Raw genomic sequence first — 1,153,433 nt, 5'->3', positions numbered from 1 at the left:
CTAAAAATAGTGACACAGATACAATTGTATTGGATTGAAGGCCTGATTCAGCTTCAGCTGGAATTGCAAAGCTGCTCACAAGCAGCTTTGCAATTCCGTCTGTGCAGATATGGTAATGCAGCAGGAGGCACCGCGCCTCCTGCTGCATTACTTATCCGAGCTGCGTTGTCCAGCACAGAATCAGATACACTGTGGAACATCGGCCGGCTAAGGTGACCCATAAGAAGCCAGGAAATTTCCATCTGTCAACGGAGATCCTGGCCTCTTCCCTCCCCCCAACAGCGGCGACGCACCTCTGTTTCGGGAAACATAGGCCATCGCCGCCCCCTCCTCACCCACAAATGGCAGCAGACTGTCAATCACTAACAGTCTGCTGCCAGTGTCTGTGCGGGATTGCAGACCTGTTCTGCACATGGGTAGAACCGGTCATGCACCTTCGCAGATTTCTGATCATCGGGAATCTGTGTTCAGTAGTTCACTAGTGTGCACTGCTGAATAAGGCCCTAAGGCCATTACTTTTATTAATGAGATGACCAGGTATGACAAAAGAAGACGCTACAAAATACTCAGCTCTATCCAATCTTATCCATTCTACTAAAATGGGGGGGTGACTAAAATATCCCCCCTTATAGGTGTAACCCAATTCTCTGACGGACTGAACACCCCTTATGGCACAGTACAGCAGTACAGGCACCTCCTCAAAGAAAAGTACCCAATGTCCCCCTGCATACTGTAGGTAGGACATACCCACCATCGTTCAAAAGGATGAGTGACTCACAATGACCATTTATGTCACATGTGGTCACTGGTTTGTAGCACCTTACCACCAACGCCAGGTAAAACGAATCAAACCACAAAACTAATCCAAAAAGGAAAAAAGACCCTTAAGATAAACACAAATGCACCCCATCTGGCTGAATATACTGGGAACAATCTAGGGATGTGCGCCGGCCGACCCCCGTGTTTTGGTTTTGTTTTCGGTTTTGGATCTGTATCTCCTTTGTGTTTTGGATCTGGATCTGGTTTTGCAAAACCACCCTTTGCGTGTTTTGGTTTTGGATCTGGATCTTTTTTCAAAAAATTATAAAAACAGGTAAAACCACATAATTTGGGCCTGTTTTGTTCCTACAGTATTATTAACCTTAATAACATTTATTCCCAGTCATTTGCAGTCAATTTTGACCACCTCACAGCTCACAATATAGATTTTTTCATCTAGGTTAGGCCTAGGGCGAAAATGTTGGATCAAGCTAGCTTGCTGACTAAACTAAGCTACAGCAGTGGGCAGCACTAACATGTGGCCATTTTTAAATAAATGAAAGGGGCATACAGAAGATGCTGAGTGTGGCCATTGCAATTTCTGGACATTCATAAACAATCAAATTAAAAATGTCAGGATAACTTGGGGCCCGGAGCACCCCTGACCAAGGCAGCAGCGATTGATGACACAGGCAGCTGCTGTCTGATAATAAGTGCGGCTAATGCACACGCACACACAAAAAAAATACACTTTTTGTTATATATTTTAATTTTTTTTGTCCAGAACTTAGGGCCTGGAGCCCCACTGACCGAGGCAGCAGCAATTGATGACACAGGCAGCACTAGGTTGCTGCTGCCTGATAATAAGTGCGGCTAATGCACATGCAAACACAGGAAAAAAATACACTTTTTATTATATATATCTTTTTTTTGTCCAGAACTTGGGGCCTGGAGCAACCCTACCGAGGCAGCAACGATTGACAACACAGGTAGCATGCTACCAGCCCAGATGGAAACAGCACAGCAGCCCAGATGGACACAGCAGACAGCCCCAGCCCAGATGGACACAGCAGACAGCACTAGCCCAGATGGACACAGCAGACATCACCAGCCCTACACTAGCCACCCTCCCTGTTCACTCTCCACAGCCGGAGTGAAATGGTGCTGACGCGGGGACTCCTTATAAAGCAGAGATGAAAGCTTGCGAGCCATGAGATTTAGTCTCTGAGAGGTTTTGCCTCGGTTTGAGATCTTGGGCCGGCGGGGGAACCAAACGCACATTCAGTTCTCGCCACGGATCTCTAAATTCGGGTGGGTTTGGATCTCTGGGATCTGAACCCACTCATCTCTAGAATAATCTTAAATGAATAAAAGTTGTCTAACAACAACAGCACCAGAACTGGAAACAAAATGGGAAGCAGCTATATTCACTTTCTTTCTTGACTACTCCAAAGTAGTTCGATCTCTGGAGCCTCTCCACACAAATCTGGGAATAATGTCTGACCACACTAAGGGCCTCATTCAGAGCTGGATGCTATTCCAATGTTCAAGCAGTTGTGTGATTATCCTGGTCTGCGCATGTGTCCCAGTTGCATAGCGCATGCGTAGCAAATTAATTGCTATAGCGCACACTGTGAGGATTCAATTGCAATTGATTGACAGGAAGAGACCGTTATATGGGTGGTCACGGGGAGTTCAGCCCAAAAATGTGGGTGTGTCGGGGCAGTTTCTTGGGTGTGAAGATAACTCTAAAAAAGTTTCATTACAATAAAAAAACAACCCTTCACAACCAATAATAAGAGAGGATAATTTACAACATACAGATCTTAGAAAAAGGTCAACGTTCTATCCTCAGTATCTAAAAGGTAATTTACTCAAAAGTTTTCAAAAATTGGTGGAGGAAGATATAAATAAAATCCCAGAGAAATCAAGATAGAAATGGAACCGCTCCAGAGCAGAGAAAGTAGCCTGAAAAATTTAAGCACTAATGAAGAAATAGTGATCAAACCTGCAGATAAGGGAGGAGGGGTTGTTATTATGGACTTGGAAGCCTATAATAATGATGCAAATAATTTATTGAAGGACAATCAAACATACAGACTTTTGGAAACAGATCCCACTAACTTATTTCAGAAGGAATTAGAAATTATTCTAAAGCGAGGGAAAGAAGAACATATCCTTATGGCAAAAAAATATGAATATCTTCATACCAAGGATCCGATAATTCCTGTCCTTTACCATCTCCCCAAGGTGCATAAGAACCAAGAACACCCACCAGGGAGGCCCATAGTGGCCAGAATAGCCTCAATGATGTCAAATCTATTGGGATATATAGATTTATTCCTACAACCAGTAGTAACTAGACAACTGAGCTAGAGATGGAATCCAAACTTGAAGGACAACAACTAGATTTCATTATGGAAAGTATCAACTTTATTCTAACCCATAATTATTTTTGGTTTTGAGGAAAATTCTATATCCAACATCAAGGCACGGCAATGGGTATGAAGTTTGCACCCTCATATGCAAATTTATATTTATCACAGTGGGAAAATGAATACATCTGGAATGATACATATAAAGAGAAACTCATTGTCTGGGTAAGATATATTTACAATGTTTTTATAGTGTGGGATGGTAACAAAGAGGAAGTAGAAAACTATCCAATATATTACCCAAAATGAAGAGAATTCTAGTGTTAATTTTTTGGACCTCACCATTTTTGTATATGAGGGGAAGTTTGCAACAAAGACATAAATGAAATCCATGGATTGCAACAGTTACTTAGAGGCCCATACCAATCATCATAAAAAATGGATTTCGAATATCCCCAGAGGGAAGTTGAGAAGGACAAGAAGAAATTGCACTAGAATAGAAGATTATGAGGAACAATCTACCAACTTGGCATTATAATTCAAAGAAAAGAACTATCATATGGAACATGTGGAAAGACATAAAATAGAACTTGGAAATCTAGAAAGAGATCCTATATTACAATATGGAGAGAGAAAAGAGAAAGAGGATAAGAAGCAGTAAGAAATCCTTTTCATCACTGAGTATTCAGGACAAAGTAGACTTTTGGAGACAAGCCTTAGGAAACATTGGCACATCCTAATGGCCGACAAAGATTTAAAGAACCTACTACCATCTAAACCTAGGGTAGTGTACAAAAGAGCATCGATGATAAGAAATAAACTGGTGAAGAGCCACCTAAAGGAGGAAAAAAAAAAACACGTGGTTGAACAATTCCACGCCTGTTTTTTTCAGTTGTAACACATGTGGAGCGTGTAGGAAGGTACACAATAAATCTGCAAAACCTATAAAAAGTGTAATCTCAAAAACTACAGGTAAAGAATATAAAATAAAGGATAGATGTCATGGCTACAGACACTTGGGACACCTGAGGTGAGGCAGGCTTAACAGGCGGTACGAACTGAGGTGGTTTAAGGAATGACCTCATGAAATAGCACCGGCACACAATGTTAAAAGTAAACAGGATTTATTCAAGGACAAAACTGTAGACCGTAATATCACGACAAACAGGTGCAGGGGTAAGCCCTATGAAGAACTAAAGTTCAAATAACACAAAGTTCATAGCATACACACAAGCAGGTATGGGGTTGAGCCCTGAGACGTGGCTGAAATCCAGTAAGCGGAGATGCGGGGTTGAGCCCCAAGACGCGACTGAAATCCGGTAAGCAGAGGTGCGTGGTTGAGCACCGAGACGTGGGTGAAATCCGGTAAGAAGAGGTGTGGGGTTGAGCCCCAAGATGTGAGTGGAATCCGGTAAGAAGAGGTGCGGGGTTGAGCCCCGAGACATGAGTGGAATCCGGTAAGAAGAGGTGCAGGGTTGAGCCCCGAGACGTGACTGAGATCTGGTATGAGGAGGTGCGGGGCTGAGCCCCGGGACGCGACTGAGATCTGGTATGAGGAGGTGTGGGGTTGAGCCCCGAGATGTAAGGGAAATCCGGTATGGAGTTGAGCTTTTATGATGCAGTTGACAACTGTTGTTTTAAGATGAACATGGTGAGGCCATGAATCAATAGCAGAGCTGGGCTAATAGTACAGCGGAGAACTAATAGCATAGTCAGGCTTGGTAAAACAGCAGAGAGCCAACAGCTTTACTGTGCTCTGTAGTGCAGTCGAGAAACTGCAGCAGAACTGAACCAGGAAAAGGCCCAAGCGTTTGGAAAGTCCACAGCATATACCAGGCACAGTGAGGATCTGGCAGGAGTCCAAGGAAAACCTGAAGGTAATGTTACACAGACAATAATGCTTAGTTAGTAACAGACTTTTATACCAAGTTCATGTAATCCATTGGAAGTTCAAAACATGTGACTCAGAAAGAACCAGGTTTGGAAGACCAAGTAATCACAGACCCCAGCAAGCTGATGACGCCCAAGGAACAGAAGATCATTTTAACTCTCTGCATACTCCATGCGACAAACACCAGCAGCACAGAAGGATACTCCAGCGACCACAACAGAACCTCGGAAAGTGTAGTTTTTCTTTATACAGAGATACGGTTCGGGTTCTGAAAATAGAATCACCTGTCATTCAAAAGGCTTAGTCTATTTACTAAACTGTCCCCGTGGCTGCCAATCTGTGGGAAAGACTGTCCGGAAACTACATGTTAGAATCAATGAACATTTAAACAATATTAAAAATGGAACGGAGAACCATAGTGTGTCAAGGCTTTAAAGAAGTACATGGAAGCGATCCATATGGGCTAAGCTTTATAGGTCTAAAACAAGTGAAGACCCCATGGAGAGGGGGCAATCTCAATGATAGACTTTTGAAGGAAGAAACCAAAGTTATTTTTGAATTAGATACTTTAACACCTAAAGGCCTCAATATAGACTTTGATCTTACTCCCTTTTTAAAGTGATATGAATTATTATGTCACCAATTTTATTGATACATCATATATTTATTATTCCTTTTATGTTCTCCCTTTTTTGTAGAGACACTTCTAGTAGAGATATTTCTTCCCCTTTTTGTATAGATAGTACCTCGAAGATTCATAGTGGACTAAGTCGTCCCACTATATATACGTATTAGCTTTTTAAAAGTAACTAGGAATTTTTTATAAAATCCTTGTTTATATTCATATCTACATTTATTTATATAATTTTATTGCTATGTTTGATGATACAAGTTTTTTGTCTTGCACAATGATTATATCATATATTTTAATTCATTTATATTGCTATGCATATGCTTTCTGGTAGAATATTCTATTGAACAGAATATATATGTATATATATATATATATATATATATATATTAGTCTACTATATTATATAATCTAGTCTTCCTTTCCTCCCAATATATATTTTTGAAAATGTTTTTTATATACTTTTATGTATTAAATAAGTGTTTTATAATATATATATTTACCATATGTAATATAAATTTGCTATATGTTTGTTATATGTTTGTTATATGTTGTGGGTCAATATTTATTTTATAGAATATGACAATATAGATAATTCCCCTCCAGCAAACTGAAATTGGGAGGTAAGGGCAAATTGTGCAATATGGACCTGAGAGGTGTAAGGGCGGAAGTGACGCCCACAATCATTTATCATTATGACCAGCTGCCCCCTTGAGGATAAAGGAAGAGAGGAGCCAGTGACTCGGTATCCTGACGAAGCCTGTGAACAGGCAAAACGCGTATATCACTGAGTTCATCGACTAATGTCAATCGGAGCCTGTCAGCTCAGAATCACATCCCGAAGTCTGCCCTTCAGACGCTTGTGACTCATCTAGGCTGGATCACAAAGAACCGGCACATAGGAGCGAAAAAGATTTCTTGGGGGTCCACAAGTATGGGTCAGGTGATTTTGGGATTGCAGGTGCATGCAGCAGGTGGATTTTTCACGTTTTTTTAAAAGTTCACTTTAGAGACATAAAAACATGCTTGCACCCATTTTCAAGCACCCCAAATTTGACAGGACTACTTATATTCACCATAAAATACAGCTTTATGCCATTCTTCACCACTTTTACAAAGACGCTAATAGCAAGCAATTTACACAACTTAAGTACGCAAAATAGTTTTATTAGGGCTATTAGTAGACATCTATATTGATTCCCTATGTTAGAGCATCTTTTTGTGGGGTACAGACTGATTTCCCCAATTCTTTCAGTACTTTTCACCTGTTCCGCATTCGCCTATTTCCGTTTTCGCCTGTTTTGCAATTGAATTAGGCGAAAAGCGAGGACGAGCATGGAATAAATTCGCCTCTGAAACAGGTGAATAAAGCGAACAGTCGGACAGGCGAAAACTTCGCCTCTAATTGAATATGGCTCTTAATCTCAAGAAATCCCCTGTACGAATTGCTGATTAAGCGTATATTGACTGACACAGATTTCATTTGGAATATAAAATACTGTTTGGATTTAGCCTAAAGTTTGATTGCATCTTTGGAAAGCCTTTTGCATGATGAAATCGCTTCTCAATGGATTTTCAATTGGAACACAAAGGTTTTATGTTGTTTGTCTGTAATGTCTATGTAGTAAACCGGTATTAGGATATGTAGAAACATAGAATTTGACAGCAGATAAGAACCGCTTATCCCATCTAGTCTGCCCCATTTTTAAACATATTGTTACCTCATCCCTTATTGATCCTTACTTCTTCTGAAGGATATCTTTATGTCTATTCCATGCATGTTTAAATGCTCTACTGTCTTAGCCTCTACCACCTCTGATGGGAGGCTATTCCACTTGTCCACTACCCTTTCTGTGAAGTAATTTTTCCTCGAATTTCCCCTGAACCTACCACCCTCCAGTTTCAGAACATGTCCTCTTGTTCTAATACCGTACTTCTCTTTCTTTGAAGAATGTCTCCTTCCTTTACCTTGTTAAAATCCTTTATATATTTGAACGTTTCTATCATGTCCCCCCTTTCCCTTCTCTGCTCCAAACTATACATATTAAGATCTTTTAGTCTTTCCTGGTACGTTTTGTAGTGTAGACCTTGCATCATTTTAGTTGGCCTTCTTTGAACAGTCTCTAATGTATTAATATACTTCTGGAGATATGGCCTCCAGAACTGAACACAGTATTCAAGATGAGGATGTAACAATGACCTATACAGTGGTATTATCACTTCTTTCTTTCTACTACTGATACCTCTCCCTATGCAACCAAGCATCTGACTTGCCTTCCTCATTGCTTTGTTACAATGTTTGCTTGTATTTAAGTCACCTGAAATAGTGATTCCTAGATCCATTTCCTCTTCAGTAGTTTTCAGTATAGTGCCATTAATACTATATTTAGCCTTTGGATTGTTGAGACCCAAGTGCATGATCTTGCATTTTTTGGCATTAAACCGTAGTTGCCACGTTCTTGACAATTCCTCTAGTCTACCTAGATCATCAGTCATTTGTTTTATCCCTGCTGGTGTGTCTAGCCTGTTGCATACCTTTGTGTCATCTGCAAAAAGGCATAGTTTCCCTTCAATACCATTTGCAATGTCACAAATAAAGATATTAAAAAGCACTGGTCCAAGTACAGATCCCTGAGGTACTCCACTGGTAACATTTGCCTCTTGAGACTGCACTCCATATACTACAACTCTCTGTTTCATATCCTGCAGCCATGATCTTATCCATTCAAATATCTCTGTATCCAATCCCATGCTTTCCAGTTTATGTAACAGTCTGCGATGTGGAACAGTGTCAAAAGCCTTATGAAGTCTAGATAAGCTACATCTATGGCCCCCCCTTTATCTATTTCCTTAGTCACCCAGGCAAAAAAGTCAATAAGATTAGTTTGACATGATCTCCCCCCAGTAAATCCATACTGTTTGGGATCCTGCAAATTGCTGGATTTGAGAAAATCTACGACTCTTTCTTTTAAGAGTGTTTCCATCAATTTCCCAACTACTGATGTAAGGCTCACTGGTCGGTAGTTGCTTGCCTCTTCTTTGCTTCCACTTTTGTGATAACGTTAGCTTTTTTTCAGTCCTCTGGAATTACTCTAGGACGCCTTTAAGCTCATTTAGTATCCTTGGATGTATCCCATCAGGCCTCATTGATTTATCCACTTTCAGTTTAGAGAAATCTGTTAGGACCTTCTCTACTGTAAATGTGCTTGTTACTACCTCATTTTTGTGATTACATTATTATTCAATTGTATAATTTATTGATTTGGAATAAATATTTTTGTAAATGTCAGAGACATCTATTTTTATACACTGGGAATTTAGAGTCTAATGGTGAGTGCTGGATTATATCCCTTTGTGTACTAGCCAGCACCTGTGATCGTGCACGCACAGAATGAACCTCCAGTATCTCAATTACCACAGCTATTCTGACTATAGACTTAATCGAGCTGTCAATGTTTTGAAGATCTGCATACAATGCTGCGTTTGTGTATGCAGTTGTGTGCAGCTACGAGGGCTTCGGTGGGTGTCAATACACAATCTGCCGCCTGTTGCATTAGTATATTTTAGCTACTGTGAGTATGCAGTTGCGTATGCATTACTGTCCATCTCTGAATCAGGCCCTAAATGCACACCGGAATAGGGACACTCCAAAGCCACTAAATTTGATTTACCTTAAAAAGCAGCTTGTCTTACGTCAATACCTCTGAGGTGTAAAACCAACCAGTCTAGGCTCCCCCAGGGATGCTCCTGATTAAAAAGCAAATCTAAAAAGGCTAACCAACGTAACTCCCTTACTTCCAACCAGGGTCGCCATCAGGGGGGGACTGCCGGGACTGGAGTCCTGGGCCCGGATGCTCGGGGGGCCTGCCTGCTCCTACCTGTGCCCCTTGCAGCCCGCTACTAGCCCCACTACTAGCCCCTCGCTGTCTGCTACTAGCCCCCCACTGTCCGCTACTGCAGGGCGGTAGTGTGGACCACACATAAGTACAGTCCACAATACACTAATAGGAGCATACACACAGCCGCCGGCGCTGGCAGCTGTGTGTTTGTTTTATCAGCCGTTGAGAGTCAGACAGACTTTCATCGGCTGCTGCACCCACTGCCGGAGCCGGACTGGAGCTCATTCATGGGAGAGACGTCATGATGTCTCTCCCGTCATGCAAAGCGGCCTGCAGGGACTGCCAGAGCCCAGTGGACAGAGGAGTGGATTCCAGGACGGTGATTAAGGTAAGTGTTTTTTTTTTATATATGTGTGTCTGTCTGGAGGGAGGCTACTACTTGGGGCACTGCTGGGGAGAGGCTACTACTGGGGGCACTGCTGGGGGGAGGCTACTACTGGGGGCACGATTACTACTGCGGTCATTGCTGGGGGAGGCTACTACTGGGGGCACTGCTGGAGGGAGGCTACTACTGGGGGCATGATTACTACTGGGGGCATTGCTGTGGGAGGCTACTACTGGGGGCACAATTACTACTGGGGGCACTGCTGGGGGGAGGCTACTACTGCGGACATTGCTGGGGGAGGCTACTACTGGGGGCACTGCTGGGGAGAGGCTACTACTGAGGGCACTATATAAGGGACTACTACTGGGGATATTATATAAGGGGCACTGCATAGAGGGACCACTACCTGGGGTACTATATAAGGGGCACTGTGTATTTGGGACTACTACTGGGGACATTATATAAGGGGCACTGCATAAGGGGACCACTTCTGGGAGCACTGCATAGGGGGCCACTACTGAGGGCACTGTATAAGGGGCACTAATGGGGACACTGCATAGAAGGGACCACTGCTGGGGGCACTGTATAAGGGGCACTACTGGGGGCACTGCATATAGGGGACCACTGCTGGAGGCACTGTATAAAGGTTTACTTAGCTATCTGAGGGGGGTGGGGGGTGCAAGGCTGAAGAAATACCTAGGGTGCCAAGAAACCTTGCACTGGCCCTGGCTATCCCCCTGCCACACAATAGAAGTGACTTGTGAGTCACTTCTCACTAGCTGCTCTATGACTTAATATACTACCTTGGTCGCTAAGTGGGAGAGGAGCTGCGGTGTACGAGGACTGATTGCAGAGCAGCAGCATCCAGTAGTAGACAGAAAACAGAAAAAGGAGATAGGTAATGAAAATAAGTGTCTGGGGTCATGGGATGGCCACGGGGAACCTGTTTGGGGGAGCCGAGGTTTTGGGGGTGACAGTCCTGGGCCACACAAGTTTTGATGGAAGCCCTGCTTCTAACCATCTATCTCTACAACCACCAAGCAACAAATAAATTGATTTGAGCAACTGCCGTTCTGTGTATTATTAATAAAAGGTGATTTACTAACCAAAGCTTTTCTCACAGCCCAAAATATATTGAATGGCCTACCAGCCAAACTTTCCCACTGTAAAAGAAAAGCACCCTAATAGTCAGGGGGCCTAATTAAGAGATGTATGTTAGGGTACATCTCTGATGGTGAGTAGTCTGTGCAGACCCTCCCAAGCCGCAAGATGACTGACATGCTGCGGTGTTTGGGGGGCGGAGTGGGGACCTGACTGGTCACTGTTCCCGGAAATAGGGCATCACCCCTGTTTTCTAGGAGGGATGAAGCCAGAGTCTACGTCAATGGACACAGATTTCCTGGCCTCACGAGTGACCAGGAACCGGCCAGGCTGTGGTAAGCTTCAGCTTCCACAGCCTGGCCAAAGGAGCAACCATCTCAATCATTGGTTGCGGTTTTTGTTATGGGGTTTTTGTTATGGGGATCCCAAGCTACGACCTTGCAGATGCAGCAAGGAGTTGTCTGTTTCCTACAGACACCTCCTGCTTCATTAGCATTTTAGATGGGCAGAATTGCACAGCTGCTTGTGTGCGGTTCTACAACTCCATCCATCTCTCAATCAGGCCCAGTTTCCTCAGCCAAAACCAGTCAACAAGAAACAACATGTTAGAGAAACTCAAGAAAATGAGAAACCTTAAAAAAACAACTCATTTGGACCCCATTTAAAAGCCAATTAAATTAAGTGCTTCCTTGGACAATCATTCAAAAAGTAGAAGAAAACCATGTTTTTGGTTAAACGCAGGGAGAGCAAAATTAAAGCTAATTGCAGCAAACATAAGACTTATTGAGTGACTTCCATCAGATGATCTCTTCAATGGCCAATGAAGATAGCCATTCAGCCGCTGCACAATTCACACTCTTTAGACCTAAACTAATCAAACAATGCTTAAACACAGCATGTTCTGCTAAAAACCATCAGCACGTCTTGGTAGGAAGAGTTCAGCCAGCAGTAACTGAAGACTGATGGGCAGCACTGCAGTGTATCCATGGCAGGAAGCACTAATGAGAACAGTGCACCCACTGACCAACGCAGCCATTCACCGGAGGAAAGGGAGGAGCCCCTTCACATCCACCCTTAGCATCTAAAGGTAGGTGTCCACACTGCATATAAAGAGTCTGTATTCAGACTCATAAGTGACAAGTAAGTCTACAAAAAAACTCATTATAAAGGACTTCAAAAAGACTTTTAATGTTAATCTTATCACAGGGGCATTTTATACGTGACGTAGTTATGTGACCGGCAGCCGCAAGGCCAGCGGTCACAATCCTGATGCCGGAATAGCAAAGTTAGAAAGCTCTGTAAGTAACAGAGGTTAGATATTGAGATGTCAGTTTTCAATGTATGTCAATATAGATGTGAGAAATACAATGCATATATATTGATTGAATAAAAAAAGTTACACTTAATATGTATATTTTTGTAATAAATTAATAAAACTCACAAAACACTTGGGAAGTATGACTTGATAATATATATAACATCACTGTTAGTAAAAAAAAAAGCAGAAGGGATCAGGAAAATTGATAAATTGATGTATAGATTTACAATGATTATAAGATCAGATTCATAACTCTTAAAACTCACATAGTGTTATACAATTTATAAAAACTTAATACAGCTCATAAAACGAGAAATAATAGAAATGCTGTTGTCAGTTGTTATAAGAATAAAAATGTTTTTCCTTTTTTTTGGCTTTTCGTTTTCTCTTTTTAATTCCAGTTGCACATCCTATGCTTGTATATATATTGTAGTGGGGTGGGTCTTTGGGCCTGATTCAGACCCACTCGCGAGCGGCTGTCCGCTCGCAAGTGGGTCGATGGTCTGCACTGAGCATGCGCACGACGGAGGGAGCTCCGTCGTGCGCATGCGCCAGACACGACGAGCGAAGGACTTTCCTTCGCTCGTTGTGTCCGATCAAAGGGGGCGTGCTGTCAATGTTGATTGACAGCACGCCCCCTTTGGTGGGCGTGCCGGGGGCGTGCCTCCCTGACGGGGGCATTTCCCACGGGAACGCCTCCCGTCAGAAGCCGGCCCACTGACATCACTAGTGATGTCAGTGGGAGTGATTTTGGCTCTGATAGAGCCAAAATCACTCCGGAGCTTGCGGTTGAAAACCTCAACCGCAGGCTCCGGCTCGCAATTTCGATGGTCGCGATGGTCACGACCATCGCGGCCATCAAAATGCACGCTCGTATAGCCTGTGGGTGGTGACCCACAGCTATACGAGCGTCCAGGAGGACGCTCCATGAAAATGGAGCCCGGCCCTCATTCAGAGCGTGCGCTCTGCTCAGAGCGTACGGCTCTGAATGAGGGCCTTTGTATTTAAGCAAGGTGCAGTCAGAGATTAGTTGTAATATGAAAAGTCTCTTGCTGTTATAGAATCCAATTTATCATGTGTCTGTTTATCTTATGCAAGAAAAGTTGCAATAAAAGGAAACAAAGGCCCTCATTCAGAGCCGCTCGTTAACAGCAGTACGCTCGTTGCGTTCCGATGTTGAGAAACCGCGCATGCGTCGGTGTAACACTGCGCATGTGCGTACGGCAGATTGCGATTTTTTTTTTTACTCGTTCGGCAAATTGCGAACAGGAAGTGACATGTCAAATGTGATTGACAGAACAGGCCGTTTTTGGGCGTTGACGGGGGTGGAGATGGAAAAACGCAGCGTGGCGAGGCGTTTTTGGGGCGTACATAAATTAGCTCATGCGAACGTCCAATGTGTTCGTACCAACTCATACGTCACTGGCTGATCCTCTTTCCGTTCAAACTGCTCGCACAGCCTAGGGTCTGGATTACTCGACCACAATGGCGATGGTCTTGTCCTTTGGCCCGGGCCTCCTCGATGTTTCTTCGATTTATCACGGCTTGTCAGATAAACAATCAACTTTGGATTGAAAACCAGCTTGTAATGTTTTTTTTTTTTTTCCCTTTGCAATAGCACAAAACCGTACGCAGCTGAAAATCTCGGCTGCTAATTTCAGGATTACACAATCAATTAGCGTTTTTTTGTAGGAATGTATTTTACAATTTGGTTAGTATTTTTGCATTTTGTAACAATATTGTAATCATGTTTGTGTGTATTGTAACCTTTTGCATTGGGCTGCTTTTTTTTTTTTTTTATTCCAAAGTGTTCCTTAAAGTAACATTTTGTTTTAACCCTTGATTTTGGGAAAGTCCCAAACTCAGATTTCGTTTTTCCCTTGTGAGACAGAATTAACTATAAACCAATTTTCAATTTGTAGGTTTTATTTGCAAAACACATTTTAAAACAAATCATGTGCATTGTCACGTACATTTTTGGGCTCACTAATATTTGGCACATTTTTTTTGGTAAAATGATATTTTTGGAACAAAAACGACAAAATTAAAAAAAACAATTCACAAGAAAGGAGAGGGAAGTTTTGGCCAGAAAGGAATATGGGGCAAACACAGAAGGAGTGTGGGCAAAGTAGCCAGTGCTGTCATCGTTTCTTTCCCCATTTGGCTGGGGTAGGGTGGGCGCCAGACCGGCTCCGGGATGTCCTCTGGCTGGCCTGTCCAGAGGCAGATGTTGTGGCCTCTGGACTAGGCACAAGGCTAGGCACATTTGGAGGAATGGCTGTTGTTGTGCCAGAGGTGGAGGATCCTGATGTTCCGACAGGAAGGGAGGTCGGCTCCACCATGTGCTGGCGAATGAGCTGCTCCAGGGCATTGGCGATTCTGATGTTGGCCCTGGTATTTTCAGCCAGGGCCTGACCAATGGTCACGTTGGCCGCAGCATTTTGCTCCAGGGCCTCAGCCACCCGTAGCAGACTGGCGTCCATCCTCTGCAGAATCTCCGTATGGGAATCCAATTTAAAATTGAGTTCTGCGAGGGGGATTGCCCAGGACTGGCTTCTGCAGGGTCCTCAGCCAGATGTACTGGTTCCTCCCCTGCAGAGCCAGCAGAAATTCTGCGGCCAAGGCTCCCCTCTGGAGCAGACTCATCCGCCTGTGTCTCTGTGAGAAAAAAGAGAAAAGAGGAACATTACAATCTACATATTGTCACATTAACATTTCAGAGTTGGTTACATCACAACATTTACCTGGGACAACATGAGGAGCCGCAAAGTCTGGCATGTCCGTATCCATGTTGGACACGCCAAACACCTCCACATCCTGCACACACCCCTGTGCCAGCTCTTCCAAATCATTAAACTCCAATGACACAGGGGTGGGACCCCCACCTGTCCCCCTTGCATGCCTAGCCCTGTCAGCCATTTTTTGTTTCAGGCGATATTTGAAGTCTTGCCATCTGTGGGTGAAAAAGTAGCCATTATTCCTGCATTATTTCACCCTGTTTTTTTTGGGTGGTCAAGTTTTTACTTACCGCCGTTTGACATCCCGGGCTAGACGGACATAATCACCCACCCTATTGACAGCACTGGCTATCTCCTCCCACATTCTCCACTTCTGGCTTGCACCCATATTCCTGTCTGCCTGTGGCAGGATGTCCACACACTTCTGAACCAAAACCTCCATCTCCTTTCTTGTGAATTGTGGCTGCCTTTTCTTTTTCCCTGCTTTGCCCAGAATACTGGGCCCAGCAGCCTCTTCCATGTCATCCTCCACACCTATTTTCAAAAAAATTGTGATATTTTAGCTGGCCAACTTCCACTATATTCTGCCTCAAAATAATCCTTGTTTGGAAATGCCAGAAAAACTTACCGGCCGCCTCTTGGCCATTGTTTGGCTGGTCTGTAGCCATTTCTCATACCAAAACAAGAAATACACCAGACCATTTTTTTTTGGTCATCACGTATTTATACATGCGTCCTTATTATTCGTCCGCATCATTGATTGTGCGTTCCTATGATCCCTCCTTAATTTGAGCGGGAAAATAAACACTATTTATGGCTTTGGCCATCTCGAGTCTAGGTGGCGGGTGTTGGTTGTTGGAGGTTACGTTGGTCGGAGTGGATTCTTGGCGGGAATTGTATTTGGCGGTGTTTGGTGATTTTTTCAGTGCGTTTTTTTTAGTTTATCTTTCCGTTCGCTTTTTTTGGTGTGGTTCTTTTAGTTGTGGTGTCTTTTTTTGGTAAGTTTTTTGCCGTCTTCCTTTTGTTCAATTTGGCTATCCTTCTTTTATTTAGCTTTTGCTCCCTAAATTTTTCAAAATTCTCCTTTTGTAGGTTTATTTTGGCTCTGCCCCAACGACCTTTTTGTTCGGTGACTTCTATATCCTGTATTGGTAAGTTTGGATTTTCACTTGTTTGTTAAATGTTCATGTCTTTTTTTATGCATCTTTTGTGCACCTTACAGTTTTTACCTTTGTTTTTGTGTTTCCTAAATGTCTGAACTAATTAGCGCATTTTTGTCTGCTTATTTTCTGTAGTTAAATTGCGAACTAATTAGCGCATTTTTGTCTGCTTATTTTCTGTAGTTAAATTGCGAGCTAATTAGCGCATTTTTGTCTGCTTATTTTCTGTAGTTAAATTGCGAACTAATTAGCGCATTTTTGTCTGCTTATTTTCTATAGTTAAATTGCAAACTAATTAGCGCATTTTTGTCTGCTTATTTTCTGTAGTTAAATTGCGAACTAATTAGCGCATTTTTGTCTGCTTATTTTCTGTAGTTAAATTGCGAACTAATTAGCGCATTTTTGTCTGCTTATTTTCTGAAGTTAAATAAGGTGATATTTACTGTGCCCAATCTTGGTTGTTGTTTGGGCCCCAAATTGTGGTAGTCTGCGCACTGTCGGTTTGCTCTTTGGAGAAATGTGTGTTTATCCCCTTTTATGTTTTGTCTTTTACCAAATTAAGAATCCTAAATGGCCACCAAACATTTTTTCCTTGTTCTGGTATTTTGTTTTTTAGGCTTTGTAAATCATGACAATACCCCGGCATGTAAGCATCATTGGATTGTATCGTAAAGATAAGTATTTTTTGTTCTTTTTTGGGGCAAACAAACCTTAAATTCAATTCTTGCCATTTCAGGTTGATCTTGGTCGGATTGTTGTGGCCATGCTCCCGGAAGCTGACCAACCTCAATCTCGTCCCAGGCATAGGCATCGTAGGCGTGCAAGGCCCCAGTTATATAGAACACGTGTCACCCTTTTTGGAATGCCCGATGATGAGGTGTTAAGACGCTTCCGTCTTCCGCCCCAAATCATCATAGACACTCTCTCATTAATAGAGAGTGATCTTGAGCGGCAAATTGACAGTCCTACAGCAATACCACCACTTACGCAATTTATGGCGGTGTTACATTTCTGTGCCTCAGGATCCTTTCAAACCACGGTGGGAATAGTTGCGGGAATATCCCAATCCTCCTTTTCCAGGATCCTGAGGGCAGTGATGGAGGCCCTTTTCAAGCACCTCCATCATTTTATTAAAATGCCTTTGGATATGGGTGCCCTTAGTGTGGCCAAGGCCAATTTTTACCAAATAGCTGGCTTCCCACACATCATAGGCGTTGTGGATGGTACTCACATACCACTTCAGCCTCCAGCACAGCTGGAGGCCATTTTTAGGAACCGCAAACACTATCACTCACTGAATGTAATGGTGGTATGTGATGCCTCCCTCCAGATCTTGTCCCTGAATGCAAAATTACCCGAGAGTGCACATGACTCATTCGTCATCTGGCAATTAGGGATATGGCAAAAATTAGACAACCTACAAGCTGGTGATGCATGGCTTCTGGGTAAGTGGAGATCTTTAGTACATACCAATGCTAAGCTTGATACACAGTGTTCCTGATGTTGTCACTTCTTTTTCACAGGAGACAGTGGCTACCCTTGCACGCCCTGGCTGCTCACTCCTTATTTGGCTCCCACACCAGGGCCACAAAGTAATTTTAATTCCGCACTTACAGCCACCAGGCAAGTGGTGGAGTGCTGTATCGGCCTTTTAAAAGGCCGATTCAGATGCCTCCACCGCTCTGGTGGCGAACTCATGTATTTGCCGGATATGGTTTTGAAAATTGTGGTCCTGTGTGGGATATTTCACAACATCGCCATAAGGAGTGGTGTCCCAATGCAGCCAGAGGATGCCTTGCCTGAGGATGGCCCCCCCGAGGTTGGTCGGAGGTCAGTATGTGGGGGGGCCATACGTGATGATGTGGTGGCCAGATATTTTAGGTAATTATAGGCACAAAAGAAGTTATTTGACACAATGTCGTAAGGAATTTTTTAGACCATCAAATTAATTGGTGTTTTATTTCCCATCTTGTGTTTTATTTCATAATCTTTTGGACTGAAACGATGACTACTTCCTGCTACCAAAAAATGACTTCATGGGGACACATTGGATATATATTCTGGACCCAATTTTGAAACGCAACATTTGTTGAATTATGTTGGCATGCTCATTCATCAACCAGTTCTTGATTTTTCTTGTAATTTTTCTTATGGTGTTTGATGGTTTTTACATTTTGTTATCACTGTGTGTATTGTTTGTGAACCAACACTTTGTTTTTTTTTTATGTGGTGAATAAATTTTTTGTTTTTGTAATCCCAAAAATGTTATTGTACATTACAAGCAAGTGTAAGCAGGTTCACCCACGTTAAATTTGTTTAAGGGTTAATCCTGTAATGTGGCAATTTGCACATTATTTAACTATGCTTTGTGGGTCCAAACCAACACCAAAAGGTATTATGTAGAATCAGTATGCTTTGGAATCTCGGCCTAAGCAGGTTTCCCACAAAATTGTAACATGTACATTTTTTTAAGTTTAAAACAAAAAAACTGTAAACTCGCAAAACCTATTGTTAGTGTTAGCTGTTTCATGTGCCTGCTTTAAAAAAACAACATAACACAATCTTAGTGACATTAGTTGCAAATACTTGCTGCAAGAGTCTACTTATGTAAGTTTAAACAATCTAAGTTTTTGAGACAAGGAATGAGACTGAACTCAAAATTTAACTTTTTATTTTGGATAAATAATTTGAGGCTTAAAACAAAAAAATTAGGGACGCAGGATCCCTGCCATACGATCCGGGACCACCAGCAGGCCGGTCACGTGCCCCCGCATAACTTGGACGCACCCGGCTAGGTCCGCCAAACGACTCTGGTCTTCTGTGGTTTAGAAAATTGTGGTGCTTACTACAATGAATCCATAATTTATGAATCTCAAAAAAACACAAGCAAAAGAGAGTTATCAAAAAGTGACAATAGTGTTGCAAAAAGCACATTTTAACAAAAACCCAGAAGCCCAAAAAAATGGACAAACAAAAAACCATTAAAAAAAAGCAACCGTAAGCCAGACATACAAGTTTGACTGTTTTGCCATGTGGGATATGTGTATGGGGAAATCAGCTGTGAAATGTAAATACAAACAGATATATAACAAAACTTTTGGAAAACCAAAAAAAGGAAAAGGCACAGACAAAGGATTAGATCAACACATTTTCAACAACAAAAAAGGATAAAAGGGAAACATACCGTTATGAATGACGGCTGGCCCCGAAACAACTCCCTCGTCCTCCTCGGAGGTGGTCAAATTTCCCAAGGAGGTGGGAGGGGTGATCACTGATTCTGGAGATGGGGTGGTCAAGAGAGGGGTGGGTTGAGGGGAGGGGGAATTGGGATGGAGGGAAACTAGCAAAGAGGGATGTGCGACAGGGTCTGGGCAGGCTGGGGAGGAGGGGGAATTTGAGGTATTTTGGGGAGAGGAGGTTTGGCTGGGGGTTGGGGAGAGGGGACGAGAGCGCCGTCTTTGCCGGCGATGACGCCATAGTCTTCGCTCGGCCCCTAAATGATGGAAAACAAATTGAGGTTAGTTTAGAACATCACCTTGTTAAACGCTAATTGTTTAACCCAAAAAAATGAAAACATGCACATGCAGATATGAGTACAAAGAATAAACAGGACAAACCAGAAAACATGCACACGCAGATATGAGTGCAAAGAATAAACAGGCCAGACAAGAAAACATGCACACGCAGATATGAGTGCAAAGAATAAACAGGCCATACAAGAAAACATGCACACGCAGATAGGGCCACAAAGATAAACATGAAAACCAAAGAACAAAAAACTTACTTTCCGCTATCCGCATGCGAAAACATGCCAGCAAGCGGGGCATCCGCCGTTGAAGGTCGGACCACCTGCGCTCCAGCTGGCCGATCTGGCGGCGTGAGCCGAAGGAACGCAGGCGTCCACGAACCTCCGCATAGGCGGCACGCTTTTCACGATTGGTGATGGGGGGAGGCTGGCTGGTGATCCGCCTGTCCATCACCACTGTTAAAACCAGAAGCTCTCGCTTGGTGAATGCAGAGGCTCTCATGATGGCAATGGTGTATTTTTAAAAAAACAGTTTTAATAAAGACCAGAAAATAATTTTGATTGGCTAATGTAGTTGGGAAATTAACAGGAACCATTCTATTGGTTAGTGTATGAGTCATGTGTTCGACAGGGCCAAAAATCTATTGAGAGTTATGATAGGCTTGATGCAGTGACATGCGTAAGCTAATTTAAATAAATAAATGAACCCAGTAAAATATGCGTGGGTAAAAACACGGAAAACAAATGGATAATTGGCTCAAACATGTATTTTGGCAAAAGAAAGCTATTTAAACCGTACGTATTCTGCGGGTAAACACAAACACGGACAAGAGTAAAGTTTATTGCAATTAAAAAAAAAAAAAAACACATGTGAAGAGCAATTAAGCTAATTGATATATTGATTGGCATGATACGATTGAAGGAGGTAGGCAGAATAAATGAGCAGGTAATCGGAATCTGACAGGCCCACTTCCGGTTTGTACTTGTGTGTGCGTTCCCTGCAAGCCACATTGGGGATGTACGCTCGCTATTTGGCTCGCTCGTTAGCTAGAGGAGGGGTCAGTAGACTTTGGGGTGGAATTTTAGGTGCGTTCGAAATTACGTGCGAGCGCTTAAATTTACATATTTCGGCACGTACGCCGAACGTACGATCGGCCACTTGCGTCCGTGTCTGAATCAGGCCCAAAGTTTCCTTGTGGTGCAAGCACTGCCTAACTTGTCCCTTTTATAGTTGCTGACAAGTGTTGCGGACTTGTTCCGGGCTTGTGGGTGTCGTGACCTCGTATGACTCCTTCTGAAGTGTTCCCCAGCGCTCCATGTTTTGTGCTGGCAGGGTCTCTGTTTTTGCAGAGATTTGTGTGCCGGAGGTCCGGGCATCGTGTGCAGCAAGGTCAGCTCCGTCTGGCAGAGCTCTTACCTACGGAGCTGTCCTCCTCGCAGCTGCGGTGTCTGGTGTTGCTTCCTGGTGTGGTGGTCAGTGAAGACGTTTGGTGGGTGTGCCCTATGCTTTTCTCCCGGTCGGGCTTCATCAGCGACAGTGGTTGTATTGCTTGTAACATGAGGTTTAATTAAATGGCTTACTTAATTGAGCCTTGTTAGGGATCATTTAACCATTGATTGAAAAAACACTTTGCCTTACAGGTGTATCTTTCTTACTAGTTAGAAGGTTATAGTTTGATTGGTTTATGTCTAAAACTCTTATAAATCGCTACTATGAATATATGTAAATAATAATAGTTTTAAGTGGCGTATGTCATGAACAAGCACTAAATGATAGGTAAATTATGAGATAATTAGTATAAAAATGTTTTGGAGTGTTGTAAGCCAAAACTAATTAGTAAGGACTAGTTAGTTAATGGTATTACTTGATTTTAAGGAAAATAAAAATATTTGTGTTGTTTGATTTAAATTTATTGTTAGCTTGTGATCTATGTTGGGGTGGGATATCTGGTCAGGTATATCTTTTGTTGAAGATTCTACAGTTTAAATATTAGGTATTTGCATACTATTTATGATAATGAAAAAGATCTGTGATGTTATATATATTATCAAGTCATACTTACTTCCCAAGTGTTTGTGAATTTTATTAATTTGTTACTACAAAAATAAACATATTAAATTTTACTTTTTTTCTATTGGTTATCACATATTTATATTCGGTTAGAATATTTCTAAAATATTACCATAATTAAGATTGCACACATTATAGTATTGGTTTTACTGTTTGGTACTAATATTATATAGGTCCCTCTACTCAAAATAAATATTATCATATGAACAATTTTTTGCATACAACTCTCTACCAGCAAGCATCTGGTTTGCTCCCACTGAAATACACACACTGTTCCTGTTTCCTACATCCAAGTGGTAGGTCAAGAAAGACTATAAGTGTCTAAGGCAGCAACAGAATAAACCCTATGGCAGAAATATCTAGAGCAGTGGTTCTCAAACTCAGTCCTCGGGAACCCACGCAGATCATGTTTTACAGGTCACCAGCAGGTGCACAGGTGTATTAATTACTCACTGACACATTTTAAAAGAACCACCGGTAGAGCCAATTATTTCCATTGTGATTCTCTGAGGAGACCTGGAAAACATGCAGGCAGGAGCGCATAACACCATTTCTAGAATTTAAGAACTAAATGTCTCAATGCTCACAGAGCATGAGGCGATAAGGATCGTTAGTTGTTAATCACCTGCACCACTCACAAACACCAGAAAACAATTTTCTGATTAGATAACTGCTCAAGCCATAGTTCCACTGCCACAATTTTTGGAAATAGTTCCAACAAAATCTGGTTGGCTTTGAAACCCTGCACAAGCAACAACAGAGTCCAAGGAGCAATACACCATTCCCCCTGTAAATAAGCCCCGAAAGAGCCAGCCGCATCAGAGAAAAGTTGCAGGTAAGAATTCAGCACTGGACAGGAGGGCCCCAGCAGCTTTAAATTAAAATGAATGAAAAAGGAAGTCCACACTTTCGGAGATCATCCCTGATCTTATGAGAGAGACATATTCTGATATGCGATTTAGCAATCGCTGCAGTTGCTGTCTCTACCTTTCTATAAAAAACATGCCCCATTGAAATGATGTAACATGCATGAAATGATCCTAATAAAGACTGAACTTAATGCAGTCTAACCCTATCCAACAGTCGTTGATTTGGAACAACTACTGAACCTTATCAGCTGGAAGACGGCAGCACCCTGCCATCGTATTCACTTCAATACCCACATAGGACATACAGGAAGTAGAACCTTCAGTCTTAGGCACTATCCCAAGTGGGGAAATGCACAAGCCAGTGATAACACAGAAATATGTGGAAGTACATGTCTCTTCAGCAATTCACGAATATATGCATGTTTATGTATTTCAGTATTACTTTTATTGCAATTTAGAGTATATAGAAATGTTTAAGATGATATTCAGTATTAGTATAGTTGTGTGAGTTGCCGAAGACCGCATTTGTCGAATGGCCTCAAGCCTAGAGAGGATAAGGCCTTCCCTTTCCCTCTAAATATATAAGTGCATATCTTAGTTAAAGGTATGTTAACTGTTGTTTTAGCAGTAGGAATCATGGGTTTAAAGTGTGTCAGTTTTAGCGTGAGCAGACTAGTGGACAGCAAGTCTCAGTAATTATAAACAAATGATCTAACTGAGATAGCCTTTGTCCACAATAGTTAGAGGTGAAGGCTTGATGAGCAATTATGACATGAGAACAGAAAGATCACACCGAATAGTGTCAATATTTTGGTTAGGACATATAAACAATTAAAGCTTAGCACATACGAATATTAAATAACTTAATATTCCCCGTTGGATTAACTGGAGGAGTAGACAGAAGAATAGTATAAAAACTCCCCAGAGAGAGAGGGTGGGGAGAGCACTCAGAGGAAGGAGGAGAGAGCACACAACGAGGGTGCCATACGTATGTATGAATTTGGCTGACTGATGCTGCACTGGGTGTCACAAATTTATTTTGCAAGTATTCCCTACTGCTGCTAATATATCCTAAGTGTTTTTTTGTTGTAACTCAGCATTGGCAAAATAATGTATGATTAAGCTGTCTTGAAGTAAAAGCATTGTCATTTATTTTCGAATCTATTGGTGTGAATTATTTCATTTCTGCTTATAACAGGTGAGGTTTATAAATTAATCTAGAACACATTGTGTTATCAATTTTGGAGCCCAGCAGCGAGATACACCAGTTAAAGCCCGCTATAGGTCGGTGAGTGAGAGAGGTAGAGAGAGAGAGTCTGCACGGGCAGTAAGTTGTTTTACTCATAAATTTATTTTTTAAGTGCAATATTGTTTTTCCTTCTCCTCTTCCTCTGTCTTTGATGTAGTGGTAAGTTAAACTGTGCTATATTAAATGAGTGTTTGGGATTTGTTTATTCTTGTTAGAAGTTTTCTCCCCGTTATTATAATAGTATTATAATAAGTGTCGTTTTTCAGCTGGTTAGAAAATGGCGCTGGGAGGAGAAGATTCTCTCCTCCTTCACAGTCTGGGCAGTGCGCCAGTAGATAAGAGAAAGTTATTCTATCCTGCGCCACGACTTTCCCCTGAAATATGTTAAGTGTAAAATATTTCTATTTTTTAAAAATTTACTAATTGAGTGATTGTTTTTGCATTTTTTTTTTGTTGGTATATGAATTTCTTCTATTTCTTTTTCTGCTCTCTCTGAAAAAAAATTGTGCAAATCCGTTTTAATATTTTTTCCCTCCGTGTTTTGTATGAGAAAGTGGAGTATGTTTAGTTGAGTGGTGTATGTTTGGTTGATTGGCTGATCTTTACGACAGCAGAGTTTATTCAGAATTCTACCCAAATATCGCTTATGGCTTCCGTTTGGAGTTAGAATTAGCATAGGATTCTTTGTCACTAGTGAAAACACATACTATAAGGCCGTAGACAGCAGTATATGTAACATGTGTGAGTGATCCATCAAAATAAGGTTGTGCATATTGTCTCTTATCTTTCCAAATTTTTCCACCTTTCTGTCTGTTGGTGGAAACCCCTGATTGGGTAGTTAAAGTAGATGTGGTTTAGTTATTTGTATTTTGCTGTGTTAAATTTAGCAGACAGTTTGATTAACATAGATCAGTTTCTGCTGATGTGTTATGATATATTGTAAACTTGAGGTGTTTATTCCTGAATTTGAAATATTGTTTATGATTTTTTTGTGTCAGATAAATGTTTAGGGTTTTTGTTGTTGTTATTAAGTAATTATTTAGTGGTTGAGGTGATAGGCATTGGTGAGGTGTTTTTGGATTTTCTTTATTGTCTTTTCTGAAAGGTGTGTGTAGTGAGACATGAATCTGTTTATGTGGAAGTTGCAGGAGTAATATTATAAAAAAAGAAGAGAAGTCTACGTGGCTAGATAGTGTAAAATCAATCTGCAGATATTTAAAAAAAAAAACAAGATAATATTGACATGAAAGTGCTAAATCTGATAACGAAGGGCAGATAAGCACAGTATAGGTAGAAATCTGATAACGAGGGCAGATTGTATATGAAACATGCTAAAACCTGATAATGAAGACAGGTGCATGGGGTAGACGTGTAGTTACAGAGTTACAGGTGGTGTAACAGGTGTGCTGACTTAATAACGGTATGGCAGGTAGCACATGAAGGGCGTGTTAAACCTGATAATGAAAAGACAGGTAACGTGGTAGGTTTGTTTGGGTTTTCATTTTGACAGATGTGTCACAATTTTGAATGAGAAAAAAAGTTAATCTCATTTGTTTTTTAAAGGGCAACATTGTCTAAGTACTTGTATGGGATTGAAGAGAGTTCATGTAAGTGATATAGAGGGTATGAGCAAGTGATTTGAATGTGCAGAGGTTGATTGTAGCCTGCAATAAAGCTACAGATTATGGGGGGAAAGTGTGTGAAGCACCTGGATGGTAATGGTTGTTTGAATGAAGGTGAGAAGGAATTGGTTTGGTGAAACAGTTAATGAAACCAGGGTAGTTTACCACAAATTGTATGGGATCCCACTAAAATGCTTGTACTTCGGAAAAAATGGTATGTTTCTTATTGCAAGTCTAAAACTTCCTTGAGACAAAGAGAAGACAGTGTACCCATTTCAAGGTCAAAAGATTAGCTATTTGAGAAAAAAAATTAGTTTTATTTTTGCAGCAGAGAAAAAAAAAGAGAAAGACATTTCTTGTGTATGGCATCGAGTGAGTTGCCAAGAGTTAAGAGGGTAGTCATTTAAAAAAAAAAATGTTTAGAGCTTGGAAGCAGAGGATGGGGAATGAGGTTAGTGCAATGCGGAATATAGGAATAATAATAAAAAAAATGCATATGTGATTAGGAATGACAAGTATGTATGCAATTATGAAAGACTTGTATGATGATGACAGTGTAAAATTTGTCTTTAAATGGTCACCAGAACTTTTACCAATGTCTGGCACATTTAATCTATCTGTTTAAGAAGCTTTTAAAGCAGCAATTATTTTATCCAAATTGGCCAAATTTATTTAATCAAACAATTGTAATTTCTCACAGCGTAGCAATTACAAGCTACACAAGGACGCCTATAGTGCATACCAGTCAGCCAACGGCACCCCCTGCCCTCATGGCTCTCCTCCTTCTTCCTCCCTCTACTCCCCTTCCCCAAACCCCCTTACCTTTCATCTCCCTGTTTTGTCTCTTTACTCTGTTTTATTCACGATTTGAACCTCAGAGACTGCTGTCTCTGAAGACGCTGATTTAATGTCTAAGCTTACTGTTATAGTTATGCCTGCTGATTTTTAATCAACAACTTGTTTATGACTGTTCCCCAGAAGTGAATTGTTAAATCCGGTTCAGCTGATTCAATTGATGACCATTACTGATGTCCGTTTCCTTCCTGCAACTAATCTCACTATCATTAGCAGGTTCAATATGTCCTGGACACCTGCATTTATCTAACCATTTATTGTTTGTGAGTACTTCACAGTTTCCTGATGAAGTGACCCGGATGTTGTCACAGAAACATCATGTGCAGCATCATTCACAGCAAAGAAATTGTGCAGGAATTTGTGTCCAGAATTTGTGCAGGAATTTGTATGCCATGTGTTGTTAAAAATGACAGAGGTACACATTTTACAGGGAAGGTATTCCAAGCAATGTGTCACTATATGGGTATATAAAAAAAAACAAAATTGAATGTGTAAACACTAACATTAAGTATAAAGTTAGCTAAGGTGGGTGTGGGGACTACCATGAGTTGGCTGGGGGCTTTACCTCTGGTTTTGTATAGCATTCACACCACTCCAAAGCAACCACTTAACCTGTGCCTAATGAGCTACTATTTGGAAAACTGCCTATCCTCATTGTAAGTCCAGCAACAGACTTGTCACTGTTATATGATTTAACTACGGACTATGTTATACAATTCTCACAGCATCTAAAGATTTTACAAGAAGAGCAAGGAAAGCTTATGAAGAGACTCCCAGAGGGACCTTGTCATGGAGTCCAACCTGGAAACTATGTAATGGTGAGAAATATTTATGTTCTGGTTGTCTCATAGATCGATGGCAAGGCCCGTTCCAGGTTCTGCTAACAACCTCGACATAGCTGAAAAGGACAATTGGATTCACGCATCTCACTGCAAGAAGGTTTTTGAACCAGCGGTGAGGTCAGTTAAAGCCAGAGAAGATGCAGATAAAGACATTGACTGTGATTTAAATTTAACAAACTTATTTGATGATGGGCCTGATCAGAGCCACAGTTCAAACCAAGATAATAGTTCACAGAATTGGGAAATAACGTTAGTGATGTTTCTGGAGAGTTATCCTAGGGGTACTGCCGGGGTCATAGTGGTAGACTCCACTCCTATTTTGAAACCCATGATTGTAAGGGAGAGGGTGTTAACCGTATTAAGAGCTATAAAAGATGCACACACTCATTTTACTACTGATACTCCCAGGTATACGGATCAGAGGATGGTCAAAAGTCCAAGATGAAAAATTTTTAATAGCCCATATATAAAAATAAGTAGAAGGTACTTATTTTGGAACCAATATTTGTAACACAATCTTACAAAGAGAACCTTTCAGAATTAAACTTGGTTGAGGATCTTTTAGAAATCATTAAATACACAAAACCTAATAATGAAGAATGTGTGAGTGCATTAATAAACTGTGTAATAACAGAAAGAATGTAGGGGTACAATAAAACATACAGTCATCGTATTGCAGAATGTGACAAGCAAGAAGAAAGCGTGGATGAAAAGAGTGCCCGTTGTAATGTTCCGTATGATGTTTCTTTCTAAACACATTGTCTGATAAACCATGACACTACCACAAGAGTTATATTATATATGTATAAAAGAAACATGTGAAATAATTACTGTGTATGAAAAAATATAAAAAAATAAATATACAAATGGTATATGGAAAATAACTGCAGATCAAAGAATGATATAGAAATTAAGAAAATTAATAAACAATATCACAGACATTGTGGTAAGAGAGTTTCAATCAATAAAACACTGAATTAAATGCAGCACACATTACATTACAGCTGCAACTTCAGGATATTGTGTCACATTACAAACAGTATATCAGTTAAGGTGTTATACATACATCACAAATTCTTCTGATGCAGAAGAAATAATAAAAGAAAGGTTGAATTAAACTTTATTGGGAGATTTAATAAGAATGAATTTGCTGAAAATAAATAAATGTGATGGGGTGCTTCCCGACAGTTGGTTCACCTGGTTGAAACCCAGTGCCTGGTTCGCATGTGTTGGAAATTGGTTGGGCAATATTATGCATACATTGGGAAGGTTAATATTTTTTGTTATGATAATGTTGTTGATTTTCTATATATTAGTGAAATGCTTCAGGAAGATTTTCCAATGTATTAAAAAGAAATCAAACGATGCAATTTATGAGAGATAGGAACTTTCTTCGGAATTATATTCAGAATGTTCAGAGGATGGAGCTGATAAAACAGAAATATGTGGATGTACATGTCTCTTCAGCAATTCACGAATATATGCATGCTTATGTATTTCAGTATTACTTTTATTGCAATTTAGAGTATATAGAAATGTTTAAGATGATATTCAGTATTATTATAGTTGTGTGAGTTACCGAAAACCGCATTTGTTGAATGGCCTCAAGCATAGAGAGGATAAGGCCTTCCCTTTCCCTCTAAATAAATAAGTGCATGTCTGAGGCAGCAGCCATCTTGTTTAATATTTTAGTTAAAGGTATGTTAACCATTGCTCTAGCAGTAGGATTCATGGGTTAGTCTTTGTCTGCAATAGTCAGAGGTGAAGGCTAGATGAGCAATTATGACATGAGAACAGAAAGATCACACCGAATAGTGTCAATATTTTGGTTAGGACATATAAACAATTAAAGCTTAGCACGTACGAATATTAAATTAATTAATATTCCCCATTGGATTAACTGGAGGAGTAGACAGAAGAATAGTATAAAAACTCCCCAGATAGAGAGGGAGGGGGGGAGCACTCGTAGGAAGGAGGAGAGAGCACACAACGAGGGTGCCATTGCCGTACGTATGTATGAAATTGGCTGTCTAATACTGCACTGGGTGTCACAAATTTATTTTAAAAGTATTCCCTACTGCTGCTAATACAACCTAAGTGTTTTTTTGTTGTAACTCTGCATTGGCAAAACACGATTAAGCTGTCTTGAAGTAAAAGCATTATCATTTATTTTAGAATCTGTATTGGTGTGAATTTAATTTCTTCTTATAACAAGTAAGGTTTATAAATAAATCTAGAACACATCGCGTTATCACCAGATAGTGGAACATGCACCCTAAACCAATTTCCGCATCCAGCTCCTGCTTAACCACCTGAGGCAACTCTATTGCTGACCTAAGATTCCTATGCGGAACCATCCAAATGTGACTGCAAATAGGTAAACTAGAACCCAAACTAAAACCTTCTAACAAAAATTGAGCATTGTTCTGCAAAGGATACCAGCTGAACCATTTAGTTAACCCAGATAAAAGAATAGGCGAGCATGCCTTATCTAGTGTTACTGGTGCCTTCAACACACCCTGCTAGACCACCCTATAGGCCTTGGCGAAATATCCTGCCCCAAAAATATGGCAGGAGTGTTGAAAATTACACCCCGCATCTCACATACATTTAGAGTCATTAAAGGCACAGCATTTACACTTTGCCACTGAGCCGAAACTATATTATATTATATATAATATAAAAGCTAAATATATTCAAGTACATTGCAATGTTCTTCGGGTCTACTTTCCAAATAACAGGCCACAAAAACAAAAGTGCCCCCTATCCAGTTGTGATAATTCCTGAAGGTATCTTTGGCAATGCCACTGGGCTTCTTTGCCGTAATCAAGCCCTGCTTCATCACTTGAGTTAGGGGAAATATGTCGATATTTTTTCCTTTTATAATTTATTTCCTAACCTGCCATCTTAAACCCTTAGCTACCATTGTATTTGTGCAATTCACCATCTCAGAGTGCAAAGCAGGCTCTGTAGATGCAACCGTAGAAGCCAATAATGGGTGCTTTGACAGTTTCAAACTAATCGGTACAGAATGAACCTAGCCAATTTTCACAGGTACTTGAGGGACCCAGAAGACACTGCTATCACTAGAATAGGAAATACATACATCAGGTAAATCAGGACACATACTCTCCAGGCCCTAGAGCTTGCCACTATCAGCAACTAGTTGCAGTGCCAACAGGGCAACATTCCTAGAAGTCACATCTTGCCCCAACATTGCCTGCTGCTTTTTCTGCACTGACTCATCAGCATTGCTCTGTATCATGGAACAACTAGGAAGAACACTAGAGACAGAAACAACTGCTGTTGTCCACAGGAAGGGTAACTGATGCCACTGAGTGAGGAGGGTTAGAGGAAGGGATTGGAGAAGGGGAAACAAAAGCCAGTGGCTCTGGAAGAGGCAACCTAACAAAAGTAGTCAGCTGTTCAGGGAGCATAGGGACAGCCTGTACCCACATCACAGACAAGGGATAAACTCCATGCCAGGGGTTAAAATATTGGTTGGTAATTGAAGGGAAGGGTGATAACATGGCAAAACAGGGGTTGGGAGCATAATGAGAAGTAAAAGTGGAGGGCTGAAAATATGACGAGCGGACAACAAATCTGGAAAAGGGGACTGCCAAAGAATAATAAGGTAAATTTGAACTGGTACCCCCTGGCAAGGTGACAATAGGCAGAAAGGACAGAGGGCAGTGTAAAGTCATCAGCAGTCCCTAAACTAGAAATTAGTGGTGAATGAACAGGCAGGTGGATAGAAGTGGCCAGTGAACACTGTGCCATTGTAGTACTGTATGTACTGTAGCAGCAGGTGCAGCGGTTGCTTCTGCATCCTCAAAGATGGCACCTGGAGCTGAAATGGGCATCCACACACAGGCAAGGGGATACTACACCCTGATTCAATGGTGCACACATTACGGACACCACCAATGATAAGAAGACAGACATATTCATTCCTGGTCATAAGACCAAAAATTACACCTCTTCCATGTGGACATATTTTTATGCAAATCCGGACATTTGTCAGGGCATCTGTGGTCAAAGTAAGTAGAGGTAGGGATGCTAAACATCTAGACACCTCCTCTCTGTTACATCTTTGCTGCTCATTCAAGTTGTTCAGCAAAATCTGGAAAATCATATATAACAAGCAGTTCAGCATCAGCTACCAGCAGCATGAATCCATCCCAGTACATCCAATCTCCACCACCAACTCCAACTTCATCAACCTCATCATTAATCATCAGAGATATTACTCCTGCATCCAATTTGCAAAAGCAAACTGACTCCTTGGCTATCCAGGATTAGTAAGAACAATCCATGCATGCTAGGGCTGCTGCTACTAAGGGTGAATATTCATCACATAAGGGGACCAAGAAGACTGTAGTTTCAAACAATAAATGACTGTGAAACAAGCATTTGCAGAAGGAATTACTGAAGTCATGATGTCTATGTTAGCATTAGATCTGCATCCAATATCTGCCATCAATGCATCTGGTTTTAGCCAATTAGTTGAGATCATGTGTCCATGTTACCAAATTCCATTTCGATTTCATTTTACCAGAACAGTAATTCCTCAATTGTATCAGGACATTAAACAAGAAGTTATTATATGCCTAGACAATGTGATTGTACTGACTATCCACAGACAATGCCATTGTATTGCTTGACCACAGATATGTGGGCAAACCGTACTGGTCAAACTAAAGATTACATAACTGTGACAGCCCACTGGGTTGGTGTATAACCTTCAGCAGCAGAAGTATCTAACACCCAATTTCAGATAATTCACAGACAGGCTACTCTCTGTATCACTGCATTCACTAAGAGGCATACCAGTGTCAATCTGTTGGAAAACGCAGGGATGTGATAGCAAAATGGCTTACTATTATCCAAATTTCTGAAAATGCAATAACATTGTACTAACATTACAACTGGGTCAATTTGCACACACAATAACCTTGGTGGTTCACAATTTCTTCAATGATAGGTGCATGAAGGACATGCTGAGCGTGGCCCATAAAATTCATCAAGAAGATTGCAGTAACTGCAGGAACAGTATAGTTTGCCATGCCACCAACTAAAAACAGAGGTTGTGACCAGGTGGAATTTCACTCTTGTTATGCTTTAGCAACAAGCCATTCAAACATACACATGAAACCGTGACATAGGGAGACAGGAGACCAGTTAACACCTTACTGCAGAACACTGGAGAATACTCTCAGTTTTATACAAACCTTTTGAAACCATTTGAAATTGTAATCAATGAAGTGAGTTAAGACACTTCCGGACTGAGTCAGGTCATATCCTTAATTAAACTACTGGAAAAATGCTAGAGGATCTCAAAGAAGACATGAAACAAACCAATTCCACTAAGTATGTTGGACTTGTAGATCAAGTTCTTTATTCACTTTGACAGGACTCAATGGTTTGAAACATCTTGCAGTTGGATCACTATATTTTGGCAACAATGCTTGATCCTATGTTTAAGTCCCATATAATGTTTTTCTTTCCAACTGACACCGATCGTAAGAGATGCAAAGTGCTTCTTATGAACAACTTGTTAGCTCCTGTGGCACATGACACAACAAACTCTCCTGCTTCAGTTTCTCCTGCAAATGTTGCCAAAAAAAACTAACCTTTTCTAAAACACCCACTCTTGATGATGATGAGTCAATTCAGTGCACCAGAGTGAAACATTATGACATCTGGTCAGGCTTAAAAAAATTACCCACATTGATACCTCTACCATGACTTTATAATACAGTAAGTATCAATAAAATGGTGGAGGATTAAATTACTATAATGTACAAATGAGCATCTTACACTGTTCCTTTAAATACTGGGAGGACAAAAAGGCAATTTGAAGCCCCTAGTACAAACTAGCTATGGTGTATTAAGCTACCTGCCTTCCAGTGTGTACTCATAAGGAGTATTTAGCATAGCTGGGAACCTTGTGTGCAATTGGCGTATGAGGCTACTTCCAAAGAATGTGGAAAAACTGATGTTAATCAAAATTAACTACAAATTCTATAAGGAAGACCTTTGCAACCAATTACAACATACAAAGACTGTAACAGGGGATTGCAGTGTGGATGAGCTAATATTGTGTGATGATATTAAGAAGGGTAATGATGAGAATGATGACATCTTCCAACTGCAAGGATGATCAACAACACTGTTAGCTGCATTAAGCCTATTGATAGCTTTGTTTATCCAAACCACCAAGATATTTTCTTTTGTTGTTGCCCAAACAAACCAAGCACTCCCAAGTCCCTGCCACTGAAGTATCTTGGTTTGTTAACCTGTGCATGTCCTTTATTATATGCAACATAAGGGTGGGTGGGAGGACCAAGAGACAATTCCATTGTGCACCACTTTTAATTATGCCAAGATTGTGTGTGTTTGACAGGCAACATATATAACTGTACTTTGCTGGGACATTGTTCAGTATCTGTTAGGATCTGAGTTTGTTGTGGACCCAGTGTGGTAATAGGAGCAGACACCTGAACAGATTTAAATTGAAAAGTGGTTTTTTTAATGGGTGAACTTGCAGACATGTACACGAATAAAATAAAGTCCAGAATATTAAAAAGATGGTGCTTAGAAACTGTAGTGAAGTAATAATAAACAATGTCCGGTTAGTGGCAGAACTAATAAAAAGTATTTGTAATCCAAAAGGGTTACTGCAAGGCTGCAGACAGGAAAACAGTTACTGATTAATACTGGTGAGATGAAATCCAGAGAGGTATAGAGTAATTGGATTAGCAGCAGCTGATTAATTGAACTGAGATGGTTCAGTGGATAATCAGAGAGCTAGGTAAATGGAGGCAGTATAGGTTCAGAGTTAATTGTACACAAGGCCCTTTGGCAGGGAAAGGGTAAGCAGATGGTGCAGGAAGGTTTCAGCAGGAGACTGGGAGCAGGCAGAGCAGTGCAGGATACTTGGAAGCTGGGATCCAGCAGGAGCACAGGTGACCACTCAAACAGACAGGTTTAATGGAGCACAGGAACTCTCTCACAGCATACGATGTGAAACACATTGCAGTGGCAACTATGGGAAGCTCTGAACTCTCTTAAGTACACAGTGCAGAATCGTGATAGGTCAGAGAGAGCATGTGACATGCCAGGACTGCTGCAGCTAAGTCACATGACCAGAGGCAAGATGTCGGTGCCCATACCAGAATGGAATGGAAACACCACCAGGTCTACCCTGGCCAGAATTACACAGTGTCCATGGAACACTTTGCACAGCCAATGCCCGCCAGCAGACAACAGCCCCTCTGCCAGAAAGAACACACCACAGCACCCTCACAGGTAATACCCATCATCCTCTATGCCAAGAAACCCTGGTCGTGACAGTACCCCCGTCCTTATGGGTGGCCTCAGGCTTCTCTGGATGGGCACAGTGAAACTTCCTGATGAGTGTAGGAGCACAAATGTCTTGGGCATTAGTCCATCAGTGTTCTTCTGGGCTATAGCCTTTCCAATTCAGAAAATATTGGAACTGACCCCTTAGGACACAGTAATGGAAAAGGGTCCAATGACTCATGGGGAGAACTTCATTGATGGAACTCTGAGGTGCAAATTTGATCCCCGATTTGCATTTGAGGCACTTTCCTTTGCTTTCTGTCCATCTAAATTTTGTAACGTGAGGAGGTCTTTTCCAAAATTGTTCGTACTTGGGCCCACATTGAGGCAAACCTCCGTACAGTGTCATCCACAGCCGGTACATCACAGATAGGCAGACTCTGGAATTTAAGAACTCGAGGGTGAAGACCGTACACAATAAGACATGGAGTTTGATTTGTGGAGGAATGGTAAGAAGTGTTGTGTGCAAACTCAGCCCAGGGAAGAAATTCAATTATTTTGGGAGGAGGACATAAAAATTCTTAAAAAGGTCTTGAGATCCTGGTTTACTCTCAGTAGAACCATTACTTTGCGGCTGATAAGCCGTAGAGAAATTATATTTCACTTGTAAAACAGAACAGAGCGCTCTCCAAAACTTCACTACAAATTGAACACCACAGTCCGAGACAATCTCGGCAGGAAGTCCATGGAGACAAAATATGTGTTGAACAAAAAGATGAGCCAGATCCAATGCAGAAGGTAATTTCTTCAGAGGTACATAGTGAACCATTTTTGAAAATTGCTCTATCATGACCCAGATGGTGGAATAGCCATCAGAATTTGGTAAATCTGTTATAAAATCCATGGAAAGGTGTGTCCACGGTCGAGATGTAATGGTCAGAGGTAAAAGTTCACCAGGTGGGGATTGACGAGAAGACTTGTGCTGTGCACATAAGGTACAGGAAGAAATGGACTACACTACGTCAACTTTCATTGAAGGCCACCAGTAAGAACTTCTTAGAAACTCCAGTGTTTTCTGAATGCCAGAGTAGCTGCTTCCTTAACTCCGGGGCCACAAAAGTTTTCCCAGTAGGAGGTTGCAGTTGTATTGCAGCAAATACTTTTGACACTAACACTGGAGTACTACATAGAATTACAGAAAAAAAAAAAAAAGGGGAAATTCAGAGGTAAACCAATACCTCTGAATTTCTATTATCATGTAGGATTCAAGTATTTTTGTTTTTGCTGCAGTGTGCTGGAGGGAAAATACCCTTTTTTTTTTTCTGGAAGCTCAGTGTAAACCCCACCCTTTACGAGCACCTGTGCAATGTCATTAAGTTGATGTGAGCGACCACCATACTTTTTGTTTGCAGTTCTGTGAGGCATGAAAGGAGCCAGCATTGGGAGGATGTGTTGGTCTGAATATTGCCATTAGGAGGTTTCTGGGGTACCTTCTAGGTGAGTCTGCTCTCAGCTTATACATGTACTGTTATTATGCAGTACATTAATTTGTAATTATATGACCCAGAGTGGGTGCTACTATTAGGTAGCAAAAATTATTTTGGGGTGAGTGTTTGGGCGTGGGGCCCCCAAGGTTGCTCTGGCTGGGCTTTTTTTCAGGGCATCACCACTTAATTCACATAGATATTTTTTTATCATCTTTCTATTTGTTTGTCTATTATTTATGTCATTTTAACCCCTTACCATTAACACTTATTGATTTATCTTTACACAACTATACTTTACACTTCACTTTCACCCTTTTTTCCATTATTCGTGTGATGCCCTGGGGATGGTCCTTGGCTGGATTCTTTTGGGGTTCCCTGCATCTTGGACGTGAACCCCATAATGTTAGGGACGCTGGTATAGAGGAGCCTTGACGTTTGGCCCAGCGCTTATTCATATATTTGCAAATGTATGTAAACCAATACCTCTGAATTTCTATTATCATGTAGGATTCAAGTATTTTTGTTTTTGCTGGAGGGAAAATCCCCTTTTTTTTTTTTTTTCTGTAGCTCAGTGTAAACCCCACCCTTTACGAGCACCTGTGCAATGTCATTAAGTTGATGTGAGCGACCACTGTACTTTTTGTTTGCAGTTCTGTGAGGCATGAAAGGAGCCAGCATTGGGAGGATGTGTTGGTCTGAATAGTGCCATTAGGAGGTTTCTGGGGTACCTTCTAGGTGAGTCTGCTCTCAGCTTATACATGTACTGTTATTATGCAGTACATTAATTTGTAATTATATGACCCAGAGTGGGTGCTACTATTAGGTAGCAAAAATTATTTTGGGGTGAGCGTTTGGGCGTGGGGCCCCCAAGGTTGCTCTGGCTGGGCTTTTTTTCAGGGCATCACCACTTAATTCACATAGATATTTTTTTATCACCTTTCTATTTGTTTGTCTATTATTTATGTCATTTTAACCCCTTACCATTAACACTTATTGATTTATCTTTACACAACTATACTTTACACTTCACTTTCACCCTTTTTTCCATTATTCGTGTGATGCCCTGGGGATGGTCCTTGGCTGGATTCTTTTGGGGTTCCCTGCATCTTGGACGTGAACCCCATAATGTTAGGGACGCTGGTATAGAGGAGCCTTGATGTTTGGCCCAGCGCTTATTCATATATTTGCAAATGTATGTAAACCAATACCTCTGAATTTCTATTATCATGTAGGATTCAAGTATTTTTGTTTTTGCTGGAGGGAAAATCCCCTTTTTTTTTTTTTTTCTGTAGCTCAGTGTAAACCCCACCCTTTACGAGCACCTGTGCAATGTCATTAAGTTGATGTGAGCGACCACTGTACTTTTTGTTTGCAGTTCTGTGAGGCATGAAAGGAGCCAGCATTGGGAGGATGTGTTGGTCTGAATAGTGCCATTAGGAGGTTTCTGGGGTACCTTCTAGGTGAGTCTGCTCTCAGCTTATACATGTACTGTTATTATGCAGTACATTAATTTGTAATTATATGACCCAGAGTGGGTGCTACTATTAGGTAGCAAAAATTATTTTGGGGTGAGCGTTTGGGCGTGGGGCCCCCAAGGTTGCTCTGGCTGGGCTTTTTTTCAGGGCATCACCACTTAATTCACATAGATATTTTTTTATCACCTTTCTATTTGTTTGTCTATTATTTATGTCATTTTAACCCCTTACCATTAACACTTATTGATTTATCTTTACACAACTATACTTTACACTTCACTTTCACCCTTTTTTCCATTATTCGTGTGATGCCCTGGGGATGGTCCTTGGCTGGATTCTTTTGGGGTTCCCTGCATCTTGGACGTGAACCCCATAATGTTAGGGACGCTGGTATAGAGGAGCCTTGATGTTTGGCCCAGCGCTTATTCATATATTTGCAAATGTATGTAAACCAATACCTCTGAATTTCTATTATCATGTAGGATTCAAGTATTTTTGTTTTTGCTGCAGTGTGCTGGAGGGAAAATCCCCTTTTTTTCTGTAGCTCAGTGTAAACCCCACCCTTTACGAGCACCTGTGCAATGTCATTAAGTTGATGTGAGCGACCACCATACTTGTTGTTTGTACTACATAGAATCTCAGAATTGTTGTCACAGGACAGGGATCTTGACAAGGCATCAGCCTTTTGGTTGAGAGCTCCTGAGCAGAAAGTCAAAGTGAATTGGAAATGAAAAAAAAATATTGCCCATTGAGCCAAACGAGGACTCATGCACTGGATATTTTTTAAGAAAAGAAGATTCCTGTGATCCGTGAAAATGGTAAAGGGGAATTTAGCCCCTTCCAAAAGGTATCACCATTCCTTTAATGCCAATTTAATGGCTAAAAGTTCTTGTTCTCCTATGGCATAGTTTTTCTCAGCTGGACAGTACTTCTTGGAAAAAAAATGCACGGATGGATTCGATTATCCTCAAATTGTTGGGAAAGAACAGCTCCCACTGCCTCTGAAGATGCATCCACTTCTAACAGGAAGTTGAAAGGCTGTTTCTGCCTCAGGAGGGCACAGAGCGGGGTTGACATTTTTGCGGGTCAAAGCTGTAGTGGGAGCCATTAGAGATGAAAATCCCTTGATGAAACTCCTATAACAGTTGGCGAATCCGAGAAGTCTCTGAACAGCCTTCAATGTCTGAGGTTGGGACCAATCCAGAATTGCCTGAACTTTTTTAGGATCCTTTTCTAGACTGGAACCAGAGATGATATAGCCAAGGAATGGTACACTAGGAACCCTGAAGACACATTTTCCCAATTTACAGTAGAGATGGTTCTTTCTAAGATGAGGCAGGACTTCTTTTTTGCATGTTTGTGGTGTTCCTCTAGGGATGAAGAGAAATTCAAAATGTCATCTAGATAGACAACAACGGAAATGTATCACAGATCTCTGAAAAAGTCATTGACAAAACCTTGGAAAACAGCAGGTGCGTTGCACAACCCAAAGGGAATGACAAGATATTCGAAGTGTCCATCTCATGTATTGAAAGTGGTCTTCCACTCATCTCCTGCGCGAATACGGATAAGATTATAGGCTCCTCATAAGTCTAACTTGGAGAATATGATAGCTCCTTTGACTCTATCAAATAATTCTGTAATCAATGGAAGTGGATATCTGTTCTAAACTGAAATATCATTAAGGCCTCTGTAGTCTATACATGGTCTTAGCCCACCATCTTTTTAGCAACAAAAAAAAAACCTGTTCCAGCAGGAGAAGTGGAAGGTCGAATGAATCCTTTCTCCAGATTCTCCTGGATATACTCCGACTTGGCTTTGGTCTCTGGCAGGGACAAAGGATAAGTATGACCATGAGGAGGCATCTTGTCAGGCAGTAAATCGACTGAGCAGTCATATTTTCTGTGAGGAGGTAAAACATTAGCTTGTTTTTCAGAAAAGACATCAGCGAAGGTTTGATATTCTTTAGGAATTGCTGGAAGTACTAATGATGCTATTTTCCTCAAAGGTCGTACTTTGGGAAGACAAAATTCCTGACAACTTGTACTCAATGAGAGAACCTGCATAGTGCACCAGTCAATCATGGGATTGTGCTGACGTAACCATGGTAATCCTAGAATAACTTCATGGGAAGCCTTGGGTATCACTAAGAACTTAAGATGCTCAGAATGGAGTGGTCCAATATGAACCAAGACTGGCTGAGTCTCTTTAGAGACAGTTCCATTTAACAGAGGTCATCCATCTACAGAGGTCAGGGAGATAGAGTGATCAAGAGATGTACAAGGAATTTGTAACTTGTCAACAAAACTGGAGGTCATGAAGTTTCCTGCTGCTCCAGAGTCTAACAGAGCAGTGACAAAAACACTTTTAGGCTTAAGATCTATGGCTAAGATCAAGACAGAATCTTTAGATTTTGGGGACGGACTTATTACTCCTAACTTGATGTCCCCAGGATCAGTTAGGAATGGGCGTTGCCCAGTTTACGGGAACGGGAGATCACCAGGTGCCCTGAATCTCCACAATATAGGCAGAGGTTTTTTAGAATTCTTCTCTGCTGTTCCTCTTTAGAGAGATGGGTATGATTCACCTGCATGAGCTCTTCATCTGTAGAAGAAAGAGGTTGGCGGGTAGGAGTGGGTAGTGGGGGAGGCTTGTAATGGTCAGTTCTATGCTTCTCAGCCTGGCGTTCTCTTTATTATAGATCAATTTTATTGTAAAGAGAAATCATATCATTAAGATTATTTGGAAGCTCGCGGGTGACCAAATCATCTTTTAATCGATCAGAAAGTCAGTGCCAAAAAGCTGCAGTAAGGGCTTCTTCATTCCATTTGAGCTCTGATGCCAAAATCTGAAACTGTACAACATACTGGCTGACAGGACGGGTTCCTTGTTTCAAAGTCATAATACTGGATGAGGCCAAAACTGTTCTTCCTGGCTCATCAAAAATCCTACTGAGTGATGTTATAAATTCAGTATAATTGTCCAGAAGAGGGTCTGAACACTCCCACAGTGGAGAAGCCCAATCCAAAGCTATGCCGGTCAATAAGGACATGATATAGGCCACTTTAGTTTTAGCAGAATTAGCAACTGTCATTTTCATGTCACTCATTTTAGATGGAACAGTGCTAATAATCCCATTTAAATATACATAAACATTAAATCATCAATTACAGCAGTTCAGTCTAACTTTAGAATGTAATACATCTGACAAACTTTTACAGTGATAAACATTACTCTTATATAATAGAAAATATCAAAGTGACCAAAACTATCTATACAAACAAGTACTCTGTATTTTCTACTTTCTAAAATTATAAATTTCTATTGCTCAGGAGCCTGTGATTTACTTGCTGTATTCAGATTGCCTATAAACTCACATTGCTTGTTATTTTTAACATGTCTCCGATGTACTTTTATTTATAGCTACAATTAATAATCAACTAATAATCAATCAATGATTTACCTTCCACTAAATAGTACTCCACCTTCAATAACCTGTACTGGCCTACAGCCTGTGATTTGCTGTTTGGAGTAAGTTTGATGGTGATCTAGTTTTCTACTAGATGCTGCGGCAGCAATCACCTGTACCCGAGGCCTGTGATTTGCTGTTTGGAGAAGTGTGTTGGTAATACTTTACAGTATATTATATTTTTTCTACTAGGTTTTTAGTTTTAGGATATTGATTAATGAAAACATTCTATAGGGTCGTATAGATTATTGAATTGCCATTCTGTCTGCCACTGATGTGCCACTATGTTTTCATAAATGTGATATATTATTTTAAACTGCTATGTCACTGCTCTGTCGTTTAGTTTAACCAGGCAGCTCACTGCAGCCTTTGGCCAATATTGGTGAAAATAATATTGTGAGCCGTGAGGTTGTCAAAATTGACTGGAAATGACTGAAAATTAATGTTATTAATAATACTGTAGGAACAAAAACAGGTTAAAATTACATGCTTTTAGCTGTTTTTATAAATTTGTAAAGTAATCCAAATCCAAAACCAAAACATTTAAAGGTGGTTTTGCCAAAACCAAAATACAATAAAAATTTCGAATTAAACGGAAACATGTGGTCTGCGCATATCTCTAAAGTAAATCCAAAAAAATATTCCTTGTTGCTGTGATCTTCTTTATTGAGAGAATGGACATGATCATTCTGAATAGATCATCATAATGACAAATTACAGGTTGATTCCTGTTTGATCTAGCTCTACTTCAAAACTTTGATAAAGGTACAAAAATGTTTAGAAAGTATGACAGTATAAATAGGAGCATTGTAATTCTCTCCAGACAATTTTCACCATCTTATTGTTTTTCATATAATATGCGATTAAATGTCAAATATATTAATTTGAATTATTTATATATGCAATTGCTTTATTAGACACAATAAAAACAAAATAAAATAAATAAAGAGCATAAAGTATGATCCAAAAATATAATCCAAAATGTGTTCTTCATTATGCCTTGGGAGACAGTTAATCCATCATAAAATCTTCAAAATCTGCTTCATCACTTTCCATGCTTTACAAATCATCCTCTTTTTGACATTGGAATTCTTTAAAAAGCAATAAATTGTGGAACAAACAGCCAATTTAAAAAATATCTGTTTTGTGATGTATTGTATTCACGTACTTTGTTCTCAGAAACACTTGGAATTAATGCAGAACAGCTTTATTATGCCATGAGATATAGCACATGGGTGTAGTATTTCGGAACACGTATTTAGTGTTACTTGCAGGATTCTAATAATTTGTTACAAATATGTCAATCGTATGCACATGTTTCTCATCATATTTACTGTGATGGAAATCAATGTTAGAGAAAGGAATGTTTTGGTTCCATATATTTCTTCCATATAATAATAATAATAATAATAATATTGTACTTTAGAGGGGGAATGCAGATCCCAGCAAGCTTGCTGCCAATTGGAGAACCACACGTGCCAGCAAGACTGGGCATTGAGGGCCCGCTGGTACCTGTAGTCCTCCTGTAAAAGAAACATTAAAAACAACACAATACACACACATGAGTGTTGTAATATTTTATTACATATACAAACTCACACACACACAGTAAATACTTACCTTTACTCCCTGGTGGCGGTCGGTCCTCTTCTCCAAGTAGCATCCAAAACATACTCATCAACCCCTGTGTTCACGTTCTCTTCAGTCCATGTAGAATGTCCATAGGTCTTGGAAAAATAATAAATGAAAAACCCAAGCGGGGCAGGCTTGCTGAGACCTGTAGTCCCCTTCTAAAAGTTAGTATTATTCTATTTTTGACACAATCAACTACGCACCCACCACCCAGGAGTGTGGAGGATAAATGCTTAATTATTTTTAGAGAACAAAGTTGATAAATATGTGAAATTAAATATTTAGGTCTGCTCAACCACTAGTAAAAGCTGACATTTAATTTGCAATTAGGATTCAAACTAAAGTCCCCCATACATATACGATTGAATGGGGCAATTCACCAATCCCCAGATGTCGGGGTCAGAGTCGGCGCATTGGTGAAATACACCATGTTGGATTTCACTGATTTCCCAATTATGATGAATATATGACAGTGAATTGTTAAGGTGCATACACACGTAAAGATATTCTGTCCAACCATCCAACTAGTTGATTGGTTGGAATGAAAATCTGGTAACGTATGGGAGGAACTGATGATCAGCAATTTGCTCCTAAACGCCAGAAAACAGATGAAAATGGACGTCAGACAAGTTTGTTAAATGTTTGATCTAAACAATTTGTTCAAACAACAGTTTTTGTCCATTTTCTGGCGTTTGGGAGCAAATTGCTGATTGTCATTTGCTGTCATACCTTACCAGATTTTTATTCCAACCAATCAACTAGTTGGATGGTTGGACAGAAAATCTTTACGTGTGTACCCAGCCTTAGGAAACATTAAAATGACTGTTTACTGCCTACAGTGAAAAAATAGAAAGTTGGTGTTTCCGATAGCACCCAATCATATTCTGTAATTGTTGTTACACAATTTAGACAATGAAAGCAAACATATGAATTTCTACTATGGGAAGCACCTTTTTATTCCCCCATTTTGATCTCCCAAGTGTGTACATGTCCTGAAAGATACAATCAACAAACTGATAACAATTTACAAAAATCACTCAAATTTCCCATCACAATCATGTTTTATGGGTTTCTAAACCTATGTACAAGAGTCAGTATATTTTTGAATCGCAATGATAAAAAATCTGATATCACCCATGTTTTTCAATTAAATCTTGCCAAGGCGATACACAGCTGATACAGAAGCATGGATGGTAAACTCACTGCTTTGTTGGGCCCGTTTCTGCCCTTATGCGCATGTGTTGCCCATCTAACCATTGGAACTGAAGATATAGAACTGGGCTTGCAGTTAAAATATAAAAAATAGTTAATACAGGGCCTGATTCAGAGATGAAAATGGGAGCATGTTATGGGAGTGTCGCGGGCATGATGGTGAAAGTGGTTGCATACCCAGATGTCTGACCACTCAGTTAGGAGGCCATACTCGGACAGAGAAAGCCCACCTGCCATAGGGCTGGGGCAAGCTTCAATGATGCGACGGATGGTGGCATATAAGGATGCACCATTCAGTATTGCTGCGTGTATGGATGGTGAAAGTAACATCTCAGTCCTTGTACAAGCAGATGCACAGAGGAACACAAGAGAAGGACTTTATAGTGGCATTAACATAAAGTCGCAGACAGGCGACGGCCAATAGAGGTAGTTGTGGTCACATCTGCATCCAACTTTGAAACAGGCCCAAAATTTCACCGCATAATCCATCCACAGTTAGAACATTTCAATACAGAGTCCTCCTGAATACCTGGTAGGGTAAAAAAGACAACTTTTTGGAAAAATAGAAGCTATGGATAAATGGTGTCACTGCAAACATAAATAAGTATTTCTATACGCATTTCACTGCTGTCCTGCAGTTAGAGATGGATCATATCATTGGATCAAATTAGGGAAAGCGCAGTATCTCTTAGTGTGGCAGTTGGGAAGCTCCAGACTTTTTGTTTTACGGTAATTAATTTTACTTTTTTACCTTAACAATTTGATTAGTAAGCCCTAGGAGCTAACAATTACATTGTAAATTTACTTTTTTCTTTATTTTATTTCTTTCAATTGCAGTTTAGTCATGCTTTTGTTGTATAAGTACCAGTATATATTATCTAGGTTTTAGTCTATTTTTCTTTGCAATTTACATAGAATGAAAAGTAATCAAGAAACCTTCAAAACATAATAGGGTTGATGCGTAAATTGGTCGTAAATTGCTCCTGCACGCAGAGTTGTATGCATATTTGCCGCTAGACCTCCCCTATCCATACATTTGTTTTCATAGCCTTCATCATTGTCCAGGCACATTTGCCACAGCCTTATCCATGGTGCAAAAGATCTGTCTGAAAACAGGCATAATTACACATAGCTAACAGTTCTGCCAGTTTGCTCTCACCGGAACATGCGCAGAGCGATACCACATAAGAGAGGCTCTGCTAACAGATTTCTGCGCAACTCATCATCACCAATGACAACATTTTCCAATTTCTGATATTACATACAGTATGTAACATTGTATGTTATATCAGATATTAACTATCCAGGGTCAGTAATACCATCATAACTGCATTATTAAATAGCTGCATAATTATGTCATTTCAGCTCTTTGAACTAAGCATAAAATATATTGTTCTTCTCCTTGCACTCCCCTTCATAATTAGGGTGACTGAATAGTATAACATTTAAAGTTGGCTTTTCAACTGGAATTTTTAAATCATTTACATATCATGAACAAGTAACATGTAAACCAGAAACAGCATACAGTATGCTCTAATTTTGGATAGAAAAATAGCTGAAGAACATTGTAAAAGAACAAAAGGCACACAAGAGTCCAGACACATCTTGTTGGCAAGTCGGCTGATCTCAGATGCATTTTTTGTCTTGAGAAAATGTGTATTAATTTAATGTGGTTATTATCCTGTCAAAAGTGTTTTATCTGCTATATAGAAATGGTATTTAGTACACTGTTATAGTATGACATACAAAATACTTGTGCAAAATATTTCAGACTGCTTTGTTTTTTTTTGTCTTCCTTTCTAATGCCAGGTGTTCAGCTGACCAATCATACAATAAATCTGGGTTATAGTCTGAGATTCTGATGTCATGCGTCATAAGAAGGGGTTATGAAAATCAGCAGTGTAGCATTACTTTAAAAAAATATTATAGCTGAGTTTTCCAGCAGGAAAAACAACATTTTGTAGTCGTAACTTTCTAAAACCCCTAAAGAAAAAGTGTAAATAGCCACAAAAATCTTGTATATGGAAAACCTCCTTCATCAAATTCAATTCATTAAAAAAAGAAATCCAAGAAAAATAATCATTTTCTAAAACAAAAATATGTAGGGCGCAGTCCATATGAAAGGACTGATTATTTTCTATCCAGTTTAAATTGATAGCTTTAGTCCAGTTTAGATGGAGCGCCACAAGTTGTGGCATGATTCTTCTCTTAAGGAATGAGAATTTCACAGTAGAAATGGTTTTGAAAAAGGCAAGGATTAATTAGATTTTTTCTGACGTTTTATAAGGTTTTAAAGAATAACATGATGTAAAGTCACTGTATTACTAAGGCAGTATGTAAAACACAGCCTGTGAGTGAGAAGCGAGTGCGGAATGAATAAACCTCTAATTCTGGCGAGTTGTAAATTGCTGGAAAACAGCGGTTTCTTTATACAAATATCTTGAGTACACGAGTCGGTGCCAAAAAAGCCGCAAAACAACAATAAACCCTCTGGTCGAGCTGTAATTGTAGCTGTCTGGCCTGTCCGTCACTCCACCCTCCCCAATCACTTCTATAATTTCTACTACCCAACTGTGATGGGGGCAACAGATGTGTGGTCACCCCTCCCTGGAGCTGACTGTCCCAGCAATAGTATTGGTGCCATTCTAGTATCACTGGACTTTGGGTGCCAGAGCAATAGTGAATAGAATTGTGCTACATTTTTAGATAAAAGTGAAAATATAATCTGATTCCTTAATAATTGTATTGATAAATTATTGCCCCCCTTTTAAAACATAAACTGTAGTGCCCCCAAAGGCACCGAATGATTATATATTGCCTTCTTATAAATAAAATATCAAGATAACAATAAAGTTGTGCCCTCATTGGGAGCTGCACAGTTATACTGTGAATCACCAATTCCTCCATATTCCAAAGATGGTGACTGTGAAGACTATTAGGGTAAACAAAGTTTAATTAATAATACTCCGGTAAGTAGTGGCATTTAATCAATGCTCAATTGGTATTAATGTGCACCAAGAATATATTCCCCACACACATATCATCAACATCACCAACCTGGGGCATTCACACAAGGCAGAATAGATACATGGATTCATGTTTGTCAGATCACTTTTTTTTCAATCTTCAAGTGTCTAGTTTTGTTCAGTTTCGGTGAGCCTGTGCCTACTGCAGTTTCCTGTTCTTAACTAATAGAAGTGGAAGCGAGTGGTCATCTGCTGCTCTAGGCCATCAAGATTTGGGGGAGATGCACTAAGCCTTAGATAGTGATAAAGTGGAGAGTGATAAAGTTCAAAACAATCAGTTCCTATTCCTAACTGCCATGTTACAGACTGTGTTTGAAAAATGACAATTAGAAGCTGATTGGTTAGTACTTTATCACTCTCCACTTTATCACTCTCCAAGGCTTCGTGGATCTCCCCCATAAAGTTCTGTGTGTTCAGATATGCTTCCCTGTATACCACTGTTATAACCAGTGGCATAACAATGGTCGGGCAAGCAGGTCAGCCTCAGGGGCAGATCACCTGGCTTTTAGGCAATCTGAAGAATGACAGCCTGTGAGCTTGTGCTACACTTTCAAATTCCCACAACATCACTTCTAAGTTCCCAATTTGACCACCGTTTAAGACAATCACATTAATGTGTACGTATGTGTAACTGTAGGAAAGAGTCAGGTAATGGTGTGCTGAAAAGAAGAACAACAATTGAGAGTTTGCTTTGAAGGAAGATATTGAAACAATTGAGTAATTTCAAGTATGTAGGGTTGAATCATATGTCAGCAAATGGAGAAATGGAAATAAATAAAGGTGAGGGATCGGTATGCCGGATGTGAGCCCGGCGAATGTAATACTGACGCCGGAAGCTCGACAAGACTAGATCCCGACACGGTAAGTATCTAATCTATCCCTAACCTCCCCCCCTTAACCCTAACCACCCTTTAGGGGTGCCTAACCCTAACCTCCCCCCTAGTGCCTAACCTTAACTTCTCCCCAGGGGTTCCTAAATCTACCCCCCCCCTTTCCCTAGCCTAACCCTCCCAGGAGGGGTGCCTCACCCTAAGTCCCCCACTGGAGCCCATAACCTAATACCCCCCGCACGGCTGTCTGCTGCCGCCGCCAGGCTTGCCTTTGTACGGTATGCCGGGCGTCGATCTTGCAGTGTAGGGCTAATGATAGGCGTCGGGATATTGACACCTATCATTAGTACGTTGCCGGGATATGACAGTCGGGAAGCCGGCGGTCTGCATTTCGACCGTCGGCTTCCTGACTGCATACAAAAGGTGAGGTGCAAATAAGATACAGTTGCTAGGAGCATTGAAAGCTTTTATGAAAGTGCTAGGCATTGTGAAAGAGGGCTAAGAGAATGTTGTATATTCTTGTGATGTTACGGTTAGGTGACGCCTGCCTTTTGTACTATTTAGTTTTATATCAGACTTTGTTACAGTACATTCCACATGTGTGTGTATGTTGTATTCTTTACTGTCATATTGATGTTTTCCCTTGATCTCGCTTTTCCCTACTTTGTGTTTGCAATGTATGTATATTTTGTGGCTTAATGTAATTAATCAGACAGAATTGTTTTTAACCACATAACTGACATTTTTTTCCCCGTAAACCACTCATAAATAGTTTTTTATTTTTTAATATTTAATTAAGTTTAATAATAATTTTTAATATATATTTAAATATTTTATTTTAAAAATATAGGTTTGAGGAAGAGCATGCAGCTTGAAACGCGTTGGAAATATGTGTGCAGCCCATTACAACTATCCAGGAATCTGAGCTATACCTGTGAGCAGGGGCAGAACTATGGGAGGCAATGGAGGCGCTTGCCGCGGGGCTCCAGCTCTGAAGGGTCACCGCCTCCATTGTCCACAACATATTCACCCCACTTAGGGCTGTAACTATGTACCCGGACTGTACTGTTATGGACGCCCAATACATGGCACCCCTTCCGGAACCTGAGAAGCCACCATACACTAGTGGAGAGCATTTTTTTACCTCATATATGGTATATATATTCCATTCAGCATATATCTAGGGGGTGTTTTACAACCCCCCCATCCTCCCGTGTCCATAGGCCCCCATTATAAAACAACTTCCCACCCCCTATAGGCAATAGACTCCCCAGGGATCATACATTCTAATAAGAATACCCCCACACCACATTAGTAGTAAAAAAAATACCTGTTTTCTAAACCAACCCCCCTGTAAAAACACAATTTTTCTTTGCCCCCCATCGTACTCTGTGACAATTATGTTTTTTTTATTATTATTTTACCACCCCTCCCTCCTGCAGCATCAGATTTCTATATGTTATTCCTCCCCTACTGATTCTAGATAGCCCCCCAACCCCCATGGGAATTAACACCCTTACCACCACCCCTTCCCCAGTGCAGTGGAGTGTGTATCAGTTGGGACTGATGATCAGTCTCCTCTGCTGAAGGTGATCTCTGCACTTGCACAGATCAGCCACATAGTGCCTGAAAGACCGCTGCATCACTTTGGGGGGTCCGGGGAGTCAGAGGAGATCCGTTCTGCTCAAGTGCAGAACGGATCTCCTCTGGAAAAGCCGTGGGGGAAGCAGCATGGCGGTGTGGTCGCATGTGATGCAACAATGCCAGCTGAAGCATTGCTGGCTGCGCTCGCATTACATGCGATGCCTCCAGATAACTAGTTAAGTAGCAGCATTTCTCTTATCTGTCCTGGGGACCATCAACAATTTACCTCTGATGTAACACATGGTAATTTGGGTTACTGTTGTCTTCCTGTCAGCTTGCACCATTCTCCTCTAACCTTTCTCATTAACAAGTATTTTTTACCTACAGGACTGCTGACTACTTTCTTGTAGTCAGCAGTTCTGTAGGCTCAGAGGCCTGTGTAGGCTCAGAGGCCTGTGGCTGCTGTAGGCTCAGAGGCCTGTGGCTGCTTATTGATATTAGGGGTAACAGACATAATTTTTGTTTTTTCTTTTTCATTTTACTCCTTAAACAACTTTTAAAACAACAAAGACTGCACAGATCATAATGATCTATGCAGTGCTTCACAATCCTCCGCAGATTGACAGCAGAATTGCATTGGATTTGGGGCAGAACAGAGGCTTCCGAACTGATGGGCATCGGAAGCAACTCTCAAATCACAGTGAAAACCAATGCTTAGTAAATGCTGTATTTTTCAGGACTAAACTGCCGGCAATGCCCATCAGTTTGCAATTGAAGCCCAAACTGATGCTTAGAAAATGTACCCCTTAGTTTCTAATTTCCGGTCTTCTGTCTCATTTTCGCTTTCATTTTTGTACTTTAGCACATACACTACAGCAGTTACTGCAGCAAATATATGAACATATTCTAACATCCCACTCAACAATACTTTTTAGCCCAATTTAGGTTCTGAGTGTTCCAAGCCTGTATCGTGATTGAGGCTTTATAAAATATAAGCTATCACCTAGTCAGTCTCACAACATACATACACAATCACATCACATTCCAGAAGGTCCAGATGTGGTAGTTTCTGACATTAATATGCATGGTTCTAGCATGATTATCTCGCTATATGCATCTCTTAGTTGTCTCTATTTATTATAATTGATTTTGCTTTCTGAGATCCTGTAACAGTTGGCACAACCAAATCCTCTTGGCTAGCTTAAGGTGCTAAATCATATTATATTTCTATAGATAATAATGCAATTGACACTTGCCTTCTGCCTGACAAGGACATCTGGTTATTTCTTACTTATTGACTTGCGATCACTGAAGTCACCGACCCAATCCACATATATATTCACATATCATGTAAGTTTAAGATAATCTTTTGCAGATATAGTTAGATTCAAGATTGTTTGCAATAATGTATGATTCTTTTGCAGCATTCCAATTTCTTTGGTGAGGCTTATTCACCTATCTGCAAAGAATTCTCTTTGCAGCTACAAAATATAGGTGTGTAGTTGTTACTTTTGATTTACATTAGTACAGACAGAAATAATTGTAAAAAATCTAGCCGAACTGAAAGCAAAAACTAAATTTTTTTTAAATAGGAAATGGAAAGTAAAATATTGACCGTTAAATATAGTACTGTACAAGATATACGACTCTCTTTTACAGCTCAAGTTATACTTTTCCCTTTTTAATTGTTACTTCTATGTTTTGCATATTTTCTTTTAATTATTGGTGGTCATCATAAAAATGGATGCCTCAGCAATAGCAGTAGTTGTCTGGAGTAAACTCTTTCTGAGATACTAGAATGCCCAACTGTTCCTTTGACTATGTTTGAATGCTTATTGACCTTAGCTTGGCCTCCTTTCTCTGATCAAGAATCTGTGACAACTTCCCTGACCTCTACCCCTCCCTGACATTTCTTATTTCTAGATAATATGGTATTCAGCTGATGCTTATAGTAAGACTGGTATCAACAATCTCAAGTGGATAACAGTGAACAATAATCTCACTTGTGAATACCTGGGTGCCCAATAGATTCTACGTCCACAGTCAGTCTGCACAAGCAACAGGGGAGTGGCTAGGCAAATGTAGGCTGTCCTGAGGAAGAGACTTGCATCTCGAAACGCGTTGACAACAGTGTGACAGTCATCAGCATTTCTACTTTTGTGCAGATATCCAGCTGATCCAGAGGAAGTGGTCTTATGTTGAGGTATCCGGAAACCTCCAACGTTATTTCTACATGCCCTTTATTTCTGGACTTCTGGTAAACCTCCACCTTGTATTATCTCTACAGATTTTATGTATATATAAGTGTGGATTTACCCATCGATTTGGGAGTTTTATTATGTGTGTGTGAAAACATAAAAGTTTCCATATTTGTTTTTCCACATATATTATGAATATCACCTTATGTTCTTCTGTGATTGGGAGAACACCCACTCTACTGGTGCTTACGCCATAAGGAGATTATACCTGCTTTTACTATCTGTGAATATTTATGACACAGCGCATTTGAATGTTTCTGTATATTTTATACGTTTATTGTGTATTTCTGGTTATAAGGGTGAAACCTATAGAGCATTTGAGTGTTGCAGTGGTTTAAATTAACGCTGACTTGTCTACAGAGACATATTTATACACAAGCAATTGCAGGCTTGTTTGACCGTTTACACGCCGTTTCATGGGTGTGCATAAATTAGCTGTTGCAATCTCCTTTGCATGAGAGCTGCAGTGTTTGCGGCTGGTCAGACCTGCTTTGATGATACCGATGTTTACGCTGTTGCACGTTGTAGGACGGATATGAGAAGGCAGCAGTGGGCGTCCTTATGCTGGGTAAGCTTTGGAAGGCATTAGCATATTTTAGCAACTGTGATCTGTGAGAGAACGCAGTTGCTATTGCATTACCATCCATCTCTGAATGAGACCCAAAGTCTTATATCAGCCATTTCAACTTTAGTGAAAGATTGTCAACGGTAGATAAATAATTTTATGACAGGCTTAACAGGTAATCATGGAAATACAGTTTGCCCATGTTCAATCACTTTGGTAACTCTGCTTGTATCTATATAACAAAAAGCTTGCCAACATAAAGTAAATGAGTACAGTGACATGTAGTTCCTGACATGTAGTGTGCCATGAAAAGAGTACTGAACCAAGTGGAGATGACTTATTTTTCATCAATCTTATGCTTGCTTATTTACTTAGTGAAGCATAATAAATCATATAGAATATTTATTTGCATTTCAAATAATAATCATCTCAATGGACCACATAGCTAATGAATGGACCATTTCTCTGAGTTCTGGTTTTAACAGGTGTCACGTAGGTTGTGGAAATACTGTTGCAAGCTGAACAGTATAGGAATTTCCCATGGTTCACATGAGCTGGAGGGGAATGGAGGCCGTGTGATGATTCTTGTTTCCAATCCAAAGCCTTAGAGAATGGACTTGCTTATTTAATGTAAGACAGAAAAAAAACTTGAAAGCTAACAAGGAGCATGAGAAAAGTGCTGGAAATTAAGTGTCTACAAAGGGTACGATTCATGTGCACTAAAAGGTTTTGCTATGAGCAAGTTTCTTATTTTTTATTTTGTGATGCTTGTTAAAGTCATTTCTGAAAGTGCCTGAGTGATATTTCTTTACCGTATACTCGCTGGGTTAATTTAGCAGAATTAATATGACTCTTATACATGTGATTTCACAATGCAATTTTAGAAATTTGTATATTATTACATTTCCTTCTTCCAACTGCATATTGACCTAGTTTGATATTTTGCAGGACATCTATAATTTGGGACTTTTAATAGCCTCAAATTTTTAGAAGTGGTACATAAAGCATGCTAGTAACTTATATACCATTCAATATCCATTCTGCTGATCATTATATATTTCACACCGTATCCTCTGTATTATGCAGGGTACATTCTGACCTTTATAGGATGCAGGTAAAAATCTATTGTTCACTAATACACACCCCAATTCTAGGGGTTGTGTATGATTGGTCGACAGTTATCCTGTCAACATGAATTAATTGTTGACATGACAACATATACACAGCATGTTGACAATTCTCATGTGTACATGGATGATATGTCGACATGATGAACTGTCAACAAACAGTTCATGGTGGTCTAGCGATATCTTACCTTGTCCTGGTGGCACCAGCATCTTATTCCAGGTTCCAGCTATCAAGTGAGGATTAGTTCTGGCACAGATGTCCAGGCAGTGGCGTTCCAGTAAGTATTAAACACCTTATCCCTAATCCTCAACCCTACCCCCCCAGGGTTTAACCTTCTATCTTCCCCTGCAGCCTAAACCTCCTGGCAGTGCCTAAGCCCAACAATTGGCATCCTCAGACTGTCGACATTTCACACGGTGACAGTTTAGATGTCAACACAGAAATCGTTGGGATGCAGGAGAAGAGTTCCGGGAGTTCAGGGGGCTACCTGAAAAATTGGGAGCCTCCCGTAGGTTCTGGGAGAGGAGGCAAGTATGTCCCCCACACATCCCTATTTCACCACTTTAATACTCACAAAATCCATGCAGTATCCACGATTCTTTAAATCTAAAAACTACAAACTGACCATCTTTGCATGGTCTCGGCACTGACTGAGAGGATACTCTTGGTCACTCCAATGAAATGAATGGGGAAGCACTGATTGCCTGACAGTTGGCATGCCATAGAAACTGTTCTCACACTCTCAGTCATTCAGCACTTCCTCAAATCAGATTTGTTGTTATAGTGTTCATCATAGCAGTGCCTCTGCCATGTGACTAATGGGGAGATGTATTAAGCAGTGTAAACAGTGGAGAAGTGGACAGGTGCAGATTTTGCCCATAGCAACCAATCAGCTTTGAGGTAACATTATTCAAGTATATTGATAGGTCGAAGCTGATTGGTGGGCAACTTATCCACTTGCTCACTTCTCCACTCTTTGCACTGCTTGATGCATCTCCTGCTAAGAGCTTTACTGCTCACACATCCATGTCACTGTCAGCAGAACAGAAAAGTACTGGGATCATGAAATGGCCATGTTATTGTCAATAAAAGACTTGGGGGTCTATTTATTAAGCTGGGTTAGGAGATAAAGTGAATGGTGACAAGGTACCAGCCAATCACCTGCTAACTGCCATTTTTCAAACACTGTCTGTGACATGGCAGTTAGGAGCTGGTACCTTATCACTTTATCTCCTAACAAAGCTTAGTAAAAAGACCCTTTGGTAAAAGAGCATGAAATCACTTGTCGAGGGCCATATCTAGGCTCTTAGGATGACATGATATGAATGGATGAGGCAGCATTATATGGCTGGTAGATATGGTGGACTTGGCATGGTATGGCTGGGGGTGGCATGATATGGCTGTGGGTGGCATGATATGACTGTGGGTGGCATGATATGGCTGGAAGGGTATAACTTCTGATTATCTCTTTGTATTATGTGGTGGTAAGAAGGGAATGTATACAGGATCCTGGCGGACAGGATCCCGACAGTCAGAATATCGGCTCCGGAATCCCAACGGTCATTAGAATACCTACTCCAGAATACTGATGGTCACAATCACTGTGGTGTGTATTAACATTAGGGTTAAGGGTTAGATTTGGGTTTAGGGCTAGGGTTAGGCACTAGGGGGAGGCATAGGGTTAGGCTGCGGGAGAGAACATTTAGGGTTAGGCTGTGGGAGAGGGTGGTTAGGGTTAAAGTAAAGGTTAGAATACTCATCAACATGTGACCATTTGGATTCTGACCACAGGGGTCCTGTACCCAACCTGTAACAAGGATGTTTTTTATATAGTGTGGTAGTGACAAGTATGCTCTCTGTGGGGTCTATTTACAAAGTCTTGGATGGAGATAAAGTGAATGGAGATAAGGTACCAGCCAATTAGCTCCTAACTGCCATGTCACAGGCTATATTTGAAAAATGAAGTTAGGAGCTGATTGGCTGGTACCTTAATTCCGTTCACTTTATCGCCATTCAAGGCTTAGTAAATAGACCCCTGTATTGTGTACCAATGACAAGGATTCTCTGTGCATTCTATGCATTTTCAAACAAGAACCAACATTACAGAATCCAGAGCCCACCTACTGCATCAGCTATAGCCATTCTAATTTCGTTTGCTAGGATTTTTCAGGAGGAAAGAGGATGTTATATTCATTATTTCTATTCTTGTTGATATGTAGAGCACCCCAGATCTTGACAGTGAGTGGCTTGAGCTGATTTGGCACTTTTGGTTGTTGCAGCAGAAATATTATTGTGGAGGCCAAGGGCTCTATTTACTACAATCTGCATATTGAATGCATATTGCAGTGTGATATTAACGACTGAATTCGCATTGCGAATTCAGGCAATATCACTGGGATTTTCTACAAATCCCTTGCAGGGACAGAGCTTGTAATAAAGCTCTGTCCCTGCGAATCCCCTCCGCACACTAGTCACTGGATTTTTGCAAAAAATACCGTGACAAAGTGCCCGTGCACTGGGACCGGATCCCGGCCATGCTCTCCCCGTTAGAGCGGAGCAGGAGTCCGGTAACCGGGGGAGACCCTGGATAACGCCACCTCCAGGTAGCGTTATTATCACAGGGCCTCCCTAGGTATTTTTTTCACAATTTATTTTTAGTAACTCTGGTCGGATCACATTTCCCATTACAATTATGGGAAATGCTATCTGATTACTAAAAATAAGTGATACTTAGGGGTTGGAGTAGAATTTTACGAATTCTACTCCAATTGTCCTGCAATAACTACCGTGATACTAAAATAATGTGAAATGGCTGTGAAAACACCCTTTTTCACTTTAATCAAAATAATATTAATAAATAGAGCGCTAAATAAGACTATAGAAGACTCAAGATAGATCCTTGTGGGACCCCAACAGATAGTGGGAGTGGAGAACAGGTTGTACAGAGAGGCTGAAGAAAAGAATGGGTGGTATTAATTGAACCAGGAAAAAAAAGTTTCACAAAAGCAAAAGAAATGAAGAATAGGCAGAAGAGGATTATCAACAGTAATGAGCATAGAGGTCAAGGAAGGTTAATATGGAGACCCTTAAACTTTTCTGTAGGTAGATTGCTGGCTACTTTTGTAAGGTTAGCCTCAGTGGGATGTTGTGATGGAATTACAATAGCAGAGATTAGATACAGGAGAGAAGGCTTGGTAGGCAGTTGTACATATCCAACTCAAGTAGTCTAAAGGAATTTGGGATGAAAGAAATTAGATGGTATATTGTGAGAGAGGCTTTAGTCAAGAGATGGCTTCTTTAGGATTAGTAAAATGAGAGCATACTTAAATGAGATTAGGAATGTGCCAGTGGAGAGCTAAAGGTTGAAGATGTGACCTGGATATGGACATGCAGTTTGTGGAGAGGAAGCATAGATTTTGAGAGTAATTATGTTAGAGCGGGAGGAATGGACAGTAAGGCAATGAGATGAATGTAAAGAAACAGAGTGTCTACAGTTACAGTGAATACTGATCTCAGGGTGGATTGCAGAGTATAGGAAATGTAGGTGGGTCATACAGGGTTTACATGAAGAGATACCCTGTCAAATGTTGTTAACTTTGTCTTTGTCCTTGTCAAATTCTTGGGCTGTAAGGGAGGAATGGTGAGGTGGTGCAGAGGTAAGCAGAGACGCTAATGAAGGTAATGTCTTTTCATGTAATGCAGGACTTTTATATGAAACATTTCCAAAGCATATATAGGAGCCAAAGCAAAGTTAAGCACGAGTTTGCCATTATTGCATATAAGGAACTAAAGGTATATATTCAACCTTGTACTGAGTTGTACTGTATGCATCTCTGCGGACAAACCACCCTCATCAATAAGCTTCGTTTCATAACTGTCATCATTATAAGTGCATAATAATTACTCATGTTTACAACTGTGCATATCCCATAATTTCATCACATACCCTCTCTGAACTTAGCCTATGTGCAAATGGTCCATTACCACCCAATAACTCTCCTTCAGGCTGCCACATGTGTAGATGAACATTTGTTAGATATAGCTCTTCATTGCCTGTACTTATGTACGCTTGGCTCTGAATACACAAGATATACTGTTGAAATTATATTTTTCTGTGTATCTGTATTAAGTGAAAACAAAAGCACATGTCTCAACTTTTGAAAAAACAAATTGTTTAGCTGCACTTTAAATGCCATGTGTGCTTCTTTGTCAAATAGAGGTGTGCTCTTGAAGGTTTTGAAGGTCAGTAGTTGACTGCAATCCTGGCTGCCAGGGCCCACTTGTGTCTGTATAATAGTTGTTTTCAGTGTGACTGAATCATAATTATGCACCCAAAACTGGGCACAAATAAACCAATAATTTATATTATTTACCTTATCGTCTATCATTTTGTCACTGAATTTAATTAAACCATAATTATTTGATACTTTATCAACAGAATGGCACTGCAAGCAGGACTTGAGTTAAGCTGGGTACACACTGAGCGATGTATAGCCAGCCCATCTGTTGACTCAACAGGCCGACATATCAGATCCTGGGTACACAACAGAATGATGTAATGAATGATGGAACGATCCCTTGTTCTGTCCTTCATTAACAAGCATGGAGCCACAAGTGATTTTGTCAGGTTTGATATGCAGCCATAGGCGAAACTAGACATTTGGTAATTGGTGGTCCCATTTCCTACCCCCAGGATCACCGATACATATTGCGAGTTCTGTTGCATTTTCACTTGGAAAAATATCCACTAAGAACATTGTACGCAACGCCACAATACGGCAGCGCTGAGGATGGTGTTCATCTGCCTGAATGTCTGGCCTAGATACCCCCCAAATAGTAGTGCCCACAGTTCACATTATGCCAAAAAGTAAGCACTGCCTCTTCTAGATTACACCAGACAGAAGTGATACATATGCTCAGACAGTGAGACCTGCTTAGTACACAGAACAGGAAAGCATATCAAGTTTTCCTATCAAACCCATTATCCATAGCGTCTACATGTACCAATAAGCCTATGCATAGCAAATGGCATACCCAGCTGACCATAATCCTATATCAAGCATTTTATGTACACAGTTATTCTGTATAATGAAGAGATTTTTTTATATTTATAAATAACAGCATATACAGTCTAATAAAAGGGTGTAGTAGGTATTACCGCCGGCCGCATGTTCAAATCCCAACAGCGGCAGCCCGACAAGGGTGAAGATCCCGATTGTCCCTAAGGTAAGTATCGCTAACCTAATTCCCCCCCGATAACCCTTAGGTTAGGGGTGCCTAACCCTAACATCCCCCCTCTAAGTGCCTAAACCTAACATACCCTTCCCTGCAGCCTGAACCTAAGTCCCCTGGGAAGTCTGGAAGCCGGCGGTCGGTATTTAGACCGTCGGCTTCCAGACTACATCCCTTATCAAAATGGTAGCATATTACCAGAGCCGTAGCAAGACTTTTTGGTGCCCTGTGCCAGAAAGAGCATTGGCGCCCCCCTCATTTTTCAAAGGGACATAATGCACCCAAAAAAGGACCATGGCCTCATGGGGAAGGGCCAGGGAAGAGATAGGAGAGGCCAGGAGATGCTGGGGATGAAGTAAGAGGAAGTTATAAGTGAGAATGATAATAAACAGAAATTTGACAGGCCCAAAAAGCGCCCCCTGACCTGTGGTGCCCTGTGTGATGGCACCGGCCACACTACCCTAGCTACGGCCCTGCATATTACAGACAGCGATCCATTTATAATGATTAAGTCATTACAGTATACATAGATATCTGTTGGTCAAAGTAAAATCTGACACATTACATGCATTACACACTTCTAGCTGATATAAAGGGAACATAGTAAAGTTGGTGATGACTATTAAAAGTAGTATAATAATGCAGGTGGGCATACAGCCACAGTACCTCTGTAGTAGTAAATCTCATACCCTCAATGTATTATTTAAATAAATGAATACTAACCATGGTATATGTTGCTATCTATCACTCCCATACCATTTGTCCCCACTGCCTCTGTTTTCTCCAATCCGTTTACCTAGAGCTGCGAAGAGGGTAATGGTTGGTGCACCAGAGCTGGAGGAAACCTTATGGGGCCATCTATCCATTATGTCTCTGCAAAAATAAATTTTGTAGACAAACTAGTGATGAGAGATAATATTAAAAAAGCAACCCTCTCTCACTACACATGGAAACATATGTAATATATATATATATATATATATATACAGTCAGGTCCATAAATATTGGGACATTGACAGAATTTCCATATTTTGGCCTCTATTCACCACCACAATGGCTTTGAAATGAAACAAACAAGATGTGATTTAACTGCAGACTTTCAGATTTAATTTGAGGGTAATTACATCCAAATCAGGTGAACGGTGTAGGAATTACAACAGTTTCTATATGTGTCTCCCACTTTTTAAGGGGCCAAAAGTAATGGGACAAACTAAACAATCCTAAATCTAACTTTCACTTTTTAGTACTTTGTTGCAAATCCTTTGCAGGCAATTACAGCCTGAAGTCTGGAATGCATAGACATCACCAGATGCTGGGTTTCATCCCTGGTGATGCTCTGCCAGGCCTCTACTGCAAATGTCTTTAGTTCCTGCTTGTTCTTGGGGCATTTTCCCTTCAGTTTTGTCTTCATCAAGTGAAATGCATGCTCAATCGGATTCAGGTCAGGGGACTGACTTGGCCATTGCATAGCATTCCACTTTTTAGCCTTAAAAAACTATTTGGTTGCTTTTGCATTATGCTTCGGGTCATTGTCCATCTGCACTGTGAAGCGCCGTCCAATGAGTTCTGAAGCATTTGACTGAATATGAGCATATAATATTGCCCGAAACACTTCAGAATTCATTCTGCTGCTTTTGTCAGCAGTCACATCAATAAATACAAGGGAACCAGTTCCATTGGCAGCCATACATGCCCACGCCATGACACTACCACCACCATGCTTCACTGATGAGGTGGTATGTTTTGGATCATGAGCAGTTCCTTTCCTTCTCTGTACTCTTCTCTTCCAATCACTCTGGTACAAGTTGATCTTTGTCTCATCTGTCCATAGGATGTTGTTCCAGAACTGTAATGGCTTTTTTAGATGTTGTTTGGTAAACTCTAATCTGGTCTTCCTGTTTTTGTGGCTCACCAATGGTTTGCATCTTGTGGTGAACCCTCTATATTCACTCTTGTGAAGTCTTCTCTTGATTGTTGACTTTGACACATATACATCTACCTCCTGGAGAGTGTTCTTGATTTGGCCAACTGTTGTGAAGGGGTTTTACTTCACCAGGGAAATAATTCTTCTGTCATCCACCACAGTTGTTTTCCGTGGTCTTTCGGGTCTTTTGGTGCTGCTGAGCTCTCCGGTGCGTTCTTTCTTTTTAAGAATGTTCCAAACAGTTGATTTGGCCACACCTAATGTTTTTGCTATCTCTCTGATGGGTTTGTTTTGATTTTTCAGCCTAATGATGGCTTGCTTCACTGATAGTGACAGCTCTTTGGATCTCATATTGAGAGTCGACATCAACTGATTCCAAATGCAAATGTCACACCTAGAATCAACTCCAGACCTTTTACCTGCTTAATTGATAATTAAATAATGAGGGAATAGCCCACACCTGTCCATGAAATAGCTTCTGAGTTGATAGTCCCATTACTTTTGGCCCCTTAAAAAGTGGGAGGCACATATTGAAACTGTTGTAATTCCTACACCGTTCACCCGATTTGGATGTAATTACCCTCAAATTAATTATATTGTGTGTAGAATCAAGAAATGATTCTAAAGCAGAAGATTTCCCTTTTAGGTGCACTCATTGACTGACAGAAATTTGTCTAAAACTTAACTTTTAATAATTAAATAAGTAAATGAACAATAGATGGACTCCATAACACACACAAAAAAAGAAAGAAAGACATACAAAATTCCTTAAACATAAAAATACTCGCGCAACCAGCTTATAAGCATGTTGTTGCGGTATTAATCTGAATAGGGACAAACTAATAATGTTGTCCTCTATATTCAATAAAAACTCTGTATTATATATAAACCTATCAGTTTAAGTAAAAAACTTCCATATATCTAGATTGTATTGTATTCATTCAAGGTTTATTTAGAACAAAAAAAGGTGAATTTGAATAACCATTACCCTAATTATTGGACTCATAATTCTCCTGTAGTCAAGACAAGATATAATATTACTTTCTGTCTCAATCTCATAAATACATTCGGGAAAGGTTATTTTGCTGCATAATATCACCTCTATTTAAATAACCCCATGTAGCCTTATAATTAAACCCTGATTAGGTAATTTAAACCTTGGTGCCTCCTCCACCAATTCTCTTCAAAATTCAGTGCACAAAAGAACAATGAAAATGTACATCATCAGTCACATATTGATAACAATACCCTATTCCTAAAATAGCCTCTTGTATTGCTATATCACATCTTATATATAGAGTACACAGTTTAATGCATTCACAAGGTTTATAAAGTGTCAATAAAAGAATTCCCCTACCATAAATGTGAAAATTATTAGGTAGTGATAAAACACATATATAACCTCTATTATAAAGTTGTGCAATTGTGTACACAATTAAATATGATAAGCTCGTGTAGAGGACAAGGAAATATCAATATGTAACAGATGGCTCTGCCCTATTGGAGGAGGACCTCTCACCCCTTATGTGTTTACCTATTGGTATTGAACAGACACGAGGGAAAGTGAGACCCCCTAGGTGCAGAGCGAGAAATCAGTGGAGAGAATAGAAGCCGGTTTCTACTATCCCTGCAAACACCGCCAACCCCCTGTTGTGATTACACAGTGCAGGGTGGATTGACCGGTGAAAGCGGGATGAGAGCGCCGGCTGAGGTACCTGTTAGCAGGGCTATGTCATGGGGGAGGTGTGCGGGAGCTCAGTCCCTAGCCACAGCACGCGAGCCATCCAATTAGCCGGTCACCTGTACAGCATACGGGGGTCCGGTGAGGCGGCTCGTTCTGACGATGACGCGCGTTTCACTACAAAAGCTTGTTCACATCAGAGCCTGCCTGCTCTCCGTGACAAGCTGATCTTTTAAGAGAAGTGGGCGTGCTTAATTCATTATAGTCTCATTGCTAATTAAACAATACTAAACCGGTTATCATATATTAAAAATACATGACTATTTTTTAAAGAATTTTATTACATAGAAGTATAAAAGGTCTCTAATATTCCCAAAATAAAAATCAATAAAATAACTGAGTGAACAAATTAAGGGGATAATATCCCTAAGAAGTCCAATTATGTGCTAATATCTTTTAAGGCTAAACAATAACTACGTGAATAAATTAAGGGGAAATTGTCCCTAAGGAGTCCAATCAAGTGCTATAGGACAATAGTTAAATTATGACATTATAACCAAAAATATGTGAATAACAATGTGTAAAAAGAAACTAATATTAATTAGGTCAAATTAAATAAGTGATATGTATAAAGAAGGATACATATTATCCCTCTTAATATCAATGGTATAGTGAAACTAACAGTGTCATAGTGAGAACATTAAATAGGGAATAAAATAGACAAAATCGTTATATATTTTACAAGAAAAAAATATTTTTTAGATTATTATTAAATCAGATATTCTATTTTAAGATCCTTCAATACAGAAAAACATGGTTAAAATAAGACCGTACTTTTCATTCCATCAATGGAAAAAAACAATAAGAAAGGAAAAAAAAGAAGAAATATTCCAAGATCGATCATAAATGGACTTTTTAAAAAAAAAAATTTCTAAATAATAAGATAAAAGTCAGGAACAGAATCATTAATATATGGGCTTAATCCCTATGATAGGGAAATGGTAGAAAGTATCCAGGTACTTAATCTTCATAGGAAAGGAATGTCAAAATTACAGTATATATTCTAATTAATGGTAGACTAGAAATCATTAACAGTTACATGGAAAATTTAATTACACAGGAACTAAGACTATGCGTCAACTCGTACATAATCACGTTGGTAAGAAAACCCCAAAGTTGATGGATTCATTTAGTCCATTAGGACTCAATGTTCCCATTTGAAAGATCCATTTGCTTTCCCGTTTCAACAATTCTCTAGTTGCATCACCCCCTCTTATACCCATTTTGAGTTTTTCCAGTCCAAAGATTTGTAGATTTTTTATGTCATTGAGGTAAGTTGTTTATTCCTCTTCTTGTCCATTTCAGCGTTTCTGATGTTACCGAGATGTTCAAGGATTCTCAATTTCAACATCCGGGTTGTCATGCCTATGTATTTATAATCACATGAACATTTTATACAGTATATGACATTAGATGTTCTGCAGTTTATAAAGTCCTTAAGTTTAATGACTTCACCAAATTTATCCGTTACTTCTAGTTGATTCGTCACATATTCACATGCCTTGCATGATCCACATGGATGTGTTCCTGTGATCTTCCTTGCTTTAGGAAGTGATTTGATGTAATGGCTTTGGACCAATTTATCTTTAAGGTTAGGAGATCTCCTCCAGCTCATTGCTACCTTTGGACCCTATTTATTATTCAGATCGGGGTCTGAGAGGAGGATAGGCCAAAACTTATTCACAATCTACTGAATTTCTCGCCATTCAAGGCAAAAGTCACCCACAAATCTTATTTCTGTTGGTGTCTCACGATGTAATGATTTTTTCTTATTACTCTCCTGGAATATTAATGATTCTCTTTTTGTTTGCAGCAATGAGGATCTTGCTTTTTTAATACATCTCATACTGTATCCCCTTTCTTTGAGTCTTACTGTTAATTCATCACTCTTAATTCTATATACATCTTCATCTGAGCAGTTACGTCTTAGACGTAAGAATTCACCTCTGGGAATATTTGAAAGTGTGGATGGAAAGTGAGAACTTGTATAATGAAGTACACTATTAGTTGCAGTTTCCTTTCTATACAGTGAAGTGGATAGCATGTCATTCTTATCCCTGTATAGTTTTAAATCCAGGAATGTGATTTCAGAATCACTGATGTTATGCATCAACTTAAGATTCAGGTCGTTCTTATTGAGGAGTGTGATAAATTCAACTAGGGGTTCCTTTTCGCCTTCCCATATTATCAAGACATCATCGATGTATCTCATCCATGATATTATATTCTTTGTAAAGTTATCATTTTTCTCATGAAAAACTATTTCCTTTTCCCACCAACCTAGATATAGGTTGGCGTAAGTCGGGGCACAGGCTGCTCCCATGGCAGTGCCCCTTACTTGTGTATAAAACATGTCATTGAATGTAAAGATGGGGTTATTTAAATAGAGGTGATATTATGCAGCAAAATAACCTTTCCCGAATGTATTTATGAGATTGAGACAGAAAGTAATATTATATCTTGTCTTGACTACAGGAGAATTATGAGTCCAATAATTAGGGAAATGGTTATTCAAATTCACCTTTTTTTGTTCTAAATAAACCATGAATGAATACAATACAATCTAGATATATGGAAGTATTTTACTTAAACTGATAGGTTTATATATAATACAGAGTTTTTATTGAATATAGAGGACAACATTATTAGTTTGTCCCTATTCAGATTAATACCGCAACAACATGCTTATAAGCTGGTTGCGCGAGTATTTTTATGTTTAAGGAATTTTGTATGTCTTTCTTTCTTTTTTTGTGTGTGTTATGGAGTCCATCTATTGTTCATTTACTTATTTAATTATTAAAAGTTAAGTTTTAGACAAATTTCTGTCAGTCAATGAGTGCACCTAAAAGGGAAATCTTCTGCTTTAGAATCATTTCTTGATTCTACACACAATATAACTATATTGACCTTTTTCCCGTGGTGCACCACCAGCCACAAGGTAATTTAATACAAGGTCTATGATAGGACAATAAATATATTGATAATAGGCTGGGTATATTAACAAATTCATTTTCTATTTATTCCTGTGCGGATTCAAAAAAACTTTACCCCTTGTTTTGTGATACCCTCAAATTAAATCTGAAAGTCTGCAGTTAAAGCACATCTTGTTTGTTTCATTTCAAAACCAGTGTGGTGGTGAATAGAGGCCAAAATCTGAAAATTCTGTCAATGTCCCAATATTTATGGACCTGACTGTATATATTTTAGAATGTAAGCTCTCACGAGCAGGGACCTCTCCCCTCATGTGCTTCTCTTTACATTTTCTTCTACTCTTTACTCCCCATAAGGGCACCTAACACGGGACTGCCAACTCCCGGCTTCTTATTGTGAGTGCTTTAATCGCTATTGCAGCAATGTATATAAATTATGTCCATATCCTGCACTGTAATGTACTGTAAGTTACTTGTTTCTTGTTTACTTATTAGTTCTATGTACTATGTAAGGCGCTGCGGAACACTTGTGGCGCCATATAAATAAAGGATAATAATAATAATAATAATAATAATAATAATAATAATAACAATAATAATAATATATTAATGGCTGGGTATGGATGATGGCACTCAGGATCCCAGCTGTCAGATTCCCAACGCCGAGATCCCGAAAGGGCTAGCATACCGACACTTGTTGTTTGGTATGCTAACCCTCCCCCTCTCACTACCCTAACCCTCCATCCCCGGTGCCTAACCCTAACCTCACCGACGAGAGCCTTGTGGTAGGGTCTCGTTGCCGCAAGCCCCAGAGAGCTTTTGGCTCTAACAGAGCCGAAAGCTCTCCCATTGCCTGCCCAACAAAGGGGGCGTGCTGTCACTCAACATCGACAGTACGCTCTCTTTGGTGTGAAACCCGGAGCGAGGGTTTGTCCGTCGTTATCCGGGTCTCGCGCATGCGCACGACCGAACCGGCTCCGTCGTGCGCATGCAATCTGGGCCACCATCGACTTGGTTGCGAGCGCTCAGCACTCGCAACCGGGTCTGAATCAGGCTCATAGACCATTGGCATCTCATGTGACAGGATGCTGACTACATCCCATATATTATGCTTGTCTGTATCATCTTTATTATTATTGTTTTTAAATTAGGGTCATCATTCTAAGTTTTTTGAAAAACTTTTCCCCAGATGAAAATGATTTATCAGAGAGTATGGGCCTTATTCAGAGATGTATGTTCATCAGCAGACACAGATTCCTAGCTTCTTGCGTGACCAGGTACTGTCCAGGCAGCAGGAGGCTTCAGCTCATGCAGAATGACCAAAGAAGCAAATATCACAACCAACGGTCGCGAAAATGAAGCCAGCCTGTGATGTTGGTCGCAGTGCTGGGATCGCAAATGCAGGGAGGAGGTGTCTGACACCTCCTTTTGCATTTGCATCTGAGATGGACAGATTTGTACAGCAGCTTGTATGTGTCTCTGCAAATCCGTTCATCTTTGAATCAAGCCATATGTCTTGAGGGGATACAGGACCTCATTCACAGTCTCTCGATAGGGCACCTCGCTCGCTGGGAGCGATATTCGCACATCTGCGCATGCATATAATTCACAGTGCTCGTGTGCAAGTCATTCGTTGCAATCTGATTTTGGTAGCTCGCAAGCCACTTTCAGATTGCTGCTTTGAGTGACAGATAGTGCCGTTGTGGGTGGTAACAGGGGAAGGTGCTTGTGAACAGGGGTGTGGATGTGCGAACACAGGCGTGTCAGGCCACCAAAACGCCGTTTAAAGGGCGTGCATAATTTACAAAGTAGTGTCATGATACACGTCACCTGAATGTATTTCAACCAGCACTGATCGCAGTGCTTGCGGCAGGCTAAGGCAACCCCAAAGGCTGCGAGCAGCTCCGATGGCTCTCGATGGTCCCGATTAATCCAGAATTTCCCGGAGATGACGTCTATTGGCGTCTTCATACATTTGCGAATGCACTTTGCCGTAACTCGCTAAAACATAGTGGGTGCCCTTACGAGACGCAGTGCGAGCACTTCATTACAATATCCAGCCCCTTTTTGTCAGCGAGCGATCGCATCTTACGAGAGACTCTGAATGAGGTCCACAATCAGTATCCCGGCGGTCGCTATGCTGGCACTGATATTACCGATGTCGGAATCTCAATGCCTATCATAATCCAAGTGCCAACATCCCGACCACCGGGATACCGTAGGTAAGTAGCGGGGTGGGGAAGAGGGCTAGGTTTAGGGTGCCGGGAGGGGGGATAGGTTCAGGCACTAGGGGGGGGGAGGTTAGGGTTAGGCACCAAAGAGGGAGGGTTAGGATAGGGAGAGGGAGTAGGATTAGCATACCGACCAACAAGTGTCGGCATACCGATTCTGTCTTGACGGTACATACTGTAATGTCCAGGGGGGTTGATGGTGAGGTAAATAATATCCTGGGGGAGATGGTGGGTCACATAGTGTTCTGGAAGGAGATGGCAAAAACCACAGTGCTCTGGGGAGGATGTCATTAATTGCAGAGTAGAAAATCATCGTTCCAGTGGCGTAACTTCATCCCAGATGCTCGGAGGCAAGATAAATGTTGGTGCGCCCCAAAATTAAAATTAACCACCCCCCAGCACCTATGCCAGCCCCAGCTGCCGCCGCTCCCCTTGCAGTTCCCCCAGTAGTGGTCCCCCTGTGCAGTACCCTCTGTAGAGGTCCCCCTATGCAGTGCTTGCCTATGTAGTGCCACCCAGTAATGATCCCCCTATGCAGTACCTCCAGTAGTTGTCCCCCTATACAGTGCCCCCGGTAGTAAGGACCCCTGTAGTGCCCCCAGTTGTATTGCCCCTGTAGTGCCCCCAGTTGTAGTGCCCAAAGTAGTAAGCCCCTGTAGTGACCCCAGTAGTGTGCCCCCAGTAGTAAGCCCCCTGTAGTGCCCCAGTAGTAAGCCCCTGTAGTAACCCCAGTAGTAAGCCCCCTGTAATGCCCCTAGTAGTAAGCCCCCTGTAGTGCCTCATTAGTAAGCCCCTGTAGTGACCCCAGGAGCAAGCCCTCTATAATGCCCCCAGTAGTAAGCCCCCATAGTGCCCCAAGTAGTAAGCCCCCTGTAGTGACCCCAGTAATGCCCCCTGTAGTAAGCCCCCTGTACTGACCTCAGTAATGCCCCCTGTAGGACCCCAGTAGTAAGCCCCCTGTAGTGACCCCAGTAATGCCCCCAGTAGTAAGCCCCCTGCAGGCCCCCAGTAGTAAGCCCCCTGTAGTGACCCCAGTAATGCCCCCAGTAGTGACCCAAGTAATGCCCCCTGTAGTGACAACCGTAATGCCCCCTGTAGGCCCCAGTACTGAGCACCCCCCGCGCGCGTACATACACACACAAAAAAAATAAAAACAAAATACTTACCTTAATCCCCGCTCCAGTGCTGCTGCGGCTGCCGTCCAACCCGGCGCCCGCTCCTCGGAACTATGGGAGTGATGTCATGACGTCACTCCCATAGTGTATTGCGGGGCCCAGAAGCCGGAGCTCAGGAGTGAGCTTCGGCTGCCGCTGGTGCCGTAGGGAGGGAGGGAAGGAGGAGCCGACGCCCGCTGGTAACACACTCAGCGGGCGCCCAACAAATGGAGGGTGCAGGGGGTGCGACCGCACCCCCTGCACCACCCCTAGTTACGCCACTGGAGGTGGAGCGCCGATCAGCAGCGCTCCTTCTCCATGCAGTGCCCAGAACGGCTGGGGGAAAATGGGGCCAGGTGCCCCCTTCAGGGCTGGCGCCCGGCGGCAAATGACTCCATTGTTTCCGGGTGTTCCGCCATTGCATCTTTCACATTCAGCTGTGCTTACTGGTTACTGATATAGTCACTAAAATAGCATCTAGTTTTGCTAAATTTGAAAAGATGTGTCGTTGAATATTTATGCATTATTTGTTTGGAATCTTGATGTTTGCAGGACTCTTGTTCAAACAATTTTGAAGCAACTACCCATTCTGATTTAATATCAGAGCCAGTTCTAGACTAAGTAGAGCCTAGGGCAAAAGGTCCCTTTTCTGCACCCCTTAAAAGAAATAAAAATCTATCCTTTTTTGTGTTTACTAAATAAAAATACACCTTACTTACAGTATATGGTGGTTTCTCTGCAACGAGAAACCTCTAAAGAAATTGATCCTCCCTAGTCAGTGTCTTCAGTCAGAATTTACTATTCATGTACTATTCTATTCATGTAGTTGATCACATGGTACGGAAGATGTCTGGTTGTGTAGGAATATATCTAATGTCATCATCATACAACAGAAGTTCAACCAGACTCATGTCCCCTGTATCATCTTCTGCTCCCTATGTCTCCTCCAGCCTCCTGTCCAGTGTCCCCTCCAACCTTCTGCCAGCTGTCTTTTCAGCCTCCTTCCCTTGTGTTTCCAGTCTCCTGCCCCTGTCACTCCAGCCTCCTGCCCTGTCACTCCAGCTTTCTGTCTTTCCAGCCTCCTGCCCAGGGGCAGAAATATGGGAGACAATGGAGGTGCCTGCTCCCGGGCTCCAGCACCGAAGTGGCACCTCCTCAATTGCCCACAATATATTCACCCCACTTAGGGCTATAACTATGTACCTGTAGGGTTACCATCACGGCACCCCAATACATGGCACCTCTTTCTGGCACCTGAGAATATACCATAACCATATACTAGTGGAGAGCTCTGTGTCAGACCATCAGCTGCCGCCTCCATCTATCTATAGCCTGTCCCTACTCATTGGTGTCGCAGTTTCTTATGTCAGTGTGACACGTCCGGCGCCCCTCTCACCAACTCTCTGTCTCACTCCTTCCTGGTGGAAGCCCTAGCCTCAGCTCGGACCCGTGCAGCAATCCCAGCGCATCCCCTCACCAACAACTTCCTCTCCTACTCCTCCCTGGAGACAGCCCTAGCCATGGACCCATGCAGCAGAGTCCAGAGTAGCTGGCCTGAGGATAAGTGCAGCTGGATGTCAACAAGAATGCATTGAACAGAGCTGGGGTAAGAGGGCATGGGAGGCAGGGGACTGGGGCACCAGCGATTGAGTCTGTGGGGTAGATCTTTGGTGGAGCAACTTCCCGGCATGTGATTCAGTCGGCAGTGGACTGGGCATTTTGTGATTTGTAGTCCCACCACAGTGGCAATCTAACAGTATTTTAACTTAAACTCAGTTCTCAAAGCCATCACATCAGGTGGTTTTTCCCTCTATCAAGGGGTATCAGAAGGGCTCCCCACCCCACATCAGATGGCTTTCACCTCCATCAGGGGAACTCTGAGCCTCATGCTAATTGCACCATACAGGTCACTATCTTATCTGTGACTAATGCATACAGATGTGTCCACATACATTTATCCTCCATGCGACAGCGCAGTGACTCGGTAGTGCAGAGCATCTTTTTTTGTGCTAACGAGCGGCTTCTGCTGATTAAATTGATATGCGGCATGCCTACATTCTGTGTGTATCTGCTTAAGAGATGCCACATTACAGTGTCAGTGACTGTGACAAGGGGGGGCACCAAATTATAACTTGCCTCCAGGCATCTGGGATGAATTTACGCCACTGTTCCTGCCCCATGTAACTTCAGCCTCCTGTCTGGTCTCTCTTCAGCCTCCTGTCCCATGTTACTCTAGCCTTCTGCCCTGTGTCAATCCAGCCTTCTGTCTTACCAGCCTCCAGTCTTTCTAGCTTCTTCGCCACAGTCTTTTCAGCATCCTGCCCATGTCACTTTAAGAGACAACCCACTCCCCAGTCCCCTCCAGTTTACCTTCTTTTTTGACAGCCTGCTAGCCAGGGCCACCATCAGGGGGGGACTGTCGGGACTACTGTCCCAGGCCCGAACACTCCGACAAAAAAGGGGACCCGGCCGGCTCCTACCACCTGCCCACCGCCGCTGCTACTTTGGATGAATGGGGCCACCTAACCAACCACTGCTTCCGGGTCCCCAAGGGAGCCTGCCACCTGCTGCGAATGAGGAGCCTGTCTGCCCCTTCTACCGATGTAACTTTATTTTACAACGGCAGAAGAGGCAGACAGGCATCCCGTTCATGGCAGACGCTGGGCTCCTTATACGGCGCACGTGACGCAGTGGCGTAACTAGGGCAGGGCGAGCGGGGTTACTTCCCCTTGGCGCTGTGGGACCGGTGGTGCGGGGCAGCACCGCCAGCCACGGTACCAGCCCGCCCTAGTTAGCCAGTGTAGCACCGACCGCAGTGAGTCCGGTCAGCACTACACATTTACACAGGACCGGCGCTAGGCTTCCAGCGCCGGTCCTGTGCTGCACAGCTGAGCCCCTTCCCTTCCCCTGAGCACTAGCCCAATAGCGCCAGGAGGAGGGTGGCAGGCAGGCTCTGACTGTGCTAACACACACATCGCCACCAGCACGGCGGCGATGTGTGTGTTATTCAGCAGCCAATGAGAGTCAGACAGACTCTCATTGACTGCTGAGCGCCCACTGCAAGAGCCGGCTCCCTTCCGGCTCCTGCAGTGGGTAATGGGAGAGACATCATGATGTTGTGACGTCTCTCCCATAATGCAGAGCATGCCAGCCCGGGAGGACTGACGTGCGGTGGCGGGAGCGGTGTCTGGAGCAGGAGCGTGGATTCAGGTAAGTGTATTTTTATTTTGTAACTTGTGTGTCTGCACTATGGGGGGGGGCTGCTACTACTGGGGACACTATTACCGGGAGGGCTGCTACTACTGGGGACACTATCACTTGGGGGGCTTCTACTACTGGGGACACCATTACTGGGGGGATAGTACTACTGGGGACACTATCACTTGAGGGAGCTGCTACTACTGGGGACACTATTACTGGGGGGGAGCTACTACTGGGGGCACTATTACTGGGGGGGAGCTACTACTGGGGACACTATTACTGGGAGGGCTGCTACTACTAGGGACACTATTACTGGCGAGGGCTGATACTACTGGGGACACTATTACTGGGGGGGAGCTACTACTGGGGGTGCTATTACTGGGGGGGAGCTACTACTGGGGTCACTATTACTGGGAGGGCTGCTACTACTGGGGACACTATTACTGGGGGGGCTGCTACTACTGGGGACAATATTACTGGGGGGAGCTACTACTACTGGGGGCACTATTACTGGGGGGGACTACTACTGGTGGCACTATTTAAGTTTCTTACTACTAGGGGACCACTACTGGGGGCACTAAATAGGGAGGACCACTACAGGAGGCCCTGGATAGGGGGCACTGGATAGGGGGACCACTGCTGGGTGCCTGCATAAGGGGGACCACTACTGGGGGCACTGCATGGGGGGGACTAATGCTGGGGGCACTATATAAGGGGCTTACTACTAGGGGGACTGCACTGTGGGGACCATTACTGGGGGCACTAAATAGGGAGGACCACTACAGGGGGCACTGTATAAGGGGCACTGGATTGGGGGGATCACTTAAGGGGGACCACTACTGGGGGTACTGTATAAGGGGCACTACTATGGGCCTGCATAAGAGGAACCACAACTGGGGACATTGCATACTGGGGGTACTGTATAAAGGGCACTACTGGTGTTAAGGTGCATATGGAAAGTAATGTGACAATAAAGGGGTGTGTCATGTTGACACTCCCCATTTTTAAGTGACCACGGGCACATAGTAGGGGGGGCTCCATTTTTACATTTGCCCTGGGCTCCAAATACCCTAGTTACGCCACTGGCGTGACATCATTACGTCACCGCGCTCTAATGAAAAAGAGAGGAGCCGCGCCACCACCAGCCTCGCCCTTGACCTGGAGCAAAGGCCCGGGGTAAGATTTATATGCTGCCTAGCTGGGGGCTGCAAGAACACTGTGCAGGGCTGGAGAGAATATATATATATAGTATGTACTGTATGTATATATATATATTGTATGTATATATACTGTGTGTATCGATATATATATATACTGTGTGTGTATGTATGTATATATATATGTGTGTGTGTGTGTGCCTGTATATATACATATATATATATATATATATATATGTGTGTGTGTGTCTGTGCATATATATATATATATATATATATATTATAATATGTGTGTGTGTTTGTGTGTACTAGGCACATATGCTGCATGTGCAGATGCAGTTGTATATACCGATATGCAGGGGTATACGGCCGGTGCCGCCACACAGGGCGGGATCACCTGGGGGGTGGTATTGAGTTTCCATACTTTTGGGGGGAGGGGGGCCCTGCCCTGCCTATTTTGGCAGTCCCGGACCCCAAAATTGCTGATGGCAGCCCTGCTACTAGCGCCTGTTCATGCTCTTCATTGCTGGAGCGGCGTGATGACATGCACAGTGTAAGCACTGGGACCTGGATCAGTGGTGGCCACGGCCCAGTAGGCAGCAGTGCCTCCCACGCATGATCATTTGTGCTGGGCAGCGCACAGCAGGATCTTTAACTTTGTCTATAGTATGCGGGCAGGCGGTGACTGAGGCTGTCCCCCACCAGACTACAGCACTACGGGTGATGGCCCTGTCAGTCCGCTCCTTGAGCTGCCCCCGTTTATTGTTCTTCATAGTTTTAGATTGCAGGACTTACATTTAAAAAAAAATGTTTTCTGATTTAAAATCTTACTCATTATGGGTAATAGCTGGCTGAACTCAGATTTTGCCCAGGTACAGCGTACTTGCTTTTTGGACACATACATTTTTTAAGAGTGGTCCAGATACTGGGCCTGATTAAGACCCTGTCGCTCTGACAGAGCGCTCGCTCTGAATCAGGGCCAGGTTTTGACCACCGCTCTGAATCAGGGCCAGGTTTTGACCCACAGCTACAGCGAGCGGCCGTGATGATGGTCGCGATGGTCAAGACCATCGCGACCATCGGGCTTGCGACGAGACCCTTGTGGTAGGGTCTCGTGGCTGCAATCCCCAGAGAGATTTTGGCTCTAATAGAGTCGGAATCTCTCCACTGATGTCAGTGGGGCTGCCCCCAAACGACAGGTGTTCTCATGGGAATGCCTCCGTTTGGGCAGCCACCCACCTGGCCCGCCCACCAAAGGGGGCGAGCTGTCACTCAACATCGACAGCTTGCCCCCTTTGTTGCGAGACCTGGAGCGACAGAATGCCCGTCTCTAGCCAGGTCTCTCGCATGCGCACAACGGAGCCGGCTCAATCGTGCGCATGCGCTGTGGGCCACCATCGATCCGGTTGCAAGCGCTTGCGACTGGGTCTGAATCAGGCCCACTGTGCACTTGCTTTTTGGACACAAATACATTTTTTAAGAGTAACCCAGATACTGTCCCACTAACTAGATGAACACAGATGGCAGTGTTGGCCATATACGCCCCACTTGCTGACTACACTGAAGGACCAATAACAAACACGAGGATGCTGAAATGCAACGCGTGGACGTAGGCAGTCCACTGTCTTCACTGTTCACCGGCGACTGTTCCTGCCGGCAACTGCACGCCCTTCCCTTTCTTTGAACTGGGGGAGGCAAAATTAGCCTGTGACCAAAAATAGCGTAGCATTGATAGTTCATTTAGAAATGTCAGCGCATTGTGAATATCGTGGAAATAGGGCAAATGTATCAGGTGAACATATATTAATTAACATGGTACTGAGACTGTGGGATATTGGAGCAGATTACATATCTTTGTTCCCTCTGGAGGAACAGGGTTTACATTGACATACACAGAATCCCTCAACAGACAGACTAGGGAAGCCACAGGAAACTTTCTTTGTTGTTCATGGATAGACTCTCAGTGTGGTTGGGAAAATATTTGGAAATGAATTGTGGAAAAAATATGGCACACAATAAACAAAGCCATGCAGTGTCTGAGATAGATGGGTTGTGTTTACATTTTTATCAGAGACCCGGAAGAATTAGCACAGGACATGATAGCATTGAGAACAGATAATCAGGGTCAGATTATAGTATGTTTTTTGATTATGAAAGAAAAAAAAACATTATTGCAAGGGTCTCCTCCAAGTCTGAAAATGTATATTTTTTTTCACAGTTTTGAGTGACTTGAAATCAGAATAAGATGTGCATGATGTGAATTGTGTTATAGAACAGCTGTCTGATCTTGATAGATTAGTGATGGGACCATGGACAATGAAAAAAATCAGAATGGCACGGGGCACTGGTCCCATATAAATGACCCGCAAGCAGATCGGGCTAGATTTGGTGAACACTGAGGAAAAAATTAATCAGATCTCTACTGCTTATCTATTACAGATATGAAAACAATGAAAAAGAAGGAAATGTTATTATCAAACTAGAAATAACTGTGAGTGATGTGTATGAAGTGGTTGGGTATGAAATAGGGGTGAGCGGGTTCGGATTTCTGAAATCCGAACCCCCCCGAGCCCCCCCGATCCGAGTCCGATCCGAATCAGGCTCGACTTTTCCCGCCTGACTCGGATCTGAAATCGAGGCAAAACGTCATCATCCCGCCTTCCGAGTCTCGCGGGTTTTGGATCCTATATAAGGTACCCACGTCGGCGCCATTTTCTCACTCGGCTGTGGACAGTGAAGAGGGAGGGTGGGAGTTAGGGCTGTGTAGTGTAGTGTAGTGTAGTGCTGCTGTTGTCCACTACTTCAAAGTCCATAGGGGCTGGCTGTGTTGTGCTGTGCTGCTGTTGTTAATAGGGGCTGTGTCCACTACTTCAAAGTCCATAGGGGCTGGCTGGACTGTGTTGTGCAGTCAGTTCTCCATAGGGGCTGTGTCCACTCCAAAGTCCTGTGCAGTGTCCCAGTCCTAAAGAGGTGCTGTAGTGTTGTCCAGGGGGTGCTCTGTCCATCAGGGGTGCTCCCCCCAAGTGCTAAAAAAATAATATATTTTCTGTGTTTGTGAATTGTGTGCGCAGTAGCCGCACGTGCATCAACAAAGTAGTGCCAAGCGTGCGCCTGTGTCATAAGTAAAGGGCCGGCTGGCTTGACCGTTAAGGGTGCTGTAACCCCCGAAAGTACACTCCAGTCCAAACCAAAAAAAAAATTATTTTCTGTGTTTGTGAATTGTGTGCGCAGTAGCCGCACGTGCATCAACAAAGTAGTGCCAAGCGTGCGCCTGTGTCATAAGTAAAGGGCCGGCTGGCTTGACCGTTAAGGGTGCTGTAACCCCCGAAAGTACACTCCAGTCCAAACCAAAAAAAAAATTATTTTCTGTGTTTGTGAATTGTGTGCGCAGTAGCCGCACGTGCATCAACAAAGTAGTGCCAAGCGTGCGCCTGTGTCATAAGTAAAGGGCCGGCTGGCTTGACCGTTAAGGGTGCTGTAACCCCCGAAAGTACACTCCAGTCCAAACCAAAAAAAAAATTATTTTCTGTGTTTGTGAATTGTGTGCGCAGTAGCCGCACGTGCATCAACAAAGTAGTGCCAAGCGTGCGCCTGTGTCATAAGTAAAGGGCCGGCTGGCTTGACCGTTAAGGGTGCTGTAACCCCCGAAAGTACACTCCAGTCCAAACCAAAAAAAAAATTATTTTCTGTGTTTGTGAATTGTGTGCGCAGTAGCCGCACGTGCATCAACAAAGTAGTGCCAAGCGTGCGCCTGTGTCATAAGTAAAGGGCCGGCTGGCTTGACCGTTAAGGGTGCTGTAACCCCCGAAAGTACACTCCAGTCCAAACCAAAAAAAAAATTATTTTCTGTGTTTGTGAATTGTGTGCACAGTAGCCGCACGTGCATCAACAAAGTAGTGCCAAGCGTGCGCCTGTGTCATAAGTAAAGGGCCGGCTGGCTTGACCGTTAAGGGTGCTGTAACCCCCGAAAGTACACTCCAGTCCAAACCAAAAAAAAAATTATTTTCTGTGTTTGTGAATTGTGTGCGCAGTAGCCGCACGTGCATCAACAAAGTAGTGCCAAGCGTGCGCCTGTGTCATAAGTAAAGGGCCGGCTGGCTTGACCGTTAAGGGTGCTGTAACCCCCGAAAGTACACTCCAGTCCAAACCAAAAAAAAAATTATTTTCTGTGTTTGTGAATTGTGTGCGCAGTAGCCGCACGTGCATCAACAAAGTAGTGCCAAGCGTGCGCCTGTGTCATAAGTAAAGGGCCGGCTGGCTTGACCGTTAAGGGTGCTGTAACCCCCGAAAGTACACTCCAGTCCAAACCAAAAAAAAAATTATTTTCTGTGTTTGTGAATTGTGTGCGCAGTAGCCGCACGTGCATCAACAAAGTAGTGCCAAGCGTGCGCCTGTGTCATAAGTAAAGGGCCGGCTGGCTTGACCGTTAAGGGTGCTGTAACCCCCGAAAGTACACTCCAGTCCAAACCAAAAAAAAAATTATTTTCTGTGTTTGTGAATTGTGTGCGCAGTAGCCGCACGTGCATCAACAAAGTAGTGCCAAGCGTGCGCCTGTGTCATAAGTAAAGGGCCGGCTGGCTTGACCGTTAAGGGTGCTGTAACCCCCGAAAGTACACTCCAGTCCAAACCAAAAAAAAAATTATTTTCTGTGTTTGTGAATTGTGTGCGCAGTAGCCGCACGTGCATCAACAAAGTAGTGCCAAGCGTGCGCCTGTGTCATAAGTAAAGGGCCGGCTGGCTTGACCGTTAAGGGTGCTGTAACCCCCGAAAGTACACTCCAGTCCAAACCAAAAAAAAAATTATTTTCTGTGTTTGTGAATTGTGTGCGCAGTAGCCGCACGTGCATCAACAAAGTAGTGCCAAGCGTGCGCCTGTGTCATAAGTAAAGGGCCGGCTGGCTTGACCGTTAAGGGTGCTGTAACCCCCGAAAGTACACTCCAGTCCAAACCAAAAAAAAAATTATTTTCTGTGTTTGTGAATTGTGTGCACTGTGGCTGCACGTGCATCAACAAAGGAGCAGCGCCAAGCGTGCGCCTGTGTCCCATAAGTAAAGAGCCGGCTGGCTCATTTCTTAAAGGGTGGTGTAACCCACAAAGTGCACTACTCTCCAGCAAAAATAAAATAATATTTTCTGTGTTTGTGTGCGCTTTAGCCGCACGTATATATATCAATATAACATAAATGGAGGACCAAACTTTCTCCGATAAAAATAAAATAGGGAAAGATCAAGAACCACTTCCTCCTAGTGCTGTTGCTGCTGCTGGGAGTTGTTCATCATCCCAGAGAGGAAGTAGGAACATCACTACTTTTACTAAACAATTGACCCTCCAACAGTCCCTAGCGATGAGGATGAAGTACGACAGCAGTCATCCTGAAGCAAAACGTATAACTGAGGCCTTGACTGCTATGTTGGTGTTAGACGTGCGTCCGGTATCCGACATTAGTGCAGTGGGATTTAGACAATTGATGGAGGTAGTGTGTCCTCGGTTCCAAATCCCGTCTAGATTCCACCTGCATCCTCAAAGCAGCAGCGACAAGCGTGCGTCTGTCTGTTAAAGGGTGGTGACACCCTCAAAGTGTGCTACACAAACAATTAAAATATTGTTCTTTTTTTTTCTGTCTTTGTGAATTGTGTGGGCTGTAGCCGCACCTGCATCCTTAAAGCAGCAGCGACAAGCGTGCGTCTGTCTGTTAAAGGGTGGTGACACCCTCAAAGTGTGCTACACTAACAATTAAAATATTGTTCTTTTTTTTTTGGTCTTTGTGAAATGTGTGGGCTGTAGCCGCACCTGCATCCTTAAAGCAGCAGCGACAAGCGTGCGTCTGTCTGTTAAAGGGTGGTGTAACTCTCAAAGTGCTCCAAAAAATAAAAAACTATTTTTTTAATGTGTTTGTGACTTGTGTGCGATGTAGCCGCACCTGCATCCTTAAAGCAGCAGCGACAAGCGTGCGTCTGTCTGTTAAAGGGTGGTGACACCCTCAAAGTGTGCTACACAAACAATAAAAATATTCTTCTTTTTTCTGTCTATGTGAATTGTGTGGGCTGTAGCCGCACCTGCATCCTTAAAGCAGCAGCGACAAGCGTGCGTCTGTCTGTTAAAGGGTGGTGACACCCTCAAAGTGTTCTACACAAACAATTAAAATATTGTTCTTTTTTTTTCGGTCTTTGTGAAATGTGTGGGCTGTAGCCGCACCTGCATCCTTAAAGCAGCAGCGACAAGCGTGCGTCTGTCTGTTAAAGGGTGGTGTAACTCTCAAAATGTTCCAAAAAATAAAAAACTATTTTTTAATGTGTTTGTGACTTGTGTGCGATGTAGCCACACTTGCATCCTCAAAGCAGCAGCGACAAGCGTGCGTCTGTCTGTTAAAGGGTGGTGACACCCTCAAAGTGTGCTACACAAACAATTAAAATATTGTTCTTTTTTTTTCTGTCTATGTGAATTGTGTGGGCTGTAGCCGCACCTGCATCCTTAAAGCAGCAGCGACAAGCGTGCGTCTGTCTGTTAAAGGGTGGTGACACCTCAAAGTGTTCTACACAAACAATTAAAATATTGTTCTTTTTTTTTTGGTCTTTGTGAAATGTGTGGGCTGTAGCCGCACCTGCATCCTTAAAGCAGCAGCGACAAGCGTGCGTCTGTCTGTTAAAGGGTGGTGACACCTCAAAGTGTTCTACACAAACAATTAAAATATTGTTCTTTTTTTTTTGGTCTTTGTGAAATGTGTGGGCTGTAGCCGCACCTGCATCCTTAAAGCAGCAGCGACAAGCGTGCGTCTGTCTGTTAAAGGGTGGTGACACCTCAAAGTGTTCTACACAAACAATTAAAATATTCTTCTTCTTTTTTCTGTCTTTGTGAATTGTGTGGGCTGTAGCCGCACTTGCATCCTCAAAGCAGCAGCGACAAGCGTGCGTCTGTCTGTTAAAGGGTGGTGTAACCCTCAAAGTGTGCTCCACAAACAATAAAAATATTCTTTTTTTTTTCTGTCTTTGTGAATTGTGTGGGCTGTAGCCGCACTTGAATCCTCAAAGCAGCAGCGACAAGCGTGCGTCTGTCTGTTAAAGGATTACATCGGTGACAGCATCCAAGTAGGCATGTCAGACAGTCCGTACCTGTACTGGCAGGAAAAAGAAGCAATTTGGAGGTCCCTGTACAAACTGGCTCTATTTTACCTGAGTTGCCCCCCCTCCAGTGTGTACTCCGAAAGAGTGTTTAGTGCAGCCGGGAACCTTGTCAGCGAAAGGCGTAGGAGGTTGCTTCCACAAAATGTGGAGAAGATGATGTTCATAAAATGAATTATCAACTCTTCCAGGGAGACCAGCCTCCAGAACATACAGAGGGACCTGTGGTTCCAGCAGGGACGAATTAATACTCTGTGAGGATGAGGATGTACACACTGAAGAGGGTGAGGAATCGGTGGATGAGGAGGATGAGGATGACATCTTGCCTCCGTAGAGCCAGTTTGTGCAGGGACAGATAAATTGCCAGCTTGTTTTGTGGGGGCCCAAACGAACCAATCATTTCAGCCACAGTTGTGTGGCAGACCCTGGCGCTGAAATGATTGGTTTGTTAAAGTGTGCATGTCCTGTTTATACAACATAAGGGTGGGTGGGAGGGCCCAAGGACAATTCCATCTTGCACCTCTTTTTTTTCTTTGCATTATGTACAGTTTGGGGCCTAGTTTTTCAATGCCATCCTGTCTGCCACTGCAGTTTCACGCCTAGATGGGTCACGTGTTTGTGCCGCCCACTTGTGTCGCTTAGCATAGTCATCCAGCTACCTCGGTGCAACCTTTTGGACATAAAAACACTATTGTGAGGTGTGAGGTATTCAGAATAGACTGGAAATGAGTGGAAATTAAGGTTATTGAGGTTAATAATAGCATAGGAGCAGAAAAACCTACAAATTCTGTGATTTTAGCTGTTTTTATGCTTTTTTTCAAAAAAATACAGATCCAAAACACAAAACCCAGAACCCAAAACACGCAAGGGTGGTTTTGGCAAAACCAATCCAGATCCAAAACACGAAGAAAGATCCAGATCCAAAACCAAAACACAAAACACGAAAAGTGGCCGGTGCACACCCCTAGTATGAAATACAGATGGCTTAAAAGCCATGTGTTCAAATCCTGACCCTGGAAGCCCCACATCATAATCCCGATGCCCTAAGACTTGGGGGGTGCCTAACCCTAAATCCCCCCCATGGTTCCTAACCCTTCCTCCTGCACCCTAAACCTAACCCTCCCATGGGGTGTCTAACCCTAACCTCCCCCCGGGTGGTATCTAACACTAACCCCCTTCCCCTAGCCTAAACCTAACCCTCCTTGGGGGGGTGCCTAACCCTAAATTCCCCCGGGGGTGCCTAAACTTAACCATTCGCCCCTGCGGCTAACACATCGTGACGCCCGGCTAACCTACGTTCGGTATACCAGGCATCGGGATTTCAGCATGAGCATATTTAGACCCCTATCTTTTGTCCATTACCGGGATTTCAATGTCGGGATTCTGGCCATCAGCATTTTGACCGCCGGCATCCTGACTACATCCCGGATGAAGGACAGGATGTTATACATTCAGCTTACCATGCAACTTCCCTGTTTCAATAGTTCACTGATGAGGTAGGCAAACTAATGAAGACTAATGTGGGCCATACATCTATGGGCTAATTCCCTGTTCTGCCAGCACTGATCGCCTATCACAAATCATCTGAAATCGATGATCAGCAATCCGTCAGAGAATCAGGGAAACTCAACATTTTAAAAATTCCTGACACAATTTCTGACCATTTTTCAGGTCAGAATCGGGGAATCAAGATCATCCAACATGATCAAGCAAGGTCCACATAAGTCTTAGAACAAGACACAAGTCTTATCCCAATTGTTATGAGAGAAGTCTGGTCACCTTTGCCTTTAATTATCAATGCTTATATTGGAAGAACCAAAAATACCCACAAGTTATTGCACAAATGCTGAAGTTTCCCTTTTAGATGGAATCACACCCTTACAAACATATCATGTTTCTGAAGAATGTGAGGGGGATAACTACAACAAAGCTTACATCGTGAAATTTCATATGCAAATAAAACACGGTCTATTGTTCTACAAAGAAATCGGACTGCCAACCCACCACACAATATTAGACATTGATATTCTCAGAAGGCAAACAATTCACACACAGGTAGGAAGGTTTTGATTCGGGGTTTGAAAATAGTAGGTGTTACAAAAAGTAAAAAAGATGTAGTTCCAAGTAGACACCTGTGTAATGTACATACCACCTCCTGAAAAAACAATTAACCTACAGCAATACTGGATTCCAAGACATCACTAAAAGGTTACACAAATTGTTCAGTCCTTCCTGCAAGCTGGAGTTTCCAACATGCAGACATCCCCTTCAATATGCCTTTATTTCCAGTGAAAGAACAGGTTGGATATTGGAGAATTACCATCAACTATCAAATGCAAACAATGTGCTTTCAGACACAAGTTCCACCAATTGAGTAAAAAGTTTATTGAAGATTCGTAGTATGGCATTAATAATAACGTGTCTTAAATGTCTGTTTATGCAGTTTATCACATGCTATACCAGATGATCAAGACACGTGTATATTAGTGCCATACTACGAATCTTCAATTAACTATTTATTTAAAATAAGTAGTACCAACTACTCAACTGGGGTACTTGCGCCAGAAAAGTAATTGTTTTTATTTGGATTCTGTTGGAGAATTTCGGAATTTTCTTCTCCTTTCAAGGCAGCAGAAACCACTCATTGTTTGGACCTAATTCCCCAAGTGGTTAGTGCGCTGGTCCGCATATATTTCCCATCAACTATGAAAGGCTAAACAAGGTGACACCACCACAAGCAGCTGCAGAACCGAACATGATAGTGATTGTGGAAAGTATTTGCCAGAAGTCAGTTGTGTGGCATGCTGTGTTGGAGCTGGAAAATGCATTATTTTCCAGGTCTATTACTCCTAAATCCCAATACCAGTTTGAATTAAACTGGGAAAGGCAACAATACTCTTTAACTGTGGTTCCACATGAATATTTACTATATTTGTCATGGTCTATTTGCTAGATACTTAAAAAAGGAACCTCCTTTGTGAGGAATCGTGTTCCACTACACTCGATGTTATGATCTCTGAGACAACCTGGGAGGAAGTGCAGCAGGATTTCACTATCCTGACAATTTATCTACAGAACAGATGATGGTTTACCAGCCCTGCAGATACTATAACACTTCTAGGGGTGATTTGGTTGAGACCATCAATGGTGACTACACAATTTGTTACAGACTCTTTTGCTGCATTGACAGCCTCAAAGATGTAAAGGGAACACAACAAATATTAGGTCTCTTCGTTTTTTTTGGATACAGTTTATACAAAAATTGTCTTATGACCAATCCAAAAAGCGACCAGGAAAAAGCAGGTTTATACAGACAGATGGACAAAAACATGCTATAGGCAGCCAAAGTGGCCATGGCTCAGCATTTTGCTTTGGGGCCTTTGGTTCTTGTCAACCCTTCATTCCGAAAACTGTTATGACAGAACATGTAAAGTCCTGGGACCAGCATACTCCAGAAGAGAAAGATCAGGCTCTGTTCACATGCAGATCAGCAACCTTTAGAATACAAAGAAAATTATGGATAACAGCAGCTTACCAACTCTCTTAAACAAACATCAGGACCTGTTATCTGATAGCAGGACTTTATTTAAATGCTTTTGCCTGGCTGCCCCTGTAGAGGCAGGATAATTGGACAGTCAACAGAAAACCACTTAGTGGAGGTACCAAAGGTGGGTAGACATATGGACAACTTGCCAAAAATGACAACTGCAAATAAAACATGTACAGTGTCACAAGAAATATCAGCATAATGAAATGGCATATGCTTTGACCAGGGTCCATTCTACTATGGAATTGTGGGTGGACAGAGCATAAGTTTTGAGAAGACTAATTAGATAGATTTTCTTTTAATATTCTTATTACTATTAAGTTTTATTTATAGGGCGCAACAAGTGGACTGTAGCACCGTACAGAGGGCATATCCAGGTGCACCTGGGGAAGAGAGACAGTTACTGGCAGACATACAGTATATGCAGCATATGTGCCAAGGTTAAGACGTGTGTCCACTACGCGATGTTAATGGACGACTGAATGATAACGATATCATTATTGTTCAGTCGTCCATTAATCATAAACAGATCGGGCAGCAAAATCTCATCAATGACCAGTGATGCGCATTCACGCTAGTCGTTGCCGACATCGCTCATCGCCCGAAAATGCTGGTCAACCTGATGATATCGTCAGGTTGGCCATGTTCGGGGATGAGGGTGGGTGCCTGTACTGTGCAGTTAGTAAATGACTGAACGATAATGATATTGTTATTGTTCAGTCTTTACACTGTCGGGTAGTGGATACCCGCCTTTAGACTGAATCGCAAATATTTGAATATGCCACTAACGTTCGCATCCTATGCTTGCACTCCCTTTCCCTCTCCAGTTCTCTCTCTATAAACATAAGAAGTTGTAAGTACTATATTCAACTGAATCTGCATACAGATGAAAACATTAGTTTTTTTATGTATGCATACACCTGCAAAAAAGCATAGTGTATCCTATGCGAAAATAAGATGCATACTGTATGTCCAACTGTACATGCACATTTACAGAGGTGTCAGAGGTGCTGGTCTGCAGTGTATACCATAAGAGAGTTCCAGTTCTCAGCTGTATCTGACCCACTGCCAGTGGATTGACACTGTGCTTCAGAGCGAGTTCCGTTTCAGGAGCTGATCACGGGGTCACCAGACCCATTACAACAGGAGCAGCGAGCTACACAATTATCACTTATTTTTACATCTGCTCTGGAAGTCTGTTCCTTCTCAAGAAATTATTCCATTTACCTAAGTTTACAGACATGTACACTGATGAAAAATATGTGAACTCTATATTCGATATTAACCAGAATGTGTTTATTATAGGGGTGAGCGGGTTCGGATTTCTGAAATCCGAACCCCCCCGAGCCCCCCCGATCCGAGTCCGATCCGAATCAGGCTCGACTTTTCCCGCCTGACTCGGATCTGAAATCGAGGCAAAACGTCATCATCCCGCCTTCCGAGTCTCGCGGGTTTTGGATCCTATATAAGGTACCCACGTCGGCGCCATTTTCTCACTCGGCTGTGGACAGTGAAGAGGGAGGGTGGGAGTTAGGGCTGTGTAGTGTAGTGTAGTGTAGTGCTGCTGTTGTCCACTACTTCAAAGTCCATAGGGGCTGGCTGTGTTGTGCTGTGCTGCTGTTGTTAATAGGGGCTGTGTCCACTACTTCAAAGTCCATAGGGGCTGGCTGGACTGTGTTGTGCAGTCAGTTCTCCATAAGGGCTGTGTCCACTCCAAAGTCCTGTGCAGTGTCCCAGTCCTAAAGGAGTGCTGCAGTGTTGTCCAGGGGGTGCTCTGTCCATCAGGGGTGCTCCCCCCAAGTGCTAAAAAAATAATATATTTTCTGTGTTTGTGAATTGTGTGCGCAGTAGCCGCACGTGCATCAACAAAGTAGTGCCAAGCGTGCGCCTGTGTCATAAGTAAAGGGCCGGCTGGCTTGACCGTTAAGGGTGCTGTAACCCCCGAAAGTACACTCCAGTCCAAACCAAAAAAAAAATTATTTTCTGTGTTTGTGAATTGTGTGCGCAGTAGCCGCACGTGCATCAACAAAGTAGTGCCAAGCGTGCGCCTGTGTCATAAGTAAAGGGCCGGCTGGCTTGACCGTTAAGGGTGCTGTAACCCCCGAAAGTACACTCCAGTCCAAACCAAAAAAAAAATTATTTTCTGTGTTTGTGAATTGTGTGCGCAGTAGCCACACGTGCATCAACAAAGTAGTGCCAAGCGTGCGCCTGTGTCATAAGTAAAGGGCCGGCTGGCTTGACCGTTAAGGGTGCTGTAACCCCCGAAAGTACACTCCAGTCCAAACCAAAAAAAAAATTATTTTCTGTGTTTGTGAATTGTGTGCGCAGTAGCCGCACGTGCATCAACAAAGTAGTGCCAAGCGTGCGCCTGTGTCATAAGTAAAGGGCCGGCTGGCTTGACCGTTAAGGGTGCTGTAACCCCCGAAAGTACACTCCAGTCCAAACCAAAAAAAAAATTATTTTCTGTGTTTGTGAATTGTGTGCGCAGTAGCCGCACGTGCATCAACAAAGTAGTGCCAAGCGTGCGCCTGTGTCATAAGTAAAGGGCCGGCTGGCTTGACCGTTAAGGGTGCTGTAACCCCTGAAAGTACACTCCAGTCCAAACCAAAAAAAAAATTATTTTCTGTGTTTGTGAATTGTGTGCGCAGTAGCCGCACGTGCATCAACAAAGTAGTGAAAAGCGTGCGCCTGTGTCATAAGTAAAGGGCCGGCTGGCTTGACCGTTAAGGGTGCTGTAACCCCCGAAAGTACACTCCAGTCCAAACCAAAAAAAAAAATATTTTCTGTGTTTGTGAATTGTGTGCGCAGTAGCCGCACGTGCATCAACAAAGTAGTGCCAAGCGTGCGCCTGTGTCATAAGTAAAGGGCCGGCTGGCTTGACCGTTAAGGGTGCTGTAACCCCCGAAAGTACACTCCAGTCCAAACCAAAAAAAAAATTATTTTCTGTGTTTGTGAATTGTGTGCGCAGTAGCCGCACGTGCATCAACAAAGTAGTGCCAAGCGTGCGCCTGTGTCATAAGTAAAGGGCCGGCTGGCTTGACCGTTAAAGGGTGCTGTAACCCCCGAAAGTACACTCCAGTCCAAACCAAAAAAAAATTATTTTCTGTGTTTGTGAATTGTGTGCGCAGTAGCCGCACGTGCATCAACAAAGTAGTGCCAAGCGTGCGCCTGTGTCATAAGTAAAGGGCCGGCTGGCTTGACCGTTAAAGGGTGCTGTAACCCCCGAAAGTACACTCCAGTCCAAACCAAAAAAAAATTATTTTCTGTGTTTTTGAATTGTGTGCGCAGTAGCCGCACGTGCATCAACAAAGTAGTGCCAAGCGTGCGCCTGTGTCATAAGTAAAGGGCCGGCTGGCTTGACCGTTAAGGGTGCTGTAACCCCCGAAAGTACACTCCAGTCCAAACCAAAAAAAATTATTTTCTGTGTTTGTGAATTGTGTGCGCAGTAGCCGCACGTGCATCAACAAAGTAGTGCCAAGCGTGCGCCTGTGTCATAAGTAAAGGGCCGGCTGGCTTGACCGTTAAAGGGTGCTGTAACCCCCGAAAGTACACTCCAGTCCAAACCAAAAAAAAAATTATTTTCTGTGTTTGTGAATTGTGTGCGCAGTAGCCGCACGTGCATCAACAAAGTAGTGCCAAGCGTGCGCCTGTGTCATAAGTAAAGGGCCGGCTGGCTTGACCGTTAAAGGGTGCTGTAACCCCCGAAAGTACACTCCAGTCCAAACCAAAAAAAAATGATTTTCTGTGTTTGTGAATTGTGTGCGCAGTAGCCGCACGTGCATCAACAAAGTAGTGCCAAGCGTGCGCCTGTGTCATAAGTAAAGGGCCGGCTGGCTTGACCGTTAAAGGGTGCTGTAACCCCCGAAAGTACACTCCAGTCCAAACCAAAAAAAAATTATTTTCTGTGTTTGTGAATTGTGTGCGCAGTAGCCGCACGTGCATCAACAAAGTAGTGCCAAGCGTGCGCCTGTGTCATAAGTAAAGGGCCGGCTGGCTTGACCGTTAAAGGGTGCTGTAACCCACAAAGTACACTCCAGTCCAAACCAAAAAAAAAATTATTTTCTGTGTTTAGCCGCACGTATATATCAAATCGATATAACATAAATGGAGGACCAAACTTTCTCCGATAAAAATAAAATAGAGAAAGATCAAGAACCACTTCCTCCTAGTGCTGAAGCTGCTGCCACTAGTCATGACATAGACGATAACATGCCATCAACGTCGTCTGCCAAGGCCGATGCCCAATGTCAAAGTAGAGGGCACATACAATCCCAAATGGCAAAGTTCAGGAAAATGACCTTGAAAAAGACATTTAAATCAGCTGAAGAGAAACGTAAACTTGCCAATATGCCATTTACGACACGGAGTGGCAAGGAACGGCTAAGGTCGATCCCTAGTATGTTCATGACTAGTGGTTCAGCTTCACATGACGATGGAAGCCCTCCTCCCACTAAAAAAATCAAAAGAGTTAAGCTGGCAAAAGCACAGCGAAGAACTGTGCTTTCTAAGAAGATATCACAAATCCCCAAGGAGAGTCCAAGTGTGGTGGTGGTTGCGATGCCTGACCTTCCCAGCACTGGACGGGAAGAGGTGGCTCTTTCCACCATTTGCACGCCCCCTGCAAGTGCTGAAAGGAGCACCCACAGTCCACTTGCTGATATGCAAATTGAAGATGTCACTGTTGAAGTACAACAGGATGAGGATACTGGTGTAGCTGGCGCTGAGGAGGAAGTTGGCGAGGAGGATTCTGATGGTGATGTGGTTTGTTTAAATCAGGCTCCGGGGGAGACAGTTGTTGTCCGTGGGATGAAAAAGCCCATCACGGTCATGCCTGGGCAGAAGACCAAACATTCCACCTCTTTGGTCTGGCAATATTTCTATCCAAATCCGGACAACAACTGTCTTGCCATATGTACCATATGTAAAGGTGAAATAAGTAGGGGTAGGGACGTCAACCACCTAGGAACATCCTCCCTTATACGGCACCTGCAGCGCGTTCATAAAAAGTTACTGTCAAGTTCAGAAACTTTGGCTAAGACCGTAAGCAGTCCAGGGACACCTAAATCCCGTTGTCCTGTTGTATCCAAGCGCCTGCAAACCACACCGTCAACTCCCTCCTCGTCAATTTCCTCCTTAGTCAGGATCGGAAGTAGTCCTGCAGGCCATGTCACTGGCATGACTGACTCTCCTATCCGGGATTCCTCTGGAGGATCCTGCATTGCTACGCCTACTGCTGCCGCTGCTGCTGTTGCTGCTGCTGGGAGTCGTTCATCATCCCAGAGAGGAAGTAGGAACACCACTACTTTTACTAAACAATTGACCCTCCAACAGTCCTTAGCGAGGAGGATGAAGTACGACAGCAGTCATCCTGAAGCAAAACGTATAACTGAGGCCTTGACTGCTATGTTGGTGTTAGACGTGCGTCCGGTATCCGCCATTAGTGCAGTGGGATTTAGACAATTGATGGAGGTAGTGTGTCCCCGGTTCCAAATCCCGTCTAGATTCCACTTCACTAGGCAGGCGATACCGAGACTGTACAGAAACGTCAGAAAAAGTGTCCTCAGTGTCCTGAAAAATGCCGTTGTACACAATGTCCACTTAACCACGGACATGTGGACAAGTGGAACAGGGCAGACTAAGGACTATATGACTGTGACAGCCCACTGGGTAGATGTATCACCTTACGCAGCAACAGCAGCAGCGTCACCAGTAGCAGCATCTCAGAAATGCCAGCTCGTTTCAAGGCAGGCTACGCTGTGTATCACCGGTTTCAGTAAGAGGCACACCGCCGACAACCTCTTAGAGAAACTGAGGGAAATCATCGCCCAGTGGCTTACCCCACTTAGACTCTCCTGGGGATTTGTGATATCTGACAACGCCACCAATATTGTGCGGGCATTACATCTGGGCAAATTCCAGCACGTCCCATGTTTTGCTCACACAATAAACTTGGTGGTGCAGAATTTTCTGAAAAGCGACAGGGGCGTGCAGGAGACGCTTTGGGTGGCCCGAAAAATTTCTGGCCACTTTCGCCATTCAGCGACTGCGTGCCGAAGACTGGAGCGCCAGCAAACACTCTTGAACCTGCCCCGCCATCACCTGAAGCAAGAGGTTGTGACGCGGTGGAACTCAACCCTCTATATGCTTCAGAGGATGGAGGAGCAGCAAAAGGCCATACAAGCCTATACATCCACCTATGACATAGGCAAAGGAGGGGGTATGCACCTGACTCAAGCGCAGTGGAGAATGATTTCCGTGTTGTGCAAGGTTCTCCAGCCCTTCGAACTTGCCACACGTGAAGTCAGTTCAGACACTGCCAGCTTGAGTCAGGTCATTCCCCTCATCAGGCTTTTGCAGAAGCAGCTGGAGAAAGTGAAGGAGGAGCTAAGACGGAGCGATTCCGCTCGGCATGTGGGACTTGTGGATGAAGCCCTTCATTCGCTTTGCCAGGATTCCAGGGTGGTCAATCTGTTGAAATCAGACCACTATGTTTTGGCCACCGTGCTCGATCCTAGGTTTAAAGCCTATGTGGTGTCTCTCTTTCCGGCCGACACAAGCCTGCAGAGGTGCAAAGACCTGCTGGTGAACACACTGTCAGCTGAAGCGGAACGTGACACGTCAACGGCTCCTTCTTCATTTTCTCCTGCAACTGGGGCTGCCAGGAAAAAACTTAGGTATCCTAAGCAACCCGCTGGCGGTGATGCAGGGCAGGCAGGACCAAGTTTGGACATCTGGTCCGGACTGAAGGACCTGGCAACAATTTCTGACATGTCTACTGTCACTGCATATGATACTGTCACCATTGACAGAATGGTGGAGGATTACATCGGTGACAGCATCCAAGTAGGCATGGCAGACAGTCCATACCTGTACTGGCAGGAAAAAGAGGCAATTTGGAGGCCCCTGTACAAACTGGCTCTATTTTACCTGAGTTGCCCCCCCTCCAGTGTGTACTCCGAAAGAGTGTTTAGTGCAGCCGGGAACCTTGTCAGCGAAAGGCGTAGGAGGTTGCTTCCACAGAATGTGGAGAAGATGATGTTCATCAAAATGAATTATCAGCTCTTCCAGGGAGACCAGCCTCCAGAAGGTACAGAGGGACCTGTGGTGGTGGATTCAAGTGGGGACGAGTTAATACTTTGTGAGGATGAGGATGTACACACTGAAGAGGGTGAGGAATCGGTGGATGAGGATGACATCTTGCCTCCATAGAGCCAGTTTGTGCAGGGACACATTAATTGCCAGCTTGTTTTGTGGGGGCCCAAACGAACCAATCATTTCAGCCACAGTTGTGTGGCAGACCCTGGCACTGAAATGATTGGTTTGTTAAAGTGTGCATGTCCTGTTTATACAACATAAAGGTGGGTGGGAGGGCCCAAGGACAATTCCATCTTGCACCTCTTTTTTTTCTTTGCATTATGTACAGTTTGGGGCCTAGTTTTTCAAACTGCCATCCTGTCTGCCACTGCAGTTTCACGCCTAGATGGGTCACGTGTTTGTGCCGCCCACTCGTGTCGCTTAGCATAGTCATCCAGCTACCTCGGTGCAACGTTTTGGACATAAAAACACTATTGTGAGGTGTTCAGAATAGACTGGAAATGAGTGGAAATTAAGGTTATTGAGGTTAATAATAGCATAGGAGCAGAAAAACCTACAAATTCTGTGATTTTAGCTGTTTTTATGCTTTTTTTAAAAAAAATACAGATCCAAAACACAAAACCCAGAACCCAAAACACGGAAGGGTGGTTTTGGCAAAACCAATCCAGATCCAAAACACGAAGAAAGATCCAGATCCAAAACCAAAACACAAAACACGAAAAGTGGCCGGTGCACACCCCTAGTTTATTATAATATTGATGTCTGGAGCACTTCTTAAGCTGAACAACAAGACATTGTTGCCCAATCTACCAGTGCACATTATATAAGTTTTTATTTTATTTTTTCTATTTATAATTGAAGGCTCTTATGTATTGTTACTAATATTGGACCTCATTCAGAGCTGCTCACTATTTGTGGTCGTTCGTTTAAAAAAAGGGGGTGGCTATTCAAATTAACCGTTCACACTTTGCAGTCTGTTCACGCCTCTAAGTCTGAACGAGCGAGCAAAACGTGCGGTCAAAATTTTGAAAAAGACGCCCCCTGGCCGCTCGCACCATACGTCATGTCCGCTATTTATTAGATTAATCGAGTACATCGAACAGCGTATGAACTGCTCGCTATTGTTGTGGTTGGTTTTTTCAACCGCTATTTTGCAAGTAGTTCTGACTAAAAAAAAACCAAGTGACGTGGTCGCTGACGCTGCTGTATTAATTATGCACACCCATAAAACGCCCGTTTTGACCTTTAAGCACGCCTGCGTTCTGAATTCCACTCCCCGTTTTCAAGCACCTTCCCCTGTTACCACCCACATACACCTCCTCCTGTCACTCAAAATAGCAGACATTCGCTATTTTGCGAACAAACGATTTTCGACCGCACTGACTGGTTCGCGCATGCGTATTACAATCCGTACGCATGCGCAGTTGTGCGAACATCGCTCAGTGTGAACGAGCGGCCGCTTACAAGCGGCTCTGAATCAGGCCCATTGTGTATTGTCTCACTACTGGGAGATTTTTATATGCTGATTACTTAATTAAATATAATTTATATACATTTAGTTACTGTTTTTCTCTCTTTGTCCAACTGTATATGAGCCTCATAAAGTAAAAATGAGACTCAATTATAACCAATAACATTTTATTTTTCAATGTCCTGTCACCATTCTGATTACACTGCTATATGTCACAAATTTATAAATAGTTCTATTCACAGATTATGGTTCAGGAGTAGGACTGACTAAGTAACCCTGTACGTGTGCCTGCATATAAAGCCAATTTTTTTCTCTTTTTCTGTTGACTAATAACAATAACTATGTAAGGCTTAGGGGAGCACCACTGACTAACCAGTATCACTACCTATGTATCTACATATGGTAGTCTGGGACAATTTCCACCAATCCGAAACGTCTGAGTACGTGCACCTCTGCATTTATATAAATGCGGCCACAAATAACAAGAGACAGCCGCGTACCAAAACGGCTGTATTAGTGATTTCACCAGCAAAATGCGATAAGCTAATACGGATACATGCACTATCGGAAACCACATTTTTTGAAAACACGGTAGCATAGTAAATTCCTGTATAGATTTTAAAAATAAACTCCCCTATTTGATCGATCCCATCCGTGTTTAAATTAGGGGTGTGCACCGGCCACTTTTCGTGTTTTGTGTTTTGGTTTTGGATCTGGATCTTTCTTCGTGTTTTGGATCTGGATTGGTTTTGCCAAAACCACCCTTCCGTGTTTTGGGTTCTGGGTTTTGTGTTTTGGATCTGTATTTTTTTGAAAAAAAGCATGAAAACAGCTAAAATCACAGAATTTGTAGGTTTTTCTGCTCCTATGCTATTATTAACCTCAATAACCTTAATTTCCACTCATTTCCAGTCTATTCTGAATACCTCACACCTCACAATAGTGTTTTTATGTCCAAAAGGTTGCACCGAGGTAGCTGGATGACTATGCTAAGCGACACGAGTGGGCGGCACAAACACGTGACCCATCTAGGCGTGAAACTGCAGTGGCAGACAGGATGGCATTGAAAAACTAGGCCCCAAACTGTACATAATGCAAAGAAAAAAAAGAGGTGCAAGATGGAATTGTCCTTGGGCCCTCCCACCCACCCTTATGTTGTATAAACAGGACATGCACACTTTAACAAACCAATCATTTCAGCGCCAGGGTCTGCCACACAACTGTGGCTGAAATGATTGGTTCGTTTGGGCCCCCACAAAACAAGCTGGCAATTAATCTGTCCCTGCACAAACTGGCTCTACGGAGGCAAGAAGTCGTCCTCATCCTCCTCATCCACAGATTCCTCACCCTCTTCAGTGTTATGTACATCCTCATCCTCACAGAGTATTAATTCGTCCCTGCTGGAACCACAGGTCCCTCTGTACGTTCTGGAGGCTGGTCTCCCTGGAAGAGTTGATCATTCATTTTATGAACATCATCTTCTCCACATTTTGTGGAAGCAACCTCCTACGCCTTTCGCTAACAAGGTTCCCGGCTGCACTAAACACTCTTTCGGAGTACACACTGGAGGGGGGGCAACTCAGGTAAAATAGAGCCAGTTTGTACAGGGACCTCCAAATTGCTTATTTTTCCTGCCAGTACAGGTACGGACTGTCTGACATGCCTACTTGGATGCTGTCACCGATGTAATCCTTTAACAGACAGACGCACGCTTGTCGCTGCTGCTTTGAGGATTCAAGTGCGGCTACAGCCCACACAATTCACAAAGACAGAAAAAAAAAAAGAATATTTTTATTGTTTGTGGAGCACACTTTGAGGGTTACACCACCCTCTAACAGACAGACGCACGCTTGTCGCTGCTGCTTTGAGGATGCAAGTGCGGCTACAGCCCACACAATTCACAAAGACAGAAAAAAGAAGAAGAATATTTTTATTTTTTGTGTAGCACACTTTGAGGGTGTCACCCCCCTTTAACAGACAGACGCACGCTTGTCGCTGCTGCTTTAAGGATGCAGGTGCGGCTACAGCCCACACATTTCACAAAGACCGAAAAAAAAAGAACAATATTTTAATTGTTTGTGTAGCACACTTTGAGGGTGTCACCACCCTTTAACAGACAGACGCACGCTTGTCGCTGCTGCTTTAAGGATGCAGGTGCGGCTACAGCCCACACAATTCACAAAGACAGAAAAAAGAAGAATATTTTTATTGTTTGTGTAGCACACTTTGAGGGTGTCACCACCCTTTAACAGACAGACGCACGCTTGTCGCTGCTGCTTTGAGGATGCAAGTGCGGCTACATCGCACACAAGTCACAAACACATTAAAAAAATAGTTTTTTATTTTTTGGAGCACTTCGTGAGTTACACCACCCTTTAACAGACAGACGCACGCTTGTCGCTGCTGCTTTAAGGATGCAGGTGCGGCTACAGCCCACACAATTCACAAAGACAGAAAAAAGAAGAAGAATATTTTTATTGTTTGTGTAGCACACTTTGAGGGTGTCACCACCCTTTAACAGACAGACGCACGCTTGTCGCTGCTGCTTTGAGGATGCAAGTGTGGCTACATCGCACACAAGTCACAAACACATTAAAAAAATAGTTTTTTATTTTTTGGAGCACTTCGTGAGTTACACCACCCTTTAACAGACAGACGCACGCTTGTCGCTGCTGCTTTAAGGATGCAGGTGCGGCTACAGCCCACACAATTCACAAAGACAGAAAAAAGAAGAAGAATATTTTTATTGTTTGTGTAGCACACTTTGAGGGTGTCACCACCCTTTAACAGACAGACGCACGCTTGTCGCTGCTGCTTTGAGGATGCAAGTGTGGCTACATCGCACACAAGTCACAAACACATTAAAAAAAATGTTTTGATTTTTTGGAGCACTTTGAGAGTTACAACACCCTTTAACAGACAGACGCACGCTTGTCGCTGCTGCTTTGAGGATGCAAGTGCGGCTACAGCCCACACAATTCACAAAGACAGAAAAAAAAAGAACAATATTTTAATTGTTTGTGTAGCACACTTTGAGGGTGTCACCACCCTTTAACAGACAGACGCACGCTTGTCGCTGCTGCTTTAAGGATGCAGGTGCGGCTACAGCCCACACATTTCACAAAGACAGAAAAAAAAAGAACAATATTTTAATTGTTTGTGTAGCACACTTTGAGGGTGTCACCACCCTTTAACAGACAGACGCACGCTTGTCGCTGCTGCTTTGAGGATGCAGGTGGAATCTAGACGGGATTTGGAACCGAGGACACACTACCTCCATCAATTGTCTAAATCCCACTGCACTAATGTCGGATACCGGACGCACGTCTAACACCAACATAGCAGTCAAGGCCTCAGTTATACGTTTTGCTTCAGGATGACTGCTGTCGTACTTCATCCTCATCGCTAGGGACTGTTGGAGGGTCAATTGTTTAGTAAAAGTAGTGATGTTCCTACTTCCTCTCTGGGATGATGAACAACTCCCAGCAGCAGCAACAGCACTAGTAGGAAGTGGTTCTTGATCTTTCCCTATTTTATTTTTATCAGAGAAAGTTTGGTCCTCCATTTATGTTATATTGATATATATACGTGCGGCTAAAGCGCACACAAACACAGAAAATATTTTTTTATTTTTGCTGGAGAGTAGTGCACTTTGTGGGTTACACCACCCTTTAAGAAATGAGCCAGCCAGCTCTTTACTTATGGGACACAGGCGCACGCTTGGCGCTGCTCCTTTGTTGATGCACGTGCAGCCACAGTGCACACAAGTCACAAACACAGAAAATATATATTTTTTTGGTTTGGAGTGTACTTTGGGGGTTACAGAACCCTTTAACGGTCAAGCCAGCCGGCCCTTTACTTATGACACAGGCGCACGCTTGGCACTACTTTGTTGATGCACGTGCGGCTACTGCGCACACAATTCACAAACACAGAAAATAATTTTTTTGGGGGTTTGGACTGGAGTGTACTTTCGGGGGTTACAGCACCCTTTAACGGTCAAGCCAGCCGGCCCTTTACTTATGACACAGGCAGTCAAATACAGTCAAACACAGGCAAAATATGATTCTTAGTAAATTTACCCCTAGGAGAGATTATCCTCCTTACTGTAAGACACGGCGCCTGATTAAGAGACGGATACAAATGCGATCGCAGCTGCGCTTTCGTACGCAACTCAGCGGCGAAAATTTGCTAATGTTTCAAAGACCATCCGAGCATATAGACGCCCCCACTATTGCCTTCTTACCTGCGTGCAACGACACATACCTGCATAAATATCAGTAACATCAATGCACTTTGAGCGGCCATCTTGCCCTTGCCCTTGCCCATTATAATGTAATAACTTAAAGGCACGTCTGCGTTTTTTCTGATAAATGCCCTGTTACCACCCCAAATGCTGACAACCTCTCAATTACTGTGTGGTGTATTCCTATGTGCGTCCGTAATCGCAATGCAATCGCAGCGCCTGCTCAGTGAGAGTTATATGCATATGCGATGGCAAACAATCGGTCGATCTGAGTATCGAATCTCCATTGCGTTAATCTCTGAATCTCTGTCTGGTCCCAAATAGCCCGTAACACTGCAATGTTATGTTACACATTGCATTGCCACTGGATCTGTTATAATCGGAGGAACAGCTAACTATTTGGATTCCAGGTTAGAGTCCTAAGGGATCCGTCAGTGTAAGACTCCACAATAATTTTTGACTGATATAACATTCTATTTAACTAAAGTGTAATTCTGACTTCATATATTTTAAAAGATAGTATGATAACGATACCAAATATGGTTTATCATTTGAACAATAACAAATTCCTAGGTTTGTCTAGGTATGTTCAATAGGAACATAGATTAATTTTATTTTTAGTCTATGTTGTACTGGAGTCACAAATAGGTAATAGGTATTAATTAGTGATTGCAATCACAACATCACATATCGATGGTATAATAATGGTATAGCAAACCAGTAGTATAATGTCCACTATTACAGGGCATATGAGTATTTAGAATATACATCATTACAATAATGTGAATGTAGAATTAATGGTATTATAAAATATAATTAAATAGTATAGTAATATAATACACCTCAATGTCACATGCATATTTGTATATATATTATATACTTTTTATTTTTTAATATAATAATTTTCTCTATATGAATTCATTATTGTGTGTATAGTAATAATATATTGGTTCTCATAACGGAGCTAAGCTGGCTATAAGGATTCAATGAGACAGTCTAAAAAATTCAACCAATCAGTGGTTCCTATATGAGGTATTTAAGGAGACTCTGACAGCTGTAAGACCATTCCTCTGAAGAAACCGCCGGCCTTGTGTGCGGAGAAACGCGTCAGTTGGTCGGGTGTCAGTGACACGCAGATGGAACGCAGAAACAGGAAGCCAACACAGCAAACTTCCGGTGATAGCAGTACGACGTAGCGGTGGATTATACCCGCATCACACACATCCAGAGCCTGTGGAGGGGCCGTATAATGGGAGCGGAGGTCCCTTTGAGCTGGGACTCGGCGCCACCGTGGCCGGGTGAGCATCCGGAAGCTGTACCTGCAATATACAACCAAGTACAAACTTATAAACAGCACAGATTTGGGCTCCTGAGTGCCATGTGATTATCATATTGGCACAATTAAAACAGACAAGACACGGACTGTTAGGAAACATCCTCCCTCAATATAGGTAGAGGAATATATATAAGTGCATGCATATTTTTTGTCTCCACTAATTGCTGGTTTATGAACCCTTCGGCTTATCAAAAAACTCTGCTGAACTGTACCTTTTGAAATTAACCTACATAAACTAACAATTCCATTGCTGCTACCCAATGGCGTAACTATAAATTTTGCTCCCCCATGCCAAAAAAGTTTCAGGCGCCCCCCACCGACCAAAAAACAAACACACCCAAAGACGACGTTTAAGGTGTGCAGTTTCATGTTCATGATACAGTTACGTGCCTTACACATTATGGGCCTGATTCAGACCCACTCGCGAGCGGCTGTCCGCTCGCAAGTGGGTTGATGGTGTGCACTGCGCATGACGGAGGGAGCTCCGTCGTGCACATGCGCGAGACGCGACGAGCGAAGGACTTTCCTTCGCTCGTAGTGTCTGATCAAAGGGGGCGTGCTGTCGATGTTGATTGACAGCACGCCCCCTTTGGTGGGCATGCCGGGGGCGTGCCTGCCAGACGTAGGCGTTCCCAAGGGAACGCCTACCATCAGAAGCCAGCCCCACTGACATCACTAATGATGTCAGTGGGAGTGATTTTGGCTCTGATAGAGCCAAAATCACTCCTGGCCTTGCGGTTGAGAAACTCAACCGCAGGCTTCTGCTCGCACTGGCGATGGTCGCGATGGTCAAGACCATCGTGACCATCATCCTGCACGCTCGTATAGGCTGTGGGTGGTGACCCACAGCTATACGAGCGTCCAGGAGGACGCTCCATAATTATGGAGGTGGGCCCTGATACAGAGCGAGCGCTCTGGTCAGAGCGTCCGGCTCTGAATCAGGCCCTATGACACACCAAGTAATGCCACTTATAACACATTATGCCACACTGGAATTCCCCAGTAACACATTATGTCACACCGTAATACCCCTTACAACACATTATGCAACAAAGGAATGCACCTTACACATGCCACATAGTAATGCCCTTATAACAAATTATGCCATGCCGTAATGCCTCTATTTCACATTATGCCACATAACACATTATGCCACACAGTAATGCCCCTTATACATTATTCCCCTTATAACACATAATGCCACACAGTAATGCCCCTAATAACACATTGTGCACACAGTAATGCCCATTCGACTTTATGCCACACAATAATGCCGATTACATCCCACCCTGACAGATCTACTTTATCAACCCTCCTCTCCGCTCCTGCCAGTCTGTCACCTCAGCTCAAGACAGGTTGCACAGTTTTTATGTCCATGTAGAACCAGATTATTGGGAATTTAGGGCCTGATTCAGACCCACTCGCGAGCGGCTGTCCGCTCGCAAGTGGGTCGATGTTATGGACTGAGCATGCGCATGACGGAGGGAGCTCCGTCGTGCGCATGCGCCAGACGCGACGAGCGAAGGAAAGTCCTTCGCTCGTTGTGTCCGATCAAAGGGGGCGTGCTGTCAATGTTGATTGACAGCACGCCCCCTTTGGTGGGCGTGCCGGGGGCGTGCCTCCCTGCCGGGGGCGTTCCCACGGGAACGCCTCCCGTCAGAAGCCGGCCCACTGACATCACTAGTGATGTCAGTGGGAGTATAGAGCCAAAATCACTCCAGAGCTTGCGGTTGAAAACCTCAACCGCAGGCTCCGGCTCGCAATTTCGATGGTCGCGATGGTCTCGACCATCGCGGCCATCACAAAGCACGCTCGTATAGCCTGTGGGTGGTGACCCACAGCTATACGAGCATCCAGGAGGACGCTCCATGAAAATGGAGCCCGGCCCTCATTCAGAGCGTGCGCTCTGCTCAGAGCGTACGGCTCTGAATGAGGGCCTTAGTTTATAACCTATTAAATTAGTGCCCCTTATACAGTGGCCCCTGTAGTTGTGCCCCATATGCAATGCCCCCTGTAATAGTACCCATTATCCAGGGCCCCCTGTAGTTGTGCCCCTTAAAGTAGTGCCCCCTGTAGCTGTGCCCATATGCAGTGCCCCCATAACTGTGCCCCTTAAAGTATTGCCCCTGTAATTGTGCCCCTTCAAGTAGTGCCCCTGTAGTTGAGCCCCTTCAAGTAGTGCCCCCTGTAATTGTGCCTCGTATGCAATGCCCCCTGTAATAGTGCCCCTTATGCAATACCCCCTGTAGTAGTACCCTTATCCAGGGCCCCCTGTAGTTGTGCCCATAGGCAGTGCCCTCTGTAGCTGTGCCCCTTAAAGTATTGCCCCTGTAGTTGTGCCCCTTCAAGTAGTGCCCCTGTAGTTGTGCCCCTTCAAGTAGTGCCCTCTGTAATTGTGCCCCTTCAAGTAGTGCCCCCTGTAATTTTGCCCTTTTAAGTAGTGTCCCTGTAATTGTGCCCCTCATGTAGTGCCCCCTGTAGCTGTGCCCCTTAAAGTATTGCCCCCTATAGTTGTGCCCCTTCAATTAGTGCGCCCTGTAGTTGTTTCCCCCCTACTTACCTGACTCCGTGCAGGCTGCAGCTGTCATCCGGCTGTCTCTCCTGACTCCCGCACTGACTGGATCAATTGATCCAGCAGACGCGGCCGCTCAGGTTCCTCACTGCACGGGTGACGTCATGACGTCACCCACGCAATGCATTACTGGGAACGCTGGCCTCTGAAGTGATCGGAAGCTTCCTTAGCCTCCGATCACTTCAGAGGTCAGCGCTCACAGTTGCAGTGCCGTAACCACTGCCCCCGGCACCCCCAAGCTACCCGGCATCTCCAAGCCACTGCAGGGGCTGCGGGGGCAGTAGTTACACCACTGCTGCTACCACTAATTCGTTGTTCATTGATTGCTGGTTTATTAACCTTTTGGCTTACTAACAAACTGCTGAACTGCACCTTCTGAAATTAACTTGCGCAATTAACAACTTCATTGCTGCTACTACTAATTCTGAATGATCTGGATTAATTTTACTATGCTATCCAAGTATCTGTATATCTAATGACTAGACATCAGTGCTATTTTTGTAAGTGTATATTTTAATTGTTGTTATTATTGTGATCCAAAGTAACTATTTCCACCTGCATCTTATATATTTTGTATATTTTATGATATTGATTGAAGTAAAACGTATTTTTAAATCAGCAGCTATTCACAGGCACCTTTATTATAATTTTTTCTATATAATTTACAAGGGCTATTTTTAAAAATAATATGGGTTTCCTACAGTATTTAAATGATTCTACTTATGAACTATTTACAGTGCAAGATTGAGTTTAAATTATGGGCACTGAGATGCTTTTAATTTTCATATTGTGAAATTTATGTACATCCGTTAAGTGTTGGGTATGTATAAAACATATTATGTTAACTTTTGAACTACGTTAACTCTGAGATTTATATATTTTATTATAGTGTCAATCTTCATTAATTGGTTTTACATTACAGCTAGTTTATATCCTTAAAACTATGCTGGAAGGTAATCACTTTAAAAGAACAAAGTAAATTCAGTTCAAATAATACTTGCCACCTCTCCCTGATTGTCAGAGAGACTCCCTGATTTGGTAGCAATCTCCCTGACTCCCTGAAAAGTCTAGCAATCTCCCTGATTGCATCTTACCCCATTATGTAGCTGTTATATACTTGTAAATATAGAGACATTCATTTCACATTCAAATGGGATCATCAGTGCCATTTACTTGCATTGGTTATAATTATAAGGCACAATAAATGTGGATTATTAGATCGGAAACAACTTGTTCGACCATTAAATGGTCAACCATGTTAGTTCGACATGTAGTTTAGATAGACAAAGCATAGATCGACAGTAACAACAGTCAGACAGTAATATAGTCGAACAGGACATTAGATCGATACAATGGGTGACTGGTGTGTGTGTGTGTCGATGTCTGAATGCTATGGGTGGGTGTATTTGTTCGTGTGTGTCTGGGGTCACCACCAGCAATGCCATAATGCGGAAGGCAGGTTTGACATCTGTGCCCACAATTGTGGGGTGGCTCTACCAAATTTCACTGATCCTTATTTGAGGGTCAGGAATAAATGCTAAGCAGATCCAATCAGGGCTCAGCATGTGCTCATATGATTTTGGCACTCAAATATTTTAGGGCAATATTTCAGTCCTCTCAAGATTAAAAATGTTATTTCCCCTATCATATGGAGGCATATTTTTTTTTACCTCTCGGTGCCAATGGAGGAGGGGGCCCTTTTAAAATTTTGCTATGGGGCCCACAAAGTTATAGTTACGCCCCTGGTCGACACCTTACTTTTAGACAATACAAAAAGGTATACATATCCTACATGCGGCCCGCTAATAGCGCATCCCCCGACGCTACGTTCAACTATGGACCTACAGGTCCCAGCCAGTCCTTTCATCCATGCAAGCACTCCTGGCAATACTAGTCCCAATGTACACCTTGCAGGCCTTGTCCCTAATTGCTGGGCAACCCCATGTGCTGTAGTGCACCCCTTCATCAAACCCCCCTGTGCTCCCCGCTACCATGGACGCATGGACATGGGCACATCCGTCTAGCTTAAGACCCTGCCCGCTAATAGCGCATCTGCCGACGCTACTATCAACTGTGGAACTACAGGTACCAGCCAGCCCTTTCATCCATGCAAGCGCTCCTGGCAATTCTAGCCCCAACGAACAACTTGCAGGCCTTGTCCCTAATTGGTCTCAATAGGAGCAATTTAGTGTCTTTGAGCAAGTGGTGAAGAATAGCATTTTGCAACTTTTTTGGGGAATAAATAGGGACAAGGCCTGCAAGGTGTTTATGTATTATTTTTTGATATATGGTATTGTATCTGTGTGTATATGATGTTGTGATTTGTATGTTTATTGTGGGATAACCTTTTCCATGGCCGGTATATACTTTAAATACTTAGAGGTATAGATGTGCATGTGCAGACGTGGATCTGCACGCACAAATCTGTAGTAGGTTTATTACAATGATATTTTTCCTCTAAAAGTATGGCGACAATGCTTCTTGCTCACTAATTTTCTTCTGCGGGCAGGTGTCGTTGCGCCAGCCTTATTGCATTGGTGAAACTAAGGTAGTCATTTAGATTTATTATAAGGATTTTCCTAATAAGAACCTCTGTTTGATGCATATGTTTCCAGATTGTTGTGCTGTAATGATCGGAGGTGACACTGACGGATGTCAGAGGCAGTGTAGGTAGGTATTCTTGTTTAATGCGTTACATGCATCAGATCACCTCCTTATTTGGAACCAACCATTGGCGTCCTATTTGTCCGTGTGGCCTAGAGCGCCTACCGGACGTGACGTGTGGCGTCTGTGGAACGCATGGCTTCCGGGATCTGCGGAACGCACCCCGGAGGCAAGAGCTCTTATTTGCAGTTACAGTGGTTCCTAGTGCCATGTTTGCGTATGTGAGACAAATGGTGAGTGTTGCCACACACGAGGTAGGCTATGAAGCATAGAACTTCATTCTATTAGATTTCTAAGCTGATTTTCTCCCGCCAGTGTCACTTCCGGTCCCGGAGGGATGTTGGGGGTGGAGTTTAAGTTAAGCTTGAGATGGGTATACAGTGCGGCCATGGTTTAGGGGGTTTGTATGTCTTTGTTTTCACTTGTGGTGTCTTGAAAAAGACCACGTTTATGTGGTCGAAACGTCGACCTTATGACATGCTTATATTATTAAAGTAAGTTTCTTCAAAACTGTTTTAAAAAAAACCGAAGAGAAGCCCTGGTGAGTGCATTCTTCAATTCTTTCATTGTTTTGTGGTACTTTTTTCCAGTACCATTGGATGGACACCCCAGGCAGAGTTATTGTGCCACTTAAGGTGAGTGCTGATCTTTGTGCAGAAATTATATATATACATATATATATATATATATATATGTATATATATTTACATCAACGACATGGGCGGCACTCCTCAGATTTCACATAAATAAAAACTTATATCAATGTTTCAGATGCTTTTTATTGCACCTTTCGTATATATATATATATATATATATGCCACTGTGATATTTTTGGCGGCCACGTATAAACACTTAGGCCCCTATTTATCAATGATGGTAAACACCAGCGCAATTTTTCGTTTAGTATCATTGTGATACAAACTAAAAATTTACTGGTATTTCCCAATACTTCCCAGCGAGGTCCCGTGAAGTCGTCCTCCGCTCGGCTGCTGGCTGCCTAACGCTGCCAGCATCATGGCTCTGGTGTTATGTGCATGCGCAACGGTCCGTCTGCACATGTGCATAACACGGGGATCCGGCAGTGCACAAAAGGCTTCACTGAAGCCGTAAAGGCACCACTGGATCTCATTGCAGGCAATAGGGGCCGCATTACACTCGCCATCTAAAAGATAGCAAGAGCGATGCTTGACAAACAGCGCTAATCTTTGATTACCGCTGTTTGTTAAATCCAGAAAAGAAGGCATAAATCCTTTAACAATCGCTAAAGGGTTTATGCTTCGTTGATAAATGGGTGCCTGCTAGGGGGCACCGCTCTAAATTTTGCCTAGGGCACCAAATTGGCTAGGGCTGGCTCTGACAAAGTAGCAGCGCCATGGCTCGTCTGTTGAAGGGTGGTGTAACCCCCAAAGTGCCGGAAAAAAATTAAAATAATACAATTTTCTGTGTTTGTGACTTGTGTGCAGTGTCCCATAAAGGCTGTAGTCCTAAAGGGGTGTTATAATGTTGTCCAGGGGGTGCTCTGTCCATCAGGGGTGCTCCCCTCACGTGCAAAAAAAACAATTCTTTTTTTTCTGTTTGTGTGCGCTGTAGCCGCATGTGTGTTTGTGACTTGTGTGCAGTGGACCTGATTCAGACCTGGACGCTTATTGCGGCCACTCGCTGGCTAAATGGGGCCAGCTATTTAAATCATGCGCTCGCACTGCGTCGTGTAAAGCCTCCCACTAAGTAATAGCAAGCGGGCTGCACTATGCGCTCGCAGCTGTATAAAGACGCCCCTTTGCCACACGCAACACACGTCATTTCCAGCAGTTGTAGGATTAATTCGGGAACATCGAGAGCCATCGGAGCTGCTCGCAGTGCTTGTGGTAGCCTTTTCCCACCACAACATTGCGAGCAGTTCAGGCTAAAATACAACCCAGTCACGTCTGTAATGACGCTACTTTGCTAATTTTGCACACCCAGTAAACGCCGTTCAGACGGTCGAGCACGCCTGCGTTCGCACATCCACACCCCCATTTACAAGCACCTTCCCGTTTTACCACCCACGAACGGCACTATCTGTCACTAAAAATAGCGGCCCGACTGCGGGCTATGGGCGAGCACTTTCCTATCGCAATGACTGAAAAAAAATTTTTTTTTTTCAGTGTTTGTGACTTGTGTGCGCTGTATCCGCACGTGCATCACCAAAGTAGCGCCAAGCGTGCACCTGTGTCATAAGTCAAGGGCCGGCTTGCTCGTCTGTTTAAGGGTGGTGTAACCTGAAAGTGCCGGAAAAAAAAAAATTCTGTGTTTGTGACTTGTGTGCAGTGTCCCATAAACTCTGTAGTCCTAAAGGGGTGCTGTAGTGTTGTCCAGGGGGTGCTCTGTCCATCAATCTTTTTCTGTGTTTGTGTGCGCCTTAGCCGCACGTATATAAATATAACATAAATGGAGGACAAAAATTTTCCGATAAAAATAAAATAGGGAAAGATCAAGAACCACTTCCTCCTAGTGCTGAAGCTGCTGCCACTAGTCATGACATAGATGATAAAATGCCATCAACGTCGTCTGCCAAGGCCAATGCCCAATGTCAAGTGTAGAGGGCATATAAAATCCCAAATGACAAAGTTCAGGAAAATGACCTTAAAAAATAAATTTAAATCGTCTGAGGAGAAACGTAAACTTGCCAATATGCCATTTACGACACAGAGTGGCAAGGAACGGCTATGTTCATGACTAGTGGTTCAGCTTCACTTGACGATGGAAGCCCTCCTCCCGGCAAAAGCACAGCAAACAACTGTGCGTTCTAATTCTAAGAAGATATCACAAATCCCCATGGAGAGTCCAAGTGTGGCGACGGTTGCGATGCCTGACCTTTGTCAAAGCCGGATAATTGGCTGTGACAGGATCGGTTTAAGATTAAATCTGCACAACGCCATTTTGTGAATGGCAATGAGATGCCATTTTGCGACTGGCCGCCCAGCGCCATTTTAGTGAATCTCGCCCATTATAAGTACATACGGCGATGCTATTATTTAGCGTCGTGCGATTCCCACGCAATAGAAAGAAGTTAAAAGTCCTCACTATATAAATAGAGACAGTCACCAAAACATATAAAATGATTATCCCTGCAAAACACGTACCATGGTGTACTCCACAGACACGTAGTCGCACAGTGCTAACTAGCGTCTTTTCTTAATTCCCCAATACTTACACACTGCACACTTACATAAAAGGTTCCCTAGCATTAAAGTGTAATATTCAAGGTTTATTCAGTAATTATTAATGTTGTGAAATAAAGGTTATTTGATATCTAAGGTTTAGTACATGGTAAGCAGACCGTGTTTGGTGTTGTACTGATCCACTGTGTCTCAACAGATCTCCGGTATCATTGGTGAGAAGATCGCAACATGCGTCTGCAAACTATGGACTATAGAGAGTTAAAACATTAAAATGTACTCTGTAATGTTATCAGCTTAGATTAGCATGCAGCGGGAAAAAGGACACAACGGGCTGTTGGAGGCTGTTTGTGTCCTTTCGAATTGACCTATGAACTATACTGTAACAGAAAAACCAGGAAGAAGAACCAATGGAATCATGCCAAACTGTTCTATTGTATTGCCTATCCCTGTAAAGAGTATATATGTGGGCTCTCTGAACAACAGAAGAGAGTCTTCTTGCTGTGCTGCTGATGGAGGTTTCTATACTGATGCCGGTATCTGAGTCCAGAGCGCGTGCGTATGTAACAACTGTACCTTGGGTCTGTATGATTTATTTGCGCTAATTGTCTTTAGATCACAGCGTCTAACCATCTGTTTTTCATATTGAATAATAACTTTTTGTGCTTTGGAACCACACTCAAAGTCTGAAAGCATTTATTTCCTGTGCAACTCATTACGCTAAATAGCGACAATTATTAGAAGGTATAGGCAGGATTTTAGAAGGTAGAGACAGGATTGCATAGAGGTTTTAAATAGGTATCCATAGTTGGGGGCTCACAGTGGAATCACGCTACCGGTCACTTGGTAACACTTGCTAGCGATCTCTCAGCAAAAGGGTGGAGGCGCCATAGCAGGAGAACACATGCCTTCGAAAATCTGCTACCACTTTGTTGCTGAGAGTCCGCTACTCGTTATTGTGGCCTAAGGAGCGCTGATTAAGAATCCAGGGAAAAAGTTTGTTTTCCTTCATTGATAGATTTACTTTTATATTTAAAAGGGGAAGTCACACAATAGCGTAAGGGTATTAATTCGTTTTGTGTAGTAGTCGCATTATTGTGTATGTGACTAGTCGCACAATAGCGTATACGTATTTCCTGGTTTGCTGCCACTTGCTTTAAACAAAGCCGTTGGGAAGTGCACGGTGATATTGATAGATAGCATTGTTGTAAATACATTGATCAGTGTTGCCATAGTCTGGGAAAACGTGTATTTTTCTGTGCAGGAAAAGGGTGTGTAACAGAAAATATATGTTGGTAGGGGTAACATGTTCCCTAGTTAAGGGTATCGTATGACCCTTAAGTGCTAGGCACCTGGTGTCGGCCTAGTGGCTCGGTAGTAGATACCGCAGTCTATACACATAAGCAGGTGTAGTTGTTGTCTTTGTTGTAGTTTCGTCTCTCAGTGTTATTACAGTATTCAGTGATCAGTTAGGATTATTTGAGCATTGTAAATGAACCGCACAGTTTTGGCTAAATTGTGATTGTGAACTGAGCAGAGGGTGGATGAAATCACTGAAAAGGGTAAGTGTTATTGGAATACCTACATGCTAGCAGTTGAAAGGTAGTCAAAAAGGGATTAGGTGCGTGGAAGCAGCCTGGTTATTCTTCCATAGGTGTGTGGGCGCATCCTGTTAATATCGTCCGCAGGTAAGTGAAAGTATTTTGACTGTCTTTCACCAGTTTAAATCTCTGTTGAAAAGTTTAGGGTTCTCCCAGATTGGGAGCCAAGCAAACGGTAGAGATGTTAGATGATGTGCTGCTGTTGGAAGCGCCACTTGGGTCGGCACAGCATATTATGCATACTAAATATGGTGCTTATGCAATTAAGTACTGTGATGTATGGTTTAAAATGATGATAAAGAGTGTTAGACCATTCCCCAGAATTGGCAGCTTTGATAAGGAGGTATTGAACAATGTCCGAGATTGCATCTGTATGGTGCGCTCTCGAATGAGAAAGGTAAAATATAATGAGTGTTTAAAATTATGGCAGCGTGAGGGGGATGCGTGGTTTAAAGGTGTGCATGCAATGCGAACTAGCGTCGCGAGTGCGTTACGGAAGAGCACACACGCAGCGCTAAACTGCGGTGCGTGCGCGCCGCGAGATAGCACGCACGTGCAGCAAGGTAGCATTGCGGAAGGTATTGCCAGTGGTTCACGCGCACCACCACTGCCCTATGCGGATGGGGATGCAGGTACAGTTGTTGTAAAAACCCATAAAAAAGTAACAAGTAATTTGTACCCTCTTTTGAGTAATCACAAAGAAATTGTTTATGATGTGGATGATGAGCCTATTGTTATGTCTGCCATTTCCCATGCTGTACACATGTTAGATGCTCCATCACAGCAAGCACAAGTGGTGCCGCCATCTTCATTAGTGATAGTACATGAAGTGTTAACATCCATTGCACCCGTAAAGGAATTTGTTAACCCTATACGTAGCAGTAATAGACTACATCCCCAGCCAGGTAACATGGTCAAAAGTAGCAGTGCGGCCGGTCTGCATCCCATTCGGACAATAACTGTTCCGAATGGGAATGCGGATGCGAACGGTGTAGTGCCTACAATGGAGGTAGCAATGCATTGTCCTTGGATAAGAGCGGAGCTAAATATCATAATGAATGATTTCCCTGATCCTAAAAAGGAATTAGCCAAAGGCCAAAGATTTTTGAAAAATTTGGGTAGTGCTCACAAGCCAACCAATAAAGATTGGCGAGTGGTGTTAAAGGCTTGTCTTCCATACAATACCGACGTGAAAAAGTTTATCACGGATTGCGTATCGGATGGAGATGTTCCCTTAACAGACGAGAATAACCAAGGTAACATTACCCGCATAATAACTCAATTGGGTGTATATTTTTCAGTAGAAGTTAACTGGAGCAAAATTTTCACCATAAAACAAAAAGAGAGTGAAACTGCAGAGGATTATTGTAACCGAGCTCTGCAGGCTATCACCCAGTACACTGGGTTAGAGGATATTAAAGGTAGCACTCACCACAGGGGAATGATCATCACTGTACTTATGGATGGTCTAAAAGAGAACCTAAAGACCCGAGTTCAGACCACACTACCTGGCTGGAGAGGAGCTACTGTAGACACGCTCATAGAATCCGCTATTGAACATGACAAAAACATCCTCAAAAAGAGAGAGACCCAGAGCGAGAAGCTAATTGTTAGTATTCAAGATCTAGAAGGAATGACTGTAACATCACAGCCACACATGCACCTGCACAGTTACACGTCCTCACCAATCCTGCACCACCACAAACACAGCCTACCCCACTTATCACACACAGCCTCAAAACCCATACTACCCACAACCACCATATTACCCTCAACATCCTTATCCACACCCACAATCTTTCCCTTCCGCTCAACCCACACAGCAACTCTTTCACGCACCCCACTCACGAAGGTGCTTTAACTGCAACCAAATGGGACATGTAAATAGGAACTGTAAGGTGAAGAAGGTAGGACCCCCTAACCAGGGAGTACCTGGATATCCCCATAAGGGTACAGGAAACCCACAACAGTCACCAGCTCCAAGCTGTTTTGGACAGTGAGAGTCAACGCTAGGGATCAGGTCATACCTGTAGTCTACAGATAGTCAGGTTAACGGGAAGTACTAGGGAAGAACCGGTGATGATGGTTGATGTAGCTGGTGCTAAATATCCTTTTCTTGTAGACACAGGGGTGACCAGATCAGTGATAAAATCTCTTGCTAATTTACAGGTGACCAGCGAGACAGTACCAGCAATGGGTATAATGGGTAAAGTGCAACATTATCCTTTAACTAAATCCACAAAGGTCACTATCGGGCCATTGCATACCAGACATTCTTTCCTGCTGGGAAGGGATTTGTTATGTAAGATGGGATGTGTCATATATTGTACCCCTGATGGTATATTTCTAGATATCCCAGGGAGAGTTGCACATGAGGTGAGTGATATATTGGACATTCCCCAAAGGATAATGTATCACTCTAACGATTCAGGTTAAAAATCCATCTCAGGTAGATCAAATGTTATCCCAAATTCCAGATTCACTTTGGACCAAGGATGGACAGGATACTGGATTAATGGCAAATGTAGCTTCCGTAATGCTAAACCTAAAAAGCAGTAGGCAAGCTCTAAATATTCCCCAGTACCCATTAAAACAGGAGGTAGAGTTAGGGGTTTATCCCATAATTGAGCGATTATTGCAGCAGGGACTTTTAGTCCATATAGCAAGTGTAGCCAACAGTCCCATCTTTCCTGTGAAGAAGAGTGGTGGGAGGGGTTATAGGCTGGTACAAGACCTTAGAGGGGTTAATAAGGTGGTAGAGAGCCAGTTTCCCGTAGTGCCAAATCCAGCTGTCATTCTTATGCAGATCCCACCAAATGCAACCCATTTCACTGTCATTGACCTCTGTTCTGCTTTCTTCTCTGTACTTCTTCATCCTGATTGTCAGTACCTATTCACTTTTACATACAGGGGTGTACAATATACATGGACACGATTTCCCCAGGGTTTCATAGACAGCCCCAGTATCTTCTCCCAGGCCTTACACGACTGTTTACAATCTTTTCAACCTGCCAATGGATCTGTTCTAATACAATATGTGGTTTATTTATTTTTATGTTCTGATTTGTTTATGTCATGTTTAAATGATACTAAACTTTTATTGCTTAATCTCTCGCAAACAGGACACAAGGTTGCTAAGGACAAACTACAGCCATGCCAGTCCAGGGTTAAATACTCGGGACACTGCCTAACCCAGGGGTTACGACATCTGACAAATGACAGAATCCAAGCCATACAGAACATGACACTGCTGCAGAATCAACAGCAAATTTGTACCTTCTTGGGAATGTGTGGTTACTGCAGAATGTGGATCCCAGGTTTTTCTATTTTGGCCTTGCCATTACAGGACAGTCTCTTCGTCAAAGCTCGATGATGTCATACACACAGAGGAATCAGAGCAGGCTTTCCTTAATCTTAAGGATAGTCTGAAAAGAGCACCTGCATCTTCTGGAAGTCCAAGGGATGTGGGCAAGAGTCTTCTGGACTCTGGAGAGATGGACAAGGTAAGCCAGTGGCTTCCAAGGCATACTACCCAAGCCTGGCTGAGGCAGCGCACGGTCTGACTCATTTGGAAAAGCAAGGTATGTGCAAATTGGTGAGAGCATACTGGTGCATACCAGGTTTTTCTTCTCAAGCGGAAAAGAGAGCAATGTCCTGTCTGACCTACTTGAGGAAAAACATTGGGAAACGATCCCTACCGAACCAGCCCACATTCCTCCAACTGACGGACCTTTCCAGGTAATACAAATTGATTTCATCCAATTACCACCATGCAGGAGTTCTCAAGTATGTATTAGTGTGCACTGATGTGTTTTCTAATTGGGTTGAGGCATATCCAGCTGCCACTAATACTGCTGTGTTCACTGCCAAGAAAATTGTTCAGGAGTTTGTATGCAGATACGGTATCCCCAAAATTATTGAGAGTGATAGGGGTACTAATTTCACAAGTAATGTTTTCCAAAATATGTGTAAGCTGATGGGTATTAATAGTTGACTTCATACCCCCTACCGACTGCAATCCAGTGCCAAGGTGGAGAGGATGAACGGTACTATTAAAAACAAATTAAGTAAAATCATGTCGGAAACTGGACTAGGTTGGCTAGAAGCACTACCACTTGTCCTTCATAGTATCAGGACAACTCCTAGGCCTCCTCTTAATCTGTCCCCCTTTGAAATACTGTTTGGTAGACAACCTCATTTGATTATAAGTCCACAGGAAGATTTGAAAGGTAACAATGAGGTAACTGTAAGGTATCTTATAACAATGAGTAAACAGTTAAAACAGCAACAGCAGAAACTGAAATTGTTGTCACATGATATGCCTGAAACAAACTGTCATGTTGAACCTGGAGAATTTGTTATGATCAGAAATTTCTTGCATTCAGGTTGTTTGGCTGATTGGTGGGAAGGTCCATATCAGGTGTTGCTGATGACTACAACTTCATTGAAGGTGGCAGAGAAAGATACCTGGGTCCATTCCACTCACTGTAAGAAGGTCAACCAACCGGTGGAGAAACAAGGCAGAGACAAGGCAGATAACGTGGACCTGTCGATCGCAAGCTTGTTCCGTGAGAGTTAAAAGGTTGCAGTGTGATATCTGAACTAAAGAAATTTGCAGGTCCTTGCTACAGCAATGGACTGGTCTGCTGTGTTCATTTTTGTATTCTCTTCCAGAGTTTCCATCATCCTGGTTTGTTCGGGGATTTATGGTTTCTGTGACAGGGGACCGATAGAGGAGATGGGAGCTAATGGCAGTACTGATGGAGTGGAGTCGAGAGGAGGAGTGCTATGCCAATTAGGGGAGTGTTTGACCAATCTTAGTATAGTAATTGTTAAGAGATCTGCTATTTTGGATACTCGGAGACAGTGTGAAGGTTTATCATCTGAGGATTATTGTATGAGTGAGTTCTGTGGGTCCGTAATTGATGAGAATTGCATCCAACGGTGTCAACCTAAGTATAATCAGTATTGGAGTGGGTATCCTTTAGAGGACTATCACACCATGCTGGGCAAAATTTTAAACCAAACTGATTGTTGGGTGTGCTCTCATGTACCCCAAGGACAGCATAATGTAGGATTACTGCCATTCCCATTAAATATCTCTGAAATTTTAGAATTGCAAAAAGGGAAGACACTGGATGGAAAATTTCTTAACACCAAACCACCCCATTTTAAACTCCACCAGTACCAGGCAGATAAAACACTTTTATGTTTAAACATCATCAATTCCAATAAACCAGGAAGTTGGGAGGTGACTGGGAATAATCAGACGATGACCTTCTCACAAAGAGCTGATCGTGAGCCTATGAATTATGAACTGTTACACACAATTAGGTCAGGTGGAAGACACTTCCGGTATAAATATACACTAGGTAACACCAAGGAAATGGTTGGCAGAATACCAGAAGGATACTGTGCTAGGGTTATACAACCAGAAACACGTATCAGCCAGATGGGAGAACCTAAGATAGGATCATTTGTGAGGGAAATGTGTTGGATGATTATGATGCATTATATTCCTTATGTTCTCCCCGATGATGTATATTTTATATGTGGAAGGAAAGCGTATAAGTGGCTCTCTCCGATTTCTGAAGGTTTGTGTTATTTGGGAAGAGTAGTTCCAGAAGTTATGACCCTTACACATGGTGAAATGCTTGGTATTCATAAAGACACACCATCACCATATCTTCACATGCAGTATGAATACAGAGACAAAAGAAATATGATACCTGGTGACATGCATAAAGCCACACAGTTAATTAGTGAGACAACTGGCTTTCAAGTTTTGGTAGCATTGGATCCCACCAGGATCGCTCAGGGTACACTAAATTTTAGATATATCCAAGATCTTACTAAATTAATAGATAATATCACCGAGATGTATGATGACACATTTAGGTATACAGGTAGGGAATTGCAAGCTTACAAGAAAGAACTCGTGCAACATAAACTAGTGTTAAATTATTTAACAGCTGTCACTGGAGGGTATTGCATAACTTTGGCCACCCAATTTAGAGTAAAGTGTTGCACTTACATTACAAGCGATCCCAAGGAGGTGATAGACCGGAAGATGGATGAAATTCTGCAGCTGAAATGGGAATTTCAAAAGAACCATAATGCTTCAGTGGCTGAAGTAGAGGAGAAGGTAGAGGAATGGGTTTCATAGTTGAACCCAGTGAAATGGTTCTCAGGTCTAGGAGAGTGGTTCCAGGAAATGATTGCGAGTATAGGTAAACTGCTGATCCTCATACAGGTTGTCATCATAGTAATTGGCTTATGTGTCAGGTGTGTTCCTACTGTGTTGAAATGTGGAAAATGTAAAAATAAGGTGAATCAAAGGAATGAAATTATGATGGTGGTCAGTAGTAACAATATGAATACTGAGGTAAATGTAGGACTGCATTACAACCCTGAACTAGAAGGTACCATCATATGATGTATAAGATTTAGACATGCATAAAATGTTTTATTAAAATGTTATTTCAAAACATCTTAAATAATGTAAGTCCCTATTCCCCCTCAAGACTTCCTTTATAGGATTGGTGCATCCCCACATCTTTCCCATGATCTCCCAAGATCCGCGGTGTGCGTATAAGGGTAGTTTTATGTTCCCTCCCAGAGACACATTATCGATGGTTTAAGAACCACCTTGTGCCATCCCATAATATAACATTAAATAATATGTCATAATGTAAGTCTAAATTAATTTTAAAATCAGATTATGGTAGCATGTTGTTTGCTATCAAAGGGTGGACTGTTGAATCTGGATAATTGGCTGAGACAGGATCGGTTTAAAATCAAATCTGCTCGACGACATTTGCGAATGGCAATGAGACGCCATTTTGCGACTGGCCGCCCAGCGCCATTTTAGTGAATCTCGCCTATTATAAGTACATACGGTGATGCTATTATTTAGCGTCATGAGATTCCCACGCAATAGAAAGAAGTTAAAAGTCCTCACAATATAAATACAGACAGTCACCAAAACATATAAAATGATTATCCCTGCAAAACACATACCATGGTGTACTCCACAGACATGTAGTCGCACAAAGCTAACTAGCGTCTTTTCTTAATTCCCCAATACTTACACACTGCACACTTACATAAAAGGTTCCCTAGCATTAAAATGTAATATTCAAGGTTTATTCAGTATTTAGTGTTGTAAAATAAAGGTTATTTGATATCCAAGGTTTAGTACATGGTAAGCAGACTGTGTTTGGTGTTGTACTGATCCAGTGTGTCTCAACAGATTTCCGGTATCATCGGTGAGAAGATCACAACATGCGTCTGCAAACTATGGACTATAGAGAGTTAAAACATTAAAATGTACTCTGTAATGTTATCAGCTTAGATTAGCATGCAGCGGGAAAAAGGACACAAAGGGCTGTTGGAGGCTGTTTGTATCCATTCGAATTGACCTATGACCTATACTGTAACAGAAGAACCAGGAAGAAGAACCAATGGAATCATGCCAAACTGTTCTATTGTATTGCCTACTCCTGTAAAGAGTATATATGTGGGCTCTCTGAACTCAGAAGAGAGTCTTCTTGCTGTGCTGTTGATGGAGGTTTCTATACTGATGTCGGTATCTGAGCGCGTGCGTATGTAACAACTGTACCTTGGGTCTGTATGATTTATTTGCGCTAATTGTCTTTAGATCACAGCATTTAACCATCTGTTTTTCATATTGAATAATAACTTTTTGTGCTTTGGAACCACACTCAAAGTCTGAAAGCATTTATTTCCTGTGCGACTCATTATGCTAAATAGCGACAATTATTAGAAGGTATAGGCAGGATTTTAGAAGGTATAGACAGGATTGCATAGAGGTTTTAAATAGGTATCCATACCTTCCCAACACTGGATGGGAAGAGGTGGCTCCTTCCACCATTTGCACGCCCTCTGCAAGTGTTGGAAGGAGCACCCACAGTCCACTTGCTGATATTCAAATTGAAGATGTCACTATTGAAGTACAACAGGATGAGGATATTGGTGTAACTGGCAATGAGGAGGAAGTTGATGAGGAGGATTCTGATGGTGAGGTGGTTTGTTTAAATCAGGCACTGGGGGAGACAGTTGTTGTCCATGGGATGAAAATCCCATCACGGTCATGCCTGGGCAGAAGACCAAACATTCCACCTCTTTGGTCTGGCAAAGTTTCTATCCAAATCCGGACAACAACTGTCTTGCCATATGTACCATATGTAAAGGTGGAATAAGTAGGGGTAGGGACGGTAACCACCTAGGAACATCCTCCCTTATACGTCACCTGCAGCGCGTTCATAAAAAGTTACTGTCAAGTTCAGAAACTGTGGCTAAAACCATAAGCAGTCCAGGGATACCTAAATCCCTTTGTACTGCAACCCACACCGTCAACTCCCTCCTCATCAATTTCCTCCTCAGTCAGGATCAGAAGTAGTCCTGCAGGCCATGTCACTGGCATGACTGACTCTTCTATCTGGGATTCCTCAGGAGGATCCTGCATTGCTACGCCTTCTGCTGCCACTGCTGCTGTTGCTGCTGGGAGTCGTTCATCATCCCAGAGAGGAAGTAGGAACACCACTACTTCTTTTACTAAGCACTTGACCCTCCAACAGTCTTTAGCGAGGAGGATGAAGTACGACAGCAGTCATCCTGTTGCAAAGCGGATAACTGGAGGAACAACAAAAGGCCATCCAGGGCTATACAACGGACTATGACATAGGCCGCGGAGGGGGAATGCACCTTACTCAAGCGCAGTGGAAAATAATTTCCATGTTGTGCAAGGTTCTCAAACCCTTTGAACTTGCCACACGTGAAGTAAGCTCAATCACTGCCAGCTTGAGTCAGGTCATTCCCCTCATCAGACTTTTGCAGAAACAGCTGGAGAAACTGAAGGAGGAAGTGAAACAGAGCGATTGCGCAAAGTATGTCAGACTGGTGGATCAAGCCCTTGATTCACTTCACCAGGATCCAAGAGTCGTCAATCTATTGAAATCTGAAAAATATATTTTGGCAACCATTCTGGATCCTAGGTTTAAGTCCTGCCTTGTGAGTTTTTTTCCAACAGACCGAAATCTAAAACTGTGCAAAGAGATGTTGGTAAAACAATTGTCAGCTGCAGCCGCACATGAAACTCCATCATCTCCTCCTTCAGTTTCTGCATCTGCCAGGAAAAGACTCAATTTTCCTTACAGAATGCCTGCTGGTCATGCAGATCAGTCACCAAAAAATGACATCTGGTCGGGCCTCAGAGAACTGCCTACTAGTGACATGTCTTCTACTGTGACTATGTGTGATACGGTGTCCATTCACAGAATGGTGGAGGACTATTTCAGAGATAACATCCTAATAGGCATGTCAGACAGTCCCTTTCAGTACTGGCAGGAAAAATAGGCAATTTGGAGGCCACTACACAAACTGGCTTTGCATTACTTAAGTTGTCCACCCTCCAGTGTGTACTCCAAAAGAGTTTTCAGTGCAGCTGGCAACCTTGTCAGTGATCGGCGTAGAAGGTTACTTCCTCAATATGTGCAAAAGATGATGTTCATTAAAATGAATTACAAATTCCATGAGGAAGACCTCTACCAACAATTACATCAAATAATTACAGAGGCGCCTATGGTGGATTCCAGCAGGGACAAATTAATATTATGTGAAGAAGAGGATGTACACACTGATGGGGATGATGAGGACAAGGACGACGACAACTAGTAATGTAAAGCCAGTTTGTGTGTGGGATCATTTTAATTTCCATGTCCATATCACATTGGCAGCTTATTTTACGGGGGTCCAAACAAACCAATCATTTCAGCCACAATTGGCAGTCCTTTTCACTGAAATGATTGGTTTGTTAAACTGTGAATGTCCTGTTTCTTATACAACAAAAGGGTGAGTGGGAGGGCCCAAGGACTATTCCAGCATGCACTTTTTTCCTTTCCATTATGTGTTGGTTGGGGCATTGCTGCCTGACATTTTAAATTAATGTTATGGATGGTTTAGGAACCAATGATTTGTTTTTAAATTAATTCATTATCAATTTTACAGCCAGAGGCTGCACCCAATGAATTGTTTTTTACTTTTTTAATTAAATTATTATTAATTATTCAACCTTGGGCTGCACCAATGAATTGTTTTTTAATTAATTTATTATCAATTTTACAGCCAGGGGTTGCACCAACTAGTATCAACTATCAATTCTTCAATCCTCAAGGGTATCCCAACCATAATCTTTGCACAGTCCTTAACTCTATTAATAATTATATCAATCAGTTTTGAGCCAGCAAGCTGGATGCAACCTTTTGGCCCTTTAACTAATAAAAAAATCAATATTGTGAGCTATGAGGTGGTCAAAATTGACTGGAAATGAATGGAAATAAATGTTATTGAGGTTATTACTACTGTAGGAACAAAAACAGGCCCATTTTATGTGATTTTAGCTGTTTTTTTATTTTTTAAGAAAAAATCCAGATCCAAAACCAAAACACGAAAACAAAACATGGAGGTGAGGTTTTGGCAAAACCAATCTAGATCCAAAACCAGGGGAGATCCAGATCCAAAACCAAAACACGGGGGTCCGCGCACATTTCTACTTTTAACACCTTTAACAGCACAATTGAAAAAGTTCTAAAAGTGCTTGAACAGGGAAACTGTATCAAGACATTTTCTGATGTTCCATGTGTTTTCCCCCAGTCTTGTTTTGAGTGAGCTTGAAGGACAGCCTATATAAATAAGGCTGCAAGTGCGCTAAACAAGATACACCACATTGGTGGTCTGACAGGTTATGAAATTCTTTATGATGTTTTGCTTCTCCTTAACAACAAAACTTGTGGTTTTTGAGTTTGCACTTCCCACTAGTTTCAACATATTGCACATTCCAAGCAGTGAAAACCTCTGCTTCTTATTGGATTCAAAGTTTTAAGCGGTCAATTCAATTGTTTGTTTGAGTCTGTGTCTGTCAGTGCTGGATTAGTGAGGAGGCGTGCAGAAATGTGTAAAAAGTCCATGATTTGGGCACCCCAACTAGGACTTTAGATGGGTTTACTGGGCGCGGCAAGCGTGATAATTATTGTGGCGCCTAAAACAATTGAACTGCCCCCTAAAAGTCCAATGCTAACCATTACACCAACCGTGCTTACCTTTAGATGATAGATTCTTGATTGTACTCTTTTTGAGCCAGTATCTGATATAATTGGTTAGTGCTCTGTAATCATAATTTAGGCGGCTGTTCATTCAGCTCTATAAAAATACTCCTGATATAAGACATATTAACTTTTCCCAATTTCTATAAATTGCATTAAGTGTTATACCCAACTATTTTATAGTTTACTGATTCATTGGCAGTAATGGTTGGGTAGGTGATTAGATGTGTCATAACTCCAGGAATTATGTTTTGATGTTTTTTGTTGTCATGGTTATGAGTCATCAATGTATGTTTTGATATATTTATAAGCTCTGCCCAAGTCATGAGTTCCGTGGTTATTTGATGACAACACTGCCCAGCATCTAGGGTGCTCTATACAAATGTCTGTACACACTGTGGTGATCAGGGCTGGACTGGCCATCTGGCAGTTCTGGCAAATGTCAGAAGGGCCGATGCCAAGATGGGCCGGTCCAGCTGCTGAGATGCCCCGCCGTCACATATCTCCCTTCCTGACCCAAGTGATAAAATACCATAGAAAAATCTCTCCCAAAATGGCCACCAGAGAGAGAAGTGGGCTCTAGTGTCTATCCGGCTGGAGACGGAGCTATTGCTGCTCATCACAGGTGCTTCCACTCCCTAGGGGTCACAAGAGCACCAATACCCCCCTCCCGCAATCACAACAGCCCGTGCCCACCCCTCCGGCGATCACAATAGCCCCTCCACCAGCGGATGCCCCCCCTCCCGCGATCACAACAGCACCTCCCCCCGCGGGTCCCCCCCGCGATCAGAACAGCCCCTCCCCCCACAGGTGCCCCCCCTCCCGTGATCACAACAGCCCCTCCCCCATGGGTGCCCCCCTCCCACGATCACAACAGCCCCCCCACGGGTGCCCCCCCTCCCGCGATCAGAACAGCCCCTCCCACCGCAGGTGCCCCCCCTCCTGCAATCACAACAGCATCCAACCCCCCCATCCCCCCCGTGGGGACCCCCCTCCCGAGATCACAACAGCTCCTCCCACCCATGGGTTCCCCCCTCCTGTGGTCACAACAGCATCCTCCCCCCTGCTGGTACCCCACCTCCCGGGATCACAACAGCCCTCTCTGCGAGTGCCCCTCTAACGATCACAGCAGCACCAATCTGCAGGTAGGAACCCTATTGCAGTGCTCAGTTTTGTTTAAATATTTATATATGTGTGTGTGTGTATATATGTGAATTTATGTATATATATGTGTATATATATATATATATATATATATATATATAAAAATATATATATACTGTGTATATTTATATATATATATATGTGTTTGTTTGTATATATATGTGTATATATGTGTATTATGTATATATGTATGTAGTATTCACTTTAGGTCTGGCGCCGGGCAGGGCGTCAGACATAGAAAAAGGGCACTTGTGCACACGCGCCTGAAAGGGGGCGTGGTTAATTAAAAGGGGGCGTGTCTTTATGATGCGTCCCATTTTCGTCACTCTTGAGGGCGTGCCTGGCATCCAGTTACCGGCAATGACGGCTGCACCGCCATTTTCCCTACCTGCGGGTGGGGACAAAACCCGCAGGCTGTTTCAGAGGGGCACCGCGCCAGAAATAGGGAGAGGCGCGTGGTGCCCCACTGAAACTGCCTAGCGGGATCACTATATATGTATATATAAGTGTATACATGTGTGTGTGCAGGGCCGGACTGGCCATCGGGCACTTCTGGCAAATGCCAGAAGGGCCGATGGGCCAATGCGGCCGAGCAAAGGGTCACCGCCGGCACTGTGGCATTCACCCTGTTTGTTACATTCGTCGCGGCTGCATCATTGCGTAATGACGTTATCCCGCGGCCGGCGGCCATGTGAATCTGTGCGGCTGGAAGCTATTAAGCCAGCTCCTCTAAGCTGGCATGTTGCTGCGCTGCCCAGTGTTATGGGCGGGCGCTTCATTACGCGGCCGCATCATGACGTGTCCGCGTCATGGCGCAATGGTTGGGTTTGAAGATGCGCGTCGGGGGCCAGGAGTTATCGACGCTGAAGGGCTGCTCAGGAGGGTGGCTTGTGAGTGGTGCTGCAGCAAGTGTGCGGGGCCAGCAGAAATGGAACAGCAGCAGGTCAGTGCTCCCATCCTTCTCCAACCAAGTGTTCCCCACCATTACTGACCCCCATCCCAGTGTCTCCAATCCTGCAAGGCCCGGGTCTCCCTCCTTCCCTCCCCAACCATCCCATTACACCCATCTCACTGCCTCCCACCTAGAACCCCCAAGCCAGTCACACTGATGCCCCTCATTCAGCCTAGTGTTCCCACCTACCAACCTTCTCTCTGCCCTTTCCCATCCTGCCCAGTCCCCCTAGCTACAGTGAACCCCCCATCCAGCCCAGTGTTCCCCACTATCTCACTGACCCCTCATTGCAGTGCCTCCCACCCTGCCAGCCCAGTGTCTCTCTCCTTTGCACCCCAATCAGCTCACTGTCCCATCTATCTGCCCCTCAGCAAGAACACCCAGACAGTCCAGTCAGTGCCCCCCCCCTCATTCAGCCCAGTGTACCCCCTTTTCCAGTCTAGTGTTCCCCCCCTCCCACCACCATCTCACTGCCCCCTTCCCATCTAGCCCAGTGCCCTCCTATATATCACCCACTGCCTCTCCCCATCACCCACTGCCTTTCACCCTCTACCGGGCATCATCCACTACCTCTCCCTGGCACACACTGCCTTTCACCATCATACTCTGTCACCTACTGCCTCCCATCTGTCACCGATTTCATTGCCCACTGCCTCTCCCTGGTGTCGCCCATTGCCTCTCTCCGTTACTTATTGCCTCTCCCTGTCGCCCTTTGCCTCTACCTACATTGATCACTGCTTCTACCCGTTATCCTCTCCCTGTCACCCACTGCCTCACCACCTCCCAATATCTTTTTCTCACCCACTGCCTCACCCTTTGCCTGTCACCCTCTGCCTCTCCTCGGTGTCACTATCTCCCTGTCACACTCTACTTGACATCACCTACTGCCTCTCCCCATCAGCCTCTGTCAGCCCCTGCCTCTCCCCGTCAGCCTGTGTCAGCCCCTGCCTCTCCCCGTCAGCCTCTGTCTCTCCCCTGCCTCTCCCCGTCAGCCTCTGTCTCTCCCCTGCCTCTCCCCGTCAGCCTCTGTCTCTCCCCTGCCTCTCCCCGTCAGCCTCTGTCTCTCCCCGGCCTCTCCCCATCAGCCTCTGTCTCTCCCCAGCCTCTCCCTATCAGCCTCTGTCTCTCCCCGGCCTCTCCCCGTCAGCCTCTGTCTCTCCCAGGCCTCTCCCCGTTAGCCTCTGTCTCTCCCCTGCCTCTCCCCGTCACCCACTGTCTCTCCCCTGCCTCTCCCCGTCTCTCCCCTGCCTCTCCCCGTCACCCACTGTCTCTCCCCGGCCTCTCCCCGTCACCCACTGTCTCTCCCCTGCCTCTCCCCATCAGCCTCTGTCAGCCCCTGCCTCTCCCCGTCAGCCTGTGTCAGCCCCTGCCTCTCCCCGTCAGCCTCTGTCTCTCCCCTGCCTCTCCCCATCAGCCTCTGCCTCTCCCCGTCAGCCTCTGTCTCTCTCCTGCCTCTCCCCGTCAGCCTCTGTCTCTCCCCGGCCTCTCCCCATCAGCCTCTGTCTCTCCCCAGCCTCTCCCTGTCAGCCTCTGTCTCTCCCCGGCCTCTCCCCGTCAGCCTCTGTCTCTCCCAGGCCTCTCCCCGTTAGCCTCTGTCTCTCCCCTGCCTCTCCCCGTCACCCACTGTCTCTCCCCTGCCTCTCCCTGTCTCTCCCCTGCCTCTCCCTGTCTCTCCCCTGCCACTCCCCGTCACCCACTGTCTCTCCCCTGCCTCTCCCCGTCACCCACTGTCTCTCCCCTGCACTCCCCGTCACCCACTGTCTCTCCCCTGCCTCTCCCCGTCACCCACTGTCTCTCCCCTGCCTCTCCCCGTCACCCACTGTCTCTCCCCTGCCTCTCCCCGTCACCCACTGTCTCTCCCCTGCCTCTCCCCATCACCCACTGTCTCTCCACTGCCTCTCCCCGTCATCCACTATCTCTCCCCTGCCTCTCCCCGTCACCCATTGTCTCTCCCCTGCCTCTCCCCGTCACCCACTGTCTCTCCCCTGCCTCTCCCTGTCTCCCACTGTCTCTCCTCAGTGTCACCCACTGCCACTTTCCTGCCTCTCCCACTGTCTCTCCCCAGTGTCACCCACTGCCACTTTCCTGTGTTAACTACTGCCACTCAGCAGCATCACCCACTGCCTATCAAACACTGCCTCTCCCCAGTGTCATCCGCTTAGTTTCACCCAGTAGAGGCAGTGGGTGACATGAAGCGGGTGACACTGGAATGTAATCCAGGTCATGCATCCAAGTGACAGCATACTTACACTGTTCCATCTGTAATTATGGCAGTAGGAGTTGTTTAGGCAGCAAGAGTCAAAGTAAGAGCAGCATTTTTTTGTCCTGTAAAATCTAGATGTGTACCAGATAGCCTTACAAACTTTTACTAGAGTAAATATTGCTACCATGTATAGTGTTCCTGCTAGGCTGTTTCAGCGGGGCACCGCGCCCTGCCCTATTTCTGAAGGGCAGAAAGCACCCTGCCCTCCAGCATGGCGCCCCATTGAAACAGCCTGCGTGTTCTGTCCTCCACCCGCGGGCCGCAGTGTCCCGCGGATTGGGAAAACGGCAGACCCATTGTACAAGTTCAGGAGGGATTAGATTCTGAACTGTGCAGAGCGGAGGAATATGTAAAGAGCTGGGTCGGGGGTACCCCTTGAAGATTGCAGTAGAGAAGGTCACGCAACAGCCTTAGGGGCTGGTATGCTTGTTTAGTCGGGGATCGAGGGTTGTGTGGTTAGATGCGGCCTTTGGGCCATAGAACACGATGCGGCCTTTGGGCCGTGTAGCAGCCTTGACAGGCTGTGGCCTTTGGGCCGTAGAACACGATGCGGCCTTTGGGCCGTGTAGCAGCCTTGACAGGCTGTGGCCTTTGGGCCGTAGAACATAATGCGGCCTTTGGGCCGTGTAGCAAACTTGACCGGCTGTGGCCTTTGGGCCGTAGAACATGATGTGGCCTTTGGGCCGTGTAGCAGCCTTGGCAGGCTGTGGCCTTTGGGCCGTAGAACACGATGCAGCCTTTGGGCCATGTAGCAGCCTTGACAGACTGTGGTTTTTGGGCCGTAGAACATGATGCAGCCTTTGGGCCGGAGATCCGGGTGTGGCCTTTAGGCCGTGTAGCGGCCTTGGCAGGTTGTAATGGTCTGGAGAGTGTCCTGTGCAGCTGGATTGACACTAGCGGGGATACGCTGGATTGCGTACTTACGTACTTAGGATGCTGGATTGCGACCTGTGCTACCGGTTTGGCAAAAATACTAGGACGCTGGAGTGCTTCCTGTGCCGCCGAGTTGACACAGGTGGTGGTAAGCAGGATTGCGTCCGGTGCCGCCGAGTTGACACAAGCAGGCTGGACGTTGGAATGCGGCCTGTGCCGCCAGGTTGATACAAGCAGCTGCACGCTGGGATGCGGCCTGTGCCGCCTGGTTGATACAAGCAGCTGCACACTGGGATGCTGTGTCAGCTAGGCTGAGAAGCCGTACACGAGTGGAGCAACAGAACAAACCTGGCACAGGAGTGCTGACCATGCAGCTGAGCCGAGCGATAATGGGAAACGCTATAACCGGCGAGGCGGCAAAAGTCCAGATGATACAAATAGGTGAGGGAGCCAATCAGCAGCTTCTGAAACCATGGGTCACTCCCTGTGGCGTCCAGAGCACCTAGCAACCAAAGGAACGGAAACCTGTGCATTGCCAGTCAGTGGAAGCCCAGAGCCTGAAGGAGGCAAGCCGCTGCCACGGCATGTGACACCCATCCCTCATCCTTAACGCTACCACTCACTGGAGGCCAAAATAAATAATACACATTCCTTTTAACCCCCACCAACCTGTTAAGTGTGCATGCCATGACACAGTCATTGGGCCGAATTCAATTCAATGCGATGATGAATAGCCACGGGAGGGAGCTCCCACAGCTATTCAATACACCGCACTGTGTGCCTGATCGGGAATTGGTTAAGTCAGAGAATGACGGTTCTCGCGTCTTAACCTGGGTGTTTAGGTGCGAAATCAGGCAGTCTCCATCTAAAGTGCCGGTAGTGCGGCTGTTAGCGCCTCCCTAAGCTGGCAAAGATCTTGAATTCAGCCCATTGTGTCAGTGTGTGGGGTTAGGAGAAGTGAAAAGTGAAGAGAGAAAAGTGATAAGGTGCCAGCCAATCAGCTCCCAACTGCCATCTCACAGGCTGTGTTTAAAAAATGACAGTTGGGAGCTGATTGGCTGGCACCTTCTCACTTTTCTCTCTTCACTTTTCACTCAGTCTCCTAACACTGCTTAGTAAATAAACCCCTCAGTCTCTGTGGTGTAGGCAGGAGTGCTGAACATGGGTCCTCTGATGTAGAAGAGCTGGAGAAGAATGGACCAAGAAATAACAGGAGGGAAAGGGACAAATGCTTGGCTGCCTTATAAGATATCAGCATAGCCATGCAACATGACAGACCGTCTAAGTGACGAAACTCGGGATGGAGTAAATTTCTCTTTCCTGTATGGCTAATCACTGCCTTTATTATAGTCACATGGGGAGTTCAGTCTATGTGAAATGATACTAATGAAATGGCATCCCTTATAGCAAGGGTAAAGATAATGTTGTTCAGTGACATTGTACACAACATGTGCTAACATGTGAGCTAACCAGGCATATGTAGCAGATACAGCTTTATAGGAAATAGTAAAGACATGTAAATATGTTTAGCTTAAAACCAGCTCAATCCCGAGAATAAACCATTAATAAGTGGATAGAGTAGGACCTCTTGAAATTATACTAAGTGTATAAGAGCACTCTTATTTTAAGATGTTATATACAGAGGCGTCACCAGGTCTGCTTTCTCTTGGTTGCCCCCAAAGTCTGCACTGTCAGCTCCTCTTATATGACAGGAGCCGGGTGTTGCTGCAAAATGTTACACTGCAGCACTCAGCTCCTGTCACTGCACAGGAGCTGACATAGATGGGATCAGTATGATTTACCGCTGGCCATCCGACAGCGGAAGCCCGGCAGGGGGTGAAGATCCCAAAGCTACAAAAGGTAGTATTATTAACTAACCTTTTTTTTACCCCCTAACCCTAACCCTCCTTTAGGGATGCCCAGCCCTAACCACCCCAAGTGCCTAACCCTAACCCCCCTCTAAGTGCCTAAACCTAACCCATCCTTCCCCGCAGGCTATCCCTAAGTCTTCGCCTGTCATTTGCACCTTGCCAGGATTAGACATTTGGGAAGCAGGCGGTCGGCATTGCGACCGGCGGCTTCATGACTGCATCCCGACACGGATATCCAGTACAGATACTGCCCTACCTGCTGGCTGCACACAGATAGCCCATCGAGATACTGCCCCATTTACCCCTCATGACACTACAGGTTATATAATAAAATAAGATATAGAGGAACATATTGCTTTTTCAATTAAGTTTAATCACCCACCCCTAATTAAAACCCAATGTAAAAGAAAAAAAAAGAATCACTCACCCTAAATTGCACTCCATATTAAATATGAAAAACTATATTCTGAGATATAAGCAAACAGGTCTTCAGTGTTCATTTCTTTTACTTCAGCCTGGAATTAAAAATCAAGATAAAATGTTACAATAAAAACAGAATTTAAAAACATGTAATGTAAGCTGACATACATTAGCTATCTATCTAACACTACGTCACTGTGCAGTAAAACATATATAGCAGTGGGATGGTTTCTCAGGGAATGCAGAGCATTGTGAGACTATTTCAGCAGAAAATTGTTCATTAATAAATTTGCATGCTATTTAATGTAAGGGCAGTTTGCAGATAGGTGAGCCTAATATTTTAAACATGGGCGCTAATACCTATCCCTTTTACCAAACAGAGGGCCTGATTCAGAGCCGCTCGTAAGCGGCCGCTCGTTCGCTCAGAGCGATGTTCGCACAACTGCACATGCGTATGGGTCGTAATGGGCATGTGCAAACCAGTCATTTTGGTCGGAAATTGCGCGCTCGCAAAACAGCGAGGGGATGCTAATTTGATTGACAGAATGTACCGGTTTGTGGGTGGTAACAGGGGAAGGTGCTTGAAAACTGGGGAGTGGAGATCCGGTCAAAAGGGCGTTTAATGGGAGTGCATAATTAGTAAAGGAGCGTCATCGACCACGTCACTTGGTTGTCTTTTAGCCTGAACTGCTCGCAGTGATAGCGGTAAGAAAAACCTACCACAAGCACTGCAAGCAGTTCAGATGCCTTTCAATGTACCCGATTAATCTAATAAATACCGGAGATGACGTGTGATGCGAACAGCAAAGGGGCGTCTTTACAAAATAGCGAGTGCATTTTTCGTTCGCTCGCTCAGACATAGAGGCGTCGACAAACCGCAAAGAGCGAGCACTCAATTTAAATAGCCGGCCTGTTTTTTGGAACGACCGTCCGCAAATAGCGTCCGGCTTTGAATCAGGCCCAGAGTCCCAACATCCAGGCAAGTGACAGCAGATAGTGAACCTACATGAACAGATATGAGATTGGTGGGCATTCCAGATTTTTGGTGACTCCCTACTTACTTAGGACTTCTATCCTCACTGGAAGGACAGTTGTGTGGTATGCACAGGGGTGCCAAGGAGGTGGGCACTACTTGACCGGGCTGGATGGAGGAGCCCGGCTGGGCCAGGTCAGTGATCACTGGAGTATGCACTGTATAGCCATCAGATATCTGGGGTGTGCACTGTATAGCCATCAGATATCTGGGGTGTGCACTGTATAGCCACCAGAGAGCTGGAGTATGCACTGTATAGCCACCAGGAGATCTTGGGTGTGCACTGTATAGCCATCAGATATCTGGGGTGTGCACTGTATAGCCACCAGAGATCTGGAGTATGCACTGTATAGCCACCAGATATCTGGGATCTACACTGTATAGCCACCAGATATCTGGGGTGTGCACTTTATAGCCACCAGAAGTCTGGGGTGTGCACTGTATAGCCACCAGATTTCTGGGGTGTGCACTGTATAGCCACCAGAGATCTGGAATCTGCACTACATAGCCACCAGATATCTAAGGTGTGCACTGTATAGCCACTAGAGATCTGAGGCGTGCACTGTATAGCCACTAGAGATCTGGGTGGGGCACTGTATAGCCACCAGAGATCTGGGATCTACACTGTATAGCCACCAGATATCTGGGGTGTGCACTGTATAGCCACCAGAGGTCTGGAGTATGCACTGTATAGCCACCAGAGATCTGGGGTGTGCACTGTATAGCCACCAGAGATCTGCAATCTGCACTATATAGCCACCAGATATCTGAGGTGTGCACTGTATAGCCACTAGAGATCTGTTATCTGCACTGTATAGCCATCAGATATCTGGGGTGTGCACTGTATAGCCACCAGAGATCTAGGGTGTGCACTGTATAGCCTCCAGAGATCTAGGGTGTGCACTGTATAGCCACCAGATATCTGGGATCTACACTGTATAGCCACCAGATATCTGAGGTGTGCACTGTATAGCCACCAGAGGTCTGGGGTGTACACTGTATAGCCACCAGAGATCTGGAATATGCACTATATAGCCACCAGATATCTGAGGTGTGCACTGTATAGCCACCAGAGATCTGGAATCTGCACTATATAGCCACCAGATATCTGAGGTGTGCACTGTATAGCCACTAGAGATCTGTTATCTGCACTGTATAGCCATCAGATATCTGGGGTGTGCACTGTATAGCCACCAGAGATCTAGGGTGTGCACTGTATAGCCTCCAGAGATCTAGGGTGTGCACTGTATAGCCACCAGATATCTGGGATCTACACTGTATAGCCACCAGATATCTGAGGTGTGCACTGTATAGCCACCAGAGGTCTGGGGTGTACACTGTATAGCCACCAGAGATCTGGAATATGCACTATATAGCCACCAGATATCTGAGGTGTGCACTGTATAGCCACCAGAGATCTGGAGAATGCACTCTATAGCCATCAGATATCTGGGGTGTGCACTGTATAGCCACCAGAGATCTGGTATCAGCACTGTATAGCCACCAGAGATCTGGAGTATGCACTCTATAGCCATCAGATATCTGGGGTGTGCACTGTATAGGCACCAGAGATCTGGTATCAGCACTGTATAGCCACCAGAGGTCTGGAGTATGCACTGTATAGCCACCAGAGATCTGGGGTGTGCACTGTATAGCCACCAGAGATCTGCAATCTGCACTATATAGCCACCAGATATCTGAGGTGTGCACTGTATAGCCACTAGAGATCTGTTATCTGCACTGTATAGCCATCAGATATCTGGGGTGTGCACTGTATAGCCACCAGAGATCTAGGGTGTGCACTGTATAGCCTCCAGAGATCTAGGGTGTGCACTGTATAGCCACCAGATATCTGGGATCTACACTGTATAGCCACCAGATATCTGAGGTGTGCACTGTATAGCCACCAGAGGTCTGGGGTGTACACTGTATAGCCACCAGAGATCTGGAATATGCACTATATAGCCACCAGATATCTGAGGTGTGCACTGTATAGCCACTAGAGATCTGTTATCTGCACTGTATAGCCATCAGATATCTGGGGTGTGCACTGTATAGCCACCAGAGATCTAGGGTGTGCACTGTATAGCCTCCAGAGATCTAGGGTGTGCACTGTATAGCCACCAGATATCTGGGATCTACACTGTATAGCCACCAGATATCTGAGGTGTGCACTGTATAGCCACCAGAGGTCTGGGGTGTACACTGTATAGCCACCAGAGATCTGGAATATGCACTATATAGCCACCAGATATCTGAGGTGTGCACTGTATAGCCACCAGAGATCTGGAGAATGCACTCTATAGCCATCAGATATCTGGGGTGTGCACTGTATAGCCACCAGAGATCTGGTATCAGCACTGTATAGCCACCAGAGATCTGGAGTATGCACTCTATAGCCATCAGATATCTGGGGTGTGCACTGTATAGGCACCAGAGATCTGGTATCAGCACTGTATAGCCACCAGAGATCTGGAGTATGCACTGCATAGCCATCAGATATCTGGGGTGTGTACTGTATAGCCACCAGAGATCTGGTATCAGCACTGTATAGCCACCAGAGATCTGGAGTATGCACTGCATAGCCATCAGATATCTGGGGTGTGTACTGTATAGCCACCAGGCTCCTGGCAACCTCTCCGCCCCCACGCGGTTCCACGATAAACCCCTGCAGCAGGGGGCACCCGTGCCATGATTTGGGCTGCATCGCGTCATTGTGGCCCGCCCCCTGCTTCACATTATCATTAATCACAACACGCCCCCACTGTGAAAGACCGACAACTCACTCCTGGAAGGAGCGAGATGATAGTCGGTAAGTATGGATTGGCTGCCATTTTACATCCAACTCAGAATCTGGTCCACTTTCTGATACACTATATGCTGCACAATTATGGGGTTGTATAATAACTAGTGTGCTATACTGCATGTAGTTCAGTGAAACATAATTAAATGCTGGACAATTATATTATTATATTATTCAGACAATCGGCCATCTTAGCTGTAATATGATTTGCTAGCCCTCCCTGGCCATCATACCATTATGTATGGTACCATACATATAACATTACACACCTGTAGCCATATTATGGTGTTTGGCATATGCTTATTCCAACAGGTTTGTATTTCCAAGCATAGGAGTCATTGTGAGTATTACATCTGTTAGATTTGATAACACAGGAATCACTCCGTGCATTTCCCCTTCACTGAAGACAGGATAAATTGGCCTGTGTGTCCCCATTTAAAAAACATAACAAATTGAACTGATACAGCTGATACACTGATTATTAAAAGTACCCTGCATGTAACTCCTACCAATCAGAGCCAGTTTCTATATACATATGAATTGTGCACTTGCCCATATCCCTTTTACCTTTTGCCTCCTCATTTCAGCTACAAGCTCCTCCATGATGTCTATTTTTGCCTGTGAAGGGGATATATAAAACAGAATAGATGAGTATCTAAAGTAACAGCTACATACTGATTATTATACAAGAAAGTACAAATGTTTTTTATTTATTGTTTTGTAGTAAGCTGTCACATTATATTATGTTGTGAGGTTTGTATGCAATCATCATCTCTTGCACATCCCGTGTGATCTCAGATCCTGATTCAGAGATGAACAGATGGCGAATTTTATGTGGATCGAGCGAATGATTGCTAATGTACCTGCATGAACGCCATACTGCGCACGTGCACCGATTGCATTGTGATCACGAATGCACAGAGGTCTCACTCGCAAAGTGAGTGACAGGTAGGCAGCATTTGGGGGTGGTAACGAAGGGGGTGGTTAGAAAAATGCAGGTCTGTCTGATCGTTTAAACGCTGTTTCGTGGGCGTGCATAAATTGGTCATTGCGTTGTCCTGAGCAGCATGAGACCTCTCTGCATGTCAGGAGAGCTGCAGTGTTTGTGGCTGATCAGACTTGCCTTACATGCTGCGTGACTGCCTGCTGTGCTTTGTTAGTACTTATGTCTACGCTGTTGTGCGTCATCATATGGGTACGAGAAGGCAGCAGTGGGCGTCCTTATGCTCAGGTAAGCTTTGGAAGGTATTAGCATATTTTAGCAACTGCGATCCATGAGAGTATGCAGTTGTGTTGGCATTACCATCCGCCTCTGCATCAGGCCCTCAGTTTGGACATGTGCGAAGATAGAACAACCTGCCGATCAGTCAGATCATCAGGAGATAAATTTGCTGCTCTTGTGGGAAGCAGTGACATGCCCACTTATGTGATTATGTTAGTGGGGGCACGTGACAGGGACAGGGACTGCATGTGTGGTAAGTCAAACAGGGAAAACACAGAGATAACGGGTGCCAATAGTTCTCAGATTATCCACAGTACTATAGGATGGGAAGGTATGTAAGTGTAAAACCACCTACAATGTTATCTGGGACTCATTTCCTGCATATAAGGTACCAGCTCAGCCTCATTAGGAATATAATATTCCTGTCCTTGTCCATAAACCATGGTATTGCAGAAAGGCCTCTGAACAATGACATGGATAACATAGTAAATTATGTTTCTTTATGGCATGACCTAATAGTCTCCATGAGTTTTGAAGCAACCTGATGACCCATTAGGAGAATTTCTATAAATGATCTACAAAATGGGAGAATATCACACCTAATTTGCAGACACAGATCCAAACACCAGACAGTATGTGGGCAGACTATATAAGTGCTCCAGTGTCATACAAAGTGTGTCATAAATAAAGTCTAGTGGAGGCATCCATTTTGTCAACTGAGCTTATATTCAGGAAAAATTAGTCTATCAAGTTAGAATAAGGACCTCATAACCCCCCCTTGTGCTACAGATGAAGATATAACACAATCAGAGGGATACAGCTCAGTTCCCGGTGATAGCACAGAACATCAATAATGGGGCCTGCGGTTAGGGGCAGCCCCCTGGGGTTGTCATGGGTGGGATTTTCCCCTGGGTGCTCCTGCTAGGGGGTTGCAGAACATCGACCACTCACTAGCGATAAACCAGTTTGTTACATTGTATGCACTAATAGGTGCAGGATATCATACCCGGTGGGTGATGGGGAGCCAGCGGGTGTTGAATTGCAGGGTGCCCGGGTTGCCCTGCAAGGCTCCTTACGCTTTACCCAAACGGAAATCAGATCCTGTGGAAAAAGTCCAGAGTCCTTGGAAGTGATTACAGGTGTAGCTTGCCGACGCGTTTCGAGATACTGGGTCTCTTCTTCAAGGCTGCCTACCCTACAGGGTATGATATCCTGTACTTTTTTGCCTACTACCAAGTGTACAATTATTACCATTTATTTGTACATTGCACGATAGTGCTTATTTTAAGAACAGGAGTCACATTTCCTGCTGCAATCAGAACTCACCAGACCTGTCATTTGTCTTATGTTTCATGCCTTGATTCATCCACAATATATATAATTCACCTATTGCATATGTCTAATGTCCATGGCAGATACCATTTTTATGCCTCACCCAGTATTTATCAACTGATTCTGTGAATTCTCATCCCTTTTGAATCTACAGCACGTCTTGACTGTATGCATTTATATTCCATGCATCACCTTGTATTCATTAATAAATTTTATTTTATGTCTACACTGACCTATGTCATCTATACGGTCGACTCCGTCACAGCATTTATGTTGAGGAGCGCCTAAATACATGGTAATTACCTACCTTTAGACACATAATTCAGACTTTGGTTTTCACTAGGGAAAACCCATTACCATTCACGGCCCGCTTACCCTCAACAGGAGCGCCCGGTTTCACCAATACACCACAAAATCTGAATACTTTAAGCTTTATTAGCATGCACATAATCCATAGTTGCCAACGTTTCAGTTCCACTCCGGAACCTTTGTCAAGGCTTCATAAGAATACAAAAGACTGTGGAGCTGAAAAAGTGTATGTGTGCATGCTGCCATGTCTATGTGTGTGCCAGCATGTACACATACACTTTTTCAGCTCCACAGTCTTTTGTATTCTTATGAAGCCTTGACAAAGGTTCCGGAGTGCAACCGAAACGTAAGTATGTTTTTGACTTCTGGCGAGTGCCTTTATCTTTACGTGTAGTAGATGTGATAACCTTTGTATATATATATATATATATATATATATATATATATATATATATATATATATATATAAAAAACTACATTTTTAAAATTTTTATATATATATATATATATGTATATATATATATATATAAATGTATAAGAAATGTAAAAAATTTTGTTTTTTATATATATATATATATATATATATATATATATATATACATATATATATATACATAAAAAGGTTATCACATCTACTAAACGTAAAGATAAAGGCACTCGCCAGACTTTTGAAGTCAAAAACTTACTTACGTTTCAGTTCCACTCCGGAACCTTTGTCAAGGCTTCATATATATAATGATTTATGTGGATTCAGCGCCAGTAAAAGTTCACAATTAATAAAAGGTAAGTGTTCCCAGACTTTGGTCAATTATTATTAAAAAAATGCGGATAAGCCCAGAAATCGTATCAATAGTATGTACAGGTTGAGTCTCCCATATCCAAATATTCCGAAAATATGGAATATTCCGAAATATGGAATTATTTTGGCATGACTGAGATAATGAAACCTTTGATATTTTTATGGTTCAATGTATATAATCTTTGCCTAAGGCACAAATTATTAAAAGTATTGTATAACATTACCTTCAGGCTGTGTGTATAAGGTGTATATGAAACATAAATGAATTTCATTTCTGTACACAAACTTTGCTTGAGCCACAAAATTATTGAAAATATTGAATAAAATTACCTGCAGGCTGTGTGTATAAGGTGTATATAACACATAAATGCATTCTGTGTGTATATTTGACTCCCATTCCCAAGATATTTCATTATGATATGCAAATATTCCAAAATACGGAATATTCCATTATCCAAAATACCCCTGGTCCCAAGCATTTTGGATATGGGAGACTCAACCTGTATTATTGTTGATATACTACCTTGCAACTGAAAAAAAGGGGGATTGACCTTGGGCGACAATTCCGCTTGTTGTATACAAAGTATTGTTATATAGGATATATCCCAAAAAAAGTTTCTATACAAAGAACGTTATGTCAAACAATGTGCAAAGTGCTATTGTGTAAAGTGTATAATTGTGCAAAAAGGATCTATTTGTGAATAATTTAACAGAGTAAAATCAGTGCAAAAGAACAGTGTTAATACCAATAAATAAAGTTAAAAAGTGTACAGTTTATTTCAAGGATTTAAAACAATAATAAGAAAAAAAAATATGTATATAGGTGATGGAACTCCTATATTTAGGAGAGTTCCTTCAATAAAACATAGCCAAAACAACAAGATAGATACACATGAGTAAAATAGACGTTTTAAAGTAGAATAAAGTAATGGTTTATCTGAGTCAAGATATAAAGGAATATGCGTTTTCCTAGGACAAGAGCAGCGGGGAGGGGGCGGATATGCCCCTGACCTGCCCCCATCCAGTGGGACCTGCGGCTGCCTGGAAGATGATGGCCGTTCAGTGTGTATGAATGACCATCATCTACAGATTTATCTGCAGTCACTCAATCTGCAGATATATCTGTTCAGTGTGTACCCAACATTTGGCCCATGACATTAACATAGTTAATGAGAGGTTCAGGTTCATTCCTGCTCGTTCCTGCTGAAAAATAACACTGGTCACTGGGTCCTTCCTAGTGAATTACTGTGCTGCATTCTCATAAATATTGGTTCAGCAGCAGGGGTGGTTCAAGGGGCAGGCTGGCATGGCTAATGCCCAGTGGGCACCCTGCCGGTGCAATCTAGTCTGGCAGCTGGGCACTGACTATCACAGTCAATCATGAATCATTGTCTGCTAAGGTCACACCCGCCTGTCATGCTATTAGACATCATCATGCAGGCCATTCGAGAGGAGCATGGTGAGAGGAGCCGCGTTGCCGCATCTCAGTGCCTGGCATGCCTCGCCCACAGCCCCTGTACTCTCAGTGTGAGGTGGGAGATAGTTTACATTTATAAATTAAATGCGGCCTGGACCCTGGGGGGAAATTCAGCGGTGTGCGGTGCCTGCCCCTATTGGCTGGCTGAGGATCAGACAATGAAAGTCTGACTGCTACTACTATAACTGACAGCAGTGTTTTGTGTTTGACACGCTCCAGGAGGAACATTAGGTGTTCATTCATTTTAAGGATGTGCATCTGACTATTTTTGCTGGATTTGGATTTGGCTCTGATTCATCGTGTGAAGCTATGGGTGCAGCATGTGTAAGAGGGGGGGGGTGTCAAAGAGATTTCTATCCCTGGCCTCCACTCTAGAACCAGCCTGTTCAGCAGTCAAAATAGTTGTGTTTATTTTGTGACAGATATATACACTAGAAATAGGTTCCTAATAACATTGGCATCACTAGATCGTTATGGTATCACCATCCAAGGGGGTTGCACCAAATTGCTGGCTCTTCCTCAGTGACCTGAAGACTATGATGTTATTGTGCAGCGCCCAGCTACCAGTCATTTAAGAGGAGCCTACAGTGCGGGGTGAGTCTCTAGGGGCAGCTCAGCATCTCTGGGAGTGCTGAACACACCCCTAGAGTAATAACAGGCAGACGTGTCATAAGGCCACGCCCCTGCTTGCAAGGCCATGCCCTTTTCAGGCAAGTGTGGGACTCTTAGCTCACTGGGTGACACTGACCCCTGTGGTGTCACTGCCTGCTACTCTAAACATGATGATCCAGTTATGGTGGACTCCATAATATAAGTAATATATTATCTATACTGTAACTGATGACAGCCCAGACATGGGTCCACTGCTTTATCAATTGTAATATTTCTCAGATCAGTAATATCTAATTATGCACAACAGTGTCCACCTACTGTATCATTGTTTATTTTGTTATAATAATACATAAAAAAAAACAACATTTTATAGATCAGGGTTATCAGCTGGCTGCCATATCGCTCCATAGTTCATCTATTAGACCAGCTCTTGATTTGCTATAATTTTTTATGTTTTGCAGAAATCTGTAGCATATAAGCTGCCATGGAAGTTATCTTCGTGTGATGTCCTATGCTAAATTCTATGTGACCCCCCTATGCAAATTGTTTTATTATACACAGAATGCCTACTTGCTTTTTATGCTACCTGTAACTGCTTAAGCATAGCTCATACTTATGTTATGTATCACACATCTGCTATTATGCTTGTTGTATTTGTTCTTAAACTCGCATAGCCATACATTTTTATGTTATTCCCTTTTATCTGTATGCTGACTGCCTGGGGCTGCAGAATCAGTGGTGCCTTATAAATAAACAATGATGATGGTGGGAAATTAAAGTAATCAAGCAGTGGAAATCTAATATATCAACTTACCTGCATAGATTCAATTATCTTTTTGTCTTCAGACAAAACGGACCAAATTTGTGCAACACAAATTATGGTTCCTAAGGATTTCATAAGGATTTCCTCACACTGCGTCTGTTCCCCCCCATCTGCCTGTGTTTGTCCCAGTGCTCCTCCCCATACCGTGACCTCCGCCGCACCTCCTCCCGCCACCTGTAACAAACTCACCCCCGCCGGTGTCTGCAGTACAAGTGGGCGGCCAGTGTGTGTGTACATATACACACCGGCAGTGTTTGTCCCAGCGCCCCCTGCTATGACCTCTGTCATCTGTAGCACAAGCTCCCCCCTCCGGCGCTACCCCTGCAGGAGCACAGGAGGGAACTGGTGACAGACTACAGTTGCCGGAGGTAAGTAGAGACAGCTGGAGGAATCTCAAAAGATCACCCACTGTTGAAATCAGTGTAGGACTTTTCTGCAGCCTATGTCAATCTTTTTGAAATTATGTTGGTGTCTATTGTAGTCTGCTGTGGGGCCTATTCATCATAACTTAAAATTTGATGGAGGTAATTAGGTTTAGAACTTGCATGGAGTTCTACCTAATTACTGGAGGAATTCATCATTCCTCCTCTCCATAACTATCTATTTCGAAAAGCTGTTATTTTTGCGATGACAGCTTTTCGGGAAATAGATAGTATTCCCTCTCTACACTAACTTACCACAGCTGGAATCTGTGCTGCGCATGCGCTGTTACATTAAAACCAGCGCATGCGTAGCACTGCCTACTGCTGCGGTAATTTTGTGCGTCCTCACCAACCTCCTCCCACCTCCGCATACCTCCCCCCGTCCCCGACTTACCTGCCGCTGCAACACCTCCGGCTCTGGTGGCTGTTCTGACACGTGTTCTCCCAGCAGACCACAGTAAAGTTTACAAAAAATAAATACAATTTTTCTAAACTATATTGTGTTCTGCTGGGAGAGCACAGTGTCGGAGCAGCCTTCGGAGCCAGAGGAGGCAGGGCCATCTCTTCCATTGGGCTTGTTGAGCAGTTGCCCAAGGGCCCAAAGCTTTTAGGGGCCCACCAACCTGCCTCCCTGAAGCTACGGCCAGTTGGTAAATTTGTGATATTTTTATAAGCCGCCAGTGCACTGTATTCTGATCTAACCTCCCCCCCCTCTGCATGTGTGGGAGGTCTGATAGGCATGCAGGAGGGTTTAATTTTATTGACCATATACATTTTTTTCCTGTGAATGGGTGGGTAGGGGCCCCAGTGCATTGCTTTGCCCAGGGCCCACACTGCTGTTAAGAAAACCGTGAGAGGAGGGACCAGAGCGACGGAGGAAGATGCCGGGGGACCTGCCCAGTAACTGTCACCTGCTATTCGCCATCTCAGAGTGGCGGATAGTAACTCCATCAAATTCCGAATACATAATTTTCGGAATTTGATGAATACCATAATTTCCAATACTAATGTACTAATGTATGGGGAGTGTGGAAATTAACGTAGGGGGACTTAGCACAGGAGATATCACTGATATCTCCTGTGTTAAGTCTCTTCATGAAAACTAAAATAACGGTAATTAAGGAAAATGTCCTTAAAAATGCTATTTTAGTGTTGATGACTAGGCCCCACATCTTACATTATTCATCGGGTTCAGAAGCTGGTGATGCTGTGGGGTGGTTGCAGCATCCTGTTCAGTTGAACAGGGTTGATGTGTGCACATACCAGTGTTCATTGGAGAATCCCCATTAATATTTTGTTCATATACATGGGTGGGCTTAGTTATTACAGGATCTACTTCTGGACCTCTTTGCCTTTTTCCCATTTCCTGTGCGCCTTCCCTTTTTTGGGGGGGCCCACTTCGGCCCACCTATCCTTAGCCCTGCCACCCAGTGTTCTGTTGATTCTTGTTGACTGTCAGTCATAACTCTCTAACACTTTCTGTGTAAATTCATAATTTATTGATAGTGTGTTTTTCTACATGTTAGCTACAGTAACACCTCCCTCTTCTCCTAGAATTAATTCTGGACACTGTGATCAGGTCAGCCTCTGAAGTATTCAGTCTTGCTCTCTACCCTACCTCCCAGTTACCTTGTCATTCATTATCTGTGCTAGGTTAGGTTTCAAAATCACATTCCCATTTTTATCTCTTAGTTACCCTTGCTTGGGTAGAGTCACTGCATGGATGGAAACCTCTGCCCCACCTCCCTTGATTCTCTTTCTCGTTTTCATTCCATTCTTTTCCTTTGGGACCCAACACTGTCCATTTTCTCAGCTGCAGAGCAATGCCAGATTCCACCATCTACATTTACTTCTTTGTTTGCATGTATTGTGTCTGCTAGTGTGCAGGGTGTTGATTCTGGAAGGTACACTTTAGTTATGGGTCTTCTGCTTCTTTCTGTGGCCTGCCCTCACAGTCTCCAACGTGTGCTATGTGGTTGGGTGTGTTGCTTACTGGTCCTCTCTTTGGGCACATGCTATACATATGGTCAGGGTTTATTCTGCCATTGCTGGTCTAGATATTTTTTCAGCTACAGTACTTTCTGCTATCTGCCTTTAATAGCATTACCTTCAGCTTCATTTAGGTCCTTGGTTAGCTCACAGATATCTGTCCATACCTAAACTGTCTTCCTGTTTTAGTAGGGCCTTGAAGGGTTTTGCTATTTTTTTCACCTCAGAGGTTTTTGGTTTTACTTTCAGCTGGGTTCCTCATTCTTCCTGCATTTGCTGTGTTCTTGTGATATGAGTTGATGTGTTTGTTTGCATGTTGTTGTGATTTTGCCACCCTTGTGGAGTTTGTTTTTTTACAAGTCATGTTGCATACCCAGGAATGAGTGTGTTTTGTAGGTTATTGTAGGTCATATATTAGGTGGAGCATCACCACTCAGTTTGTCAGGCCTACACTCCTGTGGGACAGGCCCTTTTGTTAGTTCAGTGTTCTGGGGTTATGTTGGAATGGCTTGGTAGTGATTGTTGAGTGGCAGTGTTGGGTCCCTGGGTGGTTGGTTTTCAACTTTAGGGGCTATGATTTAGTAAATGTGAGGGCATTGACCTCATCCCCACTATAGTATGACCGGGCTGAGATCCGTCATTGGAGGATGAGGGTATGCAATGTATGGACTGACTTGTTCCTAAGCTGGTCTGCAGGTTTCCACACAGTCCTGTTGTCATTAAAAAGCTGCTAAGGTGGGTTAATTCCATGGTGGCCAAGTTTGTAATTCAGCTTGGTGGTGTGACTTGTAGCCTTTACTGCCATGGGTTTGTACAGGCCTAATGACATTCATCTGTATGGATTACAGATATCGAAACAAGATATCAAAAACACAGGATTATTCTTTTGAAGGTTGGCTGTTTTAGGTCATTTGGGTGACAAGCTCTGGTTCCTTTGAATCTGGATTTTGGTGGGAAAGTACAGTTTTTCAGTGGCAGTAATTATAATTGTAGGATTGTGAGGCACCTTCTTCTTTGAAGTAAGATGAATGGTCTAGCTTTTGAGAGTTGACCTGGGCGGGTCCATGAGAAACACTAATGCCGGTCCTGGAGGGGAGTTGGTAATTCACACAGCCTAGTCTATGTGAGGGTACAGGTATGCCATTCTATTACATCTTCCTTTTCTGCCATACTGATTGCTGGCATTGCTTTCTCTGCCACCCTGGATTATATTATTGTCAATAATTAATTAATCGCCTTTAACTGCCAATCAAGTGTTGTGTCTTCATTTTAGTATGAGGTAAGAAATGGGAATGTCTAGTTTATACTGGTCATGTACATAGATAGAACTTTTCATCAGTCCATATGATGCTTCTTGATAAGAGTTGGAGCCACTCTACCTAGAGCAGATTCCAATCCCACTATAACTAATAATAGGGTTAAAATAATAAAATAATCATCATATGAAATTGTGGTGAATGCACTTATCTCTCAGAGTATTTCTGGCAATTATAGGAACAGTCAGAGGCTTTTATCATTTATACTACTTCTATTCATTGGATACTGTGGCCTGCCCCCAGTATCCAATGAATAGAATGAATGAAGAGATCAGATATTGATCTAATGTCTTCAATTCTTGAATTAAAAAATTACATATTAAAATATCATTTGTCATACAAGCAGACCCTGGCTCTATGATTTTTAAAATAATTACTCACCACTTCATATTGCCTGTGTTTTCAGCAACAACCAGATCTAAGGGGAAAAAACAATTGTAAGATACATGACACAGGGCGGGATGCAGTAAGCTGAGAAATTGCGTAAAACTCAGAAAATGTGGGTTTGACCACAATTCTCATATGCATGGGTAACGCCAGGCATTATCCATAGAACCCTATGGGCCTCTATCCGAAGAGTACTGAGAGAGATCCAGTCTGATCCCTCCCAGCAGCCCCCGCGACACACACGTCCTTCTGCGCATGTGCAGAAAGACACCAGAGGGGCTTCTGGGTCATAGACCCGGACGACCCTCCACCGCAAAGGGACGCTCTTACCAACAGAGTGGTCCTTTGCGTGGATCGTCATGCATACTGGCGTTACCAATGCCAGCATGCATGCGATGACCGGCAGAATGCATCGCATCGCGAGTGCTACATATATTTGTGTATAGTGAGCTTCATGCAGCTGTTTAATTCTGACCCTCATAATCTGTCCTAGCTGTATTACAATATACTGACTCATTTTGTTATTTTGCTGACTATAGGATCAATGTATATAAATCAGAAAATTTAATTTTAACTAACCCTGACGTCTACGTCATAAAAAGACCATGAACTCTAAATTCTATATTACTTTTTATGAACTGAAATACCTGGGTGTCTAACATCCATCCTCGCTCAGGAACCTTTATAAATATAATTATATACCAAAATTAATAGAATTCTCTCTCAATTGACCTGTTGAACAGACCTGCATCTTTCTCTCCTAGGTAAATTTCCCAAATCTTTCATAGCAAAGAAGATTACCGTATCTATAATGCACAACCGCTTTCTCTCATTTTATATGGCATCACAAGAAACCTTACTTAGCAAGGAACCATCTTATTCAGTCCAAACGGACTTGTGACCTGGGTCTTCCTGATATTCTCTCCTTCTCCTATAGTGCAGTGTTCTAGTACATCTTGGACTGATTACTAGCCCTGAACCATTTCACTAACAAATCATGGAGGATGCATTGTTTGCTACCTACTCCATTATTACATTTCTTCCATTCCCCCATACCACCTCATCTCCAGTATTATTTGGCTAGGATTTCCATTAATAAATGATTTCAGAAGAACCATTTCTCCTCTAGATATCTCCCACTCGTAGGCAAAACTGAAGGGTGGTGTGGATGTGCACCCATTGGAATAGCAGCCTCAGGTTTTTTTTTTAAATCTACGAATATGTGGCAGTCAATCTGGCTGCTTAGTGTCCCCGGCTTTTTGCTTGTTAAGAGCGACCGCTATTGGCCTTGAGTTTGACAGCACTTTTTCATATTGAGTTGTCTGGATCATCGGACCAGGGAACACTGATATGTCTATTTAATATACCTACTAGTTTGCAAGCCACTGCTTTTCTCGGCAATACAATTCATGACCTACAGCTGGACACTGGATGTTGCTTGGAACTGCAGGCAGAGTGACACATGTCACTAGCTGACACTCCTGCGCCCACGTTAGAGGTTTCCTTCTATGACCCAGAATTTGCAAAGGGCTCCCTCTGTCCACAATACCGGTCCCGCAGTGAAAGCTTGGTCTGTGGTTAGTGTATTTGATCAGCTGGACCTTTCTATCTACTATATTAAAGGTATTTTGATTCCTAATTAACTTTACCATTGACAGTCACTCCTTGAAATGGATGTTAGTCCTGGAATATACTTTCGATTTTAGTTCAGTCTAGTTCCATTTACAATAACTGACTTCACCACAGTAGTATATTCCTACTATTGTGTTGTCACACTTATGCAATATATAAAAAAATATCTATTGAGTGTTTTTTTAAGTGTTTTTATAAATGTATGTGTATAACAAGTGCACTAAACTTTTTCGCGATACTGACTCCGGGCCTGATTTACCTTCAGATGGAATTGTCCAACGCAGCATCGGATACTCTGCAAAATATCGGCCGTCTAAGGTGACCCATGGGGTCACTCAGCTGGCCTGCCGCAGTTAAGATGAAGCAGCCAGGAAATCTCCATCACTCGACGGAGATCCTGGCTTCTTCCCTAACCTCAACAGGGAACGGAGTGTGTCGCCGCCCCGTCTCCACCCACAAACGGCAGGAGACTGTCAATCACTGACAGTTTGCTGATAGTCTGCGAGCGGGATCGCATGCCCGTTCTGCACATGCGCAGAATGGGTCATGCATCTGCGCAGATTCCCGAACATCTGAATCAGACCCTCAGGCCATATATTGGATGAAAACTCCACTCTTATACACTGTGACTACTATATGCTTATTACTTTTAATAGGTGCAGAACTGCTCGTCCTGTATAGAAATTAAATCAGTCAACTTCAGCGCACCATTTTTTGTGGGATTTACCCTGTTAAACATGGACATATGTGGTGTATAAATACTAGCGCTGCACGAGACCCTGCCATCGAGGTATCATCTAAACTAATGTGGTCACTAAGTCACTGTATTCTAATAACTAGTCCATAGACGAAAAAAATTCACAGCGCTACCCCTAGGGGCAGTGACGTCTGTGTGCACCGATCGCACGTCTGCGACTTCATTCTAATACTGCTACACACCCTTCCCTGGTGTACATCAATGCATCTTAATGTGCAAGGACTGAGATGCCTACTTTGAGCATCTTTAGATGCTGCAATTGTGCTTGGTGCATCTATAGATGCCACCATCAGTCGCACCATCAAAACTTGCAACTTGATTATCCTGAATATGACCTCCTATGTTAGCAATTAATAGTCTGAGTTCACAACCATTTCAGCGGCACTCCCACAATACACATCTCCATTTGTTCTTTTAAAATTGCAAGTGAGACTGTGGACATGATTCAGAGACAGATGCAATCGAGCGATTGTTTTCCATCGTGCATGCATATAAGCCGCACTGCACGTGCGCAGTGATCGCAATGCGATCACGGATGCACATAGGAATCCATCGCAGAGTGAGTGACCGCTTGTCAGCGTTTGGGGGTGGTGACAGGGTGTGGTTTGAGAAATGCAGGCGTGTCTGTCCGTTTAAACGCCGTTATATGCATATGCTGCTCTGCATGTCTAAAGAGCTCCCAAGGCTATGTCACAGGTCAGACCGGCTGCAAGGCCAAGATGGCCACTGATGTGCGGCGATGTTACCGATATTTATGCAGGAGCGCACAGCTAGGAAGGCAGTAGTGGGCGTCCTGATGCTCGGGTGATCTTTGCAGACATTAGCATATTTTCGCTGCTGTGTTTCATGCAAAATCGCAGCTGCGATAGCATTAGCGTTCGTCTCTGAATCAGGCCCACAATCGGGACACTTGTGCAGTGTGACTTAGACATGTGCAGTAAAAAAATGTGCACAACTAAGTGCGACATCAACAGAGCGTGAGACTCAGAATTAGACCTCTAGTTATTTATTAAAAAACTTTTTTGAACCAAATTTTTATTCAATTATTCACACTTATTGGTCCTGGTCCAGCAAAACATTACTGCACCATACAAATACACTAAGGGTAGTGTTGTGTATTTTTCTCTATTGCGTATGCATTTGTAGGAGGTTGGATTCCTCCTATTTTTCAGCAGCCCCTGAGAACACGTGAATATTTACAGGTTTGCTATTATTTGCTTATCGCTGATTAGATTTAATAACTAGTCCTTTATTTAATAACTAATGCTTAGAACTAGATTGTTCAAAACTAATACCTGATGATAACCTCCCAGCAGTCATATAATAATAAGTACTGTCTTTGATAAACTGCCCTGTACAGCAGCGTAAGTATCAAACCCTAATGTATATACAGTATAGTACTGTCTCCGATAGCCTGTACTGTGATTATATTATACTAACATGCTCACTGTCCCCTCTTATTGTGCCCTACCAGGGCCGAAACTAGGATATCTGTCACCCGGTGTAAGGCAGCAATTTAGTGCCCCCCTCCTTTCCTGTACCTGGATTTTGTCCTTGCTCCTCCATAAGGCAGTGCACTAGTCAAACGTCCCTGGTATAGTGACTTACATTACTCCCCACACCATAATGCCCATTACACATTATGCCAAACACTGTAATGCCTATTACCAAAGTGCCACTTACATATTTGCACGACACCATTTTATGCCCCACAGTAAGGCTTCTAATTATTTAAAAATTACCTGCTCATTGCCAGGGGGTTACATGCTCGTTGCCAGGGGGTTACATGCTCGTTGCTATGGGGTTTATGCTCGTTGCCAGGGGGTTTCACGGGAGAAGATGCAGCTTTCAGCATCTTTTCCCGCCACTTGTGCTGGCCTAATAGACACTAGAGGTCCAGTAGGACTTCTAGTCCACATGGAATCTGCTGAAAATGGCCACCGCTACGGAAGAGACAGACACTATGGGTCCAGTAAGGACCTCTAGCATATGTCTCCTCCTTGGTGGCGGCCATTTTTGGATGGCAGTTTTCTGAATCTGCAGCCTCCAAGCCACCGTGAGTCAGCCTTTTTTCACCCCCTGCATTCCGGCACTCGGTGCACGTGCACCTCTAGCCCCCCCCCTAGTTGCTCCCCTGGCCCTACTACCAATCCTCTGTGGTCCCTTCTGCTCTCATCACATTCTCTCACCATACTTATTGCCCCCTTTACTATTATCTCTTCTCTTTCTCCCACTCGTTATACCTCTATCGGATCCCTAATGATGAATGGCCCGGTAACTTAAAAATGCGAAAACTAGAGTTTCCGCATGGTTACCGGGCCATTTACCAATTGATGAATAAGCCCCTGTGTGTTTGGGAATGCAGTGGCTTTCAGTGGCACTCGCACAACACTTCCATAACATGCCCATGAGACAGTCTGGTTTTGCATTCCCTAGTAGCCACCTCCCAGTCTCTGCACAGAAACATCCATCAATTTTACCCCCCGTTTCTGATACTTTCTCACATGCATAGTTGCTAAAAATCGCTTAACAACATGAACATCAGAACTGTGTGTGGACTACGTGCAACTCAGAATCAGGTCCTTAGCGAGATGTCTGTGAGCATTTTCATCACCCAACATAAGCGGTGACCAGCCCGCGCCAAAAACACTGGTGCTTTTTCACTTTTGGGGGCGCTGTTATTAAGCTGCATTTTCTATTTTTCTTTAACACTGGTCTGTGCTGTTGAGCATACAGTAATTACATTTAAAATGGATTGTAAAGGAGAAAGATGGGTCAGGAGAAGGTCACATAGTAGGATGTTGCAGTAGTCGTAATGAGAGAACAGATAAGAATTATGTATCGGGCTAAGAAAGGCGCATAATCTGGGAATGCTGTAAAAGAGGATATGACAAGATTGTGCACGGACTGTATGTATGGACTAAAGCTAATGGCAAAGTCAATCAAAGCAGTGGGCTTGGTGATCAGGGGAGAGCGTGATAATGACACCTGATAGAGAGACTAGGAGGGTTACGCCAGCAAAGACTGGACCTGCATGTAAAGCATTTAATTTTAATCATTATTATGATTATTATATTCTGTCCTACCTCATTTTGCTGTATGTTAACATTGTTATTAATCTGTTTTGCCATGTACTTCTACCCAACATTCCTCAATACAGTCTGTTCTCCGTGTCTCCCCATACTACCCCATCATGCTCCCCTCTGTCCTATCCTCCCTCCCCTGTCACTCTTCCTTCCAATCCTACTTGCCCAATATCCTCTCCCACTTCAGCCTGACCTACCACCACTTCAGCCTATTCCCCTGCAACCTTGATTGCTTAGCTTCCATCTCCTCTGCTACTTATCTAGACCACTGAGTATAAGTACCCCTTGCTCCTTTGTCTCTCAATTCCCCCTCCCACTAGAATGGTGACACTACCAGGTTTTCTGTCTTTTCTCTGTAACCTCTGTGTAGTTCTTGTTTGTCCATCACTGATTATACTTGCCTACTTTGTGGGAGGCTCACAATTGTTTGGGTAGCCCTCCACACCCCCAGAAGAGTAGGCACTTCTCCCACATTCCACCCATTTCCTAATGAAGTGGGTAAAACAGGGAGAATATTACTGGGAATCCGCGGCCCATCAGGGGGGAGGGCTTAATTATGCGATTCTATGATAATCACGTCATTTTATCCCATCCTTATTCAACTGTGCAAGATTTGCGGCATTTCAGCATAAGAGGGTGGGGCCAAATTACACTAATAGTCTGGCCCTGCCCCCATCGCTGTCCACCTGCATATCTACCCATCCTGTGGTGTTATAGTAATGTTTTGTACTTACTCTATGGTTACCTGTTGGAAATTGTACTTATGCTCCATTGTAGACATTTTGTGGTGTCTCGTACATAAAAGCTAATAATAATTACTTTGGCAGAGAGGATGGGCTCTATTACAAGGATTGTTATGTTACAGTAGGGTGGCGACTACATTAGAAATGACTAAATAGTAGATTTAGTTTTCAGTGATCAGTAATTGTAAAGCTGGCTCCTCACTATACTTATAGATTAAATGTATTTTTGTTGCAAGACAAAGTTAAGTTTTTTTTTTTTTGTTTTATAATTCTTTATTTTGAATGGTCAGTCAAAATAGATACAATACACATAAAGAGGGCCCCAAAAGTCACATGAGTAAGAGAAGGGAAAAGGGAATACAGGGGGGTTAAAGATAAGTTTTTAATTATGCATTAAGGACCTGTTTCAGACCCGTTCGCTAGATGCGTATGCAAAACTTGCAAAAATGTGACACCACGGCAAGTGATCGCTCTCCAAGGCATAAGCACGCCCACCATGTCTTAGGGAGCGGCCACTTTGTGTATGCGTACGCCCATTCGCACAGGCAAAGCCACCCACCAGCAACATGTCATCTCCAGGAAGTGTATTAAAACATTGATACATCGAGCACCATCGGATGTGAACGCAGTGCTTGAGGTAGCTTTACCCTACCGCAAGCATTGCGAGGAAATCAGTGTAAAAAAATGGCAAGTGACGTGTACTATGATGCTGTCTGTTAATTATTCACGCCTCTAAAACAGCGTTGAAACCGTTCGCATCTCCAACCCCCCGTTATTAGTGTCCTGCACCTGTTACCACCCACAAACTGCCTCTCCTGTCACTCATTACCCTGGGCTGTCAACGAAAACATTGAGTAACATTGGACCCACATGCATAGTTGTGGCTGACATGACTTACAACCTGCGAAGCTTCCTGTCGCCATCTAGACAGGGGCGTATTTATAATGGGTGCAGGGTGTGCAGTGCACATGGGCCCCTGGGTCCCATATTATACTTACCTCTCCGGAGTCCCACATCAGTGCCACAACAGTGCACTGTAGAAAGGCCTGAAAAATGGCCGCCGCGCCCATTTTCCTGTCATCTGGCGCATGCAAAGTACAGGGAAAATGGCCGCCACGCCCATTTTCCCGGTGACCTCTCACGTGCACTATAGACTCTGGACACACTTAAGTGACCAGAATATCACTGCGGCGCTGCGTTCAGTGTGCTGCCGGCCACCGGACTGAGAGGAGGGGGCCCATGACGGAGACTGCACACGGGCCCCCTCCTCTCTTGAAACGCCCTTGCATCTAGATCTCTGGCTGCATATGCCGTCACTGGGGCTTAATTATGCACGCCCCTGTAACAGCGTTACAATGCACTGGCACATCTGTGTTTCCCCGACCACCCCCCCATCACTCTGCGTTTGGTCTGTGTAGCCGATCGCAGTGGCTGGTTCCCACACGCACACTGCAATGCATACGCATGTGCAGTGCAAAACAATCGGCCGATTGCGTGTGGATTAGCAACTATGATCCATGCTGAATTAGGCCCCTTGTCCATTATTCCCCACAGAGGCAACTTAACACTGCCAGCAAAGGGTTCACTTAATATGCATTGAGATTTGACCCTGAGTGGATCCTCTCCAGCTTTGCTGGTCTACTATTCCTGTGTATAGGTAATGCCATCTCAAGTAACCTAGTGCAGAAAAGCTAGTCTTTTTGTGCTCAATAAATTGAGTTAGGCTGTCTTGAATGTGGGGTAAGGCTGAAGAACTATCATAATTTGATAAATAAGAAGAGGTAGTAGAGCATTTTGCTGGTGTTTACACTGGCAAACTGACTCTTCACTGCTTTGCCGAGCCCCAATATCAACGACTTGTCACTTTTACTGACTGCTGTGAAAGGTTCTTGTGGAAACACAGAGGACTTTCACACACAGTAACTCCAATTATGTGGAACAGTAGCATTACACTGTATTTTTTGTAACAATGATTAAAAGCCACTACTTTATATTTGAAAGTATTAAACACACAACATTAGGAAAAGTGTCTGTCTGATGGTATTAGTATTCCTCGGGACACTGAAAGTTAAGAAAGATGTGACAAGAAAACAAATGAGAACTTGTATCAGGAATGTTATATAAGGCCATTGGTTCCTATTGTATATATGTTCAGGTGAGTGATGTCGATGAGAATCCACTTTTAGAGGGCACCCACAGTGGCGTAACTAGTCATTTGTGGGCCCCATAGCAGGGCCGAAACTAGTGTTTTTGTCACCCGAGGCAAGACAGTAATTTGACGCCCTCCTCCCCCTGGTAATTCCCCCGCAGCAATGCCCCCATAGTAATGCCCCTTCAGTAGTGCACCTATAGTAATGCCCGCTGAGGTAATGCCCTTGTACTAGTGGCCATATGGTAATGTTCCCATAGTAATGCCCTTGTAGTGCCCATATGATAATGCCCACATAGTAATGCCCCTGTAGTCCCCATATAGTAATGCCCCTGTAGTAATACCCTTAGTAATGCCCCTGTAGTGGCCATGTAGTAATGCCACTGTAGTGCCCCCTAGTAATGCCCCTGTAGAGCCTCCTGGTAATGTCCCTGTAGTGCCCATTTAGTAATACCCCTAGTTATGCCCCTGTAGTGCCCATTTAGTAATTCCCCTGTAGTGCCCATGTACAGCCCCCTGCTAATGCCTCCGTAGTGCCCCTGGTAATGCCCTGTAGAGCCCCCTGGTAATGCCCCTGTAGTGCCCCATGATAGTGCCCATGAAGAGCCCCATAATAATGCCCCTGTAGTGCCCCCTGTTAATGCCCCCATAGTGACCCCTGGTAATGCCCCCGTAGTGCACCCTGGTAATGCCCCCGTAGTGCCCCCTGATAATGCCCCTCTAGTGCTCCCAGTAATGCTTCTGTTGTTCCCTGGTAATGCCCCCGTACTGCCGCTTACACACAAAAAAAGAAAAAAATACTTACCTTAAACCCCGCTCCTGTGTCCGCCGCCATTGGGTCAGCCCGGCTGCTCCTCTGAACTATGGGAGAGACGTCATTACGTCTCTCCCATAGTGCCTGTGGGGAGAGTCGGAAGCTGGAGTTCAGAAGAGAACTCCAGCCTCCGGCTAGCGTGGCGCTGCAGAGAAGAGCCGGGTGCCCACTGGTAATAACATCTCAGCGGGCGCCCGCCTTAGAGACTCTCTGTGGCGCCGGACTGGAGGTCACTGATGCCGGGTGCAGCGGCGCACCCGGTGCACGTGCACCTCCAGCCCCCTTTAGTTGCGGCCTTGCCCATAGCACCATATGTAAGGGATCCATCTGTACCGCCCAATGGCAGAAAAACTCAGTGGACTAGATTTACTAACCAGCGGACTTTGAAAAATTGCAAAATTTAAAGCAGCAATAATATTAAATGTAAAACACACCTGATTTAAATTTTTAAATTTTAAATTTTTAGATTTTAAATTTCAGCATCAAATCTGTCAAGAATAGTGGATTGCAAAACTCACTTCTTAGTATATCTAGCCCACATCTTAGCATTTACTTGTCTACATTTGTTTTCTCCTTACCAAGTATTAGGTAATCAAGAATAAAGAAACTACATACTGCACTGTGCAGATGTCATGCATCAAATTATATTACCAGAATATACCCAGACCTACTGTATTCTATTAATCTGAAACCAATTCTGTTAAATCAGGAAAAGCACGATGGGTAAAAGATGTACAGTTGTTCCACTTGGATGTTGATCACAAGGTTCTTTTGAATATGTATACAGAATAGCAAGGTCTATTTATATAAGATAAATGAAAGTTACCGTCTAACTTGAATAAGGGTCCTCTGCCGCACCAATATATCTCCCACTTCTCAACTCAATTCAGCCAATAACTGCTCACACTGCTGTGGTCTAACCACTGTCACCACTAACACATGTGTGTCAGCAGTGATGTGACAAAGACAGTATGCCACAGTGGCCTAACCACTGTCACCAGTAGCACAGGTGTGTCAGCGGTGATATCACAGTGGACTATGGGGTCTATTTACTAAGCAGTGTTAGGAGACAGAGTGAAAAGTGATAAGGTGTCAGCCAATCAGCTTCCAACTGTCATTTTTCAAACACTGCCTGTGAGATGACAGTTGGGAGCTGATTGGCTGGCAACTTATCACTTTCTATCACTTTTCGCTCTGTCTTCTAACACTGCTCAGTAAATAGACCCCTAGTTAAAAGACTATCATCAATCATCTTGGCGCCAGGCCGGTCACTCTGTTGTTAATATTTGTTTATATAACCTGGTGCCGGGAGGATGGATGATGTCATGACGCTCCATTTTCTAAGTTCGCCATTTGCAGCACGTGGGTGAAGGCTACTTAAGGTAAGCATGCTAGTTTATGTGTATCCTTGAAGAAAAATGTATTAAACATGAAACGGTGATAACTTGGATCTGCTATGTCGATATGAAAACCGGGGAGTGCTGCCTTTTCATTAGACTATATATATATATATATATATATATATATATATATATATACATAGACTATATATATATATATATATATATCAGTGGCTTGGTTTGGCAGTCGGTGTCACCGTACAGAGCACAACAGCGCTGAGGGTGGAACACCGGCCGCCAGCCTCTTTCTCTCCACTGGCGCTGGGTGGCCGCTGCTTATTGTGTGATGCGCGGATGCGCAGCACTGTTTACAGAGGAGTCGGACAGCCACACAGCCTGCCTCCCCCACCCTAATTGTGACACAGCATGACTTCACCTCCCGAGTCCCGGTGGCCAACAGCCCTGCATCAATTATGGGATTGGAGACACCGCATTACATCATGATGTCTCCCTGCCCGAGTCTCCCATAGTTCCTCTGGTGAAATCATTGAGGAGCTACCTGCTGCTGTTGGGTTGGTTGGGGTCAGGCTGGAAGGGAGTGGCGCAGCGCTGTGTGTGTGGTCACTGGATAACAGAACCTGTCCTGCCAGGTGAGGTCCAGTGTGTATAGAGACAGGGGCCGGCGGTGGGGCGGCGGTATCCAAGAGCAGTAGCCAGCATCCTGTCCCGGCCATTGCCACTCCTAGTGAGTGAGTGAGTCACTGTGAGTGACAGTGACAGCTGGAAATAGGCTCAGGCAGCCAGGCTGGGTTGTGCACTGCTGATTATGTGTTCAAGGGGAAATATTATATATATATACTCTCTTTTTGTGAAATATATTTAATAAGTATTTAATAAGAATTCTATACATTGATTAACAGAACAACAATAATAAATAAATGTCACATAATATGGAGCTGCAGCTTTCACCAGATTGATTAAGCTCAAATACGGGCACTATAAAAATCATATTGATAGCGATATTATGGATGAACCGGGTATGATTTTTATAGTGCCCGTATTTCATCTTAATTAATCTGGTGAAAGCTGCAGCTCCATATTATGTGACATGTATTTATTATTGTTGTTCTGTTAATCAATGTATAGAATTTTTATTAAATCTATTTTTACAAAAAGTCAAGAGTATATAGATATATTTTTCTGAACACATGTATATTGATCTAACATCACAATTAAGGTTCCACTGAGCGTAGTCTCTTTGTGTGCAGGGCCGTAACTAGGGTGGTATGACCGGTGTGCCGGCACAGAGCCTGCATCCACCCTCACTCAACTTTGTCTGTGTGTACCTCCGCCTGCTGCAATGTATAATAGTAATGGTGCGTCCGGCTCCTCCTTCTCTGCCGGGCGCACTGCTACCATTACACATAGCAGCAGCCAGCCTGCCCTCTTGGTCTGCCCCCTGCAGAGTCTCTTGGGACTGGAGAGACGTCATGACGTCTCTCCTAGTCCATTCCCACAGTGCCCTGCTCTAGCATTGTATTTGCAATGTGCATTTGTCGGGCGCCTGTTAGCAGGGCTGGCTCTAGGGGTCTGAGCACCCTGTGCTGGCTCAGTAAGCAGCGCCCTCCAATCACGTGTCACGTGTGGCACCGAAATTGGGGGCGTGGTCTCATTATCATAGGCCACGCCCCCTACATGCTGTTATTTGGAGGTGTGCCCGCATGGCACGCCTCCAAATAACATGAGGCTGTGGGTAAAACCCAGCCCTCTGCCACTGGCTGGGCTTTCCCGTCAGTGAATGGATGTCGCGCGCATGCGCGCCGCATCCATTCACACTCCGGGGGTCCGGCACAGCTGCAGCGGTGGGGGTCCTCAACCTCCCGATTTGACCACCCGCGGGCCACTTCGGCCCACGGGTGGAACATCGGGACAGAACTGTCCAGCTGAAATCGGGATGTTGGGGAGGGGTGCGCCCTTGTTCGGCTGCACTGGTCGAACACCCCTAGAGCCGTCCCTGCCCGCAAGGGTGTTGTCGTAAGATTGGGAATTAAATTAACCTGGAAACCAGGAAGGTTCCGTTCTGGCCGGACTGTTGAGCCAAATGTAGTACGAAGCCCTGCCCCCAGTCGTGTGTTACTCAGCATCCTAATATGTCAGGTATTGGCAGCCTGCCAGCGGCCCCCAGCGCAACGGAGGGTCTCTGAGCTCTGACAAAGCTCCTCCTGTCACCGCTTGGGTGCATCAAATCCAGCTCCGCTCCCTCTATTCTTCTCTGGATACTGAAATGCTGTTTCTTCACTCTACAGCAGCTGCAGCAGCAGAGTTCCGCCAGCAGTAAGTAACCATAGCAACCCCCTCTTCCCTAGCCACTAAAGTTAATATATGTTGCAGCAGCAGGTAAAGGAGAAGTGAAATGTGGGGGAGGGGTGTGGTGCAGGACTGGGAGCTGGTGATTTTCTGAGATGTAGGGATAAGACTAAGAGGTTACACACAGATACTCCCCCCCCCCCCATTCCTTCCACCCATTCAATATGCACTTTCCACCTCTGCACCCTGTAACTACCACCCCTGGACCCAGTAACTGCCACCCCTGGACCTTGCACCCCTGCACAGTGTAACTGTCCCTACTACACATTGTAACTGCGCCCCTCCATCTGCCACCTCTACACCCTGTAACTGTTCCCTATACAAGTGACACACTGCACACTGTAACTTCCACCCTTGCAGCCTGTAACCACACACCCCTGCAACTGTGTGGCATAAAGTGTAAGGAGTATTACTGTGGTGTAATGTCAATAAGGGGCTCTACTGTGTGGAGAAATGTGTTTAATGGGTACTACTGTTTGGTGTGGTGTATTTTCAATAAGGGGCACTACAGTACAGTGTAATGTGCACATGGTTGCGCTACTGTGTGGTGTAATTCGAATTGGGGGTACTATTGTGTGGCTATGCCCTTTCCCAGTCTGACCACACCTCTTTTTTGGACTGACACCAAAATGTCTAGTTATGGCTCTGATATATATATAAAATATTGTGTAAGGCTGTCCCATCTCCTCACTGTGCGAGCCCAGTAATTATAGGTCAGATGCAGTAGCAGCAGCAGGTCAGCCAGTAGATCACTGATGTGCGTGGGGTCAGGTGCATCATGCCATTAGGCCCCATTCCCCTTGCAACATATTTTGTCAGTCTTTAAAGAGGTGACGGGATAAAAAATCTTCAATCATATATCATCACTGCAGGTGGCTCCCTAATAGCAAAAAGAATTGGTCCATCAGAAACCCCTCCTGAGTGTGCCACTGGATGACTGACTATCAGCATATGTATCTAGCCAAGTGGTAGGCAACATGTGGTACTCCAGCTGTGGTGAAACTATAAATCTCAGCATGCCCTGCCACAATTTTAGCATGCCCAAACAACAAATCTGTGGCAGGGCATGCTGGTATGTGTAGTTCCACAGCAACTGAAGAACCATATGTTATCTACTCCTGATCTACCTGCTTCTGATTAGCTGACTGCATTTTTATCTATATTATAAAAAGGCACGACTGTCTGTACACATTATTTAAATTACATTTTCCTTTTCACTACTGCATAAAATAATATTCCTATTTAATTCTGAAAGGGAGAAACAACAGACCTAAAGGTGTTTGCATTTAATTTAAAATGGAAAATGCAGCTTTTGCATTTATTAGTAGACATCAATATAATAAACTTTCTTGTGTAATTGACACTTTGGGCGGTATTCAATTGTTGTGCCCCTGTAGGCGCCCAACAGAAGCTTATCAATTGTTTCTCCTGTCGTGCGCAATCAGCTGCCAGCGCACCATTTCAGCTCGCAGACCCAGCGGGGTGCGAGCTGAAATGGGCGAAAAGTGACATGTTTGGGCGCCCAAACATCACTTTTCGTGGTCGCGCCCAGCACTTTGGTCGGGAGTAGCTGCTTTACGCGGCTAAACCCGACCACTTTGGGCGCGATCAGCGCAAAAAACTACAACAATTGAATAGCGCCCCGTGATCTCCCTTCACTTTAGACGGGAGATCAGGCGCGCTATAACAATTGAATACCGCCCTTTATTGCATTATTGTATTGAGCACAAATAGGGTAATACAACTTTAGCTTTTGCGACTAACATTATCAAGCCACATCTGGATGCAAACATATGGTTCAAGTATAAACACATACGTATGGCACAAATACCACTGTTTTTGATGCAAATGCATCTTTTTTTGAATGGATTTTTTTTCTTATGTACATTAAGGAGCAGATTTGTAAGCTGCAATGTTCCAGCAATGTGTGGCTGGAAGGGTGTTTTGGCAAGTAAAACCTTGCTTATATGTGCACGCACATCTATGTAGATCTACCAAAAAATAAGCAGGGTTTTCATAACTTCAGTATCCAACTGTAAATGAGCATCTGAAACTGTAAATCAAGATAATGGCAAATAATGGTGAAAACAAACCTCCATACACTTAATATATATACTGCAATAGTACAATCTATATTGTCTCATGCAGTGTTCATTTTTCAAACATATATAGGTATATATCATGTATATGTCAGTATGTGTCTCCTTATATAGAAAGTCTTTTTAGGGACTGTCTTCAAATACACTCCCTGTATTCAAGTGGCTGCTGTTCTCCAAGGAGACTGTCGTTTTAAAGTCTCAAAACAGGGTGATGATTGCTAAGAAAGGTGAGAAACATGCGCTCTATAGTGTAATAGGTCTTTTTAAAGAAGTTGTTAGATAGTTTCAATTATATGCGTACCGCAATATGGACATAAAAAACTCATCAAAGTGTGTCTTTCCTGGACCGTCGAAAAGCGTCCCTCCCAAGCCAAAGTGAGGGGAAGTTACCAAGATGTACCTTATCTCTTTGTTAGAAGGGTGAGTAGTACTAAGAAAGGGGTGAGAGGAGCCACTTTCCGGTGTAGTAAACTCAATTGTTAGTTAAACACAAACGAATAATCATCTTAAGCGTTCCGCAATCTAGTTGTATATATGCTCTAAGTAAGGGATCTTTCATGTAGTCATCTGGGTTTTTCCTCCAGATCAGGTTGTGTAAGAGGAGTTTAAAGAAGTAAGGTACATTGCGTACCTAACTTCTTTAAATGATTCTCAGGTCTCTATATTCCAGTACTCAGTATTCATGTGGGCATTTAAAATACATATTCTCCCATAGTGTATTATTCATCAATAAAGGGGTATTTTATTAAAACACACCACACATCAAAAATAACATAAAAAACAAAAAATAATCTAAAGAAAAAATTAAAATGCTGGAAAAGTCTTACATGAAATAGCAGCAAGTTTGGAGAGAGTGTCAGTCAGCTGTGTACCCTCAACGCGTTTCTTCACTTATATCCCCGATTAACTGGCAGGACTTCATCATGAGGATAGTTTACTTAAGCCTGTGAACAGTACAACCACGAAAGTTTTTTTTTTAAATGCAATGGGTGCAATATATGCAAATACACTAGCCCCATCAGCAACAAATATATTAATTTTAACAATACCAAATAATTAGAAATTAAAAACCTGATGAATTGTATGACAACTTGGGTGGTTTACCAACTGGAGTGCACATGTAACCTAATATATATTGGTAATGGTAAGACCAAGAGAAATCTTTTTGATGTGTGGTGTGTTTTAATAAAATACCCCTTTATTGGTGAATAATACACTATGGGATAATATGTATTTTATATACCCACATGAATACTGGGTAGTGGAATATAGTGACCTGAGAATTGTTTAAAGAAGTAAGGTACATTAAAGTAAACGCCTCTTACACAACCTGATTTGGAGAAAAACCCAGATGACTACATGAAAGATCACTTAGAGCATATATACAACTAGATTGCGGTACGCATAATATGGTTATTCGTATGTCCTTTAACTAACAATTGAGTATACTACACCAGAAAGTGGCTCCTCTCACCGCTTTCTTAGTACTACTCACCCTTCTACACACTTTGATGAGTTTTTTATGTCCATTATGCGGTACGCATAACATTGAAAGTATCTAATAACTTCTTTAAAAAGACCTATTACACTATAGAGCACATTTTTCTCACCTTTCTTAGCATATACAGTATATATACATATATATATATATGTGTGTGTGTGTGTATATATACTAGGGGTGTGCACCGGCCACTTTTCGTGTTTTGGTTTTGGATCTGGATCTTTCTTCGTGTTTTGGATCTGGATTGGTTTTGCCAAAACCACCCTTCCATGTTTTGGGTTCTGGGCTTTGTGTTTTGGATCTGTATTTTTTTTAAAAAAAAGCATAAAAACAGCTAAAATCACAGAATTTGTAGGTTTTTCTGCTCCTATGCTATTATTAACCTCAATAACCTTAATTTCCACTCATTTCCAGTCTATTCTGAACACCTCACACCTCACAATAGTGTTTTTATGTCCAAAAGGTTGCACCGAGGTAGCTGGATGACTGATACGAGTGGGCGGCACAAACACGTGGCCCATCTAGGAGTGGCACTGCAGTGGCAGACAGGATGACAGTTTGAAAAACTAGGCCCCAAACTGTACATAATGCAAATGCAAAGAAAAAAAAGAGGTGCAAGATGGAATTGTCCTTGGGCCCTCCCACCCACCCTTATGTTGTATAAACAGGACATGCACACTTTAACAAACCAATCATTTCAGCGCCAGGGTCTGCCACACGACTGTGGCTGAAATGATTGGTTCGTTTGGGCCCCACAAAACAAGCTGGCAATTAATCTGTCCCTGCACAAACTGGCTCTACGGAGGCAAGATGTCGTCCTCATCCTCCTCATCCACCGATTCCTCACCCTCTTCAGTGTTGTGTACATCCTCATCCTCACAGAGTATTAACTCGTCCCTGCTGGAGGCTGGTCTCCCTGGAAGAGTTGATAATTCATTTTTATGAACATCATCTTCTCCACATTTTGTAGAAGCAACCTCCTACGACTTTCGCTGACAAGGTTCCCAGCTGCACTAAACACTCTTTCGGAGTACACACTGGAGGGGGGGCAACTCAGGTAAAATAGAGCCAGTTTGTACAGGGGCCTCCAAATTGCCTCTTTTTCCTGCCAGTACAGGTACGGACTGTCTGACATGCCTACTTGGATGCTGTCACCGATGTAATCCTCCACCATTCTGTCAATGGTGACAGTATCATATGCAGTGACAGTAGACATGTCAGAAATTGTTGCCAGGTCCTTCAGTCCGGACCAGATGTCCAAACTTGGTCCTGCCTGCCCTGCATCACCGCCAGCGGGTTGCTTAGACTACCTAAGTTTTTTCCTGGCAGCCCCAGTTGCAGGAGAAAATGAAGAAGGAGCTGTTGACATGTCACGTTCCGCTTCAGCTGACAGTGTTTTCACCAGCAGGTCTTTGCACCTCTGCAGGCTTGTGTCGGCCGGAAAGAGAGACACCACATAGGCTTTAAACCTAGGATCGAGCACGGTGGCCAAAATGTAGTGGTCTGATTTTAACAGATTGACCACCCTGGAATCCTGGCAAAGCGAATGAAGGGCTTCATCCACAAGTCCCACATGCCGAGCGGAATCGCTCCGTCTTAGCTCCTCCTTCACTTTCTCCAGCTGCTTCTGCAAAAGCCTGATGAGGGGAATGACCTGACTCAAGCTGGCAGTGTCTGAACTGACTTCACTTGTGGCAAGTTCGAAGGGCTGGAGAACCTTGCACAACACGGAAATCATTCTCAACTGCGCTTGAGTCGGGTGCATACCCCCTCCTTTGCCTATGTCATAGGTGGATGTATAGGCTTGAATGGCCTTTTGCTGCTCCTCCATCCTCTGAAGCATATAGAGGGTTGAGTTCCACCGCGTCACAACCTCTTGCTTCAGGTGATGGCGGGGCAGGTTCAAGAGTGTTTGCTGGCGCTCCAGTCTTCGGCACGCAGTCGCTGAATGGCGAAAGTGGCCAGAAATTTTTTGGGCCACCCAAAGCGTCTCCTGCACGCCCCTGTCGCTTTTCAGAAAATTCTGCACCACCAAGTTTATTGTGTGAGCAAAACATGGGACGTGCTGGAATTTGCCCAGATGTAATGCCCACACAATATTGGTGGCGTTGTCAGATATCACAAATCCCCAGGAGAGTCTAAGTGGGGTAAGCCTCTGGGCGATGATTTCCCTCAGTTTCTCTAAGAGGTTGTCGGCGGTGTGTCTCTTACTGAAACTGGTGATACACAGCATAGCCTGCCTTGGAACGAGCTGGCGTTTCTGAGATGCTGCTATTGGTGACGCTGCTGTTGTTGCTGCGTAAGGTGATACATCTACCCAGTGGGCTGTCACAGTCATATAGTCCTTAGTCTGCCCTGTTCCACTTGTCCACATGTCCGTGGTTAAGTGGTCATTGGGTACAACGGCATTTTTCAGGACACTGAGGACACTTTTTCTGACGTTTCTGTACAGTCTCGGTATCGCCTGCCTAGTGAAGTGGAATCTAGATGGGATTTGGAACCGGGGACACACTACCTCCATCAATTGCCTAAATCCCACTGCACTAATGGCGGATACCGGACGCACGTCTAACACCAACATAGCAGTCAAGGCCTCAGTTATACGTTTTGCTTCAGGATGACTGCTGTCGTACTTCATCCTCCTCGCTAAGGACTGTTGGAGGGTCAATTGTTTAGTAAATGTAGTGGTGTTCCTACTTCCTCTCTGGGATGATGAACGACTCCCAGCAGCAGCAGCGGCAGCAGGAGGCGTAGCAATGCAGGATCCTCCGAGGGAATCCCGGATAGGAGAGTCAGTCATGCCAGTGACATGGCCTGCAGGACTACTTCCGATCCTGATGAAGGAGAAAATTGACGAGGAGGGAGTTGATGGTGTGGTTTGCAGGTGCTTGGATACAACAGGACTTAGGTGTCCCTGGACTGCTTACGGTCTTAGCCAAAGTTTCTGAACTTGACAGTAACTTTTTATGAACGCGCTGCAGGTGCCGTATAAGGGAGGATGTTCCTAGGTGGTTAACGTCCCTACCCCTACTTATTTCACCTTTACATATGGTACATATGGCAAGACAGTTGTTGTCCGGATTTGGATAGAAATATTGCCAAACCAAAGAGGTGGAATGTTTGGTCTTCTGCCCAGGCATGACCGTGATGGGCTTTTTCATCCTACGGACAACAACTGTCTCCCCCGGAGCCTGATTTAAACAAACCACATCACCATCAGAATCCTCCTCGCCTACTTCCTCCTCAGCGCCAGCTACACCAGTATCCTCATCTTGTTGTACTTCAACAGTGACATCGTCAATTTGCATATCAGCAAGTGGACTGTGGGTGCTCCTTTCAGCACTTGCAGGGGGCGTGCAAATGGTGGAAAGAGCCACCTCTTCCCGTCCAGTGCTGGGAAGGTCAGGCATCGCAACCACCACCACACTTGGACTCTCCTTGGGGATTTGTGATATCTTCTTAGAACGCACAGTTCTTCACTGTGCTTTTGCCAGCTTAACTCGTTTGATTTTTTTAGTGGGAGGAGGGCTTCCATCGTCATGTGAAGCTGAACCACTAGTCATGAACATAGGGAAAGACCTTAGCCATTCCTTGCCACTCCGTGTCGTAAATGGCATATTGGCAAATTTACGTTTCTCTTCAGATTTAAATGTTTTTTTCAAGGTCATTTTCCTGAACTTTGTCATTTGGGATTGTATGTGCCCTCTACTATGACATTGGGCATCGGCCTTGGCAGACGACGTTGATGGCATGTTATCGTCTATGTCATGACTAGTGGCAGCAGCTTCAGCACTAGGAGGAAGTGGTTCTTGATCTTTCCCTATTTTATTTTTATCGGAGAAAGTTTGGTCCTCCATTTATGTTATATTGATATATACGTGCGGCTAAGGCACACAAACACAGAAAATAATTTTTTATTTTTGTTGGAGACTAGTGCACTTTGTGGGTTACACCACCCTTTAAGAAATGAGCCAGCCGGCCCTTTACTTATGGGACACAGGCGCACGCTTGGCGCTGCTCCTTTGTTGATGCACGTGCAGCTACAGCCCACACAATTCACAAACACAGAATATATTTTTTTATTTTGTTTGGAGTGCCCTTTGGGGGTTACAGCACCCTTTAACGGACAAGCCAGCCGGCCTTTTACTTATGGGACACAGGTGCACGCTTGGCGCTGCTCCTTTGTTGATGCACGTGCAGCCACAGTGCACACAATTCACAAATACAGAAAAAAAATTTTTATTTTGTTTGGAGTGCCCTTTGGGGGTTACAGCACCCTTTAACGGACAAGCCAGCCGGCCTTTTACTTATGGGACACAGGCGCACGCTTGGCGCTGCTCCTTTGTTGATGCACGTGCAGCCACAGTGCACACAATTCACAAACACAGAAAAAATATTTTTTTTTGCACTTGGGGGGAGCACCCCTGATGGACAGAGCACCCCCTGGACAACACTACAGCACCCCTTTAGGACTGGGACACTGCACAGGACTTTGGAGTGGACACAGCCCCTATGGACAACTGACTGCATAACACAGTCCAGCCAGCCCCTATGGACTTTGAAGGAGTGGACACAGCCCCTATGGACAACAGCAGCACAGCGCAGCACAACACTACACTGCACTACACTACACAGCCCAGCCAGCCCTAACTCCCACCCTCCCTCTTCACTGTCCACAGCCGAGTGAGAAAATGGCGCCGACAAGGGTACCTTATATAGGATCCAAAACCCGCGAGACCCGGAAGGCGGGATGATGACGTTTTGCCTCGATTTCAGATCCGAGTCAGGCGGGAAAAGTCGAGCCTGACTCGGATCGGCCTCGGATCGGGGGGGCTCGGGGGGGTTCGGATTTCAGAAATCCAAACCCGCTCACCCCTAATATATACATGTATATATATATATATATATACATACATATATCCCATAGATATTGTTTTAGCTAGTAGAACTTTCCTTCACTTTTTCTATTAGCTCTATGTTGATTTTGCTGTTAGCTTGGTTCTATTAACATGCTACTCATCCTCCGGGGACACATCCAGTCAACGCGCAATCCAGTTTAGCCCCTGGTCTGGCATGTCCTGAGGATTACATGTAAATATATGAAACGATTCAAAGCTAAATTCCACAGCTTGTCATAGGCACCTTTTATGAGTGTTACATTCAACAACTTAAAAAAAAAAAAAAAAAAACAGAAAAAGAAAAAATTAGTAATGCTATAAAAGTCCTGTGCTGTGCTAAAAATATATTCACTGTAAACATTAGTGGTTAAACAGCTACAGGACCCCAGACCACCATGCAAGACTGCAAGAGTGTTATATTTGTGTAGCATACAAAGTATGTATAATATAATTTTATAAAAGCAAGATTATCGTTTAATATTTATGAAATACAAATATATTTTATATATGGAACATACATATTACCAAATCACAAAACAAACATTAGTATGCATTACATTGTGAAAATAACTAATGTTTTAAATGGATGCTTAATATACCTGGATTTTACCTATTAATTATTATCAAAAACAATTTTTCCTTCTGTAATATAGTATTTTCAAAATTAAAATTTACTTAGTATTTTCACTTTTACAGCACTAATATTTCCAGAAGCTATTTCTTTTTACATTATTAATCCCAGCTGTGCCCCAATTGACTTCAGGAAACTGTCCAGTCTACGTGAGATGAAAATCATGGAAAATTGGTATTCTGAGAAGTAACATGATGTTAATTGTACTAACGATATTTCATAAAAATATGCAGTCTCTTTTTACTAACTAGACATACAGTAAGTTTCAGCTTTTTATTTCTTTTGTGCGTGTATTTCAAATGTATGGATATAGAGTTAATATAATAATAATAATAATAATAATAATAATCATCATCATCCTTTATTTAGGGGCATATAAAAGAACAGTACACACATAACAAGATAAGAACAATATATAAAATAACGACTCTGCTATAGACATTTAATCACCATATCTATAAAACCAGCACTGACTTTGGCCCTCATTCAGAGACGTACGCTGTGAGCAGAGCGCACGCTCTGAATGAGGGCCGCCCTCCATAAAAATGGAAAGTCACCACCCACAGCCAATACGAGCATGCAGTTTGATGGCCGCGATGGTCGTGACCATCGCGACCATCGAAACTGCGAGCCGGAGCCTGCGGTTGAGGTTTTCAACCGCAAGCCCCGGAGTGATTTTGGCTCTATCAGAGCCAAAATCACTCCCACTGACATCACTAGTGATGTCAGTGGGCCGGCTTCTGACGGGAGGCGTTCCCGTGGGAACGCCCCCGTCAGGGAGGCACGCCTACCAAAGGGGGCGTGCTGTCAATCAACATCGACAGCATGCCCCCTTTGATCAGACACAACGAGCGAAGGACTTTCCTTCGCTCGTCGCGTCTGGCGCATGTGCACGACAGAGCTCTCTCCGTCGTGCGCATGCTCAGTGCAGACCATCGACCCACTTGCGAGTGGACAGCCGCTTGCGAGTGGGTCTGAATCAGGGCCTTAAGCTGTATACCAGTTGATTGGTTAGTAGATAGGTTCAGAACTAAAACAGAATACCAAGGGGGAGGAGAAGATGGTAAATGTAAGAAAAGGAAGAATACATAAGGAAGGGGGAGGTTCAGTCAGACATGGGTGACACAGCGAGGGAGATTCAGTATGTGGGGACAACAGGGATGGTTTAAGAGAAGGTCTGTTTAGTCTTTGATAAATAAATTGGGCTTGAGAGCCCATCTGATGCTTTGAAGAGAGCAGGAGGGTCTAGTAGGCCGAGGGAGTGACTACCAATGGTGGTAAGAGAGGGAGCGGAGGAGATGGATTTTGATAGGATAAATAGAGCAGGTATAGGAGGGGGCAGGAATGGAAAGATAATCAGTTGGGAAGACAGTTGGTGATCATTGTGCGAGCAATGCAGAAAGAAGAGTGGGGGAAATTAGGTTAGAGATGTAGGAAGGAGAGGATTGGGTGAGGGTTTTATGGATGACTGAGAGGAGTTTGACTTGGACTATGTAGACGCCTGGTGGACAGCAGAGGCAGTGAGGTTAAAGAGAAAAGTGAGTGTTTAAGATGGATTGGAGGGGTTGGGTATGTAATACCACCGGCAATTGAAATCCTGACACCGGAAGGCTGGCAGATGAAGATCCCAACAGGGGAGGTAAGTAGGCTATCCCTACCCCTCTCCCTCCCTAACCCTCCCTCAGTGGTGCCTAACCCTAACCTCCCCCCAGTGCCTAACCCTAACCTTCCTCCAGGGTTGACTAAACCTAACCCCCCTCCCCACACCCTAAACTGCCGGGGAGTGTCTAACCCTAACCTCCCCCGGTGGTGCCTAACCCTGACCCCCCTTCCCCTAGCCTAACCCTAAACCTCCTGGGGGGGTGCCTAACCCTAAGAGCCCCAGGGAGTCCCTAAACCTAACCCCCCTCTCTTCGGTTAACAGCTCCCAATGCCTGGCTTACCTACGTTCGGTATACCGGGTGTCAAGATGTCGTCCTGGGGCTAATGATAGGCGTCGGTATTTAGACACCTATCTTTAGTCCTATGCAAGGCTTTCAGTGTTGGGAAGTTGGCGGTTGGCATTTCGACTGCCGGCTTCCTGACCACATCCCGGATTGGAGTAGAGATTGGCAGGAGCGAGAAAGCCTAGATAGGAAAAGTTTCAGTAGTTCTGCGGAGAGATGACCAGTAAGGGGATTAGGGTTTTGGTTGCATCCAAGGTGAAAAAGGGTATGCTTCTAGAAATATTACAAAGCTAAAAGTTTCAAGAATGGGAGAGGTCATGAATATGGGGTTTGAAAAAGGAGAGGGTGATGTCAAAAGATCTTGAAAAGGGGGAGGTGAAAAGAATTGTAAGGATTGAAAGATCATAGGCTCATTAATAGACATGTTTAGTTTAAGAAAGAGCTGAAATATCCAAAATAGAGAGGTCAGGGGAGAGGTTAGGGGAGGAGAGATAGAACTGTGTATCACCAGCATAGAGATGGTATTGAAGACCAAAAGAGGAATTGTAAAGCAAGAAAAGGAAGGGGTAAAGAACAGTACTTTGAGGGATGCAGAAGAGGAAGTGAGGTGGAGTCATGTAGTGAGACAGAAAAAGAATTGTCAGAGAGGTAGGAGGACAGCAGGGAAAGGAGAGTGTCATGCAGATTAAGAATTTTTTGGAGAAAGTGGTCCACATTGTCAAATGCACAAAGAGGATGAGTAAAGAGTAATGGCCTTAGAATTGTCTGCAAGGTCACTGGTGACTTTTTTGATGTGAGTTTCTGTAGAATGGGGAGAACAAAAGCCAGACTGAAGTTGGTGAAGGAGAGTGTGGAAGAAAAGAAAAGAAGTGAGGAAATTGTAAGGTGCATTGCATAAACATCATCACAAGATATTCTCACATACAAATAAGTTTGTAGTACCTGGAAGATTGAGTTCATGCAAATTGAGGCACCTTTAATTGGATCAGATAACTTGAAAATAAAAGAAAGGGAGCAGCAATCTTTTATGGCATTTGCATTAAGTGTATGATAAAATCAGTGTATGGTCTAAGATTTCTACATTTCTTGTTTACCGGCAGGTGAAGAGGATTTCTGAAAAAAACCTACACTGGAGATTTTCACTGATATATTTGTATATGACTTGTAATTCTGGTAAGGAGAGATGGTATACTCTCTGCTGAGGAGGAGTTTTTCCAGGAAGAAGGTTAATGGACAATCACTTTCCTTGTTGGGTTGAAGTACTTCAGCCTGCTGTTTATGGAAGAGATCTTGGAAGGCAGAGTACTGAGGAAATACAGTAAAGATGGAGTTACTGCTGTGAGTGTCACAGAGAATCTTTGAAGAGGATTAATTTTCAAGAGGCATTGTAACTGCCCCAAGAACCCCAACCTAGAACTTGACCCTTGTGCCAATCCAGGACAGAGGGATGAAATTGGCAGCAGAGAAGATATAGGATAAAAGAACTGGTATAAAATATAAATATAACTGTTTTCAGCACTTGTCACCACCACTGCAAATCTGTGTACAGTATGTCTAGCAAATAAAGCATTAGGATTTTGTTCATATTTTGATCAAAACATTTATGCTTTCAGTCAAGGATTAAGCATTCCTCACTGTCTGCATTTTCCTACAATATTCATCATGCTTTAAATTACTAGTAACACACATTTGTAGTGGTGTTGGCAAGTGCTGACAGCAATTGTCTTTCTGTTTTATGTTCATATACTGTATGGCATTACTATTGCTGTGCAAATGGTACCATATAATATTAAGGGAATCCAAGGCATATTTCTTTTCTTTAATGGGAATGGCATTGTAGTAAGTGGGAAATGGTCTCATTAGGCATTCTCCAACAGGAGCCACACAGAATTAAATGGTATTATTATTCTATTTCTATCTATGGTGTTTATAAAATAGGGAGTTTGTAATGGCAAGTGTGGTAAATTCAGATTGCCAACCACGGTAGAAGAAATACAATTCAGCATTATGAGAAGAGGTAGAAGAATGTGATATCAATCTTATGTGGGTATCTCCTCAATCGGTTAGCATTTGACATTTGGTGAATGCTTGGTATAGGTGGCAAGTATTACCAACATGTTTCAGACAGTAAATACATAAGTTACTTTTCAATCTTCTTTGCCTTTCCTCTGCAGAGAGATGAGATTGACCCAACTGCATAGGCTCCTCCATAGGATGCTGAAGAAGACTTCTCTTTTTCTAAGAGCACTCTTGGAAATTAAATATCAACTCGATTAAAAAAGTATATTAGATCGTCAAGAGATGCAGATAATTTCCAGCAGGCCAACTTATCTTTAATGCTGACTGAGATACGTTGCAAGAAGGCTGCAACCAATGCCTCATTGTTCCATTGCAGTTCTAATACCAATGTTCTGATTTGAATTGTTTACACTGCAGTCTCACAGTACCTGGCTCTTGATGGAGGCATAGGATATTTGAGGTTGCTAGTGGTGCATTAAAGTTAAATAAAAGAGGCACACTTATGTAGCAGATATGCACACCATCATTCCCATACAATGTATAAGGACTTTGCAGTTGTGCTATTTATCTAGCTCTGAATGCTAAAAGTTTTTGGTGCTTGACACTTTTTGAGATGTTGAAAGAGGTTCCAGAGTACAAAGAGTTACTCCAGGACCGAACACAGCAGTGTAAACCTTTACCTTTTTCTGCAGTAACAGCAAGTACTAATCCATTTCTGGAGCAATGATACATTTATTAAAAAAACATTCATGTCACTAATGGAAGAAACGTATATTATTGATTAACAGCTTTTTTTGCAATAAATTATAAATATTCCCCTTAGCCTTTTCAGGAGAGAATTTGTTTGCTATACTTCAAATTTTATGTAGCATTGATTCAGGATCTGCAACAAGCTTTCGGATCCCCATTGAACTTGGTAGGAGTTGGAATCTGAAGGCAAGATGGAACCACTGGAGTAGCAAGTGGCCCAGGAACAATAGTTGGAGGTACTGGGCCAACCACCATATCATGTAAGGCATTGAGATATATGCCATTGAAACTGCTTGGGTAGCCTCTTTCTTTTCCATTCTACCTATGAGAACTGCATCGCTTTGTATAGATGGATTACCTGTTGGATAAATTTTTGGCCAGAGTGTACTGTTAGGAATTCACTATGATGTGATGGACCTAATACAATCAGTCTGGCCTTGAAATACTTGCTACAGAGGGGCAGTATCCATGCATGTTGAGGCCCCGGCACTACATTGTTCATTACACAGTTCATCCAACATTCAAAATGCCTACAAGAAATGTTTGGATAAAAAACACATCATAATAGTCAGAGTCTCGGAAATCCCAGTATCTCAAGGTGATTCTATCCAGCTGATGCTGGTGTAATCAGATGAGAAGTGCTTTGTATTGAAGTGGAGAATGTAAGCTAGTCACCATTATTAATGTGAGAATATTTTTGGGAAATCTAGAAGTTTTTTCTATTTAAAGTGATCAATTTAGATTTGAGATTGGGGAGAAGGCTGTCCAAGTAGCTCTTCTCTTTGAACCTCTCTGCCATCTCTTCTATTTGTTCTTCAAAAATTACTGTCTGAGCAATTCTTTTTAATTTAGTAAACTGATTGAGGGGGATCCCATCTAGCTAATTTTTATATTGCTCACTTAAACTTTCAATGTAGTAGTCGGAGTCTGTAGGGGTTTTTTTTATAGGTTTTTGTTTCAATTCTACATTCTTTTATATAGATTTTGAGGTCCAAAAGTATTGTCTGACACTTACTCCAATAAGAAATTAGTTTAATATTAAAATCTTTGTTCAACTGGTTAAAAATTTCAATTCGAAGGCTTTCTTCTCCCTTCCAGACAAAAAAAGGTTGTCTATGTATCTAATACAACATACCAGGTTTGCCCCATTAGCATTGTTAGACCATATTTTCAGGTCCTCTCAAAATGCAATGAATAAATCAGCATAGCTGGGGGCAAACCTGGTATCCATTGCAGTACCTACTTTCAGGATGAAATTGGAGCCATCTAATAAAAATATTTATTCCTTTAAAAGAAATACTATCTAAAATAAAACATTTAAATCTTCATTCATCTACGATTGGTTTAAAAAATATAAAAGCACTTCATCTGATCTCATCTATAATTATGTAGATAGTACCTGTACTTACATCTGCACTATCAAAATAACAGTCTGTATTACAGATGATTTCTTTTAATTTCCATTATAGATCTCTATCTTTAAGGTAAGAGGGATTTATAATGACTAAGGGTTGCAGAAGAAAATAAACTAGTGCTGAAAGATTAGAGCTAAAATAATTTGAGCTGGAGATGATAGATCTACTGGGTGGATAGGTTGGGTTCTTCTGAACTTTTGGGAGTAAATTCATACTGAGAATGGATGGATTTTTGATGTTAGTATATTTATGATTCTCCTTTGTAATGAGTTTTTTTGTAAAGTTTTATTAGTGAGTTAGACAGTGGTGGGATCACTACATAGATTTTATAATGCTTTCCTTCACTTAACTGTATATTTTGTTAAAATAATCATCCTTATTCATCAAGACAACTCCACTGCCTTTCTTTGATGGTTTATAATTAAAGAGGAATCCTCCTCAAGTCTTTTGATATTTAATCATTACTTTTTGGTACAGTAATTGTAGTGATCATGCATGTTATCTGATCCCAAAACTTGTTATTGTGCAAACTATATGTTGTATCCATGTATATTCTGTATGGAAAATGTTATTTTCAAACTGTATGTTTGTTGTTAGTATGTATGAACCTTTGTACCTAAGTTAGTATTGACATCAATGGACAGAGCCCACTCTGCCAGTACATCTGTTAAAAGACTAGGAGTGTTTATTTACCCCAGCATGACCTGAAGGAGATGTCTGTGTTCCAGACTGCCTTATCTTCTCCTTTGAAAGCACAAAGGAATTGCGTTACTGCCCTACAAAGGTAACAAATCTTGTGAAGTCAATGACTGGCTTACATTCCTCAGAGAGAACAGGTTATATGACATTGCAGATCACTGAATCCAAAATATTTCCTGACCAGATAGATGATACACATCAAATATCATTATCTGAGTATCTGAGAGTCAGCCAGGATTCGTGAAGTAATATTAATCGTTTTAGAATTATAATTACTAGTAGCCATTTTAAACTGCATCGCTCACTTATCTGTTGAATCATTCTGTTCAACAACCCTTCATTAGGGATGGCCATCGAGAATACATGATTCAAAATCATCAATGTTTAATGGCTAATGTTGAATACTTTTACCATCAATGGCAGAGCACCAATGATTCTCTGCCATCAATGAACAAGTGGGTGCCAATATTTTTTTTGATTTTCTGGATGCACGGAACTTAGCCCCACCCACCTCGGTGCTGACTAAGCCCCGTCCCTGTTTTTGATTGGCTCATGGCCCATTCCCCACCACAGAAGTGGCCATCGAGAGGTGCAAACCATCGATGGTTCATCATAGATGGTTTGTGTGCCATCAATGGTAACCACCGATGGACTCACCGGTGTTAACCATCGATGGATGTCCCTCTGATGGCCATCTTTACCCTTCATATAGGTGGGGAAAAAGGTCCCACTCTCATTGATATTTCTTCTATTTTATTGGATGTCTCAATTATTTTGGAAAGAATAAACTTTTTAACTGTAAGTTTCCTTATAGACTTTTGTTTTTCAATACATTTCATGTACTTATTGCTATTGTGGGAGATATCAACATATCAAGATTGAGCATCTAAGACCAAGATATACACATCAATATGATCAAACAGAAGAGCATGTTTAACTAGCATGCCAGAAAAACAAGGGGGCCGAGATGATGATGATGCAAAAGAGGTCATGCAACTGCACTATTTAAAGTTAACATCTTAAACAAAATGGACCAAAAACCTTTGAAAGATTTTCCAACACGCTGCTGTGGACAAGCTAAGAAGTGAACCAGATCCTGGACAAGATAAACAATTTGGGTCTGGCAAGTGTGTATCATTAAGCTGATCATACACTGCACAATTATCATTCCAACCAGCCAACTAAACATCTAGTTGGAGCGATTATTTTGCAGTGTATGGTAGCAACCGACAACCAGCAATTTGCATAAAATGCTACAAACCGTCAAAAAAATGGTTCCCAACTGATTCAGGGCCTGATTCAGACCCGGTCGCAAATGCTGAGCGCTCGCAACCGGGTCGATGTTTGCCCACTGGGCATGAACACGACGGAGCCGGCTCCGTCGTGTGCATGCTTGAGACCCGGCTAGCGACGGGTGCTCTGTCGCTCCGGGTCTCCACCAAAGGGGGCAAGATGTCGATGGTGATTGACAGCTCACCCCGTTTGGTAGGCGTGGCCGGGGGGTGGCATCACAAATGGAGGCGTTCCCAAGCGAATGCCTGCCGTTTGTGGGCGGCCCCACTGACATCACCAGTGATGTCAGTGGGAGAGCTTCTGCCTCTATTAGAGCCAGAAGCTCTCTGGGGCTTGCGACCATGAGACCATACCACAAGGGTCTCGTCGCAAGCCCGATGGTCTTGACCATCGCAACCATCAACCTGGCTGCTCGCTATAGCTGTGGGTGGCAACCCACAGCTATGCGAGCGGCCAGGAGGCCGCTCCAAAAAATAAAAAAAAGCCCAGATTCAGAGCGAGTGTTCTTTCAGACCGTCCGTCTCTGAATCAGGCCCTCAGTTTGCTAACATTAAATTTACTATCCTCAACCTGTCGATATGTTCAAATCATGAAGGTGTATTGGAAAGTGAAGAACTGGCTCTACAATTAGAAAATGTTGGTGTCACAGAAGTAGGCAGACACTATCTTGAACTCAGCTAACTATGATAAAGCTGTTGGAAATGATGTGTGTGCAGGTGTTGATGCTGCAGAGTTATGTAGGCACAACAGTGGATGACTCAAACTATGAACAGCCCAGTTACTTTACCAGTGGTGTTGGTTTATTGATAGATAACAGGTACAGCCATACTGATACATGCACACTGGTGATGGAGTGGAGCTTGAACGAAGCAAGGTTCTATATAGCTCACCAGCCAGTGAATGTATGCTGCTTGAAGACAGTGGTGCAGGATGCAGTAACTGTGTTAATAGCAGATAATAATCGGATCTCATAGGAGCTAGGTAGAAAACTACTGCCTCCTACCATGTCACTCTTCACAGTACAGAGAAGATGGCACCTGCACATGCTCAGTAGTGAGCTCAGTGGCCATCTTGGAACAGGGCATGAAGGGACAGAAAGAGGGGAATCTGCTCAGTAGAGCACTCTTTCAATAAAAGTGCCATGTAAAGTATAAAGAAAAAGTTCTGGCTGGTCTAACCAGATTATTTTCAATACTTTTATTATTTTATTAAAATAACAGATGAAGACTTCAAGATGAATGTAAAGGTAGAAACACAATTTAAAAAATGGTTTCATACAAGGGCTGTCTTTGTGTCTTTTTTACTGATGTCTTCAGGGATCTAGGGGTCCGAGCACCCCTGGCAAAGTAATGGACTGGTGCTACCCTTCCCCCCATATTTTCGGAATAATTACTCTGTATTTATAATGTCTCTACAGCCAACCCTCCTTCTGTATCCCCAGCCAACCCCCATGTTTTATCAGCCAGCACCCCCTTCTGTTTCTTCAGGCAGCCCTCTTTTTGTCTCCCCAGCCATCCCTCTCCTGTCTCCCCAGCCCCACCATCCCACTTCTGTCTCCCCAGCCATCACCCTCCTGTCTCCCTAGTTATCACCCTCCTGTCTCCCCAGCCCCACCATCCCATTTCTGTCTCCCCAGTCACCCCCCTCCTGTCTCCCCAGCCATTAGCCTGCCTGTAATGCGGGGCTCCAGTCCCTGGCCCCCCGGATCCAGCCCCATGCTGCAGTCCCTGACCCCCTGCATCCAGCCCCCAACTCCAGTTTCTGGCCCCCACCATACAGCCACCAGCCCCTCGCAGCCCACAAATACTTGCCAACTTCAGCCTGGGGCTCGGCAGCTCCTCAGTGCAGCAGCAGCAGCGATAAGGTGCACATGATGTAACGTGAGCCTTGATATAAAAAAAAGCTTTATTCTGTGTACATACCAGCAGTGGCGTAACTAGGGTATTTGGAGCCCAGGGCAAATTTGAAAAGGGAGCCCCCCCCCATGTGCAAAAATGGGCGTGGTCACTTAAAAATGGGGCATGTCAACTTGACACCCCTTTATTTTCAAACTGAACATTCCTATCCATATGCACCTTAACCCCAGTAGTACCCCTTATACAGTACCCCCAGTATGCAGTTGTGGTCCCTCTCATGCAGGCCCATAGTAGTGCCCCTTATACAGTGTCCCCAGTAGTGGTCCCTCTTATACAGCCCCCAATTAGTTCCCCTTACTCAGTACCCCCAGTAGTGGCCCCCCAAATGCAGTGCCCCACGTAGTGTTCCCCCTTATGCAGTGCCCCCAGTAGCAGTCCCCACAATGCAGTGTGCCCAGTAGTGGTATCCCCTTATGCAGTGCCCTTTTATATAGTGCCCCCAGCAGTAGTCCCCCCATGCAGTTTTCCCAGTAGTGGTCCCCTTATGCAGGCACCCTGTAGTGATCCCCCCTATCTAGTGCCCCCTGTAGTGGTCCCCGCAGTGCCCCTAGCAGTTAGCCCCTTATATAGTGCCCCCAGCAGTAGTGTCCCCCCCTCCCATGCAGTGCCCCCAGTAGTGGTCTCCCTGATGCAGGCTCCCAGTAGTGACCCCCCCTATCCAGTGGTCCCTGTAGTGGCCCTTCCTATTATTGCCCCCAGTAGTGGTCCCCCGAGTGCAGTGCCTCTAGTAATACTAGGCCCCTTTTAGAATGCCCCCACTGGTAGTCCCCCCCCAAGTAGTAGTCCCCAGTAGAGTAGCACCTCCCCAGTATAGGTCCTCCCAATGGCACCCCCAGTAGAGGTCCCCCCCAGTAGTAGCCAACCCCTCCCCCGTTGAGCAGATAGGTTTAAAAATAAATATATATAAAAATATACTTACCTGATTCCACGCTGCTCCTGTCCGCGACGCCGCTCCCGACCGCCAGTCCGCCCGGGCTGGCGCGCTCAGCATTATGGGACTGACGTCATGACGTCAGTCCCATTACCCACTGCAGGAGCCGGACGGAAGTCCGGCTCTTGCAGTGGGTGCTGCAGCAGCCAATGAGAGTCTATCTGACTCTCATTGGCTGCTGTTTAACACACGCATCGCCGCCAGCGCTGGCGGCGATGCATGTGTTATGCACAGCCTGAGCCCGCCTCCTGGCGCTATTGGGCAAGTGCTCAGGGGGAGGGAACGGGCTCAGGCGTGCAGCACAGGACCGGCGCTGGAAGCCTAGCGCCGGTCCTGTGCAAATGTGTAGCGCTGACCGCACTCATTGCGGTCGGCGCTACACTGGCTATCTAGGGCGGGCCGGTACCGTGGCCGGCGGCGCCCCCCCGCGCCGCCGGTCCAACGGCGCCCAGGGCACGAACCCCGCTCGCCCTGCCCTAGTTACGCCACTGCATACCAGGCAGCCACTGGCATGCGATGGCGGCTGCCCGGACCTTGACATCTCAAGTTCCCAGATGTCAAGGTCTGGGCAGCCACCATCGCTTGCCGAATAAATAAAGCTTGTTTTTAACAAGGCACTCATGACATCATGTGCGCCCCATTGCTGCTGCTGGAGGAGCCGCCGAGCCACAGGGGCGTACCCAGGACTGCAGTCCTGGCGGCCCTGTCTTGATTCTACCCCCTGGCCACTGGTGGCACCCCTGGATGGCGCCCCCCCCCTTGGCCGGCGCCTCTGGCGATTGCCATCCTGGCCAATGGGTAGATACGCCCCTGCCAGTCTTTACTTGCAATTTCCACTGACACTGACTATACTGTTACCTGTAGTGTGTCAATTACAAAATGCATTAACTCACTGGGAGTCAAGTACGGGAAGAGTCCAAGTGCTATTGACACTAGGACTGGTTATGCCCAGGAGGGAGGCCTGCATGCATTTTTGTGAGCCCATCTCCTGTGGGGCAGTCAGTCCTAGTGCTAACTGGTATGGGTCTGGTTGGAACCATGGTGGAGGGAGCCACACACTGCAGGTCCCCCATCTATGGTTTCACCAGCCCAGGCTGGCAAGCTTAGTACTGATTACCCTACATCAGGCTCAAAGCACTAGTGCTGGTTAAAATTGGAGAGGAACTTATCAACATTTTTTTTTATTCATTTAGTTAGATATTATATTATATATTTATACACACATGACAGGAGCTTGCTTCTTGGCAAGCTCCTGCTGTCCAGTCCTTTATTTAATAGCAAGGATCACTATTGCGATTACACACGCAATTGGCCGATTGTTAAATTCTGCGCATGCATCGCAGTGCGCGTGCACGAACCCAGCACTGTATTCAGGACTGCGATCGCAGTGACTGCGCAGACCCATTCGTTTGGGGGTGGTGATGGGGGGGTGGTCAGCAAACCCAGGCCTTCCAGTGTGTTTGAACGTCGTTGCAGGGGAGTTTAGCCACTGCGATGCCATATGCAGATTGCCCTTTCACTGCGTGCAATGAATTTAGCAATTTCTGGTAAGGTCTGACCTTGTGTAAGTATGCGTGAGGCTCTGATTGTACTCGATGTTAACGATGGTTTTTCAGTCTTGCTAAGGATTACAGATGTGTTTAAGGTAAGGTGGGTGTCCTTATGTTAGACTGCGTATGGCATTGCAATTGCAATCATTAGCATATCTTCGCAGTGGGACTGCATGCATAATCCTTGCTGAATCAGGCCCAATCTAGACAGAATATTGGGCATATCTGATGAAAAAAGTTGATAGTGTATGGAGCCAAATCCATGATGGCTTATTTTACCAGATAATCGTTCAGTTGGCTGATCTGATGAAAAAGTTGGTAGTGTATGGCCAGCTTTAGTTCTGCCCTGTGTACTAATCCAACTATTTACAGCCTGTACATTGCAATTCTCTTATCTTGGAGACTAGCTAGACAATCTCACATGCACTGCTAGCTGCATGATGGTGGCACGCTATTATCTTAATCAATTTATGAATGCTCTTAATAATTTAACATAAAGCATGCTGTAGATACTGTATCTTAAGAATAATTTGTTATATTATTGAGCTCACCTTTTATAGACTTTCATAAATATTATTGTGTGTTATTTAATGTATATACTGTATTTGTAGGCATTTAGTGTACAGATGAATATCAAAGTTGCTTACGTGTATCCAAGTGTGATGACTACCTACCCAAACAATTTTTGGTGTGATCAAACAAACAAAAGTAAAATTTATTTTTAATTTGAGGAACACATATTGAATTGTCCCTTTGTGACCTCAGGCATTAACAAAAACAGACGATAAGTACATTATTTTACTCTGCATATTACTATAACGAAGACTAAAAGAGAATTCAGACTCAAGTTCACGTGAAGGTAACACAAACATTTGAACTCTCTCAAGAACATGTTGTTCTAGAGTATGGGCTTGAAATATACTGTAGGTTATTCTTTTTGATATCATTAGAAAATGGAAAGTCAAGAAATGGAAACATGACATATATAGGAGCGGCTATCTCAATTATTTCCTGGAAAGCTGTTTTATGAATATACTGTACATATCCTTCAGGATTTGAACTCATAAGAAGAGGGGTAAAAAAGGCAAATCCACTGTAAATCCAGTTGTGTTGACATTTGGTTCCCATCCATTGGAAAATTACACAACTAATGGATTTAAAGGGTGTCAAAGTCCAACTAGAAAAACACAATTAGTGGAAACTGTCACTAGATCTCTGAAACTGAGAAAGTTAAGTTAGTCCATGTGACTTCACATTTGAAAATGGGTTACAAAAGCTCCTCAAATTAACTAGATTATATTTCCATAGCCGGCCCATTAGAAACTATACCACAGTTTCCTGAGCATGTCCGTTTCTTGGGCTATATTTTTATTCCTGACATAATGATAGCAAGCTATTGTGTGATGTCACTGCAATCATTTGGAGATTTTTGTTTTGCAAAATAAAGTATATTAATCAGTGACAGATTTATTGATTCAAATTTAGCTAATGGAATACGATTTCACAAGTAATTATCCTAAATTTTCTAATTGCAAATTAAGTCAGTCTGATTAAAATAATGTCAAATTTGTTTACCCTTTATTTTCTAATTGTATAATTAAGATTTGCATGTTTCTCAGCTATTATCCATAAAATCTGTTATTTTGCATACCTAATTTACAAAATGTGGACTTCTGATGAACTTAGGTTTATACTAAGTTTACATAAACTTCAACATGATAGGCTACTGTGCATGAGGATGTATTTACCAAGTACATTGAAGCAGGCAGATCCTGGTTGGTCCCAGGAGAGAGCAACTTATCTGGTACAGCCATTTCATGACCCACCAAGCCACATATACCTGAGAGGACATGTCTTAAGAGACAAAGCTGCTTCATGGGTTGGAGAAGGTATTACAATGATGGATGATACCAAAGTCACTAAAAAAAACATAACAAGACATTTTGAAGCACAAGGAAACTAACATAATTGCATCTTTGCTTGTGCATAGATTGGTAAGAGTGAGTGCCTTCCAAAAGATACATACATGTGAGTTATCTTAAGGTGCCTACACACTTGGCGATGTGCTCTCGATCCGACATTGTGTACAATTACCCTTGAACTCTCCCCGTGAGCTCCCTGGCAGTCATGAGCACGATTTGGTCTAAAAAGCTGCCACATGATCCCACGATCTATCGTGCATCGTGTCGAAAGTCCAAATCGTGAGATCGTGCATGATAGAGAGTGAGTTTACCAAACAACACACGAGGATCTTCACGATTGGTTCGAAATTTAAATAATGGGCGGGGCTAGCTAGGGGGTATAAAAAGCAGGCGCCATTTTAACCCTGTGCACATTCTGCACTCCTACTAGTGAGGCTAGGTCTATACCTGCTGAACCCTGTACATTGCTACTGTGGTCTGCTTTGTATTTGGCTTGCCGTTTACAAAGTGTGTTCTACCTGCAAGTGTGTGCTACCTGCATTCTATCCCTTTCCTGAATTCTGTGCTAATGAATCTCTATCGGTATAAAGTGTTGGTCGTCCATGCTGGGGTCAAGGTGATTAAGGAGAGGGTCCAGCGAAGGAGGAGAGAATGCTGGACCATGGAGTGGCTGCTTCAAAGGGATACTCGCTCTCACATGTCCCCGCTGATGGAGATTAAGGAGAACAACCCGGACGACTAACACAACTACCTGTGCATGGATGACGCCACCTTCCAGGAGTTGCTGAGTATGGTAATCCCCCCCACATCCGGAGGCAGGACACAAGGCTGAGGAGGGCAATCCCTGCTGAAGAGAGGCTGGTGGCTACCCTGAGGTACCTGGTTAAAGGAAGGTCACTGGAGGACCTGAAGTTTGTGACCCTCATCTCTCAGTCCTTGGGCATCATCATCATCCCGGAGACCTGAAAGGCTATTGTTTAAGTGCTGCAGTACCAGTATTGCAAGGTAAGAAAAAAAAACACTACACATTTGTTTCCTGTGAAAGAAAAACTTTTTATATTTTTTTTTGCTTTTTTTATAACTCTTTATATAACAGTATTGTCAGCCAATAAGACTGCTTTAACAACACTGTGCCAACAACACTGCACAGTAATAAAGCAATGTTTTTATTTAAATATACGTTTTTAAGTATGCATATAAAATGTAGAAAACAGCATTATCACCAAATATTATCACTCCCAATAGCTAGGCTGCTGTATGCTATATGCCAGATTGAACAGGCAGATGCCAGATTGAACAGGCCAATACACACATGGCACAAGTACAGATTGTGGCCCCGACTTCCATCAATCTGTACTTGCGCCATGTGTGTAGTGACCTTGTCCATTCAGCATCATCACCACCGTATACCATACAGTACCTATTGGGAGTGATCAAATTTGGTGATAGTACAGGTAACAATAACAAATCATCTTCTGCCTCCAGCAGAGCAGTGTAAATAGCCTGGCTTGTGGATGGGGTATTGGGTGGGGGAGTAGCCTCCAGCTGGACTGGGGGGGCTCACAGAGGTGGTTGGGGCAGGTGAGTACATAAGAGTGTCTGCTATATAAGTTGAACCATGCAGATTACAATTAAGAGACCTAATCAACAGCTCATACACCAGTTTGGGAAATCCTTCTGTGTTTGGCCATTCATTTTGCGCATAGTGCTATTTATATGTGCCGTGAAGTCATCTATGTCATCAGGTTGTTTTTGGAGGATTCGTTCTGCCTGCTGCAGGAATATGTCCTCCGGCTCGGTGTATTGCTGCTGCTTTTTCCCCTGCCTTTTTCTTTTTCTTTGGGGAGGTGCGGAAGATGTTGGGGGGTTGAATGGTCGGTGGGCATGGGGATAAGGTACCGACCTCGCTGTCCCGATCAGATTGATGTCTGGAGTTGAGGACAAATCTGGCTCTTGGGTGGGAGTCTATATAGGAAAAAAATTGAGAAAAAATATTAGATGTCATGTTTTAACTAGGGGTGAGCGGGTTCGGATTTCTGAAATCCGAACCCCCCCGAGCCCCCCCGATCCGAGCCCGATCCGAGTCAGGCTCGACTTTTCCCGCCTGACTCGGATCTGAAATCGAGGCAAAACGTCATCATCCCGCCTTCCGAGTCTCGTGGGTTTTGGATCCTATATAAGGTACCCGCGTCGGCGCCATTTTCTCACTCGGCTGTGGACAGTGAAGAGGGAGGGTGGGAGTTAGGGCTGGCTGGGCTGTGTAGTGTAGTGTAGTGCTGCTGTTGTCCACTACTTCAAAGTCCATAGGGGCTGGCTGTGTTGTGCTGTGCTGCTGTTGTTAATAGGGGCTGTGTCCACTACTTCAAAGTCCATAGGGGCTGGCTGGACTGTGTTGTGCAGTCAGTTCTCCATAGGGGCTGTGTCCACTCCAAAGTCCTGTGCAGTGTCCCAGTCCTAAAGGTGTGCTGTAGTGTTGTCCAGGGGGTGCTCTGTCCATCAGGGGTGCTCCCCCCAAGTGCTAAAAAAATAATATATTTTCTGTGTTTGTGAATTGTGTGCGCAGTAGCCGCACGTGCATCAACAAAGTAGTGCCAAGCGGGCGCCTGTGTCATAAGTAAAGGGCCGGCTGGCTTGACCGTTAAAGGGTGCTGTAACCCCCAAAGTACACTCCAGTCCACTCCAAACCAAAAAAAAAATTATTTTCTGTGTTTGTGAATTGTGTGCGCAGTAGCCGCACATGCATCAACAAAGTAGTGCCAAGCGTGCGCCTGTGTCATAAGTAAAGGGCCGGCTGGCTTGACCGTTAAAGGGTGCTGTAACCCCCAAAGTACACTCCAGTCCAAACCAAAAAAAAAATTATTTTCTGTGTTTGTGAATTGTGTGCGCAATAGCCGCACGTGCATCAACAAAGTAGTGCCAAGCGTGCGCCTGTGTCATAAGTAAAGGGCCGTCTGGCTTGACCGTTAAAGGGTGCTGTAACCCCCAAAGTACACTCCAGTCCAAACAAAAAAAAAATTATTTTCTGTGTTTGTGAATTGTGTGCGCAGTAGCCGCACGTGCATCAACAAAGTAGTGCCAAGCGTGCGCCTGTGTCATAAGTAAAGGGCCGGCTGGCTTGACCGTTAAAGTGTGCTGTAACCCCCAAAGTACACTCCAGTCCACTCCAAACCAGAAAAAAAAATACTTTCTGTGTTTGTGAATTGTGTGCGCAGTAGCCGCACGTGCATCAACAAAGTAGTGCCAAGCGTGCGCCTGTGTCATAAGTAAAGGGCCGGCTGGCTTGACCGTTAAAGGGTGCTGTAACCCCCAAAGTACACTCCAGTCCAAACCAAAAAAAAAATTATTTTCTGTGTTTGTGAATTGTGTGCGCAGTAGCCGCACGTGCATCAACAAAGTAGTGCCAAGCGTGCGCCTGTGTCATAAGTAAAGGGCCAGCTGGCTTGACCGTTAAAGGGTGCTGTAACCCCCAAAGTACACTCCAGTCCAAACCAAAAAAAAATTTATTTTCTGTGTTTGTGAATTGTGTGCGCAGTAGCCGCACGTGCATCAACAAAGTAGTGCCAAGCGTGCGCCTGTGTCATAAGTAAAGGGCCGTCTGGCTTGACCGTTAAAGGGTGCTGTAACCCCCAAAGTACACTCCAGTCCAAACAAAAAAAAAATTATTTTCTGTGTTTGTGAATTGTGTGCGCAGTAGCCGCACGTGCATCAACAAAGTAGTGCCAAGCGTGCGCCTGTGTCATAAGTAAAGGGCCGGCTGGCTTGACCGTTAAAGTGTGCTGTAACCCCCAAAGTACACTCCAGTCCACTCCAAACCAGAAAAAAAAATACTTTCTGTGTTTGTGAATTGTGTGCGCAGTAGCCGCACGTGCATCAACAAAGTAGTGCCAAGCGTGCGCCTGTGTCATAAGTAAAGGGCCGGCTGGCTTGACCGTTAAAGGGTGCTGTAACCCCCAAAGTACACTCCAGTCCAAACCAAAAAAAAAATTATTTTCTGTGTTTGTGAATTGTGTGCGCAGTAGCCGCACGTGCATCAACAAAGTAGTGCCAAGCGTGCGCCTGTGTCATAAGTAAAGGACCAGCTGGCTTGACCGTTAAAGGGTGCTGTAACCCCCAAAGTACACTCCAAACCAAAAAAATATATATTTTCTGTGTTTGTGAATTGTGTGCGCAGTAGCCGCACGTGCATCAACAAAGGAGCAGCGCCAAGCGTGCGCCTGTGTCCCATAAGTAAAGAGCCGGCTGGCTCATTTCTTAAAGGCTGGTGTAACCCACAAAGTGCACTACTCTCCAGCAAAAATAAAAAAATATTTTCTGTGTTTAGCCGCACGTATATATCAAATCGATATAACATAAATGGAGGACCAAACTTTCTCCGATAAAAATAAAATAGAGAAAGATCAAGAACCACTTCCTCCTAGTGCTGAAGCTGCTGCCACTAGTCATGACATAGACGATAACATGCCATCAACGTCGTCTGCCAAGGGCGATGCCCAATGTCATAATAGAGGGCACATACAATCCCAAATGACAAAGTTCAGGAAAATGACCTTGAAAAAAACATTTAAATCAGCTGAAGAGAAACGTAAACTTGCCAATATGCCATTTACGACACGGAGTGGCAAGGAACGGCTAAGGTCGATCCCTAGTATGTTCATGACTAGTGGTTCAGCTTCACATGACGATGGAAGCCCTCCTCCCACTAAAAAAATCAAAAGAGTTAAGCTGGCAAAAGCACAGCGAAGAACTGTGCTTTCTAAGAAGATATCACAAATCCCCAAGGAGATTCCAAGTGTGGTGGTGGTTGCGATGCCTGACCTTCCCAGCACTGGACGGGAAGAGGTGGCTCTTTCCACCATTTGCACGCCCCTTGCAAGTGCTGAAAGGAGCACCCACAGTCCACTTGCTGATATGCAAATTGAAGATGTCACTGTTGAAGTACAACAGGATGAGGATACTGGTGTAGCTGGCGCTGAGGAGGAAGTTGGCGAGGAGGATTCTGATGGTGATGTGGTTTGTTTAAATCAGGCTCCGGGGGAGACAGTTGTTGTCCGTGGGATGAAAAAGCCCATCACGGTCATGCCTGGGCAGAAGACCAAACATTCCACCTCTTTGGTCTGGCAATATTTCTATCCAAATCCGGACAACAACTGTCTTGCCATATGTACCTTATGTAAAGGTGGAATAAGTAGGGGTAGGGATGTTAACCACCTAGGAACATCCTCCCTTATACGGCACCTGCAGCGCGTTCATAATAAGTTACTGTCAAGTTCAGAAACTTTGGCTAAGACCGTAAGCAGTCCAGGGACACCTAAATCCCGTTGTCCTGTTGTATCCAAGTGCCTGCAAACCACACCGTCAACTCCCTCCTCGTCAATTTCCTCCTTAGTCAGGATCGGAAGTAGTCCTGCAGGCCATGTCACTGGCATGACTGACTCTCCTATCCCGGATTCCTCCGGAGGATCCTGCATTGCTACGCCTACTGCTGCTGCTGTTGCTGCTGCTGGGAGTCGTTCATCATCCCAGAGAGAAAGTAGGAACACCACTACTTTTACTAAACAATTGACCCTCCAACAGTCCTTAGCGAGGAGGATGAAGTACGACAGCAGTCATCCTGAAGCAAAACGTATAACTGAGGCCTTGACTGCTATGTTGGTGTTAGACGTGCGTCCGGTATCCGCCATTAGTGCAGTGGGATTTAGACAATTGCTGGAGGTAGTGTGTCCCCGGTTCCAAATCCCGTCTAGATTCCACTTCACTAGGCAGGCGATACCGAGACTGTACAGAAACGTCAGAAAAAGTGTCCTCAGTGACCTGAAAAATGCGGTTGTACCCAATGTCCACTTAACCACGGACATGTGGACAAGTGGAACAGGGCAGACTAAGGACTATATGACTGTGACAGCCCACTGGGTAGATGTATCACCTTACGCAGCAACAGCAGCAGCGTCACCAGTTGCAGCATCTCAGAAACGCCAGCTCGTTCCAAGGCAGGCTACGCTGTGTATCACCGGTTTCAGTAAGAGGCACACCGCCGACAACCTCTTAGAGAAACTGAGGGAAATCATCGCCCAGTGGCTTACCCCACTTAGACTCTCCTGGGGATTTGTGATATCTGACAACGCCACCAATATTGTGCGGGCATTACATCTGGGCAAATTCCAGCACGTCCCATGTTTTGCTCACACAATAAACTTGGTGGTGCAGAATTTTCTGAAAAGCGACAGGGGCGTGCAGGAGACGCTTTGGGTGGCCCGAAAAATTTCTGGCCACTTTCGCCATTCAGCGACTGCGTGCCGAAGACTGGAGCGCCAGCAAACACTCTTGAACCTGCCCCGCCATCACCTGAAGCAAGAGGTTGTGACGCGGTGGAAATCAACCCTCTATATGCTTCAGAGGATGGAGGAGCAGCAAAAGGCCATTCAAGCCTATACATCCACCTATGACATAGGCAAAGGAGGGGGTATGCACCTGACTCAAGCGCAGTGGAGAATGATTTCCGTGTTGTGCAAGGTTCTCCAGCCCTTCGAACTTGCCACACGTGAAGTCAGTTCAGACACTGCCAGCTTGAGTCAGGTCATTCCCCTCATCAGGCTTTTGCAGAAGCAGCTGGAGAAAGTGAAGGAGGAGCTAAGACGGAGCGATTCCGCTCGGCATGTGGGACTTGTGGATGAAGCCCTTCATTCGCTTTGCCAGGATTCCAGGGTGGTCAATCTGTTAAAATCAGACCACTACATTTTGGCCACCGTGCTCGATCCTAGGTTTAAAGCCTATGTGGTGTCTCTCTTTCCGGCCGACTCAAGCCTGCAGAGGTGCAAAGACCTGCTGGTGAACACACTGTCAGCTGAAGCGGAACGTCACACGTCAACAGCTCCTTCTTCATTTTCTCCCGCAACTGGGGCTGCCAGGAAAAAACTTAGGTATCCTAAGCAACCCGCTGGCGGTGATGCAGGGCAGGCAGGACCAAGTTTGGACATCTGGTCCGGACTGAAGGACCTGGCAACAATTTCTGACATGTCTACTGTCACTGCATATGATACTGTCACCATTGACAGAATGGTGGAGGATTACATCGGTGACAGCATCCAAGTAGGCATGTCAGACAGTCCATACCTGTACTGGCAGGAAAAAGAGGCAATTTGGAGGCCCCTGTACAAACTGGCTCTATTTTACCTGAGTTGCCCCCCCTCCAGTGTGTACTCCGAAAGAGTGTTTAGTGCAGCCGGGAACCTTGTCAGCGAAAGGCGTAGGAGGTTGCTTCCTCAGAATGTGGAGAAGATGATGTTCATCAAAATGAATTATCAGCTCTTCCAGGGAGACCAGCCTCCAGAACGTACAGAGGGACCTGTGGTGGTGGATTCAAGTGGGGACGAGTTAATACTTTGTGAGGATGTACACACTGAAGAGGGTGAGGAATCGGTGGATGAGGAGGATGAGGATGACATCTTGCCTCCGTAGAGCCAGTTTGTGCAGGTACACATTAATTGCCAGCTTGTTTTGTGAGGGCCCAAACGAACCAATCATTTCAGCCACAGTTGTGTGGCAGACCCTGGCGCTGAAATGATTGGTTTGTTAATGTGTGCTTGTCCTGTTTATACAACATAAGGGTGGGTGGGAGGGCCCAAGGACAATTCCATCTTGCACCTCTTTTTTTTCTTTGCATTATGTACAGTTTGGGGCCTAGTTTTTCAAACTGCCATCCTGTCTGCCACTGCAGTATCACGCCTGGATGGGTCACGTGTTTGTGCCGCCCACTCGTGTTGCTTAGCATAGTCATCCAGCTACCTCGGTGCAACCTTTTGGACATAAAAACACTATTGTGAGGTGTTCAGAATAGACTGGAAATTAGTGGAAATTAAGGTTATTGAGGTTAATAATAGCATAGGAGCAGAAAAACCTACAAATTCTGTGATTTTAGCTGTTTTTATGCTTTTTTTCAAAAAAATACAGATCCAAAACACAAAACCCAGAACAGAAAACACGGAAGGGTGGTTTTGGCAAATCCAATCCAGATCCAAAACACGAAGAAAGATCCAGATCCAAAACCAAAACACAAAACACGAAAAGTGGCCGGTGCACACCCCTAGTTTTAACCCATTTTTTACTATTTTTCTAGTTTCCAAATGTCGTGGATGAGTTGCAGAGCATCGCTGAAGAGTTTGAACAACGTTGGAATTTCCCTAACTGCAGAGGAGCCATCGATGGAAAACATATACGCATCAACCCACCTGCCAACACCGGATCATATTACTACAACTATAAAGGCTTCTTCAGCATCGTTCTCATGGCAGTGGTAAATGACAACTACAAATTTTTGTTTGTGGATGTTGGTAAGAATGGCCCTGCTTCGGATGGTGGGTCCTTCAAATAGACAACATTCTACCAGAGACTCACCAACAAAACCCTCAACTTGCCGTCACTGGACGAGACATAGCATGGCGTAAATTATGTTTTTGTTGCAGACGAGGCCTTTGCTTTACATGAACACATGATGAAGCCATGTGCACAGACGGGCCTTACCACAGAGAAGAGGATCTACAACTATCGTCTATCCCGGGCATGGCGATTGTGGAAAATGCGTTTGGAATACTGAGTAACTGGTTTCACATTTTCCACACCACCAAATACCTACGTGTGGACAAGATAGACTGGGTCGTGATGGTGTGCTGTGTGCTGCATAACTTTTTGCAAAGAAAAACAACGCAGCGGAGACCAGTCACAGCTAGAACAGAAGATGCAGGACATCCGGAGGAGATTGCCCAGTTTACATCAGTGTCTGCACCTCCAATTCCAACAACATTGACTACACATGCCAAAGAAGTGAGGGAGGAGTGTATGGCCTGTTTCAACAGACCAGATGCGGTGCCATGGCAGGAGGACTATCTGAGATAACTGAATAAAGAGGACATTTGGGATTATTCTATAATGTTGTTTAAAAAAAAAGGTTTTGGTGTATCTCTACTGTGTCTCTACTTACCAAAATGTGTCTCTACTCTCAACTGTGTCATTACTTACCAAAATCTCCTCAGACAGTCCACTCACTTCTGCCGCCTCCTCTTCTCCCTCTCACTCGGCCATCGAGATGACAGACTGGCGTTGTGGCTCCTGATCACTGAAGAGGTCATCAGGTTCTAGTACCACAGCGTGGGATGATAGAGGTCATCAGTGCCCGCTCCGGACCGCTTGGAATCGTGCACTTTCTTACGTTCCTTCACGTGCACTGTCCTTAAATTTTTGATTTTGGTGCGGAAAGTTTTGAGGGTTGCATCCGAAACAAACTTTTTGCTGTACTCCAGCAACTCCTCCAACGCTGCCAATTTTTGTGACTTATTGTGGTATTGTGCTACAGCTTATCCGCCATAGACATTCTTTGGACTGCAGGATCTCCAGGAATCCTGTGATACAGTATTTTCTCGCTCCTTATTAATAGACATTTCTAGGAAGAAGAAAAATATGGACATATACAGTTTTAGCAATAATTGTAAATAGTTTTGTGATTAATGTTGATATTTTAACTTTTAGGTACATTTTTAAGTTTTTGTTCATGTTATGGTGTTGTAATATATTTATTATGGTGTTTTAATGTTTTTTTAACAGGAATTTAATACAGTATGCTTGTTATTGTGTTTTAACGTGTTTTTTACAGGGTTTTAATGTTTGTTAATGTGTTTTAATGTGTTTTTTACAGGGTTTTATTATGTTTGTGATGGTGTTTCAATATGTTTTTACAGGGTTTAAATATGTTTCTTATGGTGTTTTAATATGTTTTTTTAACAGGGTTGTAATATATTTGTTATGGTGTTGTAATATATTTGTTATGGTTTTTTAATATGTTTGTTATGGTGGTTTCATATTTTCTAGGTATTTAATAGGTGGCCCATGACATTGGTGGGAAGTGGGTAGGTGGATGGCTCACATTGATGGACAGGGTGTATAATGCATAACCCAGCCACCGCCAGCCTCATGACGTCTCTCCCATAGATCCGTGGTGGAGCCGTGGTCGAACCAGATGGCAGCGGATGCAGGAGCGGGGCCTAAGGTAAGTATTGTGTTTGTATTTTTTATTTTTTAGAAGGGAGGCATGGGGGCATTACTACTGGGGGCATGTCTATAAGGGGGCATTACTACTGGGGGCATTACTACTGGGGGCATGTCTATAAGGGGCATTACTACTGGGGACATGTCTATAGGGGGGCATTACTACAGGGGGCATGTCTATAAGGGGCATTACTAATGAGGGCATGTCTATAGGGGGGCATTACCACTGGGAGCATGTCTATAAGGGGCCATTACTACTGGGGGCATGTCTATAAGGGGCATTACTACTGGGGACATGTCTATAAGGTGCATTACTACTGGGGGCATGTCTATAGGGGGCATTTCTACTGGGGGCATGTCTATAAGGGGGCATTACTACTATGAGGCATGTCTATAAGGGGGCATTACTACTGAGGGCATGTCTATAAGGGGGCATTACTACTGGGGACAAGTCTATAAAGGGGCATTCCTACTGGGGGCACTACTATAGGGGGCACTAATGGGGGCATTCTAACTTTGGGCACTACTATAGGGGGCATTCCTACTGTGGGCACTACTATAGGGGGCATTATTACTGGGGCACTACTAATGTGGGCACTACTATATGGGGCAATACTACTGTGGGCATTGTATTAGGGGCACTAATACTCAGTACTGTGGGCCTTGTGTATAAAGGGCACTAATTTGGGCATTGTGTAAAAGGGGCACCACTGTGTGTCATAACATGCATAAGGGACTAATGTGTGGCGTAATTTGAATTGGGGATACTGTATTATAAAGGGAATTACTGCATGTGGCATAATGTGTTATACAGAGCATTACTGCATGTGGCATAATGTGTTATAAAGGGCATTACTGCATGTGGCATAATGTGTTATACAGGGCATTACTGCGTGTGGCATAATGTGTTATAAAGGGCATTACTGTGTGTGGCATAATGTGTTATACAGGGCATTACTGCGTGTGGCATAATGTGTTATAAAGGCCATTACTGTGTGTGACATAATGTGTTATACAGGGCATTACTGCGTGTGGAATAATGTGTTTATAAAGGGCATTACTGCATGTGGCATAATGTGTTATACAGGGCATTACTGTGTGTGGCATAATGTGTTTATAAAGGGCATTACTGCATGTGGCATAATGTGTTATACAGAGCATTACTGCATGTGGCATAATGTGTTATAAAGGGCATTACTGCATGTGGCATAATGTGTTATACAGGGCATTACTGCGTGTGGCATAATGTGTTATAAAGGGCATTACTGTGTGTGGCATAATGTGTTATACAGGGCATTACTGCGTGTGGCATAATGTGTTATAAAGGCCATTACTGTGTGTGACATAATGTGTTATACAGGGCATTACTGCGTGTGGAATAATGTGTTTATAAAGGGCATTACTGCATGTGGCATAATGTGTTATACAGGGCATTACTGTGTGTGGCATAATGTGTTTATAAAGGGCATTACTGCATGTGGCATAATGGATTTATAAAGGGCATTACTGTGTAAGGTGCATTACTGCACATGGTAATTATTCGCCACGAGGGGAGAGCTTGCGGGAAGCCCAGCACCTTCATAAGTGCTGGGCATGCCCCACAGTCTGATGAATTAGGGGTGTTCCGCAAGTACACGCCCCCTTTCCGGAAGCGCGTGTGCTTTCACCGCGTGCAGAGGTAAGTCATCTACAAAAAGTTGTTGTTTTTTGGGGGGAGGGGGGCGCAACTGTGAACTTTCGCCCTGAGCTCCACAATGTCTAGAACCGGCCCTGGGCCTAATCTTCAGAAGCAAGGGTAGTTTCACCTTGCAGGCAAACCTATGAAATTATGATGACTAGGATATGCCTGCCACAGGTCATCCAATGCTTTATTGAGTACTGTAAACTACACTTCCCAGCATTCCAAAGGGAAGTGAGAATTTACATCAGAGCTTGCTATATGCAGAGATGTTTAAATCAGAGAAGAAGTAGCATGAGTGTGCAGCAAGGGAGATGGGTGGAGCTGTCTTTGCCAAGACTGTAGCTTTATCAAACAGAGGGCCTGATTCAGACCCGCTCGCGAGCGCTGAGTGCTCGCAAGCGGGTCAATGGTGCTCTAGTGCGCATGCGCACGATGGAGGCTGCTCCGTTGTGCGCATGTGCAAGACCCGGCTAGCGATGGGGAAGCCGTCGCTCCGGGTCTCGCACCAAAGGGGGCGTGCTGTCGATGTTGATTGACAGCACGCCCCCTTTGGTGGGCGTGCCGGGGGTGTGGCTGCCAGATGGAGGCGTTCCCATGGGAACGCCTACCGTCTGGGTCCGGCCCCACTGACATCACTAGTGATGTCACTAGTGATGTCAGTGGGAGTGATTTTGGCTCTGATAGAACCAAAATCACTCCAGAGCTTGCGGTCACCGAGACCCTACCGCAAGGTCTCGTCGCAAGCCAGATGGTCGCGATGGTCTTGACCATCGCGACTATCTTTTTGGCCGCTCGCATATGCTGTGGGTGGTCACCCACAGCTATGCGAGTGGCCAGGAGGCCGCTCCAAGTTTAGGTAGGAGGGCCCTGATTCAGAGCGAGCGTTCTGGTCAGAGCGTCCGGCTCTGAATCAGGCCCAGAGCCTTTAGATGCAAAGAAGCGTTACAGCTAAATGAAAGGAGTACAAAAGTCTATAGGAGAGTAAGTACTGTGGAGAATGGTGCTGCAGATAAAGGGAGATTAGAAATGGCACAATAATTACTAAAAGACTGGCAGTGATGATTAAACCTAAAACACTTTTAGAAGGCATTGCCAGTCTATGATGGATTCCAGGTTCAATCCACAGGCAGTCCAGAACTGTTCCAGTTGTTGGCAAACTCCCCTGATTTGTTTCAACTTTGCTTAATTTTCTTACTAATTACTGTGAGATTAAAGCTAATGACAAAGACTGTAAATTACCTTAGAACAGCGTTGGCTAACCTTGACACTCCAGCTGTTGTGGAACTATATATCCCTGCATGCCCTGCCACAGTTTTAGCATGCCCTAATAGCAAAACTGTAGCAGTGCATGCTGGGTTATGTAGTTCCATAACAGCTGGAGTGTCAAGGTTAGCCAACACTGCCTTAGAAAGAGTTACCCATCTAACAGAGTGTTAGGTTGATTTAGGTATTATACAGTCTAAAAGTGTTCAAACCCTAAAAAGCTAAAATATGTCTGTATTACAAATGACACTTAAACAGATTGTTCCAAACAGTATTTTTATTGCAAACCAACAGTCTCATAATTCATTAATTTGTCTGCGGATGTACATTTTGAAATAAAATAAATGTTGCTCACCGTAATCCTACTTGTCAGCTTCTGCACTGCCTCTGCTGGACCTGTAATGATACCGCCCCACACAAATCACTATCTTAAGCCTATAGTATGCCACTCTCCTAAACAACAAGTAGATCGCTATCTACATAGGCAATACTCTTACTAATGTAAACAATTAAGTAAACAAAACAACTTATTATGGTGTGGTGCAGTCTGGAATGCTGCAATGCTACAGATAACAAGCATTTCAAGATTCCAAACAAACATACTGTATGTTTTATTTCCATATGCTCACTTCCTTCATCCCTGCAAATTACAATAGGGATAAACTGTCTCTGGCCCTTTCATTGGTTGGAAGCCGGAAGGCTCCGCTTGCCGCTGAGTAGTTCCAGCTTCTGGGAACCTTACACAGCATGAATAATCTGTCAGCTCTTAATGGTCACTACACAGAAGTCTGGAACTACTCCCTAGGGCACAGACTCTCCCTGCCCTGGACCTCCGCCTAGAGCCACCTACTCAGTGCAGTCTTGCTTTTGTTCCTAATTACTGGACCTATTGCCCTAGCTTTGGGCTAGCTCCGCTATTAGGTGCAACAATAGTAGCTCCTATCACATAGGCCTGGTGCCACTTAAGTCTTGGGCCAAGCGCCCACAGTTGCCTCGGGCCTAATGCCCACAGACGATTTAGGCCTAGTGCCAGCTTATACGTTGGGCCTGGTGCCCACTTATATCTTTTGGCCTGGTTTTGTCTACTGAAAAAGTGGTGGGGTCCTTAATGTAGTTCAGGCCTAGTGCTTGCCGATGCCTCAGACCTAATGCCATTGATTGCCGGTAACACTGGTGGCCTAGGGCGGATATTTATTGAAGGTCCCTGCTGGGGCCATACCTGCTCCTGAAGGCTTCAGCTGGACCTGCCATGGACCAGCCACAGCCTTGCCGAAATACTCTTTCCCCTGTCCACTGGGTGCCACAGCTGTGACGGTAAACTGTTCCCTCACCAGAGGCGTGAGAACCTCCGCTCCCTCAGGTCTCTGTTCTCTTCTAGCCCCAGTCTTCCTCTGGTCAGTGGTGACCAGTGCCAGCTCTTTTGCAATGGCCGCCGCATGTCCAGGACTTCCGAAGTATTCAATCTAGGCCACTGCATGTTCCTCTTCTCTGATGTCTTCAGGGCCTCTCTTTTGTCTTCTTCCTTCCTGCTCCACCATCTGACTACTCTCCACCACCTAATGCCTACCAGCATATAAGCATATACCAGAGCCGAGTAATGACACGGTGAGCTGAGACACCTTGGCCATTTTAAAAACATTCCACAGTGAGCCATGATTGGCTCAGCAATGGAGCATTTTTCAACCACAGGACAGCAAGCCTGGATTGGCTTACCAACGATACTCCTCTGCCAGCGCTCTCCATTGATTGGCAGGCCAGGAATTTCTTCAGATTCCGACCTGTCGGTGTCCGCAACAGAGCGGCAACAGCACTATTCTTTTTACACTGGGACCAAGAACATTATAGAGTTCAGGACATATATTAGTCAGATTTAAAAATAAACACATTACATATTTCAGGCATATTATTTTGCTTAGCATAACGCAGATTTTGTCATGCGCTGAGCACACCACTTCATATGAATACAATAAATCCAGCTGTCCATTAGCTGGGATGTAGTAGGCATCGGGATGCGGGCGGGCAGAATAACAGCTCCAGAATCCCGACAGCAGTCGGAATTCCAGCTCCAGAATCCCGACCACTGATATCCCAATGGTATTAGGGCTAGGAGGAAGGCTAGGTTTACAGTTAGGGGTTAAGAACTAGGGGGAGGGTTAGGGTTAGGCTGTGGAGGGGAGAGTTAGGGTTAGGCTGTGGTAGGTGAGGTTAGGATTAGGCTGTGGGAAAGGTAGGTTGGGGTTAGGGTTAGACTACTTACCTGCATGTGTTGGGATTCTAGCTATCCAGATGGTGCTGTAGGTATTCTGACCACCGACATCCTGACCGCTTGGATCCCATACTCAACCCCATTAGCTTCCTGGATTCACATTTACTAAGGAGAAAAGTAAGTAGTTTTAAGGGGTGCACTGGGACCCACATTGGTAATTTAAAATGTAATATTTTTAGCAGGTATTCATTAAAATATCTCACAGCATTACATTTGTTAAGATGGTGAAATATAAAAAGATAGAATTGTGAAAAAGAGATGAAAATTAACGTGTATAATAAAATAAAATGCAAAACTAAACCGATATCAATTTTTAATTCTTTCAATATGATCAGTGTTTAGTAACACAGTGGTTCATTTCTCATTATAGTTTATTCTGTTATGTTGTAATTACTTATTTCCTGAGGCTAAATGTCTTCATCAACTCCTTAAAAGGAAGTAGCAAATTGTATCAAACAATGCAGTGACTGATAATGTGTACAGTCAGTATTCCAAACTGATACAGTGTCTTATGTTCCTATGCTTAGATGTCTTATCCTTATGTATTGCCATGCAAAGCTTATTGTAAATATTTCTTAGCTATGCAGTATATACAAATATATGTTGTAGTTCTGAGTCTCTTAGCTCCCCGTCTGGAAGTTCATTGGTATAAGGTTTAATCTCACACAGCAGGTGTATTGTGTTAGTATATAGTTGGTCAACACACTTAGGGGTAAATTTACTAAAGTGAGAGTTTTAGAAGTGAGATTTAAAAGTGATGTTTCCCATAGCAACCAATCAGATTCTAGCTATTATCTTCTAGAAGGTGCTAGTTAAATGTTAAGTAGAATCTGATTGGTTGCTATGGGCAACATCACTTTTAAAACTCACTTCTAAAAACTCTCACTTTAGTAAATTTACCCCCTATTATTAATAGGTCTCCAATACATGTGATATATATTAGTAGTTCCCATTAAATAGTGTGTGTGAATCACATGCCATAAAAAAGGTTTTGTAGGTCAAAATGTTTACCTTTTCAGCTCTGGGCATTCATATATACAATAATGCAGCTAAGGCAATTGCAATCATTCCCAGCACAGCATATAGCACATGTCTCATTTTATACTTGGACATCAGTAGCAGGAACACAGGCCTAATATATTTTGCATAGCTTTCAATAGTCATAGGAAATAGCAGTATAGCGCATATATCACTTTAACTTAGACATCAATGGCTGGGGTTTATTTTCATTTAGCAACATATTAACATTGAATTTAGTTACATGACATTAAAAATCGGTTACAGATAGCCCACGGCCATTTCACCAGTCAGGCTTTTTCAAGGCATCCTGGATTCATTGATTGCACCTGGATTTCAATGCATGACGACTAAGTGCATTTTCATATACAAATGTGCCACCTTGACCACCAGACACATACACCAGTTATTAGTCCCCATTTTTCTTTTTGACATTAATACACAAAGATGCCTTACAGTGAAATATTAATTCTTGTAGTCTGTTATAGGAATGCACAATCCAACAAAAGTTAAAATCCTAATTAAAAGTACTGCCCAGAGTCAATGTATAAGCTAGTTGATTCCAGCTTTTCCAGTATTCCTTCTGAAATACTTTTCTTTAGATCCTCATTTATGTCTTAATTAGGACAAGAGCATACAGTGATATAGTGGCTAATATATAGCAAATGTACCAGTTTTATATGTTTTATTTACCTTAGTTTACTTGCACTTCCATGAATTAATCCCATCTACGCAGTGCTGTAGTCCCCCTATTATGGTAGTAGCTAAGAATGCATAATAACACCTCAGAGTTTGTGTAAAACTAATGTAATTGTGCTTTTCTTCTCAAAATACAGTATTTACCCATGAAAATCTTTAGAATATATCAGGGCCGGACTGGCCGACAGGGGAACAGGGGAAACCCCCCGGTGGGCCCCACTGTCTGAGGACCCACCCCTCCTCTAGGGATCAGGTTTCAGACTGTGCGTTTGAATTATACATACATTATGTTACATTATACTGCACAGGACTGAGGTGTACTTTCTACAATGCATTGCTGTTATTAATCTGGTACATTATTATGCATGCACCAGCAGTATTTACTATATATATATTTAAAGGGGCTCAGACCATGCACTCTCTAATGGTTAGCCAAGCCTCTGCGGAGGCTGGCCACACCTCTTCTGGATGCTGGCCACACCCCTATGTATGGGACCCTATAACTGCACTGCCCGGGTGGGCCATTCATGCCCCAGTCCAACACTGGAAGGATAAGTTGTTTCTACATTTTTGCACATAAACTAGCATAATATGGCAACTAGCCCATATTCTCCATGGAGCTGTCCCAATTTGCCAATGTCCAGCCATCATCTTCCATTAGAAAGTGTTGCTCTCCTCACAATATATGTCATTTTGATGTGATAGTCTATTTTCTTGCCTGTAGAAACAGGCGCATTACATCACAAAAGAAGAACAACCGGCTTTTGGGCTGCACCTTTGCATTTTTTGTGTTCATAAATAACCCTTAATGTGGTTGTAAATTTCAGAAACCACAACATGATTTTATAGGGCATGTAATTAATTAATTAATTAATAATAGTATAGAAAATACAAGTTTTAACTTTATTCTTGTGTGATATATGTAATGTAAGTATTAGAGTCATTGGTATAGGGTAATACAGCATAACACATTTAAATTTGTGTGTGGGAAATGGGCTGCTTGGTAACTTTTAGCCTGGTGGGTGAGCATGTATCACTGTATTGCTATACAAAGTAAACATGCCACAGATGAACCCATCACCCTGTTCTGCTGCAGTAATCAGTAGAGCACAGGCAACTGGATCCGTCCAGGGAGCCACTGTGGCTGCAGCAGTGCTTTATTGCATTAGCGTTATGCAAAACAATAAAGTTTATTTTGTTTATGCAGACATAGAAGACATAAAAAAGTGTGGGGACTGGAGGTACACTGGGGGCTGTAGGTACTGGAGATACACTGAGGGTTGGAGGGACACTGTGGGGATGGGAGATACACTGGGGGCTGGTGGGACACTTTGGGGACTGGCGATACACTGGGCACTAGAGGGATACTGAGGGGACTGGAGACACATTGAGGGCTTGAGGGACACTTTGGGGGTGGGAGGGACACTGGAGATACACTGGGGCTGGAGGGGCACTGTGGGGACTGGAGATACACTGGGGACTGGACACTGTGTGGGCTGGAGAGACACTGTGGGGGCTGTAGAAAAACTCTGGGGCCTGGAACAACACTGTGGGGGCTGAAATGACACTGTGGGGGCTGGAGAGACACTGTGGGGGCAGGAGAGATACTGTGGGTGCTGGAGAAACAGAAGGGGTCTGTGGATGAGAGACATAAGGGGATAGGGCTGGAGAGACAGAAGGGAGCTAGAGAGACAGAAGGGGTCTGGAATTGAAAGACAAGGGAGCTGGAGAGGCACTGGGGAATTATGCTGGAGAGACACAAGGGGGGATGAGACTGAATAAAACTGGGGGGGAGTGGCTGGAGATTATCCACATCTGGCAGGATTACAATGAAAAAGCTTGGGGACAGTAATCTTTATTATAAAGAAATATTACTTATACAAATTGTACTGAACTAGCAAATACAGTTTCATAATATAAAATTGTTTGCTCAGGAAAGTTTACATTTTGCACTGCATCAAAACTTCTGTTACTTTGTATTATCTGGTCAAAACTCAGCTATATGACAATAACATTGGTTATAATCAGGGGTTAAAGTGGGCCGGAATGAGGTGGAACTGCGTTCTGTCACTTCTATTTGGAGACGGAACCAGTTCTGCCTCCTCTGGCTCACCTCAGCCCAGCGCCATAGGGAGGCTCCATTTGCTGGGCGCCCGCTGAGATTTTGTTACCAGCAGTTGCCCGGCTCCTTCCCCACAACGCCAACACCAGCCGGAGGCTGGAGTTCACTCCTGAGCTCGGGCTTCCGGCTCCCGCAGTGTGCACTATGTGAGAGACGTCATGACGTCTCTCCCATAGTTCCAAGGAGCAGCTTTGTTCTAACGGCTGCGGATGCAGGAGCGGGGCATAAGTATTGTGTTTTTTGTTAAGCGGCACTACTACAGTGGGCATTACTATTGGGGGCACTACTACAGGAGGCATTACTATTGGGGGCACTACTACAGGGAGCATTACTATTGGTGGCATTACTATTGGGGGCACTACTACAGGGGGTATTACTACTGTAGGCATTACTACAGGGGGCACTTTATAGGGGCATTAATACTGGGGGCACTACTACAGGGGGCAGTACTACTGGGGACATTACTACTGGGGGCATTACTACTGGTTGCACTGCTACTGGGGGCATTGCATAGGGGGCACTGCATAAGGAACACCACTCCTGGGGGCACTGAATAAAGGGGCACTACCACTGTGGGCTCTGTATAAGGGGCACCACTACTGGGGCACTGCATAAGGGGTGCCACTACTGGGAGCACTTCATAAGGGGCGCCACTACAGTGGGGGCAATACTATTGAGGGCACTGCTACAGGGAGCATTACTATTGGGGGAACTACTACAAGGGGCATTACTATTGGGGGCACTACTACAGGGGGCATTACTACTGAGGGCATTACTATTGAGGGCATTACTATTGGGGGCACTACTACTATTGGGGGCACTACTACAGGGAGCATTTCTATTGGGGGCATTACTACAGGAAGCATTACTATTGGGGGCATTACTATTGGGGGCACTACTACAGGGGGCATTACTGCTGGGGGGCATTACTACAGGGGGCACTACTACAGGGGCATTAATACTGGGGGCACTACTACAGGGGGCATTACTACTGTGGGCACTACTACTGGGGGCATTGCATAGGGGGCACTGCATAAGGAGCACCACTCCTGGGGACACTGCATAAGGGGAACTACCGCTGTGGACACTGTATAAGGGGTACCACTACTGCGGGCACTGCATAAGGGGCGCTACTACTGGGGGCACTTCATAAGGGGCGCCACTACAGTGGGCATTGCATAAGGAGCACTACTGCTGTGGGCATTGTATAAGGGGCACTACTACTGTCAGCATTATGTGTATTGGGGCACTACTACTGTGGGCATTGTGTATAAGGGGCACTACTGTGGGCATTGTGTAAAAGGGGCACTACTGTGTGTCATAACATGAATAAGGGACACTACTATGTGGTGTAAAGTGAATCAGGGGAACTATGTGCAGTGTAATGTGGATAAGATTGTGCTACTATGTGGTGTAATTTTAATCGGGAGTACTATTGCGTGACAACATCCCTTTCTTTTGAGACCACACCCCTTTTTTCGGCGTGCACTGTCCCTTTATTGCTAAAGCACCGAGGGGGAGGGGGGTTTGAGTTCCACATCTTCTCTAGGACCACTTTAACATCTGGTTATAATCCTACGCAAACAGCGTCTTCCGGACCATGTGATCACTTACGTGAATAATGAATACCGACTGAAGTCATCATTTGCCCAGGGAGGAACAATATCTTCAGAGGTTCCCTGTTGCAGAGAAACCACATACAGGTAAGATAAACTCTCAAAAGATGGGACTGTACCAGCCAGGAACCCCAGGGTGAAAGGCCCCTAAAAAAATTGGTGTGCCAGACCCCATGATTTCTGTTGCCGGCCCTGGGTGTTCACAATTCTAGCAAAAAGGGTAGCTAGTAGCATCTATGTGCCCTTCTCATGGATGCAATGTACTATACAGAACAAGAGAATGTTTTATGTTGCCGAATGTGGTTTGAAATCTTGGGTTGTAGTCAATTTCTCGACTGGGGATTAACTAAAGCGGTCAAAATACAGAAGCCTATCTTTAGCCCGACGCCGAAAGACCGACAGCCGGCATCCAGAAACAAAGGTAAGCGGGGAAGGTTAGCGTTAGCCGCGTGGGGCTTAGGCACCCCTGGGGGATTTAGGGTTAGGCACCCCCCCGGGAGCGTTAGGGTTAGGCACCACCGGGGGAAGGTTAGGGCTAAGCACCCCCCCAGGGAGGATTCGTTTTATGGTGCAGGGAGGGGGGGTTATGTTTAGGCAACCCTGGGGGGACTTAGGGTTAGGCACCACTCCAGGAGTTTTAGGGTAAGGCACCACCAAGGGAGGGCTAGGGTTAGGTGGGGGACAGGGGTTGGTTTAGCCTACTTTTCCTCTCTTGTTGGGATTTCGGCTTATCGGGCTTCTGGCGTCGGTATTTCACCCGGTACCTATTCAGCCGCTGTGATATCATACCCACAAATTTACAGCGCCAAGTATTAATCTTTAAGAATACCTTTACATCTTTATTTTTTTCATTTCTAAATGAAATTCTGCATAAACATATTTAGTGAACATTTCATTCTGCATACATTTTGAAAGTCATAACAAGACATAAAATTGTACAAATGTAATATTATTATATCATATATTTGATTGTTGTTGTTATATTGCGTTGATCATTTATGATGAGATTATTTTTGTGTCACTTGGAGCCCCCCCTTCCTCTGTTCCCCGGACAGTGTGAGGTAATAAGTTGTGTGAGTGAGGATTGTGTAGAGAGCAGCAGCTCTGGTTGTGTGGGCTGGAAGCACCAGCTACAGTAACAGGCAGCTTCTCAATCACTAGTGGGAGCTGCAGAGAGGGACAGCCAGGCAAGAAATGAGGTAACAGCTAAAAAGAAAGAACGAAGGCAAAGCAGTGAGCAGCCTGGAGTGAGAGAGTGGCAGCCACACGTCCTGCACCCGGGAGGACAGCAGTCTCACAAGTCATCTGCCGTCACTGTGTGCTGTGTGTAAGGACTAACATGCAACTGCACTTTCTGCGCTCTCAGGTAAGTAAGCAGAACACAACACAGCGTCTCTAATGTTATTTGTATACCCAGCAGAGGGGCACGGGAATACTGAATGACCTATTTATGTGTATACGATGTGATAACACACAGCGGAGTCTGGAGACAGACGTGATGAACACAATTACTAGTTGTACAATGTAAGGTTATGGTCTCCGGCTGTTGTGCAATGCGTTGTGCAGTATGTAGCAGCAAATTGCCATCACTAACTGTGCCTGAGAGTCCTGCAGCAGTTGTAGAATTAGGTCGCCGTCTTTCATAGAGATATTTCTTGGTATATCATTTGTAAGAAAACTATTTAGAATACAAAGTATTGTAAATGTGTGATTAGCAATGGTTGGATGAGTTACACCCGAGCTCTGGATCATATACATGGCTGGATGCCTGTGGAGTTATATCAGAATAGCATATTACAGGGACCTGTCCTTACAGGACACAGTGACCATACACAAGTCACCTGGGCTGTCAGTTCTTTCTGCATATACAGTACATGCGGTTCCTGACTTCAGTGCTCCAACAGGATATGCCATCCTGTTTCAGTAATATCTTCTATTGTGATTATAGTTAATTAGGTAGGTAGTTCGATAATAAAATAAGATTTACAATGGATGGAAATACTGTGCCATAAACCACACTTCTAGCATGATAAAAACATTTTACCATCAAAGCCTCATACAGTACCTGGGAATGGGACCTCTCATCAGGTACTCAGTGCAAGGAAAGGAATATACAGTATGTATGTTTAAATAAATGTACCATATTTATCAAATAATAAAGTACGTTTTTCATTTTCTCTTAGTGATAACTACTGCCAGGCGAACAACATCCACACTAACTTGTGGGTATTTACCTGACATTTCTGACTTTCAACAGTTTGATTTATATTATTAGTTACTATAAAATTCTCTTTTGGTGCTTTTCAGATAAATATACTATATAAAAGAGTAATGTGCAGGTGTGAAAATCAATTGAACTGAAGATTGTCAGGCTCAAAATTATACAGATTTTTCTTAGCTTGCTAACCAAGTACAAATTCCGAACTATAATAAAATGAACAGAAATCTGTCAATTCATCAGTTTCCGTTACAAGCGGATATCAGTAGGTACCTCATTCAGCAAGTTAGCCCATTTTTTCACATTTTTGAATTGATCAAATTTCAAAGAACTTGGTGCTATCACCAGTGAGGATGTGTAATAACGGTGTACCCAAATCATAGTTTAATGCTGAACAGGTGAATAACATGTATGGACACTTAATTAGCTCCACTAGTTCTTTACATGATTCATTATTGCAATATATTAAGTGTATATGCCAAACAAAAATACAAATAAAGTGTTTCATCACAAAAAAAGTGAAAATTAATGATGTACTGCCCATGGTATTGAATTTGAAAGTGTGTAGAGGGCATTTTGGAGGTTGGGTCGCTTTAATGGGTGAGTGAGAAAACTCATCCAATAGAGACTTCTGGGTCTTTTGGACTGATTTTGAGTCGGATGGATCTTTGCACACAGATACAATCGTTGAGTTTTATCATACAATGCATGCACATATGTGAATTTATGCATGTTTGCATATGTTTGTCCCATTCAGTCAGGAAGTTCTTTGCTCGATCTGTCTTTCTGTGGAATGGGCATTATGGCGTGGGAACTGGGCAGTGACAATGTGAGTGCAGGGAACTATTCCAACTTGTAGTAGTGTCATGGCTGTGTCATGAGAGTCATGACACTGGGGCAAGTGCTGATACCAATGAGGTTGGTTGCGGCAGCTTGTGCAAAATCAGTGAGCGGCCTGGCTTCTCGGCTGCAGACACATGGATTCTTGATTAGCTGAATGGATTCTTGCATTAGCATAAGGTAGTAAATCTGGCTTCCATGGCTGCCTGTAAATACAGCTACTTTGCGTCCGATAGTCCCTCTATCTTGATTTGGTGCCCTTCTATTTGTAAGTATTCAATAGGCTGACCTCATTACTTGGGGACTCTCTTTATCTATTGAGTTCTATAGATGGGATGTAGTTAATAAACCGGCGGACTAAATGCTGGCGGTCTACATCCTGACAGCAGAAGCCCGACAAGGGACCTAAGATAGGCATCAAAATACCGATGCTTATCTTAATCCCGACAACGGAATGCCAAAGGACGCCAGACCGATCGAGGTAAGTCCGGCCATCCTTAGCACTTAGCCATGTGGGGGGGGTTAGGTTTAGGTACCCCCAGGGGGACTTAGGGTTAGGCACCCCTGGGTAGGGTTAGGGTTAGGCTAGAGGAAGGGGGGGGTGAGGGTTAGGCACACCCCAGGGAGGGTTAGGTTTAGGGTTTCGTGGGAAGGGTTAGGTTTAGGCACCCCCGGGCGGGACTTAGGGTTAGACACCTCCCCGGGAGTTTTAGGGTTAGGCACCCCTAAGGGAGGGTTAGGGGGGGAGAAGGGTAGGGTTAGGGTACTTACATGCTCCGGCAGCTATTACCCAACCCCTATGGATGGTATATGTAAAAAAACAACATCTTTTTTTTTGCAAATGGAAATGATAATAGACAATAAATGAGTTGGATGTTTGCACATTTGTTTCTTAGGGGTCTATTCATCATCACTTAATATCTAGAAAAGCAGGTGAATATTAAAATTTTTCACCAGGCCATTCAAGAAGGTAAAGCAGGAGATATCACAGATACACTTACCTTTCTCTCCCGGAATGGCCCGCTGTCCCCATACAGTAGTATGGAGACAGAATTCATTAAGCTCTGAAAATATAATATTTTTGGAGCTTGACTGCGGGAGCTTTTGCCTTCAGATGGCGTTTGCTCCCGCTCGCTGGGTGGCTGGGGAGGCACTGGCTAGTATCAGAACCAGATTTACAGATTCATATATGAACCAGAGGTTTCATGTGTGCATTATACAAAGGTGCAGCAGTATATAGTGCTGGAAATTTGGTGTGTTTTGATCAGGGATGTGTGGAAAAGGTAGACAGGGGAGGCAGTGCCTCACTGCCATACACTTGATACTCTAGAGTTTTGACTACAAAAACAGAACAACACAAAGTTCCTCTGTCCCGAGACACGGCCGTACTTGCGTCTTTTCCCACAGTCTATTGTATTACCTTTGTGCAAGGACTGAGACACCCACTAGCACTATCAAAACTTGCACTAGCTCTATGGTATGTGCAGTTCTCCGTCTGAGTATGGCCTTCGATGTGAGCGGTTGAGCGTCTCTGTACACAACCGTTGTCAGCAACACTCCTATAAGACGCAACATCTGTGCATCTAAGCAAATACCCTGTTACCTTCCAGTCACCATCCAGGAAAGCCCAATAGAATTCTGCAACCATGCACCTAAATTTGTGCGAATCAGACACATGCACAGACTAAACACATTAATCCATTGCGACTTACATCGCTGCTGCGTCCGACTCACAATCAGGCCCACTATGTGCTGCTTTGAACATTCTGAGGACATGATTGGTTACCAGTTTTTCTCACTGGTCCATGTCAAAGTTAGGGACATACTACTGTAAGTGGTGCAGAACAAAGGATGATATAAAAAAACACATACTGACTCTAGTTAAAGACAATGTGTAAAATAAAAATAAGTTGCTATAATTAATAGTTTTGACAGCCTCAGACATTATTTCAGAGACTGAACTACCTTTCCTTCTTTTTTGGTGTTATACTTTTGACTTTAATAATTATTGTTCAATTTTTTTTCTTGTTGCTTAAAGGATGACCCATGTTCGTTTGGCTTTTATAGGTGTGTGGTCTATGGAAGGGGTGTGCACATTTTTGTATTCTAAAAGGCTAACTACTGATAATTGTGCAGCCTCTGTCTGCAGCCCCTGTGGGCTGACTTTCTCCTCTGGCGTCCTATGTGCTTGGACATGTCCCTGAGCTACTTCTCTATATAGCGGACATAAAATACCCTAACAGAGACCCCATTACCATGTATCACCACCGCTCAGGACAAGGAGTATCTGCTATAACCCTACAGGCTGTATGTGCCCATACATCCCAGTGCACTACAACATCCAGCATACCCTTTACTCTACAGGCTGTATTTGACACACCATCTACAGCCTGTACTTGTGTTTAACCCTGTGTCCTACACTACCTATTTCTAACTGGTTAATAAACTAACAACCAGGTTAAGCTGTCTGCTGTATGGACTAACTTCTATTTGCACACCCACTGCGCACCCATCACAGCAGCACCTCTGCATACCCTGACAAACTCTGCCAATACTAAAGTCGGTACACACTAGACGATGCCTAGTGTGTACCGACCTCGGTAGCGACAGTTCACGCCGTGGTGCTTGCTGATGCCGGGAGCAACGGCGAGTGCCATGCTGCTTTCGGCAGCATGGCCCACGCTGACGAAATCGCCCATTGGACCTGCATTCAGGTCCGATGGGTGAATTCGCTGGCGACGCGTTGGAGCACTTGTCGTCAGCAACATAGCCGGCACAGACTGGCCGATGTGGATATATCGTCTAGTGTGTACCCGGCTTAACACGTTAACCATATGGACTCATCATAGTATCTGACCATTTATTTGTGCCAGGCTGAACCACAGGACCATTGAACCGGTTGTTGGGCCCATTCACTGAAGGGGGGGTGGCAAAATCCGAGATGCATGACCACACCCCCACCAGAAAAAGATAATGTAAAATACTATGTATGAATCCTGGAAGTAGCACTGCACACAACATTTGTCATTTGGGCATTTGTCCACCTTAACAGCTTTCCTAGGCCCCTGCCCAGCCCATCCAAGAGGCCAGGGCAGGGTCGTAAGTAGGGAAGTGCGACCAGTGCCATGGCACAGGGCACCACAGGGCAGGGGGCGCTGTTTGGGCCTGTCAGTTTTGCTGTTTATTATCATTATTATCATTATCACTTGTAGCTTCCTCTTCTTTTATCCCCAGCATCTCCTGGCCTCCCCTATCTCTTCCCTGGCCCTTCCCCATGAGGCCATGGCCCATTTTCATCTTATGTGCCTATTTAAAAAATCAGGGGGGGGGGGCAATGCTATCTCTGGCACAGGGTACCAAAAAGTCTAGTTACGGCTCTGGGCCAGGGTCCTGGTTATTAGTACCTACTTCCCCCTCAGTGCCCATCTAACCCTTTCCAGCTACCCAATTTCTTGCTCCTCCAGTTTCCCCATAGAGTGCTAAGAATATGATTCATACACTGAGAGCTGAGCTATGTACATGAAATGTATGTGAAAGGCTGTTAATTTTGTAATTGTTTGCAAAAAAGTAAAACATCTAGCCTATATAACAAACTTTTTAGTACATTTTTATGTGTACATGTATAAACTGCTGCACTACTGTACAACACTGAACATCACCTTCGGTTTGGTGTTCTCCAATTGTTTGTAAAAAACATTTACTTACAATGTGTTGTGTATACAAGTTGTACTGCTTAGTTTGTTTTGAAGTAATAATACAATGTGACATGAGAAAGGTTTGTCTTAAACAGTTTAGCAATTTAGCGAATTGGACAGCAGGGTAAATAATTGTATTATTGATTTGTCACTGTATTTTTTATTGAACAGAACTTGAAACAGACAGGCTTGGAGTTGCCCTTATTATAATTTCTGTCCCTCTTCGCTTGCCAAGCTATTATTACTATTATCCTTTATTTATGTGGCGCCACAAAGGTTCTGCAGCGCCTTACAAAGTACATAAACAACTGAGCAAAAAAGAAAACAGCGACTTACAGCACAAAACAATGCAGGACAGTTTATAGACATAGCTGCAATAGCGATCATAACACTCAAATAAGCAGCAGGGCATTATTCGGCACAACTAACAAATTTGAACATGTCTCTCTCAGCACCCCACATACTCAACACCCAACACCCCTCGCCCTGTAAGTGCATAAGTAAACTTAATATTATTTAAGGGGACTTATAGAGAAGAGAAGGTCAAAGGGGCTTTGGGCACACTGGTACATATATAATGATGTGGATGCCTATGCTTGCTGGCATATTACAATGTTGGCAGCTTTGCTTGCTGGTATGTAACCAAATTGGAATCTCTGGATGGTGTATAATTACCTAGGCACCTCTGCCTAATTGTATATTACCATATGGATCATGGCTACAATATAGCACTTGACAGTTGGAGTTGTGTCCTGCGCTCCCTTCTGTGTTATCTGGTTTGGTGGAGTATCTCCTTACCTAAGAGAGAATTTTTATTTTCCCCACTGCCAGTTCCTGGCTCCTATATAAGCAGACTGAGAACACCAGAGCTGGGAGTCTGTATGAGGCATGGAGTCCCCAGGATCTCTACCCCCTGTGGGTCTATAAAGTGTCCTCCTGGCTATAACCAGATTTCTATTGCTGCAACCATTTGTTTTGATGGAAGTTAAAATAACAATATTGCATGTTTTATGATTGACTGGTTCTAAGAAATCTATCAATTTAAAGACATTATAGACTTCTATATTGTTAACAAAATTATTACATTTATACAATTTTAACTAAGAACATCTATCTTTCTTACACTTACAAATTATCACACATCAGGGTTATCTTTTTTAATCTTTTTTAACCTGTTACACTATTTTATTACAGTATGGCACTTCTAGTTTATTAAATATTAGATGGGATGTGTTCCTGGCTAAAATATAGTCATGTGGGCATTCGTGCTTAATGGCATATAAATGTGGACACCACCTGAATAGTGTATAAATGGCTTAGTACACCTACCACTATCTTATAAGTACAGCTGACTGATGTATAATTAAGTGGGTACCTTTAGAGTGGAAAATTCTTTGTGCAACTCTACTAGCTGTTTTGTGATCAAGGGGCGGATTCTGTGTTGGGAGCAGAGCAAAAAAAAACAAGTATCTTTGCACCTTGGTAAAACCATGCTGCACTGCAGGCGGGACAGAAGAAAAATGTGCAGAGATTTAGATTTGAAAGGGGCATTCTCCAAACTTACAGTATATCTAATTTGCAGTGTAAAAATAAAGCTGTACAGCATTTTAGGGTACATACAAAGACTCCAGTATTTACCCCGCATCCTAAAAATAAATAATTGTATCTGCACCCCTTTCATTGCAATATGGTTTGTTCCAATTACAGTTATTTGCTTTTTTGATTTGCTCCCAACTCAGAATCAACCACATGCATACCTCCCAATATATAGGAGGTGGGAAGAGGGACGCTTTTCGTTAGTGCCGTAATAGGGCTCAACTGCACCCCGTGCTGGCCCCTGAGCGCATGATGTAATGGAGCGGGCATGACGTCATTACATAGCACAGCGGGGGCTCCGATCTATTGTTCAGACTGCAGGGTTCCTTTCTGGGGCATCTAAAGGATGCTCCGGGCAGCACTGCAGCAGTGATCCTGGCTGAAGGGTGCTAGTTAGAAGGAAGTGCTGCAAGGCAGCGACGGTGCCACCCACAGAGCCCTGAGCTCTATGAGGTGGCACTGCTCTTACACCCCTTGTTATAGCCCCGCTTTGCATGGGCACAGAAAAAAGGTGTGGTCTCACAGAAAGTGTCTTTGTATCATGCCCTGTTTTTGTCACTCTGGGAATTTGCCCAGCGCAGCACGAGCTGCAGGGCTGCTCCAGGCTCTCCTCCACACTGTTTAGATGGCGTGCGCCGGCTCCCCCAATCTTTCTTCCCCTGCAGGAGGCAGGACAGTGCCCAGGAAGTGAAGCTATCCATCCTAAAGCATGCACTATAGATGGTATATAATCTTGTATGCACCTTAAACTGGTATATTAATATGTTCACGTCTCAACCGGCTGGAATATTGTAGGCACCTCTATCTTATAAACAATTTTCTGACATAAAGTTTAGCAGGTATATAATCATGTGGGCTCCTCTGTAGGTTCCTCTGTGTTCATATGGGCAGCTCTGACAAGTAAAGAATCATGCGGGCACTTCTGCTGTCTAGTATATAATTATGTGGGCACCTCTGGATCATATTACATCATTAGACACCTATGCTAGCAGGCATATAATCATGTGGTCACCTCTGGCTGATATTTAATCATTTGGGAAGCTCTTTTTGCTGCTATACAATCATTAGCCCACTTCTGGTTTATGAACAAGTTTCACTGAGGATAGAGTAGAGGTTGTGGAGGGGGCTCAAAGATTCTGCACTGCCCAGAGCTTTTTTAGACTCAGGACCAGATTCAGCTTCAGACGGAATAGCTAAGCTGCTCGCACGCAGTTTAGCAATTCAATCTGTGCTGATATGGTACTGCAGCAGGAGCCATCACACCTCCTGCTGCATTACGTATCCGAGCAGCGTTGTCCAATGCAGCATCGCATACCCTGCGGACCATCGGGCGGCTAAGGTGACCCATGGAGTCACATAGCCGGCCGTCGCAGCTGTCAGGCCTCTTCCCTCCCCCTAATGGCGGCAACACGCCTGCGTTTCAGGAAACGGAGGCCATCGCCGCCCCCAAACGGCAGCAGACTGTCAATCACTGACAGTCTGCTGCCAGTTTACGTGCAGGCTTGCAGACCCATTTTGCACATACGCAGAATGGGTCTGGCGTCTGCGCAGATTCCCGAACATCGGGAATCTGCGTTCAGCAGCTGAATTAGGCCCTCAATATGGATCTGCCATTATTCTAGTCATAAAAAGAATGATGTATTTGTTTTGTTTTACTTTTCTATATGAATCATTTAGACAACATCTGACTTCATTGTCTCCATGTATTCTGCACGATCAAATACAGTGGGGGCGATTCACTTGTTATAGACACCCCCTGCTGGGAGTCTATATGAATAGGTGCCTGACGGAGCAATTCAATTGAATTGCTTCATTTGGATCCCTAAAGCTGTGGGGGCACACAATGTTTCTCTTCGCCTCCTAAGGTGCGAGAAGAAATGTGTCCAAAGCCTGATTTTATGGGTGCCCTGAGGGTGGTTTGGGCACCTAACCAGCCTAACCACTACTTTAGACAGGTTTAACTCCTGTGCATGGCTAAACCCGGTGCTTGTGGCCGCGATAACTACTAATGGGTGCCCGAACGGTGAAACAATTGAATTGCTCCGTCAGGCCCCTATTAGTATAGACACCCAGCTGGGGACATCTGTAACATTTGAATCCTTAGAATGTAAGCTCTCATGAGCAGGGACCTCTTCCCTCATGTGCTTCTCTTTACATTTTCTTCTACTCTCTACTCCCCATTAGGGCACCTAACACGGGACCGCCAACTCCCGGCAGCTTATTGTGAGTGCTTTAATCACTATTTCAGCAATGTATATAAGTTGTGTCCCTGTCCTGCACTGTAATGTACTGTAAGTTACTTGTTTCTTGTTCACTTATTAGTTCTATGTACTATGTAAGGCGCTGCGGAACACTTGTGGCGCCATATAAATAAAGGATAATAATAATAATAATCGTGACCAGTGAATTGTTGCAATTTTACTTAATGCAACATGGATGCCACGATCGGATGGAGAGGAACCAACATAGTTTAGCCCAGGGAATTATGAGGTGTACTATGAGAAATTACTGCATATGAGCTCACAGGGATCCAGAAGGAAAAGAGAATTCAAAAACAAGTCCAAGGGCGGGATGCATGACAGCGCATTCGGGATGAGATGCATTCTGCTGTTCTTCGCATGCATGCCTTTGTTTGTTATGCCATTTTCATGAAGGTATGCGCAGAATGTCACGCACCGCGGGGGGGTGCTGGGAGGGATCCGATAGGCTTCTACAGGGTAACGCCATCAGAAGATGGCATTACCACCACATCCAAGCCATTCCAGGGCCCTTGGCGCATATGATAAATGAGATCAAACCTGCATTTTTGGGGTTTGACACCATTTCTCTCGTTGCTGCATCCTACCCCAAATGTCTTGTAAACAGGAGTTTTAAAAACAAAAATTGCAGGAACAAAAGTAGCAAGGTGATCAGCTGAAAAATTCCTGTTAGGTTGAGAGCTCAATTTATACTTACAGGTTTCAGGGGATAGATTGTAGCCAGGAAGTGAGTGGGTGCCGGCCAGGGCATAGGGGCAGCAGCTGACTTATTGCATGCTGATAAATATTGTGTATCTCTGCTTATATTCAAAGTTAGCTGTCTGCGAAAATAGCTGTCACCAGTATCAGAGCGCAGCTGCACTAGCTATATCCTTGATGTTGGATGAGGAGTGCTCTGCGTTATCTCATTTTCAAAGAGCAGCATAGCTGGCGGTCTCTAGGACCTGCCACAGCTCAGCAGGAGGCATGACTTCTGACATACGCTATTGTTGGCGCTTCTTTCCTCCTCAGCCTGCCAGGAGTGTAAACGTGCCCTCTGAGATTCCCAGCCATAAAAGCCACATACAGCCCTCCAGACTACTGCAAGTGCCCTGTAGGACCACTGTTATTAGTAAGGGGCATAGTGTACAACATCCTACTGTCCTGCGCATTACAAAACCCAGAAATACCCTTACTCTGCAGGCTTCACCAGCATAATTATTGTACCTGTTCATCCCTGTGTCTCTATGCCAACTTGTTATTCTAGTTCTTAAACCTGAAACCTGGTTAAGCTGTACCACGTGTGAACTAACTGCCACCAGCACCTCTGCTGCACAACTAACTTAACGCCCTGCTGTTGTTATATACATATATTTCCATCACACCATCTATCAAGTTACGTACCCCAGTGTCTTCCCTGATCACCCTGCCAATAGGTCATGTGCCCAGGCGCACTCTGATGTACTGTGCTAATACTTAATGCAAGAGGTTAGTCTGAAATCAGATGGATCTCTGCATGCACTTATCTCTGAATCACCTGTAATTGTTTGCATGCCCATGACATGCCCTTGAAATACATATCCTATGTGTGAATACCCAGTTATATCCTCTGAGCCACAAGTGGAGAGGCAGTTGAGGTGTGTATGACTCTGAACCGCCCGTAGTTGTGTATGCTTGGCTACAGAGCGTGTTTAGAGTGAAATATCACATGATCTGTCCAAAAACCATGCATATTTTTCTGGGAGTATGAAGGAGGAACACCTGACCGTGCACCAAAGGTGCAAAAATAGACGTGGCCTCACAGGAAGGGGGCATGTCATCACATGAAGGGGTGTGGCCTCACAACACGCCCCTTCCCCCATGTTTACAGCACTTTGGGAGTGTGCCCAGTGCTCTCCGAGCTGCTGGGCTGCCCCCAGGCTCACCTCACTCTGTTTAGATGCCGTGAGCATGCAAAGCAATAAAATCAAAAGTGAAAACAAAACTTTAGCCTTGGAAAGAGTGCTCAATGTAACTACAGAAAAAACATTTAATCAATATTTGCATATATCCCTTCACACCGCCATGTTGAATGCTTTGTGGCTGATTCTGAGTTGCTCGCTGCTGTGATTGTTCGCATCTTTTGCTATAGTCGCATCGGCAACTTTATACTAATGCTAGTAAATGCACAAGTGTGCATCTCAATGTGCAAGGGCTGGGACATTCAGGTTTTCGGAATTCATGTGGCGCTGCACAGTATGACAGATGCCTGTTAGTTTTATCTCGGTTTGTTTGCTCTATATCCTAAATAAATTACAGATCTGTATTCCGTTTCAAGATTTCATGCTCCCTCAATCTGCCCAGATTGCCCCCCCTCCAGCCCTCCCTACTCTGTGATCAACTTCTGTCACCTCCCCTTTCCTGTCAGATTGATTACATTCACTTCTAACCTCTTTAATTCCCTCCCCTCTCTACCATGGGATCGGCTCTTTGCCCCTGTCCACCGCTTTCTTTTTGGCTTCTGTCACCACACCTCTCTGATCAACTCTTTGTCCCTCCCCTCTCCTTTTCTTATTGGCTTCTGTCACCACCCCTCTCCTCAACTTTTCTTATTAGCTTCTGTCACCACCCCTCTCTGATCAACTCTTTGTCCCTCCCCTCTCCTTTCTTATTGGCTTCTGTCACCACCCCTCTCTGATCAACTCTTTGTCCCTCCCCTCTCCTTTCTTATTGGCTTCTGTCACCACCCCTCTCTTCTCCTTTTCTTATTAGCTTCTGTCACCACCCCTCTCTGATCGACTCTTTGTCCCTCCCCTCTCCTTTCTTATTGGCTTCTGTCACCACCCCTCTCTTCTCCTTTTCTTATTAGCTTCTGTCACCACCCCTCTCTGATCAACTCTTTGTCCCTCCTCTCTCCTTTCTTATTGGCTTCTGTCACCACCCCTCTCTTCTCCTTTTCTTATTAGCTTCTGTCACCACCCCTCTCTGATCAACTCTTTGTCCCTCCCCTCTCCTTTCTTATTGGCTTCTGTCACCACCCCTCTCTGATCAACTCTTTGTCCTTCCCCTCTCCTTTCTTATTGGCTTCTGTCACCACCCTCTCTTCTCCTTTTCTTATTGGCTTCTGTCACCATCCCTTTCCTCTCCTTTCTTATTGGCAGGTATGAGTTAAAAAAAAAGTCACTACTTTGCTATGTAAAGTAATGAGGTGTTCCCAGGCATGACCACAAAATGTTATTTGAAAGGTCTTTTAAAAAATACTGTATTAGGAGACCTGAAATAATGGTGGTAGACTGAACATGATTAGTAGTACTCGCATTACTATAAGTGCAATGTATATTTGTGAAGTAGGAACAGAGCTGAAAAGGACGCTTCCCATAGGTGTCCCCACTCCAGTGAAAACTGCTTGGGACAGTAATCGCAGTCATAAGCTGTGCACCCTGTGGAATTTCACTGTATCACATGTATTCTGTCAATTTAAGTTAAATGATCAGAATATATAATACAATCTGCTCTATTGACTAATAACAATGACTCAAATCAGATAAAAGTCAGATCCTAGGTGCTACAGTATATATAATAAAACAGTGCCAAAGGAGCTACCCCTTGGGATGCAGTCACGAAGCCACCGGTCACAATGCCGACCGCCGGCTTCCCGACTGTCAAATCACGGCAAGGTACTAATGACAGGCGCCGAAATCCCGACTCCTCTCATTAGACCTACGCCAGGAGCCCGACATCCGGCACACCGATCGAAGGTAAGCCGGGAGCGGACAGCCGCAGGGAGGAGGGTTAGGTTAGGGGCTCCGGGGGGGGACTTAGGGTTAGGCAGCACCCCGGGTGGGTTAGGGTTAAGCTAGGGAAAGGGGGGGTTAGGGTTAGACCCCCCCCCGGGAGACTTAGGTTTAGGCTGCGGGGAAGGGGGGTTAGGTTTAGGCACTTAGAGGGGGGTTAGGCACTTAGGGGGGGAGGTTAGGCTTAGGCACCCCTAAAGGAGGGTTAGGTTAGAGGGTAGAATAGAGTTAGTTGTACTTACCTTTTTTCGCTTCGGGATCTTCACCCCTGCCAGGCTTCCGCTGTCAGGATTTGAACCATGCGGCCGATGGTTTTGCAGTCTTACTAAACATTACGGATGTGTGTAAGATAAAGTGGGCGTCTTTATGGTGTGCTGCAGCGGCATAGCTATCGCAATGGATTAGCATACTATCGCAGTGAGACCGTGCGTAATTGCTATTGCAATCACAGTTGCGATCGGTAGTGAATCAGCCCCACAGTCCCATCTGCCCCATTCTATATCTGCCACTGAGCCAAACTTACAAATGTAATACTGTACATGGGTACTAAGACGTTACTGGCTTTCCTGTGTTTTTTTTTTAAACTAATTTTCTCAGGTTAGTTTGATAATTTGTAGTCTGGAGACCTATGGAATGCATACTCTTAGTAGTGTTGCCCCTCTTATAGCATAGTAAGGGGCTTTCTGACCTGTCTTCCTGGTTATCCCACCACCACTTTCCCCATCTGCCTTCTCCCTGAAATATATATACGAATATAAGAAAGCGTTGACAATTTTATCACTTTTATTATTAGGATTATATTATTATTTACAATTATTTTGATGGTAACGAAATAATCAACAAATACATAAAACTTTTACTGTAAGTACGTAAATGTCCAATGTGCATATGATTATCACAGGTACTTCCGAATCAGAACTATTCTACACCAGTGAAACAATCATACAATAAATAACTCAATATCCAACGGAATATTGGTGTTTGTTTCCCGTTGCTAGCTAAGGGTTAATTTAGCAGGATAGATCAGAGTCACTATGACAGCAATTGTTAGTAATAAGCTTCAAGCATTAAATCACATGTAAGACATCTGGACATAACAAGAACTGTGTAGAATTTGTCTCTTGTTAAATGGCTGTAATGGTTCTTATTAAGCACCCTCTCCAACATGCCCTGCTCCTTACTTGTCGTCACCTCAGGCCTTCCCCTGGTAATACTCGCGCTCTGTGTCCTTCCAACCCAGTCGGAAGCCAGGCTTAGAGCCCCTATGTCAGAGGTATACAATCGGGAAACCGGCTGCCTTAATACCGGCATCCGGCTTCCCGACTGTCATATCCCGGCGAGGGTGAAATGCCGGGCGTCTAGATGTAGACGCCTGACATTTCCGGGAGGCACTTAGAGGGGAGATTAGGGTTAGGCACTTGGGGGGAGGTTAGGGTTACGCACCCCTAAGGAGGGTTAGGGTTAGGGGGATAGGTTAGTTTATACTTACCTTAGGGACGATCAGGATTTCTAGCGCTGTCGGGCTTCCGCTGCCAGGCTCTGCTCATCTGTCGGCCAGGCGCTGCCGGGAATCGAACCGCGGCGGTATTTCATACTGATTCCATGTCAGAAGTATAGACAGAGTTGAAACGGATTGGGCATGAGCATAGGAGATTTAATTGAATATGGAGATACTTTGAAAACAAGCGAAAAGTGCAAATCGGAGAAAACTTTTCTCCAAACGGCACTTTTTGCAGCTAATTGAATACGGCCCTTAGTTCTAAATAGAGACGTGCGCCGACCCTCGTGTTTTGGTTTTGGATCTGGATGTCCCCTGGTTTTGGATCTGAATCTGGTTTGGGATTTTTTTCCTTGGTGTTTGTTTTTCGGTTTTGGTTTTGGATCTCGATTTTTTTCTTAAAATATCATAAAAACAGCTAAAATCACATAAAATGGGTCTGTTTTTGTTCCTACAGTATTATTAATCTCAATAACATTTATTTCCAGTCATTTCCAATCAATTTGACCATCTCACAATATTATTTTTTTCATCTAGTTAAGGCCAAAAGGTTGCATCCAGCTAGCTGGCTGACTAAGCTAAGTGACAGTGGGCAGCACTAACATGTGGCAGTTCAGCTTAAAATTTCCAACATGGATACAGTTTGTTATACAGTGAGGGTTGGATACACCTATAGTGCACTTACCGTGTCAGCAATGTCGGCAGAGCGGGGTTGCTGGCAGTGTCCTCAGTACATGGAATGACAGTGCTGCAGTGCTGGCAGTGTCCTCAGTGCAGGGTACCGGTGGTGTCAGCAGAGCGGGGGTGCCAGCGGTGTCTTTAGTGCAAGTTTGCTGGCTGTGTTGGCAGTGCAGGGGTTGCTGATAGTGTCCTCAGTACATGGAATGGCAGTGCTGCGGTGCTGGCAGTGTCCTCAGTGAAGGGTACCGGCGATGTCGGCAGTGCCAGTGGTGTCTTTAGTGCAGGTTTGCTGACTGTGTCGGCAGGGGTGTTCTCTATGCAGGGTGCCGGTGGTGTCAGCAGAGCAGGGGTGCCAGCGGTGTCCTCAGTGCAGGTTTGCTGACTGTGTCAGCAGTGCAGGGGTGGTCTCAATGCAGGGTGCCGGCGGTGTCGGCAGAGCGGGGGTGCCAGCGGTGTCCTAAGTGCATGTGTGCTGACAGTTTCGGCAGTGCAGGGGTGCTGGTGGTGTCCTCAGTGTGGGAGTGTCGGCAGTGTGGGGGTCGCTGACGGTGTCCTCAGCACGTGGGGCAGCAGTGCAGGGGTGCCGGCAGTGTCGGCAGCCTTGGTGTCGGCAGCGGCGGCTGCTGCCAGTGGGGGTGCCGGTGGTGTCGGCAGCAGGGGTCCGGCGGTGTCAGGCAGCGGGGGATGGCGGACGCCATCTTTTTTCGCTTCCTGTGTGCATATTAAATGGCTTAACACTGATTGGCTGAGAGCCGTGACAGATGGCTCTCTCAGCCAATCAGCCTGCTCAATACAAAACCTTGCGACCTGACAGCGGAATCGCAAGGTTTTGCCTCGGGTGAGGAATCCGGGGCAGGCAGGGTGATCTGAGCTTGGCTCGGATCGCCCCGGATCCCCGAAATTTGGGTGGGTTCGGTTTTCTGGGAACCGAACCCGCTCATCCCTAGTTCTAAACTATACTTACATTACCTAGAAGCTTGATACTGTGTTCTTATTCAAAACTCAGATGGAGGAATATGGCAAAACTTAAAGCAATGTTTTTGCTCGTAGCAGTCAGATGAATCATTCTAGAGAAATCTAGATCTATATCTAGAGAATATAGATCTATATCTAGAGAATATAGATATAGATTTTGAAACATTTATCTTAATTGTGATTAATCTCATTGTAAAGTCAGCATGCAACATATACAGCACTGTAAAAACATTGACAAAGTAGAATAATGTGTAGCAAAATGTGACTGTATGGCTACAGGGAGAAGGTTTAGGGATAATCTAAATTATAAGTTGGCTTCTCTTGTGTTTTAATTTAAATTATGCATGAAATTCTTTTTAAGTAGCAGAACAGAGAAATACACAAATTTAGCATAAATAATTAATGCAAAGCAGATAGCTACAATAATGTTTTAATACGTATATTTTTGGGTGGTTAGGGTCCTGGTCAGACGTCCCGTTGGTGTACGCTGGGCAGAACTTTGACCCTAGGAAACTGTTCTGGACCTTCCACTGGATGGATTTGGACGAAAACTTCACAGAGGGGTGGCAATTGGTCTGGGATGCCTAATGGAGTGGGTGAGGTCCCGGTCGGACTTCACGGTGGAGTGCCCCAAGCAGGACTTCCTTCATGGGTGTGTTGGAAGAGCTGCTAAGCTGCTAATTATTTTTAAAATGTTGACAGCTACATCCAACTCATTGATAATGTAATAACTTGAAGATTTAAACCCGGGCAACACTGGGTACGTCATCTAGTTCCTAATATGTAAAATAAAACCAGAACGACAATGTCTAAAATGGGTTTTTGAAAGACAGTAGTTTCTGAGCAGTTTGAATGTGACATTTATAGAAGTGATGTTAAATGTGTATACAATTTTACAGAGGTAGGCTTATTTGCTCACTATAGTTCTGTGTGCATGTTCTGGCAGGTGCCAGTTATCACAGAATATTGCCCTATGGACTACATACTGTATATTTCATGGAATTAGGAATGGCATTGAGGATTATTTATGATGCTAATTAAATATTTCTCTTAATCACTGCTTACTTGCCTTCTCTGCATTTGAACCAATTACAGTACCTATTCATTTGAATTAAAGTTGCAGTTTTCGCCCAATTTACTACATGGTTTACCCTCAATTAACTTTTGTGCTGTTACTTCATCTTTCCACCTCCCGCTGTCTCTCCTCATCTCAGCCATGATGCACCACTTGTAGCTGTACAGCAATGCCATTAACCATGGTTTGTGTTTTTAGTGGCAGCTGATGTTGCTGCCTTTTAATAACAATACACACAACTAGGGTCCAGCGGCTACAATTGTCATTCTGCTTCCTTGTGTATTAGGTATTCATCAAATAGATTGCAAACTTGGGTATGGTCATCATTACTCTTTCATGTCATTATATGTAACTTGTTTATATTAAGGTCCCCTCTATATACAAAGCTACATAAATGATGATGAAAATAATACTAATAATAATAAGAAGAAGAACAAGAAGTATGCAATTCAGTGAAGTAAAGGGACAATGTGCTGCATACGTATTTTTTTTACTAAAATGATAAAAACCTTTATTAATGGTTAAACAAAGAGATACGTTTCATAAAATCATACCTCTCAATATATGTGTTATTACCGGTAAATTGAGATGCACTAAGGGATGTGGCCAATCATAGGAGGAGCATGGCCATATCCTGGGGTATATCTAGTACATCTGATACACAATACCATTCCCAGCACACCTCACCTTATCTGGAAACACCACTCCATTGTTGCTGATACCCATTCACAACCATTTTGCTTTGCACAGCAGGGGAGATCGGGACATACTGTACCTGCCTACATTCTCAACAGGTCGGACAAATGTCCTAGTTGTCAGGACAGTAAACATTTTACTACATTAAGGGGGGAATTCAATTAGACCTGATAATTTTGCATGGGTGAAAAAGGGAGGTAGCCTCTGGCTTTATTACCTAAGGTTATCTGATTAGACTCCCTTTTTCACCAGAACCCCTTTTAAATTAGTGTTAAAAAGGGACGTTAAGTGCAGTTAATGGGTGTTAGTGCATACAGTCCGTGAAACGTTTGCGGACCTATGCGTTATCAGGATGTTATAACCCAACAACTGCATACTTATCTGGGATTTCTGTTTGAGTCTCATGAGACCTGAAACAAAATTCCTGTTAAGTCGGGCTAATTGAATAGCCCCTGGAAATCATTAGCTCCTGTTAAATTAACGGGGCTAATTGAATTCCGCCCTATAACAGACAGATCTGTTCTCATCAGTCTTCTCCCTTGATATATGGCTATAACAGACATGCCTAAAAATGCCTTTTATGACCTCTAGAGGTAGAATGGGCATCAACGCTTTCACTTAGAAATGGTTTTCCAATCAAAAGAAAAAAGCGGCGACCTCCAGTTGAAACTTTCATTAGCATGCCACTGCATATTGGATTATATACAGTCAGGTGCATAAATTTTGGGACATTGACAGAATTTTCATATTTTGGCCTCTATTCGCCACCACAATGGCTTTGAAATGAAACAAACAAGATGTGCTTTAACTGCAGACTTTCAGATTTAATTTGAGGGTAATTACATCCAAATCAGGTGAACGGTATAGGAATTACAACGGTTTCTATATGTGCCTCCCACTTTTTAAGGGGCCAAAAGTAATGGGACTATCAACTCAAAAGCTATTTCATGGACAGGTGTGGGCTATTCCCTCGTTATTTCATTATCAATTAAGCAGGTAAAAGGTCTGGAGTTGATTCTAGGTGTGATATTTGCATTTGGAATCAGTTGCTGTCGACTCTCAATATGAGATACAAAGAGCTGTCACTATCAGTGAAGCAAGCCATCATTAGGCTGAAAAATCAAAACAAACCCATCAGAAAGATAGCAAAAACATTAAGTGTGGCCAAATCAACTGTTTGGAACATTCTTAAAAAGAAAGAACGCATCGGAGAGCTCAGAAACACCAAAAGACCAGGAAGACCACGGAAAACATCTGTGGTGTATGACAGAAGAATTATTTCCCTGGTGAAGAAAAACCCCTTCACAACAGATGGCCAAATCAAGAACACTCTCCAGGAGGTAGGTGTATATGTGTCAAAGTCAACAATCAAGAGAAGACTTCACAAGAGTGAATATAGAGGGTTCACAACAAGATGTAAACCATTGGTGAGCCACAAAAACAGGAAGACCAGATTAGAGTTTGCCAAACAACATCTAAAAAGACATTACAGTTCTGGAACAACATCCTATGGACAGATGAGACAAAGATCAACTTGTACCAGAGTGATGGGAAGAGAAGAGTATGGAGAAGGAAAGGAACTGCTCATGATCCAAAACATACCACCTCATCAGTGAAGCAGCAGAATGAATTCTGAAGTGTTTCAGGCAATATTATATGCTCATATTCAGTCAAATGCTTCAGAACTCATTGGACGGCGCTTCATAGTGCAGATGGACAATGACCCGAAGCATACTGCAAAAGCAACCAAAGAGTTTTTTAAGGCTAAAAAGTGGAATGTTATACAATGGCCAAGTCAATCCCCTGACCTGAATCCGATTGAGCATGCATTTCACTTGATGAAGACAAAACTGAAGGGAAAATGCCCCAAGAACAAGCAGGAACTGAAGACATTTGCAGTAGAGACCTGGCAGAGCATCACCAGGGATGAAACCCAGCGTTTGGTGATGTCTATGCGTTCCAGACTTCAGACTGTAATTGCCTGCAAAGGATTTGCAGCAAAGTATTAAAAAGTGAAAGTTAGATTTAGGATTGTTTAGTTTGTCCCATTACTTTTGGCCCCTTAAAAAGTGGGAGGCACATATAGAAACCGTTATAATTCCTACACCGTTCACCTGATTTGGATGTAATTACCCTCAAATTAAATCTGAAGTCTGCAGTTAAAGCACATCTTGTTTGTTTCATTTCAAAACCATTGTGGTGGTGAATAGAGGCCAAAATATGAAAATTCTATCAATGTCCCAATATTTATGCACCTGACTGTATTTTTTTTGCAATGTTCCGCTGTGTTCCCCCTGCAATAACTGTATCCCACATGCTATCACACAACTGATGTTTGAATTAAAGCCTAATCCCTAATATCTGAGAATATGGGACAACCTAACATTACAGCCAAATTAAGTGGAAAATGTATTAATATTCCCCCCTTGTGGCAATAAGTATAATATCTTATTTCCTTGATAAATTACTTGTCACATGCATTTATCAAACAACTCACTGAAATAGATGAGAATACTTAGCAGCATCCATGATACTGATGCACTGTAATATTAAACTTTATGCTTTTCTTGGTCAGTCTTCGCCATTCAGCACCAAAAAATAGATAAAAGTAGGATATGTTTAAGAAAAACAAACATACCCATATATTATACACAAATACTTTTGTTATTTTTATTACATAGAATTCTAAACTTTATTTTTATTTATTTTAATAAACATTATTTAATATGTACTGCACTAAAAATATCAACCATTCTTAATAAATTGACTCCATCATGAAAAGTTATTGCTGACGGTAGCCACTTAACACATGCACAAGTTTAAATGGCGAACTTCAAACACAGTTCTGTTAGCAGTTTGAATATTTATTTTTTTAATACTTGTTTACTAGGAATATTATTTAATAATGTTTCAAACAGTTGACCACCATTCACATATAAAGACCACAGACAGGACAAGCACATCAGGACATAATTAGTCCACCTGTATATCATGCAGATCATGCAATGAACCCATACAGATGCCGGCAATACAATCCCATTCTGTGATTTTCTCAGTGCGTGTCCATGTTACCGCAATTTACCTCATCACTTCCCCACTCTAACCACTTCATGGGAATATAAAGAAGAAACAAAATTTGGAGTCTCCCAGACTGGGAGAGTAAGCATATTTATTTAGTTGAGTAAAGCCTGCTGCCAGCTAATTTGGGGCTTTCTTTCTGGGGAATGGGATTGTTTTGAAGGCCAGACCACAATGATGCTTTTTTCAGCCCACTCCCCCACCTCTCCACCCTGGGCCTTCTCCTCCCAGAGTCTCTTTTGCTTGGATAGAATTTGAACGGAGTCTTTATAGAGATGATCTCTCTCAATGCATTTTCTCCCAAAAAGAAAAAACTATTTCTCCTGAAAAGTTGTCTTGCAATATAAAGATACATGATACATATGTTTCATCCTAGATATTCTCTTTACTATATGTCCTGGATACAGATGATAACTGCTGCATATTGTTCATGTACTGTCAAAGTTATTAAACATGTATTTATAACAAAATATTATACTACATTTTTGAACATCTACTAAAAGACATATCTCTTGTGTATTTTCATCTGGTGAATCATGGTGTGCACATTTTCGAGATTTAAAAGAGAATGGTTTATGTGCACCACCCAGAAAAGTGTTGCACACATATACAGTATGAGGCAGAATGGGAGAGGAAGTCCTAAAGCCGCGTATCCACTTGCCGATTAAACAGAGAGATTGAACGATTACAACATCGTAATCGGTCAATCACTCATTAATCGTGCATAAATCGGGCAGTATAATGTTGGAAACGACCAGCTGGTCATTTCCAACATCAATCATCACCTGAACATGACGGTCAATCTGCCGATAATGACAGATTGGCCTTGTTAGGGGATGAGGGAGGGTGCCTGCACTGAACGACATATTGTTCAGTGTGGGCACCTATAGGATGAGGAACGACTGAACGATTACGATGTCGTAATCATTCAAACGTTCCTCAGTCGGCAAGTGGATACGCGGCTTAATACAGTAAGACGTATTTGCACAATGGCTTGTTCGCACGTTTATACGCCTGAGGAATTTAGCTATTGTGAATGCACAAAAAAAGAATTGTGCTTTGGTATATATTATGCCTTTGTATGCATGTTTAAGCAACTGTACTTTTTGCTGTGCATGTTGGGGAGTTGTTGCTGATGTGTTTGAAAGGTAATAGAAGTTTTATTGATGACTAGTCCCATATGAATATTTCAAAAAAACAAAAGAAATGGCTATAAACATGGGAGTATGTGTATGTGCCTTACTGTTTTCCTGGCATAAACCAGACACATATGCTACTGATGCCATCCTGCAGCTATCTTGTGCTAGTTTCAGATTTGCACCTACATCTATATAGGGGAGGTTAGGGTACTTACCACTGGAACAGCCACATACAGTCCACAGTGTAAGAATGTCAACAGTACGTGCTCAATATCGTCATGCTCAATGTCAGGATGCTGAACACGTCGACATTCTAACTGTCTACAAAATATACTAATCCCCCTTTGTCCCTGGAACCATAAACTAGAACAAGAATAAATAAATTGTGCCAGAAACATTTAGGGCCTCATGTAGTATTATGGATAAAGTCAGCTAGAATAATAATTGTTCTTATTTTTAGTTGTTTCAAAAACAATTATTTTATTTTAAATATATACATTCTAACCTCACCTTGGAATATACTCAATGTCATATTGAAGATCATATAATCCTGGAGCTAAACATTATGAAGGGCCTATTGCGATCAGTGACAAACCGCCAAAAGGGATGTGGTCAGTTCAATATTGGACATGGCTAGCACCTAAAAACCAGTGTCCAACCTTCCCTATATTCCTTTCTTCCTCCCTTATATTATACCACTAATTGCTTTGTCTCGTGTCTAAGGTGACTAAGGCAAATGCGGGTAATACTACACTGTACTTGTCTACTTTTCCAAAACGTCCACAGTGCTCCCACGGACCCCTGTGGGGGTAGGTCACCCTCCTGTATATTTGAAGGATGTATATATGAAGGGTGTGATAACACGTTTTTCAGTCAATCACGTCAACTTGGGCCCATGCCCCATTCACTATCCTTGCGATTCACAGCATTTTGCTGCGAGGAGACTAATGACCATCTGCTTCTTTCTTCCGGTAACGTTCTGGAGGGTCAGGAAAAAAAAGGTGTCAAGTATGGGAAATACCTTCCTGCAGTCCCTCAAATGAATTCAGTACAAAATTAAATTTTACTTTGTAGAAATAATCCAAGTGGAAGAGAAAAGGAACCCTTAGGGACTTACACTTATCTGCTGCTGGTCAGATACAAGAAGAAGAGCATTAAATGGTAATCTGCAGTAATCTCCATCTGTAACAGCCAATGTTTTCCATATCTGTGCAATCCAGTGCACTTCAGCAAAGTGGTTATTAAAGACATATCGCTGATGGTGTAATTACTTTACTAAAGCTAAGCATAAGAGAGTCATGTAAGACAGATCAATCTAACAATAACTATTCACTACTAACAAATCCATATGAGTACATGGGTAATGTCTCAATTAAAATGAGATAAAGGGATCAAATTATATTATATGAAATTATATGATATGAAGTAAGTATTTGTAATCTATAAGGGAAATGACAGCTACAATTGCATGAATCATAACCACATATATCCATGCTAAAGAGTTCAGGAGGATTTTTTTTTTCTGGTGTTAACGAAATGAAAATAGTTGTAGATCAGGGATGCGCAAAATTTTTTTGGTTTAAAGGCTGCATTGAGAGATTGTGCTCATTGAAAGAGGCCGCAATAAAATTTAACATGCTTAAACATGCAAAGTAGTAGAATTTACTACAGAAAAAAGGAACCTCTTTGCAGTTATGTCATATCTCTCAACATTGTTAAATAGTCCTCATGGGGGCTCATCACTGTAGGAACACATCACCTCCTTAGTAACACATTTCCCATCTACCCATGTAGTAACACATCACCTCTGTAGTAACACATTTCCCATCTACCCATGTAGTAACACATCACCTCTGTAGTAACACATTTCCCACCAACCCATGTAACACATCACCTCTGTAGTAACACATTACCACCTACCCATGTAACACATCACCTCTGTACTAACACATTACCACCTACCCATGTAGTAACACATCACCTCTGTAGTAACACATTTCCCACCAACCCATGTAACACATTACCACCTACCCATGTAGTAACACATCACCTCTGTATTAACACTTTACCACCTACCCATGTAACACATCACCTCTGAACTAACACATTACCACCTACCCATATAGTAACACATCACCTCTGTAGTAACACATTTCCACGTACCCATGTAGTAACACATCACCTCTGTAGTAACACATTTCCACCTACCCATGTAGTAACACACCACCTCTGAAGTAACACATTTCTCAGATTCCCATATAGTAACACATCAACTCTGTAGTAACACATTTCCATCTACCCATGTAGTAACACATCACCTCTGTAGTAACACATTTCTCAGCTACCCATGTAGTAACACATCACCTCGCTAGTAACTAGGGTTACCACCTTTTTATTTTCACATTCTTGGACAAAGGTTTGAAATAGGGTTGTTGCTAGTGGAGTGGTATGAAATACCGGCGGCTCAATAGCCCCGGACACTGCAGATTCCGACAGGGCATGTAAATAATCGTATCCCTACTCCTCTCTCCCCCTAACCCTAACTCTCCGTTAGAGGCGCTTAACCCTAACCTCTCCTTAGTGCTTAACCCCAACCTTCCCCCTGGGGTGCCTAACCGCAACCCTCCTTCCCGCACCCTAAACCTAACCCTCCCGTGGTGGTGCCTAACCCTAATCCCCCCTCCCCGTAGCCTAACCCTTCCCGGGGGTTGCCTAACCATATTGTCCCCCCCGGGGGTGCCAAAACCTAACCCTATCCTCCACCCAAGTGACTAACCCTAACCTTCCTCCAGGGGTGCCTAACCCCCTCTTCCCACACCCGAAACCTAACCCTCCCATGGTGGTGGCTACCCTATCCTCCCCCCGGGAGTGCCTAACCCTTACCCCCCCTCCCCGTAGCCTAACACTCCCCAGTGGTCTCCAGTTTTGCCCCTTTATAAACTGTATTTATGATAACAAGTCAACAAATATAGTAAATCAATGGCTTTTGCTGTTTAACTTTCCTGTTGGTCATATATATATTTTTTCACCATATATGATGCATGCACAGTAAATATAATACCTACTTATGTGACCAGGTTCTGGTCCCATCCAGCCAGCCCACATCCACACACTCTGTCAGTGTCTACTCTCCACACCGTCCGCACTGTCTATAGCAGCCTGCAGCCACAACCGCACTGTCTCTGAGAGAATGAGTTAAATATTCACTCTTTCAGGACTGGTTCAGAAGAGGGAGAGCTGTGTTACCCACTGATTAGCACAACCAGTAGTGGTGGCCAGGGTCTCGCAAGACTCTCTAGACACCCAACTGCCACCACACGCAGCCCAGTGGTCTATTATTTTATTCCCGGACATGAACTAAATATTCAACTAATGCACATGTCAAGTGGCTTTTCATTAAATTCTGCTGACAAGGGTAAGCCATATCAAAATGTAAAATAACCAGACACTAGTTTAACACCTGATATTGTTCCATGGCTTTTTTGAAAACCAAGCAGTGAGAATTCAGAGTAATGACAGGTATTAGAGTGTGTCTTTACAAAGTTCTTGTTGCCAAACATGAATGAGAAAATTAAAATTGAGCCTTGCTAATTACTGGTCATCAAGAAAAATAAACAGTAAGAAATGATTTTGCATTTTCTCTTTTTTTCTATAGAAGACGTGGTTGTTCAAAGAAGCAAATGTTCTGCCTGAGTGGCTGGCTCTGTATGAAAGGCTATAGACACGGTGTATATTTCATTGCATTCCAGGTTTGGTAATCTGCTTTGCACTGACTAAAATGACTTTAAACAAATTCTTTATTTCTTACTATGGTATGATTACCTCCCATTTCCATGTATTAACCATTATAAATGGAAAAAGAGTATAAATAATTGTATAGTTTTGTAATGCATGAAATTTGTGTCTATAGGCATGTCTGTTGTTGGTATCTTTTTAATTATTATGACTAATATCTGATTTAATATATATTATCATTATTTCTTCATATGGTTGAAGATTTTTACAGGTACAAAATAGTACTGTATGTTTGAGCAGTTAAAAAATTTAAAGTCCAAGTGTGCACATGTATGTAACAGATGGAGTTTTAGCAATTCTTCTGTGTTATGAGTCTCTTTTTTTAGCAATTCAGCACTTCTGTCTACATATCAGACTGGGCATCTGTCTTTTGCCAAGACATGATTGGATGTCCACCTAGGATGTAAGAACGGCTCTCAGTCCCTGTATATCTCAGAAGGAGACCCCTTGTTTGAAAGGGTGTAGTCTCTGTCTTGACCCTTTGTTTATCCTTCAGTTACTGATCTTTCTGATACTATGATCTCCTAACTGAAATGTACTGTATTTAAAGATTATTATTATTAATAATAATAATAATAATTATAATGTAGCGATCCCCTGTGACAGTAGATGGAGTCATACAGTGCTCTCTGTGAGATCTGTTAATGAAGATAGGGGTGGACTGATACAGCTTTATGTGAATTGCAGAATCAGGCAAAGAGAGATGGAGTGAGATACAGAGCTGTGGTGATTAGGGATGACCATCAGTGGTTACTATTGACTGAGAATCATCATCAGCGACTTCTTACCTGTTTGGTCGGCAGGGTCTGTAATTATGCGCATGTGCAGAATCGCAATCCGCGCATACGCACAAATTAGCAAACTGGATGGCTTCTAGAGACAGCATCAGCTGCAGCTCCTAGAAGCTGGTGTAATAGCAGGCTTTGACTTACTTACGTCCCCTGGCTGCACCTCCAAGCACCAGTAAAATCTGCCTCTGGGAAGAGCTCTCTGCTATTGCAGTCTGGACTGGTTGTCCCAGGGGAGAAAACACCTCCCCCTGGGGCTTTTCTGTGATTAGCAGGGACAACTTGCCATGGGAAGCCAGTCCCTGCAGGGGGCAGATTTTACTGGGGGGAGCAATACAGGAAGGGGATGGGGATTAGTGGTGCAGCCAGGGGGCATGGGCTAAGTTCCATTGCTAACACAGAGGGAAAATAATCCATCACTGAATCCAAGCCATCGATGGCAGATAACCACTAAATCTCCATCCACCATCGACCATCTGTAACAAACCATCCCTAGTGGTAATTCTGGTCAGTGAGAACAGAGGGAGTCAGATGGGGCCCCGGGGAAGAGGGGAGGAGTTATTAGTGTGTACCCACACCCTAAATCAGGGGTGTCTTAAGAGAGGAGGGGGCCCGTGTGCACTCCCCGTGCAGGGCCCCCTTCTCTCTTCCCGGTGGCCACAGCCGACTGATGTGGCTGGCCAGCTACCGGAGCATTAGTAGACTCCAGGCGCTACAGTGTGCCCTGAGTCTACTGCGCATTGCAGAATACTGGGAAAATGGCTGCGGCGGCCATTTTCCGGGGTTCTGTGCATGCACAGTAAACTCTGGGCACTAGAGTGTGCCTGGAGCCTACTGCGCATGCGCATGCACAGAACACAGGAAAAATGGCTGCGGTGGCCATTTTCCGGTATACTGAGCAGCGCTGACACCCGTCGTGGGACCACGGACAGGTAAGTTTAAAATAATATGGGTGCAGGGTGTACAGTGCGGGACACTGCACCCATTATAGATACGCCACTGCCCTAAATTGTTGGAGAGGGCAAATCATCCCGATTACACTGTAGGAGAAAAATACCCCACAAAGGATAAAGAGCCCATATATTAAGAGGAGAGAGTTGCCCATGAATAAGGGACACATGCCCACTTATGGAGAAAAGGAGTAAAAGCCCAACATTATGACTAAAGAGAGGTAGATTCCCCACATACAAAATCCCCAGCAGAAAGTAAAAGGTGGAGTCACTGCAAAGGCAGCGTGGCCAAACTATGTAGGAAGCTGAAAGCCACATAATAAAGGAAAGAGAGGGTGTAGCCCTAAGTGAGGGAGGGCTGAGGCAGTGGAAGAGCCCCATAATCTGAGGAGACATGCTTTAGAGGTGTGATCCCTGAGTGAGTGCTGTGATAAAGAAAGAGATGCAGCAGTAATAAAGATATGCAGAATACATGTAGTTTATCCACACTCAATATGTCGACAAGCTATATGTGGAAGGGACCCTCGCACAAATTGTTCTCTTGACATGTCACAATTAGGATTAGGGAGACTATACGTTTGTTTATTTATGAAAGTAATACAGGTTGAGTCTCCCATATCCAAAATGCTTGGGACCAGGGGTATTTTGGATAGCGTAATATTCCGTATTTTGGAATAATTACATACCATAGTGAAATATCTTGGTAATAGGACCCAAATATACACACAGAATGCATTTATGTGTTATATACACCTTATACACAGCCTGCAGGTAATTTTATATCATATATTCAATAATTTTTTGGCTCAAACAATGTTTGTGTGCAGAAATTAAATTCATTTATTTTCATATACACCTTATACACACAGTCTGAAGGTAATTTTATACAATATTTTTTATAATTTGTGCCTTAGACAAAGTTGGTGTACATTGAAACATCAAAAATCAAAGGTTTCATTATCTCAGTAATGCCAAAATAATTCCGTATTTTGGAATATTCCGTATTTCAGAATATTTGGATGTGGGAGACTCAACCTGTATATGTAATCACTATTCATTGAATCTTTAAGGTCTACCACACAGGCAGTAAGCGCAAACATTACATCATTTACAATCAGAATGGATTATAGGTAAAATTATTTGCATATGCCAATGGATCGGCAGCACTTCCTGTCTGTCATATAGTTTTACAGGAGCAGAAACAGTGAATAGCCGGCCAGTGCAGCAGAGCTGGAAAGACACCTCTCCAGCCCGGTGCCCTCTGTCGTTAGGGCTGCATTGCACCTGCCCTGACGATGGTCACTCATCACATCATCGTTCTATCTGCAGTTCTGCACAGCAGATGGGACAATGCAATGAACAACATTGTTCATGTAGCATGTAATGACACATCACACTGTCATGCAGTATGTACAGCACTTGCGAAGTTACATCGCATGGTGTGTACCTAGCTTAAGAAGCAGCTTTGGGCAACACTTTGTAGCGTGAAGGAAAGGCATATGAGATAAGTGTATGACTGGTGCCTGTAACTGTGAAGATAGGGGAAAGCTTGGTAAAAGAAGGGGGTGAGAGGCACTAGCAAGGAAATGTTTACATTTTCATTATCATAACCCAAGTACTGTGCAAGAGCGAAGAACTAGATTTAGATATTTTTCTGTTATCGTTTATTGTTTTGCAATCAAGTAATGTGCTGGTGGAGCAATTAAAAAATGCAGCATAAATTGTTTGATGCCCAATACGTTGTATTTGCACTGTACAACCACTACATAACAACACCTGTGTCCACACAAAAAAAACTGCTGTTATGCTGGACATACACCAGACCAACTTTCCTCCAACCATCAGTGTCAAGAGGGAATAATAATAATAATAATAATAATAATAATAATAATAATAATAATAATAATAATAATAATTATTATTATTATTATTATTATTATTATTATTATTATTATTATTATTATTAAGATTATTACAATAAATGTAATACATTTTATTAAAATTGTGGACATATGTTTACAAAACCTTCTTGTCACAATTTAGTCTCATTAGTAGTGGCAAAAGTTACAAGTTACCCTTTGATGTGTTGCTAAAGTTTGAGTTTTCACTAATGTGTTCTTTGCTCGGAATCAGCTACTGAGTTAAAATGACCCTGACCATTTAGTTTATACAAACACAATGACAGTCAGAGTATAAGAGCCAAATGCAATGGTAACAAAATATACAGTATGTAAAATCACTTCTTTGAAACAAAGGTCAAGCAATGTGATATATGTATATAGTACATGAGCCTGTCATATTGTAGCTAATGTAATAAATGGATACTGAAAACAGGAAGGATATATGGTTTAAGAAATTTAAGAAACTATGACAAGGTAGAGAATGTTTACACCTATTGAAACTTCTCTTTAATGTAGAACTCTAGGGAATAAAGTCAGGGAGACTGTCTGAATGCCGGATAAACAGGTAATTTGTTCACAATCTGTATGGTCTGACAGGCCATTAAATAGGTCATATATCTAAAACGGTACATCTGGTAATCCTATCTAAAACAGCTGTTATGAAGAAAACACACATATAGCATTTCTTCTCATAAAGAATATACCTTTACTTATTGGTAAATACAATATATTGAGTCCAATGAAAATTATTGGGCAAGCCATGTTTCCAGTAAAATAGGTTGATGGCATTCCATACTGCAGTAGAATGGGTGTAATAAAGCATTGATTATGCAGCTGATTGACAAAACAACATAAGTCAATTAATCTTTTATACATATTTTTGTATGCATTAGTCACTCTTTTAGTTAAGGAAATTAACTTTTATGTTTAGAGGTGTCTTGTTTCAAACAGCCTGATTCAGAGCTGCGGACAGATGTTGCAATTTTTAACAAACTACAGATGCGTCAATGTCTGCAAATGCAACTTAGAGCAAATACGGGTAATTCAGAATCATACGCATCTTAGTCGCATGCCCACTTGCAGCTGACTGGGTGCAACTGGCTGGCAACTGGGCATTCGTACTTAGAGTAATTGTGCCGTGGGGTTGTATTGGATATGTAGACTGAATTAGGGGCTATTCACAGGTGAGTGTATAGAAAGATGTGTCTGATTTCTGCTGTATATCTTACCCCAACAATAGGGCTTGTGCACATGAGTTTTGCTAATAAGAATTTCTCCAGCAGATGGATGGGAGCAGTGTGGTCGCACAGATACAGTTGATTCTGAATCAGGCTTGATATTAATTTCCAATACATGACAACATACAAGATAACAATTTTATCTCTCCTGTATTTGAATGTATTAACTATTTCACATTCATGTCATTGCTGCAAGCTTTGTAGATTACAAATACTGAAATAATAGAACAAGGAAAAAGTACTCTCAGGTTGGGGAACATAACAGGTTGTGTCTCCCATATCCAAATATTCCGAAATATGGAATATTCCGAAATACGGAATCATTTTGGCATGACTGAGATAATGAAACCGTTGATTTTTGATGGTGAAATGTACACAAACTTTGTCTAAGGCACAAATTATTAAAACTATTGTATAAAATTACCTTCAGGCTGTGTGTATAAGGTGTATATGAAACATAAATGAATTTCATTTCTGTACACAAACTTTGCTTGAGCCACAAAATTATTGAAAATATTGAATAAAATTACCTGCAGGCTGTGTGTATAAGGTGTATATAACCCATAAATGCACCAATCTTGAAATTCACCCGTTTTTTCACAAATTCTTGGAGTGCTACCTGTTTATTTGCTGTTGGACACTACAGGGGACGCACCCAAGTCAGTTATCAGTGGGGTCAGCTGCCATCAGAGTGCCGGCTCTTTGGAAGGTAGCATATATATATAATTATTTTTCTCTATCACAGAAACCCTCCAACACTTGCAGACAAAGTAGATAATAGAAGTTGGCAGCTCCTTTTCTGCATCCAAATCTCCATCAGCTTGAAAATTCCTTAAACACCACTACAATATAAATAAGGCAGGGACGGGATCATAGTGCACCATCAAACAAGTACTGCACACATTAGAATAATATTCAGCTAAATACAAATGTACTGTAACTTGAAATTACGTGGTTTGAATGTTTATCTGAAATCACGTGTTCCTACAAGTTTCAGTATATTGTTTTGACCCAAAATGTGGCTACTGGAACTAAAAAGATTCAAAATAGTGCAATTGTGCCTTTAAAACATATTATTTTATAAAAAAAAACAAAATGTAAACTGCTCACAAAGGCAGCAGGTTTAATAGTAAATTAACACATATACTGCATCAGATTGTTCCTGCAGGCAAACCCTCAGGACAAAATTTTCCAACTTCAGTTCCGGAATGAATACAAGATATTCTTTAAGCCAGCCAGAACAGAGTGTAGAAGGTCAACCAACGCGTTTCATCAATGCTGGCCTTTGTCAGGAGGAGAGTGCCCCAAAACCCGACAGCACTTTTCTTCCTTATTCCTTGTTCCTATACTTGCCAACTCTCATGGGAGCTCCTCTACCCAATGATTTATTTCCCATTAATGTAATGGATATGATATTTACATTTACATGTGTCACATATACTGTATTTCATATCAACACCTACAAGTGAATTCCAGTGCTTGGAGACCTCCCCTTTCATTTTCACTCAATTTGTGTTAAATACTGACAGACAAAACTTTTGTTTATTTTAAGTAGATAAAAAAAATGTTCCAGAAATTAAAAAAGGGAAGAAATTGGAACTCTTGGTCTACACTTTATCACATTGGTAGCAAAAAGAAGTAGATTGTTTGTTTTGCAAATTGTTCCCAAATACAGTATACAAATGTAAAGATGATAGTGAACCCAAACACTTACACCTTTCTGTTGAATAAATAAAGAAGCATTAATGAAGACTGACATAGAGAACATAGGGCCTGATTCAGCTTAGGATGGAATTGCAAAGCTGCACGCAGGCAGCTTTGTAATTAAGTCCTTGCTAATGTGCAAATGTAGCAGGAGGTATATGACACCCCCTGCTGCATTCGTGATCCCAGCACTGCGACCGAGGTCACAGGCTGGGATCACCAACGCGGTCATAGACTGGGATCACCAGCGCGACGCAGCACCTGGCCTTGCCACTCCGCGGGATTCTTCGTTCAGCATTGCACAATGCATCAGTCCCATAGATCTCTACTGAGAAAAATGTTTTGTTAAGGAATATTTTTCAGGCACGTTTGACAGAAACTAATGCTACAGGAGTTTCAGCTTCTCCTGCATCAGAGATAGAAGAATATGCTACACTTTACTCTTCTAATCTGTAGTAGTAGTTTAATGCATATTTCTGGAAATTGTTTTTGTTTGTAATAGCAAATCAACATTTTTCATTTACTGGTAACTGTACCAGATTAACAGAAAGTACTTAGTACCCTCAGCATCCTATTTAACATGGAGTTCTACATGTGCCACTGCAATCCACCAGTAGCTATCACCATCTCAGATGGCAATAGCAGGGAATAATGAATGAAAAAATAAGTACCGTAATTAAATTAAACATATTTCACTTTGGAATTAGGGAAACTGTATTACATTTGTTTTTTTTTTAATTATATTTAAACTTCGGAGCTTCCTGTTCCACTGTACATGTGACAGTTGCATAGAGACTGGCCAGCTACACTGGGTAAATTTACTAAGATTCGTGTTTGGTCGACATTGCAATCTCGTGTGAGTTTTGCCATTTTCACCAACTCCCAAATTTACTAAAGGCAAACTCAAGAGAGATTTCTCTAAAGTACTTTCAGTGAAAAAGATACAAGAATCGTGATTACAATCACGGGTGTAATTGTAGCAAACTCGGGCCTAAATAGAAGTTTCAAATACCACCTCCTGAGCTGCGAATTTGGCAGAAACGTACACATAGTGTGATTTGTGTATGTTTCTGCATGTAAACTACCTAAAGTGTTAATTGTAAAAAATTGCGTCAACAGCACAGCAAGAAGACTCAAGACTGGGGTCAGAGAGCGCAAATATATACTCTTGCAGGGATAGGCAATACAATAGACAAGTTTGACATGATTCCATTGGTTCTTCTTAAAGGTGCTTTTATTACAGGATAGTTCATAGGTCAATTCAAATAGACACAAACAGCCTCCTTTGTGTCCTTTTTCCCGCTGCATGCTAATCTAAGCTGCTAACATTACAGAGTACATGTTAATGTTTTAACTCTCTATAGTCCATAGTTTGCAGACACAAGTTCCGATCTTCTCACCGATGGTACCGGAAATCTGTTGAGACACAGTGGATCAGTACAACACCAAACACGGTCTGCTTACCATGTACTAAACCTTAGATATCAAATACTCTTTATTTCACAACATTAGTAATTACTGAATAAACCTTGAATATTACGCTTTAATACTAGGGAACCTTTTATGTAAGTGTGCAGTGTGTAAGTATTGGGGAATTGGGAATAGACGCTAATTAGCGCTGTGTGACTATGTGTTTTGTGGAGTACGTGTGGAACGTGTTATGCAGGGATAATAATTTTATATGTTTTAGTGACTGTATTTACATGGTGAGGACTTTTAACTTCTTTCTATTGTGTGGGAATCGCACGATGCTCTAAATAATAGCATCGCCGTATGTACTTATAATGGCGAGTTTCACTAAAATGGCGCTGGGTGGCCAGTCGCAAAATGGCGTCTCATTGCCATTCGCAAAATGGCGTTGCACAGATCTAATTTTAAACTGATCCTGTCTCAGCCAATTATCCGGCTTCAACAAGGGATAGGTTTAGGGCTCCCGGGGGGGACTTAGGGTTAGGCAGTAGGTAAGGGGGGGATTAGGGTTAGGCACTTGGGGGGGAGGTTAGGGTTAGGCACCCCTAAGGGAGGGTTAGGGGGGTAGGTTAGGTTAGTTAATACTTACCTAGGGACGATCCAGATTTCCAGCGCTGTCGGGCTGCCGCTGCCGGGATCTGTTCCATTGTCGGCCTGATGCTGCTGGGAATCGAACTGCCGGCCATGCGGCCGGCGGTATTACATACCGATTCCAATATTGTCACCCCCTGCACTGGTAAAGAGGACATGTCACGTTTGAGGTAATATTTTTATTGCATGTCACTATGTCACTTTGTGCACTACTTTTTCTTTTTGTCTTCAGCTTCCCTCCAGAAAGGGAGGTGTGGGTGGTAGGTGTGGTGTTAGTGGCGCTACATATTGCACGATTGCAGCCCTGCCATCCACTGTGCAAACCTTGTGAGACCAGGATGATGCGATTCCCTCCAAATTGTGTCACCTAACTGCCAGACATTTTGGGAGAGTAGGCAATTATGGCTCCATGTCATACTTGCCAACTCTCCCTCATTGTCAGGGAGACTCTCTGAAATAGTAGTAATCTCCCTGTCTCCCTGAAGAGTCTGTCAATCTCCCTGTTTGCACCTTACACCATTTTGAAGCTGTTATAGTGAAGAAAAAAAGAGATATACATTCAAATATGATCATTAGTGCAATTTCCCTGATTTGGTTATAAGGTATAATGATCCCTATGGCTACATGCATTTTCTGAAAAGTATCAGTGTGTTTTCATCAACAAATAGATCTTACTAATTGCTTTTGGGTGCATTTACATTTGGATGTAATGTAAGTTTATTATATGGCACACCTCTCAGATGTAGCAGTACACACCCACTTTACCGCCATGCACATAGGTGTCGCTTTCACATTCTCCCTGAAATGCTTTTTCAAAAGTAGGCAAGTATGCTTCATGTTAAGCTAAAAAAATGTGAGATTTTCTACACTTCTATTGCTCAGGAGAGAGGGGAGAAAAACAACTTATCTTATAGGTACAACGCTGCGGAACACTTGTGGCGCCCTATAAATAAAGTTTATTATTAATAATAATAATAATAATAATAATAATAATAATCTATGGAAATGTCTGAAAGTTGCCTGGCATTATCCCTCCCAGGCACTGCCTTCTGATAGCATCTGTACCTCATGAGGGGACGTTATTGGAACCTGAGCTGTTAATCTCCTTGACTTTACCTCCTATTCACACAAATACACATGAAAATAGTCTAACAGCAAAACGTGTTACCTTTCTAACCTTGTTGACTCATTTGATATGAATGATTACCTTTCCTTTTCAAAGTGTAATTGGCAGACATTCCCTTTTCATTCACTGTGGTTGCAATGGCCATAATCCTATTATTTAAATTCAATGGTTTTTGTATTTTCAGCGCTAGCTTTGGCAATGATAGCACAATTACTGGACTGCACACATAGAACACGGTAATGGCACAATATATGAGGTGCCAGTCCTCAAAGATTAAAGCAGAAATTCTGTCTAACAAAATGACCTTTGGTAGTATTTACATACAACTGAAATTATAAAGCTTGTTAAAGTCATATCACAGTTGTACCAACAACAATGTTTGTTCTTGGGAGAGATGTTTGCTATGTGTTTCCTTATCTCCGATGTATATGATGGAATAGTAATTAATGATTGTAATCTGCAACCCACTGGAATAGCCTTAGCATGCGTTTTACTAATAGAGTACCAAACAAATACAGTTTATCACTGAAATGTTTTTAAAATCAATTAATCTGAACAGGTTAAGGTTATTATCCTATGTGGCCAGTTGTTCTTATTTCTATTCTGTGGAGTTTGTGTGTTCTAATTATAGTTCATGGGCTTACACCAGTTGTTCTGGTTACTTTACACACATCCAAAAGAGTCCAAACACATTATGTGACGTTAATTGGCTACTGGGTAAATTAACTTGTATGTAAAGTGGATAATGAAACAATCCCCCATGTGATATGTTATTTATTGTATATAAATAGTAGTATGTAATGTTTTATGGTTTTATAGAAGTAAAATACCAAATGGGAGAGCAATGCCTGGATGAAAGTTGGTGCACATATAACTAATGCAACTAAAAATGTTGGTAGGTTGATGCTGAGTCTAGTGTTCGCCCCTTTGTGGAGAATATCTAATTTGTCTTCACTCTTGCTCTTTAAACAAGCGTACACAAGTATGAGCGATGAAGAGCCACACGCATAATGATCGTTTCTTAACATGCGACTGAAGAAGTGTAATTGGCCTGTAAAGGGGTGTTTACAAGTAGCCAAACTCCAGAGAGGATGTGTTGATGGAATTATTAGGTATGCAGGGATGGACGGCAGCATCAATAAACCTGTCTCCAGGCAAGCATTTGCACCTAGCATAGGATTGGTGTAAGTGAACTTAGATGGATGTGACAGCAATCAAACCAAGTGCATGGTTAGTAGTTGTTTTCCCCCTGCAAAGGTGAGTACAAATATGCATACGGACCCGGTCAGGCTACTGTAAGCCTCAGTCACAGCGCTGGGATCACAGATGCAGCGAGGTGGTGTCAATTACCTACATTTTGCATTTGAGATGGACGGAATTGCATAAGACGCTGGTATGCGGCTCTGCAATTCCGTCCATCTCTGAATCAGGCCCTCAGTTAACAATTGTTATGCTAAGGGAAACTATTAAAATGAAGTACTAAAGCTCCTGAAAAGCTGAGCATAATGGAACCTCCCTATAAATTATGCCACGACTTTTATAGTTAGTTAATATATACGTTATTTTGTATTGTGTAAATGAAGCATTGAAAAAAATAGGGCAGTTGCTAGTGTTTGATTAACATGATGCAACAAGTGCAATATGAATTTCCACAGTCTCATCTGCAAGTAATCCTTTAGAATTGCACAAGGGTTGTTTCCACAAGTTGACGTGTAAAAGATGACACCCAATACATACGATTGATCCCCCGCAGATCAACATATAATCTTTATCCTGTAAAATCAACAATTACTTCAGCGGAGTAAATATTACCTGAAATTAAAATTCCATGGTCAGTAAATAAAAGTCTCATAATACAAAATAAACAAAGGCCCGGGCCGGCTGTTACAATGTGAAGTTTTCTTAGCACGGCACGTTCTTATCTAAGTAATAGCACCATATAAAAGTAAAGCTGTTCACTGAATAGTAAGGTGTGTACAAGTTTCAGAAAAGTTTGCTTAGTGGTGTGATGCATTTAGAACCCATTTAGTCTAATACAGCCTTAACTGTAGAAACTCAATGAGATTCAGTTGTTCTTGATTACAACTGGCTTGTTTTAAATGTAATATTGTCCCTTAGAGGTAAATTTACTAAGATTGGAGTTCTATTAAAGAAGTGATGTTGCCCATAGCAACCAAGCAGATTCTACTTATCATTTATCTAGCACATTCTAGAAGATAATATCTGGAATCTGATTGGTTGCTATGGGCAACATCACTTCTTAATAGAACTCCCATCTTAGTAAATTTACCCCCTAGAGTCTATTCATATTGTAGTTGAATGTGACCTTAAATGGGACTGCAAGGCATACTAGCTGTACTGTGATTGTGATTAGGATGTGTCGTGCAAGTTTGGACCTTGACAAGGAGTTTCAGAATTGCAGCTTGCAGGTTATGTAAGTCACTGGAAGTAATTTGTCTTTTTTATGTTTAAACGCATTCATACAAGTGAGCACAATAAATTAATTTTGATGTCATTAACAAATGTGGCAAAATGTAAAAGATTACATCATTCTCTTATTTTTACAACATTTTCTCATCCTGTTTTTATGAACAGGCACATATATTATGAGGTCAAAATGGCAGGATGAGCAGAGTATTGTATTGCATTGAGTGTCAAGAAAGGCCTGGCCAACCTGTGGCTCTCCAGCTTTTGAAATATTAAAAATCCCAGCATACCCTCCCACGATAAGATGGTAAAGCATGCTGGGACTTGTAGTTTCACAACAGCTGGAGAGCTACAGGTTGGCCAGGCCTGCTCTAAGCAAACCTGCATTGCAGTGTTTGATGCTTAGTGGTAGATTCACTCGCCCATAGTTAACTAACCAATTTATTTTTTTTATTCAGTAAGGAAAATGTGTTTCTTCTTTGTGTAAGCGTGGCTCTATAGCTATTTCTCTCAGCTGTGTACCATGAGGTAAACGTATTGCTGAACATTAATCCATTGTAATCCATTCTTTTTAAAAACTCAGCTGGGAGTTTAGTGTGAAGCTACTATGACTAATCAGGCTGAGGCTTAATCAATGTATTGTGAAGTTTGTTTGGCCCGTTTTTTTGTTTTCTAATGTCATAGCTGGATAAAACTTTTGGTCAATATAGAATTAGTTTCCACTTCATTTTAAGTAAACACAGTATCCAAAGGTGATGGCACACAAGCGCCTCTCATATTTCAGAATGGTTTTAGTTGCACATTACATGGTATTAAACACCATAGTTACCTTAGTTTCACTTTGGCAGTAATCCAAGCATCGAACGATAAGAGAAGATTGTATATATCAAAGAAGAGTAACTCAGAACATATCTGTTTGCTTTAAAAATGCAAAAGAACACATGCAGCCCACCTATCCAGCTCTACAAGAAAAAAAATCATATGTTGTATGGACAGTTCTAATGGTCTTAGAGTTGGTTTATCCATACGGAAACCTAACCTACTGCCTAGATCATTTAGTATGGAAATAAAAAGAGGATGGTGAAGATTTTGTTTGCATCTTAAGGCGGGTATCCACTGGACGATATGCTTCGTGAGCGATATCGTCTAGTGTCTGCCCTGCAGTGCCAGGCTCAATGTCGTGCACGATATCGTTCAGTGACGTCACCCTCCCTCATCCCTGTACTTGCAGAACTTGGCGATATCGTCAGGTTGCCCTGCAAGTACGGGCGATGAAAGATGTCGTCAACGAACATCAGGAGCGTGCAACGCTGGTCGTTGACTGCATACCCACTGGACGATATTGCGGACGATGAACGATAAAGATATCGTTATCATTCAAATTGTCCAATTTATCGTCTAGTGGATACGCGCTCTTAGGTCATGGCAACTCTTTTTCTGGTAATCCGTGGACCAATAATGAACACCACCCTTTGCTGTGACCAATGTATGTAATTCTTAGCTATGCAAGGGATTACATCCGACACTGAGCATCATGCTAAGGTGTATGACATATCATCACACAGGCAGACCATGGACTACAATTCCTAGCAGCCTCTGCAGCTACTCAAGAAGTCAGGAGGACATCACGTGAGTGGTGGCAAGGGCAAATGTCAGTTGGAAGCCAGTGGCAGTTGATGGAGGAGGTGTGAGGGAGGAGATGGGGCAGGAAGCGGAGGTGTCAGGCAGGAGGTAGAGAGGGGGGGAAATGCTAGAAGCAGGAAGAGATGGCAGCAGAAGTAAAGATACAGAGCAGGCAGGAGACAAGCGCATTAGGGGAGCAGTAGAATCACAGTGTCTGACACAGAGAGCAGAGCAGTGAAGGTGAGAGACAGAAGTGACTCTTTGTACTTACCTGCATTGCAATTAGCACTTTCAAAGGGGACTCTATTATTGTACGTCCCGCATGTGACTCAGCAGGAATCAAGTCTAATACTCACTCACACACTAGGAGGTATTCTGTGCATGAGGGATTGTTAGGCTGCAGGGACAAGGATTGCCCACAGAATTCAATGGCAAAAAGAAGTCTAAAGGTGCGTACACACAGGACGATTTTATGAACGATTTGTCGTTAACGACATCATTAACGACAAATCGTTCAAAAAATCATTCAGTATTTTCCCCAAAACGATGTACGGAAACTACAAATGTGCGCTCCCGTTTGCATACCTCCCAACATGACCCTCTCCAGGAGGGACACAATGCTCTGGTCCTGGACTTCCCTGGCAATTTATGATTGGTGGCGGCTCCAGGGGCGGGGCTGCAGGACAGTCCAAAACTCATATAGGTGAGTCACACCAACTGCCAGTGAGTCCCAGCCAGTGATGTTTGGCAGTGTGTGAAATGACAGTTGGTGTGACTCCCCTATTTGAATTTTGAACTGTGCTGCAGCCCCGCCCCTGGAGCCGCCACCAATCATAAATTGCCAGGGAAGTCCAGGACCAGAGCATTGTGTCCCTCCTGGAGAGGGTCATGTTGGGAGGTATGCGTTTGCCGTTTGTAGTTTTCGTTCATTGTCCGAACTTCCTGTCCAACCTGACGATATTGTCTGGTTGGACATGTTCGGGGAGGGAGCCCGGCACTGAACAAAATCGTTCTCGATTTCGTTCAGTGTGTGCTCAGTTTGTTAACGACACTGAGCACACCCCTGCCGGGGACACGCGGGACGATGTTCGTTCAGGGCGCACACCGTCCCATGTGTACGCACCTTAAGAGCCTAATTCAGAGGTGCACGTAGATCATGCATGGCTGCAATTTCTCACAAATTCTCATGTGCAAAAATATGCAAATGGCAGTTTTTAAGCATCTCCTGCTGGGTGCACTACTGTACAACAGACTTCACAAGCCCTGTGACCAGGGGCGCCAAGGGGGGGGAGCGGGTACAGATTACCCGGGCCCAGGCTTCCTGAGGGGCCCGGCGGGGGCCTGGGTCCGGTGCCGCCTCCCCTCCCTCACAGCAGCCCAGCACACAGCGTGTGCTGAGCTGCAGTGGGAGACTGCTCATGGCATCTGAGCAGCAGCCACAGCAGTGTCTTATGCGGCGCGACGCGGCGCTGCAGATCTTTTTTTGTTTTCTCGGGAAGGGGGCGTGGCCACGCCTCCTGCGATTAGACCACGCCCCCTGTTACCCGGGCCCACTGCGGCTCTTGGCGGGCCTGCCTGTGACACCCACATCGCATATGTGAGCAAATCTCAAGTGTGCTGGTGGATCTGATCTCTCCACCATCGACACACCATCGGTTGCAAAAGTGAATTCCTTGAGCAGCCCCTGTCTGGCGCAGAATTTCCTTTGTAACTTTCTTAAGATATGGCCACTGTGGCTGCGATGCTGGGAACAAGATACAAGCCGCAAACTAAAACATGCCCAGGACACTCCCATAATAGGCCCATGACACATCTTTTGCAAAGGATTTACTGTAGGTCACCTCCCAGTCTCCACCCTGAACCACTCATGTATCACAGAAGACATCTCAGGTAATAGCAATGTCGTATGCAACTGTGTAGACCATCGCGCTTCAGGAGTGCGCAGTAAGGATATCCTCTGTCCTGCGCATGCGCAGTTTGACGATTATCACTCCTAACGTCCGATCTCTCAACTGCATCCACCTCTGAATAAAGCCTAATATGTTCACCGCCCCAAGCCTGGTACAGAACTGATTAACTTGCAAATGTACATGTGTATGGTTTTGCTAGCTAGACTCTTGAAGGGACCCACATCTTATTCATGATTGAGACATTAACTTATAACGGTTTCATGTATTTATGGGTCTGAAAAGAATATAGCTTGTTTTTTTTTTTTTTACTTAACAGTTATATTATATATACATTGTATATTTATTGCACTTAGGGCCGAATTCAATTAGCCTCATTCGCCTGTTTTGCCGCAGTTTTCTGCATGCACGTCCCCGCTTTTCACCCTATTCAGTTGTAAAACAGGTGAAAACGCTAATAGCGAATGTTTTACAAAGCGAAACTAGCGAAAAGGACAGTAACCATTAAGTGTTTAAGGATAGAAACAAAAATAGCATATAAAGCTGTGAGGAAAAGTACAGTTCAGTGTTACACTGACTTTCCACTGCAGCTCTTTTAAATTTAAAGTGTCACCACTGCACAGCAGACAGCTGATGATCCTCCTATATCTTTATGATGGTATCCTGATTCTGTCTTGGAATCTTGTATTTCTCAGAATGCTGAGTGCAGAGATTTGAACTCTCTTTACTTCACTCATCCAGATGAAGGTGCGCTCCTGCAGATCGTATATCATACATGCCTACCGTCCCGGAAGTCGCAGGAGGCTCACGATTTTTCGGGTAACCCTCCACACCCCGGGAAGGCTAGACATTTCTCCCGAATTCTGCCCACTTCCTAGTGAAGTGGGCAGAATGAGGAGAATATTATCGGGGACGGCGTGTCCGTGCTTTGGAGGCGGGATTAAACACCGTAGTTACCTTAGTTTCATAGAATTGCGTAATCTAGCCCCATCCCTATTTTAAATATCCAGCATTTGCGACGAATTCCCGCGAGGTGCCATGGCTAAATGACGCGACCCGGCCAGCCCTGCCCCAACTCCGCCCACTTGCTTCTCCTCCCCAGGCTTCTCCTAGGGAGAATAACTTTTCAGTCGGCAAGCATGTCGTATATATTTCCAAAGTTGCCATTTTTTTTGTATTTAAACTGTTTAGACATATAATAATTAAAATATAGTCAATATACTGTAGTTCCAGAGGATCACACCTCATAATTGCTGAGTGATGATGACTGCTAACTGACAGTATCTAATTTTCAGGAACTGTTTCAGGTTTTAAAGAGTTGTCCCCTTTTGATTACTGACCAACTTCTGTCTTTACTATTATATGTATAAGATGTCACTCTCATTATTCATTCTTCTCTTCTGACTTTTATGTTTACTATTTGTCATGGACACAATTCTAAGAGATCACAAAACTGCTGTCAATAACTTGCCACGATCAGCACTCAATTGAGCCTGTGTAATGTGGGTGTGACACAGTGAATAAAAAAAACAACAACAACCACCCAGTCTGCCAAAAAATTACTACACTCCCCAGTATCACACACACTTATTATTAATTCACAAATTCTTTGCCCCTACTAAGGTTGGTTCAGGAGCGACTCCAAGCAGGAAGTCTTAAGTTCTGCCTACATAACTACAATTTGACCTTAAGTCAGTCCCAGTTATCATTACCCAAATAATAACATGTAAAACAGAATTATAGCAAGAATTATCCCAGAGGTGTTCCCCTAGCTGTTGTAGAACTGCACATACCAGCATACTCTGCCACAATTTTGCTATTTGGCAAAGCTAAAACTGCCCACCCCTGGATTAGCCAAATCCACAGGCAAAATTGATCCAATAAGAATCACAGAGGCCAATCTTATTAAATGCAATTTAATATGAGAAATATACTCACAAATAGAGATGTGCACCGACTGCCGTGTTTTATTTTGGACCCAGATTCATCTTTGTATTTTAGTTTAGCAAAACTACCCTCACATGTTTTTGTACCTGGAAGTGACGTGTTTTGGTTTTGGATCTGTATTTTAAAAAAATAAAAAAACTGCTAAAATTATGTAATTTTGACTTCTTAGCATACAACGATTTTTAAATACAGGGGGCATTATGGGGGCTTACTACAGGGGGCTTACTACAGGGGGCATTACTGGGGGCTTACTACAGGGTTCATTACTACAGGGGGCATTACTGGGGGGCTTTCTACAGGGGGCTTACACCAGGGGGCATTACTGGGGCTTACTACAGGGGGCATTATGGGGGCTTACTACAGGGGACATTACTGTGGGCTTTCTACAGGGGGCATTACTGGGGGCACTACAGGGAGTTTACTGCTGGTGGCTTACTACTGGGGGCACTACAGGAGGCTTACTACTGGGAGCACTACAGTGGGCTTACTACTGGGGGCACTACAGGGGCCCTTACTACTGGAGCACTGCAAAGGGGGACCACTACTGGAGGTACTGCATTGGGGGACCATTACTGGGGGGCACTACATAGGCGGCACTGCATAGGGGGACCTCTACAGATGGCACTACACAGGGGGACCACTACTGGGGGAACTGCATAGGGTGGGCAGCAGCTGGGGCTGGCAAAGGTGCTGGGGGGGTGTTACATTTTAATTTTGGGGGGGGCGCCAACATTTATCTTGCCTCCGGGCACCTGGGATGAAGTTACGCCACTGTTTACAGGCATTGGTCCCCTATGCAGCAGTGTCCCTTATGTACTGTAAAATGTTAGTAACTATTTTATTCTCAGCATTCAACCTCCTGTCACTCCATCATCTTCCTCCCATATTATTTATAGCTCTGTCAGTCCTCATTCTCCTTCCATTTAATTGATATTTGTTTTTAATATATATTGTGTTATTTTTCATGAGCATTTTATTAAGTTGCCTTCAGAGGTTTGATCCCACCTCCCTGCAGATTTTAACCACTGTTAAATTATATGCAATTCGTTTAATAAGCCGCCAGTTTCTTAAATTATTCTAAGATGTTTCCTTTTCCATTTTCTGCCTTCAGGGCCTAAGAATGTCATACATGGCTGGTTTCCTCTGAGAGGCTCTTTCCATCTTCATGTGGGTGATGTTCTAAGGGCACAATACCATAGATGACAGACTGAAATATTTTCTGTTTTCAATTCTAAAAAGCAAAACATCAGATCATTGATAGCTCATCTCATAAAGTGTGGTTATAATCTCCTTGTAACAACTTTTACAACTTCATTAACTTTGAAATCTTAAAGTTTTAAAGCAATACAAAGCCACCATAATTTCTGACACATTTTTTATGCCACGCAGTTGACCCTATAGTGTTAGCATTTTCAATTGAAGTATCTGAAAAGAAAAAAAAACAGAAATGACAGACTTAATAACTCTAAATGGACTGTTTTGGTTCTAGCATGGAAAGTTAGAGTTGTTTTTTATATAAACGCTGAAAATCTCTCACTCAAAATGGCTACCACTATTGCAGGGTATGGCTAGTGATAGCCTGCAATACTTAGTGAGAACAGTCCAGCACCCTACTGTGGGAGCAGCATATTTCACAATGGGGGGATGTATTATAGCGGCACTTAACGTGCCGCTATAACGCTTACTGCTTTGCCTCTTTACCGAGGCGAGGCAAGAAGCACTAACAATAAGATGTATTAATATCTCATCTCATCGGCCAGAGAGGGGAAGCATTAACTCCCCCTTCCGGCGATCCCTGCCGGAGGACAGAGCGCATCAGCCTAGTGCTGATGCGCTGTGTCTCAGTCCCAGCCGGCTCCACTGAACATGTGCGGAATCTCAAGTATCGCGAGATCCCACGTGCAGCCGTGGAGCCGGCATCCACCGCAGCTGTGGGGATAAGGCATTAACAGGCTGTAGCTGTATATTTCCCCTTCAGATAATGTACCTGGAAGTGACGTGAACTGAGGGCGGAAGGCGGAAGTGCAGTTTCCTGCCCACACAGTCCACCAAAAAAAGAAAATTGGCCCCTCGCCACGCTTCGTGCTTGGTGGCTCGCCACAAGATTATATTCCCCCTCTATGCCCACTTGGCTGGTAGGGAATAACGTTGGACACTGGCTGATGCCGTCATGGTCAATCTACGGAAGGGGATCTAGCTGCTCCACTGTCGATAGTGACAGCTACAGCGGGCTGAACGGTCAGGCGATCTGATCGTTCATACATGCCCTGCCGATCGCCGCTGTTATCTTGTAGATAGCAGTGTTGATAATGACAGGGGTGCCCCTGTCATTTACCACGGAGCCCACCAATCATACATCAGGGAGAAGTGGTATCAGCGTACATAACGTGCGCTGATACCGCTTCTGCGCTTCTTACATCTCCCCCAATGTCTGCTAATATTGACTAGGGGATTATTAATCTTTTTAGTGCACACTATTGTTTTTTTCTACATTCAATGTTTAATGAAATTCATGGCCTCACTTAGAGGTAGTCATAAGTACATTTGTGTTTTCGTGGATCTGTTGGCCCTTTGTGAGTGGAGCTGCAGATTCAGGTATTAATGTGCACCATTTTATTACTATGCCTAATTTAGAGTAGTAAGTATCCTTACTGTACATGTGACTTTTTCCCAAATGCCAGGGCTTGACACTCCCGAGAGGGATAACCAGCCTCCCAAATCATGCATCTGTCCCCAGTAAAGTGGTCTGGATGGAGCTTGATGACATGACTCACAATGAATTGCACAATGAAGGGTAGGGACACAATGTTGTAAATTACATCACAATGGCCCCCGGACATCCCACTCATGAATACAGCCACTTTATCAAATTTTTAGCATGCCTTGTACCTTTGTGTCTATAATGCAAAATGGTAAAATGTTGACTTTCTTTCCATATATGCATCTGAAGAGACCTAACATACTGTGTGTCATTAACCCATTGTTTAGGAATGGTTCCAGAATGGAACAGTGGCTATTTTCAACTTTGTGCTTTCTGTATACACTACATTTCATAACGGGATTGGGGACAATGTATCATGGTTGTCAAAGCAATAAAAAAGTTTTGTTTGTCTTTTAGCTAATTTGTCTATTAGTCAGTTTATCCCTTTTTATATTAGTGTACATGGGGCCTGATTCAGAGATGTATGCAAACGTGATGGTTTGCGTCCATCTTAGATGGCGTGGGGACTGCGCATATGCATGACCCATGCTGTCTGTGTGCAGAACAGATCTTGCATCATCGTATGCAGTGCTCCTTAAGCCACTTGGGGTATGGGAGGGGCCTGGCTGTCTGCGTTTCCAGAAAATGAGGGTGTCTCAGACCCATTGTCTGGGAGTGCCGAGGCAAGTGTCTGCGTCTTCTGACGCAGATTTACTGGAATCACAAGTGGGCAGGAGGTGGCCATTCTCAGTAATCTATTTTTTACACCATTATCCTGCACTCACTGCCACCAGGGGTGCAGGGACCAGCCCTGGCTTTCAGCCCAGGCCAGGGGGATCCTCAGGAGGGGGATCCTTTTTTTGGAGGGTCCCAAATTTCCAAGGAACTCCAGGCCTGGGCTGACCAGTTTGAAGCTGGCTGCCATTATGGCAGGGGAACCCTGCGCTTAAATCTCCGATTTGCTAAATCGATAAAATATCACAGAAAATCACCAAATCAACCAAAATCTACTCTAAGTAAATTTTGCCCTGGGAAGCAGCGTGATTGCTTTGCGCTATCACACTGCTTCCAGCCCTTCACCAGGATGGGTTCTTATTGGAGCCCATCTCCTGACAAGAACAGACTAGTAAATTTGTGTGAAAATATTAATTTTCACATTGTAAATTTGGTAAAAAAATATGTATCACATCAACATTAATAATGTGGATTGTGATAAATATGCCCCATAGAGATGGCCGCTTTTGCACAGCAGCTGCATCTCTGGACGTTACACAGACACGGAATGGGAAAGGGCCAGATTAAGGGCCACATGAGCCTGGATCTTAAAATGATTAGGGTCCTATTGTGAGAAGCAGAGGAACTGTAAGGTGTGCTGTGTGAGTGTGACCAGTGCCATGTGGGTGTGCACAATTCTACACTATCAGCCACAATGTAGCCCTAAATATGTAACAGTAGAAAATTTGCATTGTTTTGTGAGGAAAATGGAAATACAATATAAATTCTTATGGTTTATAGCTGGGCAGCTGGTCATCATCATACTGTCATAATGATGGGATTATATTATGTGGAAGCATAGGGCAGTAGCCGCATCTGCTTCATTGTTAATCTGACTCTGTCTGCATAATAACTTCCCACAAGTCATCTCTAGATAGCGGTTTAACAACCTTAAATTTAACAGTTTATAATTGTCATTATTCTGTTTAAACACTTTTAGTTTATTCTCTGAGTTGCTTGATATATTTTTTCTTTATTTTACTCTCTTTGAAACAAAGTATTGTTGCAGGGAATGCCTTCTGCATACCGGCGGTCTGGATGCCGACGCTCCTATTACAGGCGCCGAAATCCCAATGCTGGTCAGAAGCCCGGCGCCGTCATCCCGACCGCTGGGATACCGAAGGTAAGTATCGGGATGTTAGGGGGGGTTAGGTTTAGGATGCGGGGTTACCGTTAGGTACTAGGGGGAGGGTTAGGTTTAGGCATCAGGGAAGGGGAGGTTAGGTTGAGGCAGTGGGGGGGGGATTAGGGGGTTAGGGCACCAAAGAAGGGGGTTAGGGTAGGGAGAGCGGAAGGTTTAGCATACCGACCAACAAGTGTCGGTATGTTAACCCTTTCAAGATGCCAGCGTTGGGATTCTAACAGCCGGGATCCCGAGTGCCGGCATCTCATACCGATTCTGTTTGCAGATTTCACTGGAAGATTGTTTGTATTATTCTATTGTGTGTCTGGGCCAATAATCTGTTGAATGATATGTTTCTCTATTGGGAAGCAAACATGCAGACAAATATTGTGGAATTAGTGTTACTTGGACCAGTACATGTAAATGATGTAACATAACACTGCAAAACGCAGCTATAAGCAGGTATACTTTTCAGAGCTAAATTGAGAAGGGTCATAATAGACACATATATTCCATAAATTAACTTTTTATTAATTTTACAATTTGCAACTGGAATAATTTAAAATAGCTACATTAATAGTTTAGCCTTCTCACATTTAGTAAGTCAATTTGTAAATCATGTCATGCAGCACAATAGAATTCTGGCAAACTTTGAAAGTAAAAGAGGATAAAAAGAAAATGTGTTGTTTATGACTCAGAAAACTATCACATAGTTCTTGTTACTTCCGGTCTTTTGTCCCAGCACTGGTGACTGTTTCATTGTGCAGTATATGTTTGATAAATTGCTGTAAGTGGTATTTTAGAAACATGCAAAAATACCATTATTAAATAGACTTACTGTACAAATAAAGGTGCAATTGAGATTATAAATCTATGACTACAATGTCTATAGTTATTCATTTAAAAGATTAGCAAACCTAAAATACTGTATTAATATAAAAATATACTTGTAGCATTAACAAACATATAATAAAAAACTAACTTTTGGTTACTAAACTACTAAAGGACAGCTGAGTCTTAACAAGTAATTGGATAGGAATGGAAAATAAAAATTGGAATTCGGGGGTCTATTCATCATAACTTAATTTCTACAAAAGTAATATCACTGATATCTCCTGGTTACAATTGTTTCCTGATAATTTCCACAGTCCCCATACTATAGTAGTAGTATGGGGATGTGGAAATTATGTAATTCATCAAGTTCCGAAAAAGCATTTTTATTGGAACTTGACAGTGATATTGTACGCCATTCTTATATGAAACCAGGAAATAGTAGCTTCAGGTGCTTAATGGAGAATTGAAAACATAACATTTGGAATATAAAATATAAAGTATTCCTTGATCTATATCTCTCACTCCACGCAGCTATTCTAAATGGTTGCTAGCCAAAAGGAAACACTATTAGAATAAATGAACAACGCTGTGGATATCAAATCATATAAATAAATTGCAAATTTGCCCATATAAACATAATATACACAATTTATTATAAATATAAACATACATTAATCACTTAAAAAGGTAAAAGCAAATGTGACAATTGAAATCAATATACTATACAGTAGGGATAAGCGGTTCGGATTGTGTGGAACAGAGGGGATCCGAGTCCCGTCTGACTTGGATCCCACTGCGAGGCCAAACATCATCCTCCTGATGTCGGATTCTTGTGAGAGTTCGTCTCTAAATAAGGCGCCGAGACCGGGACTCGGCGCTATTTGACTACAACGCTCCGCACACTGTGCACTGCTCTGCTGATTAAGTGACTGTGTCCAGAGACTCACAAGTGGCTGTGCTGGCAAAGTGACTGTGTTAGGGGACACTCTGCACACTGATGTATGCTGCGCTATACTCTGCTGATTAAGTGGCTGTGTCCAGACTCACAAGTGGCTGTGCTGGCAAAGTGACTGTCTTAGGGGCACACTGCACGCTTATGTATTCTGCGCTATGCTCTGCTGATTAAGTGGCTGTGTCCAGACTTACAAGTGGCTGTGCTGGCAAAGTGACTGTATATAGGGGGCACACTGCACGCTGATGTATGCTGTGCTATACACTGCTGATTAAGTGGCTGTGTCCAGACTCACAAGTGACTGTGCTGGCAAAGTGACTGTGTTAGGGGACACACTGCACGCTTATGTATTCTGCTCTATACTCTGCTGATTAAGTGGCTGTGTCCAGACTTACAAGTGGCTGTGCTGGCAAAGTGACTGTATATAGGGGCCACACTGCACGTTGATGTATGCTGTGCTATACGCTGCTGATTAAAGTGGCTGTGTCGAGACTCACAAGTGGCTGTGTGTACACAAAAAAAAAGTTTCAAAAAGTAAAAAAAACTTTCAAAAAAGTTAAAGGTTTAAAAAGTAAAATAAAAATAAAAAAATATTTTTTTTGGTGCTGTACCCCACTGTGTATACAGGCACCGTGACTCCTTGGGCCTCAGCCCACTGTGTATACAAGCACTGTGACTCCTTGAGCCTTAGCCCACTGTGTATACAAGGACTGTGACTCCTTGAGCCTTAGTCCTCTGTGTATACAAGCAGCGTAACTCCTTGGGCCTTAGCCCTCTGTGTATACAAGCACCATGTCTCCTTGGGCCTTAGCCTTCTGTGTATACAAGCACCGTGACTCCTTGGGCAGTAGCCATCTGTGTATAAATTAAAAGCACTGTGACTCCTTGGGCCTTAGCCCACTATGTATACAAGCACCGTGACTCTTTGGGCTTTAGCCCTCTGTGTATACAAGCACCGTGACTATTTGGGCCTTAGCCCTCTGTATATACAAGCACAGTGACTCCTTAGGCCATAGCCCTCTGTGTATACAAGCAACGTGACTCCTTAGGCAGTAGCCCACTGTGTATAAAAGCACCGTGACTCCTTGTGCCTTAGCCCTCTGTGTATACAAATACTGTGACTCCTTGGGCTTTAGCCCTCTGTGTATACAAGCACTGTGACTCCTTAAGCCATAGCCCTCTGTGTATACAAGCACCATGACTCCTTGGGCAGTAGCCCTCTGTGTATAAATTAAAAGCACCATAACTCCTTGGGCAGTAGCCCTCTGTGAATAAAAGCACTGTGACACCTTGGGCAGTAGCCCTCTGTGTAAAAAAACACGGTAACTCCTTGGGCCTTAGCCCTCTGTGTATACAAGCACAGTCACTCTTTGGGCCTTAGCCCTTTGTGTATACAAGCATGACTCCTTGGGCAGTAGCCCTCTGTGTATAAATTAAAAGCACCATGACTCCTTGGGCAGTAGTCCTCTGTGCATAAAAGCACCGTGACTCCTTGGCCCTTAGCCCTCTGTGTGTCTACGACACACAAGTACCGTGGCTCCGCAGTGAGTGGCTATGTTTCATAGATGTGCTTTAAACTGCGGCATCTGTGCCGCTGCTCTGTTGCTTAGTAACCAGCCAGCTCACTGCAGCCTTTTGACCAATAATGGTGAAAATGATATTGTGAGCTGTGAAGTGGTCTAAATTGACTGCAAATGACTGGAAATTAATGTTATTGAGGTTAATAATACTCTAGGAACAATAATATGCTAAAATTATGTGATTTTAGCTTTTTTGGCAATTTTTGTAAAAAATCCAAATCCAAAACCAGTCACGACAGGTTTCCAAAGCCGGGCGACGAATCAGAACCAAATCCAAATCCAGCAATAATGGTTCGGCGCACATCCCTACTAAACAGTAAAAAGGTGTCAACAGATGCAATAATTGCATCAATATTTTCAGTATAAATAAAGCTGGAAAAACATAAAAGCCATATGAAATCATTTGCAACCCCAGCACAAATAAGAGTTCATATAGGTGGCTGGATAAATAACCTAACAGCCACGTCCAGCTGTGGGAATCAGTTCTTTATTTAAGATCCAATGGTGAGTTAATTTATCAGTTCCATAAACACACTGATGACTTGGAAACAATGTATAACCACCATATGAATGAATCCTTGGGCCATCCCGCTTCTGTAACAAGCTAGTTCAGTTTTAAATTTAGTGAGAGCAAACCTCCGACATCTGCATTGTAATGCTTCCACTCAGGGCCGTAGCTAGGGTAGTGCGGCCGGTGCCATCGCACAGGGCACCACAAGTCAGGGGGCGCTGTTTGGGCCTCTCAAATTTCTGTTTAATATAATTCTTGCTTGTAGCTTCCTCTTATTTCGTCCCCAGCATCTCCTGGCTCTCCTATCTCTTCCCTGGCTTTTCCCCATGAAGCCATGGCCCTTTTTTGGGTGCATTATGTCCCTTTGAAAAATGAGGGGGGCGCAAATGCTCTTTCTAGCACAGGCACCAAAAAGTCTAGTTACAGCTCTGCTTCCACTGACGCTCGCTGCTTTTAGTTCTCAGATGCAGCGTCTCCTGTGTAGCGTCGGACCTTAACCGAATTCTGGCACCCGCTGCCTGATGAGGGACAAGCGGCGTCTCCAGGGGATATTTTTGTCATAATGAATAGACCAATGTCAAAAACCTCAAACAATACTGGTTATGAGAATGTTTACATTTGTGTTTTTTATCAAATACCCTTTAATCAGCTGGAAGCTGCATTACTCCCTATAAATATGTATTTTTGCAATACCAATGATCACACAGTTGATCCCATGGCTGCATCTCTAGATGCAGCATCGGATCAGAGAGGCCATCAGTGGACATCTTATTACGGAAGATGCCCCCTGTGGCTTTTTCATATTGTAGCACTTCCGCTGCATACAAAGACCGCATACAGTGTACATCTCTGAATTAGGCCCTAAACTAACTCACCACCATGTGTACCCTCAGGCTAAAACAAGTTCGCCTACTCTTGCTCCTTTTACTTGTCCTTGTTCCATTTATGTTTTTTATCAATACTATGTGCTTTGTGCTATGGTAAACCATTCTTTATTATTTTATTTTGCAATGTTTGTATGTTTACCATCGGTATGGCGCTAACTACACTGTGGCACCTTATAAATAAAATATAATAAAATAATTAATAATAATAGCCTCAAGCCACAATCATGAGCAGTGGGAAAGATGGCTGCAGTTTCTAGGTGCAAGCTTAGTGGACTGAGGGCCTGATTCAGAGCCGCTCGTAAGCGGCCGCTCGTTCGTTCTGAGCGATGTTTGCACAACTGCGCATGCATACGGATCATAATACGCATGCGCGAACCAGTCAGTGCGGCCGAAAATCATTTGTTCGCTAAATAGCGAATGCCTGCTATTTTGAGTGACATGAGGAGGCGTATGTGGGTGGTAACAGGGGAAGGTGCTTGAAAACGGGGAGTGGAGATCCGAACGCAGGCGTGCTTAAAGGTCAAAACGGGCGTTTTATGGGTGTGCATAATTAATACAGCAGCGTCATTGACCACGTCACTGGGTTATTTTATAGCCAGAACTGCTCGCATGATTGCGGTAGGAAAAACCAACCACAAGAATAGCGAGCAGTTCATACGCTGGTCGATGTACTCGATTAATCTAATAAATAGCGGACATGACGTAGGATGCGAGCGGCCAGGGGGCGTAGTTTTCCAAAAAGCGAACGCATATTTGGTTCGCTCGTTCAGACCTAGAGGCGTGAACAGACCGCAAAGAGCAAACGGTTCATTTGAATAGCCACCCCTTTTTTCTGAACGAGCGAGCGCAAATAGCGTCCGGCTCTGAATCAGGCCCTGAGTTAGATAGGATTTATGTATGATTTTTCTTGTGTCTAATGTGCATGTTGTTTGCGTGTGATCACAGTTGCGTATCATCGATTAAAGCTGCACTACCCCCTACTTAAAAGGATTTATTAACATACCCCTCCTCTTTATGCAGGACTGTTCCAATTTGAGGGGGATGAAATGCATTTCCAGCTTTTTCCTATGGCGGGAAAGTTGTGAGGTATCAATTCCCATCAGCATTGTGGCAGAGTGCACCCAACAACCCCCCTATCAGAAATGTTGGGGGTGGGGTGCAGATTATGAGAGGGCACTGCATCAAATCATGTTATTCTATTATTAAGTGCTTATTATTATTATTTTTATGGTGCATCTGTCTTGTAAGTGCAGTTATGTATAAAATGAGGAGGCCACACCTGGAGGGTCACTGCTCCCTATTCTGGAAAGTTATCTCAACAAATTAGAGAAAACAATGCTTTTTTATTGAATGTAATGATCCAGTAGAGTTTAAGATATTTTTAATCATTATGTGAATTATTTAACATATCATCAGTTTGCTAGCTCTATTGTTTCAGTAATAAATTATTTACCATCCTCTCTGTAATCAACTTATATCCTTTCCTCACAGGATAATGCAACTGTAGTGTCTTCCAAAGTATTTGGGTTTGTGTACATGTGGTAGTTGTGGGGAAAATAAAGGTTGATGGAGACTACTAAGGCCAGAACCAGATATTGTAGGGCTTTAACTGGCACATAACATTGGTTGTGGCCACTTTTCTCATCCAGTTGTAGCACAACCTATCATACAAATATACTGTATAGTTATTTGCTACTTACTTGTCTAATCTTGCCCTCACCACTTACTAAAACAGCCTTCCCAATAAAATGTATTTTTAATTTTGTAAAAAAAAACTATTACAGTATACAACACATGCAATATACTGTACATGAACGAAAAAGCTTAGTCACTACAAATAACCAAATGAGTGATGTGAGAACGTCATTGCCTGTGTTTAAAAATGTGATAGTTTTCTTTCATATTTTCTAAACTCTCACCCTATTACATTTGTCCCAGATGTTTTCCCTAACAGGAGCAGACTGTACAATAATAAAGCTTTCCCAGACCCCGAAAAACTGTTGCGTGCTACGCTCCTTTCTCAGAATCCTCCAACCATATCATTCATATGAAGAAAAATAGTTTTCCTTAGACAAAGAGGGTGGAATTGTTTGTATCCACGCTTGGGGGGTGCATTTTCTAGCCGCTGCTGAGATAGCAAGAACTAGTTTCTTGCCTCATTTAGAGACTCTTGTGCCCAGTGAAAACATACCCAAAACTGCACATTCAGGATTTAAGGGGGCATTGTTAAGCAAGTCCTCCGAAGCAAACCTCGAGACCTGAATCAAAACTCTTCTTATAACAGGGCAGGACCACAAACAAAGCAGAAAATCAGCTTCAGATCCACCACATTTGGGACAATGCGAGTGTGGATTGAGGCCAATAACAAAGCTCCTCTGAGGAGATAAATAACCATGGTGGAAAATATTTAAAAACATTTCAACATATCGAGAAGAGTGAAATAATTTAATAGAAGTGAATAGTGTTTGGAGAAGATCAAACAAATAGAGTGAAGGAAAGTGAGACAACCAGTGTCGGATGACAGAGGAGAGCGAAATGTTCTCAAGGTTCTCTTAATAATTTGTAATTTAGGGCTATGGCTTGTTTAGTGGGTAGAGGTTGTAATAATAATTTATCAAACTACAGGGAAAAAAAAGTATGGAGTTAAACTGGTGGGCTTGAAAAAAAGCAAAAACAGGAATCAATTCCAGATAACCGGGCAACAGCCAAAGAGTAACGTAAGACTGATTGTTAGGGTCTATCTAACATTTGATCAACAAAGTGAAGGCCTTGAATGACCCAGAAAGTGAAGGGGTTGGCAGTCATGCCATCCTAAAAAGTGGAGTCATGAAGGATGGGCAAATTAATATATTTATAGGGATGTAGCCAAAATTTGCGACGGAGGATAAACCAAACATGTTGTACCAAAATGAGCAAGAGGTTATCAAGGACATCGTCAGGGAGATCTTGATCGTGGAAGTTTAAAAAAGCTGTTAGACTCCAATTAGACAAAAAACAAACAACTCCAAAGCAGCATTGACATATCATTCCCATGAGAGCCAATTGCAAAGGAAGCGCAGATGGGCTGCTTAACTATAATGGACAATATGTGGTAGGTTAACAGCGCTATTCCGGACCAAATGCTGCAAGTTAATGAGACTAATCTGAGGCCACATACCTTGCCAAATAAAGGAACAAAGCAAAGCATCTATTAGTTTATCATTTGATGAATTAAGGAGAAGGAGTAGGGATTGCAGGGGATATAGTAATTTTGGAAAGAAATTACTGTAATTTTCAAAAGATTGACACTTCCCAAATAAGATAGGCAGAGATGATTACAACTCTCTAAATTTTAGAGCCAATAAAACAAAATAATATTAAGCTTATATAAATCTGATAAATATCTGGGGATTTGCGTGCCTAAATAAGTAATAGAAGTAGCCACCCAGACCAAGGGTAGATTTTAGCCCAAGGAGGGCAGGTAACATGGAGTTTCAAAAACCTTGCTACTGATTTATCAAAATTAACCTAAAAGCTTGAGGCTAATTAAAAGTCCACAATCAGATACAGTAGAGGGTGAAAAGAGGAGGCAGCATTGGATATTCACAACAAAAGATCATCTGCAAAGCTAATATCTTCAAAGTCTCAGTTCCCACACAAATACCCTGAAAGAGAGGCCAGTTTTGCAAAATATGCAATATAGGGTCCAGAGAAAGACTAAAAAGCAGGGTTATAAGTGAGCAGCCCCCCGGGTACCCCTGAATTTCCCAATCTGGAAGGCACAACAGCCATTTATAAGGGGAGAGGTAAAATGGGCAGTATAGAAATAATAAAGGTGCCTACACACTATGCGACATTTTACACAATTCGCCCGATTTCGACGCCTCGGTATGACAAATCATGTAAAATATGTCCAAATCATGAGTGTCCACTCACAAACACGATGCTGATGCATGTACCTGCTGGTCGTACATCGTATTTTCAGACCTTGCTTGCTGCAGGCAAGATTTGGCAATCTCAGACACGATGTGGTGCGGATTGTACGTGTGTTTGTACTCACGGTCTATCGCACGATCTATCGTCCATTCTGTCACTTGACTGACATACCCCTGTACACGCCCAGTCTCCATTTTGTGCAGCATCGTGACTTCAAGGAAGAGAAACGCGAATACCTTGTTCAACACATCTGCTATTATTTGGTGAGTATTGTACTAGTGCTGCTGAGCAGCAATGTATATGCGGACCCTGTCCACCAATGAATATGCCTGACCCACTGTCCACCAATGTGACCCACCCACTGACCACCTATATGTGTATAATGCATGACCCACCCACTGCCCACCTATGTGTATAATGCATCACCTACCCACCCACTGCCCAACTATGTGTATAATGCCCCACCCATTGACCACATATGTGTATAATGTATCACCCACCCACCCACTGACCACAAATGTGTATAATGCCTCAACCATTGACCACATATGTGTATAATGTATGACCCACCCACTAAGCATCTATGGGCTCGATTCTATTCTGCGCGAAGTGAATAGCATCGGGAATCGGCTCCCGGAGCTATTCAATTCAGCGTGCTACTAAGCCCGACTAAGGATTTCCTCTCGCACCCCTGCGGGGATGCAAGCAGAATTCCGACAAAAGTCCAGGCACAAGGCTGTTTTCTGCCCTTCGCGCCTGGAAAACAGCATCGCGACGGGAAGTTAGGTCGGGGAATGGCCGTTCTCACGCCTTTAACAGGGTGTTTAATCGCGAGAACGGGCATTCTCCAACTAAACACCGCGCAGAATTGAATAGCTCCGGGAGCTGTTTACATCACGGGCAATTGAATCGAGCCCTATGTGTATAATTCATCACCCACCCACTGACCATCTATGTGTAATGTGTCTATATATTATATATTTAAATCATATTTGGAACAGAATAAAATAAATTACTGCATTTTTAAAATTTATTGTAAAATGCAATCTGTATTAAAATTAATTAAAACACCAAAAGATGAGAACCCAAACCCAAATCAACTTTAAAAAAATTAAATCTACACACAACATTACTAAACAACCAAACATATGAACATTAAAAATACTTTAAACTTATTCAACTATTAAAATTTATGAGAACATTGTATGAGTCTATATTTTGAATAAGTTTTTTCTCCCACCCGCGATGTCTTTGGACCGTGAGTTTATCATCGGCTTCCTGGAGCATTTGGAGGCAAAGAAGTGTCTATGGATGGTTAGCTGTCACGACTATTCCAATAAGTCAAAAAAACTATTGGCATTGGAATAATTGTTGGAATACAGCTGACAATACTGTACTGTGAAATGAGTGCACACTAAAATCCAAAATCTCTGTACAGTGTTTGTCAAAGAACGAATAAAGGAGTCAAAACGTTCTGGAGCGTCGCTGATGTCGTATATCGGCCCACCCTTTGGTACTATCCTCATGTCATTTATCATGAAACAAGAACCACAGCGTCAGTCTCTTGTCCTTATGACCGAGCGAGAGGGAGAAGAGGAGGCGGCTGAAGGTAACAATGGACCGTCCGAGGCAGGTTTGGTAAGTAGAGACACAGTGCACACACACCATGTTTTTTTTGTTTAAAACACTTGTTTAATGTTCGACAAATGTCCACTTAATTGGCAATTATCTGAGACAGTCCTCCTGCCATGGCACTGCACCCAGCCCATTAAAATAGGCCATATACTCCTCCCTCACCTGCTTGGCCCGTGCAGTCCCTCTGGCTTGCATTGATGGTGCTGCCACTGATGTAAACTGGGCAATCTCCTCTGGATGGTCTGGGTCGTCTGGCATAGCTGTGCCTTATTCCCTTTCTTGGGTTGTTTTGCGCCATAAAAAGTTATGCAGAACACAGCATACCAACACGACCCATCTTGTCCACACGCAGGTTTATGCTGGTGTGGAAAAGCCCCTTTGCGCATATGGCTTCATCACATTTTCATGTAATGCGAAGGCCTCGTCAGCCACAAAAACGTGGTTTAGGCCGTGCTTCATCTCCTCCACTGACAGCAAGTTGAGGGTTTTGGAGGTGAGCCACTGGTAGAATGCCATCAGTTTGAACGACCCACCATCCAAAGCACGGCATTCTTGCCAAGTACACAAACACAAACTCGTAATTTGCATTCACCACCGCCATGAGAACGATGCTGAAGTACCCCTTGTAGTTATAATAGTACGATCCGCTGTTGGCAAGTGGGGTGATGTGGATATGTTTCCCATGGATAGCTCCCCCGCAATTAGGGGAATTCCAATGCCGTTCAAAGTCTTCAGCGATGGTTTTGCACTCATCGACGGTTGTAGGAAACTAGGATTAAAAACAAACAATATTGGTGAAAACAAGAACATTATTTTTTTTCCTTTCTTTCAATGCAGACTCCAACACAAGAACTTGAATTGGGACTACACCTGATTTAAGCATCATTGCTGACAGTGAGGGGGATGTGTTGATATCCCCATGCCCACCACCAAGGCACCACCAGCAGCACCTACCGCACCTTCCAAGTAAAAGAGAAAGCGCCCTGGGAAAAAACAGCAAAGCAGGGAGCCTGCAGACAATTTTTTACCCACCTAGATATCTTCACCCAGGGCCGGCTCCAGGGTTCGGAGCACCCCATGCCGGCCTTCGAGAAGGCGCCCTAACATCGCGCGCGGCGAAGATGTACGCGACCGAATTTGGGGGCATGGTCTACTTACCATAGGCCATGCCCCCTGTGTGACGTTATTTGGAGGCATGCCCACATGGCACGCCTCCAAATAACGTCAGGCTGGGGGTAAAGCCCAGCACTCCATCACTGGCTGGGCTTCCCCCAGCCCTCTCCTGTCAGTGAATGGTTGCGCGCGCGGCATCCATTCACACTCCAGGGGTCCGGCACCACCGCACAGCTGCGGCGGTGGGGGTCCCCAACCTCCCGATTTGACCACCCGCTGGCCACTTCAGCTCGTGGGTGGAAGAGCGGGACAGTACTGTCCCGCTGAAATCGGGATGCGGGGAGGGGTGCCGCCCCTCTACGGGTGGCGCCTCTGTGCGACCGCAGTGGTCGAACACCCCTAGAGCTGGCCCTGTCTTCACCACTCATATAAACAGCACCATGTGGCAAATGAGTGCTGAAACACAAACCGAATTCCAGCAGCTGGTAAATGAGTTGCTCATCAGGGCGCTGCGTAACAATTTGTATCCAAGGACCTATATTGGTGACCCTGTGCCCTTCCCATCTGCTCCAACTACCTCTGTGATGACTCCATCCCAGTCGCAGCCTACTCCCCCAACCAATAACCCTCCCATCGCAAGCCAGACTATATATAGTGCCCTTTTAGATACAGAGGAGGATATTCCAGGATTTTACGAAATCTAAAATTTTATTGTTGTTGCCTGCAGTATCCCCAAATTTGATCATTCCCAGTACCTGCTCTATGGTGTACGGTGGTGACGATGCTGATTGGACACGGTAAATACACATAAGGCACAAGGACACATCGTTGGAAGCCGGAGACACAATGTATTTGCGCCATGTGTGTATTGGCCTATTCAATCCGATATCTGACCCACCGTATACCATAAAGCAGGCAAGGTATTGGGACTGATTTGGTGTTAATGCAGTTTTACATATAAAGACATATAGGAGCCTTATTTAAAATACAGATTTGCAAAGTTATTTATTCCCTGTTTGGAATGCAAATGTTTATACTGTTGTCATAAAGACAATTTTATCACTCGCAGCCATATTGGCAGAAAATTTAACACTGTTTTAACATGTTTATACAGTACTTTTCTACATTTCCAAAAAAATAAATAATTAAATAAAACAACTTTTTTCTTTCACAAGAAACAAATGTGTAGTGGGTTTTTTTTCCTTACCTTACAAAACTGGTACTGCAGCACTTTCACAATAGCCTTGCAGGTCTCCGGAATGATGACGCCCAAAGCCTGAGGGGATATGATGGTCCCAAACTTCAGGTCTTCCAGTGACCTTCCTGTAGCCAGGTACCTCAGGGTAGCCACTTCTGCTCAGCAGGGATAGCCCTCCGCAGCTTAGTAACCTGCTTCTGGATATAGGGGGTCACCAGACTCAGCAACTCCTGGAAGGTGTTGTAATCCATGCACAGGAAGTTGCGATAGTCGTCTGGATTGTTCTCCCAAATCTCCATCAGCAGGGACATGTGAGAGCAAGTATCCCTCTGCAGCAGCCACTCCTTGGTCCAGCATGCTCTCCTCCTTTGCTGGGTCCTCTCCTTCAACACCTTAACTCCAGCATAGGCGAGCAGAACTCTATACCAATAGGGATCCATCAGCACAGAATACAGGATAGAAAACACACTTTGTTGAGCCAGGCAAAACAAAGTAGAGCACAATAGCAATGTACAAAGTTCAGCAGGTATACACCAAGCCTCACTAGTCACAGAGCAGAAGTGCACAGACCTAAAATGGCTTCCGCTTTATATATGCCCTACTTAAGCCCGCCAATTATTTACATTTATTTGAAATCTAGCAAATCATTGTGAGGTGTTTGGTAAACTAACGATTTGTCGTGCATAATCTCATGATTTGGACATCGGACACGTGCATGATAGATCGTGAGATCGTGAGTCAAATTGGACACTTTTTACACCAAATCATGTCCACAATTGCTGGGAAGCTGCCAGGGAAAAATCGGACACGATATCGCATCGTGAGCACATTGCATAGTGTGTAGGCACCTTAAAGGCCCTAAAGTCCATTCCAAATTTTCTGGCCATCAACACCACCTGTAGAAGGGGCCAGGAAACAGTATTGAATTATTTTTGGGCCTCGAAGCTAGCGAGAATGTTAGAAGGAGCGTAAGAGGAGACAGCAACCGCTACCACCACCAACCTGACTGAATGCTGACCATGCATGATGCCTAATTGATGATCAGTAAGTAATTGGGGTAGGATGCTATGTAACCTGTTGGCCATAATTTTGGCTAGAATTTAAAAATCCACATTTAGTAGTGTGATAGGCCAATAAGAGGATCAAGAGCAGGGATCCTTATTGGTTTTGAGAATGAGAGTGGTGTATGCTTGGTTGAAAGTTGGGTAGAAAGGTTGCCCTCTATGAATAGTCTGATAAAGGTTGATGAGAAGGGAGCCAATGCCAGTCTTTATAAGCTTATAATATTCCCCAGTGAAACCTTTAGGGCCAGGAGATTTATGTAGTTGTAAACCAGTGATCACACTAGGAATTTCATCCAAGGTGATGTCTGCATCGTCAATCAAACAAGTAACATGGGAGGGACAGAAAACCTTTGCTGTTTATAAGTACTTGTAATAATATAAGGAGACATCAGTTATGGTGGAAGTAATGGGAGAGCAAGAAAGGATAGGTTTAATTGCAACAATATGATTCCTGCATTTAGCCAACTGTGTCATGGTAACCAGCAACTTTCCACTGTTATTGCCCCAGTGATAAAACTAAAGCGGGCTGGCCATTGATTGACACAGCCAATCATCAGCCTGCTCCCATGGTAGTGGCCGCTGATTGGCTGGCGGTGCTTTAAGTATTGGAACACACGTTGGTCATGTCACTGTCGGGAGCAGCGCAATCTTTACAGTATGTACATATAGCGCTGCTATGTCCAGCTGGTATTGGTTGCATTTTTTATTTTCTTATCCATGAATGCCTACTGGAGAAGAGGACAGACCTCCGCCTGGGATGTCTACTGGACAAGGGCACATACCGGTGCCAGGGAGTAGTTAAGTATGTAGTGTGAGTCCGGGTGAGAGTGAGTGCATATGTAATAAAATATTACAATATTCGGTGTGTGTTTACTGTCTTTGTTTAAATCAGGCATGGCTGATTTAGCCGATGGATACAGAAGTGTCTGTGGATGTTATCCCCTTACTCTGCTGACTAGGGGTACTAGTCAGCAGTGTAAGTAAATATGACAAAGACCAGTAAGTACTGTAAGTAAATAAAAACATGTACCACCGGGTGTAGCAAGCAGAGTCAATTGGATACCATGGCAGTGTACTTGATTATATAGGTTGTAAAGTCCCAGGCAGAGCAGAGAGTAGGTCTGTGAATCACCACAAGCAGGAGACACTGTCTCATAGGTCTCAGTAACAGTCCCGGTGAAATACCATTGGCAGCAAGAAGGAGAAGAGAAAAGGAAAAATAAAGATAGGGAATAAGGATTAAAGAAAGAAAAAAATATGATAGTAGAGGGAGAGAAAACACAAAAGGAGGGCAGGAAGCAAGAGAGGGAAAAAGAGAAAGGAGGCAGATTATTATTAAGAATAGAAAGAGACCGACATCGTTAGTAGGTAGGTAGTAGCTGCCGCTGGACATGATTATTTACATGTTCATTACCTATAGTATGTTGTGTATATATATATATATATATATATATACATTGCCCTCCTCCACAATATGCACATATAAACACATCAGGCGGCACTCAGGCAATTAATAATAATGACACGGTGCCCCCCCAATCAAAGTCAATGTTTCAATTCATGTATGAATTTTCATCATTCATACATGATTGAAACTTTGACTATGATTGGGGGAGCTCTGTGTCATTATTATTAATTGCCTGAGTGCCGTCTGATGTCTTTATACATATATATATATATATATATATATATAATATATATAAGCACTACAATGATTTGTGTTTAAATATATATGTAAAATAAATAACTGAATAAGTATTGTTAAAAGTAGCAAAAAGAAAACAATGGAGAACATTCACCTACATTTGTCCACAATCTGCCCTACCATACCGAATGTTACATTGTTACAGCCTCATTCTGATAATCATCATCCCTTTAAAGGCCTGAAAATCTGCACTAACCCGCCAAACTAAACTGTTGGGACTGGAGGTCCGGGCAAAACATTCTTCTGACCCTACACACCTGCTATGCTAGGACTGTATATAAATCTGGGTCTGCATTTTATTTGGTTAAGATATTTAAATATTCTGGGGTTTTATTTACAATTGTTAAGCACACTTGCCTACCCTCCCGATTCTCCCGGGAGCCTTCCGAAAATTGGGTGCCGCTCCCGGCCCCTCGGAAAGGAGGCAAGCCTTCCGGCGGCTGCCATCCCGACTCCCTTTGCAGTGACACTAGAAACCCCCGCAGTGGGGGGGGGGGCGGTGACGCGATTTGCTCTGAATTGCATCATCATGGCCCTGCCCCTGCTTCACAATGCCATTAATATCGACATTGTGAATAGGGGGTGGAGCCACGATTACACGATCATGCAGACACCCCCAAGCTCTGCCCCCACTGCTGCATCATCTCAACGCCACTCCCCCTTTTGCCGTGACACGCCCTCTGCCATTGAAGCCGGTACAGCTCCCTCCTGGAAGGAGGGAGCTGAAAGTCGGCAGGTATGTTGTTAAGTTATATATTATAAAGCTAAATATATTTTGTCATTGTTTTCTTTTAATTTTCACTCTATCATGACTCCAAAGACATACAGGTGGTAGGGAACATAGATTAAAATACTACTGTGACAAGAACTTGTATATTTATTTTCTCTAAAGTGTTGCATAATAAGTAGGTGCTATATAAATTACTGTTAATAATGTTATAATTGTGTAGTGATGATTTTATTGAGCAGTTTGTATATATTTATTTTCTTCTTTGTTTGACAGGCAGATGTCATTTGACTCTCAGTCTTAAAAGGTAAGACAACATTTTTTTCATTAGTTTACAAATGATATTGCGTGCAGGCTGCTTATTTCAGTGTGGGGATGCACAATGACCTATGATCCCTATCAATTTATTAAGCACTGATCGATTAGAGATACTGGGGAACTTATGGGACTGATTCTGAGATGCATGGATCTCTGGGCCTGATTCTGACCCGCTCGTGAGCGCTCGCAAGCGGGTCAATGGTGCCCAAGTGCTCATGCGGACGGCGGAGGTGGCTCCGTTGTGCGCATGCGCGAGACCCGAATAACGACGGCCAAGCCGTCGTTATGGGTCTCGCACCAAAGGGGGCGTGCTGTCGATGCTGATTGACAGCACACCCCCTTTGGTGGGCGTGCCGGGGGCGTGGCTGCCCAGACGGAGGCGTTCCCATGGGAACGCCTACCGTCTGGGGCCGGACCCACTGACATCACTAGTGATGTCAGTGGGAGTGCTTTTGGCTCTGATAGAGCCAAAAGCTCTCCTTGGCTTGCGGCAGCGAGACCCTACCGCAGGGTCTCATCGCAAGCCCGATGGTCGCGATGGTCTTGACCATCGCAACCATCATTTTAGCCGCTCGCTATAGCTGTGGGTGGTCACCCACAGCTATGCGAGCGGCCAGGAGGCCGCTCCAAAAAGGAGCAGGGACGGGCCTGATTCAGAGCGAGCGCTCTGTCAGAGCGTCCGGCTCTGAATCAGGGCCCCTGTTCACAGGTGCAAACAATGAGGTTTTGCGTACAGAGCATACGCTGATGCGAATTTATGCATCTTTACATATGTCTATCCATTTCTAAATCGGAGGCAACTTGTCCTGATCTGTCTTTCCATGAAATAGGGTGTTTTCTCGGGGCGTAAACTGGGCGGTAACAATGCAATTGCATGTTCCTGATTGGTGGGAGTGTCATGGGCGTCAGGGCTTCCTTCAGAAAATGTGGGGCCCGGGACTGACAAATTAGGCAGGCCCCCACTCTCAACCTCATGTTTCTGCAACTTCCACCCCGAATTGTCTCTCCAGCTCCAACCAGCCCCATAGTTTCTCTCCAGCCAGCACCTTTCTGTCTCTGCTGTCAACCTCTTCTGTCTCTGCTGCCAGCCCCTTCTGTCTCTCCAGCCAGCTCCTCTTCTGTCTCTTCAGCCAGCTCCTCTTCTGTCTCTCCAACCAGCACCCCTTCTTTCTCTCCAGCCAGTACCCCTTCTGTCTCTCCAGCCAGCACCCCTTCTTTCTCTCCAGCCAGTACACCTTCTGTCTCTCCAGCCAGCAACCCATTCTTCAGCAAGGGCACTGGTAGCAGTTATAGATGGATCTCTCTGTGCCTCCCTGACAGCTGGCGCCCAGAGGCCAATGCTTCCATGGAGTTCCGCCACTATGCAGCTCTCCAGGGGCTCTATTCACCATCACTTAATTTACTAAGTAAATAGGTGATAATTAAGATTTTCCCCTATTTTTGTAGAAATTAAGTGTCAGGGTTATTCATCATTCTTGTAACGCAGGAGATATCACTGATATCTCCTGGTTACAATTGTCCTCCGATAATTTCCACAGTCCCCATACTATAGCGTGGGGATGTGGACATTTTGAAATTCTCAAGTTCCAAGAAAGCATTTTTTTCGGAACCTGACAGTGATACTGTATAGCACCTTGAGATGTCATACAGTAATTGATACATGATGTATGCCTCCAATACTTGGATTGAAATCACAGCAAGAAAATGTTTTCTCTTGATGAATAGGGTCCCAGGTATTGACACAAGGAGCCAGGGTCAGTCCCCCCCCCTTCTGATGGTGGCACTCATGGGCGTGTATCAAAATTTCTGCACAATTCTGATTTGTGTGTGCAGAGAAGGGAGCCTATTTCTGATGTATCTCTTGCACCTAGTATAGGTCTGGAGCAAGTGCTAATACTAATGATGATGGGTGAGGAGGCTGGCATAAAATCAGTGGGGCAGGCATTGGTTTCCTATTGCACATGCACAAACCTCTGCATTAGTATCAAAGCTTGCAAGCAGGGCCCTCTTACCTCTATGTCTGTCTTTTATTATAACGGTTTCATTCTATAAATGTTTCCAATTGTAAAGCGCAACGGAATATGCTGCACTATATAAGAAACTGTTAATAAATAAATAAATTAGTTGATCGGGTACTTGCATTAGTATAAGGTAGTAAATCAGGCTTCCGTAGCTGCCCACATCTACAGCCACTTTGCATGTGACTCAGAATTAGCCAATATATTTGCAAATTATACCCTAATGCAGATTTTATTTAATACAAATATAAAAGTTTCCAAAGTTTGTCTTATCCTTTAAACATTTCCTTTAAACTTTTCTCAGAATCACCCCATCTGACACCAGCTCATATGACTAATTTGGGCAGAATAGGTCATTGTTTTAAACAATATTTTCTTATCTTCCTTCAATTATTATATTTGGAGGGTAATGTAATTTGCATGCCAGTTTAGCAAATTAGCGGTTTGGATGAAGTGATAGAAAGTGCATGTAACAAGATAAATGTATTGTTTTCTGTGAATGTTATCATCTGTCAGCCTTTGAATACACTTTGCAGATTGATATGTGTATAATATGTGAAAGGAATTACTTATTAAGCCGTTATAGATCACAGAGAAGTGAATATGTGCCATGGAATTTAAGCTTTTTTGAATTTGACTTTATAGTAATAAATATATCGGCAAATGAAACATTAAATTATCATTAATGAGAACACAAAAAAAAGCATGTGCACACGAGGGACATGCATTCAAGGTACCTCATAAAAACCTCTGTACAATCCTGCCTATACCTTCTACACCTTTATACGATCCTGCCTATACCTTCTAAAATTATCGCAATTAGCGTAATGAGTCATACAGTAAATAAATGCCTTCAGACTTTGAATGTGTTTCCAACGCACAAAAGGTTATTATTCAACATGTAAAACAGTAGGTTACATGCTGTGATCTAAAGACAATTTAGCGCAAATAAATCATACAGACCCAAGGTACAGTTGTTACATACGCACGCGCTCTGGGACCAGATACCGGCATCAGCAACAAACCTCAGTCAACAGCATCAGCAAGAAGACTCCCGATTGGGTTCAGAGATCGCACATATATACTTTTACAGGGATAGGCAATACAATAGGCAAGTTTGGCATGATTCCATTGGTTCTCTGTCATGATGCTTCTGTTAACAGGTCAATTCAAATGGACACAGGTCAGCCTCCAACAGCCTTTTGTCTCCTTTTTCCTGCTGCATGCAAATCTAAGCTGCTAATATTACATAGTACATTTTAGTGCTTTAACTCTCTACAGTCCATAAGGTGCGGACGAATGTTGCGATCTTCTCACCAATGACACTGGAAAGCTGTTGAGACAGAGTAGATCAGTACAACACCAACATGGTCTGCTTATCATGTACCAAACCTTAGATACCAAATAGTCTTTATTTCACAACATTAGTAATAAATGAATAAACCTTGAAAATTACACTTTGAAGCTATGGAACCTTTTATGTAAGTGTGCAGTGTGCAAGTATGAGGGGCTTGGGAAAGGACGCTAGTTTAGAGTTTACCAAGGTACGTGTTTTGCAGGGTTGATCCCTTTGTATGTTTTAGTGACTATCTGTATTTATGTAGTGGGGACTTTTAACTTGGAGCAGTTGCATATATATGAAACTAATAAACAGCGTTTGTAGGCGGGGTATTATGCATGTGCGTATGGTGTTAACAGCGCAACTGGGGTATGATGAGATAAGCGATCACACAATGCTAATAATAGCATCATCGTATGTACTTAAATGTGAGTTTCGCTAAAATGGCGCTGGGTGGCCATTCGCAAAATGGCGTCGTGCAGATCTCATTTTTAAGATGGAGTCTTGTCACCATTCACAAGATGGCGTCGCTCTGATCCAATTTTTAATTGATCCTGTCTCAGCCAATTATCTGGCTTCGACAGTCCACCCTTTGATAGCAACCAACATGCTATCATACACTGGTCTTACATTTAATTTTTTTAGGCTTACATTATGACATATTATTTAATGTTATTATGGGATGGCGCAAGGTGGTGCTTAATCCATCAATAATGTGTCTCTAGGAGGGGACATAAAACTAACATTATACGCACACCGCGGATCATGGGAGATTATGGGAAATATGTGGGGATGCACCAATCCTATAAAGGAAGTCTTGAGGGGGAATAGGGACTTACATTATTTGAGGTGTTTTAAAATAACATTTTAATAATACATTTTGTGCATGTCTAAATATAATTCATTATACGATGGTATTTCCTAGTTCAGGGTTGTAATGCAGTTCTACATTTAGCTCAGTATTCATATTGTCACTACTGACCACTGTCATAATTTCGTTCTTCCGGTTTACCTTATTTTTACATTTTCCACACTTCAACACAGTAGGAACACACCTGACACATATGCCAATTACTATGATGATAACTAGTATGAGGATCAGGAGTTTACCTATGCTTGCGATAATTTCCTGGACCCATTCTCCTAGACTTGAGAACCATTTCCCTGGGTTCAACCATGAAACCCATTCCTCTACCTTCTCCTCTATTTCAGCCACTGAAGCATTATGGTTCTTTCGAAATTCCCATTTTAGCTGCAGAATTTCATCCATCTTCCAGTCTATCACCTCCTTGGGGTTGCTGGTATCATTTGTGACATAAGTGCAACACCCTCCAGTGACAGCTGTTAAATAATTTAACACTAGTCTGTGTTGCACAAGTTTTTTTTTGTACGCTTGCAACTCCCTACCTGTATACCTGAATGTGTCATCATACATCTCGGTGATATTATCTATCAATTTAGCAAGATCTTGGATATATCTAAAATTTAGTGTACCCCGAGCGATCCTGGTGGGATCCAGTGCTGCTAAAACTTGAAAGCCAGTTGTTTCACTAATTAACTGTGTGGCTTTATGCACATCACCAGATATCATATTTCTTTTGCCTCAGTGTTCATACTGCATGTGAAGACATGGTGATGGTGTGTTTTTATGAATACCAAGCATTTCAACATGTGTGAGGGTCATAACCTCTGGGACTACTCTTCCCAGGTAACACAAACCTTCGGAACTCGGAGAGAGCCACTTATACGCTTTCCTTCCACATATAAAATATACATCATCAGGGAGAACATAAGGAATAGTATGCATCATTATCATTAAACACATTTCCCTCGCAAATAATCCTATCTCAGGTTCTCCCTTCTGGCGAATACATGTTTCTGGTTGTATAACCTTAGCACAGTACCCTTCTGGTATTCTACCAACCATTTCTTTGGTGTTACTCAGTGTATATTTATACCGAAAGTATCTTCCACCTGATCTAATTTTGCGCAATTGTTCATAATTCATAGGCTCATGGTCAGCTCTTGGTGAGAAGGTCATCATCTGATTATTACCAGTCACCTCCCAACTTCCTGGTTCATTGGAGTTGGTGATGTTTAAACATAAAAGTGTTTTATCTACTTGGTACTGGTGGAGTTTAAAATGGGGTGGTTTGGTATTAAGAAATTTCCCGTCGAGTGTCTTCCCTTTTTGCAATTCTAAAATATCAGAGATATTTAACTGGAAGGGCACTAATCCTACATTATGCTGTCCTTGGGGCACCTGAGAGCACACCCAACAGTCAGTTTGGTTCAAAATTTGGCCCATCATGGTCTGATAATCCTCTAAAGGATACCCACCCCAATACTGATTATACTTAGGTTGACAATGTTGGATGCATCTCTCATCAATTACGGACCCACAGAACTCACACATACAATAATCCTCAGACGATAGACCTTCACACTGTCCCCAAGTATCCAAAATAGCAGATCTCTTAACAATTACAGTACTAAGATTGGTCAGACACTCCCCTGATTTCCATAGCACTATTCCTCTTGACTCCAGTCAATCAGCACTGCCACCAGCTCCCATCTTCTCTATCGGTCCCCCGTCACAGAAACCAGAAATCCCCGAGCAAATCAGGATGATGGAAACTCTGGAAGAGAATATAAAAATGAACACAGCAGACCAGTCCATCACCGCAGCAAGGACCTGCAAATTTCTTTAGCTCAGGTATCTCACTACAACCTTTTAATCCTCCCGGAACAAGCTCACGATCGACAGGTCCACGTTATCGGACTTGTCTCCACCTTGTTTCTCCACCGGTTGGTTGACCTTTTTGCAGTGAGTGGAATGGACCCAGGTATCTCTCTCGGCCACCTTCAATGATGTGGTACTCGTCAGCAACACCTGATATGGACCCTCCCAACGATCAGTCAAACAACCTGAATGCAAGAAATTTCTGATCATAACATATTCTCCAGGTTCAACATCATGATAGTTTGTTTCAGGCATATCATGGGACAACAATTTCAGTTTCTGCTGTTGCTGTTTTAACTGTTTACTCATTGACATAAGATACTTTACAGTTACCTCGTTGTTACCTTTTAAATCTTCCTGCGTACTTAAAATCAAATGAGGTTGTCTACCAAACAGTACTTCAAAGGGGGACAGATTTAGAGTGGGTCTAGGAGTGGTCCTTATGCTATGTAGTACCAACAGTAATGCTTCAGGCCATCCTAGTCCAGTCTCTGCCATGATTTTACTTAGTTTATTTTTAATAGTCCCGTTCGTCCTCTCTACCTTGGCACTAGCTTGTGGTCGGTAGGGGGTGTGAAGTTGACTATTAATACCCATCAGCTTACACATATTTTCGAAAACATCTGTGAAATGAGTACCCCTATCACTCTCGATGATTTTAGGGATACTGTATCTGCATACAAACTCCTGTACAATTTTCTTGCCAGTAAACGCAGCAGTATTATTGGCAGCTGGGTATGCCTCAACCCAATTGGAAAACACATCAGCACACACTAATACATACTTCAGATTCCTGCAGGGTGGTAATTGGATGAAATCGATTTGTATCACCTGGAAAGGTCCATCAGTCGGAAGAATGTGGGATGGTTTGGTAGGGATCGTCTTCCCAATGTTTTTCCTCAAGCAGGTCAGACAGAACATTTCTGCTTGAGAAGAGAAACCCGATGCGCACCAGTATGCTCTCACCAATTTGCACATACCTTGCTTTCCCAGATGAGTCAGGCCATGTGCTGCCAGGCTGGGGTAATATGCCTTCGGAGCTACTGGCTTACCTTGTCTGTCCCTCCAGAGTCCAGATGACTCTTGCCCACATCCCTTGGACTTCCAGACTGACTTTTCCTGGGTAGAACACAAATTTTGCATCTCAATTAATTTCAGCATATCAATTGTTTGAAAAGACATAATTTGTTCCGTTGGTACATTCATTTTTAATCCTGCTGCCCATTTTGCAGCTTCGTCTGCTCTGTTGTTGCCCAGTGACACCAGATCATCCTCACATGTATGGGCTTTACACTTAATTACTGCCACTGCCTTTGGCAATTGGATTGCTGTTAATAGTCCTTTTATATGTTTGGAATGTGCAATTGGTGTGCCTGCTGCTTTCATAAATTTTCTCAGACGCCATAAGGCACCGAAATCGTGTACTACTCCGAAGGCGTATCTAGAGTCAGTATAGATATTAGCAGATTTACCTTCCACTAACTCACACGCTCTCTTTAGTGCCACCAGTTCTGCCACTTGTGCCGAGTGTGGTGGTCCTAAAGGTTCGGCTTCTATGATGTCTACGTCATTTACAACAGCATAACCTGTACACAACTCACCTTTGTCTGTTTGTCTATGACAACTCCCGTCCGTGTAGAATGTCACATCCACATTCTCTAAAGGTGTGTCACGTATGTCAAGTCTTGCAGTAAAGGTCTGGTTCCGATATTCCATATAATCATGTGCATCACTATGTCCGGTGAACTCACTTCCCAACAGCAACCCGTCTCCCTCCACCCTTTGTGCATCATGTTGCACATATGATAAATATGTTACTGGGTTTAACATACTGTATAATTTAACAGTGATGTTTGCAGGGGCTCTTAGAGCTAGTTTCCACTTGGTAAATCTAGCCGAAGAGAAGTGTCTGGATTGGGCAGAATTCAGCAGGGCAGATACAGCATGGGGAGTATAGATAATCATATCATGGCCTAGTACCACATCCTCACTCTTACTGACCAATAGAGCAGTTGCTGTTACACTTCTTAAACACGTTGGGAGTGATCTTGCCACAGTGTCCAATTGTGCACTGTAGTATGCTATGGGCCTACTGGCATCACCATGTTTTTGTGCGAGGACACCTGCTGCGCAACCATTGGCTTCCGTACAATGCAAATCAAAAGGTTTTTCATAATCAGGTATTCCCAATGCAGGTGCTTTTGTCAGACTATCCTTAAGATTAAGGAAAGCCTGCTCTGATTCCTCTGTGTGTATGACACGATCAGGCTTTGAGGAAGAGACTAAGGACCTTATTCAGAGGCGGCCATACGGTCTACGACCGCACAGCCGCCTCGATGTTTTGCTAGTGCGCATGCGCACGAGGGAGCCAGCTCCCTCGTGCGCATGCATGAGACCCGCTACGACCGACAGCGCCGGTCATAGCGGGTCTCTTTCCAATGGGGGCGAGCTGTCGATGTTGATTGACAGCTCGCCCCGATTGGAAGGCGGGCTAGGGGGTGGCAGCCCAAACGGAGGCATTCCCATGGGAACGCCTGCCATTTGGGGGAGGCCCCACTGACATCACTAGTGATGTCAGTGGAGAGCTTTTGGCTCTGACAGAGCCAGAAGCTCTCCGGGGCTTACGACAAGTGAGACCCTACCCTAGGGTCTCGTCGTAAGCCCCGATGGTCGCGATGGTCTTTGACCATCGCGACCCTCACCCGAGCGGTCGTTAGAGCTGTGGGTGTTAACCCACAGCCTAACGACCGCAACAGAGGCGGGCGGTCAGGATGCAAGTGGCCGCCCAGTTTCTGAGCGACCGCTTGCATCCTCCGACCGCCTCTGAATGAGGGCCTAAGTTTTGTAATGGCAAGGCCAAAATAGAAAAACCTGGGATCCACATTCTGCAGTATCCACACATTCTGAAGAAGTTATGAATTTGCTGTTGGTTCTGCGGCAGTGTCATGTTCTGTATGGCCTGGATTCTGTCATTTGTGAGATGTCGTAACCCCTGAGTTAGGCAGTGTCCCAAATATTTAAGCCTGGACTGGCATGGCTGTAGTTTGTCCTTGGCAACCTTGTGTCCTGTTTGCGAGAGATGAAGCAACAAAAGTTTAGTATCATTTAAACATGACATAAACGAATCAGAACATAACAATAAATCGTCCACATATTGTATTAGAACAGATCCATTGGCAGGTTGAAAAGATTGTAAACAGTCGTGTTAGGCCTGGGAAAAGATACTGGGGCTGTCTATGAAACCCTGGGGCAATCGTGTCCATGTATATTGTACACCCCTGTATGTGAAAGCGAATAGGTACTGACAGTCAGGATTAAGAGGCACAGAGAAGAAATCAGAACAGACGTTAATGACAGTGAAATGGGTTGCATTTGGTGGGATCTGCATAAGAATGACAGCTGGATTTGGCACTACGGGAAATTAGCTCTCTACCACCTTATTATCACCTCTAAGGTCTTGTACCAGCCTATAACCCCTCCCACCACTCTTCTTTACCGGAAAGATGGGACTGTTGGCTACACTAGCTGTACGAACTAAAATTCCCTGTTGTAACAATCGCTCATTTATGGGATAAACCTCTAATTCTACCTCCTGTTTACCATTACGGGACTTACGTTTGCCATTAATCCAGTGTCCTGTCCATCCTTGGTCCAAAGTGAATCTGGAATTTGGGATAACATTTGATCTACGTGAGATGGATTTTCACTTAAACCGGTAGAGTGATACCTTATCCTTTGGGGAGTGTCCAACATATCCCTCACCTCGTGCACAACTCTCTCTGGGATATCTAAAAATACACCATCAGGGGTACAGTATATGACACATCCCATTTTACATAACAAATCCCTTCCCAGTAGGTTAGTAGGAGCCGCCGCTGCCAGGAGAAATGAATGCCTGGTATGCAATGGCCCGATAGTGACCTCTGTGGATTTTGTTAAAGGATAATGTTGCACTTTACCCATTACGCCCATTGCTGGTACTGTCTCGTTGGTTACCTGTAAATTAACGGGAGATTTTATCACTGACCTGGTCGCCCCTGTGTCTACAAGAAAAGGATATTTAGTACCAGCTACATCAACCATCATTACCGGTTCTTCCCTAGTACTTCCCGTTAACCTGACTATCTGTAGACTACAGGTATGACCTGACCCCTAGCGTTGGCTCCCACTCTCCAATAAAGCATTAACGGCCACAATTGGAGCTGGTGCCTGTTGGACATTTGCTGGTCTCTGTGTTTATCCTTTATGGGGATATCCAGGTATTCCCTGGTTCGGGGGTCCTACCCTCTTCGGTGTACAGTTCTTACTTACATGTCCTGGCTGGTTGCAATTAAAACACTTTCGTGGGTGGGGTGGATGAAAGGATTGTTGTGTGGGTTGAGCAGGAGGGAAAGGTGGTGGGTATGGGTAGGGATATTGAGGGAGAGGATATTGAGGGAGATATTGGGTTTGTGGATAGTATGGGAATTGTGGTTGTGTGTGATAAGTGGGGTAGGGCTGTGTTTGTGGTAGTGTAGGATTAGTGAGGACGTGTAACTGTGCTGGTGCAGGTGTGTCTGCTGGCTGTGATGTTACAGTCATTCCTTCTAGAGCTTGGATACTAACAGCCATTAGTTTCTCGCTCTGGGCCTCTCTCTTTTTAGAGATGTTTTTGTCATGTTTATTTGCGGATTCTATGAGGGTGTCTACAGTGACTCCCCTCCAGCCAGGCTGTGAGGTCTGAACCTGGGTCTTTAGGTTCTCTTTAAGACCATCTATGAGTACAGTGACAATCATTCCCCTGTGGTGAGTGATAGCTTGAATATCTTCTAACCCAGTGTACTGGGTGATAGCCTGCAGAGCCCGGTTACAATAGTCTTCTGCAGATTCACTCTCTTTTTGTTTTATGGTGAAAATTTTGCTCCAGTTAACTACTACTGGGAAATATACACCTAATTGAGTTACAATGCGGGAGATGTTACCTTGGTTAATTTCGTCTGTTAAGGGAACATCTCCATCCAATACACAATCCGTGATAAATTTTGTCACGTCGGTATTGCGTGGAAGACAGGCCCTTAACACCACTCGACAATCTTTATTGGTTGGCTCGTGAGAACTACCCAAATTTTTAAAAAAACTTTGACATTTGGCTAATTCCTTTTTGGGATCGGGGAAATCATTCATTATGGAATTTAGCTCTGCTCTTGTCCAGGGACAATGCATTGCTACTTCCCTTGTGGGCACTACACCGTTTGCATCCGCATTCCCATTTGGAACAGTTATTGTCCTTATGGGATGCAGACCGGCCGCACTGCTACTTTTGACCTTATTACCTGGCTGGGGGTTTAGTCTGTTACTGCAACGTATAGGGTTAACAACTTCCTCTATGGGTGCAGTGGATGTTAACACTTCCTGTACTATCACCGATGGAGATGGTGGCACCACTTGTGATTGCCCTGGTGGAGCATCTAACATGTGTACAGCATGGGAAATGGCAGACATAACAATAGGCTCATCATCCACATCATAAACATTTTCCTTATGGTTACTTAAGAGAGGGTACAAATTACTTGTTACATTTTTATGTTTTTTTTCAACAACTGTACCTGCACCCCCGTCAGCATAGGGCGGCGGTGGTGAACCACTGGCAATACCTTCCACAACACTACCTTGCTGCACGTGCGCGCCATTTCGCGGCTCGCACGCATTGCAGTTTAGCGCTGCATGTGTACTTTCTGGTAACGTGCTCTCGACGCTAGTTTGCATTGCTTGCACACCTTTAAGCCACACATCCCCTTCCTGCTGCCATAATTTTAAACATTCGTTATATTTTACCTTTTTCACTCAAGAACGCACCAGACTGATGTGATCTCGGACATTGTTCAATATATCCTTATCAAAGCTACCAATTCTGGGAAACGGTCTACACTCTTTATTGTCATCTTAAACCATACATCACAGTACCTAATTGCATAAGCACCGTACTTAGTATGCATAATACGGCGTGCCGATCCAAGCGGCGCTTCCATTAGCAGCACATCATTGTCTAACATCTCTACTGTTTGCGTAGCTCCCATCCTGGGACAACCCCTACGTTTTTCAATAAAGATTTAATCTGGTGAAAGACAGTAAAGATACTTTCACTTACCTGTAGACGTCTTTGAAAAAGGGTGTATCCACAAACCCTATGGAAGACCTCTAGACTCCTCCAATCACCTATGGAAGAAAAGCTGCTCCCACGCAGAAATCCCTTTTTGACTACCTTTCAACCGCTAGGGGGTAATAAATACCCTTTGTTTTCCAGTTGATTTCGTCCACCCTCTCCTCAGTTAACAATCACAGTTTAGCCAAAAACTATGCGGTTCAATTACAGTGCTCAAATAAGCCTAACCGATTACTGAATACTGTAATCACACTGAGAGCCAAACCCTAACAAAGATAACAACCCATACACCTGCCTTGTGTAAAGTAAACTGTAAGCTGCTACCGAGTCACTAAGCCGCTCGTTACGCCTAGAACTTAAGGGTCCTACGATACCCTTAACATTTAGAAACCGTGTTACACCCTAAACAAATACTCACTGTTACACACTTTTTTCCTGCGCTGAAAAATACATGTTAACCCAGTTATTGGCTACTATTGATAATGTAATCTCAACGGCTTTGTTTAAAACACGTGGCAGCAAGACCGGAAATACGTATATACGCTATTGTGCGACTAGTCACATACACTATAATGCGACTAGTAGACAACCGTATTATGACTCTTATGCTCTGTTGTGACTTAGCTGCGTACGCAATAATGCGACTTCCCCTTTTTAACACAAAACAAAATACATAAAAAAACCTATCGATGAAGGAAAACAAACTTTTTCCTCCCTCGTCCCTGGATTCTCAATCAGCGCTCCTAAAGTCACAGTAACAGACAGCGCACTCTCAGTAACAACGGTGGTAACAGATTCCGAACGCACAATGCGTTCTCCTACCAGGCGCCCGGTTGCGTGATTAACACTGCGAGCTATTGATACCTCATAAAAACCTCTGTACAATCCTGCCTATACCTTCTACACCTTTATACGATCCTGCCTATACTTTCTAAAATTATCGTAATTAGCGTAATGAGTCATACAGTAAATAAATGCCTTCAGACTTTGAATGTGTTTCCAATGCACAAAATGTTATTATTCAACATAAAAAACAGTAGGTTACACGCTGTGATCTAAAGACAATTTAGCGCCAATAAATCATACAGACCCAAGCTACAGTTGTTACATACGCATGCGCTCTGGGACCAGATACCAGCATCAGCAACAAACCTCAGTCAACAGCATCAGCAAGAAGACTCCTGATTGGGTTCAGAGATCGCACATATATACTTTTACAGGGATAGGCAATACAATAGGCAAGTTTGGCATGATTCCATTGGTTCTCTGTCACGATGCTTCTGTTACAGGACAGTTAACAGGTCAATTCAAATGGACACAGGTCAGCCTCCAACAGCCTTTTGTCTCCTTTTTCCTGCTGCATGCAAATCTAAGCTGCTAATATTACATAGTACATTTTAGAGTTTTAACTCTCTACAGTCCATAAGTTGCGGACGCGATCTTCTTACCGATGACACTGGAAAGCTGTTGAGACAGAGTAGATCAGTACAACACCAAACATGGTCTGCTTATCATGTACTAAACCTTAGATACCAAATAGTCTTTATTTCACAACATTAGTAATAAATGAATAAACCTTGAATATTACACTTTTATGTAAGTGTGCAGTGTGTAAGTATGAGGGATTTGGGAAAGGACGCTAGTTTAGAGTTTACCAAGGTACTTGTTTTGCAGGGTTGATCCCTTTGTATGTTTTGCAGGGTTGATCCCTTTGTATGTTTTAGTGACTGTCTGTATTTATGTAGTGGGGACTTTTAACTTGGGGCAGTTGCATACGCATGAAACTAATAAACCGCGTTTGTAGGCGGGGTATTATGCATTCGCTAATGTGCGTATGGTGTTAACAGCGCAACTGTGCGTATTTAATGTGTATATGGGGTATGATGAGATATGCAATCGCACAATGCTAATAATAGCATCGCCGTATGTACTTAAATGTGAGTTTCGCAAAATGGCGCTGGGCGGCCATTCGCAAAATGGCGTCGTGCAGATCTCATTTTTAAGATGGAGTCTTGTCACCATTCACAAGATGGCGTCGCTCTGATCCAATTTTTAACTGATCCTGTCTCAGGAAATTATCTGGCTTCGACACCTGTCATACGCCATTGACCTCACCGCATGTCCCTGGTGCACACATGAAACGTGAAAGTGTTTCCTATAGTATATGTAGATAAATATGTTTGTAAATTAAAATAATATAGAGAATATTTTAATTTGTGCTCTCTTGCTAAATCTATCTTTGGTTATCGGAAACAATAAAAAGTTTCAAATCTTACCACCTGTATGGACTGTTTGCAGGCATAGTAGGAGATGTATAAAGACTTGGAGAGAGATAAAGTGCAGAAGTTGCCCAAAGCAACCAAACAGCTTCTAACTCTTCTAATTCTCATTTGATTGGTTTCTTTGGGCAACCACTCCACTTTATCACTCTCTCTAATGCTGGGTACACATTAGACAATGTGTACCCATCGCAGCATCGCCGCGACGTGTTGTGCTGCATTTTCCTGCATCACATCGTTAGCGACATCCCCCCTGATGTCACTAAAGACCCACGCAAGAGCGCTTATCATGGGTACACACTAGACGATGTACCTGATATGTCACTCTGATCCGCGGGAGTGTGTACCCAGCATTAGACTTGATACATCCTTCCCACAGTGAGACTCCCCTTAGGTTACCTGTTTTCCTATGACTTTAAATCTCCAGACCCATAAACGCTAGCTTCCCAATTTTGTGTTGGCAACAAGACCATCAGATTGAAGGGCAGAGCTGTCCAGAGCAAATTTAATGTCTGTCTGGTTGCACTGTGACCTGGGTCAAATGGAAGAGTCTAATGCTGTTATGGTTATTATGTATTACATTTATTTTTCACAATTTTCATACAAAATTAAAAGAAATTAGAATTAGTTAATACAGTATATGACTTTTCCCTGGGTAATTTCACTTTAAAAGGTAATAAACTCTTTCTTAGATGGGCATCATATGTCTTTTTGGCCTGATGTCTACTTTGTGTATGTTCATTTTCAAAAATATATTTACTTGTACGGTATGCACCCTATACTTTATATCTAACATTTTTGCTATGACGTATTGTTTCCCACTATTTATGTGTGTTCAAGAATTTTTCAATAAATTTTACTTGCAAAAAAAAAGGTAATAAACTCAAACAAAACAGCTTTGAAATTTAATAGTATGGTGCTATAGCACATTTGCTTAAATAACTTTGGTCTTCTGTGAACTGAAATAGGTTGAAAGTACAACTCTTCATAATTTCATTGAATTATGGTGCATACACACGATCAGATTTTTTCTTCAGATATGGACGATAACGATTTAAAAATCGTTCAGTCGTTCATATCTGATGAAAAATCGTTCATATCTGACATGCCTGAACGATGGACGATCAACGATGCGCGTTCCCGTTTGTCAGATAATGATATCTGACATCTGATGGGTTTGCAGTCAGACTTGGACGATTCCATTCATTTTAATGCAGTTAAAAATCGTTCAATCGTTCAAATCGTTCAAAACTTTGGTCAAATCGTCCAAATCGTTCAAATCGTTTAATCGTTCAGTCGTTCATCTGACAAATCTGACAAGTCTGACAAATCTGACCGTGTGTACGCTCCATTAGAGTAACACAAACAAGCCCCTCTTCCCCAGTGTGGCAGTTGTCAATTCAGTGAGAAATTCAAGTGTATCATGAGTGGATTGCTAAACTATTTAAGAGGGCAGCTTAAAGTGGCATAAGTGTTCTAGATCTACTGTGTAGACCAGTGGTTTCAAAACTGTGTATCAGAGGTGGTTTAAGAGAGGAGAGGGCCCGTGTGCAGGCTCTGAGTCTACAGAGAGGTAAGTAACATTATGGGTGCAGGGTCTGCGGTGCCGGGCCCGCCTGCACCCAGGGGCCTGTGTTTCCTGCACACCCTCCACCCATTATAGATACTCCCCTGATTTCAGTATATCTTATTTGCATGGCACACAGAGTAATATATTCCCACCTGAGGTAGCTTTCAGTGCCAGTGTACTAGACATAGGAGAAAAATAAAGTAAAATGACAAAAGTAATTATATACTGTATGATTATGTAGTTATATTGCAGATTGTGATTTGGAGATTACATACCAATGTTGATAGACAAGAACAAATCCAGCAGTTTCCCATATTTTTCTGTGTCCTTGGATGAATGTGAGATGTCATGACTCATTTCATATGATTTTATTTCCTAGGTGAATTGTAAAGGCACATTTTTCCTTTAAAACGTTTTTTTTGTTAAGTTAAGGGAAATGAGGTGGACCTGGATGGTGAAAGTAATATCATAAAAACAGTTTAAAAGGTTTCTTTCTTTTAAAGGGCTATAATGGCACCACATTCTGCAATAGCCAGGCTATGACATTGAAATCAATTTAATAATCCTCTTGCCAAAGCAAGAGAGGACTATGCACACCTTCTTTGTTTGAATCAAAAACAACAAAGAGTTGACAAATACACCTTGTTAATCTAAATACAATTTGTTAATCTCATGCTTCTTAGGGTTTTATAAATATGATTCTTAATTGAAGAGGAATTATTACAGTGCAAACCATTGACATTATAACCGAGTTAAGTAAACAAATCACAGCAAGCATTATAATGCATGCCGGACCACTAACACTCACTAAGGTGCTTCAGTGTGTCCTCTAAGCAGTGAAATGTTTTTAATCCACTGGCATATGTGCAACTTTATAGCTGGGCACCCTGGGAGATGCAGGAGTCCCAGGTGGGAGGTGTGTGTGTTACTACTTTTAGGGGAAATTGGGTTGATGGGTGAGACTGGTCTACTCTCTTGAGAGTCTGGGACAGCTGCCTGAAATTCGGGAGTCTCACAGACTTTATGGGAGAGTAGACAGCACAGCAGAAAAAGGCACATTGCAAGGCAGACTTTGGTATTACATTATACACTGCTGATCTGTGCTTAGGTACAGCAGAGGCTCTTTCCTTGCTCAGCATGTGTGTTAAATTTGTTTTCCTTTCATTGGTAAAACAATGAGAAGATAGTGGGCCTGATTCAGAGGTAGACGCTAAGGCAGCTACGGCTGCGTCTTTTTGTGGAGTCGCAGTGGCGATAATATGCAAATGCTAAGTTCAGTATTCTCCTTGCGTACTAGTGTGCGGCAGAATGTGTAAGCCTTGAGATTGCCACTTTCAATACTCGTGTACTTTGAAACCCCGTTGATCGTCCTGATCACTCCACCATCAACTCATCATCGTGTTCACCATTGACACTTACACTAGCCTTTGGCGTCTAAACATGGCCTCAAGTGGCTGCGGGTCTGCGCCTGAGAAGGCAGCCACCCTCACTGACAGCCCCACGACATTCCCATTACACATCCAGGTGACAGATTTTTTTTGCGTTCAATTCAGGCCAGCTCCCTGTCATCACCTGGGAACGTCCATGATTTTGCGTCACCATTTCTAAAGCCAGCAGCCCTGTATGCAACAGCGCAATTGTGTGTACAAATAGGGTTTTCAGGATATTTTGCGCATGCGCAAACATTGGCATAACGCTCAACTGCGCAAATATTGGCATAGCGTGCACTTCTGAGTCAGGCTCATTGGGGTCTATTTATTAAGCCTTGGATGGAGATAAAGTGAACATAGATAAAGTACCAGCCAACCAGCTCCTAACTGTCATTTTTCAAATACAGCCTGTGACATGGAAGTACGGAGCTGATTGGCTGGTACTTCATATCCGTTCAGTTTAACTTCATCCAAGGCTTAGTAAATACACCCCAGTGTCACTACAGTATATTCTCCTGTATGATATTGCTGGTAAAACTACAGAACGTTTACTTAGCGAATAAGGCACGGATTAGGGCACTTTTGTCAGTTTACAGAATCCAATTATGTAAATTTGGTCCTGGGAAATATACTAGAAAAAGTTAGAAAAGAAAAACAAAATGCACTAATATACAGTACAAGCCTAATAGCCTTCAAAACCCCACACCAACCCTGCAATAAGCATTTGCCAGAATAAACAAAACCTAATGACATATGTACATTTTTAAGTGCAACAGTAATTATTTACAGCAGTGTAGCAAGTGGACAATTTCGCCCCCACAAGGTTATAGAGTAGGCACTGTTTTCTTAGCAGTACACTAGAATTCTTACTGAGCATTGATTTCAATATTGTTTGACATTCTTCAATTCAAATTCTGAAGGCATAGTATTTTATAAGATGCTGAAAGCTCCCAGAGAATAAACTCCATATATTAAATCCCTGCACTGGGCAATCAAACTAAAAACTGTTTATTTACAAAGATATCATTAATTAAAATAAGAGCTACGTGGCAAAGCTTAAAGACGTTAGGGGAGTGCAGATGTTAAATAACGGTAAGTGAATTTTTGTTTCTATGGTACTGTAGTCTGAAACCGTCACAGTGACATAAGCATGGCTCCTACCACAAGAAACTCCATTTTATTTTACATACAGTAGTGGCAGGGCCGGATTAAACCCTGTGGAGGCCCCTAGGCAGTCGAAATCTCTGGGCCCCCCTCACAAATTATCTCCTAATACGCTTTTAAAGTATTTTTGCTATAGAGTCTTTAATGAAAAGTTTTAATTTCTTTGAGTTGATTCATTTTTTCTATCTTTTGGAAACAATTTAAGAAAGCTTGATTGTAATTTTCTCTCAAAATCAAATCAATAGGATTTTGATCTGTTGTTGCGAGGCCCCTAAAAGGCGCTGGGACCATAAGCCAGTTCCTACTCTGCCTATTTGGTAATCTGGCACTGCATACTGGTACAGTATAAACTTGTTACATAACAGTTTAAAGCATTTTATAGAGCTTTTTATAATGAGTACAAAAGCCTAAGGCTTTTAGTAGATAAATACAGTAGACACAACACTATTACAAAAAAGACGATCAAACAATGCAACCATAATTTTCCATCTTTAAATGGAAGCGGCTAAGGAGAAAAGGTTCATCATGAACTCTTTTGCCTTTCCATAAACTACAAACTAGCTGTAGCTTTGTTTATTACAAGGAGTCTAGAAGAGTTGTGTTATAGGTACATTTTACAGTATAAAATGTCAGAAACTGAGACTTTGTAATTAAGTTAATCCATATCTAGCATGGCTGATACCAATGCTTTGCTCTTAGATGAACTATCTATGATTATAACCAGATTGATTTTCATGTTGTATCAAATAATATATTAGGCTGTTTTTATTTGTTTTAGGGGGGGTGGGGTTGTCGTTGTACTGAATGCATAATTTCATATACAGATGTGTCAACATACATGTCTTCTACGTGCGCTTTAAGTCATGTTACAAATAACGTGTGAGCGCTGTGTGACTGTAGCGCTGAGTGTCTTTTCATGCAACTTATTCCCTTGAAATGCGTCTTACACGCACATCGACTGCGGGTGTATCTGCATGCGAAACGCTACATTACATTGTCATAGCTGTGTGTCGCTTGAATTTGTTTGTGGAACCAGAGTGGGGTAGATGTCTGAGATGTCTATGTTAGAAGTAGGAGATGTGTATGCAAAGCTGGCAGGCCTGAGGAGACCTCTTGACATGTAGTTAGTTGCTTCCCTGACCGGGAATAGAACCCGGGTCTCGGCTGAGAGATGCCGGATCGTACCCACTAGACCACCAGGGACGTCAGTGTTGTTAATGGTATGATGTTATGTAACAGAGGAGAGTGTAGCAATAGATTAACCAGGCTGAACTGGGTTGTTACTTGATAATATTATGACTCTTCTTACTTGGTTATGTAGTCCAGGACACTTGAGTGGCAGATCTTGGCAGAAGGATTTACCAGGCTTGAACTAGTTTCTCTCTATAGTCTGGGAGCACTCTAATGATGACAGTACCGGATACAGCCCGAACACCGGAATGGATGATAGCTGTGGATTAGTCTGGAACGGAAACAGGGAAGCAGGAACGGCAATATACCTGATGCTTTGCACAGACGTAGCACAGATACAGCACACTGGATCAAGCTGGGATTACCTGTGCAACTCGAGATGCTGATAATATTGGAGTGAAATAGCATGGAGAGTTAGTGCAGCAAACAACAACAGAACTGCACCAGCAGATAACAAAATGACTGTCAACGAAGCACAGTTGCACTTCACTCAGTAAGGAATGAGCTAGACATTGTACTGGCAATGACTGAGAGCCAGCAGCTGGAATATATACCCGGAGTTAGCCAGAAATGGATGAGCCGCATCAGATGGTGTAGGCTGGCTCAGACTGGCTAGAGATTGGCTGGATCGGTCAGGTGATTGCGACATCAGTACTCTGGGGCTGGCTTGATGTGAGCTGCAGCCTAGCAGGCCGGAAACTGTGGATCCTGCATCTCACTGAGAACACAGGGTACGCACGGACCAAGTTCAGGGAGTTTAAAGATAAATGGCTTGATGCTGAGTTGGACGTTTGGTGCTGCTACCCTAAGGTGCGAGGCCAAAATGTGGCACACTTGATACCCCAGTGGAACCCTTCTTCGGCTTGTAAGGTGCCTGGAATGGCACCGTGCTGACTGGAGTGGAGCTTAACAGCACGTCTTTAGGACCAGTTAGCTGTCCGCTCCAAATCCAGCCTCCTCTTCATGTTGTCATAATATCACATGTTTTGGCAGCGAGGTTCAGTGGGGGCCGGCACAGGGAGGTGAGGTGTCCCATTACAGGGAGGTGAGGTGTCCCATTACAGCTCTGCACATGGCCAAAGAAACTGTACACATATGCAGATTTGCTGGAATCTCACACTTGTGCCAGCTTGTGACTTGAGAGCAGGGACAGGGTGAGGTAAGGAACAGTGTAGCATAAACCAAATACAGTAAGGCGTAAGCAAGTCATTGCAAACAGATGCAGTCCTACACAGGGACTAATATACACCTGAATATACACAGGGCCGTAACTAGGGTGGTGCGACATGTGCCATGGCACAGGGCACCGCAGGGCAGGCGGCGCTACTCGGACCTGTCAATTTTCTGTTTATAATCATTATTACCTGAAGCTTCCTTTTTTTTTTATTCACGGCATCTCCTGGCTGCCTCTATCTCCTCCCTGGCCGACTGCCCCTATATCTGGCCACCTCACCAAGCACCTTCAGTAACATTCTCTTTTATTTAACATACATATTTTAAAATACTGTCATACCCAGGACTCAAACCTATCACCTCACATGGCAGTCAGACACTTTACACATGGAACTATCTGCCCAACAATTTCTGATGGCAGCCCTGAACACAGCCACTGATTCCCGACCTAAGTGTTACCAGCACAGCCTGAGTACCCTTGCCGGTGACTTCAGCTGCCGGCGCAGGGTACATACATGGACCTCCCTGGCGCTGATATTTGCTGCATATACACTACAAGTTGCACTAATTCTATACCTTCAATCGGTGATCTACACTGCCGTCTTCAGACAAATCCTGCTGCAGGTGCAGCTTCACCAGGGCTCTGCTACATCTAGAGATGGTGAGTTATGCTGCATAATTATTGTGTATCATCACTGCAGCCATTGGGTTTACACTGTGTTTGGCAGTGACACTTGGATAACAGAGGTACACCCCCATTCATCATCGTACAGGACAAATCATATTTGCTATGCCCCTTCCCCATGAGGCCACACCCTTTGTCAGGTGCATGTTTTATGTTCCTATTTGAAAAATAGGGAGGGTACCAATGCTCTTTCTGGCCCAGGACACCAAAAAGTCTAGTGATGGTTCTGAACAGAGCCGTAACTAGACTTTTTGGTGCCCTGTGCCAGAAAGAGCATTGGTGCCCCCCTCATTTTTCAAAGGGACATAATGCACCCAAAAAAGGGCCATGGCTTCATGGGGAAGGACCAGGGAAGAGATAGGAGAGGCCAGGAGATGCTGGGAATGAAATAAGAGGAAGCTACAAGCAAGATTGATAATAAACAGAAATTTGACAGGCCCAAACAGCGCCCCCTGACCTGTGGTGCCCTATGCGATGGCACTGGCCGCACTACCCTAGCTACGGCCCTGGCTCTGAATATTCACCAGCTGTATCATTTGCCGTTGCCTGATGTAGATACGTGTTGAGCTACTAGCTACTGTACCTACTTTAGATTGGCTGACTGCAGATTCACATAAACTTTCTTCACTCCTTACTTTTCAGAAAATGCATGTAGCCATAGGGATCATTGTGCCTTATAACCAATTCAGGGAAATGATAATAATGATCCCATTTGAATATATATATCTGTTTTTTCTTTTATATAACAGCTTCATAATGGGGGTAAGGTGCAATCAGGGAGATCGCTAGACTTTTCAGGGAGTCAGGGAGATTGCTACTACTTCAGGGAGTCTCCCTGACAATCAGGGAGAGTTGGCAAGTACGAGTTTGATGTAAACCTGACACTGGTACAGACCTGAATGCAATTTGGTATTTTTGCCACTTTGCATATAGTATACACACAATTACAGTTTTGTTGTGATAACATTTTATATATGAGATTTTTTTAGACCATTGCTTTTAATTCAGCATCCACCCCTAAGTTCACATTTAGTAAATAATGTATATTAAGTAATGTATCACTTTATATACACACGGCATACATGTATTCATAGTTTAAGTAATTTTTATTAATTTGTATATTTGGTATCAACAAGTAAACTACCATGAAAATTCTATTATTAGAAAGCTACACATTTGTGCCAGCTTTATAATCATAATTGTCTATGTTTATTGCTGAATTTTGAAACACAATAAAGATATCTTGAAACTGTTTCTTTCCACGATTCATTAATTATTGGAGGGTGTTGGGAATAGGAAAAGTACACATCTGTAAATAATGTGTTCCAGTGGAGTTTTTTTCCAGTTTGTTTCCCAAAATTAACTGTTTTATATTTCAACGAACAGATGTGGATAGCCAAACAAAGAGTAAACAAATGATGATAGTTCTACTATTAGCACAGTTCGTCTTACTTTGTAAGAGGCCTTCTGAAGGAGCAATGCTATACTGTGCTGACCTTTCCCATCAACCTGCTTTGCTTCTTCCAGTTTGGCTCTCAGTGATTACTGATTGCACATTTTCAAATGCAAATTTTGACTAGTCATGTCACGCATGTGCAGTGGACCTGAAAGCTCAAACTTGTGCTTTCAGGTCCACTCATTACAAAAAAAAATAAAGAATAAAAAAAGTGTATTTAAAATTAAGGGCCTGATTCAGAGCCGGACGCTCTGACCAGAGCACTCGCTCTGAATCAGGGCCCTCCTCCATGACAATGGAGCGGCCTCCTGGCCGCTCGCATAGCTGTGGGTGACCACCCACAGCATATGCAAGCGGCCAAAAAGACCATCGGACTTGCGACGGAGACCCTGCGGTAGGGTCTCCCTGCCACAAGCCCTGGAGTGATTTTGGCTCTATCAGAGCCAAAATCACTCCCACTGACATCACTAGTGATGTCAGTGGGGCCGGCTTCAGACGGTAGGCGTTCCCATGGGAGCGCCTCCGTCTGGCCGCCACGCCCCCGGCACGCCCACCAAAGGGGGCATGCTGTCAATCAACATCGACAGCACGCCCCCTTTGGTGCGAGACCCGGAGCGATGGAAAGCCCGTCGCTCCCCGGGTCTCGCGCATGCGCACGACGGAGCTCCCTCCGTCGTGCGCATGCGCAGTGGGGAACATCGACCCGCTTGCGAGCGTACTGCCGCTCGCGAGTGGGTCTGAATGACCCCCTAAGTGCAGACAGGGAAAATATGCTTTATTCAAATAGCCTTTTTTCTTTTTGCTATATGGTGCGAGACGAGTGGCCAGCGCAGCATAGTCACATTGTAACCACATACAAAGCTACTTGCAGTGTACCAGGGATGCTAGGTTGTTACTTTTGTCGCAATGGAATTGGTATTATATATGTACAAAGTCACAATTAAACATAACTAAAGGTAGCAGGAGGAATATCTGCGGCTGCTCATATCGGAACCTTTTTTTACACAGAATTGCAGCTTAGTCACACACAGAAGTACCACAAGCCCCAGTGTTCAGTGTATACTTGCAATGTACTTTTGTTGCTTGTCATTTTGGTGGTGTGAAAAAAATGCTAATTTTAAGAAAAAAGGCACTTGACATAGCTAAGTTGAAAGGTCCATAGTGTACCATCTGTATGACTGCATAGCTGGCTTGGTGGTCAATTTGGGAACATTTACTGTCCTATATTTAACTCCATCTAGCTCATTTACCTTATGCCAGCAGGCCATTACAATTCAATGGACTTCTTCCCACTTTAAATACATGAACATCAATCTTATTAAAAATCCAATGACTATTTATATTACTAAAAAGCAAATACAAGGTAACCTATGTATATATGAGGCGCAAAGTGAACACAATTAAAATATGGTTAATTAACAGCTGTAATGCAGCTACCACTTAAAGTGGTGGGAATACTTATATAGCTATACAAAACTAGTAAAATGCAGAACAAGGGAGCGCATAAAGAATAAAACAAATTTTGTTTAATATAACATGAAAAAAATCACTAATAGATAATGAAACAATAAAAGAAATAGAAACAATGTCTGTAGACAATAAATGTCACTGATTGGTCTCAAGTTTCCGGCATAGAATTTACCCTTAGATAGTGAGATGTTCCAATTAGTATTGTATTGTAGCAAAAGTGCCAAATAGTTCACATGCTCACTCTCCAAGGACTTAGGACCTCATTCAGAGTCGGTCGTACGCCACCGATGTCCGCTAAACTGCGCATGCGTAAAGTTCGCAATGCGCGTGCGCAAACTAGCTACTACGATCAGAAATTTCTCTCTCCTTGAACACAGCCAGGTCGGTAGTTTGAGTGACAGAATGAGGTGTTTGGTGATGGTAACAGGGGAAGGTGCTTGAAAACGGGGGAGTGGAGATCCGAACGCAGGCGTGCCTAATTATACTAACAGCGTTTTATGGGAGTGCATACGGATTATGGGAGTGCATAATTAACAAAGTAGCGTCATGGCACATGTGACATGGGAGGTTTTTACACTGACATGATCGTAGAGCTTAAGAGAGGGTATGGTCAACTTTAAGCTCTACGACCAGTTCCGATGGTTCCCGATGGTCTCGATTAATCCTTATATGCCCGGAGATGACGTGCAATGCGTACGAGAAGGGGGCGTATTTTTTTGTCTTCCGACCGCTTCCTCCCCTTGGTTGGCCAACTACGATCCGAACTTAGGGACGCAACTTGCGAGGGAATCATTTGCATATCCGGCCCCTTTTTCCGTACGACCGTGCGGCCGCTTCGACCGACCATGAATGAGGTCCTAAGTCTCTAGAGCATGTTTGCCTACCCTCCCGCATTCCGCGGGAGCCTCCTGCTATAAGCTGGGAGCTCCCGCTATCCTGAAAAGACTCTGAATGAGGTCCTTAGCTAGGTTAGATACTGTACATGGCAAATTAAAATATGGCTCCTGTTGAAAATCTTTGTTTAAAATTCTGGATGCATATTTCTACTCAAATAAACACTGAAAGCACAAATTAGGGAAATTAGGCTACTTACTATACTTCTGTGAAAACCACATGCTTACACACACTTGTGTAATGGATATTCAATGTGAATTGCTATGGGCCTGGGGGCTACGTAGGCCCCCAGAAACTTTACGTATTTATATAATATGAAATTTATTTTAGATGTTTCTTTAAACACTCCTGCCTACAGCTGAGATCTCCTCTGCAGGGAATTTGAGCATCCCATCTGGCACATTATAGGGGGTGGTATGCACTGTATACAATATACATAGTATAATAATTATTAAAAAAAAATAAAAAAATTATACACCCACCATAAATATGTATATCCAAAAGATTGCCTCCTATAGCCCCATCCCACACAGCCCATCCCTACCTATAAACTAACAAATACACAAAAAGAGAAAAAAAAACGCACACCCAAAGCAAACCTCCCCATAAGCCCCTACCCTGTATAACCTAACCCAACCTAGGCATACCTGGATTCACCCTTAAATACCCTAACTAAAACTAACTAAGAACCCATACCCCCAACCCTAATGAAAGAATATAAAAAAACACATAATCGACAGGGGCAACTAACAAAAAATGACCAAAAACATGGCTGGCCCAACTCTCCCGATCAGACATCAGACATATACAGATACAGAAATAAAATAAAAATAAAACAAGATATTTAAAATCATAACAGTGTAAAAAAAAATAAAAAGGAGGCAAGGTGATAGACAACCTTGGATCGAACCTGGAGCATCAAAGTGGGTAATTGATCTTGAACTTGAGGGGAAAGGACGTCAGAGTCAGGGATCAGGGGCTCATCCAAATGATGATGAAGGAAGAGATCCATTTGCAACTCTCCAATCCTGTCCACAAGTCTCTGGGTAGAGTCCATAATAGCCTGAAGGATCAACTGAAGAGGAGCCATGATGGTAACTCATGATCGTAACCAGAGTCCGGGATAAATAGTAACTGGAAAGGCACCAGGTACACAGCTACACCAGGTAACAGCCAGAGGATATCAGGAGCAAGTATAGATCACTTAACTGGAAAATAGCCACCCGTACCTGAAGGTGTCCTCAGGATGTTGAAACCATCAGAAAGTCACAGCAGGTGCAGCAGATATACAAAGGCACCGCAAAAGTACAGTAGGTAAGTCAACAAGAGAGGAAGACTGCAGCCCAGGAGCATCAGAGCAGCAGGAAGACCAGTGCAGCACTCAAAATGAAGTCCGGCGTCAAGATGGCGGCGGCTAGCACACAACACACCCCAAACACCGGGACCTGCAGGTGGGAGCCAAAGAGGAGATGGACCACAGGATCACTCTCGAGACACCGCGGGATACAGTCCACTATCCTGAGGTGACTCACAGGTAAGGGCACGCAGAAATCAGTCGCGTGAGCCAGAGAAGAAAGCAGGAAAACCAGAGGAGGGAGGCAGATGACTCGGCCACACAGACAAGGGTGAAATAGCCAGGAGGAATCACACAAACAGCCCACAACAGATCTCCAGAAGAGCAGGAGTAAATGCTCCACTGATAGAAGCACACCAATGGAGGAACTGCCAGTAAAACAGGATAAATATCAGGATATCCACGGGAGAGCTGGTAAAATGCTGCCTACACCATGCTACTCCAGGCCACGCCCCCAATATGATGAACTTTAGTATACAATTAACTAGATTCAACTGTACAGTGGGAGGAAATTCCTGTACAGTTAACTATATAATAAGAAGGACTACTGATTTAAATTCGGTCATTTTGTATAGCATTTTTGCACATGCATGCTCATTGGGTTTTACGCATTGTAGCTGCCATCATCACCTGCTAGCCGCTTACCTGTGGTGCAAGTTAGGACAGATGTGCACCTACCCGGCCAATAACACTCTAATGGTAACTGAGGTGAAGATGAAGGGCTCACGTAGGAGGATTGAATGTAAAGGTAAATGGAAGAGAAACAGAGGGGGAGCAAGTCGAAATGCAGGAGACAAAGACACTGAAGGCAGGACAGAAGGAAACTGAGGAGCAAGGAGTGCAACAAGGGGCTGGAGTTTAAACGACTGAGGAGCAACTAGTGGCAGGACAGAAGGAGACTTAGGGGGCAGACAGGACAGAGAGCAAATAGACCGGAAAAAAAAACCTGGCAACAAAGGTTACACCCGCTAGTGACAAGTATTTTTTGAAAGATAGAGGCTGGGTTCAATTAGCCAGGGTGCTTACAGTGGGCTTGTAGCTCTGGTCTTTAATGCCCATAGCTTTTAAATTACCATTACGGTAAGCCCTGCGGCTGATGCACGGTAAACCATAGATTCCAGGTTAAGTGCGGGAAGGGCAGAAGGCCCTACTGACCATGGATTTCTGTTCACACCTTAGGAGGGCTGCAATTGAATAGCCCCAGGAGCTTAACCCGTGGGCAGGGGCGAATTGGGCCTCCGGGACGGTGGGACGGTTCCTGCCGGGCCAGTCCCTACAGTGGCTGACGGCCACCCAGCACTTACCCATGCCCGCTGCCGCGAGCAGCTCTCCAGCTTCTGCTGCGCATGCGCAAACGCTACTGGTAAAAAAAAGCTGACGGGGGAGCCGCTGCGCATGTCCAGCCGCAGCAGCTCCTCCCACAAGCCTTTGCAGAGCCTGTCAGTCACCACTGATGGCTCCGCCTCCGTCCAGCCCCTCTGCAGGGTAACGTAGAGGCCGAGACAAACAGCAGGCAGCCAAACAGGAGCTGCAAGTAAGTGGTGGTGGTGGTGGCTGCACGGGGGGATGGGGGGGCAAGGTTGAGACAAACATGGGCTGGTGGGAATGAGGCTGACACACATTGGGGCTGGTAGGAATGAAGCTGACACACATTGGGGCTGGTGGGAATGAGGCTGACACACACTGGGTCTGGGGTTGAGACAAACACTGGGACTAGAGGGAATGAGGCTGACACGCACAGGGGCTGAGCCACAAACTGGAGCTGTGAGGAATGAGTCTGACACACATTCATGTTGAGACACACACTGGGGCAGTTGGAGTGAGAGATACAGGTGGGCCTTTGGATGGAAAGACGCATGGGGTCCTGGAGGGAAATATGGAGTGCTGGAGAGAGACAAGGGGGCCTAGAGATGGAGATACATGGAGGCCTGGAGATGGAGAGACACAGGGAGCCTGGAGAACCACAAGGGGCCCTGAAAACCACAGGGGGGACTGAGGATGTAGAGTCTGGAGTAACACGGGGGCCTGGAAAGACACAGAAATTGTTGGATCAGGAAAATTCACATTTTGCCCTGCACAAAAACTTCTGTTACTATGCAGTATCTGGTTATGATGATGACATTGGTTATATTTCTACGTAAACAGGCATCTTCCAGACAGTGTAATCTACATGTGAATACCAGCTGAAGACGCTGACCAGTGAGGCTCAAATTCTTCAGAGGTTCCCCGTTGCAGAGAAACCGCCATATCGAAAAGACTTCCAAACTGACTGGCCTGTACCTAGTGCAGAGGGATGAAGGGTCCCAAAAAGAGTGTATCATTCACCAAGATTTCTGTTGCCAACCCTGCTCCCCTCAGTGGCTTGCAAAAGCCACTCCAGGCCCTAAGAGGAGGGAAAATCCAGCCCTCCTCCTCAGACCCCCACCCCCTCAACAGCCCCACCCCTATAAGGGCTGCTTCCAGAAATTTCCTGGGCTGGTATTCCGTCTCGATCTGCCCCTGCCCATGTGTAATTGAATTTGGCCCTTAGAATTGAAAATAACATATAAAACCCCAGTCCAGTCAGTGGACCAAAGGAGAACAATTTGGAAACATTAAAAGGTTTATTTTTGGTTGCATATCTTACAAAATGTGCTTCTGTTATTGTATATATTATTTGTTCATGAATTAGTTTTATACACTGCAGGGGTCTATTCATCATCACTTAATTTCTACAAAAGTATGTGAAAATTAACACTTTCACGTACTTTTGTATAAATTAAGTGTCAGGGCTATTCATCAAGTTCCACATTTATTTATTTTTTCGGAACTTAATGGTGTTACTGAACGCCATCCTCAGATGGCGTACAGCTCCCCGATAATCTTCACAGTCTGCCGTTTTCACGGCAGCCTGTGAAGATTTACATGGCAGCCACTGCAGCCAGCAGAGGGATCTATTCAGATCCCTCCCTGTTGTAACTGCACTGCAGAACACAGGGAGCTGAGAGCTCCAGGGCACCACAGCTCTGTGTGCAGGCCACACTGCCTCCTGCTCCTACTCGTCTGTCACATTCTTCCCATCCAGGCTCCATGGCTCTGCTCCCGAGGAGACAGGTGAGAGGGAGCGGCGGCAGCCGATATAGCATACACAGGAGAACGGATGGGGGTGGAGAAAGGACAGACCGCATACAGGGGAACGTATGGGGGGTAGAGGGGACAAAGCGCACACCGGGGAAAGGATTGCGAGGGGAGAGAGAGGGGACAAAGCGCACAACACGATGTCAGGGAAGGGACACAGCTGCAGACAGAGGGCCTGATTCAGAGCCGCTCGTAAGCGGCTGCTCGTTCGCTCTGAGCGATGTTCGCACAACTGCGCATGCGTATGGGTTGTAATACACGAACCAGTCATTGCGGTCGGAAATTGTGTGCTCGCAAAATAGCGAGTGCCTGCTAATTTGAGTGACAGAATGAGGCGTTTGTGGGTGGTAACAGGGGAAGGTGCTTGAAAACAGGGAGTGGAGATCCGAACGCAGGCGTGCCAAGCGGTCAAAACGGGCATTTTAAGGGTGTGCATAATTAACAAAGCAGCGTCATCGACCACGTCACTTGGTTGTCTCTTAGCCTGAACTGCTCGCATGATTGCAGTAGGAAAATGCTACCACAAGCACTGCAAGCAGTTCATACGCCTTTCGATGTACTCGATTAATCTAATAAATAGCAGAGATGACGTAGGATGCGAGCGGCCAGGGGGCGTTTTTTAAAAAATAGCGAGCGCATGTTTCGTTCGCTCGTTCAGACATAGAGGCGTCAACAGACCACAAAGAGCGAGCGCTCTATTTAAATATCCGGCCCCTTTTTCTGAACGAGCGAGCGCAAATAGCGTCCGGCTCTGAAACAGGCCCAGAGAGAGCACCAGGGAAACGATGCAGGAGGAGAGATGATACAGAGGGCATCGGGGTTAGTGGGGGGCCACTAATGTTGACAGTTGCGGGGTGGGTGGGGGCTGCAACTGTGGGCAGGGGGAGCACATACACTGGTGGCTGTGAGCAAATCCATAGGGACATGGCAGGTGTAGAGGGAAAGTATCACTTTTCCTAAAAGCTGACTACGCAAAAGAGCAGATTTTCGGAAGTGACAGTTTTGTTAATGAGGCGTGATGAATGCCTCCAAACTGTTTTATAAACTCACAACAAGTCTAAAATATAATTATCACAAGTGATAATTATGTAATGATGAATAGATAGATAGATAGATAGATAGATAGATAGATAGATAGATAGATAGATAGATAGATAGATAGCAAGAATAGATATAAAAGTATGTGCAGCTTAATGTCACTGACTTTTTTTTTTCGTTTTGTTTTTTTTGTACAAAACATTAAGGCAATGCAACATTATAGACAGAAATGTATATACTAAACCTGTTTAATGATAAATGTTGTACACAACTGGGAAGGATAATTAAATTTACATATGGTAATATAGGCTGCTAGTGGTGAACTTCACTTATCTCTATATCTCATTCACAAGCCCAATTAAATGTCAATTAGATTATTATGGTGCATCACTAATTTTGTCACACATGCAGTGCCACTTACCATATGTTAGCTGCAATATTGCAGTGTTTACTGTGGGAAGGTGAGCAGCTAGCTCAACAAGTAATTCCGCATGAAGATAAGCAGTTTCCTCTATAAGAGAACGGATTCAAGGAACCGATGAAAGCAGCATCTTCCCATGAGTTCTCAGGCTTCTCTGCATTGTTCTCTGTCCGATTGAGTGGTACTGTACGGTGCCCTGATAATACATCTTAACGTGAGCACTACTTATAACACTGGTACCTGTTGCTACACAAGTGCAGACAGGGCCCTGCTAAATAATTCTAAAACCTAGGGGTGGTCCTTCCTCAATTTTTCCATAGCGGTCCTCCCTCAATATAATAGCCCCAAGGCCAGCTGTTGTTGGCTTTAATTGACACGGCAACAAAAACTATTTTGCAGCAAAGGATTTACGTTGATTCTATTAATTTCTAACACGGACAGATTTAGTTTTGACGTGACATTCAAAAGAGCCATGTAAAGTTGTCCATGAGAAAAGCAGTCTCCACTTAGGTCAACTCCAGCCACGTTAAGTGTCTGTCCCTGTACTTAATAGAAAAGTGCATCAAAATCCATCCAGTGGTTCTCAAGATTAGCCCAAACAATCAGACAGACGCCCACCAAAGACTAATTTTATACTATTTATAGTATTTATTTAAAGACTTATTTTATACTATTCATTCTAATATGCTCACTCTTTAGATTGTTAATCTGTATTTGGTACACTGATGTGTCTTTTAGCTGTTTCCATCTTTTATCAAAATAACTGTCTCCCCAGGGGTAGTACTGCACTGTAGGTCTTCTGCTTCTGCATCCAATTTTACTTATTACTTTCAGTATATATTAGAAATAATAAGTTGATAGTATTAACTTTAAGTTCAGAATCACTGCAACCAATGGCTACAGATGATTAGTCTTCAGTAAAGAATACTTTATACCCCTGAAAGCTCTGCTGCTGTCTCAGTTTCTGTCGCGTTTCGTCATATTTTCCAAAGTGTTTGTCAAAGCAATAATTCCTGACTTAGGGCCTGATTCAGACCTGCTTGCGAGTGCACAGCGCTCGCAAGCGGCTCGATGGTTCCCCGACTGCGCATGTGCCACCTCCGACGTGCGCATGCGTGAGACCCGTACTGCAACGGCAGCTCCGTCACAACGGGTCTCGCTACAAGACGGGGCAGCTGTCGATGTTGATTGACAGCTCGCCCCGTTTTGTAGGCAGAGAGGGGGGGTGGCTGCACAAACGCAGGTGTTCCCTTAGGAACGCCTGGCGTTTGTGGGCGGCCATGCTGACAAAAAAAAGAAATCCCCGCCCTTATTCAAAACGTGCACTCGCAAACAGCAAGCGCCTCTGAATCAGGCCCTTAGTTTCATTGGGGTTTGTGATGCTTTCACTATCCTTTTACTATCTAACGATTCCTGCATTCACCTTTTCATATCATTAAATTGTGGTATATTCATTAAATGAAGACATGTCCTAAATCAAACACATTTCTCAGAGACAATTAATAAGCACAACAGATCAGGGATAGCTATCACAGGTAGCTTGTTTAAAAAGAAATACAATAGCAGAGAACCCAACTTTTTTATTACTATTTCTTTATATTTTTTCTGCAAGAGATTTTCTAACACTGTGATTAGCAGCAAAACAAAATCTTTCTGATTGTTAGAAAGTAGTAAATAGATACAAGTGTGCTGCATTTTTGTGACAATTTAGAGTGATAATAAAAAAGGTTTGCTGGTCCTAATAAATCACATAACTTGAAGTATTGATCTAATTTTTCTGCAAGCTGTTTTTGGCTCTGATTATTAATATAGATGTTTAGTGTATCACCATTCAGGGGTAGATTTAACTGTGGACAAAGGGCCTAATTAAGCAGTGCACGTATGTACATTGCTGAACTCAGATTCCCAATGTTGGGAAGGCATCTGACCCATACTGCGCATGTGCAGTATGGGTCCTGCGTGATCGCACACAGAGTGGTAGCAGACTGTCAATGATTGATTGACAGTTTGCTGCCGTTTGTGGGTGAGAGGGGACGGCGATTGGAAACAGAGGCATGTCACTGCCGTTGGGGGGGAAGGTAGAGGCTAGGATCTCCATCGGCTGATGGAGATTTCCTGCTCTCTTTCTGTATCTGCAGCAGCCGGCTTGCGTGTCCCCATGGGTCACTTAGCCGGCCGATGTTCCGAAAGATTATCAGATGCTGCATCCTTGTACGCAGGCTGGATAAGTAATGCTGCAGGAGGCATGACACCTGCTGCATTACCATAATTGCAAGGCTGCGTGCGTGCAGCTTTGCAATTCCGTACTGTGCTGAATCCATCCCAAAGTGTGGATTTATGCAGACTCAGTGATTGTTGTGGTGTTAAGTAGCTTCTCAATGGTTAGCAAAGTTATACACAGATGAGTGGAACAGAAAACTACAGAACAGAACACATCCTTAGTGACTAATTGTCTGTGAGGTTATTTGTAAAGGGGATTAAGCAGGTAACATAGCTGATGTATTTTCTCCTGGCAAGCAAAGTGTCTGCCGGAGGTCTTTTCCTATGCTTGAGTTGTGGCACTATCATTCATGTGTTAACTGGTTTCAAAACTTGTTTCCAATTTATATACAGTACAGTAATTCTCATGTATATTTTTATACTTTATATAAAAGTAGGGCTTTTGGATTATATTTGCATTATCCAGGCTACAGTTCTAAATGTATTGCAGGCTATACTTGCCTACCCTCCCAAAATGGCCGGGAGACTCCCGACCACCCAAAAAGATGGACAAGTCTCCCGGCGGCCGTCTACCCCAGACCCTCCCCCTCCGCTGACCCTCCCCCCACCCACTATAAGTCAACCACCCCGGCAGCAGTAGGGCAGATGATGCCATTTGCGCTTAATCGCGTCATTGTGGCCCTGCCCTCTGCTCCACATGCCAATAATCTATGCATTGTGTAGCGGAGGCTAGGCCATGATAATGTGATCACGCGGCTCTGCCCCTGCTCCACCTCTAATAAAGCATGCCATTTCCACTATGCCCCTTATGGAATGGCACGCCCAACCCACTATGCCGACCTGGCCGTATTGTCAATCACTATATGGCTTACTAGGCTCAATCGCTGGATTTGATATATTAGGTTGAAATTATTAATGAATGATACAACATGGTCATTATGCATATGTTGACAGTACACCTGCCGACGCTATGTCAACATTCAGCATGTCGTCACTGATGAAATGTTGACATGGTTTTAAGGTAAATTTATCCCTAACCCCTAAACCTAACCCTAATATCGACATTTTGACCATGTCAACATTTCATATGTTGACAATTCTAACCATGTCAACATTTTCCAAGGGGTCAACATTTATGTCACCAAGTCAACATTGTCACCATCAACAATCTTACTGTATACCCAATCAAGTCAAGACGTGAAAAAGAAGATGCTACAGTAAATGTTCTCCAGAACATCATATGGACATTTAGCTTATGATAACACTATACATGAATTACGCTTGCTCAGGTGCCCCAATCAGCTTAGAGGGCATTTAATACAAATAAAATAAAAATGTGTTTAGCTATTTCACTACCTTCTCATGGCTGCTTTAAAACATTATGAAGAGATAGAGAAAAGCTTAATTAAACAGTTTTAATGTAATTTTTTATAGTAAGTGGTAAGTTATCACAAAGAACTCATGCTTTTAATACTTAGTTATGCTTATCTTGCTTCTTGTATGGAGAGGGGAGCTTTGCCAGATAGCAGCAGATAGCAGCGGGTCAGCAGGATGAAATTAGAGGGTAGATATATCAAGCCTGGATAACCGCTATTTTCAGCGTTTTCAATGAAAAAAGGGTTATTACCGCTTTTCAATATGTATTAAAAGGCATTCCATTGGGAAATCATAGATTTCTCTAGTGGAACCTAGCCGTTTGTCCAGTAATGCCACTATGGTGGCGAAGTGTTCTGTTAACTTATCAAGCTCTGCTTTTCATTGCTTCTTACAATAACACAATGCCACATTATGGTTACCTACACCGTTACCTATGACTCCAAACCCACTTTCCGAAGCTGAACTTTCTGTTTGTAGTTTGAAAAATCTTTACATTGCAAACTACGCATATGTGGTCTTATTGGCTCACAAATGCATAATAGGGCATACAAAGGAACACAGGTCGCTGGAGGAGTCATTTAATTCAAGGTAGGGATAGACGATTGGAGAGCTTGTTACTTGCAAATCGATATGACGATATAAGGGAAAATCTATCATATTTTGGGACAAATTTCACTCATCTGCACCGGAGCCTCACTTAAATGATAGAATGCAGCATAATCCTTCTCTGACAAGGTAATCAGTGCAAATAGGGTGAATATATTTATCACATTATCTGCATCAATTGGAAATCGGACCAAAATGGTGATTTAAGCATCGATATTTCCAAAATATTGTTATACAATGTCCATCCCAACTGCTAGACCTCAAAACTGACAAATTGATACATTGCAGCACTATAATTTCCTGCAATCAGCAGTGATACAGGATGTGTCTTAGCACTAAGGGCAGTATCCAATTAGCCCCAAATATTATTTGGGTGCTAATGGATCCCCTGGGGCTATCCTATTAGACCTGCAATGCCGGCACTTATTGTGGATTTTTTGGGGGACTTCAGAGGTCCCGATAAAAAATCCCTGATAAGTGCCCTGTTTTCTCTGCCACGAACGCGAAAATATATACTGTAGGTCTGTGAACTTATCATGGATTCTATGTGTTTTTGAGTAAAAATTTAAAAATTTTCGGGTGAGAAAAATCATTGGGTAATGCAAAAAACTCCCTTTTTTCGCACCCGAAAATTTTTCGGGGTTGATTGGATACCACCTTAAATATCAGCTTGTTGTACATTGGCCCCTAACTGCAGGACAACAGATAAAAATATGTTTAATTAATTCATAGTTTTTAAAAAAATCCAAAATTCAGTTTTCATTGGAATTAACCTATGGAGATTATAACAATAAGTATAGCAGACAGTTTATCAAATTATAAAATCCTTGTTTATATTGGATATAATATTAAGCTATATATTACACTGATTTATACTATATATTAGTGCCCTGTGTTAGGCTAAACTTGGTATTTAATTAAATCATTTGAAGCATTGATAATATTTGCATAATATATACATTTTGCTTATTGCAATGAGTGCTCTGCTATTCAGACACAAAATACTGCAAAAGATATGACCAGCTCACTCTATAGCATAAGAAGATTTAGAAGTCTACCTGGCATAATAACTTTGTACATGAAATGTAAATCATCTTAAGAATCATCATTATCATAGTATCTTTGTGAGTGGAAGGGTTAACAGTAGATAACTTTTACAAGTTTAAACAAGCCAGTTTCAACAAGCAATCCAATCCTTCCAGAAGTTTGATTTGTTAGTGTCGTGTATGGCTAATTTTATTGTACTTGGCACTAATTTTCAGTGCTGCAGTATTTAATAACTCATTAAAATAATTTCACACATAGCTGTCCAACTCTTCAAGCTGTTTACATTTTGACAAATGTATCTACTGCATCAGTTTTTCGTAACATGTACCAACTGGTAAAACAGAAGTATGCCTTTCACTTCAGTATAACTACATAAGAATTCCCTGATTTATTTTTGGTTTGCTATGTTTGTGATTGTTTTTCTCTTCTGTCAGTATAAAGATAATGTACCTAACATATGTCTGTGCATTAACTGTATTCTCCAATGAATGCTGTTTTTCCAGTCTCTTAAGTAATGTAAAGTGCCAGGATCATTTGTATTGTAATTATAGCTCATTGTTGTATTCATAAAATATGGAAAAAAAAAAATAGTTTTTTTCATCTATTGTGGCTAATGCTACAAAAGCGTTAGGGGCGGACACACACATTGTATACAGGGTGGTCCATAAGTGTGGAAACAACCTTACAAAAATGAAATGAGTAAGGAAATAATAATCCACTATCTACACATATGATATTGGAGTGGGGGGAGACTTTTTATGGTCAGTTTGGCGGCCATCTTTAAGTCGGCCATCTTGGACGCAACTCTAATTTTTTTATCGGGAAGGTAGTCATGTGACATATCAACCAGTTGCAGAATTTCATAAGAAAAACAATGGTACAATGGTGTTCTTCATTTTAACATATATATATTTATTCATTCTCGAGTTTTAACTGAGTTTTGTATATATAAATCAACCTATCCAAAATATTTCTGCAAAACAAGTCTGTCAACCTGACAATCAATGGAGGTAATTTATGAAGTGCACCTAATGCACACTGTAAAATGCAATAGTCTGCACATTTCACATCAAGGTGCACTTCAGTTTTCTGATCTTAGGTACAACCTCCACACAAATTTCCAGCCTCCTACCCATTTAGTAACATTACTTTCAATCAAATATGTTTTCCGTTGTTTCTTCTAACATACAGCCACATTAACAAAGAGACATGGGGGTCTGTTTACAAAGCTTTGTTAGGAGATAAAGTGAACGGTGATAAGGTACCAGCCAATCAGCTCCTAACTGCCATGTCACAGGCTGTGTTTGAAAAATGGCAGTTAGGAGCTGATTGGCTGGTACCTTATCACCGTTCACTTTATCTCTTAACAAAGCTTACTAAATAGACCTCTCAATCTCTGATGTCCTTTTGAGAAGTGGTAAAGGCTGTGCACCCCAAAATATCTACTCTCTTCATCAGTTTATCAGTTTATTTCCCAAAGTAATCTTATTCTGAATTATAAAAAAAACTAATTTCTGCATAGCTCCACACTTCATAAGAAATACCTTATCCCACTCCCATCACCTGCCACTATAAACTGCTACAACCCTCTCCAAGAGATGGTAATCTTACGCTTTAACCTAAGTGTCTCGGTAAATCTTGGCAAGCTTGTGCAAATTGTGACACATCCAAGCCTGCTATTGCTTAGTGGAGAAGCTATTTTGCTCTTCATAAGTATCTTACACTTTTACTTCTAGCTGTTAAAGCACCAGTGGATGGTATATAGGGGCCCTTACAAACTTTTGCTATGGGGACTTCAAATACCTACTTAGACTTACTGTATATGCATTCCATAATATGCGAGATCCAGTTTTAAAATCCAAGTTCCGAACTTGGCAAAAAGACCAGAGTCGGGACTTGGTTCTACTCGGAACCCCAAAGTGATCCGAGCCAGCACTTGGTTAGACTCAGAACCCCAAAGTTCAGGTGTGTTTGGTGTTCAGCAAAACCAAACCGCTCATCTCTAATAATAATATTCCAACTATTTCATGTTTGTAATTGAGCTCTGTAATACATAACCTCTGCTATATATTTATTTCAAATAGCAACCTTACTTTTGAAGGATTATGTATGCAAACTCTATGCAGCTCACAAATTGAGATTTAGCCACTAGATTTAAATCTGCAATAATTAAAAAGGGCAAAATCAACCTGGTTTTAAATCACTGAAAACTCGTGGAAGCCCAGATAGGAGACGTAGCCCACATCATGTGAAGCTAATGCAAATTGCGAGACTGCAAAGGGGCGGGGCAGGGGTGTATCTAGGGATCCGAGCGCCCCTGGCAAGGTAATGGACTGGCGTCCCCTCCCCCCATAATTTCAGGAAGTGTCCCCAGTAATAGTCCCCCCTATGCAGTGCCCCCAGTAGTAGTCCCATCTATGCAGTGCCCCCAGTAGTAGCCCACCCTATGCAGTGCTCCCAGTAGTAGTCCCCCTATACAGTGCCCCCAGTAGTAGTCCCCCTATACAGTGCCCCTAGTAGTAGTCCCCTTTATGCATTGCCCCCAGTAGTAGTCCCCCCTATACAGTGCCCCCAGAAGTAGTCCCCCCTATATAGTGGCCCTCACAATACAGTGCCACCAGTAACGGCCACCCCCCCAATGTGCCCCCAGTAGTGGCCCCCACAATACAGTGCTCCCAGTAGCGTCCATCCCCTCCATAATGTGCCCCCAGTAGCAGCCACTCCCTATACAGTGCCCCCTAGTAGCCTCACTCCCCACCTTGTGCTGTGCCAGAAAAAAAAAACACAGAAAAAAAAAAAACTTACCTGATCCCCACTCCTGCCAACGACCGCCGCTGTCCACTCCTCCGGGCCCGCTCTCGCTCTACACTATGGGATGGGAGAGACGTCTCTCCCATCACCCGCTGCGGAGGGAGCCGGAAGACGGAGCTCATGAGTGAGCTCCAACCGGCTCCCTCCGTGGACGACGCAGCAGCCAATGAGAGTTTGTCTGACCCCTGGCGAGTGCCGTCCTGGCCAATGGGTAGATACGCCCCTGGGCCGGGGCTAAATGATGTGGTTTCAAGTAATCTAGCCCCACCCCTCCATACAGAGCCGCGATTCCCGGCAATTATCTCCCAATCCTACCCACTTCACCAGGAAGTGGGTGGGATACGGGAGATCCGGATTCTTCCGGGGTGCGGGGGGCTATCTAAAAATTCCGGAGCCTCCTGCAACTTCTGGGAGAGTAGATAAGTATGCTAAAGTAAAAAAACACAATTGGAGCCTAGAGTGGAGGGGTGATCCCTAATATTGGAGAAGTTCACCAACCACACACAAACTGACGCATTTCAACCATGAGGGTCTTTATCAAGGTTTATTTTCCCTTTTGAAACGGGAGACTGGTTCAGCAACAAAAGATACCTTGATGTGAATGTTTCATCTTCTCCATACGTGAGTACGGTGCGCATGTACACAAAGAAACCTTGATACACCTGAATATATCCACTGCAGAGTGAATGTGGTACGCCCCTATTATTTCCTTTCATCCACCTTTCTATCTTGATAGTGGGGAACTTAAAAGAATGGGGCAAGTACAGAGGAGAACTCTTTCTCAAAGGGTATACATCTCACACTCCACTAGCGAGTCATCTGTGTGGGACATAGCGGACCTCTATCTGATTTCAAAACTATTCTTTACAAACCAAATAAATCTACACATTGGTTGTTTTGTTTCTTTGTTTTTCCCTCCATGATTTACACCATGGAAGAACTTTGAAAATCAGTAATGGGGGATTGAAGAACCACGATTTCAACTACTCCAGACGTCCTAAGTGACATTTCTGCACAGAAATTCCCCGGTGAACTTTTCTGATATTAGTGATAAGTGCTCCACTCTAGGTTCCAATTGTGTTTTTTGCTGTATGAATATTTGAGTGTTGGGTGGTACTCAGGGGCCTATTGAGGGGATCTGCTGTCTGGTTTGCGCAGAGGTGTATATTGTTCTTATTGCAAGTATGCTAAAGTGTTCCTAATCATGATAATAAGTCTCAGCTTACAAAGAACTAAGAAAAGTTGTCATGTGTATTAAGAATAGGATATGGTAAAACATGTATAAAACTCATTAATATAAGGCTTCGCAATGCTATGCAAACACTAATGATGCGTATCCACTAGCAGACTGTGAAATGACTGCGCGATTACAACATTGTAATCGTGCAGTCTTTTCACAGTCTGTGCTGTGCCTACACTGAGCGATCAGTCGTTCAGTGTAGGCACCCTCCCTAATCCCCGAACATGGCCAATTGGTCGTTATCGGCAGATTGACCAGCATTTTCGGGCGATGATAGATGTCAAAAACGACCAACGGAAGCGGGCATCGCTGGTCGTTTTTGACATTAAGCTGCCCGATTTGTGCCCGATTAACAAGTGATTGAATGATGACGATGTCGTTATTGTTCAATCGCTCTGTTTAATCGGGTAGTGGATACCCGCCTTTGGAACTCCTATTTTTAATGCAATTTTTTTTTAAACAAAGTCTATTAGTTTAGATGTCGTAATGTCTACTAAACTAGTCTTTAGCAATGATATTTTTTCCCTTTAACTCTGCCTGCCTTAATGGTTTGATGTTTTAAGACTAAACCGAGTATGTAAACAACTAGCAGATTAACACTGTGTTCTTTTAATACTGAACTGTGTTTTTTTTTTTACTATAAACAAGGTGGTGCTTATATCACAAAGTTCAGTGAGAGCTGGCTTGTCTACTATTTATTTTATTGTTTATGGGCATAAATTATTTATCTATGATGTGCAGTCATCAGTGCAGTCGTAATGCTTTAGTGAAGATTTCTTTAAAATTATACTTGCCTATAATACTTTACCAGAATGTTCAGGAGGATTACAATTTTGGGGAGCTCTTCCATACTCCCAAGAGAGGAGACTAGCCTATTGAAACCAACACTTCCCCAGAGTAGTGGGCAGTCCAGAGGCTTGATGATGCGATTTGCAGTATACCTAGATACAGTAGAGCTCTAAAATCTTTTGCCAGATCGTTTTTTATGCTTAGAGTTGGCAAGAGTGGTACGATATTCTGAGTTGACACACAAAAGCATATCAGAAGTATACACATTTCACCTCAGCTCAGGGACTTCACGAGGTATTAGTAAGAACAGTTTTCATCAGCAAATACATATATGTCCACTTGCATCTTTGCCATGCCCACGAATGGGTACACGCACCTGCGACCCTTAGGATTGCATTGTGCGAACGCAGAGTGTGCATGACGTACCGTGGCACATGCAGCCATGGCAAATTGCATGGCGCGATGCGTGCGCACATTTGTAGTACAAGCGGCTCGGATGCAAAAGGACACATCTGTACCTTGGAGTGATGGATCAAAAGTCTTTTGACGCCTAGACTTTGTAAATGGCATCTCTACTGAACATTGTTTATACTAATCAAAGACATTCACCCATTGGGGACATTCCCCAATAGGTATGGTTGGTAAAGGCAATCCTCAGCAAACATAAGGAAGGCTGTTATACGTGCTCTATGGCAGAGACTTAGTCCAGCAAGTGCTGCACTCCATTTTTGAATCATGTGTCAAATCGTCAATGTTTGCTAGTATCCCCAGAGGGTCCAGGGCATTGTCCTCCAATCCTCTACCCTTATAAAGGTTATCATGGATCGATTTGTTTATGGAGAAATCTTAAATAAACAAATGCAAAAGATCATGCCCCAAAAATGGATCTTCCAACAGACAATGATCTCGAACACCGTTCCAAAATGATTCAGGACTAAGTCCACAAAAGGAAAATCAATGCATTGGAACGGCTAAGTCAAAGTCCCAACCTAATTCCATTGAGCAGTTGTGGGAAGAACTACACAGGCGTATAACAACACAAGAGTTCTCAAACTAGGACACATTATTTCTATGCTTTACAAAGGGAATTATTATATTTTCTTCATAATCACACACACAAAGGGGGAAATTCAATTAAATGTGATGTGCACCCTAGATAGGGTGCGAGGGAGAACTTATGATGCCAGGAGTGCAATGTGCCGTTCCGGAATGGCACTTTGCATTCATCGCTGTGAATTGAATTGCCTGCAAACAGTTTGCAATGACTAATTTTGTTTTGAATTTTTGTTACTTTGTACTACGTTTATAAAATGATAAGCAATAGTGGGGAACAGTAAATACATTTACAGAAAACTATTTTGTCAAAAGACTTTTGGGCACTAGTGTATACTGTGGCTGATGCAGAGTAACTAATTAAACCAGTTTGCATAGCTTCTCTTATGTGACTTCCCTCTGCGCATGCTCAGAAAGAGAACATATGCATGTGCGCAGTTGTAGACCTGCATGCATTTCACTCATATAAATCCTTAGGACCAGATAAGTGAAACAACAGTGGGAAGGGACCCCCTCATATAGACACATTTAGTTAATGCAGCTCATGCAAACCAGCAATTATGCCTGTTAGGAGGCATGTCTTATGAACCTAGTACAGGGCAGGTGCATATACACTATGGAGAAGTGTCTTAAACTAGGCACATATACTGCTGATGTAGAGGCCTATGCATCTTGAGATGTGTACGGCTCTGCATATGTGCAGAAATATGTTATGTTTATGTGCATTTACTTCCATTTGGCTATCAACTAGACATCAGCCCTATAGGGACATATATCATCAGATCTTATGGGAGAAATACTGTAACAAAGATATTTCTGAAAATGACTCACAGGCTTGCAAAATTCTTTGCTTCAAGAGATGCATTTTTTCAATACATATGGTAACAAGTCTATGGCTAAATGCACGCAAGAGGGTTAAAGCTGCAAGGTCGCATAAAAGTTTAAAAATGTTTAGAAAATAGCATATCAAACAGCTGTGGAACATCAGACAGACGCCCCAGATTGGACTAATTTACTACTTTTTTAAGTCTTGAGAGTGCAACAACGGGATTCATCTTAAGTTGTTTTTCACGAGCTCTTTGGGAGACGAAAGCAACATCCAGCTGCACTGGTTAGACCTCTATACAATGTGATCTCATTTATTGTGACCTGCCTTCTGGCGCAAGAGATTAGTAAATAACATTTCTAATTTAAAAAGAGAGAGAATATGGTTTGAAGGAGGCTGGGATGAACATGCAGAAGTAATGAGAAATTGCGTGGGAAAAATGTTATAGTTTTTTCTACATTAGATAACTCCTGGCAATTCTCTTTGCTATGGACAGCAGGCAGCATGTCGTCATCATTTTCAAGATGATAAATGTCTTGCTATAACTTGCCATGTCTAACGGGTACTGCATTTTAACGTGAGAACATTTTACTTATTATAAAGATGTGTTTTGCAGAGCAAATTCCTATTTTTGAAACTACAGTTTTGTGACACTTATTTCTTAAACAGAACAAGGGTACTCCCATGAGTAGTAGAGGTTTTGCTCTAAAGTTATAACTTAATACAACAATGGCAGAAATATACTGTTTTGCTGGAATATTGACCTGTAACTGAAGCTGGTTTAGTGTCTGTAGGCAGAATATGCTGAGTGAACTTTAAATAAAGAAGGCAGGTGACAGGAATTGTTCCATCCTCTACCTCTGTGGCTGTGGCTTCCTGCATTCCACCACCCACCTCCTTATATCGTGACTGTACCTGGTGGCATGCCGCCCTGTACTCAGGAAAATCATTAACTGCTTCTCAAGATCATAACACTCATCTCCTGAAACTTTCTGGTGATCTGATTGGATGCACATTGTTCTCCAACTACACATCTGAACATAACTGACAAGAAGGAGCTGAATATTAAAAACGAAAGAGGTGGTCTTTGATCTTGGACAACTATACTTTGATTTTTATGTGAACTGACGTGGACAGGGAATATTCCCGTCACTTCCTCTGAGACTCCTTTTCTCTGTTTTAAGTACATGGCTCTCATGTGTAGTAGTGTGCTCTTTTGTGACATGTTTGTGCTCATCATACCTGATCCCTCTGTCTTCCCTTATTCTTTTTCTGTATCCCTTTAAGTGTTGAAAAATTCAATAAAACCACTGTTGTAAATAAATCAGATTTTGAGAAAACTAACTCAGTTGTATAACAAACCAGGATATAAATGACACACATGTACAGAACCTGCCTTTGAATCTAAGCAGCCTTATCTTCTCTGCTCTGTAGCTGCTGCAATTTAAACATTATGAATATTATTCCCCAAAATTAATTCTCCTTATTAAAGCTTAAGAATTTGTGTTTAATTATTTACCTTCAATGCATACAGTATGATAATTTAGTCCCAACTCAGCAGTATTGAAGTTCATTTCTTCAGTGATAAAAGTGTGATTTTGTAGTCTTGCAAATCAATGAAATGTGTGTGTGGTTTTACCTAGCTTTTCTGTTTGTAATTGTGCTTCAGGAGTGGAACTAGTTAATGCATAACCACATCAAATTGCTCAAAAAGTTGACATAGCCACATTGCTTAACAAGCTGGAACTAGGTTGATCAAATGGTAGGAGGAAATTCTTGAATGATTTCTACTATTCCAGCCAATAATTCCTTTTTCAACTTGGAACTTACATCCAGTGGTGAGCTTAAGATCTTTTGTGGTGTTGGCCCAGACAAGTTCCAAATAACTCCAAATAGGCAGTGTAATAGGCATTGGAGGTCATTAATTAAGTGTAAAACCACAGAAGTGACCATGAACTTGTGAAATAAGCATAATTTGTAGTGGATTATAAATATGCACACATGAGTTCAGCAACGTGAAGGCTTACCTTGCCAACTATGGCATAGGTGGACTAGTGGTACAATGCCAAAATTATATATACTTTTTTGAAACAAGGTTATTGAAATTAGAAGGTACGTAGAGGGGGAGTGCATCCTAAACAGCACCAGGGGTGCCAAAAGGAGGGAAGGATTCTGATTACCTAGGGCCAGGCCTCTGTAGGGGCCAGGAAGTGCAGAAGAGACGTAGCCATGCCCCCCACAATGCCGTGACAATCCCCCCCCATAGGTGCTGTTTTCCTGTATTGTTTGCAGATTGGCTTACACGGCTGACTGCATGGTTTATATCTTGCATCTTCAATTTATGTGTCCGTCTTCAGACACATAGCATTTGAAGTTTTCATGCTTTTGTCGATGGGTCTGAGAACTGCTTTAGCATCTGTCATCCCAAAATTGTTAAGCATAGCTTCAATGTAGCTTTGTTAATATATGGCAACAGTTCCAGCACTTAGGTTTTGTATAATCCTCAGATCTAGTAATTGGTGTGTAGTCTTTGAACTTGAGTCTGTAACTTAGTAACAACTTGATATTGGCTATTTTGTCCTTTTGTCCTCCGCTTACAGGACATTCCTGGTCATCTTTTGGATCTACGGCAGATATCCACTTTTGCCAGTTGCTACTAGACTTTGCTTCTTGGAGAGTTTGAGGTTCACAGCAAAGTTTACCAATTCCTCGCTACCTATTGAGGAGGTTTTCCTATTGATAGAACTCCTGCTCTGTAGTTGGTCACTTGGTTCTAAGTTTCAGTCTCTGACATGCTTCCAGCTGCAGATATATAAAGTTTTTGCAGTGTTAAGATGTCTTGCTTGTCTTTAATTTAAGTGGTATTGTGAAACATTGCGTCTCTCAACTTTAGATGCTTTTTGTTGCTGATGTCCCATAATCTGTAGCCTATGCTCTGTTGGTAGTATCCTAGCATGATAGATGAGATGGACTTGGGATCAAGTTTGAGTCTTCTTCCTTTAGGAATGTTGGCATATGCCCTGGGGATAAATGCATATAAATAGTTGATACTTTGCCTTTTCTTCGAACATGCCTCCAATGGTGTTTTGTCTTTGACTGCCTCAATTCTTGAGATAAACAGCTGTCTCAACTGCTTCTGCCCAGAATCTCTTGTTCAAACCTGCATCATTTAATATGGTTTGTGCCCTCTCAACTATTGTTCTATTTGCCCTTTTGCTCATGCCATTTTGTTCTGGTGTGTAGGCAATAGTTACTTGGTGCTTTATGCAGTTTTTCTTGAGATACATGTATAGATCTTTTCTTTCATAGTTCCCACCATTGTCAGATCTTAGTACTTTTATCTTCAGGCCTGTCTGATTCTCTATGAGACTTTTGTACACTGTGATCTATATGCACTGATTCCAACGGTGTTTTAGCTCTTGATGCTGAATTGGGAAAGGTGCAATGTGTTTGCTTTTCTTTAACGCAACTCTCTGGTCTTTCATTATTGTTCACCAACATCCTTGTTGTCATGTCATCTAGAAGCTTCTGTACATTGTCATACCCTAGGTGACCCAGTCTTCTATGACATAGCTCCATAGACTGGCTGAAGTCAGAAGCTGCCATCACACAACACACTTCAGTGTCCGGGATATACAGTTGTTGGCACTGGGTTGCTGCAATTACAGTCCCTCTTTGGTTGTACACAACACACTAACCCTCTGCAAATTGAACTTTATTCCTTCTTGTCCAGTACACTTATGGCAAGCAGAGTGATTTCTAGATCAGGCACAAATAGTACATCTTTTATACCTGTGACAATTGTTTTGCCTTTATCCATAAGCATACAGTAATTGTCCCGGCTTTCATGCCATTTACAACTTTAATGACTTGAACCAACTCTCATTGCAGATAAAGAGTCTTGTGGCTCCGTAGTCCATGTACCAACAATATTTGCAGGGACTGTCTGCTACATTTAATGCTGACTTATTCCTTCTATCATGCCTATGTGATGAGGTATCACTTGGTTCAATTGCTCTGCACTTTGAGGCCTTATGTCTTAACTTGTGACACTTGAAACATTTGCACTTTGGATTTTTAGGCTATGCACTCTTTGACAGCAGAACATAATTCTCAGCATTAGTTTTTACAGCTATGTGCTCCTGAAGCTGCAGTAGCTTGAAAGTACAGCCTCTGGGCCTGATTCAGAGCTATTTGCGGACGGTCGTTCCAAAAAAGGGGCCGGCTATTTAAATTGAGCGCTCGCTCTTTGCGGTTTGTTGACGCCTCTATGTCCGAGCGAGCGAACGAATAATGCGCTCCTATTTTGTAAAGACGCCCCTTTTCCGTAGACATCACACGCCATCTCCGGTATTTATTAGATTAATCGGGTATATCGAAAGGCATCTGAACTGCTCGCAGTTCTTGTGGTAGGTTTTTCTTATCGCTATCACTGCGAGCAGTTCAGGCTAAAAGACAACTAAGTGACGTGGTCAATGACGCTCCTTTACTAATTATGCACTCCCATTAAACGCCCTTTTTACCGTTTGGCACTCCTGCGTTCGGATCTCCACTCCCCCGTTTTCAAGCACATTCCCCTGTTACCACCCACAAACGGTACATTCTGTCAATCAAATTAGCATCCCCTCGCTGTTTTGCGAGTGCACGATTTCCGACCGAAATGACTGGTTTGCACATGCGCATTACGACCCATACGCATGCGCAGTTGTGCGAACATCGCTCAGAGCGAACGTGCGGCCGCTTATGAGCGGCTCTGAATCAGGCCCTTTGTTAATAGCTTTGTAGAACAAGTCTCCAAAGCAACTACAAAGAAATTGTACTGTGGTGTGAGGTTTTGCTGAATTGCCATTGCAACCTCTTCATCGTCTTAGACGCCTACTAAAGGCAATTGCTGAGAAATGGACAGCATTTTATCTATATATTCATTCATATTCCTGCATATATAGGACATCTGCAAAGCCATCCATATATCACGTGCGATTGTCTTTTTCTGTAAATAATGCGCATGTTGAAGGTTGCGTCTCCGTTGAGTGCGGCTGGGTCCTAGTGCCTTGCAGCTGTTGAAGTAATCAGAAGCAGCATGGAGCACTGCTCGAATAGGTAGGATAAGGGAGGGTGAACTGCTGTCATGGGAGTCCATGGAATACAACAAATATTTGGGACTCCCCAGATGTTCTGGGAGAGTAGACAAGTATGATTACTATTTAATAAATTACTTTACATAAACATGTACTTTAATTCCTTTATTGGCTCCTGTACTTGGTGGTAGTTTGACAGTGGTGCCTACCATTGGTGAAAATATTATATTTATCTATTTTTAGTTACTGGCTTTATATTATTTAGTTACACTGCCTGCTGTGTTTAATTTTAAATGTCCACTTATATCCAATGACTTACAGCCTTGTTATTATTGGATTAGTGTCCACATTTCATTTGATGCCTTAGAGCAGTGGTTCCCAAACTTTTTTGAATGATGGTGCATCAGCATTGTTATCACGGCACCACTAAGCCAAAAGTTTGTTATTGAGAAATTCAGAAAGTAATGTAGTCAAGTAGTACAGTGAAGTAAATTGTGCTGACCTGTAATCCTTAGGTTTGGTTATATAGTGGTGGACAGGTTTGTTCTTCTATTTGTGCACATATTTACATTACATTGACCATAAAGAATTTGATTTGGTCCTGGACCACCACCCTGAGGCACCCTTGCAAGTGTCCTGAGGCACCCTAGGGTGCCGCGGCACACAGTTTGGGAACCACTGCCTTAGAGTATCAATCTCTAGGATATCCAATAACTTCACTTCTACCTTTCCCAAACTCATTCGCAGATGGCTGATAATAAAGTCTAGTTTTGGGGCATATGCCATGTATGATATTCTGTATATTGTATCCTCTTTCTAGTACAAATTGACTTTTATAATTCAGTTTCTTAATTATTATCAGACTGTTCAAGAGACATTTTTAACAGATTGGTTTCATTATTCAGAACTTTATACATATATAGGTAATATATTATAGAATGGCCCATTTTAATCATCTGAAAGTGCTACACATGCTGCTGTATGACAGCGTTTGTGATGAAATCCACGCTGATAATGAGAGGATGATTATCAGGACTGTTGGACCGTGAGGTCAGAAGGTGACCACTGTTAATTGGCTGCAATAGAGCAATATCAAAACTGATCCAGCTGTATGCAGGTGCTGCTCAGCAGCATTGATATTGGGCATGATTCAGAGTTATCTGTTAATGCAAATGCATTTGCATATCTTGCCGCTTAACAACTGCTATAACATGCTAATGCATCAGCCGGCAAAATTTGTATGTAGATACCCACAGGAGCCCTCGCAGCTGCCCGCAACGGTGTACACAAACGCAGCACTGGACACAGATCCTGAAAACATTGATCCCTCGAGTGGCAGAATGGCCGCTGTAACTGAGATGATGGAGCCTTGTTCTCTGTGTGCGCAAACGCAAATGCCTGCTAGTACATGCCCAGAAAATGGCCCTGACATGCCGGCATTTTGCCCGAAACTCCCCGTAACCAAAATGGTTTCTACCTATTAGTAAATTGCGAGTGAATCCTCACAGCAAGCTTGATCGCAATTCTGAAATGCACAGGTGGAATGCATACCAGTGGCCATGTCTCTGGAGATGATTCAAGGAAGGGGTATATAAGGGGGAGGGGGGAGAGCCAGCCATGCTTCTGATGAAGGACCCATTGTGGTGTGAAATGCGTCAAGCATGGCTCTTGTGGGACACTCTGTTGGTGATCGTTGGAGATCAGTGGACATTCCATGAGATGGGTATGGGATCCGGAACTGATACCTTGCTGTCCTTTACTAGCCATCTGGTATGAGACACTGAATGTTGACCGGTATGTTCCTGTTTTGCCATTGAGGAGTGTTATCGTGCTTTTATATACGTCTACATTTGTGAGTGCATTATATTATTAAAACTTTTTCAGTATCATAAGGTCTCTGCACTATGGTCTGTTTGTATTCTTGTATCCTCCTTACCCATACACATGGGAGGAGGGTACATATATTGTTTCAGGAATATATCTGCTTTGGGTACTGAATGATGATCTGTATGTTCCTGTTTTGCCATTGAGAAGTGATTTCATGCTCATATACATATCTACATGTGTGAGTGCACTTTATTATTAACATTTTTATGTGGCCTAAAGATCTCTGCACTACGGTATCTCTGTATTCCTGTGTCTTCCACACCCATGTTGTTTGCACATTGGAGGAGGATATATATATTGTTACAGGAAATAAGAAGAGGGAGCTCGACTTTATCCATCATTTTTTCCAATTGATGTGGAATACATTGTGAAGTCAATATATAGAAGAGTCACTCATATGGGACTTCGCTTTTATTATAAGGACATTGTAAAAGGTGTTAATTTTGCTATTATATTGGTGATGGAAATTGCACCTTGTGCTTATTTAGTCCTGACTATTTAGTGGGTGTATTAGTAAACCTGTAAACAGGGGGAGCACTGGAGTATAACAACCCCTCTTGTGGATGGGATCCATGAGGGTGCCTTGCTCTCCTGGGCGTCAGTTTCTTTTTTTTTGCTTTTTATTGTTAATCAACATTTGTGTATAATTAGGAATGATGAACCCCTATTGTACATTTTTACATGAATTAAATAATATCCTATTCCTTATATATAGAATTGGAGCCTGATAAAATAAGGTTGTCATCATGTTGGAATGTAATGACAGTTGGTATGACCTCTGACCCCTGCCAGCAGTGTCAGTGATACAGAGGACAGAGAGGGAGACAGTGGGGGAGGGAGAAGGAGAGGTGGGGAGAAAATGTTGAGGTTGGGAAGAAAGAGAGAAGGGGAGGAGGGGAGAGAGGTGAGGACAAATTGTTGGGGTAGAGAGAGAGTGGGGGGGGAGATGAGAGAAAGGGGGGGTGGAGATAGAGAGAACATAAATGAACAAAATTCAGACAACAACGGGCATTACAACTAGCTAGTACTAATTAGTTTGTTAGGCTTCCCAATAAAATACCATGGTAGGCTGAATAGAGATCAATAGTAAGACCTCCATAAAGTTAGGACTCACAAAAATATGACATCCAGTGTATTAAACAAGAGTATTAGTACTATGCAGTACAGACATGCAGATATAGAATGCTTTTTAGAATGTAAGCTCTCACGAGCAGGGCCATCTACCCTCTTGTGCTTCTCCTTACTATAGTGTCATTTACGTCTTACTCACCACTAGGGCACCTAACACTTGGTTGCTTATGCTCTGTTGCTTATCTGGGTGATATGGTCGCTAATGTAGCAATATATATTATCCATGTCCTGTATTGTATTGTTCTGTAAGTCACTTGTATACAATTTGTTTTTGTACTTTGTAAGGCGCTGCGGAACACTTGTGGCGCCATATAAATAAATGATAATAATAATAATAATAATAATAATAATAGAGAAGCATTAATGTACAGTGTAGCACACATTCACATATCACCCAACTTTTGAAAGTGTTGAATCGGGACACTGCCCCCACCACATGCAGAAGGGTAAATACTGTACCTCCCAACCTCCCACAAATCAGTATGAATGTGCAGTACATGGGATGGCAGAACTGTCCCACTGAAATTATGTCGGTTGGGAGATATGCATTAAAAAAAGGCAAGTAATAGAACTGCACATATTTTATACTCAGTCCAAAACAATTTTACCAGGGTACTTTCTGAGTGATTCAGACATATAGAACATCTTAGAAAATGTTAATAAAATTCTATTTTTAAAAAAAAAAAAATAATAAAATAGATACTATTGAATAGACCTGGAATAATGAGAGATGAATACAGTATATGCTGAAAGCTGGCAGACATCCTATAGTTTTATTAGGTCACAGAAAGCTTTTTTTCTGGAGTAAATGAGCATATTCCTGCCAGTACAGGGGAAGTTCACCCTCTCATTACAACTTATGAATATTCATACCTGCCCAGAACAAGACTAGCCACATGCTGGTGTGAAAATGGGAAGCATAAATTAAATTATACATAGATGCTTCAAGTGCAGTAAATGACTCGCTTTCTTTAAGGAACCATAAAACTTTACAAAAATATATTTTAAACTTTGAATTTAAAAAAAAAAAACATAATTGCCTAGTATTCATCTCATTCAGTACTTGTGTGTATTTCTAAACTCAGTTCCAGGATAAGGAAGAAGAGGTAGAAAAAGATTTTGTTGGTTTGTTTATTGGTCATGCTCAGCCTTATCTGCTTATACATACTAGGCCTCCACATGCACAACTTCATTTATGCTATAGAGCCTTCTGCTAGAGTTCTACACAACTGGCGAAGGCTATTTCATGGCTTCGCAGAGACCTTCCAATGATGGTACACATCGCACAGGGGGTCTATGACGCTGATTCAGCAGTGCACGCAAGTGATCGCAGATTCACGATTATAGGGAATCTGTGCGTGCACAGGACCCATTCTGCAAGTGTGCAGAATGGGTCCTGCGTAGTCACACGCAGTCCCTTCTGTGCTTCTGCCTGATTGACAAGGATAGGTATTTAAGGGGTGGTATGGTGGCAGGGGCGGCCCCCACACCACTGCATTTGCATAGGAATTGCAAAAATTGCAATCCTTTCTGAATCACACCCTATATTGTTAAATTGCAGTGGAACAACATTCAGTGTTTCTGCAGTGCAGAGATACAAAATGTTAAGTATCACTGTTTAATAACAGTCCATGATTTCCTTCTAACTGACTCAGACTCTCTCTATCTTTTTGTTCCTCTCTACGGGGCCTATTCATCATCGAAGGCCGTATGGCCTCCGATGATGAAGTTTTGAACTCGCTGCGAGGGATACTCAAGTGTACAACTCGCAGCGGGGGAAATGTGCCACTGAATACCAAGGGGATTTGCTGAATACCAAGGGGATTCTATCGGACCCCTGATGATGGATGGCCCGGTAACTAAAACATGCATAAACTAGCATTTCCACATGGTTACCGGGCCATTTATCATTTGATGAATAGGCCCCTGGATCTTTTAACTAAGCCCAATCAGTTATTTTGCTTCTTTTAATTTCTTTCAGTCTCTCTCAACTAAATTGCGTCAGCTCTTGGTTCCTCTGTAACTGAATTTGTCACTGCACAGTCATATGTTATCTATGCAACACACACATAGCTAATGCTTTAAAATATTGCAGCTGTATCAAAACAATCAATTTTCAATTTGAACACCTATATGCATATCAATATTCTGGGCTGCCATCAGAAATTGTATGACCCAGTATAAATGAGAAAAGCTTGGCCCCCCACCTCCTCGATCCCATGCAACCCCCAAAGGCTTGGTGGATGCAGAGGTGTGGAATTGTGCCCTGTTACCCAGAGGCAGCACATGCTATGAGCGCACTCTCCATGGTACTGATGTACCCTATAAGCCTCTAGATCTCTCCATATGTCCCCCAGATCTCCCGCATCCCATCAGACCTGCCAACATGACATATTTTTTATATAAGATAGATAGATATACAATAAACCACAGATCCTGCTTTCTCAGAAAGTATTGAAAACAATTACCCGCTTGCCTTCCACACATAATTACATAAATACAAAGATCTTTAATTTAGTTACAGAAAAATAAGCTTACCTTATCCTTAGGTTCAGTTTTATGGTGTTAAATGATTGGTCCTCCGTTCATCCACGCCAGCTCTTTTAGCAGCCACCAGTCATGGAGTAACTGGGCAGGGGCACACGTGGGGGGGCATAGGCACACATATGTAAAGGGGGCATAGGCACAGATGTGTAAAGCGTCAGAGGCACAGATGGGACGGAACAGAGGCATAGATGGGGAGGAGATAGAAAAACTGATCTGGAGGGGGCAGAGGCATCGATGGAAAGGAGCACAGGTATATATCTAGAGAGGGCTGAGGCACATATATATTAGACAGCGAAAGAGACTACAGGAGAAAAGGAGATAGTGGGAGAGACTACATCAGAAACTGAGTGAGTGGGAGAGACTGCAGGGGAAAATGGAGTTCCTCTGTGGTGTGCACCGCAGCTACTGTGCAGCTTTTTTTAAGCATACCAATAGAGGCAGCAGCAGGGAGGAAGAATGTGGAGAGATAAAAAGAGTGGTGGTGGGGCTACCTCAGAGCCGAGGAAGGAAAGCTGACCTGGGGAGGAGGACCTTGTGGGGAGAACCTGGCTATGAGAGGGGTTTTCCAGGGCGTTTCTCCATAATAATGTGGCCCAGCTGCAGGCACCAATGTTTCCAGTTTGTAGTGTGGATCATTGGAACCACCGGGCAGCACCAATTTCCCTGCTCCATACAGATGTACCACCTGTACTCCCTGATGGCAGCCCTGACAATATTAACATCAGATATTATTGTATCAACATATTTATGTAATATTTTATTTTTTAATTTTAATAGTCTTGTACAATAAAACTTATTTGTAGGTCACTAAAGGACATTACTCAGTTTTGGCACATGTAATAAAGCAACCACCTAAATTATTTAAGCCAGCCTTTTGTTATTCGGTTTTTCAAGTTTATTTTTAACTTTGTCTTAATTCTTCCTTACCCGGAATACTGGACTGTTCCCTGGAGTTGCTGCAATCTGATGACTGTCATGCACATTGATGCTTATTGGACGGATGCTAAGTATTATACACAGAATGGAAGACTTTCTAAGATACGGTATCTCCCTATATGCAGGTGCTCCTACTGTACCAAGCAGGCCATTGCAGCCAAATAGATTTCATAAACTCACAGTCCTCAGTTTTGAAAGGTGTTACATGTGTTTACCTGCATCGCAGATTTATAGATCCATCTTCAACAGATACTGATAGTGCTCTGTCTCTTTTCATAACAGGGGATAATGATGCCCGCAGTCAGAGCTGGCCCTAGCCAAATTAGTGCCCTAGTCAAGATTTTGGGTATCCCCCCTCCCATGTGGGATCCTGAAAAAGGGTGTGGCCTCACAGAAGGGGCATGGTCTCACTGTGCTGTGGCCCCTTTCCCCATTGTGCTGCAGTTTACCCAGCCCCCTCTCTCAGCACAGATCACAGCACAGCACCCCTCTCCCAATACAGCACACATCACAGCACCCCTCTTCCAGGACAGTACCTTTCAACCAACACATCACTCTTCTCCCAGTACAGATCACAGCACAACACCCCTCTCCCAGCACAGGACAGATCACATCACTCATCACCCAACACAGCACACCACCCATTCCCCTCTTCCAGCCCAGCACAACTTTCCCAGCACAGCACAGATCACAGCACAGCACCCCCCTCTCCCAGGACAGCACGATGGCATCTCTCACCTGACCCAGCACCCCTATCCCGGTCGGCTGGGAGCAGCACACGATTTTCAGGAGGCTCCCGGCCGAATCGGGAGGGTAGGCAAGTATGCCCTAGGCATTTGCTTAGTTTGCCTATGCCTAGGGCCGGTTCTGCCTGTAGTCATAAAACCTGTACTGGAGTGGAAGGGAACATGCAACCCACTTCAAACTGTATTATGCTCCAAGTTCTAGATTCCATATTAACATTTTAAATTCAAAACCAGAATAGAAAAAATCTAATCTCACTTTTATACTGAAATTTTGATCACGTTATAGAAAATTAAGGGAAATATACATACCTCCCCTCCATTGCCTGTGGTCTGCTTACACTGCATAAATCATTGTAACCCCACACCTGTGAGAAAATTCGAGATACCAACATAAACCTTGCTTTAAAACTCTTCAGCGCTTAGTCTGAAAATTCCTGCTTTAATTTGTTTTTTTCTCAGCTCCGACATTCCTGTTTTCATCACTTGTGTAAGTCTATTCAGTAATAAATTCATGGTATCAAAACACATGCTACAGTAGCCAAAATGTGTAGTTGTACAAAATAAACTCACTATAAAAGCAGCCTCTATGTTGGTTATTTTTAAGGCAAAATATTAGGTATAAAGTTATATCCATGAATATACATTTTAGATTGTACATAGATAGATAGATTGATAGACAGACAGACAGACAGACAGACAGACAGACATACTACATATGGACTACTCAAGAGGGAAGGAAATATTTTGTTTCAGTGAACTTTAGTTCCATTATAGCCCACATGAGGTCTGTATGTTATTACCCAATCATAGCTACAAATTATTAACCTTGGTAAAATTTCTACTATTTTTCTAAATCAGCCTCAATAAGTAAATAGAAAATGTGGTGCTGCTATTACATATAGCTGACCTAGATATATCTTATAATAGGCATCTTATTTTTGCCATACTACACCATTCTAGGCATACACCTGTGACCCTCTTTCTCTTTCTCTTCTTTTGAAGTCCACACCCTTGGTTTATTCTCTTTGCTTCACCTTTGCTGTCATCACCCCCACGTCCAGATTGCCAGCTGTTTTATTTATTTCCTACCTACCTTATACTAGATGATTTTACTTGGATGTAGGTAGAATCCTGGCGGTCGGGATGCCAGTGCTCAGAATATCGGCACCGGAATCCTGACAGCAGTCAGAATCCTGGTGCCAGCATCCTGACTGTAAGTATTAGGGTTAGGGGGAGAGTTAGGGTTAGGCACTAGGGGGAGGCTTAGGGTTAGTCTGCAGGGGGGAGTGGGTTAGGGGGAGGGTTAGGGTACTTACTTATTTGGGTAAGGATTCTGACTGTTGGGATGCCGCTGCCGGTATAGTGACAGCTGGCATCCCAACCACCAGGATCCTGTACCCAGCCCGATTTTACCATAACCATTGATAGCCCCGCTGTCTCTGCTGCTACAAATCTTTCTTCTTTTACTTTCTCTTTTGTAATCTGCCGGTGGACTTCACCTCTCACCCAATATGATGGGCAGTCCCTTGACCTTGTTTTCTTCTTCTCCTTCTATAAATTGTCCTCCTTGCTTTGTGACCTTTTTACTTTCCGCCTCTTCATACATCATTCTCCACTGCATCCAATGCACATGCACACTGTATCACCTACATACTTGTGAGCAATTGCATTTCTCATCTTCACTAACTTCTATAACTACGCTGTACCGCCCTGGTCTGGCTACATATTTCTACAATAGCACACTCTAGTCCAAATGCAGCTTTGGTTATCACATACAGGGGCTGATTCTGAGTGAGAGGCAGTGTTGATGTCAGATGCAGTGGAGCATTTCTCATCTGCATGCATCCAGATAGCGTTTGCACAGTGTTGGAGTTGCTATTGATGTGCATGGGAGATACACAGCAGATTCATAGAGTTGGTCCATCTTATGGTTGTGTTTCGCCAAAGGCGGTTGCATACAGACTGCTCACATAGGAGGCCATACTTGGATGGGGAAACTGTGCCTGCCAGTTTTGCAAGTTTTGATGGTGCGTCCGAAGGTCGGTCTGAGGAAGCACCAATCAATATGGACACAGTGTCTATGGACACTTGACATTGGCCATCTCAGTCCTTCCACATTTGGACACACGGATGTAGACAAGGGAAGGACTTTGTAGCAGCATTTACATAAAGTCACAGACATGTCACTAGCATACATGTATGCGCACTGACGCCTCTTTGCTACTCTCCACTCACTTCTTTGGCCACCTCCATTTCCTCAGCCTTACTCACAGCTCATAATTTGGCCATATGCTTCAAAGACAAAACTGACACCATCCTACAAGATATTTCCTTATGCTATTTCCGGTACACACCTACACTTTTGAATCCCTCAGCTTATTCACCCCAGTGAATGAGGACGAAATCTCTGTATTCATCACATCATCTCACCTCATCATGTCCCCTCAGCCCTATTTTCACCCCTTCTCTCCACTCGCTTTTTCCCAGGGAAAAGGTTTTACTAGCTGTGTAAAAACATTGCCCTTTCAATATCGAGCATAAATTTTACAATCCGACACTTAGTAATAAATAAACCCCTATGTATCACTAGTGCCTAACCCGCAGGCAACAAATGATGAAAGCATTTGACAGCCAGAGGACACAGTTTAGCCATAGAGGGAAGCAAAGACAAAGGTTCAGCAGGGATAAGTCACTGAGGTGATGTATGGATGGATGCAAGTGAGTAATAGAAACTGGTGATCCAAACTGAGACTAAAGCAAGGGTGGGGTACAAAAACAAATGTCAGTCCAGGCTGCATACAAATAGAAGAGTCAAGGTCACAGGCAATGGCACAGTCAGGATTTACAAGTAGAGGTCATCCAGGTAGCATTCAAATAGTAAGGACAGGGAACACAAACAGTGGTCAGTTCAGATGGCCAACAAATATGACAGTAGGTGTACACAGGTAGCTGTAACAAAGGCACAACAAAAAACATGGAAAAGTAACATGAAATGTTATAACCATATTAACCTTGCCCACTTCTTAGTGAAATCGGAGTGATTGGGTGCATGATGAGTAACATCATCTCATGACCCTGTCTCCTCTGCATGATGCCATGATTTCCATCATTGTCCTGCAGGGGACAGGGCCTTAATAAATGGATTGTCCCTGCCCCCACATTGGCCAACTCTTGGAGAGAACATGAAAAAAGAAGGTAAGTATGGCTATAACTGTAAAGAATCTCCTGCTGAAGTTGGCATTTAAAGCAGCAAGAACCCAGTTTGAGGCTAGCCAGTGGAGTGTATGGTCCATAATGGGTGACACCATCCGAGGGGGTGAAATCAAAATAGCAGAGCTGCTCTGCTATTTTGGTGTGTCTCCCCCTCCGACGGTTTCACTGAGCAATTTTAACACTGTGATGGGAGTCTGGAGAGGCTGGAAGCTTGCCCAGTAGCTCACGAAGCACTACGCAAGCCTCCAGCATGATGAGAATGGGACATGACATGTAGCCACATCCATAAAAATGTCAAATGTCATATGTCACCTTACGTGAAGAAAACCACGCGCATTTACGCACACGAGAAGAAGAGACAAGAAGTCCACAGTGACGCACTGGGTACCAAGCCTAGTGTCACCACTGAGGCCAGAGACCTTGCAATTGTTCCGGGTGAACAATAGAATATGCACTTTTCTTTCCCAAGATGGAAACAAAACATGTATCCATTCTTTTCTAAACTATTACCTCATCAGTTGCAAATTTTTCATTGGGCTTTTTATCCCATTTGTTTGTAGCCCGGTAATCCCGAAATCCCAGCATATGTTAATCATTTTGGCACTGGAATCCCTGTCTTTACCCTAGTAGGATGCGTATAGAAGCAGTAAAGATCCAGTCCAGATGCTAATAATCTATACAATTGAATTAATAGCTCAGTTGCTGATCAATATGATGAATATACTGTATATATTATGCAAACATTATTAAAAAGTTGAGGACCAGTGCTGTTCAAGATATAAATATCTGCAAAAGAAAATTTATCAAATATATATAGGTGGATGGATCATGGATGGATATTAGTGGTGTGCCTAATCTTCTGGTATGAGGAAAGAGAACCAGGAGAAGAAGGGAAGATCACAGAATTCAATTAGAGGCGAAAAGCCGCGATTGGCGACAAGCGCAATGTTTTCTCCTCATTCGCGTGTATTGAGGCAAAGTTTTCACCTGCTTTCTCAATGCCTGCACCCACTTTTCGCCCTATTCAATTGTGAAACAGTCGAAAATGCATATGGGCGAATGCAGCGAATAGCGGAACTGGCAAAAAGGTCAGTTTTTTTGGGGGAAATCAGTCTGTACCCCCAATAAAGCCTAACTCATCCGGGGAATCAACATAGAAGTGCATTATTAGCCATAATAAAGTAATTAGGGATCTTATTTTGAGTCGAAGGGCTGTTATATGCATATTTGCAGAAGTGTGGAAAAATTATATTAAGCAATGTCTTTTATTAAAAATAATTGCTGTAGTTAAATTGGGGGTACATGTAAATGGATACTATTTTGGATATTTCGGGGTCTGTAAAGTGCAGAATAAATAAATGTTAAAAATACACCTGTTGCAGCCTCCTGCAATCCTAAAAACAACTGTCCCATCCATAGAGCACCCCAAAATACCTATTATTCCAGTATTTCAGCCAACTTTCAAACATGTTTTGCATTTTCACCCCAAAAATGACATGAGGGTATTTAGAAAATTATTACATTTGTTCTCAACCAAGTCCCCACTTTTTTACTCAAAAATAGGGATTTTGCACTTCTTTTCTCTTGTCTTTTGGTGGAGAAACTTTTTCGCCTGTATTTGCCTATGGAGTTTACGCCTAGACGAAAACGTCCTGGAATTGAATAAGGTGATACGTCAGAAAAAGGCGAAAAACGCGCATCGGCGAAAACTAATCACGGCTTTTCACCCCTAATTGAATACAGCCCCGAAAAGTCGTCAGCTGTTAGCATGCCGGACTTTTCGCTGTCATAGCTGGTTTTTGTCAGCGGAAAAGTTTTGCGCGTGTCACCTCTTATCCCCGTATTTAATTCAATTCCAAAGGACGCAAAAACGGGACCCGGCAAAACTCAAACAGGTGAAAAGTGCTGTCAGTTTTGGGGAAATCAGCCTGACACCCCACAAAAGATGCACTAACATTGGGGATCACTATAGAGCACCTGCAATCTTAAAAACACCAGGGGCATACTTGTGGGCCCCCTGGAGTCTATTTCGCTAGTTTTTAAGTTTGTCCCCCAACTTTGTACTTTTTCGTCCCCTTTTTCAAAGTCAGTTTTTTGGGATGTTCTTAAGTGTTTAAAACTTTTTTTGACACAGTTTACCTTTGGGGGGCTGTCCCAAGGGTGCAGGGTGGTTCCCGCAAATTTGCACCCCAAAACCCCAATTCTGCACTTTTTTTCACCCCCTTTCATAGGCGAATCTTTTATGCCTATTCCAATGCACTGACTTTCCGCACCGGCAAAAAGTCTTTGGAATTGAATACGGGGATAAGTTTTCGCCGGGCGAAATGACGTCACCAGCGAAACTTTTTCGCCGAAAACGGCTTCTTGCGGCTAATTGAATATGCCCGTAAGCATGCAGTAACTGGAACCAGGGACTGGCTGGCAAATTGTGGCCTGGGGGCAAGCACATAGTACTGACCCATGAGCAACCGGCCACCATCAAAAGGTGGTTTTAGGTAAAGAACATAGGGGCAGAATTATTAAACGGCGATAAAGATTTTGCTAGAGAAATTGTTTTGCCAGCAACAAGGCTCGTTTATCACCAGCGGTAGCCAATTTCTGAAGCTCTCCACCGATAGCTTTTCCATGCAGCGGCTATCCCCTGCATGGGATATCCAAAACAAACAAAAAAGTAGTTCCATTGGCCAAACATAGCTAGGTTAGTGAGAAATTGTAACCATCCGTTACACCTTGTGCGCCGTACCTTTCAATACAAATAGCTGCACAACGTATTGTCTTTATAGTTTCAGCTTAATCAACAAATTTCTGGGGTCTGCCGAGGAGGTCAACTAATAAAATGAATCTAGTAAATATATAGAGCTAGGCTCAAACTGAAGAAATAAAAAAATGAATGAAATACAAATACAGTAAATATCCAGAATGCGATAAAAACAACTTATATGACATACATTGTTGTGTATTCAGTCCAGCCAAAGAAGGTGATGCACATAGCTGGGGGTCAGCATAGGAAAAATATATAATAATTTAAATAATAATATGTATATTTTTTACTTCTTGTTCATTGAATCTACAATTGGAAACCCAAGTCTGGGCTTTCAGTACAGTGCACATATGTATAAGAACTGGCAAGGACTGACTAGAGAAGCAGTAAAACTCCTCTCAATACTGACAGCCAGTATTGCCAGGCAGGTGTGTATTACTCTGCCCTGGCAATTTGTTAATAATAAAATGGTATGAAAAATATTTTGTATATAAGTTGTAATACATTTTTTTTTATTGCATAGTATTGATAAATAGGCCCCTATGAGACCGACTTATCAAAAAATATGTGCAGCTACAAGCAAATACTAAGGAGCCCCTTAATATATGTATGGGGAACCGCAGCAGATATCAAAGACACAGTATCTACTGCAGTAACCCATTTTTTAGTACAAAAGCAGTTCCCGTAGGTTTCAATTGGGCTGCTAAAATGCCAAATTTACCCCAGTAGCTAGCACCATCTTCACATGGTGTTAACCATTGTAGCCTATAGGCTACATCATGCTTGCCTACTTTTGAAAAAGCAACACATGCGCTTGGTAGGAAAGTGGGCATGCACTGCTACACCTGAGAGGCGTGCTATAAAGTTGACTTAAAGCCACATGTAGCCAAAGCAGCTAGGAACATCAATTTGTTGATGAAAACACACTGATACTTATCATACAATACATGTAGCCATAAGGATCATTGTGCCTTATAACCAATGCAGGGACATTACATTACTAATGATCCCATTTCAATGTATATATCTATGTTTCTTATAACAGCTTCATAATGGGGATAAGGCGCAATGAGGGAGATTGCTAGACTCTACAGGGTGTCAGGGAGATTGCTACTATTTCAGTGATTCTCCCTGACAATCAGGGAGAGTAGGCAAATATGGCCTACATTTCACAAAAGCTTGCACATGCTTTTGACTGCACATACACAGTAATGGGGCCGGGTCCTAAACCTGAAAGTAAAGTGATCACATTAGCAATCACTTTACTTCCTACGCATCCCAGAGTTGGGCTGTTATCGGCAGGGCCGTAGAGAGCCCGGCCGTGCCCAGGTAAAGGAGGGGGCGTGACCTAATCGTGGGAGGCATGGATACGTCTCCTTGCAAAAAATACAAATAAGACACCCCCCGCTGTAAGCCCCCCAGCCTGGCGCTAAGCGGGGGGGGCACGATCATTGTGATCGCTCCCCCCCACAGCCATAGGAGACTGCTCCGGCTGCTGCAGCAGGTGCGAGTAGTCTCGCACTGCAGAACAGCACAAGCTGTGTGCTGAGCTGCTGTGAGGGAGGGGGTGCATGCCCTGCCCCGGGTAAACTGTACCCGCTCCCCGGCCCCCTCTCGGCGCCCATGCTTATCGGAGCACCTGTCCCTGCATGAGTATTTTGGTACATTTAGGTGATCCTTAGTGTTAGGAGACAGAGTGAAAAATTATAAGAAAGTGATAAGGTGCCAGCCAATCAGCTCCCAACTGTCATTTTTCAAACACCGCCTGTGAGATGGCAGTTAGGAGCTGATTGGCTGGCACCTTATCACTTTCTTATCACTTTTCACTCTGTCTCCTAACACTGCTTAGTAAATAGACCCCGTCATTCCTTATTGCTGCGATAAGCGGCAGTAAGAACTTAGAATTATCGGAACCAAGTCCCGATAATTAGTAAATATGCTCCTATATCTCTGTCTCTATGCCCCATGCTTTAGTAGTTTTTTGTCTTTCTCTTTTTCTCTGAATTTTTTTCATTCTCCTCTATTTTCTGCTTTTTTTCTGTCCCCATCTGTTTCTCCTTTGCCATCTCATGCCTCCGCTGCTGTCACTCCCTATTTTTATATTATCTATAGCCCTCGTAGTAAGACCCACCATAAGAAAATGATGTGTCCAGTGACGAATCCAGAAAATTATGACAGGGGGGGGCTTCATATTCAGTGTGGAGAGGGTGGGAATGTATGGGTGGAGGGGTAGCAGCCGAGTGTGTGAGGAAATGTGGCCACGCATCGTCTGTGCATATAGGGCCTGCATGCAGATGTTGCACTGCCGCAAAGCAGCAGTACGCCACTGGGAATGGAGGTGTATGGTCCATGGCTGCTCATTACATTGCTGGGTGACACTTGTGATAATGCAAAATAGAATACTTTACAGCACTGTCCTTGTGCATATGCCTTATTCTGATCTTTTAGATAATGGCTTTCACCCCAAATGGATATTATAGCAAAAGAGATAAAACAAAATTGGTGCAAAAATAACATTTATCCAGTGTGCCCCTCATACAACCACCATGTGTGACATGCTGGTATTCACTATGCTCTTCGGCACACAGAGAATTCCAGTGATCACCATAGAGTACTGAGAGCATCCCAGTGACCACAATATTGCACAAAGATCATCTTAGTGACTGTCATATCACACATAGAGCAGCCCAGTGACTGCCATACAGCAAAGACAGCATCCCAGTGACCATAATACAGCACAAACAGAATTTCTGTGACCACCTGCAGCACAGACAGAATAACAGTCGCCAGCATAAGCACAGACACAATCGCAGTCACTGCCATACAGCACAGACAGAATCATAGTCGCCGCCACACAGCACAGACATAATCATAGTCGTCGTCATACAGCACGGACAGAATCACAATCGCCGTAATACAGCACAGACGGAATCATTGTAGCCATCATAAGCACAGATAGGAATGCAGTCAGCGCCATACAGCACAGAAAGAATCATATTTGCCGCCATATAGCATGGACAGAATCAGAGTCGCTACCATACAGAAGGGACAGAATCACAGTCGCATACCTCCACAGACAACATTCCAGTCACCACCATAGCGCAGACAACATCCCAGCTACCGCCATACAGCAGTGAACTGCAGTGCCTGCCATATCGCACATACAGCATCCCAGTAGGACTGTCATCAATACATTAATAAAATATAGAGGTCCCTTTTTTACTTTTTCAATGTCATAAACTTACTTTACACTGTGAAATAGATGTTCCAGCACTGTGTCACAGTCACATCTGATTTGTCCAGCTCTGGACTCCCAGCCATCTGTGGGGCTCTCAGTGTAAGGCTGAGGCTCTTACAGATCATAGACAGTCAGAGGGTACAGGGAAAACAGGTTTTCATCTCATATGAGTCCGAGATGTACTGTGCATGCATCCTGATGGTTACAGCTGGAGGACGCAAATTGAAGTGCCCATGCAATATTGATGGGCATTTCTGGGTGGTAACTGGGGCTGGAAAACAGTCAGGGCATGTCGCGGGCATGTTAGTGTCAGCAACTGCGTCTAAAGATGCAATTCCACTGATACCGCCGCCAATGGTCGCTTGGACATTCTGCGCCTGCCATAGGTGCAGTGTCTGATGGCATGGCCGATGGTCTGCCGATAGTGTGTCTTTGTACACAAATTAGCAGATTTGCTCCACAGCCAGTGGGAGTCTCAATAGGACACCCATTGACTGCGGCATTAACATAAAGATGCATAAAGTCACTGCCACAACTGCAACTGCATCCACCTCTAAATCATACCCTCAGTCTCCAGTCACAAATACAGTAACTACAATGCAACATGCCTCACTGACACTGCATACTCCTAGTGATGCCAATGTGTGTAGAATAACAGTAAGTAACTCTGATAAAACTCCACAGCAAGATGCATATAGAATAATTTGGGTTCAAAATAATAAATACTCAATAGAATTTAAAGTATATTGGTAGCAACCAAGTATGTAACTTTGGATATATAAGTACAATTTAACTTATCTGTCTCAAGACCATGGTAGCATGGATGCGCTGGCTACCAAGGATCCAGACCAACCCATTTTTGACTCAAGGTCCTGCTCACACGAAATACACCTATGCCTGGAGACTCAGGGGTAAATTTACTAAAGTGAGAGTTTTAGAAGTGGAGATGTTGTCCGTAGCAACCAATCATAGTCTAGCTATTATTTTCTAGAATGTGCTAGTTAATTGTTAAGTAGAACCTGATTGGTTGCTTTGGGCAACATCTCCACTCACTCTCAGGCATCAACAATCTATGGTTGACTGCTGATGGTTGATAGTTTTGACATTAATGTAGCACTGCTCTAATCTGGCCACACAGTCCCTTTAATCAGTTCCTCTGTAGCTTCATGTCAGTGGGAACCTACAACTTTCTCCTACCTCTAACTGCTCCTTCTATCTCTTCTACTTTCACAGTTGTAGGAGATATTGGTAGAGAGATAATGTGGCACCGCCATTTGCTTGAACTCCACTGTAGTGGCCACCATCTTGACAGAGCCCTGCTCTGGCACCAACATATTTGGGTATCCAATGGGTGTGGCTATAGTACCCTGCAGAACTCAGTGTAGCCACGCCCTTACAATGACATAGTTGAAAGCCACGGGGAGATGTGAAAATCCTGTGGTCTGCTGCTTACTCCTTGCCAGCCGTCACCTCCAACACTGCCTGTGCTGCGGTGCTGTTCTGCCTGTCTGCCCTCCTACACTTCCTTCACTGTCAATGTGGCCAGATGCTTGCCCAAATCATTCAACAGTGCACCGGCCCAGAGGCACATTCCCCCCTGCTCCCTGGCCCTGCCCACCACTGACTGGAACAAGTAACGAATACATAATAGATCCATTTTAACTCATATGTTGACTTTTAACTGAAATAAGCACATTAAAGCTGAAAGGTCTATTTTGTAAAGACATGTCCATCCCTACTATTTAGTAGAGGGTTTCTAACACAACCTATATCTGAAGACTCACTTCTGTGGGAGAAAAGACTGAAGTACACTGCATATACTGTATATTCTTTCTCACCACCTGGTGATCTGCCCAATGTCAGCAGTCTTGAAATGAGCATGAAAGAATAGGTTCTCAGACCTATTTATTGAAGCACAGAGCCTGTACAGTATATTAAACTAATGCTGCAGATTTCATTTGTTAGCACTTATTTTTTCTTTCATACAATTCAATTGATTCCAGCTAAGTAAAAAAACACATAATAAAAAAATCTAACCAAATAAACTAGTCTTTAATTCCTCTTAAGACACTCTTACACACGGCAATGTTACAGAACAGTTAGGTGGTTTTAACCCTATATGCCAAAAATTGCAAGCATGTAAGGACCTAAAAACATGGCAGATACCGATCATATAATTTATAATTTATCTTTATGTGTGTATATGTATGTACATATATATATATACATATGTATATGTGTATATATACGTTTATATCAATTCAATATTGTATTAACTATTGGTATAGTAGAACTACATATTAGTCGGTTTGTGGTTTAATGGTTAATTTTTACCTGAGTTCTTTAAAAGCTGCTAATGATAGTATGAGATCCACTGGGAGTAACTACAAACCTGCAGAATTGAACTCTTAATGAGCTCTATGGACAAAACAGACCAGACTGAACTAATTAACTAATCAATTAGCTGTGTTCTAGGGCTATTTATACCATGTAATGGACAATGGGGAACACTTGACTTGAAAAAGGCTACAGCAGTAGCCGAAACGCGTTGTCGTTCCCTGTCGGTGCCTGGAGACCTTACCTGCTATCTACATTCAGCGTCCGTCTGCACGCCTCCAAAAAGACAAGCTGGCAACTGTTACTCTGACCAACCTCCGGTCCATCGGGAGTCCTACTGCTTAAATAGCAGAGATTGTATCTACTAACTGAGCCGCTGGGACGCTCACCTCCTGCTCACCTCCGTATTCATTGTATGACCGCTACTTCACTGACACGACCATCACCCGGCTGCTATTTAGAGCCGAGGGACCTCACGGTCTGGCATTGTCTGCATCAGCGCCGCACTGAGACGGATGTCATCTGGCGCAACATCTACAGGTGTAAAACATCATTCACGTCTTTCACCTTACAGTGTCCCGGCAGCTGAGAATTTGCTATGAGGTATTTGGCATACTCTGGAGTGGGCTGGTAGCTGGTATCACCTCACGTCGATGGTACATACCTGGCCTATATTAACTTATCCTGCTACCTACGGCTCTAGTTCTACATCCCCACGGCTATTGCTGTGCTTACAGAGACACAGCCGTGTGTATATATATATATGTTGGAGGAGGCTGAATGTTGATATTTTTATTATAAATGTGTTTCAATCAGCTGCGATATATACAGCATTGAGATATTGAGAAAGTACCTTCAGGAGAAAGAATCTTTATTATTACTTTGATATACTCCCTATATTGAATTCTATACGAGACTTTCCTTAGAAGGTTGGACATACCTTATCTGGTCATTTATATACGAGACCTTTCTCACTACTAAGGATCTCCAGGGTCACTAGTATCATCATTTTCAGTGTTTCTATATTGGTACACTCCAATATAGATTGGTTAACTATACCTCTTTGTGTCATTCGTATATATATTTATTGTCTTAATACTGAGAGTCTGATCAACTCTCTTGCATGTAATTTATTGTGTATACAATTTTTGAATTGGCGTATAGCCTTATTACAATAAAATGCTGTTTTTATTCTATTGTATGTTTTGAACTGATGTCCCGGCATAGACTCTAGAGCGCAGACTTTCTCTTTGCTCAGATACCGATCAGTGGCTGAATGGTATGCGTTCGGCATCCCGGCGGTCTGGATGCCGACGCTTTCCTTACCGGCGCCAGAATACTGGCATCCTGACCGCCGAAATGCCAAAGGTAAGTAGACTCCAAACAACAGAACTGGATTATACTGGTAAAGTGGATCTCTCCCATGTGATTAGTCCATGAACATTGCTTATATGGGTTGGGTTCAGGATCCCAGTGGTCGGGATGCCAGCGGTCAGAATACCAGCAGCAGCATCCCGACAGTCAGAATCCCAATGCCTGCAGGTAAGTCTCCTAACCCTCCCCCTAACCCACATTTCCTGCAGTCTAACCCCCCACAACCTAACCCTCCAACCCCCCGCAGCGTAACCCTAACCCTACCCCACGCAGCCAAACCTTATCCTTGCCTAAGCCTAACCCCTAGCCTTAAACTTAACCCTCCCCAACCCTTTTTCATTGGGGCAGCTGGTACACATTACACGATCTGGTGGCCAACCGCCCAATATGTCGCGCACCTGCCTGGGGTTGGCCGCTGGGTCATTCTGTCACCCACCATTACTGTCGGGATGCCGCCAGTGAGGATTCTGGAGCCGAACTATCGACTGTTGTTGAGATTCCGGGACCGGTATTGTAAAGGCCAGCATCCTGACTGCCGGGATAGTACATCCTGCTTATTAATTTACAACTTATAATGGTGCAGTTGGTATTTCTGTTTTATATGTTCAAGTGCATTAAGAGCTTTACACTTTGAACAGGTTTAAATTCTATCCTGAGACCCATAGTGAGCCTATATATATATATATATATATATATACATACATATATATATTTATATATACACACATGATTGTGCAATAATTTGAGGCAGGTGTGGAAAAATGCTGCAAGAATGCTTTCAGAAATAGAAGTGTTGATAGTTTATTTTTATCAATTAATAAAATGCAAAGTGAATGATCAGAAGAGAAATCTAAATCAAATCAATATCTGGTGTGACCACCCTTTGCCTTCAAAACAGCATCGATTCTTCTAGGTACACTTGCACAAAGTCAGGGATTTTGTAGGATTATAGTAAACTGTATGATTAGCCAATTATACCAAAAGTTGAAAATGATCATCATTTTCATATGTAGGATGAAACACAGTTATTAACTGAAACAAAAACAGCTGTATGGGAGGCTTAAAACTAGGTGAGGAACAGCCAAACTTTGCTACAAAGGTGAGGTTGTTGAAGACAGTTTCATGTCACAGGTCATATACATTATGGCAAGACTGAGAACAGCAACAAGACTCAGATTCTGATTGGCCCTGCCGCTCAACCCCCATCTACAGAGTCACAGCTCCCTTATTGGACTAATGAAGAAAAATAATTGCATGGAGTAGTGAATAGCAGTACATCATACTGAGGTGGAAGTGAATTGTTGTGATGTAATGCGCATGCACTATATGCATAATTAATAACCTTCTGTAACTAAATTACATAATTTACTGCATTTACTCAGGGGCGTCTTAAGAGAGGAGGGGGCCTGTATGCATTCCCCATCCAGGGCCCCTCCTCTCTCCCTGGCGGCCGGCAGCTGACTGATGCGGCTAGCCGGCCACTGCAGCATCAGTAGACTCTGAACACTATAGTGTGCCCAGAATCTACTGCGCAAGTGCAGATCGCCGGGGAAATGGCGCATCTGCCATTTGCCCATCGATTTCCTCACTGCGCATGCTCAAAAAGTCAGAAAAATGGCCGTGGTGGCCATTTTCTGGTATTTTGAGCAGCACTGAGACACCCAACACGGGACCTCGGAGAGGTAAGTTTTAGATAAAGTGGTTGCAGGGTGTGCGGTACGCACACACTGCACCCATTATAGATACGCCTCTGCATTTATGTATTATTGTGTATTACCAGATGAATATTAAACTGAAGACTGGAACAGCCACGATTATTATGTATCCATATCGCAGGGGATATTTTCATTTTTAACAAAGGGGAACTCACAGGTACATCGGTTGTAAGTAACCACTGTCCCTGCAAGTTATATCCCCTGCAAATTGTAGAAGACTTCTGTTTGTGAAAGACTTTTGATGTTTGTGAAGATGATGTAAACTATCAACGCCAAATTCCAAAAAGCTTAGCTTTTTGGAGTTTGGTACATAGAGGTCAGATCGTAGTCCCCATTGATAATAATACATAAATTTATGCAATAACTGAAGTTTCTGCATAATTTTATGTAGAAACAGCTTAATACATAGGCCCCTGAATCGTTTATTTATTGTCATGTGGTCTGTTATCTTTTCTTCTTAATGCCCTTAATAATCATTTTCCCTTTGAAAGTCTATATCATCCAAAAGCCACCCATCATGTGCTCTAAGTTTTTCTGGCTCTGCGGTTGTAACTATTGGAATCCTAGAGCAGCAGCTGGAAAAATCTGAGCATTTGGTGAAGACCTACACTATGTGGTGTCTGAATGACGGGGCTGCTGCAGCTTTTGTAACTTTTGTATGTGTTGTAAGGGGGGACCTACACAATCCAAAGCCAAGTTATTGTGCTAAGAAGCAGGGAAACCTGAGAACGAGACACAGCTTTCCTGCAAGTAACAGATGGTTACTGTTTAAGTAAAGGCATAACCCTGTCCCTACACCACATGTAATGTTGGGGGGGAGGAGGTTTCAGCAAATGGGAAACACTGATTGGATACCTCTCATATCCTACTTAATCATAGTCATATGGGAGGCTTTTTCAAGCATAGAGAGAGATGGCTGTTGAAATTTGTAGCGTGCTGGAATCTTGCAAGGAAGCAGTGCAGTGTGGTAAGTTTCTGTGGTGTGTTCTGTGAGCTAATGAATAGAGTCTTTCCATTTCTGCCAGTCCTGCAGAAAATGCGGTCAAGGGATTTATTATGAAATGTACCAAAGGTTGGCACACAGCTAATTAAACATAACATTAAATGTGCTAGAAACCCACACCCCAAAGGTGACAAACACAGAAAGTGTTTTTTTCTTATTTTCCACTCAATTTTGGGAGGTAGTTTGCACACTAATACCAACTCCAATGCAAACTTTCTTCTTTTTTTATTTCTTTGTACTGTAGTTAAGGAATTGTTTGCAAGTGTGTAAATCCAAGATGATAACCATAATAACTTCAGATATGATTTAGATATACTTTGGAGAAAAAATGTACTGTAGTTCTACGCTGTACTGTAATGCATTCCTTACATTTATATACTTACTGTTATTTGAACAGTATGTATTGGTTCATTGTACTAATATGCTAATGATTACCTTTAGCTCAACCAGAATGCCTCATTGCATTTTGTTAAATATTATGTATTGTATTTTACTTATACTTTTTATGATTATATATCCCACAAAGCAATGTTTAAATATCAGAACTATTTTATCATTTGTCTTGAACACAACATTTGGAAGTTTATTTTTTACTTTAAATTTGTTTTTAGCACTTTTTTGATATTTAGTTTAAAATACTAAATATACACATTGATTGTTTTATAAATTGTAGAAATTTGTAGCGATGGTACAGTGTATATATAATATTGTTTATACATATCCAGCTATACAATGGATGGTCATTAACAACAATATGCAATAATTTGACTAAAGTGGTTGAAAGAATATCTTCCGAAGCTTTCATGAACATTGTGTGGGTCCATTAAACAAATTTTGAATTGATGATTGAACAAGATATATTTAGATTCTGGCTAGAGTCATCTTGACATTTCTATGTTAAAGGTAATGTATATGTATAAGGGTTGGGTGACTGATAAATGGGAAAATGTGTTGTTAATTATTCACTGTTCTATTTATGTTATCTATATTTACTTGGGTAATTTCTGTGGTGGCATTATGCCACACTGCTGAAATGGTTTAATGTATTATCCAATTACAGAAGCACAAACAAGCTATCTGGAGGCCTGTATCAGTCACTACACCTTGTTTCTCTTGCATTTTTACTGCTAAAGTTTGGAGAAATAAGAGTGGAACAGTAGAGTGAATAGTCTTCAGAGACTGCTTTGAATCCAAAAGTCAGCATAAATTACTCAGCTCAATTTCCTGCTGTTTATAGCACCATTCAATTACATGAGGGGTGCTTTTTTGGGAAGATTTCCTAAACTTTGCAGTTATTCAGCTTCAATTATTTTTTATGTTTAAATGTAAGGAATCATTTTTGTACTCAATAACCATGTCATCTTTAGTTTAACATGGCATTTCTAAAGGCAGTTATCTGGAATATGGTAAACAGGCAATTTACCTGTGATGCATTCCGAGAAATGACGCTGTGCCATTAACTTGTAAATGTCCTTCTGTTATTTTTTACGAAATAGATATTATCTTTCTCCTGTGCTTTTCACCAAAGCTTTTATATCTACCAGACAAAGCTGTTTCTTTTACTTCCCCTTGAATACAGAACCACTCTATGGACTGAATAAAAGGGTAAACACAGAGCAATTTTCTGTCATAATTAAAGGTAAAACAACATACTATATAAAGGTTTTGGTAAAAATCACAAAAAGAACCTGAACAGGTAAAAGCAAAGTATTTAAGAAAAGTTGTAAGATGTCATGCACAAATCAGTAACAAACGGCTTCTTGAAGATGGAAAATGCTGTTCATGGGTTTGTATTTGGATATTTATTTAGCATTCTTATTGATATGCAAAATACTTATTGATAAAAGCAGGAAGTATGCACATTTAAAACTTATCAATAATTTAAAATATAAAGTAATCTCATGTATTAACATTTAAACATTAAGGTTTTCATAATTGGGTCTAAAGGTGCCCATACACCGTGCGATATAGCAGCCAATCCGACAGATTGGTACGATTTCGCTGCTATATCGTACCGTGTATGGGCATGATATCGGGAATGCTCGCACCCGTGGGGTCGTAAATCACACCTCTAAATCTTACTGCAGGTTCAGTTGATCTGGGGATGCGATGTGCGATCCTATGCAAAGGGGGGGAAGGGGGTGCCAGCATATCGGGCAATCGGCTACTGGATCTCACCGTGTGTGGGGACCGCACGAAATGTCGGCAGTCGGAACCCCTGTCGCGTTGTAAGGTGCATATCGCACCATGTATGGGCGGCTTAACTGTTGTTATTGAATTAAATCTGTGTGGCATGTGTATTAAAAATCGCAGTAGTGCCATGATTTTTTTCAATGCACATTGCAGCGGGAATAAATTACATAACATTATGCACAAACTGTAGTTTCTGCATAATTTTATGAAAAAACAGCTTGATGAATAGACTCCTATTAATCTTAGAGATACAATTATCAGCCAGCGGCTATCTGATATTAACAAAGGATTTTGACAATATTTGTAAGTTCGTCAGTTAAGAAGTTACTTAGATGGGAAACGGTGTGTTATGTAGTAGCATAAATGTCTTTATAACATTATTGGGATGGCTTTTTTCTAGCTGTTTTTCTAAATTGCTAAAAAAGTTTGATTAGTGGTTTCACAAATTCACGCAACTTGTTTTGTATGGTTTTCAAGACACAGCTAGTGAGTAGATTAGTAATTTACATGGTTACAAAGTACATTTAAAAGAACCATAATTGTCTCACACTTTCTTGTACAAATCAAGCAACATTTTATTTAGCGTATTTCATAAGCAAACAGCTTAGCATAATGTAACACTATTCCTGTACTAAACAGCACAGCAGCTGAGGCGATGACAAACAGATATATGATAAATACAAATGTCACTGGTACAACATTTGTTTTGCTTCCTAGTGGGACAGGATAAAATTTAGTATGTGATTTGAATTCTCACTAGTGGGCCCCATTCAAAAGAATGTAGCAATCTGTAACAGATGCAGCAATCTGGTTTATTTCTTTGTATACTAAAAGCTTTATTATAAATGAGAATTCCACATGCTTAGATAGGAGTGACTACAATTTGTGTACCTGGGGCCACAAACCTCAGCTGGCATGGGGCCCAGTAACACAAACTTCCAAAGGTTTGTTTCTTATGCATACAGTTTACCTTTAGACAAAATGTTAAAAGGCGCAGTCTCCAAAACTAGAGTATTGTGTCTTTATTATCTGGTTTATACTAGGGATGTGCAGGCTCGGTTCTCTATTGGGTTTCAGCTGTCACGAGTTTTGGATAGCCAATAAGGTTCGGTAAAAAGAACCGAACGGAACCGAGTAGAACCGAGCCTGCACATCCCTAGTTTATACTAATTCAGATATGGTTTGTGCTAATGTGCGTGTGGCTCTTCTTTGTAATATTACATTAGTTCACAAGCTGGCACTAGAAATGGTAAGAAGAGTTCTCACTAACCCAGAGATGGTGGGTAATAGTGAGCAGGTCACCTTCTCACTAGGGCACCTGAATATCCAGTTACAAGGTAGCCTCTCTGACAGAAGTCATGTTTCCTCTATCACACAGTAGCTGCTGCTCAGTCTCCCCCCCTGGACCACTAAGGCAGGATGCAGATACAGTGCAAGATCTCATCCTCTCACAGGCTGTCTGCTCTTTTCTCCCACTCATTCCCTGGCTTCCACCCATTCCTTTGCTACAGTAATCAGCACCACCTAAGACAGAGCACAGCTCACTGACCAGGGCCAGGTTTGCCCCAAAGATCCCTTCCTGACAAAATCAAAAGGTACCGATAGAACAAGCTGTGCTACAGGAATGCACTTTGTGCACTCCTGCATCAGTACATTGTAACTGTCTTTTACACATATCATATATAAATTTCCCTGCTCCGCATGGAGGCGGAGGTCTAATGTGCGGTCTATAAGTTAAATCACTGCACATTACACCTCCTTCTCCGTGCGGTGCAGGGGCTGTGCAGGCTATTGCTATAAAGCACAGCCCCTGACGGTCCACAGCAGGTAAGAGACTGGGAGGGTGAGGGAGAGAGGAGGGGCGGGGAGGAGGAGAGAGGGGGGGTGGGCACCGGAACAATTATAGGTTGCCCCCTCCAACATAAAATTGTTCTGACGCCGCTGATTCAGGGTATACTTAATATTTGCAGTTACCCCCCCGAAACTTGGTGTTTTCGGGGGGATAGCTGCAAATATTATTTGATAAATAGGCCCCGAAGTTCCTATACATGTATATGCAACCTGTTAATCCACTAAGGTAAATTAGCAGTTTAAAGATAAATTAGTTAATTATATCAGTTTCAGCTAAAGTTTGTCATTTTGATTTAGGTGGATATGAAAGGATTTCTAAACTGCAAAAGTGTGTAGCTGCAATGCTTCTCTATGTGCGGGAATGCCTCTATTTCACTGCCTTTTGAAACACACCTCCCAAAGCAATTTGTGCCTGATATATATCTATTTAATTTGGATAGTAACAACTTTTTCCCCCTCCTGAATAGGTCATAAATTTGTCCACAGATCCATGTAGTTGACCATTAAAATTAGTACATTTGCATAAAATAAGGCATTTAATGTAATAAAAAACCGTTTGTACTACATATGTGCACATGTTTATTTTCTTTCATGAGCCTTATTGATGGAGGACTTTTATACATTATTATTATTCTAAATGATCTGGCTCACAGACTGTTGGGATGTAGAAGTTAGCAAAGACTGCAAGAGACATGACCTCTACTGGGTCCACCTGCACAAAACCATGAGACACAGGTGTTCCTATATACTTTATAATGGTTTAATATAGTAAGCTGTGATGTCTGCGCTCCACAACACCTCTAGGGCCCCATTTTTCCATATTCAACCAGTGAGGAAGGGTAGGGTCCAGAGTAAATGTGTTGATTGCCTTCTGAGAGCAATGGAATATATTTCTGTAATATATCATTTTTCGATATTTAAATTTTTTTATTTAATTTTTAAAGACAAATATGCAGTAATAAAGGTCCACAATGGATTAATGTATAAATGATATCCAATAGAGGACCATATTTTAAACAATAGAGGACCATATTTTATCCAATAGAGGACCATATTTTACCCAATAGAGGACTATATTTTATCCAATAGAGGACCATATTTTATCCAATAGAGGACCATATTTTACCCAATAGAGGACTATATTTTATCCAATAGAGGACCATATTTTATCCAATAGAGGACCATATTTTACCCAATAGAGGACTATATTTTATCCAATAGAAGACCATATTTTATCCAGTAGAGGACCATATTTTACCCAATAGAGGACTATATTTTATCCAATAGAGGACCATATTTTATCCAATAGAGGACCATATTTGATGACTTTGAACCGGGAGCAAAGCAAAAATTAAAAAAAGCAAGTAACTTTGTAGCTGAAACAAACTATGCTGCAATGCAAGGGGTGCAAATACACGTCTTTTTAATGTTTTCTTTCTGACAGTGTCCCATTCCAGAACAGGAGTGGCACAGCATTCTACTTGGTGTGCATTTATAAACAACGGCCATTGCATTTTTGTTTATTTATCCTTTATATAATAGATCCAAGTACATTGATGATGGCTTACCTCCATACCTTAAAATATATACTTCCAAAATAAACAGCAGTGTGATATGTTAAAAATGGAGATCTATTTATTAATGCCCAGATGTAAGGTAGATATTTTGAGGTTGACTTGCAGTTGATATATTCATACCTAGGTCTAGATTAGAGGGTTCATATTTGTTGTTTCACTACAGTGGTTTTGCTTAAATACTGTACAAGTTTTTTTTTCTGTATGACTGCACACATATTGTATTTCCTAAAAATGTAAGCAAATCATGTTATTTATTGCCAAGTAGGTGGAAAACTCCATATGCCACTTCAATAGAGAGTATTCCATAGAAACAGGCAGGTTGCTACTTTGTGGCCTGCAGCGTATGCCAGGTTAGAAGGAGGCCAAGGTGGGATATAGAAATAACCTGCCAGTTGTAATCTTCAGAACCTTTAAGTAAACAAAGCTGGAGTGAAAATAAAGTTATTTTTTTTATTTGGAAACCTGTACAGTATCCAATGATAACATTCCATGCTGAGCTGTGTGCACCCTTTGAGAAAGACACCACAGTGTAATAGATTAGACCCACAAACCTGCCTCAGTGCTCACTTTGTGTCGGCAGAACACTGCAGGTCAGACGGCCTCATGCTGTATATTTATCGTTCCCATAAAAAAGCAACAGTTGGAAAAAAATAACTAGCATAACAGTAGTAAATTACAATAACAGCTTGTATATTTTACACAAGTGATAGCCTCTTGTTGTCGGGATAACACTCACACTTAAAATACGTGCATTCAGATGACATAGGCTGAATTAATACAAATAATTTGGTTGGAGCCAAAATAATAAATATATCATTAAGAACACCTTAATGTGGGCTATTTCAAATATGTGATCTTTTATCTTAATGGCACAATACATTACTGGTAACTTTCTCTGTTCAGTTTAAGTGATTTGTTCTTTGATTTGTAAATAATAAAAGTGTTGGGTTTCTACTCCTTAAAAGAAAAACAAAACAATCGGTACAAACAAAATTACAGATAAATTGTGACTTACTGGCAGTTGCACTGAATGGCCATCGTCAGAAATGCATCCAGCAAGCAGCTCTGTGTGGTCTTGTGCAAGCCAAGCCACTATATTTACATAGCTGTCGATATAAATGGGAAGAAGTCATGTGGTGATGGGTTCTGGCTGTCTCAGGTGCCTACTGTGTTGGTTCAAGCACATGTCTTGTAAAGTTATATTTGCAACTTACACCTTGTTTAATAAGAAGACTTGGAAACTAAATGAAGAATAACAATGATTACATTTTGCCCATGTAGCTGCTTTGTAGTGTTTTATCGGAATGTGTATGAAATCCCGGCAATTGGGATGCCTGCGGTATATATACCGACAGCGGCATCCCGATGCTCAGGATCCCGACAAGGGTCGGGTAAGTATGGTAACCCTCCCCCTTTCTCCCCCTAACCCTCTGTTCCTATATCCTAACACTATCCCTCCCCCCCACCCTAACCCTCCACGTTAGTGCCTAAACCTAATCCACTCCTTCGGTGCCTAAACCTAACCCTCCCCCCTTAGACCTAACCCTAAACCCCCAGTAGTGCCTAACCCTAACCCACCCCCAGGGGTACCTAACCCTAACCTCCCCCTCCCCTAGCCTTACCTCCCCCACCCCGTGATGCCTAAACCTAGACCTCCTTCCCCCCGGTAGCTAAGACCTAACCAGCCTCGCTATACTTATGATCGCCAACCCAGCTGTTGGGATTCGAATTCCAGCGTCGGCATCTGCACTACTGACGGTATTCCAGTACCGGGATTTCATCAGCCAGGATGCAGGCTGTAGGTATAATAACTGCATCCCATTTTGTCATGTATCTAAATGCATAGGGGCTGATATTGAATGAGTACTATGCCCATTTGCGTATTGTAATTTCACTCTGCTTATTTCCACCCCCGGGGGTACCTAACCCTAACCTCCCCCTCCCCTAGCCTATCCCCTCCCATGCCTAAACCTAGACCTCACCCGCCCTCCGTAGCTAAGACCTAACCAACCCCTCTATACTTACGATCGGCAACCCGGCTGTTGGGATTACAATTCCAGCGTTGACATCTCCAACACTGGACCGTATTCCGGTGCCGGCTGTAGGTATAACTGCATCCCGTTTTTGTCATGTATCTAAATGCATAGGGGCTTATATTGAATGAGTACTATGCCCATTTGTGTAGTGTGATTTCACTCTGCTTATTTCCAAAATTGTGGACGCACATATATGCATGATTTTGCCACTTACTTGTGCTTCAGAGGAAGGGGATGACATAGGTCTGGTAGAGTAAGGGTTTGTTTGCAAAATTGTGACACAAATAGCCTGGGGTAAAAACACATATGCCTGATGCAGCCATGTTATTTGAAGGTGGCAATGGACAGGTACTGATAGTGGATGACGAAGATGACGATCCTCAGCACTTGCAAAGCGCTTGTGAATGGATGATTGCAAATACTCCACTGATGCTGATTGGTGTTTTCTGAGTTACACAGTCATATATTTTGTTTGTGGATGCTCTAGCAAAACATATTTCTTTCGTACATGATACTTTAAGATATTTACACTGTATTAAAGAAGTTTGTTGCAAATAAAATGGTTACAAACATGGGTGCAGTTGGCACATACAAAGTGGTGACATTTGCCTGGCATAAACCAGATGCATATATTGGTGTTGCCAATTGGCATACATCTTAACATAGTTTCTGCTTTGTACAGTCAGTCAAGTTCGATTTTAATGTTTGTTTGTTTTCTGCAAGTGCTATTACAGTATTTATTCATAACAACAGGTAACACTATGACAAAATAGGTAATAAAAATCCATAAAGTACAAACTGTAGACTCCAGCTGCCAAATTGTTTGTTGTGCAGATGTAAACAGATATGGAGCCCACTGGGAGTAATTGTGCATTACAGTATCTACGTTGCATATTAGTAAGTGAGTAAAAAGTGTATCAATCACTGGTAAAGATACAAAAAAGGAAGCAACATGCACTCTATATCAAACCTTTGTAGGTGTTGATATTTTATTTTACCCAGTATTTTATTAAAAAAAAATTACTCAATTTTTTGTAACTATACAATTAATACATATAGGTCATTTGTAGAGCAGGAAAAAACGACATACTGTATACAAGGTCTAAGGATTTTTGTCACCAAGGTAAGGAAGTCATTTGGCACCCCCCACCCCCTGTCTCTGCAGCAATCTGTGCCCTCCCCTTGCCGTATCACACATTGGGCCCGATCCAATTATGCGCGAGTCATTGCTGTTCAATACACCGTGCTGTTTGCCTGGTCGGGAATTGGGTAAGTCAGAGAATGCAGGTTCTCGCGATGTAACCTGGGTATTTAGTCGCGAGAACCGGCATTCTCCAACTAAAGTGCCAGCCGCGCGGCTGTTACTTGCATCCCCAGGGGGGTGCGAGAAGAAATCCTTTAGCCCACCCAAACAGCGCGGTGAATTGAATAGCTTCGGGAGCTCCCTCCCGGGACTATTCAACATTGCTTTGAATTGAATTTGGACCTATGAACCCTAGTGGGATTAATCAGACTGGTAATTAAAAAACACTTGAACATTACAATTCCATTACCAAGTCCTCTAACTCACCTGCTTTCTTGTAAAGTCAGTGTTGTGTATGATTAGATTACAGGCTAGTCCCTCTTCAAGTTATAAGCGGTCTGCATGTCTCCCAATTTGCATGCTGGCTTGCTCCAGCAGCAGCCATCTTTGTAAAGGGCGCAATACCTCATGAGATTTGTCATTTATAATACTGTACATCATAATTCTCCTCTCTCTCTCTCTAGGGACATAAGTTTCACCAGTTTGAACACAAGGCACAGATGAAGGACAATACCACATACTCTGAGCAAAAATAGTAATACTGTGCAGTTTTATATCCTACTCATAATGGGTCTTATACGCTGTACAATATCCACTAGCACAACTGGCTGATGTTATAAATGAGCAGTAAGGAAATTTGTTGCGGACAGGGCGTATCTATAATAGGTGCAGGGTGTGCGGTGCACATGGGGGGCCCACACCATACACTCTGCACCCATACTTTTTAATACTTACCTCTCCGAAGTCCCTCCCGCTGGAGAGGCGCTACACAAAACGCTTAGAAAATGGCCGATTGCGACTTTTACTGGCGTTCTGCTCATGAGCAGTAGGGAAATCGCCCGGGAAAATGGCTGCCTTTTCCCGGTGACATGCGCATGCGCAGTAGACTCCGGGCACAGACTAGTGCCTGGAGTCTACTGAGGCTGTCACTGCGTGGTGGCTGCCGGAGAGAGAGCAGGGGGCCCCAGACGGGGAGTGAACACGGGTCCCCTTCTCTCTTAATACGTCCCTGGTTGTGGCAGACAAAAAAAACACACTATAGTACCGTATATACTCGAGTATAAGTCGACCCGAATATAAGCCGAGGTACCTACTTTTACCCCAAAAAACTGGGAAAACTTACTGACTCGAGTATAAGCCTAGTGTGGGAAATGGCAGCAGCTGGTAGTGCCCCCAGTAGTAATTCACCCTGGTTGTGCCCCCAGTAGTAATCCCTCCTGGTAGTGCCCCCAGTGGTAATCCCCCCTTTCAGTGCCTCCAGTAGTAATCCCCCCTGGTAGTACCCCCAGTAGTAATCCCCCCTTTTAGTGCCCCCTGTAGTAATCCCCCACTGGTAGTGCCCCCTGTAGTAATCCTCCCCTGGTAGTTCCCCCAGTGGTAATCCCCCCTTTTAGTGCCCCCTGTAGTAATCCCCCCTTTTAGTGCCCCCTGTAGTAATCCCCCCCTGTAGTAGTCCCCCCCTGGTAGTGCCCCCTGTAGTAATCCCCCCCTTGTAGTTCCCCCAGTGGTAATCCCCCCTTTTAGTGCCCCCTGTAGTAATCGCCCCCTGATAATGCCCCCTGTAGTAATTGCCCACTGGTAATGCCCCCTGGTAGTGCCCCCTGTAGTCATCGCCCCCTGGTAGTGCCCCCGGTAGTCCCCCCCCCCCCTAGTAGAGAGAGACGTGAAAAGAATAAAAAAAAAATAAACACTTACCTTAAACTCCCGCTCCTGGTCCCGCCGCTGTCCGCTCCTCCGGCCGCTTTGCATGGGAGAGACGTCGTCATGTTGACGTGTCTCCCATCACCCACTGCGGGAGCCGGAAGATGGCTCCCACAGTGGGAGCAGCAGCAGCCGCTGAGAGTCTGACAGACTCTCAGCGGCTGCTGATTACACCAAACACGCAGCTGCCGGCTCCGGCGGCTGTGTGTTTGGCAGTGTGTAGCGCTGACCGAACTCCGTCCGGTCAGCGCTACACTTGACTCGAGTATAAGCCGAGGGGGTACTTTTTCAGCACATTTTTTGTGCTGAAAAACTCGGCTTATACTCGAGTATATACGGTATGTTTAGATTATGGCAGATATAAACTTGAAATGGATTTACAAAAATAAATCACAATAATCGTGTCTTGGTAACTATAATTCTACACACCAGAATCTAGTGATCACTTTCTGTATATAAAAAAACATGTATATAAACAGATAACTATATACTACATACAAATATAAGTTACAAAAAAATTTTGGTAGTAGTATGAAAGTGAATGCATCAGTAATATTATTTACTAATAAGAATTAGTGTAATCTTTCATAGGAGACCCAGTGATCTCTATAAAGTTCCAGTGGTTAGTAAAAGATCAGGGTCATTTCTCCAAAAAGTACTTACCATAGTTCTTTGTCTAATTTCAGTATAACGATGATGAGATATCAGTATGTATCTTCCCAAGCAGTGTTCCCATTTTGTTGATGGAATATGGATGTTTCTGTGCACCTGAGTGCTCCTAAATGGGGAAGAACTCCATGCCACTCAGTGTAGATAATGCACCCATGCTACTACTTAAACAGACAGTGGGGGGGGGGGGGGGAATATTTACTTAAGTGCAGGTTTTAAGAAGTGGAGATGTTGCCCATAGCAACCAATCAGATTCTACTTATCATCTATCTAGCACCTACTAAAAGATAATAGCTAGAATCTGATTGGTTGCTAAAAACCCGCACTTTAGTAAATATACCCCACAATCTCTATTAATATTAGAGATGTGCGCAGAGTCCCGTGTTTTGGTTTTGGTTATGGATCTTGATTCATCTTCATGTTTTGGTTTTGCAAAACCACCCTCAAGTATTTTGTTTTTGGTTTTGGATTTTTTTTTTTTTTAAATGATAAAAAGTTTTTAATAACAGCTAAAATCATGAAATGTTTGCATATCCAAAACCCCAAATTTTGGATTCAAAATCCAAATTCAGAAACGCTTGAAGATTCGAGGCTTGACTCGAATTTATCCGGATCTCCTCAGTAGACTAGACCTGCGACTCGGATCTGTCCGGATTCACAAAATTCGGGTGGATTTGGATTTCTGGAGAATAGAAATGTACATCTCTACTTTATATGCAGTGATAATACAAATTATTTCATGCCACTTATCACAGTGATAAAAAATCTGTTATCATAGTAATTTATAAAGGAAATATCACTGGAGTGTCACTCAATTGACTGGCAACAGTAAGAGTAGTCCTACATTCTCAGTGATGCACAGGGAACCACTTAAATGCCATTTTCTCCCAAATTCTGCACAGAAGTGAGTATGAAGAACATCTGCTACAATATTTTAAAAGCCAAAACCACTAACCCTCCCTCCCCAGGGCCTAACCCTAACCTTCCTCCGTAGTGCCTAAACCTAACCTCCCCCTCCCCGCACCCTAAACCTAACACTTCCTGCCCGGTACCTAAACCTAACCTCCTCCCTAGTGTCTAGACCTAACCTCCCCCTCCACACACCCTAACCCTCCCCCTAGTGCCTAACCCTAATCCTCCCCCTAATGTCTAACCCTCCCCCTAACGGCCAGTACTTACCTTCGGGATGCCGGTGGTCGGGATTCTGGTGCCGGGATCCTGAAGCTGTCGGGATTTTGGAGCTGGTATTTCAGTTGTCTTCATCCTGCACACCGGGATGCTAACTACATCCCCTATAATATATTTAATAAATATATGCTCCCTGGTCTACTGCCCACCTACAGTTTTTGTGCAATTTGAGGCATGACTTTTGTATTGTAGCTGCATACAAAGTTGCTCAGAGTGTACCAGGGACACTAGATAAGTACTTTTGTTGCAAAGAAATTGTTATAAATTTGGAATTAAAAGCACCAGGCCATCCTAGGTAACTTTAAAATACATTCCAGTGTTATTATTTCTGGGAAAACAAAGCACATGACCAAAATTTTATGGATTTTTTTTTTTTACGATATGCTTTTTATGAAGTGTAGCTACCTGTAAAATGAAAGTCTTTAAGCATTCTGGAAAAGTGGACAACCTGCATTTCTAACATTTCCTTATAGTAAAATGCTTATTATTACGAACTCACACCATGACATTTTAGGTTTCTTGTTATTTGGAAAAGCAATGAAAAACATCCTGCATACTGAGTGCCATATCCATTATAACCGTCTTAGCTTGTCTTTCCTCTGCAGATTAACACTTTCTTTCTCCTCTGGGCTGGGTTTCAAAAGCATAGAAGCATACAGTCTGTTTGTTTTGCTAACACCACTATAACCCAGTTTTTGTCTTTGCATTTCAAAGATTACATTCTTTAAATGTGTCAACTGATTTGTTTATGCAAAAATAGGTAAATATCAGTATGTTTGATAGAAGAGGGTGAATTCAAGGACAGGCCTCGTGTTTCAGTTATACCCCTTCCACATCTCAAAAATAACCCCGGATATTACCGGATCGACCCGGGTCGAGGTGCAGTGTGAACGCGCCTCCAAACAAATTCCTGGGTCGAGAAACCTGGCATTTCAACCATGCTTGCTTACTTTTAAAATAGCATTTCAGGGAGATTGTGAAAGCAACACTTGGGCCCTCATTCAGAGGCGGTCACAAGAAGCGATCGCTCTCTCTGAGGGCGGCCACTTCTTTTTTTTAGTGCGGCCTCCTGGTCGCTAGCTAAGCTGTGGGTTACCACCCACAGCTTAGCGACCGACCAGGGTCAAGATCATCGCGACCATCGGGGCTTGCGACAAGACCCTAAGGTTGGGTCTCGGCAAGCGCAAGCCCCAGGGAGCTTCCTGCTCTAATCAGTAAGATCTATTTCTTGATGAAAACACACTGATACTTTTCAGAAAATGCATGTAGCCATAGGAATCATTGTGCTTTATAACCAACGCAGGGAAATTATACTAATGATCCCATTTGAATGTATATATCTCTGTTTTGTTTTTTGAATATAACAGCTTCATAATGGGGGCAAGGTGCAATCAGGGAGATTGCTAGACACTTCAGGGAGACAGGGAGATTGCTACTATTTCAGGGAGTCTCCCTGACAATGAGGGAGAGTTGGCAAGTATGATTTCAACCCTGCAAACGACCAGGGTTGAGCACGATACAAGCCGGGTTGAAGTGCAGTGTGAACAGGCCCTACCCGGGTTCTCCAATATGGGACTCAGCAAACACCACTGATGTTCCTGGGTCTCACTTGATGATGTTGGCAGCCAGACACACAGGCAGCACACTGCAGACAACAACAGAGGCAGCATTCTGGCAGTCTGAAAGGGGTTAATACCACTACTGTCACAATGGAGTGATGAGGAAGTGAACTGTACACTATGCTGCCAGAAGCTGCACCATACTCTCACTGGCTGAATCAAATAGCAGTAAAGCCAGGAGCGTTTCATGAGAGGAGGGGGCCCATGTGCAGCCTTCATCACGGGCCCCCTCCTCTCAGTCCGGCGGCCGGCAGCTCACTGAGTGCTGCGCCGCACTGATAGACTCTGGGCACTAGAGAGTGCCCAGAGTCTATAGCACATGCACGGATCACCAGGAAGATGGCCGCGGTGGCCATTTTCCCTGTACTGCGCATGCACAAAACAACGAGAAAATGGCCGCGGTGGCCATTTTCCAGGCATTTTTACAGCACTGAAACCGGCGCCGATGTGGGACTCCGGGGAGGTAAGTATAATATGGGTGCAAGGTGCACCCATTATAAATACGCCCCTGAGTAAAGCACAAACACTCATGAACTCAGGGCTACACAGTGAAAATCCATCAGCCATGATTCCTGCAATGCTGTAAGCAGTTCCCACCCCTCCCTTGTGTTTCCTTTTGCGATCTTATCTTGTGAGCCTGAAAAAGTTAATTTTTAATGACATCCATAGCGTTTTACATGGCTGACCCGGGTTCAGTGTGAACAGGACCAACCCGGGAATAACCCTGGTCAAAAGTGCAGTGAGTTGGACCCGTGTTCAAAATATAGAGTGATAGTAGTGGTCCTAATGTATGCTATAAAGTGATAGTAGCGGTCCTAATGTATACTATAAAGCAAGGATGGGGAACCTCAGGCCCGGGGGGCTGTATAAGGCCCGCGGAATCATTTGGTCTGGCCCTCTCAGCTTTTTCTGCTAGCCTCATCTGGCTAGCAGGGTGCCTAGAATGGCACTCTGAAGATAGAATCTATGCAGCAGTGCCGCCTGAAGCGTCCTTAGGATGCTTCATACGGTCACACCGCTGCCCTTTTAGCTCTCCGGTGCTTCCTTCGGATGCTCCAGGCATTGCTGTAATCACTGGTGACTGTGGCCCCATCCCCGTGTTACATCACTTGGAGGGAGCGTGGCCTACACCGGGCCCGCAAGTAATGTTATATATATCAAAATGGCCCTCAGCAGAAAAAAAGATTCCCCACCCTTGCTATAAAGTGATAGTAGCGGTCCTAATGTATGCTATAAAGTGATAGTAGTGGTCCTAATGTATGCTATAGGGTGATAGTAGTTGTAGTATGTTATAAAGTGATAGTAGCGGTCCTAATGTATGCTATAAAGTGATAGTAGCGGTCCTAATGTATGCTATAAAGTGATAGTAGTTGTAGTATGTTACAAAGTGATAGTAGTGGTCCTAATGTATGCTATAAAGTGATAGTAGTTGTAGTATGTTATAAAGTGATAGTAGTTGTAGTATGTTATAAAGTGATAGTAGTCGTCCTAATGTATGCTATAAAGTGATAGTATTTGTAGTATGTTATAAAGTTATAGTAGCAGTCCTAATATATGCTATAAAGTGATAGTAGCGGTCCTAATGTATGCTATAAAGTGATAGCAGTGGTCCTAATGTAGACATTCTAAAGTGATAGTAGTGGTCCTAATGTATGCTATAAAGTGATAGTAGCGGTCCTAACGTATGCTATAAAGTGATAGTAGTGGCCCTAATGTATGCTATAAAGTGATAGTAGTGGTCCTAATGTATGCTATAAAGTGATAGTAGCGGTCCTAACATATGCTATAAAGTGATAGTAGTGGCCCTAATGTATGCTATAAAGTGATAGTAGCGGTCTTAACGTATGTTATAAAGTGATAGTAGCGGTCCTAATGTATGCTATAAAGTGATAGTAGTGGTCCTAATGTATGCTATAAAGTGATAGTAGCGGTCCTAATGTATGCTATAAAGTGATAGTAGTTGTAGTATGTTATAAAGTGATAGTAGTTGTAGTATGTTATAAAGTGATAGTAGTGGTCCTAATGTATGCTATAAAGTGATAGTAGCGGTCCTAACGTATGCTATAAAGTGATAGTAGTGGCCCTAATGTACACATTCATTAAACTTCCCTAACCGGAGACTGACGCTTCAGAAAACAGGAAAATGGCATGGTCTGCATTTTCACAATGATTTTCGCATGCGCAGTAGAGATATCACAAGGAACATAGCGCAGGCAGCATGCTTCCGGAGACCTGCACATGCACAGCAGACTCTTGCATAGTATTAGAGTCTACTCTGCAACTGCTATGGCAACAGAGAAAACTGCACATGAGTTCCTGTGGCGTATCTATAATGGGCGCCAGGGGGGCCCCGCACCGCACACCCTGCACCCATATTATTTTAAACTCACCTGCCCGTGGTCCCGCGTCGGGTGTCAGCGCTGCTCAGAATACCGGAAAATGACCGCCACGGCCATTGTTTGGGTGTTCTGCGCATGCGCAGTAGACTCCGGGCACACTCTAGTGCCCGGAGTCTACTAATGTTCCGTTGGCTGGCCAGCCGCGTCAGTCGGCTGTGGGTCACCGGGGAGAGAGGAGGGGGCCCCACACGGGGAGTGCACACGGGCCCCATGCTCTCTTAAGACGCCCCTGACGAGTTCCCTCCTCTCTCACATTGCCCCTGCCATGTAATAATATAATTTGATGCATTGTGCATTCACCAAAATTTCCAACTAAATTTACAGTTATACATGACTTGAATTTGGTGTATAAGGAAGCAGGCATGTACATGCAAGTTAAGCATGTTCCTTCCAGATGTCCCTTAGAGATCCTTCCTTTTTGGGGCTAACAGTAAGTTTAGCTATTCTACTTAGGAGATGTTTGTTTTACCTGTCCATAGACCTTAGTGCAAGTTTACATGTTGATAAGGATGATAGTGACTTGCCTGTCGTATGTTGTAGAATCATAATAAATAATCCTATGACCAGATGGGTCCATTGAGGCCTGCTGAAAACTGCCTGCCCGTTGCTGCTTGGCTTACCTTTTTAAAAACAAATATTAAATAATAACACTCTTGACAGCCACGTTTTTTTTCTCTCCCAAAATCGCACAATACTCTCCTTTCCAACTCTCATCCCAGTTTCCTTCCTTCTCCCTTATGATGTACATGCTGGGAGTGACGGCCTTGATGATCCCTGTCAGTGCCGGCCCTGTATGTGCTGAGCTGGAGGAATTGCTAAAATGAGGACATAGTGAGCAAATGCCCCGGGCACTCCCTTATGGAACAGTTCATGTTGTGCCTGCTGCTTGCACAGAGTAAAAAAATTATCTGTGAGCCCCCCCCCCCTCTATTGCCACCCCCTGCTCACTGGCAGAACCTGTTACTTATTATCACCAGAGGCACCACACTGTCTGGGAAGCAAAGTGAGCACAGTGGTGTCCTCATGTACCTATACCATTCTGTGCCATACGGCCCTAGACGCCTGGTGCAATGTACTTTTTCCTCAAATTTGCTACTTTTGCCTCAACTTTTCTACTTTTTAACTCATTGTGCTACCATAGCCTTAATTTTGTATCTTAGTTCACAAATTGTGTACTAGGTACTTAGGATTAGATTTTTTGTTACAAAGGAATTGGTATAAAGCAGAGCAGAGGTTCCCAACCGCGTCCTCAAGGCCAACAGTTCAGGTTTTAGAGACAGCTATGGTTGAGCACCGGTGGTGAAATCAAATTGACTTATTAAGTCACCTGTGGTCAAGCATGGATATCCTTAAAACCTGGACTGTTAGGGTGCCTTGGGAACCTCTGGTTTAAAGTGTCAGATGAAGCATAACAATGCATGGCGCATGTCACTTATATCGGGCCTGACTTTTGCAGTCTAAAACAGATTGCATACTTTTTCCTCAACTTTGCAACTATTCAGTGATCAGAGGGGGGGGCCCAAACCAGAATCTTGCCTAGGGTTTTCATCATTCTGGATGCTAATGCTCCTGTACAGTCCACAAAGAAAATGTGTTCCTCGCTCCGTCCCAAGAGGTTACTAGGACTATTATGAACATCTCTGGGGTTCTATTCAGTACCTCCTGGATTTGGTACCAAGGTAACAGTATAGAAACAATCTGGACCACTGGATCTTCAACTAAGTCGCCAAATGCTACTACTAGTTGGAGTACACACTGACAATTATTGACTGTAAGTGTATGCTTTTGCTTCTTAAACCACAAGTGCCAGCATGACCTTGGCTGCCAATGCATGCAGTAGAACAGAGGACTAAGCAGACATTTATTTAAATGTTCCCACATCATAGTACAATTGGGAATATTCTAGATATAATCTATTTTGAAGTATTAAAAAAAACAATTATACAATAAAACTACTGATTACGAGCACCTGCCAACTAATGAAAGTTAACTGACAAAGATAATTAATAGCTAGCATGGGAAAGCTGTTTGTGATTGCCTAAGTAGCAAAGGATTGTCTGGCTCCATTCAATTCCATGTAATTTCCCTGTTTTAGGGGCCTATTCATTATGTTAATTATTGGGGCCCACTGGCCCCCAATAATTAACATTCTATCTCGCCGCAAGCTCCGGCACGGAAGACAGTTCATCTGAAAATCAGCTGTCTCCACTAATCCTTTTACTGCTACTTCCATAGAGTGAAAATTTGCACTGCCGAGTCTGTCTGCACAAAGCCTCAGCATCCAGCGGAAGAAGCCGGGCATTGGCAGAAGGATCTGAATGGATCCTACGCAACTCAGGACTCCTTCCCATAGAGAAGCAAGGTGTGGGAACAAACGCCATCTGAAGTTGGTGAATGTTCCCACAGTCAAGCTCTGAAAATATATTTTCAGAACTTGATGAAACTAGGCCCCCATACTAGTGAATGGGTACAGCGGGACAGATTAGTGATATTTCCTGCATTACCTTTATAATGTATAGCCCTGAGCCTTAATTTATACAAAAGTAGGTGAAAATGTTAATTTTCACCTGATTTTGTATAAATATAATGATGATGATGATGATGATGAAACCCCATAGTGTGATGGTCTAGCCTGCTGCCTGTCCTTACCTGGTGTTGGTTATCACTTTGTGAGGGAACCCCATGCTGGTTGTAACTCTACATTGGTGCAGGTGTCTTTTCTTTAAATTATTTATTTAAAACTGTGAACATGCGAGAATCATCATTGCAAACTTTTCAGAAGTTGATGATGGTGGCTGGCATATATTTGTACTGGCTGCATCTATTGGCTGGATTTCAGCTGAATGTGTAAACTAAAAATGCTAGTGTGCATGCTAATTTTTCCATCTATATTATGGATGTATTTTTGCATTCAATATGTTTTATAAGAAATGGACAAATACGCATAGTTCTGCAAAGTTAAGAACACTGCCCAACCACATGTGGTAATTAAATACTTCTTGAGGGGTTACTGACACTATGGGGTCTATTTACTAAGCATTGTTAGGAGACAGAGTGAAAAGTGATAAGAAAATGATAAGGTGCCAGCCAATCAGCTCCCAACTATCATTTTTCAAACACAGCCTGTGCAATGACAGTAGGGAGCTGATTGGCTGGCACCTTATCACTTTCTTATCACTTTTCACTCTGTCTCCTAACAATGCTTAGTAAATAGACCCCATAGTGTCAGTAACCCCTCAAGAAGTATTTAATTACCACATGTGGTTGGGCAGTGTTCTTAACTTTGCAGAACTATGCGTATTTCTCCATTTCTTATAAAACATATTGAATGCAAAAATACATCCATAATATAGATGGAAAAATTAGCATGCACACTAGCATTTTTAGTTTACACATTCAACTGAAATCCAGCCAATAGATGCAGCCAGTACAAATATATGCCAGCCACCATCATCAACTTCTTAAAAGTTTGCAATGATGATTCTCGCATGTTCACAGTTTTAAATAAATAATTTAAAGAAAAAACACCTGCACCAATGTAGAGTTACAACCAGCATGGGGTTCCCTCCGTCTCTGTGGAGGATCAGTGGGGCTAATCTTCCCGATAGCTTGACTGCGGAAGACGAACACCACTCGTCCTCCTCAGTGGTAGATGTAGCGCTTCCTCTGAATAAAATTATCTTGTCCCCACTGGTCCAGGAGACCAGAGGGGACTCCCTGCAGCAACCTCTGGTAAACTTGGAATTGGTGCTGTTGCCCACATGCACATCTGCGGCACTGTTGTTTGTTTTTTTTAGAAAAGAAAGAAAACGGTGAGGGAAGGGACTTTGCAAAGTTTTCTAAAAAAAATCAGGAAAAATTACCTCAGCACAAGGCTCAGAAAACCCTCACCAGCAAAGTCCTACACAATAGGTCCATTATCTTTAGTTAACTATTTTTTGTATGCTTGTGCAGAAATCCAAGTGTCACTTTTGTGTCTTTGAAGCTTTTATTACATTAGTCAATACAAATGTTTGTTAACATTAATATTAATCTTTCACTTTTATAGCACCATCATATTTTGTAGTGCTATATAGTTGAGAGTATGAATTGTACTTTCCTGCAAAGTGCATTCAAGTAATTGTGTAGTTCAAGAACCAAATGAAGTCTTATGTGGGGAGAAAAATAGCAGTGTGCTCTCCCAAAAAGCAGGGAACACCCCCTGTAAATGTACATCCGCTACACTTTAATCTCATCTAAATTATCTAAATTATCTTGTTACACAGAATTAAATGTAATTTTTGCCCCTGGTTGCAAGCATGAGAATAATCTGTAATAGGCGAGAAACTCCCCCAATCCACCAAACTGCTAGGAAACATTTCCACTCGCGACAACAACTTCAGGGCTGTTTAAATGAGGGGTAGCTAAATGAAAACAATTTTGTAAAAAATTCTTGATGTAAAAGTCTAAATTATAAGTGTTTACCTTATTGTTCCATATGGCAAAGCAATGCTTAGAAAGTATAATAATTGCATTTTAAAAGGAACCCAACTTATTTGCAAATGTTTATAGTAGACTCTGAAAATAGAAATACTAGTCTTATTAGTTTTTATGATTTCTTGTTTAAAACTGATACCTGAGAAAGAGGCTTCTCAGTTAGGTCACAATATGTGTTAGGCCCCGTTCTGCAGTACCTGCCACACTGATGGTGGCAGTCCCGTTAGTGCAAGTAAAAAAAAATCATTATCCTTTTCATATCATTATTGCAGGTACTTAATATGAGGTTGAAGTATTGCACTCTATAATGGACCCATGGCCATGTTTTATTTGTTTTCCTCTGATTTTGCACATATTACGGACATAGACTGTTGAATCATTTTCCAAGTGACTTTTTGTAGAGCTTTTTTTTATTATTACCTGTGTGGGTGGCTCTGTGCCATCTTTCATCATATGAACAAAGATCTTTAATTTTAACAGAATATTTAACATGGTTTTAGGTATCATGTTCAGGTCGCAAATTCTGAGCAGTTTCTGATTTTAATTAGTCAAGGAATGCAAGTTAGAATTTGACCTAAAAGTGACCCAACTTTGTTGTAATACCATGTAATCAGTTACACGGAGGCCCACAAAAGACTAGATCTTTTCTTCAGTAGTTACTTAATTGGGACGTAAGTTGCCTACTGGATCGTTTGACATGTGAGAAAGATGCTGATGTTGTCGATGCAGACTCGGCTACTTTCAAACACATTTCTTCGTTCGCTCAAAGGCCTCACATACTAAAGGAAATATTGTGACTGTTTTCAGAGTTTCAAAGCATGCTTATCTATTCCCTTGTGTATAGATAAATCAGTGGTTTTATTGTCACATACCTGTAAACTACAGTAGTATGTAAAAGGGGACTGTGGACCACCTGAGAGCCATCAATTTGATCACATCCTACAAATAATAATAGTCCCTTTTAGATCACCAAAGGTATAGAACAGTAGAAGGCCAACAACTCATTGGGGTTAGATAACTCCTATCATGTACATTGTGCAGGAAAGTAATATGTTGGGTTCAAGCAGTGTCTGGTACTGCTACAATGTTGTTATTGCATTCTACAACTTTCTTGTAGAATAAAATAGAAAAAAAATGATCAACAGTTGTGTCATGTAGCCAAAGCGAAATTCAATATTTTAAATCCAACTTTGACTAAATATTTATATATTACTAGTTATTTATATAGCGCACACATATTCCGCAGCACTTTACAGAGAATATTTGGCCATTCATATCAGTGCAAAATTACAAACGGGAAGGGGGAATGTGGAAAAAGGATTCTGCACAGGAATGTCTGTCAATTATCAAATATAGAAAAAAAACAACAATAATATAATCATGTAGATTCAAAACATCTATTTTAGATTCAAATATGGGTTGGTGGTGCACCCTGGAGTCAAAAAGGTCAAAGTATTCACAAACATATCTTGCAAGGCAAGTAAAGAAGACTCCTTTGTGGGGCTCTCTTAAATCAAAATAATTCTATGTATCAAAATAATATGAAATGATGATTAAATTAAAATATTACATTTTATTAGTATACTCGTAAAATATATGAGAAATAAATACAAAAAATTAGTTGTTTCTCGAAAATGCGGCGAATATGATCACCAAAAAATTCCTAAGAGAAAATATATAATATATCCTAATGAAATAAATGAGTAATAGGTATCTCTAAATCACAAACACTAGCTGAGTATATTAAGTTATAAAATTGTTCATTCAAATTAAGTGGGAAGAAAATATGTAATTAGTATGATCCTGTACAAAAAATTATAAGATTTACATATGTCATAGACATAAACAAAAGGTGTAAGAATTTTCAGATCATACAAAAATTATATCTTCCACAATGTTTAAGTAGTACAATAATCAATCAATAATCATCTCCAGGATCCAACACATATGCAGAGAATTGCCATTATCAACATATAATCATAATAGTTATTACCAAAATAACAAGGTGAGACAAAATATAGAAAACACAACAATTTATACATATATATACACATACATATATGCAAACATACACATTTGTTGTAATATGGGTATGTACCCTAATTCCATCAATCATATATAACAAATAAAGCTATAGTTGAACAGCAAATTGAGCTAGTTCAACCAACGATATTCACCTGCAATATTAGTGTGTAATTATGATATACATCTAGCTCGTATGAGCAATCACGGAATCATTGTCAACCAATATTTTTATAACCTTTGAATAAGGAAAGTATAAGGGTTATAGTATGAGCTGAATGCTTGATATTTAAAATATTTATCCTTTCCTTAGATGGTAAATAAATACAAGCAGGTAATCAATTAAATTATAATCAATCCCAAGAATATTTACTTTGTATGTTCATTATTTTAGTCAAAAAGTATATGAATGAATTATGTATAATATAAACTCTCTGCAGTTACACATATAACATTTTTATCATTACAAACATAGAGTGATATAAATCCATGTGGAGTAATGAGATTAATAGAATAAAGTGAGTCACATAAGTGTCTATCCACTTCTGCTGTCACTCATAAAAATGAGTGATGAGAGAGTGAGAAAGACTAGTTCCTCATGAAACAACAGAAAAGTATCAAGACTGTTAAGGATTTCAGGGGTGTTAGGTTGTCTTTGTTGCAAGAAGCATTGCAAAGACAAAATGCGCCCAAATCAGTCAGACTTGACACCAGAGATAAAGATATAGTAATGTGTTTGTAATCGTGTTATCCATAAAAAACATCCCAGTTATGAACAATTAATGATAATGCCGTGTTGTGAATAAAATATCTGGTCAAACCAAATATATCCCACACTATAGCTTCTTATGAACACTATTGATAATCTGTATACTCAAGTTAAATATATCTGAAGCTGTGGGGGCACTAAGTCCGTGCGGCTGGATAGGTAAGTGTTGCTGACTCTCTGTGATCCGTCCTTGTAAGGCTGAGAGTGAGCGCCGCAATCAGCTGTATGATACGGGAATGTCTGTATCAACTATCCCTGCAGGGGAACCCTTAGCGGTCTGGGATAGAGTGGTGACGCTGCCTTGCTGTCAAGGGCAAGCGTCACAGTCAGCTAATCTATCAGGAGGTACCTGTATCTGTACCAGCTGTCCCTACAGGGAAATCCCCTCCGTTACTCCTCGTGAGTCAGCGTGTATGCTGAGAGCGGATGTCAGAGTCATCTGATCCAGCCACGGTCGGAATGCCTTGCTTGACGCACGTTTCGCCTGAAGCTTGGTCACAAGAGAGAATGCCACTGCAAAGTAGTGTAGAACCTAGCTACCTCTGTTTTAAGATAAAGCTACAAAATATCAGGATGTAGTCACCATCCTGGCACAGACAATACTGGCGGACAGAATCCCGACGACTGCGATCCCAACTGCAAGTATTAGGGTTAAGGTTTGAGTAGGCACTAGGGGTTGCATTAGGTTTAGGCTGTGGGAGGGGACGATTTGGGTTGGGCTGCAGGTGGAGAGTGTTAGGCAAGGCTGCAGGAGGGGAGGGTTAGGGCTAGGCTGCGGGATGCATCAGGATTTCCACCATCAAGATTATGCTGCCGAGATTCTGACCACCAGCATTATCAGTGCCGGGATCGTGTACCCAACCCAAAATATCTTGTCATGTCATTTGGTGTTCAAGAACAAAGAGGCCCCACACAAGGCAGATATGGCTTGTGTAGACTGTTATATTTGACCTTGTATTTTAGTAACTGAGCCAGACACTAACTTACAATACACACTGCCAAAATCCCTCCTCCAAGAATCGATTGGCTCCAACAATTTGTCAATCAGGTTGACTCACTTCAGCACAAAACTAATTACGTACTCACATACAGGCCAAAATGTGTCCAAAACCTCATGGATTAACAGCTATCAGGCTTTTAATTTAGTTTTATGTTAACCTGATCCTTACAGTAGGGGGTATATTTACTAGAGTGTGGGTTTTTAGAAGTGGAGATGTTGCCTATAGCAACCAATCAGATTCTAGCTATTATCTTCTATAAGGTGCTAGATAAATGTAAAAAAAAACCTAGAAAAATCTGATTGGTTGCTATGGACATCTCCACTTCTAAAAACCCACACTTTAGTAAATATGGACCTCATTCAGACCCAGTCGCAAGCGCTTAGTGCTCGCAACCAGGTCAATGTTTTGGTCCTACGCACGCGCAGCGGCCGCACTGCGCGTGCGCAAGCCCCAGAGCGAGAGAGAAACTCTCTTGCTCCGGAGCTCACTACAAAAGGGCCGGCTGTCGACGTTGATCGACAGCTCGGCCCGTTTTGTAGGCGGGGCTAAGCTGTGGGTGGTAATCCACAGCTTAGCTAGCGACCAGGAGGCCGCACTAAAAAAAAGAAGCGGCCGCCCTAATTCAGAGAGAGCGATCGCTTCTTGCGACCACCTCTGAATGAGGGCCTATATCCCTAGGTGTAAGCTACAAATAAATCATAATAAACTTGTACTTCTACCCTTGTAAAAATGCTGCAATGTTATTTTCTTGCTGTCTCTAAAGATGAGCAGTTGTTCAAAAACATACAACCCCTTTAAACTGGGCATTTAGCATTTTTTGCTATAGAACATCAAACATATTCATATTATCTTTTTAAAATACAATATATTACCTTTTTATATTTAATTTTGCACACATTATATGGGTTGCTTTAGCGGGATTAACTCTGGAGCCTCAGTTACTTAGTGATGTTGACTCTTAATAAAGAGCTTTCATCTCTTTTACTTCACTTAATTACCTAAAGAGAAATACTCATGAAATAATCCTTCACCCCATAATATTTTACTCCTTGATCCACAGCTGTCTTGAATTAACGGGTCATTGTAGAGCTTTAGGTATTCCAAACTCAATGCTCTTTTTAGTTCAGTTACACTGGTGAGGCTGCAGAGGAAAATAGGGAATTCACGAAGTATAACTTCTTTTCTGGGTGCAGTTTAATATATATTTATAACATTGTTTTACATATTCTTTTATACATTTCTTAAATGTTTTAGCACAAGAATGATTCCAGAATGGATAACTGTGAGTGTGTATTTTTGCATAAAGTCAAACTGGGAAAAGATTTGCTTTAAGTTCTCTACAGTATGTTCAATGTACATTGTTTTGTCGTCCAATTTTCTGGAGTAATTACAGTGTGATGTGCAATTTACAGTATGTTTCAGTAGCCATTAATAGCATAATCCATATCTGTGTAGAATAGCATATACGGTATAAGTAATACATCTGCAGTCAGATGCAACCAGTAGTAAGATGGCACATTTTTGATTTGCTAAAATTAGTAGTGTCATATAATCAGCGCCGGAACAGGACGGCAGTGCACCCTGTGCCTGCACCTCTCCCTAAACCATGCTTGCCGACATTCTGGCAGCCCGTAAGGAGGCAAGGAGGAGTGACGTGATAGAGGGGGGCGTGACCGGGGATACTACATGGTAATGGGGGTGGAGTGGGGGCATGGCCACAGAATGAAGTCATTTTAGCCCTACCCCCGCTTCACAGGAGGCGGAGTTGTGGTGACGCGATTCAGTGTGAATCGCGTCATGGCCCCCATCCCCACTGCAGGGGTTTGTGTGTTATTTGCAGGGGGTCTGGCGGGGTCGGTGGCTGGACGGGAGGCTTGATTGCTTTTCTGGGGGGGCAAGAGCGTCCCCCGATTTTCGGGAGGCTCCCGCCCAAATCGGGAGAGTGGGAAAGTATGGCCTAAACCCAGGATGTCATGATGCAATGATGTCACCTTTAGGGGATGGAACCTCCGGCTCTGGGAATTAGAGCACTGGCGGGAGTATCCTTAGGACACTCCGAGCAGCTCTGCAGTAGAGCTACTGGCTGTAGAGTGTCATTCCAGGCACCATACAAGCCACATGCAGATTCCATGCCATGCCATAAGGCTTTGCGTCCTGTGCGACTGCACAGCTTGCAAGTTACGGCCCTGCAAATAATATAAATATATTGAGTGGGGGGACGCCCTTCAATAAATGCCAATCTGAGTTTAGATTACATTTGTTACATCTCCAAACATTGAGTGTAGTCATTAGTATTTAAAGGGGATAGTAATAACTCCCAAAACCTGTTGGTGATGCATTGTGTTGAGACAATGACCTAGTCTTCCTCTTCCACTTTCCTTCCGTGCCACCTTGCTTTTGAGGGTAGTGGATGGATCTGTATACCCTGTATGATATACGAAGTATGAATGTAATAAAAATATGCATTGGTTTGAAGTCTTAAGTGTCCTGATCATTTGAAAAAGGTTGATGGGTATTGGTACAGCAGTCAGTAAAATGTATATAAAGCTTAATAGACCACACAGCTGTATATTTGAATTTTTGGAACCAGCTGGAAAAGTTGGTGGATCATTTACTATCCTATTTGACCAGATCTAAGCCAAATGGACTGAATTTGTGGAGAATGAGGTCACACATACTACAATTGCAGACCCCCACAAGTCCTAGCCAGTATAAAAACAGCAATATAGTAAAGGTATAGCAACTGTTCTATATCTACAGTATATAGACTAGCTGAAGGCTGCATAGGCATGAAGATATATAATAACGATACTGGATTAGAACCTCTATACACTCCTTCCTATACCTTCTAATATCCTGCCTATAACTTCTAATATCCTGCCTATACCTTCTAAGGATGATGCTAATTTGCATACGCAGTCATACAGTAAATAAAGTAAACGTACAGTCAGTTACACGCTATTGATCCAGACACAATTCGGCGCAAAGGAATTATACAGACCCAAGTACAGTATACATACGCAGCGCTTCCGGACCAGATGTTAGGCATCAGCAAGAAACCCCTTCGTCAATCAGCATGAATACTAAAACCCAGTGTTGGAGCACACATATTTATACCCCCCAGGAATAGACAAAACAATAGAGAAGTTTGTTGCTGATGCCATTGGTTCCCAAGGGGGATGCATCTGTTACAGAGTGTTTAACAGGCTGATTCAAATAGACCCAACCCAGCCTCTAACAACTGGGGGTCTCTGGATTTCCCGCCTCATGCAACATCCTAACAGTTGTTCATATTATATACATTTTGTTGCTTGAAGTCTCTGCGGTCCGTAAGTTGAGAATGCATGATGCGATCTCCACACCGACGATACCGGAATACTGTGGAAAGAGTACGCATCAGTACAAAACCAAACACGGCTTACTTATCATGTATAAAACCTTAGTTACCAAATAATCTTTATTTCACAGCATTTATACTAAATGAACAAACTTAAATCTTATACCTTAAAGCTAATGGAACCTTGTATTTGAATATGTAATGTGTGAGTATGCGGGGTTTGATATAACAACGTTAGTTAACTTGGAGCAGATGCGTGCGCACAAAGCTAATAAACAATTTTTTCATATAGGATCTTATGCATTCGCTAATATGTGACTAGTTAACAGCGCAATTGTGCCTATTAATGTGTATATGAGGAATGGTGAAAGATGCAATCACATGGTGTTAATAGTAATATCGCCATATGTACTTAATAGTGAGTTTATCTAAAATGGCGCTTGGGCGGCCATTCGTAAAATGGCGTCTTGCGATCTCATTTCCAAGATGGCGTCTTGCGGCCAGTCGCAAGATGGCGTCACTGCGATTCAATTTTAAGCTGATCTTGTCTCAGCCAATAATCCAGCTTCGACAATAAGAGTCCGCAGTTTTTTGTAATTAGTTAGTATTAGGGAATCTGTTGCTGGGCAGTTTACTCTTTTGTGAGGTTCTTTTTCATTCGCTTGTAGTCAGCCAATTAGAGTTTCAAGGGGGCGGACATGTTAAGTTTTATATGTAAGGCTAAATTTGAATAGGTTTAGCCTCTTTTTCAGTTGGAAGCCCCTCCCTCCCTACCCAAAAACGTGTGTTTGTGTTTTGTTTGTTCTATTCTAAGCATTCTTAAAACAGTCGGTGGGAAGGCACTAATAACCAGCGTCCACATGTGGCGTAAGTGGTCATTGTGGGGCATTTGCTCCTTTGAAGGACGGCGAGTGGGTCCTACCTATGTGGGCTGGACAATTGGATGCTTTCTTTGCGGAAGCGTCCGGACTGTGCCAAAGTAAAGGGTGGTGAGACTCGCACAGCGCAGGTTACGCATATTGAAAGGGGGGGCATTTTAGTCGTCATAATAAGAAGTATTTGGCTGGAGTTGGGTTGTGGTAGCGCCTTCTTTTGCGAACCTTTAGTAAAATAAATTACAATTAATAAATACATTAATTTGATTTGAATCAAGCAGTTGTTGTCAGTGTCGTTATTTTAGAGTTAAGCTTAGAATAAGAGGGTTATAATGTTTTTCACAATAAATGAATGGACGCCTTATTGAAATGATATATTAAAACTAATAATAATAATTATTATAATAACAACAATAATTTTGTAGGAAGTTGTGATTCTCTCCTGTATTTGTAAATATAAGTAATACAGCAGCAGCTAGTGTATAAGTCACCCATAGTTTTATTATTTTCACACCACTTAAGCTTTAATCAAATAATAAATAAAGACACGACAACTGTATAAGTTGCAAAAAAGAGGTGACAAATTTATTAATTAAAGATTAGAATTAGAATCAGAATTAAGCCTTGTGGTGAAAAAAGCAGTGCTCCCTCGGTCTACAGCCCATATAAGGATTTATTTACCAAAAATGTGGTGGAGTTTCCACCCCATGCGCAAACCATCGTGGGTCGTACCACTTTCCCTTAACTAGCCCAGTGCTGGTCCCTCCTTAGGATGGAGACCTGGTCCTCTCATAAAGTAATGACTGACTCGCCTCTCTCAACGGGGGAATGCTAGTCAAGATCTGTTGCTCTAAGTTGAGCCACCGATGAGCACTGCTTTCCGCCGGGCTGCACCTCACCTGATAGAAGAAATACATAAAAAATACATTCCAACAACAACATATTGGTAAAAACCAATTCACTCCCAATTCAGGTGGGTGAGTAGGAACACAATCTGGAAAGAGGAAGCTAAAACCAGCTTTTAAATAGTACTGCTAAACCCCTCCTAAACGGAGCAGCTAATAGCATAGTCATTTTGATTGACAACCATAGACCACCAATCATAAATTATCAACACCAAACCAGTTCTAACTAGTCTTGCTCAAATAAAAAACAATGTGCTTATATCCTCTCAAGCTTATACAAGCATTCGAGTATTTATTTTTTTGTACCCTAGCAGTGATTTCTGTATACAGTAGCATCAATCACTGTACATCTATACAGTATATATGGAACCAAATGTCCAGTATATATAGAACCAATTGTCCTGACTGAAGGACTCACTGACTTACTCATCAACGCTCAGCCCAAACCCCTGGATCTAGAAATATAAAAATCGGGGAGTATATTCCTTCCATGATGTAGCTGCCCACTAAGAAGAGTTTTTTCTAAATTTGACTCCTAAGGGGAGAAAAGGACTAAAATGTTTCCTCCCCCTGTGCAATGTCCTGACTGACTGACTCATAGTGGCTGCTGCACAGTTCAGTATTCAAACACCAACTGTCATCTCAAGTGCTGCCTAACATCATTGGCAGTTGGTGTGGCTCCTCTATTTGAATAGTGAGGGAAGGGAATGTGGGCCTGATTCAGACCCGCTCATGAGCGCTGAGCGCTCGCAAGCTGGTCGATGTTGCCCAAGTGCGCATGCGCATGATGGAGGCGGCTCCGTCGTGCGCATGCGCGAGCCCCGAATAACGATGGCCAAGCCGTCGTAATGGGTCTTACACCAAAGGGGGCGTGCTGTCGATGTTGATTGACAGCATGCCCCCTTTGGTGGGCGTGCCGGGTGTGTGGCTGCCCAGAAGGAGGCGTTCCCATGGGAACGCCTACCATCTGGGGCCGGCCCGTCTGACATCACTAGTGATGTCAGTGGGAGTTTTTTTGGCTCTGATAGAGCCAAAAGCACTCCAGGACTTGCTGCAGCGAGACCCTACCGCAGGTTCTTGTCGCAAGCCCGATGGTCACGATGGTCTTGATCATCGCGACCATCATTTTGGCCGCTCGCTATAGCTGTGGGTGGTCACCCACAGCTATGCGACCGGCCAGGAGGCCGCTCCAAATAGTAAGAGGGCCGGCCCTGATTCAGAGCGAGCGCTCTGTCAGAGCGTCCGGCTCTGAATCAGGGCCTGTGTTACTACAGAGGTGAGAGAGGAAATATGTTACTACACAGATGAGGGAGTGGAATGTCAAATGTGTTACTACGGGGTGAAGGAAGGGAATGTGTTACAACTTGGATGAGGGGTGAGCAGGGTTAATGTGTTACTACAAAGTGGAGTTACTCCAGAGGTAAGGGAAGGTAATATGTTACTACAGGTGTGAGGGAGGGATTGTATTTATACACAGGTGAGGGAGAGGAATGTTGAATGTATTACAACATGGGTGAGGGAGAGAAATGTGTTACTACAGAGGTGAGCAAGGATAATGTGTTACTACATAGGGGAGGGAGTGGAATGTTTTACTACACAGGTGAGGAAGGGTAATGTCTTACTATAGCAGTGATGCATTACTAAAGAGGTGAAGGATTAATGTGTTACTGGAGAGGTGAGCTGGAAATGGAAACAGTAAATATCTAAGTTGAAACATGGCACATCAGCTAGTTAAGTATATTTACCTAAATTATTACATTTCTGTTGACTTGCTTTCACATGTTATAAAACTCACTAAGGTGCTGATGCAGAGTTGCATGGAAGTCAGCTACAAGTGGGGCCGCATTTCATGTAGGGAAAGAAATGCAGAAATTGACCCACATACAGAGTTGCACACATCTGTGCAGCCGCACCGTCAGTATACATCGGCTAATGAAAGGAGCCGTCATCACTATCAGCACCCATTTACACCAGCCCTTTACCTGGTGGAAGAAACCTGAAATCTTGATGATGAAGGTGTTGGGGTTGGAGATTGCAGGTGCTTGGATATAGCAGAGAGAAGGGAGCTAGTTGAAGCTGGACTGCTTGCTGTTACTTTTTTAGCGTAAGTTTCTGATTTTGCCAAAGAAAATTCATGAACGCGGTGCAAATGACGTAACGGAGGAGGTTCCTAGATGGTTAAAATCCCTACCTCTACTTACTGTGGCTTTACAAACACTACAGATGGCAAGACAATTGCTGTCAGGATTTGGGTAAAAATAATTCCACACATAAGATGTGGACTTTTTCATCTTATGCCCGAGCATGTTAATGGCATTGGCATCTACTGTACACGCCTATAAGATGCCATTAGAACATTTAGCCTACGTGTGATTGCCTCATTATCATACAGTTGCACCCTTTAACCACTTAACTGATAATTTTTTTGCATAAAAACCAAACAAAAATTGTAATTGTTTTTAATTTAATAAAGTTTAAAAAGTCATTTTGAAAAAATATTTAAAGATTTTATTTCAAAAAATATACATAGGGGGTGTTTTGTCCGCCCCCCAACCCCATGTACATTGGCTTCCATTGAAATCTCACTTCCCACCCACCATGAAACCCCCCTCCCAGTGTCAAAAAATCACCAGCAGTATAAATCCCTATCCCTCTAGTGGTAATAGGTCTGCTGGCAGTGCCACCATCCTTACCCCCAGGGACAATGGGTCCCCAGTTTAGCAACTCTCCCTCCCCTTGTGTCACTATATATAGTCATATTATTTTTATATATACTGTATTTATATCTCCCCCAGAAAAAAACACTTTTTTAACATTCATCATAATCCTCCAATAGATGTGCCCCTCCCTCCCCCATGCACTAGCCCCGTCCCCTCACCCCCTTGACGCAGAGCGGAGCTTGGTCCAGGGGGACTGATCATCAACCTACATCAATGCAGGTTGACCGAAACAGGAGACCCGTCCAGCGCAAGGCATTCTGGGGAGCAATTCCAGCAGTGATGTCGACGGTCACAGAACGCCACATCACTGCAGGGGCCGGAGCAGAAGGAGGTGATCCATTCTGCACTTAGGCAGAATGGATCTCCTCTGCAGTTGCCTGGGGGCAGAGCGGCTGGTGTAGTTACATGTGATGCGACCTTGCCAGAGGAAGCACTTCTGGCTCCGATCAAATTGCATATGACCACACCAGTTAAGTGGTTAAGTTGCAATTGGAGATGCGTAAAACTTTGTAGTTCATAGGCCATGGATTATGGACAATGCTAAATATTGCAAGATCCGTCTGCAAAACAGCGAATCATGCAACTCTGCATCAGCCCCTATCTATCTATCTATCTATCTATCTATCTATCTATCTATCTATCTATCTATCACATGGTAATTTAAAAAACACACACATGCATACGGATGATGTCGTTCAGGAGGTCTAGAGGATATATTTTTTTTATAATCATTATGGGTAAAAATGTATGATACTTGCTATGATTTATGTGTCATTTCAATAGAATTATCTTTTTTTTTTCAAAGTAAAGTACAGTAGAAATATGATATAATTACAGTTTTAGTTTTTTTAATATATCTTGGAAGGCATACCTAAAATGTGTTTGGGAAGATGAATACACAGATGGGCCTATAACATGTGCCTTCTAGTCAATTGAGAAGTCTATCTATCATAGGACAAGCAAGTCCTGTTTGAATTGTATTAAATCCTGTCTGTATCTATAAGATTTCCTAGCCATTACAGTAAAAATGCCTAGTAATGATATATTGTTCTCTGAATATTTGTGCCCGTGGGATGCCATCCTTCCCAAGTCTGACTTGGAACATGTTTTAATAATCCATTACAAGCAAAAGAGTATTGTGTCAGTATGCTGCATTTGGCACGCAGCTAAAAGTTTTGCAACCTTTACAAAAGCCTGAGTTGCCAAGAGGAACAGAAATGGTATATAGTGGTTTGTTGTTGCATCAATAATATACAATGAATAAACAGTATTAAAACACATTGAGTGAGCAACTTGAGAACAGAAATATAAACTTGACAAAGTGTGCGTGAATGATCCTGATCAGCAGATACAGTTCCTGTACTCATACTAGTCTTTTATACAGTAAATCCAGTATGACACCATAGTGTAATGTCATGCTTATATAATTCATACTTACCTACTTTTAGTATATGCTCCACCGGAGATGCCCAGGGAGCAGACACAGGTGGCCACTTTGGGGGGTTTGCCGTCACTGCAAACTGCCGTGAATCGCGGGCGTGAGAGGAGGTTGGCAGGGCTAAATGACACGAAATGTGACATTTAGCTCCGCCCCCTCCATTCCGAGCCATGGTTCACTGCAATTATGCCGTGATTCCAGGTGATCATCTCCCTGTCCTGCCCACTTCATTAGGAAGTAGGCGGGATGCAGGAGATGTGGATACTCTTCCCGGGTGCGGGGGGCTCCGACGTCCAGTGGAAGGAACCGGTCAGGGGCGGAGGGATCCAGAAGGATCTCTTTTCACGACCCAGGACTCTTTCCCATAGGGAAGGAGCGGGTAGTGGGAGCACTCGCCATCTGATATTTTCGGAGCTTGATGAATTCTGTCCCCATATTAGTGTATGGTGACAGCGGGCCATTCCCGGAGAGAGAGGTAAACAGGAGATATCTGTGATATCTCCTGTTTTACCTTCTTGATGAATGGCCCAAATACTACAATTGCAGGTTAATGTTCATTTTCACCTGCTTTTGTAGAAATTAAGTGATGGTGAATAGACCCCTAAATCTGAACTGTGTACCTATGTTAACGCTAAAACTATCTTGAGTTCTGATTTCAGATGTCTAATTTTTTTTTATTCTAAACATTTTTTAAAAATCTGTACCAGTAGAAATGTATATACAGTTGACATTTGTCCTATATCTGCTACAATAAAACTCATGTTTTGAAAAGTGGATTTAAAAAAAAAAATGCACAAACAGGAAGAAGTTCTTCCTCCAAAACTGTGATCTAAGCACAGGAGCTGACAGCCTGGGCTGGCTGCAACAATTGCAGGGGGAGGAAAAAGCACCAGGCTATCATTAGGTATTGAATGGGGTGCTCCTGTCATAAGCCTGTTCAATACATGGCCAAATTCACTAGGGGGATGGGAAAAATAATGCCAAGCACAATCTGATTGCTGCTTTTTCTAGGAAGGGGGGATGTCTCCTACATCCATGCACTCTTCCACCTATAGCTATATGTACAATGCATCACCTTAAAAGCCTTATCCTCTTCTCTTCCTCACTCAAACCACTCCTAACTCCCATCTCTACCCTGTCCTGCCACAAAATTGCTGTACAAGGTCTCTCTGCGCTCTCCACAGCTACGGACAAGGATGAGTAAGGCCCAACCACTTTACTCCCAGCAATCAACCACATGAGACCTTGCCACCTGCGATAGTGCTACTGTTCTGCTGAGAGACAATGGAGGCAATAGCCAAAACTTTCCTCCCACTATCTACCTGCTTTTTGATAGCCTCTTCCAGAATCTGTGGAGCATTAAAAATAAACATTGTTGATGATAATCAGTGGCGGGCTGGGCTGGGGGGCAGGGTGCCATGTGCCCCCCGGGCCGCAGCGTCATGCGGGCTGCGGGCCGGTGCAGTCTGTGTCACTGTGACACAGACTGCACCGCGTGTGTAGCGTTGACCGGACGGAGTTCGGTCAGCGCTACACAAGTGACAAACACACAGCCGCCGGCTCCGGCAGCTGTGTGTTTGATCAGCAGCCAATGAGAGTCTGTCAGACTTTCATTAGGTGCTGCTGCGCCCACTGCAGGAGCTGTTCCATCTTCCGGCTCCCGCAGTGGGCAATGGGAGAGGCGTCATGACGTCATATGATGTCTCTCCCATAATGCAGAGCGACCCGGCCCGGGAAGGACAGACGGAAGAGCGGATGGCGACGGCGGGAGCGGGGATTCAGGTAAGTGTTTTTTTTGTTTGTTTTTTATATTACGTGTGTCCTCTGGGGGCGGGGTCTGGCACCACTGGGGGCACTACAAAGGGGGCGACTACTACTACTGGGCGCACTACAAGGGGGATGGGGGACTACTACTACTGGGGACTATTACTACTGGGGGCACTACAAGTAGGGGACTACTACTACTGGGGGCACTACAAGTGGGGACTACTTCTACTGGGGGCACTACAAGGGGGAGGGGACTACTACTACTGGGGACTACCAATACTGGGGGCACTACAAGGGGACTACTACTACTGGGGGCACTACAAGGGGGGTGAAGGACTACTACTACTGGGGACTACTACTATTGGGGACACTACAAGGGGGGGATTACAACTGGGGGCACTACAAGGGGGGGACTACTACTGGGGGCACTACAAAATGGGGGGACTACTACAAAGGGGGCACTACAAAGGGGGGGACTACTACTGGGGTCACTACAAGGGTGGGGACTACTACTGGGGGCACTACAAGGGGGGGACTACTACTACTGGGGGCACTACAAGGGGGAGCTACTACTACTGGGGGCACTACAAGGGGGGGACTACTACTAGGGGCACTACAAGGGGAGGGGACTACTACTAGGGGCACTGCATAGGGGGGAGGGGACTACTACTAGGGGCATTGCATAGGGGAGGGGACTACTACTAGGGGCACTACATAGGGGGAGGGGACTACTACTGGGGGCACTGCATCGAGGGACCACTGCTGGGGGCTCTATATAAGGGGCTTACTACTGGGGGCACAAGGGGCACTGCATAGGGGGGAGACTACAACTGGGGCCACTATTTAAGGGGTATTGCATAAAGGTTACCACTATTGGGGGCACTGCATGGGGGGTGGACTGCTACTGGGGGCACTATATAAGGGGCACTGCATAGGGGGTACCACTATTAGGGGCACTGTATAAGGGGCTTACTACTGGGGGCACAAGGGGCACTGCACAGGGGGGACAACTACTGGTGGCACTATATAAGGGGCTTACTACTGGGGGCACAAGGTGCACTGCATAGGGGGGATCACTACTGGGGGCACTATATAAGGGGCTTACTACTGGGGGCACAAGGGGCACTGCATAGGGGGGATCACTACTGGGGGTACTACTGGAGGCCTGCATAAGGGTGTTCTCTCCTGTGGCACACGGGGGCACTGCATATGGGCACTACGACAGGGGGCTGCCCCTAATCTTTATTTTCACCTTACATTAATCCCATATGACTTGTCTCCTCTCTGGAACACTTGAGTGGGGTGGGGGCGCCATAGCACGCACATTCTTCCGGCACCCTGGCTACACGCTACTCCTCTGCCAGGGCCGCCTGCATGCATTTGCCCCCCAGGCTAATAGTTGCCATCCAGCCCCTGATGATAATGGTCATGATTAAGCACTGGGGCTCCTTCTAATACTGCTGGGACCTGTAGCGCCACATACAAAAATACTGTAAAAAAAACAGTGTGAAAAATATTTTAATAAAATAAACACTCCTTGATAACCTACATCTGTTGGAGAGAACATCTACTTTCTTCCTTTCTTTAATCCCTAAGGGCATATTTATTATCGGGTCCTAGACCTGATAATTATAATTTCTTATAGCCGCTATATGGAAATAAGAGGTTAAGATTGTCCGAATGTATTCAATTACACCTGTAGGGACAGGGAGCCCATCCCTGCGGTGTGTAAGAAGTGCAGGGATCTCATTAGTGAACTTATTGTTTCTTAAGAATGACTAATGTTAAAATGTAAGTTTTCTATAGCATATAATAAGACTCTCCTCTAAAGCATTCTGGGACTGATGTTGTGTTGAACTTAGTTTGCATTGCATAAATTCCCATTGCCGACTTTTTGGCTGACCCCCTCCGGGGGTTGCGTGCGGTGCTGTAGGCGTGGTGGCGTGATCGTGGCCCCACCCCCTGCTTTACACTGCACTGATTTCCGGCATTATAAAGCAGGGGGCGGGGTTACGATGATGCGATTTAGGCCCTCCTGGCTGCCCACTTTCACTCGGTGCAGAGGGGTTTTGGGGAAAGGGTGGCGTCGGTCCGAGAGACTTACTCTCTTGCGAGCGGCCGGGAGCACCACCTGATTTTCAGGAGCCTACTGGTCGTTTCAGTAGAGTATGCAAGTATGGTTCACATAAATGCAGCTCATGCAGGCCTGCAGAAGCAGACATACAGTATACACCTGTTACGAGGCGTATGTTAGGGGGCAGGTGCAACTGCATAGTGATAATTTGGTGCTGACTAGGGCCCTGATTCAGACCCGCTCGCAGCCGCTGGCCGCTCGCTGGGTCTGTGGGCGTTATTTATTATTTTTTTCTCCAGCTGCTCGCAAAGCAATACTGCATTAGCCCCTTTGGTTTTATTTTTACCAGTTTGAAATAGTTTATGGACATTTTGTATTGTGGAGCCTTAGAACAAAGACTTTTTATGCCTTTCACGTCATTTCAAAGATAAAGCTTCTTTCTATGATCTTCACTGTTCGGTAGTCTTCTAAAGTAATAAGGTGGAAATGAGTGAACTCTAATGGCAGACAGATTTTATAAATATTTATGAGAGCTTGGTCTGAGCAATGAATTGCCTTTAAGGACTATTTTTGTTCGCATAAATACCTGTGCTCCTCAGATCTTGTACTGCAGCTCAGTGTGCCTTCATAACCACATACAGACAGCACACCGATTTGGAAATACAGCATGTGTAGAACATGAAGTTGTTAGTATTCATGAAAGTGCCACAAAAACGTAGGAAACCTTCAAACTCTACCACAGGAATGAAATCATAGTATAACCCTTGTTGTCTGGACTAAAAGAGAAGCATGGTTTGGATGTTATGGTTTGAGTGACAACGTTCCTAGCAAAATTGTTTCTGACAGACATAATACCAGCAAACTGTCAACTTAACAATATATGTGTTTTATCGCCTTTGTAGTTAATCCAAATCAGTCCTCCAAATCCACTAGCAATAACATCACTGAGACCTTGAGGGAGAGACACAGATCATTTGTAAAATTGCTTTAATTGTTGATCGCACTTGTCTTGTTAACTTTGCTGGCACTGGATTCTGCGTGGTGGAAGAGAGGGTGGGGGGAAGTTTCTTTCTTTTATATTTGCTGAGTATATACCTAGCACTATAATTACTTATTTTAATATAATGCATTCGTGTTTAAATGTTTAATAAAATATTTAGGACCAAATAAAAATAGTAGAGTCATGGAATAAGACCTACGGTAAGTAAATAGTTGACACTTTCATTTTTGTAGATCTGAATTTGTAGGTACTGTACATTGTAAGTGGTTGGGGGCTCACTGTGGGCTCTTGAGGTTCCCCATCTATTTCTAGTACTGCAGGTAAAAAGTGACCAAGCAACAGAGCAGGTCAGAGCAGTGTAATATTGGGGCTAAACTACACTAACAATTTGTCAGCTAGTATATTGACATGCGCCTTTTTCTGTATGCTAGGTCCACACGCATATCTTTTTCTGACATGTGAACTGAATAGGAGCTGATAGATGTGTGATAAATGGTTCCGTTATTTGTGATCCTTCATATGCTGACACTGTCAGCATGCCAGGAAAAATAATATCAGTCTGCCTAGCATATAGAGCTGTTTGGAGGTAACCATATTTGCCCTTGACTGTTCAGAAATTGTTTATACTATTATTTATTACAAGTTATTTATATAGCGCACACATATTCTGCAGCGCTTTGCAGAGAATATTTGGACATTCATATCAGTCCCTTCCCCAGTGGAGCTTACAATCTATATTCCCTACCGCATGTTCACACACATTAGGGTTAATATTTGTTGGGAGCCAATTAACGTACCAGTATATTTTTGGAATGTGGGAAGAAAACAGAGCACCCGGAGGAAACCCACACAAGCACAGGGAGAATATCCAAATTCACAGATACTGCTGTCTCTGGTAATCACTGGCGTCACAAGAGGGTGGCTGACCGCAAAGGGTGAGGGTGACACCAAAATAGCAGAATTGCTCTGATATTTTGGTGTCACCCCTTCAGATGGTGTCACCAAGCAGCAGCTACTCGGCAGCCCTCAGGCTCTCCCCTGCCTCTAAGGCCAAATGAGTGACAAGAACGGGGGACGCCCCCAAGAGTGGCACACATGAGTGGGCATTGCCTCATGGCACAAGGTCACGCCCTCTTCCGAGGACTTGGATCCCGGACCACCACACTGGCTGTCAGTAAGGTAAGTGACGCCACTGCTCGTGACATAATGACTTACTGTGTTTTAAGCTGGGTACACACTATACAGATATTACTGCAGATGATGGTCGTTCATACACACTGAACGGCCATCATCTGCATCTTGCCGCAGGTCCCTGTGGCCACGGGGCGGGGCGAGGGGCATGTTGCCCCTCTCCCCGCGGCTGCTGCTGCATGTGCACGGGCGGTCGGCAGACTGCACGTACACACTGGCGTTGGTCAGATATATCTGGAGATATATCTGCCATCTGCACAGAAGACGCGGTATGTCTGTGAATGACGTCGTTCACAGACATATCGCGGGTACACACTGTCCGACGGCAGTGTGTACTCAGCTTTACATTCTGTTATCGCTGACAACTGCTGTTATCCTGAATAAACCTCCAAACCTGCTTAAAGATAGACGTCTGGACTAACCTCCTATTCACATTCTGCTGGTGGCTATTCTTCTACACCAATAGGACATATATTAATATTTTTGAGGTTTGCAATCCAACCCCGTTTTGAACACTAGCAGCTGGGTGTCATTTGTGTGCTTATACATATTTCTTATATGTAATGTTGTAGCTGAATATACAGTAAGGCCTGAATTCAGTAGTTGTAGTTTTTGATCTCTACTAGTGAAACAATATTAAGTTGAGCTGTCATTGAAGAATCTGCTAACAATCACCCTTCTATTAAAGTCTTCTTGCAGACATGCTAGCAATAGGGGTGTGGTATGATATGTCTACAGTCATAATGTTGACATTTATCATGTCGACATGGTTATAATGTCGCAATTGAAATATATCATGTCAACATTCATCATGTAGACAGTGATGAAATATTGAAATGTTAGAATGTTGACATATCAATCATGTTGGCCCAGTGGTGACTTACCGTGCTCCCGATGGCTGCAGCACTTCCATCTCCTATTGGTGATGCTCCGGCATTCTGGTGAACATTTCTCCCTATCCTTAACTTTAATCCCTACCCCTAATCCTCCCTCTAGTGCCTAACCATAACCTGCTCTCCTCCCCCTGCTGCCTAACCCTCCTGCCTGCAGCCTTACCCTAATGTCAACGTTCTGACAATGTTGACACTTTACCTGTCGACATTCTGGGAATGTCAACACTTTCCTGTCTACATTTTTAACAATGCCCACATCATGACTGTTGACATTGTCATTGTCAACCTTTTGACTACATCCCCTCTGGAAACCCTTTCTTAGAGGTACAGGGAGTTTGGTAAGTCCTTCCGCAGTGACTGCTGTGATAGACAGTGGTGGCGCCAAAGGTTGGGCTGGGACTCACTGGCAGTTGGTGTGGCTCCTCTATTTCAATTTTGGACTGTTAAGGGGTCTGTTTACTAAGCCTTGGATGGAGATAAAGTGGACTGAGATAAAGTCCCAGCCAATCAGCTCCTAACTGTCATTTTTCAAACACAGCCTCTGACATGACAGTTATGAGCTGATTGGCTGGGAATTTATGTCTGTTCACTTTATCTCCATTCAAAGCTTAGCAAATAGACTTCTTAGCACACAGTCACTGCGGAGGGACTTCCGGGAACTCCGTGTATAATGCCGCATGGTTACAATGCTTTAAGTAGCATTTAACCATGTCAGGATCCCTGCGCTGACTTAGTCCTGTCTACATAGTCACTATTGACATAGTGACTGCAAACCTATCATATGTATTCCATTTTCTATTTATTACTTATATTAAAGTGGTATCCTGCATGCAGAATGGAAAGATTTCTTGCATTTTAGAATGCTATGAGGTACTCCTAATATAAAGTTTTATTACTCAGTTTATTACCCTTAAATTGTCTGCCTATCTTTATCTGAACGCCAATTTATTTGAAGTGACTTTTATAGAAAGCTTAATATTTACTCATTGTTTATCACAAATGTTGTTGCCAGCTGTGAAATTCAGCTGAATTGGAAAGTGTTCACATTTGATTTTCCAACTAAACTGCAGAAAATATTGACTGAAAACAATTCTTAACCCATTTGTCTACTGGGCAGTACAAAGTTGCTGAGAGTTTGCCTCGGCTCATCCTTAGCAACAACAGTCAGGGGTGTAGCGTGTGCTCCTGCTATTAGATATATTACAGGGCACCAGGGCAGGTGTAATGCCCTGTATAGTATTTCCCACCTCCTATTGTGCTCTGAATAGGCAGGTGGGATTGCTTATCAGGCTCATGTAACCAATTATGATGCTCTTGTGTTATCAACTCTAACCAATAGCAGTGATGGCTGTGTATATGGAGGAGTAGAAGCATATAAAGCCAAGGGAATTTGGTTAGTGGTTGGGAGGGTCGCAGTAGATAAATGAGTATGAGATAGAAAGAGGCCAGAAAAAAAACATTGGGGAAAAAGGGAATGAGAGGTGAAGGTAGAAAGTGAGAGACAAATGTAATATTTAAAAAGAAGAGGGAGAGTGAATGAAAGTGTAAGAGAAATTACTCTGAAAAGAATGTAAAGTTATTAAAAAAAACAGTGTAAATGTGACAGGTTTACATTACAGGATTAGAATTAGGAAGGCGCCTGATGACTGGATATGGTGGCAGTTCCTTCTCATTCATTTTGCAGCCCAGGACACCAGAAGTTACTCCTCTGCAAGCTACACACACACATATTTCACAGTGGCTATACCCCCTCCCATTGGTGGCTCCAGAGGTGATGCTGCAGCACAGTTCAAAATTCATATAGGGGAGCCACACCAACTGCCACCCCAAACACTGCCAAACATCTCCGTCTGGGACTCACTGGCAGTTGGTGTGGCTCCCGTATTTGAATTTTGGACTGCGCTGCAACCCCACCTCTGAAACCATTAGTGGTAGGTTGATGAACGATGAACAATTTGAATGATTTTACCAATCTATCTCTGACAGTATTTAAATGAATGATACCATCCAAATCTGACTGCAAACACAGTCGATTTCAGATATCGTTATCTGACATGCAGGCACGCGCATCGTTCGTTGATGCATGCCAAACATGTCAAGGATATGAACGATGTAACGATTTTTACAATCGTTATAGTTCATATCTTCCAGAAAATTTTATACAGAGTATATTTTTGATATGAATGTGACATTTTCTGGGAAAGTGGAATCATTAATTGTAAAGAGCTTTGTGCCTTGAAAACTGAGATGATGATTACATTGGGTCATTCAATTACTTTGAATTCATTCATGGGCATGAAAATTTAAATACAGCACAGTATGTTATTACTAAAGTTCTAACGGTAGATATGATTTCTTGCAGGTTTAACTAATCTGTAAGGAAAGTTTGTTTCTATGACAATTGGAAGCTACTTAATATAAATTCTAAATATTAGGTATACAAGACTGAGATGCCCTGCATTTTAATTGACTACTGTAAATTCTCCTTAAATTCAGAGTTTTATAAATTTGGGCTTTTATGTTTCCAATATCTTAGTCCATTTGTAAAAAGAGATGTGCTTAAACTAAAACGACAGTTACTCAGTTATTATAAGTTATTTGCAGTATATTAGACTGAAAAAGAAGTGCTGAACAAACAAATGAACACAGCAGACATTACACAGTGAAATTGTTAATTTTTATTATTATTTTAATGAAAAAATTAAAAATAAAAAACTTAAAGACTAGCTCCCCCCACTGTCTAAAAATGGAAATAACAGCAGCAGTACAACATGAGCTGTTCGGTAACTATTTCCATAGCTTTGACCACTGTAAAGTTTTGCACTGTTGTACAAATCTCACCATCAGTTATCCCAAGCAATCAGGCAGTACTCTATGCAGAGCATTTGTGTGCACACTTATAAGCTGTTCTTTTTATTATTATTATTATTATTATTATTATTATTATTATTATTATTATTTTTTGGCTATTCATCCTAATGTCTGCCCTCCTTTTTGCGATGTGCATTTACAAATTATCTTGTTTTCCTCAAAGCAAAGTTATTTTTTGCCTTTTTCACTATGTAGCTCATTTACAGTTGTTTATTTTTATTTTTTTTATAAAAATGCATATGCATACATCTGTACATACATTTTTAAATATTGTTGACTTCCGTCTCCTTATGTCAGAGAGAAGGAATTTGGGCCAAGGGAGGGAAGGAGCGGGTACTATTACCCAAGCCTGGATCTGTTTGAGGTGCACGAAAGGGGACTCGGCCAGCTGTTAAGTGAGCTAAATGCCCCACTTCACTGCACGTGCCACCCCTTAGTGGTAGCGCACATTGTATATTTCTTTGTTTTTCTATGGAGGCCATATTGCCTGGATTTGGCCATGCTCCTTAAATATCACCCCGCTGGATGTCTCAATGGCCCTTATTTTGGCCACCAGGATCAGGCAAGCATGGACTGTGTATAGTAAGGTAGTCTTTTGATTAAATTGTGACACAGTTAGACCTGGTCGCAATATCAGATGCTCCTTTAGGATATGTATGGAGGGTGTGACCACACCTCCTTGAAAAAAATAGAACTAACAGTATGGGACAGCACGCTCCACAGGGGGGCGCCGTGTGTCCCTCAGCCAGGGACAAATCCAGGGGGTGAAGTGGTGATCAGTGTGTCAGCCAGATGAGATTGTTGCTGCTGCTAATCAGCGGCATCAGCCTCCCTGGACCCTTCATAGTTAGCACACAGCAGCGTGTGCAAGGCTGGGGAGACACAGGTTGCTGCCGCTTACAGGTAAGGGGGGCTGAAGACTGGAGCCCCTCCATGAAGTCCGGGCCCGGGTAATTAATACCGACTCCCCCTTCCTCTCTGTACCCCTGGTCAAGACATACGTGCCAAACCTCAGGACAAAGGGTTAAGTGGATTTCTCTCTTATATACAGTATGGTCCCCAACATCGTCTGAAGACACGCCGGATGCCAAGGTTCCTCCCAGAATGCCAGACTTAATATACATCTTCCTTGTGTATGTTTTCAGGGCATATACGTCCATCTTTAATTGAGGCCCAGTATGTGTTGCAGTGGCATTGATCATATCTATATACTGTATATGACAATATCTATAAGCATAAATTACTAACTTTTTCTCTGGTTTTTGAAAATTATTGGTTATAATTTTTTTTTTGGACCAAGCAACACACATCTTTGTCCCAATGTCCACTTTAACTTTGCTCTTTTTACCACTAGATTATAAGATGTTACAAGCAGAGACCTCTCTATACATTGTTTTTATGTCTGCAATTATAGATTCATCTAAATTCAGATACATCAGGGATTGTGTACAACTCAGCGTACGGGTACTTATCCGCATTTAGGGGGTGATTCAGCAACAGATGGAATTGCAGAGCTGCATGCAGGCAGCTTTGCAATTCCGTCCCTTGCAAATATGCAAATGCAGCAGGAGGTGTATGGCACTGTGACCAAGGTCGCAGGCTGGGATCACCATCGCGACCATCTGTGGTCAATGGTGACGATGGTGGATGGCGCCGGGCCGCCTGCCAGCTGAGTAAGCTTCAGCTTACTCACGCTGGCCAGCTTGCGACGCCAGGAAATTGCGTCCGTCAACGCAGTCCCTGGCCTTGCCACTCCCGGAAAACGGGGCGGACACTCCCCCTTTTCCAGGAATGCTGGCTGACCCTTCCCTTTAAATGCCTCTGCATGTCAGAGGCATCAAAGGGGCTGCGTGCGATTACACAGGACCCATTCTGCACACTCGCAGAATGTGTCCTGCGCATGTGCAGATTCCCGATAATCTGGAATCTGTGTTCAGCTTTCAGCCCCTTAGTTCCATGTACACAATGCAGATGCAGTTGCAACCAACTTACCTGTAACCCTGAATCTGTCTACCTTCTGTACACCTCTATAATGTAAAGCTGGTTACACTCACACTTAACTTGTGTGTACCCAGCGATGCGACGCCTGACGGGCTGATATATATCAAGCGGCTGGTACAGATTACACGATCCTGCGCCCGACCGCCAGATATGTTGGGCACCTGTTCCATTCACTTGCCTGGCGTCATTCATCACATTGACGGATTGACCATCATGTACTGCAGATTTGTTGATGCGATGAACAACCCTGCGGGAGCGTGCAAGGGCTGACGTAGTGGGTACATTTTTGCCGATGTAGACAAAATGTATGCCCAATCCGCCGGATCGGGTGCCATATCGTATAATGTGTACCCAGTTTAAGCTCTGTTGTTCTCACTGCCTGTTCTGTGAAGCACTATGATGCATTACAATACAAATTTACAATAATAGCAAAAAGAAGAATTAGAATTGGGAGTATAGTTTGTAGCTATGCACATGACAGCTAGTCAAAATAACAAATAGGTGCACACAGTCCCCATTTTCTCTACAACCGCCTAGGAAATATACATTCCAGGTCCATGGAGTTCTCAAGGGTCCCAGACCTATAAAGGGCATTACATCTTCCAATTACACTTTGCACTGTTTTCAATAATTGCAGAAGCTATAGTCATAACTGCTATACTTGGATGCTGCTGTAATGATTGTTTTTACTATGGACATCATATGATATAATTAACTTTGTTATAGACAAATAGCAAATGTAATCCACCACAAGAGCACAATCATAAATAGCAGGTGGTTAATTTATGTCAGATTTCTTCCAGAAAGCTCTCAATAACTGTCTACGTACATTCTTTCATCTGTCCCTTCTGTTATGGGACAGAAGCACATGTTATTTCTGATGTTACTCTTGGTTTCATCTGCCTCATAATTGTTTTTCTGTTAAATGTATTTATGGTACAATAAATTATTTACAAATGTGTTTAGTTCTTTTCTAAATGACTAAAAGCAAGTAATGCCATATATTATTTATCATTATTTGAATATAGACATTTTACTTTGTCCTATGATTTTAAATGATTTGATTTTGGAGTCTAGATACATTTTTATTCTATTGTCAAAACCTGTATTTGCCTGCAGGAACCCATGCAGTGCAGCTATCCCTTCCCTCCTGTCCCTTCTCTTTACACCCTATCTTCTGATGCTTTATCTGTTTATTTCCCCTCTCAGCTGTATTACCTTTTTAAGACTGTTGTGTTACCTTTCAGCTTATTAGACCTGATTCGGATATGCTAATGCCATTGCAGCAGCGATCCCGTACACAGCTGCTGTGCAAAAATATATTCAAAATTTCATACATTGTTACATAAATCATGGTGGTTAAGCACTTCTTATTTGCACACTTAATTCATTTCTCCCAACATGTTAGCTCAGTTAATTGGGACAGGCCCAGGGTATGAGGATATGTCTGTGTCACAGCAGGATCAATGCCACTCCCACTGTGACTATTGCTGGAAAGCACTAGACTAGACTGTCCCTTATCCCATCTGCTGCCGCCTAAGTTACCACCCACTCACTATGGATGGCTATCAGAAGGGGCCCATTGCATTATTGCGGCATTGCAGCCTGTTAACCATTCAATTTTTGTAACTATCTTTGGTATGCTGGTACGTTTGCGCAGTAGATACATGAAGCGTGCACATGCGGTGTATGCAGTAGGAGTGACGGCAGCAGCCATTGGAGAGAAGTATAAAATGGTGGTAACCATTGCAATCCTGGCATAGAATGGAAAAAGCATCTTTGTCAGATTGGAAACATCAGTAGTTGCCAACCATTGGTTTCCGACAGCCATCCCTACCATTCACTGCCATGCATACCGCCTGTTCACCACTGCTCTACATAGTACATATTAAATGGGACATACCTCCTGCATTTTCTTCCCATGATTCAAGGAACCTTTGGAATAATATAACAACAAGGGTATATCACTAAGCGCTACCACATAAGTAAGAGAAACAAAATATTAGATAGGTATCACATATACCAATACACAAGAATGCAATAAAACAAAGTTCACCCGACAGGGTATATATACTCTTCTATCTTCAAACCGATTTTCAGAAACAAGGATATCTTTCCAAGGTTTCAATCATAGTCAATTCAACGTACTGGACACTTCTTAATCTCTCAATGTTCCGCATCCATATAATGACATAGAAGAGAGAAGAAAAGGGATCCAAAAATAGTGCAATACTATAAAGTTTTAATTCCACACAATATATTAAAACCAGGTAGGTATTTCCTCTGTCCCCAAAGCAATAGGTCATCCAGATATCCTTTTCACCAACGTGTTTCAACTCACATATAAGAGTCTTTTTCAAGACACCTACCTGGTTGTATGCCGATACAGTCACGCAGATTTCTGGTCCCGGAAAGTGTGAGCTTCAGTCATGCGAGTATAGATGTATTTTCAATGCACCCACTCCTTTCGGTATGCCTTGATTACCTTATTTTTATTGGTGGAGTTTTTATTATATTGCATTATATACACATATAAATGTATCCTATGTATGAGAATTTTTAATATATTGTGTGGAATTAAAACTTTATAGTATTGCACTATTTTTGGATCCCTTTTCTTCTCTCTTCTATGTCATTATCTGGATGCGGAACATTGAGAGATTAAGAAGTGTCCAGTACGTTGAATTCACTATGATTGGAACCTTGGAAAGATATCCTTATTTCTGAAAATCAGTTTGAATATAGAAGAGTTGATATACCCTGTCGGGTGAACTTTGTTTTATTGCATTCTTGTGTATTGGTATATGTGATACCTATCTAATATTTTGTTTCTCTTACGTATGTGGTAGTGCTTAGTTATATACCCTTGTTGTTATATCTATGTAGGGGTTCTCTGGGGACTCCATTCTATCACTACATAGCAGCAACCAAGTGAAGCGCAGGTCCCTAATACATTTCTGTATAGACCTTAGGAATAATATGTTGTTGTATATTTCCTGCCTATGATTGACCGCATGACTTTAAATGAGTAAAGTCCCTGTGTTCACGGTTTATATTGAATATTTTATAAATTTCTGGCCGCACATTATTATCAACTGACAGTATTTAGTATAAGTTGTGCACTGCGTAATCTAAGTAAATCTGTATCACAGGACTTCATTTAACATCTTCTCTTCAATAAATAATTTGTAGAATGGCCTTTTCTGAATAGTCTTTTTTTATATTTTGTCATTACATTTAGAAAATTAATTCCAAAGAATTCAGTGTACACTGTGATTTGTTTTATTATAAAATGTTCTTTGCCTTTGACCCATTTTACTTTTTCTATTTTAGCAATTTTCTATTGTATCTACACACATATGAAGTTTACAACAAGACTCTGCAACTTCACGGTTGAGTGGAACGTCTGATCAGTTACATTCTCCCGGCAAGCTACACAGCTCTACTACGTTATCTGTACTTCATCGGTGGGAATTTCAAACTGGACAGAAGATTCAGGTCTGTATTTTTTTAAAAAGTTTTATGTCATTACCATGGTTGAAAGTAAATACCTGTAGTTTGTAATATGGCTTTGGTGGCATTATAAAGGTGGCCTTTCACTGGTCATAGATTTCCAAAATGGTAGCTATAGGGGCTAGGGACCTGATTCTGAGGTGGGAGTAAAGAAAGGAAAAACAAAAGAGAGCAAGTAACTTTGCACCTTGCCAAAACCATGTAAGGCAGATGTAAAATGTGCTGAGAGAGTTAGATTTGGGAGGGGTGTGTCCAAACCAGTGGTGTAACTAGAGTATTTGGAGCCCAGGGCAAATAAAAAAATGGAGCCCCACGCCCCTATGTGTACGTGCCGAAAAATGGGCGTGGTCACTTAAAAATTACACACACCACTTTATCGTCACTCTGAACATTCCTTTCCATATGCACCTTAACCCCAGTAGTGCCCCTTATTCAGTACCCCCAGTATGCAGTGTCCCCAGTTGTGGTCCCTCTTATGCAGGCCCATAGTAGTGCCCTTTATACAGTACCTCCATTAGTGGTCCCCCTTATGCAGCCCCCCATTAGTTCACCTTATTCAGTGCCCTCAGTAGTGGTCTCCCTTATGCAGTGCCCCATGTAGTGGTCCCCCCTATGGAGTGCCCCCAGTAGTGGTCGCCCTTATATAGTGCCCCCAGTAGCAGTCTCCCCAAGCAGTGCCCCCCGTAGTGGTTCCCCCTTATGCAGTGACCTTTATATAGTGCTCCCAGTTGTAGTCCCCCCTATGCAGTGCCCCCAGTAGTGGTCCCCCTTATGCAGGCCCCCAGCAGTGATCCCCCCTATCCAATGCCCCTTATAGAGTGCCCCCTGTAGTGGTCCTCCCTATTTTAGTGCCCCCCAGTAGTGGTCCCCCCAGTGCAGTGTCCCCAGTAGTAAGCCCCTTATATAGTGCCCCCAGCAGTAGTACTCCCCCCATGCAGTGCCTCCAGGATAGGTCCCCCTTACGCAGGCCCTCAGTAGTGATCCCCCCTATCCAGTGCCCCCTGTAGTGGTTCCCCCTATTTAGTGCCCCCAGTAGTGGTCCCCTAGTAGCAAGCCTCTTATATAGTGTCCCCAGTAGTAGTTTCCCTTGTGCCCCTAGTAGTAAGCCCCTTATATAGTGCCCCCAGTAGTAGTTCCCCCCCCAGTAGTAGTCCCCAGTAGAGGTTCCCCCTCCTGATGCAGTGCCCCCAGTAGTAGACCCCCAGTTGTAGTCCCCAGTAGTGCTCCACCCCCAATAGAGGTCCCCCCCAATAATGGTGACCCCCCCCCGTAGTGCAGACACACAAGTAAAAAAAAATACCTTAATCCATGCTCTGGCTCCGCCCACTGCTCCCGCCACCGCATGTATGTCCTTCCGGAATGGCACGCTCTGCATTATAGGAGAGACGTCATGACGTCTCTCCCATTACCCACTGCAAGAGCCGGAAGGCAGAGCTCATGAGTGAGCTCCAGCCTGGCTCTTGCAGTTGGCGCTGCAGCAGTCAATGAGAGTCTGTCTGCCTCTAATTGGCTGCTGGTTAACACACACATCGCCGCCACTCGGCGGTGTGTGTGCAGCTGCAGCCAATGAGAGTCTGTCTGACTCTCATTTGCTGCTGGTTAACACACACATCGCTGCCGCGCTGGCGGCGATGTGTGTGTTAAACTGCACAGCCTGAGCCCGCCTCCTGGCGCTATTGGGTAAGCGTTCAGGGGGAAGGAAGGGGCTCGGCTGTGCAGCACAGGACCGGTGCTGGTCGCAGGGAAGCCTAGCGCCGGTCCTGTGTAAATGTGTAGCACTGACCGCACACACTGCGGTCGGCGCTACACTGCCTAACTAGGGCGGGCCGGTACCGTGGCCAGCGGGGGCCCCCCCCCGCGTTGCTGTTCATACAGCGCCCAGGGCACGCCCTGCTCGACCCCCCTTAGTTATGCCACTGGTCCAAACTGACATCTAAAGTGCAGTGTAAAAATAAAGAAAATATATATAAAAGAGAGCGCTGAGACAGCTAGTAATATTAAAATATAATTTATTATAGATCCTCAAACTTCGATAATTCAATCATATACCAGATATGATCGATAATATGTAACCAATTGTCTAGCGTAATGACAGAATTGTGTGTATAAAATACAAAAACATTAAAACACAAAAATTGTTATTCAGACTTATACACCATATAAAGTCAAATATCATGCATATATAAATATAAATATCTGCACTAATAGCTATAGTTGTTTATTTATATAAAGAAGCAAAAAGCTTCAATAGTTTCCAGTGCAGATATATAGTTATTCCAAACTTATATTTAATGGATTATGCACAGTATTTGATCCATATGCACATATAACTCTCCAGCCAATGAATATAGATAACCTCAAAATTATTTAAAACATTCAAATTAAAAAAGCCCAATATCTTATAACAACATATACATATCTAGAAAAGTATCCGCAATTATTGAAACATCAACTTCCGTATTGATCCAAGGATAAATATAGCAGTCTTATATGCTGCAAATGTCAGTTGTCTCAATATTAAATAAAATAAATATTCCAAAAGGACAGTTTATGAGAGTGAAAAGAAACTGCTCTACGAAGCAGGCCTTTGAGAGACAAGCTAGTTCTCTTCTGATGTCTTTTAGAGAACAAGGATATCCCATCAGTATTTTACAACAAGCACTAGAGGAGATGAGAACTATCAAGAGAGACCGATAAAAGGAGGGTCTCATTCAGTGTCGAGACTACTGACTGAGGAAGCCGCCGAATAGCTAGGCAGAGAAACGCGTTTTTATACAATACTCGGAGACGCTGGCCCACTGCCCCACACGGACTGACTTTGTTACATCCGGAGACGCCGGCTAAATGCTGCTCCGCTCTGACGAATTGTAAATCTAAAGGGTACCCTGAGAGCTGAGCGATACGTTGATGGTAATATAAGAAGCCATTTGCCAAAAGGCTTTTTACTGCGATACACAGGTGATATAAATTGTATCAATAACGGAATGTAGCCATAGCAGCCTTGTTGGAAAGACTGTGACTTCTATCTGTGGGGCTATGGTGAACAGCATTTATAAGCACATGCTCTATAATGATCAAAAAGGAATTCCTTTGAGTAATATATAAATTCAAAAGCCGATAAAAGGAGTATATGAACTTCAGATATATCTATGTGAGCGGGCAAGACAAATACCGGTGAAAGAAATTAATACTATAAAGAAAGCCTTATTAATTTGAGTGATATACAAGGATTTATACAAACAATCCAAATACCCACTGCTATAACAATTAAGGCAGTAGAGGGGAGACAAGTGAAAATATTGAGACAACTGACATTTGCAGCATATAAGACTGCTATATTTATCCTTGGATCAATACGGAAGTTGATGTTTCAATAATTGCGGATACTTTTCTAGATATGTATATGTTCTTATAAGATATTGGGCTTTTTTTAATTTGAATGTTTTAAATAATTTTGAGGTTATCTATATTCATTGGCTGGAGAGTTATATGTGCATATGGATCAAATACTGTGCATAATCCATTAAATATAAGTTTGGAACAACTATATATCTGCACTAGAAACTATTGAAGCTTTTTGCTTCTTTATATAAATAAACAACTATAGCTATTAGTGCAGATATTTATATTTATATATGCATGATATTTGACTTTATATGGTGTATAAGTCTGAATAACAATTTTTGTGTTTTAATGTTTTTGTATTTTATACACACAATTCTGTCATTACGCTAGACAATTGGTTACATATTATCGATCATATCTGGTATATGATTGAATTATCGAAGTTTGAGGATCTATAATAAATTATATTTTAATATTACTAGCTGTCTCAGCGCTCTCTCTTTCATATATATTTTCTATGTTTCAGATTAGGAGATCATGAGTAGATTTCCCTTAGAGAGCTGCAGTCTCAGCTTAGAAGCAAACTGTCTAGAACAGCGCCAGGTTTTTCTTTTTTTTTGGTTTTATATTCAGTGTAAAAATAAATCTGTACAGCATTTGTGGGCTACAAGCAAAAGTAGCCAGAATTTACCCTGCATGCAATAAAATGTATGTTTTTGCACCCCTTGCATTGCTACATGGTTTGTCCAGGTACACAGTTACTTGCTCTTTTCTGCTTTACTCCAAATTCAGTATCAGACCCTAGGGGGTTATTTTTCTAAAATTTGATTTTGGTTCCATTTAAAATTTACCAAATTAGAATCAATATCCCCACAAAATCGACCACAGTGTTTCTATTCAATATATATCGTTTACTAACAGTCAATATTGGGTTCCATTCTGATTTCCATGCTAATTTGCATATCCACGATTTTTTTAAAATCATTGCTATGCCTTTAAATGCATCATTTATACAGCCAGAGTGCCCCACGTGCTTCTCTCCCATGTTTTCTTTCCCCATCACTGAGTTTTCAGGCAATTCTACATGATTTAAAATCAAATAGATCTATTTCTATTTCAGGTCTATTGAAAATTAAAATTTTGGGTCGATTTTTGTCTATTTTCAAATCGACTGTTAGTAAATAAATTTTTTCTACTGATGGCTGTGGGGAAGTACCGATAGTTTATTTGAAGTTCTATTTGTGTGTGATTTCAATTTTTCTGGGGATTTTGAGGGGATCACCACAAAATGGATCAGTACTGAAGATCGACCCTTAGTAAATTTACCCGTAGGTGTGAATACTGGTATGGTGTATAGTCCTTATTCTACAATAACTTTAACAAAGCAATTAGCAACCAAAATCTTGCAACTACTTTGGGATGAATTAGCCATTAAAATGTATCCATATTGTGTGTATGTGTTGTTCTGCTTTACTAAGTGTATGCTGCATCTGTTCTAAGGCACCACACTCCATATTAAGCCATACATTATGGTGCTGGTGTTATTTTCTTTACAGATTTATTTACCAATCTTCAAAGGGAACTACATATGTGTATGCATATACTGTGGCTTCAGTCAAGCCAATGAAACACCACTGAAAGTGTACTACAGGCGCTGGGCTGCAACTTTAACCACACAGGAATTCACTTTAAACATCTGCAAAGTTGCAGATGAAGCATCACAGAACTTGGCATGAGAAAAAGCCGCGTCCGCTGCATTGTAACACTTCGTATAGAGATTCAGGCTCGTTCGCACACCAAATTGATCAGTGTAATTTAGCAAAGTAGTTTTGTCACTTCCAGTTGTTTTACTTATGCAAATAAGATGCACATTTTGAGCAAGAAAGACGCTTGGCGAACGAGTTGGCCAGGACCTGGGGTACAGAGAGGGACTGTTTGGCTTCACCTCTCGGAGCGGCTCAGTCACACCTGGAGTCTCGCGTCATATGAGGGGTATATATCATTAATTTAGAATGATTGTGTATGTAAACTAATATGCTACAGATTCTGCATATTAGTTTATCAAATGGAATACACATGTCCATAAGACAGCTAATTATTTGTAATAAATGTCAGTTTTACTGATAATTGTTACAAATACATGCACATCCTGTTTACACTGAGTAGCATATATTTAAAATATGGCACTAATAACGATATATGTGTATTGAATTGAGGGCTTAAGGGAAGGAAATATAATTTTGTTCTGTGCCGTGACATAAGAGCCTTGAAGTACATGTGTGTCTGGGGTGGTCTTTGTCACTGCTGGAGCTGGGAACCCATGTGACCATTTAGAGTGTCAGGATCTCCTGTGTTGTGGAATTACAAGAATGTTTCACAGAATATCATGTGAGAAATCAAACTTGTGTGATCCAGATGAGTGATCCAGATCTCCCGCTGATTACACATAGGGCCATACCATCAACCTTGACATGCAACCACACCAGCAAACTTTTGTGAGTGCAAAGTAAAATTAAAAGCTCTTTTACTTTCTTTAAAATTTTCAAGAGGATTCACCTGGCAACGCTCTGAACCCATCCCAAATGCACGTATAAATCTAGCAAACATAAGTACACATGTATGATTTTTATGCTGTACTTCCTGAGACTGCTGGTCATTATAGGTGCTAAAGGAATACATACAAATCAGGAATATGTGTTATATGATGTAACAGAAAACTATCCTTTACCACTGTCAGACCTAAGTCCTCAGCTTCAACACTGGGACACCAAGCACGGGTTGAAGCCAGACTACCCCTTTCATACTTAGGGGGATGACCCAGGTTATTCCCGGGCTGGCACCCTTCACACCGGACCTGGGTATTGCAGTGACATTCAGTGGGCATTCAGAGATCTGATCTCCAAGCGCCACTGTCCCCAACCAGTTTGTTTTAGGCGTGACATGGGTCAAAAAGACCCGGGTCACATATTTCACACTTGAGCCGGGTCACCGACCCAGGTTGCAAGTCCCAGGAAAAATCCTGCTGGCGAGCAGGATTGCGGACACGGGACTGTCAACCTGGGCCGCACCTTTCAGACTTACACTAGACTGGGGTTGATGCGCTTTCACGCACAAAAACCTGGGTTTTAGGCTATTATGAACTAACCTATGATATTATGGGGTCTATTCACTAAGCCTTGAGGAGAAATAAACTAGAGAGATAAATTACCAACCAATCAGCTCCTAACTGTAATTTTTCAAAACACAGTCTATAAAGTGACAGTTAGGATCTGATTGGTTGGTACTTTTTCTCTCTCCACTCTATCTCTCTCCAAGGCTTATTGAATAGACCTCTAACTTACATATAATAGTAATGCATAATTTCCAACTTGAAACATGTGAAATCTGTAGACAATAAGTTCCACTCCCAATCAGCTGAAATGCACACTGTGGGATCAAACTTCACCCATTTTCTCTAAAGCTCCACCCTCTCAGAATCCAGGACTCAAGACTGATGAGAGGTACACTATGGCAATTAATTCATATAGTTGTATAGAATATGCGTGAAGAGAGGGTGCGCAACACCTGCAGCCTTCCTATCTTTCAGAAAAAGAGTGTCACCCCACTCAGGATATAGTGTCAAAAATAGAAACAATCTGAACATAAGATGGCGCTGGAAAAAATAAATGAAGAGTAAAATAATGTGCAAAAAAGAGAAAATGTACAAAAGAACCAGACGTTTTACAGCCTCCTTTAGTTCATTATTTAGTCCATTTCTTCATACACAATAGAATTCCTCTGGGTTTCTCAGTATTATGTGTGTCCAAAGACCAAAAGAGAAAACAAAACACAAAATATCTCTTCTAGGTACACTTCTTAAAAAAGTATTTCCAAATAGTCAAATTCAATAACAACAGTCCTTTGTAATCAAGACAGAACCACGTACCCCAACTCACATATAAGTAAGTGGGGGAATTCCTACCTGGGTATCTTTTAATCTCCCTCCAAATCCAACCAAGAGGTCACAGCTAATCAACCGATGATGGAAAATATGTGGGTACGTACCCTACTTACAGGCAAAAGGAGGATACTGAAGCTCATCAAGGTTTCTTTTTAGTAAATTCTCCCAAATTCTTCATATACGAAAGTATGCCTGTAAAACTCTTCCTCTGATGCGTCCCCCAGGGTGATGGAAAAAAAGGTGGACTAGAGGCTGGCATCATAATTTTAATATTAAAAAAATAATAGTCAGGCATAAATGGCATGACCATGCCATTTGTGCCTGACTATACCTGCATGGGTGGAACAGAGCTGGATGGTGTTCTTCTAAGGTAGGCCAAGTAGAGTAAAGGCATGTTTATGGGTGGTCAGGGGCAGGGCCGGCTCTAGGGGTGCGCACAGGGGTGCTACCTGTAGAGGGCGCACCCCCCTGCATCCTAATTTCAGTGGGACAGTACTGTCCCGCTGTTCCACCCGCGGGCCACTTCAAATCGGTAGGCTGGGGACCCCCACCGGAGTGTGAATGGAGGCCGCACGCATGCGCGCAGCAACCATTCACTGACAGGAGAGGGCTGGGGGAAGCCCAGCCAGTGACGGAGTGCTGGGCTTTATCCCCAGCCTGACATTATTTGGAAGCGTGCCATGCAGGCACACCTCCAAATAAAGTCACGTAGTGGGTGTGGCCTATGGTAATTAGGCCACGCCCTCAAATTCGGTCTCGTGAGAGCAATGTAAGGGCAATGTACCTACCCCTGGAGCCGGTTCTGGTCAGGGGCAGGTACAAACATCAGATGATTGTGTTTGATTTTAATTCTCCGCTGTCCTCATGCATAGATTATACTTTTGTAAACATGTTTAAGTACATTTTATTTTGTTGGATTTTTTTTATTTTGCTTCCACTAGTCAGGGAGTAATTTCTGTTATATTAAATAGATTTTTCTGTTTAAGTGGTGCCTAATAGAGAATGCATGTATTGCACATAAAATATATTGGTTACTAACATGGGTACAATTGGGATGTAAGTGTCTGTGACATGTGACTGGCGCAAACCAGACGCATGTGCTACAGTTGCTGACAGGAACAAACAGTAGCTCAAGCGCTATATATCTGTGAAATACACCATTTTGCATACATGTTTGTTTTTAACTGTAAATGATGCTTACTCATTTTACGATTCTGTCTACTTCAGGCCCTTATGTTGTCTGTCTATACTGGTTGAGTTTCTGGCTGTTTACAGGCCACAACCCTGACTTTCAGGAGAGCAACTAATATGCTAATATGTAAATAGTAATTTGATTGATAGTTTGGTTTCAAATTTGTAGTCGGCAATATGAATTAATATTTTTTGCCAATAATCTGAACACAATTTTGTTCAACCGCTGCTGTCACCATCTGCAGTAGAGAGCACTGCCAGGAAGTTAAATGTAACAATTGTACTTAGTATTGTAAAACAAAACAAACAAACAAACAAACAGTTTCCAAAAAGTCTAAATACACACTGGTGGTACATACAGTGCAACATTTTTTGCCAGTCCACACTGGATTTTTCTCAAGTTGGTCTTGAAGTGATAGAATGCAAGATATCTTCTCTCGCTATCATGTAGTAGCAGTACTGCCACAAGCTTATGAAGAAAGAGGAAGTCCAACATTTGTCTTGAAATGTGCACGCAACTCCAGTTACAAATGATTGCCATATACTACTATAAACAATTACACTTGGATTAATATTTCTACTTTGAATGTATATGCACAAATCTGTAATATTGAAAAAATTATACTAATTAAAAAATTTATATTTCTAATGGGATGTAGTCGGCATCCTGCCAGTCAAAATCCCAACAAATTGCGAAGGTAAGTATTAGGGTGATGGGGAGACTTAGGGTTAGAGGGAGAGTTACGGCTAGGCACTAGGGGGGGTTAGGGTTAGGCTGTGGGAGGGGAGAGTTTGTGTTAGGCTGCAGGAAGGGGATAGTTAAGCTGCGGAATGGGAGGGTTAGGGTTAGGCTGCGGGAGGGGTGGGTTAGGGGGAGGGTTAGCGTAAGGGCTACAACACTTACACAAATCTGTCGGGATTCTGACTGTCAGGATCCCGTACTCAACCCTTATTAATATAACATTTCATTTTAATGACTCCAAATTAATAGCATTTTATAGGAGAATTTCAAGTGACTTGAAAATGTAAATGTGATATCCTTGTCATGCCTTATTAGAACCACAGAGCTTCCACACACTGGTTATACTAGAGATCATGAATGTAAAAGTTGTATAATACTGTATAAGATCGTATGTACTGGCATACCTTGGTGGATTTAGTTTTCAACAGATGCTGCACTGAACCTTTGTGGCTATTGAATGAAGTATATATATAGTGGCTCAAACTTCAGGGGGTTTACTAAACTTTCACTCTGTATGCAGACTGCAAACCACCCTACATCATTTGTAAGCACAAACCACAGAATGTATCAAACTGCAGTTTGCATGGCATTTTGAGGTGGTTTGCATAAACTCAACCTGCATGAAGTTTGGATCACAAACCAGCGATCAAACCAAAATTCAAGGTAAAAGAGATTTTTAGGGTTAAATTTACTAAGAATTGAGTCTGATCGAGTTTGTTTCTTTTAAAACTCGATTAGCATCGCCGAATCTCGGGTCATTTTCCCGTTTTTCAACTTGCAAATTTACTAAGAAGTGAGTTTAGCTGAAAGTGAGTTTTCTGATGGTGAAGCAGATTGAGTTCTCCCCCGAGTAGCAAGTTTAGATTAGATTACTCACTTGAGATTGCAGTGTTTTCTCTCTGCAAAACTCTCCCGAGCAAGCAGCCTGAACATATCAGTGAGATATGTGAAGGCTGCTTGTGTGGTCTACCTGTTAAAAAAGGGTTAAATCTTTTAAAAAAATTACGTAGGTGTCCCCCCCCAAAAGCATAACCAGCCCTGGACTTGTCAGCCTGTCCTGATTCTTAAATTTACGGGGGAACAAAATTAGTAGGGTTCCACCGCAATTTAGGAACCAGCACCTGGCTGCAGGGCCAGTGCTGGTTTTAGATATAGGGGGAAAAAAATACGTAGGGGTCCCTCTATATTTAAAACCAGCACCGGACCCAAACCGAGTGGGGTGTAATGCCACAGCCAGGAGACCCTATCACCGGGGCTCCATGGCCAAAGCATTAACACCCCACGCTGGTCAGCCCAAGCCGGGAATCTCAGGGGAGGTGGGGATCCCACCAAATAAGGTGTCCCCCCTCTCCCGAAACCCTAGACTTGGGCTGAAGCCCGGGACTCTTCCCTGGGCTGTGGGTACAGGGGTAATAATGTGTAAAATAGTAGAAAACTATTGTATTTTACAGTGGAACTACAGGTGCCAGCATGCCTGCCCTTTGGCACTTGTGGAACTACAAGTGCCAGCAGGCGGCAGGCCCTCGTACCCCCACTGTAAAATAAATAGTTAAAAAACTACAGTACACACACACCGTAAGCCAGGTGCTTGTTCCTAAATTACAGTCAAACCCTACTCGTTTTGTTCCCCGTAATTTTTGGAACCAGGACTGGCTGACCAGGCTGGTTATGTCTTTTGGGGGGAGCCCTACGTATAATTTTTTAATATAAACACTTTAAATTAAGTACACATGCAGAAACATACACAAATCACACTGATCTGTGTATGTTTCTGGCCAGTGTCGGACTGGGGCATAAAGGACCCACCGGGGGAATGCAGTGATGGGGGGCCCATACATAGGAGTGTGGCCAGCCTTCAGAGGGTGGGTGTGGCCAGCCTCCACAGTGGCTTGGCTAACCATTAAAGAGTGCATGGTTTGGGCCCCTTTAAAAATATATATATTAAATACTGGTAGTGCATGCACGATAATGTAACAGATTAATAACAGCAATAGTTTTTTGAAAATACACCATAGACCTGTGCAGTATAATGTAACATATGTATAATGTATAATTCAAGTGTACAGTCAGGAACCTGATCCCTAGATGAGGGGGTGGGCCCTCAGACAGTGGGGCCCACCGGGGGTTTCCCCTTTACCCCTGTGCGCCAGTCCGACCCTGTTTCTAGCAAACTTGCAGCTCAGGAGGTGAAATGTTTGAAACTTCAATTTCTCTGCAAGTTTGCTCTAATCTCACCTGAGATTGTAATCTCGAATCTTAGTAAATTTGCAAGATGCATCCTTTTCATGAAAATTACTTCCGAGTTTGCACGATGGAGAGTTGATTCGAGTTTGCGATCTTACCCAGAGTTTGTCTTTAGTAACTTTGTGAGATGAAAAACATGCCTAAACTCACCCGAGATTGTCATTTAACCAAACTCGAATCTTAGTAAATTTACCCCCTAGTGTCTGTACTAAAACAAAGAGATCTAGAAGCTTGTGGTACCCTTTGCTACTCATGTGTAAACTATCGGGATGATTTGATAGCAAAGCAGAAAAGACTTTGCACTTTGGTAAAACCATGCTGCACTGCATGTGGCGAAGATGTAAAATGTGCAGAGATTAGATTTGGGAGGGGTGTGTCCAAACTCAAATCTAAATTGCAGTGTAAAAATAAAGCTGTCCAGCATTTTTCTGCTACATGCAACAACAGCCAGTCATAGGCGTGTGCAGAATCCGACACAGGAGGTGCCACCTCGGCACTTCCCCCTCCGGCGGGTCATGGACAACCCCATCCTCACCTCTCAATGAGACATATACTACTCACCTGGACGGCCAGGTGAGTCCAGGTGAAAAGTGAATGTCCCGGAGGGAGGAGGAACGGCGTAGTCCATGACCCGGCAGAGGGGGAAGTGCCGAAGGGGTATCTCCTGTGCTGGCACCTACGCAGCCAGTATTCAGCCTGCATGCAAAAAAGAAATAAATATTTGCACCCCTTGCATAGGAACATGGATTGTCCATGTGCAAAGTTACTTGCTCTTTTTTAATTTGTTCCCAACTCAGAATCATCCCCTGTTATCTAATGTGCTAAGAGGATATCTCCCAAACCATGTATTCTTACTCTCGAAGATATTAAAGGTAAATAGTACATTAAAACTCTGATTATCTTGATAGGTTTAATCAGTTTTATGTGCTTTAAAAAAAATGAATCCCCTGATCATCGCAATAAATCTTTTTCTGGAAATATGCTAGCCTTCCACAGCCTGAATCTATAATTACCATACAGCAGCTACTAAATGTTACTAAATTACTAAAGTGTCTTACATATCATACACCAGATATATTTACATGCATGTTTGTTTGTAACTTTCCTGTGCCCAGGCAACTCACAGTTGTGGGTGCTACATGTAGAAGAATTCTGTGCACATGCAGATGTAGTAGCAAAGTCACAGGATGTAGTCATAGGTATTGTTGGTACAGCACAATAAGATGCTGGGGTAAGTTGGGTGCCAAACCATCTCTCATGAGAAAATATTCACTTACACTCCTCTTTCTTCACTCTTGCTAAGTGCTTTTCAACATGATGTTAAATGGCCCATATTACAGCCGGAATGGCACATCCTGTATGACAGATGAAATGGCACATATGACAGATTTAATGGCCCTTATAGCAGTAGAAATGGTACATATGATAGATGATCATCACTTTATTACTCTACCAGCTTAGTCTCTCAACTCTCATTCTTTTATCCCAGCAGAGACCCCAGGGCCAGCTCCAGGGGGAGCCGCGCCCTGTGCAGAACGGGACTTATGCGCCAGCTACTTGCGCGCCGCTGAAAAGGGGGTGGTGACCTAATTACCATAGGTCTCGCCCTCTCAATGATGTTATGTGGGGGTGTGCCCATATGGCACACCTCCAGTTAACGTCAGGCTGGGGGCAAGCCCAGCACTAAGTCAGTAGCTGGACTGTCCCAGCCCTCTTCCTACACTGAATGGATGCCGTGCGCATACGCTGGCATCCATTCCTCTTCTCCAGGCTGGCACCGCTGCAGAGCTGCAGTGATGGAGGTGCCCAACCTCCTGACCGCCCCCGGGACACTTCACCCTGCGGGTGGAACAGCGGGGCAGTGCCCAAAAAATGGACAGTCCCGCTGAAATCGGGAATGGTTAGGAGGGGTGCGCCCTCTAAAGGGTAACGCCTCTGTTCGACCACACTGGTCGCACCTCCCATCACTGGCTGCTGGGGGTATTTTGCATGGGGACTCTCATCCTCTTTAGTAGTCTCTGGTATCAGTGGAGTCACAAGGGGGGTGCGCACCACACCCGGGTGTCACCTGCCGAGGGGTGACACCAAAGTGCCGACAACTCCTCAGTGAGAGGAGCTGGGTGCTGCACTGTAGCATTACATGCAGTATTAGGCTCCTGACACAGTGAGGGAGTCGGGCACTGCACACAGACTGGTCCCTGGGGGCAGTCCGCATCTCCAGGCCCCGCGGAGTGACTAAAACATTGGTTCGGGCCGCATAGCAATACCCCTATGCACAAGGCCACGTCCCCTAACCACGAGGCCACGCCCCCTTACTATCCTGTCCGGAGTCCGCACCGGGTGTCACCAAGGTGAGTGACAACACTGTCTAGTATGTAGGGACTGTCATTCCTTTCAGTAACATGAGGTTGTCTGACATATGGACTCTCGCCTCTTGAATGGAGCTCCTTCTCCTTTTCCTATTGTCCCTTCCAGGAATTCCCAAGGATATCTGCATCCCTCTTTCTCTCACCTTATTGGTGTTTCTGCCCTGGAACAGGTGGATGCCTTATATATTTCTGTGCTAACATTAAGACGGGTTGGAAATGGGATGCTGGCAGTCGAGAGCCCAGCAGTCAGAATCCCGACGCCGGCATCCATAGAAGGCTAGGATATGGACACATAAGTATCGGTAAGTATCCTAACCCTCCCTCCACGGAGCCAAAACCTACCCCCCCCCCCTGGTGCCTAAACCTAACCTCCCCCTTGGCATCCTAAACCTAACCCTCCCCCCCAATGCCTAACCCTAACCCCACTACTTACCACTGGGATGCCAGCTGTCAGGATGCCGTCGGCAGGATTCTGATTGGTGTCGGGACTGAAAATACATCCCATCATGGCATCCACCCTTACCCAACCCCTGAACACTGGTGGAGTACAGGACTTCTGGCTCCCTGGCTCCGATTACTCCCCCAACTGGTTCTTACTGTCCCTGCTAGACCTCTGCTCCCCTATGATTCTTGTCTCGATGTGTCACCAGGCGATGTGGCCTCATCCTCTTTCCGAAGAAGGCGTTACATATATATTACCTTCCATTCTGCATGTAGAACTGGTGCGATTTATATGAATAGAATCTTTACTAATATTACAAAGGTTTGGAAATTACTCATGTATCATGCACTTTGAGAAAAAGGCTTTTGATATACTTTCCTAGAATGACTTTTGGTAAACATTTCTGTTTGAATCTATTTATTTTGCACATTCTCACATAGGGGTGTATTCATTTTTACTTAATTTTTACAATTAATATTTTCACCTACTTTTAGAGAAATTTAAGTTTTGGGGCCATTCATCATAAAGGTAATGCAGGAGATATCACAGATATCTCCTGCATTACCTTTCTCTATCAATGTGAACCCCTGTCCCCATACACTAGTATGGGGACCTAGATTCATCAAGCTCTGAAAATACAATATTCACATGGCGTTTGCTCCCGCACAACCGCTCCTTCCCTATGGGAAGGAGTCCCGGGTTGCGAAGAGGAATCCTTTTGGATCCCTCCACTCCTGTCCAGCTCCTTCTGCTTTGTGCGCCTGCGTGTACTCCTATTATCGCATTTGTTTTAGTAAGCAGATCACATTTCCCATAATTGTAATGGGAAATGCGATCTGCTCAAATTTGCTAAAGTTGACTTGTAAAAAAATAACGGGTGAAGCTTTGTGATAATAACGCCATCTGGAGATGGCATTTTTCATGGCTTTCCCCCCCATTTCAACGACTCCTGCTCTGCTCTCACAGCAGAGCAGAGCCCAGAACCGGCGCTTGTGACCAGTCTTCTGTGTCTAAATAGACCACAAGCTGATCACAGTGCAAAAAAAAAAAGTTAATAAAAAAAAGAACAGGGACTGGTTATCTGTGATCAGTGAGCTCCTCGGTGACCCGGTCAGCTGATCTGAGGGCTTCTGCTCTGTGAACCCGGTCATCTGATGTGTGCTGCTAACCGGCGTCTCAGTTTACAGCACACGTCAGATGACAGGGTCACAGAAAAGAATCCTGGAGATCAGATGACCGGATCACTGAGGAGCTCACCAGATCATCTGAAAGGAGGTGAGTGTAAGCTTAGTGAAGCGGGTTGGGGGGGGGGGGGGGGGCAGTTTTAGCACATACTTGCCAACTCTCCCTCATTGTCAGGGAGACTCCCTGAAATAGCAGCAATCTCCCCGTCTGCCTGAAGAGTCTAGCAATCTCCCTGATTGCACCTTACCCCCATTATGAAGCTGTTATATTAATAAAAAGCAGGGATACATACATTCATATGGGATCATTTGTATCATTTCCCTGCATTGGTTATAAGGCATAATGATCCCTATGGCTACATGCATTTTCTAATAAATATCAGTGTGTTTTCATTAACAAGTAGATCTTACTAACTGCTTTGGGACTCATTTACATTTCGATGTAAATCAATTTTATGGCACGCCTCTCAGATATAGCAGTACATGCCCACTTTACCGCCTTGCTCATAGGTGTTACTTTCACAATCTCCCTGAACATACTTGCCTACCCTCCCGATTTGATCTGGAGCCTCACGAAAATTGGGTGCCGCTCCGGACCTCCCGGGAAGGCAGGCAAGTCTCCCGGCAGCTGCCGACCCCTCCTGCCCCCCACCGCAATTACAAGAAAATCCCCGGCAGCAATACACGACAAATCGCGTCATTTTGGCCCCGCCCCCTGCTTTACAATGCCGGGATTATCGGCATTGTGTAGCGGGGGCGGGTCCAAAATTATGCGATCAAGTGGCCACGCCCCCAGTTCTGCCCACAAGCGCAGGCCACGCCCCCAATTTTGCCGATGTGGCTGCCCCTCCCGGAAGGGGCAGCCAGAATGTCAGCATGTCTGCTCTGAATATGGCTTAGCAGCGCATGTGCAGTCACTCGCAGAGTATTTTTTGCAATACCCTTTGAAGTGCGGAGACTTTGCAGGGACAGAGCTTTCTGCATACAATATTTGATACATCCTTGTAATGTATTCAAATATTGCATTGAGAATTTGGGCAAATTTATCACAACCCATCCGCATCTAATATCTCTCTTCCACCAAAAACTCGGGTCCGACCTGGGTCTTTAGTTATGGTTCCAACCCAGGTCAGACCTCATTTATACCCCTTTTACACCAAAGCAAAAACCTGGGTTTTTGCAGGGTCTACCCGGGTTGCAGCTCAGTGTAAAAGGGTCCCTGAAAAATAACCTGGGTCAAGTGACCCTGCAATCCAACCCAGGTAGCTACCAGGGTTGGACCCAGGATGGACCCAGGTAATGGTGCAGTGTAAACGGTGCAACCCAGGTTATCTGATCTGGATCATGCCTAAAATGAGCGGATTGGTGGTTGTGGAGCATTCACCTCCCACTTTTTATGACCTCACAGGTTTAGCAGGGCAGACCTGAGTTCAGTGTGAACAGGGCTGACCTGGGAGTAACCCAGATCAAAGGTGCAGTGTAAATGGCTCTGACCTGGGTCTGACCAGGGTTGGAACCATGTCCAAAAATCCAGGTCGGACCTGGGTTTTTGGTGGAAAAGAGGTATTACACTGCACCTTCGATCCGCGTTACTCCCAGGTCAGCCCTGTTCACACTGAACCCAGGTCTGCCCTGCTAAACCTGTGAGGTCATAAAAAGTGGGAGGTGACTGCTCCACAACCACTAATCCGCTTATTTTAGACATGAACCATGTCGGATCGGATAACCCGGGTCGCGCCGTTTACACTGCACCATTACCTCGGTCTATCCTGGGTCCAACCTTGGTAGCTACCTGGGTTAGATGCCCGGGTCACTTGACCCGGGTTATTTTTTAGGGACCCTTTTACACTGAGCTATGACCCGGGTAGACTCGGCAATAGCCCGGGTTTTTGTTCTGGTGTAAAAGGGGTGTAAAAGGAGTATAAAAGGGGTCTAAAAGGGGTATAAGATGCAGATTGTGGTAAATATGCCCCTTAAAGTTTATTTAAAATCAAGTAATTTTCATATCAGAAATATATGTATGCTAATACCACTTTCAGCTGTTTGTATGAACTCAGAGCTTCTCCCCTTAATAGGGCCTCATTTTCTAAAACTTGCCCCTCTCTCTCTCCTCTCTAGTTAATTTCTTCTGGCAGATACATAGGTGTTAACATTCCTTACCAATTGGCTGACCTTTATAAATTGAACTACACACCTATACTACAGAGAATCAATAAATCACTTAATAATTGGAACTGTTTACCCCTTTATGCTCTAAGCAAGAATGCAGCTATTAAATCAGTAGGTTTTTCTAAGCTTACATACCCAATGCATATTCTCCCCATGAAAATAGCTCACTTAGATGCTCATACATGTATGTTTTAGACTATGTGGGCCTTGACATGAATATAAGCTTAAATATTCTGTTGCAAAAATTGTGGTTGTGTCGCAAATATCTCAACCTAAGGAAAAATAGTCTTTGCAACCATAGACTGTTGCTTCGGCACTGTACACCAATAACAAGAAACCCAACATTGACTGCAGCTAGTGGGACAGCCCCTGACAATGATATGTAAGTCAAAACAAAAATCCCCATTTTTTTCTTGAAAAATCACATCATGTGTTCTTCTAATTATTCAACTCTCCAGAATTTATAAATTAATTACATTAAATCCCATTGAGTAACCATACATGCCAGTGCAGTGAGTCACATATATTTATAATTTTTGGATATGTCTAAGTCAAAATAAAGCTTTACATCAGGTGTATGCCAGGTGTACCTGCTTCCATTGATAGCATAGAGATTCATGTTTGGCAATATTAGATATAAATACAAAATAGTCTTATTACCCTCTTTGTACACAATATAATGAGGTTTCAAATACACAGAATAGTGTTTTCAGTTTTATTAATAAATGTGAGTTGCATGTTTACATAAAATGTATTTAAATATTAATACTTCTATATTCATAATCATAATGCCAAATAAAACCTGAACACATGGCTGCAACGGAATCCAGTCAGGTTACCGGCAGGTGCTATCCAGCCCGCCGATATCCCGACACTGCAAACCCGACAGGAGACTAAAGATAGGCGTCGAAGTGCAACCTATAATTATCCCCACCACTAAATTCCGACACCCGGCATACAAACGAAGGTAAGACGGGTGTCTAGCCACGGAGGGGGAGAGTTAGGTTTATGGACACCCGGGGAGGGTTAGGGTAGGGAAAGGGGGGGGGTTAGGGTTAGGCACCACTAGGGGGGTTAGGGTTAGGCACCCCCCCAGGAGGGTTAGGTTTAGGGCGTGGGGAGGGGGGTTAGGGTTAGGCACTAACGGGGGAAGGTTAGGGTTAGACACTAGGGGGGGAGGTTAGGGTTAGGCACCACTAAGGGAGGGTTACGGTTAGGGTAGGGAGAGGGGTGGGTTAGTGTGCTTACCAGCCCCAGTCAGGATTTGGCTCCCTCTGTCTTTTGGTTTCGGTATATGATCCGGGAGCTAGTCAGCCGACGGCATTACATACCGATTCTAGCTGCAACTTGATATAATAGAGTGGCAACGCCATTGACTGAAGGACTAGCAGCTAGAAAGGTTGTTACACAAATTGTCATTATGTTGTGGATAGTGTCATTATCATCATTGCATATCTATACATCTGGATTATAGCCCACATAGGAGATAGGACTCGTTAAATGCATCTCCAGAAAAACTTGGGTCTCATAGGGTATACTTGCCTACTTTTGAAAAACACTTTGAATGAGATTGCAGGGGGGCGTGGTCTGCCCCACCCAAAGGGCATGTCTAGATTTACCTTTTGGCGCAGTGGCGGGCTGGGCTGCTCCCCGCTGGGCCGGTCCCTACAATGGCCCACTGCCGCGATCGGAGCTCAGCTCCGATCGGGCAGCTATAGTCTACAGCTTCTGCTCAGTGCGCATGCGCAGCTTACCTAGTTTAAAAACAAATGGCCGACAGGGGAGCTGCTGCGCATGCCCAGCCACAGCAGCTCCTCCCACAAGCTTTTGCGGAGCCTGTCAGTCTCCACTGACAGCTCCGCCTCCAAGACCTTCGTGGCTCGGCCCCACCTCCAGGGCAATCTGCAACAGCAGGCAGCCTCTACGGTGACACCGGGCCTTCCACAGTCACAGCAGCAGCAGGCAGCCAAACAGGTAAGAGTCGGCGGCGGCAGCAGCTGCAGGGGGAGGAGGGAGGTTGGAGCTAATGACACAGGGCTGTGGGGGGGGGTTCGAGCTAACGACACAGGGCTGGGGGGAGGATGGCGCTGACGACGCAGGGCTTCTGGGGAGGTTGGAGATGAGGACACAGGGCTGGGGGAATCAGGTTGAAGCTGACAACACAGGGCCGGGGGGGGGGGTTGAAGCTAATGACACAGGGCTGGGGTGACACGGGCTGGAGCATGAGGCTGAGATACTGGGGCTGGGGAATGTGGCTGAGAGATGCACTAGGACCGATAGATGCACACTGGGTCCGGGGGAATGGGGCACACTGAGTCTGGGGGGGTATGGGGCTGAGAGACACACATGGGGTCTCGGGGAAAGGGGCTGAAAAACGCACACTGGGTCTGGGGGATCGGGGCTGAGACGCACACTGGGCCTAGGGGAATGGGGCTGAGACGCACACTGGGTCTGGGAGAACGGGGCTGAGAGACGCACACTGGGTCGGGGAGAACGGGGCTGAAAGAAGCACACTGGGTCTGGGGGAATGGGGCTGAGAGACGTACACTGGGTCTGGAGGAACGGGGCTGAGAGACGCACACTGGGTCGGGGAGAACGGGGCTGAAAGAAGCACACTGGGTCTGGGGGAATGGGGCTGAGAGACGTACACTGGGTCTGGAGGAACGGGGCTGAGAGACGCACACTGGGTCTGGGGGAGCGGGGCTGAGAGACGCACACTGGGTCTGGGGGAATGGGGCTGAGAGACGCACACTGGGTCTGGGGGAACGGGGCTGAGACGCACACTGGGTCTGGGAGAACGGGGCTGAGAGACGCACACTGGGTCTGGGGGAACGGGGCTGAGAGACGCACACTGGGTCTGGGGGAACGGGGCTGAAAAACGTACACTGGGTCTGGGGGAACGGGGCTGAGACACACACTGGGCCTAGGGGAATGGGGCTGAGACGCACACTGGGTCTGGGAGAACGGGGCTGAGAGACGCACACTGGGTCTGGGAGAACGGGGCTGAAAGAAGCACACTGGGTCTGGGGGAATGGGGCTGAGAGACGCACACTGGGTCTGGGGGAACGGGGCTGAGAGACGCACACTGGGTCTGGGGGAACGGGGCTGAGAGACGCACACTGGGTCTGGGGGAACGGGGCTGAGAGACGCACACTGGGTCTGGGGGAACGGGGCTGAGAGACGCACACTGGGTCTGGGAGAACGGGGCTGAGAGACGCACACTGGGTCTGGGGGAATGGGGCTGAGAGACGCACACTGGGTCTGGGGGAATGGGGCTGAGAGATGCACACTGGGTCTGGGGGAAAGGGGCTGAGAGACGCACACTGGGTCTGGGGGAATGGGGCTGAGAGACGCACACTGGGTCTGGGAGAACGGGGCTGAAAGAAGCAAACTGGGTCTGGGGGAATGGGGCAGAAAGACATACACTGGGTCTGGGGGAATGGGGCTGAGAGACGCACACTGGGTCTGGGGGAACGGGGCTGAGAGACGCACACTAGGTCTGGGGGAACGGGGCTGAGAGATGCACACTGGGTTTGGGGTAGTGGAGCTGAGAGACGCACACTGGGTCTGGGGTAGTGGAGCTGAGAGACGCACACTGGGTCTGGGGTAGTGGAGTTGAGAGACGCTCATTGGGTCTGCCCAGTGATGCTCAAATTCTTCAAATTTCCCGTTGCAGAGAAACCACCATACAGGTAAGAAAAGACTTTCAAAAGTGGGCGGTCCGGGGGTGCGATGACGCGATTCGCTCTGAAACATCGGCATTATAAAGCGGTCGACACGCCCCCACTCAGCCTACTAAAACTGCCCCCACCCTCCTTGCTGCACCGACCTGGCAGCCCTCTCCTGGAGGGGGCTGCCAGAATGTCGGTAAGTATGACATGCACACACACACACACACACACTTGGACTGCAGAATGCTACCCTCCTACACACACACACTTGGACTGCAGACAGCCCCCACTACACACACCCCTGGATTGCAGACTGCTGTCCTCCAGCCCCCCCCCCCCCCCCCCTACACACAAATAATACTTGACTGACAGTGACAGGCTGTTGTGTTATGTGTGACTGGCAGTCTGCACATGTGCATTACACTTTCACCTGCCAGGGGCACAGAAAAGCCTGCAAGGCTATGGGCAACATCTCCACTTCTAAAAACCTGCACTTTAGTAAATATACCCCAATGAGTGTACTACCTGGTGGCAGTGTGTTTGTTTTAGCAGCCAGTGAGAGCCAGACAGACTCTTGTTGGCTGCTGCACCCAGGGCCGGAGCTGGGCAGAAGCTCCGGGAGGGGGCTGCCAGGTCGGTGCAGCAGGGAGGGTGGGGGCGGATTAAGTGGGCGGAGCGGGGGCGTGCTAGCGTGATCGCGGCCCCCACCCCCACTTTATAATGCCGATATTACCAGCATTACAAAGCAGGGGGTGGGGCTACGCTGAAGCGATTCAGCACGTATTGCGTCATCGCCCCCCCCAAACCGCCCACTTTCACGTGCGGTAACGGGTTTGCGGGGGCTGGCGGACAATTCGGGGGACTTGCCTACTCTTGCAGAGTGCCGGGAGCGGCACTCGATTTTCGGAAGGCTCCCCACAGTCCCAGGAGAGTTTGCAAGTATGGTTCAGGTCTATATCTAAGAACGGTGACAAAGAGTCATGCATAGCATGCTTAAAACATCCTGCCTCGCAGAGTCAACGCCATACAGTCTGCATCAGACACCATACCTGTCACAGTGTTCCACTGTGAAAGCCACACTGTGTACACTACACTGTCCCCACATACACCACTGTTACACTGTCCTGCACCTGTTGAGAATTTTTATGTTAAAAAAAGGAGGACGTAGATGTGTACCTTGTTGGCAGAAGTGTTGTTCACACCAACCAGTCCTTTGCCTGTGAAGTGCTTCCGGGGGCCATGTTGGTTGTGCAGTTTAACAGTAAAGTCATGTTTGATCACAGCTCCAGAGTGCTATCGTCTTAAATAAGACAAATCTACAGTAACCTCAAAGTGATTTGCCAACACTGGGGATAGGGACACAAATAAGCATGTTGGTGATCCTAGAACATATTTTATTCTGAGATACTCACAAGTCATAACATAATTATTTGTGTTTGTACACAAACCAAAAATACACTAAATCAATAAACACACGGAAAACTTAGTTTAATATTTATTTTGTAAGCAACTGCAAATATTGGTGTATTATCTGATATAAACCTTCTAATAGCTAGCTTCCATTGTAGATAGTTATACCGATATATAGTTCTTTGTTTAAATATTTACAGTTTATCCAGGGGCGTACCTATAATGGGTGCAGGGTGTGCGGGGTCCCTGGGTCCAGAGGGGCTTACACCGCACACCCTGTACCCATATTTGTAATACTCACCTCTCTCGAGTACCACGTCAGCGACATCAGCACTGTCAAAATCGCCTGGAAAATGGCCTAGAGTCTACTGCTGCAGCGCTGTGCTCAGTGCGCTGGTTATGCATGGTTACTATTAAATAAACAGCTTTCCATTTTGCTGAAATATGTGACAATTCTGCCAAATTTATTGGACATGTAGTAGATAGATTTTTGTCATCAGTTCATCATATTCATTAATGCATTATGTATGTTATTCTACAGGTGGACTCAATTGTATGCTATATTGAAGTGTATATGTAAATGGCAGGATCTAATTGAGTTTACTGTTGTGTTTTTGTATTCAAGTTTTCCATATAACTTCTCTCAGCAAAGCTTGAATACAGCAATTGAGCTGTGGTATAGTAGTAAGTATCTCTTGGTTTCAGATAAATTGCTCACTTGCTGCAATCTGATATTAAGGGAATTTAGTATGTATTATGGGACTTATCTTTTATTATGTGCTTACAAAATACATATCCCCAGATGGGCTACATTTTGGATTACAGCAAAACATAGATACTCTATATTGAATGTTATATTATTTTGAGATGAATAAATCTAATTAAGTCTGAGGAGCTCTTTTTATATTCTTATACAAGAGTAGATCATCTCCCTCACCATGAGTACAGCATGACTGGATCAATGTCTAGTTTGAACCCAGGGTCAAACACTGGATTCTGGAGGGGAGTTTCCAAATGCTTGATTTTAGAGTTAGAGTGTGGCCAGCCAATGCAGAGGGCATAATTAGCACGTAACCAGCTTTAATATGCATCATACAAAGTGTAATATGTGTCATAGGGGGTCATTCAGACCCGCTCGTGAGCGACAGTACGCTCGCAAGCGGGTCAATGTTCCCCCACTGCGCATGCGCACGACAGAGGGAGCTCCGTCGTGCGCATGTGCGAGACCCGGCGAGCGACGGGCTCTCCATCGCTCCGGGTCTCGCACCAAAGGGGGCGTGCTGTCGATGTTGATTGACAGCACGCCCCCTTTGGTGGGCATGCCGGGGGCGTGTCTGCCAGACGGAGGCGTTCCCATGGGACCATCGCGACCATCATCATGGACGCTCGCTATAGCTGTGGGTGGTCACCCACAGCTATACGAGCGTCCAGGAGGACGCTCCATTTTCATGGATGAGGGCCCTGATTCAGAGCGAGCGCTCTGGTCAGAGCGTTCAGCTCTGAATCAGGCCCATAATTCCAATATATACAGGACCAGCGATCACAGTAAGCCATTAGATGCGGCAGTAGGGCCATCCTGCCTCTGCTGAAAGTTTTTATTTCACATGTCGGCACCATTCCAGAGCATGGGAACAAGTCCGGGAGTATGGGGGAGCAGCAGAAGAATTTAGCACTGCTTTGGACTTATATAGCACTGCTTTGGAGTGGACATATATGTACATATTGGTCACCTTATGCACTAGATAACAGTATTAATAAGTAAACCCTATAGATGGTATATAGCAGTACAACCCTAACAGTGCATGTTTTCCAGATCTTGCTAGTTGGTGCACAGGTGTATTCCTTACTGGCTGACATGTTAAAAGATCCACAGGTGGTGTTAATTATTACATTTTTGCTACTGAGGAGAACATTCAGCATACTTACCGACTTTATAAAACTCCTCTCCGGGAGCAGCCCCAGCCCCAGACGGTGCAATGTATCTAGTGCAATGTATCCAGTGCAATGTACCCAGATACATGCAGATCCTATGCTGCATGTAACTGCACCACGTCACTCATTGCATCGTCCTATCTGCCGTGTAGAAACGACGAATAAGTCATACACACGATGTATCGGATCTGCATCGGAATGATATATCGTACGATACATTGTATAGTTTGTACCCAGCTTTAGTTTTGGTTTTTCTCCCAATGTACTGTTCATTTCACTCTTATTTTCAAGAACATGTATCAACAGTACACCAGTAGCTACAAATATGTAAAAAGTGTTCCCCTCTTCTGAAAGTGGGTACACACTGAGTGAAGAGTACCCAGCCGATATGTCGGGCCGACATATCGGATTCTGGGTACACATTAGAACAAGGTAATGAACGACGGAACAATAGCTCGTTCCATCCTTCATTACCTGCAATGCCCCGCTTGCGATATCGTCATGCAGCACGGCCGACCAGGCGATTTTGCAAGTGGCTGCAATATGTCGCTCAGATTCGGCCGGAAACTACATATCATCCCGACATCATCTCAGTGTGTACCCAGCTTTAGATTGTAAGCTGGTTTTGACAGTCACCTTTATCCATACTTACCGACATCTGAGATTCCCTTCCGGGAGAAGCCCGGGGAGGAGAAGCAGGTGGGCGGTGTTGGAGGTAGGGCCGGACGGCTGAATTTTTTAATTTTGTGGGTTTGTCAAATTTCCAAATGTGTATTTGATGGACACAGACACGCAGACAGACACACAGTGACACAGACACACACTGACACAGATACACATAGACACACACACACTGACACAGATAAACACAGAGAGCGCCGGGGAAGGAAGAGCCACTCTGTCACCCAGCAGCTCTCAGGATACAGATTGAGAAGACTGCCTGGGATGGGCTGCACACTTCTGCTGCAACTCCCCCTACAGTCAGCACCAGCAGGCACAGTTGCCTGCTCATTACATGATTAGAGTGACAAATTTTTGGTCTGGGTGCAATGCTGCCCGGGGGGGCGGGCGGTACAGGTACGATGCCCTGGTCGGCGGCGCCCCCCTCTGCTGGGTCTGCCACGGCGCTCAGGGCACGTGCCCTGTTTGACCCCCTCTAGTTATGTCACTGGGTGTATGCAATCGTGTTGGCAAGTGTGTGTGTTCAGTCATATTTTTACTGAACACAATAGAAGTGCCTATCAGCAGCATGTTTAACAGATGCATGCAAAGATAAATGTGATATGTGCACTGCTTCTGGGTGTAAAGGCATGAAATGAAAAGCTTTTTCTAAACATTCCGCTCAGGACGGGGTCTATTTTTATCTTTTCTATTTGTGGTTTCACCCATTTTTTTCAGAGAGATTTATGTTTTGTCACTTGTGTTTACTTTTAATGGCATCTCAGACAGACACGATTCTTAGTAAATTTACCCCCAAGTGTACGTCACAAAATAGCACTGAAACTGAGAAAATAAGTTCAGATCTCATCTATGCTAATATTATAAGAATGTTGAGACTGTCTGTTCCAAGTTGGCGCAAAAACTACTGAACTGGTTTTCATGAAAACTGCATCAATTTGTAGTGGAAACTCCTAGAAATACTTGCACTTTGTTTAATCTTGATCTGTCAAGTTAAAACTGAGCAATAACAAAAACAAAATGCGCGTGGCCGGTAAGGTGTGGGGGGAGAGGTGCCTTAGGCCCGTGTTCACTTGCATTGGATAGGCTACATAGCAGGCTGTGCACAGGGCACACATGACATTGGTGTAAGTCAGTGGTCGCTAACCTTAATTGGGGTGTGAGCTACTTTAGTCAAATGAAACCTCCCGAAGAGCTACTAAAATTGTAGAAAAAAAATCTGGCTAATAACCGAACAATTGAAGGTCATTTAAGGAAAATTAAAAAAAAAATGTTTCATAGAAAACAATGCATTTAATTATTACAGTGATATTGCTGTAGTTTGTAAATAAAATTTAAGCACAGGCACATTTCACTGTTAATTACCAGCTCCAAGGAGGTACGTCATACATGCCTACCCTCCCGGTTTTCGCGGGAGGCTCCCGATTTTTCGGTTTATACCCGGAAGGGTAGGCATTTCTCCTGCATTCTGCCCACTTCCTAGTGAAGTGGGCAGAATGAGAATTCCAGCACTGATCGCGGGTCTCCGTGAAGGGGGCGGGGCTTAATGACGTGTTCCTGCATGGATGACGTCATTTGGCCCCGTCCTTCATGTAAATTATAGCCAATCGTGGCAATTTTACCGCGAGGGGGCGGGCTTAATGACTCGACTCATCAGGCCCCGTCGCCACCCTCCTGCTTCTCTTACCCGGGCTTCTCCCGGGAAGAGAGTTTTCAAGGTAGGCAACTATGAGGTATGTGCAGTAGAGGAGCAAAAGATACTGTATAGGCAGGCCTAGGTGGGAGTCACTGCGTAGACGCCGAGGGTGTAATTACAGGGAAGCACAACTGCAGCAATCGCCCAACGTGCTTCCCTGTGGCCACGGGGGAGCACGTGTCAGAGGTCACTTCCTCCTTGGTCACTCTGCAGTACTGCAGCTAGGTGATTTACCTAAATTGAGACCGCGAACTTCCGGTGGCTCACGAACTACAGTTTGGAGACCACTGGTATAAGTGGTGAGTGAAGGTGTTGCTGCCACCAGTGTGTATAGTGATGCTTGTCACATGGGCCACTCCCGCGACAGGGCCCCTATGCAAAGCAATACAACTAGAACACTTCAAATAAAAAAAATGTTGGCAGAAGTGATTTCATAGTGGGCGAAGCTGTGGGCAACAGCTAGTTTGAAATAAACCAACCACATTCCTAATTCTCATGGCGACTTAGTACATCTTTCATCATTATCAAGAGGATAACAATTTCATATACCAATCTTAACAGTGCATTATGTAATGTCTTATTATTTTCACTGTTTTGAGCCTACTGTGTCTTTTGTCGCAACATATACCAGTGTTTTTTTCTTTGCGAAGCAATCTTCATACCAGTTCTAGCTGCCAGTTTCTGCAATACTCATTGGAGCGTTATGCATAGAACTTAATTTTACTTTGTTTATCATATGCATATTCTAAAGAGAACACTGAGTTCTTTTCAGTATTTGACTTAACAAATAACCTAACCTTCCAATCAGATCATGTGTTGGGAGTTGAGTTCCACTTATATAGACTTGGTACTGAATCATACTGCACACTCCATTAAGGCTATTTGGAGAGAACATTACTTTGCTCTCATAGCACAATTGAACATAGCATGTATATAATAATTGCCAATTTGTTTTTATTATTTTCTGAAGTTTTTCAAAGTAGACCGTGAAATAGTGCTATTAATAAAGCTCTCGAAACATTGCAGTTTGGTTATGAAGCATAACAGTTATGGGTAATTAGTACAAAGCATTATTTTTCCAGCCACTTTTACTGGATCGACATGATCCTTGTATTGGGCAACTTCTCTTATTGGAAATTTGTATCAGTGAACACCAAATTTATGTTGGCACATTTCTACATTTTGGAATCTGACTGTTTTTAAATGTATCTTATATTGTAACTACAACATAAGTAATACCAGCAGATATAATCAGCAGATATGCTAAGATTGCACATTGGTAAAACATGCTGCGCTACAGGTGGGGCAGATGTACAATGTGCAGAGAGATTACATTTGGGAGGGGTGTGGGAGGGGTGTGTCCAAACTCAAATCTAAATTGCAGTGTAAAAATAATGCTGTCCAGCATTTGTGGGCTACATGCAAAAGCAGCCAGTATTTACCCCACATGCAAAGTTAAATCTATGTATTTTCACCCCTTGCATTGCTACTGTGCACGGTTTGTTCCAGACACAAAATGACATGCTTTTTTTTATTTGCTCCTAACTTAGAATCAGCCCCTTTATGTATTAAGTATGTACATCAATATTTCAACACTGATAGTGAAAGTAAATATGCCTACTCTGTGGATCACTCTGCCCTGCACAATCCAATCCTGATTCATGTGTCATGTGTAATGCAAATACATCTGCGGACATGTGCTGCCAACGGAATGCGAATGAATTGCAAATGGAGCTCTAAATGAGAGGAGGTGGAGTCTGTGAAGGGCAGGATCTGATGGCATATCTAAATGGATCTGATGGTATATAAGGGGCATGTGGAGGAGAGAGAACAGGAGACGGCAGAGAGAGGGAGAGAGAAAGAGACAAGAGAGAGATGAAAGCTGTTTTATTCCTCATTATTTATTAATATACAGTCCCCTCTCCTCTATATAATAATTATGCCACATATCAGTGTGTTGGGAGCTGTGTTATTCCCCTTCATATATCACTGTACAGTCCCCTCTCCCCTATATAATAACCACATATTAGGCTGGGTACACACGTAAAGATTTTTTGTCCAACCATCCAACTAGTTGATTGGTTGGAATGACAATCTGGTAAGGTATGAAAGCAAATGACAATCAGCAATTTGCTCCCAAACGCCGGAGAATGGACAAAAACTGTTGTTTGAACAAATTGTTTAAATCAAATATTTAAATTCTTTGTCTGACGACCATTTTCATCTGTTTTCTGGCATTTAGGAGCAAATTGCTGATCATCAGTTACTCCCATACGTTACCAGATTTTCATTCCAACCAATCAACTAGTTGGATGGTTGGACAGAAAATCTTTACGTGTGTACCCAGCCTAAGTGTGCTGTGAGCTGTGTTATTTCCCCTCATATATCACTGTATAGCCCCCTCTCCATAACAATACGACATATCAGTGTGCTGTGAGCTGTGTTATTTCCCCTCATATATCACTGTATAGCCCCCTCTCCATAACAATACCACATATCAGTGTGCTGTGAGCTGTGTTATCCCCCCTTTATATATATCACTGTGGAGTCCCCTCTCCTCTATATAATACCAATACCACATATCGGTGTGCTGTGAGCTGTGTTATTCCCCCTCATATATCACTGTATAGTCCCCTCTCCATAACAATACCACATATCAGTGTGCTGTGAGCTGTGTTATTTCCCCTCATATATCACTGTATAGCCCCCTCTCCATAACAATACGACATATCAGTGTGCTGTGAGCTGTGTTATCCCCCCTTTATATATCACTGTGTAGTCCCATCTCCTCTATATAATACCAATACCACATATCGGTGTGCTGTGAGCTGTGTTATTCCCCCTCATATATCACTGTGTAGTCCCCTCTCCATAACAATACGACATATCAGTATGCTGTGAGCTGTGTTATCCCCCTTTATATATCACTGTGTAGTCCCATCTCCTCTATATAATACCAATACGACATATCAGTGTGCTGTGAGCTGTGTTATTCCCCCTCATATATCACTGTATAGTCCCCTCTCCATAACAATACCACATATCAATGTGCTGGGAGCTGTGTTATTCCCCCTCATAATTCACTATATAGTGCGCTCTGTTGCAATTTATAAAAATAACCCCCAGTTTAGTGTGTGCTGGGAGTGATAATTAACTTCCTCCCTACACCAACCCTGCCTGTCTTTAGTATCCCCAGAGGGTCACTTACCAGCCATTTTCCAATGCTAGTCTCACTGTTCCCACAGTCACAGCATGGCCTTGGAGAAGTGGGTCCTGCTTCCTTCTGCACTTTGAGGAGCCACCAGTGAGACACTCCTCCGTGTCTCTGCCGCCGCGTTCCAGCAGAAGAGCAGGAATAGTCCAGTGATGCTGCTGTGCTGTCTAATGAGGAGGCCACACTGGGGTGAGTGGCAGAGCCTAAGAATGGGCGACACCTAGTGGTGGGGAGAAGTAACTGCAGGGCAGTGTCTTCTGGCAGCTGTGAGAGACTCTGCTGCCTCTGCACAGCCCAGCCGGCCCCAGGCACCTGGCCTCCTGGTGCTGTTCTCTGGTGTTGCTCACACATATGGCTGCACAGGCACAGCTCAGAGAACAGTGGGCCTGATTCAGACCCGCTCGCGAGCGCTGAGCGCTCGCAAGCGAGTCGATGGTGCCCTAGTGCGCATGCGCACGACGGAGGCTGCTCCGTCGTGCGCATGCGCAAGACCCGGCTAGCGACGGGGAAGCCGTCGCTTCGGGTCTCGCACCAAAGGGGGTGTGCTGTCGATGTTGATTGACAGCACGCCCCCTTTGGTGGGCGTGCCGGGGGCATGGCTGCCAGATGGAGGCGTTCCCATGGGAACGCCTACCGTCTGGGTCCGGCCCCACTGACATCACTAGTGATGTCAGTGGGAGTGATTTTGGCTCTGATAGAGCCAAAATCACTCCAGGGCACGCGGTCACCGAGACCCTACCGTAGGGTCTCGTCGCAAGCCCGATGGTCGCGATGGTCTCGACCATCGTGACCATCTTTTTGGCAGCTTACATATGCTGTGGGTGGTCACCCACAGCTATGCGAGCGGCCAGGAGGCCGCTCCAATTTAGGTAGGAGGGCCCTGATTCAGAGCGAGCGCTCTGGTATGAGCGTCCGGCTCTGAATCAGGCCCAGTCTCCTATGCGCAGCCAAGGCAATGAAGGGGCTGCTAATGAGAGAGGTGTCCGGCCCAGCGGGAAGTACCTCCGTTTCCCGGTGGCCCAATCCACCCCTGCTCATTATTTCTGCAACAGCTTAGACCTGCTCAAAAGGCTGATAGCCGTCTGATCTGCATTCGATGTTTACAGTTTTGTGCGTGAGCGGCAGATATGAGGCATGCTTGCTTTAGCGGGAGGCTCCCGAATTTTAATGAAGCCTCCCACTCCCCGCAAAGTATGCATCAACTCCCGGATTTATGATTTAGTTTTAGTTAGCATGTGCAAGTCCGAGAATGCCGGGGGCGGGGACTGCAATGGACATCATGATCAGCCACTGTGGAGTTGTGGGTAGCGGTGACCGGCTAGCCAGCAGTGAGATCGGCGGGCTGACTACTTGGCGGCATGGGCGGATGTAAACAGTGGTGCTTCCGCTGCGGTGCACAGATCAGCGGTGTAGTTGTACACAGTTCAGCAGCAGCAGTAGCAGTGGTGGCATTTTCTCCCCCCACGGTTGCCTGGCTCAACTGTAAGGAGAATTATTATTAAAGTGAAGTGAACAATGAACTGCATCATAGAGTTGATTATACACCAACATGGCTAGTGGTGCTGAGTGTCACAGGCATTAACTGCACTCTGAAAGGGCACTCACTTTAACTGCACTCTGAAAGGGCACTCACTGACAGCCATCCATTTAATCATTAAAAAAACATGCCCTTTGGGGCAGAGCAGACCACGCCCCCTTAACGGCACGCAATGCATTCTACTCTTATCTTCAATCTCCCTGAAAGGCAACTATGATATGAGGTGGTATCACTGGGCTACTCTTAGCCCTGGGCAGTGAGTGAGTCATTAGCAATTGCGATCTGTGAAAGATTGCAGCTGCGATGGCATTTGCATCCATATCTGAATCAAGCCCAATGACTGTAACTTGGTACTGCAGTTAATGGAGTTTCCGCACTGAGCCACACATTTATGTGAACCGTTGTGTATGCAAAATATACTAGTATATGCTTTATTAATATTAGCTTTGAATTACAGTTAGGACCCTAAAGCTAGATTGCTTGGAGTCTCCTTATAATCAGACTGTGTGGAATCTCATTGGTCTTGGAGATACTACACCTTGTGATTGTAACAGGTTTACACCAAACTATTCATCAGAGGAATATGTAAATAAAGAGCTTCAATTGCAGCACTCACTGAAATGTTCAAAGTAGAAACAGTACAAGGAATACAGTGATACATCTTTATCACTTAGCACAAAGTTGCCCAGTTTGTGACAATGATTAGGTTTAGTGGACATCCGGTATGAATTTATAATATAATTATTTTTCGATTATGACTTATACCTTGTTTTTTGTTTTTAATGTAAGTTTCAAAGGACACCATAGTCATGTAATGGTATATTGCATTATTCTTTGTATTTCCTTATTAAATAGAGTAGCAATGATTCATCATTCTTAAATCTTACGTGATATGAAAACAACACATGGGTTAATTTAATTCTCCTCATCCAGAACAACAGCTCAGTATCTACTTGGCTTCCTGACTTAAAATAATCCTGTCATCTGAGAGGTTAGATTACATTTTTTGTATGTTTTCTCAACTGTCTGCAAAAGCTGTTAGAGATCAACTTTCAAAGTTGACTTTGAAATATTGTGGATCTTCTCTGCATATTTTACAACACATATCATATTCATAAAGGCTCAGTAAAAGGAAGAGGTGTGTTACTGTATGATCACTTACTATTGAGGAATGAGGTGAATACTGTATATGTGGTTAACAATAATAAATGCTTTATTGTATATGTAAAAGGAGTGGTTGCCATAATCTAGAACATTCAGCATCATTTGTGTAAAAATATCTCCTTACCTAACCCCATACTTGCCAACATTCTGGCTGCCCCCAGCCAGGTCAGGACAAGTGAAGTATCGCTCGGCATAAGGGGGGGCATGGTGGGAACATGACTTGGCATTAGTGGTGGAGCAGGGGCATGGCCATACGATTGTGTCATTGTGCCCCCACCCTCACTACACAATGCAGAGTTTACCTGCATTATGAAGCAGGGGGCAGGGACATGATGACACAAGGGTGTGTGTGTAGAGGTGCTGGGGATCCAGGGATATGCGGCTGGCCCGGGAGACTTGCTCACTTTTCCCAGCGCCCGGGAGCACCACCTAATTATCAGGAGCCTCCTGACTGTCCCGGGATAGTAGGCATGTATTCCTAATACTAACACTTTCACTGCGTAAGCACTTAACTGGCTAATATTTTTCCCCAAAATTGACGATTTTTTTAAATGATCAAATTCTGTAAAAAGAGTTATTAAACCCCCATTCAGTATAAGTTTATTAACAAATATGCAGATTTGTCATTAAATAGAAAGGTGTCAGAACACACAGTGCATCGCAGCTTGCTGCGCATGGGGCTTCATAGCTGCAGAACAGTCAGAGTGCCCATGCAGACCCCTGTCCACCACCGAAAGCACCTACAATGGGCACATACAGTAAGTGTCAGAACTGGACCATGGACCATGGAAGAAGTTGGCCTGTTCTGATGAATCATGTTTTCTTTTACATCATGTAGATGGCCAAGTGCATGTGCGTCATTTACCTGGGGAAGAGATGGCACCAGGATGCACTATGGAAAAAGGCTAGCTGGCAGTTAATGTGCTGCTGGGAAACCTTGAGTCCTGGCATTCATGTGGATGTTACTTTGATAAGTACCATCAATCTAAACATTGTTGCAGACCAAGTTCACCCATTCATGGCAATGATATTCCCAGATGGCAGTGGCCTCTTTCAGCAGGATAATGCTACCTCCCACACTGCAAGAATTGTTCAGGAATGGTTTGAGGAATAAGGAAAAAGTTCAAGGTGTTAACTTGGCCTCCAAATTCCCAGATCTCATTCCGATTGAGCATCTGTGGGATGTGCTGGAAAAACAGTCTGAGCCGTGGGGCCTGACGTTAAATGATCTGCTGCTAATGTCTTGGTGCCATCACAGGATACCTATAGAGGTCAAGTGGAGTCCATGCCTCTAATGGTCAGCACTGTTTTGGCGGCGCAAGAGTGAGCGACACAATATTAGGCAGGTGGTTTTAATGTTATGGCTGATCAGTGCGTGTGTGTGTCTATATATATAAATATACATTACATTTGTATATATACGAGGGTTGATTCAAAAGTGAAAAGCTGATTTTTTTAATTCAGATGACTCCACAGGCTTTGAACATTTTTCATTTTCAAAGTAGCGTCCTTCACATTCAGTACATTTTTTGCAGCGTTTCAACAACGATTCAAAGACGTACAGTAGACTGTTTTGTGACGTCACTATTAGTGTTGCAGCTGTGGCATTTTTCACTTTATCATCTGTTGAGAACTTATTTTCAATCAGCCCTCGTATATATACAAATGTACTTCTCTGTAATTATACTCGTAGCTATGTTCAGGAAATGAATGAACACACAAAAGGGCTGATATTGAGTATGATGCACAGTATCTGTATTTGAGGGTAATCCCAGGAGCCTGATTTATTGCCTTATGCTAATGCAAGTTTCCTTAGGGCTAATGCAAGGATCTGTGCGTCTCTCCACTCACTGTCTTTCCTTTCACAGACATAACTGTCATCATTAGTATTGTCACTTGCACCAGCCCCATTCTAGGTGCAAGAGTCACATATGACACAGGCTTCCCTGCTCCATTCAAATGACTCGGAATACACGTCAAGCTACATGTCAGTGACACTTTAAGGACACTCCCAGTAGACGGAACAGTTCTGAGCGATCCCATTGTCGACCCCCCAGATCCCTGCCCAAAACGCCCATTTCATGGAAGGCAGATCCGGCAAAGATCCTGCTCACTCAGAATAGGACGAAAATGCAGGTTGAGTCTTCCATATCCAAATATTCCGAAATACAGATTTTTTTTGGCACGACTAAGATAATTAAACCTTTGATTTTTGATGGTTCAATGTACACAAACTTTGTCTTAGGCACAAATTATTAAATATATTGTATAAAATTACCTTCAGGCTGTGTGTATAAGGTGTATATGAAACATAAATGAATTTCATTTCTGTACACATACTTTGTTTGAGCCACAAAATTATTGAATATATTGTATAAAATTACCTGCAGGCTGTGTGTATAAGGTGTCTATAACACATAAATGCATTCTATGTGTATATTTGGGTCCCATTCCCAAATTATTTCATTATGGTATGCAAATATTCCAAAATACAGACTATTCCTTTATCCAAAATACCCCTGGTCCCAAGCATTTTGGATATGGGAGACTCAGCCTGTATACTAAAATGTGAAAATATAAATACACATCTGCATCTGTCTGACTGAGAATCATCCCCACAATTTGGCACTAATTGTATTCTGCATCAGAGGTACTATGTATCTACCATCAAGGCCGGATCAAGGGGGGGGGGGGGGCGACAGGGGCCCCCACACATGAAGGGCTCCCACACAATGTCCCCACCTCAGCCCAGCACCGCAGGGAGGCTCCATTTGCCGGGCGCCCGCTGAGATTTAGTTATCAGCGGGCGCCGGGCTCTATCCCTGCAGTGCCAGGGACAGCTCCGGCTTCCGGCTCCCGCAGTGTGCAGTGCACTATGGGAGAGACGTCGTGATGTCTCTCCCATAGTTCTGAGCAGCAGCCTGTCGGATGGCCACGGATGCAGGAATGGGGCTTAAGGTAAGTATTGTGTTTTTTTTTTTGTGTAAGTGGCTTTGGGGGGCACTACTACAGGGGGCATTACTATTGGGGGCACTAATACAGGGAGCATTACTATTGGGGCCACTACTACTCTGGGCATTACTATTGGGTCACTACTACAGGGGGCGTTTTAAGAAAGGACAGGGCCCGTGTGCAGATTCAGTGTGGGCCCCCTCCTCTCTCCGGTGGTCCCGCGGAGAAGTAGACCACAGCACACCGCCAACCTTACCTGGCTTTGCCCTGGTGACGGCGGCACTGGCGCTCCCTTCCCTGGACCCTTCTTCAATTCAGCGCCAGCCGTGAGTAAATGAGAGTTCACTGACAGGCAGCCAATCAGGGATGGCCACGTGGCCACCCCTGATTGGCTGGCGGTCCATGAACCATGATTGGCTTATGACCGGAGCCAAATTTAACTATGCAGCCACTTGGTGACCGGCGCTGGGACAGTGACAGTCCCAACGCTGGAGGAGTGCCAATATGCCGCCGGCCACCACTGATTGGCTGCTGGTCCGCGAGCCAATCATGGCTCGGGGCCAATCCAATTTAATACTAGCAGCAAGCAGCCGCTTGTTGACCAATGCTGGGAGAGTGCCAGTCCCAGCGCCGGATAGGTGCCGAAGTGAAGTGAAGTGACATACTGTTTCATACCGGCACACTTCAAGCACTGGTGCAGGGTGTGCGGTGTGGGCCCCCCTGGACCCAGGGGCCCATGTGCACCACACACCCTGCACCCATTATAGATACACGCCCCTGCACCCCTCTCTCATTCTCTCCTTCCTACTTTCAGCCTACTTTATCTTTTTCCCCTTTTCTTTTTGTGTTTACTGCAATGCGCCTAGTGATATATGACTCTAATAGCTGCTGTGAGTCAACCTTTTATCTTTTGAGTTCAACTTTTTTTTATGAGATCCTTTGTCACTTTTTTGCTCACTATCTGTGAACTAGTATGACCTGTCACATATTTAGACTTTTTGATATCTGCACTTAATGGGAGGCAATCGGGAAGCTGACTGCCTAAATACCGGCAGCCGGCTTCCAGACTGTTTTATCCCGGCAAGGGTGAAATGCTGGGCGTCGGCGTCTGGCATCACGATCGTAGTGATGCCGGGCGCCGCGAGCGGACAGCCGCAGGGGGGGAGGGTTAGGTTTAGGGCTCCCTGGGGGGACTTAGGGTTAGGCACCCCCCGGGAGGGTTAGGGTTAGGCTAGGGGGAGGGAGGGTTATGGTTAGGCACCCCCGGGGGGGACTTAGGGTTAGGCACCCCCCCGGGGGACTTAGGTTTAGGCAGCGGGGAAGGGGGTGGTTAGGGTTAGGCACTTAGAGGGGGGATTAGGGTTAGGCACTTGGGGGGGAAGTTAGGGTTAGGCACCCCTAAGGAGGGTTAGGGTTAGGGGGGTTAGGTTAGCTTAGTGGATACTTACCTATCCACGATCGGGATTTCCAGCGCTGTCGGGCTTCCGCTGCGTTGCACTCTACTCCTGTCGGGCTGCCGCTGACGGGAATACCAATTCCCACTTAATATACTGTACATAATATATATCATTGTGTTGCTTAATGAAAAGATTTACAAAATAAAAAAATAAATTAGCTGCTAACATTTGTATATAGCGTTAGTGTGCAAAATTGTATTCAATTATATTTTATTTCACTATTTTTATACTTTTTTTTAACAGTAGGAGCTTATGGTTCAATGCCTATTTCATTCCGGATCAGCGACTGTAAGAATACAGCGTTGTCTTCCACATCTCTTAACAGAGCAGCTCGAACCATGTGATACTCCTTTGTATAACATGAATAAAACGCAAGTAAAAATTATAAATATTAAATTAACTTAATTCCATAGTTATGTTTAATCCAATGGGATGTAGATATGAGACCGGCGGCCGTGATGCCACCGGGCTAAATCCCGTTGGGGAAAGCCTGAATCCAGAAGGACGCACGCCCGAACTAGGTAAGTCCGGGGCGCCCTTAGCTGTTAGCACGGGGGTGGGATGTGGGAGGGTTAGGATTAGGTAGCATAGCGGGGTTAACATTAGGTTTTGGGGGGGAGGTTAGGTTTAGGCACCCCTAGGGGGAGGGTTATGGTTAGGCACCACTGGTGGGGGGTTAGGGTTAGGTACTAAGGGGGGAGGGTTAGGATTAGGCACGAAGGGGGGAGATTTAGGTTTAGGCACTAACGGGTAGGGTTAGGGTTAGGCTACAAGTAGGGAGGGTTAGGGGGAGAAGGGGGGTAAGTATACTTACCCGACTCCTGTCGGGATACCAACCATCGGGATGCAGCTGTCTGTATTTTGACAATAGGCATTACATACCGATTCCCATACATGCCTACTGTACCAGAATGTCTGAGAGACCATCCTCCTGGATCATGTCCATTTTGCAGCAGGTTATGGGGCTGCAATGACGCGAACTGTGACACAGCGTCCTGCATACTTGCCTCTTGGCCATCTTCTCTGGGATCTCCTAAAAAGGAATCCTGAAAAGTAATCAAGTATGACATTACCCCTGACCATAACCCTGACTAGTGCTTAAAATCTAAATATTCTCAAAAGCCTTAACCTTATCGGTTTCTCATTATTTGTTTAATTTTTCTAAAATGTGTTGTTGCTCTGAACACCTTCCCAACTTCTGTGTGAATCCATTCCCTAAGACAGAAAGGTTACTAGTGTTTGTAATTGGTTGGGAACCATGTTTGACTTGTAAGATCTCTATTGCGGTGATGGGACTTCCAGTCAAGTAATGATTGGGAAATGGAGGATTACTGTAAAACAGCTTTGTTTATTGTGGAAAATACTTATATTACTACAAACAGATACAGTATATACACCAGTAACTCTTTATGTTGTGTTCCCACCTGTTGTATTTGATTTTTAGGCGGCAGGCATGATGCTGCGAAATAGATGTGACTGGATTATAATAGTGGTAATATTCCATTGCATGCAAGAGCGGACTTTGAGCACATAAACATGGACAAAATCATTTCGCTCATGGGGAAAAACAATTACAGCCAACACTGCCAAAAAATGAAATATTCTCTAGCCTTAACAATGTGTTATTAATAGGTCTCGGTTTGTTTCATTTTTATTTCCGGAAAGATTTTTCACCTCCAGCTGGCTCGCCGTTATTTCCAAAATTGCTATATGGCAAAACTCAGCAATAGGAATATTAGGCAATATTTTTAGATGAAATGTGAAAAGACTTCATAGTTTCTGCATTGTAAAGACCGTGACAACAGTCGTGATTATAGGCATGAGTTGAGAAAAATATATTGCGCCAAGAAAAGTATTCACTGTACCCTGAGATAACATTAAAAAGGAAGTTCTTGGTTTTTTTGGTGGGATCCTCATGTATTGTTCACTACTAAGTGGCAATAAATAGCCAAAAGGAAATGGTTGGTAGCATCACCTGTCCATTAACTAACATGTTTTGTTTGTCCATATTAGCTTTTTTTTTTCCATGTGTGATGATTCCAACACAGCCAATATCATAGAAATTAGATAGAGATCTTGGGAAAATATTAGCATCATATTTGGTTGGAGCAACAGATTGCCCATAACGTGATTTAACACTGAAGAGGGAGGAAGAGGAAGTGCTGTGTGCACATTAGAGGAGGAGGGATTACTGTATGTACAGTACATAGGAGAGATGAAGAAGGAAATGAGCAGAATAATACAGATTAATCATCTGTATTATATAATGCATTGGTTCCCTATCTTGGTTCTCAAGGCACCCAACTGTCCAGGTTTTAAGTTTATCAAGGGTTGAGCACAGATAATTAAAACAAAGAACTAATTAATTCACTTATGCTCAAGCATGGATAGCCTTAAAACCTGGTCCATTATGGTGTCATAAGGACCACATTTGGAAAACACTGGTTTAATGTTTATTTTTAACTTTCCTAAAATTAAGGTTAATGTGGTTTTCTTTCAAAGTTTAGAGGGGTGTCCCATAATGACACATTTTAAACACAAGTATTTAGGACTGGAACAAGCACATTTCTTAAGGACGATGGGCAACATTTACTAAGCGGCGGGTACTAAACCCCGGCAGTTTGGTGATCATTTGATGGCGGCTTCTAAACCCCGGGGGTTTGGTGGCAGTTTCTTAATGACAGCTGTGTTCTATTCTATGCTAAAAAAAAATTGATGCCAGTTTTGCAGCGGTTAGTAAATCTGTGGATAGCAAAACCGCTGTCAAACTGCCACCAAGCCGCCGGGGTTTAGAATCCTCCGTTTAGTAAATTTTGCCCCATGTGTAATACATAACCAAGGTTCATAGCACTGTTAAAGGTTTAAATATCACATGCCTTAGATGGTAACCACCTCAAAGAGAATAGCGCGTGTGTGTATGTGTCTGTCAGGGACTAGACTAGTCAGCCATTGGCCGTAACATTAAGGATCAATTCCTGGAAAGGAGACCAACATTAACTGTTAAAGTCAGATTTTGAAATACATTTTAAATAAAATGTATATATGGAAATACAGACAGCACAGTATATGCCATTATTTGATCAAATTACTTAATTTTAGCATTATTTTGGGAAAAAAACGAATTACAAAATCAATGTGGACGTAATTTAAGCATGCTTTATGGTGATATTTTCACTTGTATATAACGGGGTACACACTATGTGATATTTTTTGATCAAACCAATAATTGGGACGATTTTCCGGCAAAATCACGGTCCTGATATCTGTGCTACACACTATACAGTTTAAATAAAAGACCTGGTAAATTTTACAGTGAATTTGCATATGTATGCCCACAAGGATGATGAGGTAATCAGGGAAAATCATAGGAAATGTGGGCAGATTATCGAGAATGCACACACACTGCACCATATCGGGAAATTGAGATAGAGATTTTTGGCCTTGACCGACAGATCGGATAATCGAAGGAATGCGTTTGCGGATGTTTTTTAGCCGTGTTATTGGAGAAATGCTGAAATGATCGTTCATTTACACTGTACAATAAATGAGGCCTGTCACCTGATAATTGGAAAATCCAATAATTGTTTAGTGTGTAGCTAGCTTTAGACAAATGCATTACAGCTCCAACTTCAAAACTGCAACAGTCTCATTCACAGACTGTGCAGATGGATTAATGCTTTTCTTGGTCATAAAAACTTTATAGGGGTAGAGGTTTGTTGATTTATTTATTTTTAAATCTTGCATGATGGTAGCATGAGTTACTGTAAAGTCACAAATCTGTCTGCACATTTTTCCCCAGTGACGATTGTTCTAAATGTCCCCCCACAAAGTTCTTTAGCTATCTGAAATGTTCACACTGTATGCAATATTTAGATGGAATAACATTTTGCCCTTGTCTATTCTTCACAAACGAGCTATTTTGATAGTCAAGGCTTTAGTAGTAAAGTGCAGCTATTTGTGTATAATGGACACATTTGTGAGTGAAGTAGCTAGTATGTTTGTTAATAACATATTTCAGTTAGGTGTGAGCAATAAAAAGCTATACAATTTCCCTGTCAAATATCAGGGTACTTGCAGTTTTTATTGTTGCAAAACAAAGAATTCACAGTAAAATAGCATTATTGTGTTGAATGTGCAATGGTGTGACTGAAGATTAGTGCTATAGAAAACAGACTATAATGAACTTTTTATCAAGCCATAAAATAAATTACTTTTCTTTGCCATGCTCACCATCACTCCAGGTCGATTATTATCGATTTGTATCAATTTAAAATCACACAGAGGGGAATCAATAGTCGGGAATCTGCGCATGCACAGGACCCTTTAGGCACATGTGCAGAACGTGTCCTGCTTGTTTGGCAATCTGTTGCCCTTTGGGGGTGGGGAGGGGTGGCGACGACCTCCGTTTTCCAAAATGGTGGCGTGTTGCCGCTGTTGGGCGGGAAGGAAGAGGCCACGATCTCCGTTGGCAGATGGAGATTTCCTTTTTTTTTCTGCTCATCTGCAATGGCCGGCCCCATGATCACTCAGTCGGCCAAGGATCACAAAGATGATCCAATGCTGCATCCAGGGTCGCAGCTTGGATCATTAATGCATGCAGGAGGCGTGACGCCTCCTACTGCATTAACATAATAGCAAGGATGGAATTTCAAAGCTGCTTGCGTGCAGCTTTACAATTCCATCCAATGCTGAATCACCCACAACAATTTGAACAATCATTGACCCGGTTTTTGCTGTGTGTGAATGCAAACAACCTGGGTCGAAGTCCAGTGTCCATGATCCTGCTCTGTACCAGTGACTTGCGGTGAGATCAATGGCTGAGAAGGCACACATGGAGATGGGTTGGAGTGCTGGGAGTCTGTCTCACCCCCTACTAACTGTTCCCTCACTACACTAAGTTTCAGGGGTAAATTTACTAAGGGTGGATTTGACTATAGTTTTGAAGTGCGAATTATCTCACCTCAAACTGACTCAAATCGAATTTTGAAAACCCAGTGTTTTTGCCAGATTTACTATTGTTCGATTTGGAGTTCGATTTGCAAATCGAATTCGATTTGATACGGTTTTGAACAGTGATTTGCTGTTCGATTTGACATGTTCATGGAGAAATCGAACGTCAAATCCCACTTCAAATCAAACTGCAAATCCCTGACAGCATAGAACTGCTTCATGCTTTCACTTTCAGCATGAGCAGTTCATTCTCACACAGATACATGCAGACATCAGTGGGATGCCTGCATGTATCTGACTGTAAAAACTAAATAAAGAGTTAAATCTGAAAAAAAGAATGGCGTGAGGTACCCCCCCAAAACACTACCAGCCCCGGACTTTTGAAAGTCAGTCCTGGTTGTTTAAGTACATGGAAAAAAATTGCTTAGGGTTCCACTGTACTTAATACAACCAGCAATGGGCTTTGGGAACCAGTCCTGGTTCTGGAATTACAGGGAAAAAATTGCGTAGGGTCTCCCTATAATTCACAGAACCAGCACTGGATCCTTTCTAGCGGGGGACTGATGCCACAGCCAGGGGAGCCCTATCACAAAGCCCCCCAGCCGCAGCATCAGCCGTGACCGCTAGTCATCCCAGGCCAGGGATCCCTGGGGAGTTGGGGACCCTCCCAATAAAGGGGTTCCCCTCTCCAGGGCACCCTTAGCCTAGGCGATAGCCCAGGGCTATCCCTGCAACCCCTGGGCGGTGGATGGTGGGTTGATTGTGTAACTGTTGTGAAGAAGAAACAACACATTGTCTTTATAGTAGAACTCCAGGTCCCAGTAAGCCTCCCCCAAATGTCTGAGCGTTCATTGGCTGAGAGAGGTCAGCCCCCGCCTCTCAGCCAATGAACGGCTCCCTCCATTGAACTCAATGATGGGAACCGTTCAAATTGATTTCAAATTGAATGATAGTAAATAAGGGTTTTGTGTGTTGGTCTATGTAAAAGTACCAATGTTTTCTCGATGTTCGATTTGAAATTTGATTTTACATTCGATTTGGCCTTTCGTAAATACCCGAATGCAAAATCGATTACAAATCGAATGAAAATTGCATGCCAAATCACTCAAAATACCAAATCGACCTTTAGTAAATTTACCCCTCAGTATTCATTGATTCTCCTACTGAATCACTGTGTCTTCTCTTGCTGCTGAGCTCCGATCTCTAAACACTGCAGTGCACTTTCTGGTCACATGACACATCCAAGGTGTCCATCAGTGCTCACAGCTCGCCCCTCATAATCAGAGGCATGCCTCTATTAGCTCTCTTTCTGTGCAGCATACTGTTCGTGGTGTGGCCCCAACCCCAGCTCTGCAAGCAGTGTCTGACTACACAGAAGCAAGGCAAGCTGTTGCTGTCTCATTTCTCATCTCCCTGCAGCCCCAGGGAGCGCCACAAAGCTGGCGAGTGTTAACAATAAACAAAGAAGATGTTTATAAGTTATACATATCTTTTTTGTATTAGTGTAATAATTTTTATATCAAATCTCAGGAGTATGACAGGGGAAGCTCTGCCTCTCCTGCCTACCATGACTGCTCTGTACGAGGGTGGAGGACTGAGGTCTTGGAAATTCACGGGTTGACAAACCTGTGTATTGTCTGGATCGTCTGTCTGAAAGGGGTATGAGTGTGTAATATTGACCTTTAGTAAATATACCTCTAGGTGTGCATTATGTTAGCAATTCCTACTGGGGTGAATTTGGAAATGTAGGGCGTGGGAATTAGAAATGTACTGACACTTTGTAAGTATTTGGAAAAAAGGTAATTGCTGAGTTAGAACAGAAGTTTCTCTTGTAAGTTTAATACAATTTTTAATAATATTATTGAAGATGGTTTTCTTATGTTTTCTATTATCAGATTATTATGTTTTCTGGGATAATATAACCCCTACTTTACTTTAAATGATATGTCACATAAATGATAAGATGTCACATATGCAAAATAGTAACTGCATATGCAGACACCTAAATGTACGGATGTATACAGGCAGACACACATATAAATCAGTTTCTTTTTTATATCAGTTTTCTTTTCTTATCCTACTATGTTTCTAATTTAGTTTAAATCTAAACCTCCTAGCAGCACTTACTGTACCATAGACAGGTACAGTAGCGGAGGGATGCTGTTGATCCTATGACACCTGCTGTCAGACATTGCATTTGTTTTGCATGCTTAGCATAGTGCAGGTGTCTCTGATCAAACACTCTCCACAGTTCCATGAGGCACAGCATCATCTACTGTAGCAACTTTTGATGAGTGCGTGCAGAGCATGATCAACCTATAATAAGCTCGTTCTGAAAATCAGAATTCATACATATTTATACCGCTAGGTGCTCAATGCATGTGGTGGTGGCACATTATCTCATCTCTTCTCAATGTCTCAAACAGAGGCCCGTATTCAATTAGTTTCACACCTGCTATACTTTTTTGCATGCTGGACTTTTCGCCTATATCACGTATTTTAGCTGCGGAAACTTATCGTCATTCGCCGTATTCAATTCTAAAACACGTGAAAATGCATTTGCGAATGCAAACCAGGCGAAAAGTTCTGTCAGAATTGGGGAAATCAGTCTGACACCCCCTGAAAGATGCATTAACATTGGGGATCAATGTACATGCCCCCGAATAGCCGTAATAAAGCTATTTGGGGTACTTAAGGCGTGTCAATTTCTTCTAATTAGCGTCTTTGCACTAGTGGTGAAGAATGGCATTAAGCAGTTTTTTTTTGTTAAAATAAGTAGTCATGTCAAATTTGGAGTACTTGAAAATGGGTGCTAGCATGGTTTAAAGTCGCTAAAGTAAAGTTTTAAAAAACGCACCTGCAGCAAGCACCTGCAATCCAGAAAACACCTCACTCATACTTGCAGACCCCCCAAAAGTCTATTTTGCAAATTTTTAAGTTTGTACACCCACTTTGTACTTTTTTGCCCCCTTTTGCAAAGTGCTTTTTTGGGGTTTTCCTCACTTTTTTTTAGTTTTTTTTAATGCAGTTATCCTTTGGGGGGCTTTCCCAAGGGTGCTGGATGGTTTCCCCACCTTTGCACCCCAAAATAGCGATTTAAATTTTTTTTTCTCCACCTATTCAGAGGCGAATCTTTTTCACCTATAACATTGCATTGCATTTTCGCGTACGCGAAAATTGTTTGTAATTGAATACAGCAATACTTTTCCGACAGGCAAAGAGTTGGAATCGGCGATCCTTTTTCGCGGATCTCGGCTTTTCGCATCTAATTGAATACCACCTTAGTGGGGCTTACCTATTAAACATTTTTTAAGGGAATATTTTCAGAAAATTGCGCATTATTTAAGTACAGCACTGCAATAGATCATCCTTGCTGATCAGGTCTGTACTGTGGGGGGTGTCTAGAGCAGCATTGTAAAGCTGGTATGAGACCTCAATCATGCAATTCAGCGCAAATTGCCTCGTTGGCCACAGGCAGCTCTAGGAGACTTGCCCACTCGGGTGTTCAGGAGCTTCCCATGATTTTCATGAGCCTCCCAGATGATCCCGGAGAGTAAGCAAGTATGCAGTAGATACAGTATTTCCAATATCTCCTGCCATCCCCTTACTTTCATGTGCAAACGCAGTCATCCTAGGTTTCTATGGGGACTGGGAAATGGTCAAATATACTGTATCTTAGCTTTTTAGTGCTTGACACCAGATAGCTAACGCTATGGTAACCTAATGGACACAATATCTAAATTATTTGCCAGAAGTCTACGCATTTGCAGTAGCTCTGCTGGGTCCAACTCAGGAACTTTTTATGTTTAGTATGGTCGGGTTCCTATGAGAGAAACACCTCTGATATATAATTTGCTATTGCTGCAATAAGCATTGATAAGAACTTCTATTTATTGGGGCCTCAACTTGGGGCTTGATAAATATGCCCCAGTGTCTTCAGTTCAGTCATGTTCTCTCTGTGAATCCTAGTAAGATCGGGATGTAGTTGAAATCCTGGCAGTCGGTATGCCAACGCTCAGAATACTGGCACCAGAATCCCGACACCAGTCATAATCCTGGCACCAGCATCCTGATGGTAAGTAGTAGGGTCATGGGGAGAGTTAGGGATAGCGGTTAGGGTTAGGCACTAGGGGGTAAGGGTTAGGGACTAGGGGGTGAGGGTTACATTATGGTTAGGCACTGGGGCAGGAGGGTTAGCTTTAGGCACTAGGGGGAGGTTAGGTTTAGGGTGTGTGGCGGGTAAGGGGTAGGGTTACGGGAAGGCTTAGGATAATTACTGACAGGTGTCGGTATCCTTCCAAACCCTGTCGGGATGCCCGCATTGGGATTCTGACTGCCAGGATCCTGAGTGCTGGCATCCTGTACCCAACCCTCTAGATCTACATTGGGTTAACATCGCTACCCATGAAGCACTCACACTACTCGGCACATTTATTATCCAGGCTTTTAACTCGAGATGATCAGTTCGGTTTTACTCGGTTATGTTCAGGTCTCAAAATCGGCATCCTATTGGCTATCCGACTCTCACATGTTTTGGTTAGCAAATCCGAGCTAATCCGAACTTGCGCTAATTTGGCGAAAAAGAACTGAGTCAAGACCGTACTGCTTATCTCTACAAGTATCCTATGGACCTGTACAATTATGGGTACTGGCCAATGTATAAAATGTCTGCAGTGATAAAAAGAAAGGAGATTACTAATGAGAACAATGGTAGTGATGCTTTAAATACACTGAATCACAGTTTAAGACACTTTAAATGTCTCTAAAGCAGATTGTATACCCAGCTCTGAAAATGAGAATGAAGCTGTATCATGATACTTAAGTACTCTTTGCTCAGATCATGAACTAACAAGGTAGTAAAGGGTGGTATTGCTCCTAATAAACATATGGGCAATAAGAGATACTGGATGCGGCAAGTGTACATTCTGTCCTATAAATGGGCATGAATTTGAAGAAGATTTGGTATAAACAGATAATATTACAACCATAGTAGCAATAATAAAAATGGCAGCAACTCTAAAGAGTAGCTATATGAATAAGGATAGCTTGAAATATAAAGAAATATTGATAATGGGAGTAGTAGCCCCAAAAATAAAAGTGAAGAAAATTTATCAAGTGATATATCAGGTTCTAGGAGCGAGATTATTACACACCAATATATACTCTCCCTTGAATGGACACAAGTAAGTGCAGTGGAAAATAGGGTGAAGTAATCTCTAAGCACTATAACGTGTAAAGGAATAGGAGAGTGGTCCCACCAGTATAGGGCAAAGCGAAGCTATACCTATGCCTCAAATTAAGGATGGCCATCGGATGGTTCATCATCAGTAGACTTCATTGATAGTGTCATCGGCACTTTACATTGATGACAGGAAACCATAGACGGAAAAACATTGATTGTTTGAACCATCGATGGGCTCCTCTACTGTAGGAGATCTGAATGAAACAACCAGTCAGAGAAGGGGGCTGGGCTAGATGGGAGACAGGGCTAAGTGCAATTTAAAAAAAACATTGCTGCATCTCTGCCATTGATAGCGTAGAAACACTAGACCTCTGCCATTGATGGCAAAACCATCCACCATCAGTGGAAAAACATTGATGATCAATGGCCATTCCTCAAATGGCTCTGGATGTGGTGCATTAAGCATGTTAGGTAGGTTACTCACACATGCAGGAGTCATATCTATCTCATAAGTATATATCTAATATGTATGACTGTGGGCTCTATTTATTAACATTATTTTGACTAAAATAAAGTGAAAAAGGGTGTTTTCACTCCCATTTCACATTATTTTAGTATCACCTACAGTTATTACAGGGCAATTGGAGTAGAATTCGTAAAATTCTACTCCAACCCCTAAGTATCACTTATTTTTAGTAAGCAGATCGCATTTCCCATAATTGTAATGGGAAATGTGATCCGATTAGCGTTACTAAAAATAAAATGTGGCCCTGTGATAATAACGCCAACTGAAGGTGGCGTTATCCGGGGTCTCCCCCGTTTACCGGATTCCTGCTCCGCTCTAACGGGGAGAGCAGAGCCAGGAGTCGGTCCCAGTAATCAGCTGTGTGGTCTAAACAGACCGCAAGCTGATTACTGTAAAAAAAAAAATTAACTTACCTACTCCAGGGACCGGTGATCGGGGCTCCGGGTGATGTCCTTCCTACGGTCAGCTGGTCTCCCATAGTGCACTGCGGCCCGGTCATCAGGTGATCGGTTCCCAGTGCAGTATGGGATATCACCGGACCGGAGACATGGAGGACATGAGGACATCACCGGAGGCCCGGATCATGCAGGTAAGTGTAATTAAGGGAGGGGGGGTCGCAGGGGGAGGGGCCACGATCGCAGGGGCGTGGCTTAGCACCAGGGGGCGGGGATTAACGCCGGGAGGAGTAGCAGTGACGGCCGGTCGGCGCAAGCGCGGGCACATTGTCACGGTATTTTTTCCGAAAATACCGTGACTAGTGTGCAGATGGGATTCGCAGGGACAGAGCTTTTTCGCAAGCTCTGTCCCTGCAATGGTTTTGTAGTAAATCCCTGTGATATTGCCTGAATTCAAATTCAGTCATTAATATCACACTACAATTTGCATTCAATATGCGGATTGTAGTAAATAGAGCCCTGTATCTCTTATGTTAATATGGATCTGTTTAGAAACTGAAGCGATACATGGGTAGTTAAGTAAACATTTGTTGCCTCTTTTCCATCATTGAGAGGAACATTAAAATGGACAATGTCAATTTATAAGCTATCCATCGGTTGTGTTTTTATGTTTGATTAAAGCTTTATTTCTGACTGGCTACAAGAAAAACAAAGATTTGTTAGGTTCGGACTAGGTAGAGACTTATCGGTGATTGGATGGCAATTCTGGAAATTGTAATCACATGTTGGTAGGCATTTATTTACCCTCTGTACTGGACCTCACAGATAAATAGTGGAACCATAAGAGGCTCTGATATCCATTGTGCAGTTTAACATCCACTCCTGGAAGGGGAAGTGATCTCATTAAGCATTCACCACATTTGTTGCTGCACTACTCTACAGCAAGACTTTTTACACATAAGTATATAGCAGCATGCAAGTCACAACATAAAAATAACATGGTAAACTTGTGATGTTTCAATGGGAATGGATATGAAATCCCGGCAGTCGGGATGCCAACTGTCAATATACCGACAGCGGCATCCCGATACTCAGGATCCCGATAAGGGTCGGGTAAGTATACTTACCCTCCCCCCTACTCCCCTTAACCCTAACCCTCTGTTTGTACGTCCTAACACTAACCCTCCCCCCACCCTATTCTAACCCTAACCCTCCCCGTTAGTGCCTAAACCTAACCCTCCCCCCTTACTGCCTAAACCTAAACCCCCTGGGGTACCTAACCTCCCCTAGCCTAACCCTAACCCCCCACCCCCACCGTGACGCCTAAACCTAACCCTCCCTCCCTGCAGCTAAGTCCTAACAAGACCCGCTATACTTATGTTCGACATGCTGGCTGTTGGGATTCCGCCGTTGGGATGTCACCTCCTGTCGGTATTCGGGCGCCGGTCTTGTAGCCGGGTAGTGGCATTCCAGCGCCGGGATATCGTCAGCTGGGATGCCGCATGTCGGGATTATATCTACATCCCATTTCAGTGGCAGCTCCTAACTTTATGGTGCTGTCTCTGCTACAGTTTAGGTGGACTTTTGGTCGGACTGGGACCTGGTATACATTGTGCATGTACAAAAAAATCTAGCAGGGGAAACAAAAGCGCATGTGCATAGAACCCAGCTTCTAGGGACTGCATCGACTGCAACCCCAAAAAGCCAGATAAGGCTGACACAAAGGCAAGGGAATGGCTTCCCATTGGATGCGCTATATGCTAATTGCAGTCTGTATTGGCAGTCCAAAGGGGGAGAAAAACCCTCCCACTAGGATTGCCTGTCATGTGTGATTAGCAAAGAGTGCATCAGTGGGAAGCCTGAAACCTGCCAGTACACAGGCTGGGGACACATTGACCCTACGTATGCATGGTTTATCTCCTTATAGGACAGTTAGCAGTTTCATAATGCAGGTGGGGTTTGTCTAAAAAAATTACAGCAACTACCAATGGTGCTCACTTTTACCTCCAAACTTCATGTTTACCTTATAGTAAATAATTCCTTACAGCTAGATGTCCATTCTAAATATGTCCCAATAGTACTTTTGTTAAAATGAATCATTTAATGGGTTGTATTTTATAGCAACATAGCACAAGTCAAAGAATACACTACTAAAGACTGCCCAACCATAATATAAACATTGCAATAATAGTTTGGTCTAAATTTCAGATATTTGACATTTTATTTGAAAGTATAATGCTATTAGTAAGCATGGTCCTACATAATTATGTGTTATAAACATCTTACTTTAAATAGTCACATGATATTGTAACCATTTATCAATATAAGAATTAGCTTTACTGATCTGGATATTTAGCAATATTTCATAAACTACTTTCTAAGAAATTTGCAGTCATTTTGTATCCTGATGTCTGAATTCTTACTTCCTAAATGGAAAGTTAGAATGGATTAGCTACAGGTGCTTGCTGGGCTGGAGGTCAGGGTGGGCTAGTCCCATTTTCAGTGCCTCAGGTCAGCCACTGACATCTGTATGGTTAGATTTACCCAGGCATGTGCCTGTCTAGGGAGCTCGTGTCTGCCTTAGCAATGTAAACACTTAATTTTTACCCTCCATGATTGCCTATATCGGATACCCAGAGGCTTGGATTCTGAGCGATCCACCCGACACTGGATTGTGCAAGCTCTGTAATGCCCACTTTCATTGCCTGTGGGTGCAGCAACCACCTCCGATGGTTCTAAGCAATCCACCATTGGCGCATAATTGCACTCATAAATTCCACTTGCTCCTTACACTGACACTACCACGACACTCAAATAACACACTCATGAAATGGCCTTGTGTGTTTCTGCATACACTAAGAGCATGCGCCGTACAAGCTTTCAGGACTTTTCACTCATATTCTGTAGCAAATAATCGCTCAACTGTACAAGCACTGGAATTGTGTGCACCTCTCAGTCAGGCTCCTTGCTTTCTACTTTCCCTCCTCAGTCCTCTCACTGCTGCCAGCAAGGGACAGGGAGTCTGAAGTGTCCGGTACGTTCATGATGTTACTTTGTTAGTGGATGGATATATGGGGCCCAATTCAGAGTAGTATGCAAATTCACACGTACACCTCTGCTTGTGTGACATCTGTGCTTGTGTAGGATCTGCACTGCGCATGTGCAGGTCTTCTTCTGAGACTATATATATGTGTTTCTTAATAAGATTGTTATTTTATTCTGCTTTTTTAGTAAATAAATTATCCTTTTTTGGATACGAACCTACTATTAATTGAATTGTCAATTATATTCACCCCCTGATTCACTAGCTGCTTTTCTACACATATTGGTTTACTTTATATATTGGGACTGACTATCCCATTCAGCTCTGTTGAACCAGGGTGTGTGATTTAACTCATTAAGTGCCTGGGTTTATTTTCTCTTTCTCCTGAGCCTATGGTCACATTGCCCCTAAGCTTGATTGACTTGCTGCGGCAGTTTGGGGGCGGGGAATGGGAGACAATGATCAGCATTCAAGAAAACTGGAGCGTATCTGTGTCTTCTTACGTAAATTTCCTGGCCTCGGCTCCGGAGCTCCAGCAGCCATTCTAAGTAACCTTATGGTGTGTACACACTGTACGACTTTCATGAACGATATGAACGATAACAATATAGTTCATTTCGTTATCGTTCATATCGTTATCGTTCATATCGTTCACTTTTTTGCAGTCACCAACCTGACAACGACCAATGATGTGCGTTCCGCATGGACGATAAAGATATCTTTCATCGTCCATGCATGCAGGCCAACTTGGACGATATCGTCAACTTTGCCTGTTCAGAGATGTGGCAGGATGACTTCACTGAAAGATATCCTTCAAGTCGTTGGTGGTACAGATCGTACTGTGTGTGTGCACCATTAGGCTCTCAGATGCCTGTTTCCATGACCGGTGGTCATGATGGTGATCCAATGCTGTATCTTTGGACATAGCATTAAAATCTGCAATGCCACCAAGACGCATCTTTTGTCCTTTTTCGGCATTAGCATATGTTATCATTGTTGCTGCATTTAAAGACGCAGCAGCGATGCTCACAGCATACAACTCTGAATGAGGCACATTTTTATCAATTGTTAGGTAACACTTATTGTTGTAGTGTGGATAGTTGGTGTCTTTTATGATTGGGGGCAAGTTAAAGTAAAATTAAAATTCTATATGTACTTACAGCATTATGCAATGTCATTCACCATTACAAATCATTCCTTACCCCCATCTAACACATTGCAGCTTCTACTCCATTTCCTTTATCTCTCTCCATGGCTTAGTACATAGACCCCGCAGCCTGTTACAGTTAGGAGCTGATTGGTTGGTACTTTATCAACATCTACTTTATCTCTGTCCAAAGCTTAGTACATAGACATAGACCTCTTGCTGACCTACCTTTAACTTTTCATAGTTGTCCTATGCTTTTCTGCAAGTTTGGTGTTTGGACCCCTGTCCTCCAAGGACGAAATGCCTCATCTTTATTTCCACTTCTCAGTTATATTAACTATGGAAAAAAAGTGGATTCTCTCTGTTGCCCCTTCTCTAAAAGAAGGTCAATTCTCTTTACTTCTTCTTTAAAGACTATCTTTTTCTATACATAGAATTTTTATGGTAAATTGGGTCTTTACACAGAACTTTTGGATCCTGCATTTCAAGTTAATATTATAAAAGCTTTTAATAATAGAACTTGATCTGATGATGCTTCTGTGATGCCCTAATCATTATTGAGGTTCCATAGATAGTGTTTTATTGCTGTGGTAATATGTGTATAATACTGAATCCCTCCTCGAATCTCACTCTACTCTGAATATTGTTTGATATGGACTTTTTCTGGGGTCAATCCAAGTAGGTGTGAATTGTGAGTAGCGAGTTTGTTTCTTGAAACTTGCAGACTTCGCACAAATGTACTCTCCCAAGAATGTTGCAATCCAATTATAAATGCCTATTCGCGGTACTCACAGAGGAGGTTTGCGAATTGACTGCCAAATGTGAGAAGTGCATGAAAAAGTGGGGAGACCATCCTGGACCCCCCCCAAAATGTATAATTTTGTTAACAGGACCGTATAGAAGGCTGTTTGCGGACATCAGGAAGGTACTGTAGGTTTTTAAATGGTGCAAATGGCTGAGTTGTGCTTTTTTAATAATTGCAAACAATTGATAAAAAGCTAACTTTTTATCGATAATCTCAAACGAATTAAACAAAAAATGCAAAAAAAGTAGGGAAAAAAGTGATTTCGGGGGTTCTTTGAGGGCACCTTGTAAAATTGGAAAAAATTGGAAAAAAACTATTATTTTTTCAATTAAAAAATATTGTAATTAAATTGGGGTGCCTATACTAACAAAAAAGTTGATTTTGGGGTAATTTGAAGACAATTTTTTTGCCCCCAAAAAATTACATGTAATTATTAGACTAATTAAGCTAATTGGAAATTTAGAATTGTATAAATAGACATTGGGGGGGGGTGTCCAAGGGGTTCAGCACAGTGCCCTGACATCTTCATAAAAATGTTAATTTCCATCTCTCACCCTCAGTGAGATGCGAATGGAAAAATGCAAATTCAGTTTGGCTGTTTCAGTGTGTGTTGCTAATTGAATTGCAAAATGAATTTGCTATGCGAATTCAAAGAGGAAATAGCATCTCGCAATTCGCACTTAATTGGATTGACCCCCTTAGTCTACATCTAGATTTCTTGCTTGAATCAACACCAACCGGGCAGGTCTGCCTCCGCCCCCTCACCCCACCCCACCAATTCCTCTCCCTTCTTTTCTCTCCTTGATTGCTCTTTAGCATTATACAGTTGCTCAACAATGATTTTTTTTATTTTGCTTTATGCTCACAAGGTAATCTATATATAATATGTGAGTATTACACACTATCTTGTACTAGAGATTATACTTTATGGCACTGTATATTGATGTTATCTCTCTGTTGTTATTGTAAACTCTAATAAAAAATATATTTAAAAAAAAAAGAAAAAGCCAGGATGCCATGTAAATCTGTTAACATTTGAATCAGAGAGAAAAATTTCCACTTCTGAATGATGCTGAAGAAAAGGAAGGGATCTTTGTTGGTCCGCAAATTTGTCAACTTCTTAAGGATGAAAACATTGACAAAGTCCTCCAGGTTAATGAGAAAGTTGCTTGGGAAGCCTTTAGAGGTGTTATGCATGGCTTCATGGGTAACCGAAGACAGGGCCGCAACTAGGGGGGGCTAGAGGTGCACGTGCATCGGGTGCCAGAATGCAGGGGGTGAAAAAGGGATGACTCATGGTGGCTTGGGGGCTGCACAGTCAGAAAACGGCCATACAAAAAAGGCTGCCGCCAAGGAGGAGACATGCTAGAGGTCCTTACTGGACCTCTAGTGTCTGTCTCCTCCTTGGCGGCAGCCATTTTTGGATGGTCATTTTCAGCAGATTCTATGCGGACTAGCCGTCCTCATGGAGTCTGGAAAACGGCCATCCAAAAATGGACGCCGCCAAGGAGGAGACAGACACTAGAAGTCCTCATGGACCTCTAGTGTCTGTTAGGCCAGTGCAAGTGCGAGGAGAAGATGCTGAAAGCTGCATCTTCTCCCATGAAACCCCATGGCAATGAGCATAAACCCATGGCAACAAGCTTGTAACCCCTGGCAATGAGCATAAACCCCATGGCAACGAGCATGTAACCCCTGGCAACGAGCATAAACCCTATAGCAACAAGCATGAATCCCCCTGGCAACGAGCATGAATCCCCCTGGCAACGAGCATGAAACCCCCTGGCAAAGAGCATGGAACCCCCTGGCAATGAGCATAAAACCCCCGACAACGAGCAGGTAATTTTAAAGCAAGTAGAAGCCTTACTGTGGGGCATACAATGTTGTCGGGCAAATATGTAAGTGGCACTTTGGTAATAGGCATTACAGTGTGTGACATAATGTGTAATGGGCATTATGGTGTGTGGAATAATGTAAGTCACTATACCAGGGACGTTTGACTAGTGCACTGCCTTATGGAGGAGCAAGGACAAACTCCAGGTATGGGAAGGGAGGGGGTGCAAAATTACTGCCTTGCACCGGGTGACAGACATCCAATTTTCGGCCCTGCCGAAGAGCTGGAAACTATGTTGAGATTGTGAACAACCTTCTAGAAAAATATAATTAATTAGGCTGCAACATGTCACTTAAAATCCACTTTCCCGACTCTCATCTGGAATTCTCCCCTGACAACTGCGGTGCAGTGAGTGACGGGCACGGTAAGCGATTCCACCAAGACATATCAGCAATGGAAGGAAGATATCAGGCTAGGTGGTACACTTCTATGCTTGCTGGCTACTGTTGGACAGTGACAAAAGATGCCAGAGAAGAGGAGTACAAGCAACAAGAAAAGAGACAGCGCTCTCATGAATAGGCCACTATACAAGATAGTACTTCCATTTACTGTATGTTGTTACGTTCTGTGTTCTTATTTGTGATAGATTAAATTAAAGCAACTGTTATTTATGTTGTGTACATATAGCACAAATAGTGTAGCTTAAAAACTAGAACTAATAAAAACATTCTGAAGTCATACTGTATATTCGTTTTTCTTGACCTCAAATTAAAGTATGACTGTTTTTAGAAAGGAAACAAATTAAAAGTATTTCTTTGTTGTACAGTGTTATGGTGCGTACACACGATACAATAAAAACGCACGATATGAACGATAACATTATCGACCATGTCGTTATCGTTCAGATCGTCCATTTTTCAGTGCCCAACGACCAGCAATGCACGGGCACGTTTGGTCGATAACGATATCGACCATCGCCCGTGAATGCAGGCCAACCCGGACGATATCGACAAGGTTACATAGGGACCCACGATTGTTGATCGCGGGTCGCTGGTCCATCGATGGTGGGTTGGTGTTGTGCTGGATGAACGATAACGATCACCCAGCACACCCGGAAGGTGCAGGATGATCAGTCAGCGATATCGTTATCACTTACTGATCGTACCGTGTGTACGCACCATTGCAGTATTTATATTATGGTGAAATGATTCTGTTATTTTTAGCATTGTAAAATGTTATATAAAGTAGCTTTATACAGCTAACGTAGTACCGCCGTATCTTAGCTAATGTTAATCCACACAATGTTCCTGATTCAGAGGTGCACGGATTGGAAATGTCAAACGCAAAAGGACAATCTTTTCAGTCTGCGCATGCGTCCAAGTCGCACTGTGCATGTGTCCTGATGATTACCGTTCTGAAATGCAGAATGAATTTGGACGCAAAGAGATTGATTTTAAGTAGGCATTCCTGATAGGTAACAGGTGGGTAGCGAGCAAGATGCACGTTGCAGGTGTGTCTAAAGTACTGTAGCGCTGACACAGGAGGCCCTGGTCAGATGGTGAAATTGCACCTGTCATAGGGCTGGTGCAAGCTTCAATGTTACGACCGATGGTTCATCTCAATGGCCATCACGAAAAAATAGTGCCACTGCCAGTGGGCATCTTAGTAGGCTCAGAATCAGTTGCGGAATTAGCATAAAGATGTAGACGCGGTTTCGGCTGCCACGACTACATGCTCCCCTGAATCAGGTCAAATCTGTCGTGTTGTATTTTGGGGCAGAGCCTTTTTTGGGAAATTGTGGAGAGATTTTCTCCATAATTAGATACTCTATTCACGTAACCCAATAAAATAGCCACGCTATAGTGCAAAAGTGTAAAAGTTTTGATTAAGTATTGTATTCTTTACTTTCTTAGTATACTGCCTATAGCCTACAGATACATACCCTGGGCACATAGATTGTACAATGATTCCAGTATAAGCCTTTGAAATTAAGGGGTACATTAACTAAAGGTCGATTTTGGACGATTTGTTGTTTTTTGGCTATTACCCATTTTTTTTGTGCAAATCGGAGATTTACCAAAGTGAAAACCTATGCCACAACCTATGCCACAACCTTTGCCACAACCATACATCAACTGTCAATCCACCCAAATAATAGACCTGCAATTAGAGCTGCACAAACCGACTGACATCGATGTTGGGTTTCAATTGAAGCTGAAACCCCGATGGATGATAAATATTGTTTTTTTTAAGACATTAAAACAACGTCAATGATGGACGGTTTCAGCCAGTTTTAAAATCGGCCACAAATTGACGTTTGCTAAATTTACCCCTAAGTATGGTCGTAAATACTAGCCTGTTTCGAATTAGAGGAGTATTAAAAATAATATGTAGAAAAAAAAATAACCATCAGCTAAGAGGTGACCTATCTTAGAAGGATCTTGCCTTATGCACACATACAGTAGATAACTTCAAATATCTAAGTTCTTTATATCAGCAAACAGTAGTCTGGAGGGTAACTTGTAAACTTGAATATTGGATAACGTATTCCTCAATCAGCTTCAGAACAAATATCAATTGTGTTGCTCCTCTACCCTTAACTCTAATGACAGCCCTACTATTCTCTGAAGAAGACTAGTTTGTCCAACTTATTGCTAAGCTGTCAGAGACCAAAAGCTTTGGACATGTAGTAGAAAAAGCTATAGCTACTCCTTCTGTTGAGACAGTACACTGTTATTTTGATATGATCTAGGCTTTCATCTTGAAAGTAAGTAATTTTAGATTGTAAGCTCCAAAAGATCATCCATTTTAGATCATCTCTAAAAATGGCACCCAACCTTTGGGTTCAGCCAACGCTGCTTATTTTGGTATTCTGACTGCTGATGCTGCAATTGGCCGAATTCACTTCAGTGCGATGATGAATAGCTGTGAGACGGAGCTCCCGGAGCTATTCATTACAGCGTGCTGTCGGGAATTGGTTAAGTCAGAGAATGCTGGTTCTTGCAACTTAACCTTGGTGTTAAGGCACGCTAACCGGCATTCTTTGACTAAAGTGCCGGGTGCGAGGCTGTTAGTGCCGCGCTAAGCCGGTAAATAGCTGCATGCCTGACACTTTTGTCAGATTTCCCCTTGCATCCCCAGAGGGGTGCGAGAAGCAATCCTTTAGCCGCCCAAACAGCGTGGTGTATTGAATAGCTCCCTCCCGCAGCTATTCATCATCGCGCTGAATTTAATTCGGCCCAATGTTTAGAAAACTTTTTGTCCTTGTTCTGCAATGTTTTGTACTTTAAGTTTCTTTTTTTATTATTTTGGTTATACTGTTTCTGTCTTATGTACTTTGTAAGGTGCTACGGAACTATTGTGGAGCCATATATAATAATAATAATAACTTGAACTTGTAAATCAAACATACCAAGCAAGGGTTATTACAAAACTGATGATGCCCCTCCCTGTCTAGATTTAAATTAAAAGACGACTCTGAAATCAATAAATGAACACCCCTTAGGTGTCTAAACATGCACTACATATAATATAGTGTTTTATGTAAGGTCTCATAATACAGTTTCCTATAGTACATCATTGTTAAACATCCCATATATATTGAGCATTAACGCCAGGTTGAAAGTACCAACAAGAAACTTTGGCACCGTCCAGTCTGCAATTGTTTGTGAGTCACAGCACTAAGTAACCGTATTTGATATAATTGTTATGAAGTGGAAGTTAGGAGTCATTGGTTTTCTCAGTGTACTGTAGCCAGCGCTATAGCCAACTGTACCCATCATAGACGCTTTCAGACAAGATGCTGCAATATTTCCTGCTTGACTTGTTTCCCCCCTTTTTATCCAAAATATAAAGTGTGTGCATGAAAATGAGGAAATTGACCATTTATTTTCCATGTTTATGTTTTAAAATGTTCTCGAAAATGTTCTCTGCATATTCTTTTCTGGAATATCTGTCTCATGATTGTCAATAAATAGACAATTAAGCATAAGTAACACAAAGCTTTGAACAATTACTTTTCCACTCAGTTTGCCAAAAACTGTCAATAAATATTGTATGCAAAAGTGCTTTGCACAGTAAGATTTTCCAGCTCCTAGCACCATCTGCCCACATGCCTCATATAAAGGACCTTAGCTGTCTTTTGGCAAAATAATACATATTTAAGGATTCTAACAATAGTAAAAATTAAAATGTTTGACATTAAATACAGACCACGCAACTGTGTTTGTGTTAGAAAAATATTTTTATGAGCGCTCTTATTAACTAGAAATCCTTTCTTAGTTACGACTCGAGTGATGTTTTATTTTCATTATTGCTTAACTGTGCTTTGGATGAGTGAATCTTATCACTCACTGTGCCTTGAGAAATACTTTTCTCCCCTGTTGAGCTATATTTCAGTAATCAAACATTCCATTAGCATTGGTCTGTTGTTAATAGGGGCCACCTATTCCCTTTTCCTTGACTATTTCCTACATGCCCTGCATCTCAAACCTATCTTACTGTACAACATATCACTACACAGTAGTGACCCCATCTTTGGGTTCCCTCATTATATAAAAGGACGCACTGCCCTTATGAGCCAGATCTGTATTTGTTTTAAATGGATTGCACATGGCCAATGAAAGTATTTTGCCGACTGGGGCGTAGCATAGGCAGAGCAGGTGGAGCTTGTTGATCGGAGTACCAGGGCTTGTAGGTAGCACAGTCTGGGGTGCATATTTTTGCCCTCCATAGTTGTTAAGAGGAAGAGCAGGAACTATCTCAGTAATTCCCTTTCAGTTTATTTCTTGCTGCTGATGTGATTGTCATGTGCCTGCTGCAGTAACATGGTACACACTTGTATGGAGGCTGCTGCTGTTCTAGGTCCTATGTAGCTGACAGCACTGCCTGGTAGCCAGGGGGCATATTGGTGTGCAGGAGGGACATATTGGTGTGAAGGGAGAGAAAGTGTGCAGGTGGGTAAGTTGGTGTTCAGGAGAAGCATGTTGGTGTGCAAGGAGGTATGTTGGTGTGCAGTGGAAGGTATGTTGTGGTTCAAGGTGCATATTTTGTGCAGGAGGGCACAAAAGCTGGTGGCCATGGGGCAAGCTGGTGAAAACTGGGGCATGTGTGACAGAAGCTGGTGAGCATGGGCATATTTGAGAAAATGTTGGCACAGTGCCATGTGTAAGAAAATCTGGTGGGCAAAGCTTTTAAGCAGGGGGCCTGCTTAACATTCTAACTCGATCCGAAAATCAGCAGTCTCTCTGAAGTGTTTCACTGCTACTTTCGGAGCAGTGACACTATTGCGCATGCGTGACCTACAGGTCACGCATGCGCACAAGAGCCCCGACGTCTGGCGGAAGGAGTTGGACAGGGGCGGAGGGATCCGAAAGGATCCCTCTTCTCAACCCAGGATTCCTTCCCATAGGGAAGGAGCGGGTTGTGAGCCCAGAGCGGGAGCACTTAAGCTCCGAAAATATTGTATTTTCAGAGCTTGATGAATTCTGTCCCCATTCTAGTGTATAGGTACAGCGTGCCATTCCATGAGAGGACGGTAAGCAGGAGATATCTGTGCTATCTCCTGTTTTACCTTCTTGATGAATGGCCCAATAACGTAATTTTTACAATTGTACACTTTTGTAGAAATTAAGTAATTATGAATGGGCCCAAATTGAGAAGTAAAGCACAAGTGATATTCACTTCTGCAGTTTTATTTGGAAATAGTTAGGGCTCTAATATTAACATTATTTTTACTACTAAAATAACAGTAATTCACATTATTTTAGTTTCACATAAATTTACTAGAATTTGTAAAATTCTACTCCAAACCCTAATTATCACATATTTTTAGTAAGCAGATCGCATTTCCCATATTTATAATGGGAAATGTGATCTGTACAGATTTACTAAAAATAAATTGTGAAAAAATATCGGGGGAAGCCCTGTGATAATAATGCCACCTGGAGATGGCATTATCGAAGATTTCCCCCGGTTTCCTGACTCCTGCAGGCAGAGCCAGGCCGGGAGCCAGGTCCCAGTGATCAGTAATGTGGTGTAAATAACCCACAAGCTGATCACTGTAAAAAAACACAAAAAACCTTACCTGCATCCATGGTGATCGGTTCATCAGTGATGTCCTCTGGGGCTCCGGTCAGCTGGTCTCCCGGTCCCTGCATTATGACCCAGATCAGTTACTGCATAGAACAGCTGTCCGGGGTTACAGTGCAGGCCAGGAGACCAGCTGACCGGAGTCCCAGAGGACATCACTGGAGCACCACCGATCAAAGGAGGTAAGTGTAATCTAAGCGGGAGGGGGGTCCGTGAGGGGTCCCGGGGGGGAAGTCATGAGGGGGGGTTGTGGTAGGTGCATGCGCAGACACAGTCTCCCTGTATTTTTTCAGAAACATACATGGAAAAAAGGGCGGATGATATTCACAGGGACAGAGCTTTATCGTAAGCTCTGAACATGCAAGGGATTTTTGATAAATCCCTGTGATATTTCCTAAATTCACAATGCAAATTTAGGCTCGTATTCAATTTGAAGCGATTAAGTCCGGATCCGCGTTAAGTTACCGCCGATGACGTCATTATCGTCTGTTTTGGTTTTACCCCGTATTCAATTTGAAAGACTTTCCGCCTAGGCGGAAAGTCAATGGAATGTAATAGGCGGTAAAGTATTGCCTATGAATGGCAGGCGGAAAAAAGTGCAGAATTGGGGTTTTGGGGTGCAACATTTCGGAAACCCCGTGCAGCCTTCAGACAGTCCCCCAAAGGTAAACTGTGTCAAAAGAATTTAAAAAAATACTTAAGGACACCCCAAAAATTTACTTTGAAAAAGGGGGTGAAAAAAAATGTTGGGGTACACACTTAAAAACTAGCGTACTTGACTCTGGTGGGGTCCCCAAGTATGGCCCAAGTGTTTTTTTGATTGCAGGTGTTTGCAGCAGGTGGATTTTTCACGATTTTTTCAACTTCACTTTTTCAACTTTAAATATGCTGACCCCCATTTTCAAGTACCCCAAATATGCTGGGATAACTTATTTTCTGGAAAAAATACTCCTAAATACTATTCTGCATCAGGTATAGAAAAACACTATTTAGCAGCTATTGAGCCCATTTAAAAACACCAAATACCTTCAGCGAGCCAAATCGGGGGGTACCATAGTGAACCCCCATGTCAGAGCATCATTTGGCGGGTGACAGGCTAATTTCCCCAAAAATGACAGTACTTTCTGCTTGTTACAGTATCGCCATGTCCCGTTTACGCATACTTTGAAATTGAATATGGTGTAAAGCCTGGATGGCTGCAATACTTTAACGCCTACAGACAGGCGAAGTCGGCGTTAAGTGCGGGCCGTGTTAACTTAATGCGGCTCGGCTCAAATTGAATACGGCTCTTAGTCAGAAATATCACACTACAATCGCATTTTAAATGTGGATTGTAGTAAATAGAGCCCTAAGTGAGACGCAAGGTGATTTTTTGAATTGTTAAAACAAATGACAATGGTATATATTAAACCAGTGATTCCAAATAATTATGTCACCATACCAACCTACGTAAGGAATGTCACAATAATTTAGGAGATATAGAAAATGTTGTTTTAAAAAAAAAAAAGTAATTATACATGAGCTATAATTGTATACTGTAAGGATTTTGGAAAGGCACATTTCAGGGGCTGCATGATGGTCCTCAAACATTAAAAGGACCTTACATTACCCATAATATCATTAATAAGTTAATATGATGAAAGAGGCACACCTGTAGGCATTTTAAGCAAGTGTTACAAACTATAACAAATAAGTCTGACAATAAAGTAACAGGAGCTAGGGGCCACAGGTGAAGACTCATAGGGCCACCTGTTGACCATCACTGCATTAGAAGGACCCATAAATAGGGGAAACAACCAATAAATATGGGAAACATTCAAATATCTGAGAAAAGAGAAACAATATTGTCATATATAGTTTAAGTGAATGGAAAACAGGTCAATAGATATACATTTAAAAAAAAAAATAGGTTACACTTTTTTATTATGTGTTATTTCTATCTACAATCTAATCTAATCTTTTGTGGGATTTCCCTATTATGCTACAGTTAATGTACTAACAGGTCTTGGCTGCTAACATAAGAAAGAAAATATGTTACTGTATGGTAAGTGTTTGATTTGGAGCTGTTTAGCAACAAAGAATGTCTTCAAATGACAGCAATCTGTAAGTTATTTGTGGTTTTACCATTTAAGGTCACTGTGTTATATCATATGTTCGATGACTTGTCTGTTTTGCATTGGCTGTATGTCGAGAGAGTTTACGTTTTTATTTAAAAGATATCTCTATCCAAAAATATAAATTTAGTTTTGGATGTAGATCAATACTTTATACTAAAATACTGAGTTCTTTTTATCTGTGGTTTGCTGTCCCACGATACTGCAGGTCCTCTGATGCCAATACCAGTCCACTGCTCTAATTCTCCCTCCTACTGAGAGGGAAATGTATTACATTAGCTCACATTGGGCCTTATGTAGAGTGCATAGAGGACACTTAGTATGGCATATATTGCTTGCGCCTGGAGATGCGGGATAAGGGAGGGGAGGTGCTTTCTACCCTAGGCTGAGTACAGTATGGGCATAGTCACGCAACTGCGAACACAAAAAGACTGGCACATAGGTGCATACTCATATATGGCTGAGAAAACTGATGTGGCTTATCAGGACAGATACAATTTGCAAATCCCTTCTCGGGCTTCCCATTGCCTACAAAATCCTGTTCATGCTGTTCACCCTCACATACAAAGCCTTCACACCACCTCCACATCTTACAACACTGAACCTATAAATATACAACTTACCTCCGTCCTTTGCCTATCCACTTAGCTTATTACCTCCACCAGGGCCAGTGCAAAGTTTCTGGGAGCCCTAGGCAAGGATTCACAATGCCACCCCTGATCCCAGCAATGTACTCTTCCCAGCCATCTCCATAAAACCTCACGCGCATGCTTTTAACCAAGCCTTGGGAACAACAATTGTGTGTGCACTATGGTCAGTGATATGCCAAAAAACAAGTGCCCGCAATATATAATTATGCCACACAGCTGTACCCCCAATACATAATTCTGCTACACATCAGTGTCCCCGAAACATATGCCACGCAACAGAGCAGGGGGGGAGGGCAGAGCAGCAGAGAGGGGGTTTGAGGCGGGGTCTTTTTGGGGAGGGATTGAGGTGACCCTAGTTGTGTCTATGCAAAAGTCTCCTTTTGCATGCTACAAAAAGAAGTGGGAGGTAGGCACATGATTCTACAGATAAGGAAATTACACCTACTGCCACCCAAAAATATATCTGTCAAATTGTAACATTTCTATAGATGTAGTATGGTAATTTAGATACCACTGGAGTGTGTTTAGGGAGACTGCAGATGCAAAGAATTCCACAAATTAAAACATTTAACAAAAGTTACTAACACACACAGGGGCCTATTCATCATCGAAGGCCATATGGCCTCCGATGATGAAGTATTGTACTCGATGCGAGGGATACTTAAGTATCCAACTTGCAGCGGGGGAAACGTGACAACGGAGCAATTCATTATTGCTCCGGTGAGGGGACAACTGCTCTGAAAAGCAGTTGTCCCCATGGTTAGTATGGCAGTTACTTCTGTATCTACATTACTTACCTACTTCCCTTCCCGGCTACACATGCGCGACCTCAGGTCACACATGCGCACAGCCTCTGCAGAAGTAGTGAGGAAGCGGCGGAGGGATCCGCTCAGATCCCTCTTCGCATAGGAAGGAGCGGGGATCCGATAACAAGCAACGTCTGAAGATGGCGCTTGTTCTCGGCAGCAAACTCCGTAAACTATCAGTTTTCGGAGTTTACTGAATACCAAGGGGGTCCTATCGGACCCCAGATGATGAATGTCCGGTAACTTAAATATGTGGAAACAAGTGTTTCTGCATGGTTACCGGGCCATTTATTGTTTGATGACTAGGCCCCACAAACACAAGAACAACGAGAATATGACCACCAGGCGACAATGCAGTGCGCATCCATTTTACCTGTGTTACATATATATTATACACAATTGTGACATGTCATTTGAAAAAAGTAATGATTGAATAAAATCCAATTTTCTGCACAGGACATCAACCAAAGTAAAATAAAATAAAATGATTAAGTCAGCTATATTTCATTTCCCACAATTTATCAGACCATATCATAATGCAGATTTCTTAAATGATTTATTAGTTATTATTCACGTTGGTATGAATGTAAAGGTATAGATAGATATTTTCTGTCTATTAACAGTTATATCAGTTAACCCATCAGCCATAACATCAAAAACCGCCTGACTAATATTGTGTAGGTTCCCCTCATGCTGCCAAAACAGCTCTGGCCCATCGAAGCATGGACTCCACAAGACCTCTGAAGGTGTCCTGTGGTACCTGACACCAATACATTAGTAGCAGGTCCTTTAAGTCCTGTAAGTTGCAAGTGTGGTCTCCATGGCTCAGATTTGTTTTCCAGCACATCCCACAGATGCTCAAATGGACTGAGATCTGGGGAATTTGGAGGCCAAGTCAACATCTTGACAATTTTTGCAGTGTGACAGGGTGCATTATCCTGCTGAAAGAGACCCCTGCCATCAGGGAATACCATTGCCATGATGTACTTGGTCTGCAACAATGTTTAGGTAGTAGGTATGTGTCAAAGTAACATCCATATGAATTATATTGTAAAAAAGAAGCGCTTGTAATATGATATATTGTATAAGGTATTTACAATGTAACTAAGGACCAATGTTTGAATGACATACACCAACAATCAACATATATAGACAGACAGTACTTGTCAGGGGTGGGGGGAATGATTCCCACAGCGGTCTGTCGAAATCAGTAAGAATTTATAAAGACAACCAATCAATAAAATCCTCCAGGAATATAAGGAGGACTGACCCCACCATATGGACACCTTGAAAAAGTCAGATTACGAAACGTGTTGGTGACCACTGAACATTTTTTGTGGACATTTGGATTATCTCCCCCCCACCCCTGACGTCATCTCCCAGTGGGCGCAATTCCAGAGCACGAGCGGCACTCAGATGGAGAGAGCTCGTACAGCAGTGGGACATGCGCTGGTAAACGGCTGAAGCGGGACGCACTGACGAGTGGTCTGAAGTGGCAGCAGACGAGGACTCGGCGCTGAGATCCACGGAGTGCTGCACTATGGGGAGAGGTAGGGTTAGCTTCTGCTAGCAATTCTAGCGTGCTGCCTAACTATCGGGGATGCAATCCTATAAACACCACCCTTTTTCTAAAAAGAGCTTTTAAACATTACTGTCTGTCTATATATGTTGATTGTTGGTGTATGTCATTCAAACATTGGTCCTTAGTTACATTGTAAATACCTTATACAATATATCATATTACAAGTGCTTCTTTTTTACAATATAGCTTTTATGTAGCCAGTTTACTGACTACACTAATAGGAAGCTGCTATTTGGGAGTGCTAGATATTGGTTCACTTGTCAACATCCATACGAATGCCATGATCCAAGGTTTCCCAGCAGAACATTGCCCAGAGCATCACACCCTCTTCGCTGGATTGCCTTCTTCCCATAGTGCATCCTTGTGCCATCTCTTCTACAGGTAAACAATGCACACGGACCGAGCTATCTACATGACATAAAAGAAAATGGGATTTATCAAACCAGGCCCCTTCTTCCATTGCTCCATGGTCTAGTTCTGATACTCACATGCCCATTATAAGCACTTTCGGCGGTATACAGGGGTCAGTATGGGCACTCTGACCAGTCTACAGCTACGCAGCACCATATGGTACAAGCTATGATGTGCTGTGTGTTCTGACACCTTTCTCTCAAAGCCAGCATTAACTGTTTCAGCAATTTCTGATACTGTAATTGTTCTGTGGGATTGGAGCAGATGGGCAAGCCTTTGTTCCTCACGTGGATCAATGAGCCTTGGGCGTCCATGACCCTGACGACAATTCACCAGTTGTCCTTCAGTGGACTATTTTTAGTAGGTACTGACTACTGTATACCGGGTACACCCCACAAGACCTACCGTTTTGGAGATGCTCTGATCCAGTCATCTAGCCATAACAAGTTGGCTCTTGCCAAAGCCACTCACATACTCCTGCTTCCAACACATCAACATCAAGAACTGACTTCATTACTTGACAGGTTCTTTTGTAACAAAATAATCAATATTATTCACTTCAACTGTCAGTGGTTTTAATGTTATGGCTGAGGGGCGTATATCTAAAATATAAAATTGGATGATGCAGTCAGTGCACTTATATTATATCAGACATATTTAGATAAACAATTTAAGACCTGGAAAAAGGTCTCTCTCTCCTTGTGTATAGATTGCACTTTCTCTCTTGCCATTCTTCTCATCTTCCCTCCCTCCATTCCTCTCTTTCCCATTACTTCTCTATCTCTGACCCAAGTTCCCCCTCATTCTCATTCTCGTTTCTCCTATTATAGACATCCTATACACATGGACCATATTTCCAGATGTTATAAAGCATCCAGTGTACGCAATAGTGTAGACAGGTGTTTACAAGTGGGAATATTTTGATTGCTTATCCAGATGGGTGTGCTGAGCTGGAGGGGACATTTAGGTGAAACTGAAGACAGCTCATGCCAAAGAGACTGTTTTTTTTTCTCCTTCTCCTTGTGATAACAGTAACCTTGGCATTGGTTATCGCAAACTATTTTTATTGTAGAGTAATTGAAAGAGCCCAGCAGAATCCATGTGTACTGTCCAGATGTCTCAGAATTATTCTTACCTATTATTAACCCCTTTGCAGCACACTGCTGCTCCCTTCAGCAAGATGGGTGACACACACACATTTTTTCGAGCACATTTTACCTTATTTACGTAGTTATTGAACAACTAGCATATAGTATATAATGCATTTAGTAAGACTGTCATTTTCATTGTTGTTGCTTATAAATTGAATTTTTCAGTTTTCGGATTGTCCTGGAAATCAGAACAATTTACCAATTTAGTTTTAGTTAACCCATATTATGTTCAAGAAAATGTACAGTTTGCACCTATAAATGCTCCTATAAATTGTATTACCGCATATGGTGAAACCTGGAAAAACAAAATTCATGTAATGAAAATTCAGTATATGAAAGGGACATTGTTGTAATTATTTACATTTCCGGCATGATTTCAGCTAAATAGCCGCTAGATTAAAGCAGCAATTAGTTTTGAGACAAGACCAACATTGTTTTGCCTTATAACTAATTGCCACCTTAAATCTAGCTGCTATGTAGCGATTACATTTGAACCCTAATCTACCCATGATCCAGAGCAATCTTGTGTAGTTTCACAAAAGCCACTGTCTTGGCATCAGCAGAGGCACAATGCAGGTGAATGACCTTAAGAGAGAGTTAAAGAGAGTTATTCATACCTGCCTACTCTCCTGGAAGTTGGGAGAGTCTCCCGAATTTGCAGGCATTCCCCCGAACCCCCAGAAGAGAAGGCAGCCCTCCCACATCTTGCCCACTTCCTAATGAAGTGAGCACTTTGGGCAGGATAATCCTGTGAATCGCGGGTAAATAGTGAAGGGGCGGAGCAAATATGACTTCAGTCTAGAAAATTATTTCATATTGACCCCGCCCCCTATCGATTAACCCACGGTTTGTGGCAATTCCCATGAGGGGGTGGGGCTTAGTGACACGTAGCGCCGGACCCCGTCCCCCACAAGTCAGCTGCTTCTCTCCTCTGGGCTGCTCCCGGAGGGGAGACTCAAAAAGTAGGCAAGTATGGAGTTATTCAAGATAACGTATCAGGCGCTACCTAGGTAACTTCTCTAATAGTAGCTTTTAAACATATAGTCAGTCACTCTCCTATACAAACCAAAACAATACAATATGTAGTAACAACGCTAGATTATATTAAGATTTATATTAAGATTATAATAAGATTTTGATATAACAAGATTTTGCTTTGTAATCATCCAAATTTAGGACGAATGGCTTACTCACTTATAACGAGAAATATTATTTACTTTTTAGAGCACATGTACTGTAAACCCAGAAATGTTTATTTTCACCTACAGTATGAAGTGTTTTCATAAATACACAATTTAGCCGTACAATGTCTGCTGCAGCTTTGTAAAAAAAAGTGTGTTAATGTATATCCTCACCCAGGCATAACAAAGAGCAAGACACATCTTAAAGCCTTTAGACAGTGCTAAGTGGATGCTGACAAAAGGCTGAGTTATCTAATTCCTGCACACCTCCTTCCTTATACCAAAGTTAAACAATATAGATAGACCAGGTCCTGCCAAGAAGTTTTAAATAGGATTGTTTGTCAGCAAAGAGTTGAGCCTGTTAACATGCTGGAAAATATATAGAAACGGTTGCAGTAACTAGTGAATCCTATGCAAGCGATCAAACAAATACAGTTTAAAAGCTATCAGTAGTTTTAAAGGGTATGTAGTAAGGAAGCCGGCGGTCGAAATGCCGACAGTGAAATCCCGGCATGGGACTAATGATAGACATCTAAATACCGACACCTATTATTAGCCTCACGCCGAAATCCCGACGTCCGGCATACCAATCGTTGATAAGCCGGGCGTCAGTAGCAGATAGCCGCGGGGGGCAGGGTTAGGTATTTTCAGCAATGTTCTGCAGAGCACTGGTATGGTAGAACATTAGGACGGTATTCACGCTTCAGCAAGTTTTCCACTTTATTGTTTAACCTTAAATATACTGATACATAGATAAAGACAGCATACATTTAAAACTAGAACGGCAAGGGTATTGTAATACTTTCAAAGTCATTATGCTTAGTAGTCTTTATTTGAAAATAATCTAGTTTTGGTATTTGGGGTATAAAGTAAATATGTTGTTATAATTAAAATATAACAATTCAGAAAATATGCACTTGAACAAAGTAATAAGAGAATTAGAAATGAGTTTACCTGGAAGGAATTAGATGGTGATGATCTTGGCAACTCATACTAATCAACAATGTGATGTATTGCTGGGTAAACATCTGCAGTTTCAGGACCCCTACTCAAGATGTAGTCCCTGAATTTTCTCGAAAGTGACATTTACTGTATGATATGTTCTACAATGGCATTACCAGAAATAATTGTTGCTGAAATAAATTAGCTTATTTAGAGCACTTAGCTAAATATTTGTTCTTAGAACAAAAGGGCTTAATATCTAATGTAATATGACTTTTTGCTAGGTAGTAAATTCCCATATATGTACAGTCTTGGCACTGATGTTCTGACCCTATATGAGATCTCACAGCTTTCATATTTGTATGGCTCCCTTCACCTTGTCCATACTTTTTCTGTCTACGCAGCTCATGCCAACATATACATTTGAGATTTAGGTTTTCATAAACAGTGAATGGTGCCAAAATACTTTAGGGAAATTAAAAAGATGTAGGGTGTAAATGTAGACTGCAAAAACAAATTAACAGAGTCAAACCAATTTACAAATTTCATGCTTAAAAAAGTAAGGTGTCTGTTGAGCTGGTTGAAGGGTTGCAACATAAGAGTAGCACTTTGGCATATAAACAGTTCTAATGTGATATTGATTGTACATAAAATCAAATATGTGTAGCTCATGAAACTTAGAGAAAATATAAGTTTAAGGTGCATTTGACTACAATCTGAGCACCTCATTGTGTTTAAACTTCAGGTACTGCTCATCTGGGATGTCCTCTTTTTTAAAATGGTCAGGGACAGACTATCCATATCATTGGATAGAACGGATAAGAGAGGATCCAATGTTGTGGGAGATATGTAGTGGCTTCTCTACTCCGGTGTAGTTAGGTCATATTTTGATGTGGGAATAGTCAGATAGTGTTAGATAATGGATGATACAGGATCAATCAAGTTAATAATGTGCATACCATATTGCACATCAGAGCTTTTTCTTGTGTGCATGGGAGGATAGCAAGGAAGAAGCCACTACTGTCCAAGAAGAACATTGCTGTCCATTTAAAGTGTCCTAAAAACCACCTGGATGAGTCAGAAGACTACTAGAAAAATATTCTGGCAATTGATGTGACTAAAATAGAACTTTGTGGCTTAAAAATAAATATTTGGTTTGGGTAAAACCAAACACTGCATTTGAACATGAGAACGTCATCCATCTGTGAACCATGGTGGTAGCAATATAATGGTTTAGGGCTGTGTTTACCATCATTGGTAATACTATAAATTCTGGATTGTACCAGTCAATTCTAAAGCAGAATGTCAGAGTGTCCATACATGAACTGAATCTCAACAGGAGGTGGCTCATGCAGCAAAACATCACCCTAAACACACAATTCAATCTAAATAAAAAAGGTTGCAGCAGAAACAATTTGCATTTTGCAATGGGTGAGTCAAAGTCCAGATCTTAACCAAATAGAAATATTGTCACAGGACCTGAAGTTGGGTGTTCAATCAGGCCAGTCTTGGAGGAAGGGACTTGACTCTTCCGTTCTATAGTCTGATAAATTCTGCTCACTCTCCTATGAGACAATGAGACATCTAAGGTTAGTAGCAGTATTGACTACATCATGGCAGGGTACGATATTACCAATGTCTACTTTCTACAAGGCCTTTTTAGTTACCTTGCAGGGTACTGATTTTACAAAGTGCCCTTTCTTCAATGTCCTCTCATCCTCATTATTTTGTAACATGTCCTGTTCCCCATGCTTAGCAGTTTGGTTAATAAATAGATAATCTATTTGCCACTTAATATCACCCAGTCTGTTGCCTGTGATTGCTTGAATGTATTTATTGACATTAAGTAATATTGGCATTTCTTCCATGAGTGTTTCTCAGATAAACTAGGTATTGGAGTGCTGGTATCCAGCATGGTTACTCACTATGGTAAACCATACATCCTTCTCTAAACCATATACCACCATACTAGAGTTCAGAGGCTGATTTAAGTATTCCTTGCTGGGAATTAGTCTGTAGCTGACTCTGTGTGAAATGCCGATACCAGTGTTGGCTAACCCTGACACTCCAGCTGTTATGGAACTACATAACCCAGCATGCACTGTTACAGTTTTGCTATTAGGGCATGCTAAAACTGTGGCAGGGCATGCTGGGATATATAGTTCCACAACAGCTGGAGTGTCAAGGTTAGCCAACACTGGCCTATACCAAGAAGACATAGAGATGTATCACAGATTCCATTGTCGTCTAATGCCAGGAGATTTTGGCAATCTTCTGCATGCTGGATCTTTAAGGAAATATTTGCATAGCTATAAAAAGTTTGTGCAGTGCATTTTCCTGCCACCAGTTGGCATTTTGATAGGCTCATACGATGCATGTGAGATGAATGGAAAATGTACTGTACATCGCATACATAGGCCCGTATTCAATTAAGAGTCGAAAAGTCGGAAAGGTTTCGCCTATCCGACTTTCCGCCTGCTTCACCTGTTTCAGAGGCGAAAACTTTTCGTGCGCGTTCCCGCTTTTCACCCTACTCAATTCCAAACCACACGAAAACAGAAAGCGGCGAATGCGGAACAGGCGGAAAGTACTGTCAGAAGTGGGGAAATCAGTCTGTACCCCAAAAAAAGATGCACCAACATAGGGAATCAATGTAGATGTGTACTAATAGCCCTAAAAAAGTGTTTGGGGTACTTAAGCACGATAGTTTAAATTGCTTCTTATTGTTGTTTTGCAAAAGTGGTGAAGAATGGCATAAAGCAGTATTTTTTGTTGTAAATAAGTAGTCCAGTTAAATTTGTGGTACTTGAAAATGGGTGCTAGCATATTTTAATGTTTCTAAAGTAACTTTTAAAAAATTTCAAAAAGGCACCTGTTACATACACCTACAATCCCAAAAACACCTGCCGACCCCCCAGAAGTCTGTTTCGCTATTTTTTATGCTTGTCCCCCCACTTTTTACTTTTTTGCCCTAAAAATGAAAGTACATTTTTGAGGTGTTGTTAGGTTTTTTATTTTTGCCAGATTTGTCCTTTGGGGGACTGTGCCAAGGGTTCTGGGTCGTTTCCCCACCTGTACACCCCAAAACTAAAGATTTTGCACTTCTTTTCATCTGCTATTCATAGGCAAATCTATTTCGCCTATTACATTGCATTGAGTTTCCGCTTAGGCGAATTACGTCTGGAATTGAATTTGTAGATAAGTTCCGACCAGGTGAAAAGTGTCAATAGGCGAAACTTTTTAGCTGATTACGGCTTTTCGCATCTAATTGAATACGGCCCCATAGTGTTGTTTGTAAATCAAATTACTATGTTTGTGCATGGACGATAATGCACTCTATACCATCCCCGTTCTCATACATATGACCTCATGATGTTACAACAAAGGGGCGGGGCGACTGAGACGACTGAGAGGCGGAGCTCCCAAGGCATCCTAAGGCTTCTGCCAGGTTCCCAGGCACCCTGGATGCCACATACAGGTGCCACGGGGTAGCATTGGTGCTGCCCCCTGCGCCATGCTCTCTGGGCAGCAGCGCTGTCTGCCAACCCCTAATTATGGCCCTTAATTTGTGTCATGTCTTCATTTAATGAGTCTGATACTTGCCTCCACTCTGACAACAGACTTTTGCAAAGAAAACACATAAGGGGTCCCATGAACATTTAAATATGAAGTTATTTTAGATAAAATCCACCTGAAAGTGTTTTAGCTGATCAGCTCTACTGGCTTTAGCTCATTTAGTACAGTGTTTTCTGTAGCAGGATTGTAACACCTGGATGTGGATTATATAGTCTGGGTACTTTCAAACCAAGTGCTGAAAGGATTAACATACATTTGATAGTGTTAATTATACTGTTTTAGATTGGTTAAGCACCGCAATATCTAAAGTGCAATGAGGCTTATGACTCAGTAGTTAATACATGAGTGATATATTGGTTTGCTGCAAAAACATTTTTTTTCCACACATGAGTAATTTACTGTACAGCATGTGGAAGGTAGTAGGATGACTACACATTTACCTAGTTAAATGTAAATAGCTTCCTATGTGAGGCGTCATACACACAAGCATCAGTTTTTTTTCAGAAAACTAAATCTTTGAAATCTTGAAAAAAAATTGTAACATTGAAAATATTTATAATTTTTTTTTCAAGAGTAACTAATCAGTAAGTAGATCGTTATGTATATTTGCCTTACTCCATCACTCTTTTATTTTTATAATTTGTGATAATTGGTTGCCAAATTCTTTGTAATGGCAGATGTTATAGCGTTATAGTAATCAGTGATGTACAGTAGTACATACTGTTTTGAATGTTCTATGAGACAACATCAGTAACATCATTTATGATGTCCCGGTACAAAATGTTGATATGTGTGTACTATTCTGTGATGTACACAAGATGGTGGACAGAAAACACTAGCAGAAAGAATTATTGGAGCACACCAGCCGTATAGACGTAACCAGGAGCTTTGGTTTGTTAATAGTGCTCAGTAATAGTACAGCTATACTCACAGATACATTTATGGATAGCAGAGATGGCCCAGCCGGTCATGTATTTAAGTACAGTAGTTGGCAGCAGGATATCACTGGATCCCCAATGGAGCTATGCGGTACACAGCCGTGTACCAACATGGTCCTCAAACATAGTAAGAAAGACAAGATGGTACCATGCATGCCCAGACTAAGTTACGGCAGCCATCTTGGTTAGGTATGGGCAAATTCTTCAGGTGTAAGTGAATATGAAGGGATGTGCAGTAGCACACCCTGTATTCCAACACAAAATACTTGGGAAACGGCGTAAAAATGGTTTGTACTATTTTTGTGATTGCCTGGCCATCATTGCTTTTGATGTGACCTTAATATTTTTTTTTATTATTTATGTCAACATCATTTAAAAAAAATGTTACTGGGTAGCTATAATCAGTATTTGAATTTTCATGTGTCCTGAAAAATAAAAATCTAATTGAAAATGTGTTTCATCATTCATCAACTGTAATGGCAGATATAGGTGTGTGCATAGTGAAAAGCAAATACAATGACACAAAACAAGATCTATAAGTGTACCATCACCTGCATGGGTGGTAGTAATTTTCTGCTTTATTCTGCATTGTAATACAATATTTGTTTTGTTCAAGAGCCGAAATTGTTTCCCAGATGTCATAAGATTTTTTTAAAAAGTATATTTTTTATATACATTCATTCTGTGCTCATCTGAGAAAGGTAGGTTTTAGGCCCGTATTCAATTTGGAGCGAAAAGCCATTTTCGCCTGTTTTGATTCAGTTTGGAAGACTTTTCCGCCTAGGCGGAAAGTCAATGCAATGTTATAGGCGAAAAAGTTTCGCCTATGAATAGCAGGTGGAAAAAAGTGCAGAATTGGGGTTTTGTGGTGCAACGTTGCGGGAACCCCCGTGCAGCCTCCAGACAGTCCCCCAAAGGTAAACTGCGTAAAAAAAAAAACTTAAGGACACCCCAAAAAATATCTTTGATTTTGGGGGCGAAAAAAAGAATGTTGGGGGACAAAGATAAAAACTAGCGAACTTGACTCTGGGGGGGTCCCCATGTATGCCCCAGGTGTTTTTATCATTGCAGGTGCTTGCGGAAGGTGGATTTTTCATGATTTTTTCAACTTAACTTTAGCAACTTTAAAATATGCTGACCCCCATTTTTAAGTACCTCAAATTTGCTGGGATAAGTTATTTTCTGCAAAAAGACCTCCAGAATACTATTCTTCACCACTTATACAAAAACGCTATTTAGCAGCTATTGAGCCCGTTTAAAATCACCAAATACCTTCAGCAAGCCAAATCTGGGGTAACCATAGCTAACCCCCATGTCAGAGCATCTTTTGGGGGGTGTCAGGCTGATTTCCCCAAATCTGCCAGTACTTTCTGCTTGTTTAAGTTTCGCCGGGTCCCGTTTCCACCTACTTTCAAATTGAATACGGCGATACGCGGGCATGCGCGCAATACTTTCCGCCTGCAAAACAGGCGAAGTAGGCGAAAAGTCCGGGAGACGAAAAAGTATCGCGGCTTGGCTCAAATTGAATACGAGCCTTAGTGTTGGAAGGGACATATTATGCATGTTTGTAGTTATTAAGTTTAATTTAACTTTAAATTGGTCATTTACTTTTCTCTTAGCCTTGTTTCTTTAACATAATTCCACCATATTGTTTTAATAACCTGGATCAATGTAAAATATAAAACACATTTGCCAAGTTCCAAATTTGAAGCAAATGTGATAATAGCATAAAGAGTACTTATTCTTTTTTGTAAGATTTGAAAAATGCTTTGATAACACAGCAGTAAGCAGTTACATTATTGCCAGACATACGAATCTTGCGGATCACAATACATCCTATTATTAATGTAATGAATTGCATCTGTTGGGTACGAAAATGGGAATTTCTCCTTCCTTTTGTTTTCAGATTTCAAACCTTTATCCGGCACTTTTTTCCCCTGACACTGGAATGTCTTATTTTTCAGATTATGGGGAACATTCCAAGCACAGTCTAATTTTCTACCTAAAAATATGTCCTGAACCTCTCTGTCTTTGGCCTCTAAGGTGATCTGTGCTTTTCCATATGTCAGGCTAGTAGTGATGAATTCCACGAAGTGGCTGGAAGACAGCAATTTATACTGCTGGCAGGAGCCTGACTAGACAAAATGAACCCATTTCAGCTCCACACCCATGCTGCCAATGCACGGAAATAGCATATAAATACCATTTTACCAGATACTCAAGCTTATGATATTTGAGCTTCAGATTTAATCATCAAGGTTGTATTTGTTATTATGCTGACCAGGCCTCCGGCTCTAGACTAATGGAGAGCAGGAGAACATCAGTCATCATTTGCTTTGTCCATTCACTTGTGCTGCGGCCAGGCTGCCATGATGCACAAAATAAAAAAAATAAGCAACTTTTTCTTTGCAAACTTTTACATTTCAAGATTTTTCTAACTACTATTAAATGTCAGCTTTATGTGTATTAATGAAAAAACAATGTTGCATAATATATCGTGAGTAATATACAGTTCATCATTTAAGAGTGTATTGTACTATATCTATGGTACTGTCAGTACCAGCAGTCATGGACACCATGACTGGGCTTAGCCTCAGGCTAGAGATGACCTAACACCTTTCTAAGGTGTTATCATCATCCATCAACCAGCCACTATAAGAACCAGCACAGTGCACTCCTCCAGTGCCTGAGTGTCTATTGTGTTCCTCATAGGTGCTTGTGCTCAAGAACTATACTCTTCAGTATACAGTACTTCTCTTCCAGTGTTGTTTAACTAAGCTGGGATGTAGTTATATGAGGTCGCCGGTCACAATACTGACGGTGGAATGCCGGCTAAGGAGTTATGACAGGCGTCAAGGTACCGACGCCTGTCATAATCCCGACGCCTGAAAGTAGAACTACGCAGCCCCGAACGAGGTAAGTACGGGCGCCCTTTCAACTTAGCCGCGGGGGAAAGGGTTAGGTTTAGGGAACCCTGGGGGTCTTAGGGTTATGCCCCCCCCCTGGGAAGGCTAGGGGAAGGGGGGGTTAGGGTTAGGCACTAGGGGGGGAGGTTAGGGATAGCCCCCCCCAGGAGGGTTAGGTTTAGGGATCGGGGAGGGGGGGGTGAGGTACAAACAGGGGGAGGTTAGGCACTAAGGGGGGAGGTTAGGGTTAGGCACCCCTAAAAGCGGTTAGGGGAGGGTGAGGGGAGTGTTAGACTAACTTACCTGCACTGTCGGCATTCTGTCCTGCCTGGCTTTTCCCTGTCGGTATTTGAACCAGCGGCTACACAGCTGCCGGTAAAGCAATCCCATTCCGTTTAAGTACCAGTGTTTGGTTTCCTCGAAAGCAGCAAATCCTTACCCACATTTTCATCATCAGCATCTCCTCCAGACACAAACCTCATGCCAGCTAAATTCTTTGTTGCTTTCATGGTGGGAACCAACTACACTGGGCTGCGAACTGGACCTTCACTGAGTAAAGTCCATATCCTCTTGCAGGGATTTCTGGCGATGTCCAGTGGGGGTCTTAGACTCTGTGCCAGGGTATTTGGTTGTACCAATTCCACCTGCTTGCATTTACCTTCTGTGTGTACTCTGTTACATGTGCTGTATGTCTAAGCTCCAGGGTGTAATATACTGTGTGTAGCTCATTGCATGCTATGCACTGTTCCCACAGTGCCAACACATACGTGAATCTCATTGCATGCTACACGGTGTTCCTACAGTGCCAGCACATGTGTATCTCGTTACACAGTACACACTGTCCAAACAGTGCCAACACTATGCGCTGTACGATCAGTACCAACGCATCTGTGTACCTTGCAGCATGCTACCAAAATCCCACACTTTGTGCATTCAGCTGTACCTTCAGCATTTGTGCCTACTGTGTTAAACACCACAGGGTATTCCATAACTACCACCTCTCAGAGTATCGCAACTATATCTCTTTCGGTGTGTTCCCCATAGAAACAAAATCCCAAGGCTCCACAGGTATTACAGTTGCTGTGCTCTCACCTCACTTCCCAATCTTTTTTCCCCATATAATGTCCCTTCCCACATTAAACCCATCCCAACTTATCCCTGATCAATGCATTTATTTTTGTTTTTGCAGTACAAGCAGTATAGCTACTATTACCTATATTAATAAATGCAATTAGGGACATATATATTGTTTTTGGGCATTAAAAAAGTATTTGATTATATTTTAGTATTACAGAAAAACAAGATATGTATAACTAACCATAAGCAGTTAATGATTTTAGATGGGCAGTAATTGAAACTGTGTGAATATTGTAGCCGTATTGCTTATCTAGTCAGAGGTGACCGAAAACTATCTGTTCTACACACAGCAATAACAAGAAGATGATTATTATCATAGCACATATTGTTTTCCAAATTAATGTAGGCTGAACTACAATATGATCTGCAACGACATTTCTCAACTGTAAATTAAATAGGTGGAATACTTGGAAGTTTAGTTACGCATCTGTGTACTTAAGGAATTGCTATGAAATACCGCCGGCCACATGGCGGTTCGATTCCCGGCAGCGCCTGGCTGACAGATTAGTAGAGCCTGGCAGCGGAAGTCCGACAGCGCTGGAAATCTCGATCGTCCCTAAGGTAAGTATAAACTAACCTAACCTAACCCCCTAACCCTAACCCTCCTTAGGGGTGCCTAACCCTAACCTGCCCCCCAAGTGCCTAACCCTAATCCCCCCTCTAAGTGCCTAACCCTAACCCCCCCTTCCCCGCTGCCTAAACCTAATTCCCCTGGGGTAGTGCCTAACCCTAAGTCCCCCCGGGTGCCCTAAACCTAACCCCCCCCCCGTGGCTGTCCGCTCGCGGTGCCCGGCATCCTGGCGTCGGGGAAATGTCAGGCGTCTACATCTAGAGGCCCGGCATTTTACCCTCGCCGGGATATGACTGTCGGGATGCCGGCTGCCGGTATTAAGGCAGCCGGCTTCCCGATTGTGTACCATACTTAACATGAAACAGTGCATTTATGGGCATAACTACCATAGGTGCAAAGGGTGCAGAGCTTAGTGCGGGCCATCTTACTTTATAAGATATATGTGTTATATACATTTTTCACCATTGGGTGGTACTTAGGGGCCCTTACAAAATTTTGCTATGGGGACTTCCAACACTTAGTTACGCCCCTTTGTGCAACTTAGGCATACTTGCCTATCAACCCGGTTCCGTCCCAGTAGACAACCCTCAGCAGTGAAGTGGGTTGGGTGGGATGACACTGTGATGAGGTGATTTGATGTGAATTGCATCAATGTGGCCTTTTACAGGGGGTTGGGACTGTAATGATTCTATTCAAGGCACACCCACCCCTGCCATTACCTCTACAGCTTCCCCTTCCAAGATCTCACAGAGGTGTCCCACAAAGTCAGCAGAGATGGTGCATGCTGATTAGAAAAGTATCTCTATTGTAAATAATGACAAAAAATAATTTGTAATTATAACCATATAACGTTATCCACAGGAAGTTATTAAGACTGGAGAACCAAAACATAGTGATCACAAACTATCGGATAATTCTGTGTCGATTTTCGTCAATTTAAAGGTTTCCCTAGTAGTCATCTGTCTTTGTAAACACTGCAATTTAGTAACATAGAGCAGTAAGATTTTGCAAGCGAACCTGCCTATATTTTTTTTTATAATGAATGGTAGTACAGGTTGAATCTCTCATATCCAAATATTCCGAAATACGGAATATTCCGAATTACGGAATATTTTTAGTATGACTGAGAATGTGAAACCTTTGCTTTCTAATGGTTCAATGTACACAAACTTTTTTTACAGCACAAAATCATTAAAATACAGTATACAATAACCTTAAGGCTGTGTGTATGAAGTGTATATGAAACATAAATTAATTTCATGTATGTACACAACTTTTTTTTGATGCTCAAAATTATTAAAAATATTGTATAAAATGACCTGCAGGCTGTGTGTATAAGGTGTATATAGAACATAAATGCATTCTGTGTTTAGTTTTGGGACCTATACCCAAGATATTTCATTATAGTATGCAAATATTCCAAAATACGGAATATTCCGATATCCAAAATACCCCTGGTCCCAAGCATTTTGGATATGGGAGACTCAACCTGTAGTACCAAATACCATCAACAGTAATGCAGTACATTGGTTAATTATTATTTCTTGAGATCTATATAAAAGTCAATGAAAGCAAGACAACTTGCGCACTTGAATGCTAACAGATTAGGAGGATGCTATACTAAAAATAGTCCTGTACTGGTGCTTAAGTTACACAACACAGGGGTGGTGCAGTGCGTATGACCAGGATCACTTTCGCTGTCACTAAGTAGGCCGCAAATAGCTGCAGGTGTGTAACACATGAGATGATAAAGAAATGTTCATGTTAGAGCTATGTTGACAGCCCTTCATATTTTATGGAGTGATGGTGGGGCAGGTCAAAGATTTCATTCAATTCTGAAACTCGTGTTCAAGTAATCCAACTCTTTATAACCATACTGACAGTATTAATATAACTAAATATCTCCCTATCTGCAGGACATCTATCTATCTATCTATCTATCTATCTATCTATCTATATCTCTATCTGTCCTATCATATACAGAAACATATACATTTTAACAAATGGCGCTCTCCATATTGGGTCTTCTTACTCCACCAATTCAGGTCTGTGCTTAGACCTTTTCATGGACACAGTATAACTTCACCAAATAATTATACTTTAAACTTTAACGAAAAAGTATGAATTAAAAAAAATGTTGGAACAATTGAAACTTTTTTTATATTTCAACATGTAACTATACATCTACTATATAAAAGCGAAAATTTGTCCTTCTGTCTGTCTATACAAAGCCACAGTTTACAAACCAAAATCGTGAAATTTTACATACGACTGTATTAAAAAACGACTGAGGCAACTAAAAAAATTTGAAATCGAAATTAATTACTGTTAATTTTTAATTAATTAAATACCACAATTTTTGCTGGACGCTCATTGTGGGACCTTGCACTCAGTACTGCTGTCTGCTGCCTCCAGTGGTGATATTTAAGAACTTTCCTATCTCTACTATTTATACTATTTAATTCTGTCCTTCTGTCTTTCTATACAAATCCACAGTTTACAAGCCAACATCGTGAAATTTTACATACGAGCGTATTAAAACACGGCTGAGGCAACTAAATTTTTTTTAAATTGAAATAATTAATTACTGTTAATTTTTAATTAATTAAGATCCACAATTTTTGCTGGATGCTCATTGTGGGGCCTCACGGCATATGGGTAGGGTCTCGGAGTGAGCGTTTTGTGCTGTCATGTTTTGTCATGATCTTAATGTTTATTATCGAAGAGAGCTTTAGCAGGCTTTCCCAGCATTCTCAGCTGTCTGACTATACCAAATTACGCAACAACATTGACTTCTTTCTTTGAACTGTGTCAAAATGATGACTTTGCAAGGACCCTGCTGTACTGTGAGCTGCCAAAATATTACACATGGAATGCTTCACGAAAAGTTTTTATGCGCAGAAAACAGGGAGTCGCGGTAGATGGTCATCCTGGTATCAGAGCAACAGAAGCTCTTGGCCGTGTTTACACTGTACATCCGACAAATTTTGAATGCTTCTATCTCCGAAGTTTGCTTTACACCATTACAGGTCCTACTTCCTTCGAAGACCTTAGGACTGTTGATGGGGAAGTTTGTCACACTTTTCGTAAGGCCTGCCTAAGGAGATGTTTGTTGGAGAATGATGTGTAAACAAACATTCTTAAAATCCCGGGCAATATATATACTTAGTATTTCTAATTATATAGGTTCATTTACTAGTTATTTTTTTTGGAGCGGTGTATTTAAAATACAAAACAAATTACATTATTATTATTAAGATCAGTAATCTGTCATGACAGGTCCATTTAAACAGTATGACATGTGGCATATTTAGATACACATAGGGCCTGATTCAGATGCACAGCCACAAGGAAGTGGCTGCGCAATACCGTCAAGCAAATATTTAAATGCTGCAGGAGTCATCTTTAGAAGGCAGACACTTACTGACAGCAATTGCGGATCACCATCGCGACCATTGGACGCGATGTGTCAGATATGAGTTTTTCAGCCCACCTATATAATCTATCCACTCACATATATATATATATATATTAATATATATGGCATGTAGTTAAAATACCGATGCACGGGAAGCTAACTGATGGAATCCCGGTGTCGAAATCCCAATTTAGTACTAAAGATAGGCGTCTAAATACCGACTCCTATCTTTAGCCCGACTGCAGAATCCCGACAGACGGCTTCCCGAACGAAGGTAAGCGGGGACTGGGTTAGCTTTAGCCGTGGGGGGGGTTAGGTTTAGGCACCCCAGCGGAGATTTAGGGTTAGACACCCCCCTGGGAAGGGTTACAGTTAGGCTGGGGAAAGGGGGTTAGGGTTAGGCACCACCGGGGGGAGGTTAGGGTTAGGCACTCCCCCCCCCCTGGGAGGGTTAGGTTTAGAGTGTGGGAAGGGGGGTTAGGTTTAGGCACCCCCGGTGGGATTTAGGATTATGCACCACCCCGGGAGTTTTAGGTTAGGGGGGGAAGGATAGGGTTAGTATACTTACCTGCCCCATCAGGATTTTGGTATTTCGGGCTTCCGGCGTCAGCATTTCACCAACCAACCCCAGCATACCCAACCCCTATATATATATATATATATATATATATACAATTTTTCCACCACTGCTTACTTTTTATGTTCAATTGGAGCACATATGTATGGCAGATACAGGATATGTACAGTACTTAGAGCCGGAATTCACAGTTGTTTATGAAGTGGTCTTGAAATTATTAATAGTCAAGTGTTTGTTAAAGAGAACCTGGCATGGAACTTACTCATGAGTTTACTTAGTTCCTTGTTTTGGACCATTTGCCCAATTGCCCATATACATAAGGGAGATTATTGAGATTATTATATATCACTAAATTACTGAAACAACGTTTTTAAATAGGATTTTTTGTTGTACTGTACCTTTTGGCTGTCTATAATGGTATTCCAAAAAATGAGTTAATATCACGCTTCCTGTCTCTTCCTGTCTCTGAGGTGGCTACATATGCAGGATAGGTGTGGTAATGAAAAATTAGGCTGAGTGCATCGGGCGCTAGGCTATCCATATCACTACTCCCTGCGCTAAAAACACCTTTGAATTGCCACGTACACAATAGGCATGTGCCTGGCTCCCACACACCAAGGTGACCATGGACATGCCTCACAACTCCATGCTAGTCAGGGCAAATGTGTAGACTCCCAGAACAGCAAAATAGTCTTGAATTTAGGGAACTTTGGACAGTTGAGTGGTATATATTATACAATTTTAGGCTTCACAATTGCTGGGAGAGGATTCCATGGACTTTCTGGATTAGTTATAGAAAATATGTATTTAGTGCTCCAATATTAGCTAATGACTGTAGTGCCTCAATGTGGATGGTCCTGTTTGGTCCAATTTTAGTAGAATGTGTGTTGCTTGCTAATGTGACTGTCAGCCATTAAAACAAACAAGGACCCAATACAACCCTGAGGTACATCGCTGGTTACCAGCCCTTCATCTGAGCTTTCACCATTCATTACAACATTCTGGTTATTGTTTATTATGTAATCAAAATTCATGATAACATTTTTATTCTCAAAATGAATTTATTGTGGAATACCCTAATCAAATGCCTTGCTAATTATCTGAATATGCAATATCTGCTGTTTATCTCTGATCTGTTACTTGTAGATATGAAATTAAAAACTATATTTGTCTGAAATGATCTCCCAGCACCAAAGCTCATTTGTTTGACACTAAACAGTCAGAATATTTTTTTGTAAGTAAGTCTTCTAATTTCCAATAATAATGTCAGATTCACAGTTCTATAGTTATTATATTCTTCACTGTTGCTTTTTTCTGTAGTGCAACTACATTCATCATTCTTCAATCACCTGTCTTTAGCGATTGGTTAATGGCACTGCAAGTACTATTACTTCTAGTACTCTTGGATATATACCATCTAGGCTGATTGACTTGCACTGACATTTTTGTAGTTCAAGTAACGCCACTTCTATAGTAAACTAGTATTTGGGACTCATCATATGCTGGATCATCAGTTATCATGCCCTGCATTGCAGTTTGTGTTCCCCCTTGTCTCTCATCTCTGTCCCCATCACCCCCATGTGTCATACTTGCCAACTCTCCCTGATTGTCAAAGAGACTCCCTGAAAGAGTAATGATCTCCCTGACTCCCTGAAGAGTATAGCAATCTCCCTGATTGCACCTTACCCCCATTATGAAGTTGTTATATATAAAAAACAAAGATATAATTCAAATAGGATCATAATTATCATTTCCCTGCATTGGTTATAACAAGGCCCAATGATGTATATGCATTTTCTGAAAAATATCAGAGTGTTTTCATCAACAGAGATCTTACTAACTGCTTTGGGGCTCATTTACATTTGTATGTAAGTCAGCATTATGACACACCTCTCAGATGTAGCAGTATACGTCCACTTTACCGCCACGCTCATAGGTGTCGCTTTCACATTCTCCCTGAAATGCTTTTTCAAAAGTACTGTAGGCAGGTATGTCATGTCTTCCCGTCTCTCAACATATCCCCCCGACTCCCTGTCCCTTATTGATGTCCCTCTTGTCATCCTCTCTTCCTGTATCCCATCCATGTCATCCCCATCACTCCCTGTCTCTCATTTCTATCCCTCTACCTGCCTACTCCCCTTCTACCATTTCTGTGCCTCTACCTCCCTTACTCCCCATCTTTCATCTCTGTCCTCCTCTCCCCACCCATTTCCCTGTCTCTAATCTCTGTCCCTCTCAGTCGGCCATCTCCCTATCTCTCATCTTTATCTCCCTCAAATTCCTGCTGTACCTCATCACTGTCCCCCTCATCCCCTGTCTACTTGTCTGTCATCTCGGTCCAGCTCACCCCGCTTGTTTCCCTCTCTATCACTGTCCCCCTTACCACCACTTCTGTTTCCCACTCTCCTATCTGCCCCCCACATCCCCTACTTTCTTCCTCGCTCTAATCTCTGTCCCGAATGTCAGTCTCTCTCACAGGGGGGACGCTGTTAGGATTGGACTATTCACGCTGGTTGACCGCTGATGGGGGCAAGATTCTGACTGCAGGTGCAGACAGGAAGAAACAGTCCTGTCCTAAAGGGGCATACACATTAGATGATAAAACTGAACGATATGAACGATAACAATATCGTTCAACTATATATCGTTATATCGGCTAGTGTGTATTGTCCAAACAATCAACAATGCGTGCTCCTGTGGGTCGTTAACGATATCTCCAGTCGGCTGTACATGCCGCCCAATCTGGGGATGTTGTGAGCGATGACCTTATCCCCCCGCCATCATTTGTTGCTGGTTGCTATGTGTATACACTTGCCGGGCCCGCCGCTGATTATGTCTCTGCACACACATCGTCTAGTGTGTATGCGGCTTAACTGTGCTGAGGGAAGTAGACAGAAGTGAAGCTGTGCCTGAAAGTCTGTCAGCCAGTGATAGCTGTAAGGGGAGGGGGCAGAGCCTCCCTGCAGCTAGACAAATACACTAGTTCAGACCTGGCCAATCTACAGCTCCCCAGCTGTTGTGAAACTAAAAGTCCCAGCATACCCTCCCAACGATCAGCTGGTATAGCATGCTGGGACTTGTAGTTTCACAATAGCTGGAGAGTCACTGATTGGCCAGACCTGCTCTAAGACATTATATAATAGATATATTTGTATCTACCGTACAGTAGGGTCTATATTCTCTAGTGTACATGATGACCCCTTTAAATTAAAATTTCTCAACCATAATTACAGAGTAATATAGTTAAAAGACTTTGTTCATTTTACTATATCCATTATCACCAGTTTATAACTGTTCTATTCTTTCATTTATTTTTTCTCTTTCTCTACTGTAATGTACTTTATTCTTGATCAGTGGCGGTTCTAGGGGCGGGCTAACAGGGCCGTCGCCCGGAGCGCCGGCCCCTAGAGGGCGCCACTGAGTCCCCAGGAGAGAGGAAAAAAAAAATCTCTGAAAAAAATAAAAAAACAGCGCTGCTTTCCCCCCCCGCTAGCCGCCGCAGGGAGGCTGCATTTGCCGGGCGCCCGCTGATATTTGTTATCAGCAGGCACCCGGCTCCCTCCCTGCAGTGGCAGCCGAAAGCCAGAGCTCACTCAGGGGGCATTACTACTGGAGGCACATCTATAGGGGGGGGACACTACTATAGGGGACATTACCAATGGGGGCATTAACACTGTGGGTATTACCACTGCAGGCACTACTAATGAGGGCACTGCATGGGGGGCACTACTACTGGGGTCATTGTGTAAGGGGCACTACTACTGTGGGTATTGTATTAGGGACACTACTACTGTGGGCCTTATGTATAAGGGGCACTAATTTGGGCATTGTGTAAAAGGGGCACCACTGTGTGTCATAACATGAATAAGGGACTTCTGTGTGGCGTAATTCGAATTGGGGATAATGTATTATAAAGGGAATTACTGTGTGTGGCACAATGTATTATACAGAACATTACTGCGTGTGGCATAATGTGTTATGAAGGCCATTACTGTGTGTGGCATAATGTGTTATAAAGGGCATTACTGTGTGTTGCATAATGTGTTATAAAGGGCATTACTGCGTGTGGCATAATGTGTCATAAAGGGCATTACTGTGTAAGACATACTGTGTAAGGTGCATTACTGCCCATGGCAATTATTCGCCACGAGGGGAGAGCTTGGGGGAAGCCCAGCACCTTCGTAAGTGCTGGGCACGCCCCACAGTGTGATGATTTTGGGGTGTTCCGCAAGGACACGCCCCCTTTCCGGAAGCGCTCGCGCTTTGAGCACGTGCAGAGGAACGCCATCTAAAAAAAGTTTGGTTTTGTTTTTTTGGGGGGGGGCGCGCAACTGGGAACTGTCGCCCTGAGCTCCACAATGTCTAGAACCGGCCCTGTTCTTGATGATGGGTCTTCCTATATGCAGTCCTTTTACTAAACATATATGGCACACAGATAATTAATGAGCTTATTCCGCTATTCATGCATAGCACCTGTCAGAGAGTCACATAAATGATATCTATCACATTTGGCTAAAGTGAGCCTTTCAAAACTATTTAGGTGTCGGTCTGTTTTACTGCTGCCTGTATATATAATCACGCTGGCCGATTGTCACTAGACTCCACATTCTCTCTAATCTCTAAAAGAGATGCCCCTTGCTAGAGGCTCACTACTCCTGGCAAACTGACTCATGCCTGTGCATATCACAGGAGGTTTTATTGATATTGCCATAATAGTGGCTGTGTTGATAAATAGTCCCCTTATATCCCTTCCATTGATTGATTCAATGTGATCATTGTTGTCAAATCAATTATGGCAACTAATTTCAAATCATTTAGAAACATTTTATCATTAAGCAATTAATGAATGCATTCTTCATACTGCTCAAAAGTTCATATTTATAAAAATCGTTTCCTATTAAGTGGTTTGGCAAAATGAATAGTAGTTCCAGGCCTCACACCACCTGTTAAAGTAAAGTAGCGGGTGCCAGTCATCTTCTTGTACTGGCATTATATATGATTATATACAGTTTATAGGACATGTGTTGGAAAGTACAAGTATAAGCCTTCCATTTTAATACAAACTGAAAGCTGGGACACTACCTCTGTTGGGCAATCTGCCCAGACCCCCCGCCTCCCCCCCCTCCAAACCCAAACCCTCCCACATCTCTGCATTGGTACCAGAAAGATAGCAGTGATCAAATACTGACAAACTCTTAAACACTGTTGTTGTTTGTTTTTTTAGCAGTATAGGAGGGGGAGCAATCATGTTTAATCAGAGTTTGACTTATAAAACTCTCTGCATGTTAGAGCTGCAATGTGAACGGGTTCAAGTGTTTCCATTAAAAGGTGAACATGTATGTTTCATTTCTTCGCCTGATTTGGGCCCCTGGAAAGGCATACAGCATCTGTATAACTGGCAGTGAAATGGTATTTCCAGGCAGGCAGTTTGTTGGAGGGTAGTGAGCCAATCCACTGCTTTGTCTGAGCAGCTGAGAACTTCATCTGAGTATTACCATGGTGTACGGTAACAGACCTGTTCCATGAGCAAGTAAAGTACTGAGCAAGTGTCAGGGTCAATATTTATAGACCGCTACACTGCAGCTTTGGATATTCACACTGTACAGAACAGCGAGGAGCAGGACAGAAATCTGCCACTGAAAGCTTAAGTGGTTCTGATTTTGCCTTTTTTATTTCACTCATCAGGTTTTGGCTTTTCCCTCTTGAATTCACAACATTCATTCTGAAAGCAATGAAAAGAAGATTGTGAAGAGTACAGTAAGTAAGTTTTGTCATGTTTGTTTCTTGTCAGTGCAAAACTCAGCAGGTGTTCTCCTACAGTGTCAAAGGTTCAGCACAAATATTATACTAGCACACTGCGACTATACAGCGTAAGCCTTCTATGTTTTCTCTATGGTATTTATGTTTGGTCTAACACCTTAAGCATTCAACATGCCTTATTGACAAATATTCACATGGTATTAGTTTCTATCTATCGATCTAGCATCACATGCCCACACATTTATATTATGTCATTCATTGTGACCAGCATGCACTGCTTTCTTTTTTAGCTGTTACTGGGGAGTATATTATTTAAATAGGCACAACTACATTTATCATTTGAATGAGTTACTAGTTTACAAATTATATTCTAGTTAAATTGTTTAAAGATTTACATTTTTCAACCTTTTTTTTACTTTTATTGTATCTAAATATTGATACTACTACTACTACTAATAATAATAATAATTATTATTATTATTATTATTATTATTATTATTATTATTATTATTAGAACAATTTGAACTTTAGTATATGTTGTGGTAACACAAACATGACTAAAATATCAAGAGAAAGTCATAGTTTCTTGATTGAATAAATAATACATGAGTTATTGATCTGTGCTGTACCTGCAATGCTCACATAAGTGATGCATGTGAAATTAGTGTTATATTGAACATATTAAAGTTTTGTATATTATTGTCTAATAACACAGCTGTTTTTTTGCACCGGTTTAGCTACCCACTTGTGCACACCTGAAGGTTGGCATACTGTTTATTTTAAAAGCTATTATACTGTCACTGTTAAAGGGGTTTACTACTTTAAGTAAGATTTCTAGTAAATCACTTCCCTTTACAGTCCATTCACTTGTTTTCCATTCCATACAATGTATAATTACTTTGGTGGGATCCCTGCCTTCCCATCAAAGTAATATTATAGGGTATAAGGGAATTTACAGGATATCCCTTTTAATTATAGGATATTTCTTGCATTGCGTTAGCTTTACTCTACTAATCACTATACATTAATATTTCTGATTATTTTGGGAAAATGAGGTCAGGTTAGAATGCTGTGTTTATAGTCAGCTGCATGTTCTATAAAATAAGTAGCAGACTGTAATGCTTAGTATTGATTCCATAGAATCTGTTGTTGGACGCTACACCATTGATTTTTAAAACACACATTATCAGGTATTACTCACATTCCTACCATTTAAGAATATATTTATTTAGATGCAAGGCATGGAAGTGATGCTAAGAGTTACACATGTACAACAGCTGAACAACCATTGGAATCACTCTCTACTGTGACTAATGGGTTAAATGTCCTTACAGAGCAGTCCCAGGGTCATGGGAGTTTGGGATGAGCACACCTGGACCATCTTATTGCATGTCATTTTATTATTATGGAAATTGTTCTGAAGCATCAGCAGACATAGAAAAAGTACTGAACAAATGCTCTTTTCCAAGGTGTTTTTCTTTCCATTACACAAAATAAATTTGAACAGATTCCAATGAACATTAATGTTTCAGACATCATTAGCCCCTGTGTTTGTGTACTCCCACCCATGCTGTAATATAAGCTTAAGGTTAGCAGTAACACAAGAGATCTATACATTGGAACATGATTTGTATATGTGTCATACCTTAGCTCAGGAAGATGAATGTCTAGCAATAACACAGCATTTCAGAAATACACTTTATCTGGGCAAGAGTGAGTATTATGTCTTGTAATTTATAGAAAAAAGGAACTTTGGCAATACTATCAGGTTGAGGTTTGCAAGATTGTTATTTTACTGTTCTGATGCATGCTTGCTCATCCTTCAAACTAGACTTGTAATCATTAGCTTCATGTAAAATACAGTATGGTCAGCTCGTACATTGTTGTGGAGTGCAGTTATACAGTCAAACGGTGTGTTTATACTGTGCTGCCCATTATACCTTAAGCTGTGATCACCTTTCTGCATCAATTGTGCAATATAATTAACATTTGGAGATTGCTAAAGAACAGGGCATTCATGTTTACATGCATAAGATTATTAAGTTAGTGCAAATTTGTTTGCTGTCCTTTTCACATTGCTTTCATTGTGCCACACTGATACAACTTTTAGAATAATTTGTCATCAACACTAGACTACTAGACTGTCTGATTTCTTTGATTATTTTTTCTGCCCACTTTTTATTTACTTATTTTACTAGTTGCAAATGATTAGGTGGAGCTTAGAAATGATTGATACAGGCTTGATATCTCGCATATATCACATAGTTTGGGACTGTGCCATATGCTCATCTGTAGGCACACTCTTCATACAGCGACATTCTTCACAGTTAGGATCAGGTAGAGATCATAAAGCTACTATTGGTTCCAGCATTATGACTAGGCTTCCTACAATCATAATTCACTATACAGATAATTCAACCATAAAACTGTAACTGATGACAGGACACGTTGCACACAAGTTGCCTTGCTACACTCTGTTACAGGTTGCACACAATTTGCCTTGCTACACTCTGTTACAGGTTGCACACAATTTGCCTTGCTACACTCTGTTACAGGTTGCACACAATTTGCCTTGCTACACTCTGTTACAGGTTGCACACAAGTTGCCTTGCTACACTCTGTTACAGGTTGCACACAATTTGCCTTGCTACACTCTGTTACAGGTTGCACACAAGTTGCCTTGCTACACTCTGTTACAGGTTGCACACAATTTGCCTTGCTACACTCTGTTACAGGTTGCACACAATTTGCCTTGCTACACTCTGTTACAGGTTGCACACAAGTTGCCTTGCTACACTCTGTTACAGGTTGCACACAATTTGCCTTGCTACACTCTGTTACAGGCTGCACACAATTTGCCTTGCTACACTCTGTTACAGGTTGCACACAATTTGCCTTGCTACACTCTGTTACAAGTTGCACACAATTTGCCTTGCTACACTCTGTTACAGGTTGCACACAATTTGCCTTGCTACACTCTGTTACAGGTTGCACACAATTTGCCTTGCTACACTCTGTTACAGGTTGCACACAATTTGCCTTGCTACACTCTGTTACAGGCTGCACACAATTTGCCTTGCTACACTCTGTTACAGGTTGCACACAATTTGCCTTGCTACACTCTGTTACAGGTTGCACACAAGTTGCCTTGCTACACTCTGTTACAGGTTGCACACAATTTGCCTTGCTACACTCTGTTACAGGTTGCACACAATTTGCCTTGCTACACTCTGTTACAGGTTGCACACAATTTGCCTTGCTACACTCTGTTACAGGTTGCACACAATTTGCCTTGCTACACTCTGTGATTAAGCAAGATTACTATACAGGAGAGATGCTGTATATGCTATCCAGTGGGCACCTATCCCCTCCGCGGTTCTCTCCCCTATTTCAGCTCTACCTGCCCCTCCCTTCCTCACTTTACTTCCATATCTAAAGGTTTTCTCTCTGCTTCTCTTTTCTTCATCCTTCTTTTTTTTCTAATTCTTCTCTGTCTTCAGTCTTCTTTTGGTTCCTGTCAGCTTCTCTGCATAATCAGCAACACATCGTCATACTGGTCAATAGCACTGGATGGAATATGAAGGTGAACAGGAAGCAACCACTAGACATGTCTTCAGGAGTCACTGTATGCATCTCCAGGACACCAAGCTGATGCTTAAGCTGACAGCATCTTAAGGTGTCACCTAAGCTGGGCACAGGTGCCCAGAGGACAGCTGCTCTGGCATCCTCCTTGGCTTTGTGCCCTGGACAGTCGTACCCCATCACTATGGTCCTGATGCTGACGTAATGGGGTTGTTATAAAGTTAGCATGGACAATTGCACAACATTGTATATGTTGGCACATGGACTGTATGTGGTTAGGGGGTGCCTGATTTCTGGCATGGGCATGTTATTGCCATTTTATGACTGTTGGGGTTGAGACTATGCTGAACATGGAATTGCACCATTGTTATGTGGAGTGCATGTGCTGATCATTGAGCTGCATATTATGGTCATGGCGAAATATAATATGCTGAACTATTTAGTTGGCAGGGAATTGCATTTACTTTACTCTCTATAGCACACACTAATGATGTACTTTTTGTTGTACTGTTTTCTGCATTAGCTTGGGGTGACGCATATTGTTGACAGTGTGAACAGATAAAACAAACACTGGAACATCTAGGAGCTAATTCCCAAAAGCTCATCAGAGAAAATCAGTCACTCTTTTCAAATAGATCTTCAAAGTCTTAAGAAGCCCCAAAGCCTTGAAATATATATTATTATATATTTTATAAAAGTTATGGAACAGTTCTGTAATTACTGAAATCATACATATAAAAGTGGTCAAAAAAGGAAAAAGCTTTAGGCTGGATACCTACCGGATTTAGGAAAATGCTAATATTTGACATGCGGTGGTAATCAGTGCGAGATGTAGTTATAACACCGACTGTTGGGATGGCGATGCTTTGAATGCTGGCGCCAGAATCCCAACAACTATCAGAATCCCAGTGCCGGCATCCCAACCACCGACATCCGGACGGTAAGTAGTGGGGTTAGGGGGAGGGTTAGGCACTAGTGGGAGGTTTGAGTTAGGCAGTAATGGGGGAGTGTTAGGTTTAGGCACTAAGGGGGAGGGTTAAGTTTAGGCAGCGGGGAGGGAGTGGAAGGGGAAGGGGGAGGGTTAGGGTACTTACCGACAGGTGTTGGGATGCCGGCATCGGGATACTGACCGCCGGGGTCCCGAGTGCCGGCATCCCGTACCCATCAGCACTTACACTTACATTTGAAGTTAGGAAATGGATGAAATTCTATTGATCCCAAAACTTTCATTTGTAGTATACACAATTAGAGCATTCAGCATCCCAGCCTTCTTGCTGCCACGACTCAGAAGAGCAAGTTGATATGGGGGTTATAGAATGTGTTTGCTATTTTGTCCAGCGCTAAAATGACGTTAATAAAAACAAATATATGTTTACATAATTTGGTAAAGCTGCCCATCCACTACAAGATGCGGGGACATCATAATTGTGCCGTCGTCCCTCTAGGGGTGAAGTGCATACACTGAACGTTCAGTGTATGCAGATCAATCATCCCCGAACATGGCAACCTGACGGCGGTCGTCAGGTTGACCGTCATGTTCGGGTGATGATAGATGTTGAAAACTACCAGCGGGCACGCCTATCGCTCTTCGTTTTTTAACATTTTACTGAACGATTTGCAGACCATTTACAAGCGATTGGGCAGCATAAAGGGCCTCATGTTTTCAATATAGTAAAAATACAGAAATCATAATATATATATACATATTTCAGTTTGCTAATCTTTCTTAGTTGCTGTTTTTCTTTGTTTATTTTTTTTGCATATTTTATTATTTGTAGTGCTACATGTACTATGAAAAAGGATTGCAAATAAGAGTAATTACTAGTATTCTCCATAACAGCTATACTGTTTCCATACACAGTACATTGGATATAGTCATTGTATAGAATAGTACTGAAATAGAAAGTTATAGAACCAATAATATTCTACTTCTTCTAATGCAATACAATGTCAGATGTAGCTACCATGATTCTTCAATATTAGTGTAGGTTGGGGCTGCCTGGTCTAAGGTGTTTCTGCATTATTTAAGATGCAGGTGATCTATAGATTAAGCTCCAGCCAACATTACTTTCACTGTTAAATGTTGCTGACAAAGTGGGTGGAGCCAGGGGCATGATGAGGTGGTTCTCTGTGCATTGCATCATCGCTGCCATGCCTGCAGTGATACATATCCAGGAATCATGGCAAAACGGGGCAGAGCTGCGATGACGCCATTTTGCACCTTCCTCTCCAAGGAAATCCCAGAGAGAGACTTGCCGATGTCGGCAAGTATAGTTTCTTGTTTATATTTATGGAACATATCTGGTTTTTACTTTTTTATATATGCAAATAAATTAACAAAATGGGTTAATGCAGAGAAAGCAAGTCTACCATAATTGCTCCCGCATTGTGTGCATGGAATGTAATGTATCTATTTGCCCATGTGTACATCTCTGTAGTTGGACCACCACCATTGTACATAGCCATCATCATTATCTGTGTGCATTGGAACCAGCCTTATTCCTGGTGCAAAGGATACATCTGAAAATTATCCCCTCTCTGCATAGCCCGCAATTCCATGGAAGTTTGCCTACATGAGAACACCCTGTTACTACCCAATTACGCCCTACCAATTGCAAGTGGAGATGCAAGTGAATTATGTATGACTCTGCATCTCCCATATTTCCATACACTTAGCTCCAGCGCATGCACAGTGCAAAAATATGTAATGGGGTAGATGTACTAAGCCTTGGGGGCCTATTCATCATACCTAATGTTTCTCAGGAGGTAATTAAGTTTAGAACTCGCATGGAGTTCTACCTAATTACCGGAGGAATTCATCAGTCCTCCTCTCCGTAACTATCTATTTCGAAAAGCTGTCATTTTTGCGAGATAGTTTTCCCTCTCTACACTAACTTACCGCAGCTGGAATCCGTGCTGCGCATGCGCTGTTACATCTGTAAAACCAGCGCATGCGCAGCACTTCCTACACCTGCGGTAATTCTGTGTGTGTGTCCCAACCCTCTTTTACTTTTTTTTTTTTGTAAACTTTATTGTGTTCTGCTGGGAGAGCACAGTGTCCGAGCAGACACCGAAGCCAGAGGACGGACCAGAGCGATGGAGGGAGACGCCGGGGAACCTGCACACGCTGACACAGTTAAGTGTTACCTGCTATTCGCCACCTCACAGTGGCGAATAGTAACTCCATCAAATTCTGAAAATACATAATTTTCAGAATTTGATGAATACCATAATTTCCATTTCTATGGAAATTAAAGCAGAGGGACTTAACCAGGAGATATCAGTGATATCTCCTTTGTTAAGTCTCTTCATGAATTTTAAAATAACGTTAATTAAGGAAAATGTCCTTAATAACGTTATTTTATTGTTGATGAATAGGCCCCTTGGAGAGATATAGGACCTCATTCAGAGTCGGACGTTGCGTCTGCACGGTCGTACGCCACCGATGTTCGCTAAACTGCGCATGCGTAAAGTTCGCAATGCGCGTGCGCAAACTAGCTGCTACGATCAGAAATTTCTCTCTCCTTGGACAGAATGAGGCATTTGTGGGTGGTAACAGGGGAAGGTGCTTGAAAATGGGGGAGTGGAGATCCGAACGCAGGCATGCCTAATTATGCGAACGGCGTTTTATGGGAGTGCATAATTAACAAAGTAGCGTCATGGCACATGTGACATGGGAGGTTTTACACTGACATGATCGTAGTGCTTAAGAGAGGGTATGGTCAATCTTAAGCTCTACGACCAGTTCCGATGGTTACCGATGGTCTCGATTAATCCTTATATGGCCGGAGATGACGTGTAATGTGTACGAGAAGGGGGCATATTTTTTGTCTTACGGCCGCATCCTCCCCTTGGTCGGCCAGCTAACGATCCGATCTTAAGGACACAACTTGCAAGTGCATTATTTGCATATCCGGCCCCTTTTCCCTTACGACCGTGCGGCCGCAACGACCGACTCTGAATGTGGAGAGAGATAAAGTCCCAACCAATCAGCTTCTAAGTGATATTTTTCAAACACAGGCTGTAAAATGAGTTAGTAGCTGATTGGTTGGGACTTTATCTCTCTCCACTTTATCTCTCTTCAAGGCTTAGTACATCTACCCCAAGATACATCCTACGTCCGTAAAACCGACTTCCATTCAGCTCTGCACCAGCCCCAATGTTTATCATTTTCCTTACATCTTGACTTATTGTTTTTCAGGATGTGAGGCATATTATTTAGTTTGCTTATAGTAAGTCTACAGTATAAACATCAGCTAACATGTGCTACATTAGAAATGCTATCATAAATACCAAAACATTAAGTGGCATATTTATCACACTCCACATCTCAGATGTGATAATATCGCCCAAATTCGCAATGCCATATTTGAATACAATGCAATGATGTATAAAATATCGTATGCATCGGAATTGGCAAGTAAGGATTTTTAACTTGTTGTATTTTACCGATCCCTTGAGAAATCACCTATCCTAGTTTGTCATTTGTCAGATTGGATGGCCGATCAATGGATCAGATCAGCATCAGGGAATTGCTGCTTAGAGGTATTACCCACATTAATTTCCACTTTTATTAGTCTCACCATTACATTGCTGACAGGTGCTTCATAAAGTTGCATTCTATTTAAAAAAAAATGATGGCAAAGATTAAACAAGAATTTTAGAATTAGAAATTTACATGCGGTTGTAGCTTTGGAAAGAGAAAACATAATGTGAATACAAAAAGTCTTAACTTTTTGACACAAGGGGTTGCTCTGCTTTGAAGTGAGGGTGCTGGTCTGCACAGGCGTGTTCACAACTGCAGCCCCTAACTGCATGAGGGGCAGCACCTGGCCATTAAGTTGCCTCCATTATGACAACACACTCCTGAACAAGCTACAGATTCTTTATGCACTATGGCTAAATAGAATACAGAAATTGAATTTAGCAATGATAGGGCCGGCCAGTGCTTAATATATCCTCCCCCATCTTCAATAAAGTGCATATCCTTTACATATATTTCAATTAGGGATGTGCGCCTGACCATTCTTGCTGGATTTGGATTTTGTTCTAATTCGTCGTCCGGATTTGGATTTGGATTTGCCAAACTGCGGTGACTGGATTTGGATTTGGATTTTTTTACAAAAATTGACAAAAAAGCTAAAATCACATAAATTGGGCTTTTTTTCCTTCCTAGAGTATTAATAACCTCAGTAACCTTAATTTCCAGTCATTTACAGTCAATTTAGACCACCTTACAGTTTAAATTATAGTTTTCACCATTATTGGCCAAAGGTTGCAGTTGACTGGTTACCAAGCGACAATGCAGCGACACAGACACCACAGTTTAAAGCACATCTATGACACATTGCCACACAGCAGTGGCAGAAATTAAAAGTAGTGCACCCACCCAGTGGGGTACGGCCAGCAGAATCACAGTACTTGTTTACAAAGTGGGCTACGGCCCTAGGAGTCACAGTGCACAATCTTATTCACATTACATAGTGCCCCTGATTCACATTACACCATAAAGTAGTGTCTCTTATTTATGTTACGACACACAGTAGTGCCCTTTTTACACATTCCAAACAGTAGTGACCCTTTTACACAATGCCCACAGTAGTGACCCGTCTACAATGCCCCCAGCAGTGGTGTCCCTTACACAATGCCCCCAGTAGTGGTGCCCCCTATGCAGTCCCCTTAGTAGTAGTGCCCCGAGTAGTAGTATGCCCCCCAGCCCCCAGTAGCAGTGCCCCCATTAGCAGGTCCCCAGTAGTAGTGCCTCCATTAGCATGCCCCCACTAGTATGCCCCAGTAGTAGTATGCCCCCAGTAGTATGCCCCCATTAGCATGCCCCAGTAGTAGTATGCCCCAGTAGTATGCCCCCAGTAGTAGTATGCCCCCCAGTAGTAGTGCCCCCATTAGCATGCCCCAGTAGTAGTATGCCCCCCAGTAGTATGCCCCCAGTAGCAGGCCCCCAGTAGTAGTGCCCCCAGTAGCATGCCCCAAGTAGTAGTATGCCCCCCAGTAGCAGTGCCCCCATTAGCGGGCCCCGAGTAGTAGTGCCCCCATTAGCAGGCCCCCAATAGTAGTATGCCCCCAGTAGTATGCCCCCATTAGCATGCCCCAGTAGTAGTATGCCCCCAGTAGTATGCCCCCAGTAGTAGTATGCCCCCCAGTAGTAGTGCCCCCATTAGCATGCCCCAGTAGTAGTATGCCCCCCAGTAGTATGCCCCCAGTAGCAGGCCCCCAGTAGTAGTGCCCCCAGTAGCATGCCCCAAGTAGTAGTATGCCCCCCAGTAGCAGTGCCCCCATTAGCGGGCCCCGAGTAGTAGTGCCCCCATTAGCAGGCCCCCAATAGTAGTATGCCCCCCAGTAGCAGTGCCCCCATTAGCATGCCCCCAGTAGCGCCTCCTTACAAACACACATATAAAAAAAATATTAAAAAAAACTTACCTGAACTATTATGCGATGTGGAGGGAGCCGGAAGACGGAGCTCATGAGTGAGCTCCAACCGGCTCCCTCCGTGCAGCAGCCAGTTAGAGTCTGTCTGACTCTAATTGGCCGCTATTACAAACACACAGCTGCCGCTGGTGGCTGTGTGTTTGTGTCTGTGTAGGGAAGACCGCTCTCACAGTGGTCTGCCCTACACTAGAGGAGCCCTGACGTCGGATTCTCTTGCGAGAATCCGACATCAGGAGGCCGCCGTTCGGGATCCAAGTCAGGCGGGGAACACCGAACAGGGTTCGGTTGGACTCGGATCCCCTATGTTCGGAGCGGTTCGGATTCCACAGATTCCACAGAATCCGAACCGCTCATCTCTAATTTCAATTTAGTTTACACAAAAAAAATCCCCGATACAAGCGCTTTCTTGTATCTGGCTTCGAGGATAAGCCAATTTGATTGGCAATTATGTGAAACAGAAACAAATGTATATCAATAAAATGCTAATATATCAAACAACCTGGGTGTATCATGAAAAATTAACACCCCTGGGCATGCAGCAGATGTGAAACACGGGTAAAAGAGGTGACACACAATTAATTTATTATTTGTTGACCATCGTGATGCCGGCTGATTAAATCCCAGCAGCAGAATCCCGAACCGTGGACAGGACACCAGCGCCAGAATCCCAACATGAGGGGAGATGCCTCCCGGTGGTAAGTACAGCGGGCACCTTTAGCTGTTAGCCGCACAGGGGATACATTTAGGCACTCCGGGGGGTTTAGCGTTGGCTGCTGGAGGGGGGAGGTTAGGGTTAGGCTACAGACAGGGAGGGGTTAGGGTTAGGCACCACCGGGGGGCAGGGTTAGGCACTAAGGGGGGAGGGTTAGCTTTAAATAAATATTGCCCCCCCAAAATAATTATTGCCCCAGCCCCCCACAGCAGACTTACCTGACTTGTTGGTTGTAGAGTGGAGAGTGGGGCTCCTTGTCCCTCCATGTATATGCTTACAGGAAGACACAGCCTCAGTCAGTTGGCAGAGCAGGCACAGCCTCACAATTTTCTTCTCATGAGGCTGTGCTACTGCTGATCTCCATGGGTCTGAGGAGCATGTGATGGACTCCTCCAATCAGAGCTCAGCACATGCTCCTCTGACCCCTCTGCAAAGTCTCATAGGATTTACCCAGTGGAGCAGTGCCCCAGTAGATGCTGGGACCCATTAACCTGGTTTAGCATTTTTTTCACAAACAAAGTGGTACAGATGTGTCCTCATACATCTAGCCTCCTTGCGCAGTAAACAGCCCTTCTAGTCGTGCCATGGTGTGACTTGGTAGCAATTGTGTCTTTTCCTGCAACTGTTTACATTCACATTGCCCAGATATGTGACTAGGATGCACAAGCAGCTTCTGCTGATTATATTGATATATGGAATGCCTATATTCTGTGTGTGATTGCGGGTGCATCTGCATACAAAACTCTGCTGACAATGTAACAAAGCATTTCGCTTGCAGATACACCCGCATTTGTACACAGAACATAGGCATGCTGCCTATCATTTTAATCAGCAGAAGCTGCTTGTGCATTCCATTCACATCTCTGTGCGAATAATGAAACACAGTTGAAGGTAAAAAGTTGCCCAAAAAGACACGGGACTCCCGCATTATGTGTATCGCGACTTATAGCACATGGAGGATAGATGTATGTGGACACATCTGTATAAAGTAGCAGATTACGCATAACAATGCATGGCACAAGTAACTCGTATACAATATGAGTGATTTGTGACACAAATCGTTATGAGTAATCTGCTACTTTATACTAATCCCTTTGCCACAAAAAATACTAAACCTAAATACAGTATTTAGTACACTGTTAATTACTTAGTACACTATTAGCGAATTAAGCTGCAAACTTCATGAAAAAGTACTCAAACATAGGAACCACTACCCATGGCTGAGCATTTAAGTTGCACCAGGCATTTCGCATTAATGACGCAGAAAAGGATACTGTAGGTGTATGAGGACACATCTGTAATTGTGTTAAGTACAATGGGACTGATGCATAGTTGTAAGTATATCAGGAGTACATTGTTTAATAGAAACATGCATGGGGAAAATGTGTATATCCACCCATATGCAGAGCTGTATGCATCTTAGGATGTTACCACATCATTAGAGTAGCATATGCACCTGATTTGCTACAAGTCACCAGCATCTGTGTATGATTGCATATGACTTAAACTCGGTGCAAAAGATAACCGGAGGTATATATGCTTTCGGCCAGGACTGCATTTGCTTGAACACAGCTTCAAAGAACTTTGCCTTTGTGACAACAACAAGTGGAACTCCTGGCGATGCAGCTGATACATTGCATCAGGGCCTGTGGCAATAAACTGACTCACTGACCATGGCCGTAACGAAGAAGGAGGATGCGGTCCAGCTAAAGGAGAGGAAGGGGGCCCCTCCCCTTCATATCTTCTACCTGCACTCTAGACTAGATTAACTCTATACTTCTACATACTCCCTCCTATACTTGACTGACACCCTGCTCATTCACCCAAGACTCCGCCCCTTTACCTGAGTCCCCACTCCGTCCTCTGCTTTGTTTATTCTTCTACAGTCACCCTTCTCTTCCTCATCAGCCTAGCCCTGCCTCTATTCTTTCCTGTGCCCTGGAGCTCCACAGGGACCACACAGATCCTCCTTCTGGACAGGTAAGTGCCAGTGGAGGTGTGAAAATGTTTTAATGTGATCTAGGGGGGGTGCTATATTTATGTAATGGGGAGGGGTGTATTTGTTTTTCTCTGGGGTTGGGTGTTGGCAACACTCTCTGCATTATATGGTGGTCACTGTGATGCTCTGCATTATATGGCTCCCACTGCAACTCTCTCTGCATTTTATGTTGCTCACTGCAACACTCTCCGCATTATCTAGCAGCATCTAGCAGTGATGCTCTTTGCATTAAATGGCGGGCACTCGATGCATTCAGTATGTGATCCTGTGCCTGGAGCAGTGTAACCGGCAGCCAGCATTTATATACTGAGTTCTATATTATTGCCATTTGCATTGTACATGAATAATACTGATCTCCTGCGTGCTGCAAAGCCACGTCCCTTCCCGACGAGCACACATCCCTAATTTGCAATGGGGTGGCAAGGCATATTGTTGCCCCTGGGCCCACTGCTCAGTAGTTCCGCGACTGGTGAGAACACACCTTCACAGGACTATTGCGGCTATTTGGTTGTACATGCGATCAAAATATGCATGACTGTATCACCTGTACTTCCCTGTAATCTGGTTCATCTCTGCATCAGTCCAATATTTCATGTGCTGAGACTTATAAACATTTCCAGTGATGTGTTGTGAGGAAAATGGCTGGGGAGGCACACATGTATAAAAACACAGTTTTTGTATCAAAACTGTGGAGCACGACAGGGAGCATGATAGGGGAGGCCTGAACATTTCAACAAAAACTGGAGGTGTGACTCTAAATTAATAATTTGGCCTTTCTCCCACCTTCTCACCTATTTGTGAAGATTCATTGCATGAAACAAATGATCTAGAACATATTATTAATTATTCTGCCCCAGCCTGTCAAACTAAAAATTAAAATAAAGATTTAAAAATTAACAGGCATATTGTATTAAGCCCTTGACCTGGGAAATTGCTTGTGAACCTTTTTTCTTTTTAGAATTAATGGACCATGCTTTAACCACAACTGCAACTTTACAGGTTTCACAAGTCAAAAACATAAATTATAACTGGAATATTTTTGGTTAAAGAGGGACGTGTTTTATTTGTTTCTAGTTTGTCTAATAACTCCAAAACACTTTCTCCAACCTCATCACTATGATAAAATATCAGCACTTGCAGTAATAGTTGTGTCTAGTGATTTCGAAACACTGTTCTGTGTGCAGTGTCAATGTGTTGCTAGCAAATTGAGTCTGACAATCTGAATAAACTACACTGACCCAGGACATAGAGTTCTGATGAGTTTTCTCAAGGTTTAGGACATTTTATTTGCCAGCGAATCTATGTAGGAACTATCTCAACATTGTAGATTTTGACTTATTATAGATAAACTGAAGACTACAAGCCTAAAAATGTGTGTACCACTGTTCATGGGAAACACAAGTAGATATATATTTTATTTACTGATTTGTGCATTATTAGATATAGAAAAAATACCAAATATTTGTATGAAATTACATTTATTAGCAAAGCTGCTTTACAAAAATCATTGATTTTAATTACATCTGCTGCAGTTCCCTTCTTCAATATTCAAAATATTATTTTGTGGTTAAATAAAAAAGTATTTGTAGATGTATACAATATTGTATTGAGAGTAGTTATAAAGTCCTTGTGCAACTTTAATCTTTATTAGCTTTGGATATCACTGTGAGTGAAGTACATACTGTATGAACAGAATATAAAATTGAAATCTTAATGTTTACAGCAATAGAGCAATACATGTTGAGCACCATCTTTTGTTACAGGTTTTTCCATAACACACATTTAACTCTTTCTTCTATTGTCTGCAGTTTCAATCAGATGATGTGAAATAAGTAATGTAACAATGAATAAGACATAATTAATAACAATAATACATAAAAAGATTTCACATTGTGTATGCCATTTACTGTGTGTTTCTGTCATGTACATCCAAACTTATTAAAGTTTAAAGTTGCACAGAAACTTCATAACCACCCTAGATTATGTACTATCCTTTCCTTTTTATAGGATTTGTTCTTGATGATGATGATGATAATAAATTTATCTTAAAAAGACTGGATTTAAATTTCAAAACTACTTCCAAGTGACCTTTACAAATTAATATGTTTAATGATAATCACAGATACTTGGAATCCACGTGAATGTTCTTTTCATTTCCAACATTTACATTTTTAAGTATGTTTTTATTATAATTATAGTTTTCATTAAAATTATAGTTAGTATCTATCTATCTATCTATCTATCTATCTATCTATCTATCTATCTATCTATATATCTATCTTTAGGAAAAGAAAAGCCTCTTCAGATCACCAATGGGACTTCAGGCCATTCAGGCTGCCCATTGTCTAATGCCTTCTTATTATTCATCCTTATGGTTTTGAGAATTTCTAGCTTAACATTTCTTTCTATATGCATATTTCATTTTAATACTTCATGTTTATTGGATAATAATTTGTTTTGAGAGTCTCCAGATTACCAGCGTAGTAAGAAAACAGAAGTATTGCAGGGCCAGCTGGTTCCTTTTCAACTAAATGAAATTCTTTGATAAATGTGAATTTAATATTTGTACACCATACTTTCCCCACCCCCCATTTTTTTCCATTTTTCTGCTCTGCAAAACAGGAATAGATCTAAATGGAGCAATGGTAACTTGGAACATATTATATCCAAGAAACACAGTTGAGGAGCAATCAAAAATAGCTTAGATGTATGCACATAGATTGTTTTCTCTGAAACTTCAGCTCCATTTAAATGTTATTTCAGCAACAATAATCATAAAATTTTTAAGAGCATGGGTGGGTTGCTTTTTATGGAAGGTTCCAGTCCGTGTTAGGTTTCAGGCTGAAGCCAAGGTTTATTCTTGTTATATTTGTAACAGATTGAACCTGAGAACAGAGGCTACTTGTCCTACTAAAACTCCCGCTCGGCAGAACAGACGGGCTCATTAACAGGTCAGCTAATCAGGTCGTAGTTTATGGAAATTGCATGCTAAATACGCAAGTCTTGGCTCAGTTAAATATCGAGCTGAACATGAAATTACAGATGTGCCTGAAGTAGTGTTTATGTTATCTGAGTGTAAATTTCCTCTCAATAAAATAGTGGTGGGCTACCTTAACTAATGAGGGGGTCATAGCTTTACTCCACACATGGACTTAAGACCTGTGTATGTGTCTTTATCACACACAGTGTGACATGGGAGCTTTGAAACATATTGCAAGAATAGACTTTCCACATTTACATGACTGTGTACTGAAGTATCCAGCTACACATTAATGCAAGATTGGAGCCATAATGGTCTTCATAAAGAAGATCTAAAATGATTGTGGTGAGGAAATATGTGGCAAAATATTTGATAATGTTGAAATACAGTAAAATAAATTTTTAAAATAAACCCCAAAAATCAGGAAAAGTTATGAACATAACAATTGTTGGACTTGACATTAACTGTCCATCTTACACACAATTAAACATTCAACCCAAGCAGTAACCAAACATTATCAAGTTACATTGTATAACTTATACTGATGGGACTTACAAAGGATGGGTACTCCAGGCCAGTCACAATAAATAATGCTTGGAAGTGCAGATCATCTCACATTCAGTCACGTGAGGCCATTTTAGTCCAGATAAGCACTGCTGCCAAAGTAGATGAATCTTCCAATCTGGATGGGAGTACCCATCTCCTTTTATGATGTATACAATGTGTTATGATAATGTCTGAACTAATTTCATCATAAGTATTAAACAATAATAATCATATATGAAAGTACAAAAGCAAGCCTGTTTTTACATAAATGCATCAGTGCATCTAATTATATTATACATGAAAATGTCAGCATTACTTGCTGAGGATGTGCTAGTAACATGAATGCACCAATTTATGCATCTACATGCTAAAGGTTTATGCATTTATGCATCTACTCACTAAAGGTTTGTGTGACTTGTTAGTATTAGCCACGGCAACGTCACCTTCTTTAGACTTTTGTTGTAGACATGACTTAAAAATGATAAGGTAAAATAATACCTCAAAACTATTGGCGTCTATACCCCCCAAACATTCTGTCAATGTTGACATTTTGCCAGTGTCATCAATAATTGTCGACATTTAATCATGTCGACATAATCAATGTCGACATTCTGCTGCCTACATTGTGAATGACGACATTTGAAACGGATACATTCTGATTGCATATTTATTTTCAATTGCATGTATAGGACCATACAGTATGGGACACTCAAAATAAACACATGAATGCGCTTTTTTTTAATCAAAATATTTTATTATAGAACTGTATAATACACAGAGACATCAAATATATGAACAGTATCAAAATATTCTGAGTAGAAAAATATTCTGAACTAATTATATTCCTATACAAGCCGTATTTTATTGCCATCATGAGAGATAAGGATGAACAATTGTTGCACTCATATCTAAAACTTACTGCTACAATATAAAAGCAGTAAACAAGTTGCTTTATTTAGATATCCAGTTAAGTTTTGCTTTACCACATGCCTGAGAGAAAAGATAAACTTCTGTAAATAATGAAAATGTAGCACAAGCAGAGATTTGTAAACCCATACTAACAAATTAAATCTATCAATTATCTCATTGATTCTGGATTGATAGAGCTGTTCATTTTTTATATACTTTTACAGCTGTACAAACATACCTATTTCAAATAGCGAAATTGAGGCTAACAGTTCAATTTGCCAGTAGCATTTAACACTTTGTCGTGAGCTCAGTACTCTGGATACATCTGTATTTAATTTATTTAGTGACTTAAAAAAAAACCCATTCTGAACGATTTTACTAAGTGAATTAAAAGGCCAGGTTATTTTAATCCCGTAGTTACACGGCCTTATTTTTTTTTTCTCCTTGCAGAACAATACAGACTTGTGTCCCTGATTTTACCTAATAAGGAGTTCAAATAGAAAATATCATCAATATGCAATGTTTGATATGTATGCAATTTTTAATATGTTATTTATAATATAATTTACATTTTTAGTATATTTAATAATCAAAAGCATACTAGGTATTTTGTTTTGTTAACATGCCCTTCCTTTTCAGAATATTTGGTAGCACACTCTTATTTTTGAAATGTTATTTTGGAAGAGGTTTAGGTTAGTTACACACTGTTAATACAGTACAAATGCTACATATAACTTGTGTGAGTAGAACAAGCCCAATGTAACTATATGTAATAAAAACAAAGCCTATTTAATAAAATACATATTGACTGATGTCTGTCTACATTTTGTGCATGTGTTAATAATAAACCATTAATTACACTAAATAAATAAATACACTGGGACTTATTGGTGGGGAAAAGGGTTAGATTTATTTATTTAATAATAAGATGTAAGTAGGAGGAATGAAATTATGGTAGCAAACAAAGAACGGCCCTACGCAGCAGTGTTTCTATCTGCTCGCCACCCTAATCAGGCCTAGATGGGGTGCCTTCTGCCAGCACATCATACACACACTTCAGGTAGCCAAACTCCCCTCCCAATGACACACAAAAGGACCTCCAGGACTGGTGTACCGCTGACCCCAGTAGGGTATAATCAGCCTAAACTGTGTATTGGCAGGGAGAGCACCTCAAGACCTACCAGTGAGCCAGACCCTGCTACTGTTCTTTCCCACAGAACAATCCCAATAATACAGTACATTAAGCCCTACTGACCCAAATACAGACATATTAGATGTTTGATACATAACAGCCATGTAACATGCCTTCTGTTCTTCTTCTAGCTGTCCCTACTATTTACCATCATACCTGTGTCTGCATTATGGTAAAGGGCCTGATTCATTATGGATCGAAACTGCGATTTTGCATGCAGATGGCCGATTGTTGCGTACTGCGCATGTGTATGCATCAAAGTGCGCGTGTGCAAAGGCTCCACTTGATTGCTGTGTCCACGCAGACCAATCGCAGAGTGAATGATAGGAAGTGACCATTTGTGGGTGGTGACGGTGGGTGGTCAGCCAAATGCAGGCATGCCAGTGCGTTTGAACGCCATTATAGGGGCATGCATAAATTAGCCACTGCGATGCCATATGCAGCATGAGTACTCACTGCATGCGATGAGGTTAGCAAATTCTCAGTAAGGTCAGACCTGTTGTAATTGTGCATGAGGCTCCGATGGTAGTCGGTGTTCCCGGAGGTTTTGCAGACTTGCAATGTATTACGGATGTGAGTAAGGGGAAGTGGGCGTACTTATGTTAGGCTGCGATGGCATTGCGATTGCAAACATTAGCATGTATTCACAGTGGGTCTGCGTGCATAATCACAGCTGCGATCGCAGTAGCGATGCGTAATGAATCAGGCCCTAAATGCAGAAATGTTATACCCATATGCAGAAACACAATCTCATTTTGCAGGATGAGAGATTTAAGTGGGATTCAGGGAATGGAAAGAGAAAAAACTAAAAATGAACATAATACATAACACAACAGTATTTTGTGGTAGCAGTTGTATTTAAACGGTGTGCAGGTGGTTTCTGAAGTATTTCTGAAATGTAAACAGTGGGACAAAAAAAACATTGCAATGTATCTACAAAATCTGAGGCATAGTGATGCTAAACATGTAACATACAGCTGTGTCAACAGAATAATGTGATAGCAGCATTCTGACAGGCAAATGTCTGTGTACATCGTACTCCTGAGAAATATGACTGCTTGACTCATTGTTTTGGTCAAAGAAGTCTACTGGCTTTAGAAGTGTATTAGTACTATATCAATATCTGACGACTGTGACAGGTTAATAAAATGAGCTTGAAATAGAAACCACTGATCTGTATGTTGCATATGTAGTAGAGATATAATATGACAATACATAGAAGCACCAAACACATATTTTTCTCGGGCTGTGTCCATGCTTTGTTGTTTCTAATGTCCATGTCTACGAATGACTAGTGCAACAAAGGATTAATTGTATTTCAGGCTGTGTTTGCATTATGGACCTGATTCAGACCCGCACGCTAAGGTGCGATCGCTGCGTATAATTCGCAGTGCGCGTGCGCAAGCCATTTGTTGCGATCTGATTTTGGTAGCTCGTAACCCACTATCAGGTCGCTGCTTTGAGTGACAGATAGTGCTGTTTGTGGGTGGTAACAGGGGAAGGTGCTTGTAGCGTCATTGTACACATCACCTGCATGTATTTCAGCCAGCGCTGATCGCTGTGCTTGCGGCAGACTAAGGCAACCCCAAGGGCTGCGAGCAGCTCCGATGGCTCTCGATGGTCCCGATTAATCCTTCATTTCCTGGAGATGATGTGTGTTGCGAGTGGCAAGGGGGCGTCTTCAGACATTTGCGAGTGCACTTTGCCGTAGCTTGCTAAAACATAGTGGGCATCCTTACGAGACGCAGTGCGAGCGCTTCATTTAAATATCCGCCCCCTTTTTGCCAGCCAGCGATCGCATCTTGCGAACGGGTCTGAATGAGCTCCTATGTTCTTTGCTTAAAGAATACAGCTCAGTTGCAGCTGAAGTGGCCCATATATTGTATTGCAACTATTGATTTGTCCAATGAGGGACGTGCCTAGTGAATTAGAAGTGCTAGGTTACACCTTCTGAGGCCAGAAAGACTGTGCATACCAAATAGTACAGCATACCTCCTGTCCTGACTGCCCCAACAGTGAGGACAAATGTTACCCTCAAATCGGGACTGTCCCCTCCTGGAACAGTTCAGAGGTACGACAGCCTAGCAGCTAGTGGAGATCCTATTGATGCATGAGGGAGTTATAGTATTATGTCATGCAGTATTCTATGGCATCTTATTTGAAACAGACCTTGTAGGCTCACTAGGCCTGTATTTTTAGCATGCAATCAATAAATGGCCAAACTTAAACCTATGCCCATTCTGAAACACCAGCTTCCATAATTTGATGATGTAGATCTTGAAAGTAAAGTTACAGGTAGGAATACTTGATTCCTTCTGTATAGTACAAGAGAATATGATTTCTTTATTTGTCTTTAAAACAACAAATAGCAATATATTGATAGTGCACTAAAAAAAAGCATCTGTCCTAAGCACTGGAGGCAGGGCCCGTACCTAGGGTGGTACAACATGTGCCACGGCACAGTGCACCGCAGGGTAGGGGGCACTGCTCGGCCTGTCAATTTTCTGTTTATAGTCATTCTCACTTGTAGCTTTCTTTTCTTTTATCCCCGGAATCTCCTGGCCTCCCCTATCTGCTCCCTGGCCGACTCCCCCTCCATCTGGCCACCTCCCCAAGCACCTTCAGTCACATCCACCTTTATTTACACACACATTTCAAAATACTGTAACACTGTCCCCTCTAACATGGCAGTCAGACACCTTACACATGGAGCTATCTGCCACACAATTTCTAATGGCAGCCCAGAACACAAACACCAATTCCCAACCCAGGTGTTACCAGCACACCTAGAGTTCCTTTCCGGTGAGTTGAGCTGCCAGCGCAGGGTACATACACAGAACTCCCCGCGGCTGATAATTGCAGCATATACACTACAAGTAGCACTCTTTTTATTCCTTCAGTCAGTGATCTACACGGCCGGCTCCAGGCTTGGCTCCAGTTTTGTGCACGGCTGCTCTGATGGGCAAATCCTTCATCAACACACTGCTACATCTAGAGCTGGTGAGCCATACTGCATAATTAATGTGTATCATTACTGCAACCATTGGATTCATGCTGTATTTGGCAGTGACACCAGGATAACTGTGGTACAATAGGATCAGTACCCCTTCATTATCGAACGGGACAAATCAGATTTGTCATGTCCCTTCCCCATGATGCCACACTCCTGTTTCGGGCACGCTTCTTATGTCTCTATTTGAAAAATAGGAGTGGGGCGCGCCAATGGTCTTTCTGGCCCAGAGCACCAAAAAGTCTAGTTACAGCTCTGACTGGAGGGGTTCAAACTTATCTAAGTCCCCCCATCCCTATTATACCTGCTGTTGCTTGGACCGCAGAGGTAATAATTCTGGGAACATGGTGACATCATGAAGCTCGCTCCTCCCAGGTAAGTCACAGCATACATTTTTACAAGTCAGGAAATAGGGGCAAGAGCATCAGAAGTGTTCTTTCTCTCCCATCCTTACACCCACGGTCTCTGGGGGAACCCTCGTTTGAACATCTCTGGTGATCATGGGGAACATTTGTCAAAGCTTGTAGAGAGATAGGACGGGGTGTACTATCACATTTTGGATGTGGTACATCCCACCACTTATCTGGTACATGCTGGCATTAAGAGCTGTCCTTTGCAAAGAGGGGACTTCCAGGTTTATGACTTGGGAGTCCCTCTGCGCATACTTCTTATAAACCGCACGCCGCAGGAGATGCTGGAAGTGATATGATTTGATCACTTTTAAAGAAGAATGCAAAAAAGAAGCCCACAGGCTTCAATTGGGCCCACCAGGTCCAAGCTCCAGAAAGTAATGAATTCTGGAGCTTGGTACAAATGGGAAATGCGGCCAAAACTTAGAAAATTGTAGTGATGTTTGATTGCATTTTCCCTTTAGTACATCCCGTCCATAAAGTGGAGAGAGCTAAAGGGCTCCATTTATCAACATAACTTAATAACAGCTGCATATTTTGTTTGCTATCTCAGTGCCAATACTAACGAATATGCCACTGGAATTTAACATTACTTACCCCTGCGGGTGAGGTCCAACAATGTCCCCCTCATCTGAGGCATCCTCCGCTATGTTGCTGGCTTTTGTGCCATGCGCATGCATGACCTGTTTAAGGTCCAAGTATTTGACTTTGTACCTTATTTCAAACACAACACATGATATTTATTTTATAGTAAAAGATCTCTACATGTTGGAAAGTTTTTCAGACTACACATACTGTAACACAACTTTTAATGCATGTATAAAGGCAACATTAATGTATAAATGTTAATGTATAGAAATTGTTTTGACAAAATGAAGGTCAAATGGTTGGACACAACATGCAGCAATAATTTCATTATAATATTGGGGAATTTGAGTTTACGATTGGAAAATTAGCTTGGCATAGAGTCAATGTCTCTGTGTGGCGCCATTCACCCAATTAAAGTTTTAACAGCTGCTTAATTTTTTTTTTTTTTTCAATAGAGAAAAAAATATTGGGCACTATTTTCTACAATTAGTAGAGCATAAAACATGTAGTGTGTCCAATTAAATGTTTAAAACTATTGACATCACATAGCTACTGTTGAAGTAAATGAGGTGGAAAATGACTACAATTCCCCATTGGTAAAAGGATTCACAATACATTCAAAGACTCATTTGATACAATGAATTCAATCCTGATTTGGGTGATGGGCTTTCTTGACCTTTTCACACCCTACAGGTATGTGCGTGTTTCACCAGTTAATCTGAAAACAAAAATAATAAGGCCTTGATTTTTTTTCTTTGATTGTATGTCTCATAGTGTAGACGTAAAACTTTCAAAGATAAGTGAAAGTGTTGTTTCGCTACCTGCCTTTATAGTACATCTGTGAACTTCCCTGAATATTTTTGTTGAAACAAATAACAAATTTAAAAAAAACAAAAATATGTAAAACAAAAAAAACAAAAAACTAACCTTGAAATTGTATGCAGTGTTAGTTATGAAATAACCAATTGTAGGAAGCTTCTCGTTAAATCAACAATATTTTTATATATTATTAATATACTAAAAGACCTACATCTATCTGGTTTTGAATTATGCAAAATTTTATGTTTGTAGTATATGTCAAACAATCGTATTTTCTCAGGAACTTAAATTTTATTCACATTTTGTGTATTTACACTACATTACATATTACCAGTGTCCTAGATGTTGCCAGATTCAATTACTTTTATGCACCGTTTTTTATCAAAGTTTTAACTTATCTAAACATAGGTATTATTGATACTTGAAAACATAGGGATCATTACTAATGATTCCGATGCTACATGGACCTTAACTAACATAGGATTTTTACAAATTGACAATGCATCATGAGTGTTTCATGACCAACATTCAACCATTCATGAGCGTTGTGTGTAACCGTACTAGAAAATGGAAGTTCAGTTTCTGCTAGAGATCAATGAACGGTTAACACAAAATTTTGAAAATAAATTAATTACACCTATGTTCCCAAGTCCTTATTTTTAGGGCAATACATATTTTGTATGAATTTTTTTTGTTGAGCAAAACACAGACTCTTTATATGAACAGGAGAACACACATATATCTATACAGTAATGCACTATGTTACATATATACAATTACAAGTGCATACACTGGACATTATATGTACACATTTGGCAAGTTTGCTTTGGTTAGAAACTGTTCAGTAGGCATGTGAGCCTAAATTCCTAGACCCACCCCTGTGCTATTTCAATGTTGCCTGTCTTCCTCTCAGTTGCTTTGTATTAATTGGCACCTCAGATTTGCTCTAATTAACGGGGTTATGAGGGCAGGTGGCGCCATTCTATTTTGATAATCCTTGTGCAACGTCTGTATAATCTTTTTTGTTTAATTAAAATGAGTGCATAATAGGGGTGCATGAACTTTCAACAGCTTCGTTGCAGCAAAAGTTCATCGGTCAGGGACAGTGCGGCAATTATTACACATAAACCCTGTAGACTGTGTTAAATTCACGCCTCGCTTTGCAGCTATATATCTTCTAGATAATCCACAGCTCTTAGAATATCTTTGTTATTGTGACTTTGCAGTTTAGATTTTTAATAACACTACTAAATAAATTATTATTTACTTTTAATATACTTCTTGGATCACTATTTTATTTCTTTTATTTTATTATTTATTATTTCTTTTTTTGTAAAGAAATAACATTTATTTTCACACCACATAAAATGATTCAATTAACATGTACATTTCCAGAGGAAAAATATCAGAACACTGAGGTAAATTCATTGTTGTACAGCATTCGGTCTCTAGTGTATTTTTTTACATACAGTGATATGGGTTATGGGTTCAAGATGATACTACAGTATGCTGGGAATGTGTTTACTTTAAGGAAAAATAATCTTTTCTTTGTCATCACTTGTATCAGATCACCACATTTAATGAGAAGGATAAACTCTGTTCATTTTATGCATGGGCAAGTTTGTTTTTTTAGTGTATGGCAAAAGCATTTCTTGAATTCTAGAAGGGTGTGTTAGGTGCATTCTGAACCAAGACATTTAAGGAAAAAAAAACTAGTCAAGTGTAAAATTCTACACAAACAATACCTCCACTGTATTGCTCCAAAATGAATGCTTCATTTACATTTCAGCCAATACTCAAGCCTTGATTGTACACAATTACTTGTTATCATATATATAAAAGATATTTATGGTTTGCAGCACCATAAGATAATAATCACGTTCTGTATGTCAATATTTTGCAGTTACAAATGGGTTTTTTGAGGCAGTAGATGGGTGTGTAATTAAATCAATTTCTGAATCATATAATTTACACCCCCACAAATTCAGGTCACTAATGTTTCATGGACCATAAGGAAACCAATCAGCAAGGACTAACAAATGCCACATGTATATAGGCTAACTGTAAAACAGGAGCACACAGCACTTCAAACATATATTTGATCTGGGGACAGTGTCTGTGGGCGTGTGGTATGTTAGGTCGACATTTATAATTTCGACGTGCATCAGAATGTTGTCATGGTTAAAATGTTGACATGCTTAGCATGTCAACAGTGACCATGTTCACATTCATCATGTCTACACGGATTGTCCAGCAGTCACTTACCTGGTCCTGACAGCAGCAGCGCATCAAACCATCACTTCCGGCACGGACCTTGACCGAGCAGTGGTCTAGGTGAGTATTTTAACCCAATCCCTAAACTCTACCTCTAACCCTCCATATAGGGCCTAACCCTCACACCCCAACCCCTGCCCCACAGCCTAACCCTAACTTCCCCCTGCAGCCTAACCATAACCCTTCTGGTGGCGCCTAACCCTAACTGTCGGCATTCTGAGAATGTTGACATTTCTCATTGCGCCATTTCAGATATCAGATGACATTTCAGATGTTGACATTGTGAACATGTTGACATTCTGAGGACGACATGTTAAGCCATGTTGTCATTGTAATGTTGACATTATGAATTTCGACATGGCCACTGTCAACCATGTGACTGGTTCCCATCTGTGGGTGTAACTTTATATAACAGCATTGCCTGGTTTGCCTGTTTGCTTTATTATTTAATTAGCCATATAGGAACTCACAATTCATTGTAGTCCAATAGATATGTGGAGAGTTTTTCCATTGTACAAATTTCCCATATGTTGACCTTCCCCACTTTAGCCCGTTCAGTACCATAATAAATCTAAACCCATTCTGTATGGTACTCATACAGCTGCTCAAATATCCAGATAAAACATTGCTTTCTATCTCAGATGGAGCATTTTGTACATCACAGTGATGGGCACAAGATTACATGTTTATCTTCCTGTACACCTCACTCTTAGCAGTCAGTCTGACCATCATCTCTTATTTTAATCCTAATTGTACCAAAGAAGGGGGGGCAAAAATATCAAGTTTATTCTTTGTATTGTTAGTTACATTATAAAAATGTATAACTTGTGTGAAGAAAATAAATGTACTCACCAAATAGTGTAAAAATTTGCCTTAAACCAAAGACGTGATTTGTTAGCTATAAGTCGTACAAATGAAATGATAGACTTGAGTTTGTCATGCTGACAGTTTGGATGATAATAATAAAACTTGTGAATCTCTAGCATCCAATTTATCAAATTGTATCACAAAGCTTTCATTAATTACACCATTTAAAAGATGAGGACAATATGTCTAGTTCTAACGCAAACCACCCCCCCAAAGTATAACGGAATGCGCAATTAGGTGGTAGTGACAATTTGAGGATGAGCATGATGAGATGCCAGGTTTGCAATTTGAAGTATTCACAGGAAAGCTGACTTGTGATCAGTGGCGGTTCCAAGGGTGGGGCTGCAGCGCAGTCCAAATTTCAAATAGGGGAACCACACCAACTGCCATTTCAAACGCTACCAAACATAGATGGTAGGGACTCACTGGCAGTTGGTGTGCTCCCCTATTTGAATTTTGGACAGCACTGCAGCCCCACCCCTGGAGCCGCCACTGCTCGTGATAAAATCCTCCAGGGAAATGCGCATCCATCTCATTTCCAGTGGTTTGGTCTTCCCAGGACATGATACTAGAGTTACTCTCTCCAATGATTACTTCACTTTTCAGCACTTGCATTGTAATTGTATGACACAGTCTTTGGCATGAGACACTTTTTCAACAGATGATACTTTATTTTCATTTCCCCTTGCCCTGGATGCATACTGCTCTCCAATTGGTCATTCACTGCAATTTTATGCACAGAGCAGACAGAAGAAACAGATATCAACTTAAGACAAGTTCTATTTTACCTATTTAGAGCAATAATTAGCATGTTCACTGAAACATCTTCAATGTACCTTTAGCAATCTCATTTTTGGTCATAGGATACTGTTCAATTTTGGATTACATTTTTGGTTCATGAATCATTTTCGGACCCTGGTATCTGGATGTGTTTTATTACCACTGCCTTTCAGCAAATTAATCGAATGGAAGTAAATGTTATGAAATGGAATCTTTACATTTTTATGTTCTAACCGACATGCTTGCCCCTAAATAAATTCTGTGTTTGTCTTAATTTGTAGTATTCTTCTGAAGGCTGATGAAGATATATACAGTTACACTCATCCCATACTCAGGATGAAACGTTAAGCTAAATCTGGCTTGAGCAAAAAAGGGTGAATGTGTTTAGGGGACGTTACATTACTAAGGGGTCTATCTATGTACTAAGCCTTGGACAGAGATAAAGTATCAACCAATCAGCTCCTAACAGTCACTTTACAGATTTTGTTTGAAAATGACAGTTAGGAGCTGATTGGTTGGTACTTTATCGCTCTCCAAGGCTTAGTGATTAGACCCCCATTTACATTATGCAAACAAAGCAGCAATGCTAGTGTCAGAGGTAATGAATCAGTCAAAAGTACTTAGAATTTTTTTATCTTTTTAAAACATGGATAACATTTGACAGTTGTGACCAACATAAAGCTGCCTGAGATTGCAAATTCTGATTATATAACTTCACAAACTTAAACCAAACTAGACAACCTATTATCAAAATCTACTATTTAGTCCAAAAAGCTGTAGTTGCCATTCAGCAACAACAAAAAATGCCTCATTAACCAAATATATCTAATCTGCCTAAACCCCAGCGCCCCCCCCCCCTTAAATAAAACCCAACCATTATACTGTGGAGCAACACCAGACAGATCTATTGAGTTTTATTACCTACAACCATACAAACAAGTGTCATGAGAACTCCCAATTCATGAAATAAAAGTACAGGTTGAGTCTCCCATATCCAAAATGCTTAGTACCAGGGGTATTTTGGATGTCTGAATATTCTGTATATTGGAATATTTGCATATCATAATGCGATATCTTCGGAATGTGACCCAAATCTAACCATAGAATGCTTTTATGTTATATATACACAGCCTACAGGTAATTTTATACAATATTTTTAATAATTTTGTACATCAAAAAAAGTTTGTGTATATACATGAAATGCATTTATATTTCATATACACCTTATACACACAGCCTGAAGGTTATTTCATACTATATTTTTAATAATTTTGTGTCTTAAACAAATTTTTTGTACATTGAACCATCTGAAAGCAAAGGTTCCACTATCTCAGTCATGCTAAACATATTCCCTATTTTCGAATATTTGGATATGGGAGACACAACCTGTAATAGTAATACATTCTGTAAAGATACTGTCACCATTGCAAGCCATTTATCTTTTGATATGTTTTTCAGTGTGACATTATATATAACACAGCAATGACCAATTGAGTAGTATGTGCAAGGGTTAGCTGAGGTTGCTGAGGAACAAAGCTTGGCCCTGATCCAACATATGGTAAGCATTCATAGTCTCCTGTAGGAGAAACATGAAAGATCTGACAGACCACATGGTAGTTCCAAAAATAAAACACCCCCTAGTTTTGTTTCTACTATTCTCCTCCCCTTTTCTTATTCCTACTACTGCCTTTTATGACTTTTTCTTTGCATGAGGAAGCATTGCACTAGTCCTTGGTGAAGACTATTTCCTGTGCTAGTCTTCATCGGCAGAGGTTCTTGATAAATAGACTGTAGATCTAAATCCTATGAAATCATACCACTTACACAGAATATAGGGCTGTTTCCCTGTGATAAATTTTAGTGATGATTTGTGAATATATAAATTATGCATAATTATTAAATGATTTTCTATTTGTCGTGTGTGTGGTATTTTTTAAGTTTCAATCAGGCAAAATAGGTAGTAATTTGTGAAATTCCTTCATACATTTCCTCAGTTATAGTTTGATTGGTTCTGCTGAATACAGGTGTGTCCACATACATCATACCTCTGTATGCTACAAGTTGTGTCAAACATAACGCATGAGTGCCATGCAACTCGGTAGCGCAGAGCGTCTTTTTGTGTGACTTTTTACCTTCAAATGGGTATTTGCAAAGCGTGGGCGAATAGGACGCACAAGCAGCCTCTGCTGATTAAAAGAATATGCGGCATGCCTATATTCTGTATGCAATTGCGGATGTATCTACATGCGAAATGCTACGTTACAGGGTCAGCGGCTGTGACACTGTAATGTAGCATTTTGCATGCCGAGAGACATAGATACACACATGGTTGGCGCCCGTCTTCCCTGTGCCCAGTGCCATCCCGTTCTGCACTGTCACGCCCCTTCCCTCCCCCTGAGTGGAGCCTGTTTATGGGGGCAAAAGTTGGTGGGATGAAAATACTTATGATTTGTAAAGGTTCTCTCAAAATTAGCTCCTTACCAACTTTAGTGCTATATTTATATGACATGTGAACTTAGTTAAACAGAAAGCCTGTCTTATATGTCTAATCACAATAATAGCAGGGCTGCAACTCAGGGATCACAAGTCATAAAATCAGCTTCCAAGAATCCAATGCTCATGTGAAAAATCATATGCAAAAACAAGTTGTCTATGTGACTGTTGTAATTTCTTCAGGCACACATAGTTTGATAATAAAATGGAATGTAATAATTGCAAACATAAAACATATTGGATATTGGTCCTTGCCAAAGCTTTCCACTGTGTTATAGCTCTTAGTCACAGCCAATCCTGCTTATTATAAATATAAAAAAATCTAACAGCACTTTCTTTTAAGATTAACTACATTTTTCAGATTATATTATTGAGGTTACAGCAGCAGCCCCTCTCCCCAACCAAGCACAGATTGCTGGGCTGCGGAGGGTCAACGGTGGCTGTTGCATGATCTGCGAGGAGCGATCGCACTGATAGCCCTCCCCACCTGGATCTGCCCCTGGCTGAGCAGCTCCTATCACCCCCTGTGCAGCGTGCGGCTTCAAGCATAGTTTTTCCACATATCAAATTTTTCTCTCCGCCACGCATCCTCCCCCCCCCCTCATTTCCCCCAAGTACCTGGGCCCTTAACATGTCTTGACAGCCCTGATTGCACATCTTTGATATAAATAAATGAACCGAAATATGAATTGATATATTTAAATTAAATACATCAAAATGTAAATAATTCATGTGGGAAACACATAAAGGGGACCCTGAAGTTCTGATTTCAAAAGAAAAGTCTAGCAAAAACGGGAAAAGTCAATAAATAGCAGGAAAATGGGGGATATAATGTATTACACTGGAAAAAGCCAATAAGACTGAAATGTAACATAAGAAAGAACATTTTTGCAGGATGGGTGATAGAAACATGATATAGGGGGGTATTCAATTAGCCCCGATAATATTTTGCAGGCGAAAACCTGGACTTTTCCCTGGTTTTGAGCTTTGGACAATTCAATTAGAGCCCGTTTTTTCCCCCCAGAAAAATCACCTGTTTTCGGGTCAGAGACACATAGAATACGTGATAAGTTCAGGGACCTATGTGCTCTCGCGGGCGGCATCCCGAAAACATGCTAATCATCGGGGGGTGGTCAGTCCCGGAAAAATACCACAATGTAGCTGGGCTTCGGGGCTAATTGGAGAGCCCTGGGTGATCCATTAGCGTGCGGTAATTTACCATGGCTAATTTAATTCCACCCGTAGTCTCCCATCAGTTGTAGTGGTGACGCTGACAGTAAATAATTCAAGATTGGCAAATATATTACCATTTTTCAGTTTTCGATATACAGGTACTGGTAAAATAAATATTACAATCATCCCTCAAAAACCTATTCCACACAGATATTGTAAGAAAAAGAGAAAATAAACACAGAAAGTAGCAGATTAGATAGATGTATAAGTTATTTTGTGCTGTGTAATTATGATTTTAGATTCACTGTATATTAAACTTTGTAGAAAGAAAAAAAAATTCTCGTTTATGGACAATTCATATTTTTATTATTATGGAAACTATAACAATATTGTACAACTTTCTACAAGTATGTGACTTTTGACTTTTTTTAATCTTTTCAAAGTAGAACCTGGGTATTGAAATACAGTAGGCAGTCTATAATTATTCAAATTTAAAATGCCTAATAAGTGTGACACAGTCAGGTTAGGGAGTCCCTCTCCTGGGTAGAGGACTCCTTCCTTACACACACAGCAGCTGGGAAACAGTACGCCAGACTGGATTTGAGTACAAGCTGGTCGGCGCCAGTCTTTATTGTACAATGTCAGAAATAACATAAAGAAAACAAAACATAAATCCTGGCCCTGTCGGGGCACTAACTTCACAGGTTCCCTCACTACTAGAACCTGGCAGGGCCTAATGCCCTCACCAGCAACAAAGGCACAGCACAACACTCACAGTTAGGTTTTCAAGTGTCTCTGAGCAAACTCCCTGCCTGCTCTCCCAGGTGAGACACTCAGCCTTTTCCAAACTAGGCTTATATTGGCCACTCTCAGGTGGAAACCCTTACAAGCCTGTTACCAGGCTGCAAGATCCAAAACCTGGAGTGGCCGTGGGTGGAGCCCTCCCTCTCCTCTCACCCACAACCCCCAGGTCCCAAACCGGCTTTTCAAAAAGCCGAGACTCAAGCCTGCTACACTGCAGACTTTCTCCTGGGGGGTTTAAAACACGTAAGACAGGAATCTGGGACAAATGTACCTGCCACAGACCACTTTACCAGTGATCCTATCACATAAGGTAAATGTCTTCACATAAGTAGGGTGAGGAGAAATTTAGCTTTTATGTATGGTTGGGAATGGATTTCTTGTGTGGACTTCCCTCAGGACAAATATTTGATCCGAACAGGCAATAAACACTTTTGTAGCCTAAATGCACCTATCAAGACATACAGTGTTGATTATTTATGAAGCACAAAATGGTCAAGATGCAGTGTGAAATCAGGGTTGGTCCCACTTTCCTTTCTACAACAGTAGGTGTGCCATTTTGCAGAGCAATACGATGGAATGCATAGCTATTTGAACTTCACAAAGAGACTTTAATCATGTTAATGGTCTTCAGATTTTGCCCAATACTTTTAGGGGCCCATTCATCATCATTTAACATTTTCACATGCAATTGTAAAAGTTAAGTGTTCGGGCCATTCATCAAGACGATATCTCACAGATATCACCTGCTTACCTTCCTCTGACAGAATGGCCCTCTGTCCCCATACACTAGTATGGGGACAGAATTCATCAAGCTCCAGAAATAAAATATTTTCAGAGCTTGAGTGAGAGATAGCGAATGCGACCAGGTCCGGGGCCCGCAACCCGCTCCTTTCCTATGGGAAGGAGTAGCGGGTTGCGAAGACGCCCCTGTCCAGCTCCTTCTGCCCTACGTTGGGTCTCTTATGCACATGTGTGACCTGTTGTAACGCATGTACACTACTATGTCTGCTCTGAAAGAAGCAGTGAAGCTGTTTGAGGGACAGCTGATTTTCGGATCAGCTGTCACCATGCCAGAGCAATGCTGAATTGCTCCAGATTCCGCAGTAGTTAGAATGTCAATTATCGGGGTCCGAATGGAGGCCAATAATTAACATCATGAATTAATCTTTTTGCACTTTTATGTTGCAGTGAGTTAGAGAAGTACTTTTCTAGGTATACTCTGAGAAATGTAATAAATAGCTCAACATGCAACAAAGAGGGTCCTGATATGCCTTCATTCTCATGATTAGTTTAAGTCCTAAATAACGCTAAACTGAGCAATATTTTAGTAGAAAAACTGAGGTTTTCCATTTAATGAAAGTGGGCGGCTGTAAGGTAGTAGGAAGTTGGATGTGTTACTTACACTTCTGAACTGTGCATATTTCCATTGTTCTTGGCCTCTAGTAACTAAACATTAATCAGGGTGAGACATCTCTCAAAGTAGATAGTACAGTAGGTGCACACTTCGGTGTGCGCTGGTCAGACCATCCAGATACATCAGTACAAAACTATGTCATGTTGCAGGACAAATCAGGGGAGCTTCGCAATTGAAGTCCTGTGATTCTTATACTAATACTAAGACCGGTGTAGTCCTATTCATAATCTATGGGTCTGCTTACACTATTACTGGTTGACATTCATAATATATCTATGAATCTGCTTACACTATGGCTGCTAGAAACATATGTGTAAGTATATCTTTTATAATTACTGTGCCAAGTTTTGTTTATTTATAAACCACTGAGCGAAAAGTATGTTCCCAAGCATAGAGCATAAGAATATAAAGCAGATCAAAGCATAATATTTTATTAATTCTGGTTCTCGTAAGGCATTATGACATCCATTATGCTAGCAGTGGCACTTATTAGTGTACTCCAGTTCAGTATTCACTTAGCAGAAATCATTTATACATACATGTGTACCTTAAATGCTTTGGGAAACCTGGAAAGTACAGTATTTAGTTAGGTTTCAGTGTGAATTGGTTGGAATAAAAAGCATAGATTTGTGCTAACCTTCATACAGCTGTTGAGATTTTGGGATTAGGAGCAGGGAATGTTTGGCAGTCATTGAGCTAATTTGGCAAAACGATTGTTAATACATACTATATATAACATGTGGTTGGCATTGATCCTCCAACTCCAGTTATATTTAATGTAATCCAGTGAAAATGTTGGGTTTCATGTTTTTGTGAAATTCCATTTATGTTGTGTTTTCATGAAATGACAATTTTTATACAAGTTTATGTTGTAGTTAGATATTATTCTTGGAACGTACAGTTTGTATACTACGGTATAATGGTTTGTATCTCAATACTGAAGGGCCAAATTTAGCAGTATCTCTGACAAGAGGCCAGTTGTGGTGAAGTTTAGTCACGATAGTCACTTTGTGTCAGTTGGTTGTAGTGTGTGATTCACATTTTATTTTCCCATTTTAATTAGATAGTTTAACAAAGAATGTCCTTGAAAATGCCGTTATCTCACCCCACCCCTTTTTATCATTACCGTAATCTCGCTCTATAAAATCAAGTCTAATTTCTCAGCAAGATATGGTGCTCTCACACTAACAATAACGTTCACCAAATCATATCTAAACTTTATCAATTCATGAGATGTTCTTCAATGGTAAAACCTTTTAAAAAGTAACAGGTAATAACATTTTTCTCTTACAACCTATGACTAAAGGCAATGGCAGGAGGACCAATCACAAGTTACTGTTCACAATCCCTCCTCCTCCACCACCAATTAAAGATGGTCAACTGATTTGCCATTTCTGTATTGAATATAGGGATGTGCGCCGGACCATTTTTGCCGGATTTGGATTTGGTTCTAATTCGTCGTCCGGCTTTGGATTTGGATTTGCCAAACTGCGGTGACTGGCTTTGGATTTGGATTTGGATTTGGATTTTTTTACAAAAATTGACAAAAAAAGCTAAAATCACATAAATTGGTCTTTTTTTTCTTCCTAGAGTATTATTAACCTCAATAACATTAATTTCCAGTCAATTTAGACCATATCACAGCTTATAATATTGTTTTCAACATTATTGGCCAAAGGTTGCAGTGAGCTGACTGGTTACTAAGCGACAAAGCAGCGGCACAACGACACAGACACCACAGTATAAAGCACATCTATGACACATTGCCACACAGCAGTGGCAGAAATGAAAAGTAGTGCACCCACCCAGTGGGGTACGGCCAGCAGAGTCACAGTACTTGTTTACAAAGTGGGCTACGGCCTTAGGAGTCACAGTGCACAATCTTATTAGCATTACACCGCACATAGGGCCTGATTCACATTACACCATAAAGTAGTGTCTCTTATTTATGTTACGACACACAGTAGTGCCCCTTTTACACAATGCCCACAGTAGTGACCCTTTTACACAATGCCCACAGTAGCGGTGTCCCTTACACAATGTCCCCCAGCAGTGGTGCCCCCTATGCAGTCCCCTTAGTAGTAGGGTCCACTATGCAGTGCCCCCAGTAGAATGCCCCCCAGTAGTATGCCCCCCATTAGCAGGCCCCCCCAGTAGTATGTCCCCCATTAGCATGCCACCCAGCAGTATGCCCCCCATTAGCAGGCCCCCCCAGTAGTATGCCCCCCATTAGCATGCCACCCAGTAGTATGCCCCCCCAGTAGTATGGGCCCCCCAGTAGTATGGCCCCCCCAGTAGTAGGCTGCCCCAGTAGCAGGCCCCCCCCAGTAGTAGGCTGTCCCAGTAGTAGCCCCCCCTGTAGTATGGGTCCCCCCTGTAGTATGGCCCCCCTGTAGTAGGTTGCCCCAGTAGCAGCCCCCCCAGTAGTAGTAAGCCCCCCCAGTAGTATGACCCCCCCAGTAGCAGGCCCCTCAGTAGTATGGCCCCCCCAGTAGCAGACCCCCCCCCAGTAGTATAGCCCCCCCCAGTAGCAGGCCCCTCTGTAGTATGCCCCCCCAGTAGTATAGCCCCCCCAGTAGCAGACCCCCCCAGTAGTGCAGACCCCCCCAGTAGTATAGCCCCCCCAGTAGCAGGCCCCTCTGTAGTATGGCCCCCCAGTAGTATAGCCCCCCCCAGTAGCAGACCCCCCCCAGTAGTGCAGATCCCCCCCAGTAGTATGGCCCCCCCCAGTAGCAGACCCCCCCCCAGTAGTATAGCCCCCCCCCAGTAGCAGGCCCCTCTGTAGTATGGCCCCCCCAGTAGTATAGCCCCCCCCAGTAGCAGACCCCCCCAGTAGTGCAGACCCCCCCAGTAGTATAGCCCCCCCCCAGTAGCAGGCCCCTCTGTAGTATGGCCCCCCAGTAGTATAGCCCCCCCCAGTAGCAGACCCCCCCAGTAGTGCAGACCCCCCCCAGTAGTGCCCCCGGCCCTTGCACAAATAAAAAAATAAAAAATAAAAACTTACCTGTATCCCCGCTCCCGTGCCGTCCGCTCTGTCACACGCTGAGGAGGGAGCCGGAAGACGGAGCTCATGTGTGAGCTCCAGCCGGCTCCCTCCGTGCAGCAGCCAATGAGAGTCTGTGTGACTCTCATTGGCTGCTGTAACAAACACACAGCTGCAGCTGGCGGCTGTGTGTCTGTGTCTGTGTAGGGCAGAGCGCTATCACTGCGCTCTGCCCTACACGCGAGGAGACCTGATGTCGGATTCTCTAGTGAGAATCCGACATCAGGCGGCCGCTGTTCGGCCCCGAACGGGGATCCGAGTCAGGCGGTGAACACCCGAACAGGGTTCGGGTGGACTCGGATCCCCAATGTTCGGGAGCGGTTCGGATTCCACAGAATCCGAACCGCTCATCTCTAATTGAATATGCTGCCATTTTTCCCAGATTCCTTCTTTAATATTTTCTATAATTAAGATCAGGAAGATAGCTATGCATGCTGGTATACACACTGGTCTTATGGAGAGGTAGATCTGGTTGACTAATTTGACTCAAAACATGCTACTACACTCAATGTATTTAAAATGTAATTTTGAACATTAGAGTATTTTTTTAACATTTATTAGACGTGTAATTTTGATATTGCAACAACTGTTCTCAACTGTGTTCATTGTACACGAAGATGTCATCAGTGTTCAGCTGCTGATAAAGGGGGAGATTTATCAAAGCTTGGAGAGATATAAAATACCAACCAGTCAGCTTCTGTCCATTTTCAAACAGACTAAAATGACAGTTAGAAGCTGATTGGTTAGTACTTTTTCTCTACCATTTTATCGTTCTCCAAGCTGTGATAAATCTCCCACACAGATAAAAAAGATGGTAGCCAGGGAGTGTATTTTATCCAGAATCTGTTATAGAAGGTGTTCCTTCTTCCTTTCCTCCATGTTTAGTTTACAGCATGTGTTTGTTCCTGTTTATATAGAGTTCTTGCTTGATTATATTTTCTGCTGCTTCTATATAGCACATCTGCTAACAAAAATGTATTGTTTTCATTATGCAGTTCCATCCATTGATTTGGGAATTGGGAAAACTGATTGAGTGTCCTGCTAGTAATTAGGCAGATTTCTGGACTGGGAAAATGCCCTTAATAAATAAAGTAGTAAACATGAACTGTCACTTCCGGGTATACAGTATCGCGTTGTAGGGATAGTAGGCGCCCAAAGCTTATCCACTCAAGCGTTTAGCTTTGGACGGTGTATGTACAGTATGTACATCTTGCTCTAGTCTACATCTTAAAAAATAAAAATAACCCAGCCAACAGGCTTACATATACTAAGCACTGCAAAATATATATATTCGCATAAAAAAGGCAACTGTCAGAGACAATGTATTAAGGTCAAAGTGAGGCGACGTTTTGGGATGCAACACCCTTTCTCAAGCCAATAGATATCTGTGGTGTTGACTTGAGAAAGGAGGTTGCACCCCGAAACGTCGCCTCACTTTGACCTCAATACATTGGATTTTTTTTCATGATAGTCTCTGAATGCTGCCTTCTTTGTGTGCTTGTGTATTTTAGTCATATGACGGCACCAGAGCATTGGCCAGCATAAAGTGGGACTGGACTAATATATATATATATATATATATATACACAAACATACGCACACAGTATAAATATATATATATATATACACAAACATGCGCACACAGTATAAATATATATATATATATATATATCGTATTTTATATACATATATAATATATACTGTATAATATATATACTTACGCTGTATATTATATCCATATACTGTATTATATATATATATATATACACATATATATACACACACATACTTACACTGTATAATATATATATATACACACTTACACTGTATAATATATATATATAATATATACACATACACTGTATAATATATATAATATATATATATATATATATATATATATATGTATATATATACACTTACACTGTATAATATGTGTATATATATATATATATATATATATACTTACACTGTATAATATGTGTATATATATATATATATATATATATATATACTTACACTGTATAATATGAGTGCCAGCCTGATGAAGCACTGTGCTGAGAGCTGCTGCTTACCTGTCAGCCCCACGGTGGCATGCAGGGCTTTAGTCTCTCAAACACACGGGGAGGCCATGTCACTTTGTCTCAGGCAGCCCACCCAGGTAGGTCCAGCACTGCTATCCCTTCCCAGTCCACTCGCTTAAGGAAGAGAGAGACTCGAGCTGCAAGATGATCATGTCATCATCTTGCGACACCACAGTAGCTCCTCCGCAGCGGCGCCAGCGGCGGCTGTGTGGAAGAGGAGCAAAGAACATACTACAGTCCAGTCACCGGTACTCGTCCGATGACTGGACCGGAAAACCCCTATCCCCCACACGCGACAGTAGTGCAGCAGCGGCCCTAGTGCTGCACAAATGTACCGGCCCGGGTGGCAGATGGCACCCTGCCCCCCGGCCCAGTCCGCCACTGCTGACAATAATAGATATTCATCTACCAAGACCCATTAATAGTAATTCCCTTCAGGAGCACTGTGACTCCATTAATTGTATAATAAATACACACTAGTTACTAAATATACAGAATTGCGTGAGATCATTATAATACATCATCATACTATCTATAGTATTGCTACAAAGCCTTATAAGGGGGAGGCCACATAAGCTGAGCACAGACACATTATAACTATATATTTTTTATTGTCCACACCATTATTGTGGTTAAACTGATACCTATTTACTCTCTCGGAATGTAAGTGTGACTCCTGAATTCCAGTCAGCTCTCCCAGACAAGTCGCGTCAATAAGCCTCGCCCCTCACGGTAATTTCCTGTGAATGCCGCATATTTAAATAGGAGGTGGGGCCAAATGACTCAATTCTCATAGAAACGCGTCATTATGTCCCACCCCTACTCACGGACCTGCTGATCCCCGGGAATATTCTCCCCATTCTGCTCACTTCACTATGAAGTGGGCAGTATGCGGGAGAAGTGCCTACCCTTCCAAAAAATGGAGAAACTCCCGCAGGTCCTGGGAGGGTAGGCAAGTATGCAGTACTCCGCCACCATATGTACAGTACAGCAAACAGTAAACTATTCACACAGTGGTACGATCAGAGTTTGCACATGCTCACTAGCAGGGCAATGGTGTTATTCTGCTGGCATGTCACTGTAACGGAGGAGACAATGCCAGAGTGCATCTTTCTCCAACATTTCTCAAAGTCACGTCTTGCACAGTCAACCATGTCCCATTATGTACTATCACATATAGGCCCCTATTAATTTATTCATAGCCATGTACTTCCTGATATACCGGTAAATATCCCATTCTACAAAACAAATAGTCTATTCTGTGTGTATTATAGGATGCAAGTTACACCTATCTTGCCCATAATGTCGCACTACAAGTTACGGAAAAAACCTGTGCAGGCGTCTGTTATATAATCATGCAGTCCACATATATTACGGAGTGCAGTAGCCATAAATAAAGTGTAATGTAAACACATTTAAAAACTCTTCACATTTTACTGTGTATAGCAAACTGGACAAGGTCAATAATGAAATTTCCTGTCAAATCCACACCCCAATGCTGACTTGGCTGCTTTAAAAATAACTGTTTGAATACCAATCTGCCATATAGCTTATCTTCTAATATAGTTTCTATGGACTTATGTTCATTGACATTGAAAGGAAGCATAAATATAGAACAATAATGCATAAAATGCTTTTCTCCATTTAGCACAACAGCTTATGTTACTCATTAGTTTTAAATCTCTCAGCAAATTAGAAAAGCATTAGAGGGTGGTGCACCTGGCCTGGATCTGATACCACCTCACTCATCAGCCCAGTTATACTGATGTGTCCACCTGGCCAGCTCTTTCCTATCACGTACATCAGGAGATGGTCAGGGCTGATGGGAGGAAGTTTATGTAAGGATCAAGGTGTAATGTAATGATGTTGAAAAATATGAAATGAAAGTTGATATATGAATGTAATATTTTGCTGCAATTGCCATCTCTTGGTTTGGTATTTGCTCAGCTGAAAATTAGTATTTCTGAATGGAAAATACAGTAAAGGGACACCGATGCGATGAGTTAGGATTGACTAGTTATTTAATCTCCCTGGCAACAAAACATAATTCAAGGATCAATGTGATCTATTGGCCAGTCTCAGATGTAAAAACATTACACATGAATATGTGCAATATTAAATGTTAAATTAAAGTAAGTAAATCTGTATTATTTTCATTTTACTTACATAGTGCAGTTTTTTAAATGAATAAAACATAATTACATACATGCGCATATATACTGTATCCGTACATATGTCATATTTCAGGTAAGGCATTTGGCAGAGCATAACTAAACCCCTAGGTGGGTTAGCTCAGCTCCTTTTTCTCTCCATTTTAAGATGTGTTTGAGTCGCTCCTATAAGTAATAATATACAGATGTTGATTGAGGTTATTACTTCCCATTTAGGTGTGAAGGGTGTGCTTTTGTTTACTTCTAAGCAACTGTTTGATGTTAGCTCCGCCTCTTATTTATGGAAATCCCCGCCCCCTGCTTAATGTCATTTGTTTGTAAATAGTGGTGGTACAGTATCAGCGAGTCGCTGGTGGCAGCAGAACGACTACTGTCATTTAGCTTAGCGGGTGCGCTCTACTGTTTTGTGATGGGCAAAACTAATACCGGGAATTGATACAAGCCCGTCCATGTGTGTTGTTTGATATCGGAGAGTTGTCCACCATCTTGCGAATTGCATGAGTGGTATTGTCGTGTTGTTTTCTTGCATCCATTCTTAATCCATCACCATACTAACTTTAATCATCATCTAAAAAAATAAGTGTTTGAAAATTTAAATGTAATTCAGTTGGTCAAATGCATTTTTATTTACTAATATATGTAAGTTATAAAATGTAAGATTGTCTTTATTTATTTTATCTTCTGCTATTGCTCTCCGGAGATTATCCTTGGGAAAGTGGGAAAGCTTAGAATGGAGAAAGCAGGTGAACATCTTTGCCAGGGTAACTTATCATAGTTAGGGCTCTATTTACTACAATCCGCATTTGGGATTTACTACAAATCCCTTGCAGGGACAGAGCTTGCGAGAAAGCTTTGTCCCTGCGAATCCCCTCCGGAGCCTTATAACGGTATTTTCGCAAAAAGTACCATGACAAGTGCCCCGCCCATGCGCCAACCAGCCACCGCTGCTACCCCCCCTGTCGCCAAGCCCAGCCCCCATCGCTAAGCATTCCTATGGGAATGCCTCCGTCTGGCAACCACGCCCCCGGCACGCCCACTAAAGGGGGCGTGCTGTCAGTCACCATCGACAGCACGCCCCCTTTAGTTCGAGACCCATAACGACGACTTGGCCGTCGTTATCCGGGTCTCGCGCATGCGCACGACAGCTCCCTCCGTCGTGCGCATGCGCATTGGGGGAACATCGACCCGCTTGCGAGCGTCCTGCGCTCGCAAGCGGGTCTGAATGACCCCCAGAGTTGTGACATTTGTTCCCTGCCTACCTTGACTTTCCATTTGTGACAAACCTATATTAAACATGCAACAGTGTAGAATGAATTGATAGTCCTCATCCTAGCTTGATTTATAGACTATAAATTCTGTGAAACATGAATTTTAAAATACAGTGTTGAATGGCTATCCTGCAATATGGTGCAGCAGAAGCATTACTCTGAGATTGCATAGCTGCCATATTATACTGTAACTGTAAGTGTAAGCATCTCTAATTTGCGCTCACAACCAGTCACCCTGCACATTAGGGGTCTATTCATCATCACTTAACTTCTACAAAAACAGGTGAAAATAAACATTTTCACCTGCAATTGTAGAAATTAAGGGCCTGATTCAGAGTTGGGAATAGAGAGAGATAGCACTTAACTGTGAAACTGGACAAACCATGTTGCAATGCAAGGGGTGTAAATACATAATTTTAATTTTGCATGTAGTGTAAATACTGGCTGCTTTTACATGTAGCCCACAAATACTGCACAGCTTTATTATTACTCTATAAATTAGATGTCAGTTTGGACACCTCCCTCCCAAATCTAAATCTCTCTTCACATTTAAATCTGCCCCACCTGCAGTGCAGCATGGTTTCACCAAGATGATCAGTTGAGAGAGAGATTTCTCTCTATTCCCAACTCTGAATCAGGCCCTAAGTTTTCGGACCATTCATCAAGAAGGTAAAGCAGGAGATATTATAGATATCTCCTGCTTACCTTCCTCTCGCGGAATGGCCGCGAGAGGAAGGTAAGCAGGAGATATCTATACATTAGTATGGGGACAGAATTTATCAAGCTCCAAAAATACAATATTTTCTGGGCTTGACTGTGGGAGCATTCGCAATCTTTAGATGGCGTTTGCTCCAGCAAAGAGGGATTGCGAAGAGGGATCCCAGGTTGCGAAAAGGAATCCTTTCGCATCCCTTCGCCCCTGTCCGGCTCCGTCCGCTGGACGCCGGATTTACTGCTCTGAAAGGAGCAGTGAAGAGCTTCGGGGAAACAGCTGATTTTCGGATCAGCTGTCTCCGCGCTGGAGCAATGATGAATTAATCTGGTGCACGCGTCGAGTTAGTTTGTTAATTATTGTGGACCCCAATAATTAAAATAATGAATAGAGCCCTAAGGGAGACTACTGTATGATTCTTTTCCATTTATATATTTATTACCATTAGTCCCTTTTAAATATCTTCTGTATAAATCATTTGTCAAACATAAAAATCTGTTTCTTCTTGCCATTCATGTCCTATTCTGGTTACCTCCTGGTCTCACATAATTATGGCCAATTTGGACATTTTCCCAAAGTATCACAACATTATAATATGTGCGGCCCCAAAATAGACTTTTTTACCTGCAAAATCTGTGTAATTCCTATTGGATTTTATCAAGTGAAATAGAAAGTCTGCTCAGATAATGATGTCTTTCTGTGGACGCATGGGGTGGATTTACTAAAATGGCAATAGAAATAAATACTAAACAATCCTGGCATAGCATTTCTTTCTATTGCTATTTTAAAACTATCTGTCAAAGCCGCAGATGATTGTCAGCTTTGACAACCCGTGCTTTTAATAAATCTACCCCACGTAGTGTTATGGACCTGGCTACTGCATTACCTTTATTTCTTCATTTGGTTTCTCACTGATTTCCCTATTGTTTACCACTCCATCCATTATTTTCTATCTCCCCCCTGTCTACATTTCCCTTGCCCTTGCTATACAACTCCTTTCACCCTGCCACATACAACTCCCACTGCCGAGCAACAACCTTTCTTCTTCCTATTGTATCCTTATTCCTTACCGCTGCTTCATCCACTATTCTGTCCTCATCTCCGGTAACATTTACTACACAGCTGCTTTCCTTCTTCTAATATTTTTCTCCTACTTTCCCTTTTTTTGCAAACTGGAAAAACATAAAAAATTTACTTTTCTGTTTTTTTTTTTCCATATTTAAAATTATTGTGGTATATTTAATCAGGAAGAATTTTTAGCCAGTACAAAATAAACAAAAAGGAAACTGGAACAAAGGCTCACTGCAGTTTCTTCTGTGCAAGCAACCCAAGTTTTACATTTGTATTGGCTAAATCATAACTATTCACTGTCATTTGGAAGTTTTTTAGCAATTTGTCTCTGGGTTACTAATAGGGTAATGCAATCTGTTTCCAATGCTTGTAGGAGAAAGTTGTATTTCTTATTCTAAAATGTATTGTGTGTCAGCGCTTATGTCTAAATCAACTTATTTGTTGGCTAATGACATGGTGGTGGTTTGTGAATTGAGGTGCAGAACCAATATTTCTGTGCAATCCACTATCACGGAATGATAAAACCAATTTCATATGTGGATAAATGTCGACTGCTTGGTAAAATAATATAACAATATTTAATTTAAATTGTTCTGTAAATGTTTTGTAACCACACCAAAATAAAAGTGAGGGTAATAACTTTTCTGTAATGTGAGTTGGGTCTGTACTTTGTATAAAATAAACAATATATCAAGCTAAAAATAAGTTTTAATGGAAATAGGGCCTGATTCACCGATTTACAAAATCCAATATTTACACAAATCTATGATGTTTAATGAGCTACTGTACTCTGTGCATGTGCTGATCTGGTCCTGCGACGTCAGTCACTGTGCCTCAAATCATGATTGACATTCTAAAGGCATTTGGGGGCAGAGACAGGGAGTGTTACAGAAAATGGGACATGTTGGCCTTGTTTTCTAGGCGTGCCGAAGCCAGTGGCTGAATTCTTAAACGCAAGTTTACTGGCCCAGACAGTGTGATTTTGCCAGACATCCTGAGTAACCTGAGGGCAGGGGCTGGCTAGCAACTTTTAGTCTGGGGGGCAGACACAAGTCAGTGGCCCAGCTTTTCTACCAGCGCATTGCAATAAGCAAAGACACGTGATAATAACCTCTATAGGTATGGTATGTATAAGGTGGGAGTACTTTAAATAGTCCATTAAATGTTGAAAATTGTTATGTCAAAGAGTTATAAACAAATCCAAGTACCAGCCCAATCTGATAAAGCAGAGACCATTCTAGTGACCCATCCAACATGCACACAGCACTCTAGTGATGGATGTACAACACAGGAACCATTCTAGTGACCGATATACAATACAGGGACCATTCTCGTGACCAACATACAATACACGATTCTCGTAAACCGATCTACAAAACAGGGACCATTCTCGTGACCGATCTACAATGCAGGGACCATTCTAGTTACTGATATGCAATATAGGGGACATTCTAGTGACCAGTATAGAATATAGGGACCATTTTCTTAACAGGTATATAATACTGGGACTATTCTAGTGACTGGTATAAAATGCAGGGACCATTCTAGTAATCAGTATACAAGGAGTTTGCGAAAGTCACCCAACTCCGACAGCCAGCAAGAAATGTAATTTCCAATCAATGGCTGGATCCCTCTCACCTTAGCAGGTAGTGTGGGAGTAGATTGGATACAGAGGTTCAGGCAGGGGTGTAGTTAGATATGCAGATGGTGTAATGTGCTACTCAGGAGTGGTGGTAAAGTAGGGGGTGTGTTTCTTGTTAGGTTTGTGCTGCAGCCACAAGACACTGGTGTGCTCCCCATTCACACCAATATGAAATGTACATTAAACATGGGCATATGTCTTCAGCTGTCAACATTGTTAAGACTGAAAAGTGTTGAGGGAACAACATTTTTAGTCCCATTACATTAAGATGCCAGCGCCTGCTGCATTTCTTCTGTGGTTCTGGGGTATCTACACTTTTAAAAGGAGATTGCATACTCTACTGTCTCCAGACTCAATGGCTAAGTATTGTTGCCTGTACTACACTACCTCAACCCCACAGAGCATTGTATTGTACACCATATAATTCAGTGAGCATCAGTGACCACCAGATAGCATAGCAGGGGATGCATATAATGCAGAGTGCATAGCAGGAACCACATATAAATCAGAGCATAGCAGGGATTACCATATAATGCAGAGAGCATCACAGGGACAGTATATAATGCAAAGTGTGTCACAGTGACCTCCATATAATGCAGTGTGTCACAGTGACCTCCATATAATGCAGTGTGTCACAGTGACCTCCATATAATGCAGTGTGTCACAGTGACCTCCATATAATGCAAAGTGTGTCACAGTGACCTCCATATAATGCAGTGTGTCACAGTGACCTCCATATAATGCAGTGTGTCACAGTGACCTCCATATAATGCAGTGTGTCACAGTGACCTCCATATAATGCAGTGTGTCACAGTGACCTCCATATAATGCAAAGTGTGTCACAGTGACCTCCATATAATGCAGTGTGTCACAGTGACCACCATATAATGCAAAGTGTGTCACAGTGACCTCCATATAATGCAAAGTGTGTCACAGTGACCTCCATATAATGCAGAGTGTCACAGTGTCCTCCATATAATGCAGTGTGTCACAGTGACCTCCATATAATGCAGTCACAGTGACCTCCATATAATGCAGTCACAGTGACCTCCATATAATGCAGTGTGTCACAGTGACCTCCATATAATGCAGTGTCACAGTGACCTCCTTATAATGCAGTGTGTCACAGTGACCTCCATATAATGCATTGTGTCACAGTGACCTCCATATAATGCAGTGTGTCACAGTGACCTCCATATAATGCAGTGTGTCACAGTGACCTCCATATAATGCAGAGTGTCACAGTGACCTCCATATAATGCAGTGTGTCACAGTGACCTCCATATAATGCAGTGTGTCACAGTGGCCTCCATATAATGCACACAGCATTGCAATGACCACCATATAATGTAGAGAAAACATGGCAGCTGGAGGAGGTGATGAAGGTGGTAGTAGTAGGGGGGCTGAGTAGGGGTAGATACACACATACATACAGTCATCACACACTGCCATCACTTAGTCTCACACATACATACTGTGCATAAATACAGTCACTTTCAAATAGTCACATACATGCATACAGTCAAACATACATACATACATACAGTCACATACACATAGTCACACATACATACATACAGTCATCACATAGTCTCACACATACATACAGTCACACACTTGTCACATACTGTATATACATAGACATTAGTGTCCTCCCTCCCACTTAAATTAAACTCTGCCTCTGTGACTTGACTGGCTGCAGCTCCTCCATGCTCTCTCCCATCTATGCTGCTCCTCCTGGCCCCGACTACAGACAGTGCCGTGTAGCCCCGCCCAGTGCTCGAAGTGTGCCGGTATGGAACGGTATGACATACCGGCACTTCAAAAACTAAAGTTTTTTTTTCTTTCACAAGTTTTCAGCACCCGCGGCAGTTAAACGGCCAGTTGCATTAGATGTACTAATAATGAGTCTGAGTGACTGGCTGGTCAGTAATTGCGGGCCTTAACGAAAGAGGTGGCATCTCGGGGCTGTGATAAACGGCACTGTCAAGGCGCCATTGATTACCTCAGGCTCAGTGCAGCTTTGCACATAGGAGCCGTTCGGTGTGTCTTTAGCTCTGCCCCACAGCTCCTCTCCCTTCTGCCAGTGCCCCCCATGGAGTGCAGTGCCTGTCGTTTGAGCACTGTGACTGTTCCCCTTCAGCTAATGGACCCGGCTGGGGAGAGACTGCCGAGCATCAGCGGTAACAGCGCCGGTGGCTCAGCCCATACAGAGGAGTTAGTTCAGATTCACGTCCTGTGCGGATAAGCAGGAGGTGGGGCTGGACAACTGAGAGACCTACAGTATGTGCAGTCTCCATGTCCCACAAACGGACCCGCCTAGTGCAGCGCAATGACTTTGGCCTGGACCACGAGGAAGGCAGCCGGAGGATGGGGCAGAGACTGCAGAGCTACAGAAGAGTGATTGGGAGCAGCCACAGCAGGAGGAGGAAAAAGGTGAGTCATATATGTATAACCCAGCGTATATATAAAGTCCACCCTCATGGTCCCCCTGTGTGCACTGTCCTCCCTCCCTGTGTGCGCTGTCCTCTCTCCCTGTCCCTCTGTGTGCACTGACCTCCCTCTTTGTCCCCCTGTGCACTGTCCTCTCCCCCTGTCCCCTGTGTCCACTGTCCTCCCTCCCTGTCCCCTCCGTCCCTGTCCCCATGTGCACAGTCCCCTCCCTCCCTGTCCCCCTGTGTCCACTGTTCTCCCTCCCTGTCCCCCTGGTTCCCCTGTGTGCACTGACCTCCCTCTATGGTCCCCTGTGCGCTGTCCTCTCCCCCTGTCCCCTGTGTCCACTGTCCTCCCTCCCTGTCCCCTCTGTCCCTGTCCCCGTGTGCACAGTCCCCTCCCTCCCTGTCCCCCTGTGTCCGCTGTCCTGTCCCCCTGTTTCCGCTGTCCTCCCTCCCTGTCCCCCTGTGTCCGCTGTACTCCCTCCCTGTCCCCATGTGCGCTGACCACCCTCCCTGTCCCCCTGTGTCTGCTGTCCAAAGTGTCCACTGTTCAAAGTGCCCACTGTCCTCCCTCCCCGTGTCCGCTGTTCTCCCTCCCTGTCCTCCAGTGTGCGCTGACCTCCCTCCCTGTCCTCCAGTGTGCGCTGACCTCTCTCCCTGTACCCCTGTGTGCGCTGTCCTCCTTCCCTGTCCCCCTGTGTCCGCTGTCCTCCCTCCCTGTCTCCCTGTGTCCGCTGACCTCCCTCCCTGTCCCCCTGTGTGCGCTGTCCTCCCTCCCTGTTCACCTGTGTCCGCTGTCCTCCCTCCCTGTCCCCGCTGTCCTCCCTCCCTGTCCCCCTGTGTCCGCTGTCCTCCCTCCCTGTCCCCCTGTGTCTGCTGTCCTCCCTCCCTGTCCCCCTGTGTCCGCTGTCCTCCCTCCCTGTCCCCGTGTCTGCTGTCCTCCCTCCCTGTCCCCCTGTGCTCGCTGTCCTCCCTCCCTGTCCCCCTGTGTCCGCTGTCCTCCCTCCCTGTCCCCCTGTGTCCGCTGTCCTCCCTCCCCGTCCCCCTGTCCCCGCTGTCTTCCCTCCCTGTCCCCCCGTGTCCGCTGTCCTCCCTCCCTGTCCCCCTGTGTCCGCTGTCCTCCCTCCCTGTCCCCTTGTGTCCGCTGTCCTCTCCCCCTGTGTCTGCTGTCCTCCCTCCCTGTCCCACTGTGTCCGCTGTCCTCCCTCCCTGTCCCCCTGTGTCCGCTGTCTTCCCTCCCTGTCCCCCTGTGTCCGCTGTCCTCCCTCCCTGTCCCCGTGTCCACTGTCCTCCCTCCGTGTCCGCTGTCCTCCCTCCCTGTCCCCTTGTGTCCGCTGTTCAAAGTGTCCGCTGTCCTCCCTCCCTGTCCCCTTGTGTCCGCTGTCCTCTCCCCCTGTGTCTGCTGTCCTCCCTCCCTGTCCCCCTGTGTCTGCTGTCCAAAGTGTCCGCTGTTCAAAGTGCCCACTGTCCTCCCTCCCCGTGTCCGCTGTTCTCCCTCCCTGTCCCCCTGTGTGCACTGACCTCCCTCCCTGTCCTCCAGTGTGCACTGACCTCTCTCCCTGTCCCCCTGTGTGCGCTGTCCTCCCTCCCTGTCCCCCTGTGTCCGCTGACCTCCCACAGCCACATAGAGTTCCACCCAGCGGCAGCCCGCACTCCGGCGGGAGCCAGGAGCAGTAATTTGAGGAGGAGGGAAGGAGAGGCACAGAGAGAGTGAGACTGGAGTCCAGACCAGGGGATAGGAGAGCCTTTCAGCAGCAACCCAGGAGCAACAGTAGTGCCATCCAGCTTTCGGCCCTGAGAGCAACAGAACTTCCGGCGGGAATCACATACAGGCGAGCGGCGCTGCAAGGTATGTGCGAGTCAGACGCACTGTTGAAGGCACTCGTTCACTGTACAGACACAGCAAGGCCCAGGTCAACAAGGACACGTTGAGAGTGACAGGGGATGCCGTGCATAGGGGCGGGTAGAGGAGTAGCGTGGAAACACGGAGCCCAGAGAAGGTGCATGTCATAGCACACCCCCCCCCCTTCCGCTCCCTGTACTGGACTGTGCCAGTGAGGTATGGCCCGCCTGCGGGAGAATATTGAAGGGAAGAGAAAATAGCAGACGGTGGCAGTATCATGCTGGAGGTCCCATTGGGGGAGTAGAATGCTTCGACGATACATTATCTGACATTAAGGGGTAGCTCATTTGGCACTGCTTTATTTATGGATAGTACCTAGGATCTTTCTTTTGCTCTTTTGAATCATTGCTATTAGTTAATAGAGGAGATTGTATTATATTGTGATCATTTTACTTCATTTGACATAATACATGTGCTAGAGTGAGATTCCACAGGGTGCACAGCTTTTTACTGTAATTACTGCCCCAAGCAGCTTTCACTGGAGTGGGGACACCTATGGGAAGATTCCTTCTCAGCTATACTTCTACTTAGCAAATATACATTGCACCCATATTAATGTTACTACTAACCATGTCATGTTCTGTCTACCACTATTATCATTATTTCAGGTCTCGTAATATTTTTTAAAAGACCTTTCCCATAATACTTTCCGGTACTGCCTGGGAACACCTCATTACTTTAAATAGCAAAGCAGTGACTTTTTTTAATCTCATACCTTTTATTTGAAGTTTTCATATAGTTTATGTGTCACTTTTATGTCCACTGAAGCGCAATGAATGAATATAGAGAGAAAGAGGGAGGGGATCAGAGAGGAGAGGGGCAAAGAGCCAATCAGAGAGGGATGGTGACAGAAGCCAATAAGAGAGGAGAGGGGCAAAGAGCCAATCAGAGAGGGGTGGTGACAGAAGCCAATAAGAGAGGAGAGGGGCAAAGAGCCAATCAGAGAGGGGTGGTGACAGAAGCCAATAAGAAAGGAGATGAGCAAAGAGCTGATCAGAGAGGGGTGGTGACAGAAGCCAATAAGAAAACTTTTAAGATGGCTCCTAGATTTTACAAAGAATTGTCGATCCCTGCTGTAATGTGTGTACCCCACCACCTCTGTGTCTTTAACCTTCTCTATGTACCCCACCACCCCTGTGTCCCTCACTTCCTCTGTGTACCCCAACATCCCTGTGTCTTTCACCTTTTCTGTGTACCCCACCACCTCTGTATGCCTCTCCTCTTCTGTGTACCCCACCAACCCTTTGTCCATCACCTCCTCTGGGTACCCCACCACCTCTGTGTGCCTCACCTCCTCTGTGTACTCCAACACCTTTGTGTGCCTCACCTCCTCTGTGTACCCCAACACCTCTGTGTGCCTAACCAGAAGCAGGGAGTGAAAACTGCATGGTTAAAAGAGAGATATAGAGTATGAGTGGTGCAGGGGGTAAGTAAGGGAAGGCGAAAGAGGAGCATGGGCGCGAGGCATTATGGAAATGCTGACACAACCCTGTTTTGAATAGCCACGCCCCTCATATGTGGCCACACCCATTTCTTGTGTGTGCTTCTATGAAATGCTCCCAGGCTGCCTCCATACCCCCACTTCAGAATTCCCACTTCGACCACTGGCCCCGCCCCATACCAGGACTCCGCCTCCAAAATTCCTCTCTTCAGTTTTTCTCAGATCGCGATCCAAGGCTGGGGGTGCTTCTGAGAAAGGGAGGGCACCAGGGAACTTACCACCTACCCCCTATGCCCCCTTCCATAATCCATCTCTGGCTCCATATGTGTACATATGGAGTGGCCCAGCAGTGTCCTCTGCCTGTCTCCACTCACCAGGCATTCATGCAGCGTTCGCCTGCAGACAGATTCCGGCCCCCCAGAACTGAAATAGTACCGGCCCGGGGGGCATATGGCACCCTGCCTCCCGGCCCAGCCCGCCCCTGCCTGAGGGTTACCCCAATGGCTGATGTTCATGCAGAGAGACCGATGCTGTGGCTTTGGACACAGCCAACGGATCAACAGAAGCCTGTAGTGGGCATTTTTTACTTAAGACACCTCTTGCGGCTTTTGCAGATTTTAGCGCAGCCGTGTCACTAAGGTAAATCTATGAATCAGGCCCATAGCCACTGAAATGTGTTGTAATTGTTGATTAGTAATATTTCATAAAAGCCTACATGTAATTAACTGCTTTAAACTACACTTTATAAGTGATTATATACTGTATTTACAATAGAATTCAATAGTTAAGCAGAATAGTTACATCTGTTGTCGTATTTCAATGTCTTTACCAATATATATCAAGGGGATGCAAATGTACATATTAAGGGATCTTTCATAGAAATGTGTTGGTTGAAATAGATTAAAATACACGAAAATGAATGCACTCCTTAGATACTTACTAGAACATTTTAAGCTTATTTTTTTTACTATACATCTCATGTGTTCTGCTATTACTAATACCTGATTTTCAGAGATGGACGCAATGCCAATGCTTTCTCAAATTGGCTGTGTTTTCTACTGTGCATACGTCACAGTTGCACTGCACATGTGCCGCGATGGTCTTGTGATGACGTTCGCAGAGAGAGTTTATTTGCAAAGTGATTGACAGTCAGGGACCATTTGTGGGGGGTTGGCAACTCAAATGCAGGTGTGTTGCCACTGTTTCAGGGGCAATCCCATAAGCAGTTGTTAAGGCTCTGGCGTCTTGGTTCCATCGACCATTCTGCATTACCATAGGGTTACTCAGAAGTCTGATGATCGTCCAGTGTGCTTCTGATGTATGCAAGCCATTGATCTGTGATGCCACCAGTGGGAATTTCAATACAAACTCCAGCGGCTGAGATCTTTGCATATTTTTTTACACAGCTGATGTGAATCAGGCCCACTGTTAATTGTACTGGTAATGCATGCTAGCATATTATGTGTAGGGAGTGCTGCATAATAACATTTTAAAGGCAATACTAAAAGTTTTTAGAGCAGTGATTGCTAAGGCAAAATTGACTGTTACCCTATTTTCAGTGTACTTTTCAAGCGCTTTCTAATGCATGAAATGCATAATAATAGTGGATATGTGTGAATGTGTGTTCAAAATAATATAAAGAATGTATGCATTTGTAGCTAAAGGGAAATTCTTTATTTAGACAACATTGTATCTTGTATATTATTTATTTTGTTGTTTTTAGATACTATAATAGATACTTGTATTAAGTGCACCACATAAATGTAACTGTTTTCAAATGAAAGAGTACTGGAATGAACAACCTACCTTGGAAAATGAAAATAATATTAAATGGAGTTCCCCTTTGAGCACAGTTTTTTCTCATTGAACCCAGTAATTGTTAAATAGATAGAATACAAAAAAGTAGTCAGACATGATTTGTGGCACCTCAAGGTTCATAGTCACCCATCGGAAGGCACAGGAGCGGCAGTAATTTCTGCATTGCTCGTTAACACACGTGGGGTATCTTTTACATTACATGTTGAAGTTACATGAGAGAATAAGGAAAACTGAGAAATGTCTACTATAGTAGTGGTTCCCAAACTGTGTGCCGTGGCACCCTGGGGTGACTCAGGACACTTGCAGGGGTGCCTTGGGTTGGTGGTCCAGTACCAAATAAAATTAATTTTATTCAGTGTGATAGTCAAAACCAATGCTAATGGCTGCCAATCAAAGAATGTGGACAAAAAGAAGCACAGCCCTGTCAACCACGAAATAACTGAACCTAAGATTTACTTAATCTAATTTTTTTCTGAATTTCTCAATAAGAAACTTTTGGCTCAGGAGTGCCACGTAAAAAAATGCTGATACTCTAGGGTGCCGTGATTCAAAAAAGTTTGGGAACCACTGTACTATAGGGATGTCTAGTCTGCTACTGCAGGTGACACAGTTCTCCAAAGTCTCTCTCTGGTACCCAGATGCCATGAGAACTTTCCGTTATGTTATTCTATATATGTATATAAATACATTGTCATAAAAATATTGTACATCAAGACCAACCATACGTGCTAATAATGTTTTGAACTAAATACTGTAGATCAACAATAATAGATCGATCCAAATAAATCTCTACATTTCACTTAGCTGGTTTTTTGATAGTTAGTATTACCAGTCACACTACAGTGTTGGTAAGGCCTTATCACCAAGATCTCTAGTATTCATTTGTTTGCTTACTTACATTCGTCGAATAGGGAGTATGTTGTTCAGCACATTTTGCTCTCTCCCAGGCAGTACAGGTGTATTGTGCACAGGGAGCTGAACCAGGTATGAACGCTCTACTGACAATCCGACTCTGTATCCAAGTTTAGCTGTGAGACTACATTGTGCTCACTTCTCCTTCCTCTGTCCATCTCACTGAGAGGAGGAGAAGCATGTCAGGTAGAGAGCGGAAAATATTTTCTCTCCAATGTGAATGCAATTTTGAGATAACCTCAGTTATCTTTGCTTGCATACTATGTAGTAAAGGGAAAAAAATATTGGCATATAGCAATTGCCATGATGTTCAAATCAATTATAAAGGAGACACATCTTGCTTTTAGTTTACTATCACATATAATACTGTAACGGTTTCATACACGTAGATACATTATATTACATTTTTAATAAAGAAATTCAGAAGAATGAACACCAAGGCTGTTACATTCTTAACCCACTTATAGTAATATTCAGAGCCATAACTAGACTTTTTGGGGACAGAAAGGCATTGGCACCCCATTCATATTTCAGGCGTGTGCCCCCAAAAAGGGGTGTGGTCTCATGGGAAAGGGGCATGAGAAATCTCATTTGTCCTGTACGATGAAGAAAGGGAAAATTGACAGGTGCCACCCCACAGCGCCCCCTGCCCTCGCACCACCCTATTTATGGCCCAGGTAATTTGTATGAACTCTTTCAGCAAAAATGTTAACAAAACCTATTTCTGCTCATCATATGCAGTACCTTACCTACAATCTTAGGCTATGAAACGAATTGCTCTCTCAACTACATTACATGCTTTAATGACAGGTCATATTGTTATTGAGGCCAGTTTAAATGCAGAGATGAATTGCATCATCAGAATAATGAGCCGTTTAAATTGGTTATGGGAATGATCTGGGCCCTTTTTGTGATCTAAGCAGGATATGACTTTTTTTTAGTATATAGCATTAAAGTGTAGTAGAAAACAGTGCACATTTTCAGCATAACTGACTGAATAAGGTGTAATACTTTTTTCTCTTTTTACTGTCAACCTTCCTGAACCATCTAAACCATCCAAGTGCCTCTGATCTTCTGTTAAACATTATCTGGCTCTGTCTGCACAGTGAGTCACACTCCTGCTGTATGTTATGTCTGCAATTTTTTCCATTTTAAAATGCATAGATATTTCAGATATTAACCACAGTCTCATATGTTATCCCGTAATTTGGTAATAGTTTTTGGCATGCATTGCCTTTTACAGGCAGTAATTGAGAATTGAATTAACAGTTAAAGTCATTACATTATTTGTTAAAATAAATCATGTACTTCAAGATGCACTACCGCTGTCAACATAATATAAAACTCTTATGAACATAACTAAAATATTATTTCACTGATCCCCAAATAATTTTTTGTATCTATCTATCTATCTATCTATCTATCTATCTATCTATCTATCTATCTATCTATGGGAACTGTTGTCGCAGGGCGGTTCTGGGGGTTCCAGGAACTAGTCAATTCAAAAAGCTATTCAATTCCGCACGCTGTTAGGTCGGGGAATGCCTGTTCTCTCGCACCTAAATCAGGGTGTTTAGTCACGAAAATGATCACTCTCCAATCCTGTTTCCGCCGCGCTAAGGGCAAAAACAGCATCACGCTATTTTGTTGGATTTCTGCTCGCATTCCCAGGAGGGATGCGAGAAGAAATCCTTAGTCAGGCTTAGTAGCACACTGAATTGAATAGCTCTGGGAGTTCATTCCCGGCGCTATTCAATTCGCGTTGAATTGAATCGAAACCATGTGTGCTGAAGTGCATTGTCTGCTGCAATTAAAGATACTGCTTTACCGAGTACCTGCCTGTCGTGAGTCCTTATTTCTACACCCCATGTTACGAGATATATATATATATATATATATATATATATATATACTACCGTTCAAAAGTTTGGGGTCACTTAGAAATTTCCTTATTATTGAGCGAAAAACACTGTTCTTTTCAATGAAGATAACATTAAATTAATCAGAAATACACTCTATATAATGTTAATGTGGTAAATGACTATACTAGCTGCAAACGTCTGTTTTTTAAAGGAATATCTACATAGGTGTATAGAGGCCCATTTCCAGCAACCATCACTCCAGTGTTCTAATGGTACATTGTGTATGTTAAGTGCGTTAGAAGACTAATGGATGATTAGAAAACCCTTGAAAACCTTGTGCAATTATGTTAGCACAGTTGAAAACCGGTTTGCTCATTATAGAAATGCTATAAAACTGGCCTTCCTTTAAGCTAGTTGAGTATCTGGAGCATCACATTTGTGGGTTCGATTATACTCTCCAAATGGCCAGAAAAAGAGAAGTTTCATGTGAAACTCGACTGTCTATTCTTGTTCTTAGAAATGAAGGCTATTCTATGCGAGACATTAGCAAGAAACTGAACATTTACTACAACGGTGTGTACTACTCCCTTCAGAGAACATCACAAACAGGCTCTAACCAGAGTAGAAAGAGAAGTGGGAGGCCCCGATGCACAACTGTGCAAGAAGACAAGCACATTAGAGCCTCTAGTTTGAGAAATAGACACCTCACAAGTCCTCAACTGGCAGCTTCATTAAATGGTACCCGCAAAACGCCAATGTCAACGTCTACAGTGAAGAGGCGACTCCGGGATGCTGGCCTTCTAGGCAGATTGGCAAAGAAAAAGCCATATGTGAGACTGGCCAATAAAAGGAAAATATTAATATTGGCAAAAGAACACAGACATTGGCCAGAGGAAGATTGGAGAAGAGTGTTATGGACAGACAAATCGAAGTTTGAGGTGCTTGGATCACACAGGAGAACATTTGTGAGATGCAGAACAAGTGAAAAGATGCTGGAAGAGTGCCTGACGCCATCTTTCAAGCATGGTGGAGGTAATGTGATGGTCTGGGGCTGCTTTGGTGCAGGTAAAGTGGGAGATTTGTACAAGGTAAAAGGGATTTTGAATAAGGAAGGCTATCACTCCATTTTGCAATGCCATGCCCCACCCTGTGGACAGCACTTGATTGGAGCCAATTTCCACCTCCCAACAGGACAATGACCTAAAGCACACCTCCAAATTATGCAAGAACTGTTTAGGGAAGAAGCAGGCAGCTGGTATTCTGTCTGTAATGGAGTGGCCAGCGCAGTCACCAGATCTCAACCCCATTGAGCTGTTGTGGGAGCAGCTTGACTGTTTGGTACGCAAGACGTGCCCATCAAGCCAATCCAACTTGTGGGAGGTGCTTCAGAAAGCGTGGGGTGAAATTTCTTCAGATTACCTCAACAAATTAACAGCTAGAATTCCAAAGGTCTGCAATGCTGTAATTGCTGCAAAAGGAGCATTCTTTGACTAAAGGAAAGTTTGAAGGACAAAATTATTATTTAAAAAAAAATCATTATTTCTAACCTTGCCAATGTCTTGACTATATGTTCTATTCATTTTGCAACTCATTTGAAAAATAAAAGTCAGTTTTCATGTAAAACAAAAAATTGTCTGGGTGACCCCAAACTTTTGAACGGTAGTGTGTGTTTATATATATATATATATATATATATATATATATATATTGACCTTTACTTCCTTTACTTCAACTAATCATTGTCATGGGTGATCAGCAGTGTCCTTGTGGTCTATGGATCAGTTTTGAGAAGTCACTTACTAAAATGATATATTAACTTGCTGCTTTGACTACAGTACCTCAGAGATAGGCAACCTGATACTCATCAGTAGTTGCATGGATGTCCCTCTAACCTCCATAATGACCACATATTGCTCTTAATCTCAGTAAGAAGTTAAGACAATACAGTTAATTGAGGATAGAGAAATATATCTGTAATAATATGTCACTAGGCCAGTGGGCCCCCTCTTCTGGGCAGTGCCCCCCCAAGTGCATCTTACCTTGTGCTGGCAAGCGGGTCCCTCCTCCTCCGTGGCATCATCTTTCCAGTGATATCTGGGAAGATGGAGCATGCACACAAGACAGCAAAGGCTCCGGCACAGTGCCAGAGTCTTTGTTTTCACTGGGCGGCACCATTTTCCTGAAGATGTCACTGGTGAGTTAGCTTTACAGAGGAGGACGGACCACTTGCTGGCACAAGGTAGGTATACTAAGGGTGCAGGGTTCACCGCACACCCTGCTCTCAGGTGTTTCAAGTTGTAAGAAACATATCTGACAATAAAGCCCGAAGGAGCTAAGTGACGCTGTTGCTCAAGGCTCAGAGGGCCACATGCTGCTCTTGGGTTGCAGTAGCAATGTCTTTTACATCAATTTTCATAGCCATCTTGCCCACCAATTATTGCTACCACTAGATTCCTACTTGTAATATTGACTGACATGCCCACCAATAGTAATCTGCCCTCAGACCATCAGTGGTAATATAAACTAATACGCCCAATACATGCAAATGCATAGTAATATACATCAGCACTACTACTACTGCTGTTTCTGCCTCTACATCCTCTTACTGTACTTCTTTACTGATCATTGCTATATTGTGTGTTCTGGTGAGCAAATAGCTGTTGCTTGGTGGCTTTCATTATCTCCAGTGGTGACATACCAGTGTGCACAGCAATGGCCAATTAGAAACAGTGGGGAGCTTATGTTGCAAGATTCTAGTGGTGCCAAGCGGTAGAGCCAGGATCACACAAAAAATGAGTCTAAACTGTGTTCCTATAAAGAAACCTCATCGAAAACTGTCTGGGTTGCTTGGAACAGTCATTGTATTGCTGCACGATAACACCAGGCCAACTCAGCAAACCCCATGCGTGAGTTATAACAACGCTACCTTTGGGCGATACTGGATCATCCTCCCTACAGCCCTGACCTGACCCTGACAGAGCGATTTCCATCTCTTCAGACTATTGAAAAAGCACCTGGGTGGAAGGCGATTTGTAACCGATGGTGACTTTCAGCTAACCGTCATGTCCTGGCTTCAGGCGCTTGGCACTGATTTCTTCAATGTCAGGATTGATACCGTGGTGTACCGTTGGAACAAATGTTTAGACAAGTATGGGGACAATGTGGAAAAATAATCTGTACCAAGGCCATATTATTGATTGTATATGTACGAGTTGAATAAATGTACGCAATGAGAGCTCTTGATACCTTATTTATTGAACCACCCTCATAATATCTACTGCAGTGACTGTATAACATGCTGGACATTGGGGCTGTATATTATGCTATTCAGTACTTAGATGCCCCAGCGCTGCAGCAACATGTCCCTGGAACCAATTGTAATAATATTAACAAATATGCAAATTTAGAATACCTTGATATTTTTCCACTACATTGCTTGTTATGAGAACATCGGTGGTCTTCTGAAGCACAGTGTCTCAAATATTCCTAAATTGATAAGTATTGCATATTCCGATTGGGCTGTCCAGATGTCAGTGCCTATTATTACATTGTTAGGTTGGTCCCTAAGGGAGAGGTAAAAGGAAGTACTACTCAATGTATCAAATAAGGAAGTCAAATTGTAACCAAAAATAATAATGTTATGGCCATTTCAAGCAGTTCAGCATAGATTTGGATTGCAAAGGCAGCCTGTAGAAGAATACTGAAGAGCCACACTATTTGTCTATAGAATTCCTCATTGACGGCTGAGTGATTTTACTGGGTTGCTGACAGCACATCAAATCTACAGTGTGTATTTTTATTGTATGACTTGGTGTTAAAGTGTAATGTTTCAAATGAAATGACCATAGAGAGCAGCTTGAAGTGAGTTATACTGAATAATACTCAAGCATACAAGCAATCACCTGAGTTGTTATTTGGATACTAATTCACATTAAATACAATTTCAGTATATGTACATAGTGTGCGGTATTCTAGAATTAGTAGCTAGAATGACTCTGTAGCTGCTAGTAGCGATGTCTTTTTAATTCAGTATTATATATAAAACCCCAAAAGGAATTATTTGGAATTAAATCTGGACAAAGGGATTTAGATCAAAGTATATTTACCAAACATAATCACTATCTGTTTTGCTGAATATTGCAGTGTTACAGATTGTAGTTGCACCATAATTTACCTCTTTGTCTTTTCAGGTGTTAACCGCTTTTTAAATTGAAAGAAGAGGGTATAGGACAAATCTGAGCTAATATGCCTCCAGAAGAAGTCTTGTTGGGATGTACATCATAAGTTGTTTTTTTTAGCAGTGATATAAAATATTTACTATCACTGCATATTGATAAATAGATCCCTATATTGGATATTAAACGCAACTCTAGTACAAGTTTACAGTCACATAGTGCCTTAAAAACATTATCTTGTCTATAATATGATTTTCTATTGAATCAGAACTGCGCAAACTACTGATATCAGTTAACCATGTAAATGACTAAATGTACAATTAAAATATCAATGTGGTGCAAGGAGCTGCTAGAGTTTGTGGTGTTCATTAACTCCAGGTGTAGAGCTTACGTCTGAAATGTTTTAAATTCTCAGCTGTCAACAGTTGTGACCTATGTAATTTAGTTAGCGTCTATGTACTTGGGGTAACACACACACACACATGTATATATATATATTTATATATATATATATATATATATATATATATATATATATATGCATGTGTGTGATTATCTTTTACTAAAAAAAGTGTTTTTATTAAATTTGTTACTACTATGAAGTTAATTTCAACTCATAAACATTTTGTGTTATTAATCTTCTGCTTTTTTAGTTTTCCAGATCCTCTTGTGCTTCAGTACCAGCCTCCATATAATATGAACCATATGTAATGGGAAAAGAAAAAATAGGAATGTCATCTTTTAGTGTTGAATGTGCTTTATTTTTTTTTCTCCATCCGGCTTAAAGGAGCTTCCAGTCTAAAAGACCCCTTTGTACTGGGGCTGACATAGTTTGCATTCTGTGAAACTAACAACCCTTTAGCAGGAAAGAGGTCTCAGGATTAGGGGACACGGGGTGGGCAGCTGTCTTGCATCTCCCTTTCATACAGTAGGTTACACACATCTGGCAAAACAAAAGTATTCTGGGAGGCAGCTATATAGGGGTTGGATATACCTAGGCATCCCAACACAATGGCCAGTCTTTCATTGTCAAGCCTGCAGAGGTTACGCTCTTTCTTTACACAATGTTTGTATTCCTGTCATGTAGCCTAGATTTGCAGAGGAGTGCAAAAATTGGGATTTCATTTCATGGAGCGAGGTTCCTATAATGAGATAGAATGGGTTGCATTTTAGGGGATGTTACAGAAGGACATACAGCCAGTTATACCAATTCTGATCTGGTAGAGATGGGTTCTTTCCTTTTCTTTTATAAGGACACATTTTGCATCTGCACCTTGATGGAGTACTGTAGGTCATTTCTAGATGCACTTTGTCCAATGTAAGAAAGCTATTCGCAGACACTGGAAGTTTCATTTAAGGAATATGTGTCAGAAAACATGAACTCAGTATATCTAACAATGTCTTAGGGTAATGGGACTATAACAATGCACAAATGCAATAGCTTGCGAGTTGCAAGCACCAGCGCAATTAAGCAATTTCGCCTGTAGAATTAAAGCAGCAAAAGGTTCTGTTTATCATTAAATATTTGAAGGATTTTCTCTGAAAACAGACATTTTCAGGGGGATACACGCAAATATTACGGATCCCCCGTGGTTCCTCCACTTTCATCTCCAAGTGGAGACTATGGGTCTGCTGTGCTGCAAATTTACCAAGTTCTGGAATGCAAAGCATTCTGGAACTTGGCCTCGATAGATAATGTCATCTCCAGTGGATCCCTCTCCACAGATTGATGCAAAATGAGGCACACGCCGGCCAACAGCACTAAAAATACTGATAATCAGAACAATTACAATAAACTCAACAATTTAGCATGAAGTACAAATGAGGTACTTAGCACGTTTGGCCAAAAATGCAAGCCAATTTACAGTACCATGTCATGGTGACCTCATCAGGTTGGTCCTTAACATTCCTAAGGTTCAAGTCTAGAACATGGGACCCCCTGAGCCAAGACAACCAAACCGCCAGTGAGTGATATGTAGCAGTTTAAAAAGTGTTACATTAGTACAAAATAGTAGTTTAAGTGCTAAAAAGTGTTATATTGGTGCAAAATAGTAGTTTAAGTGCTAAAAAGTGTTACATTAGTACAAAATAGTAGTTTAAGTGCTAAAAAGTGTTACATTGGTAAGAAGCAGCAATTAAAGTGTTAAAAAGTGTTACATTAGTACAAAATAGTAGTTTAAGTGCAAAAATGTGTTACATTGATAAGAAGCAGTAATTAAAGTGTTAAAAGTGTTACATTAGTACAAAATAGTAGTTTAAGTGATAAAAAGTGTTACATTGGTAAGAAGTGACAATACAAGTATTAAATTAGTTCATTCACGATGATGCCCCAAAGCAACATAGCCCCACCAGTCCAGGAGGCCCCATGCCCGATCCCAAACTCATTCTTAATATTGACATGTTCTATAAATGTATCCAGGACTCACCGTATGATAGTGCTCCTTCCAATATGTAAACTGCAAAAACAAGGACGCATGCTAATTATAAACACCCATGTGGTGGGTGGGGTGATAGTCCAAGCTGAAGGAGTCTCCTCCTTCTAGAGACTGTACACAATATCAAATGTATGGGGGGGGGCTTGGACTGCACACCCTATTTCTAAACATAATAAGAAGTGCTACTATGCTGAGATTTGTAGTGACACACAGAAACAGGAAAATGTAGGTGCACACTCTTAAGCACTAAGAATACTGATAATCATAACAATTATAAAAAAATAAATAAAAAGTGTTACATTAGTAAAAAGTAGCAATTGAAGTGTTAAAAAGTGTTACATTAGTTTAAATGTTGCTGCTTGAAATCCATGGACTACTTGACCCAGGGGCCTGTGTGCACCGTATACCCTGCACCCATTATTTATACGCCTATGATCTCTACACTGATCCAGTGGTGCTTACAATCCCTGACACACACACATTAAGGTTAGTTTTATCTGAACCCAATTAAATTATTAGTATATTTTTGGACTCTGAAAGGAAACTGGAACATCCAGATGAAACCATGCAACCATGGGGAAAACATTCAAACTCCACATAGATAAGGTCCTGACCAAAATCGAACCCTAGACCTCAGTGCTGTGAGGCATCAATGTTAATCACTGTGCTCCCAAGCTCAGCAATAGTTGCAATGTAACAAAAAACAACAGGGATTCATCATACTACACAATAATCTTTACTTTCTCCAGTGTTCAGTATTACCACATAGTCTTCGTTTAGGAGGACTAGAGGGGAACTTGGAGGGATAGTCATCCATCTGTGATGAGGTACAATGAGTTTTGTGTTTTGAAATGCTTCTTTTTCCATGAACATTCTGTTCCAAAGCTATGACCACCATTGTTAGGGTGGTGTCTGAACATTTTTGTTTTTGGGTGGTGTCTCATTGTCAAGACACCTGTGACACTGTTGCACTTTAAACCATAATAGTTCTGCTATTCCCTGTAGACACTTATGCTGGCTCAGTTTTAAACTTGAGTGATAAACAGACAAGGGAATAAATTCAGGCTAGGCTGGATTCATCGAACATCAAACACAAAAATCTTATTGCAGAAAAACAATAGGAACATACTAATGCCCGACTGAAATTGAAATGCAATCTTGAATGCTATTAGAAAATATTTCCGTTTGTTAAAATACTATTTATTAACTGATGTTGGTAAATAATAAAGGGAAAGAAGTTACTTAGAAGACTGTAATTCTATTTAATAGTTCTAATTGCATTTGCCTGAAACCTTTAGGAAAAAATAAATTTGATAGCACTCCACATTATCCTTGGCTACCGCAACATCATTTGCTATCATTTGTTTTTAATAGTGTTACGGCTGTTTTTAAATGTCCTTGTTTACATCCAAGGCAGCTGAATGAGGTTATTTAAGGGGAAAACTAGCAGGAAGTTTTATTTATTTATTTATTTATTTTAGACTATACACAGTTTTCAGTCCGGTTAGACTTTTATTGCTGGTATAAGAGATAAGTTTCTAATTAGTGCACAAGCATTATTATGTGAGCTAGGTTTGTCTTTCTGCAAACTTTATTTCTGAATCCAAGATACAACAGTATGCCATCTCTGAGCACTATATAAAATATTGAGACTGGATTGTATTTATAACATTGACATACTGTAACTATAATATTACTATTGCTAAATTGTCTTATATACTGTACAGTACTATACATATACAAATTTTGGTGTCATTAACAACATGGATATTCAGATGAAAATCAGATATGTGTGTTAAGGAAGTTATTATGTGTACATTTGCTGTTTTGCTGTTGCGTTATTCACCTTAAGTTACTATAAGTGTGAGGATGATTTATTTCTTGGCAGATCATATTTTATGATGGGGCAGTTACATGGGCCCATTTTAAAATGTGTATGTCTGTCTGCTGTAGTGTTAGTTAATGAAGGTCATACTCAAGTTTAAAAACTGTGATATATCTTGTGGGTATTTTTGTTTTTTATGCAATGCAAATAATAATAATAATTATTATTATAATTATTATTATTATTATTTAGCATTTTTCTCCTTTAAGACTGAAGGCCCTTTGAATTACAGTTGAACAACATGAGGGATATTATTGGTAGCCAGGTACTGTACATATTTACCCCACACAGGGTTAAAGAGAAGAGAATTGGGAAGTACATCTGTTTGGGGGGCCAGGCCTACCAGCAATGGAAAAAGTGACACCAAAAGAGCTGAATAGCCTGTAGTTAAATATAAGAGTGAAATAACAGTGCAAAACCACAATCATTAAAAAGAAAGTCAAATAGCACTGTAAGAAGACATACTGTGCATTAATAAATCAGTTCTAATTAGAAATTATTCTTTGCTTCTATATTCAATATACAGTTAAATTTGAGACATCTGTTTGTGATATTGATTAACAAATTGGTTATGATAGACCTGTTTTTTTCTTAAATGTTTTATTGAACTCAGATGGTGCATTAAATGCTTATCCATTATGAGCTTAGTGTTTACTATTGGTCATGTTTAAAACATTCTTCACTTTAAGAGTTTCACTAAGAATCCATAAGTTTAGCAGGAGCAAACACAGGATTTCTAGAGGGGGTTTCCAAATGTTTGATTCTACAACTAGTGTGGCTAGGCCATGAAGGGGGCATAATTAGTACGTAACAACATACATGCCAACTCTCCCTCATTGTCAGGCAGACTCCCTGAAATAGGAGCAATCTCACTGTTTCCTTGAAGAGTAGCAAACTCCCTGATTGCACCTTACCCCTAATATGAAGCTGTTACATTTTTTTAAAAAAAAGAGATATATACATTCAAATGGGATCATTAGTATCATTTCCCTGCATTGGTTATAAGTCAAAATGATCCATATGCATTTTCTGAAAAGTATCAGTGTGTTTCCATCAACAAATAGATCTTACTGCTTTTGGGCTCGTTTACATTTGGATGTAAGTCAGTATTATGGCACACAGGGTCGGCGCTAGGTGGCTCGGCAGCCCTGTGCACCGCCTCCTCCCCTTCCCTTCACGGCATCCTCTCCCATAATATTATCAGAGCCGTAGCTGGGTGGAGGACGGGGACATTTTCAAGCCGACTCCCGGCACCCCTGTGCAACCGCACTTAAGTAACATGCCGGGAGCCGGCACTGATGACACGCCTCTCAGATGTAACAGTACACACCCACTGTAACGTGCACTCATACGTGTTGCTTTCACAATTCCCTGAAATGCTTTTATAAAAGTAGGAAAGTATGCGTAACAAGCAATATTGTGACTCAATTTGCAGTGTATGTAATACATCAGACATATACAAGCAGGGCCGGTGCGATGCAGTCAGCCAGCTCTGTGAGGCAGGGAGGCACCATGCCGGAGAAGTGCTGCCTCCGCCTTCTTCATTTGCCAGGCGTCTGCTGAGATTTTGTTACATGCGGGCGCCCCGCGGCTCCTTCCCTGCAGCCGCAACTGGAGACTGGAGCTCACTCCTGAGCTCTGCCTTCCATCTCCTGCAGTGTGTTTAGGGAGAGACATCATGACTCCCCCATAGTGCCGAGCATGAGGAGCTGTCAGACGGCAGCTGCACAGGAACAGGGCTTCAGGTAAGTAGTGCTGTGTGTCTGTGTGTCATGTGTAAGGGGCATTATTACTGTGGGCACTACGTATAAAGGACACTTACTGTGGGCATTATGTGTATAAGGGGCACTATTACTGTGGGCATTATGTGTATAAAGGACACTATTACTGTGGGCATTATGTGTATAAGGGGCACTATTACTGTGGGAATTATGTGTAAGGGGCACAACTACTGTGGGCATTATGTGTAAGGAAGGGGCACTACTGTGGGCACTGTGTATAAGGGGCACTACTGTTTACTATACGTGAATAAGGAACACTAATATGTGGTGTAATGTGAATCGGGCACTACGTGCAGTGTTATGCGGATAAGATTTCGCTAGCGTGTGGCGTAATTTGAATTGGACGTACAACTGTGTGGCCTCTCCCCTCCCTTGTGAGACCACTCCTCTTTTGTGCTGTCCCTTTATAGAAAATGGGAGGGAGCAAATTTAAAGTGTGCAGGGGACACCAAACACCCTAGCGCCTTCTGCATACAGGACCAGATATCACAATAAGTTATTAGATGCGGCAGTAGAGCAGTCCACCTGAGCTGAATGTTTATTTTATTCCAGATGTGGGCACCATTCTGTTATCCAAGTGTCCTTCACTGGGGAGCACTGGGACAAGTCTGGGGGAGCAGCAGAAGAACCTAGCACTGGCACTGGACATACATGTGCATAATGGTCTCTCCCTATACACTGCATACAATATTAATAATTAATGGTCTATAGTATAGGCTATAGGGGCAGGAGTGTAGAAAATCAAACTTTTTGTATTAATATCTCATATAATTAATCAAAGTGGTCTAGAAAAGGCTAAACATCCCATAATAAATATACATATATAGTATAACCAATACAGTAGGAGACACATTCTCTCGCCTCATGCTAAGACACCTGTCTTTTCTTGCTTGCAGCTGCTCTCTGGACCTCATTCAGAGCCGGACGCTATCAGCCGTTCGCTCGTACGCATTCGATTGTTTTAAACCACGCATGCGTCCGGATCTCATTGCGCATGTGCGGCCGGATCATTGCGGTTATTTCTCGATCACTCGTATACACAGCGAACAGGAAGTGACCTATGTCATTTGATTGACAGAATGTTCCGTTTATGGGTGGTAACGGGGGTGGAGATGAGAAAACGCAGGCGTGGCAAGGCATTTTTTGGGCGTACATGTATTGTGCGAACGTCCAATGTGGATACTATTTTGTACACGTCACTGTGTGATCCAATTTCCATTAAGACTGCTCGCTCAGCTTTGGGTCTGGTATAGTCTACCGCAATGACGATGGTCTCCTCGTACTTCCCCGGACTCATCGATGATGTTGCGATTAATCAAGTGAGGCAACAAAAACAATTAACTTTTAATTGCTAAACAGCTTCTAAGGTGTTTCGCAAATAGACCTTTTTTAGTAGTTAAAAACCGAACGCAGGTGAACTACTCAGCTGCTAATTTCTGGGGCATACAATCAATTAGTTCACAAATGTTTGGGTTTTTTGAGTGCTTTTTACATATTTGTAAGTGTTTATTTTGTAGACAAACAATATTGTACGCATGTTTTTTTTTTTTTTTAAAGGACCAAGAAACCAATCGTCCTTTTTCTTTGGATAGTTGTTAATTAAAACTAATAAATTGATTTTAACCCTTATTTTTTAGGCAAAATATGAAATGTTTATGTTTGTAAGTTTGTTAGAGGGATTACCTTTTAAGCAGTTTGTGAATAAATCAAAAATAGATTTTTGAAATTTTGTTTCCAAAGTGTAATAATTTTTTGTTTATTTTTGTGTCAAGTTTTTTTTAAAGTAAAAATATTTTTTTTCAGGGGACAAAGAGCCTAATTCACAGCCGCTCGTAAGCGGCCGCTCGTTCGTTCCGAGCGATGTTTGCCCATCTGCACATGCGTACGGATCGTAATACGCATGCGCGAACCAGTCAGTGCTGCCGAAAATCGTTTGTTCGCTAAATAGCGAATGCCTGCTATTTTGAGTGACAGGAGGAGGCGTATGTGGGTGGTAACAGGGGAAGGTGCTTGAAAACGGGGAGTGGAGATCCGAACGCAGGCGTGCTTAAAGGTCAAAACGGGCGTTTTATGGGTGTGCATAATTAATACAGCAGCGTCATTGACAACGTCACTGGGTTATTTTATAGTCAGAACTGCTCGCAAGATTGTGGTAGGAAAAACCAACCACAAGAATAGCGAGCAGTTCATACGCTGGTCGATGTACTCGATTAATCTAATAAATAGCGGACATGACGTAGGATGCGAGCGGCCAGGGGGCATAATTATCCAAAAAACGACCGCAAGTTTTGTTCGCTCGTTCAGACCTAGAGGCGTGAACAGACCGCAAAGAGCGAACGGTTCATTTGAATAGCCACCCCTTTTTTCTGAACGAACGACCGCAAATAGCGTCCGGCTCTGAATGAGGTCCAAAATCTACAAATCATTTTGCGCACACACCCACAAAATAAGTGGCATTTGAACAGAATTAAAACAAATAAAAACAATTCACAAGAAAGGAGATGGAGGTTTTTGCCATGCAGGAATATGGGGCAAACACAGAGATGGATTGTGGAGAAATTAGCCAGTGCAGTCATCGCCTTTTAGGCCATTTGGCCGGGGGTTGGAGGGAGCCTGAACGGGTCCGGGAAGTCCTTCGGCTGGCCTAGCCAGAGGCAGATGTTGTGGCCTCTGGACTAGGCATAGGGCTAGGCACATTTGGAGGGATGGCGGTTGTTGTGCCAGAGGTGGAGGGTCCTGATGTTCCGGCAGGAAGGAAGGCTGGCTCCAACATGTGCTGGCGAACGAGCTGCTCCAGGGCTATTGCTATTCACATGTTGGCCCCAATATTTTCCGCAAGGGCCTTAGCAATGGTCACGTTGGCCGCAGCACTTTGCTCCAGGGCGTCCGCCACCCGTAGCAGATTGGCGTCCATCCTCAGCAGAATCTCGGTCTGCTGATCCGTTTTACCAATGATATCAGTGAGGAGGGCCACTGCCTGCGAGGGGGAATGCCCTGGACTGTCTGCCACAGGGTCCCCAGCCAGATCTACTGCTTCCTCCCCTGCAGAGCCAGAGGAAATTCTGCGGCCAAAGCTCCCCACTGGAGCAGACTCATCCGCCTGTGTCTCTGTGAGAAAAAAGAGAAAAGAGTAAAATTATAATCTAGATATTGTCAAAAACACATTTCTGAGTTGGTAACCTTACAACATTTTCCTGGGGCAACATGAGGAGTCTGGCATGTCGGTATCCATGTTCGACACGCCAAACACCTCCTCATCCTGCACACACCCCTGGGCCAGCTCCTCCAAATCTGTGAGCTCAAGTGACACAGGGGTGGGACCCCCACCTGTCCCCCCTGCATGCCTATCAATCAGTTTTTGTTTAAGCCGATATTTGAAGTCACTCCATCTGTTGGTTTAAAACTTGGCATTATTCCTGCAGTATTTTGACCTGTAAACACTTTTTAATAAAATGTAGTTTTTACGTACCGGCGTTTGACCTCCCGGGTTGAACGTTCAAACTCACCCATACCATTGACACCACTGGCTATGTCGTCCCACAGTTTCCATCTCTGGGTTGCACCCATATTCTTTGGTGCCTGTGCCAGGTTGTCATTGCACATTTGCACCAAAACCTCCATCTCCTTCCTTGTGAATTGTGGCTACCTTTTCTTTTTTGGCCCTAGTTTGCCTACTAGGGCCAGCAGCCTCTTCCATGGCATCCTCCACACCTTTTTTTTTAAATGTTAAAAATGATTTTTAGTAAAATGTTTTAAAATGTAATGTTAAACATACGCATTTTCCCATAAAAAAAAAAACACTTACATGGTGCCTGTTGGCTAGTACTTTGCTGCTCTGTACTCATTTTTTTCGGTCAATGTAGCAGACCGATTTTGGCCTTCAGTGACGTTTTTATACATGCGTCAGCATTATTCGGCCGCATCATTCCTTGTGCGCTCCTATTGTCCGTCCTTAATTTGAGCGGGAAAATAAAGCCTGTTTATGGCTTGGTGTGACTCGAGTCGAGGTGGCATGTTTTGATTGTTGGAGGATTAGTGTTGGAGTTGATTGTTGGCGATTGGTTTGGAGAAGGAGGACTGGTTTATTTTGATCTTTTGGCTTTTTTTCTTCGTTCTTTTCCGTTAGCATTTTTTTATCTTTTTCGGCTTTTTTGATTTGCATTTTTGAGTAAGTATTTAAAAAAACCACCGTAAAAAATAATAGTAAATAGTTTACATTTGTTTCTAATTTTTTTTTTGTTTTACAGTTATTTTGCCAGTGACCGAGTGAAGTTTTTGAACTTTGGGATATTTGTCTGTTTTTGGTAAGTGTTTTTGATTTCATGATTTTACAAATTCGATCTGTTGGTCTTAGCATATGTTTCGCTAAGTAATGTTGTTGTTTTTCTGTGAACAATCATGTCTTGCCACTAAATGTAGCGTACGATTTAGCGAACTAATGTATCCTTATTTAACTGTAAAAGTAGCGTACTATTTAGCGAACTAATGTATCCTTATTTACACTGTAAAAGTAGCGCACTATTTAGCGAACTAATGTATCCGTATTCAACTGTAAAAGTAGCGTACTATTTAGCGAACTAATGTATCCTTATTCAACTATAAAAGTAGCGTACTATTTAGCAAACTAATGTATCCTTATTTAACTGTAAAAGTAGCGTACTATTTAGCGAACTAATGTATCCTTATTTAACTGTAAAAGTAGCGTACTATTTAGCGAACTAATGTATCCGTATTCAACTGTAAAAGTAGCGTACTGTTTAGCGAACTAATGTATCCTTATTCAACTATAAATGTAGCGTACTATGGAGCGAACTAATGTATCCTTATTTAACTGTAAAAGTAGAGTACTATTTAGCGAACTAATGTATCCTTATTTAACTGTAAAAGTAGCGTACTATTTAGCGAACTAATGTATCCTTATTTAACTGTAAAAGTAGCGTACTATTTAGCGAACTAATGTATCCTTATTTAACTGTAAAAGTAGCGTACTATTTAGCGAACTAATGTGTTTTCAATTTTTCTGTGTAAAATCATGTCTTCCAACTAAATGTAGCGTACTATTTTGAGAACTAATGTGTGCTCCCTTCTCTATTTTTTAGAATACGAATTTTTTTTTAAATCATAGTTTTTTAAATTAATATCTTTAAAATTTTCAAATTTTGAAATGTAGGTTGATTTGCCCATGACACGTCCCAGGCCTGTAAGCATCTTTGGTTTTCTTGGAAAAGATAAATATATTTTGCTTAACACATTTGTCTAAACCTATAACTACCTTGCTTAACATTTCAGGTTGATGTTGGTCGTATTATATTGGCCATGGTTCCAGAACTCGACCAACCTCAACTTCGTCACAGGCATAGGCCTCGTAGGCGTGCAAGGCCCCAGATATATAGAACACGTGTCACCCTTTTTGGAATGCCAGATGATGAGGTGTTAAGGCGCTACCATCTTCCGCCACAACTCATCATAGACACTCTCTCATTAATAGAGAGTGATCGTGAACGGAAAATTGACAGTCCTACAGCAATACCACCACTTACGCAATTAATGTCGGTGTTACATTTTTGTGCCTCAGTATCCTTTCAAACCACTGTGGGAATAGTCGCTGGAATTTCCCAATCCTCCTTTTCAAGGATCCTGAGGGCAGTGATGGAGGCCCTTTTCAAACACCTGCATCATTTTATTAAAATGCCATTGGATATGGGTTCCCTTAATGTGGTGAAGGCTAATTTTTACCAAATAGCTGGCTTCCCACACATCATAGGGGTTGTGGATGGCACTCACATACCACTTCAGCCTCCAGCAAGACTGGAGGCTATATTTAGGAACTGCAAACACTTTCACTCGATGAATGTAATGGTGGTATGTGATGCCTCCCTCCAGATCCTGTCCCTGAATGTCAAATTCCCCAGCAGTGCACATGATTTCTTCATCATCCGGCAATCAGGGATTTGGCACAAATTAAACAACCTACAAGCTGGTGATGCGTGGCTTCTGGGTAAGTTGACACCTTCTGTTGAAACCAATGCAAAGCTTGTTACACAATGGTCCTGATGTTTTTTTATCTGTTTTCACAGGAGACAGTGGTTACCCTTGCACGCCCTGGCTGCTCACTCCTTATTTGGCTCCCACACCAGGGCCACAAAGTGAGTATAATTCCGCACTTTCAGCCACCAGGCAGGTGGTGGAGCGCTGTATCGGCCTTTTAAAAGGCCGATTCAGATGCCTCCACCACTCTGGTGGCGACCTCATGTATTTGCCGGCTATGGTTTCGAAAATTGTGGTCCTGTGTGGGATATTTCACAACATCGCCATAAGGAGTGGTGTCCCAATGCAGCCAGAGGATGCCTTGCCTGAGGACGGCCCCCCCGAGGTTGGTCGGAGGTCAGTATGTGGGGGGGCCATACGCGATGAAGTTGTAGCCAGATTTTTTAGGTAATTATTTCCTCATAATGTTTAAAAATGCCACAATGCAGATATGTAATATTTTAAAGTACACTTTTAACTGATTTTTTTTTGTTTTGTTTTTAATCCCTAAAATTACCATAAAAAACCATGCCTACTACCTGATCAACACAAATGATTTTATGTGGACACATTGGATATAACTTCGGGAACAATGATTTCTTCTCCTCATTTGTGGATTCATGTTGGCATGCTCCTTCTTCAAACAGTTCCTGATTTTGTTTTTTGGGGGGTTTTGGTGTGTTTTTGACGTGTGTGTGTGTTTTGAATTTTTGTATTTATTGTGTGTATTCACCTGGTGTTTATTATTTGTGTGTATTAAAATTTTATTTTACGTTCACCAACGATTTCCATCATAAATTTCAACCAAGTGTAACCTGTTTCTAAAAATGCAAAGTTGCTTAATCCCTAATACTGTAAGTTCTTATTTGGAAAAGTTTAGTACCCTGCTTTGTTGCTAAAAACAAACACCAAAGGTATTATTGTGAATCAGTATGTTTGCAATTGTAGGCCTAAGCAGGTAGCTTTAAATTTAACATTACCCACACCAAAAAATAATCACATTTTGAGGTTACTTCTCCAAACCTATTGGTATTGTTATGTGTTTAATGTGCAAGCTTACAAACTTACTTGAGCTTTCGACAAACACATTTACATTTCTTTAAAAATCAGGGACAAATAGTAGACTTATGCAAGGTTCAACAATCTAATATTTACACACAAGGCATGAGACTTAAATAAATCAAAATAAAAATTTTTTTTTTTTTAATTTTTTGAGTGAAACATAAAATAATTAGTTGTGCAGGCATGCCAAAATGTGATCCAAGGCCACAAGCATGGGAACTACATGGCCCCTAAAATTCTGCAAGCCTGCATAAATTTCAGCGTTACGCCTCTGGTCCTCTGTGGGTAAAAAAAAAGGGTGGATTACTAAAATGACACCATAATTTATATGTGAAAAAACAACTAAAAAATCATACTATACAAAAAAAGGTGACAAAAAAAAATTACAAAACAAAAGGAATGCCAAACAAAAAGATTGTCGAAAAACAAAGCCAAAAAATATTTGGCAAAAATAACATAAAAGAGAGTTACAACTACGCAAAAATACAAAATTTGTTGGTACCGTAAACAAGAAAGACACAAGTATGAGTGTTTGGACATGTGTCATATATGTAAGGGGAAAACATCCTAGACATTGTTTCACAAAGATATATATCAAAAACATTAGAAATACTTTACAATTTTGAACTGCACAGGCAAAAGGACAACATCAACCAAAATCAAAACAATGAAAAAACAGCCATAGTTTTAAAGGGAAACATACCGGTCATAATGGTGCCTGGTCCTGGAGCCCCAGGTCTGGGTTGGAGGGGGAATTTGGGGAAGAATGGGCAGAGGAGGTTTGGGTGGGAGTGGGGGATAGGGGACGAGCCCGACATCGATGACGTTGGCGAAGTTGTAGTCTGCGCTCAGCCTCTAAATGATGTTGAAAAATTTATATTATTACATATTTCATTTTTTGTTTCAACAATTTACACACCAAAAAAATGTAAAATAAAAAACAGGGCTATATGGTAAACATGCACACGCAGGTATGTCCAAAATAAAGAAACAGGGCTATACAGTAAACATGTACACGCAGGTATGGCCAAAATAAAGAAACAGGGCTATACAGTAAACATGCACACGCAGGTATGGCCAAAATAAAGAAACAGGGCTATATAGTAAACATGCACATGCAGGTATGGCCAAAATAAAGAAACAGGGCTATACAGTAAACATGCACATGCAGGTATGGTCAAAATAAAGAAACAGGGCTATACAGTAAACATGCACACGCAGGTATGCTTACATTTTAAATATAATTTAAAAAAGCACTTACTTTCCTGTATTTGCTGACGCAAATTGGCCAACAGGCGTGGGGATCTGCGCCCCAGATCGTACCACCTTCTTTCCAGGTGGCCGATATTCCTGCGGTAGCCGAACGTACGCAGGCAGCGCCGCACCTCCGCGTAGGCCAGCCGCTTGCGGAGGTTAGTGATGGTGTGCGGCTGGTGTGTGATTCTCCGGTCCATCACATCAGTGAGGACCAGGAGCTCACGTCTACAAAAAGCTGCGGCTCTCATGATTTCAATGATTTTTTTTACACAAAACAGTTTTAATAAAGGTCCTAGAAAAATTTTGATTGGCTAATGTACTTTGTAAATTAACAGAAAGCATTCTATTGGTTATTGTATGAGTCATGTGACCTACACCCTCACAAATATAATGTGAGTTATGATAGGCTTGATGCAGTGACATGCGTAAGCTAATTTAAATATTAATAAAAAAGATGAAAAATCGGGCTAGAAAAAAACCGCAAAACAAGAGTAGCATTCAAACAAACTTTTAATTTTGAAAAACCATCCCCTTGGTCCAACTGTACGTATTCTGTGGGACCAATGACACACACTAACAATAATAAAATTTATTGACATTGAAAAAAAAAAAGGATTGCAAACATGTGAATAACAATTAAGCTAATTAATATAGTGATTGCTATTAATCGATTCCAGTATGTTTGCTGAATGAAATAGCAGGCAATCGAAAACTGACAGGGCCACTTCCGGATTTGACTTGTGCGAGCGTTCCCTGCAACCAAAGAGGAGACGGATGGACGGTCGCTATTTCGAACGTTCGCTAGCTAGAGGAGGGGTTGTGAGAATATGGGGCGGAAGATTAGCTGCGAGCGAACATACGAGCGAGCGCTTGAATTTACATTTTTTCGCTCGTACGGCGGACGAGCGAACAGCCACTTGCGTCCACTTTGCCAGGGGGCATGATTTCTCAATTTACTGCAAATTGCTCTTTCATGGCCCAGCCCAACTGCGCGATTTAGTTTAGTAACATATTGTGATAAAGTGTTTATGGGGAGAATGCATTGGAACAATTTGTTCTTGATCGGTGAACTTTCATGCAAACCACTGTTAAGGTTTCTGCACTGGTGATGGACGCATAAAGCTGAATAATAAACATCAGTTGAAACAGAAATGTGAACTTAAAGTTACAAAACAAATAAAAACCTGAAATGTCAGAGCAAATTCTTCTCAGCCTTGGTTGGCGGGATTTTCAGCGCTGCTGTGCTGCGATGGTTAATCTGCGGAAAGAAAGCTGTTGAATATCTGTTTGTTTTATTTTCACACATAGAGTTTAACTTTGTTTTCTCTGCTCTGTGTCACTTACTCCTATGATTTGCTCTGCTTTTTTTGTATAAAGATATTGTTTAAACAACCGATCCAAACTGCACCCATGGAGACTGAGGAAATCCTGTGAATTAGAGAGTGTTAGGAAGGATTTCTTGAGATTATCATAATCAGCTTCTTTGCATAAAAAATAAGGAAATAAAATGAAACCCAGAACAGCTGTGTCATGTAACGTTGGACAGGTGAACATGACTTTTGCAAAAAGTGTAATATTCTATGGTACATTTATTATGGTTATGTAGGTATTATGGTGCAGTACTCCTTGTACAATTAACTGAGTTAATTGCTGATGGCATAAATTTCACTTAATAATTTATAAGAGGGTTGATCCTAATTATGCGGGAAGTAAGGTATTTCTGTTTCTCACTGTTGGTTGCCATTGAGAAAGTCTCTCCCACATCCCTAGTCACTGCCAATTGCAGTTGACATCAATGTATGCTACAGCAGAACTTTCTAGATCTTTGTCACTTCTCCAAATAATCTATCAGCATTGTCAATTATTTAGTTTATGTTTTTATTTTTCCATATGGTGCACAATACCCAATAAGCAGTTTAAAAGTGAAATTTACAGTAATATACAAAAATTAGTTGGAAAGTCACAATGCTGACGGTCAGAACACCGACGGCAGAATCATGACGGATTTTGGTAAGTATTCTAACCACGATCCTAACCCTAAACCCAACCGTCTCCTCCCGCAGCCTAATCCTAACTGTCCTCTCCCACAGCCTAACCCTAAACGTTGCGCAACCTAACCCTGACTGTCCCCTCCTGCAGCCTAACCGTAACCATCCCCCTAATGCCTGACCCTAAACCTAACCCTAATACTCACCATGGAAATCTGTCGGGATTGTGACTGTCGTAATGCCGCTGTCGGTATTGTGACCCTCGGATCCTGACTACATCCCTCCAAATGTCCCGTTACTTAGGTTGCAGGCTACTTTAAATGCCCAGGTAACTGGTTCTTGTCAATTTATTAAATCTAATCATGTGGTAACAAAATGAATCCTCCCACAACATTGGTAGTCTGTGTAACAAACCATAGGAAGATGATGTTTTCCAATATTTACCTGTCTCTACAACCTTATGCTCCATTCCTGATGTTTCTGGTATTATCTGGTGGCACTACTGTAACTTACTGGGGATTGAGGGCCTGATTCATAGTTATACGCTATGCCAATGTTTTCGGCTTATGCATTCGAGTCGCACTTAGTATTGCATCGAAGTCCATTACCGTATTTACAAACCACTACTCTTTACCAGCAGAGTGATTGACAGTTAACGGCCATTCGGGGGAGATTACAGGGTGTGCAGCCAAAAATGCATGTGTGTCGCAACTGCTTTCGTGTGTCGCTGCCTTCGTTTGTGATCAGTCATTCTACGCAACCATAGAGTTACTCAGGACTGCTAACATCAAATGATCTGTGATCGATGCTCTACACAGATGCTTCTATTTGCAAAGCCGCAGGTTGGCGTCTCAATACGTCTCCAAGCGGCAGCAAAATGTGCATATTTTTACATTGCAGCAGCAATTCACAGCAGTGGAAGCACAATTTAGCGCACAATTCTGAATCAGGCCCCGAGACCATTTGTAAAGCTGATTCAGGACCTTAACAGATCAGATCACACTATGGCTATTAGTTCCATGAAGTATAATGTCATCTCCCATTTATCATCCATGGGCTGCAAAATATTATAAGTTATTGAATAGTGCACCAAAATTGTGTAGTTTTCTTACATTTTGCTACTGTATAAAATACAGTATGACATTAATGTAAGGCGCTAAATTGTACTATGTAAGGCGCTGCGGCACACTTGTGGCGCCATATAAATAAAGGATAATAATAATAATTAATAACATAGAACATTTGGTCCTTTGTATAACTAGCTCTTCAACTGTGAAAATTACATGGACTAATAGGTCAGCCTTTAGTATTGTATAATTCTATATGAGGTGTTTACTGTTATTACTTAGGTCACTTATGAATACACATGACAACATACATTGTGTAACATGTTTTTGGTTACATACTCAGACTGGATAGCAAAAAAAGGATTCCATAATACCACACGTTGCCTTAAATAATTGCATTAGCAATCAACCCTGATGGTGGAGTGATGCTTGAATATGCCATATGTACCTTACATGTTATATAAATAGACACTACAAGTAACCTTCCCTTCCCCCAAGTAAATGTAAGCATGCCTTTGTCCTCTCAAACCCTATGAAGGGCTCTTTAACTTTCTCATTAATGCAAACAACAGAACCAATTAGACGATTTCTGAGAGAAGTCTTTGTTCGTATCTGTGCCAATGGCAATTTTAACTTAATAAGGTACTTATTGTAGATTATATAGGTTAATTGCACCTTTTGAGGGCTTGTAAAATGAGAATACTTTGGGGAATTTGAATGCAAATTGTAGATGCTTATTCAGGTAACATGGAAATAAAGAAAATGTCAACAAACACAAAAGCACTACCTCCGCAAATAGTGGTGCTGCCACGCATGCTGGTCCCCATTTATGATATTGAAAGTGTATACAGTGTAAATTTTCTGTAAGAGATATGAAGTAATTATGGATTCAATTACCTGCCTGATTCAGTGAGAACTGAGAAATGCACCCCAATGTATTCATATAGGCACACATGGCGATATGTGTTAAATATGCAACTAATCTTGGCAGGGTCTCTCTTTGCGGGGAAATTGGCTATACTGGGCAGCAACTGGGTGGCATTCATAGGAATGCTTACAAGAAATCAGTGTCATGGGAGTGTCGAGGGTGCTTAGCTAAAGTTCCATGCTATACAGAGTAGTACATACGGAGAATGGGAGCATTCATCAGGCCTTGGCCTGCCATTGTGAAGGCTACATTCTAAGGCCAGGTACACATAAAGACGATGGGCAAATCCCTTCATCCCGGGCCAAGCGATATTACCCGTGCACACTGTGCAATCCTATGAATGACAGAACAATATCTCGTTGCATCCTTCATTGAACTGCACCACATCATACACGATATCTTTTGATGGGCCGTGCCGCATGATCAACCTGAAGATATCGTATAGGACCGGCATGATCTTGGAATCAGGAGTACACACTGTACAATCTACACAATATATTGTTGAAATTTGCCTGGAAACGACATGTCGTGCAGATATCGTCCTAGTATGTACCCGGCCTAAGGATGTCATTCCAAGGATACAGATTTATAGCTGGAGTATAAGATGGATTTGGACTGGATTTTGCCCCACTCTCTAATCTTAATAATACTTCAAATTCTCAATCATTACAAGCCCTGCATGCTACAACTCAATTCCACCTCCTGCAACCTCACGTGGTAATTTCACACATTGTTGCTTTACATGGACTATTACTATTATTATTACTGCATTCTGTCTTCATAAATATTGAAGTATGACATCTGTGTAATTAATCCATTTTACTTTGTACTTCTGTATGCAATATACTGACTGCTTTACAATCTCTCCTTAATGCCACATCATGGGCCCCCTACTCTGCCATCCCTCCACTGTCCTCCTTCTTCCCTATCCCACTTATCCAGTATCTCCTCCCAATTCAACCTACTGTTCTTTTTCTTTTCTCTGTCATTTCCCATTCCTGACCTGACACTCTTAAGACAGACAGCCCATGTTGCAAATTGGGGCACTAGACATAACAAATAATAATTCTAATATTATGCATAAGAATACTTTCCATTAAAGCCGATATGTCCCAAAGGCAGATTGGCAGAAATTACAGCTACAGTATACATAGGTGCCAGGGCTTAACACAGTACATGTGCCCAGTGGCATAAATTCATCCCAGACGCCTGGAGGCAAGTTATAATTTGGTGCCCCCCCGTCACAGCCGCTGACACTGTAATGTAGCATTTCGCATGCAGACAGACTATAGATAGACAAAGGCAACAGCTGATGGTCTGACATGAAGCTCTCTACTAGTGTATGGCGGCTTCTCAGGTGCCGGGAAGTGGTGCCATGTATTGGGCGGCCGTGACAGTACACTCCGGGTACATAGTTACAGCCCTAAGTGGGTTGCATATATTGTGGACAATGGAGAAGATGCCCCTTCAGAGCTGGAGCCCAGCGGCAGGCGCCTCCATTGTCTCCCATAGTTCTGCCCCTGCATGTGCCAGGACCCTATAAAACTACTTTTATTGGAAATGAATTTAGTGCAATTGATTTTAAAATGGGCAACCTCCTTAAGGGAATGTGTATGGCTGTCCTCACTTATTTACCCCACTGTTATTTACACCACTTGTATTATCTTTAGTTAGGCCCAAATGTCATCCTGTATTTTTACAGTTGTAGTTATATATTCCTGTTCCGTATTTTTGCATATAATCCCTTTATAAATGCATTGCCCTGACACCTGTGATGTCAAGCTCAGTAACTAACAATGCATTGCCTGCCCCCTGCCCCCTGTCACAGCAGCACACTTTGATATAAAACCTGGCATGTCTTTCCCTTTTCTAAAATTAGCAAATCAAGCCATGCAAATGAACTATACAATGAAAAGCTCTTTTTATTATTATACCAGTCTTTCTTTTGTACTTTGGAATTTGTTAAAAAGGTTTTGTTGCCACTGGTAACTGTAGCAGAATTTGTAGAAAGAGCAAACTTCGAGGAAGACAATGGGAGAAAGAATAGACTGTGACACGTTATTAAGTCTGCCTTGGACCGACCCTTTTTCCTCTTTTCAGCTAAATGGAAGTAAAGTTTGGCAGCCTCCATGCTGTGCACTTGATTGATGTGCTGAACATCTGAAGCACTTTTGTGTCCAGCTTGCTCTTTATGAGTGCATAATGTGTGAATACTCAAAAAAGGTCAGCCCTTATCACATGTAATCTAGGCCTCAACGCAGATCAACAGTGACAGTCATACCCTGGAAGCGAGTGCACAAATCCTCCTCCTCGTGCACTGAGCAGCTTAAAGGATTTTTGCGACTGGATTTTTGGTAGACACTTGTGTTATGTGGAAAGCGACATAAAAATAAAAGAGGTCTTGATGGGATATATGGCTAGAGTAATGAGATGTGAGACGAGGAATCACGAGAGTGGGGCGGGCTATATATTTATAACAAATGAATGTTTATTGTAATCTCTGGAATACACTTGTCTCTTGTTAGTGTCCAGTAAAGAGGGCTTTGGTACTTTTTTAAAAGGAGAAAATGTGCTTGTGTTATACATGTGACTGTATCTCACTTTTGTTTACCTTAATATTCTAAGGGGACAAATCTTGTGCACATAAATGAATCATTGTATATCTTGGAAAATGATCATTAATATGTGAGTGAGCTGTAGCTGTGTCTTGCTCAAGGACTGTTTACTGTTAGAAAATATATTTTCAAATCTTTCGTAATCACAATACTTGTCCTGATGGCTTGTAATATTATTTTATATGACTATAGACGTTTGTATGAGATGTTTATAAAGTATAGTTAACATGATTAATAAAGTTAAATAAACTGAATTACATCCATTTGTGCATGTTGGGGCATTTTTATCTCAATTTGCATTTTTTATCTCAATCCGGACGTGATAATTATTTTTTGCGTAGATTCGCTATGTACAAACAAATATTTCCTTGCAAATGTACTATTCTGCTCTTGCCAGCAGTGGGGCTCCGATAAGATCCCATCCTGGCGAAGCGCTGGAAGCAGGATGATAGCATAACACTACTACACTTCTTCCTGGTACCGATCCTCATCACCCACTGCACATGCGCGGCCTTTGGCTGGAGCATGCGCCACCGGAGACGAATTTGCGAAATAGTACCCCATAGGCTACTATAAGATAATGCCGTCGGAGATATCTGCTGCAGTCCCTTCATAGTACATCTGGGAGATCCTTATTATTTCCGGGTACCCAAAAAAAATGCAGATTTGGGGAATTTCCCTGCAAATAATTAATGATAAATAGGTCCCTATTGAGTCCTGACATTTGTTGCATTCCTAGGCTTGTTTTGCTGTACAACGTCATGCATGAAATATAGTAGAAAATAGTGGCTACAAAAATGTGATAGTTAAATGAAAGCATCATATATATATATATATTTCTGTAGAGGAAGTCACAACTTCAGAAATAAAAGATAACAATGCATAGCCTGTAAACGGTCCATGGGATCATTATAGTGCCATGTCTGGGGGCAGTGGTATGATACTTTTACATCTACTCATTGTAATTATTTTGGTCAATATCCATGTTATGAGCAGATCATGTCTGCAATAGAAAGGCTATAAAACATCTAATAAGTACAACTTACTTCCTTTACTGCCACATATTGTTTAGTACCGTAAGCAATACAACAGTATGCTAATAGTAATACCCAGTTATACCCCTTTTACACCGACTTAAAAATCCCGGGTTGATGCACACGAATACGCATCAACCAGGGATTTTTGATGGTGTAAACAGATCAACCTGGGTCCAGTGACTCAGGGATCTGACCCGGCTGGATTGCAGGGTTGAGCACGGGTCATTCCAGTGTCACCCTGCATTGTAAACGGCGCGGCCCAGGTCACGATGACCCAGGTCGTGCTGCATGCTGGCCGATTGGCCGGCTTCAGTGGCGCTTGGAGATGACATCATCTTCAAGCGTCCACTGCCGGGCCGACCAGAACGGAGCAGCGCACCCCACTCGCCCTCCGTGCCTCTGGACTGCTTCGCAGTAAGGTAAGGGGGTTGCGGAGGGGGAGGGAGGGTAAGAAGTGCTGCTTACCTACGCCAGAGAGCGTCTCCAGTGTGAACGGTGCAGTGCCGCGGTATAAAAGGGGGTCTGATCCGGGTTGGAAACGTGTTCCAAATCCTGGGTCAGACCCGGGACTTTTGTGTAAAAGGGGTATAAGTGAATGGCTGCACAAAGATAGAGGCTGTGTGTATACTGCTAATATATCTTCTGCTACAGCATTGCAGATCTTCACAATTATATCCATCAAAATTCCTGATTCCTAACTATGAATATATAAATATTCCAATTATTTGTATTGTTTAGCCATGGCATTACTTAACTGTCCATAAACAATAACTGAAAATATAAGTTTATTCCGCGATGCAAATTCCACATACATACATACAACAAACATACATACATATGTGAATTGGAATAGATCATTAATAAACATTATTATAATTAATTAATTAATTTGAATGAATTAAAATGCGCAGATATCATTTTTTATACTATTTTGTAACAATGTGAATAAATTTTATGTAATTTCTCATAAAAACATCTGATCCATAAGATTTACAAGGACTGGGCAGTGTACCCGCTTGTGGTGGCATGTCTGCAGTTGTGAAGAGGTTAACAGGTTTTGTCAAGATAAGGCTAGGAAGTGTACACAAACTCTCATCTGGGCAGTCAATCACAGCTTCTGTTTTTAGCAATGAAGTCTGGCTTGGGATCTCTTTGTTGTGTTTCCCCACGAGGTGATCAGTTGAGCTGTATGTGGTGACAGAACTTGCTTGTAACAGGCTTGATTTCCACATTCTCTTCTCAGATCCCTGGCTGACTTGTCTGAGGACTTGACAGAGCTGTGCTTGGGACTAGCAGGATAAAGGCAAAACTTATAGCGTGGACTTACTACATACACAAGGATAAGAGCATCAACCCTGCAGCTCTACTGCAGTAGGAATGGGCTGGTTTGAAGATCCAAGCTGGCAGCTGCATGTTTACTTGCTAATGCTCCTGTCCCTGCAAACCAGAGGTAAGATAGCAATGTTACACTACTCTTTGCTGTCAATGGAAGAGGACACAAGATTGCAAATAGAAAAAAGTTTCAAATAAATGTTCAACTTTTCAACACCCACCACTGTGGCAATGTGCTACCCTACTGATCTGGTGCAGATGCTCTGGAGAGTACTAGAAGGGTTAAGTAGTGCCAAACAGTTTTATCTTTTCTATTATTATAATTTTTCCCAATTGCTTTACGTCAACTCATGTGAAGTGTGTTTATTTGCTATAGAGAGTGTAGGGTGGCATCCGCCTTCCCTGTGACAGTTTAGCACATAATATAGAACATGTTGCACATTTATCTGATGCTTTGGTAAAAAAAGAAGTCATGTCCGCAGAAGAGTGAGCCCAGCCATTGATGCAGCAGAGCTTCAGACTGTTCCTATTTGCAAACTATTCATTATGCATTAAGAGTGACAGCTTTAAAAGACACTTATAACCCTTAAGCTTTTTGGAGACTTTTTTTTTTTTTTTAAATCTCTGTGCTTATGTGTTTGTCAGTAACATAATAGTCCCTGTCAGTTTGTTTTTTCTTTTATATCTCTATGTGCAAAAAAAAAGTTTGTGCTTTTCTGTTTTGCCATGAATTAGTAAGTCTCAGCAAGCACTACAGGGTTTCTTGATGGAATAGCATTCTCATTCCCCCCTCTGAAACCCACACTGAGCTCTAGAAGTCAAGCAACATTAGCACTTGGAATACATTATTCTTTTTAGCCCTGCTTACATAGCTTTCCTGAATTGGTCCTCTGCATGATGCACTGATAAATAAAATTTGAAACATACTTTTCTTTCCTTATTAAGTATGATCCATTTGTTAGAGACCAAAATCATACAATATATTTTGTTGCTGTTTTTATGCCAAATGAAATGAGAGAATATTACAAAGAAAGAACTGGAAGTGTTTTAGTGTTTGCATTTCTCATTTTCTAGGTATTTGATTATGTAGTCTTGCATATTAACGTAGTTAATGGACTTTGCTTTGGGAAAGTATGCGAGCCAGAAAAATGCAACTGAAGTTCTGCCTTACAATAAAAACAATATATAAATGTGCAATTTACATAAAGTATCTGTAACATTCATTTTCTCTTTTTCTTGAAGTTGTGCTGTATGCACAGTGTTTAATCATCACCATCAGCTTGGTTTAATAAATGTCTGCTCTTAGCATTTACTGGTTCTAGGATATAGGTAGAAAATGTCATACCAGATGTAAAAATGATCTAATACTGTATGTCTTTACACAAGAGAAACGTGCCACACGCTATTTGGAAGTTAGTTAATATCACAGTGCTATGACTGATGCAAATACACTGTTATTCCGTTAATTTTATATCTAATGTAGATTTCACATGTTGCATTATAAATAGAATGTATTAAATGTCAAATTAAAGTAAATGAAATGTTATTTCATAAATGTAACTCAGGTGTTCTCAGTTTTGCAAGTATATCCCGGCGTATATGCTTTATGTAAATTGAAGGAACAATGATTGAAAGTTGAATGAATGTCTTATATGACCCAGAAACTACTTCCCAAGAATAATAGTGTATATATATATATATATATATATATATATATATACATAATGTATGCTGTACATTGCATGTTCCACCACTTTTAGCAAAGTCACTGTTGGACCTGTCATTACTATGAAATGTTATAATTATGTCTTGTCTGTTGCCTAGAGAGACTGATGCACTGAGTCCTAACCTACCTAATATATTACCTGTATTGCTTACTGAATGAATGTAATTTATATGTTATATGTACAAGTTGATGATGTGCTCCCCTTATGTTCAAAAACTTACACGAACATAAAATAACCAGATATGCAGCTAGCTTACACTGCTTTTTCTTTTGACTACGTAGGATACAACAAGAGAACACTTTAAATGGTACAAACATTTCAAGCTCTAGATTATAAATGCGCTAGCTTTTTTTCAGAATATGTTACAAACATTAATTATTAATTAATTAATAAAGATGACAAGTTAAACAGAACATGTGCATCCTTTCATTTAAGCATGTTTTAAATTACTTAAGTGGAATTTACAGCATGTTTATAAGATGTTGTGTTGTTTACATCATGTGGGTGTTACCATGATTGAGATAGACAGCAATAGTAACATTGCCTTCAATCTCAGAATTGTTGCATACAAAGAAAAATGAATAGTCACTTCCCGCCCACTCTGTACGTATGTCAGAGAAGCATTCTAAATGATTGGAAACGAACATAACAGAGGAAGATGTTGTTGCACATGTTGATCAATATGATTTACCTACCAGTGATGTAAGAACAGTGCAGAGAGCTTTTATTCTGTTAGAAAAGGAGCAGGCAGCTTTTTTATTGTCCTTGATAGAAGTGTTGTCAATAAGAAATAGATTGATACAAATGTGCTCACACGGGATATTGTCAATATCCTGACCTGACCTGACAGGTGTCTGTATGCTAACACTGTCAGGATGCCGGCATTGGGATTCTGACTGCCAGGATCCCGAGCGCTGGCATCCCATACCCATCCTGCCCACACTAATCTACACAAAATTGCCCTGCTTGGGCTCACCATAGATCAAGAGACTAAGGGGGTCATTCAGACCCGGTCGTTAGTGCCGATGCGCTCGGACCGGGTCGATGGCCCCCCACAGAGCATGCGCACGACGGCGCTGGCGCCGTCGTGCGCATGCGTGAGAACCGCTACGACCGACAGCGCCGGTCGTAGCGGGTCTCGATCCAAAGGGGGCGAGCTGTCGATGTTGATTGACAGCTTGCCCCGTTTGGAAGGCGGGCCGGGGGGGTGGCAGCCCAAACGGGGGCGTTCCCATGGGGGCGGCCCCACTGACATCACTAGTGATGTCAGTGGAGAGCTTCCGGCTCAGACAGAGCCGAAAGCTCTCCGGGGCTTACGACAAGGGAGACACTACCCTAGGGTCTCGTCGTAAGCCCTGATGGTCGCGATGGTCAAGACCTTAGGTGGTTGTAAGGCTGTGTGTGTTAATCCACAGCCTTACCACCGCAAAGGAGGACGTCTTGAAAATTCAAGACGTCCTCCCCTCATTCAGACCGACCGCACCCTCTGTGCGACCGCCTCTGAATGTCCCCCTAAGTCACACCATGTGTCCCACCTCACAGTTTTGTACCGAATATGCGTCTCAGTCACATTACATTTGCAACAAAAGTATAATGCATGAGTACCCTGTATACTGCTGCTGGCTTTGCAAGCAGCATCACTGTGTGACTCGGACACTAACCTGGGAAAAAAAGACAAAGTGAGCCGCGCCATGCATCCTGCCATGCAGCATTGTGCTTTATCTGTTACTTAATACATAGGCGTTTTTATAATGGGTGCAGGGTGTGCGCTGCATACGGACCCTGGGTCCAGGGGGGCCCTGCACCATACACCTTGCACCCATAGTATACTTACCTTGTCCAGGGACATGGTGACATCTTCAGTGAAAGCAAAGACTTTGGTACTGTGTCCTCTTGTGTGCATGTGCCATCGTCCTGAATATCCCTCGGAAGATGGCGCTGCCGAGGAGGAGGTATCGTCTGACCTTTATTTTTAAATGGATATAAAATTTCAGACACATTGAGCCAGTTTAAAACGCAGCCATTTCAGCATCTCTAAGGATATAAGAAGATTTGCAAGACTGCCTTTAATGACCTTCTTTCCGTTTATTTAGTGTTGAAATTTCATATGGACCACCTATACCAGAATGTAAATATATTCCCTAGTCTGCTATAGACAAATAGAATTACTACAGAGGTGTTACTGGTACTTCCAAATTATATTGCGTGTTCAGAGTTAAAGTGAAGCAAGTCCATTTTTTGTCCATCTTATACTAACACTTGGTCCAGATGTTATACATCCGAGTGTAGAAAAAGTGTATTCCATGTAGTGCTATTCCGCTTTCTGACCAATCGCTGCTGACAGGAATAATTCCAGTGGATTATAGAATGACAAATGTACATCCATTACACATAGAAGTGGGTAAGAATATACCGGTAACTGTGAATTGAAGATTTGTTGCAAATTATAGTCAAACAAATTACAATATACATGCCAGCAGGGAATTGCTGGGAGATCATTTCAAACAATTCTCATGGCTTTTTTTGATACTGTAACTAAAGTGATAAATCAGGGTGGATCAGTGGAAACAGCTTATTTAAATTTTAGCATTGCATCCAATATGCAGTAGAATTCTTCATTAATAGATTTATGAACTGAAAAGGTTTGTATTTGACCAAGGATAATGGGATGGTACACAAGCTAAAGGATAGGAACAGAGTCTTGCAGTCAATGGTTCAAGTTCAGATAAAAGGCTGGTAAACAATAGAACGCCTCAATGCTAGTCCAGGGTAGTTGTCATTCCTGTTTTGATGCATATTCATAAGTGTGCTTATACGTGGCCTGCAAGAGAGGATATGTCTTATTGCCACTGACGCAAAGGATTGTAACAGCCTGATTCAGAGAATTTTGGAAACCCGATATTTACGCAGAATGATTGATTGTTTGCTAATGCGAAAACGCCACATTGCGCAGGTGCATCGATTGTTTTGCAACTATGTTTGTATATAGAGGAACCCTTCGCGAAGTGAGTGACAGGTAGTCAGCGTTTGCGGTGGTAACGGGGGGAAGTTAGAAGAATGCAGGCATGTCTGAACGTTTAAACACTGTTACGTGGATGTGCATAAATTAGCCATTGCGATCTCCTGTGCAGCATGAGAGCTCTCTGCATGTCAGGAGACATATATGCAGCATGGCTGCCCGATGTGCATTGATGGTACCAATGTATACACAGTTGCACGCCATTGTACGGATATCAGAACGCTGCAGTTGGCGTTGCTGTGTTCAGGAAGGCATTAGCATGTTTTAGCAACTGCGATCTGTAAGAGAATGCGGTTGCGATTGCATTACCGTCCATCTCTGAATCAGGCCCTAAGTGTGAAATCTTTAATACATTGGTAAAAAGGGGGGCTGGGTTGCACATCCTTATCTTAAATATAATAAGAGGAGCTACCATGCTTGTGACCTGAGGTTCTATGCAGAAAAAACTGTGAAATCCTTAATACATTGCAATGTAACAGTAACATTATGCATGTGGAACACATACCTCTGTAAGCAAAATAAATGGTGATGTAAAGTCAGCAACAACAGATGGAAGGGACCTTGGAGTTATAGCATCAGATAATATGAAGATAAGCAAGTTTTCTAGCCAAAACCTTGGGAAAACGGATAAAGTATAGACCAGTCCTAAGTTTCAATAATGAAAGTTTGCTGCCAAAGGAAATCTGAAAGTCCCAGAATCCTTACCACATGTGCACAATGTACTTACATTCTCTAGCACAGAAGGAACCCAGGAGAACAGAAAAATATAGTGTGTACTGTAAAATATTTAATATTTACATAAATGTGTAAAATTTACACTGACCTTGTGGTAGGTGATAACTGAATCATTTAAGCCGTATGGTGCATACACACGGTCAGATTTTTCTTCAGATCTGAACGGTAACGATTTAAAAAAATCGTTCAATTATTCATATCTGAAGGAAAATCTGACATATCTGACATGTCTGAACGATGAACGTTGCGCATTCGCAATGGTCAGATAACAATATCTGACATCTGATGTGTTTGCAGTCAGATTTGGACGATTCCATAAATTTTTATGCAGTCAAAAATCGTTCATAGTTCAAATCGTTGGTCAAATCGTTCATCAAATCGTTCAGATCGTTCAAATCGTTCATCTGACACATCTGACAAATCTGATGCTCCATAAGAGTACTCTTCTTGCTCCATAAGAGTACTCTTCTTGTTGGCATATATCAGATTTTTTAGGCAGAAACCAGTAGCATATTTTACACTATATTGTTTAAATTATATTTATTTTTCTGTTTCCTCCAAGTTCAGTGGGAAAAGCCAGTAGTGTACCGTACCTTGCCAGAAGAGGTAGTAGTAGCAGGAAGAGGAGGGGTATCTAGGCACATTATAGGTCACTGGTAAGACCTATGGTGCTGTGTACACTTCTGGAGACCCTATATCCAAAAAGACATTGATAAAAGAAAAATAGAATACAAAAAATAAAAAAAAACAGAGAAGGGTCTACTAAAGTGATGCATGGGTTTTATAACAAACCTAATCAAAACACATTTAAGAGCTGAACATGTAAACGTTAGAAGAAAGAATGGACAGAAATATAGAAACATGTAATTCAAATGAAATATATCAAAAACATTAAGTTCAGATAGAAATATATATATTTTTTTAAATAAGAAGATTTCAAGAACAAAGGGGGGCTCTTGAAATTAGAAGTAGAAGGCAGAAAGGTAACATAAAGAAGACATTTACTGAAAGGGTGATAGATCCATGATCATGATCAGTCATGGTGCTAACTTTTACAGTAAAAGAATTTCAAGAATGCCTGGCACAAACCTTAATATTGTTAAGACTTAGGGGTAAATTTACTAAAATGCGGGTTTATAGAAGCGGAGATGTTGTCCATAGCAACCAATCCGATTCTACTTATTATTTATGTAGCACCTCTTAGAAGATAATAGCTAGAATCTAATTGGTTGATATGGACAACAACTCCACTTCTATGAACCTGCACTTTAGTAAATATACCCCTTAGACAGAAGATAGTAAGAACCAAATTAAAAAAACCTCCCTTTGAAAGACCAAAAACAAACACAATGGAACAAGATTGGATCTGTAGGATCATTTCTGCTGTCACATTCTAAGATTCTAATATCTAATGGACCATGCAGTTCATATGATAATAATGTATGGCTTTGCTCAGGAGGAAAGCTTCCCCTCTTCATGTGTTTAGTGAATCCCTCCAATCTCCATCTACATTGTAAATTCAATGCTTGCTGGGGTTTTAAACTCATTTAAATTACAAATTCACAATCAATCATGTTATTCACCCACTAGTATTGCATGACATCTAGTGTAGGACATGCCTCATCATTCACCTCCTCTTTTCAATGTATTGTTGTGCTGTGTAATGCATTTGCATCCATAATAAGCATGGGTATCAACATAGAAGATATATGTCTCTTATTTGTATTCCATGTTCAATGTAGATGTAGTAATGAATAGAAATTCCAATGGGGAACATAATATTAATGGAGAGTAAATAGTCTAATGTTTTTTGTTTGTTTTATATTCTAGAGAGACTGTCTGAAAGAACATATAATAGTAGTAATGGACGTGAGTAGAATACTTTAAAATTTAGATGGAGTATAACTTTATTTGTATATTTTGCCCATAGTTTTGAGAAAACCTGATATACATTATACATATAAGTATTAGGTGTTGCTCTTTAAGTTGTTTCTTTCTTTTTTTTATGTTTTTAATCTCTACACCAAAAGGCAAAAAACATGTATGAGACTGAAAGATGTAAGAGTGCCCTGTGTCATTGGAGACCCTGCTCCTTCTAATATCTAACTATCATTGTGGGACTACCTGCTTCTCTACTTTCCTCACTTGCTGCCCTGTCCTCATTAACATAATCCTATACAGGTCACTGCCTCCCACAAGATCAGTGCTCTATGCTGCTATGAGAATGTTCTGACCAGTTATAGGTTGTACTTTTTTTCCCACTTCTAAAGAGAGCGTTCAGGAATGATTGGCATATAATGGTGATCTGACCCTAGTTAAAGGCATCTTAAAACACCTGACCTTAGGCAGGGAAGCTATCTGATTGTACGAGTGACCCTCATAATAAAGAAATATGGCCACATTTCTTTATTTAATTTCCAACCTTGACATTATGATGAGGGATACCAGGCAAACAGATGTCCCAAAGGGCCATGGTTACTGGGTCCAGTAACTATATTCCAAGTTTCAAGTATGCCTTACTTATCTAATTGGCCACGTGATGCTCTGTTCCAGTGGCAACTTAATGGGGGTGTAATAACCTATTCTATGGTACAGGAACCCTTCATGACAGTCATCCAGTTCCAGGAGTTCCACCCAAATTTAACTGTACAGTTCTATTTTCAGACAACCATTAAGATCCTTTCTCTTAATCACCACAAAAAGGCCATTCCATACTTTAAACTGCCTCCTGTTTCCAATCACATAAATTGCACACTCCACTGCTTCACAATGCCCAACAAATGCACTCCATATTCCTATATAGCCCAGGTGTGGGATCCTCTAATTCCCAGTGTCTCCTTGCAAATGTCCCCAATATACTAGTGTAATCAGATATGTTTTTATTGACATTTTACTGATTACTATTAAATGTATTAGTATTACTGTCCTGCCTACTAGCCAAACGCTGTATAATTTTGGTCCAAACCAGAGCTGGGCGTTCTTGGGCAGTGACTGGAAGGTGCCTAGAGATGGACACAAACAGTGTACTCATTGGGTGTGTTATGGGAGCGTCGTGGACATGTTAGTGGGAGGCCATAGTTAGACAGAGAAACTTCACCTGCCATAGGGCTGGTGCAAGTTTCAATGGTGTGACCAATGGCGGCATTGCGCACATGCCTGTAAGCAGCATTGCGCACACATGAAATATTTGTGATTCTTCCAGATGTCTCTGCAAACTGGCTCCTCCTAATCCTGTCTTCTAGCCAAGTTTTCTATCCCATGCAACTCCGATACTCACACTCTACGCCTAAGTCCAGACTGTCGGCCAGGCCCTTAACTACTTGTGAGTCCCTTGCCCCCAGAGGTGCTGGTACAAGGGGCCTTATCACCTTCTTGTATGCAGAACTTTAACTTTCAGGTTTTGGAAAGACTCGCATGAAATGGTCTGGGAGGCAGATTTAGGAGAGTCCCTACAAAGTGAAAATTAGGAAGATGTAAGGAATAATGTAGCTTGTAGCTCTATCTGTGTCCGTATAAAGGAGAATGCCTATAAGCTTTTTTATAGATAGTTCTATGTCCTCGCTAGATTAAATGAAATAAACCCTGGGGTCTCCGAGTTATGCTGGCAATGCATCACAGATGTTGAAACATTTCTACATATGTTCCAACATCTCCCTTATGGACTAAGGGCCTGATTCAGACCTGGTCACAAGCGTTGAGCGCTCGCAACCGGGTCGATGGTGGCCCACAGTCCGTCGCTCTGGGTCTCGCACCAAAGGGGGTGAGCTGTCGATGTTGAGTGACAGCTCGCCCCCTTTGGTGGGCGGGCCGGGGGGGTGGCTGCCCAAACGGAGGCATTCCCATGAGAGTGAATGGCTCCTCCATTGAAGTCAATGGAGAGCCACAGGGTAACTAAAGTTTACTTTGCGATTCCCATCTTTGACTTCAATGGAGGAGCCGTTCATTGGCTGAGAGAGCCAGGGGCTGACCTCTCTCAGCCAATGAACACTCAGATACGGCTCTACAAAGGCAGAAGCCGCATCTGAGCTCTTCATTCGGGAAGTAACAACCATTCTAGTTGTTACTTAAGTGCGTGGTTCGTGTTTATTTTATTTTTTATTTTAAGGAAGCCATGGATGCCTACAGGGAGAAGGGGACCACTCCTGGTAATGTGGATGAGTATGTGTGAATGTGTATGTATGTATTAAAACTGTAATTTCATGGTTTGTGTCTTGTGTTTATTTAAACATTTCTTTACAGGTGAACTGCAGGTACCAGCGGGCCCTTCATGCCCCGCATGCTGGTACTTGTGGTCCCCCAAGTACCAGAATGCGGGGGAGGCTTGCTGGGACCTGCAGTTCTACTATAAATACAATGTTTAGACTTATCTATATTTATCAACCCACCACCCAGGGGTGGCGGGGATAGCTCGGGCTATCAGCCTAGGCCAGGGGTGCCCTGGAGAGAGGGACTCCTTTATTGTGGGGGGAACCCAACTCCCCAGAGATCCCTGGCCTGGGCTGACTGGCGGTCAGGGCTGATGCTGTGGCTGGGGGGCCTGGTCAAAAGGCTCCCCTGGCTGTGGCATCAGCCCCCCACTAAAAAGAGTCCGGTGCTGATTCTGGGAATTTCAGGGGGACCCTATGCAATTTTTTCCCCTGTAATTCCAAAACCAGGACTGATTCCCAAAGCCCAGTGCTGGTTGTATTAAGTACAGTGGAATCCTACATATTTTTTTCCCTGTACTTAGACAACCAGGACTGACTATGAAAAGTCCAGGGCTGGTTCTGTTTTAGGTGGGGCCCCACGTTATTTATTTATTTTTCTTTAAAATTTAACTATAAGCTTGTTACAGTAAGATACATGCATGCATCTCACTAATTTATGCATGTATCTGTGTCAATCCGACCTGCTCATGCTCAAATCGAAAACATGAAACAGGTCTATTCATTGGGGATTTGAAGTTCGATTTGAAGTTCGATTTAGTGTTCGATTTGAAATCGAATGACAGTAATAAGGGATTTGTGTGTTGGTCTATGTAAAAGTACTGATGTTTTTCCGATGTTCAATTTGAGGGCCTGATTCAGAGCCGCTCGTAAGCGGCTGCTCGTTCGCTCTGAGCGATGTTCGCACAACTGCGCATGCGTACGGCTCGTAATACGCATGCGCAAACCAGTCAGTGCGGTCGAAATTCATGTGCTCGCAAAATAGCGAATGCCTGCTAATTTGAGTGGCAGGATGAGGCGTTTGTGGGTGGTAACAGGGGAAGGTGCTTGAAAACGGGGAGTGGAGATCCGAACGCAAGCATGCCAAAAGGTCAAAACGGGCGTTTTAAGGGTGTGCATAATTAACAAAGCAGCATCATCGACCACGTCACTTGGTTGTCTTTTAGCCTGAACTGCTCGCAAGATTGCGGTAGGAAAATCCAACCACAAGCACTGCGAGCAGTTCATACGCCTTTCGATGTACTCGATTAATCTATTAAATAGCGGAGATGACATAGGATGCGAGCGGCCAGGGGGCGTTTTTTACAAAATAGCGAGCGCATGTTTCGTTCGCTCGTTCAGACATAGAGGCGTCAGCAGACCGCAAATGGCGAGTGCTCTATTTAAATATCCAGCCCCTTTTTCTGAACGACCGTTCGCAAATAGCGTCCAGCTCTGAATCAGGCCCTGAGGGCCTGATTCAGAGCTGAACGCTCTGACCAGAGCGCTCGCTCTGAATCAGGGCCCTCCTCCTTGAAAATGGAGCGTCCTCCTGGACGCTCGCATAGCTGTGGGTGATGACCCACAGCTTATGGGAGCGTCCATGATGATGGTCGCGATGGTCAACACCATCGCGACCATCGGGCTTGCGACGGAGACCCTGCGGTAGGGTCTCGCTGCCGCAAGCCCTGGAGTGATTTTGGCTCTATCAGAGCCAAAATCACTCCCACTGACATCACTAGTGATGTCAGTGGGGACGGCTTCAGACGGTAGGCATTCCCATGGCAACGCCTCCGTCTGGCAGCCACGCCCCCGGCACGCCCACCAAAGGGGGCGTGCTGTCAATCAACATCGACAGCACGCCCCCTTTGGTGCGAGACCCGGAGCGACGGAGAGCCCATCGCTATCCGTGTCTCGCGCATGCGCACGACGGAGCTCCCTCCGTCGTGCGCATGCGCAGTGGGGCAACATCGACCCGCTTGCGAGCGTCCTGCGCTCGCGAGCGGGTCTGAATGACCCCCTGAGTTCGATTTGAGTAAAATTCGATTTTTACATTCGAATTTGCCTTTAGTAAATACCCAAATGCAAAATTGAATGCAAATCGAATGCCAAATCACTAAAAATGCACAATCGAATGTTAATAAATATACCCCTAAGAGTAGAATACAACATTGCAGGCCAGGTTCCTATAGAACACCAGATCCGGGGCCTCTTCTGAGCATGTGCAGATCTGTCACATGCGCAGTTCTGAGAGCAAAGCCAATGTCTCAATATTGCTGGGCCCCCTTCTCCAGACCCCATGAAGGCCGCACCCACTCCAATGGTGGTAACTCCACCACTGCGAATATAGCATAAACTTGGAAAAGAGGTTGGTCAGGTGAGCTTCTCTGGATGTGTGGGTGTGGTGTTGGTATGGAAACGAAGAGATGACACAGTAGTGTGGGGCCAAACCGTTTATTGCAGAGGCACAGTGCTGCTATTGATGAGTCCCGGGGGGGGTTGTTGGGGGGGTGGTTGTGGGTGACTGGCTCGGGGGGAAGGTGGGTGGACTCTTTCAGGGGGCTCCTTGCTGTGCGGTTCAGGACCAGCACGTCTTCCCTGCTGGACCTTTCGTCTGCAGTCTTGGTAGCCATGGAGTGGTGGTATGTGTGTGTGGATCATGGAGCCGGTATCCCACTCAGGGTGTCGTGTGCATGCACTTACCTACGGGTAGGTAGCCTGGGGTTTCGGCATTGCAGGTGGGATGTGGAAAGTGGGGTTGAGCAAAAGTCTTGTGGTGGTTGCGGTGGGTTGGTGCCGGCGCCGTGTGGGTGATGGTGATCTGCAACATCAGAGGGGTGTGAGGTGGCCCCTTGGGTGGGGGGTACTCTGTGCACAGCCGCTGGTGGTATCCTGTGGATGGCTGTAGCTATGCGGAGCTGCGGTCCCTGTGCGCCGTCTCGTGCTGGGCAGGAGGGCTGGTATGCAGCTTGTGGGCTGGCTGCGTTGCCGGGTGAGAGAGGAGTGCTTGCGCAGTCCAGGATAGGGGTGCCGTTCGCTGAGGGTGCTGGCGGGGACTCCTGAGCAGCTGGAACAGCGGGGACTCCTGAGCAGCTGGAGCCAGGGCAGTGGACGGGGGAGTCGTGCGCCAGCCTGCTGCTGTGCATCAGGGGCGATCGTGCACTCTCAATATGGGGTGGTGTGCGACAGGCTGAGTGCCAAGGGAGAAGAGTGCTACCCCGGTCCAGGACAGGGGTGCCATTCACTGGTGGTGCTAGCGGCTTGTCTGGACCAGCGGGGACTCCTGTGCAGCTTGTGCAGGGCGATGGACGGGGGCAGTTGCATGCCGGGCTGTGACTGGGAGGCTGTGATGCACGCTTGGCGGTGCGGCTGCTTCATACAGGCAAGGTGGGTGGTGGGTTGAGCCCGGTCCTTGCCACGGGGTTGAAGGGGTGAGTAGATTGCGTGGTGTGGTCTCCAACGCATTTCGGTATGAGACCTTCCTCAAGGAGGTTACTGAGGTGATGGGCTACCCCAGCCAGCCCACCTGCAATGCCGAAACCCCAGGCTACCTACCGGTAGGTAAGTGCATGCACGCCACCCTGAGCGGGATTCCACCTCCACGATCCACACACCCATACCAACACTCCACGGCAACCAAGACTGTAGACCAAAAGTCCAGCAGGGAAGACGTGCTGGTCCTGAATCGCACAGCAAGGAGCCCCCTGAAAGGGTCCGCCCAACTTCCCCCTGAGCCAGTCATACACCAACACCCCCCCAGCAACCCCCCCTGGGACTCATCCGTAGCAGCACTGTGCCTCTGCAATAAACGGTTTGGCCCCACACTACTGTGTCATCTCTTAATTTCCACACCAACACCACACGACACCACACCCACACACCCCTACACTACACATCCAGAGAAGCGCGCCTGACCAACCTCTTCCTCTCCAGGTAGGAATAGGTACTCCTACCACAGGTGCAGCATTCTCCCCCCTTCCCCCATCCCGCTACATCACATGCACACATACCCAGAGCCACACCCAATCCCCCTCCACCCCACCCGCGCACACCACCCCCACCTCCGTCATCCACCCCTTCCGAATCCCACCCCACTGTCTTGCCCCACCCCCACCTTCCACCTTCTAGTACCACCACCCACCTTATCACCCCACAACTCCGCCCCCCCAGTACCCCCCTCACCCTACACCACCATACCCATTTCCTTCAAACTTGATGAGCGCGGTTCACAACCATTGTCTATAGCATATACTTGTATTTTCTATATTGTCAATGGTGTTGGCATATTTTATGACTTTAAACTTCATGATTATTGTAAAGTTGTTTTAGCATAGTTAATTGTCTGCTGGTAAATACAGCCAAACTTTTTGACATTTGTTTCAAAAGAATCTAGTCTGGGCTTTCACGCCTCCCTACCTTCATTAAAACAGAACTTGGCGGCCAGCCAGCAAAGCTCGGCGACCTTTGATGATTTTTTTAAATTGTTTAATAAATTGTATAAGCGGTTAACCCCAATACTGCCGACAAGCAGTTTGAATGTGACTCTTCTATCACAGCACAAACATATTAAGGCTATGTGGGTGGAGTTTCCCTCTAATGAATATTTGTTAATAAAATCTATATGGCACTATAAAGGTGGCTAGGCATAAAGAGTGAGTACTGTATTTTATTCCACTGGTCCTTGAATAAATATTTTAATTTGCACATGCACATTGACAATATGGTGGCTCATGAATGAGCAATTTACTGCTAATCTTATTTTTATAAGACTTGAACTTTAGCCAAAGCCATAAATGTTGGATGATACTAAATTTAAACATATAGGTGATATCTGCAATAAGGAGTTTATTTTAAGAAGGTTTAGGGAGTATTTTTTCTGGACAGGGCAGGCTAAAAAACAGCTGAGCGGTTTATATAAACCTTTACCATGCTTGCAGGTCTTCTGAAAGCCATCTATTCATAATAAACAGTTTAATGCAAGTAACAGTTTAATACATTTAAAGACCATTGGATTTTATGGATATGTACATTATAAATGCAATTTTCATGAATATTTTATTTGCTTCTCATGCTCAACTTAATCTACCATAACAACATATAATGCATATAACATCTGGAACTGAGATTAGGCAATTGAATTTTACTGATATGACAGCAAATAACGTAGCTTAATGTTTACACCAATAGGCAGTTATTAATAATAATGATGTCTTATCTCTACCTACCTACCTATATTATTAATCTATGTATCAATTTACATAAAACCGGCACTACCACCCAACAGTGGGGAGGTATGCCAAAGGAACTACTTTACTAAAGTACAGTACATATGTTCAAGGGATATGTAAAATCCTGCTAAAACTGCTGAAAAGCTGGTATAAACATGCAAAGTAAAAGATGATTGTAATTTAAATTACTGTATGTCGGGTATTAAAATGTGTCATTGATAGGTTAGATCCTATGAGACAACTATCCTATTTTATACTTACAGTAGCTTTTGCTGTATTATCTGTCTTGTCTCTAAAACACTGGTCATCCATAAATTGAATGTCACAGAAGCAGCTGACAATTTGTCTGCCAGTTTACACTACAGAGATTACAATGAAGTCTACTTCATCTGTGTCTTGATAGATTACATGCAAGTTAAATACCATGACTTGATAAACATGTAGTGACTTAGGGGGTCTATGTACTAATAATCACGGAACTGTCGTGATTATTATGTATCTATATCGCAGGTGATATTTTCATTTTAATGAAAATATCTCCGTTCTGTACAAAGGGGAATTTGCAGAGAGAGCGGTTGATGGGTGTTTCAAGAGAGGAGGGGGCACGTGTGCAGACTCAGTATGGGGCCTCCTCTCTCTAGCTGTGCCGCGGTGCAGTAGATTCTGGCTTAGTAGCAGAATCTACTGTGCATGCGCACGTCTCAAGGAAAATGGCACCTGCGCCATTGTCCCGGGGACAGCAGTACTGCGCAAGCGCAAGTCACTGGGAAAATGTCCGCTGCCATTTTACCAGTGATTTTGCTGCTCTGTAGTGCCGCACACCATTCGCCCATTGTAGATATGCCCCTGGCGATTGTGATAACAGCTGTCCCTGCGAGTTATGTCTCCAGCATTTAGTAGAAGTCTTTCACATTTGCACCTCTATTATCTCATTACAGCGGCACATGTAAAGGTGTGGAATATATTAGGCAGAAAGTGAACAGTCAGTTCTTGAAGTTGATGTGTGGGAAGCAGGGAAAGTGGGAAGGGGTAAGGATCTGATCTACTTTACCAAGGGCCAAATTATGATAGCTAGACACCTGGCTCAGGGCATCTCCAAAACGGCAGGTTTTGTGGGGTGTTTGCAGTATTCAGTGATTAGTACCTACGAAAAGTGGACCAAAGAAGCACTAACGCTGAACCGGCAACAGGGTCATGAATGCCTAAGGCTCACTGTTGCACATGAGAGGCGAAGGCTAGCCTGTCTGGTCTGACCTCACAGAAGAGTTACTGTAGCATAGATTACTGAAAAAGTTAATGCTGGCTATGGTAGAAAGGTGTCAGAACACACAGTGCATCGCAGTTTGCTGAGTAGAGAGGCTGCGTAGCCGTAGGCATGTCAGAGTTCCCATGCTGACCCCTGTCCACGGTCAAAAGTGCCTACAATGGGTACGTGAGCGTCAGAACTGGTCTATGTAGAAAGGGCCGTCAAGAGCTCGGATGGTCCCTGGTACTGGGAGTGGACAATCGCCCCTACCTGTAACACCTCTCACTGCTCTTCTCACTACCGCTGTCTGCACCTGTATAGCAGCGCAGCCGCAGCAGCACATCGGGCAGTGAGATGATAGTGCTGCATTCTGCAGCAGCAGTCTCCGCTCTCTCACTGCCTGATGTGCCGCTGCAGCTGCACTGCTATACAGGTCCACCTAGTGGTAGTGTGTAGAACAGTAGGGCACTCACCGGAGCCCAAGCTGGCCCACCCCAATTGGCCTGGATCCGGGTAAGTAGCACTTGCCCCTCTACCTCTCAGCGCCCTTGCATGGAGCAATGAAGAAGGTGGAAAATATAACAGTATGGTGCTTAAACAGAATAAATGTACTTTCCTTTCAGACTTTTGCGTACTCTTTAAATAAATCTCAATCCGATGGGTGTCATATATGAAAGAGAATAAAGTGACAAAGGGTCTGACGTAGCAGCTGTGCAACAATGTGCAAAAGTCGCAGGAGGTGCCTCGAGTTAAAAGACACTCACTGCCAGGCTGGCTTCTGTGATCTGCTGCTGAGTCTGCAGCAGTGTCACATCCGGTGTCTCTGGTACAGATTAAGTGGTGCTTTGCTGCATCTGCGGTGCGAATAAGAAGCAAATTTAAAGATAAAGGGCCTGATTTCACATGGATCGCTATTCTGCTTATACGCGCAACGCAGTTGCTAATATCAGCTGTGATATGTAAATGATTGCATTCGCATTGCGATCGCAGCCTAACATAAGGACGCCCACTTCCCCTTACATACGTATACTTTGGCAACATTGCAAAATAATCGGTAACATCGAGTAAAATCGAACCCATAAGGCAGGTCAGACCTCACTCAGGAATTGCTTACTTCAGTGCACGCTATGATGCCTATTGCAGTGGCTAATTTAAGCACGTCCATGCAACGCCGTCCCAACGCACTGGCAATCCTGCGTTCGCCCGACCACCCCCGTCACAACCCACAAACGGCACTTCCTGTCAATCACTCTGCCATGGGTCTGCGCAGCCTCTGGGATCGCAGTCCCGATCGCAGTGGCTATGCATGCGCAGAACGCAACAATCATATAAGCAACTGTATTCCTTGCTGAATCAGGCCCACAGTCACTATGCTACACCGTTTAGTGCAGCTCACTCGCGCCAGGCATCTTGCAACGCAAGTTGCATTGAGGTTTGGTGTATGAGAAGTTGAACATATCTGTATACTCCCCCCCCCCCCACACACACGCACACATTTGGACTGCAGGCTGCCCCCACACATACACACAGTATACAGAGTGACTGTTCCCAGATTCAATAACAGCATGGCACAAACACTTTGTTGGTAGTAAAATGCCCAATTATAGTATTAGTTTTCCCCTAGATTTTAGCTTTCATCTGCATCTCCATCTACTGCCCACTGTTTATCTCTATTACCTGCCTGAGTATATTGAGGGAAAGCTGAATAGTATCTTTAATACTACTCTTTGTCAGGTCATGTTTCTATTCTCATTATATTGGTGCTTGATGCCACTTTTGACACTGTCAATCAACAACTTCTCCAAGACACTCTTTTCAATTGGTATAAGTGGTATAGTTTTCTCCTGGCTCTTGTCATACTACTAGCTATTCTTCCCCGTCTCTCCCCACTTGTCTGTTGTCTACTCCCTCTTTAAAAGCAATAATCCTACAATAAGGTTTTCTTTTCTTGTTCTGCCAGAGTGCTTATATCTTAAAAGACAGAGGGGCCTATTCATCAACACTAAAATAAAGTTTTTAAGGACATTTTCCTTAAATACCGTTATTTTAGTATTCATGAAGTATCTTAACACAGGAGATATCACTGATATCTCCTGGTTAAGTCCCCCTGCGTTCATTTCCACGCTCCTCATACGTTAATTTAGTACATTAGTATGGGGATTTGGAAATTATGGTATTCATCAAATTCCGAAAATTATATATTTTTGGAATTTGATGGAGTTACTATCCGCCACTGTGAGGTGGCGAATAGCAGGTGAGACTTACCTGCTTCCAGCTGGGCAGGTCCCCCGGCGTCTTCCTCCGATGCTCCGGTCCGTCCTCTGGCTCCAGTGGCTGCTCGGACACTGTGTTCTCCCAGCAGAACACAATAAAGTTTAGAAAAAAAAAAAGTTATTTTTTTTACTAAACTGTACTGTGGTCTGCTGGGAGAACACAGTGTCCGAGCAGCCACTGTAGCCGGTGGTGCTGCAGCGGGCAGGCAAGTACGGGACAGTGGGGAGGTTTTCGGAGTGGGAGGGGGGGGCACACAAAATGACCACAGCTGTAGGTAGTGCTGCGCATGCACTGGTTTTACGAATGTAACAGCGCATGTTCAGCACAGATTCCAACTGCGATAAGTTAGTGTAGAGAGGGAAAAGTATCTATTTTCCGAAAAGCTGTCATCGCAAAAATGACAGCTTTTCGGAATAGCTAGTTACGGAGAGGAGGAGTGATGAATTCCTCCGGTAATTAGGTAGAACTCCATGCGAGTTCTAAACCTAATTACCTCCAGAGAGTTTTAAGTTATGATGAATAGGCCCCATTATCTCACATTTCTGCTGTTTCTATATTTCTAGAAATAAGCAATACTGAACAATTCTTCTGATTAATTATTTTAATCCATGTACATAATTTGCAACAGCATCTATATTTGTGCATTTTGTAGGTTTTAAGTGTTTAAGACATTGGTTATTGTGGTCAAGGTACACGTGGATATGACAGATATACCCTTATCATGGTCATATACTTTATCAGCTTAGTAGTTAAGGAACTTTCTTGAATCACAGCGCCCTAGAGTATCAGCATGGTTTTCAGGGCAGCCCTAGGCAGGGACGGACTAAGGGGTCTATTCATGAAGCAATAAGTGTCCTGTTTAGCTGAAAACAGAGCACTTCCCTGCTTTGTGCTATTCATAGAGCAAGGTACCGTTGTAAAAGCTTATTACTTCTCCAGCGGGGCACCTGCTTACATTTATATGGTGAATGCAATTCATAAAGGAACAGAAAGCTCAGCTTTCTGTTCCTCTGCTAGCACCGTATTCGCCATCTCTGGATGACGTAAGCAGTGGTGTCAGGGGAGCAGAGCAGTGAAGACAGCTGTCTCCCTGTTCTCTGCCCCGTTCTCTGCCAGCAGCCAATCAGAGGTGCCCTGGGTATATGCATATGCATATCCCGGGTCACCTCCTGCAGTGCTGGCTGACGGCTGCCCCCGCTGACCCAGTGCTCCCCCACCCCGTTCCTATAACTTCCGCCGCTACTGTAAAGTGACCCAGCATATGCATATGACAGGTCACCTTCATACAGGCTATGTGCAAGAGATCCGTCATCATCAGTATCGGCATTTGCACCAACCCCATGCTATGTGCAAGAGATCCGTCATCATCAGTATCGGCATTTGCACCAGCCCCATGATAGGTGCAGGAGATCTGTCATCATCAGTATCGGCATTTGCACCAGCCCCATGCTACAGTATGTGCAAGAGATCCGTCATCATCAGTATCGTCATTTGCACCAGCCCCATGATAGGTGCAGGAGATCCGTCATCATCAGTATCGGCATTTGCACCAGCCCCATGCTACAGTATGTGCAAGAGATCTGTCATAATCAGTATCGGCATTTGCAGCAGCCCCATGCTATGTGCAAGTGATCCATCATCATCAGTATCGGCATTTGCACCAGCCCCATGATAGGTGCAGGAGATCTGTGTGAAACAGGCGTCTCTTACCCACACACATGACTCAAAATCGCACAGAACCCTTGATACACGCCCACGACACTCCCATGACATTCCCATGGCACTCTCACAAGTCAGGGAGGTTAAGTATGATCGTTTCGCCCAATTCCCACTCTGAAACACCCTATTTTTATGAAAAAACAGATCTACCCAAGTTTTGTACAGCTCAGCATCGGACAGACATATGCTGTGTACTGTATGAGAAAACTTGTCGTTTGTGCCCGTGTTAAGAGATGCGTCTGGCTCAGAATCAGGTCTATTGTCTCCTACAGAACTGTGTTTAGCCATAGATAAGCTGGGTACACACTAGATGATATGTCGTCCAATCCTGCGGATAGGAGCGACATATCGGGTACATCGTCTAGTGTGTACCCATGATATGTGTGCGCCCTCTTACGGGTCATTAGCAGTAGGGCCGACGGGGGTGTCGCTAACGATGCCATGCTGCAGAAGGCAGCATGGAGCATTCCTCCCCCCATTGCACCCGGCATTGGCAAGTGTGTATGCACTTGCCGCATGCCGGGTCCCATCGCCAGGCTGGGTGCATATCGTCTGATGTGTACCCAGCTATAGTCTATAGAGCATAAATAAAAACCATAGTTTTACATTTTCTTTTCTGTGTATAAAACTCAGAAAGTAGTAAAAATGTTTTGGTTGTTATACCTTTAAGTGCCATAGAGGAGGGAATGTGTTACACGTAAACTCACAACCAACCAGGTAGCAGGTTCTTTGGCACTAACAATCTTCAAAGCTCTCATGGGCTGATTGTACAACCAATTTATAAAAACTAGGGGTGTGCATCGGCCACTTTTCGTGTTTTGTGTTTTGGTTTTGGATCTGGATCTTTCTTCGTGTTTTGGATCTGGATTGGTTTTGCCAAAACCACCCTTCCGTGTTTTGGGTTCTGGGTTTTGTGTTTTGGATCTGTATTTTTTTGAAAAAAAGCATAAAAACAGCTAAAATCACAGAATTTGTAGGTTTTTCTGCTCCTATGCTATTATTAACCTCAATAACCTTAATTTCCACTCATTTCCAGTCTATTCTGAACACCTCACACCTCACAATAGTGTTTTTATGTCCAAAAGGTTGCACCGAGGTAGCTGGATGACTATGCTAAGCGACACGAGTGGGCGGCACAAACACGTGACCCATCTAGGAGTGACACTGCAGTGGCAGGCAGGATGGCAGTTAGAAAAACTAGGCCCCAAACTGTACATAATGCAAAGAAAAAAAGAGGTGCAAGATGGAATTGTCCTTGGGCCCTCCCACCCACCCTTATGTTGTATAAACAGGACATGCACACTTTAACAAATCAATCATTTCAGCGCCAGGGTCTGCCACACAACTGTGGCTGAAATGATTGGTTCGTTTGGGCCCCCACAAAACAAGCTGGCAATTAATGTGTCCCTGCACAAACTGGCTCTACGGAGGCAAGATGTCATCCTCATCCTCCTCATCCACCGATTCCTCACCCTCTTCAGTGTGTACATCCTCATCCTCACAAAGTATTAACTCGTCCCCACTTGAATCCACCACCACAGGTCCCTCTGTACCTTCTGGAGGCTGGTCTCCCTGGAAGAGCTGATAATTCATTTTGATGAACATCATCTTCTCCACATTCTGTGGAAGCAACCTCCTACGCCTTTCGCTGACAAGGTTCCCGGCTGCACTAAACACTCTTTCGGAGTACACACTGGAGGGGGGGCAACTCAGGTAAAATAGAGCCAGTTTGTACAGGGGCCTCCAAATTGCCTCTTTTTCCTGCCAGTACAGGTATGGACTGTCTGACATGCCTACTTGGATGCTGTCACCGATGTAATCCTCCACCATTCTGTCAATGGTGACAGTATCATATGCAGTGACAGTAGACATGTCAGAAATTGTTGCCAGGTCCTTCAGTCCGGACCAGATGTCCAAACTTGGTCCTGCCTGCCCTGCATCACCGCCAGCGGGTTGCTTAGGATACCTAAGTTTTTTCCTGGCAGCCCCAGTTGCGGGAGAAAATGAAGAAGGAGCCGTTGACGTGTCACGTTCCGCTTCAGCTGACAGTGTGTTCACCAGCAGGTCTTTGCACCTCTGCAGGCTTGTGTCGGCCGGAAAGAGAGACACCACATAGGCTTTAAACCTAGGATCGAGCACGGTGGCCAAAATGTAGTGGTCTGATTTCAACAGATTGACCACCCTGGAATCCTGGCAAAGCGAATGAAGGGCTTCATCCACAAGTCCCACATGCCGAGCGGAATCGCTCCGTCTTAGCTCCTCCTTCACTTTCTCCAGCTGCTTCTGCAAAAGCCTGATGAGGGGAATGACCTGACTCAAGCTGGCAGTGTCTGAACTGACTTCACGTGTGGCAAGTTCGAAGGGCTGAAGAACCTTGCACAACACGGAAATCATTCTCCACTGCGCTTGAGTCAGGTGCATACCCCCTCCTTTGCCTATGTCATAGGTGGATGTATAGGCTTGTATGGCCTTTTGCTGCTCCTCCATCCTCTGAAGCATATAGAGGGTTGAGTTCCACCGCGTCACAACCTCTTGCTTCAGGTGATGGCGGGGCAGGTTCAAGAGTGTTTGCTGGCGCTCCAGTCTTCGGCACGCAGTCGCTGAATGGCGAAAGTGGCCAGAAATTTTTCGGGCCACCCAAAGCGTCTCCTGCACGCCCCTGTCGCTTTTCAGAAAATTCTGCACCACCAAGTTTATTGTGTGAGCAAAACATGGGACGTGCTGGAATTTGCCCAGATGTAATGCCCGCACAATATTGGTGGCGTTGTCAGATATCACAAATCCCCAGGAGAGTCTAAGTGGGGTAAGCCACTGGGCGATGATTTCCCTCAGTTTCTCTAAGAGGTTGTCGGCGGTGTGCCTCTTACTGAAACCGGTGATACACAGCGTAGCCTGCCTTGTAACGAGCTGGCGTTTCTGAGATGCTGCTACTGGTGACGCTGCTGCTGTTGCTGCGTAAGGTGATACATCTACCCAGTGGGCTGTCACAGTCATATAGTCCTTAGTCTGCCCTGTTCCACTTGTCCACATGTCCGTGGTTAAGTGGACATTGTGTACAACGGCATTTTTCAGGACACTGAGGACACTTTTTCTGACGTTTCTGTACAGTCTCGGTATCGCCTGCCTAGTGAAGTGGAATCTAGACGGGATTTGGAACCGGGGACACACTACCTCCATCAATTGTCTAAATCCCACTGCACTAATGGCGGATACCGGACGCACGTCTAACACCAACATAGCAGTCAAGGCCTCAGTTATACGTTTTGCTTCAGGATGACTGCTGTCGTACTTCATCCTCCTCGCTAAGGACTGTTGGAGGGTCAATTGTTTAGTAAAAGTAGTGGTGTTCCTACTTCCTCTCTGGGATGATGAACGACTCCCAGCAGCAGCAGCAACAGCAGCAGCGGCAGCAGTAGGCGTAGCAATGCAGGATCCTCCGGAGGAATCCCGGATAGGAGAGTCAGTCATGCCAGTGATATGGCCTGCAGGACTACTTCCGATCCTGACTAAGGAGGAAATTGACGAGGAGGGAGTTGACGGTGTGGTTTGCAGGCGCTTGGATACAACAGGACAACGGGATTTAGGTGTCCCTGGACTGCTTACGGTCTGAGCCAAAGTTTCTGAACTTGACAGTAACTTTTTATGAACGCGCTGCAGGTGCCGTATAAGGGAGGATGTTCCTAGGTGGTTGACGTCCCTACCCCTACTTATTTCACCTTTACATATGGTACATATGGCAAGACAGTTGTTGTCCGGATTTGGATAGAAATATTGCCAGACCAAAGAGGTGGAATGTTTGGTCTTCTGCCCAGGCATGACCGTGATGGGCTTTTTCATCCCACGGACAACAACTGTCTCCCCCGGAGCCTGATTTAAACAAACCACATCACCATCAGAATCCTCCTCGCCAACTTCCTCCTCAGCGCCAGCTACACCAGTATCCTCATCCTGTTGTACTTCAACAGTGACATCTTCAATTTGCATATCAGCAAGTGGACTGTGGGTGCTCCTTTCAGCACTTGCAGGGGGCGTGCAAATGGTGGAAAGAGCCACCTCTTCCCGTCCAGTGCTGGGAAGGTCAGGCATCGCAACCACCACCACACTTGGACTCTCTTTGGGGATTTGTGATATCTTCTTAGAAAGCACAGTTCTTCGCTGTGCTTTTGCCAGCTTAACTCTTTTGATTTTTTTAGTGGGAGGAGTGCTTCCATCGTCATGTGAAGCTGAACCACTAGTCATGAACATACTAGGGATCGACCTTAGCCGTTCCTTGCCACTCCGTGTCGTAAATGGCATATTGGCAAGTTTACGTTTCTCTTCAGCTGATTTAAATGTCTTTTTCAAGGTCATTTTCCTGAACTTTGCCATTTGGGATTGTATGTGCCCTCTACTATGACATTGGGCATCGGCCTTGGCAGACGACGTTGATGGCATGTTATCGTCTATGTCATGACTAGTGGCAGCAGCTTCAGCACTAGGAGGAAGTGGTTCTTGATCTTTCTCTATTTTATTTTTATCGGAGAAAGTTTGGTCCTCCATTTATGTTATATCGATTTGATATATACGTGCGGCTAAACACAGAAAATAAATTTTTTTTTGGTTCGGACTGGAGTGTACTTTGTGGGTTACAGCACCCTTTAACGGTCAAGCCAGCCGGCCCTTTACTTATGACACAGGCGCACTCTTGGCACTACTTTGTTGATGCACGTGCGGCTACTGCGCACACAATTCACAAACACAGAAAATAATTTTTTTTTGGTTTGGACTGGAGTGTACTTTGGGGGTTACAGCACCCTTTAACGGTCAAGCCAGCCGGCCCTTTACTTATGACACAGGCGCACGCTTGGCACTACTTTGTTGATGCACGTGCGGCTACTGCGCACACAATTCACAAACACAGAAAATAATTTTTTTTTGGTTTGGACTGGAGTGTACTTTCGGGGGTTACAGCACCCTTTAACGGTCAAGCCAGCCGGCCCTTTACTTATGACACAGGCGCACGCTTGGCACTACTTTGTTGATGCACGTGCGGCTACTGCGCACACAATTCACAAACACAGAAAATAATTTTTTTTTAGGTTTGGACTGGAGTGTACTTTCGGGAGTTACAGCACCCTTAACGGTCAAGCCAGCTGCCCTTTACTTATGACACAGGCGCACGCTTGGCACTACTTTGTTGATGCACGTGCGGCTACTGCGCACACAATTCACAAACACAGAAAATAATTTTTTTTTGGTTTGGACTGGAGTGTACTTTCAGGGGTTACAGCACCCTTTAACGGTCAAGCCAGCCGGCCCTTTACTTATGACACAGGCGCACGCTTGGCACTACTTTGTTGATGCACGTGCGGCTACTGCGCACACAATTCACAAACACAGAAAATAATTTTTTTTTGGTTTGGACTGGAGTGTACTTTCGGGGGTTACAGCACCCTTTAACGGTCAAGCCAGCCGGCCCTTTACTTATGACACAGGCGCACTCTTGGCACTACTTTGTTGATGCACGTGCGGCTACTGCGCACACAATTCACAAACACAGAAAATAATTTTTTTTTAGGTTTGGACTGGAGTGTACTTTCGGGGGTTACAGCACCCTTAACGGTCAAGCCAGCCGGCCCTTTACTTATGACACAGGCGCACGCTTGGCACTACTTTGTTGATGCACGTGCGGCTACTGCGCACACAATTCACAACCACAGAAAATAATTTTTTTTTGGTTTGGACTGGAGTGTACTTTCGGGGGTTACAGCACCCTTTAACGGTCAAGCCAGCCGGCCCTTTACTTATGACACAGGCGCACGCTTGGCACTACTTTGTTGATGCACGTGCGGCTACTGCGCACACAATTCACAAACACAGAAAATAATTTTTTTTTAGGTTTGGACTGGAGTGTACTTTCGGGGGTTACAGCACCCTTAACGGTCAAGCCAGCCGGCCCTTTACTTATGACACAGGCGCACGCTTGGCACTACTTTGTTGATGCACGTGCGGCTACTGCGCACACAATTCACAAACACAGAAAATAATTTTTTTTTTGGTTTGGACTGGAGTGTACTTTCGGGGGTTACAGCACCCTTAACGGTCAAGCCAGCCGGCCCTTTACTTATGACACAGGCGCACGCTTGGCACTACTTTGTTGATGCACGTGCGGCTACTGCGCACACAATTCACAAACACAGAAAATAATTTTTTTTTGGTTTGGACTGGAGTGTACTTTCGGGGGTTACAGCACCCTTAACGGTCAAGCCAGCCGGCCCTTTACTTATGACACAGGCGAACGCTTGGCACTACTTTGTTGATGCACGTGCGGCTACTGCGCACACAATTCACAAACACAGAAAATAATTTTTTTTTGGTTTGGACTGGAGTGTACTTTCAGGGGTTACAGCACCCTTTAACGGTCAAGCCAGCCGGCCCTTTACTTATGACACAGGCGCACGCTTGGCACTACTTTGTTGATGCACGTGCGGCTACTGCGCACACAATTCACAAACACAGAAAATAATTTTTTTTTGGTTTGGACTGGAGTGTACTTTCGGGGGTTACAGCACCCTTTAACGGTCAAGCCAGCCGGCCCTTTACTTATGACACAGGGGCACTCTTGGCACTACTTTGTTGATGCACGTGCGGCTACTGCGCACACAATTCACAAACACAGAAAAAAATTTTTTTTTGGTTTGGACTGGAGTGTACTTTCGGGGGTTACAGCACCCTTAACGGTCAAGCCAGCCGGCCCTTTACTTATGACACAGGCGCACGCTTGGCACTACTTTGTTGATGCACGTGCGGCTACTGCGCACACAATTCACAAACACAGAAAATAATTTTTTTTTGGTTTGGACTGGAGTGTACTTTCGGGGGTTACAGCACCCTTTAACGGTCAAGCCAGCCGGCCCTTTACTTATGACACAGGCGCACGCTTGGCACTACTTTGTTGATGCACGTGCGGCTACTGCGCACACAATTCACAAACACAGAAAATAATTTTTTTTTAGGTTTGGACTGGAGTGTACTTTCGGGGGTTACAGCACCCTTAACGGTCAAGCCAGCCGGCCCTTTACTTATGACACAGGCGCACGCTTGGCACTACTTTGTTGATGCACGTGCGGCTACTGCGCACACAATTCACAAACACAGAAAATAATTTTTTTTTTGGTTTGGACTGGAGTGTACTTTCGGGGGTTACAGCACCCTTAACGGTCAAGCCAGCCGGCCCTTTACTTATGACACAGGCGCACGCTTGGCACTACTTTGTTGATGCACGTGCGGCTACTGCGCACACAATTCACAAACACAGAAAATATATTATTTTTTTAGCACTTGGGGGGAGCACCCCTGATGGACAGAGCACCCCCTGGACAACACTACAGCACCCCTTTAGGACTGGGACACTGCACAGGACTTTGGAACTGACTGCACAACACAGTCCAGCCAGCCCCTATGGACTTTGAAGTAGTGGACACAGCCCCTATTAACAACAGCAGCACAGCACAACACAGCCAGCCCCTATGGACTTTGAAGTAGTGGACAACAGCAGCACTACACTACACTACACTACACAGCACTAACTCCCACCCTCCCTCTTCACTGTCCACAGCCGAGTGAGAAAATGGCGCCGACGCGGGTACCTTATATAGGATCCAAAACCCGCGAGACTCGGAAGGCGGGATGATGACGTTTTGCCTCGATGTCAGATCCGAGTCAGGCGGGAAAAGTCGAGCCTGACTCGGATCGGACTCGGATCGGGGGGGCTCGGGGGGGTTCGGATTTCAGAAATCCGAACCCGCTCACCCCTAATAAAAACACATTTGCTTTCTGGTGTAACTTGCAGGATACAATTTTAAATAAATAGTTGATTTGTTATTATGGATGTGAGCACATTTGCAGCAAAAAAAATAAAACAATAGATTCAGTTAGTAGTGTGCAACTTTTGTCTGCCATGTTCATGTTACCCTCACATGTTGAAGTGTTGAATCTCATGAGACACAATAAAGTCTTTGGTGACTAAAGTAGGTGGGAAGCATGACAAAGCCTTTGATGGACAAAATCCAGCCTCCAGGCCACCAGTTAGATAGCTCTGACCTAATTTTAGTATAACCCAAAAATCCACAGTTTTTCAGATGTTTCATGGTGAATAATCATCCAGTGACTTCCCTACTGGTGGAATCATGACAAAAAGATAATTACACATGGGTTCTCAAAGCAAAGAAAGCTGTGTCTGTTATGTTTTTCATGAAATAATGCTTTGGTGGGAGCAAAAGAGGCTTATTTCCGTGTTTTGAAATGCTGCCTGATACAGCATAGCTTTTACACTAAAACTTCTCACTACTGAGAACATGGAACAGGATTCCCAGCAGCAACTAACAAACTAATGTTTATATCTGACAATAGACTTCAGTGTTAAAAAGTCCCATTGCATCAACCACTGTTATGCTGCATTATTCTTCCTGCCATGTACAAAAAATAGCCGAGCCATTAATTTGAAGAGCATGACAGTATGTACACTGGCAACAAACATATAGATAAACATTTATCATTGCTGGAGAAATTGTCTGATCACAGGTGTAATGGCTGCAAATTTATAGTGTTTTTTCCAATGTATTTGGTTTAATTTGTAGAACTGTGCGGGTTCGGTTTTATTCAGTTCTTATTGCCAAATTATCGCAAGTTCGGATTAGTTCAGATTTATCTTATTGGCTATCACGTGACAGCTGGATAGCCAATATGCTGTCTTTTTGAGATCTGAACATATCCGATTAAATCCGAGTAAAACCGAACCGCACATCTCTATTAATTAGTAAATAATTATATTTAAAACAAATATGAACCCCTTCAGGCATGTGAAGTGTATTTTTCTCCATATCCTCTGCAACAATACAATGTACTATCATATAAGGGAATGGGTATGATATCCTGGCGTCTCAATAGCCACCGGTTCAAATCCCGACGCCAGAAGCTCGAAGTGTGAAGATCCTGACAGTGGAGGCAAGTTCCCTAACCCTCCCCCTCTCCCCCCCATAACCCTAACCCTCCCTTAGTGGTGCCTAACCCTAACCTCTCTGGGGGGGTGCTTTACCCTAACCTCCCCCCGATGGGCCTAACCCTAACCCCCCTCCCCGCTCCCTAACCCTCCCAGGGGGGTGCCTAACCCTAATCTCCCCTTGGGGGTGCCTAATCCTAACCCCACCATCCCCGGGCTAACTAAGATACTCACCTGGAGTCCGGACGATTAATATTACGGCATTCGGGATAGTGGTGTCAGGATTTTGCCCGTGGTCTGTGATTCCCGCGTCGGTATATCGTCGGCTGGTATCCAGTCCGCTGGTATTTTAACTGCATCCCAATATAAAAGCAACATTGCCATATTAATGCCGTCATTCAGCATTTCATTGATAGTTTTCTGCTTTTAAACAAGGACAACTTGTTGTGTTTGTAGGCTAGTATTGGCCATACTAAATGAATATTCTTATTCATGCTCTCAGGTCTTTTTGTCCAACAAAACATGTTACAGTATTTGTACTTCACAGGCGAAATTGCAATGCAATAAAACACAACCATATTGCTGTCTGACTTCTGTAGGCCTATGAGGGGTATTCAATATAGGAGCGAAAAGTCTGTGCTGGACTTTTCGCTCCACATCGGAGATTTTCCAGGGATAAAGTATCGCCTTATCCCCGTATTCAATATAAAAGCTACGAAAACGGGAACCTGCGAAGTGGGATCTGCGAAAAAATACAAAATTTTCCAGGAATAAATTGTAGGACCCCCCTAAAGCTGTAAAAACATGGGGGATCACTATGGGTACCCCCGTTTTAGTCTGCAAATGAAAGTTGGGAATTTAAATAGCGGCTGCAGGTGTTTTTTTCCCGACACTGAAGAAGTGTTGCAGAAGAGCACTTAGGTTATTTTTTTCGTTTTCTTTAGTGGTCCCATCAAATTTGGGGTACATGAAAATGGGTACTAGCATATTTTTAAGTCCCTAAAGTCTTTATTTAAAAATTCTGCAAATATGCACCTGCCGCTAATAATCTATTCTAGAATACACCTACCGCATACTTACAGAATAGCCCTGAACCTATTTCCCTATTGTTAAACACTTTTTTCCCCTTTTTTTTTTCACTCCAAATTTTAAATTATTTTTTTGGGGTGTCCCTATTTTTTTTTAAACTTTTTTTGACACAGTTTATTTTAACATGACATTCCCAGGGGTGCAGGCTATTTTTTTAAGCCTGCACCCCTAAACCCCAATTCTGCACTTTTTTTAGCCAACTATTCAGTGGTGAAAAGTTATCCCCTTTTTTTTTCAAAGACTTTTCGAACCTGCGAAAAGTCTTTGAAATTGAATACGGTGTAAAACCAAAACCAGCGAAAACGACGTCATCGGTGCAAAATTATAGCAAAAAATGACTTTTCGCTCCATATTGAATACACCTGTATATGGCACTACAGCCAATCCACCTGGGCAACAATTTGGCAAGATATATAGGTCATTGTTCTCTATCAGCTACCCATAATTTTTTAATCTGAACGGGTGTCTGTAAATAACCATTGAGTCTTTCTGCATTTTGGACTAGAGTCACAAAGGCATAAGGTTTCACAATATCTTAATTATTTCTCCAGAAACTTTAACATCTTTGATTTGAAGAATGTAGTGACTTTCAGCCAAACAAGCCATGTGGACACTTTGAGGGAAGTAGCTTTGAGGGAAAATAAAATATGGTCCATGCAAGATGATGTGAGATTTTTCTTTAAAATGGTTACATTAATGTCCCATGAAAACACCATGATAAACATCTTTAGTCTGTTTGGTATTGTGGCAGTACTGTTGTAACCACAAACACATTTGCTGCAGCTATTTTATGTAGGAAACGAACAAAAATCACAAAACGATGATGCATAATTTAAAACACACTTTTTTTTATAGGAAGAAATCATATTGTATAAAAAGCAAGCTATTTCCATTTATGGTCATGGAGTATCAACTATTATATCACTGAAGTTGTGTTCACTTGTAACACTGGCATCTCATGGGACTGTAGATAGCTTTCTCATGCCTAACTGTCAGTCCCAGCACACACACTTTCTTTTACCTTATTTTTGAAGGATCCACGGATAATACTTACCTGCAACATCAAGTGAGGTAGAGGGCACATCCATAGTCTGAGTGGTTGGAAGCTGGTGATGAGGATAATGAGTACTTGCAGGGACAGAGATATTGATAAGTGCATCCAGTGCATTTGTGGCATTTACAATAGCAACTTTAATGGTAACTACCTAAGTGGGATTTGCCGACCAGTTATATAATAGGCCATATACAGTATTATTATCAGTTAAATGATTTATTGCTCTAGATTGGAAAACCAAGGAGCTTTCCTGCTCCTTTAGTGGGTTTCCATCTTTAGTTGCAAGATGGAAACCCATTGTGTAACTCTCCTCCATCGTAAACATAGATCACACTATATTCCTGTATTTAATGCTCTATATTAACATATCAGTACCCTCACCCACTTATTAACCTACCTTTACCTCCATTCTCATGTTCTCAGCGGATTTGCATACGCTGGGTGCGTGCGAACGCATCTAGCGAGCGGGTCTGAATCGAGCCCAGAGTGTGGTGCAGTACTGCAGGCTGTGTGGGTGCATTGAATCCACTCGCGCCCCTAAGAATGATGAGTCTGTAATAATAGTATATGTTTGTGTATGTTTACACACGCACATATATATATATAATAGAATAAACACTACTAGTTAAAATTAACTGATATTTCAGTTAATATCCAATTTAAATGATATTCATTTATTTAATTTACTTCAATTAAAGAATGCTAATGTGCTGTTTATTGATTGTAAGTTGTGCTGTTTGGTCTTGTGGTTAGATGAGAGCCGTGTGACAGTCAGCTAATGGTGTTTACTCAGGACTTAACCAATTTGTTTTCAAAAAAAGACTCTGGGGCCCACTTGCTATTAATAGAACTGCAAAAATCCACATTGGGGAAATCATAACAGGAACACATTCTTTACGGTGTTAATGTTCTCATCATATGGATGAAAGAGGCACCTGCCATGTCAGTAATAGCGAAATGAGGTTCATTATTTTATGAAGGAATTAATGGTCCCAAATTAGACTGTCATGCACAGTGCCTTTACATCTTTATAGAAGGAGGCTAAAACCATGTTGTCACAAAGGAAATAGTTACCAGTAAACAGTGGGTCACATTGTTGCCTCACAACACAGGGACATTCATTTAGATCTTGATGAGAGTGCTGTACAGTATATGTAGTTCTGAAGAGGGCACTGTATGTGTGGTACTGATTAGAGTGCTGTACAGTAGGTGTAATTCTGATTAGGGCACTGCATGTGTGGTACTGATGAGAGTGCTGTACAGTATGTGTAGTTCTGATTAGGGCACTTTATGTGTGATACTGATTAGAGTGCTGTACAGTATGTGTAGTTCTGATTAGGGCACTGTATGTGTGGTACTGATTAGAGTGCTGTACAGTAGGTGTAGTTCTGATTAGGGCACTGTATGTGTGGTACTGATGAGAGTGCTGTACAGTATGTGTAGTTCTGATTAGGGCACTGTATGTGTGGTACTAATGAGAGTGCTGTACAGTAGGTGTAGTTCTTTTTAGGGCACTGTATGTGTGGTACTGATGAGAGTGCTGTACAGTATCTGTAGTTCTGATTAGGGCACTGTATGTGTGGTACTGATTAGAGTGCTGTACAGTATGTGTAGTTCTGATTAGGGCACTGTATGTGTGGTACTGATGAGAGTGCTGTACAATATGTGTAGTTCTGATTAGGGCACTGTATGTGTGGTACTGATTAGAGTGCTGTACAGTATGTGTAGTTCTGATTAGGGCACTGTATGTGTGTTACTGATTAGAGTGCTGTACAGTATGTGTAGTTCTGATTAGGGCACTGTATGTGTGTTACTGATTAGAGTGCTGTACAGTATGTGTAGTTCTGATTAGGGCACTGTATGTATGGTACTGATTAGAGTGCTGTATGCATGATTACAGTTAGAATGTATGAACCCCATATTTTTGTGAATTTCCTCTGAGTAATTAATTTTACTCCAACAGTCCAAAAAATACTTGTAGGGTAATTATTATCTGAATAAAGTGCCCTGATAAACGTGCACATGTGTAAATGTAACAGACAAGTTATATATTTATTATAAAGAAAGTTTAATAAGGCATCAATAAGTCCATACATGCCTACCCTCCCGGTTTTCACGGGAGGCTCCTGATTTTTTGGGTAAGCCCCTGCACCCCCGGAAGGGCAGGCATTTCTACCACATTCTGCCCACTTCCTAATGAAGTGGGCAGAATGGGGAGAATTTCTGCAGCGATCATGGGTCCCCGAATAAGGGTCGGGGCTTAATGACACGATTCCTCACTAATCGCGTCATTTAGCCCCGCCCCTGTTTACATTTAGGCCAATCGTGACAATTTGCCACGAAGTGGGCAGAGTTTAATTATGTGCCCCGTCAGGCCCCACCCTCATCACAGCCCATATGCTTGTCCTCCCCAGGCTTCTCCCGGGAGGAACAATCAAAAGGTAGGCAACTATGCAAATAACAAGACAGACAGAACAGGATTTGGAAAAACAAGTTATATTTTATGGTTTGCTGTTTAAATACTGATGTGAATTAATATGATCTCTGATAGCAAAGTGTAGCTTAATATATTATCATATAAATAAATAATAATAATAATAATAATCATAAAAATAACCACATATAGGTAAGTTATGTAATATATGAAGTTACTGATTGAGTGGTGATACCTGAAATTAAATGCATGGATTGTTAGATAGACTTAAATGGTCTGAGACTATTATTGTGCCTAATGCTCTGTAATGGTGCTCTGTGTAATTGTGTGCTCTGTAATGGTGCCCTCTGTAACGGTGCCCACTAATGGTACCCTCTGTAACAGTGCGCTCTGTAATGGTACCCTCTGTAATGGTGCGCTCTGTAATAGTGTGGTCTGTAATGGTGCCCTCTGTAATGGTGTGCTCTGTAATGGTGCCCTCTGTGATTGTGTGCTCTCTAATGCTACCCTCTGTAATGGTGCGCTGTGTAATGGTGCACTTTGTACTGGTCCGCTCTGTATTAGTACCCTCTCTAATGGTGCACTTTGTAATGGTGCATTCTATAATGGTGCCCCCTGTTATGGTGCCCTCTGTAATGGTATGTTCTCTAATGGTACTCTATGTAACGGTGCGCTGTGTAATGGTGCTCTTTGTATTGGTGTGATCTGTAATGGTGCCCTCTAATGGTACCCTCTGTAACGGTGTGCTCTGTAATGGTACCCTCTGTAATGGTGCACTCTGTAATAGTGCGGTCTGTAATGGTGCCCTCTGTAATAGTGTGCTCTGTAATGGTGTGCTTTGTCCTGCTGCCCTTTGTAATGGTGTGTCTCTAATGGTGCCCTCTGTAATGCTGCCCTTTGTAATGGTGTGCTCTCTAATGGTACCATCTGTAATGGTGTGCTCTGTAATGGAGCCCTCTGTAATGGTGTGCTCTGTACTGCTGCCTTCTGTAATGGCGCCCTCTGTAATGGTGCCCTCTGTAATGGTGCGCTCTGTAATGGTGTGCTCTGTAATGGAGCCCTCTGTAATGGTGCCCTCTGTGATGGTGCAATCTGTAATGGTGCGCTCTGTAATGGTACCCTCTGTAATGGTGTGCTCTGTAATGGAGCCCTCTGTAATGGTGTGCTCTGTACTGCTGCCCTCTGTAATGGTGCAATCTGTAATGGTGCGCTCTGTAATGGTGCAATCTGTAATGGTGCGCTCTGTAATGGTGTGCTCTGTAATGGAGCCCTCTGTAATGGTGTGCTCTGTACTGCTGCCCTCTGTAATGGTGTGCTCTCTAATGGTGCGCTCTGTAATGGAGCCCTCTGTAACGGTGTGCTCTGTAATGGTGCCCTCTGTGATGGTGTGTCTCTAATGGTACCCTCTGTAATGGTGTGCTCTGTAATGGAGCCCCCTGTAATGGTGCAATCTGTAATGGTGCGCTCTGTAATGGTGTGCTCTGTAATGGAGCCCTCTGTAATGGTGTGCTCTGTACTGCTGCCCTCTGTGATGGTGCAATCTGCAATGGTGCGCTCTGTAATGGTACCCTCTGTAATGGTGTGCTCTGTAATGGAGCCCTCTGTAATGGTGTGCTCTGTACTGCTGCCCTCTGTAATGGTGCCCTCTGTAATGGTGCCCTCTGTAATGGTGCAATCTGTAATGGTGCGCTCTGTAATGGTGCAATCTGTAATGGTGCGCTCTGTAATGGTGTGCTCTGTAATGGAGCCCTCTGTAATGGTGTGCTCTGTACTGCTGCCCTCTGTAATGGTGTGCTCTCTAATGGTGCGCTCTGTAATGGAGCCCACTGTAACGGTGTGCTCTGTAATAGTGCCCTCTGTGATGGTGTGTCTCTAATGGTGCCCTCTGTAATGCTGCCCTTTGTAATGGTGTGCTCTCTAATGGTACCCTCTGTAATGGTGTGCTCTGTAATGGAGTGCTCTGTACAGCTGCCCTCTGTAATGGTGCCCTCTGTAATGGTGCAATCTGTAATGGTGCGCTCTGTAATGGAGCCCTCGTAACGGTGTGCTCTGTAATGGTGCCCTCTATGATGGTGTGTCTCTAATGGTTCCCTCTGTAATGCTGCTCTTTGTAATGGTGTGCTCTCTAATGGTACCCTCTGTAATGGTGTGCTCTGTAATGGAGCCCTCTGTAATGGTGTGCTCTGTACTGCTGCCCTCTGTAATGGTGCCCTCTGTAATGGTGCAATCTGTAATGGTGTGCTCTGTAATGGTACCCTCTGTAATGGTGTGCTCTGTAATGGAGCCCTCTGTAATGGTGTGCTCTGTAATGGTGCCCTCTGTAATGGTGCCCTCTGTAATGGTGCAATCTGTAATGGTGTGCTCTGTAATGGAGCCCTCTGTAATGGTGTGCTCTGTACTGCTGCCCTCTGTAATGGTGCAATCTGTAATGGTGCGCTCTGTAATGGTACCCTCTGTAATGATGTGCTCTCTAATGGAGCCCTCTATAATGGTGTGCTCTGTACTGCTGCCCTCTGTAATGGTGCCCTCTGTAATGGTGCAATCTGTAATGGTGCAATCTGTAATGGTGTGCTCTGTAATGGTGTGCTCTGTAATGGAGCCCTCTGTAATGGTGTGCTCTGTACTGCTGCCCTCTGTAATGGTGTGCTCTCTAATGGTGTGCTCTGTAATGGAGCCCGCTGTAACGGTGTGCTCTGTAATGGTGCCCTCTGTGATGGTGTGTCTCTAATGGTGCCCTCTGTAATGCTGCCCTTTGTAATGGTGTGCTCTCTAATGGTACCCTCTGTAATGGTGTGCTCTGTAATGGAGCCCTCTGTAATGGTGTGCTCTGTACTGCTGCCCTCTGTAAAGGTGCCCTCTGTAATGGTGCAATCTGCAATGGTGCAATCTGCAATGGTGCGCTCTGTAATGGTGCAATCTGTAATGGTGTGCTCTGTAATGGTGTGCTCTGTAATGGTGCAATCTGTAATGGTGCGCTCTGTAATGGTGCCCTCTGTAATGGTGCAATCTGTAATGGTGCGCTCTGTAATGGTGCCCTCTGTAATGGTGCAATCTGTAATGGTGCACTCTATAATGGTGCTCTCTGTAATGGTGTGCTCTGTAATGCTGCTTTCTGTAATGGTATGCTCTGTACTGCTGCCCTCTGTAATGGTGCCCTCTGTAATGGTGCAATCTGTAATGGTGCGCTCTGTAATGGTGCCCTCTGTAAAGGTGTGCTCTGTAATGGTGCCCTCTGTAAAGGTGTGCTCTGTACTGCTGCCCTCTGTAATAGTGCCCTCTGTAATGGTGCAATCTGTAATGGTGCAATCTGTAATGGTGCTCTGTAATGGTGCCCTCTGTAAAGGTGTGCTCTGTAATGCTGCTTTCTGTAAAGGTGCCCTCTGTAATGGATCTGGTGCACTGTAAGTATGCATCTGACTGAATGGGAGCAGGGTTTCCAGTAGAAAAGTGAAATAGTGTGAAAAGTCATATTGTTGTTGGCATTAGTACTCTCTCTAATGGTGTCCTCTGTAATGGTGCGCTCTGTAATGGTGCCCTCTGTAATGGTGCGCTCTGTAATGGTGCCCTCTGTAATGGTGTGTTCTGTAATGGTGCCCTCTGTAACGGTGTGCTCTGTAATGGATCTGGTGCACAGTAAGTATGCATCTGACTGAATGGGAGCAGGGTTTCCAGTAGAAAAGTGAAATAGTGTGAAAAGTCATATTGTTGTTGGCATGAGCTCTGTATTAGTACCCTCTCTAATGGTGCCCTCTGTAATGGTGCGCTCTGTAATGGTGCCCTCTGTAATGGTGCCCTCTGTAACGGTGCGCTCTGTAATGGTGCCCTCTGTAACGGTGCGCTCTGTAATGGATCTGGTGCACAGTAAGTATGCATCTGACTGAATGGGAGCAGGGCTTCCAGTAGAAAAGTGAAATAGTGTGAAAAGTCATATTGTTGTTGGCATGAGTTAGATAAATATCTGCTAATCAAAATATTATGTTGCTGCAGTCTACACAAGCTACAGTTTCTAAAGATTGCAAAGCATGTCCAATTATTACATATTTTTAGTAACACAATGTCATGTATTTAACTGATTGGCTACATTCCCTGTAGTAGGCACAGAAGGGTTAGTATGCAGTTGAAAGCATACTTTGGTAAACATGCCTCCATGATATGTGTTTCAGTGTATACATGTCACAGCTTTGCTATAATATTTATTACGTTAAAGCCTTAGCCATATCCCTAGCTCCTTGCTAGCCTACATAAAACTGCATGAATAAACTACATTGTATGAAAAACATTAGCTAATATAAAATAATCCTATATAAATATAATTTAAGAAGGAATATGTAGTTTCTGTTTTTTTGTTTCTTATTATCCTCTAAGAGTAATTATTATTACCCTGTGAAGCACATTGTACTGTCAGCTAGAAATAATAAAAAAGAACAGGTCAGCTGAGATGTGAAAGTGCCTCTCACTGTCTGGCTTCCTTCCTCATGCTCTCATCTTAGAACCTGTGAAAGGAATTTGCATCTCAGCTTTATAAGGGCCCTTCCTGTCAGCAGCAGGGGAATATGGGTTATGTCCTCCAAACAAAGGCCAGATCTGTTGTCAGGTTTGACTTTCCAAATGGCTATGTAATCTAAATACAGTTTTTTAATGCAATGCTTTTCTAAGAAACACCTGTTCTTTTCTCTGTGTTGTTCCAACACACACAATCCACAAGGTGACCAAGCTGGGTAATGTTTAATATTAATATATATTTAATGTTATTTTTTCCTCAAGCTGTCATATATATCCTATTATGATAATGTTATTAAAGGTGGATTCTCATCAGCAGATGTCTACAGTGTCTTATTTTGGGGTAGCAGTGGAATAGAATTTCTGCACTTATAAATTTATGTACATGGATGCATTAGCTTTTTGTTTTGTTTTGCAGTTCTTTTACCATATAAACCATTGGTCATCACTTATTGGCCATTTAAAAACGGTTCATCAAGTTTTATATGACTACAGTAGGTGTATAGAGGATGCATTTTATAATAATATTGATAATAGAGCACTTGGTGATCTAGATTCACATTGCATTAAGCACTACAGTAATAACCTTGGACTCTCACAATCTTCAATTAAGGATGACCTACCCCTGACACGTTCAAATCCTCTTAGGTGTTAGGATATTTACAGGGTCTATGCACTTGGATTTCTGCTGATTGTTACACTACTATAATTCTAATTCAAACTGTGGAGTTTATTTATTTCGTGGCAATTGGGACCCATAAACTATCAAATTATTTTTATTGCCAATGTATAAAATTTCTCCTGCAAGGACAGTGGCTCCAATAACAGGCCATCCTGGCAAAGAGTGAAGAGTAAAGTCATGTCACTTTACTGCTAGATTTGGGCCCAATTTACCTGTTGCACAGTGGCAGGTATAGGCCTCTGAAAAATTGTCGAAAACGTAACCTATAGGCTACAGGGGGAAACGCTATATAAAGAATTCAATAACGACCAGGTGCTTTTTGGAGCTAAATACTGTAATTGGCAATTTTTGGCAATTCGAAAAGAAAGGGGAATGCTTATGCTATCAAATCTCTGGTATTTGCTGCAATAACATTATGTTAAATAACCTCATTGCTTAATAAAGCAGCAGTCCTCCGAAACTGTCTCATTGACCGCAATTACTGTTATGACTTGACAATGTTAGGACTTTTATTTTTATGTTAATCTTATTGTATTTTCATTGGTGTCTTATTTTGGGCTGCTGGGAACACCAGCCTTTCTACTCATCATTCTTTGGCCCCCTTTTTCTTATAATGTGTGACACCTATGGTCTTGCAGCAGCTGGCTAAGGATGATGGGAAATACTCAGATACAACATGTGAAATATTGTCTTCTACATTGCGCTGCACTTAGGGTGAGGGATCAGCATCTCTGGCATTGGTATATTATAGCTGCATGGAAATGGTTGTAAGGGATCCTGCCAAGCCAAGCAGATGTGTAAGGAACAGCGTCACAAGGGGGGTGCGGGGGGTGCGGTGTCACCTGACGAAGGGTGACACCAAGATGCAGACTCCCCTTCAGTGACAGGAGGCGAGGGCTGCACTGTAGCACTGAGTGCAGCATTCGGCTCCTGACATTGAAAGCGAGCCGGCAGTGCCACAAGGCACCTTCTGCACCCCCCCCCCCCCCGCAGTAACAAGGTAACAAGAACGGGACCACTGGGGTTCGGGCCACGCCCCATCCCGTGAGGCCACGTCCCTTTTCGGCGCTCCCCACACCAGGTGACACCTCGGGGAGGGAGCCACAGGGAAAATGCTAAGAGAGCAGGCACCAGCTCTTTTTTAATATTAAAATCAAGAAAATACACATGCTAGAAGTGCAATGGTGTAATGTACAGTAAGTTAAACATTTATGTCAAGTTATGGATTTAGAATTGATGAACTTTTTAAAATGTGCGTTTGAGATCCTACCAAAGCAATAGCAGAACACAGCATAGCATAGTACTAACTGTCTTTTGTTAGTACTATGTAAAATAAACTTCATACAGAGAGGGGTGAATGCGACCACATGACCCCAATGTTGTGAAGTATCACTGCTAGACACTGTGCCACCGTGTTGCCACACAAGAGAACATTAAGAAGTTGGTGTTCTAAATAGTGCTGCTGCCTGCTTAGACATTGCCTATATTCTGTTCAACAGAATAGGTTAACACAAAGGGTGCGCAGTGAACATAAGAAAGCAGCTACACCAACTCCCAAGAAGATAAACACAAATCTTCAATTACAATCCAAACCAATATAATAGGTGTTGATGTCAGCGCTAATTTAGGAAGGATGTATCAACATATGAGTATATTAAAATACTAAAGATTTATTGGGCAGAAATACATAAAACTGTAAATGCAAAATGGCAATTTAAAACAACATAAATTCACAAAGTGCAAAAAAGGCAGTAATCCATATAATTAGAAGGATGATAGGATATCCTAATGAAGCAACAATCATAAACATAGTGCTCGGGCATAAAATCCTTGCCCAAATAGGGTCCATATAGAAGAAAGTGACACAGTGCATTCAATTTCAGTCACTTGGTGATATTCCAAGAACATGGTTCTCTCACCCCTTAATGATACTGTGGTGGGCTAGCCAATGGAGGCAAAAGGTCCCCGGGCTGGAGAGCTCGGCATCACCGCAGAGAGTGTTTCCAATATATGCAAATGTAATCCCAAACTATTCCTCCCAGAGCCACTGTGTGGAGCACTGCTACACAATTTAAAGGGGATGCAGAGGGTAAGGAACAGGGTTAATTTTAAATGTTATATAATATATTTTATATGCAAGTCAAGAAGAAATACCAGATAATGAATCCTATACCTGTATGTAATTAAATATTTAGGAGAATTTGATAGATTTAAATTATTTATCTCAAAGCAACTTTGATGCAACAACTCGTCGCCATTGATATTTTAAGAAACTGGTTTCTTTGACATGACAAATAAGAACCGCTGGGAAATAATGGAGGAAATAAAGTCACGTGAGTTTTTACTTTTTATCCATCCATCTGGGCACTACGCAACCCTGTTGGAAAGGTTGTGAATGAATTTGCCCTCCCCTAATGTATACTCATACTACAGGTGTGTGTAGTTTATGCAATAGGTGTTCTCACTATAGTTACATGAATTAATCTTTGGGACAAATTAAATTACAAGTTTACAAATCTTGGGTGTGTTACTCACCTATAGCAAACACGCCTGATAAAGTATTTTAATAAAACATCTACAGAGTTTAGTCGCTAATGCATTGAAGGAGCACTGAGCTAAAAATGCAGTAGCTGGGCTAAGGCTGTGTGTTCAGTGTGAATCTATGTGTTTACTACATTACAATCCATGCTAAATATGATTTAAGCCATGTGCTCATGTTTTTGATCACTGTCACCAGAGGGTGGCCTGGGGCCAGTAAAACACTAAACTCTTTATTTAATGGAAATTCTTTCCTGGAACATGCATTGCTGGTAATGTAAATGAGCAGCTATCTGCTTTGTATTCAGTCTTTTATTACAGGACAAGTGAATTTGGACACTTTATAGTTTAAACAAGTAAGGGTTTTTAAGGACTAGGTTGAGGTATGGTCGAGATACAAACGTGGGGGCAGCGCTGGTCTATAGCTTTCCATGCCACCTAACATTGTCAAGGACATTTACAATCTGTCACAGAGATGACATATTTGTCATATGTTCATATATAGACACCACAGCAGGCACTTCTACACAAACTGCCATCAATGTTGTGGAATATACAGTAGAGGGACTACTTTTTTGGATCCATAATTTGCAGGATTGTGAGGATATAAAAAACATGATCAACATGGATACATACCTCTGCTAGGCTTTATTTTTCCCTTGCTCTCCCCTTTATTTCTGCCTCTGCTCCTCTGCTTCTCATCTCTGCCTCTCCCCTTTCTCTCCTCATTATTTCCCTTCCTCTCTCCCTGTCCCCCACTGTAAATGACTTTCACCTCCTCCTTTATGTGTGTATCTAGTATACAAAGGTTTGCACTCTGCAGATGCTGGTTTCCCTTTCCAGGGTAGTCTCAGTGCCTGGCAGGGTTCAGGAAGGCAGGCTGGCTGATGTTGTCACTTCTTTATTTTGGTGGCCTAACTATCCCTATCCCAATCTATCATCTCAATGCCCTATTTCATTTTTCTATGCGCAGTCAATAGGCACCTTGAGGTATATTTACTAAGCCTAGGAGATAAAGTGAACAAAGATAAAGTACCACCCAATCAGCTCCTAACTGTCACTTAAAAGACAGATGTATGAAGCAGTGAAAAGAGTGGAGAAGTGTGCCAGTGGTGACGTTTTCCATGGCAACCAATCAGCTTTGAGGTTACACTTATCAAGTACATTCTAAAATAATAGGGAGGAGCTGATTGGTTGCCATGGGTAACTTCTCCACTGGCACACTTCTCCAATCTTTTCACTGATTCTTACATCTACCCCACATGTGTGAAAAATGACAGTTAGGAGCTGGTTGGCTGGTACTTTATCTCCATTTATCTCCATCCAAGGCTTAGTAAATAGACCCCTTGGCAAGTCCTTCACCCATTCCCCTATCCTCTTTCTGTCTGTGCAGCTCATTCAGAGCCTCATTATGAGGGCTTTTTACCAAAGGCAAGGAAGACCAAACAGTATTCACTCACTTTGAAAGTGTTCCATGATGTAAGTTAGAGCAGAAAGTAATTACAAACACACACCTCATACAGCTTTGTCATTTTATTATGGCTGGCTTCGGCTCCTGACAGTTCCCACATGGGCTGGTCAGTTAGTCAGGAGCCGGGACCAATCAGCAGCCGCTGATTGGCTGGCGTCTCCTGACAGTTCACACTGATCAGTCAGGAGCCGGGTAGCAGTGTATGTGGTCACACACATAGGACCTGATTCAGACCCGCTCGCGAATGCATAGCGCTCACAAGTGGGTCGATGGCCGGGCAGTGCGCACTGTGCATACATGAACCCCGTAGTGAGTGAATTTTCACTCGCTGCGGGACTCACTACAAGACGGACCGGCTGTCGATTGTGATTGACAGCTCGCCCCGTTTAGTAGGCGTGCAGGGGGGGTGGCTGGACAAACGGAGGCGCTCCTGAAGGAACGCCTGCCGTTTGTGGGTGGCTCTACTGACATCACCAGTGATGTTAGTAGTGAACCTCCTGCTCTATTAGAGCAGGAAGTTCACTGGGGCTTGCGGTGGACGAGACCCTACCACAAGGGTCTTGTCGCAAGCCCAATGGTCATGATAATTGCGACCATCGCCACGCCGCCCGCTAAAGCTGTGGGTGGTCACCCACAGCTTAGCGAGCGGCCTGGAGGCCGGTGAAAAAAAAAACGGCCTGCCCTGATTCAGAGCGAGCGCTCGCAAATAGCGAGCGCCTCTGAATCAGGACCATACACCGCTAATGTGAGTATATGGATCGGGTGTCGGTTTGTTTTTTTTGTTAAGACCCCTGGATGCTACGGAGACCAGCGTGAGGATGGAGGTGAGTATAAGATCTTTTTTTCAGGTACATCCAAACGGGATCTACGGTGACAATTGGACGTGAACATCTGGCAGTAGGTAAGTATGTGTGAGTGAGGTAGGTATGTAATAAAGCTCTACTATATACGGTGTGTGTTCTGTCTTTTTTAACTATTTATTTTACAGTGGGGGTACGGGTGCCGGCCGCCAGATGGCACTTGTAGTTCCACAAGTGCAAAAGGGCAGGTATGTTGGCACCTGTAGTTCTACTGTAAAATACAATAGTTTACTACTATTTAACACTTTAGTACCCCCGTGCCCACAGCCCAGGGGTGTGGGGAAGAGCCCCGGGCTTCAGACCAAGCCTGGGGTTTTGGGAGAGGGGGGGACCCCTTTTTTGGGGGGGTACCCACCTGACCTAATATCCCCGGCTTGGGCTGACCGGCTTGGGGTGAGAATGCTTTGGCCATGGAGACCCGGTAATAGGGTCTCCTGGCTGTGGCATTACACCCAGGTCGGTTTGAGTCCTGTGCTGCTTTTAAATATAGGGGGACCCCTACGCAATTTTTCCCCCCTATATTTAAAACCAGCACTGGCCCTGAAACCAGGTGCTGGTTCCTAAATTATGGGGGAACCTTACTAGTTTTGTTCCCCGTAATTTTTCTAACCAGGACTGGCTGACCAGTCCGGGGCTGGTTATACTTTTGGGGGCGGGGGACCTACGTCATTTTTTTAAAAAACATTTAACCCGTTTTTTACAGGTACAACACACAAGCAGCCTTCACATATCTCACTGATATGTGCAGGCTGCTAGCTCGGGAGAGATTTGCAGAGAGAAAACACTGCAATCTCGTGTGAATAATCTCATCTAAAATTGCTACTAGGGGGAGAAATCTCGATCTATTTCACCATTGGAAACCTCACTTTGTGAGATGAAAAACGGGAAATTCACCTGAGATTCGGCGAGACAAATCGAGATTGAAAAAAATAAAAAATTGACCAAACTCAAATCTTAGTAAATTTACCCCAAGGAGGGAGTGGGAGCAGTGGCGTATCTATAATGGGTGCAGTGAGTGCAGGGCACCGCACACCCTGCACCCATATTATTTTAAACTCACCTGTCCATGGTCCCAAGTCGGGTATCAGCACTGCTCAGAACCCCCGAAAAATGGCCACCGCAGCCATTTTTCCGGTTATTCTGCGCATGTGCAGTAGACTCCGGGCACACTCTAATGGCAGGACAGCTGTGTCAGTCGGCTCCCAGCCACCGGGGAGAGAGGAGGGGGACCCGCACGGGGAGTGCACATAGGCCTCTTCCTCTCTTAAGACACCCCTGAGTGGAAGTAAAGAAAGATGGTAAGACGGTTTTAAACAATACGCTGAAGGAGTTTGGAAGCAAAAGGGAGGAGAGAGATGGGTCAGTAGTTGGAGAGTAGGATCAAGGGTAGGTTTTTTAAGAATGGGGAGACAAGGGAATGTTTGAATGCAGAAGGGACAGTGCCTGATGAGAGGGAGAGGTTAATGAGGTTGGCAAGATGGGAGCAGGCAGAGAGAGAGAGGAAGCGGAGGAGACGGGAGGGGATAGCATCAAGGGGGGAGGTGGAAGGGGGGGAGGACCGGATGAGGGCCATGACTTCCTCTCCAGAAACAGTGGAGAAGGATGTCAGAGTTGGTGAGACAGATGCGGAGGGGTGGTCAGGGAAATGAGGGACAGGAGTGCTGGGGGTCTGATGGGATATGATGTCCTCACGTATGGAGTCAATTTTAGATGTAAAGTAGGTGGAAGAGAGCAAGGAGGGGAGGCGAGGAGGGGAAGGGCAGAGAAGGGAGTTGAAAGTGGCAAAGAGACACTGGGGGTTTGAGGACTGGGAGGAGATGAGGTTCTTGAAATATGATTGTTTGGAGAAGGACAGGACAGCACTGTAGGATGAGAGAAAAAAATTGAAATGGAGGAAGTCTGTCTTAGAGCGTGATTTCCTCCACTGACACTCGGCCATTCGTGAACACATTTGCAGGTATCTGGTGCATTTGTAATTCATTATTATCTTGTGATGCAAGGATGTGAAACATCATATACCAAATGGCTTTTATTGTTAATTTACAGATTAATAGCTATACCAATATGAATAACTTGGTTTTGGAAGATAACATTGTGCCAACATAATATATAGTTGGGATACCACTAACTTGTTAAGAGGGACAGTTGAAAACTTATTTAGTATATGGCATCAGAATTTTAATTTCAATTATAATAGATTTTTTTTATTTTATTTACATAAGGGAGAAATACAAAGGGGCCAAATGTAATAGGGTGAGAGTTTAGAAAATGTGAGAGTTTAGCAGTAATCTCTCACATTGGTCGAGTTTTAGCTTCAAAATAGGAAACATCTGGATGAGAGTTTAAATCGTGAGTCTTTTTGAGTCTAAAACATGCGAGTTTACATATTCTCAGACTCTATTACATTGGTCGAGTTTAAAAAGTGTGAGAGTTTACTGCTTTAGCTATTCGTAAATTGATTAATCCATTTAATTGTATACTGTACGAGTGACTGGTGGAAGAATTATAGTCCAATGTCCTTGATACTTCATAGATGTTTAAAAATGCCTGGCATCCCAGCGTGCTCCCGTGTTCTCACAGCTTAGCTGATGAATGCACACTCTACAATTTAACAGTTTCTTTCTACTGTTAAAAGACAGATTAAAGATAAAGGATAAAGCAGTGCATGCAGCCTGCACATTAAAGGATTGCTTCTTTATAGCACTTCAATTCACCCTAAACCTGAATGAACTGCAAAGAAAAATCACCTTTTTGTTATGTTGTGGTTTTGAACACTACAGTGGAGAGAATAAAAATGAGTCTGAGAAAAAGTACTTTGTTTTCTGGCTTTCGGTAAAATAAAGTAAAACCTTAAATCTGTTGATTTTCCTTTAGGTTATATATCAAAGCAGCTTTGTTATGCGCACATAGTCATAGTATTATCAGCCATGGTATTGCTTGTTAAGTGCCAGAATGCTAATATGTTTCTGTCATTCTGACTAAATCCATTTGTTCATAACAGGTTTTAAATGTAATAAACAACCTATTTATGTTTTAAATCTTACTATGGGGCATATTTATCACAATCCACATTTTTAATCCAGATGTGAAATGAATATGTTCACGCAAATTTACCATGGGTCTTTTACCAGGAGACGGGCTTCGATAAGTGTAATAGCGTAATGTTATCACACTGCTACCTGGTTCAGGTCCCTGGCCGCCAATGCGTATGTGAGGCCGCCACATCCATCAACCCGGGGGAGACTGAGAGGAAAGTTTTTCTGTGACTGTAACTACCTAGGAGACTGTCCATATTATTTTATTTTTGGTAAAATAGCATTTATTTTTAAACAAATCAAATCAATCACTTTTAATCACTCTGAAAATAATTGATTTCCCCAATACTCAACTACTGTGCTTCAGTGTTTTTATATTAACAGGTATGTACAGTATCCTAAGAAGAGAGAGAGAATAAGGTTCTATATAGTGTGTCTGATACAGACCCGTTTTCTCTCTCTCTTCATTGGACTGGATTAGTCTGTGTCAGTACCCCTATTTCCTAATCAATAAAGATATTGGATATTAAGATAAAAAGGGGGTTTGTAAGTCTGACCATTACAATCTTAAATTTCCTGTGCAATAGATCCCTTCAGTCTAAATGTACAGTATCCCCCAAGCTCAGGGTATATTAAGCAATATCAGGGCTATGATCTATCATGCTCATAAGGGAAGTTTATCCAATATATTATAGGTGAGATAGAATAACTTTCTTTCACTATAACAAACTGACATAATTGTTCAATCAACAGCTTTTACTATTGCGCAATCCTATAAATGTTATTCAAAGAACAGAAACTACAAAAATGTTCATAGTATGAGATTGCAAAATAATAAAATAAGATGAATTGTTAGATATATTGCACAGCTGGCAACATTTGAAAATCATTTCTAGGGACAGGTGAGTGAAAGCATATTCCATACAGTCAGGGGCGTATCTAGGTATTTGAAGGCCCCATTGCAAAGTTTGTAAGGTCTCCTATGTGCCACCCAATGGTGTAAAAGTATATAATAAATTTAACTTTGACACAGAAGATGGGCCCCCCTTAGCTCTAGCCCCATAGCAGCTGTACCCATTGCGCCTATGGTAGTTACACCCATGCATACAGTGCTACAGCATAATGTCCATCATATCATGGTTACTGATCAGGGTCAAAATATTGCATTATAATTTTTAATTTACAAAAATCATTTTTTAAAGATAAATAGAAAAATATTTTAAAACAATTATTTGAAAAAGATTTCTAAACTTACTCAGATGGGCGTTGATGGCAGCCATCATGATGGATGGTCTGCGATATTGGCAGGAGCATGGTTGTCGACATTCTGGCTGCCCCTTCCGGGAGGGAGCAGCCAGATCGGTATGGCAGGGGGTGTGGTCGGTGCAAGGGGCAGAGCAGGGGGTAGGGCCACACAATCGCATCATTTTGGCCCCACCCCTGCTACACAATGCCGATATTACAGGTATTGTGAAGCTTAGGGCAGGGGCCAAAATGATACGATCCAACGTGAATTGCATCTCCGCCCCCCCCTCCCCTGCGGGAGTTTCTCGCAGGGGGAGGGATTCGGAAGGGTCTTGCCTGCCTTTCCGGGGGGCTGCAAAGGGAGGGAGGCTCCCGGCCACATCAGGAGGGTAGGCAAGTATGGGCAGGAGGTGTCTTCAGATGCCTCCGTCTGCATTAGCATATGTTAGCATCACTGCTGCAATGCTAACAGTGTCCATCTCTAAATCAGGCCCACTATGCAGAAGCACCTGTCTGGTCAGAAATAAATGTCTTTTACCCCTTTTCCATTGGCCAAAATACCTGGATTATTACCGTGTCAACCCGAGTAGCGGCTAAGTGGAAATGGCTCCAAGGAAGAAATCCCAGGTCGATTGACCCGGCATTTCTTTCCAGGTCTCAAGCAGGGTTTTATGCAGGTAAAACCCTGGTCAGGCTCAGTGGAAACGGGTAACCCAGGTCTTCCAACCCGAAACCCGTTTATCGCATGGTGATTGGCTGGTATGAGGAAGCTGTCTGTAACAGCTCTCACCATGGAGAGAGATATTACAGCCTCCCCGGACCGTTCCAGTTTTTACCCCATCCCCGCTTCTTACAGGGAGGCTGTAATCTCTCCCTCACCGGTGACAGCTGTCACAGACAGCCTCCCGAATGACACCCCCCCTGGAAAGGACTTCCTCCCCTGGTCACCGGTCCGCTCCAGTGTGGCGTTCAGAGGAGATCTGGAGTTTCCTGCGCTTGGTGATGACATTGTCTCCAAGTGACGGCACTACACCCGTGTGCAGTGTGAATGGCGCCAACCAAGGATATTCCCGGGAAGGCGCTGCAGTGGAAATGGGGTGTATCCCGGGTCTGACCCGGCTTGAAACCATGTTCCAAATCCCGGATCAGACCCGGGATTTTGATGGAAAAGGTGTATAAAGCTTCTATACTGTAGATTACAATGCGGGGACATGCGACACAGGTCTTGTTGTTAAACAAAGGAGTAGCTTGCTCTTACATGCTGCTAAGTTGTTAGAAATCAGTACAAACACTTCTCAGAATTTTCATTACAATGCATTTCCATTGGAAGATTATTACCTTCAAAGGATACTGTATTAAAAACAAAAGGGATCTGGAAGCCCAGACAACTATTTTTCCAAACATATTTGATATATGTCCGCTAAAATATTTACATCACATTGGTTAGAAACCTTTTTTAATTTATGATTGCGTTTCACCTGCAAATCTACACACAGTACTACAGCATGTATTGGACGATATGAATGAATTAATGCTTGGCATTTCCTATAGAGCAGTGAAAGAGAACAGATCACTAAGTGGGCATATTTTTGGAAGAATGTCTCAGCATTAGCTTATTGTTCCTTGAGGGAAGTGTTGTAATGCCCCAAGGAATGTCTGAGTGCAAGGATCAGATACTAGTCTGACCTCGAGGTATTTTACTCCTCACAGCACAGACACCTGTGTCTTTTTCTATTTGACCTCCAGCTTGTTTTTTTAAAGACCCCAGACAAATGGAAGTGTTAAAATATGCCACAATTTGATCTGTTTGAGACAGGACAGGAAGAAAACATCTATTTGTGTTTTAAAATGATATTCAGACCTCTCTCTGCAATGTCAGATCCATCTGCAAAAATTGTCTTTATGTCTATAAAAGAATGCATAATAATTTTCCAGGTGATAATATAAAGCAATGCAATACAGCATATTTTTCCTTTAAGAATAAACAACTGTGTGCATCTTGTATTATTACTGTGTGCAACTTTTTCTGACATATAAATTAGCATAGACAAATCCTAAGTGCTCTGAATCCTACAATTGTTATATTGACTAAAAGCCCCCATACATCAGCAATCGGTTGTGACAATTCTGCATTTTGCAGATGATTATGTAATAAAATCTGCAATGTACAGGGTTCACAGAACGCAGATTTCAACCAAAAAGTGATTGGAATTGGTAAATCAGGTTGTCCAACATGGATTTCAAAGATCAATATTGGCTGTAGATTGATAGTGTATGGTAACAATCAGCAGATTTGCAGACCGTTAAAAGATGGGCCTTTTATAATTGGTAGATCTGCAATTACTGAAACAGATCTGTAATGTATGGGTACAGATTGCTAGATTGGGAAATCCTAAAATCGGGCAACAAATCTTCAAATTGTTCAATTGTGGTTTTCTGATTGCTGATGTATGGGGGCCTTGTAGACATTAGAAATAATTAACTTTTTGTTCTGCTAATACTTTAATGCAAGCAAAAAAGTTGGAGACAGATTCATACCCCTTTTACACCAGAGCTAAAACCCGGGTTATTGCAGCGTTAACCCGGGCAGCTCCTTGGTGTAAAAGGGGTGAGCGTAGGATCGCCGGGTCAAGTGTCCCAGCAATCCAACCCAGGTAAATAGCAGGGTTTAACACAGGAGTAACCCGTGAAACCCTGCTGTGTGTATGGCGCACTCCGGGTCTTAATGACCTAAGTACGCCGCAAGACGGCCGATTGGTCCAGCTTCAGCGTCCACTTTCACGCCGGAAAAGCCAGGTCTATGCAGACCCGACTGTGGTGTGAGCGGCGCTGACTCAGGAATATCCTGAGTCGGCGCCGGCTAAATTCCAGGTCTGATCCGAATAGGAACCCTGTTCCAACTCCGGGTCAGACCCGGAATTTTGGTGGAAAAGGGGTATTAGTAAGCATTTGTATCCAGGGTTACAAATAAATAATTCCCTTGCCATTCTAGCTTTTGGGAGAAGATGACTTGGTTATTACAATGCTTCCTCTTGAGTATTTTTTGACCAATAGTTTTAAAACGGCAGTAGGAATTAATGCTAAGGAAGCCTGGTTTAGCATTTATTCCTATTGCTGTTTTAAAACTATTGGTCAAAGCGGCTTTGACAAACTGCTCCTTAGTAAATTTATCACATGGTGTCTGTTGCTTGTATTCAGGATCCCTGTGAGGAATGTACATAGACACAGCAATCAACAGTTCCATTGTGAAATAGACAGATTTTTCTGCTACTAAAACTTCCTACAGTGGAGATGATCACGCTCTAAGGCAGATTTTTTCCATTTCAAATATATGCTCTCATCCTATAGTGCTGCGCTCTCCCTCTCTAAGCAGTCATACTTTAAGAACCTCATCTCCTCTCAGTCCTCTAATCCCCGGTGTCTCTTCACCACTTTCAACTCCCTCATTCAACCACCACCTCCTCGTCTCCCCTCTTTGCTCATTGCCCTTGACTTTGCTACCTACTTTACATCTAAAATTGATTCCATACGTCTGGACATCATATCCAACCAGTCCCCCAGCTCTCCACCTCCTCCTTTCCCAAATCACCCCTCCCCATCAACTTTACCAACTCTAACATCCTTCTCCCCTGTATCTGGAGAGAAAGTCATGGCCCTCATCCGGTCCTCCTCCCCTTCCACCTCCCCCTTGATCCTATCCCCTTCCGCCTCCTCCGCTTCCTCTCTCTCTCTGCCTGCTCCCATCTTGCCAACCTCATTAACCTCTCCCTCTCATCAGGCACTGTTCCTTCTGCATTCAAGCATGCCCTTGTCTCCCCCATTCTTAAAAAATCTACCCTTGATCCTAACTACCGACCCATCTCTCTCCTCCCCTTTGCCTCCAAACTCCTTGAGCGGATTGTCTACAACCGCCTTACCGCTTTTCTTTCCTCCCACTCCCTCCTTGACCCTTTTCAGTCTGGCTTTTGTTCTCTCCACTGCACTGAAACTGCCCTCACAAAAGTCAGCAATGACCTCCTTGCTGCCAAATCCCAAGGCCACTACTCTCTTCTAATTCTCCTTGATCTCTCTGCTGCTTTTGACACTGTGGACCACCCTCTCCTGCTGAATATCCTTCACTCCCTTGGTCTACATGAAACTGCCCTCTCCTGGCTGTCGTCCTACCTCTCTGACCGATCTTTCTCAGTTTCCTCTCATGACTCCTCTTCTCCCCCACAGCCTCTTACAGTAGGTGTTCCCCGAGGTCCTGTTCTTGGTACTCTCCTATTCTCCCTCTATACTTCCTCCCTAGGTGAACTCATCAGCTCTTTTGACCTCCATTATCATCTCTATGTTGATGATACTCAAATCTACCTTTCCTCCCCTGATCTCTCCCCCTCTCTTCTGACTCGTATCTCCAACTGTCTCTCTGGTATCTCTTCCTGGATGTCCCAGCGATTTCTTAAACTTAATATGTCTAAGACAGAGCTGATCATCTTCTCACCCTCCCACATCACCTCACTTCCCACTATTTCTTTATCAATTGATGGAATAACTATCTCATCTAGTCCCAAGGTGCGCTGTCTTGGAGTTATACTGGCCTCGCCTTCAAACCACATATCCAGAATCTTTCACAGGCCTGTCGTTTCCATCTCAAAAATATTTCTAAGATCAGACTCTATCTCACCCAAGATGCTACTAAAACACTCATACACTCACTGGTCATCTCCAGTTTGGACTATTGTAACCTCCTCCTATCTGGCCTCCCCAAATCCCATCTCTCTCCTCTCCAGTCTATCCTTAATGCTGCCTCACGGCTTATCTTCCTCTCCAAATGCTCTACATCTGCCTCCCCTCTTCTACAAGCCCTCCACTGGCTCCCCTTCCCTTTTAGAACCCAATTTAAGGTTCTCACGCTCGCTCACAAAGCCCTCACCCAATCTTCTCCCATATACATCTCTGATCTCATCTCCCTTCACGCTCCTCTCCGCTCTCTTCATTCAACTAATGCATTTCCGCCTTTCATGCCAACCAATTACTTTCTCCCACTCTGGAACTCTCCCCCACTCCCCATCAGACACTCCACCTCTTTACAATCCTTCAAACGGGCTCTCAAGACCCACTACTTCAACAAAGCCTTCCAGCTCTCATTCTAACTCCCTGCTACATGCTCCTTCCTCCCCATCTACCCCATCTGTGTCAACCCAGTTTGTCTTCCCCCACCTTTTTATAATGTAAGCTCTCACGAGCAGGGCTATCTACCCTCTTGTGCTTCTCCTTACTATAGTGTCATTTACTTCTTACTCACCACTAGGGCACCTAACACTTGGTTGCTTATTCTCTGTTGCTTATCTGGGTGATATGGTCGCTAATGTAGCAATATATATTATCCATGTCCTGTATTGTATTGTTCTGTAAGTCACTTGTCTACAATTTGTTTATGTACTTTGTAAGGCGCTGCGGAACACTTGTGGCGGCATATACATAAATGATAATAATAATAATACACAGCAACTCTCCTTCAATGTATGGATGGGAGGCGCACAAGTATCCCGTGGGGCGCTACCGGTTTGGCCGCACCACCCCCCGTTCTTACCTGTCAAAGTGGGCGGTCCGGAGAGATCCGATGATGCAATTTGCAGTGAAACATGTAATCGTAGCCCCGCCCCTTGCTTTACAGTGTCAGAAATCTCGTGATTGCGCTGCCACGCCTCCGCTTCACCCACTATTGCCGCAACCATGCCCCCTGCAGCACTGACCTGGTCACCCCTCCCAGACAAGGCAGTCAGAAAGACGGCACGCATGCTACAGACATTAATACCTGCACTGACATATTTATCAACCTTATTAGCTCCTTAAATAAGCAGAAACAGCAGTTTTGGACTTGGCATCATTTGTCTATTGTTCCTATTTTTTAGATGTTTAATGCAGAGGTATCTCAGATAACTCCTGTATTATAGGCAAAATCACAACATATTACCATCCATGTACATTATTTGGAAACATTGGAATTGTGCAACTTATCAAACTCTGACTATCTAAAGTTTTTGTACTTTGCCTTCAATAGCTATTGGAGTGCAAAGAGGAATCCATTCAGATCCCTCCCCTCCATTCAGATCCCTCCCCTCCATTCAGATCCCTCCCTCATTTTCCGCTCTTTTGCACAAATGTGCAACCTATTGTCAGGCATGCTAAGGAACACTGGAGCTCATTCACACCCGCTCGCTATGCTGGGCTCTCTCGCAGCCCTATGGATGGCCAGTATACAAATGCCGCGTTCGCACACTAAGACATCAGGACGCCCCTTATGATCACCGGGTGATGTTAGACACCCACTAGTCTGGACAAAAGACGCCCACTTTCAGACGTCATATCCAGGAAGTGTATGAGAACATTGGTACCTTCGGGCGACATCGAACCAGCGCGCAGTGCTTGAAGTAGATCCTAGCCTACCGCAAGCACTGTGACTGCTGCTGTCTTTATTTCACTCGTATGACGTGTATTCTGACGCTGCATCTTAATTATGCACGCCCTTGGTGTAAAATGCACTGACTAGCCAGCGTTCGCACATCCACACCCCCGTTTCCTTTGTCCTTCCCCTGTCACCACCCACAAACGGAACGTTGTGTCGCTCAAACTAGCGGGCTGACTGTATGCTGAGAGGGATAGTCTCCCGATCACTGTGACTGGTTCGCGCACGTGCACTGCGTCTTTTACGCATGCGCAGTTTGCAGCAATCGGCTGGCTACGAGCGAATGCAGCCCAGCGAGCGGGTCTAAATCGCCCCCACTGCTAGGACAAAATGCGGCAGTGTAAAGTTTTGGCACTGGAGTCAGCAGGGAAAGTACACAGCCTTGTATTTGCCAAGCAGTTGCTTATTGGAGTAGCTACATTGATAAAAAGTATTCCTAGTCACCACAATATATTACTTTTTGGGCCTCCACTACAAACAATGTTAAATAGGCCCCTTAATATTGTATGAGGTTTTTGATATTAGGTGATGAGGGGTTTGTTGGAATCAGTCACTTGTAGATACCCAATTTAAGAGTATTAACTTGATTTGTATTATATGTAAGTCCCTTTTTTGCTCGTTTGCTACACATGTATTGCTAGTAAATATTAGTGAAACAAGCTGATGAGTGAAAGCTAGCCTTCAGGCATAGACACAGTTCCTGTTTTAGAAAATTGATGAAACCAGGCTGCGCATTAGGAAGTCAGGCCATGGGTCAATGACAGAGGCACCACACCAAAGACCTACTAGATCATGTCAGCACCATAATGACACTGCTAAATTTGTCTTCCCACCTGTAACCTCTTATTATTACATGAAGGAACTGCGAAGTCTCCAGGGGTCGAGAGTAATTGGAAACACAACTTTCAGAAAGCCACTCTGTCCTTGTTTTCACAAAGTACTTTCCGGGATATAGAAACTGAGAGGAGAATTGGAAAAGAAGCACGTTCATAAATGAGAAATTTTCTTGTAGCTCTAGCAAGCAGAAGCAAAATATATATATATTTTTTTCTATCAGTAAGAACTGGAAGGAACAGATTGAGAAATAAATGCCCCAGCCTTTCATAATAACATGTCTAATATCCAAAGGTATCTTACAGTCTGACCATTGTTATCTTGTATTACACATAATAAAACTATTAAAAGGGAAACCTAATTTTTGCCCACAAGTAAAAGTCTGTGGCTTAAGTCGGGTACACACTAGGTCGATGGGTCGGCTGAACAACGATTGTATACACACTTACCAATTCGTCTGCCCGATGTGCCGAGCTTGACAGCTCAAATGGGCGGGCATTTAAATCGCTCACCCAGTTGAGCTGTCAATCACCGCTAGGGACTTCAGCATGTGTACGGGCGATCGGCAGGTCGCCCGTATACACCAGCAAATGGCTGATATATCTTTCAGATATATTGCCCAGCTGCTGTGTTACGCAGAATACCAGATATATCTGTGAACGACATCGTTCACAGATATATGCTGTACACACCCGGTGATGCAGTATAGATATATCACCCATTCAAACGAGCGGACGATATATTTATCAGTGTGTACCCAGCTTTACACCTCACTTCATTCATTTACATACAATTGCGTATTTATAGACAAGAAAACATGCCAATTTTTGTAAGTGTGTTTTGTGTTTGCACAAAAAAAACAAAAAACACAGGAATTTACAGCTTTTATACTAAGAAAGACCAAGGGCTGATTCAGATGTGGACACAAATGCCATCTCAGTTGCAATCTCTCATGGATTGCAATTGCTAATGACGCACTTGTTAAGAGTCGCCCACTGAAACTACCTCATATATGCTGCTCACGAACAAAACTGTAAACATGAAACGCAGATCAGACGGCCATCATCCTTCTGAGTAAGTCTAAGCTGTTGCAGGGATAATGGGTCTCCAGACATGCAAAGGGTTCTCCTGCTGCGATCAAGGACACAGTGGCTAATTTATAGACGCCCAGAAAACAGTGTTTAAATGGTCTGACACACCTGTGTTGTTCTAATCTTTAGCACCACAAAGTAATGAGAAGTGACTTTATCGGCTGATACATGAGTGTCCTGGTTTCTGTTTTTTTTGTCCAGATCTCTTGGATCCCTAGATGTATAACTGGGGCACATTTTATGTCAAAAGTCTAGCAGGGACGATGGAAGCCCCTTCCATTATCCCTGCTAGACTTTTGCAGTGACTTTTGCAGTGCCCTTTTGAGAGAGATCCTCCAAAGGGATAGAGGCCTTGGAGGGTGAGGACAGGAGAGCCCAGCATTGCCATGTACCCTTCACTTTCAGGCCCTGCAGGGATCACCTAACCCCTGTACCCATTATAGTCGCGTTCCATGTTTTCAAACCTGTTGCTACAGAGTAGCTTAAAAATTAAGTTTAATGCCTTAAACTATAGCATTTTTGTCTTTTGTAGATATGACACATGAATGAACTGAAATTATATAAAGCAGTGGTTGTATTTTTTTGGACAAAGCCTCTCGATTGTCTAAAATCCTGTCAGAGTTTATCCTCTACCTGGGATAAACAATCTATTTAATAAACAGATACTGTAGGTTAATCTTATTTTATGATGTATTTTATGTAAGAATGATATGCATTCAGTTTAAGTATTTATGTGTATCAACCCTTTAAAATAATAAAAAAGAAAGCGATATGTCCATACATCCCAGCACCCCTCTGCAGGGTGGCACAGCCTTTCCACCCACTGCATTCTTTTCAGTCATATTCTCTGCACATTTCCTATAGCACTGTAAGGCTCTATGTACCATCTAGGCATAAAGCCAACATTTTAGTGCCATTTCTATGGATACTATTGCTGTTTGCATATAATCGTAGCATACTCTGTAGGACACGTGGTTCTATACATCCACTGCTTTTTCTAATAGAATCCCAATTTCATATACTGACATTTATTAAATCATAATATATGCAAAATTAGAAAAATATAAGTTTTAGGTGTGTACCCAGCCTGAGACTTATGCCTAACAATCAGGACAGAAAGAGAGACTATTGCATGTCTTGGATACAGTAGTACTAGGGTCACCTATCCACTTTGCTAGTGTGAAGTGCTGTACTTTCTCATATATGGTAACCCTCTAACTAGATAGACACAAACTTTGTACTTAGGGCCTGATTCAGAGTTGTACTTAAACCCTGTGTTTTACGCACAACTCCAATGTTTTATGATTGGCTCATTCTCAGGTTCTGTACCTAGCATGTGCTGATAGGTTGCAGTGCCCAATGAGCCGCAGCATGACTGATATGCTAAGGACATTTGGGAACAGGGATGGCCACGGTGATCTCTTTGTAGGTGTTCAGAGACGAACGTCTGCGTCTTCCAACGCAGATTTGCTGACCCCGGCAGAGACGGCCATTCTCAGTAAGATTACTCAGGAGCAATTTTGTGCACCCCTGCTTTTCCCATGGCACAAAATAGTGCATTACCAGAGGGCACATGGACACTCCATGGAAGGGTTGGGGTTGGTTAGCCTATGGGGGGCTTCATTAGAGTGTAATTACAAACACCTCCAACTACAGTACCTTCCTTACAACCCATGTATGCAGTGTGTATTGGCATGTGACTAGGCTCAGCTGTCTTAATTTAATAGACAATTTGTATTAATCATAGATAGAGAGGCAGAACAGTGTGTTAGAAAACAAATGCACAAATCAGAACAGTAATATTAGAACATAGAAATATAATATAGACCTGTGCGGTAATTAGATGGTATGAGAAGACATTGCTGAAAAGAATCACATATTCATCTTATACTTTAACAAACATATATTTAATATCCTAAAACATGAATTTGACCGGTCAAAGAATAAAACATAAGAAAGCAATACATCATATATATAACAATATTGTACAAAAATCTATAATTCGTTATATAAAGTAGCAAAATTGCACTATTTATGTATCTGAAGGAGATGGATCCTAAAAAATCTGGTATATACCAGTAAAAAGATAGTGGTTATTGGCCCTGATTCAGAGCCGCTCGCTATTTGCGGTCGTTCGTTCCAAAACAAGGGGTGGCTATTCAAATGAACCGTTCGCTCATTGCGGTCTGTTCACGCCTCTAAGTCTGAACGAGCGAGCAAAACTTGCGGTTGTAATTTTGAAAAATACGCCCCCTGGCCGCTCGCACCATACGTCATGTCCGCTATTTATTATATTAATCGAGTACATCGACCAGTGTATGAACTGCTCGCTATTCTTGTGGTTGGTTTTTCCTACCACTATATTGCGAGCAGTTCTGACTATAAAACAACCAAGTGACGTGGTCAATGACGCTGCTGTTTTAATTATGCGCACCCTTAAAACGCCCGTTTTGACCTTTAAGCACGCCTGCGTTCTGATCTCCACTCCCCGTTTTCAAGCCCCTTCCCCTGTTACCACCCACATACGCCTCATCCTGTCACTCATATTAGCAGGCATTCGCTATATAGCGAACAAACGATTTTCGGCCGCACTGACTGGTTCGCGCATGCGTATTACAATCCGTACGCATGTGCAGATGAGCGAACATCGGTCAGAACGAACGAGCAGCCGCTTACGAGCGGCTCTGAATCAGGCCCATAGTCCACACTTGCAATGTACCTAAAGTCCCGTTGTCATTCAATGTTAATCAGTGTTATATCCCTGTACACCATATATAGTTCCGCAATGTGGGTAGTATTTCCAGAGAATAAATCTCTTGCATTAAACGTTCGGTGGGGACACGGAAGAGATGCAGCAAATCACTTCTCCGGCAGGAGATATCAAGCAGCAGCTAAATGTATCTCTTGTAGTAGCCGCACGGAGGGGACACAGGAAAGGTGAAGGGAGGCACTTCTCCGGCAGGAGAGAAATGGGTAGTGACTACCTTTCTGATGCACAAGGTCCTGTGGATCGCATGTATATCCCAGCCTCAACCTCAATATCATAGGTGCGTCCAGCTGCACAATGTAGCATCTGTATCTCCTGAACGCCACAGCTTGATGCAGGTAACCAAGAGTATCACAACGGGTCTAATATCCAGGATGACGCGTTTCGCAACGCAACTTGGGGGCTTTTTCAACGAGTCTCTCTGAAGATGAATATGTGATTCTTTTCAGCCATGTCTTCTCATACCATCTGATTAGAGTTGACCTAACAGTCCCCAGCCTGCTGCACCATCAGCTGTCTAGATTTAATTGAAGATGATGTTGAGAGGAGTTACGAGTATGTAGTGGTCAGGGTTCCCAAGCAGTAGCCCCGCCGGTCAGTTTCCCGGTATCTATGTTGGCCAGTCTGACACTGTGTACTGTATAAGGTCTATGGGGGTGATTCAGAGGTGGACGCATTGATCTCAGCAGCTGCGTCTTTACAAATATGCTAATGCTGCAGGAAGCGCCTTCTGTTAATAGACGCCCCCTGCATGCTTGTCACTTGTGAGAATATCGGCCATTTGAGTAACTCTCGGGTTACTCAGAATATCTGTCTAACATTCGTAACTGAGGTCAGTAAATCTGCGTAGGAAGACACAGACACTGACCTCGGCACTAGTAGAAAATGGGAGCGACATGCCCCCATTTTCAGGAGCGCTGCCCAGCGACACCCCCTCTCCGTCCCCTAACGGCTGAGGCTTAGGGGGCACTGCATGCGTCAACGCAGGACCCATTCTGCACATGTGCAAAACGGGTCATGCGCAGTCTTTCCCACCATTGGGAACCAGGCCCTGCGTCAGTATTTACAAATGATCACAAAGTTTCAGGAACAAATCTTTAAAAACTGAAGAACAGTGAGCATCTGACTTAGATCAGCATTATTTTAGGGAAAACCAAGAAATGACAATGACTAAATGTGTAATTTCAGTCTTGATACATCAGTTTCCATATGTACATTGGATACCTTTCAGTATATTTGACAGTGTTATTTTTATTATTGAGTATAGTAATTGCATACTAAGTTATTATCCAATTAGTTAGGAATTATGAATTCTTACCTATTGATTTATACCTAAATAACATCTACAGTTTTGTAATGAAGGGAATTTGTGCAGCACACGTCCGATAGAGTAGCTCCTATTGTTTATGTAAATGACTGATAAATGACTTTCAAGGCAATGTTTATAGTATAATAGTTCCTGAAAAAAGAGTCAGCACTATCTTCCAGACTTGGATAGTCATAACTAATGATTCCTTTGCTTATACTGTATGGCTAACAGAGAGACAGGGAGCTGCAGAGTGGGGAAGCTGTGTATGTATTCAAGGCAGTGTGTGTGCCATGGCGCCAGTTATAAAAGCCTCTCATCATTTCTGTTATACTAATTAGTAGCCCAAAACAGTTCACAGACACCCATATAACATAAGGACATACAGTATGTGACATGTGTGGAGCTCACCTTATACATAAAATACTACAGTTTAAAATAGAATTCCAGCGCTAATGGATTATGTAAGCTGCAAATTATGCAGAAGTGTGTTTTTTATTTAATATATACTAAGAAAAAAACGTTTACACTGCATGTATGTAACGGAACCTTTTGGTACATTTATTATATAGATTATTATGTAAATCTGCCAATTTAATTACTGTATTTTCTCAGTTAGTTTTTTTTAAACTGGTTAATGTGATGAAACTGCTAACATGTTATACATTAGTAATTGGGCAAATAATAGAAAAGGGAGCTGAAACTAACATTTCATGATGATAAACCAACTGTAACATTGAAAAACAAACACTGAAAAAAAAATTATTCCTAAACAAGTTGAATATATGACTTTGATTTCATACTGAGGTGTATATATGTTTATTGCCACAATCTTCCTGCATCAGTTTCACATCCCAATTGTGTTCTGCTGGGTGACCTTATTCTTGACGCTATTTCAGAATGTGTCTCTGCTTATCTCCATCATGACACTGTCCCTGTTACATGCAGCCCTGTCCTCACTAACATAATCGCAGCTAGGCAGGGCTCTGCATTGCACAAGATCTGTATACTCTTCTACTAGGGTGGTGCGACCAGTGCCGTGGCACAGGGCACCGCAGGGCAGGGGGCGCTGTTTGGGCCTGTCAATTTTCCTGTTTATTATCGTACTCACTTGTAGCTTCCTCTTCTTTTATCCCCAGCATGTCCTGGCTGCCCCTATCTCTTCCCTGGCCCTTTCCCATGAGGCCATGGCCCTTTTTAAGGTGCACTATCTTATGTCCCTATTTAAAAAATGGGGGGGTGCCAATGCTCTCTCTGGTGCAGGGCACCAAAAAGTCTAGTAACGGCTCTGCTCTTCTACTGCCGCTATGAGCATTTTGATAATGTAATTGGCCGCATGTTGTTCAATTCACAAGAATTTCACACTTTATAATATTGCAAAGGAGCAGGACAAGAAGAACGAGAAGGTGCTCTCACCCTACAGTAAAAATATATGGCTTAATTGTGCACAGAGATTCATATATTAGATAAGTTTATCATCGGCCAGTTTGTAAAGCCTATACTGGGCCTGAATCAGAGCTCTATGCAATGGAGATTATGGACGCAGATCGAGCGATTGTTTGCCATTGTGCATGTGTATAAGCTGCACTGCGCATGAGCAGCGATCGCATTACGACTATGGAGGCACAGAGGAATCGATCACAAAGTGAGTGACAGGCTGTCAGCGTTTGGAGGTGGTGACGGGGGGTGGCCTGAACACCGTTTCATGGGCATGCATAAATTAGCCCATGCGATCTTCTACTCAGCTCTGCGTGTCAGGAGAGCTCCCAAGACTGCTGCAGGTCAGACCTGCTGCAAGGGCAAGCTGGCTGCTTGTTGTACGTCGATGTTGCCGACATTTACGCACGTAAGTGATACCCATATGAGAAGGCAACGGTGTGCGTCCTTATGCTCGGATAAGGTTTGCAACCAGTAGCATACTTTCGCAGCTGTGATGCGTATGAAATCGCAACGATCGCATTAGCATCCGTCTCTAAGTCAGGGCTACTGTGTAGATTCACACTGTGCATGCCAGCAAAGATAATACTGTCATATGCGCCAATGCACACTTGCGCCTGCTTATGACTGGCGATGTGGAACGGGGGAGAAAAAGGGCGTTCTAACATAGGCTGAGTACAGTCAAGGCGAGCAGCAGTACAAGTGCATATACATGCTAATGAATGATGACAGTGTAAGTCAGGTGCATATGCTGCCGGAGCAAAGCAGGACACATGTCGAGGTGTAAAGACGCTGCATATGGGCATAAATATGTTATTTTTGCTTCTGCTGTTTTTTGCAACCAATTCTACACCAGCAACAAATTACATTTTAATAATAAAATACTGTACTTTTAAGAACACTATTATCACAAATCAGAGCCAATTTGGTGCCCTAGGCAAAATTTTGGCTGGTGCCCCCTACCGTGTGTATAGAGAGAGATGCCATGATGGCGGCACTTGGAATAAATACACAGGCAGGCTTGATTACCAATGTTTCAATGCTGTATATGTCACATTTTCATCATGGTGTTGACCCTGATGAAAATGCAACACTTAAGGCATTGAAACATTGGTTATCCAGCCTGCCTCTGTATTTATTCCAAGTGCCGCCATCATGGGATCTAGGCATACAGCATCGATGGGAGTGCTCCGATCGCGGTAGCGCACTGGAGGAAAGAGTGTGTAGCTACGCCGGCGGGATCTGGGGTAGGTGGGACTGGGAGCAGCGGCTAGCGGCAGGCGGTGGCGGGGGGAGGAGGAGGACAGACAGGCAGCTCAGCCCTGGAATGCCCTAGCATGCTGAGTCGCCCCTAGGCATTTGCTTATAATGCCTATGCCTAGGGCCGGCTCTGTCACAAATGACACAGTTTAGACAAACAGCTTTGGTGTAGCGGTGACAAATTACAGAATGAAAGACATAGCATATTTGTTGTTTTGTAATACCATACTCTTGTACACAGGGTTATTATCCTAGAAAAATAGGTCAGGAACTGTAAGTGGAGCTACTGTGGATGGAGCTATAGAAAATCAATCAGGTGTTGCCTCAACCAGAGTCTGGAAGGCAGCTGATTACAGACACCTGTGTGAGGCTGGTTTAAGAACTGCAGAGACACTGGGGAAACTGAGCCTGACGGTGAGATAGTTGCCCAGCTTATAGGCCCAGGGGTGACTAGTGTTAGGGGCCCTGGACCTGCGAGTCCACTGAAGAAAATGTTGCTGTTTGGAAGACTGTGTAACATCTTGTCTGTGAAACTGCCATGTACTGTATACATGCCTGTGGTGATCAATAAAGCTACAGATGGATTTTACCTGGTCTATGTGATTCTTGTCACATTTGGTGCCCGAACAGGGACTGGCGGGAAATAACTACGCAGCAAGAGTCCGGATACAGTGATCGGATCCACCCACAGCGGCAGTGAGATGCTTTTGCAGGAGTGTGGCAGGTCAGCCATAAAACGGCAGTTGTTCACAGTGATAATTTGTCTGTGTATATGCAAATTGTGCACAATATAAAAACTGCTTAATTCCTATGTATGTGGTTGAGTACCCAGTTAATGTAGTGCAGTTTTAAAGCCAGGTGTTATAGATTGCTGTATCTGGCTTGCAAAAGAGAATTTATAAAGTCTGCTAAATTTGTCCTTAAAGGGATAAAGCAGTGTAATATGGAGGAATTGATGAAACTGTTTGCTGAATTGGCTATAGGGTAGCAAGCTTTGGCTGCTGGACAACAAACTGAAATTCAGCTATTACATGCAGAGTTAACTGAAGTGAGGAAAGGTGGGCAGGAGCGAGAGGTGTTACAGAAGCTTACCTGTGAAACTGTCATGTCCTGTATACCTGCCTGTCATGAGCAATAAAGTTACTGATGGATTTTACCCGGTCTATGTGATTCTTGTCACAATATATATTCTATATAAATATACATAGTATTTAGAAAAGAAGGCACTCAAAAGGTACTTTAAAATAAAACATATCTTATGGAAAATACATTTTGGCCAAGGACATTACATTATAGTTATTGAGAGGCTCAGGAACTGAGGAGCTCATTCAAACCCGCTCGCTAGATGCATTCGCTCGCTCCCAGCGTATGCAAATCTAACGCACACCCAGCAAGGCAGGCGATCGTACGGCAAGCCATTACCACGCCTACTATGTCTTGGCGAACGATCACTTTGTGTATGCAGACGCCCACTAGCATTTCATAAAACGCCCACTTGCAAACGTCATCTCCTGGAAGTGCATGAAAACATTGTTACATCGAGCACCATCGGATGTGCTCACAACGCTTGAGGTTGACTATACCTTGCCGCAAGCACTGCAAACACTTTAGTGTGAAATACAACCAGGTGACATGTACTATGGCGCTGCCTGTTAATTCTGCACGTTTCTGAAACGGCGTTGAAACACTCAGGCACGCCTGCGTTTGTACCTCCACTCACCTGTTTCTAGTGGCCTGCCCTTGTTACCACCCGCAAACGGCCTCTCCTGTTACTCATTCAACTGGGCTGTCTATGCTGGGCGAGCGAGCGCTTCCCGATCTTTTGCAGAGGTTCGCTCACGCGCATTGCGCTACATACACATGCGCAGATTGCAAATATCGGCCAGCCACGAGCAATCGCATCCTAGTGAGTGGGTCTGAATCAGGTCCTGAGTTCCTGCTTGTTCCTGCTGACAAACAGCACTGATTGTACATGGAAAATCTAGGCTATGTTAGGAACGGATTCAGTATGAATGACCGCCGGACTCTAGCCCGGTGGTTCAAATCCCGACTACTGCAGGCCGATGGTTGGAAATCCCGACACCGCAGGTAAGTCTACTATCCCTACTCCTCTCCCCCCCAACCCTCCGTTAGGGGTGCCTAACCCTAACCTCTCCCCTTTAGTGCCTAAACCTAACTCTCCCCCCCCCTGCACCCTAAACCTAACCCTCCCGGGAGGGTGCCAGACCCTAACCTCCCCCCCAAGCGCCTAAACCTAACACCCCCCTTCCCCTAGCCTACCCCTAACCTTCCCTGGGGGGGTGCCTAACCCTAAGTCCCCCCGTGGGTGCCTAAACATAACCCCCCCATCCCCGGCTAAGTGTATCACATGCTTTATACAGTCCTCACATATCTGGGGGGCATGCACCCTTATTGGTTCCAGCTGCTTTAAGTGGGAGATACAGCGAAAGATCATTGGCAGTTATAGCGTTACACGTGAGTTGTCCATGCTGCTGTGTTTCTAGATCAACTGCTGCCTGTGTTCCACAACTCTGCTTATTGTCGTCTGCCTAAATCTCTACAGCTGCCTGTGTAACCATGACTCTGCTTATTGTCTGCTGGTTGGACTAACGCCTGTGAACAATTACCCAGCTCAGATTATTTGTTGAACTTTCTAAAGCTAGGTACTAAAGCTAGGTACACACCTGAACGTTTTCACTCAAAATCAGACCAACTTTACAATTTTTAGAATGAGTAAACAATCTTGAGACCATCAGATTTTGAGTGTATACACTAGTGATTTATCATTTATGACGTAATGTCCTTGGCCAAATCTGAATGATTATATCTGTCCTAAGATGATCACAAAGGTGACTTTTTTAATTTAAATGTTGGACAGATAAATTCATACACACTACAAAGTGTGCACAGTGTCATTTTGGTGAAATGTTATGCAACAGGTCATATCCGATCATCCAGTCCAATTGCTTCTGGAACAATAATTGGCCCCTGGTGTTGTGTACACACTGAGATTATCGATCGGGCAACTGAAAATTGTCTGTTGACCTGATTATTGCATGTGTATGTACTTAACTTTAGTTTAATGGGTCAAGGCCATTTATCATTTCCTGGCCATGGCTGACAATAATTAAGAGAGCAGAGGAATGGCACAGGCTGTGGAAATGGGAGGTTTCTGAGAACGACAGTGCCCGAAAAGCCCAGTACTCAAATACACAGCTCTTTGGATGTGCATGTCTTGGGAGGTAGTTTTTATCTTGTATGAAATACGAGTTTGTTTAGACATTGGTGAGAAACAGCTCTTACTCAGGATAGATGATGAATTATAGTTTGTAAAAGGGCAGTGTGTAGAGGATGGGAGCTGCAAAAGCCTTTTCATTACACAGTCTTGTTTTGAAATAAATCCAGTTTGAGAAAAAGCAGAAACTTGCAATATACAATACCAACCAGTAACTCATAGCTTGGCTTTACTCTTACATTATGTATATTGTTATTATGTTGATAGACTCTCATCTCACAGTGCTGGCTTAGACAAACCTGTTAAACCACCACTTCAGCACTCCACATGTGCCACACCATCTGCTAGCTAAATAAGGTTGTTGAAGAGCATGCTGAGTGATGTAGGCATGGGCTCCCACAGAATGCCTGAACCTGTACATATACTTATTACATAACTTTGCATGAATGTTTTTTATATCATAACTTTCTAGATTCCAATTATGTCACTTTTAATTGTATAAATTCCATACGCAGTGGTAAGAATGCATCAGTAAATGCCAGCAGACTCCATAGCATAAATCATAACTTCCAACAGGACCTGTTTCACAGTAATCTTTTCCAATTGCAATATACAAATATAATATAATGTTTAAGATTCATATAGATACGAGACATTTTCCACCATCACTGCAGTTACTGCATTACAGGGGTTGGGTACGGGATGCCGGTTCTCGGGATCCCAGTGGTCAAAATCCCATTGCCTGCCGATGCATTACTTGTCGGTAAGCATCCTAACCCTAACCCCCCCCCAGTGCCTAAACCTAACCCTCCCCCCCAGTGCCTAAACCTAATCCTCAGCCCATAGTGACTAACCCTAACCCTCCCCCCATAGTGCCTAACCCTATTCCTCCCCTACGTACTGTCAGGATTCCGGCACCAGCATCCCCACTGCCAGGATTTCAATTACCTCCCCAATACAGTACATGCAGCTTTTCCTATGTATAATGCATTGCAAGTGATATAACTGCAGTGATGTCATGTCGTCTGTGTATTTCACATGCATCTAAAGTTAGACTTCTTATCTTATAACCCTAATGATAATAAGGGAACATATGGAGAATATCTACAGCTCATTTTTGTGTTAAAAAAAATCAACTTATAAATACAGGGAGAAAGGCTTTAGAAGTGACTTAAGATGCTTTTCTCAGACGTGTATTTCGAATTCATGGGCTGTACAGGCAATCTCATGAGATTAATCGCTTAAGAAAACACAATGCACTTTATGCGGTTAATCTGATGATTAATTACCCCAAGGGAAAAAACCTTCCTGTGTTCTCTGGTTCAATGAGAATTTCCTGCCAAGAATCGCCTAACATCTCTTGAATAAGCGATTAATCACTTGTCCTATGAAACTCTATGGAGGAGATTAACTGACTGAAGTGCATGCAAGGAGATTATTTAGCAGTATTGCATGAATGAAGAATATAATTGCACTTTAAATGTATTAAAAGTACTTTTGTAGCAGAGCAGATAGGAAACAATGAGTTACAAAGCAAACGACCCCTGCTATGAGATTAATCTCCTGGTATTGCGTGACTAAAAATTGCACATGTAGCCTAGCGCTTAGCTGCTGCATAACACATCACAGCTGCAGGATTAGTAGTATGTAGCATGGTGTGTTGTTAATAGAAGTCCTTTAGCAGTTCTGTTCATCCTCATATGACTCTTATTATACGGCATCAAGCATAGAGCTCTGGCAACAGTACGGATGTCATTGAATCTAGCAGAGGAGCTTTCATGTGAGAATAAACAATGTTTATTGCTTTATGTTCAAATTAGAAATTAATAAAGTATTAGCATTTAAATAATATGCTCAACAAAAATTATCAGATTTTTCATTTGAAATATTCTTTATTGTAAACACTACAGTGTATGTAATTTGAAGAACACACTTAGGGGTATACAGTATTTACTAAAGTGAGAGTTTTTAGAAGTGGAGATGTTGCCCATAGCAACCAATTAGATTCTAATTAACATTTATCTACCACCTTCTAGAAGATAATAGCTAGACTCTGATTGGTTGATATAGGCAACATCTCTACTTCTAAAAACTCACTTTAGCAAATTTACCCCTTAGATTACATTCTTAATGGTTACCTCTGCGAAACTAAAATGTACTCCTCATATAACAATAGAATATCAATAATTTTCTAAACGTTTTGCTGGTTGGCTTTACTGGTGTTAATATACTTTGCAATACACTAGTATGTCTTTGTCCTCATTACACTTAACAAAACTGACACTATATTTTTCCACTGACGTGATTTGTATCACATTGATGTTCCAATGACATCTCAGGTTCCTGTTGAGGAACATGGTTAGTGTTTCGTCTGCTGTAGCATGTTCTTCTTGAATGTCTGAACACATCTTTTGGCTAATCCATTGGTAGCTGGGTGGTATGGTGCTTGTGAAGTCTTTATGCCGTTATATATCAAGAATCTCTGATATTATTCTGAAACGTACTGATGTCCATTATCACTATGCATTTGTTCTCAAAACAGCAATAGTTTTCTCAGGCATCAGAATTTGTAATATAAATAATGTTAGTGAAGAAAACAATGTTTCATGAAAATATTAACGGTCTAATGAACCATTTAAATCCAGAACTGTTAGTAAGTAGATATGTGCGTAGACTACCATGTTTTGGTTTTGGCAAAACCACCCTCAAGTGTTTTGGATCAGTTTCGGTTTGGGATTTATTTAACAAAATTGATAAAACTGCTATATCATGGAACTTTGACTTGCATTTGTTCCTATAGTATTATTAATATCAATAACATTCATTTCCAGTACATTTTTACCAATTTTGGCACCTGAAATCATATGGTAGGGACTTACATGCAATCAAAAACACGTGAGATCTGCTTTTTTAAAGCTCCTACTTGCGGAAAGACCCGAGCCAGAACTTGAAACTCCAAAAGTGATCCAAGCTGGGACTTGGTTCGACTAGGAACCCCAAAGTTCGGGTGTATTCTGTTTTCAGCAAAAGTCAAACTAAAGGTGAAACAATTTCTGCATAAATAGAAAACTCGAGACAGGCCACTGTGTGTGATTCTCACAGTGAAAGTTTTACAAATAGTTTATTATCTGAACCTGTGTTAACATTGGACTGTACTGTGTCTATTGTTATATCTATGGAGATGGCAGAAAAGGATGTCTCAGAGCTGAAACAAAACAGGCTTGAATGTATTAAACACTAATGGCTAAATTTACAGTAACGCATTTCAAAGTCACTGTGGAGCCTATTCATCATCACTAAAATATTGATGGACGTAATTAGGTTTAGAACTCGCATGGAGTTCTACCTAATTACCAAAGGAATTCATCATTCCTCCTCTCCATAAGTATCTATTCCGAAAAGCTGTAATTTTTGCGATGACAACTTTTCTGAAAATAGATATTTTTCCCTACCTACTGTAACTCATCGCATCTGTAATCAGTGCTGTGCATGCGCTGTTACACTCACAAAAGTGGCGTATGCGCAGCACTGATTACAGCTGCGGTAATTCTGTGTCCATCCGCTGATCAGGTACAGTATACAATAATGTAGCTAAATAGCAAACTCACAGTGAACAAAATAAACCATTATAGGCACACAAGGTGATAGAAAATAAGTCGGACTCAACTGACAGTTGGGTATATGAACACACTCCTGACAACACATTGACCCTCAGAGGCAGAAACACACACATATTGGCTCCCAGAGGAAAAAAAAACACACACCTTGGCCCCACAGGAAAAAAACACAAACAATGGCCCCCACAAGAAAGTTTAAAACACACACATTGGCCCTTATAAAAAAAACACACACACATTGGCCCCACAGGAAAAAAATTAAACACATTTATTGCCCAAACCCCCTTTTCAGACGGACCTGACTCTGCATATGGCTGCGTGACCTATGATGTCACACCGATGCATTGCTTTTATAGGTCATGGCCTGGACTGCGTCTGAGCCACCGGTTACCGGAAGAGCCCAGGCCTTGAACTATAAACATGCTCGCCTACTCTCCTGGAACAGCCGGAAGGCTCCTGAAAATCGTGTACAGCTCCCGGGCCACCTGGAAGAGTCTCCCCCCCGTGCCCCCCCACATTGGTGTCTACTTTTCCCCTGCAACTGGGCGGTTTGGGTGAGCCGAAGACACAATTCGTGCTGAATCGCATTACTGTGCCCCGCCCCTCCTGCACAATGTTGGTATCTCAGCATTGTGTAGCGGGTGCACGGCTGCGATGATGCGAATGCGCAGTCACGGCCCGCTCTGCCCTAAAAATGCATTACGCCCTCACAACCCCCCCTGCTGTGCTAACCTGGCCCAGCACAGAAGAACTAGTTACCATTGGCTGCGGAGGATGCCATGGCTTCAATCAGGTCTGAAACATTTTTTATTTTACTAATCCCCACATTCTGGGATTTATGATTCCAATCCCAAGAATAACATCCCTGATTTTTTTTTGCGGCTAAAGCCCGGGATTGGCTTCCCTAGTCTGTACATACTGTACTTCATATTTTTCAACAAGGGTAATCAAAATTTCAGTAGAACCTGCTCTGTATTAAGTGATTTTTAAATCACTTTAAGATTAAACAGGTCACACATGCTGATAGGTCCTGAATTCAGAATTGTGACTAATTTAATTAGAATCTCCAAAGGATTAAATAAAAGAGGAAAAACATATATGATTAACGTAATGGTGAACAAATGTTATTTGAAAGGTTTAGCAGTGCCTTTATTATATTTTATTCGTTTTGCACATTTTCACTTCACGGGTTCCAGTATTTCTAATTACCATGACCGATGACCCAAACAGAGCATGGTATTTGGGAAGCAGGACTGGAAGCATTAGCAATACAGGCAGTCTTCTATGGTTAACCATGCCCTGAACTCATGGTCCTACTGTTAGAGGAAACCAGCCCAGACTAGTTAAAGATCAACATCAGCTACTGTTGTCTGAGCGGAGATAACTGTCAAAAGAAAACTAACCATGGAAATAGAGTTAGTTAGCTGTTGACTGACTTGCACTGACCTGTTTATATTCTAATTATACTTGTTTTCCGCCCTTTTCCTTTAATGAAAAGATGTTGCGAGCTGTAATGTACGGACTCATTTTATTAACATACACAGTCATTCTGTGTGTGAAACTTTCCCCCCTATATGCTTCATTTACAGACTCAGAAATTGCAGATGGTTCTAAAATACATAGGGGTCTATTTACTAAGCAGTGTTAGGAGACAGAGTGAAAAGTGATAAGTCTGTGATAAGGTGCCAGCCAATCAGCTCCCAACTGTAATTTTTCAAACACAGCCTGTGAGATGGCAGTTGGGAGCTGATTGGCTGGCACCTTATCACAGACTTATCACTTTTCACTCTGTCTCATAACACTGCTTAGTAAATAGACCCCATGGTAATCAATACCAGCTCTGTGTAATGATGCTGCTGAGTTTATGCATTTTGTATTTATGCTCTCAACACTACTATACTTTGTTATGACATTGTATTTAGTAGGTTCATGCTCACTATCAGAGACTTGAACCCTTTCACTGCTGAGCCTTTTGGTACTTTTTGGGTCAATCACATTGCCACATCGATATCAGTAATTATTTTTGCAATACCTACACAAATGATGTTCCTTTAAATTAAACCAGCAAGGTAGGAACCATAAAAGAGCAACAGGAAATCAAAGTATGTTTTTACTATATATATATATATATATATATATATATATATATATATAATATCAATAACATACATTGATATAAAGAATAAATATAGAAAAACATATTGTTGAAGATAGCACAAATGATCAGGAGATATATCAAAGTAAGTTTCCATAAGCCTGTATTCAAGTATAATGGTTGTATATTAGCCTAATGGCAGATAAATAGTCAATTATAAACAGTGCAATAATTAATCTACCTGACCATAACTGATGGATGTATAATCAAGGCTTGTCTCAAGAGTCCTTTAGGCTAAGGAATTCACACAAAATGTGCAGTATGCGTGGAAGCAGAATCAATGTGGGACCAGATGTACGAAAGCAGCCGCTCCCACTGCTCACATGTCACTGGACATCCCACTCATCCTTAGCAGTGAAAGAGTTAACACATAAATAAATAAAAAATGTGGCTTCTTTTTATGTTTTTACAATTAGAGGTGCAATACAAACGCTCTGTTAAGTTGTTTTATGTTTATGGCTATATTTGACTTAGGGCTTCATCTAGATTTAGGGATAAAATATGGTGGAGTTTCAAATTTAGGACCTGGGCTAATCTTAGAGTGTGTTTAAAGAATATAAGGTTTAGGTTAGCATCTAGCGTTTCTTTTTTCATTTTGACCTTTCATTGTAAACAGAAGACTCTTCTCTTTGTAACAAGTAGTCTCTTGTTTTTATAATAAACCAGAGTGCTTAGCTAAAACCTTGCTATACCAAGCTCCATTACTAAGAAGGATAATGACGAGTCCCCTCTTTTAGAGGCCTTGGACAAATGCCCCTTGTTGTTCTTTTCTAAAAAACGGTCCTGCCTACCAGTCAGTGAATTGTAATTGACAGACCCTGGGGCAGTTGTTCCTCAGAGAAAAGGTGCTTGGTATGCAACCTAGACATCATTACAGATCCTCCAACAAGACCTCTTTCACCCAGGACAAAGTGCTCCACTACCCAACGTCCTACTTAACTTACTGCTGCAGTTACCTTTGCTGAATTATCTAATTGAAAATTGTAAAATTCATCACAGCTAGCTGCGATATTGTATTAAGTCTATATGTATGGGAACAAAACAAGTCCATAAATAGAGGAATCTCAGATCTTTTTTTATTGTTGTTTATTTTATCCCAGACTTCATTTCTCCTTTCATTCCTACAGTATGAGTATTAGAATTATATGTAGTACTTGTGTTATCATAATTAAGTTGTAAGTAACTTGTATGATAAAACTTCAACCCTCATGTGGACTAAGACAAATGGTAGCAAAATGGTTAACTCTGTTTTGAAGGGAGCAAAGTTAATACACCTCTCGTTCAAGTTGAGCAAACGCAGCAAGGTTTTCATCGCAGAAAGGCTTTTAGTGTAGGAGAGAATTTACTGTGAATCGTGCCAATCCTTTTTGTGGTCAGAATTGATTGCTGTTGTCCCACAAGTGCAATTAATTGTGGAATCAAGTGGAGAGGCCTTGGCTACAGAAGAAACATAAATAAGATTCATGATATATTTCTAATAGTGCTGCTACAAATCAAAATACAGCAAAACTTTAATAACATATTCTCTGCTACAACTAATATGCTTCCAAGATATTTTACTTTTTAGTACCAGTTACTCTCTCTCATTAATAATGTCCATATCAGGATAAAGGTGAATTGAAGGCACTGTTATTTTAAAATGGAAGAAATCCAATTTGTATGTATCACAGATCTTATCAAATGTCATGTGCTAAAATAGTGTCAGTTATTTATTGAAACAATGTAATTAATCATTACAGTATGTTGTCATTAGTATTATATTTAGAATTTGAAAAATGCATGATATTTATACAGTTATTGTGGATACATTATAATCTGTAAGGTGACTTGTAGTAGCCTAATATGCAGCGTGGTACTGTGGGGCAGATGTATAAAGGGGCGATATGGGGAAGAAGTGGTATCAGCGCACATTATGTGCTCTGATACCCCATGTATTATTGTGGGAGTCAGTGTTAAATTATCGGTGCTGTTATCTACAAGATAGCGCGGCGATGTCCTGGGCTATAGTGGCACTGACTGTTCCGATAGCTGCAGCTATTGATTTTCGACAGCTGCAGCTGTCTTTGCCCTATCACCAAGTAGGGACGGCTGCACACCCTGCTGTGGCGGCTGCACACAAAATATTTCGATGCTTGCAAGATCTCACACATGCCAAGTGGAACCGGCCAGGAAGGGAGAGACAGTGCATCAGCACTAAGCTCATCACCAGAGGCTCATCACTACCCCACTCCAGTAGATGAGATGTTAATACATTTCATCGGTACTGCTTCCTACTTTGCCTCGGTAAAGAGGCTAATCAGGAAGAGTTATATCGGCACGGATCATCCCCATTGTCCTTTGTAACTATTGATGATTATTTACAGTACATAGCACTAGCCTATTGTACCCCATGGAAAAAGAGAATGTTCATTATTTTCTATCACAGTACTTGCCTTTTTAGTCCAGTGGTTTTCAACACCAATCTTCAAATACCCCAACAGGTTGTGTTTTATGTATTTCTCTCTGTAAATAGCTAGTGGTTAATTACTGTTAGAGCAAAATAGATTAATTCACCTGTGCATGTACAAAGAAATCCAGAAATCATGACCATACAGATGTGTCCTCATACATCTAACCTCAATACGCCACACAGTGCGACTTGCTTGGCGTGAGTGGGCTGCCGGGTCCCGTGCTACTCTGCTAGCATTAGGCTTTTTTTTTATTTTTTTGCCAAAAATGCATCAAAGTCACAATGCGATGTGACTGAACCATCAGCAGACTGTGTTTATTAATTTGATATGCAAAACTTGTATATCTGTGTGCACCTGAGTGTGAATATGAACCACAACGGAACTTGCAGTGAAAAAAGCTGCGGCCGCTAAATTGTAGCATTTTGTATACAGATTCAAGGGCCTATTCATCAACTGATAAATGGCCTGGCAACAATGGGGAAACGCTAGTTTCCGCATATTTTAGTTAACGGCCCATTCATCATCAGTGATCCGAAAAGGACCCCTGATATTCAGCAAACTCAGAACACCGAAAGTTTTCAGACTTTGCTTCCGAGAACAAGCGCCATCTTCAGAACGAATCTTCTGATCTCAGATCCCCGCTCCTTCCTATGGGAAGGAGTTGCTGGGATGCGAAGAGGGATCTGAGTGGATCTCTCCATCGCCTCCGCACTACCTCCCTGGCGGCTGTGCGCATGCGTGACCTTGAATCATGCATGTCTAGCCGGGACGACGGGAAGGAGGTAAGGATACTGAGGGGACAGCTGCTTTTAGGAGCAGCTGTCCTTGCACCGAAGCAATGATGAATTGCTCCGATGTAATCTATCCCTGGCTGCAAGTCTGATACTTAAGTATCCCTCGCAGCGAGTTCAATACTTCATCATCAGAGGCCATACAGCCTTCGATGATGAATAGGCCCCTCAGAGTCTCACATATATATACAAGTGTTGCATATCAAATCAATCAGCATAGTCTGCTGGTGTATCGCATTGCGACTTAGATGCACTTTCGGTAAAAAAAATGATGCAAAAAAGATGCCTGGCACTAGCAGAGATTCACAGGACCTGGCGTGCCAAGAGGGGCTTTTTAGCGTGACTGCAGCAAAGATGTATAAGGACACATCTGTATTTGAGGATTGGCATTTAGGACCACTGCTTTAGACCAAGTAGCTATTACAGAAACTCATTCATTGTTTATAAATAGTTTTACCAGATATGTCAAAAATTAGAGAGGAATACTGAAGAATTGGTCCAGGTGATGAATGCTTCACAGGTGCACAGTGCTTCTTTAGCTTTGAGGCACAAACTCTGGATGCCAATATGACATGAAACTGGTTAATTCTTGGCCTTTATTTTATGGGCCAACTCCATACCTCCCAACTGTCTAGAGGTGGATCTACTGTAAATGCAAATCAGACTGCAGATCTCCGAGGATGACACAAATTACAGTGGTGCTTGAAAGTTTGTGAACCCTTCAGAATTTTCTATATTTCTGCTGAAATTTGGCCTAAAACTACCTCAGATATTCACACGTCCTAAAAGTAGATAAAAAGAACCAAATCAAACAAATGAGACAAAAAAATTAGACATGCTCTTTTCTTTTTGAAAAAAATTATCCAATATCACATATCTGTGAGTGTCAAAAGTATGTGAACCTTTAGGATTAGCAAATATTTTGAAGGTGAAATTACAGTAAATTATTTTCAATCTATGGGATTAACAATGAGGTGTAAGTGGACAACCTGTCTTTTTTAAAAAGAACAGGAATCTATCAAAGTCATGCACATAGGAGATTTCTGAGGACCTTTAGAAGAAGAGTTGTTGATGCTTATCAGGCTGGAAAAGGTTACAAAACCATCTCTAAAGAATTTGGACTCCAACCATCAACAGTCAGACAGATTGTGCACAAATGGAGGAAATTCCAGACCATTATTAGCCTCCCCAGGAGTGGTCAACCAACAAAGATCACGCCAAGCGCAAGACGTCTAATAGTTCGCAAGGTCACAAAGGAACTCAAAGTAACTTTTAAGCAACTGAAGGACTTTCTCACATTAGCTAATGTTAATGTTCATGATTCCACCATCAGGAGGACACTGAACAATGGTGTGCATGGCATGATTGCAAGGAGAAAGCCGCTGCTCTCCAAAAAGAAGATTGTTGCCTAGCTGCAGTTTTCTAAAGATCATCTGGAAAAGCCAGAAGACTATTGGAACAATGTTTTGTGGACAGATGAGTCCAAAATAGAGCATTTTGGTTTAAATGAGAAGCAGTATGTTTGTGGAAAGGAGAACACTGCATTCCAGCATAAAATCCTCATACCATCTGTGAAACACAGAGTGGTGGTATCATGGTTTGGGCCTGTTTTGCTTCATCTGGCCCAGGACGACTTGTCATCATAGATGAGACAATGAATTCTGAATTATACTAGAATATTCTAAAGGAAAATGTCAGGACATCTGTTCATGAGCTGCTTCTCAAGAGAACGTGGGTCATGCAGCAAGACAATGACCCAAAGCACACAAGTCATTCTACCAAAGAATGGTTAAAGAAGAATACTTTTAAAGTTTTGGAGTGGCCAAGTCAATGTCTTGACCTTAATCCAATGGAAATGTTGTGGAAGGACCTGAAGCGAGCAGTTGATGGGAGGAAACCCACCAACATAACAGAGTCGAAGCTGTTTTGTACGGAGGAATGGGGTAAAATTCCTCCAAGCCGATGTTCAGGACTAACCGACAATTACCGGAAATGCTTAGAAGCAGTTATTGCTGCAGCAAAGGTCCACATGCTTTTGACACTCACAGATATGTGATATTGGATAATTTTCCTCAGTAGAAAAAATGAGCTTTTCTAATTTTTTTTTATCTCATTTGGTTGAAAATCTGAGGTAGTTTTAGCCCAAATTTCAGCAGAAATATAGAAAATTCTGGAGGGGTCATAAACTGCAAGCACCACTGTAATTATCCCTCATGCAGTTCTTTGCTATCTCTGTCACATGGCACACTGGGCAGGCCATGTGACAGCATCCTTGATTCGTAATTGGTTGAATGTTTCAGCCAATCACCACTCAGTATGTGGAGACCTCCCACTACTGTGATTGGCCAATGGCAGGCGCATCCACCAATCAGTGTACTACTGGTTAAATCACTGTCACACCTAGTAACTGAACGGATTTGCATGGTTGCACTTGGAGGCTGAAAAGCAGACAGGAGATGATATTTAAATCACACTTTTTTAACTAATCATGTGCATACAAAATTCTTATACATCCATTGAAATGCTAACAGAGACATCTTGTTGTTATGACGCGTTGCTCTAATGGGTACGGGACAGGGATTTTAGGGGTATGTAAGCCTGACCAAAGTATAGTATGGTTGTGTTCACGCAACACGTGTCCCATCCTGTCCAACAAAAAGACACGTGTGCCTGGTAGGATGCAATCACTTGCAGGTGCTCGAATGCTGTTGTGATATACAAATTGATGATGATGACATTGTCTGCTGCTGATTGGCTGAATGCATCTGTTCCTGTAATTTAAGTATGTCAATAATATAATAATTTGGCTTCTGTATGTTTTTTATGCATTATGTTATATTAATATTCAGTTCACATTGATAAAACATAATGCATTTCAATTCTATTATTTAAAGGGGAAGGCCACAAATGTGTATATTGATTTGAGCTTTATGAAAACTATAATTTTAATAAAATAGGGCATGTATTAATAGCAGAGTATAGTAGAGTGCACCTGGGAATGTAACCTATTGGCAGAGTGGCCAGTACACTGGGGTTTGTAACTTGACAGATGGTATGTTGCAAATATATGTATATAATCACTGGGAGCAGAGGTGTAACTAGATATTTGAAGGCCCTATAACATAAGTTTGTACTGTTTGTACTGCCAATGGTGAAAAATGTATATAACACATGTAACTTTGCCTAGGAAGATGGGCTCCCCTCAGCTCTGGGCCCCATAGCAGCTGCACCCCTTGCACTTATGGTAGTCATGCTCATGACTGGGAGTACACTGGGCCCTGGGTGTACAGGATGTTAAGTGAGTTATGCAGCAGATTGGTGCTTGTTGCGGTTAGTCCACACGTGGTACATCTTAACCAAGCTTCAGGTTTATTTAACCAGGTAGAACAACAAGGTGGCATAGACACACGGTGATGAGCATGTACATTAATAATGCTGGAGCAGCCTGGAGCGTAAGCGTTTTGCTGAGCATTATAGTGTGCCTGGCAACAGGATTGTGTATGCCCTGGTGGTTAGTGGTACAATGCCCCTTATTAATAGCAGTGGTGGTTGGGCTCTGTATGGCTCTCATGGCTAGAAGGCATGTCCAGTCACCTGGAATGCTGAGGCGGAAAGGTGCGCCAACAGCAGTGGCGGAAACAGGGGAGGGGCATTGGGGTGATCGCCACCCCTAGCACACTGCTGCTTCCAGTGTGACTGCGACGGGATGCACATACAGTGTCCCGGCAGTTCATCTTACAGACTTTCTCTCCTGACAGCTCAGCTGTGTACCGTTGTGCCGGGCTCAGCTCCATGCTGCAGCGTCTCACAGGTCCCTCCTCCTCCCCACTTACCCTATTGGCTGGCAGGGCCCCATGCCAATGCAGCACCTCCCCCCAAGCTGCACTGCTCACAGAGTTCCTGTAGGGGCCAGCCAGGCACAGGGGGAGGCGGCATCCTCAGTTTACCGGGAGATGGCTCCGTCGATGGAGGAACATGTGTGGCTGCAGGATAGACATTGGAGACAGAGGCGAGCAAGCAGGGTGCGGACTACACCAGGCATACGGCAGTGGGGGCCCCAGACTCTGAACCCATCTTACCCGGTCACCTGGACTGTGCGCATCCTCCCCGGGCCTCGGCTCTGACACCCATCTCACCACCGAGGCTGGTACAGTATTATCACACCCGGGTGTCAGGCAGTGGGGTCACTTCACCCTGTGGTTGAGGAGTGCGGGCTCCTGGGGTATCTGGCTGCCTCTGCTGGGGCTTTGGGGTGAGTGACACATTAAATGCATGGAGTAATGGCTACTGGGTGGGGGTTCCTTGTACTGGGCTCACAGCTATAGGGGCTCCACACTCCCCGATATATCATATCAGGAACTTATGGCTACCCTCAAATGCCATGCCCACCCCTGGGGAGTGAGCCTAACGCTACAGCTAACTAATGGGAGCTGCGAGCTCATCCTTGCTCCTGCTATTTACATTGGGGAGGGGGGACTGGAGAGAGGAGGAGTTGGGACTGGAGAGGGGAGGAGTCAGGACTAAACGGTAAGCCGCCCCCCCCCTAAAAGGTAAGTCTAGATCCGCCACTGGCCAACAGGGCATGCGTGAGCAGTAGCTCATGTCTGAGGTCAGGCCTTCTGCTGAGAAATGGTCCTAGAGACTCAACAAAGGTAATGTACCTCGCGCACACAAATCCAGGTTATACTGGAGGAGCAGCATATATGCAATCTGGTGTCCTAGAGACTGATGGCTCTATGGTTATGAGGCATTGCAGAGCACTCCTTATCCAGCATAAAGATGGATGGATAGATTAATAATATTGTATGGAAAATTATATCCTCTATGTAGTGTACCTGGCTTTATTTCTAATTCGGGAAATCCATGCATAATTGCCCTGTGTATAGCACTGCAGGCTGTCTCACCTCACACACTGGTATAGTTATCACTAAATTGTTTTCAAACACACTTGTATCAAAGCTCAGATGTGTCTGTAAAGGTCAGATATCAAAGTGAAGCCATGAAGAGCCTCAGATTACATAGCTGCTTGTTCCATCCAGTCAGACTGCTGTCCGCTTGTCTGGATCTGCATTGCATATTTGCTGCATCGTTCCGGTTGTCATTCACTTCATTTCTTTTGTTTGTATATAGGTGAGGTTTTGCATCATCCCCATCACCACATTGAATAGTTTGTATGAAAAGTGTTTAGGAGAAGTATTCAATGTTTGATTAGTGATTATTACTGTTTACCAGTAAGATTCTTTTTCTACAAGTGTATTTTATTCATTTACATTGGCCGCCAAGCAGTCACAAGGAAAAGAGAACCAAGTTTATCGAAGTGAAATATAACACCTTAAATAAATGTGATGTAATGTTATGCACCCCTTGTGATAAAAAGGCTTTAGGTAAACATCTTCACTAGCTTATAATAGACATAGCAATGTCTGGTTCAATAATAAAGCTATTTATTTATTTCATTATGAAATAAGATATTCAAATTATTAAAACCCCAACGTCATTAGCATTAAAAGTAATCTACTTTTGTATATTTTTTCTTATTTTAATAGAATTAATTGATATATGAATATGCAATAAAAATGTAATCACATTGTGGTGATATATATGAGAAACTAGTGATATATATGAGAAACTAGCTTCTCTCTAGTACATGGCAGCACAAGAATGGTTTGCATGAGATAGGGGGCTGGATTAAAGTCCACGCAGGATTTTAGAGTCAACACGCAAAGGGCATATGCTATATATGTTCAATTTCCCATCACTACCTATTTCATCTGATATCACTTGTGGTCCCCAGTCCTCCAACAGAATACCCTGTGTGCTCTAACCGGCCCACAGAGAAACCAAATTGCTTTCCCATGTCCTCAGTTCTCCTAACTTTAGTGAAGGAAAAACTAGTACATGATCCATAACACAGAAAAATCATTGTGTGCTTCCGGCAGGACAGACTATCCCTTACCCATGTACTTCATGTTTTAATGCAAATTCCAATGAATTACACTTTACTGCAGTTCAGTTTTTGTAGTCTCTTGAGCCCAAGGGCAAATGGGAAGCTTAAAGTGACCCTAGAAAATATTCTGCAGTTGGCCCACATTGTTGGCTGTCCCGGGAATGGTAGGCAAGGCAAATACCCCTAAATCTTATTGCTCAATACATTTATTTCATTTATGTTTCCCATTTTCTAATAGCACAATAAATATGCTTTATAAAAAGTAAGCTGTAGAACTCCTTAATTGCATGTAGTCGGGTCTTGTCTCAGCTCATACAGATGAAGAAAGCCAGTACCTTAATGATTCACTGTAATTTGCTAAGGTACAGACCTCCATGATGTCATAATCTTATTCACACTTGGGAAGACTATGAAAGATGTGTGTGAAAAACTTGCCGTTCTTAAGAGACCTTGAGATTCTGTAAAACTACAGTGAATTACAGATGAACTTGCTTCAGGTAATTTGAGTCATTCCAGGGTGTAGTGTCTGCATGCAGCGGGTGTTATAGTTAATAACACAATGAGTTGTTTATATTTTTACTAGCTTATTTCAATAGGAATGGGTGGTATGAAGTGAGAAAAGACATGATACATTGAGCTTATTGTACTTTTTCATCTAGACCCTACTTAGCAGAATTTTTACCCCTCTCCCTGGAGATCTTAGAGGGGAAGACCAGCGGGTGAGATTAGGAAGTGTTCTGGCACAATACGCATCTTCATGGCTCTGCTCCCCCATTTTGATAGAATGGCAGAATTCCCCAAATGTAAGAAACGTCTGGGCGTTCCATTAGAGTAGTATGTATGTATGTATGTTCTAATCTATGTGATTTAGCCACCACTGGAGGTGACCATCTAGCAATGCTAACACCTGCATAGTTCACCTGATACTATATGATGAATCCATTACCCAATGCTCTGACCCTGTACAGAGTGAAATTTATTTCAACTATATATACATTGTGCACAATATGCTGATGTTTAAATACTCAAAGACTATGTCTTAATGTATTACATTTATTTAGTATAATAATGTCTGGATAAATAACTACTAGTTGTTATTATTTTTATTTATATGGTGCCATTACAGTGTTATAAACACACAATACAATCAGGGCCATAACCAGGGGTGTGTGACCTGTGTCAATGCACAGGACCCTGAAGGCAGCACCGCCGCTACCCTGTAGCACATGTGGCTTGCACTGTGCCTGAAATGCCACCTTGCAGCCAACAGCTCTACAACCTGTAGAGCTGGCCAGAGTGTCCTCTGGACTCAGTGTTCTACTTTCTAAGGGTGGTGGCCACTTCCCCTAGGCGTGACATAATGACATCACTGGTTTAGGAGGCTGTGCAGGGGCGTATTTATAATGGATGCAGGATGTGTGGGGCCCACACTGCACACCCTGCACCCATAGTCTTATATTACCTCTCCGAAGTGCTGCTTTGCAGCACAGAGCAGCAAAAATCACTGGGAAAATGGCGGTGGCCATTTTCCCAGTGACCTGCGCTTGCGCAGTACTACTGTCCCCGGGAAAACGGCACTGGTGCCATTTTCCCGGAGACCCGTGCCTACGCAGTAGGCACTAAGGCCCGTTTTCAGTTTCAAGCGTCGTCTTCGCCTCTGCCGGCGAAATCCCGTTTTCGCCTACATCGCCAGTTTGGAGACCAAAACTTTTCACGTGCATGACCGCTATATCCCCGTATTCAATTTGAAAGCAGGTGAAATCGGGATTCGGTGAAACTTGGATTGGCGGAAAAAAAAGGAAATTTTTGGGAAATAATTGTAGGACCCTCCTAAAGATGTCCAGACCAGGGGGATCACTATGGGTACCCCCATTTTTGCCTGCAAAAGAAAGTCGGGTTTTTAAATAGCCGCAGCATGTGTTTTTTTTTCCTGACATTGATGAAGTGATGCAGAAGAACATTTAGCTTTTTTGTTTGTTTGTTTAAAAAGTGGTCCCATCAAATTTGGGGTAAATGAAAATGGGTACTAGCATATTTTTAAGTCCCTAAACACATTTTTTTCAAATCCTGCATCACCTTATTCAAAGCCACATTTATGCACCAGCTGCGGCTATTAGAAACCCCGACTTCCTTCACATTTTAGGGGGGTCCCTGAATTATTTCCTGAAAATTCCCGTTGTGTTTACCCTGTGAAAAAACTGATTAAAATTTTTTTTTTTTTAAATGACATAGGGCCCCCCCCCCCCCTGAAAAAAAAAAGCCAAACCAGTCCCAGGCTTGTCAGCCATTCCTGGTTTCTAAAAATACGGGGAACAAAATGTGTTGTGTTCCACCGTACTTTAGAAACCAACACCAGGCTGCAGGGACCAGTCCTGGTTTTAAATATAGGGGGCAAAAAACACGTGGGGATCCCCTATATTTACGACCAGCACCAGACCCAACCGACTGGGGTGTAATGCCACAGCCCGGAGACTTAATCACCGGTGCTCCAGGTCCAAAGCATTAGCATCCCAAGTCAGTCAGCGCAAGCCGGTGATCTTGGGGTAGTTGGGGACCAAAAATGACCCCCCCTCCCGAGCACCACATGCTTATGCTGAAGCCCGGGGCTCTTCCCCATACTACTGGAGCGGTGGGTATGAGGGTAATGGGGGGGACAAAGAATTTAAAACTATTGTATTTTACAGTGGAACTACAAGTGCCAGCATGCCTGACATTTTGCACTTGTGGAACAACAAGTGCCAGCAGGCATGCGGCACCTGTAACTTCACTGTAAAATAATTAGTTAAATAGACAAAACACACACACCATGGTTAGTATAACTTTATTACACACACCTACCCATTCATACATATTTACCTATACCAGATGTGTCTGTCCCCTTGTCCAGTAGAAAATCCTTAATGACTGGCCCTGCAAAAAGAAAAAAAACATACTCTCATATATCCTGGCGCTGGTCTCCGCAGTAATCCATGAACTTGGCAAAACAAAAAAACGAGTTCACGATCCACGTACCCAGGATCTGTATGTGGGGGGGGACCCTATGTCATTTTTTTTTAAAACATTTATCCATTTTTTTACAGGTTAAACACAACAGGAATTTTTGGGAAATAATCCACGGACCCCCTTATAGATATGTAGACATAGGGGATGACAAAGGGTACCCCCATTTTTATCTCCTGAAGGAAGTCAGGGTTTCTAATAGCCGCGGCTGGTGCATAAGTGCGGCTTTGAATAAGGTGATGCAGAAGAGCATTTAGAATTTTTTTTAGGGAAAAATAACTATGCCCTGCAAATTTGGGGTACTTGAAAATGGGGTTCAGCGTTGCTAAAGTGATTTGAAAAAATTGTGAAAAACCCACCTGCCGCAAGCAGCTGCAATAAAAAAAACACCTTCTGCATACTTGGGCCCCCCCCCCCCAGAGTCAAGTTCACTAGTTTTTAACTTTGCCCCCCCATTTATGTATTTTTTTGCCCCCAAATTCAAAGTGATTTTTGGGGTGCCCTTAAGTGTGTTTTTTTTTTAAATTTGACACAGTTTACCTTTGGGGGACTGTCTGAAGGCTGCACGGGGGTTCCCACAATGTTACACCCCTAAACCCCAATTCTGCACTTTTTTCCGCATGCGATTCATAAGCGATTCTTTTTCGCCTATTACATTGCATTGACTTTCCGCCTAGGCGGAAGTCTTCCAAATTGAATACGGGGTAAAAGCCAAACAGGCTAAAATGACGTCATTGGCGAAAAGTTTTCACCGAAAGCGGACTTTTCACCTGAAATTGAATACGGCCCTAAGCCAGAATCTACAGTGCACCATGGGACCACTGGAGAAAGGAAGGGACCCACACTGAGTCCACACGTGGGCCCCCTCCTCTCTTAAACCGCCCCCGAGGCTGTGCCGGCACAGGGCACACTGCCACCCTGTTATGGCACTGAGGGCCTGATTCAGAGCCGGACGCTATCAGCCGTTCGCTCGTATGCATTCGATTGTTTTAAACCACGCATGCATCCGGTTCTCATTGCGCATATGCGGCCGATCATTGTGGTCATTTTTTGTTCGCTCGTATACACAGCGAACAGGAAGTGAACTATGTCATTTGATTGACAGAATGTTCCGTTTATGGGTGGTAACGGGGGTGGAGATGAGATAACGCAGGCGTGGCAAGCTGTTTTTTGGGCGTACATGTATTATCTTGTGCGAACGTCCAATGTGGACGCTATTTTGTACACGTCACTGTGTGATCCAGTTTCCATTATGACTGCTCGTTCAGCTTGTGGTAGGGTATTGGATCTCGCAAAGACGATGGTCTCTTCGTAGCTCCCTTAGCGAATCAATGTTTTGCTATTCTCCTTTACAAGGCACAAGACCAATCACCTAATAATTGGATCACTTGCGAGAAGGTGATTTTCAAGGGCCATGATTTATTAGCTAAATTTGGAACGCATGTTGTGTTCCTATTTGTTTGGGTTTTGTAATCACAGCAATCACAAAAATTAAGTTTAAATAAAGGTTAAAATGCTTGGTTTTTTTTGCTAAATTCCGTACGCATGTTGTTGTCAGATTTATTTTGTTTTTAAAAAGGCCAACACCTTTATTTTTATGTCAAATTTTTTGGGACAATTTGGTTACAATACAGAAAGACAATCATCTACTAATTGCTTTGCTTGTGTTATTGTTTACCTACCTGTTACCTTATGTTTTTTGGTTTTAAATATTTTTTAAAGTATATGACCTTTGTTATGTATTTAAGTATGTTTGATCCAGTCCCTTTCAGCCATTTGCTAATGAATTGGACACACATTTTTTGAAGAATGGATTTTTATTTTTGCAAAATTAAATGTAATTTTTTGCCAAATGTGGCTTTTTTACAGCCAATTTTTAATTTTATTTTACATTAAAACAAAAAAATAATGTAAAAAAAACAATTCACAAGAAAGGAGAGGGAGGTTTGGTGTAGCCAAAATATGGGGCAAACACAGAGATGGAATTTGGGGAAATTAGCCAATGCTGTCAACGCCTTCTCCCCCGCTTGGCTTGATGTTGGAGGGAGCATGATTTTGTCTGTCTGGTTGTACGGCGTGCCTGGGCAGAGGTAGCTGGTGTTTCCTCTGGGCTAGGCATTTGGAGGCATGGCCGATGTTGCGCCAGAGGTGGAGGGCCCTGATTTTCCGGCAGGAAGGGAGGACGGCTCCAACATGCGCAGGCAGACGAGCTGCTCCAGGGCATTAGCTATTCTGACATTGGCCGCAGCGTTTTCCTCCAGGGCGTCCGCCACCCTCAGCAGAATCTCTGAGTGTTTATCCGTTTTATCATTGAGATCTGTGAGAGAGGCCACTGTCTGCGAGGGGGAAGGCCCTGGACTGTCCACCACAGGGTCCCCAGCCAGAAATACTGCTTTCTCCCCTGCGGAGCCAGCAGATATACTGCGGCCAAACCTCAGTTCTGGAGCAGACTCGTCCTCTTCTGTGCCTGTGTGAAAAAGAGAGATCATAAAAATATTAGTACATTTGTCTTTGTATTTAAACAAGTTGTTCAAACATTTTTTAAAAATTACCTGCAGCAACATATGGAGCCGCAAAGTCTGGCATGTCTGTGTCCATGTTGGACACGCCAAACACCTCCTCTTCCTGCACACACCCCTGTGCCAGTTCCTCCAAATCGGTTAACTCCAATGACACAGGGGTTGGCCCACCACCTGTCCCCCCTGCATGCCTAGCCCTATCAGCCAGTTTTTGTTTGAGACGATATTTGAAGTCGCTCCATCTGTTGGTTAAAAATGTATGTTTAGTTTTTTAACTAAGTTTTTAGAATTGTGGAAATAGATTCTATCATTTACTTACCGGCGTTTGACTTCTTTGGTTGAACGGACAAAATCACCAACACCATTGACAGCACTGGCTATTTCCTCCCACAGTTTCCATCTCTGGCTTGCACCCATATTTCGGGGGTGCCTGTGCCAGGTTATACACGCACTGTTGCACCAAAGCCTCCATCTCCTTTCTTGTGAATTGTGGCTGCCTTTTTAGTTTGGCCCTGGCCTGGGTACTAGGCCCCGCAGCCTCCTCATTGTCAGTCTCAACACCTTACAAAAAAAATAACAAACATCATTTTTTTTGGTGTGTTAACTTTACATTTGGAGCTACTTAATGTTTGGTCCTGGAATTTGGCTTTGCTGCTGTTCAGTGGACATGATTAAACCCTTGAATTCAGCAGACCCATTGTGGCCTCTCGTGACGTTTTTATAGATGCGTGTGCATTATACAGGCGCATCTATTGAGTGTCATTGATTTGAGCGGGAAAGTTAAGTCTATTTAAGGCTTTTTTGTGGCCTTGTTTCGGGGTGGGTTGATAGAAGTTGTTGGTGGATGTCCTAGGTGCGGAGTTGTTTATTGTGAAGTTGTTTGGATTTGTCGAGTGGTTTTGTTTTTTTTCCGCATTTTTGCATTTTTGTAATAAGCATTTTTTTTTGGTTTTGAGGTAAGTTTGGTGGTTCGCTTTTTTGGTTTTATAATTTATTTATTTCTTTTTTTTAAAATGTTTTTTTTTTTTTTAGTTTTTTTTTGTGGAAATTTTATCTCCTTTCATCTTGTGGACTGCATTTTGAGTTTCGGGATCGTCTTTGTATGGTAAGTGTTTATTGAGATACATTAGACCCTGTTTATTGTTAACATTTATCATGTTTTTTTAAGGGATCTCATTATGCATTTTTTTATTTTATTTTGGCCCAAATGATTATTTGGCCATCAAAAATGCGAAATATCTGGCGTATATTTTGCACAGCTCCTGTCTGTGGCGTTAGCATACCATTTAGCGGTATTTTTTGTCCTCTATTGCGTATATTTTGCACAGCTCCTGTCTGTGGCGTTAGCGTACATTGGATAATAGAATAAAATCAGACACTAACAACATCTGTGTAGTGCATGCATTCTTTATATTTTTGCCTTAGGCTGTCTTTATTTTGTTTTTGTTTTTTTAGTTTTTATTTATGTTAAATCTAATTCGTAGGTTTTCTTCAAGATGTCACTGCCTAACCCTGTAAGATTCTTCTTAATGTGTCAAAAAGATAAGTATATTTTCTTATTGTTAAATATTTGAAAAATAACTACATTGTCTAACATTTAAGATTGATGTTGGGCGAATTATAGTGGCAATGGTCCACGACCCCGACCAACCTGAACATCCTCCTAGGCGTAGGCATCGTAGGTGTGCAAGGCCCCAGATATTTAGAACATGTGTCACCCTTTTTGGAATGCCTGATGATGTGGTTTTACGGCGGTATCACCTACCACCCCAAATCATCCTAGACACTCTTTCATTAATAGAGAGTGATCTTGAAAGGCAAATTAACAATCCAACAGCAATACCACCACTTATGCAGTTAATGTCGGTGTTAAATTTTTGCGCCTCAGGATCCTTCCAGACCACAGTTGGGATTGTTGCAGGCATTTCCCAATCCTCCTTTTCAAGAATCCTGAGGGCGGTCATGGATGCACTGTTTAAGCACCTACATAATTTTATTAATATTCCATTGGATATGGGTTCCCTTAATGTGGTGAAGCAGAAATTTTTCCAAATTGCAGGCTTCCCACACATCATAGGGGTTGTGGACGGCACTCACATACCACTTCAGCCTCCAGCAGCGCTGGAGGCCATATTTAGGAACCGCAAGCATTTCCATTCGATGAATGTATTGGTGGTATGTGATGCCTCCCTCCAGATCCTGTCCCTGAATGCCAAATTTCCAGGAAGTGCACATGATTCATTTGTCATCCGCCAATCAGGGCTTTGGCACAAATTAAACAACCTACAAGCTGGTTACACGTGGCTTCTGGGTAAGTGGTACCCCTAATTTTTGAACCAAACACTGTTGACTTAGAAATGGTACTGAATGTTTTTTTTTTTAACGGGAGACAGTGGTTACCCTTGCACGCCCTGGCTGCTCACTCCTTATTTGGTTCCCACACCAGGGCCACAAACTCAATATAATTCCGCACTTACTGCCACCAGGCAGGTGGTGGAGCGTTGTATCGGCCTTTTAAAAGGCCGATTTCGATGCCTCCACCGCTCTGGTGGCGACCTCATGTATTTGCTGGCTATGGTTTCCAAAATTGTGGTCCTGTGTGGGATATTTCACAACATCGCCATAAGGAGTGGTGTCCCAATGCAGCCTGAGGATGCCTTGCCTGAGAATGGCCCCCCCGAGGTTGGTCGGAGGGGAGTGTCAGGGGGGGCCATACGTGATGATGTCATTTCCCGCTTTTTCAGGTATTTGAATTTCCTTGGTTTTACATTTGTTGACATTGTGAAGACTGAAAATTATGTGTGTTTACTATCCAATGTTTCGAATTTTAACCTTTTTTTTGTGAAAAATCCAAACAACAACCTTCTTACTTCCTGAAAATGCTCGCCTGTGACATTAATGACTCCAAAATGACCTTTACACCTGCACAAATGTGTTTCTTACCTGATTTTGGGACAACATGTTGGCCTGCACCATCTTCAAGCAGTTCTTGATTTTTTGTTTCCATTCTTTGTGTGTATTTGCTTTTTATTGTGAAAAATTGTATAATAAACTACTTTTAAAATTATTTCTTTTTTTTTACATGAAAAACCAGCAAATGGACAGTAGCTTTTAACTTAATTTACAAGTGTTTTTTTTTTAAATGTAACTTTTTTTGGGGAAACAATTTTATAAACAACATAACAATTAACAACATGTTTGCATAGTTGGGCCTACCTTTTTTATTATTTTTAAAACTATTATGGGAGTTGCATGGATATTTTTGACTAACTTAAATAATTACCTAAGGGATTTTTTGCAAAACATTATGGAGTTAATGTCAATTGGACCAAATATTGGAATGTCCAAAAAAGTATTTAAAGTTTGGGAAACCACTTTTTTTTTAAATAAAGTTTAACTTTTACAGAATACTTACTCCAAAAAATTTGTATGCCACATTGTTTGCATTTTCATATGCAATATCCATAAACCAAAATGTTTACACCAAAAATTTTATTAAAAAATGACATTGTGAGCTAATTTTGGAGTCAAAAAATGAGATTGGTTTAAACAAACAACTTTTATTAACAAAATCATAAAACATAATAAATTAATGTCACAAAAAGACAATCAAATGGTCCATTGCGACCAGCAGCTGGACCAAATGTCCCCTCATTGCCATTATCTGGCCCAAAATGGCTTGATCCCGCATCCTTGGGTCTGTAGAAAGACAAATATGAGTTTCAAATAAATGTGAATTCTTTAAAAAATACATACAAGAAAAACAGGATTATTTACAGTTAAATAAAGTTTACATACCATGCTAATTTTGTTGCAAAACTATAAATTACCAATAGGCAACAAAACAAAAAAAAAAAAAAAAGAACATGAGAATAGTGGTTTGAACAATCACTTTGGGATCTTAATTAATCCTTACACCATTTGTATATTGAAATTTAATCAAAAACAATGAAACTTGTATTTGGCTCTGGCATATGTGGTTATTGTAAAGTTTATTTTGTTTAGAAACATGAATAAATTGGTCAAACATTTTGAAAAAAAAAAACAATAAAATTACAAAGAAATAAAAAAGCGTTTTTAAAAAACAAAAAATGGACTGCCCTTAGATTGTAAGCAGGGATACAACAGTGTATGCATATAGGGCACATTTTTACACAATAATTGCAAACAACCCCAAAAAAATACCTGCAGGTTCAGGGCCAGGTTGGCCCAGATCCTCTTCCTCCGAAGTGGGCCACTGAATCTGTGAAGACGGGGGCGAAATGTCCGGGGGGGATAAAGGGAGGGGTTGGATTCCGGAGTGGGTGCATCAGGGGAGGGTGTGGGAATGTGGATGGGTAGGACAGGGGAGGGAGGGGTGATTTGGATTTGGGGAGCAGGAGAGGGAGGGGAAATAGGGATGACCAGGTCAGGGGAGGGTGGCGAAATTTGGGAGGAGTGGGCAGGGGAGGAGATGGTGGGAGTTGGGGAGAGGGCAGGCCTCGTCTATGTCTCTGGATCCGCTCCTGATCTAAATGATATATAGTTTGTAATATTTGAAAATATGTATACCCAAAAACATTTTTAATGTAAAACCTTAACCACAAAGAAAATATTAATCTTAAAAAAAAAAAAATAAGAAGGTCTCATTTAGCCCGAAAAAAACGCAAACTGCACACATTAATGCAAATTTACATTAGCAAAGACAAAAAGTAACAAGAGATTGTCATAGATATATAAACATTCAAATATCCACTTACGCCGACGGATCCTCATCCGAAGATGCGCAAGCAGGTGTGGGGCCCGGTGGCGTAAATTAGACCACCGGCGCTCTAATTGGCCGATGGTCCTCCGATATCCCAAGGCCCGCAGCCTGCGCTGCACCTCCGCGTACGCCCGGCGCTTGCGTTGGTTGGTGACGGGGGGCGGCATGTCAGTAATTCTCCTATCAATTACTTCAGTGAGCACCAGCAGCTCAACACGTGTAAAAGCACTGGCTCTCTTGATGGCAATGGTTTTTTTTTAAGACAAATCAGTTTTATTGCAGGGACCCCTAAATTTTGATTGGCTAATGTACTTTCATAAATAACATGAAGAATTCTATTGGTTAATGTGTGAGTCATGTGAACAACCCCTAAAAATATATTGTGAGTTATGATTGGCTTGCTGCATTTGAATGTGTTAGCAACAAGCCGGAAATAAAACAATTTCTTAATTATAAATCTAAATAAAAGTTAATAAAAAATCAAACAAACAGCCTTTGGAATGAAAAAAAAACAAGTTTGCCGTTAAAAGCGGATGGATTCTACGGACCAAAATGAACACAAAACAAACAATAAAGTTTATTGACATTCCAAAAAAAAAAAAGATTGAAAACTTTCGACCAACAATTAAGTAAATTAAGGTAATGATTGGCACCATCGATTCACGGATGTTTGACGAAGGAGAAACAAGGCAATCGACAAATGACAGGCCTACTTCCGGTTGTAGTTGTGCGAGCGAACACTTCAGCCAAAAAGAGTAGTGCGCTCGCTATTTCGGACGCTCGTTAGCTAGAGGAGGGGTTGTGGAAATATGGGGCGGAAGACTCGCTACGAGCGGCCACACGTGCGAGCGCTTGGTTTGACATTTGGACGGACGTACCTCCTGCGGGCGAACGGCTGATAGCGTCCGGCTCTGAATCAGGCCCTGAATACAATAGAAAAAGGTTCAAACAGATAAAACAGGGAAAAGAAACAGAAATCATACAAATAATGTAAAATAATGTAGCACTCAATGCCCAGTGCCCTGGGATCATGGACAGAAAGGATCAGAGTCGCTGACTGTGAGAGTGGGATCAGTGGAGACATGGATAGTGCAGGGCAAGAAGCAGGAGGGCCGTGTTCGTGAGCACTTGCAGTCTAGTTAGTGTTGCACAGTTTATGCTGACAAAAGTGAGAAGTCTATAAACATAAAAGGATATTGTGAACATCATTTTTCAAAAAAGGAAGTAAAGCTGTGATTTATATATTGTGTTTAGTTATTTGTACTTATTATTTGGCGTGCCAGTGTGTGCTTGCTCACACTGTGTCATATACAGTAATAAACTGATAGCCGTCTTCAAGTTACCAACTAGTTGTAATGAAAATAGATTGAGTTCTACTGAATATTTGTGTTTTCACCACTAGCAAGAATGTGAGAGAATCTATTTGTAAATGTCCCCATTAAGTGCATCATTTGTACACAGTAACAAGTGCTACCTGTGCTGTTATGACATTTGTTGGTAGAATTCTGTAATATGTTCCCAGTGCCACATGCTTTCCCATGCTATAGTTTGTTTGATGCTTATCTATAGCTGTTGTTTAAACATTAGCCTCATAGTGTAGCATAAACATCTAAGAACTTTTACCTCATAAAACCTACAGTGTGAGTAGAACAATATCTGGACCATCTGATGCGTCTCTCCAGACTACCTGACTGGAAATACATCTTCTTGCATGTGTGACTTTCCCCCGAGATCTAATAAAAAAATAAATGCATAATTCCCACTGTACATTTAGATAGATGGCTTTTTATTGCATTTACTATTTTTTCCAATTGTCTCATTTCTGATATTTATGTTAGACAGGAGACTGTGATCTATCACTTCTCTTCCCAAAAGCTGTCTGGAAGAGTGGATAACATTACATTTCATCCAAGAGCCGTGATGTCAGTTGAAAACACAGACCTATGCTTTTTGGTCCGTATTACTATTAATGTTGTTATTTAACTTTGCCACCCTATGAGCCAGATGTCTGAAAATCTCTGACTGGAACTTATTTTAAAAGTTCATTCCCTATCCATGAATAACAATGTTGTATAGTCACAAAACCAGCTTTGTGACTACTTGCTGAAAGAGAAATGATTCTAAAGGGTATGTTCCACTGACCCAGAAACACAACATCTGTTCCTGTTCATTTATACAGGCCTCATTTCAAAAGTATCACAATCGAGTGTTAATTCTTTTTATGCAAAGAAAGACATGAACACTCTTACTTTTAAATAGACTTCTTCATGGTTTATGACTTGCCATTTTTCTGAAGCTACTGGCTAGGTGATAATATATCTGCTGTAGTAATGGTCATATTTAAATACCGAATAGACATTTAAGTAAGCAAATTTAAGGGGGAGATGTACTAAGCCTTGGAGAAAGAGAAAGTGGAGAGAGATAAAGTACCAACCAATCAGCTCCTAACCATCATTTTATAGGCTGTGTTTGAAAAGTGACTGGAGCTGATTGGTTGGTACTTTATCTCTTTCCAAGGCTTAGTACATCTACCCAATTGCTTTATAGTCATAAGAAGAATGGCAGCACTCAGATGTTTACATGCAAGTATAAACCACTTAGTTTCTGAACGGATATTCCAGATATTCAATTTAATACATATTTACATCTAGCTGCAGCTTATTTTAATATTTTAGTTCCTTTTTTTTGCTTTTTTAATTTTCCCTACCAATCCTCTACAGCTTACAGATGTGCTATCCTCACTCTACATCCCCTTCCATTTTACTACACCATCAGGAGCATACTGGGCGGCTCCCTCACTAGTTATTGGATAGCATCAGAGCAAATCCTGTCAATTGTCTCTACAGTATTGATAAAGCTGTCTGCCAAACTGTATTGCTGCTGTGTAGTATTCTGTGTGTACAAAGGATTTATATCTGCTATGACTAGATTGTGCAAATCTACAGTAAGTTAATTAGTTATAGAAAATCCAGAAGTGGCCTTAAAGGATCCCATTCTCATTCAACCAGACATGTCATCCAAGCCGAGGTCTAATTTTATAGATTTAATTTAAACATTATTATGATAGTGTCAATACAAGCTAAAATATTAAAGTAGCTTCTATAAATCGAAAACATTTGGGATATTGTTGATTACATTGACACCTGCCATCAGGGAAGGACTGGGACTAAAAATAGGCCCTAGCATTTAAAGCACACAGGCCCACCTCGCGTCAACATCTGGCTCCTGGCATAGACTCCCCCCTTACTATTCCTGACTCCTCCCACTTCTTAGTCTACGCTCTTACAAATATAATTACACATACAATTAATATTAGAACAACATACAAGTACACATTATTCTCTACTGATGACACATCTGTTAACACCAAAGCAGAGTGGTGCCCTATGTGCATATAGAGCATTGGTGCTGCCATCCACAACTGAAGCAGAGAGAGTGGGTAGGGGTGTGGCCCACACAATAGTAACCCCAATTAAAATTTTGGCAAACAGTAGTGCCCCTTAGTCACTTTGCACTGCACAGTAGTATCCCTTCATCACATTACACCACACATTAGTGCCCCTCATTCACATTATGCCACACAGAGCCCATTCACATTATGCCATACAGAACCCATTCACGTTGCGCCACACAGAGCCCATTCACATTAGGCCACACAGAGCCTATTCACGTTACATCACACAGGGCCCATTCATGTCATGCCACACAGTAGTACTCCTCATAAACATTATGCCACACAGTAGAAGTGCACCTTATACATTATGCCATGCAGTAGTGCCCCTTGCACATTATGCCACACACAGTAATGTCCCTTATAATACATTATGCCACACAGTAATGCCCCTTACACATTATGCTACACAGTAGTAGTGCCCCTTACATATTGTGCCACACAGTAATGCACATTACACCAAACACAGTAATGCTCCTTATAACACATTATGACACAGTAATGCCCCTTAAAACACAATATGCCACACAGTAATGCCCCTTACATATTATGCCACTCCCCCAGTGTCCCTCCAACAGCCTGTTACCTCCGCTCCTCCTGTGCCCACCCAGCAGCCTCTGTCCTCCCCTGTCTACCACCAGCTGCAGCAGATGAATTTGGTGCCGGGCCGCCAGAATACCAGCTTGCAGCCGCAGCCATGTAGAGACAACGCCATCAGCATTTCGAATCTGGTGCCAACCAAGAACCAATCGGAGCTCTTGGACAGTCAGCAGCTGCTCATTGGCTGCCGATCCACGAGGTCTGATTGGCTCGCGACCAACACCAGATTAAAAACTACAGTGGCACTGTCTCTTAAGGGCTGCCATGTCTGCATGCCGATGTGCCCGCCACCAAATCAACACTTCTGCCACCCGGACCCCCCTCAGTGGCACTGGCTGGACCAGCCCATCTGGTCATCAGCCCTTCTGGAATTTGCCAGAACTGCCAGATGGGCAGTCCGGCGCTAACATATTATATAAATGTTCTCCATTAGGTGCCATACAGTGTGTGAAACATTACTTTGCTCTGCTTGTTGAATGATAGAAAAGCAGATATTGCACATGGCAGGTTAAAGCAAACATTAGACCCAGGCAGCGCTTGAGCAATGTGTCACCATTTTAAATGAATCCTATGCTCTTGGTCCACACCTGCCAAAATTACAGATTGAAAAATCAGGGCATGTTAAATTAGGGGCAAACAACACCCAGTGCTGTAGACACTACTCCTAAGTGCTCTCAAACCATATTCATTTCTGGGCAACAAAGAAGTTGTTGACTGTTTTGTCAATTATTAAAACACACAAACCCCCAAACTTTACTGTGGACCAAACCGGGATACGTATCAAAGGGGATGTGGCCAACTCATGCTGAGGGGGCATGGCTATGCCAAGAGATGGTGTGTGACCACAATTGGCAAGTGTGTTTACAGCTACTTACCCATCAACAGACGCATTAATTGCTGCATGCACCAGGGGCAGGTGTGCCCTTCATTTGTTCACCGGACTGGATAACGGGAATACCTTGCCTAACTCAGAATTTTAGGAGGAATGGAAACACTTAGTTCTCTAATATCCATTATACAGCAGTTGTAAATAAAATGTTTCGCCTTCCATTATGTGTATTAATAAATTCCAGGCATTTCTCAGTAATCAGCATCTTTTAACGACTATCTATGATGAATAGCCTTCCCTTACTACCGAATTTCAAGAGTGATGGTCTACGCCCACATAAAGTTCATTGTCTTGGGCCAGAGGCATCACTTACCTGGGTGACACGGTGCGGCTGGATTGAGTTATTTTGCACGCGCTTTTGAAAAGGGGTGTGGCTTCTCAAAAAGAGGTGTGACCACCTGTAGCTGCTAGTGCAGCCCACAGCCTCTCCCCTGCCTTTCTCCATGTCCTGGCTTCACAGTGACACCATCCCATGGGGTGACACCAAACTAGCAGAGCAGCTCTGCTATTTTGGTGTCACCCCCTTGGATGGTGTCACTCAGTGCGGCCCGCACCCCCTGCACCCTCCTAGTGATGCCAGTGTCTTGGGCTATATCCCCCAAAGTGCTTTAATATAGGGGTCTATTTACTAAGCCTTGGATGGAGATAAAGTTGACAGAGATAAAATACCAGCCAATAAGCTCCTAACTGCCATGCCACAGGCTGTGTTTGAAATATGACAGTTAGGAGCTGGTTGGATGGTACTTTATCTCTGTCATCTTTATCTCCATCCAAGGCTTATTAAATAGGCCCCATAGTCCTCTACTGGTAATTCAAAACAATTAGAAACAACCCTTTTCCTATATATATGGAAACTTTTTTTTTAAAAAAAATTTTGTAATTACTCCATAAAATATGTAGACATTTGATTCTAAGCTTTATTACAACATATAAATGTTGCAACATAGCAGTAGAAAAGTCAAGAATGTGACTGCTGGGGGTTGTATTACAAGTGCTATAAAGGTTTTGAATATTTTTCAATCAAGTATGTTAATATGGTAGTTGGTAATGACAGACCAGTTGTACTGAAGGTTCTGCTCTTTAGAATGTTTTGTAATCCTATGCTGTGACTTCTCAGCTATCCATTAATGAGCTCATTAGTATCTTCATAGACCTGCATGGTACAATATTAGATTTTGGCACCATCATACTGATAACACATCATGTTATTAGATATTTCCTTGTGTCCTTTTATTTAAGTATTATTTCCATTCAGCCATGCATATTCTGTTAGTACTATCTCTTGGCATTTATGTAACTGCGGTTAGAAGTGAGTCAGGGAAAGTGGTGCTTCACATATTTTAGGATTTATAGTGTTAGAAGTTCATCTGGTAATCTTTAGGAGCTTGTGTCTCTCTTCATGGAAATCCAAAGTTTAACTTACTGTGAAATTATTTGCTTTCTTTTTAGTATATTTAAATGTGTGCAGAAATTGGCTTTCCGCCCAGATCTTTATAATTTATCCGATTCCCTTTCAGCAAATCTTTTTGATAACATGCTACTGAGGAGCTCAGCAAAGCTCAATGTGGACAGCGGCAGAAAGGAGGACACAGAGAGTACAGCACCTGCTCCTCCACAGAGGATGCTGTCATGTTACTGTCATCACCACTGTCCAGAGGACTCCTTCAACAATACCTGCTGGTTGGTACACATTACATTGTTTGCCATTATTTGTAGTATTCCTATGTGTTCGTTATATGGCGTGAGCCTCATTTTCAACTCCATTTGTAGTTGTACTGTATATAATTTTCCCCCAATCAGAAACACCCCAGGATGCCATTTTTAACTTGGACAAAGTTTACTTGTTATTGTGCAATATTGGATAATATTGTTCAATATATTGTAATATACAATAGAGTCAGTTCAATTAGCCATTGCAACAGAAGGGTACTTTGTAACCTACATACATTCAAAATGTGTAAAGAGAGAACCATTTAAATGTAGAAGACTGGAGCATGGGGTAGTGGTCCCTGATAGAATGGAATGTAGTTTCTAAACCATTTAGAACAAATCTGCAGGCATTATCTGGGCAGGATTTTTGGATAGATTTTTTTTCTCCATTAAATTTGTAGTATTCTAACTTTGCAAGCCAGAAGTACTGTAACAGTTTATGCAGCTAGTATTCCATAAACTTGGATAGACATTGTGATCTATGGGTCTAGAACACTAGGAACCGTTTTCTCTTTAAGAGAAACCAAATAACCTGAACCACATTTTCCTTAACTTGGGACAGTAATAAATTAATAAAAAGTTGAAGAATGTACCCAGCAGATACAGATATATGTGGTATTGTAGGTATCACCATGTTTAAAAGCATATTGGGTGTAATAATACAAGTTTAGGAGGATATGATAGGTACTTCTAATTCATCCACACAGTTAGTATCTTCTAATGGGCCAGCTTCCCAGGCTCGAGGGGCCAAGCCAGGGGAATTTTTATCATCACCTTTTTATGTATCAGTAATCAGATTTTTATAATAATATAACACTAATATTCATTTATATAGTGCCTTTCTCCAAATGCTGTACTAAATCAGGGACTTCTATTCTTAGTGATGAATCCACAAGTGTGGATTTGTGACAAGAAACTCCAAGACAGTAGGGCATACTTGCCAACTTTCCCTGACTGTCAGGGAGACTCCCTGAAATACTGTAGTAGCAATCCCCCTGACTCCATGAAGAGTCTAGCAATCTCCCTGATTGCACATTACCCCCATTATGAATTTGTATATATTAAATAAACAGAGATATGTACATTCAAATGGGATCATTAGTATAATTTCCCTGAATTGGTTATTATTAGACACAATGATCCTTATACTTTTTCTGCTAAGTATCAGTGTGTTTTCATCAACAAGTAGATCATACTAACAGCTTTGGAGCTCATTTACATTTGTATGTAAGTCAGTATTATGGCACGCCTCTCAGATGTAGCAGTACACGCCCACTTTACCGCCATGCACATAGGTGTTGCTTTCACCATCTCCGTGAAATGGTTTTTCAAAAGTAGGCAAATATGCAGTAGGGTGGCATCTTGTGATAAGAAACTCCAAGACAGTAGGGCGGCCCACTGGAAATTAGTATTTAGCACATGACCCTTCTGTAGATAACATAACAAATGTAAAGGAATAAATAAATTGACAGCTGGACAAATCATTTTAAGTTTCCATGTAGCTATAGCTGACCTACAGTAAGTTCCAAATGTCTGTTTATTTAGGCTATCAATAAAATAGAGCTCAGCACTCCATCCATTATGGTTTCCTAATGAGATGCTGCAGTAAATGCCCGTACAGATTAAAAAATAACAAGATAATCAAATTAGTTGCCATTAATTGGCAATATTTTTTAATGCTGCATTAAATTGATGAAGACAAGTTTAATAGATGATTTCTAATAGAAAAGGGTAATAAATGGTCACTACTATATTATGTGTTTGCAATCTGAGTATAATCTTACAACAGGTAACATTTAATTAACAGTAACTGTCTTTTCTTATGTTTATTATGGCAAAACAGCCATATACCTTCTGTCAACACAAACCTGAAACTTCCGCAACTTAAGGTGCATCTTTATTGCAGGGCCGTGTTAATAAATAGGCCAATTATTATCAATATTCCTTTCATTGCATTGTAAATCACACTGAGTATGGCCAATGTCAGTGCTCATCATGGAACGGGCAGGGCAATGTTGGTTTTATAGCTTCAGTTGCCTTAGAAAAGCAGAGTAACGCATTTTCAATACTCTGGGATATCAGCCAAGTCTGGCTTTAGTCTGTCTCTAGCGATCTGTGCCATGTGGAAACCTACCCTAATACCAAATAGAAAGTTCTCACAGTGTTTTACAGGGTGTTAACATCATTATTAATGGAGAAAACTTGAAAGATTGTTTCGAATAGGATTATTGTTGGATATAAAATGTAGGCAGAGAGAAAAGTGATATATCTTTTTCAGGAACAGCAAAGAGAATTTGTGAGCCATACAACTGAAAAGTAGAGTATGCCCTTCTATGCTTCATGGTGTGCAGTCACTCACTGACAGTCTACTCTATGTACACATGAGCTGTGTGCCTGTTTACTGCACTATGTACACGTGAGGTGTGCTAGCTTTCTAAACTATGGAAACATGGGCTATGCTTTCTTACTGCACTATGTACACATGAGCTATGCTCGCTTACTGCACTATGTACACATGAACTATGCTCGCTTACTGCACTATGTACATGTGAGGTGTGCTAGCTTTCTAAACTATGGAAACATGGGCTATGCTCGCTTACTGCACTATGTACACATGAACTATGCTCGCTTACTGCACTATGTACACATGAACTATGCTCGCTTACTGCACTATGTACACGTGAGGTGTGCTAGCTTTCTAAACTATGGAAACATGGGCTATGCTCGCTTACTGCACTATGTACACATGAACTATGCTCGCTTACTGCACTGTGTACACATGAGCTATGCTCGCTTACTGCACTATGTACACATGAGCTATGCTCGCTTACTGCACTATGTACACATGAGCTATGCTCGCTTACTGCACTATGTACACATGAACTGTGCTTGTTTACTGCACTACAGTATGTACATGTGGGCTATGCTTGCTTACTGCACTATATACACGAGCCATGCTCGCTTACTGCACCATGTACACATGAACTGTGCTTGTTTACTGCACTACAGTATGTACATGTGGGCTATGCTTGCTTACTGCACTATGTACACATGAGCTATGCTTTCTTACTGCACTATGTACACATGAGCTATGCTTTCTTACTGCACTATGTACACATGAGCTATGCTTGCTTACTGCACCATGTACACATGAACTGTACTTGTTTACTGCACTACAGCATGTACATGTGGGCTGTGCTTGCTTACTGCACTATGGAGCTAATTCAGAGCTGCTCGCTGCTGGCCGCCTTTCGCTCTGAATGTGGCCGTGTTTTCTCTATTTATTTTTTTGGTCTCCGGTCACTCGCAAACCTGTGGGTGACCACCCCACATCTTGTGTGAGCGGGCTGGAGACCATCGCGATAATCGCGACCATCGTCCTTGCGACAAGACCCTGGGGTAGGGTCTAGCTGCCACAAGGCCGAGTGGGCTTCCTGCTCTAATAGAGCAGGAAGTCCTCTACTGACATCAATGGTGATGTCAGTTGGACCGCCCAACAAACGCCAGGCATTCCTAAGGGAACATCTGCATTTGTGCAGCCATCCCCCCTACCCGCCCACAAAATGGGGCGAGCTGTCAATCAACATCGACAGCCGCCCCGTCTTGTTGCGAGCCCCGCAGCGACTGAACTTCAGTCGCTCAGCGGGGCTCGCGCACGCCGGACTCGTTGCAGTGCGCAAACATCGGGTTGCTTGCGAGCAGCCCTGAATCAGCTTCTATGTACACATGAGCTATGCTCACTTACTGCACTATGTACACATGTGCTATGCTCGCTTACTGCACTACGTACACATGAACTGTGCTTGTTTACTGCACTGCAGTATGTACACGTGGGCTGTGCTTGCTTACTGCACTATTTATTTATTTTATTTATGAACAGTTTCTTATATAGCGCAGCATATTCCGTTGCGCTTTACAATTGGAGACATTTATAGAACAAAACAGGATAATAGACAGATATAGAGGTAAAAGGGCCATGCTTACAAGCTTACAACCTATAGGGAAAGTACACATGAGTTATACTTGTTTACTGCACTACAGTATTTCCCCCACACCAATGTCCACCCAAAAGTGGTAATAGTCCTAGTATTGTAAGTTGTTGTGTGCTGCACTACTTTGTCTAAACGCTATGTGTTGACTTGGGTAGATCTATAGCAGCCACAAATACTTGTGGTCCTTTACCATATTTATTGTCTGAAATAAGTAGGATGAGCATCTGAATAGGCGCAGGTGAGATCTAGTATAGTGTGAGATAGATGTTATGGACTTTTACATCAAAAAGCGGGTGTAATGTATTGGAAAGAGAATTTTTAAAAATATCTCAACAATTAAATTGACATAAAAGTTAAATTAAATTGTAGTCAATAAGATAGTAGCACAAAGTGTTACATAAAATGACAAAAAGAGTTACAGAGTAAACAGTGATCTAGGTCTGGGTGAGACAGCAATATTAAAATACAATAAAATAATATAATTGTATAAATATTTCAATGTTTCTTCATCAAAAAAATAACAGAATTGTAATATCTGTATAGAATGTTGAAATATAACAGCCGCAAGAGTATCAGAGTTGCAGTCTCTGTTATTATACCCTTTATACTAAAGTCCCAGGTCTGACCCGGGATTTGGAACAAGTTTCCAACCCGGATAAGACCTGGCACAGACCCCTTTTACACCGTTCACACTGGAGCGGGGTCTGCAGTGACCCGGCCCTTCCAGGCGTCGCAGTGGATGCTTGGAATTATGTCATCTCCAAGTGCTGCTAGCCGGCCACACTGGAGCCGGGTCTGCAGTGACCCGGCCCTTCTGGCTTCTCAGTGGACGCTTGGAGATGTCATCTCCAAGCGCCACTGAAACCAGCCACACCGGAGCCAGGTCTGCAGTGACCCGGCTTTTTCGGCATTACACTACAGTGGACAATTGGAGAAGATGTAATCTCCAAACGCCACGCAACCTGGACAATTGGGCAGCATGTGGCACGATCCAGGTCATTGTGACCTGGATCACTCCATTTACACTGCAGGGTGACACAGGAATGACCCGTGGCCAACCCTGCAAGCTACCCGAGTTGGATCCCCGGGTCCCTGGACCCTGGTGGTTCCGTTTACACTGATAAAAGTCCCATGTTGATGCGTGTTCACGTGCATCAACCCAGGATTTTCAGGTCGGTGTAAAAGGGGTATTAGCTGTATAGATGCCTCCTAAGTGATCTATTAATGTTGCTGGTAGTTGGTCATAAGGAGATGACTGATATTGCTTTTAGTTTTGGTTGGACGAAATAGGGTATTGCAATCAAAGCAAGATACTATAATTCTTAGGGGTCCGGGTGCGCGCACCTCCTACCTTACAGGTTTGTTGGTGTGTGTCTTCACGTGGCTCCTTGGAAATTATGACAGGTACATTTAATCCTTTTGTGTTCTGTGCAGGGAGGCGGGGACACCACGTTTTGTAATAGGTGCTCCCTGACAGTCACTGTGAGTGAGCTCCGGGGCGTAGGTATTGGAATAGCGTGTCTGCACTTTTGTCACTCTTCTGTCTGTCACTAGTGCTCTCTGCAGGGCACAAAAGTACATGAAAATACACAACCATTGATTAGATGGTAATTGAACAACTCCAAGGTGTTGAGCCTTGTAGAAAGAATCACTACCAGCACCGATCAAATGAGATCTCTGATATGGTAACGACGTATTGCAGAGATGGGATGTATACTTACTATGGGGTCCATTCATCATCACTTAATTTTTACAACAGCAGGTGAAAATTAAAATGTTTACCTTTTTTAGTAGAAATTAAGGATCAGGGCTATTCACTATAAAGGTAATGCAGGAGATATCACTGATCTCAGCCCCGATCTGTCCAGCAGTCCCATATAAACCAGTATGGAGACCTAAATTCATCCAGCTCTGAAAATATAATATTCAGAGCTTGACTGCGGGAGCATTCATCATCTTCAGATGGTGTTTGCTCCCACAATTGCAAAGAGGGATTCTTTCGGATCCCTCCACCCCTGTCCGATTCCTTCTGCCGGCTGCCGGGGCTTTGTGCGCCTGCGTGAAGCTCAGTTCATGCAGGCACACTAGCATTGCCGAGTCAGATTTGCCAGTGATAAACTTTCACCACTACAAAAGTGGCAGTGAAGTGGATTGCAGAGACAGCTGATTTTCAGATCAGCTGTCTCCGCACTGGAGAAATGTTGAATTGCTCCAGTGAATATGTATCCACTGCTGCTACTGGCAGCAAGTTGGATACCTAATTTTCCATGGCCCTCTATATGATAGGCAGTCAGATAATGGAACTGGATCAAAGCTGGTTGTAAACCGTGTAATAGACCAGGACTGGTTAAGGGCTGTTGTCAGAGATCGTAAAACAGGACTGATTCTGGTCTGGAGGCATACAGACAGTATCATATCACTGGGTCAGGGCTGGTGGAAGACGGACAACATCTAGAGACATGCCAAGGTCACAGGCCGGAAAAGTCATTGAAATCCAAAGTTAGAAATAGACCAGTAATGAAAGATCAATCCAACAGAAACACAGTTGGCTCACAGCAAATAGAAGGGCTGTAACTAGGGGTGGGCAAATGGCGCCACTACCCAGGACACGGGGTCTAGGAGACGGCACTGTTGCTGCCCCATGGCACCTGTTTTTGGCATGCTGAGTGCCTAGAACGACACCCTGCAGCCGAGAAAACTACCACCTGGAGCACCAAGAACACTTCTCTTCTGCCTATTGTGCCTGGACCACAGAGTCGCCCAGTCTTCTGGTCTCAGCAGTCTTGGCCCCTCATTGTGACATTATTTATATTAAATTATTGTCCTGTTATGGCACTGGCAAGCTGGAAACTTTCACAGCGTTTTGGAAGAGGCATGATGAAGACCAATCAGCTACCCTTCTGAGAATATGGCCCCTCTTGGTCCCAATGCATGGCACCTGCAGAACAACCAGTCCTACAGCTGGAAGCTCTGTACTGTTAGGAGAACCAGACACCGGGACTTTGCCAGGCAACAGCTCCGACTGTAGGAGAGTGTTACAACTTAAAATAGTGAAAAACAGGCAAGGAAGACTGGTATAACACATTGTTCCTGACTGTCTCGTGTGCTTTTAGAGTTGTTTCAGTAAATGCTCACTTATTATGTTATTTCATTATACTTTGTTGCAAATTTGCCCTGAACAAACTATGGCCCTCATTCAGAGCCGTACGCTCTGAGCAGATCGCACGCTCTGAATGAGGGCCGCCCTTCATAATTATGGAGCGTCCTCCTGGACGCTCGTATAGCTGTGGGTCACCACCCACAGCCTATACGAGCGTGCAGTTTGATGGCCGCGATGGTCTTGACCATCGCGACCATCGCCACTGCGAGCCGGAGCCTGCGGTTGAGTTTTTCAACCGCAAGGCCCGGAGTGATTTTGGCTCTATCAGAGCCAAAATCACTCCCACTGACATCACTAGTGATGTCAGTGGGCTGGCTTCTGACGGTAGGCGTTCCCTTGGGAACGCCCCCGTCAGGGAGGCACGCCCACCAAAGGGGGCGTGCTGTCAATCAACATCGACAGCACGCCCCCTTTGATCAGACACAACGAGCGAAGGAAAGTCCTTCGTCGCGTCTGGCGCATGCGCACGACGGAGCTCCCGCCGTCGTGTGCATGCGCAGTGCACAACATCGACCCACTTGCGAGCGGACAGCCTCTTGCGAGTGGGTCTGAATCAGGCCCTATGTTGCATGTAAGAAAAATACTGCCTGCTTTTGCATGTAGTACACAAATGCTGGACAGCTTTAGATTTATACACTGCAATTTGAAGTAGAGCTAGGACGCATCACGCTCCCAACTCTAAATATGTTTGCGCAATTTACATTTACTACCCTGCAGAGTTACATGGTTTTGCCAAGAGACAAAACTGCACCTTCCAGATGGATTTACTTTACATCTAAATTTAAATGAAGCCCAAAATGAGTATACTAACAGAGGGCTGCTTTTTCATCTAGCTGTGCATAGACCAGGAATTGGCAGAGCTTGGACACATTGCCATTGAGCTGAATTACATCTCCTAAAATGCTCAGTATTTCAGGCCCAGAAAGATACACATTTTAGACCTACTGGTTATTTTAAGTCTGTTTTAGAAAGTTTTCTTCACCACAGGTGTAATCTGTCTCTGCCACTTCAATGGGAAATGCATGTGTTGCCAAATTAATTTGACAGTGACGTAATTTAGTCAGTGTTTGGATGACTGCTGGGGGAAAACATTCTCAAAAGCCGCTAAACACATTAACATTTTTATACTAGTAGATAACTATGTACATTACAGCTCATACAGCTGAATATTAACTCTCATAACACCACTAACTTTTGAAATTGTATTTCCACAGAAAGCAAGAAGCCTGTCAAACATATATGGATTAGGGCACGTTAATCCCACCCAAAATGTATAGTTCACATTTTACCACTCTTCTCACTAAAACATGAGCCAATACAGAAAATAGGGGGTATCACCACATAGTGTATATCCACACCCTTCATACTGGGGACACAGGGATACAGAAAACATGAAGAATGATAGAAAACTAATAGTGTTGTAAAACTCATCTAACAATTCTTTACATTAATAAGATCTCATACAGGATTGGGCAAAGTGGCTGATGTGACAACAAATCGAAAATATCATTAATTCTGGTCAGTTTATATTCGGTCTTGCTGCAGAAAAAGGCAAATACTGGCTCTTAAAGCTGGGTACACACTTATCGGCCTGATTTGTCGTTTCTGGGCAAATCTGAATGACAAATCTGGCATATAGTTAATACTGGGTACACATTAGAGAGATTTTAATCCGATTTGGCCAAAACGGAACTACAAATCAGGCATATCGCTCAGTGTGTATGCCCGATTTGCGCGCTCCCATGGTCGCATGCGATATCGTGCGTTTGCAGGGTGTTCCTGAACATTGGCGCGATTCCCGGATGCTCAAATGTGTACTCGGCAAGTGTGTTTGCCCGATTTGTCGAAGGTGACATCTCCTGGTCGGCCCTGTTGCAGAGTCAATCAGAAGATATCACTAACGATGCCATGCTCCCAAATGCAGCATGGCATGTTAGATCGCACGGCACGATGCAGGGTCCCATCACCCGTCTGATCGGCCGGCTACACATCGTTCTAATGTGTATCTGGCATTGCTTTACAGCTGAAATATATTACACTTTGTGCCATATTTAATTAAAGCTGCACTACTACCTAGAAAAATATTGTGAGAGATGCGGCGGAAACCCAGGAAAGCCAGTTGTTAAAGACATACCTCAGGGCTGTGTCTAAGGAAATATTCATCTAGGTGGATTAACTAGAAAGTAGACTCCAAATGCACTTATACATTTACAAAACCAAAGGGAGACCATAGAGGTGGCTACGATACAATGACAAAACTTCATGACACATGGGTTTTCTAGTTTCTGTTTTGACATCATAAAATTATTTTGTTTCTATGGGGTACTCCAGCCATTGTTGTTCTTCATTATTTATATTGTTCTGCAAGCAATGCTAAACACAAACTGGTCCTGCTGTACAGATGCTACTTTAGTGGCACAAAGAGATCTGATCTACTAGAGCCGGCCTCTACCAAAATGAAACATGGTAATATGTCTGTATAATTATTATTACCAGTTATTTATAATGTACACCTAAAGATATTTTATTCACTTTGTGCTGTTATTTTTAGAAACTATACACTGCTTAGTTTTTCTTACGATTCACAGATAGTGGTTGCCAAGAAATGCATTAATATGTACCTATAATGATCAGCTTGTAGATGGTGGGATGCTAAATCTCTCCAAACATTTTCACATTGTCCATAATTGATATGATGGTGTAATAGACAGCAACAGACAGCAGCAGGAGAGTAGCGTAACTTCCATGGAGCAAATTACCACGGAAAATGGCCAGAAAGTTTACTTGCCATCACACTGCATACATAAATTATCTGTCAAACATGGGTATTTCTTATTTCATTTATCATGAAGCATTCCACCACAGTTGCAGGGAACTTGAACTGCTCGCACTTCTGGGGTCATGTGATAATCCTGAGTTCTTACCTCTCTTGTATCCACTCCCTAGTGACACTGACATGAGCACAGCATCCACACTGTCTATGATGCAATCTTGGCCATGGCTGGCTGATGATTTCTTCTCACCAGCTTCTCTAGTCAGCAGTTTGGACTGCATGAACTCTACAAGCTGGTGATCTAACTTCAAAATGAAACAATCTGTTTCTTTTCAAAAATGATGTGGCAAACGGCCTGGGAGCTTTCCACAACCAATACAACTTAGTAGACAAACCATTATGACATGTTTAGCAGCAAATCATTTTAGTCTGAATATTTCCATGTTTCTATACTGTTTTTCCTTTTCTATAACTGAATGTGCTATTGTTTTCTGCCAGAGGCTTACAAGGTGTGTAATGTTATGCTGACTGTTTTTCTCCTATGATGAAAGCATTGAGCTTTGAGGTATTTAAATGTATTTGGCTGTCTGCAGGACGGATGGCTACTGTTTCACAATTATAGAAGAAGATGAATCTGGACTTCCTGTGATCACCTCTGGCTGTTTAGGATTAGAAGGCTCCGACTTCCAATGCAGGGTACGTTGATGACTGTATATAATCACTACTGTTTCCGTCTGGCCCCCTGGAGTACTTCAGTGAGTTGATACATGGTTGCCAAAATGGAAGCCTTTTGTGCTTATTTTATTAGTAAGTACACTTTATTTCTTTTGGTACTTAAAGATAAAAGCTAATTTCCATATGATCTCTGCTTATAACATGAGACCGAATGACAAAGAAGCGTTCTGTTGCACAGCTGTATATGCCGGTGACTGAACGGTTTGCACACAATGATGAGATCTGGAAGCTGTGATTAAAACTCTATGCTGCTAGAAGAACAAGCAACAACTTTCTATCCATTAGCATAAAAGAAGTTCATCATTGCAGGGGATAATAAAGACATCTGTGTGCTTGACATGCTCTGGAATGTATTCATTTTAGGCAACCAATTCATATTTGATAACAAAAATCATGTGCACTTTTGACCTTATTGCGCTTCGGCACAGTTATTAATTTAGTGAATGATACATTATGCTGAAAATGTTCCCTTTGTGTTGGTTCCCACACCCTGAGTTGGCTCATCCCTTTATTTCCCAGATGGCTTTTATTAAGGAGTGATTGTCCATGTGTGGTCATGGGAGGAATGCTCATAGCTAATAAGCTCTTACTCACTTCCTGCAATGGGTGTTCTTAAGGGCAATGGTTATATGATAGGAAAAAATAACAGTTCAATGAATGGGTTACTGTCTGGCCGTCCTGTCTGCTATATGATTGAAATATTGTATGTTTGAAAATATAAGGCTTTCCTTAGAATAATATGAATTAATGGCTGACCTTAGCGATAGCCATAGATAAGCAAGTTTTGCAACAAATTATTTCTTTATATAGATTTCATGGTCTGGGCCAAGCATTTGGGTACAGTAACCAAACTGTACATGAGCCTATCACAATATACCAATGATAATGATGAATTAGGTACTTTTCCTCCTACTTTAAAATATAAGGCTATTATAAGTTACTGAGGAGTTTCATGACCATATGAAGGCCATGGAACTTTGAGGTGACTTGTAACAACTGTAACTGTACTTTACTGTATGGGATGACGTATTCCTTATATTACACACATTTCCTAATAACATTGACGTGGTGACATCAGGATTTACTGTTTATACAGATATTGACAGGAGATCATATTAGCATCAGTTGTTGCAGAAATCTTGTAATATAGATATATATATATATATATATATATACAGGGTCGTAACTAGGTTGGTACGACATGTTATTGTGTATTATCACTACAGCTATTGGATTCACACTGTATTTGGCAGTGACACCTGGATAACTGTTGCTCTGGTAGTTTGTACAAAGGAAACTGTACCCCTTCATCATCGTACAGAAAAAATCAGATTGGTCATGCCCCTTCCCCATAAGGCCATGCCCATTTTTAAACATGTGCCTTAAGTCTATCTACAGCTCTGTATATATATATATATATATATATATATATATATATATTATACCTATATGTGCCTGAGCTTACATAATTTATTTTAATGTAGAATAAAAGTATTTATTTTGTTACCCTAGACACGTGAACTTATTTAGAGTTAGAAATAAATCGAGTTGAAATCCATCATTTTGAACCTTGGCAAAGGTTGTGCTGCAGGGGGCAAATATAAAACGTGCAGCTAGATTTAGGGTGAGGAGGGTGGGTGTGCGTTCTACATAGCTCAGCTCTAAATTGCACTGTTAAAATAAATGTCCAGATTTTGTGTGCCACATACAAAAACCTCTCCACTTCTAAAACCCGTACTTTAGTAAATATACCCCCTGGTGACAATTATGTTTATTTAGAGTTAGAAGCAAATCCAGCTAATGGTGCAAATTTGAACATCGTCAAACCATTTTGCAATATAAAGGGAGCAAAAACAAAGGGTTTCTTTATAAGCAGGGAAAATAATGTCTGCTTTTTGTATGTGGCACACAAAATCTGGACATTTATTTTTATTGTGCAATTTAGAGCTGAGCTACATAGAACGCACACCCTCCCTGCTAACCCTAAATCTAGCATATTTTAAATTTGCCCCCCTGCAGACCCACAGATATTAATTTTTTTGTTCCCCCAGTGAAATACCAGGAACAGTAAATGGGAATAATAATAATTGGTTCCAATGTCAAAATAAGAGGCATTGTCAGCCAGGGACTAACATTGGAGGTCTCTTTTGTAGCTTGAAGTCCTTAGAGCAGAACTGCAGACATCACCTTTACAATGTGCTGATATTTTCTCCTCATGTTTCACATGAATATATTTTTGTTTTAGGATACACCTATTCCACATCAAAGGCGATCCATTGAGTGCTGTACAGATGAAGACTTTTGTAACAGAGATCTTCACCCCACCCTGCCCCCACTTAAAAATAAAGGTATCATTGATGGGCTCATGATTTCTTTGAATATGGCATTCACAGCTTTTAATACATAGCACCAAGTGCAGTTTAGCAGTAAATACTATTTTTTTGTAGGGAGAGGCTCACTAGGGGGTATTTCTATGGATAATTTGAGAATTGATTTAACTTTTTCATGGAAGATAATACATTCCTTACATATCACTGACATAACTTATAACAATTCATTTGAAAGTTTTTTTTTTTATATAATTTCTAGGGAGGTATTCAATTAACTGCTAATTGCTGCGCCAAAGCAATTCATTTAGCAGGGATTACCAAGCGCACGAACCCCCGCAGGTTATGCAGAATCAGTGGGTTTCCGAGCCTGAATCCCAAATTTTTCAGTGGAAAGAAAATGCTGTTTAATTGAATAGCCTTTCCCCGTGCTGCAGGGATATTTGCCGTTAATTAGTCACGGGGGAGGGGGGGGGGAGTTACCCCACAGCTAATCGAATACCCCTTAATTAGACAATTTTGCCTATATTGACTCATTTGTGCCTTCCCTTAAATACTTTGTGGTGGGCAATTACTGTATGTGTGTATAGACCCAAATTTACCATTAAATAATGGCTGGATGTGGTTGAAGAAAGAACAAATCTGATTGGTTGTGCAGTTATTGCACTAATTGTGTCTTTCAGATATGTGTATATGCTTGTTGTATGGAAACCTTAAATTAGTCAATTTAATTTTTACTTCATTAAGTGAGGCCTTCCAAATGCCCATACTCAAAATGAAATTGTACTTCACATTCAGGAAGGCTGCTAAATAATGTTTACTCCTGTGTATTTGTGTGCTAGACCTTTAATTTGAAAATAATGCTCTGGTTTCATGTACATCATAGATTGGAATATCAGATTGACATTTCCATGCAGAATTTGTTGTAACTTTTAATTCAGATTCTAAATTAGAACAGTAATTTAGCTATACATGGGAGACAGAGGGCCTGATTCAGAGCCGGACGCTATTTGCGCTCGCTCGTTCAGAAAAAGGGGCCGGCTATTTAAATTGAGCGCTCGCTCTTTGCGGTCTGTTGACGCCTCTATGTCTGAGCGAGCGAACGAAACATGCACTCGCTATTTTGTAAAGACGCCCCCTGGCCGCTCGCATCCCACGTCATCTCCGCTATTTATTAGATTAATCGAGTACATCGAGGCACTCGCTATTTTGCGAACACACGATTTCCGACCGCACTGACTGGTTGGCGCATGTGCATTACGACCCATACGCATGCGCATATGTGCAAACATCGCTTGGAGTGAACGAGCGGCCGCTTACGAGCGGCTCTGAATCAGGCCCAGAGAACACTGGGCAGACTCAGAGGTGGACGTAATGCTGATGTTTCGGTGATGAGCAATTATTTTTGTAATGCGCATGCGTGTAAGTTGTACTGTGCATATGCCAAGTTTAGTTACTGAGTGTGGACTTCTGATAGACATCCTGAGCGACCATAGAGTTGTTCAGAAGATCGATGGTGTGAACGATGGAGCATCGGTGTACTGGAGCATCGGTGTACTGGAGCATCGGTGTACTCAAGCAGCAAACGAGATGCTGCTAGTGGACGTCTCAATACAAATCCCGGCGGCTGTGACATTTGCATATTTCCGAACGACCGTGTGCAGGATCACAGCCGCAATAAGATTTGCATCTCCCTTTGGATCAGGCCAACTGTAACTAAGAGGTTTATTTACCGAATGGCAGGCTTTCAAAGCTACCACTTATCTGTGTTTTTACCAGCAAGATTTAAAACAGCAATACTATTAAGTGCAAAGCCAGGTGTGTTTTATGCATAATAGTAATGCTGACAATTGGCGGCTTTGCAAACCTGTATTAAGTAAATAAACCCCTAAGTGTTGATTAAAACCAAAGACTGGATACTGGGGGTCATTCAGACCCGTTCGCGAGCGCAGGAGCATGAGCACTGAGCATGCGCACGATGGAGGGAGCTCCGTCGTGCGCATGCGTGAGACCCGGATAGCGACGGGCACTCCGTCGCTCCGGGTCTCACACCAAAGGGGGCGTGCTGTCGATGTTGATTGACAGCATGCCCCCTTTGGTGGGCGTGCCGGGGGCATGGCTGCCAGACGGAGGCGCAGGGCCATCTCTTCCATTGGGCTTGTTGGGCAGTTGCCCAAGGGCCCGAAGCTTGTAGGGGCCCACCAACCCGCCCCCCTACAGCGAGTACTCACCTCAGTCCCAGTTTCACTTCATCAGCCAGCTTCAGACTAGTCAGACAGAGTCTCTCTGCATGTGTGGGAGGTCTGATGGGCATGCAGGAGGGTTTAATTTTATTGACCATTTAAATTATTTTCCCGTGAATGGGTGGATAGGGGGCCCCAGTTCATTAATTTGCCCAGGTCCCACACTGCTGTTAAGACAACCCTGCGGAGGCGTTCCCATGGGAACGCCTACCGCCTGAAGCCGGCCCCACTGACATCACCAGGGCTTGCGGCAGCGAGACCCTACCGCAGGGTCTCCGTCACAAGCCCGATGGTCGCGATGCTCTTGACCATCGCGACCATCATCATGGACGCTCGCATAAGCTGTGGGTGGTAACCCACAGCTATGCGAGCGTCCATAAGGCCGCTCCATTTTCATGTAGGAGGGCCCTGATTCAGAGCGAGCGCTCTGGTCAGAGCGTTCGGCTCTGAATCAGGCACACTGTGCTGAAAAATTGCAAATTGATTCTCATTAATCGTTATAAAGTTGTCTGGTGCCTTAGTATCTGATGGGAGTTGGGAAAAAGAAAAAATGGAAGTAACAAAATAATACCCTTTTGAAACTTATGTGACAGTGATTGTCAATTAGATTAAAATAAGGTACATTAACATTAATATAGTGATACATTTGTAACAATTGAAAAGTAGCAAGAAATATGTAAGGGGAGTTAGCAGTAAGGGCTGTGCAGGAATCTGCTATAAGAGAGGCCATGAATAAGGTTGATATGGTGAGTGTTCTGTATAGGTTTTGGTTAACTTAGCAAAGAGCTGGCTCTTGAGGTGCCCTTTGAGTAATAAGTTTCTCCTGTTCTTTATTCAATTCCGAGTGAGGTCTGCAATATCTGACTGAGCACATTACTGTTTATATATGCTAGGCTATCTTTGCTAATTTTTCTGTTCACACCTCTATGGGATGTAAGGGAAAACGAGTGACGATATTGCGTGGCGAGTTCTTTCGCCTGAAATTTCTAGTAGAGATGAGCGGTTTGGTTTGGACTTGAGGCCTGATTCAGAGCCGCTCGTAAGCGACCGCTCATTCGCTCCGAGCGATGTTCGCACATCTGCGCATGCGTATGGGTCATAATGCGCATGCGCCAACCAGTCAGTGCGATCGGAAATCGAGCGCTCGCCAAATAGCGAGTGCCTGCTAATTTGAGTGACAGGATGAGGTGTTTGTGGGTGGTAACAGGGGAAGGTGCTTGAAAACAGGGAGTGGAGATCCGAACGCAGGCGTGCCAAACAGTCAAAACGGGCGTTTTAAGGGTGTGCATAATTAACAAAGCAGCGTCATCGGCCACGTCACTTGGTTGTCTCTTAGCCTGAACTGTTCGCATGGATAAACCTACCACAAGCACTGCGAGCAGTTCAGACGCCTTTCGATGTACTCGATTAATCAAATAAATAGCGGAGATGACGTATGATGAGAGCGGCCAGGGGGTGTCTTTACAAAATAGCGAGCGCATGTTTCGTTCGCTCGCTCAGACATAGAGGCGTCAACAGACCGCAAAGAGCGAGCGCTCTATTTAAATATCTGGCCCCTTTTTCTGAACGAGCGAGCGCAAATAGCTTCCGGCTCTGAATCAGGCCCACGGTTCTTTTCACCAGCTTGATCCAAGTTCGGATCTGAAAATGTAAGAGTCGGATAGCCAATAAGATGAGGTTTTCAGATCCGAACGAGTCAGAAAACCGAACTGCACTCCGCGCATATCGCTCAGAAGTGAATTCTCCCTATGGAATGTAATTGTTAATTATGGTAGGATAAAAGGAAATATAGGGCCTGATTCAGAGCCGCTCGCTGCTGGCGAGCGCTCACTCTGAATCAGGGCGTTTGTTTGTTTTTTTCTTCAGGCTGCTCGCTAAGCTGTGGGTGACCACCCACAGCTTTTGCGAGCTGCCTGGAGCCCGTCGCGATTATAGCGACCATCGGGCTTGCGAGGAGACCCTGTGTCTCAGCTCTCGCAAGCCTGAGTGGACTCCCTGCTCTAATAGAGCAGGAAGTCCACTACTGACATAGGGCCGCCCACAAACACCAGGCGTTCCTAAGGGAACGCCTGCGTTTATGCAGCCACCCTCCCTCCCCGCCTACAAAATGGGGTGAGCTGTCAATCAACATCGACAGCCGGCCCGTCTTGTAGCGAGACCTGTAGTGATGGAGCAGCCGTGGGGGACCATCGACCCGCTTGCGAGCGGGTCTGAATCAGGCCCATAGTTCCTTAAATCTTCACTCTTCATAAAATAATAGGATATTTTTCATCTTTCATTAAACATATATTGTTTAAATTCATTGATTTTGTGCAGCTCTGTATGTTGTATTAAAATATTTATCACAAAAATAAACCTTTATCCTACGCTGAAATTGAACATTGTATTTGTTTGTGTAAGTTGGCCCCTGCTAGTTCAAACCTACAATGAATCACATACACAAACACCAGGAGGGCGCGTATAGTGTAGTAACGTCAATCAAACATTAATGATGTTCCAATAAATACTATGTGTACATTTTTGTGACTTGATCATTGGATAATGCGGCTGATTCAGAGATAGACGCTATGCTGCTGTTGATGAAGTTGAGTGATTATCGGTAATCTGCGCGTGTATGTGAGTAGCACTGCGCATATGTCTGGTTTCATTACCGTTGTCACTCACAGAGACTGTTTGCAAACTGATTAACAGTGAGGGAGCGTTTGTGGGTGGCAATGGGTGAGGGTGGTGGTGACTCAAACACAGGCTTGTTGCAACCATTTTTGGGGCATGCCTCAGCCTGTGATCTCATACACAGTAAAATGGCACTGACATCACAGTTCCCACAGTCATTATGCGCAACCATAGGGTTACTCAGTAGGCTGATTATTGACTGATCTGCGATCAATGCTGCGTCTTTGCAGGCAGTCACATGGATTTGTGAAGCCGCCGGTGGGCTTTTCAATACAATTGCACATTTTCACACAGCTGCTGCATATGGGACCACGGCGGTGGCGGCAGCATTAGCGTCCAGCTATGAATCAGGCCCAATATACCAATTATTTAATGTAATTGTTAAAACAAGCTTACAGTATATGATCTTGCTAAGGGGTGTATCTAGGAATCCAAGCGCCCCTGGCAATGTAATGGACTGATGCCCCCCTACCCCTCTATGCAGTGCCCCCCGTAGTAATCCCCCAGTAGTAATCCCCCCTTTGCTGCATTGCCCCCAGTAGTAGTCCCCCCTATACAGTGGCCCCAGTAGTAGTCCCCCAATGCTGCGTTGCCCCCAGTAGTAGTCCCCCCAATGCTGCATTGCCCACAGTGGTCCACCCTATACAGTGCCCCCAGTAGTAGACCCCAGTAGTAGTCACCCCTATGCTGCATTGACCCCAGTAGTAGTCCCCCCTATACAGTGCCCCCAGTAGTAGTCCCCACTATACAGTGCCCCCAGTAGTGGCCACACCCCCTAAATTGCCTCCAGTAGTGGCCACCCCTATACAGTGCCCCCAGTAGTTGCCACCCCCCTAAATTGCTCCCAGTAGTGGCCACCCCTGAACAGTGCCCCCAGTCAGGGGCACCACTCCATAAAGTGCCCCCAGTAGCGGCTACCCACTATTTCATTGCCCCCCTCCTGCAGTGCCAGGCTTACACACACACACAGAGAAAAAATACAACTCACCTGATCCCCGCTCCTGACGCGATCGCCGCTGTCTGCTCTGAGTCCTGGCCCGCTCTTCTCCTGCATGGGAGAGACATCATGGTGTCTCTCCCATCACATGCTACGGGGGGAGCCGGAAGACTGAGCTCATTAGTGAGCTCCAGCCAGCTCCCTCCTCGGACAATGCAGCAGCAAATGAGAGTCTGTCTGACTCTCATTGGCTGGCTGCTATTACAAACACACAGCCGCCGCTGGCGGCTGTCTGTTTGCAAACTGTGTAGGGCAGACCACTATCACTGCGGTCTGCCCTACACTTGTGGAGCCAGGGGACTTGTCCACACCTTGGCTGCTGGTGGCACTGCCGGATGCCCGCCCCCCTTTGTTCTGCGCCCCTGGCGAGTGCCATCCTGGCCAATGGGTAGATATGCCCCTGATCTTACTGTACTTAAAATGCTTTAGCACAACACTGAAATCAAGCAACAGCCCGAGATGTGATAAGTCCACCAAGAACCATTTCAGGTTATGCATTTCCTTTGGAATCTTTTGGCTGTGTGCATGAACCAGTCAACCCATATAACCCAATGTGTTTCGTCATATCGGCAACTTCCTCAGGGCTGCCTGTGCAATGTTCACACAAATTACTCTTTTCACATGCAAAACTGCTTCCTCCACAACAGTTGATACAGACATTGGGTGATACAGGTGACTAATTAATGCACACAGCCAAAAGTTCCAAAGGAAATGCACTTCCCGAAAGGGTTCCCAGTGGACTTATAACATGTCAGCCTATTTGTCGAGTACAGTATTGTGCCGAATCATTTTAAGTAAAAGCATATAAACTGTTTTTAAGAATTGCATTAAAGAATTGGTATATTATCCAATGATTGACCGTGGGCCTTTATTCTTGTGTGCAAGCTCACTAATAGACATTGTGCAAGAAGGATCAAAGCAATAAAAAGACGACGTCTACAATGGAAAAGACATTCAGATAAGCAATAATTTAAAGTTACAAAAATGGAGGCATACTACTAATTGTAACATTGTTAATGTTTTATTGATGTTAATACACCATAAGCACCCTCTTGGTGTTGTTTATGTATTAAAATATTTATGTAGGCTTCTACATAACCCCATAAATGAGCAATAGTAAAATGCATATGACAAAATAAAACTAAAATAAGGATTTTCCCATAACATGGGGATTTTGCTATGTTGAACATTTGAAAATGTTTTCCCCTGGGTAACTTGTGACTGAGGGCAAAATGTAGAGGAAACTAGGGTAAGCTGTGAATCAGACACAATTAACCTTTACTGCAAGGTTACATTACAAAATGAATGATATCGGAATTCTTATGAGTTATTGGCAAAGTAAGATTAAATAACAATGATTAATTTATTAAAAACAATTTAGTAATAATAATAATAATAATAATAATAATAATAATAACAACTTATAATGGAGATATAAAACATACCAGGAATTATTCAAAAAGCCCAAAGAACTATTTAAAATTTTAAAACACTGTAATTTTAATATTTTCATTTAATACATATATTGCATTAATAAAATATGCTGTTGCTTTATAGACGCTTCCAGGTTGCATCCTTAGTGCTCGGTAATGTAATGACTTAAAATACAGAGTTATTGATGGTATTCATTAGAAGCATAATTATTAGTAGAAATACCTTCATTGGATATATAGATATATCTGATATTTTAATACAGTACATTAAAATAAATTGAATTCTCACACTACAGCTCTTTAATATAGAATTACCATAACAAAGATTACTAGATAGCCTATCAAACATTAAAGTTATGTAATATATTTGGGAGGGGCAGGGAAGATGAGGTCCCTCATAACTGGCAGCAGTGGTGCCATGATGTCTGGCTCTTAGGTTGACTACATGCTAAATGGGCACAAAAATAGTCTGAGGAATTACTGTTGAGTAGAAATATTTTATACATAGAAATACATAGGTTTATATGTCTAAATACTGGATTATGCCATTTATTGTCTCCTGAAAGCCTTATCATTCAGTTTTGCTTCCATTGTGCTAGTTTAGTGCTTCATATAGCAGGAAATAATCTGTGGAATTGATCAGGCATTTTTTTATTATCAGCGGGAAGACAAAAAAGAGGACGAATACAGTTTTCTATAAGTAAGACAGAACCTTAATAACAATAATGAAGAATAGATGGTTTATGTGTCGAACCAAGGCACAGGTTCTTCACGTTCAGCTTTTGCCTGCAAATCAATCTATCCCCCAGATGTTTATTATTTCCCTACAGCAAGTGTGTGGTGTAAAGCAGAATTGCTCCTTGCTAGCTCCCACTGCTGAAGGCCATGCAAGAGCAGGGCTACCATCAGAAAGTGTGGAGCCCAGTAAAGATGAAACAGGCAGGGTCCCCCTCATCCTACATCTGGCCTCCAATTTTGTGGGGGCAGAGATGTAGCATGGAGCCCTGGCCCCCAGAGAAAGCACATGCTATGATGCCCTCCCCTACAGTACTAACATGCACCTCATGCCCTCTCCTTATTCAGACATTGCCACATGACACACGCAGATACTGCCTCACAGCACTGAGGTCATGGGTTCATTTCTCACTACTGCCCTAACTGGATGGAGTTTGTATATTCTCTCTGTGCTTGCTTGGGTTTTCTCCGAGTACTCCGGTTTCCTCCCACACTACAAAAATATACTGGTACTGTAGGTTAATTGACTCCCAATAAAAAAAAAAACAATTAACCCCAGTGTGTACTGTATGTGCGTGAGGGAATATAAATTGTAAGCTCCACTGGGGCAGGGGCTGATGTGAATGGACAAATAGTCTCTGTAAAGCGCTGCGGAATATGTGTGCACTATGTAAATAATTGGTAAAAAATAAAATAAATAATATATACACACACAAATACACACACAAATACATAAATACATACATACATACAATAAAAATAGAAACATATCTTTGTTAAATGCAATAACAAAATTGAAAAAATCTTTAAAGACTACACAAAAGTTCTTCAAGAAATAAAACTTTTTTTTTTTTTTGACAAATGGTCAGGTATTGATTCTGGTGAGACTTCCTCATACAAATTATCACCATCAGGAGTTGTTGGCGATAGCAGGGTTATAGATGACTTGGGGTCTGATTCAGAGTTGTACGCAATGTGTTCGCAAATGAAGTAATTTTTTTGCCACTGCGAATGTTCCTGAGTCGCACTGTGCATGTGTTGAGGTATGTTACCGTAGTTGTACACTGCAAGTCTTTATTGTGATTGACTGGCAGAGAGTGTTTAGGGAAGGCAACGGGGAGTGTGGGCGTGTCACATCCAGCATCTACGATCCCGTGCACAGGAAACAGGACTCTGGCGTCTCAGTTACAACAGCCAATCTGAGTGACCATAGACTCACTCAGAAAGTCAGTGTGTGCATGATCTGTGTCCGATGCTACGTATGTGTACTCACTTGCGGACAGCTGCGATGGCTCTGGTGGGTGTCTCAGCACAAGTCCCGGGGACTGTTCCATTAGTATATTTTCACAAATTCTCAGCACAGAAAATGGCAGCTGCGGCAGCAATAGCATACATCTCTGACTCAGGCCCTGTATCCCTTTGTAGTAAGATAAAGTCCAAGAGATTTATTAAAGAAAAAACCTGTGCTTACCTGCCATCTTTAGGTACAGTCATACAGTATATGTCATTAGACATGATCTGGTCTACATTCGTCTATGCTACTTCTGAGGTGTCGGTGGGATCAGAGACTAGAAAGCGGTCAGAGGCATGGGGATTGGTGGTCAGAGGAATACATGGGAAGTGGTGGTCAGGTGAATACATGGGAAGTGGTGATCAGAGCAACACATAAAGAGGGGGTGTCTGAGAAACACATGGAGAGTTGCTGTCCAAAGGAACACTTGAGGAGTGGGGTTCATAGGCACAATTGGGAAGAGATGGGAGCAGAGGTACACTTGGGAAGAGATGGGAGCAGAGGCACACATGGGGAGGGAGGGTGCAGAGGCACACATGGGGAAGGAGGGTGCAGAGGCACACATGGGGAGGGAGGGTGCAGAGGCACACATGGGGAGGGAGGGTGCAGAGGCACACATGGGGAAGGAGGGTGCAGAGGCACACATGGGGAGGGAGGGTGCAGAGGCACACATGGGGAAGGAGGGTGCAGAGGCACACATGGGGAGGGAGGGTGCAGAAGGTGCAGAGGCACACATGTGGAGGGAGGGTGCAGAGGCACACATGGGGAAGAAGGGTGCAGAGGCACACATGGGGAAGGAGGGTGCAGAGGCACGCATGGGGAGGGAGGGTGCAAAGGCACACATTGGGAAGGCGGGTGCAGAGGCACACATGGGGAAGGAGGGTGCAGAGGCACACATGGGGAGGGAGGGTGCAAAGGCACACATTGGGAGGGAGGGTGCAGAGGCACACATTGGGAAGGAGGGTGCAGAGGCACACATGGGGAGGGAGGGTGCAGAGGCACACATGGGGAAGGAGCGTGCAGAGGCATACATGGGGAAGGAGGGTGCAGAGGCACACATGGGGAAGGAGGGTGCAGATGCACACATGGGCAGGGAGGGTGCAGAGGCACACATGGGGAGGGAGGGTGCAGAGGCACACATGGGGAGGGAGGGTGCAGAAGGTGCAGAGGCACACATGGGGATGGTGGGTGCAGAGGCACACATGGGCAGGGAGGGTGCAGAGGCACACATGGGGAAGGAGGGTACAGACGCACACATGGGGAGGGAGGGTGCAGAAGGTGCAGAGGCACACATGGGGAGGGAGGGTGCAGAGGCACACATGGGGAGGGAGGGTGCAGAGGCACACATGGGGAAGAAGGGTGCAGAGGCACACATGGGGAAGGAGGGTGCAGAGGCACGCATGGGGAGGGAGGGTGCAAAGGCACACATTGGGAAGGAGGGTGTAGAGGCACACATGGGGAAGAAGGGTGCAGAGGCACACATGGGGAGGGAGGGTGCAGAGGCACAAATGGGGAAGGAGGGTGCAGAGGCACACATGGGGAGGGAGGGTGCAAAGGCACACATTGGGAAGGAGGGTGCAGAGGCACACATTGGGGAGGAGGGTGCAGAGGCACACATGGGGAGGGAGGGTGCAGAAGGTGCAGAGGCACACATGGGGAGGGAGGGTGCAGAGGCACACGTGGGGAGGGAGGGTGCAGAGGCACACATGGGGAAGAAGGGTGCAGAGGCACACATGGGGAAGGAGGGTGCAGAGGCACACATGGGGAGGGAGGGTGCAAAGGCACACATTGGGAAGGAGGGTGTAGAGGCACACATGGGGAGGGAAGGGTGCAAAGGCACACATTGGGAAGGAGGGTGCAGAGGCACACATTGGGAAGGAAGGTGCAGAGGCACACATGGGGAGGAAGGGTGCAGAAGGTGCAGAGGCACACATGGGGAGGGAGGGTGCAGAGGCACACATGGATAGGGAGGGTGCAGAGGCACAAATGGGGAAAGAGGGTGCAGAGGCACACATGGGGAGGGAGGGTGCAGAGGCACACATGGGGAGGGAGGGTGCAGAGGCACACATGGGGAAGAAGGGTGCAGAGGCACACATGGGGAGGTAGGGTGCAGAGGCACAAATGGGGAAGGAGGGTGCAGAGGCACACATGGGGAGGGAGGGTGCAAAGGCACACATTGGGAAGGAGGGTGCAGAGGCACACATTGGGAAGGAGGGTGCAGAGGCACACATGGGGAGGGAGGGTGCAGAAGGTGCAGAGGCACACATGGGGAGGGAGGGTGCAGAGGCACACATGGGGAGGGAGGGTGCAGAGGTACACATGGGGAAGGAGGGTGCAGAGGCACACATGGGGAAGGAGGGTGCAGAGGCACACATGGGGAGGGAGGGTGCAGAGGCACACATGGGGAGGGAGGGTGCAGAGGTACACATGGGGAAGGAGGGTGCAGAGGCACACATGGGGAAGGAGGGTGCAGAGGCACACATGGGGAAGGAGGGTGCAGAGGCACACATGGGGATGGAGGGTGCAGAAGGTGCAGAGGCACACATGGGGAGGGAGGGTGCAGAGGCACACATGGGCAGGGAGGGTGCAGAGGCACACATGGGGAAGGAGGGTACAGATGCACACATGGGGAGGGAGGGTGCAGAAGGTGCAGAGGCACACATGGGGAGGGAGGGTGCAGAGGCACACATGGGGAGGGAGGGTGCAGAGGCACACATGGGGAAGAAGGGTGCAGAGGCACACATGGGGAAGGAGGGTGCAGAAGCACACATGGGGAGGGAGGGTGCAAAAAGGTACACATTGGGAAGGAGGGTGTAGAGGCACACATTGGGAAGGAGGGTGTAGAGGCACACATGGGGAGGGAGGGTGCAGAAGGTGCAGAGGCACACATGGGGAGGGAGGGTACAGAGGAACACATGGGGAGGGAGGGTGCAGAGGCACACATGGGGAAGAAGGGTGCAGAGGCACACATGGGGAGAGAGGGTGCAGAGGCACACATGGGGAAGGAGGGTGCAAAGGCACACATGGGGAAGGAGGGTGCAGAGGCACACATGGGGAGGGAGGGTGCAGAGGCACACATGGGGAAGAAGGGTGCAGAGGCACACATGGGGAAGGAGGGTGCAGAGGCACACATGGGGATGGAGGGTGCAAAAAGGCACACATTGGGAAGGAGGGTGCAGAGGCACACATTGGGAAGGAGGGTGTAGAGGCACACATGGGGAGGGAGGGTGCAGAAGGTGCAGAGGCACACATGGGGAAGAAGGGTGCAGAGGCACACATGGGGAGGGAGGGTGCAAAGGCACACATGGGGAAGGAGGGTGCAGAGGCACACATGGGGAAGGAGGGTGCAGAGGCACACCTGGGAAGGGAAGGGGGCAGATACACACTTGGGAAACTTCAGCCTATGTGCACCTCTGTTGCTGTGCAGTATGGCAGGCACAAAAGAAGCAGTAAGGGGAGGAGTTGGGGCTGATGGTTAGACTGAAAAGGAGTACCAAGTCCATGCATCTCTGTTCTCCTGTCCTCATCTAAATCCCATTCTGCAGCTGCAGCAGATCATTCACTGACAATGTCTATCATTGACCCTGCTGCAGCTTTTTAAGAGAGCTAGGGGGCCCGCAGCGCACTGATGACCCTGGTAGCAAACTACTTATTAGTCTCAGACAGACATCTGCCTGTGACTAAAAAGCTTTTCTCATGCGGGATCACCTGCGTGCGGGGGGCCCCCCTCTGAGCCTGGGCTCAGTACATTAGTGCTGGCTGTACCCCCCTGATGGCAGCCCTGTGCAAGAGGCAGCAGTGGGCTTCATGTGAAATGCTACTCCAGATGAAATTCACTCCTCACCTCATGGTCAGCATGACCCATGCAATGTCTCACAGCAAAATATTAATTTTAATCAATAAATGAATTTTAGGTAAATAGATATGATGTATTGTTGTAATCTGATAATATTAAACTCTTTGGTGTAAAAAAAACCCTGTCTACCACGACTCACATGCCTGCTGCCATAAATGTCATTCTGCCCTGGTGCTCACTTTCATATTTTTCAAAATCATGTCACCTCCACCTTAAGAACATCTCCTTCATCCTCCTGCACCTCTATAGTGCAATAACATGCTAAACCTGCAGTCATCATCTCCTATCTTCTATACTGTAACCTCTACTAAATGATGCTTCATTTACCAAACTGTCACCATTTGTGTCATATTTGAATTGTACAGCAGGTGGAATCTCCTAATATTTTGCTATTGCTGCCTTTTTATAACTATGTTTCAGCCAGAGTACAGTAACAACTCTGTTCTCAGCTACACAGCTGTTGAATATTCTATGCCTTAGTACATATGTCCTCTTATCTGCCCAAAGGTGTCTCCCTGTCTGCCAAGACCAGCACTTACATCCTGCCTTGTTACACCACCTGCTCCTTCCTCCGACGCGTATCTTGTCACTGTCTCCTGCAAAAGATTTGTGTGTTCCATTCAGTGCTATTTTTCAGCATTAAAAAGCAGGAATTCAGTTCCTGAACCTCTCATTAACTGTTCTTGGCCAAAATGTATTTTCCATAAGATAAGTTCTATTTTAAATTCCCTTTTGAGTGCCTTCTTTTCTAAATACTATATATATGTATATATAACAAAATTAAATAAAGGCTGCGCACTCGGAGACTGGTAATTTCTATATTAACAAGTGTCACAAAAAATTCCAACGTTTCGGAGCTCTGAGCTCCTTTGTCAAGGTGTGATCAAGTGATTGTGTGTGAAACCTACCTTAAATAGTAAAGAGTGACCACCCGCAGTGAACAAAGACGACACCAGCTTCTCCGTCACGGTCCGTTCCCCGGGGCTTCTGGAGACACCTTGACAAAGGAGCTCAAAGCTCCGAAACGTTGGAATTTTTTGTGACACTTGTTAATATAGCAATTTAATACCAGTCTCCGAGTTCCGCAGCCTTTACTTCATTTTGAATTAACCCTTTAGCTGAGGGCATCGGAGGAAGCTGAATTCTGACAGAGGAGTGCCGGACCGCGTCGTTTATGTATGTATATATAACATATATAATGCATATATATATATATATATATATAGTACACACATATACAGTATAATTGTTTTTCTATAACTCTACCCCCAGTTGCTCCACCCACAGTTCCTGAACCTATTTTTCCAGAAAAATAGCCCTGGTTACATGGAATCACACATCTTCAGAGGAGCACATCAATTATTTCTTACTTGGATTCACCCTCCATCACATAGCCCCCTCTCCACACCATGTTTTTCCATTGTCTACAATATTTAGCCCTTTACCTTTCATCAATATCTGATGCCCGCAAGTTGTATTTTAGAGAAATTCACTGGATGATTATTTCAAGCAGGCAGTGGGGGTGATTCAGCAAGGATCGCAATTGCAAAGCTGCACGCAGGCGGACATGTCCCCGTTTCCGGGAATGGGGGCCGATCTGCGTGCAACAATGCATGACCCATTCTGCACACTCGCAGAATGGGTCCTGCACACTCGTAGAATGGATCCTGCACACTCGCAGACTGGGTCCTGCACACTCACAGACTGGGTCCTGCACACTCGTAGAATGGGTCCTGCACACTCGCAGACTGGGTCCTGCACACTCGCAGACTGGGTCCTGCACACTCGTAGAATGGGTCCTGCACACTCGCAGACTGGGTCCTGCACACTCGCAGACTGGGTTCTGCACACTCGTAGAATGGGTCCTGCACACTCGCAGACTGGGTCCTGCACACTCGTAGAATGGGTCCTACACACTCGCAGACTGGGTCCTGCACACTCGCAGACTGGGTCCTGCACACTCGCAGACTGGGTCCTGCACATGCGCAGATTCTCGATAATCCAGAATCTGCGATCAGCAGTACACTGGATATCATGCCAACATCGTCATAGCATGTACCCGGCTTTACAATGACTAGAGGCCCTTGCTTCATAGAAAGAAATCTCTTATTTCAAATGGTAAAATTTACCCCAGAGCTCATCCGTCAAAGCAACACAAAATAGTAATCTCAAACTTTAACCTAATAGAATTAATCCTAACTCTTAGTTAGACCTAACATTAGCCCCAGCCCTAATCCAAGCCTAAATCCTAAATCCAAGCATAAAATCGCAAATGATCCTAACAGTCCTCTCTCTACCTACATTCTATACATGTTAGAAACTTTCATAATGCTACACTTGTACCAGTGGATAAATAATAGTGGTCTATTAAGAAAACTTTTAGTATGTGGTTACAAGTCACCCATCAAGTGTTGTGGAGGGGTTTGGTGGCCACATAATGAGATCTTTGTTCTAGACTCACTAAAGTCTTAAATCGGCCCCGAGTGCATACAGCACGTATAACACCTAATAATATATTTGTGGCTATAACACAGTACTTTTGCCTTGAGTAAATAAAGGGCAACAATGGATTACTTTTAAGGTGGCCTTGCAGGACAGCTTACATTTTACCAAGTCACATTTTAAAGAAAGTCTCATAATTTTTCACTTGTGACTTTAGTTAGACTTCATTTATTTCTGTAAAATTTGGAAGAAGCAAACCTTACTGTCACAAACGCAAAAGCAGTCGACAAAGGCATTTAAGCAATTTACGGATCATGTTCTATGTAATTATGGATCTTTCTGAAGTTGCTTTTTCAATAATTAATTACTTATATATTATACATTCATCAGCAGTTTAGCTAGTGTCTGCGAGACCTATGCATTATTAATTGTTAAAATCTTAATTGCCCTTGTCTTGTGAAGAAGCATTTTGTTTAAGTTGTCTACAATCTCTATCAGACTGATTCAAACTGACATCCTAAACTGTTACAAACCGCACATTTCACATCGAAGTGGGCAATATAAAAAAAAAAAAAGGCAACACTGTTAGTAAACCATGAAATGAAGCTTTCAGTCCCCTGTTTTGCTTCTTTTCTCAAAAAGAAAGGCAGCTTCCCCAGAGGGTTCTCCATTTCATCTATCACACACTTAGAGCCAGAGAACAGGTAGAGAGCTGCAGCCGATGCGAGAAATGACTGATGGGCCTGTGTGTTTTATCCTGATAGACATCTTGTCAGTATCTCTTTTCAAAGAGCCTCAGCTACAGTATGACTCCCAAGCCTACATGGCCAAATTAAATGCCAAAGGCAATAGCATTTATATTATTAAAATGCGTGTTGTAGATTAAGCCTACAAATGTAAAGAATTCAAGAGAAAAAGAAGCAGTAAAGAATAAGAAGCAAGTCTTTAATAAAAGAGTAAAGTAAGAGGTCCCAGAGGAGACTCTTCTCTCATTACTCTCGTAAATCTGTAACATAATAGCGCCCTTGCAGGATGAGTCGATAGAGATGAAGTTCTCATTTTTCCATGCTCAGCTATGGGTCTTTTCAAAGAAATTGTTGATCCTGCTAATCTCTTTTTAAAACAAGGACCACGCTGTAGTTTATGTATGTTCGATATGTTCTAAGTACAGAGGGGCTACTTTTCTGCTGGTACAGGTAAGGAGCAAGGTTACATTAAGATTAGTTATGTGGGTGAAGTACCTGCTTCTATAGTACGACTTATAACTGCAGAACCTAGAGAGTGTTACCAGAAGAACTGCACTGGCTGCTGAGCATGACATCTCAGACTGGGGAACATCTTGCTTCATAATTAGCATTCGTAATTAGATAATAATCCCAAAGATGTGTCCTCATACACCTATACTTTGAATCTTCATGCTGTATGGCACAAGACACCTGGCGCCCCTTAGACACTCTGCCACGGATAGCAGTTCTTGGACCTTTCTAAATTTACTAAATTTAGTGCATTATTTGCATTGTAGCTGCATATTAACAAAGAAACTTCTAGTGTCCTAGGCATATAGGATTAATATTTTTGTCGAAAAGGAACTAGTACTGTATATTAAGGAGCAAAATGTGTGCTGTGATGCATGGCATGGCTCACTTGTACCGGTTCTCAGTCTGTCACATTTTTACCCACACCACTGCTGTATGCAATGCCAGTGCCAGTATCCATGCTACCCGCGCATTGTATGTTTTATTACATTAGTGATGTGAATAAGATGTATATTTTGTACAAAAGTCTGTGGCGGGATGCATGGCGTAGTTTAGTCGCAAAGTTTGTGGTGCGCCAAACAGGGCTATTTTGCACAATTTGAGGATAGGTGTTTGTGTACACATCTGTATGCTGGTCATGTGGGTTTATTTATAATACAGACAGAGAGCCCTTTATGTGCTCTAGGCATTAGAAAACAGCAAAGGTAATTGCATAGCATCACAGAATCTGACACAAATGGTGTTTTTATAGTGTAATATACAACTGTGTACATGAGCCCCAGTATGGGTAAAGGATACACTCTAGCATTTTGCCTTTTCCTATATTGGGCCAGTACACACGTATCTGTGATAAAACAACTGTGTGTGATAGCTTCAACAACTTCTCGCAGATGACATAAAAGCACCACATTGCAATATTAGAATACTGTAGTGCCTTCAACATACAATAATGAAAAAGACTTGTAAGCAATGAAGAAACAATAGGTAAACTTTATCATATAAGTTCGATTTTTTTAAATATTTGAACATTTGAATACTTTAATGCATACCTGCTACTAAAGTTGTCTCCCCTAAAGAATATGCACTATTAATATAATAGCATTTTGCGTTGCAGTACTTACATTAATATGTAAACTTGAGTTAATGTTTATTAAAGAAACACCTCTCTTATCATTCCTTTTTTAAATGGTGCCGCTGCAGTTTAATGTTTGCCTTCTCTAAAGGGCCCCATACATCAGCTACAGATTGCCACGATCCTGCGATGATGCAACCCTGCATCGCAGGATCGCAGAAGTACAACATGTTGGATTTTCCCGATTTGACGATCGCGATCAAAAAATTATCGTGATTGTCTAATTGGGTACATTTAACATGTAAAAATTCAGCGATCCTGCGACGGATCGCTAAACATCGGTGGTGGGCGGTCGGAATTTCCACCCGGAAGATCGGCATTTCCGATCGCATTGCTACATCACGACAATCCGTCGCAGATGTATGGGCACCTTAACATGCCATATTCCTGGAGAAGTTTCCCTAAAGCTCTCAGCATCTATCAAACCTCAGTCAGGGCTTGCTGAGGATGATGGAAACTGGAGCTCAATAAGTACGTCTCTTGCCTTATCAACTGTCATCCTGCAGCGTCAAACCTGCTTGATATTTGTTTTCCACACTTAATACAATCCTCTGCATACTGTGCTTCTTTTTAGCTGCCAAACATAGTAAACCTGGATATCTGCTCATCTTGCTATAAAATGTAGCTGCATCAAGTCTAGTACTCTCATATGCACTGTTTTTCATGGATAGAACTATTTACTTCAGTTAAAATGTTTAACTCATAATGTTCATTTTCCCATATCTCTTACTTCTGAAGCATCTAATACCCCTTTCAGATATACAACTCGGGAAATTTCCTGCTCATACCCGGGAATTTCTCCTGTGCAAATTCCCGGGTATTTGGTCGAGACCCCCATTCACACTACAGTGTCTACCCGGGAAATTCCTAGGTAGACCCCAGACAAGAGCAGGGTTTTTCTTCTTACCTGCCTCTTCTCTGCCGTCTGCTCCTCCTAGCCTATCCCCTCTCTGGCTGATGATGATGATGTCATCATTCAGCAGCCAAAAGCCGGCCAATCGTAACGCAGTTTTTTTTTTTTAATTATAATTTTTTAACATTTATTTTAATTCCCTGGTGGTCCAGCGGGAGTGTGGGCGGCCCGCTGTGGCACAGCCGGCCGGTGCTGGGGGTGGTGAGCAGCAGCGCTGAGCATCCTATAGGACGCTCTGCGCTGTCAGCTCAAAGGAGCAGCCCTGAGCGTCCTATAGGATGCTCTGCACTGTCAGCTCAAAGCAGCAGCGCTGAGCGTCCTATAGGACGCTCTGCGCTGTCAGCTACATGCAAAAGCTGCTTGGTGCTGCCCGGGAGTAGTAAATTCGCGGGTAGCACCATTCAGACAGAAGCAGGGTAATTTCCCGGGACTTAATTCCTGGGAAAAACCCTGGTCGATTGCAGGGGCGGCTACCCGGGAACGTGTTCCCGGGTAGGTACCTTTCACACAGACATGAGACCCGGGAATTTTGCTCAGTATGTCTGAAAGGGGTATAAATTAATATGATCAGAAGGAATAGGTTCCTTAATAGCTGTTACATTATTTGTAACTATGGGATCTTTTTATTTCTTTGTTTATCAATCAGTGGCACTAAGGAAAATTTGTTTTTTTCTATTATTGCAGTAATAAATTCACGTATCTCAAGAAAATATTGCCAGAGCAGCTGGGCAATACTCAGTTATCCTGGCAATACTCAGCTATGCTCAGGGGCGAATTTAGAAAGGAGGGGCCCGTGTTCACTCACCGTCCAGGGCCCCCTCCTCTCTCTCTTTTGGGGCCGCGGCATACTGACCGGTTCAGTAGACTCTGTGTAACTAGTCTGTGCCCGGAGTCTACTGCGCATGCATAGGACATTGGGAAAATGGCGCAGCAGCCATTTTCCCAGCGATTTCCCTACTGCACATGCGTAGAATGCCGGGAAAATGGCCGCATCCTGTGTAGTGCCTCTCCAGCTGACCTGGGACTTCGGAGAGGTAAGTATTAGAAAGTATGGGTGCAGGGTGTGTGGTGAGGGCCCCCCTGGACCCAGGGGCCCCTGTACACCGCACACCTTGCACCCATTATAGTTATGCCCCTGGCTATACTGACAATACTCAGTTATACTGACAATACTTGCCTGGGGTGGCAAGGATTACCTTATGGCTTCACCAGGCCAGTCACTTTGCACATGCTAGAGAGAGCTTGTGCATGCGCTGTCATTATGCATATGTGTAAAGTAATTTACTTTGTGGTTTTAGTTTATACCTGTGCAGTTTGTTGCTTGTTTTACCCCAACAAACAACTATATAATGGTCCTATAAAAGAATGTGATTGTATTATAATACTTGTTAAAGGCTTTCTGCTGCAAAGAAAACACTTATAACCCTGTGATGTGATAAAACATTCCTGATGGTGGCGAAACATCAGTTACCACAGGAAACAGAGCTTTTTGCACTTTATTATTTGTCCCCCCATGAAGAGTAAGTATGTGGTGTATTATCTGGCCTGAGCAAACCACAGGTCCCATGTGTGTCCCAGTTTTCCATTTCAAAATAATTGGAGGACTGTGAAAACTCAAAGTTTTCCAGTGGCAGAACCCATGACAGTGACAGGCCTGGGTGTAGTGAGACAACCCTGAAAGAGATTTCACCGCTGTATCTTACTTCTTCCTCTAGATTTTGTTGATGGCAGTATCCATTACATGGCTCTCCTGATCTCAGTGACTGTATGCAGCATTATCCTTGCAGTGATTCTTATATTCTGTTACTTCAGGTAAGTGCAATACAGCCATGTCCATAGTCAGACAATTTAGTTTACTCTTGGCCTGTGGAAGATGCTTTGTGCAGACACACAGACGTCTTACACATGTACCTTGCAGATGTGTCATGAGGAAAAATACTGTACATTTCATTTCCATTGATAACTATGTATAAGGGTTACAGCTAAACTGTTGGCTGTGGTCCTCTGCACTATGATTGTGTTACAGCTGTACTGTAGCTGGGAGTCTGTACTGTATATCATACAGTGATATAGGGACAACTAGAACACACTGATCGCTTATACATATGAAGTACTAAACAAACATACAGCAAATGACTGGCAAACTCAATCAAACTTAACATAAAATAAACAGTCCTGTAAGAGTTAAGTGATTACAAAATGTTAATCAGTTTTTACATTATAAAACCGTTTGATTCATTGTGTGTGTTATAATACTAGCGTTGTATAGCTCAATGACAAGTATCAACTCTCAAAGATCAGCCTGACAGATACATACAAAAGAAAGAAAATTGGAAGTATAGAAACATTATCTGGGACTATTGGTATAATTAAATTCGGATTACTTGTTCAGTTACATTTGTTTTACCTGAGGGTTTGGTTAGTTAAACCAACATAACTGAGTTTGCACAGAAAAAGTGCTGATAATCATATTAGGCTATACTGTATACATGCTGTACATAGTTGCCGACTGTCCCTTATTTTCAGTCCTAAAATGGTGCTCCAGCCAATAAGCTCCTGGCATATGTTTGAACAATGACAGCAATGAGCTGATTGGTTGGAGCACCACTTAAGATTAGTAGCGAGTGATAACAAGAATATCACCCGTTGATAAATCTGGGCCTATGTTTTAAAGGTTTATCTCTAGAAACACCTGCCCCTGTATTGACACATGGAACAGTAAAATTTCTATTTATTTTGTACTTTGAGTGCAGTATTTACGATATATTTTCATTATATAGGCTAATATTTATTTAGGAGGCATATTTAAATTGCATAAAGGTATGCTGCAACCAGTGGTGACAAAACAAGACTTGTTGGGCATTGTAATGATACAAGGTCAGCTAAGACAGTATCACATGTGACATTCTTAGATGTACTGGCTATGAAGCAAAGCAGTCCTGGAAACTATTTTGAAATGTTGGCAATTGTGCACAGTTTATCTATTTGATAGCATCTTCTGTATATACAGGTACAAAAGACAAGAGGCCAGACCACGTTACAGCATTGGCCTGGAGCAGGATGAGACATATATCCCTCCTGGGGAATCACTGAAAGACCTAATTGAACAGTCACAGAGCTCTGGAAGTGGTTCTGGGCTCCCTCTGCTGGTAAGATCAGGGTAGAATAGATTTATAGTATAGCAAAACAATTATACTTCAGTTACAACAGTAACTGTATTCTTATCATCGCATGCAGTTTAATAACAATAAAATATTTTGATGTGTTCAGTTTTAAGTCAGTTTTACATTGGGGAGATAATAGGAAAAATGATTCACATATATGGTGGAATGTTTATAGATAATAATCTGGTGGTGTTATAGGCTATATGACATTAATACAAATATTTAGTAGAACTCTTTGAAATTCTGATTTCACAGTGAAGGCAAATGCTAGCTGAGGATTCCCTGCAATGTGAAGAGAAAATGTTAGGGCTACACCAGTGGCGTATCTATAATGGATGCAGGGAGTGTGGTGCACACAGGCTCCTGGGTTCAGGGAGGCCCACACCACACACCCTTTAATACTTACCTCTCTGGAGTCTTCCGTTGGCAGTGGTAACGCTGCACAAATCACCATGAAATTGGCAGAGCAGCTATTTTCCCGGCATTTTGCGCATGCGCAGTAGAAAGATTGCCAGGAAAATGGCCACAGCACCATTTTCTCGGAGTTAGGAGCATGCATGGTAGACACTTGTACAGCTTCAGAGTCTACTCTGTGCGCCGTCAGCTAGAGAGGAGCTGGGCTGGATGGAGACTGTACACGAGCCTCCTCCTCTCTTTATACACCCCTGGGACATAGCACAGTTCGCCACAGGGTTAAATGATGCTTTACAGCACAAACCTATATTCTAATTGTATACAATAATAACAGTATGTATTAATTGCACTGTTACTATTAACTGAAAGGGAAACTGTATTATAATAGCTGTTTGCTTGTCCCTGACATTATCATTCAATAAAAGAATAGCTGTGATTTTAAGAATGAACATCTGTACATACATTTTCTTTATATAAATTAATAATCGCATAAATATATACCAGACAACACATATTTTTACATTTGAACAGAACCCTACTCATTTATTGGAATTCCTTTAATCTTTTTTTCTGAGGTTTGGGCTCTCATAGTACCCATGATTCTATTTCATTTAGATCACTAGCTATGCATCAGCTGTGAATGGTAGGATGACCGTTTCCCCATTAGTGAAGGACGGCGTTCTTTACTGTCAGTGTTAAGGTGTGGAATTTCTTAGCACAGCAGGTGGCAGTGGAAAATTCACTAACAGCTTAAACATGGATTGGATGTCTTTCCTACAAGAAATGGTATCTGTAGCTATAATTAGTACAAGACATTATATGGGTGATTGATCCAGGGATTCTACCCAATTGCCATTTTTGGGGTCAGGAAGGTTTTTTCTCTGAGACTAAGTTGGCAACAATCACTAAGATTTGTTTTGTTACATTCTGGATAAACACAGAATTGAAGAAGAGTGAAACTTAATGACACTATGGGGTATATTTACTAAAGGTCAATTTTAATTGATTTGAATCGATTTAAAATTGTTAAAAATTGATTAAAATCGATGTTGGGTTTCTGGGGCTTAATCACACATTTACTAACAGACAATTTTTTGTTTAGCTTTTTTTTTAAGTATTAGTAAATGTCTGATTTAGCTTCAGAAACAGAACATCGATGTTAATAGATTTTGATCGATTTAAAATTGATTAAAATCGACCTTTAGTAAATATACCCCTATGTATTATTCCGAGCTTACTAATGATGCAGCTATGTAATTGAATGAGGTTTTGCATGAATTGACTTTGACTCACTTTTTGGAGTTGATATTATTCCAACTAGTTCCAAACGCACACTAAGGTTTCCTCTGTACTGTATCACAAATAACAAAGTGTATTGGGGTACATTATGTCAAATGGCAGCATATGGCAATATGATGTATTAGTGGTCAATGTAAAGTCTGGGTATCCAGTGACCGGTAGCCCCGTGTGGATCAGCTCCCTATGCCACTAGTATCGACACCTTTGTTTAAAAGTACAGTTTTATTTTACCAATTACTACTTTTTGCTGGGATTAGCGTTGTGGAGTATAGTAGTGGGATCATACACGTTAAATAAAGATTGATTTTTACACTTTTCCATGTAAAATATTCACATTCTTAACTCAAAACAGATGAAAATAGCAAACCGGGCAATGTCAGTTTTAATGAATTATTAAATCATTTCTTCACATTTACATTTCTGGTACAGTAAGTCTGTATGTGGGTGGCAGTAAATGAACCAAGAGCTCCTTAGCAAAATAACCTTTGTCAATATTGCCTCAAATTACAGCATATTTAGTTTTACGGTTTCAAATTGTACAGAATCCTAGTAATATTTAGACGTACTCCTGGGAGGAAGGAGAAATGGTGCATGCAGTAAAATGAATCCCAAGTGATTTCTCTTTTTATCCCCTATTATTTATTCTGCATTAAGCTTATTAATAGTGGGTGGTCATTTTCTTTTGTAACTAATATTTTGTTGGTTTTGGATTTATTCATAGGTACAAAGGACAATAGCAAAGCAGATTCAAATGGTGAAACAGATTGGCAAAGGGCGATATGGTGAGGTGTGGATGGGAAAATGGCGTGGAGAGAAAGTGGCAGTAAAAGTCTTCTTTACAACTGAGGAGGCCAGCTGGTTCAGAGAGACTGAGATCTACCAAACCGTGCTCATGAGACATGAAAACATTTTAGGTAAGGTATGCCAATAGGTATAGAAGATTTCCATGGAAATGGATGACAAGGAAACATGAGTTGCCATTTTGAATGGAAGATTCACTAAGGAAAACTTATGAGGGTTATTTACAAAGAAAAGCCCAAACGTATGATAATCCATAGTATCACAACTTGGCTATCATCAATTTAGACAATGAATGTAAATGAATGTAAATGACAAGTATTCAACCCTATTGATATTATAAAACATTTCACTTCTTTATATCATGTTATTAACATTGATTTATTCAGGATATCAATATAAAGTACTTTGTACTGTCAATTGGAATAACCTGTAAAGTTTTTCTCAATTAAATTCAAACAAGAATTAGACAAATTAAGGTTATCGGCACTTGATAGCGACGTTAGCTCCAGCTGTGAGTCTATTTGGTAAGAGTCTACCAGCCATACTTACTATGTAGCATTGGGGGAGTTCCATCACGTTGAATGGGAAGTGTGGGTGAATGCAAATTTCAAATCATTCCTGAGACATATCAATGGGACTGTGGTGTGGGCTTTGTTTGGGCCACCAAACTGATAGTTTTGTACTTTAGCCACTGCAGTGTTGCTTTTGCTGTATGCTTTCAATGTCCTGCTGGAATGTAGATGTTCTCTGAATTATGGACTGCAGTAGGGTTTCTTCTATGATTTATCTACATCTTACTTCATTAATTTTAACCCATGTTTTGACAAGTTTTCCAGTCCTAGCATACAGACAAAGATGTGCGTATAATATATAATGATACAAGTTCATATATACTTATTTATGTTATGCATAATGATGCAGACATGTATTACTTTGTACGTATTTTATGTCCTTAGTAGTAAAAGATATGAGTCATTTCTAGCTAAGGCTGTTGGCATTGTGCTCAACAGTATATAGAGGTTGAAGGTGACCAGCAGAAAACCATCCCTTTGATCTACTCAGTAATGCTGCAATAGCACAAACCTCCATACTTGAGAGAAGCATCACAGAAGTTCATAAATCTTAGGCTACACATAAATTGTTTTACCTGACAAACAAATTGATTGTGAAATGTGTTGTTAACCTTTTACTGATGAAATCTGATGCCCCACTGCCAGGAGTTTCAAGCCATTACAGAATATTTGACACTGACACGTCTAAAACAACATATAGAAGCAGTTCAAATACAGCTATAATAGCAAAAAGAACCAACATAAAAAACAAATAAAAACAGTGTTTTTATATATATATAGTATACACACATTTTTATATATGTACGTACACACACATAGATATGCAGTTACAGACACATATATTATACTGCATTGGATTTTACATTTTGTAAATATAGGATAATTGCCTTATGGCATACATGAGATATTCTAAAGTATTAACACCAGTACATTTAATTGTAACTGTGCTTTCATTAATGTCCTTTGGTAGGGTAGTGTACATTTTGCATTCACACTAATGTGCAGCTGGGTGAGAACATGCAAGTTAAATTCATCTGTCATCATCGGTTTAAATCCACAAAAAAATACAACAATAGTTTATTACCAGTGAGAAATTAGAAAGGTTTCCCTTTACTTCAACATTCTCGTCCCTATAATTTCACACAAAGCACTTGTCAAAGTGAATGTTTTAATTACTTTGGGTAAAGCTGCTATTTATCACTGGTGATGGGCTGTAAATCACAAATTAATCTTCAAATTAAGGACCTTAATAGCCCTGTTTAATAGTTTTAGCACACCAGTGGCACTCATCCTATGCCACTCAGTCAGACACATCAGTGATGAGCCAAAGATTATAGTCATATTGAAATGTATAAGCCTGATGCTTGAGTTCTTCAACATTCTATGAAACTTACTGCCAAGATGACAGATATTTTGGGGTGTTTTTAGCAGAGTTAGGGCTTTTGTCTACTGCCGGAGAACACACTGTAGAAACTTAAATCCTCTTATCACTATCTCAGGATGACAATAGCAGGTCGCCTACAGGAAAAAAAAATTATTTCTTTCCTTTAAGATTTTTTAACAGTAACTTTTTTTATATAACAAAAGTGGATCTGGAAGCACAAGTCTGAGCGTACAGTTTCACTCTGCACCTGAGAACCTGAGAAATGCACACACTTTATGTGGAACTGGCTGGTAAAGCACGAAGACTCCTCTTCCTGTACCAGCCCGTAATACTGGGAAACAGAGCACCGCTCGGCTGCCTTTGGATATATTTTACAAGATTTTCTATCACCACATCTTGGTAAATATACCAAGCTATGACATAAAAGAAGTATATGATGCTCGGAAAAGTTTCCTTTGTACAAAATGTAATTATGTAACACTAGCACCAATAATGCTGCTTTTTTAATTTATGTTAAGACATATTATGAATGTGATATAGGGCTCTATTTATTAACATAATTTTTACTAAAATAAAGTGAAAAAGGGTGTTTTCACACCCTTTTCACATTATTTTAGTTTCACCTACAGTTACAGTTGTAAAATTCTACTCCAACCCCTAAGTATCACTTATTTTTAGTAAGCAGATCGCATTTCCCATAATTGTAATGGGAAATGTGATCTGACCAGAGTTACTAAAAATAATTTGTAAAAAAATACCGGGGAAAGCCCTGTGATAATAACGCCACCTGGAGGTGGCATTATCCAGGGTCTACCCCGGTTACCGGACTCCTGCCCTGTTCTAATGGGGAGAGCAGAGCCAGGAGTCGGCCCCAGTGATCAGCTGTGTGGTCTAAACAGACCACATGCTGATTCACTGTAAAAAAAAGTAAAAAAAACAAGTAAAAAAAAAAATTTACTTACCTGACTCCAGGGACCGGTGGTCGGGGCTCCGGGTGATATCCTCCCTCTGGTCAGCTGGTCTGCCATGCTGCACTGCGGCCCGGTCATCAGGTGATCGGGTCCCAGTGCAGTATGGGATATCACCAGACTGGAAGACATGGAAGACATAAGAGTAATTAAGGCAGAGGGGGGGTCGCGGGGGGTCCACGATCGCGGAGGGCGGGGCTTAACAACAGAGGCAGGGCTTAGCACCGGGGGGTAGCAGCGACAGTCGGTCGGCGCATGCGCGGGGCACTGGTCACGGTATTTTTTTGCGAAAATACCGTGACTAGTGTGCGGAGGGGATTCGCAGCGACAGAGGCTCTGTCCCTGTAAGGGATTTGTAGTAATTACGAATTCAGTCGGTAATATCACACTATAATCTGCATTAACCAATGCGGATTGTAGTAAATAGAGCCCATTGTGATAAAGTAGAATTATTACACCAAGGGACAGTAAGTACGTTTACCTGTGAAATAGTCATATCCATCATGTAAAAGTTTGTTATTGTTTGTAAAAGGATTTAAAAATCTTTACATGCATAGGCAAATGCAGGGGGGGATGGTACAGTTGTTTGGAAACCCCCCTCCCCAGCCCACACCATGACCACAATATAAATAGTAATCGAATAGACTATTACTAGTGCTGCATGTTCGTCTCAGTATCACAAATGAAATAATTAGCAACACCTGTGGATCTTTTAATATGTACCACTGTTATAGACCATCAATAGGATTAATTATTAATACTGTATAAAAATACACCATCCAGTGCATAAGGAGACCAATATGTACTTATATGTCCAGGGCAGTGCTAGGTTATTCTGCTGCTCCCCCAGACTTGCTCCAATGCTCTACAATGGTGCACATTTGAAATAAAAACATTCAGCTCAGGCAGGATGGTCCTACTGCCACATCTAATGGCTTACTGTCATCGCTGGCCCTGTATATGCTGGAACTATGACACAAAATACACTATGTATGACACATATTAAAGCTGGATAAGTGCTAATTATGCCCTCTTCATGGACTGGCCGGGTTGGGTATGAAATCCCGGCTGTCGGAATGCAGCTGGTCAGAATAACAACAGCGGCATCCTGTCAGCCAGAATATCGACACCCATAGGAACGCACATAAGTATTTTCCTAATCCCTAACCCTAACCCTCCCCGGTGCCTATCCCTAACCTCCCCCCTAGTGCCTAAGCCTAACTTCCTCATACCTAAACCTATGACCCCCTCCCTGATGCCTAAACCTACCCTCCCCCTAGTGTTTAATCCTAACCTCCCCCTCCCCGCACCCTAATCCTAACACTCCCTTCCCAGTGCCCAACCCTCCCCCCTAATGCCTAACTCTAACCCCACTACCTAACCCTAACCTCCACCTAACACCCCGATACTTGCCTTCGCGATGCCGGCGGTCGGGATGCTAGTGCCAGGATCCCGACCTGTCGGGAATTCGGGGCCGGTATTCAGACCATCGGCATCCCACATACCAGGATGCCGACGACATCCCGGGCTGGCCACACTTGCTCTAAAATCAAGCATTTGGAAACCCTCCTCTAGAAATCATGTGTTTGCCACTGAAACTACTTATCAAGAAGCTAAACCTGTTCATTGTAATCTAAAAGGGTCTGTGAGAAATTTGGCCTTATATGATCATACTCCCCTACTATTTAATGGTCCACCAAGAACAGTATCGGTTGACCATCCTATCCTATCATCAATTGGCCACACACCTGCAGATTATGTTGCCAATGTTTAAGGAACTGGAAATTAATTAAGCCAGGCGGTCGTTCATCCAGCACCTTGCATCCATGCTAGGACCTATTTACTATGGTAATATAATTTAGAATTGGATTCCATAATATCATTGTACACGATTCCCATCGTCAGTAACCAGATGGTATGACTGAAATTCCTCCTTCTCACATAATATTGTTATTTCTGCACTCTCTGTACTATTTAAATTAATTAGACACTGGGAGTAATGAAAATGTAAAACATAACTGTACTTCACGATGATCGGAAAGTACAGGGTGGCCAGAATATAATGGCCGTGGTTTTCGCAGTTGTAGCATAAATAATAGTATTTTGATATATTGAGTTTATATCTGCCAGACTGACAGAATCTCGCGTATATAGTTGACAGTTCCTATGATTAATTTAGTGTTGTCCTCTTGAAAGCTCATGAAGAAAAGGCAGATGGAAAATAACAATGATTCTTTGCTTCGTGGTACACAAAGTCTGACGCTTTAGTGCATGTTAACGTTGCTGTCTTCTGTCATGAGTCCAACATGGCAAATTGTTTTGTTGCAGTTTTTTTATGACTATATGCCTATGGGCCTGATTCAGAGATGTACGCTAATGCCGTCGCAGCGTAAGTGTGTGAAAATATGCAAATGTCACATCCGCTGGGATTTGTATTGAGACACCCAACAGTGGCTTCACAAATACAAGTGACTGCATAGAAAGCTCGGCTCCATATAAATCACTTATCAGACTTCTGGGTGACCCTATGGTGGTGAAGAATGGGCGCGGGAATTGAAACGCCAAAGTCAATTTTACTGCGTAAGACAATGTTTCCCAACCTAGGTCCTCAAGGCACACTGACAGTCCAGGTTTTAGTGATATCCAAGCTTGAGCACAGATGGTTAAATCAAAATAACTGCGGTACTAATTAAGACACCTGTGCTCAAGTAAGGCTATCCTTAAAACCTGGACTGTTGGTGTGCCTTGAGGACTGTGGTTGGGACCCCTGGCGTATGGGGTCACAGTCAGAGCCATGCCCCACACCTTCGTTTGAATTGCCCCCATTGTCATCCACAAACGGTCCATTCCTGTCAATCACTTTGTAAATAAATCCTCATCGCAAATATTCACAGACTTCTGATAATCTCTCAACTGCATAAACATCGGCATTACGTACATCACTGAATCAGGCCCCATGTGCATTTTGTGCTTGAAGCCAATAATTTTAAGAACACATCATTAATCTAAGATGTGTTTAGAAAAATATATATCTATTTATAAAATGAATATATATATTTAGATATTTACTGTTACCATTTGCATCTCACCACTCCAGTAATACATTAATTCTTCACCTCTACTATAGTAATGCATCACTGTTATAGTAAGACATTACCCTCCCTCACCTATGTACTAACACATTACACTCCCTCACCTCTGTAGTAACACATTATCCTCACCTATATAGTAACACATTACACTCCCTCACCTCTGTAGTAATACATTATCCTCACTCACCTATATAGTAACACATTTCCCTCCCTTGACGTAACACATTCGACATTCCCTTCCCTCACCTGTGTAGAATTGAAATCCCTCCCTCACACCTGTAGTAACACATTACCCTCACTCACACCTGTAGTAACTTATTTCCCTCCCTCCCATCTGGAGTAACACATTACCCCCACTCACCCCTTTAGTAACTCTCCACCCTTACCTCTGTAGTAACACATTACCCCCACTCACCCCTGTAGTCACACATTCCTCTCTCTAACCTCTGTAGTAACACATTACCCCCTCTACCCCTGTAGTTACACATTCCCCTCCATCACCCTGTAGTAACACATTTGACATTCCCCTCCCTCACCTGTGTAGTAACACATTCCCTTCCCTCACCTCTACAGTAACACATTCCCCTCCCTCATCTGTGAAGTAATACATTCCCCTCCGTCACCTCTATAACACATTCCCCTCTCACTGCTGTTGTAGCACATTTTCCTTGGTCACCTCTGTAGTAACACATTCCCCTCCCTCACCCATGTTGTAACACATTCCCTTCCTTCACTCCGTAGTAACACATTTGACATTCCCCTCCCTCACCTCTGTAGTAACACATTCCCTTCGCTCACTATTCAAATAGAGGAGCCACAACAACTGCCAGTGATGATTTGCAGCACTTGGGGTGACAGTTGGTGTTTGAATTCTGAACTGTGCTGCAGCCATGATGAGTCAGTTAGTCAGTACATTGCACAGGGGAGGAAATATTTTAGCCCTTTTCACCCCCTTAGGAGTCGAATTTTGAAAAAAACCTTTTTAGTGGGCACCTACATCATGGATGGGATATACTCCCCGATTTTAATGTTTCTAGGTCCAGGGGTTTGGGCTGGGTGTTGATGAGTCAGTCAGTCAGTCAGGACATATGATTATATTATAAGGGCTGACTCAAAAAATTTAATTCTCCATAGAGAATTATACAGGGAGGCATGGTGTTTAATGGGCTACACCTCAAAAGATATTGGAGGTACCAAGCTGAAATTTGGCATGGATGGGTAAAACTGTCTCTCGGTGCTGCATGCCAAATATCAGGACAAAAAATTAGGAATTGGGAGTAATCTAAAGTTCTTCTGATACTCTGTTAGGACCACTTTTCTGCTGTTCTTTATGGGGGATTTTGGGAAGGCATAACTCAGGATAGGTGGTGAATTTCAACTTGGGGTTTGTTTTATTAGGTAGCTCTTGTTCCAGAGTAGGGTGTTTTGAGGTTTAGGTAATTGAGAAAGTTACAGTTTTTAAACTGTTACCTCAAAATTGTGTCATTATAGAGATAGGAAGCTTCAACTTGTTGCGCAGCCTCCGTAGCTGCCTTCATCAGGTGTACTCACTGTGGCTTCACTTGGATGCACAAAGATGGCTGTTCTTTGCTGGCGGCAGTGGCGGTGGGACTCGGGGGAAAGAAGTGGCTGTTAGCTGCAGTCTGGACTGTGGTGGGCTCGCGGGCGTTAGCAGCGGTGGTGTGGTTGGCGGTGAGGGTGGAGTTTTGGGCAGCGGGACCTGGCGGCGGCAACAGACAGATGCAGCATGCACGGATCAGGGAGAACCGTGATGCCAGCATCTGTGTGTGATAAAAATAAATACAGGTTGCACGGACAGGATCATTGAGATCTGTCTGTGCTGCTGTGTTTACAAAAAAAAAATAGCATGCCCCTCCACCCCCAAAATGAACAAAAAGCACCGAGCTTTGCAGACCCAGTCCTGGTGGTGCTAAATACAGGGGTCAAATGACGTAGGGGTCGCTTGTATTAAGCACAACTAGCACTGGGATATTTAGAACCAGTCCTGGTTGCCAATATCCGGGGGACATATGATATAGGGGTCCCCCGAATTCAGCGCAACCAGCTCTGGGCTCTAAGCCGGTCCTGGTTCTGGAAATACATGAGGAAAATATGCGTAGGGTCCCCTTTTATTATCCAGAACCAGTACCTGACTTTTTCTAGCAGTTGGCTAATGCCACAGCCAGTGGAGCCCTGGGGGGCTGGCGACCCTCCCCCAATAAAGGGGTCCCCCTCTCCAGGGCACCCCAGGCCTAGGCTGATAGCCTGTGGCTATCCTAGGCACCCCTGGGCGGTGGGTGCCAGGTTGATTACGTAGTGTGTGGTGCATTTGAGGTTGTTTAAAATATTGCCTATTGCTGTGGAACTGCAGGTCCCAGCAAGCCTCCCCTGCATGCTGGTACTTGGAGAACCACAAGTACCAGCATGTGGGGGATTATGAGCCCACTGGTACCTGTACTTTCACTGCAAAATAAATATTTTTAAAAAGACAGGGGTGTGGCCTGGCAAGCATTGGAAGAAGACGTGTTCCAGGAGAGCTCCTGCCTGGCTTTCACTAAATTGCCCTATAGCACGTTACCTGCAGACACTCTGAGCCACCTACCTACTCTACTAATGGCACGCTACCTGTCCACACTGGGGGAGCATGGTTCGTAGAGCCGGGAGGCATCTTCTGTGCCTTTGCAGGTTGCGCCTGCCCGTCCTTCTGAAGCCAGGGGCTAGATATTTGGATACAGCCGATGTGGCATCTCCATACCGTGGTGTTCAGTTCACTGCCCCACCGATGTCTGCTGAGCCTCCCTGTACCTCTGAACACCCAGGGGACTTACCTGCTCCTGCCGCTGACTGTGGCCGAGACCTTGGTGGCCGGTGGAGACTCCGGACTCTCCTCCCTTGGCTGTGGTATGGGGACACCACCCCTGCATCCAGTGGTGCTGCAGACATTGGCTGGCCTGTACTTGCTACCCTCTGACCTGGCCACCGCTGCTACTGCCCTTCTGAGACCTGCTGGTGCCCTTTCTGCTCCCTTATCCTGCTTGGAGGTGGTGAGCTGATGCGATCCTGCAGTTCCCTCTTGCTCCATTTTCCTTCTCCCTCACCTCAGCTAGCCATTCACAATTTGAGAGATGTCACACTGCCCTGTATTGCCTCACTCTAATTGAAATTTGTATATTTTGCTCTTGTGTAAAAATATAAAGTACACAATATCTCTACTTTACTATTCTCTATTGCTACATCACAGACCTTAGATTGCAAGATATAAAACCCCTATTTATGTGGGTTTGGCTCCCCCCTGTGGCAATTTACTATAATTACACTATACAGTGCATTATTTCTATATTTACTGATATGCCTTTGATTTTTAATCTGCTGGCCCGCTGAAGTGTTCTGCACAGTATAATTGTCTCTTTTGAGGGAAACAGTTATTTTAGGAACCTCTCTTCTCTGACAAGGGAGTCCCTCCATTTTAGGCAATGTAGAGTGAAATTACGTTTCATATATATTGTGGTCCTCCTTGCAGCATTACCTCTTCCTGATTCTGCCTACCCACGAGGGACGAGCAGTGCCCCCCCCACCCCACCCTATACCTGGGTTCCTAATGTGAAGCTGATGGCTCTCTGTAAATGCTCCATGCTTGCTATATAGTCTCATTAATGGGGGAATGTGTCCTCCACCATCCATTCATTTGCTGCACTAACTACCATTTGACTCCTCCCCACATATGTTCCTAATGGGCAAGAACAAGAGAGATATGCAGAAAAAGGATCCTTGGACGCCAGGGGCCAATTCTTTTCAGGCATACCTGCATTCCTACCTATCTCAAACTCTGCAGATTCCCCTGCGACAGTATCTGAGTCTGTCCCAATAACATCTTCCGCCATGGTCAATTTCTCCCTCGTCTGGAGATCTTCATGCTCAAATTTCTCAATTGCGGGGTGAAATTATGGAAGTCCTGAACCATGTTCGAATGCTCCCTTCCAAACAAGACATGCAGGCCCTGGAGTCATGGATCCAGGACTCTGTACAGACACAGATTTCTTTGGTACAAGCTGATGTTAAACACTTGGGTTCCCGTATTGTTACCCTTGAGGAGGAGAGAGAGTCTGTTGACGACCAGTTATCCCAACTTCATGAGTTAATCTTTGAACAATCATCAGACATGAGGGCCATGCAAAATAGATTGGATGACCTGGACCATAGAGGGCGCAGGAACAACATTCATGTTCGGAGGCTTTCAGACAATGTCCCTCCATCTGGCCTCATCGATGCCCTCAATAAAATCTTTGGAGAAATCCTGGAATTAGACCCTAACGATCCTATTGAGTTTGACCGCGTCCATAGAGCTCTCCGTCCGAAGTGACTAGCGACTGACCATCCAAGAGACGTTATTTGCCGGGTCCATTATTTCTCGCAGAAGGAGGAGATTCTTTTTAAAGTTCGCAACTTAGAGGGAGTAGAGTTCAATGGAACTCATCTGCAGATTTTCCAAGACCTCTCCTGGCGTACTCTCCAACAGCGAATGCTAGTGAAACCCTTGACAGATTCCTTGCGCAAATGAGACCTTAAATATAGACGGGGCTTCCCGTTCTCTCTTCAGGTCACACATGCTGGCAAACATCTGACTCTCCAGACTCCTGCGGAATTACCTGACTTCTGCACTGAACTGGGTTTGGAGCTTGTCACCCTTCCAGATTGGCAGGCCTTTTCACTCCCACACTCTGGGCCTCCTGGCCATCAGAAGAAAGACCAGTGGCGGCAAGTACAGCACCATAAAAAGAAGTCATGGGGAGCTGACTCTCCACTGGCACCCGACCCCACTTGATTCATGACTGGTTTGTCCTGGGGCTGTTCCTGGTTGTGACTGTACTCATTATTTAGAGCTACTCCCGACCAGTCACAGAGATGACTAGGGTTAGGTCTTTTTGGCCTCTTTCATTAACGTCACCCAAGATTTGGTATTTAGTTCATTTGTTCAAGGTTAAATTATGGGTAGAAATACTAGATACGCTGAGTCACTTTTCATGTATATTCTTGTTGTCTAATTGTTATTTCTATTTTTCTTATTATCCGCCTATGTGGATACTATAACTATGTTTCACTCTTACCGAGGAGTCATGTAATACTGCTTACTACTATTTGTATTGATGATATTTTGCGTTTTCTACTGTATTGTTATTTTTTACAGGATGGCAGGGTCACTACACCGCTGGGTGCCCCTACCCCTAATTTTGGGGGGTTATCATTTTTGTAAGCTGACTTCAAATAATTCCTTTATATAACAAAATAAAAGGTCACTGCATTGTAATGCCTAATAAACATACTACAATAATCTGCCCACTGGGTTGCACAGTTCTCTTGTAAGTAGTCTTGAAAAACCAGGAGTATATTTACTTATATTAATATGTGAAAAACTGCAGAATAAAATGCATAATTTACTAAATAGCTTTTTTTCCACTTAAATATCTTTTACAAAGTCCAGTTTTCACTATATTTACTTTTTAACTTATCTATACTTTGCCTTATAGATGTAACAAAGACGTGAGGGAATTCATTAAGTTCTCGAGGAAAAGGGTCATAAGCAAAATATGAAAGTGTCTCAATTCAATTAATACTCTGTTTTTCCACTTTTCTTAATTAATGAATTAATTAATACTTTTGATAATAATTTAATTAAGAAATTCAATATGTACAAACATAAGTAATAAACTAAAAGTAACATGCACAAAACAAAAACAAAATGTAGAATCTAGATACCTTGACTTTTTGAGTAGCTAGTCATATTGACTGCCCATTATGATTAATGTACTGGTTCTTTAAATGCTGAAATTACGTACATATAAAATTCCACCAATGCCTTAAATAATAGACACGTATCCTAAACATCTACAGTAGTCTACTGATCCCGTGTAAGACTGACACAGCTATACAGAGGCAATATACTACTGCTGATGAAGATGACTTAATGATCCTTACTTATCTGGCAGCACTATTCCATAAGCAGACACATAGACCATGATGCACTTTTATAACCATCATCAGTTATTAAATGCAGAGCAATGTGTCTTGTCACTTCAGATGTAATCTCACTGCTTACTGCATGTGAGATAGGCAGTGTGCTGTAAGCAGTACATCTGATTGTAGTACATATGGCTGCAGATGGCTATGCTTTTATGCTTTGCTAGGAGAATACCTCTCTAACTGGATCCATTTTTTTAATTGTCATCTTCCCTAACTTTTCCTTGTGTTTATCTCTCTTTAATTCCTTATCAATTATTTTTCACCTTATGTATTCTACTCTATGAAATACTCATTGACATCCATATGAAAAGAAACACACACACACACACACACACACGACTACAGAGTTAACTGCAGGAGACCAGCCTCCAGATCAGTGAGTGCTTCCAGTCACTCCAGAAAGTCCAGACCAGTGACTGGACTCCCTCCAGAGGGTCCAGACAGACCATTGAATGCCTGGCATCCCTCCAGAGAGTCCAGACCAGACAAGTGGGTTGGAACTTGTTCCCACTCCTTCCCTCACCCGGAGCCCCAGTACCACATTACCATCCACAGCCCCCAGCACCTCATCACTGTCCTCATCCCCTCCACATGTCATTACTAACCCTCACACCTCATCACTGTCTTCAGCACCTTAGCCCCTCATCACTGTTCTCAGCTCTGCATCACCATCGCTTATTACTGTCCTCACCCCTCATCACCTCACCCACTCATCACCAACCTCATCCCTTCATCACCATTCTTAGCCCCCAGCACCTCATCACTGTCCTCATTCCCTTATCGCCATCCTCATTCCCTCATCACCATTCTCATTCCCTCATCACCTCATGCCCTCATCATTGTCCTCATTACCTCAGCCCATCCTCACTGTCCTCAGCCCTTCATCACCATCCCCAGCCCCAAAGCATAGCCTGCTTCAGTGTCAGTGTCTAAAGCTGGCCATACAACAGACCAACTTTCCTCCAACCATAAAACTAGTTGGTTGGTTGGAATGAAAATCCGGTAATGCATGGGAGCAATTGACAATCAGCCATTTGCTCCCAAACACTGGAAGAAAGCTATTGTTCAGAAACATTTTTTAAATCAAACAGATTTAACCAACCTGCCTGAAGTACCTTTGTCATGTTTTCTGGTGTTTGGGAACAAATTGCTGATTGTCATTTGCTCCCATACATTACCGGATTTTCATTTCAACTAACCTCCTAGGGCTGGTGTATGGCCTGCTTTACTCACTGTGTGTCCACGGGAATGACGTGCAGCAATGGTGGCACTGGTGTCAGTGACACCCAGTGCGGTAAACAGCCTTACTGCGCATGCTCCCAAAAAGGGGTGTGACCTTGTGGGAAGGGGTATGGTCTCATAGGAAGGTCTTCAATCAGGTGGCGTAGCTTTGTGGGAAGCCCGTGTTCACATCACATCACTCCCAGGGATGCTGGGCTGCCCCTGGAGACTGTACCTGCACTGCCAGCTCTTCCCCAGTGACAGGAGATGGATGCTGCATGATACTATCACAGTGCAACACCAGGCACCCTGTCACTGCGGAGTAGCCGGCATTTTGGAGTCATCCTCTGCAAGGGTGTCACCCTCTGGAAGAGTAACACCCGGGTGCAGTCTGCACCCCCCTTGTAATGCCGGTGATGTGACCTATGACATCACGCAGGGGCGTTGCTGTCTGTAGGTTCAATCCCAGCCCAGGCCATGTCTGAGGCAGATAGAGGAGCTTCCCGGGCAAGGCCTCAAGCCGGTCTTTTTTTGTATGAACTATAAATTCAGTATTTTACATGTCACCTCTGTCGCAGTGTCTGCTGGTTAAAGTAAATATACTCTGTGTATACGTTGATCTTCATGCATTTGCTGCATTTGCTAATTGGCTTCTGACTGTACCTTATACTGTGTGAAATTCCATTCTGTCTTTTGTCTTTAGTTTTCATTTTATTTTTAATTTTCACATAGGCATCTTCATCAAGGATTGTATCTATCACAAATAACTGTTACTTAGAAATACAGAAATATATACATTTTAGACTGCGTAAAATTAGCTTAGCTATCAAACTTCTAATGGGTAACTAGTGTGTTTAAACTGATGCACGTATTAATATGTGCTGGTCCTCACAATTCATTTCACACTTGATGCGATATAATGGGGATAGCACATGATTTGTGCAATCATACAGCTATTTGGACAGCCTGGCAGCGTAATGCAGACCATAACCATATGTGGTATACGATATGACATATGGACAAAGTAGGGATTATTCTTCCGGTCTTTGAGAATAATCACTCATCTTGACAAGCTTATGTTTCGCACACTCAGAAATGTCAGCCAGAGTAATGTGATTTTTTTTTCACCACAACAAGATAGAGTAAATAAACTGAGTAACTGGTTAAGGAGAAAGAAGTGTATTGTAGTCTTGTAAATCTAACTCCAAGGGCTACAGATGTAGGCTCGCTACAGTCCATTGTACAGTATACACTCACTACACACAAGGGTCCTTGCTGGCAAAGTGAATTAGTCCCAAAAAAGTAAATGATTAATAATAACAATTAATATATGATGCAGATTGAACTACCAGAAAGCCTATAGGCTGATGATTGTGATGACCCCCTAGTGTGAATAGTTATCAACAATATTGCACTAACTGTATGTCTGTCTCATAGGGCAGTATCAATATGACTCAGAATGGTGGCCACAAAGTCGTAGACATAGGCCTTCATTCAGAGGTGGTTGCAAGAAGCGATCGCTCTCTCTGAATGAGGGCGGCCGCTTCTTTTTTTTAGTGCGGCCTCCTGGTCGCTAAGTAAGCTGTGGGTTACCACCCACAGCTTAGCGACTGACCAGGGTGATGGTCGCGATGGTCAAGACCATCGCGACCATCGTGGCTTGCGACGAGACCCTAAGGTTGGGTCTCGGCAACCGCAAGCCCCAGGGAGCTACCTGCTCTGATCGAGCAGGAAGCTCCCCACTGACATCACTGCTGATGTCAGTGCGGCTGCCCACAAAACTGCAGACGTTCGCTTGGGAACGCCTCCGTTTGTGTAGCGACCCCCCCCCGCCCCGCCTATAAAATGGGGCGAGCTGTCGATCAACATCGACAGCCGCCCCTTTTGTAGTGAGCTCCGGAGCGAGAGAGATTCTCTCTCGCTCCGGGGCTTGCGCACGTGCAGTGCGGCCGCTATGCGTGCGCAGGGACTTAACATCGACCTGGTTGCGAGCGCTCAGCGCTTGCGACCGGGTCTGAGTGATACCCATAGTCCCAAGTATGATACTAGGCAGCTCACGTGTCCAGGGACCGTCCCTGGCCTCACATCTATGTCTGCACAGTGGTTAATAGAATGCTGTGTGGCCTACACAGTACACATGGATAAACCCTGATGATACAGGGGTCTATTTACTAAGCAGTGTTAGGAGACAGAGTGAAACGTGATAAGTCAGTGATAAGGTGCCAGCCAATCAGCTCCCAACTGCCATCTCACAGGCTATGTTTGAAAAATGACAGTTGGGAGCTGATTGGCTGGCACCTTATCACTTTCTTATCACTTTTCACTCTGTCTCCTAACACTGCTTAGTAGATAGAGCCCATAGTCACCGTGACACCCCTACAGAAGCAAGAGCTGTATCTGTACCAGACAAGTTCCAGATTTCACAATTTAAAAAAAAAAAGTCATATCATTTAAAAAATAAAAAAAGACTAATCAGTTAATTCCAGTCTGACTAAACTAACAGTAAAGAACAGAAAACATAACTGGAAATGTCAGCTTGTATAGACCATGCTGATTGAGTGTGATTCAAACTGCAAAGTACAGTAGTCATGCTGATATGTCATAGATGACCAGAAGCAAGATGTGACTACAATGAGACACAATGAGTAGCTACATTTATGTCCAGTTCCATGTTCTACTTCTAAATATAACTTTTAATTTCCTGTAGTAAACTACAAAAACAACTCTTGTGATTCAACCCTTGTAATTTCAGAAATATATTTTTGTTCATATAATATTCCAAAGCAAGGACATAACTACATTCTAGTGAACTTCACTGACAGTATATAGACACATATTCGAGACTTCAGTAAATGTAGACTCAAGATATCAGATACATAGTAGCAGACAGTTTATATATTGATATATGATGTATGTATTTGTATCTATTAGATACAGAATGTAGCAAGATCTGAGACTATAGCTGGGAAAGCCCTGGATATGTTTCTGTGACATAGCTGGAGGGAATGAAGTCTTGGAGATGGAGTGGAAGTGCAAAGTGGGTTGTGTGATTGGTCCTGGATTTGGACTGATGGACTAGGCAGTAATACCTTAGGCTGCAGACGTCTTCACCCAGATAAAAGGATGTGTCTGCTGGCAGCTTGTTCTGGGAAACGCTGTTAGTTACAGTTAGCTGCTGTACAGCTGATGGTCGTTTTTTTCCAGGGGCATCTGTATTATAAAATGTATTATTACTAGTTTATTGATACCACACATCACTGACAGATCACCTTAGGGGAAAAATAATGTATATGACTACAAATATTAACATGTTATAGTTTTTGGACACTACTTTTATACAGATCCCACTTTAAATGGCAATCCATGAGTATATTACATGCCAGCATCTATGATAAATGTACTAAATATAAAACACTCAGTTGTATAAATAGGGCAATATATTATATTCATATCCATTGTTACCACAGAGTTGTCAACGTCAAAGGAGTAAGGTTAACTTCTCCCTCTAGTCTACATGATGTCTGACCTTTCTGTACAAGTTAGTGGCTATTGTTATTGCCTGTAACGGTCAGTAGATGGCGCACTTTTCCTTTGTATGACTGATTGGGATTCTTCTGCAGCACTTGGTGATCTTTAGAATGCCTTGAAATTAGGAACACAGAGAGAATGGTATTTGAATATTTGCTATTTTTAGTGATACAATATGTCAAAACAACATCAGATTTTATTTGTAACCATTCACAGTATTCCTGTATCAGTACCTTATTCTGTTTCACATAGTGTGCAGGGCCCACCTGTATATCCCCTTACAAAGTAACAGTGTAAAGTAATTTTATAAAATGTTAGACATATTAGTGTACAGATTAGGGCAGTGGGCAGTAATGTCACCTCTTACTTGCATCAGTCATGCTGTAATGTGACCATTTCTGTGTATTATAAACTTCCCACTATCCTTTCTGCTCTCAATTATATCTAATAGTTTTTTTTTTCTTTTAGGATTCATTGCTGCTGATATTAAAGGGACAGGATCCTGGACACAGCTGTACCTGATTACAGATTATCATGAAAACGGTTCTCTCTACGACTACCTGAAATCGACTACACTTGACACCAAGGCAATGCTGAAGCTGGCCTACTCTTCCGTCAGTGGCCTCTGCCACTTACACACTGAAATATTTGGGACAAAGGGCAAGCCAGCAATAGCCCACCGGGACCTAAAGAGCAAAAACATATTGGTGAAGAAAAATGGAACATGCTGTATAGCAGACCTTGGATTGGCAGTAAAGTTCATTAGGTTAGTGGTATAAGATAATTAGGTTAGTGCATAGTATGTTCTTTGCTAGCTCAGTGAAGTGTAACCATGGCCATTGAGCTCTCTCCTGCTCTGTCTCCCCAGCCTCCCCTCCCTGTCTCTCTCTGTCAGAGAAATGATGTGTCTTCCTCCATTTGTCCCTAAAATGAATATGAAAATGTCTCACATCAGAAGCGTAATTTGTACACCATTGTGAACATCGGTGACATAATTAATTGCATAGATGATTAAAAAGTCTACGCATCTGAATGCCTAAATGGAAGATGAGATATGACCTTGCATGAGCATCCTTAGCAAATGAAATGGAACTGAAACAACAGAAGTCTTAACTCCATGTTCATTTAAATGCTGCCACTTGACTGTCTATGGCAACTGCACAACATAAATACAATAGCTTATTCGTGGCCCAGCTCTTCATGTTTTTCTAGGGACAAAATTTAAAGTTCAGCAACATTTGATGGATTCGATAATCTATATAATAAAATCAACTGCTGATAGATATTATGTCATTACGTTGGTGCATGGATGCACGCCTCCAACTAAACTTAATTTAAATAAAACTTACACACTCTGTTAGCAGGGAGCACTGCCCTGGCAGGAGCCTGCACAGCTGGCAGCCAGCAGCACGACAGCTACCAAGACTTCCTAGGATGTTCCAGTGAGTGATAGGGGAGATTGATCCTGGTACACTTGATACAGGATGGAGTACCCAGTGTGCTGCAGCATCAGACCCAGTTGGGATCTGTCTACCCACACAGCTCCCCAGCACCTACAGCAGTCCAACCTAACAGCCAGCAAGACACTGCGGGCCCCTACACCCAGCAATGGTGGGCGCTGGCACCTAGCAGTGGGCACCATGAAATACAGCTGTAGACAAGAGGTGAGGAGAGTGGCAGTGGAGTACTCAGACCCCAAAGGTGCCATGGCCCTAGGCCCGGGAGTACGGACCATTACAGTATACAGTTCGCAGGCGGGGTAGAGAGACACTTGTGGGTCACAAATATTAGCAAATTAATTCATTTCTTTCTAAAACCAGCGAAAGGAGTTCCAATGGGTAGACATAGGGCCTGATTCAGAGATGTACGCTAATGCGATCGCAACTGCATTTCCATATGCAACGCAGTTGCAAAAATATGCAAATGTTAGCAAAGATCATCCGAGCATAAAAACGATCACTACTGCCTTCTCACCTGCGTGCGACTACGCATACCTACATAAACGTCGGTACCATCGAAGTTTATCGGCGGCCATATTACCCTTGCGGCAGGTCTGACCTGCCGCAGGCCAAGGAGCTCTTCTGCCTCGCAGAGCTGCGTATGCAATTGTAGTGGCTAATTTATGTACGCCCACGTAATGGTGTTCAAACGGCCAGGCACGCCTGCGTTTCGCTAACCAAACCCTGTCAACACCTCCGAAACGGTCACTTCCTGTCAATCAATCTGCAATGGGCCTCCGTGGTCTGCGCGAACGCAGGCGATCGCACTGCTGCATTCGTGCACGCGCACTGTGATGCATACGCATGAGTAATGGCAAACAATCGCTCGATCTGCGTGCGATTTGCCGTTGCGTTCATCTCTGTATCAGGCCCATAATAAATATAAGTTTAATATGTTAACGGATAATATATTTTGACATACAGTAAGTCTATTTTCCCTCAGTTATTAGATCCATATAAGTTTACCACTAGTTTGGCCATTCACCCCTTCAAAATGGCAGAGCCTGGTGATGATTCTCCATCCCTGCTATAGCCCCTCTGCTCTTTTAAGCATGAACACAGACCAATACATGAGCATTGAAGCCCCATTAGACTTCAGTGCACATTTCCTACCCTTCCATATACTCAAAATAGAAGCGTGAAGATAGTGGATAGGGAGCCATAGTTAGCCCTCCCTTCCTCCACACTGCCAGGCATCATAGTCCTCGCACTCCCCAGCTCTCCCTTTGGTGATTAATGGTATATCTAATTTGATTTTTGTTTTACATACTGCTTTAAGCCAGTTGCTGACATAGTAATGGAAAATAATCAATTTCTAAGAGAAAACTGGAAGATAATATTTGCTCAATCCATAAAACCCAACCCCTCTTGGATGTATGATTTATGGTAGCAAAAATATAGAAAACTGTTCTTGGAAAACTCTGGCAGCAGTAAATGTGAATAGTAATTACGTGATCGGGAGCAGATGGCATGGATGGCTCTAACAGGGGCAGGCTGATCAGTGTCCTCCCAAAAACCTTCTCACCATTCGTCAGCAGCACAAACCAGTTATACATTATTAAAAGTCAAATGACTAAACAACTGGGCCCATTGTATGAAAATTATAATGTAGCTGACAGTAAGTACTGAGCTGTACAGTCTTTCAATGGATCAACATGTTGTTAATATTTGCCAGTATACTTCTGAGTCCTTAGCCAGGTAGAAAACAATGCGGGTAATATTATAATTATACTGCTGCTGTGGAAATCTGACATCATTTTCTATATAAGTCCTTTATTAAATATTCATTTTGCTATTCTGCATTGCACACAATGAAACTGCAGCCATGTCATTTATAATGCTCTGTTAAGTTTGCTTGTAAAAAAAACCAAAACATTTATTTTTTAATTTGGAAACACAAACACTACTATATATATTTTTTCTTCCTCGAGTCATTCCAACCCATTAAAATCTAATTGAATGAAATAGGTATTAGGAGGCATACTCGCACTTTAAACAGCTCTGACATTAAAAGGCTAGCATAAAAAGGCAATAGAACCAAATCACTTGTGTTTTATTTACACAGTCCAATTGTGCGTCAAAACAAAATCTCTACTAAACAGTTTAAGCAGTTCAGAGCACTTATTACAGAGTAATACAAATGTATCAAGGCAGTGAAAAAAAAATCTGCTTTGTTTTAGAACAATGTGTAGTATATATTACAGGGAAAGAAATCTGTTCCTACAGTATGTTCCGTAAAGATTTCATTGTTTTCGCTGTCTTTGGAGTTTAGTCAAATGCTAATGAAATGTCAGAATCGGAGCTGCCACCCCACTGAGTTCCATGTCTAATTGTGGCTGCTCATTTGAATACTTAAATCTAGCCTGAGGAAAGTAAGCCTTTCCACTGACTTACTGGTTCACATTGAAAAACCTATTGTTATTCACATTGTTTCACTATCCAGGCAAAATATGGCTATGGTTTCTGACAGAGTGATTGATTCCTGTTTTCATTTAATGAGTAGACCCTCCTTCCCCCTGTTTCTTTAAACATCCTCTATGAATATATTAAACATAACATACGATGGTTGATGAACGGAATTTGTGACATAGTGCTTACAAGTTTTACATTCTAAAATAAATATAATAAAATGCAAAAAAATACTTGAGTGTCTAAAAAGTATCCAAAAATATTTGTTGCTTTTATATTTGAGAAACATGCACATAATTAATTTAAACAGTCAACATGTTTATATACTGTAATTTGTAGTGCACTAAAGAAAGGCTTACAACTTCCATGCTTTTCATGCACAGGTTATAGAAGAAGTAACAAGATTTTCCAATGGCCAAATAAGAATGCCTGAGATTAATGCAGCAGACAAACTACATTATAACTAGAGATGAACGAGTCGGTTTTCACTTGGTTCTTTTCACCAAATTAGCTCGGATTAGATTGGATTGATTTTATTGGATATCCAAAACACATGAGAGCCGGACAGCCCATATGATGCCGTTTTTGAGATCCGAACATAATCGAATAAAACTGAACCGCTTATCTCTAATTTTAACTATATATGATAGCAGATGTTTTGAAACTTTTTCATCTAGAGACACACCTAAAGAAAAAATCTAGGGCCCACATCTTTCAGGGAAAGTTGTTTCCTTCACTAAGATGCTAAAAGTTGTTAGTTATGAACTAAAACAAATTTATTTCACCCCAAAAAATAGTTTAGTATGAGACATATTAGCAAATAATTTTTCTGCATCCTAGGGGCAGATTTATACAGATGGAATATTTACTTATTGTCCCAATTGCAATTCCCAATCCTATTTTCCCCAACTACAGTATACAGTGCCCAGCTCCTTATCTTCTCCATGCAATCATCTGTTTCATCTCTTCCCCTAAGTAGTCGGTCTCCTTCATGATTCTTTACCCCCATTAACATTCCCAGACTCTTTTTTCCTCCATTTATTGCTTTGTCTCTCTCTCTCTCTCTCTCTCTCTCTCTCTCTCTCTCTCTCTCTCTCTCTCTCTCAAGGAGTGCTTATATTATAATGGTACATTTCATAACACTATTCATTCTGTTACATCAGGGAAACACAGTTGTGCTCCAATGTGTTTTAGTATGTTCTCAGGGTCAGTCCTATGCCTAGTGTTATGAGAAGGGTCAGTCTAGCTAGTAGCATATATTTTAATGAATTCATTCATTTATGTAGGTTGTGTATGCTGGTTGAATATAGTAGGATGTTATGAGACTTGTAAATAGTTGCAGCGCAGAAAGTTACCCGTAATAGACCTAGGAGTATAGCTACAGGATAATAGTATAACATAGTAAAATATGCCAGGCTACTAGGACAGAACTGCCTGCTACTGTAGTTAAACAAAACCACAATCAGCACAGTGTTAACTCCCAGACTGTCTGTCTGTCCATATATCTGCAAATGATGGTTGTTCATACACACCAAACAACCATCATTTGGCTGCGCCCCCATCCCCGTGACCTCTGCTGCAACTGTATGGGCAGTCAGCTGACCACCTGTACAAACAGCACGATGGACAGATATATCTGCCATTGGCTGTGCAGCACAGCCGACGCGATATGTTTGTGAACACATATCGCTGATACACACTGGCCGACGGGCACACAATATATTGGCCGATCAATTGATCAGCCAATATATCTGCCAGTGTGTACCCAGCTTAAGCCATATTTTATACCTGTCATTATACCAAAATATTATACATCATGCAGTATGAACCAAGCAATATGTATTCTAATCATGCACCCAGCCATTTTTACATTTGCATTGTATGTTTACTTGACTAATGCATAATAAATTGTCTTTTATTTATTTATTTGTTTTATTTAAACACTGAATTTGTTATGCAAAGTATTATGTAGCATATTGTTTACACAGTCTTTGTCCTTTTGGTTACGTGTTCCTTAGGGTTAACTACAAAACCAGCAAATATTATTATTAATGTAAGTTAGCTATACATTTATTTAAAGCCCTTGAAGATTACACTGAAAGAAGAGGGAGCAATAGGCTGATGCAGTATAGTCACTGTTTGTGTTTATGCACATTTTTTTATTTTATTTTATTTATATGTTTGTATATTATATACTGCAGTGATACAAATGAAGTGGACATACCTCCAAACACCAGAGTTGGGACAAAACGTTATATGCCTCCAGAAGTTCTTGATGAAAGTTTAAATAGGAACCATTTCCAGTCTTACATTATGGCAGACATGTACAGCTTTGGACTCATCCTCTGGGAAGTAGCGAGACGGTGTATATCAGGAGGTAACATAATCAATATCTTTATTTTACCCACAGTCATTTATACATACAGATGTAAATAATCTATGTGCTCAGAATTCACTTTGAGGTCCCATTTCTGATAAATCTGAGCTTGCAAAACCATATTTAATGATTTGTGTCCATAGGAAGAAACTTCCGTAACAAGGCTTTGGCAATCTTACACTAAAAACATAAGCATTGTATTTTTTCTCTGGCAGAATAGAAATATTGTTACATCAGTCAGATAACTTGTATACACAAAAAAAGGGACAAGTAAAAATTGGAGAATGTATTTTTCAGGTATATTAGAGGAATACCAGCTGCCCTATCACGATGTGGTACCAACTGACCCTTCTTATGAAGACATGAGGGAAATTGTCTGTATCCGGAGGTTGCGACCCTCATTTCCGAACAGATGGAGCAGTGATGAGGTACAGTATGGGATGTGAAACATGAAATTATTTTTTTTATGTCATTTGCTAATTCCTAAAAAATTATTTTCTTGATTATGTTACTGTAATTATCATGAGTATTATTATTCTTTGTCTGCAAAGGGGATATATTAAATCCAGTACTTCTCAGAGTTGTCTAGGTTTTAATTCATGTTCTTTTCCTTTCCATATATTTTTGGCAAGCCACAAAATGATGGATAGTCACTCAGTATTGCATATGAGTATGTCAAGTCTTCACTAGCTTTAGTAATGGAGGCCACTGACCAGGGCTGATCCACAAGCTCCTGTGTCCAGGCATGTCCAGCAGATGTTTTGTAACAACAATAATATAAAAATACTTTTCTTCATATCATTCTCTTTATCTGCCGTTCCCATTATCATCCCTGCTGGCCGCTATTTACATACTTTTACTCATAACCATGATTTTGTTTTAAATAACCTGAAGGTAAACAATGGTATGTTAGGAAGGAAAGCCAGGAATTTGTGCACCCTCTAATATTAAAGCCACTGCTATTGCCTTAGAATAACAGTTATCTCTGTTTACATTTTTTTTTATAAATATAAGGAAAGCATAAAGGGCCTGATTCTGAGTCGCGGGTAATATGGTGGCAATTCCAGATGCGACTGTAAGTCCTTTGTGGCTATCCACTCATATCTGAATCATACGCATCTATGCAATCACACTGCCCCCAGCCCAGCAGCTGCTGGTGCAGCTTCATAATGGCACTTACCCCTACCCCATGCTAAATACAGATGATGCTCTCTTTACACCAGTGACCCAGCTAGCACCCATTAACGCCAATTCAGCTGTCAGTGAGGAGCAACTGAGAGGTGTATGGTTCAGAAATGCTTGGAGCTGCTCTAAGATGTGTATGTTGGCAACAGAATATGCGCAGTTTGGGAACAATTGATATTGCATGGGAATCAGGATCAGACTGATGGTCTATTTTAATGTAAACATGTCAGAGATTTGGGTCTGTTGAATGATCCTTTGGTAGCCTTACTGACCAGCACAAGAAAGAACTCATTAATATATTCATAATATTAAAACGTCTGAATCTTAATGATTTTGAGATACTAAACAATGTTTTCTGTCTGCAGTGTCTGAGACAGATGGGAAAACTGATGACGGAGTGCTGGGCTCACAACCCTGCTTCTCGCCTCACAGCTCTACGAGTGAAGAAGACGCTAGCCAAAATGTCAGAGTCTCAAGACATCAAGCTTTGATTTGTTCCATCACTCCCCCTGCTATAGATGCCCAAGGAAGCGGACTATGTGACTGATAATCCTAAAGAGAAATCACATTTTTACACATTGAACATCTGTGTTTGCCTTGAGCACCACAAACTCATAGTATAAATGCTTAGACTGCTGAATCACCAGTTACAGTCTGGAGAAGATTCTGTAGAGCCCATTACTCAGGATGGTGCACACAAGAAACATGGCTTCAATGGCTAGATGAAAGAATTAGCATGTTGCTTTCTGTGAAAGCAAATACGGTTTTTAATTTTTGAAACAAAAAAAAAGATTTCTTTAATCTTCTGACTATAAAAAAGGTCTGATGTACTGTAAACTGAAGTATGATATATGTATATATCATATGTGTATTGTTATGAAATAATGGAGCAGAAACTAAAGAAAGGCAATTAGAACATTCATGGTCTTTGTTCGAAGTTAAGATATCCAGACTTGTTTTCTGCTATCCTGTCTTTATGCCATTGTAATATGTAGTGGGCAATATATGTGTTTATGTAATAAGCATATGCCTACACATCAGAACATATAGAACACGGCATTCAACAGGCACAATAGTTTCCATGGAAACTGAGGGCCACAGTAAAGTATTTGAGGCCCTATCCAGTGGTATACCAAATGGACAGTCATCGTATAATGCGTTGTCATTTAATCCCAGGAAAAGACTTGCAAAGTATTGTCCCACATTCACTCTATCCTGCAGAGATACCTTTTGTCTATGTCCAATTCAAAAATAAGACCTCCTTATATTATCCATCTGTATCAACTTATCAAATGTTCACTTTTACTACACCATCTTTTACCATATTGTCTCTGTTAATTTACTGGCATAAATAACATGAGATCATCTATTTGGTTAAGGAATCTATTTCCACATTTCCATTGGTTCCTAAATAAAATAGCAAGTTACTTCATTGACTATGTCATGACTTTGTTTTCATTATCCCAATCCACGTCCATGTGCCATATACTTAAACTTTTAAACACTCCTCATGAACACTGAGATTTTGTCATTAAGGAAATCTGAAAGTTCCAGAAAAGGAAATTAAAATAGGTTATGTTGGGTTAAAGAGTGTTTAAAAGGCCTCCACACTTAGGACAGTAAAACTAAGAATAGCAACAAAGTGCAAAACCCATATATTTCAGGCCAGACCAGATCAATATTTCTCCACAGAACCCAAGGTTGAAGGATTAGGAAGCTCAGTGTCTTGACCCCTGGCTTGGTTTTCAGCACAGCACAATCTTAGATGTAGTTACAGAGGTAAAAACGACAAGCTATATATCAAATTCAAAGTAAAGTGGTTATTTTCTGTACAGAGTGTGATTTGGGGTTCTGCACACGCTGGTCTGAATGATTAATTCATGTTGCATGTACTGAGCTTTACTTCTTGCAAGATGATCCATTTTACCTATGAAAATAGAAACATATTTATTGCAAACTACTTTTAAATCTTAGGTTCCAAATTCTTTTCACACTCTCAAACGCTTCCTTAAAGTGTGTGTTCTTAACTTTTCTCGTCCAGCATACAGTCCATGTGGGTCATTTACGAAAGTGAAAAAACTGACCCATTATGCAAATGCGCCTATTTATCTGCCTCACTCACACACAGGTGTACACACATATACTGTTTTTCGTAACTACTCCCTAAAAAAATACTGTTGTAGAGATGCACTTTACACTAACACCCATGTTTAAAGCCATTTGTTTTGTTTGCAGATACACATTCACTTTTAGGCATTAATAAAACTTTAAACACTACCTTTTATACATCAGAAACAAATTGACCTCTCATGTGTGTGAGAAAAAAAATAAAAACATTTGCTTAAACACTCAAAATCCAAATATGTGGCCAAACAATAAGCAAAGCACCAATCAGACTCAGAGTTGCATTCACAAACATCCAATCACAAGCACTGGTGATCATCATCATTGTCACCTGCTATTTACACCTGCCTTGACCACCTCTAAATAATATGGCTTTTTCAGGCATAAATACACCTGTGCACTGCTCTGTTTTTGCTTTCAATTGTGCAAACATGCCCTTACTGTACTGTATGTTAGGCCTTTTGTTCCCCATCCCACATTTCCCAGTGCAGGTTGGCACAAGTGCCAGAATCACACAAATCTGCATAGGTGCATGTGTCCACGAGTTCACACAGGATTCCCTACACTAAACGCGATAGTTTTCACTGTTTATCAGACCCTCACTTACCACTTTTGTGGAAATACAGGTCCAGATAAAAATGTGCATGGTGAAAAAAACATTTGCTATTTTTCTCCTAAAATACTGCTAGATTAAACCTCATGTATGTCCTAGCTAAATAATAAAAGTGAGGGACGAAAAGTGCGGTCTTTTTTAAATATATAACTACTGTATTATACTTTGAATACTTTTGTTACATTAGTATGAATTAGAGATGTGTGCAGATTCCAGTATTTTGGTTATAAATAATCATCGTATTTTGGTTTTGGCAAAACCACCCTCAAGTGGTTTGGTTTCAAATGTATAAAAGAAACCCAGCTGATATAATGTAATTTGGAACTGTTTTTGATTGTTCAGGATTCTTAACATCAATTACATTCATTTCCAGTGAATTTGGACCACCTCACAGGTCACAGTACTGTTTTCACCAATATTGGCCAAAGGCTGCAGTGAGCTGGCTGGCTAAACTAAGCAACAATGTTTTTTTTAAGAGAATATAGCACATCTATGAAACATAGTGGCACAGCAGTGGCAGACAGGATAGCAATGCAATAAACGATACAACCCTTTACAATGTTTTCATTGATCAAGAACTAATAGCCTAAAAGTAAAAGCCTGGCAGAAAATCTAATATATTACCAGCATACTCCAAACAGCAAATCACAGAACTTAGGCTAGTAGAGTTGATTGCTGCCAGAGTAGAGTATAGTAGAAAAATGAATCACCAAACTTACTCCAAACAGCAAATCACAGGCTCGATGACAGTACAGGTAAATGGACATGGAGTAACAAGGTAGTAGTGTATGCAACAAGGTGGACAATGTGGTGCACAATGGAATTGTCCTTGGGCCCTCCCACCCGCCCTTTTGTTGCATATTAAAAAAGACATGCACAGTTTAAGAAACCAAGTGCTTCAGCGACAGGAACTGCCACTTTTGTGGCTGAAGTGCTTGGTTGTTTGAGCTCCCACAAAAGAAAACATTTTAGTGCTTTGGTTAAACTAAGCTACCAATGAGCCTAAGGGTAACAATGTCAATCATTCTCAAAGTTCAAGATGTCGTCATACTCATCATCACCCTCATCATTGTTGTTAATATCATAATCAAACAATATTGGCTCATGCCCATTGGAGTCCACCGTTACAGTCTCTGTTTTGTAATTGACATCCTCTTTGAATCTATAGTTCATTTTGATGAATATCAGTTTTAGCACATATTTTGAAAGTAGCCTCCTATGCCAAGGTTCCCAGCTGTGCTACAAACTTTTTAGGAGTACAGACTGGAAGGAGGGCAGCTTAAGTACCCCATAGCTAGTTTGTACAAGGGGCTCCAAATTTCCTTTTTTGTTCCAGTATTGAAAGGGACTCTGTGGATGCTAATTTGTACACTGTTTTGCATACATCTCTGATGTTTCTGGGTCTGCGCAGGTGCAGAACCTGTTCTGTGCATGTGCTTGCTTGCAGACCCCCTTAGCTGCAGTATGATTTACATGCTGCAGCATTTGGGGGTGGTGACTGGAACCATTCTCCAAAATGAGGGCGTGTCATCCCCATTTTGGAAGTGTGCTGAGTCCAGGGTCTGCTTCATCGGATGCAGATTTCCTGGACCTAGCTGTCTAGTTTCATCACCCAGGCTGAGTAAGTCTCAGCTTACGCAGCCTGGCCAAAGAAGCAACCATTGAGACCAACAATGGTAATTTGAGGCAGCATCTGTGGACACTGCACTCGGATCGCGGATGCATGCAGGAGGTCTCTATTTCCTACAAACACCTGCTGCATTTGCATTTAGTTGCAGTGACAAACGCAGGATTTCTAGAGGGGGGTTTCCAAATGCCTGATTTTAGAGTGAGTGTGGCCAGTCCATGAATAGGGTAGAATTAGCACTTAACCAGTTTTACTATGCGTCATACAAAGTGTATTGTGTGTCATAAGTCCAGCATATAGATGACCAGCAATCACTGTAACCCATTAAATGCGGCAGTAGGACCATCCTGCCTGAGCTGAATGGTTTTATTTTAGATGTGAGCACCATTCCAGATCATTAGAGCAAGTACGGGAGTCTGGAGGAGCAGCAGAGGAACCTAGCGCTGCCCTGGACATATATGTATTGGCTCTATAGCAGCACATCCTTAACAGTGAATGTTTTCCAGATCTCCTAGTTGGTGCACAGGTTATTTATTACTGGCTGATACATGTTAAAAGATCCACAGGTGGTGCTAATTATTTCATGTGTGATACTGAGAAGAACATACAGTAAACATACAGTACTAGTAAAATTCTATTATATTTCAATTTCTATTGTGGTCATGGTGTGGGCTGGGGAGGGGGGTTTCCAGGCAGACAGAACCCCCCCTGCATTTGCCTATGAGTTGTTCATCTCTGAATCAGATAATCCTCAACCATTCTTCTGATGCCTACTGTATCAGCTTGAGTCACGGTAGAGGTTTCGGCTATAAATGTGGGCATTTATATTAAGCCTGACCAGATGTCACAATGTTTCTCTCTGGTGCACTGAGTCGACTCATCATCATCAGTGGGTTTCTTGGAAAAGGTCAGTTTACATTTGCAGGATAAACTGAAGCAGGAGACATTATCTTACGTGCCTCTTGAGCTAACAACTTGCTTTTGAGTAGCTCTTTGTATCTCTTAAGATCTGTGTCAGTTGGAAAGTAAGACATTATGTACAACTTAAACTTATGATCAAGCATGGTTGCCAAAATGTATTTATAGAATTGCAAGATGTTGAAAACTTTTGGTTCTGGCAAACAAATAAAGAACTTGATCTATAAGTCCAATATACTGTACAGAATTGCTTCATTTCATCTCCTCCTTCAGCTTCTCTAGCTGCTGTTCCAGTAGTCTAATTAAGAGTATGACCTTACTCAGGCTGTCAGTACTCACTTCATTGGTTACAATTTCAAATGGTTTAAGTAGCTTGCATAAACTGAGAGTATTGTACTGTATGCTGCTGTAAGGTGGTAACATGTCCCCCATCTCATGGCTTGATATGTACATTTGGATGGCTGGTTTCTATTCTTACAGCTGCTGAAACATATAAAGATTGGGATTCCCCCTGGTTATTACCTCTTGCTTCAGTTGGTGACATGGGAAATGGAACTGTTCTTGCAGCTGAAGCAATGTTCTACATGCAGTTGCTGAGTGCCTAAAAATGCCCATACATTTTATTGGCCACAGCCAGCATCTCCTGCACAGACCTGTAATTTTGAAAGAAAGTTTATAGTATGTACAAAACATGTGTTGACATTTACTCAGTTGTAATGCTCGTACAAGTTACTTGCGGGGTAAGCCATTTTGCTATCACATCTCTGAGTTTTTTCAACAGATTGACACCAGTATGCCTCTTAGTGTTGCCAGTGATACAGAGAGTAACCTGCCTGTGAATGAACTGGAGTTGTGTGTTAGATAATGTTGCTGCTACTAAAGGTGATACACTGTCCCAGGGGGCTGTCACAGTCATGTAAACTTTAGTTTAACCAGTAATGCTTGTCCACATATATGTAGTTAAGTGGATAGTTAGTATAATGGTCTTTTCTAGGCTAATATTAACTTTTTGTTTAACGTCCAGGTACAGGTGAGGAATTGCTGTTCTAGTAAAAAATAGAATTGAGAATGAATTTGGTAGCATGGACACATGAACTCAACTAATCGTCTAAACCCAGATGCATTGAATGTGGATATTGGAGGTATATCTACTGCTAGTTATGGCTTCAGTGATCCACTGTGCAATAGGATGGTGGCTGTCATTCTTGATTCCTCTTGCAAATGATTGTTTCATAGACAACTGTTGTTTGAAACTACTAGTCATCTGTGATGAAGATTCACTCAGCAGCAGCCCTAGTGTACAAAGATTCGTCTTGGGAATCGTGGATTGCATTAGGGGAGTCAGTTTGCTTTGGCAAATTGGATGCATGATGTCTACCTCCAATCACTACTGAGGAGGTTGATGATGATGGTGTTGGTGGTGGAGATTGCATTTGCTGATATCTCTCCATGTTGCTGGTAGCTGATGCTGGACTGCTTATATATGATTTTCCAGATTTTGATAAATAACTTGAATTAACTTGTTGAAAATGACATAACATGGAAGGGGTGCCTAGATGATTAACTACCCTACCATTTGGATAAACAAAATTCCACATGGAAGAGGTGGCTTTTTTGGTCTTCTGCCCTGGCATGACCATGCACTTCTCATAACTGGCATGAAGTGCAGCCACTGGTGACTGACTTACTTCAACACAAACAACATCATCATCTTACATCCGCTGACCTCTAGTATGAATACAACTGGATATGTGCTTGCTCACATAAATGCAATTTGTTGTGTGCAATTTGTTAAAATAAGTATCTGAAAGTGAAGGTAGATGCTATGCTTTTGAATCTCATTTAAAAATTTTGTCCTACAAAAAAAAAAAAAATCATATGAGCTCAACGTATGGTGCATGAGTATACGGATCCATTCAGCTCCTCCCAACAGAGCATTCAGAATTGTGAACCCTTGTCATTTTCACATAATTCAACAGGTTTGTGTAATAATAGGCTCATGACACCACAAACAGTGTTTTGCGCTTGCATAAATGATGAAAGGGCTTATTCAGAGTTGACATTTTTCACACTGCGCATATTTCATTGCTGAGCATATGCAACTTCAGCCTCTACGGGCAATTCAGAGTCCAATGCATCACAACCTCGTTACTTGAGCCTGAGTGTGTGCAGCTGAATATACTCACATAGACTAAGTGCTTGTCATGCAAGTGTAGGTAGAACTGTGGGGCTATTCATCGGCAAGTATATGCATAGGCAAACGCTGAAGGGTTTCCGCAGGGGGGTTTCCGTCTGCCTGGAAACCCCCCTCCCCAGCCCACACCATGACCACAATAGAAATAGTAAGGTAATTTTACTAGTGCTGCATGTTCTTCACAGTATCACAAATGAAATAATTAGCGCCACCTGTGGATCTTTTAACATGTATCAGTCAGTATTAAATAACCTGCGCACCAACTAGGAGACCTGGAAAACATTCACTGTTAGGGTTGTGCTGCTATACATGTACATACAGTCAGGTGCATAAATATTGGGACATTGACAGAATTTTCATATTTTGGCCTCTATTCACCACCACAATGGCTTTGAAATGAAACAAACAAGATGTGCTTTAACTGCAGACTTTCAGATTTAATTTGAGGGTAATTACATCCAAATCAGGTGAACGGTGTATGAATTACAACTGTTTCTATATGTGCCTCCCACTTTTTAAGGGGCTAAAAGTAATGGGACTATCAACTCAAAAGCTATTTCATGGACAGGTGTGGGCTATTCCCTCGTTATTTCATTATCAATTAAGCAGGTAAAAGGTCTGGAGTTGATTCTAGGTGTGACATTTGCATTTGGAATCAGTTGCTGTCGACTCTCAATATGAGATCCAAAGAGCTGTCACTATGAGTGAAGCAAGCCATCATTAGGCTGAAAAATCAAAACAAACCCATCAGAGAGATAGCAAAAACATTAGGTGTGGCCAAATCAACTGTTTGGAACATTCTTAAAAAGAAAGAACGCACCGGAGAGCTCAGCAACACCAAAAGACCCGGAAGACCCTGGAAAACAACTGTGGTGGATGACAGAAGAATTATTTCCCTGGTGAAGAAAAATCCCTTCACAACAGTTGGCCAAATCAAGAACACTCTCCAGGAGGTAGGTGTATATGTGTCAAAGTCAACAATCAAGAGAGGACTTCACAAGAGTGGATATAGAGGGTTCACCACAAGATGTAAACCATTGGTGAGCCACAAAAACAGGAAGACCAGATTGGAGTTTGCCAAACAACATCTAAAAAAGCCATTACAGTTCTGGAACAACATCCTATGGACAGATGAGACAAAGATCAACTTGTACCAGAGTGATGGGACGAGAAGAGTATGGTGAAGGAAAGGAACTGCTCATGATCAAAACAACCACTTCATCAGTGAAGTATGGTGGTGGTAGTGTCATGGCGTGGGCATGTATGGCTGCCAATGGAACTGGTTCCCTTGTATTTATTGATGATGTGACTGCTGACAAAAGCAGCAGAATGAATTCTGAAGTGTTTCGGGCAATATTATATGCTCATATTCAGTCAAATGCTCCAGAACTCATTGGACGGCGCTTCACAGTGCAGATGGACAATGACCCGAAGCATACTGCAAAAGCAACCAAAGAGTTTTTTAAGGCTAAAAAGATTGAGCATACATTTTACTTGATGAAGACAAAACTGAAGGGAAAGTGCCCCAAGAACAAGCAGGAACTGAAGACATTTGCAGTAGAGGCCTGGCAGAGCATCACCAGGGATGAAACCCAGCGTCTGGTGATGTCTATGCGTTCCAGACTTCAGGCTGTAATTACCTGCAAAGGATTTGCAACAAAGTATTAAAAAGTGAAAGTTAGATTTAGGATTGTTTAGTTTGTCCCATTACTTTTGGCCCCTTAAAAAGTGGGAGGCACATATAGAAGCCGTTGTAATTCCTACACCGTTCACCTGATTTGGATGTAAATACCCTCATATTAAATCTGAAAGTCTGCAGTTAAAGCACATCTTGTTTGTTTCATTTCAAAGCCATTGTGGTGGTGAATAGAGGCCAAAATATGAAAATTCTGTCAATGTCCCAATATTTATGCACCTGACTGTATATGTCCAGGGCAGTACTAGATTATTCTGCTGCTCCCCCAGACTCCCGGACTTGCTGTAATGCTCTGGAATGGTGCCTACATCTAAAATAAAAACATTCAGCTCAGGCAGGATGGCCTTACTGCAGCATTTAATGGCTTACTGTGATTGCTGGTCCTCTATATGCTGGAATTATGACACACAATACACTATGTATGACACATAGTGGGTTACTGTGATAACTGGTCCTGTATATGCTGGAATAATGATACACAATACGGTATGTATGACGCATATAATGGGTTACTGTGATTGCTGGTCCTCTATATGCTGGAATTATGACACACAATATACTTTGTATGATGCATATTAAAGCTGGTTAAATGCTAATTCTACCCTCTTCATGAACTGGCTACACTCACTCTAAAATCAAGCCTTTGGAAACCCCCCTCTAGAAATCCTGCATTTGCCACTGATATGTAGAAAGCCACCTGACGTCAGACAGAACTGTTGCACCAAGGATAGGACTGATGCAAATGTGTGTGCTGATCAAAGGCATATATACCATAGGTGCAGGGAGGGTGGTTGCTATGGGGACAGAGATGTGCCCCTGGGGCCGCCCCTCTAGGGCTACCACCCATCTGGGTTTGTTCCAAACAGTCTGGAAACCAGGACATCTGTCCGAAGTCTGGAAGATTAACAATCCCAGGCGGGCAGGGTCTGGAATTCATGCCAGCCGGCCCAGCCCATCTCAGCTTTGCCCGTCCTTCCCTACTCAGTCCTGCTTCTATCTCGCAATAAACCAGGTCAGTGTCGAAGGGACTCTTCTGGAGTCCAGTTTATAATTTAGCAGCCAATTTTGCAGCTAGTTTGAACAAGGCCAAAGGGGAAAGCGTTGGTGTTTCAATGTGGGTAATATTGGGAGATGAGAAGAAAAGAAGGTCAAATATAGGTTTACAGAGAAGTCTTTGCCAATTTCCGGGTCTGAAGTGACGCTAGGGACATATGTTGAAATAAGTCAGAGAGAACTTATGCAGAGGGAGATATAGACCTTTTCATGTTGCTTCTTTTGAATGTTTGTCATTAAGAAATGGGAGCTAGAACAGGGGCAAGGTGGGATCTTGTACCTAGGACATTTCAAAATTAGTTGCAAAACTAAACCTCATGGGTCATCTGGTAGGCAAAACAGATTCTGAAAATAGTTTGGGGCTTATTTGTTGTTTAGATAAAATATGGGAATGTTCATTGGTAATCCCATATTGAAACTTTTCGGTTCTGGCAGTCCATCCGATATAAGGTAGGCACAGGGCCATAGCTAGGGCAGTGTAATATCTGACCCACCTCCAGGGGTGACTGTTATTGGGCCACAAAAAATGGGTTGGGTGGATGGGGGATGGTCCCCAGGGCATTAAAATGCTCTGCTGGTGTGGGGTGCCGGGCAAGCTGAGGCACAGGAACAGTCAATGATCTGGCACAGATACATAGATGTGGTGGATTTAAGCAGTCTCCATAGACCAGTCAGATTACTGTATGCTGTTCTGTGTGTACTTGATCCCTGACAACATGTCATACATTATTTGGCAGAGCTGCAAGAAAGGAAAAAGAGTCTGCTTATGAAACACATTTTAAAGAAAGGGGAAGAAGTGTGGGCCTCTGAATGTCTACCTAAGAAAAAAAATATGGGTATGATGCCATATAACAAGGCATGAGTTGGCTCTGTGTGGTTAGAATATGCCGTATAAAGATACACGAGGGGGTCTGATGCCAAATAAAAGGGACATGAAGGGGCTGAACAATAAAACATATAATGGGGCATGCAGCGGGGTCTGATGACATAAAAGGACATGATAATGGGCTGAAATCTGTGAAACAATATGGTCAGAACTCTATTGCAGCTTTGGCCACATCTCCATCCAGGAATCTGAAAATAAAAAGGGGGTAACCCTAAGCCTCCCCCTGCACTCAACACTCACCTCCCCTACCTGCAGTGAGAGATGGTCACGTCACACCTCCCAGCCTTACCAGCATGCAGCTTTCTCCCATCACCAAGTTCTGCAGAGCAGTGTTCCCTGCCCGCTGGGAGGAACTATCACATCCAGTAGCAGTTGCACCGCTGGGGCTGCAGCGCACACCAAAACTACAAGAGGGGTGCCAGATAATACAAAAACACTAACTGTACCTGCAAACACTTTTTAATATTGCGGGAACATCAAGCTGACCTGGGATCAGCTACGTGTATCACAGCCACATCTGCTGGGACAGAACAATCAGAGGTCTCCCTGGTGTATCTGCCTGCCCCCCCAGACTCCTATTGGGTAGTTGACAAAGGAGTCTGCTTAAGTTGACATGACGTCAAAATTCATCAAGCAACACTTACAGTATGTAATGTCAACATGATTAGAATGAGCTGATCATCTTTCCACCCTCCCACATAACCTCACTTCCCACTATTTCTTTATCATTTCATGGCACAACTATCTCCTCTAGCCCCAAAGTGCACTGTCTTGGAGTTATCCTGGACTCCTCCCTCTCCTTCAAACCACATATCCAGAACCTCTCACAGTCCTGTCATTTTCATCTCAAAAATATTTCTAGGATCAGACCCTTTCTCAACCAGGATGGTACTAAAACCCTCATACACTCACTGGTCAGCTCCAGATTGGACTACTGTAACCTTCTCCTATCTGGCCTCCCCAACTCCCATCTCTCTCCTCTCCAATCTGTCCTCAGTGCTGCTGCTCGGCTCATCTTTCTCTCCAAATGCTCTATATCTGCCTCCCCTCTCCTATAAGCCCTCCACTGGCTTCCCTTCCACTTCAGAACCCAATTCAAGGTTCTCACACTTGCTTACAAAGTCCTTACCCATTCCTCTCCTATATACATCTCTGACCTCATCTCCCTTCACTCTCCTGCCCGCCCTCTTCGTTCAACAAATGCATGCTGTCTCTCATGCCAACTAATTACTTCCTCCCACTTCTGCCTTCAAGATTTTGCCAATGCTGCTTCTCACCTTTGGAAATCTCTCCCTCTCTCCATCAGACTCTTCACCTCTCTACAAACCTTCAAACGGGCTCTCAAGACCCACTACTTCATTAAAGCCTTCCAGCTCTCATCCTAACCTGCTGCTACATGCTCCTTTCTCCCTGTTTATCCCACCTCTGCCACGCTTGTTTGTCTTCCCCTCCCCTTTAGAATGTAAGCTCTTTACTTTCATCTACTTCCCACTAGGGCACCTAACACTTGGTTGCTTATGCTCTGTTACTTATTTGGGTGTTATGGTCGCCAATGTAGCAATGTATTTCATCCATGTCCTTGTCCTGCCTTGTATTGTACTGTAAGTCACTGGTCACTTAAATGTTTATGTAATTTGTAAGGCGCTGCAGAACACTTGTGGGACCATATAAATAAATTATAATAATACTGTAGATAAAACTTCCCTGATGGTCTCATAGTGACTTACCTGGTATGGCGGCTCCAGCTGTGTTTTCTGGATGTAAGCAGTGATGTCAGGATGACTTCTGGCAGAATATACGCCACATCCAGCAGTAAATATAGCTAACCTTTAACCCTAACCCTCCGCTGCTGGTCCATGCACAATGTTGACATTTTACATATTGACATTGTGAAAATGTCGACATTTCGACATCATAATTGTTGACATTGTGGCCATTATGACTACATCCCATCTGTAAATATATATGTATCTGGGTAACTTTGTGCCTCCTGCAAGTATATTTATGAAAGGCTGTTGTGCATGTGACTCACCGTGTTAGAGAGCTTGCAGTGAGTGTGACTATGTAAGTGTGAGAGCTTGCAGTGAGTGTGACTATGTAAGTGTGAGAGCTTGCAGTGAGTGTGACTATGTAAGTGTGAGAGCTTGCAGTGAGTGTGACTATGTAAGTGTGAGAGCTTGCAGTGAGTGTGACTATGTAAGTGTGAGAGCTTGCAATGAGTGTGACTATGTAAGTGTGAGAGCTTGCAGTGAGTGTGACTATGGAAGTGTATTTATGAAAGGCTGTTGTGCATGTGACTCACCGTGTTACTGAGCTTGCAGTGAGTGTGACTATGTAAGTGTGAGAGCTTGTAGAGAGTGTGACTATGTAAGTGTGAGAGCTTTCTGTATGTGTGCATTTTTTTAATGTGCATGCACATCTTCTCACTGCACATCTTTTCGCAGCTGCAAGTCTGACTGGCAACTGTGCATGACTAATGGGCTGGACTGGGCGTGTATGTGAGGTGCTGAGCGGAGAGTATTTGTGGTAGCAAGGGTGGTATTACGTTGCTTTGCTTAGGGCGCCTAGAAACCTTGCACAGGCCCTGAGTAAGCATGCCACCTGGGTAGCCCTAGGCAAGCCCACTCTGGAGAAATGCTGCTGAGTGAGTTGTTTCCTCTAGTAGCTAAAGGGGCCCCCTTCAAAATTCTGCTTATGGACCCACGAAGATCTAGTTATGCCCCTGGTGCTGATAGTGATAACGGCGACTTTGACAAGCAAATGGAGAAGTGGTGGTGCAGACACATAGACTGTGGCAAACTCTGGCAATGGGAGGAGATAAGCATTTATTACTGAGCATGTGGCCAACTTGTTTGCGACTGGGCCCCATAATGTCTGTGAATTGGCTTAGCTGCTGATAGTCTAGTTTTTGAATTATGTATTTTCTTTTAGATTTTTCTTTTGTAGAAATTATATTATTGTTAATAAATATGAGGATAAAGAGAATTCAGACACCAGCACAAATATTTAATGGTAAATTATTTAAGAATTAGTCATTCACAATATGTTTTCAAAAGAGGATCAGAATGACCCTAAATAAGATGGTGCCCAATGTTTGAATGCCAAATCTCGGGTTAAGATCCTCTGATCTATAGATCTTGATATAAAGTAAGTGATTATGCTTAGAATAATTCAGTTTTTTCACACTGCCCTCCGCTTTTTACTTGTGACCAATCACATTTGTCCTTACAAAAGCTCAATCTATGCGCCCCAATAGCCTTCATTTTGTGGAACAGAAACAACATTTCCATTTGTGGTGTGAGAGTATTAAAATGAGATATAGGGGGGTGCATTATAGGAGCAGTATTGCTGTGTGCTGGGGACATGTCCTTTTTCAATCTGCAAAAGCTCAGAGCTGAAGGTGTTCGGGTCTCACCTTATGCCTTTAATAGGACACATGTTGATCCTCCATCTAGATGTCTCTTTTATGCCTTCCCTTTAATGTGACATTTACCCTTCTGCACAATGTACCTCTGGAGAGATTTAGCCCCAATGTTACTAACAGAAAGAATAATATGCAAATGTATTGTGTCCCTATGCTGTTATTAACCAAACAAAAAGACTAGATGTATAAATCATGGGTCAGTAGATAGTCTGAGATAGGTTTGATGCACTTGGATGAGGATGAAGCTCATTGGATTGTATATATGTTTGCAATGAATAATAACAACCCACCAGAGATACCTGCGGTCCACATCTATTCATCTACATTAAGAGAAACATGAGCAATGATTACAGTTAATGTGATTCCACCAGAGTTCTGCACTGAACAGAGTCACACAGCTCATTATAGTGAGTTCCTTCCTGCACATAACTAACCAGTGTGCTGCACTGTATATATAACTAGATTGCTGGGTGCACATGCTAATACCCATACAGGATAATATTACAAATAATGAGCATTTTGATGTAAGCTAGTAAGCAATATATCATGAAGATTATTGCTTCTGTCAGAAACGTTATTGAGATCCATTAAAGCGAACAGAAAGAGTTACTTGGAACAAAGCTTTAAATCATCCGGGATAACGACTGTGGTTGTAAATGACAATAGTAGTAAAGTTTGAAAAGCCAGACAATCAATTCTGTACTTTAAATGATGCTTTTAGTCTCCAGGGTTCCAGTTAAAACCAATAAAAGCTTATCTTTACTCTACGACCTACAAAGGTTTATAACACACAGGCAGACTCTTGTTTCTAGACTCATAACATGTGTTCAATGTATATTTTTAATGCATAGCTGATATACTTGAATTAAAATGTATTTTTACTTAAGAAGCAAAGTTTAATAATATAACTTTTTTATATAATTAGCATATTTTACACCACATCTTCTCTTACTGATGGTATTGGAGTGAGAAATGGAAAAGTATTAAGTTTTGTCATTTATATTTTATTAGTCTAGAAGGGAAACAATTGTGCTTAAACTGTACTTAAATGAATCAAGGAGGCATTGGTTCATGCCACAGAAGCCAACTTTGTTAAATGAATGTGGGTGCTAAAATTATTACCATCCCCCTTATGACTGAAAAATATGGTGCACAGATCTGGGTAGTGGTTGCAGCAACAAAAATATTGGTGAGAAGTCACTAACAGCACCCACAGAGCTGACTGTAATAAGCTAAGACTGATATGTTCTGCTGACAGATAAGTAAATGGTATCCGATGAGCTGTGGGTGGCTCAAATAATCCTGGGCCAGACAAAACATTGTTCCCTTCCCAGGTCTGGCGACAGGAGGATACAAAGAGTATATCTGTCCCAGGCCCTGAGGTTCAGAGGAGCAAAGAACAAAAAATTCTTAGGGGCTGTTACATCAACCACAGCCACCTAAATTAGATATACAGACCCCCATCCCCCTGAGGACACATCATCTGGTTCTCTGCATACGTTTAGGTAATAAATGATGCTGCTGTGTCATGTGTAATGCTTCACCAGCCCCTCTGTCCCTGCCTCTGGCTCTCTGCCACCGTGGCAACCTAGGAGGACGAGGAGGTGACGAGATGGGCGGGAGCAAGCAAGCATACAGTGTAACCTGCGAGCACAAACAGCAAGCTGCAACGCCACCATCTACTCAGCTGCACGGACTGCAAATACCCTCCCCATCCATAAGGCAACTGCAGGTATTGGCACGCAGGGAAGGGAGGAGGAGGAGAAGGAGGGGAGTGCCCAAAGACATCAGTGTTGCAGGCCCTAAGATTTCTGTTGCCGGTCCTGTCCCTTTATCTATACTATCCCCTTCCGACTGTTTATTTCAAAATACCAACAAAAGAAAATCTTATTCGGAAAAAAAACCTTATAAAATGTATGTTAATGTCTTTACAAATGAATACAACTTATGATACCTTCTATTTTAATGTTAACTATAAAGCTAATGTGATGCCCCAACACAGACTGTCTGGCCCTAATGGTAGGTCTTGTTTATGTGAAAGAACACTGGCATTGAGGGGGTTAATCATTCCCCTCACATTGTGACATCAGTGGGTAGCAGGAGGGCTTTAGGACCCAGGGGACTCAAACAGAGTGAGTGAGGAGCAGGAAGAGCCCTGAGAGAAAAGAGCAGCCTGACCTGTGAACTGAGGAGGCGGAGCCTGTTAGGAGGGAAAACAGAGCTGTGAGGAGAGCTGGGCTGACAGGAGCAGGCACGGAGCTTGTCAGGATCCAGTGTGAGCTTCAAGAATCAGCGAAGAGCAGAGGCTTCAGGGGCTGCTGAGTGAGAGCCACGCTGCAGGTGTCAGTCGCTCAGATAAGGAGAGCGGGCAGCGAATTAACACATGACGGGCAGGAGCTGCGCCTGTGATACTGCCACGGGTCTGGGACTGACGGCAGAGGTCAGGACACCAGTTTTAACCAGGAGCCGCAGACATCCGTGACAGCTGATCCTCCGGGTAAGTCACAGGGGAGACCAGCTGAAGGGGGTGGCCAGATAAAACAGAGATAGCACAAATGGACAGGTCAAGAGCCCTCAATGCTCATCCCCAATTGTCAGCCCACTAGTTTGTTCCTCACTGAGGAGTGATCCAGCCAACCCTGCACCCAAGGGAAAGGACTTTCAGTAACTAGGCAGCCAGTATAAGCTAGCTGCAGTATTCAGCCTACCCACTATAAGGAAGTGAAAACTGAACTCATACTCACTACTCTAATGCTGCAAGGAGATCTGTATAACCTGCTGCACTAATTCTACAGGGAGATTGCCATAACTGCTATTCTAATTCTACAAGGAGATTTGCATAAATTGCTATCCTACTTCTACAGGGAAAACAGAAATAATTGCTATCACATACTTTGAGAACTGTGTTGTCTGCTACCAATACTAGCAGGGAGGACTGCTATATCTATTTCACAGTTAGCTAAGAGTACTGCCTTCAAGAGCTATCTGAATATGTAATGCATGTAATGTGATCCAGAGTTTGTAGTTGCATTTGTGAATTCTGTTTACTCTGAAATGCAGTTCTAGCCAACAGTAATTCCAATACTGTATGTTGATTTGCATAACTGACCTTTTATTCACCAAAGTACCGTGACACAGTGTTCCAGTTAAATAAAATTCATAGTCACTGTCCAAACGAGTAGTGGCTTTGCTGGGGGGTTCTCTGGGGGGTCCTAGTCTCTCTGCACAACGACTAAGGGATTCCAGGATTGGAGCGTGGTCCAAAAGCTGACAGAAGGTCAGGACTAATTACAAGTACAGAAGGAAGTAGGTACGACACACACACCGCTCATCAACGCTCACCCCCTAGGCTGCTATTTCACTAACTTGGGCTGATGTACTGTACAAAATGCTTTTAACTTTGCACAGAGCCAGCCTTAGGCATAGGCAAACTAAACAAATGCCTAGAGGCACCCAAGCCTACCTAGGTCCAGCGGAGGTTTAGAGCAGGCATGGACAGGGCACCTGCTGCTGGCTGGGCACAGATTCTGGCAGCTGCTACTGCCACTGTGCAGCATCCATGATCGGAGCTCAGCTGACAGCTCCAATCATGTCCGGCAGCAGCAAACAGTGAGCGGCGGAACAGCCGGTGGTGGGGCACCTGGACGGGGGTTAGTGGTTAATGCGGGTGCTGTGCTGGAAGAGGGTGAAGGGTGCTGTGCTGAAAGAGGGGTTACGGCTGCTGTGATCTGTACTGTGCTGGGTGAGGGGTGCTGTGCTGTGATCTGTGCTGGGAGAGTGGTGCTGTGCTTTGGAGGGTGGTCCTGTGCTAGGTGATGGGCGCTGTAAATGGGTGCTGTGCTGTGATCTGTGCTAGGTGGGGTGTGCTGGGAGAGGGATGCTGGGAGCACAGCAAAATGGGGGAAGGGCCACAGCAAGTGAAACCACATCCTTCCATGAGGCCACATCCCTCTTCTGGACCCAGGCACCATCCAAAATCTTGCCTAGGGCATTAATTTGGCTAGGGTCGGCTCTGACTTTGCACAATTATTTCATCCCCACACTAACAGTATTTTGTAGACACCTTTACACAGCAGTATTAGCTTTAAGTCCTTTTGAGTAAGTATGTACATTGGATATACAGATGTGTCTACATACACCTACTATTTTTCCTACACATAACACAGGATATATGGCACTTCTTATGCATGTGCCGTGGCACATCTTTGTATACTAAGTTGCAGCATACTGTACACAGCTGCAAGAGTGTGTAATACCACTTTTCAACCAGCAGATGGAGGTTTTCCTAAATTGTACTGCACATGTCTCAAACAGCAAATGTAGTTGATGGAGGTGGTGCTGTAGCAAGCTAGTCACAGGGATGCGGCTATCACGTGGACAATGTAGAATTGCAGTACAATGCCTTCAATGCATTACTGTAGGCAGTTACTGCGTACAGTATTTATACATTAATATTTTTATTCTCTTAACTGTTGTGGGACAATTTACAGAAATACGCATAAAATGTTGCAACATACAGTAATGCACTTCAGAATTGTACTCAGGGCCTGATTCAGCAAGGATCACTATCCTGCTAGAACGCATGCACCGCAGTTGCTAATATTAGCGGTTAAATACAAATGTTTGCAATCGCATTGTGATCACAGCTTACCATAAGGACGCCCACTTCCCCTTACTCACATCCGTATATGTGGGCAACATAGCGAAATAATCTGTAACATCGAGTAACATCGGACCCATATGCACAGTTAAGGCAGGTCAGACCTCACTCAGGAATTGCTAACTTCCATGCACGCTATGAGCCCTCATGTTGCGTATGGTATTGCAGTGGTAATTTATGCACGGCCCTGCAGTGGCATTGCAAAGCACTGGCACGCCTGCGTTCGCCCAACCACCCCCCCGTCACCACCCACACATAGCACTTCCTGTCAGTAAATGTGCTCTGGGTCTGTGTAGCCTCTGCAAATGCATTTCCCATTGCTAGTTCACGCACGTGCACTGCAATGCATGCGCAATGCGAATTACTCAACCAATTGCGTGCATCTTTGCTACTGAGATCCTTGCTGAATCAGGCCCTCAGTACTATTTTCCCACAGTAGGTCCCGTTAAGTTACATTAATGTGTGTATATGTTCATAAATTGCACATGCTGCATCCAAGTATATACAGTACAGTAATTATGCAATAAGGTCACTAGTTGTGAATAGGGCCCTGCTGTCCTCCTTGCTGGACTCATCTCCACATGTACAGTGAATGAGCACCACCCTCACTGCATAGGCAGCTGGATGAGATATAGGAAACTAACAATCTCCTATTTTATGGCTCCTCTGGATACCCAGCGCCCTAGAAGTCACTAGTCTGCAAAAGGCAAACAAGCCTGATCTGTACTAATTGCAGTTTCTCCACTGGGATGCAGACAGCACCAGTACTGATCTCTCCAGTCCTGGGTGGGCCCCATCTTATTTATTGTTTCTTATTAAAATGTACTCATTGAGTGCCATCAAACTCCTTTGCATTTTACAATTGGGAACAAAATAGTAATAAGGTTGGATAATAATTGAAAGACTATGAGATCATAGTGCCCTGCTTACAAATGTACAATCCATAAGACTTGTCCTCTTGGTGAAGGCCCCTGGATGCATCACTTTAGCCAAGTCTTAATATGTTTTTGTTAAATTCAAATATTTCACATCAATCGCACTACCGGAATCCAAATATCTCTACTTATTTATTAGGCATGAAAGCATGCTGACACTGTATATCATCTTATTTTCTACAGCATATTTAAGAATCAGATACCTCAGAATCCATCAAAATGTATTTACTCAGAAGTCAGGTTCACAGGCTTATGTTCCCTTATTGGTGGTTGGTACAACATATATTTTCACAAATCTTGTGGCATTGACCCAATTATGAGAAAATTCATAAATATAAAAAAAAAAACTGGTCTATCAATTGCTGAACTTCTTTCCTTTAGTGGGCGGATGTCATTTGTCTTAATCTTGTTATGTACAACTGTATCTTCTCCTGTGTTTAATAAGTAGCATTTAATGGTGTGCTTAGGCTATTGCTGCACAACCTATTTCTTGACATTTTTTTCCTTTGTGAATGCAGATTAAAAATAAAAAACATTTAAAAGATCAGCTTTTTCTTTACATTCTACAAATATTTTTCCTATTTAATAATTTTGTGACCCAATATGATCAGTTTTATTTTCCTTTCTCTCTACAATGGGGCATATTTATTAATACTATTTTTTACTAAAATAATGTTAAAACAGATATTTTCAAACCCTTTTCACATTATTTTAGTGTCCCTTAAATGTATCATAGGGCTTTTGGAGGAGATTTTGCAAGATTCTCCTCCATGCCCTCAAATTCACATATTTCTAGTATGCAGTTTTCATTTCCCATACTTGTAATAGGAAATGCAATCTATTTTAGATTAACTAAAGGCAAATTGCAAAATAATACTGGAGGGAGCATTGTGAAAATAACGCCATCTTCAGATGGCATTATACAGGTTGTGCTTTGCCATTTCTGCATGCTGACAGGCAGAGCCGAACCAGAGTTGGCTTCATTGATCAGCCTGGCTGATAACAGAGAAAATAAATAGTTATAATAGAAAATAAATAAAATAAAACTTACTGGCACCCAGGAATCGGTGATTGGTAAGATCCTTCTGTGACCCAGTCAACTGCTGTGTGCGGTCAGCTGAGGTGCAATAAAAGTCTTGTCTGGCATCTCAGCTGACCGCACAGGTCAGCTGACCAGACTACAGAAGGAGCTCACTGATCCCTGGGTGCAGGTAAGTTTTGTTTCATTATCTTCTATCACATATGGGAGAGGGGCAGGAGAGGAGGCCAGAAACTGGGCAGCAGCACATAATGATCCTGATCATGGAGGGGGGAGGGTATGTGTGGCAGACTCATCAGGGGGGCATAGAAAAGAGGTGGCACAGAGGAAGTACGAGAGCAAGGGCATTGAGCCAGGGGCACAGAGGAGAGGACAGAGGGCATAAAAGAGACAGGGGTACAGTGGAGGGGTAGCCAGTCTGTTTTCTTTTATTCTTATTTGTTTTATTTACCTATTGGTTGCTGGACTTGCTGGCCTTTCCTAGGCCACATTGTGTAAACCCCCTAGAACTCAAGCAAGGTGGGGTATTCTGCCAATAACAGCCACCCGCTGTTCCATTAGAACTAACTACGTTCACTGGTACTTAGGTGGCCTCCTGGACTTAAACTATGAGTAGTAGTGGTTTACACAGATTACCTAGGAAGACCAGAGTTTCACGTGAGACAATTATAGCGGATGACATGTAATGCAGCTAATACAGCCAGTGGTATAGATGCAACAGGAATTGCTAGTGGAATTGATGCAGTTGGTATAGCAGGAGATTGATATGGCTTGTGTAGCCTGCGGTATTGATGGTATAGCTGATGAGGAATTGATGCGGCTTGTGCCGCTGGTGATATTGATGCAGCTGGTATAGCTGGTGAGGAATTGATGTGGCTTGTGCTGCTGTTTGTATTGATGCAGCTGGTATAGCTGATGTGGAATTGATGCGGCTTGTGTAGCCGATGATATTGATGCAGCTGGTATAGTTGATGAGGAATTGATGTGGCCTGTGCCGCTGGTGGTATTGATGCAGCTGGTATAGCTGATGAGGAATTGATGTGGCTTGTGAAGCTGGTGATATTGATGCAGCTGGTATAGTTGATGAGGAATTGATGCGGCCTGTGCTGCTGGTGGTGTTGATGCAGCTTGTATAGCTAATGAGGAATTGATGTGGCTTGGGCCGCCGGTTGTATTGCTGGAGAAATTGATGTGGCTTGTGCAGCCAGTGCAATTGATGCAGTTGGTATAGCTGATGTGGAATTGATGCGGCTTGTGCAGCCAGTGATATTGTTGCAACCTTGTGGAAACTGTGGTGTGGCTTAATTAGCAGTGGTGCGGCTTAGATAGCCATGATGCGGCTTATACAGCCGGGGGGAATTTATGCGGCCTTGTGGAGACCGGTGTGGCGCTCAGTTAGCTGTGGTGCGGCTAATATAGCCGGAGGAATTGATGCGGCCTTGTGGAGACCGTGGTGCAGCTAAGTTAGCCATGATGCGGCTAATACAGCTGGAGAAATTGATGCAGCCTTGTGGAAACTGCGGTGCACCTAAGTTAGACGTTGTGCGGCTATTACAGACGGAGGAATTGATGCGGCCTTGTGGCGACTGTGGTGCAGCTAAATTAGCCGTGGTGCAGCTAATACAGCCGAAGGAATTAATGCTGCCTTGTGGAAACCGTGGTGCGGCTAAGTTAGCCGTGATGCGGATAATACAGCTGGAGAAATTGATGCAGCCTTGTGGAGACTGTGGTGCGGCTAAGTTAGCCGTGGTGCAGCTAATACAGCCGGAGGACTTGATGCGGCCTTGTGGAGACCGTGGTGGAAGAACAACTTCGCTGAGGAGGAATCTTGCTACAGGAACCGGAAAGGCACATACGAAAACGCTATAGCCGGCAAGGCTGTGAGGATGCTGCCAGGCATAAAAGAGGTGACGCTCCAATCAGATCAATGGAGAATCATCCCATGCTCCCAGCGATGCGAGACGTCATCCGTCATGCAGATTGCCTAGCGATTTGTAACACTTGTATTATTTGTCATCTACTATTGTTATGTTTTAGATTTACTTTTTGTGGTTGATTGCATAATAGTACACAAACCATATCTCCCAACCATCCTGATTTCAGCGGAACAGTCCCGCTTTGTGGGCACTGTACCTTTTTAACCTCCGTTAGGGTGATCAGGAGGTTGGAGAACACTCTACGCATGCTTGCTGTGGCTATTTAGTGCTGGGGGGAGGCTAAGGGTACCACAGCAACTGCCGGAGTGCTTGGCTTGCCTCCAATGTGACACGCGGTTACACCCCTAAAGGACACCTCACAAGCTTTTCCCTCTTTTTGTGCCTGTGCGCCATTGGGACTTACATTAAGTATCGATTCCAATTGCCAAAATGTTGGGAGGTATGCTGACACTAATTTGTATTTAGTGTACCTTGTTATTTGCTATGTTTGCCCTGTCATCTAGTAAATACACAGCATATGTCACGCTTCACTTGCATGTTTTTTTTTGTATTTGGCTGCTGTGTGATTTAATTTTCCTCAGAAATGCTATTTGCTCTGGGATTTACTATGGAACCCTGAGTTTGTTCAGGATGCATTCCTTGTTTTTCCATATGTAATTTATATATTAATGATTCTGTGAGCGAGTTTCAAACTATTTTGGGGACCTACGCCTCCATTCCGCCGCATCTCTCTCACCTGCTTCCTGGTTTCCAGGGTATGTACAAGTTCCTTGACGGGTCTACGTCCTCCAAGTCCCTATAGCTCCCCCATGGCTACTAAAGCAGGTAGAAAAAAATCTAATGCTAATAAATCTGCTCCTTCCTCATCCCCTCAGAGTAGTATGGACTCAGCAGAGTTGCAGGATATCTCCACCACAATAAGTGCTGCCACAGGCTTCTATGATTGAAGGAGCGAAGGAGACATATAAGTTTCATTGACCCAAATGAAACAACAATTCAAGGCTTTTCCCCTGACGACGGTACTAACCGAAACAGCTGTTGGGATTATGCACTGGGAATGACTTGGGACCCCAGTTAAGCTTACCAACATGGTTTATGTAAAGTATGATATGCTGAAGTAATTGCCATACATGCTGCCCTGCAATGTATCTATGTATACCATCACTAGTAAAAATGATGATTTGGAGAAAGAGTACTGGCCTAATCTCTGCTTGAGCCCCTGGTGGAGCGTTGAACAGTGGATGGATATGGATATTTAATGGACTGACTTTGCACCTACATTTACTGCTACAGTGCAGTGCGATTTTCTCTTTTTTGTATATATATATATATATATATATATTCCATAGACAAAAAACCCTATGGTTTCATATGTCCCATCAAGGCTTCTTAGACATTATCTCAAGTTTCACAAAACCTACTGAATTTCTGCCACTCAATGATGCCTTAATGTTCCTTGCACAATAGGGATATGGTATGCCATCACACCCTGTGGTTAACTGCAGTTTCGGAACTCTCACAGAGTGAGGTTGCTGTCACTCACAAAATGGTGGAGCTGCTAATTCACTCATTGGAATACACACATGCAGTCTATGCAATTGAGGTCTGAGCAGTTATTTGGCACACTCCTCCAACTCAGTGCCCACAATCTTCCCATTTGGTCACAACAACAATCCCATTGGGTTTCAACATCCTTCACACGCCATACATCCATCTCATTCAGAATACAAATTCAGCTCCATAATTGCTAAAACTATCATACTCTGTCTATGCATGTACAGTATCTTTACCTTCATGCTGCTCTATCTTCCCCAATCTCTACTGCTGTGTGGTCTCCCAACTGTGCTAGTCTGTATTCCCTTAGCCGCACCAATCTGCCTTTCCCCATCCATGCCACCCTTTCTTCCTGTATTTGTGCCACTCTGTTTCCTTCCATCTGCACCACTACCATCCCCCCAACTATGCTCCTATGTCTTCCCCTCATCTGTGCCACTCTTTCTTAATCCATCTGCTCCACTCTGTTTCCCCAGCTGTGCCACTCTGTCTCCTCCCATCTGCACCACTCTGCCCCCCCTTTCCGCACCAATCTGTCTTCCCCAATCCTTACTGTTGTGTATTCTTCCATTTCTGCTAGTCCCTCATCCGCACCAATCTGTCTTAACCTTCTGCATTGCTCTGTCTTTCCGCATCCATGCCACTCTTTACACCCCATCCACGTCGCTCTGTCCCCCCAAACTGAGCCACTCTGTCTCCCCCCAATCCACACTGCTGTCTCCTCCCCATCTGCACCACTGATTTTAAGCCATCTGCACAACTTAGACTCTCCCCCATCTGTACTGCTTAATCTTTCCCCCTCTACACACCTTTCTGTCTCCCCCACCCACACCGCTCTGTCTAATCCCCCTATCCACCCCACTTTTATCCCATCTGTGCAGCTCTATCTTCTGCTCAGACCTCAGTTGCATATACTGCATGTGTGTATTCCAGTAAGCACACAATTTTGTGAATTAGCAGTTCCACCATTTTGTGATTGACAGCAATCTCACTCTGTGAGAGTGCTAAATCTGCAGATAACCACAGGGTGTGATGGCATACCATATTTGCTTATTGATCAGAATTTCATTGCTTTTTTAGTTTGAGTGGCAGAAATTCAGTAGGTTTTGTGAAATTTCACATCCTATCTAAGAAGCCTTAATGGGACATGTGATACCATAAGGTTTTTGTCTATGGAATTTCATTGCTTTTTTATAATTTATTAACCATCAGGGACAGGAGCAGCAAACTGGGCCACCTGCAGGGGAGAAGGGCAACAAAATGGTACACAAGCACTGGTGGTGGAGGGGACAGCACACAGGAGGTGTTTCAGGGGTGCAGAGACGGCTGTGGAGGGAAGGCTGCAGGTGTGTGGGGCAGTGGCAGCAGTGGGGCAGTGCACAGGTCAGTGAAATTTGTGATGCAGGCATCTGTGTAAAAACAATTATTTGGAGATCACACTGATCCATGCGGCATGCATCTGACAAAAAAATCAATAAGACACATGCATGGACGGATCAGTGAGATCTGTCCATGCATCTGTGTTAAAAAAAATGAAAACAAATAAATGTAAAAAAATAAATAAAAAATGGCGTCCCTCCCTCCCTAGAGCACAATCAGGACTTTCAAAGCCAGTCCTGGTTGTGAAAATACAAGGGACAAACAACTTAAGGGTCCCTTGTATTTAGCACAACCAGCAATGTGCTTTTCAGAGCCAGTCCTGGTTGCCAAAATACAGAGGACAAAAGACATAGGGGTCCCCTGTATTTAGCAGTACTGGGCTCAGCTGAGCCGGTCCTGCTTTGGCAATACGGGGGTCAAAAAGTGCAGGGGTCCCCTGTACTAACAATAACCAGCACCGGACCCTTTCTTGTGGGCAATTCCACAGCCAGGGGAACACTTTCACTGGTTCCCCCCCCCCGCTAGTCAGCCCAGGCCCGGAGATCCCTGGGGAGGGGGGACCCCAAATAAAGGGGTCCCCCTCTCCAGGTCACCCCAGGCCTAGGCTAAAAGCCCAGGGATATTCCCAGCACCCCTGGAGTGGTGGGTGCCAGGTTGATAGTGTATAGTGTAGTGCTAAGAAAGATTAAATAATATGGTCTTTTGCATGAGAACTACAAGTCCCAGCAAGCCTACCCCGCATGCTGGTACTTGGAGAACCACACTTGCCAGCATGCAGGGCATTACGGGCCGCTGGTACCTGTAGTTTTAAGGCAAAAGAAATATTTTAAAAGACATTAAACACACAGTGAAAGTACAAATTCATTAACACATACATGCACACTCACTATCTTACATACTCACCTAGTATACCTGCATGTATCAAAACACAGATGCCCACATGGATCAGAGCTATCCGTGCGGCAAGCAGTAGCGGCTCCAGGCACGGGCAAGCAGGTCCGTCGCCCGGAGCGCTGCTCTTTCCGGAGGGCGCAGGAAACGCAAACCTCCCTCCCAGCACTATAGGTCATATTAGAGCTCACGGGGAGGGAGCGGAGGAGGGAAGGGGCAGCAACATAGGATGGCGCTGGGCGCAGCACAGCCTAGCGCCGGCCCTGGCAGCAAGCACCTGTGATAAAAGACACAGATGAATGGACAGTTCACTGAGATCCGTCCATGCATATGTGTAAAAAAATGAAATAAAAAAAAACAGCCTGCCCCCCACCCTTAAGCTCAACCAGCCCCGAGCTTTGGAGACCCATTACTGGTTGTGCTAAATACAGGGGACAAATGACGTAGGAGTCCCCTGTATTAAGCACAACCAGAACCAGACTACTGGCTATAGAGCCACTCCTGGCTGCCAAAATACAGGGGACAAAGGACCTAGGGGTCCCCTATATTTGGCACAGCCCGCACTATGCTTTAAGCCAGTCCTGGTACTGGAAATACAGGGGGGAAAAAGCGTAGGGTTCCCCTGTAATTTCCATAACCAGCACCTAACTTTTTCCAGTGGGGGGTAATGCCACAGCCATGGAGCCCTTTCACCGGCTGAAAATCCCGGTGCTGGTTGTGCTTAATACAGGGGACCCCTACGTTGTTTGTCCCCTCTATTTAGCACAACCAGTACTTTGTCTCCAAAGCCTGGGACTGGTTGTTCTTTTTTTGAGGAGGCATGCTAATTTCTTTTCTATTATTACACTTGGTTTTAATTTTTTTAAACACAGCAGCACAGACAGATCTCACTGATCCCATCCGTGCATCTGTATTTAGTTTTTTTACACACAGATGCAGGCATCACAGATCTCCCTGATCCAAGTGTGCATCTGTCTGCTATCGCACAAGATCTAATGAATATGCCAATCATTAGATCGTGCGCGGTAGATCTTGTGAATTTCAAAAATGGCGCTGAGGTGCCATTTTTTAAATGGGCACTGCTGCCGAACTTGCAGAATGACTGACAGGGACTGGATCCTCTCAGATCCAGGCCTACTGCCAACAAAGCACATCCACCAGGTCCCCCTGCCAACGCCCACACCAGCGCTGGGTCCCGCCGCCTGCACCGCCACCAGGTCCCACCACTACTGCCCGCACCACTGCCACTAATTCCTGCACCCCTAACAGGTTCCCGTTGCTGCTAACTCCTGCTACCTATGCCGATCCCAGCCACCACTAATACCTCTCCTGGGTCCCACCTCTGCTAACGCCCGCAGTCATCTTTGTGCACCCAGGTGAAGTCACAGTACACCCCCACCAGGAGGCACCTACTGAGGCTGTGCAACAAGTTGAAGGTCCCTATCTGTATAATGGGGCATTTGTGAGGTAATAGTTTAAAAACTGTAACTTTCTCAATTACCTTAACCCCAAAAGTACCTACCCTGGAACAAGAGCACCTAGTAAAACAAACCCCAAGTCTAAATTCGCCCTCTACCCTGACTTATGCCCTCCAAAAATCCCCCATACACTACAGTAAAAAAGTGGTTTTAATTGAAAGTGGGCAAAAAAACTGACAGTTGGAACTTTAGATTACTCCCAAATCCTATTTTATATTTTGTGGCCCTGAAATTTTCCATGCGACACTGAGCGACAGTTCTACCCGTCCATGCCAAATTTCAGCATGGTATGTACAATAGCTTCTGAGGTGTAGCCCCTTAAACACCATTCCCCCTCATGAATTTTATATAGGAGTATAAAATTTTTGGGCCTTATAATATATACATATATATATATAAATCCAGTAGTTCGGCACTTGACTGACTGTAGCCAAAGATTGTTCGGGTGCTCTCCTGTGAGTGGGATACAATGCTGGTATCTCCTATAGAAATGAATAGGTCCCAATAGAAAGAAGGTAGGCGACTGTGATACACAAGTCCTGATGGAAAGGTCCGCTGTAGACCTTGAAACGTTGTCACTGTTTGTGTAAATATGTTTCACATTTAATACAAATCCACTTTTTTCTACCATTGGAGTGCCGCCTATCTTCTTTCTATTGGGACCTATACAGATACCAGCATATTATATATATATATATATATATATATATATATATATATATATCGCCATATGTTACTTTTTTCACTGTATTAATGTTTGTTTTTTTTAAATCCCCAAAATTGTTATCTATTTAACCCTGATTCACTATAATTTTATTAACAAATTTACATATTTATTAAGAATATTATACTTAATCATGTTTAAATAGCTATTATTTACATAATCTGACAATAAAAAAAAAATAGTTTTGGGGATATTTTTTGAAAAAATATTAGCCAGTTAAGTGGTTAAAGAAAAGTGCCCTGAAAATGTCATGTGTGTGAGTCCTGTCATCTGTGAGATGGCCAAAAAGTGGAGTTAATCTTTGCAGTCCATACAAAGCAGTGAAGTGTGATGTTAATGGCTCCAACTTATCCCTCTCAGGCTCATGCTCATAAAGCTGCAGGAGGTTTGTGTGGTTGAGCATAAATATTTGCACAACCTCCTGATGTGAGAGTGAGTCCAGGGTCAAGTGTGAGTAACAGGCGTAGTCTGCATGGATGCTGGTGATCTTCTCGCCTCCTTCTCCTCTGCTCATATTCTGTAAAAATATGTTCAACAATCAAATATTCACATAGATTGCCTACAATAGCCATATTGCCATAAGAGCAGTTTAGGGCCTTTTTATTATCATGATAAGGCAATCGCTGGTGATTTTGCAACCTCCCTTCTTATAACCACCTTTATTTTCTAATGTTGTATTCTCACATCTGTGATTTGCTAATTACCCCAAGAGAATCACACAAAAATAGCCATTTTTATAACTTGTTACATAATACATTTATGATGCTATCAATCAGTGGCAAAGTGTGTTTGTGTACACTTTTCTTTGGTATAATTGTAATTTTATATAACTGATTGCAGAAACAGGACGAAATCAGTGAAATCATTTCAGAAATGATTTAAATAAGCATCTGAAGATGTGTCCTAAAAATGGAAGCTACTACAAATTAGAGATGAGCGAACCTGCCTGAACATTGGGAATCCGAGTAGATGCGGACCTTATCTTCCCGACTGACTCGGATTCCATTTTGAGGCAAAACATCATCCTCGCAGCATCGGATTCTTGCGGGTTTCGGATTCTATATAAGGTGCCGTGGACAGGACTCAGCGCCATTTCCTTGTTAAGCACCCTGCTGTATACTGTGCTTAACACTGCTGTATAAGCTGTGTTGTTAGTTAATATATATATATATATATATATGGGAGTGCATGCTGCTGTGTTGTACTCTGCCATATAGGCTGTGCTTCTTAGTTAATGTTTATACAGGGGGCTGCACACTGCTGTGCTCTGCTGTATAGGCTGTGTCCAGACTTTAGTCACAAGTGGTTGTGCTGCTTAGTCAATGTGCAGTTTAAAGGAGGTGCACACTGCTATATGCTATGCTGTACTCTGTGGTGTCCACATTCACAAGTCACAAGTGGCTGTGCTGCTTAGTCAATGTGTATAAGGGGTGCATGCTGCTGTATGCTGTGCTGTACTCTGCTGTATAGGCTATTTCCACATTCACAAGTCACAAGTAGTTGTGCTGCTTAGTAAAGGTGTATAAGGGGTACACACTGCTGTATTCTGTACTGTACTCTGCTGTATTGGCTGTGCTGTGTCCAGACTCTATCAGTAAGACATTCACGTGCATATATAAGTCCTGTGGCTCCATGTAGTTTGAATAGAGCTGAGTCTGTGACATAAAAAAATGTAAGTAAATAATTGTATTGTTTGTATGGTTTGGTTCACTTTGTTTTGCTCATGTGTTTAAATAAGCCTTGTGGCTCCAGTCCATACAGCTGCGCCATTAAAAAATTTTTTTTGTTTGTACTGTTTTGTGTGCTTTGTTTTGCTCACGTGCATATATAAGCCCTGTGTCCCAGTTCATGCAGGAAACAGCTGCACCATCAAAAAAATTTTTTTATTGTTTGTACTGTTTTGTGTGCTTTGTTTGCTCACATGCATATTTAAACCCTGTGGCTCCAGTCCAGGCAGAAATACAGCTGCTCCATCAAAAAAAATTTTTTTTTATGGATTGTACTGTTTTGTGCGCTGTGTGTTGCTCACGTGCATATATAAGACTTGTGGCTCCAGTCCATGCAGGAATAGAGCTGTGACATCCAAAAATTAAATTAAATAATTGTATTCTTTGAACTGTTTGGTGCGCTTTACCCTAGTGTGCTTTGTTCATGTGCATATATAAGCCACACAGTGATCTGCGAATTGAAAAATGGATAATGTGCAGTTTAGAGAAGACCAACCAAATATTGTTGCTACAGCTGCTGCCAGCAGTCATGACAATACTAGTACTGTTTCACAGTATTGTGATGAGGGCATAGTAGAAATCGAGGATGCTTGTGTGGAAGTAGAACAGGATGAGGGGGATTTGTGTGTACTAAAACTATTTGACAGTGAGTATTGTTAATAAAAAGAAAGTGATTGTGATGCCTGGGCAAAAGACCACAAAATCCACCTCTTGGTGTGGGATTATTTTTACCCAAAATCTGACAACATTTATGAAGGCAACTACTCCATTTGTGAGGCCAAAGTTAGTAAAGGTAGGGACGTTAACCATCTAGGCACCTCCTCCATGTTACTGTACATCATTATTATTACAAGATTATAATGTAATTCATTAACACCCTCATCAGTGATCGGAGGTAGTCCTTCCAAAAAATTGGTCTGTAGGGGCCCAAATAAACCAAGCACTTCAGCCACAGAAGTGGTAGTCCCTGTCACTGAAGTGCTTGGTTATTTAAACTGCGCATGTCCTAGTTAAATTAACTAACTAATCAAACAATGCGTCTTTTTTCTTTTACAGGAACTAGGGCAGTATGGATAAGTGAATGGTTAACATTACTGTCTTACAGCTCTGAGGTCATGGGGTTGATTCCCACCATGGCCCTAACTTTGTGGAGTTTGTATATTCTCCCTGTGCTTGCATGGGTTTCCTCCAGGTGCTCTGGTTTCATCCCACAATCCAAAAACATACTGGTAGGTTGATTGCTAACAACAAAAATATTAACCCAAGTGTGCATTTATTTGCCAATAAATTCTAAGCTAATCCTTCTTTCTCTCTTTACAGAAACTTAGAAGATAACAGGCAATGACAGAAGAATGTTTGATCGTCACCATCCCCAATGCCCTTCTTGATGAACATTTTCAGAATTAAATTAAATTAACTTACAAATTAATCCTTCGTTCCTTCTGATCTAGTTCTTAATTAATGAAAACATTATTGGTTACATTCTATGGGGTCATACAGTTTATTAAACTGCCATTCTGTATGTCACTGTAGTGTCCCTCTGTTTCCTAGATGTGTCATAGTCATGTGTTAAAGTTGAACTGTCACATGTTTGTGCCGCCCACTGCTTAGTCAGGCGGCTAGCTCGGTGCAACCTTTTGGGCTAAACTGGATGAAAACAATATTGTGAACTGTGAGGTGGTCAAAATTGACTGGAAATGAGTGGAAATTAATGTTATTGTAGAAACAAAAAAGGCTAAAATTATGTGTTTTACCTTTTTTTTGTTCATTTTTGGAAAAAATCCAAAACCAGTCACAGCATTTTGGCAAAACCAAAACCTGATGGCAAATTAGAACCAAAACAAGCAAAAATGGTCCGGGGCACAACTCTATTACAAATTGTATATCCACTTTGGTTAGTACTGGTACCTTTTATCAAACACAAATCATTTAGTGTAAAAATTTGATTCAGAGCTGTACACAATGTCCATTTCGGACGCAGTGGGACGATATTTTGCTACTGCTGCACTGCACATGTGCAGCCGTTGGTTAGCAGTGGAAGTCACTGAGAGGATTTATTTGCAAAGTGAGTGACAGGTAGTCAGTGTTTCAGGTAGGGTGGCTAGAAAAACACAGGCATGTTGGGACCATGTTCTGGGCGTGCCCTAGTGAGACTCTGCAAATTTGTATGAGACTGGAAAGGCTTCAGTGTCTTAGGCAAGATGCCCGGAGGTTCAATATGCAAACAATGTTTCCACTTTTGCATGTAAGTGGCTAATGTGAAATGCCGGAGGTGGGTGACTCTGTGCACAAGACAGAGTCATTTGCATATATTTGCAAGTCCATTGTGTACAGGATTGCAGCAGTGACGGGCATTGTGTGCATCTCTGAATCAGGCCCTTATTAACATTCAGAAGTTTATGGGGCAGACTTAGGGCCTGATACAGAGATGGACGCAATGCCAATCTTTATGCAGTTGTATGATTATCGTGGTATCTGAGTCGCAAGTTTAATTAAATATTGTCGCTTTTAGTGAGGATTTATTAGCAAAGAGATTTACAGGCAAGGAACACTTGTGGGCGGCAATGGGGGGTGGTGGTGAATAGGCACATGTGCCATGACCATTGGAATTGTGACCGAGCAGACCAATAAAAAGCTATTGTTCGCCCAGTTATTTTCACCCATAATTCAACTAAGATGGCATTATGGTTGGCCTGTGCCCCATCTGCTCTCACAATACTCACCTCTGGTGGACTGCCATAGGATACTAGGTTGCATGTTTGCAAATAATGCCACATTCCCACAAAAAGGAGGTCAACTGCAAATCACAAAGCTGACATTCTGTATAACAAAAAGAGCCTTGGACCTACAGTGTTATATGCATTTATTTGCACCAGTCTGAATAGATTCCCACTGAGGAGCATAGTTATAGAGGACCAGATGGCCGTATTTGTAGAGCATCTGCAGTTTTTTTGCTTAGGCAAAAGGGTGGAGTTGGGTGGAGTAATGATGTCCCTAATGAGTCACATCTTGGTTGCACTGATGCACCTTGTTTTGCAAAACAGTACAGAAGAGATTAGAGTAGTGAGATAGATGGTTAGAGAAGGCAAATCTTTAGGGGAATATTTTGGCATTTCACACCACAACATTTTTTTAGTCTTATGGAGCCCATACAGCTGTGATGATTGCCCCAATTCCCTGTTCTGCCGTTGCTGGGGTCAGGGAATGGAAAATTCAACACGATCTTGATTTCCCAATTCTGACCCAAAAATGGTCAGAATCTGTGAGACAGGGAACTTGTTGAATTTTCCCAATTCACCAATCATTGATGTCCACAGATTAACATTTTGATTGCCAATCGGCGTCGGGGTATCGCGGCACTGATGTATGCCCCACATTACACCACATCACAGCTAATGGTTTTTAGGTCTCTTTCAATAATTTTAATGGGGCCATTTGTGATTCCAATTTGCACTGTGGTAGAAATTAATATTTCTAGGCAGATTCTGAGCAATGTAATAAAATATAAAATACATAGAATTGCCAGATGTAATAAAGATAGTTTCAGTATACCTGACTCCAATTGTTGTTTACACCATAAATGAGGATAAGCTAAGTAGTTTTTTATGTTAAAAATGTTTCTTTTATTGAAACTAAAATTGTAGAAAGTTGGATTGACTTTGACATTATGGACTGACATTGAAGAGATCTCTGTGCACTGGAGCAAATGACCTCATGTCTGTGTATCTCCAGCATCGGCAGCATGGCCACCAGTAACAACATGCAGGTCCGACAGGCGATATCGCTGACAACGCGCGGGAGCGTGCATCATCACAACATAGCGGGAACACACTACCCACCGGATAGGACATCATATCGTCTAGTGTGTACCCAGCTTAACTCTCCCCCTAGTGCCTACCCCCTACCCTAACTCCAAGCCTAATACTTACCTTCGGCATGCCGGTGGTTAGAAATGTGGAGCCAGGATCCTGACTGCTGTTGGGATTCCTGCTCTGGGATTGTTACCGCCGGCATCCTGACTGCTGGGATCCCAGCTACATCCCATTTAATGGGAATATTTTACTTTGTGGGGACTTGGATTTTTTAGCTCACTGTTTTTTTTCAAGTGTTCAAAAGGTCCTTGGTGTTCACCTATGAATGCACTAGGTGACCAAAAGTGTTCTATGCTATGTGTTCTTTAGCCTTTTGTAATGATATTAGTGTTGCAGATCTGTGCAAATGAGTTGGCTGCTAATACGTTTATAGTTTGGTTTTTAACCATAAGATAGCAAAATGTCTTTAAGTGGTGGTATATCATCTCATCATCAGTCTTGCAATGTAATAAAACATTGAGGGGTATATTTATGAAATTCCTTTTCTCGCAGCAATAAACACTGAGAGGGAGAGTTATCAAACCTTGGAGAGAGATAAAGTGGAGAGAGAGAAAGTACCAACCAGTTATCTTCTGTCATTTTACAGGCTATGTTTGAATAATGACAGGAGCTAATTGGTCATACTTTTGAAAACTAGTGTCAGAGAGATTATAGTTGGTAGTAGAATGCGGAATGCGGTGTGCTGTTAAAGGGACATGTCATGCTCTGCTCAAAGGGCGTGTCTAACTCCACCTGTGGGCGTATCTATTGCCACTCAGGGTGTGTCCTGCACTGACCCAGGAGACTCCCGCAGGACGCGGGACGATAGGCAAGTATGTCCCATACAGTGTCTAGCATACACCCCTCATACCCACTCAGTGCCCAGAAGAGGTACAACCCCCATACCAATACAGGGGCGCTGAGAGGGGAGCAGGTACTAATTACACTTGGCCAGGGCTTACTGAAGGGGCCTAGCAGGGGCCTGGACCCAGCGACGCCCCCCTCCCCCTCTTACATCACTGCAGCTGTGTGCTGGGCTGCACTGGGAGACTGCTCGCGGCTGCTAAGCAGCAGCCACAGGAGTCTCCTATGCCTGTGTGGGGACTGATCACGCCTGCCACTGGCTATGTGCTGGGCTGAGGGGCTCACAGCACCCCCCTCAAATGCTTTTTTAGGCCGCGCCCTGCAATTAGGCCATGCCTCCTTTATCCAGGCACGGCGCGCCTGTACCCATATAGTGCTTAGCAAACACACCCATAACCATAATGTTCTGTATACACCCCCCATACTTACACACTGCCCAGCATACACCCCCCATTTCCATACAGTAATCACCATGCACCCTCCCATACCAACACTGTGCCTAGCATACACCGCCTCCATACCCACACACTCACAGTGCTCAGCATACATACCATATACCAACACTGTGCCCAGTATTTACCCCCACATATACCATACAGTGCCCAGCATACACACCCATACAGTGCCCAGCATGCATAGCCCTAAAAGCCCTGCGGAATATGTGTGTGCTATATAAATAACTGATAATAAATAAAATACCCGTACAGTGCCTAGCATGCACACCCCATACTCACACTGACAGTGCCTATCATACACCCCCCATACCCATACAGTGATCAACATATACCCCCTATACCCACAAACTCACAGTGCCCAGCATACAGCCCCCATACCCATACAGTACCACCATGCACCCCCACATCCATAATGCCATACACACACAATTAACAGTACAGTAATACTTTACTATTCTATAACTGGAGCACAGCCACACAGCACCTGTCACAGCCATGTGTCAAGCAGCAGAGAGTAGGGATAACTAGAGGAGAGGGTAATTACTGGCCTCACTGCAGAAAGGTGGCGGTAATGTTGCAGAAGCTCTATAATTCTGGATACTTCTTTTTCATATGCTCTCCCCCTGGTGGCTGCCGGCAGCAACTGCAGCTAGAGAAGGCGCTCTACAGCAGAGTATTCCCAACAGCAGAGGAATGCGGGGGTTTTAATTCATTTTCCGAAGTATCAGGAGACTGTGCTTTGATCCGGGTGTCTCCCACAGGAATCGGGAGGGTAAGCAGGTATGTAATTGGTTGGTACTTTATCTCTCTCCAAGGTTTGATAAATATGCCCCTGAATCAGACTTGCTTTGTATGCATTACTATTGCCCTTTTAACTTTAGCCCCGAGGTCCGATCATAAGTAAATATACTCCTAAGTGTTAGTCAGGAGTGGATTTATGAGCCAGGCCGCCGTTAGGAACAACATTAATAGCCGTCCATTCAATGTTATTATTTTCATTATTAGGTTATAAGGCCTAATTTGGTAATCTACACTTGTTCTACCCATTCACAGTCTACTCTAGATAGTATACAGTATGGTAAAGTGGAAATATTTTGTTGTCGATGGGAAATTTCGTGCTGACAGTAAAAATAAAGTAAAATAAGTATCTAAGTACCGCTACCAGAAAATAGCGCCCCTAGGCATGTCCCTCACTTGCCTAATGGGAGATTAATCACTGGTGTTCATAGCTGATATAGCTCATACAGTGATTATTTATCCTTGGGACGGCACACGTATCAGGAGAATGTGTGGACACATGTTTGACTTGCTGAGAGAGGAGACTATGGCTGACAGGAGGGTAGAGACAGAGGCTGTCACAAGTAGAGTGAGGGGAGTGAGATTAAAGAATGCACATGCACTGAAAATGTCATGAAACAGTTTTGAAAACTTCTCTCAGCGCCAGTCTAACTCAGCATCCTACGCTACTTCATTGTGCTAACTCCTGCACACAGAGAGCATTAAAACATTAGTTGAACACTCTACTATTTATATAGCCTAGAATTTTGCATACTATTTAATATTATAGGCAAGTTTAGGCATGTGTTTAATTGCTGACTGCACTGTTATATTTGCTAAACTTGATCATTTGCAGTTTTTCTGCAGGGTATGACATAGTATTCTAACATTTACCCAAATCAGAAATGTTTAATTCAGCTCTAAATATAGCCTTTCACATTAGCATGGGATTTATTTTTACAAACTTCTTAACATTTAAAATGAACAGGTTTCTGATGATAAAGAGTTTGTGCTCAGGATTTATACATTGCTGACATTGGTATAACACAGTATATCTGAAATATGTCCTACATTTTCTTCTGGAAATCTGAACAAATGATTTACTTTTTCTCTATAAATTCAGAAGTAATAAACCGTTGGTAGTTGCTGCAAGTAGTCACCTACTATTTTCTTAGATTAATTGGTTTGATATGATTTTGTCTTAATAAAAATTGAATGGACAGTGTTAATAATTATTTGAATTATCACAATTACATTATTATTACTCTTTTAATATTATTATAGATTTTATATGCACAACAGCTGATAACTTTTATACTGGTATAACCCATACTTGCCTACTATTGATAAAGCATTTCAGGGAGATTGTGAAAGCAACACCTATAAGCGTGGCGGTAAAGTGGGCGTGTACTGCTACATCTGAGAGGCGTGTCATAAAAATGGACTTATATCCACATGTAAATGAGCCCAAAAGCAGTTAGTAAGATCTATGTGTTGATGAAAACACACTGATACTTTTCAGAAAATACCAATGCAGGGAAATGATACTAATGATCCCATATAAATGTATATAACTGTGGGTTTTTTTACTATAACAGCTACATAATGGGGATAAGGTGCAATGAGGGAGATTGATGAACTTTTCAGGGAGACAGGGAGATTACCAATAGTTTAGGGAGTCTCCCTGACAATGAGGGAGAGTTAGCAAGTATGGTATAACCCTGTGACATAAATTTTTTGATGAATGTATAACTGAGTCTGGTATTCACGTGTTTTAAAAAGACAAAAAGCCTCATTCACAAACTGCAGAATCTTGGGAATACTCCTTTTTGTCCGCTTTGAGCAAGGGTGCACACTCTTTTTTAAATCACAGGTTCATTTTGGGAGATTTAACACATTTCAAGGGTTGGCAATAAAGCTTAAACATATAGAAATGACCAGGGCCATAAAAGGGCTCAACAGCAACCTGTGCCAACCCCTAATGAAAGTAAGGAACCTAATTACAGTTGTGCCATAGCCAGGGCCATGATTAGGGGTGTTCTACCGGTGCTCAGCTGCAAGGTTCTGGTCTCTTCCTCCGACATTGTGATATCACATGTGCTGGGCCAGTTCTGTTATGCCACTGGCCACACTCTCTCTTGTTAAAACGTCTTTGTGGGTAAATAGGTGTGTGTGTTACTGAATGCAGTATGTGCTGCACCTATTTTATAACACATTTGTCCCCTCACCTAACATATTTATTACTAGATATACCGCATTGGAATTGCCTAGCTTTTTTTTATTCTCGTCTCCTCCCCACATGTTTCGTCCTCTCCTGTACAGCTGCCAGGGCTGGTTCTATGCATAGACATGGTACGCAGCTGAGTAGGGCGTCACATAGTGGAGGGCACCTCAGCTGCGACCATGCGGGACGAGGGCAGACTGTGTCTCTGTGATGGCCAGGGCCGGATTAATGAGGGGGCGACAGGGGCGGTCTTCCCTGGGCCCCCACACGTAAAGGGCCCCCACACCCATCAGTGGTAAAGTGGGCCAGAGTAAACGGAACCAGTTCCGCCTCCTCCGGCCCACCTCAGCCCGGCGCCGCAAGAAGGCTCTATTTGCCAGGCGCCTGCTGAGATTTTGCAACCAGCGGGCGCCCGGCTCCCTCCCCACAGCGGCAGTTGAAGGCTGAGCCGGAGGCTGGAGCTCACTCCTGAGCTCCGGCTTCCGGCTCCCTCAGTGCACTATGGGAGAGATGTCATGACGTCTCTCCCATAGCGCAGAGGAGCAGCCGAGCGGACCGGAAGGCAGCGGCAGCAGGGCTCAAGGTAAGTAAAAGATTATCTTTTTCTTTTCTGCAAGCGGCTTTACTACTGGGGCAATACTTTGGGGCATTACTACTGGGGCATTTATACAGGGGGCACTAGTACTGGGGACAATACTCAGGGGTGTTACTACTGGGGAATTTATACAGGGGGCAATAGTACTAGTGGCAATACTGAGGGCATTTATACAGAGGGCATTAATAGTGGGGGCATTAGTACTGGGGCATTTATACAGGGGGCACTACTACTGGGGGCAATAGTCAGGGGCATTACTACTGGGGGCATTTATACAGGGGGCACTACTATGGGGGCAATACTTGGGGGGGTATTACTACTGGTGGCATTTATACAAGGGGCACTACTAGAAGGGGCATTACAATTGGGGACACTACCTCAGGGGGCATGACTACTGGGGGGCATTACTATTGGGGGCACTACTACTGGGGGACATTACTACTTGGGGCATTACTACTGAGGCACTACTACAGGGATCATTAGTATTGGGGGCACTAGGGGCATTACTACTGGGGCACTACAACAAGGGGCATTAATACTCAGGACATGACTACAGGAGGCATGACTACTGGGGGCACTACTAATGGGGGTATTGCATAGGGGGCACTGCATAAGGGGAACCACTACTGGGGGCTCTAAATGAGGTCCCCATTGTGCATACCCCCAGTTTGTCCACATTTAATAGGGCCCTCCACATGTTTGTTGCCCAGGGGCCCCCACAGACCTTAATCCGGCCCTGTGCATGGCACGTGTAGTGCTGACCGGATGGAGTTCGGTCAGCACTACACAGTGACAAGCACACAGCTGCCAGTGCCAGCAGCAGTGTGTTTGTTTTAATTAGCAGCCAATGAGAGTCTGTCAGACTCTCATTGACTGCTGTGCCCACCGCCAAAGCCGAGCTGGAGCTCACTCATGAGTTCCGTCTTCTGGCTCCCACAGTGGGTATTGGGAGAGATGTCACGACGTCTCTCCCATAATGCAGAGCATGCCGGCCTGGGAGGACGGACGGAGGAGCTGATGGCGGTGGCTGGAGCCGGAGCGAGGATTCAGGTAATTGTTTTTTTGTTTTTTTTATTATGTGTGTGTCTACTGGGGGGGGGCACTACAAGGAGGGACTACTACTAGGGGCACTACAAGGGGGGGACTACTACTAGGGGCACTAAAAGGGGGACCACTACTAGGGACACTGACATCCACTGGGAGCACTGCATCGTGGGAACCACTACTGGGGGCACTATATAAAGGGCAATACTGGAGGTACTGCATAGGGGGGGAGCTACAACTGGGGCCACTATTTAAAGGGCACTGCATAAGGGGTACCACTAATGGGGGCACTGCATGGGGGGTACTACTACTGGGGGCATTATATAAGGGGCACTGCATAGGGGGTACCACTACTGGGGGCACTGCATAGGAGGGACTACTACTGGGGGCACTATATAAGGGGCTTACTACTGGGGGCACAAGGGGCACTGCACAGGGGGGACCACTACTGGGGGCACTGTATAAGGGGCACTGCATAGGGGGTATCACTACTGGGGGCACTACTGGAGGCCTGCATAAGGGGGGACCTCTCCTGGGGCACAAGGGGTACTGCATAGGGGGACCACTACTGGGGGCCTGCATAAGGGTGACCACTACTGGGGGCAATGTATAAGGGGCACTACTTGGGGCCTGCAGAAGAGGGATCACTACTGGGGGCATTGCATACTGGGGTACTGTATAAGGGGCACTACTGGGGGGACTGTATTAAGGTGCATATGGAATGGAAAGGACTGTTCCCAGAGTGGCGAGAAAGTGGTGTGTGTCATGGTTAGGGCTTTTTCTATGAGACCATGGCCCCTTAATTTGTTTGGGCACGTGCAACAATATGCCTGGGGGCACCAAAAAATATACTCGCTTACCAAAAAATTTAGGCTAGCCCATACCTCTGTATCAGCTGCTGCCTTGCTCACTCACACCCCACTGTCACTTAACTCTGGATTTTCTGTTATCATTATGCACCACTGTCTCGCCCCCTCCCCGGTTGGTAGAGGCAGTTGTGCGCAGTCAGTGACACTGGTGGTGTTCACATCTACACTCCCTCCAGCCATATCTTCTGTGTTTGTTTTTGTATGAATGGATGCTGAAAGCAGCCAGTGCGCGCTGTGCATGTTTGGTCTGATGTGCATGCTCACACACTAAGGTGATGACATTTTATCAGCAATGGACTTTATTTTATAGAACGTCACCCCTTTCTTGTAACCCATTTGTCTCACTCCTCACTTCAGTAACACATTTCTTATCCCCACACTCCCCCTGTAAAACATTTATTTTCCACACATCTAACACTTTCCCAATCACCTCAGTAGCGCATATCTAATCCACAGTCCCTCCTCAACTTAAACACATTTCCCTTACCAACCTTAAAATAAGATATTATTATTATTTATTGACATTATATAATTTCCTCTGAATTCAGTACAAGGGTCTTTAAAAAAATAAGAATTTTTCTCAACGAAAGAATACTCAGTTTCAGCAGGACAAATGCTTCAAAAGACATCAGCGACAGATTTGCCATGTTATGTTGTAAACACCCCTTAAATGTGTGCTGTCCACCCATTAAAGATAATTTAAATATCTCATCTAGGTGTCTAACACTTAGTAAGGACCGTTTTCTATCATAAGAAAAAAACTTTGTGTAAAAATTGTCTCCAATGTGAAAAATAACATAACACAATTGCTTTAGTGCTAAATAGCCTTACATTTGCAGCTTTGTAAATTACCCTTAATACCTAATATTGAGAACGTGACGAGTGGTTTATTACTTGTAATCTGTTAAAATGTGCCCAAACCTCTGTGTTTTGGTTTTGCCAAAACCACCCTTGAAGGTTTTGGTTTTACCAAAACCACTCTCTAAGGTTTTGGTTTTGGATCTGGATTTTTTTTTAAAAATGCTAAAATAAAAAAAACTAAAATCATGTAATGTGGGTCTGCTTTTGTTGCTACAGTATTATTAACCTCAATAAAATTAATTTCCAGTAAATTTTTACCACCTCACAGCTCACAATATTGTTTCCATCCATATTGGACAATGCCTACAGTGAGCTGACTGACAGACAGTGTAACCAGTGGGCGCCCGGCTAAGTGACAGAGCAGCGGCACAGACACATGGCAGTTTAAAAAAGAATATAGCATATTTAGGAAACATAGTGACACTGCAGTGCCAGGATGGCAGTTTAATATAAACTATACAATGCCATATAATGTTTTACCTAATCAATAACTACAAAGCCAGCCCAGGTAAATGGAGATGGAGTACTATTTAGTGGAAGACAGGTAAAGGATTGATTGATTGATTGATTGATTGATTCACTATTTGTGAATGCATTTGAGCACTGAAACCATGCCATTTTGCAAGCATTCTGTTTAATGACTTCTGACTTCTTTTAAGGAAATATTTCACAATTTGGATTGATAAGTAAAATAATCTTTTGTTTTGTGTGTTTTTGTTATCGATTTCATGTAACAAAGTGTCTGCTACATTTTACGGAATGTTTGGGGGAAGGTTAGGGTTAGGCCCCAGGGGGAGGGTTAGGATTAGGGTTAGGCACTAGGGTCATGGTTATGGTTAGGCTTAAAAAAATAAAGTGTCAACCATTTATGTGTGTTGGCCATATGTCTCTGTCAACCTGTGGTACCTTTCAGACTTTTGTTAGTTCTCCTTTTGTACCTGTCGACCTTTTGACCTATGGTCTGTCAACCATTTGGTGTTGACCTATATATTGTCAACTTAATACCTGTCCATCTCTTATACCACACCCATTTTTTTTACACCAGCCGAGAAATTATATTTTTATACTTGAGAATTGTTTTAGGGTACGAATTATGGAGATGGGTGGAAACACCATGCACCGTCACTTACACTGGAAGGACAACAGACTTTGCTATTTTTTTTGGTATCATTTCTTTTTTTTACACAAACACTGGCAATAGCTTTCACGCACTAGAAGGAACAGGACTCCTTTGTGAGAATAGTTTTTGGGGGCAGATGAAGGGGGAACACCATTGCTTACACTGGAAGGATAACACACTATGCAATTTTTTTTTCACTAATGTTTTTTTTTAGACACAGATAACACTTGTAATTGTTTGCACAAATATGGAAAAACAGTCTTTGTTGTGAGAGTTGTTTCGGTGGTGCAGATGATGGGGGTACAACACTGTACACATCGTTGCTTACACTGGAAGGATAACACACTATCCAAATTCTCTTTAGTAACGGCTTTGTGTTTAGACACAGGTAACACTGGCAATTGTTTTCACGCACTTGAAAAAACAAGTCTTTGTTGTGAGAATTGTTTTGGGGTGCAGATGATGGGGGACACCCACCGCACACACTGGAAGGATAACACACTATGGAAATTTTTCTCTGTTGCTATGGGCAACATCTCCACTTCTAAAAACCCGCACTTTAGTAAATATATACCCCTCTGTCTCTCTCCATGTCTTGCTCTCCATCATGTCTATCTCTCTTTCTCATGTTGCTCCATCACGTCTCTCCCTCATGGCTATCTCTCTCATGTCTCTCCCTCAAGTCTCTTTCAGAGCTGACAATGGCCTCCACCCTGTTAACAGTGCAGAAAATGTCTCACCAAGACCCTGCAACGTAACTTGGCACCTTCGATGCTGCCCGAAGTCTGGAATGCCCATTCTGTTTTTTGCATGCTCCCTTTGATGGTTCAACAGTGTCCTTCTGACAGGAGAGACATTTGCTCTGCGTCTGGTGTGTGCACTCTGGAGGTATGTTCTGCAGGGGCAGAACTATGGGAGACAATGGAGGCGCCAGCCGCTGCACTACAGCTCTGAAGGGACACCTCCTCCATTGTCCACAATATATTTACCACACTTAGGGCTTTATTCAGAGGCGGCCGTACGGTCTACGACCGCACGGCCGCCTTGATGTTTGTCTACTGCGCATGTGCACGAGGGAGCCAGCTCCGTCGTGCGCATGCGTGAGACCCGCTACGACCGTCAGCGACGGTCGTAGCGGGTCTCTTTCCAAAGGGGGCGAGCCGTCGATGTTGATTGACAGCTCGCCCCGTTTGGAAGGCAGGCCGGGGGGTGGCAGCCCAAACGGAGGCATTCCCATGGGAACGCCTGCCATTTGGGGGAGGCCCCACTGACATCACTAGTGATGTCAGTGGAGAGCTTCCGACTCTGACAGAGCCAGAAGCTCCCCAGGGCTTACGACAAGTGAGACCCTACCCTAGGGTCTCATCGTAAGCCCCGATGGTCGCGATGGTCAATGACCATCGCGACCATCACCCTAGCAGTCGTTAGAGCTGTGGGTGTTAACCCACAGCCTAACGACCGAAACAGAGGCGGCCATTCAGGATGCAAGCGGCCGCCCAGTTTCTGAGCGACCGCTTGCATCCTCCGACCGCCTCTGAATGAGGCCCTTAGTGCCGCCCAATACATGGCACTTCTTCCTGGCACCTGAGAAGCCACCATACACTAGTGGAGAGCTCCGTGTGAGACCATCAGCTGATGCATCCATCTATCTATAGCTTGTCCCTGCTCATTGGTGTTGCTGCTTCTCAGCAGCTTCTTTTGTCAGTGTGACATGTCTGACGCTCCCCACACCCACAACTCTCTGTCTCACTCCTCCATGGCATGCCTATATTCTCTGTACAACTGCGGGTTTATCTGCCTGCAAAATGCTACATTATAGTGTTAGTGGCTGTGACGGGGGGTTTGGGGGCACCAAACTATAACTTGCCTCCGGGCATCTGGGATGAACTTACGCCACTGATGTTCTGAGCCATGTGAAGTTACTGTATGTGGAGGTGGGCTTCTGGTTAGCTGGAGAAGGGTCACCATTTTTTTTTAATTTGTCCTGGGCACCATTAAACCTAGTTCTGCCTCTGTCTGTGGAGTAAGTATAATATATTATTGCTCTATGGTTCTATCCCAACCCAGCCATCTTTTCTCTGTCCTCTACAGTGGACCACAAAGTTTTGCCACCTGAGGGTTTGGATTACACCTCATGCCTCTCACTATATTGGGTAAAATATTGTGTTAACACTTACTATGAAGTATGCTCCTGGAAAAAGCATACCCTTACAGTAACTAAAATTAGGGTTTGCAGTCCTAGCCTCCTCCACCTTTCTTCTATATTTGTCTATATATTGTACACTTGAAGGCTGAGACTACTTCTGCCTGCTATTAGCACCAGTTCCATCTGCCCTTAGGTGTTTTTAATGATTACAGGTTGCTACACTGCTGTATACATATTCGATGGGCACTATTATATGTAAGTCCTGGATAAATTGACACAATATGTTATTATTGTGTTGTTAATCTAATGGAGTTCACCTTGATATGGTAGATGGGCATACATTTTAGTCCAAACATTTACTAAGAACCTCACTTATACTCCATATTAATTGTAGAGTTTATCAGGATTATTTTGACTATCATTGTTCTTAGTGCTTAGAGTGCTTGCATTCTTTTTCAAGCATTGTACTACAAGTCCAAGCCCACTCCCCATTTCCTTTCTGTAACTTGTAAGATAAAACTTTTTAAAATGGTCATCCAGCCTATTGGCCGGTACACACTAGACGATGTCTAGTGTATACCGACCTCGTTAGCGACGGGACTCAGTGGGGTGGCCGGCATCGGTAAGTGCATACACACTTGCCGATGCCAGGAGCGACAGCGGGGGGCCATGGTGCCGAATGCACATGGGAACATGGCTGTGTACTCTCCTGATTGTTTGAGTTAAACTGTACAATGATCGTTAATCTCCCACCAGGCTTATATAAATCAAGGACCTTTCTGTCAAATTTGTATATTCCATTTTAATAGATTTGTGACTAAATAAAATAAATAATAGAAGACATGGGGGTATATTTACTAAAGATCAATTTGAATAATTTTTGATTGATTTAAATTTGATAAAAATCAATCAACATCGTTGTTGTGTATTTGGGACTAAATCACACATTTGCTAACAGACAATTTTTGATTTGTTTTTTTTAAGTGTTAGTAAATGTGTGATTTAGCCCCAGTGACTAAGCATCAATGTTGACAGATTTTTATTGAATTTAAATCGATCAAAATCACCCCTTAGTAAATATAGTCCTTGCTGTTTTGGAGTCATTTATCACCCAAAGACCAGACAGTTATTTTCCTATGAATTAACTGATTCCTATGACCAAGAAGAATCGTCCTTCAGGTATTATTCTTCAGATATATAGCACCAATATACTCCACAGGGTTACACAGAGAACATTTTTCAGGCACGTCAGTCTCTGCACCAGTGAAACTTACAATCTAATTTACCTTTTAGAAGCGCACAAACATATGCACATATATCCCTCTAGCAGCAGCTCTCTGCCCCTGTGTCTCCTCTCCCACCAGCAACTTATCCCCCTGACTCCCTCTAGCAGCAGCTCCCTGCCCCTGTGTTTCCTCTCCCACCAGCAACTTATCCCCCCGTGTCCCTCTAGCAGCAGCTCTCTGCCCATGTCTCCTCTCCCACCAGCAACTTATCCCCCCGTGTCCCTCTAGCAGCAGCTCTCTGCCCATGTCTCCTCTCCCACCAGCAACTTATCCCCCTGAGTCCCTCTAGCAGCAGCTCTCTGCCCGTTTCCTCTCCCACCAGCAACTTATCCCCCCGTGTCCCTCTAGGAGCAGCTCTCTGCCCGTGTCTCCTCTCCCACCAGCAACTTATCCCCCCGTGTCCCTCTAGCAGCAGCTCTCTGCCCGTGTCTCCTCTCCCACCTGCAACTTATCCCCCCGTGTCCCTTTAACAGCAGTTCCCTGACCGTGTCTCCTCTTTCACCAGCAGGTTATCCCCGTGTCCCTCTAGCAGCAGCTCCCTGCCTGTGTCTCCTCTCCCACCAGCAGCTTATCTGCCCCATGTTCCTCTAGCAGCAGCTCTCTGCCCGTGTCTCCTCTGCCACCAGCAACTTACCCCCCCTTGTCCCTCTAGCAGCAGCTCACCTTAGTGCCTGCGTCTTTGAGCTTGCCCTGGCCCATTCTCCTCTTCACGGCTCCTCAGTGCCATTTGCAGCCGCAGTGACGGCATGATGTCACATACGTTGTGCCACAAAAGGAGCCACCAGGACACAGGCCCACAAAGTGAGTGACAGGAGGGGCAGGCCGCAGGCAGAGGAGGAGGCATAAGGAGCCGGAAACCGAGGTGGGGGAGGCGGTGGCCACCAGAGTGGCTCTCTGTCTGTGGATCTTCTGTACAGGGATGTGGCGGAGGCGGAACTACCATTAGAGGTGACGGAACACTTTAACCCCTGGACCCGTGGGAAACCATGCTCTACACACCATAGTGATACTGCTGTACTGGATACACTGCCTTCTGTTACAACCTTCTGTTGTTTGCAGGGAATTCCATTATGCCATTCATCTCCTTTGTGCTGCTTGCCTTGCATTGTTTTTTTGTTGTTGCGCCGTATGATATGATCTATGTAATGGTGCACTTCTTGAATATCTGATGCCCACATGTTTTGTTAAGCTGTTTCTTATTTTTACTGTTGTGTTTGTTTGTTTTTTGTGTGTATGTATATGTGTGTGTGTTGTTTCAAGATAATTTGTTAAAAAAGAACAATAAAAACCACTTGATTAAAATATATTTGGAGATTTTGTGCACAATATATCTATACTGGGAAAGCTCACCTGCCAACATCAAGGCATCTCCTGTAAGCAAGTCACTGGCCTCTGTAACCAAATGTGCTCAGGTTGTCTCCTTACAGACCTCCCTGAGTCTCCATTTATAAGGTATCTAGTCAGATGATCGATGGTAACCATGTCAACATCATAATGTTGACACCACAATTACTGACATTAGAATGTTGACGTGGTTCTACATGCCGACATGCACCTTGTTGACATCTTCAGAATGTGGGCATGTTCACAATGTAAACATCTGAAATGTTGCCATGTGAAATGCGACATTACCAGAATGCTGACAGTTAGGGTTAGGCACAATCGAAAGGGTTATGGTTATGCTGTCTGGGGGAGGGGGAGGGGGAGGAGTTTAGGGTTAGGCTTTAGTGGGAGGGTTAGGGATTGGGAGGTACAATACCCACCAGAACCGCTGCTGAGACTTTGTCAACGGAACTGCTTTTCATATGACCACTGGGACCTGGAAGTAAAAGCTGGAGATGCCGCTGCCACCAGTAGTTGGTAAGAAGCCACTAGACCGATAGGGACAGTTTGTCAGCAGTCCATGTTGACTTATCATACATGTAGAAATGCTGAGATGCTCACATGTCAACAGTTTGACCATGTCAACATTCTCATATCAACCTGATGAATGTCAAAATGATTACTGTCAGCCAGTCATACAACTCCCAGTTATAAAGTATGAGCAGTCATGGAGGCCGGCGTCATGCCCATTACAGTTATATCGAGCACAAAATCTCCTAGTAAGTGTTATTTGTGTCAGAACACCGTACTTTCTTTTATTGTTGCAATTCATTTATCCTCAGCTGTATTTTGTAATAAAACGTGTTTACATAACAAAAGTAGACAAAATAAACTAGTCCAAACATTATAATTGCTTATAAATATAATTTATTACCTGTTTTAAAAAAATTTATTACACTTTGTACATGTCAGGGTGACAGAATAAATGCAGGCATTTACAAACAGTGAGAAACAAAACAGGCTTGGTTGGGAGGGTGAGGAGGAAATAAATGAGGCACACCTAGAAGAGTAAACTTCATCTCACTATACAGAAATACAAAGAATACAATGGATAGCACTTTTTCTTAGTACATATCTCTTTAGAAAAAGGAATTGCATAGTAAATACAGCTGGAGGGAAAGAAAAGACAAACTAAATTGGTTTCTTTATCTCTATAGCCAAAAAGGTAAGTAACACTTTTGTAGTAATACTGCTGTAGTAAAAATACTTGAGTTTGAAATCCTCAGCTTAAGGCAGTGGTTGCCAAAATCGGTCCTTGAAGCACACCAACACTCCAGGTTTTAAGGCTGTCCATGCTTAAGCACAGGTGACTTGTCATTTAATTAGTACCTCAGTCAGTTTGATTATACCATCTATGCACAAGCATGGATATCCTTAAAACCTGGGCTGTTAGGGTGCTTTAAGAACAGAGTTTGGGAAACCCTGGCTTAAGGAATCCACTGGGTTTGTCTCAACCACGGGCAACTGTTATGTTACCCATTTCTTAACACAGAGGTTCCCAAACTCCACTATTACAGTCCAGGTTTTAAGGCTATACATGCTTGAGTCCACATGGTTAAATCAAATTGACTGAGGTACTATTTAAGTTACCTGTGCTCAAGCATGGATATCCTTAAAACCTGGACTGTAATGGCGGAGTTTGGGAATCTATGTCTTAACAGATCACTTAACAAATCTGTGATGCTAAATTATTGAAAATCTGGGTTAAATGTAGGCAAAGTTTACCACATGTGTAAAAGTAAGGCTTACGGATATGGATATTTTATTGGATGAGTAGTCAAGTAGTCTGTAATTTTACTATTTAATATGGGATATTTTATGCCACCAATTGGAATTACTTCAGCAACTGCGTCAATGTATCATCATGAAAAAATGTATATGCTTTTTAGCATAGCATCCTGTAATCACTAATGCAAAATTAACAAACTATTCATTAAAATATTTTAAGTTTTGTTGTTGAATAGACCCTCCAAGGATCTAGCTCAACAGGTATGTTGCCAATTTTCTACATCCACATAGATCTGAATTGCATCAATATAGGTTTCCTTGAAGAGTTTATCAAAGGTTCAGCATTTTGTCCTTCATGTTTCTTCTTTTTATTTTATTTCGAACAACTGTTTGACAAGTCCGGGTAAAGAATACTGTGGCTTTACACCATTTACTCAAAGCAGAGAATGCTGAATAGGTCTAATGTTGCTTTTTCTTTTTAAATTTAGAAGATATAAAATCTAGAACTAGTTTCACCTAATCTTTTTATATTATCTCTGTTTGACACCTTTTTAATAAGCTTTAATTTTGACTAAATTATTACAATTAAACTAACGAAATTCACAGATTTTATTGTCATTTTACAATACAGGCCTCCATGACTTAAGGTTAGAGATATGTTTTTACCACTGGAACCTTCTCTTCTGCTCCATTTAAATTTGTAATACCGCTTTTATATCTAAATTCCGGGTCTGACCCGGAGGTTGGAACAGGGTTCCAAACTGGATCAGACCCGGAATTTAGCCGGTGCCGACCCAGGATATTCCCGAGTTCACACCGGAACCGGGGTTGCAGTGACCCAGCTCTTCTGGCGTGGAGTGTGGAGATTACGTCATCTCTAAGCGCCACTGAAGCAGGACCAATCGCCCAAGCATGCGGCGTGCTCCAGGTCATCGTGACCCGGATCGCGCCGTTTACACTGCAGGGTTTCACAGGTCATTTCCGTGTTAAACCATGCAAGTTACCTGGGTTGGATCGCCGGATCACTTGTCCCGGGAATCCCTTTTACACTGTTCAGAATTATAATTCATAAAAGATGTCAATATCTGGCTACAACTTAACATAAATGATGTGCATTTCACAATGTTATGCCCAAAATGTATCATGTATCTGGTTAGCCACTACAAATTTCTTATAGAAAGATCTTGTATTATAATTAATTCTTATTTGTACTGCAGCATCTTCAATAATGCATACAGTATCACTGGCCATAATACCAGCTTCTTGCTGGTGGTATCTTTATTTCTTTGAGTGTTTCCTCCATGAAATTAATAATTGCTATATTTAAAGTGTCATACAGTAAGCTGATATTATTTTACAAAATACATAAATCTCACACATGCTGTCGTTTAAATTACTACACAATTTGGAAAATGATTGAATGTTTTTTGAGATAATTAAATACTGCAAATTGGGATATTATTAGTTTTTCATTTTCACCTAGATTTAAATTTTTATGTGAATCTAGTGAAAAGTAAATTAATAATATAAATTATCTGATACTGTTATGGGTTAATACAATAGGTCCATTGGGTCTTCTGTTGATTCTCAGACCTGTAGGCAATAGTCAGTCAATTAAGCAGTTACCAACTTTTGTAGAGAGAAGGTGAGACACACAAGGGAGTAAATCTGTAGAGATAACTGCTGGGAAATAAGTCCTCAATGTGTCATTGGGAACACATTATCCAATAAAATGAAAACTGCAAAAATGTAAATGTAAAATTGCCACTATAGAAAATCAGAAGATAACGACCATAGAATATAGCAATCATACTCTTTTTAACATATTTAAATATCAATATAAATTATACATATGTCATGATGACAGTGCCCAACTAATCTTACAGGAAACACACAATTTCGTATAATACAAATTAATATTTGTTTTGTTAAAAAAACAAAACACAAAACATAATTTCCTAATTAATTTAACATTTCTCATAACATAATTAAAAGTAAATTCACTCTTTTCTCTTTTCTTACAAACCATATAAATGGGGTAAATATATGTGAATGTTGATGGAAGTAGCTTACTCAAGGATTGCAGTATGCTGGTTGTACAAGAATACGTAGGTTGCTATACTGTATTAGTATTTATTGCATGTACATGATTGCATTACAAAAATTACACTACTTTTAGTTTGGTTATGTGACTGAATATTTGTTTCATTTTCTATTGGGTAAGATTTATTTATGTTCCCAATACCATGGCAGTGTGTCCTGTGCGGTTACATAATGTGCAGTTACAGATGGAGCAGTCTATTGTGTGTGCACGGCTACGGATTTTGTGAAGAATCTCTCCAGTTCTCTAGATTAAATGCTTACTGGTATTTTCTACAGCTCTCCAGCAAGTAGGTAAGTGTTGACTTAGTGCATCGCCATTCAGTTGGGGTTCCTATTGCGCACACGTGACCCAGCACCGCTGAGTCACGTGGACTGCACGTAGCAACGCTGGGTCACGTGGACTGCACGTAGCAACGCTGGGTCACGTGGACTGCACGTAGCAACGCTGGGTCATGTGGACTGCACATAGCAACGCTGGGTCACGTGGACTGCACGTAGCAACACTGGGTCACGTGGACTGCACGTAGCAACGCTGGGTCACGTGGACTGCACGTAGCAACGCTGGGTCACGTGGACTGCACGTAGAGCCTGGTTTCAGAGTTTGTGAAGCAGAATATAAATGAAAAATCTAAAAAAAATTATTGAACATATATATACTTTATATACATATATATATATATATATATATATATATATATATATATATATATATATATATATATAATTTTAAGTAGAAAAAGCATTGGGAAAAATGTGGTGGTTTATTATATCACAAATGCAGGTATTAATAAATAGTGAGAACCATTAAATGCATCAAATACTACCATTTTAGTCAAATTTAGGGATATTCTCCCTTTGATAAAGAGACCCATAATAAGCCAAGTGTTCACTTCAATAAACTCTGCTCCATCTTTATGTTACAAAATCCACTTTAATCTAGTAACATAGACTATCGTTATCTTATCTTTTTGTGATTATGAAGCATATCTGCTTTTTACACTAGGCTTGCTATTGATTGAAAAAGACACTGCATGCCATGATTCAGATCCTGAACCTCACCAGATAATATATAATGTCATACTGTATATTGAACAATCTGCCAATCAGGGAACACTTTACATATATCTATGTGAATGTGAGAAGATGCTTTTTACATTGTAGCAGACTAGAATTAATATTTGCAGCATCTTAATATAGTATGAACTGTACTTTTAAAATAATTACAACATATGTATTGTGTTTCAGAGTGAATATACCTTTAATGGGTACATGAGTGTATTAATGTGCACAATTTGGATAGGCAAGATAATACCGTTTTTCTATTACTGCATCCTGTCACAACGCATTGATCAATTCTTTAATTTTATGAACTCCCGTAATCAGTTAACTGGCCTATTAAAACGCCTAATGAGTCGCTGTACATACAAGAGCCTTCTTAAGCATTATGTTAGAGGTAAAAATAGCTGAAAATAAGCTGCTCATTAAGGTAGTGTTTTAAAGCCTACGAAAAAGCTTTTTTTAATTGACCTATAATTTTCAAGCAACATCAGATTGCAATGTGCACAGCAAAAGCTTTTACAGATGCTGACAGAGGATTATGGAGCCAAAACAATGTCCGTTTGTCCATATACAAGTATAATAGTCAAATTGACCAAAGCAAATGAAAGATGACATTCTGAAGCAAATTATCACAAAAGCGAAAAACATTCTTTAATATAGTGCACACATTAAATAATATATGAGTGATAAATTAAACTAAAAATTAGAAAAAGCAAGCATATACAACATAAATAGAATGTGTATGTATTTTGGCCACACATGCCTTTAACAGACTTGTTTTTAAAGTTTTCATTTTACAAGCAACTGATGTTATAAAGTCAAGCAACAAGTCACTGTCTCTGAATCAACCAAACAAAGATAAGTGAAATAATAATAGTAGAGAGGCACAATTTTACAAATATATCTAGATGGAGTAAAAAAAGAAAGACTGCATCCTGCTGGACACAACACTAGAGGGCAGCATACATAATGAATGTCCATGAATGTATGTGAAAAGGTAAGAATTTAGCCAAAGCAATATCTGAGCTAGGAAATGTTACTTTTTGCAATGTAGCAACCCTAGTTACTTATAATAGGGAACAGGTTACATTAAAGCCTTCATGCAGAGATTAGCAAAATGGCAGCAAGATGGCACACAAATAGAATGACACACTGTAATTTGCTACACAGACGTTACAGTGCCATTCTGCATTGTGGGCCTAATTCAGCATGGATCGCAGCTGGGTAATTGCACGCAATGAAGCTGCAGAAATATGCTAATGTCTTCCACCCCTCAGCCTGCATAGAGATGCCCACTACTGCTTTCTCACATCCGTAATACCTTGCAGTCCTGCGTATACATCGGAGAACATCAGCCCGTCACGCACAATTACAGCAGGGCTGACCTGTCTCAGAAACTGCAAGTCTCGTTGCGTGTAGTGAGTACTCAAGCTGCGCAATCACAGTGGCTACTTTATGCACGCCCATGCAACGGCGTTCAAATGGACAGGCACGCCTGCGTTTCTCCAACCACTCTCCTGTCACCACCCCCAGACGCTCACGGCCTGTCACTCACTCTGCGAAGGATTCCACAGTGCTTCTGTAATCGCAGTGCGGTACATACGCATGTACAGTACGTAACAATAGCCCAATCTGCGTATGCGGTTGCAACTGCGATCCGTGCTGAATCAGGCCCTATATTTGTAAATAAACATTTCACAAATATAGCTGGGAAGATGATGGTCAACTGATCCTGCTGTACGGTGTGTTGGGTCAGGGCTCAGAATTTTGGATGCAAAATTCTGTAGGTAAAATAGAGAAAATGTCACAGCCAATTGTGGGATAAGGAGAAATTACAGTGGAAACATTTCTGAAAACTTTGCTAATCTCCATCCTGATATCTTTATGGCAGCCCTGGGGGCTTATGTAATATGGTGTGACTTGCAGCATCTGCAGGAACTCCTGCAAGTCTTCTCGTATTTTAAAGTGGCAATCATTGTAAAGGCCTGTAATATGATTGCTGCTTTAAAAATACAAGAAGACTCGCAGGAATTCCTGCAGTCACAACCTATTACATAAGCCTCCTGGTGTGTGGTTTAGAGACAACTAAGGAGTTCAATGCAACTTTATGCAAAGAAAGCAATGCTAAGTAAGGTATCTGTTATGTTCTTGTACAAAAGACTAAACCGGAGGCACTTGCAGTCTGGTAAAACCCCAAGTACCACACCAAGCAAGCAATGGGAAATACTCAGTAATAGTTAAAATAAACTAATATATTTGTGGTGAAATGTTTGTTAATAAAAGTTTGTCAAGTGGGTATTATTGGCAACAGGACTTACTCCCTGTGGTACTAACAGTAATTTTTATTGTAAGCTGAGCTACCAGATAAGGGGAGAATACCCTGCACCCACCCTAACTGGAGCCCTTTGATATTAAGCTAAGTTTATGAAATACGTTGGGATAAGTACCTTCTATCTTGAATCTCCCCCCTCTTCACACTACCTAGACCCCTTGTGCCAATTTAGCAGTCAGCATGCGTTTAATGGCTCCAGGTGGTGGTTAGGAAAGCTTGGCAGTACTTATTCTTTAAAGAGGGTAATGATTTTATCTAACTTCTAATATTAAGGTGATCTCCAAATACATCAAATTCCACTATTAAGTATGGAGGGCTGAACTGAGTAAGCAACAATAATCAGACTTGCTTTTAATAATAAAAGAATTAGTTTGAATCATACGAATATTGAAGTCATGAATGCTCCGAAATGTGGTTGCCAGAATAATAAATGAAGATGTCAATTCCTAGGGTAATACATATCAAACCACTTCTAGTTATCTCCTAGTAACTGGACATACTAGTGCAGTGACAGGCAACAACTCTTTCTCATGGAAGCCAGTCACTTACTAAAATCATCCCCAGAGTATTCCCATCCGATTCTGGCATTTGACAAGAACTAATATCTTTTTCTCAGATTACCATTAGAATTAATTCACTCAATGCCCAACTGGTGGTCCTGTACCCACACTCTTATCATGACAGCTTTGTCCGACCTTCTGTAACACTTAATGTTCCAAATAATCCACTAGCATCATAACAAGCTGGCCTGTGCCGCCCCCACCCCCCGAGAGCGTGATGTCGTGCAGAGGGGGCTGCCAGCACTGGTAAGTGCAGCACTGTCCAGAGTGTCCTGAGGGCGCCCCAAGCAGCTGCACAGACTGCAAGATGCCAGCCTAGAGTGTCCATTCCAGGCCAGTAGCAAAGGCCGTGGGGCAGCGATTATGTCGCCCTCAAGGTCCTCTGCCCTGTGCGAAAGCACATGTCGCACAACTGAAGTTACGACCCTGCAATCCACTTTTCTATTATATTATATTAATACACAATTAACATATAATAAATGACAAATAAAGCAGATATGCAAACTGAGAAATTATATTTGTTAAAGTAAAAGTAAAGTAAAATATTGATATTCAACTTAATTTCTGTAGACACATTTTTTCAAATCGACCAAGAAAATAAAAAACGAGGCATTCCTGTCAGCACTGACATGCATGTTCAAGCAAACCATATTACGCAGTATTTACTTTCGGATTTCAGTTGATTGATTATGAAATCACTTTAAAAAAATAAATCTCTGGTTCTGCTGTCTGCAGTGGTAGCTGCTTACTACTTAGATTACTGGATTTCCGCATGAACACACAAACTCTGTTTCAAAGAGAGTTCTGGGGACAGAAAACCAGGACAAGGGGATTATCTGTCACTTGAAGTAGTAATCAGTACCCAATCTAAATTCTGCTGAAAATAAAATACCATAGCTTTCTAAAAAATACCCTGGAGTGGCACACAATATTTATTTAAATGGCTTGCACACAATATATAAATAGTCATGGGACAGCATCAATAACCCCTGTCCGTTAGTGGATGTAAACAATGTCCATTGGAGCTGGGATTGTATAGAAAGATTATCCATGTATCTGGATAGCAATAAATTTCGTTTCCTAGGAAACTGTAAAATCCTATAACAAGCCACACACTGAACGAGCATCAGGTTGGTTTATAATATTTGAGATACAGCTTTGCATGATTTTTCCTTTTCATTTCTGTGTTAATATACAAGAAAGGTTTATATCAAAGTCTTTTTTTTCTATATAAGTAGTAAAACTCATTGGTCAGTTTTCCGTTCCAGTATGTTCTTTTTCTCATCTCGTTAACTTTGCCTGTTTTTTAGTTCCTCTCCATCTTTATCATTTCTAAGTAATATCAATATTTCCCTTCGACTGATAATGATACCACAGTCTCATGTCTGCCCATTTCCTCTAGGACTGCCGCAAGCGTGCTGAGGTTTCCATCAGGGTAGTTCTGCGCTTCCCAGAGATCAAGGATCACTCCAGTGGGACTGGGTTTTGTAGCAAAGTAATTGAGATACCTGTACAAATGAAATAAAATGAACTAGATTAGATAATTACATTTTTTAATCTTCTGCCAGTATTGGTTTCAACTGTCTTAGTACCCCATATTAACAGTTAGTGGGGAGCCACTCTTTTATGGTTCCACTGTTCCAGAAATTAGGCATCTATTCAGGGCCAGCTCCAGGGGTCTGAGCCCGGTAAGTAGCGCCCTGCAATCGCACGCGGTGAAGCCTCACGCGACCAAAATTGGGGGTGTGGCTTCATCACCATAAGCCTAGCCCCTAAGTGACATTATTTGGAGATGTGCCCACATAGTACGCCTCCAAATAAGGTCAGGCTAGGGGTAAAGCCCAGCCCTTCGTCACTGGCTGGGCTTCCCCCAGCCCTCTCTCGTCAGTGAATGGATACGCACGCATGCACGTGGCATCCATTGACAATCTGGGGTCCGGCACAGCCGCACAGCTGCGGCGGTGGGGGTCCCCAACCAGTCCCCAGTACTGTCCCGCTGAAATCGGGATTTGGGGAAGGGTGCGCCCTCTATGGGTGGCGCCCCTGTGCAACCGCACTGGTCGAACACCCCTAGAGCCGGCCCTGCGGCTATGAATCTTTGGCAATAGGGTTCATTTTACAGTGCTGCTTGTCGCAGCGATAGAAAATCAGTTTTTACTGTAACAGCTATACTGGTTATCAGCGTTAAGAGTGGACTGGACTTTACTGCCAACCTGGTTCTCTAGATCTATCTTTGCCCGATCACACGTGCTCACTGCACTGGAAGCCCAGGTTCAGGTTAATGAAAAATAAAATAATAATAATTCTGATATGTTTAACTTAGGAAAATAATCTTTAGTTTAGTAATAAAGCATGTTTTCCTGCACTGGACCAATCCTGAGATGGCAATAGTTATAGGATGACAGACAGAGGTAACTGTATGCTGCTATTAATGTTACATAGGCTTCCTAACTATCACCAGACATTGTCTCCCTTTCATAAATATATTTTAACTCTTCAACACAACAACTTAAACAAAAATAACCATAAAAATAAATATATGCACAAGTAGATTCTTGGAGGGGATATGTTGCAATTAACGTTCTATAGATTGTAAGCTTGCGAGCAGGGCCTTCCTACCTATATATCTGTCTGTTATTATCCAGTTTTGTTCTATTAATGCTTACAATTGTAAAGCGCAACGGAATATGCTGCGCTATATAAGAAACTGTTAATAAATAAAATAAAATAAACGTTCTGTGTCATAACACTACACTAATATACTACTATTACAGTAGCTATATTGTATAGTATATATTGTATTGTATTGTTTTATATTGAAATGCTCACCTGTCTAATTTCAACTTGTGGGCCAGCATCCTCCAATCATGACCTCGCGTTTGTGGAGCATCTAGACTGCTGCAAAGCTTCTGCCGAATAGTTAGAGGAATGCTAAAAGCACTTGGTCCTATAATAGTAGTAATGGTACTTGCTGAATCCATGAGAGGATAATCAATAATACAGCTTGGTTCCTGTTAGAAGAACAAACAATTTATATTCAAGATGATTTCTGTTTACAGATTAGTGTGCATCGTTCACTTTCATTTTATCACAGTTCTAGTTTTAAATCCATGGGCCGTATTCAATTAGCCGCGATAAGCCGTTTTCGGTGAAAAGTTCTCGCCGGTGACGTCATTTTGCCAGGCGAAAACTTATCCCCGTATTGAATTCCAAAGACATTCCATTCCGGAATGTCAATGCATTGGAATAGGCAAAAAAGATTCGCCTATGAATAGGGGTCAAAAAAAAAGTGCAGAATTGCGGTTTTGGGGTGCACACTTCTGAAAACCCCTCAGCACCCTTGGGTAAACTGCGTAAAAAAAAAAAAAAAAAAAAACTTTGCAACACCCCAAAAAAGTACTTTCGTTTTGGGGGAGAAAACATACAAAGTTGGGGGACACAGTTAAAAACTAGCAAAATAGACTCCAGGGGGATCCCCAAGTATGCTCCAGGTGTTTTTGGGATTGCAGGTGCTTGCGCAGGTGGATTTTCTATGTTTTATAAAACTTCACTTTAACAACTTTAAAATGTGCTAGCACCCATAGTTATTTTGATTTTGCTGAAAAAATATTGCTTAATGCCATTCTTCACCACTTATGTAAAGACGCTAAATAGCAGCTGTTTTCTCGTCCTTTGCATTTGAATTGGGTGAAAAGCGGTCGCGTGCTCGAAAAGACTTTCCGGCAAAAACACGCAATGTAGGCGGAAAGTCCGGGAGGCGAAACTTATCCGACTTACTGCGGCTAATTGAATACAAGTCTGTTTCTACTAGTATTGAGAAGTTGTCAATAGGAGATATTTATGCCATAGATTCCTAGCTCTTGTCTGGTAGATAGCTAACTAGCAACCTTTATTGCCAGACTACCTGTGAGAGGCTGATAAAAGGTAGGTCAGTTTCTCTAGTCTGTCTCTCACTGCCTGGGGAGCAGATTGAGGTCTGCAGAGAAAGAGAGACCATTGCCTCTGATTACAAATGCTGTGCTAAAAGCTGTTTTTGGTGAGTTGGATACTTGGTCCTTCCATCTTGATGGAATGGTATGTTAGTTAGAGCCGGACAGGCTAGGATGTAGTTTAATGTTTTGTTTCATTTGTGCTCTCAAATAAAACTAGATGGGTTACTTTTTCCAAGGCCCTGGACTGGTGTGTTACTAATTCTCTGCTGCGTGTGAGGTCCCGCAGTTTACCCCAGGAGACAGCACACCTATCCTGATCTTGCAACACATGGTGGAGAATGTGAGCATTGCACTTAAATTGCAGCCATAAAAATCTATGTGAAAAATTTAAAGTGACAGACACCCATTTTCTTTTTAGTTTTTCAAAGACTGTTATTTTGTGAAGTTCTTGGTGGTGACATCGTCAGATGCCTTGGGAAGCCAAATACTGCTTTTTCTCTTGCACCAAGAAAGAACATGGAAACCATAGTTAAGGCATTGCTATGGGATACTGCAGCTCAGCAAGAAACTACCAGGGTGCAGCAGTTAGCCATTGAGGAGGCCAGGAGGCAACAGCAATTGGATGTTGTGGAAAACTGGAGGCAACAGCAATTTGCCAGTGATGTACTCTGAAAAATAAAAACAGCAGCAAGACCACAAAACCTTCAAAGAGGTGGTACATCCAGCAGCCCTGTTTGGAAATGCTTCCACAAATATAAATATATATATATATATATATATATATATGTGTGTATATATATATATACATATATATCTCAGTATATAAATATTATATACAAGTATATATATGCAGAGCCGTAACTGGGCACATCAGCGCCCTGTGCCAGCCCCACCCACTGAGCGTGCAACATCATGACATTGCTCAAAGGGGGCGTGCCCTCAGGACATCCGATTGGCTACATATAGTAGTGCGCAGGGTTCCTGTCTGGAGCATCCACAAGATGCTTCACGGGTGCTGTAGCAGCAATCCTGGCTGCAGGGCAGCCTTCTGGTCTGGAGCAACGGCCATTGGGCGTCGACTGCACCGCCCACATAGCATCTGCACTCTGTGACGGCATCGGTCACCCATAGCTAGTTACGGCCATGTATATAATTATATCTTTCAATAAAACGACATACTACGAAAGATACAAAAGAACAGTCTGGTTGTCCTGACTTTCCCATCAGGAAGGTGGTGAGGTATGGCCTGGTGTGATACAAATATTAGCATATATTTGGTATATGACTTTTGGCTTCCCTTGTTTTTCTCAGTCATCAGTCTCAATCCTGCCGCAGTGAGATTCTAGCTTGCTATGAGCATGATATGATGGGAGGATGTCAGCAGCTGATCTGTATTATGCAGCTATAATAACATAAAATACTGAACAAATGAAGGAATTGCTTTGCAATTAAAATAGCATTAGTCTTCTTAGTCTGTCTTAGTAGGTATTATTATAATATCAGAAAAAGACAATTCCAATGCTTGCCATTATGGCATATGATTTATCATTTCTAATGATGTGACATTTGAAGGTGAATGGGTTTATATATGTACCTCTGATGCTGTACAGTTCAGCTGGAAGATCTGTCCTTCCCCCTCCACCTGCCGGACGCACAGCTTACATGATAAGTCAGTGGTGCTGAGGCTGAAGCGTTCCAGAGAAAAGGTGCAGTGAAGATTCCTTTGGCAGCCGCTCCAGACCTGATAGAAAGGAATTTCCTGGGAGAGCAGACAGTCAATAGCAGAAATTAGTATCTTGTTCCAGGAAACGCATAACTGATTCACTCAGCACTATTTTTATAACAAGTCTTTTACAATAAGGATGTCAAATTTTAATTGGGAAATGTAGTTAACAAGTGACTGGAAGCAGAATACTGAATAGAGAGGATGTTAAGGTCTTGAGAAATAGAACATGATGTTTAGGAGGACTGTTAGCAGTGTGGCAGCTTCTTAGCAAAACCTCCTCCTCCTCCTCCTCATGCTAGTTACTGGGAATTTGGACTCCTGTATTACACAAGCCACTAAGTGCCAGACACAGTGCCAATAAAAATACAACGTGTACTACAAGGGCCAGCTCTTGTTATTCACAACAAGTTTATTCCTCGGCAGTAGAGGCAATCTTCCACTTCTTCCTTCAGCCTATATTGCTTCAGCACATTACGAGCATAGTGTTCAGCTCCCTTGGGAGAGATGGGCTCTGGAGTGAAACCTGGCTAATGGAAGCTGAAAGCACTGAAGAGAGGTTGATTAGCCTGCAGGCAATAGGAAGAAGTTGCTGAACTAGCACTCTATGCGATCCATACTGAGATCCTTGCACAATGCTGCTGAGGTCTTGCCAAAGGTAACAGCCTTGGCCAGGCCAACAGATTTATGAACATCAGTCCACCATCAGAAGGTAGCTGATGGGTAAAACATCATCTCTTATATTGTAATAACTTTCATCAAGATTCTCTTATAATAATAATAATAATAATAATACAATAAGAACAATAGATCATAATGCCCTATTTCTAATAGCTCATTCGTACAGCATTGCTGTACTTTACGGTAGTATTTATCAAGCCCCTTTTTACTTAAATCATGTAGAAAATGCTATACTGTGGCTATTTAACAATTGCCTAATGAGGGAGATATTAGAGATATTTCCTGCAAAGGCTAATTAAATCTCCAGACCACAGTCCCATGGAGATTTCGTTCTGGTCCCTAATTACCTATCTGTACTTTTTTGAGTTTAGCTTCTGTTGGCTTTATACCTAGGAAGTCATTCTTATAAGAAAGGGGTCTTTCAATCTCTCTCCCACAGTCTCCATCCTATTCCATAGGGTTCCGCTAAATCCAACTGCCACGCACAAGCTTGGTCAGAGAGGGCAGTAACGTTGTAGCAATAGCTATCACTTTTGTGCCAATTTCTTCTTGGGACAGTCTCTTATCAGAACAAAAGATCTTTGGTAAATAGCCCAGAAAAAAAAACATTCCTTTTTGTCATGCTATGCTGCATTCTTTGTTAAATAGTGGCATATAACTCATAATAACAATAGTAAAAATTCTACTACTACAAATATGAATAAAGCTAACCATGAGCTCTATGTGATTTCACAGCACAATTACTTACATTCTAATAGGAAACAGCAGTTGTGTTATTATTAGAGCATATGACCACAGTGACTAGTGACATTCAAATCCAACTAATACATATCAGGTAAATACATTCAGCTGTCATTCATCTTTAATGGACTTTGGGCCTGATTCAGAGCCGCTCGTTCGCTCCGAGCGATGTTCGCACATCTGCGCATACGTATGGGTCGTAATGTGCATGCGCCAACCAGTCAGTGTGGTTGGAAAACGTGTGTTCGCAAAATAGCGAGTGCCTGCTAATTTGAGTGACAGGATGAGGTGCTTGTGGGTGGTAACAGGGGAAGGTGCTTGAAAACGGGAAGTGGTGATCCGAACGCAGGCGTGCCAAACGGTCAAAACGGGTGGTTTAAGGGTGTGCATAATTAACAAAGCAGCGTCATCGACCACGTCACTTGGTTGTTTCTTAGCCTGAACTGTTAGCATGATTGCGGTAGGAAAATCCAACCACAGGCACTGCGTGCAGTTCAGACGCCTTTCGATGTACTCGATTAATCTAATAAATAGCGGAGATGAGGTAGGATGCGAGCGGCCAGGGGGCGTCTTTACAAAATAGCGAGCGCATGTTTCGTTCGCTCGCTCAGACATAGAGGCGTCAACAGACCGCAAAGAGCGAGCGCTCAATTTAAATAGCCGGCCCCTTTTTCTGAACGAGCGAGCGCAAATAGCGGCCGGCTCTGGATCAGGCCCTTTGTTAGCAGTGCACACCGATTAATGGGAAAATTATACTGTACATATTAAATAGAGATTGCAGCTATTTCAGTTCTGTATATATACGCTCAGTATTATTGCCATTATTCTCAACAAAAAATAAAATCTAGCTACATGGTAACAGTATTAATAACGCCCATTTGGTAGAATATTGAGAACATACAGAAACAGACTTTTTCAATTAAACTATCCTGAATTTGGTCAGCAGGAAGAAATAAAATCTGCAGGACATACAGTATACACAAATGTAAATACCGTGGGCCTGATTCAGCACGGATCGCAGCTGCGTAATCTCAGAAAATGCAGCTGCGAAAATATGCGAATGCCTACCACAGCTCAGCCAGCATAGAGACGCCCACTGCTGCTCTCTCACATCCGTAATACCTCACAGTCCTGCCTATACATCGGTAACATCAGAGAACATTGGCCCGTCACGCACAATTACAGCAGGTGTGAACCATCGCAGAAATTGTAACCTCGTCACACGCAGAAGGCTCTCCAGCTGCATAGGCAATCACAGTGGCTAATTTATACACTCCCATGCAACAGCGTTCACACGGACAGACACACCTGCGTTTCTGCAACCACTCCCCCATCACCACCCCCAAACGTCCACAACCTGTCACTCACTCTGCGCTGGATTCCTATGTGCATGCATAATCACAGCGCGATAGCCACATAGTGCGGTGCATAGGCATGTACAGTGGCTAACAATCGCTTGATCTGCGTACGTTGTTGCAATTGCAATCGCTGCTGAATGAGGCCCTGGGTTAGCAACCAAGCGGGTAGTGGAATCAGAGCTAAATATTAAACAAATTGCTTCACAGGGAGCACAAAGATTTTATATGATTAAAGGTCACAGCAATGGTTCTAGGCTAAATGCTGTTTGTAGCCTATATACAGTTTTTTGTTAACTAATGACTGTAGTTGGTTTGGGAGCACAAACTGAGATTAAACCTTTATAAAAGTTGTACTTATGTTGGTGCTTTTAATATTATTTGTATAACTTATTTGGATTGTATAACTTACCTGATATTTTGCTAGCAATTTGCTTTTCCAAAGTGAGTGGGGGATGTCATGGATGGATAGGCGAAGGTTATGAGTACTCCCTTTAAAATTAAGAGTTTTAGGTTCATCGAGTAACTGTCCACCGACCTTCCTTTCCTGTTGTAGCACTTCCTGCATTATTACAGATGAAAAGATCAGGTGGGTTGGAGAATAATGTCATTACTATTCCCTTGTCATACATGGTAGTGTGAGCATTCTGATGGGTTTTACTGAACAGATTGGGACGGATCACATGAAAATATTTATTCGTTTGAATCCTCAGATGGCATCATGTAATATATTCTTCTGGAAGCAAAGAATTTTGCCACAAACCATCCTAATGATAAAACTGATAAAAATCAAGCTATTTAACTGCGGTGTGGCCAATGACTGCTTCATAATGTCTCAGGATCAATTAATAATTATTACCTGATTACCATAATACTCCATTTATGACCACAATGCTTATTGTGTTTATAAAGCAAAGCATTTATAATTAAAAAATTATGAGTTCCAGACAACCCCAAGCATTTAGGCTTAACGTTTATACACATATCATTAGCAGCAAATTAAATGCTACATTTCATCATTATTCAGACTGACATAATGTGCTATCTATATATTGTTTCCTATGTGCAGGCGACTGGGATTGTTTTTATTTACTCAGTGTCTGTCTTTTGCTGCTGCTATTAACATTATGAAGTCAATTCCTTTTCTTAAAAGCTAATTAACTAATATCCAGAACTGCTGTTTGTCTAGCGTGGGTGAATCCAGAGATACAGAATCCTCAATCCAGTTTGCACACTTCAGTTCTGCGTATTGTGCATATAAATTGGCTATGAGAATGTAAATGTGTACTATAAAAAGGTTCTTGTGCGTTATTTAGGAATCGGTTTATAATGCCGTTATTGTGCGTTATTTAGGAATCGGTAAATAAGCTGCGGCTGTCGGGATACAGACAGCAGCATCCTGATGGTTGGTATCCCAACAGGGGTCGGGTAAGTATACTTACCCTTACCCCTTCTCCCCCTAACCCTCCCTTCTTGTAGCCTAACCCTGACCCTCCCCACCCCACACCCTAACCCTCCCCGTTAGTGCCTACACCTGTCTCCCCCCTACATGAATAAACCTAACCCTCCCCCCTTAGTACCTAACCCTAACTCCCACCAGTGGTGCCTAACCCTAACCCTCCCCCCTAGGGGTGCTTAACCCTAACCCCCCCAAAACCTAACCCCGCTACGCTGCCTAAACCTAACACTTCCCTCCACGCGGCTAACAGCTAAGGGCGCCCCGGACTTACCTCGTTCGGGCTGGCGTCCTTCTGGATTCCAATGTCAGGATTAAGATAGGCGTCAGTATTTTGATGCCTATCTTAAGTATCGTGTCAGACTTTCAGCGTCGGGATTCAGACCGGCGGCATGCTGTCCACCGGTCCGATAACTACATTCCGTTATTTATAGTGGAAGGTGTTAGGCTCTTTCTAATACACCTCACTATCAGGCCTATTTATTAAGATCTGGATAAAGAGGTGGTTTTCTATTCCCGCTAATCACAGTGGTAAAATCTACCCATCACCATAATTTGTCAGTAAAATTCTCCCAGAGCGATAATAGTTAAATTCCCGGCCACAGAGTATATGGCGGTTCATGCATGCACATTTATTTTCTTCTGCTATCCTCATCCTCCATGGGACGCTCTTGTCAGTGAGACATGGCAACATTTTTGGATTATGTTTTGGGTGTTGGCAAAGTATGCCACATTGTGGATGTGGTAATGGAACCTTTTTGATAACAACATGTACTTGGCCTAATGTGACAATTGCTTACATTTACAGAACAAGACAATTTTGAACTGAGGAGTTAATTAAATGAAACTTTAAAGCTGTGCATACCTTAAGTGCATCCTGAGTATCATCCAAGCAGTAAACTTGAATGTTGTATTCTAGAGACGTGCAGGATGCTGGTCCAAAAATAGCTAATGTCAATCGTTTTGCTGCTGATTTGCTAGTAGACTGTCCCACCAATGCATAGGTGCTTAATGTCTCTGTGAGGATATGACAGGCTTCTGATTCCATCTGGATGTAGCAAGGGGTGGTAAAATTCTCCTCTCCAACAATCACAACATCCTTTATCAACACATACAAATAGCTGTTAATTCATTGATAATGAGATAAGAATGAAGAACAGAACAGATCACAAGTGGCAGGAGAGAGGGCTGGTAGTACATACACAAAAGTGGATTCATTTGAATGTAAGCACTCTCATGAGTAGGACCCTTCATACCATATTGATCATTTTCCTGTCTGCATCTATTATGTCTACCATGCAGGGGCAGGTCAAGAAAAGGGAGGGCCGGTGTGCAGCCACCCTACGGACCCCCTCTATCGCTGGCAGATTCCTTAGTAGACTCTGGCACTGTGCATTAATGGGTACAGGATGTTTGGTGTGGCCCCCATGGACCTATGTGCACTGCCAGTGCCATAACTAGGGTTGTTCAAGCGCAAAGCCCTATGAGCTTCCCCGCCACTCACCCACGTCCCCCCTGCATCTTACTAGCAGGGTGCCTGGAATGGCACACTGCAGCCAGAATCGCTCCATACAGGTACCCTGCAGATCTTACAACCCCCTGGAGCATCCTGAGGATCAATAATAATAAAAATTAATAATAATTAATAATACTTAACTCATCATCACTCCATACTAATACATTCAATACTAGAAAACAACATTTGCCCATTATCGCTCTCAACCCCCCGCATGAATTGCAGTGCAGCGATCCAGCATGTAATGCAAGTAAGCAATACATTCACTTGAACCAACAAGCTGTATTGATTTAGCAAAGAATTCAATTACAGTATATAATCTCCGAAGCTCTACCCATGAGCTAATATAAATATACTTCTCATTTAAATTTTAGGTCCCCTTTGTCGCCCATCTTTGTAGGTGGATAAGGTTTAACAATTATGAATAAAAGATGAGAAAAATAAGCGAAGTGAATGCATTTGTAATTGAGAAATTAATATTGTGGATAATGTTGTACATGTCGGACTCGGATGCATTAACTGTTTGACTGATAAAGTTGCAATACACATACCAAACTACAGACCCCAATTCACATTACATACTGTACAACAGAAGGTCTAATAAAAAACATTTGCTATCTTTTATGTATAGCTTTTGTCTGCTGCTTCCTGTTTTTGGCTGTTACATTGTATTTATCTATGAAACACAAAACCAGAAGTCAATCAGAGACTGCTGCAAGAGTATACAGATTCAATTTAGTCCAGCAGAAAACATTAGGAAACAAGATAATATCCGCAAGTTGTAAGAAATACACATATATAATCCATCTCTAAATGTGAACTAAGTGTAGCGACAAAACATTTCCTAAATATCCATTAAATGCTCTATAAATGCACTTTGGAACATTTAAAAAGATTTCACTTGAGGCAATTTTGTTCTTCACTTGGAAATAAAACTATATATATTGGATATATGTTGCAGTTACTTTGACCTCTTTGAAATGTTAATAATGTGCTGTATTTTATTAATTCTTCAAAGTATCCACTAGATCTATTGAAAGGTCATAGTGATAGAGATAATTAGCATGAAATCAGGCTACTTTTTTATCTATGTGTTGTCATATCATCTTATAAGTATCAAATGTCATGACAAAATGAATGGAAAATGTGACATTTTATCAAGATTTGAGGGAGGTAAATTGTGTTTTGCGATACTGTCGTTTAAGGAGCAAGTATGCAAATGAGACAGACTACCAGTGCTAGTGTGATTTTTCAAAAGGACCACACACCTATTTATACGAAGCCGAGCATGATTTGACTAGTAGAATGGCATCACTGTGGACAGTGAAAGTTATACGTGTGCAAGGGCAGAACTATGGGAGACAATGGAGGCGCCTGCCGGGCACCAGCACTGTAGGGGCACCTCCTCCACTGCCCACAATATAGTCACCGCACTTAGGGCTATAAATATGTACCCAGAGTGTACCGTCCTGGCTGCCCAATACATGGTATTTTCCCTTTTTTTAAGGCGGGTCACCAAATCATAACTTGCCTCCGGGTGTCTTGGATGAACTTACGCCACTGTACGTGTGATAATAGACAGAGGCAGATAATAATGATTATGTGCCAAGTACTTGGCTTTGTTGTGAAGTTTTCACCTGCAGATTTGAAACCCACTTTTAAAGCTGCATATATATTGGTATGCATAAACAGACCATGAAACTGTGCAATTATAGCACAGATATTTGTATGCACATATCCATAGATATATACATATTCTACATACATTTATGAACTGTACAAGCTGTAGACTTCATAATGACCATAAACGTGACATGTCCAAGGTCACAAGGGATTAACCCTCAGGTTTGAAATGCTTTTAACCTTAACCTTTGAGCTAGTACTTCTTTCAGAATCATGATAAATATCTGCAGAAAAAGCACAGCTTTTTTGAAGATATTACAAATGACCTTCCAGCAATTTTCTGAAATAGAAATGAACTAATATGTCCTACAATAAATTACTGATAGGTTGCTGAGACCTTTGAATGTATCAGAAGAAAATCGAGTTGCACCAACATAGTTTGACCACTAAGTGTCGCCAATGGCAAAAATATACCTTAATTTCTCAAATCTGTTTATGACATATCGCTCAAATGAAGCAAAGCAAAAATAGTGAGCACCAAACAGGAAAATCAGGAAACCAGCTAAATTCCTGGCTAGGGAAAAACATAAATCTCAATTTAATCATAGTGGTTAATAAATGTATTTTATGTACATATATACTGTGCATTCCATCCGTTCTTATTTATATAGACTGATTTATCTTGATTCAACTGAGATTATTATAGATAGAGCGCAGATTTACGTTTTTTCCTTGTTTTCTTTGCACTACAGTTGCACAGTTTGTTTAATCTGCTGCAACTCTACATTATACATTATATCTTAATGAGAGGATTATTAATGGATACGGGCGCCAGAATTGTTTCTTTTTTTCTTAAATTCCTGCCTACATCAAATGCATTTTGCAAGTGGTCATTTTAGCCAGTGCTTACTTTATATATTGTTTAAAAGGTTTATTTATGTACAGTAAGTCTTATGTGAAAATTCCACTATTAACTAGCACTGTGATTTTGGGCAGTTACTGAAAACACCTTTTTGGGTTGTGTATTTGTTTTTTTACAAAGGAAATAAAAATAATGTTTTTATTTGAGCATGTGATTATGTAAAACTCCCAAATCATGTGCACTTTTAACTGCAATTGATGTTATATTTTATTACAAATATGTGTAAACAATAAAAACATAACGCACACGTATAGGGCAGATGTATGAAGCTCTGGGAAGTGATAAAGTGGAGAGTGATAAATGACCAACCAATCAGCTCCCAACTGTCATTTTTCAAACACAGCCTGTAACATGACAGTTAGGAGCTGATTGGTTGGTACACCCCCTAGTCGTACACAAGCCACATTTAAAAACGATTAGTATTATGAAACTTTGTGCATGAGCAATAAAATAAAATGCAACTTGAGACAAAAAGAAACTGCAAATTACTGTACGTCACAGTCTGACATTGCTGAAGACCCAATGTCTCAAACAATATACATAAAATATATTTTACAGAACTGGGGACAACTGCAAAAGTGATCAAAAGTCTAGCATCTGTGACCAGGGTTTAACCTGTTACCCTAGCTCACAATCTACGGTACAACTAGACATGCAAAACATGTCCCACAACAAGTGCTGTCATGCATCATTGTTTTAAAGAGACCATGTTATATTTACACCTAGATGTAACCCATAGCAGAAACAGAGCCAGACCTACTCACCTCCCACTGTCCTTGCACAGATTGCTCCCTCAATTGGATCTTCCAGTCCTCTGCATTTGTTTCTGCGCAGTGGTGCATTGTTATAATGACTGGTCTCGTCATCAATGCTCCAGGTGGCCCACAGGTTACTACCGGAGTAAGAAGTGTTTGGCTGTCTTCTATTGGTGGCCTGTAGTAAACAATATACAACTTTAAACATCTAAACACATATAAACAAGAAAAAATCATCTAGACAAGACAATTTAAAGCAAAACTTTAAATCGTTTATCCTATACTGAAGAACAACAATTCTAATAAAATAAATATATGTATATCTATAGTGAAATCATATTTTTGCATATTTGCATTTGTTAATGTAAACCAGAACAATGCCACCTAATCTTCCGATGATATTTCTAAATGACAATGTAGTGCTATGACATTATTAGGTTATTCTTTTACTTATCAAAAGGACTTTACAGAGTACAAATTGTATTTCAGGTATACTCTTCTTTCCTAGAATGTCCGGAAGACTACTGAATTTTTGAGAGCTCTCCCGGATTCTCCCGACAGATTATACCAGCTTCCCATCCCGATCCACCTACTACCCTAAAGAAGTAGGCAGTCTGGGTGCTCGAAGATGTGAGTTGCAGTGAATCACATCATTGTATCATCAACCCCTGCTGCAGAATGCCAGACTCAATTTCATTGCACTGTTCTGCAGGGCCGTGATTACAAAATTCATAATTTCATACACCCCCCCTCACACACACACCTCCCACCTGGACCTTCCAGGCTAACTGTGTAAAAAGTTGGCAACTATGATTTTAAGGTATAGATTTTAGATTAAGTTTCATTAAATTAGCCAGGCTGGGAGATATGTCTACATGACTAGAAAGCTCCTTTCCTCTTCCCATGCACTGCTGATTGTATAACAGAGGCCGTATTAGATGGAGGAACTGTACATGGATAATTCTGCACCATTGCAAAGGCTATAATTTGCATCAGCACACAAACAAGGAGATGATGCAAATGTATTTTGTGAACAAAATTAAACTTTAATATATATATATAGATATATATATATATACATATACATATATATATATATATATATATGTCCAGGACCGGCACTCCTAAATTCCTTTTTTGTAATGCCACGGTGCCCTCCTCAAAAAACAACTGTATAATGCAAGCAACATCGGGCGCACTCGCTGGTCTTATTTTCTTGATGTCAAAAAAGACACAGATACCTTAATCCTTTAGATCAACGATTCAATTCATATGAATTTTCATAAGGATCACGATCATGTTGCTTGTATTACAGATATGTATATATATATATATATATACACATACGTATATATATATATATATATATATATATATATATGCAAAACTATTTCTCTAGAACATATTTTAATCATTGGAAATGACACATCTTGAATACATTTTACTGAAGTCTAAAATGTAACTACTGTCTGAAAAGTATTTCCGGAAACCAATGTCTTTCAAAATAATGGTTTGCAAATGTTCAGCCTCTTATTACAAATAACAGTATGTGAGTCATACAAAAGGCTTCTTGCATTCATTGTCCTGTCTAGATGCTTCTAATGCAAACTTTATCCAGGTCAAATGCAATTCTAAATGTTAAAAAGTTTAGTGTTATGCTAGTTCTCATTTGGGATACTGTACCAGGTCAGCTAACAATCACAACAATAAGTAGAAAGAAATAAAATGTATTGAGACTATAGCAATCAGCAATAAGCAATATCTAATAGAGGTAGACTATATGACAACCCTGATTTGTATTATGCAGACACTAAACAACTTCAAAATCTATATATACTTGAAGTGAGGTAAAGCTAAACAAAGTTTTTGACAAGCTGACAGATGGTAAAATGTATATCTTGAAAGTCACAGGAGTATTGTTTACTCAATAAATAACAGCCTGTACATCTGTGTCTGTCGGCGTCACATGCTGGGATGACCATGGGGAGGGTTTGGTGACATTCTGCACTATGAACACAACCTTTCTTTTTACTTTAATGCATAGAGGACCTTGTAGCAATGGTTGCTTCTGGAAACTCTACATAAGCAGCGTGCACATATACTAAGTCATTCTCTCCTCTCCTGGCAGTAACACAAATTACAGTACGTGGACTGGGGGCCCGGTCTGAGTGGTGCACTGTGCTCTCACTGTGACTGCGCGAGGTGCATACTGTACGCCATCTCTGCTTGTCACGTATTGTACACGAGAAGCTCGGGCCCTAACACAAAGCCTACCGTATGTTGCACTGCAAGTAATCACTGCTCAGTGCTGTCATATTTATGTGAAAGTCTGTCCTACAGCTCAAGCTACTGAAATTATTGAATAAATTAGATACTTTTAAGAAGCAGTTATACTACAATAAAAGTGTATTTTCTTTACCTAGTTACCTCTTGCCTTAAAAATAAAGAGAAGCCAGGTAAAGCATTTTTGTTACTAAATAATGTGTCCTAATCATCTACCAAATAAAAAGCCACATGCGAGCAGTTTTATGTTTAGTTTAACGTATAGTAAATGTAGCACACACTGACTAAACCATGTGTTTACAAGGGGTCAGTACAGTGACCTTTTGCTATCTTACTTTTAAGTGTATTTCATGATATTGTTTAGTTCAAGTGGCTTTTTGTTGTAATCCAAACAGTCTCTTTTTAATGGCCGTTATGACCTCAGTGCCACCTCCATAGTGGAGACAGCCACTTGAGAAATATGATCATCTTGACAAGCACATAGCAAAGTGGAGATCACCAGGGATCGGATTCAGTGGCAGCCACACATTACAACAAGAACATAAAATGATGCTGTGACAAAACTCAATGACAGAATGTCAGGAACGCAATGTAGGAATAAAAGCAACTTATCTACAAAACACGGGCAGAAGAAAATAAATAAAAATGTAAAAATGAGTCACTTGGAAAAATTAATTTGATCCATTTGAAATACAAAAACCCTCATCATATAGTCATTGCAGTGTTGGAGACTGTAATTAGCATCAGCATGAGATCTAACTAATGGCCCCCATACACCAGCGACGGATTGCTGTATTCGATGGATCAGAGAACATCGATGGCCGCCGGTTGGCATTTTCGACCGGCGTTTCCGATACTATCGCAAGATCGGACAATACGTTGCCTGGTGTATGGGGGCCTTAGGGTAAACTAAATAATTCTCTTAGAAATTGTAGTTATCAACTACACCTGTCCTAACATGTTAATGATAAAAAAAATTATAAATTACAGTCAAACAGGAAATATTGAAACTGTGGGCCTAGGACTGGCTGCATGACCATCTAAAAGCATTATGTATATAGATAAAAGAATAGATGGTGCTCCAACAAGATAGCATTCAGATGATTCCAATAAGATTAAATTAATAATTAACTAATAATTATTTGTATTTAATATAAAACCACATATAATTTCAGTAAAAAGCAAATTATACAAGTAATACGTAGAACACCTCTAAATCCTTGAAAATTATCAAACCGATAGTTCATTTTAGAAGTTGTTTAGGATCACATTCAGTGTAACAATAATATGTACAATGCTGCAATGTCTTTAGATAAAAAATAACAGTTCCAAAGTCTGTTGCAATATTACTCATGTGATCCTTATAAAGGTGTACAGAAATCACTTTTGACTAGATAATTAAAGAAAAATAGACTTTGCGCTTATTGCCTAGTAACAATCTGAAATGGCAGAATGATTTCAGCTAGACTCGATCTTATACGGGTAAATGTACAGTTTTATTCATAAAACATATTTAAACATCTAATTGCATATATTTAACCAAATTGCTAGTCATTACTTATACACAAATAACATATCTCGAATATAAAACCTTAATCATGCATGTATAACTTCAATAGCATATTGAGCACCACACAAATAGACATATATTGCAAGCCCACTTGTGATTAACACGTATAGTCTGATTTCACCAGCATGGAAATTCCTCTTTAAGGTTAATTGAATACAACTATTTGCATATATCTCAATAGCACTGAGAAATCAATTGTATAAGCAAGTATTCCTTTTTCCAAACAAAGGGTGATATATCTTCGTATCAATACAGGGCTGCCGGACTGAATTCTGAGTCCGTAATGTATCACTGACAATGCCGCACAATAGTGTCAAGTTCTCCTTATAGGAAACAATGTCAGTCCTGCTGAAAATACAAGTGGCGTTAGGGGTTTTCTTGGGAGACCACAAGTGCAAGTGTTCCGTACGTTGCTTACAGAGGCGGCACAGCTGAAGTCATTCTGCAATTTCAAATTATTATTAGGCAATAAGCGCAAAGTCTATTTTTATTTGTTTTTCTGTCTATAGTTATATGGGGCAACTCCAGCCCGTATAGGGACTTTGCAGCTGCCGTTAATGAATTGAGATTGAACTTTATAAATTACATTTTTGGAAAAAACTATCTAATATTAGCGCTGTAGCCAGTCTTCTTTTTAGTGTGACTAGATAATAAGTCTTATTCTTTGCTATAAGTTTACATGAGTTGAAAAGTGTTCCCATCAAGGATAAAAAAACCTCATACGCAACTTTCTTACTCACTTGTCGGACTGCTGAATTATATGGTGTCAATCCCCTTTGGGAAAACAGAACCATGTCCGATAGAGAAAAAAGGATAGCTGGCCAGGGTCCTTTTAAATCTCCATGAGTTAGTTGCGAGTGGCACCTGTATGGATGTGCCAAACCTCCAATCATTACATATGTCCGATCCCCTAAAGGGGAAATTAGGTAGTTGGTCCTAGAGTATGTAGGGCCCACTAACCCAGCTACTATCGCTATAATATATATATATATATATATATATATATATATATATAGACGGTCTGTGGTCTGGCACTCACACCTGTATTTTCTTACAGTGAATGCTGGGGTGTTATACTTAGAGTTCCCAATATCATATGTGTAACCCAATAATAACCAAAAGGTAACTTCACTGGTTGCGGAGATTAAGGCACTCTCCAGACTTGTTTATTCACAATAATACATAAGCTTTATTAGCATGCGTAGAAATAGTTGCCAATGTTTCGGTCCACATTAGAACCTTTATCAAGGCATAGTATAATAGGAGATACATATACAGTAGCTGTAATGTAAAAAGAAACAAACAAAAATCAGAAGAAAAACAGGGTTACAGAAAATACAGATATGTCTCCCAGACCCTTAATTACCCTGCTTCACTTCCCCACACTTAGTCTGTCCTACCACACTTCCTGCCATTTTGTAGGAGTTATGCCACGCTTCCTGTACTTCACTGTCATGGTGATTGCCCCATTTCCTGTCATGGATATTTTTGCCAGTTTTTCAGCACTTACACACTTTGTTTTTTGCTTTTTATGAGCATTTAACAAGTTACCACACTGGCCACACACTTCTAATTGCTTGTGCGATCGGTATTATTAATAGTATACACCCGGCTTTTACAAACATAGGGGGACACCTGGTCCTATGTTACTGTCATTACTCATAAATACTGCACATGTCCCAAGCATAAACACAACAGCATGTGTTTGCTCTAGCCACTATGTCTTTAGGTAAGATGTATTTTTGTTTTAATTATTTATTGCTTATTACTTGGTGCACTTTGCAAATGTAATTGTTTTATATGCTAATGTTTGTCTACTATGCACAAAGTATAGGTTTATGCCTTTAGTGCACTCTGCACATGTAGTTGTTTTATATGCTAATGTTTGTTCACCATGCACATGTCCATGTTTAAGTGCATTTTGCACATGTAGCTGCTTTATTTTCTAATGTTTGTTTTCTATGCAGAGTGTGTATGCCCATGTTTCAGTACACTTTGCATATGTAGCCTCCTACCTTTTTATTCCTATGTTGATTAGCAATTTTATTGATAACATAGTACTATTATTGATAACATAATACTATCCACACCCTGTTTTTTGATATTAATGGTCTACTCCTGCGCATATATATATTACTACCTTTAATATTGTAACATGTAGAGATGATTTTTAGTAGGGGTGAGCGGGTTCGGATTTCTGAAATCCGAACCCCCCCGAGCCCCCCCGATCCGAGGCCGATCCGAGTCAGGCTCGACTTTTCCCGCCTGACTCGGATCTGAAATCGAGGCAAAACGTCATCATCCCGCCTTCCGAGTCTCGCGGGTTTTGGATCCTATATAAGGTACCCGCGTCGGCGCCATTTTCTCACTTGGCTGTGGACAGTGAAGAGGGAGGGTGGGAGTTAGGGCTGGCTGGGCTGTGTAGAGTAGTGTAGTGTAGTGCAGAGTAGTGTTGTGCTGTGCTGTGCTGCGCTGCTGTTGTCCACTACTTCAAAGTCCATAGGGGCTGGCTGTGTTGTGCTGTGCTGCTGTTGTTAATAGGGGCTGTGTCCACTACTTCAAAGTCCATAGGGGCTGGCTGGACTGTGTTGTGCAGTCAGTTCTCCATAGGGGCTGTGTCCACTCCAAAGTCCTGTGCAGTGTCCCAGTCCTAAAGGGGTGCTGTAGTGTTGTCCAGGGGGTGCTCTGTCCATCAGGGGTGCTCCCCCCAAGTGCTAAAAAAATAATATTTTTTGTGTGTTTGTGAATTGTGTGCGCAGTAGCCGCACGTGCATCAACAAAGTAGTGCCAAGCGTGCACCTGTGTCATAAGTAAAGGGCCAGCTGGCTTGACCGTTAAAGGGTGCTGTAACCCCCAAAGTACACTCCAGTCCAAACCCAATAAAAAAAATATTTTCTGTGTTTGTGAATTGTGTGTGCAGTAGCGGCACGTGCACAAAGTAGTGCCAAGCGTGCGCCTGTGTCATAAGTAAAGGGCCGGCTGGCTTGACCATTAAAGGGTGCTGTAACCCCCAAAGTACACTCCAGTCCAAACCAAAAAAAATAATATTTTCTGTGTTTGTGAATTGTGTGCGCAGTAGCCGCACGTGCATCAACAAAGTAGTGCCAAGCGTGCGCCTGTGTCATAAGTAAAGGGCCGGCTGGCTTGACCGTTAAAGGGTGCTGTAACCCCCAAAGTACACTCCAGTCCAAACCAAAAAAAAAATTATTTTCTATGTTTGTGAATTGTGTGCGCAGTAGCCGCACGTGCATCAACAAAGTAGTGCCAAGCGTGCGCCTGTGTCATAAGTAAAGGGCCGGCTGGCTTGACCGTTAAAGGGTGCTGTAACCCCCAAAGTACACTCCAAACCAAAAAAAAAATTTTTTCTGTGTTTGTGACTTGTGTGCACTGTGGCTGCACGTGCATCAACAAAGGAGCAGCGCCAAGCGTGCGCCTGTGTCCCATAAGTAAAGAGCCGGCTGGCTCATTTCTTAAAGGGTGGTGTAACCCACAAAGTGCACTACTCTCCAGCAAAAATAAAAAAATATTTTCTGTGTTTGTGTGCGCGTTAGCCGCACGTATATATCAATATAACATAAATGGAGGACCAAACTTTCTCAGATAAAAATAAAATAGGGAAAGATCAAGAACCACTTCCTCCTAGTGCTATTGCTGCTGCTGGGAGTTGTTCATCATCCCAGAGAGGAAGAAGGAACATCACTACTTTTACTAAACAATTGACCCTCCAACAGTCCCTAGCGATGAGGATGAAGTACGACAGCAGTCATCCTGAAGCAAAACGTATAACTGAGGCCTTGACTGCTATGTTGGTGTTAGACGTGCGTCCGGTATCCGCCATTAGTGCAGTGGGATTTAGACAATTGATGGAGGTAGTGTGTCCCCGGTTCCAAATCCCGTCTAGATTCCACCTGCATCCTCAAAGCAGCAGCGACAAGCGTGCGTCTGTCTGTTAAAGGGTGGTGACACCCTCAAAGTGTGCTACACAAACAATTAAAATATTGTTCTTTTTTTTTCTGTCTTTGTGAAATGTGTGGGCTGTAGCCGCACCTGCATCCTTAAAGCAGCAGCAACAAGCATGCGTCTGTCTGTTAAAGGGTGGTGACACCCTCAAAGTGTGCTACACAAACAATTAAAATATAGTTCTTTTTTTTCTGTCTTTGTGAATTGTGTGAGCTGTAGCCGCACCTGCATCCTTAAAGCAGCAGCGACAAGCGTGCGTCTGTCTGTTAAAGGGTGGTGACACCCTCAAAGTGTGCTACACAAACAATTAAAATATAGTTCTTTTTTTTCGGTCTTTGTGAAATGTGTGGGCTGTAGCCGCACCTGCATCCTTAAAGCAGCAGCGACAAGCGTGCGTCTGTCTGTTAAAGGGTGGTGACACCCTCAAAGTGTGCTACACAAACAATAAAAATATTCTTCTTTTTTCTGTCTTTGTGAATTGTGTGGGCTGTAGCCGCACTTGCATCCTCAAAGCAGCAGCGACAAGCGTGCGTCTGTCTGTTAAAGGGTGGTGTAACCCTCAAAGTGCGCTCCACAAACAATAAAAATATTCTTTTTTTTTTTTCTGTCTTTGTGAATTGTGTGGGCTGTAGCAGCACTTGCATCCTCAAAGCAGCAGCGACAAGCGTGCGTCTGTCTGTTAAAGGATTACATCGGTGACAGCATCCAAGTAGGCATGTCAGACAGTCCGTACCTGTACTGGCAGGAAAAAGAAGCAATTTGGAGGTCCCTGTACAAACTGGCTCTATTTTACCTGAGTTGCCCCCCCTCCAGTGTGTACTCCGAAAGAGTGTTTAGTGCAGCCGGGAACCTTGTCAGCGAAAGGCGTAGGAGGTTGCTTCCACAAAATGTGGAGAAGATGATGTTCATAAAATGAATTATCAACTCTTCCAGGGAGACCAGCCTCCAGAACGTACAGAGGGACCTGTGGTTCCAGCGGGGACGAATTAATACTCTGTGAGGATGAGGATGTACACACTGAAGAGGGTGAGGAATCGGTGGATGAGGAGGATGAGGATGACATCTTGCCTCCGTAGAGCCAGTTTGTGCAGGGACAGATTAATTGCCAGCTTGTTTTGTGGGGGCCCAAACGAACCAATCATTTCAGCCACAATTGTGTGGCAGACCCTGGCGCTGAAATGATTGGTTTGTTAAAGTGTGCATGTCCTGTTTATACAACATAAGGGTGGGTGGGAGGGCAAAAGGACAATTCCATCTTGCACCTCTTTTTTTTCTTTGCATTATGTACAGTTTGGGGCCTAGTTTTTCAAACTGCCATCCTGTCTGCCACTGCAGTTTCACGCCTAGATGGGTCACGTGTTTGTGCCGCCCACTCGTGTCGCTTAGCATAGTCATCCAGCTACCTCGGTGCAACCTTTTGGACATAAAAACACTATTGTGAGGTGTTCAGTGTTCAGAATAGACTGGAAATGAGTGGAAATTAAGGTTATTGAGGTTAATAATAGCATAGGAGCAAAAAAACCTACAAATTCTGTGATTTTAGCTGTTTTTATGCTTTTTTCAAAAAATACAGATCCAAAACACAAAACCCAGAACCCAAAACACGGAAGGGTGGTTTTGGCAAAACCAATCCAGATCCAAAACACGAAGAAAGATCCAGATCCAAAACCAAAACACAAAACACGAAAAGTGGCCGGTGCACACCCCTAATTTTTAGTATTAGCAACCAGATTAAGGGTCTGGGAGACATATCTGTATTTTCTGTAACCCTGTTTTCCTTCTGATTTTTGTTTGTTTATTTTAATATTACAGCTATATGTATCTCTTATTATACTATGCCTTGATAAAGGTTCTAATGTGGACCGAAACTTTGGCAACAATTTCTACACATGCTAATAAAGCTTATGAATTATTGTGAATAAACAAGTCTGGAGAGTGCCTTAATCACCGCAACCCGTGGAGTTACCTTTTGGTTATATATATATATATATATATATATATATATATATCAGCCCAGATACTCGGCACTAGAACCTATAACAATAGCACACAGCGGTTGAAGGTGCCTCCCTCAGTTTAAATATAATAATAATAAAGGTGGCAGGTGGCACTCATACAGTTAATCAAGAATGACACAGAGTCTCCGCAAGTCTTAGTCAATGTTTCAATCCCAATCACAGAATTTTCATCAGGACATAAAATGTCCTGATGAAAATTCTGTGATTGGAATTGAAACGTTGCCTAAGACTTGCGGAAACTCTGTGTCATTCTTGATTAACTGTTTGAGTGCCGCCTGCCACCTTTATTTTATTTATATATATATATATATATATATATATACATAGTTCCAGTTGAAACCAGCAGCACACACCTCCAAAGTGAGTGCTGAGTTTGTATGATACTTTTTATGTAAATGGTATGGTTACATACCAAGGGCACCACAGATGGTTGAGTTTACTTAGTTTACTTCCAGATGTTCATTAACTGATATGCCTGGGTTTGGTTCTGTCTCTTTAAGCCAGGACCCATACTCATGGAGGGAGCATAATTTGTATTTAAAATCTGTGTGTTAGTTGGAGCCAAGTGTGGCAGAGCAATGCTCATATTCTTGAGAGTCAGTGTAGGGTCTTGATATGGTTGGTCAGATGGAGAAATTATTGCAATATTTTAGAACTAACATTCCCTGTATTTAAAGGAATTACAGTTTAAAAAGTGAGTGCTGAGTTTGTATTATTCATATATATATATATATATATATATATATATATATATATATATATATATATATATACCTTGATAAAGTCCCAGAAGGATGAAATGCATTGGGGATCTGCCTTCTCTTGCCTGATGAACAATTTTATCACAGAATCAGATAAGCATTGCTTTTAAAGATTCCTATATATCATTTTTAATAAATACTATTTATGTCTGAATTTTGTTTTTTTAAGAAATACGATTTATATGTATTTTATATCTTTTATTGCGATATTAAATGTTTGAGAACTGTATGAAATAACCAGTTACTGTATATATATATTTTGCACAAGCACACAGCACTTTGTAGCACTATTTTTTACAATTTAGAGATTGGCTTATTGCTGCTAAAACTGTGTGCAGGTCTGATGAGCTATTTACTTTATGTTTGTTATATGTCTAAATAAATTGTTTATAAATGACACTTGTGAAAGTCAACACTTAATGTATCTTTCATATATCTGCACTTATACACTTTTTTCTCACTAAACAAGTTGTTATTCTTATCACTTAAAGGGCTGTTTTCATGCAACACACCAGGCGCTTGAATTTACTATACGTACACACACACACACATATATATATATATATATATATATATAAAATATATACGGTCAGGTGCATAAATATTGGGACATTGACAGAATTTTCATATTTTGGCCTCTATTCACCACCACAATGGGTTTGAAATGAAACAAAAAAGATGTGCTTTAACTGCAGACTTTCAGATTTAATTTGAGGGTAATTACATCCAAATCAGGTGAACGGTGTAGAAATTACAACAGTTTCTATATGTGCCTCCCACTTTTTAAGGGGCCAAAAGTAATGGGACTATCAACTCAAAAGCTATTGCATGGACAGGTGTGGGCTATTCCCTCGTTATTTGGCCAAGTCAATCCCCTGACCTGAATCCGATTGAGCATGCATTTCACTTGATGAAGACAAAACTGAAGGGAAATTTCCCCAAGAACAAGCAGGAACTGAAGACATTTGCAGTAGAGGCCTGGCAGAGCATCACCAGGGATGAAACCCAGCGTCTGATGATGTCTATGCGTTCCAGACTTCAGGCTGTAATTGCCTGCAAAGGATTTGCAACAAAGTATTAAAAAGTGAAAGTTAGATTTAGGATTGTTTAGTTTGTCCCATTACTTTTGGCCCCTTAAAGAGTGGGAGGCACATTTCAGCCTAATGATGGCTTGCTTCACTGATAGTGACAGCTCTTTGTATCTCATATTGAGAGTCGACAGCAACTGATTCCAAATGCAAATGTCACACCTAGAATCAACTCCAGACCTTTTACCTGCTTAATTGATAATGAAATAACGAGGGAATAGCCCACACCTGTCCATGCAATAGCTTTTGAGCTGATAGTCCCATTACTTTTGGCCCCTTAAAAAGTGGGAGGCACATATAGAAACTGTTGTAATTCCAACACCGTTCACCTGATTTGGATGTAAGTACCCTCAAATTAAATCTGAAAGTCTGCAGTTAAAGCCCATCTTGTTTGTTTAATGTCAAAGCCATTGTGGTGGTGAATAGAGGCCAAAATATGAAAATTCTGTCAATGTCCCAATATTTATGCACCTGACTGTATATACAGTATATGCAGAGAAAAAATCTGTGGCACTCACAGGACTTGTAATAATGGTAACAGCGGAGTATTAACACCTCTAACACCAAACGGCATCTTCATACAATCAACATTTCATTTTATTAAAAAATTTTGTTAGGGCAAAATACAGTGAAACAGTTCTTATCTTTATACTGCCGGAAGGCATGCGTTGCGCTCGCAGTGATGTCACCAGGACCCGGCGGGTGGCAAACAGTGAATGACAGCTATCTAATCACCGGGGGATCTTCTTTTGGTATAAAGGTAAGAACTGTTTCACTGTCTCTTTGTCCTGACAACATTTTTAATGAAACGTTGACTGTATGAAGATACCATTTGGTGTTAGGTGCTAATACACCGCTGTTACCATTATTACAAGTCCTGTGAGTGCCACGAAATGTTTTCTCTGCTTGTATTTGATCTGGTCTGGAAGCACTCAGGCAAGATGGATTTTATATACAATTGAGTGCCGGCTTGCTCTGGTTGAGATATATATATATATATATATATATATATAAATACACACACCCACGTGCTTTGAAAAAAAAAAAATGTTTTCACACACAAAAGTCTTTTAAAAGGACATATAACAGTGTGTAATTAAATGGACAGTGCTCCCAAGCCTCTATGTACAAAACTATAGGAGAAATCTATCATAGGAGCACCTTTTCAGCTGTATACAATAATGATAAAATTAAACAAATAATTTATATTATTTCCAGGAGTATATTTGTTTTTAATATTTTGTAAAGCTTAAACACGCTTTCTTTTTTTTAAAAAATCCTTATAATGTAAATATAATCAGTATAATGTAATTTAGTATAATGAACTATTTCTACTGCAAAATAAATTCAACTAGTAAAAGCAGTTAATGTTGTAGGTCAAAAGGGCATTAGCACTGGTAGTTTTGAATCGCACATTTGAGTATTGGATGGACTCCCAATACAGTACATGCTTCATTGAGATGTAAGAAGATTAGACTGTGTCCATAAACCAATTCATTGTGAAGAATGCATCTGTACTACACAGTTACATGAAAATAATAAGTTTTGGCAGCACTGCCACTTGAATAATAATCTCTCGCATTGATCTGGTCGAACAAGAATAGGCAAGCATATAATTCGGCTTGTGAACATGAAGGGCCTAGGATAATACAGTATATACATCAAAGACATAAGAAAAAGTTCAGCTATAATGATGTACTTGAAACATTACATGTCTTTAGATGCAAAAAAAATTGGAAAATATATATTTATGACAAAAACAATATCAATTAGGCAGGACGGAGCTGTGTGCAAAAATAAAAATATCCCATAATGAAATAAACACATTAAAATTTTGTCTTTCCTACTTAAAATTATCTTTTATTTCCTCTGCCATAGTTTTTTTTAGACTTCTTTTGCCCTTACATTTTGCTTCTTAGGAAAACTATTATAATGTGTGTATATATATATATATATATATATATATCTCCAACAAATGCCCGACTATATGCTAATTAATGCAAAAGTATAATAGTTCTAATTATACTAAATAATACAGTGGATGGCTGCACCTTTCACTAGATATCCCTGTTAGACAGATATACAAATAGATAGTAGCGAAGAAGAGGAAGAGCGCTCACAGATATATACATATTAGAAATATTTATAAAAAATCATGTGGAGTACAATTAATATAGGTAAAAAATAATAAAAATAAAATAAAATGTAGTCTTAGTGCTCAATCAAGCAGTCCCAAATGGAGAGATAGATGGTGGATTCTTCTTCGAAGAAATTCTATAACTGTATTCTGGTTAATCTTTTACAGCTTAGAATAGCGTTAGGGATGATGGCTACAACGTTCTCAAGATGTTCGCTTTCTCTTAAAGGTCTCACTGCAAAATACCCTTACACCACTATATATATATATATTTACTTTTTTAAAGAAAAGATTGGATATATTTATTGTATGATTTATATGTTTTTCTATGAATTTAAAATGTACTAATGTACTTATGTAACAGAACTGAGAATTGTTTTTAGTCCTATGGCTAGATTTACTAATGGGTGGCTTTGACTGACAGTAAAACGGCAACACAAATAAATGCTACAACCAGGCTGGTTAGCATTTATTTCTGCTGCTGCTTTAAAACTATCCACCAACCTTGAAAATCACTGGCGGCTTTGACAAGTCATGAGTTAGTAAATCTAGCCCTTAGTCTGTACGATATCAGTAGACAAGTCACACAGCCACTACACCCAAGTTCAGATGGTTCTGAAATTCAGCCAAACTTCAGAGATGGGCAATGATTTTCTAAACAAGAGATACCCATTTCAATTAGAAATGGAAAGAATCATAATTGTCATTGTAACACTTTTCCGCCCATGTTTTTATTCACGGTTCACATGTATTCAATGCTGCTATTGGAATTGCATTCAAAAGGCATAATCAGCTACTCATAAGAAAATGAGCAATGAACAATGTATAAAGCCTAATGTGCGAGATTTATCAGAATAATATGTCTGCTAGGTTCAAAAATTGACTGTACAATTAGAGTTGTTACATTGAGTTGAGCACAGAGGGGTTCATTCACGATGCGCAAATCTGCTGTGCCACAGTGCAAAATCCTCTTTGTGACATTACATGCCTTGATTTACATTAGTTTGATTCGTTCTTCATTTCCAGCAAATTTACACACATTAGTGGTCAACATCATGAGCACCAAGAGGGGGTGGGGTGAGTGCTTATCCCTCAGGCCCAACCTGTCTGTGGGACAGCTTCACGGTGCCATGCACATTAGGGTCAATATATATCATTCAGAGCAGTGCATAGCCACGCCCCTAAGACTGCCCAAGCCCTCACATCAGCAAAGGGCCCCAATGGATCTAGGTGGCCCTGTGTAAAATAAGAGTGTAATGGCTAATGGAGTTGGGTGGTGTGAGGTCGTTCCAAGCCACATGGTGACTGTGCATAGTTTTGCAGACCTGCACAAAATTAAATTTTACATTTTGTGGAGTAAATTTATTAAAATTACATGAAGGGTTGGGGTAATTTTTGTGCTCATTTATCACAGGCAAGTACTAAATGATGGGTGCATAATTTAACACACCTTGGGCCTAAGTAGATTCTTCTAACTATACCATCTATTTGCCCATATTTTAGCCCATATGTTTTCTAGGGATTGGGTACGGGATGCTGGTGTTCGAGATCCCGGTGTTAAAAATCACGACGCCGGTATCCCAACAGGGTTAGGGTTCCGACACCTGTTGGTAGGTATCCTAACCCTCCCCCTCTCCCTACCCCTCCCTCCATGGTGCCTAAACCTAACCTCCCCCTCCATGCTCCCTAAACCTAACCATCCCCCCTTAGTGTCTAATGTTAACCCTCCCCCTAGTGCCTAACCCTAACCACTATCCCTAACCCTCCCCCTAACCCTGCTACTTATTTTCGGGATGCCGGTGGTCTGGATGCTGGTGGTCGGGATACCGGTGCCAAGATTCTGACAGGTGTCAGGATTCCGGCGCTGGTATTCTAAGCGCGTGCATCCCCTTTGCCAAGATATTGACCTTATCCTGTTTTCTAATTGCTCCATTGTAAACGTTGTTCTTTAGAAAGCTTATGTAGATGTACAGGAGCTAGTCAATAAACCATAGCACACATTGATCTTTTGCTAGCAGTCTATGGCCAGTATCCAATTAGCACTGATACTTTCGGGGGTGAAAAACGGGGATTTTTTGCCGATAATCCCCATTTTTCACTGATTTTTTTAATCACAAATAGGATTATTCGGCCGAAAACACACAGGATCCGTGACAAATTCACGGACATATGTGTTTTTGCCACTGCAGCAGCAAAAACACTGCGCTTTTTGGGGATTATTCTTTGGGACACATCAGGTCCTGACAAAAAATCCCTGTTAAATGCCCCCCAGGGATTCATTAACAGAGATAATTTACCACTGCTAATTGGATACTGGCCTATGTATTATGTCTATTGCCCCAAAAAATACACATACTTAAACAGTCTGAAAATAATAAGGTATATATTATACAATTACAAACACAAAAAAAATAAACAAAATGTTTAAAGTTAAAGTAAAATACAAATACTTTGCCTACAAAATTCACAAAAGCACAAATACATTATAATCCAGCTCTCAATCTACTGTGTTTTGTCAGAAGAAATCCTTTAATCAACAAGTGCATTGTGCCACTGACTCTGAAGGTGAACTGTGGGTTATTTAATTTGCATTGCCCTACATACATTTCATATAGAACCAGACTATATTTCCCTTTTCTTAAATCACACACTTGCACATTCCATTTGCAGATACATTTACCCTTCCTTTTTATTGTCAGTGTTAAGAGCATCTACTGAACAAGATTGTAGAAAGTACTGTGTAGACTTTGCAAATGGAATGTGCAAATGGAATGCACATAAAATTAAGGTACTACCAGACTGGTAAAGATAGAAACAGGGCTTCATTATTAACTTCTACTGCCTGGGCTGGTCTCACGTTTTGAATACAGTTGGTGGAAATTACCCAACTGCTCAATCATTTATATTTATGCCCTTACCACAACAAGTGACCCAAACCTAAAAAACCAAATACCAATAAAATAACTTCAGGAAACGAGTATCATCTACTGTCATAAAAGTTTAATACATTGGATGTGATCAGTATCATTGTGGGGTTACAACAAAACTCAGATCGTATAGAGGTTTCTCCAATGTTTGGAATTGTAACTCCTGATTTCCACAGGCCTGAGTTTGGAGCAAATCAGAAGAGCAGGTAGCTGTAACTTTAAACCTGGAACAAACCATCATGCAATGCAAGGGGTGCAAACAGGGCCTGGCTCCAAGGCTAATTGAGCCCTGTGCCGGCGAGTGCTGTGCGCTCATTATTACGTGACGTTATCTGAGGGGTGTGCCCGCATGGCATGCCTTCAAATAATGACAGGCTGGGGAAAGCCTCACTAGCTGGGCTTCCCCCAGCCCTCTCACGGCACTGAATGGATGCCGCGTGCAAGCGCGCAGCATCCATTCAGACTCTGGGGTCCCGGCACCGCCGCACAGCTGCGGCAGTGGGGGTCCTCAACCCACTGATTTGACAACCCGTGGGCCGAAGTGGCCAGCTGAAATCGGGATGTTGGGGAAGGGTGCGCCCTCTATTGTTGGGTCGAACACCCCTAGAGTCGACCCTGGGTGCAAATACAGTAGATTTATTGATTTTGAATGCAGGCTAAATACTGGCTGCTTTTGCATGTAGCCCACAAATGCTGGACAATTTTATTTTTACACTGCAATTTAGATTTGAGTTTGGACACAACTCTCTGAAATATAAATGTCTATGCACATCCTACATCTGCCCCCCTGTTGTGCAGCATGGTTTTGCCAAAGTGCAAAATTACTTACTTTTTTTTTTTTTGCTTTACTCCAAACTCAAAATCAGTCCTTATGTAGCATCCTGAGTGGTTATTACATAGGACTGTGATGTTCCTGTATTATCTCCAGGGGATTCTGATATTGTTATGGTTTGATTTGATATATAATTAATAATGTAGTATTTAAAATGTTATCAAGTCAGTTTAATTTGATATTTGATTATTTATATCGGTGTATCTGTGTGTGTTAGTCAGGGGCGTCTTTAGAGAGGAGGGGGCCCGTATGCATCACGTCACGGGCCCTCTCCTCTCTCCCTGGTGGCCGGCAGCTGACTGACGCAGCTGGCCAGCCACCGCAGAATCAGTAGACTCTGAGTCACAGCACATGCGCAAAACGCCGGAGAAATGGCCGCAGCTGCCATTTTCTGGCGTTTTGAGCAGCGCTAAGAGACCTGATGTGGGACCTCGGAGAGGTAACTTTTAGATAACATGGGTGCAAGGTGTGTGGTGCAGGCCCCCCTGGACCCGGGGCCCATGTGCACCGCACACCCTGCACCCATTATAGAATACATACGCCCGTAGTGTTAGTGCTCATGCTGTACAGCGTGGCTCTCATTTCTGCATCACATAAGTAGATCTGTTCCTCTTTGAGAAAAAAATGACTACCACCCATGTGGTTCCAGTGATCTCTACAGGTTACTAAAACATTACACCATAGGCAGTTACCTCATGTTTTCTTTCCTGTGCACCGTCACATACATTTCATACACTCTGCCCTGAGGAACAGCCCCAGCAGGAATCAGCAAGCTCACTCCTAAATAATACAAGGATAAAAGAAACAAATAGGGAAATCAATGCAATAATAGGAAATGATACTTGCTCAGGGAAGACAATTTATGTTGAAAACTTGCATTCGTGTTTTCATAAAAAGAATTCATTTTACAGGCCAATGTTAGATTCAAGTCCTCAATGCGAAGATGAGAACTGTTGCCATGGTGATTGAAGCCCTACTTATGGCTCTCAAAAACAAAATAATTGGTATATGGTGAAATGGTAGGAACAGACTGAAAAAGAAACACCTTTTTTCTTAGAAAAACAAATATTTAATCATATGCATTAAGATGGAAATTAATGAGAGAAAGTTCAATGTCTTAATAGTTTTCATTCCATCTGAAAAAGGATGTATGCTCTATCTTTTAGCTTAGCCAGTGCTGTCCTGGCTTTTATTTGGATGCCTGTACAGTATGTAAGCTATAACATATTTGTCTGTTAAGGAGAACTAATGCAGGGAAATCATCATCAAGGGGAAGATGTACTAAGCTCTGGAAAGTGATAAATTGGAAAGTGATAAACTGCCAGCCAATCAGCTCCCAACTGTCATGTCACAGGCTGTGTTTGAAAAATGACAGTTGGGATCTGACTGGTTGGCAGTTTATCACTCTGCAATTTATCACTTTCCAGAGCTTAGTACATTTCCCCCCAAAAGTTAAGACATTTTTTTATACATAAGGCCCATATTTATCAATGAGTGATATTCTTGTTATCACTCGCTACTAGTCTTAAATGGTGCTCCAACCAATCAGCTCTGAACTTTCATTTTTCAAACACATGACCAGAGCTGATTGGTTGGAGCACTATTTAATATTAGTAATGAGTGATAACAAAAATATGGGGTATATTTCTAATGTTCGATTTTGAGTTTTGTGTGATTTCACATTCGATTTGCATTCGGTTTTCATTCGATTTTGCCTTGGAGATTTACTAAAGTCAAAATCATATGTCAGACTGAACCTAAAACCAAATCCCACTCAAATAAATCCCACTCAAAATTGAACATCGGCAAAACATATGTACTTTTACATAGACCAACCTACAAATCTCTGATTTACTAATATTCAATTTGAAAAGGAACACCAAATCGAAATCAAAATCGAACTTCAAATTCCCAAAATAATAGACCTGCAATTTTAGCATGAGCAGGTACAACCATATACAAAGTATTAAACCTGACTAGCGGTCAGGTATAATGCTTTGGCCGGGGGGCCCGGTGAAAGGGTACCACGGCTGTGACATTATACCCCTGTTAGAAAGACTCCGATGCTGGTTATGGAAAATATGTTGGACCCCTACATCTTTTGTCCCACATATTTCCTAAACCAGGACCGACTCACTGAGACCAGTGCTAGTTGTGCAAAATAGAGGGGACCCCTAAGTCTTTTATCCCCATATTTTCACAACCAGGACCAGCTCAGAAAAGCCTGGTGCTGGCTGTTTTTTAGGGGGGGACCCCACATTTTTATTTTATTTTAACACTTTACAACCTTTTTACACACAGAAGCATGCATGGATCTCACTAATCTGTGCATGCATCTGTGTAAATCACACTTCCTCATGCTAAAAATGACAGCATGAAGCAGGTCTATTATTATGGGGATTTGAAGTTCGATTTTGTGTTCATTTTAGTGTTTGATTTGGACATGGGCATGCAAAATCGAACAATAAATCGCTATTCAAAATTGAACCAAATCAAATTTGATTTAGAAAAGGCTTCCAAAATTGAATTTTAGTAAATGTGTGATTTCTACATTTGATGTGATTCAATTTCAGGTGACCTAAATTGCACATAAAATCGTATACAAAATCAAACTTTGATAAATATACCCCTATCACTTGATGATAAATCTGGGCCAGGCTTTGGACTGTACGTGTTATGTCCTGTGTAAGAATTAAAAAAGTTCTCTTTTAGTCACAACAGTAGGAGGAGGCTAACGTTAAAAGTGGTGCTTCCTATCTACGAGGGCTCTAACCACCCTTTTATGCACTATTCCTGCGTTAATAAATTTGAAGAACACTAAGAAAAGAAATAATGAACGTTACATGCAAATAGTATAATGCCATGTTTTACATTTTAGAACAGATTTACAGATTGTACTGATAAAACCATGACATGTGCATTTACAGTGCATAAAACATTCTTCCATGTAGTGCTTGTGTGGGAGGGCTGTGCAGAATATCAGTAATGGTATCACTTAGAGTCGCATACAGCTACTTGTAAAACGTGTATTATGTGGGCAGCAGCATTCATAATGTACAAGTGATATGAAGTCAAGATTCACATATGGTGGGGTCCTTTGTCATACATAGGGGGAGACGTGCCAAGCTATGGAGAGAGATAAAGTGGAGAAGTTGCCCAAAACAACCAATCAGCTTCTAACTGTCATTTATCTAGCACAGTCTTTGAAAAGACAGAAGCTGATTGGTTGCTTTGGGCAACTTTTCCACTTTATCTCTCTCCAAGGCTTGATACATCTACCCCAGAGAAACTAAAATCCCTGATTATCTTTATGCACCACTGCCCAGAAGACTTTTCTAAGACATACCCTACTATTTTAAACTTGCAATTATTTCAATTACAGGTTGAGTGAAAAGGGAGCCCCCCCAACATCCCGATATGTGCGCGCACCAAAGGCGCGCGCGGAAAAAAATGGGCGTGGTCACTTAAAAATAGGGCATGTCAACATGACACACCCCATTATTTTCACGCTGAACATTCCTATCCATATGCACCTTAACCCCAGTAGTACCCCTTATACAGTACCCCCAGTATGCAGTTGTGGTCCCTCTTATGCAGGCCCATAGTAGTGCCCCTTATACAGTATCCCCAGTAGTGGTCCCCCTTATACAGCCCCCAATTAGTTCCCCATACTCAGTGCCCCCAGTAGCAGTCCCCACAATGCAGTGCACCCAGTAGTGGTATCCCCTTATGCAGTTCCCTTTATATAGTAGTAGTCCCCCCCCAGTAGTAGTCCCCCCCTATGCAGTGCACTTTATATAGTGCCCCCAGCAGTAGTCCCCCCCATGCAGTTTTCCCAGTAGTGGTCCCCCTTATGCAGGCACCCAGTAGTGATCCCCCCTATCTAGTGCCCCCTGTAGTGGTCCCCGCAGTGCCCCTAGCAATAAGCCCCTTATATAGTGCCCCCAGCAGTAGTCCCCCCCTCCCATGCAGTGCCCCCAGTAGTGGTCCCCCTGATGCAGGCCCCCAGTATGACCCCCCTATCCAGTGGTCCCTGTAGTGGTCCTTACTGTTATTGCCCCCAGTTGTGGTCCCCCCAGTGCAGTGCCCCCAGTAGTAGTTCCCCCCCCAAGTAGTGGTCCCCAGTTGAGGTTCCCCCTTCCGATTAAGTGCCCCCTGTAATAGCCCCCCCCCCAGTAGAGGTCCTCCCAATAATGGTGCCCCCAGTAGTAGCCACCCCCCCCGTTGTGCCCCCACCCCAGTAGAGGTCCCCCCAGTGGTAGCCATCCCCCTCCCCTGTTGTGCCCCCAGTAGTGCTGACAGGTTTTTTTTTTTTTTAAATATAAAAACATACTATCCACACTGCTGCTCCAGACCGCGACACCTCTCCCGCCGCCGCCGCCCGCCAGTCCTCCCGGGCTGGCGCGCTCAGCATAATGGGAGAGACGTCATGATGTCTGTCCCATTACCCACTGCAGGAGCCGGACGGATGCCCGGCTCTTGCAGTGGGTGCTGCAGCAGTCAATGAGAGTCTATCTGACTCTCATTGGCTGCTGTTTAACACACGGATCGCCACCAGCGCTGGCGGCGATGCGTGTGTTATGCACAGCCTGAGCCCGCCTCCTGGCGCTTTTGGACAAGCACTCAGGGGGAGGGAATGGGCTCAGGTATGCAGCACAGGACCGGCGCTGGAAGCCTAGCGCCGGTCCTGTGTAAATGTGTAGCGCTGACCGCACTCATTGCGGTCGGCGCTACACTGGTGGCTAACTAGGGCGGGCCGGACCATGGCCAGCGGCGCCCCCCGTGCCGCCGGTCCCACGGTGCCCAGGGCACGCACCCTGCTCGCCCTGCCCTAGTTAAGCCACTGGCAATTATGCTTTATATACACCTTATACACAAAGCCTGCAGGTAATTTTATACTATATATTCAATAATTTTGTGGCTCAAGCAAAGTTTGTTTACACACATTCAATTTATTTATGTTTCATATACTGTACACCTTATACACACAGCCTAAAGGTGATTTTATACAATATTTTTTATAAGTTTGTGTTTTATACAAAGTTTGTGCACATTAAACCATCAAAAAAACAAAGGTTTCACTATCTCAGTTATGGTAAAAAAAAATCTGTATTTCGGAATATTTGGATATGGGAGACTCAACCTGTACTGTTATCCTGTGTTCCTAACATTGATTATCCACATTCTTCCACTTACCTGAATTAGGAATAATTAGGTGGCCGCCTAGCGAATTGAATGTTCCAAATGCAGTGCAGGATGGGTCTGTTTGCCTTGCTAGACTTTGGTTCTTCATATTTAGAGTGTCATTCTCCAGTAGGGACTGTGTAATTTGAGGAGAAAGTTTTGATGCATATTCAGATAAATCATCTTGAGGCGTTACAGCACCAGAGGAGTTGTACACTTTGATTTTCAAATTAGGAAGAGGGTCAAGGAGAGGTGAATTGGTCATTGGGATCTTATCAGAGACATCATGCAGAGCATAGACAGGCCCCCTATACATTGCTGCTGCAGATGTTAGGTCAGGAGGAATTGCCAGAAGATCTAAACACAAAAAGTAACCATGATTAGAAGATTAGATTTGTTAGGGGAAAAAAATCATGATCTCAATTTAGACAGTTTTCATTGCTTAGTGTATCTGTACATGGATTCCTAAATAACATGGACTCCTATATACAGAATACAGTATTATGCTTGGATATAGTTTTATTTTAGCATTTAACAAAACAGTCAGTTCTAGCCAACCTTTTAGCTTATATAGTATTAGCTGATATCGCTTACATTCAGTATATTTTGCCACAATGCTTTCATGCTTTTAAGCAGATGTACAGGTACAGTGCTGACACGTAGCTATGTCGTGTACAGTAAATATGCCCGATTTACAATGTAAACTGGGAACTGCATACTGCTTTAATTAGAGCTGTGATACTGTACAATCTGGGTGACACAGACATACTTGGTGTCCATTTTAAATGTACAGTACTGTACTTCCCGTGAAAACTATTATGTCATGAGGAAATGTAATTTTACCATTAAGCCTTTTATAAATAAAGCCGGTCACATTTATAAAAGGCTTATAAGCCTTTTATAAAGCCTTTTATAAATAAAGCCGGACATTTTCCGAATTGTAGTTATATGTTTTTTTCCTGTGGGACCTCACATGAACGTGGCAGACATTTTTCTATTGAAGTTATCCTGAAGGAAAGTGTGGGAACTGAGAGAGTTATTTGCTTTGTATACAGACACAATGAGGGTGGAGGAGTGCTGTAGATGTACAGTAATAGTATACGGCTCTTCATACTTTAACAATGACATATCAATGCAAAGAAAAATGTTTCTTATTCAGATTTTGGACCAAAGTGATTACTCTTTCAAATGTAAGTGAAAACTAGCTGTCAAAACCGACGTAACTGGAGTCAATTTAGTGACACATTGTAACGTAGCATGGGGGCTTTAGACAACACCAATAATTTCCACACTCTCCTGAAAGCCTTCTGCTTGGTCTACTGTACTTCATAACTAAGACTGGCACTGTCCTTAGAAGGTGATTGGCAGATATAATTTCTTTGCAACCACATGCAATGTGTGTGGTGTACACATGGTGTAAGTCACATTTCAGATATAGGCCCTGATTCAGAGCCGGACGCTCTGAATCAGGGCCCACCTCCATAAATATGGAGCGTCCTCCTGGACGCTCGTATAGCTGTGGGTCACCACCCACAGCATATACGAGCGTGCAGGGTGATGGTTGCGATGATCTTGACAATCGCGACCATCGCCACTGCGAGCAGAAGCCTGCGGTTCAGTTTCTCAACCGCAAGGCCAGGAGTGATTTTGGCTCTATCAGAGCCAAAATCACTCCCACTAACATCACTAGTGATGTCAGTGGGGCCGGCTTCTGGCGGTAGGCGTTCCCTTGGGAACGCCTCCGCCTGGGAGGCACGCCCCCGGCACGCCCACCAAAGGGGGCGTGCTGTCAATCAACATCGACAGCACGCCCCCTTTGATCAGACACTCCGAGCGAAGGAAAGTCCTTCGCTCGGCGCGTCTCGCGCATGCGCACGACGGAGCTCCCTCCGTCGTGCGCATGCGCAGTGCAGACCATCGACCCACTTGCGAGCGGACAGCCACTCGCGAGTGGGTCTGAATCAGGCCCATAGCACATTACAGGTGACCCTCTTACAGCCAGTGGCGTAACTATAAATTTTGCTCCCCCATGCCAAAAAAGTTTCAGGCGCCCCCCCACCCAAAGATCAAACACACCCAAAGACTACGTTTAAGGTATGTGGTTACATGATACAGCAACGTGCCTTACACATTATGACACACTAAGTAATGCCACTTATAACACAGTGTGCCACACCTGAATGCCTCGTACAACACATTATGCCTCCGTAGTTACTACTACTGCCCCCGTCGCCCCCAAGATACCCAGCGCCTCCAAGCCACCGCGGGGGTGGCGGGGGCAGTGGTTACGCCACTGCTTACAGCATATAGGATATGGGTTATTTCTTTATGATTGAGTCTGTGCTTTTTTTAAGAAATCTTTGTAATACTGTGCTTGTTCTATATGCTGGGTGTAATTTTCAGTATCTAGTATTCTCATTTTGTATTCCGTAGACATTTACATTTTTCTGAAAGTGAGTATTTAATATGGATCATACGATCCCATCATACTGTGAAGATTATTGAGGTACTACTGTATGTCCGATATATATTACGTGCAAAAAAATTCTCCGCTAAACAGGAAAATTCTCCCGGAGTTATGTTCATAGATAATGATAACTAATGACAACTTTAGGAAAAAGTAGGTTTTGACATTTGGGGGCTGATTTGAATGGATCTCTCTTTATTGATGCAAATGGCGGGTTTTTGTATACAGCGCATGCGCAGAAGCCACTTTACTAATTTTCATGTCCTATTCTGAATCATATGCAACTTGGCCAGATCTGTCTTTCCATGAAATAGGGTGTTGCAAGCTGTACAGTGGCAAAGCGAACGCACAGAACCACGCTGGCTTGTGGGAGTGCCATGAGAGTGTTGTAGGTATGTATCACTAGCTCCATGAATTGTGCGTATGAAACGAAGCCTGTTTCTGACGCATCTAGCATGGAGCTGGTACAAGTGCTGATACTAATGATGACGGTTGCATTGGCCGGCAGACGGCACTGCTTTCTGCTTGCACAAGCGCGATCCCCAGCTTTAGTTTAGCAGATTTTTGCATTGGCATGAAGTAGTAAAACAGGCTCCCGTGGCTGCATGCACCAACATGCCATTTTGTGTGTGACTCAGAATCAGCTTCTTCATGTACCAGCAACTGATCTCTGCATAAGTCACTGCAGAGTGTTTTGTCAGTTAGGTATTATATATGGCCAACACTAACAGGTTCTCTCCATTCTTGCCTACTGTTTGATCTCCCCTCCAGGAGAAGTGGGAAGGGAGGGCTACAGGTTTGGGGGCAGGGAATGATAATGCCATTTGTGTCATAACGACTGCCCCTTCAACGCGCACTTGTTGCATAATTCCATGACTCGTTAGTTAAGCAGGAGAAGGCACGGACATAATTGCACAATTCCCATCATCAGACCCACCCTTTAGTCTGCTACAATTCTAATTATGAATAACTCATAAAATAATCATTACACATAATAAAACAACTAGTTGGGAGAATTGCATCTAATATTGAGAATATGAGACACTGTACTGTGTTGTTAGACAGTACCGAAAAATGGACACACGCACGGACATATCTTTAGAAATTGGGGTTTGTAAACATTGTAGTAGTATTAATACTTCACGGTAAATTTACCAAAGGTCAAATTTAATCGATTAAAAATTGATCTAAATTGATCAACATCAATGTTGTGTTTCAGGGGTTAAATCACACATTTACTAACAGACATTTTATTTTTAAGTGTTAGTAAATGCGTGATTTAGCCCCTGAAGCACAACATCAATGTTGATCGATTTTCAAGCGATAAAAATGGACTTTTAGTGAATGTACCCCGTAGAGTAACTATTATATGAAAAATTCTACATTTAAACAGAGGGTTTATAATGTAATGTCAAATTCTGTCAATAAAAAATTAACTGCAAACTCATTACGACTAAGGGCCTGATTCACTACGGAACGCAACTGCGAGTGCAATAGTGATTACGCACGCAGTTCAATTGTGATAGTATGCTAATTCATTGAAATCGCAATGCTGCCGCTGCACTACACAAGGACACCCAATAAACTTAGCACACATCCGTAATGTTTAGCAAGACTGCGAACCCATCGGTACAATCGAGTACCATCGCAGCATCATGCACACTTGCACAAGCCCTGACCTTACTCAGAAATTGCTAACTTCCACGCACACTATCAGACTTCAGGTTGCGTAGGGCATCGAAGTGGATAATTTCTGCACGCCCATGCAATGGCTTTGAAACGCACTGGCATGCCTGCGTTCGGCCGACCACCCCTCCCTGTTGCCACCCACAAATGGAACTTCCTGTCAATCACTCTGCGATGGGTCTACGTAGTCACTGTGATCACTGCAACGATCGCAATGATTAGTTCGCGCATACGCACTGTGATGCATATGCATGCACAGAATGCAACAATCGGCCGATTAACACATATATAGCGTATTACACTGCTATACAGGACTTCTGTGCTTTGACAGCTGCCTTAGTAACTATTTTACCACTCACCTTGTCTCGCGGCTTTTATGTTGACAGCTTGGAAACCCCCATTCAGAGCAGAAGTGTCAATAATGTCAGACTCAAAACCGCGATGGTTCTTCCGATAGACAAATAAAGCTACAATGACTGAGATGGCGAGGCAGACTATCACAGCGATAACGATGCCAACATACAAGGCTACATTGTCTGAGCTTGGAGCAGCTAGAGGAAACACAACAAAATAGAAGTTACAGGATGCAGTTCCAAGGCAACTTACACTTTCCAAAAAGAATAACAATTCATGAACATTGCTCTTTATAAATGCTTCAGTAATACAATAGTACTTATACTTTTTTTATTGTGCTATTCATTTTCCTAATAATATTTATACTTTATGCTATTTCTGCACAAGAAGGATGCCTGCATCTATTGTCAGCTAATAATGTAGATAATGTAGTTCCGTCACTGCTACTTGACTAAAACCATAATAACATCATTTGTTTTTGTATTTGTAGCTCATCATTATGTCGCCCATAAGCTGAAGTACAATGTATTGTCAGAAGAAGGTTGGAATGTCACACATAATATCATCATCCAATACATATGTGTAATCTAAAGGGACCCTTCCTGACAACAAACATCTTCTCCATCACTCGCTCATAAGGCCAGAAAGAGATATGTAACGGTACGCCACCTCCGTCCATCCTTTTGTGCTTAGGTCACGTAATGTGACAGTAATATTACACATCCATTGTCTGCATAAGTGTTTGATTGTTGAAACTGTATCATTTTACAATTAATATGGTTTCATTTTCACAGAAAATCATGGTTCCCTACACTTATTACATTTGTGAGTCATGGATCTGCAATTAAGGGGTGGGCCTAATATGTCATGATTTGTGTCACTTTAGCCCCGCTCCCAACATACAGAGCCGCAATTCCCGGAATTATCTCCCTATCCTGCCCACTTTACTAGGATGTGAGCAGGATGCAGGAGATCCACCCATTCTTCCGGGGGTATGGGGGACTATCTGAAAAATCGTGAATACAGGTACAGACACTAAATGACAGGATTTATTATTCTGGTAAATAATACAAAAAGATGTTGTATGTCAAAGAAATATATCTGATGTTTGCTTCCATTTTCTGATCTGTATGATCTGATTGTTTGCTGTGGCTTACACTATTTTCTTAGACATTACCTTTGCACTAGTTCCCATAAAGGTCCTCCAATAAAAGTAAAGCATGACTTGCATTTGTGTTCAATTGTGTGAGTCATGTTCCAGGCATGGAGCACTTATTGCACTTCTCTGATCGTCAATAAACATAGCCCATCACTTGTAACATAGTCATTTGACATAAAAAAAACATTCCTAGATGTAGCAAAAGCCTTATATGAAAGTGACATAGCAGCAGGGGTCAAGCAGCCACAATTGCAACAAGGCCTCCAAGAAACAGGGAGTTTGGGCTGTAACTCCTTTCTCCACCAACTGTTTATTTGTTGCTGATCATAGCTGCTGTCACACTGCTGTGCTTGTATCTGGGCCGAACCTCTCCTCTTCCTTCTAGAACCACATATGTATGTGGAGGTTGTGAGGTCTTGCATGGCTATGAACCTTCATCTGCTCACAAGGGCTCACAGCACTATCACTTTTCTGTAATGACCAAGATGTTTGGGTCCAAACTCCACAGAAGCAGATAGGAGATGAGGCTACGCACTGCCAGGACAAGGTAAGTGGGGAAGAAGAGATGTCTGAGCAGAAAGATGTCAGTATAAAGGGGAGATGGTCTGAAAGGAACTAATGGCAAAAGTAGGGCTCTGAGTACAGGAGAAGAGGGTATCCATCATGTAAAAATGAGAAATTCTGTGCAAAACGGGTAAGTCTGTGCAAATGGAGAGAATCTGCATTAAAAATGAGCGAGGGCAGCTTAGACGCAATGCGCAAATAAACATTATTAGTTTTTGTTGGTAATGGTTAGGTAGGTACTGATAATATGATTGACAGGTGTTTTTATTTGTTGATGTTTCTGATTTTGGTGGAGCCAATTAGAGTAAGTTTGAAGGGCGGGTTTTAGTTGCATATAAAGAACGTTGCCAGGAGTGTTACCTTCTCAGGGAGGAAGCATAATTTTTATTAAGTGGATTTTAAGCATGGTTTCATTTGCCAGTTTGGAGTACTATCAACTTGAATTCCAAAAGTATTCTCAAATCGGGACTTGACTTCCATGATGCTTTGATGGCCATGGTTCACACCAAGGTGGATTTAGGATGCTTGGGCGGTCATTTCCTTTGCTTGACCTTTAAAGGTCTTTGCATCTTTCTACTTGGGGTTGTTCTTAAAAAAGTCATAGGAAAATTTAGGCGATACAGCATACAGCGCTTATTCTACCCCGTGTAGAGTTCAATTAATGATTTACTTGCCCTGGCTCTGTACAGGGTCCAGTATCAGTCTTTTGGCAAAGCTATAGTGCCTGGTTTCGGGGAGGGGGAAGTGATAGCCAAGGTCGACATTGAGTCGGCTTTTCGCCTTCTTCTCCTATACATTAAATCATTTAGGTTTATGGCTTTTTGTATTCAAGGTATTTAGTTTGTAGACACATGCTTGCTGATGGGCTATGCCATCTCTTGTGCATGGTTTGAAGTTTTTAGATTATTCTTGCATTGATGTATTTTGGCAGGTACATGGCAAAAGTCTGTTTGGATCCTTACTCATTCCTTTGTGTTTTGGGTGGAACACTATGCTTTTGTTAAAGTTTTATCTTTGGTCATTTTCAGGTGGTCAAGTGTAGAGGTGTGTGTGATATGAGGTGGTCTGGCTTGCTTCCTTTGTTATCTGATAGTCTCGACTACTGTTATTATTGCACCTTGGAGGCAAAGATTTGGGCATGATGAAAGGAGTGCAATTGATTATGGCTTTTAAAGATAGCTTGTCACAGGTAGCCATTCTTTTGATCCAAGTGTCTATCATTTGGTCCAATATTGTGCTATGCCACATTTAGAGAGGTCATCAAGGTGGTGCAGATATGGACCATGTGAACAGGGCAGTTGGCAAGTTTGTAGTTCAAAACGGGGGTAGTGTTTTGAATCACCCAGACCTGTTGTTCGAGTGTACACATTTGTACCATTCAGATGTTGTCTCCTAAGTTCCAGGGCGTTGGATCTGTTTTTGGAGGGGCTTTTTTCTGTGATTTTGTGGGGTTTGGTGGGAAGACACTGCTCGCCGGTGGCCATATTGGGCACAAGCTTGGTTGCCAGGCGTTGCACCTTTGATTACGGCGAGAATGGGTGGGCCTGGCTTTTGTTTCAGGGGCAGGGCCAGTAGATGTCAGTTAGGGGGAGGTGGTTCCTTGGTAACCCATGCTGCGCCAGGGGCTGTTGTAGAATTGCCCCTGTTATATATTTACACAGTACTTTCAGTGTATTCTTGCCACATTGAATTAATTTAATTGCCAATTTAATTATTAATAAATACAAATTTTTTGCAGCTTTCAAAAAAAATAAAATAATACATTTGTGTCTTTATTTCTAGGTTTAAGTTAGTTTATACTTAATCAGAATGTTTCAGTACTCTGGTTTTAAGCCATCAACTATATACAACTTAATTGGTAAATGGAGGAAGGATGGGCAGGGTAGGTGGGGTCAGTTCAGATTTTCTACTGGGGTTCTCTAGATACAATACTGACACATAATCCACATGTTTCAAATTCACAGGTCATTTACAACGGGAACAGCATAAATTTGGCTCATAAATCAAAGTCCACTATGGCTTACAGTTACACAATCAAATATGTGAACGATGACTTTCCAGGGGACAAAACATATGGCACAAGCATCATAAACATATTGTGCAACAGGAAACAAAAGTGGATGGCCTGTGCTTAGTGAAAGCCATCTGAACTGCATTTACGTCTGTTTTATGGATCATCCCTACCCTAGGAGAATTTTATGAGGACTCTTACTATGCCCCTCCTACTCAAACTAATTCTGTGCAAATGGCAGCTGCCTCATTCTAGATCCATGTGCTGATATATTTCAAACCCTTTTCTAAATTCTATCACATGTAATCTAGTTTATGACTCTTGGATAGATACTCCTGCATTGAGAATTGCTGGCTGGAAAGAAGAAGAAGAATATACTGACAAACACTGATGTGAATTTGCCCATAACAACAAAAGCTGCATGAACCAAGTGTAGGCCAAGTCATTGAATGCTGAATGCGGCTGCAGCAGCAAATAACTCATTCACATTACACACAAGATGAAAGATAATGACAAAGAGCCCCTTCCACAACATTAACAAAAGAGAAATGATTAATTTTTACATACCCTTATTTGCATAACTCAGAGCAGTTTGTTAATTAATTAAGATTATTTATTTTGTTTGAACAGGTGAAGTCATTATGAGTGTAATTCAGTTCAATCTAGGTCTACATTGTCATTAATGAACCACCCATAAGATAAGAAAGGTCTGGTGACAAGATCACTATGTGCCATTTTATAGAACAATGCCTCCATGGGAATCTGGCAAATTACCCTGATTGTACTGAAATAAGGGTAGAGCTCAATTGTTTTAGATAAAATTGAAGATCAAGATCAAGCTCCTTTTTCACATCCCATTGATCACAATGTTAACTTCTAACTGCTCTCCTATTGTGCTACTGTGGAATATGTGGGTTTAATAAGGGGAAAATCTGATGAGTCCTATCCTCAGTTTGAGAAGTGTCAGATCACACATTGCTGTTAATTAACTATGACCCATGTGTAGGATGTACCATTTAACTGTATCATAGGCTGCCTATGATAACATGATATCATTTTTGAGGCTTCAAGCGCCAAAAGTTATCAGTGGTATACTCACTTATTCACTGAACTACAGCTAAGTTTCCCAACCCCACAGTTACCAAAGAACTCACTGTAGTACTAGCTATAAAAAATATTGGGTTCCTTGGTTCCAGAATGCCTGCATAAGGTGTATCCTGGTGTTCCTGCTCTCTGCTGGAGACAATAGGCCTGATTCAGAGGTGGACGTAGGGGTGGATATAGCGGCTGTGCATTGCAGCTGGTGACCACAGATGGCAGCTTTATAATGTGTTATACCAGCACACAGTTCTGGCATGGGTCCAGAACCTCCATCATCTCCCCTTGCTCTGGACTGCCTCTCACTGTCACCTTCTTTCTCTCCCTGTCACCCACTGCCTCACCCTGTCACCCACTGACTCTCCCTGTAACCCACTGCCTATCCCTATCACCCACTGCTTCTCCCTGTCACCCACTGACTCTCCCTGTAACCCACTGCCTATCCCTATCACCCACTGCCTCTCCCTGTCACCCACTGACTCTCCCTGTAACCCACTGCCTCTCCCTGTCACCCACTGACTCTCCCTGTAACCCACTGCCTCTCCCTGTCACCCACTGACTCTCCCTGTAACCCACTGCCTATCCCTATCACCCACTGCCTCTCCCTGTCACTCACTGCTTCCTCCTGCTACCTACTGCCTCTCCCTGTCACTCTCTGCCTCTCCCTGTCACCTACTGCCTCTCCCTGTCACTCTCTGCCTCTCCCTGTCACTAAATGCCTCTCCCTGTCACTCTCTGCCTCTCCATCACCCTCTGCCTTCCATTACCCACTACCACTGCCTGTCCGAATAAACATCCACAAGAACCCATCTAGAGTGACCATAACATTGCTTCTGGTCCAGCTAATAGCACAAATCATTTTGAGAAAAAAAACCTCCATAAATCTTTACAAAACTATGTTCTGCCGAAATGACACAAAACACAAACACCACTCATTTCTACCCAATAAGTTCCACATCTCTGTGGAGCCACTACTGTTTTCCCGTGGCCCTCATCCCATTTAGAGACCAAAAATTAGGACTACTGGAAGGTATGTAAAGAGCTCTTACATTGGTGGAATATTGACAAACTCTTGATGCTACCTACAGGCCTCACGCAGATACCTTTTGCTAAAATATATTCTTAAATCAGCACAAACCCCTTCCCCACACACTCATCTTTGAAGCACCATTATTTGCAATGCAATCCACTTTAATTATGTTTAATACTCCTTGGATAACCACCTTACCTAGACTACATATTATCCTATGTGCTCCTCCCAGGCAATTTTACTGAAAGATAAATGTAATATAATAATAGAAGAAAAACAAAACAACCAACCCAAAATAAGAGAAAGAAAGGAACAGTAAGGTAAATAGACAAGTAGAAAATTACAACACATTAATTCACAAGTAGTGTCCCTTTTGCCTCCTCAATAATACCAAAAATCTGTCAAATTACTCTACACCAAACCCACCATAAAACAATCCAGCCACCTTTTCTGACTCAAGGGGCATCTTAACCATTGTAAATACATATAAAATAAGACAATAAAGTAACTAGCAACTTTGTTAACCTGAGTAAAATGCAAAGGAATAATAAAATACAAGGCAATGGCCAGTGCCATAACAGGGCACAGAGGCACCCTGGGTTGGCACACCCCACCTATGGAACACATGACATCACAACGTCTCAAGACCCAGAGGTAGGAACATGGGTGTATGTTGTGCAAGCAGGAAAAGGTGCTTTGAAGCAGATACTGTGCTGCCTTATTTGCTCCCTTGTGGCGGAACCAGTCACATGACCCCTTAATACTTGCAATAGCATTATAAGGCATACACGGATGGCTACAGACAGAGAAAATATAAACATACAAATTGCTGAGAAGTTAGAAATGAAGCAGGATGTGGCCACTGTTCCTAGATTGTTTCTTCTTTTTCATATATTATAGAAGACATTTTTCTATTCAGAGTCATTTTGAGAACATTGTACATGACAGGCATGGATCAGCACACCTGTTGAAAACCTATGATAAATAGCTAAAAGCTTAAAATAAATTCCCGTACTGTATACAGTAAATTATGTGTTTACCAACACAGTAAAAAATTCTACTTTATGTGCCGTAAACATTAGAAAATTCTACAAGTTCGACTTAAGGTGGCAACAAATTTATTATAATATATTGAAAACCAAGAATTTAACATAAAGAGGATTATGCACAAACATAACCAGTTACTTCTTGGAAATACTGAAAATGTGCCGCATGCTTTTATACAAACATTTTGTTGGCAAATATATCATTGGCTATGAAAACAGAAAGTTCTGAGGCAGAAATCATTTTTAGCCAAGCCCTGCACATACAGTATCTGATAGTTGTACAAGTTTAAGTATTCCACATTATTTATCCCTATGAACCTGGCATATTTTAGGATTCGCACACTGGGCCTGATTCATCACGGATCATAACTGCAACAGCATACGCAGATCAGCTGATGGTGCGTAGTGCGCATGTGTATGCACCGCAGTGATCACACTGCAATGACCTATGCAGACACAAAGCCATCGCAGACAGAGGGACGGGAAGTCAGCGTTTATGGGTGGTTGGAGAAACGCAGGCATGCCTGTATGTTTGCACCGTTGCATGGGCATGCATAAATTAGCCACTGCGACAGCATATGCAGCTTGAGTACTTACTATGTGCAACGAGGTTAGCAATTTCTGAGTAAGGTCAGACCTGTTGTGCGTGAGGGGCCGATGTTACTCGATGTTCCCGATGTATACGCAGGACTGCAAGGTATTACGGATGTGAGATAGCGGTGGTGGGCGTCTCTATGCTGGCTGTGCGTTGGCTTTCCAATTGCATTCATTAGCATATTTTCGCAGCAGACCTGCGTGCGTAATCGCAGCTGTGATCGCAATAGAGATCCGCAGTGAATTAGGCCCACTGTCTCCTGAATTTCATCAAATGCTTTTCCAGATAAATGCTCCCATGAATATTTGCAGGATATCCCCCCAAAACACATCTATTTCCAGGAGGTACCCACATATATTAAGTGTCCCTGTGCTGTGTCTACAGAGGACTCCAGCAGATGTCGCAGATATGCAAAGAATTCCAGAGCTTGACCCTGGTAGCTAACGCCATCATGCCTTGGGGCTACCCTATGCAAAAGTTACCATAGGCTCCCTTCCTGGCACTCACTGCTCGGTCAGCAGAGCATGTATGTGCAGTAGCACAATGGGCCCCACACATCTCAGTCCTGTCCCTCCCGTGTATTTTAATACATGGCAGTGGTAAATGAACCTGCACCGATTCCTTATTTATGCAAGTGTGCCCAATTGCCCGCACAAAGAATTTTATCCTGCAGAGCACTTCATATTGAATGCCCTGACAGCAGAGTGGCACACTAGTTAGCCTCACAGCAGTGGGATTATGCATTAAATTCCCAACCAGGAACTTATATGTGTGGCGCTTGTATGTTCTCCCCATGTTTATATCGGTTTCCACTGGGTGCTTGTGTGTGTGTGCGCGCTTGTATGTTAGTGAATATAATCTGTAAACTGCAAAGGGCCAGGGACTGAGGTCAATGATACATATTCTCTGCACACCACTGTGCAAAATGGTTGTGCTACATGAATTAATGAATATAGTAATAATTTCCATTGCTTGGCACTATTCACATCAAAGGGACATTATGTATACACCTGGAGATGCATATGGTGGACAAAGGGCAAAAATACCATTAGCGTATTTCTTATTTTATAGGATTAGAGACCTTTTCCAATATAACGTGCTGTACCAATTATTGAAAATAATCTCTGCATCCCTGATTATCTAACTATTTTTGTTCTTTATGAGCAGAAAAAGCTGAAGAATAATACATGACACTTAAGAAAAATATATTATATTATATTGATGGGAAATACTAAATTATAGAGCTGGTTCATGCACATTGTGATGCATTCTTCTGAATAATAATTATCTAAGATGTAGCCACTTTTACTAAGATTTTACTTTTGTTAAGAAAAGATTATAAACAGAGAAGTATAACAATTCATAACAAGACTATAAAACAAAAATAAATAAAACAAAAACTTACAAGGATATCCATATTCTTTCTGTGTTTTCTGCTCATTGGTTCTGGGTGAAAGAGGGAAAATCGGGCCTTAAAAAAGAAAAGAAACAGAAAAAAAAACAGAAAAGGAAACAAAAACCATATGAATGAAATGAACAAATGTAAAATAATGAAAATAATCATGGAAATAAAAGTGGTTTAATTAAAAGGCAAACAGTGTTGAGAGTTTGTAAATGTGGGTCTTTTGTCTGCTTGACAGCTTTCCCTGCAATTATTACCCAGCAGACGGGATTTCAAATTTTGTCTCAACTCACTAACTGCTCAAAGCTTAGATTCTTTCTTCCTCTGAACATGAACGCTAATGGATCTATTTTATTTCAGACATGAAAAGTCATTTGCATACGGAAAATCCCTTCACTTTATATTTGCCATGTGCTTAAATTGTAAAAAGTGTGCTCAGACTTTGATTTGCTGTTTAGTAGAGTTCTAGGTTACCATTGAAAGATAAATAATTATGTGGCTGGTATTACATGGCTCTATTTACTGTATGAAAACTGACTTGAAAGGTCAAGAATATACCTCTCCATATACTGTGAATGAACATTAACTCTTTAGATGGCAGTGGGTCTTCTATTTTCTGCTACCTAATTGAAAGTTTCCATTATTAGACCTGTACCATTATCAGAGAATAAAGATATAGAAAAAGCTGTCAAATCTATGGAGGTTCTAGATAAGCCTGAGCACTAAATTAAAGATTGGATCAACTGAGATTGTGCTTAATGAAATACAAATGAACATGACAAAATGCCTTGTCTCTCTTTGGCACATTTATTTACTCCAAGCTGTTAGAAATAGTAGATGCTTTGGAACGATCCCTGGAATATGATTGATTTAATTTGAATATTTTGAACAGAAACACAGACAAACCCCATTCAACTGATACAATTTGGAAGCAGAACAAAGGTTAAATAATCAATAAAAATACACATCCACTGCATTATCTCAGATACAGGATCTTCTTATGTTGATGTGCAAGATGTACTCGTATCAGCCTAATTTTTGCCAACAAAGTTAAAAGTAACTTTGGAGATTTGTAGACCATGAAAAGCATTACTAAAATAGAAAAGTGTAATCTTTATAAAGGCAGAGGCTAGCCTTTTTATCTATATATCACGGCTGGATCTTTTATCCCGACCCAATGGCAAAATGTTGAATTATCTCTAGTATCAAAGGCCAATGATGTGAGGCAGTAGGGCACAGGCAGTGGCTGACAATGGTCTATAGCAAATTGTACAGTCATTTCATCTGCTGAAACGAAGATGAAACACAGGTAATTTTATCTACTTGAGCCAGTTAGACTTGAGCAAGACAGGAAGAAAAAGAGGGGACAGCAAGAGTTGTTGCAATTTATGTGTTTTTCACCACGGGATGAGTTCAGCTCAGACACTTTACATGGATGGTTAGTACAAAACCCAATGGTAAAAAAGTCACAAATGATTGGTTGGTCAGCCATCTGTAGTTTATGTCACACAGGATGAACCTAAGTAGTTTCTGTACCTGAACAACATTTTATTTAAATCCGAGGTACAGCCATATCAATCATATTTGTTATATTTGCAGTTTGCAAATCTCATTGTAGTGTAGCAGCTCACACACCTGTTCCATATTCATAGTTAAATAGTTACAGATTATGCTGCCCATCTCATTTTGACAACAGCCAAGTTGATCTAAATTAATAACAATAAGGTCATAAAGCAGTGTATACCTTCTCCTCAACTATTTTATTGGGATATCAATAAGCTAAACATAAAATTACAATGAATCATGCTCCTATTTTGTAAATACACCGCTCGGTCTACCTAATAAAGTATCTCTATTCCAGTCCTATGTTAATAATAAAGCTAGTATACAAAGGTGTTTTGTCCTTGGTATAACTGAAGTGCTAGAAGCGTGTTTATTAATGGAACACTAAGCTTCCCTGCAGGATAGTCCACTGTCCACTTAATAAAGGTTACCACATAGCTCCATTGTACTGTATTTTGCGGAGTGTCATTGTGCTAATGTCTCTATACACTGCATGTAACATTGTGCTTGTGTGAAGCTGATACTTGCCAGAAACTGTGTGTACAGGTATTCACTTGCATTATTTTTTTGTACTATCAGCATGAAAGCATGTTTACTAGTGTTTAAAAATGGGTGTTAAGTGCTTACATTTGAAATAATTATGGTCACTGAGGTTCAGTCACTCAAGTGCAAAGAGAGACACATCTAGTTATCAGTTTGATCTCAAGGTTCAGATGAAATCAATTTTACAGTATTAACATGATGTTTTATGCAAAGACGTACTGCTCATTACTTGATAATCATAACAGAAATACCCATTCATCTCGGCTTAAGGCTAACCATGATTAGACTCTTATTAAATGTGTCAGTATCTTTACTGTGGCTGTAAAAATATGTTTAATCATCAAAGTAGTGTATACTATGTAGTATGTACACATCCATTATAAATTCACATGTCATAATTGCATGATAATTAGGGCAGTAAAGAGCCCTAATCATATATATGAATAAAAAGGACCAAGATCATCATGATATTAAAATATTGATATTTCTAATAATTCCTTTCTACACCTTTTATCAAATTCTTACCAGTATGAACAAGGTTGCCAGTCGCATAACTATCAGAGACATGACAAATTAAAATGCTAATTGGCTCACTCATTATATAAAAATGTGGCAGTTGGCTTTCAGGTCAATGAAGTTAAATAAAATATTGTCAGCTTGCACTAACAAATAGGTAATAGGGTTCACTCCTAATGTCTATGCTTATCACACTGTGAGCCTGATTCAGCCAGGAATGCACGCAATTGGTTGATTAATTTGCACTGCGCATGCGTATGCATATTTTGGAACCAACATTCCCTATGTTCAAAGGAGTTGCAGTTTGAAAAGCATGTGAGTGCCGAGTTTGTATGATATTTTTTATGTAGATGGTGTGGTCACATACCAAGGGCACCCCAGATGGTCGAGTGCCGTGGATTGAGCCTGTCGTTTATTTAAATTTTGTGGTCACACTTGCTAGGGCACCCTGTTTTTCAAATGTAAGACAAACTTTTTTCTTTTTCCAGGTGCTTATTAACTGATAGCCCTGGGTGCGGTCCTGTCTCTTTAAGGCAGGACCCAGTTTCATGTTTAAAATATATGCAATCTTGAGCCCAAAATGGCAGATCAAGTTCATTTATCTGAGAATCAGTGTAGGGACTGGCTAGATGGGAATGACCGTGAAGCGGTGGCCAGCTTAACAAATTATTGCAATATTTTGGAACCAATATTCCCTATGTTCAAAGGAGTTGCAGTTTGAAAAGCATGAGTGGCGAGTTTGTATGATATTTTTTATATATATATATATATATATATATATATATATATATATATATATTTCAAAAAAGCAGGGGTGCACTCACCAGTCTTTGAAGTTGGTAAAAAAAACTTTATTCCATTATAGCAACAGTAAGTACACCGACGTTTCGGTCCCTTCTGGACCATTGTCTCTGCTGTTTACAGTATGTGTCCCAAATGGCATATCTACAATAGTAGGTAATTGAGAAAACTGCACTGCCTCTCCGTCTGGCAAGAGAATGTGATTCCACTAGCAAACGGCTGTAGGACAGGTAATCTATTTGTCATCAAAAGCACCTCCATATAAAACAACCTACTTTCTTCACAGTACATAAATAATGCTACAGTAGGTTTGCTTTCAATTTATTAGAGTGTGTATTAAATTATACATGTTATATTCACACATTTCCTACAAACATTATTACAAAGTTCAAAAGATTACCATTTAGAAAATGTCAATGTTAAAGTGGAAAAAGCAGATCTAACACATAACAGTTGTTTGAAAGTAATGCTCTAAATTTGAAGGCAAAACATACATTTGTAGTGCAAAAACATGTCAATAAAATAGGCTGCACAAATAACAGTAATATGTGATAAAAAATTAAAAATGGTTGCAAATATATGTATAATAGTTGATCATTCTTCTTGAACACAGGCAAATAAGCAAGTGCTTATTGGGTGAATTAAAGATACAAATGTGATAGTATATTGTTAAATAAGAAGCATTTAATATTATGTTAAACGTACTGATCTATACAATTTTGAATGAAAATACCCCTGCTATGTAAGGGAGACTTGTAGGGGCAGCGGTTGCGGTAACCGCTGTCCCTGCGAGTTATATCCCTGGCAAATTGTGGAAGCTGTCACTGCACATGCACACAGCGTCAGCTTCCAAAGCTGTCCGGGTGCTGCGAGAGAGAGATCGAAAGGCATATCTATAATGGGTGCATATCTGGGTGCATAAAGGGGCATATCTATAATGGGTGCATATCTGGGTGCATAAAAGGGCATATCTATAATGGGTGCATATCTGAGTGCATACAAGGGCATATCTATCATGGGTGCATATCTGGGTGCATAAAAGGGCATATCTATAATGGGTGCAGGCAGGGACATCTTTAGAGAGGAGGGGGCCCGTGTGCTTTACCCGTCCGGGGACCCCTCCCCTCTTCCCAGCAGCCGGCAGTCGACTAACACGGCTGGCCGGCCACCGGAGCATTAGTAGACTCTGGGTACTGGAGTGTGCCCGGAGTCTACTGCGCATGTGCAAAACATCAGAAAAATGGCCACGGTGGCCATTTTTCCGACTTTTTGTAAAGCCGACACCCGGTGCGGGACCTTGGAGAGGTAAGTTTTAAATAATATGGGCCAACACCGCACACCCTGCACCCATTAACATTTTATACTTACCTGCCCATTGTCTCCAGTAGTGCTGCTCTGCACTAAGCCAGAATCTACTGCCGCACCAACCGCAACGGCACCACAAGAAAACGCCCCTCTCATGGAGCCTCCATAGGTCTAAAGCAGTTTACGTCTGAAGATGGTGTAAACTACCATGACCAAACTCTGAAAAACTATCGTAGTCCCCATTGATTATAATCGGGACTGCGATCTGCTGTCTTAATTAGCTTCTGAAATCTCCTTGTTGTGCCATTAGTACCAGTGGCGTAAATTCATCCCATATGCCCGGAGGCAAGTTATAATTTGGTGCCCCCCCTCGTTACAGCCACTGACACTGTAATGTAGCAATTTACATGCAGACAGGCTATAGATAGACAAAAGGCGGCAGCTGATAGTCTGACATGGAGCTCTCCACTAGTATATGGTGGCTTCTCAGGTGCCGGGAAGGGGTGCCATGTATTGGGCTGCCGTGACGGTACACTGCAGGTACAGAGTAACAGCCCTAAGTGGGGTGAATATGTTGTGGACAATGGAGGAGGTGCCCCTTCAGTGCTTGAGCCTGGCGGCAGGCGCCTCCATTGTCTCCCATCAGTGGCATAACTAGGGCAGGGCGAGCGGGGTGCGTGCCATGGGCGCCGTTGGACCAGCGGCGCGGGGGTGCGCCGCCGGCCACAGTACCGGCACGCCCGCCCTAGTTAGCCAGTGTAGCGCCGACCGCAAAGAGTGCGGTCAGCGCTACACATTTACACAGGTCCGGCGCTAGGCTTCCAGTGCCGGTCCTGTGCTGCACACCTGAGCCAGTTCCCTCCCCCTGAGCGCTTGCCCAATAGCGCTAAGAGGCGGGCTCAGGCTGTGCATAACACACACATCGCCGCCAGCGCTGGCGGCGATGCGTTTGTTAAACAGCAGCCAATGAGAGTCAGATAGACTCTCATTGACTGCTGCAGCACCCACTGCAAGAGCTGGGCTTCCGTCCGGCTCCTGCAGTGGGTAATGGGACAGACATCATGACGTCTGTCCCATAATGCTGAGCGCACGAACAGCCCGGGAGGACTGGCAGGCGGCGGCGGGAGCGGCGTCGCGGACCGGAGCAGCAGCAGCGTGGATTCAGGTAAGTATATTTTTATATATATATATTTTTTTAACCTATCTGCACTACTGGGGGCACAACGGGGGAGGGGAGTGGCTACTACTGGGGGGACCTCTACTGGGGATGGGGGCACAACGGGGGAGGGGTGGCTACTACTGGGGGAACCATTATTGGGAGGACCTCTACTGGGGAGGGGCTACTACTGGGGGCACTTAATCGGGAGGGGGAAACTCTACTGGGGACTACTACTTGGGGGGGGGACTACCACTGGGGGCTTTATAAAAGGGGCCTACTACTAGAGGCACTGCACTCGGGGGACCACTACTGGGGGTAATAATAGGAAGGGCCACTACAGGGGGCACTGGATAGGGGGGATCACTACTGGGTGCCTGCATAAGGGGGCCAGTACTGTGAAAACTGCATGGGGGGGACTACTGCTGGGGGCACTATATAAAGGGCACTGCATAGGGGGGGAGGACTACTACTGGGGGCACCATATAAAGGGCACTGCATAAGGGGATACCGCTACTGGACGCACTGCATTGTGGGGACTGCTACTGGGGGCACTGCATAAGGGGGAACACTACATGGGGCACTGCATTTGGGGGGGCCACTACTGGGGGTACTGAGTAAGGGGAACTAATTGGGGGCTGTATAAGGGGACCACTACTGGGGATACTGTATAAGGGGCACTACTATGGGCCTGCATAAGAGGGACCACAACTGCATACTGGGGGTACTGTATAAGGGGTACTACTGGGGTTAAGGTGCATATGGATAGGAATGTTCAGTGTGAAAATAAAGGGGTGTGTCATGTTGACACGCCCCAGTTTTAAGTGACCATGCCCATTTTTTGACGGGAGGGGGTTCCCTTTCAAATTTGCCCTGGGCTCCAGAAACCCTAGTTACGCCACTGTCTCCCATAGTTCTGCCCCTCATTACTACATAGCTACACAGGGCCGTAACTAGGGTGGTGCGAAATGTGCCACTGCACAGGGCAACGCAGGGCAGGGCCGCTGCTCGGGCCTGTCGATTTTTTGTTTATAATCATTCTCACTTGTAGCTTCCTCTTCTATTATCCCTGGAATCTCCTGGCTGCCCCTATCTACTCCCTGGCTGACCCCCACTCCATCTGACACCTCCCCAAGCACATTCAGTAACAACCACTTTTATTTAACACACACTGCTATCTGCCCCACAATTTCTGATGGCAGCCCTGAACACAGCCTTCGATTCCCAACCCATGTGTTACAGCAAACCTTGGGTCGGTGATCTACACTGCCGGCCACAGACTTGTACACAGCTGTTCTGATGGACAAATCCTGCTGCAGGTGCAGCTTCGCCAGTGCTCTCCTACAGTACATCTAGAGCTGGTGAGTTATACGGCATAATTATTGTGTATCCTCACTGCAGCCATTGGATTCACACCGTATGTGGCACTGACACCTGGATAACAGTGATACAATGGGATTGTACACCTTCATCTTCGTACGGGACAAATCAGATTTGTCATGTCCCTTACCCGGGATTCTGAAGCCAATCTATGAGGGAGGAGGGGAGAGCATGGGTAAACAATATGTCCTATGTTTTGCCCACAAAATCAACTCAGTGATTCAGAGGCCTGAGGGAGTTGGAGTATGTATGTAGTTGAAGGCAGGGAAAGCAAATTTATGAAGTAGGAGGGGAGGAGAGGAGGGAAGGCATTTACAAAAAATATTTAGATCATTCATATCAGTCCTTGCCCCAGAAGAATTCTTGAGCGCTATACCTGCTGCTGGGAGTGGATTTTCATCACAGAAGGGGACCAGAAAGACTACTAGCAGTACTTTTAAAGACAATTGACTGTTAAACAATCCTTTGCAAGTGGGAGCAAGTATGACATCAGTCACCTAGTTGCATAGCGATTCACTGACGCCATAACATCTATGCTGGTATTAGATGTGCGTCCAATATCCGCAATAATGCAGTGGGTTTTAGACAGTTAATTAAGGTCCTGTGTCCTCACTACCAAATCCCATCAAGATTACACTGCACTAGAAAAGCAATTCCCAACCTGTACAGGGACCTTAAAAAAAACTTAATTAGTGGCTTCCAAAATGCTGTTGTACCCACTGTCCACTTAACCACAGATTTGTGGACAAGCTGAACAGAGCAAATGCAAGATTTAAGATATAAGGTTTAAGTCATATAAGGTTTAAGTCATACGTTGTGCTTTTCTTCCCAACGGAAACAGATCTGAAAAGATGCAAAGAGCTGTTGGTAAGCAAATTGTCAGCTCAAGTGGCACGTGATGCAGCGATGGTTTCTCCTTCAGTTTCTCCAGCAAGTGCATCTGCTGAGAAAATACTAAACTTTCCCAAAAGACCCTCTGGTGATGCAGATGAGTCAACATAAAACACAAATAAATAAAATAGATAAACCAGTCAGCGCTAGTTATCAGAAAGTGGAGCAGGACTTGATACAATGGGATCGATACAGCTGCTGTTCCCAAGAAACTCTGTAGTTTCTCCAAAGAAAATTATAACCATAAATTGTGAATAAGGAACTGCGCTAGGCCAATCACCATGTATACACAATGGTTTAAAATAATTGAATGATTTATTCAGCATATAATAATGATCACATTAATGCATGGGTCCTAGCATAATAAAAACATAGACAATATACTCATATAGTTATCATATCAAATTCCAACATGAATATACAAAAACAAACTTTCCTAAAGGGATAGATAATTACTAGTGAGTTAAAAAGTCTCAATGACAAAGTGGATAATCCAAAAAAATACTCTAATGAGGAAAATATTCAGACAAAGTTCCAATGTGTTGCAAAGAGGTGATACAATATTATGGAGTTTGTTTCCTCAAAAAATGCAACAGTGTCTCTGTAAATGGTGAATGTACATGGTGATTGGTCTAGTGGAGTTCCTTATTCACAATTTATGAACACAAAACAGAAAATCTTTGTGGATGGAGGAGCTGCAGATGACGTAACAGGGAGATGGTTAATGTTCCTACCTCTACTTACTTTGGTTTTACAAAGGGTACAGTTGACTTGACAATTGTTGTATGGATTTAGGTAGAAAAAATTCCACACATAAGAAGTGGATTTTTTTTACTTGTGCCCAGGCATGACAAAGGGCTTTTCTTTATCATGGGAAATAACTGTTTTTTCCACTGGTGCCTGATTTACACAAACAACATCCTCATCAACAACATCTTTACTAGCGTCAGCTACACAAAGATCCTGCTCATCCTGGTGCACTTCCACAGAAGCATCCTCAAATTCTATGTCAGCATGTTCACTTGTGCTTACATCATCATAAGAGGCAGAACCACCAGTCATAAATAAAGGCCAAGGCCTTAGCCTTTCCTTGCCACTTCATGCAGTGAAAGGCATATTGCCAATTTTATGGCATATTGCCAATTTTATTTCTGAAGCTAACGTTTCCTTTGATGTTTTTTTCTTTGCCACTGTAAAAGATTGATTCTTGACTTTAGATGCCCTAACTCAAGCCCTGTATGCCCTTGAGCATCAGCTTTAGTAGATGATGTACGACTAGTATTGTCATGACTGGCAGCAGCTCCAGTCCTGGTATGTGGTTCCTACTCTCCTCTCAACTGATCGTTCTCCATATCAACAAACACGAATTAAGTGGGGTACAGCACACATGTCAATTTGTAACAATTTTAAATATTACACTGTTGTATCATTGACCTACAATGTCACAAGATTTTTATGAATCAGAAATGAATAACACACTGCGCTGCGACTTAGTGTCACAAGATTATTTATGAATAAGAATAACACACTGCGATACCACTTACAGTGTCACAAGATTTTTTATGAATAAGAAAAGAATAACACACTGCACTACCACTTACAGTGTCACAAGATATTTTATGAATAAGAAAAGAACAACACACTGCGCTAACTCTTAGTGATGTCATTATGTTTTTTATATAATGCATGTTATTTAGCACTTTGTTGTGGTCTTGTAGTTGGCGTGTAGACTAATCATTTATTCACGTTTGAGGAAAGATGTGAAAAGTTGAATATTACACTGCGCTACCACTTACAGTGTCACAATATTTTATTTTTTATGAATAAGAATAACACACTGCGCTATGACTTATAGTGTCACAATACGTGGATAATAAACTGCGGTCTGGCCGGCAGTGTCACCAAACAATAATAGCGTAGCTTAGTTGCTAACGCACACACACAAAAAAAGCACTTTAATTTTTTTTTACACTGGGGAAGAGCACCGCTGAATGAGGCAGCAGCCCCTTGATGAACAACACAAACAGCACCCCTTTTTTATGGTCAACAAAGCACCCCTGCTGAGTGCGGACAGACCATCTGCAGAGTCAGAAATACATGGACGATAAACTGCGGCAGTGCCACTGAACTATAATAGAGCAGCTAAGTTGCTAACGCACACACACACATAACAAGAAAAAAAAAAGTACTTTTATTTTTTTTGACAGAGCACCCCCCCTGGACAACACAGCACCCCTTTATGCACTGCAGCCCTAGCTTGATGGACAGGACAACAACACAGCAGCAGTCACAGTCAATTGACAGGAAAAGTGACTCAGCAGCACAGCACCCACTGCAGGAAGCCCTTCTTTATATACTGGAGCCTAATGAGCTCATTCAGACCCGCTCGCAAGTTGCGGCCACTCACTCTCAGCATATGGAAATTTTGCAAAGTGACATCAAGGCAGCCGCTCGCACGGCAAGGCATAAGCACGCCCACTATGTCTTGGCGAGCGATCACTTTGTGTTTACAGAAGCCCACCAGCCTGTCTTTAGCCACCCACTAGCGTACGTCATCTCCAGGAAGTATATTCAACCATCGGTACATCGTGTTACATTGTATCTGACCGCAGCACTTGTGGTTGACTGTACCCTACCGCAAGCACTGCGAGCACTTCAGTGTATTTTTCAACCAGGTGACGTGTGCTATGACACTGCCAATTACTTATGCACGCCCCAGAAACAGCATGGAAACAATCTGGCACGCCTGTGTCCGCAACTCCACTCCCGTTACTACTGCCCTGCCCCTGTTACCTCTCATATACGGCCTCTCCTGTCACTCATTCCACTGGGCTGTCTTTGCAGGGTGAGCGAGCCAAATCCGATCGCTCGTCCTAGTTTGCGCACATGCATTGCGAACTACACGCATGCGCACATTAGTGAACATCGTCTGCAACGAGCGACTGCTTGGTCTGCGCGGGTCTGAGTGAGCTCCTAAGCCCCTTTATGGACAACACAGCAGCATCCTTCAGCCCAAGACCCCAACTGGATACACACTGAGTGACTGGCAGTGACTGACTTCACATCTGCTAGCTTCTATCTCCACAGCAGGAGTGAAAATGGTGCATATCGCGGGGACCTTTATGTAATCCAAATCCCGCGAGAATCCGACAGCGTGAGGATGACGTTTTGGCTCATTTTGAGAAATGAGTAACGCGGGAAACCTCGTGCCGCGTTTGGATCTCGGTCCGGATCTCAACGTTCAGGTGGGTCCAGTTCTCGGAGAACCAGACCCGCTCATCTCTACTATATACTTTTAAGTAAAAAACAGCTGAATGCATAGGTCCCTTAATTTCAATAGTGGCGATGATTCACTTGCATATGACATATAGGGATATATTCAACGTCACTTAATTTCTACAAAAGCAGATAAAAATTTATATTTTAAATTTCACCTGCAATTATAGAAATGAAGTTTTCAGGCCATTCATCAAGAAGGTAAAGCAGGAGATATCCCCAGTGGCGTCACAAAGGGGGTGCGGGGGGTGCGTGCCAACTGACACTCCCTCACAGTGGCAGGAGCCGGGTGCTCCTTCGCACGAGGCCACGCCCCCTTTCGGGGCGCACGCGGCTACGCCACACTCAAAACATCTCTCCCCGCACCAGGTGACACCGCGGGGAGGGACTCCACTGGATATCACAGATATTTCCTGCTTACCTTTCGCTACCGGAATGGCCCGCTGTCCCCATACATTAGTATGGGGACAGTATTCATCAAGCTCTGAAAATACAATATTTTCTAAACTTTACTGCGGGAGCAACCGCCATCTTCAGCTCCTTCCCCCTGCCTGGCTCCTTCTGCCACATGCGGGGGTTCTTGTTCACATACGTGACCTGTAGTTCACGCATGTGCACTAGTTACACTACTCTGAAAGGAGCAGTGAAAAGTTCCATGGAGACAGCTGATTGTCGTATCAGCTGTCTCTGCGCCGGTGCAATGTTGAATTGCTCCGGTGCTGGCAGCAAGTAGGAATGTTAATTATCGTGGTCCGTTTTCATTACATTTATGGTTTACGCACTATCCAGCTATGATGACCGGATCCAGCTTCTTGTCTTCTGCTTACTAATGGGTTAGATAGGTTTTTTTATTGCTTGAAAAGTTTACATTGTCTGATTATTGACTTATAATAGTGATATAACATACTGTATGTTCTTTAGCAAATGCTTTGCCTAAGCATACAATTTATTAAACAATGAAACAGCTATTAATCATTTGTTATTGTACCACTGAATACAGATTTTAATGGGCTACCATACCTCAAAAAGGTACGTTAAAAATTATCATTAAGATTCATATGACAGGCATAGATGAAATGCAGCTTTAGGCTTTCTTCTACTTTAGGAACCATAACTTCCACAACCTTCTTAATAAAAGAACAACCGGTCATAAATAATTAGGAAAAGGGACGGCTTGCATTCCAGATCTGCCAAAATTGTATGATGAGAATTCACAGTATCAAAATAGGCAGAATAACTAACAAAATAGCAGCAGCCCTAGGAAAGCACTACATGGGCCAATAAGGGAATAAGTTGCATTAGTTGAATTTATGATAGGGTTTAGGATCAATGAAGCACATATGTGACCCTCAGGGTTAGCTGCACCATGGGGTTATACTATCTATTGTGCATAAGGCTGTAGTACTGTATAAACTGTACACAGGGATGCACTATATTCTAGATATAACCCTATATACAATTAGGATGACAAAGAAAGGGGCAGCCAAGAAAAAGCAGTCACGCCCACAATATTGTGGAATTGACACTCCAGCAGCCCACCCACCGCTTTGTGACATCATTCCCTCTCTATGGGAGACTGATACAGTATGTATGGATTTCAAAGTCTGACTCGGCATTGCTAGTGTGCACAAAGCCCCGCGTCCAGCGGAAGGAGCCAGACAGGGGCGGAGGGATCCGAAAAAATCCCTCTTCTCATCCCGGGACTCCGGAGCAGGTGTGCATTTGAAGATGGCGATTGTTCCCGCAGTGAAGGTCTAAAAATATTGTATTTTCAGAGCTTGATGAATTTACGTCCCCATAGTGTATGGGGACAGTCGGTTACATTGGGAGAGAAAGGTAAGCAGGAAATATATGTGATATCTCCTGCATTACCTTTATGATGAATGGCCCAAAATGTTCTCCAAAAGTAGGTGGAAATGTTAATTTTTCCCCTGCTTTGGTGGAATTGAAGTGATAATAGACCCCTACGATTGGAAGTATATAGTGCATGCACTATTTGTTTTGCATTCTCATTTTTACTGGGTAAGGAGTGACGTCAACAGTATTTGTAAAAAAGAAAACGTGATACAAGTTTTGTACATCGGTCACAGAAAATTCAATCAAAAAAGGTAGTGAAGTAGAAAGAGGGGGAGGAAAGGAGGTTAAGGGAAGAAAGGGGGAGGAACAGCACTCTACCTCTCTCCATTTACTTTCCCACTCACGTAGGCAAAATCACACACTATTATATTTTTACTGATGTTGTAATAAACTGTTAAGACAAGTAATAAAGGAATTTATTAATATCTTTACTATGGGTTTTGCTAATGGCAGATGCAATTTATAGAATCTGTTTAGTCCTTCTCATCACCCATACAAAGACTGGATTGTGATCGTAATGCTGATTACATCAAAGCTGCAGCATCCGATTACTTGCTTTATTAGATGAGTAAGTGTAATAATTACACCAGGAATCTGGATTAGTACACAAATCATTTCAGAAAATGATTGGAAAGCAATCAAGTAAGATGAGCAAAATAATTGACAATACAAATAGCTTATATATGAGTTACTAAAAATGTTTATAATGAGAATAAATAGTAATAGCATTTCAGTATAATAATATAAATGCCAGCCTCCCCAGGGCAGCAATAACTGGGCCAAGATGTTCAGGGGACCCCAGAGTATTCATTGTAGTATTTTGAAGTTAATTCCAAACTCTCTTAATATACAGTTCCAAATTCATTCCCTGCTTGACTGCAGCACACAACTAGCCAAGGACTGTAAAATGGTATGAGGGCTCCACAAGCTGCCGTGTGAAGTTGAAGTTGGCAGAAAATAACATCTCTCTATGTAAACTGCAATCTCATCTTGCATGCAGAAATTCAAGATACATGGCAATTTCAGTACTGGATAAACCTATTGAACAACTGCATTAAACCATGTAAATGTTTCCGATAATCAATTGGGGGACGTTCATCATTTCTTATCGTCGCACATCATGAATCGCGCCATTGCATCCATGCCCCTTGCTTTACAATGCCACGACCAAAATAAAACTCTCTTGTTGGGGTCTTAAAAGCAGTACCATTACAGGAGGTTATCTATACTGTGAGCACTCTGCGATAACATCACACGCTGCAAACCTACAGTGGGGGCTCAGGCATAGACAGTCTCTATATCTATAGGACACTGCAAATAAATATACTGTAAATTGCATAGATTAGTATTATGTTATTAGTGGTGCTCAGTGTATCTATCTATCCAGAGCCGTAACTAGACTTTTTGTGCCCTGTGCCAGTAAGAGCATTGCCCCCCGCCCCCCACCCCCCTATTATTTTTCAAATAGGGACATAAGATAGTGCCCCGACAAAGGGCCCTTCTCCTCATGGAGAAGGACCAGGGAAGAGATAGGGGAGGCCAGGAGATGCTGGGGATAAAAGAGGAGGAAGCTACAAGTAAGGACGATAATAAACAGATAATTGACAGGTCCAAACAGCGCCCCCTGCCCTGCTGTGCCCTGTGCCATGGCACAGGTTCACACTACCCTAGTAATGACCCTGCATCTATATACTGTATATATTATTTAAGCTGATCAGATGTATTTCGAACAAGCTCTGATTAATTAGGAGCACTAGAACTAGGAATGCAACAACCCTCCTTAACACAGAAAGATCACTCTCATTACCTCCTGAAGTCAATCATTTGTGCTAAACCTTCACATAGATGATAGAGCCTGTAAAATCACTAACACCAATTACAATTCATTCCACAACCATACACAGATAGCACATTAACTAATAGTGTTTTTTTTTTCCATGCAGTGTACTTCTGCTAGTACCAACAATTCTATACTGCACCTTCTGTTCCTACATTTATCATTAACTTGCCTACTCTCCGCGGAATGTCCAGGAGACCCCCTTCCTCAACCCATACACTTCTGCAGTGATGTGGGTGAGGCCGGGCCATGATGATGCTTTGAACTGCTCCATTGGGCATCACCTGTGCATATACATCATATATACAGAACAGACAGATGGGGGGGAGGGGCGAGGGAGGGAAATAGGGGGGAGGGAGAGAGAGAGAAAGAGAGGGGAAGAGAGTGGGGGGATGAACAGGGAATAGAGAGAGAGAGGGATGGAGGAGAGAGACAGTAAGGGGAGGGAGAGAGAGAGGGGAGGGAGACAGAGAGGGGAGGAAGGGAGACAGAGAGGGTTGGAGAGGGAGACAGAGAGGGTTGGGGAGGGAGACAGAGAGGGAGAAAGGGACAGGGAGGGAGAGAGGTGGAAAGGAGAGAGAGAGTGAGGGGGAAGAGAGAGGGGAAGAGGGGGCGAAGGGAGGGACAGGGAATAGAGAGAGAGGGATGGAGGAGAGATACAGAGAGGGAATAAGGGGAGGGAGGTAGAGAGAGAGGGGAGGGAGACAGAGGTAGGAGGGGACAGACGGGGAAAGAGAGAAGATAATTAGAGAGCGCGCACACGTACCTGTTGCAGCTGCAGGAGTCAATCAGCTTTCTGATAAGGGCGGACACTTCACAGCATTAGGCCCCGTCCTACACATGTACCCATGAATTGCGGCATTATGTTAACAAGGGGGCGGCGCTTCTATAGGCAGCCACTAGCGGCACATCAGTCAGTGTCCTGACTAGTCATGGGCAGAGCGATTCACTCTACTGAGTTGAGCCACTTGGCTCAGCTCAGTGGAGTGTCTCGGACTACTGAACACTGGCTATCAGCAACTCCGAGTGAGTCGCTATTAGCTCCGCCCCCTGCAGCCCCGCACTGCTGCTGATTGATTCATCTGCATGAGTCAGTGCACACCCTGGGACCCAGCTCTAGGCGCGACTCTGAGTAAGTCAAAGCTCCGCCCCCCACAGTCCTGCACTGCTGACTCCCGACTCGAGTCAGTGAAGGCACCCGCGGAATGGGCACACTGACAGGATCACATAAATGATGACTCTCCCGAGACCCGACTCCCAGAGCTGCCTCAGACTACAGTAATAACACAATACAGTCTGTAACCTCTGCCTCCTGGCTCCCTCTGACTGTGTAACTGTGAGAGGCTAGAGAAGTAACTGTCTCGACACCCCAAACTTTCAGTGACTCGAATCATTCGAACATCTAAATGATTCGAGTCATTTAGGGGTATTCAATATGGGTGCGATAACATCGTTTTTTGAGATAATATCGCACTTTTTAAAGTTTTTGCGTTAATATCACTTGTTTTACCTTTACACCGTATTCAATTTGAAAGACTTATCGCAGTTTTGAAAAGTCTTTGATAAAAAACGGTGATAACTTTTCACCATTGAATAGGTGTCGAAAAAAAGTGCAGAATTGGGGTTTAGGGGTGCAGGCTTAAAAAAAATAGCCTGCACCCCTGAGATTGACATTTAAAAAAGAACTGTGTCAAAAAAAGTAAAAAAAAAAATAGGGACACCCCAAAAAATTATTTTAAAAATTGGGGTGCAAAAAAAAAATGGGAAAAAATTGTTAAACAATAGGGAAATAGGTTCAGGGCTATTCTGCATGTATGCGGCAGGTGTTTTCTATAATAGAATTATAGCGGCAGGTGCACAAATGCAGAATTTTAAAAAAATTACTTTAGGTTAGGGACACCAAAATATGCTAGTACCCATTTTCATGTACCCCAAATTTGATGGGACCACTTAAAAAAATGAAAAAAATAACCTAAGTGCTCTTCTGCATCACTTCTTCAATGTCGGGAAAAAACACCTGCTGTGGCTATTTAAAGCCCCGACTTTCAATTAAAGGCTAAAACGGGGGTACCCATAGTGTTCCCCCATGTTTTTACAACTTTAGGGGGGTCTTACAATTATTTTAAGGAAAAATTCGTAACTTTACGCAAATCCAACTTCGGAGTTTCCCGTTTTAGTTAATTTGATATTGAATACGGGGATAAGCTGGAGCGCGCACCATACCTTTACGCAGAAAAAAACTCAGATATGAAACGTTAACTTCGCCAGGGAAGTTAACCTTTCATATTGAATACCCCTCAATGTGTCGAGACATTCACTCACTAGCCATCTCTAGTCCTGACTCCTGACTGAGTGTGCTGTCTGTGCCAGTGTGATTCTGCCAGGAGCCGGCTAGGGTGTGTGACCAGTTTCAGGTCAATATCTGCGGCAGTGTGGGAGCCCCTGGATGACTATAATCCGGCTCTGGAAATACTATTTTTCAAGTTACATCTTACATGCCCAGAGGTGGGTAAGGAACTATGTGGCCTATTTATCAATTAAGAATTGCAGGATATCCTCGGAAACATTTTTTTTTGGGGTGGTACATGCAAACATTCCGTATCCCTAAGATGTATGTATGGGGGACTGAAGCAGATATCGGAGTTCTCTGCTGCAGTCCTCGACAAAAGCAGCCCCCATAGGTTTATATTGCCAAATTGAAACTGCTTATTGACGAATTTACCAGTAGGATCACTCCCCAGCAATGGCTGCCCGCACATGCATGATTAGCAGACCGCACTTGTGCTGCAGTGCACCAGGATCCCGAATGAAGAAGTGAAGTAGTTACATTAGTGATCACTTCTGACACATCACAAGGAAGGGGTCCTTTCAGAGCTCTTGTCCAGGCATGTGTTTAATGGTACATCCGGGCAATCCATAATTTTTTATTGCCACAATAATTAATAAATAAATCCCTATAACTATAGAAGGGTTTCTATTGGAAAGAAAAATAAACTCATATATCATTCCCTCGGGCCTGTGAGCTAAATATGTGCAATTGAAAAAAAATAGACTCTAGCAGATTTTAATAGGTATACTAGAATCCATTGTAGAGTTTATCTGAAGAGAATAGTATCCTGTCAGTATTTATTGTTGCCTTAGTCAATCTACTCCCTTCCAAAGAGAAGTACCAGACTTAATGACTCTCTCTCTACTCTCTGCAAGTCTAGAAGAAGATATGAACTCCCGCTTGTTTTCCAGAGAGAACATCACTTTGAATAAATGTGACAGTTGAGCTCTAGCAGAAATACCACAGTGAGCTCAAACAGAAACTACAGCGTTATGTGTAACATACGGTAATTACTTGCGACAGTGAATAATTCACCATTTTTATCCCAACAAAAATCAATATTTGTATGGAATGTGGATTTGTTGTGGAATACACAGCCCAACGAAGACCATATTGATCCTTCCTGGGAACGTTACTGAAGTGATGGATCCACTAATCGAGGGGCATAAATGCGACAATAATACAATTAAACCTTCAAATGCATTTATGCAGTCTGTATTTAAAATGAATATTAGTTCCAACTGCTTCGGAGACACTACTGTCAGGAGAAGTTTAAGGAAATGAGATCAATAAATAAGACATTTTAGCAGGGGAAATGAACATTTGTTTTTCCTGCTGGATTTTGAATCTTTGCAGATAGGAAAATAATAGCTCACACAGGCATAATTTACATGCTGTGCAATTAGACAAACTATGAAGGAAACCATAGCTAATTCCAGGGTATGGAAAAATTAGTCCCAGTCTGTGTTTTTTTTATAAACTATAACAATGAACAAATAGCACAAGATTGTTATATTGTCTCTAAACAACCAATTACTGTACTGTAGAACAGCCAGCCACATATTTGAAATGCACTGTGTCCAAAAACTTTTCTGTCTGTTAAGGTGGAAAAAATTGAGAGCATCAGCTGTTGTTTATGGCTTATACTTATTACTATGTTGCTCAGACTATAACTGTATGAGGACAGTGCTATAACAGGACTATTGTAGAGAATACTTATTAGTGTTATCATTTACCAACTCGACTTGTTGAATAATACTGGTATGTGTATATGATGTGTGCATGTATATGATGTGTGCATGTATATATGTGTGTATGTATATAGAATTCCCCTACAGTCAGCTACTACCAGAAAAAAAATCACTAAATAAAACTGCTTGTCAACTATTAGTAACATTCAGTCTCAGTTGCATATATTAGAAAATGTATAAGCCAATGTCCCAATTATAGGCAAGTATGGCTGCTACTATTAGGACTGCCCAAATTCTAAACAGTGAGAGTACCCACAAAGGGTCATACTGTGACTATTCATGTATTTTTATATTGGCAGCAAAACTTACCAGATACCCCCAAAGGCCTCCAATAGTCATCCTTGCACTATTGGTGATAACAGCTGAATGCTTTGAGGTCTGTGTTTTTTTCCATTTTTATATAACCTGTTTCAAGCATCTGATGCTATCTATACATTGTTTGAACAATTTGATATATATATATATATATATATATATATATATACTGTATGTACATATATAATCCAAGCACAGAGTGCTACGGCAGCCGATGGATTGCATCAGTAATAGGCGCTCTCTCCGGCTTCCGGCTTGCTGGAATTGCACATGGGTTGTGGGATATCTTAGGTGAGTTATTTTAATGTAAGTTTATATCCTGATGATGATGGAATAAATCTATTGAAACGTTGGCATAAGTTCTGCCTATATTACTCTTCATTACGCGAGTGCCTCCGTGCCTGTAGTGTACGTATTTGAATAGTTTGCTTGGGGTTGTATCGGAGGGCACCAAAGACATTTTATACTGGCTTATATGTGAGAGCCGCCCAATTGGATTTGTTAGATATATGTATATATATATATATATATATATATATATACACAGTATATATATATATATATATATATATATATATATAGCATGGCCAAATGTCAAAGTATATGAACACCCAAACATCACACCCATATCTCATTCCAAAGCCATGGGCAGTAGTATGTATGGTGCTTTCCCCCTCCCTTTGCTGCTAGATCAGCCTCCTCTTCTGGCAAGGCTTTCTACTACACTCTGGAACATGGTTCCAGGGATTCATTTCCATTCAGCATCAGTAGCATTGATGAAGTCAGACACTGAGGTTGAGCAACAAGCCTTGGCTCATAGTAGCTGTTTCAAATTCATCCCATAAGTGTTCAGTGGGGTTACTGCTCTGTGCAGGCCAGTCAATTTCTCTCATGCTAAACTCAACAAACTAATTTTTCTTGGTGCACATGGACACTGTTATGCTAAAACAGGAAGAGCCTTCCCCAAACCATTTCCACAATGTTGGAATCTACAATGTTATTGTTTGCTGTAGGAGTAAGATTTTTCATCTCAGGAACAAAGAGGCCCTGGTCAAAACATGAGAAACAGTTCCAGACAATGAATCCTCGTCCTCCTCCAAACTTTATAGCTGTCAGACAGTAATCTTTCTCCTGGAATCCACCAAACCAAGATTCGTCCACCAGGCTGCCATATGGTAAGTGAAGTGTAATTTGTCACTCAAGAAGGCATATATCCACTGCTCCAGAGTCCACTAACAGTTTGCTTTACATCACTCCAGTCAACCTTTGGCATTGCGCTTTTGTGCGGCTGCTTGTCCATAAAAACCCAATCCACTAAGCTCCTGGTGAAAGGTATTTGTGCTAATGGTACATCCGGGCAATCCATAATTTTTTATTGCCACAATAATTAATAAATATAACCCAGCAGTGAGTGAGGACAGACAATTATATACACTCTTCATTACACACTTCATTACTTGGCTCTGGCAGTCGTGTTCAGTGGCATGTGTGGCAGACCATTCAGGAAACGAATTAAACAAACTAACTTGTAAAGGTGTCATCCTATCACAATGCTACATTAAAAGTCACTGAGCGCTTCAATGTGACCCTTTCTAATGTTTGACTATGGAGATTTTAAGGGGTATATTTACTAAAGTGAGAGTTTTTAGAAGTGGCGATGTTGCCCATAGCAACCAACCAGATTCTAGCTATTATCTTCTAGAAGGTGCTAGTGAAATGTTAAGTAGAATGTGATTGGTTGCTATTCGCAACATCTCCATTTCTAAAAACTCTCACTTTAGTAAATATACCCCTGAGACTGTATGATTGCTCTTATGAACCTGCTAGCAATAGGTGTGGCTGAAATGTCCAAATACACTAATAAGAAAGGAACTTTCTTCAAAATTCATTACACCTCTCAAAGGTGCTTATTAATGGTCTTGAACTCACAAAAAAGTATCTAGACACTTATATAGACAACCCAATGTGCTAATCTAACACATTCTGTATACACCTTTATCCAGGACAATGGAGAAATAACTATCATTGGGTTTTCCTTAATATCTCTAAATTCAGTAACACAGTTTATATAAAAGGTATTACAGATTACACCACTTAAACAATGTCAATACACATATAACCCTGCATAAAATGGGCACTTTAATCTGAAGACTACAATGTGTGCAATCTGCTGAAATCTATTGTAGATGATCTCTTTTTAGCCTATTCAGGAACCCAGTAAATATGAAATGCTGAATTTATTATATAAAAGTGACAAAACTAATGACAGCACCCAGAAATAGAGAGATGAGAAAGAAATAAAGACAGAGGGAAAGCGAAGCAACTTGTTAGCTTCAGACAAAGCTATAAAGCATGACAAATCAATCTTCTCAGCAGTGATGGATCATAGAGCAGGATTATACATCTCTGACTTGTATATAGGAAACCATTAAAATATTACCATTATACTCAGACACTAAGGAGCTGGAAGCCCCTAAGGCTAAGAATGTCAATATTCAGCTGTGTTTTTTCATTACGGAATTCTGTTACAGAGTTTTATAAGAGAATGATGGTAATAGGAATCTCTCCTGAGCTTATGTCATGTAAATGCATTCAATGAAACAAGCAAATCTAGAAAATACATCTAAAATATAATATCCTATTTCCATAAATGGTGATCCCTATATGTGTTATATTGCATTTACTGAATTATAGTGTATAACAATTGCCGCAAGGAGAAAAGCTAGCAGATACGAAAGGAAAGTGAGAGATGGAGATTTTAACAATCTGGCTTTTTAAAAAAAATCTAGGTAAAAAATATAGTTTATTAAATAATAATAGTTTATTAAAGAGATAGCTACATCCATTTTTATAACACTAGAAAGCAGCTATGCACTGCACTGATCTTTGATAATAGAAACCACATTGTATGAGCAAGGATATTATGTATACTTAGTGAAGAACAGGTGTTTTACTGCTTCCAAATACCAATCTTTCAATCAAATCATACACATATAGGGCCGTATTCAATTAGAAGCGAAAAGGCGTTTTCACTTGGTTTTTGCCGATAATTTTGCATTATTTTTTTTTACTCCGTATTCAATTCCATCCCGTTTTCGCCTATGCGGAAAGTCAATACACTGAAATAGGCAATACTTTTTCTCCACAGAATAGCAGGAGAAAAAAAGTGCAAAATCTCTATTTAGGGGTGCAGATGTTGGGAAACCACTGAGAACCCTTGGTTCACCCCCCCCCAAAGGACCCAAAAAAGGGGAAAAAACATAGGAACACCACAAATTTGGGGCGAAAATGAAAAAAGTGGGCGGACAACTTAAAAAAACTAGTGAAATAAGCTTCTGGGGGTGCTCTAAGAAGGGGCCAAGTATTTTTGGGATTGCAGGTGCTTGTAAGCAGGAGGAATTTCACTTTTACTAAAACATCACTTTACAGACATTAAAATATGCTAGCACCCATTTTCAGGTACCCCAAATTTGACAGGACTACTTATTTTCACCAAAAAATATTGCTTAATGCCATTCTTCACCACTTGTGCAAAGACGCTAATAAGAAGCTATTGAAACAACTTAAGTACCCCAAAAAGTTTTATTAGGACTATTTGGGCACATCTACATTGTTCCCCAATGTTAGAGCATCTTTTTAGGGGGTTCAGACAGCACTTTCCACTTGTTCTGAATTTGGCGCTTGACGTTTTCGAGTGTTTTTGAATTGAAAACGGCAAAGAGCGGAGACACGCATGATAAGTTTCTGCGTCCAATACATGCAATGTTGGCGGAAAGTCCGGCAGGCAAAACTTTTCCGTGGATGCGAAACTAATTGAATACGGCCCACAGCTGTAAAAGGTTTCTTAAACAGATCACAGGTGCCTGCATGTATCGTATGTCCGCCAGCTGCCATACAATATATGTGGAGGACGACCATCTCTATCAAACAGAACTAAAGGCGGGTATCCACTAGACGATTAAAAGGAGCGATTCAATGATAACAATATCGTTATCATTCAATCGTTAATTAATCGTTCACAAATCAAGCGTGAAAATGTCTAAAACGACCAGCGATGCGCGCTCCTACTGGTCGTTTTTGACATCATTCATCGCCTGAACATGCTCGTCAATCAGCAGATAATGACAGATTGCCCATGTTCAGGGATGAGGGAGGGTGCCTACACTGAACAACATATCGTTCTGTGTAGGCACTGCAGGGGAAGAGGAACGACTGTACGATTATAATGTTGTACAATCTTTTACAACTATTATAGGGTAGGTGCAAGTACTCACTGATGATGATTAGTAGCAAGCCAAGTGCATATGCTACAGACACATATGTAGATCATACTTACCTACTATCTCTTAACCCTCCCTGGGAGAAGCTTGGAGAGTAGAAGCAGTTGGGTGGCGATGGGGGCGAGACCAGATGGTTTGCATAATTATGCCCCACCCCTTGTGGTAAAAATGCAGTGATTACCGCTTATTTAAATAGGGGGCGGGGCCAAATTACATGATTCTTATAGAATCGTACTGCCGTTCCCAGAGAAAATTTGCCCCATCCTGCCCATTTCACTATGAAGGGACCAGGATGCGGGAGAACTGAATACTCTTCCAGGGGTGCGGGGGGTGATCAGAAAAATATGGAGCCTCCCGCAGATCTTGGGAGAGAGGTAAGATTGTTTATGTGCCTGTTTCTATCCCACGGTGGACAAATTAATTACAATCAATAATTCATATACATCTCATACAGTATGTTATACACCTGCATTTAGTGGAGAAAGTATTACTGGATATTGCTGGAAATGAAATGTTCATGATTATCTTTTTATCCTGTGCAGCCATGTAAAGCCAAGAATACATACATACATATACATACTGTACTTTACTGAGATTGGAATGAAAGAAAACTACACTAGTAAAATGCACAGAGCAACCACAAATACACATAAGGATTTCAAGATAGAAAAACCAAAAATCCAGAGATTAACACGGATCTATGGGATTAGCAAGAACAAACAAAGCATGCAGCTAGTATTTATCAGTTATGCAGACTTGTTCTTACTTTGCATACATAATCCATCAGTGCAATTCTTGGACTGCAGAACGGGACCCTCACAGTCTTTCCCCCCATTTCGTGGTGGGGGGTTTGTACAGTCCCGGCGGCGCCAGTGTGTGCACTCGGTCCCACAAGTTGACCACTTGCTCCACCCTGTCCATTCACCATCCTCTAAGAAGGGTTAAAGCATTGCAGAATAGTTTAGATGGGAAATACAAATGTATTCTTGACATAAGGTAGAAAGTTAAATTTATTTAAACTCTGCAATTTAATTAAGTAGTAATAATGTACAGTTTTAATAATATTTTTATATGATATCTACTGTATATTGAGGTCACTCTGTAGGCTTCCGGATCTGTATTCAGCTACCAGCTTTGGCTAAATATTGGTAATGTGCATCAAAGAAAACAGCACAATCTGCCATCTTATAACAAGGCAATGTCTCCATAGGGAAGCTACAATCATTTCATTGTTTTTGTACATTTCAGCATAGTATCTCCCATCAATTAATTACTTATAAAAAAGAAACAATAATATTAAGAGATTAAACAAAATTCATCCTTGAAATAATTAAAAAAGATAATGTGAGATACTGTTTGGCCATGATATGGTGACAAGTTGCTCTGGCAGGCCTGTGATATTACCTGGACAGAGCGTGGTGCAGCTTATCTTCTGAACACTTTGCCCATCACAGACAGATCCTCCGTTGAGTGGCGCAGGATTCGTACACATTCTTGTACGCTTCTGGAAACCTTTCCCACATCGATTACTGCACGCAGACCACTCAGTCCACGTGGACCAACCGCCATTCACTAGAAACAGCCAGCAAAAAGATGTTATTAAAGACTAATCAGTATAATTCGGTATCAAAATATTTGGTCATAAGCAGCTTACAAGCAAAAGAGGTGTATCTTATATTTTATTATAGCACAAGTGCTCCAGGTATATCAATGTGTAATTTTAAAAAAAGAAATCACTGTCTTCAAAATGTGTGAATTAGTTGAGTTAGCGCATTTTAAAAAAAAAATTAGAGGGGGGGGTCAATGTTCTTTTAGTGCAATATAAGTTCTACCTTTCGGAGAGTGGAGGCCCGGGAGCTTGGAGCAGCATCTCGGGGCAAACCCCAAGTGTTATGGTGACCAGTGATGCAGTGTTCTGCCTTGCTTTGGGCGGTATATGGGTGCCCATGCAAAATTTGTCAATGCAGCCCACAAATGTCTAGTTACATCCCTGGTTGTACACAAAAAATTACTGCATATAGAAATACTGCTCTAGAATGGTGCACATGTCACAGGAGTGCATATGTACAAAAAAAATACTAACACATCCAGTAAAACATTTACTATAGTGACGATTTATCAAAATATTTTGGTTAGTGGAATTACTTATAGTTACATTTGTATTTTGACACTAAATAGCCACCACAGTGTGAACAAAAAATATGAATATGTTCTGATGGTGGGAGCTTGGTGATTCAGCAACATTCACAACAAAATGCGGGCATCATGCACTTTGGTGTCTCACAATACGCACTGCAGATGCAATAAGGTATGGAGAGGTTGTACGTCAGAGATGCTACCTTGCTTGCGGGCAGCCACAGAGTTGAGGTGGTAAAAAACAGAATTCTGCCTGTACTTTTAAACGGAGGCCCATAGCATCTTCCAGGAGGACTTAACATATGACAGTGTATCTAGGTGCACTCCTACAAAACTCATTGCAATGTATAATGCAGTGGTTCCCAAACTATTTAGAATCACAGTGCCCTAGAGTATCAGCATTTTTCCATGGCACCCCTGGGGCAAAAGTTTATTATTGAGAAATTCATCAAAACTTAAATGAAGTAAATTGTGCTTATAAGTCACCCTTAGGTTCAGTCACTTGGTGGTTGACTGGGCTCCACTTTTTTTTGTCCACATATTTTTTGATTGACAGCAGCCAGCACTGGTTTTGCCTATCACACTGACTAAAAATAATTTTATTTGTACTGGACCACCAACCGAAGGCACTCCTGCAAGTGCCCTGCGGCACCCCAAGGTGCCACAGCACCCAGTTTGGGAACTACTGGTATAATGTGTACAGACGCATGTAATACAGACAGCACCAAAGTCACTTTGTACTAAAGTGGTAGTAGGATGGAATAGAGATGAGTGGCTTGGATATGATTTGGTTTGCCCTGCGATGTTTGGATCTGAAAACAAGACCAAATGTAATCTCCTGGAAACCTTGTATGTTTTGGATCACATTTAAATTTATACGGGGGCATTGACCTGTTTTTTTGCAAGTCCATTAGTAATAGGCACCAGACAGACCAATTAATTTAATGTTCAGATTGGGTGCATGTGGTTAGGCCGCCCAGAGATCTGCTCATACCCTCATGAGGTGGTGAGCAGAAATATCGAAGTCTGGCTTTTGGGCGCTCTAACCTGGACTTTAGGTGATCGACAGCTAAACCCAGTACATGTGGGTGCCAAAAGGCACGACAAGCAATAGGAGCCCGTGACACTTAAGTCCGATTGGAGTAACAATTGAATTGCTCTGTCGGGCTCCCATTACTTATGGGTACACAAAAAACAATTGATGTCATCCAGAACCCATAAGATCTGAGCTTTTCTTATATAAAAATGGATAAAAGTGCTATGAGATGTAACAAATGATAAATGGTAATTTATTCTCAATAAAAAATGAAAACTAGCAATGTATCACAATAGATGAATAAATACACGTGATATATAATGAATTGAACACTGCTAGCATCAATAAAACATGTACATGTATTAAGGTTCAATAAAGCACAAAATATTAAATATTGTATTGATGTTATAATAAATTATTAATGCACCACTATCTGTGAAACAAGGTATAGTATTAGTCTCGAATAATAGAGGTAAAACCAGTGAAAATGATCCTGGTACAAGTATATTAGAGGTGGTATTGTGCAGCTCCCGGTTGAGACTACACTTGAAAACAGAAGGCAGTGTCCGGAATGCCGTTCTGATGTGCCTTCTCGTTGTACAATGGATGTTCTAACCTCCTACCAATGTAGGAGAATGTGTAAAATGCGGTGGAAGGAAGGTTCAATCGGGAATAACCACTGGTGTGGACCGCTCAATAGAGATCTGAGGACTGGTCCGTGCTACATCCTGTAAGCAATGGCACTTGTTGTTATCTTCTGCTGTCAGCTAACGGAGCTCCGTATGTCTCTGAGGAAACAGCCGGACGTAAAAGGGCTGAGAAACGCGTTAGACAACTTTTGTTTCACATCCATTTCATGGACTTTACACGAGTGCCATACAGACTTTATTAAGACCACCTATCATGGCGGCTCTGAACCACTTACTGCCAACTATCTGACGGAGGTCGGAGTTTATCAGCACGGCTTCTCCATTACGGCCGCTCACCAGCTGACACTGGGTTCACCATTCTTCCTGGCTCTCCTGCATACGGAGCTCCAGATAACAGCAGAGGATAACAACAGGTGCCATTGCTTACAGGACGTATCACGGACCAGTCCTGAGACCTCTATTGAGCGGCTTCACACCAGTGGTTATTCCCGATTGAACCTTCCTTTCCAACGCATTTTACACATTCTCCTACATTGGTAGGAGGTTAGAACATCCATTGTACAACGAGAAGGCACATCAGAACGGCATTCCGGACACTGCCTTCTGCTTTCAAGTGAAGTCTCAACCGGGAGCTACAACTTTAAGGTCAGCCTGTATTGTGCACAATACCACCTCTAATATACTTGTACCAGGATTATTTTCACTGGTTTTACCTCTATTATTCGAGACTAATACTATACCTCATTTCACAGATAGAGGTGCATTAATAATTTATTATAACATCAATACAATATATAATATTTTGTGCTTTATTGAACCTTAATACATGTACATGTTTTATTGATGCTAACAGTGTTCAATTCATTATATATCACGTGTATTTATTCATCTATTGTGACACACTGCTAGTTTTAATTTTTCATTGAGAATAAATTACCATTTATCATTTGTTACATCTCATTGCGCTTTCTTCCATTTCTGTATTTTTTGGGTTTCCCACCTGAGTGGCTAGTCACCACTCATAGAGAGCAGAAGGTAGATTAACAATACTTCACATTAATCCTTTTAACCACAGCGCCTTTCATTGTTGATATTTTTATTATATAATATTATATTTTGCTTCCTTTTCAGATTTTAGCTTGGCGAGCTGAATGGAGACAAATCCGAGCTGCTCAACTCTACAGTAAAGTCACATTTTTGATATTTTCACATTGAGCATTTTAGTTGACCACAGATACGGGTTATGGGTATTATTGCTTATGTAGCACCACCAATTATGCACCGTTGTATAGAGAATATACGTTGTTCATAAGTCTCACTCACAATCTGAATTCCCTATCTGACTCTCAGTTACATTATAGTCAACAGCTAAATCACTTATCAATAATAGCCTGCCGGAATTACATGATTAATCTTTTTTTTTTACAGCACAAAACTTTAAGCCATGTGCAATATACACAGTAAGTTATTCCTGGCAGAAAGGAACGCAATAATAAAATACCAAAAGTATAACTATTTTAATATATGACAATAGTAATCTAAACAAAACAAATAACATGCCAAACAAATCCTTAATAAAATAAGACCAATGTCAAAGGGAATTACCCGTCGCCTAGACAGAGTCTTCCGAGTGTATACTGGGGAATTGTGACGACTAATTACAGCTTTAAATTGATCTCCAGTGTATATTATCTGAGACTGCTCTATAGCATTATAGAGCAGTCTCAGGTAATATACAATGGGGATGCTACTATTACTCCCACTAAACAAAAGTTAGGGGTCTATTTACTGAGCAGTGTTAGGAGACAGAGTGAAAAGTGATAAGAAAGTTATAAGGTGCCAGCCAATCAGCTCCCAACTGTCATGTCACAGGCTCTGTTTGAAAAATTACAGTTGGGAGCTGAATCAGGGCGGCCTCTTTTTTTTTTTACCTGGCCTACTGGCCGCTCGCTAAGCTGTGGGTGGTGACCCACAGCTTTTGCGAGCGGCCAGGTGATGGTCGCAACCATCGCGACCATTGCAACCATCGGGCTTGTGACAAGACCCTTGTGGTAGGGTCTCGTTCCCACAGCCCCAGTGAGCTTCCTGCTCTAATAGAGCAGGAAGCTCACTACTAACATCATAAGTGATGTCAGTAGGGCGCCCACTAACGGCAGGCGTTCCTTCAGGAACGCCTCCATTTGTCCAGCCACCCCCCCTCCCCGCCTACAAAATGGGGCGAGCTGTCGATCAACATCGACAGCCGCCCCGTTTGTAGCGAGCCTCGGAGCGAGTGAATTTCTCACTCGCTATGAGGCTTGCGCACACGTGCGGCAAGAACGGCACTTGCGCAGTGCCCCACCATCGACCTGCTTGCAAGCGCATAGCGCTTGCGAGCTGTTCTGAATCAGGCCCACAGCTCAAAAAAAGGCTTTATTATGTGCATACTTGCCGACAACGGGAGGCATGTCGCTGCAAATGGGGCGTGTCCCGACAATATGCATCATTGGGGGCGGCGCAAGGACGTGACAGCTCGGTGGCATCACCATGGCCCCATCCGCTCTTCACAATTCCGATATTAATGGCATTGTGAAGTGGGGGGCGGGGCCACAATGATGCAATTCAGGATGGGTCGTCGGGGCTCCCTGCCGAATCGGGAGGGTAGGCAAGTATGATTATGTGGTACATGTATTGGAAATTAGAAACTTGCAGATAGGAGTTACAAATGTGTTTTTAAATGTATTTTACACATGCATAAAAACAATGAAAAATCACATTACATACAGTTTTGTGTGCCCCAAAATAATCTAGAACTTTTAGTTTGGTGAGAAACACTTGCTTACTATAATTTTTGCACTGTTAATAAAAAGGAAACAAATCAGCCTTGTGACACCTTTTAAGAACCTCAGATACTTTGCTTATGAAAAAAATGGTTATCGCGGCACACGCATGGTAATTCTGCACTGCTCAACTTGGGGGGAAGTACATGAAAAAGTAGATAAATCACTCTGAACCCCAGAATAGTAGTAAAGCCTTCTATACTCTTATCCTATGTTATTTACCACTATTCTGGGGTTCAGAGTGATTTTTCTACTTTTTCATGTACTTTCCCCCAAGTTGAGCAGTGCAGAATTACCATGCGTGTGCCGCAATAACCATTTTTTTCATTGAATCACAAGGGTCGTGGGAGTGTGCATACTTAAAATAGTTTGCAATATGCGGGCCAAGTCAACTGAAGTCCCCCTATTGTGTGTGTTATAGGGTCTTACCCCTATGTAGGAGCTAGACTAAATATATATATATATATATATATATATATATATATATAAATGTCATATTTATTATTTATAGCCAGTTATTTATATAGCACACACTGCGGTACACATATTTTTCAGCACTTTACTTAGGATATTTACCCATTTACATCACTCGCTGCCCCAATGGAGTTTACAATCTATATTCCCTACCACATGAGCACACACAATCAGCTTAATTTTTGTCAAGAGCTTATTTACCTGCCAGTATATTTTTGGATTGTGGGAGGAAATTGGATTACCAAGAGGAAACCCACGCAAGCACGGTGAGAATATACAAACTCCACACAGTTAGGTTCGTGGTGGGAATTCACCCAGGACCTCAGTGCTGTGAGGCAGTAATGCTAACCATTACACCATCCACACTGTCTGGGATTTTTATATATATATATATATATATATATATATATATAATTGATATATATGAAATTTGGTGGATACTTTTTTGTGCCTGGAAATTTTAATTGTTTTGTTGTCCAATTAACTTAACAATATGTTTTTGGAGTGTGGAAGGAAACCTACGTAAACTCCACAAAGATGTCGGAAATTAAACTCCTGACCCCAGTGCTGTATGGCAGCAATGCTATCCACCATGCCACTTTACTGCCCGTTCTTATGGTCAAGGTGTGCAATTGCCATTATTTGTGCAAAATGAAATGTGCTATGCACTCCCACAATCTTTGTGGTTCATAAATGACCATTAACAGAGAAATTACAATAACTTTTATTTACTGGTGACATGTTGAGCTAGATATTTATAACAGCCCATTCCATATTTCTTGCCTACATTAAGTCCAGACACTTGTAATTCCTAACTAAATGCATCAATGCCTCACCATAAACAATTACTGTCGCTGTTGTGCTTCTTCTTTTGGCCACAATGTTTTTGGCAACGCATGTATAATTGGCAGTGTCTGAAAGCCGTGCTTGCTTGATGATGAGGTTATGATCAATTGTGATGTAAAAATTCCGATCTTCAACAGGATCAATGATATCCTCATTTTTCAGCCATTCCACCTATAAAAGAATGCATTTGAATATATTATTGTCTACTTGGCGTTTACATCAAATCTTATCTCCATAAATGAAGCAGTTTTATTGCACATTTTTCACTTTGCAAGAATACGAGTATTATATTTTGGAAACAATTTAACAATCACTGTGCATGTAATTGCAAAGCTGAACAGCTCTCTGCTCGTAAGATGGCTAAGAGTGCACTGGTGAGCAGAAATGCAGAAATGACTTCTTCAATTGTGTCAGAAGCCATTAATAATAACCCAATGTCCTGAAGCAGATTGATACTAGCAGCACAAATAAAGGCATAACAAATAGATGCAGAACTCTTGTGTCATAAATAAATATCTATTCCTTCCGCAAATTGGTTCATTTTATGTATTATCTGCAGAACTGTGTGACAGATCACCTGCTATCTGCAAAGGTTCTATTTATGTAAATTGCTGCCTAAATAGAATGTTTTAGTATTAGCAATATATGAAACTATTAGTTTTAAGTGCAAAGAGAAATAAAAACAAGAAGCAAGCAGGATGTTACTTGTCTAATGAGAACATTCATTCAGCCTTTATTTTTCTTCTACTTCACATGAGTTTTATGCTACAGTACATGTCTATTGCCTACACCTACACAAACTTCAAAGGGATATCACACTGCAGAAATAAGTTAAGCTTAACTATATGACTGTATAAGAGAAATTTCGTAACAAATGCAATCTGGACTTGTACTGTACTAAAAATGATCAGTGGCGAAAAATCCATATATTGCCAAGCTGTTTCATGATATGTAGTGTGAAGTTGTGAGCCTATTTTGCACACAATTATACATGTAGTTGACCTCAGTGTGACAAGATGGCCCTGGAAGGCCCTGGCAGAGGGCAAAAATTTATATTTTTATTACAATTAAAGGGACCCCCTCCCGGACCCATCCAGCCCCTGCCCCCTCACTGCTCCGCCCCCCTCTGTCCACTACTTCATCTTCTAGGGATGGCTGGACCCAACTCATCCGCAAGGTATCTCAATAACTTCCAGGTAATTCTCACTGTGCAACTCTATATGGGGTGGGTGGGGCAGAATGCAACATAAAGAGGGAGGTGTGGGAGGTAGTATGAAACAAAGAGATGGGGTGTAAGGGGCCGTATGTAATATAGAGATTGGGGTGTGCAGGCAGTATGGAACATATGGTACATGAAGGGTATTTCCATGCGTGAGGAACTGGGCCTGCAGCTTCCATTTTTCCATCTTTCCTGCCCCTCCTGTCAAAAGCTGGCTACACCACTGTCTCTTCCATCTAAGAAATACCTATTTCAGGTATGGAAAAAACCCAAAAAATGTCTGATTATTAAATCCTGAAAACAGTGAGACCACCCAGCAATTCTTTCCTCATGTCCTATAAATGACATTAGCACCCAGATTAATTAAAATAGTTTATAACCTAGATGATAAAGACCACAAATTTGCTCAGGTCTGCACACCTTGGTTGACCTACTGGACGCAACCATTGGTTCTTTGGATTAACTTAAATTATCCTGACTCCACTATACTCCCAGACTCCAGCTGACTCACATCTCCCTTCCTGCAGAGGTCATTTCATCCTTTTTAGAAGAGACATCCCTCTACAAAACACCTTTGTATACACACTTCATTCACCTAGTTGGCAATGTAACCCCCTCTCAGAGCTGTAGAAAGCAATGACGGGCCTGGGTGATGGGGGAGGTGTGGACAAATCATGGCGGTATTGCCACACCCAGGCAAAAGAAAAAAAATAAGGAAAACCTACTATATGCACCCTGAGAAATGGGACCTTCTTATTCCCAGCACAGCTGGCCCGGGCCTCTGCCAGGCCCCTTAAAACCAGGTCCGGGAATTAGCACCTGTTCCTCCTTTTCTTGGTGCCACTGCATCGCCTCTATCTCCCCAACCTACTTCATTAATCCGTCCGTTTCAATATTTTGCTTCATTTGTTACCATTAATGTCGCTATTAAAATTTCCATCCTGCATTCTCTAATGCTTCTGATTATGCACACCTATACGGAGTACCCTTTTTGCAAAATTAATAAAAGTTATTTTATTTTTTTTAAATAGGATTATTGGTTATATAAGAGCTCCTTCCCACCATTATATTAGAAAGTATTAATTATTATATTTTTAGAAAGCAGCATGACCTATTTACCATACGGTAATGCTCATTACCAGTACAGAGTTTATATTGGCAAAAGTACAGTACAATGCCTGAAAGCACATAGAAAAGTCATGAAAAAAGCATTCCTAAAACTCATCTAAAGTATGCAATAGATATCATGTGTTTCACCCATTTGCACATCACATTGGCAATAATGATTCTTTAATGTGCATTGATGTCTATTTTGTATAATGTTTGCTTATCAGACTGTATGGCAAATTATTTCTATTTACACCTTTGCAATTTCTAATCAACAATGCTATGCAAATTGTAATGTGAGTCATTGCAAAAACCAACTTGTTACAGTGTGTATGATTTACAATATAATGGCAAACATAATAAATAAGAGTGCTTTAAACAGGCCAGTTAGTCCCTATCACGAGGTAATGTGCATGAATTCTCAGGCAGCAGATATGAGATAAACACTTCCTGGCCCTCAGACTACTTTCTTGCCTTATTTAGTACCTCCATGGAGCCAACCACAATAAATTCAGTGATTGCAGTAGAAAGCACTACATAACTAAAGTAACTGCAGTACCGACAGGAGCGCACAACACTTATACCCAGACACTGTGACTAACATATGGAAGAGAGAAGGTAAAATGCATGGGAGGTTACTTCCTCCCCTGTACTTCTGACTTCTCTGTACTAGTACTGGGTAGGGATATAAGGAAGGGAAGATTATCTGGGAATGGGCCTCAGGCAGCACAGTAGGGAAGAATAGACATGGAATTTATATTATTTTTACATATTTTTCTAAAAATATACAATTTGTGTACAGTCATCCAATGGTCTACACACAGCAACAGTTCTCTTACTGTATCTATAACATCCCAGTTCTTGGAGAAACAAATCCTATAACAGGCATGAGCAACCCTTGGCACTAGTGCCACAAGGTGACACGTAAGCAGTGGCGTAACTAGGGCAGGGCGAGCAGGGCAAGTGCCCTGGGCACCGTGGGACCGTCGGGGCGGGTTGGCACCGCCAGCAATGGTACCGGTCCGCCCTAGGTAGCCAGTGTAGTGCCGACCGCAGTGAGTGCGGTCAGCGCTACACATTTACACAGGACCGGTGCTAGGCTTCCCAGTGCTGGTCCTGTGCTACACAGCTGAGCCCCTTCCCTCCCCCTGAGCGCTTGCCCAATAGCGCCAGGAGGAGGGTGGCAGGCGGGCTCATGCTGTGCATAACACACACACATCACCGCCAGTGCTGGCGGCGATGTGTGTGTTAAACAGCAGCCAATGAGAGTCAGATAGACTCTCATTGACTGCTGCAGCCGCAGCACCCACTGCAAGAGCCGGCTCCCTTCCGGCTCCTGCAGTGGGTAATGGGAGAAACGGAGCGTGGATTCAGGTAAATATTTTACTTTTATTTATTGTTTAATGTCAGTGTGTATTTGTCGGGGGGGGGGACACGGCACTTATACTGGGGGCATTGTATCGGGGGGGTTCTATTACTAAGGAGGGGACTACTACTGGCGGCACTGCATGGGGGGTACTATTACTAAGGATGGGGACTACTGGCGGCACTGCTTTGGGGGGGGCTATTACTAAGGAGGGGACTACTATTGGAGGCACTGCTTCGAGGGGGGGCTATTACTAAGGAGGGGACTACTACTGGCGGCACTGCTTCGAGGGGGCTATTACTAAGGAGGGGACTACTACTGGGGGCACTGCTTCGGGGGGGGGACCACTACTGGGGGGATACTATTGGAGGTACTGCATCGTGGGGGACCACTACTGGAGACTACTACAGGGGGCACTGCATCAAGGGGGACTCCTACTGGGGGCACTATATAAAGGGCACTGTATAGGGGGGACTACTACTTGGGGCACTGCTTTGGGGGGACCACTACTGGGGGCACTGCATCAAGGGGGACTCCTACTGGGGCACTAAATAAAGGGCACTGTATAGGGGGAACTACTACTGGGGTCACTGCATTGGGGGGGACCACTACTGGGGGCACTGCATCAAGGGGAACTCCTACTATGGCACTATATAAGGGGCTTACTACTGGGGGCACTGCACAGGGTGAACCACTACAGGAGGCACTGAAAAGGGAGAACCACTACAGGGGGCACTGCATAGGGGGGGTAACTACTGGGGGCACTGCATAAGGGGGTAACTACTGGGGGTCTGCATAAGGGGGACAACTACTGGGGGCACTGTATAAGGGGCACTACTGGGAGCCTGCATAAGGGGGGATCACTCCTGGGGGCACTGTATAAGGGGAACTAATGGCAGGCTGCATAAGGGGGACTACTACAGGGGGAACTGTGGAAGGGGCACTACTGGGGGTGTGCATAAGAGGGACCACTACTGGGGGCATTGTATACTGGGGGTACTATATAAGGGGCCTGCATAAGGGGGACCACTACTAGGGGCACTGCATAGGGAGGACTGTACAAGGGGCACTGCATTAAGGTGCAAATGGAAAGAAATGTTCCCAGTGACAAGAAAGGGGTGTGTGTCTTGTTGACACACCCCATTTTTCAGTGGCCATGCCCCTTGTGACCACACCCCTTTTTCAGCGCGCGCGCCACTGGCGCGCACATAGTGGGGGGGGCTCCATTTTACAATTTGCCCTGGGGTCCAAATACCCTAGTTACGCCACTGCACGTAAGGATGTTTTGAGTGTCACTTACTACCATGTGTACTGTGCTGCTCCACCCCTCTCGCGCTTCCTCTTCCCTCAGAACAGACCTATTTGGAGCTCTAGATCCTTTCCAAACTGGAGAACTAAAGTATGGTCCGCATAAGCAGTGAATCCTGGTCCTCTGATAAGGGGACCCTAACCCACCATAGTTGAAAAACAGTACAAAATTCTGAGGCATGTCTTTGTCTCCATACTTTATTATCCTATCCTGAGAAAACTAGCTTCAAATACCCAAGGGTTTGGCTTCTACTGTTGAACATCTGGCATCCAAAGAGAAAAACATTCCTATCTTATAGCATGTTACCGATGCCATAAACGTTGAGCATTATATAGACAATGGTGACACATATTTTACAAACTGTTGCATGAGACTATAAATATGCCAGTTTATATACATTTTAGCATCTGATAAATCACCTATTCAGTCAGTTATTATATACTGTATGTGATGTGCTTAAGCTCGTTGAATTATGCCTTTATGAATAAAAGTAAAATTTGGTGCCTTGCTTGTGTATCCCTTCTTGCGAGAGTACCCAAGTTATACTCAATAAGAAAATCCATCCAAAACAAGCATTATATGTTTTTTGCCCTATAATGTCTCATACTGAGAGAAATTTTCAGTTATAAAAAATCAAGAAGAGATTGAAAAAGAAGAGAATCTCATTAAATGAAAGTACGTGGGATGAACAGTACCCAGTGTGCTTCTCTGGCAAATGATGGGTAGAGGAGCACAAATATCACACAGTTGTTCCAAGTGCATTTCTCTGTGTTCACCTCCTTCCTCCATTCAGAGACAGATGTGGTATGTCTAATTATTCATTGATTGGTATCAAGAGATGAATCTCCATAATTGGGGCACATTTGTTCCAATTAACAAAGGAAAAGTGCCACAAAAATGAAGTGTTATATAAGCATAAGTAACTGCCAGCATCTAAGAGAAGAGGAAAAGACAGCTACTCACAAAAGCATCTACAGTATTCTGCTCTGGCCATACGCTGCCTTAGGACATGTTGCACATTATTGCATTGAAACAAGAATAAAAACTGTGCAATGCAGAATTTCATTACATAAATAAATGAATACAGAGTACATTAATCAAACAAGTGATTATATGAATGAGAGAATCTATTGCTGAGTAATTACTGGATTTAAACTCAACCACGCCAAGCTAATGTCATCTTGAAGTTGAACACTTTTGGCAGGCACCCCATGTTTAGAAACAGAGACCTGTAGGATTTGTATGAGTAATTACGAATTTCATTTTCTACATTAATGTTAATTGAAACAGTTCTTCATGCAACACGGAGATGGCACTTGCTGCTACACTTTCCTGTCTGTGTATGTGCTCTTCAATTTGACCAATAAAGTTATGGAAAAGGTGCCAGCAATGAAAAAAAAAAACAAATTACATCAGTTATTATCCAGAAGGCTCTAAATGACTTGATTGCTGGAAAGAGCTATTTATTTGAATGCTGTTGAAGAAACAGGTTCTAAGAGTTTTCCCTTGCCAAATAAAAAAAATAAAAATAAAAAAGTAGTATAACCATCGGTGAGATGCAATAGCAAATACAGCACAAGGCAAATAAGTTCACTGGCAGATTCTTTTTGAAATGGCACTGTGCCCATGTAACGTAATGCCTATGTATGCTGAATTTACCTGGAAGTCAACTGAACAGTATATGAAGACAGATTGCAGTATATTGTTTTTAGCCACTGTACAAGATTCAGCAATACAACAATTTCCAAGAACTGTTTTTAAATAAGGAACTGTGATTCTTATACTCAGCGCCTGCTCTTCTCTCTCTGAACACCAAGTAGAATTTGCACCTTGAGTCTCTTGGGAATAGCTTCAACTATAAACAATGTGGTATATTCCATTTAGCGCTATATCCATTATCACTTGTTAAAAGGCAGTCGCTTAAATGACCATTAACAAGTGATAATGGCACCAACAGTTTACAAAATATGCTTATAATATTGGTTATTTGGATTCTACCTGCCAGATGATGTTACAACCAACAGATATTATTCTTTTTTTAAAGAAAATGTTGCTTGTTTTTATGGAATGATTGCATTTGTACCATAGAAATGTTGCAGTATACAGGTGGCACATATTTATTTTATTTCTTTTTTTCATAGCATGTGGCAGTAAAGCTTCTTACATATTTGGGGGGAGGGTGCTGCTGTAGTCACTCTGCATATGCAGCGGGCAGGTACAGAGCTATAAGTAAGTTGGCCATAACTGAAATAAATGTAGGTATTTGCCTGTATACATAGCTGAACGAATCTCTGATACTGATACTCTGATACTGAGGGCCTGATTCTGCAAGGAACGCAAGTGAGAGAACGCACACACTCGGCCGCTGTGTATATATGCTAATCTATGCATAAGCACAGCAACCGCAGCATAAGATGCAGATACCCAGCATTACACAATGCCGCCCACTTCTCTTTACTCAAAGCCTGAGTAGTCTGCAAGACAGCGGAAACATCTGTAACATCGAGAACCATAAGCACAATAGAGGTTGACCAGATGCTGTGCAGGATTTTGGCCACTTCCTGCGTGCATCAAGTCTGGCTGCGTATGCCGCCGCACTGCCTTAATTATACACGCCCATATAACAGCGTGCAAATGCACAGGTACATCGCGGTTTCCCGAAAACCCCCCGTCACCCCCACAAACGGCACTTCCTGTCAATATCAGAAGGGTCTGCATGCACACTGTGTGTAGTCTGCGCCTCTTACCCGATCGCACTGGCTAGTTCACGCACGTGCTGTGTGATGCATATGCATGCGCAATGCAAAAATATCGGCGAGTTCGTGCATGCTCTCACTTGCGTTCCTTGCTGAATCAGGCCCTGAGTTGCTTATAACTGAAAATTTCTCTCATTATGAAAACATGCAAATTACATCTGCAAGACAGATTTGCCTTTAATTCTTCACCCATAGGGGTATATTTACTAAAGTGAGAGTTTTTAGAAGTGGAGATGTTGCCCATAGCAACCAATCAGATTCTACTTAACATTTATCTAGCACCTTCTAGAACAAGAATGTGGAACCTTTCTCTGGCGAGGGCCATTTTCACATATATAACATAATTTGCGGGCCCGGTGCAAGCCACCCCCTCCCTCCATGTGACATCACATGGGGGACGAAGTTACAATTGCCGGTGATAACAGCAATGTCCGTAGCATCCTGTGGATGCTTCTGGGAGCTGTAAGGGCAGCTGTGTGACCATCTGAAGCATCCCATCCTAAGGATGCTCCAGGTGGCACTGCTGCATAGATTCAGGCTGCAGGGTGCCATTCTAGGCACCCCGCTAGCAAGATGAGGCTAGCAGAAAAAAGCTCAGAAGGCCAGACCAAATGATTCCGCAGGCCTTATATGGCCCCCCGGGCCTGAGGTTCCCCATCCCTGTTCTAGAAGATAATAGCTAGAATCCGATTGTTTTTTATGGGCAACATCTCCACTTCTAAAAACTCTTATTTTAGTAAATATACTCCATAGAATCTTGGGTGCCTTATTTATGAAACAATATTTGAGGGACATTTACCCGAAAACACAAGTTTCCAGGGGATACCTGCAAATATTAAAGGTCCCAAGAATGTATCTCTGATATCTGCTGCGATCCCTCCATTTCCAACAGCAACTGCAGCCCCAATAGGTTTCTATGGTGGCTGCAAAGCTGTGTGATTTACCCAGCTCGTTGGTCCAGATAGGATAATGCCATCTCTAGATGGCGTTATCCTTTGGTAGCCTATAGGGTACTATTTAGCAAAAATTACCGAGAGAGGGTTCCACAGAAACCCTCCCCAGCAATGACAGCCACACATACAAGGTCAGCAGACCGCACATGCGCAGAATGACCACGACTTCCGATATAGGGCCGGATTCAATTAGAGGCGAAAATCACGGCCGGTGAAATGTTTTCGCTGCTGCAATCTGTATGCCTCATTCGCCTGTTTGTACACAAAGCTATCACGTACTTTCACAAAGCAGGCGAAAAACACAGAGGTGCCAATGCAGCGAATGGCGAAACTAGAGAAAAGGACTGCTTACTTGGGGGAAATCAGTCTGTACCCCATAAAAAGCCTAACTGACTTATAAAATCAATGTAGAAGTGTATTAATAGACCTAATAAAAGTATTTTAGCTTCTTAAATTGGGTCAAAGGGCTGTTAATTGCATAAGTGTGGATAAATAATAAATAACTATTCCTTTTGTAAATAATAATTGTTGTAGTTAAATTGGGGCGGGGCGCTGGATTGCGGTGGGAGAATACAGCAGCAGTAGTCTTCTATGCCTGTGGGGGGGAGCAATCACGCTGATTACACCCCCATGCTGCTTTGCACCGGGCTGACGGGCTCACAGCGCCCCCCTCCCATGCGCGCAGCATCTCTTTTTTTTTCTTCAAATCCTAAGGGGGTGTGCCACGCCTCTCACAATTAGGTCACACCCTCTTCACCTGCGCCCAGCTGGCTTCTCTTTCGGCCCCTGGTTGGGGGTTAATTTGAATGGGTAATAGTATATTTTTGTGTCTATAAAGTGCAGTATAAAAAAGTTTTAAAAATACAGCTGCTGCAGCCACCTGCAATCCTAAAAACACTTGTCCCATCCATACAGCACCCCAAAATACCAGACCCAGTACTTTATACCAATTTTCAAACACTTTTTCCTTTTTCACATTACTGTTTTAGGGGGAATTAAGATATTTAATTAATATTTGCCTAATTAGTCATTAAGGGGGGTCCAAAGGGTTCTGAACCTAGGCCCTGATTCAGTGCCGGACGCTCTGACAGAGCGCTCGCTCTGAATCAGGGCAGCTTTTTTTTTTTTTATGGAGCAGCATCCTGGCCGCTCGCATTGCTGTGGGTGACCATCCACATCTAATGCGAACGGCCAGGATGATGGTCGCGATGGTCAAGACCATCGCGACCATCAGGCTTGCGATGAGACCCTTGTGGTAGGGTCTCGTGGCCGCAAGCCTCAGAGAGCTTTCGGCTCAAACAGAGCCGAAAGCTCTCCCACTGACATCACTTGTGATGTCAGTGGGGCCGCCCCCAAATGGTAGGCGTTCCCACGTCTGGGCAGCCACCCCCTCGACCCGCCCACCAAAGGGGGCATGCTGTCTCTCAACATCGACAGCACGCACCCTTTGGTGCGAGACCTGGAGCGACGGATTGCCCGTCGCTATCCGGGTCTCGCGCATGCACATGACGGAGCCGGCTCCATCGCGCGCTCAGCGCTTGCGACCGGGTCTGAATCAAGCCCCAAGTCCCCACATTTTTGGACAAAAATAGTTATTTTGCAAATCTTTTCTCCTGCCTTTGGGTGAAGAAACTTTTTCGCCTGTTTATGCCAATGGAGTTTTCACACATGCAAAAACGTGCTGGAGTTGAATAGGGCGATACTTTGGAATGTGGCGAAAACGTCGCGTTGGCGAATGCTTTTCGCCAATCGTGGCTTTTCACCTCTAATATAATACTGCCCCTTAGAAGGGAAATTATTGCCACGAATAGCAGCAATAAAAAATTCGAATTATCGGGCCTGTTTGTTTGTCCGGTTATGCATTCAGGCACCCCTGCGCCGATTGGGATGAAACCAACACGAGGATCCTGGCCAGGTTTTAGGGGAGTTAAGGTCCCGGTTGGACCTCCTATTGGTGTACGCTGGGCAGAACTTTGACCCAGGGAGCCTGTTCTGAGCCCTCCACTGGATGGATTTGGATGGAAACTTCACAGAGCGGTATATTGGATCCCAGAAGACATACTAGAGGGTTGAGGTCCCACATGCGCACAAGAGAACCGACGTCCAGCGGAAGGAGCCTGACAGGGGCGGAGGGATCCGAAAGGGAAGGAGCGGATTGCGAGCCCGGAGTGAATGCTCCGCAGTCAAGCTCCGAAAATATTATATTTTTGGAGCTTGATGGATACTAGTGAATGGGGACAGCAGGCCATTCCGCAAAAGGAAGGTAAGTAGGAGATATCTGTGATATCTCCTGCTTTACCTTCTTGATGAATGGCCCGATAACTTAATTTTTGCAATTGCAGGTGAAAATGTGTTTTTTCACCTGCTTTTGTAAAAATTATGTGATGATGAATAGGCCCCTGAACCTTGGAACTTATACCTTTCTCCTTTTATTGTGTCACTGTAAAGTTAGATTGCTTACTGTTTTCACTGTGAGATGGCATAGGCTGTAAGTAGTTTTTTAACCTACACAGAGATTGCAAAACTATATATAGTGTTCCATTTTATCACTTGTGGTTATGTTTCATTATTATTATTGTTTTATTAAAAACAATCCTTTAAACAATATGTTGCAAGGGTGATATTTACTACAGTATGAACAATGGGGAAATACATTAAGAAATATATTTTTATTTAACTGCCAAATTGTTTATTTCTGTAAAACTTTATGCTAAGACAAATTCAAGATATTGCTATAAACTATGGAAATTCTATTTATTTTTTAAGATTGGAATATGTAACTTGGAAAATGTTTATTGTGAATGTTCCAGTCAATGTATGTTTTTCTTTCACAATGTCTCAATAAAAAGAAGTTTAAAAAAAATATATATATATATTTTTCACAAATTTATTAAGGAGAAAATCATAGTCCTTTTGACAGCGTTAATATCAGTATAATTAGGATAACTTATTTTGTATAACTAAATCTCTATTTTTATCAAATAATATGTTCTTACTAAAGACAGTCAGTCATTCTGCCAGGTACCAGATCACTAGCTCAGCAGGATGTATGCCTTTAGGTGATATAATGCTGAATTTCTAATTAAAAGCCGGCTAACCGGAGGAAAACATAAGCTGTTCTCAATAAACAAATCTAACAGAAGTCATATTAATAATCAATTAGATTGAAGAGCCACCTGACGCTGTCTGTATGTAGGCATTACCATCTGCCAGTGGCATTTTATACTCCTAATAAAGCAGTACCAGTAAAGTACTGTACGTTCTTGCTGTCCAATTTTCCCCTTAGACACTGGAAAGCAGACAAGATTTTCTCCTACATCAAATGAATGTTCATTGCTAATGCTTACATATAATGCATATCAAATTCTTCACAGGTAGCTTCTAGTAAAAACTTTACCACAGAGATTGGAGGTAGCCAAGTTTAGATGGTATAACAAGAGATACCTGGCTGCAATTTCAATTGAAGGGGGTGAGACAGGAATTTTACTAACTAAACAAAAAGTAATTTTAGGACTCTTTCACTCAGAAGGGTTATAGTGTAAAAGCTGATTGTATATAGAATGTGAAAGATATTTTTTAAATAAACAATTTTCTACAAAGCATACTTGCTGCCTTGAGCCAGGTGCGTATCTATAATTGGTGCAGGGTATGTCGTGCACAAGGGCCCCTTTATTAAGGGGAGCCACATCCCACACCCTGCAACCCAAAACAAGGTCTAATCGGACTGAAGAAACTTCTGGAAATATAGTGAATGCGCCAAAGATAGCAAGGACTTTGGCATTGTGCTAGAGCCATTGCAATGTTCTGCGCATGCACTAATGCACTAACACCATTTTCATGGTGAAGGGGGCCCAGACAAAAGCTTGCACACATATTTATTGGCTCTGGCCACACCCACACAAACCTTGTCAGACCCTTGGCAGGGCTTAAATGCACCCTGTGCCAGCTCTGCATGATGTCGCACGAAGGGGTTAGGGCCTCAGCACTGGTAAGTGCAGCGCTGACTGGAGCGTCCTCTAGGGATGCTTCAATCAGCAGCATAGACTGCATAGACTGCAGGGTGCCTGTCTGGACTGTATAAAGGATGCTCTGGTGGCACAGTAGCAGTGATCCTGGCTGCAAAGTGATGCTAGGCACCCTGCTAGCCAGAAGCAAGGGTTGTGAGGGAGAGGGGGGTCGACGGCACCACCCACTGTGCTGCGGCACCAGTCGCATACCCCTAGTTATGGCCCAGGCACAGTAGGTTCATCATCACTTTCATCATCAGGCCCATGTGGTCCTTAATGCGTCTCTGAGAGAGATCAAAGCTAAATTTTAAGGGAGCTCTAACCTAGAGCCTTCATGGAGAATCCCTTTTAAAATTAGCAGAGTGACCAGGGTTAGGACACTGGGCCCGACCATAACCTATTAGCAGAGTATTAGCAGAGTTGGGGATTTTAACAGTACACTGAGCTCTGGGTGTACTGATGGTGTGTGCTGGCTTGGTCAATGCACAGCAAAGGTGCTGGTGGCAGTTAGTCTACACGTAAAACAGCTTAACCAGTTCTTAGGTTTATTAACCAGGCAGAAATACAAGTGGCTTTAGAAACAGGGATAAAGCAGGTACAATATAACTGGGTATTAGATGCAGTTTGGAGCAAATGGCTATGCTGAACATTGTAGTGCACCAGGTGGATTTTCAACATACACCCTAATAGTGTGTGGCGCTGTGCTCCACTAGACAAGCAATGGTGGCCAACACCAGTGGGGTCTTATATGGTGGAAACACTGGGGAGAGTCTCAGGGCACATTTTCTTAACATGGATGCAGAGGAGAAAGACATGCGGAAAAGCCCCACATGCGCAGTAGGTCAGGCCTCCTGACAAAGCCACGGCGGGTCCTAGAGAATGCTGGCTCTCACTAATGGTGCATACACACGGGACGATCGGCAATGATACCGATATCATTGAATGATCTCCCGGGTGTGCTGGATGATCGATATCGATCATCCAGCACACCACCAACCCACCAACGAAGGCTAGCGACCCGCCATCAATGATCGTGGGTCCCTATAATAACCTGGTCGATATCGACCAAGTTGGCCTGCATGTACGGTCCATGGACAATATCTTTATCGTCCATACGTGCCCGCGCATCGCAGGTCATTAGTGGATCGCAGGCACTGAAAAATGCACAATATGAACAATAACGATATGATCAACATCGTTATCATTCATATCGTGCATTTTAATCGTACCGTGTGTACGCACATTAATGGATGGAGGCAGCGCACAGCGCTCCTCATGCAACATGTATTTGGAATGCAGAATGTGCAAGAAAAGGAGTAAACACTTACACCACAAACCTGTTACATGAAATAAGATCACCATAGTAATGTAGAGAGGATAACTGTTTTTCTTTAGAATCATTTATCCCAGGAGATGTTGGACCCATGATAAAGAAAACTATGTATTCTAGCATAATTTATTAAGTAATAATAAGCATAAACTCAACCTTTCTCTTCCTAAGTGTATTACTATATACTGTATACACTGCAAGCCTCTCACTCCAAATATTCCACCCTCGCTACAGTATGGGCCTGATTTAGAGACATCTCCGATGTTGAAGGGTCTGCGCAGGACCCGTTCTGTGTATGTGCAGAGCGAGTTCTGTGATCTTGCTCGCTAACCCCCCAATGACGCAGCATTGGTCCCAGAAACAGGGGCATGTCACCCCCATTTTCCGGAAGAGACAAGTCCAGGTTCTGCGATGGTGGCCTCTATAAGTGACCTGCACCCGGTCAGGCTGTAAAAAGCTTCAGTTCCCGCATATAAGAGTGCTGGGATCGCAAATGCAGTAAAGTGATGTCTGACACCTCCTTCTGCATTTGCATATGAGATGGACTTAATTGCACAGCTGCTTGTGTGCAGCTCTGCAAATCTGTTCATCTCTGAATCAGGCCCTATGTCTCATTTTATATCAATAGATACAATGCTTGAGTTACAATAGAAAATATCTATGTCCATTTCCAGCTCTTTCCTTGTACTACAACCTCCTCTTCCCTGTGCTACAACCCCATCCCAAGCAATACAGCAGTGAACTTTATAATTAAGCATTAAAGTACTTAACTCCATTTCAATAAATGTGTCTCTCTTAATAGCAAATGATAGCAAATGTAAAATGATTATGCACTGTATCAATGGAAATGGCACTAAAAGTATAATATAAATATAGCTTAGGTTTAATGGACAAAAGTAGATTAACACTTCATTGATGTTCTAATCATTTTATGGAACCAAGGTGTTTTATTAATCATTGTGAGTTAATGAAAAATTGACTGTCTAATGTTTATTGCTACTGAGACACACTTAGGGATACATTTGTTAAATTGTGGTAAAATGTGAAGTAAAGTAACATTATTTTATTTTTTTCATATTTATTTAAAGAGTTGTTTTATATGTATAAACTGATTTTGCAACTGACTTTCCTCTAATTTACTGTAAAACACTGATTTGCAAATTGCATAATTCTGATTTGTGCTATTGTGACCATGTACAACAAAATGAGCCAGTTGGAAGTTTTGTGATTTATTTTTTTTATTTAGTTAATACAGACTGTAACTGCATGATAAATTAATCTTAAGTGGCTTTAATGAAGTAATGGTTTATACTTGGATCAAAGATTTTGTTTGGCCAGAAGGCATTAAACCAATTGACACAAGTCACTTGGTTGAATGGGCATAGTTTATAAGAAGATGAGATTATTTGACTTCTACTGGTTGTTACCCTCAGGGCTTGTTACTATGAATAACTACCAATAATCTTACTTAATTCTTACAACCAAGAGGCCCTCTGGGTACAGTACATGACAGTACAAAAAGCAACAGAATGTTATGTTGAGAAATAAAGCACATTTTTGTATTAACTAACTCAAGTTATCAGGAATGGTTTAAGAGAGGAGATGGCCCGTATGCAGGCTTCATGCGGGCCTGCTCTTTCTGGCCCCTTCCAATGTGGCTAATTACCACACTAAAGGAAAGTCATTATCATTTGTTGTTTCATTATCAAAGAGGTACTGTGCTGGTTTTGTGACAGAGTGTACTGAGCATGTGCAGGTTTCCCGAAATATGGTCCTGGCACCATGTTCCCAGTGACTACTTTTCTGCGCATGTGCAAATCACTAGTAAAATCGCTGCTGCTTTTTCCCCACGATTTTCCGCTGTTCTGCAGCGCAGAACTCCTATGTAAGTTTTATTATAATACGCCAATGCAAGTTATCAGAAAACTTTTTCATTCAGGCCCAAAAATATGTATCGCAATCAACTTCATAAACCTTAGTTCAGTGTTTCATTTTAATTAATTATGCAATATCTAAAACTATATTATGGTTAACTAATGGGAGGAACTGATGATTTGTAGAACAAAATAGTCTTAAAATAGACATTACTGATCTTAGTCCTACCATTATACCTTAAAGTAGAAGGCTGCATCCATGTAATAAGCATACATTTGCTGATTATAAACTTGGTGAATTACTTATATAGTCTTTAAATCCCCTGATTTACTTGACATATTTTTTTAATTTAAATTATCTTGCTAGCCTTGGCACACTGCATTAATAAAGGCAAGTTAGGGTATTCATATTCATTAGTGTTCTGTCCTTTGTGTTATTAATGGTATTGAAAAGATTTTACAAGATAGAACCATTAGGCTGCTCTCAAATCTGGATGTTTGATCTTCCACATTTTTTTTTTACTTTTGAAGTCACGCAGAATAGCTCTTTTAAAAGTCAAATGTGTATGATTTTTTTTTTAGCTTGCCAAGTGTTAATTGGTGCCTGTTCTAAGTCCTGGTACAAATGCAATTCTAAGTCAATTAGCTGGCAATCAGGGACCCTTACTTCTTGACAAAGTGTACTAGTATGTTATAAAGTATTAAAGGAAGAATCATTACCAGCTCATATAAGTCTTTACATCCTCATATTCTTAAGAAGCACTCACCAACCACCTGGTCCATACTGACAACAAAATCATAGTCTTGCTGACTAATTACCACACTAAAGAAAAGTCATTATCATTTGTTGTTTCATTATCAAAGAGGTAGAGTGCTGGCTTCTAAACTGTATCTATATTACATATCTGGGATGCATTTATTTTAAACTGGATTCTTATGTTTTGCACCTGTAACTAGTGCACTGGTTAAGAAAATAATAAGAAAAATAAAACATTATACCTTCACATAACAGTCAGACCTGGTGACAGTGGGGGGACCAGAGGCACAGCTGTACTGGGCCCTGTGGTTCCAGTGGTCCCCAAGGGGTGTACAGATAAATATGGGATGCGGTCAGAATGGCAACCACTGGGATTCCGGCGGTCAGAATGCCCACGTCAGAATCCTGAAACTTGTCGGAATGCCGGGGTTAGGGTAAGGGGATAGGGTTAGGCACTAGGGGGAGGTTTAGGGTTAGGTTGCGAGGGGGGGATATTAGGTTTAGGCTACAGGGAGGGAGGATTAGGTTTAGGCACTTAGGTTTAGGCATCGGGAGGGGGGGTTATGGTTAGGGGTTAGGTTAGACTTACTTATCCGGGGGCATCAGCATTCTAACCTGGTCGGAATGCCATCGTCGGGATCCTGAACGCAGGCATTCAGTTCCCAACCCGATAAATATAATTGTAACATCTGCCTGCTCAGCTGCAATGATCAGCAGGGTGCAGAAATGTTCGGGGTCCGCCAAGGGAACACTGTGGCTTTAAAGTCCGGCACCTGCGACAGCTGGAGCAGTGACTATTTTATTGCTTATTGCAGAGCATGTGATGTCCTAAGGAGGAACTAGCTCCTTAGGAATATTAGTTATAAAGTGAAGCGCTGGTGTCATTTGATCTAAGTGAATTAATAGGATACATTATCCTTCTCAATGTTTTCCTCTACTTAAAAGAGGCATTATTGTCTAGTAACAGGAAAATGATCATCTCCCAAAAAGGGAAAACACTGGCAGCCAAGTACAGTAAATGACTATTACAGTCTGTGACATAGGAAAGATAAGGAAAGCAGTGTCCTGGCTCTATTATACTTCATTTTCCTAACTAATTGCCATCATGGGAACATAAAGAAAATTGCATTTAGCACCTGCAATAGAAAGTATGTTGCAGGAGCCCACTTATTCTATATAACTACATACTGACTTCATATCACAGGTGAACATGTTTTTCTATGTTAAGAAAGAATGAAACAGACTACAGAAGAGATTAACATTACAGCTGTTGTGAAGATGACATGCTGTATAAAATGTATTAAGGATCAGCGACAATATTATGAATAAAAAAAAAATGTGTATAGCTCTGAGCTGCTGGTGGGTATTTTTCTTACATTTTCCACTAATCCAAGCTTTTAGATAAGAGATTTAAGACCTAGCCTATTTTATGAACAAAAGAGACCTTGTATTTGATTCTAACAAGCACAAAACAAGATATCAACATCACAATGACAACTAAAGCAGCTAAACAAGTATTTAAATTATGGTTACTGTATAAAAAAACTAAGGCTTGCTAAACAAGGTAAATGTGTATTAAAGTGTACTATTCCAAGAGTATTTGCATTATTTATTCGTATTTATATGTGTGCACCAAGGTGAGCAAAAGCGTAATACTGTGAAGGGGATCAAAATTTGACTTAAGAGGTGAGATCTGGATTATTTTCACTAGTTAAAGTTTTAGTTTAACATATCACTAAATCCAGGTTTTAGTATATATATTTCCAAGAACTAAGTAGGACCTTTTGTAACTGTTGGATTCTGTCATTAATACTTATGGATCAGGCCCCCAGCTATGTATGTTAAATAATCCGAAAATCAGTGGCTAATTGGATACCCCCCAAAGAAGCAAAATGGCACTTGGCGTAAGAAAAAGCTGCGGTCACTGCATCATAGCAGTTCGTATACAGATTCAGACTAATTCGCACACAGATGTACAAAACAAATGTCGCACATTAAATTGATTAGTGCAATTTAGCAAAGTAGTTTTGTCGTTGCCAGTTGTTATTTATGCAAATATGATGCACATTTTGAGTGAGAAAAGCACTTGGCGAACGAGCCGAGACCTGGGGCAAAGGGAGGGACTATTTGGCGTGACTGAAGTCACAGTGTATGAGGACACATTTTTGTATGAACTGCCTCTAATAAGCAAACTGAATATTATGTAGTAAAACAAAAAGGTTCAATTCAGCAGTCATCCAACTGTGTTGTAGGGGACTGGGTGTGTATTGTCTTAATGCAATATGTTGTGTAATATACTATTAAAATGGGTGAGTACTATAGTTACATAGGTTTGTACGCAAGTCCCACTATAACCATCCCCTGACTAAGGTAATATGTGTAGTTTCACAAATTACTATTAATCATGAATGTCATTATTGTCTTATAACCCTAAGTGTGACAATGTAGAGGTGCCATACACTAATGAATTGTACCGCTGCACTGGAAAATTATATTAAATATGATGACAAAATGCTGGGTAATTATTATTGCAACATGGGTCACTAAAACACAGGTATTGATAGATAACGATTAGTTTAATGTCCCAATATACTTTTAAAAAAAATAACACATTAATTGAAAAGGTCCAAATGCTTATGTGCAATTGACATACATAGTAGAACATTTTGGTGATTGAATTTGGGCCCTGTCACTAGTGTAAACACTCAGAGTGAACACATAGGGACTCTGACGTTTCCAATGCCTTACTGTAAATCCACACATAAGGTTTTTGGCCTCTTTGAACAAGAAGAATGGAAACTACTGTTTATAGACCTTGAGTATGTTACTGTAATAAGTCATTTGGTAACTACAGTCTATTTTGAGCACAATGATAGCATTGTACAATAAATACAATTAATTTGTGTATGCTTTAACAGATGACTGTTGCTTATTAATGTATTGTGCATCATCTCAAATATTTCTTTGATCATTGCTTCAATCTTGGTTCAATGAATTTCATTTTATATACAGGTATAAATCACACCACAGTCTACCTGCACCAGGTTAACAGGAGCATCACATTACTCTGTGCTTTTGGAGGACCATGCTCCTTACACTATCGTGCTTGCCTCCATTCTCCTCGCTAAATCATGACATATCCTGAAACATTCTAAGAATGGTTGTGGGAAGCACCCAATGGTGGAACTAGCCAGGCAAGGCTAACCATATTAAATTCCACTTGAAAATGATCCCACACACAATTGGGGAGATTTATAAAATTTTGCACAGAGATAAAGTGGAAAGAGATAAGTGCCAGCCAATCAGCTCCTAACTGACAGTTTACAGGCTGTGCTGGAAAAATGACAGAAGCTGATTGCAACTTCTCCACTATCATATATATATAGTAACTTTCAAACAAAAACTACAGCCTTTTTAGCAAAGAGTTAGCTGGAGAACTACCCACCTCAGCTATTGGTATTCCTTCTGGTGGGCGACACTGCAGAAGGACTTCTTGTTCCAGTGACACTTCCTTCCCTAGAGGTTCCTGCTCAAAAGTCTTCCTTAAGTCTAGAAAAAAAGGGAGTTGTTTAATGCTTTCAAAATATATATTTACAGTATCTTACTGTGTAAGTGACACAGCTTATTATAGTATAGTTATGCCATACACACTGTAGGACATACCCAATAATACGCAGCATGGAACTTATTTCTGTTTCGATTTAGTTTCCAAACAGTTACATACTTTAGAATATATACTTATTATCAATATTAACTTTTGGTGCTAAAGAAAGTAAAGTAAGCCTATATTATAAATGAGAACAAGCTAAGCATTATTGTGCAATATAAACTACTCATAACCAATAATGACTTCCCAAGAGTTTACATAAACAGTGCTCACAGGCTCACAGACAGTAGAGAAGCATTGGCATCCGGGACCACAATGATCTGTGAATTGAGCATTCTCAGTGAGTATGACTTGGTATCTTATATTTTCACCAACACTATACTTTAGTTTTGGGCAACTCTATACTTACAAGGGATATATAGTAATGTCTGCTAAAAAAAAAGCCTTGTAGGGATGTGTACAGTCTGACTTAAATGGCCCACATTCTGCACAGTGTGTTACCTAACAAAAGCATAATATCTGGTTGGCTGATAAGCCCCATCATTACATGTGTGAGGTATTTGGCTGCCCTCTGTATAAGGAGTATCTCCCGTATGTTTATCAGACAAATTGCTAAATGAAACTCACTATTGTCAGACAATGGATGGTTTAAAAGCAGAAGCATATTACTAACAAAATGCAGCTTTACAAAATAGTACTAAATACATGATCACAGCATATTAAAATGTGTATCTTGATAACAGTTCAAGCCAAATATTCCATGAGAAACATATGTCCTGCACATACTTTTAATCTTCTGGTTATGTCATTTTAACATTTAAACTGCAGCATACAGTAGTATTTCATTTTCACAAAGCATTAGGAGCCTATTAAATGCACACATCTTCTGTAGAATCCAATGCAGTGAGTTGACAGACAGAAATGAAATGTAAATATTACATGTTTCAATTCAGTAATAAAGTCTGAATACTACCCTGGCCACAACCTAACCCCAACCCAACATTCTTCTGAATATTCCAAGTATTTCTGGGTGGTCTTATTTTATTTTCATTTAAACAGTTAAATTCAGGTAAGAGTCACAATAGTCTAAATGGATACACAGTCTAAAACCAATCAATGCTGATTGCTAATGAAACTTTAGCAAAAAAATAAATACATACATATTACAATAGAATGAAAGTGATTAATGCGTAGTAGTACTGTAAACAAAACTGCAGCTAGCACTTTATAGTACTATGGCGTCTATTTATGAATTAATTTTACAGGGTTTAGCTATTGAGCAATTTAGGAAATATCTAACAAAGGAGATGTCAGAGCTGTCTCCTGCATTATAAAAGCTATTGAAGCAGACTGCAGTACTCATTATTCTCAATGGGGACTGCGTTATGCACAAATTTGCCAATTTCCAAAATACTTAGCTTTTCAGAGCTTGGTCCTGATAGCTAATGCCACCTGAATATGGCATTTACTGTTCTGTCCCTATGGGGAGAGTTTAGCCAAGAGGGTTCTTCTGATCCCTCCATGGCAGTGCCCATGCTCCTGCCCCCCACTTCATTGCAAATGCATTCTTCACATTCGCGGCCATCACAGTGTCAGAGGCAGCAGTAAAGTAATAGCAATTTCTATAACCTTACACCAGACCTCTTCACTGGGTCCTGCTCATATTGGAAGCCCAGTACCGAGGAAAGACTATTGATAAATTTGCACAAAAAATGATTTATTATTGCTGCAATGGATGCATGTGCGGGTCATTCCTCACTGCTGCTTGTCACTTAGTGACACCATCCAAGGGGGTGACATCAAAATAGCAGAGCAGCTCTGCTATTTTGGGGTCACCCCTCGGATGATGTCACCTGGCACGGCCACACCCCATCTGTAGACACCACTGGCTCATCAGTGTTTTCCTCCAGTCTACTTTACAAAAATCCAGTGGAGGCTAGACACTGTAACTCCGGAATAATTTCCATGTACACTATTTAGAAGAACAGTAACAGTTTTTTTTCTTTGTTTGTTTTTTTGGGGTGGGGTTTAATTTCTGTAAATCTCATGACAAAGTGAGTATTATTAGCCTAAACGTTAGCCTACTGTTATTATTCTGCATAAACATGGAATTACCATGATGATTATTTTTTTTCAGAGAATGTAATATTGTTTCATACTGTATCATTTCTACTGACCTAGTTTTGGTTGATATATGCAAATATGATCACTTTCAAAATGGACAGTACTGCATTTTTTATGCCTACATCAAACAATAATTCTGTTCTCGGTGTGTAATTAAAAAGACAGTGCACTTTCTTTATGCATTGCAAAAAAATAGACTTTGACAGAAATAACAAAAGAGAATAAAAAAATTATTGATGACTAATTTATGATTTGTTGTTAATTTGAAAACATGTTCAAGATAATCAAGAGATATATTTATGTATCAGCAAGACTGTAATGTCCCCCTGTTCCAAAACCACTAAAATAAATGACTGCATCTAAAACCTAAAAAAGCTCTAAATACCATTTTTACAAAACACCAAAAATCTGGATTTTGCACAATGGTATTAAATTAATATTTTTTTCTAGTCTGCACTGTCTTAAATGACATATATAAAATGAATAATAATAATAATAATAATAATAATAATAATAATAATACTATTAATAATGATAATAGCATGACAACGTATACAATTTACAAATCTATTCAACCTACTACAGCAATTAAGGGTACCTCTGCAAAGCCAGGATGTGAAAGATGTGGGAATTATAAATTTCTCCATCCCTGGAAAGCTTGATGCTTTCTGTAGTGCAGATGGGGGGGTTACTTGTGATCATGAGACAATAACTACAAAAAGATCACCTCATTTGAAATGGAGGGACTATCCTCTATACTTGCCAATTATTATATCTAGGAGCCAGGATGGGGGCGATCTAGGCTTTACATCCCTCCCCATCCCTTGCCTACTTAATGCTTTCTGTAGGTTAGAGCAGCACAGATAGTGTAATGGTTAGCATTACTGCCTCACAGCACTGAGGTCGGGGATTTGATACCCACCACGGCCCTAACTGTATGGAGTTTGTATATTCTCCCTGTGCTTGCGTGGGTTTCCTCCGGGTGCTCCAGTTTCCTCCCATATTCCAAAAATATACTGCTAGGTCAATTGGCTCCCAACAGAACTTAACCCTAATGTGTATGTGTGTGAGCATGTGGTAGGGAATGCAGACTGTAAGCTCCACTGGGACAGGGCCTGATGTGAATTGCTGAATATTCTCTGTAAAGCGCTGCGGAATATGTGTGCGCTATATAAATAACTGGTAATAAATAAATAAATAGGTTGTGTCATACTTACCAACGCTCCCTGATTGTCAGGGAGACTCTGAAATAGTAGCAATATCACTGACTCCCTGAAAAGTCTATAAATCTCCCTGATTACAACTTACCCTATTATGAAGCTGCTATATGAAAAAAAACAAACAGATATATAGATTTAAATGGTATAATTAGTATCATTCCCCTGCATTGGTTATAAGGTACAATGATCCCATTGGCTACATGTATTTTCTGAAAAGTATCAGTGTGTTTTAATCAACAAGTACATCTTACTACTGGCTTTGGGCTCATTTACATTTGGATGTAAATCAAGTTTATGGCACACCTCAGATGTAGCAGTACATGTCCACTTTACCGCCGCGCTCATAGGTGTTACTTTCACAATCTCCATGACATGCTTTTTCAAAAGTAGGCAAGTATGGGTTGTGTGTGTTATTGTCTGGTGTTCATCTATATTTATAATAAAGTTGTAATCGTTGTGTCGGTACATAGATTTTTTTTTCCAGAAATGTACTTCTTGGGACTGTGGACCTGATTCAGACCCGCTCGCTAGGATGCATTCGCTTGTAGCCAGACGATTTTCTCATTGTGCGCATGCGTACTCATCACAGTGCATGTGCGCGAACCAGTGCGAGAGATCGAGAAGCGTTTGCTTGCTGCACATAGATTGGCCAGCACAACGATTGTGTCAGGAGAAGCCATTTGAGGGTGGTGACAGGGGCTGGCCATTGAAAACGGGGGAGTGGAGGTGCGAATGCAGGCGTGCCTGAGCATCTCAGAGGCATGCATAATTTAGAGACAGCGTCATAGTACACATCACCTGGCTGGATTTTACACTGAAGTGCTTGCAGTGCTTGCGGTAGGGAATGGTCAGCCACAAGCGCTGCGATCACATCCGATGGTACTCGATGGTACCGACGGTTACATACACTTCCTGGAGATGACGTGCGCAAGTGGGCATCTTAAGACAGTCTGGTGGGCGTCTGCATACACAAAGTGATCGCACGCCAAGACATAGTGGGCATGCTAATGCCTTGCCGTGCGATCACCTACCTTCCCAAATTTGCATACACATCGAGCGAGCGAATGCATCGAGCGAGCAGGTCTGAATGAGGTCCTGTGTACGAACTATGAGGACACTTTTTTCTGAATTTTTGTTTATTTGTCTGTCTGTTCATTTCTGCATCACACAAAATGGGATGAATTTGGATTGAGTTTTCAATATTATATAGCTTGGTCACCTAGAAAGAAACTGAGGTATGCATTATCTCAATGTGACATCAGGGAGAGGAGCAATAAAGGAAAAACCAGACACTCGGTGCGGGTAGTGTACATTTATGCTTCCATGTCCATCTCTTATTAAAAGTCCAACTTAGAGAACTGTGCTCTAGTGTCATCAAAAAATCTTTGTCTGCAGCCTCAGCAAGCACGAGATTGTCCTTCTCCATCATACAAGTTGTATGTAACACAGAGCAAAGTGCAGTAAAATGTTCTCTTGGAGGTAATGGGAACCTGACATGCTACCCACTGTCTCCCTGTGTATATAAGAGTGTTCCACCTGATCTGTGCAGGGCTTTGCAGGAAGTGGGGCAAAGCCACGGAAGGAAGGGAGTAAGGAGGAAGAGGCTGGCTGTGTTTGGCCTGGAGATATATATGCTACTGAGGAAGCTGTGGGCCATTCCACAGCGAAACACGTTTGGTACCCCACTGATATCGGCTATCAAACCATTGAGTCCTCCATCTATTGTCTTTCCGGACCAGCATTACTCACTTTCCAGCCTTGGCTTTCAACCCCACACGCCATTGCAGCACCATCTCTGCATGTTATCAGGATGTGAAATTCACATAAGCAAGCCTGGTAAATATTATACAAGCTGGATATTCACCCGGATCATCATATTGAGGCCAGTGACTGTGCAGTATTTAATGCCGATTTCCACCTCTAAGAGAGACTTTTTAACAGACATTCGTCATATCATTTATTTAATTTATTTTTCCAATCATTCATGTTTTTTGTTGTCTGGAGCCTTTCTCCTCCCTTCTCTCACCCTGGGGGTGTCTCACTGAGCTGGGGTAGAGAATAATGCAAAGCTCCGACCCGCACTACTCTACCCTCTGGCCGCGGATAGCACCCACGGACAGCATCCCCCCTCGGCCAGCGCCCCTGGTATCCTGGCCAATGGGTACATATGCCCCTGCAACCATCCACCACCTTTTGGAATTGTGGATTCTGTACACCCCATGTGTGCTAGGGAGGGGAGGCAGATGTATGTGTACACTTAGTCCCACTCATCCTTAGCACTGGATGAATTACATACTGACTAAAACAGTTTTCAATTTAGAGTAATACAACTTTTTTCATTTTTTTTAAATACGCAAGTGAACATAATATTCTTAAATACCAGATGTGGAGGACTTTCTTTGGTAGACTACTTATTAAAATAGATGTTTCGTCAATGGACATAGCAGTTAGGGCAACTGGTATATGCTTCAGGAACAAAGGTTTTTTATATGCTTTATTTATAATTTTATGTCGCAACAGCACGCAAGTAAAATAACATAGGGTAGGGGGAAGGGGGTCTATTGCAATGGGTAAAGACATACATTTTTGAGGGATAATGGTTTGATTTAGGGTTATGGAATGAATTAATTTTGTTTGATATACTGTATTCCATTCTATTTATTAATAAGCCGCATTGAGAACTTTCTGGACTCTGTGGTCCCTTCATCACATGGGAAAGTAATGTTTGCTGTGAATGTCTGTGAAGTAATCACTGCAAAGGAAAAGCACCCAGTGTAATGCCAACAATTTAAATGAAAATAAAGCCATACTTCCATCTAGTAACTGTGTAAAAGCACCAGATGGTTTTCATTTGAAAGATGTGTTTTGAAATTCCAGTGGTTTATTTCCATCTGTAAGTATGATTCTATCTTGTAATTAACTATTTATTAGATTTGCATTACAGCCGTCTGTTTATTTAACCTCCTTCTGAATGTCACTGATTTACACAAAGAAGGCACAACCTTTTGACCTATTGCCAGCACCCATATTTTAGTTAAGCTATACCATTCCAGATCTGAAAGATTCCAGCCATTATGCACACATGGTTTTGAGACCAATGAAATATAACACCGCTTCTCAGCTGGCAGTATTGATGGTTAACTGGTACATATATTACTTTCTTAAGTATCATCATCCATTTTACGTATGATACTAACCATCTGGTTAAATGGTTAAATGTTTCATGCTGGCTCCCAACGGTCAAGATCATACATGTAATGTAATGTAACACAACAGAAAATATGTATACATAATTAATCAAATATTTACATGGTGCAATTTTCTACTACAGTTGTACTACTTGTAATTAATTGCAAACATTTTAAAACAAACACAAATATGCTAAATAAACTTTTAGTAAAGAAATTATGGCATTTTAGTTCTTGATGTTACCTGAATGTGCTACAATGAATAAGCTTTATCGTCTAAGGCTTTTAGTTTCCATTATGTTTTCATGAGTAAAGATAAAGGTTTGAATAGTGTGGTACTTTTTTTGAAAGAGAACACTAAGTAATAGTACATTCACATGAATAGAATTAAATTTGAACTTGTCCTTAATGAATATATAGCATGTCGCAAATAAATGACCATAAAGGAAGGTGAATAGAGAACCTGGTGTTCTGCAGTATTGTGCTACAGTTTTCAGAAAATTATAATGTTTAGAATTTGGTTTTGCTAATGGTAGAATGTTTTTGGGTCCCTCTGCTTGGACTAACACTTTAATCCTAATAGCACTCTTTTGTCCGCCAAACAATAAAGGGTATACAGCCATCAGCCATAACATTAAAACCACCTGCCTAATACTGAGTACTGTAGGTCCCCCAGGTGCTGCCAAAACAGCTATGACCCATCAATGTACAGACTTCACAAGACCTCTGAAGGTGTCTTGTGGTATCTGGCACCAAGATGTTAGCAGCAAATCCTGTAAGTTGCGAGTTGGGGCCTCCATGAGTAAGACTTGTTTTTCTAGCACGTCCCACAAATGCTTGATTGCATTGATATCTGGGGAATTTGGAGGCCAAGACAAGACCTTGAACTATTTGTCTTGTTCCTCTAACCATTAGTGAACAATTTTTGCAGTGTGGCAGGACGCATTATCTTGCTGAAAGACACCACTGCCATCTGGGAATACTATTGCCATGATGTACTTGGTCTGCAACAATGTTTACGTAGGTGTTATGTGTCAAATTAACATCCACATGAATGCCAGAACCCAAGGTTTTCCAGCAGAACATTGTCCAGAGCATCACACTGCCTCCGCCGGCTTGCCTTCTTCCCATAGTGCATCCTGGTGCCCTCTCTTCCTCAGGTGAATGATGCACATGGACCGGGCCATCCACATGAAATAAAAGAAAACGTGATTCATCTGAATCAGACCAGGTCACCTTCTCTCATTGCTCCATGGACCAGTTCTCACGAGCCCATTGAAGGTGCTTTCGGCGGTGGACAGAGGTCAGCATGGGCACTCTGACCGTTCTGTGACTACACAACCATATAAGCAGCAAGATGCAATTCTGTGAGGTTCTGGTTTTGTTGTGGACCTGGGGTGGTAATTTTAGCAGACACTGAAGCAGGTTTAAAAGTAAATGTGGAGTTTGTAATGAGTGGCTTAACAGACATGAATGTAGTAAAACAGAAAGTCCGGGTATAGCACTAAAGTGCACTTGGGAGCTGTAGTGAGGCAAATAGGAAAAAGTTCAGTTAGTGACAGGCAATGGAAAATGTCCAGGTAGTGACTGGTTAAATAGAAAATGTCCAGGTGGTGACTGATTAATGAAGAATGCAGACTGAGGAAGAAATATCAAGCAGAGTATCAGTAGAGGCAAGGTACAGGGTGAACAGCAGGACTCAGGTACTCAGGCAAGGGGAAGATAATGGAGGATGCAGGGTAGTCCATCGGGGTTGGAGCAGACAAGCAGACAGGCAGGTAGCGTTTCACAGGTAACAGGTGCTGAGCACAGGGAACTCTCTCAGCTCTGCTGAGAAACACGTTGCACTGGCAATGAAGTGAGACTCTGAACCTCCCTAAATACCAAGTGCTGTGCCGTGACTGGCCAGAGAGAGCATGTGACAAACCAGGATTGGGCGAGCAAATCACATGGCCAGAGGATAGATGGCGGTGCCCATGCCAAACAGAACAGAAGCACTGCCAGGCCTCACCAGCCCAACGTGAGAGCATGCCCGTGCAGAACTACGCACAGCCAATGCCCCTTGCCACACACCAGCACCACCCCCAGACGCCCCCCGCCACAGTGATCTCACAGGTAATACCCGTCGACCACCATGTTGAGAAACCCTGGTCGTGACAAATTCCCTGTGTGTTTTCCGACACCTTTCTATCATAGCCAGCATTAACTTTTTTAGCAATTTGTGCTACAGTAGCTCTTCTGTTGGATAGGACCAGATAGGCTAGCCTTTGCTTTTCACACGTGTCAATGAGCCTTGGGTGCCCATGATCCTGTCACCAGTTTACTGGTTGTTCTACCTTGGACCACTTTTTGTAGGTACTAACCACTGCATACCAGGAGCACCCCACAAGACCTGCTGTTTTGGAGATGTTCTTACCTAGTCATCTAGCCATCACAATTTGGCACTTGTCAATATTGCTCAGATCCTTACACTTGCCCGTTTTTGCTGCTTACAACACATCACATGAACTTACTGTTCACTACTTGACAGGTGCCATTGTAATGAGATAATCAATGTTATTCACTTCAACTGTCAGTGGTTGTACTGTTATGGCTGATGGGTGTATGTACAAGGTGCCCTTCTACCATAAAAATGTATGTTAACAAAGTATCTTTTTATTTATCCATTTAGATACATTACTGGGTTTTCATATCTCTGTACATAGCATGTATTTTCATGCTTTCCCTGTGCCCTGCCTTTAATCCCTTTTTTTTTAATGTGCATGTTAAAATTGACTTACAATTAGCTATTATGAAAATAGACAAATCAAAACCTGCATGAGATTTCACCACAGGATAACAATAGTGGAGTCTCTCTGGAAAACAAACCCCAGTGTTAAAACTTAGCAGGTGAGGATACAAGCTACTCTTCCTGTTGATGACTATCTATCACACAGCGCTATCTGATTTATTAACAGGGATTCCACAGAGGAACCTATTATTTGTCATGAGGTCCCTTGTGTCTCACCTAATTTCACTTCCCCACACACTAGGGCAGGAGTTGCCAACCACGGTCTCAAGCCACACTAAAAGACCAGGTTTTAAGGATAACCATACTTGAGTACAGGTCACTTAATTAGTAGCTCAGTTATTTTGATTTAACCATTTGTGCTTTAGCATGGATATCACTAAAACCAACACTATTAGTGTGCCTTGAGGACCGAGGTTGGGAATTACTGCACTAGGGGTTGATTCTGAGGTTAACGTAGACTCGGCTGTATCTTTTGCAACTGATTCTGCAACTGATTCTGAGCATACTGAGATGCCCATTTGCAGCAGCGCTAATCCACAGTCAATGTCAGCAGCACGTCTGAGTCTGGCTAGTCATCCCCGTTACCTCCCATGATGCCCATTGAAATCCACAGCTTTTGCGCCCAAATTTGTTCTGTGTCTCCATGTGGTAACCAACAGGATGCATGTGCAGTATTTCCAACATAGACCAACTGTGTACATTATTGTTGGATGAGGAGCGCTCTGCACTGATCCCATCCACAAGGCAGGTACGAGCTGGCAGTTTTCAGGAACCACCGCAGCTCAGTCAGGAGGTCTGACCTCCGACATTCGCTACTGATGCATGTGCAGCTTCTCTGAGCATCTTTCGCCTCCGCTGTCTTATGTGTATGGACGTGACAATGAGACTCCCAGCCATCCTAGGCCCCACAGGCTCCCTATTACCCTGTATCACCACTGCTTGTATAGAGGAGTGCACCAATACTTAACACCAGTATGTATGCTCAGGTATAACCTGGCGCACTACAACATGCAGCATACCATTTTGCTCTAGGCTGCACTTTGTGTATACTACCTGTACCTGTTTAATCCCTGTGCCTACAGCCACCTGTAATACTAGGAACTGGTTAAGTTGCCTCACACTGTGGACTAACCACCACCCGCGCACCCCTATGCATTCACCCAGCACACAACACCCAGTACTCTCAGGGCCCACGGTACTGCCAAGGGTCACTCTGATACACACAATCCTATTAGGATATGGGCCAAGTGTGTCCCCTTAAATCATACTTACCTCCCAAAAGGTGCTGGGGATGTCTGATTTTCGGATATTGCTCTGCATCCCTGAAATCCCGGAGTCCCATGAATCACACTACCTAGTGAGGTGGACAAGATGGGGAGATAATACCAGGAATTGCGGCTCAGTAAGGAGGGGGTGCGGTTAAAGTGTTGCAAATTACGTTGTTTCTGCTCCTCCTCCTGCCCATGGAGCCGCAATTTACGGCATTTTATAGAGACGGGGCGAGTCCTAATGAGGTAAAGAGTTCACCCCCAAAGTGGTTATTCGCATCTCCACTCCCGGCTTCTCCTAGGGAAGAGAAATAAAAAGTCGTCAAGTATACCCTTAATAACAATGATAATAGGTTATGGCCCAGTGTTCTTACCCTGGTCACTCTGCTTATAATAATGGCATGGTTAGCGTACACCTCTAAATCAGGCCCAAGTATAGGGAAAGTGATCCTCCTTACCATTTCAGCATGGCATTAAGACGGAATCGGTATGAAATACTGCCGGCAGCGGTAGCCAGACACTGGAACAGATCCCGGCAGCGGCAGCCCGACAGCGCTGGAAATCCCGATCGTCCATAGGTAAGTATTAACTAACCTAACCTAATCCCCCTAACCCTAACCCTCCTTAGGAGTGCCTAACCCTAACCTCCCCCCCAGTGCCTAACCCTAATCCCCCCTCTAAGTGCCTAAACCTAACCCCCCCTTCCCCGCTACCTAAACCTAAGTCCCCCGGGGGGGTGCCTAACCCTAACCTCCCCCCGGGGGTGCCTAACCCTAACCCTCCCTCCCCCTGGCCTTTAATCCGACACCATTCTATTCTCTAAGGCGCTGTGAGATCCGTCAAGTACTAAGGAGTAGTGACCAAGCTTGTGAGGGTGTGACAAGGTCTTTAGTGAATATCGCTGAAGGGGTATGGTACGTACCTTCTCAATAGCTGGGGCTCCCGGAAAGGCTCGGTCCAAGTACTTGTACCCCCCATCTCTCAGTGCTATTTTATTAAATGGCTTGGTTCACCCAATAGATGTAATTTCAAATACTGTAGTAAACTCTATGTGGTGTAATCCTTCTTTATGGGACTTACATTACTGCTACACAGAATTATTAAATAGCATTTTGAAGAATACTGATGAAGTCTCTATGGAGTTTAAATGTGTCAGGAGACAGAGGTATTTTATGGCATGTGGCTGACCTCCTATTAAATAAATATAAGCATCTTCTGCAGCAGACACATTTTTCACACATTCAAATTACTCCTCGGTTAATTCTATTACATGCTCAATGAACAGAAATGTTCAATACATTTTTTTTGTTTTAATGGACTACAGTCGTGGAGTGCTGGTTCTCTGGAGGATGAAATCACTTTTTTTTTATCTGGCACAACAATACCTGCTGATCAGTAAGGGAAAAGAAAAGTTTTATATGAAAAAGTGAGCTAAATATGTCATCTAACTCAAGTACAGTCTGCGCACAAACCAAAATCTTGCAATTATTGAATAAGAATTTGCTGTGACTAGGAAAGTTCCCTTTTTAGAACATCATATAGTCATTTTGTTGTTGTTGTAAATAGTTTACACAACATATAAATCACGCTAGACAATTTGAGCACACATCTACGATGTACTAGTATATTATTTGATTTGATTTCTATTTCTAATATACTTTTATACATACTGTACATACTTGGAGGGTATGTAATGTACCTGTTTTCTGCTGGTAGAAGGGAGGTTAATTTAGTGGATACAGGGAAAAAAAACTGTGTGGGTTTTCTTTTAATTATAGCAGCTTTGCGTCAGGGCTTGTTTTCATGCATTCAATCTCTCGAAGTCTTTCACCCATACAAGCATTTACACAACGGTACAGTGTGTACAGTTAGCAGTGAGACTGGACAATGGCAATGCAAATGAGAACATTATGGATTCATATAAAATAAAGAAAGCTCCAAAAATGGTATCTTACGCTCTTGTAAAAGGAAATATGTAGCTTGGATTGCTGGAGTAAAGCATTCTTTGTAAACAAAAATAAGAAAGAACTTGGCAATTTTTATTTTTAAATAAAAGCATGATTATAAAGAATTACTATTCTGTAAATATCACAAAAGGACTTCTGCCAAGATATATATATATATTAGGCAAATGCGGGGAAGGGGGATTTCCAGTTGATCCCCCTACCTTAGTCCAAAGGACACGATAGGAGTGGTATATAATATGATTTTACTACAGCTACTACCACAAATTGGGATAGAGCAGAGCAGCTGCACATGCCCAGTGACAGCAGCTTTTTCTACCAAGTCTGTTGTGTATGTGGATCTGAGCACCTAATCAGCGCACCAGACCATAGAGCAGCTGCCAGCAGGAAGAAACATGAGGGGGGAGAATTTGTGCATTGAAAGCGCAGTTTTGTCTCCTACATTATGTATGTATATTTATTAAGGGATTTTTAACCTTTTCTTGACCACTTAAGTTATTTAGGGCTCTATTTACTACAATCCGCATATTGAATGCAGATTGTAGTGTGATATTAACGGCAATATCACAGGGATTTACTACAAATCCCTTGCAGGGACAGAGCTTGCGATAAAGCTCTGTCCCTGCGAATCCCCTTATCACGGTATTTTCGCAAAAAATACAGTGATTAAGTGCCCGCGCATGCACCGACCGGTCTCCGCTGCTACCCCCTGGCGCTAAGCCCCGTCCCCGGTGCTAAGCCCCACCCCCATGATCGCGGACCCCCCACTCCCGTAATTACACTTACCTGCATGCTCCGGGACTCCGGTGATGTTCTCCATTCCTCCAGTCAGGTGATCTACCATACTGCACTGGGGCCCGATCATCTGATGACCGGCAGCAGTGCACTATGGGAGACCAGCTGACCGTAGGGGAGTCATCTCCGAAGGCCCGATCACCGGTCCCTGGAGTCAGGTAAGTAAATTTTTTTTTTACTATTTTTGTTTTCTTTTTTTTACAGTAATCAGCTTGCGGTCTGTTTAGACCATGCAGCTGATTACAGGGACTGACTCCTGGCTCTGCTCTGCCCGTTAGAGCAGGACAGGAGGCCGGTAACCGGGGGAGACCCTGGACAACGCCACCTCCAGGTGGCGTTATTATCAAAGGCTTTCCCCGATATTTTTTCACATTTTATTTTTAGTAACTCTGGTCGGATCTGCTTTACTAAAAATAAGTCATACTTAGGGGTTGGAGTAGAATTTTACGAATTCTACTCCAATTGACCTGTAATAACTATAGGTGATACTAAAATAATGTGAAAAGGGTGTAAAAACACCCTTTTTCACTTTATTTTAGTCAAAATAATGTTAATAAATAGAGCCACATTTTTGGAAAGTATTAAATTGGAGAGTGATAGACTACCACCCACTCAGCTTCTAACTGTCAAGTTACAGGCTGTGTTTGGAAAATGACAGTTAGGAGCTGATTGGTTGGTAGTTTATCACTCTGAAATTTATCACTTTCCAGAACTTAGTACATCTCCCCCTTAGACTCTAGGTTGGCCAGGCCTGCTATAGACCATCAATAGTGTTAATTGTTAATACTGTATTTCATACAACATCTAGTAGGTTCTTCTGCTGCTCCCCAAGACTCCCAGACTTACACCAATGCTCCGAAGAGCAGGAGATGTGGATTGTGGAATTGTGCTCATATCCAATAAAAATTCAGCTCAGACGTGCTGGTCCTACTGCCTCATCTAACGGCTTACTGTGATCACTGACCAACAGTAAAGGCTCTGATTTGGCACTACAACATACTTTCCGGGAGCAGCCCAGAGAGCAGCTGCAGCAAGCCGGTTTGGGGGGGAGGGGCCGGACTTTTGACGTAATTAGGCCCCACCCATTTCCTGGAAAAATCCATAGGGGCTAAATGATGCAAATCTTGTCATTTAGCCCCGCCCCCTCCTTGCTGACCTGCAAATTCTCCATTAAATCTCCCCATCCTGCCCGCTTCACTAGGAAGTGGCCAGGATGCAGGAGATCTGCCTACACTCCCTGGGTTGCGGGGGGCTACCCAAAAAATTGCGAGCCCCCCGTGACTTCTGGCAGTGTAGGCAAGTATGCACTACAACCTAACCACTGAAAAAATACACATATAATAACAGTATACATAAAAAATTTTTTTGTAAATATGAACACCTCTCTTGAGTGGAGGGTGGCAGACAAACCGGTTGTGTTTCCAGTGAGTAACAGCAGTGCCTACCAGCATGGGCGTAACTACCATAGGTGTAAGGGGTGCAGCTTCTATGTGGCTCATCACTTTTGGGGGCCCATCTTCCTTGTCAAAGTAACATGTGTTGTATACATTTTTCACCATTGGGTGGTATGTAGGGGCCCTTACAACTTTTGCTATGGGGCCTTCATATACCTAGTTACGCCCCTGTCTACCAGGTGTAGTATTTACATTAATTTAATGTGATCATCACAAAAATACAAACAAAATAAATATGCTTGCACCAGAGCTAAATAAACATGCGCTTATCTCTGTCTTAGAAAGCAGCACAGTCATATAAAATTGGTCCATATGGAAAAAGAAAGTAACACAAATATAGTGCAGTAATGTTTAAAAGATTTATTTTAGGAAAAATGACATGAGCATTAAAAATGCATACATCAAAAAAGATAAACCGGCTTATCTGAAGAAACTTCAAATAGGATGTCTTAAGTGGAAACAGATATGGTGGATGCATACACACTGGAGCGATATCGGCCCGATACTGTATGTAGTTTCCGTCCAAATCGGAACGATATATCGGCCGGATCGCTCAGTGTGTATGGTCAATCTGCGCGCTCCCGCGGTCGTTAGCGATATCTTCTTATTATATAAAAACAAAGTTGTGGTTTAAAATAAAACATATTCAGACAAATGTTAGCTAACATCTACATCTAAAAATATATTGCGCTGATTAATTTAATATGCAACACTTGTACATCTGTGTGTGACTAAGTCTCTGAATTTGTATACGAAGTGCTACAATGCAGCGGGCGCAGCTATTTTCCACGCCAAGTTCCATTGTGCTTCGTATACAGACCCATTCACACAGATATACAAGTGTTGCATATTGAATTAATCTGTGCAGTCTCCTGGTGCGTCTTAGACATATCTCATTGCGTTTGAGTCGCACGAGACCTGGTGAGCTGAGAGGGGCTGTTTGGCGCAATTGCAGCAATGATATATGAAAACACATTTTTATGTATCCCCTCATAGAGCCGTATTCAATTTGAGCCGAGCCGCGATACTTTTTCGGGTTCCGGACTTTTCGCCTACTTCGCCTGTTTTGTAGGCAGAAAAGTATCGCGCGCGTGTCCGCGTATCCCCGTATTCAATTACGAAAATACGCGAAAACGGGACCCGGCGAAACTTGAACAGGCGGAAAGTACTGTCAGATTTGGGGAAATAAGCCTGACAACCCCAAAAGATGCTCTGACATGGGGGTTCCCTAAGGTACCCCCCGATTTAGCTTGCTGCTTTTTAAACAGCCTTAATAGCTGCTAAATAGCGTTTTTCTATACGTGGTGCAGAATAGTATTCAGGAATATTTTTTCCTGAAAATAACTTATCCCAGCAAATTTGGTGTACTTAAAAATGGGGGTCAGCATATTTAAAAGTAGCTAAAGTGAAGTTGAAAAAATCGTGAAAAATCCACCTGCTGCAAGCACCTGCAATCAAAAAAACACTTGGGGCATACTTGGGGACCCTCCCAGAGTCAAGTTCGCTAGTTTTTAACTTTGTACCCCAATATTTTTTTTCGCCCCCTTTTTCAAAGTCATTTTTTGGGGTGCCCTTAAGTGTTTTTTTTTTTTTTAATTGACACAGTTTACCTTTGGGGGACTGTCTGAAGGCTGCAGGGGGGTTCCCGCAACGTTGCACCCCAAAACCCCAATTGTGCACTTTTTTCCGCCTGCTATTCATAGGCGAAACTTTTTCGCCTAGTACATTGCATGGACTTTCCGCCTAGGCGGAAATTATTTCAAATTGAATACGGGGTAAAAGCAAAACATGCAAAAATGACGTCATCGGCGAAAAAGTATAGCGGATCCAGACTTTTCTCCTGAAATTGGATACGGCCCTTAGCTGCCTTGGCAGTCTCCTACAAGATAATGGGGTCATGCCAGTGTGACTAAGATGCATTTTCATAAAAAAAAAACCCAAAAAGGTGCCCGGCACTAGTAGTTACATGGGACCTTGCAGCTCACTTGAGCCATGCATCTCAGGTCATGTGGCGTATTGAGATTAGATGTATGAGGACGCATCTGTACTTTCTTACCAGGCCTGGTGTTGAATAGATTACAGGGAAACATGTTTGTCTCTTCAAACCGCTCTGTCTATCGCATTTTTGGTTTAGGCCTCTTCCCCCACTGATGTGAACTTACAGACTATACTTCCGTTAGACAACTCCTGGAAAGCTTTCGTCTTACTAAGGCAAAACGAAAATTCGACTACTTTACAAACTGATCGGAGTATATCCACCTGCCTTGTACTGTACAAAGAACACACCTCCGCACAGGGGCGTCACAATGATTTTATGTTGGGGGGCAAGAGATGATTTCATTTTAGTGCAGATAGTTATCAGCCTCTGCACTTAAAGGCCAACATAGACCCGCTGCTCATACTCACCCACAGCAGCTGCTCCAATAGACCAGTTATGAAGCTCTCCACTCCCCACAATTTCCAGGGCAGTCTGGCAGACTTGGCGGTGAATCAAAGTGAAAATATTTTTATTTACAATAAAAAAGTACAGGTTGAGTCTCCCATAGCCAAATATTCCGAAACTGCAGAATGTTTTTTAGCGTGACTGAGATAGTGAAATCTTTACTTTCTGATGGTTCAATGTAAACAAACTTTGATTAAGGCACAAAATTATTACAAATATTGTACAAAAATGACCTTCAGGCTGTGTGTATAAGGTGTATATGAAACATAAATGCATTCTGTGTCTAGATTTGGGTCCCATTCCCAAGATATCCAAAATACCCCTGATCCCAAGCATTTTGGATATGGAAGACTCAACCTGTAATGAGCTAAAATGTATATCTGTCCCATATGGGCACGTTTATGGCACAATAAATAAGTATGGGAAGAAACTGAGGGCCTTATTTATCAATGAGTTTTATCATTCACAACGAGTGATAAACTTGCTGCATATGATAATGGTGCTCCAGCCAATCAGCTCCCAACTGTCATCTGTTTAAAAAATGACAGTTGGAAGCTGAGCGGCTGGAGCACCATTATCATATGCAGCAAGTTTATCACTCGTTGTGAATGATAAAACTCGTTTATAAATGAGGCCCTCAGTACGGGAAGGATCTGCACCACTTCGAATATGGATAAGGAAAAAACTTTATTAAAGGAGATCACATCATGTACTGTATGGACTCAACATCTGTTTCAGTCACTCAAGAGGAAAATCTTGATTGGCTAAAATGGAGGCGCAGAATGGCCCGCGGGAACTGAGACGCCGGATTCATTTTTACGGCACATGGTATCGCAGTCACAGGCAGAGACACACCTGAAAATGGTCTTGACATGTCTGCATTTGAGTTGCCAACCACAAACGGTCCCTGTCTGTCAATCTCATTGCGAATAACCCTCACTGCGAGCGATAACGAAAATGATACTCGATACATGCGCGGTGCTACTCAGACACGTGCAGATTACTGATACTCGCTCACCTGTGTAAGCATAGGCATTGTGTCCATCTCTGCATCAGGCCCTTACTACCTAAACATGGTAACAAGGCTGAATTTTACATCAAATAATTATGTTAAACAGGAAACAAACAAGATATGCATTGTAAATGTTTGTCAGATAGTGTCATTGTTTTCCAGCAAACAGTTTACCCTATTGTCCATTACGATTGTAGTGAGTCTTGCTCTTAAAGCTATAACCTAACCCAGTGGTTTCCAAACTGTGCGCCGCGGCACCCTGGGGTGCCTCGGGACACTTGCAGGGGTGCCCCAGGTTGGTGGTCCAGCACCAAATCAAATTATTTATGGTCAATGTAATGTAAATATGTGGACAAACCGAAGTGCAAACCTGTCCACCACCACATAACTGACCCTAAGGATGACAGGTAAGCACAATTTACTTTACTACATTTCTTTCTGAATTTCTCAATAACAAACGTTTGGCTTAGGGGTGCCGTGAAAACAATGCTGATACTCTAGGGCGCCGTGATTCAAAAAAGTTTGGGAACCACTGACCTAACCTATTATTATATAACTAACCAGGGCTAGACAATGTCCTTATACAGTATATTGGTAAAAAAGTACACGAGTCAAATACATTTTCACAGAAAAGGGAAATGAAACCATTGATGCAAATAAAAATGCAATTTCTCTGTTTAAAGAATAAAATGAACAGGTTCTGGTTCTCAATTCCACTTTTTAAAGGTACATGTCCAAAATGTGAAAATGGAGAATATCAATATAATGTACAAATGCCGTATTTCACCAATAGAATTAATCCTTCATATTTTCAGTACAATTCACTTTCTTACAACAGCATGTTATGATTTCATGAGGTTTGGGAAACTTGCAGGTGATAATAGTTTATAAGAATAGTAGTGTAATGTAGAAATACAAGCTAATGTCTGTCCTTAGTAAATCTAGGTCACAAGGTTGATGTAAAGGTGGATCCTAAGATTTATATGGAATGCTTTAAAATTAACAAAAGCGTATTACCCAAAAATGGCATGTTTTATAAACATGCTGCCAAAACCTGTGATAGTGTATCACTGATAATACAAACAAATACAACATAACATACAAGTATCAGTGCTTCACTGTTGAGTTTTCATACAGTGTGCCATAAGTACACAGTTCATAAAGATTCCTCAAATAGATGATATAGCGTTTGATTCAATTAGACTCGCCCTGCGAGTCCATGTGGCTATAAACTGGACTATCAGTAGATCTGGACTCGCTGTTTTTGTTCGCAGCCCCATAAAGCTGCATACAAAAGTCTACGAGGCCACAACGGAAGCAAGATGAGGTGCTGTTGCCTGCATGTCCACATTGTTTCACTGGCAACTTGATCCCCTCGTGGCTAATTGAATCAACCCCATAGTGTTATACAGGCAGTTTAACAGTCTAAGAAATTGGCTGGATGCCATGTAAAAGGTCGCCACTTAAGAGAGATTTTTACCTTTTATTTTTTGCTTTATGTTTAGTTTTATCAATTATTATGTCCCATTTTATCATATGATACTGTTTTAAATTTATTTGGTGTTACATTTTATTTTAAATATTTTTTTTTATCAATAATGGGTTGCACTAGAGAATAACGTTATGTAATTTGTTTATCCAGGACAGTAGTTTATGTTTTTGATGCGATTAATAAAATAAAAAAATACTATTTATTTACATTTATGCTTGGTCACTCTCTTTTGGCCATCCAAACTTAATAATACAGCTTACTGTGGGGTAGATGTACTAAACCTTGGAGAGAGATAAAGTGGAAAGAGATAACTAATCAACTGTCATGTTACAGTTTGAAAAATGGCAGTTAGGAGCTGATTGGTTGGTACATTAGCTCTCTCCACTTTATCTCACTCCAAAGCTTACTACATCTACCCCTGTGTGAGTGAAAGGTTGATCCAGTGCCAGAGATATTTATCTATTTCCTGATATTCTATGGGGTTGGGTGGGAATCCCTTTTCTCTCCATAGGCTGCAGGAGTATTGGGTGCTGTTGTAGTTTTGAAATCATATTAAGAAACCAATTGAAGTGTTAAAAAATACTCACATGCTATCCTAACATAGGCCCTTCTGCTTTTGGTAGTTCCTGCAGAGCTCCAGGCAACACACTGACACCAGTAGTCTTCTAGTCCAAACAGCTCCTCTACTTGTTGTCGAGATATCTCAATACTCACTTCTCGGACAATGAGACCTGCAAAGCCACAGTACAGGAGAATTACAAACAATACCTACATACAGTATGTTTACTCCAAGTATCTTACAATTACTCATCCCAGTCTCCCCCAAAGTACTAGAACCGCAGTGGTCATGTGCCCAGAACTCCCACAATTTGGGATGTACTGTGGGCCTGATTCAGACCCGCTCGCAAGCGCATAGTGCTCGCAAGCGGGTCGATGGTTGGCCAGTGCGCACACGCGGCGTGCGCACTGCGCATGCGCAAGACCCGGAGCGAGCGCACAAAGCACTCGCTCCGACACTCGCAAACAAAAGGGGCTGCTGTCGATTTTGATCGACAGCTCGCCCCGTTTTGTAGGCGGGGAGGGGGGGTGGCTGGGCAAACGGAGGCATTCCTGCAGGAACGCCTGCCATTTATGGGCGGCCCTACTGACATCACTCGTGATGTCAGTAGGTGGACTTCCTGCTCTATTAGAGCAGGAAGTCCACTGGGGCTTGCGGCCACGAGACCCTATCGTAAGGGTCTTGTCGCAAGCCCGATGGTCGCGATGGTCTTGACCATCACGACCATCATCTGGCCACTCGCTATACGAGCGGCCAGGAGGCCGCAACTTAAAAACAAGCGCCCGCCCTGAATCAGAGCGAGCGCTCGTTTTTTCGAGCAGCTCTGAATCAGGGCCTGTATCCATTAATGCCTATTCTTTAGCATCAATGCTTATCCAAGCTCAAAGCTACTGAATGAGCTGTGGTTTACTGAGAGGAAGAGGTTTATCAATGGAGGGTTTACTGATTGGAGGTCTTTTTAAAAGAAGGGAGGGGAAGCTTGTATAAGATCAAGCTTGTATCATGCTGGCAAAAGTAGTGTTTTCAGCAACTTGAAGCAACAAAACATCAATAGACTAGTTTATTTACTATCAGTGAGCTCTTAAAAAAAATCACCAAAGGAGATATATGTAAATAGTGGTTTGCTAATATATCTCATTATACATAACATGTTGAGCCTATTGATCAAATATTTGATTTAAAAATAAAAATAAATGAAATGAAAACATAACAGAAAAAGCGATATTAACAATGGATGAAAGGCCTCTTTCACAGTTTTTTGGAATTCTGCGTCATGTAACCTGAGGCTAGAGCTACACAAACCTAAGAGGTATTCATGCTATGAATGTTCCTATTTGTGACGCATCAAGCCATCAAAAGCCAAACCAGTCCTTTGATTTCTCTTTAGCCTCACAGAGAGCTCCTATTCCCCGTACAGACGATTAATTGCAGTTTGTGCACAGTTGTATACTGTTCATATCGCATGCTGTTTATATCTAGAGTGTGCTTGAAAACATAACAACGATTCAGCGGAGCATGTAATATCTGTGAGATTTCTGGTGGGAACTCATTTTAATGTGATGTGTTCCACCTATCGTCTCCTTGCATAATTACCCATTACAGTTTATCTGCAAATAACAAGCTATGCCTGAACAAATAAATAATATAATAATATAATCATGAGCAATTACAGTAGATTATTAAAAGTACTTAAAGAAAATAAGGAAATTAAAAAATGTTCCATGCGTCTCTCAAGAAACATTAAAGGCTATTTCCTGTAATATGTGAAGATAAGGGAAAGCAGAAAAATTGTTGATATCACAAATATAAATTCAAAGAGCATGTGTGTTTAACCTGCCAACCTCTCTAACAGCAAGACTGAGAAACAAGCTTCTCCAGCATGCTATGGGAATGTTTTAATAATGATGGTAACAAGCAAGTTCAAAGCAGTTTGGTGGTTTGGGAGTTGAGGTACTTAAATATCAGAGTTACATTAGTAGCAGTCGAATGCACAGTCACCTTGCATCAGACATTTACATAAAAATAGAAAACTCAAAAAGTGTTGAGAGAAAAAAGATAGTCGCTTGTGTTCTATAAGTGAGTTTCGCAGTGTCTGTTATGCTAACCTTTGGATACGTATCAGCGTGCTGCTGGAAGACATTTTGAGAGTGTGCGGAGCAAAACTGATATATGTACAGTATTGTATCCTGTATATTGTTATTTATTGCTGTCCAAATTTATTTATAGAACAAACTATGTGGCAGAATCTATACATTTAGGGGTGCAAATATTAACACGGGCAGATTTTATGTATACCATAAACTATATCTATATTATTTACTACTCATTTATATTTAAAATAAGCGCTCATCAAGTTTCTTATACCATACCCCTAAGCAGAACATCTAAATAATATGTTCTTTATTATATTTCTAAACTATAATATACATGTTGACTACACTCAGTGGAAGCAGCCATTTTGTAGGCATAATTAACTCAGCCTATTTACTCACTTTAAAAGAGTAACCTGGCTGACACATGAGGCATGCCACAGTGATGTCACTATATGAATATTATTTTACATTAATTGTCCTACAGACACATGGGTGAAGGATTTTTACTTTTCTAACCACTTATTTTGTAATTTGCTTATCATTTGTGAATGTCTTTTTTTCTATTACTGCTAAAATCTCCACATAATTTAATAGACTCCACAATGTACCATTAATGGAGAAATATGCACGTTGAAATCTCAGCTAATTCAAGGAGAGTGCAGATGAGTACTGTATACCCTTTCAATTTCATTGAATACTGGAGAATACATTTTCAAGGTTAAGCATAACATTTTTCTGAACACTTGGCAAGGTAGTATAATTGTCTGAGTTGTTGGTAATGTCACTATATAAATGTACGGGTCATTAAGAAGTAATACGGAAAAACTAAAACATATCTCCGGTTTTCAAGGTCCTGGAAAGGCTGAATATGTTTAAATTATTTTGTAGAGAAGATAATTCTGTATATACTGTGAAATGTTTCTGATGCACTTGAATATATATGCCACATTTGTGAAGAAAATTAATTTTATAGACCAAATTCAACTACCCACATACCAGAATAGTGAATTAGCTATATAGCCAAAATGCTGTGCTATGATTCACTCAGCTGACTTCTGAATTTATTCTATAAAAAAATTATTAACTGTATTTTTGTCTACAATGCTATGAGCATTTGTATTTATTAACACAATTAGTACATAGCACAGGCATTTTATGTTATTATTAAAGTGGGTCGTGATCCCTAATGAATCGTCATAAAAAAACGTATATGGTTAAAAGCTTAAAAGTAGCTTATTAAGACAGAGTAAAGGTTAATTGTCACTGTAAACCAGTATAAAAGGAAACTCCACAAAACAGCTTAAAACAGTATACAAATAATATAGCTCTTGTGTAGGACACAACTATTCTATATTCATCACCAAGTACAGTACCTGATCATATGTATTATATTGCCTAATATAAACTGACATGTCCAATACAATAAATCTCATTTACCAGGGTTCAAAATGCTCTATTGTGATGTCATGTGCATACTTTAGTGAAAATGCATGTATTTTTAGGAGTAAGTCTGTGGATTTCTGGGTTAAAGCTGGACATTAACTGCGTGATAATTGTGCAAACCAGAAGACCAAACGACTGGTTTGAATAATTATTGCTCAATGTATGTTATTAAGTGATGATCGTTCACAAACTGAAAATGACTGAAAAATGGGCTGGATCGTTCGGTTTGGTTTTCAAACCTGTCTGATACACCAGAATATTGTCCAGCCAACTTCAGACTGTGAATGGAGATTGTAGGGATACATTGTGTACAGCAGGTAGGCACTCCGATTTATCAGGCAGTTGCTCCTGCCATCTTCCCCGTTGGCTGGTCACCTTAAGCTGGCGGCATCTGCTTGAGTGCAAAAGTCAGCAAAATCTGAGAATAGTAGTATTAGTAAATTATTCCTCAGTAAGCATGGATAGCCTAATTTTATACTTATGCAAATGAGCTTCAGGTGGAAAAGGCACTATTTAGGAGATGTTCTCTGTGTATTACAGGTAGATACGGAGACGCAGCCTTTTTAATCCTATGGTCAGAGGTGCCAGAAACTTAACCTCAGCCCTTTACTGATAATAGGATGCACTTCTGAGAGGAAGAGTTATTCTAGGTGCATTTTGACCATTGAAGAAAAATAAAATCGTACAAAGGTGACATGTATAATATAGATAGTACTGAGGTCCTCTCACTCTCGTTATTCATTTACGATTTAAATCAGGTTAAATCAAGCAGCAGTTGATCTAATTTTGAAGGTAGAATAGACACTGTAATTTACTGTTTATACACCAGACACAATTTCAGGACAATATACAGAACTCCAAACGTATATACAGCCTGATTTTATAAGGGTGTACATAGAAGGGTGCTTTGTAGATACTTACAGTATTCATATATAAAAGCAGTTTTAGTCCATGTTTTCTAAATGCCTATTACTCTCTCTTCAACCTCCTTCACTCATCCATCTTAATATATAAAAACAAACGTTATTGACTCACTGACTCATCAACGCTTAGCTCTGGACCTAGAAACATGACATTAGGGGAGCACATATATAACCTAAGCACCAACTAAGCAGGGATTTTTTGAAATTCAACTCCTAAGGGGCAGAAAAGGGGTAAAATGTTTCCTCTAGACCAGGGGTGGTCAGACTTTTGGACTCTGTAATCGACTGTACTTATAAAGCTAAAAACCTTTTGTGATCTACCAAGTATCCAAAAAGGAGGCGTGACATGCAAAAGTGGGCATGACCACGCAGCTTCAGTTTGGCAAAGCAGCCAATAAGAATCACACTGATTCCTTTTGGCTGCTGGTGATATACCTGATGCAGCAGCCAATAAGAATCTGCCTTACTCTTATTGGCTGCTGCTGGCTGCTCCCGGACGTCCACTGCGATTGACCGGACGCGTGTCCGCGTGTCCACGATCGACCGCAATTGACATTGCTGTGGGACTATAAGGTCACTGTCTGGGACTAGTGGCAGCTCCTGAGGTAGGGCTGCAGTGCAGACCAATATTCAAATAGGGGAGCTACACCAACTGCCAGTGATGTTTGGCAGCATTTGTGGTGGCAGTTGGTCTGGTTCCCCTATGTGAATATTGGTCTGCACTGCAGCCCCACCTCAGGAGCTGCGACTAAGGACTAAACACTATGACTAAGTTTTTTCTTTTTAGAAAATGCACTTGATTTGTATTTGGATATTGAAAACGTACCTTAATTTGGATTGTATTAAAATTAATTTCACTTCACTTCACTTAATTTGTGATTTGGATTTTGAACATGGCAATTCAGTATTTTAATGCTTATGGGGAGATGGTGCCTCACACCATTGTCTCCATCACGGGGGAATCGGTATGGTATGAAATACCGCCGGTTTGACTCCCGGCAGGGGCAGCCCGACAGTGCTGGAAATCCCGATCATCCCTATGTAAGTATCCCTAGGTAACTAACCTAACCTACCCCCCTAACCCTAACCCTCCCTTAGGGGTGCCTAACCCTAACCTTCCCCCAAGTGCCTAACCCTAATCCCCCCTCTAAGTGCCTAAACCTAACCCCCCCTTCCCCGCTGCCTAAACCTAACCTACCCCTGGGTGTGCCTAACCCTAACCCTCCCTCATCCTAGCCTAACCCTAACCTCCCGGGGGTGCTTAAACCTAAGTCCCCCCCCGTGAGCCCTAAACCCAACCCTCCCCTCTCGCGGCTGTCCACTTGCGGTGCCCGGTGTCCCTTCGATCGGGAGGCCGGACGCCGGTCTCCTGGCGTCGGTGAAATGAGCAGCGTCTACATCTAGATGCCGGGCATTTCACCCTCGCTGGGATATGACAGTCGGAAAGCCGGCTGTCGGTATAATGTCAGACGGCTTCCTGATTGTATCCCATCACAGGAAACGGAGCCTGCCTGTTCTGGTCCCTCTCCTATCTCATGTATGCTGTATGTGGTGGACAACTGGGAGAACTTCTCCATCATGTTCAATGACGGGGAACAACTACACCAGCTCCACTGAGTACCTGCTTAACATGTCCCAACCCTTTACTTATGGTGGTTTAGATGAACTGGTGGCGGATGGGCAACTGTTTGGGTTCGTCTTTGAGGTTTACCACAATGGTGAGCTCTATGAAATTTTTGATGCTGAATGTTTCCCCATAAGTAGGCTACATTTTGTGCAGGACCTCTCTAAGGCGCATTGAAATGCGTACCTGCCATGTGAACCTCAAGAGGTGTCCACCACACCACCCAACCCTCAGCCTGACTTCGCCTCACACAGGAATCTCCTCTTCTTGTCCCCAAGAAGGCTCCTGACAAACGTCATGCCTCGGATCTGCGATGCCGGCAGTAGGCCCACTGACTTACACTAACTGCCTCCTAGCATAGTATTGCACAGCGTGCAATAGCGTCCATCTCTGAAACAGACCCACAATTGTCACAGTAAAAACAACAATCTGCAATGTTCACAGAAAGAGCCTCAGGGAGATCACCACTTCTTCAGGGAGTTTCCCTGACATTCAGGGAGAGGTGGCAAGTATGCTCTAGATCAGTGGTTCTCAAACTCGATCCTCAGGACCCCACACAGTTCACACTTCTAGTAGGGGCACAGGTGTAGTCATTACTCACGGACACTTTTTAAAAGATCCCCAGGTGGAGCTAATTATTTCACTTGATTATGTGAGGAGACCTGGAAAACATGCACTGTTGGGGGTCCTGAGGACCGAGTTTGAGAACCTGCTCTAGATCCATTACTTTTTTTTACAACCATGACTAGGACAGCACTGCCTGCCATTAAAAAACAGTAACTCTAGTGCAAGAGGCTGTTTTCCATTAGTTAATGGTGGGTGGGTGGCCGGCAAGTAAATAAGGCATTCCTTACAGCATACATCATATCATACATTATATACATACATACATACATACATACATGTATCTACATGCGAAATGCTACGTTACAGTGTCACAGCCGCTGACACTGTAACGTAGCATTACGCATGCAGATACATCCGCAGTCGCACACAGAATATAGGCATGCCATATATAATTTTAATCAGCAGAAGCTGCTTCCTATCGGCATCACAATGCGAATAAGACACATTTGAAGGTAAAAAGTTGCAAAAACAGACGCTCGGCGCTACCGAGTTGCACGGCGATCACACGTTATGTTTAACGCCATTTGTAGCGCACAGAGGTAAGATGTATGTGGACACATCTATACATTACATCAGGCACACTGTCATAAGATGCAAGAATTGAAAACTTATATTTGTGCATGTTACTAAACACGCTTTACCCTAAATTTTTTATGCAATATTTATATTGTGCGGTGTCACCAATTAAACTCAGTCATACATTTTTTTCAATTGTGATATACTTCTGTTGGAGTGTTGTGTCTTTAAATGGTTCACACCAGCCCATTAGCTAGTTTTTAATACCAATGTGTCTTAGCCACTAGAACTCACACAAATTTAAAAGGTTCAAAGTAAAATACTTTTTCACACTTTTGCTGGTGTGATTTTTCTACTAAATAACACACAAGAGAAAATAAAAAATAATAAGCTGAATAATAGCTGCCAGAGGTTTCAGTTTTGCATTAAAACTGTGGTGCCCATCTCACAAAGAAAATCTGTGCACTTTTTATGTATGGTTCAGAGGATTTACATGCTCTCTCTAATGATCTGGGCTGTCAGCACTCAGTAATGCTTCCCAGTCTCTAGATTACTGCTCATGCAAAATTGAAGCACTTTTGAGGCAGTTAGAATCTGAAGATGAATCTCAATGTGCTAGCACGAGGTGTAATGGTTCTTCAGCACTTGCTAGATGAGGGGTAGTGATCGTGGGAAAAAAAATAACAAAAAACCTCCTCTGAATTTCAGCCACCTGTACACGTCGTGTAATTATATGAGAAGATGAATAACTGATACTTTTATTCTGCAGTTTACAATTTTGTCACTAGCTCATCATTTTGTTGGACTACTGTTCAAATCTACAGACGTGTTCCCCGGCAGGCTGGGGTCCCTCATGTTGCATTACGGGAAGCGGAGCATAGACTATTTTTTGCAGTGCTTTTACCAAAATTGATTGAACGTATGCTTGGCAGAACTAGCGTGTAATGGGCCCAGGCGCAAAAAAATGTTTCCCCGAGGCAAAAATTAATTTTATAATTATATAATGCTACTTTCATTGATAGATATTTGAACTTTAAAGGGCCTTATTCAATTAGTTTCGCACCCGTGATACTTTTTCGCATGCCAGACTTTTCGCCTACATCGCGTGTTTTGCATGCGGAAAAGTATTGGTGCGTTCCCGCTATTCGTCGTATTCAAGTAGAAAGGATGAGAAAACGGCACCCGGCGAAACTGAAGCAGGCGAATAGTTCTGTCAAACATGGGGAGCATAGCCTGACACCCGCCAAAAGATGCACTAACACTGATGATCACTAGAGATGCCCCCGATTAGCCCTAGTGAAGGTATTTGGGGCACTTAAGTTGTGTCAATTGGTGCCAATTAGCGCATTAACACAAGTGATGAAGAATAGCATTTAGCAGTATTTTTATGTGAAAATAACTACTGCCAGCAAATTTGGGGTATTTGAAAATGGGTGCTAGCATATTTTTAAGTTGCCAAAGTGTAGTTTTAAATTAAGTAAATAATCCACCTTCCGCAAGCACCTGCAATCAAAAAAACACATGCCCCATACTTGGGTACCCCCTAGAAGGGTATTTCGCTAGTTTTTACGTTTGTCCCCCAACTTTGAACTGTTTCGCCCCCAAAATGAAAGTACTTTTTTGGGGTGTTCTAAAGTATTTTTTTTTATTTTTTTGACACAGTTTAACTTTAGGGGACTGTCCCAAGGGTGCAGGGGGGTTTCAGAAGTTTGCACCCTAAAACCGCAATTCTGCACTTTTTTCCACCTGCTATTCATAGGCGACATTTTTCCACCGATTACATTGCATTGACGTTTCACGTACACGAAAGTCTTTGGAATTGAATATGGCGTAAACTTTCCACCTGGTGAAATGACGTCATCCGCGATACTTTTCCACGGATTCGGGCTTTTCTACTCTAATTGAATACAGCCCTAAAGATCTAAAATGGAGGTTTCTAATAAGAATCTAATCGTAATATAATAACCAAACCTACACACACATACAATACATAAACAAGATATACACACATGCAAAGAAAGATAAACCTACAGAGACATACAGTATAGATATCACATACATGACACATTCAAACAGGGCACATATCATTTTAAATGTATGTAGGCAGGTAGCCTGCACAGCCCTTTTCCTGCTAGACCTGTTCTATGTTATACCCCTTTTATACCGGAGCTAAAACCCGGGTTATTGCAGGGTTAACCCGGGCAGCTCCTTGGTGTAAAAGGGGTGAGGGTTGGACGACCCGGCAATCCAACCCTGGTAAATAGCAGGGTTTAACACGGGCGTAACCCGTAAAACCCTGCTTTGTGTACGGCGCACTCCAGGTCTTGATGACCTGCAGTGCGCCGCAAGCCTGCCGACTGGTCCGGCTTCAGTGGCGCTTGGAGATGACGTCATCTTCAAGCGTCCACTTTCACGCCGGAAAAGCCGGGTCTATGCAGACCCGACTGTGGTGTGAGCGGCGCCGACTCGGGAATATCCGAGTGTGCAAATGTGTGCAAAGTCCTTTGTTTTGGGCACCTTTACCACTTCTTTGCGCATCAAAACCAGGTGCTTTTAGCAGCGATAAATACTAATGGGTGCCTGAATAGAGAAACAATTGAATTGCTCCTTTGGGCTCCTATTCGTATAGACGTCCAGCAGGGGGCGTGCATAACATTTGCAGCCTCAGAGTCAGACGCATGATAGTCTTCAAGTTTTCAGGGGATAAGATGTATTACGTAAAACTTATCCCCCCAGAGGGATCTTGCCATGCCTCCATCTGTCATCATTTATGCCTAAGCACCATCTGAACCTCCTCACCCACTGGGACAACCTCCTTTATGGAAATGGATGACTGGATTTGGGAAGGTGTTTGGTGAATTGGGGGGATAGTTTTGTGGATTGAGTGTTAGGGTTACTTAAATTTTGCCTGGATAAGTTTTAAGAAGTGTCAGAGTTAGAAAAGTAGACATGATTGACATAATTTAAGGCTGTAGCCAGTGACCACATTTAAAAAAAGCAGTGAATCACTACTTGCAGTATCCAGTGGTGGCACATTCTGCACATGTGAAGTATGCGGACGGGATTCACAGTGACAGAGCTTATAACTGCATTTTAAATGCGAATTGTAGTAAGTAGGGGCCCTAGTGAGATTGGATGCATGCAGTAAATAAAGAACATTGCTGGCTGCTGAGAAATTTTAGGTATATAAAAATGCAATAACAACACTGCAGAAATAAACTGTTTATATTTCTCTCTGTGTGATTCTGCACTTGATGGCAGTGTATGACAGTCTATGAATATACATTGTCTTTAACCAGTTTGAAAACAGCTGTGTCCTTTTTCCAGTAAACATAATATTTTATCAAATAGTAAATTAACCTACAAAGCCTCAGAGACACAAGTTGACTCCATCATTTTACCCAAGCTAGGTAGAAGGGATATGAGCTAAGAATGACAGATGGCAGCCCTTGTAGAACAGAACATGAAAGATGTAATGGAAACAACTTATTTCATATCTTTTGCTGAGTATTTTAAATAAGTGCTGATTTATGGCAATATGAAAACATCTACCTGTCAGGCGTTGGTCTAATATCCCATTTATGATAAATTTCAGCATCTATTAACTGTTACTGAACTTCAAAAGTGTCCATTTCTCATTGTATCCATATATTAATTTCTTATGTATCATCTGAATCTTTTTCGTTATATAGGCAACTTTGTCTTATGGTTAGTACACACGGGATGATTAAAATGCTCTATATGAACAATAACGATATCGATAATATCGTTATCATTCATATCATGCATTTTTTGGTCCCTTCCAACCCACCAATGACCTGCGATGCGCGGGCAAGCATGGAAGATAACGATATCGTCCATCGCCCGTGCATGCAGACCAACCTTGTCAATATCGACCAGGTTACTATAGGGACCCACCACCGTTGATCGTGGGTCGTTGGCCATCGTTGGTGGGTTGGTGGTGTGCTGGATGATTGATATCGATGATCCAGCACACCCGGGAGATCATTCAGCGATATTGTTATCGCTGACGGTCGTCCCGAGTGTATACCCCTTTATTGCTGCATGAAAATAAACCTTTAACTTTTTTAACTAAAGTACAATACAGACTTGCTACTGTGGTACACTAAAGGGGCCTTTTCATTACCCGACTTTGTGAACAATCCGACCAAAACCAGGAAGTTTTAGTCGCATTGCTCACAAAGTCGGGTAATGGATAGTTGAGAGAGATATCTCTCTCTATTCCCAACTCTGAATCAGGCCCACAGTCACTTCTGTTATTTTCTCTTCACATAATTACTCATCACATAGCACCTCATGAGTTCAACACAGACATTCCTGAAAAATACCCAACAACAACATCACAACATTATCCACTACCAAAAATGTATAACAGTATAAAAGAATGAAAAAAGACACACAGGGATGTACAGGCCACATAATGAAGTAACATTCTGTAGAGGAAAAAAGGCGAGGATGTCCCAAAAGTACAATAGCAAGAATGAAAAGGAAAAATGGGAATGCTAAGGATAATCTATATAATAGAATCACATGCTGATAAGAGAAATGAAAAGATGAGGGGAAAGAGAGAGATTCTGACAACTAGAAACTTTAACATATTGCATATGTGCACACTTTAGAACTTTTCTATTTAACCTACATTTTTCTGAATGTGTAGCAATTTTAGATACTTCTCAGTTTGAAACCCAGCATTAATGAGCGCTACAATGACAATGTTGGCTAAGAGAATAAGTAACATTTCTTAAACAGCAGCGCATAAGTCTTAATCAAAGTAATGGGAGAGAGCTCTCCAGTCTAATTGTCTTCCAGCTTTTCAGTAGCCTTGTGTGATACCAATTACAAAAACAGTTTACTGATTTAATACCTACACAGTCTTTGAATTCAGAACAGTTACAGTAAACACAATCTTCAGTGGCCCTGACATCTCTGTACAGACAGAAAGAAACAAACATAGTCTGCACAACACCAAAATGTCTAGTACATTTATTTCTCTGAACCATTACATCAATCAGGAGTACACTGTATATCCTAGGATAGGAACCAACCTTCCTGAAAAGTAATATAGTATATTACAGGACATCAGCAAAACCTCTACAAATTTGATTAAAATACTACAACTAAAAATATGCCACCCAGACATAGGTGTATTTACAATGGGTGCAGGCTATGCGGTGCACATGTGCTACTGAGTCCAGGGGGGCCCTGCTCCACACAACGTGCATCCAGAGTATACTTACCTTCCTCCTCTGTGGCGCCATCTTCCCAGTGACATCTTTGGGAAGATGGTGCCGTGCAGTGAGAGCAAAGACTCTGACATAAGACTCTGTTTAAGTTCCGCACAGAAGGCGGTATCCCAGCCAGAGATACTATTACAAGTGTACCTTTTCTGTATACAAGACTGTACTAAAGTTGGAGAGACTATTGCTATCCTTACTTAGTTATATACATAAGACTGTGTCTACATGCAGAAAGTGAAAAACGTTGTATGCTAAATAGGACGGAAGCCGCAGCCATTTAGCAAGTCGCTGCTATATACTAAATAGGCTATGCATGTTTGCTAATTATTTTATCCTCCATGGACATAGAACTTTGAGTCCTTTATAAGTAGAGAAATTAGAGATTTTCACTTGACTTAGATGACAGATTTTGTTGCATTATTATGTGCAATAGTATCATCAGCCACGTTTTAAGATCCAGAACTCAGGATGAAATGGAAACTAGTTGATTGGTTGGAATGAAAATCTGGTAATGTATGGGAGCAACTGATGATCAGCAACTTACTACTAAATGCCAGAAAACAGATAAAAATGGTCGTCAGACAAGTTTGTCAAATGTTTGATCTAAACAATTTGTTCAAACAACAGTTTTTGTCCATTTTCCGGTGTTTGGGAGCAAATTGTCATGATTGTCATTTGCTTTCATACCTTACCAGATTTTCATTCCAACCAATCAGCTAGTTGGATGGTTGGACAGAAAATCTTTACGTGTATATAATGCGTCCGAGTAGTTCCACCATATACTCTGTGTCTCCTACTGCTAATTCACATCTCTATCACTTATTTAATACACTTGGGAAAATTTTGCTTTACACACTAAGGCATCTGCATCAACCACTAATAATCTTGTATAGGGGTTTTAGGCCTAAAAGAATTGAGTAGAAATTTGTATATGGAGAACGTTTCTAAAACTGTAGTCATCAGGTTCTCACACAGTTCTGCACTTTGGAAAAGAGAACAGTAAGTATTCTATAAGCAATTTAGATAGCTGACATCAACTGTTTGGAGTCCTGTCATATAATATACAGTAGTCCAAAGGGGATATAGGCCCTGATTCAGAGCCACTCGCTATTTGCGAGGGGTGGCTATTCAAATGAACCGTTCGCTGTTTGCGGTCTGTTCACGCCTCTAGGTCTGAACGTGCGAACAAAACTTGCGTTCGTTTTTTGGAAAAATACGCCCCCTGGCCGCTCGCATCCTACGTCATGTCCGCTATTTATTAGATTAATCGAGTACATCGACCAGGGTATGAACTGCTCGCTATTCTTGGGGTTGGTTTTTGCTACCACAATTTTGCGAGCAGTTCTGGCTATAAAAGAACCCAGTGACGTGGTCAATGACGCTACTGTTTTAAATATGCACACCCATAAAACGCCCGTTTTGACCTTTAAGCACGCCTGCGATCGGATCTCCACTCCCCAATTTCAAGCACCTTCCCCTGTTACCACCCACATACGCCTCTTTCTGTCACTCAAATTATCAGGCATTCGCTATTTTGCGAGCACATGAATTTCGGCTGCACTGAGTGGTTCGCGCATGCGTATTACGATCCGTACGCATGCGCAGTTGGGCAAACATCGCTCGGAGCGAACGAGCAGCCACTTGCGTCCGGCTCTGAATCAGGGCCATAGTCGGCATCTTGCTGGATGCCGACGGTCTGAATGCCGGTGCCGAAATTCAAACCACTGGCATCCCGAAGGTAAGTATCGGGGTGTTAGGGGGATGTTAGGATTAGGTAGCGGTGTTAGGGTTAAGCATTTGGTGAGGGTAAGTGTTAGGCACCAGGTAGGGAGTGTTAAGATTAGGGTGCGGGGAAGGAGAGGTTAGGCACCTGGGGAGGTTAGGCACCTGGGGAGGGGGTGTAATGTTTAGGATGTGGGGAAGGGGAGGTTAGGTATAGGCACTAGTTGAGGAGGTTAGGGTTAGGCACCGGGGTGGGTGGGTTAGGGTTAGGGAAGGAGTTAGGGTAGGGGGTTAGAAAAATACTTACGTTACTTCTTATGGGTGTTGGGATTCTGACTGTCGGGCTGCCGCTGTCGGTATTCTGACTAGCGGCATCCCGACAGCCGGGATTTCATACCCAACCCATTCAAAGTAAGTCCCAGTATATTATTTGAATTATTTCTCCATACCACATGTAATGCTTAATCTGAGAATATGCCCAAAATCCATTGTTGTGGAGAGCTAGGTTCCCTTGTAAAACCCGGTATGGATGTATTTCCCTAGTGTGCACCAGTTGGCAGACCAGTTTTACAGAGGTTGTTTAAGCTAGTAGGAATTTCTTGTTGTATAAGTAATGGTCAACTGCTTGAAATCAGACTTCTTTGAACTTCAGATGAAGTTCCTTGCAAATTTCTGTATTTCCTTAAGCAATTTGGGTGGGATGAGATTAGGTAGAGAGTAAATTAAGTACAGTATAATATTTTAGGAGGGACAAAAATAAATAAATTCACTTTAATTATATTACTTCTTCCCATTCAAGAGAATTGTTTTGATTGACCACTTTCAAGATTTGAATTTATCTAATCTAATTTAGTTTTAAAATGTATTTTGTACAAATCTTCTGTTTCTTTGAATATTTGAATCCCAAATTTTTAATTTGAGAATGATGTGATTTAAATGCAAGCGTGTTTTGTAATCCTTGTATTGCCTGTTCTGAAACATTTTTGTTGAGGCCCAATTTATATTTATAGTTGAAAGATGGGAACATTTCTAATATTTGGAAGAGATGACTGGGTTTGTCACGGTGGCCGACAGGTCATTTGCAAAAAGAGGAAGCTAGAGGCCTATCTAACTGACACGGACCCAGCAATGTCTGTATTAGCTCATATTGCTCTGTCTTTTATGCATAAAATAAATAGTAAAGGAGAAAGTGTCTCATATCATTGGAGATGTTGAAGGGATTTGATAGCATCCATCAGCAGAGAAGCCCAAACCGATATTCTCAAACAATTTTCTCAAAACCTGTCAGTGTACAGTATTCAATTAAACACCTTTTTATACATCTATGGACAAGAGAAGGACTGTGGATGTTTTGGAAATTGAGAGTAGATGTGTGAAATCTATAAGATTGTAGATGTTTTCTCTGGCTACCCTATAAGGAATACATCCCAGTTGGTCATTATACTGTAGATTTTGTAATTTAATAAGGGTTTTAAGCAGGTTGCAGTTATATTATATCCACATTTAGAAGGGAGATGGGTTTATAACTCCAGTTGATTACTAATTGTCTATGGCTCTATAAAGATTGTGGAGATGTATCAAACTTTATAAAGAGAACAGTAGGAGAAGTACTTGATAAATTAAAGCTAGGAGCTGATTGTTGATATGGTCATCTTCTCCACTTGTTATCTATAGATCTATCTCCCCCATAGTCTGGAGCAAGAATGATGTGGATACAAGAGAAATGTGTACTCTTTATCAGGTGTTGGCCAGCTGGTGTTCGTGAAGAAATACCTTTAGCTTTCCTAGTTGCTTGCCCCTGTGGCAGATGTACAGTAGCAGGTATGGAAATTTTAACCTTTCATAAAAATATTCATAGAATTATGTATTTTTGGGATGGGTTAGGAGCTTTTTGTTTTACTCAGCAAAGCCTACAAATCACATTACATATGAAACAGCTTCTCTTCCTATTTTAATAACTTTGGTCTCGAGGGGAGGGAGGGATTGTGGGCACCTGTTATCTTGCCTGTGCCAACGCCTATGCAGCACGTGGTACACAGAAGTGCATAATTCATTATAACAGCATAGTAAGCGGAAAGGGACACTGGATAGCTGGCACATACCAAAAAAAGGCAACTTTTAAGTAGCAACGCTATGTTCATTTACATCTTTTAATTATTTGCCTAGTGCTGGGTACACACTGAGACGATGGAGATCCGCTTTCAAAGTGGATGATTAGTAAGCTATACACACACATGTACCAATCAGCCGCTCGATATGTCTGGGCTGATATCACAACTGGGCGGGACTTAAAATTTTCCCCGCCCAGTTGTGATGTCAGTGTTGGCGGTCCCTGCAGCTAGTATATGGGCGGTCAGCGGGTCGCCTGTACACACAGTCATTGGCTGTGCTGCAGGGCCGACCTGATACAGTATGTCTGTGAACTACATCGTTTACAGACATATCGGGTGTACACACCTGCCAATGCACTCACGATACATCGCTCGCCGATAGAATGAGCAATATATCGCCAAGTGTGTAACCTGCATAACAGAGAACTATAACAGAGAATTGGTGTTGCTTTTGCATGCCAAAAGAAAAAATAAGAAATGTCCTTTATATTTTCTCAACTAGTCAAATGCATAAAATGAAGAAGTAAATAAATTATGCTTTGTAAAAAAACTTCTCAGCTATCAGATGCAGTGACATTACTGGCTTACATCTGGGTGGCCACAAGATGCCTTTTGGTTTTCCTTTGAAGGTATCATGAGTACAGCCACCTAGTGTGCACAGTAACGTTGAAAGAATGATCTAAGGCATGAACCGAGTCTAGCAGGTGACAGCATTAGCTACAGGTTGCTGTGAATATTTTGAAAAAAAAAAAAAGTAAACAGAAAAATAATATATTGTTTTTTACTGTAGAGACATTTTTAATGAAAGAAAATTAATTGTATTAATGGTGGCTGGTAGCCCACTGCAGAGATAGAAAACTATAGTTAGTGAGACGCACTAGTTTCCTGTACAATCGTTTGTTAGGATAATAATGGGCACAAAGCCATAAAATTTCAACCCTTTCTACATTCTAGCTGAATTGATCCAGAGGATGGAAACCTGACACCCCCATTGCGACAGCTGACAATGTAACCACAGTTATTTATTACATGCTCAGTTGTAGCCCAGCATTCACACAGTTGTCCATGACCTACCCAATAAACGGTGGTTAGGACACGCAGGGCAGCTGAGAACCATAGCAGAAGTGAGAAACAGTGAGGAACATTGAGAGTCATCGATGGTGGTATCTGATTGACTGTGCGCTCGGTGCACTCTCCATTATCTTGGAATGTTCTACTGTAACTTTTTATTTAGATATTTCTCATAAGATAGAAAGAAATATAAATAATACTCATTATAATAGCTTATCCAAACTCAATTAGGCTAAGAATGTATTGGATTGGGAGCTTACATGTGATATGTTCACTACTGTGTCAAACTGGTTGTGTTGTCAGAATACAAAATAGTATGAGGAGCAATGGTTTTGCAATTATGGTTTCTGTATGTAAACCAATCTCTTAGTAAGCTTAATTGGTTATGGGAAATCACTATTTCATTTCTGCCCATCCTTTTACTCTCCGTCATATTTCTGACATCAGACTGCACAGGACAACGAACTATCAATTATCCCTTAACATTTAACAGATTTTTTCTAGAGAAAACAAATACACTTGTATTTTAAGCAAAATTTATTTGTGAAGGTCTAAAAATGTGCCTTGGGTTAATGAACGGCAATACACTACAGGAAAAGTGTTTTTGTGTTGTGATTGGTAGACGCTGTGCATCATTTCAGCTAGAAACCACTCATGCCCTATCTTTATAATACATCAAGGAAAAAGTTGGATCTGAAAGAGCCTTGACTGAAATTCAAACAAAGCCCAGTGACCTGCTTCAGAGGAGACATTGGTACACTTCTCATTGTCAGCAATGTGTGACCTTGGACAAGAGTCTTTATTTTGTCCAGGACACAAAATAGATAGCAAATGCAGTAAGTTAAGGACACTGTAAAAAAACAACAACATATATTTGTGCATTTTTACAATAAAGCTGCATATACACACAACGAATTAGTAAATTAATGATTTTAGCAAACGATTTTTGGGAAAAATGAACGAAAATTGTTTACTAAAATCGTTCATTTACTAAATGTAATTTACGATTTTTTTGAACTACAAACGATTTTTGCATATTCCCTTACTGAAAATCGTTGACTTGGTCAGTCTGAATGAACTACAAACTACAAACGTGAACGCGCATGAAGGATAATCGTTCATCGTTTTAACTCAGAAAGTGAACGATTTTTTCAACTATTGAACGATAAATGATATCGTTATCAATAATCGTTCAAAAAATCATTGTGTGTGTATGCACCTTAAGTGTTAATTTTGGAAATGCTACAGACAGCCTCAAATATATATATAGTGGATGGAGGTGAATTAAGCAGCATTATTTTGCTGTTAATATAAGCAATATCAGACTTTTCACACAAGAAAGCAGTTCTTCTAACTAGGTTATATAAATATTTCGACAGATAACATAAGGGGTGATTCAGCTTAGGTTGGAACTGCGAACCTGCACGCAAGCAGCTTTACAATTCTGTCCTTGCTAATATGAAAATGTAGAAGGGGGTGTATGACACCCTTTGCTGCATTTGCGATCTCAGCACTGCGACCAAGGTCGCAGGCTGGGATCACCATCGCGACCATCCGTGAAATGCTGTGCAACAATTCTGAATTAGCCCCGTAGTCCTGAAGGACTTTTCAATTACAGGTATACATTTGCAACTGTTTAAGCCTCATGTGAGTGCAAGACAGGCCATGTGTAATATCCAAGGGAATCGGTATGTTCAGTTGCCGGATCATATACTGACACCAGAAGACCGAAGGAGTGAAATCCCAACGGAGGTTGGTAAGTACCCCAACCCTACCCTACCCTAACCTTCCCTTAGTGGTGCCTAACCCTAACCTCCCCCCCTAGTGCCTAACCCTAACCTCCCCCCATTAGTGCCTAACCCCCCTCCCCTCCCCGCACCCTAAACCTAGCCATCCCGGGGGTGTGCCTAACCCAAACGCACCCTTTCCCTACCCTAACCGTCCCTGGGGGACACTAAGTCCCCCTGGGGGTCCCCAAACCTAACCCCCCCCCACGGCTAGAACCGAAGACACCCGGCTTACCTTCGTTCGGTATGCCGGGTGTCGGATTTTCGTAGTATGGGCTAATGATAGGTGTGGGGATTTCGACACCTATCTTTACTCCCATGTCGGACTTGCAGTGTCGGTATATCGGTGGGCGGGATAGCGCCCATCGGTTTCCAGACTGCATCCCTATCCAAGGTATATATGTTGATGTAATTAATTTTCTACACCTCTACAGCTGCAATTTGTATTACAGCTGTCATACATACATTCTTAACTACTTGCCTGGTATGCTCGCATTTTCCGACCACACCAGGCTGTGCGTTATCTGATCTGGTCGCAATAGTTCGGCCAGTCAGATACACAGTGTGGTCACCTGCACCCTCCCCCAGTATCTGCTGTGCTGCCAATCACTGCTGATCAGTCAGCACAGCAGGACCCTCCACCCAGCGGCTGCAGAGATTAGCAGCCGCTGGGAAAAAGTAAATTAACCCCCGTCACACCGTAAATTGTGCCTGGTACTCTTTTTTTTTTAAATGAAATAATTTTAGATAAGTTGAAATACATGTTCTTCACCTAATTCAGTCATAAAAAAAATTTAAATTTCTGAGCCGTTTTTAGAAAAAAAAAGTGTCAGTTAAGTGGTTAATGTTAATAGCAGCATGAACCAGGGGCGCACCTACAGTGGTTGCAGCGGATGCTATGAGGCCCAAAGACATCCCCTGTACCTTGCTGGATGCTTGTATGTATTTGTTAAACACTCAGCATCCCCGTATTCAATACACTGTATTTAATATACTAAATCAAGGAGAGTAGTTTATAGACTGTCCCTTAGGGGAAGATGTACTAAGTCTTGGATAGAGATAAAGGGGGCATGACCTAAATAAAGGGACGTGACCTCGTGGGGAATCCAGATGACTTCACTCCGTGGGCAGCCCAGCATCGCCGGAGATGCTGGGCTGCCCCCGGAGACTGGGCTGTCAGCACTGTTGGCTCTTCTATGACAGGAGCTGGATGCTGCCGGAGATTGTCACACACAATAAAGGTCATTACAGTTTAGTCTTCATTTGTTTGTCCATTTTCACGCTGTTTTCACATTGTACAGCGCCATAGTCCTCTTAATGGCGACTTTTTTCACTAAAACTTTTTTTTTAGCGGAATCCTGCTTCCCATGTCCTAATGAGTCTCCCTAACAAATTTGGTGACATTCTGGTTTAAAAAAAATAAAAAAACAGTAAGACTATTGTCTCACTATTGATATCACTTACAGTACATAGCACAGTGCATGACCTAGGTCTTCTACATTTGGTCATTAAGAAACATTGAATGGATGCTCACATGTGTGATTTATATGTTGTTTAGTTATAGAGTGACCCCTACTTCCTTAGTATAATCATCCAGTATGTTGTAATGTAACTGTATAGTCTAGAGGGCCATTGTATTCTCCAATATAAAGTGTCACATGGTAAAATGGCAGGAGCAACTGCTTCTATGTATAATGGGGCTATAAATCCCCTGAGTTACGTTGTCGTTTGCTCAGTATTGAGTACAATGCCCATGCATGCATATATATAAAATAAAGGTATTATGCTGTTTCATCTGATCCAAGTGTCCAGTTATTATTATTACTACAGCAAGGGAAAAAAAAGCATGCTAGGTACTGTACCTGAGGTCTCATCTACTCTTTCATCAACCATATGGTCTTTCTGATGAACCCATTCACTGTTGCACTTGAAGTAGATCTGTGTGGCAGGGCTGGCTTTGCAGTACAGGTTTACTGGTTTGTTTTTCACGATGTAAGCTTCTTCAGGCTCAATGAGAAAATGAGGCAACGGCTCAGGGGGATCTGATGGGAAAGTCTCTGGGAGTTCATGGAAGAAATCATCGTCTGCAATAAAAAAATATATTAACTAATTATTATTTAAGTATTTGGAGAACACTTTGAGGCTGATGCAGATTTGTTGGCAAAATAAGTGCAAAAAGAGAACAGAAAAATAGCATGTTTTGGTGTATTTGCAGATTCGTATACATCTAGAGAAACATACGGCTCAGCATAAACAGTACAAGCACCTGGTTTGTGACAAGTAATTACCATGAGCGTTTATTTTCACCTGCGTTATAGCTGACACACTTCCTACCAGATGTACGTGTATGTGTGTATTTGTGTAAATGATAGTCATCCTATGTTAGAACATCTCTTCCTACCTCAGTACCATCTCTCCCATAACAGGCGGTGTGAGTGGCAGAGTCTACATAGGCACATATGCATGAACCTGATTTATGGGATTGCAGTGGCTAATTTATGCATGCCACTGCAACGGCGTGCGAACGCAGTGGCACGCCTGTGTTTCCCTGACCACACCCCCGTCACCACCCATAAACGGTGCTTCCTTTCAATCACTCTACGAGGGGTCTGCGTAGCCTCCCGAGCGCAATAGCTAGTTCGCGCACGGCGATGCATGCGCAGTACGCAACAATCGGCCTATTGCGTGCGTATTAACAACTGCAATCCTTGCTGAATCAGGCCGTGTGTTCTCTGTGTAACCATGTCATGTTCAACCAGCTTCCTTTAAAACAGTTAGTGAAAAAATTCTTCCAATCAAACACACTTGAAAGGTAAAAGGTTTTGTAAATCATTACAATTAATGTGATGCTTCTCTGGGGAGAGTGAGAATATATTGCTAATAATTACATTTATAGATTTTCTTTTGTGACCTGGCTGCATTCACCACTTAGCAGGTAACACATTCCACTGATGCAAAACGTGCAATAGATATATCATAATTTTATTTACATTCAATTTATACTGCAGCTTAGCTTGATGCATCATTAACTGCAGCGTCCCACCTTTGGGTTTCTAATAAGGTTTTTGTATGAAAAAGGACAACTACAGTTTGTAAGAACAATGTAAAATACTTGGGAAGCGTATTTATTTAGTGTATGCATGTTTAGTGTATTTTTGTCATTTATATGGAGGTCTTTTAGTCATTTGGTTGCCTACCAGACCTGATGTTCTGAATACCATGGTCAATCATATGGGGCCAGGGCATGTCCCATTGTGAGTTCTGGGGCTCTCTTTATTTCCTACGCCTCTGACTCAAGGGGCATAGTCACACAATCTACGGTGCGTGGCTGCAACATCTAGGCAACTTAGACCAGACCACTATGTACCAGATATGTCCCTCTGGGTCCCCTGCTGAATACCCAGTGGGCTCAGCAATACTTCAGAACATTTATCAGCAATCAATCCCTTCTCCTACTGCAATATTTGCCATCAGTTAATATGCTTATTGTAATATACTGTATAGGTCTTCATATTGATAATAATAATAATAATAATAATAATAATAATAATAATTAGTTGTAGTAGTAGTAGTAGTAGTAGTAGCAGCAGTAGAATTAGTATTGTTATAATTATAAATCATACACGCCTACCCGGGTGCCGCTCCCGACCTCCCGGGAAGGCAGGCAATCCTGCCGGCCCCGGCAATGTGTCCGCACCCCCCTCCCCTGCACTTTTAAGTAAAAACCCCGGCAGCACGGGGGCCGGTGATGCGATTCGCACTGAATCACGTCATCGTGGTTCCGCCCCATCTTTACAGTGCCGTATTAATGGCATTGTGCAGCCGGGGGTGGAGCCACGATGACGCGATCACGCTGTCACGCCCCATGCTTCGCCCCCAACGCCACGTCAGGCGCCGGGCCCCGCCCCCTTTGGCCGCATCACGCCCCCAGCCCTGTAAGCCCGACAGCTCCTTCCCAGAAGGAGGAAGCTAAATGTCGGCAAGCCTGTTATAAATAAATATCTCAAAATCTATTTTATATTAACATTTATGTTATATTAATAAACAGCTGCCTCCAATTAGATGACAACATTTGGAGTATAGCAGCACAACTACTGAATGCAAACAAAATTGGTCTTTAAAAACAAAGAGAATTAGATACATCTAAAACAACAGCAAAACCTAAGCTGCAGTTATTTTCTATACTTAAAGGCTACAAACTATTACAACCATAATAATGAAACAATCCTGTTGAGGCAAGATAGTTGTTCGGCACAGACTGATTAATTTGACATCTCCTTCAATAAAAGTTATTTTACCAAAATAATGGTTACAGCGCATAGCTGGTATTCTCCTTCTTCTCTTGCTTTTTTAAGAATACAGAAGGGTATCATTATTTTTAAATAATTCTAAGCACATATTTCAGTATTTCCCAAACACTTCAGCGCTGTTATCATACAATATCATACAATGTATTAGTCAACAAATATTTCAAATGTATTCATATAATAGTATTGAATATAGAGATTTCATATTTTTAAAAGTCTTGCAAGACTGTTTCTTTGTTAAATAGTGGGACCTAGCTCCCTTTGCACGTGCTAGAGAAACCTCTCCATTGGATCTAGCACCTGTTGACCACCACATGCTGGGATACGCTGGAACAAATACTGTAACTCTCAATATTTGCAAAACAAAAATTGTCACATAAAGTTCGCAATTGATACAAACAAGCCCCACATTCACATTACCATGATCTAATTTGAGGGAGAGGAATCAAATTTTGGAGATATAAAGTGGAGAGAGATAAAGTACCTACCAATCAGCTTCTAACTGCCTCTTTACAGACTGTGCTAGGAAAATTATTGGTTGGTAGAAGGGGGATGTATCAAAACTTGGAGAGATATAAGTGGCCCATACATCTAGCCAATGGCGCGGTGTGGAATCATGGATATTCAACATGTTGAAACCTATCAATTTCCCGATCCTGACCCGAAAATGGCTGGAATCGGCAATTCCAGATTTTTTAACATGTTGAATTTCCCCGATCCACCGACGGATGGCTCATAGTCGATGGCTGCTGATCCGTAGATTGGCAGGTCTGTAGATGTATGGGTGTCAATAATGTGTAGAAAGATAAAGTACCAACCAATCAGGTCCAAACACAGCCTGTAAAATGACAGTTATGAGCTAATTGGTTGGTACTTTCTCTCTCCACTTTTTCTCTTTCCAAAGCTTGATATATTTCCCCCTTTATCTATTTCCACTTTATCTCTCTAATTAGCCACACCTGTGAGGTTGAAATATCGAAAATGTCCTGCCAAAAAGTGACTATTCACAGGTGTTAGTTGGAAATACAATGATTATATTGCCTGTGTGTTAAAATTAAGGCCCCCATACATCAGCGATGTATTGTCGCGATGTGGCGATCCAGAGATCGTAAAATCCAACATGTTGAATTTCACAGTTTTGCCAATCAAAAAATTATTGTGATTGGCAGATCTGTGAAATTGCACTGATCCTGCGACAGAACGCGGAACATCGATATCCGCTGGTCGGCATTTCCGCCCAGTGGATCAGCGTTTCCGATCCGATCGCAGATATCCGTCTCTGATGTATGGGGGCCTTTACTCTATCTCACGTTTGCCCAGTGATAGACCAGGACGTCCAAGCCAGTTCAGAGGCATCAAGATCATATGAGCATTCAATGGTCTTCATGGTGTGACATAATGTGACATTTAAAAGAAGCATGCAATTAAAAGTTCACACTATAAAAAATGTAGCTCCCTTCCGTAGCTGGCTCATATTTATTCTCACACCTTTCTATATCATAATTTATTACCAGTTCCCTACAACACAAGAAGCATCATTTCATGTCTAAACAAAATTAATTTGATTTCTCTTTCAAACAGCATGAGTAAATAAGTGCCAGTTTTGGATAGTAAAATATAGTATCCATTATACTTTCAAAATGGAATTTAGTGAGTGATGCTTCAACTTGAAGTTAAAATGAATGGTTGCAAACCTAATTTTATATGCATCTGCCTGCTTATCTCTCTGGAAGATTGAGATGCATTGCAGCCTGCAGTTTAGGTAACTGTGAGCTACACGTATACTTTGATTCACATTAAGCATGAAAAAATGCCCGAGCATTACCATGTGAAATTAGTATGAGCAGGTGCTGGTGGTGTTACAGCGACGAATCACCTTTTATCTTTCCGCTTATTAGCTACAAAGTCTATGGTGAGCGACGTCTGAGGCTAGATTAGCTATGGAGAAATCATTATACTCCAGGGATTTCTGCTTTTAACAGTCATCAATATCTATAATGGTTGTGAAATAGCCTCTATCAAATACAAAGGCTGAGAAGGAAAGATGGCGGGCTTACTATGAAGGTCCATACAATTTTGTGGCTGTGCAAATAGCAAAAATGAAATTATTATTATTATTATTATCCTTTATTTATATGGCGCCACAAGTGTTCCGCAGCGCATAGTACATAGAACTAACAAGTGAACAAGAAACAAGTAACTTACAGTACATTACAGTGCAGGACAAGGACACGACTTATATACATTGCTGCAATAGTGATTAAAGCACTCACAGTAAGCAGCAGAGAGTTGGCGGTCACGTGTTAGGTGCCCATATGGGGAGTAAAGAGTAGAAGAAAATGTAAAGAGAAGCACATGAGGGAAGAGGTCCCTGCTCGTGAGAGCTTACATTCTAAAGGAATGATAAGGAAAATTAATGCATGAATATTTATACAAATTAAACAGTGGTAACTTTGCAAAAAAAAAAGTTGTGTAATCCACTGTGATCAATCAGATATTCTAATCCAATTGTCCTGCACTACTAAAATATCAGAATTAGAATGCGTGCAATTGGATGTAACAGCTTTTTCATGTTTACAGTATGAATATGCCAGTTTGCATAAATGTCACCCAAAATTATTACAATGGTGTAAACCTGAATTCCAAAGCTATAAAAATGCCTGTTATTATCATAGTTGCCAACTGTGTGGGGTTCCCATCCGTGGGGGAGGTTCCATGAACAATTGCAGGAGGGTGGTGAAGCAAATCCTGTCATTACTATACTGTGATTTGCACTGCAGAAGTGTACAGGAAACAAGAGTGTTGTTGTGACATCGCGGGAGGGTTAGGTCTAGAATTGGGTGCTGCAGAGGACCTCTGACGTCACACCCGTGAGACCCGCGACCAAAGGGGGAGAGGCAAGGATCCGAGCGGGGGTCAAAAGTGTTCGCTCGCCACGCTTCAGACAATGTGGCTCGCTATGCTCGCCACAAAAATGTATTCCCCCTCTATACCCACGTGGATGGTAACACTGGAGCAGTCCAGCGCTGCCAAAGCGGTCATGTGGTTGCAACGTCAGAGAGGTCCTTTCTCCAACTAGGATCTAACAGCAACCCTGCTAAGTAATGTTAGAATCACATATGTTATAACATGGGAATATTTGCTCATTCTAACTAATGTCTATCTATTACAATGCACATTTTTTCTAAACAGGGGTGTTGAGAGGGGGAAATGGGTATTACTTGGGGCCAACGTACAGTAGTTGCTGAGGGGGACATTGTCCCAATTTGCAGCGCTACATGTAAAATGTCTCCTCTGACCACTTCCGCTGGCTGTATAGCAGCCCCCTACTCTTGGATTGCGCCCCTGTGCTGAGCACATGCATAGTATTTATTTTTCAAATTCCCTGATTGAGCCATGCCCCCCGCCCATATGTGTGCCCACCTAACCACTCGACGGAACTGTTTCTAAATACATGTTAATCAAAATGTGAAAGGGCTGTAAGTATTTAGGGCCTGATTCAGAGTTGAGAATAGAGTAAGAATGAGCAAGTAACTGTGCATCTTGGTCAAAGCCATGTTGCACTGCAGGTGGGGCAGATGTAAAATGTGCAGACAGATTTAGATTTGGGAGGAGTGTGTCCAAACTGTAATCTAAATTCCAGTTTTAAAAATAAAGCTATCCAGCATTTGTGGGCTACAAGCAGGGGGTACATAAAAATGTCTGTAGTAATTTTTCAGTGTATTATACAAGTTTGTAAAAAGTTCTAATGAACACTTTTACGGGTTCCAGACTATAGTAGACAGTAACAAGGTCAACAATGTCTAGATAGGCACCAGATGTTAGACAGTCAATAGATCGACTGGGATAAAAGGTCGACACACTAAAGTCGACATGTAAAAGGGTCGATAGGTACAAATGGTCAACAGGGTCAAAAGGTCAACACAAAAAATGGTCGACACGTGTTTTTTATGTTTTTTAGGGTTCGGCACGTACACCAACAGTTAGGGTTAGGCACCAGGTGAGGGGTTCTGGGCAGCACAGACGGTGTAATGGTTAGCATTACTGCCTCACAGCACTGAGGTCATGGGTTCGATTCCCACCACGGCCCTACCTGTGTGGAGTTTGTATATTCACCCTGTGCTTGCATGGGTTTCCTCCGGGTACTCCGGTTTCCTCCCACACTCCAAAAATATGCTGGTAGGTTAATTGGCTCCCAACACAGATTAACCCTAGTGTGTATGTGTGTGCGCATGTGATAGGGAATATAGGCCCTGATTCAGAGCCGGACGCTCTGACCAGAGCGCTCGCTCTGAATCAGGGCCCTCCTCCATTAATATGGAGCGTCCTCCTGGACGCTCGTATAGCTGTGGGTCACCACCCACAGCATATACAAGCGTGCAACAAGATAGTCATGATGGTCTTGACCATCGCGACCATCGGACTTGCGAGTGAAACCCTGTGGTTGGGTTTCTCAACCACAAGCCCAGGAGTGATTTTGGCTCTATTAGAGTGATGTCAGTGGGGCCGGACCCAGACGGTAGGCGTTCCCATGGGAATGCCTCCGTCTGGCAGGCACACCCCCGGCACGCCTACCAAAGGGGGCGTGCTGTCAATCAACATCGACAGCACGCCCCCTTTGGTTCGAGACCCGGAGCGATGGAAAGTCCTTCGCTCGCCGGGTCTCGCGCATACGCACGACGGAGCTCCCTCCGTCGTGCGCATGCGCAGTGGGGACCATCGACCCACTTGCAAGCGTACTGCCGATCGCGAGTGGGTCTGAATGACCCCCATAGAGTGTAAGCTCCACTGGGGCAGGGACTGATGTGAATGGCCAAATATTCTATGTAAAGTGCTGCGGAATATGTGTGCGCTTTTTAAATAACTGGTAATAAATAATAAAGGGTTAGGCACTAGAAGGGATGGTTAGGGTCAGACACCTACCCTGGCGATTAGGACTAGGCACCAGGAGAGAGGGTTAGGGTTAGGCACCAAGGGGAAGGTTAGGGTGAAGATTAGGGCTAAAATAAAATAAAATCATGTGTTGACCTTTTCACACTGTAGATCTTTTGTACATGTCAATCTTCTTAGATGTCGACCTTTAGTGTGTCGACATTCTGTCCCTGTCTACCTTTTGTCTGGGTCGACCTATTGCAGTCTAACATCTGGGGCGGGATGTAATAGAGACCGAGTCTGCTTTGCCTTGTAAATGACTGTAACTTTAAAAAAAACGATCGAGATCAGTCTGCATCCCGCGTCTCCAGCAGACTCGATCTCTATTACATCCCACCCTATGTGTCTGTTTAGATACTGTCTACCTTTTTACTGTCTATCTGTTAATCCACATTCCACTTTTACATGTCATCTACAATACTCCCATCCATGCAACACCTCCACATACCAGTCCTACACCATTTACACCTCCACCTACCTGTCCCACATCATCTACACCTCCACATACTGTACCTGTCCCACATTAATTACACCTCCACATACATGTCCCACATCATTTACACCTCCACACACATGTCCCACATCATTTACACCTCCACGTACCTGTGCTATATAATTTACACCTCCACATACCTGTCCCACATCATTTACACCTCCAAATACCTGTCTCACATCATTTACACCTCCACATACGTGTCTCACATCATTTACACCTCCACATACCTGTCTCACATCATTTACACCTCCACGTACCTGTCCCACATCATTTACACCTCCACGTACCTGTCCTACATCATTTAAACATCCACATACCTGTCCCACATCATTTACAACTCCACATACCTGTCCTACATCATTTACACCTCCAAATACCTGTCTCACATCATTTACATCTCTACATACCTGTCCCACATAATTTACACCTCCACGTACCTGTCCTATATAATTTACACCTCCACATACCTGTCCCACATACTTTACAGCTCCACATACATGTCTCAAATCATTTACACCTCCACATACCTGTCTCACATCATTTACACCTCCACATACATGTCCGACATAATTTACACTTCCACATACCTGTCTCACATCGTTTACACCTCAACATATATGTCCCACATCATTTACACCTCTACATACCTGTCCCACATCATTTACACCTCAACATACCTGTCCTATATAATTTACACCTCCACATACCTGTCCCACATCATTTACAACTCCACCTACCTGTCCTACATCATTTATACCTCCACGTACCTGTCCTACATAATTTACACCTCCACCTACCTGCCCCACATAATTTACACCTCCACATACCTGTCCCACATCATTTACATCTTTTACACCCCCACATACCTGTCCTACATCATTTACACCCCTACATACCTGTCTCACATAATTTATACCTCCATATATTGTACATGTCCCACATCATTTACACCTCCACGTACCTGTCCTACATCATTCACACCACCACATTCCTGCCCCGCATCATTTTCAAATTGCAAATGTTACTCACGGCTTGCCGGACCTAACTCGCACATAATTGAATTGCCCTGGATGTGTGCCATGAGGTATTTTATGACTGAGAAACCAGTTGTGATGCCATGAGGTATTTTATGACTGAGAAACCAGTGCAAATCTACACGATGATGTGTCTATATTTCAGCAGCAGTGAGCCAAGTACAGGAGCACAATCCTGAACTACTGTACCATGATTTGCTTTAATGTTTGAGCTTTTTTATACTTCAGCTATAGACTGTGCCTTTCGTGTGTCTAATTTAAAAGGGGAAAGGAAATACATTTACTTTTTTTATCAAATCTACAGGAGGAGAGTCTTACATCCATGCTTCAAATAACGTTTCATGTTCTGTATTAAAACGGGAAAACAGAAATACAAAATTGGCAGCTTATAAAGATGCTGCTGTAATTTGGTCTCTAATGGTTTCAAGGTCTCTCTATCAGTGTTGCCCTCGGCATGTTAGCAAAGATACCAATATAATTCTGCTAAACCTACAAGGAAAACGAGGCTAAATGTTACCATTGAGTTTTCTTCCTCTATCTGGCAGTGATCCAACTCATATCTGCCTCTGAAACTGTTGCAATAAAAGGATTTATTCAAAACATCCATATACCAGCTTCCATTAGCGGTCATAACGTATGACAGTGGGTCAGAGACTTATCCTCCAGGACTACTGATTTCTTTTCAATATAGAATTAGACGTCCGCTCTTGATCACACATTAGCCCTAAAGCTGTGGCACAATCCTCACCCAGCTCAAACTCTTAATACTGTACCTAATGAAAGAAGGACATGCAATGGGGTACAAATAGAGCTTGTTCAATATCAGATATCCTGTAATAGATCATTCTTCACACAGTACAGACACTGTGATTCATTCACAGACTGGGGATCCATTCTATCCTGTATGAACACACAACACAAATATTGACATGCCTTTCGAGTCACAGAAGCCAAGTTACTAAATAAAGTACAGTAGCTCTCTTTGGAGTCTGAAAAGAGATGTTTGTTCTGTGTGTGGAGCTGAATATCCACAGTGTTTTCATGCTATAGAGTCTCAGATCCTGGGATTTTATATAGTAGTGATTTTATTATCCCTTCTCTGTGGTAGACAGTTCATTAAAGGTTATTTAAGACACTGACGATTCACTGCATGATACTAATGGGGATAATCAGAAAAAAAAGTTACTGATAAAATACTGTACATTACATAAAGGAAAGTGACTGAAAAATATTTCAATACCATTTTTCAATGAAAATGTAGACATGTTAATAATCACTTTTAAAAGTCTCTGGTGAACGTTTATTTTGTTAATGGTTAAAATGATCTCTATTACGACTAATGGTCTTATGCCGGGTACACACTAGATGGATCGGACAAGATATCAGGCACATCGATTAGTGTGTACCTGCTATGTCGCTGACGATGCGCGCTCCCGTAGAGTGCAGCATGGCCTCCCCTTAGAAGGTACAGGGGGAATGTAGGGTGATCGGCTGCAGCAGCACATACACCATACACTGCCAGATGTGGCCAACCAATTATTGGATCCAGGGCTTAAAGTGGTCCTGTAGAGATGGTAGAACTCATATCTCCCGCGGCCTACTCCCCACCCCCCGTGCCATGCTAGTCTGACAGGCCAAAACAAGTGTGAAAACTGTTCTTTACACACACACACTGTTGTGTATAGGAAACGGTAAAGTAAATGGCTGGGGGCCGCCTAGGCACTGTATCATCAGTGTTATTGTTTCTGCCATGCCTCTGAGTTTTTTATGGGGTCCCCACAAACTAGTCACTTGGATGCCCAAGTTTTTTTGCAACCCCTATGTATTGCCTTCCCCTGAGTCTTTCCTTACCTATATCCTGGTTTCTCTGAAATAAGGAACCTCTGAAGACAGACAGCGAGTGGGTCTCTGTTGGACTTTTGTGCAGGGACTTGGTAGAGGTGGAACTAGTTCCACTTACCATTAGAGGTGACAGAACTCAGTTCCACCTCGTTCCTGCCCACTTTAACCCCTGATTGAATCTTTCTGAGATGCTGGACTATTTCAGCATGTCCGACAGACCGATAATTACTACTCGGTTGTAGCCATACACTGTTCAATTATCGGCCTGATCAGCTAATTATTGAACAGTGTATGACCAGCATTACATGGCCACCTCTGCAGCTTAAGCAAAACGCCTCTATTTTTGGGGTGTACAGTTTTTGCTTGCAATTTAAATTCTGCCCAATTCATCATGGGTCTCTACATTTTTGTTAGAAATAAAAAAATGCAATTTTTTTCTGTAATAAAAGCTTTCTTAATACAACGCAGTAAAACCCATGAAGTGACCTTCCCGTTCTTTTCTGTAGGTTCCTGAACTGTCACAAAGTGCTTATTTTGCACATGTAGTAACCTCGCCAGCAGTGACTTGCTTCTAAAAATATTTGAAAAGTTACTTTTGGAAAGGATAATTATACCTTACATGCAAATACACCAGGATTATTAAACTTGCAGAAGGAGTGCCCAGAGGGATTTTTATGATACACTGTATAATTCAGTACAGGCAAACTACATAAACATGTTTTCACCACAAGACGCTATTCCCTCTACAGAAAAGTTAAAAAATAAATAAATATATATATATATATATATATATATATATATATACTGACCAAATACAGTACGTCCAGTGTAACTTCAAATGAATAGTCCCTTTGTTAAATGCATATTATCAAACTGTATCATTTTAAGAAATGCTTATAAGCATATACAGTAAATAGCTATTTTGTACAATAGTTACTTTTCACTAAACTGCAAACACTTGGCACAGGGTGTAATAATCACAATATAACTGACAGTGGTGTCCATGGCACACAGAAGGTGGTTTAAGTTACATGTGAGCGCAGCAAGTGGTATCATAAGGTGGGGCCTTACTGCTCCTGTGGAAGCACAGTGAACACGCAACTGAGGGAGGATATAAATCTACAGTATACTAATAAAACAGACAGAATTATGAACTTTAATGCAGAGTTGGACCTTCATCCGCTTTACTAGTGTCAAATACACAATTTGATATTGCACATGTGTACCAAAAAATGCATACAGGTTCTTTGTACAATTTGGTTATATCTTACACTTTAGCAATAAATTAACAGAGGTGAACAAGCATTGGTCACGTACAGTAAAGGACTGTAATTGTGAAGGGCTCGCAATGATAATGATGACGATCAGCAGCATTAATTGAATGTTTGCGGATTCACCAGAACAGTTCACAGTACTTGGCTGCTATATTATGGCCAATTTCGACTGCATCAGAAAATTATGTTTAATGGGGAAAATAGCAGATGTTTCTATTCAATTAAATGTCACTTAATAACACTGACCATCTCCGGGAGCTGCAGGGCATGACCCCAGTCCCTCTCTCCACTGAATAGGTAAGCAGAGCAGTAGGTGAGAGGGGGCTCCCAACCATCTCCCCACATATACACACACACTGTGGGACACTGTGGCCCGCAGGTGGGACGACACCTCATTGCCCAAAAAGCAGGACTGTCTTGGCAAAATTGAGATGGTTGGGAGGTATGCTTTTGCTATAAATCACAAGATCCATCTGCCAAGAGGGCTTGTATGCAACACTGAATCAGCCCCACTGTCTTTGTGTTTTCTCTACGCTACACTTGCTGCTCCTAAAGTCAACCTGGCATATATTCCATTGGGATACGTGTCTGATTGAGCAATTGCACATAAAAAAGCTCTTTAAAATGTGTGCCCATTTCTGCTTACATTTATGGCAGAACATGAGCCCCAAAGTGTGCAACAACGCCCAGAATTACGCTGAAGTTGAAATACTTATATTCATCAATTGTGCAGGATGGATATATTTAAATGATCAGGTGGTGGGGAAGAGGCGTATTTAAAGAAGATTTACCAACGGTACGGGCATGCACACAGTCTATAACCATGCCTCAAAAGGATGTCAGTTCTCCAGCTGGTCAGAATGGCAATAACCTAGCCTCATGCCTATTTTGCACCTTTAGTTGTATCTTGAGCAAAGTAATGAATATTCACAAACATACAAAACTGAAATAAATGCAATCCTGATATTGGATAACTCGCACCACAGACTTAAGTCGTAAAGGGCGGGATGCATCAAGCACCGCATTTTGGATATGATGCATCCTGCCAATGATCACAGCATACTGATGTTTAGTAATGCTGTATGCATGACGATTTTAGCAAACGACTGCTCTCCAAAATAAGAGCTGTCCTTTGCGGGGTGGGGACTTCTGGGCAGTGGCGTAACTAGGATATTTGGAGCACAGGGCAAATTTGAAAAAGGAGGCCCCCCCCCGATATGTGCGCGCTCTGCAAAAAAATGGGCGTGGTCACTTAAAAATGGGGCGTGTCAACATGTGAGCAGTAGTCCCCCCCATGCAGTTTTCCCAGTAGTGGTCCCCCTTATGCAGGCACCCAGTAGTGATCCCCCCTATCTAGTGCCCCCTGTAGTGGTCCCCCCAGTGCAGTGCTCTTAGCAGTAAGCCCCTTATATAGTGCCCCCAGCAGTAGTCCCCCCCATGCAGTGCCCCCAGTAGTGGACCTCCTGATGCAGGCCGCCAGTAGTGATCCCCCCTATCCAGTACCCCCTGTAGTGGTCCTTCCTATTATTGCCACCAGTAGTGGTCCCCCCAGTGCAGTGCCCCTAGTAGTAGGCCCCTTTTATAATGCCCTCAGTAGTAGTTCCCCCCCCAAGTAGTAGTCCCCAGTAGAGGTTCCCCCTCCCGATTAAGTGCCCCCAGTAGAGGTCCCCCCAGTAGTAGCCATCCCCTCCCCCGTTGTGCCCCCAGTAGTGTAGACAGGTTTCTAAAAATATATATATACAAATATACTTACCTGAATCCACGCTGCTTCTCTGGACCGCAACACCGCTCCCGCCGCCCGCCAGTCCTCAAGGGCTGATGCGCTCAGCATTATGGGAGAGACGTCATGATGTCATGACGTCTGTCCCATCACCCACTGCAGGAGCCAGACGGAAGCCCGGCTCTTGCAGTGGGTGCTGCAGCAGCCAATGAGAGTCTATCTGACTCTCATTGGCTGCTGTTTAACACATGCATCGCCGCCAGCGCTGGCAGCGATGCATGTGTCATGCACAGCCTGAGCCCGCCTCCTGGCGCTATTGGGCAAGCGCTCAGGGGGAGGGAAGGGGCTCTGCTGTGCAGCACAGGACCGGCACTGGAAGCCTAGCGCAGGTCCTGTGTAAATGTGTAGCGCTGACCGCACTCACTGCGGTCGGCGCTACACAGGCTAACTAGGGCGGACCAGACCATGGTTGGCGGTGCCCCCCCTGCGCCACCGGTCCCACGGCGCCCAGGGCACGTACCCCGCTCGCCCTGCCCTAGTTATGCCACTGCTTCTGGGTTAATGACCCCGGAGTCCCTCTGCGCATGCGCAGCCATCAGCTAGAACATGCATGAGCCATGGGGGATCCTTTTGGATCCTTCTCAAGAAGACCCCAGAAAATATACCCATATGCTTTTATTAGGCAACTCCATCTACAGATGGCATCGCCTATCGGGTCCAAGCTCCGTAAAGCGAAGGGTGCATTTAGAAAATGCGGTCAAACCCACAAAAATGTCATATTCGGAGGTTTGACCCTTATTATTAGTGTTAATCCCGCCCATAGTCTTAAGTCATAAATAAAACTAAACCATGCAGTATTTTAGGAGACATGTTGAAATCAATTAAGGGGGAGGTCCTAAAATAATACAAAGGTCATTTTTAAGTGATCCTCCACTCCTTTGCAAAAGGTTAGTTTTTAGGTACCTTCAAGTCGAGACACGGACTGATTTTCCAGGGACTGCTCCATGAGCATGAACTAGGCGTGAACCTGGAAATGCCCTTTGCGCACATATAGTTATTATGGGTCTGCAGTTTTTGCTGTTGAATGATCATATTCTGACAATTCAGCATGACCATTAAAACATATTTGTATCGCATTTTACAAACATTAAACAGTGTTATTTAGGGAGTGAAGAAATAGCTCATCCCACTTGACTTTTTGAGCCACAATGTTAATGGAACACTTTCTAATTAAGGAGTTATGTTAGCATAAGAAAAGTAAAATAAACATATTCTATGAAAAAACAATAAAGAAGCACATACACTATACATTCTTATGGACTAGTAATCTCCTATCATACTACATGTCTTTCTTAGGTAATTATTAACTTTTGAAGCTTCTTCAAGTTACAGTGATTCAAAGTGACTGTTGTCCAAGAGCAATTTATCCATGAAGAACGTTTAATTGTGTTTGAAGTCCATTAGCTACATTTTGGAGTTCAATAATGACATCTACCAGCCAAACTTGGCTTGAAAACAAAAAAGCCTTCATAAAACGATAACCATCTCACTACTAACTCTGCAGCCAGCTATCGGAAATGTGAAACTTAGCTTAGAACGGGAAATGCTCAGCTAAAGCTTTATCTGGCAAACTCCTGTTTGTACAACCGCCGAGGACTTTTCAGTAAGATAATACACAGCACTACAGGAGTCCTGTGATTTTATGATGAAAATACTTAAAGTTGGGGACAAAAAGGGCATTCTGCTAAACTGAGACAGAGTCAAGATTTCACTGACAGTGCTACAACGGCTGTTCATGCAAAACAGACACTGGAGGTCACGAAGAAGGACACGGCACATATCAGAAAAGATATTGTAAAAATCCCTTGGATAAAAAGTCAGCAACTCAATGAATGGTAAACATGCTCCAGCCACAGAGAAAAAAAACACAGAAACCATGACCTTTGTGTTATGCAGTTGTACCACAGTGCAAACTCAATTCAAAGAGGAATAATTCAAATTAAACAGGAAAAAAACATTCACTTTCCAATTTAAGATCATACATACTGGTTTGGATCAAATATCACCAAGTCTCCCAACTTCACATTTCTTTTTACTTAAATTTGCAACATATCATTTCCTACTGCAGTATCCTGATTACACACATTGTTTTCAGACACTTGTCTCCGGCCCGAGCTTGGCATTTAAGTTTCTCTTGTAGAATGAGACTGATGACTGACAAGACTTCATTAAAACCAGAAATGTGGTTAGCAATTTGTTTGGCCCAAACTCTGAGTGATTAGAACATTGTCAATCTGGGACACACATGGTAGGTAATATATATCCATGATTTTTGAAGGGCAGAGATCCTGGATGAATCACGAAGCAACTCATAATATCTGTTGGTAGAGCTGTACACATACAGTATAGCCTAATCCAGCTGCCAACCAACCAAATCAACAGTCCTGTCTAACGAAGTCCAATATCCTACAGTCCACTCATAACTTTACTCATGTCATCTTTCTTCACTTTCACATCCTTCTGACCCTTGGCCAACATTCCTGTGTGACTGGGCCATACATACCACCAAGGACCTCTGCAATCTGGCTGGACCAATATGCAATAAGTAGCACCTATCATTGTGTGTCAATGCCTATTTCCCTATAGAATGTAAGTTTGCAAGTAGGGCCCTCTTACCTCTATTTCTGTATGCTATTAACCAGACTTGTTTTATTACTGTTTGTTTCCAACTGTAAAGCACAACAGAATATGCTAGTGATACACAGATGTGCCAAAAGTCATGGGCTAGATGGCTACTATCATGTAAGACCCCTTGTAGCCCGGTGCAGTGCAGCAACTCGACGCAGCATCAATCCCACAAGTGGACAGAATACCTCTGAATAGATTTTGACCCATGCCAGCTGGATCTTGGGTACGAATGGATCTCTCCACCACGTCCCATAAAAGCCTGATTGGGTTCATGTTGGGCAAACGTGGTGGTCACACCATTTGTCGGAACTCTCCACAATGCTCCTCGCACCAATTCTGGAAAATTTGGGACTGATAACACGGTGCATTATCCTGATGGAATATTCCATCATCGTGGTGGTGGGGGTACATGAAGTCCATGAAGGGCTGCAAATGGTCATCAAGCAATGCAACATAGTTGTTACCGGTCAATGACATGTTCAGTAAGACTAGCGGACCCAACCCATACCACACACCATTATGGAACCATCACCAGCCTGCACTATGTCTTGTTGACAACTGGGAAAGATGGCCTCATGCAGTCTGCGACACACTCAAACTCTACCATCAGCCCAAAACACATTACTTTTGGCACTTCAGTGTATAAGTAACTGTTGTTAATAATAATAATATAATAATAATAATAATAATATATGACTTATATTAAGCGGGCAATCCAATTAGCCGCGGGCGGTGCCAATCGGGTGCATTTTGCCAATGCCACGGAGCTCAAACGCCGGTAACGGCACTGCATCTCACACTCCTCATGGTCCTCTTTCAGTTTGAACTTGCTCATTTTTGTACGCAGCCATGTGGGGCTGTCAAAGTTTTGAGCGAGTTCAGGCTGCCCTCAAGTCTGGCAGTTGTCTCAATGACTCGCACCCGCGAGTGCATGGCGTATAATTGGATTGACCCCCAAGCATGACCATGTAAGGACATATTCAAGGTTATCACAGTCAAAATCCACACTCTACAAAACAACAGCCTCATTTTTGTGCTGATATGCAAACTGTGCCTACTAATTTCACAACCTCCTACTCACTGCCTCTGTGGCATCTAGCACAAGTCATGATACAGATGTATATTATTTAGCTAACCTTTGATATAACATAACTAATAACATTCCTGAATTTGGCAGAAAAGTCCTGATTTTTGGGGACAGTCCCGTTGTCCTGCAATCAGGATGTTCATGTCGATTTGCGAAGGAGTTGGTAGGTATTCTCCTGCTGCAGGCACTGGTGACAGGTGTCTCCAGTATGAACAGCAATCAACATAGTTCAGTTCTGAAGAATCAGACAAGTCAGTTAATTTTACATTAGGTGTCATTTACTGCTCAGGCTCTAATCCATGAACGATCCCATGGTGAGCAGAAATAGTGCTGGGATATCACAATGGCACTTGAGATCCTCTTACCATAGGCAAACACAGGGGGGGTTTCAGTCTGCCTGGAAACCTCCCTCCTCAGCCCACACCATGACCACAATAGAAATAGTAAATGGAATTTTACTAGCGCTACATGTGCTTCTCAGTATCATAAATGAAATAAATAGCACCACCTGTGGATCTTTTAACATGTATCAGCCAGTAATAAATGACCTGTGCACCAACTAGAAGATCTGGAAAACATGCACTGTTAGGGATGCACTGCTATAGAGCCCAATATTTACATATATGTCCAGGGCAGTGCTAGGTTCTTCTGCTGCTCCCCCAGGCTCCCGGACTTGCTCCCATGCACTGGAATGGTGCCCACATCTAAAATAAAAACATTCAGCTCAGGCAGGATGGCCCTACTGCCGTATCTAATGGCATACTGTGATGGCTGGTCCTGTATATTCTGGAATTATGACACACAATACACTTTGTATGATGCTTATTAAAGCTGGATAAGTGCTAATTATGCCCTCTTCATGGACTGGCCACACTTACTCTAAAATCAAGCATTTGGAAACCCCCCACTAGACATCCTGCGTTTGCCACTGCTTACAGCATACCATCATTTGATGACCACCACAGAAGAGTGCTGAACTGTTTGCATTATAAATGCTAGTAACATCAGCGCCAAAGTTCCAAAACATTGAGTAATAAAAAGAAAAACCTTGTCCCCAATATGTTCTGCTTAGAATCTGGGTGAGGGGCTGAGGAGTGATTTATCACAGTGTTTATCTTTCTATATATGTATGCGTTGCTGTATAAGCTTTATCAGCAGATTATTATCAGGAAGACTTAAATCAGCAGAAATAGGGTTTTAGTTTATTATCTTGTCCTCTTTTAAATTCAATTTCCCAGCAGGTTGGAGTTATAAGTTAACTTTCTATTACAGTATCTTAAAAAGCTTTGGGCTTGATTCAGAGGTGAACGCAACGGCAATTCCATACGCAGACCGAGCAATTGTTTGCCATCGCGCATGTGTATGTCGCACTGTGCGTGCGCTGCGATCGATCTGCAATTACGGAAGCACATTTCGCAGTGATTGACAGGTTGTCGGCCGGTACGTTTAAACGCTGTTTCATGGGAGTGCATAAATTAGCCATTGCGATTGCCTACACAGCATGAGAGCTCTCTGCGTAAGAGGAGAGCTGCCGAGTTTGCGGCTGGTCAGACCTACCGCAAGGGCAAGATGGCCACTCAATGTGCATCGATGTTACAGATATTTACGTAGGTATGCGGCGTTGCACGCAGGTAAGAAGGCAGTAGTGGGCGTCTTTATGCTCGAGTGGTGTTTGCAAACTTTAGCATATTTACACAGCTGTGTAGTGTATGAAAACGCAACTGCGTTCACATTAGCATCCATCTCTGAATCAGGCCCTTTGAGCGCAACTATATTTTTGTATTTATATTAAAAATAATATAAATCAATTAATTTTCCACCTGTAATAAATACTTGTGCCTTAACCTAATTATCTGTTGTGGAAAACAAACATTGCTTTAGAAGGGGATGAAGAAACTCGGTACACAAAAATAACCAGTCACAACTATGCTTTGCATAATAATATTTGCATTTCCTCCACAAAATCTTGGGAGAACCTTAAATGGAATGGAGTTATTTACTAAATGTATACAGCTTACAATAACAATAAGAAAATGTCACACAAGCATTATAAAAACAGGCAAACAGAAACAAGATGTGAAGGAAGCCCTGCCTGTGAGAGATTATAATCTAAAATCTATGCTAGTGTTCCATTATCTTGAGGATTTGACTGTTTGACTTATACTACTGTATTCAGTTACACTGCACTTTACTAATGGAGCAGAGGACATTCTACTGAACATGACTTATGGAGTAGAATAGTTCATTATGGAAATAATGAATATGGAGTGGTAACTTGGCTTTTAATAAGAGATCGAGGAGGAAGATATCCTGAACAAATGTAATGTTTACAGAAAAAAAGGCTGATCTGGCAATCTGGCGTTTAAGTATTTCAACAAACACAGCTTTCAGGAGAAAGTAATTGAAACCGTATTTTGCTTTATAAGTATATTTTTATATGTATCTTCAAGCCATACGTATAACGGGCCTCACTTAGAAATGGTGACAAATTCAGCTCAAGGCTGCAAATTTGCACCTGGACAATCCCTGTTTTGGTGAAATACTCAGGGGCGTATCTAGCTATTGGCCAGGATGACACTCGCCAGGGGCGCTGACCAAAGGGGGGCGCCGTCCAGCAGTGCCACCAGCAGCCAAGGGGTAGACAAGTCCCCCGGCCCCACAAGTGTAGGGCAGACCGCAGTGAGAACGGTCTGCCCTACACAGTTTACAAACAGACAGCCGCCAGCGGCGGCTGTGTGTTTGTAATAGCAGCCAGCCAATGAGAGTCAGACAGACTCTCATTTGCTGCTGCGTCGCTCGAGGAGGGAGCCGACTGGAGCTCACTAATGAGCTCCGTCTTCCGGCTCCCCCCGCAGCATGTGATGGGAGAGACGGCATGACATCTCTCCCATGCAGGAGAAGAGTGGGCTGGAACTCAGCGGACAGCGGCGATCATGTCAGGAGTGGGGATCAGGTAAGTTATATATTTTTCTCTGTGTGGCACAGTTATATATTTTTTTCTGTGTTTTTCTGTGTGGCACTGCCTGGCACTGCAGGGGAGGGGGGGGGTGGGGCAATAAAATAGTGGGTGGCTGCTACTGGGGGCAATTTAGAGGGGGTGGCCACTACTGGGGGCACTGTATAGGGGGGACTACTACTGGGGGCAATGCAGCATTGGAGGGACTACTAATGGGGGCAATGCAGCATTGGAGGGACTACTAATGGGGGCAATGCAGCATTGGGGGGACTACTACTCAGGCCACTGTATAGGGGGGACTACTACTGGGGGCACTATATAGGGGGGACTACTACTGGGGGCAAAGCTGCATGGGGGACTACTACTGGGGGCACTGTATAGGGGGGGACTACTACTGGGGTCAATGCAGCATAGGGGGGAATTACTACTGGGGGCACTGCATGGGGGGGAGTCAGTACATTACATTGCCAGGGGCGCTTGGATCCCTAGATACACCCCTGGAAATACTGTCTGGTTTTCCATGTTTCACAGTTACTGGGTAGGTTTATATTACCATTGCATTTTAACATTGAGCACACACCTATAAATATATCCGGTTTAAGTTTGCATCCCCCCACCTCCTGTCTTTCAGAGTAAGAAGATTTTGCTAAGTTGCCACATTACACCTACAAGCTGAATGTAAGAAATCCTGACCTCTTTGTTTCCCAACTTGAACACTGGCTAGTAATTAGAATGTATTGAATTACAAACTCTGGACAATAACCACTATTATATTTTGCCATCATAGCATTCAGCACTCAGGAGTGGTAATGGGCTCTCTCCTGAGAGGGGACTAATCACTGAGAAATAAATTATTTATAGGTGCATATAAAAGGTTTGGTTTGGCTGCCACAAGCTGCTTTATAATTATATAAGGATACATATTTTAATCATAATGATACCAGTTCCACTGTTCTGGTGGTGGTTGTACCATTATTTTCTACTCGCAATAAAATGATTACACTTTATTGATGAACAGGGCCAGCATTTTGGAAAGTGCAAAGAGGGCAATTGACTTCTGTGGTCATATTTCACGCCTGGCAAGTGCAGATAGAAGTTTATTACACTCTCATGCATCCACAGCAGAGATAAATACACAGCACCACTTCCATTTTGTTCTGTATACTGGGTGTTGTTTTTGGCTTTTGCACTAATTCAATGTTTGAGAAAGTTGCTCAGTGGCTGATTTTGTTCATATCTCTCAACTTCACAGGTAAAATGAAACTGAATTAAAACAGGAGCCGGTCGTACCATTCATTCAGCCACCCCCTCCCCCTCCCCTGGATCCAACCCAATTTTGCCCAAACCACACTTCATAGTCAGCAGACATTGGTCATTTTTTGTTGTTGAGTATTTTGAACACAAGACATAGACAAGGTCTTATCCACATCCTAATCGGTAGCTGCTATTATGTTAATGACAGAAAAGACACAAGTGACACATAACAGAAGTTACGTAACGTAAGAGAAGACACAAGTGACAGCATATCTAGAAAACACATCCTTTATTGCAATACTTCTATAAAGAAGAGCTGCGGATAAATCAAGACGATGGCGTCACAATGAAACACATATTTTTCCAATTTCACGGCACTAACAGATTTGTTTTCTAAGCAATTATATATGTGTGATCTATTTGTGGCATCTTGTCACTCGGCTCCTGACAAAAGAACTATTAGACTGTCACCCATGATCAGCTGAAGTCTACGAAGTGCCAATTCTGCGACTCCTTGTTGCTGCCAGTTAGCATCATCTGAATAATGGCATAGTCTCTGTGAACTGTCCTTTAATATTTATTTTCTTGCTCTCTCCCATAAAGGAGAGTTATTACTTCATTTTGACAGAAAGAATGACAGAAGAAAGAATCTGGGATGTCTTTATTATATTCTATCAGATGGAGGAACAAAGCATACTGTTTTATCTGATGTGGCTACACAGGGTATAGGCCCTCCTTCCGCTGTTAGGAAATTTAACAATCCGTCCAACTCAATTTTCTCAATACAGTGTTTTTCAATAAAAAAAAAATGCTCTTCTGCCAGACTGTCACAATGGATAATTTTATTGGCCTCTTGCCCTGCAGGAAGCATGGCAGAGCCCAATGTGCTCAATATTTAATATGCCACAGCTGCCTTGCAATGTAATCTAGGAGAATACAAAATGCCAGTGCTCATTAGGGTGAAGGATTTTTTTTATTACTAGTTTTATTATATCTTGGCTGGGTGTTGGCTAAAGGAGGACATTCGTTTTTAAGACCTTTCAAAACTGCCACAAATATGAGCAATTATTGGGGAACCGGATGTACGAGAGATCTGAATTGCGCTTCTTTTTCCGGGGAAGGTCAGGTTATCATTATGGATGACTACAATTCATGTCGATGAGTCTGACCAGGGCAAAGATTAAATCATCCAGACTAAATTATAATGTACAATTTTATTTATTTAGTGTTCACTGTACTCAAATAAAATGTGTAATGCAGACTTCTTTTCCTTAAAGTAATCACTTGCAATTGCAATGCCAGTTTCTTTGCAGAAAGATATTAAATCTTAATCTAATCTGGCAGGGACCCAGGCAACCTCAATTTGTTTTACACATAATTCTGATGGCATTGTAGGCCAAACATATCAAGCCCTTCAATATCAGTATAAAACTTGGGTTGTGTGGACAGTTAAGTGGGAGGAAACATTAACAGGAATGGATAAAGTATTACATTCTGTCCACAGATTGCTGTTCTTTGCCAATGAATATTGCTGTTTTACTGGGAATTATATAATTATATTAGATTTCATAATACTTTGAATCAAAATCAAGAACATATAATATCATTATAATGCTCTCTTCCATTCATTGCTTTTACTGAAAACACGCACAGGTTTGCTCGAAGAAATGTTTCTACAGTAAACTCAGTACACTCTTCTAGTGTTACAGGTACTACATGCATCAGAGTATGAATGGTCTGGTCCGGCCGACCCCCTCCCACACACACACATATGACATCAACGCCACATAGAGTAGGACAGGAACAGGAAACTGAGAGCCGGGTGTATCCTAAAGACATGTTCAGGCAGATCTCCAGGCTGCACTCTGCCTATCTAGACACTCTGCAAGCCAAATGCAGGTACCAGCATAGCAGCGATGGTGCTGCCCCCTGGCCTTGTGTAGCGACAATGCTCGCACATCCCCAGCTATGGCAGGATTCGTGCTCAATTTTTAGTTTTTTAAATGTGTTTTTGGTCTGACGATGTATCTTTTTGTACAGGTGACAATTCTCTTAACAAATGAGGGGTCAATTCAATTAGGATTAGGAGTTTGCGATGCGAGCTTGTTTCATGAAACTCGCATACATCGCACAAATGTGCGCGACCCCGAGAAATGTGAGATACAACTAGAAAAGCCAATTTGTGGTAGTCGCAGCAAGGTCATGTGACCATGAAAAAGAGGGGAGACCATCCTGGACCCAAAAAAACTGACAACTAGGATAACAGAATCATAAAGAAGGCTGTTAGTGGCTAAAGGATCTTAAAGGTGTGAAATGGCTGATTTTTGCACTTTTTATTAATGGCTGTAAAATTATAGCGTGCAAGTGTTTTTCAACAAACTAAAGACCAGCATTTTGAGGTGCAGAAAAATGTGTTTAAAATGACTTTTTTACTGTCTTTATACAAGTTTGCAAAAAGTTGGAATAAATACTTTTATCTCTCATCTGCATATTTAAAACCTTCTCTCCCATCAATACAACAACCCATATATAGTACCTGTCCCACATCATTACATACCTGCCTACTTTTGTATTTCAATGAGATTGTGAAAGCAACACCTATACGTTAAAGTGGACATGTACTGCTACATCTGAGAGGCGTCACGTGTCATAAAATTGATTTACATCCAAATGTAAATGAGCCCCAAAGCAGTTAGTAAATCACACTGATATTTTTAAGAAAATGCATGCACACAAGAAACGTGAATTTGCTGGGAAAATGCAATGCGAGTCTGGAATTGAATTGCAAATGTAATTCGCAGTACAAATTTGAGTGAAAATGACTTGCACATGTTTGCACATTCACACAGTGGTGTATAACAACACAGATACTGTACTGTACATTTCTGGTTGTTAATTCATTAACTCTTATTTGCATTATGATCAAATGACGCCCATACAGTATTTCTCAAACCAAGATGCGCTTAGTGTTCAGTAATCACAAGGAATAAGACACATTGGCCCTGATTCAAAGCCGGACGCTCTGACCAGAGCGCTCGCTCTGAATCAGGGCCCACCTCCATTAATATGGAGCGTCCTCCTGGACGCTCGTATAGCTGTGGGTCAGCATACACGAGCGTGCAGGATGATGGTCGCGATGGTCTTGACCATCGCGGCCATCGAAACTGCGAGCAAAAGCCTGCGGTTGAGTTTTTCAACCGCAAGGCCAGGAGTGATTTTGGCTCTATCAGAGTCAAAATCACTCCCACTGACATCACTAGTGATGTCAGTGGGGCCGGCTTCAGACGGAAGGCGTTCCCTTGGGAACGCCTCCGTCTGGCAGGCACGCCCCCGGCACGCCCACCAAAGGGGGCGTGCTGTCAGTCAACATCGACAGCACGCCCCCTTTGATGAGACACTCCGAGCGAAGGAAAGTCCTTCGCTCGTCGGGTCTCGCGCATGCGCACGACGGAGCTCCCTCCGTCGTGCGCATGTGCAGTGCGGACCATCGACCCACTTGCGAGCAGACAGCCGCTCGTGAGTGGGTCTGAATGAGGGCCATAGTGTATGCAAAAATGTAAACATTTAAATTAGAGATGTCACCACCACCGTGTTTTGGTTTTGGTTCCGGATTTATCTTTGTGTTTTGGTTTTGGATCTTTATTTTAAAAAAAACAGCTAAAATGACCTGTTAGCATGCAATCCAAAACCAGAGTTCGATTTTTAAATCCAAGTTTCAAACCGCGGAAAGATCTGTACCGGGACTTGGTTCGACTCAGTACCCCAAAGTGATTCTGAGCTCGGATGCGGTTGGACTCGGAACCCCTAAATTCAGTTATTGTTGGTTCTCTGGACCTGCACATATCTAATCTGAATTTTAGAAAATACAATTTTTGGAAGTTAGAAATTGTGCACAACAATAGCATGAAAGTCGTCAGACAGGTCAAACCACACTTTAGCAAATACTGGCCTATGTCCCTGCCAAGTTATTATTAGGCAAATGCTCCAGCATGAAGTAATTTCACATGTAGTTCATATTAGCTTTGCAACCACGTGCAGCTTTTAGCTCTGTCTCCAATCAATAGCCTAGGTAGCTTCTTGGCCTTGGGATCAATATTGAGTGCATGCATGGCTTTGTCCTTGATTACAGAAAAAAAAGCAATTCATGTTATGGCACTTAATGACAACAAAACAAGCAAAGTAATTCACCTGTGACACAGGTTCTTTCCTATAGCCACTGTAAATCAGGGACTACAGCTCCTCATTGTATATATGTCACCAGGTCTGCCTGCTGCAAAAAATCATTGCTGATGGGGAAGGCTCCATACAAGCATATAGAATGGTACATGCATAATAATAATAATAATAATAATAATAATAATAATAATAATAATATATAAGTTTACCTACTATATATTCAAAATTAAGCCATTCAAGACAAGCTAATCATACTTTTGAAGTGATAAAGTGATTACGTATACTAATTTCTATTCTTTTACCTGTGTAGATATTTAAAACTTTGCATTGTAATGTCCAGTGTTTCTATGGAAACATGAATGATAAACATTGAAACGATACATGTATACTAATGTATTGGACCAATTTTATTAAAGTTACATAGGAGTTGATTACTGTATGGAATAACAGGATTTTCCAACATTCCTCACCTCGTTATGGTAAATCTATCTAGGGGAATGGGATTACAGGAGTTCACAGCAAGAGACATGGCACTACTAGACAGAAGATATCTGAATCATTTCTGCTGTTCAGCTCTTGGCTATGATCATTGCTTTATTTTTCACTTAATTAAAAAAATTTTAAATCTTTGTTAATGGTCTGTGCTGAGGTGTTTTGCAACAGTTACTATTATATAATGCACACACATCATTTCAAAAGGCATAAAGAATGATAATGTGGGCACTGAAAAAAAATATATATATATGGGTGGTTCAAATAATATGGCTTGTACATACAGTATACGTATAATCAATATGGCCTTGGAACAGATTATTTTTATTTTTTTACATAGTCCCCATACTTGTATGTACAGCAAGGCATCTATCCTGGCATACAAGAAATCACTGTCAAGCACCTACACCCAGGACATGACGGTTTGCTGAACTTCACCTTCGGTTGCGAACTCCAACGTCGGTTGAACTTCACCCAGATGCTTTGTTAGTGGTCCAAAGAGATGGAAATCACTCGGAACCAGGTCAGGGCTGTAGGGAGGATGGTCCAATAACTCCCAATGTTAGTGCCGTAACAACTCACTCTTCTTGTAGGGATCAAACAATACACAGTTTAATTTTCTCTGGAATAGCACAAAGGGGCAGATTTATATAGGCTTTACCGGTGGGAAGAAAACGATGTGGCCCAGGGGTGAGTTGGGCCTGGAACTGCCCGTTCTTCTGCTATGCCAGACCCTGCTATGCTCATCTAGGTATATGTTGAATCTGGAGCATGTGCTCAACCCTATTTGAATTTCACTGTTCATGCGCTTACTCCTGTGCATATTCAAAAGAGCAGAGCAAGGCAGCGTCTGATCCAGGATCAGGCTGCAGCCTATGATGCAGAGTTATGGAGGGGGGCACCTACTTAGTTTACAAGCACCTGGGCAAGTTCCCTGCAACTCCCATGTCACAGACATGCAGAGTAGGCGGAAGGAGCAACCACATGCGACCATGGAATACTTAGCTGTGCCTTAGCTATAAGTACATAGAAGTGGTCAGATGCCTGTTGTAAGTTAGTGCACTTCATACAAGTGCTGCAATTGATTTTAAAATCACAGAGAGGGGGTAACTGGGCTTGTAGATAGATGACATCTTAGAGCACAGCTATTCAACTGGCGGCCCACCTGACAGGTGATAATTACTTTGGCTTGTTGGAGGGCCCGGGTCCATTGACTGCCCCTCCCCTAACTTATCTGCCAGCGGCAACAGCCTGTGTCTCTACAGCCCAGCACACACTGCTGTGCATTGCGCTGTGGTGGGACTAGGGAGGCTGCTGCCGCTGATCACTGGCAGCAATAGTCTTCCCCGGCTGTGCGGCGGATGGGGCAGTGATAATCTTGGCTTAGGGGCATATGGCTCACCCTTGTGGAGCGCTCTGTGATGCTTTGAGGTCCCGCAAATACTTTTTTTTTATTGTAAAGAGGCATGGCCACGTCTCCTTACATTAGGCCATGCTTACCCAAAAATTCCAGGGCTCTACGGCCCTGCCCACGGGCCAAATGTACTATTGCACATGTGATATACAAAACAGAGAACATTTTTGTGACCTCTACACAAATCATTCCCTCATTACTAATTAACCAACCACATTCATCATATTTAGAGTAGAGATGTGCGGGTTCGGTTTTACTCAGTTCTTTTCGACAAAATCATCGCAAGTTCGGATTTATTTTATTGGCAATCCAAAACACGTGATAGCCGAGCTGATTGCTTGGTACTTTGGGCCTGATTCAGTACGGATTGCAAGTCTGCAATCGCATGCACCCGCATGTAGCAAAAATATGCAAATGAATGCGATCGCAGCGCAATCACAGAACTACATCAAGACGCACCCAGCTTATAAATATGCCCATTATATACATCAGCAAGTCTGCAAAAACATTCGTAACATTAAGTAACAACGGATCCATACGCATAGTTGTGGTTGAACTTGACATGCCTCACAACCTGCAAAGCTTCCTGTCACGCAGCTCTGGCTGCATATGCTGTCGCTGGGGCTTAATTATGCACACCCCTGTAACGCCGTTCGCACAAGCATGTTCCTTTGACCACCCCCAAATGGCACTTCCTGTCAATAATTTCTTTGTAACGCTGTGTGACCGCTGCATTCGCATACCCAATCACAGTCGCCGGCTTGCGCACTGTGATGCATACGCATGCGCAGAATGCAAACTTTGACTGATTGCGTCTGTCTGCAGCCTTGCGATCCAACCTCAATCAGGCCCTTTATCTTTCTCCACTTTATCTCTCTCCAAGGATTAGTACATATTCCCCTATCATTAATTCTGTCATCCTAATCCTTATTTACTCCTTGAATCAGTATTTCATTAAATTAATATTCATTAACACCCTAATTTACCTCACTCAGGAGGAGGTGACTCAAACTTTTGACAGAGATAAAGAGGAGCAGTTGTCCATACCAACCAATCAGCTTCTAACTGTCATTTTATAGACTGAGCTAGATAATGACAGTAAGAAGGTGATTGGCTACTATTGGCAACTTCACTCTGGGCCTGATTCAGAGATGGTTGCTAATGCGATCGCATCCGCAATTTCATACGCAACACAGCAGCAAAAATATGCAAATGTTAGCAAAGATCGACCAAGCATAAAGACGGCCACTACTGCCTTCTTACATGCGTGCGACGATGCATGTAATTATCGGTAACATCGATGGACAATGGCAGACATCCTACCCTTGTGGCAGGTCTGACCTGCCGCAGCCTTGAAAGCTCTTCTGATACGCAGAGCTGTGTATACAATTGCAGTGGCTAATTTATGCACGCCCATGTAACAGCATTTAAATGGACAGACATGCCTGATTTATTCTGACCACTCCCCGTTACCACCCCCAAACACTGACAATCTGTCAGTGACTTTCTGATGGGATCCTCTGTACGTCTGTAATCGCAATGCGATCACGGGGCCTGATTCAGAGGCGCTCGTAAGCGGCCACTCGTTCGCTCCGACCGATGTTCGCAGATCTGCGCATGCGTATGGGTCATAATGCGCATGCGCCAACCAGTCCGTGCGGTTGGAAAACGTGTGTTCGCAAAATTGCGAGTGCCTGCTAATTTGAGTGACAGGATGAGGCGTTTGTGGGTGGTAACAGGGGAAGGTGCTTGAAAACGGGGAGTGGTGATCCGAACGCAGGCGTGCCAAACGGTCAAAGCGGGTGTGCATAATTAACAAAGCAGCGTCATTGACCACGTCACTTGGTTGTTTCTTAGCCTGAACTGTTCGCATGATTGCGGTAGGAAAATCCAACCACAAGCACTGTGAGCAGTTCAGACGCCTTTCGATGTACTTGATTAATCTAATAAATAGCTGAGATGACATAGGATGCGAGCGGCCAGGGGGCGTCTTTACAAAATAGCGAGCGCATATTTCGTTCGCTCGCTCAGACATAGAGGCGTCAACAGACCGCAAAGAGCGAGCGCTCAATTTAAATAGCCAGCCCCTTTTTCTGAACGAGCGAGTGCACATAGCGTCCGGCTCTGAATCAGGCCCACTGTGCACGCGCAGTGCGGTGCATACACATGCGCAATGGCAAACAATCGCTCAATCTGCATAAAAATTGCATTAGTGTCCATCTCTGCCCTTTACCTCTTTTGAAAGTTTGATACATTTCCCCTTCAGTCTAATAAAAAAATACCATCACCTTAATTAACCCCAATAAAAACATTATCCCCTTTATCTTAACTAACTCTATTAAAGCATTAACCCATTAACCCCTTCATCCTCATAATAAAACAAACCCACTTAAGACTTATCCCCTTGTACTTATTAACTTCCCTAAACTATAAACATTATCCTTCTGTATATCACATTTTCTCCAGCTATGAGTGCTGACAGAAGGGTAGAGACTTCCATTCGCCTGTCACTGTGAGAGGGGTTACAGCTAACAATATGTTATACATTATACATGGCTTCTCTTCCGGACTGCTCAGGAGACTCCCGAATTTAGAAGAGCTGTCACAGGCTCCAAAGAGAGTAGGCCAGCTTCCTGGCTCACTTTCAGCTTGCAGACACAATGGGGAGCTTGGAGAGAGATAGAGTACCAACCAATACGTTTCTATCATTTTACCAGCTGTGTTTGAAAAATGATAGTAGGAGCTGATTGGGTAGTACTTTATATTTGTCCACTTTATCTTTCTCCAAGGTTTGATACATCTCTCCCATGATTTGCAGCAAATCATGGTTCCACCACCTGATGGAAGACCAGAGCAGTGAAGGGAGTGGCCTCAATGACGTGATTCACTGCTCCACTTTCTGCACTTCCATGTATGGCATAAATGCATAAATGCAGACTGCCTTCAAAGTGGCCTAATAGGTGCTCATGTGATCAGGTTGCTGAAACACTGAACAAATGGATTTGCTCCATTTGTCTACCTGTGTTGTTGTTTGGCCATAGTTGCCTACCCTCCTGGATCTTACGGGAGAGTGCCATTTCAAGCTTTGATCTCTTGCTCCTCTGCATTGTAAATCAAATCCCACAGATTTTTTGGATTCTTCACTGCAGCCAGGGAACCACCAAGGTATTTCTGGGCAAAGACGGTGATTACTCATCAGCCTCTGCTGTCAACATTCAGCAAATCCCTGTTAGACCCCCAGCAGGATGTAACACAACTTGTCTGACCCCTGAGATCAGTGTCTTCTTATCTCAGTGTCTGCTGCTATTGCTAGTGTGTGTGAGCTGTGGCTGACGATGAGAATGTTTTATTAGTACTCTTTAGTTAAACACAAAAAGGACAATACAACAAAAAGTTTTAAAATCCATTTTTTACCAAGAGTTGAACATTAAAATAGGTCTGTAATGTCTTACCATATGTGGTAAACAAACAATATTTAGGCAAAATATAGGTTCAAATACAGGTTGCATAGGCATCACATTTATCATGCATATTGTGATAAGTGAGAAGAAAAGAAATATCACAGTGAATAATTGAAAACAAGAAATCTAGTATTGCCGGCATCAATGTTAGCATCGATACTTGCAAAATTTCCCAAATGATATTGCTACTTGCTGGTTTGTATTGCTGTTATATAGAAATACCTTGCGACAAGCATTTAAGTATGTGTACGCCCATATGTGGAGCTAGACATGCCCTTAGGGTGGAGCATGACACACCCCCTCAACGGCACGTGGCGCATTCTTCTACCAACAAGAATCCCCCTGAAACTAGTTTTCAAAAGCAGGCAAGGATGTGTTTAGCTCGTGGATCAAATGATAGGAGGGTGAATCAGCCAGTGAATGAACATTTACAGATTTAATATAGTAATCTCAAATTTTAGTGCACACAATCCTAGATTATATATACTGACTATATTTTTTTGATGTAAATCATATTATTCTGACTTGTCAGTTCATTTGCTAGCATTGTTCGTTCATTCACTGGTAATCTCTACACCTCTCCTGTTTTTCTTTGTTGTAAAAAAATACAATGTATTGTAAAAGTATACATATCCCTGAACCATTCATTCACTGGACAATTTACCCTATGTTTTGGCATTTTGTGGATTTAAGTAAAGATCAGCATAACACGCAGCGCCCTCTTGGTAAACCAAGGTGTAGCCCTGATATAATCATACAATGCATAGTTCTTGATCCCTAAAATGTCTATATTAATTACAAATGATTTATGAAAATGTAATATGCTCATCCTGGAAAAGGATGTTTCATTGAATTAAGCTTCAGCAGAGCTTGAATGGAATGCATTGATTCTAAATTGCTAATTTCTTGATATTATAATTTGTGTTTCAGTGAAACAGACAGGTGGAATAAACGCCCTGCAAGGTGAGGTTTGGCAGAATTTCATTTGCTTTCAGTACAAATGCACAAGAAGTGTAAAACTTAGCTGCTCTCTAATTATGAGAAAAGTGTGTATACCCAGCAATCAAATTCTATAGCTTGATCAACTCGAGGGAAAAACGGTTTTTATTCCTTTGACATTTGAACACATATTTAATTAAGTAAAACAGAAGCTTCTTTTTTTAAGTCAGCAGACAAGAGGTAAATCACTGCCATGGGAATTGGAGGGAGGGATGCCAGTGACAATCAGCTACACTGCCTGTGATATTCCTGCAGCACAGAGATCAGTTTATGACCAAGATATTTCCTTGTCACAGGGTTATTTACCAGCGGCAATAACTAGGTTCAAATATGTTTACACTCATTGTTAATTATTTTTACTTTAGGAAGGAAGTCGTAAAAATATTTATAGGCACTAAGAAATTGGAGGTTCTGCAGAAAATGGAGAGATAACATTGTGAGAAAATGAGATTATTTTACATTGCTACGTGAATGTGAGCTGGTCACGATTAGAGAATATCCCCATAGCTACTGTACTGCTCAGAGCAGTTCCTGGTTTGTTTATTTTTTTTTTTTTGGGGGGGGGGTTGAGGGGTGGAGGGCTAAGACTAAACATTTTAAAAAATATATTGAAACACCGCAAAACAGTGCAATATTAAATTCGTTATCAAACAGTGATCCACAATATTTATAGAAGTACAGATAATACTAGAGTAATGAGGTACAATCAAATACAAACTTGTTAGTACACAACAATTCAAATAATTAAATTGCATAATAAATTCAAATATAATAAGAGGGAGAGAGATTGCTCTAAGATAGACTGATCAAGAGGAGGAGTGATAGGGATCACGAGGCAGTACCAGGAATCTATCAGGAATTGGGGGGTCATTAGCACACGGAGACTATAGTCTTGAGTGTGTCCAGTGGCGTAACTACAGGGGGTGCAGGGGGTGCAGTTGCTATGGGGCCCGCCGCTAGGGGGGCCCGAGTTCCAGCAAGAAAATTGCACTTTTCAATATAAAATGTATTTAATCCGGCCCTGCTGTGCCCTCTGTAGTTACGCGGACACACTGCCTTCGAGTCCTGTACTACTGTGAAGACCCGCCCAGAGCCGCAACAGGAAGATGCGCAGGAAGGAGATGCAGCTGGAGAGTCTGCTGACAGCCTAACGCAGTGAGTACAACCCTGTCCCCTGGGCCCCCTTCCCTCCCTCAGTGCTGCCCAACTCTCCCCGCCCCCGCTGCTGATGGTCAGTCACAGAAGGACACACTCCGTCCCGAGCCCCGCTGCAGCACTGCTGATGCCCCAAGTGCCGGCCAGACTGTCCCGCGTAATACATTGAACTCCCCTCCCTCGGGTGATTGAGGGGAGTCTGTGAGGTGTTACAGGGGGAGTAAGGTGTTACAGGGGGAGTGAGGTGCTACGGGGAAGTGAGAGGTGCTAAAGGGGGAGTGAGGTGCTACAGGGGGAGTGAGGCGCTACAGGGGGAGTGAGGTGTTACAGGGGGAGTGAGGTGCTACAGGGGGAGTGCGAGGTGATACAGGGGAAGTGAGGTGTTAGAGGGGGTCTGACAGGTGCTACAGAGGGAGTGAGAGGTGATACAGGGGAAGTGAGGTGTTACAGGGGGACTGACAGGTGCTACAGGGTGAGTGAGAGGTGATACAGGGGAAGTGAGGTTTTACAGGGGGACTGACAGGTGCTACAGGGGGAGTGAGGTGCTACAGGGGAAGTGAGGTGTTACAGGGGGACTGACAGGTGATACAGGGGAAGTGAGGTGTTCCACGGGGAGTGACAGGTGCTACAGGGGGAGTGAGGTGTTCCAGGGGGAGTGAGGTGCTACGGGGAAGTGAGAGGTGCTACAGGTGAGTGAGGGATGTGAGATGCTACAAGGTGAGGGGAGTGAGAGGTGCTATGAGGTGAGGTGAGGGGAGTGAGATGTGCTATGAGGTGAGGTGAGGGGAGTGAGAGGTGCTATGAGGTGAGGTGAAGGAAGTGAGAGGTGCTATGAGCTGAGGTGAGGGGAGTGAGTGGTGCTATGAGGTGAGGGGAGTGAGGTGCTACAGGGTGAGGAGAGTGAGGTGCTATGAGGGGAGCTAATATATATATTTGTATATACATTTATATACACGTATATACATTTATATATATGTATATATTCAGGTTGAGACCTCAGTTGGGGGCCCCTTAAGAATTATGATATGGGGCCCACAAAGCTCTAGTTATACCCCTGAGTGTGTCTAATGCTGGGTACACACTAGATGATAAATTGGACAAGTTGACAATTTCCGACGAATTGGAACGACAAATCGCCCACATCGTCTAGTGTGTATGCACTATTGCGTGCTCCCATGTGTCGTCAGTGACGTCGTGTGATTGCACGGCCAATCACACGATATCGCATGTGGTGCAGTGCATTATAATAAATGACGGAACAAGTGATTGTTCTGTCTTCCATTTAAATCTTCTAGTGTGTAACGGAAATCTCGCATGGTCCAGAGCCAAGGGTAAAGGCCAGGGGTTAAAGTGGGCGGAACTGCGTTTCATCAGTTCTATTTGGAGCCTCCTCCAGCAGACCCTACCTGGCCAGTCGCTCTGTGACACCGGGGGGCGCCGGGCTGGAGAGGCGCAGCTGCAGCCTACTCCATTTGCCGGGTGCCCGCTGAGATTTTGTTACCAGCGTGCGCCCAGCTACTTCCCTACAGTGGCAGCCGGAGGTTAGAGTTCACTCCTGAGCTCTGCCTTCCAGCTCCCACAGTGGTTGAAGTCGGACTGGATGGCAGCGGACGCAGGAGCGAGGCTTAAGGTAAGTATTGTGTGATTTTTGAATAAGGGCACTACTAATGGGGGCATTTCCACTGAGGGCACTACTAATGGGGGCATGACAACTGGGGGAACTACTAATGGGGCCATTACTACTGGGGGCACTACTAATGGGGGCACTACTTCTGAGGGCACAACAAATGGGGGCATTGCATAGGGGGCACTGCATAAGGGGCACAACTCCTGGGGGCACTGCATAAGGGGCACCACTAGTAGGGAGGCACTGCATAAGGGGCACTACTAATGGGGGCACTGCATAAGGGGCACCACTACGGTGGGCACTTCATAAGGGGCACCACTACTGGGGGCACTGAATAAGGGGCACCACTACTGGGGGGCATTGCATAAGGGGCACTACTGCTGTGGGCCTTATGTGTAAGGGGCACTTCTGCTGTGGGCATTGTATAAGGGACACTACTACTGTGGGCATTATGTATATTATGGGCACTACTACTGTGGACATTGTGTATAAGGAGCACTAATGTGGCAATTGTGTAAAAGGGGCACTACTGTGTGTCGTAACATGAATAAGGGACACTAGTATGTGGTGTAATGTGAATCAGGAGCAAGATGTGCGGTGTAATGTGAATAAGACTGTGCTACTTTGTGGCATAATTTTAATTGGGGATATTATTGTGTAACCACACCCCTTTCTTTTAAGACCGCACTCCATTTTGCGGCGCGCACAGTCCTTTTATTGAAAAAGCGGCGAGGCTGGGTGGAGGGGGATGGATGTTTCTCCACGTCTCTAGGACCACTTTAAGCACTGGTAATTGCCCCGACCATCAGCAAAATTGCTGGGTCGTTTTGTGTGCTTAAAGGATGCATGAATATGCCATTGGGAGCCAGGAAGTAAAGTTGAGATATAACTCTCCCAGGTATCAAAAAGTATGGAAACACAAGTTTCTATCTCCAGTGTGGTTTCGGTCCATTCCATGTTAAAAATATGTTAAAGCTTCTCCTGAAACAACTTCAAGGAAGGAGGTGTTATACTTATCCGTGTCTGTAAAATGGCTTTATGAGCCGCCACTCTAATATCAATAACTGTTTTTTACAACCTTTTGGCACGCTCTGTCCTCCAGGTAATATACCAAACAGTGCCCATTCATCGGTAAGTGGGAAATAATTCAGCTGATGATCTAGGGCAAACTTTCTGACCTGTAACAAGAAAACTCTGAGTAGGGGGCAATACCAAAAATAATGAGCTAAGGGGATAAACATTTTAGCCTCCACTAATATCAGAATTTTATTGTGCATTGTAAAAATGTAAATAATACTACATACATATAAATATATTTATATTAAAAATACATGTAAAATTATGTAACCGTTAAATATCCCTTACATAAAGTCATACTTGCCAACGCTCCCTGATTGTCAATGAGTCTCCCTGAAATAGTAGCAATCTCCCTGACTCCCTGAAGAGTCTGACAATCTCCCTGATTGCACCTTACCCCCATTATGTAGCTTTTGTATACTCAGAGAAAAAAAAATCAGAGCTCAAATGGTATAATCAGTGCCATTTCCCTGCATTGGTTATAATTATAAGGCAATATGATCCCTATGTCTACATGCATTTTCAAATAAGGTTTCCTGTAGCCACTTATATGGAACCACCTGTGAGTAATACATAATACTTGAACAAACCCTTAAAATAAATAGCTTGTTTTCATCAACTAGATCTTACTGAACATCAACTGCAATGTATTTATGTATGCAATATCTGTATATACTCATACACATTTGGATGCAAGTCACTTTTAAGACACGCCCCTTAGACGGAGCAGTACACGTCCACTTCAAGTTGCTTCACAATCTCCCTGAGATGCATTTTCATTGAAAATATAGACTGTAAGCTCCACCACAGCAGGGACTGTTGTAAATGACTAAATATTCTCAGTGAGGTGCTGAATAATACGGCAGTGTTATAAAAATTAAATTGATGTAGTTGACATCCCGGCAATTGGGATGCCGACGCCGGGGGAGCTGAGAGCACGCCGGGCCCGGATAAGTGGGCATGGCCTAATTGTGGGAGACATGGATACGCCCCCTTAAGATTTTAAAAAAATGTAATTTTTTTTTTCTGCAGTGGTACGTAGAGGCGCAGTGTGCTGGGGAGGGGGGCACTGTCAGTGTGATTGCTCCCCCCACAGGCATAGGAGACATCCGTGAGCAGTCTCTCACTGCAGCTTAGCACCCAGCAGCGTGTGCTGGTCTGCTGTGAGGTAAGAGGGAGGGTGGCGCTGCACCGGACCCCACGGGCCCCTCCAGCAAGCCCGGGTAATTAGTACCCGCCCCTCCTCTCAGCGCACCTGGTCGGCGCTCAGCATACCAGTGGCAGAATCCGGCAGCAGTTGGAAACCCGGTGCCAGGATCCTGACCCCCGGCATCCCGACAGTAACTATTAGGGTTATGGTTAGGTTTAGGGTTAGGCACTAGGGGGAGGGTTAGGCTTAGGCTGCAGGTAGGGGGGAGGGTTAAGGTTAGGCTGTGGGGAAGAGGAGGTTAGGGGTTAGGCAGTTTAACTTTGGGGGTCAGAATTTTGACTGTCAGGATGTGGCTGTCAGTATACTCATTGCCAGCATTCTCGTACTCAACCCAAAATAAAAGCTAACAAAGTGCACTGCTGGGTACAATAGCTTGTACACTTTAGGAAGGTGTGCATGGCTGGTAACAGCTTACTTAACACTATGTAATGGACCATTCTATGTGGCACGGAAAGAAAAGACCATGAAATCCAGGTGTATATTTCCTTCCCTGAGTATGCATCTTAAGCTGGCCACACACTAGACCAACACATCCAACCAGCCAACTTGTTGATTGGTTGGAATGAAAATCTGGTAACGTATGGGAGTAACTGATGATCAGCAATTTGCTCCTAAATGCCAGAAAACAGATGAAAATGGTCGTTCAGACAAGTTTGTTAAATGTTTGATCTAAACAATTTGTTCAAACAACAGTTTTTGTCCATTTTCCAGTGTTTGGGAGCAAATTGCTGATTGTATACCTTACCAGATTTTCATTCCAACCAATCAACTAGTTGGCTGGTTGGACAGATAATCTTTAGATGTGTGGCCAGCTTAAGTCTAACATTTTCACAATGATTTCAGGTGATTTTCACAAATCACCATGTATTCACAAAAATGTGCATGTGTGTTTGTTGTAGGGGTGAGCGGGTTCGGATTTCTGAAATCCGAACCCCCCCGAACCCCCCCGATCCGAGTCTGATCCGAGTCAGGCTCGACTTTTCCCGCCTGACTCGGATCTGAAATCGAGGCAAAACGTCATCATCCCGCCTTCCGAGTCTCGCGGGTTTTGGATCCTATATAAGGTACCCGCGTCGGCGCCATTTTCTCACTCGGCTGTGGACAGTGAAGAGGGAGGGTGGGAGTTAGGGCTGTGTAGTGTAGTGTAGTGTAGTGTAGTGCTGCTGTTGTCCACTACTTCAAAGTCCATAGGGGCTGGCTGTGTTGTGCTGTGCTGCTGTTGTTAATAGGGGCTGTGTCCACTACTTCAAAGTCCATAGGGGCTGGCTGGACTGTGTTGTGCAGTCAGTTCTCCATAGGGGCTGTGTCCACTCCAAAGTCCTGTGCAGTGTCCCAGTCCTAAAGGAGTGCTGTAGTGTTGTCCAGGGGGTGCTCTGTCCATCAGGGGTGCTCCCCCCAAGTGCTAAAAAAATAATATATTTTCTGTGTTTGTGAATTGTGTGCGCAGTAGCCGCACGTGCATCAACAAAGTAGTGCCAAGCGTGCGCCTGTGTCATAAGTAAAGGGCCGGCTGGCTTGACCGTTAAAGGGTGCTGTAACCCCCAAAGTACACTCCAGTCCAAACCAAAAAAAAAATTATTTTCTGTGTTTGTGAATTGTGTGCGCAGTAGCCGCACGTGCATCAACAAAGTAGTGCCAAGCGTGCGCCTGTGTCATAAGTAAAGGGCCGACTGGCTTGACCGTTAAGGGTGCTGTAACCCCCGAAAGTACACTCCAGTCCAAACCAAAAAAAAAATTATTTTCTGTGTTTGTGAATTGTGTGCGCAGTAGCCGCACGTGCATCAACAAAGTAGTGCCAAGCGTGCGCCTGTGTCATAAGTAAAGGGCCGCATGGCTTGACCGTTAAGGGTGCTGTAACCCCCGAAAGTACACTCCAGTCCAAACCAAAAAAAAAATTATTTTCTGTTTGTGAATTGTGTGCGCAGTAGCCGCACGTGCATCAACAAAGTAGTGCCAAGCGTGCGCCTGTGTCATAAGTAAAGGGCCGGCTGGCTTGACCGTTAAGGGTGCTGTAACCCCCGAAAGTACACTCCAGTCCAAACCAAAAAAAAAATTATTTTCTGTGTTTGTGAATTGTGTGCGCAGTAGCCGCACGTGCATCAACAAAGTAGTGCCAAGCGTGCGCCTGTGTCATAAGTAAAGGGCCGGCTGGCTTGACCGTTAAGGGTGCTGTAACCCCCGAAAGTACACTCCAGTCCAAACCAAAAAAAAAATTATTTTCTGTGTTTGTGAATTGTGTGCGCAGTAGCCGCACGTGCATCAACAAAGTAGTGCCAAGCGTGCGCCTGTGTCATAAGTAAAGGGCCGGCTGGCTTGACCGTTAAGGGTGCTGTAACCCCCGAAAGTACACTCCAGTCCAAACCAAAAAAAAAATTATTTTCTGTGTTTGTGAATTGTGTGCGCAGTAGCCGCACGTGCATCAACAAAGTAGTGCCAAGCGTGCGCCTGTGTCATAAGTAAAGGGCCGGCTGGCTTGACCGTTAAGGGTGCTGTAACCCCCGAAAGTACACTCCAGTCCAAACCAAAAAAAAAATTATTTTCTGTGTTTGTGAATTGTGTGCGCAGTAGCCGCACGTGCATCAACAAAGTAGTGCCAAGCGTGCGCCTGTGTCATAAGTAAAGGGCCGGCTGGCTTGACCGTTAAGGGTGCTGTAACCCCCGAAAGTACACTCCAGTCCAAACCAAAAAAAAAATTATTTTCTGTGTTTGTGAATTGTGTGCGCAGTAGCCGCACGTGCATCAACAAAGTAGTGCCAAGCGTGCGCCTGTGTCATAAGTAAAGGGCCAGCTGGCTTGACCGTTAAGGGTGCTGTAACCCCCGAAAGTACACTCCAGTCCAAACCAAAAAAAAAATTATTTTCTGTGTTTGTGAATTGTGTGCGCAGTAGCCGCACGTGCATCAACAAAGTAGTGCCAAGCGTGCGCCTGTGTCATAAGTAAAGGGCCGGCTGGCTTGACCGTTAAAGGGTGCTGTAACCCCCAAAGTACACTCCAGTCCAAACCAAAAAAAAAATTATTTTCTGTGTTTGTGAATTGTGTGCGCAGTAGCCGCACGTGCATCAACAAAGTAGTGCCAAGCGTGCGCCTGTGTCATAAGTAAAGGGCCGGCTGGCTTGACCGTTAAGGGTGCTGTAACCCCCGAAAGTACACTCCAGTCCAAACCAAAAAAAAAATTATTTTCTGTGTTTGGGAATTGTGTGCGCAGTAGCCGCACGTGCATCAACAAAGTAGTGCCAAGCGTGCGCCTGTGTCATAAGTAAAGGGCCGGCTGGCTTGACCGTTAAGGGTGCTGTAACCCCCGAAAGTACACTCCAGTCCAAACCAAAAAAAAAATTATTTTCTGTGTTTGTGAATTGTGTGCGCAGTAGCCGCACGTGCATCAACAAAGTAGTGCCAAGCGTGCGCCTGTGTCATAAGTAAAGGGCCGGCTGGCTTGACCGTTAAGGGTGCTGTAACCCCCGAAAGTACACTCCAGTCCAAACCAAAAAAAAAATTATTTTCTGTGTTTGTGAATTGTGTGCGCAGTAGCCGCACGTGCATCAACAAAGTAGTGCCAAGCGTGCGCCTGTGTCATAAGTAAAGGGCCGGCTGGCTTGACCGTTAAGGGTGCTGTAACCCCCGAAAGTACACTCCAGTCCAAACCAAAAAAAAAATTATTTTCTGTGTGTGTGAATTGTGTGCGCAGTAGCCGCACGTGCATCAACAAAGTAGTGCCAAGCGTGCGCCTGTGTCATAAGTAAAGGGCCGGCTGGCTTGACCGTTAAGGGTGCTGTAACCCCCGAAAGTACACTCCAGTCCAAACCAAAAAAAAAATTATTTTCTGTGTTTGTGAATTGTGTGCGCAGTAGCCGCACGTGCATCAACAAAGTAGTGCCAAGCGTGCGCCTGTGTCATAAGTAAAGGGCCGGCTGGCTTGACCGTTAAGGGTGCTGTAACCCCCGAAAGTACACTCCAGTCCAAACCAAAAAAAAAATTATTTTCTGTGTTTAGCCGCACGTATATATCAAATCGATATAACATAAATGGAGGACCAAACTTTCTCCGATAAAAATAAAATAGAGAAAGATCAAGAACCACTTCCTCCTAGTGCTGAAGCTGCTGCCACTAGTCATGACATAGACGATAACATGCCATCAACGTCGTCTGCCAAGGCCGATGCCCAATGTCATAGTAGAGGGCACATACAATCCCAAATGGCAAAGTTCAGGAAAATGACCTTGAAAAAGACATTTAAATCAGCTGAAGAGAAACGTAAACTTGCCAATATGCCATTTACGACACGGAGTGGCAAGGAACGGTTAAGGTCGATCCCTAGTATGTTCATGACTAGTGGTTCAGCTTCACATGACGATGGAAGCCCTCCTCCCACTAAAAAAATCAAAAGAGTTAAGCTGGCAAAAGCACAGCGAAGAACTGTGCTTTCTAAGAAGATATCACAAATCCCCAAGGAGAGTCCAAGTGTGGTGGTGGTTGCGATGCCTGACCTTCCCAGCACTGGACGGGAAGAGATGGCTCTTTCCACCATTTGCACGCCCCCTGCAAGTGCTGAAAGGAGCACCCACAGTCCACTTGCTGATATGCAAATTGAAGATGTCACTGTTGAAGTACAACAGGATGAGGATACTGGTGTAGCTGGCGCTGAGGAGGAAGTTGGCGAGGAGGATTCTGATGGTGATGTGGTTTGTTTAAATCAGGCTCCGGGGGAGACAGTTGTTGTCCGTGGGATGAAAAAGCCCATCACGGTCATGCCTGGGCAGAAGACCAAACATTCCACCTCTTTGGTCTGGCAATATTTCTATCCAAATCCGGACAACAACTGTCTTGCCATATGTACCATATGTAAAGGTGAAATAAGTAGGGGTAGGGACGTCAACCACCTAGGAACATCCTCCCTTATACGGCACCTGCAGCGCGTTCATAAAAAGTTACTGTCAAGTTCAGAAACTTTGGCTAAGACCGTAAGCAGTCCAGGGACACCTAAATCCCGTTGTCCTGTTGTATCCAAGCGCCTGCAAACCACACCGTCAACTCCCTCCTCGTCAATTTCCTCCTTAGTCAGGATCGGAAGTAGTCCTGCAGGCCATGTCACTGGCATGACTGACTCTCCTATCCGGGATTCCTCTGGAGGATCCTGCATTGCTACGCCTACTGCTGCCGCTGCTGCTGTTGCTGCTGCTGAGAGTCGTTCATCATCCCAGAGAGGAAGTAGGAACACCACTACTTTTACTAAACAATTGACCCTCCAACAGTCCTTAGCGAGGAGGATGAAGTACGACAGCAGTCATCCTGAAGCAAAACGTATAACTGAGGCCTTGACTGCTATGTTGGTGTTAGACGTGCGTCCGGTATCCGCCATTAGTGCAGTGGGATTTAGACAATTGATGGAGGTAGTGTGTCCCCGGTTCCAAATCCCGTCTAGATTCCACTTCACTAGGCAGGCGATACCGAGACTGTACAGAAACGTCAGAAAAAGTGTCCTCAGTGTCCTGAAAAATGCCGTTGTACACAATGTCCACTTAACCACGGACATGTGGACAAGTGGAACAGGGCAGACTAAGGACTATATGACTGTGACAGCCCACTGGGTAGATGTATCACCTTACGCAGCAACAGCAGCAGCGTCACCAGTAGCAGCATCTCAGAAACGCCAGCTCGTTACAAGGCAGGCTACGCTGTGTATCACCGGTTTCAGTAAGAGGCACACCGCCGACAACCTCTTAGAGAAACTGAGGGAAATCATCGCCCAGTGGCTTACCCCACTTAGACTCTCCTGGGGATTTGTGATATCTGACAACGCCACCAATATTGTGCGGGCATTACATCTGGGCAAATTCCAGCACGTCCCATGTTTTGCTCACACAATAAACTTGGTGGTGCAGAATTTTCTGAAAAGCGACAGGGGCGTGCAGGAGACGCTTTGGGTGGCCCGAAAAATTTCTGGCCACTTTCGCCATTCAGCGACTGCGTGCCGAAGACTGGAGCGCCAGCAAACACTCTTGAACCTACCCCGCCATCACCTGAAGCAAGAGGTTGTGACGCGGTGGAACTCAACCCTCTATATGCTTCAGAGGATGGAGGAGCAGCAAAAGGCCATACAAGCCTATACATCCACCTATGACATAGGCAAAGGAGGGGGTATGCACCTGACTCAAGCGCAGTGGAGAATGATTTCCGTGTTGTGCAAGGTTCTCCAGCCCTTCGAACTTGCCACACGTGAAGTCAGTTCAGACACAGCCAGCTTGAGTCAGGTCATTCCCCTCATCAGGCTTTTGCAGAAGCAGCTGGAGAAAGTGAAGGAGGAGCTAAGACGGAGCGATTCCGCTCGGCATGTGGGACTTGTGGATGAAGCCCTTCATTCGCTTTGCCAGGATTCCAGGGTGGTCAATCTGTTGAAATCAGACCACTACATTTTGGCCACCGTGCTTGATCCTAGGTTTAAAGCCTATGTGGTGTCTCTCTTTCCGGCCGACACAAGCCTGCAGAGGTGCAAAGACCTGCTGGTGAACACACTGTCAGCTGAAGCGGAACGTGACACGTCAACGGCTCCTTCTTCATTTTCTCCCGCAACTGGGGCTGCCAGGAAAAAACTTAGGTATCCTAAGCAACCCGCTGGCGGTGATGCAGGGCAGGCAGGACCAAGTTTGGACATCTGGTCCGGACTGAAGGACCTGGCAACAATTTCTGACATGTCTACTGTCACTGCATATGATACTGTCACCATTGACAGAATGGTGGAGGATTACATCGGTGACAGCATCCAAGTAGGCATGTCAGACAGTCCATACCTGTACTGGCAGGAAAAAGAGGCAATTTGGAGGCCCCTGTACAAGCTGGCTCTATTTTACCTGAGTTGCCCCCCCTCCAGTGTGTACTCCGAAAGAGTGTTTAGTGCAGCCGGGAACCTTGTCAGCGAAAGGCGTAGGAGGTTGCTTCCACAGAATGTGGAGAAGATGATGTTCATCAAAATGAATTATCAGCTCTTCCAGGGAGACCAGCCTCCAGAAGGTACAGAGGGACCTGTGGTGGTGGATTCAAGTGGGGACGAGTTAATACTTTGTGAGGATGAGGATGTACACACTGAAGAGGGTGAGGAATCGGTGGATGAGGAGGATGAGGATGACATCTTGCCTCCGTAGAGCCAGTTTGTGCAGGGACACATTAATTGCCAGCTTGTTTTGTGGGGGCCCAAACGAACCAATCATTTCAGCCACAGTTGTGTGGCAGACCCTGGCGCTGAAATGATTGATTTGTTAAAGTGTGCATGTCCTGTTTATACAACATAAGGGTGGGTGGGAGGGCCCAAGGACAATTCCATCTTGCACTTCTTTTTTTTCTTTGCATTATGTACAGTTTGGGGCCTAGTTTTTCTAACTGCCATCCTGTCTGCCACTGCAGTGTCACTCCTAGATGGGTCACGTGTTTGTGCCGCCCACTCGTGTCGCTTAGCATAGTCATCCAGCTACCTCGGTGCAACCTTTTGGACATGAAAACACTATTGTGAGGTGTGAGGTGTTCAGAATAGACTGGAAATGAGTGGAAATTAAGGTTATTGAGGTTAATAATAGCATAGGAGCAGAGAAACCAACAAATTCTGTGATTTTAGCTGTTTTTATGCTTTTTTTAAAAAAAATACAGATCCAAAACACAAAACCCAGAACCCAAAACACGGAAGGGTGGTTTTGGCAAAACCAATCCAGATCCAAAACACGAAGAAAGATCCAGATCCAAAACCAAAACACAAAACACGAAAAGTGGCCGGTGCACACCCCTAGTTTGTTGTGCTCCTGATAGTATTGTGGAATGTAAGACTTCTGTCCCTCTATCACATTATGATCTACTTAGTAAGATTAATAATATGTACATTTTTTTAGATTTATCTTCATGTAACAATTATTTGGGGCATCATATTTCCCCCACAAACAACCACAGCAGTCCAGCCATGTAATTTATAAAGCCCTATCCAGACACTTGTTTGCTGCTAATTTTGTTGAGCTTGCTAAGAGAAATTGCTATTGACTGCTTCCATTAGGAAACTATTGACCCTTTTCAAGGAAGGGAAATTCAGAAAATGCATACATATTTCATCTTTTCAACGTCAAGCTGGAAGAGGCAGAGGAAAGGATACGGTTTATTTAGACTGGAATTAAAATATTGCAGGCTACATTAGCTAAAATTAATTGCTTAATCAATTTAAGAGAACAACTGTTCTCGAGTTTGGGTACTGTGGTTTGATGCCCGAATGACACAAACAAATTCAAATGACAATTGCATCACACTGCACATTCTTTACAAGATTAAATACCTATAATCTCATTTTTTTTTACCGCCGCAATTTCAAATGTTTTCCATTTAAAAATAAAGCTATTGTATGCAATAAACACTATAGCACTTTGTAGATTGCGTAATTTTATGTTATTTTTTATTTATATATTTTTATTTATTACTAGTGGACAACATTTTTATGGCATTTCAAATTAATATAACCACCAATCCAATTTGCATGTGTTGCTATTATTATGTATTTTGTACTTATTAATACAATAGTAAAAAGCTATTTTTAAAGCAATAATTTTATTTACTAATTGTTATATCCATTTTTTACCAAATTTATAACCCGGGTGGAGGTTCAGTGTGATAGGTTGCATTACACAGGGATCCGGCCTTGGTAGCTACCAGGGGTTGAACCTTGCACGATCCCCGGGAATGGTGCGGTGTGAATGGTGCTACCTGGGTCAAGTAAAAAGCCGCTGGTTGGAGCTTTTGGTGCGCTCAGAGTTATGTCATCTCTAAGTGCCCCGCAGAGCGCACAGCATGGCTAATTGGGTGAATGCAGAAGTCAGGGAGCTGCTGGCAATACGGGGAGAAGAGGAGATCCGCTAACAAATGACAGGTACTGTCAAAGGTGCAACTGTATACCAGAACATAGCACAGATACTGACAAACAGAGGGATGAAGCGATCGCAGTAGTCAGAAACTCTGGGCTGCATACTGTAGTGTTAACTCGTCAGCTATGATTAAGGCAATGCAGTGAGCAGTCACCACCCACTTTTTGTGACCCCATCTCATACTTGCCTTCTCTCCCGAAAGTTGCGGGAGGCATACATTTTTCGAATAGCCCCCCGCACCCCTGAAAGAGTAGGTAGATCTCCCGCATCCTTACCACTTCCTAGTGAAGTGGTAAGGATTGGGAGATTTTACAAGGAATTTGCAGGCCTGTATGGAGGGGGCAGGGCTAAGTGATGTGAATCTCGTCATTCAGCCCCACCCCCTCATTGCAGGCTTTTCCTGTAAAAGGGGTGAGGCCTAATGACGGCTACAGTCTGACCCCGCCCCCTGAAGCTGACAGCAGCCCGGAGCAGCTCGGAGAGGATGATAGGATAGTTGGCAAGTATGCCTCATCTTAGTGAGGTTGAAAAACATCCATTTCTAATGACATACACAAGTTTTGCAGGATAGACACTGGTTCAGTGTGAACGGGGTCTACCCAGGAATAACCCAGCTCCAAGGTGCAGTATGAAAGGGGTCTGACCCAGCTGTGACATGGGTTGGAGCCATGTTCAAAAACCAGGGTCGGATCAGGCATTTTGGTGGAAAAGGGGTATTAGCCACATCATCTCACACACAAATATTAAAATAGACCCCTGGCTAATAGTTGAATTGCCTTTATCAGTCACCGGCACAAGACAGTAGTTATACAGTGTTATAGGGTGCTGTATTCAGCTGTTTAGCATAGTACCCTGAAGAAATAATGATAAACACACACAGGCAGATCTGTATGTTTGCCCCGTGTGGGTGATTATATTGGATGGATGTGATCATTTGGTGCAAAGTATGACCATATCACAATTGTACACAGATAGTGTGGTCAGCCGATTACCTCACACAGTGACAGGTAATGCTAATCTGCTGATGTTGATTAAGATTGTGACAAAACTGGCTTTCCAAACCCTTGCTTCATTTATGATTCATCAAGTTAACATATAACTTCGTCAACTTTCACATGAAAACTTTATCTCCTCCAAATGCTGCAATTCCATTGGGAAATATATTCCACCAAACTGCTCATTAAATTCAGCAGTAAAGGTCTGGGGGACAGTAAACATTTATTATCACCCATATCACTACTCCCTCAACACCAAATGCAAGAAAAATGAAAGTCCTCTTTGACAGTTAATGACAATTCATATATTTCTATTTTTAAAATCTGTAGTAAAAATTATAACTCTAATTCCGAATAACAGCAATAACCTCCATGCTGTTAGAAAGCAGTGACACTCTTATCTACGATGGAAACAGATATTCTTTGGTACAACAAACTGCCAGGCTTCAATAGACTGCACACAAATGCTCCTCTCTCCAGTCACTGCACAAACACACAAAACAAATCTCAATAACAGGCAGTGACCTTGTCACTTTTGCTAAATGTAAATAAAACAATTATTATTAGGATAGTGATATAGCCAGTCTAAACGTTTTGATATTTTTAAGCTACAATAATACTGCTATACACATGTGAAAGTACAATCAACATAATAACATAATACAACAACATAATAAACTACTGAAACCTAATATGAATTTATTGAATAATAAAAAAAATAAGTGAATAGTGTGAATGTTGACACCTCTTAATGCATTTTCTCAAACATTTAATTACACATTTAAATAAGCTTTAAACATTATAGTAAAAAGACACTTCAATGCAAACTTGAATGTTGATTATAAGCAGCAAGCATCTGCATATAATGAACCAAATGATGAACAGTTAAAGAGACGCACAGAACTCAGAATTTACCTTTCACAATGGGTGTAATAACATAAATGACATAACATTTGTGCCTGACTGCAACTTCTATTAAGCATCAGCTATTTTACACTGCACACTTATGATACTACTTCAGCAGCTGTCAAGTTACTTATCACAGACCGCATCAAGGCTTAATGAGAAAAGACATTTCCAGCACTTAGTACATGTATCAACCAAATTACAGTACAACTGATACAAAATTTATTACATTATTTTAGAGGCAAGTAGATTGTAAAAAAAAGAAGATATATACTATAAACTCTACTATATTGTCATACAGGTGAGTACATACCGAGAGCTGAACCTTTAGGAGTGGCCCACTTACAGACCATTATCACATTGCACTACAGACTCTCATTACTGTTATCTTACAGATCTAAGTACTTAGTATTTTGCTGTGGGCATGTACAATTATTTTGTTCGTATAAACTGATATAAGTTCATCATTACAATTATTTCACAATATACAATATAATATTGCCATATTCAGCACATTTTATATATGGCATTTAAGAAGTATGAAAGCAATATATTTGTTTCCAATGCTGATATCAGACTTATGCTGGGTACACACTAGACAATATGTCGTTCGATCCTGCGGATTGGAGTGACATATCGGGTACATCATGTAGTGTGTACCCATGATATGCGTGCTCCCGCGGGGCTCTAGCAATATCGCCTGTCAGCCGTGCTGCAGGGCCGACGGGGGGGATGTAGCTAACGGTGCCATGCTGCTGACTGCAGCATGACATATCCCTCCCTCTACTGGACCCGGCATTGGCAAGTGTGTATGCACTTGTGGCCTGCAGGGTCCTGTCGCCGGCGATGTCGTGCTGGGTACACATGGTCTAATGTGTACCCAGCTTTAAACACCATAAATTCATAATTGCATACCCTCCTGGGACTTGCGGGAGGCTCACGGTGTTTCAGGTAGCCCCCCGCACCCTCCAAAAAAGTAGACACCTCCCACATTCTACCCACTTCCTAGTGAAGTTAGCAGAATAGGGAGAATTTTCTTGGGGATTGGCGGATTCATGAGTAGGAGCGTGGCCTAATGACACGATTCTATGAGAATCATAATATAAGCACTCAGAGTGACAGGCTAAAGAATATATTTTAGAGTTGATAAGAGCTTCTGGTTGATTTTAAATTACCAGCACAGATAATGCACACATCGAGTACCCTTGCCAGTGAGTTCAGCTGCCAGCTCAGGGTACAAACATGGATCTCCACACTGCTGATATTTGCAGCATATACACTACAAGTACTGTACCACTCTTTCTATACCTTCAGTCAGTGTCTATACTGCTGGCTCCAGGCTTGTGCACGGCTGTTCTAATGGATAAATCCTGCTACAGGTAGAGATTCGCCAGCGCTCTCCTACATCTACAGCTGGTGAGTTATACTGCATAATTATTGTGTATAATCACTGCAGCCATTGGATTCACACTGTATTTGGTAGTGACACCTGGATAACAGTTGTACAATGGAATCTCTGTCCCAGTGCACCAAAAAGTCTAGTTACGGCTCTGCCAAAGAGTTCCATTTAAATATTCCTCAGGACCACAAGTGACATCTTTATATGCACAGTATTGTAAACTACAAAATGCTTAGTTAGGATAAAGGGAAATGTAAAATTACGAACACATTCCCACTGTACAAACATAAATATCACAACTCCAACAAAAAGAGACAATCTACAGTAGTCACATTTAATTCCTGCATGTGTTGTATCAAACAATCTGCATCTGAAGTAATGCAGCAGACTGTATGAGCAGATAGACAGGTCGCTAAATTGCGTACTATTCTTTGTTGTCCAGAAAAGCTAGCAATATAAACTACTGACACGTTTCCCCACACAGTCGCGTCTTCAGAGGAAAATGTGAATACAAGAAGTACTTTCTGTCAATTGAAACTATTGCTAAGCTCTAAAGCAACGATTGCCAACATTATGTTTTTCAGTGTTGCTACAATCAAGGAATTTAATACTGTAAATTAGAATGATCAGATTAGGTTAAGAGATGAGTGCACCAGCACAAAGTGTTCACACAGTCTAAACAGTACGTAGACATCAACATCATCACCATCTACTGATGGAGTAAATGGCCAAATAGTCTAGGGGGAGGATAGGATCAGGCACTAGTGGGGGAGGTTAGGGTTAGGCACCAAAGAGGGCTAGGGTTAGGATAGGGAGAGGGTTAGCATACCGACAAACAAGTGTCGGTATGTTAACCCTGTCGGGTTCCTGGCGCCGGGATTCTGACCGCTTGGATCCCGTCTGTCGGTATTTCATACCGATTCCAGTGTTTACATATATTGTATTCACAAAGATCAAATATGCTCTTTGCCAAAGCCACCCACATGTACAATGATAAATTATGTCCCACTGTGTGTCACAAAAAAGGTGGCTTCAGCTGTAGAATTGGTCTCTACACTAATGTGTTCTCAAAATGACCCTGGATTGTCTTTCATAAATGCTGTTTTGAAGGTAATCAGTGTTTTAGACAAATCAGCAATACACTTAGGAAAGTGAGCGATATGTAACTGGACTACGTATTGTAACACTACAGTGAATATAGAATACCTGTGCAGAACATCACTGACTAACACATGATTTTAAACTTATACCATTAGTCTGCAAATGTGTACAGTACCACTAATGATAACAACTGTTAACCTATGATATATATTCACTGTATAGACTATTGAAGTTGCCAGTTGCTGAATAAACTGTAGGCTAGAGATCAACTTTATTTACTGAGATAAGCAATCACAGCAGATGTGTTAATATGAGCTCTCTTTTAGAGTGTCACCATGTATTGACTAGACTTAGTAAGGGAAAGACTGCTCTATCTACTCTGAAAGGAGAAACCTCCTCTGGGATACTAAGTTCAAGTTCATTTAAACCTTAACAAACTTTACATTTGAGATAATATCTTTGGGGACACAGAATAGGATTACACTTCTCGATCCATTGTCATTGATTTTGACTTGGTCCCAAGAACACTGCACAAACTACTGGAAGACATTAAGGTTATGACAAACACTAAAATAGCACAGAGCAAATAGTTCAAAGATTTTCCAGCAAAGTACTTGTCAGTACGGAATATTCCTAATGTCAGTCTTATGGCCAAAGGCTTGATTAATCATAATAATTACAAAGCAAGATGAAGGAAAGTATTGGTAAAATAAAATCTATTTTAAAATATGTAGCAAGTGCCATAACTATAAGAAGAGTCATCTGCAAACAAAAGTGCAAACTGTATAACATATACCTATAAACAGGAATTTGCTCTTCTAACTTGTATTAGCCCAACCAAACATAATTGCTATTTGGTGCTTATGGGTTAGCTCAAAGTTGCCATTTTGCACCGATGTAAGTAGTAACCAGAAATGTCTTGCAAACACTGCTAATAATGAATTCAAGGAAGTTTCTAGATACAGTAAACTTTAAAAATGTGCTCTTAACTATGAGAACCAGCTCTACGCAAAGCAATGGTTGGTTTTATTTTGTGTGGTTGTTATTTTTTTTAATATGTTGTTTAAATATGCATTTCCGAATGTGCAAAAGATATTTTACTAAGTTGCCTTTTCTCCTAAGAGGAGCCCTTGGGGCTACTACATAGAGCCATTTTTACCATGGATCTACACAACTAGAAAGTGATTTTCCATCACTAACTTGAAATGGTATCAAAGAATGAGTGTGAATGGGAGGACCAATTATAAGCTTCAAACTCTTCATTGAGAGTTGTGATTGGTCCCCCAGCTCACTCCAGCTCCACACCTTCACAGTCATTTATTGCCAGTTGTAGGAGGAACAGAGCAATCCCAGTATAACCACTTGCACAGAGCAGATCCTTGGACTTTGCCTATGGGGAGGGGAACCTTAGTAAAACATTTCTCTACATAGTAGTGCAGCTTGAAATGCCTTCATACTAAAAAAAAAGTATCCTCTAGCTAAAAAATATAAAACAATTGGTACAACTACACCTATAGTATGTAGATCTGTGTGACAGTTCATTTGTTTACTATATTTGGATTTTCACATTCTGATACCCTTCCTAGGGTTGTATGAAGCCCCATAAATTCTGTTTTAGACAAATTTAGGCTAAAAACAAATCATGATGAATTTCAGCCAAATTAAACATTTTAAATTAATAAAAAGAACCCCCATCCCCAAAATTACACAGGGCTGCTGTGACTGAGATGAAATAATCACAAATAAACAATTAATAGACTATACTTTTAATTGAAGCACATTTGTCCACTTGGTGGATAAGCGCATTTTACTTGTCCTGAACACAACTAACTATGTTAAATATAAAAATAATAATTACATAATAATAAAATAGACTGTAACATGCCCCCTAATTCCAAATCCTCAACAAGCCCCAGTGTCACACAATCTGGGTTATTATTTCCAATAAGCTAGGGAGACTGTGGCAGTTTTCTAAAGTGACAAACAATTTACCGTAAAAGACAGTGTCCGTCACATTCCTGGAACTCCTATTTATAAAATGACTGCAAATGTTGTGCTTAAAGGATCAGCATTGTGTTACCGAAGAGGGAGCAGTGTTGTGATACAAATCGTTGTTCCACCCGGAAGCATATGGCAGAATAATCATAGTACACGTTTTTCATCGGTTTTCATTCTTCAGCTCAATAGAACTGCCTGATGAATAATTACGAAATGAGTGTACACTGCAGTCCTGCATGTCTCTCCCAAGTCTATAAAAAATGCAAAGTCCTCAAAGAGATTGAAACTTGACAAAAACGGTTTTGCTAAAGGATAAATAGCCACTTGTTTCCTTTTTTATTGGAAAATGATGGTCCCATTTAGGCAGCGCTTCATCAATGCTTGACTGAATGTAAAAGTGAGAGTGAGCTGCTTCCCCGGGGTGCACTGCTTGTGATGTGTTAGCTGTCAAATGCTCCATTGTCCAAATTACACTGCTACTGTAGATTTCCTCCTAAGACGCAATTCACAGCAGCACTATGTCATCAGTCTTATGGCCCTACCACTGTTAGTTTTCAGGTATCATCAGCTTAACTTACTGGAGACACACAGAATCTATTGGCGTAGATCTCACATTAAGTGAAATAAAAACATACCTTCTATATATATATTGTTAGTAGATAGGAAAGTGAGAGTGGGTATGATAACAGTTTATTCTGCAATAGATCTGATACACAATCATTCTTAAATACTTTAGAGTAGATATTAATGACGTTTTGATAAGAATAATGAATCTGTATAAAGGATTAATTAGAACGACATGATATGATCACCATGAGTCATGTGTGAGAGGAATGAAAATGCAAGTTTTTATGAACTGCCTTGTCCTTTTCAATTAACATGTTACACAATATGTGCCAGTATTGGGAAAGATGACACTTTGGGGTAAATTTACTAATAATCGAGAATGGTCGAGTTTAGTTTTTTTGTATCTCGATTTGCATCGCCGAATCTCGGGTGATTTTCCCGTTTTTTATTTCGTAAATTTACGAAGAAGTGAGTTTAGCTGAAAGTGATTTGGCCGATGGTGAAGCAGATCGAGATATCTCCCCCGAGTTGCAAGTGAAGATGAGATTACTCACCCGAGATTGCAGTGTTTTCTCTCTGCAAATCTCTCACGAGCTAGCAGCCTGCACATATCAGTGAGATATGTGCTGGCTGCTTGTGAGTTAAGACCTGTAAAAAACGGGTTCAATGTTATTAAAAAAATGACATAAGGCCCCCCCAAAGCTTAACCAGTCCCATACTTGCCAGCCAGTCCTGGTACCAGACCAAGCCTGGGGTTTCGGGGGGGAAGGGCCCTTCTTGGGGGGGTCCCCACTTCCCCCGAGATCCCAAGCTTGGCCTGAGTGGCTTGGGCTGATAACGCTTTGGCCACGGAGCCCCGGTAATAGGGTCTCCGGGCTGTGGCATTACAGCCTGGCCGTTTTGGGTCCGGTGCTGGTTTTAATTATAGGGGGACCCCTACACAATTTTTTTCCCCCTATAATTAAAACCAGGACTGACCCTGCAGCCTGGTGCTGGTACCTAAATTACGGTGGAACCCTACTAGTTTTGTTCCCCGTAATTTTAGATACTGGCTGGCCAGTCCGGGGCTGGTTAGGCTTTGGCGGGGGACCCCATGTAATTTTTTATTAAATACTGTATACCCTAATTAAACTATTTACAGGCAGAAACATACACAAATCACAATGATTTGTGTATGTTTCAGCCAAATTCGCAGCTCTGGAGATGAGTGTTTAAAATTTCAATTTGGCAGAGAGTTTACAGGCATCTCACCCGAGATTGTCATCTCGATTCTTGATAAATTTGCGAGCTGTTTCTTTTAGGTGAAAAGTACTTCCGAGTTAGCCTGATGGTGATATGATTTGTGTTTGCTATCTTACCCGAGCCTAAACTCCCCTGAGATTGGCATCTCGACCATTCCTGATTCTTAGTAAATTTACCCCTTTGTTTTTAAGTAAGGACTTATTTTAGAATTGTGTAAATATGTGCAATGTAACCTGTGGTAGGGAACTAAGCATTAGGCTTCAACTGATGGGCACATTATTTCTAGATTAAGTACTAAAATGCCACACATGGATGGCAAAATTAACTCAATAAATAACAAATAAACACAACTGTGCACTGTAGAAGCATCATAAAGCCAAAACGTTCCAATTGCTGAGATTGATTGCTTGTTTGATTGCTTTCTGCTCAGGATGCTGACCGCCTAGGCAAAACTATTACAATACATTTACAGTCCGGAATATTAAAAAGTGCAGTTTAATTGACATTCCAGCCATTCTCAAGATGCATGCCAGTGTGTTCTATCTTCTGAAGAGCACAGAGGACATGAAGGCTACATCTCCATATTTTAAGAATGGCACAAAGAACATCACAACTAAAATGTTTGTACAGAAAGAGCAGTATGAGTGCATGAGAATCCAGAGGTGTCATGGAAACTGCTGCATTTATCAACATGTATACAGATGGAGTAAATTTTACCATGGTGCAGTATTTTGTGCTTAAACAGACTCCACTACCATTGATATAGGGGCAAAGACAATTTGCTGCAATTCAGAATGTCCGCCCACTTCCCAGGATTATCAGATCACACCATTTGTCTCTGTGTATATATATATATATATATATATATATATAAATATATATATATATATTGAAATAAAGCCGGCACTCCACAGGTTATATGAAATACTGGTGCCTGGGTGCCATCTGATGGTCTAAACAGGCCAAAATGTATACATGCAATAAACAGCGGCACTCACAGGACTTGCAAAGAAGACTCCAGACTCCCAAGGTAAAGTTCAACGTTTCAGTCAAACGACTTTTATCAAGATATACGTAGTATGGGGGAGAAGAAGAAAACTCTCTTGTTGGGGGCACTCGAATGTAAAGGTTATAATAAGAATAATATATAAAAAATAACTTTTATTACATATATTTTAAAATACCAAAAACAAGTCTGAGCCTGTTACTTATTGGCATTACTGTTGGAATAACAGCTATAAATTATCACAAGCAGAACACGAACATACATAGAACATAAGACAACATATAATACAATACTTATCACAATTATGTGAAGCTAAGTGAAATATTACAAATAGGTCTATAATTCTCTGTCTCATACAATATTGAGACCTATATAAAACATATACTAGTTCAATGACCTCATAATGTCGTCATAGCACAATGGCTAATCAGAATTACGGCAGAAGCATACAAGGAAATCTTCTAGAAAAGAATGTGATAATAACCATACAATATTCAATACAGGTTACGTGAGATATCACAGCACAATAACACTGAACAGTAATCAGAGAAATACAATGATAAGGGGGTCAGATGAAATAATAGCTGACCCTGCAAATATCAAAATGAATATAAGTAAATCACAGGTTGTAATGAGAGGCAGATCACACGTAGGTCGCCTGTGATGCCACCCAGGTACTTGTAGACAGTAAGGTTATAGGAAAAAGTAAAGCTACTCCTTTATGTGGAGTTTACAAAATAGCAGCTGCTGCATGCCATTATATAACCATTGAATGGCATGTGAGCGTACTATACAGGTACTCCCAGGGTAGGGAATAAGTACAATGAGTATCTGCTGTTGGACTGCGTTAAAAAGAAGGTCCTGGTGTAAACATTGCAGGAACCTCTAATAGGCGCACCCCAATGAGAGTACTCATAGAGACAATAGTTATCGTAATGAAATAACACAGCATAGGTTTGCGTAACGAAATAACATAATGACTTTTATCAAGAACCATAGAACAATGAAAAGGTACATACCTATATACCAGCATACATCCCATAGTGACAAAACGTGTAACCTGCCCAGCGACTCCCGCCGGATGAAATGACGTCATCAAAGCGGGACCCGCCTCCTCTTGATGATGCGGCCATCAGACGCATTGTTGCCATAGTGATGCTCCACAACAACGGAGCTCACTACGTGCAGGCGTCAGGCCGATCATGTGACCAGCCCCGCAGCTGACCAGTAAGGTCCGTTTACTGTGTGTCAGACGGGGGTGGTAACAGAGAACATAGCGCATGCAGTGAACGGTAACTAAGGAAACCAATGTAAACAGCGCTGCGAACAAAAACAGCACAATTAAATGCAATGAAATAAACAAACTGCATGCTCCCCTATATGTTGAAGCGGGTACCTGGGCAGGCTATAATCATGTGTGAAAAACGAAGCAGTGTTACCATGACCATAGGTGCTCATGAACAATAGTGGTGACAATAAAAATATGAAATAGTGAACATAGTACTCACAATAAAGCGGCAATGAACCTGTGCACACATTTTTACATATACATAAACTGAAAAAACTATAAACTCTGGAAACACTGGGTAAGGATGACAAAGAGATCTGAAATCCATGTACTGTGGAAAGTAATCTACTAAGTAAAACTAGGTAGGCTATGCATATGCAAAACTTAAGGCTCAATAAGTCTAAATGCAAAAAACAAAGAGAAGTTAGCAGTAACCGCTGAAAACATGAGTTCATCGAATGAACACCATGTTAAAAAATGCTTACAATATACATTGTGGATCTCCCAATGTCAAGGTTTTACTAATATGCCCCATATGACATGTCAAGGAGCAATAGTGAGTCAAAATCCATCCGGTCTTATGAAAAGAATGAATGTCCATACCACACCAGTGGTAGAGATTCAACCTGTGAAGAGAATATATAATTAATCCCTCCAACAAAAATAATAATAAAGTAAAGAGATCTATATTCAATATGAATAAAGAGAAGAAGACAGAAAAAAGAACAACCTGAGTAAAGAGACAGAAAATATACAATGGATGGAACAGATGTGAGACGACTAAGGATCTCAGTATGTTACAGCACCAGGTATTCCATGGAGGTCTCCCATCCAAGTACTAATCTGGCCTACACTGCTTAGCTTCCAAGATCTGACGGTATAAGGCGTATCCAGTGTAGTATGACTGTAACAAAAATGTATACAATCCAAATTATTAAGTCCTTGATCACTCTGAACCTACCATCTAAGATCATAGGGAAATGAGAAAAGAACAAACCATAAAAAGAAGATGAATAAACAAAGAAAAGAATGAGGAATTGGAAAAAAAAACCAAAACAGATTGTAAGACCATCAAAGAAAGAACATGGGATAATGGGTAATAAATGCCCAGTAAGTAGTTGCAGGCTCAATAGACTCTGACAAATAATGAATGTGGTCTCATTTTCAAAAGAAACATGAGAAAGATAATTGTTCATTGAGTCCATGAGGAGATACAGTGTTCATCTTATGGATCCAAAACACCTCACGTTGTAGAAGTTTCTTTTCACGGTCACCTCCCCTTTTGTTGAGTGGAATATGGTCGATGAATTTGTATACCAAACTCGATAAAGGATGTTTTGAATTCTTAAAATGGCGGGCCACCGGCTGGTCGATTTCTTTACCCTCAAGGGCCTGTCTTATGGCAGATCTGTGTTGAGCCATTCTGGTTTTGGCTGTGCATGTAGTTTTTCCAATGTAGACCAGACTGCAAGGACATCGGATCATATATATAATGTATTTGGAGGAACATGTTGAAACATGATTTATTGGTATACGTTTCCCTGAGTGAGGATGTGCGACATCCGGACCTGTCTCTAAAAAACTGCAAGTGGTACAACCTGTGCATCGGTAACATCCGGGTTTTTTAGCCAGAAAATGCTGTTCACTTTTGCGCGGACCATAATTTACATCATTATGGACTAGCCAATCTTTCAGGTTCCTACCCCGTTTATATCCAAGCATAATTCTGGAATTCCTCAATGGTTTAATAGAGTCATCAGTATTGATGATGGGCCAAAGGCGTTTTGAAGTGGAATTGATGAATTTACTGGCGATGTTATATTGGTTAATGAATAACATGGTGTTCGTATTTTTCGATCTGGAAACATTAAGTACAGAAGTCTGTTTATTCCGTTCAATAGCTCTCTGTTTAGCTAAATGAAGATCTTTCTGTTTGTATCCACGTTGTATGAATTTTACAATCATGTTGTCAATTTCTTTGTCTGCAAGCTGTGGATCACTTGTGATTCTGAGTGCTCTTAGGAATTGTGAATATGGAAGACTCCTTTTGAGTGAAGTAGGGTGATGGCTTTGTGCATGCAATAAAGTATTGCTATCTGTTGGTTTGTGATAGACGGATGTACTAAATTGAGAACCTGACCACACAATGTTGATATACAAGTAATGCACATTGCTGGAACTTTGTTCAAATGTGAACGTGATGTGGTTATGCATGGAGTTTATATGAGTCATGGCATTAATAAAATCTGTTTCAGTTCCTGACCATAGGACCATAATGTCGTCGATGTAACGGATGTAAAACACCAAAGATTTGTTGAACTCAGGATTATTCAAAAAAAGTTCCTTCTCTACAGAGAACATGTATACATTGGCCAAAGATGGAGCTACATGCGAGCCCATAGCGCAGCCTTTCTTCTGCAAGAAAAATTTGTTGTCAAATAAAAAGTAATTGTTGTTCAAAGTCTGTTTCAAAAGACATATGTAGAAATCAATGTTTGGTCCATGATAACCCTGATGTGACTTCAAAAAAGATTCCATGCAATCACATCCATCTTGTTGTGGAATGCTTGTGTATAACGAGTTTACGTCTATAGTACATAGAAGTAAATCATGTGGAAGATCGTTTAGATTGCGAAGTTTTTCCAATAGTGAATTAGAATCTTTTAAAAAGGTGGGTTCCTTACCAATCAACGGTTGTACATAGAAATCTAAAAATTGTGATATCTTACTGTACAGGCTGTCCCTGGCTGAGATGATGGGACGACCAGGGGGGGCAGATAAAGACTTGTGTATTTTTGGTAATGTGTAGAGTAAAGGAGTGATGGGTTTATCAACTGTAAGAAATTGCATGGTATCTTTAGTTATAATGCCATTCAAAAGTGCTTGTGCAAGGCAGTCGTCTAGTTCTTTTTTGAATTTCAACACTGGATCAGAACCTAAGGGTAAATATGTCTCCGTGTCGCCTAATTGGCGATAAATTTCTTTTATGTACTGTTGTTTGTCTTGAATAACGATAGCTCCCCCTTTATCTGCAGACCGAATAATGATAGAATCATCATTACTCAGAGAGATAAGGGCTTGGTATTCGTTTTTGGTAAGATTATGCTGTATGGAGTGCCTGCCTTTGTACTGTGTGGAAACTTCATAATCCAACAATCTAATAAAGCTTTTGATGGAAGCATTGTTAGAGGCAGGATCAAAAGATGATGTGGTTCTGAAGGGAGTAGTGTCAGTAGATGGTAAAGTGATATCTGAATTACTAAAAAATTCTTTGAGTTTGAGACTTCTATTGAATCTCCACAGGTCCTTTTTCCAGTTGAAGCTATTGAAAGAACAAGTGGGAATAAAGGTTAAACCTTTCTGTAATAATTTAGATTCTGCCATGTTGAGTGTCTTACTAGATAGGTTTACCACTATGTTGTTTTCTTGTACACTTTTTTGCCTCGACCCCTGTTTCCCCCGTCTAGTGTGGGACCGTTTCCTTTTCTTGCACGTGTTGCTACCCCTAAAGGGGGACGCTGTGTGACTGTGAGTGAAGTAGAAGGAAAATCCTGGTCACTTTGTGATGAGTTTGCACCACTAGATTCTTCGGTGTCTAAAAAGCGTCTGGGAGTTCTAAAGCGGGTTCTTTGGGGCCTAGAATTTAATGTTCTGCCAGTGGCCCAGGAGTAAACTCTCTATTCCTGATAATCAATAGTCACTTTGGCCAGTTTCTCCTTTTTGTATTTAATCAAATTTTTCTTGTAATCTTCCACCTGAATGCTTAATTTTTCAAGCCAATTGTTGGAACTGTCTGTTGAAAGACAAGCTTTATGTGCACTCTCAAAATTTTTAATTTTATCCCGAATATTGCTGAGTTCCTTGCCAGATTCTTCTATGACCAATAATATTAGATCGAGGGAACATTTATTAAGGACAGCAACCCATCTTCTACAGAAATCTACATTATTTCTGCCTATAGTCGGGATATTTTTAATCCTAAATCCTCTCGGAATTTTACTCTCCTTGTGGTAGTCAGAAAGGGTAACTCCGTGTAAATAGTAATCTAACTCCTTTTTCTTGAGTTTGAGTAATTGAACATATAATTCATCTGCAGAGGAGGCACCTGCAGTGTCCAAAAAAGTATCTTTGAAGTAAAGATTCTCCGCTTCGGACTCACTGAAACTTAATATCTCACCTATAGGTAGTTGTATGTTAAGAAAACCACTCCCGTCAGTTGGAGTTGTGGTAGCCCCTTTGTTGATTTGAGACATAACCAATATGATGTAGAGTCAAAAGGATATTATTGACGGACAAAAAAAAAAAAAAAAAAAAATTAATCTTAATGAAAAAGTCAATACAATAATAGTGGTATGAATGTAGTTGCAGAAAACTGATTGTAACCATATGCAAAGTCAAATCCAAGGTGTTCCAAAGAAATAATCAACAGGTTCATAAAGCAGCTTTACAAAAACAGAGTAAAACAAAGTCCATAGAACTACCCTAAACCAAGAAAAAATGTGAGGAAAAAATTAAAGATAACTTAAAAAAATATATATTTACACGATGTTCTGATTGATAAGTAGAGTAAATGAAAAGAAGGGGTGCCATGCAATCCAAATGAATGTTGTTCTTTTTTCTGTCTTCTTCTCTTATTCATATTGAATATAGATCTCTTTACTTTATTATTATTTTTGTTGGAGGGATTAATTATATATTCTCTTCACAGGTTGAATATCTACCACTGGTGTGGTATGGACATTCATTCTTTTCATAAGACCGGATGGATTTTGACTCACTATTGCTCCTTGACATGTCATATGGGGCATATTAGTAAAACCTTGACATTGGGAGATCCACAATGTATATTGTAAGCATTTTTTAACATGGTGTTCATTCGATGAACTCATGTTTTCAGCGGTTACTGCTAACTTCTCTGTTTTTTGCATTTAGACTTATTGAGCCTTATGTTTTGCATATGCATAGCCTACCTAGTTTTACTTAGTCAGTAGATTACTTTCCACAGTACATGGATTTCAGATCTCTTTGTCATCCTTACCCGGTGTTTCCAGAGTTTATAGTTTTTTCAGTTTATGTATATGTAAAAATGTGTGCACAGGTTCATTGCCGCTTTATTGTGAGTACTATGTTCACTATTTCATATTTTTATTGTCACCACTATTGTTCATGAGCACCTATGGTCATGGTAACACCACTTCGTTCGCTAGTTGCCCCGGTATATGTCCTACCAAGTCTGTGGTGGATTATTGTTTGGTACTTATGCTATGTCCTAATAGTCTGCCTTTGGTTATGGTACTAATGTTTGATATCCTGTTACTGTTTATATTTTTACACTGTACTGCAATCAATACACTTCGCGGTGCCTTAAAAAGAAAAGTTACTGCTATATATTTCTATTGTTTGCTATATAGAAAGTTTGTATGTGTTTTGGCTGCAATAAATGTCACATTAATGGTTTTATCACATCTGTAGCAATAAATGAGTAAGGGGTTATGATCTGTGTACCCAAACCTCCCTCCAGGGGTGCCTATACCTAACCCCCCTTCCCCTAGCCTAAGCCTAACCCTACCAAGGGGGTGCCTAACCCTAAGTTCTCTCGGGAGCACCTAAAACTAACACCCCACTGCGGCTATCTGCTCCTGACACATGGCTTACTTTAGTTTTGTATGCTGGGCATCGGGATGTTGGCGTGGAGATAATGATAGGTGTCGGGATTTTGACACCTATCATTAGTCCCATGCCGGGATTTCACAGTCGGGAAGCCGGCAGTCGGCATTTCGACCGCTGGCTTCATGACCGCATACCGTATGAATCAATGTATTGAGATTATATTGGTAGGACAGAACTTCAGCTTATTACCATGCACTGGAACACAAAGATGAAAATCATTTTGTCTTGTTACTATTTCTTAAATGGAAACGAATGGATAAATCATAAAATAATGGACAATATTTAACTTTAAATGAAATACAAAGATAGATAACATCAAAATGTATAGCATGAAAATATAAAATACCACTAAGAGCTGAAATAAAAATCGGTAGAACAATAGTTGTCACCAAAAAAGGGATACTAAAATAGATATGAAAATAGACAGTAAAATATAACGTTATCTACCGTGATGATTTCATCACTATGGGGTAACTAATGGGTCAGATGAGGACTGCAAACATGGTGAGATAGCAGTTATTAACTAACCAACTGTTCCGATGGGTTCTGTTCAGATTATAGAAATACTGGCATTATTTTCACCAATTTGAGTGCGCACGGGCATCTCTAAGTAAGCAAAGCTGTGGCTATCATGGCCAATAATTCAAATAGTAGTTCCAGTAACTTTTTCTATGAGCATTAGATACTGGATATGAGTATAAAAAGTGAATACTTTGTATATATAAATCTAAGGCATGTTTACGGTGTAAAAAAACACAAAAAATCTATGTGTTATATAATTTTCTAATCACATATTAAATAATGCCAATATCTCATAAATGTACAAAATATATATATTTTTTAATTGGCTTGTTAATCATTTTCATATGCTCTATGCTTTTTTTAAATCTCTACAGCCCCAAAATATAAAGAATGTCTAGCTTTTATAAGCATGTATATAAATGACTAGAAAAATAAAACTTTGATCCCTGAGTGAATATAGCTACACGGGATGGGTATGCGAACCACGGAGTAAGTCCGTGCACTGGCTTCACTGGCAGTGGCTTCCCATTGGATGCACTACCTGTCAATCAAACACAGGACAGGAAGTCCCAGGGGGAGGCGTTTTCTCCCCACTGGACTGCCAGTCCAGGCTTAGATTACCAAAGAGAACACTTCCAATAGGAAGCCACCCCTCTGCCATACTATCAGCCCTATCCAGCTTCTAGGGGCTGCGTTGTAAATGCTCTGAGTCTGGACTGCAACACAGGCAGGCAGAGGGTACGAACTGCCAGTGGTTACAGTACATTTGTATTATTAGATAAATATAACAATGTAGTTTTCAGACCATATTATTTAAAATATTTAGTAATAATAGTGTATGTAAATTAGTATTTTGAAGCAATTGCTGTAACACAATATTTATGTATTTTTCTACAACATGTTTAAAATGTATATTGTGTTCATGAGAAGTTTGTTTAATTTAAATGAAGGGCATTGACACAAGATTATGGTGTGTTATTATGTATATGGACAGCTGTTCATCCAAATTAACAAAGAATTTTATTGAGTATGAAAAGTGAATGCAGGCAATCTGCTTTCATAATGTAGTGTTTACTGCAGATCCTCCTTCCAAGCCTCAAGGCCTGCAAGCACAGTTTTGAATTTAAACAAGACTCAAAATGATGATAATAGTAAGCCATTATGATTTGTACTTGCCTAGTTACACTGAGTAACTTAACAATATGTTATAAACTTGTGCTAATCATTGACTCATAAATAATTTCACTTTAGAGGTGCAGGTTCATTAAGCCAGTCCTTTTGCATATATTACATTTTGCCTTTTAAAGTCTTGTTACAGACAAGACATTCATACCATACACTGGATTCATTTAAGGAAAATGTTTCTATTAAAAAAGGATACAGTAGAAATTTTACATAGTAAATTCACTGACCGGTTAGAAAAAAAAAACCAGACAACAGCTAAAATGTAACATTTGCCTAAGCAATGTTGTATCTAATGCTGGGTACATACTTGCAGATAAATTCTACAGATCAAATAAAAGCTCTGACCTATAGAGCAATTAATGAATCAGTGTGCATTTGTACACACTGAGCAAGTTTTAGCTTTAGTATGGTACACACTAATAGGTATATTGCCTATTCCATTGAACGGACGATAAATCTATACTGCACCTGCTAGTGTGTACAGCAGATATGTCTGTGAATGACGTAGTTCACAGACATATCCAATGATCTGCTGTGCAGCACAACAGATGGCTGATATACCTGCAGATATATAGTTTCATCTGCTGGTGTGTACGAGTAACCTGCCGATCACCCATACCCATGCTGAAGAGACCAGGTGGTGAGTGACAGCTCAACTGGGTGGGCAAACTTAAATACCTGCGCAGTTGTGACGTCAGGCCCGACATATTGGGCATAGGATTGGCAAGTGTGTATACACTTACCAATCATTAGGTAGGTCGGCTGGTCGTCCGAGTGCGTTCCCAGCTTTGGTGTGTGATGTCTGCAGATGTCTTCAATGGGATGGGGAGGTTAGAAACGAGATGCAGTGCAGCACATCAGATCCTGACCTTCCGATCTGACCTTTCCAGGAGAACTTGAAGCTGTGTATCAGCTAATGCTCCTGCAACTATACAATTATCAGCTGATTGGCCCCATATTTAAATAGTGTGTACCCTGTTTAAGCGAAGTAACACAGAAAGGAAAGAATTAAAAGGCTATTCTAGTGACGACGCCTCCCTGAAGAGATGTAGGTATAATATGAAGAGTTGTTTTTCTTGCAGATACATTTTAACTAAATGAAAATAGAAAACATTGTCCATCAGTACATTGTTATGAGGTTTTAGATAAAGAAAAAGTATGTGCAAACCTACTACAGAGTAAATATACATTGTGTGTCTCTTATGTTGGGTATACACTGACAGATATATCGCCCATTCCATTGAAAGGGCAATATATCTGTACTGCATCAGCGGTTGTGTACAGACGATATGTCTGTACACAACCCTGCAGCACGGCTGATGCCAATATGTCTTGCAGATATATCGGCATGTCTGACTGTGTGTACGGGCGACAAGCCGACTTATCGTACCCTTGCTGCAGGGACCAGCTGGTGACTGACATCTCAGCTGGGCGGGCATTTAAATTTAAATGCCTGCCCAGTGTGATGTCAGCACAGACATCACAGACACAGCTGCCGAACGATTGGTAAGCATGTATGTACTTACCAATCATTATATAGGTTGGCCACAAGGCCGACCCGTCAGCCTGGTGTGTACCCATCTTTAGTTATTTAACAGTTTAACAAGTTAGTGAGTTTTTGGTACATTTTACAACTGTCTATTAGTTAAAAGAATGCAATTTGCTCACTTTATGGGCTTTTTAAGCTAACAAAAAACGTATAAATTTGGTTTTCTGTGAAATTTTTAATTCAGATTTAATGTGGCCACTGATAAAATTCACAAATCTAAATCTTGTGGCAGTTGAACTTTGTATCTTAGTAACCTTCTTACATTGTATCTTAGTAACCTTGTTACATTGTTTTGGAGTACCAAAACCCAGAGTGATGTCACTTTTACATGAGATAGCTTATGGTAATTTATTTTGGCAATAATCTACCAAAGCTAACTAAGGGTCTGATGATGGAACCACTTATAATAATAGTTGTACACATAAACCAGCAATTTATCTTTTTCTAGACCCATACTGAGCTTTCAAAAAGAATATCAGCATACATACATATGTTTGGTCACCCACTTGGGTAATTGCACAACATTGCCCTGTTACCCTACTCAGGTGTCAATAACATGTTGTACTTTATGGATTTCACTTTGCGGCTGATATTGGCTTATTAGTCTGACAGGATCATTAATGGACATTGGAATTATAGTTGGACGATGACTACTTTTGGCAAGTTTTTGAGGTAGACACTTGATAATCTCTTGTCTTATTTGAGGAACAATATGAACAATGATCCTGTTACTCAACTCTTAAGCTGGCTACACACTACCCGATGGGTACCCAGCACATCATCGCTGGCGACAGGACCCTGCATGCAACAAGTGCATACAGACTTGCCAATGCCGGGTCCGATGGGGGGGGGAGCTACTTGTCATGCTGCATGGCATCAACTGCGACATCCCCCATCGGCCCTGCAGTAGGGAAGATGGGAGTAGTTGCTAGCAACCCATGGGAGCGCGCGTATCATGAGTACATACTAGATGATGTACCCAATATGTTGCTCCATTCCGCAGGACTGGACGACATATCAACTAGTGTGTACCCAGCTCTAGATTGGATCTTGTGTAGCCATGTTAATAGAGCCAATTTATTTTGCAGTAAAATAAATAGAACCATTCTAACTAGTTATGTTGCAATGTACTGAGAAAGAGTATATCCAGACCCATTATTTTATCTTTGTACACTTCTTTTGCAAAGGGTTTTTTTACAAAGAAATTAATTAAAGGATTTGACTTAAGGAAATCTTTCTTGTAAAATATCAGAAGTGAGTTATATTAAGTTTAAATCAGAAACAGTCAAACAAGATCTAAAAATAAAACATTTAGAAAGGCAATTGTCTTAATCATAACACTGTGTGTTGACCATAAAAAAATCATAGTTTAATACTAATTTGTGTCAGTACCTAGCATAGAATTACATGTTTACAGGAGATATCTCCAGAATAGAAGATTTTTTTTATTAGTTTCTTGCATTCCAAGGACAAGAGTGGGGTCCAATACAAAGCAAATTTGGAACATTTGAATTTTCAGTGCTACACAGTGTGTGTCAGGAGTACAGACTGGACGGCTGTTTTAGCTCAGTGTTCTCAGTATTGTGGAGCATGAAATTCAAAAATCTTCTGGTTCCTATGGTCTAGAGTTGAAAGGTAATGGATATCATACCTTTCTGTTTTGCTACTTGAGGCAATTCTTTGTTGTTTAGTGGACATCTGTTTTCCTTTGGAAACTTCAAAATCAATTGCATTGAAATTGTTAATTATTAACTGATCCATCTGCCCTGAATCTTATTTGCATAATTAATCAGGACTTCAACTTTAATTATGACCTTGCGACATGGTCAATAAAAATGTCTGATGATCGAACTGGTCTCCTTTTGTTTCTTTGGACATTGTCCCCAGTTTCCACTGTTGACAATGTGACATAAAATGTATATCTCAAAAATATAGTACAAAATAAAATAGAAAATAGAAAAACAGCAGCAACAAATTATAATAAATAAAAAATCCAGTGTGATAATAGTAGCAACTAATGTGTATCCGCACCTCTGTTCAGTGTCAAAAATGTCATTTCAGTTCAGAAGTGAAAACACTTAGTACTTGTTACGGACTCCAATTTTCCAGTGTATGTGGGTATTTATCTTCACAGGAAATAATGAAAGATACACTTTGCAAGGTTAATTACCTCGCCTCCACATAATTGGTTTTGGCAAGGATTTGGTTGTTTATAATTATGAAAATAACAAAATTCATGACTCATAAATTCCATAATGAGAGGTGTTAGATATGTTTTATTTGTGCCAACATTGCGTTTACAAAAAATATGCCTGATGTTCTAAGCACATAAAAAAAACACATATAATTGATATTTGGAAAAAGTGAAAACATAAGCTTATTAGACCTATTTTTCTGGAAAATAAATGGGTTTAACTCAACAGTTACAGGTTATCAAAATTAAAATTTGTATCAATATATGTTAAATAAATTTCATATTGCAGTTTGTTAAACATTTTAAAAATTAACAAATGCAAAGATTATGTGGGCCTACAACCGACACATACATACTTTTTCACATTATCATACCATAAGACAGAACATTAGCACAAGTTCAAAATCACTTCTATCAAACAACCCTTATTTCAGATTAAAAAACTCTACAGTCTGTCTGTATGTTTTCATATGTTGTGCCCACCTTCTTACCATGAATACATTCTAGTGTACTTCATGTGAACTTCTCTCATTTTTCATATCTATACAACCTGTCTGTCTCTCTCCCCTTCATATATATATATATATATATATATATATATACACACAATTGTAAAGCGCAACGGAATATGCTGCGCTATATAAGAAACTGTTAATAAAAAAATAATATATATGTAACTAGATAACTACTGAACTGATTTTGATCGGGTTTTTACTGAAATTTACCTTGAGATCATCCTAGTAACATAAACTATACACACACACCAATCCTTTCTCCTCATCAGGAAGTTAATACAGAGATAACTTATTGGGCTTCTTCCAGCCGGAGCTACTGGTGTAATCTGGGGGGCAGGGCCGTCCTGACCTATACGCCAGGTACGTGGCCGCATAGAGCGGCAAACTGAGGAGGGCACCACGGCAGTCATGGACAGTTGCTCACTGGTCCCGGTGGACAGCTGTGCTGTCTAGCAAATCAAGGGAAGCGCTAGGCAGCGGGCCGTGGCTGCTGATCTCCGGGAGATACACAGCAAAACGAGAGGACTGACAGCAGTTGTAAATTGTCAGGAGTGATGGAGAGGAAAAGACATTAGGAGGTAAGTACAATGTATGAAGGGAACAGAGGGCAATATGAGACATGGGAAAGGACAATATAAGACAGAGGGGGCAAGAACAATGCATGGCATGAGGGACACAATACAAGGCATGGAGGGGGGTGGATGACAATATAAAACAGGGGGAGAGAACAATAAACTGCATGGGGGGTATAATACATATCATGGTGGGTTACAAAACAATTTGAGACAAAATAAGACATAGAGAGGGGGGTGAACACTACAATGCATGGAGGGGGAAATGACAATATAAGACAGAGTGGGGGGAGAACAATACAAGGCATTTGTGTAAATATGTAGTTGTACATATGTGAACATGCTATAGGTATGTGTATGGCTTTTCCCACGAGACCATGCCCCCTTATCTTTTACTGGTTGCGCGCCTTAGGCGCACACAACAGTTCCCCTGGGGGCGCCCCAAAAAATATTTGCTTAGCTAAAAATTTGGGCTCGTACCAGCCCTGCTGGGGACTTGTGACTGACAGATTCCGGAGGACCCCAGTGCAGGGGAGGACTGAAGGAGAGGGAAGTCGTGGCAGGCAGCCTGACTGATCTTACTGACAGCCAGGAGAGAGAGTCTTAATCGTCCATTCAGTATCTTTGAATAAAATGAATAATCACTCGGCATCATTAAATAATATTAATAATCACTCAATTACTGTAACCTATTCCTCTCTGACTTGCCCCACTCTCCTCTGGCCCCTCTTCAGTCCATACTCAACTTCTCTGCCCTTTTTTTTCCCTCTGCATTTCTCTTTGTGTTTACCTATTTCCCTTTAGAATCTAAGCTCTTACGAGCAGGGTCATCGTCTACTGTTTTCACTATGTAATTATGTAATTTGTGCATTGTAATTCTCTAATTATATGTTTATGTTAAATTGTGTAACTGTATCTGTCTAAATTAGATGTGTCCACATACACCAGGCCTCAATACGCCATTCGATGTGTGTGAGCTGCGCCAAGCGCTGTAGGGTAGAATCTTTTTCTTTAAATTTGCATCTATTTGCACCACAGATGCAGCAAAACACAACTCTGTACCAGAGACGCCCGTTTGCAACTTTAGCCGTACAGGAATTCATTTTAAAATGGTACAAAGTCACAAATAAAGCCCAATGGAATTTGACGTGAAAAAAAAACAAGCGCCGATGCATCACAGCATTTTGTATAGATTTAGACTCATTCAGTGCAGTCTCATTAAGCAGTTTTGTCACATCCTGAGGTTTCATTTGTGTGACTAAAAAGCACATTTGAGCGAAAAAGGCGCTCGGCACAAGCAGAGTCGCTTGGGTCAATCAGCGCTTTAAACCAATTCTTTAAATAGTGTGATTTGTGTTTTCTAGGTTTCTAGACTTTAAAATGGCTTCATGTACTGTATGTGTACTAGAGAGAAACAGCTACATACTGTATGTACAAAATATATGCAATGAGAAGCAATGTTCTGGCAAAGAACAAATCACCATCGTCTGGAAAATTTGGGAGTTTGCAACAGGTTTTTCCTAAATCCTCAGTAATGTCACCAATTTCTCAGTGAATTAATATGCTTACTTAAAAATGAGTGCCTCCACTTTGTGTTGCTGAAAAGTACTTTTTAAGATTAATATTTATTGTAAAATGTATTTAGAAGCACAGTGCAACCTCACCAAATAAACTATGTGTTGCAGTAGCTTAATATATTACATATGTAGTGTTTATAGATTGTTGAGAATTTATTAAGTTCTCTTCTTCTAAGTCAATGGAGGAATTTAATGCCAGAGCTATATAGCAGTATTTCTTCAAGCATTGCTCCTCAGGGGTCTGGCTGACACTAGCAAGGTATCTTACTCAGAATTATTCTGTGTAATTTGTACATTTTATAGTTGTTAAACATTATATGTTTTGTTAAACATTTTACTTTCATCAATTGTTCAATAAAATAAAATTATATATTGCAATGTATGTGTCTGTGAAGAAGAGTGTGTATTAATGTACATCATAAGAGTAGGGAATTAATGTACAGTACATCAGACTTACTAAACTAAAAGGTTCAGTTCTCATTTATCATTGTGAAATATTAGTGTGCTCTTTAAGATTATAGAACATAAAACTGTGCACATTGTGAACTATACATCATTAAGAAAGTTTTTTGAAGTTTTGATATTGTGTAAAGACTTTAATATCAATCTGTTATTGGTGATGACCTTGTAGCTCTCAGCACTGACCACTTAGAGTGAACCTGTCACGTACTTTGAGGTGTGGGCTGACTGAGAATGCAGCCTATCAATTTGCTAAGAACCAGTGAAACTGTCTGGCTTAAATTCAAAAGATATTAATTCTTACTAAATTGCTAGGTCATGTCGCATTTCCATGTAGGGATGGCAATAGAATAGTGGTGACAAAGGCTACATCTTACATGTAACCATCAATGTTTTATCCACTGATGGTTATTTGGTGCACTTGTGCAGATGGAGGCGGATGTGTCCGCAGCTACATTCATGTAACGCACCATTGGATGAACATCGGAAAGAGGCATGCAATGGTTGCCAACTATTGTAATCCCAACAATGAATGTAACTATCTTTTCCACTGAGCTGGGATATTGATGGTTGCAAGCCATTGGCTTCTGATGACCATCCCTAGTTCAACCCAGAATATGACTATCTCTATTGTATGTAGGAAGGCACCAGGAAGTACAGAACTGCCCAGAGTGTCCTTAGGATGTTCTGAGCGGCTGTACCGGCTGCAGGGTACAAGCCGGGAGTGTCCAGAATTAAACAACCTAAGGAAGCAGCTATATGCCATAAAATGTGTCTAGTTTTAGTGAGACTTATTATTTTTAGGATTTAATTTTTTTTATGGTTCTTCTTTTTGTGCCATCTATTTATCCTGCGATACTGTTTTTTTAAATATTATTTTTAAAACATAAGGTTTATCGATTTATTGTCTGTACTAGTAATAACGTGTTTGTTCTATTTTCATTATTTAATTATGAAAATATTTTGATGTACAGTATATTAATGCCACTGATTAATTTTAATAAAACTATTTTCATTATTTATTTGTATACATTTGGTCACTCCCATTTGCTGCTGCAGCTCACACTGCCATGATGAGTAAGAGGTTTGACTTTATTAATTGTATGGTTGTGACCCTCTTCTGTATAGTCTCTCTGGTATGGGGAGACAAGGGATTGTCCAGCCATGGCCTAAGTGGCACAGTCATTTTAGAGCTTACTATTATATATCCTGGGTTGGACTGGACCACAGGTATACAGGGGAAATCCCTGGTGAATCCCACTGCCTGAAGGTCTCTTCCCCTCCTCTATGGGTCAGGTTCTAGGATGTGCACTCAAATTATAAATTGTTACTCTACTAGAGAATCAGTACCATGGTAGTGCAGGACCATAAATGAACAAGAGTACTAGGTTTGTTTCTATGGAAACTACACTAAGATTAGTCCTCCTGCCAATCAAAATGGGTGGCCCTGTCCCTGTCAGCCTCCTTTATATTGTAGGCTGACTATGTCCTCGCTAATGGTTGACCAAGTCCCGTTGTGGTGATTGGCAACACTCCTTAAGGTTGGGCCACTACCACTGCAATCCCTATTTCTATACTTTATCCTTTGGGGTCAGGTTGGGAAAGCCCTATTTCCTTTTACTCTGCAGAAATAGGATTGCTTTCGGTGTCACCCATATAGTTATTTTTTAACTGATTGATGGACGCCAGATTTGTGGTAGGGCTGTGGCTAATTTGCCCCTCCCAAAGCATCACTTGTTCATCAAGTCAGTAAAGCAAGTATAAAAAAAAAACATCTTCTATGATACTATTACAAATGTCTTTTAAAAGAGTCTTCACTAGTATGGAATAAACCCTTTACACCAGTGGCTCCCAAACTGTGCATCGCGGCACCCTGGGGTGCCTCGGGACACTTGCAGGGGTGCCTCAGGTTAGTGGTCCAGCACCAAATCAAATTATTTATGGCCAATGTAATGTAAATATGAGGACAAACAGAAGCGCAAACCTGTCCCCATCCCATAATTGAGCCTGTGGATGACAGGTCAGCACATCCCCATCCACCACCACATAACTGACCCTAAGGATGACAGGAGCACAATTTACTTCACTCTACTGATTCAATAAATTTTTTTCTGAATTTCTCAATAACAAACTTTTGGCTTAGGGGTGCCACGAAAACAATTCTGATGCCCTAGGGTGCCGCGATTCAAAAAAGTTTGGGAACCTCTGCTTTACACCATTCAAAGAGTAACTCAATCATGTCACAATTTTCAAGACATTATTTCAGGTTAGGTTGGTTGATATAACACAGTTATATGTTTTCCCATTGTCATGTGCTCCAAAAGTATTTTACATTTAGTTAATGATGCTGCAGCTTGATTAAGGACATTGAAATAAAATCTGCCATTAGTTAGATGCTAGTCTCATCAGATCCTTGGCACAAGCCCACAATTGATTTATACCTTAGGTATGATACATAGTGTAAGAGAGGGCTGAGCACTCTATCAAAATAATGAGCCTGTTAAGTCCTTGGGATTCCTGAAGGGCTAGGAAGAACAGAGGGGAAAGCCTCCTGGCTACTGTACCTTCAACTATTAGGAAATCTACCCTGTTGTGATTAATTACACTAACTTGAAACATAAGCCCAGCTGAAGAGCTGTATAATGCTGCACTTTCTTTGAAACAAAGGCTCAGGTCACATTTATATATGTCACTTTGGAAAAGTGTGTAATCAATATATTTTGAATCTATATTTTCCTTGCTGTTGAAACTGCATTAATAGTGCCTGAAAATATTGCAAAACATCTTTATGTGATAAATACATCTAGTAAATATAAATACAGGACATGCAAATACATAATAAATAATGTAAAACATAAATTTGTAGCCTATGACTAATTAAAAGTGGGAATAAAAATAGCAATGGGAGAATAGTGTTTCCTCAAGGTAGGTTTACAGTAATATTTTAGATATAGTTTTAAAGAAAAGAAACCTATTCAACAGGTGACGGTGGAGAGTCAGCTGAGCTGTACAGTATATGCTTCTATACCCCATAGCAGCGCTATTGCTGTTATGGCTAATTTCTTGTACTGGCACATGTCATATGAACATCTCTTGTGACTTAGATATTAACAAAGATAATCGCAATAACAACAATCCACCTTGTATTGTACATTTCTGTACTGGGTGATCGGGGAAATTCATATCTGATCATGACAGCGGGACAGAACACTCAAATTGAAACTGTCCTGCTATAAAAACATTTGGGAAGTATGGCAACAATGTGGACCAAGACACTTGAGTTATTATCTTAATCGCTACAATTATTAGCCTATTTGTTTAGCTCATTTTCTATAGTTGAGATAGAAAACAGTTATCGCCGTAATTTACTATATCGCTGAGGCAGCCGAGTGATACTCAGCTCCCAACTGATACTGGCCGGCAGCAGTAAGGATGAATGTACTGATTTGCCAGTCAGTCTAGATGCATATGGAAAAAAAAAATTAAAAAGAAGTTTTTTTTTATTTCATAAACAAGCTGTAACTTGTTTTATAAAAGATGGTTTATTTGAAAAAAAATATATATATATTTTTCTGTCATCTTCTGCTACAGTATATCCATATTGCAATGCATCTTAAATAGGCTTTCCCATGAAGCCTACAAATATATTCTCTGGAGGTGTCTAACAATACAGTGTATAGGGAAAAGCTTTACCTTTTGACTTATTTCCCATTAATAACATTATGTACAGTATATATAACATTTAATACACTATAATAAAATATAAGGATGCTCAAGCATATAGGTAGTAATAAGTAAAAACATTGTTGTGTTGAAAGACATATCTTTGGCTACCCCAATCCATTTCACAATTCACCTTCAGATGGCTATGCATAATGCAGAGTGACAAGCATTGGGAGCCTCAAGTGCACATTAAAGTAGTCTAACAACAAGTTTTATTGCTGTAGTTGAAATGCAGAGTGCAACATTAAGGGACATGTTTAGCAATTATTCTGTTTTAGACCCAAAAATTGTAATTGCTTATCGCCGGTATTCACACCAATCAGAAATCAAGTTTCGCCAGAATGTTCTAATAATATACGCATGCAGGGACAGGGTCTCCAAAAGGAGCCCATCCTTGTGATGTGTTAGACGTTAAATGATCACAAATGCTATAATTTCAATCCTCTTTCTGGATCCCGTGGTGCTACTGCGCATTTGTACGGTCTGTTGACTACACATGTGCAGTGGACAATGCCGGGGAGGGTTCTGGAGCGGAGCCCATAAGCTACAGTGGCTAAGGCCATCTGAAAGTTCTGGAGCTTGATAAATCTGGCAGCCTAGCAGCTCCCATAGAAAAATATGGGGGCTGGTGCTGCCGTGGGAAATGGAGGAACTGTGGCAGATTTAGGAGATACAGTTAGGTGCATAAATATTGGGACATTGACAGAATTTTCATATTTTGGCCTCTATTCACCACCACAATGGCTTTGAAATGAAACAAACAAGATGTGCTTTAACTGCAGACTTTCAGATTTAATTTGAGAGTAATTACATCCAAATCAGGTGAACGGTGTAGGATTAAACAATGGTTTCTAATATGTGCCTCCCACTTTTTAAGGGGCCAAAAGTAATGGGACAAACTAAACAATCCTAAATCTAACTTTCACTTTTTAATACTTTGTTGCAAATCCTTTGCAGGCAATTACAGCCTGAAGTCTGGAATGCATAGACATCACCAGACGCTGTGTTTCATCCCTGGTGATGCTCTGCCAGGAGTCTACTGCAAATGTCTTCAGTTCCTGCTTGTTCTTGGGGCATTTTCCCTTCAGTTTGTCTTCATCAAGTGAAATGCATGCTCAATCTGATTCAGGTCAGGGGATTGACTTGGCCATTGCATAACATTCCACTTTTTAGCCTTAAAAAACTCTTTGGTTGCTTTTGCAGTATGCTTTCGGGTCATTGTCCATCTGCACTGTGAAGCGCCATCCAATGAGTTCTGAAGCATTTGACTGAATATGAGCATATAATATTGCCCGAAACACTTCAGAATTCATTCTGCTGCTTTGACAAGCAGTCATATCATCAATATATACAAGGGAACCAGTTCCATTGGCAGCCATACATGCCCACGCCATGACACTACCACCACCATGCTTCACTGATGAGGTGGTATGTTTTGGATCATGAGCAGTTCCTTCTCCATACTCTTCTCTTCCCATCACTCTGGTACAAGTTGATCTTTGTCTTATCTATCCATAGGATGTTGTTCCAGAACTGTAATGGCTTTTTTAGATGTTGTTTGGCAAACTCTAATCTGGTCTTCCTATTTTTGCGGCTCACCAATGGTTTACATCTTGTGGTGAACCCTCTATATTCACTCTTGTGAAGTTTTCTCTTGATTGTTGACTTTGACACATATACACCTACCTCCTGGAGAGTGTTCTTGATTTGGCCAACTGTTGTGAAGGGGTTTTTCTTCACCAGGGAAATAATTCTTCTGTCATCCACCATAGTTGTTTTCTGTGGTCTTCCGGGTCTTTTGCTGATCTCTCCGGTGCGTTCTTTCTTTTTACGAATGTTCCAAACAGATGATATGGCCACACCTAATGTTTTTGCTATCTCTCTGATGGGTTTGTTTTGATTTTTCAGCCTAATGATGGCTCGCTTCACTGATAGTGACAGGTCTTTGGATCTTATATTGAGAGTCGATAGCAACTGATTCCAAATGCAAATGTCACACCTAGAATCAACTCCAGACCTTTTACCTGCTTAATTGATAATGAAATAACGAGGGAATAGCCCACACCTGTCCATGAAATAGCTTTCGAGTTGATAGTCCCATTACTTTTGGCCCCTTAAAAAGTGGGAGGCACATATAGAAACCGTTGTAATTCCTACACCGTTCACCTGATTTGGATGTAATTACCCTCAAATTAAATCTGAAAGTCTGCAGTTAAAGTACATCGTGTTTGTTTCATTTCCAAGCTATTGTGGTGGTGAATAGAGGCCAAAATATGAAAATTCTGTCAATGTCCCAATGTTTATGCACATGACTGTATCTGCTGCAGTCCCTCTATGGTACATTCGGGTGATGCTTAATATTTGTGGATATCCCGAAATATTGTTTAATAAATATGTACCTCAACAACAACTCCATGAGCAAAGTACTTCTGTTATCTCACTAAGGGGTCTATTCATTATGTTAATTATAGGGATCCAGATGGACTCCGATAATTAACATTCTAATTTGCGCCAGAGAAATTCATCTTTTTTGTTTTTCTCCTGCGTGGAGACAGCTGTTCCAAAAATCAACTGTCTCCTCGAATGTTTTCACTGTATCTTTCGAAGCAGTGAAACTTAGCACTGCCAAGTCTTACTCGGCAGTACTAGTGAGCCTGCGTGAACTAGAGTACATGCAGGTGCACAAAGCCCAGCCTTCCAGCGGAAGGAGCTGAACAGGGGTGAGTGATCCAAAAGGATCCCTCTTCGCAATCCAGGACTTCTTCCTATAGGGAAGGAGAGGGTGTGTGGGAGCAAACTCCCTCTGAAGATGCTCCTAAACTCAAGCTCCAAAAATATTGTCGGAGCTTGATGAATTTAGGTCCCCATACTAGTATATCTGGATGCCGGTCTGATTGGGAGAGAAAGGTAAGCAGAAGATATCTGTGATATCACCTGCTTTACCTCCATGATTAATGGCCTCAAAACTTAATTTCTCCAAAAGTGCTTTGGTACAAATTAAGTGGTAATGAATAGACCCCAAAGGATATATTCGTGAGCAAGAAATGAGAAAATTGCCAGTTTACCAAGCTTTGAAAACCTTAGCTTCCCAGAGCTGGCATCTGGTAGCTAAAGTAATCTTTACACGGTGTTACCCATTGTATCCAATAGGTTACCCTTTTACACATATTTCACTCATTTTTTATATCCCTCCCTGACAGCCTGTACCTGCAGCAACAGCCTCAAATCATACTTACCTATTCTCCTGTAACCTCTGAAAAGACTCCCACATTTTCAGTGAGTCCCCTTGACTCCTGGAAGAGTAAATGGTACTCTTGTATCCCACCCAGATGGAGAGAATAATAATTACGAGTCCATGGGCCAATATGATGTGATTCTATGATGATTATTGTCATTTTGGACCCCCTCCCGCTTTGTTATGCTCTGCCCCCATCAGTTGCCACCTGCATCTCTGCTTTGAGTTTCGCCCGGTGAGGAGATTATTACAGTTGGCAAGTATACCTAAAATGTGCAATAAGTAAGCCAGGTCCACACCTGTCAGTAAAGAGAACGCATTAACTTCTTTTCACTGTTCGCTAGGACAAGCTCTTATCAGAGCCACTCTTCTGGCAAGAGAATTTTGATAAATAGGCACTCATAATGATATATTATTTTCACAGTTAGGGGCAATAAGAAATGAGATTTAATTGGGACACTTTGGGAAAATATAGAGAGGGTTATTAGACAGTATATACATCTAAGCTTAGTGAAAGATTAATCATGATGGACATGTTGTTTACCTTAATGACCATGATATAATAAGAATGTAGGAGGTAGAAGGCATGGGTGCTTCTCCCCACTTCTAGGTCCCACTCTGTCAAACTGCTAGCAAAGGTGATCAACTGATGTGAGCAAGAACCATATTTGCTATTTCCATTTCCTAACATTTCATGTTGACTTAGACTTTTATGAATTATGGCTTTTATGAGCAGTACTATACACACCAACTCATTCATTAACATTGCATTTGGATAATTTGCTCTGAACAACAGCAATAAATCAGCAATTTGACTTTGTCCACTGCTGATTATACAGTAAACACAGGTGTCAGTTTGGTTCTTATACAATGTTAGCAAAAGAGCCATTGTCAGTATAACATGTCTACAAAGTTGTGTTAGATATCTCAGCCAGAATTATTTAACACAAGTCTACTTTTATCAAGCAATGCATTACATCCACTAGTAAGTTGGCACTAACAAAGCCCTTAGGAGAAAAAAAACATACCCAGATGGCACTCAGTCTGGTCAACATATCGAGGAAAGGATACAGTACTAGTCAGGAATTTGTCACATGTAATGAGTGCCAATAAAGATACAGGAGACTGAAAACTGTCCCTAAAACGAAGGTAGAGGTTCTGCAGCATTGTGTAATCATTGTATGCTATTTATAGCTGCTGTATATAACTAGCATATACGTAATTACAGCTGTCCTACTAATCCTAAAAACGTATTCAGAATTTCGGTAATGGAGCAAGACTGGTGTAATGTAAGGGACCGAGAGGGTGCATTTTCAGGGGCTGTCTATGATGGGCATGGCCATTCCTATTCCTGCAAAAGGGCTAAATTTCTACACTAGCTTCCCGTGATCTGGTCTCCTTATATTCTTTAAATGAGGTTCACCATTTAAATGAGTACAAAAAATTTAAATAAATGTTTCACAAATGGGGAGCTTGTTGAGGCATTCAGTCCATAAACCACATTATATGCTGACTCATGAATACAAAACCAGTTAGGTACATTTCATATTTTAAATAAAACAGGTATATAAATAAGCTTTGCTATATTTTATAGGTAAAACATAAATATGTATTATATTTCTAGATTATAGAAAGCTTGCCCACTTTGATATTTTACTTTTTTTTTTTACAAAGACCACACAACAACTGTGCTGAAAGTATTTAATAAATAGCTAGAATCAACAGTGAAGTACCATACAATACTGTATTTTAAAATACATATTTGATATATAAGTATATGTAATATGCCACAGTATACACACATATGCTCATGTGCGTGCACACACATGATTATGTTTTTATTAAAGCAGGTAAAATCCAAGATCCATTGTTCATATTTTCCATCCTGCAACAACTTAAAACAACATTTGAAATGTTGAGTCATTTTGGTTACGTAGTATAAGCTCTGACGAAGGCGCTAATAGAGCCACATAACAATCTGTTCTCACAGTCATCTGACCTCGTTCTATGGTGAAAGATCCAGAAATAGAACACAGATTCATTTCACTTTGTTTTAGTGACAAGTATAACAAATTAGTTATTCTTTCCCACAATCAATACAAACTAACTAACTCAGTTTCCAAGCATGGGGCTTATTTTGACTACATTGGACTAAAAAATGAGAAAATTATAACGGTATCCTTTTGTAAAGGTCATTTTTGAAACCACCACTGTTCTACATTTAACCACTGATAAAGAAATGAACTTTTAAAGATGACACAGGTCGTATGAAATATCAGATTAACCTTAAGCAGAAGGAAATGTCTTTAGATTTTCAGTATATTCAAAACAAGCTCTGGGAAAGGTAAAATCTTTATGCCTCAGATACACTGTCATAACTGTACACTGCAAGCATTGACCCATATGTGTTTGGGTTGGTAGGCCGCACACAGAAATGTTCACTGTGGGCCTTTGTACCTTTGCATGTTGAAGCAACAGTGATGGGGAATAGGAATAGGAAAGTGACATTTTATGTACTGAGTCTATTCCTCCTAGAAACGGACACAGATTTCATGTTCATCCCTGCTGTGGTAAATCTGACACGCACAACGCTGTCTTCCTAGCAAACACTAGTATTATGGTATGGCAATCAAGAATGGACAAAAGAACTGGGGAAAACTCCTAAGATGTTAGAATATGGACCTAGAGGAATCTCTTGACGCTATTTTGTGTACTGTTATTAACATTTAGTCCATCACATTGGCTATGTGGTGAAACCAGTGTACTCAGTAGAAACTTTCAAGAGTCACTAACAGATACTAGCAAGTACAAATTGTCCGCAACTCAATTAAACTATGAGTGCATGAATAAACTATAACCAAGGCTTTTAAAACAGTATATATTACTATTTTGTTAGTATTTCTTTTAAATGAATATTTATCCCCTGATAGCTCTGGCAATGCCACCCTTTTTATCCATGATTACCAGATTGGAATTGAAAAAATAATAATTATCTGAGCAATTATCATTGTGCCTAATATCTCATGTATGAGGTGGTGCCATAATAATAGCCAAGGACTGCCCATGGGCTGCATAGTTACTACCAGTAGCTTTGACTGTGGCACATCAACATGCTTGTACAGAAACATTGTGTCAGTACAAACATCTCACACTTTATAATCTCAAACATCTACAGTAATCATCTGATGACAAATAAATCATGTTTCCCATCCTATATATCTGTTATACAGACTGGTTCAGTAGCTCCATCTGCAAGCTATGCATTATGTCCTTAGAACACTCCTGCTGTTTTCATAAAACCTCACAGACTTTAAAAATGGGCAGAAATCAATAGGGCAAAATTACAAAATACATTATAACATTGGAAAGATGTATACTTCAAGGGATCCATAATACCCTGCATGTTACATTACACAGATAGAAAGTTAGGAGTTGAAAATGTGGGTTACTTATTGAAAAACGCACCCAAGGGCATCAGATAACTATTGAAGATTTAATAGAAGATAGCAATTTGCGATAGGTTACCCACAAAGTGTATTCATTCTCTCCTCACATGCTTTGATTGAAGAGAGTCGGTGTGCAAGCCTTCTAAATACCTTGGGCCAAGGAAGATACAGGATGATTAACCACTCATTATCTCACCTGACTCCCTGGGAACCAGCTAATGGGATTAGATAACAAGAGCCAATTTATTTGTCAGTAGGGAAACAAATAGCGCAATAAAATGTCTGATTGAACGTGCTCTAATTTATGTTTTCCTTATAAGTTTTTAGCAAGAAGGCAATTGAAGCAGGAGACTTATTGACAATGTCAGTAAACATAAATGTTAACTGTTCCTCTTGGGTTTCTGACCTTTTAACTTATTTCTAGCATTTCGCTAAGGCATCTGCATTATATTTGTCCCATGACAACTAGAAGTTGCAGACCACCTGAACCCCATTCAAAATAAAAAGAATAACTCATAACTATTAATTAATATAGCTAATATCAATTGACAATACTGTAGAATGCATAGTAGTGAGCATGACTGTCCTAAACCAGCTTTCAGTGGAAACAATTATTTCCATTTGTCAGAGATTAGACGAGGACAAAAGGCGGCTTTGCTTCCAAAGGTCATTGAAATTGGATCAAGCAGTACAAAATGTCTGATTGTTTATGGCTCAAGGGCATGCACATTCCTTACTATGCTAACGCTTGGTACAGGAATGAAGGAGCAGAAATGAATTCACAGGAAAGTACATTGATAGTTTGTTATTAATTTCCTTCAGATTAGTGTTCCAGATCAATACTTCATTATACGGCCTCTTAGAGGGAATAAGTACCTGAAATAATATAATTACAACTGGATAATTGTTTTACATTGACAAGTATGAATTATCTATAGTTAAAAAAAAGTACAGGGCACCTGGTACATTTGTACACTAATTTGATAAGTAAAACATTATTTGCAAAGAAATACACCTTTTATTCAAATTAAATATATTCCTAATTATATGTATATAATAGATGTATATATACACATTTGAAGAGGCGAGTGTATGAAGGTGTTATGTAACAATTTTCTGAATTGTTTTTTTTTTTTTAATGGATGAAGGTGTTATGATCTATGGATCATAGTGACATTGTTATTTTAAATGTTGGTAGTCTATTTACTGATATATTTTGTGGATAAAAGTGGTATGTCCAATTCATGTCAAATGTCAAATTTATCTTTAATTGGAAATATCTCAGTTTCTTCTAAACATAACATGGGTAAGTAGGAATACAAAAAATTTTAATGCATGCCAAAATACTATTATTGGAATTGGATATGATTACAGTGAATTGCCAAGGAAACCCCTAAATATCAGTAAATGGAAAAATACATTTTCATTTAGTTAACTGTTGGATTGTTACAGCTGTTCAAGCATAAGAACTCAATGTAAATATTAATTGGTACGGTCCTATTTTAAGTATTGATAACCAATAGCAGGTGGTTTAAGAAAGTATTTTCTGTATTATTGGGAAATAAACGATTAATACATTAATAGAAATACTACCAAGCATGTAGGTTACATCCAGCTATCTGTTTGAGCTTCAACACTAATAGTATGTTGGTGCTAACTTATTTAGAACATGGAAAACTCAAAGTCAACTTCCTGGTGTGATAGTGACCGAATTTAGGTCCCCACACGGAACAGATTGCCAAACTGAACTCTATATTGCCATTGCCACAGTGCATTTAGTTCTTAATTGACTTGAAAGGATGCACAGCAAAACACTGCACATTGCAAAACAAGTCCACTATGGCTTCAATTCACAGATCAGCGTATGTCTGCGGCAAAAGATTTTCACATAGCTATGTTTTCATCAGGGTTAAGACTACAACAAATTTAATGCAAAAAAAAAGACAAAGACAAACTGTATTCTGGCAAATAGTTGTCATAGCCATGTTAAATGGAAGGTGAGAGTAAACTAAATTCACAATTAATTTATAATATTTAATGCACAATTGTGATATCATTGCTGTAAATTCAAATGAGAAACTTTCTAATATAAAGTACGGGGGGGGGGGGAATTTATCAAGCCTTGGAGAGAGATAAAGTGGAGAGGTTGCCCATAGCAACCAATCAGCTTCTGTCATGCATCCATTACATTCTTTGTAATGTCAATTAGAAGCTGATTGGTTGCTTTGGGTAACTACTCCACTTTGTCGCTCTACAAGGTTTGATACATCTCCCCACTAGTAAAAAATGAAGAGGTAAGGGCACGGATTAGTAAAGTAGATGAAGGCTTCTTGTACCACTAAAAACGTGATGATGTTATTTGACATGCTATGTGAATATTCCATATGTGTATTTCATGTCTTTATAATGTTGACAGTTTCAATTATGCTTTTAAGTCATCCTCTTAGAAATATTAACTGTATTGATTAAGCCAATCATTTGACATGTTTTTCCCCCCAAAATGTATTATTTTTACAAAGCTTTACATGCTTTCAACAATAAAAGTGGGCTATCTAATTTTTGATGGACCAATAGGTTTACGGTCTAGTAAGCCTACAATAAGCAGCTTGTTTAATCAGACAATACAACATCTAAATGTGCTACTGGGCAACTGGTAATAAAGTAATAAACGATTACCACACATAAAGAAAATGGAAAAACAAATAATGGGGTTATAACAATGTGCCCTGTAGTCTCTCATTACATTCAATGAATTGCTTCTCTCACCACGAAGACATTTGTTTTATTGAGTAATTTCACAAGGATCTAATAAAATGGCTGTGAAGATAAAAGAGCAGCAATAGACTAGAGGGACACAGTTTACATTCTGAATATAGATGTGATCAAAATTACCAAGATATCCAGGTTTGTAAGTATATTTTGCAGGACAGCATAATAAAGGCCCTTCCATACCACGAGTGTGGTTACATTTTTCGATGTTCTGAATGTCGACATGGATGTGAGGTCAAAATGTTGATATTCACAATGTCGACATCGACATTGACATAATATTGACATTGCCAGAATGTTGATATTGTGAATGCTGACGGGCGGCATGTTCAACATACAGATGTCCGTAGCATCAGTGAGTATTGCTGATCCTAAACCTAACTCTAAACCTGACCCTCATCACAGAATAACCCTAACCCTAAAATTGTCCTAACATCATCCTTCAACATTCTCTTGTTATCATTCACAATATCATAACTATGTCAAGTCAACATTCTGACATTCTAGTGTTGACATTCCGAATGTCTACATTATGAACTTATACCCACCACTCCATATTTCTGCAAGAATGCTAACGTTATACTCATGCAAGACCTGTTTTTTTAACACCCATCTCTGTAATATACTAATTATTTATTTAATAATCTGGAATTATTGTCTGAGCTACAGATACCTAAGATCGCATTGTCTGCATATTTAGAGTTGCAGCAGGACCGATGATGTCATTGTCTTAGGAGTAATATGAGTCATAGACAAAGGAAATATCTGAGTAGTTAGTTGCCACCAGGTCAGGGGCTAATTGCGGCTGACAAGGCTGTCGTCCAGAGTGCTGTACCCTGGAAGGGCGCAGCTGCAGCTACCACCGTCGCTGAGATTGTAAATGTAGCTCTCCTCTGCTCCTACTGTTGCTGTAGGTTGGCTGCTCAATGATGCTCCAGCGCCTGCGACTGTCACCGGCATACAGCATCATCACCAGCCTCGACGCGTGCTAATATTACCCCTGGTGGAGTGTAAAACTACAAGACCCAGCAGTCACCTTCCTGCCCAGGACAAGAATACAGTATGTGGTGTCTGCTCAGTGCCAAATTCTCTGTGCTACAGTCCGCATCTCCAAGAGGTGAAGTTTGGAAAGCTGTTAGCTAAGGGGGATATGTACTAAACCTTGGAGAGAGATAAAGTGGAGACAGATAAATGGGTCTATTTACTAAACCTTGGTTGGTGATAAAGTGAACGCAGATAAAGTACCAACCAATCGGCTCCTAACTGTAATTTTTTAAACACAGCCTGTAACATGACAGTAAGGGGCTGATTGGTTGGTACTTTATCTACATCCACTTTATTTTTCTCCAAGGCTTAGTACATAGACCCCAAAGTACTGACCAACCAGCTCATGACACTTTACAGGCTGTGTTTGAAAAATGACAGTTAGGAGCTGATTGATATTGATTAATACTTTATCTCCCTCCACTTTATCTCTCTCCAAGCTTTGATAAATCTCCCCCTTAGTTTTTCTCTTTCCGAAATGTAGAACATTGTTCAGCACAGATGTCACACAATCAACTATATAATCTAGATTTTACCATATCACATGCTACATAACCTAGAAGATGGAGGCTTAACCCACAACAACCAATCAGATTACTGCTATTTGTGTAGTACAGTGTATAAATAGAAAGTAGATTGGTTGTATGGCAGCAGCATTTTTACCTGTGCACCTGTTTGATAAATGTGCTAGTTTATGCAGATGGCCCAGTTTTATGTTTGCAAGTAATCGGCAGAAAAATATATTATTAATTATAGGATAAAACTATTTACCTAATCAAAAAGGATGCCCTCCCAGTATTTATCTTGTTATAATACACATTTTTGCTGATCTCAGCAACAGATAGACTGAAAAAGCCGACATTTATATAGGAAAACAGAATTTGAGACTAAATATCAAACACATTAACACTAAGTAATAATAATATACGTATCTATCAGTGACAGAGTAAATACATACAGCTTATCATACTGACATTGCTTTCGCCCAATTTTATAGCATAATTGCTATTGTCATTTGAACTTGGCTGTTAATATACTTAGGTTAAATGATTTTTCTACTAATTCAATATAAAGTTCTGTTTACCCATGGAATGCAAATGGCTCCTGGCATGCTTTATGCACATCTCAACATTCCTCATTTCACGGTCTTGGTTATATAGCTCTAAGCCCTGACAACTAACATTTCATATGACAATCTCAAGGTAGCACACATAATGCAACAAAAAATGAGGTGTAAGACCTTACATAAGGCAAAAGCCTTTTTCAACCAACATTAGGGATAACAGTTATAGATTCCACTGCTCTTAGACAGTGCATCCTGCTATAGAGAGCCTGCTACAACCCTCTTCTTCATTTGCATACTAATAAACCATACCGTCCTTGTGCCCTGCACTGGCCTCAATTAAGAATTCTATCTTAGAACCCAAGGTTTCCAGGGGACGTAAAGAGGGTGGAACACTACAGAAATTTTCCCTCCGGAAACAGAAACGCTAATGGAGCTTATCACTTCCATCATTAATTTAATCAAAAAAGCTTGAGGCAGCTTTCTACAGCAATATGTTAAGAAAACATTTCCCTGTATGAGGAAATTTCTCATTTCAATTAGAACCTTACCACTTTTGCTCATTTAACATTTATTTTTTTTAATAAACAAGCATCTTGTAATTTATAATGTGCCAAGCATCCAGACACAGGGTCTACATTTCATGTGAAAACGTTTTTTGGAGTATTTCTATGAACATGAAAATTATAACCCTATCACTGAAATTAACGGAAGTTAAAAGTCATCATTGTATATAATGAAGGTTTTTAGAATTGCTAGGGAAGAAAATGACAAGGTACTTTTTAGTATTGACAGATGTTAACCCTTTCATTGCCAGGTTGCAACTTCATGAATAACCATATGAATCCAAAAGATAAAGCATGAGGCATTATTAGTTCATGATTTTGATCTAAACATTAAGTTGTCACCCAACGTCAAAGAATTTTTTTATTTGCAAGTCCTACAGTAATATTTCTGCTTTAAACAACACTGTCACACAGTTAAAATAAAAGGGACTCCATTCTCAGGTATGGTGACTGAGCTGCAACAAAGGGCTTTACAAAAAAGCCAAACACCTAATTGAGCTTTAATAAGCTTGATGTATACTCGGGTACACACTTTGACAACTGATCGGTCTGCAGACAGATTCGCTGTCAGAGGGGCCGTTTTGTAAGCTATACACACTTACCAAGTGGCCACTCAATCTCTCTGGGCTGACATGACAACTGAGTGGGCATTTAAATTTGCCCACCTTGTTGAGATGTCAGTGTTGGTGGTCCCTTCAGCAAGTTTACGGTTGGTCGTCGGGACGCCCATACACACGTGAGAATGCACCGATATATCTTTCAGATGTATCGGCATCGGCTGTTCTGCAGGGCTGACCTGATACAGTATGTCTGTAAAAAATGTCGTTCACAGACATATCGTGTGCTCACAGCTGCCGATGCACTCGCGATACATCGCTAGTCGATAGAACAAGCAATATATTACCAAGTGTATATTCAGCATGTGAAGCTAAGACAAGATTGGGTAATATTTGTAAACCTAATATAGAATAGAATATACCCATACTTAGCTTTTAGATAAAACATGCTTTCACATGTTTATTGCCATACAAAAGAAGCTTACAGTCTCTCTGGTAGGGGAATGCTATTTGTGATTCATGAGGGGCCTGGTCTCTGACTGCAGCTGACTTCTGAGTACTCTTTGCCTGAATCAGAAGTACGCGCAGAAGAGGCTGCATCTGTATGCTACTGCCGGGACCAATTCTGTTCCCACTGGTAGCAGCGCTAATCTGTCTCTGTGTGTCTTTAGATGCACCATTGTTTGCACCATCGTAACTTGCACCAGCCCTATTGCAGGTGCAATTTCTCTGTCTGAACAGAGAGCCTGATTCAGACCCGCTCGTGAGCGCTGAGCGCTCGCAAGCGGGTCGATGTTGGCCCAGTGCGCATGCGCACGACGGAGCCGGCTCTGTCATGCACATGCGCGAGACCCGGATAGCAACGGGCAAGCCGTCGCTCCGGGTCTCGCACCAAAGGGGGCGTGCTGTCGATGGTGAGTGACAGCACGCCCCCTTTGGTGGGCGTGCCAGGGGCGTGGCTGCCCAGATAGAGGCGTTCCCATGGGAACGCCTACTGTCTGGGGCCGGGCCCACTGACATCACAAGTGATGTCAGTGGGAGTGCTTCCGGCTCTGATAGAGACGAAAGCACTCCAGGGCTTGCGGCAACGAGACCCTACCACAAGGGTCTCATCGCAAGCCCGATGGTCACGATGGTCTTGACCATCGCGACCATCTTCCTGGCCACTCGCTATAGCTGTGGGTGCTCACCCACAGCTATACGAGCGGCCAGGAGGCCGCTCTAAAAATAAAGAAGGATGGCCCTGATTCAGAGCAAGTGCTCTGTCAGAGCATCCGGCTCTGAATCAGGGCCAGTGTGTCCTGTGTCACTGCCACTGCAGTTTTAGGCGTAGTCGCTGTCAGTGACATGCCCTTGACACACCCATTGAAATCCCCGTCTCTTGCGCCCAAATTCATTCTGCGCCTCCTGGTGGAAACCATCGGGACGCATGTGCAGTGTGACGCAAACACACGCACAGTACTTCCAACATCGGCCTACTACATGCATATAGGCATTGCGTGCAGTTAGTATGCACCTCTGAATCAGGCCCTGTATGTGGCATACTTGCCTACTCTCCCGGAAGTTGCGGGAGGGTCCTGATTTTTCGGGTAGTCCCCCACACCCCTGGAAGAGTAGGCAGATTCCTAGTGAAGTGAGCAGGATGGGGAGATTTTACGGGGAATTTGTGGGTCCGTAGGGAGGGGGCGGAGCTAAATGACTAAAATTGTTTCATTTGACCCCACCCCCTTCACAAAAACCTACAAAACGTGGCCTTTTTCTATTAAGGGGGCAGGGCCTAATAAAGTGTACAGTCCGGCCCCATCCCCCGTAGCTGTCAGCAGCATCTCCTCTCCGGGCTGCTATCCATATTCACAGCACATTATACAGATATTTGCTTGTTACATTAAACATTCTGTGCAGAAAATCATTTTTTAACCACAATCAATTCCTTAAAAAGAAACATTAGTTAAGTCGGTAAGTATGGTACAGTATGTGGTACACACATGGTAGCTTTTTTTTATAATTTCCTTAGTTACCTTTATACTGAGTCCCATAGATTTGTGCAGGGTACTTTCCATTGCTTACCTTTATCTTCACCCCTCCCTTTTATTTATTTCAGTACTGTAATAAATTCAAAACCAGTCTTCCAGCACTCGTCATTACTTACTTAGGTGTTCAAGTATAGGCAATACATTGCTTGCCACTGCTATCTTATCACATGTATTGTTTTACACCACACAGACAAGAGAAAAAAAAGCCATTGTTTCTGTACATGTCATAGGCACCATTACTCATACAGGTGTTATAATATCCAGGCAATGACTTGCTAGCTATCTCAACTGGTGTATTTTTTTTTTATTATAAGGCTGGCAAAACAGTTTTTTTCTCCACTAGCTATTAGTGTCATTAGCTATCTAAGTATATACATAGAGAGTTATTTATCAAACCTATCTGTCCCGTCAATTTTACTGTTTCTACCTGATCATCACTAAATTAAGAAGATGGCAATTTATTAATCCTGTAGCGCAAGAGATATCGCAGATATCTCCTGTGTTAATGGCAGAATCAGAGTACAGTGTCACCACAGCACAATGTATGTGGACGTTGTAGTTGTGCAATTTATCAAGCTCTGAAAACTAAAAGCTTTTACAGGTTGAGTCCAATAGCTAATACCAAATTCAGATGGAAGAATCTCCTAGAGTATGAAGAGGCATTCTTTAGATCCTCAGCCTCCTCCGGGTCTCACACTGCGAGCAGCTAGGCTAAGTATAGCTTTTAGAATCAGCTCATTGGCAATAACCCTGAAACTCATTCCCAAATCACAGTGAAAAGTATCAATTAGGAACATTTGGTTTCTGTGCATTTATCTCCTTTTAATAAATAGGCTCCATAATCAGGCCTTTCATCAACTGGTGCATTTTTTACAACATATTTACTGTTAGATATTTCTGTCCATTTCCTGTAATTGAAGCCCTTACCGAATTGCGAATCCAGCTGCACCTTTAGTAGAGAATATGGGGAGAATTTACAAAGCAGCAGTCTCTGTAATCCGCTGCCTCCTGGTGGATTGCATGTGAATATTTTAAACAGCACACGGAGTCAATGAAAAGCGCGCCGGGCTTTACACTGACTGCGGCTGCCGTTTTAAATATGTTCGTGCAACCCGTTGGGAAGCATAGTAAATTATCCCTTATGAATGGAAAAAAAGTAGGAGCAGCAAAGTGCAGATTCACTTTTAAAAAATAATGTGTGCACCCAAAGAGTGACGAATACTAAATTTAGGGTGTCATATTTTTCTATTAGCTTATTCATATTCTCAACACATTATACATATATTTGCTTGTTACATTAAAGATACTGTGTAACTTCAAAGAAATATTTTTTTTAACCACAATCAATTCCTTAAAAAGAAACATTAGTTAATTTTGTTAATTTTTTTGAATGAAGATGTATGTTTACTCCATTTATTCTAAAAAGGCAGCTGTTGTATTGTCTTATTATAGAAATAAGTAAGAATACATGAAGCACAAGCAAAGTCAATACTGCATTATTCTGAGGAAATCGTTTTTTGTGTATAATAAAATCTCAGTTAAATGCTTAGTATAATTTTTCCACATATTCACGGTTTTCTATTGATGTTCATAAATTATGCAGCTGTAATTGTTGCATTTGCATAACTGTAGCATGCTGATGACTAAAATAAGTTTATTGTATTTTATTAAACAAGCCAATTAAAAATTCTGACTCCCAGCGTTGATTGCTTGATAGTAAAATGTTCTTATTACCATAGCTCTTTTGTGTATATACTTTACAGCTCCCAAAAGACTAAATGCTTCGTTATATAAATGGATACAATATTTAACATGCATTCGTATTAACCTTTAGTGCACCAGAATCATTTAAAGTCATTGGTTCATATTTCTGCTGTGTACAGATTAAAAACAATTTACTTGCATAAAAGCTTCATCAGATATCAGAAAATGTGATCTGAACATTACAGCCCCTGCGAGTTACAGGGACCAGCGCATTTCTAGCAATTTAGATTGAAGATTTAAAGCGTCAATATTTTAAATTAATATTGCCACTTTAAATCTATGGAATAAATTGCCAGAATTACATAATTTTGACATCACAACATTTCTTAACCAATTTACAGGACCTTAACATGCCTGAGATGTACTGATGGTGGACTTATTCTAAGTTGCACTACCACTCATTCAGTGCCTATCTCCATTCACCTTCTCATATTAGAGGGGAGATTTATCAAAGCTTAGAGAGAAATAAAGTACCAACCAATCATTTCATAATGTTACTTTACAGGATATATTTGAAAAATTACAGTTAAGAGCTGATTGGCTGTTACTCTCTCTCTCTACTTTATCTCACTCCAAGGTCACATCAAATGATTGGGCAGGTCACTGCCTCCCATAAGGGTCGGGATGCATCAAACATTGCATTTTGGATGCAATGCATCACGCCAATGATCGCATGCATACTGGTGTTTAGAAACGCTGTATATATAAAGATTTAAGCAAAGATTTAAGTAAAGAGCTGTCCTTTGCAGTGTATGAACTGGTAGTCCTTCTTCATTTGCAAGGCCATCAGCAAGTGCATGTGCGAGCCGTGGGGAACTCTGGGAGGGATACTATTGGATCCCTCTCAAGGAAAAGTCAGATAAACAGCCCATAGGCTTCTTTTAGGCAAATTGCTTAACGGAAACAAGCTCTGGAAAGCGAAGCATACGGTAACTGCGGTCAAAGCTCACTTTTGGAGGTTTGACCGCATATTTCAGCATAGTGCATCCTGCCGAAGATCATCACACAGAAGTTCAGAAATGATCTCTGCTTCACTGAACATTCCAACCATCGGACTGGCAACAGACTCTTCTATCCATGCCCACTTAAACACTGTGGACATAGGACCTGGTTCACTACCGATCGCAACTGCGATTACGCATGCAATCGGCTGATTGTTGCGTTTTGCGCATGCGTATGCATCTCAGTGAGCGTGCATGAAGACTCCACTGCGATCAGGACTGCGATCGCAGTGTCTACGCAGACCCATCGCAGAGTGATTGACAGGAAGTACTGTTTGGGGGAGGTGGTCGGTGAAATACAGGCGTGCCAGTGCGTTTGAACGCTGTTACAGGGGCGTGCATAAATTAGCCACTGCAATGCCATATGCGGCTTGGGCTTTAACTGCGTGCAGTGAGGATAGCAATTCCTAAGTAAGGTCAGACCTTGTGCAAGTATGCATGAGGCTGCGATTGTACTCAATGTTACCGATGGTTTTGCAGTCTTGCTAATTATTACGGATGTGTGTAAGGTAAAGGGGGCATCCTTATGTTGTGCTGCGACGGCATTGTGATTGCAATCATTAGTATATCTTCGCAGTCAGACTGCGTACGTTATCGCTATTACAATCGCGATAGCGATCCTTACTGAATCAGGCCCATAGTGTACCAAACAAGAATTGTATTATACAAGGCTTAAATAAAGAGGTGCTCCAACTCTCAAACATATCTATAAATCAAATGGCAATGATGATTAAATTGTCAAAACAACAAACAAAATTATGGTGTTCACTACATTATGGTGTAAACTTTTAATATGTGATTTTACAATTGAATTACAGGTTTGTGTATATTTATCCAGGAAGGGTATGGGATGCCGGTGCGTGGATTCTGACAGGTGTCTGGTTTCCAGCGCAGGTATTCTTAGAGCCGGCATCCCACACGTTTGATATTGAACGTATCCCTATATTTCCATCTATACAAAAATGTATAAGGAAAAGCAAAAATCTATAAAGAGGGAAAAAGATAAAAAGTGTTCTGGCAAAAATCATAATAGTGTAATATGGAAGAGTAAATGCATACACATCTTCCGGCAGAGTTTAATAAATAGATGATCATTTTAATTCTGTCCCATTGCTTTGTAAATTATTTTTCAAATGTGTTTTAAAGTTGCTGTTTGATATAGTCTGCCACTTTAACTGGTAAGAATATATTAAAAATGCAATACATGAGAACGGACGATATGCATCCCAGGCCAGACGACTCTTCTGGCATCACACTAATTTTCTAGACATACTCCCATAGGTGCTAGTGCAGACAAATTCCTTTTCAAGTAAGATCGCCAAAAACTGCTACATTCCTACAGAAAATCTATACACACTTAGCATATTACAATATTTTTAAACAATATCTAGTAATGTGAGAAACTTGAATGCATAAAGGACTAAATATATAGCTCTTGGGATATTGTGATATACTTGTTCTGGGAATATACTATGATTAGTTAGATTAACCCTAATGTATTTGTATGATGAGATAAAATGCAGTGACTTAGGGGTAAATTTACTAAAGTGAGAGTTTTCAGAAGTGGAGATATTGCCCATAGCAACCAATCAGATTATAGCTATGATCTGCTAATTAAATGTTAAGTAGAATCTGATTGGTTGCTATGGGCAACATCTCCATTTCTAAAAACTTTCACTTTAGTAAATATACCCCTTAAAGTGATTTTGCCCAGCCCAAAATAGAACAAAATACAGCTGATATTAGGCTTAAAAAAATCAAACAAAATCAAACCACTTATTTATTTTTAATAAATACATAAATAAAGGATGCATATTCTATACAATTAGAAAATCATTTTAAATCATATTAAAACCAACAGTATAATGTGCAATCAATAACCACTACACAGTCATGGGTAATGCAGAGGAAGCCTGGGATATGTTTAAAGATTACAGCTTGATGTATGTCATCCGTAGGGTCAGTGGGATCTGTTTTAAATATCTGCTTCCAACCTACTTAGCCCCCAAACAAATTGCTAATACACCTCAATGTGAAAATATTGTTAGGGTTGATGTTAGTATGTCTCACCTTTTGTTTTAAAAAATAAGCAGATAAAACACAGATATCTACATATCATCTAACTATCTATCTATCTATCTATCTATCTATCTATCTATCTAGCTCTCTAGCTCTCTATCTCTATTATATAAAACAGAAGAGTGCTAAAATTGAAGATATCACATTTGCGCAAAGACTTCATACCAAATGTGCAAGGTGCCCAGTGGTAGCCAGGGCACACACCTCAGGCTCCCACCGCAGTGACGGGACAGAAGAGGACGCGGACAGGGGGGAAGTATAACAGAACAGGATAAGTCAAGGTGGGACTGTTATCAACAGATTTCAAGTTCAGAAAGTTGGTTAGGTCTAGAAAAGTTGCAGGTTGCAGCTGTAAGGCAGCAAAGTTCATTCCAGTGTTTGCAAGTCAGATTCACCGTCTCATATTCTCTTTGTTTAGTTATCTTGACTCTAGGGCCAGGCTATATAACTTATAATGAGAGTGCTCACTCTGCACATTTATAACACTGGGAATTCTTTAATCTACACTCTAGAACTCTTACATTTGGATTGTTACATTGTAACTTGACAAAATTAACAAACTCCTGATCTCAAAAGTGTAATATACACAGCAATCTAATTATGCTTACACTTTGTAAATGGAATGAGTGAAGGTCTGGGACACCTTACAGCCATGGACTTTCCCCCAGAATCACAGAGTATTATTACCTTATTGCTATGCATAATACTTCTTTTATAAGCAAGTTATGTCTCTCAAGTTATGACTTAAACTCAAGTTACAGCTATGTCAACAAGCTGCACAGTATTAGCTCTCTACATCTACAGAGGTGAAATTAGAGGCCCAGTTCCATATATTTTGAGCCTGAGACACCACACAGTCATAGAGGGTCACAGCATAACCTAATAGTATAGCTTTCAGCTGATCAGCATGCATCTGAACCTATTGCTAAAATCTGAAAGTGATTTTAATTAGAATAAAACTGGCTTTGTGTTAGTTTATCCAACTTGCTGAAATAGATCAAATGTAGCAGCCATTGAACTTGCTTATTAACTGGGAATACAATCAAAACCAAGAATATGGGCATTTGGTGAATATCATGCTACTATTGAGTAATACTCTGCAAACACTGTAGCTTCCTTTAAGTCAGATGCTAGTATCACAGTTATAATACGGCATACATCCCAACTGTCTTCATTTTGATGTAAAAGTTCCGATCTCCTGCGATTAACACATTTATGAAACTTTCAGGGAGGTTGGGAGGTGTTTACTGTACTCTGTCGCAGGCAGGTGCCAGCACTTTCCATGGGCCAAAAACTGTATATTTAGGCTAAACAAAGAGGAGAAAAAACGGGGCGCTTCAGTGTTAATCTGCTGTGGGGTACAAACTGCAGCTCATCAAATGGGGTTGGCAAACCCCTATCAAATGCAAGAACAAAGAAAACAAATATTGGGAGCGCTGTGGTACCAGTATAAATGTATTTAATGTCTAAAATACAAAATATAAGATATCAATGTAAGCACAGAAATGAAAAACAAATCCTATAGGTACAATATAATAATAGTAAATGTCTGACCTAATGAACCTAGGTGAACATGAGTAGCTGATAGCACTGGAATAACTAAATAAATAAGCAACAATGTGGCCACATAAAAATAAACATAAAAAATAAATATTAAATAAAAAATAAAAATGTAAAAATATATATGAAAAATAGTCCACACAGAACCGATGAGGATCGAGAATATAGTTCCATTAGAACAACAGCAAAAGTCACGTAATAAAGAGCACAGGTAAATTCCAATTGGAGTAATGATCCAGCAGTGCAGTTTGTAGTACTTGTAAGTTAATTAGAATACATTTTTAGTATGACAGATGAATGGATGGTAAATGTCCTGCAAGCAGGGAACAATTAGTAGGTAACACAATTAATAATCCCCATTGATGGATGTGTACCTGTGATCTTCAAATGTGTCCGTGTCTCAGAAGTCTCTTATGATAAAAATTCAAAACAATCCTGCCGTGATTGTGCTAAACCAGCACTGAAAGTGGAGAGGCCTCACCTACATATATCTCCAATGAGATCCGTGATGTCTGACAAATGCCGTTGGTTGTGCACATGAGTGGCAGGATCACTGTTCCGCAGTGAAGTACGGACAGTCCAGTGAACAGAAAAGTCAGCTGTAAGACACTAAGGGGCATATACAATTGGGCGCGAGGTTTAGCGAGTTAAAAAGCTAACGCACCTCGCCCCCAATTCCGGAATACCGCGGGTATGCGTGCTCCTGCTACCCGCGGTGTTCAATTAAAATAGTGGTCGCTGGGTTTTCAGCTCTGAAAACCCTGTGCCGTGTGAAATGAAAAAAAAAAAACAAGTACCTGCTGGGGGACCTGGGGGCTGATGGGAGGAGCAAGGGCTGTTGGGAGATGTAGTTCTCTCAGCGCCCATTACGGGAGGGCCACACATGCCGCACGGGGGATCATACACACACACACAGACTCATGCACACACACACACTCACTCACTCATACACACTTACATACAGCACACACTGACATACTCACTCTGCTGCAGAAGAGCCAGCTACCAAAGCTGGATGCAGAAGAAGATGCAGAAGACAGCGCTACAGAAGGTGAGTAATTAAGGACTAATTGAGCTAATTGGATACTTCCAATTGCTTAATTAGTCCTCAGGGGGGGGTGCCGCGGGGGTGACAGAGCAAGCCCCGGTGATTTTTCCTAAAATCATGGATTGTAGATAAAATCACGCTTGCCCAGGAGGTGCATGAAAAAACCTCCCGGTGCGTGTTTTTAAAAAAACCACGCACCTAATAGAATAGCAAAAAACCCGCACCTGCAGGAAAAACCTCGCAGGTGCGGGTTTTTTGCTGTTCTCGCACACAATTGAATATGCCCCTATGTCTGCGAGGTAACAACAGGCTCTGCTGTGTAGCTTCTCCATGTGGATCTGAAATGACCGCAGTGGTGCTGAGCATATGAGTCCTAGGTGCATCCAAGTGAAGGAGATGACGTCTTGACTAGTTTCTCAGCCTAATGGAACCGGCTGTTTCCTCAGAGGTAAAGGCTAAACACAGCCATGGATTGCGGCCACACCCACCAATGTTGACCACTCCCTATTACAATGCAGTCACAACTCCAGCGTGCCGCAGCCACATACCTGTTGTAAGGTCATTATGTATAACTTCATATATCTGTAATAATTTACAGTAGGTGGTGCGTTATTTCTTTTTGTAACCAACACTGAAATGATGTCACCAGAACTCAACATTTGTTCAGATTTTTTTAAATACAGTTGTAACACTTATATAATCATCACTTTATTCTATCTGCATTATTGTGCTTTCATTTCCTTGTTCTTTCTGCTCTCTATACAGTACAAATGACCAGGTAAAAAATGGTACAAAAAAACCCAATGTACAGTAAGTTGGTAGTTGACCTGCAAGCAGTATGCATATTTTTTAACTTTGTATTCGGTTTAGGCAAAAACACATTTGTGATTTTAGGAAAGGAACAAGTTGGGTTTGCAGTAAAACTATGATACATATGTCATACAACTATTAAAGACTAAAAACTTAAAAAACAAACAAACACATTTATATGGTATGTAGAGATGAAAACTATTTTGGTAAAATGTTCCTTAAATCCAATTTCGAGATGGAGTATGTTATGTCACAGAGCTGTGAAATCCCAGTAATACAGTTTTGAGTGCCAATTTTACTTTACCAATGCATAGAATGCCATTCAGCTTTGTATTGTAAATTCACATTTTGTAAAAAGAAGGGCCAACAACGGTTAATTCATTCTGCTTTGCACTGTGGTCAGGGCAGGCCTAGAAATACTTAATGCCAAATTCTCCTGGCAAAGTATGCAAGAAAATCACTGTGAAATGCAGAAAGAGTTGAAACTTGTTCTCATGTCTACTGTTATGAGTAGAATCAGCTAAAACATGAAATCACTTTGGTAACCCTTGGTATGCCAGTCCTTATATTTGTGTCATTAGCAAAAAGCCATATTTCTCCTCTAGATCAGAAAAAGGGATTAGGTATTTGGCCTAGTTTTCATGCGGCAGACAATACTCAGGTAGTAGTAGATGCAGGCTATCTCATTTACTGTTGAAGAAAATGTTGTCTTCTGCAAAATATATGAGTCTGACTCATTTGCATAATGGTGCCACTGTCATTTGGCAGAAAATTTCAACAAGAATGTTGAGTAACAAATCAAAAATGAGTCATGACTACAGTATGTCGGATAGATAGGATTTAGACAGAATGTAGTCATAATCCTGATGGGACAAAATGCAGGCTACTTCAAACAGTAAGTATTTAGGGGGAGGGTTAGGGTCACGCTGCGGTAGGGAAGGGTTACCGTCAGGCCGGCAGAGGGGACAGTTACAGTTAGGCTGCGGGGGAGAGGAGGAGGAGGGTTAGGCTGCAGGAGGGGTGGGTTAGGGTTGGGGTTAGCCTTAGAATATTTACTGAAAATTGCTGGCATTTTCATTCTCAGGTTTCTGACCGATGGAATACCTAACACAAATAGACATACTGTCAACCTGCAATACAACATGGAATTATCCTTCTATCTATCTATCTATCTATCTATCTATCTATCTATCTATCTATCTGTCTGTCTGTCTGTCTGTCTGTCTGTCTGTCTGTCTCTCTCTCTCTCTCTCTCTCTCTATCTATCTATCTATCTATCTATCTATCTATCTAACATGTGTTGATATAGGTAGAACATATATTTGGAGACCAGAACTGGAAAGAAATAAAGGAATAAATCACTGATGCAGAAGGAGCCATAATTGCCCCCGTGGGCACAGAAATAATTGCATACATTCACCCATATACAAAGTTGTACACATCTCTGCAGCTAGACCACCTGTATCCATATGCTTGGTTTCATTGTCATTATCATTATGAGTGCACACCTGTACCAGCCTTATATTTGGTGCCAAAAATTCATTTGAAAACAGGGAACGCCATCGACTCATCCTCAGTGTGGAAATGCCCTGTTAAAAACCCAGTTACGCCTCTTTAGATGCAAGTGGAAATTTGTTCTGTTTGCGTACAACTCACGTTATGCTCTGACTGCACCCAAGTGGCTATATCAGGGCACATGTGTAAAAATATGTATCCATGGTAATTTTTAATTACTGTATGAATTAATGGATTTATTTTAGTTCAAATTATATGTGTTGTAGCATGTGTCCATTAGCCATGGAAGGCACAACATATGAGTATGAGCCTCGGCATGCTGCATAGCTTAAGAATAATTTCTGACTGCAGACGATGTGCAACCAGAGGTGACATGTAACACATTTTTGAGCAAGGCTCATAATGTGCTTTTTGTATACCTTAGTGAGGTGACATGGAAGATTATGTATTGTCACGTCAAATAAAACCTCTGTGAGTAAAATGAAAGGGAAGATTACAGCTGAGGGGGGCACAATTAAGACTTGAAAAACATTATACCATTTATAAGTCAATATACTCTTTGATTTACAGCCATCCCATTTTGATGAGACCTAAAGACCTCTAATCATTTCAAGAGGAAAGATGAGTTTATCATTGGAAGGATGCTGGAGGAGACATTCAGTATAATACTGACTGATGATATCCATTCAAGGTAGGACCTCAGCATACATGCTGTATCTTTTCATAGCATTGGTCACTGTCCTACATACCATTTCTGATTATATTACATTATTCTGGAAGAATTATTCAGTGTCTGGCACAATATTGCCATTTTTGACAAACTGATTTCAACATTCTGCTTTGTTTTCTAAAACATTTCTTTTTAGAATCAGTAAAATGTACAGATAGTTAGATGTTAAGGACAAATTAGGCTTATTGTTTGTGCATATCAACCTCCTCACTGGCAATCTACTGTAGGGCACTACTGGAAGCCAAATGATGTCTAAAACAACTTGAATTCTATCTGGGAACTTTTAGTAAAATTCACTGTACAGTATTATAATTGATATATTTTTTTCCTGTTTAGAGACATTACTTGGAAACTAGAGCTATATGATGCATGGTATTTGTGAATGTTTTAATAGTTATAGAGAACAATATGATCTGGCTGTGATGAGTGTGGTGCAAGAGAATGATTGAACACAAGTTTACAATCCCAGAGGCACCACACTATAAGTGCAAAACTGCTATTCTGCCCCCCAAATCCCCCCAGATGGGCCCCTAGCACCCCCTACTCTATGTTTCTGTATGGTCCATCATTCTAAAATGCTTAGCCAGGGACTGGTTAGTAGTGGGACCAACAACAAAATAACTTTCACCACTGAATTGCAGGAAACATGTTGTGCTCTTTAGGAACCTATCAGAGCCCTAACAAAGGCAGAATGGATGCATGGAATGCAGGTGGGATACAAGTGTGAAGAATGATAATAAAATAATTAAAAATAAATAAAAAAAATGATATCAGATACAATATTATGGAAATATTATGGAAATTATTTTTGAAAAAAATAATCACAATTCTAGAGAGGGGCACACTTGAACTATAATGGGAGTAGATTTAGAATATACAGTATGATAATGTAGCAGAAAGGACAGTAGTCACTCTACATTGATGCCATTGAAAAACAAACAATTAAGGATTTAAACAGCTGAAGCTTCAGTATAGGACCACACTGAAAATAATCTATTTATCTGCTGAATACCTTCCAACATCAATAACTTTGAAAATGTGACATTTTAGATAACAACCCCTATCTGTCCAAACCATGTTTATCCACACAAACCACATCCTTAAATCTAGAGGCTATGAGCAAAAAGTTGTATGATCCAAGTATTGTGAGTAAGCACTTGTCCAATATTTATTTATTAACAGTTATTTATATAGAGCACACATATTCTGCAGTGCTTTACATAGAATATTTAGTCATTTACATCAGTCCCTACCCTAGTGGATCTTAAGCTGGGTACACAGATGATATTTCGCCCAATCCGATGGATTGGTCTGATCTATTGTCAATATCGTCTAATGTGTACCCACTATGCCGGGCCATTCGTGCTCCCGTTAGGTTGTCAGCCACATCATCAGGTCGTCCCTACATGAAGCTCAATCTGATGATGCGACTGCCGACCCCATGCACCGGGCGGTCGGGCACTGCATCGTCTAATGTGTACGGGCTGCCCAATATTTCAGTCCATCGCCCATCTGGTCGCCCGCCGGATCGCTGGGTACACATATTGTTTAATGTGTAACCAGCTTTACAATCTATATTGCATATCACATGGACACACATACACAGTAGAATTAATGTTTGTCAGAAGCCAATTAAACTACCTGTATGTTTTTGGATTGTGGGAGGAAACCGGAGTACCCACAGAAAACCCATGCAAACATGGGCAGGATATACAAACTCCTTTGTGGGAATTGAACCCAAGATCTCAGTGTTGCCCCACTGTGTTGCCCTAGAAATACTAAGTAACATTGTATGTTACTCACTCGGTGATGGTACAAATTTCCCAGTTACCAGGGCCGTAGCTAGGGTAGTGCGGCCGGTGCCATCGCACAGGGCACCACAGGTCATGGGGCACTGTTTGGGCCTGTCAAATTTCTGTTTATTATCATTCTTGCTTGTAGCTTCCTCTTATTTCATCCCCAGCATCTCCTGGCCTCTCCTATCTCTTCCCTGGCCCTTCCCCATGAAGCCATGGCCCTTTTTTGGGTGCATTATGTCCCTTTGAAAAATGAGGGGGGCGCCAATGGTCTTTCTGGCACAGGGCACCAAAAAGTCTAGTTACGGCTCTGCCAGTTACTATATATTCCTTTAACAATAAAAACACTACATTTTAGTATTAAATCTATTACACTTTATAAGTACTGTCTGTGTAAGGGCAAAATCAAGGCTCTAGTTAGTCTATCATTTCTAGTGTTCGCTACACAGCCCACAAGCTGCATGTGGCCCTCCTTGGCCATTTTTATGATCCCCTCAGGGCTGGATTATTGATTAAGGCAAAAATTATTTTTATTTTGTTTTGAAATAGAGTAAACAAAGAAAACATAGCCACTGAAACATATGTGTGATGGACAAAAAGTTGGTTCTCATCATCTCACACTCTTAGAGGTCCCTTCCTGTCACCCAGAGTCACAGCAAGTGAGGTGCCGCCCAAAACTGTTGCACATCCCCAGGTCACTGGTGTTTCCCTACAGCGCCTGCTCTGTCCAATCTAAACTCTCCTCCACTGGCCAGGCAGTCACAAAACTTTAATTGTCCACAATACACATAAAGAGGTGCAGCTAACTATCACACTGGGGAAGGCACAAATTATTTTCATTTCAGTATTAAATTACTTCATTTATACTGTAAGTAACTTGGGAGTTTATATCCAAAAGAAAAATTGCCTTATTCCATTTCAACTACAGTAGAGCCACAGGGTTGAGTTATATAGGAGGATACTATGAACTGGGAAACCGTAATTAATCTGTTGCAATGATACTTTGGGACCATAATATTTTAGTATTGGCTACAACCATTATTGGTTATTCTTTTAAGTTTGTGTTAACTTTTATTCAAATTCATTAAAATATCTAGTTTAGTCTATGAAGTTGGATTTAACATTAGATTACAGTAAAATTGTGATTTCTTTCATTTTAAGAAAAATGATGGCCCTCATGGACTCTTTGGTACCTATTAGTGATTACAGCTTTAATTGAATGCAGCCCACATAAAGTACTCAATGCTCAATATCTAGCAACCAATTGCATTTCTATGTAATGCTGTCTTGAACAGTAAAGCATATTTGCCAGTCTAGTGTCCAATAACTTTGAGGTTTGCTGCGGACCGTGTTCATGTTTTACAATATCACCTGAAATTGCAGAAAAGCTGAATAGGAGCAAAATATTTCTCTTCACTTTCAAGACATATAGAAATGATTGAATCCCCAGAATGCCTAGCCATGTGGCAGCATTCATAAAAGCAAATGTCCTATCAGTCACAGCTAAACGTTCATATGTCAAGCAAGGTACTCTGCAGATCATTGGAAGAAATCACAGAAAAAGCAGACTGTCCTGAAGGGTCTTAAAAAAGTACCACAAAGGTATACTAAAATAAATAACAACAAATATGTTATTTATGGAAATGACAATACTTGGAAAAGCAAGACATAAAAAGGAGACCACAGTCACCAAAATGAATAAGCATGCAACACAACTAGCATTTGCCTTTATTCTTTTTTTGCTTTTTATTTAGGACAACTAATGTTTTTTTTATTGCATTTGCCAATTTAATTGTATTGTACATAATAAAACACACAACTCTGTTGGAATTAAGTCCTGTAAAGCTAAAAAGAAATGTTATTGCAATATATCTTGTTCAAATATTATTAAGTGCACAATTCAATTTCCTAAATGTTGATTTTACATGAAGATGGTATTACAGCATCCTCTATGTTTAATCTATATTTACATTATTGACTGCACACTAATCGCTCGTAACAGCTCAGCATTAGTAGGTGGGATGCTGGGTAATAAAAGCTAGGAAATCAGTTCTTCTAGACATGACTCTCATTTGAGTCATACAGTTAAAGCTTACAATGACTTCCTTGACTGTAAAGTTGTAAGGCTGTGTGACTAGAACACACCAGGGAGGATTTACATTTTGTAGAGGGGAAAAATATTCTGGAAACAGTCATGCTTCAAACTAGCATTATCTTTAATTACAAGCATTGTGCAACTATACTAGTTGTATACTGACATAGGGGGAAATGTATCAAAACTTTGAGAAATATAAAGTGTGAAAGTTGCCCATAACACAAATCAGCTTGTAACTGTCATTCTATAGACTGTGATAGATACATGATAGCTAGCAGTTGATTGGTTGCTATAGGCAACTTTTCCAAAGTATTTCTCTCTATGGTTTGATACATCTCCCCCGTAATCTTTTATAAATCTGTTGTCATTACTATTACTAAATTCGAACTGTACTACCTTTGGCACAAATCACATTCGAACATGAGAGAGTTGTTTAGCCTTTGTGTGAACAGAGAGAGATAACAGATTAGTAGCTCTTATCTTTGTGACTAATCACATTAGGATTGTAACTATTAGCATTATTGTGACATTTTATGCTTGCCCCATTACTAATCGACAAGACATATATGTTGATGACACAGAAAATCTATGTCATTTTCCAATGTACTATAAATGTTTCTTACCTACTGCAGTATTATCCAGCTATTATATATCATAGGATCTATATAAGCTATACTGTAAATAAAAGCATAGGGGCCAAAGTAATTTACCATGATGTCATACAACAAGGGCTACAGGTAAGACTTCACCGACTTAATTTGCTAAATGTTTCAGATCATACATATCTACTCTGTAAAGCTTCCCTCTGAGAGATCTCATTGGGGTGGGGGAATGAATCAAACCTTGGAGAGAGATAAAATAAACAATCGACTCCTAGCTGTCATACATCTCCCTCTAAGAGAGGACCAGGGTGGCAGAGTGAGGAAAATGATGAGGCAAATTACATCATTAAGGCATCACCTACCATGTCCCAATTCGCAAATCATGCAGCCCGGGGGTAAAGATGCGATTAACCGTGAATCACGTAATTATGCACCCACATCCCACCCACTTCACTGGAGAATGTGACTGAATTGTAAGCTCATGAATATTTGGTCCGTCTCATATATGGCTGACTGTAGTGCTTCCCGATTTAAAAAAAAAAGAAGCAGAAAATAGAAATATTAATTGCCAAACTCTGCCTTTCTAAACATTTTGTATAAATATTACATTATTTTAATAATTTACTGTGTCGCTAATGCTAAGTGTTCTATAAGCACCACTTAATTGCTAAGTGAATTAGAGTCTACTATTCTTATGCAGTGATGTTCTCTAAGCAAATTACTTTTTTTGCACCATTGTTTGGGTTTTGTTTGACTTTTTTAATTGCTGTGCAAGTCCCTAAAGCTTTCTAAGACATTCAGTTTCCTTAATTTTTAATTCTTTTTCAAGAAGTTTCAGTGGCTTCAAGCAAAATAGTTTTATATAACTCCTTATGCAGTATAATTGTAACAAAATATATTTTTAACTCTGTAAAATAACTTGTTATAATTGCTGTAAATATGCATATGCTAAGCAAACAGAAGCCTTCTCTTCCTTGAATGTATCACACTGTTCTCTTACATAGTACCTAACACATCAAGAATGCTCTGGCCCTAGAATAATACATTTGACTTTCCTAGAGGCTGAATGAATATAAGCAGTGGAAAGCCACATATGCACAAATACTACATTTCCCTGCAGAGAAGTGTGAGATTTACAATCCACAGCCTTAACACATAAAATATTAAGAACCAATTTTCTGCTGCACCTCTGTCACTTCCATTATCATTCTACACGTCCAGAAGTGATAATGGACTCTGTAAATTGTAGCTTGCATCCATCTCACACCACTTGGGGTTTCACTAGGGGACACGTCTGTGTAAATGGGTGGACCTATGTGACAGAATGAAGCTTCCATAACATCACATGTGCACCAAGACATGACAGAGATGTGTTTATTTACTACAAACGCGTCAAATGTTTTTCAATATTCCTTTTACTTTTTTGTAATTACTATACCTTTGTTTTTGTGCTTAAACGGAATGGAAAGAACGAAATACATTATAGATTTTTTATTTGCATACAGATAAATTTTACAAGTAATAGAACAGTTCAAGGCAACATGTTTGTTAATCAAAGTCTACATATGTTCCCTATATCATACCATTGCTTGATTTATAGAGGTTAAAAAAGAACAGCTATTCTACAGAAAATTTGTTGTGAAGTTAATACATGTACAGTATGTTATGTTCACTGTACTTGTTTAGATTTTCCAGCTGTTAAAGAATGCATGCATACCATCATTTTGATGTCCAGGTTATGCATGGATATCAAAGTAATGCTTTCACTGTGCAGACAACTGCATTGTGGAATATACAGCGACTTTGGGAAAATATATCACACCTCTGAGTTGGGAGCAAAGCAAAAAATGCAAGTAACTTTGTATCTGGAACAAACCATTTTGCATTACAAGGGGTGTAAATACATTTATTCTCTTTGCATGCAGGGTAAATTCTGGCTGCTTTTGCATGTAGCCCACAAATGCTGGACAGCTTTAATTTTACACTGTATTTTAGATTTGAGTTTGGACACAGCCCTCTCGCATCTAAATCTCTCTGCACATTGTATATCTTCCCCACCTGCAGTGCAGCAAGGTTTTACCAAGGTGCAAAGTTACTTGCTCTTTTCTGATTTACTCCCAACTCAGAATCAGCCCCTTAGGGGTAAATCCAATTATCCGCGGACTAATTACCTGTTCCGGGAGATTCAATCAGCGGGGTTTACTCCGTGTGTAAACTACAGAGGTGGCACCCTTTGGTGGTAATGTGCAGGGAAACCCACAGATTCCGCCGTGTACGTGGCTTCAGTAGGTTAGCGCACGTTAACCCCTGGTTTACTGCGTAAGGAATATAATATTTAATTCTATTTAATTGAATAGCAAACCCCGCTAATTGAATTCCTCCCTAAGTGTTAATGGAACGCAACACTTTTTTTTTTGACATATTTTATCTAATGTTTCAAATACAGTCCAGAATTACATCATTCCAGAATGTTTATGGTTATACTTAACATTAATCTTCTGTTATAATAGTAACTGTTATGATAGTACTCCTAATGCTATTCCATTTTAGCAATCAGACATCAGTATTGTGTGATCCCACCCCCCAATTCCTCCTTGCCCCTCCTGAAAATCACTCCTGTGTTGCCCCTCTTATTTTTTGAGAAAACGTCTATTGAAAATTTGGTTTTTTTTTGCCATTATACTTTAAAGCCCACATAAAAAAGGGTCTATAGTATATGTAAAAGAGGGCAAACCCATGTTTAGAGAAATTACAATATTCACAGTGCAAAAGGTCTTATGATTCTTGCCGTATTTCAACAAGTACTAATTTTACATGTGCCTGTCTCCTCGCAAAATTTCATTTCTATGAATTTTTAATGACACAAAGTAATTTTTCAAGGTCACTGGCAGAGCAAGTAGTTATTCAGTCATTAAATTTGTTCACAGTTTCTTGGCAGCTGGGCTGGAAAGCTAGCAAGAGGGGGTAAAATGCCAGTGATGAGTGTGGAAAACAAAAAGACAATTTAAAGAAACAAAAAGTAAAAAGATTTTTTTATACAAATGACTTTGTGAAAAATTGTTAAAAGACAGTCCCAGTGGTAGGCAGACACGCAGTTCATAGCGTGGAATTTTAAATTTGGCTTTGTTCCGCGAGTTTTCAAGTAGTCGACCAGAGCAAAACCTCTTTTAGCTCGAACTAATAAATGTGTTTATATGCATAACACAATTTTAAATAGTGCTGTGTTCAAAACAAAAGGCCTTTGCACAGCGGCCAACTAATTCAATGCAAGTAACCCCTTCAAACAGGCAAGGTCGTCAAAGTATATTTTTCTATTCTGTTTTCTATTCAATTTATCAATATAAATACTCCACATGATGGAAAAATACTGTACAATACAGCAAGATTTCTTTTTATGTGTCAAGAGCCATTACAGTATACTGTATATGAGTACACAATGTAAGTGTATATAAAAAAATTAAACATCTTCCTAATCTATCAGCAGCTTTCCATACTTTTTAGCAAGTTGTTGATAAAAGAAAAAGACAAAAAAATATATATTCACTGGAAAAAATATATTTTGGATTGTCACACAGAAATAACTTAATTTAATTTTCACTGACAGCAACAGCAGTTCTGATTAAACTGTGTTAGACACTGAGCTTTTATTGTAATGTATGTATATGTAAAATTACCTAGGAGTTTCATGTTTGCCATCTTGTTACTTTAAAAGATAAAACAAAAGTATTCTGATTATACTATACATTTATTTTTATATCAGCCTAAATGTTATTTACAGAAACAATTATTTATTTTAAAACATTCAAACGAATTACTTCATTATTTACAAGTTATAATCTACAATATGTTACTACTGTATTAAGATCTTGACTTAACAAAAGATCCATAGGTAAAATAAATATAAAGAATCTATTTGAACTGCAAAAAAAAAATGAAATATTGTATAGAAAAAAATTGGTACTGCTGGCCATACACTCTGCAATTATCGGGACGATCCGCCCGATATCGGCGGATCGCCGCGATAATTGTAGCGTGGGGGGGGCAACCGAGGGTTAAATATTGCTCGGTCGGGCATGCTGGATTGTCCAGCATGCCCGTCCGATGCGATATTTACCCGGTAACTGTCGGCCGCATCGGGCAGTGTATGCCCCGCCGCGGCCGACAGACATTTCCTGTGTTCCGAAGGAACAGGGAAATGTCTCCTCCCCCGGGGGCGGAGCGCGGATGTCGGGCTATACACTGTGAGATTTCTCTCACAGTGTATGCCGCGGACATCTGCGGCTGGCAGCTGGCCAGATAAAATGTCTGTCGGTCTGACAGACATTTTATCTTGCCGTGTATGCCCAGCATTAGATAGGCCCATATTATTTTTTAGTCATAAATCAGTATGTCAACATAAAACTGACACTTCCATGATGTATATTGTTTAACTAACTTTTTAAACCATAATAATACACTTCACTGAAATACAAAGTTATATGCATACGCATTGTTAAATAGAAAATTAACTATCAAACTGCCCTGTTCCAATCCATGTTGTAAATCTTTTAGTCATTATTTAAAGTGGACTGGTCACCGACACAGTGGAGGAATCCACTGAGTGGGTTGATCCAGTATTTAACTAGTAAGAGCCAGTGAGGCTTAACCTTTATTCATGAGGTTTTAGTTCAAAATTAATTAAATTACTGTATATGTTTATGATTGTGAGTCCAATCCACTAAATGATTACTTCTGTTGTGTATAGCTCATGTATACCATTAATTTAGTTAGCTTTCATAGGCAGAAATATTTAATATTTGGAGTCAGTGTACGGGCCCTGGACATGCACCTACCAGCACATGGGCTGTTCTGTCTTTCACTAATACTCATGAATATTTACAGCTGACTAACTAGTAGTCACATAAAACGTACAAATAAAAAGTTGAATACAGAGGAAACTATGCAACTGTACAATACCGTACATTGAACCATATGTCACAATATTCGTCAGATGTCAAAAAGTGTATATATATATATATATATATATATATATATATATGGGCCAAAATATATATATATATACATACAAAATTAATATTTTCTAGTATAAGCTTATTAAGACGATATCACAGCTTTAACTTGATGTCTTTATACTAATAATTCCATTTTTAATTTCCGGTTTATATTCTTAAATCATTAAGAAATTCTCAACAGAAAATGTAGATGCAATATCTGTGATACTTTTTACCATCTGAAATAACGTTTATTTGAGAGCGACAACAAGATGCATTGATAGCGGTGTGTGGGGGCAGGTCAGAGAAGCAGAGGGCCTAATTCAGACCCGCTCGCGAGCGCTGAGCGCTCGCAAGCGGGTCGATGGTGCCCTAATGTGCATGCGCACAACGGAGGGAGCTCCGTCGTGCGCATGCGAGAGACCCGCATAGCGACAGCTTGGGGTCTCGCACCAAAGGGGGCGTGCTGTCGATGGCGAGTAACAGCACGCCTTTGGTGGGCGTGCCGGGGGCGTTGCTGCCCAGATAGAGCCAAAAGCACTACCGCAGGGTCTCATCGCAAACCCGATGGTCGCGATGGTCATGACCATCGCGACCATCTTTTTGGCCGCTCGCATAAGCTGTGGGTGATCACCCACAGCTATGCGAGCGGCCAGGAGGCCGCTCCACTTTTAGGTAGGAGGGCCCTGATTTAGAGCGAGCGCTCTGGTCAGAGCATCCGGCTCTGAATCAGGCCCTGAGTGCCTAGAGGAGTCCTTGGCCTCTTGCTCACATCTCTGACTCACCTGCATTTAATTCTGTTAATATAAGAGCAGCTATGGTGCCAGGGTTAAGTTGAAACTTTGTTCAACCTGTACCACCCTGAAATGTCAACCACTCTACATTGTTGTCTTTTCTGCCTCCCTTGTCAGAAGTGAGAGAAGAAAAGGTCATTGTCCTGTATTTATAGGATGTAACTTTCATGATGCCTATCGGGATGTTTTTTCTTTTTTTTTATTAGCACTTTTGGTGCTTCTGCCTGCACCCAATAATGGTTTTATACAATGGGAGTAGTATAGAAAAATATCAGGTAAATACTGTTTGACATTTACTATTATTAATGTAAACTGCCCTTTACCACTAGGGCATTGCATAGCCAGAAAGCATAGTAAAGCAATAAGTCTTTCTACATGGAAAATGAAAGGCACTGCATATGGGGCACAACTACAAGGGGCCCTGCATATGGGGCACAACTACAGACAGCACTGCATATAGAGCACAACTACAGGGAGGCACTGCATATGGGGCACAACTACAAGAGGGCACTGCATATGGGGTACAACTACAAGAGGGCACTGCATATGGAGCACAACTACAGGGAGGCACTGCATATGGGGCACAACTACAGGGGCCACTACATATGGGGCACAACTACAGAGATCACTGCATATAAGGCACAGTTACAAGAGGGCACTGCATATGGGGCACAACTACAGGGGGCACTACATATGGGGCACAACTACAACGGACCCTGCATATGGGGCACAACTACAGGGGGCTCTGCATAAGGAGCACAACTACAGATGGCACTGCATATGGAGCACAACTACAGGGGGCACTACATATGGGGCACAACTACAGGGGGCACTACATATGGGGCACAACTACAGAGATCACTGCATATAAGGCACAACTACAGGAGGGCACTGTATTTGGGGCACAACTACATGGGGCCCTGCATAAGGTCATGCTCCTTCAGATGTCATACCAAAGGCATGCACACTTGTGAAAGCAAGGCCACGCCCCATTTTTGTGCAATATCGACTCTTTACTGTAATTACAGATATTTTTGGGCTTTGCCTCTGACTGGTTGGCCACCCCTGGTGTATATGGTCAATAAATCTTACACGTGTGTGTGTATATATATATATATATATATATATATACAGAGTACTGTGCAAACGTTTTAGGCAGGTGTGGAAAAAATGATGCAAAGTAAGCATGCTTATTTAATAGTTTATTTTTATCAATTAACAAAATGCAAAGTGAATGAGCAGAAGAGAAATCTAAATCAAATCAATATTTGCTTCAAACCAGCATTAATTCTACTAGGTACACTTGCACACAGTTTTTGAAAGAACTCGGCAGAGAGGTTGTTCCAAACATCTTGGAGAACTAACCACAGATCTTCTGTGGATGTAGGCATGCTCAAATCTTTCCGTCTCTTCCTGTAATCCCAGACAGACTCGATGATGTTGAGATCAGGGCTCTGTGGGGGCCATATCATCACTTCCAGGACTCCTTGTTCTTCTTTACGCTGGAGATAGTTCTTGATGACATTGACTGTATGTTTGGGATTGTTGTCCTGTTGCAGAATGAATTTGTAGCCAATCAGATTCCTCCCTAATGGTATTGCATGATGGATAAGTACCTGCCTTTATTTCTCAGTATTGAGGACACCATTAATCCTAACCAAATCCCCAACTCTATTTGCTGAATGCATCACTTTTGGCACTTCATTGGTCTAGGTCACACACAAAGAAAAGGGAAGGCATTTTCCTAATTGACCAAGCCCTTGTAGAGGATTAGATGGTGATCACTGTAGGAATTTTTTAGGACAGGGGTGCTGAACCCAGAGGAGTACACATCTGTACACACCAATGCAGAGCCTTATCTACCATTTTGGTCCCCTGTGTATATAAAGAGCATTGGTGTTCCCCTACACATTGTAAAGTATAAAGTGTAAATAGCCTCACTGGGAAGGGGCGTGACCACACAATAGTATCGTCAATTCAACCTTAGTCACATTACACTGTTCAGTAGTGCCCCTTATTTACGTTGTACCACACAGTAGTAGAGCCGTATAACACATTATGCCATGCAGTGGTAGTGCCTCTTATTACGCATTATGACACACAGTAATAGTGCCCCTTACAACACATTATGCCACACAGTAGTAGTGCCCATTATAACGCATTATGCCGCACAGTAATGCCACACAAAGTAGTAATGCCCCTAACACATTATGCCACACACAGTAGTAATGCCCCTACCACTTTATGCCACACACAGTAGTAATTACCCTAAAACATTATGCCACACACCATAATGCCACTTACACATTATGGCACACACAGTAATGCCCCTTAAAACATTATGCCACACACAGTAATGCCTACACATAGCTGCCTCATTCTTACCAGGCTGGGAGGCTGCTTCCTATCTGGGTGTTCTTAGCTGCAGCTGTCCAGCTTCCTTGTACTACTCATTGTCAGGGGTTTTATATGCCCAGGACCCTTCTCTTACAATTGAGGTTTGATCCTTCTCTTACTGGTGGCAGGCAGTCTTGCCACTTCTTGGCATAGACCACCTAGCAGCCCACCAAACCAATATAATCTGTGCCCGAAGTGTGGCGAGCATAGCGAGCCTGCGAGGGGACAAGTTTCTTATTTTGGTTGCCTTTATGGGCAAGGAACCGCACTTCCTCCCTCCCTCCCGTCACTTCCAGGTAAAAGTACTGAACAGGGATCTATACACTACCCTTTTCATACCCGGCTGCATTATGATGTCACTATCTGGCTGCATCATGACATCATTGTGCAATGACGCGGCCGTATATGACACTCCACACTGAGCACAGTGCCGCCCGGGAGACAGAAATGCCGGGCAGCCCTGCACGGCAGCTCACAGGTGCTATCAGAATTGAAGATGGCATGTACTTCACTATTTTTTGCATTTCTCCATTTTTACATGATTCTCATGAGGATACATCTGTGAAGTTTTGAATCCTGCAGGGAAGTTACATTTCATATTTTTATTTTCACATTAGCGCCATTCACAGCACCATCTTTGCTTTACTACATTTTATTAAATATTATTGGTCACCATCCTATCGATTGCAAATCGTAATTTGTGAACCAAACGTATAGATACATATTTCCAGTAAAAAAGTTTACCAACAATGAATTTAAATGAAATTATTTTTATATTGTTAGTTCCTAATATTTTCTATAAAAAAGTGTGTTACTCTAGCAAAGTTATTAGCAGAAGCTGTTTTTCTCAGCTTTCTGCATTATATTCTTTTATAGTAGCAAAACTTTCATCCGTGCTGTTCCAGATAATATCTTTGCTTTGATTTAAAAGCCCGAAATGAAGTAGATTATTTGTGTGGGTTGATTAAAAGTGCAATCTGTAATATCCAATTAAAGAACAAAACACTGCTTGTTGCTGCTGTCTCGCAAGGCTTATTATGCTCAAGTTAAGATACACTTGTTATACTGTGACTTTTCATAGTTTTCTTATATTTTATGGTACATTTGATAAAAATAATTATTTTTTTCCTTGCCAAATCTGTTAATTTAATGTAAATATCAGATAAAGAACTGTTTAAAACAATGCAACCACTAGTGGAACATGTTAAGCGCTTTATATGCTGTTTTTAATTGCATTATATTTATGCACTTCTTTTGTGTTTTCCTTTTATATAATGCTTAATTACCAGTATTAACAAAAGAAGTAATTAATCCTGGCAGTTGGTCCTTCTACTAAACTACAGTAGACTAATGTTGCTGGTATATTACAATGGATATTGAGTGATTAATATAATTCTTTTTATTAGTTTGTAAACAAGAAATAACATGTGCCCAAATGACAATATGAGGCATTGCACTGCGATGAAATGCAAAGAATGTCTCATACCAGAAAATACAGTGCCTTGCAAAAGTATTCACCACCTTTGCATTTTTCATGTTTTGTTGACTTGCAACCTGGAATTAAAATGGATTGTTTGAAGGTGTGCATCATTTAATTCACAGAACATGCCTACAACTGTTAAGTTGTGTTTTTTTATATTGTGAATCAAACAACATTCAGGACAACATAACAGAAAAACATCAGCGTGCATAACTATTCACTCCCCTAAAGTCAGTACTTTGTCGAGCCACCTTTTGTGGCAATTACAGCTGCAAGTCGCTTTGGATAAGTCTCTATGAACTTGCCACATCTTGCCCCTGGGATTTTTGCCCATTCCTCAAGGCAAAACTGCTCCAGCTCCTTCATGTTGGATGGTTTCCGCTTGTGAACAGCAATCTTCAAGTCTGACCACAGATTCTCAATTGGATTGAGTTCTGGGCTTTGACTAGGCCATTCCAACACATTTAAATGTTTACCCTTAAACCACTCGAGTGTTGCTTTAGCAGTATGCTTCGGGTCATTGTCCTGCTGGAAGGTGAACCTCCATCCCAGTCTCAAATCACAGGCAGACTGAAACAGGTTTTGCTCAAGAATATCCCTGTATTTAGCACCATCCATCTTTCCCTTGACTCAAATCAGTTTCCCAGTCCCTGCTGCTGAAAAACATCCCCACAGCATGATGCTGCCACCACCATGTTTCACTATGGGGATGGTGTTCTTGGGTTGATGGGATGTATTGGGTTTGCGCCAGACATAGTGTTTTCCTTGGTGGCCGAAAAGTTAAATTTTAGTCTCATCTGACCAGAGCACCTTCCTCCATACATTTGGGGAGTCGTCCAAATGCCTTTTGGCAAACTCAAATCATGTCTTCTTATTTTTATCACTAAGTAAAGGCTTTTTTCTGGCCACTCTTCCATAAAGCCCAGCTCACTGGAGTGTATGGCTTATTGTGGTCACATGCACAGATACACCAGTCTCTGCTGTGGAACTCTGCAGCTCCTTCAGGGTTACCTTTGGTCTCTGTGCTGCCTCTCTGATTAATGCCCTCCTTGCCCGATCTGTGAGTTTTGGTAGGCGGCCCTCTCTTGGCCGGTTTGTTGTGGTACCATGTTCTTTCCATTTGATGATGATGGATTTGATGGTGCTCAGGGGGATCATCAAAGATTTGGATATTTGTTTATAACCCAACCCAGAATTGTATTTTTCAACAACTTTGTCCCTGACTTGTTTGGAGAGCTCCTTGGTCTTCATGGTGTGATGCCTCTTGCTTAGTGGTGTTGCAGCCTCTGGGACCTTTCAGAAAAGGTGTGTTTATACTGACAGATCATGTGACACTTAGATTTCACACAGGTGGACTTCATTTCACTAATTATGTGACTTCTGAAGGTAATTGGTTGCACCAGAACTTTTGAGGGGCTTCATAGCAAAGGGGGTGATTACATATGAACATGACAATTTTCAGAATTTTGTATATAAAGATTCTTTCTTATATATATATTTTTCTCATTTCACTTCTCCAAATTAGATTATTTTGTGCAGATCCATCACATAAACTTCAGATAAAAAAATAAAAATAAATTACAGTTTGTAATGTAACAAAAAAGGTAAAAAGCCAAGGGGGTGAATACTTTTGCAAGGCACTGTATATACTGTATATGAGAGCCTATCTGAAGTAGCTTGTGGGATCTTCAGTATTCAGTTGCATATCCTCCTCATAAAGGAAATCCAGGAGCCAGAAAATTGAATCTCAGCTGTATAGAACTCCAAACAATAAACATACATATGTGCATTTTATAATGGTGCAACACGAGATACACTTTCAACAATGGGCGACCTTATTTTTTCTTCACAGATTTCCCTTTTACTAGAGGAAACAAGGTTGTTATTAAGAAATTATAGCACCCTGAATAAAGGAGTAAAACCACTTTCAGTACTATTTTACTATTTCTTTTATGTTTTTCATATATTAATATTATAACAATACATTTCCTGTTTTTTTTTTTTTAATTGTTTGTATTATCTAATTTACCTCCAGTAGTGCTGATTTACATCAAAATTATTTTCTAGATAGTGTTTGTTTCAGTAATATGTGTGTACTCTATACATATTTTGTAAGTTTATACAAACATGCACCCATATATCAATTAAACAGCAAATGTTTTCATTGGTTTAACTCGTTGACTTAACAAAACTGAAATATGAAAAGTGGACAACCAATCAGCTTTTACCTATCATTTACCTATCATTTTATATTTCATAAATACCTCTCCCCATCTCTCTCGAAAGTTTAATACATATATTGATGAACAACAGTAACAAAAAAGTTGTTTTAGTTTTTATCTTTGAAGTCATATAAGTTAATACAGTATAGCATAATTTTCAAATAAACTATTTTTATGAGTTAATCCATCAAATTTGTTTTTGTTCACAGTCCCCTTTGCCAACTAAAGTGATTGGTGTGGTCATTAACATTATATACAATGTGAAGCTGTCCCTGTTGCTTGCTAAGGGATATAACTGTAGAACTAATGCTGAAGACACCAGTCTGGCAGTATGATATCTACACAGTGTCAGTAAATGCAATACTAGAAACTGGCACAGTGTCAAATGCAATCAGTATGGGTCATCTGCAGGTTAAGCTAAGAAAACAATAAAAAATTTAAAGGCAACAAAAGCACTCAACAGAAAGGTTTATGGGAATTCAGGCAGACTCAAATCAGAAGAAGCCCAGCCCACTGAAGAACATTGAACTGTCAATTTCAACTCGACATTTACCTCTGTGCTTATTGTAACTCAGCGATTGTTCCTCACAGTGTGACAATGAGACAGACTTATTGCTAGACTCCCAGGTTCCAATCTCTCTCACTTTGGTTCTATTAGAAACAGCAACAAATGTACATGTCTCACCTTGCCTTGTTTTTTGTTACACTACATTATATTGTATGTATCATTTGTTTCAAAGTTACTATTTAACAATGTTACTATTTATTTAATATACCAAGAATGAAAATAATTATAGGCTGGGTACTAGATACTGGTGGCGTGACCAAATTAGGAGGTGTGGCCACACCCCCTCCGGGGAAAAAAATGGACAAATATTATGCAGTGCTGCATATGGACAAATATTATGCAGTGCTGCATATGGACAAATATTATGCAGTGCTGCATATGGACAAATATTATGCAGTGCTGCATATGGACAAATATTATGCAGTGCTGCATATGGACAAATAGTATGCAGTGCTGCATATGGACAAATATTATGCAGTGCTGCATATGGACAAATATTATACAGTGCTGCATATGGACAAATAGTATGCAGTGCTGCATATGGACAAATATTATGCAGTGCTGCATATGGACAAATGTTATGCAGTGCTGCATATGGACAAATATTATGCAGTGCTGCATATGGACAAATAGTATGCAGAGCTGCATATGGACAAATATTATGCAGTGCTGCATATGGACAAATAGTATGCAGTGCTGCATATGGACAAATATTATGCAGAGCTGCATATGGACAAATAGTATGCAGTGCTGCATATGGACAAATATTATGCAGTGCTGCATATGGACAAATAGTATGCAGAGCTGCATATGGACAAATATTATGCAGTGCTGCATATGAACAAATAGTATGCAGTGCTGCATATGGACAAATATTATGCAGTGCTGCATATGGACAAATATTATGCAGTGCTGCATAAGGACAAATAGTATGCAGTGCTGCATATGGACAAATATTATGCAGTGCTGCATAAGGACAAATATTATGCAGTGCTGCATATGGACAAATGTTATGCAGTGCTGCATATGGACAAATAGTATGCAGAGCTGCATATGGACAAATATTATGCAGTGCTGCATATGGACAAATAGTATGCAGTGCTGCATATGGACAAATATTATGCAGAGCTGCATATGGACAAATAGTATGCAGTGCTGCATATGGACAAATATTATACAGTGCTGCATATGGACAAATAGTATGCAGAGCTGCATATGGACAAATATTATGCAGTGCTGCATATGGACAAATATTATGCAGTGCTGCATATGGACAAATATTATGCAGTGCTGCATATGGACAAATATTATGCAGTGCTGCATATGGACAAATATTATGCAGTGCTGCATATGGACAAATATTATACAGTGCTGCATATGGACAAATGTTATGCAGTGCTGCATATGGACAAATGTTATGCAGTGCTGCATATGGACAAATAGTATGCAGAGCTGCATATGGACAAATATTATGCAGTGCTGCATATGGACAAATATTATGCAGTGCTGCATATGGACAAATATTATGCAGTGCTGCATATGGACAAATATTATGCAGTGCTGCATATGGACAAATATTATGCAGTGCTGCATATGGACAAATATTATGCAGTGCTGCATATGGACAAATATTATGCAGTGCTGCATATGGACAAATATTATGCAGTGCTGCATATGGACAAATAGTATACAGTGCTGCATATGGACAAATATTATGCAGTGCTGCATATGGACAAATGTTATGCAGTGCTGCATATGGACAAATATTATGCAGTGCTGCATATGGACAAATATTATGCAGTGCTGCATATGGACAAATAGTATGCAGTGCTGCATATGGACAAATAGTATGCAGAGCTGCATATGGACAAATATTATGCAGTGCTGCATATGGACAAATATTATGCAGTGCTGCATATGGACAAATATTATGCAGTGCTGCATATGGACAAATAGTATGCAGTGCTGCATATGGACAAATATTATGCAGTGCTGCATATGGACAAATAGTATGCAGTGCTGCATATGGACAAATATTATGCAGTGCTGCATATGGACAAATAGTATGCAGTGCTGCATATGGACAAATATTATGCAGTGCTGCATAAGGACAAATATTATGCAGTGCTGCATATGGACAAATAGTATGCAGTGCTGCATATGGACAAATATTATGCAGTGCTGCATATGGACAAATAGTATGCAGTGCTGCATATGGACAAATATTATGCAGTGCTGCATATGGACAAATGTTATGCAGTGCTGCATATGGACAAATATTATGCAGTGCTGCATATGGACAAATAGTATGCAGAGCTGCATATGGACAAATATTATGCAGTGCTGCATATGGACAAATAGTATGCAGTGCTGCATATGGACAAATATTATGCAGAGCTGCATATGGACAAATAGTATGCAGTGCTGCATATGGACAAATAGTATACAGTGCTGCATATGGACAAATAGTATGCAGAGCTGCATATGGACAAATATTATGCAGTGCTGCATATGGACAAATATTATACAGTGCTGCATATGGACAAATAGTATGCAGAGCTGCATATGGACAAATATTATGCAGTGCTGCATATGGACAAATAGTATGCAGTGCTGCATATGGACAAATATTATGCAGTGCTGCATATGGACAAATATTATGCAGTGCTGCATATGGACAAATATTATGCAGTGCTGCATATGGACAAATATTATGCAGTGCTGCATATGGACAAATATTATGCAGTGCTGCATATGGACAAATGTTATGCAGTGCTGCATATGGACAAATAGTATGCAGAGCTGCATATGGACAAATATTATGCAGTGCTGCATATGGACAAATATTATGCAGTGCTGCATATGGACAAATATTATGCAGTGCTGCATATGGACAAATATTATGCAGTGCTGCATATGGACAAATAGTATGCAGTGCTGCATATGGACAAATAGTATGCAGTGCTGCATATGGACAAATAGTATGCAGTGCTGCATATGGACAAATAGTATGCAGTGCTGCATATGGACAAATGTTATGCAGTGCTGCATATGGACAAATATTATGCAGTGCTGCATATGGACAAATATTATGCAGTGCTGCATATGGACAAATAGTATGCAGAGCTGCATATGGACAAATATTATGCAGTGCTGCATATGGACAAATATTATGCAGTGCTGCATATGGACAAATATTATGCAGTGCTGCATATGGACAAATATTATGCAGTGCTGCATATGGACAAATAGTATGCAGTGCTGCATGTGGACAAATATTATGCAGTGCTGCATATGGACAAATGTTATACAGTGCTGCATATGGACAAATATTATGCAGTGCTGCATATGGACAAATGTTATACAGTGCTGCATATGGACAAATATTATGCAGTGCTGCATATGGACAAATATTATGCAGAGCTGCATATGGACAAATATTATGCAGAGCTGCATATGGACAAATAGTATGCAGTGCTGCATATGGACAAATATTATATAGTGCTGCATATGGACAAATATTATACAGTGCTGCATATGGACAAATATTATGCAGTGCTGCATATGGACAAATGTTATGCAGTGCTGCATATGGACAAATATTATACAGTGCTGCATATGGACAAATATTATACAGTGCTGCATATGGACAAATATTATGCAGTGCTGCATATGGACAAATATTATGCAGAGCTGCATATGGACAAATATTATACAGTGCTGCATATGGACAAATATTATACAGTGCTGCATATGGACAAATATTATACAGTGCTGCATATGGACAAATGTTATGCAGTGCTGCATATGGACAAATATTATACAGTGCTGCATATGGACAAATGTTATGCAGTGCTGCATATGGACAAATATTATACAGTGCTGCATATGGACAAATATTATGCAGTGCTGCATATTTGTATTCCTCAGCAGCTGGTTTGAGCCTCCAACAGGAGCTGGGCCAGGTAAATGTTACCCGCTCTTCCTGGCAGCCAACCAAGAGGACAACAGAAAATACATTTGAGCATTGTCCAGAAAATGAAAAAAGAATGAAAATACCTTAACTTGAAAATGTCTTTAACAAAATACATAAAACATGCTTCTCTATGCATGCTAAAATTAACAGATTAAAATAAAATAACAGAATGCCTTTCACCAAGAAATGACTTTCCCTAGTTTTCTAGTCAATTTACAACTACAATTTTAGACTTCCCATTTAGAATAACAAAAGCACGTGGTTTGACGGTGATATCTTGACTATTATAGAAACATTAGACCCTGCTGCTGCGTCATATACATCCATTACCAAAAAGTTAAAAGTTGACTATATCAGTATGTGATGATTCTGTTTTTTTTTCTGGACAGTTCATTTATCATGAACAGCTTTTTAGAGATCCTTTCTTTTCATTCAGATAAAAAAGTGTCACCAAATACTACATTATTTGAGTTACTATATTAAGGTGATTAGACTGACACGTCTGTAATAATTTTTTAGGCATGCAAAAAATAATACTTAATAATACAAAATATCAGCAAAGGTTTTTAAGAATGACGCCTTGCCAGAACCAAATATTCTCTTTAAAGGGAATTCTTGCAAAATCCCAAAAATTTTAAACAAAATCTTTCCTTTTAAGAAAAAAAAAATAACTTATTTCATTTTGATTAAATATTAATATTGTAAATATATAACTGCTAAGCTTTAATCTTTTGCTAAATTACTTTTGGCAATTCTTTATTGGGTCTACATTGACTTTAATAATGGGGATTTGTAGAAACACCTGGTGTGTCACTCAAACAGCAAAGTTTTAGTTTTCATTTAGAAAAGCAAATCAAAGTGTTATGTAATTTTGCTCACTATCTGGCAGACAGGAAAAAAAGATTTCTTACTAGCCTCAAAGTGATTACCGAATGTGATATAGTGTCACTTATCAGCTCAGCATCTCACACCTGTCATGAAGTCTCTAGAGCTCAGTGGCTTGAGTACAGAAAATAGCATTAAAGAAACATTTGGGTTCAGGGTAGGGCCTGTAACAATCTGCATATAGTATATTATATTTAAATGCAGAACCTATGCGATAAGAGTAGGGCCTGTAATAATCTGCATATAGTACATCATATTTAAATGTATACTGTATGTATCTGGTAAGTTAAATTATTATAATTTCAATTATTTTAAAACACTGCTGTCAACCTGAAAACCAACAACTTATTTTGATGCTCAGTTATTCCTATTTCAACAGGTATCCGTTGCAGGGACTGCAGCACATTCAGGGGGAGATGTAAGGTATGCAGTCGGGAAACCGGCTGCCTTAATACCGACAGCCGGCTTACCGGCTGCTTTATCCCGGCATGAGATACATGACCGGCGTCTATATCTAGACGCCTGTCAATTACCCGACGCCGGGGGACCGGCACCCGGCATCCCGATCGAAGGGATGCCGGGCACCGCGAGCGGACAGCAGCGGGGGGGGAGGGTTAGGTTTAGGGCACCCGGTGGGGACTTAGGGTTAGGCACCCCCCTGGGAGGGTTAGGGTTAGGCTAGGGGAAGGGGGGGTATTAGGGTTAGGCACTTGGTGGGGAGGTTAGGGTTTGGCACCCCTAAGGAGGGTTAGGGTTAGGGGGTTAGGTTAGGTTAGTTTATACTTACCTTAGGGACGATCAGGATTTCCAGCACTGTCAGGCTTCCGCTGCCGGGCTCTGCTGATCTATCGGGCTGCCGCTGCCGGGTATCGAACTGCCGCCCGTGCGGCAGCCAGGATTCCATACCGATTCCAGATGTAATACTAATACTGGGCATACACTATACAATTATCTGTCAGATATCTGTCCAATCTTGCTAGTTGGAATGAAATTCTGGTAATGTATGGGAGCAAATGACAGTCGACCATTTGCTCACAAACACTGAAAAACTGACAAAAATTGTCATCCAGACAAATTGGTTAACTCAAATTAATTTAACCAATTTGACCAATAATTTTTGCCCATTTTCCAGTGTTTAAGACCATATGATCGATTGTCATTGGCTCCCATACATTACCAGAATTTTAATCCAACCAGCCAGATTGGACAGATATCTGACAGATACAGTCAGGTGCATAAATATTGGGACATTGACAGAATTTTCATATTTTGGCCTCTATTTACCACCACAATGGTTTTGAAATGAAACAAACAAGATGTGCTTTAACTGCAGACTTTCAGATTGAATTTGAGGGTAATTACATCCAAATCAGGTGAACTGTGTAGGAATTACAATGGTTTCTATATGTGGCTCCCACTTTTTAAGGGGCCAAAAGTAATGGGACTATCAACTCAAAAGCTATTTCATGGACAGGTGTGGGCTATTCCCTCGTTATTTCATTATCAATTAAGCAGGTAGAAGGTCTGGAGTTGATTCTAGGTGTGATATTTGCATTTGGAATCAGTTGCTGTCGACTCTCAATATGAGATCCAAAGAGCTGTCACTATCAGTGAAGCAATCCATCATTAGGCTGAAAAAGTGAGGTCTGAATGGCATATGCAGAGGGCTCAGTTTTATATAGTGATTTCTGACTGGCATGTAGTGCGGTCTGAGTGGCATGTAGTGTGGTCTGAGTGGCATGTAGTGTGGTCTGAGTGGAATATACCATTTTAGGATTAAAAGTATGGTGCAGCCCTTCTGAAATTTTAGGGCTGGTCATATGCTCCTTGCAGTACTGTATGTCAGGTTGCACATTACTGAGAAAGGATACATAATTTTGGATATAGCAATGCCAGATCACCAATTTGACAGTACTCCTACCTCACAGAGCTAGTGTCTGTTACTAGAGTGATTTTAAATTAGCATGCTATGTAGATGTGTGTCCATGTTCCTCTGGTGTTCATGTTCAATTGGGTTTCCTTCAGCTGGTTCTGTATTTTCCTACAGTCCAAATACATGCATCAAAGATTCATTATCTTCTGTCTAAATTGATCCTTGTTTTTTATTGTCACTAAAATCAATGTGTATGCTCCATTGGGCAGGGACTGATATGCCCAAATAATATTACTAGATATACAAATAATATTACTAGATATATTGTAAGACACTGTAGACAATGTTGATGTTATGATAAAAAAAGGGTAATAATATTTTTATGTCTGCAATCACCATTCCTGCTCCCTTACATATTCTGCCAACCTGTTTGACCACCAACACTTGCGTAAAGTTGACATTGGCATATATTGCAAGTTTATTTCTTTAGCAGCCCCAGTACTATAATGAATATACCACTCAATCATTTGCATAGGCTAATAACACTGACTAATAGTGCATTAGCAACTGCCGTTCCAGACACCAGTCAGGCATGACAAATAGATAATCTGACAATCGCTTCAGATTCATTTTCCAACAAGACAAGTGCTGCAGGGTTTATTATCAGGCAAATCTGCATAAAGAGCACAGAGCATTACATAGTTGTCCCCAGAAGAAGTAATCTATCTCATTAATAAAATTTATATGGATATTTGGAAACTTTAATTGTTGTAAAATTAAAATTAGTTTGATTTTGTTCAGTGATGCTCTACTCTATTTGTGCTGATGATTTATGTCTGAAGTTGTCATTCATGGCTTTTATCTGTTCACTTTGATCTTGAATCTGTTGTTGCAATGTTTTGCAAAATAGACTTATTGCACTGTAATGATTGCAGCCTGGGTATATTTTTACAGAGTATTATGGCCCATATTTGTTCCACAATTTAATTTAACTAAGTAACACTGTTAATTAAAAAAGGCAGTGTCTGGAGAATTCAGAAATTATGATGGACCCTACCATTCTGCCAAAAGTAATCTCATTGTGATCTGAAGACAATTAGGAACCATAAATGCTATGTAGTTTGATTACGTCAGAAAAATCATCCAAGTAGCTCAATAAACTAATAATGTTCATACTCAATAATATCCATAAAAATGTTATACCTGTGTAATGTACATGCCAGAATTGCATGCAGATTTGTGACACGTGAATGGAAGAAACCATGTGTATAGTATTTATTTTGTTTATTACATATATGACAGGGTCATTTAAAGTAACTATTAACCTGTGAGTTTATTTAATCTTACCTCAATTACAAAATCAAAAGCAATAAGGAACATTTACATTGTTTTCACTATAGTATAATATCAACAAGTCATATACTAGGCAGAAAACTGATGCTTTCAGTAAGGTGTTCTGAAAACTGTTAAAACCCTACAACCAAGGCAGCAATCCTGAACACAAATGTAACACATACATTACAATTGACTAATTATTGTAATAGGGAAGTGACAATTAGCCCAGCTGCATAGAAAATGCTTTAATGGAAACTCCTCCTCTTACTATTTAACAAGTTCAACTACCGCTCAGGTCTCCTGATGAGAAATATAAGCATTGGAATATGTTACATAAAGCAAACAAAGGTCGCTTAACACAGTCTTTTGTATTTTAAATATTTTCCTCCAATTTGTCTTTATCCCTTTCTGAATCTCTATATTTGTCATATGCTAAAAATACAAATGTCTGGCATATTAATAACTAGTAATCTTAGAATATATGTTAAAGGGTAATATAGATATTAATTAAATGGGTAACATAGTATAACATGGCTACTAATTAATAACCTTAACTTTTAACAGGTTAAGGCCCCCATAGACCAGGTGACGCATTGTTTGGTTCTGTGATGGGATCGGAAGCGCCGATCCGCTGGTCAGAAATGCCGACCAATGGCCATCGATGTTTTCTGATCTGGTGGAGGATTGGTGAAATTATATATGTTAAATTTCACAGATGTGCAAATCATGTTCATATTTTAAACGTGATTGGCAAATCTGTGAAATTCAACATGTTGGATTTCATCGATCCTCGTACCCGTTATCTGGGGATTGCAGCATTGCGGAAATCCATCGCTGGTGTATGGGTGCCTTAATAGCCAATTACCTTATCATCCAAACCAGGACATTATAATAAATTAGTCTCATAATCCATGCAAATTGCAATAGAAAACATGGTTTGCCTACAGCTGCTGTTCCACTACTAATTTATTGAAAGCATGCTTGAAGTTGTAGTTCAGATTACCTACAAACTTATATATAGGTGGAGATTGAATTAGTGACGAGGTTTTGCTGTGTTAATATTACTCAGGTTATGGATGCAGGATAACTCCCTTGTTATTTTTTCCGCAGTGCAAAGAGGTGCGGAAAATAACATGCAAAGTTTTCTCCTGCAATTACCCTCTATGTACTCAGCCACCTATTGAACAATTCAATTAAACGTCAGGTTCCACATATTGCTAAAATCACAAATAACTGCAATAACATGTAGGAATGATTCAAGATTTTATGTTGATCTCTTCTATGTAACATTCACACTTGATGGAGACAGCTACAAATTAAGTTTATTTTTTCCTTCTAGTAGGCTGTTAGCACTGTTCGGATTACTTGTACTTGGTACATTATTATGCAATATTACCAGATCAAAATCTTTGCATTCGAGATTTAGTTAAATTCCACTGGTGGGATAAACTAAGTTCTTATCTTTGGAAAGGATTTACAGTATAACAAAGTGGAAGAAATAGTATAAATACATTTATTTCATGTTGGTGAGGTAGATTTATCTATAGTAATATCATAGGAATGTTGTGTCTGTCTGTTTGTTCCAAGTGGTGCAAAAGCTACTGAACTGATTTTCATTGTGTAGTGGAAATTCCTAGAAATAATCTGCATTTTGTTTCATCTCTATCTGTCAAATTAAAGCTGAGCAATAACAAAAACAAAATGTATTGCCTTTACCATTGCAAGATATAGGTGTGGCACCATGGGTTGGGGGAGTGGTTCTTTGGTTCCTGCATTCACTTGAATAGGATAGTCTACATAGCAGACTGTGCACAGGGCACACAGTGACATTGGTGTGAGTGGTGAGCGAAGGCGCTGCTGCTACCAGTCTGTATAGCGCTGTTGGTCACGTGGGCCACTCCTGCGACAGAGCCCCTATACAAAGCAATACAACTAGAACACCTCATATAAAAAAATAATTGGCAGATGTGATTTCATCTTGGGCAAATTTTCTGTTGTGAAAAAAAAACAAGCTTACCAGATTGCATGTGTGTGACTGGTTATGTGAGCAACATGATATCTGTCTATTCAGGGGTACTTATGGATGAAAAAAGCTGGTATACCATCAACTTTTATAACTGAGTGTGTATCTCTATCAATATTTCAGACCACACAAATGACAACAAATTGCAAACTTACAGTAATACACACAACGTGATCAAATTCTTTGAATGAAGGAGACAGGTGGACATTTTTGCAGTTATTTTTTTAAGTAAAGAACTAATGGGTCTATTTACTAAGCAGTGTTAGTAGACAGAGTGAAAAGTGATAAGAAAGTGATAAGGTGCCAGCCAATCAGCTCCCAACTGTAATTTTTTTCAAACACAGCCTGTGAGATGGCAGTTAGAAGCTGATTGGCTGGCACCTTATCACTTTTCACTCTGTCTCCTAACACTGCTTAGTAACTAGACCCCTGTGACTTGAATTAAAACAAAAATAATGACAATGGTCAAGTAAATAAAGGGATTTTCAATTCTTTAACAATATATTGTCCCCACAATACAGAGACATAGTTGAGGTATGACATTATAACATCAGAGGCTAGGTAAACACATTAGAGTCAGATTATTATTTACCTACAATACATTAGCAATGCAGCTCAAAGCAGTATACCTATGTATTATGCACTTTTTTCAAATATACTTCAAATAGGTATTATTTTTTTCATGTCATGCTCCTTTACCACAATGAGATTCAGCAATCAAGATTCAGTATGCTGAGACAATCTCGCATGCCAACTGTTGCCAGGCTACAGCATGAAGCCAGGCTTGCAGTGTTTTATGACCACCTGTTGGGAATCACTGCACTGACCAGACATCTGCATCACCAGGACACTGACTTATAAGAAACTGCATACAGTATGCTGAGACAAAGCCATTCGTCTTGCAGTCTGCAAAACAATCCACAGTCAAGTGAAGTTAATTAGGTATTTGTTCTGCAGAGAAATATTGTTACCATTCGAGCATATACTGTTATTTATTCTGTTACCTGTATTTCTCCTTCATAAAGTATAGCATGCTCATTAGGGCTGCAGCCCTGTCTTTATTTAACTCTTCACAGCAGGGAGAAAACTGAGCAACAGAAGCAAACACAAACAATATGTGACATTCAAATAGTGTAAGTACTGCATCAAATAGTGTAGGTACTGCATCAAAAAGTGTAGGTACTGCATCAAAAAGTATAGGTACTGCATAGTAATGTACAGTACCAAACACTGAGCTACCAAAACATAGCTAAATACTACTATAGTACCATGTGACAGTTCCGTGTTGCCATTTAAATCTAACATACTGTACAGTGATTGGGTAGATCTGGGAGAGTTTGGACAGACTGGGGGTGTCTTAAAGAGAGGTCAAAGGCAGATTTTATCTTGTCCCACTTTAAAAATGTTGGACACATGTCAAATAAACTTTTGGGAACTGCAGATATCTATACTACTAATATTATAAGAATGTTGTGTCTGTTTGTTTCAAGTTGGCACAAAATCTACTGAACCAGTTTTTGTAGTGGAAACACCTAGAAATAACCTGCACTTTGTTTCATCTCGATCCCTCAAGTTAAAGCTGAGCAATAACAAAAATAACTTTTATTGACATAATCAATGCCACAGATAGGTGTGGCACCATGCGCGCAACCGGTAAGGGGTGGGGGAGAGGTGCTCTGGGCCTGCGATCACTTAAATAGGATAGACCACATAGCAGTCTGTGCACAGGGCACACAGTGACATTGGTGTGAGTGATAATAAACAGAAATTTGATAGGCCCAAACAGCACCCCCTGACCTGTGGTGCCCTGTGCGATGGCACCAGCCGCACACTACCCTAGCTAAAGCCCTGGTGAGTGGGGAGTCTGTATAGCACTGCTGGTCATGTGGGCTACTCCCGCAACAGGGTCCCTATGCAAAGCAGCGCAACTAGAAGCTGCGGGCAACAACTAGTTTGATATAAGGCTGTGATCAATGGGGAAGCATTTAGAGTAAGCACACCTCACTGCCTGACTGTACATTTGTTGTAGGAATATGCACAGAGGTTACATAATGACATAAGGGTAAATCATAATCACAGTATAAACCTCACCATCTCAGAGTCAAAAAACGGGACAAACTTGGCCACATGATCCATCTCAAACATGCTAATATTTCTTAATGAGACCTAAACAAATTGTAAAGTCCTGCCCTTTTCACACCTTACATGCCTGGACTCTTGTGAATAGGAAATTTGGACATATACACATATGACTATTGTGGGTGGAATCACAGCATCTTTAACAGGGCACTAAAATAATCTAAAATATGTTGTATAACTGAGGAAATTGCATAGTGTACCTGTTTAGCATCACACCAAGTCTAAAAGATTATCTCTTCTATGTCTCCAAAGTTTAAGCAAGTGATGTTAGTTCAAAAAGATTCAAGAGTCAATGCATATACCACATCTGAAAGAATTTGCCAGGATGTCATATATTAATCTTTTACTTGCCCTCTATAATCTACCTCATTATAATTAATATATTCTGTCCTATTGTATCTCAAAGTAGATTATCTGTCTGGCGTATAGCTGTACAGCTTTCCTTGAACACTTTATCAGGAGTGGCATGCAGTAATAGAGAATAGCTTTCCGAGTTTTTAAAATGACCATTAATTGTGAAGTTCTAGGAATCGTTCTCTAAATCTAGAATAGAACTAGCACATTTTGAATAGATCAATAAAACTTTCCTTGGAAGATAACATTGTCGTTGCATAAACATACCTTCCAATTTTTCCAATATAGGCACAGTCACTACCTACCAATGATGCTGCATTTCGGATGTTATAAATGGAGGGTATGTGGGAGTGGTCTAGCACTTCTGGAGGGCACACCCTATTTCACATAAAGGCCCCCATACATCAGAGATTGATTGCAGCAATCGTGCAATTTGCAATCGATTGTTTATAAAAATATTTCCCTTTTTCAATCGATTGTAGCAATTCTGCAATCTGCAATCGATTGAAAAAGGGAAAGATTTTATATACAATCGATTGCAAATTGCACGATTGCTGCAATCAATCTCTGATGTATGGGCGCCTTTAGACAAGGTTATATTTCAATAAAAATAAAATAAATCACCCAAACACATATATACCACACACTCACAGAAGGTACTGTGAACAATTTGATTTTAGCTTCTTCTTTAAGCAATGTTTTGCAGGTAAAATGTCTAAAAACAAAAAATAAACAAACTACACAAAACAATTACATAGTCATAGTATGATAGCTTTATAATCACTAAAAAAGAAAAAACTAATATGTCCACCTTCCTGTTTATCTATATAAGCCATTTATTATTTTGGCCACTATATTTTATGGCAGTTTGCACACTTTAATTAATTGTTAATTTACATCACCTAAAAACGGTTTAAAAATCAAGTACACCTTAAAAAATACACAGTTTAATACAATTGAGATTACATCACATTACACTTACAGAAGTGTCAGATGTCAATCACATAAGTCATCAAAGAGTAGGCATGCACTGAAAATCTGTGGCTGTGCTTGTTGTCTTTCAAAAAATGCAGCGAAGGATGCTGGGAAATCTCAGTGCCTTGCCATCAGTTAGGACCTAATGAAAATTACAGCTAGGAATATGGGTCAGTAAATGTTATGCTAAGGTTTTGCAAGGTAGATCAATTGACACATAAAGGCATATTAATTCAGAAAATGGTGCTAAGGCCTATTTTGGCTATAAAATAAGCAAGAGGGTAAAATAATTAGCACTTATGACAGTTTATAAATTAGATCAATACCTTGTATATTTTTATTACAATTCGCTATTTCTTTGCACATCATATTATTCTTTTAAATGACAATATAAACACTAAGTTATATTAATTTTAAAATCCACCAATGCGGTATATATGTGAAAATGTATAGTCAAAGAATTTGACATAAAGTAGTAATGGTTAGCGGATAGATTGATTGTGAGCATATTAATGGACACTGCAGGTAGTCTAATTTTGTTTGGATGACAACAGATAGCAATAGCTAACAATCAACTGCACAACAATGTCAATAACAGATCCAATCCTGTGAAAGTCTTGATATTTTTGCCTATATTTTTGCGAAATGTAATCATTTTTTTTTTTTAAAAAGCAACTTTAGGTTTCAGTTTAACAACTTCAAGTACATGAGTTAATTTGTATGGTACTGTGTAAGATAACACCATCAAGACACCAGAATTACCAACTCACCACAAAGGAATAGAGTATGATATGCTTGTAATGTAAACAATTCAAACTGTCTGTCCTTGTGTGCCCTCACCACTTAGACAACACTATCATATACAATGTAAAATGATCTGTAAACTGTATAAGTACACATGGAGAATAGAACACACGGTAAAACATTGTATCAGGCACATTAATATATTGTTTACCTCATTAACGATACCTCAAAATGGGATCCGGTCTATAGATCTACAGTAAAAAGGTCGACAATATCTAGATAGACACCAGATATTAGTCACTAGGTCGTCAGGGACAACAGGTCGACACACTAAAGGTTGAAATGTAAGACGGTCTACAGGTACAAATTGACGACATGGTCAAAATGTCGACACATAGTTTATTTGTTTTTTTAGGGTTAGGTTTAGGCACTTACAGGAGGGTTAGGGTTAGGTATTAGAAGGGACGGTTAGGGTCAGGAACCTACCCTGACTGTTAGGTTTAGGCACCAGAGGGGAGGGCAAGGGAAAGGTTGGGGTGAAGATTAGAGTTAGAAAAAAAATTGAGGACCTTTTGACCCAGTCGACCATTTGTACATGTCGACCTTTTGTCCCTGTCGACCTATTAACTGTCTAACATCTGGTGTCTATCTAGACATTGTCGACCTTTTTACTGTAAAACTTTCAATCCACACCCCTTCAATATATGATTATTTGATGCTTCATAACTATATTTATTGGTCTGTATGAGATAGCATACTGTATTATAAAGTAAAGCCAAGTAACATGCTCACAATAAGTAGCAATTTAAATTCTCAATCTACCTACAAACAGGCAAGTGAGAAAACTAGGAAAATATATGCAGTGACAGTTTGCACATTTGGGTTAGCAGAAAACAAGAACATTTATGTAAAGTAAATTATTTCAGGTGTTCATTGCATCCTTGTGTTTACTGATTCTGGGCTCATAAACAATGATATTGAATAACTAAAGCTGGATACACACTGACAGATACATTGGCCGATCAATTGATCGGCCAATGTATCTGCTACCCGTCGGGCAGTGTGTACCCGCGACATGTTGGTGAACGCCGGCGTTCATCGACATATCGCATTGGCTGTGCTGCACAGCCGATGGACAGATATGTCTGCAGATGGTGGTTGTTCAGTGTGTACCAACAACCATCATCTGCAGATAGGTCTGTGTAGTGTGTACCCACCATAAGAGAAGAGCACATCAGACCAATGCAAAAAGTTGCTGCCATCACAATACATTTAATATGACTGCACACAGACTCATCATGCTGCTCCAAGGCGAAATTAGATGTGATTCCATAATAATGTGCACTTTCTGTACCATTGGGATCTACGATCGTAAGATTACTGCTCACAGTCAATAACCGCCATCACAAGATATTTTTGTAGATGTTCTATAATATTCTGATTAGGGGTGAGCGGGTTCGGATTTCTGAAATCCGAACCCCCCCGATCCGAGTCCGATCCGAATCAGGCTCGACTTTTCCCGCCTGACTCGGATCTGAAATCGAGGCAAAACGTCATCATTCCGCCTTCCGAGTCTCGCGGGTTTTGGATCCTATATAAGGTACCCGCGTCGGCGCCATTTTCTCACTCGGCTGTGGACAGTGAAGAGGGAGGGTGGGAGTTAGGGCTGTGTAGTGTAGTGTAGTGTAGTGCTGCTGTTGTCCACTACTTCAAAGTCCATAGGGGCTGGCTGTGTTGTGCTGTGCTGCTGTTGTTAATAGGGGCTGTGTCCACTACTTCAAAGTCCATAGGGGCTGGCTGGACTGTGTTGTGCAGTCAGTTCTCCATACGGGCTGTGTCCACTCCAAAGTCCTGTGCAGTGTCCCAGTCCTAAAGGGGTGCTGTAGTGTTGTCCAGGGGGTGCTCTGTCCACCAGGGGTGCTCCCCCCAAGTGCTAAAAAAATAATATATTTTCTGTGTTTGTGAATTGTGTGCGCAGTAGCCGCACGTGCATCAACAAAGTAGTGCCAAGCGTGCGCCTGTGTCATAAGTAAAGGGCCGGCTGGCTTGACCGTTAAAGGGTGCTGTAACCCCCGAAAGTACACTCCAGTCCAAACCAAAAAAAAAATTATTTTCTGTGTTTGTGAATTGTGTGCGCAGTAGCCGCACGTGCATCAACAAAGTAGTGCCAAGCGTGCGCCTGTGTCATAAGTAAAGGGCCGGCTGGCTTGACCGTTAAAGGGTGCTGTAACCCCCGAAAGTACACTCCAGTCCAAACCAAAAAAAAAATTATTTTCTGTGTTTGTGAATTGTGTGCGCAGTAGCCGCACGTGCATCAACAAAGTAGTGCCAAGCGTGCGCCTGTGTCATAAGTAAAGGGCCGGCTGGCTTGACCGTTAAAGGGTGCTGTAACCCCCGAAAGTACACTCCAGTCCAAACCAAAAAAAAAATTATTTTCTGTGTTTGTGAATTGTGTGCGCAGTAGCCACACGTGCATCAACAAAGTAGTGCCAAGCGTGCGCCTGTGCCATAAGTAAAGGGCCAGCTGGCTTGACCGTTAAAGGGTGCTGTAACCCCCGAAAGTACACTCCAGTCCAAACCAAAAAAAAATTATTTTCTGTGTTTGTGAATTGTGTGCGCAGTAGCCGCACGTGCATCAACAAAGTAGTGCCAAGCGTGCGCCTGTGTCATAAGTAAAGGGCCGGCTGGCTTGACCGTTAAAGGGTTCTGTAACCCCCAAAGTACACTCCAAACCAAAAAAATATATATTTTCTGTGTTTGTGACTTGTGTGCACTGTGGCTGCATGTGCATCAACAAAGGAGCAGCGCCAAGCGTGCGCCTGTGTCCCATAAGTAAAGAGCCGGCTGGCTCATTTCTTAAAGGGTGGTGTAACCCACAAAGTGCACTACTCTCCAGCAAAAATAAAAAAATATTTTCTGTGTTTGTGTGCGCTTTAGCCGCACGTATATATCAATATAACATAAATGGAGGACCAAACTTTCTCCGATAAAAATAAAATAGGGAAAGATCAAGAACCACTTCCTCCTAGTGCTGTTGCTGCTGCTGGGAGTTGTTCATCATCCCAGAGAGGAAGTAGGAACATCACTACTTTTACTAAACAATTGACCCTCCAACAGTCCCTAGCGATGAGGATGAAGTACGATAGCAGTCATCCTGAAGCAAAACGTATAACTGAGGCCTTGACTGCTATGTTGGTGTTAGACGTGCATCCGGTATCCGCCATTAGCGCAGTGGGATTTAGACAATTGATGGAGGTAGTGTGTCCTCGGTTCCAAATCCCGTCTAGATTCCACCTGCATCCTCAAAGCAGCAGCGACAAGCGTGCGTCTGTCTGTTAAAGGGTGGTGACACCCTCAAAGTGTGCTACACAAACAATAAAAATATTCTTCTTCTTTTTTCTGTCTTTGTGAATTGTGTGGGCTGTAGCCGCACTTGCATCCTCAAAGCAGCAGCGACAAGCGTGCGTCTGTCTGTTAAAGGGTGGTGTAACCCTCAAAGTGCGCTCCACAAACAATAAAAATATTCTTTTTTTTTTCTGTCTTTGTGAATTGTGTGGGCTGTAGCCGCACTTGCATCCTCAAAGCAGCAGCGACAAGCGTGCGTCTGTCTGTTAAAGGATTACATCGGTGACAGCATCCAAGTAGGCATGTCAGACAGTCCGTACCTGTACTGGCAGGAAAAAGAAGCAATTTGGAGGTCCCTGTACAAACTGGCTCTATTTTACCTGAGTTGCGGGGGGCAACTCAGGTAAAATAGAGCCAGTTTGTACAGGGACCTCCAAATTGCCAGTGTGTACTCCGAAAGAGTGTTTAGTGCAGCCGGGAACCTTGTCAGCGAAAGGCGTAGGAGGTTGCTTCCACAAAATGTGGAGAAGATGATGTTCATAAAATGAATTATCAACTCTTCCAGGGAGACCAGCCTCCAGAACGTACAGAGGGACCTGTGGTTCCAGCAGGGATGAATTAATACTCTGTGAGGATGAGGATGTACACACTGAAGAGGGTGAGGAATCGGTGGATGAGGAGGATGAGGATGACATCTTGCCTCCGTAGAGCCAGTTTGTGCAGGGACAGATTAATTGCCAGCTTGTTTTGTGGGGGCCCAAACGAACCAAACATTTCAGCCACAGTTGTGTGGCAGACCCTGGCGCTGAAATGATTGGTTTGTTAAAGTGTGCATGTCCTGTTTATACAACATAAGGGTGGGTGGGAGGGCCCAAGGACAATTCCATCTCGCACCTCTTTTTTTTCTTTGCATTATGTACAGTTTGGGGCCTAGTTTTTCAAACTGCCATCCTGTCTGCCACTGCAGTTTCACGCCTAGATGGGTCACGTGTTTGTGCCGCCCACTCGTGTCGCTTAGCATAGTCATCCAGCTACCTCGGTGCAACCTTTTGGACATAAAAACACTATTGTGAGGTGTGAGGTGTTCAGAATAGACTGGAAATGAGTGGAAATTAAGGTTATTGAGGTTAATAATAGCATAGGAGCAGAAAAACCTACAAATTCTGTGATTTCAGCTGTTTTTATGCTTTTTTTCAAAAAAATACAGATCCAAAACACAAAACCCAGAACCCAAAACACGGAAGGGTGGTTTTGGCAAAACCAATCCAGATCCAAAACACGAAGAAAGATCCAGATCCAAAACCAAAACACAAAACACGAAAAGTGGCTGGTGCACACCCCTAATTCTGATTGACTTTAATTGTATTATACTCATATTATAAGGCTTAGGGTTCATTTTGGAAATACATAGTGGCGCCAAAAAGGGGAAGCGGGCTGCATTGTGTGACAGCTTCCGAAGGGGTGACACCAAAATAGCAAAGCTGCTCTGCTATTTTGGTGTCACCCCCTCGGTGGTGTCTCCAAGCAGCAGTGATTGATGATGCACACATGCGCTCATCATCCACACTGTGCCCGGAGAGACTGAGCGCTGGACAAGCCCCCAGCGTGACAAGTAGATGAGATAGATACATTAGATTTGTTAAAGACTTGTGCTACCTGAACCTTAAAGCCAGTCAAGTAAGCATTGAACATTTCCTTATAAAGTAAAACTAAGTATAAATTGTAGTTTCATAGCTAATTCCTATTACATTATGAAAAGATTATAGCTCATAATATTCCAGGGATAATTAGCAGATAGATATTTTTTGCATTCAGAACATAGTTATTTTCCTATAATTTTTAAAATGGCCTTTAGGAATTTGCTTACAACTGTAAAATGAGAATTTTGGAGCACGTAGCAGAGTTGAAATCCAAAGCATTTAGCAATAAAACAGATATTATTCTTGTTTTTTTGGCCACATCCCAATTAGAAACTTCCACATTCCAAACCTCTCGCCAGCCTCCTAAGTGAGTATATAAATTATGGCAGCGTGTCTACATAATGGTGTAGAGTAATGGTTTATGAAATTACCTGTACCAACAAATCACTAAAGAGTCCAGCTAATGATGGACTTAGTGACCCAGGGAATAAAAAGCCAACCGTATTTTAGTGCTGGGAGGCTGGTGGAGTCTAATGCAGCTCCATAAATGCGAACATTTTGGCATATATTCCAGTAATGTATGTTCCAGTCACAGGAAGCATTTTATTATTTCTTTACATATCAATAAACATTGTTGTACTGTACTTATAATCAAACAACTGGTTTATTATACAGTAATCAGGTATTATTGTGCAACAATAATTTAAATGAAAATGCTTACATTTATTTCATGTAAAATATTTGCTTTGGAATCTGAATGATTAATCTTATTACATTAAAGATGGATTATGGTTGGAATACAAGTGGTCCATATATGAAAGGTCAGTCTAAGAATACACTGAACTCTAAATTACTTGTTAATGCATACGTTTGCTATATTCTGTAACATTCATTTATTAGTGTAATAGCTCAGCCTTTTTTAATTCATGAAAACTTTTATCAATATTGTGTATACGTTATGTGTACACATACAGGTTTAAACTTGCAGAGCTGTTATCTTTCTTATGTGGGATAACTTGTACACAAAACCTGTACATTTTTACATTTTTAACAGTTTAATGTTTGAAGCTTGAGCAGAGCTAGCTGCATTATAACTAATTAGCTACAAATGTTTTACGCACATAGGTAGCCTTAAACTGGGTACACATTATGCGAGCCCTCACATTGTCCCATCTGCTGTGCTGCACAGCAAGTAGGACGATGCGATGATCGATGCCCTGCTTCTAAATGCAGCATGGAACGACACAATGTGCGTACGGACCACGCGTTGTATCATTCCATCACGTCGTCCTATTGTCTGGGAACACAATCGTATAGTGTTGGCCACACACAGGCTGATGCTGTCACTCAATGTATGCCTGTTCAATTTGACTATACACTTTGGTAGCCAAATTGAATGAGATGTCACCAATTGGCACTTTAGAAGATTACTCCTTTCCATCCTAGTATTACTAGAGACATTGGTGCAAGTTGATGGCACATGCTGATGAGATTTGTCACCAAACCAGAAGAGATCTACAGTAGATGTTGTGCAAGACACTTGTAGTAGCACAGTAAATCTGAATGCAAGACAGCTCCAAAATAATAAAAATAAAGCCTGGTCTAACAGTTGTGTAGCAGGGGCACTACACCTTTAGGGGAATATTTATTAATTATTTGGTTTTAGACCCGATAATCATAAATTCTTATCAAAGCTTATTGCAGCAATAAGAAATTAGGTTTTGCTTGGATACAACAAAAACACATCCTGGGTCAGGGGCCAACTGCGCTACTGTATGGCATGTGCGATCGGCCATTGCTTGGGAGGGATCTTATGAATTCCTCTCCCAGTAAACTTTGTGATCTATAGTCCATAGGCTACAACAGCTAATGCCATCTGAACATGGAATTAGCTACAGGGGCCAGGCACTGAAATGCTTTGTATGCCGGGCTTGGTAAATTCAACATTTTGGCAGTCCCCAGCAAATACTATAGGGGCTGCTATTGCAATCGAAAATGGGGATTGCAGTGTCCCCCGTACATACATCAGGATGGTACTTTAAATTACCAGGGCCGTAGAGAGCTGTGCCGGGCCCTGGTACTTTCAGGGGAGTGGCCTGATATAAGGAGGCATGGCCACGCCTACTTACACATATAAAAAAAAATAGTATAAAGAAGACAGTTGCTGATCAGGGGCAGCAGCCTCTCTGGTCCCACTGTAGCCCAGAACACAGCAGTGTGTGCTGAGCTGGGAAGAGACATGATGCTGCCTCTGCTGACAGGTAAGGATTGGGGAGCGGGCGGTGGACTTGTGCCCCTGCTGGGCATCTCCATCAAGCCCAGGGAAATCAGAACCCACTCCCCATCCCCTCTCAGCACCCCATAATATTAGCGGTTACCCCCTGAAAAAGGGATATCCAAAAATGTTCTTTAATAATTATGCCCCTAAATGAGGAGAAACAAAACTGTTTTATCATAAATTATTTATGTCACTTTATATAAGGATTGAAATTACAATATATTACATATAGTGCTATATTTTACAAGAAGGGCAGTATGTAATCAATTTTCATGACAACCAATATATGAAACTACAAAAGCAGCACACGCTTCACATTTCTAAATACAAATATAATTGATAGATAACCATAATCAAAATTGCATTAAATAATTCATTTTGGAATCTTAGTCAATACCGTCATTGCTTAAACCAAATTGTAATTCTCTGCATATTAAAGCCATTTACCAAAAGCTTAGGAAAATGTATAAGCAACGAGTGCTTCAGGATGGAGCTCCAAAATCTTTAATAACAAGGTTACTGCAAGAAGTGCTTTGCAGAAGAATGTTGATCAGTCGTATGAAGGTGAGATGTTGAATTCATACTTACCTGTGAATATATTTGCCTGTTAATTTGTATTCAAAGTGAAAGCTAAAGAAACAAACTACTAAATGTCATTCAGATATCTAGAAGAAAGAACATTTACTTTGAAGATATGTCTTTGATTTCTGTGTGGTTATTTTCAATTCCTGCACATGTTCTTTCTTGTCACATGTCCCACTTACCAGCTACTCCTAGTGATGTGAACAAATATTTAATGGGTATTTCAAAGTAGCGGTTTGTCACTTGCAGAACTGCGCTGTAAAGCAGAGTCTTACGCTCGGCACAGGTTCATTTATCAACAGTTTTATTACAAAAAGTTATTTTGAAAAGTGCATATTTTGCTATGCCAGCTCAAAACGTTATGGGATATAGTTTACATCAGAATTGAGTGCTAAAAGTATATTTTTCTCATTATCCCTGCAAATTGGCATGTAATAAGGAAATAAAATCCAGCTAATGGTTTTCTTCCCAGTGGGAAATCTACAGTATGAGGTCAGGCTCTTTACAATTTTTACCTACAGATACATTTCTTCTGCTGGTAAAAAGTAAAGGCCAATGCCCTAAGGCTATGCTATTACACGCACAGAGCTATAGGACTGTAGTTCCAGACCCAGTGTCAGAGAGCATTTGGAAGGCAAGCACACATTCAACCCCTGTCCCTCTCTTCATCAATAATTCCTGCAGGCCATAAGAGAAGTACCTTTCAGCTTCATTATGGTTACTTGAGAGACTTCCAGGCCACGCATCAGTGGAGGCAGTCTATTCCTCTGTGGGAAACCTTACCGGTCCTTGGAGAAAATCAGGGGAAGGCAGTGAGCGGTGACTGCTCTCTTAGCTGGAAACTTCACTCCTGTGCACTTTCCATGCAATCAATCATGAACGAAGGTCAACAGACAGCTTTCAAATAACTGATCTATTTAACTACTGACATTGATCTGGACTGGAGCAGTGTAGTGGGAGGGGGCATAGCAGAGGCAGCGAAATCCAAGCCCCTTGAAGTGCAGTAGAAAGACCAAACACATGCATTACCATGAATCTCACAGCGACTCACTTTCTAACCTTAAGTGGCACTTACTTTGACAAAATAAGCCTGGTATACACACAGATAAAATTATCTACCTATGTTCCTTTGGGTCTCTTTGGACAATGTTATAATTCACAGACGGTGTGTTCCCTCATTGTTTGCATTGTACCTTCCCTACAGGTTAGTGTTATGCCAAGTTGTTTATATGGCTGGTACCATGTGTGGATAAAAACAAAGGAAACTGTGTGGTAACAGGAACAATATAATGGACAACAAATACAAAGCAACACCACACAGTGACATCACTAAGGGGAGAAGATCGGTGAAGGCTATGCCCATGATAATGCTATACCTGGTATAAAAGCAGCCAGCTGCATGAATGAATGTATCTGATTTATATCTATAGATACTGTATATGGCATTTTGACATTAGTTGAAGCCCTGAAATAAATCTCTACACCAGGGCCACATGTTGAAAACCCCTGCTCTGCATCTTCTATGTATCTAACCAAAAGTCCTCGCTTCTTGTGACCATATAAGGCCTCCTTATATAAGGGGTGTAGCCTGTCACCCTACTGGGTCACCAGAATGTATACAGTACTTCCATCCTGTATAACCAGTGGAACTGTTCTCAGATGAGCATTTATTCTCCATTGATCCGGTACATGCAATACTGGCCTTAAGTAGGTGTCAATAAAATGTATTTCACTATAAAGTCTTCCCTCTGATTTATTGCAGCAAAATAAGATTTGTCTAACGCAAACACACTAGTATTTGTATTTGTACCAGGCATCCTTTAGGTGCAACAAGAGTGTATACTTACACTGCAAGAAAGTGTACATATCAAGTCGAATTACCTTACTTTTACACAATAATATAATATAATATAATAAAGTGTCATAAACAAGACAAGAGTATTGACAGTGTTATTAATATATTTAAAAGTCGCATTTTCAATATAAAATCTAATTACATGCAACTAAAATTGAAATGCAATTAATTACAAACATCTGTTGTTTTTCCCCTTTATGATGAAAATGTTCTGTCCTGCAGTAGACTAAATGGAAATGTGTATTATGTAATTGGAATAGACGGCTGTCGCTTCATATAATATAACTGCTAATTATTTAAGTACTATCAGCTGGAGAGGTCACTATGTAATCAGCCAACCAGAAGCAGCTAGGTAGTATGTATTGTTGCCCAGCCCTTCACTACCATCAAATGTGATGTCTACTAAAAGGCCTATCTACTGCAGCAGTATGGCACAATGATTAGCTTGCTGGCTCACAGCTCTGAGGTCCTGGGTTTGATTCCCATTAAGGCTCTAGCTGTGTGAAGTTTGCATGTTCTCACTATGTTTGTGGGAGTTTCCTCTGGGGATCCAGGGCCCTGACAGAATCCAAAAACCTTTTTGTATGTTATATGGGTTCTGACCAAAAATGATTACCAGTGTACAGTATATGTGTTTGCTTGTAGATGTGGCAGGGAATAGATTGTATGCTCCTCTGGGGCAGGTACTGATGTGAATGGCTGAATATTATCTGTAAAGCACTGGTGAATATCTGTGCTATATATATATATATATATATATAAAACTGTTATTAAATAAAATATATCTATGGGTCATACTTACCGACTTTACAAAACTCCTCTCCGGGAGCAGCCCGGAGAGGTGATGCTGCTGACAGCTTCATGAATTAAGCACCGTAAAGGGGCGAGTCCTAGTGACGTCTGCAGTCTGCCCCGCCCCTTCATGGGCAAAGCCTGCGATTCACGGGTCGGCGAGGATAGGGCTAAATGATGCGTTTAGCGTAATTTAGCCCCGCCCCCTCCCTAAGGACCCGTAAATTCCCCATAAAATCTCCCTATCCTGCCCACTTCACTAGGAAGGGGATGGGATGCTGGAAATCTGCCTTCTCTTCCGGGGTGCGGGGGGCTAACCAAAAAATCACAAGCCTCCTGCAACTTCCGGGAGAGTAGGCATGTATGATGTAGATGTGTCCATGTCTGTGTTACACCTACATGCCCTTACACTTTCAACTGCCTACATACCAATTCAACATGCCCACATTCAACTTTTTCAGGCTTAAGGAGACGCTAAGAAGTCAAACATATGCAAAAAACTAAGTACAAATATATGCGTATCTCCAATAACGGAATCTCTCTCCACACTACAAACACTGAAAACTTAATGCAAACAACCAGCGCAATGCACTTTTGCGATGTTATATTTCAGTGCATATGCTCCGGATTGTATGGGTAGGTGTACAGAAAAAGAAGAATTTTTTTCCCATTTCCTGTATAAAATTGGAATTGGATTCTATCTATATCCTACCCCTATATTAGTAGCCAAGCTGCAGTTGTTTCCTATTAGTAGAGCTACTTGTATTAGCAGCTGGAAAAAAATTTCCTGATTTAACTTTACGTGTTGCTCTTAACATTCACTTATATAATAAATATTTTAGTTACTGCAGAATAGTGCTGTCCTACAGTAGTATCCTCTGTCAACTCCACATAATACAGCCTCACAACTACTTGGGGAACTGAAGATGCAGTAGTTATGCAGGTGCCGGAATGCCGATAAGGTTAGCATGCTAGTTACATCATGTTACCTGGATCGCCAGTACAAATGGGGGATCAGGCCACACATCTAGGTACTTGCCTGCTGTAATTTACTAATTTGCTTACTATGTACTTATTTAGGACTTTTCTTTTTATATTCCATAACACATCAAGGTTTCCTTAAGTAAATTATCCTGAGTAGGAGATGGTACATTTATGGGTCGATCCAATTAGCAGCGAAGGGTGCGAGTTGCCGTTGCAACGGTGTTAAAACGCCGGCAACGAACCGGCACCCTTCATGGCCCGCTCTGAGCCTGAATTCGTGGAATTTTGCAATATTGGGCTGCAAACAAAATTCCGCAAATCCAGGCTGCCGTACAGTGCGGCCATTGCCGCGATCACTTGCGCCGGAGAGATCATCGCAGCTAATAGGATCAACCTCTTATTGTCTTTTTATTATTATTTATATTATGTTATCATCATCATTATTATTATTATTATTATTATTTATTTTATTATTATTTACTTTTGTATGTGTTATGTCTTGACAAATTCTGTCAACACAATACATAATTTTAAAATAGTCTTCTACAACTTTAAAGAGAAGGTTCAAATAATATTCAATTAACGACCTGACAAATAAGATGTTCTGTTCTTAAGAACCATAATGAGCTGTAATCAAATAATCTGCAAGGGTAATTTGTCTCTGGTTAAGCATTCCCTGTTACTACCTTAGCTTTAGAACAATGTAGAGTTTATTTTTCTCCCAATTCTCATGTGGAGGACAAATGTGCATTCAGGCCAGTAGCCCTATATCTTTCATAATTACTTCCAACTATACCTTGAGGCTGAAAAGTTCTGTAAACAAGTTAGTGAGGAATATGTGGCGGGCACATTTATTTGTCCCTCTACAGGAGTTTGCAGAATGACTGATTTTGTCTACAATTTACAAGTTGTTTGAGCTGTGTTTGGCCAAAATATCTTCCATTGAAGTCAGTAAGAAAAATTCCCTAAACTGCCTTTTTGAAGCTTACGGAACTGAGTCCTTATTGATGAAAGAAATATCCTTATTGGTTTCAGCTGAATGAAGCAGTGTTCTTAGTTTCTTCTGGCAGAATGTTGTGGAATTTCACAAATAAATAGCAAAACACATTTCAGAATATTATTCTATTTGGTTTTACAATTTTATGAGTCACAAAGTTATACAAGACACTTTTAGGCCTATCTATCTATCTATCTATCTATCTATCTATCTATCTATCTATCTATCTATCTATCCTCATACACCTGTTTTAGTGGGGCACGCGCCCTGCCCGATTTCAAAAGGGCAGAATGTGCCCTGCCGTTAAGGCGATGTCCTGTCGGCGCTCTGCTAAAACAACCTGCCGGGTACTGTCCCCATCCGTGGGCTGCAGTATCCCATGGGGGAAACAATTACAGAGCAGCACTCACCACCGGTGAATAGATGTCATACGCATACGCACAGCATTTATTCCCAGTGAGGGGAGAGCTTGGGGGCAGCCCAGCAAGTCCGTAAGTTCTGGGCACACCCCCAAGAGTGATGAAAAGGAGGTGTGTCTTTTCCCGTGGCATACGCGAGAGTCTACAGTCCCGGCCCTGCTCCACGCCGGACCTAGAATAAACACTACTAGCCCAATACGCCATGCAGTGCGAGACGCCTGGCATGAGCAGTCAGATCCCATGCTTCTCTGCTTGCACTTAGCATCTTTTATTGCATCTTTTTCGCTTGAAAATACATCTTAGTCGCAATGCGATGTCACACCAGGAGACTGCACTGATTAATTTGATATGTGACACTTGTATATCAGTGTGCGACTGAACTGAAGCTTCTCATAATTATCAGCAGACTGCACGTGTCCAGGGGCACCAAGACGGAAGAGGTACTTTTTACACGGGCCTGCACTTGTTGGAGTAACCCAGTGGGGGCCCAGATATGCCCACCCTGTAACAGGCAGCTGTACATCAGGCAGGGAGAGAGAGAGGTCTGACTACTGCTGCTCAGTGGTGGAGGCTGCTGTAAGTGAGCAGCAGCAGTTAGTCCTCTCTCTTCCTACATGATGTGCGAGTAAGGTGGGAAGGGGGCGGAACGATGCTCTCATTTCTGAACTGACCAAATTTATGTAAGACAGAGAAGCACCACTCAATAAGCACTTGATGCATCTTGTGTAGGTTTGATTCAGTTAAGTATAATCACATTATTTATTCCAAAGTTATTTAATTAGCTCGGTAATGCAGATTTTTGGAAAATGTGCTTATTACTACAAAGTCTTAAGGTGTGTCAGGGCTGTTTTAACAGCAGGGTGGGCCCTGGGCACAGCAATGCACTGGGGCCCCTACCCACCCGTTCACGGGAAAAAATGTAAATTGTCAATAAAATTAAACCCTCCTGCATGCCCATCAGACCTTCCACACATGCAGAGAGACTCTGTTTGACTGGTCTGAAGCCGGCGGATGAAGTGAAACTGGGACTGAGGTGAGTACTCGTCACCAGGGGAGAGATGTGGTGGGGAAGGTTAGGTCAGAATACAGTGCACTGGCGGCCGGCTTATAAAAATATCACAAATTTACCAGCTGGCCACACCTGGGTGGGTTGGCGGGCCCCTACTAGCTTTGGGCCCTTGGGCAACTGCCCAACAAGCACAATGGAAGAGATGGCCCTGAGGTGCGTACAGACATAACGATGTTAAGTAAGCAACGATTTTAGTGAACAAATTTTGTCCAGATTTTCCCTTAAAAAAGTGAACGAAAATCATTTATAAAAATCGTTGGTTACTAAATTAATGAACGATTTTCATGAACATTGAACGATGAATGATTACAGTGAATAGACATCGTTCAACGTTCATTCTTTACAACATGAATGATTTTCTGAGCGAAAATCGTTTGTTGGACAGTCAGAATGAACTACAAACTACAAACGTGAACGCGCATGAACGATTATCGATCATTGTTCACCTTAAAAAGATGAACGATTTTATAAACGATTTAACGATAACAACTTTGTTATAGTTAAATCATTTAAAAAATCGTTATGTGTGTATGCACCTTTAAATGACTTTACTAATTCATCAAAGGTGTGTTGGATTATTGAGGTAGTCATGTCCAATTAATTCTATACTTATAATAAGTGAATTAAATACTTTACAACATTTCTCTGGTTATAAATGGATTTCTTGTCAGCTGCACAGGGGTGTATCAGTATTCATCAGACCTTTGATGCATGATGACTAACTACCATTGGTATATTTATGCTACACATGATTCAGCATACACTTTGGTTTGTTCATATACTAGCACTAAAAAAACTAATTAGCAAAGATTGAATTAAAAAAACCCTGACTTAAAATGCTGTATTGATCAGACCAGTGGAAACTGAGATGCCAAGGTCCAGTAGGTCATCAGATATATGAAACACAGGTCAGTGGATAAAAAGCCAATTCAAGACTTCTTGTGCAATTTCCTTTCATAGTCAAATCTTTACGCACAAACAAGCATGGAAGCAGTCCTGCAAAAATAAATGGCTGGGAGTTTTCAACAACTGGACCATGATTTAACAGCGATCTGAAAGAGGTCATTGTTATACCTGACTTTCATCAGACTCCATGATTCATATGCGCAAACATTATCACCTACTGCCCTTATTAAGGTTAGCAATGTATCTGGTATGTGCACATTTAAATTGTTTATTCACATAATTATATGCAATGATACATATATTTTATAATAATATAAATATATGTATTTAGTAAAGTATGTGAATACTACAGCCTACGTTTTCTCACTGCAATTATGCATGTTTGGTTGGGTTTAAACTAGGGGTGTGCACCGGCCACTTTTCGTGTTTTGTGTTTTGGTTTTGGATCTGGATCTTTCTTCGTGTTTTGGATCTGGATTGGTTTTGCCAAAACCACCCTTCCGTGTTTTGGGTTCTGGGTTTTGTGTTTTGGATCTGTATTTTTTTGAAAAAAAGCATAAAAACAGCTAAAATCACAGAATTTGTAGGTTTTTCTGCTCCTATGCTATTATTAACCTCAATAACCTTAATTTCCACTCATTTCCAGTCTATTCTGAACACCTCACACCTCACAATAGTGTTTTTATGTCCAAAAGGTTGCACCGAGGTAGCTGGATGACTATGCTAAGCGACACGAGTGGGCGGCACAAACACGTGACCCATCTAGGAGTGACACTGCAGTGGCAGACAGGATGGCAGTTAGAAAAACTAGGCCCCAAACTGTACATAATGCAAAGAAAAAAAGAGGTGCAAGATGGAATTGTCCTTGGGCCCTCCCACCCACCCTTATGTTGTATAAACAGGACATGCACACTTTAACAAATCAATCATTTCAGCGCCAGGGTCTGCCACACAACTGTGGCTGAAATGATTGGTTCGTTTGGGCCCCCACAAAACAAGCTGGCAATTAATGTGTCCCTGCACAAACTGGCTCTACGGAGGCAAGATGTCATCCTCATCCTCCTCATCCACCGATTCCTCACCCTCTTCAGTGTGTACATCCTCATCCTCACAAAGTATTAACTCGTCCCCACTTGAATCCACCACCACAGGTCCCTCTGTACGTTCTGGAGGCTGGTCTCCCTGGAAGAGCTGATAATTCATTTTGATGAACATCATCTTCTCCACATTCTGTGGAAGCAACCTCCTACGCCTTTCGCTGACAAGGTTCCCGGCTGCACTAAACACTCTTTCGGAGTACACACTGGAGGGGGGGCAACTCAGGTAAAATAGAGCCAGTTTGTACAGGGGCCTCCAAATTGCCTCTTTTTCCTGCCAGTACAGGTATGGACTGTCTGACATGCCTACTTGGATGCTGTCACCGATGTAATCCTCCACCATTCTGTCAATGGTGACAGTATCATATGCAGTGACAGTAGACATGTCAGAAATTGTTGCCAGGTCCTTCAGTCCGGACCAGATGTCCAAACTTGGTCCTGCCTGCCCTGCATCACCGCCAGCGGGTTGCTTAGGATACCTAAGTTTTTTCCTGGCAGCCCCAGTTGCGGGAGAAAATGAAGAAGGAGCCGTTGACGTGTCACGTTCCGCTTCAGCTGACAGTGTGTTCACCAGCAGGTCTTTGCACCTCTGCAGGCTTGTGTCGGCCGGAAAGAGAGACACCACATAGGCTTTAAACCTAGGATCGAGCACGGTGGCCAAAATGTAGTGGTCTGATTTCAACAGATTGACCACCCTGGAATCCTGGCAAAGCGAATGAAGGGCTTCATCCACAAGTCCCACATGCCGAGCGGAATCGCTCCGTCTTAGCTCCTCCTTCACTTTCTCCAGCTGCTTCTGCAAAAGCCTGATGAGGGGAATGACCTGACTCAAGCTGGCAGTGTCTGAACTGACTTCACGTGTGGCAAGTTCGAAGGGCTGAAGAACCTTGCACAACACGGAAATCATTCTCCACTGCGCTTGAGTCAGGTGCATACCCCCTCCTTTGCCTATGTCATAGGTGGATGTATAGGCTTGTATGGCCTTTTGCTGCTCCTCCATCCTCTGAAGCATATAGAGGGTTGAGTTCCACCGCGTCACAACCTCTTGCTTCAGGTGATGGCGGGGCAGGTTCAAGAGTGTTTGCTGGCGCTCCAGTCTTCGGCACGCAGTCGCTGAATGGCGAAAGTGGCCAGAAATTTTTCGGGCCACCCAAAGCGTCTCCTGCACGCCCCTGTCGCTTTTCAGAAAATTCTGCACCACCAAGTTTATTGTGTGAGCAAAACATGGGACGTGCTGGAATTTGCCCAGATGTAATGCCCGCACAATATTGGTGGCGTTGTCAGATATCACAAATCCCCAGGAGAGTCTAAGTGGGGTAAGCCACTGGGCGATGATTTCCCTCAGTTTCTCTAAGAGGTTGTCGGCGGTGTGCCTCTTACTGAAACCGGTGATACACAGCGTAGCCTGCCTTGTAACGAGCTGGCGTTTCTGAGATGCTGCTACTGGTGACGCTGCTGCTGTTGCTGCGTAAGGTGATACATCTACCCAGTGGGCTGTCACAGTCATATAGTCCTTAGTCTGCCCTGTTCCACTTGTCCACATGTCCGTGGTTAAGTGGACATTGTGTACAACGGCATTTTTCAGGACACTGAGGACACTTTTTCTGACGTTTCTGTACAGTCTCGGTATCGCCTGCCTAGTGAAGTGGAATCTAGACGGGATTTGGAACCGGGGACACACTACCTCCATCAATTGTCTAAATCCCACTGCACTAATGGCGGATACCGGACGCACGTCTAACACCAACATAGCAGTCAAGGCCTCAGTTATACGTTTTGCTTCAGGATGACTGCTGTCGTACTTCATCCTCCTCGCTAAGGACTGTTGGAGGGTCAATTGTTTAGTAAAAGTAGTGGTGTTCCTACTTCCTCTCTGGGATGATGAACGACTCCCAGCAGCAGCAGCAACAGCAGCAGCGGCAGCAGTAGGCGTAGCAATGCAGGATCCTCCGGAGGAATCCCGGATAGGAGAGTCAGTCATGCCAGTGATATGGCCTGCAGGACTACTTCCGATCCTGACTAAGGAGGAAATTGACGAGGAGGGAGTTGACGGTGTGGTTTGCAGGCGCTTGGATACAACAGGACAACGGGATTTAGATGTCCCTGGACTGCTTACGGTCTGAGCCAAAGTTTCTGAACTTGACAGTAACTTTTTATGAACGCGCTGCAGGTGCCGTATAAGGGAGGATGTTCCTAGGTGGTTGACGTCCCTACCCCTACTTATTTCACCTTTACATATGGTACATATGGCAAGACAGTTGTTGTCCGGATTTGGATAGAAATATTGCCAGACCAAAGAGGTGGAATGTTTGGTCTTCTGCCCAGGCATGACCGTGATGGGCTTTTTCATCCCACGGACAACAACTGTCTCCCCCGGAGCCTGATTTAAACAAACCACATCACCATCAGAATCCTCCTCGCCAACTTCCTCCTCAGCGCCAGCTACACCAGTATCCTCATCCTGTTGTACTTCAACAGTGACATCTTCAATTTGCATATCAGCAAGTGGACTGTGGGTGCTCCTTTCAGCACTTGCAGGGGGCGTGCAAATGGTGGAAAGAGCCACCTCTTCCCGTCCAGTGCTGGGAAGGTCAGGCATCGCAACCACCACCACACTTGGACTCTCCTTGGGGATTTGTGATATCTTCTTAGAAAGCACAGTTCTTCGCTGTGCTTTTGCCAGCTTAACTCTTTTGATTTTTTTAGTGGGAGGAGTGCTTCCATCGTCATGTGAAGCTGAACCACTAGTCATGAACATACTAGGGATCGACCTTAGCCGTTCCTTGCCACTCCGTGTCGTAAATGGCATATTGGCAAGTTTACGTTTCTCTTCAGCTGATTTAAATGTCTTTTTCAAGGTCATTTTCCTGAACTTTGCCATTTGGGATTGTATGTGCCCTCTACTATGACATTGGGCATCGGCCTTGGCAGACGACGTTGATGGCATGTTATCGTCTATGTCATGACTAGTGGCAGCAGCTTCAGCACTAGGAGGAAGTGGTTCTTGATCTTTCTCTATTTTATTTTTATCGGAGAAAGTTTGGTCCTCCATTTATGTTATATCGATTTGATATATACGTGCGGCTAAACACAGAAAATAATTTTTTTTTTGGTTTGGACTGGAGTGTACTTTGTGGGTTACAGCACCCTTTAACGGTCAAGCCAGCCGGCCCTTTACTTATGACACAGGCGCACTCTTGGCACTACTTTGTTGATGCACGTGCGGCTACTGCGCACACAATTCACAAACACAGAAAATAATTTTTTTTTGGTTTGGACTGGAGTGTACTTTGGGGGTTACAGCACCCTTTAACGGTCAAGCCAGCCGGCCCTTTACTTATGACACAGGCGCACGCTTGGCACTACTTTGTTGATGCACGTGCGGCTACTGCGCACACAATTCACAAACACAGAAAATAATTTTTTTTTGGTTTGGACTGGAGTGTACTTTGGGGGTTACAGCACCCTTTAACGGTCAAGCCAGCCGGCCCTTTACTTATGACACAGGCGCACGCTTGGCACTACTTTGTTGATGCACGTGCGGCTACTGCGCACACAATTCACAAACACAGAAAATAATTTTTTTTTGGTTTGGACTGGAGTGTACTTTCGGGGGTTACAGCACCCTTTAACGGTCAAGCCAGCCGGCCCTTTACTTATGACACAGGCGCACGCTTGGCACTACTTTGTTGATGCACGTGCGGCTACTGCGCACACAATTCACAAACACAGAAAATAATTTTTTTTTTGGTTTGGACTGGAGTGTACTTTCGGGGGTTACAGCACCCTTAACGGTCAAGCCAGCCGGCCCTTTACTTATGACACAGGCGCACGCTTGGCACTACTTTGTTGATGCACGTGCGACTACTGCGCACACAATTCACAAACACAGAAAATAATATTTTTTTTGGTTTGGACTGGAGTGTACTTTCGGGGGTTACAGCACCCTTAACGGTCAAGCCAGCCGGCCCTTTACTTATGACACAGGCGCACGCTTGGCACTACTTTGTTGATGCACGTGCGGCTACTGCGCACACAATTCACAAACACAGAAAATAATTTTTTTTTTGGTTTGGACTGGAGTGTACTTTCGGGGGTTACAGCACCCTTAACGGTCAAGCCAGCCGGCCCTTTACTTATGACACAGGCGCACGCTTGGCACTACTTTGTTGATGCACGTGCGGCTACTGCGCACACAATTCACAAACACAGAAAATAATTTTTTTTTGGTTAGGACTGGAGTGTACTTTCGGGGGTTACAGCACCCTTTAACGGTCAAGCCAGCCGGCCCTTTACTTATGACACAGGCGCACGCTTGGCACTACTTTGTTGATGCACGTGCGGCTACTGCGCACACAATTCACAAACACAGAAAATAATTTTTTTTTTGGTTTGGACTGGAGTGTACTTTCGGGGGTTACAGCACCCTTAACGGTCAAGCCAGCCGGCCCTTTACTTATGACACAGGCGCACGCTTGGCACTACTTTGTTGATGCACGTGCGGCTACTGCGCACACAATTCACAAACACAGAAAATAATTTTTTTTTTGGTTTGGACTGGAGTGTACTTGGGGGTTACAGCACCCTTTAACGGTCAAGCCAGCCGGCCCTTTACTTATGACACAGGCGCACGCTTGGCACTACTTTGTTGATGCACGTGCGACTACTGCGCACACAATTCACAAACACAGAAAATAATATTTTTTTTGGTTTGGACTGGAGTGTACTTTCGGGGGTTACAGCACCCTTAACGGTCAAGCCAGCCGGCCCTTTACTTATGACACAGGCGCACGCTTGGCACTACTTTGTTGATGCACGTGCGGCTACTGCGCACACAATTCACAAACACAGAAAATAATTTTTTTTTTGGTTTGGACTGGAGTGTACTTTCGGGGGTTACAGCACCCTTAACGGTCAAGCCAGCCGGCCCTTTACTTATGACACAGGCGCACGCTTGGCACTACTTTGTTGATGCACGTGCGACTACTGCGCACACAATTCACAAACACAGAAAATAATATTTTTTTTGGTTTGGACTGGAGTGTACTTTCGGGGGTTACAGCACCCTTAACGGTCAAGCCAGCCGGCCCTTTACTTATGACACAGGCGCACGCTTGGCACTACTTTGTTGATGCACGTGCGGCTACTGCGCACACAATTCACAAACACAGAAAATAATTTTTTTTTTGGTTTGGACTGGAGTGTACTTTCGGGGGTTACAGCACCCTTAACGGTCAAGCCAGCCGGCCCTTTACTTATGACACAGGCGCACGCTTGGCACTACTTTGTTGATGCACGTGCGGCTACTGCGCACACAATTCACAAACACAGAAAATAATTTTTTTTTTGGTTTGGACTGGAGTGTACTTTCGGGGGTTACAGCACCCTTAACGGTCAAGCCAGCCGGCCCTTTACTTATGACACAGGCGCACGCTTGGCACTACTTTGTTGATGCACGTGCGGCTACTGCGCACACAATTCACAAACACAGAAAATATATTATTTTTTTAGCACTTGGGGGGAGCACCCCTGATGGACAGAGCACCCCCTGGACAACACTACAGCACTCCTTTAGGACTGGGACACTGCACAGGACTTTGGAGTGGACACAGCCCCTATGGAGAACTGACTGCACAACACAGTCCAGCCAGCCCCTATGGACTTTGAAGTAGTGGACACAGCCCCTATTAACAACAGCAGCACAGCACAACACAGCCAGCCCCTATGGACTTTGAAGTAGTGGACAACAGCAGCACTACACTACACTACACTACACAGCCCTAACTCCCACCCTCCCTCTTCACTGTCCACAGCCGAGTGAGAAAATGGCGCCGACGTGTGTACCTTATATAGGATCCAAAACCCGCGAGACTCGGAAGGCGGGAAGATGACGTTTTGCCTCGATTTCAGATCCGAGTCAGGCGGGAAAAGTCGAGCCTGACTCGGATCGGACTCGGATCGGGGGGGCTCGGGGGGGTTCGGATTTCAGAAATCCGAACCCGCTCACCCCTACTTATGACACAGGCGCACGCTTGGCACTACTTTGTTGATGCACGTGCGGCTACTGCGCACACAATTCACAAACACAGAAAATATATTATTTTTTTAGCACTTGGGGGGAGCACCCCTGATGGACAGAGCACCCCCTGGACAACACTACAGCACTCCTTTAGGACTGGGACACTGCACAGGACTTTGGAGTGGACACAGCCCCTATGGAGAACTGACTGCACAACACAGTCCAGCCAGCCCCTATGGACTTTGAAGTAGTGGACACAGCCCCTATTAACAACAGCAGCACAGCACAACACAGCCAGCCCCTATGGACTTTGAAGTAGTGGACAACAGCAGCACTACACTACACTACACTACACAGCCCTAACTCCCACCCTCCCTCTTCACTGTCCACAGCCGAGTGAGAAAATGGCGCCGACGTGTGTACCTTATATAGGATCCAAAACCCGCGAGACTCGGAAGGCGGGAAGATGACGTTTTGCCTCGATTTCAGATCCGAGTCAGGCGGGAAAAGTCGAGCCTGACTCGGATCGGACTCGGATCGGGGGGGCTCGGGGGGGTTCGGATTTCAGAAATCCGAACCCGCTCACCCCTAGTTTAAACTGATAATATATCTATTTTTTTAATCTGATAAAAAACTTTTAAATTAAGTCCCAAACTTTATGTTCAGTACAAAATAATAACTGCAGCTATAAGAACTCAATATAATCATTCAGCGATGATAATCTGTCAAAAGCTACAGCTTTTTTAATTCATCAGTCAGTAATGACACCTACACAAAGTATGTTGTGTCTGTAAGATTCAGCTATTACATCTCAGGTACATTACGATGATTGCCCTTCAGAAGAAAAAAGTTTGAAAGCTTTTAATGATGTGATGTTAACCTGCCTACACAGATCTTAGCTATCTTCTATAAGTGTATGGAATGGAAGCAGTAAGTGCGCTGCGCAACAGATAAAAAACTGAAAAGTAATCTCTGAATAACAACAATGTCCTGTACAAGTTCTGGGGTTATATAAAATCAGATAAACTTTGTCAGATGTATCAAACCTTCTAAAGAGGACAAGGGGAGAAGTTGCTCATAGCAACCAATCAGATTCTAGCTATGATTTTATAGAATGTACTAGATAAATGCCTACAGCATTTGGAATGTTTCCTTAAAGTAATCTGTGTCAAAAAAAAAAAAAAGCATAGGACACCCCAAAAACAGTTATTTCATTTTGGGGGCGAAAAAAAAAGTTGTGGGACAAACTTAAAAACTAGCAAAATTGACTCAGGGGGGTCCCAAAATATGCGGCAGGTGTATTCTAGAATATGGGTGGTTGCGGCAGGTGGATTTTTGAAGAATTAAAAAAAATTATTTTAGCGACTTAAAAATATGCTGGCACCCATTTTCATGATGGGACTAGTTATTTTTCCCCCCCAAAAAAGCTAAGTGCTATTCTTCACCACTTCTTCAAAGGCGCATTTATGCACCTGCCGCGGCTGTTTAAAAACCCCAATTACCTTCAGCAGGCCAAATCGGGGGTACCCATAGTGATCCCCCATGTCAGACCATCTTCTAGGGGGTGACAGTCTGATTTCCCCAAAAGTGACAGGACTTTTCGATACTTACCTTTCCGCCGGGTCTCGTTTTCGCTGATTCCTAACTGAATAAGGGGATAAACTGGCACGCGCCTGATACTTTTTCCCAGGTAAAAACGGCGATGATGGCGAAAAAGTCCGACCTCAGACTTTTCGCCTCAAATTGAATATGGCCCTAAGATGCACCATCAGCAGCACCCTCAAACACGGCACCTGCCCTATGGAGGCACAGATTACCCATATGATCATGTCCACTGGTGTCAGCGCAACTGTGGCAAAAGATGAAAGTTGCTGCCTGTGACATGCCCGTGACACGACTGCATTTGGCTAAACACCCCCTGTTACCACCCAGAAACTCCCACTGAAATTGCCTCTCTCTGCTTCCAAATGTGTTATGCACAGACTGATAACATCGGTCGCTTGCGTGTGGCATCAACACTGCGTCTACCTCTGAGTCAGGCCCAGAATGCATCTATATATACAATAGATTAGAAAATGTATCATACCGTATCATTTAGTTTTTTGCACTAGTCATCAATCTTTAAGTTGTATATTGTGGCATATTATCATTTGTTTCAAAATAAATACACTCCAATAAGCTACTTCTAATAAGGTAGATGTTCAGGAGACACACTTACCTGCTAGCAGCTACTGTAACATTTATCCCAAGCTAAGCACCATGAGAAGCCTGAGATTGAACTGTAGACATTGACTGGTTGTGAAAGGAGCTAAATAGATAATCTGCGGCAGCCAAATATTTAGCTCTATAATCAGACATTGGCTGTCTACATATGAGCTGCTCCTTACTATTAGCCTGAGAAAAATAACTGTAATAGCACTCTTATATGGTGAGCATCTGCTAAACTGCACATAACCTGTTTTATAGGACCCCAGTGACTGCATTCGATGGGAGAAGGTTTATTTGAGGAAATTTTGTTATTCAAGATTTCCTGGTGGTGACATGACAGTGAGAATTATAACCTTTTTCCTAAATAACCTAATCTTATCAGCCCTGAGATAGAACATTTATACATATACATACATGAAGTATGCACAGGCAGAGAAATCGGATGGACTCTCCAAACACTGTACACAAGACACTTGGCACCACACACACAGACATTCTTGTAGTCCTTATATCTGGAAAACATTCTGTGCACTTTGTGTTGCTATATATGTGACAAGAACTGTAGCAATAACTGTAGAATAGGCTTGGCACCAAACACTGGAGCTGATTCAGAGCACCTCGGTAGATACGATCGCTCGCACGATGTGTATGCAAATTTGCGTCGGCAGTGCAATCGCACAGCAATGCATTAGCACTCCCAGTATTTCTTAGAGAGCGATCACATAGTGTATGCAGACACCCACCAGCCTGTCTTAAGACACCCACTTGTGCACATCATGTCCAGGAAGTGTATGCAACTATCGGTACATCAGATGTGATCGCAGCGCTTGAGGTTGACCATACCCTGCCGCAAGCACTGCGAGCACTTCAGTGTAAAAACCAGCCAGGTGACGTGTACTATGATGCTGTCTTATAATTATGCACACCTCTAAAACGCCGTTGAGATGCTCAGGCACGCCTGCGTTTGCACCCCCACTTCCCGTTTTTAATGGCCAGCCCCTGTTACCACCTACAAACGGCTTCCCCTGTCACTCACTCTGCTGGGATGTCTATGCGCAGAAAGTGAACACATTGTGAACTTTCGCTATGGTATGCGCACACGCACTGCGATGCATACACATGCGCACAATGCATACCCAATGCATACCCATGGCAGCAGCGAGAGTATGCATCTTAGCGAGCCGGAGCACCAAAGTCACAGCACTTCTTGAAGTCTGGGAGACATTCTATGCACATTTTGATGCTATATATGGGACAAGAACTATAGCAATAAGAGAAGTAAAGAAATATTATGTATATAGTTTATGGAAATGTTTTAGCTTCTTAATCACCAAAGTGCAGAATGCAGAAAGTGCCATGGCACCTTTTATTGATTACTCAGACCTTATGCCCTCTTTCAGTGCTGTCATACAGAGATAGTGATAAACTTATTTACAGTGGTTAGAGGCTGTCAGACCAATTAGCATGTTAGCCCCATATGTTCTCTTGAGCACACAATAAACAAATTGTCAAAAGAGCTCTTAACTCCACCATAGACACATTTTGTGGTACATTTCTGACTATCCAGCATTTAATTAGCATTGTTTGTTAGTTTATAATCCAGTAAGCAGTAATATAAACCACAATTTACATGAAGAGTATAAGTACATGCAGTACTTATTCCCTTTCATGAATGGTAATAGGATGCTATAAAGTTTAGTGTGCACAAGTGCACAATATTGTTATATGGTACTTTAAAAACACAATAAAAAAAAATAGTTTTTGAATGCCACAATGGCAATAAAAATATCATATAATGTTTTAGTAAAGAATGAATTCAGAAAGACATATACATTGGGTTTATAAAGCTGAGATTTTTCTGTTATCACTGTTTCTAATTTCTAACACAAAATTGCTGTGTTGATAGGTTCTGTATTTATTTGGAAGCTATAATCTTTTATATATTTTACACAAACATATATAGGAAACACATTTACTCAATTACTTATTAAAAAGCTAAAATTGCATTAATTTTACATTCAATCACTTTATCTGTGAATCTTATATACAAAATGCACTATCATAGTCAAAAACAATCGAGCTTTACACATACTGCAATCAAATCCATTTAAAGTTAAAAAATGAAAGGGATCGAGATAGTATGATTTAAGCTGCATACACACACAACGATTTTGTTACCAACGATTTTATGAAATTTTTGAAAGTGTAATGAACTACAATCGATTTTTGCATATTCCCTTAATGAAAATCGTTGAGTTGACAAGTCTGACTGAACTACAAACTACAAACGTGAACGCGCATGAACAATTATCGTTCATCGTTTGACTCAGAAAGTGAACGATTTTTTCAAACGATTGTGTGTGTGTATGCAGCTTTACACTTGGTACTCCACCATGAATTAGTAGTGCTCTCTAGGTGAAATTGATAATTAAGTAAGAACTAGAGCGCCAACTAGTGGAACAATTCAGCATTTGCATGTCTGAATATGTTTTCTAAATGACTCATGGTATAATTAAGGTCTCATCACTCATTGCTGCAATTATGGCATGTCAATGTCTGGAAAAGTATGGAATGTTATAATTTAGGATTCCTTTGTTTAGAAAAACAAAGGATTGTCTGCAACAGTGTCAATTACATTGAGAGACATATGGTCCACATGCAAAATAACACACAGGTCGGATCTTTCAGTTACAGTGTTAACAATAAATGTAATGGTCTATGTAAATGTGTCAGCTTATAGCATGTTACAAGTTGAGCTTATCTTACAATATTATTTAAATGTATCTTTATTTTGCAAGCACAAACAAATTAGATAAGTTTTAACTGTTTTTATTGTGAAATGATTGTTATTGTGGAGTCTATTCATAATCACTTAATTTCTACAAAAGCAGGTGAAAATGCAATTGTAGAAATTAAGTTATCGGGCCTATCATTAAGAGGGTAAAGCAGGAGATATTACATATATCTGAATTCATCAAGCTCCGAAAATACAATATTTTTGGAGCTTGACTGCAGGAGCATTTGCCGTCTTCAGATGGCGTTTGCTCCCACTTGCGGCCTGCGACCTGGGTTGCGAAGAAGGATCCTTTCGGATCCCTCCGTCCCTGTCTGGCTCCTTCTGCCGGACATCGGGGCTCTTGTGCGCATGTGTGACCTGTATGTCATGCATGCACATTTCTCTCACTGCTCAGAAAGGAGCAGTGAAAAGACTCACTGCTCCTATAGAAGCAGTGATGCCGCTCACAGAGACAGCTGATTTTCAGATCAGCTGTCTCTGTGTCGGAGCAATGATGCATTGCTCGGGCGCTCGCGGTGAGTTAGTATGTTAATTAACATAATGAATAGTCCCCTGTATGTTTAGTTGGTTTACTTTGCTAATACAAGCCCCTATTTAACTTGCACAATTTGTTTAGTATGTCAAAATCTTCATTAACCCATAATGATCACATGTATTGTGAACCACAATTGCCAGTAGGACTGGCCTGACGTATACGACGGGTACACGGCCGCGTAGAGCGCCAGCCTGAGGAGGGCGCCGTGGCAGTCACAGACAGTGAGTTACTCACTTGTCCCGATTGGCACCCTGAGGGCAAGTATGTGCTGCATGGAGCTGCACTGTCACAGTGCTAGGCGGCGGGCCATGGCTAGGACTGATTCCCCTCCTTCCTGGTCCTCCCACAGTGTGCAGACACTAGCAAGGCAGCAGCGCTGAGTGATTACATTTTGATGCTACCGCGGCTCTGCAGTACCTTACAGAGCAGCATGGAGAGGACTGAAGGCAGCGGCAAATTAGCTGGAGTGAGGGAGAGTGGAAAAGACATTAGGAAGGAAAGACCATACAAGGTATGAAGGGGCAGAAGCCAATATGAGACATGGGGAAGGACAATATAAGACAGAAGGGGGGGGGGGGGTTGGCAAGAACAATACATGGCACAGGGGGCACAATACAAGGCATGGAGGGGGGGTAGAGGACAATATAAAACAGAGGGGGAGAGAACAATAATAGACATGAGGGGTACAATAGATATGGCGGGGAGAAGTCAATTTAAGACATGCGGGAGCACAATACATGCTTTAGGTATGTTGACGGGTTTTCCCATGAGACCGCTCCCCTTTATATTTTTTGGTTGCACGCCTCTGGCGTATACAACAGTACCCCTGAGGGCGCCAAAAAAATATTTGCTTACCTACAAAATTGGGCTTGGGCTGGTCTTGATTGCCAGACACATTATCCATATGTGCAGTACTTGTAGTTCACCAGTAACAAATTTTATAGCCTACTCAATTGAATTATATATATAGGGGGAAATTTTAGAACAAATGGGGCATAATTTTTGTAGAATATGGAAATACAAAAAAAATTATTTATTTTTTTCATTATAAAATATAAGGTGTAATGAAAAATATTTTTTTTTTAGATTGTGCCAAAAGCTCCGATCATAAAATTAGGCACAACCCCATAACCTAACCCCAAGCTATTTTTCCCTAGAGCAGAGAATTATCAAGCACAGATGTGTCCTCCTAGTGCCACAGTCGCGCCAAACAGCACTTCTCGGCATGAGTGGTCCCATGCGACTTGGCTTGAATGTGCGTCTTAGTCGCAATTAAAATCAACCAAACTGTTTAATGAGACTGTGCTGATTAATTTGATATGCGCCACTTGGAAATCTGTATGCCACTAAGTCTGAATCTGTATATGAAGTCCTACAATGCAGGAGACGTGGCTTTTTTCACCACAATTTCCATTGTGCTTCATCTGCGACTCTGTACATACTTAAAATGAATTCCTGTGCAGTGAAAGTCACAGCCCGGCGTCTATTGTACAGATTGAGTGGTATTTTGCTTTGTATGCGGTGCAAATAAGATGCAAATTTAAAGAAAAAGTTGATATGCTACACTGCTTAGCGAGGCTCACTCGTGCCAGGTGTCTTGTAACGCATTGCATAATGAGACTTGGGGGTAAATTTACTAAACTGAGAGTTTTTAGAAGTGGAGATGTTGCCCATAGAAACTAATAAGATTCTAGCTATTATCTTCTAAAAGGTGCTAGTTAAATGTCAAGTAGAATCTGATTGGTTGCCACTTCTAAAAACTCTCACCTTAGTAAATTTACCCCTTGGTGTATGTACACCTAACTCATTTGATCTCATTATTGCCAGTAATTGCAGAGCCAATGTAAATTATATCTAATACAGGTTGAGTCTCCCATATCCAAAATGCTTGGGACCAAGGGTATTTTGGATATTGGAATATTCCGTATTTTGGAATATTTGCATAAAATAATGAAATATGTTGGGAATGGGACCCAAATCTAAACACAGAATATATTTATATTTTATATACACCTTATACACACAGCCTGAAGGTAATTTTATACAATATTTTTAATAATTTGTGCTTTAAACAAAGTTTGTGTACATTGAACCATCAGAAAGCAAAGGTTTCACTTTCTCAGTCAAGCTAAAAATATTCTGTATTTCGGAATATTCCGTATTTCGGAATAGTCCGTATTTCGGAATATTTGGATATGGGAGACTCAACCTGTAATAGAATAAGGTTTTATCAAATAATTATTGGTAATTAAACTATTATTATACCAAATGTCCCTGGTACTATTGATGCAGGCTAGCTTACATGCTGTATTCAACAATTGTTGGTCCACATGCAAAACTAAATGGATTTGGGACCTAAAACTGGACCCAATATCCCTGGGGAGCCAGCAGTGGTGGTGTACTCAGCATATCATGGTCTCCAAATTTAATGCACATTTATAAACAGCTATTCTGAGATATTATATTTCCACACCACTGGAAAAAAATGAATCAGTAAGAAAAAAATAGATTTAATATATATATAGCATCATCTACTTATCAGCATGTTTAAAAAATAAATAAGACAAATATAATTTCATATAGAGAATTACAAAATAGAGGAAATTAGTAATTGTTAAAGGGAGATAAAACCACATAAATATATTCCTCTCAACTAAATTAATATCAGGGAACCACTGCTAGAAATGGTTACACACTACTGGCTGTAGGGAGACTACTCATCTAAGTTAAGAAATTAAACACAAATATAGACTTGATAGAAAAGTAAAGTACATGTCAAATGCGATTATTGTAAACACAGGAAGTAGGTCAGGAAAGAATTGTTCTTTTGCTACAAACTGACCTGTTCTTGGGTCCTGCAGGCCAGGTCTGGGAAACTCTGTAATAAAAAATATAAAGCATATCACTTATACATAGAATTTATAAATGACACTGTGGCCACAGATGCTTATAAGGATTGTACAAACATTTCTGGTTATAAATCTAAGTGAAATTAAAGGCCTTCATAAAGAGTAATAAAAGGAAACATGAATAAGACAAACAAAGGCAAATGATTACATACTTTATAATCTGTCACTTCCAGCAATCATGTCATATCAGTCTTAAGTGCACATTGAAAAGTGTAAATGGATGAAATAATATAGTATATATAGTATGTGTTCTGGTGACAAAGATTAGTAGGCAGTTATATCTCACTCACTCAATAAGAGATAGGCAAACCAATAAAAAACGAGTGAGATCCAGATTTCACCGAATCAATTTCTGTAGTTATTTTTATTACATATCAGATCACCACTCAGTATATATATATATATATATATATATATATTTATTTTTTTCCATGAAGCCTTGCATTCAGGATAAAGCGATCACCGGAGGGGTGCCTTCCCAAATCAACATGCAATCTCCAAAGTTCCCGTTGTAAAGAACAAGGCGGCACTCTCAATGTGAAACAAAGACTGTGGACCTGATTCAGACCCGCTCGCTAAATGCGACCGCTCGCCTCCAGTGTATGCAAATTCGGCTAAGTGATGGCATGGCAGGCGCTCTCTCGGAAAGGCATAAGCACTCCCACTTTGTTTTGGTGAGCGATCACTTTGTGTCTATAGACTCCCATTAGCTTATGTAGAGATGCCCATTAGCGCACGTCATCTCCAGGAAGTGTATTAAAACACTGGTACATCGAGGACAATCGGAAGCGATCGCAGCGCTTGTGGTTCCCTTACCCTACCTTAAGCACTGCGAGGACTTCAGTGTAAAAAACAGGCATGTGACGTGCACTATGATGCTGTCTGTTAATTAGGCATCCCTGCGTTCGGACCTCCACTCCCCCGTTATTAGTGTCCTGCCCCTGTTACCACCCACAAATGGCCTCTCCTGTCACTCATTACACTGGGTTGTCTTTGCTTAGCGAGCGAGTGGATTCCGATCGCTCTGAGTAGTTCACGCACGTGCAGAATGAAGCGTGCGCTTGCGCGGTCGCTTAACATCGGGTCTGAATGAGCTCCTGTATTCAAATCATTAGTGTGACATCAGTACTATCGACGTTTCAAAGTCCTAAGATATTTTCATCACAGTGAGTCACAGGTAGTGTTACAAGACAATCAACATGCTCTTTAACAAGGGAACTTTGGAGAATATATATATATATATATATATATATATATATATATATATATATATATTAGGGGTGTGCACCAGCCACTTTTCGTGTTTTGTGTTTTGGTTTTGGATCTGGATCTTTCTTCGTGTTTTGGATCTGGATTGGTTTTGCCAAAACCACCCTTCCGTGTTTTGGGTTCTGGGTTTTGTGTTTTGGATCTGGATTTTTTCTTAAAAAACAAAGAAAAACGCTAAAATCACATAAAATGGGCCTTTTTTTTGTTCCTACGCTATTAATAACCCCAATAACATTAATTTCCACTCATTTCCACTCTATTCTGAACACCTCACACCTCACAATATTGTTTTTAGGCCAAAAGGTTGCACCGAGGTAGCTGGATGACTATGCTAAGCGACACAAGTGGGCGGCACAAACACGTGGCCCATCTAGGAGTGGCACTGCAGTGGCAGACAGGAAGCCAATCAGCGTTATGGTGCTCATTTGCATGTAGCACGAACCCGGGAGATCCGTGCTACATGCATCTGTGTGATTGGCACAGAGCAATGACAGGTCCGTGAGACCCGTCTGTGCTGCTGTGGTAAAAAAAAAACCTGTGTAAAAAAAGAAAAAAATGGCGTACCCCCCCCCAAAAAAAGAGCAACCAGCCCCGGGCATTAGTAACCCAGTGCTGGGTGTGCTTAAATACAGGGGACAAACGACGTAGGGGTCCCCTGTACTTAAGCACAACCAGCACCAGGCTAGTCAGAACCAGCGCTGGTTGACAAACGACGTAGGGGTCCCCCGTATTCTGCGCAACCAGCTCTGGGCTCTGATCCGGTCCTGGTTCTGGAAATACAGGGGAAAAAAATGAGTAGGGTTCCCCTGTATGTTCCAGAACCAGCACTGGACTTTTTCTAGCGGGGGGCTGAGGCCACAGCCAGGGGAGCCCTTTCACCGGGCCCCCCAGCCGCAGCATCAGCCCTGACCACTAGTCAGCCCAGGCCGGGGATCCCTGGAGAGCTGGGGACCCCCCCAATAAAGGGGTCACCCTCTCCAGGGCACCCCAGGCCCAGGCTGATAGCCCGGGGCTATCCCCGCCACCCCTGGTGGCGGTGGGTGGCGGGTTGATTGTGTGGTGTAAATAAAGAATATCAAACATTGTCTTTACAAGTAGAACTGCAAGTCACAGCTAGCCTGCCCCGCATGCTGGTACTTGGAGAACCACAAGTACCAGCATGCAGGGCATTAAGGGCCCACTAGTACCTGTAGTTCACCTGTAAAAAAAATGTTTAAAAAAACACAGGACACACACACCGTGACAGTATAAGTTTATTAAACATACACACACACACACATGTACACATACTCACCTATGTAACCTGTAGCATCGGTCCACTTGTCCGGTAAAGTATCCATAGGGGACCTGTGAAAAAAAACATACTCACCATCTCCTATGCGAGGTTCTGTCCTCTTCGTTCCAAAGTAGGCATCCCCGGACTTGGCAAAAAAAAAAATCGAAAACGCGATCCACGAACTTAGTACCGTTCTATAGAACGGTACTTCCCGAATGAGAGCTTAGCGGCGGGGTATCACCATGGAAACCCCGCTGCTAAGCGTTCATTGGCTGAGAGAGGTCATCTCCCGTCTCTCAGCCAATGAACGGCTCCCTCCATTGTAGTCAATGGTGGGAACCGCAGGGTAAACTTTAATAACCTTGCGGTCCCTGGTCCCTTTCACCAGTGCCGGCGGTACTGTGGCGCCGGGAGAAGCTTGGCTCCGGGCGCAAGCTCAGCAGAGCTTGGCGCCCGGCAGCCAAGAAGCGGCAGGTAGCTGGCGCTGGGAGAGAGTACCTGCTCCCAGCGCCGGTCAGGCGTTGGGCGCGGCGGGCGTTTGGCTCTGGCCGCGAGCCAAACCTGGCTCGCGGGCCAGCAGCCAATCAGAGGCGGACGCGACGAGCCAATCGCGGCTCGCCGCGTCATAGCCCCGCCCACTCGCGCCGTCTTGTATTAGACGGCGCCGAGCGGGAAAGGGCAGTTCGGCGGCGGAGAAGGAGGAGAGAAGACCTCCCGAAGAGTGGAAGATCGGCGCGGCAACAGGGGCGGCGGCCGCGGAAGAGGCCAGAAGACGCCGCTGTCAAGAGAGAAGACAGGCGGCGCCGGCTGGAGGAAGAGAAGAAGAGGCGGCGCCGCTGGCCAGGACGGGCCAGCGGCAGAAGAATGCGGCTGAGGACCGGAGAGGACTGCGGGGGAGGGAAGTAAAAGAGCGTCACGAAGCTCCCCCCCGCAGCCTCTTCCAACGTAGCAGGTAGGCCCTCCGTGAGGCCCACCATATACCCCCCTCCCTAGACCGCCAGGATTGTCGGGCGCTAGGCCCGTGTAGCATTGTCGGGCACTAGGCCCGTGGGTAATTAGGCGGGCACAAGGCCCGGGCACTATAGCGGGCATTAGGCCCCAAAAAGGATCCCCTCTTAGGTATAAGTGGCCTGGGTACTAGGCCCAGGTCACTACCCAATAAAGTAGGCGGGCACCAGGCCCGTGGCCATAAATCAGGCATAGGCCTGTACCCATACAGGAGGGCACTAGGCCCTATATATGAGCCCCACAGATAGGCAGGCAAATAGGCCTGAGCCCCATAATAAGTGATCTGGCCATTAGGCCTAGACCACTACCTACCACCGTTTGGCAGGCACCTAGGCCTGAGCCGCATGTAAGACCCTGGGCGTTAGGTCCAGGGCCCTGAGCCCATTAGGTGTGCCCCTCATATAGAAAGGTAGCCCCCGCATAGATGATTAGAGGTGTGAGCAGTGGTGGAGAGCTGTACGGCTTCCACCCATGAGGTAGTGGTTTCCCCAGTCACCGAGAAGAGGAGCTGGCCAGCTCTGGATAGGTAGCAGACATTTAAAGGGACAGCACTGTGTTTTGCTCTTGTGTATTTAGTCTGTGTTTGGTGTTCCGTGCAGGGCAAAAGTTTAGTTGTTGTTTATATCTGTCACACTACACACACTGTAGGTTGAGGGTGATGCCGTTTTAGTATGTGTAGTTGCTTGACATAGGTTTAGGCCCTGCACGGCTGTGTTGTGTATCTCCTTACAGGGACCTGTAGGCGAGTGAGCGGACGAAGAGCAAGAGTGGACACGGTGAGGAATATCTGTGTGTACTGTCTCTCCCTGTTTGTCACTATCTTACTCCTTCCTTCTGGGCGGACGGTGAACCTTGCAACCCGGTGCAAGGACGGATCTTCACCTGGTGCGTGAGTACCGATAGGTGAAAATTCGGGATCTGAGGCCAAAAGTGCCAATGATGATCTTCACTTAAAACCTGAATTTATCCCCCGGTTCGGTAGGGCGCGTCGGTCGACGTGAGGAAGGACGGTACTCACCTCGTCTCCTTCCCCCTAGGTCATCGTGTCCGTGTTCTATTCGGAGGTTCCAGGACCGTCTGCTCAACACACGGCCTGAAGGTGAGAGGGTGCGACGCAAGGTAAGTAACAGACGTACACCTGCACGGCAGCAGGCATTGCACCGCACCCGCCCCTCACACCAGCAAAGCAAATGTTTTTTTTATTGGCAGGAAAATTTAGGAACATAATCATTTGGCAGCATGAACCTCGGGACTAATTGTATGGTTTCATGTACAAATAGCTGAGTAATCTGTTCAGGATATGTCCTAAGAACTTCAGTTGCTCATGTCACTGCAGGTAATACATACAGTAGCTAGAGGTGAGATGTCCTTATCCCCTCACGGACTGCTATAATTGTTACACATATCTTGTCATCTCCCACAAACAACCACGGTGAAGCAGACGCAATTAAACATGTCCCTTGGGGTAAAACACTTGGGTGCTGTTTTCTTATAGCACGTACAGAGTGACCCCTTTATGTCTGCCTTTAGAAACCTGTGTAGTGCTGCAATGATCCAGTGCTAGTACTGCCATTGTTCTGCGTTAGCAAAATGAAATCACTAATTAGGCTTTTTTAAGTGTCATTCACCAGATGCTTTCAAGAGAAAGAAATGTGGGACGTCTTACTGAATGAAAATATGCATAACAAGCAAATGCTTTGGAGTTGATTTTCATGAGTGAGTGATGATAAGTTGGATCTTTGAAATTTCTGTCTTGGAGGCCATTAATTGCATAAAAACACTAGGGGGTTGACAACTGACATCAAAGTTCCAAAGTAAACGCTTCATTCTTTTCAGAACTTCAGTGAGAACTAAAGTATAATTTTACAAAGGTAGAAAAGACTGCAAACTCTACATCCAGTAGAAAGGATTTTTCATTTTTACGCTAATATCATGCTAAGGACAAACGGCTGGAGAATTTATAAGCCTTGTCGTCAGGACTCGTCACACATAGGTCAGGTCCAACATGCTGCTTCCTCTACACCAAAATGAATCTCTTTAAATAAGCGAGCTGCTTGTGTTAAGAAATTCATTATCAACCGGAATTGTTAAAAATGTAAGCACAAATGGAAATCTCTTTGTACTTCTAGGCTATGTTTAAGAAATCGGCTGTCAACATTTTTCTAGTGGATTTGAAAGATATCTGAGTTTTAAGCCACAAGAGGGCAGCACGTATTGCTCATTAAAACAATAATTTATAACCCATTTATTGTTATCAGAAACCAAATATGGATGTTCATTAACTGTTAGTTAGTGTATTATAGTCACTAGAGTATTGAAAAGATAAATATACAATTAAAATGTGTACAACTAAAGAATGTTGTACATTATTTCTGCACAAATATATATTATATATATTACATACATATATATATATATATATATATATATATATGTGTGTGTGTGTATGTAATTGCAACGCGATTCCCTGCGCCTGCATACACTACGGTATGCTATGGTATGCACTGCAATCGCACCATCCATTCCTGTGGAGGCACGGGTGTGAACACAGTGCATGGCGCGATTGGCAAGGCTGTAGCTTGGCATATCTATATATATATATATATACAGTTAAATTATGCGTTTAAGTATATATATATTATGAGTAGTTCATATATATATATATATATATATATATTTATATATATATATATATATATATATATATATATACTTAAACACATAATTTAACTATCCAGGTAGTTTGGATGCACATTTATTTGACCAAATCAAGGATAGAAGAATGTTCAAGTCAATCATGTGTGATCTAGACAGAGATTTATGTAGGGAACATGTTGAGAATAATAGTGGTAGTGTTGAAATCAGACAATTAGGACAGAATTGTTCTCTCGATCATTGAAGGCAGAATTAGTAAAATGGTTTAGTCATTCCTGTGGGAGATAAGGACTTGTATTCCCTGTCTACAAATATTGATTGAATAGGACAGTGGCAGTAGCTAGGATACTTTTTTAGTGACAGAGAAGTTAATGATTTAGCGATTAGTTTGAGGAAAGCCTAACCTAACATTTAGCAATTGCTTGCATTGTGAACAGTGCCATATTTGACCTTGTCAAATTAGCAGAAGCCTTAAACAGTATGGAAGCAGCTCTCTGCCTGCTAAATATTGATGACTGTTGTCAGAGAGTATAGTAGGCAAAACACATACACATGGGAAGAGTACAGTGAGCAGCATAAGTAGGGATGCAGAAATGTTTATGAATACAGATATAACAGACACATCTAGTTTATATCACTTGACGTCCACCAACGAGATACAGCACCTTTAGTTACCTACCACATACATTTTTATCAGGTTGGAAAACATGCAACATTATTAATTTATCAGAATACTGTATATATTTGTAACAGGTCACAATAAATTGTAGATGTCTGAATATTGGAAAAAGTGTGATACATCTGTGAATATTCTTCCTTAAGACTGGGGTCTATTAATTATTTTTTACAATTTTACATTCTGAACTTTACATTCTGCATTTCTGCATACCGTAGCAATGCAGAATGTTTTACCACCGCAAGTTATCAATGTTTTGACCATTGACAGGTGGTTCCAAAAGACACTTCTCCTGCAGTTTATTTTGATTTTGTGCAGTCATCGTATCGCCGACTTCCGAGTCCCCTGGACATATTTTATTCAATGTGGGCTGCTTTGCGCATGTGCACGCCGACAGGTCATAAATGCACAGTAAAGAGCAGCAAAATCTCGTAGGAGAAACAGTTTGATCTCTCTACTTTCTTTTATACCGAATACTCGGCAGCCAACGTCAGACTCCGGATCACATTGTAGGTATACATGACCCCATATATTGTGTTTTTAGCTTATACCGTGAAAAACACAGGTTTTTGCAGCTGGTTTATTTAAACACACTTTGCAGTCTCCATAGTAGGGTATGGGGCTGCGATGCAATGCACAAATGGAGGAACTGCAGGAAAATCGGAGAGAAACTGTGATAACTTTTCCCAGCAAAAATGCTGGAAATGTGGCCTAAAAGAGACTTTAACATGTTATAGGATAGACTACATAAAGAAAGAAATAGACAGCAGACAATAAGGGGAATCTTTATATAATATGTATATGAATCTTTCCTTAAGAAATTATTACTTTCAGTTGATTATAGTATCTATAACAGTGGTGAGAAATTGTCAGCTGTAGATGTGACTTGCAGAGATCACCTTATTTCTTCTACTTAGTCCATCACCATGTAATGATTTGATGCCATAGAGCAGGGGTTCCCAACCACGGTCCTCAAGACACACTAAGAGTCCAGGTTTTGAGGATAGCCGTACTTGAGCACCTTTAGTACCTTAGTTATTTTGATTTAACCATCTGTGCTCAAGCATGAATATCACTAAAACCTGGACTGTTAGTGTGCCTTGAGGACCGAGGGTGGGAAACACTGCCATAGAGTGAGTGCAATATATTCTGTCTCTGAAGCATGTGAGCCTATGAATTTGTGGCAATGTCTTCTCTGCCACTAGTTAACTTGGCCTATGGGAATGGGAATACTTCACAATACTGCTTTAATCTCATAATGTGGTAAGAAGCCTACTTAGCTGACAATACATGCTGCAACATCACTGCCAATATTGGGAAACTGACCCAAAAGCACACACTATGAGCCTAATGCAGAGTTGCAGGCAAGTTGACGCAGATGCAGCCGCATTGCATTCTCGGAAATAAATGCGGATCTCTGGCTGTATTCTGAGTTCCCACATCTAGGCAAAGGCATTGCTCCTATACATCTGCTTGTGAAAGCACATTTGCACCAACCCAATACCTGGTGCATGAGATCCATCTCCAGTCAGACAGATCTCTGCGTACACTCAAATGTATATAGCCCAGAATTCCATCTATACACCCACAAATCCCCTCAGACCACTTTGCCCATGCGCAAGTGTAAAGTTGGTGCCCAGTTAAACCCGCAAATGGAAATAGTTGACTACTGATCATGCGCAGTGTGTGTGCAAAATGGACTTGTGTGCAACTCTAAATCAGCCTTATGTATGGTCACATAACGCCAGACAATAATTGATTGTATAGGCATACGGCAAATTAGAAAATATGATAGAAAGATGCTCAATATTCGTCATTGTCTGCACTAACTGGCCCCAGTGAAGATGGAAGTTATCCAACCACATGAAGTTAGACCAGAATGACCTTGCCCCATTTGGCCACCTACATGTAGCAGGATGACCCCATGGCATGCATTAGCCTGGGGCACAAGTAAATCACACTGGCCATTCCTTTTTGGGAGACTTGTTTACAGCATCAAGTAAGACAATGCTATGTAATAAAAGGTTAAGTGACTACTATGTATGTTATTTTAAACTGTTGATTTGCTGAGGAACACTGCACTGTTTATGATGTAATATATAAAGGTTGGTTTCCTTTTCCGCTTTCAGATAGTTTTAGAACATTGCAACCATCAGTTTTCCATTATTTAATGTAGCAAGGTCATGCATAGTGTGAAATAATATGAAACATATTTATGAAACATATTTATCCTCTGTATTTATTTTCTACAAAAAAGTAGCTGTAAAACGTTCCAACATTTCCAGGTAATTACACAGAGTTATTACACATTTCTCTGTGGTGTCATTATTTTCCACATCTCTGCTACAGACTTTTATAATAGGCTATTTAAATAATCTCTTGCAATGTGTACTTGTTTTCAATAATATATTTCAAAAATATTTTACACAAACAATGTTTGTAAATATTGTAAGAGCTACTTGTGAGTTTCTATAACACCTATAACGTATGTGATAGAAAATAGAATAACATAGTGCTTAAAATATCTCAGCAAGCATCAGTTTGTTTATGAATCATATGGTACAGCTCTTACTATAAAGAAGCCTTTCTGTTTTATATTTCATATGCTTTATCCATACTTGCTTGCTCTTCTGGAATGTCTTGAAGACTCACAAATTTTTGGAAGTTCTCCCAGGCTGAGAGTAGGTCACAGTCCTGGTCAGAACCTGTCCACTTTGCCAGTGAAGTGAATGCGCCAAGACTGAGATAACGCTATTCTCAGCAAAATTCATCATCATGTCCCAACCATACACTGTAGTGAATTATGGTGGGCCAGGGCCCCAATGACTGAAATTATGAGGTGATGTAAATCACGTCACCACAGCCCTTGCAGTTGCCCCTTGAACTTTCACTTGGGGAGGTGTGTGGGGGGGAGAATTATAACATAGAATTATATAATTATCAATGTATCCACTTAATCTCCTAAAATCATAGATTTTATACAGTTAATTTACATGATAGCATAAAGAAAAAGTGCAAACTACAAGTGACACCTTGATATGATGTTGACATATAATATACATTTATGGTTGATGTGCAGTAGGCGAAATTGCTGTCGCTTACAAATACTGCTAGAATACAATCATTACAGCAAGGTTTAAAAAATATGCACTACATGTAGGAACTGAATTAGAATGTCAGAATCTCCATTCATTAAATAAATCAATCAGGCACCATGGCTCCTCATGATCGGCCTGGCCCAGCATTAGCTAGCCAGGTTGGTTCTCACTAAAGCAAGTGGACAAAGAGCATGGGATCCCCTACTAGACTAGAAAAGAAACCAAGGCTAGACAGTCTTAGCTGGTTTCCACCATTAACAGGGAAATCTGTCATCATCAGAAGCTTGCTTTGGCTGGTCAGAGCAGAGATGAAGAACCCACTGCTGGGGCTTATAAAACAGCAGCTAGTCTCCCATCTCAAAGTCTACCAGCACTGCACTGGAAATCATTGAGACTCCACTCGGCACATTTGGACCATGGGTCACTAGGGTGACGATGAATAATGGAATACCTGTAGTGTAAATGAGGATTCAGAGTATAACAGCAATGGGTCCGTGAGACCCCATTCTGTAATACTAAAATAGCAATAAAATGGAAATAAAACACATACATGATTGTTTTCTTTTAATGAAACAAAAAACGTTTAAACCCTTTACTATTTACTAGTTTTATATATATATAAATATATATATATATATATATATATATATATATATTGTGACACAGTTAGGTTAGGGGGTCCCTCTCCTGGGTAGAGGACTCCTTCCTTACACACACACAGCAGCAGGGAAGCAGCACACCAGTCTGGATGCAAGTACAAGCTGGTCGGCGCCAGTCTTTATTGTACAATGTCAGAAATATAAAGAAAACATAAATATAAATCCTAGCCCTGTCGGGGCACTAACTTCACAGGTAGTTCCCTCACTACCAGAACCTGGCAGGGCCTAATGCCCTCGCCAGCAACAAAGGCACAGCACAACACTCACAGTTAGGTTTCCAAGTGTCTCTGAGCAAACTCCCAGCCTGCTCTCCCAGGTGAGACACTCAGCCTTATCCAAACTAGGCTTATATTGGCCACTCTCAGGTGGAAGCCCTAACAAGCCTGTTACCAGGCTGCGAGAACCAAAACCTGGAGTGGCCGTGGGTGGAGCCCTCCCTCTCCTCTCACCCACAACCCCCAGGTCCCAAACCGGCTTTTCAAAAAGCCGAAACTCAAGCCTGCTACACTGCATACTCTCTCCTGGGGGTTTAAAACACATAAGACAGGAATCTGGGACAAATGTACCTGCCACAGACCACTTTACCAATGATCCTATCACAATATATTTATATATTTATTCTCGTTTTGTATCCAAAGTGTATCTTCATTTTATAATGCAAAGTGAATTTGTCTTGTAAACCATTGGGGAAAAATTATAATCCACTAGGAATATAGTCCATGGGATATGTACTCCACATGTAAACCAATGACTTTTCTTCTTGTAACCCATGAGAAATGTTCTTAATTTGTCATTTACAGTTATTCTTCTTCTTATCTAAGTGGAATAAAAAAAGAACTCTAAAAGAAGAACATGAACAACTCAGAGCTGTGAAGTGAACTAACTGGGACTCCCCTTTACCACTTAGCCAGTCACAAACAATTTCTAACGCAAGTCACAATGTGATGGACTAGCGGTATGGAGCATGCCAGGGACTTGCTGTTCGATTGCTGATGTCTGCAGGATATAATGTGTTGCCCAATTATTCAATTCTAAGTTTAAATAAAAATCCATTCCCAGTTAATGTATGATGAAGTCATATACCCACTCTGCCCATAAAGCACATTTGCTAAACTTTATACATACTGTGCAAATTTAACAGTTGAGTAAGGGTCATTAAACATGCTAAAATGCTGTGAAAATGATTGTAAATTTTATAGCAGCATGGGCAAAATGATAGTGTTGGCAACGATCACAGCTGTAACTGGTCCTAAGATCCCAGAGGGGCAAAGGTCTGTCAGCATCGGCGTCACTAAACTTATAAAGTACAGTATGTTCACATGTACACATACACAATTCTGTGCTTGGATAAGCAAGGCAATACTACAAGCATTAGAAGAGGAATTTGTAATTCCCAGTTGAATCTTTTTTGTTGTTGTTAATTTGCTTTACAGAGAAAGGCAACTCAACTCAACTTTAACCTCGATATAAGAAAACAACCTCTGCTTTAGAAACTGATTATAAATGCTTCAATGTAAGCGATTATTGTCTTAAACAGGACAAAAGCAGGCTACAGAAGACTGCTTTACAACATAAATTGTCATAAAAAAACCCTTATGTTATAAAAGCACATTCAAGTGAGTTTAGACAAATAATGTTTTCTTACCTCACATATATATGTTTACAAGGTCTCACAATACCGTGCAGTGTCTTTGGAACCTCATCTACCCACCACATCTGGGACTGATTACCTTGGAGTCCCAGCAACCACCATTTTGTGTAAGTACTTTTCCTCTATCTGTTCTATCACTTAAGGTGCGTACACACTGGGCGATCAGGAAAGACAGTACGATTACGACATCGTAATCGTACCATCGTTCCTGTTCCCCTGTAGTGCCTATGCCAAACGATCAGTCGTTCAGTGTAGGCACCCTCCTTCATTTCTGAACAAGGCCAATCTGTCGTTATCGACAGATTGACCTGCATGTTCAGACGATGGACAAAATCAGAAATGACCAGCAGAGCGAGCATCGCTGGTCGTTTTCGACATTGTAGTGAACGATTTGTGCACGATTACTGAGCGGTTGCATGATTACGATGTCGTAATCGTGCAATCGCTCAGTATAATCGCCTAGTGTGTGCGCACCTTTCCAGCATCTCTTTCATGAACTACTGTAAGCTCTGAAAAGTAATAAATTGGAGAGTGATAAACCACCAGCCAATCAGATGCTAATTGTCATTTTTAAAACACAGCCTGTGGCATGACAGTTGGGAGCTGAGTGGCTGGTCGTTTATCACTCTCTACTTTATCACTTTTCAGAGTTTAGTACATCTCCCTCTAAATGAGACAATTTCATTTATAGATAATGCAAATAATAAGAGTATTTACACACTAGTGCTACACAAAACCAGTGCCTCTTGTTAGGTAAGCTATATAAGTCACACAGGAGAAAACAATCGTACATGGCTTCCATTAAACCTATCACTCTGCCTGTCGTCAAGTGCAATAAAAAGCCTGAAACAAGCTGAACATGCAAGCCTTGTGGGAAATAGTGAGTAAAAAATTTGATTTCTGTGGTAATCTGTTTACATCTAGCAGTAGGGGATTAGTCAGATTAAAGTCAAAGAATTTAGACCCATTAGGTATGCTAAATGGTTGCTGTCAGTTTATTGGGTTAAATTCCAGCAATCACTAGGAGAACAGGGAGAATTATGATCAGATTGAATTGTCAAACCTGTTTCTTCACACTTTAATTCTGTTTTAGCAGCAAGTGTGCATATCAATTACCCTTAATGAGACAAAATAAAAAAGAATCATACAATGAAAAAGTAATCCCAAAGATATGGTGACATTAAAGAATGTCAAGATAAACCATCCTTATTTCCCAGGTAGCATATGATGGATAAGCGGCAAGATGATGTTTATTGTTGTAGGATTCTGTGATAAGTCACACACTCCAGGGAAGTTTATTTCATATATAATATTGTATAATATTTGACCTGTCCCTGCAATTTATAACTTTATAGCTTATTGTCACACTGTCACATTATTTAATCATGAATGAAGAACATATTGTGCATACGGTTTTGGCACTGAATCATAACATAAATACATCATTTAAGTTTTTTTATTGTTATATTATCGACATAGGTATTATATTTGTAGTTCTAAAGGCTATTCATCAGGTATACACACAAAGAATGACACACAAATATTACAGTAAAGTAATAATTAATAACGCACTGGTAACTGTAGCTTTTTCTGCTCACCCTTTCACAGGTGTACATTAGTTTACTGTGATAGATAGATAGATAGATAGATAGATAGATAGATAGATAGAGAGAGAGAGAGAGAGAGAGAGAGAGAGAGACAGATAGATAGATAGATAGATAGATAGATAGATAGATTAATGTCTTGAAGAAAGTGAGGTTGTAGGAGATTTGCATTTGAACACTAGTGTTATCTGAATGCCTGGGCAGCTGGAGAGTTGGGAATCAATTTACAGATATGCAGCATGCTCTTCTGAAATCTAATTGGAAAGGTTAAGCATTATGCCTTATGTTTAATTATTAATTAAATGAAAAGTGGTAGCATCTGGTGGCAAGGCATTGTTTGTTTTTTTTCAAACCATTATTTCCATAGGGTGAGTGAATGCTAGATGTGCACATATGTTTAGAAAACAAGCCCATGTACCAGCCGTGGTCATAGATTTAATACTAAACAAGTAATACAAATAAAGTTAGAGTCACATGCTGTAATTTATTTTTTACACAATATCTGCATTAACTTTAGTGTCATTGTGTAAACATTATATAAAACAAACATTTAGGGGAGCATGGAGAAAGATAACATTGTGAGAGATAAAGTACCAATCAGCTTCTAATTGACTCAAACACAGCCTGTAAAATAAGAAGCTGATTGGTTACTGATTTATCGCTCTCCACTTTATCACTCTTCATGCGTTGATAAATACCCCCTTTATACCCCTTTTACACCACAGCTAAAACCCGGGTTATTGCAGGGTTAACCCAGGTACCTCCTAGGTGTAAAAGAGGCCAGGGTTGGATTCCCGAGTTGAGTGACCCAGCAATCCAACCCAGGTAACTTGCAGGGTTTTACACGGGAACAACCCATTAAACCCATTTGCAAATCATTCGACCCGGGTCCCGTTTACAGAATGGGAACTTCCGGGTCTCTCTGCGCCTGGAGTGATGTTATATACAAGTGCCGGGAGTAGTGCTCCACTATACCCGTGTGCAGTGTGAATAGCGCCGATCCGGAAACAAGCAGTAGAAAAGGTCTGTCCTGGGACTAACCCGTTTTGGAACTGAATTCCAGAACTCGGGTCAGACCCAGGATTTAGGTGTAAAAGCAGTATAAATGTAAAATGTGTTTCCCAGTAGCAAATGTTTCTTATTATCTGAGAAACAACCATATCTCAGTGCATTCGAAAAATATACAGAGGTTCCCAAACTGGGTGTAGAAGGTATTACCGCGGTCGGTATTTAGACCGTCGGCTTGCTGACTACATCCCCTCAAACTCGGTCCTCAAGTCACCCTAACTGTTAAGGTTGTAAGGATAACCATGCTTGGGCACAGGTGACTTAATTAGTACCTCACGCTTTTGATTTAACCATCTGTGCTTAAACATGGATATCCTTAAAACCTGGACCGCAAGGATGCCTTGGGGATCACGTTTGGGAACCTCTGTTTTAAGACATTAGTGAAAGTTTTATTGTGTAAATTGTATGTACCTATTTATCAAAATAGTGATAAATGCCTTGCAACAATTTTAACAGCAAATTTTAGAACACGTTACGGGGTAATTTGGCAACTCTACACTTGTCCTGCGATCCCTCTTCGCTCTCTGGACCCTCCTGAAGATCTCATTAGCTACAGTGTCAAGCTCTGAAAACTGTTAGTTTTTGGAGCTTGATAAATAGCACAAGAGAAACATGTGTTAATACTTTAATAATAAGGATATTACTTAGCTAGAATTGCTGTTGAAACTGTTATTTTCGCATGATTATCGGGACTGGTGACTTTGAGAAATTGGGCCCTTAGAATTGATTAGAAATGGAATATTATGAGCGTATGCTGTATATTTATTATTTTATAGTCCAAACATATCACATCTTGAATACATGCTGGTATTTTTTATAAAACAATTGAAAACTACAAATGTAATAGAACTTATATTTAAAGGAAAACTTTAAAAAAATTTCTGCATTCTTATCCATTAATGGACAACAGTGTAACACTTAAGCTGCCCATCCACTAGCAGACCTCAAAACGACTGCACGATTACAACATTATAATCATACAGTCGTTTGTCAGTCTGTGATGTGGCTATACTGAACGAGCAGTCATTCAGTGTAGGCACATCAATCATCTGCAAACATGCTGAACCTGAAATTATCGTCAGGTTGTCCACCTGAGACCCCTTTTAGACTGGCGGCCCGACCCGGCACTAATGCCGGGTCATTGATATCACCACCATCGCTGCTGAATCTCATATCCAAGCGCCGGCTCGCCCTATGCAGTGAACGGGACCGGGTCGCCTCGAACCGGGTTACCCGTTCACACCGCACCGCAAGCCAGGTTGAACTCGTGTTCAACGCTGCTCGCTACCCGGGTTGAAATGCCGGGTCGCTCTGCGTAGTAACCCGGGTTGCTGCGCGTTCATGTGCAGTAACCTGGGTTATTTGATGGCAGTGTCAAAGGGGTATTATAGTACAAGACATTGCAGGACAAGTACAAGATAGATAAACATTGCTGCAATAGCTGTCTTATCACTCAAATAAGTAGGCCCAGCCAAAAAATTACTCTATTAGGAGCTTTCTTTGCTGCCCAGGCCTTACTCTTATCCCTGCCCAACTTGAAACAAGAGACAACAGAAAGAAAATAAATGGTAGGCCAATAATATTATTATTAAAATGGAAAATGCAGTTAGGAAGGCAGCACCTAGGTGTAGGAGGGGATGTAGTTGGTCTCAATACCAACAACCGAATCTTGACAAGGGACTTAAGATAGGCGTCGAAATACCATCACCTATCTTAATCCTGACACCGGAACGCCAAAGGACGCCAGCCAAAACAAGGTAAGTCCGGGGTGCCCCTTAGCATTAGCCATGGGGGGGGTTAGGCACCCCGGGGGGATGTTAGGGTTAGGCACCACTAGTGGAGGGTTAGGGGGGGAGAGGTGTAGGTATAGGATACTTACATGACCTGTCAGGATTTTCTCCCTTCGGGCTCCTGGCGTCAGGATATGAACTATTCAGCCGCCGGGACCTCATACCTATTCCGTAGGGAGAGTGCAGAACGCAGGAAGCCTCCCGAGCAGAGTCCCAGCATTGCACTGCACGTGCTGTTTTTATGCTCTCTTATACTTACATGGTGCTCACTACAGTATAGTGAAAATGATTTAGCAATACACAGCCCCCCTTATATAAACCAGAATATTCATAGTAGAAATTAGCCTAGGATCCTGCCTTCTATTCAACAACACTGGATTCTCCACTGTCAGTTTTTCGAGGACAGAGTGGTTGGGAAGTTCTCATGCATGTCCGCTTGGAATGTGTCAGAAGAGCAGATTTGACAAACAATCCATTTTGTATGAGCTTATCTGACACCACTCTCTTAGATCTTTGGATATATACTTAGAACAGCAGGGTGCAGGAAGCTGGATCTTTATATTAACACAAATGTTTTGTGTGAGTTTCTTTAAAGTAGTAAAGGTTTTAGTGTCATATGGGATATGCAATATAGAGTCAGTCAGACTTAACATTAGACTTACATTAGTGCTATTCACTAATCAGTCACAGACATCATGTACTGCCTACAGCCACATTCTGGAATCTTTGACGAGCATTATAAAATCATTTGATCTCCACAGTACTTCAACAACTATATTGGTGCTTTTAGTTTTAAGTGCACCCTTTAGGGCTTGTAAAAACGGGCTTGCAAAACAATGCTAATTAGACAAACATTGTACTTTTTCCTTACTATTAACAGGGCATTAGAAGCGTGTTCTCGAATCTTCCCTGCATCTTTCGGAGCAGTGTAACTAGCAGGCATGTGTGGCCCAGTATCCAGCGGAAAGAGCCGGACAAGGGGCGAATGGATCTGAAAGGATCCCTCTTCGTGACCCCGGGCTCCTTCCTATAGTTTGCGAGAGCAAACGCCATCTGAAGATGGCAAATGCTTCTGCAGTCAAACTCTGAAAGTATTTTCGGAGCTTGATGAATTCCTGCCCCCATACTAGTGTATGGGGACAGTGGGCCATACCGGGAGAGAAAGGTAAGTAGGAGATATCTGTGATACTAGTGTACAGTGACAGCGGGCCATTCCGGGAGAGAAAGGTAAGTAGGAGATATCTGTGATACTAGTGTATGGGGACAGTGGGCCATACCGGGAGAGAAAGGTAAGTAGGAGATATCTGTGATACTAGTGTATGGTAACAGCGGGCCATTCCGGGAGAGAAAGGTAAGAAGGAGATATCTGTGATTCTAGTGTATGGGGACAGTGGGCCATACCGGGAGAGAAAGGTAAGTAGGAGATATCTGTGATACTAGTGTATGGGGACAGCGAGCCATTCCAGGAGAGAAAGGTAAGCAGGAGATATCTGTGATACTAGTGTATGGGGACAGTGGGCCATACAGGGAAAGGTAAGTAGGAGATATCTGTGATACTAGTGTATGGGGACAGCGAGCCATTCCGGGAGAGAAAGGTAAGCAGGAGATATCTGTGATACTAGTGTATGGGGACAGTGGGCCATTCCAGGAGAGAAAGGTAAGCAGAAGATATCTGTGATACTAGTGTATGGGGACAGCGGGCCATTCTAGGAGAGAAAGGTAAGCAGGAGATATCTGTGATACTAGTGTATGGGGACAGTGGGCCATTCCAGGAGAGAAAGGTAAGCAGAAGATATCTGTGATACTAGTGTATGGGGACAGTGGGCCATACTGGGAGAGAAAGATAAGTAGAAGATATCTGTGATTCTAGTGTATGGGGACAGTGGGCCATACTGGGAGAGAAAGATAAGTAGGAGATATCTGTGATACTAGTGTATGGGGACAGTGGGCCATACAGGGAGAGAAAGGTAAGTAGGAGATATCTGTGATACTAGTGTATGGGGACAGCGAGCCATTCCGGGAGAGAAAGGTAAGCAGGAGATATCTGTGATACTACTGTATGGGGACAGTGGGCCATTCCAGGAGAGAAAGGTAAGCAGAAGATATCTGTGATACTAGTGTATGGGGACAGTGGGCCATTCTAGGAGAGAAAGGTAAGCAGGAGATATCTGTGATACTAGTGTATGGGGACAGTGGGCCATACTGGGAGAGAAAGATAAGTAGAAGATATCTGTGATACTAGTGTATGGGGACAGTGGGCCATACTGGGAGAGAAAGATAAGTTGGAGATATCTGTGATATCTGCTGCATTACCTTTTTGATGAATGGCCCGATAACTTAATTTCTACAATTGCAGGTGAAAATGTTTATTTTTTTGTAGAAATGAAGTGATGATGAATAGAACCCATAAAGACAGCAGCAGCCTTCCTATTGTTTGGTTTTATTATTTGAACATAGAAATATATAAAGAAAGATCATGAAGACTCTTCTATCTTATCAAAATTAAAAAAAAGTACATTTTTTTACTTCCAAATTTAGATTTTCTAGTATGTTTATAAAACAAGCCAGATATAAAATGTGCGGTTTATATATTACTAAGACATAAGTACAGCTCCTTTGCATCCCTTTTCCCAATAACAGTTTTCACCATGAAAATATTTGATATGCTATGATTATTTTTCTTAGAAGTAAAATGCCTGTAGCCCCTGGATTATCAGGATTAGTCAGAATAGACACATATAACAGCTTTACTGCACTTGACATCCAAAAGGAAACAAAGAGTGGTATTTATAGAGAAAAAACTGTTATGACATCGATGTCCCGGTTTTCTGCTTCAATAAAATGAGAGCCATAGATATATGACAGGCATCAAGTACAATTGTAACATTCATGAAGAACATTATAGGGCCCACCTTACTTTCATTACTCACACAGACAGATGGTATGGGAAATGACAAGCAGGCTTACAGAATACATGCTGGATGTCTGAGAAGCCACGTCATAAGGAATGAGAAAACACAGTAATGTCTAGCTTATAATTACTCTAGGAAGTAAATCAATAGGATCTTTTCTAAAGGCTAATGTAGCACTCAGAAAAGCATACCAACGTCCCAGCATAGTCTCTTTCTATTCCTGGTCTTCTGGGCTGTAATATGTGTGAACTTACAACCCCTTTCTTTCTTATCTGAATTTCTGTCTCAGATAATTTCTAACCAAATATACACATTTGAAAGTGCAGGAGCAAAAATAAACCTAGTTGCTCTTATCAAAAAATTACAGAAAATTAAACCAATACAGCAAAAGCTGCCCACACGTGGGCTCTTTTCAGTTTAGTCACTTGGTACAAGCACACAAGTTCAGCGTTCAGGCCAAACGGAAAGACTGCATGGGGGATACCTGCTGATATTTTATTAGGCCCAAATAGATGGTGTGGGGACCATGTGGCTCTGAATATCATTGCAGTCTCTCCTATTGCTGCCTAATACTGCAAAAAGCAGCAGTGGCCATGGATGTGGGTCCATAATGATATGATACAAATCAAATTGTATCATAAACCAGACTGCCCACTGAATCTGGGAAGCTGGTCTACTTTCCCAGGAGTCAAGGAGAGTTCATCAAATTTTGTGATTCGCCCAAACACAATGGAGTAGCTACCATAAGTGCCTGGGGGTATAGCCGCTATGGGGCCCACAGGTGAGTGGGCCCATCTTCTCTGTTAAAGTTTCATGGGGGAGATGTATCAAACTTTGGAGAGAGATAAAGTGAAGATGCCCAAAGCAACCAATTTCTGACATTAATCTAGCACAGTCAATGAAATCACAGAAGCTGATTGGTTGCTATGTTCAACTTCTCCACTTTATCTCTCTCAAAGGTTTGATACATCTCCCCCATGTGTTATATACATTTTTTACCATTGGGTGGAATTTAAGGGACCTTACAAACAATTGCTATGGAGACCACAAATATCTCATTACTCCCCTGCCCAAACATGTAGGGAGAGTAGTCAGCTATGGCATGTGGTTGGCAGATGCCTGCATACACAGTAACATAGCAGTCATATGCCAGACAATTAGTGAATATTTTTGTGTTCAAGCACAATGCTCACTGGCAATATCGCTGTGTGTGAGACAAAAATTTGTTTTGTTTAGTTAATTGACTGTCTTATAATTATGGAAAAAAACAAAAAATCTTCAAAAAGTTGTAGGTACTTAACCACCCAAAAATGGGCACTCTGTTCTTTCTCACTGTGAACCACCCAGTCACATGAATAAGATGCTGGACTGTGTGCAATATAAATCATTTTCTCTACAGTAGAAAACGTCCATTGCTCTACAATAAAACCCTAGGAAAAAAAAATAAGGAGTTATATTTAGAGTTCTCAGCTTCAGGTAACAAAGTTTAGGGGTCATGGTTTTTTTGGAAAGGGCACTAGATTGCAGCAGCACTTCTCTTATGGTAGCATTAGAATGGTACGTGGTCACGTCCCCTTCTCTACAATGCCGATATTAATGACATTTTAAATCGTGGGGGCGTGGCTAATATGACGCAATTCAGCACGAATCGTGTTATCAACTGCCTTTCCTGCCCACTTTACTCTGGGAATTGGGCAGCGCAGGGCAGTTGGGGGCACTGTGGGATACTTGTATGCCTTTCTGAGTGGCCGGGAGTACCACCCGATTTTTGGGAGCCTCCTGCCCATTCCAGGAGGGCTGTCAAATATGGTTAAAATAAATAAAAACAGAACTGCATGCATGGAAATTCTGAAATATATAGGGCTCTATTCTCATCATGTTACTTAATATTTGAACTCGCCCCGAGCACCGGAGCAATTCATCATTGCTCCAGCGCCGAGACAGCTGATCCGAAAATCAGCTGTCTCCACAGAACATTTCACTGCTCCTTACGGAGCAGTGAATCTCCATTTATGTGCTGATCCTGAGTCGAATGCTGCTGCAACCGCTTTAGTGTCTTCTGCCATAGTCGGGTCTGTGACTACATTCTAACAGGGCCAGATTAAGGCGGGGCGCCAGGGGCATTCATCCTGGGGCCCCAATTGGTAGAGGGGCCCCCACAGAAGGTCAATGTGACCCTGCCAAGAACAGGTGTCCAGCGACACCAGTTCACGGATGGGGGCCGGGTTCAGAAGCCGCGACTGTTCTATTGAATGCAGCAGCACTGTGAGTGCTGCTGCATGCAGCACCGACTCAGAGCGGCTCCCAAGTCCCCTCATCAGCATCATGTGACACATGTCCGTGACACTGAGGGAACCCAGGAGCAGCTCTGCCGGCTGGGACACATCAGGTGAGAGAGGCTCCGTATGGAGCTGGAGGAGGGAACAAGATGTACAGTGTGTTTTGGGGGGGTAGGCACAGGAGCCATGTGGCTTGGAGGGGGCCCCCCACAACGCAGTTGCCCTGGGGTCCCCACAAGCCATAATCTGGCCCTGCATGCTAATATCAACAAGGGCCCTTTCCCTGGTGTACAAGAGTGTTCGTCTGAATGTGCAAGGACTGAGACGCCCACTTTCAGAGTCTTTAGACCCTCAAATGCCACTTGGTGAGTCTTTAGATGCAGTCATCAGTCGCACAACCGAAACTTGCACAAGCCCCATGCTAGGTGCAGATTCTCTTATAGCGACACTCCAATAACATGACATAAGATGGACCATCTCCGTGCATCCGCTTATCCACCTCCCTGTCACTGGCTGTAATGATGCAGTTTGCATTTGTCACCAGCTCTTTGGTCGCACATCTTGAGACACTGGACACCGCCGTAAAAACATGGGAGAAACTTCAGTCGTAGTGGTTAGGTAATAATTTACTATTTACCGGCACTGCAGTGAAATACTATTTTAGCACAGAACAATGTATTCTTTATGGTTCATATATGACTATTTCAATTCTGGGACTTAAGGTATGTACTGTAGCAATGTAACATAAATGTGAATGATGATGCAACATAGGACTGACAAACCATACTTCCTGCACTACTTCAGTATTCACCTATGGCAATGGTCAAATAAATTGTAGGGTGATACAATTGACAATACAGTTATTACTAATCCCCACTCCCCTCAGTTTCTGTCACTCCTGTAGCAAAATGAGTTAGCTGGAGAGACCACTAAAGAAAGTACAATCTTAATTATGCAATCAATAGCAGCATGGGCTGCTTCTAAAGTAATTTCTAGGCCCCTGAGCAATTTTTCCTTTGGTGAGGGACCTCTTCGGTAAAATCAGCAAATTGCAGGCTTGCCAATTTTTTAATTAACTATAATTAGATAAATTGCTAAATGTATGTTGTCTCTATTTAAATTAGTTGTGTTACTGAATGTCTTATACTTACGTCGAGGAAATGTTTTATATTCTGCCTATAAAAATGAGGTGAGCCTAATACAGTACCTGCACCACTTCCATGTTTATTTTTTAAATCATTATTATAAAGCTTACAAAAAAATATGATACTGTAATGTGACACTCACATTCTGATATATATTGCATTTATTTCTATAGCATCACCATATTACAGTGCACTTTTGATTGAATCATCCACATCATTCCCTGGCGAATTGGAACCCAAACACACACAGAGTATGGGATGGGTCCATTTTTATCAGAGCCAATTAACTTAACAATTGGTTTCTGTCTATGGGAGGAAACTGGAGGCCTCCAATGCAAACCACCAAATATACTGTATAAACTCATGCATAGAAAGACAGAAAATTATAAATGTGTTATTATGCTCTCCGCTAGCTCAGTGAAAATGGACTTGCTGTTCTGCCAAGGTTAACTATACAGTCTTGTTAGGCTTCTATAGATTTCATTATTGGCTCATAAAAAAAAATCAATAACGTCATAGCAAACAAATATATAAAAATGATTCTTTGTTTATTTTTTTGGATGCTTGAAAATTGAAAATCAATAGATCGCAGTAAAAAACGGTGTGCTTTCAGCTGAACTATAATAGATTTACAAGCTCATACAACGCTGTCTTCTAGAAACTAGAGTTAGATTTTTAAACTATATTTTAATAAAATAACCATCTGTAAGAATAGTAGAAACAAATACATAACATTACGTAGTGATAATATTAACAATGTCTATTTTATGGATGCATGTTAATATGTGTTTTAGTGATGTAACCTACATTCCTGTCTGCTGCTTTGTATTTAAATGGTCTTTTGTTCAGCTGTTTGTTCAGTCTGTGTTGCTGAGAGTTTGGGGGAACGTGCTCACCTCAATGGGCTGTTGGTAGAAATATACTGTTACCCATTCCCAATTACCAACTGTACTCTAGTTCCATCAAAGACATAAACTGAATCTGGATTAAATCCTTGTGTTGAATAACATTTTGTCCTTTGTCCAAGGGACCAAAAACTAGAATTTTCAGCTTGAACAAGCAGAGAAATTGTGCCTGTAAACTCTTGCACAACTCTGCCAAAAGTTCTATGTGATATATAAATAACAATAAATATTTGCTTAACAGGAATGCACTGCTACTGTTACATCTCTTTTAGAGCTACAAATAAAATATAACCCTGTTACTTCAGAGGATTTACTTACACAAAAATGTGTCTACTAAATCAGTTAAATGAAAAAGTAAAAAAAAAAAAAAACAAAGGTCAAAAATACATTCTCAGAGCTGGTAGTATATCTTTTGTGATTCTTAAGAAGTTCCACTAGTCAACATTGTACCATGTAGATGGATACTTTTACATGATTGTACATATGTTAAACCTTACTGGGAGACATTTTATTTATGATCAGGATATGTGTTCTCGGGTAACCTGTGATTTGGTGACAGAGGATGGGGTAACATTGATTCTACAATGCAGCTCTGAATTTACTCTTTTCTTTCATTAGCTCTATGCTTGACTGCCATAATTACTAGCAAATGTTCATCTAAACTATATAATGGATATAATATCTGCTAATATCATATAAACAATTGGAATTTTATCGTACATTTAAAGCAGCAATTACATATAAGAGTTTTCTTCACTAAATAGCAAGTTAAGTACCTTTTATGTATGCATCTGATATGCATTGCTTATACCTATATTCCTACCTACAGATCATAATCTCATTTTCAAAACCTCTCTGGGTGGGCAAACAAATATGTCTACAACACATACTTGCCTACTTTTGAATATGTATTTCAGGGAGATTGTGAAAGCACCACCTATGAGCACGGACATGTACTGCTACATATGAGAGGTGTGTCATAAAATTGATTTACATCCAAATGTAAATGAGACCCAAAGCAGATAGTATAATCTATTTGTTGATGAAAACACACTAAAACTTTTCAGACAATGCATGTAGTCATAGGGATCATTGTGCCTTATAACCAATGCAGGGAAATTATACTAATAATCCTATTTGAATGTATATATCTCTGTTTTTTTTTTATAAAACAGCTACATAATGGGGGTAAGGTGCAATCAGGGAGATTACTAGACTCTTAAGGGAGACAGGGAGATTGCTGCAATTTCAGGAAGTCTCCCTGACAATGAGGGAGAGTTGGCAAGTATGCTACAACATGCTCACATTTATAGAATGTCATGTGAGGGTACGGGGCCACAATGCATAGAGCGGACACACATTGTCTGCCATACACAGGAGTTGTGCCAAAACCTCTCTGCTGACTACATCATGTACCTTGTGACTTTGGTTGCCACGGTAATTGAATAACACTGTGAAAAATAAATCTGCACAATTATAAAAAATTTATATCAGCCTGAAGAAACAAAACAAAGAGAATAAGTAGTTGCCAAAGCTGCTTCTTACAGCCCACCACAGTGATTTATAATTATTTTCCATGAGATCGCTATTTTAATAAAGGTAACAAATTACATGTAATTCAGTTTCAAATATTTCCATGTTTATGTCTTATTTTATCTATGAAAAATAATAATCTTAGTTATCAACGAAAAGAGGGAAAAGCATGGATCTATCACTGTAATTTAACATTTTTAGAGCCAATAATTCTACAACCAATGAAAACCATTTATATTGACCTTTTAAATTCCTCACTGTACACCACTGACAGCTGCATGATATGCAAATGTCAGGGATGAGACAGATTTATCAGGCATTCTAGTAGTGTGATAGGGTTGCAGGGAGAGATGGAAAAAATAATAATTACAACATTTTTGTAATATTTTCAAATTTCTAACACAAAAACCCACCTCTGATATTTCGAAAGCAAACACATCGCTGTATGTCAGCATCATGGGTCTATTTTATGACTGTATGAAGTGACCAAGTAAAAGAAACAACAAAGGTTTCTTTCTGGAGATTTTATTTGTTTTTAAACCTATTATTTTATAACCCATAGCAGCCAATTAGAAATGTAATTGATCAGCATAGTGCAAATCAGATTTATGATGTTCACCTCCAATTAGCTGCGATAACCCGTTTTTCAGCGTTTTTCAGCAAAAATGGTTATCATGTTATCCAATTAGCTGCGGTTCGAAGTCTTCCATAGCAATTATCGCTAGTTAGTTTTCACCATCTCTGAGTAGGTGAAAAGTTGTGCAAAATCCCAATTTTTGGTCTAAAATGTCGGAACTTGGTGCAGAACCCCTCGGACATCCCCCTTAATGACTAATTAGGCAAAAATATTTTTTTAATTAGCTTATTTGGGCCAATAATTTAATTTTTGGGGTGAAAAAGTAAAAAGTGCAGGACAATGGATTCAAAGTATTGGGTTAGGACTTGTGGGGGGCTGAATGGATGGGGCAGGAATCTTAAACATTGCATTGCAGCAGGTGTATTTTAATTTTTTTTTAAAAGTGCCCTAAAATTGCTCAAAAATATACTTACCCCCATTTTATGTACCCCTAATTTAACTAGAGCATTACCTTTGGCCACATTTTTTTTTATTTCTATCTTTTTTTTAATGTTATAGAAAATGCATATAACAGCCATTGGACACTATTTAAGAATTCAAAACCCTTTGATTATGGACAATAAAATACTTCTATACTGTTACCCAATATTAGTTTTCTTTTTTTGGGGTTACAGGCTGATTTCCCCATTTTCACCTGTACTTTGGACTGTCATCCCTGCAAGAATTATCGTGCAAATGTGTTATTGCTGGTTTTGTAATTGGGTTGCATAATAAACGGGAGCGCGCATACATGCGATAAGCGCCAAATTTGTGCGATTGGTCATAAACGTTTTTGCCAGTGAAAACGTATCATTATAGCAGCTAATTGGATACCCCCCTAAAGCTGGATACACACCTATACAGTAATCGGGCCGTTCATCCAATATCGAGAGAACGGCTGTTGCATTGTATAGGTGTGTACGCTGACCCGATGCAGGAGCATTAGCCAATATATGGCTTTTAACGCTCCTGCAAATGTCGGGATCGGGAGGTCGCATCTTATGTATGGTTTAATATTTATCGGGTCAACCTCCCGATCCCATAGAAGCCCGTACACACTGTGCTATGTTTGTACAGTGTGTATGCGGCTGACAGGGGGTCACACTGGGGACAGACTGCACGGCTGATCGGGACAGTTTTACCCTATCAGCCAGCAATCGTAAAAGTGTGTACCCAGCTTTAGACCAAACTTGTTTGAAATCCCCTTAGGTGGGTCCCAAAATGAATGCACAATTGGAATTGAGTGGATTTTTATTTATATATGCATTGCAGTCCCTTGTGATTCAATAGTTTTGTACAACTACATTTTAATCCATTACGTGTTGCCAAATTGGCTATGGTGAAGAAAAAAAATGTTTGATATGGGTTACACCACATTTATGCTATTTACACCATATTATAATATAAGTATTTGCATGCATTAAACAAAATGTAAACAACATTTTTTTAATTAAATATTAATATATAATTTTAGAGACTTCTATCTTTCTATTCAATTCCTCACATAATAATAATAAAAAATCTTGAGAACACTCAGCTGTCTTTAAGCTGTTTCTGATAGCCTTGAAGTCATTTCTGCAGAAATATTTATCTACTCAGAAATCACTCCAGCATTCCATTGTGGGCACCTGCTGTTGATAATTATAGGTCTGTCTCCTAACCACTTCCTCTGTTTTATGTCACGGTAACATTCAATCCACTTTATTGCAAATAGGTACAACTAAAAGGTACATTCTACAATCATATGTAGTAAGATCATTTTCTTCTGACCATGTTTTGAGAAATTGTGTTGCTTTACAGTTTCCCATTATATGTGCCTTGGTTATTACATAATTAGTTAAGTGGCTTACCTAACAGTCACTTGTGAACTAGTACTTTGCAGTCTGTGAATTTAAACGTAGAAACATACATTTTGAGGGCAGCTGCAAAATCTACAGCTCCATTTAATCTGCCTTGGGACATTTTAGGTTTTGTTTAAGGCTATTGCCCCTTAAAAAGTGGGAGGCACATATAGAAACCGTTGTAATTTCTACACCGTTCACCTGATTTGGATGTAATTACCCTCAAATTAAATCTGAAAGTCTGCAGTTAAAGCACATCTTGTTTGTTTCATTTCAAAGCCATTGTGGTGGTGAATAGAGGCCAAAATATGAAAATTCTGTCAATGTCCCAATATTTATGCACCTAACTGTATATCTTCAGATATATCTGCTCATCATACTGTGTGTACGAGCGGTCAGACGAATGCCCATGTACTTGCTACAGAGACTGACGGTGAGGGGGCAAACCCCCGGCCAGTGGGACCTGCGGCCAAAGGCAGTGGGGTGTGGTATAAGAGATAGACAGAAATTAGACAATGTCTAGAAAGACACCAGATGTTAGACAGTCAATAGTTAGACAGGGACAAAAGGTCGACAGGGACAAAAGTTAGAGATACTAAAGTTAGACATGTAAAAAGGTTGACAGGTACAAAAGGTCGACAGGATCAAATGTTCAATATGACAATGGATGACACAAACCTGGTTGACAATTTTATTTTTTAGCCCTAATCTTCACCCTAACCCTCCCCTTGGTGCCTAACCATAACCCACCCTCCTGGTGCCTAACCCTAACCGTCTGGGTAAGTGCCTAACCCTAACCATGGTGGTAATTGCCTAACCCTCCAGTAAGTGCCTAACCCTAACCCTAAATCTAACCCTAAAAAAAAAATGTATAGAAATTGTAGACCTTTTTTGTGTCAACCATTTTCATGTCGAACTTTTAACCCTGTCGACCTTTTGTACCTGTCGATCGTTTTACATGTCTAACTTTAGCGTGACTGATTTATGTCCCTATCTAACTATTGACTGTCTAACATCTGGTGTCTATCTAAACAATGTCTATCTGATTACTGTCTATCTATAGTCCGGAACCCAAGGCAGGCCGCCGGCATATCATACCCAACCCGCCTTAACAACAGCCATATCTTTGTATCATGTATTCTTGAATTCTTTTACTCTATAAAACTTAAGCTTAAGTGTTGGATCAATCATCTACTCTCCAATTCTTCTTGTCTTCATAATAAAAAATGAAATAAAAAATAACAAGGAATTTAACGAAAGGTGTAATGTCGTAGGCGACTGAATTTTGATGTGAACTTTAAGCTTTCACAAAGTGCTCCTCTTCAATTGTTTCTATCGTTCCGCACAACTGCGCACTTCTAGTTAGTGGAAGTATTACCTGAGAGCATGGTGCAGGATGAAACATCTCGGATGCTGAAGAGAAGCATTTTGTGCTGCACAATCCGTGTACTTTTTGACCTTCTATGACAGGAGCTGAATGTAAACCTCTCTAAGTTATTATGCCCATCCTTCTATCAGTGATACATAAAACTACAAGTGGAATTCAAGCTTATTGACTACCCACTTGTTACTCACAATGTCACCTTCACAAAGTGTTTACTACAAAGCTATCAAATCACTGATGTCATTAATAAATTCCCCCTGCATCTGATTTAATGAAACCATTGATGCATAATAGTACATTTATTTTCAAATTAATTACAAATTAAATTGTGAATAGTATACAAACCAACAAAATGTATGAAGTATTATGTACTCAGTTTCAGCATCATGAAAAATGCCCTATTGCTTTTACAAACAGTATTTTGTGTGCAGTCCATTTAGTATCAGCATTAAATATATATTTTTTTACATAATATAGTAGCTACAATTCAATTGATTTAATCTCTTTGTGGACCTACAAGTGGCTCCATACACAGAGAAAATGCTAAACACATGGAAAAGTAACACTTCTTAACAAACCTTAACTTTATTCACAAGATGCAGATACCCTCTAAGAATGCCTTTGTCAAAATAAAATATCGTATAGGAAGGAATCATCCTGATGGCTGGATCAGGCACCTTTAACAAGGTTTTAATGGACTTTAACAGAATACATGAATTTCACACAGGACACTTTTGTCAAACCTATTGAGAAGTGCAAGAAGACTGGCAGTGTTATAGACCAACCCGACAAAGGGTCATCCACATACATCAACTGATGAATGCTAGAAAGTGTATGGAAAGTTTTTGGACCACCTTGTATTTTAATGCCTCAAATAGAGGTCTCAGAAGCAACTACAAAATCTGCCTCTCCATGTGGGAGTTTCTACTTATGTAATATGTCTGGTATTATCCAGTCTAGTTTTGGGATGGGTAAAGGATGCATGGGATGTATATATATATATATATATATACATACATATGTATTTAATAAAAAGCTTACATGTAAGACTTCCACCTTTCCAGTGCCAAAAATGACAATGACCAACCACACCCATATTTTCTGATGCCACGCCCCTTATATTGCTCAAACTTTTCTCACTGTCATGCACTAATAGGGAGTGTTGCAGGTCATGTAAAATAATGACTTATCTGCCATTAATCATTATTTTTTATCATTGTACCTACCTAATAGATCACAGTTTACAAATGCTTTCCATGTACTGTAGGGGAATAAGTATATTAGACAGAATCTGGCTTTCAAACAACCATTCTCAATGGCTGGGTGTTTGACACTCAGTGCTGTTGAAAGAATGATGTGGCTTTTTGCAGGTTCTGTATAACAATTCAAATCATACTTGCCTACTTTTAGGAAGGTGGTCTGGGTTACGAAAAAGGATTCTTTTACATCCCTCTGCTGCTTGTCGAGTATCTCCATACGCATACGTGTACACAGTCATACTCAGCAATGTTAAATTAATTCCTACGGTAGTAGCAATGATAGGTAACGTGGTAACAGCTGATATTCAGAACAGATATCCCCGCACCAGAGCAATGTAGAATTGCTCTGGTATTTTAGTACGAGTGCTCCAACTCACAGTGAGTTGGATACTAAATTAACACTGCCGCCCTGCAGTGATTAATGAATAGACCCCTCATTTTTAAAGAACTGTAGAAATCCAACATAGAGCCATATTCAATTAGTTTTGCATCGTCGAGAAAATTCCGCCTGCCTGACTTTGCTCCCGATTTGCTCAGTATTCAATTGCCAAACAGGCGAAAACGGGACCCGGCGAATGTGGAACAGTCGAAAAGTGCTGGATGAATTGGGGAAATCACTCTGTACCCCAGAAAAAGATTGGCTGACTTTAGATATCATTATGGTAGTTTAGTTTTAGCCCTAATTGACCTTGTTAGGGTACTGAAGTGGTGGTAATTGCTTGCTATTAGCGTCTTGGTAAAAGCGATGAAGAATGGCATAAAGCAGCATTTTTTGGTGCAAATAAGTAGTCCCATCAAATTTGGGGTGCATGAAAATGGGTTCTAGCATATTTTACTGTCTCTAAAGTGAAGATTTAGAAAACATAAAATTCCTGCGTCATACAAGCACCTGCAATCCCCAAAACACCTGGCCCCTTCTTAGAGCACCCCCTGATGTTTATTTCGCTAGTTTTTGAAGTTGTCCCCCCACTTTTTTCATTTTTGCCCCAAATTTCTAATGCGTTTTTTGGGGTGTTCCTGAAATTTTTTATTTCTTTTTTTGGGTGAATTGTCCTTTGGGGGGGGGGTGTACCAAGGGTTCTGAGTGATTTCCCAACATCTGCACCCCAAAACAGATTTTGCACTTCTTTTCTCCTGCTATATACTGTGGAGAAAATGTTTCCCTATTTCAGTGCATTGACTTTTTGCATAGGCGAAAACAGACTAGAATTGAACACGGAGATACATTTTCAGGTGAAATTTTCACAAAACATCGTGCAAAAATGGCTTTTCGCTCCGAATTGAACACTGCCCATAGTGTGCCCGCTTTAGAAATACTTTGTACACTTATGTCTGTTCCTCTGTCTACAACTGTTTTACTTCTGGGAGCACCCCCACTACCTTATGTAATTTTAGTACCTCTATAAGGTGGATGACAAATGAATTCAAACCAGTTCTAGGGCTACATACCCCTTTCCCCATAAAGTAAACTTAAGGTAAGACTGGTGAGGATATAATGAAGATATGATTTCCAGTTATGGGGCAGTTGGGATAGAAGTACAGTATTGTATACTAAAAATATTGTGCTAATCCTCTATGGCAGCAAAACAACAACTATATAAAACATTAGTGGTACATAGTCAAAATAATGAATATAAAAGTGGAAGCTTGTCTCTATATGTCTGCTCAGATAAAGTGCAAACCAATGTTGAAATAAGAGATAAAATATAAAGATAAACATTTAAAAATATTATTAAAAATACACCCCCTGTTATTATCCCCACCACAGAATTCCAGTGGCCAGACTGGATCATCATTCCCATGGCACCCAGGGATCCACCTAGGAGACCACATCCTAGCAATTGCCTGTGGTCAGAGGAAGAACTGTTCTACTGCGAGAGTAAGAAAAGCATTAATCCCATCACCACAGGAGGGCACGGGTGAAAGCATTCCTAACATTTATGAAAATGTTACCAACTTCCCAGCTTTTTGAACTCTGACTTAATTGTGTTTTTGGTTCCAAAACACACGGATTATATTCTCCAGCAGTCACATCCAAACAAGACTCACTGCAGCTTTTCACAATTTATATTATCTACCACGGACAAGGGAAACATGTGGAACAAGTTTATCTGCTTCTGCTCTTTATTTCCACGTTACTGAAATGTCCTTAGATGTTAAATAAAATCTGCTTAAAAGCATTTTGAAAAATGTCCAGCTCTTATAAATTCTAAATGCAAAATGCTAATGAGAACATTGTTTCTGCAAGTTCTCTCAGTACATTATTCCGGGTAAATGTTTTAAAATGACTTCGAGTCACATCCTGTCACAAAAGGCAAAAAAGATACCTTTTTTCCTGTAAACAAAGTCTAAGATTTATTTAAACACATGTCTTGCATTATAGATAAAAAACCTCAGTTGTGCTAAATGTGAACCCCCAGACTGCTTTAATGCCACTAACGTGAATTTGTCCTATTTATACCTAGTCTATTACAACTAGCGCTTCATAATTAATACTGTATATTTAGTACTAACAAAAGCCATATTTAAAACTCTAAATGGTTGTGAGCTATATAAAATGTATATAAAATGTGTCATTCTGGAGCCACAGGGAGCGGATCAGAGCCACGTGTATTTAACAGCAGGGTCCAACACATCTAGATTACAATGTGCTTTGCTAAAATAAGAGAACAAAATGTATATTTTCTCTTCATGTCACTAACATGAATTAAAATCATGCTAGACACTACAGCTGTTACTGTAAATATAAAATAAAAGTGAGAATGTATATATACTGTATATTAGTTTTTATTCTATTGAACCATTTATAGCTAGGTTATGATTTTGGTGTTGGATAGTCATTTTGCATTTTATGTACTGCTCACTTGCCTCAATTACATAGAAGCACACTAAAGGTGGGTACACACCAAGGGCGTTTTAAGAGAGGAGGGGGCCCATGTGCAGACTCAGTACAGGCCCCCTCCTCTCTCTAGCAGTGCTGCAGCGGGTGGTGCATCAGTAAATTTTGGCTACTGCACATGCGTGGGTCTCTGGGAAAATGGCGTCCATGACGTTTTCCCGGGGACAGTAGTACTGTGCATGCACGAGCCACCGGGAAAATGACCACCGCCATTTTCCCAGTGACTTTTACTGTTCTGCAGCACTGGTCTGGCAGAGCAGCACTACTGAAGACAACGGACAGGTAACTACAAAGAATTTATGGGTGCACGGTGTGCATGTGCACCGCACACCCTGCATCCATGATAGATATGTCCCTGGTGCACACCATACCATATATCTTATGATATATCGTCCTGATGCAGATCGGAATTATACTGCATATCGTACATATCACAAAGTGTTTACACCCGAACCATTGCTCCCAGACGTCGTTTATTGACTTGTCCCCTAGGATGTGCTGCACTATCAATGGGACAATTTAATGAACAAAGCGGTGTACTTATTGACAGCATGTAACATTACATTGTGCCATTGTATGGCGGATCGTGCAGTGTGTACGGTGCACACACTGCATCACTCACCGCATTGCTGGATCTCTTAACATCTCTCGCCGCATTGCTGGGTCTCGTTATATCACTCGCCGCATTGCTGGGTCTCGTTACATCGCTCGCCGCATTGCTGGGTCTCGTTACATCGCTCGCCGCATTGCTGGGTCTCGTTACATCACTCGCCGCATTGCTGGGTCTCGTTACATCACTCGCCGCATTGCTGGGTCTCGTTACATCGCTCGCCGCATTGCTGGGGCTCGTTACATCGCTCGCCGCATTGCTGGGTCTCTTTACATCACTCGCCGCATTGCTGGGTCTCGTTACATCACTCGCTGCATTGCTGGGTCTCGTTACATCGCTCGCCGCATTGCTGGGTCTCGTTACATCACTCGCCACATTGCTGGGTCTCGTTACATCACTCGCCGCATTGCTGGGTCTCGTTACATCGCTCGCCGCATTGCTGGGTCTCGTTACATCGCTCGCCGCATTGCTGGGTCTCGTTACATCACTCGCTGCATTGCTGGGTCTTGTTACATCACTCGCCGCATTGCTGGGTCTCGTTACAACGCTCGTCGCATTGCTGGGTCTTGTTACATCGCTCGCCGCATTGCTGGGTCTCTTTACATCACTCGCCGCATTGCTGGATCTCGTTACATCTCTCGCCGCATTGCTGGGTCTCGTTATATCACTCGCCGCATTGCTGGGTCTCGTTACATCGCTCGCCGCATTGCTGGGTCTCGTTACATCGCTCGCCGCATTGCTGGGTCTCGTTACATCACTCGCCGCATTGCTGGGTCTCGTTACAACGCTCGCCGCATTGCTGGGTCTCACCATCATAAGGCGTGTACCCAGCTTGAGGCTAGCCACACACAATTTGCTAATATTAATATTTCATTATATAGCACCAGCATATTCCATTGAGCTTTACAATTTGGAGCAAAACAGTAAAGATGTACGGTACTCTTACAATCTACAGGGAAACAGGCATTTGATACATGAAAACAAATGCTACATTCATTGGATTCATTGTCCAATGAATTTGTTTTATGAATATGACATGTTTTATAGTTATTTTGTTTGTATTTAGTGCCCATGATTTATTTAAATGATGATATGGTCATTTTGATTGTATTTAGAGTCCATGATTTATTTAGGTAGTCTCAGAGATGCAAAGCATCAAACTTGCAAGTAAGGTCAGCATCACTTTGCTATTTGCAGACTAATGTATTTTCCATAACAAAAAGTATTTGTACATACCACAGCAAATGCAATTATTATTATAATTTTATGTTGCTGCATTCTGATTCTTTCTGGTAAATATTATATGAGACCCACTGTAAAACTTTGACAATCACTGTCTTAAATACTAATAAAGCATGTAACCTTTAACATATAGAGGTCTATTCATGATGTTAATTATTGTACCCCGATAATGAATATTCTAATTAATCATTGCTACAGCACACAGGCGCACTGACAGCCGCACTGGGCCTGTGTGAAGGGGGCATGGCCTAATCGTGGGAGACATGGCCCCACCCCCCTAGGGGAAAGGAAAAAAAAAACATTTTTGCAGTGCCGCGAATCAGCACTGCGTGCTGTGGAGGGGGGCGCTGTGAGCCCTCTCAGCCAAGCGCATAGCCAGTGGGGGATGTAATCAGTGTGATCGATCCCCCCACAGGCATCGGAGACTGCTGTGGCTACTGCTAGTTGGCAGCCACGAGCAGTCTCCCAGTACAGCCCAGCATACAGCAGTGTGTGCTGGGTTGCTGTGATGTAAAAGGGAGAGGGGGGCGGAGCCAGACCTGGGCCCCTTCAGCAAGCCCAGGCCCAGGTAATTAGTACCCGCTCCCCCCCTCTCGGCGCCCCTGCAGGCACGGAGACAGCTGATCCGAAAATCAGCTGTCCTTGCGAGCGGCTTTCACTGCTCCTTTCAGAGCAGTGACACTAGTGCACATGCGTGACCTACAGGTCACGTATGCACACAAGAGCCCCGACATCTGATGGAAGGAGCCGGACAGGGTCGGAGGGATCCGAAATAAGATGGCGAATTCTCCCGCAATCAAGCTCCAAAAATATAGTATATTCGGAGCCTGAATAAATTCTGTCCCCATACTATGGGGACAGCGGGCCATTCCGCCAGAGGAAGGTATGCAGGAGATATCCGTGAACTTAATTTTTACAATTGCAGGTGAAAATTTTCATTTTCACCTACTTTTGTAAAAATGAATGATGCTGAATAGGCTTACTTTGTAAATGTAAATAGTATAAGTAACTTTTATTTTACTGCATACTGCTCAGGACAATTAAGTTTGTTCTGCTACATTTGAACAAACAACATTTATGGAGCTAATTGATGATGATAATTATAATTATCATCTGTATTTATATTATTATTATTATTATTATTATTATTATTATTATTATATTCCAGGCTTATTATTATTATTATAATTATTATAATATTTCAGGCTTATTTAAATTTCCAGTTATTAGTGCTTTAAACATTTCAGTGTTTTATCATTCATAAGTGATGCTCACATATTTATAAACTTGTAGGTAATATATGTATAAAAAGAGTTCTGATGTAATTTCGCATAATCTACGAGTTATGATTTGATTACTTCAGAGTCCACTCGTGTTTAATATATATACATAGTATAAAATAAAGTCCCTGGTAGGCGTCTGTCTGTTTGTTCAGGCTAATCTCGAGAACCACTGGACGGATTTTGATGCAGTGTTCACTATTCTATAGAGCATTTGTTGAGGAAGGTTTAGGTGTATGAAACATTAATGTATGACCTTGGTTAAAAAAGACTATTGTCGTAAATTCTAAATTGCTCTGGTGCAAAGCCGGGGCGGGTCGCTAGTTATTTATAAAGTTCTCTCTTCTGTAAATTATTAAGGATTTTAAAAGTCACCTTAGATTTCTGTGATCTGTTTAAAATCACTCAACCTACTTCCTTGAGACTCCTAAAAGCCCCGTAGTTTACAGTAGGGAGCACATTATCCCATATTATCTTACTGTCACATTAGTGTTCTATATTGTTATGAAATTATTATTATTACATCATTTCCAAATGTGTAATGATTATTGTGGACTAGTATTCAGTGAGCATTCAAACTGGAGCCCTACACATACTGAACACTAAAGCAGTGAGTTAAAAATGACACTTTTAACAGAGGTCACACAGTTTAAGGACTTTACAGAAAGATGCTTACACTTATACAATGATCCACTAATAGGCTGGTAATAGAGAAAGGATGGTAATACTTCACAGCAGATGCACATGTGACAGTGGTGATTCATTGTCCCTTTTTTCAGTGGTCATATTAATTTACTAAACACCATATTATAATCTTCAAAACATGTAATGCACAACATATGTTTTACATACTATATGCACAGATGGTATGTTACTAATATAAAAATCCTGATGCAGCCAGTGCTGTGTTACTATTTAGTAATAGTGTCTACGTTTTTACTAGTTCCATTTCCTATATACATTTCTGTTTTTATGTTTAGAACAGTTTAGTTAGTGTGAATATAGTGTGGAAGCAAAACACAGTTAGTTATGTTTTATAACATAGGTTGTTGATTTGTTTTTGTTTTGTTTTTTTGGGACAGGAGTGTATATCCCAGTTTTTTTATTATATATGATGTATCATATTTTACTGCTCTCTTTTAATGTGCATTTTGATGCAATTGATTTTAAATCCAACCAAAATGGCCATTACACTGATTAAATCATGTGTTGGTAGCCAAATAGTTTCATGAATCAGGAATTGTAGTTACGCAAGGCAGAGTAAAACCTTTTAAGTGGGATTCATTTGAAAGCTGAACAATCCTGAGATCGTTATGGGACCCAGCTAAGTGCATGAGGCAAAAGCCAATAAAGGTGTATACTTCTCTGCAATATATTGTACACTCTCTCACAACTGAGTCAATAGAGGGATACCACATTTCTCTTTTTTAATGAAAAAATTAACTTTAGGTTTTGAATATCCAACTGTCTTACACTTTTATTGATACATTACATCCAGACTGCTATATTGGAATTTGAGAATGTGTTGGAGAGACTATGTACTGTAATCGCAGATAAGAGAACAGCTCATGATGTAATGGTGGCTGCACATGCCTAGGTCCAGGTATGGCCTTCCCTATAATAGTCAGTAACTGCTCTAATCGCTAATTATGCATGAGTCAGCCAAAGATTTCAGTCACCGGAAACTGCAGTGCTTCAGTAAGTGATGGAGCCAAGGTAGGGATACAAAGGAATGAACCAATCCGCTCTCTGTGGGGGATGAACTCTTTTAAGAGTTAGAAATGTTCTTGCATTCTTTTCTATTTTTCATCCAGAGATGACATGTTTAATGTATTTATTCATAGATACATTGTGCCCAAAAATCCCAAAATGTTTAGTTTATTGCGTTTCTGATGGATACACACAACATGCAGAAATAAAGCCTATTTGGCAAAATCCTAAAGAGCAATGCAATGATGTTGTAAGCATTTTACAGCAACCATACATTTTAACATGGACATGCCCCCAAACACCAATCATATCATCCTACTTATACAGTCACTAAAGTATTGTCACAATACTGAGAGGGTAGACAGACATAAGAGTGATTATAATCACAAATAGTGATTTAATGGACAATCATAAGGAAAAACATTATATGGTTGGTTACAATTATTTAAATGTTTTTGAATAACTTCACTCTTTAAGGGATCTATTCATGTAGTAGTGAAAAGCCGTTTCACAAAGCACTTCAGAAAACAGGGTTTCACTGATTTGTCGTATCTAAGAAGGGGTATACTGTGCAGAAGTTTGAGATTTCTACAGCGATGCTCCTGATTAGTGTTGGAATTGCTTTCCCATACAGTAGTATGGGAAGAGTGATTCATAAAGAAACGGAAACTTCTTATTAACATTTTGCTTCTCAATTCATTTTGCCATCTGTAGATAGTGAAATTACCTGTAGGGGAGCGGAGCAGTGAAGTACACTGCACCTGCTCCTTCACTCCACCCTGTCTGGTGCCCTAAATCTCCTTCCCCTCTTTATATATTTGCTACTTACCCCAGTTCCATTTAAAGTTTGAACCATTTAGTTAACCACATAGCCCTGGCTGAAAGAGTGTATGAGCTTTAGGCAGGGGCGTATCTATAATGGGTCCAGGGCGTATCTATAATGGGTGCAGAGAGTGCCGTGCACATGGGCCCCTGGGTCCAGGGTGGGCCTGCACACTCTCCGAGGTCCCATGTTGGGGTACTCAGTCCTGCACAAAATGCCGGAAAATGGCCGCCCAGAATCTACTGATGTTGTGGTCGGCGGTCAGAGGCATCAGTCTGCTGCCAGTTGCCGGGGTGAGAGGAGGGGGTCCCAGACGGGGAATGGACATGGGCCTCCTCCTCTCCTAATATAGGAGGCTTTAGGACCACAATCCCAGACTTCAGCGTTATGCGTTAACTGGGTGTTTTCACACATTACTGTAACTGCACACTTATCGGGAATTTCTGCTCGGAAGTGATCTCCGTAAATCAGGCTAAATGAATAGCTCCCGGCAATTAATTAGCATCTGTTAACTTAACGGGGTTAACTAAATTCTGCTATAAGCCTTAGATTGCAGCACAATGCTAGGTCCAATAATAATGATAATGGAGTTCTCAAAGTCTGACACTCCTTAGTCACATACAGGTTGAGTCTCCCATATCCAAATATTCAGAAATACGGAATATTCCGAAACACAGAATAATGGTGGCATGACTGAGATAATGAAACCTTTGATTTTTGATGGTTCAATGTACACAAACTGTGTCTAAAACACAAATTATTAAAAATATTGTAAAAAATTACCTTCAGGCTGTGTGTATAAGGTGTATATGAAACATAAATAAATTAAATTTTTGTACACAAACTTTGCTTGAGCCACAAAATTATTGAAAATATTGTATAAAATTACCTGCAGGCTGTGTGTATAAGGTGTATATAACACATAAATGCATTCTGTGTGTGTATTTGGGTCCTATTCCCAAGATATTTCATTATGGTATGCAATTATTCTAAAATACGGAATTTTCCATTATCCAAAATACCCCTGGTCCCAAGCATTTTGGATATGGGAGACTCAACCTGTATTACTTTCATAAATGTATCCATTCTGTACAGAAATAAAACTATATTAAAAAACAGGATTGTACCCAAAAATATAGTCCACTTGAAGGGTTATTGTGACAATAGAGAATGCCCTATAATATAGTTTTCCAAAGCCCTGTATGTACAATAATGGATTTGCTCCACCACAGTTTTATAACTATGGACACATAATTCACCACAGCAGAGGGTATTTGCATAATTTCAGAAATAAATAAGAGTTTTCAGAAATAGTATCTAGCTGGCCAAGCTTGCATTTGAAAACATCTAAATGAAATGTATTTTCGTACTAGTAAAATGACAACATTAATATGTAAAACAGGACCTATGATTATACCATTTATAAGATAAGATGGTAGCCATATTACTACAGTTCTTCCTTCCCAATATACAGAACTATAGTACATAATCCAAGTGAATGCGTGGAACTACCCAGGGAGTTATATTCAGGTCTTGAGGGATTCCTCATTAAAATGCATGATACAGAAGGAATAGTGTGTCAGCATTCTGAACCTAGCATGGCACCTTGAAAATATTGAGCTAAGAAAATGGAAACTATTATTATCTGTGTGTTGAAACTGAGTGATTGCAGTAGCATTATGACAATTGGTAGATAAGTATCAGCTGTCAAAGGAATTACCATGCTAAACATATCATTTTATTCCATATCTACAGCATGACAAATGTGATTCATTTTGTGCTATTTTTTTTCTTATGATTTTCCAAAGAAGGCAATAGTACCCCAACACTTGTTAGTGTGATTGATCTAATGAGCTGTAGAGGATGGAGATTGCACTCCCAATTTAGTCAGACTATAGAGCTTTATTACCCACACACAATATTTCACAACCATCCTGCAGTTGGAGCAATAAATACCTGGCCACATTTTCTATCTATTTATATCCATTTTTATAAAGGAAGGGCATATGAGGGATAGTTATGCTTACACAGGGATGTGGCCATGTCATGTGTTGGATGTTCACATTATCCCAGAAGAAATGGGCCACCCCAGGCACCCACGGCTGCCATCAGGAGAGCTGCACAGTGGCAGAACTCCCAAAGGCCATGGAAGCATTGGCCTCCGGGTGCCAGGTGTCAGAGTCACAGGCAGCGGTTATAGATGGATCTATCCTATACATTACTGTGGGGTCCGTCAGGACAGCCACTTGCTGGCGGCTGCCTGGTACAAAAAAGGTTTTTTCTTTATTGAGACAAGGCATGCATGACATGACGTCATGTGCACTGCACTACTGATAGATAAGACGGTCTCAGTGCGAAGAGGAACAGCCAGAAGACACAGAAAAAGGTAAGTATCTGTGGCCTGCAGGCTGAAGGGAGCTGGATGTGAGGATTGGCTGTAGTGGAGAGACAGATGCTGGCTGGGGAGACAGAAGGTGTACTGGTTGAAGAGACAGAATGTATGAAAGCTGGAGAGATAGAAATGGTGCTTGCTGGAGAGACAGAAGCCGTGCTGGCTGGAAAGACAGAAGGTATGCTGGCTGGAGAGACAGAAGGGGTGCTGGCTGGAGAGATAGAAATGGTGCTGGCTGGAGAGATAGAAATCCTGCTGGCTGGAGAGACAGAAGGTATGCTGGCTGGAGAGATAGAAATGGTGCTGGCTGGAGAGACAGAAGGGGTGCTGGCTGGAGATACAGAAGGGGTCCTGGCTGGAGAGACAGAAGCTATGCTGGCTGGAGAGATAGAAATGGTGCTGGCTGGAGAGACAGAAGGGGTGCTGGCTGGAGAGACCGAAGGTATGCTGGCTGGAGAGATAGAAAGGGTGCTGACTGGAGAGACCGAAGGTATGCTGGCTGGAGAGATAGAAAGGGTGCTGGCTGGAGAGACCGAAGGTATGCTGGCTGGAGAGATAGAAAGGGTGCTGGCTGGAGAGACAGAAGGTATGCTGCCTGGAGAGACAGAAGGTATGCTGGCTGGAGAGACAGAAGGTATGCTGGCTGGAGAGACAGAAGGGGTGCTGGCTGGAGTTGCAGAAAAATGGGGGAAAGTTGGCTGCCTATTTTGTCAGTCTTGGGCCTCACAATTGCTGATGGCAATCCTGCAGGCAACCTTGCCCTACCATAAAAACACAAGATACAATTCCATGTGTGCCTGAAGCAATGAAGAGATGCCTATCAGCAGAACATACCTTCTGTTTTCAAAATTGGACAAATGTCCTGACTTGGGGGACAGCAGTACAGTCCCATCAAATTGGGATAGGTGGAAGGTAATAATCGTGCCATGAGAGGATTATAATGTGGTTATAATGTGGTTTAGCCAGAATATGGTTGTCATTTGTTCAGATTGTCCAATTGGGAATGCTGAAAGGTATTTTAATATAATAAATAACTGAAAATATCAAATTCTGAGACTTAAAATACAAGCAGCTGCAATGTTCTCTTGCTGTGACAAATCATACTATATATAAATGAGGGTTAAAATAAAAACAATTTCATGTGCTGATCCAAATTCAAGAATATGCAGTCATTTGAGGTGTTGGTTTTACGAGCTTTAATCATGCACATTTTATACATGGGTTAGATATCTACTTATTACACAAACCATCTGTTTAAACATAACATGAAATGATGTAATGGTGTTTCCTGTCATATATGTGCTCCATTGTAACATGGGGGGCGGTTGCCCCTGACGAAATGCACAACTTGTTTTCTGGTTAAGACATAAGCCTCTCATTCTGTGTTGACATATGCACTGTTTTAAATCCTTGTGGTAAAATGATATTTAATGACATAAAACAGAAAACGCAGATATAAGGTTCTCTGGTGGTCTTCCCTCCCATAAAGGCCTTGAAGATTAATGAACAATTTATGTGTACTGTAAAATATTGCTATTGGAGAAAGGGAACTACATCTAATTGACTCTTACATCATCTGCAAATGTACGCTCATGAGTACGCTACCGAATATAAACCTATTACTTCAGATTCCAGCACATGCACATCTTCAGATCACGCTTCATTTTTAATAAAGAAAGCAATGAAAACCAGAACTCTATGTTGTTTAAAAACCATACCCCATTAAGCACTAGACTCCAATATTTGCTTTACTTACTACAGGATAAGTACTACAGCTTAAGAAAAATTACACAATTCCCCCTCTCCCCATTATGTAAAAAAAATTGTCGTATACATTTAGATGACATAGCATCAGCTGCTGTTTAAACTGGGCTTAGCTAATGGACTTTTAATGTCAGCGGGGTTATGTGCAGTTACTGGCTATTAGCAAGAAAGGACCCTTTATAAAAAGAAAAAAAATCTCTGTTTCTCAAGTGTGTTATTTGAAGAATCTTTTTCTTGATTTAGTGACTGTCACCCAATGCAAAACAAAACCAAGGTCACTAGATGCTGTTATCTAAAACTCACTTATTGAGCCTTTCTCAAAACTCCACACATTTTTTAGTCAACTCCATTTACAAGTGATTTTGTAACAGAGAACAGCATATATATACTGCTAGTGAAAGGAAATATTTCCTTCCCATTAGTAATACATTTCCCACTGGAAAATGAATAAAGGTCTGTTTCTGTTTGTAAAGGAAAAATAAAAGCCACAGTTTTTGATGCAGTGTAAAGTTTCAAAAAAATGACATATTTTTATAATTACTTATTTTCCTAACCTGGCTAAATTCATCACTGGGTATAATCCACTACAGAATCATATTTCTTAACGTTCTCATCTGTACAGGCACAGTTGAATGCTATCAGCAGATAAAGTACCCTAACATGAGGGATAAAATATCCTAGTACAGCATTAAATATGAAACAAAATTCTCCCTAAATAACGCATTAATGTCTCCAGTATCCGCTTTTCCTGTGTATTTCAAATGATTTGGGAAATGGTACCAATGCAGAAACGTTGTTTTGTATATATATATATATATATATATATATATATATATATATATATATAAAATAAATTATTTTAGTTTTTCCGGTTATGATGCAGCTCTAAACTGAGTTAATTGTACAACTGCTCCTTGCTCCTTCCTCACTATCTGCCCCATCTGTGTCACCCCTGTCTGTCTGCCCCTCCCCTTTAGAATGTAAGCTGTCACGAGCAGGGCCCTTCTCCTTCCCCTACTTATACTATCATGTACTCCTAACTCCCCAATTGGCTCCTAGCTCTTTTTTGCTGACGCCCTGCTGCTTGTGTTATGCAGCTATGTGTATAAACCATGTCCTTGTCCCGCATTGTTTTGTACTGCTAATAACTGTTTGTCTTGTGTGCTCATTTATCTACTGTGTAAGGCGCTGCGGAACCTTTGTGGCGCCATATAAATAGAGGATAATAATAATAGGCATGAATGTTGCAATTACAACAAAGATATTTGTCAAATTGTAATTCAACTGAATAATAACTTTTACAAGTATCCATCCAAATGTTTACAACACACCAGAAAAATCCTTGGCACATGGAAATGTTTTACCTGGTTAAGCTGCCAAAGAACATTAAGAGCTATTTCCTTTGACTTATCCCCCTTTAGGAGAAAATACTGAACAGTTATTGGATGAGACACATCATATATTACATTCTAAGAGCTCTTTGTGTATGTATTTAAAAAAACATTTAAATGCTGTTACAGTCATATGTTCTTACTAACTTGCAGTAAATCAGTAAAAACCATGTTCTCCACAGTTCATAAGCTGCAGTAGCATTTCTTATTATGTATTTGTAATTAATGATTTTGTTGTACGGAATATTTATAATTCTAAATTGCTAATAATAAAAGATAACAATTTTGTTTTTTATATTCTTTATAGGATGGCTCCATCATATTGTGTGAAGACAAATTCTATCAGAAGAAATTCAGTGTTGCTGTAATGGTTAGTTCAAATCAAAACTTGGAAACATTTTTTTTGTGGTAGTGAGATAAGGGTTTGGCTTACTCAAAGCTGTTTTGATTTTGCTTATAAGTAATTTTTTTGAGGCTTCACTTCCTATGTTACCAGAGCCCAAGACATTTGTCTAAACTTTTCCAGTTCAGGGGCTGTGAGAATTACAGAGCTTCTCTTAACCATGGACGGAACATATGCCACATGGAATCGCTGCATACATTAAACAGTACTTACCCATAAAGCCCGTTCTGTAAGTGCTTTATAGAAAATTTAGAAATGTGTACTCATGTCATTTAAGGGGAGATGTAATAAAGCTTGGAGAGATATAAAAATGGGGAGAGATAAAGCACCAACCAATCAGCTCCTAACTATCCCTTTATAAGCTGTACTTGTAAAATGACAATTAGGAGCTGATTACTTGGTGCTTTATCTCTGAAATGTTATCACTCTAAACTTTATTAAGTCTCCCCCTTAGGCTTCTAGCAAGAACATGAGACCTTGTTCTATATGTCAGCCAATCTGTAACATATAAACGCCCTATGGCTAATGTCAGCCTGCTCAATAAGCATTTGTCAGTGACCTTATTTATCTAAAATAAAGACACAGGAGACTTAAATGACAGTGAAAAAGGGTCAGCTTTTTTTAGGAATAGGTATAAGATATGGTGGGAAATAAAGAATGGTCAGAAATCAGTGAAGCCATCTGCAACCACAACATCATAAACGGGCACCAACTGCCAATCCATCAGCAACAACTCAAAGCTTAGATGAGGACCAACTGCCAGGCCATCATCATTAACTGAAGGTTTCCACTTCCCCTCCCAATAACACAAAGGCCTAATTGAACTAGTGGTGCAGGGGACACTAATAGGGTAAAAATTACATGTGCAATGGTCAGGGCCATTGCTAGGAGTGCAGAGCTCCTTGGGTGGCACCATCGCTGCCGCGTGGCCCTTGCTTCTGGCTAGCAGGGTGCCTGGAATGGCCCACGGCAGCCAGTATCGCTGCAGCAGTGCTAACCCTGGCGTTCTTTGGGCAGTACAATCAGCTGCCACTCCGCTTCTCTTCCAGTTGCTAGTGGCCCCACCTCCTATGATGTCAAGTGGAAAGGGGTAGGGCCAGCATAGGGTGCTTTTAAGCCCTGTAATGGTGAGGAAAGCACCTTGAAAACTACCCCTAGACAGTTACTGCTACTGTTTTTTCTAGCACCAACAGTAACTAAAATAGGGTGGGATGGAAGGAATTTACCAATGAAAAAGAAGTAGAAACTATTATCACCCACCCTGATAACACCACCCACACTGCTAACTAAACACCAAACAAAACACCCATTATAACATCTGTCCAGCCCCAACAAATAACATCCTTTCACTTCCAGAATGCTGAATAGAGCATCCTGTCCAACCTTGTTGTTTAATCCACTCTAGACATATGATATTCCTTATGTATTTATTAGCGGCCTTTTCGTTATCTTTAAATGTAGGAGAAAATATTATTTTTCATTTACTTTTGTAAAACTTAAGTGTTGGCCCCATTCATTAAACAGGTAACTCAGGAGATTTCACTTAAATCTCCTACTTACCTGTCATACCTGTGGCAGAACATGGTCCCCATATACTTGAATGGGGACCTCCTTATTTCTCAATTTATCATAATCATGCCATATTCAGATAATGTCAGTTTTTGATGCCCTGCTCCTTCCTATAGGAAGGATCCCTCCGTTGGGCTCTTCGTTTGCGTGCATGACCCCAAGTTCATGCATGTGCACTAAAAGTCAGACATGGCAGTGTTAAGTTTCACAGCTATGGAAGTAGCGGTGATAAGAAATGCGGGTGTGCGACTGAGTCTGTATATGTAGCAAAACATAACTTGAAAAAAATGAAGAAAAAAACCCTGCGGCTGATACATTGTAGCACTTCGTATACAGTTTCAGAGACTCAGGTGCACACAGATATATAAGTGTTGCATCTCAAACTAATCAGCACAGTCTGCTGGTGCGTCCTAGTCACATTGCATCGTGACATGCAGGGCCATAACTAGGGTAGTACGACCAGTGCCATGGCATAGGGCACCGCATGGCAAGGGGCGCTGTTTGGGCCAGTCAATTTTTCTGTTTATTATCATCCTTACTGGTAGCTTTCACTTCTTTTATCCCCAACATTTCCTGGCTGCCCCAGGAGTACACCTATCTCTTCCCTGGCCCTTCTCCTGGCCCTAGTTACGGCTTTGGTGACATAGACATATTTTCAGCAAAAAAGACTCTCAATGCTAGCAAAGTAGCACAGGACCTGGAAGCCTAGTCATGCCAGGCAAGTCACTGCGCTACGTGGTGGAATGAGTCTAGATTTATGAGGACACGTCTGTATTTCTCAGTTTCTTTTATGTGATGAGTCACATTCAGTTCTCTTCATATACCAGAAATCTCTCATGCCGCTATGCACTACTGTAACTTTTATAACGTCTGTAACCAGTGTTTTTTTGGACCAGAAGCAATTTTGATAGTTTGTTAGCCTATTCTTTACACATATAATTTAAAATAAGTATATGAAACTCTGTTAGAAATCCTTACCCATGAATGACTGCATTTAGTAGATGATAGCTTGGAGAAGGTCTCTTAATGGCATGTTTGTGAAACATTCCAACAATGGAGCAGTGTTACTGCAGGCCTCCATCTCTTGTGTTTTTTCTTCTTGCATTGCTTCCCAGCGGATTGCAGTTAACCTCATTCCAAGCAGCTAAGTTATTTTCTTTAATTCACTAAGCTTTCCAATCTAAACATGTATGCTGGAACTTCCAGAAAGACAACTTGCACATTACATGATTCAAACCCATTACAGGAACTTCTTAAATCACCCAAACAGACTCACTTAATAAAGTTCCTTGTGATGGAGTTCTTTTATTTTTCTGTAGTGTTGACTAATCTTCAAGCGTTTCCATTAGTTATAGCTAGTACAACTGTAAAGATGGGAAATGACTTATGTTAATGTTTTCACATATTTTTCACACCTAGGAACGCACAGTACAGGATGTATGATCCCAGAGTGCTTGATAAGTATTGGATCTTTGTTTGAATGCCTGATGTCTTGAAATTCCAAGTTGCATATAAGAAAATATGGCTAATAAAACTCTGACTAATGGCCATCTTAAGCTCATATGTCGAATCATTCACAATTTATATAGTACAAATAATGTAACATAGTCAGATTTACATTGTTGATGTCTGACGACAGACAACTTTGGCAACCTTAAATCAGTACAATCCACTTAACACACCTAGTTTTGTATTCTCGCTCCTCCAGTGACAACACAGAATACAGTAGCTCTACTTCACTGCGGAAAATGTGTGCGCTATATAAATAACAGGTAATAAATAAATAATAATACTGTACAATTATAATTTTCCGAAAATTCTACTCCGACCTAATACATGTAACTTTCTCATTGATTAATTAAACTCCCTCATTTAATATTTTGCTAATATAAGAAATTATACAAGTACTACCTCTCATCTTCTACTACACATAGGCATAGGTATGTTGGTCCAGGGAATAACTTATTAAACAATTTGAAATACTGCACCTCCTAACATATTATAAAGCAAAAAACTGGGACACTTAAAAGGCTACTGCACTCACAATTCTGAAAAAAAAATCCTCTGCTGGGGATATGACAGGTCTGGAAAAGAGTATTGTAGTTGTGGTAAAGGCAGAGCCTGATTAAGGCTGGGTACACACTAAACGGTGTGTGTACCCAGCAATGCGACTGACGACCACCCACCTGATGGGCCAACATATCAGGCGGCTGGTACACATTAGACGATCTGGTGCCCGACCCAATATGTCGGCCCCTGCCACATCCCACTGCATGGGATCATCAGTTGTGTCGTCAGGTTGAGCTGCAAGGAGGGCCGACCTGATGATGCAGCTGATGACCTCATGAGAGAGCGAACTGCCCGACATAGTGGATACACACTTGACAATTTGAATGATTTGTTGTTCTGATCCATGAGTATCTGGCAAATCATTCAAAATGTCGTTGAATTTGTACCCAGATTCAGGTGTCTGGGCACCGTAGGGTTACACATTTATAGTGCCCCCATCACATCCCACATTATGTGTCTGCCTCTGCTATGTGACTAATATAGTCATCTTTTCTTGATATTTATCTAAAGGTATTTAAGGAATTATAATGTGATACATATTTTTGCCTTTAATAACTCCCAGAGGGCTTACATTACATTTATTTTCAATTATTTATATATTTTTCTTATATATCATTAACATATAATTTTTTAAAGACTGATTAAAAGTTACATTTTAAACAATATTACATTTCTATAAGAGTGCACCAAAAAGGGGTTAAGCTTTCTGATTTGCACTTTTGGATTATCCCCTTTTTAATTACACTCTACTCCACGGTGCACCACCAACTTCCTTTAAACTGCTTAGCATTATTTGCTCTATGTTATGTTCAGTATATGTTGGTTTTCTATATACATACATAAATATTTATTTTATATATTTTTTCGTGTGGAATCAATACTTTGGTTTTGGATCCCACTGCTTTGTGTGAGATAACTCACATTATAGTGTCTCTATCATGCCCACATCAAAGTATCTCCCCCTGCTCCTATAGCCAACCCTGCCACCACCGATGTCAAAGCAAGTTCAGTTTTTCAAATCTACTTGCAACAAGGTCAGTTGCTGTGAAGTCATGGGGTGGAGGAAGGGTTGGCAAGTCTCCAAACTTACGTTCAGCAGAGAAAAGATAAGGAGAGAAATATTCCAGCATCACAACAAACTCCTCATTGGATGCTGACAATCACACATGCCCAGTACATGATGACAATGCAGACACTACAATAAAAGCAATATAAAAGTGATACAACCAAACAAGAGTACCAGTATCCTGGCTCATAAGCTCTGATATGTCTGAAGGGACACTGGAGAACACTGTTCATCATTTTCATAGCTGGATACTTCAATATGACAATAAAACACCATAGTACACCATAACACAGCTATATATACTACTACTTATGTGTACTCATATATATATATATATATATATATATATATATATATATATATATATATATATGAGAACACATAAGTAGTAGTGATCAGTAGTCCCATCACAACCTCTAGCTTTCTTTAATCTACCTACAGTCCCAGTTACCCCCTCCCTGTGATTTTCTTGGGCTTCTAACATCAAAACACACTTGTAGATGTATATTCAGCTCATAATGTTGCAAAAATTAAATATTATTTCCCAGAGTTGTTGCATTTCTTGGCTACACAATTTGGTTGAGTAGCAAAACAAAACAAAAGTAAAATATTACACCTACTAAAACATCATACATTTCACTCAGTACACAAAAATATGTTCCCATTTTTACGCTAGTTTATGAATTTAATTAAATTTGATGAATTAAGTAACTGATGTAAACAAAAATAATTCAATATAAATTAACTGAGGTTATAGAAATTGCAATAAAGAGACACATTTGTACCATGTGAAATTTACCATATTGGAAGACACCCTAATCCACTTACTCTAATAGAATTGTTCATACATATTGTAAATTACTAGCACAGGCTGGCAAGATGGCATTATACGATAGATTCTACCCAGATGAGGTTATCTTCTATCCAGGGAGGAAAGAAAAATGCAGCATTAGTGGGCACAGCTGATTCCAATTTGTATTTTAGTAATCAAATAGTTACACCACGTTGTAACACAGCCTACTTAACATTTCACAACCATTGTCACGATAGAAGACACTAATGTAATTATTTGTTAATGGCACAACTCTTCTTGCTATGAAATTAAATTAAACATAGTGGATGTTTTCTTAGGTCAAACATGGTTGACTGATTTTAAAATTGTTTTTAAATATTATTGGTGTTCTTCCAAGGGAAACTAGTTTTTCTGTGCTTATCTTTTAATGCCTTGATTTTATATTTATCATTAGGACATTTGAGTTTGGGGTTATAATCTATCTGTTGCATGATAATAACAATGTTGCAGTTTTAAACAGTGTATATGGCTCATTCCATGAAAATGTTGTGTGTTGTATTTGGTGGCAAATAATAGTCCCTCTAGAGTGTTAAAAATTCTTATGATAGATTTTTATTTATAAAAACATAATTTAATTGATTTTGTAGAATGATAAACAGTTGTTATTTTATGGTGTCTTCATTCTCAAACTTGCTGAACAATTGCCTGCACAGATGGAAGTGTGACATGGTCTATGTGCTTGTCTAATGAACACCCTTAAATGCTCTATCAGGAAATGTTTATAGCTGGTATCATGAACACAAACAAAGTATACATAAAGTACCAAATAAAATAAATGAAGTAAATTCTTAAATAAAGTAAATACGTTTTTTTATCAATATTTATTTGCTTCAGTGATGAAACAGTTACAGTACATGACCTCTATTTGAAAATTATTTCTGCAATGAACTGTCATGTTAATTCTGAAATATATACACAAACACAGACCACAAGGGATTATCATCATAATGCACACATATACTTTGATGTAGAATCATTTTCTGTTATATAAATATTTGCAGAAAAACAGTCGGTAACTTTCTAGGGCTTATCTCCATGGAATTTAGGTAGGAAACCATGTAATAAAAGGAATGTCTAATACAGGCTACATTTTCAGTCAATTTAAATGCACAAATCTTTCATCTGCAAAACTCTCTTAAAACAATGAATCATGGGATTTTCAGCTTCATTTGTGCTAGATAGTTTTGTCAGCAGGTTTCAACACATGACAATAAAAGGAGCACCATTAATAAACCTCTGAGACTGATGAGCAAGATGAAATACATAGAAGGTATCAGTTTTTGGGTGCACATTTGGCTTTTAAATTATTTGTCAAAACTAGAAACCTGATCACCATTCATTGTTGACTCAGAGCTTTGAAACATTTGCTGTTCACTTCATAGAGCAATCTATTCTGCTTTCTCAGGGAGGGGGTGGTGAAAGAAGTTGGATGCCACATTTTTACAAATAATTCAGAGTGCAATAACACAATTGGACCATGCCTTTAGTTAAACGGGTCAAACTCACACTGACTCAGTCATCGCCTTTTTATAAAGCTCCCAGTCTAATGAACGCATGATGCACTGCTCCAACAACATGAAGTCACTGCATCTTTTCTTTATATATGCATTTTTATATACGGTATATCTATATATATATATCTATATGGTATGCAATCAGGAAGCCGATTGCCTAAATACCGGCAGCCGGCTTCCCGACTGTCACATCCCGGCAAGGGTGAATGCCGGGCGTCTAGATGTAGATGCCCGCATTTCCTCGACGCCGGGAAACCGGCGCCCGGCATCCCGATCGTAGTGATGCCGGGCGCCGCGAGCGGACAGCCGCGGGGGGGGGGGAGGGTTAGGTTTAGGGCTCCCGGGGGGGAATTATGGTTAGGCAACCCCCTGGGAGGGTCAGGATTAGGCTAGGGGGAGGGAGGGTTAGGGTTAGGTACCCCCGGGGGGGACTTAGGGTTAGGCACCCCCCCCGGGGGACTTAGGTTTAGGCAGCGGGGAAGGGGATGGTTAGGGTTAGGCACTTACAGGGGGGATTAGGGTTAGGCACTTGGGGGGGAAGTTAGGGTTAGGCACCCTTAAGGAGGGTTAGGGTTAGGGGGGTTAGGTTAGTAGATACTCACCTATCCACGATCGGGATTTCAGCGCTACCTGACCTCCACCCCCAGTGACTAGCCCTAACCCCCCTCTAAGTGCCTAAACCTAACCCCCCTTCCCCGCTGCCTAAACCTAAGTCTCCCAGGGGGGGGGAAGAAGGTGTCTAATCCTAACCTCCCCATGGGGGTGCCTAACCCTAATCCCCCTTCACCTAGCCTAATCCTAACCCTCCCAGGGGGGTGCCTAAACCTAAGTCCCCCGGGGAGCCCTAAAACCTAACCCTCCCCTCCCAAACCTTCGTTCGGTATGCCGGGCGTCGGGCTCCAGGCGTAGGCCTAATGACAGGCGTTGGGTTTTCGGTGCCTGTCATTGGTAGCTTGCCGGGATTTGACAGTCGGGAAGCCTGCGGTCTGAATTTCATCCGTCGGCTTCCCGACTGCTTCCCGCCGTAACTACCATAGGAGTAAGAGGGGGGCCCATCTTCCTTCTCAAAGTTACATGTGTTATATATATTTTTGACCATTGGGTGGTACATAGGGGCCCTTACAAACTTTTGCTATGGGGCCTTTAAATACCTAGTTTCGTCCCAGGCTACAAGTCAAAAAGTAATATAATATACATTGCACACAATAGAATAAACAAATAATGCAATAGAACTAGATGGTGAGACCCCCCCACCCTCCCTATAAAAGTGCAAAAAAAAAGCAAAGGGGTAGCCTAGAGGCCAGTTGTTAGGCAAGTTTCTAGGATGATTGGAGGGTCATCCATGCATAGCCTAGTTTCCTACCACGTGGTATTTTTGGTGCAGATGTTGGATACAAGAAGTTGTTAGAATCAGTGCATGTTTAAAAATGAGCTGTATATACTAATTCCGCCATTACAGTCCAGGTTTTAAGGAGATTCATGCTTGAGTCCAGATGGATAAATCAAACTGATTGAGGTACTAATTAAGTCACCTGTGACAAAGCATGGGTATCCTTAAAACCTGGACTGTAATGGTTTAGGAAACTCTGCTATATAAGCAGTTTCTCAAATTTGGTCAACAAAGAGCCCTAACAGTCCTATTTTTAAGGATAGCCATATCTGAGCAAGATGACTTATACTCCTTTTCCACCAAAAACCCGGCTCCAACTGGGGACACTGAGCACGGGCCGGAGCCGGGTTTTATACCTTTCAAATCGGCAGCTGCACTGGGTGTGTCCTGGGTCCAGTCATTCACACTTTCATGGTCCGGGTCTTCCGGCATTACAGTGGATGTGCTACTGAAGCCAGCTAATCTGCTGGTTTAAGGCATGACCTGGGTCATCATGACACGGGTCGCGCCATTTACTCTGCACCATTATCTGTGTTCTTCCCAGGTTCAATCCTAGTAGGGTTATTTTTCAAGGACCCTTTTACCCAGGTAGATCCGGCAATAACCCGGGTTATTGTGGCAGTGGAAAAGGGGAATTAATTAGCAACTTGGTCATTTTGCGCTCAAAATTGGAAAGCCATAAAACCTGGACAGTGAGGAGACTTGCAATATTGAGTTTGGGAAACACAGCGGTACAGGTGTAACAGTGAAATACATGTTTTATTTATTTAATTATAGTTCCATTTTTTTTTTATTTTATCTTCAAAGGCTAGGGACTTTTGCGTAGTGTGGTCTTTCCATGTTCAGTACTAATTCAAGGATTCTTTATTTATAACAAACCATATAGCACAAGAAGCATTCCTGGAAGCAGATACACTTTTTTTACAGGGACCTAATGTATCAAACCAAAGGTTTATATCGCCTAGAATTTTTTTGTAGCACACTAGTTTACTAGAGATATAACGGACGTTCCCTTGCAGGATTAGGCAATAGAAATACTCTCCATTTTGTAACCTATTTCATGAAGCTTTGCTTAACGAACTCTACTTCTGCAAATTCTATCTTACAGGTACCTGTGCCATTTGCGTGTCATTTGTGATTATGCCCTGCCATGTACATTTATAAACCATGGAATATAGCATACATGCTTAAAAAGCTTAATTACTGTACATATCCCTAGCGAGCTGCATTGTCTCAAACACAGAGTTAATTTATGTACACAACCCTTTTAATGAGACATCTTATAATTTATAAGCCTTTAATAATGATTACAAATCAACACATTTTCTTCATTTTATGGGGCCCAAATAATTAATTTAATCAAAGGCTCTTTAAAGCTAATGAGACTTTTTATTATACACACTTTATAGTAGCATAATAGAGAATATAAATGGTCTTCCTTGTAATAACCAGTGTCAGCTCCTGAGGTGATCTTTCTTGCTCAGTAGATTTAATGATTCAATCTTTTTTCCGCTGAATTAAAATGAAGTGACTGGTTGTATTCATGCAAAACAGTTGATGGGGGCATTATATTGTTTGCTGTGTCCCCGTGCCAAATGACTAATGCAGTCCATTTCTCCTAATATACATTATATTTAACATCACAGTTCTGGTCATGTTTACAGTGTAAGGTGAAGCTCTCTGTGCCCTATTCAAAACTAATGGACCACTGCCATTTACTTTTTGTCTGATGACTAAAGAGTAGTTAACTCCTCAATGGTAAATAGAGGATGTGGGGAGGAATAGGCTGAGGATACAAGATACATTATCACAAATGTACACATTCAGGGCAGTAATTAGTAATTTGTGGGCCCCATAGCAATATTTGTATGGGCCCATATGTACCGCCCAAGGGCAAAAAACTCACCTAGAGACATGGGGCAGGCAAGAAAGACAGGCCCATAACTACCCATTATAGTTACGCCCTTGTGCTCATTTCATATATAAGCGCACATATTTTGCTTTGTGTGATCAACATATATGTAGTTTAAGAGGGGAAAGGGCCCATGTACAGGCTCTGTGCGGGTCCCCTCCTTTCTGGCAGTGCAGTAGACTCTGGCCTTGTGCCAGAGTCTTTTGAGCATGCGCAGGTCTCCGGGAACATGGCATCTGTGCCACTTCCATGGAAACTTCTCTATTGTGCATGCCCAAAACACCTGAAAAATGGCCCCCGCACCATTTTCCTAGTGATTTCTGCAGCACAGCAGTTCAGACTGATGCAGAACTCTGGAGAGGAAAGTATAATTATGGGTGCAGGGTGTGAGGTGTGGGCCTGTGTGCACTGCACAACCCTGCACCCATTATAGATATGCTAATGGGTTGACAGGGTATAAGTGTAGCAACATTATAGGCATAATCGTATAATAATTTCAACACCAAGAATTGCTAAATGTATTTATTTATTACCAGTTTTTTATATAGCGCACTCATATTCCATAGCTCTTTACAGATAATATATGTCCATTTACATCAGTTCTTGCCCCAGCGGAGTTTACAAACTATATTCTTCACTATCACATGTACACATGCATACACACTACGTTTACATTTTGTCATTAGCCATTTAAGCTATTAGTATATTTTTGGATTGTGGGTGGAAACCGGAGTTCCTGGTGGAAACCCACACAAGCACAGGGAGAATATACAAACTCCACACAGTTAGGGCCATGATGGCAATCAAATCCACAACCTCAGTGCTGTGAGGCAGCAATGCTAACCATTACACCATCAGAGCAGTGGCGTAACTAGGGTATTTGGAGCCCCCTCCCCCTTGTGCAAAAAAATGGGCGTGGTCACTTAAAAATGGGGCATGTCAACATGACACACACCCCTTTATCGTCACTCAGAACATTTCTATCCATATGCACCTTAACCCCAGTAGTGCCCCTTATACAGTACCCCCAGTATGCAATGTCCCCAGTTGTGGTCCCTCTTATGCAGGCCCATAGTAGTGCCCCTTATACAGTACCCCTAGTAGTGGTCCCCCTTATACAGCCCCTCATTAGTTCCCCATATTCAGTGCCCCCAGTAGTGGTTCCCCCCCAATGCAGTGCCCCATGTAGTGTTCCCCCTTATATAGTGCCCCCAGTAGCAGTCTCCACAATTCAGTGCCCTCAGTAGTGGTACCCCCTTATGCAGTGCCCTTTATATAGTGCCCCCAGTAGTAGCCCCCCCATGCAGTGCCCCCAGTAGTGGTCCCCCTTATGCAGGCCCCCAGTAGTGATCCCCCTTATCCAGTGCCCCTTATACAGTGCCCCCTGCAGTGGTCCTCCCTATTTAGTGCCCCAGTAGTGATCTCCCCAGTGCAGTGCCCCTAGCAGTAAGCCCATTATATAGTGGTGCCCCCAGCAGTAGTCCCCCCCCATGCAGTGCCCCCATAGTGATCCCCCCTATCCAGTGCCCCTTATACAGTGCCCCCTGTAGTGGTCCTTCCTATTATTGCCCCCAGTAGTGGTCCTTGCTATTATTGCCCCCAGTAGTGGTCCCCCCAGTGCAGTGCCCCTAGTAGTAAGCCCCTTATATAGTGCCACAGTAGTAGTTCACCCTCCCAGTAGTAGTCCCCAGTAGAGGTTCCCCCTCCCGATGAAGTGCCCCCAGTAGTACCCCCCAGTAGTAGACACCAGTAATGCCCCACCCTCAGTAGAGGTCCCCCCCAGTAATGGTGCCACCAGTAGTAGCCACCCCCTCCCCCGTTGTGCCCCCAGTAGTGCAGACGTTAAAAAAAAATACATTTACCTGAATCCACGTTCTGGCTCCGGACACTGCTGCCGCACGTCAGTCCTCCCAGGCTGGCGCGCTCAGCATTATGGGAGAGGCGTCATGACATCTCTCCCATTACCCACTGCATGAGCCGGAAGGCGGAGCTCATGAGTGAGCTCCAGCCCGGCTCTTGCAGTGGGCGCTGCAGCAGTCAATGAGAGTCTGTCTGACTCTCATTGGCTGCTGGTTAACACACACATCGCTGCCGGGCTGTCGGCAATGTGTGCATTAGCACAGCCTCAGCTCGGCTCCCACCCTCCACCTGGCGCTATTGGGTAAGCGCTCAGGGGGAGGTAAGGGGCTCGGCTGTGCAGCACAGGTCACTTGCGTTTAATTGAATCATGCCCATTGTTTGTTAGCATACTCTGACCAATAATTTTTCCAACCAAATCATTTGCTTAACTGGTTTATGACTATCATGCAGTGTATAGGCAGCTTAACCTGGTCAACCTGGTGTTATCTGTCATTGAGTGAAACTATTAAAGTTTGGCAATAGAAATGGTGAAAAACTTATTTTCGTTTAACAACACTATTTTCAAGAATAATGTGATTTAAATTATACCTCAAGCAGTTTTGCTATTTTGAGACATTCTGGTAGTATACTACAATTGTATTCTTATTGCTTTTGGTATAATCAACATGAAAGGAATAACTACAGGGCAGATTAGCTACGGCATTTGAAAGATTTGCCTTGGTTCATATGATATCTTTAGGAGAAGGCTGTATAACTGACTTCTGCAAGAAAACACAAACATAAATCAGTGTACTTCTACCAAAGAAACCGTTTGTATGATAAATGTGCTATTACTGAATTACATCTTCCATGTTTCCATGATGTTCAGTGACTTTAATGGGTTATCTCAACATCAGGGCACCTCTGCACTAGATGGCTTCTCAAAGACTTCTACAATTGGTAATTCAATTCTGTTAGCTACATTTTGAGCCCCTACAATGTTCCAGTCCTTACTACTTAAGAGAATTACCGTGGAACTTTTATTTTTTTGTAACATGTGTTTCTATTTATTTATAAGTAAGCAATTAGTCATTCATGCAGAATTGTGGTACGGTATGTCACACAGTCCAGAGGACGTTTATGCTTCTATGATATATGAACAAAGAGGCTATTGAAGGTAAACAAAGATAAAATTGAAAATTACGACATCCCCTATCAGTCATTAGTATTAAGATGAGTTATCACTCACTAATCTTTATTATGGAAAAGTTATCTCCAGGAAGGGCCGGATCATGGTCTGTGGGGGCCCCCTGGGCAACAAACCTGTGGTGGCCCCTATGAAGTACTATATATTTATATGAACACACACAGCAAGTAGCAAGCAAAAGGGGACAGAAACCTGCAATCTTTTTTAAAGAGTGTTTAAAATATTGTATATAGGTTGCAATCAGTAAAGATGATAGGTAACACTGTAAAAATATTATTATACATTTAGGAGCCTATGTATCAAAACTTGATGAGAGATAAATTTGCGAGAGAAAAAGTATTAACCAATCAGCTTCTAACTGTCATTTTTCAAACACAGCTTGTAAAATGTAAGTTAGAAGCTGATTGGTTAGTGCTTTATCTCTCACATTTTTTCTCTCTCCAGTCTTTGATACATAGGCCCCCAAATGCAGATATGGTTAAAATAATTCTGTTAATCCATACAGTAGATACAATATATGAGGTCTCTCAGAGCTAGCTCAAAATGTCAGTCCAGTGAGACTTAACAGACATACACTACGATACACAAAGGGACAGGGATGAAAGGGGGGAGGGGGGACAGGTAAATCTGGTGTATCAATGTGATTTGATACAGTTCGATGTGCTTTGGTATGTACCCTCTCAACAGCAATGCAACTTGTGCTTCTGGCTGTCGCTTCCCGTTTGGCTCTGCAGTAGCCGGCGCGGGAGTTGTTCTCTGCTCCTGGCCGCAATCAGCTCACAAATGTAGTACAGCAGCTGCTGCTGACCACAGTCCGGCGGTGCAGAGACAGTCCTTCCTTATGTCTGTAAGCGATCTACCGCAGCCCCGAGGATGACGTGACCACTGTCACTGGCTCTTGTTAAGAAGTTCAGGCAGGCTTGTGAGTGCAGTGTTCTAATTGTAGGGACAGCGTGTGGGGGCACCCTATGTGTGGGAGCCTGGGATGACCTCCATTGTTGCCCTGCCATTAATACGGCTCTGTCTCCTGGATATACTTAAAAACCATATAGGGGCAGATGCAGAGTTGAATGTTTGTCTGTATGCAGAGCATATCATGTGTGTTTTCTGCACATGCTCCAAAGCCAAGCGTGTGCAAGTACGGTTAATGCAAAACATACACATTCCAGTCGTAACTCCACATGTGACTGAAGGGGTGTAACTGGACTGTATTGGGGAGTTCTCACAAATGCCCTTACTGTACATTCTTGTAGGCAAAGTTCAGTGAGGGCATGTCGTCAGTAATGCAAGCTAGTCAGAGTCAGCCGGAAGTGTAATACGCCATGTTTTCATACTTATTTTAGGCACCTAGAATATGGCTAGTGAGCACTGATGATGATGATTATGACTGGTATCTAACCAATCATACGGCTAGGGGCTGACCACTCACAAAAATCCTTACAACTCTGCATATGGAAGATATGCACATTTATGGCCTGATTCAGACCCGGTCGCAAGCGCTGAGCACTCGCAACCGGGTCAATGGTGGCCCAGAGCGCATGCGCACGATGGAGTCGGCTCCGTCGTGCGCATGCGCAAGACCCGGATAACGACGGGCAATCCGTCGCTGCAGGACTCACACCAAAGGGGGCGTGCTATCGATGTTGAGTGACAGCACGCCCCCTTTGGTGGGCGGGCCGGGGGGGTGGCTGCCCAGACGGAGGCGTTCCCATGAGAAGTCAGTGGGAGAGCTTTCGGCTCTGTTTGAGACGAAAGCTCTCTGGGGCTTGCAGCCACGAGACCCTACCACAAGGGTCTCATCGCAAGCCCGATGGTCGCGATGGTCTTGACCATCGCGACCATCATCCTGGCTGCTCGCATTAGCTGTGGGTGGCAACCCACAGCAATGCGAGCGGCCAGGAGGCCACTCCTTAAAAAATAAAAAAGACGCCCTGATTCAGAGTGAGCGTTCTGTCAGAGCGTCCGGCTCTGAATCAGGACCTTAGTTCCATGCATGCTATATGGGGTCAATTACAACTGACTTGTATTCAACTGTGAATCAGCTCCACAATCAGTACCAACATTGCAATGTAAATGTACAGTTTTGAAAAGATGTAAAAATAATGAAAATACATTAAAATATTTTAAACACTGCATATGTGTCAGTTATTACTAGTCCATCCACATCATATCAATTAAGGTGCTTAAACACCTCAATGTCATAAGTAACAGATAGCTTAAAGTACTTCCTGTCTGCCTTTTTCAAATAAATATTCATGAACTAATATTCAAACAGACAGCAGTGATGTCAATGTCCTGCCCTCCCCTCCCCAATACATCAGCATAGGCAGTATCAGAGGCAACAAAAAACACAAGTAACTTAGGGAAATCAGAGCCGTAACTAGGCTTTTTGGCGCTCTGTGCCAGAGAGAGCATTGGCGCCCCCCATTTTTAAATAGGGACATAAGATTCTGCACCTGAAAAAGGGCCTGAGGGAAATACCCCTAATACTAGAATGTAAGGTTGGGTACACATTGGAATGACAGATCGCTCAGCAGACCAATTCAGCGTCAGAGCGACTGATTGGTAAGCTATACACACTTACCACTCAGCGGCTAAATGAGTCTGGGATGACACTTAAATTTGCCTCCACAGTTGAGATGTCAGTCCCTGCAGCCAGTATACAGATGGTCAGCAGGTCATTTGTACATGCAGACAGATACACCGTCAGATAAATCAGCATCGGCAGTTTGTCTGTGAACAACGTCATTCATAGACATATCGGGTTACACAACCACCGATGCACTCATGATATACTACTCGTCAATAGATCGAGTGATACATCGACAAGTTTGTACCTAGCATAAGGCCTACTTGCCAATAAAACTCTCCCGTAAGAGAGTATGTGCAGGTGAGAGGCTTGCAAATCACCATGAATCACGTCATAAAGTGAAGTGGGTGGTGTACTCTTTAGCAGTTTGGTGAATTCGGAAGTCCTCCAGACATTCCAGAAGAGGAGGCAAATATGTTTTAAGGTTTATAGTGAAAATGTTATTTAATGACATTAAACCATGTTTTCAGAGACGTATGTAATGATCTGGAATAACTGTCTAAGCTTAGCTGAATGTGTCTTGGATACTGTACTTACAGTTCTTTCCTTTTAGAGAAAGCAGACATTGCTTAGGAGACAGTACTAAGCTTGAGCTTTGGTTATTGGCTAGTAAATCTCCGAGGTATTACAAATGCTTAATACAGGCTGAAGATTGAATTCATATGCACGGTAGAGGATTCAGGCCCTGATTCAGAGCCGGACGCTCTGACAGCGCACTTGCTCTGAATCAGGGCCGGGCTATTTTTTTTTTTGAACGGCCTCCTGCCCGCTCGCATAGCTGTGGGTGACCATCAAGACCATCGTGACCATTGGGCTTGCGACGAGACCCTTGTGGTAGGGTCTCGTTGCCGCAAGCCCTGGAGTGCTTTCGGCTCAATGGGAACGCCTCCGTCTGGGCAGCCACGCCCCCGGCACGCCCACCAAAGGGGGCTTGCTGTCACTCACCATCAACAGCACGTCCCCTTTGGTACGAGACCCAGAGCGACGGCTTGCCCGCCGCTATCTGGGTCTCGCGCATGCGCACGACGGAGCCAGCTCCGTCGTGCACATGCACACTGGGCCACCATCGACCCACTTGCGAGGCCAAGGGCGGATTGGCCATAGGGCCCAACAGGAAGATTCCCGGTGGGCGGACACCTGTGGGGCCACCTGTCAGCTGGGTGACTTTTTATTACATAAAAAAAAAGAAAAATGAAAAAACACAGGCAGGGTGAAGCCACGTGGTATTTGCTGCTGCGAGATGTTTGGGACAAGGCTGGAGCTACCCTGCCCGGCCAGAAATACTGGAGCTAAGCCACGGATGAAATTGGGTCACTGATCGCTCTGGATAGTTACTACAGTGATAGCTGAGTGATACTTGTCGGAACTTGTCGGATTTCTCCTCGCATCCCCAAGGGGGTGCGAGAAGAAATCCTTAGCCCGCCCAAACACCGCATTGAATTGAATAGCTTCGGGAACTCCCTCCCGCAGGTATTCAACATCGCTTTGAATTGAATTCCCCCCAATGTTTGAACTAAGGGCTCGATTCAGACCTGCTCACTAGATGCATTTGCACGTACCGAACATATGCAAATCCGGCCAACCCACAGCAAGGCAGGCGATCGCACGGCAAGGCATTAGCACGCCCACTATGTCCTGGCGTGCGATCGTTTTGTGTATACAGATGCCCACCTGCCTGTCTTGAGACGCCCACTTGTGCAAGTCATCTCCAGGAAGTGTATGCAACCATCGGTACATTGGGTACCATCGGATGCGATCGCAGCGCTTTTGGCTGACCATACCCTACCGCATGCACTGCCAGCACTTCAGTGTAAAAACCAGCCAGGTGATGTGTACTATGACGCTGTCTATAAAGTATGCATGCCTCTGAAACGGCATTTAGACGATCAGGCACGCCTGTGTTCGCACCTCCACTCCACCGTTAGTGATGGCCAGCCCCTGTGACCATGAACAAACGGTTTCTCCTGTCAGTCACTCAGCTGGGCTGTCTATACGTAGTGAGCGAACGCTTCTTGATCTCTCGCACTGGTTCGCGCGTATGCATGCGCACAATGCGAAAATCGTCCAGCTAGAAGCAATCGCAACCGAGCATGCGGGTCTGAATCAGGTCCTAAGGCCAGTTGCAAACTGATTAGTTTACTTTATATGCTGTCCAGGATAAACATCTATACCATCAATTCATTCATAAATTAGCCATAAGAGAATTGATGTGTTTGAATTTTTGTATCATCAATTACTAACAAAATATGAGGCTCTTGATACAGAATTATAACTAGTTACAATCAATAAAAATACATTATAAAAAAAGAAACAATATATAGTTCTTCACACAGATGCCAAAGTTTAAAAAGAAAAAAAAAACGTGTGCAAATATTAGCAAAACTTTTCAATTTTATAATTTTCTACTGAATTCAGACAGCTACTTCAATAGAATCATTTGTGTTTGGTTCCTTAATGGTGCCCTGAGACTATGAGGTTAAACCAATAAAAGATTCTATGTCTTGCCTGTTTGGGGTTAGAGAACAAGCATTCATTACAGCACAATTATTGGTCAAACAATGCATTATGTCTCGGTTATGCTCATTCTTCATTTCTGACTGACTACAAACATGCATTCATTTGCATGTCGCTTAAAACCGTGCCTTAATGCAGCTTTATGAGTTTGCAATGATCTGCAGCTCAGTGCTTTATTGACTGATACACACGAGACACTTCAGTGCTAGATCTACAAATAAAATGGTCCTTTTTAACACTGAGATAATTAAGTCTTTCAGAAACAAGAAACGTGTAGGCACTTAATTAAAAGTGTATCCCCAAAAGGCTACACTATTCTCATATTATAATTCACATTTTCCGCATCAAGTACTTTCAAGATGCTGATTTATCCCCCCCCCCTTCTAGTAGGGAAATATAACAGTATAGCGAACATCTGTGTTTGCCTATTCTCAATTTACTTCAGCTAAAATGAACCTGCTGTATCATAATATTCATTCATCCATCTAAGCACAATGCTCCGTACAATAAAGAAGGTGACATATAAGTAACTATTGTCAAGGGAATAGACCTGGAGGAAATACAAATGGCATTATAAAGGTATAATGTGCTGGTAAAAAGAGAGAACACTATATGTATAATACCAGATACCATTATAATTAACACACTGGCAGAGTGAGAAAGCCAATGTTATTTCCCTGCAAGGAAAGCAGCTAAATATTGCTTGTTTGGTTAATGCCATTGATCCACTCTATATAATCATTTAATCAATTAATATATTTTCTGGCCAGTGCTGAGGATCCAAGCTCTATGTTGAATGCAATTGCACCAATCAGTATGTATTCTAGCCAATGCTCAGAATTCACATTGTATGTCATACACACCAGTGTAATATTTGTTCTAGCCAATGCCAAGCATAAAGATTGTAGGGTGATTACACCAACATTATTTCTGGCGAGTGCCGTGGATCTAGGCTTTGATGGTGATACTGCTCGTCATGGAGCCCAGTTGCAAATGAGAGGTCACTCCCAGTCAGAAATGAAAGAGGTCGCACTGATTGGTCAATTCCCGGCAGTTCCCACACTCTGACTAATCAGCGAGTCCCCATTCACTCCTATGGAGTATCCCCAAGTGACCTCTCAAAGTCGATGGGGCTCCTGGAGAAGCAGTAGCACAGTTTTTTTTTTCAAGATTCTAGGCTGGTTGTTCTTGGTGAGGAGGGAACCTATTTTTGGGTGGGGGGGATTCCAGCCATGGGCTGACCAGTTTGGGGTTCTGGCTGCCATTATGGTAGGGGATCCCATGCAGTGTGTGTCTCCCTGCTATAGCGTCTAGTACTGGTTATTGGATAATAGGCGGGACCCCACACTATTTTTTTTCACCCTATTTTGTAATACCTGCCTAGGCTAAGAGGCCCATGGCTGGTTATGGATTTTAAGAGGGGGGACCCACACACTTTTTTTTACTTTGATTATTACCATTTACAAACATATTAAGCAAACAATGCCTGCACAGATCATAGTGATTTGTGCAGTGCTTCATCCAAACTTGCCTATCACAGGCAAGTCTATTGTTTGGACTAGTTTGCCGTTGTTATATGGTTGGCTTTAGGTTGTTTTGCAAGCCAATGCCTAGTAATTCTCTGGATTGTATATTGTCTATGTAAAATAATAGTTGGTCTGATATTTTAAAGTCAGTCATTTGGTCGTTTCTCCATCGGTTTTGCCACACAACAAAGTAACTTTACCACTTGATATCAAAAAACCATGACCGATGCTGAAAAGCAGTAGTCTAAATAATCTGCTTATTGCACAAGTTGAACTGGTTAGTACTAAAGAGCTTTATAGAGATTAATCCAGTTCTGCACACTAGTCCCTGTCCCAATGGAGCCAATCTACATTCTCTATCACATGTACACATATACACACTAGGGTTAATATTTTTTTAGAAGCCAATTAATGTACCAGTATGTGTATGAGTATGAGTGAGGAAGGAAACCTGGATGAAGCCCATGCAAACACAGGGAGAACATATAAACTCTACACATATAAAGGAAGATGTATCAAGCCTTGGAGAGAGAGAAAGCAGCCAATCAGCTTCAAACTTTTCATTTATTTAGCACAGTATATGAAATGACAGAAGATGTTTGTTTGGTATGGGCAAGTTTTCTGTTTTATCTCTCTCAAAGGCTTGAAATATCTCCTCCATAGTGCCTTGGTCAAGAATTGAACTCATGACATCAGAGCTTTGAGTCTGTAATGCCAACCATGCTTCCCCATTATGGCAATCAATACAGTATTTTTTCCTAATAGTACATTGTGTTTGTGGTGAGCTCAGTTCTCAGTTCAGGGCCTCTTGCGAGAGAAACACCCTGACATTGCATTAATCAAATTCTGCTTTTAGGAGCAGTGGTTACAGATTAGATGGTTACTACAAAAGCAATATTTGATTGAAGAATAACTTGTGGATTCAAGTTGCAAAATATGAAAAATATATTTGCTATTCCTTATATAAACAAACATAAAGTTACATCATGAATGATGGTTTACATAATACTTGCCTACTCGCACTGGAACGGCCAGGAGGCTCACGAAAATTGGGTGGAGCTCCCGGACGCCCGGAAGAGTGGGCAAGTGTCCCGCATGATGGGATTCTCACTGAGTCACATCATCTCACCCACCCCCATGCATCACAGTTTAGGTAAATGCAGCATTGTGTATTGGAGCATAGGGCCATGATGACACAAGTCGTCACGCCCACCGGCCTGAACACTTTCCTGTGACACACCTCCCGCTAAGCCAACCTAACAGCCAGGAAGTTGGCAAGTATAAATGACATGTTTTTGCATAACACAGCTTATGCTTGTAAATCTGTGCTTTACTTTCACAAGTTAAGATGTTTTGCCATCTCTGCCAACATGCCTAGATCCAAGGTTAGATCAGAAGAAAAACTTTAAAATAGTATGATCAAAATTACATGTAAACCTTAAAAGTCTGTCTCAAGAAACTGGGTGAAACTTTCCTGGAAATGTTGAACTAATTACGTACCTATTAAGAACTTTAGTTTGCAGCAGTCTCACTAGATCTACAGAAAACTGGTCAATCCCCTGCAGCAGTTTAGTCAGCCACAAAATCAACAACTGCCCTGTCACCTGTTTCTGATCTCTCTTCCTCCATGTCCACTGGAGAGCTTCAATCACGGAAAAGGAACCTGTCTGGTTTTAATTGCCTGGTCTGTGCTCTCCTAACCCCATGAAGGGTTACTCTTAGCCTCAAGCACTAATACAGTACTGGTAGTAAGCAATGTAACTCATGTTTCTTCAACCAACTTTACTGCATCTGCAGCACAGCATTGATATCTGTTTAGGGACAAGGATGTATAATGAACTCAATTCCCCCTATGGAAGCATACTGCAGTATAGTATATTGTAAAATCAAGTTCATTCATGGTATGAAACATTATTACAGTTTACATTAATGCAAAAGAATAAAAATAGGTGTTGTTAAGGGACATTGGAAATCCCATGCATAAATTAAAGTCTGAAGGATGTATTTATTGTGGATATGATAAGGGAATAGCTCATTCTACATTAATACAGGACAACATTTAAGGTCTACTTGCTGAGACAGCTAATGACTGCTAATGAACAACACAGAATGCCAAATTCATAACTTCAGACATCAATACAAATGCAGCCCTCTTCAACTGCCCCTCCCAACACATTTAATCTACAATGGACAATGTAGTGCCCGCCCACGACCCTTACCCACAGAGCTGTCCAGTAGGACGCCACAATGATCAGCACTCTGACTCGTGCGGTTCTATATATACAATGATACAGAACTGCGGTAAATAAAAATTTTGTTACAGTAGCTAAGCAAAATGGAATATTTCACCCGTCAACATTTATTTGTAAAACATTTTTAATGTTGACTCCTTTTTAGTGAAGTCAATTTAATATAACACACATACAAACTACAATGGTATTTAAAGACCATAAGCTTTCTAGATTATAATTATCTATTTTGTTCCCAAAGGCCCAAAATATTGACTAGCTCTGTACAGTAAGTAAATAAAGCAATCACTGACGAGCCAGGTATATCTCGGAGACAGGAGAACTTTGCTTACTACAGTTTATAATTTACACAACAAGATAAACACAGAGGGTACTGTACAATAGTATTCATAAGTAGAGATGTGCAGTTCGGTTTTACTCGGATTTACTGGGATATGTTCGGTTCTCATAAACGGCATCATATTGGCTACCCGGCTGTCACGTGTTTTGGATAGCCAATAAGATAAATCCAAACGTGCGCTAATTTGGCGATAAGAACCGAATAAAACTGAACCCGTACACCTCTATTTATAAGATGAATGAACCAAACACTCTAGACTAATCAGGACAAATATGCCTTATTTCACTATCTATATAGTAATAGGTTATATTATTGACAAAAAAACAGCAGTTTATAGTTCTATATATATAAATAGAATGTAATATACCACGCAGCACTTTCCTGCACAGGTACTGTAAATGTTCTGGAGTATTAGTAAATGTATTCGATGGTTATATACTGTAGTTCTCAGATCTTGTTCAAATTTCACTGTTTATGACATGCATTATAATGTGTAATGCATGAGATTACACATGAGGCTTCTAGACCATATCTGTGAAAATGAGATTGCTTCATAATATATTGTTTCCCAATGTATTGTGCCACATAAAGAATCAATAAACAATAAACTTCAACTTTTATGTTACGTGCAATGCAAACATATATAAGAAATATAAACTGCTTGCAAAAGATCATTAATATTGCAGAGGAAATATTTTAGCGACATACTTTAGGCTGCCATATATAGATCTGACTCTAAAGTTAGGACTATGAAGCGTAACCTCCTCTAGCATTGCTTTTTAATCTACATCCTGATAATATTGCTGCTCATACTGCCTATGACTATCACAACTGATACGAAAGCAAAGCATGTCTGATCATGGATCTGAAAACCTTGCCTGCCACCGTGTCAATCAGGAAAAACATTTCATATCTGTATCCAGACTGATGAAACCACAAGGGTAATATCCAAGGCAATGCTCACTCACCCGTTTCAAGAGCTTTGCGCTTTCAACTAGGCTCCCTCACAATAAGAGACCACTCACCTGATCCTGGTCAGGAATTTGTGTATTATGTTCTTACACACTTGTCTGCTTGACATCATTGTTGTGTTTCTTGGAGTGTGAAAGTAGATCCCACTTTTAAATAAGCAAACAAGTCACTAGAGAAGGGCTTTAGACCATCCCCAAAATGTGCTACTACTAAGACCTACACCAGTGCTAATAATGAGAACATAACATTCTGTCTAGAGATAAACATCCACATACAACATCAGTTAAGTTCACTGTCAAGTCTATTATAGGCTAACCTATCTTCCTTTGTACTACCATGGCTCCATATAATGCTTTAATGACCATACATCTTAGGGACAGTTGATTAAAACAAAGATATTTGAGCGACTAAGTAAGAATAAGAATAATAATAACAACAGATCCATAAGGCTGACAGTAGCCCAACCACCTGCCTACTCTTAAATATAGAAGGGCATAGTAAGTATCACTAATACGCTGGGGCCCAGACCACGTGCTGCCTGTAAACAAAATTGTATTGCACTTTTAGATTCTGTATACTGTAATATACAGTAGAGTCATGATATGCTGTTTCGTGAATTATTTGTCTCTAGGACCAAATAACTAAGCTACCATATATTCCTCTAATGTTTTATTTAAAAAAATCATACATTATCACTGTATTTACATCAAAAGGACTTTGTTTAATATTTCTGTATTTACAACACCTATAGGGATGGGATATAGTGAAGTTTAAAACAGAAAGAGTATTAGAGTAGTAATGAAGTAAGGGTAGTGATGAACGCACTCATATAGTATCCGCTGAAAGAAAATATGTACTGTGTAATAAATCTATTGTATTATTAACTCATTTCTCTCCCTCTGTAAAAGTAAGTGCAGGTTTCGGTGTGTAAACAGAATCAGTGGTAAATCCGTGCCTTGCCTGTATCATTGCACTGTAGTTATTGGATCCATTAATACATTTTCCACTGTTTTGTGACAAACTCTAAAAGGTTTAGGCTGCTTAGTTCAGCTGATTAGGAAAAAAACCTAAGCATTTTTCCAGGAACCATAAAACAGCTTCCTCCCAAGCATTAATAAATCTGCTCATCTTCATTATTTCCTGCACCATACTCCCACTCACTGGAACAGCATGCTGTACTAAAGTAGTTTTACCAACAGTTTGCATAGATATAATGCAAGTATAGATTAAAGATCTCTTAATTTATAATGAATAAGGCCTATTCCATCCTTTTTGTTGGCATGAATATTTTTGACACAAAATGGATTACTTTATTGTGTAATGCTGTACACTGTGTTACTGCCGTAAAAGTGAGTTACTTATTATTGACAATGACGTTCCATAATATATTTATTATTATCCTTTATTTATTATTATTATTATTATTATCCTTTATTTATATGGCGCCACAAGTGTTCCGCAGCGACTTACATAGTACATAGAACTAATAGCTGAACAAGAAACAAGTAACTTACAGTATATTACAGTGCAGGACAAGGACACGACTTATATAATTATTTATATGGCGCCATAAGGGTTCTGCAGCGCCTTACAAAGTACAAAAACAAATAAGCGAACAAGAAAACAGTGACTTATATTACAAAACAATGCAGGACAAGGACATCGTTTATAAGTACTTATATTTATAAGTATTTATTAGTACATTTTCTCCATTTTCTCTTGGAAGCAATAAGTTATTAATTTATGAAATCCAAAAAATGATTTTCATTTAAGTGTTTAAGCAAGAAGATTACAGGCATAATCTACTGAAAGTTTAACTGCCTACTTACATTACAGATACACATATTTTAATTATCTGCACTTTGTCTGGGTCTCTCTGTATTGCGTGTAGAAGACATTCTGATGTCTATCTCTTTTATTTGACCTTTGTTGACACCAAGTCTGCAGATCAAGGCTTGTGATAAAATGGGGCTGTGTATCCTTGCTTCTAGAGAATAAGCAGGACTGGCTTGACAAGAGCTTCCCATGGATCAAGCTCATGGGCTACGAACAGTTTCACATGTGAGACAATGTAAAACATGCCAGGAATAATCAAAGAAAAAGAACACTTAGCAGTATGGCACTATGACTGCACATAAAGTCCACAAGATTATAGTCAATGATTATTTTTAGTCTATGGTTTGTTTTTTTTGAAACATCGAATTCTCTCGAATGTAAGTCACTTGGACGAAGTCCTTTCTTACAGTGACTTTGTTACACATCTTCAAATAACTATAATGTGCAATGTGTTTAAATTTCATTTACCATCAATAATGCTAAGAAGATCAATGTTATGTCAATTGACTGGACATTGTCCTTGCCATTTTCGCTATTCTATTCACTATTATGCATCTCATTATGATATATTCAATAATTATACTATAAATTGACATATCTCCTGTGGCAACTGCTAATCCTACTCCAGTTACATGTATAGCTCAGAGCCAAATATTTTAATTTCATTTGTATTTTCACTCCATAAAGACCTAAAACAGCTTGAGTCACGCACTTTACAACTTGGTCTAACAAGATTCTTGGACATTAGTCTGCTGCCGGGATGCTATTTTCTCACCTACAAACAGAATAATAAAGTTGTCTCATTTCATTTTTGATATTTTAAAGGACAGTCCCAGGTTTTTAAGAATTTAAGATACTAGCTGATTGTTAATGGGTTTGCCTTGAATGTCATTAAATCATGCCTCTGGTTAAAAAAAATATATAGTTTGATTTCTCCTTCCTAAATAGTATCCATGAGAACTACCAACACATCCAGAGGGGGTTTTGGGTGGATATCAAATACACTTGATAAACAGCTATCAATTTAAATCCACATGCAGAGGCGTAGCGGAAACATGTTCCCTGGTTCTCTTGTCTCATTCTCTTCTCAAGGTAGTAATCCCTTTATCTCTTGCCTGATTGTCTTTATTGATCTTGTTTCCCTCCAGCCCATCCTAGCTTCTCTATAGAATTTTATCTAAGGAGGAAACCTATTTGGAAGTCTCTGAGCAAAAACACTGGCACAGCCTTCAATCTCAGCAGTGCTGTTTATTATCTAACCTCTTACTTCAATCAAACATAATACATCATTTAAAACTGAAACTTAAGAAGTGCATATCCATTCAAAACAGCTTGTAGCTAGTAGTGTATCAGTTTAATACAGCTTCACCTCACTAGTGTATCAGTTTAATACAGCTTCACCTCACTGCTAATACTGCAGTCTGGATTTAGTGAACAATTTTATATGGAACAATAATCTCAATTCTACCTTACTTACTCCAGCACTGACCAGATCTATAACATAATAGGTGCAAATCACAGAGTGTGTAAGTTAAAGAATGCGAGGTTTTACAACACACAGTATAAACCGATTGTACAATTAGCTTGGTTTTGATCAAATTGCACATATATTGTAAAGTATGTGGTGGGCATACAATAAATTTGATCAGAAATCTAAGAACAGAATACATGAAATTCTGTTATTATTAGCTGTAAAATGTCTATCAAAATCAAACCAGATTATATTGCAAGTGCTGTAACAATTCTACGTGATTCTCCAATAAAGCCTTTAGATTTGTCCAATAGAATCTTAATGTATGTTGAGTAATGTTTTGATTTTCTACATGCAATTCCATACATTTCTGTAGACATTTTGGAAAATAAATGTCTATGGTGTGTGGAGACATTGTAAGACAACTGCTATGATCACAGTGGTAACAATTTATTTAGGCAATACTTTACTGTATTCCTCCTTATGGTGCCTTTTCAATAAAAGATAATACTAATGATAATTAATTTGAGTTTGGCTATTGATTTTAGCCTAGTGCTATTAGATAGCTAAATCATATGTAATGATTAGCTATGTATTATAAACTGATTTATTTAGAAAAACAAAGAAACAATGTGCTAGTTTGGATATAACAGGATGATTAAAGCTAAATTTAAAAATTAGCTCACTGATCAAAGTGTTAACTGGAGATAGTTCTACAAGCAGCAACACCATACTGTGCATAATAAAGAGTGCATACACTCCAGCTAATGAAGTTAGTGTAAATCAGTCATCTTCAGTGCCAGGTGGGCTTTTTAATACTAAGGTTACCAATGTAAATATGTTATATGCTATGTATGTGTGCTTGTGGGGTGGAGTGGGATACTGTAGGTTTACTTGCAATACATTAGATACATTACCAGTACCAGTCCATAGAACAGTGTAAGCAAAGCCATGTAGTCTGTGAAAACAAATAGCAATGTGAATGGAAATGGTTTCTTAAGTATTTGCAATGGAAACTTATCCCTGATAACTGCCAGTACCTGGTCAGATTTATAGTGAGCAACAATGCAACCAGTGTTGTGGCACAATAAAGTGGGCACCCAGTGTAGTGATACAGGCAGCTGGGTCACCAGTGTGGTGGCACAGGTAGGTGAACACCCAGTGTAGTGGCACAGGGAGATGGACAACAAGTGTGGTGACACTAGGAGACAGCCATCCGGTGTAGTGGCACAGGCAGCTGGGCCCCCCGTGTGGTGGCACAGGTAGGTGAGCACCCAATGTGGTGGCACAGGGAAACGGGCAAACAGTGTGGTGACATCGGGGGGCAGTGTGGTGGCACAGGCAGCTGGGCACCCAGTATCTTGGCATATAGGGAGGCAGGCACCTATTGTGGTGGCACAGGAAGGCAGGCACTCAGTGTGGTGGCAGAGGCAGCTAGGCACCGAGGTGGTACAGGCAGGAAAGCTCTTTTCTCTGCTTGCCAGCCTTGTCTCTCGCATCGCATTGAATGCATTCCAGTAATGAGTTCCTTTACACTCACTTCTCACTGCTAAACGTGGGGAAGAAGAGCTGCTAATGCTTCACCAACTCCACGTAACATCCCTCCAGGCGTAAACATCATACTGTGGTCACAGCTCGGGCACATTTTAGGACAATGTACCCAGCCCATATAAATAGTATTACATAGAACTACTATAATCTCATTATATCAGCCAAAAAGTGCCATATGCACAAACCCTGAGGCATCACAGTAGTTGGCTATGTGTAAAATCTGCATCCTCATCCCCTGCTCCCACCTGTCCAAGTTCTTACCTTGCGCTGCGAAGGTGCTGCTAGCGGTCAGTATGGCCAGAGCAGGTAGGAAACACATTTGCAGGATGTACCCCAGTCTCAGCCCGCAGCTGGCAGTTTCCAGACCCTTCCTCATGATACTGGGAGGTACAAGAAACTGGCTCAGGGTATACAGCTGGGCAACACTCCACTTTCTGCAGCAGTGCGAAAGGCTGGCAATAGTTACACACACACTTTGAAGTGCATTTATTTCCTCCTGTAATTCACAAGGATCTCATGCCCATTCAATGACCATTGTTACTTCTCTCCGGCCTCATTAATCCTTTTTTTGGGGGGTGAGAAAAATAACGTGCAGTGCAAAAATAATAATACAAAAGCAAAAAAACAAATCCGTTGAGAAGAAAATAATAGGATCACAGGCTGAAAAAATCAATGTAGAATTGCTTTAGAATCTTGCAAACAACTATTTGTGATCTTCTAATAACGCACAAGCTGTTATCCTAAGAGCCCATGGAGTCAGAGAGCGCTGGCAGCCCAGCATGAGATGGACTATTAGTATAGTGGCAGAGGAGCGCTGTCTGTCTCTGCTCTCCGTTACAGGCAGACTGGGAGAAAGTCAGCTCCTGCTACCCTGCTCCCTCTCCTCGCAGCCCTACCTCCCTGCCAGCACAGGCAACACGCAGCAAAACCAGACCTGGATCCCTGGATCGGGACTGTGCTCTCAT

General features: G+C 42.2%; 2 protein-coding genes, 1 long non-coding RNA gene and 1 pseudogene across 5 annotated transcripts; 2 read left to right on the top strand and 2 right to left on the bottom strand.

The window, feature by feature from the left end:
- The first annotated feature begins 199,051 nt into the window (after positions 1-199,051).
- Positions 199,052-718,310, top strand: BMPR1B (bone morphogenetic protein receptor type 1B). 3 transcript variants are annotated; one of them, XM_088464464.1, is made up of 15 exons: positions 199,052-199,292; positions 263,890-263,920; positions 384,560-384,724; positions 473,694-473,765; positions 556,627-556,833; positions 654,797-654,959; positions 665,508-665,610; positions 667,895-667,997; positions 688,663-688,759; positions 689,958-690,096; positions 692,546-692,738; positions 709,877-710,174; positions 715,518-715,693; positions 715,991-716,121; positions 717,244-718,310. In XM_088464464.1, exons 5-15 carry the CDS (start codon positions 556,761-556,763, stop codon positions 717,367-717,369), a joined length of 1,602 nt encoding a protein of 533 aa, XP_088320590.1. In that variant the 5' UTR covers positions 199,052-199,292; positions 263,890-263,920; positions 384,560-384,724; positions 473,694-473,765; positions 556,627-556,760; the 3' UTR covers positions 717,370-718,310. The 3 variants fall into 3 exon arrangements, with proteins under 3 accessions (XP_088320590.1, XP_088320589.1, XP_088320591.1); XM_088464463.1 differs by having other exon boundaries at positions 473,694-473,769; XM_088464465.1 differs by lacking the exons at positions 199,052-199,292; positions 263,890-263,920 and adding an exon at positions 282,938-282,954 and having other exon boundaries at positions 473,694-473,769.
- Positions 718,311-733,612: 15,302 nt separating this feature from the next.
- On the top strand, positions 733,613-751,317 carry LOC148535154 (uncharacterized). Its single transcript, XR_015876070.1, has 3 exons — positions 733,613-733,910; positions 748,795-748,967; positions 749,059-751,317. It is a non-coding gene; the product is annotated as an uncharacterized LOC148535154 (long non-coding RNA).
- Positions 751,318-773,568: 22,251 nt separating this feature from the next.
- UNC5C (unc-5 netrin receptor C) lies at positions 773,569-1,152,970 on the bottom strand. Its single transcript, XM_088464462.1, has 18 exons — positions 1,152,730-1,152,970; positions 1,078,791-1,078,826; positions 917,265-917,486; positions 896,256-896,399; positions 875,756-875,859; positions 855,623-855,803; positions 849,076-849,243; positions 848,438-848,602; positions 823,875-823,940; positions 814,972-815,163; positions 810,472-810,816; positions 805,968-806,055; positions 787,709-787,877; positions 783,749-783,982; positions 781,840-781,989; positions 778,522-778,686; positions 775,825-776,006; positions 773,569-774,503 (listed from the first exon to the last, which is right to left on the bottom strand). Exons 1-18 carry the CDS (start codon positions 1,152,842-1,152,844, stop codon positions 774,338-774,340), a joined length of 2,892 nt encoding a protein of 963 aa, XP_088320588.1. The 5' UTR covers positions 1,152,845-1,152,970; the 3' UTR covers positions 773,569-774,337.
- Positions 974,785-974,902, bottom strand: LOC148535153 (5S ribosomal RNA; annotated as a pseudogene).
- Positions 1,152,971-1,153,433: the final 463 nt, after the last annotated feature.

This window comes from Taudactylus pleione, unplaced genomic scaffold (genome assembly GCF_031769625.1).
Source record: "Taudactylus pleione unplaced genomic scaffold, aTauple2 ptg000055l, whole genome shotgun sequence".
Lineage (NCBI taxonomy): Eukaryota > Metazoa > Chordata > Amphibia > Anura > Myobatrachidae > Taudactylus > Taudactylus pleione.
The sequence above is the reverse complement of the archived record's forward strand: the minus strand, read 5'-3'. Positions and strand labels throughout refer to the sequence as shown.

Bases quoted from the DNA above. Each gene is read 5' to 3' on its own strand.
- BMPR1B (XM_088464464.1), top strand. From the start codon at position 556,761: ATGGGCTGGTTTGAAGATCCAAGCTGGCAGCTGCATGTTTACTTGCTA. The intron at 556,834-654,796 runs GTAAGATAGCAA...ATTCCCTTTCAG, and splicing joins CCTGTCCCTGCAAACCAGAG to CAAATCTTTTTGATAACATG. The intron at 716,122-717,243 runs GTACAGTATGGG...TTCTGTCTGCAG, and splicing joins ACAGATGGAGCAGTGATGAG to TGTCTGAGACAGATGGGAAA.
- UNC5C (XM_088464462.1), bottom strand. From the start codon at position 1,152,844: ATGAGGAAGGGTCTGGAAACTGCCAGCTGCGGGCTGAGACTGGGGTAC. The intron at 815,164-823,874 runs GTAAGTTTTTGT...TGTTTCCTCTAG, and splicing joins GAAAGAATATGGATATCCTT to CTGCTCCAAGCTCAGACAAT. The intron at 781,990-783,748 runs GTATGCACAGCT...GTAATAATGCAG, and splicing joins ATACTCAGGATGCACTTAAG to GAAGTGCTACAACAGGAAAG.